The sequence below is a fragment of the Cydia strobilella genome, chromosome 23 (assembly GCF_947568885.1).
Source record: "Cydia strobilella chromosome 23, ilCydStro3.1, whole genome shotgun sequence".
NCBI classification, from domain to species: domain Eukaryota; kingdom Metazoa; phylum Arthropoda; class Insecta; order Lepidoptera; family Tortricidae; genus Cydia; species Cydia strobilella.
In genome coordinates, this window is record NC_086063.1 from 48,421 (window position 1) to 1,201,700 (window position 1,153,280).

The following is a 1,153,280-nucleotide window of genomic DNA, read 5'->3' on the forward strand; positions in this document are numbered from 1 at the left end:
GAAATACATGGAAACCACCTAAAATTGATGATGATTGGGTAAAAGTGCAAAGAAAGCGACTAAGAAACCGTTTTTTGGGTTGTAAAGGCAAGGCGGAACCCGGCGCAAGTTCAAAGTTCAAAGCGGCGGAGGAGCGGATTCCTTTGTTTATATCCAATGTACATAAGGACGTCTCGGAGAATGACATAATGGAATACGTATATCAAAAAACGAGCGAAAATGTAACTATTTATAAAATGAAATCGCGAAAACAAAAGAACTATCATTCATATAAAATGTTTGTATTGCAAAGTAATTTAAATACTTATTTGGACGGCGCGCTATGGCCAGCGGGCGTCTCGTTTAGACGTTTTATTGACTTTAGAGATAGGCAAGAAACGCCGTGTACGGATAAAAGTGACAGTGACAGATGTGGTGATGGTGACTTACAAATAAACATTAAATGAGTGACATTACAACAACATTAATTAGTTACAACTGTAAATCGTTGAAAAGGTCTATAGATGGTGTGAGATCGCTGTGTGTTTCCGCAGATATTGTGGCATTGCAGGAACACTGGTTGTTAAATGACGAAATACCGTTACTAGGCACAGTGAGCGATGATTTTGCGTACACGGGCTGCTCGGCGGTTGACGAGGGTGCCGGATTACTTGTGGGTCGCCCCTACGGAGGAGTTGCGATTCTCTGGCGTAAGAACGTTTTCCAGTCGGCATCGGTAATTAAGACTGTAAGTACTAGAATAGCAGCGCTAAAGTTAGGTCTACGAGATCGCTCTATTTTAGTGTTTAGTGTTTATATGCCGGTCAACGCTACGGAAAATTTACCAATATTTACAGAGTGCCTTGGCGAGATAAATGCGATTATGGAGGAAAATAGTGATGTAGAAGTAGTGTATATACTAGGTGATTTCAATGCTCACCCCAAGGAATTATTTTATAGAGAATTGGACCAGTTCTGTGTGGACCAAGAGTGGCGTTGCGCCGATGTGGAAATCTTGGGAAGCACGTCCAATACATACACTTATACGAGTGAGGCGCATGGTTGTCACAGGTGGTTAGACCATTGCATTGTCACAAAGTCAGCTTTAGAAACGGTCAGAAATATCTCAGTAAGACAAGACGTGTACTGGTCTGACCACTTTCCACTTATTGTCGAATGTGACTTAAATAAGGTACAAATAAAATATAATACTGTAAAGTCACCTTTGGAAGAAGTGTACTGGGGAGAGAGGGAGGCTGCTCAGGTGGGGCTATATCATTGTTTATGTGACAGTAGGCTCAAGCAGTTAGATTTTCCCGTAGAGTGTAACAAATGTGCCGATAGAACTTGTAATGATGTTAACCATTTTAGGGTGCTTGACAAAATGTATGACACTATTACAAATGTGTTAATTGAAGCATCTAGAAAGTCAGGGAGAGCACGGCGCAAGAAAAAACATGTAGTAGGCTGGAATAAGTATGTCTCCGAGGCTCATAGGGATGCAAGAGTGAAGTTTATGACCTGGATCTATGCTGGAAGGCCACCAAATGGTAGTGTTCACCACGAAATGGTTGAGAGTCGGAAGCTCTTCAAGTCTAAACTGAAATGGTGCCAACAAAGGCAGGAACAAATCAAATGCGACATCCTGGCCTCGGCTCATTCAGTTAGAGATTTCAAGGGTTTCTGGAAAAATACAAACAAGTTAAGTGTAAAGCCGGGGGTCCCTGTGAGCGTCGGAGGCATGAATGACGGAAAGAGGATCGCCAATAAATTTAGGGACCTGTTTACTGTAACGTCCTTGTATCAATCTAGCCAGGATAGGGTGTGTAATGCTGAGGCCGTTGTGGGAGATGATAAGATACATTTTACTGCAAAACAAGTTGAAAAAGTCATCAAAAGTATGCAGAGGGGAAAGTCTCCGGGACACGACGGTCTCAGTATCGAGCATCTTAAATATGCGGGAGTACACCTACCTCGTGCATTGGCGATGTTCTTTACGTTGTGCGTACGGCATGCGTACCTACCTGGGCAGTTAATGAAAACGGTAGTTGTACCGTTAGTTAAAAATAGGACAGGAGACGTGGCTGATTTTGGGAACTACAGGCCTATCTCGCTTGCGACTGTAATCGCTAAAGTGCTTGACAGCTTGCTTAATGACCATCTCAATAAGCATGTACACTTACATGACGCGCAGTTTGGGTTTAGGGCAGGCCTGTCTACGGAGAGTGCGATCCTATGCCTTAAGCAAGCTGTCAGGTACTACAAGGATAGGAACACGCCAATATTTGCATGTTACCTGGACTTGTCTAAAGCATTTGACCTGGTGGTATACAACTTGCTGTGGGACAAGCTGACCAAAACAACGGTGTCACCGGAGTGCGTGTCCCTCCTGAAGTTCTGGTACGCCAATCAGGTCAACCAAGTGAGATGGGCAGGTGAATGGTCTGACCAGTACAAATTAGAATGTGGCGTGAGGCAGGGTGGACTAACTTCTCCGATCCTGTTCAATCTGTATATTAATGAGTTGATTGGGGAGTTGAGCAGCATGCATGTCGGATGCCATATAGACGGTGTTTGTGTAAACAACATAAGTTATGCTGATGACATGGTGCTGCTCGGCCCCTCGATCAATTCCATTAGAAAACTGGTTTGTAGATGTGAGACCTATGCTGCTCGGCATGGTCTTAGGTATAACGCAAATAAAAGTGAGATGATGGTTTTTAAAGCTCGCAAATTCAACCCTCAAAGTATACCTACGATCATGCTGAGTAGTGTGCCTCTCAAAATAGTTAGCAAGTTTAAATATCTGGGTCACATAGTAACAGAGGAGTTGGATGATGACCTAGATATAGAAAGAGAAAGAAGAGCCTTAGCAATCAGAGGCAACATGCTCATCCGTAGATTTGCAAAATGTTCAAGGGAAGTTAAGCTCACACTCTTTAAAGCATATTGTACATCTTTTTATACATGCAGTCTATGGGTGAAGCATACGAAGCGTGTTTATAACGCGCTTCGTGTTCAGTTTAATAATATCTTCAGGATGTTGCTAAAGCTGCCTCGCCGCTGTAGTGCGTCAGGCATGTTTGCAGAGGCGCACACGGATGGCTTCCATGCCATCAGACGCAAGAGGGTAGCCTCTTTGCTGAGACGAGTGAGAGGCAGCAGTAACAGCATCCTGAGGATGGTAGCTGGACGCCTCGACTGCCCTATATTAAAGCACTGGGCTAATATCGTAATAGGCAGTACAAATTAATAAAGTAAGTAAGTAAGTAGGTATTTGTTTGTTTTTGTTTTTATGGCTAGCTCTTAATTATGTAAATGTTGTAAATGTTATAATTAGACTAACACTTAGTTTATAGGTTCCCTAGTTTAAGTATCACTAACAAAATATGGATTTTTTGAAAGTCTGAATTAAATAAATTTTTTTTTTTTTTTTTTTTATTTATTATAAATTCAATATACGCGATATAATCCGTTTTGATAGTTTTATTTCACCACGTGATTATTTACATATGTATTATTTACGGAAATCGTGCGGAAACTGCATCTAAGGGCCGGTACAGACGGACTGCAACTTGTATGAGAACTGCACGCCGACGTTGCAGTTTCCATATGTTGCAGGAGGGTTGCAGTCCGTCTGTATCGGTCCTAAACGTGTGTTGAAATGCTTGACGAACCAAGGTGAGCCCATGCGAGCCACATAGGTACACCGTACATCTAAACTAAACTGAGAACGCTATTATAAAGCACGAACAATTTCGTACATTCACCTGCCATTTCCTATCTCTATAATTATATTGCAGGCTCGCTCGCACAGTGGCATTGACCGCCGGCATCACAGGTGAAGGGCAATGCGCGTGCAAGAGAGATAGGAAATGGTGGGTCAATGTACTTGATGGTATTGTTGGTACATAGCTTCCTTGCCTTCCTTACTTTATCTCATTTTTGTGCACAAACATGTGCGTCCTGCTGTAGTGCAGGTTCGCAGATGCCGAGCATGAGAAAAGCGCCTTCAATTCCTACGTAATCTACGCATTATTAGTTGGCGATTAAGTTTAGAAAGGCTATGGTCGTCTACATCTATTGAAATTTCAGATCACCCGATAATCTTATTTAGTGCAGCACGCAGTTGTTAATATCCGTCCATATTATATTCGTTGCCTTCTCTGTACTTCACGGGTGTTACGGGGGTCAGACATAACAAAACCACCCAGAACATGCAGTGTGACCTTAAATAATTATGAATCTTTGCAAACAGCCAAAAGTGATCACTCTACGTATATTAGAATTTTGCTTTTATGTTATGCACACCATATATCACAGCAGCAGCGAGTGACTATATAATAACCTCTATGTCTAATCTAAAACAATTATCTTACCTATGATATGAGCCACCCCACACTCCACACATGCACAGTCAGACAGTCACACACTACACTAGCGTCTCTCCGCTCTCGTCTCGACTCGAGCGAGTGGAGCGCAGGCGTGTAGTTGTAGTCAGTCAGTAGTCACAGTCAGCGCTACTCGTATGGTAAATGGCGCAGGCATAGATTCGAGTTTTTGACGCTAGGGAGCGGGAGCGGGAGCGGGAGGCGCTAGTGTGGGGTGGCTCTATTTCTACTTATGCAATAAAATATAGGATACCTTTCTTTCTTATCTCTCTTATTCGGTAGTAATTGTTTATTCACTACTATTATATAAGTACATATAAAATAAAAAAAATAAAAATTCCCTTTCTACTCCGCTGTCCGTCTGTCACCAGGCTGTATCTCATGAACCGTGATAGCTATAGACAGTTGAAATTTTCACAGATGATGTATTTCTGTTGCCACTTTATAGTGTAGTGTGTTTAGTATTTGTTGTTATCAACAAATACTAAAATGTACGGAACCCTCGGTGCGCGAGTCCGACTCGCACTTGGCCGGTTTTTATCTGATTATTTGAATAATTACCAATGTCAATCAGCTTGCCAACAGATTGTTAACAGATAAGTGGGTATGTAAGCATTCCTTCCAATTTCAGATATTAGCAAGGGCGTCGTCAGAGGTTGCATGGCAAGGGGAGGATTCTAATAACATTTGTAAATCAATGTAGATATATCATATCCACTGGTACAAAATAAATTAAAATTAGTTAACGTTAGTAGGCCTTAAGCAAAATATAATAGTAACCATTATGGTGGCGGGCACAATATATTAAAAACGTCTGATTAAAAGCTTTCAGCTTCTCAAACTTCTAGAGAATTTACATTTACAATTCCTTATTTATTACTTATTTTATATATGTATAATAGCAGCGAGTACTTTGAGAACCCGTTGTGATCTTACGACTAGACATGAACTGAACCTAGTGTTGGTAAACACTCAAGTTTTTAAAAGTCCTCATTTTTAGACCCCGTCTCGGTCGAGTCGAGTCGGTTGTCTACACTTTATTATTCTTTATTTGGAAACTGACTACTTTTCAACTTGTAAGACTTGCGTCTTTTGTAGAAACTCGAACTTTTTCGAGTTTAGTGCGTCGCCTAGAAGCAGACGCACTGCAGTCGTTATTGCGCTTTCTTCTCTTCCTGCGGGGAGTGCGGGGACTCCTCGCTCGCCGGACGATCCTGTCGATATATACAATAGTTACTAGGTAGGTATATCTTACAAATTGTACCTATAATTACACATATCTTTATCCTGTAAAATCCTGTTACATAGATAGATATTAAACACGCGTGCTTTTTCAGTATATTATACATGATCAAACGAACTTCAAAGTGAAGTTCGATCAGTATTATATGAGTAAGCTTCATTCGAAGATATAAAAACCAGGTAGTCCTTTAACCTACTAGGCAACTCATCGCATGTTTAAAGTAGGTAGCAAAAACTTAAACTCAAACAGGTCTATCCCTACTTTTTCAACTAGTCTTGATGGGGCGCGCGGCTTGCCGCCATTGCTCATTATTTTTAGAGACTTTACTTTCTAAAGCAAAACTTTCTTTCCGGGTATAGGGGAGGGAGGGTAGTTATATCTTCGAATGAAGCTTACTCATATAATACTGATCGAACTTCACTTTGAAGTTCGTTTGATCATGTATTATATTTCTCAAGCTTCATTCTTCAGATATAAAAACCAGGTAGATGTTAAGAGTTGAAAGTTTTGCTGCATTCTTTCCCATTATCAATATTATCATAGCATATTTATTTCTGAATACATATTTGTAGGAATAATTTTCTACCATGTACATATGTGTATGTTATACACAAGTTTACTGTTCCAATTGAGTTATAAGGCATTGTTAAGAAGCACGGGAAAGTTTAGCAATGCAGGTTCAAAAAGGTATACATATATTAGGTATAGCCAGGTTGTATATAAATATATACTTTTACGTATTAGGATATTTAAACAAAATCTAATTTGTTCTTCATAAAACCTAATTGACTAAGATTCCATACAATTTGTGGTCAACTTTGCATTAAGTATAATTCGATTTGAAAAAGTTTAATACGAGTAAACTCATAAGACATATGTCCTTTTGTGAAATGTATTAAAATTCACTAGCAGTGCTTGTCCGCGATACGGAATTTTTGAAGGCTCAGAACAGTACACTATTGATGACAAGATTCAGGCTCGTCTAAGTGTAATTATCTACGAAGATAAGACGTAATTTAGGCTAACGATACAACCCAGCCGTTACCTCCAGACAGGGTGGGGTACGCTGTGGCTGTGATGTCTTTCCCCGCGTCTTGACGCTTATGATGCGTAGGCCGTGTGATGTCTGTCTCACGACGACTCATCCTGTTTACGATGATCTCTGAGCAGACGACGACAATGAGAAAATTCAGTTATTAGGCGCGTGCACGCGCAAATCGGCTTACAGCAGCTCCTGATCAACGAATAGTGACACGACGTGCAATGGACAAAGACTCACGCGGCCTAGCGCGTTTTCGAGAGCTTCAAATTAACAAAAAAACTCGAATTTGCTCGAAACATGTCTAACGTCGTTTTAAAGTCCTTTGATTTACCCAAGAAGAATTATATTTTGATTTTTATCAAATTAAAAAATCCACCACGTTCCTGAAATCTAAAAAATATATGAACGTGCATAAATTATGCTTTCTGTTAGTTATTAAGCATAAAGCATGTCATATGTGTGGCATCACCAAAGGTATTCTAAACAAAAATAATTTATAAGACTATCAGTCTACTCAGCTTTCGAAGTAATCTTTCAAATAAGATTGTAATTTACTCAAACTCAAATGTTTATTATTGCGCTCATATTACATATAATGAATGGGCCAAGGTCCATTAATGGTAACAGAATATTTATTTATCATTTAATTATATATACGTACCTAATGTACATATATTCGAGCTATTAAAATGCATAATAATATCCAGTTAAACCTGAGTAGGTAAAATCAGCGTTTAACAAACATCATTAGGAATTAATTTAGTATACATTTATAAATGGCTGCATGTGACGAGACCCTTTAAATAGAATATATAAATGATACGAACCTTTTTATTTTATTTAAATTACTCTTATTGACCGCAAGGCGCGATTGACCATATATTTTCACAAATATTGGTGTAGCGGCTTCTATTCTCGCAGCGCGAACGGGACAGCACAGCAATCAACCACGTAATCAATGAAATGAAATGAATATCAATCCACAGAAATTCAGATATTAAGCATCAAATCTAAAAACTTATGCCCTCCATTCAAGTATTCGCTCTGAAAGGAACGAAAGACTGTGCGACGTAATGTTGTATATTTTTAAAATGTAAACATTAAAGCCGGAATAATAAAAAAAATTGCCTTTGCTGTATTGCTACTATGGTTGTATTGAGAGTTCAGAAAACAAATATTATATTAAGTGGATTCATCTTAATATTTTAATCCATGACTTATGTCATGAATGTGCTATATTAATGACATAGCGGTATTGCAAGTGGTGGGTCCCCACCAACTACAGTTACTAAACTTATAATATCAAGGTACATATATTTTAAACTTGGCAAAAACGTATTGCATGGTACCATCGTATTGATGATGGCTGAAAGTGTATCGCGACCGACACATGAGAGTTGAACCATAGGTGCATTCGTCATTTATTGATTTTTTACGGTTTCTGTTAACTTCTTAATTATGTATTTATATTTTTATGTGCATAATCTGAGGGTAATCCTTTAAAAGATAATCGGAAGGTAATCGTTTTGTTACAGGTTAATAGGTATTTACCTAGTTACTCATTATTTACGACCATAAAAATAAATATTAAATATCTGTGAGAGATGCGAACAAATATATTCGTGTGTATTTAGCCAAATTGTACCGAAACCGATTTATCATTAACTCAGTTAGATGGTACTCTAATGGTCACTTTGTCAGGCTTCGGCATGAACTTGTATTCATGAAGAAATAAGCGTAAAACGTGTTTGCGTTTGTTTTTTAGCTTTAGTTGTAAGTTTAGTTTTTTGCATGCCAGATGCTGGTGAAATATGTGTTACTTATGTATAATATTGTCTGACCTCCTTTTGTACCATATTTCGTGCAAAATAAAGTTATTTTCTTTCTTTCTTTCTTTCATATTCAGTACTTACAAATTGTTTCATTGGGTTTATTAGATAGATAACGATGAAGAAACCCATTTTCCTGTAATTCAATTCAGTTAGGTGTCTTTGTTACAATTGGATGATTCAAATTATTTAATTATTCAATATCACTTAAAAAAGTAAAATCATATTTTTAAACAGACACAAGGTACTTAGATACTGACATCGCCTATGCCTTTAAGCGATCACGGTATTATAAATATATTTATATTTTTATGTATCCCATAACAATATTGGCGTACGTATCCCGATAATTTGTATATGCATATAATATATAAACATTCAAAAATCGTCACCAAAATATATGCATTGTGCAGGGTATTACCACTTAGTTTATTCCATTTCATTTGTGGTAAAAGAGATTTTATCCAGCTTAAGTTTAGGAATTTCGATCAGATTCACATCACGTGACGTGATGTAGGTACACCTATTTAGCAATTCCCACTTTTAGAGACAAGTTATACTTATGTGGGTAATATAAAAACAATATAGGTACTATTGTATTGTTTCAATTATAAATTTACGAGGTAGTCTCGTGTTTATTCAAATTCAACCTCTGGGCGGATAAAAGTACCGTACTATGGGTTAGGTGTGAGTAAAATTTATTCTGTCACCTATAATTGGATATTAAAAATCCAAATATATTTTATATGTAAGGATTTATTTTAAAAGGCAATGTAGTCTTGTGCCGAACATTTCGGCAGCTAGACCGACGTGTCTCTGACACGCACAAATCAAAAATGAACCGCGGAGCGCTGGTGAAAAAATTTAAAAGAAATATTTTTAATTCGAGGGTAGACTTCGAATGTTTTTCAAAATAAAACCCGTAAGGTTTTAGATTACATAAATAGGCCTACATGAATAAAGTATATTTGAACTTGAACTTAAAAGATAATTCTTTATTGCACATAGAAAAACTTGAACTTGGTGTTTTAAAATGTGCGTGGTTTTGATCGAGAACCGCTATAGATTTATTAAATTGTGTTATGCATTGCTATCGTGTTGACTCACGGCCAACCCCAAGCAAGTTCTATCTTCGTGACGACTCTAGGCCGCCCCCCAAGTTTATAGTTACCAGTCGTGGACTCACGGCCCGCGCGGTACTAAGTAAATGCAAGGTATTTGATCACAAAGTGTAAGTTTTTTACAAAAATAGTTAAAATAGTTACACTTAAGTATCTGATTTTTCTTCAGGATTTGAAGAATCTATTATCACTCGGCAATTTTGCTTGAGTTTTTTCTGTTGGGCCATCTAAAACCAAATGAAAAGAAAGCCTCCCTCGTCTCTTTAACACAACACAATATGATTATTTAGGGCCCTTTGTTTCGTTGCGCGCTGTCCGATCTTAATTAAACCTTTGGTTGGTTCACGACCAACCCCCGGGCGCAATCGGTGTTCGAAGTACAAACAGACTTTCCATCGTGTTGGTTCACGACCAACCCCCAAGATAATTTTTTCCTTCGTGTTGGTTCACGACCAACCCCCAGGATGATTTATTCCTTCGTGTTGATTCACGACCAACCCCCAGGATGATTTATTCCTTCGTGTTAGTTCTCGACTAACCTCCAGGATGATGAACAATTTCAATAACAAATATATTTTATATTGCACAACGAATACGAAACGAATAATCCCACAGCTTACATCTCGTATTCTCGTATAAATCGTATAATGTCTGCACTAAGTGCACTACGTATAGGCATTTTAAACGACTTTGAAACAAAATTATGATTTTACGTGCGTTCGTTGCCTCGCAAGAATAAAGAATGAGCAATGGCGGCAAGCCGCGCGCCCCATCAAGACTAGTTGAAAAAGTAGGGATAGACCTGTTTGAGTTAAAGTTTTTGCTACCTACTTTAAACATGCGATGAGTTGCCTAGTAGGTTAAAGGACTACCTGGTTTTTATATCTGAAGAATGAAGCTTGAGAAATATAATATATTATAAATATATAATATAACTATATATTATTATATTATATATATATTATATATATACTATTATATTATAATAATTATATTATATATTATTACGCACTCGCCTCGCCTCGCTATATAGGCAGTCGCGCCCACCAGCAGCCCCCCCCTTCCTCCCACCAGTGTACCTGTATAGCGAGCTGCTCCTGCCTCTTGTGGCCCAGCAGCCTGGCGCCCACGTAGCCCAGCGCCGAGCCGGCCAGCAGCGCGGCGGCGCCCGCCTTGGCGCCCACCAGCAGCCCCCCCCCCCACCAGTGTACCTGTATAGCGAGCTGCTCCTGCCTCTTGTGGCCCAGCAGCCTGGCGCCCACGTAGCCCAGCGCCGAGCCGGCCAGCAGCGCGGCGGCGCCCGCCTTGGCGCCCACCAGCAGCCCCCCCCCCTCCCACCAGTGTACCTGTATAGCGAGCTGCTCCTGCCTCTTGTGGCCCAGCAGCCTGGCGCCCACGTAGCCCAGCGCCGAGCCGGCCAGCAGCGCGGCGGCGCCCGCCTTGGCGCCCACCAGCAGCCCCCCCCCCTCCCACCAGTGTACCTGTATAGCGAGCTGCTCCTGCCTCTTGTGGCCCAGCAGCCTGGCGCCCACGTAGCCCAGCGCCGAGCCGGCCAGCAGCGCGGCGGCGCCCGCCTTGGCGCCCACCAGCAGCCCCCCCCCCCCCCCCACCAGTGTACCTGTATAGCGAGCTGCTCCTGCCTCTTGTGGCCCAGCAGCCTGGCGCCCACGTAGCCCAGCGCCGAGCCGGCCAGCAGCGCGGCGGCGCCCGCCTTGGCGCCCACCAGCAGCCCCCCCCCCCTCCCACCAGTGTACCTGTATAGCGAGCTGCTCCTGCCTCTTGTGGCCCAGCAGCCTGGCGCCCACGTAGCCCAGCGCCGAGCCGGCCAGCAGCGCGGCGGCGCCCGCCTTGGCGCCCACCAGCAGCCCCCCCCCCTCCCACCAGTGTACCTGTATAGCGAGCTGCTCCTGCCTCTTGTGGCCCAGCAGCCTGGCGCCCACGTAGCCCAGCGCCGAGCCGGCCAGCAGCGCGGCGGCGCCCGCCTTGGCGCCCACCAGCAGCCCCCCCCCCCCCCCTCCCATCAGTGTACCTGTATAGCGAGCTGCTCCTGCCTCTTGTGGCCCAGCAGCCTGGCGCCCACGTAGCCCAGCGCCGAGCCGGCCAACAGCGCGGCGGCGCCCGCCTTGGCGCCCACCAGCAGCCCCCCCCCCCCCTCCCACCAGTGTACCTGTATAGCGAGCTGCTCCTGCCTCTTGTGGCCCAGCAGCCTGGCGCCCACGTAGCCCAGCGCCGAGCCGGCCAGCAGCGCGGCGGCGCCCGCCTTGGCGCCCACCAGCAGCCCCCCCCCCCTCCCACCAGTGTACCTGTATAGCGAGCTGCTCCTGCCTCTTGTGGCCCAGCAGCCTGGCGCCCACGTAGCCCAGCGCCGAGCCGGCCAGCAGCGCGGCGGCGCCCGCCTTGGCGCCCACCAGCAGCCCCCCCCCTCCCACCAGTGTACCTGTATAGCGAGCTGCTCCTGCCTCTTGTGGCCCAGCAGCCTGGCGCCCACGTAGCCCAGCGCCGAGCCGGCCAGCAGCGCGGCGGCGCCCGCCTTGGCGCCCACCAGCAGCCCCCCCCCCTCCCACCAGTGTACCTGTATAGCGAGCTGCTCCTGCCTCTTGTGGCCCAGCAGCCTGGCGCCCACGTAGCCCAGCGCCGAGCCGGCCAGCAGCGCGGCGGCGTCCGCCTTGGCGCCCACCAGCAGCCCCCCCCCCCACCAGTGTACCTGTATAGCGAGCTGCTCCTGCCTCTTGTGGCCCAGCAGCCTGGCGCCCACGTAGCCCAGCGCCGAGCCGGCCAGCAGCGCGGCGGCGCCCGCCTTGGCGCCCACCAGCAGCCCCCCCCCCACCAGTGTACCTGTATAGCGAGCTGCTCCTGCCTCTTGTGGCCCAGCAGCCTGGCGCCCACGTAGCCCAGCGCCGAGCCGGCCAGCAGCGCGGCGGCGCCCGCCTTGGCGCCCACCAGCAGCCCCCCCCCCCACCAGTGTACCTGTATAGCGAGCTGCTCCTGCCTCTTGTGGCCCAGCAGCCCCCCCCCCCCACCAGTGTACCTGTATAGCGAGCTGCTCCTGCCTCTTGTGGCCCAGCAGCCTGGCGCCCACGTAGCCCAGCGCCGAGCCGGCCAGCAGCGCGGCGGCGCCCGCCTTGGCGCCCACCAGCAGCCCCCCCCCCTCCCACCAGTGTACCTGTATAGCGAGCTGCTCCTGCCTCTTGTGGCCCAGCAGCCTGGCGCCCACGTAGCCCAGCGCCGAGCCGGCCAGCAGCGCGGCGGCGCCCGCCTTGGCGCCCACCAGCAGCCCCCCCCCTCCCACCAGTGTACCTGTATAGCGAGCTGCTCCTGCCTCTTGTGGCCCAGCAGCCTGGCGCCCACGTAGCCCAGCGCCGAGCCGGCCAGCAGCGCGGCGGCGCCCGCCTTGGCGCCCACCAGCAGCCCCCCCCCCTCCCACCAGTGTACCTGTATAGCGAGCTGCTCCTGCCTCTTGTGGCCCAGCAGCCTGGCGCCCACGTAGCCCAGCGCCGAGCCGGCCAGCAGCGCGGCGGCGCCCGCCTTGGCGCCCACCAGCAGCCCCCCCCCCCCCACCAGTGTACCTGTATAGCGAGCTGCTCCTGCCTCTTGTGGCCCAGCAGCCTGGCGCCCACGTAGCCCAGCGCCGAGCCGGCCAGCAGCGCGGCGGCGCCCGCCTTGGCGCCCACCAGCAGCCCCCCCCCCCACCAGTGTACCTGTATAGCGAGCTGCTCCTGCCTCTTGTGGCCCAGCAGCCTGGCGCCCACGTAGCCCAGCGCCGAGCCGGCCAGCAGCGCGGCGGCGCCCGCCTTGGCGCCCACCAGCAGCCCCCCCCCCCACCAGTGTACCTGTATAGCGAGCTGCTCCTGCCTCTTGTGGCCCAGCAGCCCCCCCCCCCCCACCAGTGTACCTGTATAGCGAGCTGCTCCTGCCTCTTGTGGCCCAGCAGCCTGGCGCCCACGTAGCCCAGCGCCGAGCCGGCCAGCAGCGCGGCGGCGCCCGCCTTGGCGCCCACCAGGAGCCCCACGGGGCCTCCCACGAGGGCCCCCACGCAGGCTCCACCGGCGCCCCACGCGCCGGCGCGTAGTCTGTACACGACACAATTTATTAAACCATTAAACCCAGGTTGAGAACAAAAAAGGTAAAAAATGTGAGTCGTCATATTGGCAGGGTCGCCATGTAACCAATAGCGACACATTTAGGTAGGTAAAAATTATGAGTTGAACAGGGAAATAAGTAAATATTTAAACATAATAGCTTTTTGTTATGTTAATTTAAACAGGTATTATAATTATTTTTAGTTAAAAATACGTACATTATACATAGTTATGAAACATGAATAATGTTCTCATACTTCTCATGATGTGATGGCATAAGTTGCCGTTGTGACTTGTGTCATTTGAGTGTCTTGTTTATCAGAGCACTTTATCATTTCAACAAAATCATACTTTTCTGCAGTAGACAGGTGCGCTTTAGCCGCTTCCACATTATCAGCCGCCACCTCCACATGGGTCGCCGCCTCTAGCACTTGTTCCCGCTGCGCGCGCGCGGCCGCGTGCGTCACCGCCCACACTCCGTGTAGAGCTCTTAGCTCCGCTTGTAGTTCCGTCCACCCTCGGAGGGCTGCCTCGCGCTCTGCGAGGGCCAATTCCTGCAATGTGGATACAACTAATATTTATAATTCGTAAAAGACGATTTTCGACACTTACACACGTGGAATCTTTTAGTGTGTCTCATGGCAAACGGTCAGAGATAGTTCAAATCCAGTAAACGTTTACACCAACATGATGCAGGGAGATAGCGACGCAGGTGAAAGTCTCCCGAGTAATGACGTCATCAAAATGGCACCTAAACTTTGCGTTGTACATCCATAGTTGTACATTACATATACACAAGTGACTGACAAGTGACAAGTGTCACTTTTTAAGAACTATCCAAAAGTAAATCAAAATGAAATGACACAAAAATATGGAAAATATGGATTTTACAACAAACCCAAAAGTTTCAGATCCCGGAAGGTTCTTTAACTCGTTAGATTGGACTTACTTTAGGCTACGCATGTACGCATGCACCATGCACTACGCACCCGGTCATCGACCTGAAGCTGCAGCACCGGCACATCGCAGTCGTCTTCTATCTCACTCTGGCCTGTGTCCGCTCTCTCTCTTGCGTGCGCGACCACGCCCACTGAGTCAGTGGACACCGCACTACCCGCCACCGCTGTCATGCTGCGGTCTGACCGACTTATGCTCATTGGTGATGATTCTGCAAATAGTTACAAAACAGTCTCTTATACAAAGCCTGTAGGCTGTAGCAGTGTACAAACAGCAACACACTTAACTATCCATCGGTGGACCTTATGCCTTTTGTAATAAGGTTTACAAACTGTCAGTTAACAGTGCACAGTGCACAGTGTGCTGGGCCATGGTACAACCAACGTACCAGGCATTGTCGTGGGTCTCGGCGCGGCTCTTCCGTGAAAATAGCAACAGTGATAGACAAAACGATAACATCACAAACATTAGTCGCATAACAACACTCAATCACACATGTTGACAATAATATGAAGTTCTAATCTAAGGCATCACGTACCTGTCTCAAATAATATAGGTATACATTTTCGAGTAATGGCTACTTTTCTCTAAACATCAATTTCAAAATTACGTAGACATTACCCGTTTTAAGAGCTTTTTCTATTAAACGGGTTTAGAGCAATGTTAAGAAAAATTGACTGTGCCTTACACACGTGAAAATTAAACACAGTGCATTAGCATCTAAGTTATTAATAAATAGCAAAAAGCCAGTCAACAAAGCTATTTCTTACTGCATCTTTATAAATATATCATCGTCAGTTAAGTTTAAATGTTAGTATCAATTTATAAACAAAGATTATTCTGATCAGGAACAAAACAACACAAGTTAATATTTTAGTAATGATAGGAGAACACAGCTCACCGCAAGGGCGAGAATGGGGCTTCGCCAGGCCTGTGCAACTTCGCTCTATCAACCCTACATCGGCATCAGAAAAGACAATCCTATTATATGTGTTATTAGAATAAAACGAGTCAATAATACACAAAATGGTATATATTTGGATTTTCATCAGGGTCAGGGGTAACAAGTGTAACAATGCTCACTGCGGGACCGGGTCGAAATGTCTGATACAATGTATGTTTAATTATGAGTTACACTAATTACCGCAGTGAACACGTTAGGGCCTCTTACCACTTACGTGTTGGAACACGTAACCCCTGGAGAGTTATCCAACTAACTCAGTTAGTTGGCAAATGTGCAAGTGGCCCTAAATGGTTAATGGTATGGAGTAATTTGGAATCTTATGTGAGGTACTCCAAACATATGCTGGCTATTCTACCATTATATTCTATTGCAACTATAAAATAAGAAAGTTTAGTTTTACAATAAGTTTGTTTAGCTATACAAAGATTTTGAAAGTACCAACCTAGGTAGTCCATAATAGCTTGCAGCGTCAGGTCCCTCGACCGCTGTGTCCTGGCATCGAAGATTTGGCGGTCAGGCTCCCGCACGCGCGCCCGCAGCGCAGCAAGTTCAGCAAGAAGGGACCGTAGGCGTGCTGCAGCGCGACCGGCGCCAGCCTGCTCGCGACGGACTTGTGCATACTGGCCTGCTTCTTCATGCTGCACAGGTTGGATTAAAGGTGAACTCTAGCCACATTAACTTTGCACAAACATGGCAGTAACAATACTGTATGTCTGTGTCTCACAGAAGTTTTGTTGTAGGTAGTTTAGTAAAAGCTTCGAGATCGTTTACTAGACACATTGTATAATGTACTTTCTAAATTGTATGTAAGCAGATTATTATTTAAATCCAATAAGTATTCTCAAACTAATATTTTTTTTAGGCTGCACCATAAATATATTAAAAACTGTAATTTTAATGGCCAGATGGGTGTAAGGTGTAAGCTTTCTTTTGATTTAAACAAGAATCCCAGTAAATGTCCTTGACTAAAGTATGTTCAACTCAAGTGTACAAAACATAAACACTTTTAATATTTACAGTATGGAATGGACTGTTTAAACACAAACAAAGCCAAAAGATTGTGTAATACACGAGTCTATTGAAAGCTCGGGGAACTCTCTAGGCGAATAGTTTTGTAAATCAGTTTATTTTTACACAAGCGACGTCACTGTACAAAAAATATTACGCACTTGACGCTAACGAAAATGACTTGATGAAAGCTGACTTTGTTTCCTAACTGATACTAGACCGTCGATATTGCGTTGTAGACGCTGCGTCTGACCTAAAATGTCTAAATAAGGTCTAACGATACGATACCTTGATAATGTTCGCCTTGTGTTGTCTAAGCAGCTCCAAGTGGTGTGGAATTGCAACGTCGTTAAACTTGGACAACGACAGCTCCACCCGCTTCAGTGGCAACTGGTTCTCATCCTCCATTATTTTTCAATTCTTTTCAAGTTTCTTTTCAATTCTGTTACATTTCAGAGATACTGAGCTAAAAACAACAATAACAAAGATTTTCTGATTGTGAGACAGACTTTTTTTTTTATATTCGTCCTTCTGGACAGGCTAAGACCATAGGCCATACTGCCTCTTCTTCAGTAAGATTAAATTTCTTAAGTCAGTTTCAGATATAAAGTCTTCCTTTTTTTAAATCCATTAGTCAAATCCAATAAAAATGTTATGGATGGTATAGAAAGGATGCCAATTTCTTATGGCAGAATTGTTGCAAAAGTGACCGCTTTCCTCTCAGAATAATGACTAAAGCAAAGAAGCCGGGCAAAAATAAAAGCTTGGTAAAAGATATCGTATTCACAACACATTATTACTTTTTGTCTATGAGTGAGTGAGACAACAATCCGCAAGTTCTTTCGTTTTTTCAAGTAAAACATAAGATAAACTGAGGGAAATGTCAAATGGTCCTATGTGGTTCTATAATATAATCCAGCCAAATAAAATATATGTTCGTTATTTCACAGGTAGGTGTCAACTGTAACAACTTGACATAGTCGTATTATTTTAGTTGAAATATTTCGGGATGTTTCAGCGGTCATCTTGGTTTATTTTAATTATATTTTTGCTATTCCTGAAAGATTGTTGGAAAACGTGCTGAGTTTTTATTTGTAATGGTTTGAAGTTCCCTTTGTGATAATGTCTTGTGTGATCGAGGGCTGTAAATCGCATACAGGAAGAAAAGAAAATACGCACGAACCGATAACCTTTAATCGGTGAGTTTTGTTCAATTTTGAAGAAATTTATTTATAGGACCTGACCCTAAACATAGAAATCGATATGTTGTTTATGTAATTATTACTTGCATTCAAGTCTATATAGATTTTTGCATATATTTTCGAACTTTTCTGCTAAGTATGAAAGGTTATATTTTTGGCATAGTGATGTATCGACCTCAGATCAATAACCTATCGACATTTACAGCTTTCTTATAGTTTGGCCCAGGACTGTCTCATTTTAATTGATGAGTACAGTCAAGGGCATAAATATATATACATTCCCAAAGTCTCAAAAATATGTGTACGCTCAGACAATAAAATCGTGTTCACATATTTTTAAGCCATTTGTCTGGTTCGATATTTTTGCCTTCGACTGTACCTATAGTTTTCTTTGTTCTTACTTACTGACAGATTGTGTTTGCCAGACTATAGTTTAATACTAAAAACCGGTCAAGTGCGGGTCGGACGCGCGCACCAAGGGGATCGTACTTTTTAGTATTTGTTGTTATAGCGGCAACAGAAATACATCATCTGTGAAAATTTCAACTGTCTAGCTATCACGGTTCATGAGATACAGCCTGGTGACAGACAGACGGACAGCGAAGTATTAGTAATAGGGTCCCGTTTTTACCCTTTGGGTACGGAACCCTAATAAAAAAGACATTAATGATCATTGATGAATGTTCCTTTTATTAATATTGTTGGTCACAAAACTCAACTTTTTATTTCAGATTTCGAAAGGACGAGGAATAGGGGATATTACTGCAATGTTCTGCCACCAGTGCAGCACTAGCTTTTTTAGTGCACCGTAGAGTAACTTATTCATACTGTACCTTTAACAGGTTTTTGACAAGTTTTCAGGGGACCTACCGGAAAACTCGAATCCGAAATTTCGTTATCTAGCTGCCTCTTTATCGCTCGAATACGCAAGAGTGACAGAGATGTTAGATAACGAAAGTTCGATTTTCTTGTTTCGCGATAGACCCTCAGATTGTGATAGTGGCGCCACCTACGCCGAGTTTCGCGTAATATTCCCTATTATTAAATAATAATAAAATATTACACGAACGTTTTTTTTTTTATTATTTCCTATTTGGTAGAGTCAGCTGCCGAGAAAAGGTACCCCACGTCCATACTAATTTACAGAACTTTGTATGCAGGGGGTGCCTTTTCTCTGCAGCTGACTGTACATGACTAGAAATTATACTTAGTCTTTTAGCATTAGAAAAAACGGTAAACCATTTCCACGTGTCTTTTTATTGACAAGTTTTTTTATAAATATAACAATATTTTACTTATGAAAGCAAAAGTATGTAAATGATCGTATATTATATTTGTTGTGACTTATTTTCAAAGTGTTTTTCGATAAAACGACACGTTAAGATCGCTCGCCTTCTTTCTAATGATAAAAAAACGAGAGGTATAGTTAGACGGTTCTGAGTGGTAGACTGCAAAGGAGATAAAAGCTATATTAGGTACATGCATTAATCCTCATATCAGGCGGCTCTTTGATTCCAAGGATTGCATAATTTTTATACTTTTTAATGATTTTTAGAATATGAAAATTATAAAAAGTGTAAATGTTATGCAATCCTTGTATTCCACGCATTTCATTTCATTTCAACGAGCCGCCTGCTACAGATTTCTTAAAATTGCCGCGTTTTTTCAGGTTCAACTTTCATTAGCCAGACTATTTTATCAATTTGCCAATTCCGTGATTATTATTTTACACGGCACATAAACTTATGCATAATTTATCGATATAAAAAGTCGACACAGTTACATCCCTAGCAAATTATCAAACTTATGACACCGTACGTAAATGAGAAATAACAAGCATATATGCATCTCTTTTCGGCACATTATCTAATTCGTAAGGAAGTAAAGTACGGGTATACATATTTGCGAAGCATTTTTGCCCGACTTCTATGCTTTAGTCATTATTCTGAGGCTTTCCTCACATGACACTGACACGCCATTTGTGATTTGTCAGCCAAGCTATTCAAGGATGTAGGAAAACTATTAGGGAATCGATACGCATACTTTCAATAAACGTCATTAACGGCGTCTTTTTCTGTGACTCGATTGGCATGTAAATTGGCAATCTGCGTTTATTCGGCTCGGCGTTATATTTTTACATGTCAAATTCGTTAACGTAAAAGCGAAAAAATGCTTCGTTTTTATTATTCAAACGTCGTGTGAAATTACTATTTAATGGTATAACTTCCGTAATCTAACCAGTTATTGACGAGTGACAATAGTTTAATCGACAATGGACGTGGACACGGGTATGTTTATTGTTTTATTTGCGGTAGGGACATAACCTCTCCTGTCTCCTGTATTACTAAAATGTTAAACAATGCATTAAATTTACTAAATTAGGAGGCGATGTATTGTCCACAAATAATGGCGTTAATGTTGGAAACCTTTTCCTAAAGGACCGCCAAGTATTTCATGGGCTTTTCTCAAGACAAGTGCTCGTTTTGTGCACTCCAACCTTTTGTTTGAATGATGCCGTTTGAAAACAAAGATATTCACAAACAGGGCGCTCTTTATAAAGCGTGTCTAAAATGGTCTCTAAATTATTACAAACTATGATGAAATTATTTACATGTTTGGAGCAATGCTGTTTAAAACAGGGTCTCACAGTGCTGCAGCTTAGAATTGATGACTTATGTAAACAGCTGCAATAGCTAATTATAAAAGCATGCGTGCTTGCTCATTAAGATACATTGAGGACTGGTGAGGCCAGTAAATGATAGTTGTGGTGATGTTAGTAAAGTTTTGTTGGTTGGTATGTGTTTGTTTGTAGCTACTGCTAGTGTTGACGGTCAAGTTCATTAGCAGCAGCATATAGTGTAGCAGTGAACTGTGTTGTTGCAGGCGGCCGCAGCTCGCGCTCCCGCAGCAAGTCCGTGAGTATCTACAATATCTACATCCACATACATATGCTTCTCCATATCACAAATGCATTTTTCAATGGAACACCTTATTCATGATCAGTTCCATTTATCATTCTTCAGTTGTGTTCATGATTTTATAAATGCCAGTTTCCTAAAGGTACCTCTGTCCAATTTTAAAGGTGTTGCTAAACATGTTCAGTAGACCCTGTTTTTATGTCAGTCATCCGGCCATCCCACCCAGTCACCTATTTATTGCCCAATCCATCTGGTTATTGACATTATTGTATTTAAATAACTGGACAAATTAGGGTTATAGTAGTAGTAGTAGTAGTAGTAATCACTTTATCGTAGCAACACAGGTTTACATCAAATTTACAGAAATAGAGGTACAAAGGCGAACTTATCCCTATAAGGGATCTCTTCCAGCTTATTGAGCTTCCATTTTAGTATCTGGGATATAAAAACAAGGTTTGGTTTAGCATCATCTTAATTGGAAAGCTATAGAGGAGGCCTTTATCGGAAACCCCAACCGAGAGACTCGTCACAAATAAAATAAGAATATTATCTAAAAACTTTTAACAAAAAAATTTAGCAAAAAATAGTAAATCTTTTTTATTTAACCTTATTGAGTTATTAAAGTAATGTAAATATACCTAAGTAATTTTGAGTCAGTGCCAAGCAATCAAGTTCTTCATTTTCCGACGAAGGGACGTGTGGCGCCGCGCTGCTGCGCATCACGCTTTGCGTAATTAATTAACTTGCTTGTTCGGTGCCGACTCAAAATTACTATGGTATACTTCTTCTGCTTCTTCTTCTTGCGCAAGAGGTTGATGCGCACGCACGGCCCCTTGGACGCGAGCCACCACCATATTCAACAAAGTTGCCAATCGAAGTGACGTATTTTATTGTTCCGGGAGTGAATTTGTAAAAGTTACATTGTTCGTGTTGTGTTATTCTTAGTTATAGTTTGTATATACCTAGTTATAGTAGTAGTATAGTTATAGTTTATAGTAATTATTTTTTAATGTTAATAGCCTGTGCGTGTGCCAAATGGGTATAAAACTGTACATCGATTTGCAGTTTTTCTTTTAAATTGGGCTTGTACTGCTTCCACTAATTGTTTGTTTCACTAGTTATAACTAGTCATTAAGTTAAGTAATTTTGTAGTTTAAATTGTTTTATCAAGTACATTAACGTTGAAATCTCCCCCAAGATCTCTCTTATTATACTTTTTTTGTATGGTAGTACCTTGACTGTACCAAATAAAAAAAATATTCATATTCAAATTCATATCTCTTTTATGCACAAATAAAGATGGCACTGACAGAAATGCACAATAGTTTATTTTAGTTCCATGAGGTTTTAATCATGGATGGCATTAAGATACAATATAAGATAGTTTTAACTTGAAATAACATATGGACTCTCAACATGCTTTCGTGTAATGTAAACGTAACCTCGCCAGGTGGAGTCCGCGTCGAAGTCCCGCTCGCGCTCGCGCTCCGCATCAACATCCTCTAGCCGCAGCGGCTCCGCCGCGAGCCGCAAATCCAAGTCCCGAAGTCGCAGCGGCTCTGCTGCCAGCCGGAAATCCAAGTCCCGAAGCCGTAGCGGATCTGCTGCGGACCGCAAGTCCAAGTCTCGTAGTCGCAGCGGGTCCGCCGCTAGCCGCAAATCCAAGTCTCGTAGCCGTAGTGGGTCCGCTGCTAGCCGCAAATCTAAATCCCGAAGCCGTAGCGGGTCCGCTACTAGCCGCAAATCCAAGTCCCGAAGCCGTAGCGGGTCCGCTGCTAGCCGCAAATCCAAGTCCCGAAGCCGTAGCGGGTCCGCTGCTAGCCGCAAATCCAAGTCCCGAAGCCGTAGCGGGTCCGCTGCTAGCCGCAAGTCGAAGTCCAGGAGCCGTTCACGTTCCTCGCGCTCGTCGCGTTCCCGCAGTGGTTCAGTAGTGCGTTCTGATGCCGGAGATCGCAAGTCCCGCTCAAAGAGCGGGTCGCCAGATAAATCTAGGTCTAGAAGTGGTTCCCCGATGGATCAGAGTGGCTCGCCGCGTAAATCGCGCTCCAGAAGTGGTTCACCTGCCAAGTTGCGTTCGAGAAGCGGATCTCCAGCTAAGAGTCGTTCGCGCAGTGGTTCGCCAATGGATAAATCTCGCTCTCGCAGCGGCTCTAAAGCTAAATCCCGTTCTAGAAGCGGATCTCGGGCAAAATCTAGAAGCGCTTCGTCGGGTAAATCTCGCTCTCGTAGTGGTTCCCGGAAGTCACGGTCGCGAAGTGGGTCCAGGGCGAAGTCTGGTAGCGGTTCGCCAAAGAAGTCCCGGTCCCGTAGCGGTTCGCCGCGGAAGTCGCGATCTCGCAGTGGATCGAGGCCTAAGTCCGGGTCGAGAAGTCGCTCTGGGTCGCCAGAGCGCATGGAGATTGATGAGGCCGGCGACAGGCCGGAGTCGCCTACCTTTACACGTAAGCTTAACCCATGTTTATATATTTTTTTTACTTGTATTTAAATATGTGAAAAACAAAAGTCAACAACGAATTTATTTTGTTATCCAGAGGTCGAAAGAAAAAGCCGATCACGATCCAAATCAGCGGGCCGCAAGTCAGCATCCCGCTCTAAGTCCCGTTCCAAATCTCGATCTAAATCCCGATCCAAATCCCGTTCCAAATCTCAATCCAAACCCCGTTCTAAATCTCGTTCCCGCTCTAAGTCCGGTTCGCGCTCGAAGTCCCGATCCCGTTCCAAGACCCGGTCTCGTTCCCGCTCACGATCTGGCAGCCGCTCACGCTCCCGCTCTGGATCGAGATCCAAGTCGAGGTCGAGGTCCAAGTCCAGGTCGAGATCTAAGTCGAGATCGAGGTCGAAGTCGGGATCTCGCTCGGGCTCTGCCAAATCCAAATCTAGGTGAGTGATTTTTAGGTATTTTAAATAGTTCTCTTGTTCTAATATGAAGTCCATATAAAATACAAAACTATAAGTGTATGTTATTTTCAATTATAGGGCCCATTTCTCGAACGGTATTAGACTAATGTAATTAGTCCGCGAACTGTCAAGTCGTATGGGTTTCCATGGCAACACACTAAAAATATTAGACTATTCGAGAAAGTTTGAAGGTTCCATTTTCCGGTTTTTCGATTATATCTCGGAAACTATGCGTCTTAGCGACATGGCCACTTATACAAAATGAAAGTTGTCTTCGGTTACCGCGATAGTTACTCATGAAATAAAACTATGAAAACGGATTATATCGCGTATATTGCATTTATAATACATCCCGACGTTTCGAACCCTTTACAGCGTTCGTGGTCAACGGGTGACTGAGGAAAAATTACAAAGTGCAAAAATACCCACGTACAAAAAATAATGAACAATCATAGACTATAAACTGTAAGGCTGGTTGTACATGCAAAATCGGTTCATAAGGCTAGTTTTTTTTTTTTTTACTAGCCTAATTTAGTGTCCCACTGCTGGGCAAAGGCCTCCCCTCGTTCCACTCGAAGGCTAGTTATACACTACAATTATTTTCAAGTAAAGATATATCGCTTTTAAGCGATAAGACCGCCTGTTGCTGCTTAGTTTTTTATGTTAATTTGCTGTATTTAATCATGTTTCATTGTGCACAATAAAGAATATTATTATTATTATTATTATTATTATTATATATATACGCGATAAAAACTACGCCGGCTCCAACCCTACACCACGGACCCGAGAAGATTTAATTCCCTCCTAAATTGTAGGAGGGTATCCCAATATGGGACCGGCAACAAACTCGGCGGGACACATCTTTTCAAAACATATTATACTCGGAATGTCCAACATCATCCAACACTAAGGTCTCACAGTCTATGTCTCGCTTGCTCCTTTATCAGATGGACTACAGGATCCCAAGCTGGTGGTAGAGAAAGGCCATCTTCCCTATTAAAGATTGGATATTTCTTACTCTCAATGGCCTCGCGCAGCATTCTGGGTATGTAACGCTTCTCCTTGGCAAGAACCAGAGGCTTATCAAACTTGATTGAGTGATTGGCTTTTTCCATGACATGCTCACAGACTGCAGACCTAGGTCGACGGTGCTTGACATCAGCTATGTGTTCCTTCACCTGAGTGGAAATGCTCCGTTTCGTCTGCCCGACATATGATAGACCACACTCACAGTCCAGCCTGTACACTCCTGCAATCTGTAGAGGGGTATTGCATTTTACCGGCCTCAGGAATTGTGACATCTTCTTCATTGGCTTGAAATATGTTTTTTAGAAGCACGCTTCAAGATGTGGCTGATCCTGTCCGTGACCCCCCTGACAAAAGGCAGAATGGCAGGCCTGCGCTCGACTGTGGGGATCTTAATGTGGGACCTCTGGTTGACCCGCGGTATCCTGAGCTCGTTCGCCTGGAGCGCGCGCCTGGCATGCTGGAGCTCCGCGGCCAGATGCTGGTCATCACATATCCTCTGGGCTCTCTGAAACAAAGATTTGCCTACTGTAGCAAGTTGACTGGGATGGTGATGCGATTTGCCATTTAAGTACCTATCAGTATGAGTAGGCTTGTTCCTATACACAGTGCGACCTAGGGTGTTATCAGGATTTCTTTTTTACCAATACATCTAAGAAGGGGAGAGAACAGTCTTTTTCCAACTCCATAGTAAAATTTATTTTGCTATGGATGGAATTTAGGTGATCCAAGAAAGTTGAAACACTACTTTTTGGAAGTAAAGTAAAAGACGGCGATGGGGTCACCGGTGTCTCCAGTAGTCGCTGACATCTTTATGAAGGACTTCGAGGAGAGGGCACTCTCATTGCTCCTGTGCAGCCGAAGATATTTAAAAGATACGTAGATGACACTTTTACTTTACTTCCAAAAAGTAGTGTTTCAACTTTCTTGGATCACCTAAATTCCATCCATAGCAAAATAAAATTTACTATGGACCTTATGAACCGATTTTGCATGTACAACCAGCCTTAAAGTTTATACTCTATGATTGTTCATTATTTTTAGTATGTGGGTATTTTTGCACTTTGTAATTTTTCCTCAGTCACCCGTTGACCACGAACGTTGTAAAGGGTTCGAAACGTCGGGATGTATTATAAATTCAATATACGCGATATAATCCGTTTTCATAGTTTTATTTAAAATGAAAGTTGATTAAATTTGTTACCAGTTTTGTTTATATTTAATACCAAGTTAAGTTAGTGTAAGCTTTGTTTAGTCAAGTTTTTCGATATCTTGTATAGTTTTTGAGATATCCGCTCTTAAAAGTTTATTTAGGGCTCTCAATTTTATCTTGATATCGCTTTTTTAAATTGCTGAACCGCTTTCGTTGAAATTTGGTTAGGAGATAGTTTGAGTCCCGGGACAGGACATAGGATAGTTTTTATTACCAAAATCATCTTTTGTGGGTGTGAAAAGCGGGGTGGAAGTATGTATGGGGAATTAATAACCGCTGAACCGATTTAGATGAAATTTGGGATGGTCTACATATTTTATTTAGTTGAAAATGATACCAAACATGACTTCAAACCTAAACATAAACAGTATTAACCCCAGGAATTCATCTTCGGCGAAGAAGCTCAATTCCCCCCACACCCCATTTCACACCTTTAAAGGATGATTTTTGAGATAAAAACTATCTTGTCCTGTCCAAGCATTTCCCTCTATACCTTCTTATTGCTTGTCCTTGGTAGCTAGGTACAAAGTGGCACAGAAATAAAACTGCTCGACTGTACAGTGGTACCTATGTGTGCGCAGGTCCCGCTCGCGCTCGCGCTCGCGCTCGCGCTCGCGCTCTGGCTCCGGGTCCCCGCGCGCAGGTAACAACTCACTTTACCAATAGGGAAGTTTCATCTAGCAAAATGATATTATGAAAGTGTGTTATTTATAGTTTTACCATAAGAAATACGAATTTACTATTTTGTTTTAAAAATATAAGATTGTTTAAATTTCAAAATTAAAATAGTAGATTTATTATCTGTATGTCACGTGACCGAAAACGCCGACCATCATCTTTATTTCGTGAGTGACGTCACTGTGGCAGAAATTTGTAATTTGTAAGATAAGATAAGATAATCATTTATTGCATAATTATTTGCATATATCATATATCATATATAATATTTTTAATGGATAATAACAACCGTAAATGTAATATTGTTAGTTATAATTGTAAATCAGTTACGCGCTCTGTGGACTATATTAGATCGTTATGTAAACACGCTCACATAATAACTTTGCAGGAACATTGGCTTTTTAATCACAACTTGGCATTTTTGGGCAGCATTGATGACAGCTTTGGTTTTACGGGCAAGTCTAGTATCGATGACACTGTAGGTATAATACGCGGTAGGCCTTATGGTGGTGTAGCGTTATTATGGAAAAAAAGTGCGTTCGACTCAGTGTCCGTGATCGACTGTGCTAGTGATCGGCTCGCAGCAATAAAAGTACAAGTCTGCGATCGTTCGTTTTTGGTGTTTTCGGTTTACATGCCCGTTAACCATGCTGATAACTTGAGCGATTTTACAGAGTGCCTAAGTGAGGTATGTGCTATCGTGGAAAGCGTCGAATTGTCCTCGGTCTATATACTAGGGGATTTCAATGCGCATCCCGATAGTTTGTTTGGACGTGAACTATTAAAGTTTTGTGAGGACCAGTTCTGGATATGCGCGGATATTGTTAAGTTAGGCGTAACATCCGATACCTTTACGTTCGTGAGTGACGCACATGGTTGCACGCGCTGGCTCGACCATTGTTTGGTTACCGAGGCAGCGATGCAATCAGTTGCAAATGTAAAGGTACATTACGGGTCAAACTGGTCCGATCATTTAGCCTTGGAAATAAGCTGTGATATTAATGTATTGAAACCTGTGTATACTCAGTCTAACTATGTGTATAATGGGGTATTGTGGGGACATAGAGATGCTACTCAAATTGAACAGTACCATTATTTGTGTAATGAGAGACTTAGACACATAGACTTGCCGAAGGATCTGACTGAATGTTGTGATGGTTTGTGTAGCAACAGTAATCATAGGGTGATTATAGATAATTTGTATAATGATATTATTACTGCGCTGAAGTATGCGGCGGAGGAGAGTGTGTCTGGGTCTGGTAGTAATAACAACAAAATAAAAAGAAAGTGTGTAGTAGGCTGGAACAAATATGTTTATCCGTATCACAAAGAGGCCAGGCTCTATTTTCAGCTTTGGGTCTCGCATGGTAAGCCGTCGAATGGGCACTTTTATGAGCGGATGGTGGAAACCAAGCGCATTTTTAAGTCCAGGCTGAAGTGGTGCCAGGACAACGCTGATCGGATAAAGATGGATGTTTTAGCCTCGCACCATGCTAAAAAAGACTTTCGAAATTTTTGGAAAGAGACCAACAAACTTAACCCTAGACCATGTGTCCCTCTCAATGTCGATGGTCTTAGCGAGCCCACTGACGTGGCTAATATGTTTAGGGACAGTTTTTCAGCTAAGCCGCTAAATTGTGTATCTAATGTTCCTCGGGCGAGGGCAAGTGTCGCGGGCGGGGCAGGGATAAAGTTTGACGCGTCAGAGGTCGCTTCGGTCATACGAAATATGACTAGAGGTAAATCTCCTGGCCATGACGGGATTAGTGTGGAACATTTTAAGCATGCCGGAGGGCACCTGCCGCGCGTGCTAGCGATATTTTACACCCTGGCTGTCCGTCACTCGTATTTGCCTGAGGATTGTATGAAAACGGTGGTTGTACCAATAATCAAGAACAAAACAGGGGATCCGTCTGACAAGGCCAATTATAGACCCATATCATTAGCGACCACGGTGGCCAAGGTGTTGGACAGTTTGCTTGATCGACAATTGTGTAAATACCTTAAGCTGCACGATGCCCAGTTTGGTTTCCGAGCAGGGTTATCGACTGAAACAGCAATTTTATGTCTCAAGCACACTGTCCGATACTACACCGATAGGAAAACGCCAGTTTACGCTTGTTTTCTTGACCCTATCAAAAGCTTTTGATATGGTGTCTTACGACCTTCTTTGGTATAAGCTTCGTACAGAGACAGATGTACCGGAGGATGTAATAGGTGTTTTTGATTATTGGTATAATAACCAAACGAATGTCGTCAAGTGGGGCAACGCCTTTTCTGATGAGTACAGGTTGGAGTGCGGGGTGAGGCAGGGGGGGTTAACCTCGCCGCGTCTCTTCAACTTGTATATCAATGCTCTCATAGGGGATCTCAGCAGTACCAGAGTTGGATGTGCAATTGCCGGGGAAATGGTAAACAATATCAGCTACGCGGATGACATGGTGCTGCTGGGGCCCTCTGTCTGTGCAATCAGAAAACTTTTGAGTAAGTGCGAGGAGTATGCCGTGACTCATGGACTTAGGTACAATGTGGCTAAAAGTGAGGTTCTTGTTTTCCAGCCGCGTGAGCATAAGGTGGATAGGGTACCGGAGATCTCGCTCTATGGAATACCTCTGAAAAGGACTAAGAAGTTCAAGTACCTGGGTCACTGGGTCACGGAGTGCCTCTTGGATGATCCAGACATTGAGAGGGAGCGCAGGGCGTTGGCTGTCCGGGGTAACATGGTGGCTCGCAGGTTTGCACGTTGTACAAGGGAAGTTAAGATAACTCTGTTTAAGGCATATTGCCAATCCTTTTACTCGTGCAGCCTGTGGGTCAACTATACTCAGAGGACAGTCAGCGCCTTGCGCGTTCAGTACAATAACATATTTAGGATGCTGTTGGGTCTTCCTAAGTTCTGTAGCGCTTCGGGTATGTTTGCGGATACGCGAGTAGATGGTTTTCATGCCATAGTGCGAAAACGGGCCGCCTCCCTTATGCGCCGCGTACGTGAGAGCTCCAACGGCATCCTAAGTCTGGTAGCTAATAGGCTAGATTGCCCAATAGCAAGGCACTGGGATAGTCTCCATGTTCCCACATTATCCTAACTTAAGAATAGTTTTTAAGTCCTGACATTCTAACTAAACTTGACTGCGCATACCTTTAGAGCGTTTAACTTTATTTTTATTTTTATTTTGATTTTAATATGTGGATTTTATAATTATTAATTTTATTTTTTATCATTTATCAAATGCCCAGTTATTTTAGTTCTAATGTCTAGTCATGGATCCTTATATTATATACCTATCTTATTGTTTTGTTTTTAGTTTTAAGTTTTGACATTTTAACTAAATTTGACTGTGCATAATATATCTTAATTACAATTTTATAGTTTTAAATTTTTTATCTTTTTAATAATCAATTAAATTTATTTTAGAGCGTTTAACTTTATTTTTATTTTTATTTTGATTTTAATATGTGGATTTTATAATTATTAATTTTATTTTTTATCATTTATCAAATGCCCAGTTATTTTAGTTCTAATGTCTAGTCATGGATCCTTATATTATATACCTATCTTATTGTTTTGTTTTTAGTTTTAAGTTTTGACATTTTAACTAAATTTGACTGTGCATAATATATCTTAATTACAATTTTATAGTTTTAAATTTTTTATCTTTTTAATAATCAATTAAATTTATTATTACCCATCAATTAATTGTCAAGATCTTTTATATTTTATCATTCAATTATCAAATGCTTAGTCAATTTAATTTTAATGGATCTATCTTTTATACTTAATCTTATTTATTTTTATTTTTATTGCAAATGTTTTGTATGTTTTAATTATGGATCAATGTTATCTGGATTAAATGATTAAATTAAATAATTATAGGTTGTTACAGAAAGGTGGATTACATGACATGGTGACATGTGATGGTGGTTGTGTTGTGTGTGATAAATTAACGGCAAAAAGTGTGCACTGCACATTTGACGTTTCTTTGTTACTGCTATACTTTTATGACGCCACGGCTGCCTGCGGGGCGAACATTTATCGTTAAAATTTTATAATTTTTTTTCTTTGCATATACCGATATTATTTTCATGAAATAAAAATACCAGTTGGCTATCTAAGCTATACGAACATTTATAAACATAAAAAAAAAATTAATGGTCTATTTCAAATGATGATTGTTGTACAGACGCCAAGAAACGTCGCATAGTCCGGCTGGCGAGCGACGATGAGGGTGACGACGATGGACCACGACCCGAGGGGGAAGGTGAAAAAGGACAGATGCCGCCGCCCGCGCAGGACGACTCCTCCGATGACGAGATCGCACCCGACTCCAAGACGTGAGTACTGACTGTGGACCTTACGGCCTTGCAACAAGGTTTAATGTCCGCTGACGGCGGGGAGGGCAGGTGCCGCCCGCGCAGGACGACTCCTCCGATGACGAGATCGCACCCGACTCCAAGACGTGAGTACTGACTGTGGACCTTACGGCCTTGCAACTAGGTTTAATGTCCGCTGACGGCGGGGAGGGCAGGCCCTGCTCGCGCAGGTCGACTCCTCCGATGACGAGATTGCACCCGATTCTTAAACGTAACTAATTAACTATCTCTGACGTACCTACAGTCAGTTGTATGTACACTACACTTTTTTTTGATTTGGCAATTGTTATGTTACTTCTACTCAGAATCACGAGGTCTTTTTATTCTAATAGGAGAATAAAAGTGTCCCAAGATTTTTTTCCATTCCGTTACCATTTTCCATAGACTGTAAGACGGTAACGAGATGAAAGATTAAAAATGTATTGGAATTTTGGGACACTTTTTTCCTCATATTAGGGTTGAAAGAGCTCGTGATTCTGAGTAGAAATGACAAATCTAAAAACATGTGTAGTGTACAACTTGAAATAAAATGTCTCAGAATTCAGAATCACGCTCGGGTTGTAGATGATACGATACTATTATGTTTTCTTGATAACTCACAAAATTGTATTGCTTGCCATAAAAGGTTAGGTAAAGAATAACCAACAATGTAAATGAACTTTAACTTAATGTTAGTCTTCTTCTTCTTCTTTTTCTTTCCCTTGTCCCATCTACTTGGGGCAGGGACCGGCCCGCTATCCCTTATCGGGGTTTTGTAAGGGTATTGCATAAGGCTTAACTCACCATACCCTGACGAAACCTTTTGTTTTGCTTTTAAAAACCCTTATATAAAGCTACCACATTTGAGTAATCGGTAGCACAAATACCCTTACAAAACCCTTATCATCCGCTCACCAACACCTTGCATATTGCTTATAAGGGTTAGCCTTATAAAGGGCTTCCCTTTTAGCATATAAGCGTGCTAATTTAAGTCGTCTACCTTGTTCATAAAGCACACATTACTTCGAATCCGAGCGATCGTCGGCGGTGACGGCGGCGTTCTTTGACTAGGCACGTATTTTCTTTCCTTTTCATACACTACCGTAGATATATACCAATCCTGTCTCTTTCACGCAAAGGGAAACCTTTATAAAAAGCGCTTAAAGATAAGGGTAACCCTTATTAAGAGCTAGCCTTATTTTTGGTTAGCTTTTCGGTAAGGGTTAGTCAAAGGTAAGGGTATGAATGGGCTTGCAGTTCAAAAGGGAAAGTCTTTCAATGTGTTAGCCGTGTTTAAGTGTCGCCCATTGAAAGGGTTTTATCGCGGAAAGGGTTGTCCGGTCCCTGACTTGGGGTCGGGTCTCCTTGATCGGGTGCGCCAGACATTTCTATTCTGGGTTGTCGTTTCTTGAAGTGCTGCGGTTTCCAAATCCTTCGTGACATTTGACCACCACGTTGCTTTTGGTCGTCCCCTACCTCGGGGGTTCTCACACAAGTTGAGCGCTACTTTGACTGCGAAGTTGTCATCTGTTCTCATGACATGGCCGTACCAGCGTAGTCTACGTGCTAGTAATTTATCGGTGATTGGAGCCACTTTAAAACTTCCGCGGATGTATTCGTTACGTATCCTATCCAATCGGGTAACGCCGCCAGCCCATCGAAACATCTTCATTTCATTTACATGAAGACGTTGCTCATGAGTTTTCTTCGTGGTCCAGCACTCAGTGCCATACAGCAAAGCAGGTCTAACAGCTGTTTTGTATACTTTGCCTTTTACCTTTATAGGCATATGGGCATCACAAAGACCTCCTGAGAGGCTTCTCCACTTTAGCCATGCAGCGTTCACTCTGTGAACCTTAACTTAATGTTAGTGTGCTCAATATTTGATTAACATTATGATTTTCAATTTTACTCTTTGTGTATTTAAGTATTGCTTCGGCGAAAATTGATTTTAATTCTGCCAGAAAACTGATAATGCCTGTTGCATTATTCAATTCACATTACAATCGTCTTTCCGGGCATAGTAACACAAAACAATGCAATAGACTGCATTTTGAAGCATTAAGATAAAATACATTTATTCGTGATAGTCACAAACATGTACGAACGCTGCAGACATCAGCAGATCTGCTGCTGATCTGCTGCTGATCTGCTAAACTAAAGGATATAACATTCTTGAAAACGAGTCTGGCAGAAATACAGGCTAAGTTAGATATACCACCAGTCAACTACGTTCTGAAATGGCGTTATTATGTAGCGCTAGTTCGGAATGTAGGTCAGACTACAACATCGTCGAGGCTGCTGTATGTGTCCCGTCTACATTACTTTAATACGAACTTTACGAAGGTTGATGAATGATGACATCATAAAGTATGTAAGAGTAGTCAGGATTCGTCCTGAGGGTCGTGAAGTTGGAATCTCCACACAATGCGAATTTCAATTCTTTTGTGGTGAGCGTTCATACTGAACGTCTAGCCACCTTCACCCAGGAGGAGTTTTGGCCGAAGGGTGTCAAGTTCCGGCGGTTCCGCGGCCGGCTCCCTGCCTGACATTGCTTGGTTACCAATGTTAATGCATGGCAACCATACCTAATGTAATGTGTTTTCTAGTGTTTAGTTTTAAAATATTTTTATTTTATTTCATGTATGCTAAAGCAGAGACGCCTTTCATATAGATTTTTGTACATTGATCCGCCTGTTGTTATCTCTATTGCACGCGCATAATTATATTCATGTCCCGCCCATGATGCCGGTTGTCAATGTCACATGCGACCTTGACAGCAATATTATAATAATGCGAGTGCAATAGAGATGTCAACAGGCGGGTCAATGTCCGAAAATCAATGTGCAAAGCGTCTCTTCTTTAGTTTTAAGGTATTTATCTATGGGCAACTAGTTGCCTGCAATAAAGTTTTTCATTTCATAACGCGCGCATTACCTTTATGAATCGAGTCACTTAACTTCAAACTTGGGTAATTGCACTCTACCCTCTTAGGAAATATCTACCCTATTACCTTATCTTAATCCCAAAATCTGACAGTTGGATTTATCCGGGTTTGAAGCGACTCAATTTATGATGTATGTTTTCAGGGAGGAGATGACGGGCGGCATGTCGGACTTCGAGATAATGTTGGCGCGCAAGCGCGACGAGCGCAAGGGGCGGCGCCGGCGCAGGGACATCGACATCATCAACGACAACGACGACCTCATCGCGGCGCTACTGCAGCAGATGAGGCAGGCCGCCGAGCAGGACAGAGAGCTCAATAGGAAAAACCAACCAGCGGTCAGGAAGGTAAATATGAGGCAAACGAGAGGAGTGCAATCCCGCCGGCGCCGGCGCCGGGACATCGACATCATTAACGACAATGACGACCTTTGATGAGACAGGCTGCCGAGCAGGACAGGGAGCTTGACAGAAAAAATCGACCCTCTGTCACGAGTCACGACGATAAATTACCTCAAACTTACATACCTCATGGACAAGTTAAAGTAACCACATGGTTACTTAAATAAATAAATATTATAGGACATTTTTCAAAAAGATTGACTAAGTCCCACGGTAAGCCCAAGGAGGCTTGTGTTACTTTTTCTTTAAAAAGAGGTGCTCAATTGTCTCTAATTCGGTAGGAATCTAAAGCGCTCCGTCACCGTTATCTTATATTCTTTTTTCTATTGATTCCCTCGTGAGTAAAGATTCCTATGTCTCCGATTTCCATCGTGAACCGGACAAGTGCCAGTCGGACTCGCCCATGAAACTTACCGGATTAATTGACAAATATATAGACTTTAAGAGGCCGGTGTCGATTTTAGTCGCAAAAATGTAAAATTGATAGATTTAGTCCGTGAAATTTTACATCTTTTGTTACCTAATTGAAATAACAAGTACTGGTTTCTATTAGCACGTCTTCTTATCTTACCTTTTATCAGATATTTTTTTTGAAAACAGACTCACTAAATTAGTAATGTTTGCTTTTCTGATGGACGTTTAGGTAAACGCGCGTAAAGCACTGGTTTTGTCGCTCTTATTTGTAAATTTCGTAAAGTTTGGACGGCTAAACATGGTAATTTTCTATTACACATATCCTGTACTTGACGTTTATCAGACTACATTTTTATTATTATGACTTTGAAGTAGTGTAAATGAAAGTTAGACGAAATCAATTTTCTCCAGAAATTACTTCAAAACAAGTGACAATTTCTCTGAAAATCGACTTAATTTCAACGTAATTTTGATACTTAAACAATCTACAACATTTGCTGAAACTATTCTTATACATCAATTTGTATAATTTACCACCATGATTTTTGATGAATTTTTAAAAACTGCCCCTTTTCTTCATGCATTACCGGTGACGCACGCTCGCGACCTCATTATTAAAAGGCAAGATGAGAAGACGTGCTAATAGAAATCAATACTTGTTATTTAGATATTACGTAACAAAATGTGTATAATTTCAACGACTAAATCTATCAATTTTACATTTTTGCTCCAAAATCGACTACGGCCTCTTAAATTGGCAGTTGGATATAATTTCAGTTTAATTTTTTGTTTACTTTTTTCATATTCAAAACTTTGTCCAGATTTCACTCCGCATACGTTACATCATCTATGAAAATGTCAACTGTCTAGCTATCGCGGTTCATGAGATACAGCCTGGTGACAGACAGGCGGACAGTGGAGTCTTCGTAATAGGGTAGCCTACCGTAGAATCAGGTAACTTTAGTCCACAACTTACAACTATGGTACAAATTCAAGTTCCAGTAAAATATGTATAAGTATTTTTCAAATTATGTTGAGCAAAGAGCATTACTGTACCTAAGCTCCAAAATAAATGTAACGAGTAAAAATCAAAGGCTCGTTAAGAATCAACGTTAAAAACTGGACCGTAGTAGTACAGTCGCCATCAGATATATCGGCGCGGCCGAGGTGCTCACAAATATCTGAACACGCGCTCTAGCGCCTTGACAATAGAGGCGTGTTATTTTCACTTCTCATGCTCTTAAACTTCGACTTTAAGTTGTGCGTAGACGACATAAAGTTTCTTATTATGTTCTAGAGCAGTGCAGTAAAATCATATATTACGATCCTTATTGACTTAGCAATAAAGTCCTGCATCTGCCACACAACCTGCCGGCGCGCCCCCGACCGGCGCGCCCCCTGCACCCTGCGCCCCCGACCGGCGCGCCCCGCGCCCCCGACACAACTGAGTACAATAAAGTCCTGCATCTGCCACACAACCTGCCGGCGCGCCCCCGACCGGCGCGCCCCCTGCACCCTGCGCCCCCGACCGGCGCGCCCCGCGCCCCCGACACAACTGAGTACAATAAAGTCCTGCATCTGCCACACAACCTGCCGGCGCGCCCCCGACTGGCGCGCCCCCGACCGGCGCGCCCCGCGCCCCCGACACAACTGAGTACAATAAAGTCCTGCATCTGCCACACAACCTGCCGGCGCGCCCCCGACCGGCGCGCCCCCTGCACCCTGCGCCCCCGACCGGCGCGCCCCGCGCCCCCGACACAACTGAGTACAATAAAGTCCTGCATCTGCCACACAACCTGCCGGCGCGCCCCCGACCGGCGCGCCCCCTGCACCCTGCGCCCCCGACCGGCGCGCCCCGCGCCCCCGACACAACTGAGTACAATAAAGTCCTGCATCTGCCACACAACCTGCCGGCGCGCCCCCGACCTGCGCGCCCCCTGCACCCTGCGCCCCCGACCGGCGCGCCCCGCGCCCCCGACACAACTGAGTACAATAAAGTCCTGCATCTGCCACACAACCTGCCGGCGCGCCCCCGACCGGCGCGCCCCCTGCACCCTGCGCCCCCGACCGGCGCGCCCCGCGCCCCCGACACAACTGAGTACAATAAAGTCCTGCATCTGCCACACAACCTGCCGGCGCGCCCCCGACCGGCGCGCCCCCTGCACCCTGCGCCTCCGACCGGCGCGCCCCGCGCCCCCGACACAACTGAGTACAATAAAGTCCTGCATCTGCCACACAACCTGCCGGCGCGCCCCCGACCGGCGCGCCCCCTGCACCCTGCGCCCCCGACCGGCGCGCCCCGCGCCCCCGACACAACTGAGTACAATAAAGTCCTGCATCTGCCACACAACCTGCCGGCGCGCCCCCGACCGGCGCGCCCCCTGCACCCTGCGCCCCCGACCGGCGCGCCCCGCGCCCCCGACACAACTGAGTACAATAAAGTCCTGCATCTGCCACACAACCTGCCGGCGCGCCCCCGACTGGCGCGCCCCCGACCGGCGCGCCCCGCGCCCCCGACACAACTGAGTACAATTTTCTTTAGTCTTGAATAAATACAGTAAAATAGTAGATTGTACAACAAGGCCATTAAGCGATCCATTTTTATCCGAGGCAATTTATTGGTTCCAGCTCAGCGAGGACCAATATAGTCGAGGATAAATATTGACATTTATGCCTGAGTTATACACTGCTTTTCACTTCGAGTATACAAAAATATCCAATATTTTAGGTTATTTTACCGTATTTATTGAAGAGTAAAGTAAATTGTACTCGGTTGTGTCGGGGGCGCCCCGGCCGGGCTGGCAGTTTGTATGGCAGATGCAGGACTTTATTGCTAAGTCAAATGGGGGCGGAATAGATGATTTTACTTTATGCTCTAGAACATAATAAGCAACTTTATTATGTTGTCTACGCACAACTTAGTCGAACTTTACGAGCATGAGAAGAGAAAAAACTTAAAATTAATATTGGATCTTTTTGTATGTATATTTTACTAAGAATCGAAGTGAAAAGCAGATAGGAATGGATCGCTTTATGCCCTTGTTGCACAATCTACTATTGTGAGCGCTCTGGCCGCTACGATATATCTGATGGCGACTGTACTTAAGGACTATAGTTACCTGATTTTACGGTACTTTATAAAATGTTGAAGTTTCAATTAATATTTTTCGTGATTATATTTGTAAGTACATACTTAACTTGACTAAATCGCAACTTCCGTGCAGGTGTCGATGCTAAAAGCGGCTATGTCCCAGCTGATCAAGAAGGACCTGCAATTGGCCTTCCTAGAGCACAACGCGCTTAACGTGCTCTGCGATTGGCTGGCCCCCATGCCCAATAGGGCTTTACCTTGTCTGCTGATAAGAGATTCTATACTAAAACTGCTACAGGACGTAAGTTTACAATTTGGCACATATGCATGGCACACAGAACAGACAAAAACAAATTATATTTTCCCCAAATTATAACGCCGTACACGAAAATGCCTCGCGTATACCCATAATACATGAAGGGTCCTAGAATTTTGTTTAGGTTCCTAGATTTTTTTTTAGACCAACATGCCATAAATGGAGTAGCTAATGTTTTTATAATATCCTATATTGGGTGAGACCCATTTTATTATCCGGGGCGTTGTAAAAATATTGAATTGAATAGAATTAAATTGAAATGAAAAACAACGTTTTCTGTTTCTCGAGAACAATATAATGCGCGTACATGAAAGAATTCTCGCATTTCACGTTAATAAAATTGTATCGTGTACATTTTTAAAAACCTTTACCTCATTTTATTTCTAATTAGATTTTTCTTTTCTCATTACAACGCCGTCGTATGTGTTTCAGTTCCCGTCGATAGACAAATCCCTTCTAAAGCAGTCGGGCATCGGCAAAGCGGTGATGTACCTCTACAAGCACCCGAAGGAGACCAAGGCGAACAGAGAACGCGCCGGGAGACTCATATCCGAGTGGGCGAGACCTATCTTCAACCTGTCGACAGACTTTAAAGGTAGGTCGAGTATACACTCGCACGTCAGGCGGGTCCGGGCAGGTCGGCCATCTACGTGCAGCATTTAACCTCAGACTAATTATTTGACTAACTTTAATCCCGCCTCCCTAACGTACAGTGTACTATTATATGTTTTTTAATACAGTTGCTCAAAAAGTGGTACTTTTTGTGGCTGCGTAGCGTGCGAGAAGCTCAATTTCTCGAACTAGTGCTTTTTACTTTTTAGTTCCAAACTATAGTTTCGAAACGCAGTTTTTATGTAATTTAGCTTGAGCAGGTACTGGGGCCTCACTCGTTACTCCTCGGTGTCGTTGAGCAACCCGCGCCGGGCCCGCGGCGGCCGCGGCCGGGGCGCGCACGAGTATGAAGGTATCGCGGGCTGTATAGCTTGAGCAGGTACCAGGGCCTCATGAGTTATGAGGAGGTGTCGTTGACCAACCCGCGCCGGGCCCGCGGCGGCCGCGGCCGGGGCGCGCACGAGTATGAAGGTATCGCGGGCTGCGGCAGCTCAACTATCAAGGGCTGTATACGTACTTTTGGTTTTGGTTTGGTTTGGTGGTATGATTCTACTAATGATATATTCATTTATTATTTTTTCGCAATTGTATTAAAAAACGTCGTTTACAACACGTGTCAAATGTCTTTTCACACTAGTTGTAAAATGTACTATTATAAAATAGTCGGGGCGGTCAAAAGGTGAATGAAATGCGTGTGTTTCAGCGATGACGCGCGAGGAGCGGCAAGCGCGCGACGAGGCCATGGCGGGCGCGCGCGGGGCCGGGGGCCGCCGCGAGGCCGAGCCCGGCCCCTCCGCCAAGAGGCCCCGCCACGACGAGAGACCCGACAAGTGAGTACACCTGCCACTCGTGTGGACCTTGGCCTCCATTTATTATGTGCGTTTAGTAGCAAATGTATACATATACTGACACTTGACACTATTCAATATGGAAATCGGGATTTATAGGATTTTGAATGGTCAGTCATTTGGGTGTGTCGACGAGAGTACTGGCTATATCATGGTGTCAGTTTAGATCGAGAGATCGGATACTACAGATGTGCAAACTCCAGACATTCGACATAAAATTGAATTTTATTGCATATATTTTAGTATCCCCCATAAAATGTTTTCATGGCGAAAGTTGTACATGCATGTTGGTCGGTTGGTTGCAGGCCGCTGCGGCCCGGCGACCCGGGCTGGGTAGCGCGAGCACGAGTCCCGACGCCGTCCAGCAAGGACTACGTGGTGCGGCCCAAGTCCACCAGCGAGGTCGACATGTCCACCGTCAGTACTGCACTTAACTACTACAATACAACCGAACACTACCACACTAACTAACACCTATTACTTGAGTGAGCTGAAAACTAGGAGTAATGGGATCGTCGTTTGCCCCGAGAGAGGTCGGTCCCGTTGCGAACCAGTTTTTTCTAAATTTTTCAGCTTTAAAAATAATATCTATTAATTCTTTTCGTGAAATAATGAAACCGTTCCTATATCTATTTCCTCGTTCCGTCTCGAGGAAATAAATTTAGCATTATTTGTTCACGTGTGCAGGTAGCAAAGAAGAAGATGACGCGATACGAGAAGCAGATGAAGCGGTTCATCGACCAGAAGCGCCTGCGTAGCGGGGCGCGTCGCGCCGTCGAGATCTCCATCGAGGGCCGCAAGATGGCGCTGTGAGTGTCCACGCGCTGCACGGGGGACGGGGACGGGGGACGGGGGCAACAGCGGGGCGCGCCGCGCCGTCGAGATCTCCATCGAGGGCCGCAAGATGGCGCTGTGAGTGTCCACGCGCTGCACGGGTTCGGGGCCGGGGGACGGGGGACGGGGGCAACAGCGGGGCGCGCCGCGCCGTCGAGATCTCCATCGAGGGCCGCAAGATGGCGCTGTGAGTGTCCACGCGCTGCACGGGGGACGGGGACGGGGGCGGGGGACGGGGGCAACAGCGGGGCGCGCCGCGCCGTCGAGATCTCCATCGAGGGCCGCAAGATGGCGCTGTGAGTGTCCACGCGCTGCACGGGTTCGGGGCCGGGGGACGGGGGACGGGGGCAACAGCGGGGCGCGCCGCGCCGTCGAGATCTCCATCGAGGGCCGCAAGATGGCGCTGTGAGTGTCCACGCGCTGCACGGGGGACGGGGACGGGGGCGGGGGACGGGGGCAACAGCGGGGCGCGCCGCGCCGTCGAGATCTCCATCGAGGGCCGCAAGATGGCGCTGTGAGTGTCCACGCGCTGCACGGGGGACGGGGACGGGGGCGGGGGACGGGGGCAACAGCGGGGCGCGTCGCGCCGTCGAGATCTCCATCGAGGGCCGCAAGATGGCGCTGTGAGTGTCCACGCGCTGCACGGGTTCGGGGCCGGGGGTCGGGGGACGGGGGCAACAGCGGGGCGCGCCGCGCCGTCGAGATCTCCATCGAGGGCCGCAAGATGGCGCTGTGAGTGTCCACGCGCTGCACGGGGGACGGGGACGGGGGCGGGGGACGGGGGCAACAGCGGGGCGCGCCGCGCCGTCGAGATCTCCATCGAGGGCCGCAAGATGGCGCTGTGAGTGTCCACGCGCTGCACGGGGGACGGGGACGGGGGCGGGGGACGGGGGCAACAGCGGGGCGCGTCGCGCCGTCGAGATCTCCATCGAGGGCCGCAAGATGGCGCTGTGAGTGTCCACGCGCTGCACGGGTTCGGGGCCGGGGGTCGGGGGACGGGGGCAACAGCGGGGCGCGCCGCGCCGTCGAGATCTCCATCGAGGGCCGCAAGATGGCGCTGTGAGTGTCCACGCGCTGCACGGGGGACGGGGACGGGGGCGGGGGACGGGGGCAACAGCGGGGCGCGTCGCGCCGTCGAGATCTCCATCGAGGGCCGCAAGATGGCGCTGTGAGTGTCCACGCGCTGCACGGGGGTCGGGGGCGGGGGACGGGGGACGGGGGCAACAGCGGGGCGCGCCGCGCCGTCGAGATCTCCATCGAGGGCCGCAAGATGGCGCTGTGAGTGTCCACGCGCTGCACGGGGGACGGGGACGGGGGCGGGGGACGGGGGCAACAGCGGGGCGCGTCGCGCCGTCGAGATCTCCATCGAGGGCCGCAAGATGGCGCTGTGAGTGTCCACGCGCTGCACGGGGGTCGGGGGCGGGGGACGGGGGACGGGGGCAACAGCGGGGCGCGCCGCGCCGTCGAGATCTCCATCGAGGGCCGCAAGATGGCGCTGTGAGTGTCCACGCGCTGCACGGGGGACGGGGGCGGGGGACGGGGGACGGGGGTCGGGGGCGGGGGACGGGGGCAACAGCTCCTCTTTACTTGTACGAGGTGGTTTTTTCCATTATTTGTCATACTAACATTATGCTAATTTTAAGCTTTAACTCTGGTTTTCAGGTTTCAGGCATAAATTTATAGTACGCGGTGCTTGAATGTCGTGACCGCTCCTCGTGCACTGTTAGTTTGTGGAAATGGAGACCAAAGGCCTCTGAAAAAATACTAAGTTAAATCGTAAAATTACCTTCTGTTCGAATGACTCCCGACAGTTTATATTCGATTATTTGTCATATTCCGAAAGGTTAACATAATTTTCATCTCCTGTTCGGAGAGTTCACCTCTCGTAGGCTGATACCCCGGGGGAGGGTGGAAAGTATTTTCTATTTATTTGTACTTCGAGCGACGGCTGGCGGCCGTTTAAGCCATATTCGGTTAAAAGCGAGTATTATCGAAATTAAATGTCAATTGCATTGATTTATTTTTAAAATAATAAATATTAATGACGATGTAAGTTTAAAATATATTTTTTTTATTTTTATTATTTATTAAGAAACAAACAGTCTTATAAAACACATGAGTGAATGAAGAATATGACAGGTGAGATGAGAGAATATTATCATTACATTAAATTCATTCAGTCGGTTTCACTTTTTTTAAGGCGCGTGTACATTAAGGCCGGAGGCCTAAGGTTTTAGAATATTTTTCCGATCAAAATGTAAATGACGCCAATTTCAGTCCCTAATTCTCTTAACCGTAAAAATATTTTCTTGTTTGACTTTCCTCATAATCGAAATGAAAAGTAGTGTTTAATTCGGGTAAAAGTAACCATCTCACCCTCGAACTATTGGCGCTCTAACTTCGTTCGAACGCCAAAATATCTCGGGTGATACGGTTCACTTTTCACCCTCGGTTAACAATGTACTATTGTAATAAAACTATGAAAACGGATTATATCGCGTATATTGAATTTATAATCCGTTTTCATAGTTTTATTTCATGAGTAACTATCGCGGTAGCCGAAGACAATATTAATCTACTGTTGTGTTGCATTGAACATTTTATATTTTGCTAAGTAGGTAGATTGTACCGTACCGTAGTAGGACCAAATGTTTCCATATTTCGAAATACCTTGTAAGTAGGTACACATCTGTTTGGTGGCGCTGGTACATAAGCATAAGTCACATAAATGTTGACATGTAATTGTTCCGATGGCGCTGTGGCCTGTGAGCTTCTGATTCTAGTTTGATATTATTTAGGCATATTTTTATTGAAAAAAGATACTTAAGTCGACATGTCTCTAAAACAACGTGAATTTACGTGAAACTTTTGTTACCTTATTATTCAGTTATTTTTGTCATGAAAGAATTAATGCAATACTGTGATTATGAGAAATATGTAATTACTAAACAATTTTTAGCAATATTAGGTATATAATATAGTTATGAAATGCCACGCACACAAAAGTACGCCTTCGCAACGTATTGCTATAGAGTTAAAAATAGCGATTTTTTTAATAAATCCCTGGCATCCAAATGAGAGGTGTATAAAATTTCTTGAGAAATGCTCTTATATTTGTTTCTGCATAAAAATCCACTTTCTTAAATTAAGGGGTATTGGGGTTATCTCCAAATACAAAAAAAAAACTATACTAATACACTGGCATCATTACTCAAGACGCCATATTTTTTCTGACCTTCCGATGTCATTAGTAAAATCGAAAACTCACTGCACCAGAATACGTAGTGTTCTCTCTGTCATACTTCCCTACGGCGAGTAGGTGTGACAGAGAACACACTACATATTCGCGTGCAGCGAGGTTTGAATTTACTATAGTACGTGTAGTGTATGTGAGCAGTGATCAAATTTTTAATCGTGCTTGGTAATTACCCCTTTCTGTAAGTTTTGTCAAATGGATACTTCTAGTATATTCGTAATAAAAATGGATCTTCCATGGACATGTTACAAAACGATTTTTTTGTTGTAAAATGGAACTTTTGTTTATAGAGTGACGTGTGCAATGTTTGACTGTTCCATTTATATGGAACTGATAGTTCCATGGTATATGACTATTTGTAGACCTCATAATATCTTTGCAACAAGATAGGGGAGAGGAGAGTTAGTTAGAACTAATTGCGAGTTGCTCGCGCGGCTATTATTTTTTAACCTCAAAATAACGTTATTTGTCTTTGATGATTGATTTGTGGACTAGAAAAATATTGTTCGTCAAAATAGAAATAAATGAATTAATAAGGAGGTTACACGCGAAAGTTTAAATTTCTTTATTAATTTATTTATCTCTAGCCAAAATATTTATTTTGAGGTTAGAAACGTACCAATTAATGAAAGACGTAAGAAAGGGTGTGTTAGAGTAAGTTGTGACCGCGGCGCGCGGTACGGACGGAGACGCGTGTAAACTATAATATAATATAAGGCTTATATAAATAAATGACTCGTCAGTTGTAAGCGTCGTTTTATTTCCAGCTATCCGCATGGTTGAAATTATTTGACTTTATTCATTCATTCATTCATTTCTTGCAAGCCATGGTACATTACATAGTAGTTCTTATACATATCATATGGTACCACATTGGACCCTGAATAGGGTGTAGTGTAGCAAAACTTGTACATGTACCTATTTTATCCACAAGTGTGGCAAAGTATTTTGATGCAAATTTTGAGTTGTTTCCTCATGTTGGCTGGTGGAATTGACTTTTAACAAAACAATTTACTACCGTGGCTTATCGCCTTCACGAGTATTACTCAACTCTGAATGTTAAACATAAACAATGCCAGACGGAAGGCAAACATTGCTAAAATCATTGAAAAAAAAGTGCCTGGTTGTAGGTGATATATTATATTTGAGTTCTAGGTGGCTCCAAAGTTGTTTAGCACTTGAATTGGCATCTACGGAAAAAAAGCTGCTAAGTGGCAAACTTTGGTGCTAGGTGGCGTTAAACTTGCCAAATTTAGCACATAAATTAGCATATTGATAATATTAATAGTACAGTGAAGTGTATGAGATGCAAGGCGAGTGGGTTCTTCTGGTGTTGTGTGCGTTCCCCGTTAAAGCGGACATTGGGACCACCGTGCTGACCGCGCCTGGTAAGGAAACAAAACAGTACTCATTATTTAAGTAGGTATTTACTTAATCTTAGTTTTTCAGTATTCATCAGTAAACACACAAAACAGTTTAACTGTAAACTCTCATAGAAATCGTAGGTAATATTTATTATGTTTTACCAACATGTAACTATATAATATCATCTTAGTTAACCGGACTCAAACTAGACAAAGGTTAATTGTAGCAACTAATTTAGATAACGTAACATATAGACACAGAGAACCTATAGGTATATCAAAAAAAAATCTCAAGAGCGTTTTCACATTGTCCGATCCGATATCGGATGTCGGATGAAAGTAGAATGTGAGACAATGTGTAAGTACGAGTATTTCCGTATTTTATTTATTCATTTAATAAATAGTTATTACTAAAATTTACGCAAAAAGAGGCGGACTTGATGCCATATGGATATGGCACACACCTGCAGCTGTTTTTCTTATATAAGGCGCCTTCCAACATCCGATATCGGAAAGGCGCTTCCGATAAATTAAGCCATGTCGGAGCCCCCCGTCAGCTGTCGAACCGATCATATAAATTTGTTTGTATGCGTATGTGTAGGTATAATGTTTATTGTAGTGACCGCTAAAGACGGCGCCTGCCTGACTAGACGGAGATGTATTTATTATTTTATTTTATTTATTTAATAAAATACAGAGTATTCTTACAATAATTATAGCCCCGCAAAACTCAATAAAGAGTTTGACTGTGGGGTCATCAGTCTCTAGTTACATATGTACTTAACTTAATTTTATAACTTAATTTTATAGGATCCTACATCCGATTACGGATCGGACAATGTGAAAACGCTCTAATACTAAAACAAAATTCTTAAATGTTGAAAAGTGTTCCTTGTAACACGCAGAGGTCGTTTTGTTTAAATAGTGAAGTCAGCGCGTGCCAGATAGCGTCACCGTCAGGTCCGTCGCGGCGCACAATATCGCACTGCTTCCTCTACGCCTAAGCTCCATCTTTGTTACGTCCATTCCATATATTTATAGACGTCAACGCAAAGTGGCTCGAAGGCTTCCGTCGAGCTCTACTCCGCGATAGTTACGACTACGGGCCCGCACCCGCCGTCCCGAGCAGTACAGCCAGTTTAGCTAAAAGCAGGCAGAATGCTTCAGAGGACGTGGTCGCGTCGCGTGAGCTTGGCATCTCTCGGCGGGATCTGCGAGGACCGAAGCCTGGAGACATTATTACTGATTCTGAGGTAACTTGTTAAAACAAATTTCTATACAGCATTTAGTTAAGAGTTAAACGCGAGCGGCGTACATCATTACCTTTTCCGACCCAATATGTATAACTACGTACAAGGAAAGGATTCCTGAAAAAGTTGATCGCCTGGTTATACATTTTTTTACTTTGAGCGATTTTAAATGTAGCTAAGCGGTGCCGTCGATCTCTGTACCATTTTGTATTTACAAGGTACGAAATGATGCAAATTCCTTATTTGTACTCGAGCGACAGGGATCGAGATATAAGAAATCCTTTTAAGAGTCGAGAGTGTATCCCCCAAATGGTCCTGTGGTCCTTTTTGGATGATTTTCAGCGTAGGTATCATCTTAGGGTATCCCAATCAATTGGTGGACCATCTTTACTGATCACGTTGTTAGGGGCATTTCTTATCTCTTGAAGTGGCAGGAACCGCCTCGCGGACAATTAACGTCATACACTACTATAAAATTAAGTTAAGTACATATATAACTAGAGACTGATGACCCCACAGTCAAACTCTTTATTGAGTTTTGCGGGGCTATGATTATTGTAAGAATACTCTGTATTTTATTAAATAAATAAAATAAATTTAAATTTGGAATTTGATTAATTAAAATAAAATCGAAATTCCTTCAACTCAAACGCTGTCGATCGCAAATTAACAAGTGCCTATCCGAAATTATCTAATAAAATAAAATGAATATTTTGTCGTTCCAGCTAGATGGCCCAGATTCGCCACGGAGAGCTTTTTTAGATAGTCTGTACGAGTTGGAAGATCAACTCAAACCCGTGTACTTCCAGTCCAACAAGCCTAGTAGCATTGATCCGTTAAAGGAAAGCAGAAAAAGGTGGAACCAACAGAACACTGAGGAAGAAATACCACGTTATATTGAAAAAAATGGAATAAAACGGTACAGAGTGCATACGGACCCTAAAGAGAGGTATGTTAATGCCTTTCCTAGGCTAGCTGAAGAATGGGGTATTATAAATCCTCAAGAAGAAACGCATGTAGGCGCTTCAGAGGGTGATTATAGACAGAATAATAAGGAACGAATTGAAGACAGGTATCGATATGTAGATAGAATACCATACCAGGGTAAGTATGAAAACAAGAGAAACGACAGACTTTCAAGAAATGAGGATGGAAATAGGTTCATTAAGTACGGTGACGTTTTTGACAGGACGCAGTTCAAATCTAAAAGTGTACAAGGTATAAACATTGAACAACAGCAGGACAGTACTAGCAGTTCTGATGAAAGTGCTAGTTCGGAAACTCAAGAACGAGATATCTCAAATAATAAGCAGGAGATACGCTCGCGATACGTGGTGGATTGGAGGCGGAACGCAGGAGGAGGGTACGGCGCGCGTTATGCGGCGAGGCGGGATAAGGAGCTGCTTGCGGATGGCATGTCCTCGTCGAGCAAACCTTGCAGTTGCCAGTCGGAACACTCCCTCGTGCCTGAGATCTGATTAATTAAGAAGTTGATTTTGTATATTGTTTTGCTGACTTATTTTACTGCCCTTTAGGACAAATCTTAGAACTTCCTAACATTCGATAGGGCTCACTCAATACTATGATGACATCGTGTTAATCTGACGATGGAGATCAAAGATGACCATATAGGATTAGGTGATAGAACAACATGATCTCGTTAAATTTGGGTTCTCTAAGGGTCGGTTGAACCAAACCGTCTGTCACCGTTTTACCGTTCGCTAAATTTTATTGTATGAAAAGTTTCATAGTTCTCTGCTGCTTGACGTTAATCAGTCTGCTAATTGTGGTTGGTGCAACTGACCCTAATAAGTCATTTCAATGAGTGAGATGACTGTTGAAAAAAAACTACAGTCAACGATAAAATCTTGTATAAAAAATGTTTTGTTATTTTCGACAAAAGTTCATAACTTTTTCTATGATTACCTTTTCACGTGTTTTGTAAAATAAAGTGTTTATAATTATAAATACAAAGTTTCCTACACATTAGTAGTTACAAAGTTCACAAAGAACAATAAATGATCTCGGATTCTCGGCCGTATCGAGTACAATAAGGCTAAGCGCGCACTAAGACGTATACGACTACGGGCGCGGCGCACACCCTCCCACTTCCTCGACCTCCGAATGCACGGAATTGGCGCGCGGACAGTACATATTACAGCGCGATTCTAAAGGGGCCCACTGACTATCAGTCCGCCGGACGATATTGGCCTGTCAGTTGTTCGAAACTGTCAAATTTTTGTTCTAACTGACAGGCCGATATCGTCCGGCGGACTGATAGTCAGTGGGCCCCTTTAAAGCGTGTCGCAAAAATTAAAATCGTAGTGCGCGCTTGGCCTAAAGCGTGGTACAGTCAGCGCGCGGGAAGTGGAGCGCGGGACAATTAATCGGCATTGTGCCGACTGTACCCGCCGGCTGTGCTTTGTACTTGTTGCGCCGGTTGGCACTGGGATATTTTATATTAGTTCTCCTATAAATGTAAAACATGTTTATGAATAAGTCTCACTAAGTTCTAAAGTTTTCGCATATTAATACCAATTTCACGTGCATGAGGGAGCAAGCAATGTTCTTCAGCTGGTGGGACGTAAATATACTGATATAGGCTGAATTATTATTAATATTTCAAACCAATTGATTCACTATAAACTCTCATGGTTCCTTGAATGGGATCGAAACATGCCGAGCGTATAATAAGTACATACGTAACTAACCCGTTTAAAGTAATTTTTATTTATTTAAAATCAATTTTTTAACATGCAGATACGTCTGCGAGCGATATTTCAAATTTTTATATTAAAGGAAAACCCACCCCAAAGGCGTGTATACATAAGGGAAGGAATGGAAATATTTGCAAGGTTCTGGTAGGCTTCCGTAGCTCAATTGGTTAAGAGCAACGCACGGATTGCGGAGGTTGCGGGTTCAAATCTTGCCGGAAGTGTAACTTTTTCCATTTTTTCCTTTAATATAAAATTTTATTTATTTACTTTTAAATTTTGTGCTGTATTTGCCGGACGGTGTGGTGATCAATGACATGCTATCTTCTTAAAGTGGTTGTGTTGTAACCAATATTATCAAAGCCTCCTGGCGCATCTGCACGAAGTTTCAGTAGTTGTTTCCGTAACATTTTTCACTGACCAGCGACATATTTCCTTCTCGGGATCCAACTTCTCCTGAATCCGTTGTCGTTCTTTAATTAAATGTTAATTTAAAAGTTATAATAATAATATACCGTCAAAGATGTTTGGTACGTCTGATGAAAGCTTTTGTAGTTGTTTCCGCTCCTCACTGAAAATCGACTTGTCTTCCGACTCAGGGACAAACTCTTCCATCAATCCGTCTTCGTCCTTTAACAACGGAGGCGGAGATTGTGTCGTCGTTTCCTGTTTATTTATGAAACAATTAACAAACGTACATCTGCATATATTTTTGTTTTGAAATGAAGAAATGAAAGGGATGATGAGTTAAGGTTGGATAGTATAATTATGTTCAAGAACCGATGGCCGTTAGGGCAAACGCGTTCGCTGCGAACAGTACGTTCAATGGCGGGATATTTGTGGTCAGTTACATACATCTGCAGTCAGCAGAAGTGTTGAGGAGAGCGTGCGATCGCATATTATTAATATCGACACATGCCTACGCTATAGTTGTGGAGTGACGATATATATGTACGTAAGACAGTTAGCAAAGACAGTTAACTTACGGTTAAATGCCGTAACAGGCCATGTGTCACGAATGTCCCTCGTGTGACTGGCCTCACGTAGCCCTTCTCTCCTGAAACCTGCGGAGCTCCCTCGGAGTAGTCAGACGTCAGCTGCGGGTATCGGATAACGTACGGTTAAATGCCGTAATAGGCCATGCGTCACGAATGTCCCTCGTGTGACTGGCCTCACGTAGCCCTTCTCTCCTGAAACCTGCGGAGCTCCCTCGGAGTAGTCAGACGTCAGCTGCGGGTATCGGATAACGTACGGTTAAATGCCGAAACAGGCCATGCGTCACGAATGTCCCTCATGTGACTGGCCTCACGTAGCCCTTCTCTCCTGAAACCTGCGGAGCTCCCTCGGAGTAGTCAGACGTCAGCTGCGGGTATCGGATAACGTACGGTTAAATGCCGTAATAGGCCATGCGTCACGAATGTCCCTCGTGTGACTGGCCTCACGTAGCCCTTCTCTCCGGAAACTTGCGGAACTCCCTCCTCGGAGTAGTCAGACGTCACCTACGTGTAAGCAAAGATAGATATAACTCCGTAATAGATGGATACAGTCGAAGGAAAAAACGTGCCTCGAAAATCAAGAAAATTTTATTCTCGTTCAGAGGGCGCTACTAGCTTTGGCCTACTGTCGTATAGATGGCGTTGACGGTTTCGTTTGTTATTTAACAATTTTAACGCATATCAGTGAAAGAACATGGGTCAAAATCATAAAAATAATTAATGCAAATAAAAAAAATCGTTTATCCATATTTAAATACATTTTATCGTATTTTTATAAATCTTCATTTTTAGTTTTAAAGTGTGTCGACAGATGGCAGTGAATTTACTAGGGTTACAAAATGTACTATGACAGTACCGCTCTAGTATAAGTTACTCTATGGTGTAGGTATCAGAAACATTTTAACAGCCATTTTCAAATCCTTGTCATGAAGAAAATATGTTATTATTGATCTCATTTATCCTCGACTATATTGGTCCTCGCTGCGCTCGAACCAATAAATTGCCTCGGATAAAGATGGACATTTATGACACTTTGCTTTTCACTTCGAGTGTAAAATATACGAAAATATCCAATATTTTAGGTTATTTTACCGTATTTACTCAAGACTAAAGTAAGTACTCGGTTGTGTCGGGGGCGCGGGGCACGCCGGTCGGGGGCGCGCCGGTCGGGCGCGCCCCGGCAGGGCTGGCAGTTTGTGTGGCAGATTTTGGACTTTATTGCCATATATATAAGTCAATAAGGGTCGTAATAGATGATTTTACTTTATGCTCTAGAACATAATAAGCAACTTTATGTCGTCTACGCACGACTTATTTAGTCGAACTTTACGAGCATGAGAAGTGAAAATCATTTTTTCATCATATATAAATATTTTTGATATTTTTGTTTAGTTTTAATCGCGTGTTGATAGATGGCAGTAAATTTATTGTGACTACAAAATTTACTATGACCAAAGATAGATATAATTCCGTCCGTAGATGGATACAGTCTAAGGAAAAAACGTGCCTCGAAAATCAAGAAAATTTGATTCTCGTTCAGAGGGCGCTACTAGCTTTGGCCTACTGTCGTATAGATGGCGTTGACGGTTTCGTTTGTTATTTAACAATTTTAACGCATATCAGTGAAAGACATGGGTCAAAATCATAAAAATAATTAATGCAAATAAAAAAAATCATTTATCCATATTTAAATACATTTTATCGTATTTTTATAAATATTTATTTTTAAATTAATTTTTAACAAAGCAGAAACGTCTGCGATCGATGCTATTAAGCTTAGAATAAATTTAAAAGTGGAAAAATTACTGCCTTGGGTGAGACTTGAATCCAGAGGCCGTGAGTTCAAGTCTCACCCAAGGCAGTAATTTTTCCACTTTTAAATTTATTCTAAGCTTATTTATTTTTAGTTTTAAAGTGTGTCGACAGATGGCAGTGAATTTACTGGGGTTACAAAATTTACTATGACAGTACCGCTCTAGTATAAGTTACTCTATGCTATGACAGTACTCCTCTATCCTATATATTCTCTTAGACTATACCAAGTGCGGGTCATGTGAGGTGTGATAATATATTATTATAGTTTAATAGGTGTACCCGGGCCTGATTAGGGTTCTTCCTGCTGCGTAATTGCGGCGGCGCGAGCGGCCCGAACTGCTCTAGAGACATCGGTTGGCTGCGGCCTCGTCCTTGAGCGCTCAGCCACCTGTCGAATGGCTGAAAACAATCAAGTCCCAAGTTATGAACTGTCTTTTCTTTAGGAGGTTTATGTAGATCTGACGAATGTGTGCACGCAGGGTGCGACCGTTTAGCGACTGTTTAACAAATGGTCCAACAATACTGCGCTAGTGACGCATTCAGGTTTCTACCTGACCGACGTACTTATATATAAAAAATGACAAGAAGAGAAATTAGGAAATATTTTCAGAATATTTTGTCATGTCCAAGAATAATTTTCAGAATAGAAGGACTGTAAATTGTAGGGTAACTTAACGGGCCTTATTTCAACCATCCCTCCCTAAAAACCACCAAGTGTCCACTCATTTATTTTTTATAATAATATTAGGAAGTCAGTTGTGTTAGGTTAGGTTCTCTACCTTGTTGCTCTTTGTTGAGGACTCGATATCTCGCAGTGGTGCGAGCTGCGTTTGAACGTGCGTTGGAAAGAATTGCATCGGCTTCAGCCTTCGTTGAGGGTACGGGCCCAAAGCGGTTGGCACTGGCTTTCCATACCCCACGTTCAATGGTCTTAGCGCTTGCTGAAGCCCCGGCAGATAGCTGGGTTGTGTTGGCACTGGTAGTCCATACCATGGGTTCAATGGTCTGTACCCACCGTTTTGTTGAAGCCCTGGATAGAGATCGGAGTTCTGCATCCCTAGTCTATTTGATTCTAACGAGTGGGATCTTAAAGCTAAACCATCTAGAATGCCTTGTCCACGCGGTGTCAGATATTCCAAACTTTCTTCTCTGGGAAATTCTTGACCTTGGTATCTTGGTATTCGAGGTGGTGGCAAATTGTACCCTTTTAGGTCCGATAGCGGTGGATAGGGACCTAGAGAAGGGTCCTGTCCGAATAAATCTTCATTTTCTTTTGTCTTTTGAGAGTCTTCGGGCGGTGGAAGTTCAAAGTGTGCTCTGCGGGCCTGGAATGCCGGGTTCCTACTTGCTGGGTATGAGGCAGTAGGTAGTTGGATCCCGTGCGGTAGATACCGGGCTGGTGGCTCTGGGGCCTCCGGGCGAGGTCGAGAAGCATTTTCTAAAAGCGTAAACGTTTGAAAGCAGAAAATGTTAATAATATACCTATCATTAACGTTTTCTGCTTTCAAAACTTCATTTTAACGTTATGAATAAATTATAAGAGCGGCTGACCATCGCGCCAGTCGCGATACTCGAGGTTATCAACGTGGTAGCGTGATAACGACAGTATCTGTCTCTTTTAATCGCGTGACACACAAAGTGATATAACGACGAAAATTGTGACAAGCTTTTTCTAATAAACAAAAATTCTGGACGCGTTGTAATTGACCTGAGTACTATTTAAAGAAGTCTTTACCGCAGCAGGCGTTAGCACCGGCCACAACAATCAGCATTGACCAGAACATTCACCAAACCAACATTACAACTTTTTCAAGTCAGGAAAGGCCAGAGGGACTAGAAATAACAAAAGAAACAAAACAAATTGCGCTATTGCCAAACGTCAGTTTTCCCAACGCGCACGCGCCGCGAGTCGTAAACGCGCTATCAAGGCGATAAGCAATAAACACCCGTATTGAAATCCCTACCAATATTATAAATGCGAAAGTAACTCTGTCTGTCTTTCTCTTCATGCTTACATCGTTGAACCGATTTAGGTGAATTGTGGTATGGAAATAGTTTGAGTTCCAGGAAAGGACATAGAATAGTCTTTATCCCGGTAATCATCTCTCGAAGGGAATTTTTTAGTGTATTTTCCCCATTCCTTTTTGTGTAATATATTATATGTTTATCCTATTAATTTTGTATGTATTTATATCCTTTATCTTTCTGGTACCTTGTTGTACATTTTGCTACATTTGTCACCCTCTTTTCACTTTCTCCTCTCATCTACTCAAAGGTTAACTGGAAGAGATCCCTCAAAGGGATAAGTTCGCCTTTGTACATCTTATTATTTGTACCATGTAATTTTTAATGTGTATATTTGTACAATAAAGAGTTTACTACTACTACTACTACTACTACTAATTTTACTATAGAATGGGATACGGAATTACTTGTTTCTACGCCGTGTGGACGCCCTAGGTACCGCTGGAGACGAAGTGCAGAAAGACCTCAGCGAACTCGGCGCCGTCGACTGGACAGAAACGGCTTTGGACAGAGTAGCATGGCGGTCTTTGGTGTCGGAGGCCAAGATCCACTTCGGGTCGTTGCGCCACAGCAGCAAGTAAGTACGCAGATGAAGAAGTACGCGAAAACACTAGTATTAGCATTACGGCACAGTAGGACAGTAGCTACCTTGACCCATTAAAAAATCCACCCTGTATATTCGAGCTAGTGAAGCAACGAATTACTTTTTACTCATCGCAAGTTCAGACGCCTGCAAACTAATTGAAAGTAATAAAGTTAGATTAGTTAGTCTTACTCACAGCTACCTAAGACATGCTAGGATGATCTTATTATGTTTTAAGTAGGTTTAAAATCTATTTAATAATGTTATATACCATACTACTTCACGTAGATACAAGTTATTATAAAAAATAGTAAGGGCATCCTTGTGTATGTATGTGTGTGTGTGTATGTTTTGGTTGTACAGAGTGAGTATAGGTACTTTAAGCGCCACTAGGCACCATTCACTAACCCTGGGTTTACAGGTTAAACCGCTAACCCAGTGTCAAACTGTACTGGTAACCATAGTAACTCCAGGTTTAACTGGTTAACCCTGGGTTAGCGAATGGTGCAAGTGCTCAAATCTGAGGTTTACCGGTTAAATCTGGAATTATTATGGTTACCAGTACAATTTGACACTGGGTTAACGGTTTAACCATTTGTATTTTAAAATTATGTAATGGGTCTAAATGTTATGTAATTGCCTGAATAAAGAAACATTCATTCATTCATTCATAAACCTCTGACAAAACTATAACACAGAAAATGTGTATCGTTCAAAAAAAAATGTTAACTCAAAAAGGGGGATTTAATGCTATATACAGGGTACACTCCAGCAGCTGCCCTTCTTCAAGGGTTATCCGACATCCAGTCGGACAATGTGAAAACGCACTTGTGTACCACACCGCAAACAACACAACAACAACATGAACCTTAAAATACGAACTCGAACCAGACAGATTTAAAGCACAATAAAAAAGCATAGATTTAGGAACTGACGCATTTATTACAAAACCTGCTTCGAGGGGAGGGGGCCGAGGGGGTGGCCGTTTGTTCCGCCGGCGGCCGGACAAAACCTCCATTAGCGGCTGTAAGATTGCAGTCTTATTGCCGGTTCGAAAAATAAAGAATATTAATGTTAACCCCTGATTCGTAGAGATTACTGGAAGCGACAGCATAGTCAGAAGTCTAAGCGGGCGATATGTTCAAAATGATATTGACACGACTACATTTTTGGAAGAATAAGCGCGAGCGAAGATAATTTTCCACTTCTCATTTTCGTAAAGTGGGTGTTTGAGTAAAGTAGCTTTTTTGCTCTAGTGCATAAAGTAAAATCATCTATTACGACCCTTATTAACATAGTAGTCCAACACCTGCCATACAGACTGCCACTGCTGCTGCTGCTGCTGCTGCTGGCGACGGCGCCGGCGCACTGCCGCGTGAGTAGTCCAACACCTGCCATACAGACTGCCACTGCTGCTGCTGCTGCTGCTGCTGCTGGCGACGGCGCCGGCGCACTGCCGCGTGAGTAGTCCAACACCTGCCATACAGACTGCCACTGCTGCTGCTGCTGCTGCTGCTGGCGACGGCGCCGGCGCACTGCCGCGTGAGTAGTCCAACACCTGCCATACAGACTGCCACTGCTGCTGCTGCTGGCGACGGCGCCGGCGCACTGCCGCGTGAGTAGTCCAACACCTGCCATACAGACTGCCACTGCTGCTGCTGCTGCTGCTGGCGACGGCGCCGGCGCACTGCCGCGTGAGTAGTCCAACACCTGCCATACAGACTGCCACTGCTGCTGCTGCTGCTGCTGGCGACGGCGCCGGCGCACTGCCGCGTGAGTAGTCCAACACCTACCATACAGACTGCCACTGCTGCTGCTGCTGCTGCTGGCGACGGCGCCGGCGCACTGCCGCGTGAGTAGTCCAACACCTGCCATACAGACTGCCACTGCTGCTGCTGCTGCTGCTGGCGACGGCGCCGGCGCACTGCCGCGTGAGTAGTCCAACACCTGCCATACAGACTGCCACTGCTGCTGCTGCTGCTGCTGGCGACGGCGCCGGCGCACTGCCGCGTGAGTAGTCCAACACCTGCCATACAGACTGCCACTGCTGCTGCTGCTGCTGCTGGCGACGGCGCCGGCGCACTGCCGCGTGAGTAGTCCAACACCTGCCATACAGACTGCCACTGCTGCTGCTGCTGCTGCTGGCGACGGCGCCGGCGCACTGCCGCGTGAGTAGTCCAACACCTGCCATACAGACTGCCACTGCTGCTGCTGCTGCTGCTGGCGACGGCGCCGGCGCACTGCCGCGTGAGTAGTCCAACACCTGCCATACAGACTGCCACTGCTGCTGCTGCTGCTGCTGGCGACGACGCCGGCGCACTGCCGCGTGAGTAGTCCAACACCTGCCATACAGACTGCCACTGCTGCTGCTGCTGCTGCTGGCGACGGCGCCGGCGCACTGCCGCGTGAGTAGTCCAACACCTGCCATACAGACTGCCACTGCTGCTGCTGCTGCTGGCGACGGCGGCGCGTGCTCCGCTCCACGCGGCAGTGCGCCGGCGCCGGCCCAAGTAGGTACTCATTTCTTTAGTCTTGTATGAATACAGTAAAATAACCTTAAATATTTGATATTTCTGTGTATTGAGTGGATTTCACCTCGTTGGAGGCCTGGAGCGACGACCTGGTGAAGGTCGCGGGAATTCGGTGGATGCGAGCGGCACAGGATCGGTCAGAGTGGCGAGCCTTGGGGGAGGCCTATGTCCAGCAGTGGACGTCTATCGGCTGACATGATGATGATGATTATGATGAGTGGATTTCAATAAAATAGACATCAGTAGATCCATAATTGGTACACGAGTGCTATGCAATACAAATTCACTAAAATAAATGGAGGAAAAATGTGTAAAACTTAAAAATGTGACTACAAAAACAGATTTTAGGTCTTAAATGGGTTTTAAACAATAGTGACAGTAATGTTCCTCGAAATCGAAGTGAAAACCAATGTATTTAGCTCGAGCATAAATGCCCATTTTATAAAATAAAATGCATTTGTTTTGAACAGTCCAATCAAATCCATAGGTATCACACAAAAGCTTATAACTAAATAACATTAAAATTAAATCATGACACTCAAATAAATTTAAAATACCATTTAAATTACAATTATAATTATGGTAAATAAATTAAAATTTACAACCATTTAAATGAAAATAAAGTAGTATTAAATTAGATTCAATTATAAAGAAACTGAAATAAATAGATATCATACACTAATGAAAAAGTTTCCAAGTGCACCGGTGGCCGAGGCGGGAATCGAACCCAAATCTTCAGTTTACGCGGCTAACGTCCTGACCACAAACTAGACCACCCGGCCACGGCGGTACCCGTCCCAAATTCTCCGGTGTATGCTATCTTTGAAAGGCTAGGCGCCTTTGACCAACTCTGAGGGCGAGCAGTACGTGCTTGCACAACTCCTATACGAATCCTTTACTGGATTACGGTATAACGTCAGAGATAGTGCTGCCATCTATCCAACTAGGGAACAAATCAAATTATTTTATGAAATATTTTTTGATTTGTTTTTTCTTTAGTGTATGATATCTATTTCAGTTTATAATTTATATATAAGTAGTATGTAAGTAGTAGTATTGCATGGGGCACTTCTAGCTCCTAGTAGCGCTAGGTCGCCCAGAGTACCTCCTCTATACCACGGCCATTTGTAGATTGGTCGCAGTCGCAGTCGTATTTATTCCACAATCAGTCGCCAAACGACTACTGAGCGGCGAGGGTCGACGACTGACAAAGTACTTACATGCATAGCGGTTACAATATAGGAAACAAAACAGCCACGCATGGCAGGCATTTTCTATCTACACACTTATTTACAGTAATGACACTAATGACTTTCGATCGAAATCTATTTTAAAGGCTGTCAGGCTAATTCGAACACTGATATCATGACATCTAAATGATGTCATTCTGTTATCATGCATTTCGTACTTGTCTGTACATGTATTGGCGCGGGCGAGACGCACGATAACTAAATAACATCATTCAGTTCAGATATCATTCTGATGTCAGTGTACGTGTACGTTCGAATTGGACTGTGTATCACTTTATCTAGGGGCACGGTGGTGCCCCCGCCAAGACGAGCAAATCGAAGCGCAAGGGCACTACCTACCTTTTCTCAAAGCGCTTCGTATTTTTTTGTGAACCCTCATAACTTGGTTTTGGATTTAATTGTTTCAGTTAGGTGCAAATATAATATACGGGCCAGTGTTTCACTATTTGCGAAATATACTGCGAGTCATGTCAAGGTCGTTGCATAACAAAATTAAAACTAACAATATGTAAAATATAGATGCCGGTCCCAGGATCCCGGTTCACATTTTACAATTTGTTTTGGTTTTGAACTGGTTTTGTTACGACATTGACGATTGTCTATGGCGCGCATCTCACGCATCACGCATGACTTCCACTTCATTTCACATGCACCAATCATCGTGCGCGATCTTTAAGATCATATCAAAATAAGATCAAATCTGCTACAAGTTAAATTTGAACTTGGTTCCATGTCGCAAGTACAGTCACTGGCAATAAATGAATATTTTTCTTTCGCAGAAAAAGCGTGTATAAATACTTGACATCACATTAGGTATTTGTAGGCATAAACTTAAATAACAGCGAGTTATTTGACGCGTTTTTGCAAGATGTTACAGCAGGTACTTTTCTGAACGCCTGCTGGAACCCGTTCACAGGGCATTGGGACTATTGTAGAAAAAGTGAACAGTATATCTACCGGTCTATGGATTTGAAGTTTGGGTGGACAATGAGACTGGGTTATTATTTAGCAACGTTATTATTACGCTTCTAATTCAAAGCATAACCTTTGAAGTCTGTAAAACTCTTTTAATCACAAACATCAAAGACGAGTTGAAATGTAAATTATAACAAGATCCTATTATTTCATGACAATACTCGTACCGGCTCCGTCATTAAAATCGGGAACGTAGCGAACCGGAGCAATTTTTGAATTAGATATTTAATGGTTTATATTGTATCTAATAAAATGGAGACTAGTCGCTAATGTCGCTTAAGATCCTTGGATTCTTCTCTTTAACGAAACATTTAGTTAAGGTCATAGTTTTAAGAAAAGTCTTAATAGCTCGATTGAAAAATGTCGAACGCGTGATATTATTTTGTCGAAATCTACTAAATATAGAGTCAGTAAACTAATATTTCACTTGCCTAGGTAAAACTACTAAAACTTTTTGTATTTTAGGAGGTAGGAAAAAGGTACCACTTTGTCGGTTATTAAGGTTCAGCACCTAAATTATACACTACACTACAGTCCCACAAGTGAATAAATTTGATTTCTAGGCTTCATGTTTTACACATGTATTTGTCACGTGACAATGATATGGGATTTTTTGCAAATGGATTCTGTACTAATTGTTACTGTTATTGTTAATCTATACTCTAACAAAGTGGATCAAATTGGTTCACTGTAGTTTTTACCTGAGAATCAGTAAGTGAGTGAGTAGTTTTATTTCTTGAATCACACGTTGTTTAGATGTTTGATAACATATTCACTGCCAGCGCAAGCTCGCTACGAACGTAGCCGATAACACGGTAAAATCCGTACCTATGTAGCGAACAGCACCTACAAACAGAGTACCAACCACCCTATCCAAGCAGGACCCCTATTTAGATTTAACAACGTAAAGGTTTTGATATTAATTTCATACGACCTTGAAAATCGCTCACGCTGTTGCACCAACATGCGAAATGAAGTGGAAATCGTGTGTGTCGTCAATCACTCAGACGACTGTCAAGCTCATATCATAACCAGTTCAAAAACATAACAAGTTGTATAAATATTTAATAAGAACAGATAAGCGTAACGACAAAATTATTAACTTATAAGACTTAAAAAACTAAAACTAAAAAAAACATCTTAAAATAAATAACAAAAAAATAAAACGAGTTGTTACATTTTGCGTGCATGCAATATCTTAAGTATTTAGTAAGCATATTATGCTTATATAACCCTTAATACCTACATGTTATTCTTGTCTAACACTAAAGCTATCTTCTACACAAATAGTTGAGTAAAAGGAAGCCACAAACCTAAAGTCTAATTAGCTAATAATAATTTTAAATTTAAATAATTACAATAATTTTAAAACAAGTTGTTACATTAGAATCGACTCCCAGATCGTTGGAATTGAATATGAAATAGCGCAAGCGCCATATCGACGGGGACAGCAGTGGAATCCTCATTACCGCGTGCGATGCACCGATGCAGTTCGATCGGTTGAATGCAGCTCAATGCGGTGCATTTACCGCTCGCTGCGCTGTGGACGCAGGACTAGAGTGTCCTGCAATTATAAGAGATGTGAGAAAGAATTCACTACGCATCAAAAGTATCTGTACCATTCTCTAATAGCTTAACTTGTGAGAGATACTCTGGATCGCAAACTGTAGACATATCTATTTGGAAAAATATTCAAGGGTGGCAGATACTTTTGGTGCGTTGTTTCATTCGCTAGGTAACCAACTCTAATGATTGCGGACTGCACTACCTACATTGAAAATTAAAAATGTCTCGGGTTTCAGGTAGCATGTATTCTATGGATCTAATCTACACAACTACACAACCAAACCAAAATAATCACTTACTTTGTATTTGATGTTTAAAAATTATCGAGGACAAAAAAAAAAACGAAATTTTTTGTTATGTTCAATTTATTTAAATAAAGGTAGCTTTCATTAAATTAGATCTCTGAGTAAGCCATAGCAAAGTAGGAACATAAAAATAAATATTATAGGACATTGTATTACACAAATGATACATGATAGTGATTTCTGTTGTCTGTATTCTAAACTACAACATTTTTTTCTGAGTTTGTTTATCTTCGTTAAGGTTGTACCACACCAGCTCACTTCCTAACTCGATCCTTGCACTGACGTGGGTGGAAATTGGGTCAAACAAAACTTCGCCTTAAGGTGGAACTTTTTAAAAGTAAATAGTTTGGAGTTCGGTTAATGGTGGTGGGGTAAAGGCAGTTTACGATGCCAAGCTCAAGACGGTAGACCAGTTTAATTTATTTTGAATTCTTAGTCTTCTTTAAATATAACATATAAGGGACAAAAAATTGAGGAAACAGATGTGACTAAATTTTTAGGAATAAGTGTAGATCATAAGTTGACATGGAGAAATCAAATTGACACTATATGTAAGAAACTCCATCAATTTTCATTCGTTTTATATAATTTGAGAAAGATTGTTAACGAACCGGTTGTTTTAACAGCATATCAAGCCTATGTAACATCGACGCTAAGGTATGGCATTATATTCTGGGCCAATTCAGTTGACAGAGAGGTGGCATTTAAAGCGCAAAAAAGATGTATTAGATCATTATGTGGAATCCAGCAAATTGATTCATGTTTACCATACTTTAAAAACTTACGAATATTAACTTTACCCTGTTTATATATTTTTGAAATTGTAGTTTTTGTAAAATGCAATCCGCAGCTATTTCAGCAGTTTAAAAGTATACGTCTTAGAAACAAAATCAATTCGTTGCCTTCCAAAACGGCGTTATTTATTTAGAAAAAGTATATTTGGAATGGCTCCAAATTTTTTTAATAAAATTCCAAATGAGCTAAGAAATACAGATGACATGATTAGTTTTAAAAGTAAGTTATTTAAATTTTTAATTGATAAAGCATATTATAATGTAAGTGAATTTTTGTTAGATGATTTTGGTAAGTAATGGTAACTGTGCTCAGCATGCAGCCACAGTCCATAAATGGAAAATTGTACGACTTACGGCACAACATAGTGATACAATGATTATGCGAGACCTGTACTTATGTACCTTACCTATGTTGAACAAATAAATGCTTTTGACTTTTGACCTTTAGTCTACAAATATTTGAATGCGAAACTATAATACATGGCGTACCTGACAAAAATAGTGGGGATCCGTTTAAGGGTATATTCGGTATCGTGTTCTGATTAGGAAAAAGTAAGAAACATTTTTTCACGCGAGTTGACTATAGACGACCGCCGGACCCATAAAAGAAAAAAAATTCGCATCATAAAAAGTTTCTTCTACTTTTTCCTAATCAGATACCGAATATACCATTAAACGGTTCCTTACTGTTTTTATTACACTATGTATGTATGAATGTTTAGGGGGTCAAATAGAGGTTGAATAATACGGAAATAATAAAGATAGAGAGTAAATGGTAGTTTTATGACGTCTACCCATATAGAGTCACGGGCAGACTTGAAGCTAAATCACTCACAATTCTTGAAAATCTAGAATGATTCGTCAATTATGCACCTATAAGTTCATGTTATTTTTGAATAGGTAGCTAATTAGACTGTAGGAGGTTTGTGGCTTCCTTTTACTCAACTATTTGTTTAGAAGTTAGCTTTAGTGTTAGACAAGAATAACATGTAGGTATTAAGGGTTACAATACGAGTATATTAGCATAATATGCTTACTACTTAAGATATTGCATGCACGCAATTAATATTTAGGGGGGGCATATGAAAATGATTTTCCATGATATGTCATGGAAATAGTACATTTCGATGCTAGTGCGGAAAGTATGTCATTACTTCACGTAGGCTCGTGGCAAGACTCGGGACGAGTGAAGAATGACATTTCCGCACGTGTATCGAACGACGTTTTTAATACAGTTGCGAAAAAATAAGAAAAGCAACAAGTAAGGAATGGAATTCAAAACTTTTATATTATTAATTCTGTGACATCATTGACATTGACATTATGAAGAAGTGTCTTCGGTTACCGCGATAGTTACTCATGAAATAAAACTATGAAAACGGATTATATCGCGTATATTGAATTTATAATACATCCCGACGTTTCGAACTCTTTACAGCGTTCGTGGTCAACGGGTGACACCCGTTACCCACCCGTTAGTCACCCGTTGACCACGAACGCTGTAAAGAGTTCGAAACGTCGGGATGTATTATAAATTCAATATACGCGATATAATCCGTTTTCATAGTTTTATTATGAAGAAGTGTTTTTCTAGCTATTATTCGACTAGAATAGATTTTGTTATTATTATTGAACCCACTTAAATGAAAGTTTTTTTTAAATGCATGTTCTATAAGACAGAAACAATTGTAAATATTAAATAATTGTACTATTATTACCTAAATATCGTTATTTATGATTATTGGTGTATCGTATATTTATAAAAACAATATCGAATGTTGCCTTAGGAAACTTAAAACATTCTTGCAGTAAGAAAATACGCCTCTTCTTTGACAGGCGTTCCGTTCCATTCAGACAACTTATGAAGAACGGTTTTTCAACATTAAAAAATAAACGTGTTATAATACTTATAATGATGAAGAGGTAAGTAACAAAATAAGAAATATGCATATTTTTCGTATTCTTACATTAACAGTAGGTTTTTATGTTGATTACGACGTTTAATGGAAACTAATATTAACACTCATAAATAAGTAGTCATGAATTGGAACAAGTTAAAATTGAAAAAAATTGGAAAAGTAAAAAGCACTAGGTCGCGAAAACCAACTTTCCGCACGCTAAACAGCCACGAAAAGTAGCACTTATAAAAAAATCAGTTTCACTTGCCTTATGGCAGAACATATTAAGGGTCAACAATGTAAATTTTATAACTCTTATGTTCTTGTGAACAAACTTTCATTCATTCATCATTAAAATAACGGCTAATTTGCTAACAAATACAATTTAAAATTACAGTGTAACAAATACAATAAAATTCTGGATTACGAAACACGTAGTGCCGTAGTAGGTCTACGGCGTAGCAGCGCTACGCAACTGGTGGAGATAACAGAACATACATTACCTATAAAAAGCTCGCCGTGAGCTGGTTTTGATTTACAATAAGTGATTTTTGTGGCTGTAGGTGCACGAATAAAAAGCTTCTGTTTAAAAACGGAGGAGGTTCTCAAGTCGACGAAGTTTAAATAAAAAAACCGGCCAAGTGCGAGTCGGACTCGCGTTCCAAGGGTTCCGTACATTACATAATTTAAAGAAGCGACCCTAAAGGGCGGCGACCCTCGCTCTGGTTCTTTCCTCGTCCAAAAGATATCCCTGGCCATTCAGCGAGGTAATGCCGCCAGTATTTTTGGCACATTTGGTCCGGGGGATAATCAGAGTGGGGGGTAATATTGTATTTGTTATAATTTAGTTTTACTTTTTTGCATTAATTACCTTTAGCTTTAAGTTTATTTGTTTTGTTTTAATTTGTTACTAACAACTATGAAGTCTGTTCTTCGAAATAAAGATGTTTTCTATTTAAAGAATGTATTTCTTATGTGAAACGTGAGTGAAATGTTTTTAAAAAACCCGTAGGGGTCGGATCAAAAACTAAGTAATTAAGTCCGCCTGACTGCAATCTCTAATAGGTTTTCCTGTAATCTATAGGTAAAGATCTATTTTGTGTATTTTTTTCAAAATTTTAGACCCAGTAGTTTTGGAGATAAAGGGGGGGGGGGAATGGTAATTTTTTGCCTATTTTCTTGAATAACTTCTAAATTGTTTATCCTAAAATTATAAAAAAATATATTTGAGATTCTCACAACGAGCTCTTTCATTTAATATGTAACAAGATATACTTTGAAAATTTTTATTTTTTTATTTTCTCATTTACCCCCCAAAAGTGGCCCCCATGTCTAAAATTATTTGTTTACGTTACAAGTCCGTCGTTGAGTCACAAAGTTACATATGTGTACCAAATTTCAACTTAATTGGTCCAGTAGTTCCGGAGAAAATATGCTGTGACAGACGGACAGACAGGCAGACGCACGAGTGATCCTATAAGGGTTTCGTTTTTTCCTTTTGAAGTACGGAACCCTAAAAATAACAAAATATTGCATTTAATGTTGATGTCACCGAGGTTTGGCCTCCCTTCCTTCTTATACAATTTGCATGCACTCTGTCGGCTTGACAGATGGGCCGTATAGTAGGTAAACAGCAATACGAGTATGTAGGTCGCCGGCACCTTGACACACAGAGGTAACTCTTCTATCGCTCTTTCATATCACAGGTAAATTAAAATGCACATACCCTTTTTGAGCTTGGGTGGGAGCTAGGTTGTGTAAGATCATTCTATAATATTTAACATTTTTAGGGTTCCGTACCTAAAGGGTAAAAACGGGACCCTATTACTAAGACTCCGCTGTCCGTCTGTCTGTCACCAGGCTGTATCTCATGAACCGTGATAGCTAGACAGTTGAAATTTTCACAGATGATGTATTTCTGTTGCCGCTATAACAACAAATACTAAAAAGTACGGAACCCTCGGTGGGCGAGTCCGACTCGCACTTGGCCGGTTTTTTTTATGATATAGGAGACAAATGAGCAGTTTTCTTGAAGGTTTGATTGAAGGTCGAATCTTACCGCGACAGTCCATTCCACATTTTACTTAACATGTCGCGCGCCTGTAAAATTAATTTAATGTTCACATTTTAGTTGTGCAAGGCATGAAGTTTCTGGAGTAACGCACAGTTGAAAACTTCCAACTATGTAAGCGGTGAAGATGGAAATGTAGTCGCATAGAGCGATGGCGGAAAGAAGCGGCAGAAGGTAACTACTGTGAATACCGTACCGAACCTACCGTATATTCTAATTCTATTGTCTCCGAAACCCAAAGGTTGTCTGAAAGAGATCGCTCTTAAGCGATAAGACCGCCTGTTGTTACCTCTATCCAATTGCCTTTCTTTATGTTACTGTACATTTATTGTAAACTATGTAAGGTGTGCAGTAAAGAGTGTTGTATTGTATGAATGATGTGAAATTGACAATTTGTAAGTTCGGTCTCTCTGCCAAGTGTACATGCATACGTATTACGGATACATTACCGCGAAAAACTAAAATATAAATTTCTTTATCTGGCTCTCTATTGCTCGAATATGCAAGAGTACTCAGAGTTGCACAGTGGGAAGCGGAAACAGGGCGGCCAACTTTTGCGCTACAAAGATGTGCTGAAGCGCCACATGCGGAGATGTGACATTGAACCATCGCACTGGGAGACTTCGGCACAAGATCGGCCGAAGTGGAGGCATACAGTGAGTACAAAAGTGCAAGCCTTCGAAGAGCAGAGGAGAGTCGAACTCGACGCGAAGCGTGACCAGTTAAAGGCCCGACCGCCTGCGGTCATCAACTACAATTTTGTCGAAAAGGGTGCTGACCTGCGGTGAGTGTGGTCGTACATTTACTGCAAAATTAGGCTACGTCAGCCACCTGAGAGCTCACGATCGTCGCTCTCACTCGCCAGAAAAAACCCAGTCGCCGTGACCGAAACCGGCCAGGACAGGATGATGATGATGCAAGAGTAATAAAGAGCCAGATAACGAAATTTCGATTATCTTTTTTTCGCAGTAGGCCCTCAGAGTAGGTATTGAGTAGTCCACCAAGCAGCAGTATGTAGGGCAGCGCTGAGCTCAGCCGAGCCTCCGGCGCCGCTCTACACGTGTATGTTATTAACACGTCTCACAAGACACGTGGAACGTCAAAGGTTTATAATTTGAAACTCGATGTATTTATAGCCTCAGCCGATAGAAATTTAAATTCTAAAAATAAACCGTTATTTTGAGCTATTCTAAAATTGTAGACACTAAAAACATCTTTCACCAAATTACCTCACCTTCACCTTCAATTACTTTCACCTTTTTGTACAAATATACCTATAGATAATAATTTGTCTTTTTCTTACTTAACTTTGCCTTTCTATTACAATCAATAACTAAACAGAAGGGTAATGATGGAACGTTTGTTGTCGCACGTTAAAGTTCGTACACATATTTGTAGGCAAGTCAACAGTGTTAATAGCTCGTGTTCCGCGAAACGCCGATCATCAGCGATCGTGAACGCACGCACGCCATTAACTGCAACTAACAGTCGTTTTAATTTTAAGTGGCGCGGGTCAAACGTATTTCTGTGAATGCATATTTGAAATGTGATTTTATCTCTGTGGATAAGACATGTGTCTAGTAGTTGTTACATACTTGTCTGTCTCGATAAGCTAAGAGAAGGTTGGAATTGCTTCGACGATTGCCAAACTGCGTTAGTAGACGGTAAATTTTACAAACAAATAACGGAACCATCTTCCCATACCAAAGTGTTCACACGAATAAAAGAGAAATCGGACGACTAATATCGGTGTAGCAAGTCAGTAATGGGGTAATGGTTTTGCTTTCATTGTCATCGTAGCAGTACCTTTCCAACATGTTTGTAAGTGCGAGTGATGTGAAACGATAGCCCACTAAGTAAAGTACAATCATTATAGGGCCGCAGCTATGATGACAATCCTTTATACAAAAAACCAATCGCAACTAGCTTGGAAATAATCACGTCACTCTTTTGTCACTGTCATACCGAACAGGTTTATACTTTCATTTATTATGTTGTCGATATACGATCCAGTCCCAGTCCCAGTACGTGACAGTTTTATCGCCGCATCCTTCAAATACGGAGTGTTTTTCTGTTAGAGATCTCTTGGGACGGTAATTAGGCATATAGTGACGTGACGCGAGCGCGATGATTTCTGCGATTTCGCGCAGCTGTCGCGGCGCGGCGGCGCGAGACGGGAACGCTCTCATAGTGCAGCCAGGGCTATGCGACGTCAAATACTAGATAAGTAAATGCAGAATCTCATTTATTTATTAACCTGTAATCTACCACTGCTCCATGCTGGGCTAACGCCACCCTCTCTTTCTTTCACACACATAGGAAAAGGTAACGTTTGGATGTCAACTGCACCTGCATTACTGTTGCGATATTAAGTAATGAAGCAACAGTAATAAAGCTGCAGTTGACAATTGACATTCGAATGTCACCTTACGTTTAAGTAATTATTGAAGTCTTTTTCAAACAGCTTGAGTATGGTAACAGATATCATCGCAATACAATTTTGCGGGATTTTGCGTTTTAAGGTTATAAATTTATGGAGATGATATCTGTCACCGTACCCAAGCTGTTTGAATAATACTAGACTAATTCTTTCGGAAGACGTTCATAAAAATAATTTTGTGTCTGTAACCTCTTCAAAGATTCAAAGATTTATTTGTTCAACATAGGTAAGTTACAAGATGTTAAATACATATTTCAGTATCACTATGTCATGCCTATTGGCAATATTGGCATACAAATTCAATAAAAATACACACTAATCATAATATCACAGAAAAACAATAATAGTCAATAAATAGTAAATCTTAATTAGGTAATTCAGTCAAAAATTCTATAATAGAGTAATATGCTTTCTCGGTAAGAAAAGCTTTTAGGTTCACAATCACAATTAATCTTAACAATTCACAAACCATGCAACTTTTACTGGGGTCATGTTCGGCTGGGCGGAATGCCTAACTGCATTACTCCACGTAAAAAAAAACCCTGGGGCCTATTGCATAATTAGACTAATATATAATATAAGAAAACAATACAAGTTAACAAAAAAATAATTAAGCTGTTGACTGAACTAATTTAAAAATCGAGGTCCTTTACCTCGGTTAGTTCTTATCGTGGTTCCTCAAAGGACCGAAAAGGGGTGTGGAAGCAGTAATTATACGCAATCGAACTCGCGGGCAGAAGCTTGTGGTCATAAAAACACAAAATATACCTTTGCTCTGCCAACCCTGCAGTGCAGTCCCTCAGGTCTGCATTTGTTTTGACGCCGTCTGCCAGCTTGACGCTCCAATATAAACACATTCCCATCTTCTCTAAACCCACCCTTATCGCACCCACAGACGGTCGACAGTCCCGTGGCAGTTGATTGCCAGAATTCCCAGGTGACGTCAAGACGCGAAGTGCGGTTTGAAATGTCGCTGCGATGGTTCACGTTATAGTGCTAGCGGTTCGCAAATACCGCTGCAAATGGTGTTAAAGATTGATCTTTAGTCCATATAAATCAATTTGGCCCGAAGCACCAAAAAAAGAGAGTCACGACGAGAGAGTATGACGTCATCTTTTTTTTTGTATAAAAAAAATGTTCAGAAACCTATCGTGTGTGGTATAAAATGAAAGAGCATTCTAAGCCGGGTCTAAAAATATACAACATCGTTACATTTCAGTCAAGTGCTTTAAATTTAAATAAAAATAAAAATAATTTTCTAAATACTAAATCTAAATATTTTCTAAATTGCTTTCTCGGGGTTAGACATGAGGATATTAGATATTATTTGAGGTATATTTTACAAAAAAAAATTTGAACGGTGTTGTATCTGGAGGAGCCTAAACTTGGTATGTTTTGAAAATTATTTTTATTCTAATAAAAAAAAAGTAACTGAAATGTAATAATGTGATAGAATCGGCTTAAAAAGCCCTTTCATTTGATACCACACACAATAGGTTTCAGAACGAAAAATTCTTTTCCCATACAAAAAAGATGACGTCATAACTCCTCTCCTTTTTTTGGTGCTACGGGTCAAATTGATTCAAATGGTCTAAAGATCAATCGTACCGATTTTCATACCTTTAACACCATTTGCAGCATTTTAGTGAATTTCGGGGTGTACCGCCAGCACTATTATTGATTTGTTTTATACTTAACTCTTTTATGGTATTTCAAATAGGTATTTTGGCTGTATACCTATACACACAGGACAAACGAATTCATTGGGATTTTCGGAGAAACTTCTTTAGTCAACCAATCAATTTTATTTTCGCACTTAAACTATCGTGAGACTTAAACTATATTTCAAAATATTTATCAAAATTTAATTAATTAAATTAAATTTATTTTATTTTGTAATAAAAAGGGTTGGTTTCCAGGTGGTTTCCAGGTATTATCAACAATATTTTTGTGTAGGTTAGGTGAGGTTAGCGGTAAGAGTGTCCGACTTTCAATCCAGAGGTCGCTGGTTCAAACTCCGGCTCATACCAATGAGTTTTTCTGTCTGTCTGTCTGTCAATCTTCTTTATTTACTAAAATAGAATGTGCCTATGCTGCCAGAGTTACTGAAAAATTGCTACCGACTGCATTGTTGCAGCAGACTTGAAAAATCAACGCACCAACATTGATTTTGATAATGCAACAGCAATGCAGTCATTGGTTTTACTTCGTCAAAGTGAAATCAACAGTCAAGTGTGAGTGGCAAAGCACCAGCGTAAAAAGAATGACAATAAATGAAAATCACGTCTATCAACAATATGCTTATGCGGCTAGAGCGCTCGCTGTGCTGCGGCCGCGGGCCACCTAATGCAATATGCGATCAACCGCACCTGCGGTTGTTTGCGTGTTAGCGTGTTTGTATCGTCTGTTCACATCAGCTGCCAGAGCTTCTCGAGAACCAGCGTAACATATCTCCATTTTAAGTCAAAATATTGCCATAAATCGTTCACCTCCGTAACTTTCTCCTTTTCCCATCTAAAGAGTCACACGAACCTACCATACAACCGAACTTACGCTCTCATTTTAAAACAATAACATTCTGAAATAGGTAATATGAAATTTGACATTAATGCTTTAGCTACCTATAGCATTGCTGCCCCGTACATTCCCGCATACTTCATACTATGTACTAATGAGAATAATATAGGTACTGTTATAACGCGCGAGTGATCAGCTCGCGAGCGAGCGGGTCGAATGGAATGACGTCCATGTTTGTGTAACCTCAAGCATCAAGCATGTCGGTAAATACGCATCTGTCAACGGAATGTAGGCCCGAATCATATTACCTAAAGCCACCTTACACCTGAAGCTTGTTACAACAATTATTTCGTTCGTTTTCTGTTTAGTTCGCAACCGCGCAGTGAAGACATATTTATTTAAAAGAACTTTAAGAAAGGCATTAATTTTTTTTTTAATAATACAATACTTCTGTTTAAAATTTTGCTCGTCGTAGCTGTTTATACTAAAATAACACTGCTGTGGCATGCAGGGTAACATTTTCTTCCTTCACCCTCAAAACCTGTTTTCCCGATCCTAACGAATAGCCCATGTGCGTTCCTACTGATGCCGCCGTGCGTGGATAGATGGCGCGCTCTTATCTCAGCCGCAATGGCCTATCGGGACACAACACGTACAAATTGTGGTCGTTGTGATTTGGTCTTTATCTTTAGATTTATTCTGTCTAGCTTTTGCGTATGACTTTGTCTGGGTGTATTGTACATACAAATTTCTAAATTGAACCCTCTTAATAAATGATTTTCGGGTCAAATTGTTTCCTATCAAAAGAAAGGGGAAAATAATTTAACTTTCATTTTATATAATGTAATATAAATTTCATTGTTGTAGGCGGCAGGTATATAAATACTTAGGTAAATACCTAATATGAAACATTTTTGGTGCTGACTTAAGTGGGTGATTGGATGTTCAAACGCGTTACAAGACTAGTTTTTATAAGCTGCACACTTCCACGTTAGTCCATTACGTAATAATCTTCAACAACACTTTAATCAACATTACCTACTGGGCAAAAAAAAAAACAAAAAAAAAACTCAAGATGACGTCGCAATTTTGAAGTTTCAACAGGAAAATACAGATAGCAAAATATTCGTAAGAAATAAAGACAAACCCTACTCGTTGTGTGCAGTAATATGTTTACTACTAGCTACCTTCAAAACATCATTTCAACCCAAATTGGGATAAATGGGCGCTCCCTTATCGAAGGCCCTCTGTATCGTATCGGGACAACATTTACAAATTTATTCAAATCGAGGCCGATTCCTTAACCTTTTTATCTGAAGATTTATGTAAAATGAGGGGAGAGGAGAGTGGTGATCACAACTGTTCCTGAGGACTAGCGAGAGTGGGTTCAACTATAAGGCTCTGCCTAAAAAACAGCATAGCATGTTACAATATGTTGAGAAAAGGCCCTTTTTATACGTTTTTTAGCAAGTGTTAATGTCTGAGCGGCTAGAACATAGTGGAATTCAAAATAATTTAAATGCCACATCATTTCATAAGGTTGAATATTTGCACGGATGTAATGTCTCATATATCCTTGAGATAAACTATAAAACGCCCGCAATGTAAATCTAGCCGCGCTAACCTAATCCGCAACGAGACGCCACTATTGCTCAGCTATGATTAGATTGCATCTCGCTCCTACATATGGGATTACGCATGGGTAGGAGCGGAATGACGTTAGATGTAATCTAAGCTGCTTATGACGTGCCGAAATGGTTAGATTTCAGACGAAACTGCATTTTTACTAATGTTTATTTTAATCTGGGGGCACGGTCCTCATAGTAGTGCGAGTAAAGCGAAGCGCAAGGAAGGGCACTACCTACCTTTTCTCGTTGCGCTTCGTCGTTTTTTGAACCCTAATAACTTGAGTTTGAAGAAAATATTACCAGAAAAAAAATCCCCAGGATATGTAGTGGAAGTCAATATGTAGTGGAAGTTTCAATTGCATAGCTCTTATACTTTAGATTTTATTGATGTTTAAAACAGTCTGTTTACGGACAGACCATCAGTTAGGATTTTCTTTTAAACTTGCTTAAGGTGATCAGGGGGCCTAGCCAACATGACAATCGTTCGCAGAGAAACGAAACGAAACGCTATCTGTCTCTATCGCACTAATATATAAGAGTGATAGAGAGACAATAGCGTTAAAAAAAATAGCGACATGCAATAAATAACCGACCGATGACCGGTCTGGCCTAGTGGGTAGTGACCCTGCCTGCGAAGCCGATGGTCCTGGGTTCGAAACCCGGTAAAGGCATTTATTTGTGTGATGAGGAGCACAGATATTTGTTCCTGAGTCTTGGACGTTTCTATGTATGTATAAGTATTTGTATATATATATCGTTGTCTGAGTACCCACAACACAAGCCTTCTTGAGCTTACCGTGGGACTTAGTCAATTTGTGTAAGAATGTTCTATAATATTTATTATTTTATTTAACCTCAACACACCTTAACTTACCTTTTAATCATAATACAAATAATTACCTAAATAGGTAGAGTCAGACAAAGAAAAGTCTGCAACGATTTTGATAGCACACGCAGTGCAAGTGAAAATAACGTCAAACTTCTATGACATTATGACGTACAAATAACACTTGCACTGCGTGTACTATCAAAACCGTTGCAGACTTTACTTGGTCTAACTCTAATAATTTGTAATTTTGTCAACCGAAGCGGCCTAAAAGCAAACCTGTCGAATCAACTCCATCACATCCATCTAAATTGATCTCGAACATTCTCCACAATTCTGTCAAAATATCTGACGCTAATGCATAATGTCCAGACATAAAAACCAAACGACGGCTCTTCAGGCGTCCATCTTGCTTTATTACGAGCGACTTTACTTACCACGACAGATTATTCTAACGGACCCAAAAAATATCCCATCTCTCTTTCTGCCCCGCAGCAAAATACAGTGTTAGAGAGAGATAAAAGGGCTTTAGTTGAAGATAATTTGCGCCCACTTCTGCGCTCATTATGGGAGTCTATCTAAATGAGAGGCGAAGGAATATCGGGCTCACAGCGGAGATTCGAGTAATATATATTAGGAATGTGAAAAAGTTTCTTGTTTCGTAATTGAAGGAGGTATTATGTGGTCTTAGTGGAAATGAGGATTTAGAATTATAATGAAGGATATCCAAGAAGCTTCTTAGTAACGACCGATTTTTTATATTTTTTGTATTAAACTCACCTTCGTAACTTTTCAGACTCATTTTAATTTTAATTTATTATATTTAAGAAATTATATTTATTTAATTATTGAAACCAAACCAAAATCAAAATGCGCTAGTCTTCCATTATTGTGGTAATGACAGGTTGTGATTCTATTACCGCGAATTGCTCATAAAATGCGTATTCTAAAATACCACGGTGATAGGCGTCTAATTTGACACCCACGGTATTAGGCACCTTTACCTTAGTTAGATAAAGTGTTAAGTAACGCAAAAATATTATAGGTATTTACACATGTTCTTTTAAAACTAGTGCTAATTATCTTCCTAAAAATATTTCTGTCCGCATTTGAAAGTTTATTGATGAGAGAATAATTTTATCGTGTGTAGATTCTGTAGTAGACTTAATTCAGTAGTTAAAATGCTAAACCATCCTCAAACTGTAACACCTAATGTATTATGAACATGACTGCAATACAATAAAGAATAAAATATTTTAAAGGGCTTTCACATATCATAAACTATTCAGAAAGAAAAAGTTGCTCCATTTGTTGTACAATAATATAACCGCAGGCTGTGACTTTAGGAACTCACAAAGAGAAATCGCCCCGCCCCGAACTCATGCAACATGACCATTGTACTGTGTGTCTAAGAAGCTAATTCGAACTTACGTTGTGACATCAAAATGATATTTAAATGATGCCAGTTGCACGTGCACTTCGCTTGTAGGTACTTGTATTGACGTGAGTGATACGTACGGGCGACTGGCATCATTTAGATATCGTTTTGATGTCACAGTGTAGGTTTGAATTGGTATCCTAGTGACAGAATGCCCAGGTAAGCTACGGCATTTACACTCTTATACCCTTATACTTATGACATGTCTGAAATCCACTAATTAGTGAGTCAAAGTATGACGCAGGTTTGAACCCGCCTTTGTTCGATTTGAAGCTTTGTAAGTGTTACACAAAGTGTACCTTTGAAGGTGTTTGACGGGAGTGATCGCTTGTAAACGCTGCCTTTTGCGCAGTGCCTACACATAGACAAAGGGGTTTAAGGACTTTAGGCGAGGTAAATATCCCTTAACGTCAGTAATGCACGGTATGACAGCGCAAGCTCGCTTGAATGCCTACATAAAAAAAATGCTCAAATGTTTAGCTGTAGGAAACCAAATCTCATAGATACCTTCACTTTTAAAAGCAACCGCAATTTTAGGATCTTATTATCTACCAAAACGTTGGTACAACAAGAAATATTTCACCAGCCACAAACAGTAGGTACTTCAAAGATAAAACATGAAAGAACAGGAAAATTGCGGATTTGTAATTACTTTACGTTAAATTAATACAAATGGTAGAAGAGCCGACTGCAAAATTTAGTACCGACGATACCGCAATTAAGTGCACAATGGTTTTCCATAAAAGTGATGCTAAGTCCGGATTTGATAGTCTGTCACGGCGGCAGAACTTGCCGTAAGTACAAAAAAGAAGGCCAGTGCCAGTGCGAAAAAGGGAGTTGATTTTACCCATCGAATAAATAATAGTAATGGCAGCAGTTAGAAATTTACTGGTAGACACAGAAAAGCCAAATCTGTCAGTATTTTTTTTTGCTGCAAGCGCTTGGCAGACGCGCTCAAAGGTTATATAATCGTCTGTCACGGTGTTTTGGCAGGAAAAGCTTTGGCAGACATATATTCCTGAAATGAGGGTTCATACCTACCGACTGGAATTGGAAGGTAGCTCTTTAGGCCTTTTGTTGTTGTACTAAAAGCGACACCGTGTATTTCGAAATAAACTCTCTATTCTCGGTCCGTAACTGAGAGATATGAATAAATATGACATGCATCAGTTGGAAGTGCGTTCGTCTGTCGCCAACTATCTGACTGACTGATGGAACAGCTCGATGAATATCTTTACATGGCTTTGATCTATGGTTACGGCCTGTTTTACATATGCATGGGTCAAAAACGTTCGGGAAAACGGACGTCTGTCTTTTGGACAGTATAACTATTATGCAAGGCAAGGGCATACATTATACATTCCTAAAGTCTCAATAATATGTGTACGCTCTTGCACCTTAGACAATAAAGTCGTGTTCACATATTTTTGAGCCATTTGTCTGGATTGATATATTTTTTTTACATACACACAACCATCAATTACAGGAAATCCTAATTCGACAGTATGGAAATTGACACAAAAATAGGTACAATACATTAACTTACAGATTACAGTAGCACAATACGTAAAGCGTAGCCCTTGTGAATTCGTTCAGAGAACAAGAGAACAAATCTAACTCGATCGCTGCCTCGATTTTGCCTTCGACTGTACATTTCACTGAGATTAACAAAAACAATAAAAGGTTTAAACAGCCTACGTTTAAATCCCATTTATTAATTTATTATGTTTACAGGAGATACGTATTTTTAACTCGAGGCCAATTCGAACGTACATTTTATATCTAAAATGAGGTCTTTTAATTTAAATTTAGGCGTGCACTTAGCTCGTAATTGTCCGTACACGTATTTTGAAATGGTTTTGATGCGACCTTGACAATTGTCTTTGTGATTGATGACTTTAATTTCATTTAGCATTCACCAACACCAAACAGCGTGAGCGGTCTTCAAGGTCGTATCAAAATAAGATCATAACCGTAACAAGTTGTTAAATCTAAATCGGGCTCCTGATTTATATAAATAACGTTATTTTATAGGTACAGTCGCCATCAGATATATCGGAGGGGCCAGGGTGCTCACAAATATCTGAACACAGACATAATGTAGACATATTTTTGAGCACCTCGGCCGCTCCGATATATTTGATGGCGACTGTACTCGTATATCCAAACATGTGACTGTAACTAACGCCATATATTTAGGCTCTATTGCTGACGCGCACAATACGACATGCGCATAATGCACGTTGCATCGTGACATCCTTGTCACGTTGTCCGCCCTCCGAACTGAATGCATTAAACATTCTGATTAATTTCTTGTTTTAGTATTCGAATCTTTTGCTGTTCAACCTTTAAGACAACGAAAATGGGTTACCTATACAAAATAACCCATTATCCGTCTGAAGTGTAGTAGGCTGATTATTGAATAGACATCACATGAGCCGCGCCTCGGCCTCGGACCGGACCGCAAGCTATGATATATGCCGACAATAGTAGATGCCAGGTAGGGCCAACTATTTTAACAGCAGCTAAAACAGCTGCTTTTTGAAGTGGGTATCTAATACATTGTTAAGTAAGTTGTACATATACGGATTAAAAATTGAGTATCAACTAATAAAACATATCATCATTTTAGCCTCCAGTCGCCCACTGCTGAGGATAGGCCTCTCTTCATGTACGCCAATTATCCCGGTTCTGGGCTAGTCTCATCCAGAAGTGTCCCGTGATTTTTCGAATGTCATCCACCCAACGAGCCAACGGACGCCAGGCGAAACCCTTTTTTTCACTCGACCCTTTTCTTTTAAATTAATTATACACGACATCCATTTTGTAATTTGACTTTTTATATACAATTTTAAGTCGATGTTAGTTTTATTTAAATCGATGTTAGTTTTATTTATTATGGACATTTTATTATTTAATATTGAAATTGTTGTCAGTGGATGACATTTTTTTTAACAGAAAGATTTGTGGGTACTGTTTTCATTTTCTGTCATATTTTTTCTATATTATACTTTTATTTTATTTATTTGCATGTCGTGTCTTCGACTGAATACTGATACATGTAAAAAAAAAAAAAACTGTTTTTTTTTAAACCTTTTCTGTTGTTATCTTGTACCATACGTATTCTGGTAAATAAAGAAATTCTGTTCTATTCTATTCTAAAGCCCTAAAGAGTGGGTGTAATTATCGCACAGTTATTGCCTGGTGTGTAGTTTGTTCTACCTGTCCTAGTCCCACGGCCGAGCGACCACATTGTGACGTCACTCAATGCCATTGCACTAGTGTTAGCGGTACGCCAAAAAACGCTGCAAATTGTGTTACAAGAATTAACACAATTTGCAGTTATGCAATTTGCAAACTACAAAAATATTTAATTGCAATTAAAATGAAAAAAAAAAATACTAAATGTAAATATTTTCATAATTGCTTTCTTGGAATTGATATGATTGATATGATAATATTAGGTATTATTTGAGGTATATCTTACACAAACAAATTGAACGGTATTGTCTGGAGGAGTCCAAACTTTGTTTGTTTTATAAATTATTTTAATTCTTATTTAAAAAAGTGACTGAAATGTAATGATGTGACATATTTTTAGAATTGGCTTAAATAGCCCTTTCATTTGACACCACACACGATAGGTTTCTGAACAATTTTTTTCCCATACAAAAAAAAAAGATGACGTCATAATGACGTGACGTCCTTTTTTCGTGCTACGGGTCAAATTGATTCAAATAGCCTAAAGATCAATCGTACTGATGTTCATACTTTTAACACCATTTGCAGCATTTTACTGAATTTCGGGGTGTACCGCTAGGACTACACTGCCTACAGCAATTTATGGCAATTTGCTTACGGAGTCAAATGGCGGGTGTGAATTGTTACCGAATCTGGGCTTAGCTTTGAATGTACGTTAGAATATGACGTCTTGGTTAAACTTCAGTCAGACTAGGAGGTTCAGTCAGATGCTGGCCTTTGTATTTAATGCCTGTATGACAGATACCAGTAGCCATATATAGATATGGCACCATACTTGTTACTGAGTGCTTAATTATATATAAGTTTATCATTTGTGTTTAATATGTACCTATATTGTTGGGTGGAAGACATTCGGAAGGTCGCAGGGCAGTTCTGAATAAGATCAGCGGAGGATCGGCCTACCTACCTATGGGCTATTTACTATTAGTTGCCTGAAATAAAGATATTTCATTCATTCATTTCGAAATCCAAATACCTCTCCCGAGGTATGCTATAATCGAATGTGGGGAAAGACAAAATGGAATGCCGAAGTAATAACATTAGTCGGAATTAGTCGGTCCGAGCGAACAAGTGTATCGGATGAGATGGCGCGGATAGCGAGCATAAAATAACTCCACAGCTCTTCGTTAGCGGAGATAGCATCAGACTCAAACCATAAGCGGAGGCGGGGAGCGAAAGCGAACTTCTTGGAGTGAGTTTCTGTAAAACCAGCACAATTTAATGACAACCATACGAATAGGTGAGTACTTGTTATCCCATTTGAAGTGACGGGTATATTAGATGTGGTATCTGGTATTATCTTTTATGCACAAGTGTTTGCTAATACCTAATAATAAAGGACCTTTATCCGTACCACGAGTCACTGACATTGTTAACACTGACATATACGACAACGTCTACGTAATTTACTTTCTATACATCTCGCTCGCACTAATATCTCAGTACGAGCGAGATGCATAGAAAGTAAGTTACGTTCACGCTAGCATTTATGCCAGTGCCCAACTGGTGGTAGCCACAATTGATCCCGTAGAAATATTTTTGTTTATGACTTTTCAAGAAAGCAAATATCTAGTTAATTATCTTCATCTCATCTGTCCAAAAATAAAACAAGATATTATAAATGTTGTTACTGTCTTCAAAAAGAAAACGAGAGGTGCAACCAGCTTGATTTTCACAATCCACTGCACCCAATAAAATGGTCAAAGCATTCGCCATGACAATAGAATGTCTGACGAAAAATGAGCCTGTGCTAAATTTTTGACAAAATTTTAGCGCAATGTCCACACTCAACTTTGATCATTGTCCCGTTGGGATTAAATATCATATCATATCATATCATTTATTCAATGCAACCATGGTAATACTTAGTAAGTACTTTATTGTAAACTTACAATTGGATAATTCCTTAGTTCGTTATAGGCCATAACTTGAGCCATTTTAGCATTTTCAACTAACGCCTGCATTCGCCGAATCACAATAGGAGGTGTAGCGACCGCACTGAATTAATGAAACAGCCGACCGATGGAAACTAGTCATCTTCAAATATAGTAGTCATTAGCATAGGATTACCTACTGCAACACTGCGCTCAAGAAAATTGTCAAAGCATCAGTTATAAATGCAAATGGTCTATTTCTATAAGCCTTTGGTAATTCTTCAACGAGACTTTTATCCGTGTTCACACTAAACTCTGATCATTATTTTGCATTCAACGCACTGAAGTAATGAAGTAATCATCGTTGTTCACCGTCAAGATCTGGGATGACTGGGATGAGATCTATTTGAACCGAGGAAATGTTCAAATTAATTTACAATACATTCCGGATCCAACGTGAGACGGAGGTATTTCGGCTCGTCTGTCTGATTTAGACACCATCTTCAAAAGGCTTCGCATCATGGTCAAGAGTGAAATACAGAATAAGTACTTACTTGTAATCGTCGATAAAATGGGATATTTCTGACGTCCGCAATAGGTTTTGGTTTAGGCTAGTTTGTTCGGGTTTAAAAACAACTTTAGTTATTTAACTTTAATTTTGATTTATACTGATTCATTCTGTAATTTATAACGTCCCAAGTAACACAGGAAGCATTTTAACAGACAAATAGTAAGCTTATATAGGACTTAAGGTGCGCATAAACACTTATATAAGTTCACGAAGCATCGTAACACTTTATATCAGCATTTTGAAGCCATTATGGTGCCTGAAACTGTATACTGGTTCGATAATGGCATTTTAAAATGCTACTGTAAGGCCATTAGTTTTAGTGCAGCAAACCACGATTTTGCTGTACAGCTTCTAGTTGTTTTTAGCGCCTTAGGTTCTACAATAACATTATAAAGCAGTAAAAAAATGCCAACAGCAGTATTATAGCATTAACGTTAATCCATATAGAGCTGGCATGTTTAATGATCACCTGAGTTCTATTTTACATCTAACAGCCATTTTAAAGCATTAACGTGAACCATAATAATGGTTTATTAATCAGCCAATATCGCTTGAAGCTGTTTTTAGCGCCTTAGGTTCTACAATAACATTATAAAGCAGTAAAAAAATGCCAACAGCAGTATTATAGCATTAACGTTAATCCATATAGAGCTGGCATGTTTAATGATCACCTGAGTTCTATTAAATCTAACAGCCATTTTAAAGCATTAACGTGAACCATAATAATGGTTTATTAATCAGCCAATATCGCTTGAAGCTGTTTTTAGTGCCTAAGGTTATACAGCGACATTATAAAGCAGTAAAAAAATGCCTAATGCTGTTAATTAGCACAAACGTGCGTCCATATAATGCTGGCATGTTTAAGGATCAACTGACTTCTGTTGTACAGCTTACAGTTATTTAATAATGTAAACGTGACTTATTATAATACTTTAAGCTGTACTTGCAATTACTTTCCTGTATTTGTAAAACCGGGGGCATTAATTAGCATTTTTAAAGGTTCACCCGGCTGCTATGGACCGACGCCATTGTGTACATATTTTATAACCTAAAATCATGATTCTACGGGCCTATTTATAAAGTAATATATACGTATATAACCGTGATATCACTTAAGTTAATACCCCATACCAATGCTTAATATGTTAGTTATGTGAGATTCGTCCTCTTGTAGGAATTTACAATTGTTTTGGATATTCCACACATATCATTATCTTACACTTTTTATTAAATCCTCAACGTATCGAGGGCGCGTAAAAAAATTCAATTAAACATATATAGACATTTACAGTAAACTTTATTGCGCACTAATATTTGATGCATAACATAAATTACACGAGTCAGTAACTTACCTTGTTTTTATAAATGTTCCTTGCTGTTGACAAAAATATGGCGTCACTCACTTAGTTTCTTTTCTTATAATTTCGTCCATCCATTAGTAAGATAGAGTATGGAAATTACAAATATAACTTTTTGTACTGGTATTAAAGATGTTTTTGCAATGATGTAGGGTTTATTTAAGATCTGTTTGCTGACATTTAAGTAGCTTTAATAGTGCTTTTACTACATTCTAATGCTTATTTAATGCCTTTGTAATGCCATTAACATTCACATTATCAACAAAACGGCTAGTATAAAGCTTCTATAATGGAATTGGTAACTTCCTTAACCATAATAATGCTTTTTAAGTGCGGCTGGCAATTTCATTAACCATAATAATGCTTCTTTAATGCGACTGGCAATTTCCTTGACCATAGTAATGCTTCTTTATTGCGACTGGCAATTTCCTTGACCATAGTAATGCTAATATAATGTGCCTGTAATGCTAATTGGCAACTGTGTGAACCTTTTTAGGATTCATAGCCGTAAAGCTTGTGCCCAAACAAGAGTTATATCGGCCCTATGGACGTCCATAGGGCTGATATAGGGCTAGCCTTATAATGCAAAAAGCATTCAGAAATGCTGTAAGACGGTCGTTATAATGCTTTGCTGTGTTACTTGGGGTGAGATAGATAAATCTAAATATTTGCGCAAACTAGGAAAAAGTTACAAGTTACAATGATCAATATTAAGAAGGCACCAGTTACAATTTCAATGTTTTAATTATAAAATGCCCATTTTACACGTGGCCCGTGGTAATCATGGAAACATTTATAAAGCCATGGCTATAAGTTATAGCCTATAACACAGTATGTCAAACCGAACCACTGGATGAGCCTCTTCAAAGTGACATCAACAAAACTCATAAAAGGCTTCGCACGGCGATCGAACCCCGATCCTAAACAAGCAGACTCTCGAATCCCCGTAGCTGTTCGCAAAGATTCCAAATCGATCATTTCAAGTTCGACCACGGGGTAAAAACGCCATGGTATGGAAATCTTTTTAGTATTTATCGAGATAATGTCAACAAATAAATATGGGTTTAAAACATATTTAGAGTCAATCCAAGCTGACTTTGCACCGATTTGTACTGAACAAAGTAAGGAGGTGTCATTATCTACGTCATGTTTCCATAGAGATTTGACATTAATGATGATATTGCCACACTTTGTCATTGCAAATGCCATGCAGTTAGCTTAGTCCGACTTTGTTTACAGAAATTAATAATCGTTACCACAGAATAAATAATACGAGTAGTATATACTACCGTACAGAAATGACACTTAATGTTCACAAAATGGCGGCCCAAATGTTAATAGGTATATCTATGGATGGTAAAGAAAGGATGCCAATCTCTTATGGCAGAATTGTTGCAAAAGTGACCGCTTTCAGCTTTAAATAATAGTTCCTAATCTCTCCGGTGGCGCTAGTTAGGCTCTGGGATATGAGTATAACATGAACCATATAAGGCGACAAATAACTCGACCAAATTACGTAGGTTGTTTTTGGTAGTATTTCGGTGTATGGTGGCGCCGCCTAATTACTGTTTTTTGATGGACACTTTTCATAAATAGAGATTTGGCTCCTTTATACAGTCTCCATGGGTATATCCTTCCTTTCCTTGTCTGAAATCACGTAACAGCCTTTGATGACATGCGTACGAGGACAGAGACACAACAACGACAGAGGTAATTGCTCGTTATCATAATGAAAGCAACTCAGTAACAGCGACATTGATAAAGGTTTGGTTGTTCCGCGTGTAAGGGTTTGGTTGTTCCGCGTGTAAGGGTTTGGTTGTTCCGCGTGTAAGGGTCATGTTATGGTGGTAGGTATGAAATCGCGTACAGATTTTTTTATAAATAGACAGACTGTATAGGTTTGTTTTAGTTCTTTTAGAGTGCTGTTTCTTTTTATATGAGTTTATATCGCGGTTTGGTTGACTTAGGGTCGGGCTTAACAGCAGCAATAGACAGAAGTATTTAGCTACTTAAATTAAGTTCTTTTTTCGCGATGGTGGCAAATAAACACAGAACCCGTCTGATGGCATAGGTACAGCCAGTATCATAAGTCTCTCCTTGCTCTCGTCTTCTTCCTCTTTGCATCAAGTCTTCTATATTATGAGTAATTTTCAAGTGAGCAACAATATAGGGATGTTGCCGGTATTTAAAATAAATAATTTTAGACCATACATGAAATAAAAGGACCAGAAAATTATACAACCGTAACTTTTTAACACAATTTCTATTTAATAAATCAGATAGAACCATAAAGAGTTGGTAATTTGACCATGACATAATTTGTTTTGTTTTTCATCACTACATAGTATATAAAACAAAGTCGATTTCCGCTGCCTGTCTGCCCCTATGTATGCTTATAGATCTTTAAAACTACGCAACAGATTTTGATGCGGTTTTCACCTATAAATAGAGTAATTCTTGAGGAAGGTTTTAGTGTATAACTTGTAAAGGTTTTTTGTAACCCGTGCGAAGCCGGGGCGGGTCGCTAGTATCATATAAATTCCATAGTAGTTAATCGTTTTGACAGTTCAAAAAAAAAAGAACTGATTTGACTAGCCAGGCAAATACCCTATCGTGAGAATGTATATACTACCCATTTTTATAACTTTCAGGATCAGAAAATTCAAATGGGAATAATACCTATAAATCCGTATGCCCACAGATGCAACACACACGCATAGCATAGTAACCCCATTATAACAACGCTATATCCCACTGACCCCCCTATCTAACCCCCTGGCAATAAAAACCGTAACAATCCCCTTTAAATACTCAATTTGTTAACGTGTTAAGTATCACTGCGTCTTCGTGCCGTCGCTATTAGGCGCATGCCACACCGCGCAACGGCGCCGGCAGCGGAGAATAGTAAGATTAATTAAGACAGTTTTTCGGTAGGTAAGTTCTTATAATCCTGAACTTCAAGTGAGCTTTTGCTGTATAACAAGTTGGGTTCCCATAGCCAACGTAAATATCCTGTTGCTGGACACTGGTCTATTAGTTGCGACCCTTAATCCCACGCAATAGCGGTGACAAACGGGCTGTTAAATATTGGAATTAGGCTGATAAACACTGATGCTAAAAATTTGGCAGTGGTAACTTTCAAAAGATTTTCAGCTAAGTACTTAACTGCTTTAGAATCGCGGATTATTAGAATCACTAAAATGTAATTTAGGCGGTTATCACACTGTTAAATTGTTTGAACGAGAGAACGCTATGCGCGTATTGTACCGATATCCCGCTTGCACATTGGAGCTACGTGCGAATCATATCCAGTGTGATAACCGCCTTAGAAGGGAAATCGTAAGTCGTATTTTGGTTTTTTGATAAGAATTTACGGTTATTCGTAGGTTAAGGGTTACGACGCGGTTAACTTTAATAAAAATGCTGCTTTATAGGGGCGTTTTGTGGTAATTTAGTCCTGGAATATTTAAAGTGTGTGGAAAAGAAAATAGTCCATGGGCCAGCTAGCCAAATTTTGGAAAATAGTATAATTTGGGGGTACCAAATTATACCGATATCTTGGTAGGCCCATGGACTAAAAGGTGTAAACAGAAAATATTAATTGGAGTAGGTAAGTATTACAAATCCATACCAAGCAAATGTACAGAAGCTATGTTAATTATTAACTAATTTTAACATGGCATCCATAATAAATGGAGACACTTTTACTAAAGGTGGATTTTTTAATTTTAGTAATTACCTAAGTAAAAATTCGTTTTTACGTGTGAATATGGTATATTAAACGATAATCTCGAAATTATACTGCTGGACTGAATTCAAATGTCGCTTTTTGATGTAAACTATACATGAACTATGTATAAACGTTTAACATCACCGACCCATTCCCACCCAACTTTATTAGACTTGCCGTCAGAGTTTGTTAAATCCTCATGCAACCCTTCCAGATGAAAGTATACAGCTCATCAGATACACGCCCCGCCCGCCAGAGTCGGTGCCTTTTTTACAGTCCTATATGGACTTTTAAAATATAATTTGATTTAATATTGATTATTAGTCATTTAGTCCCAGCGCATCTGACACGTCACTATTGGCTTAGCTTGTGAGACAGAGAGTAATAAAATAGTCAAGACTATCATCATTGGAGAAACGAAAGCCGCCAGACTCCGATGGCTCGGGCACGTAGTCCGGATGGGGGAAGATCGCGCAGTCTGGAGGGCGTACTCTGGAGTACCAAGTGGCCGAAGACCGTCTGGACGCTCTAGGTACCACTGGAGAGACGAAGTGCAGAAAGACCTCAGCGAACTCGGCGCCGTCGACTGGACAAAAACGGCTTTGGACAGAGTAGCATGGCGGTCTTTGGTGTCGGAGGCCAAGACGGGTCGTTGCGCCACAGCAGTAAGTAAGTAAGTATCATCTATGATAATCATCTTTTTTGAACCCTTTTTCAAAGAGCTAGATGACGCTATAAATTAATCTAGGCTCAAAATTAATTATTAAGGCATGGAGCGTATGAAGACCATGTGAAATGCAATGAGAAAAGTGAGAAAGCAATATCAAGCTTCTATTTTAAAAGTTGGAATCTGTCTGCAGATCAGATACGCGGTGGAATCGCTGCCTTCCTTGGACCCTCGGAATAAAGAGATGGACGATAACCGATAATTAATTAGTTGGGATTAAATTTGTGCCGAGTTCACTTTCCTGTATGTTTCCGGTAAGAAATGTTGTGATGTTTCCAATATAGTAAAATCATTACATAAATTCAATGTTTTTGTGTGTTTTTGTGAGTCATCATCATATCAGCCCTTTATCGCACACTGCTGAGCATAGGCCTCTCTTCTAGTACGCCACTATGTTTCAGTCCTCAGCTAATGTCATCCAGAAGTGACGCGCAATCTTCTGAATGTCGTCCACCCTACGAGCAAACGGACGCTAACCGCTTCTTTTATCCGAAAGAAGGCTAGCATGCTGTTGAGACTGAAGTTTAAAATGTCATTTTATTTTATTATTGATACTCCTAGAGATACTTCCTCCTTCCTCCTATCTTGACAATAAAACAATTCACAGTTGGTAGTACGTTTAACAAGTTTATCTAAGGTCTTAAATAGTTATAAAGAAATAAACAAACGGTTCAGTTTTGTTCAGTATAATGTATTATTTAGTTCAAGTTCCTCAGCGGTAACATTTACTAGACTTAGTTAATTAATTAATTCCAACCGCAATTTAAATATATGCAGCATTTTAACCTAAGCTCTATAGAGTGACGATGCATTTAGCACAACAGCGCCTCTCTCACGCGGGAATTCTCTACCTTAGCGCTTGTTCTCAATGTCTTTCTCAGTGTTTCAGAGGGTTGACAACTTGACATTTAACAAGTTAAGTTTTAATATGTATTATACCATAGCAAAGGCCTAGCTCGAGGATCAGTGCGATCGAGTTTACAAACAACTTTCCAAATATATATTTACACGACCTCATTGTCAGTGTGTTAGAGGCGTGTAAATATATTTTTAGAACGTTAGCTTGAACTCAACTGTACAACGACCGACTCCAGTGCTGTGCCAGTTATTTGACTGCGATGCAAGGCTAACAGTAGGTACCGCGTGACTGTGACTTGATAAGCAGGATGATATCCTCCCTCAAGGTTCTGCACAACGACGCTCATCCATTAAGTTACCGTAAAACCACCCAACTTTAGTCCATAATCTCCCGTCTATAGTCGAAAACGAATTCGAAAATCTTGGCTCAAGTGTGACTATTATTTATAGTTTCATAACTGGCGAAAAACAGCCAAAAAGACCAAAAATAACATTGATATTTAGTAACCAAGCGTTGAAGTTGTGAACTATAGCCAGGGGCGTAGCTAGAGGATATGGCGCCCGGGGCAGTCACCAAATTTGCGCCCCCTGACGACTGACAAGTTTTCCTGCTGCTGCCTTTTGCCCATTTTGCCCCCCCCCCTTGGATGGCGCCCGGGGCACTTGCCCCCTCTGCCCCCCCCTAGTTACGCCACTGACTATAGCACAGAATATATAATATTACTTACTAGGTATAGAAGTAAGTAAGTAAGTAAGTAAATACACTTTATTGCACCACAAAAGAAAAGTCAATAACATATTTACAAAGTAAATAAAGGTAGCAACAGGCGGTCTTATCAACTGAAGATTCAGTACTCCCTAATAATACGCGACTACTACGCGCAAGGCGGCGCAAGCGCGTGCAGGCGTCCGTTAAATAGCGGTGTGCCGGGTGTGCGGCAATTATTATGGTCCGAGAGCTGGTGGAAATTTGGAGTAGGTCCTTGAGGCAAGCTGAAAATTTACTTGATGCTTCTCCTATCTTACCCTACCTCAGCACTACAAGTCTGGCTGCAGGGTAGCGGGTCTAAACCAACCTATAAATTTTTAAAGATTTTTTTTTTTGGTGCCCAAAAAAGGTTCTTGAGGCAATCTGTAATTTCTACAAGTGAAAATTGAATATCTAAATAGTCATAAAAAAATTATGCCAGACGATTTGGCCGGGTCTTTAACCTTGCCAAACGCGTGCAAAATATTTTTTTTTAAATTCAAAAAAGGTTCTTGAGGCAATCTGTAATTTTTACAGGTTAAAGTTAAGTATCTAAATAGTCATAAAAAAAATAAGCCAGACGATTTGGTCGGGGCCTTCTACCTGCCAGACGATCTAGAAAGTTACGTATGGCACTTACTCGCACGCAAAATTAAGTTTGTTATCCTGTATAAATGTATGCTAATACAAAGTTATTTTTGTAGTGCAGTAAATTAAAGGTAAAAGGTACAAATTAGGATGTACGATGTGATTGTGATTATGAATATTTGTATATTTATGATAATTATGTACACTGAGTATTAGTAGGGATATAGTAAATGTAATATGACCGAATTTATAAGAATGTATTGTAATTTTAATAAATACATGTACAATTTAAATACAAAATAGTAATGTGTTGTAATTATTATAATGTGTGAATTTGTTATTTTATTATTAATGCTTGAATAATACAAATAATAATACAAATATGATGATGATGGTGATTGTTTCATGTACTCATAGGTTATTCAGTGTGTGGGGTAAAAGGGGGCGAGAATTTTATTATTTTTGCGCTACTACGCACGGTTTAGAAGCTAGAGCCATATATATATATTTATTTTTCGTTGTTTTTAAATTTCATAATTTTTGCGCTACGACGCACGGTTTAGCAGTTACAGCCCTATAACGTTTTTTTTTTTTTTTTATCATTGTGTTTTTTATATCACTTATGGGTTCCTTGAAAGGGAACGAAAATTTGATTGTTTTTGTGCTACGACGCACGGTTTTGGAGATACAGCCCTATAAAGTTGTTTTTTTTTTCTTTTTGGTAATTTTTTATATTAACTCCTAAAGCTTTCCTAAAGGGGAGGAAAATTTTGATTATTTTTGCGCTACGACGCACGGTTTAGCAGATACAGCCCTATAACGTTTTTTTGTTGTTTTTTATTATTATTGTGTTTTCTTATTTATCACATGGGTTTTTTAAAGGGGAACGAAAATTTTATTTATTTTACGCTACGACGCACGGCTTAGGAGATACAGCCCTATAAAGATATTTCTTTTGTTTTTTTTTTTTTTCAAATATAAATTAAGGATCATGTATGTATGTATGTATGTATGTATACACTCTTTATTGTACAAAGACATAGAACACAAATATGGCACAGAAATAGGCAGTACAAAGGCGAACTTATCCCTTTAAGATCATATCTAGAGGGGAACGAAAATTTTATTATTTTTGGCGACGCATGGTTTAGGAGATACAGCCCTATGAAGATTTTTTTTTGTTTTTTTTTTTAATATAAATTAAGGGTTACCTAGAGGGAAACGAAAATTTTATTATTTTTCGCTACGACGCATGGTTTAGGAGATACAGCCCTATAAATTTATTTGTCTTTTTTTTTCTTTTTTGATTTTCATTGTGTTCTTTATTATATTTCTTTGGGGTTTTTTAAAGGGGAACGAAAATTTGATGTATTTTACGCTACGATGCACGGCTTAGGAGATACAGCCCTATAAAGATATTTCTTTTGTTTTTTTTTTTCAAATATAAATTAAGGATCATATCTAGAGGGGAACGAAAATTTTATTATTTTTGGCGACGCATGGTTTAGAAGATACAGCCCTATGAAGATTTTTTTTTTGTTTTTTTTTTAAATATAAATTAAGGGTTACCTAGAGGGAAACGAAAATTTTATTATTTTTCGCTACGACGCATGGTTTAGGAGATACAGCCCTATATTTTTTTTTCTTTTTTTTTTCTTTTTTGATTTTCATTGTGTTCTTTATTATATTACTTTGGGGTTTTATAAAGGGGAACGAAAATTTTATTATTTTTGCGCTACGACGCATGGTTTAGTAGATACAGCCCTATAAAGATTTTTTTGTCTTTTTGGTTTTTTTTTTCAAATATAAATTAAGGGTTACCTAGAGGGGAACGAAAATTTTATTATTTTTGCGCTACGACGCATGCTTTAGCAGATACAGCCCTATAAAGATTTTGTTTTTTTTTTTGCGTTTATTTTAAATATAAATTAAGGGTTGCTTACGCGGGAAAGAAAATTTGATTATTTTTGCGCTCCGACTAAAACAAATTTCAGCTGTTTAGCCCGTTCGCATGAACACAGATGCCATGTTTACATTAAAATAAAAAAAAATACTCAATTTCGTATGAAATTCCTTTAAGCGAGGTTTAGACTAGCAATAACTTGCATGCAATTTTCATTACATTGCGGTATCTGATAAACATTTTGAATGCAGTTTACCTTAGTAGTCGGTAATGTAACGTAAATTGCATGCAAGTTCTTGCTAGTCTAAACCTCGCTTTACAGTTCTCTCGAGTTGCTCCGCCCGAAACGTGATACTTTGAAGGCTGTTTTGACGCACATGAGGACGATATTTCATTGCATGTCAAGAAAATTAAACGATTAAAAACGATTATCGTTCCAAAAACTTGTTATTTAACTGTACAGCGAATAAAATGAATTAACACCATGAATAAGCGGGCATCCCGCTCGTTTCTTCCTAGAACGTGCAGAATGTGGAATGAGTTGCCTCCTGAGGTATTTCCTTTGTGCTACGACATGGGATTCTTCAAGAAGCGGGTATTTAGGGTTCTCAAGGGTCGGCAATGCTTAAGTGGCTCCTGTGATGTTGCTTACGTCCATGGGCGACGATGACTGCTTCCCATCAGGCGGCTCGTCTGCTCGTTTGCTGAACATCACATAAAAAAAAAAAAAAAAAAAAAAATAATTTAAATAACTTATAGTGACGTCACAAAGTTTGTGACTCCCTCACAACATGTCACATTTTCTTGACCCCCTCCCCCCTAAACGTGTGATGTAATTAATTTTATTTCATTTATTCATTTATTTCAATCAACTTAGGATCATAATACATTACATTATAACATTACATAAAATTATTATATTACAGTTAAGATTAAAATTAAAATTAAATTAGACTAAAATTATATTAAACCCCTAAAATAATTAATTAATTATTTAATAAATTATTTATTATTTAATTATATTATATGATATATGAAAGATGAAAAAAAAATCATGAACACAGCCATGCACGCCATGTTTACATTAAAATAAAATAAAAATATTTCCCGGCCTAGGCCTTCGTCATAACTAATGAACTACCCATGTATCTACAATAGAGATACAGCTGGACATATTGTCGCTAATTTCATATGTACTATGCCCACACCCTATTCATACCCATAATTATCATAAATATATACTCACAATCACATCGTACATCCAAATTTGTACTTTTCTATCTTTAATTTTCTGCACTACAAAATTAACTTTGTATTAGCATACATTTATACAGGATAACAAACTTAATTTTGCGTGCGAGTAAGTGCCATACGTAACTTTCTAGATCGTCTGGCAGGTAGAAGGCCCAGACCAAATCGTCTGGCTTATTTTTTTTATGACTATTTAGATACTTAACTTTAACCTGTAAAAATTACAGATTGCCTCAAGAACCTTTTTTGAATTTTTTGAAAAAATATTTTGCACGCGTCTGGCAAGGTTAAAGACCCGGCCAAATCGTCTGGCATAATTTTTTATGACTATTTAGATATTCAATTTTCACTTGTAGAAATTACAGATTGCCTCAAGAACCTTTTTTGGGCACCAAAAAAAAAATTCTTTAAAAATTTATAGGTTGGTTTAGACCCGCTACCCTGCAGCCAGACTTGTAGTGCTGAGGTAGGGTAAGATAGGAGAAGCATCAGGCAAATTTTCAGCTTGCCTCAAGGACCTACTCCAAATTTCCACCAGCTCTCCGTCTATTATGGCAAAACCTCAAAATCGAGGCGGCCGCAGGTACTTGTAGAGACGCGACGAAATCGCGGAGTGAGACACGCCTGACTATAGTTGTGTTATTGGAATATAGTTGGGTGATTTTGGGATACTGTACTGGTTATTTAGACTGCGAGCTGGTTAACAGTTCCTTGATATTTTTCATTGAACTCTATTGCCTAGGCCATAAGGTCTAACACTATAAAAAGCAAGTGAGTCGAGATCTTGATAAGCGATGCTATCAGTACGAGCTTGCATGTGATTAGCAGTTATTTATTGTTTCTGTTATACAGGTGGATAACCTAAAGCATGCCTAGTGTTTTGTGCCTAATAACGTAAGAACAGTAGCAACAGAATAAATATTAAGTAGGTAAGTAAATAATTAATACAATTTATTGTACCACAAAAGAAAAATTCAATAACAGATTTACAATGTAAATAAAGGTAGCAACAGGCGGTCTTATCGCTGTAAGCGATCTCTTTCAGACAACCTGCTACTACTACTAGGTACTTAGGTAGGTACTTAGTTTATCAGGGTATTTGATTTCTGTAGCTACCATTTCGTGCTTTGACACCATGACAATTCCCCCGACAATTTTATTTATTTTTACCAACGAAACAAAACTATAACAGCGACAATAGTAACAATGGTGATTGATTAAGTAAATTTTCGTTCCTAAATATTCCCACAGTTCCTACCGTTAATCAATTCGTCAATTACCCTATATGTGGTGCTCTAAGTAACTTATCACGATCGTAAATGCATGGCATTGGGCTAGTTAACGTATGTGTGGGCGGCCGTTACGGTGATCGTATCGCTCGCTATCTCTCGAACAATCACTGACCGACTCGCATACAGGGTGGGAAGAAGACCTAATTAAGCTCAGTTTCTAATATGTAGGAAGGTAATATTATATTTAGATCAGAAACCTAAAACTACATTGTTCTTATCTATCGTAACTTTACAGTTACCCTAAACTTCACGATGTTATGCCAATTTACATACAGCGTGTTTTAAAATCGATTTTGACTAGTAGCGAAGAGTCCATGATGGGGTTACAAAAGTAATTGTTGTGTACTTAAGCTTAGAATTAATTTAATACTTGAAAAAACCGGCCAAGTGCGAGTCGGACTCGCGCACTAAGAGTTCCATACCATTACGCAAAAAACAGCATAAAAATCACGTTTGTTGTATGGGAGCCCCACTTAAATTATTTTGTTTTGTTTTTAGTATTGTTGTTAGAGCGGCAACAGAAAAACATCATCTGTGAAAGGTTTAACTGTCTAGCTATCACGGCTCATGAGATACAGCCTTGTGACAGACGGACAGACAGACAGAGAGGAGTTTTAGTAATTGGGTCCCGTTTTTACCCTTTGGGTACGGAACTCTAAAAATGTCTGTCTTGGGTGAGAACTTGAACTCACGGCCTCTGGATCAATACTCCAGCGCTCTGCCAACTGAGCCATTAAGACCTCATCTAAAGCCAGCTAATCTTTCCACCATATGGGTCTAGGGGACCCTAGCGACATCTACCGCAAGTGTTACACTTCTTAAACGGCTACTGGAGCTCCAAGTCATATTGGAAGTACACCAGTTACGATGTGCTACCAATACTAAATTAACATTGTTATAGTGTATTGATTATTGTTGTGTATTTGTACCTACTCACTCATCATACATTTATAAACTTGTCTTGTTTCATAGAACTCGTACATGTTGCCTAAAGCAAGGACTCTGAGCACGCAGAATATCGTACACCGATCCGCCTGTTCCTGTCTCTATTGCACGCGCATAATTATTATTGTATGTATGTATTGCACATAAACAGGTTTACATAAAACGGACAAAACAAAAATAGAAAATGTTATGTGCAAAGGCGAACTTATCCCTAAAAGAGATCTCTTCGCGCTAACCTTTGAGAAAATGCGAAAGAATATATTGCTCCCGCCGATAATGCCGACGGTCAATGCCACTGAGCGAGAAGCATTGACTACATTCTTCATGAATTCTTCAGTTAGAACTATTTCTATTAAATTTTATTCCTAATCATATTTCAAAGTCACCCTGTACACACCAAAACCACACCTTACTGCAAAAGATAAGGTCTAGTGATGGCTAGGTACGTGTTCGTTCGTACGGTTACGGTGCTTACGATATATTACGGTGCACTTACGGCTCATTTGAGGCTCCTACTTAACTGGGGAGAACTTGCAACGATTGGACTTCTATTTTCAGGGTTTAGAAATTAGGTCAAGACAATGGGTCATTTTGTATGATAACTTCCATACAATGGCAGGCACTCGTTTTAGTTACTCTTGGTTGTAATAGGTAATAGTAAAGTAAAAGTTATGTAGGTATATATTATTTTGTTTTATAAAATTAGTAACATAACAAAAAAAAAACTGCTAATTACATTGACATACTCGTATATCTTAAGACGGGCCCTACGGGTGTCTGTCTTCAGATATATGTCAATAGCTAATTACGTTTATGTAATCTCAACATTATATTACGGCTTTATGTTTTGGGGAAAGTGATGTAACTATTATTCAAATTATAATTGGGGATACTGTTAGAAATACAATAACAATGTAGAATTGAGTAAATTGTAACATTGTCAAGTGTATTCACACATATACATTATGTAAAACAATACAAATGTTGATCTAAAAACTTGAATGAAATTAAATCTCAATCAACGTCAAATGTGTACAAGCAGTCGATTAAACAGCAAACAAAGACAGCAGCACAAGTAACCACTGTAACCGACTAAAAATTACTTTATTGCAAATACATTCAGGACTATTTTACTCTGAGCGTGCGTGATACTTTGGTTGTTGACTGTACGCCCCGGTCTCGACCGAAAAACAAATACACAGATAACTAAATGGCAATCCAAAATCCCATTACTATTAAGTTACTGACTCACTAGAACCCGATAAATGGCGAATGGAAAATACTTATGTATTACCCTGTGTAGGGTAATCACAACCTCGAACAATGTTTGCCCGATTTATTAATATTTAAATTAATTAAATGAATTTTTATTTTATTTTTATTTATTAATTGCCAAAATTTGATTTACACATCCAACCTATCAGGCTAACATTAATTTGCTACAGGTTGCTTTTTTAAAACTCTAGCTAGAGTCTAGGCAATGGATGGGTTTAGAAAATAACGTAGTATCCGATCCAATAAAAATTTGACAAAGGAAACATCGTACAAATTTTTTTAAACTGCGATAGGTCCCCATTGCGTGTAATGACGTGTTGTTACTGTTGAGAGTTGAGAGAGAGCCCGTGTAGTATTCTACTGTTTGTTTGTGTTTGTTGTTGGTGTGTGTGTGTGTGTGTGTGTGTGTGTGTGTGTGTGTGTGTGTGTGTGTGTGTGTGTGTGTGTGTGTGTGTGTGTGTGTGTGTGTGTTTGTGAGAGAGAGATTGTTTATTGTTGCTAATTGATAATAAAAAAAGTTGTTAGTCTGCTTTTAAGATTGTGATTTGTGTGGTAAGTCTGATGTGTTATGTAACTTAGATATAAATAGTTGTAAATATGAAATACTGTGATTGTCATGTAAAACTATGTTTTAAGTATAAAGGAATAAATGAATGAATGAACTTTTACTGAGGTGTGTAATAAAGAGTATTGTGTTGTATAGTTAATATTAAATGGCACAGTCGGTAAGATCCGAATTGTTTGCAACAATTGTTCAAGACAACGATAATTTAACAAGAATATTACGTCCTGATTGTATGGAATTATGGAAACACCATAAACAATCGGAATTGAAAAACAAAGATTAGGTACTACACGTTGGAATTGCTTATCTCATAGATTTAAGCCGCATTTATTTTATTTTATTTGTAATATCATCTACCTGGTTTTACCTCACAATAACCAAACTGAAGCATCCTTCGAACAAATCCAATCAGCAAGCAAATTCCGCACCTGCAAGAAACAATTACAAATAATCTCGTTCTATCCCTGTCTAGCTCGTAAGAGGCTCTCGGTCGTCCTTGTCTAGCTGGGAGGTAGGGGGCGACCGCGTCGGCGATTGTTTGATTTCCGAGGAATAGCTGTCGTAAAGTTGTTACTAGTGTGGGACACAGTCGATACATCAGCAATAACGATGGTTGTGCTTTTGTCGACTTTTATATGATATAGGAGGCAAAAGAGCAGACGAATTTGCCTTATGGTAAGCAACCACAAAGACCAGAGGGGTTGCAAATGCGTACCCGGCATTTAAGGTGGGAGTACGCTCTTTTCTTGAAGGTTAGAAGGTCGTATCGCTCCGAAAATACCGCGGCGGATAATTAATTCTACAGTTTAGTTCTGTTCTGCGTGCACTGACATAGTGACAGACGATAAAGAAGCGGATATCTAATTTTGAGGTGATTTGACCAGTGTTGCCAGCTCAAACTTTTGTAAGTAAAATTGGGATGTGATGTAATTTGTAATACAAATGTTTTTATGGATAGATTCAGGTTAAAATACCACCAACATTGTACACTATCAAGAGTGTTCCATTTGGACAATTTTGGCGTGTCGAGAACGTAGTCTATACATTTGCAATGTTCGCATAGCCTTCATGATGGCTGACCTAGAAAAGATGGTCCTAGAAGACGATTACCATGAAAGTATGCTATGCTACGATATTTTCATTGGACCTAAAAAAAAAACTAATTTATATCCGTGTCTATCGATATCGACATGTACATCGAAAGTAGCAGCACTAGCCCCGGACTATTGTTCCATTTCCGTCGCGGATTTGTATTCGGCACGCGTTACCGTAATCGTTGCTCCCATACATTCATATCCTACATTCAATTTTTTATTGCCATTTACATTTTTTAAAGTAGCACGGTGGCACGGCATAAATTATTTATCCTCTAGCGTCCCACGGTCCTGAAACTAGTACAAATAATTATCAAGCTTTTGTTTTGCTTCGTTCGATTTTAAATCGAAACTTTAATTCTATGTTCTAATACTATTGATTCAATGACAATTTTTCTTGCACGGTTGACCGTTAGATCTTAAAATCACGATAAATCGATATCCTCCCTTTCTAAATTTAAGTTGAAAACAAGAACGGGAAAACACTTGTTAGAGAGTTAAAGTTATACTTTGAAGTTAGCAGTAAATCTATATTTTAAACGGCTACAAAGTAAATATACTCCAACTTAGTTTGTCAAAGAGCTAACTGGCCGTATTCTATGTCCCCTCTCCCCCACTACTCATGAACTCTATATCTAGCACATAAGGTTTATTCTCGAATGACATAACCGCAAAGTTAAAGTTGCAGTTCTTGTACAGTTTTAGTTTGGGATGCCTGAGAAAACTTTAAGGGAGTTTAAAGTGATTAGGAGTTGCTTTTTACACAGGTTCTTATTAGTTACAGATTATTTAATTTAAGATAGAGAGAACAAGGGAAGCGCTGGTGGCCTAGCGGTAAGAGCGTGCGACTTTCAATCCGGAGGTCGCGAGTTCAAACCCCGGCTCGTACCAATGAGTTTTTCGGAACTTATGTACGAAATATCATTTGATATTTACCAGTCGCTTTTCGGTGAAGGAAAACATCATGAGGAAACCGGACTGATCCTAACAAGGCCTAGTTTCTCCCCCTCTGGGTTGAAAGGTCAGATGGCAGTCGCTTTCGTAAAAACTAGTGCCTACGTCGATTCATAGGATTAGTTGTCAAGCGGACCCCAGGCTCCCAGGAGCCGTGGTAAAATGCCGGGATAACGCGAGGAAGAAGGAAGAGAGAAGAAGGCAGGTTTTACAACTGATCAACGTCAAATATGGTGAACACTGCTGTTTTTAACCACCGATGCAAAAAGAGGGGTGTCATATGTTTGACGCTAATGTCTGTCTGTTTGTCTGTCGTCGTATCGTAGCTCTTCAACGGATGGGCCTGTTTTAATGCATTTCTTTGTACGCGAAAGCGAGTTTTTTTGCGGTGGTTCTGGTGGTGGTGGTGGTTTCAGAGAAATAGATCCAGCAGTTTGAAGAGTATCAGCCCTTTTCCAAAAGGCCTAGGTATTTGGCATAAAATGGATTGTGATGGCCTAGCGTAGGGGTTTTATAAAATTTAAAACTAGCATAAGAGCTCGTTTCCACTATGTCGGATGTCGGAACGATTTTTAATCGGGAGTCGTAGCGGCACGAACGACAACGATTTTGTGTTGGATCCGACATAAAATATCGTGTGTTTTGTCAGCCCTCCGTCCGGAAAAAAATCGTGTCGGCGGCGCTGTTCACATGATGTCGGATGTCGGACCGACCCCGCCCGCGCCGCACCCCCTGTGCCTCCCGCGCGTCAAATGAGAACCTCAAATGGCACCAGCTGCGGTCGTGGCCGACAGCCGACTAGTGTGAACAGAGGCACTGACACCCGATTAAAAATCGTCCCGACAGCCGACTAGTGTGAACAGAGGCACCGACACCCGATTAAAAATCGTCCCGACAGCCGACTAGTGTGAGCAAAGGCTCCGACACCCGATTAAAAGTCGTCCCGACATCCGACATAGTGGGAACGAGCTCTAAAGGGCTGTGAAATAAGTGTAACTTAACGAACTACGATGACGTTGACATACAGTTTGGTAAAATAGGCCCTGAACCCACTAGGTATTTAGATTGATGTGGAAAGTTGATAATGTCATTAGGTACAACGCTGTATTTACACTGTACAGTATCCCAGACACCTTTACAGTAATAATAAAATATAAGAAAATTAACATCGACAATTAACGCATTTACGTGGAGTATGCCCTAGTCAACCTAGTGTTGTAGTGTTATAAATGCCTGCAATACGGGCATATTTTTATTTTTTTATGAATACCGTTTTCTACATGTGTAAAAAATTGCCTCGTTTTTATTAATAAACATGCAGAAACTTTTCTCAGAGACTATAGTTAGGTACATGAAGCCGTTCATACGGACAAACGCGAATAGAACCCTTATCTCCCCCCTCCCCCCACCGTACAACTAGTACAAGCAGAACTTGTTGCCGACGCCACTATTTTTACTTATTAGCTTGTGCAACTTTGTAGAGCTTTGTGCAGTTAAAGTATGTGTGACAGTAGTTTGTGTTAAGAATAAACGCTGGCCTAATACCTAACATGGTTGAAAATAAACTGAAAATAATATTATTATTTTCAGTTTATAGTTTAAATAGTAGTGTGTCTACTTGAAAAAACACAAATTAAAATATTTTCATATAAAATAATTTAATTTGTTCTTAGAGTAGCTAACAAAGTATTAGGTTAAATACATTTTATTATCTTTCTTTTCAGAAAAAAACAAGTGATTAAAAACATGGAGGAAGGCCGGCGAAGGAGGCAGACAACTAGGGCTTTTACCGCTAAAAAGTGATCTAGGTAAGTCGATATCATATTATCCTAATTTTAAGAGTCCCCGGCAAGCAGGGCCGAATTTCACCTTCCCATACAAACGGAGTTTCGTTCTTATTTAAAAACTACGTGTTGGATTGTAATGAAACTTTGCTCATACAATGACATTAAATTCGCTGTCTTTTTTAAACTATGGTATCTGAAGCTACATAAACTAATTACAGGACTAGACGACATACCTTATCCTATTGTAAGTATAAAGTTTCAGAGCAATTTAGCTAGTCGTTTTAAAATGAGAGCGTAACTACTTTTGTATGGAGAACCGAGCGTGCTGGGGACTCTTAAGCCAATATCGTTAGCATCGTTAGCCTACATAGATTCGAACGATTCAGCCGTAGTGCGCGAATAGAATCCTTTTCTCAGAAAATACAATTGATTAAAGATAGGAGGCAGACGACAGGCGATAGCTAGAAAGATATCTCTTCCAGACAACCATGAAATGTAATTTATTTTCATTGCTAGAGTTAAAATACTGTCAGTAACTGAACTGTAACAGCCCTCTAGTGCCCGAGATAGCATTCTGCATTCTGCATTCAGCTAAATATACAAGCGGGAACATTGAATCAATTATTATACACGAGTTTTCCTCTTCAATTACGTCGGTTTCAGTTTATTTGCGGATTTATATGCTTTGGCATTCCATTCGATAGTAAAAGTGAAATCTGTATTAGGCCTACTTGCACTATCCCACTAACTCGGGGTTAAGCGGTTAAACCGTTAACCCAGTGTCAATTTGTACTGGTAACCATGGTAACTCCAGGTTTAACTGATTAACCCCGGGTTAGTGGGATATTGCAAGGGGCGCTTAAAAATATTGTAATAGATTTTGTCTAAAGGTGACGTTCGGATGTCAACTGTTGCAGTGTCGTACCTAGTACCTTAACGAACTTGTTTTTTTAAGAGTTATTTACCTAAGTAGATTTACATAGATGAATTGAAACACTAGAATATCATCAACCAATAGGTAATTATCGAATTATCTCATTAAACCCACAAAATGCTCCAAATCAATTAATTACCAAGAATATCAGTCAGATAAAGATACATATACTTTATGTGAACATTATCCCGGAAGCCAAATACCCTTAAAACAATAGGGCTGATAATTATGTCCTACCGGAAGCCGGCGACGCATCCGGCCTTGGATTGTCGTTCCGATCGTTGATCGAGACATTTTTTGGAAGTTTTTTTTATATTACGTCGGTGGCAAACAAGCATACGGACCGCCTGATGATAGGCAGTCTCCGTAGCCTATAGACGCCTGCAATTCCAGAGGTGTTACATGCGCGTTGTCGACCTTAACACTACCGTATGCTCGCTTGCCACCGACGTAGTATAAAAAAAGAATGAAGTGGCAGCGGGCGCATTGCAAGTATAAATAAAGGCCACTGAAGCAGAGAGAGTGTGTGATCTAATTTTACATATGTATGTAGAATAGAATAGAATTGTTTATTGCGAACCATGGTACATTAATACAGTTGTTACATGTAAAGATAACCATGAATGTTTACCACACTTAATGCAAATAAATATATTAATTTTAATTTAATTTAATTTATAGGTTCTTAAGTGAAGATAAGACGTAGTAATAGAAACCGGAAATGTAAGAACTTATGATTTAGTTAACATTTTGCTAAAATCGCAGGGAACCGAAGGTGAACGCAGTTCACAAGTGAAGACCCTTGGAAAACTTCTTTTGGCAGGTAGGAAGTCGATTGGTGAAAATTTGAAGCTTGTTAGTCTTAGTGTTGGACAAATAAAGCAAAAGCAAGATTCCGACACTGGTTTTGTTGCAATTGCAAATTTAATGTGTATAAACAATATTAAACTTTACGAATTTGACGACATGCCATTGGGTTTAACAAACGCACCAGGATACACGACATGGTTACCACGTACCCCGCTCGTGTAAATTTGCCAGGTTAAAGCTTCAGTGGATGGGTTGACACACTAATGTGCCAGGTAGGCAGCCAACAGAGAAGAATGGCGGCGTATTATGAAGTTCGTCACCATCCGATGATGGCCACGACCACTCTGTCAAGAGTTAAACGACTAATAATAAGAAGAAGAGAGGTTAAATTCGACTTGTAGAGAAGTTAACTCGCCCGAATTCGTCAACTGTTGAGAATACTCGCGCTCCGGCCGGTTCCGGCCGTCCGACCTTTTCACCGACCAATTCGTCTATTGGTTTTTAATACACCGCTTCCAACTGCCTAATTTTGTTATGCTCGTTACTTGAATGTGATAAGAGATAGAAAAAAATGTTGTAAAAATTGATTTACTATTTAGTTCGTGTGCATTTATTGCATTTATATTTTTGCCTACGCTTACGACTTCGTCTGCGTAAGTGCGTAGAAGCCGTTAAAACACTTTTAACCTCAATTTTAACACCATTCACTAACCCGGGGCTATCCGGTTAAACCTGGAGTCACCATCGCTACCAGTACAATTCGACACTGGGTTAACGGTTTAACGGGTTAACCCCGGGCTAGTGGGATGGTGCAAGTGGCACTTAGGGTTTGAGCTTAAAATAAATGTTTATGTAGCTTTACAACATCTTGATTGTTTTGAGAATTTCATATTTCATATATCTTGATTGCGTCCATGTTCATTTTACATAGGATGGTATTGAAACATTAGAATAAAACAACAATTTTGTTTTTGATGAACCAAAGAAGACTGTAGCTTTTACAGATAGTAACACTGTTATTAATACTGTGTATTTCTACCGTTAGATATGTGACTGTCGTATTCTATGGATAATTGTTAGTAAGTGACATCTATATCAGTTTACTATTTTAGTTATTTATTTTAAGATTAGTTTTATTTATTTTTAGTTTTGGTTTTTTAAGTTTTATAAGTTAGTAGTTTTATTTATTAAATTATTATTAGGCATTTGACATGTATTAAATTATATTAAAACTATTAAAAAAATGTGTGGTTTACTATTGTGACAAGTAATAAATCGGAAGCTCAACGCCACGTACATGAGTATTGGATCTACTGGATAAGACATGGGGGGTGGGGTGAGGGAAGTGAGTAGCGAGAGGGAAGGGAAGTGAGTAGGAGTAGCGAGAAAGCGTTATTATTGTATGTCCTTGTCAGTCTCATTTTCATTTCTGCTGACTTGTAACGACGTCAAAACGATAAGTGTATTGTTGTTGCCCACCGGTTGCCCTAGTGGATAACAATGATCCCAACCAAATTACGTAAGTAGGTTGTATTTGGTTAGAATGTTAAAACGTGTCTTTAATTTCGTCGCATTGCGTAGGTATATGCTCTGTCTGTAGAAAACCCTTTATCTATGGCCACGTATTAAAATCGTCAAACGCATGTGTACATTGTGTACACACGGCGGCCGCATCGCTCGGTTGTTTGTGTCGGAAGACAAAGACTAATTACTGCGTGTTTGTTTAGGGCTGTTTTGTTATTGTTGCTATATATACAAAAAAGTAACCAGGAGGAAAAAGTAGCCTTCTAAGAGGCAAAGCAATTTTTTAAAGGTATGGGGGAAATTTTGGGCACCAACGGCGAAGTGAGGGTTCCCTACGGTATCTATATAGTTTTGCTCCCTAATTTTCAATGAATTGGAACTTTGATAAGTTGTCTCTGTGTTTTACTTTGATTTTTCTGTAGCCATATGTTATAAGGCTCCCATAAAATATTAGACATGGGATAGAAGTTGAATTGTTCCCATACAAACGTGAACCACCCTAATGATAGGGTTCAAATATTAACCATATTTATAATGCTGACTTGCTACTTAACTGAACCACATTATACTCGCTACATAAAACTTACTTTACAATTTGTACAAGGGCTTTCATAATATTGATATTAATATCGATATCGATAGTCGCGACAACACTGGCCAGCGTTGCAAATATTTGCGCGCGTTTATGCCAAACAGTGATTGTATCGGAAGGAATTTATTATGACTGCAATGCACTCAACATACATTCATTTTATATTTAACCTATTGGTTACATTTTAAACATATTCTCTCACCCAGGAAAAAGAAAATATGAAATAAATGTGGTAATTTTACACTAATCGACATAAACGACTAATGTCTCTCAACGACATCCTGAGGAGAGCGCTCGTCAGCGCCAACGTCCCTGCGACTCTGGAGCCCCAGATCGCAAGGGATGACGGCAAGCGCCCCGACGGGATGTCGTTGATCCCCTGGCGGATGGGCCGCGCGCTGGTGTGGGACGCCACCTGCGCAGATACGTTGGCGGCGTCCTACATTTCAGCTACCAGCAAACAGGCCGGGGCGGCGGCTGACGTCCGAGAACGCTTCAAGGCGAATAAATATAGTTGTCTCGGCGCACACTACGAGTTTGTAGCTTTTGGCGTCGAGACACTAGGCCCTTGGGGTAAGGGGGCACGGGGGCTCCACAAAGCGCTTAGCAAACGCCTGAGGGAGGCCACAGGTTACCCTCGCGCGGGCGGCTTTCTCGCGCAAAGATTGGCCATAGCAATCCAGCGCGGGAATGCCGCCTGCGTGATGGGCACCTTGCCTAGGGGGCAAAATTTAGAAAATCATTTTATGTAAGTATTTTTGAGTTTATTTTTACTTTAGTATAATTTAGTATTATTATTTAGTTTGTAATTTGTTTATTGTTTAAGTATCTTTTAGTTTTTTATTCTTACTATATGTATATTCAGTGATGATATTTGGAAGTTTAGGATAATGAGGACATATTACGACGACTAATTGACTAATCGGCATATATAGTAATTATAATAAATAAATAAATAGCTTTATGAGTTTTTTTAAGCTGCTACACCTTTTCTGCGTTCATGTTTACATATTACAATGTGAGCTATGTGTCATTCAGCTACTTACACGATGAAATTATCAAATTCTATGATCTGGCCACGACATACATATACCTATAATAGAATAATAGATAGAATGCCGTTACCAGGATTCGAACCAGGAACCTCCAGCTTCGTGGGCAGGGTCACTACCGACGTACCGACTAAGGTAGGAGGCTGTTAATAAACATTACTTCTAAAAACTAAAAAAAAAATACTACTTCTGATACAAAAAATACATCGTCACAACTTATAAGACAGGAAACAAATAAGACAAAGAAAATAATTCAAAAGGTTTGTAGGAACGCAAATTTTATCGATAAGAATTTTTTATCGACAAGTAATTTTATCATTTATACCGTCCGTCCCTATAATTAGGAATGCAGCATATCGAGGCTAGTGCAGCGAATGAAGACAAACCGCAGTGTTTCGCCTGGTATACATTGTTCACAAAGGATTTCATTTAAACTCAATTTCTAGTATTACTTGATCCCCGAAAATCGTATGAACATTCGGATTTAGACTACACCAGCAGCAGTATCGCAGTGTGACATTACTGCCGACTGTATTGGTTATGGATGGTATAGAAAGGATGCCAATCTCGTATGGCAGAATTGTTGCAAAAGTGACCGCTTTCAGCTTTAAATAATAGTTCCTAATCTCTCCGGTGGCGCTAGTTAGACTCTGGGACATGAGTATAACATGAACCAACAAATAACCCGACCAAATTACGTAGGTTGTTTTTGGTAGTATTTCGGTGTATGGTGGCGCCGCCTAATTACTGTTTTTTGATGGACGCTTTTCATACATAGAGATTTGGCTCCTTTATATAGTCTCCATGGTATTGGTGCCATAAATGTCAAAAATGTTTTTTTTTTTTTATATGTATTTCTTTAGCTCCAAGTATACTGTTTTGCATGGTAGGTTTTAAATAATTGTACTGTATAACATTAGTGTACAGTTTTTGTTACTAACACTTCTATGGGTCATGCCTGATATAAATGATTATTTAATTTAATTTATACTATAATTTTTAAATAATATTTATTTATTTAACTAAAATAAATTACAGAAAGAATTAAGAAAAAACTAAAAGATACTTAAACAATAAACAAATTACAAACTAAATAATAATACTAAATAATACTAAAGTAAACATAAACTTAAAAATACTTACATAAAAGGCCCTTCTAAATTTTGCCCCCTAGGCAAGGTGCCCATCACGCAGGCGGCATTCCCGCGCTGGATTGCTATAGCCAATCTTTGCGCGAGAAAGCCGCCCGCGCGAGGATCACCTGTGGCCTCCCTCAGGCGTTTGCTAAGCGCTTTGTGGAGCCCCCGTGCCCCCTTACCCCAAGGGCCTAGTGTCTCGATACTATAATTGTACATACAAGCTATCTCTGTTAAAAAAAATCCTTTAACCCGCATACATATCAATGTGGCTCAGTGAGACTGAAACTTAGCGCTGCGCAGTCAATTTGTAATGAAATGGCTCACGCTGCATATGCTGAGCCTGTTCCTTTTGCCACGCATGCAATTTTTTTTATTTTAATGTTATATTTTGTAAACGAACAGATTTTAATTGTGTGTGGCAATAAATGGTTTCTTATTATTGTCTTCGGTTACCGCGATAGTTACTCATGAATTAAAACTATGAAAACGGATTATATCGCGTATATTGAATTTATAATACATCCCGACGTTTCGAACTCTTTACAGCGTTCGTGGTCAACGGGTGACTGAGGAAAAATTACAAAATGCAAAAATACCCACATACTAAAATAATGAACAATCATAGACTACAAACTTTAAGGCTGGTTGTACATGCAAAATCGGTTCATAAGGCTAGTTATACACTATAATTATTTTTCAAGTAAAGATATAAAGCTGTAAAGAGTTCGAAACGTCGGGATGTATTATAAATTCAATATACGCGATATAATCCGTTTTCATAGTTTTAATTCATGGTTTCTTATTCTTATTCTTATTCTAGAAATCCGAGCAGCAACATGCATATTGACATTTGCGGCAGCAATGCATTCGGCAGAATTGTCGCGCTGCAATACTGCTGCAAATTACCTTTTTGACGTTTCCTGCAGCAATGTAATCGGCTGCATTACTGTTGATTCGCCGCCGGGTTATTGTCACGATTATGACGTTTGTTCCGTCAATCATTCTATAAAGGAAATTGACAGATACAGCGGTTCCAACAAGTACGCCGCAGCAGTAACGCAGCTGACATACAAGGCGTTTACTTCTTCGTCTACTTTAGCCTAGAGATCACATGTAAATTGGTTTACCTCTAGTATATTTGGTAAGTGTTACACAATAGTTCTGCTTGTGGGCTACCGTCTCAATAAGCAGGAGTATGCGGCTGAATATGCTGGAAACAGTTTATGCAATAAAACAATGAATAATGCACGTAGAACTGAGATTAACGTACAAACGTGTTGTCGAAATGAATTGTTGTTAACACAAATAGACTTTCAGACCATATAATTTCTCTATTTTGAATGCAGATTGCCGATGCCGCCTCCTCCGCTCTCTTCATTATAAGGAATTAGGTATATTTAGACAGGTGTTTGTTAAAGTATAACAGTTTTTATGAAGCCTGCCAATGTAGCATGGTAGGTAATGTTGATAAAGTTTGAGTACGCGGGTAGATAAAGTACCGTAAGCCGGATTATTTGATAAAAGAGTTCCCCTTATCTGGCGCAGTCAGTTGGACGACCCCTGGCTAACTTAATTTGTTTTTAGCGTTCCGGACCTCGAAAGGAAAAGACGGAACCCTTATAGGATCACTTTGCTGTCCGTCCATCCGTCTGTCCGTCTGTCCTTCTGTCCGTTTGCCCGTCCGTCCGTCCGTCTGTCTGTCAAGACCCTTTATCTTGGGAACGCGTGGAGGTATCGCGTTGGAATTTAAACCATATACTCAGGTGTACGGTCCCTTGAAGCTGAAAAAATCAAACCAAAATTATAATGTAAAAAAAGATACGACCGTTTATGCTCGATTTTGCAGTGCGTCGGGGATGTTTGCCGAAGCTCGCGTGGACGGCTTCCAAGCCATAATGCGCAAGAGAATGGCCTCCCTGATGCGCCGTGTTAGGGACAGCCCCAGCAGCCTTCTGAATACTGTTTTGGACAGGTTAGATTGTCCAATAGTAAAAAAATGGAATGCCATGCACATGGACAACAGGAGTGCTGTTGGGCTAAGTTAGTTATTTAAGTAGTAGTTTTAGTTTAATTTAAGTTATTGTAATAATATGCATATATATGTTAGTCTGTAAGGTATTCGTAATATGGGCCTTGTTGCCTGATTAAAATTATTAAATAAAAAAATAAAATAAAAATATGCCGCAAAAAACGTATATTTCGACACTCTCAAGGGAATCAGAATTAACAGGGTATTTCCCGTTGACCTAGAACTATGAAATTTGGGAAGTAATATCGTCTTACACTACAAATTCAGGGGAAAATCCGACAACTGTCAAGTTAAAAATACAAATAAAATAAGAAATTAGTGAAATTTGTACGGTACCTCAGTGGGCGAGACCGACACGCACCTGGCCGTTTTATTTTTTATTTTTAACGCCTTCCTAACCTAGTCGGTAGTGGCCCTGCCTACGAAGGTCTCAGGTTCAAATCCCAGCAAGAAGAACAATTTTTTTTATACCACGTCGGTGGCAATCAAGCATACGGCCCGCCTGATGGTAAGCAGTTACCGTAGCCTATGGACGCTTGCAACACCGGAGATATTACACGCGCGTTGCCGACCCTTTAAAAACATGTACACTCCTTTTTTGAAGTACCCCATACAATTTCATCATCAATGTTTTCTGGCTGGATTTCGATAATCCTCAGTGTAAACCCATAATTGTACACGAACCGAACAAAGCCAGATACATAACAAACGACTCGGTAAGACGGTCCGTCCACTCTAATTGCAATCCCCTTAATTGCACCTCCCCCCCCCGCCTGCAGAGGGGGAGGGGACACGTGCTCTCAGGTAAGTACGTTCTGGAATTCAGTTTGTTATTCCGATTTAATATAAACCTGTACTGTATTGTATCATAGTGGAGGACGATACGAAAGGTGTATGTATGTATGTAAACACTTTATTGTACATAAGACAGATTACAAACACAATAAAAGAACATAAATATATACAATGTACAAAGGCGGACTTATCCCTATAAGGGATCTCTTCCAGTCAACCTTTGAGCAATTGAGAATGAAACAATAAACAGATCAAGATAGACAAACGAACACTATGAACAGAAAGTAAATTATGGTTCAATTATTACAAACGTAAATAATTAAAACCTGTAATCTAGAATATAAAATAAACATATATATACAATACATATCCATATAAACACAAATATATACCCATAAATATATATATATTATCACAACTAAATAAATAATCTTAGTACTCAACTAAGTACAACACAAGTCATCAGAAAGCCACAACTGTATTATGGATGGCTGTATACACGCGCGATTGAAAGACGGACACTGGCATTACTCGTATCACGTGATCATGTAGACAATTACGATTATCATTTACATTTTTGATATAGGGAGCGTGCCTAAACTGTAGGGGGAAGCAAAGTGAAAATATCAAGTTTATGCTTCCAACGTAGCCCACAAGATGGCACAATCTACAATGCACAAGAAAACGTACGTTAACTGTAGACACCGTCTCCGTCTTGTTTGGCGTGAAGTGTCAATGTATAGTTTATGTTTCCGATTCAGGCCACAAGATGGCAGACTCTAAAACGCGCACGGTCCCTATTGTACTAATTTAACAATTTTCGAAAGATGTCATTGGGTATCACACGCGCACTAATAAAAGCAAGTGAGATGTCTGATGACACGGCTCTGACTGCATTTCGCACACACCAATCAGGATGACCGATTGGCAAAGTTGTATCAAAACAACATCAAAACCTTATCAAATTGTTAAATCAGATCGGCCCAATAGAAAAGAGAACAGAAAATAGTAGCGCGGCGATTGTCAACAAAAAGGCAGCTTAATCGTATATATGGCGTTACTGCTATATCAATGCAATGTTATATCGCTCTTTTCAACGAATCAATCAATCAATTTATTTTGATTTCTTTTAGATAATTTTGTCTCTTTATCCTGCAAACGTTCGGATCTTTACGATATGATACGATCATAACTGATAAAAAATATTTTTACATGTCATTATGTCTTAATACTAGGTACAAAAATATTTATACAAATATATAGTTTATTTGTTTAGTACAAACATATTTATAGTCTTTATTATCTACTACTTTTTTTCTTCAGTATATTTACATTTGTTGTCGATATTCTGTTATTAATTACATTGGAGTGGAATTTTAATCATTACACCTTATGACTGACTATGCAAAATTGAACCAGGAAATATTTTAAGATTAATGAATAATCCGATAGGTGCTGAAATATTTCAGAGCACTTTAAAATAATTAAGCTTTAAAAATAACCCGAGAGCCATTTTTAATAACGAAAGACGATATTACACTTCAATTTAAATTTCTGAAAGCTCTTTAGTCTAAAATATAACCCCATTAAAATAACGTTATTAAAACGCTCAATTTGTATAAAATTCCTTTATCGATAAATGTCGCAACACTTTCGATTAGTGTTGCGCTTGATGGAATATATTAACGACAAATTGAATTAACCAAAGGTTGGTGAAGACAAAGACGAGTTAATTTTAGTCAGTGCTAGTCTTACGTTGTTGTCATTGTCATATTGTATCTCTTTTTATATTAGTTTGTGTAAACTGTGTAATTTATTTTTCGCCATATTTTATGTTTCTTTCCTTTATTTTGCTTTCTTTTTGTCTGTTACCTTCCGTGATTCTCACTTGATGGTCTCATCGGAAGATCAGCGCTGGAAGTCGCCAGCAGCATGCTGAGATGGGGCCATTTCGTGACACTTTATTTTCACTATGTTCTTTTAATATATGTCTATTGTCTGTGTGTTTACGAATAAAAACTATTTTATTCTATTATACTGTAGGCATGGAAATAATTTACTTTAGCAATGAAAGAGCTCACCATACTTTTTATATCCTATTAAAATAACGGTTTGATTGCCCAGTTTGATCTGATTTTGTAATAAAATGAGTTAAGTTGGGCAGATTGAGAAGTAGATTCAAATCGAAAGCACAAAACTTTAGCTCCGGTAGATCAGTTGGTTATGAGCAATTGAAACGGTGTTCCAAAAGGTCGTAAGTTTGAGTCTCGCCCGAAGCGGCGAATTTTTCCTTTAATATAATAATCTGTATAGGTACATTTTTATAAAGAACTTCATACCGTTATCTGTTGGAAATAGATAATAAATTTCACAGCGGGATAGATACAATCTCTGTTGCAATAATGAGATGGCAAGTCTTAAACGTTAATTTGTCACTGGCATTAGAATGGTGTATTAAAATAGTAACAAGTTTACCCTCCATCGATAGGGACGGACGATCGATTAGTGATGTGATTCGATTAATGAGATGACAGGATTGACTTTGATTGTCACAGCTTTTTGATTTTTGGGGCCATGAAATTCATGAGCGGCCAACTAATGTTGTGAATATTAGGAAGAAAGGTGAACTACTGTTTGACTAGTTACGTTTAATTAGTAAACGTAAAGTTTAATTAGTTACAGTAGTGGATATTGGACTACCTGTTTTGCATCGCGACTGTATCGTGACTTTTTTCTGCTGCCTCCCTAAAGGATGACTCACGCTAATCTGACGCTAATAAGTATGTTTTTTTTTATGTAATAGGAGGAAACGAGCAGACGAGCCGCCTGACGGGAAGCAGTCATCGCCGCCCATGGACATAAGCAACACCAGAGGAGCCACTTATGCGTTACCCACCTTTGAGAACCCTAAATACCTGCTTCTTGAAGAACCCCATGTCATAGCGCAAGGGAAACACCTCAAATTTAATTAATAATTAATTAATTAATTTTATTAATTTAATTTGGTTTTGTTATTGCCTAGTCATATACCTACATACAGAAAGACAGCTAGCTGTACGTTTTTACGTTAGTTACTTCCAATTCATAGACAGTTAAGTTCATTCGAGAACGGTCGCATAATCGCTGGTTTCGTGGCCACACAATCTCGTCTCTCAGCGAAGCAGATTTGCACGCGAAATTAAAGATTTTCTAACGAACCGCTTTTACATCCCGCGGGATAACACAGTTTGTATAGTTAGGTACCGTTCGGATTCAGACTACCCAGTACAGCAATATTGCAGCGCGACATTACTGCCGACTGCGTTATTGCCACAAAAGTCAAAACTCCAGGCAGCAACATCGATTTTGACATTTGTGACAGCAATGACTAGCAGTGATGTCGCGCTGCAATATTGCAGCAGTGATGTCACGCTACAATATTGCAGCAGTAATGCTGCCGACTGTGTTACTCTAGGAAACGTCAAATTTAATATTACTGTTTCGGCTCGTTTCATAAATGTTCGTATTTTAATGCCCTTATTTATTTAAAATTTAAATTAGGCAACAAGGCCCATATTACAAATACCTTACAGACTAACATACATATATGTATTATATAAACTTAAAACTAATGCAGCAGTCACACAAATTACTATAATATTCATACGAAAATTGTATAATTTAGTATGTACATGAAATACCTGAATCAATAAAGTAAGTATGTACATTACTTACACCCTACTTAGAGAAATTAGGAAGGAAATTTTCGTAGCAAAGAGAGAGAACGTATGTAGCTTTTATACAAATACATTTGCTGCACTATCTGCGGGTGAGGCGGAAGGCATTACGTGAGCAAATACGAGGACAGGGGTAAGGCTGTGGCTCGTCATGAGCGGAGTCGGGAGCGAATTGTTAACGCAGCAACATATTTGTTGTACACAGTATTTAGAGAGAGGCACCGAAGGGATAAATACCGTAAAAAAATCCCTAATCGGGTCGGGTGTAAAAAAATAATTCCTATATTGAAGATACTTAGAATTACAGCACTATGTGAGGAAATAAAAGGACTCGGCGATGAGGCTGTAGTAGCGGAAAGCGGAAGCGGATTGCAGAGCAGGTCGCTTATGTAGATTGAGAGGGAATAGCTTATTATTGAAGCCATTAACAGTGATCGTGGGGAAATGTGATTTACGAGGCGTTGGTGAGATTTTAAAGTTCATATACTCACAATGTCGGTCTGATACTGATAATTAACTTTCCCGCAAATTGTGAGAATTAACATAGTTATATATAGAGAGTTAGTATATATAGTGACCAACTTTCTAAAAAATCTTTTATCTAATACTGATTCTAAAATGGTATAATACATGCTATTTACATCTTTAAAAACAAAGATATGGCCTAGATGGTGATTAAAGGGAAGTATCTACCTAAGGTGCAAGCTATTAAAAAAGATAGAAAAGTTCGATTTATCGAAAATCACGAAACTTTTACAAGACCTATAAGTGCATTTTCTGGACCAGCTTAAGATGTCCTGTCGGTACCTAGTTAGAAGGTTATCCATTAATTACTGGGCGCACAGTATATATAGGGATATGTCAATACATAAATATCCCAATCAAGAATCGGTTAAAGAAGTTATATTATTAGAGTTTTGAATGATTCACGGTTAGTTTCACTAGACTTATATTGACCGGGATATAGACCGTGATTACCTTTTGTATTATTTGTGAGCTCCCGATATTTCATGCATAATGCATGTAACTGCGTCGAAATATCGGGAGCTCAGAAATAATACAAAAGGTAATCACGGTCTATATCCCGTTCAATATAAGTCAAGTTATATTATCTTCCGCTATCCACTATCTCTCGGCCACAGCCTTACTTTCACGCGATAAGCGGTCATCGCGATAATAGCGAGAGCGGAGTTCAGGAATGTCTCGAGAATCTCGCAACATTTCGCAACATCTTGTGCGCAGTCGGTGAAAATGTCTGAACTCGTTGGAAGTTGCAGTGTCGTGGCGTTGAATATTAAATGTGATTTAGTGTTTAGCAGTCATAGTAGAAATTACTCCAATTGAAGTCCTAATTTAACCTATTAAAAACAAATAAAATGAAAACCTGTACACGAGAGTAGTAGTTAGCGCTGGTGATAAATACTTCGTGACTTCGTTGGCAATCCCCCCAGGTTCGCTTTCCACAACCTAATGCAGCACTGCGCCCAGACAATGATCAAAGCATCCATCATAAAAACAAATGATTTGTTAACGAACAAGTCTTACTGCACAGGGGGCTTAGCCAAGTGACACTCCTCGTTAAATGCCTATTGAAAGTGAAATAATGTACCTATGGAAATGATCACGTGACTGTTCGTTGCTTCTGTTATCCCGATACATTTTGTCTTTTGGCTTGTCTTGGCGCCCGATGATATGCAATTGGCATCGCACATGGACATCATCAGGCAATTTGTCTGCTCGTTTACCTCCTATATAATGAAAAAATCAAAAGTTCAATTTTTAATGTTCGTGGTAGACTCTCTGTGCCGAGCAGTAAGACCTATATGGGGCATTTTCTATGAAAAGGGACCTTATTGTCGATGGCGCTTACGCCGCACAACGTCGCGCGGCATTGTATTTATATCGGAGCATCGTTTATACTGGCGTAAGCGCCATCGACAATAAAGTCCGTTTTTATAGAAAGTACCACATATTATCACCGCATAACTGCTGATGATGAATGCAATGTAGAAGTACGTAACAAAATAATATCGTCCGTTTTTAAGTTCTTACGTAAGTCCAGCCCTGTTCACAAAGCTTACATCAACTTTATTATTTTAGGACCAATATTTTGTCTGACCCTAATCACATGGGGGCCGTGCGCGTTAAAGGGTTCAGTTTTTATGGGTCAAGTTGAGTACAAAATGTTTTGTGAATGGGCTGGCGAGTGTTCCGAGTGATAAAAGATAAACCCTACGCATGTTATTAGGCCGCTTTAGGTCCCTTGTAGTCTGAGAGATGATGTCAGCTTTAACCTCTTGTCTGTGTATGATAAGGATCCTGACAGAAATTTAAGTCATATTTTTGAAATTTTTTCAGAACGATTTTTTCTGCTCTGTTCAGCACAACCGAGGCTGGAACCCACGATTTTTAATCACCACACACACATACTGAAAGGTTAATATCGAGTTTCAAATTACTTAAACAAAGATTGTATTTTAGTAGGCATTTATGTATTGATGCGCGCATGATGCCCTGAGAGTCGGGTCTAAATCCAAATCGTATCATGAAAACAAATCAAGTTGAGATATTAAACTTAGAAACGGCTTCCTGGTGAAAATCTTAATTGCACATACCTGTAAAAGAAACAGTTTCAGAAAAAACAGTTGATTAAACATAGAAGCAGATAATAGGCGATCCAATAGCTAATAGCGTTCGTCCAGATAACCATTGGGTAACAGAATCAGAGAAAAATCAAGATGATTAGGCATAGGCGTTGCAAAGTCATTTCGAAATAGTGAATTTTCCGCATTTATAAAATAAATAGCTACGTAGCACATTGCACAATGGTCCAGGGTTTATTATAACCATTCGTTTTATTTCGACTCGTAAACACGAGCGAAATTACTTCCACAGTACGAAACACGTCTTTGATATGGTGAGTCAGTTTTAAACTTTACACTATTAAAACTTGAATTGCCTGTATTGTTTTCAACCTAGGTATTCTGTATTCTAGGTATTTTAAGAAGATATTGGTAAACTAAAATTGTTATCTAGCCATCGTTATTAATTTAAAACTAGTCACTCGTGTTCATTTAGGCAAAATTGCTCGACATGTATCGCTCTTTATGGGGAGCTTTATCTAGGGACATTCGTTTTGGCAGGCCAACATATGTGACGTTTTCAATCAAAAGGTACCACATTGTCGCTTGCCGATAAGGTTGATTTCTAATTGAAGCTATATGGAAATAGCGCCTTACTGACAAGCGACAATAAGTACCCTTTTGGTTGAAAATGGCACAAATACATTAGATTAGAACCGCGTGGCTGACAATTGGACCGCGAGCCAGGCGCAAATTTCGTCAGTCATCGCCTCCCGGGCGAAAACTCGTATAGCGGTTAACGGCTATGTATGATGAACCCTCGTGAACGTCAGCTGCCGCTCCGTTGGTGGGTTGAGGAATGGCAGCCACCGAAGCGCGTAACACGGTCTTTCCACCGCGATACAACCGGCTGACGATTTGTTTTATTAACAATAGCATCTAAACTATCATCTAACAAAGTATCAAAAAAGAGGCGATGACGCCGATGACTGAAAAGAATTTTCTTTTTTACATGTTCATGTGACCAGCTGACGGTCTTTCCACAGCGATACAATCGGCTGACGATTTTGTTTATTTACAATAGCATCTGAACTATCATCTGACATAGTATCAAGCGGGAGGCGATGACAAAAAAAATTTTATAGACTTTATTTGCTGCCATTCCTCAACCCACCAACGGAGCAGCAGCTGACGTTCACGAGGGTTCATCATACATAGCCGTTAACCACTATACGAGTTTTCGCCCGGGAGGCGATTGGTCATGAAATCTGTTCCTGGCCCGCGGTCTAAATTACGCAAGTCGCATGTTTATTGCTTTAAAGGTACGTGCATCTTTCAATACATAGATTAGGTAATTGTCAAAATATGGGCATGATTCGGTCAAACTGTGTTTTTTGAAAAACAAATTATAGCCAGCTTGAAATGAATGTAGTGTGATACCTTTGTGTATGGTGCTTTACGTACATTAGTGTCAAACCCCCTCTCCTTGATGCAACCCCCCTTTTAGCATGAAATATTTGACATTTTTTTTATTTTTTGGGGAAAGTATATAAGAAAAAAGTGTCAATGAAAGAAATAATCCTTATTAAATTCTCGACAAAAAAGGCTATATTAATTTTTTTGATAACCTTTTTTGTTCAAAATTTATTAAGGATTATTTCTAACCTTGACATTTTTTTCCTAACTTCTCATAAATAAAAATAAAAACCGTCAACCGGGACATACTTCATGTTAAAAGGGGGGGTTGCATCAGGGGTAAGGGAGGGGACGCTAGTGTGCGTAAAGCACCATACCCATACCATACCATTCATTGTAGAAGCTAAGATACTCTTATTTAAATTTTTACATTCACTTTCTTATGCCGAGACAGAACATATTATAACTAAAATATTTTAGTTTAGTTTTCAATATTGTATAATATATATTTTTTTCTTTTTTCGTACTTTCAAGTACTTTATTTAAGTTTGTTTTTCTACTTTGTTGTGTTATACTCTATGTTTTAACTATTAATAATTTTAATTGTACCTGGTTCCCCGCGATACAGGCGTAGCCTAGTGCGGAGACCCCTGACATTCTCTGTTATATATTTCATTGATAATAAAAAAAAAAAGTATCATACTACGTTCATTTAATGCTGGCTATAATTTGTTTGTCTTCCCCATACATTAGAACATAACTTGACCGAATCAGCAATAACCTTTACAGTACATATGGTGCTACTTTCTCGCACTAGTGCGTCAAATAGCACTTTTCGTGCATATGTCGAAAGTTTAAAGGGCCATATCGTCGGCCTAAATCGCATACCTCGTAACTCCATTTTTTTTGAAAATCATGTTTTGACACTTTTAGATAGTACTATTCTGAACGCATCTAACGGCAAAACTCTTAAATACCAAAAATAAACCGTTTACGTTTAAAAAGCAAAATAGAAAACCTCGCAACTCCCGACCGCCATTTTTGTAAAAGAAATACCTCGTATCTCCCCCCGCCGCCACTCCGATCAGTACAGTTTGCCATGGCGTTGTGACTGCTCGTCAGTTGTGCGTAAATATTTAGGAAGAAAACGGGTGCTGAATAACAGGTATGTGTAATAAGGTTCTACGATTTTACTGATTGTTTATTCTTGATAGATATTTATCATATTTAAACACATTAGACTATTAAAAATGTCGTTTGGTTGCGTGCCATGGACATACGAGGTTTGCTTCGCGTGGATCTTTACTCCTGAAGATTAGTTACGTGGTTTTCTGCTGGTAACTAGTTTCAAGAGCTTGCCTCTGGAGGCACCTTGTGGACACAAAAAAATCGCTTTTCAAGCCACAAAATCCGCTCATCGTGATGAGAACCGCTCATCATAAACCAGAAGCTTTGCCGCATAAAATGTGTGTGGATCAATGTGGCTCTAGAATCCTCATTTTGGGATCTGACTAAGATGCGTGCGAAGCAAAGGCTATAGAAGGATTTGATTTCAGAGAGAATCCCCGACCGGGAGGATACAACAGCCCCATCAGTTGTGGTCAACTTCGTCGGGTGGCTTCTTCCAAGGGACTGGACAAAAATTTTTGACCCCCGATTGCTTGCTCAATGAAGCGTGTATTGTAGCACCGGAAGTCACGTCGTACTAATTTGCCGATCTTCTTGTTTAGAGCCCGTCGCTGTGAAGACTTCTTCCTCTCCCTTCCTTCTTCTTCTGCCACTTGGCAGGTGGGTCTTTCCCGTCGTTCCATCATGAGCCTGAGGGTTTCCTCTGAAAGCTTCGACCTCCCGGCTTTACGCTGTACTTCGCAAGATCTCATACCTTCTTTCCTGAGGATTCCAACCACATTTTTGAGGGTCTGATTTATGTCAACGGCATTTGTGCTTTCCACGGCAGCAAATCGGTTCTCCAGGTTCGACTGAAATGCTTCAGATCCTACAATGGTTTGGAGCAGCCTAGGTCGGAAGTCGGAGCCTGAACTTATCAAACGGACACGTTCGAGCTTATAGTTAGTGGTACTACCGGTGTTGAACCTGTTGATCACTGAGACGTCTCTGAATATATATGCTTTTTGTCGGTTACGATGAAATTGATCTCATTTTTTGTCACAGGATCGGTCGGAGTGGCGAGCCTTGGGGCAGGCCTATGTCCAGCAGTGGACGTCTATCGGCTGACATGATGATGATGATGATGATATGGGCTCCGTCATGTCCACTTCCTTTAGGGCTTTTTCTTGAATAAATAAATAAATATTATAGGACATTCTTACACTGATTGACTAAGTCCCACGGTAAGCCCAAGGAGGCTTGTGTTATGGGTACTCAGCCAACTATATATATAATATATAAATACTTAAATACATAGAAAGCACCCATGACTCAGGAAAAAATATCTATTCTGTGCTCATTACATAAATAAATGCCCTAGAAAGGTTGGAGAACGAATTCATCAAGAAAAGCCCCTCTCTCGAGGAAGTTGACAAGCATTTGCCCCCTATGAAATAATAAAATATATAAAATTCTATTCTATTCTATGATTCCGGCTACCAAAACCATGGGATCCTACTACCATCTCGCTGCAATTCAGAGGAGGCTTTTCTGTTTTTAAGTTTAATAAATATTGTTTTATTTGCAAGTTATTTATTTTTTTAATCCACAATTACCATGTTGAGATCGAAAGATTATCCTCTATTTTTATGGATTTTTATAGCAAAACTCTTAACTCCCGATTAGCTTTCTAGAAATTTTCAAGAAAAACTTTTAACTCCAAATTTTCCAGGTTCAGGTGATTTATAAAAAAATAGGTTTTAACAATCTGATGGCTAAATTTAACTTAACATTATCTAAAGAAAATAATAAGGAAGTCTTCATGCAAAATTTTTGGTAATGAAGTTTTTTGTGCCTCCTGTAAAATTTGGTCAGATTGAGTTACGAGGTTTGCGATTTAGGCCGACGATATGTACTGTAAAACGTTGTACGATACACGTGCGAATAGGTAATTCGCAACTCGTGTCGATTTAAAACACTCCCTGCGGTCGTGTTTTAATTTATCTACACTCGTTTCGAATTTCCTCTTTTCCGCACTTGTATCGTAAATAACTATTGCAAAAGTATCGTAGTCGTGTTGAAGTTTTTTAAACGATTCGCTTGTTATCTTTAATTACATATAATACTCGGAGGTTGGAAAAGAAAATTGAAAATGGAAAATGGAAACGCCACAACGATTACTGTGTCATTTTCAGTAAATTCTTCACTTGAAAAATGCAAATAAACTATTTAGATTAATTATAGTTTGTTTCCTTTAGTTGTTTTCTTTCATGACTTTGTGTCATATTTTAAAAGCAGCTATTTGCATTTAGTTCGTTTTTTAGGGTTCCGTACCCAAAGGGTAAAAACGGGACCCTATTACTAAGACTCCGCTGTCCTTCTGTCCGTCCGTCTTTCCGTCTGTCTGTCTGTCACCAGGCTGTATCTCGTGATCTGTGATTTCGGTTGCCGCTATAACAACAAATACTAAAAACAGAATAAAATGGAGATTTAAGTGGGGCTCCCATACAACAAACGTGATTTTTGACCGAAGTTAAGCAACGTCGGGCGGGGTCAGTACTTGGATGGGTGACCGTTTTTATAGTTAATGGTACGGAACCCTTCGTGTGTGAGTCCGACTCGCACTTGGCCGGTTTTTTTTATTAATGATAAATGGTAAAACTGTTATCTTTCTTTTTTTCTGTTATTTTTACTTAACTTGTATACTTTCGCACATTATTTACATCTTACAAATCAAATGTACTATTAACCATACAGACTATACATCTCTATTATATTGTAGTAATTACTTATTACAATGAAATGTTTCCCTATTGGCTGTTGTACTTATAAAATGTTGCTACATGACACTACATTTAGTTCTAGGAACTATTAAAGTTCTTTAAGTGAGATATTCTCTTAAATTTCTTACGAGCCTTCCAAATATTTCACTAAAGCCACAATAATGAATAAGTATTCTACTCCTTTAGAAGAAAATTGTCTTATAAATTTATCAATTCTATCGCTTATACAAGTTTTTAGTTCTCTGAACTAGCGCTTTATCAAGTTGTATGTTAAAGCTAATTTCGTTGTAAACTTTAATTTCTGTGTCATAAGGTTGCTTTTGAAACGATGGTAGTGTGAGATGAGACAATAGAAAAGTTAAAGGTATTCTTAGCATTTTCAGTGGAAAGTAAATATACTTCAGTACGGACTCTTTAGCGTTGAACAAATTTTCATATTTTCGCCACTTGAAATATGTTCTTAAACAGGTAGCCTTACGAATGATAATTTCATTTTTAGAAGTAAGAATGATTTAAAGGCTACCAGCTGGCTCCTTATGGAAAATTTATAGTTTGTAAGTGAGTGAGTTTGTGAGTGTAAGTGACTAGACACAGTGTATTTTAACGGGTACTAAATAAGTAACATAATAAGCACAACTTAAATAGATATTTTAAAAGTTATTGATGTGCAAAAGTCACCACGAAGAAACGTTAATAAGTCTGTATCGCATCTTACTAAATGATACTAACACGTGACACCACGTTTATGAGATCATTCTAATGTTTATAAAAAAAAATACGTTTTTGTGTATAAGTTAACTGCAATTTCTGGTTCATTCAAATGTTAAAATAATATTTAAGATTAATTTTGGAAATAATTTTTTTTTGAATAGTTTTAATAATAATTATAAAAAAATAGAATAGAATAGAATAGAAAATATTTATTTGCTTGAATACGTAACAATCATCTTATAAAATAGTTAGATACAGTATTCAGTATTGAGATATTTTTGGATTTTCACATTTCTCTAGATTTGCTAATAATCTAGTCAGTATACTATATTATGTAGGTTATAAATAATAATTGGGTACTATTTAAACGATCAGCAAAAAATACTAACTAACCGAACCAAAAAAAGACTTTGCACAGCAAAAAAAAGTCATGACATCAAAATAGCATGACTGCTGTGGAAATCTGAATTTTTCGAAAAAAGTTTATTTTGAAGAACGATTAAAAAATTTCATCTAATATTATTAATATTGTATGGGTGCCTACTACACGTCGTCCCACCCGTATGAGCCGCGTGGCTCGACAGACGCATTAATGAAACAATGCTTTGTAACGTGATATTTCTTTGATATTCATATATTTTATACTTAATTATGGCTTAAGCTTCTTTGCCTGCTCTATTGTTTGAATTATACATGTAGGAATGAGCGGGGCAAGATAGGGTATCTAGTCTGAAATGTCGGAAAGTTGGGGATGTCTAGTCGGAAATTTTGATTTATTCTTCAATTAATGACGCGCTGGTGGTGCAACGTTCGTTTTGTCCAAGAGAGAGAGAGAGAGAGAGAGATAGAGAAAGAGAGAGGAGGCAATTGATAAAAACTTGGAAAAATTAGGATCGGGTGGTAGCTTGTATGAGTTAATAAGTCGTGTTTTCATTTAAATAATAAATTATACAATCTTGTTTTGCAGCATCGTCTATTTTATTATACAATTGTACTGGGTGCCTTGTTGCCATCAAAAGCAGCGCATATCAACGTCACCAACATAAACGTCACAAATGTAAACGAAACACATATAGAAACAGTAGAAGAAATCGATCATGAAAATGAGACAGCAATACAAATCGAAATACTGCAGAAAGAAAAAGACGATCTATACATCAAAATAAACAAAGCTATCGACGAAGCTATACCAGAACTCGAAAAAAGTAATGACACTGACTCAATCAGCGGTCTTGAAGATTTGAAAACTTTGAAAAATCAGATAAATGAAATACACGAAGCTAGTGATAGTAATGATGATAGAAACTCCAGTGATTTTAAAACTGATTTCAGGCGAAAGATGTCATTAAGAATTGATAAAAAAGGAAAAGATGATTGGTTAAAAAGGCAGAAGAAAAACGAGTTTTACGATAAACTGGTAAAGAGTAGAGATAAGAAGTATACTAGTATGCCGAGGGTGTTGAACCGGCAGAAGATAGCGGAGCAGATACAGTTGTGGCTGCTCAAACAACAGGAGGAAAAGAGGAAGATTAAGGAAATGAAGTGAGTATAGACATAATTTACTGATTACTAGTAAATCACATCACAATGACATAATACCAGATAACCTAAGGGTTTTGTTAGTACGATGAAGATACAAATTTTATTAATTATATGACCGTAGATCCTGTATTCCTTTAGATATCAATGATAGTATATAGGTAGTATTCCCTGTCATCTACACACATGGATGAAAGAAAAACGCAAAAAATAGTTTAATTACTGGATTAAAGCACCTAAACTCATTTCAAAATTAGTAATTAATCTTTTTTTTTTGCGTTCCTCTAAATTTGTCCATAAGTGTATATAGTATGTATAGACAATAAATCTGCTCTACCACGTTGACAGAGCTGATTGGCATTTACACGAGAGTTCTATAAGCAATTGAATTATTTGTCCAATTACTGGTTTGGCTGTTACTATCAAAACGTATAGTGCTTTGCATGGCTGTTTTGTTCCGTCTATCTGACAGTGACAGTTTATCTGACCTGTCAGATACGGACATGTCTGCATGTCCAGCCTCACCTGTTAGTTCCCGTAACCAATAATTGTAATAAGCAGATAGGCCAATTTAATGATAATACATAATTGTTCTTTATCGTCTTTTTAAACTAAAGTTCAATACTTTCATAAGCCAATATTTTCAGAGTAAAGTTCAAAATCGACTTCGAGCGCTGCCCCGACTTTGGTCGCGGCCGGGAGAAGAAAACCAAAAACCCGGGTACCAATAAGGCCGTCAAGTCCAACTACTTCCCTTGCTGCAGAAAGTGTTGCAAGAAGTCGTACCTCGGCTGCTTATAAACCCAGGATACTTGTAGGAGTTATTATAATGGTGACGTTTGTATGTCAACTGCAGCTTCGTTGCTGTTGCGGCGTCTCTGTTGCCGCCGCTGTATACGATACGTGTGTGTTTGTGATACGTGCGTCGTTACTGTCCCGATTATGACGTTCATGTTGTCACTCATTTTATCAAGGAAACTGACAGATATAGCAGCGGTAATAACGACGCCGCAACTATAGACGACGCCACATCTAATATTTCATTGAATCGGTATATTTTGTAATCGTTAACAACTTGACATGTAATAGTGTATATTTGCTGAATAAATGTGTGTTTGAATAACGCAGGTGCAGTCGACATCGAACGCCACTTTAAGCCGAGCAACCTCTTTCAACATTCAATACACCAAACATTCGTTATGTATGTTGATCCAGGATCCCAATTTGCAAAATAAATCATTTCCGTGAAGAATTAAAAGGAATTCAAGTAAATGAAAGGATTTCTCTTTATTAGTACATATTAACTCTTTAATTCCTTGTTGCTTTGCCTCCTAGGCAAAAAAGCTAGTAAATGACCTAGTTAGGTACAGTCAAGTGTATAAATATGGGTGCATATAACTTACCCAATAATATGTCCCATAGTTCTTGATTCGTTATGCATATTTTTGAGTAAGTATGATGTGTGCATCCATATTTGTACACTTGACAAAATCTGACTAAAGTCTCAGACCAAATCACTTTATGAATACATAAAAATATGAATAAAATATACCCCCCAATTATTTCTTTTAGCACGCATGCAAAGTTATTAAAACTACACGGAAGTTATTTTGTCGGTGATCCGCAGCGCTGTAAAGTGTTATTAATCGTAAAATAAACGTATAAACCGTGGAATAAAGCGCTACGCGTTGTATTACTTGTCATAATAGAGATGGAGATTAGTACCGACCAAAATGTTAAGATTTGTCGGTGGTATGTACTTTTGGAGATCGCAGTACGTACAGGATATGCTTGACATTATATTCATGTGAGACCATCTTTGTCTGACGGGTTATATAAAAAGGTTTATTATTATTTTTAAATATATTTTATTTTTAAGAGACAGAGAAACCAATCTTCGCAGAAAAAACCGGGCAAGTGCGAGTCCGACTCGTGTTCCAAGGGTTCCGCACGTTACACAATTTAAAGAATGTATTTTTTTATGTGAAACTTGAGTGAAATGTCTTTAAAAAACCCGTAGGGGTCGGATCAAAAACTAAGTAATTAAGTCCGACTCACGCTTGACTGCAATTTCTAATATGTTTTCCTGTAATCTATAGGTAAAGATCTATTTTGTGTATTTTTTTCAAAATTTTAGACCCAGTAGTTTCGGAGATAAAGGGGGGGAATTGTCATTTTTTGCCTATTTTCTTAAATAACTTCTAAATTGTTTATCCTAAAATTATAAAAAAAATATTTTTGAGATTCTCACAATGAACCCTTTCATTTGATATGTAACACGATATAGTTTGAAAAACTTTATTTTCTAATTTTCTCATTTACCCCCCAAAAATGGCCCCCGTGTTTAAAATTTATTTGTTTACGTTACATGTCCGTCGTTGGGTCACAAACTTACATAAGTATACCAAATTTCAACTTAATTGGTCCAGTAGTTTCGGAGAAAATAGAGGCACGAGTGATCCTATAAGGGTTCGGTTTTTTCCTTTTGAGGTACGGAACCCTAAAAATCAATAATTTTAAATTTTTTACCAAGGCATTTTACCAAAACTAGTCGGTTATTTAACATTTCAATTATTAAAAATTTGTATTTAGGTATTTTTAAAACTTTTCCTAAGATTAGTCGGTAAAATATTCTCGTCGGTCATTTGTCAATGTGTCTCATCACAACACTTTTATTCCTTTTTCATTATTATCTCCGTGTGCAGGTACTTTAAAATCTGTTCTAAACATTAGTCGGTATAATAATTCTGTTCGTCATTTCTCGAAGTGTCTCCGCGCAATTCTTTTATTTCCTATTCCTTATCATCTCGGTGCGTGCGTCTGAGGGAATTCTTAAAAACATCAGAATAATCTGCCTTTAATATCTTAAAACGTCAATTTGCAATACACACTGCTGGGGAGATGGAAAACTGGCTTTTTGTTGTGTAATTCATGATGAATGTAAAATAAAAAAGTAATGAATGCAATAGGATGCTACCGAGGTGCAAAAATAAGTTATTTATATTCTTTTCCGCGGCACAAAATAGTACATTTCGATGCTAGTGCTGAAAAATGTCATTTCCGCACGTGTATCGAACGACGTTTTTTAATACAGTTGCGAAAAAATAATAAAAACAACAAGGAATAAAAACTTTGGAAACTTAAAACGCCTCTTTAGTAGGTAGTAAAAGTAAGAAAAAACGCCTCTTCTTTGACAGGCGTTTCGGCAGCTATTCCTACCTCTACCATTGACGTTTCTATTCGTTCGTCTACATTACTTTTTGTGTATTGCAGCAAATATCAAAATATATTGTTGCTGATCGGATTTTTGACATTTGCGGCAGGAATGTAGTCGGCAGTAAATTCGCGTTGCAATGCTGCTACAATAACGCTGGTGTAGTCTCAATCCAAATGGTACTTTAAATCGCAAGGCCTATACCGCAAGCGAGATTTAAATACATTACGAAATTAGTGTCATGCATGTTGAAATCAGTTTCAAGAAAGTAGTTTCGATATATGCGAAAGTAATTTGGTGAAATAATTACTTAGTGTCGTGAAGTTCACAGTATCGCAGTGACCATGGTCACATCAGCATCGTAGCTACACGTTCGCGCAGCGCAGGTACAGTCGAAGGCAAAAATATCGATCCAGACAAATGGCTCAAAAATATGTGAACACGACTTTATTGCCTAAGGTATACATATATTTTTGAAACTTTGGGAATATATATATTTATGCCCTTGACTGTACTATCGCCGACAGTAACGCTTTGACCAGGAGTCGTAGCACGGTACGCTCACCATGCCTGTCACGTTCTAACAAGTATGTGAGTGCGAAAGTGACGGACTTAGTGATAGGGGAAACCATGCTGCGCGGGCAGGCATGGTTCATTTTCGCATGCACCCGAGAAACGGTCACTTATTTCGCGACACTAGTTTTTCACGTCGCATTTACACTACGAAATTAGTTGCATGACACTAATTTCAACAAAAAATCGCGCAGGTCACGATACTGATTTGCTTTCATGCAATTAATGCATGCATTACGAAAATATTAAATTACACGTGAAACTGTTAGTAAAACTAATGTCACGAATTCATTCACGCCACCAATTTCGTAATGTAAATTCCGCTTAACGTTCTATGTGGCAGTATGTCTCGGCGAGGGTCATCAAATATTAACAATCTCGCTAATTGCCCGCGGCGGCCGCTTTTTACGTCCGCGGCCTCTACAGGCCTCTAGAGGCCGGAACTTACAGGTTTATACAAGGTAAATTTAATAACCCGGTTTATCCAAAGATTGAAGTAAAAAAGTTACATACTTTCATTCGTGGGAGAAGTACAGTCAGCATCCAAAGTAGCGGATCTGACTAGGCATTAATAGTATCTGCCATTATCTAATATCTTTACAAAGAGATATACATATGTGCCATTTTCAACCAAAAGGGTACTTATTGTCGCTTGTCAGTAAGGCGCTATTTCCATATAGCTTCAATTAGAAATCAATCTTATCAACAAGCGACAATGTGGTACCTTTTGGTTTAAAACGTCACATATGTCTATTTATGTACCATTATATATGTATACTTACCTCAACAACAAAAACAACGAATGACTTGGACAACAGAAAAAAGACTCTTTAACTCTAAAAATATAGAATGCTTTAAAAATGAACTTTGTCAACAGGATTGGTCCTTAATAATAAGACCCAATAGGAACGTAAATGATAATTATACTGCATTTACACAAACGTTAAAAACTATTTTAAACAAATGTATACCAAAACGGAAACTTAAACTAAAATGTAACTACAAAAAGTACTGGGTCACCAAAGGAATAAAATTATCTTGTACAAATAAGCGTTTATTAAAAATATTAGTAACAAAATCAAATAACCAAGTGCTTCGTAATTACTACAAAAACTATGAAAAAATTTTGAAACGATTGATAAACACAGCAAAGAAATTACATTACGCAAATAAAATTAAAAAATCAAATAATAAAATAAAAACGATGTGGAGTGTAATTAACGAGCGGACTAACAAAAAAACGAAAAAAACTAAAACTAATATCAAGTTACAAATTGGTGACAACGTAATATCAGAGCCTAAATTATTAGCTGACACATTTAATAGTTTCTTTTCATCCATAGGTAAAGGTCAAACTGGTATTACACCTGTCACAGGACGACTTGTTGAGCAGCAAATCCAAAACTCTATGTTTTTAACACCTGTAACCGTTCATGAAATAACTAAAATAATAAGAAATTTAAAAAACAAATTCAGTTATGGAATTGACGAACTTCCACCATCCTTATTTCGATACTGCGCTGAACAACTTGCATATCCGCTGTGCTCATTAGTGAACCAATCTTTTGATGAGGCATCATTTCCGGATCAGTTGAAAATGGCTGTTATAAAGCCTATTCACAAAAAGAACTCAGTGTTAGACCCAAATAATTATCGCCCTATTGCTTTGTTACCAACAGCATCCAAAGTGTTCGAAAAGGCCATGTGTAACCGGATCTATGCCTTCTGTGAAAAGTATAACATATTTAACGACCAGCAAAACGGATTCCGGAAGCATAGATCAACAGTCTTGGCGGTATTCAAGTATGTTCAAGAAATCTTAGAGATTTTAAACTCGAAACAATATGCCATTGGCATACTTTTGGATATGACCAAAGCTTATGATAAGGTACAGTACGACATATTATTAAATAAAATATATGGGATAGGAATTCGCGGAACTGCTTTCGGATGGCTAAAATCTTACCTAAAAGATAGAAAGCAACTAGTTGAGATAGAACACTTTAATTTTGCAACTGGACAAATAGAAAATGTCAAATCGAATTATGAAACTCTTAACGCCTCTATCCCGCAAGGAAGCGTTATTGGATGTTTGCTTTTCCTTATTTACATCAATGACCTCCCAAAAATCACAAATGATCCCTGTGTGCTATTTGCCGATGAAGTGTCACTAATTACAGCTTGCCAAAACCCTGAAGACGTCAATGAGAAACTTACAGCTAACCTAAATGTAATCAGTTCCTGGATGAGAGACCATAACCTCGATATAAATTATAAGAAAACCAAAATAATTGCATTCTACCCATACCAGAAACGCCACTAGATATAGATTACACCTACGAAGATACTCAGCTAGAAGTCGTGCAAAGCGCTACATTACTCGGTTTAGATATAGACAGTCACATGAATTGGAAATCTCATGTAGAGAAAATTAGGAAAAAAATATCTCAATTCGTCTATGCGCTTCGGGAGGTTAAAGTAACGACAAATTTAGAGACAGCACTAACAACATATTACGCGTATGCATATGCCTGGCTAAATTACGGTATTATTCTGAGGGGTAATAGTACCAACGCTCCATTACTTTTTACTCTTCAGAAAAAGCTTGTTCGTATCTTAATAAATAAAACACTTGACGAAATCGAAACCCACAAACCTTATTTTTCTGAATTTGGACTGCTGACCCTTACATCTATGTATATATTAGAAATGTGTAAGTTCGTTCGAAAGCACAAGGAATTCTATATAAAACGAGAGGACCTACCTTCTACACGACCCATACGTAACAAGAATAGACTAATCCCACCACCTTGTAAACTTAAACTACTGTCATCAGGCCCTTTAGTAATGTCTATTAAAATATATAATAAACTCCCGGACTCTATAAAAGAAGAAGAAAATGATAATATATATATAAATAAAATTAAACAGTTATTATTAGATAAGTCATATTACACTCTAAGCGAATTTTTTTATGACATATTATAATTCAATAATATTTATAGATTATTTGTTCTCGTTAATATAATACATTAATGTTTTGAATAATAAATGACAAATGACATTGCAATTAAAACTTTCGACACGAAGAGTGTATTTTTGACATTTAAATTCTTATTTTTACATTTTTATTGTGATGATTGTATGTTAAAATAATTAATCAAAAATTCTCCTCTCCTAATTTAATTGTAAATTATAGTTATAGTATATTGCAGTGCCCAACAGGGTTCACAAAGACCTAGCTTATAAGTTTACCACCTGTACAATTACTTTGTGAATTTGCAATAAAATATTGAGTATTGAGTATTGAGTATTTATGTAGAACAATTAGACAGTACATGCAAAATGCAAAATGCACGTCAAGTTGTGTCAGCGATAAAACTAAATTAAATTAAATTAAATTCTTTATTTAACGACCAACTAGGATCAATCAGTGTTAGTAATGCTTATGGGTAATCTTATACTACGGTTAGTAACAGCAAAATTAATTACATTATTATTATTATCAACTAACTATACGCTTTTTATTAAGGAACTTTGACGTGCAAAGTTCTTAAACTACAAGTTCAAATTGAATGTTCTTGGTAATATATCTAAGCCATATGATGTCCTATATGTCACTGAAAATTTAGGGTTCTAGCTTTAGCCAGCACAAAATTACAGGACGTCGAAATTGGCCTGAATGGCTTCGAGAAACGCATGGTACGGCCGTGCCTCTTTGTTTGGCTTGACTTGGCGGGGGCGCGCAGGAAGGACACCATGCCCAACACTAGGAAGCAATTATAATAATTAGCTTCCTGATGTTCCCTGATTCTCCTTGATTACTTGATTAGATTACTCGAGTCCTTCTAACTGCTTAATTTAATTACATTTTCCAAATTAGCGCCAAAATCAATCCCTACAAATTCACATGTTTTTGTTTAAGACCCTGATTTAAACCAAAGATAGATATAACTCCGTAATAGATGGATACAGTCTATGGAAAAAACGTGCCTCGAAAATCACGAAAATTTGATTCTCGATCAGATGGCGCCACTAGTTTTGGCCTACTCTCGTATAGAGGGCATTGACGGTTTCGTTTGTTATTACTAGAGCGGTACTGTCATAGTAAATTTTGTAACCCCAGTAAATTCACTGCCATCTGTCGCCACACTTTAAAACTAAAAATAAATATTTATAAAAATACGATAAAATGTATTTAAATATGGATAAATGATTTATTTTATTTGCATTAATTATTTTTATGATTTTGACCCATGTTCTTTCACTGATATGCGTTAAAATTGTTAAATAACAAACGAAACCGTCAACGCCATCTATACGACAGTAGGCCAAAGCTAGTAGCGCCCTCTGAACGAGAATCAAATTTTCTTGATTTTCGAGGCACGTTTTTTCCTTAGACTGTATCCATCTATTACGGAGTTATATCTATCTTTGCTATGTATAAGCAAGTGTATAATTTTTATAATTAATTTCAATTTGGTTTTACCGACGCGAGAATAAAGTTTCATAAAAAGAGGGTTGTATATAAAACAATTTTCACGGCATTTAGTCCACATGAATGAATATGAAAGAGCCCCAAATGAGAAATTATGGAAAAATACTTCAATACGTAGTGTAGGGATGAAATAATTGGTTCGTGTTGTTCCGCGTGTATTGTTCCTTTTTAACGAGACCGCCACCCTTGGAGGGTTTCGTAGGCTTGACGGTTCGATTATTGGAACCCCTACTTAAACACATACTACGCAAGAAAATAGGTTTTTTTTTTTATAAATGGCAAACAAATCAGCGAAATATTTCTGAAAAATAATAGTTGTTAGTTATATATCATGGTAGCTAGTAAAGGGTACCTTTATTCGTCAAAAACTGATAAGAATATTAAAGAAAGAAGGTAGTTGTTGTTTAATTCTTCGTGCCCCCCCCCTCCCTGTAAAACAAATTAATAACTATGGAATCATATTAGTTCTTTATTGCGTATTCTAATTGAACATCTAAATTTTATTTTGCAAGTTTGCAGTTTTCGTACGTCTCATTCATGTAGTCTATTAACATACAAGCTGTTAACTATTGTCCACAGGAGGGACAACTTTTGTTAAAATCTGTGTAAGGTTCAGAAGTTCTCTACACTTTCTAAGTGTTATAACTTTTGAGAACAAATCAATTTATTGTAATAAAATAGTATGTATCAATATTTATTACTAGATACTATTTCAGTTAATAATTTGCAAAAAAAAGATAAACCTCACAATGATTGTTTACCCTATTAAATATATTAAAAGGATTATTATTTTAGAATTAATTATTCTTGCAAATAAAATATCTTTAATAACGGGTAACTCACGTATTTTAAGTCGAAAAACGCTCGACATGTTTCACTCCGTACCAAGCTCCTGATGACACTCCTCGGTAAGGAGTGAAACATGTCGAGCGTTTTTCGACTTAAAATACGTGAGTGACCCGTTATTAATATATTTAAATATTTAATATGTCTGTTTCTCACGGAAGTTTTGTAATTAAAATTGTTTACCCTATTTAAACTATCCCATCGCACAACACAAACTAGCAATCAAACCCTTATAAACACTATCTACGCTTACAATAATAATTTCCTTTCTTACCCAAGAATATCTAAGTATGCAAATAGACCTTCGAGATCAAAGGCGAGAGGTTCAAAGGACAATCGAAAAGCGCTCAGTTCAAGCAGAGCTTAACCGCCATTACTTTAAAATAAATCACAGGAAACCTTGTCACAACGAAACTATACATTTTATTTATTGTCTACTAGCTTTTGCCCGCGACTTCGTCTGCGTGGAATCAGTAACAGCAGCTAGAGTAAGTATAGCGCCTGGATAAACCGTAATAGCAATTATTCAATTTGAGCATAAGCTTAATTGCTTACATCAATTATCAGGCAATTGGAATAGAATAGAATAGAATAGAATAATATTTATTCAGGCAACAAATCATTATTAACAATCATTTATTTATTATCATTATTATCATCATTATTAGGCAATTTATTAACTCTCTCAATTCCACTTTTCACTCTTTAGAGATAATTTCCGACATAAAATCTATACTTTGTCCTTCCCCGGGACTCAAACTATCCCTATGCCAAATTTCAACTAAATCGGTTCAGCGGTTTAAGCGAGAAGAGTTTTGTGTCTATCTAAAGAATATGTCCTTCAACCTACCAGAATCCTACAAAAATACCGAATACTACACATATGACGTTTTATAAATCAGAGTTGACATCAGACCTTCGATATGACCGGTCAATTTGCATGGCTGAGGCAATACTCGATGGTTTATTTAGGGTATTGTATATTGATCTTATGTCCGATTTGTTGTGAGATTTTGTAAATTGTATGTTGTTGTTATTTCTCAATTTGTGTAATAAATAAATAAATAAAAAAGCCTTTTATTTCCAAATTACAATTATTTTACATTAGAAGTTTTAGCGTATTGGTTAGTAAGTTTCTTATAGTTAGTAGTTAGTGTTAGGTTTATGTATTCTATTTACTATCTATTTATTTAATTTGGACCCCTCTTTGGGTGTAGGCCTCCTCCAAATTTCTCCATTTCTGCCTGTTTTCTGCTTTGTTTAGCCAGTCTTTCCCTGCAGTTTCTTTTATGTCGTCCAGCCATCGTTTATATGGCTTTCCTACTTTCCTTTTGCCAATAGGGCCTTTCCATTTCGTTGCCAATATTGTCCATCTATGGTCTTTGTACCGTGCGATGTGTCCTGCCCACCGCCATTTTAATTTGAGGGCTTGAGTTAGCGCGTCTTGTAACTTTGTTTTTTCTCTTATAGATGTACTCTTTATTTTTTGTATCTTTTTTATGTTGAGCATACTCCTCTCCATGGCTCTTTGGGTGGTTCTTATCTTTCTCTTTATTTTATCTGTAAAAGTCCATGTTTGGCACCCATAGAGCAGGCTCGGTAGAAGGCATGTATCTGCCACTATCTTTTTTAGGTTTAAGCTGTATTTGCCTTTTAGGATTTCTTGCAGTGACCAGAATTTCCTCCAGGTTATGTTGGCTCTCCTTTCTACCTCTTCTTCGTTGTTTGTTGTTGTGAAGGACAGTTGCTTTCCTAGATATATATATTGGTCTACATAGTCTATATTGTTGCCGTTGATATTTATTTGTATTTGTTTGCTGTTTGTCATTATTTTGGTTTTATTTGTGTTTATTTGTAAGCCTGCTTTGGTGCTTTCTTCGTCTAGTTGTTTTATAAGCTCTCTTAGTTCTGTTGCAGTTTCAGCTACTATGACTATGTCGTCTGCAAATCTCAAATGGTTTATTAACTGGCCCTCCAGATTGATGCCTTTTGATTCCCAAGTGTATTATAATTTGTGTAACAAGAGCCTAAATAATTGTATAGGTAGTTTTTGCGATAAATTCGTGCATAAAATTAAATAATCATCATTGGCCTACAGAAGTCTAGCTAGATATCAAAAACCGGCCAAGTGCGAGTCGGACTCGCGCACGAAGGGTTCCATACATAATTTGCCGCTATTAAAAAAAGTTTTGATTGGTGAATAAACGTTTTGATTGGTTAAAATAAAATTCTAAATATTTGTGAAACCTCTAGCGCAGCGTTAGAGCGTTTTCACATTGTCCGATCCGTAAGCGGATGTAGGATCCGACATCCGCGTAGTCAGGCCGCGGGGGCGCGTCCGGGCGCCGTCTTTAACGGTCACGCACACTACAACAAACATTATGCCTACACATACGCACACAAACAAATATTATCGGTCCGACAGCTGACGGGAGTCCGACTCGCACTTGGCCGGGTTTTTTAATGTTATTTCAGAATATCGTTTCGCTAACCTGATTCGGATCGATACAACACGATCAAGAACGTAAAATTTTATTATAATTCTTAATAATAACGCATTTTTTAAGTAAGTATTATCACATATCTGAAAAAAAAAATAGGTATCCTCTCGTGTTAAAAGATTATTTTTATTCAACAGTAAATCTGCATTTAATTGCACTTAACCTATTTTCGCAGGAAATGTAGTAAAATGCAAATGTATGCAAGTGATGGTATCAAGTGATTCTATTATGCAAGTAGCTCGTACGAGCACTTACCCGAGCCGAGAGTTGCCTGTTATGTGTTCCTAGAGTGGTAATCACATTTTACAATTCGTTTAAGTTTCGATATTGTTATAATTAAATAGAGCAAAAACAAATTTAGTATAAAAAAATTCGCTGTTTTTTTAACTATGGCATCTGAAGCTACATCAACTAATTACAAGACTAGATTTACCTTACTTACTGCTTACTGCTAGCCTTTCTCCGCAGACGTCTTGTCTGGTTGCCCTTGGCATAGGCCTCTCCCATATTCCTCCACGAGTCCCTGTCCAGAGCCTGTCTTCTCCAGAAGGCTCCAGCCACCTGCCTGAACTCGTCTTCCCATCTCATTTTTTGTCTTCCATCATCCCTTTTTCCGTCTCTTGGGTACCATGTTGTGATGTCTTTTGACCATTTTTCTCTTTTGTCTCGGAGCATGTGGCCGGTCCACTTCCATTTTAGTTTTTTCATAGTGTGGTTTACGTCGATTATTTTTGTTCTCTTTGTCCTCCAGTTTTACTCTATCTCTAAGTTTTATATTCAACATGCTTCTTTCCATACTATTTTGGCAGACTTGGAGAGCTTTCCTCTCCTTGACAGTTAGGGCCCAAGTTTGACATCCATATGTAAGGCAGGGAAGGATACAAGTGTTAAATACTTTGGACTTAATGTTTGTTGGTATATGGTTGTTCTTCACTATTTCCTTTAATGACCAATATCTTTTCCATGAGTTCCCGATTCTAGTGTCTACTTCTTGTTGTGTCAAGTTTTGAGGTGATATCACTTGTCCAAGATATGTGTATTGTTCTACATAGGCAATGAGGTTGTGGTCTATGTATATGTCTTCCTTTACACTGTTGGTCATTATCTTGGTCTTTTCAGTGTTCATAGATAGCCCCACTTCTTTGCTGCGGTCTGCAAGCTGTTGTAGCATTAGGTTTAGGTCCTTCGGGTTGTCACTCAGTAGAATAATGTCGTCAGCAAACCTTAGATTTGTTAGTTTTGCTCCATTAATGCTAAGACCAAAAGATTCCCAGTTAAGTTTTCTAAATACATATTCTAGAACTGCAGAAAACAGCTTTGGTGATAAGGGGTCTCCCTGCTTAACTCATTTCTGCATGTTAAATAATTGACCATCTCTTTCTGTTCGTATTTTAGGTGTTGAATTTTTATAAATTTCTTGGATTATCCTTATGTATTTTGTTGGTATGTTTTGTGTCCTCAACGCTTCCCATATGTACTTATGTTTCAGTGAGTCGAACGCTTTATTGTAATCTATGAAAGCAAAGTAGTAGATTTTGTTGTATTCTTCATGTTTTTCTATCAGCTGTTTGATTGTATGGATATGGTCGATTTACCTTATTTTATTGTAAGATTAGATTAGATTAGATTAATTTATTTCTTATTGGGAATTACTTGATATTTAACAATGTCACAATGTATCTAAATAACATGAACTCACAAAAAGATCGTCAAATTGTATAAAATAATAATTCAGTAAAATAATTAAAAAATACAAGTACAAAGTTTCAGAGCAATCTAGCTACTCGTTTTAAAATAAGAGCGTAACTACGTTTTTTATGGAGAACCGAGCATGATGGGGACTTAGTGTTAAAGAAAATTTAAGACATTATGCCTTTCCAATCAACAATTATACTGCCCTCAACTAACCAAAAACCTTTCCGAATAAATATATAATGGATCCCTATCTTCACACTTGACCAAAGTCCCCGAAAATATTATTGTGCGGCAATCTTTAGCTGAACGGGTTTAAACCCCTACCCTTTGCTATCAGGGCCTTATCTCAACTCGTTTGTATGCTCGTTTCTTGTATAAAAAGAACTTGATTTTTGGAGTGGAGGTGTATGTACTTTGAGTTTATCTTAAGAGTCCGCAGCAAGCTCGGTTCTCCATATAAATATTCATATTCATTTTTTTATTAATATTTACATTATTAATATTATTATTTACAATAGATATGTCAGAAATATGTGCAATTAAAATTGGGTTTCATTAAACATTAGAATAACAATAATAACAAATAATAATAATAATAATTCAATTGTCAATAAAATAATCATACCCCGTTCCAATACGTTAGGAGTGATCCCAATTAGCCTTCCAGAAATTCCTTAACCGAGTAATACGCCTTTTGGATCAGGAAACACTTGAGTTTTCTTATAAAAATGGGATCTGATGCAACATCCTTTATATCAGACGGTAACCTGTTATAGATGCGTGGGCGTATAATTTGGAAGAAGTTACCTGTTTTTGCAAGCCTGTGCCTAGGTATTACTAGTACCTGCGTTCGTCGTTGTCATACAAACGTAGTTCCGCTCTCATTTAAAAACGACGCTAGATTGCTCTGAAACTTTGTACTTACAATAGGATAAGGTATATCTATGTCTGTAATTAGTTTATGCAGCTTCAAATACCATAGTTAAAAAAATACAGCCGATTTAAATTTTTCATACAAAACTTGTTTAATATGCTCTATTTCGTTTGTTTTATAAGCTGGAACTATATAAACGCATTACAGGCATAGACACATGTACCCATGTTTTACCTTTTACTTCCATCCGACATCCGATATCGGATCGGGCAATGTGAAAACACTCTTATGTCTTTGAAATAAATGTTTGCATGTGTTTATTGACAAAGCATGTGAAACTCAATACCTCTGTTGTAATACCTTTAAACTGACCATGTTTTAAGCAAATAAAATTTCTGATATCTGAAGGTTACGAATGATCGGTGAACAGTAAAGGTTACCCGGTCCCGGTCCGGTTAATCAACTCAGTACATGGGGATTCTAAATCCATGCTTTAAATGAAAGAGGCTAACGATCGTAATGAGTATGAAGTTAGGACTTTTTGGAATTCAATTAGATTAATCGGTATTGAGTTACGGAATTACAATCATGTGTAATCGGATGTAAGGTGAGTAAGTTTATGTATACTTATACCTGTTACTATTTAAATGAAGTTATTGGCTGTAAATAAAATAAATTATTTTACACCAGCTTGTGTGGTGAAAATTAATATTTTCTACTTACTACATTTCTACTACATACAAAAGGCTCTTTCCATTTTTACAGAAACCTACACAATTTGATTTGAACAAGGCAGCCCCTCAAAACAATTGACGCCCGAAAATCACTCAATTTCCTCAATAGAGTTTTAAATTTCGGTTTCATCCAATTTGCAGACAACGCGACAGACAGACGGACAAAGACGTCAGTTTGGGTGTGGATCGGAAATTGAGTAATGGGACTTGTTGTGTTAGAAATCTGTATACTGTGGAGCTCGGAAACTTTAGATAAATAAAAAAGAATATTTTCATCACACTCGCTCAGTAAATATGTGGAATTGCACGCAGGCTTAGCGGGAACTATAGAAAAAGCGTTTTCCCTAGTATAGTGAGTTATGAAGTTTCTAGTATTATAATTAACAGTTTTTTGTCTTTATACTTCATTTTTGTATCGCAAGTGTGATGAAAAACATAGTAATATACGCGCTTCGTTTTCTATGGAAATCACCATGTGATCACCTGTCATGTCATAGAAAAGTAAGCGCCGGAAGCTCCGGCCCGGACACGGCCCGGTCTAACGTGAGTCATCCATGATGTTATAACCCGCAAGAGTTGCGTATAAATTGACGACCTGTCTGGCCTAGTGGGTAATGAGTGTAATGACTCTGCCTATGAAGCCGATGGTCCCGGGCTCAAATCTTGTAAAGGACATTTATTTGCGTGATGTGATGAGCACGGATATTTTGTTCCTGAGCCATGGGTGTTTTCTATGTATTTAAGTATTATATATTATTATATCGTTGTCTAAGTTCCCACGACACAAGCCTTATTGAGCTTACTGTGGAACTTAGTCAATTTGTGTCCTTTATTATAAAAAAAAATCATTTGCAAAAAAGGAATCAAACTGTATAACTAAAACAGCTCTCAGTACTTTTAATCCTCATTTTAGTAACTTGGAGGATACATCAAAGGGTAAAATTATCGTATGTATTGTTTTGGGTTATAAACTATGTTCAAGTCAAATTTCATCAAAATCGGATAAGCCTTTTTTGCGTTATTGAGCAACAATCAACATCTAACATAAGTACACAGTTGCTCATAGTATTTGTTGACCCTTTAAAAGCCTGTACACCTCTTTTTGATTAACGTCATACCGTAGATTATTTAAAAACTTTCCTTCTTATTCATATTTACTATTAGCAATGTAGCAATGTGCAATGTTACATACATGCAACAATGTGTGTGTGCATGTGTATTCAAAACTTGATTGTACACTGTTGTTTTTGTTTGTTATTCGTCGTTACTTTTGGTCCAACTCATTTCCTCAAAGGTTAACTGGAAGAGATCCCATACAGGGATAAATTCGCCTTGTTGTGTTTAATTTTTTCTGTGACTGTGTTTTTTGTTTTGTTATTTTTTATGTACAATAAAGTATATACATACATACATACATAAATACATACATACTTAGTTACTTCCCTCTTATTCTTATTTTTAGACATAGACATAGACATAATTTATTGGTTATAAGATATTTTTTAACTACTACTACTTACTTTTACTTTTTTATTTTTATTTTTTTTAACTTTTTTTTTAAATATTTTATTTATTTATTTAGAAAAAGGGGGTTTGTGTGTATAAAGGACCAATTTTATTAGGTACCTATGTGGATGAAAATCACATTCATTTCCTGTTTTAAAAGAGGTTTTCATATATTTTGTCCCAAGTCCTCAGTGTTCGTGGCGTCTCAGTATAGGAAATGAAAAATTCCAAGACAGGCGTGAGATGTTTATATTAAGGCCCACTTGTAGACTTCAGCTGGTTATGTTCGTAAAAAGAGAGTGGAGACAAGTATGTACATGTTTATAATACAGTGTTCGAGTTAGTGTTGGTTAAGAATCAAGCCCTTTGAGTCTTCTGTTTTAAAACTACTCAGTTTTTCAGAATCTTATAATTACGTCGAAACTAGAATTCTTTTCAACTTGTTCTCTTCAGAGAACTCTAAGGGCCACTTGCAGCATCCCACAGGTTAAGCGGTTAAACCTTTAACCCAGTGTCACATTGTACTGGTAATCATGATAACAGCAGGTTTATATGGTAAGTACTGAAATTAAATTCTTTCCTGTACTACATGCAGTAACCCACAGCGGCAGTGGGGTATTCTGTACATTTTAGCGGCAGTCGCAAAAACCGGCCAGGTAAATGTCATATCGTATAGAACTCTTTTTATTAACGTCAGCGAATCAAGCCAGGATTCAGGCACTCAAAAATGCTACAACATAGTGCTTAACAAGTTAACAAGAACAAACAACCCCGCTTTGTTCACAAACACTTAAAATCGCTTGCGAACCTTGGTTTGGTATATTTTGGACTTTATGGGGCATGGCACACTCCGTCCGATTCCGATCCGATATTATAGCGACATCCGCGAATCGGACGCAGTGTGCCATGCTAGGGGCTAAGCTATGGGTTGTTCAGAAAAAATGGTACCATTTACTCAATAACGCAAAAGGCGCCTGCGGCGCCTTTTTCCCTTACCTACAACCTTTTCACTGTAGGGTAAGGCAAAGCTCAACATTCAAGTCTTACATACAGGGCGCCTGCTTTACGCTATGCGCTTACGCTTAGGTCTATGCGGTGTTCGCAATAACTTCCACGCCACGTTTCAATCGAAAAACCATCAACTTTTGGGTTACTTAGACTCAGAATCACGAGTACTATTGAATCGGACAAAGAAAAAAAGTGTCCCCAGTTTTTTATACAAATTTTGGGTGTCAGTTTTACAAATCCTCTTTATTGCACAACCTCAGAATAAATATACATGAAAACACAAATAATACATGAAGACAGAGGTGACAACACAAGTAGCAAAGTGACGTCAGCGACGTCATAATGACGTAATAATGATGTCATTATGACGCCATAAAGACGTTGCTGACGTCATAATGTCGTATAAATGCTACCTGGGAACAGGCGGCAGTTTTGTAACGGTTCATACAAAATGTATGTGAAAGTGCGTTACAAAACTGACATTTTTTTTGGGGACATATTTTTTTTCTGTTGAAAACGATAGTCCTCGTCATTCTGAGTAGAAATAAACAAAAAGTTGATGGATTTTCGAAAAAAGTGGGTACACTTTTAAGTGAAAATGCCCGTCAACGACCAATTCAAATTAAATAACTTATTATGGCTTTGATCTTATTTTGATAAGACCTTAAAGGTCATCATCATCATCAAGATCATTATCAGGTGCATGGAAAATGAAGTGAGAGTCGTGCGTGCGATGCGCGCCAGTCTTCAACACAATCATCGTGTCGAAACCAATTCAAAACCGTCACAAAATAGTTCAATCAGAATCGGGCTCATTAGTTTGGGATATTGTGGACTCTATAAGTTATGTGAACGACCTTAGAATGACTTTGATAGTGAAAGCTAATTTTAATTAAGAATTTTAACTAAGAATTTTAAGCTAATTTTAATATCTAGGGTAGACTGGGGTCAATTGAACCATTTTTGAGATAGCTAACACAACTCCGGTTAATGTTCTACTTAACATATTCTGACTATGATTTGTTTGTATCACAACTTCAAAGTTTTAATGCAAATCAAAACCAACTTCACTTAACTTGTTAAGCTTTCTGAATAGCCACAGCACTTTACAAATGCACCTCACTTCAATTTCGAGTGTCATCGCGACTATCTCCCTCTAACCTGCGAGGCGGCACGAGTTAGAACGGGACGGAAACAACGGTGACAGCACTGTACGTCAATTTGTTCTCGATTGGCTTTTGTTTCGATGTTATTCGCTTCCGTGTGGTGTAAACTGGTACACAAATTGTGGCTCAAAAAAAAATTTTTTTTAATGTAACCCGCGAGTAGGTTCCAAAGACTCTCTCTCTTCAAAGACTCGGAAGACTCGAGAGTAGGCTTCAAGGTATATGATTAAAATTTGTCAGTATTAAATAAAATAAAATAAATAAAATATCTTTATTTCAGAACATTCAAGATTCCATACAATATTGTTAGTACCATCGTTATAGCTATGTGTTAGTAAATACATTAAAAATAAAAACAAAACTTTCGACAATAAAATCAAAATCCAATAAATTTAAATAATGAATACAATAATAATAATAATTAATTAAAGGTTACATTTATTTAACAAGAAACGACACATTTGACACTTTTACCAAATCTATATCAAGTTTATAACGGAATACGCCTCAATCGGAATACGCCTTCAGATGAAAATATTACCGTTAATAATGATTATTCTGGAACTGTTTTATGATTGTGTCGACATAAACACTAATATCGTTTTGTCAAGTACCTACTAAACTATCCATTGAAATTGTACACCTTTTGTTACGTTATATCTAACTAACAAGTATTGGTTTCTATAAGCACGACTTCCCATTTTGCTGTTTATAAAAGGTGTACAATTTCACCGACTAAATCTATCAATTTTACATTTTTGCGACTAAAATCGATAACGGGCTCTGTATCAGTACCAATCTTCATTTAGTGTAACACCAAAGATAGATATAACTCCGTAATAGATGGATACAGTCTAAGGAAAAAACGTGCCTCGAAAATCAAGAAAATTTGATTCTCGTTTAGATGGCGCCACTAGTTTTGGCCTACTCTCGTATAGAGGGCGTTGACTGTTTCGTTTGTTATTTATAATTTTAACGCATACCAGTGAAAGAACATGCGTCAAAATCATATAAAAATAATGTTTGCAAATAAAAAAAACATTTATCCATACTTAAATACATTTTAACGTATTTTTATACATCTTCATTTTTAGTTTTAAAGTACTTCGATAGTATTACCCGAGAGTATTTTTCCACTTAAATTTATCAATAAATTGCTCTGATAATTAGTTTAAGATAATAAGTATATGTATAATATGTACATAGATGGCAGTGAATTTAAAGTGGTTACAAAATTTACTATGACAGTACCGCTCTATCTTATTATATCCTCATTGGTAACACCAAACAACAGTTGTCTAATGTTTTTTATTTATTTATGAAAATATTTTTCCCTCACTAGCTCGGAAAGTAGTCTTTTATCCTTTAAAACAAGCGGGGAAAAACGCATTTTATCCACTAGTGGGGAAAGTAATTTGACCTTGGATGGAGCGGGTTTAAGTAGCTTGACAGATAACAAAACGTAAAACGCTCATAATAATGATTCGCTTGATATTAATTATCATTAAACAAATGGTTTGAGAATCTAATAAAAAATACCAAATTTAGCTTTATTTAATGAATTTATGTCATAAACCTTAAAGTTCCATAAGAAACGTTTGTTTATTAATAATGATGTTAAATATAATTCTGATGCACAAGTTGAGTCGATGCAATTTCAAAACGCATCATTGACATTTCATACGTCAGAAATGTCAACATTGTCAACAAAATTTTTACTTAAAAACTTCTCAAGTAACCGAACATTCTCCTCACGTGTGAAAGTCAAAAACCGACATTGGCAAATTCACCCCGTGCAAAATTGCGGGGAGTAAAAGCCAGATAGGATAAAAAAAAAAAAAAAAAACTTCTCAAGTAAAAATACAGAATTTCCAGTGTTTTGTTATAATATCGTAAAAAAATGAGTGATTTCAGTGATGAAGATGATCTAACGCCTGTGGATGTTGCACTTTCCTCGCTATAGTGAGGTGAAGAGTTTTGTGTTACACACGGGTGCAAATGTATTTTACTTCTCGTGTGTTGAAACACTTGCTACGCTCAGGATTCTATTTTAGAGCTGCGAAATTATAATAATAGTTACTCACGAAGATGTTCGAGTTAATTTTGGACCATAGTAGTGGAGCTTTTCAGTCAGGCAACAAAGGCCCATAGACCAATAATTATAACATTAGAAACTGAAAAAAACTTTGGCGACACAACAGTTTTGTCTACCACACACATATTCAAAAGAATAAAGTTGCACATCTCCTAGAAACCTTTGCATGCGTTTCACAAGTTTGCAGACCTAATTTTAACAGCAATTAGCCGGCTTCCCTTATTACATACGTGTATAATGTATTTATAAAGGAAACTTCGACTTTTGCTGTTAGTTATTAAGGCGAAGTTTGAGAGTTTGGATCATGAACCGCGTTAAGTTTCTACGTCAATCATACGCCTCAAAACTTCTAAAGTATAAGAAGCCTTAAATATAGGCTACACTGCAGAAAAATGAAATTAGGTCATAAAGAATATAATTTTTAATTTAAAAGGCAAATTTTCATTTCTCATGACTCATGAGTAAGGGGATTATGAATGAAATACAATCATAAAGCGGCAATGCACTTTTGTGGCTTAGTGTACGTACCACCAAACTAACTGTACTGTAGGTTATAGGTTTACCTGTCTTTTAGGAAACTAAATATTTTATTTTATGCCGTTTAGTACAGCTTTGATGTCTACTGTTCTCCAACTCTCCTTCAATTGCTCAAAGGTTAACTGGAAGAGATCCCTGAAAGGGATAAGTTCGCCTTTGTACAAATGATGCGTTTTTCTCTTATTTTATGTTTATTTTTGTACAATAAAGAGTTTTACTACTACTACTACTAACCAAAAAAACTCAAATTTACATGACCTTAGTCACAAAATTAGTTTTTGACAAAAATTAAGATATTATTAACCGTTGAATGTCTTCGTCTAATTAGTTTATATGTGCCATTCTCAATCGAAAGGGTACTTATTGTCGGTTGTCAATAAGGCGCTATTTCCATGAAATCAACCTTATTGACAAGCGACTGTGGTACCTTTTGGTCGAAGATGTCACATATTTGGTATCTTAAAATTTGGTATTGAAATTATTTCCCATGTGGTTCAATTGACCCCGGTCTACCGTACGAAGTTCAATTTTAAATTTTCGAATTTGCTACCAATCAACGTCGGTATTTAACACTATGGAGCTTCGAGCGACGAATACTGTACAATACAACCGCGAACATCAAATATTAGATTTCCTGTAAACGGTTTCATCGAAATCAAATCACAATTAAACCTGTACCGCGGGGTTGGATCAAAAACGTAGTGAAAAGAGTAGCTTCACTTTATGTTAAAAGGACTTGTTTTTTGAGCGTTTAAGCGTAAGCGTTGGAAAGTTTTTCGCCTTCAAAATTCAATTATTTTTATGGTGAGTATGAAAGATCTCAAAAGGGAAAATCGACAACATAAAAACATGCTCATATACATGTCTGTAAAAAGATGTATGGTAGGTGTATGTGTATAAAGGTTGTCTGGAAGAGATCGCTCTTAAGCGACAAAACCGCCTGTTGTTACCTCTTTCCAATTGTCTTTGCTTATGTTACTGGACATTTATTGTAAACTATGTGAGGTGTGCAATAAAGAGTACCTATTCTATTGTATTGTATGTTGAATCTATTTGTTAAAATGACACCAAAATTTATTTATCTATAGGTATACTATTAATATTATAGCTAGTATGATTTTGATATTCCTGTTAGAAAGATTTAAAAAAAGTCATGAATGACGTCGAAGAGACCCTGAGACCATTTTTAGATTTAGGTACTTAGCTATAATTTAATATTTATTTTTAATTGAGAATAACACTATTTTAAACAAAAGCCTAACATATCCCCGCGGCAGATGAACTACTGATTTAACTCTGCGCTAGGTCAAAACAGCGTATTAAGTATTAAAGCTCAAATACGATGCATGCTAGAGCGACTCGTTATTGACGCCGACATTATTGATGCTGTTCAATGATTAGATCTGCTGAATATACATACGTATACCACATTTATACTATTGTGATTAGATTCAGAACCAAGATCGGATCAGATTTTTCCCCTCACTAGCTCGGAAAGCCGTCTATTATCCTTTAAAACAAGCGGGGAAAAACGCATTTTATCCACTAGTGGGGAAAGTAATTTGACCTTGGATGGAGCGTGTTTAAGTAGCTTGACAGATAACAAAACGTAAAACGCTCATAATAATGGTTCGTTCGATATTAATTATCATTAAATAAATGGTTTGAGAATGTAATAAAAAATACCAAATTTAGCTTTATTTAATAATTTTAAGTCATAAACCTTAAAATTCCATAAGAAACGTTAGATTTTTTATAATGATGTTAAATATAATTCTGAACGCACAAGTTGAGTCGATGCAATTTCGAAACGCATCATTGACATTTCGTACGTCAGAAATGTCAACATTGTCAACAAAAATTTTACTTAAAAACTTCTCACGAAAAGTACAGAATTTTTTGTTATAATATCGTAAAAAAATGAGTGATTCCAGTTGATGAAGATGATCTAACGCCTGTGGATGTTGCACTTTCCTCGCTATAGTGAGGGGAAAAGTTTTGTGTTACACACGGGTGCAAATGTATTTTACTTCTCGTGTGTTGAAACACTCGCTACGCTCAGGACTATATTTTAGAACCAATCGCTTCGCTCGTGGTTCAACTATAGAATCCTTTCGCTTGCTCATGTTTCAATTCCACACTCGCGGGTAAAATACAACTTTGCACCCTTGTATAACAAATAACTATTAAAACACTGTAGGTAATAGGTTTTGCTTGTGTCCATAACGGGCTTATTACACGTTGCTAAATTTAGTGACTAACAAGAGGGACGCCGCTATACGTGCGACGCGATAAAGGGTACATCCTATCGTTTCTTACGTATACGACACTTAGCACTTTATTTGTAACTAAAGACGTAAAACGACGCTATATTAGCGGTTTTATAGGTCATAGTTGTAAAAAAGGGTTTACAAAAGTTAGTTATCTCATAGAGAGGTATTGTAGCTTTTTTGACGTTATAATATAGTTTGTGTTATAGCCTTACGCAAATTTACAACCTTAAGATCTTAATAAGCAGAAATACCTGATACCTAGGTACCTGAACCTACCTACTACTACCAAAGATAGATATAACTTCGTAATAGATGGATACAGTCTAAGGAAAAAACGTGCCTCGAAAATCACGAAAATTTGATTCTCGATCAGATGTCGCTACTACCTTTTGCCTACTCTCGTATAGAGGGCGTTGACGGTTTCGTTTATTATTTAACAATTTTAACGCATATCAGTGAAAGAACATGGGTTAAAATAATAAAAATAATTAATGCAAATAAAAAAAATCATTTATCCATATTTAAATACATTCTATCGTATTTTTATAAATCTTCATTTTTAGTTTTAAAGTGTGTCGATAGATGGCAGTGAATTTACTGTGGTAACAAAATTTACTATGACAGTACCGCTCTATAATATTATATCCTCTTTGCTACTACCTACTAGGACCTACTTACCTGAAATAAGTAAAGGTAGATGCGCAAGTACTGGCATGCGAGTCGCACAGTGTTTGTTGGCTTTATTTGTAATGCTGTCTATTTGCAAATGAGACACATTTTGAGCTGCTTTAATAGGGATGTCAATTTGGTAACATATCGACAAAATGTTTCTCACGTAGTCACTGTACGGCAAGGGAAATCCATGTAAGGGGCGATACAGACGAACTGCAACCCGACTACAACTTGTATGTGAACTGCATACCGACTGCACGTCAACTGCAACGTCGTCGTGCAGTTCCCATGCAGTCGGGTTGCAGTCCGTCTGTACCGGCTCTAAGAACTTATAGAAACTGGAAAGGAAATCTTGTCAGGGATATTCATAAAACTCAACTCAAGATTCTGGTGTCGTCTGAATAGGTTGAGAACGGCTGTCATGGCCGCTGTAATAATTTTCAACATAAGTGGGGTTGGAAGGAGTCTCCCCTCTGCGAGTGCGGCGAAGAAGATCAAACCACTGAGCACATATTCCGGCGCTGCTCGCTTCACTCCTATCCTGGCCCAGCTGAGGACCTGGATGCCCTGACACCCGACGTGGTTACCTGGCTTAACAACCTCAAAGCTGTACTATGATTGCCTAATCATGCATGCCATACGATTAAATAAATAAATAAAACTCAACATCAATAAGGCAGAGGCTGTTAAATTAAATTATATCCATTTCTGAGTACCACAAATGTAGAAAAAGATGATAAGGACAAACGATTTATTGATAAAGGCTTTTAGGAAGCTATAAATATCGCCAGTACAGGAAAACAGGCTTAAAAATTACTAGCTTTTTACCGCGACTTCGTCTGCGTAAAATTAGTATTTTGGGCAACTTTGTAATTGGGTAAATAACGAAGGTACATAACAGAATTGCTGTCGATGTCTCAAAACAAATAAAATAATAGTAAACTTAAAATATCATCGAGTGTTTTTGCATGGTGACATCACTAAAACATTTCAATAATTGAACGCGAAGCAACTCCCTTCAGCGTTTACACGCATTTCTGACGAATAGACCTGTACCGCTGGCTATATTTTGACCCCTAGGTTATAAAAATATTAAAGTCAATTCTGTTTTCGCTTATGAATACTTTGTTAAGATGTAAATCTTACATTTTGTTTTGTGTCATATATATAATTTGCTTTTCTAGTAATTTGTTATTTTGTGGTAATTATTTTTTATTTTGAATTATCTTGGAGAAAAAAATATTCGAGAGAAAACATGTAACTGTGTTGCATTTAGGATAGTGTTTTTAGTGTGAAAACATAGTTTGTGTCAATTACGTCCACTGCAATCTGATACTATGTCATAATATTCTAAATGACACAAAAAAAAATTAGAGTTAAAAAAAATACTTAGGTCGAATTTAATCGTTTAAATAGGTCCATTAAATGATTTTGTGTCTTATTAAGGCATAGCTTCATAAGATATTTGATGATTTTGTTGTAACAGGCTGTCACCGTTACAAAAGAATATTAAAGATATTAGAGTTTACATCTTATTAATTTGAAATGCGGGATAAATAAGATGTATGAATTTGTGTCACTTGCATCCACTGCATAAACAAATATTACAAAAATATTATTTGCGTTCAAACGAAGCTAGCGGGCGGTCTGAATGGGCAACGGAGGCCGTGCAGGGTGGGGCCGCGGCGTGACCTTGCCGTACGCAACGCATGTTTACTTCGCCTGTGCGCCAAATTAACGCAACTTATTCAAAGAAGTTACGCAAACAACACAACAACAAGCAACAAGCAAGCAAAGAATGCGTCGAATTATCTTTTACCTATTTAAAACTCATAGATATTGTACAATGTCACCATTATGCAAAAGAACTGTAAGTACATGTTTGATTTGCGAGCGAGCTGGCAACATTGCGCAGGGAAATCTTAAAAATATCGCGTTTACGTGATCGCCACATACATTTGTGACAGTGATAGGGAAAAGGTACCACTAAAGTAAAATTTGGTTATTAATACCGTGACTTTCTTTCATTCTTTGATAAAAAAAATTGCTATTTATGCAACAAGTGCGGAAATCATCTTTACGCACGTGTATCATACAATGTTTTACTATGCATTGTGCGAGTAAATAAAAAAACATGTCATGGCAAATAAGTTTAATTATTAAAAGGAGTGTTTTAAATCGACACGAGTTGCGAATTACCTATTCGCACGTGTATCGTACGTTTTACAGTACATATGGCCCTTTAAACTTTCGACATATGCACGGTAAGTGCTCTTTTCCGCACTAGTGCGAGAAAGTAGCACCATATGTACTGTAAAAAAAAATTGAAAACAAAAAGCACTAGTGCGGAAAAGCAGTACTTTCCGCACGATATGGCTCCGTAGGAAACGCACTTTTCGAGCACATGCATTGTAAAAAAATATATAGGACTGTATCTCCTAAACCATGCGTCGTAGCGCAAAAATAATAAAATTTTCGTTCCCCTTTATGTAACCCAAAAGTAATACATGAAAAATACAATGAAAAAATGAAGAAACAAAATCTTTATAGGGCTGTATTAGCTGTATCTCCTATATCGTGCATCGTAGCGCAAAAATAATCAAATTTTCGCTCCCCTTTAAGAAGCCCCTAATTAAAATTTAAAAACGCAAAAAAGAAAAAAAAGAGGAAAAAATCTTTATAGGGCATCTCCTAAACCGTGCATCGTAGCACAAAAATAATCAAATTTTCGTTCCCCTTAAGAAACCCTTAATTAAAACTTTAAAAAAAACCAGGAAAAAAACTTTATAGAGCTATTATAGCTATATATATAGATATAATATCTCCTAAACCGTGCGTGGTGGCGCAAAAATAATAAAAATTTCGTTCCCCTTTACGGAACCCCAAAATAATATTAGGTACAAAAAACACAATGAAAAAAAAAAACAACAAAAAAATCTTTATAGGGCTGCATCTCCTAAACCGTACATCGTAGCACAAAAATAATCAAATTTTCGTTCCCCTTTAAGAAACCCTTAATTAAAACTTAAAAAAAAACCAGGAAAAAATCTTTATAGAGCTATTATAGCTATATATATATATAGATATAATATCTCCTAAACCGTGCATGGTGGCGCAAAAATAATAAAATTTTCGTTCCCCTTTATGCAACCCATAATTTATATTAAAAAAAAAAAAACGCAAAATTTAAAAAAAAAAACATTATAGGGCTGTATCTCCTAAACCATGCGTCGTAGCGCAAAAATAATTAAAAAAAACCCCTTTAAGAAACCCGTAATTAATACTTTAAAAAAAACAAAAAAAAACCAGGAAAAAAAACTTTATAGAGCTGTATCTCCTAAACCATGCGTCGTAGCGCAAAAATAATAAAATTTTCGTTCCCCTTTATGCAACCCATAATTTATATTTAAAAAAAAACGGAAAATTAAAAAAAAAAACATTATAGGGCTGTATCTCTTAAACCATGCGTCGTAGCTCAAAAATAATTTAAAAAACCCCTTTAAGAAACCCGTAATTAATACTTTAAAAAAAAACAAAAAAACCAGGAAAAAAAACTTTATAGAGCTGTATCTCCTAAACCGTGCGTGGTACCGCAAAAACAATAAAATTTTCGTTCCCCTTTATGCAACCCATAATCTATATTTTAAAAAACGCAAAATTAAAAAAAAAATCTTTATAGGGCTGTATCTCCTAAACCATGTGTCGTAGCGCAAAAATAATAAAATTTTCGTTCCCCTTTATGAAACCCCAAAGTAATATACAAAAAACACAATGTAAAAAAAAAAAAAGAAAAAAAAAAACAATAAAAAAATCTTTATAGGGCTGTATCTCCTAAACCATGCGTCGTAGCGCAAAAATAATAAAATTTTCGTTCCCCTTTATGCAACCCATAATTTATATTTAAAAAAAAACGCAAAATTTAAAAAAAAAATCATTATAGGGCTGTATCTCTTAAACCATGCGTCGTAGCGCAAAAATAATTTAAAAACCCCTTTAAGAAACCCGTAATTAATACTTAAAAAAAAAAACAAAAAAAAAACCAGGAAAAAAAACTTTATAGAGCTGTATCTCCTAAACCGTGCGTGGTACCGCAAAAACAATAAAATTTTCGTTCCCCTTTATGCAACCCATAATTTATATTTAAAAAAACGCAAAATTAAAAAAAAAAATCTATAGTGCTGTATCTCCTAAACCATGCGTCGTAGCGCAAAAATAATAAAATTTTCGTTCCTCTTTATGAAGCCCCAAAATAATATACAAAAACACAAGAAAAAGAAAGAAAAAAATAATAACAAAAAAACTTTATAGGGCTGTATCTCCTAAACCGTGCATCGTAGCGCAAAAATAATCAATATCCGTTCCCCTTTAAGAAGCCCCTAATTAAGATTTAAAAACGAAAAAAAGAAAAAGAGAAAAAAATCATTTTAGGGCTGTATCTCCTAAACCGTGCGTCGTAGCGCAAAAATAATAAAATTTTCGTTCCCTTTTATGAAACCCCAAAGTAATAACAAAAAACGCAATGACAAAAAAAGAAAAAAAAAACAACAAAAAAAACTTTAGGGATGTATCTCCTAAACCGTGCATGGTAGCGAAAAATAATCAAATTTTCGTTCCCCTTAAGAAGCCCTTAATTAAGATTTAAAAACGTAAAAAAGAAAAAGAAAAAAATCTATATAGGGCTGTATCTCCTAAACCGTGCGTCGTAGCGCAAAAATAATCAACTTTTCGGTCCCCTTTATGTAACCATTAATTTATACAAAAAAAAACGCAAAATAAAAGTTTTTTTTTATAGGGCTTGATCTCCTAAACCATGCGTCGTAGCGCAAAAATAATTAAATTTTCGTTCCCCTTTATGAAACCCCAAAGTAATATACAAAAAACACAATGTAAAAAAGTAAAAAAGAAAAAACAATAAAAAAAACTTTATAGGGCTGTATCTCCTAAACCGTGCGTCGTAGCGCAAAAATAATCAAATTTTCTTTCCTCTTTATTCAACCCTTAATTTATATTTAAAAAAAAAACGCTTTCACTAAACTGCTGTAACTCGGAAACTTAGAATCCACAAAGGGGACTTTACTAAATTATGACACATATTAAAGCCTGACCAGTAATATATGATCATTGTCAAGAGGGCGCTGTTCATTCTCATGTATAGGGTGACAGTTCAGTATAGTATGAAAAAATATTGTATTTAATGAACATCATCATCAATGTAATTAATGTTGCTTGCCACGCTTAAACATAACAAAAATCACAATAAATTGCGTCTTAAAATAAACTTAAAAAGTCTACTAAAAATCGAAACAAAAGTAATTTTTAAGTCGCTGATGTGACATTCTCAATCAAAAGGTAGGTACCACTTTGTCGTTTACCATAAAGACGAAATTTGATTATATCTTTATACAAATAACCTGTCAGAGAAAGTGGTACCTTTTGATTAGGAACGTCACAAATGTTGGTCAAAATGAGGAGTGTAGCCTACAGTTTATTTTTAATTATATTTATATACCTACTACGGTAAGATTGATAAGACAATGTAATTATGCCTCCGAATGAAATAAATCCACTGTATCGCAAAACTAAGTGGCGAGACAGCTCATAATGCCATCTCTTGGTTGGTCTTAACAAGGGTAAAGGAGATAGTATTAAGATCTCAGTCGCCAGCTGATATTGCGGCAAGTATAATAAGCACCCCACCCGCGTAGGTACCCTTCCCCGCGCACGCCCTTCTTGCTCAATTGAGTTTTATTTTGCCAGATAGTAAAAAAACCGTGGATCAAAATGACCCAAATTATGAATGATGTCTCAATGTGGTATTATAATATTGTAGACGTAAACTTAATAATATGAAATTTTTTTTGTGGCAGATACAGGGTGTTAATTAGAAAAAAATTTTTTTTAAATAAAAGCGGTGGATGAATTTGACACAGATTTGTTTGAATAACATATAACAATGTTCTGTAAAGTACAACACTTCACTTACCGACTCTAATATTTTTTTAGGCGTTTTAGGATCAATATTAGGTATTTATTAAATGCCATTATACCCGTGGATGAAAATGACACAAAATGCGTGTGTACGTCGGAAGCCACTTTGCCTTTACAGGGAAACAAAGAATTTCGTCTCGAATATTTTTTTTACAGAATGCTGATTGAAAAAAGAAATACCTAAATTTCTACCTAAGCAAATACCTAGGATGACACAAAATATTATTTTTAGGTTTAGTATATGGTCTGGAAACTATATATAAAAAATAAGCAACATTAATATTCTTATAACCTCAGAAGTTATTGGTACAGGTCTAGAAACCATGCAGCGTAGCATAGGTACGAGTAAGTACCTGGAGAACAATCCGAACTAGAAAAGCCCATTTTGATTTGTTATTAAAATATGACTACTCTAATCGACCCGTCGCAGTGACTTAGAGCGTTTTTAGGGTTCCGTACCCAAAGGGTAAAAACGGGACCCTATTACTAAGACTCCGCTGTCCGTCTGTCCGTCTGTCTGTCTGTCACCAGGCAGACTATTCAGGTATATCATGAACCGTGATAGTAGTAGTAGACCTGTTGCCGCTATAACAACAAATACTAAAAAGTACGGAACCCTCGGTGCGCGAGTCCGACTCGCACTTGTCCGGTTTTTTGTAGAATCCTACATCCGCGTAGTCAGGCCGCACGCTCTTGCCGCTAGGCCACCAGCGCTTCCCTCGTTTTCCTCTCTGTATAATTGTATATACAACAGTCAGTCTTATCTTATCTTATCTTATCTTAACATATACAACAGTACACTAGACCCTACTCATAGTGTTGTGTTCCTGCCGGTAAGTAAGGTTGCCAGAGCTCAACGAGGGAGAGTAGTGTTAGGGTCGGCAACGCGCGTGTAATATCTCCGGTGTTGCAGGCGTCCATAGGCTACGGTAACTGCTTACCATCAGGCGGGCCGTATGCTTGATTGCTACCGACGTGGTAAAAAAAATTGGCATTAAAAAAATATTTACGTAAGATTTTTGAAGTTCAAATAGGCCTGAAACCGAAATAAGCCTTGCATACCTGATACAGAAACCAAATTAACAATGCATCGTTTATACATTGACTGCGTGGAATAAATCATCATAAAAGTATTTGGTCCAGTTGGAAAAGTTCACTGTTAAAATAATGAGCCTGTTGAAACTATAAATGAATAAAATGTGGTTCAGTTTCGCATTAAGGGGGCCACTGACTATCAGTCCGCCGGACGATATCGGCCTGTCAGTTAGAACAAAAATTTGACAGTTCCGAACAACTGACAGGCCGATATCGTCCGGCGAACTGATAGTCAGTGGGCCCCTTTACATTCCCCTCGAGAAGTAATACCAATGTATATCAATAAAATGTATAAAATGTGTGTGAAACTACTAGAGTTGTGCCATTCCCGGTAACATTCCCCATTTTGTATGGGGAAATTTCTCGCTCGGTAACATTTTCCATACAAAATGGGTAATGTTACCGGGAACGGCACAACTCTAGAAACTACACAACGCGTAGGAAAATTGGAATCAAATCAAGCGCAGATTTTTCGTGGGCTCGTCACACTTGTTCGTAAAAAGTGTTAAGTATTACAAACGTAGGTACGCGATAATATGTGGTCCGTAAATCCTAAATTTCGACCTAGAGCTGTAATGTAGTTAATCATAATCATTTTATTCATAAAACCAATTTACATGTCAACGGGGCAACGCTGCCAGTGTCATGGGGACGTTTGGGCCGGCTACGGTCCGGGGTGGCACCATAGCCTAAATAGTTTAATTTAGTAGTTAAGATTGACAAAGCCTGTTGCGGATTACATCATTTGTAAGTCGATGACGAAGCCTGTTGCTGATTTGCTTTTGTGTCCATTTGACGAAGCCTGTAAATTTACATGTCAAAAACTTAAAATTAGAATACAGTTAAATTATAAATTTAGACAAAACTTAAAATACGAAACGAAAACGAACGACGAAATTTCTTTCGATTCGTTCCGTACGAAATTAGACAGAAGTTTTAATTATTTCCGTTTTTTCTTACAAGTATGATGAAAACATTGTGTGTGCCACGGGCGGTACAGGAATTACGAAGTCGTGTTAATTAAGTCCTCGCCTTCGGCTTCGGGCTTCAATTCACACTCGTTCGTAAGTTCTTGTTTACCGCCCTTGATACACAATGGACTCGTTAAAATTATACCATTCGAAAAATCTGAGTATAAATTCGTTGCCTATGGTAGTCGAACCTAAACCTGATTAGTGCTAAGTACGTACTAGCTAATTAAATTAAAATGCACTTGTGTACACACAATACTATAATTAATCTCGATTGGTGCCGGTATGCATAAAGGCAATTAATATATATGGGATATAATTATTAACTGCAGGGTATAAGGAGATATGTATAAGTTGAGGTCATGCACACGTGACATGTACGTAATGGCAGAAAGATTTTTCCTCTTATTCATGAAAACTTATAAGCTTCATCAGTTAGTATTATATATATTTTATACATTCCTTACTATTTAATACAGCCATTTTATTTAAAGGTCTACAGTACACTAACCTTTTTTTGATAATGGGGATTATTAATGTTTTTTCTATTCAGAAACAAGAGCTTTTTCTATCCTGAGAGAAAGTGTGCTAGAAAAATACAAGTATCATTCGGCAGTCATGCCTCAGACATGCGGCTCATGCCTCGCACAAGTAAACTGTGGAATTAACTATCGCCGGCGGTATTTCCGGAGAGTACGACCTTCAAACTCAAACCTTTAAAAAAAGAACGTACTTATTCCCATCTTGAAGGCCGGCAACGCACTTGCAAACCCTCAGGTATTGCAAATGTCCATGAGCGACGGTAATAGCTTACCATTCGTCTGCTCAATTGCCTCCTATATAATAAAAAAATAACCGAACAAGTGCGAATCGGACTCGCCCACCGAGGGTTCCGCTTTTTAGTATTTGTTGTTATAGCGGCATCAGAAATACATCATCTGTGAAAATTTCAACTGTCTAGGCTATCATGGTTGATGAAGTACAGTCTGGTAACAGACAGACGGACAGACGAACAGACGGACAGAGGAGTCTTAGTAATAGGGTCCCGTTTTTACCTTTTGGGTACGGAACCCTAAAAAGGAAAATAAGCTTCAAACATCAGTTTTTTGTACTGAAATTGAACATTGCGCATTGTTTGCCTCAAGTTGTCACCCTGTGAGCATAGCGTGAACATATCAAAAGGACGTTCGGTCAAGCAGTTATTAAGAGAAGGGGTGTGACTATGCGCATAGGCGGTAGCGAGAGCGATTTACGTACAAATTTTCAGCGAGCAAAGGATACTATTTTTGCTTCGTAAAAACACTTTCTTAAGCCTGTCTGTTTTACTCTTCAGGAGACGTAGGTAGTCTGGTGTAATAAAAAGTTTTGAATTTGGACAGTGACATTTCTTCAACTAGAGAACGGTACTTTTGAGACTGACAGATCATATTCGGGTCTCTATTGTTTGACATAATTATTGAAATTCATAATGTAATGATTGTCATATTATTAGTCGTTTTTCTCAGAAACGCGTAACTTTTCAGAATTGCCATAAAACAAACCTAACCTATCTATAGGATAACCCGAGGAAAATCCTGAAAAGTGAACGGTTTCGGAATTATGACTAATGATAATATGACAATCATTACATTATGACTTTCAATAATTATGTCAAATAAAGGGACCCCATCATATTCATTACAGATCCAGATCAAATTGATCAGATTCAGATGTTATTACAGAGAATACGCCTCTAGGTCGCATTTCTCAACAGATTCTCGTGAAAATCTGCGAGCAGGTTCCAATCGCTTCTGCTCCCCGCTCCCGCTGCCGCTTGTGTACTAACCTTAGCTACAAACTGGCCGACGCGGAGCGATTTATGTCGCGTCACTCCATAACTCTTGGCTTTTGTTCTTACGTCCGACAACCGTACAGTGAAATTCTACCGCTATACCGAGCGAAGGCGTTTTTTTACTTTCGGAAAATAGATAGGACTGATTTACCAAACATAAAGCATGACTTACGGTAGAACGGTCCGTGTCCGGGCCTAGGCGTCGGACATTTCAGTTTTCTATAGAAAGTATTTAAGTGATCACCTGATCACCGATGTCCCGCGATAAACAGAACGAAAACCCTTACCAGGATTCGAATCAGGGACCTCCTGCTTCACAGGCAGGGTCACTACCGACTAGGCTGATAGAAGGCCCTCGAAAGTATAGTTATCATGGACACAAATTACACTGGAAATTTAAAACACTCGCTCGTGCTTGCGCAGCAATCTGAATACTCGAATACATGTGTAGGTACACTTTGTTCACTCGTGTACGGAAGGTTTTGTTTTTTTAGTGTGTGTGATCGATCATTGCGCGGTCAGCTTAGTCTTTGTGAAACTACCCCATTTTGCAGCCTTTACATGTGATGTTGAAACAGGTGTTGCTCACTTGGCATTTAAAAATATGGCAATAATAAATATTGCTCGATTATTTAGAAGTTTCATGATAGCAGCAGAATTTGACACGAAATTTGTCACTAGTGTTTTTTTACGGGTCCCTTTGTTTGACATAATTATTGAAAGTCATAATGTAATGATTGTCATATTATCATTAGTCATAATTATGAAACCATTAATTTTTTAGGATTTTCCTCAGGTTATCCTATAAATAGGTTAGGTTAGGTTTGTTTTATGGCAATCCTGAAAAGTTACGCGTTTCTGAGAAAAATCAAATTATGACTAACGAAAATGTGGGCAAACAATGCATTATGACTTAAAACTACATGGGAAACAATAGAGACCCGTTTTTTTACCGTTGAGGTCTTGGTCTGCCCGAAATCACTCTCATACATGGATATAATATTCTACGTACACTCTGATTCGTATACAGAAGGTTTTATTTGTATAGTGTGTGTGATCGATCACTGCGCGGTGAGCTCAGTCTGTGTTAAAAATATTCAGTTAATTAATAAAATCCCGCTTTTGTGAGACGTCAGTGTACTACTTTACTTAATATTGTGTTGGGTGATGGAATGAAAAAGGTTTACACATGGCAAGTATGATGGATCCAAATCCCTTGATTAAGTGCCTAGAAATACAGCGTTCTTACTGGACAAAATGTACTTTCAAGATTAAAGAAGCGAGGCCTTTGATACAAAAATGTATTAAATTGTTACCTATACCCATGGGAAAAAGTTGCTAGTTGGCAGCTTTGGACACAAGCTGCAAATAATGTGTAACACTACTGTCCGCGCGCCAATTTCATGCATTCGGAGGTCGAGGAAATGGGGGGGTGTGCGCCGCGCCCGTACGTACAAAATGACACCACTCTGTCATGACGCCCAACATTCTTAACAGTCCTCAGCCGTGCACGGAATTCGCGCGCGGACAGTAGATGTAGGAATATCTCTACTGAAATCAAGCTCATTAATGAAATTAATTGTTTAATGTGTACGGCTTTTAAAACTCGATGAATAATTTTGCCAATTTTGAATGCGAAATAACTCCAAAAATTGCTAATTTTGTATTGTATTTGGGTTATTTATAATAGCTTAAAGAGAGAGAGAATTTAACATTTACATAATTTGCCAAACTAATAATTAGATGCATGTCGATACTGGCGATCTGTTTGGTTCGTGTCTAGTATCTGCTGAAACGCATTGTTATCGTAATGATTATGGACAAGCGGATCTACCACCGACATTATATCCGGAGATATCAATAACACACACGAAATGCAAGATAGGCCTGCAACATTGTGTAATATGGGTAGTATTGCAGCACTTCCGTGAGACACAGACATATTAAATATATTAAAACCAGTAATTTGTGTATTTTCAAGTCGAAGATTGCTTTTAGCGAATGAGTTGTGTGCAACCCATCATTTGACAATAATGTCACAGAAGAAGGGTAGTTTCTCGCCTGCCCCACCGCCCCGCCGCGCGAGCAATCGGTCGCAGAGAGCAGCTCGCAGTCTGCGTCCGTCCGCCAATGCGTGCTTCCGTTGAAGCTGCTCGTTATGGAGCGATACGAGGGAAGCTACATTGTAACTAGTATACCAAATTTAAGCCCAACTAAATGTTAGGATTTGAAATGAGTTAAATTTCAGAAAGTGGTTTTAATTTTGCTTCAATTTTATTACTAACATGAAAAATTTTCAATTAACAAGCTAGTATAACAAACGATATTATTTAGCCATTTTGTTCATTTTTCAGATAGGTAAACATAAAATAGATTTAGATTTAGATTCATTTATTTCATAATACAGATTACATTATAAATTGCAGGCATGTCAATTTACAAGAATTCATATTATGATCGTCAAAACAAGATATATAATCAATAAAATAATAATTTAAAAATTAAATAATTACAGAATAATAAGATTTCAAAATAATGTCAAGATAGTATCTCCTGTGGTGGATCGTCAGAATACATCATACATCATTCATAAATTCACTAACATAATACAACGGTTTATCCAACAAAAAATCTCTTAATCGGCGTTTGAATGTTTGGTCACACAGTTCACTTCTTATAACAGCCGGAAGTCGTTCATAATAGGTTGGTCCTATGACTCGAGGGTTTTTCTGGGCTAGGGCCATACGGCGAGGAACCGTTCTTAGCCGTCCCGTGGAACGGACGTTTATACCCTCAACATAAACCCGTTTAAATTGAGATATATTGTTTCTCACGTACATTATGATTTCAAAAAGATATAAGGAAAAGTGCGTCATAATGCGATATTCTACGAACAAATCTCTACTAATACAAAACCTATTCGATAATTGGGCTTTTTATATACCTGGGGGATAGCTTCCCCATCTCCAAAGTCACCCTGTATACCATAATACAATATTTCAAGAAGCCCGGGATCGATCCCATTGTGCCCCAAAGCCGAGATAATTGCTTGCAATGAATGTCCGGCTGGTAATTGGATACGTATAGCATACGTATACTTGAGGAACTAATATCCTTTCATATAGTTGGTGGATAGAAATATATGGAGACATGGACAATCTTTATCCATATAAATATTATAAATACGTATACAGTGTGGCCCTGGAAGGAAAGTACCTCAAAACCTCAAATCAGCTCATTTTGCTTAAAGAAAACATTCTTGAATACTAAATATTCGATTTTATAGATATTTTGTATGACAGACGAGTGTAAGGCCTAATGTTTCTGGGAGAAATGTTATCATTAACATTAACTGTATCGACTAGTATAATAAAATAGCGATTCCAGACATAGATATACCTTATCCTATTGTAAATACAAAATTTAAGAGCAATCTAGCTAGTCGTTTTAAAATGAGAGCGTAACTACGTTTGTATGGAGAACCGAGCTTACCGGGGACCCTTAATGACGCTTACCCTTAATAATAAGTGAAGTGTGCAAAAGGAAAGCGATCACGTGACCATTTCATGAGTGCGAAAGAGGCAGACTACAAATGAAAAAAACGTGGCCACTTTTGAGCTTCATACCGGCAATTCAATCGGCAGCTTTACTGCAGCAGTGTCAATTGCAGACCGACAATACTGCCGCAAATGTCTAAATCGATGTTGCTCCCCGGATTTTTCACATTTGCGGCAGTAATGTCGCGCTGCAATACTGCTGCTGTAATGCTGGTGTAGTCTGAATCCGAACGATACCTTGACCCGCTTTCAAAAAAATGCCAGATGAAGAAAACAATTTAACCTTCCTTCGATGTTTTGGAACTTGAATGTTTTGAGAAGTTATGACAGATCTAAGTAGAATGAAACAATTTAAAATTCATGAAAGGGGACAATAAATATTTTAAAAGTAAAACTTCCGTTCCGGGCAGAATGCGTCATTTTCGACCTGTTTCTGCGATACACGATTCTGAGAATAAGATATATTATGAAAAAGTAAAATAAAATTGAGATTATTGAGATGCGTTGAAACCTCGATATAAAATGCACTGTGAAGTTCTTTTTGATGGTAAGCAGTCACCGTAGCCTATGGATGCCTGCAACTACAAAGGTCTTTTGAAGACCCCCGGGAAAACCTGAAGGGAGCTCATTCCACATCAGCCGGAGCGTCCGCGGGAGTAAATTCCTCTTAAAGCGCACAGTACGCGACCATTTAAGGTTCTAGGGTGTGAGGATGAACACCCTGCCGATGGCGAGCGGTGCGGTGATAGAAAGCGGCCGTTGGCATCATCATCATTCGCTTGCCCTTGTCCCATTCAATGGCGCAGCATGTCTTTTTCTTCCATACCTCTCTGTCAACCGTCATCTCATCATTCACTTGCGTTAGTTTCATATCATCTTTCACACAGTCCATCCACCTTTTCCTCGGTTTTCCTCTCCTCGTACCTCCCTCCACATTCATTCTTAATACCTTTCTCGTCACATGACTTTCATCCCTCCGCATCACATGCCCGTACCATGCTAGGCGATTTGAACTTACTTTTTCTGTTATGGGTGCAACTTTCAGGCTTTTCATGTTATGGGTGCAACTTTTCATGTAGAACAATTCTTCAGAGCACAGCCTATAACGGTAGAACAAGGAGGCAAACTCTTTAAACTTAAAGGTTCAATACCGTTGGGGAGTTAGACTATAGACTTTTTTTTTATTTTATTATAAACTGATCGGCGATTGGCCCTAGTCACACCTGATGGAAAGTGAAGACAGGGCCTAAGATGGAGCTCACCGGTTCAGTAACAGCCTATTCACTCTTGTTTTAAAGAGACCGAGGTCATATTGATCAGGGAATACAGATGGCGGGAGCGCATTCCATTCCTTAGCCGTCCGTACCAAAAAGGAGGAGGCAACTCATGTAACATTAAGATCAATAATGTGTATATGTATATGACGAGACAAAGTGCTTTGTGAATCAGTTGAAGCACAAGAGCATGCAGGGTGCTCCACGATATTGTACAAATTGATTGCATCTTGCTGCAGTTATGTGCAACAAGCTCACAATAATAACGTTGTGAATTTATAGTTCCCAACGCACGATACGCAAACGGACGATATTGGGTTATAGTTGGGTTCTGATTTTGGATTGCTTTTAATAGTTAGTAACATAGTTAGTAACATGACATGTTTAAATATAATGCCTAATATAGCTACTGTTCAATTATAGTCGAAACCCCTAGTGTTTTCATTCGAGTTAGTAACATAGTAAGTAACATAGTTAGTAACATAGTAACATGACATGTTTAAATATAATGCCTAATATAGCTACTGTTCAATTATAGTCGAAACCCCCAGTGTTTTCATTCGAGTTAGTAACATAGTAAGTAACATAGTTAGTAACATAGTAACATGACATGTTTAAATATAATGCCTAATATAGCTACTGTTCAATTATAATCGAAACCCCCAGTGTTTTCATTCGAGTTAGTAACATAGTAAGTAACATAGTAAGTAACATAGTAAGTAACATAGTTAGTAACATAGTAACATGACATGTTTAAATATAATGCGTAATATAGCTACTGTTCAATTATAATCGAAACCCCCAGTGTTTTCATTCGAGTTAGTAACATAGTAAGTAACATAGTTAGTAACATAGTAACATGACATGTTTAAATATAATGCGTAATATAGCTACTGTTCAATTATAATCGAAACCCCCAGTGTTTTCATTCGAGTTAGTAACATAGTAAGTAACATAGTTAGTAACATAGTAACATGACATGTTTAAATATAATGCGTAATATAGCTACTGTTCAATTATAATCGAAACCCCCAGTGTTTTCATTCGAGTTAGTAACATAGTAAGTAACATAGTTAGTAACATAGTAACATGACATGTTTAAATATAATGCGTAATATAGCTACTGTTCAATTATAATCGAAACCCCCAGTGTTTTCATTCGAGTTAGTAACATAGTAAGTAACATAGTTAGTAACATAGTAACATGACATGTTTAGATATAATGCGTAATATAGCTACTGTTCAATTATAATCGAAACCCCCAGTGTTTTCATTCGAGTTAGTAACATAGTAAGTAACATAGTTAGTAACATAGTAACATGACATGTTTAAATATAATGCGTAATATAGCTACTGTTCAATTATAATCGGAACCCCCAGTGTTTTCATTCGAGTTAGTAACATAGTAAGTAACATAGTTAGTAACATAGTAACATTACATGTTTAAATATAATGCCTAATATAGCTACTGTTCAATTATAATCGGAACCCCCAGTGTTTTCATTCGAGTTAGTAACATAGTAAGTAACATAGTTAGTAACATAGTAACATTACATGTTTAAATATAATGCCTAATATAGCTACTGTTCAATTATAATCGGAACCCCCAGTGTTTTCATCCGATAGCGTAACGAATGTACGCGTTTGCGTTAAGTCTCATTTTGTAAGGGATTTAGAATTTAGAACAGCGCGCCAAGCGGGACGTTTTGGACACTCAAAATCCCATACAATCGAATGCGATTTACACTGGTCTAAACCTTTTTCGTATGTGTTAAGGTAAAGCGACTTTACTGTAAACATCGTCAAATAAACGGACTTGAAAGCCTAATTTTCAAACATTTCCGTATAAACCTTCTACTTCTTAAAATTTGTATGATAAAAGTGAAGAAAAAATGTATCTAAATAATATTGTAATGTCAACAAAGAAGACGCCGATTTCTCTGAACGTTTTTGACCAAATCAGTCCTTCTATGTATAATTTAATGGCTTTAAAGGATGACTCACGCTAGACCGGGCCGGGGCCGGGCCGGAGCTTCCGGAGCTTATTTTTCTATGGAAAGACCCACGTGATCACCGATCAGCCGTTATAGAAAATGACATGTCGGACGCCTCGCGGCCCGGGCCCGGCCCGGTCTAGCGTGAGTCATCCTTAATGAAGATAAGTTCTACTTCAACGAATTTACTAGTCCTTTTTTAAGAACATGTTTTACATAATATAAAATTTATTATTTGAAAATCTAATTAGTCACATCAATCGATATCATTTCCCTCAACATTGCGAAAGTTTGTTCATTGCTTATTTTACTTATTTATAACGTATTGTTCGTAACAGTTACGTCAAACTTGAACTCGGCCACCCTCGACCTCGACCGGCAAGTGAGGGAGTAACGAGACAAGTTCGACCGCGTAGTTAGTGACTCGCCACTTCATGTCTGAGGCGCTTGTCGAAATCTTGCGGCTCCACTCTCAAGGCGCGCCTTACCACGAAACCCGAGCGTGCACACACTCTGTTTCTTGAGCTGTGCATTAATCATATTGTATTGTATTTAGTAAAGATTCAAAAATGTATTTTTCAGGCATACGTGCACGTGAACCTCGGATATCTTCTTTGTCAGCAACACAATAGTGTTGCTCCGCTCAACCATACCTACGTGCCTACTCTAGAATTAACAGTCGTAACTTGCCTTTATGCTCACATTGCGTCCGTCGCATCTACATTGTTGCTTTACACGCCATAAATAAATATACATTGTTAAAGCCATAAAAAATTACATTGTCCAGCTTTCCGTCTACAAAATGTCGTGAAAACCATAATATTTCAATGGAAATAAAACGTTTTAGTCAATGTCAATCACAATCACAATAGGAGCGTAGTAAAATGTCTACGTTATGTAGATGAATATAATATGCAACCAAATGAGAGGTCAAGGGAAAATGAGTGGTAAAATATTTTCACGACGTTCAGAGGAATTAGGAACGTGCCTGAAATTTATGTTTGTGCACAAACCCGTGCGACAACACCAAATTAATGCAAAAATATAACATATTAGTACATTCGTACTTTCGTACCTAATTTAATCTAACCTAACCTTCGCATCACCTCTTATGTCATTACATTTTGTATCCCAGCGCCAGAGTTGGGCGTTATCGAGATAATTTCTTGTCTAGATAATTATTTAAAATAAAATCATTTCAAATAAATATATTCGAAGATAAATTCAATCACAAATAGTGCGTTGACAACTTTTTTATTTAGATAAATTATCTAGATGAAGATAACTGGCCTCGTTTGTTATTGAAGTATGCTTATAATAATAAATTAATAGAATGTCACGTCGGGTCAAACCTCTGACACTGTACTACTGACATTCATCTTTTATTTAAAATCCCAACTAATTTATCTAGATAAAAATGAAACTGATCTAGATAAATTCAAAATAACAAATGACGGATTATTTAGTTATTTCAAATAAAAGACGATTTAGTTATCTTCTCGGTTATTCGTAAATAGATAATTTTCGCCCAACTCTGCCCAACGCAACTAAAATAGTACATTTTACAACTAGTGTGAAAAGACATTTGACACGTGTTGTAAACGACGTTTTTTATTACAATTGCGAAAAAATAATAAATTAATATATCATTAGTAGAATCATACCACCAAACCAAACCAAAACCAAAAGTACCTATACAGCCCGCGATACTTGAGCTGCCGCAGCCCGCGATACCTTCATACTCGTGCGCGCCCCGGCCGCGGCCGCCGCGGGCCCGGCGCGGGTTGGTCAACGACACCGAGGAGTAACGAGTAGAGTGAGGCCCGCGTACCTGCTCAAGCTAAATTACATTTTAACTGCGTTTTGAAAGTATAGGTATAGTTTGGAACTAAAAAGTAAAAAGCACTAGTTCGAGAAATTGAGCTTCTCGCACGCTACGCAGCCACAAAAAGTACCACTTTTTGAGCAACTGTATTAAAAAGAGCTTTATAACAGATATTCACGAGATATCACGTAAAATATCCCATAAAGTTCGACGACATGACATTGTGAGATAAAAACCAACATTAAAGCAAAGTGAATTTCGCTTGATGAGTATCTATGGCCGTTTCTTAGGGTTCCGTACCTCAAAAGGAAAAAACGGAACCTTTATAGGATCACTGAACTCGTTCCCCGATCCATTCCCCCCCTTTATCTCCGAAACTACTGAGCCAAAAGTTTTGAAAAAAATACACAAAATAGATCTTTACCTATAGATCACCGGAAAACCTATTACAAATGTGCAGTCAAGCGTGAGTCGGACTTAATTACTTAGTTTTTGATCCGACCCCTACGGGTTTTTTAAAGACATTTCGCATAAAAAATACATTGTTTAAATTGTGTAATGTACGGAACCCTTGGAACGCGAGTCCGACTCGCACTTGGCCGGTTTTTAATCATAATCTTAGTTTGATTACAAACTTGTTTGCTCGATTTTAACTTACTTTAAAAAACGGATCACAACTTTTTTCCCGATCCAGACGGGTGCAACGTGTAATGTAGTTTAGAAACGTGTAATATATAGTGTCAACGTGTGGACGCTCGCTAAGAACCGACAGGCGATGGATCCGGCACGAGCGTTACATGTAATGCTCGTAGTGCCGTCCACAATATTACACGATGGATCACATTACACGTTACAGCCGTCTGGACCCGGCTTTATGTTGTTACCTCGTAACGTAACGTAATCAATTGAACCACTTGGGAAATAAACTCTTCCATATCAGATTTTGCCGTTACTAAGAAAAAGCTATAGGCTAAGCTTATATGTGGCTTTCCATTATAGAAGGGTCCTTATGCTTCAAGTGCAATAAGGTTCTTTCCATTTAAAATTCCAACAGAAATTCTGATAAAAAGGTCCTTATTGCACATGAAGCATAATAAGGACCCTTTTCTAATGGAAAGCCACATATACTATCTGGTAAATGCACTTTGCAATCATTTTTATGACCTGTATTGTATCAGATCATCATATTAGATTTCTGCCACTTAGAAAAGAATAGTATTTCATAACATGTATTAATAAAAATTGAGACCTGAAATGTCTCGTCTAAATTAATATCCTTCGTCTCCCACGTACGTATCATAAAACATAATATGTTAACCAAATATGTAGTGGCACATTTGGGAGCATAAAATATGATACCAGTTTAATATTACAGATAATTCTGCCTTTCTACTCATAAGTACCGTATCATCAGCTATAATTGGAAAACTAATTTAAAATTGTAATTTAAAGAATATGAGTTTTTAAATGGATGTTAAGGAACCGTTCGGATTCAGACTGCACCAGTGTTACTGCTGCAGTAAGGTGGGACAAGACTATCACCGGGATAAGACCATACAGAACGGCCACGCACCGCCCCGCCCCGATTCGAATTACCTCGCCCCGCGACAGAAATCTGGCGGACTTCTGTCGTGCTCTCAGTACTATTTTTAAGCAACTTACACTATGACGCATGACGCGTGTACGGACGTGCCGTTCACACATAGAAACGTGAGTGATTTTTGATGTATAGTGTGTCCGCCCTGTGGTAAGACTATCACTTGTATGGAATCCTCATACTGTTTGTCGTGCCCCGAACAAAATAAACTATGTAAGTCTTACCCCCCCCTTGCCCAAGGCAATAATAAGACCTTACCTTATTGCGGCGCGATATTATTGCCGAGTGCAAGCTCATAGTGTTTTCTCTGAGATTGGTGACCTTTGACATATCCAAATTAAATTATTAATAACCCTAGAGATAGAGACTATTAATCTCTGTTATATTGTAGTAATTATTTATTTATATGATGTCACTCTAAATGTTGTAATGACTTGTGAAAGAGCCCTTGAAAAGGGCTAGAAACCGTTTTTTTTTATGTTTTAACTTAATATTGTCTTCGGTTACCGCGATAGTTACTCATGAAATAAAACTATGAAAACGGATTATATCGCGTATATTGAATTTATAATAAATCCCGACGTTTCGAACTCTTTACAGCGTTCGAGGTCAACGGGTGACTGAGGAAAAATTACAAAGTGCAAAAATACCCACATACTAAAATAATGAACAATCATAGACTACAAACTTTAAGGCTGGTTGTACATGCAAAATCGGTTCATAAGGCTAGTTATACACTACAATTATTTATGTTTTAACTTATTGACTCTTAAGAATCTGAATCTGTCTAAATCCGCCCTCTGATTAATATTCGGGGGATAATTCATACGATATGGCGAACGGTGTTTTTATAGGCCGTGCGTGTCTAGGTTTAACAAGCCCTAGATTAGATTTAGATGTCTAATAGGCAAACCTGGGATAACTCGGGGCACTTATACTAAAGTGACGTAGCAAAATATTTTATCGACAATTAAATATATCGATGTTACTGTCAACATCTAAATGTTCTACAAAATAAATATATTTACCCAAAATCGCTTTGTATACCGCTTCTTAAATTCTAAAAAGGTGTTTTTTTCGATGAATTTATTTTATTTTTAAACAAGGTCATTTTATATCGTTATTTATTATTTCTTAAACAATACTCCATCTTCATTTATTGCTAAAAATACATAAAAAGTGTAATTTACCTTAAGTCATAAAATACCATTAGGTATATATATAAATAAACCATTTCGGGACAAACCTTATTTATTTTGGATTTGGATTTCCAGTTGGATTGAGAACATCCTCCTTTAGAAGACACTTATGGACATAATGATCATTAATAATATAGGTTACAATCGGATGGCGACTGCAGCGAATTTGTCGCAGACGATATCACTTTTAATCTTGATGATAAAGCTGCCTTTCCAATGTGGCGGAAATGAGAAAATCAAATAATAGGATTGGTTTTCTTCTCCGCTCCGCTGTAATACAACCAATGGCTATTGGTTGCTTCCCGCACGTCACGTCTCGTCTAAACTGCCTAGTCAAGGCAGTAATGTAATAATGCGACTACAATGCGACGACGACAAACAATATTTCAAGAAAATTGTTAGTGACATCATCCGCGTTAACGCCTGGAGCAGTAACACTGCAGTAGGGGCGACATATTCGTTCACTCGAAAAAGCCCTTTAATAAAGATTAAAAAAAAAAAACACTGCAGTAGCAATAATGCTACAGTGCCAATACGAGTGTTATAATATTATATTATCTTTACTGCTTCGAAAATTTGCCGTATTGCTGTCGCAATTAGAATTTTCAATCCGTCACTGATTTTACCAAGAAAATTAACAGTGACATCGCCCGCATCAAAGCTGCAGCAGTAACACTTTGATAGCAACGCTGCTGCAGTCACGATCCGAATGTAACCTTTAACCTATAGAAGTAACTACTAACTTGCGCCTATTTCATGCAAATAGAGCGAAGGAGGCCATTATAAAAGTAAAACGGGGCGGAAAAATAACGAACGCCTGCTTTGAGGGTCGCAAACGGTCATGTGTGAATAAATATTACCTACTTGTTTTATATAATTTAAATAGAAACTACGTTTTATTTAGAACTAGTTTTGCCCGTGACTTCGTCTGCGTGGACTTAGTAACAGCAGCTAAAGTAAGTATAGCGCCTGGAAAAATTCTCATAGCAATCATTCAATTTGAGCATATTATGCACACAAATTAGCAGGCACTATCTCATTATCTCATTCCCACCCCGCTTTTTACTTTCTTAAGGGATGATTTTTGGGATAAAACTATCCTATGTCCTTCTCAGGGACTCAACCTATCTCTATGCCAAATTTCATCTAAATCGATTCAGCGGTTTAAGCGTGAACAGGGAACACACAGACAGAAAGACAGACAGACACTTTGGCATTTATAATATTAGTATGGATTTTTAGAAAGTAGAAATAAGTTTTCTTTGAATTAAGTTTTGTTTAAGGAAGACACGGAATTTTGCATTTTGTGTGAAAAATTTCTTTATTAGTTAATAATGCATCAAAGCGGGAAAATTCCGAGGCATGCTTAAAGTGGCATAAAAAATCCGTACTTACCTAACTTCCATTTGTGTCTGGTATTAGAGTTTTGAATGATTCACGGTTAGTTTCACTAGACTTATATTGACCGGGATATAGACCGTGATTACCTTTTGTATTATTTGTGAGCTCCCGATATTTCGACGCAGTTACATGCATCATGTTCACTGCGTCGAAATATCGGGAGCTCACAAATAATACAAAAGGTAATCACGGTCTATATCCCGGTCAATATAAGTCTGTCTGGTATTACCTATACTACTTTTTGTTGCTAAAAATATTAACTACACAAATAAATTTGTCACACAAAATGCAAAATAAAAGACAAATGGAGCAAACTAGTCACGTAATGGTACCCAAGGGATGGAAAAAGGAAGAGAACTAGTCCATAACGAAGGTGGGACGACGACATAGACAGGTCGCGAGAATAACTTGGGGTAGTAGAGGGGTAGAAAGGCCAGAATGGAGAAGATTGTAGGAGGCCTTTGCCACCTGGCAAACGGCCACACAAAAATGGAAAAAAAGAGAATAAAAGAAAAAAAAGGGAGAACGAATGTAACCATATGTTTAATAATAATTCAAAATGTTAAATATTCTTTACAACGACGGGACTTAATCGCGTAAAATAGTTTTAAATTTACCTCCGACGTTTCGAGGACGGCGTTGTCCCCGTGGTCTCGGAGAAGACTGGCTAAAGTTGACATCAACATCTTCTAGGCGCGCGAGTGTTTCGAACTACCCGCACTTGGTCTTGTTTATTAACTTGAACGTTTTGGGCACTAGGGATGCTACCGGGTCGACACACAACACTCACAATATTCGATTTTTCAACTTTCGATATTTGGTTTCGCTTACACTTACTAATGACCCGATGCGATGCGATTAAGTCCCGTCGTTGTAAATAATAATGAGTAAAAATCGTGAAAGTTTAAATCAGTGTTAAATATTCTGTCCGATTACCTAAGGGCAAAAAAATAAAAAAGCATGCATCATTTAAAATGAGAGCGTAAGTTCGATGGAATGACGGCAGCTAGGTTCGTGTGACACCGTCCTAAGAAGAAGAAATGAATAAATTATTCACAAAAAATAGTTTTCTTATATATTAGGTACCTATATTTACTTACTGCAGTGCTGTGGCGCGACGACACGAAGTGGATCGTAGTATTTTTTTTTTTTTAAGCCTACTAAGTGTCCCACTGCTGGGCAAAGGCCTCTCCCCTTGATTTCCACGACTCCCGGTTTGGTGTTTCCTCCGGCCAGTTGTTCAGGAAGCTGTCCAGGTCATCCCGCCATCTCCGTTTGGGCTCTTAGTATACATAATCATAATCATAATCATTTTATTGGTAAAGCTTATTTACATGTCAGTCTGGGTACAACTTAAAAAAATTACTAGAAATAAATAATCCTTACATAGTAAGCGCAATCACATTACATATCAGTTTAAAACCAAAAAGATACAAGGTAATAATTTAATTATATAAATCTCACTTAATTATAAAAGTCAACACTTAATAGAAAGTAATCAAGTAATTTTTACAATTATAATTCCTTGGTCATTATGAACTCGTCATAATTGTGGAACGGGCGCTCAATAAGCCATCTTTTTAGGCGGTGCTTAAAGCTGCTTGCATTAGGAGCCGCAGTTATATTTTTTGGTAGGTGGTTATATACCTTGGGGCCCGTCACAAGAGTCAGTTTCGAGGACTTGGCTAGCCTGCGGTTGATAGAAACGATATATATAGGTACCTATATGTATATTAAAATTAATTTCGGGTCGGGAATAATTAAAAACAACTATAGGCACACCTCATAGGAAATATTGTCACTAACACAATACAATCAGTGGTCCAGAATAAAATACAATTTATACAAATCAAGTCAAGATACTACCTACCTACTCCCTGGACCTCTAAGCCGCTGATTGGCTATCGTCTCAAGCAATTGTCGTCGAGCGACCAATGACAACCCGCCATCACCGACGAGCGCTGTGATTGGTTGGGAGACCGGCGCGCGCGCTGCCTTCAAGACTATATTCTTTATTTGATTTATGTAGGTAAATGCTTTTTAATACTGTTTTTTTGGATTTGTACATTGCAATAATTTGTTACTCAATGAAAAGTAAGAAAAAGAAGAACTAAATAAATTGTCATAACAATTGTGTTTATTTATTTATTTAATCGTATGGAAATGAATTTTTCACCACACCAGCAGCTGGTAAAGGCTCTCTTGATCGTTCATAAACTGATAAGAAATTTGCATTTTATTCACATATGAGGCGAAGTAATCAAATGCAAATTTTGAGTTGTTTTCTTTTGTTTGCTGGTAGAATTGTCATTTACATGATGATTTTGAATGATAAATATTTAATAACATTAATTTTGAACTAATTTTGTTTGATAATTTAAATTTCCCTTGTGTTTGTGTGGTGACAAATTTTGTGTTTCACTCGGTGGCAAAATTTGTTTAAACCCCGTAGGTACCTTATTGAAACCCTCGCAACGCTCAATATTACAATTTTGTAATCTTTCGCTTGCTCGGGTATCAATATTAGCACGAGAGGTTAAACAATACAACTTTGCCTGCTTGTAAAACAAATAGCTTGTGTATATACCTACGCCTTTCCATTTTCCTTCATTCTAAGCAAAAATCGTATGGACTTAATACAGTAAGTACCTAACAAACAGAGAAATTAACAAAAAGACTTAAGACCAGGTATTTGTATTCGTATAAAAGTAAAGAGAACTTCAATAAATTTATACATTTAAGCGGTGAACTTAATACTGTAATTATGACTTAAACTAAAAGTACACAAATTTAATTAAATACTTTTTTTTTGTCGGGTAAATCGATAAAATTTGTAATGGAATGCGAGCGTAATAGTTGTTATTGATGATACGGCCCGGACCGAATCAAATAATTAAACAATAAAACTTCGAAATAAATAAAACTAATTTTAAAATAAATTACCTACCAAAAACTATCCCCCTGTGGCACGGTAGGTACCTACCTTAGATGCTGGCAGCATTTCCTCCCTGTACCTACCTATCGCAATACCTACTAAAAGTAAAATAATATATTTAAGACCATTAAAAATTCAAATCAAAAGGTCGATCCAACTGACATCAAAATTGTAAATCATAGATAGACATAGACATAGACATAATTTATTGGTAATAAGGTATTACAGGTCACAATTTTTTGTTACTTATTTCTACACAGAATAGAGAATAGAGATAGATAGATAGATAGATTGATTTATTTATTGGTATTGATTATACACTGTCAACATTTGATCTAAATGAATTACAATAAAGTCAATAGGTATATAAATTTACAATTATCAAGTCAGGAATTATTAATCAATGCAATTAGAAATTACAATAAATTACAGTTAAAAACAATAATAATAAATAAAAGACTATGTATACAATTATACATACATACATACATACATACATATAATCACGCCTATTTCCCGGAGGGGTAGGCAGAGACCACGGATTTCCACTTGCTACGATCCTGACATACCTCTTGCGCTTCCTTCACTTTCATAACATTCCTCATACACGCTCGCCGGTTTAGGGTGCTCTTGACCTGGCCTTTCTTCAGGATTTCCCCGATCTGATCAGAGAAAGTCCGCCGAGGCCGTATACAATTATGTCAATGCCAAAGTATTTTTTTAGGTATTTTCATTCATCAAAGAACTCGTTTACCGTGTAATAAGCCTTCATCAAGCAATACATTTTAAGCTTGTTTAAACATTTAATACAGTAGGTAGGTAGTCATCTTAATATTCTCGGTCTTTTATGTTCCCGTGTTCAATCTATTTTCTGCACCTCGTAAACTAACTACTCTTAGTTTCAGCGAGGCAATCAGCTAAAATGGCAAAGCCGTAAACTTTCTAGAAGGTAGTTCCATTGAACGGGCTTTCCAGAATTTGAACTCTGTTTAGGGCTTGTACCTACTGTTTTAAAACAAATAGGAGCCCTAAACAACTAATATTACAAGCAGAAGGAGTTGAAAATAGAGTTCCGGTTAATCCGGTTATAATATTAGATGAAAATTATTGAGCATTAGACTTTTCGTTCGTCACGACATCTATTGTCAACTAGCAGTACCTACTGATAAATTCCGCTACTTGACGCTAAATGTACTTAGACTACGAAATACCTCGCGTTTTGGTAAGAAATCTGATGTCACTTACTTATATTTGTCTATTACAAAACTGATGTATGTAGTGAGCACTCTATGCTCACTTATTTCTTTATGGTACTCTTTAGATGCGTTGCGATTAATTAATCAAATAAACCTGCGAATTATCTAAGTCGAGATCGCATTTGCGAGGCCCTTTTCTATCACTGTGCCCGAAGGGGCCTTGCGCGAGGCGCCCCTTGGGGCGCGAGGCCGTGGGCGACGGCCCACTTCGCCCACGCCTAGCTACGCCACTGTCCTCTTGTTGAAATATTAGTGTTATGATATATACTTACCTTATTTATTATTGGAAAAATAACCATTTGTAAATTGTTCTCTTTGAAATATTTCATTTAATATAGATAGCACGCTTATTGCCATCTATAGCTTTCGCCCAGAGTTACTCTGTTCGTAGTATTACACTCTTTAACTAGATGGCGATGGTGTCAAACAAACTGGTTATAATGAGGGCTACTGCGTTTAATTTCGCCGCTACGGGCGCTAGTGTAGATGTCTTTCAAAATGTCAAATGCATAGAAGTTTTGGGGGTTTCAAGCTTTTTTATCGGGAATTTTCACTCCTTATTCATAATTGTGGTAAATCTTTGTCCACCTTTGATTAATCATAGTAAACAATAGATATAGCTCAATAAATGTTAGTGATTTAAAAAAGTGCCAACTAAAATATATGCAAAATTAAACAGGTTGAAAATGGCACATTTAGGCGTTAAAATACTTTTGTGTATGAACGTATTGATTTTATAAAAATAAGCATAGAAGAATTTTGAGATCTGTTTTTCTGGACCTACATCTACAGTGGCGCCAACTGGTGAGCACAAAAACGGTAGCCCTCATTTTGTTCACCCTAAAATATAGCTTGCATCACAAAGCTTCCCAAATCTGAGTTGGAAGTTGGAACTTGGAACTATTTTGCATACATTGGTTTTAGTGAAGGACTTGTTTATTGTTTATAATTATGTACGTAATTAATAATGTGTAGGTAAAATCACTCTTCTTGTGGTCTACAAAAAACCGGCCGTTACCATTGCGTGCGGGTTATACCATACCTATTTGTTTTGTTTCGTAGGTATTAATTTACAAAAAACCAAAGAAATTCACCTTTGTTTTCTTAAATTGCCAATTATGATGAAATGGGTATTTATGTTGAATGGTTCTATATTTTCCCATAGCATAAAATATAATAATAAATTAATCATAATCTCCATACTATTCATCGCAAAAAGTGACAATAGCGTAATGCGATTTTAAAACGGGAATAATTCTTAGACTCCCTCGCCTCCATGTTGGAACACGAAATGGCGGACGCTTAAACAAGATGGCTGTCGCTTACGTCATTTTGGAAGATGGCGTCGCCAGCGGGCATCGTCATGAATATGCAGCGGTGGAACTGAGGTGTTGTTATTATAGCTTACAGAGCTCGTAGCTTCCTGATAACCAATTTAAAAATGACCCCGAGTTTCTTAAAAGTATTTTGTGCTATCGTAAAGGTTTACACATTCCAGGTGATCTAGCCAGTTGGATGCCAGACGCAACGAAAAGTCACGTCGTCATTTTCATACATTAACTATTTAAGTTTGGCGTTTTCCCCCAGATCTAAATTAAGATTTAACGAAAAACGACAAAAATCCTTCATGGAAATGAATGATGATGATGATGTTTTTTTTAAATTGTAGCTTTATAAATGTTCAAGAAAAAATAAATCTTAAAGCTTTTGGGTTAGAAATTTATGCGTAATAGCTAGTTACGCTCAGCTATAACTTTTATTCTAATGCGAAGACTCGACATAAGTACATATTTAACAAAGCACGTAAGTTTTTATTTTTTAATTTAAAAAAGTTACTTATGCCAAACCTACTGTTTTTTTGCCTAAACTCCGAAGATAGAGATTTTGATTTTATTTGGGAATGTACCTACCGGAAACAAGAAATCTGTGAAGCTCAGTCACAGATCGAAGTTCATTGGGAGATTAAATTGGATCGCCAGCCGGAATACCAAAGTGATGGGAATGTCCGTGCATAATACCTTTGTAATACGGGTAGCCAGAGGCACAAGGAATTATGAATGCACGCTTTTAACTGCTCCTATAGGGGTTTCGGACATAAGTTTCTAAGTTAGTTAATGTTTTTGGAATGCCATTTTATACCTAGCTTTTTTCTCACCCAGAGAATGAGAGCGTAACTACGTTTGTATGGAGAACCGAGCTTGCCGGGGACCCACACATGACACAGAGAAAGACTTCTGCGTCTAACTGTTACAATTACTTTACGTACTCCTTCCTTTTGTTTTGTTTTGTTTTTTTGTTGTGTTTGTTTTGTTTTGTTTTGTTTCTTTCCTTTTGTTTGTGTAAATGTGATCTTTGAAATTCTTGATAGGTAGAAATATTCTTAACGGAAAGTAGCTAAGCGGGAGAGGTGTTCAAAATGATCTCTACAAACGCCCTTAACTGACCGAGCGTTAGCGAATGTCTCCGTTTCAGTTTGGGCAAAAATGCTTTCGTATGTCCGGATGTACTCCTCTGCAGTTCGCATTTCTCAATCGATTCTAGGAAAATCTGTAAGCAGGTTCGATGGTTAGAAAAAAAAATTCTGTTAGTTTTTTGGAAAATGAGTAAAATGGCGTAAATTGGCATAAAATACTTAAGCGCCATAAACCCTTGTGATTGTGATTGTGAGGACGCTGTGATAATGACAACGAAGTAAATATTTATTATTATTAAATGTTATAAGCTTATCGCGAGGTCCACAGCTAACCAGAGCCACTAGTAATGTACAGAGTGGTCCAAAATACGTTGTACATATACGCATTACTACATTTTATATTAAACAGTTATCTAAACCTAGGCAAACACATGTCTATAATAAAAACCCTAGGTCGGGTGTCGACCCCACAGGTGCAAACGAAAGAGACAGCACTACACCACCTGACATGATGGCATGACAGGTGCTTGCGACCGTTAATATATTATCCCTTTTATCACCCAGCCAAGCCAATATGGACCTTTTTCGGTAAGATAAGCGGTCGAGGTAAACCGCAATTAAGATTGTGGTGATATAATGCAAATGAATGGCACAGAGTAAATTTAGATACACAGAAAGTTTTAGATACTGCAAGTTTTAAGGGTTGGTTGTATGAAGTTTTTTTAGGGTTTTTATAGGACGGATGGTTGGAAGGTAGGAAATGCCACAGAGTAATTTTTAACACACTAAAGATTGCACATACTGCCAGTTTTGAGGGTTGGTTGTATGAAGTTTTAAAGGGTTTTTTATAAAACAGATGGCTGGCGCGTGCGCTCAACTGTAAAAAAGGTTGGAAGGTGTCTAAGGCCCTATAACTTTGCCTTTTATTGTGTTTGTCTTGTCTTGCGAGAATATGTTAGAAGTTAAAAACGGTACCATGGACTACAGAATGGAACGGCCTTTTAGCGTAGTTGGTAGTATCCCTCTTTTTTTCAACGTCATTTTCGTAATTTCTTTTGGGCCATCCTATAGAACACAAATATCTATCTATGATAGGTACCATAGACTCGTACATAGTGGGCTCGAATGACCCAGCGTATTTCGTAGTTTCAGTTAATTTACATTCGTGCTAAGATCTACCTACCCATCCACCCATCCAGTCCTTTTGATAAATGACTAATTACCTACTTTAGGCACCTAAATCCCTTCAACCCTAATTTATATAATGGATAGTAATACTAGATATAATGGAGACCGCTTTAGGGACGGTTTTAGAGAATTTAGAGAAATAAATAGGTATTAGTTAGACCTAGACACTAACTAAAGCTAGGTTTATAGTACTTCAAGTAATACAATACATGACAATTTAGATGTACTAAGTACCTAATAAAAAAATTAAATACAGAGAAATCCGAGTCGACGCGATATTGAAATTTTAGGACAGCCCTTATTTGAACCCGGGACCGCTATTTTTTACTAACCCTTTATAGTTTATAGGCACTAACTAACTAGACAAGTACCTAACCCTTTCACTGCCTAGATCTGCTCTAGATCAACCCCAACCCCAAAAAGAGCGTCATAATCGCAAAATAGAAAAATATCTCATTTATTTACATACAAGATATATACAGTGGTACTACGTAAACGAAATTAATAACTAGCTTAAATCAGGCCTCCTTCACTCGCTCAAAACCACGCGCTATATGCCTACCGCTCGGCGTATCGTCGACGATATAATCGACAGAGGGCCGCCGAACGCCCGCCTGAGCGCTCGCACCGCACGTTTCCCGCGCTTACGCTTCGAAATGCCGAAACCACGTAATTATTGTGCAGTAGATGGGTGTAAAAGTCAAAAAACAAAAGAAAATTTGTCGTTTTTTTAGGGTTCCTTACCCAAAGGGTAAAAACGGCACCCTATTACCAAAGATAGATATAACTCCGTAATAGATGGATACAGTCTAAGGAAAAAACGTGCCTCGAAAATCAAGAAAATTTGATTCTCGTTCAGAGGGCGCTACTAGTTTTGGCCTACAGTCGTATAGATGGCGTTGACGGTTTCGTTTGTTATTTAACAATTTTAACGCATATCAGTGAAAGAACATGGGTCAAAATCATAAAAATAATTAATGCAAATAAAAAAATCATTTATCTATATTTAAATACATTCTATCGTATTTTTATAAATCTTCATTTTTAGTTTTAAAGTGTGTCGACAGATGGCAGTGAATTTACTGGGGTTACAAAATTTACTATGACAGTACCGCTCTAGTATAAGTTACTCTATGCTAATACTAAGACTCCGCTGCCGCTGTTCTTCTGTCACCAGGCTGTATCTCATGAACCGTGATAGCTAGACAGTTGAAATTTTCACAGATGATGTATTTCTGTTGCCGCTATAACAAAAAATACTAAAAAGTACGGAACCCTCGGTGGGCGAGTCCGACTCGCACTTGGCCGGTTTTTTCATTTCCGAGAGACGAAGAAAGGTGAGTAGTATTTTAAATCTATCTTTATGAATTTTGTCACTATTTATTTCTTTGAACATAAGTAGAGATAAATCGTAAATTAAGGAGTTTTTGAGTCAGGTATTATAAGTGTTGTTTTTAAATATTTGATTGACTAATATAAAATATGGTTGATTCGCAACATTCGTTTTATTACAATAATAACATAAGTAACAGTACAACCCTAGCGCATTCTTACGATGACGCGTTGGCACGTGGCTCGCACGGCGAGCAAGGCAGTCTCGACTCTTTGTGCGCATACTTATGGTACATTTCTTCTCGTCCTGAGCAGCAGGTATTATTATTAAGATTTTGTAGGCTATTATAGAGTAGGTATTTTCGCTTTTGTATGGGAATGATGTATCTGTTACGTAGTAACTATTTATTAATCTGTGCTTAAATCTAAAATAGGCCCTTGAGGCATTGTACCAAGGATGCTGGCGGCATTTCCCCGCTGTATCGCAATGCTGATACGTTGTGCGAGAAAGCCGCCAGCTCTTCGGTCACCAGTTACGTCAACCAGACGCTTCGCGATTTCTGCAAACAACTTATGCGCGCTGGGACCCCATGGACCTAGAGTTTCAACTCCAAATGGAACGAAATGATACTCTCTACCGAGTAAAAAAAATAGAAAAATAAATAGAAAATAGCCAACAACCAAATAAAACAATCCAAAACCTCATAAAAATCAAGTCGAATTATGCCACTGGAATTTTCCTTCGAGAAAAATCTATGCCAACGCGAAACCGCAAACTTTAAACTGCGGTCCTTTTAAACAAAAAAGACTTTAAACAGTTGTGATAGGGTTGGTTTTGTCGGTTTGTTAAAGATGGTAATGATTACAAATGGCGCATTGTTTGGCGCGGAAAATGGAAGTGTCAATACCAAGGGACAGATTTGGAGATCTGGCGATAAGAGCGCGCCAGAGCGGGATTTAAATAATGGGATGAGAATGGAGGAAATAGCCGAGAAAAAAATACACTACAAAAAAACACAACGGGTACTTCATGACGTGACATTATTGTTTAGGTATATTAACCCCCTTATATTAAACATATTAAAAACGGGTCACTCACGTATTTTAAGTCGAAAACGCTCGACATGGTTCACTCGATTCCGTACCGAGGAGCCGTGAGTGACCCGTTTTTAATATGTTTAATATGTCTGTGTCTCACAGAAGTTTTGTTATTAAAACCCCCTTATTCATAAAATGTAGTAAAATTCTTACAAACCTGTTAAATTTTGTCCCTTTCTAACTAATAAAAATGTGGAAAAACGTATGAGAAAAAACCATTTTCAACCGTTTGTTAGATGTGACAGACGTTTATGAAAAACGCCACAATTCTTTTAAACTACTTATTATTATTTTTAAAGTTCTGTATTGTATATTTCATTGAAGTCGTCGGAGTATCGGAGAAAAATAAAATGTAAAAAATGTACCTATGTATGTAAAAGGGGATTTAATCGTAGAAAGTGCCTAAATTACAAGACTATACTTTGCTTTCATATTCCCAACTTCCATTCAGAGTCAGGATAAATATGTCATGCCGCAGGGGAATAGTTTTTAGTTATTTATTTTAAGATTAGTTTTATTTATTTTTAGTTTTAGAATTTAAGTTTTATAAGTTAGTTATTAATTTAGAGGTGAAAATGTATATGCATTTGTATTATATTTTAATTAATAAATAAAGAGATAGAGACATAGTCAATTTGCAAGTTAATGTGTCACATATTTAATTGTAAAACTAAAAGTATTATTAACTAGTTATTTAAACCTACCATACTTAATTGCGTAGGTATAACTATAAGCGAATAAATCGCGTTTTATTTAAAATGCAAAAAAAACTTAAAAATTTCAATCAGTGTGCGAAGAAAATCTAATCAACTACCTAGCGACATTTTAGGGGCGTCGGCTCCGCTTCGCCGCGCGCGCGTCACATTGCAAAAATGTACGTTCAATCTGCTAAAATACACATTAAACAAATTATACCAGCTACGAGGCTAGGTCACGAATCGTAGCTAGTGAGGTATACAGGGTATTTCATGCAATTGGGTCAACGAGGAAGAGCCACGAGCTGTAAATGCCGCCTGGGGTATATCCGGACCAATATTACGATCCTCAAACCTTCAAGAAAATAGCTTACTTCCCTTTTAAAGGCCGGCAACGCACTTTGGTGTTGTGGGTGTCCATTGGCGATGGTAATCACTTATCATCAGGCAAAGCTGCTCGTTTGCCTCTTTTATAATAAAAAAGCCTCTTTGTACCGTAAATTTCCTCAACCTTTCATGCCAAGCATTACCCGGCTTGAAAATGTCTATTATGGATAATGAATAGAATCAGGATAGTACAAAAATTAAAACAAAAATGTTGCTTTACTAATCAGCAAAATAATTTAATCCCACCAAAAACCTTTTTTATGTAAAATGTTGCCAAGACGAGACTGTCAAAAAGGTATCATCAAACCTGCCATAAAACCTGCCTGCATTGTCAAGGGTCTCATGTAGAGTCAAGCCTCTAACTCTACACGGTTTAGCTCTACAAGCCCTAACTTTACAAACTCTTCATTTCATTCATAATTTAAGAGCATGGCTCTTGTCGGTGGAGTATGCGCCAGTTTTCTCGGTCCTCGGCCAGGTTCTTTAGGTCCCTGTAAGACACGACATTTGCTTTCGCTTTCAGTTGTTGTGTGTAGCTTGCTCGTGGTTTTCCGCGGCCTCTTCTCGCTTCTATCTTGCCTTCTAATATAGTGTTAAAGAAAGTGTCGTGTCTTATCAAGTGACCTATCATTCTGCCTCGTCTATTTTCTATAGTTCTCAGCAGGTTTCTCTTCTCTCCCACAATTCGAAGCACTTCCTCGTTCGTTTTTTTCTCCGTCCAACTTATTCTCTCCATTCTTCTCCACAACCACATCTCAAAAGCCTCTAATCGCTTCCTATCTTTCTGCCGCATTGTCCACGTCTCACACCCATACAAAGCGATGCTCCAGATGTATATCTTAATTAGGCGTTTTTTTGTACTCTTAGAGATCCTAGCCTTAAGCAAATGTTTTTTGGCGTTGAAAGCTGTTTTCGCCATTGCTATCCTTGATACTATTTCCCCTGTACATCTGGAGTCTTGTGTAATTAAGCTGCCTAAATATCTAAATTTGTTTACTTGTTCTATGTGTGTCCCTCTGATGTCAATTTGTTCCTTAACCGGGTGAGATTCTGAAGCAATAAGTGTATATAAGATAGAAGCAATAACGAACTCTACACAATCAAAATATGTGGCTTTGGCCGTTTCGTTACATACTAAATACAAGAACAATGTCTTCTTCTTCTCCTTTGTCCGTCCCTGCACCCGCTATCTATTATGGGGTCGGGTCTCCTCACTCTCCTCACACTTCTGCGTCAAGCCTGTCGGTCCCAGATTGTCGGTTTTGGGAATTAGCCTTCTTAATTATTGTATAACAGAAAAGTAATGAACAGTGGCGTTCTCAGAGTTGGTATCTAGATAATTTCTTATCTAGATAATTATTTCAAATAAAATCGTTTCAAATAAATTTATTCGAAGATAAATGCAATCACAAATAGTGCGTTGACAACTTTTCTATTTAGATAAGTTATCTAGATGAAGATAACTGGCCTCGTTTGTTATTGAAGTAAGCTTATAATAATAAACTTATAGAATGTCACGTCGGGTCAAACCGTCACACTGACACACTATTGACATTCATCTTTTATTTAAAATCCCAGCTAATTTATCTAGATAAAAATGAAACTGATCTACATGGAGACTGTATAAAGGAGTCAAATCTCTATGTATGAAAAGTGTCCATCAAAAAACAGTAATTAGGCGGCGCCACCATATACCGAAATACTACCAGAGAGAGAAAGGACTCCAAGAAATCTCTTCGTGGCTAAATTTAAACCTTCTCACACTTAATGTGGCCAAGACAAACTATATTTGCTTCACAAAATACAAAAGTACACAACCACCTCCTACTTTAAGTTTAAGAATACATGATTGTCGTCAAATAGATTTATCAAACTGCAATTGTAAGAAAATTGCTAAGGTTGCTTTCACAAAATACCTTGGGATAATTGTCGACCAGCGACTATCATGGCACAATCATATTGAGTACATTAATAATAGAATCAGAAAGTTAATATGGATTTTTAAAATATTAAAGCACATTACCACTAAAAATCTATTAAAACAACTATATATTACGTTAGCTCAATCCGTCATGACATACTGTATTCCAGTTTGGGGTGGAGCAAATAAATCTAAGTTTATTGATACCGAAAGGGGACAAAGATGTTTACTTAAAGTTATGTTCTCTAAATCATATAGATACCCAACAGATGAACTATACAACGAGTGTAAACTGCTTAGCGTAAGAAAATTATATATTTTGAACACGACCTTAAAGTTACATAGGACTCTAACCTATAAACCACCTACGTCAACACAAAGAAGAAAAGATAAAGTAGTTGTCCTCTCTAACACAAAGTCTCTTTTCGCCAAAAGGCAATTTGTTTACCATTCTGCCTACTTGTATAATAATATAAATAATATTATCTCGATTTATTCACTGCAATCGTATAATTTTAAGAAAACACTTTTAGAATGGTTAATTAACCTAAGTTACAAGGAAACTGAAAACCTAATATATCACGTATCTTAAATATTGCAACAATAATAAAATAAAAATAAAAAAACAACTTTTTCAAACATATTCATATCAATCAAAATTTAACTATCGTTAGACATATTTCAAAATATTTAAATCACTACGGTTATTATATAAACACATTCACACATATGCACACACATTCACACACACACACACACACACACACACACACACACACACACACACACACACACACACACACACACACACACACACACACACACACACACACACACACACACACACAGGTTTTATCTCAATTTTGTAAATTCAATTGTTTTGAGTGCACTAATTTCTCAACATTATATCATAATTTTGTTTTTAAATTTAATTTTAAATAATAATTTTAATTTTACTTAATTGTAATAAATTATATGTTAAACTTTACTTTAGCTAAAGTTCATACTAATTATATAATATCTTCACCTAAATATTACTTCAAATGATATGTTCGGTTACTATTTATAAACCCTTAATAGTAGTAGCGGGGTCTTCTGCCACAAGTATTTACAATACTTACAAGGAGATTCCAAGCATAACTAAATTGTAAATTGTGAAATGTTTTAACCAAAATAAACAATTTTTCATTTTCATTTTTTCATTTTCATTTCATTTTCATTTTCATTTTCATCTTTTATTTAAAATCCCAGCTAATTTATCTAGATAAAAATGAAACTGATCTACATGGAGACTGTATAAAGGAGTCAAATCTCTATGTATGAAAAGTGTCCATCAAAAAACAGTAATTAGGCGGCGCCACCATATACCGAAATACTACCAAAAACAACCTACGTAATTTGGTCGGGTTATTTGTTGCCTTATATGGTTCATGTTATACTCATGTCCCAGAGCCTAACTAGCGCCACCGGAGAGATTAGGAACTATTATTTAAAGCTGAAAGCGGTCACTTTTGCAACAATTCTGCCATAAGAAATTGGCATCCTTTCTATACCATCCATACTTATAATAATAAATTTATAGAATGTCACGTCGGGTCAAACCGTCACACTGACACACTATTGACATTCATCTTTTATTTAAAATCCCAGCTAATTTATCTAGATAAAAATGAAACTGATCTAGATAAATTCAAAATAACAAATGACGGATTATTTAGGTATTTCAAATAAAAGATGATTTAGTTATCTTCCCGGTTATTCGTAAATAGATAATTGTTGCGGACTCTCCTTAAAGACCTACACTACTTACCTTTTTACGCCTTACTTATGTCATGAATATATTTGACGTTGTCATGGTAGCGATTGTAAATAAACATGTCAGTATGGAAAAAACAGTATCTTATTTCTGAGAATGATAAAATATATTATAAATAAATAAAATACGCTGAAAATAAGTATTGTGTTACCGCGCGTCGGTAACAATAATTTTTCCCCAACTCTGGGCGTTCTCCGCCGTATTACTGCCGTGATTGTGATGTTCATTCCGTCACTCATTTTATCAAAGAAATTAATAGATTTGAGCGGAAAAGGTGGAAATAACGATGCCACAAGCTGCGGTAGGCATCAGAACGTTACCTTTATTACTGTTGCAGTAGTAATCCTGTCACCTTTATTATTTACCTACAGCTACACTTAACTTTCAATACATTCAATAAATCAATGGAACATGTTTAAACAGTGACGACTTTGAAACTTCGAAACAAATTAAACAAGTTACTGTACTATTGAGTACCTAACCCAAGTCTGAGCAAGCGGGGACTTCTAAACAACTTGTAATGACATTGGCAGCATTAGACTTGTAGCTCAGAATCTAGGCTAGATTTAATGTAGAATCTAGCCTTTGTTATGGTGGTTTTTCACTTTGCAGTACACTTTTGAAGTGGATACTTTTCTATGTTTGCTTTTTTGTATAAATTATTTTGTAGATATATAGATAGATAGGGTGACTGCTAGTGACAGACAGACGGATAGACAGACGGACAGACGGACAGCGGAGTCTTAGTAATAGGGTCCCATTTTACCCTTTGGGCATGGAACTCTAAAAATGTATCGGGATCGGGATGATGGAAATGGTCACCCATACTTCATTTACGGTTCTATTGGCGTTTTCTATCAACGATGGTAATCTTGGCTAGACCCCCTGGTAGGTTAGTTAGGCATCACTACGAGGTGGACCGGTAGGTAGTTTCTTACCTTACGTTTTTTCAGAGACACCCTTCAATTCATAGAGCTGTGTGGAAGACCATAAAACAGTGATCTTTTATAGTCAAGGCTCGTATGCTACAGTTGTAATTACTTGTGGTCCTGCGAGCCGGACCTCTGTCCGAATGTCCTCGTTCTTGTCCCAATCGACGGCGAGCGTCGCGTCGCGGTCGGACGAGTGACACTTCCATTTGCTACGCGTTATTCCTGACGCTAGCGGAGCGAGTTGAGGGCTCGCTCAGGGGACGGTATAAAGCTAGAAATATACTAATTAAAATGCAACGCTGATGTATTTCAACATTCAAAAGATAAGGAACATGAAATAGTTCATCGAGTTTCAAATGTTGTTTATATAGCTGATACTTCCCCTTTAATAATGTATATAAGTATAAATACAAACTGCTGAATCCGACATAAGTGCAGATGTTGCGAACGCAACCTTTTATTTGTATAATGCAGTAGCAAAACGCAGCCGTCGGGCTCGCTTACTATGCGGAGGCTTATTTAAATGCACCAATAGGAGCGCTCCACATAACTTGTATCGCGGCCAATTAGAGGCACCTAAATTTAACTACCTTTTTACCATTCAAAATTAGCTTAATCACTTTCGCAACAGCCTCCATACTAGAACCACCACTTCTACACCATTTAACCGTTGTTGTCAACTGTACCTCGTAACCAGCACCTATATATTACACGTTTACTTCAAATCGAAGTCTTTTTATTTGTCGTCGAGACCTGCACGGCGGCTACAGCAGATGATTCAACGGAGCCACGCCGTTCTGTCGCCTTAATAATATTTTAGTCTTTATCTTATAAAATGTTTGTCAAAATGGATGAAGTGTTAGTTTAAAGGCCACTAGCAACGTTTATCTTTTTTCATTTTTCATCCGTTAGTTGGGTATTGGGCAATGCTTCAATTGATTTTTAACAAGCAGAAACGTCTGTGATCGATGCTATTAAGCTTAGAATAAATTTAAAAGTGGAAAAATTACTGCCTTGGATGAGACTTGGGCCAGAGGCCGTGAGTTCAAGTCTCACCCAAGGCAGTAATTTTTCCACTTTTAAATTTATTCTAAGCTTAATGCTTCAATTGCTTCAAATAAAGAGATATTCAACTACTTTTATACCGATAAGCAGTACAAAATTAACATAGTCATCGACGACCGTCCAACCATAACTGTTGGGGACCAAACTCGGTCCCACGGGGAGTAGGGCTTAGGGCCGTGATGTAAAACTGTCCATTTTAATACCACTGTATTACTTCACCGCGAGCTCCCCCTATGATGTCGTAAATGTCACGACTCGTAATGTTGACGACACAGAAAAAAAACGTGCAAAATAAGCACCTGTGTCTATAAGAGAACGAACTGTACTCATATCAATCTGTAATATTTTTAGGGTTCCGTACTCAAAGGGTAAAAACGGGACCCTATTACTAAGACTCCTCTGTCCATCTGTCCGTCTGTCTGTCTGTCTATCCGTCTGTCCGTCTGTCTCTCTGTCCGTCTGTCCGTCTGTCTATCACCAGGCTGTATCTCATCAACCGTGATAGCTAGACAGTTGAAATTATCACAGATGATGTATTTCTGTTGCCGCTATAACAACAAATACTAAAAAGTACCTAGTCCGACTTGCACTTATCCGGTTTTTATTATTCTGTCATCACAAGCAGGTGGTGATTTAGAACATATTTAGAACTTACTGTAATGAACTCTTAAGCATACATTATTAACCGCCGCCCACTACTTCGTCTGTGTAGAAATCGTTAAAAAAACTTTTCTTATTGGAGCTCTACCGCCTACCACATTTGAAAAAAATATGTAGTAAGATTCAACTATCAAGTTTTTCCTTTAACGTATTAAACTGTACCACAGAATAAATAATAGTGTACTTTGTCTATCTGTACCCCTAGTGTACATTTTATTCTACAGCGTGACGTGACGTACACTTTTGCGTCAAAGTGTCATTTTGTATGGGATTTTGAGCATTTTTGAGTTTCCAAACCGTCCCGCTTGGCGCGCAAACTTCAAACTTAAATCTTGGAAAATACACAGGTTTGTGTAACACAAGTGTTTTTGTGTTTTAGACGATTATTATCAATAAAATATGTTATTATAATAGTAGGCAGTTTGAAGCCGACATATCCGACATAATATAACAATTTATAACGTTATATTCGAATACCATAATTCTAAATTAACAATCAGACTGAACTTAATACAATTCAAGTAAAATACCGATGTTTCAACATTTCTAAAAAGTAATTAATTTGATTTGCAAGTTCGATTCAATTAAAATAATGAATAATGATACGGAATGTATTATTTTTATACGTATCTTAGTTTTAATGTTTTTGCATATACTACAAAATTAACTTACTTACAGACAAAAAAAAAAAAAAATTTTTTTAACCACTGACCGGTCCAAAGCGATATCACGCCAGCTTTCGCCGACGCCGAGCTCACAGATCCGCCTCCACAAACCCAAACCCAAAACAAAATTAAACCCAATAATTTTTAACATTTTTAACACTGCCAATTTCATCTGCCATTATGATTACTCATTTTGTAAGGGTCGAAAGTGACGTAAAGTAAAACTGTCAATTTTAATGTAACTGTCACCCCTTGCCCCGGGCTCCCTCTAGTGATGTCATAAATGTCACACACCCGTCATATCACACGACTCGAAGTATGGATGGTATAGAAAGGATCGCAATCTCTTATGGCAGAATTGTTGTAAAAGTGACCGCGTTAAGCTTTAAATAATAGTTCCTAATCTCTCCGGTGGCGCTAGTTAGGCTCTGGGGCATGAGTATAACATGAACCATATAAGGCAACAAATAACCCGACCAAATTACGTAGGTTGTTTTTGGTAGTATTTCGGTGTATGGTGGCGCCGCCTAATTACTGTTTTTTGATGGACACTTTTCATACATAGAGTTTTGGCTCCTTTATACAGTCTCCATGACTCGAAGATAATTTTGATGACAAGCACAAACGCCATAGTAATTCTATATTACAAATTCCAAAGTAATTTATTACAGTACAGCAGTTACAGTACACCTTCAAGGTTAAACCGCTGCACCGATTTAGATGAAATTTGGTGTGGAGATTGTTTTTTAAATTTGTTTGGTGACAGTTTTGAGTCCCAGCACAGTCCCAGGAAAGGTTATAGTAGGTAGAATTTTCACACGGTTTATAAGAAGATGAAGTTTGGACAGAAACTAGTCAGTCACAAAAGTATATGACCCTAATTACTAGTTTCACGGTGTTAGTGCACTAACACCGTAAAACGAAATGAGAAATTAAATCTGATCATACAGGTCAGATGCATTAAATGAACTGCTGTATGCATATATGCTGCCATGTATTGCATCAAATATGCATGTAACAGCTCATTTAATGCAATAAATATTGTTTTTACAGTGCGTAAAAGAGCACTTTTCGTGCATATGTCGAAAGTTTAAAGAGCCATATGTACTGTAAAACGTTGTACGATACACGTGCGAATAGGTCAAGTTAAGTCAAGTCAATATAATCTTTATTCAAATAGGCCTAGCAACAAGCACTTTTGAATTTATAATTAGGTAATTCGCAACTCGTGTCGATTTAAAACACTCCCTGCGGTCGTGTTTCAATTTATCGTCACTCGTTTCGAATTTCCTCTTTTCCGCACTTGTATCGTAATTATCGTAAATTACTATTTCAGTGTATCCGTTGACCACGAGGCTCGAAATGTCGATATGTATTATTATTATTAACCTCTTGTCTGTGTACGAGTAAGATAAGGATCCTGACCATTAGTGATTTTTTGCATTTTTTTAGAACATTTTTTTTTACCTACTCTGTAGCGCACAACGAGGTTTGAAACTACGATTTTTGACTACCACACACATATGAAAGGGTTATTCATTATAAGCCATATTCCGTCCGTTCCGGTCAGTTCAAATTATTTTATTCTATGAATAACTATCGCGGTAACCGAAGCCAATATAGTTCGTAGAGAAAGTTCGCACAAATTTAACACAATTTGCAATCATATTATATGGCTCCCTGAGGGTGAAATAGGGCTTTTAGCTAGATTATGTAGAATACTAGGTCATATCAGTGTTGCTATATGTATATTTAGGATTTGATTAACTTTAGGGATAGGGGTCATATTTAGCGAAGATGACAGTCACATACCTAGAGTCCGTCCAAGCTAACTGTGCAGGTGCTCCCTTGAACAGAATAAAGTGTAATTGTGACATTACCAACGGCATGTTTTCATAGTTTAACATTAATGATGCCATAGCCTCACTTTGTCATTACAAATATCATGAAGAATTAGCTTGGTCCGATTAGCTCTATTTAACTATAAGTAGTTTTTTTACGCCAATTAAAATTAAAATGTATCATTGACAAATGCTAGGAAAAGTGACGTGATCATATTTATATATTTCATTTTCGACGATTTAGATTTAGATTTATTTATTTCATAATATTAAATTACATTATAAATGATTTTAACTTAATCTATACGAATTTATATTATGATCGTCACTTATTATATACAAATGTCAATACAGACAGAAACTAGACGTTTACTACAAATGATTTTAAATAAATATTCGGCAAAGTTCGTCACTTAAAATTAAATATTCCCAATTCATATAGCAAAACATTTCCACATTTTCCCGTGATCATCCGTCATGAATTATGTCATCGCAAATAATTAATTTTCAATATTCCCAGAAATTAAAATGTAACCAGAAATAACCCTGCAAGCGCTTTATTCCCCGGGATTCCACGAGAAAATTCCGTGAAATTTTCCCGTAACGCGTCACTAAAGAGAATAGTCCACTCGACCCAAGCACTAATACGTTACACTTAAAATTCTCAATACAAAAAGCCTAACCGAAATGTGCCAGTTCTTACTTGTGACCTGGCACACATACGCAAAACCACCCTTACACTTACACCAACATTTAACTGACTCACCGTAACCCTTATTGTCTTCAAAATAAGGTTTAAAAATAGTCAATCTTGTGTATAATACACCCACACAGCGACAGATCCCGGGGTTCACCATCAGTGTCGGTTGAGACTCCGTCGCGCCCGGACGTGTCGAACGAATCTTCGCGAACGAATTCGTAGTGAATGCAATGTGGTGTGCTGTGTTGTGAATTTTAAAGATTTAGTGCTCGTTCTGTGTGGATTTTTGGATACTGAGCGAATTGTAAGTTTAATTTTAGATTTACAAATTTTTATATAGAGCGGAATATTAATCTATTTGTATGGATGACAGTCATCTGTTACGTTTTATTTAGATGTGCTATTTTCTCGGGAAAATTTTAACCACGTTTTCAGGCGATGGGAAATTTAGCGGTGGGATTATGTAATAAATTTAACTGTCACAACTCACAATTGGTCAAGATAGTGTTTAGTTTTTAAGTTTATGAAATTTTAATATGTTAGTCTATAAGGTACTTATATGTAATATGGGCCTTGTTGCCTGAATTAAATTTTAAAATAACTAAAAATAAATAATTAAAATTAATCTAAAAAAAAAACATAACACACAAAATAGTATATTGAATAGCTTTGGAATGGTGTAAAAATGATTGTAACCACCTGTTTCTGGTTATTGCTATATTAACAAGTCGATATGGTTTCTCGGGAAATTTTCAATAGGGAAAATTCCAGGGAATGGCTAGATATATCCATATATCTTATAAGCAGTTAGGGATATGAATACATAATGTACTAAATTAATTTTCAGCTCAAAATAACCAAACTAATAAAAAAACAAAAATGAAAACTTCTTATTCTATGGGTTTTAATGAATTTGGAATATACTTAAATAGAAAATATAACATTAATTTTGTACTTTAATACAATTTAATTTACGGTCGATCAGTTACATTTAATTATATTTCGAGAGTAAAATGTCATAGAAAAGGCATAACTTAATTCCAAGAATAGACTGAACTCATATAAATTTGTTAGTAGCTAGGTAAGTAGCAAATTAGATAGTACAAGTTAAATTAGATTTTCGTATTGATTCTCTACATGTCAGACAAACATAAAATTAATAGTTAAACATTTATCACCGGTAAATGTAAATAAATTATGTGAATTTTCATAAATAACTACCCTTTAACTAACCTTATGTTCCACGAAAAATCTATTCCAGTTAACCTTCAGTCGGTTATGGCTCGTAACATATTAGAACACAAACAATAAAGTTTGGCAATAGGCGGTCAACAGAATTAGATAATCGTAAAGTTTGAAACTTGGCAGATTTGCGAGCTTATATGCCAAAAGCTTCTAATGTTTAAAGGAAGAAGATTTTAGATATTGTGGTAGATATAGGTACTTAATGTGATTGTGTATAGTAAAGCGGTCGGTCAACAAAATCAGATAATCGTGCAGATAAGCTTGGTAGATTTGAGAGCTTATATGCCAAAAGCTTAAGGGATTAGGAAAGCTCGCTAAACCTACTTACCTAAATAATATTTCTTTTATGCACGGTTGACCAAATTATATATTTATAACTTCTTTTTTAAAGGTACCTGTTTTTTTGCTATGTTATAAAAACTAAGTAAAAAAAACCGGCCAAGTGCGAGTCGGACTCGCACACGAAGGGTTCCGTACCATTACGGAAAAAAACAGCAAAAAAATCACGTTTGTTGTATGGGAGCCCCATTTAAATATTTATATTATTCTGTTTTTAGTATTTGTTGTTATAGCGGCAACAGAAATACATCATCTGTGAAAATTTCAACTGTCTAGCTATCACGGTTCATGAGATACAGCCTGGTGACAGACAGACAGACGGACAGACGGACGGACAGACGGACAGCGGAGTCTTAGTTAGTAATAGGGTCCCGTTTTTACCCTTTGGGTACGGAACCCTAAAAAACAACATAGAATATAAACATTTGTTATGTGGATATAATCGTGAAGTTCTGAAGCTTAGCAGATTTGTGAGCTTATATGCGAAAAGCTTCTAGGGGTTTAAGGAAGCACTTTATTCTTATTGATGACACAAAAATAAATAATAGTTAGTATAGGCTGATTTGCAGGCTTATATGTCATTTAAACATTATAATTTTATTAAAGATAATACTATAAAAAAGAGATAAGGAAAGAAAAACGGTAGATCCCTATGGTGTGTGGGTATACCGTAATTAAAAATATTGGGATTAAAAGTAATTCATAAAAAGGCTTCCTTACTATTTTCATTGTTTTTCATCTTGACAGCCCTAACTATTTTAAATATCTCAATAAACGAATAATTTTAAAGTTAAAATAAACTAATTTCCTTGAGTGGGCTTTTAAGGTATTTTTATCAAAAATAACTTATAAAATACACACACAATAAACACACTGATTACTGAAAATGTATATTTTGTTGTAAAAACTGTCCACAATTATAAATATAACTAAAAAAATACTTCCACATTACCTACGCGAGTTTTCCGATTACTATAATTATAATGGACGAATGTAATAATTAGTAATTAAAACAATTATTTTTAATAGAAGGTATACATTTAATTATAGTCGTGGGAAAGTTTTTGATTACTTATTTTCTTATAACAATGAAATTAGGTTATTTTACAGGACGGTATAAATTATTTTTAAAAGACTTTAGAAAGAAGGCGATTCTCATAATATATCTAGTAGTTTTCAATTCATCGAGATATTTGTTATATTTGTTTCTTATGTGTGTTTCATTTTAGGATTCGAAAAACGCTTAACAGATTAAAAAATAACACCTTGATTGAAAGATTTTCATTTTCATTAAGCCAGGATCTAATGCTAAGGGAACTCTTCAGGGGTCATTCTCAAAAACTATGTCTCCGGTCTAATTGCCGCGACCCATACAAAATGTATGAAAAGAATCGTGGTAATTAGACGCAACCGCAGACATGATTATTCTCAGATAATGACTCTCAAATGTTATAGTGATTGTTTATTATTTATAATAACTTGTGCATTTCCTCTTGGCAAGAGATATTTAGTGAAATGAAACTGCTGATGAAAACCATTAAATGACGGCATACCGTCAACCGAACCGGGGTGAATAGGAATGGCTGGGGTGAATAGGGACAAAAAATGTGATTCACCGGCCTTGTTTCTATAACTAACCACACAAATTATATCATACAAAATCTATTATTGTTTTTTATCGAAGAGTACAATTCGTGTGGGTATTTTTTAATAGATTATCAGGCAAATCACTTTTTAAGTTTTGTCCCTATTCACTCCAGCCATCCCTATTCACCCCGGTTGACGGTACTGTTTTTTTGTAGTTGTTTTAAATAGTAACCTATACGGTCCTTTATTCACAAGCAAATACAATGAATAGATTGTCCTAATTTAAAATGCAAACAAAATATTTTAATCCCGCAACGAGTTGCTTTGTTGCCCCTGGGAAGACTGTGTTACAAACAAAGTAATTACTTAAGGGGCCCACTGACTATCAGTCCAGGACGATATCGGCCTGTCAGTTAGAACAAAAATTTGACAGTTCCGAACAACTGACAGAGGTATATCGTCCGGCGGACTGGTAATGCTCTTAACACATGAATACATTATTTTTACACTTACACTACACACACTACACACACACACACACACACACACACACTACACTAGTAGGTATTTACGCACATTTTACTTTTTTACTAGACGAGAATGATTGTAATTCTTGATTGCTCATATTACCTACTTATAATATTTATTTATAAATTCTACATTTATAAACGCTACTCATTACACCCATTTTTGATTGTATTATGGGTTGGTATTTATTTTTCATTTTATAGGTACAAAACCTGAAAAAACAAAGATTTTTTTTTCCTTTTTTTTCTGATAAAACGAGTTGTCAAATCAAAATAATATGTAAATATGTATTTGCCGAGCAAAGCTCGATGCCTACAATAAAGTCCTAATATAAAACGAACTTCAATTTCATCACGTACCCCTTTTTTCATTCTTTTCACAAAGTAGAGCAGCCTTTTTCCTGCGCCGCCCACGGCCAATATTCGTGGAAGTACTAAAATAGACTGAAACCCACGTACAGTCGAGTTCATAAATATGTATACATTTTTTCACCTTATTGCAATGGGCTTAGTTGAAGAAATGTACACATATTTATGAACTCGACTGTACGTGCAAAATATCACTTCTTTGCCTCTATTTAGCACGCAGCAAAGGCATATAGCTGGATATAATTGGTATTATTGTTAAATAGTAAATGAATATCTTTAAATTGTAAATTAACTGTAAATAGGCATGATTTATTAGATTAGATATAAAATAAAACTATGAAAACGGATTATATCGCGTATATTGAAATTATAATACATCCCGACGTTTCGAATCATTTACAGCGTTCGTGGTCAACGGGTGACTACGGGTGAACGGGTAAAGGGGATAGTTTTATTTCATGAGCAACTATCGCGGTAACCGAAGACAATATTAGATTAGGTATATTTATTTCTTAACACATTCACTGCCCCCAACGCACATGTGCGTTCACCGTTATACAAGTTTGTTCCTAGGCCACGCCCCCTGACAGTGAATGCGTTAAAGAAAAGGCACAGTATTTTACAAAAAGGGATAAAACAAAGGCTTCCACTAAAAAATCGTCAACAACATTAGAACAGAAATAAAATAAAAGAATATAAAATTAATAAATAAAACAAATGTCACAAAAAAAGAGATGTCAATGTATACATAGCTGCCCAACCTAGGTATTGTCGAATGTCAGGAACAAGAAAAAAACAACAAAAAACAATAATATAAAATAAATACTAAGTTATAAAAATAACCTTAATAATCTTATCTTTATCTCTAACTATCAGATAGTTTAAATCAAAAATAAAATTAAAAATTTAGGTAATAATGTAACATTCAGACACAATTGTATTATTGTTTGTGAATAAATAAATGAAATGAAATATTGTTATAGTAAAAATATATACCTACGTATCAAAATTTTTCTTAATTATTTCAATCAACAATTATGCTTCAATATTTTTCTGTCACACCTGTCTATTGACAGATATTAACTTATAAATATTTGTGCAGGTATCTACATACCGGCAAATTGCTACCTTTTACCGAACCCTTATGTAAATATTCAATTAGCCGCGGAAGGTCGAGAGCGTAATTATTTGTCATGAATCACCCCCTACCTCCCCACCGTTTGAAAGACAACCAGAGGCCTGTTCGAAGGTATTTTGACTTGACATTGACTTGATTTGTGTTTATTGGCGATCGGAAGATGCACGAGTAATATCAAGCCATCGTGAAAATCCATCTGAGATTTACTTACTTACTTACTTCCGTTGGCGCTACAACCCTTTGTGGGTCTTGGCCTCCTCCACAATCTTCCTCTAGTTGTCGCGGTGCCTGGCGACCTTCTTCCAGTTGGTAAAATTTCCCATCTTCCTTAGATCTTCCTTTACACAATCCATCCAACACTTCTTAGGCCTGCCATGCGGTCTTTTTTGTAGCGGCGTTGACCTTGTCATTACTTTTGCTGCCCTCTTGTCCGGCATCCTTTCAAGGTGACCCGCCCATCTCAGCCGCTGCGACTTACAGAACCTCACGATGTTGTTGTTGTTGTTGATCTGAGATTTATTAAGTTTCAATTTACTTCATCATCATCTTCGAGCCGATTGCGGCCACAGCGATTGCGTTTTACCACTGAGAGCGTCGCTGGTGCGCTCTCAGGTGACTGACATAGCCAATTTTTGCAGCGAATGTGTGACCACACTCGGTGCAGCCGGGCTAGCACACGATTGGCGCGAGAATATCTCGCCGCGACATAGACTACCCGTCTCCCTTTAATTCATACAGTTAGTAAACGACGGGTAGTCTATCTCGCGGCGAGATACTGTCGCGACAATCATGTGCTCGGCCTACTGGTCAGCACCCCTCCGACATAATTGTAACGTATGGCCACAGGTGGTCTGCTTTAGCTCGTCGCGCTCAGCGTCGAGTTCTGTGCGCCGCCTAGCTTCAATTTACTTACCAATATGGTGACTACCATTAGTGAAACATAAAACATATTTTTTATTAGACCAGAAATTTAGCCGTTAGTACCTTCAAAATTAGATCGTCTGCTCGTTTGCCTCCATAAAAAATGCCTACAATAAAAACCTAAATCTGTATACAGGTTGCTTTTGTTATCACTGACCATACGGGGGGATGAAGATGTAGGTCATACTGAACAACTTTTACTATGGGGCCAACCCCGAAATCGCGAAAAAAAAATCTGCTGTTTCATCCATATCAGTCAATGTTTTTTATAGAACAGCTGATTTTTTTTATTGCGATTCCGGGGTTGGCTCCATAGTAAAAGTTGTTCAGTATGACCTACATGAATACACATGTATACAACCGCTCAGTGTTTGGTCAGTGATAACAAAAGCAAACTGTATATTTTATATTCTTTCACTTATCCCTGGCCTACATTAATGAACTCTTTACCGCCAACGTATAACTTGTTCGGGGAGGCTGGCAACATTGCCAGTCCCCGAAATGGGTCACTCCGGCTATTCTGCTATTAATTGCTCTTAGTGTATGGATATGGAGTAATAACAGAGATGAATGAACTAGCTATTTGGAACAGTGGGTTAAACACATAAAGAAAAACACGTCATCTCAACTTCTACTTAGATGGTAATATAATTCGTGGCCACCGCACATAATGTAGAGTCGCCATCAGATATCGGAGCGGCCAAGGTGCTCACAAATATCTGAACACGCCTCTATTATCAAGGCGCTAGGTGCGTGTTCAGATTTTGAGCACCTTGGCCGCTCCGATGTATCTGATGGCGACAGTACAGTCAGCCAAAGTGGAGGATAAGACTACGCTTTAAATTATCTAGATATAATTTACTAATAGCTTAACAAAAAGAGATTTGTCTCTAAATACAGAAAAAATAGAAGTACTGTAAATAGCACATTAGATAGTTTTGAACGAGGACTGCAGAGATTTATCTATATTTGGAAAAGTATAAGAGGATGGCAAATACTTTTAGCGCGCTGTTTTATTGATTCTGACTGTACTTGTGACAGAATTTAGTCTAAAACTTTCTAAAATGAAGTCTTGCACAAAAACTTATTAAGTAGTATGTAATTTCAGAAAATGTCTCATTTATGTTAATTATTTTATAACTTACCTATGCAACTTTGCTAACTATAGTAAAGTGTTTCGATAAACGAACTTTGCACACATATATATGTTTATCCCAATACGCTACATTACCGTTCTTCATTAGTATCTAGCTTAATTATACCGATATATATTCATATTAAAATTATTTTAAAACGTCGGGTCACTCACGTATTATTAAGTCACATCACACACATAAATAAATCAAATATTAAAAATATATTATTATTCAAATATTTAGTGAAGAGGATCCTCGAAAATTGGGCCGAAACATGTCGAGCTATTCGACTTAATAATACGTGAGTGACCCGTATTAAATAGTTTTAATATTAATGAGTCTCATGGGAATTTTATAGTTATTGAAATTCCTATGCAACTTTGCCCGTAAAATCTTCATAATCGAAATTTCACACAAAAACTTATCAACCCAATACCCTACATTAAACGTTCTTCCCCCCTCACAATTTCACACTCCCCCTTAAACCCTTAAATCCTTAAGCCCCCCCTCAAGTGATATAATTAACCAGTCCTCGTTTATCAAACGCTGCAAACTCATTTATCTTGATACAAACTCTTTCCCATTCAAATATTCAAGAGTTTCCTCGAGCGGCATTCGAACTTGGATCTGATATTGATTCATTTTTTCAAAACGGGACCCTACTAAGACTCCGCTGTCCGTCTGTCCGTCCGTCTGTCTGTCTGTCACCAGGCGTATCTCATGATTATGGATGGTATAGAAAGGATCGCAATCTCTTATGGCAGAATTGTTGTAAAAGTGACCGCGTTAAGCTTTAAATAATAGTTCCTAATCTCTCCGGTGGCGCTAGTTAGGCTCTGGGACATGAGTATAACATGAACCATATAAGGCAACAAATAACCCGACCAAATTACGTAGGTTGTTTTTGATAGTATTTCGGTGTATAGTGGCACCGCCTAATTACTATTTTTTGATGGACACTTTTCATACATAGAGATTTGGCTCCTTTATACAGTCTCCATGCTCATGATCCGTGACGGCCAGACAGTTGAAATTTTCACAGATAATGTATTTCTGTTGCCGCTATAACAACAAATACTAAAAAGTACGGAACCCTCGGTGCGCAAGTCCGACTCGCACTTGGACGGTGTTTGATATATTACACTCAAACTGAATCTCGTTCGCATTTGATGAATATACACGTACCTTGAAAACACCTAAAATAAGTCTGTTTAATTCAAAAAGTCATGTCAGTTGTAAGTTACAATCTCTATATTTAGAGATTATCTTAACTAAGTGTAGCCTTAATTATATATATTGTTTTATTTCAGGTAGTATCTAAAATTATTTATATTGTTTTATAGGTGCATTTTGGTGATTTTGGGGTTTTTTATTTCTGGGGTGGCTTTGGCCCGATTGTTAAAGTTTTTCAGTATTAAGTACTTGCATATTCACTCCTCCGATTACAAAACGTAAAAAACAAAATTACTCTAGAAGTTCGTGCGAGATAAACGGCAAATAATGACGAAATGAAATCAAATTCATGTCAATTTGTTAGTTCGAATTTCGCTCCTGGGGGCCATCTTGAGTATAAATACGAGTATTGTTGATGCTCTGACCTAGATAATGTAGATGTCCTAATAAAAAGCATATCTACCATATTACCTATAAAAAACCGGCCAAGTGCGAGTCGGACTCGCGCACGAAGGGTTCCGTACCATTACGGAAAAAAACAGCAAAAAAATCACGTTTGTTGTATGGGAGCCCCTTTGGGTACGGAACACTAAAAACAATACAGAAATTTAATAAAGTTTTTGTGGTGGTTTTCAGCGGAATAATATATTTTTGTTCGGTCTTTACAGTTTGCACATTTTTGTCATAGGTACACTTATTGTATAAATTAACGTGATAAATTATTTCTTCTGCACCAGAACGTGTCATAGAACATGTCACCATTAAACATGTCATCGTCAATAGAGGTGACAGCAAAGTGTCATCTATTGGACATGAGCATGTCAAGCATTTGTACCTTTACCTTATGTGCATGTACTCAATTTCACCCATTGGATTATACTTTCGTATATGTTGGTAACGTTTACCTCAGTCAATATTTTTTTAAATGTGAGAAACATTAGAAATATTAAATTTATTCTGTAAAGCTCCTAAGTAAATAATTTGTATTATGCCTGTTTCAGCCCGCAAAGATTCCACATAGCTTTTCGAGTACTTAATAAAGATTCCGAATTTAAATGCAGACTGCATACCAACTACCAGGCTCAGAGACGTTCGACCACAATTTCCACTGTGCCTTGTGGCAGCTGGTGACATTGCTGGTGCATGGAAAATTATGATGTGCAGTTAAATAATCTCTTCTTCTTCATTGGGCGATTAGACTCTTTTAGGCTTTAAACCTCCTCTCCTCCTATACGAAAGAAAAAGTGACCAAGACCTCCAGTGCCCAATTTGGCTATTTTGAGAAAAACTATTTTTTGGCATAAGTATGTCACGTTTAGGTCTCTGCTATACACACAGAAAGTTAAGGGCTTCATACTTGTAGCCTGTATAATTTTCTGATTGCATTCTAACTCGCACAAAACACTAGTTATGCTGTAGGTTCATTTAGACATAGTATATCTATCAATCATCAATCAATCAATTCATCAATTCTCATCTACTCAAAGGTTAACTGGAAGAAATCCCTTAAAGGGATAAGTTCGCCTTTGTACTGCCTATTTCTGTGCCATATTTGTGTTCTATGTTTTTATACAATAAAGAGTTTATATAGGTACATACATACATACATACATATAATAATAATATAGTTTTAACCGATCTAGTGACCTAATAAAAGAATTCTACTTTGATTGGGACATAGGTGATTCATGGGTGATTGAAATATTTATTTCAATCACGCTTCTAAAATTTCTACATATTAGCAGTTTTAGAATTCATCTCAGTTCCGATATTACGCCACACAATATAACGTCCCCCGTTTCACAAAGTTGTAGCTTCTGTAAAAGTTGTCGTGCTTGCAAATGGCGAGCACAATGGGCTTCGTAATAACGAAGTGTATGGAACGGAGTTCAGAGAATTATTATAGTCGCTCTCCGAGAGTTTGGCACAGAAATCACAGAACGCACAACCACCGCATTATGAAGAATAGTCACACAACGTCATCTACTTTATGAGTTAAGAGGTACGTCTTTAAATATCAGTGAAGTACCTAATTTTACAAGCTTTTATTTAACTTGCAATGTTTGTTTGTGTGTACGTAATTTATTATGTTTGTTCAGGCCAAAACATGTTCAGTTTGTTCAGATAAAATAGACTCACTTCCCATTATTCTATTGAGCTTATTAGTAAAATTCTATTAGTAAAATTTTAATTAAGATATTTAAACGATTCTGGGAATTCAACTATCTGTTCCTAAATGATTTACCATGGAATGATAATCAACAAATAATAAAAATAATCATGTTGCATTGATTCTCGTTTAATGCAATCCCTAAATATTCGTTATTGCCAATGACCGATCCGGATTCTGATTTCAATTTGTCGTTCAGCCGGGTTAGCACATGATTGGCGCGACAGTAAATATCTCGCCGCGAGATAGACTACCCGTCCCTCTTTAATTAATACAGTTAGAAAAAGACGGGTAGTCTATCTCGTAGCGAGATACTGTCACGCCAATCATGTGCTAGGCCTACTGAAACTGTTATAGATAATGGATATGATCTGTGAGCTGTCAACAGTTGGCGCTAACAGATCAAATCCATATCAATTTCAGAACAAGAAATTAAAATCAGGACCTGGCTCTTGCACTCATGAAAATAAAAATATCTACAAAATATTATTTCTAGAAATAGCACAAATCCTACATTTCCACATTACTTGTACAAACGTCGGACATTTGCCGGACGCTACCGCGTTCCGGTAACCGGAAAAATCCGGGAACCGGTTATCGTCCCGGAGATAGGATGCGGTTTTCATGCAAGGAATAGCTACGAGGTTTAGCCTAAATAACTTAATATATACTACCTTATAGGTATGGTAGGAGTTACGGAACAAAGCCAAAGTCTGTGCCAAAGTATAATTTGATGAAACCTCTTTTAAGACGTTCTTTTTTACTATGACGTGTAAAATTGTAATTTTATTAATAAATGATTGTATTGTATTGATAAGATAAGATAAGATAAGATAAGATAAGACAATCTTTATTGGTACAATACAGGTACACGTCAAATACAATTTTGTACAATAAACATAGAGATGACACAATTACAGAGTATTTCGACAGAAAATATACACAACATTGTAATGTCATCAATTCATAATTAATAGAAAAAAATAATTAATTATTAATTTATGTAAGTATATCATATAAAGTATATGTTTAAGTTTATGAATTCATAGTATATTAATTAGTATTTACTTTGTATATACTTATTTTGTAAATAGTAGGTAGCGATTATCGTTTTAATTTTTCGAGTATTAATCCTGCACCTAACAACCATCTCTTTTTAGCCCAGTGGTTGACTGGTAGAGAATGCCTTATGACATTAAGTCCGCCATTTGCACTTATAATTTTATGTGCAATAAAGTTTAAAATAAATAAATAATAAATAGAATATAATAAATTACAAAAAAAAAATTATATAATTAATTCTTATATTATAAAGTCATTGGCAGTTCCATTATTTCATTAACAGTATAAAAGTTTTTTGTGAGCAGCCACACTTATAAATTCCTTTTAAAGGATGGGTGAGACGGTGCATCTCTTATGGTATCTGGGAGGCGGTTGTATATCGCAGGGCCTATGACGTATACCGACTGCTCTGATCTTGAGAGTTTGTGAAGCGGTGCAACTAGACGGTCTCGGTGTGAATTACTTCGTAGATTATGTGAGGTCACTATGCCTTTACGTTTTGGCCGGTTTTATTTAATCCCACGGTGTAAAAAAGTGACGTTTATTGTATTTAATATTTATTGCGTGGATAAAGCTGTTTTTATTTGTTCACCAAGAAGCTATGATTTCTTCATCATCTGTTATAGATGTATGAGCAAGCTACGTATATATTTCCTGTCCTTCGTTATCTATTAGGAAATAGTGTAGTAAAAACTATTTTCAAATATGACCGAGTGGCTTCAGCAGATGATTTCACTACACTATTTATATCTGTATGTCATTGGTCTGTATAATTAACATTAAATATGAACCATACGATATGCTTGCTAATTGATATTAATTGCGAAGGAAATGGTGTATTTAATTTTTGTTAATTGTTTTCGTTTACTAGTAGTACATTTTCTGAGACTGTTGTTTTTAAAAACAACCTTGCTTCGGTAACACAAATGCCTGTAAATTGTTAACAAAATATTATTTGCACTAATCGGTGTACCATTACTGTACATACCTACATACATAAAGTTAAACCAAGAAAAGTGCCAGTGAAGAGCCGACCATCTTAGCCCTACTGCACATTTTCACAGAGGTACAACAACAGGCTAAGAAAAAAATACCTACTCGTTTTTCTGTGCTTGCTTAAGCTTTAGAAAATTAAGCCTACCTAAACCTACATCAATACGTAGAATTCAGTAGATGATTAGACATAACATAATTAAGTCGATTGATTTCGAGTACGAGTATCAGATTCCTAATTATGCTTATAATTACGTCCCTATACAATATACGTCACCGCAGACGTTAATATATATCATTATATAACCAATCAAAGCTTTATAATGAGTAGACTGTATTAAGATACCTATTGCTTATGTTCAATTAAGTATCTGTGTTCATACCATGTGTAGGAAAAGCTTAATCTTAATCCCTGCCGCTTCTTTACGCCATCGCTCTACGCAACAACATTTCAATCTTCATCTCTAGATGGTTGTCAGTCCTCAACTGTGCGTTTCTCCAGAAACTTCCTGCCTCGCACAGCTAAGCTATGGAATGAACTGTCGCCCGTAGAATTTCCGGACCTATACAACCTTCGAACTTTTAGGAAAAAAGCGTACTCCTATCTTAAATTCCGGCAACGCACTGTCAATCCCTCTGGTGTTGGGCGACGGTAATCTCTTACCATCAAGCTCGTTGCTCGTTTGCCTCCTAATATACAAATACAAATGAGTTTATCTCATTACTTTTTACAGCTTTTCTTAGTTATAAAAAGTTATATCAAAAAAAAGTGCTCCTTATCTATAACCTGATTAGGTAGGTAACTTACCTATATTACCAACTTGACAATTATCAACTGACAATGATAATTTCCTGTGCATTTTTGGGTCGGTGACTGACAATTGTCATATATTAGCATGTGGAGGGTTGTTGGAGAAAAATAATAAACCAGTCTTAAAGCAGCGCTCGTCTTTGACTCACGTTCCCCGTGCCCTAATATACTAAACATGGCGCAGTCGGTTTTTAAAAGAGATTAATAGTGCTATTTGAAGTCGAAGTGATAAGATAAATGTAATAAAAAACTGAGTGTTGTGAAATATAAAAGCAAAACTAATTACCAAGTACAATGGAAACCATTTTGCAACCACCGCCGCCATTTATATTTGAAAATAATCTTGTAAATGTGACATCTGGTAATTTAAGTAAAGAGTGGGACAAATGGAAAAAGAGTTTCAAAATTTACTATGCAGCGTGTGAAATCGGGAAGAAAGACGCCATAGTGCAGATAAATATTTTGCTTCATGTCATTGGTGATCGGTGCAGAGACGTGTACGATCAGTTTACGGATCAAACAAAATGTGATACGGTTGACAAAGTGTTGGCGAAATTTGATGATTTTTTTTACCCAAAAAAGAATTTAACGATTGAACGTCACAGATTCTTTACACGCGATCAGAGTGAATTCGAGTCCGTCGAACAGTACGTGTTCGAATTAAACAAAATGGCGGTGAAATGTGAATTCAAAGACCTGTGCTAAGACTTAGTGCGAGATAGATTGATATGTGGAATAAGAGATGGAACATTACGAGAACGCTTGTTGAGGGAACCAGATTTGACTTTAACAAAGGCTGTAGAGATTGGTAATTTGGCAGAATTATCTCGCGCACAAGCTGTGACCTTGAAATCGGAGAGCACTGAGCATCACCATGTACATGAAATTTCTAATGAAAATCAAGGTACAAACTCACAAGTGAAGGAGATTGATGCTATACATAAGGACCGTCGGTTTTCTCGAGCGCAGCGGTCAAGGTCATCGCGCACGCGACCGGGCGGGCAGTGGTCGCGTCCAGGTCCGTCGCGGCAGCAAGAGCAGCATCAGGACTCAAGGGGTGCTAGAGGAGGCCTACCTTCTTCACGCTACCGGGAGGAGAGAAAGTGGCACAACACACCGATGTATCGCGGTTGTCTACAATGTGGTGGAGTTCATGCAAAGTTTAAGTGCCCGGCATATGGACAACAATGTTTAAGTTGTAAGAAATTTAACCACTACTCGAGAATGTGTGGAATTTATGAGGTGCGTGAGGACTCTTCCGATCAGGTAAATAAACATATGAATATAAAGACAGATGATTTTCTAGAGAGTTTACAAATTTGTGGTAAAAACATAGCTTTCAAGTTAGATACCGGTGCTGACGTGAATGTCCTTCCTTTACGTAGGTTAAAACAATTAAATATTCGTGAGTCTGATTTGACTAAAACGTCCCTTAAGTTGGAAGCGTATTCAAGGGATCAGTTAAAAGTGGTAGGTAAATGTTATTTAAAAGTCACACATAGAACGAATGTGTATGTTTTACGATTTGTTGTCGTCGACACAGATTCGATGCCGATACTAGGCAAGTACTCATGTCGAGAGCTTAATTTGGTTAAGAGAGTATATACGTTACAAAAGAAAAGTGAAATTTTGGATGAATATTCAGACATTTTTGTAGGTGTAGGTTGTTTGCCAGGAAATTACAAAATAAGGCTAAAAGATGACGTCAGACCGGTAGTCCATTCCCCTAGGAAATTACCGGTAGCATTAAAAGATAAAATTAAAAATAAGTTGCAAGAAATGCAGGAACAAGGCATTATTGCCAAGGTTGAGCGCCCCACGGATTGGGTGAATAGCATGACGGTGGTAAAAAAGCCAAATGGCGACCTGCGGATATGTTTAGATCCCCAGGACCTTAACAAGGCTATTCGGCGTGAGCACTTTGTTGCCAACCTTGGAAGAAATAACTTCTTGTTTATCGGGAGCTAAGTACTTTAGTACTTTAGACGCAAAACATGGATTCTGGCAAGTGGCACTACATGAGTCAAGTACGGATTTATGTACATTTAATACGGCTTTCGGTAGGTACAAATTTCTCAGAATGCCATACGGCATCTCGTCTGCATCAGAGGTATTTCATAGGAAACTATATGAGCATTTTGAGGATATCGAGGGGGTAATTCTTTTTGTCGACGATTTATTAGTATACGCAAACTCAAAAGAAGTTCACGATCAGAGACTTAAGGCGGTACTCGAGAGGTGCAGGGAAATAAATATTAAATTAAATCGTGAGAAGTGTAAAATTGGATTAAAAGAATTAAAATATCTAGGTCATAAAATCACCCACTCAGGGATAAAGCCAGATGATAGTCATATATTAGCGATAAAAAATCTCCCGAGGCCACAAAATACAAAAGACGTCGAACGGTTTTTAGGATTGGTTACATATGTAGGTAGATTTGTCCCAAACTTATCAGAGAAAACATTCCTTTTGCGGGATCTATTAAAGAAATCTGTAGAATGGCACTGGGATCATCAACACCAAGAATGTTTTGATAAAATAAAGGAATGTTTGACTAATCCACCGGTCTTACAATATTACAGTCTCGATAAACCAGTAGTGATCTCGGTAGATGCGAGTAAACACGGATTAGGTTGCTGTTTACTTCAGGATGACCTACCAGTCTCGTATGCTTCAAAGTCCCTGTCAAAAGCCGAACAATCGTATGCTCAGATCGAGAAGGAGCTATATGCCTGTGTTTATGCGTGTGAAAGATTTTATAGCTATATATACGGGCGAAGTGACGTAACTATAGAAACAGATCACAAACCGTTAATTAGCATAGTAAATAAACCGTTAGCAAATGCACCTGCGCGATTACAAAGAATGTTATTGAGACTTCAGCCATATACCTTTAAACTTGTTTACAAGCCGGGTAAGTACTTGTTTATAGCGGACGCACTATCCCGTGCAGTTGCACCGGGCGCGAGCGAGAGCTCCGTCCCACGCGACTATCTCGAGGCGCAGGCGCAGGTGTGTGCGCTGACCACTTCAAATCCACTCACAGATTCACATTTTTTAGAAATACAAAAGTGTACTAAGCAGGATGATGAATTACAGCAGCTAATTAAAGTAATTAAGTCCGGGTGGCCGACACACAAAAATAAAATAAATACATTGTTAAATCCCTATTGGGATGTGAGGGATGAACTCACGCTTGCCTTTGGAATAGTTTGGAAAGGAAACCGCGTTGTAATTCCTAAGTGTATGCGTACAGAAATGCTACAAAAAGTTCATATAGGGCATTTAGGTATAGAAAAATGTCGATTAAGAGCTCGTGAGATTATGTACTGGCCGAATTTAAATTCACAACTATTAGACTATTTGTCGCGTTGCCAGGCATGCCTCACTTATAGAAAGAAAAATAGTAAGGAGCCCCTCATACCACATGAAGTTCCCGAGCGAGCATGGAGCAAAGTAGGTGTAGATGTCTTTCACTATGGCGGGAAATCGTTCCTATTACTAATAGATTACTATAGCAAATTTGCAGAGGTAGTAAAATTAAAATGCCTAAGAACCGAATATGTCATCACTAAAATAAAAACTATTTTTAAGAGGCACGGTATTCCCGAAATACTTATGAGTGATAATGGCCCAGAGTTTAGCTCGAACAGTTTTAAACAGTTTTCCAAAGAGTGGTCCTTCCAGCATGTGACGTCATCCCCTGGGTTTTCTCAATCGAACGGTCAAGTCGAGCGATTCGTACAGGTAATTAAAAACATGATGCGTAAAACTACGTTTGATAACACAGATTTAAACCTAGCTTTACTGGAATACGCAAACACACCCATATCATCTAGTCTACCATCCCCGGCGGAATTATTTTACAATAGGAAATTAAGAAGTATAGTTCCATGTTCACCTAATTTGTTAATGCCGAGAATACAGAAAGATGTTGTCAAAAACTTGAAGGCCCGCCAGTACATCCAGAAATTTTATTATGATAGGGGAGCTCGACAATTACCGGAGTTATACATTGGTCAAAAAGTAAAAGCTAGACATAACAATTCTTGGATAGCTGGCACGATACTGAAAAAGCTGAGTTTTAGATCTTACGTTATTCAATTACAGTCAGGCACAGTATTAAGACGAAACAGAAAACACATAATTGTCGATTCACAGTTTAGGGTTGATAATGAATTGCCGCGTGCAAATTATGATGACATAAATATACGAGTAGGTACAAATAACGCACAGCTGATCAGTGCGCCCACGTGTTCCTACGCCCGCGCCCCCGCGCAATCCCCTCCACACTCGCCCAGCACCGGTTCTAACGTTCCCATAAACAATACTTACCGAACTACTCGTTCCGGCAGGGAAGTACGACCTCCTGATCGGTGGGGATTCCCAGCCACATCATGAAGGGTGAACTACATCCAGTGAATCCAATCCCGGCGAAAAAAGTTTAGACTAAGTAGGTAACTGTACTGTTATAGGAAATCAATTGCATGTAATGGTAATGTTTAACTTACCTCAAAGTTGTTTATTTTTTAATTAACAAAATTTTTGCTTATATTATTTATTTATACCAATTTTAAAGTTTTACCTATAGATGAATTGAAATGCATTTTATTGTAATAAATACTTATTTTTACCAAAGTTAAGAATCTACCTATTAATGAATTGTAATGCGTTTTTGTTATTTACACTGATGATTATTATTTAATGAAGCAAGGAGATAACAGATAAAACTTATTGCATGTTCAGAAAGGAATGTATTATAGTCAATGAGTACCTAAATAATTTACAATGTCAACTTATATTTTGATGTTACGTGTAAAATGGATACTCGATCATAATTTATTTTTAAGTTGGTTTATATATAACGTAATAGTTTTTTTTTTCCTTTTATTTTATTAAAAAGGGAATTGTCATATATTAGCATGTGGAGGGTTGTTGGAGAAAAATAATAAACCAGTCTTAAAGCAGCGCTCGTCTTTGACTCACGTTCCCCGTGCCCTAATATACTAAACATAACAATGACACTTAGCGTCAATCACAGACATAGCATATACAAGTAGTTATAGACGCGCCATCGAGCGACCTAAGAGAAAGAATATTCATATAAAATTTGGGCAGCATAGGATTTTTACTCTTATAAATTTCGGTATTCCGCCATCGCCTCCTACCTATGATGCCACCCGGTCGGTGATAAGGACAAAGTATGGCAGTATTTTCTCTTTCCTCTTATAGGAATCGCAATAAGACTATCTTTCTCTATCAAAGAGTGTCAGGCCCTTGGCGTCAATGCATTTTTGTTGGAGCAATGGACGGTGAATTGGGACGGGGGATTTTTATGAACTTATGACAATGATTTTGGGTGGTGAATCCACTGTTTCACACTCATGGCAGTAACATCGACTTTGGCATTTGCGGCAGTAATGTCGCGCTGCAATACTGCTGCAATAATTCTTGTGTACCTTCAGTGAGACAGCCGCGTTAGAAGCAAAACATGACGAATGCTATAAAAGCATATTCTAATTTTAATTATGGGATATAATTTCGATCTGGATTAGATATGGATCGGAACTATCAGTGTCAAAAGTGACTTTTGTAGTTAAAGAAATGTCAGTTTTGAAACTGACACATCCGATCCACATCTAATGCGGATCGAATTCATATCCTATAATTAAAATTAGAATACGCCTGAAAGCTTCGTGGATCAACCTTGACTGTGTGGTTCGGGGAAGCGCCGTATTTATATCTGACCCAGTTGCGGGTTCGAATCCCGGCTCCCGACCTAACGTCATCTTTTATTATACCTACGCGCGTGTGGCGTAGATTATGGCCGTGTGTAACTCTAGTAAATATTTTTACAGTACATGTGGTGCTACTTTCTCGCACTAGTGCGTAAAAGAGCACTTTTCGTGCATATGTCGAAAGTTTAAAGGGCCATATGTACTGTAAAACGTTGTACGATGCACTTGCGAATAGGTAATTCGCAACTCGTGTCGATTTAAAACACTCCCTGCGGTCGTGTTTTAATTTATCGCCACTCGTTTCGAATTTCCTCTTTTCCGCACTTGTATCGTAAATAACTATTATCTACAACAATATCATAACCTCCCGATAATATATTCAGAAACAATAAGCTAATGGATAGATAGATAGATAGATAAAGCGTTTATTTGTTTGTTTGCTGCAAATACACACAATTTAGAAATATCGACAAACAGAATAATACACAATTAACAAAATACACAATCAATTAAAACAAAATACAAAATCTTATAAATATTAGAGATATAACCAACCGGAATAGCGGAAAGACTTGCACTGTGTGCATTGCAGCAACAGCAAAAGGGTGCCGACTCAGCTATACGCTTCACTCTTTCGAGCAAGGCACTGATATTCTGCCGGAACCCAGATCACGTGATGAGTGTAATGGCCTATATTACCAAACCTGTATCTGTGGGTGCATCGTAATCTTAAATTTACGTTATCGATAACCGATTCCTTAATTACATTCAAATTTAGAACATCTCTGAGAAACAAAGAAATGTGATTTGGCCTCTATTCTAATATCAGTCGCGATGACGTTTTATTCGAAATGAAGTGTCAGTTGCAAACAATTTTGTCAAATTTCGCATGTTATATGATGTCGAACGATATGACAGTCAGCCTCCGACTCTAGTTTATCTCTGAATTAAAAACAAACAACGGCTGCGTAACATGCGCGAAAAAGTTTGCAGAACCTGATAGTCAATTAGTCACTTACCTCTAAAACCATGGAGACTATATAAAGGAGCCAAATCTCTATGTATGAAAAGTGTCCATCAAAAAACAGTAATTAGGCGGCGCCACCATACACCGAAATACTACCAAAATAACCTACGTAATTTGGTCGGGTTATTTGATGATTCATGTTACACTCATGTCCCAGAGCCTAACTAGCGCCACCGGAGAGATTAGGAACTATTATTTAAAGCTGAAAGCGGTCACTTTTGCAACAATTCTGCCATAAGAGATTGGCATCCTTTCTATACCATCCATACCCCTAAAACTTCGCGAACCTTTGTTAAATCTCTTTCTTCTTCTTCTTTTAAAATTATGGCTTCAGCCCAGTGGGACTATTTCGCCAGTATCATTGTAAAGTCTAGCTATCGATTTACAAGAGCTAACAAATCACCGTACACTGTCTTGTACAACCGTACAATTTTTGTCGTTTTTAAACCTCTAAATCTCTTTCTAACAAGACAAAAGTCAAAATGACGTTATAGTTACGTTTATGAATACCGCCAATAATTAATAACGGATTTCCAAATCGGAACCTCATTCCTCATTGACATACAATTGCCGCCGGACTCACAGACGTAACTAACCTCCGACCGAAATACCTATGCGTAATCAATGAAAATTCAGTGAATCGTGGAAATATCGTTGGCGGTACGCCAGTCCGGGATGTTCATATTCAAAAAGCTTTGACAAGTATACCTTCCTAATCATGTCGTCCAATAATACGTTTATCTCTTTAGTTCGTTTGAATCAGAGTGTAGTTACAATAGTCTTACTACTCGCAAAAATTTCATTGACATCTTTCACGACCATCTACCCACATTTAAATCTAAGATATTGCCAAAACGAAAATAGTAGTAGTAAACCAGTAGTATTAGTTTTTATTAATTTGTTTAAGGATTGCCGTAAAATTGTAAATAATGTATATATTAGTTAATTGTTTTACAAATTTAATGTTTCTTTTTATGTATAGTTTAAGATCTCGTTCCCAGTCCTATTATACACAATCAACGCTATGTACTCCTTAATTGTCGTACTGTATCAGGTGAAGTACCTTGACACAATTTTAATGCAACATATGTAATACATACGACGTGGATGTACTTATTAAAATAAAATAAAAAATAAAAATAAAGTATGGTAATATTGGTAAATATTAAAAAACAGCACCTTATCTGTGTTTCTTTGTTTTCTTAGACTTGCACCATTCACTAACCCGTGGTTAACCGGTTAAATCCAGTTAAATCTGGAGTTACCATTGTTACTAATACAATTAGACACTGGGTTAACGTCATGAAATAAAACTATGAAAACGGATTATATCGCGTACCATAGAGGTATAATAATATAGAGATAAAATGGGGGAGGGGCAGCAAATAACCCGACCAAATTACGTAGGTTGTTTCTGGAATGTTGTCAAGAATGTTTATGAATGAATGTATAACGTGTTTTTAATTTTGTCGCATTGCGTATGTTCTGTCCCTCACGGTCGCACGGGTGCACATCTAGACAAAATACTAGGTGTATGGTTTTTAAGGTCATTTTTTGATACATGAAGATTCATTTTCTTATCTTATCTTACCTTCCATAACCAAGACTATCGTCAAGGTCGTATCGGACCCAGTCCAAATTATAACAATTACTTGAATTGAATTAGACTTGACTTGAACAGGTGTTTATTTTGAAAGGTCAACTTATACTGGCCTTCGTCACATGCGCGTAGAAGCTATTGAGAATCAACTCTTTCACACAGTGCGTTTTGGGGTGTGGCGTCATCGTCATAATGATACATATAGGCGGTAAAAAAATGATTCCCGGGCGTCTTTCTGACATACTTTTTTTATGAAGCAGTATCGTCTGCGAGCGTTACTCCAAATACTGCGTTACTGTCTTTCTGACATATAAAATCGAGGTCATAAATATATTATACGATTATCTACCTACGTCCGAGAGACGATATTCAAAGTTTAAAAAACACAATAAAATACATTGACGTACAAAATTCTACCTTTGCACTGAGGCGGAGATGAGCGGAAATGAGAGGAGACATGCGAGAATCAACCAATAGCACTGGTTCTCTTCTCCGCTCCGCTAGATTAAAATCAATAGCATTGGTTGATTTGATTCCTACACGTCTCCTCTCACCTCCGCGTCAGTGGAAAGGCCTTAGGAAAGGTAGACCGGGTTAAATCCACTTTTGAAGGGAGACCGAGTGAGTTGTGACGAGGAGAGTTGTGACATTATCGTTTTTTGGAACCTATTAACTGTTAGCGAGCTCGCAACAGTGCGCGTTTGTAACTAGTAACTTTAACAAACGCGCGCTATTGCGAGCTCTTTATTCAATCAATCAATCAATCGTTTATTGATAACAAGCGTTACACGTCATTTAACATTTTCTGTTTAGCACACTTTACATACAATTATATACGAATAATTATTTTATTATTTTCGAATATTGTGTGTTGTGTGTCGACCCGGTGACATCCCTAGTGCGCAAAACGTTCAAGTCAATAAACAAGACCAAGTGCGGGTAGTTCGAAAAACTCGCGCGCCTAGATGTTGATGTCAACTTTAGCCAGTCTTCTCCGAGACCACGGGGACAACGCCGTCCTCGAAACGTCGGAGGTAAATTTAAAACTTAATTTACGCGATTAAGTCCCGTCGTTGTTGAAAAATAACATAGAGTAACTTATACTAGAGCGGTACTGTCATAGTAAATTTTGTAACCCCAGTAAATTCACTGCCATCTGTCGACACACTTTAAAACTAAAAATGAAGATTTATAAAAATACGATAGAATGTATTTAAATATAGATAAATGATTTTTTTTATTTGCATTAATTATTTTTATGATTTTGACCCATGTTCTTTCACTGATATGCGTTAAAATTGTTAAATAACAAACGAAACCGTCAACGCCATCTATACGACTGTAGGCCAAAACTAGTAGCGCCCTCTGAACGAGAATCAAATTTTCTTGATTTTCGAGGCACGTTTTTTCCTTAGACTGTATCCATCTATTACGGAGTTATATCTATCTTTGATAATAATTATAAATATGTCATTATTTATGTAGAAATAGGATTACATTATTAGTTAATAGATTACAAAAAATTGACGATGTCACAACTCTCCTCTGTCACAACTCACCCTAACCACTTATCTTCTATTCTATATTGATGCAATTAACCAGTTTGTCGGCACGCATTATGTGTTCCGTTTTCGGAACATGCATTAGCTGTGCTGTGCTTGGCATTACGCCAAGAGATTATACATTACTTTATACTTCGTTAGGAAATTAAACTGTTGACTTAGCACCACTTGCACCATCCCACTAACCCGGGGTTAACCGGTTAAACCATTAACCCAGTGTCAAATTGTACTGGTAACCATGGTAACTTCAGGATTAACCGGTTAACCCCGGGTTAGTGGGATGGTGCCAGTGGTTCTTAGGATCAGAGACGTAGGTACCTACACGTAAAAGATAACTACCCAGTTATTGCGGCATCCGCGATCCCTCCCAAATTCATAGGGTTTGTTTGACAACTAATCCCAAGAATTGGCGTAAGTATTCGTTTTTACGAAAACGATTGCCACCTGACGTTCTAACCTAGAGGGGAAATTAACTTTATTGGGATCAGTCCGGTTACACAATGTATTCTTTCATCTAAAGCCAACTGGTAATTATCAAATTATACATAACTTAATCGTACATAAGTTCCCAAAATACTCATTTGTACTAGCCGGAGTTGAATCCGCAACCTCCGGATTGAAAGACACACGCTCGCTAGTCTACTAACGTTAGGCCGCCTTTACACCTGTAAGTTACTTGCATAATATTTACATAATTTACTTACGGTTGCATTTACACTTGCAATAAATGCTTACGTAAGTTGTGTAAGTTTAAACTTGCAAAAGTTATTACACGCCCATTTACATTTGCTTCCAAAATCAGTAATAAAATGCCTTCTCACAGTCGCCACGTTTCTCAAAAGCAGTAATCAAAGTTTCTACCTCGTCCGGTGACCAGCTTTTATTTTGCTTTTGTTTTGGACCGGACATTCTCAACTTATTATTATCAATTTAGTTCGATAAGCTGTGAGTCGCTTCCGTAAACAAACTCGAACGTGTTTAGACCTGTAATTTTCCAATTTACGTAAGCTGTGAGAAATTACAATAAGTCACTTACAATACCTGTTTACACTTGAAAAATTATCGTAAGTCGCTTACGTAAGTGACTTCCGTAAGTAAAACTTACAGGTGTAAAGGCGGCCTTACGCAGCGTCTTACGTAAGAGAATAACTCGCGAACGCGAAGCGAATGGCGCGGCGCGGCGCGGCGGGCCCACGGCGTTCGCGTTCGCAACGAGATCGCCCACGTAAGACACTTCTATAGGTATCAAAGCCGCATCGCTTCGCTTCACGTTCGCGTGTTGTTCGCCTACGCTACGCTACGCTGCGTTTTAACATTAACACATACAGTAGAGAAGTCTTACTTACCTTACTGTAAGCATAATCATAAGCCCCCGAAAACTTGAGTAATCGCTTTAACGAACACGTAAATGGCTTCCAATTGGTTCAGTAATGTGATCGCTTGTGTAGTTCCGACATTAAAGCATTGGGCAGCACCTAATCCGCTTGTTGGTTAAATTTGATACGCATGTGTGTAATAGCACAGAATAAAATAATAGTACTAGGTACAGAAGGTTCACTCTCTAGCAGAACGCGTCTATTAGGAGATATATGACCGCAAGGTGGCGCCAGCGCGAGCATGCGTCCGTTCCGTAGCGGTGCGCGGCAACTACTATGGCTAGACACCAAAATTGGTGTGGGCCGCATGTACTTGTAGCGACGCCACGTAATCGCAGAGTGAGCCACGCCTGGTAGTACCTAGGTCATACTTACCTACAAAAATTTAAAAACCAAAGTTAATAGGGTAAGTCTGCGAGTTATACAAAAAATGTATTTAAGGAAAAATTGAAAAATTCACCGCTTCAGGTGAGACTCGAACTTCCGACTGCGGAACACTGGTCCGATTGCTCTTAATAAACTGAGCTACCAAACACCCGTGAACATGATGCATGTAACTGCGTCGAAATATCGGGAGCTCACAAATAATACAAAAGGTAATCACGGTCTATATCCCGGTCAATATAAGTCTAGTGAGCTACCAAAGTTTACCAGATGCGTAATCTTTCCATTTCTTCCATTTTGTTTACAACTTAGGGGCGGTACAGACGAACTGCAATCCGACTGCAATATAATGCAATTTAATATAACACAGTGACCATACTCTGGTTGAACGTATATTACTGAATCTGAATAAATGTAAATGATACGAAATGAAATGATAATTTATTTGTAACACATGTGAATGGAGTTTCCATTATTCATTCGGAATGTCGACGTGCTCCGATGTAGGTTAACATGGACCTTAAAATATTTTTACATGTCCAATATCGGTTTCACATTATACTCATACGCCGCGAAAATCTAACTTCGCAAATTGCGGACGTTTTTCTCCGTCATTCTAATTACGCCTTCATTGAAGTAACAAGATCCCCGCAATTTGAGAACTTCTGTTTTCACGGTAATGTAATTAAAATCTGATAATTTATTATCAATCAAGCAAACAACGAAATTATTCTAAGAACAAATTAAATTATTTTCTATGAAAATATTTTAATTTGTGGTTTTTCAAGTAGACACACTACTATCATAGAGTAACTTATACTAGAGCGGTACTGACATAGTAAATTTTGTAACCCCCAGTAAATTCACTGCCATCTGTCGACACACTTTAAAACTAAAAATGAAGATTTATAAAAATACGATAAAATGTATTTAAATATAGATAAATGTTTTTTTTTTTTTGCATTAATTATTTTTATGATTTTGACCCATGTTCTTTCACTGATATGCGTTAAAATTGTTAAATAACAAACGAAACCGTCAACGCCATCTATACGACTGTAGGCTAAAACTAGTAGCGCCCTCTGAACGAGAATCAAATTTTCTTGATTTTCGAGGCACGTTTTTTCCTTAGACTGTATCCATCTATTACGGAGTTATATCTATCTTTGCTACTATTTAAACTACAAACTGAAATAAATGTCATATAGGAAGGAAAAAATGACCAAAGCCTCCAGAACCTGGCACCTGTCCGGTAAACGCGGTACGCTGGTTCGATTCCAGCTCTGGACACTGGAGGCTTTGGTCATTTTTTCCTTCCTATATGACATTTATTTCAACGAAATTATTATTTAAAAAATATCGATTATCGGTACATATTTGACTCAAAACACATCTGTGTATGCATAACTTGCATAAACAAAGAAAATTAATCATAATTGACAGTCAAAAATAAGTCACCTACTCACCTAGTAAACAATTTTTCTCCAAATACCTATTAAACAAACCCATATCCGCAAAATGCGATATTAAAAGAGACGAATGTTTGTCGCAAAAGACATAAACCAAATATGCCACCAAAATGAACCCTGGAAAGAAATGAAAATTCCCCATCCACACGCAAAATCTAACTTTATGACCTACGTGTTAAGGTTGAAATTGGATGTGGTATGTTGCGAATGCAAGGCGATTTACTTTTCAATAAAGTGGAAATGATACTTTTAATTTCGGAGTTTGTGGGAAACAGTCGGGATTAAAAAGTAGGTTAGGAAGTGTTTTTGGTGAAAATCAATTATTTTCAAATACATATATATACATATTATTATAATTTTAGAATAAAAAGTTTAGAAGTTACTCAAGAAAATAGGCAAAAAATTACTATTGCCCAGGGGGCGGGGCCCCTTTATCTCCGAAACTACTGGGTCAAAAAAAATTGTTCTTTACCTATAGATGACAGGTATAAACCTATTAGAAATGTGCAGTCAAGCGTGAGTTGGACTATTACTTAGTTTTTGATCCGACCCCTACGGGTTTTGAAAGACATTTCACTCTCGTTTCACATAAAAAAATGCATTGTTAAATATTGTGTAATGAACCCTTGGAACGCGAGTCCGACTCGTCTTGGCCGGTTTTTTATTTATATAAATACACCTCATATTGTCCTACTTCGGCCACATAATGAGGAGGGGAGATGAAAGCCTTGAAAAGCTGATCATCGTTGGAAACACGGAGGGCAAACGAGGCCGGGGACGGTCTCCAACTAGATGGAGCGATCAAGTAAAAGGGGCCCCATCCTCAACCAGCTTTTGCTCGGTCGTCAGAGACGCGATGGACAGGCACCGATGGAGGCAGATTAAAAGAACCAGGTGTGGAGCATCCACATCCACTGATGACCACGATCCTCAGTCATGAGGGAGCGACCACAGAGAGAGAGAAATACACCTCAATAAAAAAGCAATGCATAAAGAAAACAGCAACAGCAGTAGTAGAGGTAAACAACAGGCGGTCTTATCGCTACAAAGCGATCTCTTCAAGACAACCTTTACCTTTACCTTTACCTGTTTTTTGGATGCTATTGATGTATTTTAGTTATTCAAAGTTAAAGTCAATATAATCTTTATTCAAATAGGCCTAGCAACAAGCACTTTTAAATTGTCAAGTTTTAAATATTACCTTAATCTAAAGCAATTTATTGATGCAGTTATTATTATTCTTAAAAACATTAAATTATTATAGATATGTCAAACTTAATAATAACGTTAATATTGTAGTTTTCCTTTTTAAATATTATTGTACGTTCTGTAAGTTTGTCTATCTATCTAATGCAAATTTTCCACTCATTTACTCTAAGGTTAGCTGGAAGAGATCCCTTATAGGGATAAGCTCGCCTTGGTACCTAAATTTATATGAATTTCATGTTAACAATTTTTGTTTTGTACAATAAAGTGATTTACTACTACTACTACTACTACTACTACTACTTTTCATCATCATCATCATCATGTCAGCCGATAGACGTCCACTGCTGGACATAGGGGGGGACGCCCAAGGCTCGCCACTCCGACCGATCCTGTGCCACTCGCAACCACCGAATTCCCGCGACCTTCACCAGGTCGTCGCTCCATCTCGTTGGAGGCCTACCGGCAGTTCGTCTTCCGGTACGCGGACGCCACTCCAGAACCTTCCGGCCCCACCGGCCATCAGTTCTGCGAGCAATGTGCCCCGCCCACTGCCACTTAAGGTTTGCAATTCTGCGAGCTATGTCGGTGACCCTAGTTCTACTGCGGATATCATCATTTCTGACTCTATCACGCAGAGAAACCCCGAGCATAGCTCTCTCCATTGCCCTTTGCGTGACCTTGAGCCTTCTTATGAGGCCCATTGTTATCGCCCACGTCTCAGATCCGTATGTCATCACTGGCAACACACACTGGTCAAAGACTTTTGACTTAAGACACTGCGGCAATTTGGACGAAAAGATATTGTGGAGCTTCCCGAACGCTGCGTAATTTTTATTTATTTTGGTACATGGAAAACCAACAGCGCTATACATATCCAAAAACTATAATAGAATTAGAAAGCCAATTATAGGTTTTTACTTATAGAATCGTAATAAAATATTACAAGGTTATCAATAAAAAGTTTTTCGTTGGAAATCGTTGTTTTCGTGTACTTTGTTTTTTTTTTTATCGTGTTTAAAGCATTTATAATAATATAATTTTTAAATAAGCTAAAAGAGAAAAATATGTTTTTTAAATACTTAAACCCAATATCAATTTCGATTTTATTCGCGGAAAGTAACCCAAAAGATGTCATCTTAATTCCAATGTACTTAGATTATTTTAGTAAGATTTAAGTTAGGTGTTTAAAAATGTGTCACAATTCGAACACATTTTTCAAACATCGGTCAAAAAGTTTGATCCATTCCAATGTAACGGTATTCATTCGAAAAAAACTCAATCCACACTCCATCATGCTCCGGCCGAATATATCGACTACAAAAAAGTCTATTTTTTCTTTGCATCGAAACCGAAACCGCTTCGTCCGTTTTGGCCAGACTTCAAATCGTCACCAAAATAACTCTGCACCTTCATTCAATCTTACTCCCTTTAAATAAAAGCTAGTTTCACTTGACTGTTACGTTAATTTAAATTTGTTAACTGGGGGGGCTACCGCGAATACCGAAGTTCGCAAAATGAGGGCATCTTTCTCTGTCACTCTAATTACGCCTTAATTTGAGTAAACGAGAAAGATGCCCGCAATTTGCGAACTCCGGTGTTGGCGGTAGACCCTGTACTGTCCATTACTACGTTGTGAATGCATTTCATATGACTTTTATGTATTTGGCTTAAGGTTGAATGTAGCTTATATTTTTGGTATTTTCCGTTGACAGTTTGACCGTGTAAGCGATGGAATCACTCGTGCGAATAGGAACTGTCATAATCGCATCAGAATCCATTAATACACATGTAAGAGCTTTTTTTAAATAACATTTCAATGAATTCGGATATTGGGTTATTCATGTCAATAATAGATACAAGAGGTTAAGAGTACTTTTAACAAAGATAGATATAACTCCGTGATAGATGGATACAGTCTAAGGAAAAAACGTGCCTCGAAAATCAAGAAAATTTGATTCTCGTTCAGAGGGCGCTACTAGCTTTGGCTTACTGTCGTATAGATGGCGTTGACGGTTTCGTTTGTTATTTAACAATTTTAACGCATATCAGTGAAAGAACATGGGTCAAAATCATAAAAATTAAATTATGCAAATAAAAAAAAAACATTTGTCCATATTTAAATACATTTTATCGTATTTTCACAAATCTTCATTTTTAGTTTTAAAGTGTGTCGACAGATGGCAGTGAATTTACTAGGGTTACAAAATTTACTATGACACTACCGCTCTAGTATAAGTTACTCTATGATATAAATAAATAAATATAAATTTAGTGGGATTGTTAGACGTGCTAATTTTATTTGTAATATATCTTGCGGATAAAATAATATTATATCACATTTCTGATTTTTTATCTGAAATGTACATACCTACAATTATTTTACCGTACGTTTCTGTCTACGTAATTTTTAAGACTACTTGTCTTGTAGACGTAGACACTTTCGGAGAATTCCCAAACTTCTTAATTTTTCTGTTTTCAGTTAGATAGCTTCTCTGTTAAGTATCTTTCGGCAAATAACGGTTAAAGTGTTTTATTTAATTTAGAAGTAAGAGATAAATTGGAATTCCAATTGATACTGGTAGGTAGTTTTATTCAATTTAACAATTAGGTAAAAATAAATTATAAATAAATTATGTTAAAATGTTACTCTCATAATAGGCGATCTATTGATAAAATCTTATATTCATAACAATGAAAGAGACTAAAATAGATGACATGAACAGTTAGCCGCAAAATTGCTTAACCACATTTATGAATGGACTTCATTCATAAAGTGGGTTAGCACTTTTGCAGCTGGGTGTACAGAAAAAATAATGCAAGCCCCTCCCCCCCCCACCCTGGGCACAACTTATGGGCCTTGGGCGGAAAATGTCTTAAAACATTAGGTGTTTATTTTACGCAAAAGAAACATTCTTTTATTTTAAAAAAGAAACAAAACTGCATTCGATGATTTTTTAAATTCGGTTCAATTCCCGGGCGAGACAAGTGGAATTGGAGAAAATCTTTGAATGCAGTTTTATTTATTTTTAAAAATAAAATAATGTACCTATACTTTAAGTAAAATGAGCTAACATAAGGTTTTAACGCACATTTCCTCCAAGGCCTATAATTTTTTTCCACACTGTATACCACTTTTTTTATATTTGAGTCTTAAATACAAAAAAAAAATCCGCCTAAGAATGCAGCGTAAATATTAGTTTTTCATTCTATTAACATTGCAATGTCTACAGAAAAGTCGCAAACGAGTTAAACATGCAATACAATGTGTATGCCCCAAAGTAACTGGATCGATGTTCAGTCAAGGGCATAAATATATATACATTCACAAAAATTAAAAAATATGTGTACGCTCTTACACCTTACACAATAAAGTCGTGTTCACATATTTTTGAGCCATTTGTTTGGATCGATAGTTTTGCCTTCGACTGTTCATTCTCGCAAGCATTCGGCAAGCGTTGAGAACACGAGGGTAGCTGTAACGAGCGAACTTGCCCAGGTGCCTTAATTACCAACCTTAGGGGAGCAACTCGATGTTTTATACCCCATTCTTATACAGTAGGTAAAGGTAGTAAATATTACAATGTTTTCGGTAAATATATTCATTAGTTTTTTGAATGATTCACGGTTAGTTTCACTAGACTTATATTGACCGGGATATAGACCGTGATTACCTTTTGTATTGTTTATGAGCTCCCGAAAAAATAAATAATACAAAAGGTAATCACGGTTTATATCCCGGTCAATATAAGTCTAGTGAAATATATTCATTATTATTCACAACGGCGGGACTTAATAGCGTAAGTAAGTTTTAAATTTACCTTCGATATTTCGAGGACGACGTTGTCCCCGTGGTCTCGGAGAAGACTGGCTAAATTTGACTTGTATAATATCGATTGACATTGTAAAGAGTAAAAATCGTGAAAGTTTAAATCAATATATTCATTAATTACTCCTTGAAACAGGACGAACCGAACCTAATAACCGGTAATATAGACCGGGAGAGATTTGAACCCACATCCACTACGATTGCTATAACATTAGTTTTAATATTAAAAAAACCGGCCAAGTGCGAGTCGGACTCGCGCACCGAGGGTTCCGTTCTTTTTAGTATTTGTTGTTATAGCGGCAACAGAAATACATCATCCGTGAAAATTTCCACTGTCTAGCTATCACGGTTCATGAGATACAGCCTGGTCACAGACAGATAGACGGACAGACGGACAGCGGAGTCATAGTAATAGGGTCCCGTTTTTAGCCTTTGGGTAAGGAACCCTAAAAATTTAAAAATAGCCCGGTTCTGATGACAGATTTGTTACGGTTTTGATAGGACCTTGAAAATAGCTCACGCTAATTGGTGCATAAGATAAAACCTTTTAAACTTTATACGGGTAAGAAAACAATAGATGTTTAGAGTTAGACCAAGAGAAGTCTGCAGCGGTTTTGATAACACACGCAGTGCAAGTGTTAGTTATACGTCATAATTTCATAGAAGATTGACATTTAAAATAACACTAGAAAGGACCAGGTATTTTCAAATGCCAAATAAGTCACTTTTGACATATGAAAATAATATATTAAATCACATTTAAAATCGACTCTATCGCGAATTTATTTTGTTACCTTTATTTACCGACGTTTCGAAACAGGTTTCACTGGTCGTGGTCGCGGCTAACCAGTGAAACCTGTGTCGAAACGTCGGTAAATAAAGGTAACAAAATAAATTCGCGATAGACCCGATTTTAAATGTGATTTACTATGTGTTCAAAACGCGAAAGTTTTAAATGTTATATATCAAAATATGCAAAATACTAAGACAATAGGCACAAGAAATTACAGGACATTGTCGTGGAACAAAGGCGACGGTAATTCAGGAGTCCTGCGAATGAAGGATTAAGGTGGGCTTAGGGGTGACACTGACAAACGACAGGGTTAGCTATTTTTTATTGCTATTGGTATTACGTGAATCTTAAATTAAAAATAAACAGCCTGTATGTAGAAAGAAAAAATCTAAGTATAATATTAAACAGATATTGACAAAAAAAATATCTACACACAATATCATAACACCTCATCTCAGTTGGTCTCTAAATAAAAATTAAATTGAAATTGAAAAAATTGAAAAAAATTGCACTTTTAAAACATGGACTGCATAAAAACGTTGATAAGTCCAAATATATGATAAAAAACCAGCCAAGTGCGAGTCGGACTCGCGCACCGAGGGTACCGGTACCGGTCCGTACTTTTTAGTATTTGTTGTTATAGCGGCAAAAGAAATACATCATCTGTGAAAGTTCCAACTGTCTAGGTATCACAGTTTATGAGATACAGCCTGGTGACAGACCAGACGGACAGACGGACAGCGGAGTCTTAGTAATAGGGTCCCGTTTTTACCCTTTGGGTACGGAACCCTAAAAAGCACTGCCAGAATTCTTCAAACATACTCGTATATCGGCAAAAAGGCCAAAACTGATAACGATATGGCCTTGAAAAAATGTCGAGAAACTTACTTTTAGCAATAATTTTGCTCTATCCGCAGCGCTGTAATAACTGCTCACCTGAGGCCTAAAGCATGTATGATGAAGTTGGTTAAAATGGAAAATGAAGCATTGCTTACTTGGGAGTCATACTTCTAGCGTCTAAAGCTTGCGAGATATGGACGCTGTATCAACAGCTTATCTTTGTGAAAACCTACCTCGGTCTCCCCTCTGATTAGTCCAAAAACCATAATTATAGATAAACTGTTTAGGTACAACAATTTCTATGAAATTGTTATTATTTAATAACAACTTCGACATCGATTTAGTAATGACATTCTTCGAACGTCCCTGAAAAACAAACAACTGACCTTTTATATTATTCACAACGACGGGACTTAATCGCGTAAAATAAAAATTCACCTCCGACGTTTCGAGGACGGCGTTGTCCCCGTGGTCTCGGAGAAGACTGACCAGTCTTCTTCAGGCTTTTAAAACTTATTTTACGCGATTAAGTCCCGTCGTTGTGAATAATAATAAGTAAAAATCGTGAAAGTTTAAAACTGGCGTTTTATTGAGAGCTTATAATATATATTCGCGCTCATAGCCCATAACTACTTATAATAATTGGTAGTTAAAGGTTAAAATGTTTGACCTATATTAACTCGGTTTTGACTAACATGTCATAGTCATCCCTCATTCTGACAGGTTGAGTGTTGTGGGCCGAGTTCCATTAAAATTAATAATAGATCAATTTATCGAGGCAGGTAAGCCTTTAACTAAACAGTTAATAAAAGCAGTGTAATTACGAGTATAAGGAATTTCGCTCCAAAAATATTCCTAATAATTCTTTCTCGGCGTATTTTTGGACCATCCTGTATTGAAGTGGTTTATGAATAAACAATTATTAAGTAGCACAAAAATACGAAAATTAAAAATGGATTTTAACTATTAGCAATTACGTATTAAAAAAAACCGGCCAAGTGCGAGTCGGACTCGCGTTCCAAGGGTTCCGTACATTACACAATTTAAAAAACGTATTTTTCATGTGAGACGTGAGTGAAATGTCTTTAAAAACCCTTAGGGGTCGGATCAAAAACTAAGTCCGACTCACGCTTGACTGCACATTTCTAATAGGTTTTCCTGTGATCTATAGGTAAAGATCTATTTTGTGTATTTTTTTCAAAATTTTAGACCCAGTAGTTTCGTAGATAAAGGGCGGGGAATGGTCATTTTTTGCCTATTTTCTTGAATAACTTCTAAACGGTTTATCCTAAAATTATAAAAAATATATATTTAAGATTCTTACAATGAGCTCTTTCATTTGATATGTAACACGATATAGTTTGAAAAACTTTATTTTTTAATTTTCTCATTTACCCCCCAAAAGTGGCCCCCGTGTTTAAAATTCATTTGTTTACGTTACATGTCCGTCTTTGGGTCACAAACTTACATATGTATACCAAATTTCAACTTAATTGGGTCAGTAGTTTCGGAGAAAATAGGCTGTGACAGACGGACAGACAGACAGACAGACGCACGAGTGATCCTATAAGGGTTCCGTTTTTTCCTTTTGAGGTACGGAACCCTAAAAACAACAACTATGCACAAAATCACAAATAAACTAAAAGTAAATATTACCTACAGGTAAAAATACTGGTGAGAATGATTTGATACTTAGCGAATGACATAGTGAGGGTTTGTGTGTGTAACACATCAAATTTACAATGATGCCAACACCGAGGGAAGTTTCTAGTTCCTACTTAGTCCTAATAAGTGTCTTCTTATAAAGACAGAAAAATATTAAACATTCTATTTAATAATAACGCTCTGGGCGTAAGTTACAGGTTAATATACTGTATACAATATTTATCTTAGTAACATTAATTACGTACATACTTAACAGAGACACAGGCAGGGACTTTCAATTCGAGTCGAGTATCTCTCAGCACCCTTAAAGTACCAACTGTCAGAAACAACCCCAACCAATTATAGACCTAACCCTCTTCACAATAAGCTATATTTAGGTATGGAATTTTATGTTAACAGTTATGTAATATTCGGTGACAGAAAGCAGACTCGACAGTCTTGTATATTTTCGAGATCGTTGTATTTGGCAACATTAAGCTCCGTTTACACGAGATCATTGTTCGTCAAGCATAATATTTTCTGTTTTGCCTTACAATTATATAATAATATTATTTAGAATATTTTAAGTGATTTAGCTATTGAACAGTCGACGTCAAACCTATGTTACGGGAATCTAATGTTATTTATTAATTTTGTTATTTTTTGTGTGTTCGTACTAGTGGTACTTTGTTATTATTATTTTGTTGTTGTGTAGGTATAGTTTTAATGAATTTCACAGTGCATTAGTTCTAATTGGAACGCTGTGTAATTTTTGGAATACATAAAATAATGAAAAAAAAAAAATGTTTACACCTTTGCATTGAGGCGACTTTAAGGCGGTTTACGTACTTTTGAATTTTAGGCACTGAATCTATCCTAGATTTAGATTTATTACGATTTAGTTTCTAAAATAAAAAAAATATATAGAATTTACAATGTAAGTAAATTCGTAGAAAAAAATGGAGATAAAAGATTGAAGAACCGATAGCCGTTTTTCTTATAATTCTATATGTAGTGCAAAAGTCTTGTCAAAAATCGATGGAAACCTCGGGTAGCCCTTTAACAGCATGCCAAATAAAAGCCAATATTGTTATTTGCTGATGATAATAATGACGCAGTTTATAAGTATTAAGGTGAAACGCCAGTACTAAGCATCTTCACAAAACTATTGTGAACCCGGCATTACTGACATATGACATTTTGGTTTTAGCGCAAGTATTTCTGGTGAGTGTTATTTTCCATTATCATTATCTGAATTGGATAATGTTCGCGAATTTGCGAAAACGGCAGCAAAATAGGCCGAGTTCAGAATTTATCGTTTTGAAACAATACAGGCCTGTTTTATTTTGGCGTCTATTTATTGTAAGATTGTAAATATAAGTTATCATTTGTAAGTTGTTTACTAAAATAAACATTTATTTTTTATCGCAAATACACAAATATTGTATTTGAAAAAGTATCGACAGTTTAATGAGCAAATTTCGCACTTAAGTAAGTTCTAAGAAACTTATTAGGTGGCGTCTAAATTAAAATATTTCTCAGCTGAAATATGGTTTTCCATCTGATGCAACCTTCCAAATAATACTCAACAAAACTAACAATGCCAATTGTGTTTTTTTTTGTAAGTAAATCCTACGCCTTTTTTATAAGTAAATACTTGTGATATTAGGGGGAAAGGAAGGCGAGGGTCCAGGCGAGACTCGCGACTTCTCACCAGAGTATGGGTCAAAACATCCTCAAAAACACCTGATGCAATAAATGAACTCCTACTTAGTACGAGTCGGGGTCTGAAATCGCGACCTTGTACAGTCGCACGAATTATATCAGAGCCTCAATTTGCGGTTTATTTATCGTTTGCTGATGTGCAGAGTAAATAAAATTATGTGTAGGTATGTAGTTACTAGTTGAAATGAAAATATCGTGAGTAATACTAACATTAAGCTAATTTTATAGTTCAACTCACGTATTTCTAGTCACTCACGCGACACAGTGAGTGAAACCGTAACATTAGCTTAGGTACTAGTTGTTATTACCCAAGTTGTTAAAGTTAACACTAAGCAATGAAAGTATAAAACACCCGCAGCGCACGCAATTATACTTTAGTTTACGAGCGCGACACCAGGTGGCGCTGTTAATTGTCCGTTAACGCGCCAGCAATATGTTATTGCCGGTCGTAAAGTGATAAATAAGCAAAATACAGTCAACGTCTTAAGTGTTTTTTGAAAGGTAAGCACTTGGGGAAACGAAAATTGTTAAAGAAAATATTATAGCGAATAGAAGTTTTGTATGTAAAATTTCTACTCGTTCTAATTTTTTTTGTGTTACGATTCATATCATCGAAAACTAGTACCAGTCAGATTTATGTTACTTGAATGTTCATGTCAATGTTCTTTCAGAATGTCGTTTCAAAATAAGAGCGTGACTTCGATTGTATGGTGGCGGCTAGATTCGTCTCTTAAACATGCTTAAATAAAATAAATAAATAAATCATGTTTTATTGCCAATACCAGAAAAAATAAAAAAAACATTGCATTGCTTCAGGTCCAGCAGTGGATGTCTTTCGGTTGAAATGCTATATTATAGAAATGTTTATCAATCATAAACGGATTAGATGATTTCCGATAGTCCCAAAGGTCGCCCTGTATTAATTGAAATTGAAGGCGCCTTACGCTACTTCCGAACTAAGTAAGATATATGCTTCCTTGAAATCCATAGGGACTGCGCCAGTAACATCAAGACATGCAATCTTAAATTTGACTAATTGTCAATGTTACTGCCTTAAGCTAAAGTCTATTGTTGGCTAGTTATGTGTGCTGTTAGCAGAAAAGTGGCACGTCAGTTTAAATTTAGTTTCAACGAAATTAAGTTTAAAGTTGGCTCGATAAAAAAAATCAAGAAAACATGTCTGACCCTTCATATCTTAGCAGTATATAGATTTTAGTATAAAATCTAACGAGAATAATAAGCAGAAATACATTTTCAGATTAATTGGGATAAAAGGTAAAAGGCGCGCCATATCTTTTGTTTCCTTCTAATTTCCAGGCTTAACAGTGTCCAGGGCCCCCTCTTTACAGTGTGAATGATGCAAAATTCTATTTTTAGGATTCGCTTCAGTCGCGACATTTCGACTTGTGATGGCTTATTTTTACAACGTTTGCATAAATTCGCGTAATCAGACTGTTGAAAGAAAGACACTTTGAAAGGTGAAAGGGTATCAATATTAGCGCAGAACATTTTCGAAATAAATACTTATATTTAGCACTTGACTCTACCTTTGCTGATACAGTTAGCTTACATATCAAAGCTTTTATATTCTTTATAACTTTAGACTTCGATTCTCATTAAACAATTTGTTATGATTTTGCACGGTTTTGATACGACCGTGCAAGTCGCTCATGCTGGCTGATTGGTGTTTTGTGCATGCGAAATGAAGTGAAAGTGCGTGAGATGCGCGTCAGTCACCAAGACGATCGTCAAGTCTCATCAAAACCATAACAAAATGTTATTAGAATCGAGCCTTTATGAATCTCATAATTCGTTATACTTCGTGCCGTTTTACTTTTTTTTTTTTTAAACTGATCGGCGATTGGCCCTAGTCACACCTGATGGAAAGTGAAGACAGGGCCTAAGATGGAGCTCACCGGTTCAGTAACAGCCTATTCACTCTTGTTTTAAAGAGACCGAGGTCATATTGATCAGGGAATACAGATGGCGGGAGCGCATTCCATTCCTTAGCCGTCCGTACCAAAAAGGAGGAGGCAAAACGTTTCGTCCGAACAAATGGAATGTGGACCACGAACGGGTGCTCCCCGCGCCTGGATGTCCGATGATGGACAATAGACAAAGGATTAGCCGTTCGGGGTCAGCTACAAATCGAACGACTATAAAAATCTTCAACAATTAACTATGTTCTTGACTTCAAAATCGAAGAATAAAGTCTTTAAATCGTAATTGATCTTTTGCGAACTCTGATACAAATATTAATTGAATCAAATCATTGAGAAGCTCAAAAATGTCACTTATTGAGATCAAAGAATTGCTTCTGACGAGAAATCTTTGGAAAGGATCTTGATTAGGGTGAAGGGGTTACGAGGAATGATCCTTTTATATTTGTTTCTTTGAAGATTTAGGTAGAAAATATATTTTTTGGAAGAGAACGGTTGTGTTGGTATTTCTTTGTCTTTTACCTGGCTAATATTTACCGAGGGTTGCCAATTTTCGTGGGTTTACTAATATAATAAAACGAGCTGAAAGTGAGTTTCAGAAAACCATTACAGGCAATTGCATTCCACGAAATTGTCTACCGTTGTCCCGTACGAACGCGAATTTTCTCAGGATTTGCAGGTATAAGAGTTTCCTTTTCTGTGACAAATGGTCAAAAATATGCACAGATTAATAATCATCTGCTTTAAACGCCGAAAAAAAGTCGCAATACTGGAAATTAAATGCGTATGTACGGGACAGCCCGTGGAATGCTCCTACGCGAGTTTTTAATGCCTATTTATGTACTGTTGTATATACAATTATACAGAGAGGAAAACGTGGACTATGTTTGTATGAAAAGGCGATTTCGCGTGGGTCCTCCACTTTCATATTAATATGCGATATTAACATTTTTACAGTTTGAAAAAAATGTTATAACCTGTATGCTGGCCGTAATTTTGAACGCATCAGAATGGTTTAAATAAAACCTTTTATCTAGCCTGTATTACTGCAGTATTTCCTCTTTAATGTTACACATTTCCAATTCAACTAATGTACCTTTAATTGTACCTAACTGTCCACCTAATCGAAGCTGATTACCGCCATAACCACACAATGACAAGTTCCGGTGATGGAGATCATGATACAAGATATAGATTTAGGTCAAGTGTCTATGTCTATAGGGGTTTGCTGCTACAGGTATTAGCGTAGAATATACAAGCGGGCTGTATCGTATACCTGTTTCTTGTCGGTGAAATATAAGAGCGAACCAATCGCAATAAGGACTTTTAGAAGACCACACGGCAGTTACTTTCATTTAAACTAGTGCCTATGCTATTTGTTGTACATAACGTGATATTCAATTTTCAACTTTAGCAGCATTACTGTTGCGACATTGTCGCCGCTGTATCAGACAATTTCCTTGTTAGTTAAAATGTGTGACATTCAATCCGTCACTCATTGAATCAAAGAAATTGACAGATACAGCGCTTTAAGGTGATGCAGTTGTAGTTGCCATCCGAACGTCACTGTTAGGTGAATGAATGAATGAATGTGTGAAGTGAATGATAATAATTTATTTAATCCAGAAAACATTTCCATAGAAAATACTAACTATTTATATAAGACGGATACATTCAGTAAATGATTGAATATGCAACCGGGAAAACGCTACAGGATGAGAAAGAATAAACTTTAACTTATAATAAGCTCTTACCGGCAACCGTCGCCCACGGACACCTGCGACACTAGTGGACGTCCTCTACTATTATATTTCTTTTATTTTTCGTCACATTGGTCACATATTAAATCACATTTTTTTTTATACCACGTCGGTGGCAATCAAGCATACGGCTCGCCTGATGGTAAGCAGTTACCGTAGCCTATAGACGCTTGCAACACCGGAGATATTACACGCGCGTTGCCGACCCTTTAAAAACCTGTACACTCCTTTTTTGAAGAACCCCATACTGTAGCCCCTCGGGAAAACCTCGGCTGGGAGCTCTTTCCACAGCCGAAGCGTACGCGGGAGGAAATTCCTCTTAAACCGCACAGGCTCTTTTAAAATCGGGTCGGGTCTATTCGTGATAGACCCGATTTAATATGTGTTCAAAACGCGAATTTTAAATGTTACATTGATCACATCCCAAATATCATTCTATACAGAATGAAATTTTATGACCATACCATACCATGGACCCGTAGTTTCAAGACTCCGATATGGGATCATAAACTGTGGTAACTCAGTCGATAGAGAAAATGTACTCGTAGCCCAAAAGCAATGCGTAAGAGCAATGATTGGAAAAATACCGGAGAAAACTTTAATTGTTCTCTTATTCAATTTATTCAATTTATTGACAAATTTTACATTAGTAGCCGATTTTTTCCTTTTATTTTTGCCTTGCAATGCCTTGGCATTGATCACATCCACATCCCAAATATCACTCTGTTTATGACATCGGACGGACATTTCCTTTAAATCCTTCTTAACCCCCTTAAGTTGTGAATTAAAGCATTAATCAATTTGTATTTGCCTGATACAGTCTTATTTATATTCTTATATTCTTTAATTAGTTCCGCTGAGGGCACACTGGAAAGTGCAGGGGACTTCAATTAACTGACAAGATTACGTAAGCATTACTTTCGGGCATTTCGATATAGTTTTGGGAAGGTTGACTTTAGAAAACCATTGGTAATTTGGGAATTGGTAAAAGTAATTAAATCTCTGTATAATAGGTAATACCTATGATAAAATACGTAAGAGTGGCAGACATACGAGTGAGCTAGGCGCACTGAGTTTGTAATAAAATTGGAAATATTAAAATTAAGGGGTTCTAAAGAGTCTTGCAGGAAGGGAAACTGGGCTTGGATATCCTCCTAAGGCCCAAGGTCCTACCTATAGTACCTCTTCAGTTCGATTAAATTTAATTCCTATAGAATTGAAACAGAGTCGCTTTTGCTTCGTTTCGTTCAATTTTACAACAATGCAAAATTAACTCTATTTCCTACATTCAAAAGTTATGTTGGAAGTCAAAAGTTATGCATTCAAAGGTTATAGTGGAAGTCAAAAGTTATGCATTCAAAAATTATAAGAATAAAGAAACTCACATACAAACATGAACCCTGAAAACAATACACTCCTTGTTTTGGGCAATCGTGTAAAAACAAATGATAACCACAAAACGTCCCGTAATCTACCAAATAAATAGCCATGAATTATAAATTTCCAGATAAAATTACAATCAAGCGATAGAAAACAATTTAACGGCAATACTCAGATAAAGGAGGATTAAGTTAAAACGCAAAAAAAAAACAAAATGGCGGACGCCCATAAGAAATTTTGAAGGATTTAAGCCGTTTTTGAGTTGAAGTGTGTCCTTTAATGAATCCGCTAAAACTCGAATTAAAACAAGATTAATGATCTCAAATATGATAATTGGAGAACAGAAACTTCCCGATTAAGTAATTAAGAAGTTGACAAAACCGTTGGTTACTACTTACAGTACAACTTGGCGATTGCTTTACTCTAATTAACTTTTAAGATTTATTTTGTCTGTTACAAAGGACATGAATAATGTTTTTGTTGGCAACCCTGTTGTAATTTTTTTCCTGGGATATATTATGTAATGGTGAAAAATTTAAACATTTTTCTAAAATGTTGCCGGAAGGAGCAGGTTTAGGTTCCCACTTTAAGATAACTGTAAACTTTCTAGTTACAACCAAGTATTATGCAATCTATTGATGAAAAAATATTACTTTGATACCTAATTAATTTTAGTTTAGAAAAAAGCCGTTGCCTATCGCTTTTTAGCGGTAAGACCGCCCGTTGTTTACCTTTTCTTGAGTAGCTGTATTCATAGTAGTAGTAGTAGTAAATCACTTTATTGTACAAAACAAAAATTGTTAACATGAAATTCATATAAATTTAGGTACAAAGGCGAGCTTATCCCTATAAGGGATTTCTTCCAGGGATTTATTCATTTATATTATATTGTTTTCTGTATTGAGGTTTGCAACAAAGAGTATTTGTATTTTACCTAGATGGAACACAGTATCAAAACTTATATCCAAGGATATAAGTTATAGAATATAGGTAACATATTTACTAAGCACACCACAATATTTTGCATCACTTTACCATTCTGAATATTATTATTAATTGTATATATGCAAAAAGAAAAATGAAACATTACTGCAACTCAAATCTGATAAACTCAACAAGAAAATTAATTAAAAACATGCCACTTACACAAATGACATTCAACCACGCAATATCATTTTCGCAAAGGACGGGTCAATTAATCTCATACTTATTGACATACACTCGAAAACAATTGAAATGGGTTGCTTCGATTACATTTTCAATACGAGATGTCCCCTTTTTAATTGTTTTTGAGTGTATTACAGATCTTGCAACAAATTGCAATTCAAACTGCAGACGACCGAGGATTTCCAATTTGCAGGTCGTCAAAAAATATAGATTTTCTCGAGTAGATTCCGCATTACAAGCGCATACACGAAAACGTGCGGTGTCGACATAATCGGTGTTAATTTTTGCAGTTTATGAAATTTATATGTATGTTAGTCTATAAGGTATACGTAATATGGGCCTTGCTGCCTGAATTAAATTATTTATTTATTCATTTTATTTTAATAAATCCACGGATTATGATAATATTAATAATTGTGTTTTTTTTTATATGTATAATGTTTAAGTTGTCTTTTTTATAAACTTTTTTTAATATAAGTAAGCAATTTTTTGTAGTCCATAATTTTTTTTATTAATTTTTTGTTAATTCGACTCACAACCACGGGCTAATTTGATCCCAATTGGAGTAAAAAAAGTGAAGTAGACAATCTACTAATAATTCAGGTGGACATGGTGCGTATTTTGTAAAAAATCTAAAATTTTTAGCAGCTAGAATTATAATTTTAGGGTAATATAGTAGTCATTTGTATAAAAATTGAGGGATGCCCCAAAAATCTGATAAAACAAGTAGTTTTTAGAACCACCCTAGCATGCCATTGCGTAGTCTCGTGTTTCATCTACGGTAAGACATCTATGAAAAAAAGCCAAAGTCAAACAGGGAATGAAAACATGGTGGCAGTGACAGTGTGACAAAAGGATATCGAGATATTAACCGCCTTTGTGGCGCAAGGCAGAAGCTGATAGCTTTTACACTTGATTACAATGAAAACGGTGACTGCAGTATACATTTTTATATTTTTTCAAGGAACAGCAAGATGTCCACTTTATAAATTAGTTTCATTCATAAAGTGGTTATGCATTTTTGCAGCTGGGTGTGCAGCAAAGAGTTGATTATAAAAAGTGTAAAAGAAAGAATCTTGATCCCGATTTTGAAAGGTGATGTAGGTGACAAAAATTCCGGGCTGAATCATCGTTTTTGATTAGTTCCCGGTTAGCCGGATTCTTGTTTTGCCGGATTCCTATTTCGCTAGATTTACTTTAGTCACAATCTGACTAAACGAAAATTCGACGAAACCTCAATCCGGCGAATCGGGAACTAATCTAATTTTTGACATTAATATAAAGTAACCATAGAAATACCTCATAGATTTATCAACTTTACGTTACTTTATATGGTAGCTCTAATAACTTTCCGGACCTCCCTATTTTTTTTTGTGACAAAACCAAATAACTGAATTTTTTTAGACCACAGTATAAAAGAACAAACAACACCGAGTGATGACAGGTGCGTGCGTATTGTCTTTTCCGGTCAAGCGTGAGTCGGTAAACTGAAAAAGTTGGTATACCTAAAAAATAGAAAAAAAACACTAGCGATGTTTGTAGGCAGAATAACGTACCTATAGTTGGTCAAGCAAATCTTGTCAGTAGAAAAAGGCGCGAAATTAAATTTTTTTATGGGACGATAACCCTTCGCGCCTACATTTTTTAAATTTACAATTTTGTATCAAGTTCCACAAAAAGTATATTCAAAAACTCGTACAAGAGTTTTTAAATATACTTTTTTGATAAAAACAATTACTAACACAAATATGTACATTCGACAGTACTTATTATTACGGTGTGTGTGTATTGTGTGATTAACGATATTTGTAGTTCTTTTCCTAATTGTTTTTTTTTTTTTATATTATAGGACATTCTTTTTTATATTATAGGACATTCTTAAATAGATAATTGAATTGGATTGTTTAGTTAGTAGGTATTTTACTGTGTATTGAAACGTGATTTTCATTTCTTTTAAATACAATAGGTAATAATTAAACGACTTGTTATACGTACTCCAAACATCAAAAGATTTAGTTTAAAAGATATTCGAGAAATAGGTGTAAATTATATTTTAACTTTCCCTACTTCCAACAGAAATATTTTGTCTTACTGAAATATGGGTATATTGGGTGCAATGCTGATTTATTATACATATTAAACCTTCCTCGTCCTTCCTCTTGAATCACTCTATCTATTAAAAAAACCGCATCAAAATCCGTTGCGTAGTTTTAAAGATCTAAGCATACATAGGGACAGACAGCAGGAAGCGACTTTATTCTATTATAATGTAGTGATAAAGGTAAAATAAATAAATAATAAATTCTACGAAAGGGCATTCAAGAAAAGGACTAACAAAAATTACAACCTCGAGTGCTCTTCAATGCATATTGGGTTGGGCCTTTTTATTTGGCTAAACGCGTCGCCGTCCGTCCGTGCCCTAAATATAAAAAAAAGTTGGAAAGGGTTCCGTAGCTATTGTCTAAATAGTATAGAGAGATCTAATTCAAAATTGTACTTTACTTAAAAATTGACTTTTTACATGTTTCAATAAAAAAGCGAAGCGCTGGTGGCCTAGCGGTAAGGGCGTGCGACTTTCAATCCGGTGGTCGCGGGTTCAAACCCCGGCTCGTACCAATGAGTTTTTCGAAACTTATGTAAGAAATATCATTTGATATTTACCAGTCGCTCTTCCGTGAAGAAAAACATCTATAAGGCCTAGTTTATTTTCTGCGTTTGACAAGGACAGTTGGCAGTCGCTTTCGTGAAAACTAGTACCTACGCCAATTCTTGGGAGTAGTTGCCAAACGGACCCCAGGCTCCCATGAGCCGTGACAAAATGCCGGGACAACGCGAGGAAAATGATGATGACGACATGCTTCAATAAAAATAAAAGCCATGAAAAATCACACAAAATCTAGGCCATATTTGCTAGGGCAATTGGACAAATTCACGCAAACGTGTCTAATTTTAATTAATTTTCAGTTTTATATGGTTACCCTTGATACCATAGCAGTATCATTTTAGTATAAAGTAGCTGACGAGCAAAATCTAAAACAGAAGTATATTTTCCGTGATTGAGATAAAAGTTAAAAACCTGCAATATCAAAACCATAACAAGTTGTTAAATCAATCAAAAGGTACCACATTGTCGGTTTTCAAGTTTGATTTTCAATTGTAGTCATATGGAAATAGCGCCTTATTGACAACCGACAATAATAACCTTTTGATTGAGAATGGCACAAATTAGAATCGATAAGATTTCTTTCCGTTTTCGTGAGGGACCCCAAAAAGCCCTAATCGATTCCAGGAAAGGACGAGAACCAACCTTTTGGAAAAGAGTCAGAAAATTCAATTATCTAGATTTGAGGTGATCTATTTGTGTACTACAACGTTTAGCAAGACCTTTTTATTTTCTTTCTTAATAAAACTATTTTTCTCAAAAATGGACGGCAAAGTCGACGTTGCCGGTTAAAAAGTAGGTCGCGAAGTGCGTAGTTTATGGTCAGTCAAAAAATTAAAAAGTTAAAAACATTGCAGTCTCGATTTTGGGACTGCAATGTTGCATACAAATTCCATTATTTGTCGAGTTCCAAACTTTTTAAAAGTTGAAGTGGCCATATCAAATGAAGGCATAGGTCCATTAAACAGCCAAACAGATGATCAGTACTTATTATTATAATGTTGGTACCGCGACTATTTAGGTGTCTCAAATAGGTTGGCGTATTTTCAGCAGAAAAATACACTTCCATTTTTAATTAAAAAAATAAAACGGCGGCAAAGCAAATCTTTTTACTTTTTTCTGTGAAAATATATACATAACAATGTTGCTTCTGTAAAATATTTCTATTATATTTGCATTTATTGCGCCATTTTTGAGAAAAGCACTATATATGACTCGGCTGGAAGGCTACTTGCTGGCTTCGGATTCAATTAAACGGACTCCCAAGGTCGTCCGTTTAAAACAAATCCTCAGCCAGCAAGTTGCTACTTCCGAGCCTCGACAATAATGTACTATAAATGGATTATATCGCGTATTGAATCATAAATAAAATTACATATATCATTACAAATTCAATTCCATGAAGTCACTTATAGAGTACAGAGGGTTATCCAACAACAGGTTTCCCAAGTTGCGCTTAAATGCTTCGTCACACGGCTCATTTTTTTAGGTCAATTTCAATTTCAATTTCAATTTCAATTTCAATTTCAATTTCAGTTTCAATTTCAATTTCAATTTCAATTTCAATTTCAATTTCAATTTCAATTTCAATTTCAATTTCAATTTCAATTTCAATTTAAAATTTCGCATTTATAATACATCCCGACGCTTCAAACCCTTTACAGCGTTCGTGGTCAACGGGTGTCACTATACGCGATATAATCCGTTTGCATTGTTTTATTTCATGAGTATTTAACTATCGCGGTAACCGAAGACAATATTTCTTTCTTAAATAAACCTGTTTAAACCTGTTAGATAAGGTAAGATAAACATTGGGGCAAGAGAAACACTTGTAGATAATCTGTTTCTCTTGCCCCGAGAAAAATAAACTATGCTTCTCTTACCCCACATGACCTTACCAGAAGGCCAATTCGAACGTACACTGGTTTCAGAATGACATCTGATATCATTCAGTTATCATGCATTTCGCTTCTACTTGGCCGTACATGCATTGGCGAGACGGGTGAGACGCACCATAACTAAATAATATCATTCAAATATCATTTTGATGTCAGCGTACGTTCGAATTGGCCTGTAGATTATTGTATTAACAATGTGTAGATATGTTATTACAGTTTTATTACATGCTTCACCATAACACTCGTAACAAAATAAACATTTCTCTCACCACAAACCCTTCTATTTGTCCTCCGATCTCCTGGGGGATGAAATAACACCCCTTCCCTGAGTAATGAAGTTACCAGGATATAACAATATAGTGAATAAAACGGAAATGTGATAATAAAACACAAGTGCAGGAAAATGAGCATTTCTCGCTCTGAGTCTTAAAACGAATTTATCTTCTTGAGATCCTGCAAAATGCATCGTTTAATTTAATATAAGTGGGGACATTTATTTTTATTTAAGAATTGCAGTAACCATCAGAAACATCAGAGCGAAAAAAACTAATATTCACACGATCCATTTTATTTAAAGTTATACACTTTTTTAATACATTTATTGTCCGGGTCCGGGCCGGAGCTTCCGGCGCTTACTTTTCTATGACAGATGACCGATTATCACTTGATGCTTTCCTTAGAAAATGAAGCGCTGGAAGCTCCGACCCGGACCCGGCCCGGTCTAACGTGAGTCATCCTTAAGGTTTTTAAATTTTCTTTTATTTCTAACTTTCTAGGTATATGTGTCGTTTTCAAGCAAAAAGTACCACATTGTCGCTTGCCATAAGGATGCTCTGACAGGTGTTTCGTATAAAGATATAAGCTATTTTCGTCCTTATGGTAAGCGACAATGTGGTACCTTTTGATTGAAAACGTCACATATAGTTCTCATACCAAAAACAATGCCTTACATTTATAATATTGAATTTTAAATTTCTATTATTTTTGACACGATATCGTTTTATATCGGGCTCCGGGTAAGTTAAGGTCAGAAGAAAAGTGTGATGTATGTAGGTAGATATATTTTATTTATTTATTTTATTTATTTGGAGATCCAACAGCTGTGACATTAACATAAAAATTATAGTAGATACAGGAAGCCAATTATAGGAACTCACAGGTAGTGACATGATACTAAACTAATAGGTACTATACTAAGGTTGCGCACTATCGCAGCCACATATGTGAACACAGATATAGACATAACAATTATCCTCATGCATGAAGTTTATATTTGAACGAAATATGTTTTATTCGGATGTATGTTACCGTTATATCATGTTACAAATGCATTTCCGTTTTTAAATTGCCATTTAATTACTTAAAATTATAAATGAATAGTACAAAAATTTGCCCGCGAAAAGTTAGTGAGCGAAACGCTCGAAACGCCACGTGACGTCACGCGTTCGACAGATTAGTGTCATTAGTAGCAAACGTCAGTTGGGCCGCCCAACGTGTGACGTCATCACGCTCTGTCGAATTCGCGCCAAAAATTATGAGCGTTTCAACCGCTCAAAAATTTTCAACCTTTTTAATATTTTTTCATAAAATAATGTTAAGGTTTACAAAAGTATTTTTATCATTTCCGGTGTTCCAACGATATAAATTATGAATCCAAAAATAAAAATAAATTCATGCATGGAGCTTATTACTCGTACCCAGTCCGGAGTACTCTCAAATAGTAAGGTGCCTATTATTGAGAAATACCTATCCGCCCACCTAGTCCCGGAATATTATAAAAAGGTCATAGTTTACGAGCCCCAGATGATAGCCCGTTAACACGAGATGAGATAAAACTAATCACAATTAAGATTTGATTCAAATTGCCATTATTTTATATGAATCACATTTATGGGTTATATTTAGATGTTTGAAACAGCGATGATGAAGATGTTACAGCGATACAAAATACGAAATTTATAAAATGTAAGATTTAGGTAATTGACGGCCCCGGGTTCGAAGATTAATTTGTGTGTTCCATCACAAATATTTGTTCTTGAGTTACTGATGTTTTACGTGTATGTTATTTACATATAGGTAACTATATATTATTATAATATAGGTACAAATAAAACGAAAAAAATATGGTTCATTCCATTGCATCTCTCTAAGCAATAATACCCAGATAGTTGTTAAGCTATATTAGTGTTAGTTACATCATCAATATGTCACAAACTATCACAAAGCCAAGTCGAATCGTTCCCCAGTTCACAAAGCAGACCTCGCTAGTTAAAACCTTTTTGCAACTGACATTGTTTAATAATTGTTATAAGTAAATTGTAATCAACTCTTTTGTGTATTTGACAGTCATACAAATTAATACAAATTATCAAATAGGTTGGAACTAGGGTTAATCTCTTGATTAATTAAATGGCTTTGGTAGATTTAATTAATATTGTCCTAGATTTAATTAATTTACATGTACCTATCGTAAGTCAGGACAGGATTTGAAAGGATAATTATCGATAGCTACCATCGCGATAATTATAGTTTAATAACTAGGTTCGATTTGATAATATCTAGGCATTGAGTGGAATAATATCTTGGTGAAAATTCTGTAAACTTTCCCTTTTAACACCTAATGTAACTTCAAAAGCACTGTACCAATATTTACAAACTCCCAAAACAACATTAAGTAACGTTAATCTATGGTAGAAATTTCCCGTTACATAAATATTTTAGGTAACTATATTTAGTAGAATAAATTACGAATATGTAGCAATTACCAAAGAAAATAAAAGTATTTGATCGATAAACTTGGTTGAGATGTTACCTAACCCTTCAAGGACTCATATTCTGCTTCTCATGATTTCATTAGACATATTATTCTGTATTGAGCAGATTAGGTAGAAGAAACGTCCAAATAGACGTTTACTTTGAATAAGCTAATCAAGGAAAATATCCCATTTTGGGGCTTGTTTCTGAGCAAATATCTTTATTATATTTACCTTGGCAGATATCTAATAAAAATGTAGTGAACCATATCACCGCCTTGAGTCAATGCCGATGCCAAAATGTTTTATTATACAATACGCTACTTGACTTACATACCTATTTGTCTTCCTATTAGGATCGGTCGATCAAAATCATAAAAGTATGTCATTCTATGTCACAAAATAAAGTAAATGCGCAGTTCTTTTCAATAAATAGAAACGTAGGATTCTTTTAACAAATCGTGTAAAAAGTAAAATTGCTGGTAAAAAAGGCAATTGTTTTAAAAATACTCGAAATGGCTAAAAACAATATAATACAATTAATTTTACTGGAAAAATTAACAGTTAAATGAACAGTTTTAATACAAATTAAAAGCTTAATAGGAACAAGATTCAACGCTTTTTGTTTTTTTTTACGATTAACACATTTTCACATTTTTCACATTTTTAGGTAATATCAAAAAATACATCAATTACAATTAAATTGAATTTCCAATAGCTTATTTGTTTAGTTAAAGAGATTCGTTTATTTCAAATAAATTGAACAGCAAACTTAGCTACTTTATTGTTAATTTAATTATTTCTTATATTAAAACTGACAAGGAAGTCTTTGAAATAGGAAATCTTTTCTCACTTACGTTTCTGAATATATGAAGGACATCTGACCGTGCGGCCTTCGGCGACATGACTCCGATCCGATTTGTGCTCATTAGAGAGCATCATGAGCTCAGGTTAATTCGTAATAGGACGAGAACATTTGGTGCTTTTATTTAGATCTGATTTGAAGATAAAATATCTTGCTGATAATATTAAATAGTAGAAAGTGTATTGTATATAAAATCGTTTTGTTTTTGTTATGATACGACCTTGACGTGATTTGCGTGAAGTCATAACACATTATTAAATCTGTCATGGTTTACTTAACACATTGAGTGCCGGGAACCCGCTCGGCGGATTCTGTTCGTAGTCGCTTTCCTCTACAAAGCGGGAAAACATTGGGATCGGCTACGAGCGTAGCGCTACGAAAACGTTGGCAGTGAAGGTGTTAAAACAATTCATCAACATCTGCCACCGAATTTCGATCAAATGTCAAATTATGTTCCACTTAATTTAGGGAAGACGTTTGTTTTCCCTAAATTATTATTAATTAGGTTAAACCGTTTTAAAACTAATGTAGTATGATACATTTGAGTATGGTGCTTTACGCACACTACCGTCCCTTACCCTCCCTCCTTTGACATGAATATGTCCCGGCTAATAACTACTGCACACAAGGTGTATTTGCATGGAACATGTATTTATGCAACACACAGAGACGCATGCATGCGTGCAATCTGCACCGCTGCATCTTACGCTATATTTCAGCAAACATGGCCTAATTTGAATGACTGTCCCATTGGATAAACAAGCTTTGCTTCTTATATCCAATGGATAAGGGTGGGAATAGAGTGGATATTTATAAAAGTGACCAGGGGAAATTTAGGCTTTGACAATTTTACTTTGACTTTGGCTTTCAAGAGCTTGGTTTCTGTCGTGTCACGTGTCGTATGAGGCTGGCCCAGCAAAGAGAAGAGTGGCGATAACTCCACCTAAAAGAGCATGGCTTTTAAATGTTGATGATGATGATTAAAGTTACTAAGTACACTTAAACATACCTAAGGATTCATGCTTCCAATTGCATCTGATATTTTCGTAGAAAGTCTCATGTTCTCAGTTTAATTTTGCTACCGGCAAATAACCTAACATTCAGATATGTTGTAATATTTGTCTGCAAACCGCGGCCGAAATACGCGCAGCAACAGACGAGAATAGCTGCGCGCATTCTTTATACGCTCCTAGACAATAAAACAAGTAGATATATCATCAACAGCACACGAGGTTGTGACTGGGTCATCTAAAGAATGAACATTGTTAGTAGTTTCCTACTCAATTGTGAATATGAAAATATCATTCATAAGGCAAACGAATCAACAACAGACGAATTGCTGAATTTTGACAGCAAAGTATTGGGATATGAGTGGAATTCTACTAGGATTGAATAGAGTAAAACATGTTCTAACACAAAGGCTGACGCAACCACGTAAAAACGTCTAGGCAGGTACGACCTCAATCTTTTAAATATCAGCATGTATAAAAAATACCCGCTACATTAATTAACTCCCTAATATGTTCCTAATAAAGTAAAATTAAACATCTATCGGATTCATATTAAACATATTGATAACGGGTCACTCACGTACTTTAAATCGAAAACGCTCGACATGTTGAAAATACGAAAATACGTGAGTGACCCGTTACTAACATGTTTAATATCTGTGTCTCAAGGAAGTCTTGTTATTAAAATTTATCGGATTCGGTAAATTTAGGTTTTTCAATACCGACATATTACTTCAATCTTTTAGTTATTATGTTGTATATGCTCCTACTATGAAATACCTTAAATACCTATTCATCCGTTTCTCAATTTTTTACCCTGCATACTTCTAATCAATTTCCGAGATGAGTGAACCAGACGAAGAAAAAAGCACCATTCGTTGGTTATTTCAAGTTAAGGTGTCATTTTCTGGCCTGCATCAATCTATATTTTACAATCTATCTCCTTTTTATATTTTATACAGTATGTAATGCATCATTTTTATGTAATTAATTTAAAATTAAATAAACTAACTAATCTCTAAAACTAAACTAAACTAAACTAATTCTGTATTTAAAAAAATGTGGTTATATGTAGGTACTTGTCGCTCATCACAAACCCCTTTATTATCCCTAGCGAAATGCTCATCACACTGAGGATTTCTGCTCAAGATAAATAAAATAAAACTAGCCATAGTATTAAATAAATGACCCCATTTCATTCACCATGAGTATACTTTCGCAAAATCCAGTCTGGATGCGCCAGCGTTCGTCAGAATGTAATTATATCCACAAAACGCGCAAACAGATCGATTTGGTAAATTTAGCGCGCGCGTCATCGTCATACAAGCTTTTTATAACTATAATGCTTCCGGATTTACTTGAATTCTGTCAGGTCTTTAGAGAACTAATACAAAGAGTTAAACTACAGACACTACTCTACAACTGTAGTTGACGTTAATCAGTATATTGATTGTGCGTGCTGCAACCCACTATAAGTCCCATTTTGTTTAAACAACATAGAAATTATAAAACGTGTTATCTGATAATGCTGTTAAAAAAAATATTTCAAAATTCTTGTAGCCCCTTAATCCCAATTCACAAAAAAACTTAGGTTCCTATTTAACAAAGAAAAGACGAATTTTTTAAAAAAATTTGCTCAATATGAGCTAAATTGTACGTTAGCTTTATTTCAAGTTTTAAAATTACAGTTTATGGGAAAGTGCAATTTTACTTACTATTTAGGAGGATATTTTATGAAATTCCCTCTTCAAATTCTACATTCCTCTTTAAAGCGTTTTATTTCTAGCTTTCACCCGACTAATACCTCATGTCCATGTCACTATACAACTCTAATGGGGATATGGCCTTTTATTCTCAGCTGTGTAATGTCATCCGAGCGTAAGGCATTTTCCACGTACCTCTGAACTTGTGAATTCGTCCCTTGATGGGGCTGAGGCTTTTGCTCAATTAAGGTGGTTCGATTTTCATACAAAATTCAATCTGCTTTAATTAAGGCACTACACACTATTACTACACAAATATTTGCTCATTTATATACTTTCGAATATTCGTTTGCGCTAAATTAATAGAAAAACTTTGTTTCATACAGAAGTCATACATAAATCAACGTAATTTTTTCATCAATTTTACGTATGTGTGTGTCACAAATGTCGTGTACAAATACGTTGCGTGCGGCGTTGCCACTCTATGACGTTGGCGACGTTGCCTGGCCAACCTGGCAGGATTTGCAGTGCCGTCATGTTTAGTGCATTTTTATTTGACAGTGTTGACACTGACACATAGGGTCATGTTTATTGTGTCAATTTGTTTGTATAAATTGAAAATGATAGCAACGTCTAAATCAAGTTACAAAAATCATCGGTGTTCTGGTCCGCGAAAATCCAGAAAAATTCAGACTCAATTGAAGCGGAATTCATGATGGTGAAGTTTCGTAAGGTAGGTACAGTTTCATTCCTTCATTGTACATTGTAATTTTCTCGTGCCGATCTTTTTAGAAAATAATTCTCACTTCTTCCGTAATGGTAGATATAAGCAGTGAACAATACCTATATAATGTAATTATTACTGTTTTGGTTGCCGAATAGTCAATGTGTCACTAACTCTAGGTTTTTTTTAGGTATTGTGCAAAATGAAGAGGCATTCTTGGAAATAAAATGTTTTCCTTCATTAGCCAGAAAAAGGACATCCTCATTGCAATAAAGTAAAATAAAACATTTCCTGGGGATGACAATTATGGAATTTTGTCTATGAATGAAAAACACAATTATTACTAGGTAAGTAAACGATAACTTTATTAGAATCCGTATTGTTGCATCATCTTTCTTCCTATAACATTAGAGATTTTGTGCTATCATGATATTATTTTTCTTTCAGGTACAGGGACAACTACGGATAACAAATATGAAAAAATGTTATTTCATTTGTTGTGTGAATCCATCTACACCAACAAGACATCCACTGCTGGACATAGGCCTCCCCAGGGATCTCCACAACGACTGGTCTTGCAAGACCGGCCAAAATATCGAGAAATAAATAATATAAATAAACATGATAAATATCCCGTTTTCTATAATAGTTATAATTAGAAGGCCATGCAATGTTGTTACTCACTGTACCTACTTGAATCCAAAAAATATATATAAAAAAAGTTTTAATTTTATTTTACAATTACTACTTTATTATTAGTACATTACGATACAAGTGCGAAAAGTAGGAAATTGGCAACGAGTGGCGATAAATTGAAACACGACCGAAGGAAGTGTTTTAATCGACACGAGTTGCGAATTACCTTTTCGCACGTGTATTGTACAACGTTTTACAGTACATAATTATGGCCCTTTACATTTTCGACGTATCCACGTATTGTACTAATTACCGCACTAGGGCGGTAACGTATATGTAGCACCATATGTACTAAAAAGTATTTTACAGTACATATGGTGCAACTTTCTCGCCCTAGTGCGTAAAGAGCACTTTTCATGCATATGTCGAAAGTTTAAAGGGCCATATGTACTGTAAAACGTTGTACGATACACGTGCGAATAGGTAATTCGCAACTCGTGTCGATTTAAAACACTCTGCGGTCGTGTTTTAATCTGTCGCCACTCGTTTCGAATTTTATCTTTTCCGCACTTGTATCGTAAATAACTATTTCAAACTGCAAGGGTACGATGATAGATCTCAATTCAATATAATTTTGCAACATTTGGCATTATTAGGTTATAAATTGTATGGAGATGAAATCTATCATCGTACCCTTCCAGTTTGAAAAATACTATAGAGGCTGGGCAGTAAGGGATTGCTTTACTTGTAGAACTATATTTAGCGCTTTAAAAAAAAACTGATACCTGACACTTACAAACCTGGACTTCCTTGGGCTAGTGCTACTAAGAATCGTCAGTATTCTCCATCCTTTCTGAGTTGGAAGAACCCAAAAAGGTGAGATTTGTGAAAGTCAGGTTTTCAATATATGTGGCGTTTTCAACCAAACGGGTACCTACTTATTGTTATCATATTTCCATAAAGCTTCAAAATGAAATCAACCTAATCGACAACCGACAATGTGGTACCTTTTAGTTCAAAACGTCACATATTTTTATAAAACGTTATAAACTAATTTATTAATAATACTGAATATCTGGGAGAAAAAGAAAACATAAATAAAAACTCAAAAATGCTCGTTTTCCCAGAGATAAGACCTAGCTAGATCGAACCCCTTACAGCAAATTTCATCGAAATCGTTAGAGCCGTTTCCGATATCACTGAAATATATTTCGGTTATATCGGAATTGGACAAGAATTCGAAGAATAAAAGGTATAAGAAACATAAGATAACACAAAAAGGACAAAAAAAGTACCTCTGACGTACCAGTCTCGAACCCGAATCCTCTTGCACGTATTTCCACGAACATACCGCAACGCCATTGCAGCATACTTACACTGCATGAAATTGTCTACTACAAGCATCACGGAAACACTGTTTACATGTGTGAGTAATAGTAGGAAATAGCATGACAGAAACACTCTGTCGACTTTAAAAGTGTTTTTTGCACTAATGAAGTATTCAATGTTTATTATAATAGTTCAATATTTATGTAAAGAGTGCGCTAAACATACTTTTAAGTATACAGATACCAACACTATTCCACAAAAAAATAAAACCTGAAAATTTGCGAAAGTGACGCCATCTAGCGGGGTTTAAGCTTTGGGTAACCTAGTCGAACCACCTTAAATTCATAAAATAATTTAGTTTAACATTAAGTTTGACCTTTAGAACTTGGTCTTTGCCGCTTTACTTTAACTAAAAGATATCACCATTATATTATAACGTATATTCTCTAATTGCCTGCCTATATATACATGTTAGGTTGCGCTGACACAAGCAATATGCGTTTATGTCGCAGTAAACCAAAACGTTACTGCTAAACACGGAAAGTGGACATTTGCCACATTACACCTTCCGTATGTGCGCCTGATAACGATAATTATCGAACGATTCATGCGTCATCTATTCTATAATGAAACTATTTAACTTACTTTACCATAATTATCCTTAAACTAGTATTTCTTTTTCAGGTGACGATGTGCTAGTGCAGTGCTATGTGCGCGTGAAGTTAAACAAAATGGCCGCCGTGTTGCTCGTGTTCTTGCTGGGCTGCGTCGGCGCTCTGGCTGAAAAAGGTATGCTTTAGCTGTTTATCAAATATCTAGGCTAAATCACAGATTTTTGTAAAATGAAAGAATAATTGTATCGATGTGCTAATGCAGTGCTATATGCGCGTGACATCATTTTTTTTGCAGCACAATGTTCTATACTTACACCAACAACTTGTCCATCTATAACCTATAACCAAAATGTTGAGGTTCAATAAATATTAAGTTTTTTGCTTTGTGTAAATAATTCGACTATTCAAATAAATAAATAAAACACACCATCTTCTTCTTCTTCTTCTTCTTTTAAAATTATGGCTTCAGCCCAGTGGGACTATTTCGCCAGTATCAAGGTATTAAGAGGTTTAAAAACGACAAAAATTGTACGGTTGTACAAGACAGTGTACGGTGATTTGTTAGCTCTTGTAAATCGATAGCTAGACAAGAGGCACGTGGACTACCGGCCGTTGACTCCAAGATGGTGGTTAAAAGCGCTTCAAAATTAATTCTCCATTCACTGCACACTACCACATTAGTTTACTGTATAATAAGCTATCGATATTACACTTTAAACAATATTAATGAGCAAAAAACAAAGTAATTAATCACGATGCTAACTATCAAGATGGCGCTCGAACCGGAAGTCCAAAACACACCATAACTATAATAATTTTGAAATTGGCTGCCATTTTGACATTTATGTGTGCGGTGGGATTATATTTTCACAATCTGTAATATTGTCATTGCGAAAACTGAAACAATCCTTCTTACATTAAATCCATATTGAAATCGTAAATTAAATTGAAATTGTCACGAATTCACAATACGGAACATATTTGAAAGGGGTAACTTAGTTATAGAGGCCACATTAATCTATTCAATCTGAATGTAGCAATCATCTTTCCATTCCTATACACTACCCCCTTATTATGCGAGCTACGTTTAGAAATCACACATTAATTTACATCATTATATAACATGTGAAAAGCTGTACAAATTTCAATCTTACCCCATTTACAAAAACTTTACCGAGAAAAGCTTCTTATAATATATATAGCTTATTATATAAGCGTTGGATTGAGCACAAATTCAATTTTACGCAGATCCGGCTTTCTCAATTTTCTAAACACTTGGATCACAGTACAGTATGCTACAGTAGGTCAGGCTGTCATTTCATGTAAGCCTGTTCGTCTAAGTCTTAACAATTAATGGTAAAATATTAGGTAGCAATATGTTTTACCGCAGGCCTGGCAAGACAAGAGAAGTTTGTGATAGAAACAACTTAGAAATAGTACCATTCCTCCATTCCAGACCTGTCACCATTTTTATTATCTTATTCATAACATTAATTTCAAACTATAATTTAGTCATCGTCAATTTCTCTGCAGCCTTCACTCACTGAGGTTTCTATGTTAAACGTATTACTGTTAAAATGTATATTCCGGACGAAATGGATTTATATGAAAACACCTATTTCCACTTAATGAGAATACACAAAACTGATAAAAATATATAGAAGTATGGAATAGGACAAAATGTAAAACAAAGGCATCGTGATTAAAGATTAAGAATATTCTTCAACAAAAATAAGCCTATTAAAAATATCCCCCCGGCACAATAACAATTAATTTAAAGACACAAACAATTTTGTTTTATCCCGAAGTACCCACAGAATGACCCTCAAGTTCGAATGAACAATTATTTCAAAACTGTCGTAATATTTATAATGGCACTAATTTTGCTCCAACAATTTTTAATTGTTGCTCATTGATAAAATAACGATGTCTAGACAAATAAAAACAAAAAGTGAGCTCCAAAATTAGAAAAACCCTATTACTGCAACATTTAAAACAACGATTTGTTGTAAACAACACTCGTAAAGGTAATTTCAACGAAAACATTTACCGAACTTTTAACAGTATTAAACCTTAGTTTTACGGTCAATTTAAAACTAAAACTAATAAACTAAGCTTACATGTTAAAGTTATCCAATCAAGTTATTCAGGGCTCGAAATTAATTTGGAACGCTTGTTGATTCTCCAACTACAATCGATGTTGGAGGACTTGCAAGTTGACTTGCAGGTGCAATTTAGGATAGTGCTGGCGCGAGAACTTGGAATTACTAACTGGACGGAATCAGCCAAGTTTTGAAAGTTTGAGGTTTAATAATGGGTTTACGTGGAAAGACATTTGATGGAGACACTTGAAACAAATGAACAAATTGCTTATCAAATTCAAATACGTAATGTCTTCATCAGTTACATACACATTTTTTATATACACGCTATTGTTGAATACAATGAACATCTAAGATGAAAAGGTTAATTTTAAGTTCTTTATGAAAAGCAATTACATATATATTAGATTATTTTAAAGCGGGTCACTCACGTATTATTAAGTCGAGTGGCTCAACTTAATAATACGTGAGTGACCCGTTTTAAAATAATCTAATATGTTTAAGTCTCACGGGAGTTAAAGATTTCAAGGTTTAATTACTACGAAAACAGGTATTTTTTTAGGCGGAAAAATATCTACTTTGCTGAACATTTTATTTTTTAGGCGGAATAATAGCTTCTTTGATGTACATTTTTCTCATAAAGTATGCCTAAACAAGCCTCAGTTAGTTAATTATGCTTTATCCCTTTCTTACTAATAATAACTTTCTGTAATAATAATTGTATTGTTCTTCTAATTGTAAATAATTTTGGAATATGACGATGTACAATTACTACAAATAAAATATATTCTATTCTATTCTACCAATGCATATGTCGAAACGACAGAATAAGACAAATGATTAATACCGTATTGAGGCTTGTAACCGTTTATGCATACCGCATACCAATACCACTGAAATAAGAAATACCTGGTGTTGATCTTGTATAAATAAAATTTAAACACAAGATGGATATTATGAATTTATCAGAAATGAAATGAAATGAAATCGATTTACCGGCTCAGATTACCGATAGGTTAAAAAACTGTCCCTGCCATGTTTAACCTAGTAAGGCTCAATTGTACTTTACAATGTACATACATATTTGCTGCAATCTAATCAGAAGCTTTCATGAAACAAATAAAGTAGCATTAATTTTGTTTAATTGCTTTATTTATTTATAACAAACCAAATTCATTATAGTTAACTTATGGAAGAATAGGAACACTTTGTATGGTAGGAGTTATGAGGTTGAGCACTTTAATCAAGCAGTTCTAGTAACTTTAAGATACAATGGGACTAACTTAATCTTAATATAATAAGATTAATAAGTCTCTAAATACCTAAGTAGGTAAGTGATAAGAACACAGACCTACTGTTATTCTGTCCGTTGTTAGACAGCCCCCGCGAACTACCCACAACTCGCGGCATTTGCCTAAAGTTTTAATAACGCTATGATATAGTGCGCTTATTATACTAGCTCTGCATGTTTACCAGAGCGAAACGAGTAGTTTCCATAGCAGTACCCTAGCGTATAAGCCATAGTATAACTGAATCAAGACACGACAAAATGAGACCTTGAGAGTCTTAGCTATGCTATTTAACCATTGGTTAGTCTATTCTATTTGATAAAATATATGGGACGATGGAAAATGACTAGACGAGGTGTAACCCATTTCTAGGATATTTTAAACGTATCAAAAAACTTCTATGAGACTGTTTAGAAAATATTTTAGAGTACATATGGTGCTAATTTACCGCCCTAGTCTGGTAACTAACACTATACGTGCATATGTCGAAAATTTAAAGGGCCATATGTACTGTAAAACGTTGTACAATATACGTGCGAACAGAAAATTTGCAATCAGGGCTATCGTTTTTTTGCTCACCAGTTGGCGCCTCTGTTGATGGTGGTTCAAAAGACTAAAGAACAGCTGTCAGTCATTGAACAATGTGACATTTGACATTTCGAACTATGGAAAAGACCACCATCTACACTAGCGCTCCTAACGGCGAATTCATACGCGTTAGCCCTCATTCGTGTCGATTTAAGACACTCCCTTCGGTCGTGTTTTAATTTATCGCCATTCATTGAGAATATCCTACTTTTCGCACTTGTATCGTAATGTACTAATATTACATTCAAAGAAGGTCACTCACGAGATCAAATCGACCGAAATTACGTGAGTGACTTTACATACAGTATTACAATCGTGATATAATAGAGAGCTTTTCAGTCGAGTACCGTGTTTAGGCTACGAACCTTGTTGAGTGGCCTAAGTAAGGTAAGATAAATATGAAGCTTGATAATCACTGTTGTATACAATACTATTTATATGAGTAAACTTAAATAATAATATTTTAATATTCTACGTTCTCTATTAACTGTGAGCACAGGTGTCAGTTTGGCAAAAGTTTGATACATTATAATAATTGGTGGTTGTAAATTAGTTGTTTATGGGGTCCCGGGCTCTCACGTTCATTTCTAAAATATTACTTTAAGCATTTCTTACCAGCCTAAAATTGAATATTCGAGGGACCTGCAATATCGAATCACAGTCTGACAGTGTGGTAATGCCATCATTATAATGTCAAATTTATATGAAAACATGACCTTTATAACGACACTCTCTCACTCTGTTACGTAAAAATCGGTGCAAAGTCAGCGTGGACTCAAGGCGCTTACACAGCAATTTTGTTATAAAAGATTTATTTTCTGTCCAATATTGGTTTAGGTCGGAATAGCCAATATTATACAATTAGTTGATCTGTTTGCGTTTTATAAAAATAATGGCGGCTTTGTTTGCAGCATCAACAACTTTATTGACGAACTAAATAAAGTGGTGTCTAGACCATTTTATTTATATTTTAATCTACATTATTGTATCAATATTGACTAACAATTAAATACATGTGGAGTTAAATTAATTTTTTATCACACTTGCTCGTAAAAGGTGTTATTAAACGTAGGCGATGCGGCCCGGAAATCCTAAATTTCGACCTAGGGCTATAATGTACGTCTGAAATTAGGCAGCAGTTTTATTTCTCCCCTTTATTATGACAAGTGTGGTGAAAACATTTATTTATTTATAATTCACACTCGTTTGTAAAATCTTGTTTACCGCCCTTAATACACAATTTACTACTAATATGATGATATGACATATCATCATATTATTAGTAGACTGCGTTATTAAATGTATTAATAACGGGTCACTCACGTATTTTCAGGCGAAAACCGATAGACATGTTGCACTCCGTACCGAGGAGTGTCATCAGGAGCTTCAGGAGTTTTTCGACTTAAAATACGTGACTGACCCGTTATTAATATATTTAATATGTCTGTGTCACACGGAAGTTTTGTTACCATAAACAAAAGAATACTTTAGGTAACGTCGTCTAATTTGGCTCGCGAAGTTGTAGCTAAAATATTTGACACTGCTTCGAAAGACTATAAATTACCTCGTAAACCTCATGCCTTAAGGAACATTCACGCCGGAGTTAACTTTTGTCCGCAACACTGCAACACGGTAACACTAGGTAACTTACCTAGTTGCACAGTGTTGCTCCGCAACACTGCAACAAGGTAACACTAGGTAACTTACCTAGTTGCACAGTGTTGCTCCACAACACTGCAACACGGTAACACTAGGTAACTTACCTAGTTGCATAGTGTTGCTCCACAACACTGCAACACGGTAACACTAGGTAACTTACCTAGTTGCACAGTGTTGCTCCACAACACTGCAACAAGGTAACACTAGGTAACTTACCTAGTTGCACAGTGTTGCTCCACAACACTGCAACACGGTAACACTAGGTAACTTACCTAGTTGCATAGTGTTGCTCCACAACACTGCAACACGGTAACACTAGGTAACTTACCTAGTTGCACAGTGTTGCTCCACAACACTGCAACAAGGTAACACTAGGTAACTTACCTAGTTGCATAGTGTTGCTCCACAACACTGCAACACGGTAACACTAGGTAACTTACCTAGTTGCATAGTGTTGCTCCACAACACTGCAACACGGTAACACTAGGTAACTTACCTAGTTGCATAGTGTTGCTCCACAACACTGCAACACGGTAACACTAGGTAACTTACCTAGTTGCATAGTGTTGCTCCACAACACTGCAACACGGTAACACTAGGTAACTTACCTAGTTGCACAGTGTTGCTCCACAACACTGCAACAAGGTAACACTAGGTAACTTACCTAGTTGCACAGTGTTGCTCCACAACACTGCAACACGGTAACACTAGGTAACTTACCTAGAACGTTGCTCGGTGTTGCTCAACAAAAGTTAAGTGCAGGTGAGGTGTAAAGGTATCTCTTAATCATAATCTTGTTTTTTTTTTTTACATTTCTCACATGTACCAAAAGTCTATACCAGTTAACTACTGCCTTAAGACCAATGTAGAGGGAAAAAAAAACCGGCCAAGTGCGAGTCGGACTCGCGCACCGAGGGTTCCGTACTTTTTTCCGTGCGTTGATTGAATAAAAGGTAAATTGCGGTTTACGATTTATGACGTATTAAAAAACAACGGTCACCCATCCAAGTACTGACCCCGCCCGACGTTGCTTAACTTCGGTCAAAAATCACGTTTGTTGTATGGGAGCCCCACTTAAATCTCTATTTTATTCCGTTTTTAGTATTTGTTGTTATAGCGGCAACAGAAATACATCATCTGTGAAAATTTCAACTGTCTAGCTATCACGGTTCATAAGATACAGCCTGATGACAGACAGACAGACGGACAGACGGACGGACAGACGGACAGCGGAGTCTTAGTAATAGGGTCCCGTTTTTACCCTTTGGGTACGGAACCCTAAAAATGGAAGTAATCATTTAAAGTGTTTGTATTACTATGCTAGGCTACATTTGCTTGCTATGATTTAATGCGTGCGCACACACACACATCATTCACTTACACACACATACATGCACACACACACACTAACCTTTGTATTTACATTTAGATTAAACTTTAAAATACCTACCTGCTATTAACTTGTGCACCTTTTTGCTCACGTAATTTAAATAAATAGATACATAGTGTAATTGGCAATATATGTAAAAAAAAAAAAGTTTTATGTCAAAATTGATATATTTAAGTACATATCTTTAAACTGGTAACCACGATACAGGCTTTGCCTAGTGTGGAGACCACCGTTAATCTTAGGCTTTAACATCTAGATTTTAAACCTTTGCTGTAAAAGATTATCCTATTGTTGTAACATTAACTGGAAATAAATATTTTTATTATTATTATTCTCTTTATTTATTCTTTTTCTTGTTAGGTTTTTTATAATATGCATATAAAAGTAAAATATAAAAACACTTACAAAACAATACAAAATACATATAAACAAATTATAAAAAACCTAACCTAGAGTGCCGCCAGCAGCGGGGCAGGGCCCAAGCTGCCGGTGGTCAGGGCCGCAGAGAGAGGAACCGGCGGACTATCCGCGCCGTGTCCAAGATCACCGCCTTCTGCATCTGACCCTTGATCCAACCACCTAGCGAGAGTCTCTCAAGGTGTTGGTCGAGACTCTTCGCTATGAGACCGTTCGCTGAAACGACTATCGGGACATTATTATTATTATTTTTATATCTATCTAAGCATCAGTCTGTAAACACCCGTGACACAATAATCCGGGCTGTAATACATTAGGGCAATTATTGATAAAATCAAAGGGTCTTTCGTCGTTCGACAACGACTGATTGTACACAGGATTGAAAACGACCTTTACAAGCCGCTCTTAGACTGATTGTTTAAATGTGACATTTTCAACCATAAGGATACTTATTGTTGCTTGTCAGTAAGGCGCTATTCCCATGTAGCTTCAATTAGAAATCAACCTTATCGACAAGCGACAGCGACAATTAGTTGAAAACGTCACAAATGTATCAAGTATTTCATACATAGTAGCGTCCTCATACCCTAGTTCGTAGTGTTGTCTACGAAACAGCAGGTCGGTTCGAATCCTGGTAAGGCAATTTGTTTGTGTGTTTATCATGGATATTTGTTCCTGAGTTTATGTATGTATTTAAGTATATATTTATCTATAAAGGTTTAGGTTGGAGCTTGGTGTGATGTGTGTAAAATTATCCACAAATATTTATTTTATATATTTATTTATTTATATTATTTTATTCAAGACAACAAATGGTCCAATGAGTGTTAGTTGATCCTAGCCCACGTGAGTACTTAATAATAAACATAAATTTTATCCTTTGATTTATTTATTTAAATCCTGTATTGCATTTACTCAGAGATCATTTTATTATAAAACATATTTAAGGGGCCCACTGATTATCAGTCCGCCGGACGATATTGGCCTGTCAGTTAGAACAAAAATTTGACAGTTCCGAACAACTCCATCAGGTTCTTCGCTTTCCATCAGGTGATCCGTCTGCTCGTTTGCCTCCTATTTCATAAAAAAAAAAACAACTGACAGGCCGGATATCGTCCGGCGGACTGATAGTCAGTGGGCCCTTTAATACTCATTTGATTCATTGCGATAATTTATAGGCAAAAATTATGGCATGAATTCTTTATTAAACTGAAACATGCTTTTATTAATTTTGCATTATTAATTTATAATAACAGATTAAAAATGATTTCCACACATTTCACTTTGTATGAAAATCCAAATAAAACTCAGCATTCAAACGGGTAACCTACAAATTAGAAAAAGTTCGTGTTCAGCCTCACATAATGCGGCAAGAGGGCAAAAGCGCACAACTCAGAGAATAGAGAATTTAATTACAGAACCGTCACATTGTTACTTACCTACTCTTTTTGTTCCGGATTGAGCACGCGTTCTGATTTAAAGTGTCATTTTGCCACGTCGACGTATTCATTTAAAACGGATGGTAGTCACATTGTCTTTTTTTAAAGCTTTAATTTAACTGCCAGTCCAATTCCAGTTTCAGTTATTCGATTGTCCGTGTCAATAGTGACGTTTTTGGTTGAAGAAATGTCACTTTGGACACAGATCAGTATTATATCGGAAACAGATCGAATATACTGATTTAAACTAACACGATTTTCACTTATAATTTTAAAACTTACACGGGACTTAATCGCGTACAAACTTACGTTTATTTATGGCCTGACGTTTCGGACGTGACGTTACGTTCGTGGTCACAGACCGAATAACTAAATCCAGTAATGTTTGTTACTTTGTTTGGGTCTCAGGGCATGGAGCATAGTTATAAGCTGACATCGGATTTTAGGTGGCAAAATAAAATGGCAAGACCCGAGGGTCGTGCTCGCTCTAATAAATGTACGGACAAGTCCGACCGACATGAACGCGCGATTGATAGCTATAGCTTAGTGGTCTCATTTCAAACATAGACACAGAGAATTATATTTATTTTGTTCTTATTTACTGACAATTTGGTTTGACCTACTATTAACTCACATCATTCAAATATCGTTTTGACGTCAAGCGTACGTTCGAATTTGCCTGTAGGTCACATAACCAAAGCTTCACCTTTACCGTTCAAAACACACGCATAGTGACGTCATCACTTTCTGCCCGCTATTTTAATTACCTTAGTGACGTAAGCAGTTTTCCGTTACGTAATAAATACAACAGAATGTCTGCGTGTTAGCTATAAGAGGAATTTGTACCTTATGTCGTTACCATAGAGATCAATATACGATTATCTGATTATGAAATATCGACACTGAAGTTTCAAATTAACTGCAACTTTATCTGATTAAGAATAGAAAGATCTTAAATGGACTAAATTTTTATTTGGATTCGAAGCATCAAAAGTTATAAAGTTTTCACGTTTGTAAAATGACGACTTCGCGCGCCGTTTGTAAAATGCCGGGGGCAAATTGTAAAAAGTCCAGGCAATTTGTAATACCTTCTGACATAACCAGCGCCGTTTATAATTTGCCTTCTTTAATTTACCACGCGTGGCGCTGCACATCAAAACTGAAAAATGCTGGGGTGTCCATCAAATCTGGAGTTTGTCGGTTTTATCGGTTCGTCGGAATTAAAATAAGTTTTTTATTGCTCGAATATGATTTCACAGTTTGAGGCGTCTTTAAGTCTTCTTAATAAGATTAATAAAAGCTTATTATATACATAACAGTACAGTAATTCTCAAACTAATACACAGTAGTATAATTTCAGCAATCTTCTGTAGCGTACTATTTTCTATGGATTAAAGTTCGTCGTAAAAAGGACATCATTATTTTCTCTTCAACTTTTTGCACGTACCATCTTTGAAACAAGTATCATTAAACTTATGATGTTATTTAATAACTTAGAAAAGAGAAATATGTACACTAGGTTTGAAACTTTTATAATATAAAAGTATTTACTATAGTATAGTATGGGTATTATTGGTATAAGGTACCTAGGTACATTTTCGTCTAGGTGACCACTTCAAAACCAAGATGTAAGTACCTATTTGTTTTATTGGTAGTTAGTGATAGTTTCCACTAGATTTGACAAACTATTCAGCACAACTATCAACTTAATTATTGAAATTAATAAGTACCTCTTAACATTAGATCAGTCTATCAACCACCATGAAAAGCTTAATTTTATGTCCAAAAATTCAGAATAAATTTTAATAAGAGTACAGTTTTATATAACCCTAGTACTTTTAATAAAAAACTTCCGTGAGACGCTCCTCGGTACGGAGTGAAACATGTCGAGCGTTTTCGACTTAAAACACGTGAGTGACCCGTTATTAATATATTTAATATAACCCTAGTACTAACAATTTTCTGTTAAAAAAAACTATGATAATTGGTATATATTACTACAAAAATCTAAGTCTACCTTCCATTCATTCATTCATTGTAAAAATACATCAACTCACTCACTTAATCTATCATTCGTTTAATGTCAATATTCTTGCTTCGCTTGAATACACAGCGTTGACCAGTCAACATTGTTTTACTTTATAAATTATATATCTCTTCTGTTAATATCTTCGGACGAAACCTTCGCATAATTAGGATAGAACTTCACTTACAGGTAAGTTCGTTTAATCTCTAATTATACCGTATTGTGTCCTATGAAAGGTTAAATAACTATAATTACTTACTTACTCCGTTGGCTCAGCGACCCAAAATGAGACTTGGCCTCCGACACAAGACAGCGCCACTTTTCTCGATCCTGTGCGACCTCTCGCCAATTGAAGACTCGAAGATCGCGCAGATCCGCCTCCACCCTGTCGCACCAGCGATACCTGGGGTTAAATAACTATCACCTTCAAATATAGGTACAGTCGCCATCAGATATATCGGAGCGGCCAAGGAGCTCACAAATATCTGAACACGTCTCTATTGCCAAGGCGCTAGAGTGCATGTTCAGATATTTTTAAACCCTTTGGTAGCTCCGATATATCTGATGGCGACTGTACAAGCATACGAGAAAATGCAAGTCAGGAAAGCAATTTTGCGTAGATCATAAATATACGCAAATTGAGGCCAAATCATTTCACATAATTGAATCCCCAGAACCAATCCCTTGGATTACAGAATTACATCACTTCAATAAACTGAAATTGCCTTTTAATTCCACCCAAATATAATCGACCAGAAGATCGTATAATATAAATATACGGGAATATAAATTTAATATATATTCGCGCAGGTCAAATGCAATTTATGAAATGACTACCCAATTTTGCTCCCGAATTTACCTACGAGGGAGTGGTAGCAGAAACGGCAAATTAAATTACGTTCATCTAATATTTTGATGCCGTGAGTGGTTTTAAGTTTTTAGGGTATTTGTGTTTTGGCACGATATGTGTACGTTCGTATATAAATTAATATTATGTAAATGAGTGTTGATGATTTGGTGAGATGATTACATTTTTGCGGTCTTCCGAGACGTCACGGTCCCAAACGGTAGCTGCAAAAAGTTGAATTTAACGACATGACCTACAGTTAATTTAGTAGAAAATATAATCAAAAAGAATACAGCGCATGTTATAAGTGAGATTAATAAAATGAAATGAAAATGTAAAACTTTGTAAAAGCAGAACCATGAAAACCAGTAGAACAGTAAGTCTCCCTTCCGAGGTTTTCCTCAGGTTCTACAGTATGGGGTGCTTCATAAAAGGAGTGTACAGAGGTTTTTAAAAGGTCGGCAACGCGCTTGTAACACCTCTGCAGTTGCAGGCGTCCATAGGCTACGGTGACTGCTTACCATCAGGCGGGCCGTATGCCTGTTTGTCACCGATGTGGTATAAAAAAATATCAAAACAGCGGAAGTGCCAATAAAAACCTCAGTATATTAAAAAAGTTTTAAAAGTTGGATTACAAACATTCTTAGCTTGTTCTACTAATATTATATTCTATCCATAAAAACAGACATAACCTGAAACACGTAGCCACCAATCCTGCAATCTCACGTAGAAGAAACGGGCTTACTATACAGGCCAATTCGAACGTACACTGTTATCAGAATGACATCTAAATGATGTCATTCAGTTATCGTGTATTTCACTCGTACTCCGTACACGCATTGGCGCGGGACGTTAATAACATCTATAAATTGTATACCTATATACAGATGTCAATCACAATGAAAAAATCAAACGATGATCAACTCTGGTCAACGTGATGCGTGATGGTCAGAGTTGATCATCGTTTGATTTTTTCATTGTGATTGACATCTGTATATACAATTTATAGATTGTAATAATGTGGTACGTCCCACAATACAAAAGAAAAAATATATTAACATTTAAGTTAATAACATCATTCATATATCATTCTTATGTCAGTGTACAGTGAGGTTCGAAACATAAAACAGCGTTTTAATGGTTTCTGCCGACGCTATTTGTAACGTTATTGCTCATAATCCCGCGGGGCTATATGTTATACAGTGTGTAAATTTAATACGGGCGAACATTTATACGGTGGTTAGCATAGGAGATAGATTTTGCTTAGAAATACAATGAAAATTTTAATCGTACAAAATAATTCGGCCCGCAATGTAATACACCGCACAAGTTACGGGATACGAACTTTTTCTTAATGTTTTCAGTACATTTCTGCTCAGTAAATTAAAAAAATAATAATTACGGTGTCATAATTAAGTGTAACTTAAAAAAACTTCCTAATTAATGATTAGACGGATAAATTCTATATCTGGTTTAATTTATTGCCCTTATAGATTTACACACTGCATACGCATTAAATGTACGGTTCGCAATATTACGTAATTTTTACTAGCCCCGCCAAGTGTGGGGTCGAATTTTGATTTGGGTTAATGTTTATTTTTTTTGTTTCTAGCACTACTTAAAACTGGTTTTCGGAACAATATTTTAATGTATTACTTTCAAAATATTTTGCCATCATACATGTAACAACAAAATTTGTTTGGGAAATCAGTGCTAATTATACGTATTTCGTCAATTATAATCACAAATAGGTAAAATATATATATGCATTCAGAAAAGGACCCTTAAAACTAAAAAAAGTTTTTGTCGATTTTTTCATAGGTATGTTTATAAATATGACTGTTGAAAAGTATTCAAGAGTGACGAGACGACGAATAATTACCTACATTTTTCTGGTTAATTTCAAAGCAAAGATAGATACATATAACTCTGTAATAGATGGATACAGTCTAAGGAAAAAACGTGCCTCGAAAATAACGAAAATTTGATTCTCGATCAGATGGCGCCACTAGTTTTGGCCTACTCTCGTATTTTAACGCATATCAGTGAAAGAACATGGGTTAAAATCATATAAAAATAATTAATGCAAATAAAAAAATCATTTATCCATATTTAAATACATTTTAACGTGTTTTTATAAATCTTCATTTTTAGTTTTAAAGTATGTCGATAAATGGCAGTGAATTTACAGTGGTTACAAAATTTACTATGACAGTACCGCTCTATCTTATTATAATTATCATCATTGTTTCAAAGTGACAAAATTTAGGAGGGATTTAAATCTTCTCGGGTCATTGCGCAGTTAGAGCCGGCGTAGCTTTATTTGATGTTCGTATAAGCGCATTGCAATATGGCTGCATGGAAAATAAACTATCTTTACCTTTGTCATTTCAGAGTTAGAGGTAAAATGTAGAAATAAATTAAATTTCCAAATGAGTTTATGCGAGGAATATAGTCCAATTGTAAATATTTGTTCTACCAGGATCCACAAGTGTAAATATAGGAATAAAACCACCAAAGCACCATCTAGCACAAAGCAAACAGCAAAGAAACATTTATCCAACTACGTGTTATTTTACTCGCAAATCAGGAGTTTATTTAATTCTACATAATATGTATTATGATTGTAGATATCATCATCATCATCATCATATCAGCCTTCTATCGCCCACTGCTGAGCATAGGCCTCTCCTCGCGTACGCCACTTATCCCGGTCCTGAGCCAATCTCATCCAGAAGTGACCCGCAGTCTTCCGAATGTCGTCCACCTAACGAGCCAACGGACGCCAGGCACTCCTTTCGTCTGAAAGCGGCCACCATTCCGTTAACATTTTGGCCCACCTGCCATCACTCTGTCTGGCAACATGTCCCGCCCAGCTCCATTTAAGTTTGGTAATGACGTATCCGTATCCGTATTTGGTAATGTAAATATATTATGGAAAAGTAAGCATTGCAAGAAAATGTGTAGGTACAATCAAATGTCAGTTTAAACTTTTGCTATGAGTAAAACATTTCCCATTGTGTGAACCTTGATGAAGCCCGAACATGAAAAAAAGGCTCTGGGGGCGTCATAATATTAGTAATGATTATAGTGACACTAAGTATGATGTACCTACCAGTATGTTGACAACAAGGTCGGTGATGCTATTTAGAGGCATAGAGTAATTCTTGAAACTTTCTCTCTATTAAACACTTCGTGATAATATTGTATTAGGTAAATCACTTTTCTTAAGTCACTTTTAATAGATTTTGGTATTTTAACGCAAAAATAACACACAATATCCAAAATATACACCACGCACAATCGACACCTCCCTTTGACAACAATTGACAGATGGTATTAACGACGACTTCAAAGTTAATGATGCTAGTTGAAGAAATTATATAGTCCCAATAGTTTTCCGCAAGATGGCTGTCGTGGCTTCCAACCTCCGTGGCGATCTGACATAGACAGACTGACTGACTGGCTGACTGACATACATATTTGGAATATTGGAACGACCGACATTTAAATTCAAAATTAGACATGACAATCACAAGACCAGTTGACTACCAGTTCACAGACAGCGGACGAAGACAGAAAGTTCAATGGCGAAGTTTTTTATTTTCTCGGTCGGGCTTTATTCATTTGTAAATTCGTAATCTTCTTCTTATCGTGTGAAGGGATCATAACTTAATAATATTTTGCCAATATCTTGCCACCTCTAACCCCCGGGGGGTAGCTCTAATGCTCTCATCGGAAGATCAGCGCTGGAAGTCATCAGCAGCATGCTGAGATGGGGCCATTTCGTGACTCTTTATTTTCATGTTCTTTTAACGTATGTCTATTGTCTGTGTGTGTTTACGAATAAAGTATATTCTATTCTATTCTATTCTATTCTATTCTATTCTATTCTAATGAGGTCTTCTGTAGTGCACGTAGTTGGACACAGGGAACACTGCATCATATGTTGCGTTGTTTGTAGGTCGCCACATTTGCACAGTATATCACTTTGTCCCGGGTTGATTCCCCATTTCAGAAGGTTGTCTTTGGATCGTTTAATCTAATTCGTAATGCGAGCATCGTTTGTAATAATGCCATATGACAAAATAAAAGACTTTTGCAAATTTCACTAAAAATCTAAATCTAATCGTGTTCTATAAGGAAAAAGAATTAAATCACGATAAAGTAATGTTAGCATCAAAGTGAACAAAATCTTTCAAATACCCTTGCAATGTATTTTGCAATTCGTAAGCCTCAGAATCTACGAGTACCTATCAAAACTAATATTATAAATGCGAAAGTGTGTCTGTCTGTTACTGATTTAGTTTAAATTTGGCAGAGAGATAGTTTGAGCCCCGGGGACATAGGATAGTTTTTATGTCGGAAGTCATCCCAAAAGTAGGTGAAAAGGGGGATGGAAATGGGAAAATTAATTAATTGCCTGTTAATTGGTGTAAGCAATTAAGCATAATTCAAAATTATTGCCATTCGATTTTATCCAGGCGCTTACTCTCACTGGTAGAACTAATTCCACGCAGACGAAGTCGCGGGCAAAAGCTAGTAAATATATATTGTCTCAATTCATCAAATACTTAAGACGAAGCCGATCGGCATTTATTATTGAAGTAATATTGAGTGGCGTTTGTATGAGTTGGAAGAACAATTCTTGTGATATATACTTTGAGCTAATAAGAATGGAAAGTAAATGAAACGAAATGAACAAAAGGAAAGATCTGATACGTAGGGTCATAGGACTCACATAAGGCCGTAGATCTGTACCTAGGACTATTTATTAATCTGTGACCTAGGCTTGCCCTACGAAATATAATATATGTGTCGGTTAGGTACAGTCGAAGGTAAAAATATCGATCCAGGCCAATGGCTCAAAAATATGTGAACACGACTTTATTGTCTAAGGTGTAAGAGCGTACACATATTTTTGAAACTTTGGGAATGTATATATATTTATGCCCTTGACTGTACTTTAACTTAGTAATTAACCAATTAATCAAGTCGAGCAAAACAAAGGGGCACGGTACGGCCGTGAAATGAAACGAAATGAACAAAAGGAAAGATCTGATAAGTAGGGTCGTAGGCCTCACATGAGGTCGTAGATTTGTACTTTAACTTTTATAGTAATTAACAAATTAATCAAGTCGAGCAAACGGCCGTACTATCCTTTTCTCGAAGCCATTCAGGCCATTTTCGACGTCCTGTAATTTTGTGCTGGCTAAAGATAGAACCCTGAATTTTCCCAAGAAGAATATTCCCAAGAACATTCAATTTGAACTTGTAGTTTAAGAATTATTGCACTTCAAAGTTCTACAGATTGACGACCTTTTGCCGACCGCTCAGTACTGTTAACCAACTTACTCACACAATGACGCATGCCGCGTGTACATACGTGCCGTTCACACTTAGAAACGCATGTCATTTTTGATGTATAGCGTGTCCGCCCTGTGTCTTTACTTTATGATACATATAAAGGACACAAATCGTATCAGCCCAAATAAAACTCAATAATAGCAAACAGGGGAAATAGGGTAGTAAAGGATTTTCGTGAACGAATCAATATACTAGTAAATACATTAGTTTAGAGGCATGCACGCCTTAGAGACGTGACCTAATTTACAAAAAACAAAACCATTTCACTTTACAATCTTATTCCGGAACTTTTACAAACGAAAACGAGTCCTAAATCTTATACACTACAGTTCAAGATGACAGCAAAGATGTTCGTAGAAATAAGATCGAGAAGAACAAAGCCAATACAGCTGAGCCAGCCAAACATAAACCTTTTAGCGTTGACATAAAAAGCATTTCAACGGGGCAGCATAAATTTGCGCGCGTTTTGTACTGAAAATTTTACCGTCACTTTACAAGCAACTTTATTTCCTTTGTAATAAAGTGTTTTTTAGAATGTGCTAAGGCTCGATAGAGGCCTTTGGTTTCAATCATTGGAAATGTGACACTGCTATTTCTGGACACTTCCCAATCTTCGTCACTTTTTGTCTGACAATTTTTATGTTAATCCTTTACGCTCACTTTCAAAACGTCGCAAGTCTCTAACAATACTTAACTTCATACGATGTTATTGAATTGTGATTTGAGGTGATTTTTATTCGTAACGAAAAACGGTTTGGATAACGTTGGGGGTGTTATGATATAGGATTCGTAGATTTGTGGTAAATGTTTTGTCGATACTCTTACGTAATGGGGCGAGTTGTCTTCGGTCATTACTCGTTTATTTTTGGCCAGCATTTTCTTCAGATTTCATAATTCAATAGAAAAAGACGGTTAAATGTGCCTTATAAATATTTGTTACATTTATTCAATTTAATTTTAATACCATAATGCCCTGCATCGAAAGTGCCATTAGAAAATTGGTACATTCTAATTAAAAAAAATGTCATGGTTTTGAACTGATCTTACGAATCGATTGTCTTGGTGATTTCGCATGCACCATTCAGCATGAGCGATCTTCTAGATCGTATCAAAATAAGATCAAAACCGTAACAAGTTGGAAATAAAATCAAAACCGTCTTAATCGGGGTCCTAAAATCTTATAATTTTTATGTCAAATCTCCCTCTTGCATGAGTTGCACTCTTGTAAATGCTATAAATATAAAAAGACGTGCTAACAGGCATTGCTAACAACAAATCCCAACCACGTGCGTGTCAAATAGGGCTCGTAATAATGACGTCAGCTATAAAAACCAGCCAAGTGCGAGTCGGACTCGCGCACGAAGGGTTCCGTACCATTACGCATAAAATGGCAAAAAAATCACGTTTGTTGTATGGGAGCCCCCCTTAAATATTTATTTTATTCTGTTTTTTGTATTTGTTGTTATAGCGGCAACAGAAATATATCATCTGTGAAAATTTCAACTGTCTAGCTATCACGGTTCATGAGATACAGCTTGGTGACAGACAGACATACGGACAGCGGAGTCTTAGTAATAGGGTCCCGTTTTTACCCTATGGGTACGGAACCCTAAAAACAAAACTATCGAATAAGGTGCACATCCAATAATTCACGGGCGGGATTAGTCCCGGGGTGACCCCACGATAAAGAGATTAGGACACAGTCCAATACACACAGATGTTGCAGGAAAGTTAGGATCGTTGACTTGTGGAAATCTTTAAAAGCTTTAAGTGCTGCATTTATATTTTATTGTATTGTGCTAGACAATTTTAAGACATATATGAAATTTTTTTTACAGTTTGATTGTTAGTAATTAAATGATTTACTACAAACTAAACTTACTTTAACTAGTTCATAATAGATACTTATGTTATTAATTATAGGCTATTTAAATAAGAGTTTAATATTAGCTATTCATTGTGAAACGTTAAAAATATTTTTACTACGGTGACTACTATAATTATTGGCCACTACATAGTAATTGTGGCCACTCTCAACAGATCAGACAGCAACAAACCAAATGAAGCCTTATTGTGACCGGACCGTGGCCAGTGGCCAAGTGGTCAATTACTATGTAGTGGCCAATAAATGTGGCAGTCTTATAGCATTGTAACAGAGACGTATCCCGTAACGTCACAATATTGTGACATCTTCTTCATAATGTTTATGACTTTTACTCGTTCAAATTTCCAATAATAGACTATATTTCCAATAATAGAATATTTCCAATAATAGACTATATTTCCAATAATAGACTATATTTCCAATAATAGACTATATTTCCAATAATAGACTATATTTCCAATAATAGACTATATTTCCAATAATAGACTATATTTTCCGTGTACATATTTTCGACTGATGTAAAACAACTTTTTTGCAAGTGGCCCTTTCTGATCAATTTAAATCAGTTTAACAAGGCAAACTTAAATACAAATGTCACCTTCGTGACACACTATGGTTTCACGCATCACAGACTTAACAATGTCAACGCAGCAACAATTATTCTCCCCTACGTGTGTATCCTCTTCTCCCCTACGTGTATATCGAGGGCGATGTGAGTTGGATAAAGAGATTAGCATAGCTCAGTGACTACAGATGTTGTAAATTGCAATGAAAAGTATATAATTATAATAGTACTGTAGGGCGTTCTAACAGTGCAATGAGATGGAAAATATTTAAAAAGTGTGTCTGTCTGTAAGTCTGTCTGTTACCTCTTCTCGCTTAAACCGCTAAACCGATATAATTGAAATTTGTTATAGAGATAGTTTGAGTCCCAGGAAAGGACATAGGATAGTCCCTACGTCCCTAGATATCCCGGAAATAATCCCTTAAGAGGTTGAAAAGCGGGATGGAATAAAACGTCACATTTGGCACTGATAGGTCAATATCATTTTGGGAACAGATCTAATAACTAAAAGTGGAATTGGCCTCTAAAGTAGGTGGCGACATATCGCAATAAATCATCCCCACTCTCCTCAGATAACACGATAGGGGAAGCTAAGGCTCGGACATTGGGACCGAGAGAATAGAAATAATGGGATTTTGTTAAATCGATGCAATTATAAAATACATACTCGTAGAAAACAGTTTGGTGGTAAAACTAGGTGTTCTTTAAAACAATTTATAATGAAATAATTTTGACTGTCTTGACTGTGCAATTATTTGTGGACTGTAGGTAGCGACGTGTCGAAATGAATCATTCGCACTATCTTCAGAACACGATCGGGGAAGCTGCTTGGACAACGGTACCTTTTGTTGTGTGGGAGCCCCCCTTAAATATTTATTTTATTCTGTTTTTAGTATTTGTTGTTATAGCGGCAACAGAAATACATCATCTATGAAAATTTCAACTGTCTAGCTATCACGGTTCATGAGATACAGCCTGGTGACAGATGGACAGACAAACAGACAGCGGAGTCTTAGTAATAGGGTCCCGTTTTTACTCTTTGGGTACGGAACCCTAAAAATAGATAAGAGATTGGTGGTAAAAACAATTGTTCTTTAATTTTTTTTTTGTAATAAATTACTATTTGATTGTCTTAACTTGCAATCATTTGTGGAATAAAACCAGCAATGAATCATTCCCACTATCCTCAGATATCATGATAGGTCGAAGATACTCGGACATCGAGATCTAGAGAATAGAAATAATGGGATTTTTTAAACTCGAAACTCGTTCTATATATGTACATAAAAACTTCCACCTCCCCTTTCACCCCCTTAAACGATGACTTCTGGAAGAAAAACTAACCCTATATTCTTCCCCGGGACTCAATCTATCTCTATACCAAATATCAACTAAATAGGTTCAGCGGTATATATATATAATATTAGTATGGATATGACTTCTATTTAGAATTTTTGTGACAAAAACTACCTAAAAAGTCCTATAAATAAAAAATTGGCCCCAGGTCTGTGCCGTCCGGTAGGGTGCCCAGAAGGCTGGCGGCGTTGCCGCGCTGAACGGCAACGCCGATGCGTTGGGCGAGGTATGCTCCAGCCTTCCGGTCACCCGTTGCGTCTATTAGGCGCTTGGCCAACTCCTTATATATGCTGTGCGCGCCTTGACCCCACGGCCCAAGCGTCTCCACACCAAACGGCTCAAACATGCAGCCGGTGTCAATGGCTGCATGTATACTAAGACTATACTAATTGAATTTTATATGAATGTTTTGATTAATTATTATTTGTACTTTAATATATAAATTTAATGTTAGTGTGTATGATATTTGCTACGCCCTACCAGGGTATCAGTGCCTCTTATTTTTCAAATACCATCTATGTAATGTAATGTACATGATGATGCAAATAAATAAATACAAATACAAAACAAATAGAAAAGAGAATGATAGTAATAACAATAGGTGTTCTTTAAAACAATTTGTAATAAAAGATATTTTGACTGTCTTGACTGTGCAATTATTTATGGACTGTAGGCGGCGACGTGTCGAAATGAATCATTGTGATAACGACACGATAGGGGAGGCTCGGACTTGGATACTGAGAGAATAGGAATAATGGGATTTATACAACAAGTCAATGCAATTATAAAACATATCACACATCACACACACATCATTGGCCTTTGCGTCTATTGCAGACGATTTATGGTGTAACACCGGAGAGACACCGTTTTTGGTGGCTGAATAGACCGATGCGAGACCGACATGGTCTACCACAGGCCTGACAAGAGAGATTTGCTGAAAACGGTACTGAGACGCCTTGTCGTCGTTTTTCCCTCTTGTCAGCAAGTGCGGCGAACCAGGTCTCATCGCAAAACTTGCGACCTTCCACAACATGTTTGCGCCATTCCGTCCGCTGTTCTGCGAGCCTCTCCCAGTCTCGGTGGTCGATATGGAAGGCAATCATGTCCCTCTTTGCGCAATCTTTAAAGCGAAGCAATGGCCTCCCAACGTTACGTTTTGCATTCGCAACCGCACCATGAAGAACACGATACGATAAAACATATATAAGTAAAAGAAATAGCATAAAAGCAAAACAATTTCTTTCACTTTTACTTAACTTAAGTACTATATATCTCTCTAGGGATCGACATCGCGTCGTGTTATTCTTTATCGTATAACAAGTAGACTTTTTATCATATCAACAATATCAACTCACAGGCCAATTCAAACAAGCACTGACATTAAACCGATATTAGAATGATATTAGAATCGTATCAGTTAGCCGTCATTCGCGCGGTCTTCTAATAAGTACCTACTTGTGCTGAGCGAAATGAACGCGCGAAATAACTAATACGATTCCAATATCATTCTAATATCGGTTTGATGTCAGGGAACGTTCGAATTGGCCTGATAGCAGCCTGATAGTATAAGTAAGATCTCCATGTGTTAAAAATGTGGGTACAACTGAAGATTAAATTGTATCCGTTCACGCTAGCGACAGAAATGGACAAATTTTTGCGTTCCTCTAAATTTGTCTATGAGTGTATATATATTATTATAGACGAAGCTCTCAGTACATACACTTCGAAAAACGGATGATGATGCTAGTTAATAAGTAGAAAAAGTATGTGTTTACATATCAAAGGTTGATAAGTAATTATTAATGGAATTGTAGCCAAAACAATACCAATCCAAGTTTAACTGGTTTCCTCGAGACTACAACACTTTAGGGGATCGCATAGCACCCCCAGCCATTAGTGGCTAAACAAGGGTTCATTTAATAAAGATAAAGAAAAGATGGCGGCGATAGAGTGGCTTTTATCGCTCCTTGCTTGCGAGAATTGAAGCTGAGAGCTAAGAAAAGTGCTGAGTGTGGTGTAGAGATTTATCTTTCGATATTATATAAACGTACTAGCGACCCGCCCCGGCTTCGCACGGGTAGTTCGTTCGTTTTGAATCACCCAATCTATTTAAAAAAACGGTATCAAAATCCGTTGCGTAGTTTTAAAGATCTAAGCATACTTAGGAACAGACATACACATACAGAGCGGAAAGCGACTGTTTTATACAATGTAGTGATAAGAGAGTTTTCACATTGTCCTCCTATATCGGATATCGGACTGAAGTATAAAGTATGCGTTTTCTGTATTTATTTATTTATATAAGAATTGTTTATTGATAAAAAATCTTAATGAAAAAAGGCACCCCCCCCTCGCTACGCTCAAGATTCTAACTTAGAATCCAATATATAATCTTTCGCTTTCTCGGGACTCAAAATAAACACTCGCAAGAAAAACCAACTTTCCTATCTTGATGCACAAATAACTATTGTACCAATAAATTTTATCGAGTTTTTAACGAAAATCTGGCATATAACATTTTTAACATTATAAATGCAATAAGTAATATTTATATTAAGCGATGTCATTTCAATATAAAACTAAATACACTTCAAACGCCAATATTACCGGCAATTCAATTTATTTTCCATTTAATTACATTAACAGTCAATCCCATGTAAAAGGAAAAACGTTTTAAGGGAAAAAAACCCGAATTTTCGTGGAAATAAATACGAGAAACTAATTGTCGGTCGGAAGCGAATATTAGTCCATTATGTATTTGTTGATTTGAGGATTGATGTTAATTTTATTTACTCTAGAGGAATTTTAAAAAGATATTATTTGCCAAAAGTGCCCTATTTTTTGTAAGCACTCGGAAAATAATAATAATAAAAAAATTGACGGATATTAATAATTTTTTTTATGTAGATTTTTAAATTGTATATTTCAAGTATGTTTAGTTCATGTTACACAATGGAATTGTAATCTAAAATTTTTCAATGTTATCTACAATTTATTAAACATAACTAGTGGCATTTTTCAATTTAAAATGCTATTAACTGTTCCTCTTAAGATCGGAAGGAAAACTCCTTATCAAAGCTTGCACGTGTCCTTTTGTGAGCAAAATATATTTTTGTCCCCTGCTTCAGAATTAACTTTTTAATATAGGTACTCGCGTACAAATATTGAGATTTTTGTCAAACGAATACAAGAGATAATTTTATATAAAATAAAGTGGTAAATTGAACAACCTTTCAAATATACATATTTATATACATATTTTAGTAATGGTTTTGATATGAGCTTTATTGATTGGTGCATGCTCAATGCAACCAAAGTCGGCCGTAATGCGCACCAATCACCAAGACTATCATCAAGGTACCAAAACAATTAATATCATAAATAAATATCAAAAATCAGAATTGGCTTCCATTTTTAGTAATTGAATTTTTTATTCGCGGTATTTTTATGACCACATTTAAATTAGTTATTACACTTAGGGGATCATTTGTGACACCAAAATATTTAATGACGATATAGTCACCCTTGTATAATTTGGACTTAACTCTCACCCTTTTAAGTAGAGATTAGTTCGAATTAAAATGTCGAGGGGTGCTGCATTTGAATAAAATATCTTGATTTTAATTAAATTAAATGTATTTTAATGTACGCAAAGTTATTAATGGACATTATTTCCTTTTTGCTGGTGCCTTATGTAGGCTTATTTTAATGTTGGTAATGTATTTGTGATTTAATTGCAATGAATCGTTATTTGCAACTTTGGAATATTGAATTATGAGTGGCAAAATTAAGTAAGTAAGTAAGTATTCTTTATTGCACTAAAATTATACATTTTACATACATGTAAAACTACAAAGAAATTAATGCTTTGATTTTGTATTATGTGTGAATTTTTGTATGAAATTTATAATAATTAATGGTTTAGCGCTTATTAGCCGTCTATCAATGGTTCTAGATTTTGTTAACGTAAAGTTTTCGCAAAAACATATCCGGGCTTTTCTTAAACGACTTTAATTTATTCTCACTCGTAGAGGAGACCGAGGTGAGTTGTGACAGAGGAGAGTTGTGACATTGTCGATTTTTTGGAACCTCTTGACTGTTAGCGAGCTCGCAACAGTGCGCGTTTGTTAGCTAGTAACTTGAACTAACAAACGCGCGCTATTGCTAGCTTGTTATTAGTTAATAGATACCACAAGATGATCGACGATGTCACTATACTGATTTTGATGACCGGTTTGGCCTAGTGAGTAGTGACCCTGCCTGTGAAGCCGATGGTCCTGGGTTCGAATCCCGGTAAGGGCATTTATTTTGTGTGATGAGCACAGATATTTGTTCCTGAGTCATGGGTGTTTTCTATGTATTTAAGTATTTATATATTATATCGTCGTCTGAGTATCCATAACACAAGCCTCCTTGGGCTTACCGTGGGACTTAGTCAAAGTGTGTAAGAATGTCCTATAAAATTTATTTTAAAAAAATAATTAGAATTAGAATTATAATTGTTAAATTATACTCTCCTCTGTCTCAACTCACCTCGGTCTTCCCTACTTTCTCTCATTTTTTTATATTACGTCAGTGGCAAACCGCCCGCCGGATGATAAGCGACTACCGTAGCCTATGGAAACTTGCAATTCCCAGAGTGACATGCGTGTTGCCGCCCTCAACTCAATTTGTTTATAATTAAATAAATAAAATAAATAAATAAAATAAAATAACTTTTGACTTATTATTTGTTTATTTTAATTTTTGAATTAAAGGCAATAATATATTTAAAATACCTTTTTCTCAAACGGTACGTATTCATCAATAAATTTAAATATTTATTCTGAATTCTGGTATTCAGCGGAAATATAAAAGTTTTATTTTTACCTACCATAACTTGAGGGTAGGTACGGCAAATCATGTCATAACTGTGCCGATATTTCAACCACAACACGTGACATTAAATACACTATTAAACCCAATAAAAGAGGAGATAGGGGACGCACGTATCTGTCAGTAATAAAGATAGAGCCTTTATTGTCCCACCCTCCCCTTTTCTTTATCGGTATTTTTAGTAGTCGAGAATTATTGCGGGTATAAATATTAGAAATATGATTTTGAAAGGTGCATGGATCATTTAGTTACATGATAATGTCTCCTTTAAAGATTATTTATTTACCCTAATAAATTTATTACAAAGTGACAAATTTGACATAACAACTAACTAACTGCGTGCGTACCCTCTGCGTAATTGTGAACCCTCACCCTCAGTATTCAGTACGCAATACACGGTCGTCGTGAACGCTGCTCGCACTATTAGTGCTTGAGAAAGGAGACCTAGGCTCTCCGAAACATGTCGCGCGAGTGACTAAAACAAGTGAGTCTAAACCTTGAAATTATTTAACAAATTATTCTTCCAATACGTAAGTAGCCATTTTGTAAACCTTTCGCTGTATAAAACACGTACAAAACACTCTCAAAATTATCGTTACTATTGACAAATCGCTATCTTCCCTAACGTCATAGATTATGGTACTTGCCTTTCAATAAATAAACGTTATTATTATACCCCTCTCTGTCTCCCCATCTATCTGTTTCAAGATATTTTACGGGCGCCATTATTTTGGACAATGGAACTTTTTATCGGTTTGGTAGGGATGGCGGGCATTGGTGTTTAGCCGACTTTTACAATAGGGATGTTATAGTTTGTCAAAGGACTGTCTCATTTCAAACATAGACAGAGAGAATCATACTATCTTTGTCTTACACTAGTACGTCAGCTGCAGAGAAAAGGTGCCACCCCTGTATAGAAATTTGTATGCAGCGTGGCACCTTTTCTCTGCATCTGACCGTACTAGCACCCAAAAGAAAAGGATGAGTAGTTTTTTCTGTTCTTATTTACAGATAATTTGGTTTGACCAACTATATATATTGAATTTTATCATAAAATCCAGTTGAATAGATAGAAAATGATCAATTCATCACAATATATTGGACACAAAAAAATATCGAATAGATAAAAAAATACAAGACCCAAACAAAAAAATATATAAGTTCCACAATGACTAAAAATGTACCATTCAATTCCTTACAGTTTCTTCAAAAATAGATTGTATGGAAACTATAAACATAAGCGCAATATTTTACCATCAAAATAGGGTTTCTCTTGTTTCCCATACTTCGTCGTGTCGTCGACGTGATGGTGACGTCACAGTCAAATACTGTTTAGTAGGGGCGTTTCTTGTCAGATTTTTGACTGTCGTTTCTGACTTCTGTATTGCTTTAATGCTATGGGTCCTATACAGACATTTGATCCCCAAAATAAACCTGATCGACTGATAGAACCTACCAATAATTAAAACTTGCCATCGAGGCTATTTCAATACCTTACCTAGAATGTATATTTTAATAACAAAACTTCCGTGAGACACAGACATATTAAATATATTAATAACGGGTCACTCACGTGTTTTAAGTCGAAAACGCTCGACATGTTAGAATGTATATTGTTAAATTGCCATCATATTCCTGCATCATGTTTCAATGTTGAACAACTGGCACATTTTAACGTGGCAAAAACTTCTTTTTTTCACATTTAGACCAGTCGCAACCCTAGCTGCTATGCAACCGGATCCAGCTGACAGCCCTGGCCATTTTTCATCCATTGTCCGGATGTTTCACGCGTCGATCCGGACAAAGCCGTAAAGGCTGTAGTTTTTCAGGAATTCCTGATTTCGGTGTGTTTGCTTTGGAGAGTAACTAACTTTCAGTTAAAATTTATATCGTTTCTATTTCAAAAACAATGATCTTGCAAAGCTAAAATCAATAAATTACTTTTTCCAAAAAAAATTGCATAATCATGTATAAATTGTATAATTAATGAAATTTTGCTTACTAATTAATTAAGTAAATACTAATTATAGAAATAGAAAAAAAAGAAGAAGAAATATATAGAAACCATTTATGTACATATTATCAACTAGGAATACATATGTAGCGAATCGATAGTTTTAATAAAATAAAACTACACATTTAAAGGCATCTATCCATAAAGGATTTGCCACACTGGATGCGTTCTGCGGGCAGCGGTCAGGTCAAACTTCAACTTCAAAGGTTGCTGTCAATGTTGTTCATACATAATGCGGTTTGACCTGACCGCTGCCCGCAGAACGCATCCAGGGTGGAAAATCCTTAATAGGATCATACTTGTACATAAGTAATTGAAAATTTTACACTTGAAGCAGGTATAGTGTACCTACCTACATAATTATTGTACTTTCATCAAAACCGGTAAAAACTTTAGGTTAATTTTTTTAAAGCCATTTTACGTTCTAAAAGACCCCATAACGGATGCCCCTGATCACTGAAGTAATCATGTAAATATCCGGTGACATCGCCGAGATGAACCTGTCGAGATGAACTCGTTAGGGGCGGATTCGGACCCCAAATAATGACATGAAACAATAACACTTGCCTTTTAGCGCCAGAGGGAGCAGACTGCTCACTTAATAAACAGGTTACACAAGATAAATAGATAAGATAGAATAACTAACTAAACTAATGTAACTTGTTTTTCATAAAATTCTTCTTAACATAGTAGGTACATAGTGAACTTTCTGTACTTCTCAATCTGACATTTCTTTAGCATTTGTCTAATGTATAAAAGTTTCTGTTGTAAAATATTTGCTGTTTTGTACGCGAATTAAATCGTTTGTTTATGACAACAATAATTACCCATACAATTTTTACAGGTAAGCCAGAATAAGCGTACTAATTGTACTAATACCCAAGCTTGCCGATAGATAGTAAGTAAAATCTAGTAAGTAGTATCTTCTCTGGTAAAATAAATACCGAACTTTTTCAACCAAATAAATAGTCTGCAATATCTGAACACGAGGGTGCAAATTCGACTACGGATGAAGCAGACTGAGACAATTTGATTTGATCGTTGCAGGGGAAGATACCTAACGCCCTCACCTCCAAAACAGCCCATCTTCATATACATCCTATAGCCAGTTACATCCTTTTAACATAAGATATTTATGGACCCCTAATGCTAAAAAAGCTTATCTCAATACCAATTTGATAGTGACTTATATTTGTTGGGGGTGGAAAAGACCCCTAAAGTCTTATAAAGACACGAGGACCACTTTAATGTGTAATGTTAAAGAGACTTTAGTTTCAAGTGTGTTTTTAAAGTTGAGTTTCGCTTGGCAAAGCGCTTTGAAGTTCAGTTTTGCGTGAGTAATCATGTACTTAAAGAAACTTGTGATATTTAAGTGTATGTAAAATATATGATGTCTTGAAAACCTTGTCATTAAGGATGTCCTTAAAAACTGAATGAATAGATAATAATATTTTATTATTTATTCTTTATTGTATTGCAGTCATGTTCATAATACATTTGGTGTTACAGTTTGAGGATGGTAGGTACATGACACCCTGTCAGGGCACTCAATTTTCTTAAGTCTAGGTAAAATTACATGCATCTCATACAAATAGCAATAAAATCTATATTTATAACTATATTTTATCGACGTTTATGCAAAGTTAAATGTCAAGTTCGTTTAGAAAATTAGTTAAATAATAAAATAATGATGCTAAATATTAAATGTCCAGGTTAATTTATAAATAGATTTATTAAACCTTCTGAATTGCAAATTATACGAGTATAGATAAGTACATAGCGGCACGAAGACATTCGATGGTTTGCCCCGAATCTCGTTTTGCCACGGTATCCAGTATCCACTAGCTATAACTGTCAAAGAAAACCTGTAACATATTTAGCCAAAATTAAAAGAAAACAAGAATCGACTACAAATATAAGTTCCAATAAAATTGTGTAATGTACGGAACCCTTGGAACGCGAGACCGACTCGCACTTGGCCGGTTTAATTTTTTCAATAATCCTCACCAGCATACAGTAGTATTAACCGCACTGACTATAAAACAGCCCGCCCGTGTCGAATAGTGCCAAATCGTGCCAATTCAGCGCTGCCCCGGTTTGATGTACATTGCGACTTCAGATTTACCGGCTTGCCATTAACCCATTAAAAAAAATAGATTAAGTAAAATTACTCTAAGAACAAATTAAATTATTTTCTATGAAAATATTTTAATTTGTGGTTTTTCAAGTAGACACACTACTATTTAAACTATAAACTGAAATAAATATTATATACGAAGGAAAAAATGACCAAATCCTCCAGTGTCCAGAGCTGGAATCGAACCAGCGTACCCCGTGTACCGGACAGGTGCCTGAACCGCTGGCTCGGCTATCCGGCCACGGTGGTTTCCAAGTATATGACAAATCCCGAAGGCTTGTGGCGCCCCCTGGCCATCTCTAAGGTAGAACAGTATGGTTCGACCTTCTAACTGAATCAACTCAGGTGATTACGGGCTGGTTCGATTCCAGCTCTGGACACTGGAGGATTTGGTCATTTTTTCCTTCGTATATGATATTTATTTCAGTTTAAGTAAAATTAAAACACAGGACCTAATACAGCTCCTTGTGGCACTCTCCATACTAAACGAGATATATTAGCATATTGTTGTTATCAAAGGCTTTGGACCTATCAAAAAAAAAAACATGAAGTTGGTTGTCATATTACAATTTTATTGTGGTTAGGTATTTGTTTTCTATATGATTACTATGCGAGAAGGACATATTGAAGGCTTTCGAGTCGAACCAGCAATGTATTCGGTAGGAAAGAGAGTGTGACAAGGTCGGCTACATTAGAGGGCGTCGCGGATAGCGTTGTGTACGATAATGCCCCTTAGGCATGTTTCCTCTTAGCTGCAATCACACCGACGAAGAACATTTGCACTAGGTAAGTACCTATATTTACCTATTTCAGTAGGTACTAACGAACAGTAACACTCTTAACTAAGAATATATAGAATTTATAGATAGTAATAGTGTGGTACGGTCCCACAATAAAAAAAGAAAAATTAGATTAACATTTAAGAGTAGTTAGTCCTTATATCTTTATAATAAAGTTTATGAATTTTAAATTCATGCCTATTGTTGTTAGCGAAGGAAGAAAAATCTTGTATCTAAAAATATAATTCTTATAAAGATAAGAATTCAATATTTTTATAAAATATTTTTCTTTCTGAATTTGTCTTTCAAATAACGATTCTGTAAGAGAAAGTAACAAACTTGTCATGGGATATAAGATATAAGCCAGCAATATATTCTGTATAAAGGATTAATTCTGTAACCACAATAAACGACTATTTCTTGAACCTCTGCTAATATTTGCTATGGGATAGTATTTTTTTTTGCATTTTCGGGGTTAGTTGCAGAAGTAAGTACGTAGTATTAAGTCAACATGAAAAAAACTTGCCGTAGTAGCAATTATATTTTTTTTCGGTGTAAGCGATGCCGTATAGTGTAAATCTCCGGGCGATACATTTCGCGACGGAACAGTCAGCGAAATCAGAATTTACTTACGAATTGAAAATGTCGTGGAGTGTACTTCGGCAAATGGTTGCGGTATAGGGCTGTTTCTGCAAACACATTCGGTTTGGAAATACATTTTGTTTTTCTGTTGGGAACAGTGCAAAAGAGGGCTTCAAGGGTAAAGCGTCGACAAACGTTTTTAGTCGAATATCATTTAACGACATTATTTCAAATATTTTCATTAAGTCATAATTTATATTTTCAATTTTTTTTCACACATATTACACGTAATTCGCACAAAATAAATTTCAAGGTCATGCGTGGGATTGCGATTCTAAACTAACTTTAAGTAATACAAACAAGCAAGACAGTTATATGTCAGTTACCTATTATGTGTACACTGCGAGCATTAAAAACGGTGACTGGACAAAATAATTTGTATTTTAGAAATAATCGTGGCTCCGTCCATACGTCTGTGTTATTAGTTATTATCCTTCTATCCAGATTTGCAGTATAATTTGTCTAGGAGTTTTTACATGCAAAAATGAATACATCAAATATTTCAATGTCTCTTAGAATGTAGGTCTGTAGTAATATTAGAAAATAGGCATAATAAATTAAAGCACCTCAAAGTAGTAGGTATATAAAATGAAATCGAAACTACACCCTCCAAGACAAAGTGCTGAGTAAACAAGGGTGTTAAATATGGCCTTGCGTGATCGGAAAGGGTTGAAAGCCGATTTGCAACTAATAACGCTATAACAGGCTCTGTAAGCGGTAATAGTAGTAAGTTTGAGGAAGATTTAGTACTTATTACTTTACGAAAGTTTCTATAGTAGATGGCTTGAAATAGAGTGATTATCATGTTATAAATTATATATTGTTAAACACGCCAGCCGCTAAAAGCATTTTATTTTGTAGAATGAAGTTTGATATTTAATTGATACCTAAAAAACTTTACTGATGAATAAATATTTATCAGTACGGTTTTTACTCACCATTATTTTTAGTCGCTTTTGGCGACATGTTTCGGATTCTTTGGGAATCCATCCTCAGGCACGAGTGTCCGCGGCGGTTGTACGTCGTGCACTGCCCGCGCCGCCCGCCTCGTCGCTGAATCGTCGCTTCGTCGCGTCGTCGTCGTCGCTTTTACTGATGAATGTTGGTCCGAGGTTTGATCCTTGTGGGATTCTAGTTCTACTAAATATCTAAGTAGACTTAGAGAGCTTCAGATTTTTACAATAATTTACGAATTACCTACTCAAAACACTTAAGCGGTCCTTGATTTCTAAAGATTGCGAGAAGACACTTCTGGATGAGATGGACCGGGACAAGTGGCATACTAGAAGAGAGGCCTATCTATGCTCAGCAGTGAGCGATAAAGGGCTGATATGATGATGATGATGCTGATGATTACTGAATGGAAAAATAGAAAATAAACCTTAAATTTTCATTTTCATTTCTTCATTAAGTACTTATATTATATTAGGCTTAATACAAATCCTGGCATTTTGTCTATTAATCTAAGGGTACTCTTTTATTCAATTTTAGAATATTTTTTTGCAATTAAGTGTATTTACAATTTTATATTATTTGCTACTAGCTACTAAGTCATGGGTGTTTAATAGCAGTACTTAATTCAAATTTTAAATTTCATTGCATTTGGCCTATTAAAAGTCGCTAATGCAATTTGCACTATTAAATAGTTATATGTATAACTAATCGTTTTTATAATATTTAGTATTAGTAGTTATTAAAGCTCTGCTGTAAGTATTTGTTACAAAGTTGCTTATTTTTTAAAGTACTAGCTTATATATTTATTTAGATTACTTAGCTTATTAATGTGTTTGTGGACAAACGTACAGAAAGCTATATTTTATTCCAAAACATTATAGTAATTTTTTTTTATTTCATTTCTACGATCATTTCCGTAGGTCACCTTGTTAGGGGTTATTTTCTGTTACAACATTTCATTTATCTGCCTCTCATCTTATTCAAAATCTCTGATATTCCCAAAAAAGCCCCCCCCTCGTTCAATTTTCACTTAAGCCTAAACGAAATCTTCCCCACACTTAGATTGACATAATGCGACTGATTAATCATCTCCCAACTATTTGTCATAAACCTCCCCTATTTCCCCTTAACGCTTACTTTCACGCCAAGGGGCGAAAACACGGGTTTTTCAAATGCATTTAGGGACTGAGAGTGGAGGAAGGAAAAATTTCGCAAGACATCTATAGCGAGTAAACATCTGTTTAAGCCCCTGCCTTTGGGCATGTTCTGCCGTGTCAGACGTATCTCTGCTATCTCAAAAAACACAGTTTTGAGTAAATCGACTTTAAAGTTTTTGGTGAGCGTGAAAACTAATAAACTCATATATTTCGTGAGTTTATTGAGTTAAGTTATTTTTAATATGTGTTTTGTGTTTCAATAGACGTGAAGAATAATATTTCTTTACTTTTTTTTTGTAAAAGTATATAGTTTTTGAAATAAACGCATAAACATAGTTTGGCGTAACCACTGTTTCATACATTTGGTGGTTGCGCGTAACTATGTTAACTTAAAGTTAGACGAGTTCGTTGTATGAGCGCTCATACTATTTCGCGTGGCCACGGCTCGCGGGCTTATTGAGGTTTTCGTTTATCTAAAGTTAGAAGACTACATTGTATCAACTTCTAGTAAAACGTGTAACCAGGGCATGGGGAATATTGAGGTGGTCACGCGTAGTTCTTTTATCTTAAGTTGTAAGAGTTCGTTGTATTAGTGCTCCTAGTAAAACGCGTAACCAGACTACACAAGATAATCCATTTTATAATGTGCTAACTCACATTACATACAAGGAGCCCGATTTCCATCAGTCCTTACATCATTGGTTATAAAGTAGATTAATCGATTGGTGGAAAGAGCCTTATGTATAAAATAGCGTATGTTTTGCATGTATGTATGTATGTATGTGTGTATGTATATATGTATGTAGGTATGTATGTATGTATGTATGTATGTGTGTGTTTGTTTGTATGTACTTTATTTAATATTGAATCCCAGTAAGTGTAAAAGGCGGAATTAACGGCAGAAGGTCAGTTACTCCAAAAATTTTAACCGCCTTAAAAAAAGGTTCTCAGTTTGACCCGTATGTTGGTCCGCGATTATCTCGCGTTTGGCTGAACCGATTTTGATGCGGTTTTCAGAAAAGTGTTTGTTACATTCTGGAGAAGGTTTTAGTATACATAGAGCTGAGCTGATGCTGAACCCTGGCTGTACCTAGTGGAACTCAGGTTTGGTGCAACATAGGCACACGCTGTTTTGGTCATCCAACACGTCTTAATGAGCACTTGGGGGAGCAGTACCCAAGATAAAGCTGATGCTGAACCCTGGCTGTACCTAGTGGAACTCAGGTTTGGTAAAACGTAGGTAAATGCTGTTCTGGTCATCCGACACGCCTTGATGAGCACTTAGAAGAGCAGTACCCAAGATAGAGCTGATGCTGAACCCCGGCTGTACCTAGTGGAACTCAGGTTTGGTGTAACATAGGCACACGCTGTTTTGGTCATCCTCTCTCTCTCTCTCTCCTTAGCAATTATTATTCCCATCTGATTGTGGGGTCTGCTTTTCTTGTCTTTTCTCTCCACTTCGCACGATCGGACGTGTCGTCCACTGAATCGTCGCAGGCCCTCATGTCTTTTGCTATGGTATCTGCCCATCTCATCTTCGGTCTTCCTCTTCCTCTGGACCCAGCAATGTTCAGATCCATAGCAACATTCCCGATGTAATCAGGAGGTCTTCTTTTCACGTGTCCAAACCATCTCAGTCGACTCTCTTGTAGCTTATCGGCGATATCACGTACTCCGAGGCTACCGCGAACGTGCTCGTTGCGTATCTTATCAAGCCTCGTTACTCCGCACATCCACCGAAGCATCTTCATTTCGGCGACTTGGATGGACCGGGCATGGCTCTATGGTCATCCAACACGTCTTAATGAGTACTTAGGAGAGCAGTACCCAAGATAGAGCTGATGCTGAACCCTGGCTGTACCCAGTGGAACTCAGGTTTGGTGCAACGTAGGCAAACGCTGATTTGGTCATCCGACACGCCTTGATGAGCACTTGGAAGAGCAGTACCCAAGATAGGGCTGATGCTGAACCCCGGCTGTACCTAGTGGAACTCAGGTTTTGGTTCAGGTTTGGTGTAAATTTATTGTGGGCATTAGAAGATACCTAGTAAAAATATTAAGTTCAGTTACTCCAAAAATTTTATTCAGAATCAGAATCATTAACTATACGTTTCTATGTATTTGAAAATAACACACTCCAGCGATCCAAATATATGTTTAAACTAATATTTTGCCTCTACTGACACTGTTTGAAACTTTTTCTTGCTTTTAGTAATAAAAATAAAAAGAAGAGTAAAAAAAAATATGTTTTATAAATTATGTTCATAATTTTACTTTTTATGCATTTATTAGTTATCTTCTACAAAAGAAAGAAATTACTACAGAAGTATGTAACAAGATGGTACTCGTGCATTACTTATATTATATTGTCAGGTATAACTATCATTCAATTATTTTTGTGTTTCTCACTTTTTATTTTTAATAAATAAAATAAATAAATTCATTTATTAAGGACCAACTTGGATCAATTTGTGTTAGTGACAGTTTTATCTTAAGGCTAATGTTAGTATATACATAATTATTGTTTATTGTTTATTGTCATTTATTGCTTACATGTACATTGATGCATAGAAATACATGGTGTTATACTTATTGTTAGGAAGCGTACATGTTACCCTGTGAGGGTGTTACAATATGATTGCAGCTGTCTTACTGTTTACCTTATTACTAATTTATATAACAATACAACTTATACAACATTTAGCTAGGTCTCTAGTATTATAATTAAATTTACAATAGTTTATTCAATGGAGTATATTTATGTCCGTATATCTATAGTAGTTAGTCAAATTAATACATGATCAAACGAACTTCAAAGTGAAGTTCGATCAGTATTATATGAGTAAGCTTCATTCGAAGATATAAAAACCAGGTAGTCCTTTAACCTACTAGGCAACTCATCGCATGTTTAAAGTAGGTAGCAAAAACTTTAACTCAAACAGGTCTATCCCTACTTTTCACCTAGCCTTGATGGAGCGCGCGGCTTGCCGCCATTGCTCATTATTTTTAGAGACTTTACTTTCTAAAGCAAAACTTTATTTCCGGGTATAGGGGAGGGAGGGTAGTTATATCTTCGAATGAAGCTTACTCATATAATACTGATCGAACTTCACTTTGAAGTTCGTTTGATCATGTATTATATTTCTCAAGCTTCATTCTTCAGATATAAAAACCAGGTAGATGTTAAGAGTTGAAAGTTTTGCTGCATTCTTTCCCATTATCAATATTATCATAGCATATTTATTTCTGAAAACATATTTGTAGGAATAATTATCTACCATGTACATATGTGTATGTTATACACAAGTTTACTGTTCCAATTGAGTTATATAAGGCATTGTTAAGAGGCACGGGAAAGTTTAGCAATGCAGGTTCAAAAAGGTATACATATATTAGGTATAGCCAGGTTGTATATATATATATATACTTTTACGTATTAGGATATTTAAACAAAATCTAATTTGTTCTTCATAAAACCTAATTGACTAAGATTCCATACAATTTGTGGTCAACTTTGCATTAAGTTTAATTCGATTTGAAAAAGTTTAATACGAGTAAACTCATAAGACATATGTCCTTTTGTGAAATGTATTAAAATTCACTAGCAGTGCTTGTCCGCGATACGGAATTTTTGAAGGCTCAGAACAGTACACTATTGATGACAAGATTCAAGCTCGTCTAAGTGTAATTATCTACGAAGATAAGACGTAATTTAGTCTAACGATACAACCCAGCGTTACCTCCATACCGGGTGGGATACGCTGTGGCTGTGATGTCTTTCCCCGCGTCTCGACGCTTATGACGCGTAGGCCGTGTGATGTCTGTCTAACGACGACTCATCCTGTTTACGATGATCTCTGAGCAGACGACGACAATGAGAAAATTCAGTTATTAGGCGTGTGCACGCGCAAATCGGCTTACAGCAGCTCCTGATCAACGAATAGTGACACGACGTGCAATGGACAAAGACTCACGCGGCCTAGCGCGTTTCCGAGAGCTTCAACTTAACAAAAAACATGTATTTGCTCGAAACATGTCTAACGTCGTTTTTAAGTCCTTTGATTTACCCAAGAAGAATTATATTTTGATTTTTATCAAATTAAAAAATCCACCACATTCCTGAAATCTAAAAAATATATGAACGTGCATAAATTATGCTTTCTGTTCAGTTATTAAGCATAAAGCATGTCATATGTGTGGCATCACCAAAGGTATTCTAAACAAAAATAATTTATAAGACTAGCAGTCTACTCAGCTTTCGAAGTAATCTTTCAAATAAGATTGTAATTTACTCAAACTCAAATGTTTATTATTGCGCTCATATTACATATAATGAATGGGCCAAGGTCCATTAATGGTAACAGAATATTTATTTATCATTTAATTATATAAACGTACCTAATGTACATATATTCGAGCTATTAAAATGCATAATAATATCCAGTTAAACCTGAGTAGGTAAAATCAGCGTTTAACAAACATCATTAGGAATTAATTTAGTATACATTTATAAATGGCTGCATGTGACGAGTACCTTTAAATAGAATATATAAATGATATGAACCTTTTTTATTTTATATAAATTACTATTATTGACCGCAAGGCGCGATTGACCATATTTTCACAAATGTTGGTGTAGCGGCTTCTATTCTCGCAGCGCGAACGGGACAGCACAGCAATCAACCACGCAATCAATGAAATGAAATGAATATCAATCAACAGAAATTCAGATATTAAGCATCAAATCTAAAAACTTATGCCCTCCATTCAAGTATTCGCTCTGCAAGGAAAGAAAGACTGTGCGACGTAATGTTGTATATTTATAAAATGTAAACATTAAAGCCGAAATAATAAAAATAAAAAAAATTGCCTTTGCTGTATTGCTACTATGGTTGTATTGAGAGTTCAGAAAACAAATATTATATTAAGTGGATTCATCTTAATATTTTAATCCATGACTTGTGTCATGAATGTGCCTGTATTGCAAGTGGTGGGTCCCCACCAACTACAGTTACTAAACTTATAATATCAAGGTACATATATTTTAAACTTGGCAAAACGTATTGCATGGTACCATCGTATTGATGATGGCTGAAAGAGTATCGCGACCGACACATGAGAGTTGAACCATAGGTGCATTCGTCATTTATTGATTTTTACGGTTTCTATTAGCTTCTTAATTATGTATTTATATTTTCATGTGCATAATCTGAGGGTGATCCTTTAAAAGATAATCGGAAGGTAATCGTTTTGCAGTTTTGATACAGGTTAATAGGTATTTACCTAGTTACCCATTATTTACGACCATAAAAAAAAATATTAAATATCTGTGAGAGATGCGAACAAATATATTCGTGCGTGTATTTAGCCAAATTGTACCGAAACCGCTTTATCATTAACTCAGTTAGATGGTACTCTAATGGTCACTTTGTCAGGCTTCGGCATGAACTTGTATTTATGAAGAAATAAGCGTAAAACGTGTTTGCGTTTGTTTCTTAGCTTCAGTTGTAAGTTTAGTTTTTTGCATGCCAGATGCTGGTGAAATATGTGTTACTTATGTATAATATTGTCTGACCACCTTTTGTACCATATTTCATGCAAAATAAAGTTATTTTCTTTCATATTCAGTACTCACAAATTGTTTCATTGGGTTTATTAGATAGATAATGATGAATAAACCCATTTTCCTGTAATTCAATTCAGTTAGGTGTCTTTGTTACAATTGGATGATTCAAATTATTTAATTATTCAATATCACTTAAAAAAGTAAAATCATATTTTTAAACAGACACAAGGTACTTAGGTACTGACATCGCCTATGACTTTAAGCAATCACGGTATTATAAATATATTTATATTTTTATGTATCCCATAACAATATTGGCGTACGTATCCCGATAATTTGTATGGTTATATGCATATATAAACATTCAAAAATCGTCACCAAAATATATGCATTGTGCAGGGTATTACCACTTAGTTTATTCCATTTCATTTGTGGTAAAAGAGATTTTATCCAGCGTAAGTTTAGGAATTTCGATCAGATTCACATCACGTGACGTGATGAAGGTACACCTATTTAGCAATTCCCACTTTTAGAGACAAGTTATACTTATGTGGGTAATATAAAACCAATATAGGTACTATTGTATTGTTTCAATTATAAATTTACGAGGTAGTCTCGTGTTTATTCAAATTCAACCTCTGGGCGGATAAAAGTACCGTACTATGGGTTAGGTGTGAGTAAGATTTATTCTGTCACATATAATTGGATATTAAAAATCCAAATATATTTTATATGTAAGGATTTATTTTAAAAGGCAATGTAGTCTTGTGCCGAACATTTCGGCAGCTAGACCGACGTGTCTCTGACACGCACAAATCAAAACTAAACCGCGGAGCGCTGGTGAAAAAATTTAAAAGAAATATTTTTAATTCGAGGGTAGACTTTGAATGTTTTTCAAAATAAAACCCGTAAGGTTTTAGATTACATAAATAGGCCTACATGAATAAAGTATATTTGAACTCAAAAGATAATTTTTTATTGCACATAGAAAAACTTGAACTTGGTGTTTTAAAATGTGCGTGGTTTTGATCGAGAACCGCTATAGATTTATTAAATTGTGTTATGCATTGCTATCGTGTTGACTCACGGCCAACCCCAAGCAAGTTCTATCTTCGTGACGACTCTAGGCCGCCCCCCAGGTTTATAGTTAACAGTCGTGGACTCACGGCCCGCGCGGTACTAAGTAAATGCAAGGTATTAGATCACAAAGTGTAAGTTTTTTACAAAAATAGTTAAAATAGTTACACTTAAGTAAGTATCTGATTTTTCTTCAGGATCTGAAGAATCTATTATCACTCGGCAATTTTACTCGAGTTTCTTCTGTTGGGCCATCTAAAACCAAATAAAAAGAAAGCCTCCCTCGTCTCTTTAACACAACACAATATGATTATTTAGGGCCCTTTGTTTCGTTGCGCGCTGTCCCACAGCTTACATCTCGTATTCTCGTATAAATCGTATAATGACTGCACTAAGTGCACTACGTATAGGCATTTTAAACGACTTTGAAACAAAATTATGATTTTACGTGCGTTCGTTGCCTCGCAAGAATAAAGAATGAGCAATGGCGGCAAGCCGCGCGCTCCATCAAGGCTAGGTGAAAAGTAGGGATAGACCTGTTTGAGTTAAAGTTTTTGCTACCTACTTTAAACATGCGATGAGTTGCCTAGTAGGTTAAAGGACTACCTGGTTTTTATATCTGAAGAATGAAGCTTGAGAAATATAATTAGGATTTACGTCTACTTATTAGTAAATCATAGCACATTTTTGTTGAGTCTCTAGTATCATAATTAGTTAAATTTGTCATAGTTGATTCGAAATAGAATACATACAATAGAATACATGCGTATAGTTACATTTATCATAGTTTATTCGAATGAAATACAGTTATGTCCTTATAATTATCTAAAAAAGTATGTGCGTCAGATCAATTAATTAATTAAGGTTATCGTCATTTAGGAAATCATCGATTCTATAGTAGCATTTCTCGGTAAGTAAATTAATGAGTTTTCTTTTAAAAAATTTGTCTTTCGTCTCAGTAGATATGTTATGAGGAAGCTTGTTGAATATTTGGATTGATCTTACGTGGGGGCTATTCTTATATATTGCTAAGTTCCATGTCGGGGTAGCTAACAAGTTGTTGCATCTAGTGGTACGTGCTACTAAATCTTTACGCATTTGGTATAGGTGTAAGTGTTTTCGTACAAAGTTTGCTGTTTCCAAAATGTATATACCAGGTAGGGTCAGCAATTTATATTTCAAGAAGAAAGGGCGGCAGCTTTCCGGCACTCGTATGTTTGCAAGAATACGGACACATTGTTTTTGCATTATAAAGAGATCCTGTGCATCTGTGCTGGATCCCCACAGGATCACTCCATAACGCAGCCACGAATAAGCGTAGGCATAGTATACAGAAAGGGCACAATGTAGGTCTGTATTTCGTTTAATTGCGCAAAGGGCATATATGAATCTTGAGAGTTTTGCTTTGATTTTTTTTATTTTTTTTTATTATTTACTGACTAGCTAACTATATAAAATTCTAGTTTCTAATTTTTAATTTACGTTAAGATTTTTGTAAGTAGGTAGTACCTGTCGGGGCTTCTAACCCCCGTGGCAACCTGACAGACCGACTGACTGACTAGCTGACTGACATACATATTTGGAATATTGGAACATTTGAAACGACCGACATTTAAATTCAAAATTAGACATGACAATCACAAGACCAGTTGACGACTAGTTCATGACAGACAGCGGACGACGATAAACAGTTCAGCTTCTTAAGATTTCAAAAAAAAAATCGAAATAGTTTAGTTTTTCACAGGGTTTTCAGCAATGATTAGTGAGATTAGCTAAGATAATTAGTCGCACAACCATTGTTTTCTACGACATTTCTATCACTACACATTCGTAACAAGGCTTTACTTCGTAAAAAACTCATTTCAAAGACTAATTTATCATATTTTGAACAAACAACATAAAAAAACACCGGAACGCTAACTTAACCGGGTCAATATTACGTACGTATTACGTAATGAAATGTAAATGTGACGTTTTCAATCAAAAGGTACCACATTGTCGCTTACCATAAGGACGAAAATTGCTTGTATCTTTATACGAAAAACCTGTCAGAATGTCCTTATGATAAGCGACAATGTGGTACCTTTTGTTTGAAAACGACACAAATAAACAAATACACGTGGCAAGGAGCGACGAGCCGCTCCCTCCGCGCCCCACCCCCCGCCTCACCGCGAGCCGCCTATCGCCGTACTACGAGTGTGGTTACGCGAAACTATGATAACTCGAGATAGTAGATATCCAGTTTGCCGTAAAAAAACTGCGAAGAGTTACGCATAATTATTCTAACTTGAGTTAGAAGAGATACGCATAACTCAATGTCCAAAAATTCGAAAACGTCTATCTTAAAACATGAAATATCTCAGTAACTAAAGACATTTTTTGAAATTTTGTTTAAGTATTATATAAAGGATAGTGTCTAGTTTCATTTTGCACTGGTTAGGCGTATCTCTGCTATCTAAAGATAGCAGAGATACGTCTGACACGGCAGTGTTGTCAAGCATGTATTTCTAATCTAATTTTACCTGACTCCAAGATTTCATTCAAGGTTCTGTATTCGTCAGGATCTTGTTCTTGGTTTTATGTACCGTGATATTTAGAGAATGACTTTATTATAGCCGATTAAGAAAATTATTTATTGTTTGAAATACTGCGAAGATTAGCCATTGTCATTAGGTTAGCATTTGATGATGAAATCCTAACGACGGCGATATTCAAATATTATAGGAAAATATAATTATAATTACCGTTTGGCTTTGATTATTATTGTAACTCATTCATTTGAGTTTTGCTTTTCATTTCATGGACAGGCATAATTAAGCAATTTTTTAAATCGCCATGCTTATAATTGCCAAATACTTCCCTAACATAAATAAATAAACTACAATAATATTTGAACAATATACTGCTAAAATTATAACCCTTTCTTGTGGCCTAGCAGCAATAAGAAGCATATACCATAGATATCATATACCGTAGATTAGCTGACATAGATGTAATTTATCAAACTAGAGATATCTACCGAACTACCTACAATGGTAGAAAATGACGGGTACTTTGTGAAATGAGGAAAAACGGCCGAACTTGGCGATTTTTTTACCGAGCCTAATCCCTGCAGGAGATTGATGTGCTCGAGGTTGAGTGGCGGTCACAGTAAAAAGAGGACAGTAAGGTATCGTAAACTGGTCATAAGCTAACCTCTCTTTTTAGGCGAGGCCTATTGATTTGGCGCACATTGGGGTATCTTTTGCTTAATATATAATTATAAAACAATATTTCATAATGTGATATTTCCGATAAAAATATGTAAGATACGATGTTCTTTTTATATTTACGAAAGTATAAAAAATATTTATTTCCTTAGTGGAGCAAATAAAAAAAAAATTAAAAATATTGAATTTTAACTACGGAATTAGTTAAAATTATAATTTTTATTTCATTTAAAAAAGACAACACGCATGACTTCACGCATGTTGTACTCACTACATCCGCGCACACATCCGAAGCTCGTAGATTCTTTGGCTTCAACTTCTGTATCACTGGTCGCCAAGTTAGCGATAAGTTAAAACCAGTCCCTATTTTTTCTAGATGTGATCAATCGAGCGGCGTGATGAGATTAGGGGGTATTATCAGCCTTATTTAGTTTATGTCAATATATAATATTGTCTTCGGTTACCGCGATAGTTACTTATGAAATAAAACTATGAAAACGACCCGTACGAACGCTGTAAAGGGTTCGAAACGTCGGGATGTATTATAAATTCAATATAATCCGTTTTCATAGTTTTATTTTATGTCAATATAGTTTCTTAAACCTATCTTACTGTTTTATTGTCAACTATGTAAGTACATCCTTATCTCTCCACCTCAATCGCGAGCGAGACGTAACGCATACCCAATTAAAAACTTAGTTCTTTCTTAAACCGATCTTACTGTTCTATCGTCAACTGTAACTGCACTACATTCTTATCTCTCCACCTCAAGCGCGAGCGGGACGTAACGCTGAGTCAGGCGGTGTCACAGTATTATTACCCCCCATTAAAAAGCTGAATGTGCTCGATCGAGCGCCGTGGATTAGGGAGAATTATCAGTTTTTTTTAAGTTTATGTCAATACAGTTTAGTTCAAAGAATGTAAACAACCAGGTTCATATGGGACCAACTTGGAAGAAGCTCCTTTCGAACAAAAAAATAATTATTCAAATCGGGCCACGGGTCTCGGAGTAATCGGTGATCATACATAAAAAAATAGCCACAACCGAACGAAGTCGGTTAAAAAATCATGTGAATAAGTCAGTCACTTCCATGCATAAAGTTTTTGTTTATTTAACCTTTCATATGTATGTGCCGTATGTGGTGGTAAAAAGAGCAAACAAAGGTCTGGAAAAAATAAAGATGGCAAAAAATTTGGTCAGGATCCCTACCTATCATGCACAGACGAGGGTTCTCTATTGTGTTGCAGAAAGTTTTTTGACATATGTATTTTTGTATTGCATAATGTTACTTGGTAGAAATACTTTTGGCATACTGCTTTTCGCATAATATTAGTTTACAAATTTTCTTTTCGCATAATATTATTTAATTGACAGAAAACCCAAACCAAACCCACTTACAAAATTCTGCCAAATGACAATTATGGCAAGTATATATTTATGCGAAAGTATCATTAGACAAGTTTTCTGCGATACGTGTTATGCGAGGTGTATTTCTGATAAATAATATTCTGCCAGATGACGGTAACCCATAGACAAGATAAAATTGTAAAGAAAGAAAATCAAAACATGTAGTAGAGGAAATTTAAATTCAGCTTTGAAATTATGTATTTTATTTTATTTTATTTGTCTATTTACACTAACTTCTGCTGTCCCGAATTATTCTTTCGATACAATAAAATTATCTTAGAAAGAACCACTGTCGACTGATTGAGGGAAGTGATATCTTATGGTACGAGCATAGTGAACTATAATTTTTAAATGTTTTTATTAATTAATTTAGCCTGTATCCAACTCACAGGCTTATTCTGATTTTAATAATAGGTTATAAATTAGATCTTGATTAGTTATGGATATGATTTGACGACCGGTCTGGCCTAGTGGGTAGTTAGGCAAGCTGATGGTCCCGGGTTCGAATCCCGGTAAGGGTATTTATTTGTGTGATGACACAGATATTTGTTCCTTAATCATGGTTGTTTTTTTATGTATTTATGTATTTGTATATTATATATATCGTTGTCTGAGTACCCACAACACAAGCTTTCTTGAGCTTACCGTGGGGCTTAGTCAATTTGTGTAAAAATGTTCTATAATATTTATTTATTTATTATTTATTTATTTATCTGTCGGTGTCAAAAATGACGTTTCTGGTTGAAGATATGTCACTTCAAATTTTATGACCTGTAATTAACATCAGAATACGCCTGTAAACCATTTATATTTGCTCCTTTTGTCCAACCAACTATTGTTTCAGCCGTAGGGCCGAATGTTTCTATTATCCACTAATTCCGTATCTCCCGGTCCCTAAATCCTGAGGGACATTTGAGGGTGTTGAGGAATTTGGGATCAGTAGGGACCTTGTCTTGTTGAACTAGAAACCTAGAATTTAGCATTATTTTCTACGACTTATCATATCAAATCAAAAATAATTTAGGTATGGTCAGGCAGCACAATAATTATAATCTTGAAAACTAAAAATCATTTTGGTTTGTTTTTTGCTCGAAAATACGCGTCAAAACATCAACATACTACGCGTGATAAATTAAAAATATTAAAATAAACAAATATATTATGCATTATTATTCCCAACTACGGGACTTAATTGCGTAAAATAAGATTTAAATTTACTTCCGACGTTTCAAGGACGGCGTTGTCCCCGTGGTCTCGGAGAAGACTGGCTAAAGTTGACATCAACATCTTCTAGGTGCACGGTAGCGTGAAGGGCCTTCGGGCATTCGCGAAGGAGCCGCGCTCGTGGGCGGCTGCCGCCGGTGGGGTCGCAGATGACAAGCGCAAGCGTTCCCGTAACCCCACCAATAGGGCGGCGAGGCGGCATATGGGGGGTTTTTTTAGTGGGTACACCGTGGGCCTCATTAGCCTAGTGTAAGCATCACAATAGTTAATATCCTATATGTGGCCTAATACTACTGATAATTACATGTAGTATGTACCTGGCTTTATACTTTTGATTGTTGTATCTATGGTCATTTTAGTTTTAGAGAGAGCTGTCAGATTTGGCGGCAGGCCTGTGCGCGAGGTTATGTTCGATTTGATCTCTTTGTAATCTTATAATTAATCCTGTATATCAATGTAATAAAAGAAATGTCAAAGCAAGCAGTGGTTTGTGTGCTAAACCCCTTTTACTGAGCATTAAATCTATGGATGATTTCACTAGACGGGAGTCCCACATAACCACTCGGGTCACCCCCCGCGCCCGGGTGGTATGCGTAATGCATTTTTCCCTCCTAAAAAAAAAAGAGGTGCGCGAGTTTTTCGAACTATCCGCACTTGGTCTTGTTTATTAACTTGAACGTTTTGCGTACGTTTTAAATCAAATATATTATGCTTAGCAACACGCTGAACCTATCAGAATATTAAATAACACAGTATGAGATAATGGTGTAATAAGCCTATTATTCCAGTCCTTCCCAGCCGGGCCGACAATGGGATCGATCCTTTTGTTTAGGCTATTTATAACAGAACTGTTTTTTGGGTCGCGAACGTAGACATATTCTATATAGACCACGCACGCGCACTTGAAAGTTTTGAATTTTTTTCTGACAATGACTGTTTATGTACCTACCTACGTTTTTGATCGTTGGAAAATTATCAGATGGACATGTTTAAAGATACAGATATATTATATATATTTGCAAAAATGTAGTGATGAACATAGGTGGACAGTAATTTTAAATGCGAAGAGAATTTAATCAAAGTTTGAGAATCCACATGATAATCCTAATTTGTAGTGTCTTATTTGTTAAACTTGATCTGTTTTTAAATAGATATTGAGACCCAGTTAAGATTTATCGTTTGTTGATGACACTTATTTTAATGAGAAAAAAAAACTTGTCAAAGTCGAGGCACAAATTTATCTCAGACTTTCCACTTACTTCTTCAATTATCTCTGACTCTTTACTTTTTATTGAGAACCAAAAAAAAACAGAGAAGATTTAAAAATCTATATATATAAACGTAAAAGTCCTGACTGACTGACTCACTTAAATCAACGCCCAGCCCAAACCGTTGGACCTAGAGAGCTGAATTTTTCACAATAGGTAGCTTTTATGACCTTAGTATCCACTAAGAAAGGGTATTCCAAAATTCGTCCCCTAAGGTGGTGAAAAAGGGGTTGAAAGTTTGTATTGGAGATCATAATTTTTTTTGAGTGCGGGACTAGAAACTTCGGATATTATTAAAATACAAGAAAAGTGATTTCAGCGTTTTTAAATATTCTTCCCCTTAAAGGGTTAATCCACGCGTACGAAGTCGCGGGCAACAACTAGTACATAATATACACCCTAATGATATAGCAGATACATTGTCAAGTTTGATTTTAGAATACAAAACCTTTTTGATGAATTTATCTACTCTTAACTAGTCCGTTGAAAAAAAAATCGACAGGACGGACATTCAACAAGCGGAATATTGATGGAAGTTAATCACGACTCATATTTAAATGTTTCCAAAACTTGCTACGTAATCTTTAATGCCAAAAACAAACCCATTCCTACACACGCGCCTCTGACAATAAACGACATCTCCCTAAAACAAAAAAGTCATGAAAAATATAACACTGCATAATGAACTTGTAGTTAAGTATGTACTACTTATATAATTCAGTTAAACCTAATAAAATATGCATATTATTTTGGTTATGTTGCGACGACGATAATAGATGTAAATTTGTATTTTCTAAATATGTTCTCATGTCAGAGATGTATTATCTTTATGAGAATAAATGTCTTTAAACCTAAAACCTATACCATATTTAAGGTTTCTGTTTAAAACTATGTCCACGTCCGCAAATTATACAGGGTGTTAATGAATGTTTTCACTTGACTAGGTTATGAACAAAGGGCTAACCCGTTTGGTTTTCAGACCAGTGAGTGACCTTTTCAAAGAATTCCTTATTTTTGAGGGTTGCTAAATGAACTGAACTGAACTGAACTGAGTGTTTTATTCTGACTTTTCTTGATTGCATTTGTTGAAATAAATATATGATTTATGACATTGGAAATCAAAAAGGAAATGTTATGAATTATGATAATAATTTTATTATTATAATTTATTTACTGAATACTAGCTTTTACCGTGACTTTATTTTGTGGCTTGGCATCAATCCTTCCTTATTTTACACTTAAGAGCAATTAAAACAGGTTTTATTTAAAAAAAACAAGTAAACTGGCCCATTTTCACCGCTTTCTTTTTGTTGTGACGAGGACTTTAAACTTTATATAAAATTGAAAAGTAAAAACACCACAACGTATTGCCTTATAATAAAATAGGTATTTTTAACACACAACAGCCATATAACAAGTAAAAAACCGGACTAGTGCGAGTCGGGCTCGCCCACCGAGGGTTCCGTACTTTTTAGTATTTGTTGTTATAGCGGCAACAGAAATACATCATCTGTGAAAATTTCAACTGTCTAGCTATCACGGTTGATGAGATACATCCTGGTGACAGACAGACGGACAGACGGACAGACGGACAGACGGACAGACGGACAGACGGACAGACGGACAGACGGACAGACGGACAGACGGACAGACGGACAGACGGACAGACGAACAGACTGACAGACGGACAGAGGAGTCTTAGTAATAGGGTCCCGTTTTTACCCTTTGGGTACGGAACCCTAAAAAATCATTAACAAGTTGAATTGTACCTCAGAAATAAAAGAAATCGTAAAACATAAGCGAAAATGAGGTACAGAACAAAATACCTTACAAATTACCTAAGACATCCAAACTCCCTAACTCATCTCATAAAAAGAACCTAAAACTCTTAGGTATTACAAAAAGCATTTTTCTTCTAAATAAACATGAAACATTTCCCGCTGTCTGGAAAATATTTCACACAATTAAGGCAATTCGCGTATTTCCCTGGAGTGCGGGTTTTACATTATTTAAGAGAGAATATTGACGATCCGAACCATGCCAGGTAAGGGCCTATGTACAGTCAAGGGCATACATATATACAGGGTGGTCAATCCAAATGGGTCAGTATGAAGAAGTCGGAAACTAACAGATATAGCGAAATCTGTTCTTAGAAACTATACTTACTTACTGCTGTGGCGCGATGACCCGAAGTGGATCTTGGCCTCCGACACCAAAGACCGCCATGCTACTCTGTCTCTCTCTGTCCGTCTCTGTCTCTGTCTGTCTGTGTCTGTGTCTGTCTGTGTCTCTGTGTGTCTGTCTGTCTGTCTGTCCTTGTGTCTTAGGAACTATGGCGTCGATTTTAGATTTAATAATAATCCGTCAGATTGCAAGTCGCACACCCTTACTGCTAGGCCACCAGCGCTAAAATCGAAGCCATGGTTCCTAACAACAGATGTCGTTATCTCTCATAGTTTCCTTTGGATTGATCATCCTGTATACTTCCCCAAAGTTTCAAAAATATGTGTATGCTCTTACAACTTAGACAATAAAGTCGTGTTCACATATTTTTGAGCCATTTGTCTGGATCGATATTTTTGTCTTCGATTGTACACCGCGTTTTTTTAACGCGCCATCGACGCGCGTTTGTATATCAATACACCGTAAAAAGACGCCAAGAACACGCGCGCGTGTATCGATGCAAACGCGCGTTTGTATAGCGACAAACGCAAACAAACTGCTTCGCGGAATGTAAAACGCGTCGTCGACGCGCGTTCATAAAACGCGCCTCGGCGCGATTCGGAAAATGAATTAGAGATTCACTAGATATGAAATAGTAAAGATATGTGACGTTCCACGACAAAAGGTACCTTATGCACCCAATATTAATTGGAGGGGCGTTAATAAACCTGCTACTGTATGAGCAAGGCCTCCGCTGCAACTATTTAATTAGTGTTAGATTAGGTAATAATTAGTTTAGTTTAGAATAGTAAAATTTAATATAGATAATAATATAAAAAAAAATGTATAAATTAGATTAATAATAATTATTATCTTAATGTAATGGGTTGATACCTAAATAAATAACATTTTTATTATTATTATTAAATAATAGCGTAAACGCCAACCGCCATAAGGTACCTTTGTCCGAGGGACGTCACATATCTTTTACTATTTCATATCTATTGAATGTCCGACTCGCATTTGGCCGGGTTTGTTTTAAACGTTTTGCCAGAGTGAACAAAATATGTTAAATGTGTTCAAGCTATTAAAACGAAACTGTTTAAAATACTCTTCTAAATTATCTTTTTGACCCCGACCTCAATAACCCTAAGGTATGCTTTGACCTGCAAAGGGTCCAAATTGTTTCCCTACCCACAAGTACGGGGACGCATATTTCCGCAACTATTTCCTCCATTAGTGGAAGAATTAGTTCTTAAATATGCTTTAAAATGTTATTTTAAAATAAAATAGTGACCTAATTTGTTCTTAAGTAGGTATAAAACATGTAGAATACTTTAGAGCAAGTGAAAAAATCAAAACAATTGCTTCTATAATTAATGTATACAGGTTAGCCCGAAAATAAATTGAAAAAAATTGTTAAGAATATTTTTTTTTATGATGAATAGGCAGGCGTTTGACCACGATCCCACCTGATGGTAAGTGATGATGCGGTCTACGGTGGAGCACGCTTACCTGAGATACCTATTAACTCTTGCCTTGAAGAGCCCCAGGTTGTACTCATGCGGAAACACAGACTCGGGCAGGGCGTTCCACTCCTTGGCATATTTCTCTTTTACCTACATCTTTTACATCATAAGAAATTAAAACTTTAATCATTTAAATAAAACAAAATGTTTTATCTTCAAAATATTCTCCCTTAGCTTTCATAATTATACAAACGCCAACACTTGTTGGAATTACCAACAATATGCGGAAGAAAAAGTGGGCCAACCTGTTTATTTTCAAGTTCCGTACTTTTTAGTATTTGTTATTATAGCGGCAACAAAAATACATCATCTGTGAAAATTTCAACTGTCAACTATCACGGTTCATGAGATACAGCCTGGTGACAGACAGACAGATTGATGGACAGACAGACGGACGGCGAACTCTTAGTAATAGGGTCCCGTTTTTACCCTTTGGGTACGGAACCCTAAAAAACCATACTTATCAAATTTGAATGTAAAGTTTTCTTGGTGTTCATAATTAATTTGTTTACAAAATGAATGTTTATCAAATGGCAGGTCTTTGTCTGTTTACTTTATAATATGATAATAATATGTGCCATTTTCAACCAAAAGGGTACTTAACTAACTTAGCGGTTACACTCACGTGTTTTTAGTCACTCGCGCGACATGTTTCGGAGAGCCTAGGTCTCCATTTTCAAGCACTAACAGCGTCACGTACTCCCATCCGTCGTGACCGCTACTCACTCAGGCACTGTTAGTGCTTGAAAATGGAGACCTAGGCTCTCCGAAACATGTCGCGCGAGTGACTAAAAACACGTGAGTGTAACCGCTAAGTTAGTTAAGTTAATATGTCTCACGATAGTTTAAATTCGAAAAGGATTACTTATTGTCGCTTGTCAGTAAGGCGCTATTTCCATATAGCTTCAATTAGAAATCAACCTTATTAACAAGCGACAATGTGGTACTTTTTGGTTGAAAACGTCGCATATGATATGATTTATTTATTAGTATTAGTATTATTTAAGATATTTAAAATCTTTTTATTGTTTGTTTCAGGTATATTAACTACTCATCAAACCTTGGATTGTATTTATACTAATAATCAGTAAGTGGAAAATAATAGTAATCATATTTCAGATATTGGAGATAGGATGACATACCTACCTATTATTTATTTTGCCATAAAAATACTTTATACGTATAATTTTATCGTAAACGGTTGAAAAAAATAATGTATGTGTCATTTTCAAGCAAAAGGTACCACATTGTCGCTTGCCATAAGGATGCTCTGTCAGGTGTTTCGTATAAAGATATAAGCTATATTCGTCCTTATGGTAAGCGACAACGTGGTACATTTTGATTGAAAACGTCACATATATGTACTAGTAGTAAACTCTTTAGTGTACAAGAAAAAACATTAAAAATAACATACAATTTAGTAAGAAGTAAAAAGGCGAACATGTAGGTAGGAACTATATGTAGATAAGTTATCATTTCTAAGGCTGATCAATTCCTAATTTGGGGAAAAGTCAGTCGAAGCGCTGGTAGCCTAGCGGTAAGAGCGTGCGACTTTCAATCCGGAGGTCGCAGGTTCAGACCCCGGCTCGTATCAATGAGTTTTTCGGAACTTATGTACGAAATACTTACACTTTGCACTGGCACTGGCTTTGTGTGGCACTTTTTCTTTTTTATGTTTCTCTGTTTTGTATAATTTTTCATTTGTGTGTGCTAACTAATAAATTATTTCTATTCTATTCTAAATATCATTTGATAATTACCAGTCGCTTTTCGGCGAAGGAAAACATCGCGAGGAAACCGGACTGATCCTAACAAGGCCTAGTTTCCCCTCTGGGTTGGAAGGTCAGATGGCAGTCGCTTTCTTAAAAACTAGTGCCTACGTCAATTCTTAGGATTAGTTGTCAAACGGACCCCTGGCTCCCATGAGCCGTGGCAAAATGCCGGGATAACGCGAGAAAGAAGGGGAAAAGTCAGTCCTTCCCTTCCACCCTTCTGTATATTATAATCATAACAAAAATGTTTGATAAAACACATTATACTAGTCCTACTTATGACATGAATGTTATTTACGTAACCATCGGTCAATCAAAACTTCCCTCGGGTCAAATTTCGGGCGAGCTCATTTGCATTTGGGAAAAATAGACTCTCCCATTCCGCGCACGTTTACCCCATTATTCTATATTGTATAGAAATATTGAGAAGTAGGGCACTAGAATTCAGAGTCAGACCAGGAGGCTTAACCTGACCGTAATAACAGGTTATGGATTTGATCTGGATTTTTTATGGATATCAATCAGAAATGTCACTGACAGAAATAAGATGGAGATAGGTTATCTAGAGTTTATATAGTTATTATGTGTGATTCGGGGATTTGACAAATTATTTTATATTGCACCGTCCCACCTCCAACGGACTAATGTAAAAGCGGGCGGAGCGGCGGAAAGCGCCGAAATTTTAAAACGTAATAAATATAAGAGCCTCGGTAGAGAGTATCATTTCGTTCCATTTGGAGTTGAAACTCTAGGTCCATGGGGTCCCAGCGCGCATAAGTTGACGTAACTGGTGACCGAAGAGCTGGCGGCTTTCTCGCACAACGTATCAGCATTGCGATACAGCGGGGAAATGCCGCCAGCATCCTTGGTACAATGCCTTAAGGGCCTATTTTAGATTTAAGCTAGTTATTAATTTCGTTTACGTAGTACCACTGTATATATCTTGTATGTAAATAAATGAGATGTTTATTTTATATTATTATATTGATTTTATAAATCCGTTTTCTAAAAGCGCAAAATGGTATTTTGGGCACTATTTGGTCCTGCGCATTTTAAACAAAGATAAATATTTACATTGGGATCTTCGTAAATAAATTAATTCAGTTTTACTTAAATAAACAGATGTTCCTCTGTAATTTACTTAGCTGTTCTGTTTTAATAGTAAAACCTAAACTGAACTATCAGCTGAAAGTTTCGTACAAACTTTACTGTCAACAAATTCTAAACACACAAAAGGTATAACTTCTCATTTCAAGACAGTTTCAATTTGAAACTTATAGCACTTTAGATAAAGTTCATTTTCATCAACACGTTTGAGATAGTTAAGACGTATCGATAAGTAACTAAACGCTTAGTAAATTATAATCACCAATTTACCGCGAATCTGGTAAAATCCTTTGTAGTTCTTAACGCTATTAATTTAGGGTTAATATTATAATGAGTCTATGTTTCGCAGATGTAATGTTTAACATTGCGAAAACTTTTAATGTGTTGACAAAATTATCAATGAACCTTATTATAATGTATTAGAGTTGTTTATAGAATAACTTTTCAATTATTGGCCGTATTGGTGGTTTGTGCAATCACAAAGTTATTGATGAGTTGGTATATTATCATTTGGTTCTTATTACATAAATCATAGAGTTTAAAATCCAATACGTTTGTTGCGGTAAAAGGCAAATGTAATTGTGGTAAGGAAGACAAATCTGAAATTTCACAATATTACGGAGTCTGTTTATGTGACATGGCAGAGTTAGTGATTAAAATAAGGTGCTAGCATAGTTTATTTTCTTTGAAATACTGAGTACTTTAAAGTTGCAGTTAAAAGTTAGTAGTTAAAGTTTGGTTGTTAAATTCATAATGATATGACTTGGCGACTCTATTGTGGTTCTACTTACACCCGGAGAAAGATAATTTATCTTTGCTTTAACCCTATATAAATATAAAAAATTGCATGACTTATCAACTACGATAACTGCATAATATCTTGTTGTTAGCACGGCAGAAATAGTTTAGATCGATAAGAAAAACATTTTAATACTATCCATAGCACAATCGGATTAGGACTAACCTCGAAATCTTTAGAAGAGTCCTTAAATTTGGTATCTCTCTTTTACTATTAAAGGGTTCTTCAATAGTAAAAACGTGCTTTTAACTGCCAGTTACTATTATCCTTAGCGTACGTACCCGCCATTTTACTTTTTTAGGGTTCCGTACCCAAAGGGTAAAAACGGGACCCTATTACTAAGACTCTACTATCCGTCTGTCCGTCTGTCTGTCTGTCCGTCTGTGTGTCACCAGGCTGTATCTCATGAACCGTGATAGCTAGACAGTTGAAATTTTCACAGATGATGTATTTGGCCGGTATTTCGGCCATACTTTTGGACCGTTAAAGAACGGAATTGAATTTGAATAGGTGTATGGTGGGTTTAGTATAATTTATAGGTCTGTTTTTCATTATTTAACCGCCGGTTAACTGGTCGCTAAGTAAGGAAGGAAGAGGCTTTTGTATTATAAAAACTGATATCTTCTGATGACGGCCTCCTAGTCTAGTCAGTAGTGATAGTGACTGCTTACAAAGCAGGAGGCCCGGGTTCGAATCCTGGGGCATTTGTTTGTGTATTTATAACAAATGTTTGTTCCCTAGTTATGGTTGTTTTATATGTACATAAGTATATACTGGGTGTTTCCTGTAACAGGAGCAATAAATTTAACTGGAGGCTGTACGCCTCAAACTGAACATTTGTTCAGCAACTTTTTAAAATTAATTTCTTTTAAGATTATACCTTTTTCATACTAATTAAATATTATTTTCAATGTACGCGGCCATCTGGTTGTTTGACGTTGCTTGTCACCCTTTAAACATAACAAATTTAGCAATACATTGCGTCTTAGAATAAACTTAAAAGTGTAATAAAAATCAAAACAAAAGTTATTTTTAAAAGTTGCTGAACTAATGTTGGTCAGTTTGAGGAGTACAGCCTACAGCTTAATTTATTGCTCCTGTTACAGGAAACACACGGTATATAACTTTTGTGAGACTAGATTAATTTGTGTAAAATTTTCCTATAATATTTATTTTATAATATATCTCAAAATGTTTTGTTGTATACTGTACTTATACCTACCTACGTGTACACTAGGGACAGTGGACAGATAATAGTAATAGGATATTGTAAATAATTAAAATGTAATATATAAAATAGTTTTTAATACAGTTGCTCAAAAAGTGCTACTTTACGTAGCTGTTTAGCGTCCGGAAAGTTGGTTTTCGCGAACTAGTGCTTTTTACTTTTCCAATTGTTTTAAATTTATACTTGTTCCAATTCATGACTACTTATTAATGAGTGTTAATATTAGTTTCCTTTAAACGTCGTAACCAACATAAAAACCTACTGTTAATGTATAGGTATGAATACGAAAAATATACATATTTCATATTTTATTACTTACCTCTTCATCATTACAACGCGTTTATTTTTTAATATTGAAGTTGAAAAACCGTTCTTCATATGTTGTCTCAATGGAACGGAATAGCTATGGAAGGTAGAGGTAGGAATAGCTGCCGAAACGCCTGTCAAAGAAGAAAGGTTTTTCCATACTGCGAGCATGTTTTAAGTTTCCAAAGGCAACATTCGATATGGTTTTTATTCCTTACTTGTAGTTTTTCCTTTTTTTTGCAACTATATTAAAAAACGTCGTTCGATACACGTGCGGAAATATCATTACTCCACGAGTACCGAGATATCTTGCCACGAGCCGTAGGCGAGTAGTACTTTCCGCACTATATGTAATGTACTTATAGCATCGAAATGTACTATTTCCAAGCGAAGCGAAGGCCTCCGTTTCATTTTGGGTAAAAAACTTTCGTTACATCCGAGGTAGAAAAGTGACGTCAGCGACGTCATAATGACGTCATAATTAAGTCGATGACGTCATAATGACGTATAAATGCTGCCTGGGATGTTTGTCCGGCTGTCCGCTAAAGGTAATTTGTGAACAGGTTCAATGTTAACTCCAAATTTTGTTATAGGGATTTTTTGTTGATTCAGTTTATGTTTTTTTTTATAGCGGTTTCACAGGGGTTCAGCTGACAAAGTCACTGGTTTACTAACTAATATATTTACAATTTTGAAGGAAGGCTAACACTAAAATCCAAGAGTTTTTTATAAACACTTTCGGGACTTATAGAAACACTTTCGAGTGCTTAGCCATAAAGAAGAGGCACGAAATATCTAAAGGTTATCCTTGGTCTTAATCTCTTTAAAATTTAACTCCAGGAATTTTAATAATTAATCAATTACTGACTTGGATTAACCAAAAACACCCACATATACCCACACACACACACACACATATATATATATTTATATATACATTACCCAGTATATTTAAGCAAAAAAACATGTTCTAAAAGAGCGGACTCCGTACTCGCCGCCGGCTTTCCCATTTCCTCTTTTTGTTATTTTTCAAAGGCCCGCATTGAAAACTGATTCGCACAACTGCCTTTTGTTTACCCATATTTTTACCAACCCCACCAACACCCCAAATTCACAATACCGACCTTGTTTCTAAAGCCTTAAGACTTAAACTGATGGCAAAAAAATCTTGGTAAAAGCAGTACATTTTCATAATATTTTTACTAAACAAAAAATAACAGGCCATTTCTCTTGATAATGGAATCAATTCTATAAGCTTAGGTTATGTTGATTTTTAATAAATTTCTGAATTTAATTAAAGGTTTTGCAGGGTTTTTTGGGAGTTTTATCCAATATTGAAACATGAAAGTTGTGATAGAATTTTTAGAGAATTCCTGTAAAATAGCAAAAAAAGGGAACACTGTTGAATGAAAACATTATAACATTTTTTATTTCTTTAGTAATCAATAATCATCAGAATATAAAATCCTTCTGATTCATCTGCTTTTTGCGTCCTATAAAATTGCCTGTACAATATAACTTTCTACGTCTTCTCTGTTACTTCGACAATAATAAATCATATTAAGAAATGGGTCCATAGTTAGTTAAGGGTGCAAAGTTGTATTTTACCCGCGAGTGTTTCAACACACGAGATTCACGAGAAGTAAAATACATTTGCACCCGTGTGTAACACAAAACTTTTCCCCTCACTATAGCGAGGAAAGTGTAACATCCACAGGCGTTAGATCATCTTCATCACTGGTATCACTTATTTTTTTACGATATTATAACAGAAAACACTGGAAATTCTGATTTTTACGTGAGTCGGTGAGAAGTGTTTTTAAGTAAAAAATTTGTTGACAATGTTGACATTTCTGTTCTGACGTATGAAATGTCAACGATGCGTTTTGAAATTGCATAGACTCAACTTGTGCGTTCAGAATTATATTTATATAAATAAAAATCTAACGTTTCCTATGGAAATTTAAGGTTTATGACTTAAAATTATTAAATAAAGCTAAATTTGGTCTTTTTTATTAGATTCTCAAACCAACTAATTTAATGATAATTAATATCGAACGAAGTAACGAACCATTATTATGAGCGTTTTACGTTTTGTTATCTGTCAAGCTACTTAAACACGCTTCATCCAAGGTCAAATTAGTTTCCCCACTAGTGGATAAAATGCGTTTTTCCCCGCTAAGTTCCGAGCTAGTGAGGGGAAAAAACTATTTTCGTTCCTGAACTATTTAATCCTTTTTACCAGTTTTAAGGAAAACTGTCTTCGAGTGACAGGTCTACAAATCGAATTACTTACTTATGGTAAATAATATGAAAAGATTTCGTATAAATCCAACGTTTTAAGTAAATTTAACAATACATTAATATTTAATACATTAACGTTAAAAACTGATACAAAAAAACCGGACAAGTGTGAGTCGGACTCGCCCACCGAGGGTTCCGTACTTTTTAGTATTTGTTGTTATAACGGCAAGAGAAATACATCATCTGTGAAAATTTCAACTGTCTATCTATCACGGTTCATGAGATACAGCCTGGTGACAGACAGACATGCAGACGGACAGGCGGGCAGCGGAGTCTTAGTAATAGGGTCCCGTTTTTATCCTCTAGGTACGGAACCCTAAAAACAGTTATTTTTCCTTTACCGTAACTTGTTTTAATATGACACCTGCAATAACAGAAAACACTCTAAGCTGCCATCTTTATTGACCACTTTTTCCGCAACATGGCCGCACAGGGGCTTTTACCACACGTTTACATAGGAGGAGCTTTGTGTCAACACCCTATATTTGGAGGAGCGAACATGCTTGGTATATCCATAGAGTAACTTATACTAGAGCGGTACTGTCATAGTAAATTTTGTAACCCCAGTAAATTCACTGCCATCTGTCGACACACTTTAAAACTAAAAATAAATATTTATAAAAATACGATAAAATGTATTGAAATATGGATAAATGATTTTTTTTATTTGCATTAATAATTTTTATGATTTTGACCCATGTTCTTTCACTGATATGCGTTAAAATTATAAATAACAAACGAAACCGTCAACGCCCTCTATACGAGTGTAGGCCAAAACTAGTGGCGCCCTCTGATCGAGAATCAAATTTTCGTGATTTTCGAGGCACGTTTTTTCCTCAGACTGTATCCATCTATTACATCTTTGGTATATCTATATGTGACGTTGTCAACCAAAAGGTACCATATTGTCGCTTGTCGATAAGGTTGATTTCAAATTAAAGATATATGGAAATGGCGCCTTATTGACAACCGACAATAAGTACCCTTTTGGTTGAGAATGACACATATAAGCATATAGTTGGCGATTACTGGAGACCTCACTCTAAGCAAAGATAGATATAACTCCGTAATAGATGGATACCTACAGTCTTGGGAAAAAACGTGCCGCGAAAATCAAGAAGATTTGATTCTCGATCAGATGGCGCCACCTTTAGCCTACTGTCGAATAGATAGCGTTGACGGTTTCGTTTGTTTTTTAACAATTTTAACGCATATCAGTGAAAGAACATGGGTCAAAATCATAAAAAATAATTAATGCAAATAAAAAAAATCATTTATCCATATATAAATACATTTTATGGTATAACATCTTCATTTTTAGTTTTAATCGTGTCGATAGATGGCAGTAAAATTACGTGGCTACAAAATTTTATATGACAGAACCGCTCTATCTTTGCTCGTAGCAAAGTGCAAGTTGTGGAACATTCTAAGAACAAATTAAATTATTTTCTATGAAAATATTTTAATTTTATTTAAATTATTTTCTATTAAAATATTTTAATTTGTGGTTTTTCAAGTAGACACACTACTATTTAAACTATAAACTGAAATAAATATCATATACGAAGGAAAAAATGACCAAAGCCTCCAGTGTCCAGCTCTGGACACTGGAGGCTTTGGTCATTTTTTCCTCAAAATTTGCATTCTCAAAATTTCCGCATTTTATGGAAACTTTCATGTGAAAATTGTCACTGCAAGTTTCCGCTTAGAAAGTTTCCGTTTAGATTAGGGATTATTATACTAATAATGTTCTTACACTAGATGTCGCTAGGCGCCTCCCAAAGGCGCATATGAATCATATGGTGGAAATATTCGCTGTTAACGCGTGAAGTCTCGGTAGCTCAGTTGGCAGAGCGATGGGCTAGTGATGCAGATTCGTGAGTTCGTCTTTTGTTCACTTTTAATATATTTCTAAAATTAATTCAGCCCATACTGTAAAAGAAGACGTACCGATCATAATAACATACTGTATGTTACTTACTTAAGAGCCATTCTAAAGTTTAGGGTAATCTCTGCATGTTTACTGCAAGTTCGGTGCCAAGTTCGTAACACTCTGTATAATAGGATTTACTGGTTCCACCCCTTACGGCCTTAGTTATATTGGGTGCTTATAGACATTGATTAGACTCGTCTTTAGGGTTCCGTAACCAAAGGGTTAAAACGGGACCCTATTACTAAGACTCCGCTGTCCGTCTGTCTGTCACCAGGCTGTATCTCATGAACCGTGATAGCTAGACAGTTGAAATTTTCACAGATAATGTATTTCTGTTGCCGCTATAACAACAAATAAGTACTAAGAACAGAATAAAATAAATATTTAAGTGGGACTCCCATACAACAAACGTGATTTTTTTGCCGTTTTTTGCGTAATGATACGGAACCATTCGGAGTCCGACTCGCACTTGGCCGGTTTTTATTCACCTTTGACTTTATTTATCTACTTATAAGTAGGGATAGACTACCTCAGTGTTGTAATGTACTGTTAACTTGATAAAAAGACAAATCTTGTATCATTCCGCGAAATATCGACAAAATGCAAAACGTAGGTACTTACTGACGCGGATCTTATGGGAACCTACTTAACCTCGCTTTATTGTAACAAAAATCCTATCAAAATCCAACCTTATCACATTTCAATAAAGTATATATCACGTTACAAGAATTTTACTGTCATTTGCCATTGGAATTTAAACTTTAGTTCTAATAAATAAGGTGCGAAATTGATTGAAAGTTGGTGAAATGAAGTTGCCCTGAAGCAATGATCGTGGGAAATGCCAGTTCCATTGTTTTTCCACTCTCTATGACCTTCGTAAGTTCAATGAACTGAACCGACTGTGTATAGGGTAAATGAGCAGTTATGTTTTTAATTGCTATAGATTCCTGGGTACCTAGCCAACATGCCAATTGTTCATAGAAAACGCCAATGAACTTAAATATGGAAATAGTCTCGTAATTTTTCGTAGTTTCTATCATCTGATCCCGATAATTGGTTCAATTGATTGTGTAGTTAAATTATAAATACTAAATACAAATGCTTTATTTCATTACTTTTCACAGGAAGTTTCATTTATAAATATTAATGTCATACATTAATATACATACATGGTAAAAAAAACTAGAGAATATTTGAGTAACGGAATCGTACCAAGAAATAATTCAAACCTTTTGAAATTGTCCCAAATCGAGAATCCTCGGAACGGATAGGAAATTGTCAAGGGATATTCAACTGAAAAAAATTTTTTTTTTAATGAAACTTGATACTTATATACCTACCGCTAAAATCATTCGTTTTGGTTTTGCCGTAGTCGGTAAATATGTGTAGGTACCAAACTTATTACCGTTAGAAAATCCTTACCGACTTGCCTCAAAGAGGCAACTGAAAGTATTGCAGTCCACTGCATTACTGCAGCAGTTTGCAGGACGACATTACTGTCGAAAATGGCCGTCAAAATTGATGTTGCTGCCAGGATTTTTGACATTTTCGGCAGCAGTGCACTCGGCAGTAAAGTCGCATTGCATATACTGTTGCAGTAATGCAGTGCTGGTGTAGTCTGATTCTGAACGATACCTTAAGAGCGTTTTCACATTGTCCGATTCGATATCGGATGTCGGTAAGTTGTAAAATGTAAGATATATGTGTTTCTCTGTATTTATTTATGTATTTAATAAATCGCTATTACTAAAAAACGATAAATAACGCAAAAAAGGCGGACTTAATGCCAATGGCACTCTCCTGCAGCTGGTTCCAACCGACGTCCCTAAGTCGTTAGAATAAGGTCTACAATTGGTCAGTCAACTGCATTGTCCAGTAAAGATAACAACAAAATAATATAGGTACTTTAACATTTTATGAATAAAGTAAGCTACATCTGTTCCCCGTACTAGTATTAAACTGTATCACGGTGGAAACAGGATTCGCCATCCTCTATTTTCAATAAAGATAAAGATTTGCTTAGACTTTACACCCAAAGCTACAATTCTTTAATTACAGCAATTGTTAGAAATCAGTAATTCAAGATCCTTATAATTGCTAGCACTGTATAAGACATAGTCAACGAAGCGCATCAAGTAAGTTATCTAAAGGTTGAGGGTACGCAGTAGGCGTGACGAGCGTGTGAAAAGTTTTTGTTTGTGTGACTTCACCGTGTTGGGGAATGCTTCGGTTTTTACTATGGGTTTATGTAACTTGATGCAATAATTCATAATACTCATTAACGTGATATGTGTATGCTCTTAAGGTAAGGTGCTATTTCCATATAGCTTCAGTTAGAAATCAACCTTATCGACAACCGACAATGTGGTACCGTTTAGTTGAAAACGTCACATATATTAATGATTTCTTATGTTACTCAAGTAATGATAATATTGGGAATAAAAAGAATTGTAACTGCGCATTTAATTAGTACCTATGTCAAATATTATTAATTTATCTATCAAATGAAACTAACATAATATATGTTACTACTACACAATGAAAATATGTTACAAAGTGTAAAAGTAACTAATGAAATGAATGCACAAATTGATTTTTTGACACAATATATAAATATTGAATATTTAAACAGTGTCACCCAACCCTACTTTTCTAAATAATTGACCTTTTAATATAAATTCGATTCAAATATAATTATTAATTTCGTTTACGTAGTACCACTGTATATATCTTGTATGTAAATAAAACAAAATAAATATTTGGGGACAATCTTAACACAAACTAAGCAAAGCTCGTACCATCGCCTCGCCCATACTCTTAACTGTCCACCAGTGGACCTTATGTCTTTTGTAGTAAGGTCCACAAGTGTTGCTGTTTGTACTATGGGTATGAATGTAAAAAAGCCCTAATAAAGTGGATATAAAAAATATAACGTATGATGATACAGAAATTCTATTAGGATGATGAGTAGGATAGGAACTGAAACACGCGCACACACACACACACACACACACACACACACACACACACACACACACACACACACACACACACACACACACACACACACACACACACACACACACACACACACACACACACACACACACACACACACACACACACACACACACACAATCTAATCTTTTGTTACTTTGTTAATATAATATAAGGTAAAATTCTAAAATGTTAATATACAAATTTTGAAATAGTAATAATAATATTAGGTAAATTGTTATTTTGTTAAAATAATAGCAGTTTGCACAATGTTACATTTTATGGTTAACTGTGTACAAATGTACTAGATAAATGTGGAAGAGCGGGCCTTCCTGTCACAGGTATTATACATACTTACTAGGAAGTCCCAACCATGAGAATGTTATGATGTACTATTTAACGAAATAAATGCTTTTTGATTTTTTTTGATTGATTTGGTATTACTGGTATTAGGCAACGATATACATACATATAAACATGGTTGAGTACACAGATAACATCCATAACTCAAGTTTTTTTGAGTGATAAATACAAAAACAAAAACTGTCTACCGGGATTTGAACCCGGGACTTCCTGTTTCGTAGACCAACTAACAACCAACTATGTTTATGTAATAATGCAAACATACTTATCAAATCCATCATTTAGATGAAATATGAATCCTTCGAGATTTTGATATCAAACTTGATTAGGGTATGACCTAGACCCGACATAGGCGGAGATCGGCAGAACGACGAGTCATTTTTCATTTTGACAGGATAGATGATAATGTGACAGGGTAGATGATAAGGCTGTTTGTTTTGTATTAGATTTTCAGGCAGGCTGTTTTGTATTAGTTTTTCATTTTTGCATTTGTACCTACTGTTTGTCCTCTACTTAAGACCGTATAATGTACCTAGTCCCTATGATACTGTCTGTTTTAAATTTCACAGTGTATGTTCGCTGTAATGCTGTGTAATTTTTTGCATCAATAAAAAAAAGTTTATTGTGGTATACTTGGTTAGGAATTGAGATAGTGTTTGTTATTTTTATGAAAGAAAAATACTTTAAAATTATGATGATGTATTCGGAACCTCTGTAAGTTACATACTTAATCTTGGAAGTACCTACATAATTTTTCAGAACTCGAATACAAGAACAGTATATTTTATACAAAAAATGCTTGTTTTATGTAGGATTTGATACTAATTAGTAAGTATACTTTTTCCGTCAATCTTCTTACAAATCAACCGAAATTGATGCATCAAATAATCCCCCTGTATACTTTCGTCTTTTCACAATCGTTCTGTACACATTCGTTTAGCTTTTTACGCTGTTTGCCTTACCAATGTGATTTTGCGAGTTTGTTTGTGAAATACATACGAAAATGGGAAAACATCGACGAGGAAAATGGAGTTTTTTTTTTCAGGAATACATTACGCTTCGGGTAAATTCAATTAACCGTAGAACGATCGCGTTATTTCCGTATCTAAGTAAGTTAAAAGGAATGACTTTCAAACCTCGGTAAGCTAAATATTAGAAAATAAATTTAAGGATTGCATATAGGTAGTGAAGTGTATAGACGTCTCGAGCGCTTACGTCATGGTGACGTCACTGATAGCTGGGTTCAGTCGATGACAGACCGCGGGCAGAGCAGGTTGTGTCACGTGGTGTTTGCGTAGGCGAGCCGTTGGAAATACATTACATCGTATGATTTACTGTGGTAAATACAGTACTTTACAGGTAGCATACATATTCTAGAAATTTTTAACGGTACCGCCGCGGCTCTGGTGGCGTAGTGGGTAAAGCTGCGTTTCCACAAAAGCAATGCGAGGATGCGTAGCGAGAAGTGTTAGCCATGAACCAATAGAAACACTTAATTTACCTGTCCTTGCTCACCGCAGCTCTAGTGGAAACAGCTCAGCGGAGCGAGGTGTTTGTACATACAAAACAGTTTTGTTAATCAATCAATCATCTTTATTTTGCATAAAAAGTGGTACAACATCTGGCATGCAAAATATGGTGGAATCAAATATTATTCTGAAAATTAAAAACTACTATGCAAATTATTATACCTATGTCAATACATTTAAAATTTAACTAATTAAATTAATTAATTTTATTTAAAGTGTTATTTGTATTTAATTAACAGTAACCAACGTTTTTCAAATATACCTTTGACCACGAACGCTGTAAAGGGTTCGGAACGTCGGGATGTATTCTAAATATAATCTATATAATACGCTATATATTGTTTTTTTTATGAAATAGGAGGCAAACGAGCAGACGGATCACCTGATGGTAAGCGATTACCGCCGCCCATGGACACCCGCAACACCAGAGGGGTTGTAAGTGCGTTGCCGGCCTTTAAGATGGGAATACGCTCTTATATAATCCGTTTTCATAGTTTTATTTCATACCCAAGGAATGCAAAAAAACACTCCATACACTTTTATATGTCAGCAAACGAGCAAACGAGCCGCCTAATGGGAAGCGGTCACCGTCGCCCATGGACGTATGCAACACGAGGAGTCACTTATGCGCTGCGGACCCTTGAGAACCCTGAATATCCGCTTTTTGAAGAACCCCAATTCAATTCAATTTTTTATACTTTTTACACGTCAAATTTGTAATAAATAACATACTAAATTCAATATACGCGATATAATCCGTTTTCATAGTTTTATTTCATGAGTAACTATCGCGGTAACCGAAGACAATATTAAACAACATACTAGTTAAAATTATTACCTCACATATACAGTTTTATATTATCAAGTTAGTAAGGTACATTTTCCTTTCAATTAATTAGGTATTCATATTACAAAATTTGATATTTTTAGGGTTACGTACCCAAAGGGTAGAAACGGGACCCTTTTACTAAGACTCCACTGTCCATCAGTCCGTCTGTCGGTCTGTACGTTTGTCTGTCACCAGGCTGTATCTCATGAACTGTGATAGACAGAATTTTCACAGATGATGTATTTCTGTTGCCGCTATAACAACAAATACTAAAAAGTACGGAACCCTCGGTGGGCGAGCCCGACTCGCACTTGGCCGGTTTTTTATATTATATTTCTTATTAACCTAACATGTCCATTATTATTTAATCATTGAATACTACCAAAAAATTCATCAATCGAGTACAAAGCGTCTATTTCAAATTATCCCTTTATTTGTATAGTACAAAGGAATTATAGCTAAAAGCCTATTTAATTGCAATTACATACAAGATATATACAGTGGTACTACGTAAACGAAATTAATAACTAGCTTAAATCTAAAATAGGCCCTTGAGGCATTGTACCAAGGATGCTGGCGGCATTTCCCCGCTGTATCGCAATGCTGATACGTTGTGCGAGAAAGCCGCCAGCTCTTCGGTCACCAGTTACGTCAACCAGACGCTTCGCGATTTCTGCAAACAACTTATGCGCGCTGGGAACCCATGGACCTAGAGTTTCAACTCCAAATGGAACGAAATGATACTCTCTACCGAGGCTCTTATAATTATTACGTTTTAAAATTTCGGCGCTTTCCGCCGCTCCGCCCGCTTTTACATTAGTCCGTTGGAGGTGGGACGGTGCCAGTGTGTCTACGCATTTAAATAAATAAAGTTAATGTATAATTGCAATTAAATATGTAAGTGATATAATGTTCTATGTTGTATTCATTAGGGTAAACGTGTCTTTATGTGACTTACGTCATATTTCCATGTGAAATCCTCGCCAATTACTCGAGTTAATATTGACGCAACAAATAAGGTAAATCGATTTCCTTAAGACTGAAAGCGCTCTGAATGTCTCTCATTTGGTGACAGGAAACGCTAAGATTTTTAGGGTTGAGGTATAAGCTGAAGCGGTTTTGAATGATTCACGGTTAGTTTCACTAGACTTATATTGACCGGGATATAGACCGTGATTACCTTTTGTATTATTTGTGAGCTCCCGATATTTCGACGCAGTTACATGCATCATGTTCACGGGTGACTGAAGATAGCGGGTGGGTGTCAAAGTTGTGTAGACAGCGCTCTGTCTACCCTCATTCTTGCGCGTCGGCTGCGTTCACTTTCAACGTTACCAACGGTCGCATTCACACTTGTTGGTTCACGGTCTATATCCCGGTCAATATAAGTCTAGTGAAGCGGTTCTGACAATATTCATTATAATTTTTGACGTCAGTGCCGTTTAGGTAGTAGTTTAACACTGTGTCTCCACCAACTCATAGTTTTAAGTCAGGTCCCCACTGAAAACCAGCGCCGCGGATTACCGCTGCATTATGCTGAGTGGGGTGCTATTTTAGCGTCCAATGTTTTTTGTCTGTATGTGTCCTTTTTCATATATGTAATCTGTTGTGGCGTTAAATAAATGTATTTTCTTTCTTTCTTTGTTTAGGAGTTAGAGCGTTATTCATAAACGCACTACAAGCCTCAATTAGCTATCTATATCGTTTGTCTTTATGTGTAATTTTGACTTATGTATTTTTAAGAAGGGGATAACAACAAAATGAACCAATGGAGGAGGTTAAAGTTTTATGAATAAGTTGGTTACAGTGTGGATGTCGCTACGAGGTGACAAATGGAACAACATGTCCAATAAGGTACCAGGAAGACAAAGCATATACATAGGTACCATAATTTATAGGTTAAGTATACCAGGTGGGAGCAATAAATTAAACTGTAGGTTTTACTCCTCAAACTGAACAACATTGGTTCAGCAACTTTTAAAAATAACTTGTGTTTAGATTTTTTGTGCACTTTTAAAGTTATTCCAATAATTATAATATGTACTGCGTATTTTGTTATGTTTTTAGCGCGATAAGCAACGTCAGTTACAACTATGATAGCGTAATTGAAGATAATAATTATTTTGTATGAAAAGTAGGTGGTATAAAGACTTCGTTTGAGTAGTACAACATAAGTTTTAATTATATGCTCGTGTTACAGTGCCCACCGGGTATATTATACTAAAAAGATAGGCATTTCAGTGGACCCTTAATTAAAATATTACAAAGCTTTCATCTTTTGACTTACACTAAGCGCCAACCGGGAGCTAGGGAGCTCTGATTCCGTAAAAAGTCCATTGATTTTGTATTGAGAGACATTTGGGGCAAAACGGACTCGCTAAGTATAGAGACGGAATTTTATATTCAGAGAGCGAAACTTTGGTGTCAAGCTAAATACAGAGTGTTATCTAGATTATAGATAGTTAATCAAATAACAACTTATTAGCCTCTTTAGTTTAATGATATTGAAACTTGAGTTGAGAGTTTTTTACGTACTGGCCACGTAAAAACATAACTAACTGTCTTTGTCATGTTAAAAACAACAAAGATAGATATAACTCCGTAATAGATGGATACAGTGTAAGGAAAAAACGTGCCTCGAAAATCACGAAAATTTGATTCTCGATTAGATGGCGCCACTAGTTTTGGCCTACTCTCGTATAGAGGGCGTTGACGGTTTCGTTTGTTATTTATAATTTTACCGCATATCAGTGAAAGAACATGGGTCAAAATCATATAAAAATAATTAATGCAAATAAAAAAGCCATTTATCCATATTTAAATACATTTGAACGTATTTTTATAAATCATCATTTTTAGTTTTGAAGTATGTCGATAGATGGCAGTGAATTTACTGTGGTTACAAAATTTACTATGACAGTTACCGCTCTATAATATTATATCCTCTTTGAAAACAAGATTGTTGGAAATGACAACCAATTTCTGTTTACTTATTTTTGTGTAAATTACCAAGCATTTTTATAAATAAACAAATATAAATATACACCGTGTTTTTTTTTGATTTCCGTTAATTTTAAGGGGAGATTCTTCAGGTTAAATAAAGTTAATTTCTCTAAGAAACTAGTGTTTTAACTCTTACGGTTTTTGAGATATTCAATAAATAAATTTAATTGCTGAACCTGTGTAAAAGATTCTTCATTGCCTCCAAATTTTATTTATTTTTTAAGTTTCGTCAGTAAAGAGTTTTCCATTGATAGCTATTCACTACAAGAAGGTTACTGAGGTAAGTTAGTTTGACAATTCCGACATTACCTACTTTTCTTTCATTATGTGTCACACTAACTTTTACGTAACTCTAAAGGACCTTTTACAATGCAATATTCATTTATTTTGTATAAAACAGGAAAAACACATTTTTTTTTTTAATTTTACAAAAAGAGATATACCTGGTAGCTTATATTAATGTACCAAACAACGTGTCGAATTTAACGGAAATCAAAAATAACATGGTTATATATATATGTCGTGGAATAATTGGGGGCGCGCGTGGTGGTGGTGGCCTATAGCGGTGGCGGTAGTGGGCGCAGTACATCGATGTATGCCTACACAGCTAAATAGTATGCTACCACTGCTACCAGTGTATGAAATAATACTACGGACTCGTCAACCTAGTGCCTACTATACTTTCGTACTAAATAATAAAATAACTAGTCACTCTAGCAGTGGAAGACAATTTAATTTGAAATAACAAAATCACTTGTAACGTTCAAATCTTTATTCAAGTAGGTAGGCATATTACAATGCGATTATGAACGCCAAACAAAGCTATTCCGGTTCCAACCCAAGATTTAACCCTATATGGGACCGGCAACAAACTCGGCGGGACATATCTTTTCAAAACAACACTTATTTTCTAATTTTTACAATAGTAAACCTCTAATGACTCATAAGAAATCAAATTAACACTCGGGATAAAACACTTAGCTAAATGATTAAAATAATGTTGGAATCTATAAGCTTTCACAATAATCCTTCAGGTATAAGCCTTCAGGAACGCAGTGAGTTTAGGCACGAGGTTGGCTAACGTCCGATATCTAGCACGGTCCGATCGAGAATCTCGAATGAATGCCGCGGAGCGGCGGAGCCTAATCGCTCCCACCAAAATGAATGTAGGCCAACTTACTTGACCAGTTACCAACCAAACTGCCAACTCGTACCTAACTTCACGCAAGCTAAACCACTTGACGTTCCGAAGCCTGTACCTAATCTTATTTCAACAAGAATGCCAATAGATGGCGTTACTCTCTACATAACTCGATAAATTACATTATCAATTAAGTAATACATAGCAACACTTTGCTAATCGATTGTATACAGGCGTCTAAAACTGAAATGTAACGCTGCAATGTGTCCTTCTGGAGTCACGCTCCGACATATATATATATATCAATTATTAAGAATCATTGAGGTGTTACAATGTTGTTTTAAAAAAACATCCTATATGCGACCTCACGTCATACGTCTGTCATACGGCACCAAAGTTTCGCTCTCTGACTATCATCAAAGATAATATATATACAAAGGTGATACATCACGCAATATAGCTTGGGAAGTTAGGATGGTAACTATTATTATTGTTGGGGTGTTGTGGGCCTGTGAGTGTCACGTCGACCAAGCAGTGATCTATTGTGACGGCCCTTTAAAGTTCGTTACTAATGCCCGTTGAGTCCAGAAAATTCCAGATTCTTTGGGCCGTAATGTTCTGTACCTCATAGGGTTGCAGTATGTGCCGCCCTAAGTGGATACTTCTTTTTGACATTAGTGGTCTACAGGAACAGAGAATGTGCATTGCAGTCTCCTCTGACTCCTGGCAGAACCTATGTAGGATAGTAACTTAAAAGATATAATAAGGGATGTCATAACAAAAGAAGATTCGCACGCCTCCGTTAAGCTTCGATAGCTTAGTTGGTTAAGAGTTTAAGAGCGATCGGACCTGTTTTCCGAAAGCTCGCAAGTTTTTGCCCGAAGCCATGATTTTTTCTAATTTTCCTTTATGATAAAGATGTGTTTTAAAAAGGTTAGTGTTTTAGGTGCATGTACAGAATGCGGAAAATTTTAAGCCAATTAGCATTTAATTATTTTCAAGGGTTAGGTACACATTACTAATAAAGAAAAGTCAATTTCACCTACGTAGTTGTTTACAAATGATTTTTTTTTATACTAGCCCATTATGGTGTCCCACTGCTGGGCAAAGGCCTCTCCCCTTGTCTTCCACGACTCCCGATATAGTGTCTCCTCCTCCGGCCAGTTGTTGAGAAAGGTGTCTAGGTCGTCCCGCCATCTCCGTCTGGGCCTGCCGGGTCCGCGCCCCTCTTCTGGCATCCATTTGGTGGCTACAAATGATAAAAGAGTTTTTTCCAATTTCACATAAACCTACAAAATTAAACATCAACATCCATAATTGTGGCTTTCCATGAAAAAAGGGTCCTTATGCTACATGTGCAATAAGGATTTTTCTATCAGAATTTCTGTTGGAATTTCAGATAAAAAGGACCTTATTGCACTTGAAGCATAAATATCTGTATGGAAAGCCACAATTATAAATTTAAAATATTTAAGTCCAAGTTAAAACTCATTACTTAACCTCTTACCATCAAAGGTTGTCCAAATCCGTGATAAATCTCATAATCCCGTCAAAGCGAGTAAATAGGTCGCCATGTCCCCTGGGTAACTGGTAAAAGCGTCGCCATATCTCATTATCTAATGGCAAACATTCCCGGCTTATGGCTTCATTGACTGGACTAAGTAATAGACCAGTCAAGTTGGCTTTCATACACAAACGCAAATGTTTGTTAAAATTATCAACACTATTATTTATAATCATCTTCCTCGCGTTGTCCCGGCATTTTTGCCACGGCTCCATGGGAGCCTGGGGTCCGCTTGGCAACTAATCCCAAGAATTGGCGTAGGCACTAGTTTTTACGAAAGCGACTGCCATCTGACCGTCCAACCCAGAGGGGAAACTAGGCCTTGTCGGGATTAGTCCGGTTTCCTCACGATGTTTTCCTTCACCGAAAAGCGACTGGTAAATATCAAATGATATTTCGTACATAAGTTCCGAAAAACTCATTGGTACGAGCCGGGGTTTGAACCCGCGACCTCCGGATTGCAAGTCGCACGCTCTTACCGCTAGGCCATCAGCGCTCTCAACACCATTATTTATGCACCATTATTTATCAACACTATTATTTATGCACAGTAAAAAATCTCTGTAAACGTATTTTTTGGCCGCTCTGTATTTGGTGTTAAATCTTCACATGTAACTTTAAGGATTAGTTCTTCAACATCTTCAAAACATCCCAACTTTAGCTGGAAAGGTGTTTTATAACTACTTTGTATTCCAAATACGTACAGCTAGAAAGTTCCTTAATGAACGCCATATAAAAGCAAGGTGGTAAAAGTCTTTTAAAAACTTGAGGTTCTCAACAGTTTTACGTTTGCGTGGCATGCTTTTTCATCGTAAATTGTAGTTACCTATTAAAAAAGATATATGGCTTTATTAGTTGCAAACATAATACTTACAAAATAGTCTATGTAAAATAACTAGGAAACAAAATATGATATAATTTTATTATACAGGGTGACCTTAGCCATTGGACAAACCCTGAAATCCCACGTCGGGTTACTTCTCAGGAATGCTCTAACCTTGATATTTTTTTAATTAGAACAAAAAGAAACATACTGTATTAATCATTGGCAGTGTTTTTGACAACTTGTTTAAAAATGTGCAGCTCTGTGCAGCAATGATGACATTTGTCAAAAGTCAGAATCTTATTAATGTCACAAATAAAAAAGATAAAAAGATAATCAATAAGGTCGAAGAAGGTTTCATACTATTTATGACCTCAGGAGCTATTAACACATACAGGTTGCTCCAAAGTAAAAAATCGTAATTTGTTAATTTCTTCTTAACCGCTACACCGGTTGTTATGATACTTTGTATACTAATTCTAAATACCCTAATGCATATGTACATTTCGGCTTTATCCAATGGCTAAGGACACCCTGTATACACATTTATTGTAAACTCCTCCTCATCTTGGCTGAAATAAATATGAAAATCCAAAAATCTGACGAAAAAAAAACAGGAATAGAACCGAAAATAATGCTTGCTACCTACTGTTTAATCCCCGTCGCAAAAAAGGGGATAAATTTGACCCCTATATGTGTGTTTCGATGCGGATTTTTTTGTATGCTGGTATTGCTAGTTTTCCAGCGCTGGTTCCTACACATGCTCTACCAAAATCGGTCCATCTGTATGTCCGTCTCCACACTAACCTACCTTCTGCTCGTTAAGGGCATTGTGGTACCATTACAGCTTGCGCAGTCGGTTAAATAGACTGTTGTTTTATGCGTTTCATTCGCTCTGATGCGAACCATTTAGAATTTTGTACGTTCCAAATGTTATATTTCAATTGCTATTCGTTGTGGCAGATAGCTTTAGATATAATGTAATTTAATGTGTAAGGATTAAAGTAGGCTTAAGTGATACACAATTGACTCATACCAGAAAATGAAATATAAAAGAATGTAATAGGTATGTAAATTAAATATTTAACCACTGAAATGAACAATTGTGATATCGGATTTTCGTATCATTCAATTATTACAAGTAAGAAAGTTTGTCCGCTTTTTGTGACGGTATTTATTTAAGGAATTAACGGTAATCTGAAGGTATAATAATCTTTTGTAGCATATTTTAAGCAAAATAAAGATATTTGATATTTGATTTGAAGGATATCATCCGGTCAATTCCATACAAGTTAAATATAAATAAATGAATATTACAGAACATTAACAGTTTTGAATGATTCACGGTTAGTTTCACTAGACTTATATTGACCGGGATATAGACCGTGATTACCTTTTGTATTGTATTTTAGCTCCCGATATTTCGACGCAGTTGCATGCATCTTGTTCACGGGTAAACTGAAGATAGCGGGTGGGTGTCAAAGTAAAACAATACAAAAGGTAATCATGGTCTATATGTCTAATTGTCACACAAATTGAGTTAGTCCCACAGTAAGCTCAATAAGGCTTGTGTTGGGGGTCCCTTTGTTTGACATAATTATTGAAAGTCATAATGTAATGATTGTCATATTATAATAAGTCATAATTCTTAAAACCGTTAACTTTTCAGGATTTTCCTCGGGTTATCCTATAGATAGGTTAGGTTAAGGTTTGTTTTATGGCAATCCTGAAAAGTTACCCGTTTCTGAGAAAAACCAAATTATGACTAATGATAATATGACAATCATTACATTATGACTTTCAATAATTATGTCAAACAATAGAGACCACGTGTTGTACTTAGACAACGATATAATGTAATATATAAATATTTATACATACTTAAATACATAGAAAACACCCATCATTATGTGAAGTTAAATCCCGATCTTAAATCATAGGTAGTCAAAACCAAGGTCCCACATCCCACTAGAGTAAATTGTAAAAGCTAATTCAAACACTTTATAAATAGATAAGCTTTACACAGACAATGCCCGTTTTGAAGTTAGTATTTCGGATCCGGTCATTCCACAGCAAAATCAAAACTTTACCAAATTAGACTTATATTGACCGGGATAAAGACCGTGATTACCTTTTGTATAGGTCAATATAAGTCTAGTGAAACTAACCGTGAATCATTCAAAACTCTTTACCAAATTGTCGAATTGGCGTAGCTTTTACCAAGTGGCCATGTTCCATTAGCATCAAAGCTTTGCTTGTAAAAGCTATTTGAACACCACTTAATATCGATAAGCTTTAGCAGCGTTAGCTTCAGTCGAATATCGCGGTCATTAAGGTGCTGTGGCTAAAGCTGTTAAGGCGGAGCTTAAGGGGAAGCTCTCCAAAGTGGTTTTTGAGCTTGCAAAATATAAATACAATATAAGAAATAAAATTCAAATTTACGTCATATTATTTGTACAAGGCATTGTAGAGAAATAATTTTGTTTTCTTTTAGTACAGGGTATTTAATTTTAAAACTAAATTTTGGTCGACAACATTTAACAAGGCTGGCAAACTAGTTTTCAAATTAGATTAAGCCCATTTTTTTATAAACGTGTTTAGGAAATCTTCTAATATGATGTAAAAATAAATGAAATATTATTAAAAATAATATATCTTACACACTTTAGTTTGGCACTAACATAAACGCTAGCGTGAACGTAACTAACTTTCTATGCATCTCGCTCTTACTGGCATATTAGTGCGAGCGAGATGTATAGAAAGTAAATTGTATACTTTACATAGACGTTAGAGGATATGTCAGATTTGACACGTCAGTGACTCATGATACGGGTATAGAAGGCGTCAACAAAATAAATGAAAATCATATGTTTTCGACTGACATAACTTCGCATAAACGTGCTGTATTGGCAATGATAAGATAAGATAAGATAATATAAGATAAGATAAGATAAGATAAGATAAGATAAGATAAGATAAGATAAGATAAGATAAGATAAGATAAAATTTAATTCATTGAAAAATATTCAAAAATACAAACAATCCTAATACGCTTAAACAGTTACTTAAATACTATAGATGTACAATCATGGTTTAGAAAGGTAAACATAAAATTTAAGATCTTATAAGCAAAAATTGTAACTGGCTCTAACATATTTTACATCAATACCTATACTAAGTAACTTAATACCTTTAATAATATCTTTAAAAGTTATACAGAATACATTGACGCGTTAAACTCCGTACAATAAATCTTCAGAATATCTCTCATCTATAACGCTGTATTCTCCTTAAGATAATTCCCGCTTCTTAACACAGAAATGTCGACAATCTTGCACCTCGTGTATTACAACCGCTATTATGGACTAAATAGTTTGTGAGAAATACAGGTAAAGCTGTTTATTACAGACTTTGTCCAAGATGACACGGACATCATCGCTTTCGGTCAGTAAGGAGAAGGTATAAGAATCTTCCTATAAAAGTCTTCTGTTTAACTGAGGCGATTAGTGAGAAGTTATTTTTCGCCACACCAGCTGCTAAAGGCTCTATTTATTGTTCAAAAACTGATGAGAATGTTACATTTTATCCACACGTGGGGCAAAATAATCAAATGCAAATTTTGAGTTGTTTCCTTATGGCTGATAGAATTGACATTTAATTGATGATTTTTAATGATAAGTATTTCGTACCCGGTTGGAAGGTCAGATCGCAGTGACTTTCGTGAAAACTAGTGCCTACGTCGATTCTTGAGATTAGTTGTCAAGTGGACCCCAGGCTCCCATGAGCCGTGGCTAAATGATGGGATAATGCAAGGAAAAATAAGAAGAAGCAGTGGCGTAGTGTGAACTATTCTAGCCGTGGGCGAAAACCACATCTGCGAGGCCCCTTTTCAATGTGTTTTCCCAAGGTAATAAAAAGGTTGGCTTTGCAAGGCCCCTCTAAGTGCGAGGCCGCGGGCGAAGGCCCCATTCGCCCACGCCTAGCTACGCCAGTGGGAAGAAGCTTATGACCGGTCGGCTTTATACCCTTTTCCGGTATTTGAACCGGGCACGCATTTAAGATTAACCCCGTAACATAGTTTACAAATACAATGGACCCTTTTTAACCCTAAACTTGACCTATATCAAACCGATATTTGTACCTACCTACCCACAATAGAAACGATTGATAATTATTGAATTGAAATTATTATTCTGAATGATTATAGGTAATTAACGTTGTAATTTAAAAAAAAAAATCTAAGCGTCAATAGCAATGGGAAAGTTGCGGAATATTCTCGAAATAGCCGGAAATTCCTAGACAAACGCGAATCAATTCAATTCGAATCAATTTGGACCCGGGTATGTCCTTTTGGACCCGGGTATGTCCTTAAACTACGTCCAAAAGAGAGGTATGGGCACTGTGAATGACATCTCGCTTTGTGTGGTAGGGCACAGGACAGCGGATGTCATTCCAGATCTAGAGCAGAGCCCAACGGGGAGGTACCTCCACCTTACAGAAAACCACAGCCAAATAACACTAGATCCTACTAATAGTGTTGTGTTCCTGCCGGTGAGTAAGGTTGCCAGAGCTCGAAGGAGAGGAGTGTTAGGGTCGGCAACGCGCATGTAACTCCTCTGGAGTTGCAGGCGTACATAGGCTACGGAGACTGCTTAACATCAGGCGGGCCGTATGCTTGTTTGCCACCGACGTAGTATTAAAAAAAAAATTTTTGGTCAAACGCCTAAAAAAAGAGGTTTTCATGAAAGTTCGTATTATGCAAGTTACTCATTGTAGCTACTAAATAGTTAAAAACTGTTTCATCTGACATTTAGTTAATAGTTTGGCGTCTGTTTCAATCCGTCGGAACGATTGGCAATAACAATAAACGTGCAGAAACTACCGAAAACTTTCCATAACAAAAAATTGAAAACACTCTTTGGTGCATTACTGAGCGACAACATGTTTAAAAGTATTTGAAATGGATTACTAAGTCTTATTACAATCAAAATACACGCACTAAACAAAATTACAATAAAATTACAATAGACATTGAACCTATTTAAACTTAGCGACGGCAGTAAATTGTAATAATCAATTCATTTTTATTATTTTCTTTTTTTCTCATTATTTGTTTGTTGTTTTTGTTGTTTAGTTTTTTCTCTCATTGTTTGTTTGTTGTTACTTTTATGTTAATCTTAAGTTAGTTATTAGTTAGGTCCCTACCGAAAATCAGCGCTGCGGCCAGCCGTGGCATTACGCTGCGGCTAGCCGTGGCATTAAGCTGCGGCCAGCCGTGGCATTACGCTGCGGCTAGCCGTGGCATTAAGCTGCGGCCAGCCGTGGCATTACGCTGAGTGGGGGTCCTTTTTTCGTCCGCTCCTTTTTTTTACACTCTCTTATGTAACCTACCATCATGTGACGTTAATAAATGTATTCTTCTCTATTCTATTCTATTATATTAAGTCGAATAAAATGCTTGACATGTTTCGATTCGTTTTTGAGAATCTTCAACCTGAGCACCGATTGGCGTCTTTACTGATCGGGCGAATTTACTACCGACACAACACTAACCAACAGTTAGACAATGATCAAAGTCATGTTAACCCGTTCGATGAAGACGGCATAATTGATGGCCGGTGGGACGGCTAACTGGGCTTTAATTGACAGTCAAAAGCGAGAAGTTATTGGCTGCTGTGGTATTGGAGCGACTTAGATAGGTGATTGAATGAAATGGTGAACCTGGGTACACTTGTACAACAGGAGTAGTTAGGTACAGGTGCAATATTGAGGGTGTACTTACATAAAACCCAAACTAAGTATAAAAAGCACTATACATTAGTTCCAATAAAGTAATTAATCACGTATACTAGTTTCAAGATAATACTCAAGTAATGTGATTGGAAAACTTCGGAAAACCTCGTATTTGGGTTGGACTAAAGCAAAGGGGGTGCCGACACTTAGATTTTTTTTTTCATTGGAGTGATGTTATTATGACACCTATTTTTTATTGTGTTATCGTAGAGAATACGCTAAAATAAGCATGTTTTGCAGGAAAAACTTTTCTCTAAAATCAAAAATGGCCGAGATATTTGACCCGCAAGTTGAAACCACAAATTAAAATCAATCATTTGGAACAGTAAATTTAAGTAACAGAGACAAGATAGGTGCGACGACGAGCGAAGCGAGGAGGAGTGTGTTAGGTTGACCGCGATGATCGCGATCGAACAGAGCGCGAAGCCGAGCGAGCGTAGCGAGCGTGCCGCGGTAGCGGCCGGCGAGAGCCAGAACAGACATGTTATTGTACCTACTAAAAAAGTTCTGTCTTTTTTTGCACCCCCTTTGCTTTAGGCCAACCCGTATTTGTCCTCTCTCGACATATTTACCAGATAACCTAAACTGGAATGGTACAGTATAAGAATAATTGTAATACTGTGGTACAATTTCTGTAAATTTGTATGGACGTGGGGTACCTTTTCTCTGCAGAGCTATCCTAGACTGCATTAACTTAACACTTATCATCAGGTGAGATTGTGATCAAATGCTTATTCTAATTAAAAAGTAACACCATAAAAAGACACATAGCGAAAGCTACATGGGAAAGCAACGCCGGAAGCACACTTACAACTTCTGGTGTTGCGGGTGTCCATAGGCGACGGACATCCCTTGCCATCAGGAGATTCGTCTACTCGTTTGCCTCCTGTATCATATTAAAGGCCTGTTTTATTTGCTCTTCTGGGTATCAACTCAGTTGTAGTGTTTTCTGGCTCAGCCTTATGAAAAAAACAGAGTACATTTAACAAAAAAACGGCCAAATGCGAGTCGGACTCGGGCACGAAGGGTTCCGTACCATTACGTACAAAAACAGCAAAAAAATCACGTTTGTTGTATGGGAGCCCCACTTAAATATATATTTTATTCTGTTTTTAGTATTTGTTTTTATAGCGGCAACAGAAATACCTCATTTGTGAAAATATCAACTATACACAATAACGACGATACAGCCTAGTGACAGACAGAAGGACAGACATTTTTTATCACTATTACGTAATTTTGGATCCAAATGCGAAAGAAATATTTATGGAAAAACTTTCTAGTCAAGTCAATATGCACACAACAAAATTGTATTCCACTTTAGTATTTTCAATTACAAAGTAAATAAATAACAAAACTCGTTTCAAGATAATGTTCTAGTAATATAATACTAATATATTTAGTTACGTATAACTTGAGAAAATTTGTACGTTCTGTCGCCTCCAATGTTTCAAGTAGAAAAAAGTTATATAATATTTTCGGGTCTTGGCAATTTTTATTTTATTCAGCTAAACTGTCAATAAGAAGTTTTAAACGCTTCTGAGATAAAGCTGTGTTTAATATGTTGTGCTTCTAACTTATAATTTGTTTACAGGTAATACTTAGAAGGAGATTGTACCAACGAACAGTGAACGTAGAAAAGTAAGTTGTAAGGCGAAGTAAGAGTAAGCTGAGGCGGTTCCCTGAGCCAGAAGGCGAAAAATCTCCTTATATGATCATGTTTTTCTAAGAGGCGTTGATATTCGTAGACGTGGAAAAAATATATGTAGTTCTTGACTATATTATCTTTAACAACATAGCTTCCGATACACGAATTATGACACTTCGCTCGATACAATTAATTCCCAAAGTAACCTCTAACTCGGACTTTTAATCCTACTTTACTCGGTTATTTATTATGTGATACTATAAACAAAAAAAGAAGAAAAAACAATCTTAACCTAAATAATAATTTCATAGCTTTAGAATTTCGATATTGTAAGGTAACGTTTTTAAAATAAATAAAAACCGACAAAATTCGATCAAAATTGACACTTGGCGCGTATGTTCTTTCCCGTTCTTTCTTGCGCAATGTGACAAAGACAGCGGCAAACCGATGGAACGGCCTTCAGGTTCTACTTTATATAAATTCAGTCTGTAACCTGATTATCATCTAATCCATCATTATCACCTGGAGAGCTATTCTGATTGCACTTTAAATGTTTTAATGTCAGGCTTTTTTTAATGTTTTGATATTATAATCTGATACTTTGACGACCGGTCTGGCCTAGTGGGTAGTGACCCTGTCTGTGAAGCCGATAGTCCTGGATTCGAATCCCGGTAAGGGCATTTATTTGTGTGATGAGTACAGATATTTGTTTCTGAGTCATGGATGTTTTCTATGTATTTAAGTATTTATATATATCGTTGTCTGAGTACCCATAACACAAGCCTCCTTGCGCTTACCGTGGGATTTTGTCAATCTGTGTAAGAATGTCCTATAATATTTAATTATTTATTTAATAATTATTTACTTAACACGACTCTTGGTGCATTTTGCTCGCACCTATCAGCGCTAGTAATCGCATCATGAAAAGGTATCAAATCAATATCAAAACCTTGACAGATTTAAAAAAAAGTATCGAGATAGCGAGACGACCTGGACTCATTTTGCGGGGACTGGCGGGAGCATGCCCAAAGCCGTGACGAAATGCGGAAAAGAGGAGAAGCCTTTAGGTACTCAGCAGTGAGACACAACACAAACGATTTTTACTCATTATTATTCACAACGACGGGACTTAATCGCGTAAAATAAGTTTTAAATTTACCTCCGACGTTTCTAGGACGGCGTTGTCCCCGTGGTCTCGGAGAAGACTGGCTAAAGTTGACATCAACATCTTCTAGGCGCGCGAGTTTTTCGAACTACCCGCACTTGGTCTTGTTTATTAACTTTAACGTTACCACAACACAATATAGGCTTTAAAAAAAAGCATATTTTAAAATAACTATTAAATTAAATTAAAATTTCAATACCACTCCTGTTGTTTTATTGCGTGTACATAATAAGACGTTTCAATTGAAACGATTTTGATTGATTTCCCAAAGGGGCTCTAGGAAATTTCGTTAATATCGATTCGAGTTGATTGCCGTACATTTTTTATTTAATTGCTTCAATTTTTTCATTAGATTCAATTAGATAAAGAGAAAATGGAATATTTTTTTATTACTTAGGTATTTAGAGTTTTGAATGATTCACGGTTAAATTCACTAGATTTATATTGACCGAGATATAGACCGTGATTACCTTTTGTATTATTTGTGAGCTCCCGATATTTCGACGCAGTTACATGCGTCATGTTCACGGGTGACTGAAGATAGCGGGTGGGTGTCAAAGTTGTGTAGACAGCGCTCTGTCTACCCTCATTCTTGCGCGTCGGCTGCGTTCACGGTCTATATCCCGGTCAATATAAATCTACTTAGGTATTTATTCTTCTAATTAAGGTAAATACGGCTAAGTGTGGCTGCGGATAAGTATAACTAGCCTTTATACCGGTACCTAGCTGCTTACACATTGATTAGTGTTTAGTGCGAGTTCTTACTTTTTTCACTAAAAACACGTAGCAAAGATAGATATAAATCTGTAATAGATGGATACATCATCATCATCATAATTTAAGAGCATGGCTCTTGTCGGTGGAGTATGCGCCAGTTTTCTCGGTCCTCGGCCAGGTTCTTTAGGTCCCTGTAAGACACGACATTTGCTTTCGCTTTCAGTTGTTGTGTGTAGCTTGCTCGTGGTTTTCCGCGGCCTCTTCTCGCTTCTATCTTACCTTCTAATATAGTGTTAAAGAAAGTGTCGTGTCTTATCAAGTGACCTATCATTCTGCCTCGTCTATTTTCTATGGTTCTCAGCAGGTTTCTCTTCTCTCCCACAATTCGCAGCACTTCCTCGTTCGTTTTTTTCTCCGTCCAACTTATTCTCTCCATTCTTCTCCACAACCACATCTCAAAAGCGATTAAGATAAGCCCAACACATTAAAATGTGAGGAACACAGGACACTAAGCTTAATCTCACAGGCATCGAAAATATTGCTGAAAATTATTCAAAATAGAATTAGACCAGTTATGGAAGAGTACCTTGGACCGGACCAATATGGATTCCGACAGAAAAAAGGCACGAGAGAGGCCATACTGGCGCTGAGAATGGTTGTTGACAGGAGAATAGACTTGGGCCAAAACACACATATAGCCTTTATCGACTTGGAAAATGCCTTTGATAGGGTCAATTGGAAGAACATGATGGAAATTTTAAGGGAGGCAGGCTTAGACTTCAGAGACCGAAGAATAATTTTTAACTTATATAAGGAACAGGAGACAATTTTTTTTTTAAAGTGGAAAAATTACTGCATTGGGTGAGACTTGAACTCACGGCCTCTGAATCTATGGATCGATACTCCAGCGCTCTGCCAACTGAGCCAACAAGACCTCATCCATAGTCAGAAAATCTTCCCACTATATGGGTCTAGGGGACCCTAGCGACATCTACCGTAAGAGTGTTACACTTCTTAAACGGCCACCGGAGTTCCAAGTCATATTGGAAATTCACCAGTTACGATGTGCTACCCATTCTATATTAATTTTAACAAGCAGAAACGTCTGCGATCGATGCTATTAAGCTTAGAATAAATTTAAAAGTGGAAAAATTACTGCCTTGGGTGAGACTTGAACTCACGGCCTCTGAATCTCTGGATCGATACTCCAGCGCTCTGCTAACTGAGCCACCAAGACCTCATCCATAGTCAGAAAATCCTCCCACTATATGGGTCGAGGGGACCCTAGCGACATCTACCGTAAGAGTGTTACACTTCTTAAGAAGTTTTCTTGTGGCCGTTTAAGAAGTGTAACACTCTTACGGTAGATGTCGCTAGGGTCCCCTAGACCCATATAGTGGGAAGATTTTCTGACTATGGATGAGGTTTTGGTAGCTCAGTTGGCAGAGCGCTGGAGTATCGATCCAGAGATTCAGAGGCCGTGAGTTCAAGTCTCACCCAAGGCAGTACTTTTTCCACTTTTAAATTTATTCTAAGCTTAATAGCATCGATCGCAGACGTTTCTGCTTGTTAAAAATTAATACAGGAGACAATTATTAGTGTGGGAGAGGAAAGTTGCAGAGCAAGGATAAAACAAGGTGTGCGGCAGGGTTGTCCACTCTCACCCCTTATTTTTAATATATTTATAGAGTGTGCCATTAGAAAAAATTTAGAAGAAACTGAAGGAGGAGTCAAATTTAATGGGGAAAGAATAGTATTTATTAGATTTGCGGACGACATAGCAGCACTGGCCCCTAGTTCAACTGAATTAAAAAGAGTAATGGAACAGATGGATTTAATCTTTACACAATTTGGACTCAAAATTAACACTAATAAAACTAAAACACTTATTGCTTCAAAATCTCACCCGGTTAAGGAACAAATTGACATCAGAGGGACACACATAGAACAAGTAAACAAATTTAGATATTTAGGCAGCTTAATTGCACAAGACTCCAGATGTACAGAGGAAATAGTATCAAGGATAGCAATGGCGAAAACAGCTTTCAACGCCAAAAAACATTTGCTTAAGGCTAGGATCTCTAAGAGTACAAAAAAACGCCTAATTAAGATATACATCTGGAGCATCGCTTTGTATGGGTGTGAGACGTGGACAATGCGGCAGAAAGATAGGAAGCGATTAGATGGATACAGTCTAAGGAAAAAACGTGCCTCGAAAATCACGAAAATTTGATTCTCGATCATGTGGCCTACTCTCGTATAGAGGGCGCTGACGGTTTCGTTTGTTATTTAACAATTTTAACGCATATCAGTGAAAGAACATGGGTCAAAATAAAAAAAATATTTATCTATGTTTAAATACATTTTATCGTATTTTTCTAAATCTTCATTTTTAGTTCTAAAGTGTGTCGATAGATGGCAGTGAATTTACTGTGGTTACAAAATTTACTATGAGAGTACCGCTCTATCTTGGTAATCCTCTTTGCACGGAGCCAATGAATGAACTCGCAATAAACACTAAACAATGTGTAAATAAGCCCCAATGAAGACTAGTCAAACTTATCCCGCAGCCAGACTTATCCGTATTGACCTTACCAACTTATACGGGTCAGGCTTTTTAGGGTTTCGTAGTCACCTAGAAAACCTTTTATTTTTGCCATGTCTGTCTATCCGAGGCTTTGCTACGTGATCGTTAAGGGGACCACTGACTATCAGTCCGCCGGACGATAACGGCCTGTCAGTTCTTCGGAACTGTCAAATTTTTGTTCTAACTGACAGGCCGATATCGTCCGGCGAACTGATAGTCAGTGGGACCCTTTAGTGCTAGAAAGCTGCAATTTGGCATGGATGCATTGTGTCAAAATGGTAAAATTTACTATTAAAAAAAATTAGGGTACCCATACAAAATGTTTTTTTTTTTCAATTTTGTTTTTGCTTTGTCCCAATATTGTGGGGTATCGTTGAATAGGTCTTCCAAAACGAATATGGGTCTCCAAAAACATTTTTTTGATATAGTTAATATTTTCGGAAATAATCGCTCCGAAAAAAAGATGTGTCCCCCTCTAACTTTTGAAGCATGGGTCCAAAAATATGAAAAAAAAAATCGTGAAACAAAAGCTTAATAAATACTTTCAAAGAAAACTATAGCGAACATGATCGGTCCAGTCGTTTTTGAGTTATTGCAAAAAATCTTCACATCCTACTAAAAAGACGTACAAAGGGTTGCAAAGGGAAAGGAAAGGGAAGGGGAAGGGGAAGGGGTAGGGGAAGGGGAAGGGGAAGGGGAAGTGGAAGGGGAAGGGAAGGGGAAGGGAAGGGGAAGGGAAGGGGAAGGGAAGGGAGTACCCTCATGCTTGTAATGTACATGATTAAAATGATACTTACTAATAGCACCCGTTTAGCCTATTTTGATAGAATGGTAACTACGAAACCCTACATTGAGCATGGCCCGACATGCTCTTGGCCGATTATTAAATGTATTATTTTATTAAAATTTCATGAGAACAAGGTAAAAGGAACAGTGAAGTGGAAACATTATCATACGGCCGAGAAAGTCACACGTGCGAAAAGGTGAGAGAAATTACCTTGAATAATGGACCTTTTGGGCATCGGACCATGGACATTTAGTAGAAAAATATTCGAGTTTTGATTCCCTGAAAATTCAGCTATCAATATATTTGATAACGAAATTGATAGGGAGGTCAAATATAAATCACTGGCTGATTTTCGATGAAACATTGAAAGGTGTTTTTTCATTATCAATCATCAATAATTGTGAGTACATGCTTTTCATTCACTTGTGTAGCAATAACTTAAGGATACGGAAAAATGTTTTTAGGCTAAAAAAGTTAATATATTGAAGTTGTTATCTTTAAGGAATTGAAATTAACATTTAAACCCACCAGTTACTTGCTACTTGCCTTTCGTAGTAAATGTATGATCGCACTAATCAATCTGTAAACAGGCCCTTATTGCAACCCACTATCCTGGGGTTTAAGGTTAAATATCTTTAAATACCATAAGGATAAGAGGATAAGAGCAATAAAGTTTATAAAATTATTTCAGCTAAAACAGCACCATTACACATTGTTTTCGAATTATCCTTCTAACATACATGTACATACATATAATCACGCCTATTTCCCGGAGAGGTAGGCAGAGACCACGAATTATCCTTAGACTCCAAATATAGAAATATTCCAGTCATTTGAATAAACAACACAAATGAAATAAATCTGGTAAAAAAGCTGTAACTGTCAACGGTCAGGCCGTATTTTCCAATTAAAATTTAATCAACAATTTTTTTGGGAGATTGAATATGTTTGATTTGTTGTTGTTTCTGTTTTTGTTTCATTTTTAAAACAAAACTCGGTACAGTTGAGTTTAAGTTAACGTATAAAATGATAGTTTGCTACTTGAGTTTAATGGCAAATGTATGAACATGCACTAAGCACTAATGAAACTAGTAACACTAACAGTGAATCATTCAAAACTCTTATATTGACATTAAATAATGTCAACAAAACATTCAATGGAAGTTTGTATTTATAGGTATATCAAGAAGCGTGGCAATATGAACAAGCGATTATCATAATTTAAACGTTAGACTAAATAAACTAAATAAAATAAAAAAACTAGGACAATTATATAGGTAGTCGTAATTTTCAACGTTTAATTTCAAAAATCAAAATCTAGAAATACCTACAATACTTACTTCTCCTAAACATTGATTTTGTAATAAAATGTCAGTTGGATTAGGAAGATTGAGTAAATCCATACTATACATCCATACTAATCCATACTAATCCATACTAATATTATAAATGCGAAAGTCTGTCTGTCTGTCTGTCTGTGTGTTCCCTCTTCACGCTTAAACCGCTGAATCGATTTAGCTGAAATTTGGCATAGAGATAGGTTGAGTCCCTGAGAAGGACATAGGATAGTTTTTATCCCGAAAATCATCCCTGAAGAAAGTAAAAAGCGGGGTGGATTTGAGATAATTAACGAAGTGCCTGCTGATTTGTGTTCATCAGATGCTCAAACTTAGATTGCTATGAGATATTTTCCAGGCGCTATTCTTACTCTAGCTGCGGTTACTAAGTCCACGCAGACGAAGTCGCGGGCAAAAGATAGTAGATTAATATTTCAAAACCAGCTTAAATATATTTTGGTTTCTTTCACACTCACCAAGTAACATATTAACTCGGGTGACAGTTATGTTCGTACCCTTCTCGCATTTTTATGGTTAGGGTTCCGCAGTCAAAAGGTTGATATGTCAGCAATATATATTCTCGTTTAGGTCAGCAAATAATAGTTGTGTATGTGACGGCAACATAATGAATGGCATTAAAACATGTGTCATTTTGAAGTTTCATATCAATGCTTTTACTTGTCAGATTAAAAGTTACTTCTATGAATTTATTCAGTTTGTTAAATGTTTAATCAGACTGATCTAGGTAACTATCTATAATAGGGGATATTACTGCAATGTTCTGCCACCAGAGTGCAGGACTAGCCTTTTTAGTAAACCATAGAGTAACTTATACATACTGTACCTTAACAGGTTTTTGACAAGTTTTCAGATAATAAAATATGACATTGATGCATCAAGGCGGTTTGCTTACAGAGGACCTACCGGGAAACGCGCATCCGAAAATTCGCTATCTGCCTCTTTATCGCTCGAGTATGCAAGTGACAGAGCTGTTAGGTAAATAAATTTTCTTGTTTCACGATAAACCCTCAGATTGTGGTAGTGGCGCCCTCTACGCAGTTTCGCGTAATCCATACTAATATTATAAACGCGAAAGTCTGCCTGTCTGTCTGTCTTTCTGTCTGTGTGTTCCCTCTTCACGCTTAAACCGCTGAATCAATTTAGATGAAATTTGGCATACAGATAGATTGAGTCCCTGAGAAGGACATAGGATAGTTTTTATCCCGAAAATCATCCCTTAAGAAAGTAAAAAGCGGTGTGGAATTAAGATAATTAATGAAGTGCCTGCTAATTTGTGTGCATAATATGCTCAAATTGAATGATTGCTATGAGAATTTCGCAGATGAAGTCGCGGGCAAAAGCTAGTATTCCCTATATGAATAATGGAATTAAATAGTGAGTTTAAAAAGATCCTGAATTGGGAGCCTCCTCCCCTCCTCCGAAGAGAGAGAATTGAAAGTAGGTTTTCATATTCAACTGAGAAATTCAAAATAAAAAGGCTCATATAATTTAAAAAATTGTTGACAAAGCGTTATCTAAATCGTACAGAACCCTACCCATTTATTCACCCACTTACCCACCTGCCAGCTTAAACCCGGAATTTATTAGTGAGATCTCTCGTCGGATGAAAACGTGAAAAACTGCCCTCATTTACCGTAACTATGAATTGCATTATAAACTTGTTTATGGCTCTTGTTTACGAAGCTAGCTAATAGCTTGAGTTTGGCACTTGAGAAACAATAATTAACAACGAAAACGTGTTTTAGTAGGTAAGCTACAGAAGATTTTTTGTTGTTGTTAGATTTTTAGCATTCCGTACCCAAAGGGTATAAACGGGACCCTATTACTAAGACTCCGCTGTCCGTCTGTCCGTCTGTCTGTTTGTCACCAGGCTGTATCTCATTAACCGTGATAGCTAGACAGTTGAAATTTTCACAGATGATGTGTTTCTGTTGCCGCTATAACAACAAATACTAAAAAGTACGGAACCCTCGGTGCGCGAGTCCGACTCGCACTTGGCCGGTTTTTTATATGATAAAGGAGGCAAACGAGCAGACGAATAGATGGTAAGCGATTACCGTCGCACATGGACACCCGCAACAGATTTTACGGTTTAGACTCACTTGTTTTAGTCACTCGCGCGACATGTTTCGGAGAGCGTAGGTCTCCTTTCTCAAGCACTAATAGTGCGAGCAGCGTTCACGACGACCGTGTATTGCGTACTGCCGCTGCCGCGCGCCGCGTCGCTCGCTGCGCGCGCGCCGAGAAAACCGGTTGGGGGAGGTCTTGCGCTATCGTTGTAGGCGGGCACAGTAGTGTTTGGGTTTGGGTCACCTAACACTTGTAGCGCCACACAGCACGAACTCACACGAGTTTAAATTCGATGCGATGTCGGCCTTTAAAATGTACGCTCTTTGACGGGTGATATCAAATATCTCTAGCTATAAACAATTTTAGCCACCGATAGTGTGATTTTCCACTTACCTTAAAGGATATTACCAATTAATTTTAAGAAAGATGGAGTCTCTGGCAAGCTCCGCCGAATTTCACCTTCCCATACAAACGGAGTTTCGTTCTCATTTTAAAACTACGTGTTGGATTGTAATGAAACTTTGCACATATACAATGACAAGGTGTATCTAGGTCTGTAATTAGGTTATATAGCTCTAGAGTCTAGTTTATAAAACAAATGAAGTAGAGCAAAAACAAATTCTGTGTAGAAAACCAATTCGCTGTATTTTTTTAACTATTTTAGCTTCAGAAAGCTACATAAACTAATTACAGACATAGATATACCGTATCATATTTTAAGTACAAAGTTTCAGAGCAAACTAGCTATTCGTTTTAAAATGAGAGCGTAACTACGTTTGTATAGAGAACCGAGCTTGCCTTGGAACCTTAACATTTCTATGCTGTTAATTTATTCTTATTTACTTAACACTGGAAACCATTTTAGTAAACTTATTACCAGTCTTTATATCTTTACACAAACAACTTGCAATGACCTTAAATCAGCAATCCTAGTAAACAGCTAAACCGTCGAGAATACTAAAGATACCTAACACTTTTTAAAGAATAACATAAACATTCGTGTGAAAGTCGTATTTTTGGAGACAATAGCCGAATAGTCCCACGACATTGAGTCAGACGAAATAATACAAATGAGTCATTTTTTCAAGGGCACAATTTTACATTGTTTTTCTGCTGCTCGTGACATTGCGAATCCATTATTGATGAGTGAAAATAAGGTCTCCGTGTCAGCTTGGGCAAACATTCTTTCGTATGTTTGTCCGGCTGTTTTGTACAGGAGATTGATTCTACTTTAACAATTGAACTCTACAGAGGCGTATTTAAAAATTTGGCGCCCCGGGCCATTGGGTCCCTGCCGCCCCCCATGACCTATGAAGCACCCATGAAATAAACACAAAAGCATAATTTTCTCTTAGTGCCTTTCTGCAGAACTTAGAATCGAACCTATAGCCAATTGTGAGCGAGGCCGACGGCCGAACTCTGCATAAGGGTGGAGGCCTGGAGCGTCCGATTGCGGTGTGCTGCCCTGTGAGGCTGAAGGCCGAACTGCAGAAAAACAGAGCTTAAAGCACTGGTCATGTCTAAGGGAGGCTGAAGGCTACGAATATGATTAAAGTTTTCTGCGGGTCCAAGAGACTTAAAGGGCGAGCTTCAGTGGAGCTGAGCTAGGAAAAAACCTATGTCCAAGTAGACGAGCTCTGCATATTGCTAAAGTCCCGGATCGTCTAATTGTGGCGCTCTTCCGTGCAAGGCCAAAGGTCTATGTGGGAAAAAATCAATGTTGGGATTGGAACAATGACCAAGTTAAAGTGACACGTGACACCAAAGGCCGAGCTACGCAAGGCCGAAGACCGAGCTGGAGGAGGGGAGAGTTTGGAATTGGCTTGGAGCTTGGAACCAATGTGATCTCGGCTCTCCTGCTACTCGACCTTTGGCGTTCGCTCAAATTAAAGCGGAGGCGCGACTTGTTGGGAATGCTGGAATGCTTCGATTCTTCTGGAAGGCGCGACTTTTAAGCTTTTCAGGGCTCGCAACCTGACCTGTTAGTCCGCCATTCTTATTATGACGAAGCGTCAGCGAAGGTCTCCGTTTTAACTCTGACATTTTGCTTTCGTATGTCCAGGTGTTTTCCTCTACAGGGCGCAAATCTTTACCGATTCCCGTGAAATTTTGTGACCAGATTCTATGATAATTTTTTTTTGTTGATCCAGTTTTAGGAAAATTTTCAAAATGCGTAAATTGGCATAAAGGACTTAGGGTCTCCCCAGATATATATTTATGTCCGCGCAATAGGAGCGAAAAAGCAGGCGCCGGCCGATGCGAGCCGAGCCGAATGACGACTTTTTCGCTCTTATTGCGCAGACATAAAGCTTTTTCCTATCGGATTTTGCCGATTCCACGTCGACATACGCGGGGAACCCTTAAGTGCCAAAAGCCTCTATATGGGGCTTACGACCATTGTGAGTTCACTGTGATAACGACTCAACGAACTAAGTATTTTTAAATTTTACATTTTCTAAGCTTATTAATATACACGGTGTTTCACGACCCACTGAAAACCTAAAAACAGTTTGTTCAGAATCGATAGGAGAATCGATTGTGCTATATTTTAATGGAGGTAATTTTTTTTATTTTTTTTTTACATGCTCAGTCTACAAGTTTGTAATGCAACAATATCAATAACTATATAGCATTTGACACGTTATTTGTTAATGAGCAATACCCTTAACTGGCCATTGGTAAACCTTATCTCGTTGCAGTAAGGTATGCAAATGGTCAGTTAACAGTGTTTACGATGGTAACTAGCAATTGTTTGATGTCACTAAAACGATGAAGTATCTTGTGTAGAATTACCAGTCGAAGAGAATTGTTAAGAAAACTAAACAACGAATTTTTTTTTTAAATATTTATCGGATTAAAGAATAAATACTCAAGATGAGTTTAAAATTAAAAAAAATCTGTTGGGGTGTCTCAGGTTTTCAGTGGCTCAAGTAACACCGTGTATATAGTGTACGGTTTCCGGTTGACGTCGGCAACAGCGTTTGGACGCCGTGCGCCACAGAGGTACGAACGTCGTACACGATATAGCGGCTGCTGACGCAATGGCCGGCGCCTATACGTCGCTCACGGCGTTTATGCCGTCAAGCATGCAGCGCTAAAAAGCATCTGGAGCCTTAAGGCGATGTGAACAGCGACGTCACAGGGCGACATCATGAGAATTAACTCGACGACAATCCGACGTGGGTAAAGAAGATAGAAGGCAAAGGGGCGCAAACGCACCCAAAACTGAAAGGCAGCGGCGGCCTGCGCCGCCCCCCGCGGCCTGCCGCCCCGGGCCATGGCCCCCTTGGCCCTAGGGTAAATACGCCCCTGGAACTCTAGCTCCATGGGGTCCCAGCGCGTACAAGTTGTTTGCAGAAATCGCGAAGCGTCTGGTTGACGTAACTGGTGACCGAAGAGCTGGCGGCTTCCTCGCACAACGTATCAGCATTGCGATACAGCGAGGAAATGCCGCCAGCATCCTTGATATAATGCCTCAAGGGCCTATTTTAGATTTAATTTAATTTTATTTTAATTTATAATTTATTTATTTAGATAACTAGGATCCATTGGGGTTAGGTACATGGTGACTTAAGATCTATTGTTAATATTTTAAATACTAATTAAATTAAATTAAATTAATTTAAAAATTTACAATAAATTAAATGAATGGATTTTATTTTTACAATAAATTAAATTAATACAATCAAAATTTGCAATAAATTATTAAAATCAATTAAAATAGAATTCACAAATAAATAAATAAAATCAATCAAATTAAAATTTACACAATTGACTACCCATGATCGTTAAGTTATTAATGTGTTTGTGCATGGGCGAATCAGGCTTTTCTATAAAAACTTTTAGGATGCTGTTAGAGCTGCCCCGCATCCTACTGACTAGCGAGGCAGTTCTTTTGCGCACGATGGCGTGAAACCCGTCTGTACGTGCCTCCGCAAACATTTTAGATGCACTACAGAAGCGGGGCAGCTTCAACAACGCCCGAAAGCCGTTATTATATTGAACCCTCAGGGCACTGAGCGCCTTCTGAGTGCAGTTGTACCACAGGCTGCTCGTGTAGAAGCTCTGACAAAACGCTTTAAATAGAGTGATCTTGACTTGATCCGAGCAACGAGCAAACCTGCGGGCCAACATGTTACTCCTCACCGCCAGTGCCCTGCGTTCTCGTTCAATATCTAAATGATCTTTAAGGTCGTCGGTTAGATAATGCCCCAGATATTTGAAACTATAGACTCTCTGCAATGGTGCACCGTTGAGACAAATGTCCGGCACATTAAGAGGTGGCATTTCCGGTCTTTTACCGGCGGCCTTAAAGATCATGTATTCACTTTTTTTTACATTATATTGTAATCCGTGTCTGCTCGCATAGGACTCGCAAATATTCAGGAGCCTTCTCAGTGCCTTCACCGATGGGCTCAACAACACCATGTCGTCGTTTAAGCTAGTTATTAATTTCGTTTACGTAGTACCACCACTGTATATTTATTTATTTATTTAAACTTTATTGCACGATATAAAATTGTATCTTGTATGTAAATAAAGAGTTTTATTCATTTAACAATTCGTTATAGTTTTTAACTGATTGTGATACTTGATCGTTTTGGTGATTGGCGCACATTCATTTTGCATGCGCCAAATTCGCGTGAGCGATCTTTAAAGTGGTATCAAAATAAGACCAAAACCGTAAGAAATCGTTAAGTCTAAATCAGTTTCTCATTTCTCAGGCGATTCTCCTAAAATTTTGTGAGCAGTTTCGATGTTTATACATAGGTACAGTTTTTTTTGGAAAAACCAGTTTTAAGGAGGTTTTTAAAAATAATTATTGAATTACAATTATCTTTAGAAACAAAGAATTGATTATCGATAACTCATTGTAGATTATGACAATTTAGAAAAAGTTGCTTTACGAAATGATGTGGCTGTCTTGGAAACATGTCGAATTGGCCCTTTTGAGCCATTTGTCTAGTCGTAATTTGGACATTGTAATTGGTACCTTTACTACGCGGATATAAGGTTAATGCAATAGTAACGAAATCGCAGTAACAGAATGAAATGTTGGTAATAAGCTGCCTCATACCTCTAAAGAACTAAGGCTGAAATAATAAACACATAAATATCTTCTAACGAATAAATGTATTCTTATTCTTATTCTGATTCTGATTCTGGGGTCCTTACCCTAAACTATAAAAAACTTGTGGTATTTAATATTGTCTTCGGTTACCGCGATAGTTACTCATGAAATAAAACTATTAAAACGGATTATATCGCGTATATTGAATTTATGACTCACCCATCACCCGTCACCCGTTGACCACGAACACTGTAAAGGGTTCGAAACGTCGGGATGTATTATAAATTCAATATACGCGATATAATCTGTTTTAATAGTTTTATTTCTTGTGGTATTTTTTAAACCTTAATTCGAGAATGTCAAAAATACTAGACAATCTTTGACGTTCCTTCTGCATTACTAACTATCAAGCGCCAACGAGGTTGAGCTCACCACCTTTTATGTTGTGAGTCTAATTAAGTGTTAAAACTATATCGTGTGTAATTATTTCATTTTTTAGCGTAGGTGTGTGTTTGTTTTTGAATTATTACAAGCTTCTGACCGCGACTTCGTCTGTGTAGAAACTTCCACCTCTTTTTCACTTTACCTTTTAGAGCAATAAACAATATTGTAATTTATTGTACTATTCCTTGGTTCTCGTTGGAGGCCTACCGGCGACGACCTGGTGAAGATCGCGGGAATTCGGTGGATGCGAGCGGCACAGGATCGGTCGGAGTGGCGAGCCTTGGGGGAGGCCTATGTCCAGCAGTAGACGTCTATCGGCTGACATGATGATGATGATGATTCCTTGGTTTGCAAGCTTCATTCATCTGATAGCAAAATGTACTTAGATTTTAGTGTAGTTTTCATTGAAATATGTTGCAGTTCCCTGCCGGGGGGAAATCTGTCGTATTTACTGTATGGCTGGTCCAGATAAAGCAGGCACAAATATAAACAGTACCTACAGTAGTTGGATTTACATCTAAGAAAAATCACGATAAATTATTAAATAATTTTTGGCTGACACATACCTAGGTACTTTTTCGTGAAAGTATTTCATTAAAGTTATTGTGAATATCGTATCCTAGGGGTGATGATTTTGGAAATTACTGTCATTTTAGAATCCAAGATGGCAGACATGTACTTTTTTGAGTGGGTATGTGTATCGTTAATTCGCCGGGATATGTAAGTAAATATTCTTTATTGTTCACCATACAGGCATACAGCTAAAAATACACGGAAAATGAAATACAGTTAATAACTAGGTAACAACAGGCGGCCTCATCGCTAAAAAGCTAACTAACTAGGTACCTGCTATTACTACTACTATCACTACTATTACTACGAGTCAGATACTACTAGACAGATAACTAGTCATAAAAAACTTTCTTTTGTCATTGATAACAGCGCAGCAGTAAATTTTTCACACAATATACTAAAATATAGTTGACACTATTTTTAGTCCAGACAGTAAACTATGAAACTCAAAACGACCTTTCGATGTAACCAATATAAACACGAAAGTTATCTTTCTTTTGTCGTTGATAACATCGCAGCAGTACATTTTTCACACAATATACTAAAACATAGTTGACATTATTTTTAGTCCAAACAGTAAACTATGAAACTCAAAACGACCTTTCGATGTAACCAATATAAACACGAACGTTTTTTTTTTGTCATTGATAACAGCGCAGCAGTAAATTTTTCACACAATATACTAAAATATAGTTGACACTATTTTTAGTCCAGACAGTAAACTATGAAACTCAAAACGACCTTTCGATGTAACCAATATAAACACGAAAGTTATCTTTCTTTTGTCGTTGATAACATCGCAGCAGTACATTTTTCACACAATATACTAAAACATAGTTGACACTATTTTTAGTCCAAACATTAAACTATGAAACTCAAAACGACCTTTCGATGTAACCAATATGAACACGAGTTATCATATTTCTGCTTCACAATTTCTGTGGCCACCTCAATATATTACGAGCACTAAAATATAACGCAGTTAGCGAACGTTACAGTAAACATCAGACAAATGTAGTTAATGTTTATGTCTAGAAAGGTGGGATGTAATAAATGTCTTAATATTATAACTTGTCACCATGAAATAAAACTATGTAAACGGATTATATCGCGTATATTGAATTTATAATCCATCCCGACGTTTCGAACCCTTTACAGCGTTCGTGGTCAACGGGTGACTGAGGAAAAACTACAAAGTGCAAATTATCCACATACAAAAAATAATGAACCATCATAAACTATAAACTTTAAGGCTGGTTGTACAGTCGCCATCAGATATATCGGAGCGGCCGAGGTGCTTACAAATATCTGAACACGCCTCTATTGTCAAGGCGTTAGAGTGCGTGTTCAGATATTTTGAGCACCTCGGGCGCTCTGATATATCTGATGGCGACTGTACATGCAAAATCGGTTCATAAGGCTATACACTACAGTTATTTTCAAGTAAAGGTATATATATATATATATATATATATATATATATATATATACGCGATACAGCTACGCCGGCTCCAATCTTACACCTCGGACCCGAGAAGATTTGATTCCCTTTAAAATTGTAGGAGGGTATCCCAATAAGGGACCGGCAACAAACTCGGCGGCTTAATCCGTTTACATAGTTTTATTTCATGAGTAACTATCGCGGTAACCGAAGACAATATTAACTTGTTACCAGTTAGACCAAATTAAACTGATATTTGTATATTTTCTTATTTCGTCTAGTTGTTGGCTAACAAACAGCAAAATCCGTCAAAATTACAAAAGAAAATAAAAGACAAATTCAGAAATGTAAACTTTTCTGCAGCAAGTTGTTCATATCGCCGGACAAATCTTGCCCCGACATTCCCACAAGGCCAAGATAAAACAGGCATCAAAAATCCAAACGAAATAAAAATGCATTTTCCTGAGCACAGTCTAAAGGGAACAATTCCATTCCTCTAACTCAATGTATGGGCACTGCCCAATTTGTTAAGACCCCTCTCCCCTTGCTAGAAAACACAAAATGTAGGCGAAAATAGGGGAAGACTGACCTATTGTGAAGCTCACTTATATAATGGTTACCTTCAAAATGACCAGCATAAGTTGAGCTTTTAAAATATTTTATCCAGTCGTATTCAAAGGTCATCTTAAACTGGGCAAGTTTAAAAGCGGTCGCAAGCCTCAGGCATAATTTTACAAAAGATTTCGGCTTTATAGTTGTTATTGCTGTTATATTTCTTTGAAAATGTGCCATTTGGTACCCCTGCTTGTAGCTCGTTTGTTAGGCATTGTGGAAATCGCCATAACCGGGTTATGGATGTTCTTTTAAATTGGTTATGGTTGTGTCAATGCCGGAATTAACTGGCACTTTAATAATTTTAGCTGTTTGCTTTTGACGGGTAATTAAAACATGCGGTTTAAAATAAAAGGCTTTGTGTACTGACTCATATTAGGAAATTTCTCGATAATTTATCATTAGCGTTATGATGAGGAAGTCTTTTTCCCATAAAAACCCTATCACCTTTGGATGAAATCGGAAAGTTGCAGGGTGGCGTTCATCATCGTAATTATTATAAAGTTTGCTTTAAACTATCTAAATATTTGAAGTAGGTATTTTCATTGCTTGTTTTAAGATAGCTAGCTTTTGCCCGCGAATTTGTCTACGTTCAGCATTCCCAAACAAAGTTTCTATCATTTTAATCTATATTAACTTAGATGGTTGCTAGTTCTCAACTGTGTGTTTTCCAGAAACTTCCTGCCTCGCGCAGCTAAACTGTGGACTGAACTGTCGCCTGCGGTATTTCCGGACCGATACGACCATCAAACCTTCAAGAAAAAAGCGCACCATCGTAAAGGCCGGCAACGCACTTGCAACTCCTCTGGTGTAGCAGGTGTCCATAGATGACAGTTACTTCTTGCCATCATGTGATTCGTCTGCTCGTTCCCCTCCTAAATATTTCATAAAAAATTAGCTTGTTTCAGATTGAGTATAAAACACCCATGAATTTTATTCATCCCTCACAATTTTTTTGATAATATTATTTGGCACGTGTAAAATTAGTAAGATTATAAGGAAAAACCGCCAACTTAAAGGAAGAAGTAAACACTTTTGGGATTCATTAGAAAGCTTTCGGAAAATTAACAAAGTCGGACATGTCGTTAATCATTCTGGAAAAATATTCGATGGACGAGGGCTGATTTATTTTTGCGGTTTTTGTGGAAGAAAATATTGCTACGTAGATGGCAATAAAAATGTTTGGGAAGTAAGTTTAGTTTTCCTACTTTGAAAGTATTTAGGCTTATTATTATTTTCAGCTCGAAAAGTTTCGTGCGTGTGATAAAGGTACCGTTTTTTTTTCAATGGCATGACACTCTTTGATAGAGGAAGATAGTCTTATTGCGATTCGTATAAGAGGAAAGAGAAAATAGTGCCATGCTTTGTCCTTATCACCGACCGGGTGGCATCATAGGTAGGAGGCGATGGTGAAATACCTCTTATGCTGCATTCTTTCTCTCACCCCCGGTCGCTCGGTGGCGCGTCTATAACTACTTGTATATACAACTACTAACTACTTGTCTATGATTGTTTTTACATTTCCTGTAATAATACAGTCCGTTACATTACTGCAGCATAATTGCAGCACGATTTTACTGCCGACTGCGTTACTGCTACATGTCAAACGCGATGTTGCTGTCCAAATTTTGGAAGGAAATGGAAATAACTTCTAGCAAATTTAAAAATAGCCAATAGGTATATGATTTTAAGCGTAAGGAATTTATAAAAACTAAGCTTGTTAAAAGGATAGCAGACGTCACCGGTGATCGCAGAGCTGGCAGCTTGGCAGCTCCTGAATCAGTCTTGCGATACAGCGAGGAAATGCTGCCAGCATCTACAGCACCATGCCGCAGGGGAATAGTTATTAGTAAATTGGACCCGGGTATGTCCTTAAACTGCGCCTGGACCTGGATATGTCCTTAAACTACGTCCAAAAGAGAGGTATGGGCACTGTAAATGACATCTCGCTTTGTGTGGTAGGGCACAGGACAGCGGATGTCATTCCAGATAACCGCAACCGCAGCTTTGGCTGCACACTAGACCCTACTCATAGTGTTGTGTTCCTGCCGGTAAGTAAGGTTGCCAGAGCTCAACGAGGGAGAGGAGTGTTAGGGTCGGCAACGCGCGTGTAATATCTCTGGTGTTGCAGGCGTCCATAGGCTACGGTAACTGCTTACCATCAGGCGGGCCGTATGCTTGATTGCCACCGACGTGGTATAAAAAAAAGTAATTTATTTTCAAGATTGCTTTTAAGTTTGATACTTTAATTATTTAAGTATATAGAATATGAATACAAAATATAAAGTTGCCCGTAATCCATTTAATGATCATGATTGATGAAAGTCCCATATTAGCAAACATTTACAAAACTTAATTACCTATCTCACTTTAAAGGAAAAGTCCCCTAATATGTTCCGTAACATTGACTATGTAATTAATTACTTCAAACTCAGTTAGTAGAAAATTACCTAAAAGAACTTTTACAAAGCTTTTAAAGTTAAAACTCAAACAAAAAGGAACCTTAAATGTAATGTATTTAGGGTGAGTTAGAAGCAATGAAAAGTTTGTAAGAAAAAAAGCGAAAAAGAAATTGTTCGCAATCATTGGCAGTTAAAATCGTGGCTCTTTAAATCTAATGAGCATTTAAACGCAATTGTATAAGAACGATTTTTGAATGTATTTTAGTTAAAGAGCTGCAAATTATTCTTCCGAAGGAAATTAGAAGGAAATATTGAAATACTTTAGTTTTTTTCGCCTAAGGAAGTTTGTTCTCGTGTTTCTGACTTTAACCGAGTTTGAAGAGGGGTGTTTTTAATTAGCAACATTGACTTTTGACTTTTAACGGTAATCCGGAAGTGTTTAAGAGTTTTGATTGAAAAAGAACATGCAAGGTTTGTAGTTTGTAGAATTGCCAAGAATTTATATGATCGTTGCAGATTACATATTATATCTGAACACGACTCTAATTAGCAGATATCGGATTCTAGAGGGCAAAATGTAATGACAGGTAAGGAGTTCGTACGCCTATAGATAAATTAAATTATCGATACCTTTCCCTGATATTAGTAATCGCCCCAGCTTCATTTGTAAATGTATATTATTTGTAACTTTTATTTCGCAGTCGATACTTTATAAAGTTTGCACAAAACAAAGCATCATATATATATGATCGATTATGAAAGGTAGTTTTATTTTTATTTTTTATTTTATTTGTTTATGAAAGGTAGAGTTAGAAAGAAATATGATGAGTGAAATTTAAAAGATGACTTTAAAATAAAGAAGTAGGGAATTGAAGGAAATATAATTAGGAGACAAAAATATAATTATATTTTTACAAACAAAACTTGAAACAATCACTAGACATTAAGGTAAAATGTACGCCAATCACCAAGACAATCATCAAACACGTGTCAAAACAAGATGTCTAACCTGAATCGGGCTCCAAGACAAAATTATGAACCAAAGAACAGAAGCGCCACATACACCTACGTGCATGTCAAATAGAGTGCTTGTATTAAAATTTACATTACGGCAATAATTTACACAGGCACATTATTTTAAGCACATCCTCGACAGTAATGCGCCGTTTTCCGCTCTCGGGCGCAATTGTACGCGTTTTTGTATTTCTTTCTAATGGAAATCGGTTGAATACGCGCGTGTGTCACATCGACGCGTAGCGTAACACGTTCTTGCGGTTACTTATAGGGAGCGTGCATGAACTATAGGGGGCAGCACGGGAGCCGTCAGATTTTTGGCGCGAGGCGTAAATGTGAAGTTTATGCTTTCGATGTAGCCCACAAGATGGACAAGAAAACGTACGAGAACTACAAGATGCTTGCTTTGGCATTGTACATGTTTAAGTTTCCGATTCAGGCCACAAGATGGCAAACGCTCCAACGCGGACGGTCCCTATACATATTCTAATACTTAAGCTTTTATCGAAATAACTTCAAAAATTGTTAACCATTTTTTTACCACGAATTTAACAAAGGTAGATTTTCGACATTATCAATTTAAATAACATTACAAGTAGTAAATGGCATCCATGTATAAAAAGTCCTCATGCAATAATCATCATCATTCACTTGCCCTTGTCCCATTTGATTCACTTGGGATCGGGGCAGCATGTCTTTTTCTTCTATACATCTCTATCACCCGTCATCTCATCATTCACTTGCGTTCGTTTCATATCATCTCTCACACAGTCCATACCTTTTACTTACTATTATTTTTAGTCGTTTTTGGCGACATGATTCGGATTCGTCGGGAATCCTTCCTCAGGCACGAGTGTCCGCGGCGGCTGTACTTTGTGCACTGCCCGCGCCGCCCGCCTCGTCGCTCGTTGCGCGCGCGCTGATGGGGCGGGGGCGGGGGGCGCAGGCAGTCTTATATATTTACATAGAAAACACCCATGACTCAGGAAGAAATATTAGTGTTCATCACACAAATAAATGCCCTTACTGGGATTCGAACCCAGGACCATTGGCTTCGCAGGCGGGCTACCCACTAGGCCAGACCGGTCGTAAAACCTTTTGCAAAAGTGGCACTTGACGGTGTGATAGTAAGCCAGATCCACTCAACCTTCTCACTTAGAATAATTCGTCGCTCGCTGCGAGTTATAGACTTCAGTCTCCACTCGAGAGCACGACGTAGGCGTAACCGTAGGTCTCTTAGTAGATACAGAGCTGAAATTTTATGACATATGGGTGTACTTAAGAACAGGGACCGACTATTTTTATTTCATTTTTTGTTTAGTTTCGTTGTTGAAGGGAAATATAGGTGCTTTGGGGTAAGATTGAACGGGTTTTCATGCCGAAGCATTACGGGCGACTTTTCATCTTACCCCGCATGAAAAACCCGTTCGCTTACCCCAACGCACCCTAATAATGTTTTCATCTGATGAGACAATCTTGATTTGTTACTGTCTTCAGAAACGCAGGAAGCATAACAATCAACTTATTATATTTTGTAGTTTTCATGAAGATAATGTTGATTTAAATTTGAATTAGATATTTTCATGGTGTGTGTGTCTGTCCGTAGCACCGTAGGTCTTACACGAATGAACCGAAATGAATGCTATTTTTTAAACTTAATTTTGGCAGTGGTTAACATGTTAACTAATTTGTTTTTTTTTTTAAGTTTTTAATCTTATGTTATTCACTTTACGCCTTTTCCGGCCAGTCTAGCTAAAATCAGGCTGTTTTTTCTGTCTTGCGTTATAAAGATAGTTAAATCTAGCTTGGTTACGTAAATACAAAAATATACGTCGCGAAACTCGCAACTGAAATAAACACTCAGCGAAAGCGACGGCATCTGTTAAAAGAGACATTATATTCGTGGACAAAAACAGGTGTTTCTCGTGTGAATGTGAACACTTAATAATACGAGTACAGGTATGTCAGTGGAGACAAAAGTCCTGACACAGCGTAGAACAGCTAGATGTTTTTATTGGTTTAACGATTCTTTAAATTTCATGTTTAATTTTGCTGTTTCCTGCTTCAAAATCCTTGCCGATACTTTCACCTCATCTTATCAGTCTATCCCTTCTATTTAGTTTGAATCCGAACTCAAGCGTGAGTAGCTTTCAAACATTTTCCAAAACCCAATTGAAAAGCATTGGGGACAAGGCCTTGCTTCAGTTCGGTCACTGTGAAATCGGTGGGGGGATATAGTTGAGGGAGATCTCGGTGAGCTCGGCGTCGGAAGCTGGCGTGGATCCGCGCAGGACCGAGTAAAGCGGCGTGCTATTGTGTGGGAGGCCAAGACTCATTTTGAAGTATACGTTTATCCTCCCTTTTTAGGGAGTGAGATTATGTCCGTAAAAAAAGCCAAGTATTTTAATTGCAATTTGTAAAAACTACCAAAGATAGATATAACTCCGTAATAGATGGATACAGTCTAAGGAAAAAACGTGCCTCGAAAATCACGAAAATTTGATTCTCGATCAGATGGCGCCACTACCTTTGACCTACTCTCGTATAGAGGGCGTTGACGGTTTCGTTTGTTATTTATAATTTTAACGCATATCAGTAAAATAACATGGGTCAAAATCATATAAAAATAATTAATGCAAATAAAAAAATCATTTATTCATGTTTAAATACATTTTATCGTATTTTTATAAATCTTCATTTTTAGTTTTAAAGTATGTCGATAGATGGCAGTGAATTTACTGTGGTTACAAAATTTACTATGACAGTACCGCTCTATCTTATTATATCCTCTTTGAAACTACTAAACTACAGTTTCAAAAAATTGTATAAAAAAATACAAAAATACGAAATTCTTTATTTTATAAAACAGAGTACATATAATTTGAGGGATGGTGTCTCCCGGTAAGCAATATTTTTGCCTGCGTTGGGAGGCACCGTTCTTTCGTGATTATTGATAACTAATACCTACTAAGCTAAGCTAAACTATTTACAAACATTAATACCCATTTTCTATACTACTATTTACAGACAAACTATACTAATTACAAGTAATACAATCATTATAAGCAACACAAACAACATGGAAGTTCCAGTAGGTACTCAAGCCTGCGCGCATGTGTGTGTGTGTGTGTAGCTCCTAACATATCAAGTAACATATCAAGCCTACATTTAATTTCATTTATTTTGCACAATAATTTCAACCAGCACGTTTATCGCACAAGTGGCTCCACGGTCCTGTAATAAATAAATTAGGTATCAGATGAAAAGGAGATATAACACGCTCGCCTGTAAGGAGATGGGGCGACAACGCGACGGGCTCGTCGTCTAAGGCTTGATTTCCTCCTACGCTGACATCGGTCGCTGACGTCGGTCAAGCGCATAAATTAGTATATGTTATTGTCAAGCGTACGATTAACATAATGTTCTATGGGCCCCCGCACAGCGACGCTGACGTCCGTGGCAGATTTTTCTTCCGACGGTACGCTTGACCGACGTCAGCGACCGACTTCAGCGTAGGAGGAAATCAGGCCTAAAGGGGCCCACTGACTATCAGTCCGCCGGACGATATCGGCCTGTCAGTTGTTCGGAACTGTCAAATTTTTGGTTTTAACTGACAGGCCGATATCGTCTGGCGAACTGATAGTCAGTAGTAGGCTCCTTAACGGATCCGGCGTTTAAATGAAAAAGTGGAAAGACTTTTTACTGAACTTCAGAACACTGATAGTCAGTGGGTCCCTTTAGCAACACTAATGCCACTGCAACGCTTACCAATCACTGACAGTGTCTAAACTGACATATACCAAGGGCCTGACACTCTTTGATAGAGAAAGATAGCCTTATTGCGATTCCTATAAGAGGAAAGAGAAAATAGTGGCATGCTCTGTCCCTATCACCGACCGGGTGGCATCATAGGTAGGAGGCGATGGCGCAATACCGAAATTTATAAGTGTATCGCACTAATATGCGAGTACGAGCGAGATGCATAGAAAGTAAGTTACGTTCTCGATAGCGTTTGTCACTGCCAAACTGCTGGTAGCCGTGCACCTTGCTGTGTGCAGTAGAAACCATTTTCAAAATTACCCCGCGTTTGAAATTACCCCAATGCACCTTAGGTAAATATTTAGTCATTGAATTCTAGATTTTAGTCAAAGATGCAAAAACGGCTGAAGGCATTTGATCTTTGAAACGGATTTGGCAGTATTTTCCTATTAGGATCGAAAGAGCTCGTGATTCTGATCAGAAAATAACAAAAAAACTCAAATATTGAAAAAAGTATAGTGTAGTAAGTTTACAAACACAATGACGAAGTCTGGCTCGATGATTCGAAGCAGAAAAGACTCCGGGCTTCACAGGAACCACCAACAGACTCGCGTTTCACCTGCGATTTTTGTGGCAGAAAGTGTCGTGCTGCGATTGGACTTTACAGTCACAGGAAGAGATGTGCCGCACCTCCGATCTCCGACGGCGCACAGACCTCTTCTTCATAATAAACTGTCGCTGCAACAATCATCTGTCAAGACAGCAGTGGCCAATGATGATGATGATGAGTAAGTTTAAATATTACCTAATAACTTATAGAAATTACTGTGTTTCATTTGATTGACTCCTGTTGAATGAACGAATAAACTGCTCATTCACTCGATCATTCGAATATCTAATACGAACCCGCTTCGTTTCGTTCGCGAATGAATGGAAATCAATTATGCAGAAGTATTTCATCGGATTTCGTCCATTTTAGACATTTCAGTTCAGTTTTTAAAGTCTTATTTAGTACGAGATTTGTTTAACTAATTTCATAAAGGCTAAATAGTTCTAAGAAGTGTCATAAAAATGTGAAATGGGGTTTGAAAATATCTATTTGATTTCACGAAAACTATTTCAAAATAGACTTGTCATTCAGTTAAGTTAAAAATAATTTAGAATCCAAATTGATTGTTAATTAAAACTAAGAAAGTTAATTGTAATAAATAAATATTATAGGATTTAGAATTATATCGGACTCAAATAACTCAATAGAATTTTATAAAAATATCTTAATCTAAAGAAAATATAGGGCCCGCCTGATGGTAAGCAGTCACCGTAGCCTATGGACGCCTGCAACTCCAGAGATGTTACATGCGCGTTGCCGACCATAACACTCCACACCCCCTACCTTAATTATACAGATGATTGTATAATGGAAACATAGGGCAAATTAGATATAGTACAAATTCATTATTAGGGTTCCGTACCCAAAGGGTAAACGGGACCCTATTACTAAGACTCCTCTGTCCGTCTGTCTGTCTGTCTGTCCGTCTGCCTGTCACCAAGTTGTATCTCGAGAACCGTGATAGCTAGACCGTTGAAATTTTCACAGATGATGTATTTAGCTTGCCGTTATAACAACAAATACTAAAAAGTACGGAACCCTCGGTGGGCGAGTCCGACTCGCAGTTTTCCGGTTTACTTACTAGGTTATAGTATTCCCAGCTCTGAACCACAGGGCGGACACGCTATACATCAAAAATCACTTGCGTTTCTATGTGTGGACGGCACGTCTGTACACGCGGCATGCGTCATAGTGTGAGTAAGTTGCTTAAAAATAGTACTGAGCGGCCGGCAAACGGCCGTCAATCTGCTGTCGCGGGGCGAGGTAATTCGAGTCGGGGCGGGGCGGTGCGTGGCCGTTGTGTATGATAACTATTACGCCTACTGTCCACGGAAGCGTAGCTGCATAGACGCGTACTCGTCATTGTACGCTTGCTGTACGCTTGCTTGCAGCCTACATACAAAACCGCACAACTCTGTCGACGGAGCGGCAACGTCGCGTCAGCGACGCTGCATGCAAGCTTCACGCCGCTGGGCGTACTGCATGTCATACGCCGGGCTACATCGCAAGGAATAGCACGTTGAGTTTTTGTAAATAACGTCTTCATCGATAGACGACATTCTCACCAATGAAAGGAAATGTAGGCTACGATACGCTTACGCTACGCTTCGTGGACAACGTCTGTACGCCGGGCTACATGGCAGCTGCACTGCGTATTCATGCAGCGCCTATGCAGCTACGCGTCGTGGACAGTAGGCCTTACTTATTCTGTGTCTGAACGGAGTCATAGAACGAAGTAATGTCAACAGTAATGACGTCGTAAAGAGTGCCGCACAAAAAGCAAATCAGGCCACAATGGAGGCCTCAAGTAAATTCGTAATAGATGCACAGTAAAAGTAAAACAGTGAGGCTAATTGAATATAATATGGCAATGAATAAACATGTGTAGATTAGCAAATAAGTGTAACATCGTTAGATGTGGTCCGTGTATCTTATTCTATGAAAAAAAAAACAGAATTAGGAATACTGACAGGGGGTCCCTTTGTTTGACATAATTATTGAGTCATAAAATGTAATGATTGTCATATTATCATACGTCATAATTCTGAAACCATTAACTTTTCAGGATTTTCCTCAGGTTATCCTATAGTTAGGTTAGGTTAGGTTTGTTTTATGGCAATCCTGAAAAGTTACGCGTTCCTGTGAAAAAACAAATTATGACTAACGAAAATGTGGACAAACAATACATTATGACTTAAAACTATGTGGGAAACAATAGAGACTACAGACAGAAATATAACCAATCTATTAAATTTAAATGTCAAGATTTATTTATTATTAATTTTAACATAATTTTATTTTAATTCTATTCTTATTATAAGTGCAACTGTTGTCTTATTGTGTTATGCTTATTATGTATATGGACCAATGTTGTCTGCAATAAATGATAAATAAATAAATATAAGAAAAAACCACCACCACGGCCACCACGCTTTGAGTTGTGGTCGATGTGCAGGAAGATTCCCCCGCCATCACGCTCTTAACGATCTGGTCCGGCGGGCGTTGATTTCCGCAAATGTCCCATGCATGCTCGAGCCCCCAGGCCTTAGCCGGTCGGATGGTAAGAGGCCTGACGGTTTGACGCTGGTGCCTTGGCAGAAAGGAAGGTGCCTGCTTTGGGACGCTACATGCGTCAGCACTTTTGCTGTATCGCACATTGGGCACACCGTGAGGGCAGCAGGGGCGGCTGCTGAGGTAGCGGCGCTGAGGAAACGGGAGAAGTATGCGGGGTTGGACGGCTATTTGTTTGTGCCTCTGGCGGTCGAAACGACTGGCTGTTGGTGCTCAGAGGCTCGAGAGTTTTTCAAGGAGGTTGGGAACCGTTTGCGGAATAAGGGCCTGGATCCCCGCTCCGGGTCATTCTTGGTGCAGAGGTTATCCATTGCGGTTCAGCGTGATTGCGGCGAGCGTTTTGGGCACCTTTGCGCCGGGGATGACGCGGGGTGGGATTTTTGACTGACTGTTGCTTACTGCTTTGTGTTTTGTTTTGTATTTGTGTGTGTGTGTGTGTTTTTGTTTTTTTTTATGGATTGGTACTTTGTAAGTAATATATTGTAAAGCATTTGACATTTGAAGGTAGAAAAAACTCAAATCAAGTTTTAAACTATATAAAATAAACAAATGTTTCCATATAAAAAAAGAAAAAGAAAAATCACTTGATGTTTTAAGAGGACAAATTTAATTAAATGTTACGATGGATTTTTATCCATAACTGCAATTATTTTATGATTAGAAAGTATATCTTAAATTTTTTCTTACTAAGTACGTACGTACGTACGTACTTAACTAAGGGCCAACTCACAATTACACGTTACATCGTCGTATCGTGTAATTGTGTGTTGGCCCTAATATATTTCTATTGATGACATCAAAATTCGAAAGTTTCTATTCAATTATTATGAGATCTTTGTGTAACCAAGTAGAAATCCTTGAAACCAAACATGAAAACAACTTTGAAGTATACAATTAGTGTTTCGAAGAAATATTCTTTATCTACGACAGTCGAATAAAATACTTGTTGACTTAATATAAAGGTTATTATTTTTAATGATTTACAAACTTCAGGTTTCGATGGTCTCGTGAACATGCTTTATTCTTGCTTAAAGGGGCCCACTGACTATCAGTCCGCCGGACGATATTGGCCTGTCAGTTGTTCGGAACTTAATTTTTTTGTTCTAACTGACAGGCCGATATCGTCCGGCGGACTGATAGTCTGTGGGCCCCTTTAGTACTTACGTGGTTTTCTTACTTAAATGTGCCATTTTCAACCTAAAGGGTACTTATTGTCGGTTGTCAATAAGGCGCTATTTCCATATAGCTACAATTCGAAATCAACCTTATCGACAAGCGACAATGTGGTACCTTTTGGTTGAAAACGTCACAAATTATTTTTGTTTACGTACCAAAGTTAAAGACAGCCCAAGATAGAGACAAATGGAAAAAGTGTGAGGAGGCTTTTACCCAAAAGGGATCTACATCAGACTAAAATGAAAATATGTAGTCATTTTTTGCAATGTGATGTGAAAATAAAAAGCTTTTTTTATTTATTTATTTATTATTATTTTATTATTACGAGCCTATTGTGTCCCACTGCTGGGCAAAGGCCTCCCCCCTCTTCTTCCACTCCTCCCGGTTTTGAGCTACATCTGGCCAGTCGCTCAAAAAGGAGTCCAAGTTATCCCGTATTTATTTATTACGTACCAAAATTTCATCTAATATAATAGTTTAGGTTATTTAACTTAGCGCTAATTGCACCATGCCACTAACCCGGGGTTAACCGGTTAAACCGTTAACCCCGTGTCAAATTGTACTGGTAACATGGTAACTCCAGGTATAACCGGTTAACCCCGGCTAAGTGGGATATGGTATGGACAGGCGTATTCTGATTTTAGTAGTTAAGTAGTAGTAGTAGTAAATCACTTTATTGTACAAAAAAAAAATTGTTAACATGAAAGTTATATAAATTTACAAAGGCGAGCTTATCGAAGATATAAGGGATCTCTTCCAGCTAACCTTTTTTCCAGATTTTAATAACAGGTTGTGAATTAAATCTGGATTAGATATGGATCGGACCTGTTAGTGTCTAAAGAAACGTTTTTGGTTGCAGAAATGTCACTTTTGACACAGATCCGATTCATATCTAATCAAGATCGAATCCATGTTCTGTAGTATCTAATTAAAATTAGAATACCTACGCTTGAAAGTGAGTCTCTTTATAAACGTCCCGTTTTCATAGAAATTGTACATTAATGATGACTTGCCACACTTCGTGACTGAAATTGTTATTGTTACGAGTAGCTTGGTCCAACTCCATACCTATAATATGTGATCAAACATTTGGTCCTTGTATTTCTTTCCATACTGTATTTCCTCGACTGTGCCATCTGTCAAACCAATCATCTGTTATTGAGCCCCATTTTAAACGCACCCCCCACCGGCCCAAAATAATTGAAATTGACAGTCCGCCCGAAATCGCTGTCAAAATTAATTCTCAATGATCTGGGTATTGTTTTGGTGTGTGATCACAATGACATATCGTTTAATTGCGTTGGGAAAATGTCGGTGAATTTAGGGTATCCTAGCGCTCGCGGTTGACGCCTTTGGGATGTGGTGCTGGAGAAAGATGCTCCGTATCCCCTAGACAGCATTCCGGACTAACGTCTCCATTAGAAGAAGAATAAGAATGATTTATTGCAGTACTGTAGTATTGCAAGAACTCAGAATCTCGTCGAGGCTGTCATCCGAATGTCTACGCAGAGTCCTTGAATACTTCGGTCATATTGCAAGAAAAGACGGTGGCAACCTCGAAAAGCTTTTTGTGACCGGCAAAGTGAAAAGGAAAAGGCCTGGACGTGGACGCAGTCCACTACGTTGGTCTGACCAGATCCGCACCGCTCTTGACTCTACAGTTCACATGGCTCTCCACACCGCCAAAGACAGAAGCAGATGGAGAAAGATCGTAAGAGAGAAAGTGATACAAAAGAGAGGTCACGACCCTCAATACTGAGGAATACGACGCAAGGAGGAGGAGCGCTCGCGGTTGCACGGAGTGGGTGAGCGGGTTGCTAGCTGGCGCTGGACGCGTGCGACGGATTTTACCTACAAATGGCACCCGCGTGCGCGTGCGCCCGCTCCGTGCACTCGCGGCTAGCGGACGCCCTTTCGTTTAGTTCTTGGTTTCGGTTCAATTTGATTATAGAAGAATTGAACGACGGAGGTTTGGGCAAATCAAAGAATATCTAGTTAGGAAATTAAAAGAAAACTTGTTTTCGTTTTAGGTACATTTGTTCTCACAATTGAGGTGAACACAGTTATCAAATTCCGTGTATTTTTGTCACAAGTGTAGGTACCTACTTATATAACATGAGAATAGTTTTACTATCATGATTGTAGAGAAAAACTACACATAAACTACAACATAAAGTTAATCAATACAATAATATATCCAATCAAATTATAATAGCGTCGGTATTATTGGTGTATAAAATAAAACATTGTAATATTAAATAAAGACTCATATTTCACCTTCATTCCGAAACTTGCCCAACGAATATTAACGAACCATACATCAGAATTCAGATTTTCTCGTCCGAATTTTCTTTTATTATAATTGCCCTATATAAATTTATCAATCAAAATACAACCTTAATCGTATAACAATACGACTCAATTTTGAATGTGAAAAATTCGGGTCATGGAAATAAGTTGCTAATTTTCTTCCAATAACTTGTTATTCTGAAATGCACTTAATGTTAATGTATTTATGGTTCATTTCACGTTGATTTGTGTTGAAAGTAGTGATAGTCAAATCATTCAGCCAATCAATCGCTAGTAATGAATCTCAGCACGCAAAATTTCAATTAAACCTATTCTGTGATTTACAGCTTATAATTGCTGTTATGTAACGCGGTGAGTTGATCTTATTTATATCTATTTAAAGTTCTATTTTGATTGACAATGACTTTCAAAATGGCAAATGTATTTTAGTCACAAAGTTATTTATGCAGCGCTTTAAATTTAATTTGGCTTTTATAGAAATACAGTTGAGGTTTATTTTTGGTTTCGTCGTGTTTTTGTAATTTGGTTTTTTGTTAAGCGATGTTTTGGGAATATTAATGATGAAGAAATCACTTAAGGCTATTAATGCTATTATAGTTATAATAATTGTAAGATAAGAATAATTACTAGAATTCGATATTTACAATTTGTTATCTAGTGAAATGAAAAAAATAATACAAATAATAATGTTACATGTATAAAACAAAACAAATAAACAAATAACACAGACAATTAAGGCTAAGCTTAGTTAAAATAATCTCAAAATATAGAGATTGTAACATTTGTAACTGAGTTAATACGAATGTTTGTACCTAACCTCTTTTGAAATAAACAGTTTAATTTTTTTTTTTTTTTAGCGAGGCACTCATATTTTTAAGTCGAAATTTGCTGCTCATATTTCGCTCCATAACAAGGAGATTTATCTAGAACCATTCGCTTTGTCTGAACGGCATCAGCGCAGCATGTTGTTCAACAACAACAACATTTCGAGAATCTACTTTAAAAACGTCAGTACGGCTTATTTATATTAAAAATAATGTCACAGCTGTCTCTTTCGTTCCGCTATAATATTTCACATATTTTTGTAACTTTCACACCAGTGGCTCTGTGAGCTGAAGATAGCTTTAAACTGAATAAATGTACTTATAGCTCCGCCATTTTGAAAATCAAATTTAAACTATCGTGAGACACTAACTTTTAAGCTAATTTTACGGTTTTACTTACGTATTTTTACGTAAAAATACATGAGTGAAACCGTAAAATTATTATTTAATTATTTAATCATCGAACTTGCTCACAAAATTTCATGAGAATCGGTTGAGAAATCTGGGTAATCTAAGTTATTAAGCAACGCTTTGCAAAAAATCCATCTCATTTTAAAAGCCAACTCAATGTTCTCCGTCCGTTTTCAATTATCTGTGTCAGCTCTTAAACTTCTTAAAAACGCTGAGAAAGGCACCAAATCTTATACCTAACGAACGAAAAAACCCGATGTCCCTAATATAAATTATCTGGGTGTCAACTACGCACTCTGTTACCCTAATACAGAATCGAAAACTTCCAAGTAAAATTCAACCTTAATTATTAATAAATACAGTTCAAATTTGCTTGTCTCTTACGCTTGCGTTTAAAAAGCTGCGTCATTTAAAAAGATAATGTCCAACGGTTGTTTCAAAGTTGAATTTCGAACGACAGATTGAGACGCATTTCTCACAATTGAATTTGAACAGTATATGTATGACAATAAGGTTGTATTTTAGTTGTAGAGTGAAGAGGATGGTGAGGATCATTTATCAAGTAGGATAGGGCCTGTCAGTCCTCTGATATCCTTCTACCGATATCTGGAGGAAAGGTGATATTTTTCCTTAAACGTGTGTAGGTTCTTTTCATATGATAAAAGACAGAACGAGGTTTTTCGAGATTGGCAATAAGTGTAGGAAATGCAAAATGTAGTTTGTACTCGTGTAAGATTAGTTATTTGTGCAACAAGAGAGGAAAGTTGGTTTTTCTTGCGAGTTTTTATTTACTCCCTTCGCTCGTGATTCAAATATATAGGTAGAATCTTTCGCTTTCTCGGGACTCAAAAACACGAGATGTAAAATAACTTTGCTCTCGTGTTGCATATATAATTTTTCACCTCAGTAGTGAGAACATATTAAAGGTTAAAATGAATTTCGAATTATACAGAGGGAAAAAATTGTAATAGAAGTATGAAGTGGCAGTGCATGGCCTTCACTAAATTAAAAAGCTACTTTGTTTCACTCCCTGGAGTGAGGAAAGTCGCACTTTCCTCACTCCAGGGAGTGACGAAAGTAGGCTTGTTCGAGCTGCTGAGGTGAAAAATATTTATCTTGCATTTGTAGGAGAATCTGGGGCAATATGGAGCACCGTAGGGATAATGAAGTAGTAATTTAAACTTTATTATGGTTATTTTGTATGTGAAAATAAAGCAGCTCAGACTGTCCAATACGAAATAAAAATATTATTTTGGCAATCCGCAAAACAAAAACGAGTTAGTCAATCTGTGCAAACCCGTTACACTTATTTGAGCATTTTTTGCAGGTACAATTCTCAAACAGCACCAAAAGTAGAAAACGGCACGTGTCTCGCCCCTCTCTTCTTCTTCTTCTCAGCATGTTTACGTCCACTGCTGGACATATGCCTCTTTCATGCCTTTCCAAAGTGTTTTGTACGCTGCGCTTCTATGCCAGGAATGCTCGCCCCTCTACGAGGTATCAACTGGGTGCCTACTGCCTAACCAAGATGCATCTAAACCACTTTTGTTTTATACCACTTCGGTGGCAAACAAGCATACGGCCCGCCTGATGGTAAGCAGTTCCTATAGCCTATGGACGCCAGAGATATTACATGCGCGTTGCCGACCCTTGAAGACTATCTGTCTTTCTATCGCACTAATATGTAAGAGTGATAGAGACAGAAAGCTTTTAGTTTTCGTAGCGCCAACGACTGGCATCTTGGGTAGGCACCCAGGAGATGCTGGAGATGTTGATGGCCTGGCGTTCGGCAACGGAAATATATTTTTGTTTTTATTAATATGGATTTCCGCAAATTAACGCCTGATACTATTAATTATACTGACGAAAACACCCCCTTTTCACCCCCTTAAAGGATGACTTGTGGGATAAAAACTACCCTATGTCCTTCCCCGGGACTCAAACTATCTCTATACCAAATTTCAACTAAATAACAGACATACAGACACACAGGCAGACAGACACACTTCCGCATATTTTATTAGTATGGATTTTAACTAAATTGGTTCAGCGGTTTAAGCGTGAAGAGGTAACAGACAGACACACTTTGGCATTTATAATATTAAGTATGGATTATTTGTGCTATATCTGACATTTTATGTATTAAATGTCGAAGCGGTTACATCCGTTGGCGTTGATTTTGAGGTTTTATTTTGTCGTTGATTGTATTTCAATTAGCATTTCAGTGCGATTGGTTTGTGGTAAGTTCATTGATTTTGCAACAATTTAGTAAATTATTGTCTTTTTGCTTAATAACATTATACACTATAGTGTTAGTTGAAACGTAGTGTGTCATTAGTACTTGAGTATAGAGGGTGGTAAACAAGAATTTACGAAAGATTTCATTTGATATATAACACGATATAGTTTGAATAACTTTATTTTTAAATTTTCTCATTTTTCCAAAAGTGGCCTCCATGTTTAAAACTCATTTGTTTACGTAACATTTCCGTCTTTGGGTCTCAAACTTACATATGTGTACCAAATTTCAAATTGATTGCTTCAGTAGTTTCAGAGAAAATAGGCTGTGGCAGACGGACATACACACAGACAGACAGACGGACGAATGATCCTATAAGTATTAGTATATAGTATAAGTTTTTTCCTTTTGAGGTCCGGTACCCTAAAAACTTATTTGAACTGATCTTTATGTTTATAAAATATCGCGTGATTCGTGACTTTTCATTTACAGACATGGATTTTATTAGGCAGTGAAAATTAGGTACGTAAGGCTGCTTTTCCACTGAGGTAAAGATGAAAGGAGTCGTGCATTGTAATCCATCGAGATGTGAATTACATCCATTGTTGATTCCAGCACGTCTCCTCTCATCTCCGCTGATCTCGGCCTCAGTGGAAAGGCAGCCTAATACTGTTATCCGATATACCTATTACAAAATCCATGTAGAGCCATCGTAACACAAACGCAATAAGCCAGATATCTAAATGTGAACAGCGGATCAATCGCCGCTGCAATTATATCAGTAATCACGAAACTACATGTTTTATTTGGATTTATGCATCCTGATTTATTAATTTGATGCCCATTTAGATCACTAAACTACTTGCACGGGCAAGTAGTTACGTGTTCAAATTCATAACTTGTTATTATAATCAGAAGACGGATTCTGATTATAATAACAAGTTATGAATTTGATCTGGATATGTTACAGATATGATCTGTCGATGTGAAACGTTTCTCTTTAATCAGAAATGTCATTTACGACACTGACAGATCATATCCATAATAAATCCAGATCGAATTTCTAACCTGTTGCCACACTCAGAATACTCATCTTGTTCGAAAAACTAGTCTCAGACTGGACTGGGCTAGTTTTGACCTGCAAATTGTAGAGAGAAAAGAGAAAGAATAAAGAATAAGATTTTTCACTAGTGGTGTATACGAATTAAATACTTTAAAAATATTCTTACACATATTACCACCAAAAGACTAACCACCAAGAAAACCAACTAAGAAATGGAAGACCAGCGCTGGCTGGCTAGCTAGTGGTTCCTCTACACGATGGCCCAGCGTAGGCAACTCCAAGGGACGCATTTATGCGTTAGAGGGAGCAAGTGATATTGCTATATCATTCCACCGCATAACTGCGTCCCTTGGACTGGCCTACGCGGGGCCATTGTATAGAGAAGCCATAGCATTATGCTGAGTTTGGTCCATTTCGTGATGCACAATAATAATTTCTTCTTTTCTTGCTGTTGTTGTCTGTACATGTTCGTACATGTGTTGTGGTCGTCATGAATAAATATATTTTCTTATCTTATTATAAGTAACGAGCAAAGTACTACCATCATATAAAATTGTATATTTTCCGTGTTATAAACCCTGTGTTAAAAAAGGATTTTACGTACTAAAATACTGGGCTATCTCGCTGCTCGCTTTCCGCTTATCGTCTTAGGCTGGTACCTGTCACATTTCTTGGTCTAACGTGCATTGCCTCTCACTCTCTCACTAAGCAAGCAGGTGTCATAGCATCCTTAGGTTGGACAGTACCCTTCCAAGCAACTTGCCCAAGTACTAACCTCGTGTAAACGCTGCATACATTGCATCTAAAATAGCCATATTCGTATTGTAACGCCCTATTTTCGTATTTAAATTTCCACCACAATGCGGGTCACAGCGTATAATGACTATAATGAGTTGTTTATTGAGTGCAAATATTTTGCACTATTGACTGATACTAAATTGGTGTACCTACTTAAATGTGCTTTGCATATATTATATTATGCGGTGTGGAAAATTACGGCGTTTTGGAAAAGCTACATTGTATATGTAACACAGTGGCATAGACCGTCGTCGGCGGGACAACATTACACAGTGGCTAAAAAAACCGGCCAAGTGCGAGTCGGACTCGCGTACCGAGGATTCCGTACTTTATAGTATTTGCTGTTATAGCGGCAACAGAAATATATCATCTGTGAAAATTTCAACTGTCTAGCTATCACGGTTCATGAGATACAGCCTGATGACAGACAGACGGACAGACGGACAGACGGACAGACGGACAGACGGACAGACGGACAGACGGACAGACGGACAGACGGACAGACGGTCAGACGGACAGACGGACAGACGGACAGACGGAAAGACGGACAGACGGACAGACGGACAGACGGACAGCGGAGTCTTAGTAATAGGGTCCCGTTTTTACCTTCTGGGTACGGAACCCTAAAAGTACGGAACCCTCGAGGGGCGAGTCCGACTCGCAGTTGGCCGGTTTTTTTTTTCTATTTGTAAATGTAATAATTTCACATCAAAACACACAATATTTTAAAAATAAACCCTTTCGTCACCAGTCACAGCACTTCCAGTGCCGCTGAGGTTGACATTTCGTCACAATTTATGAAGGAGTGTCACTAAATACGTCAAAACGCTTGCGGGCGAAATGTATGCGCGGCCACGCCTCGGTGTTTGACATTAAAAGCATTAACCGATGTCACACAGGGGCTACCGCGAAAACCGAAATTCGCAAATTGCGGGGATCTTTCTCTTTTACTAAACTGTAGGCGTAATTAGTGACAGAGAAAAATGCCCGCGATCGATTTTCGCGGTTATAGCCTAGGGCGGACACGCTATACATCAAAAATCACTTGCGTTTCTATGTGTAAACGGCACGGCACGACATGTGTGAGTAAGTTGCTTAAAAACAGCACTGTGCGGTCGGCAAAAGGTCGTCAATCTGCTGTCGCGGGGCGAGGTAATCCGAGTCGGGGCGGGGCGGTGCGTGGCCCTACTACTAAATACTATTACTTATTCTGTGCCGATATTCTTCATGAGTTGGGTATCATAATTATTGTATAGTAGGTATAAAATTGAGTTTACAACTATTTATATGGCAATTTTTTGACATGCGCATACGAAAGGTTAATTCCTAACGCGATGTCAGACCGGACATCAAAGAATTTTGCCGACATCCACAGTTTATAAAAGATAAAAGCCAAAAATATCAGTTTCAATGCCCACCTAAAAACCTTCCTCAGTCCAAAATGAACTCAAAACTTAAGGGGATAAGGTTAAGTTTACAATGTATGTAAAATCTGGCTTAAACCAATAACAGAGAGCATTTAAAAAGGTTAATTGTCAAAAATGGCTGCCAAATGTGGGAAGTTTTGAAATGGGAAGACATGAGACTTGGATAAAGAGAATTTTTCACGTTATGGAGCCGTTGCGGCTTTTGGACAGCATTTATAATGCAGGAAGGACAATTTCGCGTCACCTACAAGTTTAAATAAGGAACAGGAACAACTGAGATTAGGAACAATAAAGCCACAGCTAACTAGCCAACATGTTAATCTCTCTATCACTCTTCCATATTAGTGCGACAGAATGACAGCTTTTCGTTCGGTACGGTGCTAACGATTGGCATCTTGGCTAGGCACTTTGGTGTGGTGAAATAGTACATTTCGATGCTAGTGCGGAAAGTATGTCATTACTCCACAAGTACCGAGATATCTTGCCACGAGCCGTAGGCGAGTGGCAAGACTCGGGACGAGTGAAGAATGACATATCCGCACGTGTATCGAACGACGTTTTTTAATACAGTTGCGAAAAAATAAGAAAAGCAACAAGTAAGGAACGGAATTAGAAACTTTTATATTCATGAAATAAAACTATGAAAACGGATTATATCGCGTATATTGAATTTATAATACATCCCGACGTTTCGAACTCTTTACAGCGTTCGTGGTCAACGGGTGACTGAGGAAAAATTACAAAGTGCAAAAATACCCACATACTAAAATAATGAACAATCATAGACTACAAACTTTAAGGCTGCTTGTACATGCAAAATCGGTTCATAAGGCTAGTTATACACTATAATTATTTTTCAAGTAAAGATATATATGTATGTATGTGTTGGATGATGCTGGACATTCTGATGTTTTGAAAAGATGTGTCCCGCCGAGTTTGTTGCCGGTCCCATATTGGGATACCCTCCTACAATTTAGGAGGGAATTAAATCTTCTCGGGTCCGTGGTGTAGGGTTGGCGCCGGCATAGTTTTTTATCGCGTATATATATATATATATCTTTACTTGAAAAATAATTATAGTGTATAACTAGTCTTATGAACCGATTTTGCATGTACAACCAGCCTTAAAGTTTGTAGTCTATGATTGTTCATTATTTTAGTATGTGGGTATTTTTGCACTTTGTAATTTTTCCTCAGTCACCCGTTGACCACGAACGCTGTAAAGAGTTCGAAACGTCGGGATGTATTATAAATTCAATATACGCGATATAATCCGTTTTCATAGTTTTATTTCATGGGTAACTATCGCGGTAACCGAAGACAATATTAACTTTTATATTTTTAATTCTGTGACACTGACATCGTGACATCATTGACATTGACATTATGAAGAGGTGTTTTTCTAGCTTTTATTCGACTAGAATAGATTTTGTTATTATAGTTGGTCAAACCAATTTGTCAGTCAGTAACAACCAGGAAAATTATACTCATCCCTGTCTTTTAGGCGCTAGTACTAGTGTAAGACAAAGATAGTATGATTCTCTCTGTCTATGTTTGAAATGAGACAGTCCATTGACAAACTATATTATTGAACCCACTTCAATGAGTTTTTTTTTCAAATGCATGTTCTATAAGACAGAAACAATTGTAAATATTAAAACATTGTACTATTATTACCTAAATATCGTTATTTACGATTATTTGTGTATCGTATATTTATAAAAACAATATCGAATGTTGCCTTTGGAAACTTAAAGCATTCTTGCAGTAAGAAAATACGCCTCTTCTTTGACAGGCGTTTTTGACAGGTTTTTATGTTGATTACGACGTTTAAAGAAAACTAATATAAACACTCATCAATAAGTAGTCATGAATTGGAACAAGTTAAAATTTAAAAAAATTGGAAAAGTAAAAAGCACTAGTTCGCGAAAACCAACTTTCCTCACGCTAAACAGCCACGAAAAGTAGCACTTTTTGAGCAACTGTATTAAAATAGTTATTTGTTATACAAGGGTGCAAAGTTGTATTTTACCCGCGAGTGTGGAATTGAAACACGAGCAAGCGAAAGGATTCTATAGTTGAACCACGAGCGAAGCGAGTGGTTCTAAAATAGAATCCTGAGCGTAGCTAGTGTTTCAACACACGAGAAGTAAAATACATTTGCACCCGTGTGTAACACAAAACTTTTCCCCTCACTATAGCGAGGAAAGTGCAACATCCACAGGTGTTAGATCATCTTCATCAGTGGAATCACTTATTTTTGTACTATATTATAACAGAAAACACAGGAAATTCTGATGAGAAGTGTTTTTAAGTAAAAAATTTGTTGACAATGTTGACATTTCTGTTCTGACGTATGAAATGTCAACGATGCGTTTTGAAATTGTGTTACGGGTTGTTGAGGTATAAAAGACAACCAATTGATGCGTTTTAATGAATTTAATAAGATAACCACTAATGTACTAGAATGCAAAGGGTGAATGAAGAACTTAAATCTAATAATCTTAAACTAAGTGTTGTTAGGCGCCAGGAGGGATTTTCTCAACAGCTGGAACCCTGCCTATCCAATTGCCACCGGCTAGCGACGTAATTTATTATCTCGTAGGTTCTCCCTGCGATCGCTAAATGCCATCAAACAATAACCCGGAACTTGAAGGGCATGTCCAGAAGCTAAAACAATTACACTAATTTAATCTACTGTATGGCGTAGTGCTTAATTACAAGTTCTGATTTTAGCTTAAAACTAACACTTACCCCTTCGCCGTACAAAACACTCACAAATAGCAAAAATGTCTATAAACTACTGCACTGCGTTTTACATTTCATTATGCTCGAAATTGCATGTCATTTATACAATTGCAATTCAATCTCCATTTTGGAGGGTAAACTTAACACATTGCCACCACCGTCTTTACATCGGTGTGAACACATCTAAGAGATGAGCGGGAATGAACTCTCGAACTGACGCGGTTGTTATTTAAACGAAACTGCAATATGAAATGCTAACTTAAAAATAAATAAATGGAAAAAGATACCGGGAGGCGGGGATCGAACGCCCGACCTCTTGCACTCATGTCGGGTCCTCATACCGCTGGTCCAGCTAGCCATTAAGCGAGCTGCCGAATGATGCCGTGACTATCTACTAGCCATATAGCTATATGAGAGTCATTGAAGAATCGACCTTAGATTTGTTAGAGTGCAAACTCCAGAACGAATAATTTAATCATTATATATGCCCTCTCCCTCTTTAAAAAAAAAACTTTCTTTTTTTTTTTTTTTTACGTTTTGAAGTCTTTCGCATGCCACACTCCTATATCTTTACCATATGCATTATTTAGACGATACACGTTCTCTGATAACTTTGCAGTAATAACGGCCCTTTCAAATTTAGGAGCTAGCTTTGCCTTGAACTTTTTCTGAGCGCTCGACAGAAACTTTGTCCTACGTAATACAACATCTCCCACCTTAAACTCACTCCGCCTTCTAGTTTTGTTGTAATGACCTGTACTGCTTTCATGTGCCTTTTTTAACCGTTCCCGCACTTCTACGAATACTCTGTGCCTGTGTTCCAGTTCATTTATGTAATTCGTTACATCTGGGTGTGGTGGCATATTGTCTGTGTCTGATTCATTTCCTAAGTCAACTGTGTAGGGGTTGGGAACTGCCGTTTCGCGGCCGTAGAATAGGTAAGAGGGAGTGTATGTCGTAGTTTCATGCCTAGCCGTCCTAATGGCATTGCCGAATTCCTGTAAATGTACATCCCACTCGTTGTGCTTTTTTGCTGTAGTAAATGATGCAATCATAGTCCCTATGACTCTATTCACGCGTTCTGTGGGATTTGCTTGGGGATGATAGTTTGGGGTATACCATATCCTTGAATTATATTTAACTGCCAGATCTTTAAATAAATGAGAAACAAATTGCTTGCCATTATCACAGATTAGAGCTTGAGGTGCTCCAAATAACAGAAACTGATCCTCCAGGATCTCACATATTTTTTCAACCTTTCCGGTTCTCAAAGGAAAGAGAAGTGTAAATTTGCTGAACCAGCACGTGAGAACAAGTAGCATTGTGTTACATCTCTTACTTTTTGGAAATGGACCCATCAGATCTAAAGAGACTATTTGCCAAGGCTCTGTAGCGTCTCTGTGCTGGCCCATTAAACCATAGGGTACTTGTTGGGATACTTTATATTTTGCGCAAGTCTCACAGTTACCTACATAGGTTTTGACATCTTGTAACATATTCGGCCAGAAGTATTTTTGTTTGATTTTAAAGTATGTTTTACGAACTCCAAGATGACCCGCTGTAGGCTTGTCATGACATTCGTGAAATACTTCTTTCCGTAAGGCTTCTGGCACCACAAGTTTCCACGCACTTGACTTTGGGTACAACTTTAAACTCATTTTCTTAAATAATCGCCCCTCAGCTACTTTCCAATCTGATGCTTCCGTCTTGTCAGTAACCTCTTTCACTTTATCTCTATACCATTGATCTTTATGATTATCAAGTATCTGTATATTATTTATTTCCGATATTACCTTGGATCGTGATAACGCATCTGGAACAGTGTGACTCTTACCTGGCCTGTGAATGATGTCAAAACTAAACTGTTGTAGCTTCATGGCCCATCTCGCTAGCCTACCGTGAGGGTCTTTCATTTTGTGCAACCACTGCAATGCACTATGATCAGTTACGACCGTAAAATGTGTGCCGTCGATATATGGCCTGAACTTGTCGACTGCATACACCACACTCAATAACTCTCTCTCAGACGTAGAGTACCGACATTCTTGGTCCGAAAGCTTTCTGCTCAAATACGCTACAGGTTGTTCTACTTCTCCGTCTTTTTGACACAATATCGCTCCAACGCCCGTGTTTGAGGCGTCACACTGTATAATAAATGGCTTAGAATAGTCCGGGCATGTCATTACTGGCGTTGTCGTAAGTAATGTTTTCAACTTGACGAATGCTGAGTCGGCCTCATCATTCCAATCTAGGAGCTTTCTCTTATTGCCTTTTGTTAAGTCGTGAAGCGGCGCTGCTATCGTCGAAAAGTCCTGTACAAACCGTCTGTACCAACTCGCTAGGCCAATAAATCGCTTTAGTTCTCTAAAAGTTTTTGGCCTTTGGAAGTTCAATATTGCCGAGACCTTATCAGGATCTGTCCTCAATCCATCCTTGTCTATCACATAGCCTAGGAATCGTAAACTAGACCGAGCAAACTTACATTTTTCAACGTTAATTGTTAACTTGGCCCTTTGTAAGGTGGTCATTACCTTCCTCAACAGAGTTAAATGTTCCTCAAAGTCTGCTGAGCACACCACTATGTCGTCCAAGTAAGACCACACTTTATCTTCATTAGAGCAAAAAAGAATATCCATAAGTCGTTGTTGAGTTTGAGAAGCATTCACCAGGCCAAATGGCATTACTTTGAATTGGAATAGGCCCCTCCCGGCTATGGCGAATGCAGTTTTCTCCTTACTTTCTTCTGACAGAGGTATTTGCCAGAAGGCTGACTTCAAATCGATAGTACTTAGATACTTCGCATTCCGAAGGCTATCTAGGATATTAGTTACTCGTGGCAGCGGATATGTATCCCTCTTTGTCACCTTGTTTAATTGCCTGCTATCTAAGCATAACCTGTTCTCCCCGTTAGGTTTTTTAACAATTAGCACAGGCGAACACCATGCACTGACCGACGGCTCGACTACGTCCTTAGAGAGCATATCATCCAACTCCCTTTCAATTTCTTTTTTTATTACCGGAGAAAAATTGTACTGCTTTTGGTGGATTGGCTTTGCTTCGCCAGTGTCTATTGTGTGGCTTAACATATCCGTCCTTCCCAGATTACCCGTCCCGATTGTACGTTTCATCTCATCTATGATATCCGCCAATTGTGCTTGCTGATGTTCTTCCAAGCATTCTCTGGAAATCACCGCACTATCCCTTAGAGTCAAAGTGTCTATAGCAGTCTGATCTGTCCTCAGTTCACTTCTAAATTTTATTGCGATACCAAATTGAATGAAAAAATCTCTACCTAGTATCAGATTTTGTTTCAAAGTAGGCATAACTAAAATCGGAATGACTTTGTACTGATTATCAAACTTGCATGGAACATGAAATATCTGAGTGATTTCATGATTCTCTCCACCTGCTGCGGAAGCCTGCATACTTGTTACCTTAATGGGTCTTAGTCCTAGAGAACTTAAAATTTCTGCATAAGTCTCGTTAACTACTGTACGAGTTGCACCACCATCTAACAAGCCAATCAATTGCACTTGCAAGACATCCACATATACGTACGTCCTGTTATCATTTTCCTTATTGACTAACACTGGACACAGTTCATTATCTCCCCGCGAGAAAAAATTTCTGACCACTACCAACCATTCCTGCCACTCTGTATCTTTATCATGGGGTAAGCTTACTGGGCAGGTTTTGAAACTTCCCCCGGAGCGTTTCCCTTAGTGCACTTACAATCCTTTGATGTGGTTCCAAAACGCCCACAACGGTAACAAAATAAGCGCTGTCTTGGTATAGTGCAATCTCTAAACAAATGCCCCGCCTCACGGCAGTTCCAACACCTCCTTTGAGACACCGGTTCCTTCTTTGTTTCTGTCATATGAACCAGTTCACTGATCTCCGTAGCCCCCGAAGCAACCTGTGGTAGCTTATAAGCTAAGTCTGGCTCAAGCAAGTTTTTAACTGTCTGCGGTTCCTTAAAATTGTCGCAATTTATTTTTGTCCGCTCTACCACCCGCAACACATTAAACAAATCCATAAGCGACGAAAATTCATCCCTACATACAGCTCTTTGATAGTATGGTTGAATGTTACGTAGTATTATCATAATTTTTTCTTTTTCTGTTATCTTTGTTGGTAGCCTGTTAAACATATTTTGCATTATTGAAATGTAAATAACAACCGATTCATCCCTACCCTGAGTTCTCGCTTTAATTTCCGTCAACAACTCCTCCTGATAGAACGGTGGCTGGAATGTACGCTTAAGGAGGATCACTAATTCTTCCCAACAAGTGGCATACTCCTTGTTGGCCCTATACCATATCAACGCGTCGCCTTCGAAAAAGTCTATCGCACACCTCCATAGATCCTCATCAGACGCATTTCTTGCTTCCTTAAGTTCAGTGACCCGCTCAATAAAGGCATTAACGCTCGAAGTATTGCCCCCTGAAAATTTTATTCCCCATTTAACGATTGGTACAAGCTTACGCGTGGAGAAGTCATCATCCACTGTAGACGTTCGTGTGAGTCTATCTTTATTACCCCCTACTTTTCCCGACTGACCTACCCTAATGTCGTTACTCCTAGTACCACAAGGTTCATCTTTCTTTTGTTTAGATGTTCCTACATCCCTGGGCCTTGACGTGTCATCTCTATCGCTGTCTAACTTCCCTATAATCTGCTGACCTAAATTTCCTAATGTCTCCTGTAGTACTTTCTTGTCCTCCTCAGTTAAGTCTTCATTTTCTGACAAGTCGTCCTGCTCCTCCAACTTACCTATGAGGTCGTATGCTTTTTGCGTTAATTCTGCCTGAAGAGCATTTTCAGCTTCTGTACCAGTCGATACGAGACTTAACCTATTAATAACGTGGTATAATCTTGATACCAACCTTTTAAATAAATTTCGGTCAGGCTTACCCACGACTTCTGCTATATAATTGCTCAAAACAGTTAATTTCGAAGCACATGTATGTAACTCTGTGCTTAATGTATCACTGACCCCTAACACTGGCTTGCTAGCCGACCCCGACACTACCGATGTATCACTTAACATAAGTTCTTTTAGAAGCTTCTTCAATACTGGTACTGTGCTTTTAATGGTAACACCACGGCTCGCAAGTTCGAATTCCAGCTCATCTTTTAATAAAAAGTTGGGATCCATGTTCACTAATTATTATTATTATTATTTACAAAATATTTATTTCTACAAACTACAACTCTTCGTTATCGCCTAAATAATAACACTAGCAAAAAAAACTATAACCCGATATACCAAAAACGTTACCGTACTAAGCGTCACAGTTCTCCAATTTTACTATGCTTATAATACCATAAATCCTATACTAAAACGTAATTTTAATTGAACACCTCTTCACATATGTTATTTGCAACCAAAAACACATTAAACAATATATATATATATATATGTTAGAAAGCTTTTAAGAACTATTATAAATACAAATACAGGTGTAAAATTTAACACTAACTTTTAACACTAACGCCACCTCAACCCGTGTCTTGTTTTTTTCGTTAGGCGCCAATTTGTTACGGGTTGTTGAGGTATAAAAGACAACCAATTGATGCGTTTTAATGAATTTAATAAGATAACCACTAATGTACTAGAATGCAAAGGGTGAATGAAGAACTTAAATCTAATAATCTTAAACTAAGTGTTGTTAGGCGCCAGGAGGGATTTTCTCAACAGCTGGAACCCTGCCTATCCAATTGCCACCGGCTAGCGACGTAATTTATTATCTCGTAGGTTCTCCCTGCGATCGCTAAATGCCATCAAACAATAACCCGGAACTTGAAGGGCATGTCCAGAAGCTAAAACAATTACACTAATTTAATCTACTGTATGGCGTAGTGCTTAATTACAAGTTCTGATTTTAGCTTAAAACTAACACTTACCCCTTCGCCGTACAAAACACTCACAAATAGCAAAAATGTCTATAAACTACTGCACTGCGTTTTACATTTCATTATGCTCGAAATTGCATGTCATTTATACAATTGCAATTCAATCTCCATTTTGGAGGGTAAACTTAACACATTGCCACCACCGTCTTTACATCGGTGTGAACACATCTAAGAGATGAGCGGGAATGAACTCTCGAACTGACGCGGTTGTTATTTAAACGAAACTGCAATATGAAATGCTAACTTAAAAATAAATAAATGGAAAAAGATACCGGGAGGCGGGGATCGAACGCCCGACCTCTTGCACTCATGTCGGGTCCTCATACCGCTGGTCCAGCTAGCCATTAAGCGAGCTGCCGAATGATGCCGTGACTATCTACTAGCCATATAGCTATATGAGAGTCATTGAAGAATCGACCTTAGATTTGTTAGAGTGCAAACTCCAGAACGAATAATTTAATCATTATAATTGCATCGACTCAACTTGTGCGTTCAGAATTATATTTAACATGACTATAAAAAATCTAGCGTTTCTTATGGAATTTTAAGGTTTATGACTTAAAATTATTAAATAAAGCTAAATTTGGTATTTTTTATTAGATTCTCAAACCATTTATTTAATGATAATTAATATCGAACGAACCATTATTATGAGCGTTTAACGTTTTGTTATCTGTCAAGCTACTTAAACACGCTCCATTCAAGGTCAAATTACTTTCCCCACTAGTGGATAAAATGCGTTTTTCCCCGCTTATTTTAAAGGATAAAAGACAACTTTCCGAGCTAGTGAGAGGAAAAAGATATTTTCACTTCACTGTTGGTGAAGAGCATCATTTTGTCAATAGCTTAAAGTTTCATCATTGATGTGACAATTTTCTGTTTCAGGTACTCATCGATGACCATTACCAGTACTGAAGTATAATTAGGGTTTTTTTTTACATATATTAAGCGTATGATCAGGGCCTTCAATTTTATTTTATACAATGACATGTTTAGGTGCTATAGCTACCTTATTGTACACCTTTTGACGACCGGTCTAGCCCTAGAGGGTAGTGACCCTGCCTGTGAAGCCGATGGTCCTGGATTCGAAAAGGGTTTGAAAAAACCTGATCGAATATTGAGAAGCTAATATTTATCTCATAACTTACAACTTAACTACTTGTGTTTAAATATGTTTAGTGTACAATAGCTTCCAAAATACAAAGTACCATAATTCTGTTACATAATACATAATACATTCTAACATAACATAATTTATGACTCCCCCAGCTTTTAAGCATCTTTCCGAACTTGATTTATGTCCAAACTATTAAGGCATTAGCATAAAAATAAATGTTTTGCACAACTTTGCCCGTTGGGGCAATGTTGGGCACGGGGGGAACTTTGTCGAACTCTTTTGAAATACAAAACAAAGTGGGAAAATAAATCATAAGCTTCATACGGATCTGTCGGCCGTAGCATCCTTTGTGGAAACATTAAAGGTTATATTTCAGTTGCGAAAACATTATTGTGCAGCATTTGAGGAGGCTATCGCTGTGTGCAATATAATATCAGTCAATGAGATGAAAATTAACAGAAAACTATAACTTTAAATCAATAATATTCGTAAATCCAGACGTGAAAGTCATAGACAGGCGTGGCTTACTCCGCGATTTCGTTGCATCGCTACAAGTACATGCGGCCCACACCAATGTTGGTGTCTAGCCATAGTAGTTGCCGCGCACCGCTACGGAACGGACGCCTGCTCGCGCTTGCGCCACCTAGCGGTCATATCTGTCTGCGTTTTGTTAGAGTGAATCTTCTGTGAGCGGCAATCACCAAGATGATCGTCAAGTTCGTATCGAAACCAGTTCAAAATCGTTAGAAATTGTGGTCTGAATCAGGCTCCATAGCGAGCTGTCAAACTAGAAACTAGACAATAGTTGCACCCGATAGCTGAAAGCTGAAAGTTAGTGTTCCATTCAGGGGCAGGTCGAGACAGAAAACTATATCTGAGCTTACTGCCCGTATTGAATTGTGTTACGTAACTTTTTCATGGACAAAGGTGGCTGACGTCTTAATTCAGATACCAGCAAAGGAATATAATATAGACGAAGCTCTCGGTGTTATTTTGACTTCGAAATACGGTCCATATAAGTTACCTTCACTGATACCTTCCATATAATAATATAATAATAAATAAATGGAGAACGAGTACAGGAAAAAAAAATCAGCACAACTAAATATATAACAATATCAATACATGCATAAATGTAATATATACAATAAATAAATAAATATATATATATATATATATATACATACATAAACATGTCACACAATACAGATAGACAGACAGATTCTAATAATTAACGAGTCTGAGGAAGGGACAGATAGTGGATTTTACCCCGCCCGTAGCATTGAATATTACCCAATACATAATTTCCTGCTTTGAAAAAGTTGTGATTTATCATTAAATCATTTTACGGTTTAGACACTTGTTTTAGTCACTCGCGCTACATGTTTGTGATTTATCCTTAAAAGTTTTACTTTTTTTTTTTTTTTATAAACTGATCGGCGATTGGCCCTAGTCACACCTGATGGAAAGTGAAGACAGGGCCTAAGACTTACTTACTTGGCTAAAATAAAATGTTACATTATGTTAAACCTCTTGCGCGGATTACAATACTTGACAGTTGACGTTTGTGCGCGCAGTACAGTAAGTGCGTGGGGCAAGGGCCTGACACTGTTTGATAGAGAAAGATAGTCTTATTGCGATTCCTATAAGAGGAAAGAGAAAATAGTGCCATGCTTTGTCCTTATCACCGACCGGGTGGCATCATAGGTAGGAGGCGATGGCGAAATACCGAAATTTATAAGAGTAAAAGAGAAAATCCTATGCTGCCCTTTTATATGAATATTCTTTCTCTTACCCCCGGTCGCTCTGTGGCGCATCTATAAATACTTGTATATACTATGTCTATGGCGTGGGGTAAATTTTGAGCTCTAGTCACTTCTATAGTTATTCTAGTTCGTTAATATTATTTTCAAATAAATATTTGACTCCGAACAAACTATCTCTATAAACGTAGTTTCTATAAAAATATGGTGAGAATTATAACAGTATGTATATATTGTCTTTGTTATAACTAGTTTAAATAAGTAATAATTACAAAAATAACATTATATTAACGTCTGTTATTTAACCTCTTCTTTTCTGTATTCTTTATATTGTTTTTTGTAATGAGGTGTGCAATAAAGTGTATTTGTATTGTATTGATATTTATCATTTAATCTCTTTTCAGCCATTCGAATGATAATCAATTAATAAAATGTTAATTTACCAGCTCTATAATAAAGTCCTTGTAAATCAATGATTGCACTGAAAACCTATGCACTGACCTAAATAACATACTCACAAAACTCACACAGTGGCTAAAACAACACAATCTAGAAATAAACTTCACAAAAACAAAGATAATGCAATTTAGGCCCCGACAAAAAGACCCCTTGAAAATAGAATATTCATTTATGGGAACCCAAATCGAGTGTGTCGATACTTTCACGCTCCTCGGACTAGACATCGACTCGCATCTGAATTGGAAGGCACATGTGACAAAAATTAAAAACAAACTGTCAAAATTCATATACGCCTTAAGAGAATTAAAGAAATGCACCGACCTAAGAACAGCTCTCAATGCTTATTACGCATATGCCTTCTCGTGGTTAAAATACGGTATTATACATTGGGGTGATGCTACAAATATTGAAGATTTATTCATCCTTCAAAAAAAATGCGTACGTATTCTAGGCAACATCAAAAGCCCAGAGAGTTGTAAGCCGCTCTTTGTGAACCACAAACTACTGACCTTAACATCAATCTATATTCTCGAAATATGCAAATTCGTTCGGAAATATCCCCACTTATTCACAAAAGTCTATGAACAACCACGACGATACCCCGCTAGATACAAAAATAATTTGGCAATTACAACAAAAATTAATTTAAAATTGTACCAAGCAAGCCCAAACATGATGGCTATTAAGATCTATAACAAGCTCTCAGATAAAATAAAGAACGAAACATCTGAAAAAAAATTCATAGATAAACTCAAACAATTTCTAATAAATAAAAACTACTATAGCCTTCAAGAATTTATTGATGATATCGAAGAAACATAACAAATAAAAATCGTCGGTCTGCCTCTATTCACACTATTCACAGCAATGTAATGCGCATAATAAATTCCAGTAATACATTATATTATTATTTTAGCTAAGTATGTAGTAATGTTATGAATAAGACACTGATGAAATTAGGATTTTACATTGCAATTTGACATTTTTTTTCTACCATTAGCCTACTTATTATTATACGACATCAATAAATTGAAATAATAACTATTAATAATAAACTGACAAATCAATTCAATTAATCATTTACCAATATAATTATTTTTGACGATATATTCTTAGATTTAGTTTTAAGATTTGCGGTCATTTATTTTATTTTAACTTAAATTGATTACTAATAAGTAAATGTAATTAGCCTAGAATAATATTACTATTGTGTGCCCTTACAGGGTGTCATGATCTGATTTTATATTATGTAACACCTATTATGTACATGACAATACAATAAATAAATGATAAAATGATAAATGTAAATCCTACAAGATACAAATGCGGCCACTGAAAGCTGTCGAAGCGAAATTAATTATGCAACTGTCAATTAAAAGTTGAAACGCGGGGAACTGACGGTAAATTTTACTTACAGTGTTTTACTTTAATTATGAGGTTGTGGACAAGCTTTATTATTAGTTTCTATTTAAATTTGCGTTAATTTACATAAGGAACATAGGTATTATTAGATACCTATCACTTACCTATTAAACATTATACCCATATTATACTAATGTGATTAGAATATCTTCGATTTGAAGTTTCTAAGAAATTCTCTTTTTAGGAAATTCAGAATACTTGGAGGTATTTTATCCAGGAGTTAAATTCGATTTTTGAAATACGTTAAGCCATAACGAATTTTTAGCAATGTCGTCACTTTTTTATCGTATAAAAACTTAGCTACATTGCTGCTTTAGTTGCAAAAGTAAATTTGTTTTGTTTCGTTTTAGCAAGTTTTAGAGAGTAATATTATGGGGAAATCTTACATAAATCGTCCTAGCCCCACAGTAACCTCAGCAGGGCTTGTGATATTATGGTAACGATAAACTTAATAAATAGATATTTTTTTTTATTTTTTATTTTTTTTTATTTTTTTATCAAACAAGTTAAACATAGATAAATATATAGAAAACATCCATAAATATATAGATAACATCCATAACTCAGGAACAAAGTAGCATAATTGAACCTACTTACAAACAATTTTACTTCAAATTACACTAAACAGGGAACTTTATAAATCAAAATACTAAAAAAACTAAAGACAATGTAATTACAAATAGGTTGTTAACGTATGCCTTTCACAGTCTCTTTAATCATCCGTAATCCAAAAAAGAATTGTTAATTCGACACAATCTCGTCGAATCCAACGCCATTACAATACAAAACTTTAATTGATGTTTCATTATAAAAAAAGTCGTATCTCCATAGAATTATTTTTACCACGACATTGACGATTTGAACCGTATTTCTATTTTATAAGGTCCATTATCGGTTGGTTAATAATGTTGCTGTTATGTTTTTTAGTATCGAAAAAGAGTAAGTCAAAATTAATTGGCGCACCTTTATTTTGTCCACGACTGTAAAGTGAGGATTCGTTAATTATTTAATTGTTTGCAGCTTGATTAATTGGTACTTGAAACTGTTGTTTTTCACGTGAATTTATTATACGTTTGAGCTTTTCTCGTATAGCAAAGAGCATACAAACCTGCAGGCGTGTTATTGGATAGCTTTATCCATACCACACAATAAAATACGGCCTATAGGTACGCAATTGAAAGAGGCAGACAATTTAATTATTGCACTGTCACCTAGACTGATATGAGAGACTTCCTCAGGTTATACATAGGTTAGGTTAGGTTTGTTTTATGGCAATCCTGAAAAGTTACGCGTTTCTGAGAAAAACCAAATTATGACTAATGATAATATGACAATCATTACATTATGACTTTCAATAATTATGTCAAACAATAGAGACCCGTACAACACAGTATCTATGTGACATTGATAGTAGGTATTACCAATACCTGTTATTAAACAATGTGGACATTCTACATGTTGACATTTGAAGTGAAATATTTAACTAAAGGGGCCCACTGACTATCAGTCCGCCGGACGATATCGGCCTGTCAGTTAGAACAAAAATTTGACAGTTACGAACAACTTACAGGCCGATATCGTCCGACGGACTGATAGTCAGTGGGCCCCTTAAGAAATAACAGTAGGCGGTCTTAAATAAATAAATAAAAAGGCATTTATTGACGCAGTAAATAAAATAAAACAGTAGTAGGTACAAGCTTAAAATACATCAGTATTATACAAGTACATATACAAGTAGGACCTAACTATATATACATATATGACATTTAGAATTATAGTTAACAATATGGGGCATTTTTAATAACAAAACTTCCGTGAGACATAGACATATTAAATATATTCATAACGGGTCACTCACGTGTTTTAAGTCGAAAACGCTCGACATGTTTCACTCGGTACGGAGTAAAACATGTCGAGCGTTTCGACTTAAAACACGTGAGTGACCCGTTACTAATATATTTAATATGGGGCATTTTCTATGAAAAGGGACCTTATTGTCGATGGCGCTTACGCCGCACAGCGCCGCGCGGCATTGTATTTATATCGGAGCATCGTTAATAATGGCGTAAGTGCCATCGACAATAAGGTCCCTTTTTATAGAAAATACCACATATTTAATGGCTCGGGACTCAGCTTGTGCCGCGAGTCAGACTGCACAGCGCTGTTCTTCAGCCCGCACCTCTTTGCTTTTTATGAAAAATAAAACTTAAATTAAACATATTAATAACGGGCTGCATCCCGCAGTCTGCGCCGGTCCGTCACCGTCGACGCAAGCTCCTGATGATGCTCCTCGGTACGGCGTGGAACATGTCGAGCGTTTTCGACTTAAAATACGTGAGTGACCCGTTATTAATATGTTTAATGTCTGTGTCTCACGGAAGTTTTGTTATTAATAGCTAGCTATAGCTATAGCTTAAGTGGGCTCGGCAACGCGCTTGTGGCACCCTAGGCGCTTACCATCAATCGAGATGTTTACAATGAATACTTAAACAAGTTCCCGATCTGCATATTTTGTGAGTAAAAATGTATACAAAAACTGTATTTATTATGTATGGGCACATATGTCAGTCTGTCTTGAGTGTTTGATGTGGGTACAATGTACAGCTTCCTGAATAAGTAAAATATTCTATATTATTATATGAGGATGAAAACTATAGTAAGTAAACTGTAATAGATGTCAATTGTCATATATCAAAGAAAAAGTGACGAAGCCCTCCAGTGGTGAAGGCCGGATTTGAACATAAAGGGGCCCAATCAGTCCGCCGGACGATATGGGCCTGTCAGTTGTTCGGAACTGTCAAAATTTTGTTCTAACTGACAGGCCGATATCGTCCGGCGGACTGATAGTCAGTGGGCCCCTTAACTCCATGAAACCCTAGGCCACTTCGCCACGGCGATACCCGTCCCAATTTCTCGACTCTTGATTTGTTTCCAAAACTTGTTAATATAGTAAGTACTTAAATATGTAGGTGTATCATAACTAGCTTTTGTTCGCGACTAAGTCTAAGGAATAAAGATGATAAAACTATCTTATGGCCTTCTCCAAGCGTCAAATTATCTCCATACCAAACTTCATCTAAATCGGTTTAGCGGTTTAAGCCTGAAGATGTAACATACAGACAGAGAGATAGACAGACATACAGAGTTACTTTTGCGTTTATTTATTAATTTAAACTTTATTGCACAAAATATATACAACAATGTACAAATGGCAGAGTTAATGCCAAATGGCATTCTCTACCAGTCAACTATAGGGCCAAACAAAGACACTTACAATTGGTGCAAGGAGAGAAAAAAAAACCAATGAATTAGAAGAAAAGCAAACTATTAAATATACTTATAAACTACATATATTACATAACTACAAACATACATACATAATAGACACATACATACATACATACATACTATAAATATATTATTGATGAATATTATTCGATCACTTGTCTTGTTCTATCAAATGCTTACGTACCATCAGCTTGAAAGGAGCTTGTCTGCTGTTTAGAGGGAGTGAATTCCAAAGACGACTAGCATGGACGGCGAAAGAATTTGTCATAAATCCAGTACGGTGAGAAGGTACGGTCAGTTTATATTAATTTAGTAGGGATTAAAAATTTAAAAACCATTCTTCACTCACGACAAATTTAAAAATCATGTTGTATAAAGTATATAATATTAATATTTCTCAGTCATGCTCGTAAAGTTCGACTTTGTCGTGCGTAGAAGTAACTAGTTCATAAAGTAAAATCATATATTGACTTAGCGACCCTTATTGACTTAGCAATAAAGTCCAAAATCTGCCATATAAACTGCGAGCCCTGCCGGCGCGCCCCCCGCCCCCGACCGGCCCAAGTACAATTTTCTTTAGTCTTGATTAAATACGGTAAAATAACCTAAAATATTAGATATTTTTGTATATTTTACTTACAATCGAAGTGAAAAACAGTGTATAACTCAGGCATAAATGTCCATTTTTATATTGTCATATTCCTTTTTCTTTTTGTTTTGGGACTACCTGTCATAGTAAATTTTTACAACTTAGAGTAACCTATCCGGTGACATAACGCTTGCCCTTATTGATCAAATGGACCCTCCTTTCTAAGAAAATATAGTGTTTATAACTTCCTCACTTAAGGTATAAAGTCTAAGCGGACTCTTTGGTATATTTGCTTGAGTTGGCTACACTACAGTATGATTTTTATCAGGACCCCAATGCATATTTTGTGAGTAAACATACAGGCCGAGTAATACTAGTCCGTCATAGATGACGAGGGTGCAACGGACTTTCGATATATTTGGATCTGCTTAATATGTATTACGAGTGATGGAGAAATATCGGGACGTTGCCTTTGGGATATTGTGTTTTATTATGTTAATATTTTGACGGCGGAGGGCGGCCAAAGTTCTGCGAATAATGTGAAGAAAATACATCTGTGCCGATTTCAGTGTTTTCAATGATCACTTTCCATTCTCGGATTCGGAAAGGATTGACGTATATAAAAAACCGGTCAAGTGCGAGTCGGACTCGCGCACGAAGGGTTCCGTACCATTACGGAAAAAACAGCAAAAAAATCACGTTTGTTGTATGGGAGCCCCATTTAAATATTTATATTATTCTGTTTTTAGTATTTGTTGTTATAGCGGCAACAGAAATACATCATCTGTGAAAATTTTAACTGTCTAGCTATCACGGTTCATGAGATACAGCCTGGTGACAGACAGACGGACAGACGGACTGACGGCCAGACGGACAGCGGAGTCTTAGTAATAGGGTCCCGTTTTTACCCTTTGGGTACGGAACCCTAAAAATAAAATACTAGACAATTAATAGACTCCACAGACTGTCCACATGCACCGCAAATCCATACTATATTGCATACTATAATATGTGTCGTTTTCAAGCAAAAGGTACCACATTGTCGCGTCCCATTAGGACGCTCTGACAGGTTATTCATATAAAGATACAAGCAAATTTCGTCCTTATGGTAAGCGACACAGTGGTACTTTTTACTTGAAAACGTCACATATTATAAATGCAAAAGTGTGTCTGTCTGTTACCTCTTCACGATTAAACCGCTGAACCGATTTAGTTGAAATTTGGTATATAGATAGTTTGAGTCCCGGGGAAGGACATAGGGTAGTTTTTATTCCAGAAGTCATCCTTTAAGGGGGTGAAAAGGGGGCTTGAAGTTTGTATGGGAAATCGATAAAAGGCAGATTGGATAAAAAATCATCATCTTCCTCGCGTTATCCCGGCACTTTGCCACGGCTCATGGGAGCCTGGGGTCCGCTTGACAACGAATCCTAAGAATTGACGTAGGCACTAGTTTTTACGAAAGCGATTGCCATCTGACCTTCCAACCCAGAGGGGGAAACTAGGCCTTGTTAGGATTAGTCCGGTTTCCTCACGATGTTTTCCTTCACCGAAAAGCGACAAAAACTTTGCGACTGCGACTTTGGATAAAAAATAAGCACCCAAATTACTTACTCCACGCAGGCGAAGTCGCGGGCAAAAACTAGTTTAGATATAGTTAAGAGTTGAAAAAATACCCCATACAAGCAGTGATTTTGTTATGTGACCATACTCTGAGACATCACAATCAGAAGGGCTAAGATGGCCTGCTCTTTATCATTTGTCACCATGCCTGTCACGTTCTAACAAGTATGTAAGTGCGAAAGTGACGCATGACATGACAAGTGATAAAAACGCGACCATGATACCGCTGCTGGCTGTATAGTGAATTCGTGGACATACTTAAAGCCGTTATGAGCAGGTAGGGAATGGATCGAAAATTCCGCACATTGTGATCGGTGCAAGACCTAGGGTTGGCACTATAATGTTATTTATTATTATTCTTCACAACGACGGGACTTAATCGCACAAAATAAGTTTTAAATTTACCTCCGACGTTTCGAGGACGGCGTTGTCCCCGTGGTCTCGGAGAAGACTGGCTAAAGTTGACATCAACATCTTCTAGGCGCGCGAGTTTTTCGAACTACCCGCACTTGATCTTGTTTATTAATTTGAACGTTTTGCGCACTAGGGATGTCACCGGGTCGACACACAACACTCACGATATTCGATTTTTTTAACTTTCGATATTTGTTTTCGCTTACACTTACTAATAACTGTGGATGAGATCTTAAAACCTTCGTCTCGATTGAAATTTCTGTTTTTTTGATTACAATGGCTTTACTAAAATGGCTTTTCTAAACTTATTTTACGCGATTAAGTCCCGTCATTGTGAATAATAATGAGTAAAAATCGTCAAAATCAATGTTATTTCTGTATTTTATGAGTAGACAATATGTAAAATAAGTAAGTTTGTCTATCTGACCTGGCTAGTTTTCCACTCATCTACTCGAAGGTTAGCTGGAAGAGATCCCTTATAGGGATAAGTTCGCAATTGTACTTCAATTACTGTTACTGTTATTTATTTTTATAAACCTGTGTTGTGTACAATAAAGTCATTACTACTACTACGACTAAACAGTAACAAAAATACAATCAAGTTAAAATAAATCATCATCATCATCATGTCAGCCGATAGACGTCCACTGCTGGACATAGGCCTCCCCCAAGGCTCGCCACTCCGACCGATCCTGTGCCGCTCGCAACCACCGAATTCCCGCGACCTTCACCAGGTCGTCGCTCCACCTCGTTGGAAATAAATAAATAAATAAAAACTTTACAGTAAGGGGAACATAAACCCATACAAATATGTTACATTCTCGATATAATTTTCTATAAAGCGATTTTCATATACCATCTAAAATTTATATATCCAAATTAACAATTGTATGTACCCAAAGGTTGTCTGGAAGAGATAGGTTCTTAGCGATAAGACCGCTTGTCATTACCTGGTATTTACCTTTATAATTTCTTCGTAGTTTTACGTGTAAAATGTATGATTATTGGTGCAGTAAAGAATGTTTACTTACTTAAAATAATAACGTTACAACAATAGCTAGTTTAAAAACTATTAGTTTCATATTTTATACGATTGCAACAGTTGGTTCACTAGAACTGTACGGTCACGGCACTAGCACATTATGTGCACTAAGAGTAATGTTAAATAAATATAAAATCAGGTTCAGAATTTATTTAAAGAGTCATTGGAGTTTCAGAATAATGTTTTGACCATTCTTTTTTTATTGAATTGATCTGATGTGGCAACCCTAGTAACGAGGGCGAAACTATTTACAATAATAACGGGGTTGCGGCGCATCCCACGTAATGCAACGTATTTTGCAGTCCTATGAGGCACTTCAGGTTTCATGCACTAGTGCATTTTTACTCCCAAAACTTATTTAAAAAGGTCAGGGACTTTAATTGCTATGGGTGCGTTGGGGTAAGATTGAACGGGTTTTTCATGAGGGGTAAGACAAAAAACGGCCAAGTGCGAGTCGGACTCGCGCACCGAGGGTTCCGTACATTTTAGTATTTGTTGTTATAGCGGCAACAGAAATACATCATCACTGTGAAAATTTCAACTGTCTAGCTATCACGGTTCATGAGATACAGCCTGGTGACAGATAGACAGACGGACAGACGGACAGCGTAGTATTAGTAATAGGGTCCCGTTTTTACCCTTTGGCTACGAAACCCTAAAAATCGTCCGTATGCCTAAGCATTACGGGCGACTTTTCATCTTATCTCGCATGAAAAACCCGTTCAATCTTATTCCAACGCACCTTACGGTTACATACAGTTGATAAACTATAAATGTTCGATCATTGCATTTCACTAGCGTTTATACATGTGCACTCAGAGTAATCATCATTCGCTTGCCCTTGTCCCATTCACTTGGGGTCGGCTCAGCATGTCTTTTTCTTCCATACCTCTCTGTCACCCGTCATCTCATCATTCACTTGCGTTAGTTTCATATCATCTTTCACACAGTCCATCCACCTTTTCCTCGGTTTTCCTCTCCTCGTACCTCCCTCCACATTCATTCTCAATACCTTTCTCGTCACATGACTTTCATCCCTCCGCATCACATGCCCGTACCATGCTAGGCGATTTGCCCTTACTTTTTCTGTCATGTGCACTCAGAGTAATGTGAAATAAATATACTATATGGTTCAAAATTTTTAACTCGAAATGCCGCTATTAGTATTGCAACACACAACTTCAAACCGACCTTGGGCCCATTTTTAGGGTTCCTTACCCAAAGGGTAAAAACGGGACCCTATTACTAAGACTCTTCTCTCCGTCTGTCCGTCTGTCTGTTACTAGGCTGTGCCTCATGAACCGTGATAGCTAGACAGTTGAAATTTTCACAGATGATGTATTTCTGTTCCCGTTATAACTACAAATACTAAAAAGTACGGAACCCTCGGTGGGCGAGTCCAACTAGCACTTGTCCGGTTTTTTCAAACTGTATTATAGTAATATTACAAGTGTGTTACCAAGGTTACCCATACAATTTGATAGATCGTGAACTTGTATTGGTAATAATTATTTAATTAATTAATAAATACAGAACATTACTTGTCTTATATTTTACTTCCATCCGATATCGGATCGGGTAATGTGAACACGCTCTTATTAAAAACCGGCCAAGTGCGAGTCGGACTCGCGCACCGAGGGTTCCGTATTTTTTGCAATTTGTTGTTATAGCGGCAACAAAATACATCATCTGTGAAAATTCTGGTGACAGACGGACAGACGGACAGCGGAGTCTTAGTAATAGGGTTCCGTTTTTATCCTTTGGGTACGGAACCCTAAAAAGAGTAGTAACGTTCAAAATTGCAAACATATCCTGACTTCGTACAATAACGGCCGAGTAGAGCCCTACGATCAGTCAAATGTGGTGACAGCCCTAATAGGCGGCAAAAACTAATGAGTAATGTAACTAATGTACGCAGCTCGGGAGATATATAAGCTGTCTGTGGAATAACCGTTAACCCTAACCAGCCCAATAGTCTTTATTACTCATAACATAAGAAAACTTTACCCCATACGGCCACGATCCGAAACTATAAACGCCGTTAGCATGCACCTTCTGTTCGTAAACAACAAACATTAGAGGGATTTGCTGACCGTACTTATACAGGGTGACCTTAGCCATTGGACAAACCCCGAAATCCCACGTAGGGTAACTTCTCAGGAATGCTCTAACTTAAATTTTTAAATAAAACTATGAAAACGGATTATATCGCGTATATTGAATTTATAATACATCCCGACGTTTCGAACCCTTTACAGCGTTCGTGGTCAACGGGTGACTGAGGAAAAATTACAAAGTGCAAAAATACCCACATACCCGTTGACCACGAACGCTGTAAAGGGTTCGAAACGTCGGGATGTATTATAAATTCAATATACGCGATATAATCCGTTTTCATAGTTTTATTTCATGAGTAACTATCGCGGTAACCGGAGACAATATTAAATTTTTAAGTTAGAACAAAAGATTAAAAAAAAATTCTAACAAAAATTAATTCCAATGATCGACAACAAAAAGAAACATTCTGTATTAATCATTGGCAGTGTTTTTGACAACTTGTTCGAAAATGTGCGGCAATTATGACATTTGTCAAAAGTCAGAATCTTATTAATGTCACAAATTAAAAAGATAATCAATAAGGTCGAAGAAGGTTTCATATAATTTATCTCCTCAAAAGCTATGAACACAATCATACAGGTTGCTTCAAAGAAAAAAATCGTAACCGCTACACCGGTTATTATTTTTATTTTTATTTTATTAATTCAAAAAATTAGTACCGGAAGACGGACTGCCGGTAGGCCTCCAACGAGATGGAGCGACGACCTGGTGAAGGTCGCGAGAATTCGGTGGATGCGAGCGGCACACGATCGGTCGGAGTGGCGAGCCTTGGGGGAGGCCTATGTCCAGCAGTGGACGTCAATCGGCTGACATGATGATGATGATGATGAATTCAAAAAATTTACACAGCATTACAGCGAACTAATACACTGAGAACGCTATTGCTTAGAAGCCGTGGAAAACGAGGAAATTGCGATTTCGTCGGTGAAATATTGCTTTTATGTATATTATTGCTATACAATACATTTTTTAATAGAATGTAAGTTATCGAATGGTACCATTATTTCGAAACTGAAGTCTTGTATCTATTTATTTGGCGGCTTTCTCGCGCAACGTATCAGCATTGCGATACAGCGGGGAAATGCCGCCAGCATCCTTGGTACTATGCCTCAAGGGCCTATTTTAGATTTAAGCTAGTTATTAATTTCGTTTACGTAGTACCACTGTATATATCTTGTATGTAAATAAATGTTTTTACATTTATTTATAAATTTCATATATTTTTTAAGTTTCTATTTATTGTGATAAATTGTTTATTTTCTATCTATTTAACTAGATTTATTTATAAAATTACACATGTGGAAACAACCCTATTGTGTTATAGTCAAACATCGAAGCTCCGGTGCATCAAGGTTTGACTAGTCAATCTTCCGGTCTGACTTAGTCTTAGTCAAAGCCCAAATAAATGAAGTTTTTCGGCCTTTGACTAAAGGATTTTTGTCAAACCTAGGAGATCAGGAAAAAATATATTCTATTCTATTCTAAACTTCGAAACTCAATTTCATAAAATCGGGGTTTGATCAGTCAAACTTCAATTAGGTATTACAAATTACAACATTTTTTGCTCTAGACTGATTTCTAGCTTTTACTAATATAAGTAACTAGCTTCTGCCCGCGCTTCGCCGGATATAATTGATAAAAAGTATGAAAACTACTCTTGTGTGTTTTTCTTGTCTCAAACTTGGAGATATGCATACCAAATTTTATACAAATCAGTTCAGCGGTTTAAGCGTGAAGAGTTACAGACAGATTCCTTATTGTAAATAAGTGTAATATTAGTAGGGATAATTAATATTAAACAAAAAGTTCAAATAGTTTTAATCAACTACATACCTACATGACAGGCGTTTCTTAAGTTGATTTTTGCTTAGACATTTAACTATGTAGGAAACGAAATTTCCAAGAGGTAAATAACCGTAAACATTACCGCTAATTTTAACCCTTACACTACCTTCCTTGTACCATCTTACCCCCTAAAGGGGGTGCCGTAATATATTAGTGTTCGGAACTAACTCCAAGTTGTTTAATTTGAGGCAGGTGCTCGCATGATGTACAGCGGGGGTGAAAAATGGCCCAAATGTTTAGTTTATAGGCCAGTAGGAAGGTTAAGTGCATTTGTTATTAAGATAAGAAAGAAATTATGCAGTTGTAAAGGGTGCAGACTGTTAAACGGATTGGTCTTAAAAATCGTGTTTAGGTTACGCATTACACTACATAGGTGACGGTTTCCGTACCCAAAGGGTAAAAACGGGACTCTATTACTAAGACTTCGCTGTCCGTCTCTGTCCGTCTGTCTGTCACCAGGCTGTATCTTATGAACCGTGATAGCTAGACAGTTGAAATTTTCACAGATGATGTATTTCTGTTGCCGCTATAACAACAAATACTAAAAAGTACGGAACCCTAGGTGGGCGAGTCCAACTCGCACTTGGTTTGTTTAAAGACGAAGAACTTGCTTTTTACAAGCATTTTTTTTTATTTTTAACTTGCAATGTACCTATATAAGTATGTATGTAACATGTTTGTAAGGGTCAAATCTTGCAAGTTAAATTTGACCCACTTCCCGGTTTCCGATGAAACTGAAAATTTGCATACATATGTAAATCGGGTGACAATGCAATATTATGGTACCATCGAGCTGATCTGATGCTGGAGACAGGTGTTGGCCATAGGTACTCTATGATAAAACAACGCAATCTAATTGTGTTTGGGGTTTTTAGAATTGTCAAGATGAGGATTAGTTGCCTGTGGAAAGAAAAGTACAGTCAGAGATAAAAGCTTGTACCAAAAATGAAATTTTTGCCAAAAACTTATTCACTACATAATCAACATAACTTTGAGTGCATTATTACAAATAATAATACTGTATAGCTACAAGTTTTAGCGTAAACCATTTTAATTCGAAACCCAACAATATCCATTTAAATTAAACCTTGTAACCAATAACGTTTGAAATTTACGGCGAACGTAAAGCGAAGTGATTTGCGGTCAACGGGAGCTCTAAATCAACCGTATGTTACTCCCATTGCGAAAGGAGAACTGGGCTCTCTTACTTATATAACGTGGTCTCGGGGTCACCGAAAGTTTTTAGAATAACGAAAACTTGTTAATATGGTTAACAATTATTTTCATTTTACAGACAGACACAGACACAGAGTATTTTAAGTCGAAAACGCTCGACATGTTTCACTCCGTACCGAGGAGCGTCATCAGGAGCTTGCGTCGAAGGTGACGCGGCGCAGACTGCGGGCCGCAGCCCTCCGCGCCCGATGACTCGAATTATTTTCATTGCTAACACAACACAAATTTAATATTTGCTTAAAGCCTGACCAGAAATATACGATCATTGTCAAGAGGGCGCTGTTATTCTCATGTATAGGGTAACAGGTCCGTATAATATAAAAAATTAGTTCCAGTGAAATTCCGCAACATGGCGCGTGATCAGATATTTCCGGTCAGGCTTTATATTAAATTGACATTTGATATTTATAATTATACTTAGTCCATCTCTTGAAATTGATTTGCGGTCAATCAAGCATAATTATGTTACTCCCAATGCAATAATAAGTCTAAGAATATACATTTTTAAAATCACAATCGATTATGTACAGTATCAAATAAAGAAAATTGGATAGAGGTAACAACAGATGGTCTTATCGCTTAAGAGCGATCTCATCCAGAAAACCTATGGGTAGCGGAGGGTTTACTAATGTATTGCCAAAAATCGTTTCCCAAAGTATTACTTCCCAAACTATTTTACGCAAATTATCATTTGGCAAAATTTCATTTAGCAAATTTTCATAATCCAACCTAACCTAACCCAACCTAGTACGTCATTTTCATTTCGCAAGTATGGGGTTGGGAAATGAAATGGTTGCGAAGTAAAAAACTTGCTAAAATTTCATTTGGGAAATGAAACTGATGCCATAAATTTGTTGGGAAGTGAAATTTGGCGAAAAATATTTTGGCTAAACGGCGGTATCCCGTAGCGGTGACAATCAAATTAGAATATGCCTATTGCCTGGTGCCATGAAAAAATAAATGCATAGTATAGTACCGATTATTATACAATCCCATTCCAAATATTTTCAGTGCGGCCCATGTACACGTGTCCGGAGAGACTTATATTGGATGTCTGAGACCTCAATTCATCCTCGGTCGTCGTACGTTCTAAATTAAGCTGCACCCGTGGGGTTCTTTGATGGAATACACCGAATACCGAATATATATATACATATTTATTTATATTTATATATTTATTGTTTTCATATAGACAAGGTTATTTATTTCAATCAACATGGCTCAGAAAAGCTGTGAAACATAAAAATTAAAATTAAAAATTAAGAATAAAATATATTACAGATTCTCAAAATATAATCTATTAATGAATAAATATAGCTATATATCTACTTAAAAATTAAATTAATGTTAAATATTTATTGTTGTATATATTTATTTTATCTACATATTACATTTATATTTGTGTCTATTAGATAATTTAGTTTTAGTGTTCTTTACATACCCCGCACCAACTATGCTTCTCTGTTTGGCCTAAAGGTTAACTGGTAGAGAATGCCGTGTAGCATTAAGTCCGCCTTTTGTCACTGTATATTCTTACTGTGCAATAAAGTTTAAAATAAATAAATACACCAGTAGGTACCATCGCCCACACTGTTAACTGACAGTTTGTAAACTTTATTACAGGACAGTTAACAGTGTTGCTGTTCATGCAGTATTTAGATATAAGTATATTACCACAGAATAAATAATAGCACTACCGTACAGAAAGGTAGGTTGGACTAAAGCAAAGGGGGTGCCGACACTTAGAAAATTTTTCATCCGAGTGATGTTATTATGACACCTATTTTTTATTGTGTTATCGTAGAGAATACGCTAAAATAAGCATGTTTTGTAGGATTTTTTTTTCTCTAAAATCAAAAATGGCCGAGATATTTGACCCGCAAGTTGAATCCACTACTTGACAAATTAAAATCAATCATTTGGAACAGGTAAATTTAAGTAACAGAGACAAGATAGGTGCGACGACGAGCAAAGCGAGGAGGAGTGTGTTAGGTTGACCGCGACGATCGCGATCAAACCAGAACAGACGTTATTGTATCTACTAAAAAAAAACCAAGTCTTTTTTTTTGCACCCCCTTTGCTTTAGGCCAACCGAAAACAGTACAAAACCGAAGTTTGACAGCGATTCAGGGTCGAATCATGCTGTCCTTTTCTAATATATGCCACTATCCCTTTCGGCTATTTAGGGTTGTCAAAATTCAAGTCATTATCTTATCTGTGGTCGTGTGGTCCAGTTCGCGTTTTATTTCTACCTACCATTCAGACATACAGATTCGTTGCAAAGTTCCATTAGAGAAAAGTAAAAAGCTAAATTCATGTTAATAAAATCACGGCAGAAGTATAAAAGTTTAAGGCCGTTCCATCGGTTTGCCGCTGTCACTGTCACATTTCGCAAGAAAGAACGGGATAGATCATTTTTTTTTTATTTTTTTTTTTTTTTTTTTTTTTTTATTTATTTATTTGGGAAACATACAGCACATAATAATACAATAAGGTAAAAGATATAGTAAGAACATAGGCCAAAAGAGTTTCCACTTATAGTTAATACAAAATTCCTTTGCTCCGAAAAAAAAGTACAATTATTAGGTATTTTGAATTTAAAGTTGAATTTAACAATAACATTGAGTAATAATAACAAGCATAATTTAGAATTTGGAAAATAACAAGCACAATTTTCAATTTAGAATTTGAAATCAAATAGGTACAATTACAATAACAATCATAACAATACAACACAAGATTACAATTTTATTACTAGCCACGAGTTAACGAAATTTGCCATCTATTATATTTTTTTATTTTGTTTGATGACAGAAACAAATCTATTACACCTATGCTGGAACAAATCAATGTGTGAATATTTCTTATTGAATATATTGCATGCTCTTGCTAAAAATTTGTTGTTTACATATTTTTTGCGAGTGAATGGAACTGATAGTAAAGCGGTGGACCGTGTACGATACGTAGGACATCTAAATGACACCTTGCTGAGAAGTTCTTCCGAATCAATTAAACCATTTAATATTTTGTACAAGAAAATTACATCCCGCTTTTCTCTTCTCACTTGCAAGGACTCAAAATTCTCGGGCTTAAAAGATTTGAATTTATACTTCATACGATTAAGAAACTTTTTTTGAACACTTTCTAATGAATTAATGTGCACTAAATAGTTGGGACTCCAAACTGTAGATGCGTATTCCAAATATGACCTTACATATGCATTATATAAAAGAAGTAACGTTGTGGGGTTTTTAAAATCTTTACTTTGCCTAAAAATGAAACCAAGCATTTTGTAGGCTTTAGATGTTATCTTATCTATGTGTGAAACCAATTGAATTTTACTGTCTAAATATACTCCCAAATCTCTAACCTCCGTAACTCTAGTAAGCTGTTGGTTTCCGATGGTATAATTAAAGTTTATAGGGTCAAGCTTCCGCGTAAATGTAATAATTGAACATTTATTTATGTTTAAGTACAGGTTATTACATAAACAATAGTTGTCCAATCTATTAAGGTCATCCTGCAAATTGACACAATCAGCCTCGGACTTCATAATGGTAAATATCTTAGTATCGTCAGCATACAATAATACTTTAGAATTCAAAAAACAGTTAATGACATCATTGATATATATGTTAAATAGTAGTGGTCCTAAATGCGAGCCCTGTGGGACCCCTGACGTAATAGGCACAAAACTAGAGGTGTATCCTTTGATAGTAACTGCCTGAGTTCTATCCCGCAAGTACGATGTGAGCCAACGCAACAAGTCTCCATGGATACCGAACATTTCAAGTTTATTTAATAAGACAGAGTGTGAAATTTTATCAAATGCCTTTGAGTAATCGGTATAGATAGCATCGACTTGGTAATTCTTGTCCATTGCGCTTAGAACATAATCAAGGAGCTCGCACAAATTAGACTCAGTTGACCGTTTATTAATGAAGCCATGCTGCTGCGTCATTAACATCGGTCTTATTGTTGGGTAGAGCGTGTCATAAACTATTTTTTCAAATAGTTTAGGAAGTATAGACAATTTGGAAATGCCGCGGTAGTTTCTAATATTATGTTTATCACCACTTTTAAAAATAGGCACAATGATAGATTTTTTCCAAATTTTTGGTAAGGACCCAGACCTAAGTGAAATGTTGTAGAGTAAACATACCGGTAATGCAAGAGACTTACTGCAACGTTTTAAAAACACAGGATGAATGCCATCCGGGCCACTGCCTTTGGATTCTTTTAATTTCTTCAAGTATTTTTCCACCAGAGGTGCGTCAATATGAACGCTATTAATAACACAATTTTGTGGGCTATTGACACTAGGCATGGAAGTTGAGATAGGTTCAAATACTGAATGAAAAAAGTCACTAAATAGATTAGCCGTGCTGACTCCATCGTTTGCCGTAATATTGTCTAAATAGAGCGAATCCGGAATACCAGTGCTATCCTTCCTGGATTTTATAAATGACCAAAACGACTTAGAGTTAACTTTTATATTATTTTCAGCCCTAGAGATAAATAAATTGTAGCAAGAAATTTCTTCGTTTTTTATTTTAGAGCGTAAATTAGAAAAAGCGTTATAGTCAGCTACTCGTCCATATATTTTCCATTTTTTGTGTATCTTGTTTTTTTTCTTAATTAACGTGATAAGATTACGGGAATACCAAGAAGGAAAATTACTTGGTTTTGTAACTGTTTTGGAGGGAACTAATTCTTGAATTATATTATTTATAGTGGTGTAAAAGTCATTGACTGCACTCTCGATATTATTAGTATCTAGTTGCCTCTCCCAATTGATTTCCCTCAATTTCAAATTAATTTTATTATAATCGGCGGCAAAAAATCGACGTACTACACGCGGGGCCGGTTTTAGAAGACGCTCAGTCGAACCAATTTCAATCGTTATACAAAGGACTGGGTGATGAGCGTCTATGGGTACAAGAGGGTCCGCGCTAGCTACCTCACACAAGTGATTAGAAAGGACTAGGTCCAGATGCCTACCGTTCTTATTAGAAATGTGATTATATTGTTCAAAGTTTGTAAATTGTAAAAATGCTGATAGCTGGGCTGTGAGGCTGTTAAAGTTAGGATTACCTAACCTAAGGCTACGAGGGCCCTGATCAAGTTGGCTCCAAACCGCATCTCCGATGTTAAAGTCACCTAGAACCAGAAATATATCATCGGGATAATCCGCATGTAAGTCAGACAAATACTCAAAAAATAGTGATTCGGAATCCATTAGTTCCTTACTTGGGGGGAAGTAACAAGTAAACAACCTTAATTTTTTAGATACTGGCCCTTGAGTTATATGAATATCAAGACATGTAACGTCGGCGTCCGGGAGCGCCACGAGAGGGCGCGCGCCGGCGCCGCGCGCGTCAGCCCGCAGGTCGCGGCGCACCGCTATCAACGTGCCGCCACCCCGCGTCACCCCTAGTCTCTCACAGTCTCGGTCCGTCCTGTACACGTTGTACCTCGAATCAAACAATTCTGAGTCATAAATGCCAGGAACCAGCCACGTTTCAGTAATACATATGAAGTCATAATTATATTTCAATAGATTTCGAAAAAATACAGTAGTTTTAGTCCTGAGTCCACGAGCATTTTGATAGTATAGCTTAAATCCCATTAAATAAAATTGATAAGATGATATTATAGTACGCATGTAAAGTTCGCTTATTTAATATTTGGTCCGTTAATAAAATATGTATGTACAAATTTTCTGTTAAGATTTTAAAATACTCTCGCAAAATAAATGCAAACATAACTCGTAAACAAAGCACCACTATGATAAATACAAAACAACAGTAAGTAATAGTTTTGTTTCTGAAATACAAATATAGTTCAACCAATATGGATAAAAATATTAATATTAATCCGAGAACATATCCTATAAACAAAAACGACAACATGGGCAGGGTCACGCTTATGTTATTTTGTTTAACGCTTCCTCAGTCGTAATGTACAGAATCGGTGAATTATCCGTCTTCCGCACCATCACCGTACAATTCCGGACCCAACAATACTTGTACTGCTTTTGAGTTTTTCTGAGTTGAGCCTGTTTAAGCAAGAACTTGTTGAATCCGGACAGGTGGTCATTAACGTATATGCGAGAGTCGTTGTCGGTAAATCCCACATCTTTAGCTTTTAAATTCTTTAGCTTCCGCAAAGAAGAGATAAAATCATCTTTTTTGTAGCGTGCCTGTAGTTTGACAATGATCGGCTTTGGTTTCCTACTGTCCGTGTCGTTTTTCACAGCAACGCGGGTCACAAAGTCGACGTCCGTCGCAACGTTAAGAGGGTAACCACTTAACCCTGCCAGCGAGTTCAAAATTGAGTATAGATTTTCGCCTCTGGCTTCAGGCACTCCGTTAATCTGGATGTTGGACCTCCTTACCCACTGTTCATTACTACGCATTTCTGCCACTATATTTTTTACGCTGGTTTTTAACTCATCTACTTCCGCTTTACAATTCTCCAGTCCAGTGACTCTAGACTCAATACTCTCAATCCGACTTGACATTTCCTGCAGTCTTGATTCAAGGCCGTTTTTCATATCCGCCACATCAGATTTAACCTGGTTCATGTCTGCTTGGATTGCTTGGATGGCCGAAAACTGTGTTTGCAGCGCCGATACTTTAAGCAGAATACTATTTAATAACTCGGCGTGCTGATCAGACTGAGAGGGAGTATTATGCAATGACTGGAGCCTGTTAGGAGGAGTGGTCAGCGACTCACTCTGCAACACACTCGTGCCGTGTGCGTTGTTAGTTAACTTTGAATCGTCTAATGTGGCGTCCCAAGACATAACGGAGTCATCTAGTGTGACCTCGGCCCCGGCCCCGGCCCCGGTCACGGGGCCCCGGCCCGTCAACAGCACGGTGTTTACACCCATAACCGCGCGCCAAGTGTCAATTTTGATCGAATTTTGTCGATTTTTATTTATTTTAAAAACGTTACCTTACAATATCGAAATTCGAAAGCTATGAAATTACTATTCAAGTTAAGATTGTTTTTTCTTCTTTTTTTGTTTATAGTATGACATAATAAATAACCGAGTAAAGTTGGATTAAAAGTCCGAGTTAGAGGTTACTTTGGGAATTAATTGTATCGAGCGAAGTGTCATAATTCGTGTATCGAAAGCTATGGTATTAAAGATAATATAGTCAAGAACTACATATATTTTTTCCATGTCTACGACTATCAACGCCTCTTAGAAAAACATGATCATATAAGGAGATTGTGTAAGTCAGCCGTGATTTTTCACAAATTCTGACCCACATACAAAATACCCATTTCCACACGGCCGCCACAAAGGACAAAACCAACAAATACTTCACACAATACATTTAACATAAACAAAAAAAATCTTTTTCAGCGAATCCCGGTCCGAAATGTACAATGAAATATATGTACAATAGAATGTACCCTTTCACGTACAGCGATGCGCGAGAGTGTTATCGGTACAACGGCGCTCATCCGGCGGTTATCGCGAATACATTTTTATGCGCGACGATATCACAGTGCTTTTGAGGCAGTATTTTAACTTGGACGACTCGAGTGATGTTTTGATTATTGACATGTTTTTATGATTGTGATGCTAGTCAAATTTTAAATTTTAATGTAATAGTAAATGTTTTATGTAAGTAAAAGTGTACGGCTCACCGGGTATTGTATTGTCCTAGTCCTAGCTCTAAGTATATTGATTTGCATGGTAGGTTTTAATTAATTGTACTGTTTAACATTAGTATTTAAGAAATAAAACTATGAAAACGGATTATATCGCGTATATTGAATTTATAATTTGTGGTCATCCGTTGACCACGAACGCTGTAAAGAGTTCGAAACGTCGGGATGTATTATAAATTCAATATACGCGATATAATCCGTTTTCATAGTTTTATTTCATGAGTAACTATCGCGGTAACCGAAGACAATATTAGTATTTAAGTTTTTTGTCACTAACACTTCTATGGGACATGCCTGATAATAAATGATTATTTAATTTAATTTGAAGTTATCATTGCGTACTATTTTTGTTTTCGTCTGAACTTTAAAAAACGAGGTAGTTATCCAACTCACTAAATACTTACAATCGTTTTAAAAATTGATAAAAAATGGATTTGTAATTTTAGGTTCATTTTATTGCTTGTAAAAATTGACATGTAAAAGTACCCCTGTGGCCTATTTGCTAAATAAATGTTTGATGTTTGATATCCATCTACTTAAACGATAAACCTTTTTTTTTGCTATTAGGTAAGCACAGTTGCATGCATCCAAATACAGATTAATTCATTTATAATAAATCACAACAATATATATACAAAGTGTGCATAACTAGAGACAGGTAGTGCTAGTTTATTATTGTTTCTTAAGTTATAATTTTATTCTGCCTGACCAACCGTACAATAAGATTCTTCATTACGATGGATATACAAACATATACGACACAGCGATACTACGGTCAAAATTTTATTGTCTATGAACATAATTCTATGTGTGATGGGCAGGGCTCGGAACCGGTATTTTTTTAAAACCCCGAAATAGCCCAATATTTTGAATTTTTTTATGCTCATTACGTAGGACTGAATCATGTATTTAGCAAACAATTTTTCATTTCTCATGCTCTGAAAGAGGGTCATTGTTGTTCTAAAAGGTGTGCAGAAAATGATACGTGTCTGCACTAGAGCATTTTACGTTCGAAGTACGATTTTTTTAATTTTTTTACGATACGCAATTGAAATTTGAGTTTAAATGGATTTGTTATACAATTTCCATTCTAATATTTGACTCTCCATTCCATAAATAACGATACTTTTGCCTGAATTGTTAATTGAAAGTACCCTCAAGAAATACTATAAAAATGTATACTTGACATGTTTTAAAAAAAACACATGCATTTTACTTTCCTTGTATTCGAAATGAAAAGTAGAGTGTTTAACTCGGGTGAAAGGCATCATTTCTGCCTCGGACTATTGGCGCTCTCACTGCGTTCGAGCACCAAAATACCTCGGCAGAAATGAGTGCCTTTCATCCCTTGGTTAACAATCTACTATTGCATTATTAAAACGTCCCATTAAAAATAAAATTATAAACAAAAGAACGAAAAAGAACGTAATAATACCGGTATTTTTGTATGGAGCAAATACCGGTTTCCGACCCCTGGTGATGGGTACTCAAGAGCAGCCTTCTATGATTCTTAGGGCTTTTTTGTTTTAACAGGATAGAGTTCATATTGACACCGTTTCAGCAATGCAGTAGCTGCTGATTATACTTTCAAAATAAGGGCACTGAAAGTGCAATTTGCAGCACTCCTTTCTTTTTTAAAGTACTTTGCTGCTATCGGCATAAACAGTCATCTTACATCAATTGAAAGATTGGAAGGTTAGAAAGCAGTCGCTTTCGTACCTACCTGTGTCAAATCTTGGTATAAGTAGCCGAGCGGAACCCTTGATTTTCTATCGGTTCTTCACATCTTGATGTTTTTAACTTGTTAAACTACTGTATTAATCTTAACTGTGACCTCAGTAGCCCGAACCATCAATTCACTTGTAACTGCCGCAATCAAATTTCACAGCGACTCGCAAACGATGTATTCCATACCACGCCATTATACTCCTAATTACCACTCTCATATGTCCTATAATAGTTTGTATTTTAGCGCTGACTTACGTCTTTTTAATTTTAGGGTGTCGATATGACTGGTGTTCTATATGTCGGCGGCCGATAGTAATGAATGAATGAATAAATTAAATAATATTTATTTCAGAACAAGTCCCATATTATGACATACAATTACAATTATAAATAATACAATTACATATCAACAAATTAAATTACATATCAACAAAAAGGAAGTGGAAACTCTTTTGGCCTATGTTCTAACAATATCTTTTACCCTATTGTATTATTATGTGCTGTATGTTTCCCAAATAAAAAAAAAATAAAAAAATAAAAAAACAAAATATAAAGTTACATATAAACAAGTCAAAACTTAAAAATAAAAACTTACTACCGCAGCCGCCGCTGAACGTAATATCCGCCAGATCATGAAATACCTAGGCATATTGTGAAAGGTGGAAATCATCATCTCGTTCCCTGAGTCGAAGGTTTTCTGACCATTGATTATTTCTGAAAGGTTTGCCCTTCGGGTATCAGTACCCCGTCTTCTTCTTCGTCGTTCTCTCATGACTGAGGGTCGTGACCAAGAACTATATCCCTCCATTTAACGCGATCAAGGGCTATGTGGGCTGCCCTCTGCATGGAACCACATGCTTGTCTAATGGAATCCGACCATCTTGCCGGGGCTCTACCTCTAGCGCGCTTGCCTTCAACTTGCCCCGATATGATGTCACGTTCGAGGCTGTGGTGCGGCGATCGCATTATGTGCCCAAAGAATCTGAGAGCCCTCTCCTGGCAGATTGTTGAGAGTCGTTTGGTGATTTATTAGTACCCCGTAGTGAAAATTTTATTCTCGGTTCTCCATACAAACGTAGTTACGCTCTCATTTTAAAACGACTAGCTAGATTGCTCTGAAATTTTGTATTTACAATAGCATAAGGTATATCTATGTCTGTAATTAGTTTATGTAGCTTCAGATACCATAGTTAAAAAAATACAGCGAATTTAAGTTACTCACACAAAACTTGTTTTTGCTCTATTTCGTTTGTTTTATAAACTGGAGCTATATAAACCAATTTCAGACCTAGATATACCTAATGTCATTGTATGTGCAGTTTCATTACAATCCAACACGTAGTTTTAAAATGAGAGCGGAACTACGTTTGTATGGGAAGGTGCAATTCGGCCGAGCTTGCCGGGGGCTTAAGTGTCATTTTGTACGGAAATTTGAGTTTCCAAAACGTCCCGCCTGGCGGCGCCATACATAAATAGACATAACGCAAACGCAAACGCTCGTCACGCTATCAAATGAAATTCGTGGTATTTTCTATAAAAAGGGACCTTATTGTCGATCGCGCTTACACCATTATAAACGGTGCTCCGATATAAATACAATGCCGCGCGACGCTGTGCGGCGTAAGCGCCATCGACAATAAGGTCCCTTTTCATAGAAAATGCCTCATTTACACGGGGTTCAGAAGCAACCTATCTATTGGCACAGAATAAATAATAGTACTAGGTACAGAAGGTTCACTCTAATAAAACGCGTCTATTACGACAGATATGACCGCTAGGTGGCGCAAGCGCGAACAGGCATCCGTTCACAGCAAAGATAGATATAACTCCGTAATAGATAGATACAGTCTAAGGAAAAAACGTGCCTCGAAAATAAAATAAAAATGATTCTCGATCAGAGGGCGCTACTAGCTTTGGCCTACTGTCGTATAGATGACGGTTGACGGTTTCGTTTGTTATTTAACAATTTTAACGCATATCAGTGAAAGAACATGGGTCAAAATCATAAAAATAATTAATGCAAATAAAAATATCATTTATCCATATTTAAATACATTTTATCGTATTTTTACAAATCTTCATTTTTAGTTTTAAAGTGTGTCGATAGATGGCAGTGAATTTACTGTGGTTACAAAATTTACTATGACAGTACCGCTCTAGTATAAGTTACTCTATGGTTCATAGTCAAAGTCAATGTCAAAGTCAAAGCCAAAATATTCTTTATTCAAATAGGCCTAGCAACAAGCACTTTTAAATTGTTAAGATTTACAAATATTACCTTAATCTAAATATCAGAGCAATGAGGGCTATCGTTTTTTGCTCACCAGATGGCGCCTCTGTTGATGGTGGTCCAAAAGACTAAAGAACAGCTGTCAGTCATTGAAGTGACATTTGACATTTCGAACTATGGAAAAGACCACCATCTACACTAGCGCCTATAGCGGCAAATTCATACGCGTCAGCCCTCATTTATTGATGCAGTTATTATTATTCTTAAAAACATTGAATTATTATAGAGATATGTCAAACTTAATAATAAGAATTTCACAAAAGGATCGTCAAACACCAAAATTGTATAAAAAATTGTTCTGCAGCGGTGCGCGGCAATTACTATGGCTAGACCCCAGATTTGGGGGCGACCGCATGTACTTGAAGCGGCGCGGCGAAATCGCGGAGTCGCGCGCTTTAATGTGACTACCGTCAAAACTTTACACAGGAACTTTACGATTATCCACTGACATCGGTATGACTTACTAGGTATTCTAAACCAAGCCATTATACGTCTAATTGCAACTAACATATGTCCTTTAATTGCATGAATGTTATTGACTTATGCTCGTTTACTTTCAAGATGTCGATATGACAATGTAGCCAACATGAAGCTACAAAATATTTTATTGTCGCTGCTATCTAGGTCTAAAGCTGTATAAAATACAATGTTGTTTTTACTAAGAAAATGCTGTTTAAATATGTGGCTTGTGCGAAAAGTAGAATTAATACCGGGCGTGCTTTTTCAACCGACGGTTATGATGGTTTATTAAAACTGAGTTACCTTTTTAGGGTTCCGTACCTCAAAAGGAAAACGGAACCCTTATAGCATCATTTAAGTCCGTCTGTCCGTCCGTCCGTCTGTCTGTCAAGACCCTTTATCTCAGGAACGCGTGGAGGTATCGAGTTGAAATTTAAAGTATATACTCAGGTCTACAGTCCCTTGAAGAAGAAAAAAATCAAACTTCTAAGTACTTAAACGTAAAAAAAAGACACTGCTGTTTATGCTATAAAAAACATATATTTCGACACACTCAAGAGAATCATAATTTATAGCCTACTTCCCGTTGACCTAGAATTATGAAATTTGGCAAGTAATATCGTCTTACACTACAAGTACAGGGAAAAATATAAAAACTATAAATTTGGAAAAAATTAAATAATTAAAAAAATAGTTAAAGTACGGAACCCTCGTTGGGCGAGTCCGACTCGCACTTGTCTGGTTTTTAATCAAAATCTTCCTGGCGTTTAGAACTTCGCCAATTCTTAAGTTAGTTATTAGTAATGACTGCCATATGACCTTCCAAATTAAAGAGGAAAATAGGTCTTTGAGACTCAAATTACTCTCATACATGGAATATATTTTGTTTTTATTGTGTTTGTAATCTGTTTTATGTATAATAAAGTGTTTACATACATACATACATAGGTATCTTGCTAGTTTAGGCAGTCTCGGTACAAAAAATACTGACATTGACTGAAGTAACATGACAAATTTCATACGAACGTTTCCGAGAAAATACGAAGAAAACAATAATACAATACATCTGTCTGTATTTTAGCATTTATTCCTAATGTTAGTAAAGATAATTCTAACCTCCTTCTAACATCCGAAAAGATTACATACGAGACTTTCTCAGTCCGAGTATGACCCAGATACAATAATATCCTGTTACATCATAGATCACTTACCTTGTAGACCTAGTTCCTAACCTTTTTAGTACTGTGATGACCCCTTTGACTAACTAGAGAACTCCATTTTACCCCTCCTCCAAAATCATTAATATTTTTTCTTATAGATAGGTATCCCCGTAAAATGCCAGTTCTACCCCCACGGGGGGGGGGGGGGGTATTATTAGGAACTGCTGTTGTAGACTAAGCAAACAAATTCGTAGTCACATATTGGCGCTTGCATAGGGACTACGCGTAATTAACCCCCTTATCAGTCGCGGCGCGCGGGCGATAGAATCAACACCAAATACGCTACTTATAATTATAACGCGGGTGTCACAAATCGACTGTGAAATGCTAAAATCATTAATTGCAAGTGCACTTAAACCCTTAGAATAAAAAAAATGTGACTTACATAAAAAATAGACGGTTTAAAGTGAAATAGTGTATTCTTTATCGCTACCAATAATTTGACTCTGACGTATTCGCTCGCGTGTTTGTAACTTACTTTCTATGCATCTCGCTCGTACTCGCATATTAGTGCGAGCGAGATGTATACAAAGTGAGTTACGCAGTTGTTAGCGAATATGTCAGTTTGACACTGCTAAGGCAGTCGTGGTAAGGCTCATAAAACTTTACAAGACTCTCGGCCCGATTCGAACAATGCAAGAAGTCACAGCGGTACGATACCGATCTGTCAGTGTCAAAAGTGACGTTTTTTCGTTGATACCGATATCGTACCGCTGTGACTCCTTATAAGCATTGTTCGAATCAGGCTGTCAATTAGTAAATTTACGTTTTTTTTAAAGCAAATATATGGTTATGTCTTAATTTTGTTGACTGTGCTTCATTTCCTATAATATAACAAACTCTGTGTGGCTGCGATTTTTTGCCAATAAGTTTTTTTATAACATTTAAAACTTTCGCGTTTTGAACACACATTAAATCATATTTACAACCGGGTCAAACAAATTGGCGTAGACCCTGTTGTAAATATTAGTTTCTGTGACTACAAAATTACAGAAAATACCAAATTTAGTTGTATTGCAGCCGAGTGCAGCAGTTTGATGCATACCTAAGTTTAAAGTACAAAATCGAGCGAGAAAGTAAAATTAATTTATGCATGTGTATTACACATCCTTATAATTTCCAAATCGTATTATCAATACAAAATGATTTTGCACCACCAACAACTTATCTGCTGTGTCCAAAGGTTGACTGGTAGAGAACGTATTATGACTTTAAAATCGACTTTACGATGTTTTTTTTGTGCAATAAAAATTAAATAAATAAAATTGGAAGTTGGTGACCTTATGGTCAGTAGAGATACTAGGGATGAAAATTCCGGAAAAAATCAAATGTTTTTTTCGGGACTGATGAGTGATGACAGTGTCAAATACACTTTAGACATGCAACCTTAACCTACCTGTTTAAATTCCTAATTAATTATATTGAAAAATACATTGTTTTTTTCGAAAGAAACTTGAAAAAAAAACGAGGATTTTTCAACGCTAGTAGATACTCCGTACTGCGTAGTCTATGTATTGCAGTCATTGGTACCAACACAAAAACCGTCCATTTTCCTGCTGACCCGTCTTCCCATGAATATAGCTAATTAGCCGTGCCGACAGTGATCCATAGGGGAAGGATTTGTAAGTCATAGCTATATCGACCTATAACTATATTTGACGACCGGTCTGGCCTAGTGCCCTAACAGCATTTCACGTCAGCGACGTCATTATGACGTCGTGAAGTTCCGGCCCGGTCGCGGCCCGGTCTAACGTGAGTCATCCTTAACTCTCAATCGTCATTTTTAGTAATTCAGTAAACTCACGCTCCCAAACTAGTATACACGACAAAATATAAGTATAATACAAAAGGACTTAACGGTAATGACGTCATCAACCTTAATTAAATAGGTAGGTACGAAGTTAACCGCAGTTGAAACGTTCATTCCACAATTTGACGCGAGCTCGGCGGATTTATACCGCGAAACCAAAATGCTTTGGTTCCATTGCACCTTAATTTTATATTACCCATTTACCACAATTTCTAGAATTGATGTAGTTATACTTTAGCTATTTATGCAACAAGTGCGGAAATCATATTTACGCACGTGTATCATACAATGTTTTACTATGCATTGTGCGAATAAAAAAACATATCATGGCAAATAAGTTTAATTGTTAAAAGGAGTGTTTTAAATCGACACGAGTTGCAAATTACCTATTCGCACGTGTATCGTACAACGTTTTACAGTACATATGGCCCTTTAAACTTTCGACATAAAATGCTCTTTTCCGCACTAGTGCGAGAAAGTAGCACCATATGTACTGTAAAAAAAAATTGAAATCAAAGCACTAGTGCGGAAAAGTAGTACTTTCCGCATGATATGGCTCCGTAGGAAACGCACTTTGCGAGCACATGCATTGTAAAATATTTGCATTATAAATCATGTCCTATGTCGGGAATTCGGCATTTGATGAAACATAATTTTTAGGGTTCCGTACCCAAAGGGTAAAAACGGGACCCTATTACTAAGACTTTTCTGTCCGTCTGTCCGTCTGTTTGTCCGTCTATCTGTCTGTCTGTCTGTCACCATGCGGTATCTCATGAACACATGATGTATTTCTGTGGCTGCTATAGCAACAAATACTAAAACTACTACTACTACTCGGTGGGTGAGTCCGACTCGCACTTGTCCGGTTTTATTAATATTTATGTAAGGTGAGTTCGGCAAAGTTACGGACATCGGGTAAGATCGTATGATTCAAATTTCCGCCTATTGTGGGGTATTTTTTTAATGCTGGCAAGGTGATGCGATGCGCCATTTTGTTCCGCACCCCTCTTCAGTCCGCACTTGTTGCTCTGACAGACTAGACGCGTGTTTTGTGCCGTTAACTAGAAAAGTTCAAAAAATGTGTTTTTATTTTCCATCCGGATATACCCTCCGCCAGTTTTTTTGGAATAACTGGTACGTTTAAGCGGTATTTGTTTCTTTTACAGATTGCATGTAATTTTTATTAAATTTGTGACAAATCTGTATATTTGGAATTCTGATACGATGCCTGTAGGCCAAGATCCGGTCTTACCCGAAGTGGTAAAAGATCGGATGCAAATCATCCGATCGTAAATTCTCAGGAATGCTCAAACTTTATACGTGTCACCACGATGCTTGATTAAATTTCTCTAACAGACGTATATAGTGGTGTTTTTTTTACATAACCGCAAATTACAATCTAAGCGTCTAATATTGCACACTTAAGTAGGTAACTGATCTCTTTATGAATAAATAATTATAAATATTTTTATTTATCTATCTGCTGTAATTATGAAGAGGTAGGTTTATTTTTTTGTTGATTATTGTTATTATTTTAATAATGTTAAAGAAATATAATGGTTTCTTGAAATATTATTGTTGTGTTGATTAATCAATTCTTACTTGGTTTAAAATGTGTGCTTATCAAAGCGAATTGGCCTGTTTGTAAGATCGAGAGATGTTTTCTCACACGAAATCATACTCGTAGTTATGTGAGATGGCGTTGGAAAGTTTATTAAGTACCTATAGACTGATATTACTGCAATTGATTAAGTTTTGGTCGTATTAATTCCTCCACTTTCATATTATTTTACCCTTATGTCCTATTTTATCACCCTCTTTCAACCTACCGCGCTTAAGGTGTCAATGAACCTACGTGGTTCATTGACCCACATGGGTTTATTGACCCCACACCTAAAAGTTTGACAACCATAATTTCTTGAAAATTGAGCGCATGGTGTAAGATCGGACGGAAAAAATGCAAAAAAAAAAATGGGTCGGATATGATAGCCCGAATTACTGCTAGGCCAATTCTTCTATATATGAATCGGTGAGGAAAACCGGTTATTTTGCAATGGTAAACTTTATGGTACCGGCAATAGGGCCGAACTTATAGGCCCGTCCGTTCTTACACCACCAGGTAAAAAAAGAATGCTGTCAATTTATTTTGTTTCCTATATTTAAACACTCATTACACGCTCACTATGACGTTTAGAAAGATAATAAAATTCAATTATATAGAGCATTTCATTATTATCAATTCTGTACTTAAATCATGTCCGTACCCTATCCTAAAGCTGAGAAAAAAAAAAAACCAACATCATCTCAACCCACCTAAAATCGTCCGAAACTTAGCCGAACACCTTATTTTGAGACTTGACGATATAAATCATATGAATAAGTCATTTTAATATTCGACCATTTTAAGAAGGAAACAATTTGATATTTTGGCATTTTGGGACTGTTGTTTTGAAATTTAGGACATATAAATAGAATGTCATTATGATATTTAGGTGAAAAAAAACGAAGCGAAAGAACTGTTATAATAATATATACCTCTAACAACATTTATACGTCATTATGACGTCAGCGACGTCATTATGAACGTCATTATGACGTCGCTGATGTCGCTTTGTTACCTGAGGGACCATCATTCGATGCGAGAAGTACAAGTGATTCGGATAGGAGGTGCAAGCAGGTATACATATAGCTTGTTTGACGAAAAATTGTGGTTGGTGGTGTTGGTAGTGGTTGACTGGTAGAGAATGCCTTATGGCATTAAGTCCGCCATTTGTAGTTATAATTTTATGTGCAATAAAGTTTAAATAAATAAATAATAAAGCGGGTGGCATTTTTATAACTTTTGTTATCTGCGTAAGCTGAAGATGTCGTTCGGTTTTCGTTCCATTTTAATAAACTAGTACCATAAATATTCGCAAGTTAAAAACTTTCTACACAACGAAAGTTTCAAGAATCATTCCATTCTAGGAACCAATTTCCGATCTCCAAAGTTAAATTGTAGATTTTTATCTCATTTACATTTCAAGAACCGCAAAACTTACCAAAACAAAAGCATCACTATCAATAGCGAAGAAACTTGAAATTCACTCCCAACTTACAAATAACATACAAATTTCGCACCCGACTCCCGCTCCGGCGTAAAATCCGTGAAAATATACAATAACAATATTACACCAACTGTACTAGTAATATCATTCTATACCCAACTAAAGAAAATTCAACCTTAACTCTAGCCAGGAAAACTCAAATTCTATTACACTTCCTTTGAGAATTATATCCCATTCAAAATTGAACTGTAACTCTATGATTTCAAAGTGCAATTTCAAATGCAGATATCCTCGTAATGTTGCACTTAAATGTCGCATTGAATTTTAAATTCTATCACCAGTAGTTAAAGTGCAATTTGGCTTGAATTCGCCGGTTATTAAGGCGGGAATGGACGAAAATTTGTGTAAATTCGCGAACGAATTTGTTCGCTTGTGTTTAAATGTTCGTATTAAGAGAGATTCTTTGGACGTAGAATTTTCTATAGAAATGTCTGGTTTTCAATGTCAACGTTAGCTTTGCTGTGAAATTGTCGCATGTGAATTTTAACACTGTTATTGAAACTGGGTGTATTTAAGAGATAAAACTATAAATGGGGTTCTTTAAGCTACTTTTTTTTAGAGTTCCGTACCCAAAGGGTAAAAACGGGACCCTATTACTAAGACTCCGCTGTCCGTCTATCTGTCTGTCACCAGGCTGTATGTCATGAACCGTGATAGCTACACTGTTGATCACAGATGATGTATTTCTGTTGCCGCTATAACAACAAATACTAAAAACAGAATAAAATCAATATTTAAGTGGGGCTCCCATACAACAAACATGATTTCTATGCCGTTTTTTGCGTAATAGTGCGCGAGTCCGACTCGCACTTGGCCGGTTCTTTTTTCACATTTTTGCTACTTTTGATATGTTCACCTCCTAACTACTCCAAACAAAGCTACGGAGTCAAAATTTGTGTTCCTAGCATTTCCCTCTCAACACACGAAGTTTTCATTAGCTTGAACATTTTAACATGTCGCGTCTAGTATTAAAAATGTAATTTTAGAAATTACTTTACTTACCTGTTTTTTTTTTCGCCATCTGCTTCCGCCATGTTGCATTTTGCCGACCAGCCACAAAGACCTCTGGTAGCGAGCGCCGCATCCGTCCTAACGTAGTGTTTGGTACAGTAGTTGGGTGCTGAGAGGTCAGGGTGTAGTGGTGGTAATGTAATATGTGAAGCCTTATAAAGGTATCAGGTATACGTGGCAGTTGAGATTTTTAACAAAAAAGCCTTCTGTTGCGTATTTAATAGTTAAAGTTAATAAAATAACTCGCGTCCATAGGCTACGGTAACTGCTTACCATCAGGCGGGCCGTATGCTTGATTGCCACCGATGTGGTATAAAAAAAAACTATCTTAGATAAATTTTTATATTTTACAAATTCTTACTTATTCTTAACTCCGCGCTACTCGCCCGCGCCTCTCTGCGCTGCGCGTACCCCCGCACGCGCTCCTCTAAATTATTCGCTGTCCCTTTCCATCGAACCACTTACGCAAAGAACAGATTTATCGTAAGAGCGTGTAAAAATTACAATGACAAATGTTCTCTTGTTTTTCATTCCGTCAGTACAAAAATTTGTTTCTGCAATTAAGAGCAAATGAACAAATAATATAATATAACTGCTACTATTAGGGCAAATAATATAATTGATTTTGATAGTTTACTATTGTAAAATTAAGTTAAATTAATGCATGTCACGTTTGTGGTTTCAAATTCGCATTGTTTAGTTCTTTAGCACTAGATCTAGAGATAGTTTAATTGAATTGTACAAACAAGTCTTGTCTGAGCAACCATAATTATCTAATTTCAGTAGTGGAAACTGTTTTGGCTTATGTATGTATTTAAGTGTAATTATCTATATGTGTCATCTTTCGCTGTTTGTTTCCCATTATCAATAAATAAATAAATAAAAAAAATTCTTTTTATACTTTAATATTGACTATTTTATTCGTGTTAAACACAAACCCAAACTAACTTTGTAAAACGTGTAGTTACATCGCAAAATGGTTCCGAGACGTATTTTAGATCCATTCAGTATATACTTAAGCAAGTATATTTTTTCTTCAATTCAGGCATATTTCAAAGTACGAATGTAAAAAGTATGAATGTTAAAAACTACAATTATAAAGCGAGGTTTAGACTACTAAGAACTTGCATGCAATTTACGTTACACTGCCGACTACTGAGGTAAACTGTATTCAAAAGTTTGATCAGATACCGCAATGTAACGTAAATTGCAAGCAAGTTCTTGCTAGTCTAAACCTCGCTATAAAGGGGCCCACTGACTATCAGTCCGCCATATTGGCCTGTCAGTTAGAACAAAAAATTGACAGTTCCGAAGAACTGACAGGCCGATATCGTCCGGCGGACTGATAGTTAGTGGGCCCCTTTAACCTCTGTCCCAAGAAGCCCCAGCACAAAAAAACTCGGATGTGAACAATTAACACTGAAACACTGTGGCTGTGTGCATTTGCCAACAAACATACTTACCTATATGTTACATACATACATACACTCACAAGAATCAGTATCTTGATTTTTACCAGCAATCGAGTAAAAATAACCAACTTTAAAAGCGATAAAACTCGAACAGCGAGTAATTTGCCAGGGGATCCCATGCGGAACGAAACTTGATCATAACATGCCCGTGGGAACGTCTGTTATCCTTGGTTAGGAAAGGTCCTACACATCTGAATCCCGAGTGTACAGTCGAAGGCAAAAATATCGATCCAGACAAATGGCTCAAAAATATGTGAACACGACTTTATTGTCTAAGGTGTAAGAGCGTCCACATATTTTTGAAACTTTGGGAATGTATATATATTTATGCCCTTGACTGTACATTTCATTCGATAGCGTGACGAGCGTTCGCGTTTGCGTTGTCCATTTTTGTATGGGATTTGGAACAGCGCGCCAAACGGGACATTTTGGTAACTCAAAATCCCGTACAAAATGACACAACGCAAGTGGTCGACTAATACTAAGATACGATATCGTGTCGTGAATCAATCGATGCACTACGTAGATTTCCACGTTGACGTTCACGCGCCGCAACGTGACACGACGTCGTATAATGCCGAGACACGACGTCGTAACGTTACACGACATCGCAACGTGAGACGACGTCACGTCGTCCCACTATACAACGTCGTATGGTGGGTATGTGTGTTGGCCCTGCAGCTCACAGAGCCAACATGACGGTTGATGACGCAATATATTTATATACCTAATCCCATAGACATAGCATATACAAGTAGTTATAGACGCGCCACCGAGCGACCGGGGGTAAGAGAAAGAATATTCATTTAAAATTTGGGCAGCATAGGATTTTTTCTCATTCACTTATAAATTTCGGTATTTCGCCATCGTCTACCTATGATGCCACCCGGTCGGTGATAAGAACAAAGCATGGCACTATTTTCTCTTTCCTTTTATAGGAATCGCAATAAGACTATCTTTCTCTACCAAAGAGTGTCGCCTAATCCTAATTTTATTCTGAATACGAACTTGTTTATAAAGTTTGAGAAATTGATTAGATTTAGCTCCAGACATTAATATCTTCTGATCAATCTTATGTTTATTCAAATCACATGGAATCTCTATGATAAGTTAGTTGTAAGTACATACATTTACTACTTATTGACATATGTATGAAACTGGTCTATTTATTTACTCATATATCATGTTCATATCTCAACCGATCCCCAAAGGACTTGTATTGTAAGCGTGGGTGGAAATAGATGGGATACGGAGATAACTATAATATTCATTGGTTTCCTATTTTAAAATTATTGCTATACTTGTTAGCTACCTAATTGAATTGATTTGGTATGTTTGGGCATTCATAAAACTTGAATGTTGGAAGGAAGGAAAGAAGGAAGGTTTATATGTATAACTTGTAAAGGTTTTGTGTACATTAATTGAACTACCCGTGCGAGCCGGGGCGGGTCGCTTTAACTATATATAGGTAGGACCTTGAAATTTAAAACATGTTTCAACTGTACTCAGAAATATTTTTTTGAAATTCATCTCCTTACTTACCTAAGAATACCCAAACATACAGTTACAGATAGCCCCCTTTGCAGGGCATACATGGAGGCAGAAGAGTCAGCCGCCCACGTCATCCTCGAATGTCCAGCCCGCGCAGCATGGTTTCCCCTATCACTAAGTCCGTCACTTTCGCACTCACATACTTGTTAGAACGTGACAGGCATGGTGATAAGCGTACCGTGCTACGACTCCTGGGGTGACAGAATACCGGGCACAATACCTCGGTTCGCCGGGGTCTCTCCCAGAAGTCGTCGGCAACATCAAGGGTCTGCTAGGATTCTTGGAAGAGTTTGGTTGGCAAGAGTAGTGCCGGCAACCCATCACGCAAAATAGGCGCAATATATGACGTCGAGTTGCGGAAACTAAGCCCGCGAAAACCTTATAACCTATACCCAAAAATACCCAAAGAATCTAGAATTTCCTGGATTCAACGGATATTAGTAATGAACTAAGGGGCGTAATAATAGATCACTGCTGGTCGACGTGACACTCCAAGGCCCACAACACCCCAATAATAATGATAGTGTATACCTACCTATTATTCAGATAGTAAATTAGTGTTATCAAACGATTTTGGATATGACCCGTCAGCTGTTAATAGTAGTATTTTTTAGTTCCGTACGGAACCTATCTAGAGCTTTGGTTACCCAAAGGGTAAAAACGGAATCCTATTACTAAGACTCCATGCACTGTCCGTCTGTCCGTCTGTCTGTCACCAGGCTGTATTTCATGAACCGTGATAGCTAGGCAATTGAAATTTTCACACATGATGTATTTCTGTTGCCGCTATAAAAACAAATACTAAAAAGTACGAAACCCTTGGTGGGCGAGTCCGACTCACACTTGTCCGGTTTTTAGAAGAAATCGTTACGTTACACAGTAAATGTTTCATGACAAGAAATGACGAAATAATAGACCTCTAAGTTTTGTTTCATATCACGTTTTAGTTCCTCACAATTTGACCTCGACACGCTAAAAATACACGGTCAGTTATCCAGCATTCCAGCAAAAAAAAAGGATATCCGCCACGAGACCGGGTGATATCCTCTAACAGCGCTGCAGTATACTTGACAGTGAGCCTACATTAGTGGCACAGATTAAGTAACACTATATATACTATAGATATGCTACTATCACCCATAAAAGTTGTTACAGAGCGGACCACAGACTCCAATGAGCCGCGATAGCGCTAGGGACGATGATGATAATCTGACAAAACTTTTGTCAGATAGTTATAGAAATTTTGTCGTCAAACTGTTTATTTTGTATATAAAATTTAAAACTATTGCGGTTTGAACATATATTATAACATATATAGAGCCAGGTCCATGGCAAATTTATTTTGTTACCTATTTTCGACGTTTCGACGCAGGTTTCATTGGTCGTGGTGGCGGATAACTGATGTCCCAGCGATAGACACGATTTTAAATTTGTTTTATTATGAACAAGTTTGGAAACAAATCAAATTATTCTATTAAATATTTTGATTTGTGTTTTTTTTTTAAGTAGTCACACTACTATATATAAATTAAAAACTGTAATAGATGAATTTTTTGTTTTATTATGCTTATTTTTTATCTTTTTAACCAACAAAAAAGGCACAAAAGAAATATTACTATTTCGTCCTTCAGCTATATTGCACTAAAAGCCATTGTCGCAATAATTAATGACGCCTTCAATCATTATATAAACAAGCTTTGCGTCGCAGCTTTTGATGCAGACCTTTCGGTAGTAAATTCATTTAATAAAAACAACTTGAGCTTGTACGTCACGTCACGTACGTCGTACGTACGTCGTGATTCGTATGAAATAAAATGACATATCTGCTATTGTAAAATGTGATCTGCGTAGGACTTTTTACCAGTCACTTAAAAAAGAAACCGAAGAAAGCCCCAACAAACCGAATCATCCGTGAAACGAAATTCATTATGACGCTTCGCCTTCGCCACAAAAAGGGAACATTAAGGCTCTATAAAAAGCGGTACCAGCCAATTTTGATTTAACTTTGCTCAATCATTTTTTATACGATGGCAAATGTGGTATTTTCTATAAAAAGGGACCTTATTGTCGATGGCGCTTGCGCCATTAAAAGCGATGCTCCGAAATAAATACAATGCCGCGCGGCGTAAGCGCCATCGACAACAAGGTCCCTTTTCATAGAAAATGCCCCAAATAAACATACCTATAGCATGAGGCCTGCATGAGACATTTTTTTAACGTAACAATGAAAAAAATCTTAAGAGGGACACGAATCCGCCATTAAAAAGCGGCTCTCATACAATCGAACTTACGCTCGCATATACGGCATGCTTAAATTATATAAAACTTAGCATGAACGTCTATGTCGCATATATTTATGTCAGGTAGTAGTTTTCATTGCTAGAAATTATAGTAATTTTAAAAAACGATGTAATTTTTAGGGTTCCGTACCCAAAGAGTAAAAACGGGACCCTATTACTAAGGCTCCGCTGTCCGTCTGTCCGTCTGTCAGTCACCAGGCTGTATATCATGAACCGTGATACCTAGAGAGTTGAAATTTTTACAGATGATGTATTTCTGTTGCCGCTATAACAACAAATACTAAAAACAGAATAAAATTAATATTTAAGTGGGAATCCCATACAACAAACGTGATTTTTTTTGCGTTTTTTTTGTGTAATGGTACGGAAGCCTTCGTGCGCGAGTCCGACTCGCACTTGGCCGGTTTTTTACAATTTGGTGTCAATTAGGTATAAGGGTACGTTTTTGCTCAATTTACTGCAATATGTTTACGTCCTGGCCCCGTAGACAACATGCCAATCGCTTTCGCTCCGTAACGAACGAAACGCAACCTGTCACTGTCACACTTATATGGAAGAGTGATAGAGAGACACAAAGCGATTCGATAGCGAAGCGCAAGCGATTGTCACCTTGGCTAGGCCGCCTGATCAGATTAGAACGATACGTCAATAATTTGCTGAAAACGTATCTAAGATAGACGTATGTCAGTGTCAAAAGTGACATTTTTTGAACGTCACTTTTGACACTGACATCCGGTCCATGTACTACAAATACTACAATAACTACCGAACATCGTCGTGCTCTAAGAGCATTTGGTATTTCTACCTCTAACCGTGTCTGTCTAGAGCCCTAGAGGCCCATTATTTTATTATTTACCGTACACTGGCTGAAATATTAATTCGATCCCACGTGGATCCCACTTTGACGTTGGCGAAATCATCGACAGTATCGATGGAGCCATACTACCTAAAAATTTATTGATCTTTAGCAAATTTTTGAAGCATCTTAAAGTTCGAATCAGGCCTTTAGAAGGTATGTTGTGTCAAAATTTGGTGTCGGTTAGAGAAGGGGATGGGGTAATTAGGTAAAAAACGTTAAAAACACAAAGAAGCGGGCAGCGAAGCGAGCATCCTTAACGTGGTTACCCGCTATCGTTTGAGAACCTTTATACAATACGACATTTTATTTATTCACATGCTCAAAATCGAACAAAGTTTGATAATTTATTTAGGTCAGCTTCGTACAGGCAAATTCAAACGGATGTACAGTCGAAGGCAAAAATATCGATCCAGACAAATGGCTCAAAAATATGTGAACACGACTTTATTGTCTAAGGTGTAAGAGCGTACACATATTTTTGAAACTGGGAATGTATATATATATATGTATGCCCTTGACTGTACCTACGTATCGATAGATTGCATAAAATATTGTTTTTTTAGAAATAAAACCGTCTGTCATTTACCTTGATTTAAATGGTTGTGTGTTTTGTATTATTTTCTTTTAGATTCACTATCAGGGTTTTCCTTAATTTAATTGTTAATTAAAATATATTTTACTCGCTGGTATATTTCAGCTTGAGCAATTCGGAATTACACGAAATTTCAATTAGGTACTTCAGAGCTTTTACATTATATAAAACAGTACAATGCCATCCGCATTATCATCACTTAAACCCTAGGGCAATGTTTAAATGAATTGTATTTCGGTCCTACTAAATCTGATTCGTTTACAAAGTTTTGTTTGGAAGTGAAATTAATATTGTCTTCGGTTACCGCGATTCCGCGTTAGTTACTCATAAAATAAACACACACAGCCAGCGTTCGTGGTCAACGGGTGACTCACGGGCGTCTCGGGTGACCGGTCAGTCACCAGTCACCCGTTGACCACGAACGCTGTATTGGGTTCGAAACGTCGGGATGTATTATAAATTCAATATACGCGATATATTCCGTTTTCATAGTTTCATGGAAGTGAAATTGTCATAAGTCTTACGGTCTAATTCAAAGATACGTCGTTTTAAGATACGTCAAAAATTTGCTAAAGATACGACATGGATCGGATATGTCACTGTCAATAGTGACGTTTCTTCCTAATATCGGCATTATGGATGGTATATAAAGGATCGCAATCTCTTATGGCAGAATTGTTGTAAAAGTGACCGCGTTAAGCTTTAAATAATAGTTCCTAATCTCTCCGGTGGCGCTAGTTAGGCTCTGGGACATGAGTATAACATGAACCATATAAGGCAACAAATAACCCGACCAAATTACGTAGGTTGTTTTTGGTAGTATTTCGGTGTATGGTGGCGCCGCCTAATTACTGTTTTTTGATGGACACTTTTCATACATAGAGATTTGGCTCCTTTATACAGTCTCCATGATCGGCATTTTTATCCCATCAAGGAGTAGGTATTATTAAAAAAAACTGAATGCCAAAATAGTCTTCTCTACTTGTTAATAATTGGGCCGAACATAAAAAGTAGGTATTTTTACCTAAATCATCGTTTAAAGGACGACTCACGCCAGAACGGTCCGGGTCTGGGACGAGGGGTCCGACACTTCAGTTTTTTATAGAAAGCATCACGTATATAATCACCGATCACGCATCATTGAAAATGAAGTGTCGGAAGCCTTGGCCCGGATCTGAACCGTTCTGGCGTGAGTCATCCTTAAAACTGTCTCCTTTTTAGGGTTCCGTACCCAAAGGGTAAAACGGAACCGTTACTAAGACTCCGCTGTCCATCCGTCCTTCGTCACCAGGCTGTTCTTATGAATCGTGATAGCTAGACAGTTGAAATTTTCCCAGATGATGTATTTCTGTTGCTAAACAACAAATACTAAAAACATAATAAAATAAATATTTAAGTGGGGCTCCCATATAACAAACGTGATTTCTTTGCCGTGGTACGGAACCCTTTGTGCGCGAGTCCGACTTGCACTTGGCCGGTTTTTAAAGACTTGAAACTAAGTACAGTCGAATAATTAAATTTCTTACCCATTTTGTACTTTATCACAGTGACAATAGAGGTCTCTAGCGTCTTTCATAGTGATTGTCACTGCTGACAAGGTACATAATGGATCGGAAATTAATTTCTTTGACTGTACCAAAAGATACATCGTGTCGTAGCTACGTCGTACTCGTATCGCACCCTACAAATGATCTGAAGGAGTGCTCAGCCGAGCGTGAATCCTGCTATCGGTCCAAGACTCCAAGGTCGTATCGAGCGAAGGGTTCCCTACGGGCCCGGGGCGTGTTCCCATTGAGGACGAGTTAAGATGTTGAGCTAACCAGTGTACCTGTAGCTCCGTAACAATTGAATGAATGAAGGCATGAACGAATGAAAATAAATGCATGAAGGTTGTTGAATGAATGTTTTGTTGAAATAAGTGTTTTATTGTGGATGTCAATTTTTGTTTTTAAAGTAGGTACTTCTAGCAGCCAAACGTAAGTCTTGCCATCGGTCCAAGGTCGTATCGAGCGGAGTCCGTGACGTGTTTCCATTTGGTTCCCGGGCGAGATGTTTCATTTTTAACGAGTATATTTTGACCTCTAGGTCCGTAATAGGTATATAAATGAATGAATGAGTGAATGAAAAGTTAATTCAAATTCAAATATAATTTATTTCGGAAACAATGTCCATAGTTGTTAGTAACAAAAGTTTACTTAGAGCTAGTATTAGTAGGTACCTTAAATTAATATATACATAATAACACACTCAAGAAACAATCATACATAACCTAGCGAGCAATGTAAAAGGTTCCAGTGCTTCTGGAAGCGCCCCTCACATCGCTCTGCAATGGTGTTCAGTATGCTGTTTGGGCTGCCCCGCAACCTCTTCACTAAGAATGTCACTCTTTTGCGCAAAATAACTGCAAAGCTGTCCGTGTGTGCATCGGTAAACATCTGCGATGCACTATAAAAACGCGGCAGCCCCAACAGCACCCTGAAACCATTGTTATACTGGACTCTAAGGGCCCTGAGAGCCTTTTGCGTGTAGTTAACCCACAGGCTGCAGGTGTAAAATAAATGTATGTATATTTTTAGGTAGATATTGTAGATATTTAAGCATGTTAGTAAGAAACTACATGGACGAAGTCGGAAGCAGAGGCTAGTTACAAAATGTATCATAACTATTAATCAGGTTATTCAATAACTAGCTCGTTTTATTAAACGGACTCGCCCGCCTCGGCAAGCAAACGGAACGCCGCTAAGCTCACAGGGTCCATAAAAACAGTGTTTCTTAAGTGATAACCACTTTCGGTCGTGTGTAATCATGTGCTGGATATACACATATTTATTATATTAATTGTGTCTCGGAATGCAATAACTTGTTTAGGTAGATTTTGTCGGTGAAATGTTGCGTTTATGTATATTATTGCTGTATGTACAATATTTTTTAAAATAAAATGTAAGGAATCGAATGGTACCGTTATTATTTTATTATTCCCATATATTTTTTTAAGTTTATTGTGATAAATTGTTCATTTTCTATCTATTTAACTAGATATAGAGAGGTAACGCCGCCAGCGAAATGGGGTCCATGCCGCAGGCCGACCTGTTGGACGGGGCATTTTTTTAATGATTGGGTTATTTATAGGTTAATTTAGTTTTTATACTCTATGTTTAGGTAGTTATTTATTTAATTTTAAATTGTATTTTAATTTTAAACATAAATATGCAAAAAAATGATTTTCTCAAAGATATAGTTATAAAATTCAACATGTGTCAACAACCCAATACAAAGGGACCAAGGGGCAATAGCCCATCATGGCCCATTGGCAGACGAGCTATTTTACATCTTTTTTACAAAATAAATACATTGTGGAATGTCATTCCAGAGCATAAGTATTTGCTTGTCGAGGCAAAGATCCGGTGGCACCCTTTTTATGGCAGTGACACGCTCCGTTACAGAAGACGTTACTTTGTAATATCACCACCTTTATATGACCGCTTTCCAGACCTCTAAACTTCGTTTGCTTTTTCACAAAATAGAATGATTTCATAAATTATGAATAGCGGATTTAATTCCAAATATCACTTTAGGGTAAGACCTTCGGGTGACTTTCGGGTCAGCATTATGCTGAGGCGAGACCATTTCGTGGTAAACTTCAACTCCTTTTTTTTTTTTATTCCTATAGTTTTAGTATACTTTTGTATGTAATTTAGTTTTAAGTTTATAACGAATAAAAAATTTGATTCTGATTCTGATTCTGACTTTAGGCGAACGAAATACGGCGAAACAGACATTGCTCCTTGAAAACCAGTGGCGTTATACAATAGTTCTTTGTTTTAATGCCTAAAATAAATGATTATTTAATTTACAAGTGGGCAAAGTTGTTGTTTAACCTCTCGTGCTAATATTGATACCCGAGCAAGCGAAAGCTTCAAGAGACTTAAAACCGGCCAAGTGCGAGTCGGACTCGCTCACAGAGGGTTCCGTACTTTTTAGTATTTCTTGTTATAGCGGCAACAGAAATACATCATCTGTGAAAACTGTTAACTGTCTAGCTATCACGGTTCATGAGCTACAACCTGCTGACAGACAGACGGACAGCGGAGTCTTAGTAATAGGGTCCCGTTTTTACCCTTTGGGTACGGAACCTTAAAATTGAACCTTAATTAAAAAAATTAAGTCGGTTAAAAATATTTTTAAGTTAGTTAAAAAAAGTTCCAAATATTTTAGATTAATCCATTTTCTTATTCTATTTTCATTAACATCACTCCCAGAATTCAATCAAAACACATCACCTCAGCTCAGCAATCCGACATTTCGGGAATTTTACAACCAACCACCTAACCAATTTACTTGAAAGCTTTGGTTTCGTAATGCTGCCAGATGCTACTTTTACACACAAATTGACTGAAATGGGTAGGTCTAAATGTTGAGGACGGAATTAACTTACAAATGTATGTCAATTCTCAGCAGCAAAGCATACCATTACTATGAAGTTTTTAATAATGTGTAGGTAGCTTAATTTAGGGATGTAGCGATACATGATTTTGTCAATGCGATACCGATTTTTGAAGTACACAATCGGTGATACCGATACAGATACCGATATCAGTGGCATTTATTTATAGGTTGGGAACAAATCAAATTATTTTATAAAATATTTTGATTTGTGTTTTTTAAGTAGTCACACTACTATATATAAATTATAAACTGTTTTCTATTTGTCACTTATTCTTTAATATATGACATTACAGTTTAGGGCATTTATTTAGTTCACAGTTCAGATGAAACTATTATTTTTATGTCGTAGTTCTATAGCAAAATAAATAAATAAATGCAAGAAAAAAATATATATATATGAAAGAAAAAACAAACAAAACCAAGAAGAACTCGTATTTAGACTTAATTACGTGTTGAATTTCTGGCCCATAGTTATAATCCTAGTTATAATCTGAGCAGGACAGCGCCAGATAGCCTGGAAAGGCTCATAATTACTGGCCGCATGGCAAGGAAGCGTAGGGATGGACGTATGGCGACGCGTTGGGCGGACAGAATAACAGCAGTGACAAACGCCACACTGCAGGCTAGCATGCACTGGGCCCAAGACAGAGCGGCCTGGAGAGCACTGGTGAAGAGTGTCCACACTCGTCACGTCCCTCAGCCATGAGGTTACGACAAAGAAGAAGAAGTTATAATCCAGGACTATAGTTTGTGTTGTTTCGTGTTACGTAATGTGACAAAACAGACACATTTTAGTTTTACCAGAATACTTGTAACACTATAATGGTACTGGTGGAAGCAATAGCTTGCAACCACTCGGCCGAGACAAAACAAAGTAAGTATTGTTTTGGCAACGAGCAGTCTCGATATAAAGCGCAATTATGCGGATATGCGGTTGCGGCGAGCAGTTTCTGCCACAGACATATTTTAAGTCTGCATAGACAGTTCGTACGTACGGTAGAGTCCACAGACATTTTTGACAATGCAACACATTTTTGCCAGTGTCTTAGATGCATGTAAATATATTTTTGGAACATTGACTTGTAAAAGATGTTTTGTGAATTCGGCTGCACAACTTGTCCTACACATACAACCAAGCGATTGTACTGCAAATGGATACGCCTATCAGAGAGGGAATTAAAGATGATTTATCAGTGTTAGATACGTAGACGAGGACACAAGTGAAACAACCGGTAGCTAGTTATGCACTGCTTTATTGTCGTATAGGTATCGTGGTGGGCGCAGCCACGCACACATGCAAGCATACGCTAGACGCATATATATCATCCCTCCACCTATTAAACTATTATTTTAACCTAATTTCAAATTAACATTAGAAATATTTTTTTAAATCTATTTTGGGACGGGGACGCATCACTCTCCGTGTCTCGCCTGTTGGCGGCCTATTGTCGGATTCTGCCTCATGAAACTCTTCCTCGTCTTCCTCTACGGGGTGAGTATGGCTTGACTCATTCTGGTGAGGCCACTATTAGATACGTAGACGAGGACACAAGTGAAACAACCGGTAGCTAGTTATGCACTGCTTTATTGTCGTATAGGTATCGTGGTGGGCGCAGCCACGCACACATGCAAGCATACGCTAGACGCATACATATCAATCAGCAAAGCTGTATTTCTTTTCTTTCAGGTTCGATACGTGACAATTAAATATGACTATCCTAGATGGATGCCTCTTTCAGAATTGGCGATCCTCACACCCGTTCCATTTGACAGTTAGCTCGGATTCTAAATTTAAATGTGTCTGCTGCCAGACTCTGATCAAAAAGGCTGTAAATGTTGCAAACCTTTACAGTACTGCCATTTGTGGGAGTAATGCAGTCGACAGTAATGTCGCGCTGCTATATTGCTGCAGTAATGCTGTCGTAGTCTGAATCGGAACGATACCTACATGGTAATGTAAACTAATCGTTATACAACAACAGCAAAAATACAATTTGATCAAACTATTGTCAGCGTGCCCACCCCATAAAATATCGGAGAATGAGGAATCAAGTGCCTTTGCGTGGACTACCTAATTGAATGTCTGTGAGCACCGCTAACCATGCATGAGATAGTTACACTGTTTGTACGATATTTTACTTGGCGGGTTTTACATCTTGCACCTAATTATGGCGTGTAACAGAAAGCACTCATTTACTAAAAACAGGCATTTTGAGGGTAATGAGAGAGCTTTTAAATACTGTGGACTGTTTTAATTACCTTGAAGAAAGGAATATGGAAAATTCTGTGAAATCTTGATTGAATCGGGATCAGTGAAATGAAGACTTAGGATAATTAAATTCTGGTACACCTAGTATCTTACAAAGCTATTTTTACCCAAAGGGTAAAAACGGGACCCTATTACTAATACTCCGCTGTCCGTCTGTCCGTCTGCCTGTCTGTCACCAGGCTGTATCTCATGAACCGCGATAGCTTAGACAGTTGAAATTTTCTGTTGCCGCTATAACAACAAATACTAAAAAGTACGGAACCCGCGGTGCGCGAGTCGGACTCGCACTTGGCCGGTTTTTTTATGATATAGGAAACAAACGAGTAGACGGATCGCCTGATGGTAAGCGATTACCGTCGCCCATGGACACACGCAACACCAGAAGTTTTAAGTGCGTTGCCGGCCTTTAAGATGGGAGTTCACTCGTTAAATAATTGTCATTATAATAAAGAAAAACTTACCAAGCCCTCGAATTGAATTCAATCTGATTGGTCAGCTTAATGATATAATTCGTATTCAAGTTGATTATGATTGAGAATAACGTTTCCGTTTTTAAATCTTAGTTTCAATAATTTATTGCTCAACTCTGCTGTACTATCTTTAGTAAATTACAACTGATTTGACTAGCCAACCGATATGGAAGGGAAAGCCCTGTCCAAACTTGTCCAAAAACATTTATAAGGGTGGGGGTTAAATCGTAAACAATGGTAACACGGGTATTGTCTATTAAAAGCGGGGTTGGCCAAGATTACTGTAGCCATAGAGTAACTTATACTAGAGCGGTACTGTCATAGTAAATTTTGTAACCCCAGTAAATTCACTGCCATCTGTCGACACACTTTAAAACTAAAAATAAATATTTATAAAAATACGATAAAATGTATTTAAATATGGATAAATGATTTTTTTTATTTGCATTAATTATTTTTATAATTTTGACCCATGTTCTTTCACTGATATGCGTTAAAATTGTTAAATAACAAACGAAACCGTCAACGCCATCTATACGACAGTAGGCCAAAGCTAGTAGCGCCCTCTGAACGAGAATAAAATTTTCTTGATTTTCGAGGCACGTTTTTTCCTTAGACTGTATCCATCTATTACGGAGTTATATCTATCTTTGCTGTAGCTAAGTTAAATAGTTACAATGGGTATCTTATGGGAAGGCTGAAATGAATTTGGAGCCTTTGTTTGCTAAATCAATGTTATTATTTGTTCGAAATTAAACTATCGTGAGACATATTTCAAAATATTTAGATCACTACGGTTGCACTCACTATTACACGTGCACGGAGTAGAGGCGCCGCGGACACTCGTGCCTGAGGAAGGACTCCCGAAGAGTCCGAAACATGTCGCTAAAAGCGACTAAAAATAATATTGAGTGAAACCGTAGTCATCTAAATATTTTTATTATTTGTTATTACAAATGGGGATTACAGTTAGGGCAATTATTAGTGTTATTACGTTGGAGTCTGCTTTGAGGTTACTTACCTACTTAGCTGCATACTCCTCACCGTTTAATTGTAAACAAACATGCTACATATATTCCACTTAGATTATTTAGTTCGTTTTTTGTGACTTATGGCGTTATACGAATTAATGTAAATCTAAAATGCCGATGAATTAATTGTTTATCCGTATTCCGTATTTGTTTTTTTTTTTTTTTTGTTACAAAGAAACAAATGAATGAATGAAATTAATTTATTCCAGAAAACATTTCTATATCAAACAATTTACATAATAATATTTTATTAAAACTCTAATATATTCGCACTTAAACTATCGTGAGACATATTTCAAAATACTTAGATCAGTACGGTTCGGTACGGAATCGGTACGGTCAGTGCACGACGTACAACCGCCGCGGACACTCGTACCTGAAGAAGGATTCCCAAAGAATCCGAAACATCTCGCCAAAAGCGACTAATTCTTAATTTAATTGTATTTTATTTATTTAAGTTTTTTAATGGGCCGGAGCCATATTATGATGATTGATGAAATTAATTCAATAACTTAAATTTTTCAATAATTTAATTCTTAACTCATGGCTGTTTTATAAAATTTGGCTGTTTTTCTCGAATCCCGGTAAGGGCATTTATTTGTGTGACAAATAATGTATTTAAGTATTACCCTTTTAATTTATTATTTGGAGCTTGGGACGGATGTTGGTGTGGGATGCTACCTGCGTAGACACACTGGCACCGTCCCACCTCCAACGGACTAATGTAAAAGCGGGCGGAACGGCGGAAAGCGCCGAAATTTTAAAACGTAATGAGAAGAGCCTCGGTAGAGAGTATCATTTCATTCCATTTGGAGTTGAAACTCTAGGTCCATGGGGTCCCAGCGCGCACAAGTTGTTTGCAGAAATCGCAAGGCATCTGGTTGACGTAACTGGTGACCGAAGAGCTGGCGGCTTTCTCGCACAACGTATCAGCATTGCGATACAGCGGGGAAATGCCGCCAGCATCCTTGGTACAATGCCTCAAGGGCCTATTTTAGATTTAAGCTAGTTATTAATTTCGTTTACGTAGTACCACTGTATATATCTTGTATGTAAATAAATGTTTAATTTATACATGTCTAGTACCTTAATTGTATAGTACCCACAACACAAGCCTTACTGAACTTACAGTGGGACGGTCGATTTGTATAAGATTGAAAACGAAATAAAGAATGAAAGTTCATTTAAATAAGTTAAGCAACATTACAAAACAAATTAAAACACTAAACAAAGAAACAGTCTAATTACTAATTAGGCATTCCATAAAACTAAAGGAAAAACATGTAGTTAATTAGGAAACATCCTGAATGTTAATTAAATAAATAAACGTTCGCTGAATATCCTGAAATAGGTACTGAAATAAAAAAGGAAACACTATTTTTTTGTTACGTTTCCGTGGATCTTATTAATCGCAGTTCTGTGGCCCGATTCAAATTTAACAACGTGATATGGTTTGGATCTGGTTTTGATACCTTAACGATCGTCTTGGAGGTTGGCGCATCACACACAACTTTCACTATATTTCGCATGCACCAATAGGATAGCGATTTTCAAGGTCGTATCAACGTAAGAACGAAACCTGTAAGCCTCAGACTTTGGTCATATCATGCGAAACGAGAAATATGAACTCCTTCAACTCATTATCCAAGGAAAGATCCAGGATCATCCGGGCGAAGACGTAACTCATGGCTCAAAGATCTCCGAACATGGTTCAAACAGAGCACACGTTCATTATTCCGCGCGGCTGCGTCTAAAATTCGTATAGCCCTCATGATAGCCGACCTCCGGTAGGAGATGGCACTGGAAGAAGAAGAAGCCTCAAATATCCAAGTCTGTCCAGCAATTCCTATCTACAGGTCGCAATTTTCAACCGAATCTTGATGAGGTAAACTAAACAATTCTTTTCAAACGAAATAACTAAATTAAATCATGAAAATTCAAATTCGATTCAAAATGACAACTTACAAACAACTAAATCAAACTGGCATATTTTACATTTCGAAACACGCCGTAATAAATTTGGAAATAACGTTTAAATTTCTTTTCCTTTTTGCTTGTCGTACCTATTTCCTCTCTTAAAACCTAATAAAACGTCGCATCAAATTAAGCATATCCAAAACAATATTGTCAATTAAGGAGACAGTTTTTTTTTTAAATGGCGCCCACTCAGTAGATATCCCCATTTAAAGAGCACTTTTTATTCAACGGTCTGAATGGTCCTTCAGCGAGAGCCCTTGGTCCCCCTTTCTATTATTTTAAAAGAGGTTTTACAATTTCAAGATGGAGAAAAATGGAAATTCCCCGGTTTCAGCGGTGGGTAATTTGTTCAACAATGTATTATGTTGTACATGGAAATGTTTCTTTCTTTTCACGGAATGGTTTTGTACAATCAGCCTAATAGTACGGAAAAACAGTAGTAATAGTAATAGTAAAACAGTAGTAATAAGTAGTAATAGTATGGAACAATGAAATAAACCTACATAAACTAAGTCTACATATTATTCACATCAACATAAGGTCATTAAGAAAAAACTTTAACGAACTACAATTATTACTAAGCGGGTGTATGGAGAAAATAGATGTTATTGCTCTTACAGAGGTGAATATAAAAGAACAAGAATTGCCGATGTATAAACTGAAGGATTATGATACATATGTAACGACAAGAGAGACATCCAGGGGAGGGGGAATACTGGTATATGTAAGGAAGAGTATTAGCTTCACGGCATCTATAATTAAATCTAACTACAGTGAGATAATATACGGAGAACTCTCCCAGGGTAAAAAACAGCTGACCCACTTATTCGTCGTATATAGACCGCCGAAAACAAACAAACATGGATTTGTGACAGATATACATCAAGTGCTCTCGAGAATACCTACAGGACAGGAGTTAATAATGATCGGCGATACAAATATAGATCTCATGAATGAGGTCAGTTCAGGCAACGTCATTAGCCAGTACAGGGACAATATGTGTGAGTTAGGATTAGAATGCGCCATCAGCGACGTGACCCGCGAGGAGGTATACGGCGGCCACGTGACGCGCACCTGCATCGACCATGCGTGGGTGCGCACCCGGCGCGGGCGGCCGGTGTCCGCGTACGTCCTCACCACCAAGGTATCTGACCATTATCCTATTGGAGTGAGCATCGAGGTTGTTGACCCCGCACAGACTGGTAAGCGAGCACCTGTGACTATTTTATGTGAAAAAACAGTTAAAACCCAACTTGATAGTGTTAATTGGAACGAAATGACTTACTGCGATTGTCCATTACAATTGTATGATAAGTTATGCTCAGCTTTTTCTTGTGTTTACAATGACTCTAAAGTACAAAAAACGCTGCTTGGTAGGCGCAAAGATAAAACGTGGATTAATAAAAGTATTAAAAAAATGTTAATAATAAGAGATAAGCTATTTAAAAAGTGTAAAAGTAGTCCTAACGATATGAACTTAAGATTACTATACAATAGATATAGAAACAGGGTCAACAAATGTATAAACAAAGCTAAAAATAAGTTTAGACAGGAAGAGTTAAAACACTGTAATAACAATCCTAGAAAAATATGGGAAAAAATTAATTTATGGACAGGGACGGAAAAATTGAGCATAGATAGAATAATACAAAAACATTTAGCAAAGCATGATAGCATCTTGAATATTTGTAATAAATTCTCGGAAACTTTCACGAAGGAAATATTAGATATAAGGCATAATTGTAATGTAAAATTCTTAGATAGGTCACAGTACGTAAGCAATAGTCAAGTATCACTAAGGTTTGTTAAGGCGCAAACTAACGATATAAAGAAAATTATCAATAATTTAAGTGAAAAAAAGTCGCCTGGATTAGACCAGATCAGGGTTCGAGATGTAAAATATTTAAGTGAAAAAATTAGTCCGGTGTTGGCGAAATTTATTAACTTGTGTGTAACGAAAACTATGTACCCAGAGCTATTAAAAACAGCAATAATAAGGCCTATATATAAGCAAGGATCATATACTGATTATACAAATTATCGCCCTATTGCCATCTTATCAGTCATTAATAAAATAGTAGAAAAGTACGTGACAGCACAAATTAGTAGTTTTTTAGAAAATAATAATATAATAACTCAGTCGCAACATGGGTTCCGTCGAGGGCGCAGCACGGCGACCGCGCTGGCTCGGTTTACTGACGAGGTCAACGAGGCTCTGGACCAGCGGAAGCAGGTGGTTGTGGTCTTTATTGATTTCATAAAAGCTTTTGATACTCTGGGCCACAATCAGCTGCTTCAGGCAATGGAAGAGTGTGGAATCGCGGGTCCACTCCACGGGTGGCTCCGCGCATACCTCGAGGGTCGAACCTTGCGCACGGCCGTAGGAGGCGAGTGCGGCGCGCCCGCTCACGTCTCCTGCGGCGTGCCGACCGGCTCGGTAACCGGGCCTGTTGGGTACATAGTTCATGTTAACAGTATGTGTAATGTTGTCAAAAATTGTAGTGTCTACATGTATGCAGATGACACCTGCCTTATATACGCGGATAAAGACCTAGGCCTAATAGAAAACAGAGTACAGGAAGATCTAACTAACATTATTAAATGGTCACATGATAATGGGATTATTATTAACATTGCAAAAACAAAATGTATGTGTATACGTACAGACCGCCGTGCATTGTGGGGCACAGTTTCGACTGCCTCCACAGTGCACGGCCGGCGCCGGCTGGGGTCGCGTGCGGATGTGCCGAGCTCCAGGTGGTGGAACAATACAAGTACTTGGGCTTGCTTATAGATTATAAGTTCTCGTGGCAGCCACATGTAAATGGCTTATGCAATAAACTAAGAGCAGTACTTGCAAAATTCCACCATCTGAAGTTCGTTTTAAATAGGGCTACTATGTATGCAGTGTACTATGCTCTAGTGGACTCACTTTTGTCGTATGGGCTGTCAAGCTACGGCCGTACATTTAAAACGTATCTAGATAAGATAAAGGCATTGCAGATTAGATTCATGAAATTAATGGTTGACGAAAAAACTAAATTTAAATGTAAAAGTACTACCTATGAACAACTCTTCTTAGAATGTAAAATTTTAACAGTCCATGAACAAGTCACATTATTATTAGCTTTGGAACAAATGTGTAATGATGAGTTTAAAATACCTATTGTCAACCAAAGGTTAACGAGAAACAGAGATAGTAATAAATTGCTGGTACCTAGGTTTACGAATTACTTTGGCCAAAGATGTAGAAAATATTTAATCCCTATGATCTGTAACGAGTTGCCGTCGGATTTAAAGACCACAAGGATGACAAAACAAACATTTAAAAAGAAACTAAGTTACTTTTTATTAAATAAAATAAAGGGTCAAATACATTACAATACATAACCCTTATAATACATTACATTTGTAAACTGTACGCTCAGATTGGAAAGTTAACCCCTTACTTCATGTCAAAAATAAAATAAGTATTTGGTTAAAAGTAAACTTTAATAGCTAAAAACATAACAACCATATAAGGCTGCGCGTGCAGTAAAGGGTTAAGTAGGTAAGTTTAGGTTTAAGATAAAGTTAAGTTGCATATCAACAGCACAAACGCAAAGGAGCCTCGTCTGCCAACAAACCACTGTGTGGTTTGGCAGAAGAAAATAGGTATTTAGTTGTAAGTAAGATCTTTGAATAAACGTTTATTTATTATTATTTTTTTATTTTTATTAAAACACGTCAAAAGTATGTGCGACCTAAAGTTTTACAAACAGAGTCATATCTTTAGTTCGTGTTTAAGAATATTTCCTATATTCTATTTGTTTTATGTATTAGAGATTATAGGAAACCACAGAAATAAATATATCATAGAAGACGCAAATGTATCTACTTCACGTATCCGAACCCCGACCAAGCGTCGAGGTTGACCGTCGCTCTTTACAGTCCACGCCGCCTGTTGTTGCAGCCGGACGTCCGTGAAAACTTAAAAAAATTGCATGATAATTAACTGCAACAGCCCGAAAATTGCGAGCACCCAAATGCAAGAACATATTTCCTATGACAGATAAGTAATTTTAAAATTATATTATGCGTAAATTTTGTATGAAAAAGTCGGCACGCTTGGTTTTAATACAAATCGTGGTATTTGCGTCATCTAGCGTATATATTAAATATGTGTAAGAAACTATTACATACCTACTTTTACAACTACTACGATGTTGACTCTAGGATATGGTCATATATTTTCATTTTCGGGCTATTTAGGGTTCAGGTTATTTTTTTTATACTAACACTTATGCTATATAAATATCCAATGAAAAATAAATGGCAAAAGATTTTCCGTCTGTCGTTCGTCTTAATACTCAAAGTCCCTTTTGATTATAATGCATATCATTGCTGTAATATATTGGATCATAAAAAAACAAGATGATATACTAATAACGAGGGCGTGCTTTGAATCCAGAGAGTCGCAATGGATTCTAAAATCTATTTTGAAGTAAACAAGTGAATTACACCTAATAATAATCACATCTATCACATAACATAACAATCGTCTTTAATCTAGCTGCTAAATTTATAAATACAGTTTGTTGCAATTGAACATAACTTATTATTATTCAACAACGACACGGGGACAACGCCGTCCTCGAAACGTCGGAGGTAAATTTAAAACTTATTTTACGCGATTAAGTCCCGTCGTTGTTGAATAATAATGAGTAAAAATCGTGAAAGTTTAAATCAGTGTGTTGAACATAACTTATTTATTTCTCTCGCTTTATTCGAATACTATATTTATTCCCTTAATTCCTAAAATCTTTCATACCAAACTAACTTAGTTTAACCATCCCATCTAAGCACTCTAAACTAACTCCCAATAAACTCAATTGGAAAATTGCAATATTTCAAACAGCTGTATGACTCAACTGCACTGTGAAATTCTCAATATTTTACCACTTTATTTAGTTGTTAAACTCGAGTATTTGCAAAATGTACTGTAGAACCTCGATAACACGAATACAATACAATACAAATACTAAACATATTAAAAACGCGAAACAACGGGGAACGGATTGAAACATGTCGAGAGTTTTCGACTTAAAATACGTGAGTGACCCGCTTTTAATATGTTTAATATGTCTGTGTCTCACGGAAGTTTTGTCAATACAAATACTCTTTATTGATCACCTCACAACAATACACAAAGAAAACAGCAGCACAAATCTGATAGGAAACGCCAAAATTAACGAGTTTTTGTCTCATACTCCTAGAGGGTACTTAGAGACTTTAGAGCACGGATCGGATACCGGTACCTTTTGTATGGGAACGAAACCGGTATTATTTCCTTTTTTAATTATTTTATTTCTAGTTGGGCAATCTAATAATACGATGTCGTTACGTAAAAACACAACCGAGTCCTACATATGAAGTATAAAATAATCACTACATTGTCATAGTATAAAACAAAGTCGCTTCCTGGTGTCTGTCTGTCCCTATATATGCTTAGATCTTTAAAACTACGCAACGGATTTTGATGTGGTTAAAAAGATAGAGTGATTCAAGAGGAAAGTTTATATGCATCAAATTGCATCATACATCAGCATTGCACCCGTGCGAAGCCGGGGCGGGTCGCTAGTTCGAAATATACGGTTATTTATTTCAAAGTTTTTGCAAAAAACCGCTTCCGATCCCTGCTTCAGAGAGGTCTTTGTAGATTATTGTACGTCTTAAAGAGGTTTCGAGCTACAGAGGTAGGTATAACGAATGGAAATGTCGTATTAGACGTAATTTTACAAACGCGTAAAGTACCTACAGTCTTCAAAATATTTATCAGTACGGTTTTTACTCACTATTATTTTTAGTCGATTTTGGCGACATGTTTCGGATTCTCAAGTGTGTTGTGACGATCGCGGGGACATAGTGAGTGCAGTGTGCTTGACTTCGTTCGATACAGCCGCCCTACCAGACCTTCACTTGACGACTCCATCTGCGGACTGCCCCGCGCCCCCCGCCCCCGCCCCATCAGCGCGTGCGCAACGAGCGACGAGGCGGGCGGCGCGGGCAGTGCACGACGTACAACCGCCGCGGACACTCGTGCCTGAGGATGGATTCCCAAAGAATCCGAAACATGTCGCCAAAAGCGACTAAAAATAATAGTGAGTAAAAACCGTACTGATAAATATTTTGAAATATGTCTCACGATAGTTTAAGTGCAATTACCTACAGTCTTATTATTTTCTTCGACTTACAAAGGTTTATTAGCAAACGTTTCTACGTCTATGTTTTCGAGTTATAGAGGTGAAATGTGTATTATCTTATCTTTAATGAGGTTAAAAACTATGGAGATTTTGGGCTTTGAAGGGAAGGGAATATCAATTTATTTCGTGTTAACGAGTACTTATTTTGTCTTATCTAGTTTGGAGTTACCGAGGTTCCACTGTACTATTCATCTGCTGCAGCTATGCTAGATGTAAATTGGATTTCAAGAGGGATTAGGGATGGGGGTGTGCATGCGAGGATGAGGATATTTTTTTTTAGTTTTGTGAAAATGTGCAATATTTTTAACAAATTTCGGGTAATCTGCAATGAAATGAATGAATGTAGAACTGGCCAAATGAAATCCTTTATAATTTCAGGATTTTCTACACAGGACAGACAGAACTTGGCACCCATGTAGATCTCAATTCTTTTGTCGGCGAGTCAACAACAACACATATTCTTAATATTGAACTTGGCTCTCATTTTGCATTTATGTTTTTGTTGGGATAATATAGCTAATAAAGAAAATAAATAATTTATCACTGCGCCTGAGCTACACACGGTAACATAACAAAAATTATAGTGTTGATTATTGAATCTTATATTATCTTACCGGACACTTAATATTTTAAATGATGAGTATGGAAAACTTTAGTCTCCTCCCTATGTATAGGCAAGTCCAGAAGTTTTCAATTCCGTAAGAGGAAAGTTAGGCGAGAATTCTTTAGTTTATATCGAGATCTACAAGTTTTCTGGAATTTTCTGTTTCTTTGTTGGCTTCATCTGATTCGCTATTGACATTAGGTAATCTGTTTAGTGAATTGGTATTGTTAGAATGTTTTAGGTTGAAAATATTGTTAAGTATTTCTAGATATCAGATGATCCGTCTGCTCGTTTGCCTCCTATTTCATAAAAAAATATATATAAATGGGCGATGTTGAAAATAATGTTAAGATTTAGGCTTGTTTGTTTGCTTTTTTCGATAAGTCAGAATTATGTGTTCCGGAATTTAAAAAAATGGTCTTTTTGCTTTGCTTTTTCTTTTTTGGAAATGGTGATTTTCATCTGTTGTAATTACGACCATCGGAATATTGATGGTTCGAGCATTTAAAAATCGGAATGATAAAATTCGACATACTAAAATTCGGCATAAAATATTTTGGAACTATGTAGTGTACCCCTATCTAACACATTATTTCGTCTAATGGTATATCATTTCCTTTGCAATCAGTGTCCATATGTCGTTTAATCAATCGCACCCTCGTTTGCAAAACTAACTTATTCATAACGTACTGGCCGCTGGCTATTTCTGTACATTTCCAACCCAAAACGACCTAAATCCATACAAACTGCACGCGATTGCACTCCTAACTGCTATGAAAATAAGCCCTTAATCAGCGTGAAAAGAAAACAACTTAATTCACTTTGGTTTTCGCGGATAGATTTCCACGAAATACCCTTGTGACTGACACTATTGGAAATAAAACCTTAGCGCGTTGATTTACAGTCGTTTTTAAAAACATTCAAGACATGTTCACGGAAATGTTCTCTTTTTAATTTAAATTCAAAAGTCACAGACTAGTCTAAGGGCCAGTTGCACCAACCACAATTAACAGACTGATACCGACAATAAGTATACCCTTTTGGTTGAAAATGGCACAATTATTATTACGAGCCTATTGTGTCCCACTGCTGGGCAAAGGCCTCCCCCCTCTTCCACTCCTCCCGGTTTTGAGCTACATCTGGCCAGTCGCTCAAAAAGGAGTCCAAGTTATCCCGCCATCGCACAATTACAAAATGAAAATGAAAATGAGTAGTCAGACCAATTCGAATGTGCACCTGACATCAAACTGATATTTGAATCATATTGGAATCATATCAGCTGTCATTCGCGCGTTCATTTTGCTCTGACTTGTCCGTACATGTATTAGTGCGAGCGAGACGCCCGCGCGAATGATGAGAAAAATCGAGCTTTTAGAAAACCGCTGTAGAAAATGGTTATAATACTTGTTATAAATAGGTGCAATTACTCATTTCTACAAAAATACCTTTAAATCTAATGATTTTTTATTGACAAATGGTTCTTTGCCTAAAATATATCAAGATTTGCTGACCATCAATCTTTGTAGAAAAAAAACAGTTTTATTTCTAGATGTTACGTCATCTAGTAAATTGATGGATGAGATGCCCTTGAGGATAAAGATTTGCTGAAGGCAGAATAAAGTTTATCAATTTATTTAGACAAATTTTGCGAGGTGAGTATATGGCTCAGACTGATCAACTTTCCATCAATAAATTGCTCTGATATTTAGATTAAGGTAATATTATTATTTGTAAAACTTGACAATTTAAAAGTGCTTGTTGCTGGGCATATTTGAATAAAGAATATTTTGACTTTGACTTTTACTATTTGGGTCCAGCCCTGAAACCGTAGAAAAAAATGTCTCTCCCATAAAAAACATCGACAAACCAACCAAACCAAATGATTAACTAAAATGTATATTTTTGGAAATTAATGGAAAATTTCGGCGTTGGTCCCTAAACGTTGTTCATTAATCTATGCTTTAAAAAAACTATGTGGGGTATGATAGGTAGGCAAGCAATTTTTTAATCATTTTAAACGAAAAAACCGGACAAGTGCGAGTCGGACTCGCTCACCGAGGGTTCCGTACTTTTTAGTATTTGTTGTTATAGCGGCAACAGAAATACATAATCTGAAATTTTCAACTGTCTAGGTATCACGGTTCATGAGACAGCCTGGTGACAGACAGACGGACAGACGGACAGGCTCTTAGTAATAGGGTCCCGTTTATGCTCTTGGGTACGGAACCCTAAAAACAACTATATAGAGACGAAGAGAGTATCAGAACTGTCAAACTCATTTAAACTGTAACTGAATTTATTTACTATTTTAATACAAGTCGTTATTACTTTAAACTTCCACCTAACTATTACACTTTAAAATGAGGTAAAGAAACGTTCCATAAATCACGTAAGGACTTAGACTTTTCAGATTTAAAAAAATCCTATTTAGAAAAGTAACTCGAAAAACAGCACTCAACTATGTAGAAAAATATGCACATTTTTTTCGAATGCCAAGTTACATGCTTTCCGTGGGTTTCGCAAGCACTTTCTGTACAAAAGTGGCACTTGAGGTAATATTTTACAGAATATCTCATCTGCATTCCTGTTTACACTAAATAAGACTTTGTTTCGTAGATTTAGAGTCTAATTTTGTACAGGTTTTGTAAGAAGTTTTTGAGTAGAATGAGCCAAGTCTTGAATGTTGAATTTAAAATTTTAATTTTTGCCCTTTCAACCGTTTATTTTAGATTAATTAAAATTAAAGATGCGTTTGAGTGGGCTTGAACGTTTTACGCAATATTAAGGGCTCTTCTATTTTAACCTCGTAAAGCCCAATGTGCATTACAATGTACATTCTGTTTCAATCTAATTTGAACTTTACACTAACTGAATTAAGTAGCATTTCTTTTCTAAAACAAACGAAAGTCACCCTAATCTACTATACAACAAGGTTCAAATTAAAAATAGGAAAACTTTGTATGGTTGGACTTACGAGGTTATAAATGTTATTTTTACGAAATTTTAATTTTAAGCAAATATTAAAAGCCTGAAGAAATTTTTGAAATTTTTGAATTTGGAATAAATAATTCAAAATAATACTGTCGAATAGATTTTTGCATTATATTTTGGGCACCGAGGGTTCCGTTTTGGGAAATTCAATAGGTATGAATATATTCGTCATGGCATATTTTGGCTATTCGTTTTTATTATGTAAGAACGAACCTTTCATTTCAAAAATATTTAATTTTGTGTAGAATGGTAAAATGATGGCTTTTATTTTGCTACAAATCATTGTTCATATGTAATAACGTAGGTATTCAAAGATCACTATTACTAGATAGATTATAACAAAACGACTTGTCGTCACTACCCATTTTTGCTTTCATACTAATTTAATGAGACTATCCATTTTAGTTACATCAACTGGGGGCCTAGCAAAACTGACAATATTTCGCAGAGAAACGAAACGAAACGCTATCTGTCTCTATCGTATTAATAAGGAAGAGTGATAGAGAGACAGATCCTGAAAAGTTACGCGTTTCTGAGAAAAACCAAATTATGACTAACGAAAATGCGGACAAACAATACATTATGACTATGGGAAACAATACGAGAAAACCAAAGGGGTTTCATCTACCTCGTAAGATCTGGTGTCGTCTGAATAGGTTGAGAACAGGTCATCGCCGCTGTAATTAAGTATTTTCAACATAAGTGGGATTGGAAGGAGTCTCCCCTTTGCGAGTGCGGCGAAGAAGATCAAACCACTGAGCACATTTCGGCGCTGCCCGCTTCACTCCTATCCTGGCCCAGCTGAGGACCTGGATGCCCTCACACCCAACGTAGTGGCCTGGCTTAACAACCTCAAAGCTGTACTCTGATTGCCTAATAATGCATGCCATACATCATCTTCCTCGCGTTGTCCCGGCATTTTTGCCACGGCTAATGGGAGCCTGGGGTCCGCTTGGCAACTAATCCCAAGAATTGGCGTAGGCACTAGTTTTTACGAAAGCGACTGCCATCTGACCTTCCAACCCAGAGGGGAAACTAGGCCTTATTGGGATTAATCCGGTTTCCTCACGATGTTTTCCTTCACCGAAAAGCGACTGGTAAATATCAAATGATATTTCGTACATAAGTTGCGAAAAACTCATTGGTACGAGCCGGGGTTTGAACCCGCGACCTCCGGATTGCAAGTCGCACGCTCTTACCGCTAGGCCACCAGCGCTAATAATGCATGCCATACGATTAAATAAATATGGGAAACAATAGACACCCAATCACACTACTAAGGTATTTACCATTATATTAGAGAGCGTATTAGCTTAATTTGACGTTCATAAGCGCATTGTAATATGCCTACTTGAAAAATAAACTATATCTTATCATTATCTTTATTAATTGTAAATTGGGACAGGTGCCACAATGACCGGTGGCATAAAGTTTATGGCGTTAGCCAAGAAAGCTGAGGCGCCATTCGAATCTGGTTTCAGGCACTACTACACGTCTTCGTCATCTCTTATTTAGTATTTTACGTAATATAATTAAATCAAATTATTTTATTAAATAATTTTTTATTTGTTTCTTATATAGTTACATCACTATAATTTATATAAGTTATAAACTGAAATAGCCGGCGTGGCCGGGTGGTCTACTGGTCCGCGTAAGCTGAAGACGCCCGGAAGACCGGTGGACTTGGTAACTTTTTCTTTAGTGTATGACATCTATTTCAGTTCATTATGTTTTATGTCAGTTAATAATCTTTAACGTTTACAAGTTTTCCGACTCTTTTTATTTTAATTGTTCACCGACCGTCCTCTAAAAATCTCAACACGCTCAAAAATTAAACCATTTGAGTGAATGGAAAACAACCCACCGTAACCTTCCAGTAAATCTTGTTCACAGAACGAACGAATGAAAAGCGCCGGTGTTAATTCAAATGTAAATCGCGACATTTAAATTCAGATGAGGCGGTCATTATGGCTTTTTACAAATTGAGGAATTGTACTTATTTGTTGTTTTTTTTTTTGTTTCAGGTACTAGTCTGTTCTTCTGGGTTTCGGGTTTTGTATAATATATACATAAGTACATAAAGAATAACGCCTAATTAGAGAAGTTACCAGAGGTCGCGGATTCAAGCTTCAACCACTACCTAATGTTATAATGATATGGTTGAACTCGTTCGCTTTAGTCGCTTTCACAATTATGCACTTGCCCTTAGTTTAAGGTACCTTAGTCCAAATCTAATAATACTTTAGATTTTTTTTTAATCCTATCGTTTTTTTATTGACACGATTTTTGTAAAGAAGAAGTCGTGATGGTGTTTTTTTACAAATTTACAGTTTTTAAATTTTTCCCTGTATTTGTATTACTTGCCAAATTTCATAATTCTAGGTCAACGGGATGTACCCTGGCAATTCCTTAAGTGTATATGTTTTTTTGCGGCATAAACGGCCGTATCTTTTTTTAGGGTTCCGTACCCAAAGGGTAAAAACGGGACCCTATTATAAGACTCCGCTGTCCGTCTGTCCGTCCGTCTGTCCGTCTGTCCGTCTGTCTGTCTGTATGTCTGTCACCAGGCTGTATCTCATGAACCGTGATCTAGCTAGCTATACAGTTGAAATTTTCACAGATGATGGATTTCTGTTGCCGCTATAACAACAAATACTAAAAACAGAATAATATAAATATTTAAATGGGGCTCCCATACAACAAACGTGATTTTTTTGCTGTTTTTTTCCGTAATGGTACGGAACCCTTCGTGCGCGAGTCCGACTCGCACTTGGCCGGTTTTTTAAAGTTAACTTTGAAGTTTGAAGTTTGATTTTTTTCACAGCTTCAAGGGACCGTAGACGTGAGTAGGTATATGGTTTAAATTTCAATTCGATACCTCCACGCGTTCCCGAGATAAAGGGTCTTGACATACAGACGGACGGACAGACATACAGATGGGAAACGGACGGACGGACAACAAAGTGATCCTAAAAGGGTTCCGTTTTTCCTTTTGAGATACGGAACTCTAAAAACTCCGCGTACCTAACGATTTTTATCGGAAACTTGGACGTAGTTTTGCGTAAAGTCTTAATCCCCAAAAAAACCGGCCAAGTGCGAGTCGGACTCGCGCACCGAGGGTTCCGTACTTTTTAGTATTTGTTGTTATAGCGGCAACAGAAATACATCATCTGTGAAAATTTTAACTGTCTAGCTATCACGGTTCATGAGATACAGCCTGGTAACAGACAGACAGACGGACAGACGGACAGCGGAGTCTTAGTAATAGGGTCCCGTTTTTACCCTTTGGGCACGGAACCCTAAAATCAGTGATTATAATAAATAGTGATTACAATTGAATGGACCCTTTTCCCTAAAATTACGTCCATTTTATCTAGAATAATCATGAAATAGGGATATAGTGCTAATGTTACTTAATATTGACTCCAGAATCCTCACCCTTATTTTAAAATTAAAATTAACAGCTTTATTTTTCAATAACATTACAAGTACTTTTTCGTAAACACTTCGATGGCACTAAAAACTATACTCTCTACAGGCGGAATAACTAGTTGCAATTTCAATTGCAAACTTTCCACACAATAATTGAATTTGTATGGAACGGGAACAATTCAGGAAATGTTAACTTTCGCAACACATTCATAACTATAACTGCCACGGAATAACTATAACTTTAAGTAGGGTATGAGCGTGTTTGCACAGTCAGATGCAGTTTTTTTATGATATAGGTAGGAGGCAAACGAGCAGAAAAACTACCTGATGGTAATGGTTCAAAAAACGTTTTTTTTTTATTTGCTGACGGGTTACCGCCTTATTTTGTTACACCTTATAATATTATGCTGATAAAATACATCAAGTTTTGTAACTTAATAACCGCTTTGAATTTTTTTGTTGTATGTATCCATAAAAAAGGATATTTTTTTATTTTTTTTTATTTTAGTATCGGTTTTCACACTATTTGAACATGTGATTTATACGTTTTGAAGTAGAAATCATTTTTAATTCCATTTTTATAATTTTTCACCTTGATTTCTTTATTACAAGAAATAAACATGTTTTTTTATTTAATAACTTCATCTTCTTTCATCTTTCTCTCGTTACCCGTAATTTTGCCACGGCTCATGGGAGCCTGGGGTCCGCTTGACAACTAATCCTAAGAATTGACTTAGGCACACGTAGTTTTACGAAAGCGACTGCCATCTGACCTTCCAACCCAGAGGGGAACTAGGCCTTGTTAGGATTAGTCCAGTTACCTCACGATGTTTTTCCTTCACCAAAAAGCGACTGGTAAATATTAAATGATATTTCGTAAGTTCCGAAAAACTCATTGGTAACAGCGGGGGTTGAACCCGCGACCTTCGGATTAAAAGTCACACGCTCTTACCGCTAGGCCACCAGCGCTTCAGTGTCAAAAATGATGTTCCTGGTTGAAAAAAAATTACATTATTGACATTGTTATTACTTACATAGAGTAACTTATACTAGAGCGGTACAGTCATAGTAAATTTTGTAACCCTAGTAAATTCACTGCCATCTGTCGACACACTTTAAAACTAAAAATAAAGATTTATAAAAATACGATAGAATGTATTTAAATATAGATAAATGATTTTTTTTATTTGCATTAATTATTTTTATGATTTTGACCCATGTTCTTTCACTGATATGCGTTAAAATTGTTAAATAACAAACGAAACCGTCAACGCCATCTATACGACTGTAGGCCAAAACTAGTAGCGCCCTCTGAACGAGAATCAAATTTTCTTGATTTTCGAGGCACGTTTTTTCCTTAGACTGTATCCATCTATTACGGAGTTATATCTATCTTTGTTACTTATTACATACAATCGTCATACTTACCATCAGGTGATATTGTGGTCAAATGTTTTCCTTTATCTTATAAAAAATGAAACAATCAGAACACGCCTCTGTTATCCACGCGTCCGTGTATTCAGAAAACAAAATGCGTTTTGAGTTGGTATCTCGTTTGTCCACATTTGTAAGGTGAGCAAATAGCGGTACACAGACATTTTCTGTGGGTCTCGCGTTGAGTTAAAAATATACACACAGGTTGATAGAATTTCTTACAAATAACTTTAAATATCTGGGCCAGTATCACACAAATCAATCTAGTCTAAACTAAGCAAAGCCTATTTTATAAGTGCAAGATTAGACGATGATAAAAATAATTCATGATACATTTCTTGTTCTGAATTATAAAATTATAAAAAAATGCCCAAGTCAACTAGCCGGGGCCGTATTAGAACCGGCATCTTCATCTTTCGCTCTCTCTCTAAGGGCGAGTTGAACTTTACCTCTTCACTATAGTCTGGCAAGCCAATTCCGTCAATAGAAAAAGACGGCAAGTTTTAAAAATGTAGGCGTGAAGGGTTGTCCTCTCATAGAAACGTTTAATTTCGCGCCGTTTCCTACTGACAAAGTGGGTATACCAGATAAAGTTATCGCCTGGAAAGAAAGAAATAAACATAGTTATTTATTTTAAAAGGAGGATTTATTGTTGCTTAACCCCTCGTGATAATACATGAGCAAGCAAAAGATTCCAACACTGAAACATGAGCATAGTGAGTGGTTGGAAAGTGGAAACTTGAACATTGCGAGGGTTAAACAAACTGCTGCCAAGTGAAACACAAAAAAAAATCATCACACCAGCGAAAGGAAAATTGAAGCTTTACAACATTACAATACAAGTCAAATCCAAATGAACGTTATAAAATATTTTCCTTTTATTCAAAATCCTCACTTAAAATTGTGGAATCTATATAATAGTACAGTCGCCATCAGATATATCGGAGCGGCCAAGGTGTTCACAAATATCTGAACGCGCCTGTATTGTCAAGGCGTTAGAGTGCGTGGTCAGATATTTTGAGCACCTCGGGCGCTCTGATATATCTAATTTTTTTTACACAAAGGGTACGTGCTTACAAACAAAATTTATGCATCGCCAAACTGTAACCAGTTCTGATGTTCTGATCTGATGGCGACTGTACTAGCAAAAACGATCAAAGATACTCCCCTAGGTCACGATTTCATTGATAATTTTCAGTGAGTACCCTTCACTAAATAATTATTAATCTCGATAATAGCGTTCTCGTGTGTATTAAAATCATTCACTTTCCGTATTCGCTTGTGAGTGTTTTCCCAGTAAGATTGTTTTTGAAGGATAAAGAGAGCATTTCCGAGTTGGTGTAGTGAAATACCTATTTGTGCAACAAGAGAGGAAAGTTGGTTTTTCTTGCGAGTGTTTATTTTGAGTCCCGAGAAAGCGAAAGATTCTATAATTGAATCACGAGCGAAGCGAGTGATTCTAAGGTAGAATCTTGAGCGTAGCGAGGGACTCAAAAACACGAGATGTAAAATAACTTTGCTCTCGTGTTGCACACATAATTTTTCACCTCAGTAGTGAGAACATATTAAAGGTTAAAATGTATTTCGAATTACACAGAATAAACAGAAAAAAAAAGTATTATAATATGTACCATACGATAAGACGAGAGAGACGAGACCGGACCGGACCGGACCGGACCGGACCGGACCGGACCGAACCGGACCGTACCGTACCGTACCGTACCATACCATAAAAAAAAATGTAATTAAAGTATGAAGTTCATGGCCTTCACTAAATTAAAAAGCTACATTGTTTCAAAGTAGGCTTGTTCGAGCTGCTGAGGTGAAAAATAAAATTTGTGCGTCATTTTCTTCGTCAGTATGTCACAAACACATCAGAAAACGCCGCGAGCGTTACTTTCTCTTGAAACAACATTTTTGATAGTGTCATTCCTTACTCCCCCCTAAAGGTCGGGTCCTTAGGGGTCACTTTTATTTTTTTACCGGCTCTGGCGTCCTCTGGTATCTTTATTTACGGTGGCAAACATGAATATAGTCAGCCTAATGGAAACCGGGTAACATAGTACTGTAGATAAGTAAATTAATACCGTTTTTAGGGTTCCGTACCCAAAGGGTTAAAAACGGGACCCTATTACTAAGACTCCGCTGTCCGTCTGTCCGTCCGTCTGTCCGTCTGTGTGTCTGTCACCAGGCTGTATCTCATGAGCCGTGATAGCTATACAGTTGAAATTTTCACAGATGATGTATTTCTGTTGCCGCTATAACAACAAATACTAAAAACAGAATAATATAAATATTTAAATGGGGCTCCCATACAACAAACGTGATTTTTTTGCTGTTTTTTTCCGTAATAGTACGGAACCCTTCGTGCGCGAGTCCGACTCGCACTTGGTTTTCTAACTCAGATTTGACTCCAGTTAAATCTGAGTTTATTTAATTTTTATAAACCATGGCAGTTACAAACACGCAAGACCTGGCAAGCGAACACCGCAGCCGCAGGTTGTAAATACTATGCATCGTAAATTATACAAGTGTACTAGGATTACTTATAGAAAGAAAGAAAGAAAGACATTTATTCCATAAACCACACATACACAGGACAATACAATGAAAGAAAAAAGATGTTTAAAAAAGGGAATATAAAAATAATAGCAAAAACAAAAACAGAAAAGAAACAAAACAAAAAATTAAATTATCCTCAAGAATCAAAAAAATATTTACATTACTACCTTTTTCCCGCGACTTCGTCTGCGTGGGATGATAATGATGATGACTGATAAAAACCGTCCTTTGTCCTTTCTCGGGCCTCATAATTATTATCTCCGTACCAAATTTCATCTAAATCGGTTAAGCGGTTTAAGCATGAAGAGGTAACAGACCGACCGACATATAGTTAAAATATTTTTTTAAAATATTAGTAGAGATTTAGTCACAAAATATTAAGCAGTCATATACTTACTGAAAGCGACGGAACCTTTTTCTTCTAATATCCATTCGCTTTTATATCACCTTCGGGTACATTATTACGACTTCCGTATATACGAGTATATCTAACTCCCTATCATGCCCGTATCCAACGCGCTATCAGCAAATATAAATAATGGTCGCTCTTTTATATTTCTCTGTGTCGCAGACTGGTTTGATTTCTTCAGAGTGGAGTTGTGAAATATACCTAGTTCTCGTTCTTCGCTAAATAGCTCTTTTATTTCATTTGTCTTGTTGAAAACAACGATGGGATCATTATTTTTGGAGAAATAGTCAATACATTGTTGTCGTTGCGGATAACCTGACTTTTAATCCTTGTATCCTTTTGTACACTTCGCTGCATATAACAAACGCAAAACAAAGAACAATTTACAAGAAAAACTGTTGAAGTTACAGTATATTTAACCAGCAGAGTCAGGAATAAGACTAACTGTACGTTTTTTAATAAAATTCAATTTGCCAGCGTTTAAAAGACAACTGCAGTTTGTTGTCGTAATTCAATTTCTTACAACGCAATTTCAAGCTCACTTTGTTGTGAATGACGTTAGGTGCAATTGTTATTTTACTTGTGTATTGAAATCAAAATGGCTGAGTCGCTTTTTGAATGTCGTCGATAAAGAGACCAAGTTATATTACATGTGACGTTTTCAACCAAAAGGTACCACATGGTCGCTTGTCGATAAGGTTGATTTCAAATTGAAGCTACTTATATGGAAATAGCGTCCTATTGACAACCGACAATAAGTACCCTTTTGGTTGAGAATGGCACATATTAGCTAGAAAATATACAGCGTTTCGTAAACGTGCCGTTCGGATTCTGAGTATACTAGCATTACTGCTGCAGTATTGCAGCTCGACATAACTGCCTACATTGCTGCCGCAAATGTCAAAAAACCAGAGACAAATATTGATTTAACTAACTTAGCGGTTTCACTCACGTATTTTTAGTCACTCACGCGACATGTTTCGGAGAGCCTAGGTCTCCATTTTCAAGCACTAATCGTGCTAGTACCACTGCCGGTAGGCCTCCAACGAGATGGAGCGACGACCTGGTGAAGGTCGCGGGAATTCGGTGGTTGCGAGCGGCACAGGATCGGTCGGAGTGGCGAGCCTTGGGGGAGGCCTATGTCCAGCAGTGGACGTCTATCGGCTGACATGATGATGATGATGATGAATCGTGCTAGTGCTAGTGTGATAGTGTTAGTGCTTGAAAATGGAGACCTAGGCTCTCCGAAACATGTCGCACGAGTGACTAAAAATACGTGAGTGAAACCGCTAAGTTAGTGGTAGTAATATTAATATGTCTCACGATCGTTTAAATTCGACAAATATTTTGACATTGATGCAGTATGCAGCTGGCAATAATGTCACCAGCTGCATTACTGCAAGAAACGTCAAATTTGATATCAACGTTTCATACAGCAATGTATGGGGCTGCAATGACAGCACTGCATCATTGCAGCGCGACCATACTGGCGCAAATATTAAAATCCATGTTTTCGCCCGGGTTTTTGACATTTGCGGCATCAATGCAGTCGGCAGTAATGAAGTCTGAATCTGAACGGTACCTTAAGTTGTACATACAGCTGTACTTGTTTACCGAAACATCCAAGACCGGGCTTAGGAGTAGAGATCAGAATCATAAATCTCCCTTTACACCAGAGACTGCAGCTTACACGGACAGATAGATCACCAACACTGTAATTGGGACACAGCAACTAATGGTGTTTACTGGCTTAGGTTATCTGTGACAAAATGGCGGCAGACCAGAATAGAAAATATTTTTGAGCGAAAAGAAGGCTTTATTTTTGGATAAAAAAATTATTTGTGCGGCTGTGTTATTCTAAAGCTCGCATTTCTCAATCGATTCTCGTGATTGTGAGCAGTTTTGATAATAATAAATATTTTTTGTTGATTTAAGTTTAGGAAATATTACAAAATGGCAGAGCCACTAGTTTAGGTAAATGAATAAACGTCCTAAAAGTTGGTCCACCCATTATCAGTCAGTAGTCAATTACAGGATTACTTTAGGAGGGATTTAAATCTTCTCAGGTCAGAGGTGTAGGGTTAGGTTAGGTTAGGTTAGGTTATTAGACGTTCATAAGCGCATTTACTTGATAAAAAAAAATAGAAAACAGTAGCGTCAGTGGTCAATAATATGTAGTAGAAAACTAAACCATTTTAGATAACTTAGCGGTTTCACTCACGTATTTTTAGTCACTCGCGCGACATGCGTGAGTGAAACCGCTAAGTTATCTAAGTTAGTATGTCTCACAATAGTTTAAATTCGATTAAACCTGTTTTGTCTGATATTACTAACTTCAGAATAACTATTGTTATTTCTGTTTTAGGGCCCCTTTGTAAAACTATAGATTATATGAACCGAACCCTCTGCCTCTGTAAGCTTTGCTGGACAATTTGCTTAGTATTCAGAGGGCGGTAGTCATTTTATTTATCGGTGACTGAACAACTACGCTACAAGGCCCTGCACAGCCACGGACTGAATAAGATATACCTATAGGTTATATAGGTATACACCAGGTGTATATGGTTACCCTTAGTTAGGCCGGTGGGCATTATAATATATAGAACTACGTGGCAAAAACGACTATATAATAAAATAATAAGTAATTAATATAATAAAATAAGTATAAAATAATAGGTATTAGCTTTTAATCTTATATGCCTTGATGAAAATGCGTTAATTTTAATTTATGTACCTAGTTATAGTTTAGTTTTAAGAAATACTTGCTGTGCCCTAACAGGGTTCATGTGTGAACGTACCCTAATGTAACATCTGTTTGTACCACATGATAATAAGCAATAAATTATGAATTATTATGAATTATGACTACTACCTGGGCACTAGATGTTCAAAAACAACACCCCTCTGAGAGGACATCAAAGCTAGAAAGGCATAGGTCTCACAAGTAACTCACAAACACTTTCTGAGCACGGTTGCTCAATCGGTAGTAGTGAGGGCTTGGAACAAACTCCCTGAAGACGTGGTTTCAGCTGAAAACGTAAACCAATTTAAAAATAAATTAATAGACAAGCATATTATATTTATTACTCGTGAAAACAAGAAAACGAGTGTTTGAGATAATGAAACATCAATAAATTAATTGATGTCAGGTATAGATTAATAAATAAAAGATGTAATTTATAGTTGCTGTACATTACCGAGAAGTTTCACGAATGCAAATGAATTACAAATCAGTAGGTACATAACTTCCTTTTTACATTTATATAGTACCTAAATATAAAAACGAAAACTGTAGCATTCTACAGTACCGTAACAAGATGAACCTTAACAAATTGTAAAATCTGAATAGTGCTCCAAAATAAAGGGGCCCACTGACTATCAGCCCGCCGGACGATATCGGCCTGTCAGTTGTTCGGAACTGTCAAATTTTTGTTCTAACTGACAGACCGATATCGTCCGGCGGACTGATAGTCAGTGGACCCCTAGTTCCGTTTTCCTAGGATAGCGGTGACGTCATATTGCAGCAGTCTCCATACAAAATATATGTGCCAATTTCAACCAAAAGGGTACTTATTGTCGCTTGTCAGTAAGGCGCTATTTCCATAAAGCTTCAATTAGAAATCAACCTTATCAACAAGCGACAATGTGGTACCTTTCGGTTGAAAACGTCACATATGGTTGGTACGGCACCGCATTCTTAGGAAACCAGAGCTTTTGTTAATGAAAAGTGGATAATAATATAATTAACGGTCTTTTTAATATCTCACTAAAGCTATAGTCGCAAGTTTCCTCAACGAATAGCCATCAGGTTCGCGGACCTAATACGAGTCGGTAATCTACTCCAGTAACCTTAGGTAGGTCGTAAATCGTTAACTGGGGAGTCACTCTTACTGACGATTTGGGACAGGAGATAGCGGGAGCGGTTAACGGACGAATGTTCGATCAAAATTGACACTTGGCGCGCATGGTCTTTCCCGTTCTTTCTTGCGAAATGTGACAGTGAGCCTTTTTCTTCTAGTGATGACTTCTTGATCACTAATTTATGATTAAACCAAACAGCTATCCGTATGGGTAAAATCAAAACTTGCGAAAGTGTTTTCTTACTCCATAGTCAAAAAAATACTTTGCGCAAGCCAAAGGATTCTATCACTCGTAATATGATATTGATTCGAGCGAGATCTACTGAGAATCTCCAGAGCTCCGTTAATACACCGTGTTGGCAATAAGAAAGCTGCATTTCTCCCTCAACCTTAAAACCAAGTGACTAATTGTAATAGATTAAATATAAAACTGTATAAATGTAGTAGTATCAAATATTTGTTATAAAAACTTTTTACAAATTGATACCCTTGTGACATCTCAAGAGATTGCTAGCGCCATTTGTCTTCTATTCCCACTTCTCATCACGCAAATTGCACGCTTGTTTGCCACACTGAAAGGAATGATTGCATAACAGTAACAAAATATTTTGTTACTACATCCAAAAATTGGGACTTGTCAACTATTTATGTGTTACACCAGCCAACAAGTCGGTTTTTTACAACCAAATCATTTGTAAGATATTGATCGAAATTCATTCCTTTATTACGTTCAGTAATTATCTGAATATACCTCAACGAGTTCGGTTGATTATTTTTTTCAGTGCACCCCAAAAACGCTATCAGCAAAACGCTGTAAGCTCTTCCCTTGGCCCACAACGCTTACCGTCGCTCGGGTAATTGAAGAATTATAGTGAGCTTTCCGACAAATTTGATTACTAGGAGGAAAAAAGCAATATGGCCTAGTTGTTAGGAGCACTGGCTTTTGGGATTGCTTTTCTTCTGTTCATATTTATGTGATGAGCTGTTGGGATATTTTGATCCCTACCCTACTGTAGTCCAAAATATCCCAACTATGGTTCAAAACTACCCAGGTAACAAAGTGACGTCAGCGACGTCATAATGACGTAATTATGACGTCGTTATGCCATCATTACGACGACGCTGACGTCATAATGACTTATAAATGCTACCTGGTTAACTCGAATGACTTGGTTTAGATGTGACTATTATTTGAATTGGTACTGAGGCAACATAGTTTCACAAATGGCGGATAAAACCCAGAAAATACTAAACATACTTACCGATCAATTCGAACAACGTGATAATTACTAGATACGAGAACAATACGACTAATACGAGATACGAGATGTAATAGATACGTTATAGTTTAGTTCTCAACTAGTTATCTTTGGCAGTTCGATTCAAGAAACCAATTGTCATTTCACGCTGCAATTATTGTGTCGTTTTGGGATATGCATTAGATATCCATTGGATGTCTAAGTAATATCTTAAGCAAGTCTTAAAGAGATCGTTTAAGAGGACATTCGGAATCGCGGAAATGTCAAATTTGACATGACTTTCTTAAATATCTCGTTATCGTTTCTGTTTCATATCTAGTTGATATCTAGATCATTGTTCGAATTGGCCCGTTAGTGTTGAACTTGTGAACAATTAACGACACCACCTGCTACACCTGAGTGGTTATACGTGCGTTGCCGGTGTTTAAGATGGGAGTACGCTCTTTTCTTAAAAGTTTGAATGTCGTATTGGTCCGGAAATACGTTTAAGCGTAAGTTTAAATGTTCGAGGCAGGAAGTTTCTGGAGAAACGCACAGTTTAGCGTGGAGTGATGGCGGAAAGAAGCGGCAGGGATTAGTCTGAACAATTTCTCACAGTACTTCTCGTTATACATGCGATAGAAAATGTAGAAATAGGCTACATCTCTACATTAGCTGCAATGGATTGAATGTGCCGATGTTATCGTAACAACAAGGCGTAAAGTGTTCGTGCCAACACACAATAAATACGAAACTGTAGCAATACAAACAGCAATTACTTTATAAATGATACTTTTACCTAGCTGACTGTATTTATTTTATTGGTTTACTGATGTTCCGGCTAAAATTACTTGACAAACTCAGTTCCCAACTATTTATCCCATATTTTTAGTTGGGCGAAATTTAATTTCGCAAATTTACATAATCCAACCTAACCTAACGCAACCTAGTACGTAATTTTCATTTCGCAAGTATGGGGTTGGGAAATGAAATGGTTGCGAAGTAAGGTTATGCCAACGATTGGTTTGCCAAATGAAATTTTGGCGAAAAGTTGGTTGCCAAGTGAAATTTGGCGAAATAAATTTCGCCAAAAAGGAAGTACACCGTTTTATTACAAAGTATAGGCATGTAGGTATTTTGGTACAAATTGCTAACGAAAAAAAGTTCCGTAATCATTTTTCAACCACTATATTCCTTATTATATGTAAATACGAGATTCATCTGCTCGTTGGCCCCCTTTATTAGAAAAGAAAATTAAGCATCAATAATAAAACAACGCTCCAAAAATATCTGCCACACCTTGGAATACTTTTCCATAAATAAATATAGTAATGGTGAGAGATAAAAAAACCGGCCAAGTGCGAGTTGGACTCGCGCACCGAGGGTTCCGTACTTTTTAGTATTTGTTGTTATAGCGGCAACAGAAATACATCACCTGTGAAAATTTCAACTGTCTAGCTATCACGGTTCATGAGATACAGCCTGGTGACAGACAGACGGACAGTCGGACAGCGGAGTCTTAGTAATAGGGTTCCGTTTTTACCCTTTGGGTACGGAAGCCTAAAAAAGATAGTTTATTATTCAAGTAGGCATATAACAAATACGCTTATGAACGTCAAATAAAGCTACGCCGGCGCTAACCCTACACCTAATGCCTCGAGAAGATCCTCCCTCAATTGGAGGACGGTATGTATCCCAATATGGTACCGGCAACAAACTCAGCGGGGTTTCATATCAGAACAGTGTAAATTTACCTCGATAGCGTGACGTGCGTTCGCGTTTGCATTATGTATATTTTTGTATGGGATTGAACAGCGCGCCGAGCGGGACGTTTTGAAAACTCAAAATCACATACAAAATGAGATTTTACGCAAACGCGTACATCACGCTATTGAATGAAATTTACACTAGGGGTTCTGTTTCTTCCATGTTTCCATATAGGCTAGTAAATGAATGCTCAAAAAAGTTATACAGGGAAACGCTTGGAACAATTTTTATAACTTCGTAACTTTGCTTAGACGCCTAGTCTTACTAAGATGGCATATAGTCGAGAAATTGGGACGGGTACCGCCGTGGCAAGGTGGCCTAGGGGTTCATGGTGTTAGCCGCGACAGCTAAAGACGCCGGTTCAAATCCGGCCTTCACCACTGGAGGGTTTCGTCACTTTTTCTTTAATATATGACATCTATTACAGTTTTTGCTTGGACTAGTTTTTGAAATATCCGCTCTTGATTTAGGGCTCTTAATCTTGCATCTGTGAAGCTGCTAGGCCGTGTTTGGTATCGTTTTCGAATAAATCGGGAGTGCTGAATTCATTTATAGTATCACATTGACACCATTCTGAAGTACCATTTGAAATATTCAAGATATCAAAAACTAGATTAATTAAACCTGTAGCAAATTTAATCAGCTTTCGGTTTTCCTAAGTGTTCATGTCGCTAAGACGCAAAGTTTCCAAGATATAAGTGAAAAATAGAAAAATGGGACCTTACCCCCTCTACCAAAGCTCAAAGGCTACGGCTGCCGGCCGGGGACTTTTGATATGTTCACCTAACTAGTCCAAACAAGTTACGGAGTGAAAAATTGTGTTCCTAGCATTTCCCTCTATACCTTCTTTTTGCTTGTCCTAATAGCTGTATTTTTCAACTTAATGATTCACACTATGTATGTAAGTTTATTTGTATTAAGTATACTGTGCGGTTTAAGAGGAATTTCCTCCCGCGTACGCTTCGGCTGTGGAATGAGCTCCCTGCCGAGGTTTTCCCGAGGGGCTACAGTATGGGGTTCTTCAAAAAAGGAGTGTACAGGTTTTTAAAGGGTCGGCAACGCGCGTGTAATATCTCTGGTGTTGCAGGCGTTCATAGGCTACGGTAACTGCTTACCATCAGGCGGGCCGTATGCTTGATTGCCACCGACGTGGTATAAAAAAAAAAATATGTGTAAGTTTATCAATATAGTTTATATTCATTTAGTCTTGGTTACAAATTCATTTACTTTAAAAGTCACTGCGCCTACTTAATCTTTCTGGTTTAACCCATTGGTTGACTGGTAGAGAATGCCTTAAGGCATTAAGTCCGCCTTTTGTACCTTCATGTATTGTGCAATAAAGTTTAAATAAATAAATAAATAAAATTATTTCCATGTTAAAACTGTCGTGAAGCAATAAATACTGATAGGCGTCAAGTATTCGTGCCAACTAACAATAACTCCAACCCCGTGTTAAAACAACCACCACTTATTCTAATTTGATGCCCGCGATTGCCAATATACCTAACATAAAAGCCGTAACTGCCACTGGAAAACACATTCAATTTTAAACCGCATTCCCGGGCAATAAAGTATAAATTCTTCAAACTGGTATTTCGATGGTTGTTATGCGTGATGGGATAAAGTAACTGCATTTTGTGTACTTTTTACAATTGAGTGGCGAATAATAGAAATTGGTTTTTGGATATTGGTATCAATAATTGGGGCATTTTCTATGAAAAGGGACCTTCTTGTCGATGGCGCTTACGTCGCACAGCGTCGCGCGGCATTGTATTTATATCGGAGCATCGTTTATAATGGCGTAAGCGCCATCGACAATAAGGTCCCTTTTTATAGAAAATACCACAATTATGCATGCTAAATCTAAATGTTTACAAATGCTTAGTCCATACTGTTCAACAATTGTTTTAATGTTTATGATAACTAAACATAAACACTCCCTTAAACATAATTTCAAACTTCAACATCTATTCAGCAAATAGGCCACAAGGGCACTTTTACACGTCAACATTGAATTTACATACAAGCAAAAAAATAAAAAATACATCAACAATTTTATAATTATACAGGCTGGCTAAAAAATAAGTGCATTCCCATTGGTTGCCAGGGAGGTTTTGGGATTATACTGAGCAACTTTTAATATGGGACCAACTAGGAAATCGCGTAAAAAAAAAGTTACCCTCCCAAAATGGACCAGCCAAAATGTACGAAACAGTCAAATTTTTTTTCGCGATTTCGGGGTTGGTCTCATAGTAAAAGTTGCTCAGTATAATCCCAAAGCCTCCCTGGCAACGGGAATGCATTTATTTTTTAGCCACGGTGTATATCATTTAGACCCCGCTGCAAAAGCGCATAACCACTTTTTTCTTTTTTTTACGATGTAGAAAGCAAACAAGCAGACGAATTGCCTGCTCTATTCATAATATCATGTCCATGTATTTTTGCTGCACGCTGTACCCATCGACTATTAACATCATCATCATCGACTTATAGGGATAAGTCCGCCTTTGTACATTGTATATATTTTTGTTCTTTTATTGTGTTTGTAATCTGTCTTATGTACAATAAAGTGTTTACATACATACATACATACTATTTCAAATTAAAAAATAACGACGATTTTATAATTTGCGTACCTACTCCTTTTATTGCACAAACAAACCGTTACTTTAAATACTAATGTTGCCAGTAAAATCAAACGATCTAAAAACATAACTCCCTCAAAACAGCCTCTCAACTTTTTAATTTTTACCCCAAATGCAATGGAGGCTGGAATTAACGGCATTTGTTATATTAAGTTTGGCAACACTGTGCCATTAAATTTGAATTTTCATGGCAACACAGCATATTGTAGTCCAGTCAACAAGCTGTCTCATTTATTGTACGTTAATTCATACTTCGAATACGCACAGGCGTTTATTATCACTGGTTTTTAGGCCCGGGTCAGCAACAAACGCCGTAGGTCACGTCCGGCGTGACGCTGTACGCGACGTAGGAATTACTATGGAAATGCATTATAGTGGTCCCTCTTACACGCCAGACGCCGTGCGGCGTCTGGCGTGTGAGAGAGACCACTATAGTGCCTTAGTGCGTGAAACTTCTTTTTTAAGTTTAAAATAATATGTAGGTGTGCAATAAATAAACAAAATTATTTAATTCAGATTTCAAAATCCATATTGTGTTACGCAATACGCAATGGACACTAACATTTTGAAAAGTGAGATTTAAAAATTATAAAATGGCAATCTCAATGTTTACGTTTTTCGAGTTAAGAGAGACCATTTGAATGCATAAGCGCCACCTGCACCATCACACTACCCCGGAGTTAACCAGTTAAACCGTTAACCCAGTGTCAAATTGTAACTGGTAACTATGGTAACTCCAGGTTTAACCGGTTAACCCCGGGTTAGTGGGATGGTGCAAGGGGCGCTCAGACATTTATTTTTGTATTAGAATTAACAAACATTATAAAACATATTAAGATATTTACTTATATATAATACTTTTAAGTATTTGTAGGATTTCAATTATCATCTGTTTTATTTATAAAATTAAAATAAACGAACTGAATACTCAATCAAAATATAAAACTCAAAAACTGTAGGTAAATATTAAGTTGAAATTAGAATTTCAGTTGCAAATATTTTTAATCTATTTCATATATTTACATTTCCAGTGTAGTAACGTGTTTACTTGCCAAATTTTCGACTAAATTTACAAGTTAAAAACCGTTCACTTAATCTACCTTCACACATTAGGTATTACTTAAATCTATACCTACATAATATATGTTGGCGTCTTTGACTGGACTACAAACAGTGGCTTGGTTATGGTTATTTATTGAACGTTTCTGGAAAATACAATATTATTTTATGTTTTACATTCAGTTTGATGCGTTTTAGGAGAATTAAACGGTATTTGTATTTGTATTTTTTTTTCGAGAACAATACCCGAACAAATTTTAAGGAAAATAGTAGGCAAACAGCTGTACCTACGTATAAAGTGCCTAACTGTGTAGACATTTTTGAGTTCTAAATTCAAGCTAAGTGATCTTAGCAGTAATAATTTGTCTTAATAGGGTAGCTGACTGCTTAGTCAAATCAGTTTCTTTTTTTTAACTGTCAAAACGAGTAGTCCTATGGAATCTCTATGAAATACAGAACAATGACGTCACGGCCAAGTTACCTACTCTTTATAGTTCTTTCGGATTTATTAATTTATTTAATTTATAATTAAGTGGAAATAGTGTATGAAAATAACTGCGGTCTAGGTTTTTCTAATATTTGGTGGTGCTTTATTTCGTGCATCATCATCATCATCATCATGTCAGCCGATAGACGTCCACTGCTGGACATAGGCCTCCCCCAAGGCTCGCCACTCCGACCGATCCTGTGCCGCTCGCAACCACCGAATTCCCGCGACCTTCACCAGGTCGTCGCTCCATCTTGTTGGAGGCCTACCGGCAGGTCGTCTTCCGGTACGCGGACGCCTCTCCAGAACCTTCCGGCCCCACCGGCCATCAGTTCTGCGAGCAATGATTTCGTGCATGGTGTGAAATAATTTATTTTAAATACAGAAAACATTCTTATTTCTGCCATGGTAAAAATTACATATATTACTACTATGATATTACTTAGAATCTATGTGTTAGATGGTTGACAGTCCTCAACTGTGCGTTTCCCCAGAATCTTCCTGAGTCGCACAACTAAACTGTGGAATGAACATTCACCTGCGGTCTTGAAAGATATACACGGTGGCTAAGAAATAAGTGCATTCCCGTTGCCAGGGAGTTTTTGGGATTATACTGAGCAACTTTTACTATGGGACCAACCCCGAAATCGCGAAAAAAATTGGTCTGTTTCATACATTTTGGCTGGTCCATTTTCTATGTGAGGGAAAATTTTTTTTCGCGATTTTGTAGTTGGTTGTCATTTTCTGGTGTGGATGTAATTTTCTGTCCAAAACAGTCTGCCAATTGCGGGGGAGGGGCACGTCAAATGTATACGTACCGTAAAAATAGCCATGTCAGATAAACGTCAGTCCATACCATAGAGTAACTTATACTAGAGCGGTACTGTCATAGTAAATTTTGTAACCCCAGTAAATTCACTGCCATCCGTCGACACACTTTAAAACTAAAAATGAAGATTTATAAAAATACGATAGAATGTATTTAAATATAGATAAATGTTTTTTTTTTTATTTGCATTAATTATTTTTATGATTTTGACCCATGTTCTTTCACTGATATGCGTTAAAATTGTTAAATAACAAACGAAACCGTCAACGCCATCTATACGACTGTAGGCCAAAACTAGTAGCGCCCTCTGAACGAGAATCAAATTTTCTTGATTTTCGAGGCACGTTTTTTCCTTAGACTGTATCCATCTATTACGGAGTTATATCTATCTTTGGTCCATACAATGTGTATTACCATTGATCATAGTTTCGACAGAGGGAAACGCCTGTTAATGGCTACCCTTTCCGTTTCCGGACATACACCTTTCAAACCTTCAAGAAAAGCGCGTAACTACTCCAGTATTAGACGCACTGGCAAACCCTCTGGTGTTGCGGGTGTCCATGGTCGGCGGTAATGGCTTACCATTATGCGATTCGTCTTCTCCTTTGCCTCCTACCTATATCTTAAATAAAAAAACCGGCCAAGTTCGAGTCGGACTCGCGCACCGAGGGTTCCGTACTTTTTTAGTATTTGTTGTTATAGCGGCAACAGAAATACATCATCTGTGAAAATTTCAACTGTCTATCTATCACGGTTCATGAGATACAGCCTGGTGACAGACAGACGGACAGCGGAGTCTTAGTAATAGGGTCCCGTCTTTACCCTTTGGGTACGGAACCCTAAAAATATGCATTTTAGAATTTACTAGCTGTAAAAATAAAATAAAATAATTTGACAAACTTTTTTACTATTCTTTTTTCAATAAATCGAATTGTAGCGCAGTTTTTCCGAATCAAACATTAAAACATTTTAAACTGTCAACGAAACGCCAATCGGAATTTTAAAAGCTTTGAATTCGATTTTTGAACAGTCACCGTTGTCAACGTATTTTCGGATTCTAAATTTGAATAAACGAAACTTTGTCATGGCAACTGTTGAAATTCGTTTTTCGACACTCGATATAATTGTTTTGGAATCCAAGTCTGTTAGTACTTTTATATTTCTAAATTCAGTCTATGACAGTTTTTACGAATATTTGTTAGTCCTTGTATTTTCAGTTTGTGATAATTGAGAATGTTTTTACTAATTTGAAGTTTAGTTATTTTTTATTTCTTAATTAGTAAAATTTACGTTGATACGAGTAAATCATTAAATTTTCTAATAATACTCTTTTAGAATTTTTTTTTTACCCAGGCGAGTTTAATTATTTTAGGTTATTTTTATTTGATATAATGTTAATGCGTACGTTTTTTTTTTTCAATATTCTAAAATTTGTTTCATGTTCCATGGTTATGTTTGTTACATGTTCATGTAATACAAAAAGATACTAATTAGTACCAACCTAATTACTTTTAGTGAAACAGTTCATTATTTACTAAGTACTTACTTACCAAAGAGTTATTGAATAAAAAAATGGTGTAAAATCTAAGAATAAATGTCACGTTAGTTTTTAAACTTTCACTTCTATTTTTAATAATTTTGTTAATATTAAAACGGGTCACTCACCTTTAAGGTTTTTTTTATAAGTTAAAGTTTGCTCAACATGTTTCGCTCCACAACGATGAGCTTAAAAAGACCACGCGTTGGCGGACCGACGCAAATCAGGACAGGTGTCTGCGTCGGTCCGCCAACGCGTGCTCACGTTGAAGCTACTCGTTATGGAGCAAATGTCGAGCAATCTTCAACTAAAAAATACATGAACGGGTCGTTAATAAATTCGTTAAGTCTGTGCCTCACGAAAGTTTTGTTATTAAAACTCTTTATTGCTCATTATTATTCACAACGACGGGACTTAATCGCGTAAAATAAGTTTAGAAATTTACCTCCGACGTTTCGAGGACGGCGTTGTCCCTGTGGTCTCGGAGAAGCCTGGCTGTTGACATCAACATCTTCTAGGCGCGCGAGTTTTTCGAACTAGTGCACTTGGTTTTGTTTATTAACTTGAACTTTTCGCGCACTAGGGATGTCACCGGATCGACACACAACACTCACGATATTCATTTTTCAACTTGCTTGCTTGCGTCGGAGGTAAATTTAAAACTTATTTTACGCGATTAAGTCCCGCTGTTGTTGTGAATAATAATGAGTAAAAATCGTGAAAGTTTAAATCAGTGTCTCTTTATTGCTTATTAAAACCTAAAACTATTTCGTACATCCAAACACCTTACTTCTCATATTAAATATATTAATAAGGGTCACTCACGTATTTTAAGTCGTTATTAATATATTTAATATGTCTGTGTCTCATGGAAGTTTTGTTATTAAAATTGCTAACCTTCTTCTACCAGCTCTCATTTTAGTCCCCAGCGTTTCAACAACATTATTTATAAGAAACAAAACTTCGTATTGAACCTCGTTATAACAAACTTAACATATTCTCGACGTAAACAGCGAGTTTAAAACTTCACCTTAAACACCTCGACGTTGCGATCTGCATCTACTTACAGGGCACGTGAGAGCGCAGAGTAAAACAGCGGAGGCATTTGTTGCAAAAACGTTTAAGCATAATTTGTGGTCAAATATAAAAAATAAAAAAACTAATATCTTTATTTTGCATAAAATATGGTACAAAAGATGGACTTAGCAACTAAGAAGCACATGCATACTTCACCAGCAACTGGCATGCAAAATACACAAACGCGAGCTATGAATAGAATAGAATAGAATAGAAATAATTTACTCGTTAGCACACACAATTAGAAAGTTATACAGAACAGAGAAACATAAATAAAAGAAAAAATGCCACGAAATGGTCTCACCTCAGCATGTTGCTGGCGACTTTCAGCGCTGATCTTCCGGTGAGACCATCCGGTGAAACAATCACGACAGGTAACAAGAAAAACAACAAAATTAATATATAATATAACATACAAAAGACAGAGACAAGTTAAAAATACTTATTACAATAGACACTATTATTACGTACAGCTGTTATGCTACAGTCATTGTCTACTAAGATAAATTGCGCAATGGAATGCCTCGGAAAAGTGGTCTTGATTGCAAGGAATACTTATATGAGGCAAGCGGCACCTATCGTTGTGGAGTTATTTGGTTCCTGGGATAATAATTGATATTTTTTATACCCTTTCCCAACATTTTATTTATTTATTTAAACATTATTACACAAAAGAAAAACTCTACGTACAAAAGGCGAACTTAATGCCATGAGGCATTTACAACAGTAAACGAGAGCGCAATATAAAGTAGTTACATTTCGGTAATTGGTCAATCGATTGAATTCATTGTACTCTGTAGGTTGCAATGTATCGAATATTGTATGCAAGTTAGAAGTCTAAATTGGGCTTAAGAACAAACGAGCGTAATACAAAGTGACTTCGCCGTTCCACTCTGTGCGGTTAAACTTCAACATCATTTAGCATGTTACAGCAACAAAGGCTTCGAATCTTCGCTATTGGCTCAGTTAGTTAAAAACATGTTTGAGAGTCCCCGGCAAGCTCGGTTCTCCATACAAACGTAGTTACGCTCTCATTTTAAAACGACTAGCTAGATTGCTCTGAAAGTTAGTACTTACAATAGGATAAGGTATATCTAGATATACCTAAGTTTTAAGTACAGTCGCCATTAGATATATCGAAGCGGCCGAGGAACTCACAAATATCTGAACACGCCTCTATTGTCAAGGCGTGCGTGCGTGTACAGATATATTTGAGCACCTCGACCCCTCCGATATATCTGATGGCGACTGTACCTGCAGGGCCAAATGTGGTGCGAACTAATCTCTTATGGATTTTTGTAGTCCGAAATAAATGATTTTTATTTTTATTTATTTTTTATTTATTTTATAATATTAAGTAATTGCAACACTTTCTGCTAACTATTTAAAACAAGGTGAAGCAGCTCCCGAGTCCTGACTTATGGGGCCATTAAAGTTAATGAATATTTAAAGAACAGCAATTACCACTCGTCATACTGCTTTAAAAAGTCTAGGTAAACAAAATATTTAACTCGGGTTTTAAGCTAAGAAATAATTTTTGCCTGTATACAGGGTGGGTAAAAAATAAGTGCATTCCCATTGCCAGAGAGGTTTTGGCCGTTTTGGGATTATACTGAGCAACTTTTACTATGAGACCAACCACGAAATCGCGAAAAAAAGTTTATCCTCCCATAGAAAATTGACCAGCCAAAATGCAATATCTTCTTCTTTTTGGTGCCATGCCCATCTAATGGGCGTCGGCGGTCAAAAAAACAGCCTATCTGGGTCACATATACAGAAATAAGAAATACGACTTATTGCAAACAATTATCGAGGGAAAATGTAATATGAAACAGGCAAATTTCTTTCGCGATTTCGTGGTTGGTCCTATATTAAAAGTTGCTCAGTATAGTCTCAAAACCTCCCTGGCAAAGGGAATGCACTTATTTTTTAGCCACCGTGTATAAACTAAAGCCTTATTTATATATTTCCAGCATCTGCCCTTATGCAAGCATTTAGGTATATATAAATCTAATTTTATCTCTTTTTATTTATATTTTTATAGTTTATAGTTATGGTTTTATTTTGTTTACATAAGTAGGCAACATGTAGCCTTGTTACTTTGTAAAAAGTCACACAAACCAGCCATGCAAAAATACAATACCGTAAAATGGGGTGAGTAGGAGTAAAACTGACATTCAGACCTCGATAACATTTTATTTTTCACCTCAGCAGCTCGAACAAGCCTACTTTCGTCACTCTCTGGAGTGAGGAAAGTGCGACTTTCCTCACTCCAGGGAGTGAAACAATGTAGCTTTTTAATTTAGTGAAGGCCATGAACTTCATACTTTTATTACATTTTTTTTATGGTATGGTACGGTACGGTACGGTACGGTACGGTACGGTACGGTACGGTACGGTACGGTACGATACGATACGAGACGAGACGAGACCGGACCGGTCCGGTCTCTTCTCGTCTCGTATCGTATCGTATCGTACATATTATAATACTTTTTTTTCTGTTTAATTCAATTATTTATTTAATTCGAATCATTTTGATCCATGCATACAATTTGATATTTTGTTTATTCTGTGTAATTCTAAATACATTTTAACCTTTAATATGTTCTTACTACTAAGGTGAAAAATTATGTGTGCAACACGAGAGCAAAGTTATTTTACATCTCGTGTTTTTGAGTCCCTCGCTACGCTCAAGATTCTACCTTAGAATCTCTCGCTTCGCTCGTGATTCAATTATAGAATCTTTCGCTTTCTCGGGACTCAAAATAAACACTCGCAAGAAAAACCAACATTCCTCTCTTGTTGCACAAATAACTATTTACATATGCAAAGTGAATGGTGTATATAATAAGTGTTCAGGACGTTTGTATTTTATTTTGGGTAGTTCCATTTCATAACTTTGACGATAAACAGGAAAAACCAGCTCACCCCAATTACGAGGGACTACGGGGGTTTTCATACAAAGGTGATTTTGGAAAATTGTTGGATCGATTTTTTTTATGATGAGTATTACTATAGCTCCATTTTAGATTAGAATACATTATTTTTGTAGCAGAAGCCCTAAAAACCCATCTCACGCCCCTTTCAAACCTTCTCTCCCCATTCATAACCCAACTCTCCCCGCGAAACCTACTCACCCCATTTTAGGGTACCTACATACCAGGCATACCATTGAAGTACGCTCTCATCTTAAAACTACGTGCATAAATTACATGAACATTTTCATCGCTCAAAATTGTTATACAAAGAAAATAGAGCAAATATAAGTTTTGTACAAATTTCATGTTTTTAGGGTTCCGTACCCAAAGGGTAAAAACGGGGTATTACTAAGAATCCGCTGTCCGTCCGTCTGTCTGTCCGTCTGTCACCAGGCTGTATCTTATGAACAGTGATAGCTAGACAGTTGAAATTTTCAAAGATGCATTTCTGTTGCCGCTATAACAACAAATACTAAAAACAGAATAAAATATATTTTTAAGTAGGGCTCCCATACAACAAACGTAATTTTTTTGCCGTTTTTTCGTCATCATCATCATCATAACTTAAGAGCTTTGCTCTTGTCGCTGGAGTAATTGCCAATCCTTTCTTTCCTGAGCCAGTCTTTAGATTTGCTCGTACGAATTTGGAATTTGGTTTTTTTCGTAATGGTACGGAACCCTTCGTGCGCGAGTCCGACTCGCACTTGGCCGGTTTTTTAGAATGTCGTTTTAAAATGAGAGCGTAACTGATTGTGGGTCCGTGAGACTCAGTGATCAATTTGTTAAAATATATGTGGTATTTTCTATAAAAAAGGACCTTATTGTGGATGGCGCTTACGCCATTATTAACGATGCCACGATATAAATACAATGCCGCGCGACGCTGTGCGGTGTAAGCGCCATCAACAATAGTGTCCCTTTTCATAGAAAATGCCCCATATTTTGCCTTTTGTACTACTAAGGTTGTTAGGCTGTTCTAGTTTTGTAAAGGTTCTGAAAACTTTTTCAAAGCGCTGCTGAAGCAAGTATTATTAGCCTGTAATGAAACTTTTAATAGATAAACTAACAGCTTGGATTCCAAAGTTATATTAAAAACAGTATTTTGACTTCAAAAATGTTTGAAACAGTATAGAAGAAGAAATAAGTAGAAATAATTTATTTGCAGAAAGGGGTACAATAGCTAAGTGTCTTAGGTTAAATGTGCAATTTGTTTCATTTCTTTATTTATTTCGAAACAGCATGCAATACACTGTTAAAAAATGAACTTTATAATATAAAATTTAGTGCAAAAAAGACTATAGATAGAAACAAAATTGTAATATAGGTGACAAGACAAATGAAAATTCTTACATTTAACTCAGTGAGCTGTAGAACTCCCATGGCTCCGCCATTTTACAAAAATTTCCACAAAACTGGTTCGAAAAAAAAAACAACATAACTATCCAACTTACTCACCAAATTTCTCGAGAATCGTTAAAAAATTGCGACCTCTAGACGAGAACATCCGGACATAGGAAATAATTTTTGCCCCAGCTGAAACGGCGACCTTCGCTTTCGCTCGGTCAATTATATTACTTTTGCGGTACTTATTGCCACGTCTACCTGAGTTAATCAAATAAAAAGCGTTTAGTTGTTAAAGTACTGGTTACATAACTATATTGCGACTAGTGGTTCGTACTTCGTTACGTAATACTCGTGCTAAAAGTTTCAACTACGCTGAAATTTTCACCTGAAAACTTCCATCATTATTTACTTACTTTGTTGCCGAAACGAGAATATTATTTACATTGTTCACATTTTTACTACTTTAGTAAAAAACATGGAATATTTTTCAAACTAATGTGAGGTACAGTCACCATCAGATATATCGGAGCGCCCGAGGTGTTCACAATATCTGAACACGCACTCTAACACCTTGACAATAGAGGCGTGTTCAGATATTTGTGAGAGCCTTGACTACTCAGATATATCTGATGGCGACTGTACCTACTAGTATATTATATTATATTTATTATATTATTTAGAAATGGCATGTACTAATTATAATAATTATTATTTTAATGTAATGGGTTGATACCTGAATAAATAACATTTTTATTTATTTATATTATAGTCATGGGGCCTTGTTCTCATCGCCTCTATATTGGAGCTATCAAAGCCCCCCTATCGAACGACCAGGATTAAAGATTATTTATAAGTTCTAAATTTAAGTTTTTTTTATATTTTGTATTTCGTCGTATAAATGTTTACCTTATTAGGAAGCTGTTATTTAAAACACAGTGTGATTTTTTTAAATTAACGTCCAAAATATTTCCACCGCACCTTTTTCCACAACCGAACGAAATTAAAGGATAACACACGGGTATTTGAACGCAATAAAGCACGCATTATACGTAAACGGCATGACAACCAACATTATAAATTGTTGCTTTTACCGAAATTAAATTCAGAGCACCGTTAATGTAAGAGATGAACGTATATTTATATCTACACGTTAGAGAGATCACCGTGTATTTGTGAGTTTTGTTACGAGTCGCACTTAGTGTTGGGACATCCAGGGATTTCCCAGAAAAAAACTCCACTTAACCTCCTAATCCATAACAAAACGTTCAAAAAGTTTTAAGTCAAATTTAAACCGCGGTGCAGTAAACAGAGTTAGTTTGCTTCGTTTGACAAATAAACGAAACAAAAGTTTTTGGCAAAAATTTCATTTCTGGTACAAGCTTTTATCGCTGACTGTACTCTTCTTTCCACAGAAAAATAATATTCATCGAGACATTTCTAAAAACCCCAAATACGATTAGGTTCCGTTGTTTTGTCACAGAGTTCCAATGGTCACCACCTGTCTCCAACATCAGATCAGCTCGATGATACCATAATATTGCATTGTCACCCGACTTACACATGTATGCAAATTTTCAGCTTCATTGGAAGTCGGAAAGTGATTCAAACTTAACTTGCAAAATTTGACCCTTTCAAACATACATACATACATACATTGCAAGTTAATAAAAAGCTTGTAAAGACAAAAGGAACTCTTGATAATAAATAAATATTTATTTATTTATTATTTATTTATGTCATCCCTAGCAATGACACAATATTTTCGGGATAATCTCCAATATTTCATATCGCACAACATCGATTAATATTTTTATTTTTTATTTTATTTTAATTATGATTATGACATAATAGTTTTTTTAGAAAATAGAGTCTGACCATGGCAAATTTCTATGAAAATATGACGTTAATTGTCATTGCTTAGCTTTGCTCTATTCGAATCGGTTCAAAATTAGCTCAGACGAACTGTATTCCTGATAAAATTCTAATATTATCAGTGAAACATACAAAAAGGTTCACTTTAATAAATATCAGTCTTTACTATAGTTTTCTATTTAATTCAGGGAAATATTCCTGAAAACAATAAAATATTCCCAACAGCAGGGAAATTTCCCCACAACAGGGAAACTTTCCTAATCACATCACTAGTTAGATTATTTTAAACCGGGTCACTCACGTATTATTAAGTCGAATATTAGTTAGATTATTTTAAACCGGGTCACTCACGTATTATTAAGTCGAATATTAGTTAATATTCGACTTAATAATACGTGAGTGACCCGGTTTAAAATAATCTAATATGTTTGAGTCTCACGGGAGTTTTATAGTTAAAATCACATCACTAGTCGCGCGGAGTAATGGGTTGTTTATTATAGCCCGTTTAGAATGATGTCTTTTAATAACGCCCTAGCTGTGTTATAATAAAAGGTACATCCTACCCAAAAAATCTTGCACCTTATCCCAACGTAATAAAGGCTAAAATCTTATATATTTGATACGGAATGTTTTGTAAACGGGTGATGATGGATTTTTTGTACAGTTCGCGTGAGAAATGTTTTATGAGCGACGATTGTGGACGATCAAGTAAATAGGCGTTTTGAAACGGTTGCGTAATGGATCTGTTATTAGGCGATTTCATAAATGAAGACCGATGGTGTGCTTTAGCGGCTGATATCTTTCTACCCGTTCATTCGCATAACAGTGCCAGGCAAATTCGAGTTTTAGTTATTCGATCTGTTTCCAATGATACTGATCTAATAACTAAAACTCGAATTGGCCTGTACATGGGTAACATTTGTAAGTTTCGTTTTGAGTAATGTGCTGCATACATACATAATGCTACGTAAATATGTAATTTTTAGTGAAAAATATAATATGAACATTAATTCATTTAGGCCTATACTAACTACTCTAACTACCCTTAGAGTAGTGGTCCTATCATAAACAGATCAAAACACATTTACGATTTATAACAAACGATTCGTCCATTTTTCCTCAAAATGATCCAGTAACCCGAGGGCCCATCTGCAAAAGCGTTGAATCCACTTGCGACAAAATAAATCGTTGCTTTTAGTCAAATCGCACTCGCGGTTACACCTCATTTGTTGCCGAATTCCCCTCAGAGCGAGACGACAATATATCTTTTTAGAGGAGGAAAAAAGACGAGTATGTTTTTGTCGTGGTGTTTCAGCAAGGATTGAGTGTTTTTGTCAGAGTGAGCGCGTTAGTATTTTTTTTTATCAGAAAATTGGATATCTGTATTTTTGACTGCAGAAGTGGGGAAATAAAAAAATTGTAGTCGTTATTTCGCGGAATGTAATGCGTTTCTTACTGTGTAATATTTTTTTTCATTATAACTTCAATATGTTTGGAAACACAAACCGAAGCACAAGTAAAAGTTGAGCTGCTAATTTATCTAAAGATAACTGTTACTGTTGAGGGGCTATCCTGGGTTTTGGATGCTAAATATGAACTCCATAATAATTATACTATGAGTTTAATGATATAAAAATATGTACAAATGCAACGGAGCCGAGTTATGGCCGCGGTGGCTAGTTGGCAAGTCATCGGTCACTTGGCTGCGTTACATTTAAATTACTTCTGCTTCTGACGGGCACGTCCTGAGTTCGAATCCTGGTAAGGACATTTATTAGTATGTTAATCATACATTTTTGTTTTTGAGTTTGATATATGGATGTTTTCTATATACATATATAAATATGTTTATGTTATATATTATATTTATATATCGTCGTCTACTGCCCACAACACCACAACTACAAACCTTATTCAGCTTACTGTGGGACTATGTTGATCTGTGTATAATTATCCTTCGTACCTTGTTTTTATATAATCACACAATAAAATCGGATTAGCGTTACTTTTTCGTTTTCTTGCCTCATTTAAAAAAAAAGATATTATCAAACTTAACAAAACTTCCGTGAGACACAGACATATTAAATATATTAATAACGGGTCACTCACGTATTTTAAGTCAAAAAACGCTCGACATGTTTCACTCCGTACCAAGGAGCGTCATCAGGAGGGGTCGGTACGAAGTGAAACATGTCGAGCGTTTTTTGACTTAAAATACGTGAGTGACCCGTTATTAATATGTTTAATATTATCAAACTTCTTTATATTTGTATGTAATCTCATGATTTAGTAACTCTATAGAAGATAGAATAAACATAAGTGCACGAATATAATATGAAAACCTTGAGGTCTTCGTTTAGGGTAAACAACTATTTTAAACAATACTCCTATTTAGAAGTCTAGGCCGTATCATTCTCATAAAGCACTTTGTATAAAGTTATTAAGCTCACACGACCTTGAAAGACAAAGATTTTAACAATTTCAAACCTGACCTCATTGTAATAAAGCCCAAAATATACACAGAATCGTATGTTGACGCCATGTATCGGACCCGATTCAGATTTAAAAACTTGTTACAGTTTTGATTTTGTTTTGATACGATCTTGAAGATCGCATTATAGCGCATGCATGCGTCATTGTGTAAGTTGCTTAAAAATAGTACTGTGCTCGGCAATAGGTCGTCAATCTGCTGTCGCGGGGCGAGGTAATCCGAGTCGGGGCGGGGCGGTGCGTGCGCTTGTAGGTTTATGGGGTCCCGCATCGTCGTTGATGGCTATAAAGTCCTATTGCAGCTAGGCATTGCTTGCCACAAAACGCGAGTCTGCAGGAAGAAGAGCACGACAAAGACGTTTCTGCCTAAGGTTCTCCAGCCAGTCATCATCGTGCTTTGATGTTCCGACTTTAATGTCGTGACGAAATTCCGGCCTTATTTCGGCAAGTTTCTCCCAACCGTCGGCGTCGGTCCATCTAGGCCGTATCAAAGCCAGTTTAAAGGGGCCTACTGACTATCAGTCCGCCGGACGATATCGGCCTGTCAGTTGTTCGGAACTGTCAAATTTTTGTTCTAACTCACAGGCCGATATCGTCCGGCGGACTGATAGTGGGCCCCTTAAAACGTAACAATTTGTTAAATCTGAACCGGGCTCTTGATATAAATATCTTCATAAAAGGAAACTATACTCGTAATGTTCAGTGTGGAAATGTTGTATCCTAAAACTTGGGCCGTTAAATTGCGGGCCACATTAAAAAGGATAAGGTAGCAGTCATAAAACTGGTCGACATAGTTTTGTTGTGACGTTGCTATAAAGTATTTACAAGAAATGGGCCTTTTAGTTTTAATGAAATAATAAAAAGTTGAAGGTACTACATTAACGGTAAATACTCTTTATTGCACACCTCAATAAAAAAACAATACAGTAAGAAAATAGCAAGAGAAGTTGAGGTAAACAACAGGCGGTCATATTGCTACAAAGCGATCTCTTCCAGACAACCTTTAGGTAGCGGAAATTACATTTACACAATGTTAGTAGGTGTTGTAAATCCAATGAAGTAAATCTATCACTAAACACACACAAAACGAACAATCTACCATGCAATCTAACATTCAAGTAACATAATTTATTATTATTACGAGCCTATTGCCCCTCTTCTTCCACTCCTCCCGGTTTTGAGCTACATCTGGCCAGTCGCTCAAAAAGGAGTCCAAGTTATCCCGCCATCGCCGACGAGGTCTGCCGGATCCCCGGTTTGACTCATGGGGCACCCACTCTGTGGTTATTTTGGCCCACAAGTCATTCGGCATGCGGCAGACATGACCAGCCCAGTCCCACTTTAACTTGTCCGCTTTCCGAGCATACATAATTATAATTATCTGTGTCTGGTATTAGTTTTCGTTGCTATTAGTCATTGCAATACAAAGTAATATGAGCGAGTATTTACATACAAAACTTATATTTTGAGTAACAATGTTTATAGATCACTTCCAGTATCACCAAGTAAACTATTCAGTAAGGCTCCGGTATTCGGTGCAAGTTTACGATTTCCGCCATAAATAAAGATGGCGGTGAAACTTTAGTGTCTGTCAAAGTTTTCAGTCACGCGCTTTAACCAGTCCATCCAATCCTAGGTTTACATCTACGTTATTTATTACTAGCTTTTGCCCGCGACTTCGTCTGCGTAGAGTTAGTAATTTGGGTAGCTTATTTTTATCCAATCTGTTTTTTATCGATATCCCATACAAACTTCCTCCCCCTTTTTCATCCCCTTAAAGGACGATTTCTGGGATATAAACTACCCTATGTTCTTCCCCGGGACTCAAACTATCTTTATACCAAATTTCAACTAAATCTGTTCAGAGCAGCGGTTTAAGCGTGAAAAGGTAACAGGCAGACAGACATTTTCGCATGTATAATACTAGCGACCCGCCCCGGCTTCGCACGGGTTACACAAAACCGTTACAAATTATACACTAAAACCTTCTTCAAGAATTACTCTATTGATAGATGAAAAGCGCATCAAAATCCGTTGCGTAGTTTTAAAGATCTAAGCATACATAGGGACAGACAGACAGCGGAAAGCGACTTTGTTTTATACTATGTAGTGATTAGTATGGATTATGGATACTGTAGGTATTTGTGTGTATTGGTAAAGGTGGGTAGCATCAAACACGCATACAATAAATCAACAAAACGCGAGTTTAGTGACCGCGCACATAATCTCATGTTAGAGATTTAGCACACAAAATGTATAATAGATTTAAGCACTTTTTCTTCCTGAAATAAATAGATTTAAATTTAAGTTTGTTTTTAATCAGTCTCAGATCGATACCCGTGTTTGATTCACGACACCCAAACATGGCGCAGTGGGATACAGCACTCGTGACAATACTCGTGTAATGTTTTTATGAAACTCACTTTTTTTTTTTTTTTTTTCAATTTATTTGGGACAAAAAACAGTAACACACAGGGTTTAGGCACAGAAATAGACACAGGGTTTAGGCACTTCCGGCTCGTTTCATAAACTCACACTTGTATTTTAATGACTTACATTATGTATCAGTCATATAAACTACTATTTTGATACAGCTTTTAAAATATTGACTCGCGCGCGAGAATATAACTATGCTAGCTGGGCTGAAAGAATGTCCCCAAAATATTAAAAAATATTAAGAAACGGTCTGATTCGAACTTTAAGAGACGTCAAATATTAGGTCTAGATACGATACCTATGGATTGGATATGAATATATCAGTGCCAAAAGTGACGTTTAAGTGATGTTTTTGTTTAAAGAAACATCATTTCTGACACTGACATACCCGATCGATATCGAATCTTAGACAATATTTGACGTATTCAAATCAGGCCGAAAGTGTAGTTTTCTAAAAGTCGGGTGTATTATACCTAGAAATATTGCAATAAATGAATTATTATTTTTCTCTGGACAAAACAAATAGCAAAACATTGCAATTTCAGTTTCAGCATACAAAGCCCATATATTCCAGTAACTCCATCATTCTGTCGACGCCCAATAAAAAACATAATAAATCATACTAATGGTGGTGGCATGGAATTATCATCATAATGGGGTGACGCGGCGTATATGATTACAACAGGTCTAACTTGTACAGAAAAGGAGGCCGAAATTGCGGAAAAAATTCTTACTCATAGATATATTTCCATTTTTTTTCCTGTGCACCGTTTGTAGTTTTGTAAGCATACCTGTTATACCACCTGTTTCTGTGTTATTTATTTATGCCTGAGATTCTGTGAGGTGATGGATGCGAGGCCTACATCCGTGAAAGTTTAATTACTAATAGTTATTTGTAATTGTATTATTTGTAAATATTTGTTTGTACCTGATTGTTATTTTTAATAACCTGTTTATTTAATGTTAATTTTAAGTTTCATGGCGCATTGGATTTCTGTAAAGTCATGTAACATATTTTCAAATAAAATAAATAAATAAATTACCATTAATTACCGTTTTTTAGGGTTCCGTACCCAAAGGGTAAAAACGGGACCCTATTACTAAGACTCCGCTGTCCGTCTGTCACCAGGCTGTATCTCATGAACCGTGATAGCTAGACAGTTGAAATTTTCACAGATGGTGTATTTCTGTTACACACCGTTCACCGTTCTGTTATAACAACAAATACTAAAAACAGAATAATATAAATATTTAAATGAGGCTCCCATACAACAAACTTAATTTTTTTGCAGTTTTTTTCCGTAATGGTACGGAACCCTTCGTGCGCGAGTTCGACTCGCACTTCGCGTTTTTTTAGTTATGTACTTCTGAATATTGTTTATTTTACTTTTTATGCCCGTATGAATCGATGTTTCAGCCCATTTTTAAGATATTTACGGCAGTAATGCAGTCGGCAGTAATGTGGCACTGCAGTACTGCTGCAGTAATGTTGGTGTAGTCAGAACCAGAATGGTACTTTTATTCTTAAATTACCTTTTTAGGATTCCGTACCTCAAAAGGGAAACGGAACCCTATAATCACTTTGTTGTCCGTCCGTCCGTCTGTCAAGACCCTTTATCTCGGGAACGGGTGGGTGTATCGAGTTGAAATAAAAACCATATACTGAGTATGACCTAAGTCTACAGTCCCTTGAAGCTGTAAAAAATAAAAACTTCTAAGTTAATGTAAAAAAAAGATACGGCCGTTTATGCCGTAAAAAACGTATGTGTGCCATTTTCAACCAAAAGGGTACTTATTGTCGGTTGTCAATAAGGCGCTATTCCCATATAGCTTCAATTCGAAATCAACCTTATTGACAAGCGACAATGTGGTACCTTTTGGTTGAAAACGTCACATATTTCGACACTCAACGGAATCAAAATTTATAGGGTCCGTATCCGTTGACCTAGAACTATGAAATTTGGCAAGTAATATCGTCTTACATTACAAATACGGTGAAAAATTTGAAAACTATAAATTTATAACCAAAAAAAATATTAAGTTGAATTTTATGGTACCCTAGGTAAAACCGACTCAAACTTTCCGATTTTTTAATTTTGCCGTATAAAAATCTGAGGCTTGTCTTGTGTCACAAAAGCGAACTTTTTCTGAGCCAAGTACAGTCTAAAGCACAAATTTAACTAAAGGGGCTAACAGAAAATTTCAAGACAAGTGACACTCGAAACTTATAAGTTTTAAACTTGCAAGTTTCACCCGCGTTCAAGTCTTGTTATTCGAGTTCCGTATAGTTGAACCACTTTACTTGCAAGCTGAGTTATATTGGAGCATTTGGAGCTGATTAAGTTATTTCCATAATAAGCTTTTTACTCCCAAAAGAATGGAGACGGTACGTCGGTAGAGTAAGACCAAGAAAAGTCTGCAGATATTTTGACAGCACATGCAGTGCCAGTGTTATATATACGTCATAATTTCATAGAAGTTTGACGTTTAAAATAACACCTTTACCCGTACCACGAGTCACTGACAGTGTCAAAACTGACATATGCTCTAACGTCTACGTATTTTACTTTCTATACATCTCGCTCGCACTAATATGTCAGTACGAGCGAGATGCATAGAAAGTAAGTTACGTTTACGCTTATGTCAGTGCCGAACTGATGGTAGCCGTACTGGACTGCGTGTGCTGTCAAGATAAATATCTGCACTTTTCTTGGTTTAACTCTATGAATATTTATGGCAAAAACGCAACCTTGTGCATTTGACATGTCTGTCTGTCCGTCCGTCTCTGTATCTTTATGTCACAGTCATTTGACTCGAAAACTCTAACCTATTATAGATTATAATATAATACTTTATTGAAATTTGGAATATAAGTGGAATTTGGAATACCACATTACATTACATTTACATATTACATTACATTTGGGTTTGGTTAAACTCTAAAAAATGTATTTTAGGGAGGGAGGAGGAGACAAGAGTGAACAAAGCGTTCTTCAATCTGAAACTATCTAAGTAGCTATTGCCGTGTCCTGGTTTTACCCCGTGTCCCGGTTTTGGATTAATCTCCCCTATATTTTAATAGGAAACGATATGCGGCATTAAGACGACATTCGGATGTGACCTGCAAATAAATAAATATTATAGAACATTCTTACACAGATTGACTAAGTCCCACGGTAAGCCTAAGGAGGCTTGTGTTATGGGTAATCAGACAACGATATATATAATATATAAATACTTAAATACATAGAAAACACCCATGACTCAGGAACAAATATCTGTGCTCATCACACAAATAAATGACCTTACCGGGATTCGAACCCAGGACCATCGGCTTCACAGGCAGGGTCACTACCCACTAGGCCGGACCGGTCGTCAAATGCTTCTGTTGTGTCATGTCGCAACTGTCATTTGCAGTCCCCAGCAGTAATGCAGCTTGAGTTGCCATCCGAACTTTACCTCTACCTATATATGAAACCCAACAACAACACATAGCATATAGGATAGAAATAATTTATTCGTTAGCACACACAAATAGAAAATTATACAAAACAGAGAAACATAAAAAAGAAAAAGTGCCACAAAATGGATATGATTTATCCAATATTCCATAGCAGCAGAAAAACGCCACATAGTTCTGCACTCGTTCAATAAAACTGTGAATGATTAATAACAAAATATTAAACTTGATGAATAACAAATAAAAATTCATCCATTCGTTTCAAATTTTAGCAAATGCCTCAGTGGACGATTCGAAATAACATTTTACTTTAAATTTGATTTCAGTATGACATCAAGTGAATCTGAAAAAGCTTTGGCTTTCCCACGAAGTGTGATTTGGTTGAGTACTAATATATATATTTTATTTATATTATATATATATATATATATATATATATTTATTTAACGTTTATTTAGTACTATATATTTATGTATGCTAGTACATATTTATTTTATTGCATAATGCTATTAATGTATTTTAGTTATTCGTAGACGTTAATATTGTAGTTTTCCTTTTTAAGAATTATTGTGCGTTCTGTAAGTTTGTCTATCTATCTAATTCGAATTTTCCACTCATTTACTCTAAGGTTAGCTGGAAGAGATCCCTTATAGGGATAAGCTCGCCTTTGTACCTAAATTTATATGAATTTCATGTTAACAATTTTTTGTTTTGTACAATAAAGTGATTTACTACTACTACTACATCATTTTTTTTTTATGAAATAGGAGGCAAACGAGCAGACGGATCACCTGATGGTAAGCGATTATCGCCGCCCATGGACACCCGCAACACCAGAGGGGTTGTAAGTGCGTTGCCGGCCTTAAAAGAGCGTACTCCCATCTTAATGGGAGTACGCTCTTTTCTTGAAGGTTTGAAGGTCATATCGGTTCGGAAATACCGCATTCGTGCATCGCGCTTGTACTTATAGGTTATATAGGTATAGGTTATAGGTTTTCCCGGGCTTGGTTTCCGCAACTCGACGTCATATATTGCGCCTATTTTGCGTGATGGGTTGCCGGCACTACTCTTATTATTATTTTCCACTGTTTTTTGTTGACGTGATCAGGTCCTGGCAGAAAATCAGTGCTTTTCCTAATGGGTGAAGCGTAATACTGAGCCAGAACCTTTTTGTTTTGCTGCGACGCACAGGATTTTTGTTTGTATAAAACAGTATTTTTATGTATTTTTTTCCTTTTTCTCTACATATTATGTAAAAATCGGTGTGACTTATTTGTTGTTGTAATTTTTGTTTATTTTCTGGATTGTTCTGTGTACCTATGTCATTTCTGTATTTGAATATTTTGTGTGTATTGTGGCAAACAAATAAACAGTATCTATCTATCTATCTATCTTGCCAACCCAACTCTTCCAAGAAGCCTAGCAGACCCTTGATATTGCCGACGACTACCACTGATACGCTAATATGTAAATTTTATTATGTTACCTTAATTACAATATGTAAATTAGAATTAATAGAATAGAAAAACTGTACTATTGTGTGCCCTTACAGGGTGTCATGAACTGGCTATATAAAATGTCCTTATTATGTACATGATAATGCAATGTCTGTCACCGTGGGACTAGACGCGGACTTGCGTTTCACCCTTACGTCGTTACTCTGCCACTGATTCGTACTAAGCGCTATGCATCCAGCTTTATCATGCGAACGGCTAAGGAGTGGAATTCACTTCCTGCAAATATATTCCCAGTCCACTATAACTTGGATCTTTTTAAATCAAGAGTGAATAGACATCTTTTAGGTAAGCATGATGAGCTTACCATCAGGTGAGATTGCAGTCGTGCTTGCCTTTTTGTAATAAAAAAAAAATTATATTGAATAAATTACTAAATGACTTCTGGGAGAGACTCCGGCGAACCGAGGTATTGTGCCCGGTAGCGCTTGTACTTATAGACCAAATGAATTAGTCGTCAATAGAAAACGCCAATCGCAACTTAAATAATGTACGGAAATATTCACGTGAATTTTCGTAGCATACACTAGTTATAAGAAACATGTACCGTTTGTGCCCAAATAAACATTAAAACATTAAAACATATTAATTTAACACACGCAACGTAAAACACGACAATGGTACCAAGGATGCTGGCAGCATTTCCTCGTATCGCAATCGTTGTGCAAACTTTGAAATATGAGAATAAAAACCGGCCAAGTGCGAGTCGGACTCGCCCACCGAGGGTTCCAAACTTTTTAGTATTTGTTGTTATAGTGGGAACATAAATACATCACCTGTGAAAATTTCAACTAGCTATCACGGTTCATGGGATACAGCCTGCTGACAGACAGACGGACAGCGGAGTCTTAGTAATAGGGTCCCGTTTTTACCCTTTAGGTACGGAACCCTAAAAAGTAATAGTATCAATTTCGATTTTACAAATTCGAATATTGCTAACATATTTGTAAGGTTTTACGCAAAAAATGTCGAATCCTAAAATCTATAACTGCCGTAAAACTAGAAAATGTAATGGAAAATAACGGATTTTGTTTCCATTTGATGCTTTCTGTCTATTTGCTTTGGTAAAAGTTGGTAACAAATATTGAATCAAAATATGGACACTGTTGATTTTAGGACGATTTTTATATTAAATGAAACGCGTATTTGATACAAAAATTACTTATTTTATAGTTTGTCTTTATTTAACATTGGAAAAAAAAATCTGAAAGCATTCAAATAATTATAATCAAAAATAAAAAAAAAATAAAAAAATTTATAAGGTAGCTTAAAAAAACACAAATTACAATATCTGCGCTGGTGCCTCTTTTTAAGTGAGAAAACACTTGTGCTAAGAGAGCATCGCTCTTCCACGCGGTTTGTTAACAGTTATCTTAGAAGTATATAAAGTATATTAAACTACAATTTTGTTTTTCAACATTAACAAAACAACTAAAAATAATTTCAATGGAAATATTACTACTATAAGGTGGGTACTTAATATAAAAAAGATGTGTGTGTGTGTGTGTTTGTTTGTTTGGGTCTGTACTAATGTTCGCTATACTTATTTTGAATTACGATTTCTATGTCGTTAAAATAAATAAAGAACATTTCAATATTTTATCTCACTAACACACATACGGCCCAATTCGGACAATGCTTATAAGAAGTCTCAGCAGTACGATACCGATCTGTCGTTGTCAAAAGTGACGTGTTTTTGGTTGAAGAAATGTTATTGTACCGCTGTGACCTCTTATAAGCATTGTTGGAATCGGGCCGTTAATTAATATGGCTGTAGGTACCTGTATCTGTACCTGTACCCTTTTCAAGCAAATAAATGATTTATGATTTTTATGATTTATGATTTTACATCTACGAGCGACATGTCCTTAAACTGGACCCGGGTATGTCCTTAAACTACCTATACGTCCAAAAGAGAGGTATGGGCACTATGAATGACATCTCGCTTTGTGTGGTAGGGCACAGGACAGCGGATGTCATTCCAGATCTAGAGCAAAGCCCAACTGGGGAAGTACCTCCACCTTACAGAAAACCGCAGCCAAATAACATTAGACCCTACTCATAGTGTTGTGTTCCTGCTGGTGAGTAAGGTTGCCAGAGCTCGAGGGAGAGGAGTGTTAAGGTCGGCAACGCGCATGTAACTCCTCTGAAGATGCAGGCGTACATAGGCTACGGAGACTGCTTAACATCAGGCGGGCCGTATGCTTGTTTGCCACCGACGTAGTATAAAAAAAAGACATGAAAATCCGCTTCTACTACATTAATATGGGATATTTTTTTCAATATTTAGCAATATTGCGTGTTGAACATATATTAAGTCATATTTACAACTAAGAATTTATTTTGTTACCTTTATTTACCGACGTTTCGACGCAGGTTTCGTGGTCACAGCAAAATGACTAAACATAGATTTATGTAAAAAAAAATCGCGGTAGACCCGACTGTAAATATGATTTATTTATTTGTAATTGTATGTCACAATATGGGACCTGTCCTGAGATAAATACTATTCATTCATTCATTAATTGTAGGTACATTTCATAATATACTGATCCACTTTTACTATTTAATATTTTTTTAGGATTGAATCGGGCAACAAGACCAAAATATTACACATACCTTTTTGTCAATACATTTAAATTTCACGAACTTAAAACTTAACACTATTTTGGCATGGTGTGGTGATATCGTGCTCTTTGTGAACCCTTTATGTACTTAATGCGGTGTCTGGTGTTTTTAGGTAATAACAAACACCCTTTTCCATATATTCACAGTGTCCTAAATGTTGAATAAAGAACCAAACAAAAACTCACAAAAATAAAATTCCTTACAAAAACTTCTCAACTTAAGAATTCCTTATCTTGCTACGTCTTTTGTTCGTAGCACGGTTACGGCGTAGCGCTACGACTTTCACACTTCATCTCCAAAAGGTCTTAAATACATAGAAAATTCATACAAAATTGTCGTTTTATATTTATTGCGCCGCGCTATGACTTTTAAATCTCACTTCTAAAAGGTTTTAAATATCAAGAAAAATAAAGGTAAAATCGTCGTTTTAACTTGAAATTAAAATTTGAGTTTTAGATGAGAAAGATAAATAAAAAATTGCTTTTATTTTTATTAATTGTGCTTTTAAAGATAGATTTTAATCAGTTTTTAGTACTGGTCCTTTTAATCGTTATTTGATTTCGTTGCGATTGCGTTTTTGTATTTCTTACAAAAGTTTTTGTTAATGAAGATTGGATCTTTATTTCAAAAAGACTGAAGGATTATGGCGACTATTTTGTGACGCATAAATAATGTATTACGTATAGATTTGATAGTTTTTAGTAATTGCTGTGTTCTTACAGGGCGTCACATATACTAAATACTAACCACATAATATGTATCACCTTTATAACTGTTTTGTGACATGCAATAAATTATTCTAAACATGATTAAAAATGTATGTACGTAAATATTTGGACCCGGGTATGTCCTTAAACTGCGTCCGGACCCGGATATGTCCTTAAACTACGTCCAAAAGAGAGGTATGGGAACTGTGAATGACATCTCGCTTTGTGTGGTAGGGCACAGGACAGCGGATGTCATTCCAGATCTAGAGCAGAGCCCAACTGGGGAAACCTTACAGAAAACCGCAGCCAAATAACACTAGACCCTACTCATAGTGTTGTGTTCCTGCCGGTAAGTAAGGTTGCCAGAGCTCAACGAGGGAGAGGAGTGTTAGGGTCGGCAACGCGCGTGTAATATCTCCGGTGTCGCAGGCATCCATTGGCTACGGTAACTGCTTACCATCAGGCGGGCCGTATGCTTGAATGCCACCGACGTGGTATAAAAAAAATATTTAACATTGATTTTACTGAGATAAAATATTGCTATCGACAGACGAATTTATTTTCGTTAATTTACTATAAATTTTATTTAATTCAATGTTTTTGTTACAGGTACCGAACCGATCCTGTTTTCCACATGCATCTCCTGGTAACAACATAAAAAAATAATTATCATTATTTCAATAAAGCGATTAGAAGTTTTGTATTTAAATATTCTACTCGTACTAATTTACATGCACGAGTATTACTGAGACGAGATGACTTTTTCGCCATCAGGCGGAAAAGAATCGCCTCCATGCTGAGACGGGTGCGCGGCAGCAGCAACAGTCTTCTCAGGGTGTTGGCCGAGCGCCTCGACTGCCCTGTTACGAAGTTTTGGGTGGAGGTGGCCATTGGGAGAGCGAAATAAAGCATGGCAACCTGCGCTCCTGGTCTCCGAGTGGCCACGTCTAACCAAATACCAAGCTTTTAGTTTTTACTTAGAGATAAATATTTTTTAGTTGTACTATTATTAATTAATTTAGTACTTAACATAATTTTTAGGTTTTTTTTTTATACTAACACCGTTATGGATCAATGCAGATCTGAAAAAAAAAATACAATTTATAGCAGCGAAAATTAATACCAGACATAAATACCTAATATAAGTATGTAAGATACTTTAAAATCATTTATTTACATACAAGATATTTATATATATATATATAAATTTAAAATGAAGTAATTCACCAAATTATAACATAAGAGGCCGTAGTCGATTTTGGAGCAAAAATTTAAAATTGATAGATTTAGTCGTTGAAATTATACACGTTTTGTTCGTAATATCTAAATAACAAGTATTGGTTTCTATTAGCACGTTTTCTCATCTTGTCTTATAATAATGAGGTCGCAAGCGTGCGTCACAGGTAATATATGAAGAGAATGGGCAGTTTTTAAAAATTCAACAAAAAAATTATGGTGGTAAATTATACAATTTGATGTATAAGAATAGTTTCAGCAAATATTGTTCAAGTATCCAAATTACGTTGAAATTAAGTCGATTTTCAGAGAAACTGTTACTTGTTTTGAAGTAATTTCTGGAGAAAATTGAATTCGTTTAACTTTCATTTCCTCGAACTCTAAGTCATATAACAAAAATGTAATCTGATAAAGGTCAAGTACAGAATATGTGTAATACAAATTTACCATTTTTAGCAGTCCAAACTTTACGAAATTTACAAATAAGAGCGACAAAATCAGTGCTTTACGCGCGTTTACCTAAACGTCCTTCAGAAAAAAAATCATTACTAATTTAGTGAGTCTGTTTTCAAAAATTGATCTGATAAAAGGCAAGATAAGAAGACGTGCTATTAGAAACCAGTACTTGTTATTTCAATTAGGTAACAAAACGTGTACAATTTAATCGACTAAATCTATTTTACATTTTTGCGACTAAAATCGACACCAGCCTCTTAAACATTTTTTGTTTTTACATATATTCTCAAACTTACAATTCTTTTAAAAACCGGCCAAGTGCGAGTCGGACGGAGCATTATGCAAAAAAACGGCAAACAAATCACGTTTGTTGTATGGGAGCCCCACTTAAATATTTATTTTATTCAATTTTTTTAGTATTTGTTGTTATAGCGGCAACAGAAATATATCATCTGTGAAAATTTCAACTGTCTAGCTATCACGGTTCATGAGATACAGCCTGGTGACAGACGGACAGACAGACAGACAGACAGACAGACAGACGGACAGACAGACAGACAGACAGACAGCGGAGTCTTAGTAATAGGGTCCCGTTTTTACCCTTTGGGTACGGAACCCTAGAAGCGCTGGTGGCCTAGCGGCAAGAGCGTGCGACTTTCAATCCGGAGGTCGCGGGTTCAAACCCCGGCTCGTACCAATGAGTTTTTCGGAACTTATGTACGAAATATCATTTGATATTTACCAGTCGCTTTTCGGTGAAGGAAAACATCGTGAGGAAACCGGACTGATCCTAACAAGGCCTAGTTCCCCCTCTGGGTTGGAAGGTCAGATGACAGTCGCTTTCGTAAAAACTAGTGCCTACGTCAATTCTTAGGATTAGTTGTCAAGCGGACCCCAGGCTCCCAGGAGCCGTGGCTAAATGCCGGGATAACGCGAGGAAGAAGAAGGTACGGAACCCTAAAAACTATCTGATAAAAAAAATATTGCTCAATACTGTTATCAATTTCACTAGAGTAGGTAAAGTACCTTATGAAAACGCCTGGAAAAGATTCTAAAGAACCAAGAACAAATTTCACTTTAGTAAAATGTTGCCATCATTTCATTTTTAAAGCGCACTTCATTGACTTCCTTCACTAGACTCCGCATAACTAAAACATACATTTAAACAAAAATTGAGTACTTGTATTACGGTAGTTCGCGGTCCACAAGGACGTATACAATAGTAAGTTGCTGGTGAATAATCCTGGCTACGAGATTATGTCTTTCCAAGTACTCGCCGTTAGCATGACGAGAACAACCGGAGATGATATGCCTGAGTGACTCTCCGGCATACCCGACAAAATGTCGACCTTACCGTCTTTCAGGATAAAAATTATTATATTATTAAGTATATTAAGAACAGGACTATTACTAAGACTCCTCTGTCCGTCTGTCTGTCACCAGGCTGTATTTCATGAACCGTGATAGCCAGATAGAAAATTTTCACAGAAGATGTATTTCTGTTACCGCTATAACAATAAATACTAAAAAGTACGCAACCCTCGGTGGGCACGTCCGACTCGCACTTGTCCGGTTTTTAATTTTAGTAGAACCTTCTTTAATTGTTGATTTTTAAGATTAGACCTTAATAAAATACCTACTCGCACTTAAACTATCGTGAGACATATTTCAAAATATTTAGATCAGTACGGTTTTTACTCACTATTATTTTTAGTCGCTTTTGGCGACATGTTTCGGATTCTTTGGGAATCCTTCCTCAGGCACGAGTGTCCGCGGCGGTTGTGTGTGTAATAGTGAGTAAAAACCGTACTGATCTAAATATTTTAAAATACCTACTCGTGCCTGAGGTAGGATTCCCAAAGAATCCGAAACATGACGCCAAAAGCGATTAAAAATAATAGTGAGGGAAACCGTACTGATCTAAATATTTTGAAATATGTCTCACGACAGTTTAATTTCGCTTAATAATATAATGTATTATTGAAAAATCTTTTTTGGAATGTGGCCGTATTTCAGGCACCATACGTTATACGCTCCTTCTAGTGGGTGTAATCTGTAGCTTGCTCTCGTATCTGTTTACTTTTAAAAATGGCCGCCGTATTATGCAGAGGACACTACATTTCAGCCAGAATTTGCATTTCTGAGACTTTGAAAGTATTTTGTCATTTGACTTACAAAAGGGGAATAATGGGCTTAGTTGGTAGTTTCCAGTAGTTGTTTCATGCTGTGATTTATATTTGTTTTTATAGAACTTGTTATAGCCTCTTATTACTTACCTACCTATTTATTTGATCAAGGGTGATTCCTAAAACTGGCGACGTCTGACCGAGCGGAGCGAAGGTCTCCGTTTCAGCTCGGTCAATAATGCTTTCGTATGTTATCGCCTACAGGTCGCATTTCTTAACCGTTTCTCGTAAAATTTTATGATAAGTTTCGATAATACACGGTGGCTCAAAAAAGTGCATTCCCGTTGCCAGGGAGGTTTTGGGATTATACTGAGCAACTTTTACTATGGGACCAACCACGAAATCGCGAAAAAAAATTTGGCTGTTTCATACATTTTGACTGGTCCATTTTCTATGGGACGGTAAAAATTTTTTCGCGATTTCATGGTTGGTCCCATAGTAATAGTTACTCACTCTAATCCCAAAACCTCCCTAGCAACGGGAGCGCACTTATTTTTTAGCTAGCCTGTATAAATTTTCTTATCGATTTACTTTTTTGGAAATCTTTCAAAATGGCGGAGCTTGGAAGGTCTACAGCTCACAAAGCCACAAGTTAAATAACTTATAAAATGGCACTTAGGGTTGTTTTCGTTGGGGGGCAGAACGACTTTACTAATTTCACGTAATTACGGTTCGGTACCCAAAGGGTAAAAACGGAACCCAATTACTAAGACTCCGCTGTCCGTCCGTCTGTCTATCTGTCTGTCTCTCACCAGGCTTTATCTCATGAACCGTAATTATGTATTTTTGTTGCCGCTATAACAACAAATACTAAAACAGAATAAAATAAGCATTTAAGTGGGGCTCCCATACAACAAACTTGATTTTTGCCGTTTTTTGCGTAATGGTACGGAACCCTTCGTGCGCGAGTCCGACTCGCACTTGGCCGGTTTTTTTTAATATGAATAACTTGAACTAACATTAAAACTAGTATTTACTCTATATATGACAGTAGTAACTTTCAAACGTTTTTCAAAAATCGTATTTATTATACATTCACACTTTTCCCAACTACATTAACGTTTCAAAATAACAAAAAAAGCAAAACTTCATTAATTTAAATAAATGAGGTACTTCGATGAAAGGCGAGCGTGTTCGCTCTAGCGACGAGTGTGCCCTTACCTTTAACATGTTTAGGTTAAGTGCACTAGTGCGATGTAGGAAGGCGTTAGATGGGGTAAGGGAAATCGAGGTTTTATTTTAATACTACGTCGGTGGCAAACAAGCATATGGCCCGCCTGATGGTAAGCGGTCACCGTAGCCTATGGACGTCTGCAACTCTAGAGATGTTACATACGCGTTGCCGACCCTAACACTCCGCACCCTCATTCAGCTCTGGCAACCTTACTCACCGGCAGGAACACAACATTATGAGTAGGGTTTAGTGTTATTTGGCTGCGGTTTTGGGCTCTGCTCTAGATCTGGAATGTCATCCGCTGTGCTGTGCCCTACCACACAACGCGATATGACATTCCCAGTGCCCCCACCTCTCTTATTAGTTGATTTGAAACAACGCAAAGTTTTGAGACCTCTATAATAACTGTTATCGAGCTGGGAAAAAAATATTTAGCCGCGCCTGCCGTCCGCAGCAGAGTCATCTATATGCGATCTTACCTCAAGACGATTGTAGATGCGAAGTTGACGTTGCTATATTTCAACTCACCTCGGTCTGCCCCAATGGGAGGCCGGTTCCGATTAACCAATTTTTTTTTATCTTCTTCTGATAACACATTTTAATTCGATGAAAATTAGCAGCGAGTGTGCCCTTACGTTTAAAACGAAGCTTCGGAAGCTCCGGCCCGACCCCGGCCCGGACTAGCGTGTCATCCTATAGTCTTCGTGGGTCCGAAAAAAACTCAGATTCTTCAAAACGTTGAACGTAGTGACATTTTAGTTAACAATAACACCCACTATACAGAGTGGCTAATAAATAAGTGCATTCCCGTTGCCAGGGAGATTTTGGGATATTATACTGAGCAACTTTTACTATGGGACCAACCACGAAATCGCGAAAATAATTTTTATCCTCTCATAGAAAGTGGACCAGCCAAAATGTATGAAACTGCCAAATTTTTTTCGCGACTTCGGTGTTGGTCCCATAGTAAAAGTTTCTCAGTATCCCAAAACCTCCTTGGCAACGGAAATGCACTTATTTTTTAGCCACCGTGTATAATTTCCTTACTAGTATTTCTAATAATTTAATTAAAAATCCAATATCCCGCTCCATTTTAAAGCTACTCCAAACTATGCCAATATCGCTTGAAACCTAATTAATATTTCTAAGGACTCGCCAGTCGCCGGCTGAGGCCTTTGTTGTGTAAGGAGGACTTTATGTTAGGAGTGTCACATATGCGAGTATATTACGTAACGGTATGGAACTGCAGAATAAGTATACATTAGTGTGGTTCAAAAAACTTTTTTTTTTTTTTTCAACGGGGCACCCCCCTTATTTTGTTACCCTTATTATGATGATAAAATACATCAAATTTTGTAATTTTATTTCAACTACAAGGGGGTGCTCAAACACTGTTTTTTTATGTTTCTTCTTTTTGCCATTGCCCTACGCGACAACATTACCATCCTCACCACTTAGATGGTTGGCAGTCCTCAACTGTGCGTTTCTCTAGAAACTTTTTGCCTCGCACAGCTAAACTGTGGAATGAACTGTCGCCTGCGGTATTTCCGGACCGATATGATCTTCAAACCTTCAAGAAAAGAGCGTACTCCCATCTTAAAGGCCGGCAACGCACTTACAACCCCTTTGGTGTTACGGGTGTCCATGGGCGGCGATAATCGCTTACCATCAGGTGATCCGTCTGCTCGTTTGCCTCCTATTTGATAAAAAAAAATGTATTGAAATCCAAAAAAAATTCAATCTTTTAAATTTTTGTGCCAGTTGCCTTCCATATGTTAAATACTTTTATAATAAAAAATACAAAATACTACTACAAATAAATACTACTGGGGCGAGATTCAACTTATCCTAAAGTTTAAAAAAAAAACAAAATTCCATTTTAACTTCATACTTACAGCACTAATTTTATTTTTAAATTGAAGAACTAGCCAATATCAAACATTGAACAATCAAAAACAATAAATCTATCAAGACCTATAAAACTATACATAGTCTGAAGCCTGGCTTTATCAAAAATTCAACGAACCGAACTAGAAGTTGGAAACTTAATAAAATTTCCAATGAAACCTTTTATTTTCTTCTCTTTCAACTATTTCCAGACAAATCTATCGCTCTATTGAATATATGATATGATATGACGTTTTCTGGAGCATGGAGGAATGTTGTGTTTATTTTTGTGGAATACCTGTTACCGCAGAAATAGGTTGACGCACTTAAGGATGACTTACGTTAGACCGGGCCGTGACCGGGCTGAAGCTTCCGGCGCTTCGTTTTCTATGGAAAGCATCACGTGATCACCTGTCATGTCATAGAAAAGTAAGCGCCGGAAGCTCCGGCCCGGTCACGGCCCGGTCTAACGTGAGTCATCCTTTAAGGTGCAGTAACTTCGTGCTTCTCTCACATTCACTGAGCGTAAGCGTGAGCGAGATGAAAATGCGTGTTTTTTTGTGTTTTTTAAAGATAAAAAAGTAATCGCTGAATTCCCTTAAGCATAATATTGCTCATTTTTAGAAATAACTTTCATGTGTTTAGCTTTTGTGCAAAATTTATTATATTTTTTTTTAAATACATTTCAGACCTATTTTCGTGTATTCTTTCTATCGAGCGAAAGTCAAATTTTGAATCGCTGACGTCCCTAGAAAAAGTCCTCAAGTTTGCTTATTAAATTTATGGCAGCCGTATTGTCATCCAAAAAAGCGTTATGATTTTTTTTAAATCCGTTTTCTGAACCTAGTGCACCACCCTACTGTTAAGATATATTACTGCCGGACAGAGTGATGGCAGGTGGGTCAAAATGTTAACGGAATCGTGGCCGCTTTCAGACGAAAGGAGTGCCTGGCGTCCATAATTTGGCTCGTTGAGTGGACGACATTCGGAAGACTGCGGGTCACTTCTGGATGAGATTGGCTCAGGACCGGAATAAGTGGCGTACTCGAAGAGAGGCCTATGCTCAGCAGTGGGCGATAGAAGGCTGATATGATGATGATGATGATGATGATTGGTCTTAGCCATTGTAGTATAATATTGTGTATGTAAATAAGTTCATGTTAACCTAACCCAATAACCCAGCTAAAGGTTAAAAACACCCCATATACTAAAAAATACATATTGAGAACAGAAACGTTAACAACACTGAACAGTATTGCGTCCATTCGTCACACGTATTTATTCAGCGACCAGTAACTAGGAGTAATGGGCTACGTGCTCGGACGTTCCGAGAATAGGCGAGAATAGCCTTTAAGGCTTTAAGTCTTTAGATATTTATACGTTCGGATTTATAGTGGAAAGATTTGGCTTTTAGGCTAAGTGAAGCTGTAAGATTTTGGGAAGTTATTTAATTTTTAAATCTCAACGACTTATTATTTGTTAAGATGATCTCAACACTCGCCGTATCTACATCTTGCGCGAACCCTATCATAACCCTATCTAAGCTCGAATCGTATCATATAAATAAAATAAAATAAAATAAAAATAACTAATCCATACCTAGAAAAGTCGTCGTGACGTCCTTTCGATTAGAAGGGACACGCTGAGCTGGATCGAGGGAGATGTCTCTTCGGAGTTGATGATTAAAACGGCGTAGTTTAGTTTCAAAGATTATATTGACTGTATTACAAGTCTCAAGATTAGTACTGTACTGTGAGAGGAGCTGACCCGGAATGATGTTGGAGCGTCGCAGCACTCCTTTTGTATGATTTTTACAATGTGTCGTAAGGAAATGCCACGCGTATTAGTAACACTCTCAAGTTCACTTGAAGTCGTAAAATATTGATTTCATTACCTGAACGTGACAAAATGAATAGAATTGTTCTTGACCGAGGATTAGTCAAGTTATGTAGAACGCATTTAAATAATATTTGTTAATACAATGTTGGCATTGCAGATTTTAGAGTTCGTTACTATATGCGTGGTGGTTCCTTAACTCCTCCCTCCTTAAGATAAAAAATACTTTTTTATATAATGAAAAATATTTTTTATAAAAATTAGTTTTTATAGAATATAACTATGTTAGTACAATGGTTACACACATTCGTTTTATAATTATACAATGAATAATTATAATTAAATCTTAAATTATCCTTTAAAAGTCTTTTATTGCCCTATTCCCGGCGTGACACTTTGAAATTTCACTTTGCTTATGGTTTTTTCACTTCACTACACTTTCACTACCAAACGTCTTCCTGAAGTGCGTTGCTTAGACTCTTACACTACGTAACTCGTGCACATACCAATGTGACTGTCTTTAGACATTAGTTAGTACAACCAGTTACCACCAACCAGTTTTTTATTCATATCTTATTTCTTTTTGTCTCACTCTTGTGGGATAAGGGGAAGGGAAAGGATAACATAAGTATGCTATTCTAAGTTTATACGCGAAAATTATTATTTCTAATTGATTAAACATGATTAAATTTATTAAACTTATCATATTACTAAATTATGTTACGTAAATGCCTCCTCTAGGTGTGCCAACTGTCCAAGAAACGAATAGAACCAGGTCGCATATGCCAACATTAGGGGAAATGATGAAAATCATTCCAACCTATAATGGGGATCCGCGACAACTTAGCCGATTCTTACGCAAATGCGATTTTGTATTGCAACAATATAGAGATGGGTCTGAAGATCGTTATTCGTATATATTAGAAGTGATAACTTCGCGTTTAGTGGATAAAGCAGCAGAATTAGTATCAAAAAATGATTATTTGGCACAAAATTGGCCGTTGTTAAAATCTCTTCTTATCCAACATTTTGGAGACCAACGTACAGAAAAACATTTGAAAACGGAGTTAGAATCATTAACTATAAAACATGGGGAAAAGTTAAATGAATTTTGTGCTAGAATCCAGTCAGTTAAAAATCAATTATTTTCAAAACTAGCAGAACGATGTGACGAATCGACTATGCAAATAAAAATGAATATCTATAACCATACGGCGTTAGATGTATTTCTATATAACATTCCTGAAAGAATATTGCGGGCGATACAGATTAAGGAGCCAAAATCCTTAGAAGAAGCAGCTAAGTACGCAATAGAACAAGCCCACTTCGATGAGCATTATTATAAAAATAGGAAAGTCCAAAAGCCAAATAATAATACTACTAATAATAATCAAAATAAAAACCAGAACAATTCGCGTAAAACCAATTTCGGCGCAAGTACGTCAAATAATAGTAACTCTGCCCCAAGAAATATTTTTCTGTCTTTTCGACCACAAGGTCAGCAAAATTCTAACTGGAACAGGTTTCCGAAACCGCAATACCATGGGCAGAATCAATCATCAAATCAAACGCAAACTGTCAAGCCAAATCAGGGTATACATAAACCTGCATTTACCCCAAAACCCAAACCGTCTTCATCGAAAACGAATTTACCATCAACATCACATTTAAATCTGCACCAAATATACCCATTCAACAAATATAAGCAGTATAATATGTGTAAATGCACCAATGATGAAAATTGTAATGGATTACCAGAAATTAATCCGCCCCCCATGGAAGCAACACCGTCAATATCCGGAAATTTTCAGGTGAGGGCCTCCAGCGAGAAACAAAACCCATAAAAAGTTTCTTACCCTATATAATAATACCCGATCTAAAATACAAATTATTAATAGACACAGGCAGTTCGCGATGTTTTCTAAGTAATTCCGTTATGAATAACTTTTACTCAGAACATAAGCATGTTGAGTCATTCGATGTAATAACTACGCATGCGATTAGCACACATAATACGGTCGTAAAAATACCGCTCTTTAACATATTCAATGAAGACCTTGACCATAAATTCTACATATATGATATCAACAAAGAATACGATGGATTATTGGGTATGGATTTATTAAAGCAATTAAATACTAAAATTGATTTAGAGAATGAATTATTAATCACATCACAGGCGCGAATTCCAATTCAATTGTCATACGGAAAACTCTTGAAGGCGTCACAAATTGGCTTACCGACCATAATTTACAGATAAATTTCAAAAAAAAAAAAACTAAAATCATTCAATTTAGACCAACTCAGAAACAACCCTTGGAAATTAAACTAGAAATAAACGGTCAGTCTATTGAAGAAGTTAGTGAATTTAACCCTTAACCACCTACGCAAGGTCTCTCAGACCTTTGCAAATATAAAATAGTGAATAACTCAACACGTGTTTATTGCACGGACCTCTGTCACCCTGTACCTTTCCCTGCAGCCGTCTCAGTGCCGGCTATGTGATCGATGCCTTCGGACGTGTGTCTTTGTGAATTTGGTGTGCAAAAGACTGTCGTCGGTGGTCTCAGCGACCTTGCCTAGGTGGTTATATACTATATCTCGCTGGTCTCTGAGACCTTGCCTAGGAGGTTACGTTTATTTTTATGGGCTTGTAGTTTTTAATATTTTAACGCATTTTATGTTTTTTCTTTGTAAAATTGTTATGCCTGCACTCCACTAATAGGGGATGGAGGGTAAAAGTTACAAATTTCTTAATTTTTATGATCTTTGTATAGAAATCATATAGGCTTCATACCAAATATTTTATCTCTGTAGGACATCGGGAAGTGCCCTGGGCACACTAGTTCTGTATAAGTATTTAGAACTGCACCCCCTTCATAACGGGGTGCAGTTTTAGGATAGCAAGCGGGGGAGAGGGGTGGGGGGGGGGCTTACGGTACAGCGTTTTATGTAAACCGTAGGCTCATCAGGACATCGAGAAGTGTCCTAGTTTTACTTGTAATATATTCAGAACTCTACCCCCTTTTTTAGAGGTGGGAGGGTGAAAGTTACAGATTTATTAGTTTTACTGTTCTATGTAGATATCTAAAACATAGACTACATGGGAAAGTTCAGCTTCCTAGGACAGATATAATAAAGTATTGAATAAAATGTGTAAGTATTGTATTTATTGGCTGTGCATTGGCTGCCGCGAAAAATGGCTATTTGAATAGCTTGCAATTTTATAATAATAATACGTTTTTATATAAAAAATAGCTGATTAGCTAGACTGATTATTGTTCTTTAAGATTTATTAATAAAAAAATATATCATGCAAATAATATTTTGTGATCCCTTGTCCCAAAGGATTTACAATGTTTTTTTTTGTTAAAAGTAAGAAAAATGTTATATGTTAAGTTCAAGCTATATGTTATTGATTAATGTTGTATCGGTATTTGTTAATAAATGCCTTCAACCAATAGATAGGTAAATATTATTTAATTGTCCCTCTAACATAATTCTTATAAATATTTTAGACCCATTTCAAATAGTGGTCTACCAGACCTTTCGTAGGTGGTTATGCTATAGAAATCGGACGTAGGTAGTTAAGGGTTAAACTATTAGGGATAACGATCGATACTAGCGTTAACTGGAAAAGTCATATTCAAAATGTAAAAACGAAACTATCACGGTTTGTCTATGCGTTAAATATTCTAAAGAGAAACACAAATTTCGAAACAGCGCTAACCGCATATTTTGCATATGCGTACGCGTGGCTCCGGTATGGTGTGGTCTTGTGGTACCCAAGCACTGACGCCAATGATTTGTTCATAATGCAGAAAAAATTCGTCCGTATTCTGACAAACACACGAATACCAAACAGCAGTCGCCCTCATTTCGTAAAACATAGACTACTTACCTTACCGTGTATATATATACTGGAGTGTGCACTTTTTGTTAGAAGCCACTCAGAATTGTTTAAAACCAAAGGAGAAATCTGTAAAACTAATAGTAGGTCTAAGAATCAGTTAGCCATACCAAATACCAAGTTAGCTATGTGCAGAAAGGGACCTCATTATCAATGTATTAGAATCACAAATAAACTACCCGACAGTATAAAACAGGAACCGAATGATAAACTGTTTAAAAATACGCTTAAAAAGCTTCTTCTAGAGAAAGCATATTACACAATAGACGAATTTCTAAATGACCAAACACTGAAATAATAACTTACCCAAATTGAATTAATTAAATTTTATTGAAATATTATTGTAAACATTTATTGACATTTATGCATTTTCTAAAATGACATATAGTTAATTAACATTAACTATATTGTTTCACATTATTTAAATCTATTTATAAATTAACCTGGACATTTACTATTTAGCATCATTATTTTATTATTTTACTAATTTTCTAAACGAACTTGACATTTAACGTTGCATAAACGTCGATAAAATATAAAGTTATAAATATAGATTTTATTGCTATTTGTATGAGATGCATGTAATTTTACCTAGACTTAAGAAAATTGAGTGCCCTGACAAGGTGTCATGTACCTACCATCCTCAAACTGTAACACCTAATGTATTATGAACATGACTGCAATACAATAAAGAATAAAGAATAAAAATACTAAGGAAGTAAAAGTACCAATATTAATTTTTGCTCCACCTTTTGGATCCTCCCGATTCCAAAGTCTTTTTTCTCCTCTCAGTGAGTTTATATACATCAGAATTCGTTATTTCTTTGAAAAATCTCGATTCACAGCGGCGTGCTCGAACAGTGAGTGGATTGATGTAGGGATGTCTTCCGATAAGTTCTTAATAGAAGCGAACTCGCAGGGCAGAAATTTAAAGGGTGGCCACTTACTTCAAATCTTCTATCACCTGGAGGTCTTCGGAAGATCCTACCGGCTGCGCCAGAAAAGTCGTCGTGACGTCCTTTCGATTAGAAGGGACACGCTGAGCTGGATCGAGGGATATGTCTCTTCGGAGTTGATGATTAAAACGGCGTAGTTTAGTTTCAAAGATTATATTGACTGTATTACAAGTCTCAAGATTAGTACTGTACTGTGAGAGGAGCTGACCCGGAATGATGTTGGAGCGTCGCAGCACTCCTTTTATATGATTTTTACAATGTGTCGTAAGGAAATGCCACGCGTATTAGTAACACTCTCAAGTTCACTTGAAGTCGTAAAATATTGATTTTATTACCTGAACGTGACAAAATGAATAGAATTGTTCTTGACCGAGGATTAGTCAAGTTATGTAGAACGCATTTAAATAATATTTGTTAAAACAATGTTGGCATTGCAGATTTTAGGGTTCGTTACTATATGCGTGGTGGTTCCTTAACTACCTATCCATACTAATCCATACTAATATTATAAATGCGAAAGTCTGTCTGTCTGTCTGTATGTTCCCTCTTCACGCTTAAATCGCTGAACCGATTTAGATGAAATTTGGCATAGAGATAGGTTGAGTCCCTGATATGTCCTCAGTCCCTGAGGACATAGGATAGTTTTTATCCCGAAAATCATCCCTTAAAAAGGGGGGTGAAATTGAGAGGTTTAATGAATTGCCTGATAATTGATGTCTAGCATTTAAGCTTATGCTCAAATTGAATGATTGCTATTATACTTTATCCAGGCGCTGTTGCGTCTAGTGCCTAATTCGTATGTTGAACCTTGGAGATCTAGACTGCTGAGTGAAATGATACGAGTGGACTGTAAACACTAATTTTAATTGCCAATTACAAAGATTAATTTAAACGCGACGCGACATGTGTCGTTCCGCGAGCCGTTGATTCGAAGGATTCGGTGCTGGTTACGAGGTACACCTTTAACCGTTTACGTCAACTGTACCTCGTAACCAGCACCTATATGATTACACGTTTACTTCAAATCGAAGTCTTTTATTTATCGCCGAGACCTGCACGGCGGCTACAGGCGCTAAACTTACTCTAGCCGCTGTTACTGATTCCACGCAGACGAAGTCGCGGGCAAAAGCTAATAATAAATAAAGTTAAGATTTAAAATTCTGTCTTGTTGTGAAATTTCGATAGTCATAAACAAGTATATAATACGAGTGGGTTGTCTTAAAATAAACAGTCTACGTGCAAGTTAATTTACAAAAGCTAGAGCGCGGATTTTATATGAGAATTAAAAGAATTTGGTACAAATATCGCGGCATTATGAATTTACCTACAGGCTACAGCAGAGCTTATGTTCATTTTACGTATAGAGGTGTAACATTTGCGGCGTACCATGGTTTATGTCCTTTGTTTTGACCTAAAATCGTGCTTTTTAAATATTTTACGTCGTTTACCATATAAATACCTAGCAATATCGTAAGTGGTTGCATGCATAAGTGATGACCTAACCTCGACAATGTGCGGTCATTTGAATATCTTTTATAGTTCCGAAGTCTACACGAATATAGTTTGAACATGTTTGTATAATATATCGGTCAGTCTGTCCATTAGATTTGTAGAAAAAAGAAGTAAAAAAAAAGTAAAAATCATTTATTGTACACAAATATTTAGGCAGAAACAAAAATTAACTGGTCTTAAAACTAAGGGACAATTAAGTACATTTATGCATTTATAATTAAGGTTGTACCGGTTCCTACACTAGGCGTAACCTGTCACGTATAATAGGTAACCAATCCAGACACGAAATATCGTAAGAAGCCATTTCACCTACTCATTATTTCTAAACTATAAAATATATTTATTATTTATGACTGCTAGGCTCAAATGGGACTGGGCCGGTCACGTCTGCCGCATGCATCCAGACAGATGGGCTAGCATTGCCACCAAATGGATGCCAGAAGAGGGGCGCGGACCCGGCAGGCCCAGACGGAGATGGCGGGACGACCTAGATACCTTTCTCAACAACTGGCCGGAGGAGGCACTATATCGGGAGTCGTGGAAGACAAGGGGAGATGCCTTTGCCCAGCAGTGGGACACCATAATGAGCTAGTAAAAAAATAAAAATATATATATATATTTATTTATTTAAATTACTTCGCACAATAAAAGTGTCGTAGGTATCATAAAAAATATCAAAACTAACAAATTGTAAAATCAAAATACCACGGTGTAACTAGTCCTGTCTCTGGAGTATCTTGAGCAGTAATTCCATCCAAACTCAGTAACTCGTTCACATAAGATGTACACAAAGGATAAGTGCTTAGATTTAATAACGGTATGAGACTTAGCGCTCACAAAGAGCTAAAGTTGTGCAAGTGGAAATCGTGTAACATTTAACTAACAAGCGCTTGTTGGCTGATCGGCCGATCACCTCTGACAGTAACTAATAAAATGCTAGTGTAGAACCCACATGGACATACGGGATTGAACTCTGGGGAACGGCCAGTAACAGCCAGAGTTGGTCAAAAATTATCTATTTACGAATAACCGGGAAGATAACTAAATCATATTTTATTTGAAATAACTATATAATCCGACATTTGTTATTTAAAAATAAAACCATTATATTTGGCACTAAGATGAACTAGAGTTAATAAAATAATGTAGAATATATATTTTTTTCTTTATTTTTTGTTATTTTGAATTTATCTAGATCAGTTTCATTTTTATCTAGATAAGTTAGTTGGGATTTTAAATAAAAGATGAATGTCAGTAGTACAGTGTCAGTGTGACGGTTTGACCCGACGTGACATTCTATAAATTAATTATTATAAGCTTACTTCAATAACAAACGAGGCCAGTTATCTTGATCTAGATAATTTATCTAAATAAAAAAGTTGTCACCGCATTATTTGTGAATGAATTTATCTTCGAATAAATTTATTTGAAATGATTTTATTTGAAATAATTATCTAAATAAGAAATTATCTAGATAATGCCCGACTCTGAATAACACAAACCTCGAGATTCTGCAAAGCTTTCAGAATAATGTCCTAAGGACTGTAACATGTGCACCATGGTTTGCAAAGAATACAGAGATACTAATACCTAAAGATTCCAACAATCAAAGAGGTGGTAAACAGATATTGTGTTAAGTACAAAGAACGACAAAAAAACATACAAACGAACTTGCAAGGGACTTGGTAAACACCAATGACGAGTAGGCTGAAAAGGTGGCAAATACTGCGGCTATTAGACCAGAAGCACTAGAAGATAAATTCTATAAAAGTCAAGAGAGAGTATTTAATGGAAGACCTCTCAAAAATACAGTGAGCGATAAAAGCTTGTACTATTTTTTTTGCCAAAAACTTATTTAATATTCCGTCACATCCAGTACATTTAACCTCCACGTAAGCCATATTCAGTTATAATCCAGTAACCGAGAGGATCATTCCGTTTTAATCCCCACGGTTTTATTAACCGAACCGGCTGTTTGTGCGTCTTGCGATTCGGCTAAGCTGCTAAACGTATTTTTTTATGTAGGTATATACGTGTATAGATTAGTATATGTTATTTGTATTATATGTAATCGGCAGGCATCGTAAACTGCGAGCGAAATCCATTGAAATGACGTACTTGACTAAGTAACAACCCTAGTACTTTAATGGATTTCGCTCGCAGTTTACGATGCCTGGTAATCAGAGATACAGGGAAACTAGAGCGATATTTAATTTTACAATAAGTTAAAATTTTGGTATCGTTTTGATTAGACAACATTTCATTTTTAGACACGAAATGACCTTGAAAGTCGTCAAATCCCTTGATAGTAGCTGTAACGTTGTATTCACTTATTAACCTAATTTTAAATTGTAGATTGTGTCACAAGGAAGCAAAATGACATATTTACGGCGAGGGCGTACATTGAATCCTGAAAGAAGCGAAGTATTCTATAATAGACTCTAGAGCGTAATGAAGGACTCTAGAGTTAACGCCCAAGGTGGAAACAATTTTGCTACAATGTGACACATAATGCTGTTGTTTGCAGAAATCGCGAAGCGTCTGGTTGACGTAACTGGTGACCGAAGAGCTGGCGGCTTTCTCGCACAACGTATCAGCATTGCGATACAGCGGGGAAATGCCGCCAGCATCCTTGGTACAATGCCTCAAGGGCCTATTTTAGATTTAAGCTAGTTATTAATTTCGTTTACGTAGTACCACTGTATATATCTTGTATCCTTACATTAAATTTGTTTTAGAACAAAATAATATTTCAGATAAACAATAGGATGCAAAAAGAAAAACAAAAAAAACCGACCAAGTGCGAGTCGGACTCGCGCACGAAGGGTTCCGTACCCTTACGCAAAACGGCAAAAAAAAATAGGTTTTTTGTGTGGGAGCCCCACTTCAATATTTATTTTATTCTGTTTTTAGTAATTTTTGGTTTGGCGGCAACAGAAATACATCATCTGTGAAAATTTCAACTGTCTAGCTATCACGGTTCATGAGATACAGCCTGGTGACAGACGGACAGACGTACAGGCGGACAGACGGACAGACGGACAGACGGACAGACGGACAGACGGACAGACGGACAGACGGACAGACGGACAGACGGACAGACGGACAGACGGACAGTGGAGTCTTAGTAATAGGGTCCCATTTTTACGCTTTGGGTACGGAACCCTAAAAATGATATGAATTATATGGTCCGACCGGACCGGTACATGTTCGATCGGTTGATCCGTGCAATTCTACTTAATGTTATGTACTTATGTCGTCATATTGTATCTCTTTTTTGTATTAGTTTGTGTAAACTGTGTGTAATTAATTTTTCGCCATATTTCATGCTTCTTTCCTTTGTGTTGCTTTCTTTTTGTCTGTTACCTTCCGTGATTCTCACCTGATGGTCTCATCGGAAGATCAGCGCTGGAAGTAGCCAGCAGCATGCTGAGATGGGGCCATTTCGTGACACTTTATTTTCACTATGTTCTTTTACTCGTAATGTATGTCTATTGTCTGTGTGTTTACGAATAAAAACTATTCTATTCTATTCTAAAATGGTGTCCTAGAATAGGAAAGTGCCACTTTGATCCCAATTAGGTGATGTGAATAGAATTTTGTCATCCTACTCGGAGCAAGGGCTCCGAGACATACCTAATAGTGACGTCTACCGTCATTTAGTTTTCCTTTCACGTCAAAATCATTACCGACTTGTCATAACTGCGGTTAAGCCTTTTGTGACGTTTATGTCACGTACGTCACGTCACGTCGCCTGTTACAACGTGACTGTCGTGCAAACATGTTTTTATAAGTAAAAAAAAATATTTAGGCCATTTGGGACTGTATTACGACCTGAGAGTGTCTATATTTGATGAATTTATTGAATTTGTTGGATATAGGTACCTATAGCTTTATTGAAACTTGGGGAAAGTTAAATAAGAATAACGTTCAAATTTGGAAAAAAGGTGTAGGTAAACTCATTTGGAAAACTTGTTCTCTATTAAATTAGAAGATAACCACTAAGCTAACACTAAAAAATATTTAAATTCTGTTAGAATGGGGAACTAACTAAAAGAATTATTTTTATTTATTTATTTTCATACTTGCAACCCGCCCTGGCACAAAACCTTTACAAATTATACATACCTATAAACCTTCCCTATAAAGAGATCTATTTAAAAAAACCGCATCAAAATCCGTTGCGTAGTTTAAAAATCTAAGCATACATAGGTACAGACGGACGGACAGACAGCGGAAAGCGACTTTGTTTTATACTATGTAGTAATATTTCATTCATTTTTTATTTTATTTTTTTCATTTATTTATTTGGATTATAATTATATTATTACCATATATTTTAATTTATATGCTTAATACAATTAATACAACATGCAATGTCATGTTTCTTTTGATATTATAAGCAATACAGAATATTTGTGTTGTATTGTATTGTTGTTCGTTTATAAAACCTGCCCCAGTATCAGTCCATTTTAAACCGATATAAAATCTGTGTCACCCAAATGAACTTAAAACTGCGCTACACTCGTCAACTGTCACGTGAGTTGAAAAAAGCTTAATAAAAGTCCAACCGGAAAGCCCAAAGCATCATTCGCGAACGTCCACGCGACACTCGTCATGTCACTCTTGACCAGTAAAAAAAACCAAATGTAATTTTTTTTCAATTTCAACCTAAAACGCTTTTGTATAAAGTCGAAATTCCTTTATGCGGAACTTCAAACTTCGATTTTTTTGTTTTGTACAGTTTTTCATGCACTTGCGATTCACTGTGCAATTACTATTGGATTGGATAAATGAAATTGAATCTTATTGCATCGGGATAAGGTTGGTTTTGGTAGGGATTACTCGATCGTGATATGATTTTTACTGATCTATAAATAGAATGACGAAAACTGTTTCGTATATAAATCTTGGGATATAAGAAGAGGTAAAGGGAATGAGTGAATGAAATTACACAACACACAGGTAAAAATAAACGTAAAATATACAATTTCGCAAAACATACAGGGTAGTTTTGTTGTTTGACTAAACTCGGTGAATAAGTGCGGACAACTTCGAAAACGCAAAAAATGCTTGTAAATTGGGCAGTCATGAGTCGATGTTTTCTACGGAGTAGGTGTTTTTTTATATAACAAAAATTTATACAGGTATAAACAAAAAAAAATTTTTGTAAAAAAAGGTTAAAAATATTTTCCAGCCGGTAAAGGCACTCTTGATTGTTCAAAAAATGATAAGAAAGTTGCATTTTACATGTGCATGTGAGGAAAAGTAATCAAATACAGTTTGAGTGGTTTTCTTATGTTTGCTGGTAGAATTGACTTTTAAATGATGATTTTTGAATGATAATCATATTGGATTGTTATGATCTGCAATAAATGATTATTTAATTTAATTTAATTAATATTGATTTTTAATTCGAATTGCTTTAATTTTGTTAGATATATTACAGTTAGTATTTTCCTTGTGTTGGTGTGGTAAAAAAAAATGTGTTTCACTCGGTGGCAAAATTTGTTTAACCCTCGTTCCATTCCTAATTTCATTTTTCCAACCACAACGCTCGTGGTTCAATTTTGGAATCTCTCGCTTGCTCGGGTATCAATATTAGCACGAGAGGTTAAACACTTTTCCCCCTTGTAAAACAAATAACTATTTTTTAGGGTTCCGTACCCAAAGGGTAAAAACGGGACCCTATTACTAAGACTCCGCTGTCCGTCTGTCTGTCTGTCTGTCACCAGGCTGTAACTCATGATCCGTGATAGCTAGACAGTTGAAATTTTCACAGATGATGTATTTCTGTTGCCGCTATAACAACAAATACTAAAAAGTACGGAACCCTCGGTGCGCGAGTCCGACTCGCACTTGGCCGGTTTTTTAATAATTCTTTATTGCTTTAAACCTTGGATATTACATTTCACATTATATAGTTTTGACAATATGAAACAGGTATAACAGGTTTGTAACACATTTAGGTAGTGGGGTTGAGTCTAGGCCTCCCGAACTAGGTCCAAGGCTTCCAAGTCTGTTCTAGCCAATTATAGCAAAGAAAATTATATCACATGAGCCAGTAGGCCTAGCACATGATTGGCGCGACAGTATGTCGCCGCGAGATAGACTACCCGTCTTTTTCAAACTGTATTAATTAAAGAGGGACGGGTAGTCTATCTCGCGGCGACATACTGTCGCGCCAATCATGTGCTAGCCCGGCTGAAGTAACAGGTTTCATTAAACTAGGCTGAGTATTAATCTGAATTATTATTCGATAATTAAATTTGAAAATCTATTAAGATTAATAATTAATGCCTAACTGAATATTACTACGACAAATAACGATATATGTCGGTCATTTTCAATTTAGTTCGATATTAGATCTGAAATTAGTTTTCATGCTCCGACGAAACCGAGAGGATTATACCCATTTTCTAATTAAATTAGTATCGCACATATACTAATAACTAAACATACTTGAAATATGTGACGTTTTCAATCAAAAGGTACCACATTGTCGGTTACCATAAGGACGAAATTGGATTGTATATTAATACGAATAACCTGTCAGAGCGTCCTTATGGCAAGCGACAATGTGGTACCTTTTGATTGAAAACAACACATATACTCGCACATGCTTAAACTCCTTATGTACAGTCAAGGGCACAATACACATTCCCAAAGTTTCAAAAATATGTGTACGCTCTTACACCTTAGACAATAAGTTCACATATTTTTGAGCCGTTTGTCCGGATCGATATTTTTGCCTTCGACTGTACCTACTTAAGCTGTAGCGAAATCGACTTTGAAGAGTCACTCCAAGAACTTGCTTCTGCACTTTTCATCTGCTAGGTAGGTAGGTAAGTAGCTAGATTAATCTGTTTAATGACATTAGATAATTAGATCTTTTTAGGGTTCCGTACCCAAAGGGTAAAAACGGGACCCTATTGCTAAGACTCCGCTGTCCGTCTGTCCGTCCGTCTGTCTGTCTGTCACCCGGCTGTATCTCATGAACCGTGATAGCTAGACAGTTGAAATTTTCACAGATGATGTATTTCTGTTGCCGCTATAACAACAAATACTAAAAACAGAATAATATAAATATTTAAATGGGGCTCCCATACAACAAACGTGATTTTTTTGCTGTTTTTTTCCGCAATGGTACGGAACCCCTCGTGCGCGAGTCCGACTCGCACTTGGCCGGTTTTTTTTTAAATGACAACAGTAATATCAACGTCCAATATATGAAACGTCACAATATAGTTTTATTTTAGCATATAACCGAATATACGCTACGCCAAATAAAATTCTAAATACATTGTCGCTTGTTGATAAGGTTGATTTCTAATTGAAGCTATATGGAAATAGCGCCTTACTGACAAGCGACAATAAGTACCCTTTTGGTTGAAAATGGCACATTTAGTTACATAAAGACATATGGCCGGCTTAGGCAACTGGATCGGGCAGCCAATCAGGATGATACGTTCCGCGGACGAATCATGTGATTGATTTACGAACTAGCCAGGGTTGTCACAATCACAAATTTAATACAGTATTATGTTTACTTTTATAATGTGCTACACTTGCTACAGGCGTTATATTAATACGTCACCTCATTTATTCAACATCAAAATAAAAAAGTAGAAGCTAAGCTTAAACAAATCTTGACTCAAATTTTATAGAATTACCTCCTTTCTTCAGGTCCTATCTTATTACTAAAATCATAATTATTTACAAATACAAAAATACAAATACCTACAAATGAATATAATAATATTTCATGTGTTATAACATTTAAAACTTTCGCGGTTTGAACACATATTAAATCACATTTAGAAACGGGTCTATCGCGAATTTATTTTGTTGTTTTAAATAAAGGTAACAAAATAAATTCGCGATAGACCCGTTTCTAAATGTGATTTAATATGTATTTCATGTGTTACCTCGCAAAATTTAATAAATAGTTACACATCGTCCTGATCGTACGTACTGCTAACATAATTGTATTTCTTAAGTAACCTAAAATCATATTTAATTATCAGCATTCTTTTTTTTTGGTTACAGGTACAAAAAGAAAATAAACTACAGAATGCTGAATCAACTGGCAATACAAGTCAATATTCTTCAAGATAAGAAGTATTATATAAAATAAAACATTAGATATACCGGGTGTGGCCTGTAAGTTATACCAGAAAAAAAAATCTGTAGGCTTTACTCCTCAAACTGACCAACATTTGTTCAGGGACTTTTAAAAATAACTTGTTTTTAGTACACTTTTTTAGTACAAAGTTTATTCTAAGACGAAATGTATTGCGAATTTTGTTATGTTTAAGGCGTGATAAGGAACGTCAATTACAATGATAATGGCGTACATTGAAGATAATATTTAATTTGTATAAAAAATAGGAAGTCTAAGACTTCATAATTAAAAGTTACAGAACAAAAGTGTCACCGTTTGAGGAGTATAATCTCATCATCATCATTCGCTTGCCCTTATCCTATTCATTTGGGGTCGGCGCAGCATGTCTTTTTCTTCTATCTCTCTCTCGCCCGTCATCTCGTCATTCACTCGCGTTCGTTTCATATCATCTCTCACACAGTCCATCCACCTTTTCCTCGGTTTTTCTCTCCCGTTACTTCCCTCCATATTCATTGAGGAGTACAATCTATGTTTCGATTATTTCCTCGTGTAACAGGTCACACCTGGTATAGCACAGGAAACAACGATGCCCTTCTATATATTATGATGTTGTGAACTACCTGTATACCAAATTTCAACGTTCTACGTGATTAAACTACAAATATCTAAACATCAGATCTTAAAATCAAAGCATACAAAAAAGTGTGTGCGTAATAATAAATAATCTTTACGCGCGATTGAAGTAAAACTTTTTTGACGATGATTTATCGCTATGTTGGCACTTTGACGTGTCCTATTGTGCGTATGTCACTACTGAGCGTTACTTTCGTCAGATAGAAACTGAGTTACCCTCTCGTCCAAAAAAATAAATAGTTCTTAGAAGTGGCAACCCTATTGCGCTGTCCATCAAATCAGCCCGGAATGTCGTCCCGCGTCGCATTTCGCGCACATGACACCAGTTAGCTTTAGCTTTGTATTCGAAACATGCGAATTCACTAACACTATTGTTGTGCTGTCAAAGGTAAATTTCAATATTTTAGTGCAGTTAATACCTGCTGTGAAATGAACTATCGCTCGCGGTATTTCCGGACAGATACGACCTTCAAACCTTCAAAAAATGTCCGTACCTACTTTTATCTTAATGTCCGACCATGGGCGAAGGTAATTGCTTACCATTAGAGCGTTTTCACATTGTCCGATTCGATATCGGATGTCGGAAGGAAGCAAAATGTAAGATATGTATTTATCTGTATTTATTTATGCATTTAATAAAATCATTATTTAATAACGCAAAAAAGGTGGACTTAATGCCAATGACACTCTCCTGCAGATGTTTTTGTCGTAGGCGCCTTCCGACATCCGATATCGGAAAGGCGCTTCCGATAAATTCAGCCATGTCGGAGCCCCCCGTCAGCTGTCGGGCCGATAATATTTTTTTGTTTATTTAACCAACTTACATTTACAGCAGGTTGCCAAACATGAAAGTTATAGGTCACAGTACAAAAATATAAAATTATTAATAACATATTTAAAAATAACATTTTGTTAAATTATTTGATAAACACATTACAAATTTATAGGTAGGTGTCAATTTAAATTTTAATATACATTAATTTTAGTACACATTTCGACGTAGGTAATATACACAACAAGTTATCTAATACTGTATTGTGGTAGGAGTGTTAATTGACTCCAAATAGCGAGTGGCTGTGACCAGAAATCTCGACTCCGACTGCGAGAACTGAACAAGTCCAGGGTTGGGTCAAAGAGCAGTATATTGTTGATGTGGTTCAGGGCCACGTACAGAGGAGAGTTGCTTAGATTTATTTTGGCGTAAGGGACCAGGAACAGCGGCCGTCGGCGCAATAAGTAAGTAAATATTCTATTGTGTGCGTATGTGTAGGCATAATGCTTGTTGTAGTATGCGTGACCGTTAAAGACGGCGCCCGGGCGCGCCCCCGTGGCCTGACTACGCGGATGTCGGATCCTACATCCGATATCGGATTGGACAATGTGAAAACGGTCTTAGGCGATTCATCTACTCGTTTTCCTCCTATCATAAAAAAAAGGTTCTATATTCTTTATTCTTTATTGTATTGCAGTCATGTTCATAATACATTAGGTGTTACAGTTTGAGGATAGTAGGTACATGACACCCTGTCAGGGCACTCAATTTTCTTAAGTCGGTAATAACATGCATCTCATACAAATAGCAATAAAATCTATATTTATAACTTTATATTTTATCGACGTTTATGCAACGTTAAATGTCAAGTTCGTTTAGAAAATTAGTAAAATAATAAAATAATGATGCTAAAAATAATGATGCTAGATGCTATCTATATGACATTAAGAGTTTATCGACAATAATTGTGCACTAGTTACAACGAATTTGTGAACATTATTCATTGAGCCACATTCGAAGCCGTTTAAAAGCAGAATGTGAGCACTATATACATTCCTTTGTATGTGTGTGGGAGTTAGAACTAAGCCGTATTTGGATCTTTGGTAAGCCGGGACAATAGAGAGGGGAAGTCAACACGTGTATCTACAATTTTATCGATATTAAAAATTAAAAATTAGTTAATTAATAAGCAAGTAGTAACCGTTAATATCTGTTTATTTGCAATAAACAATTAATGTCATACCTACTTAATCACTGTGTAAGTATAAGTAGTATATGTATAAGGTTGCCTACTTCCTTATAAAAAAAACCGGTCAAGTGCGAGTCGGACACGCGCACGAAAGGTTCCGTACCATAAAGCAAAAAAAAACGGCAAAAAATCACGTTTGTTGTATGGGAGCCCCACTTAAATATTAATTTTATTTGGACAGAGTCGCACCATAAGAGTTCCTTTTTACCTTTTTGGTACGGAACCCTAAAAGCGACGCTCTAGATTTTTAAAAGTTACCGTCATAAAGACATTACAACAATTTTTAGGGTTCCGTACCTAAAGGGTAAAAATGGGACCCTATTACTAAGACTTCACTGTCCGTCTGTCTGTCTATCACCAGGCTGTATCTCATGAACCATGATAGCTAGACAGTTAAAATTTTCACAGATGATGTATTTCTGTTGCCGCTATAACAATAAATACTAAAAACAACATAAAATAAATATTTAAGTGAGGCTTCCATACAACAAACGTGATTTTAAGAGTTTTGAATGATTCACGGTTGATACGACCGATGGTAACGTTGAAAGCGAACGCAGCCGACGCGCACGAATGAGGGTAGACCCAGCGCGGTCGATACAACTTTGACACCCACCCGCTATCAGTTACCCGTGAACAAGATGCATGTAACTGCGTCGAAATATCGGGAGCTCAAAAACAATACAAAAGTTAATCACGGTCCATATCCCGGTCAATATAAGTCTAGTGAAACGTGATTTTTTTACCGTTTTTCGCGTAATGGTACGGAACCCTTCGTGCGCGAGTCCGACTGGCACTTTGCCGGTTTTTTTAAATTATTTATCAACGATTATCATCTTGGATAGGACAGTTTTTTTTTTTTCAAATTAATCGTCATTTCCTATCCCTATTAGGATTAGCGTCTAAGACATCGTGTAATGTTTGTCGACAATTAGGACAACAAATAAACAAACAGGGACAAGGGACGAGGATTTTTATGTTTGCACGGACTTTGTGATTAATGTCGCTTTTTAAAAGCTTTTATTCAACTTGCAACTTCGTGCGTCGGTGCCTAACTGTGTCTTGTCCACATTTTTTCTTAGAAAAGAAGAAAAAGATGCCCCAAAATATAGGTTAATAATAGTTTTAGAGAAGAAAAACTGATTCTGACTTCACTGAAAGAAATGATTGCATAACAGTACGTAACAAATATTTTGTTACTATTTATACAAAAATAACAAGTAAGGAATAAAAACAATATCGAATGTTGCCTTTGGAAACTTAAAGTCAAAGTCAAAGTCAATATAATCTTTATTCAAATAGGCCTAGCAACAAGCACTTTTAAATTGTCAAGTTTTAAATATTACCTTAATCTAAATATCAGAGCAATTTATTGATGCAGTTATTATTATTCATAAAAACATTGAATTATTATAGATATGTGTTCCGTACGAGACTCACAGCGACATCTCTTGTCGCCTTGTCGGAGAGACGCAGTTGCGTATGTCGCGTGATACCTATCGCGGCCAATACGGAGCCCGAGATACGCTTTCGTCACCCTACGTCACGACATATTGTTCCCCTCTACCCCAATATCCTCGAATCATGTACAAGTAGATTAAGCATTTTAGAATTATAAGAGTAAGCACGTTAAATTTCGGATTTTATTTCACCATCCAAGAAAAAAGTCGAATTTTCAAAATACGCAGCGCCTAGTCACGAACATATTGGTCCTTCTTCGCCAAATATATCAAAGGTTTCTTCGCCAATCGTCGAGTACGAAATGAGAGGCCATTGAGAACCAGCACCTTTGGAAGAGAAAGCGCACATCGACATTTCTTCTTGGACGGAAGGCGCGTATGCAGCACGAAGACACCCAAGGACGCGCTAATTTGGGAAACTGCGGATACCTATAGGACGAGAACTGGACATCCAACGATTTTAAACGCGCATATTTCGGTACGGACATCCAGCCACCCTATACCTAACCCTTTGTCTTCAGTTGCTTAATGCCGTGCTTAATCAATTCCAGTGAGCCTGTGACGAGTAATCATTGCGTGACCGGTACCCTCGGACTCCTTTTTGCCGACACACAACGCGGAGTTGCATCAGGGTCCAAAGTCCACACGTGAGTACTCCAGCTTTCTATACTAAACCTAATCAAAATGGGAAAAGATGATATTGTGGTACCAACTGATGGTAAATCACGCGATAAATCGCCATCTAGGGCCATCTGTGACGCCGCGATTGAACCTCACGTTCGCGAATTGGTGAAAAAACGTGGCATTATAAAGGCTAGACTCACAAAGTTCGCAACCCACATTCAAAGCTGTAGCGATAATTTAAACGATTTAACTGAGCCTTGTAGAATCAATTTAAAATTACGCATACAAGGAGCAGAGAGCCTGTACACTGAATTTAACGATATTCAAACTCAAATAGAAGCGAATGTGTACGAATCAAATCTCGATGATCAGTTAACGCAACGAGATCAGTTTGAGGATAGTTATTTCAGTGCGCAGTCCCTCGCCGAGTCTATACTAAGTAAATTTAATAGTACAGAAAGCCAAAGTCCCACTATTTCGCAAAACACAACAATGAAGGCAATTAAACTGCCAGTTTTATCACTTCCCTCTTTCGACGGCACGTATGAAAACTGGCTCGCTTTTAGAGATATTTATTTATCACTAGTTCACAATACGAAGGATCTCTGTGACATCCAAAGGTTCCACTACCTAAAGTCATCGCTGACAGGTAGTGCTTTGTTAGTAATAGAAGCGCTCGAACTAACATCAAGTAACTACGTGGTGGCATGGGAGCTCCTTCTTAATCGCTACAATAACAATAGGTTATTAATCCACAATCACGTCAAGGCACTATTTACGCTTCAGTCTCTGCCTAAAGAATCACACATACTTCTTCGAAAGTTAATTGACACAACACTAAAGAATTTACGCGCTTTGAAGGTCCTAGGCGAACCTGTATCGTCATGGGATACCCTAATTATTTACATCTTAGTGTCAAAGCTCGATAAAACCACTGAACGCGAGTGGGAACAACATAAAAGTAGCCTTACGAGCGGCGACACTCAGATGAAGATTAAATTGGATGATTTATTGCAATTTTTACGAAACCGTGCTGATATGTTAGAAACATTGCAGGCATCACATTCACAAAGTACGAGTGTACGCGATAAGCACGAAGTGAACAAAAAATATATCACTCCTAGCTCCACTCACAACTACAACAATAACAAAGTAAATTGCAATGTTTCTACCAACAGCAAACCACAAAAATCACAGCACAAATCAAAATTCGCGTGTCCTATGTGTAACTTAAATCATCCACTTTATTCTTGTGTCAAATTTCTCGATACTAACTACGAATCTAAACTTAAGTTTGTAGCCGACAACAAGTTATGCACTAACTGCCTCCGAGCGGGACATTCCGTGGAGTCATGCGTATTCGGCCCGTGTCGCAAGTGTAATAATAAACATAATTCAATTATCCATCCTCCTAGTGATGAGTGCGCTCGCGTCCCTGCCCCCGCTGACGTCACAACCCCCGCTGCATCCACTTCGGCCGCAGCTGCATCTAGTTCGGCCGCCGCCGTGTCGGTCAATGTGCATTGTCAGCGAATTCCTTCGCAGTACCCGATCTTGGAGCCGGTCTTGTTGTCAACTGCGCTTATCGACGTGATTGATAAAAATAATAAACCGCATACGGTCGTTGCTCTGCTTGATGATGGCTCGCAACGATGTTTTATAAAAGAATCCTTACGTGATTTATTAGGCGCACGATTAGTACAGTCCACTCACGAAATAAGCGGTGTAGGTCGTACTGTGACGCAGTGTACGCAAACCTGCAATGTCCAAGTAAAATCGCGCATTAATGCCTACACAACAAATTTGCATTGTTTTGTTTTATCGGAAATAAACACAGCAATGCCAGTTGTATATAAACATTGCGCAAAATTCGATATTCCAGATAATATACAACTGGCAGATCCGCAATTTTTAGATTACAAAGATTTCGATATCTTAATAGGTGGTGATAAGTTCTGGGATTTGTTTACGATGGAAAAAATAAAATTACGTAACGGTCCCTACTTATTAAATACCGAATTTGGATGGGTAGTAGCAGGTCCTATCAATTTAAACGCACGCATTGAAGGCCACATCCAATGTAATTTTACGCAAACAACAGATTCGTTATTACGGCGGTTCTGGGAGATTGAGGAGGTACCTACCACTCAGGACGCATTGTCTGACGAGGAGAAGGCTTGCGAGGAGCATTTCGTTCGCACCACTACGCGCGACAGCGAAGGAAGGTTCTGTGTTAGCATGCCACTCAAGCAGCCACCCGAAATGCTAGGAGAAACGTATCCTCAAGCTGAACGTCGTTTACTGGCGCTGGAAAAACGATTACAGCGTTCAGAAACGTTTAAAAAATTATATACAGACTTTATGCATGAGTACCTCGATTTAGGGCACATGAGTAAAGTGACGTCATATAACTCACCGCATTTCTTTTTGCCACATCATGGAATTTTTCGTGAATCTACAACCACACGTTTAAGGGCAGTTTTCGATGCTAGTGCGGCAACTAGCACGGGTACGTCTTTGAACGACATTCAAATGGTAGGTCCTGCGATCCAGGGCGACCTTCTGTCGATTCTTTTACGCTTTAGGCAGCATCGTTACGTGGCATGCGCGGACGTAGCTAAAATGTATCGTCAGGTACTAATGGCAGAAAATCAACGTGACCTTCAACTGATCCTTTGGCGCGACAGCCCCGACGAACCTATACAAATTTATCGCTTAAATCGTGTCACTTACGGTATGGCGTCGGCGGCTTTCTTAAGTGTCCGTTGTTTAAAACAGTTAGCCACTGAATGCACCGATCCCGACATTAAAAGAATAATTAACGAAGATTTTTACGTAGACGACATGATAACTGGGTCACAGGATAAACTTAAATTGTTACGATTATGCAATGAAACCGCGCGAACATTGCAATCGGGTTGTTTTCCGTTACGAAAGTGGGTATTCAACTTTAGTGAGCCGTCGTTAGAGTCTAATTTCGCACTACTGTCTGACGCGCAAACTAAACTAACGTTCGATAAAGACTGCAATTCAAAGACGTTGGGCATAGGTTGGAATAATTACTATGATCAATTTTATTTTAACTCGCAACTTGATTTAATGAAACCCAATGATAAAGTAACCAAGCGTATTATTTTATCACATATCTCGCAAATTTATGATCCCTTAGGTTTATTAAGTCCAACAATTATGCTCGCCAAGGTCTTACTCAAGCGTTTATGGCTTCTTAAACTCGATTGGGACGATGAAGTACCTTCTGACGTCATGCGCACCTGGAATGATTTTACTAAATCGTTATCAGTTGCTCTAAGTACTATCCGAGTGCCGCGTTATGTAATAGGTAGCAGTAATTATACGCGCATAGAAATGCATATCTTTACAGACGCGTCACAGGTTGCTTACGGCACTTGCATTTATATTCGCACAATAAATGATGATGATGAAGTATGCTCACGATTGTTATGTTCGAAAGGGAAATTAAGTCCAATTAAATCCCTTAGTACGCCCCGTCTGGAACTTTGCAGCGCACTTCTAGGCGCTAAATTATATGACAAGGTCATAAATAGTCTTCATTGCAAATTTGATAACGTCGTTTTTTATTCCGATTCGACTTGCGTTTTAGGGTGGTTGCGCATGGCACCTAACTTATTAAAAACTTTTGTGCAGAATCGAGTCACTGAGATCCATGAACTAACCAAAGGGCTTCCATGGCGCCACGTCAGCGGTAAAATCAACCCAGCTGACTTAGTTTCGAGAGGCGTTCGATTGGAAGACCTAGCTGGATCCAGTTTATGGTGGGAAGGACCTGAATTTCTGCAGGATGTTAATTTTGACCCTAAAAACATGCCAAAATTACCAAGTTCGAATGATGCGCACGACATACTGCCGGAGGTTAAATCTAACGTAGATTTAGCGCTTACCGCTACCACACAAGCGGCATTATTTCCTTTCGAGCGGTTTTCTCAGTTCTCGCGCATGATACACGCCGCTGCTTATGTTTTACGTTTTATTCATAACGCGCGCAATAAGAATAATAAGCGTACGGGTAGTATTAGCGTCGAGGAACTGCGGGAATCAACAAATTTATTAGTCAGGCTGTCTCAACTGGAATCGTTTCCAGATGAGTACAAGCTATTGACTAATAAACAAACAATTAAAACTAAGCATAATTTAAGTAAATTAAATTTGTTTATCGATGAAGATCGCGTTATGCGAGTCGGCGGTCGCATTGGTTATTCGCAATACTTTGCTTACGAAAAAAAGTACCCGATTTTAATAACAAGCAAACATCACTTTGCGCTTTTATTATTTCGCCACGAACATAAAAAACTTCTACACGCTGCGCCTCAAGCCCTTCTTTTTGAACTGCATGATGCTTGGTGGCCACTAGGTGGTGGGAATCTAGCGCGAAAGATTTTTTATGACTGTGTTGTTTGTAAGCGATTAAGAGGGAAAACCCTTACTCCTTTTATGGGAAACCTACCCGAGGAGAGAATTACGCCTACATATCCTTTTTTAACTTGCGGCGTGGACTATGCAGGGCCAGTTTTCATATTGAACCGCAAAGGCAGAGGTGCTCAAACTGTGAAGGCATATATTTGCTTGTTTGTATGTTTCGTCACGCGAGCCATCCACTTAGAGCTTGTCAGCGATCTGACTGCCGATGCTTACCTTCTAGCTCTCAAACGCTTTATAGCGAGACGCGGAAAGCCTAACGAAATATACTCAGATAATGGCAGGAACTTTGTGGGTTTGATGCACGACTTTGCCAAGTTTTTATCGCAATGTAGTCCCGACATCACAGATTACGCTACTAGTTGTAATATAAAATTTCATTTTATTCCACCTTACGCACCCCATTTTGGTTCCCTATGGGAAGCTGGAGTAAAATCATGTAAGTTTCATTTACGCCGTGTTATTGGTAACGCTCACCTCACGTTCGAGGAATTTAGCACGGCATTAAATCAAATTGAGGCGGCCCTAAATTCCCGTCCTTTATACGCCATGTCATCGGATCCGCACGACCTTCTTCCTCTGAGCCCTGCGCACTTTCTCGTCGGTCGCACTTTGACGTCGCCCGCCTCAGAGGACCTCCAGCACGCGCCTGCTCATCGACTCAACCGGTACCAGATGGTGGAGAAGATTAGGCAGCATTTCTGGGCCCGCTGGTCCAAGGAGTACGTCTCCGAATTACAGACGCGATCCAAGTGGAGGAGCCACTGCGAAGACCTGAAGCCGAACACACTGGTTCTCATAAAGGACGACAATCTGCCTCCGCTAAAATGGCATTTAGGACGTGTCGTCAAGACTATCCCTGGGCGAGACGGAGTGTCAAGAGTGGCAGACATCCATACTGCATCAGGCACCATAAGACGCGCTTACACCAAAATCTGCCCCTTGGTGTCTCAGCCAGATGAAGAGAGGAGAGACGCTCAAGAATCCTCTTGAAAGCCAGATCTTTCAAGGCCGGGGGCATGTTCCGTACGAGACTCACAGCGACATCTCTTGTCGCCTTGTCGGAGAGACGCAGTTGCGTATGTCGCGTGATACCTATCGCGGCCAATACGGAGCCCGAGATACGCTTTCGTCACCCTACGTCACGACATATTGTTCCCCTCTACCCCAATATCCTCGAATCATGTACAAGTAGATTAAGCATTTTAGAATTATAAGAGTAAGCACGTTAAATTTCGGATTTTATTTCACCATCCAAGAAAAAAGTCGAATTTTCAAAATACGCAGCGCCTAGTCACGAACAATATGTCAAACTTAATAATAAAAATTCACAAAAGGATCGTCAAACACCAAAATTGTATAAAAAATACTAGTCTAGAAACTTTCTAGAATAAAAATCTAAATGTCAAAAAATACGGATTACCTAATATAGGTATTCATTGAATTATCAATTTCATCATTATTAACACAATAATAAATAATTAATTATTTTCAATCACAATCCCACGGTGTTTCATCATTCATGTAGTCTTGTGTGCTATAATAGGCTTAGCTTGCAGTAAGAAAAAAACGCCGCTTCTTTGACAGGCGTTTCGGCAGCTATTCCTACCACTGCCTTCCATAGCGATTCCGTTCCATTCAGACAACAAAAAATAAACGTGTTATAATGATGAAGAGCTAAGTAATAAAATAGTATTTTTTTTTACAAAATAAATAACATATTATATATAAAAGACATCCGGATGATTCAAGATAATATATTGTATCTTGGACGTTACGATAAATAATATTGGAACTACTTGATTTTACGACAGAAAACATCTTCCATACCGCCTAATGCCAAAACATCACAAGTCACTATAACAACTTTTAAAAGATACGATCTTAGTCTTAGTTTATATAGCAGCGTTAAGTAGGGTAAAGTCACCAAATAGCGGACCTTGTGCGTTCCGCCGTGTTAGCAAATATCGTTTACAGGACATATGGTGCTACTTTCTCGCACTAGTGCGTAAAAGAACACTTTTCGTGCATATGTCGAAAGTTTAAAGGGCCATATGTACTGTAAAACGTTGTACGATACACGTGCGAATAGGTAATTCGCAACTCGTGTCGATTAAAAACACTCCCTGCGGTCGTGTTTTAATTTATCGCCACTCGTTTCGAATTTCCTCTTTTCCGCACTTGTATCGTAAATAACTATTTCACCCTATGAAGTATCCATAAAAAACATTCTTGGCAGGAAATGCAGCTTAGGGCAAATTCGTAAGCTTGGGGTAGATTTTGTAAAGTTTGTTTCGTATGTATGCATAATAAAATGTAATAGACTTAATTCAAACTATTATTATAATTTTAGAAATAGCCAACAGTAACAATTAAAAATATAACCAAAACTAAACACGTTTTGGATAGTTGAAAATACTTATACATTTCAACATTTTTCTACACCACCATTTTTCCCGCACCTACAATTTAACCGGTAAAGGTTGGGCGACACTGGTCTACTTAATCCAGCGGTTCTCAATCTTTTGTGGTGACGGAACCCTTTTGGAAAGCGAAATATTTGACGGAGACCCAAATTAAAAAATTTCGTTCGTCACTGTGGACCAGATATACCTATATAAGTGCTGTTTTTTTTCTTATTATTACAAGTATCATTGCGGAGCCCCAACAGAGGCTTTGCGGAGCCCTAGGGGTCCGCGGAGCACACTTTGAGAATGGCTGTCTTAATCTATGCAACATTAATGGCGCACTTGCGTACACGGAATAACACTTAGCGCGGGTCTTTGAAAAAAACCCGTTTTATATAGGAAGGGTTTTGATCAAGTATTATTGGGGTTGAAAAAGCCTTTTCAACTATGTATTTTTATGTTAGACGTCGAAAATATATCCATTTTTGCGGTATAACCATACGTATTTATATTTGTCACCTATATCTACAGAAACTAGTACGGTCGGAGGCAAACAAGCATACGGCCCGCCTAATGTTAAGCAGTCTCCGTAGCCTATGTACGCCTGCAACTCCAGAGGAGCTAACACTCCGCACCCTCGTTGAGCTCTGGCAACCTTACTCACCGACAGGAACATTTCTTTCATTTCTCACAGGTTTTCTGCAAGGTGGAGCCCAACTGGGGAAGTATCCCCAGTTGGGATCTGCTCTAGATCTGGAATGACATCCGCAATGCCACAGGTCAGACACGCTATACATCAAAAATCACTTGCGTTTCTATGTGTGAACGGCACGTCTGTACACGCGTCATACGTCATAGTACTGAGCGGCCGGCAAACGGACGTCAATCTGCTGTCGTGGGGCGAGGTAATTCGAGTCGGGGCGGGGCGGTGCGCGGCCGTTCTGTATGATACTACTATTACTTATTCTGCGGCTATGCTGTGCCCTACCACACAAAGCGAGATGACATTCACAGTGCCCCTACCTCTCTTGCCTAACAATACATGTTGTTTACATATTAATTTTCGATAATAATAAGGCAGAAAATAGTTACGGCCTTTTTTTTTCCACTCCGACAAAAAAAAAAAATAGTTACGGCCTGATTCGAACTTATACCTCAAAAATTTGCTATAGATACGACATGGATCGGAGATGTCAGTGTCAAACGTCACGTTTCTTCAAACAAAAACGTCACTTTTGACACTAACATATCCGATCCATATCTTAAAGTTCGAATCAGGCCGTTAGTTACTTTTTATTAAAAAATATTTAAAATGTTGAAATGAGCGGTTGAAACGTTCATAATTTTTCGCGCGATTTCGACAGAGCGTGATGACGTCACACGTTGGACAGTCCAACTGACGTTCGCTACTAATGACACTTATGTGGACTAATCTGTCAAACGCGTGACGTCACGTGACGTTTCGTGCGTTTCGCTCACTAACTTGTCGCGGGTAAATTTTTGTAATTTTTATTTATTATTTTAAGCAATTAATTGATAATTTAATAACGGAAATGCATTTGTAACATGATAAAACGGTACAGACATCCAAATAAAAAATATTTCGTTCAAATATAAACTTCATGCATGAGTCGAATTTAAACTGTTGTGAGACATACTAACATTAAATAATTTCACGGTTTAGACTCACTTGTTCATGAGGCTAATTGTTATTCATTTGAATTTTCGTGTTATGTAAGATGCAACACATTTTGTTATTTCATCTGGCTATCCCTTCTAAAATTATTTTTATTCAACATTTTCCATCAAAAACCATTTTTCCTTCGCTCTTTTACTTCAAAGACGCCCAATTTTAAGTAATTTATTCTGCAAAGATTAGCTTTACCCCCATTGTATTAAAGTACAAATTTATATGCAGTCAATTTTATGAATGTCTTAAAAGTTTGACAGTAACACCAGTAGTGGGTGCCAGGTCTGCATTCACTACACTTACCCTATAAGAATAAACCAGTTAAAACCTGACCTTCGTTTACAAACAGTTTTGAAAGATCTAGAGATAAAGATACCGTGGTTCATGTGTAACTTCTAAAACGTTTGTGAATAAGTGAGTAACTTCTCAAATTAGCTGAATTTATGTGGCGGTAAAAATGTTAATGTTGCGTGTAATATTCGAGACGATTCGAGGGCCGGAAACTCCCCGTTATGGGGAGATTACCCTTTTTATGGGGGAATATGAAGTTTCTTTTGACCTAGGGAAGTAGTTGTCAATAAGCAACTACTTATAAATTATGATAAACTACTGTTACAAAACAGAGGCTCCGTTTTTTATGAGAGTCCCTTATTTTTTTGGAACAATATCAATTTGTGACATAAAATGTTATAAATCTATTAATTAAGTAGTAAACCGGCCAAGTGCGAGTCAGACTCGCGCACGAAGGGTTCCGTACCACTACGCAAAAAATCACGTTTGTTGTAAGGGAGCCCCACTTATATTTATTTTATTCTGTTTTTAGTATTTGTTGTTATAGCGGCAACAGAAATACATCATTTGTGAAAATTTCAACTGTCTAGCTATCACAGTTCATGAGATACAGCCCGGTGACAGACGGATAGACAGATAGACAGACAGACGGACGGGTAACCAGCGGTGCCCATTCGGCAGACGTGTGGAGGTGTCCCGCCCAATCCTAAAGTTTATGAAATTTATTTCTGTGTTATTATGTAAGGTATATCTATGGCTAAGGACATAAATGAGTTTTGATTTCGATTTTGTTAACTTAAAATAAAATAACAATATTTACAAATAAGAATAACTTCTCACATAACTTTGCTTACAAAAAGTGATACCAAATAGAGATTATTTATTTTTACAATTCAGGTACAAATATGCTGTAAATTTTATCCCAGGATACCAATATCAGCTTGATCTCTAATAACGTACAGTTAATATGTATCTCTAGTTCAATTTATACTAGTATATGTAAGCTTAGAACAAGAGTCCTTGTAACAAACAAACATTGCCCGCTTGTTTAGGAGTTGAGGTACAAACAGACTGACAAACTTTTCTAATAAAAAAGCTCGTGGACATTATGAATTTTAAATGAAATTGTTTAAAATTTTAAATCACATGCAGGATGTTGGATTACATTTGTTGCAGGTACAGTTAGTTACACAAGTTGGTATATTTTTAGGGTTCCGTACCCAAAGCGTAAAAACGGGACCCTATTACTAAGACTCCGCTGTCCGTCTGTCCGTATGTCCGTCTGTCCGTCTGTCCGTCTGTCCGTCTGTCCGTCTGTCCGTCTGTCCGTCTGTCCGTCTGTCCGTCTGTCCGTCTGTCCGTCTGTCCGTCTGTCCGTCTGTCCGTCTGTCCGTCTGTCCGTCTGTCCTTCTGTCCGTCTGTCCGTCTGTCTGTCTGTCACCAGGCTGTATCTCATGAACCGTGATAGCTAGACAGTTGAAATTTTCACAGATGATGTATTTCTGTTGCCGCTATGACAACAAATACTAAAAACAGAATAATATAAATATTTAAATGGGGCTCCCATACAACAAACGTGATTTTTTGCTGTTTTTTCCGTAATGCTACGGAACCCTTCGTGCGCGAGTCCGACTCTCACTTGGCCGGTTTTTTTATAAAAGAATAAAACAGCAATTGTGATTTTTAAGGGCCGTTTTTTATTTTGTAGTTTTTTAATTTTTATTTGATCAGGTTCGATAAAATTTGGTGGATATATAGAGTACAAAATAAGTGCAATTTAATTGCAACTCCTACAACGTATGGTATTTTCGTAACTATTTTAATGTACAATGTACCTAATTTTAATAAAAAAATCCTTTCATCTATTTAAAAAAACAGCAATGGTGATTTTTTTTACGGTTGAGCGGTAAACATTTTTTTAAGGCGTGAGAAGCTCCGACGGATATTTACAAAATAGGATTTTAGCTCAAGATTTATATGAAAAATGCTTATTATTAGTAAAACCTCACCACCAAACCTATTACCATCACCGCTCCTACTTTTGAATCTTTTTTGTAAGGTTCCGTACCCAAAGGGTAAAAACGGGACCCTATTACTAAGACTCCGCTGTCCGTCTGTCCGTCTGTCCGTCTGTCCGTATGTCCGTCTGTCCGTCTGTCCGTCTGTCTGTCTGTCACCAGGCTGTATCTCATGAACCGTGATAGCTAAACAGTTGAAATTTTCACAGATGACGTATTTTTGTTGCCGCTATAACAACAAATACTAAAAAAGTACGGAACCCTCGGTGCGCGAACCGACTCGCACTTGGCCGGTTTATTTTTTATTTTTTATTTATTTTATATTAAAATCTTACATTAGATCAGACAGAAAAGTGTCGTGAAACCCTATCGGGTTTGTATCGACACTGCATTTCAAAAAATGTTTCTACTGTAACCGACTGTACTTATACTAATTAATTATCGTCGCTAACATGTCAATGTGGTGAATTAAATAATCATTTTAATAATGAATTGGCCTGAATTGACAATAACGATTCCCAGAATAGTTAATTATAGTCACAATTCATGGACATGTTTCGCTCCATAACGAGTAGCTTCATCTGGAGCACATCTTGGCGGACCGACAGACTCTAGTATTTATCTGCGACTTCTATACACCGTCGTATAGTACAGTCGGTCCCCTAACATAAGTATCCACTTGTCTATATAATTAGTATGGCAACTTGGGCACAGTATTTTTAAGCAACTTACTCACACTATGACGCATGACGCGTGTACAGACGTGCCGTTCACACATAGAAACGCAAGTGATTTTTAAAATATAGCGTGTCCGCCCTGTGCTGTGGGACTAGGTGGATCGGTATAAAATCGTCTTATAATATTTTTTTATTTATTTACTCAAGGGTACTTAACAAAAACTTGCATATGCCAAATTACTATGCCAAAGCTGTGGAAGCAGTCATTTGTTACTCCTGTTTTCAAATCAGGAAATAAACATGATGTACAGAACTATAGGCCCATTTCTAAACTCAACACAGTGCCTAAATTGTTTGAGAAAATTATTTATGATCAGATTTTTCCTGTTCTTAGACCCCTGTTAGTACAAGAACAGCATGGATTTGTTGATAAGAAGTCCACCGAAACTAATCTTTGTGAATACGTCGATAGAATCTTGTCTGGCATGAATGACGGTTACCAGGTAGATGTTGTGTACACCGATTACTCTAAAGCCTTTGACAAAATTTCTCATCCTATACTTTTACAAAAACTAGAGTCAGTCGGAGTGCATGGCGATCTCCTGCGCTGGGTTACCTCGTATCTGCGGGACCGAACTCAGGCTGTAGCTGTTAAGGGTTTCTGTTCTAGTTTTGTCCCTGTCAGCTCCGGCGTCCCTCAAGGATCTCATTTGGGGCCCCTGTTCTTTAATGTTTTTATTAACGACGTTACTTCCCATCTAAAATCTTCAACCTGCCTTTTATACGCCGACGATAAAAAGATACTGAAACTTGTTAAGAGCATAAGTGATTGTCAAGCTTTACAGGAAGACTTAACCCGATTGCATATATATTGTCAATTAAATCATTTGCACTTAAATATAAATAAGTGTAACATAATAACGTTCAGTAGAAAAAAACAATTTATTAACTACGACTACCTTATAAACAACGTGTCATTATGTAGAGTTTCTACCATTAAAGATTTAGGTATTTATTTGGATAGCAAATTATTATTCAGCGACCACACCGACAACTTAATAAATAGAGCCTTTAGGTTACTTGGGTTCATCTTGAGAACTTGTAAAGAATTCATAGAAGCTATCACCTTGCTGACACTCTTCAACTCGCTAGTTAGACCAATTCTGGAATATGGATCAACAGTATGGAACCCTAGCTATAAATGTTATATTCATAGTATTGAAAGAATTCAAAAGAAGCTCATCAAACATTTAAAATATAAAAACCTTGTGTCAACTCAACCGCTTAACCTGAATAAACTGGTGTCTCTTGAAAGCCGGCGCACATTAAAAGATCAAATATTTTTGTATAAAGTATTAAGAAATTTAATTGACTCCCCTTATTTGTTAAGTAGACTTAGCTTTAAAACTCCCCGCTTGAACACACGACGTAGCGATAAATTATTTTGTATTCCCTTTACTAAAAAGAAATACAAATCAAACTCCTTTCTGATAAGAGCTTGCAGATTTAATAATGATATTTTCTCAAAAATTGATATATTTAATGACTCCTTGTCTAAATTTAAACGTCAAGTACTTTTGGTTTTAAATAAACAAACGAATTAAAGACACTGTAACTTTACACTTAATTGCAAATGTAATGTATAAAAATAGTTTTATCTTCATTAATTTAGCCCCTGTCCTAATTCGACCCTCGTTGTTAATCTTTAAGTTTAGTTATCCTGTATTTTGTTTTTCTTTAATGAGCTATTAAGTGGTGGCAACTGTCCTGGTTTATGAATTATGTATAAGACACTAGTTATAAGAAACATGTACCGTTTGTGCCCAAATAAACATTAAAACATGTATTAAAACATATTGTAACAGAATACGTATTAACCTATCTGCGGTGTTCGTCAGTCCGTCCCATCCTTCGTACCTACCCCAAAAACCGTAAAGCCGGAGGGTAACGAGGAGTCGAACCCTGAACTTTTGACTAAGACATAAAAACGGGAACTTTTTGAGCTTGCCTTAGGACTAAACGTGTTTGAACGGGAGAGCTACTGTCGCCAGTTTTCTTGCCAGTGACTGAATTATTCTCCTAACCAATGGGTATCATAATTTGCTAGTTTAAACTTTACTTCGTCAAGTCAATACTTGATTGGGGCCTCTGTAACTGTATATAAGTCGATATAATTGGTGAAATAAAATTTTACAATTTAGATAAAGATAATAAAGATAAAGATAAAAGACATTTATTCGTGACGATCACAACACAAGTACGAACATGTCCAGACAACAACATTACAGCAAGAAAAGAAGAGATCATCAAGTGTGCATCACGAAATGGACCCAACTCAGCATAATGTTAGCTATAAAGCCAGCGCTGGTATTCCGTAGGGCCCATTTAAAATTTAATGTCTATAATATTGCAGAAAGTTTATTAACTTGTGTTTCATCAGTGATATAATTTTTTTTTTGGTAGACTAGCTCTAATACAATTTAAATTTGTAGGTATCTAGTAGTGTTTATTTATTTTTAGAGAAAGAGCTTTCTGTAAAAGGCTGTTTCAAATGACAGGAGTAGTGATGTCCGATGCCTTCTAAATAATCATCCAATTAAGGCATGTAGTCTTATCGTTATGGTTCAGTCTTTAGAACGCAGAGGACTGTCCAGTGACTTGTGTTGTCAGAAATAACACTCTAAAACTTGAACGAAGGTTAAAGCCTTAAAACGAACAAACACAACTATTTCAAAATAATTTAAAAGATAAAAAAATACAAAAAAAAATCTTTGTGACAAATTAATTCATATAATGTTAGTAATACATATTAAAAAACCTATAACTATATTAATTAGTACCTAGGTGAGGTTAAAGGCTTGGCCAAACACACGTGAAGCAGCGCCGCGTCCGCGCCGGGTCCGCGCCGCGTGGACGCAAGGGGCTGGCGGGACGCAGTCTGTTTGACGCCGCAAACCTGCTAGCATGGGCGGCGGTCGCGCCGCGCGACCGCGGCGCTGCGTCGCGCCTTGTGTTTGGCCAAGCCATAAGTGTTGAGAGGTTCAGTGCCTGATTAGGGCTTAGTTCTGTGGCGTTATCCCATCTCTATGCGACGCGACGTTCAGGAGACTGTGGCAATTTACACAATTTCTCGGTGACTTGCCACGCCAGTACTAACCCAAGTTACTGGCCTAATGTAAACACACTTGCACCTCCGCCACATAAATTGTAGGCCAATTACAGAACTGCACATTTATCGCGTAAGTTCCCGGAATATTTCTTTTTTATTGCCATAGTTTTAAAAGGTTGAAAACTAGTTATTTACGATCACATCCGGCTGTCGAAACTAATTTTAGTTTGTGATTGTTAGTGTGTAGGGATTTATTTCAAGTGTCGAATGTTACGTCTTGATATCGATTTCATTATCCTCAACATTATTATATTGTGTGTATATGATACCTGACCTAATTTCTAGTCATTTTGCATTTTTTTGGAGAACGTTTTTTTTTGTATTGTAGGTATTGTGCGTATTGTAGGTATTTCTGTATTGTGCGTTGGGGTAAGATTGTACAGGTTTTTCATGCGGGGTAAGATGAAAATTCGCCCGTAATGCTACGGTATACGGACGATTTTGAACCCGCGATTTATGACCACCACTATTTCCTGAAAACTAACAGCGGTAATCAAGAATTACGATTGAAAATGGATAAATCTACCGTGTATAATGCGAAATCCTCACTCTTTTAATTAATACCTACAGCTTATTATTTTAATTTGCTCAATGGCTAAGTTTTCTACACTAGGTTAAGAATATAAGCTAATCAATATTATAGACATAGTTCTGACATAAAACATTCACTCATTGTCTATAAAATATTATCATGTGACAATTTTGTTTCGTTTAAATCCCAGCAGTAGCATTAATTAATTAATTGATTAATTAATTAATTAATTGAATAATTAATTAATTAATTAATTTAGGATTGTAAGCTACCTTTAGTTTAAAAGTCTCATATCTAAACCTCTCGGTTTGGTCATACAAACATAATACCCTCAGTAAATGTGTAAAATATCAAGGGATTTCCAAAGGACTTTTTAATAACATTCCCTGGCCCTAAATAATCATAATGACTGTCCTAATGCGTAATTAATTCAAACGAATGCTCCCTTTAATATATCCCTTTTAATTAGGAGCTAATTTTTTAATTAACTGTGATTAACGAAGGTTTATAAGAGTTACGGATGTTTATATGCGTGGGTATTTAAAATTAAAATTAAATTAAATTTATTTAAGACCAACAAAGGATCAAGTTTGTTAGTAACACATTTTAATCTTACAACTAATGTTAAGGCTTTATTTATTCCCTTTACACTTATATTGTATACCGTCTTAGTGACGAAAATACTTTTTTTTTCTATCTGGCTTTTACTACCCGCAATTTTGCACATGGTGAATTTGCCAATGTCGGTTTTTTGACTTTCACGCGTGAGGAGAATATTCGGTATTCTTGGGAGCATATATGTGGTTGGGAAAACCTAAAAACAAATAATTCTTATGAACATCACAGACAAACACATGACGAATACAAAAATTAGCTGAAAAGCGGGAAGTGGGTGACAGAAAGGAGAAAATACAGAGTTGCGTGGGTTTTAAAGCTGACAGCTGACATATGATACGCTAACGTGACACATTAGTGAAAGCGAGATGTCAATGTTTACTCTATCAGTGACTCGTGGTACGGGTACTCATAATATATGAGTTACGCGAAACGGTCGAAGAGATAGTTTAGAGCCGGTAACCGCCACTGTTAGGGCTTCTATTAACCTCAGTGGTGAACTGACATAGATAGACTTACTGACTGGCTGACTGACATATTTGGAACAACCGACATTTTAAATCTCAAATTCGACATAAGAGCTAATAAAATCACCGCGCACTGTAAGTAAGTAAATATTCTTTATTGTGCACCATAAAGCTAAAAAATACACAGAAAGCGAAATACAAGCTGAAGACTAGGTAGAACAGGCGGTCTTATCGCTAAAAAGCGATCTCTTCCAGACAACCTTTGGGTAGCAGGAAAGTTGTAAGTACTTACTTACAACTTTAAACGGGTAGTGCCGATGTACATATAAATTAACAATTTATAAACTTGAAAATCATATATACATACAAATACAATAAATATATACACGTACATGTATACTGTATTGTACTAACAGTACAATTTTAGTCGTATTTAAAGCTACTAAGACCTTGATACTGGCGAAATGGTCCCACTGGACTGAAGCCATAATTTTAAAAGAATTAACCAAAGAAAGACGCCGACGATCAAAACCGTTTTTACGCCACCAATTTTTATTATGTTATTGGGGGTAGTATTGGGACTCCCAAATTGCCGGTAGATGTAATATACTTCACCGTAATGATGTCATATTAAATACACCACCAAAACCTCTAAATAATAGATTTAATATAATTTTTTTGTGACATGTGAATTGACTTTTGTTTTTGATATTAATTTCTAATGTCGATCTTGATTTACTTTTTTTTATTTTTTATTTTTGTTACACCTAATTGTATATTTATTGTTGAGATAGATATCAATTTTAAGTTTTTATCTCAATTTATATTTAAACTGTATTGTAATTTTAAGTTTTTGACATGTAAATTGGTTTTATGAATAAAATGATTATGATTACATAAAAAACACTTTGACTCAGGAGCAAATATCTATGCTCATCACACAAATTTCGAAACCAGGACCATCGGCTTCAGAATAATATATGCAGTATCACTACTAGGTTAGGCTAGGCTAAAAATGATTAGGGTGACTGCTAGTTATTGGCCACTACATAGAAATTGATCACTTAACAATAAGACTTCTTTTCGCTTGTTTCTTTCTGATTTGTTAGGAGTGGAGTGGCCAATTCTTTTCTCCTAAGCCAAATAGCGCTATCGCCAAAACATATGATTTTGAAAATGGAATTATCAGCTATAGAAATGAAAGTATAAGTTAGCAATGAGTTTTCTTTTGAGATAGCGCTATTTGGCTTAGTAGGGCAGAATAATTATGTAGTGGCCAGAGTTGGGCGTTATTTGGAGAATTTCTTATCTAGATAATTATTTCAAATAAAATCATTTCAAATAAATTTATTCGAAGATAAATTCAATCACAAATAGTGCGTTGACAACTTTTTTATTTAGATAAATTATCTAAATGAAGATAACTGACCTCGTTTGTTATTGAAGTAAGCTTATAATAATAAATTTATATAGAAACCGTCACACTGACATTGTGGGTTATTTTCATTTCATCATGCCCCACCACTTCTAGTTCTACATGACTGTACTACTGACATTCATCTTTTATTTAAAATCCCAACTAATTTATCTAGATAAAAATGAAACTGATCTAGATAAATTCAAAATAACAAATGGTGGATTATTTAGTTATTTCAAATAAAAGATGATTTAGTTATCTTCCCGGTTATTCGTAAATAAATATTTTTTGCCCAACTCTGGTAGTGCCCAATAACTATACAATTTTTCAATTTCAATTTATTTTCAATTTTTTCAATTTATTTTCAAAAAAGTATAACACATTTTAAACTTATACAAGTTTCGCCAAACTTGCGTTTAACGGCGAAATGGTGCACTCATTTTCAATGTTAGTACCTTAATCTAAATTTAATGATTAACTTATATTACTAAGGTTAATACTTTTATATTACATTAACAAAGTATAAGTTGTAGGTATATATGTAGTTTTACATGTATGTAAAATGTATGATTTTGGTGCAATAAAGGATATTTATTTATATACAATATTTACCTATCTTATATATTTAGTCACCCTATGTATATTTTTGTCGAAACCTGAAATGATTGCAAATATAACCCATCAAAATGACCTATTTAAGCTTGAAGAGCTATAACGGAAGAAATAATATACTTATTGACTTTTGACAGTCGATAAGCTGACAATCGAAACACTTGCCAAAACCAAAATGACAGGCGTAAAGATACATTTTATGGATCGGAGAAATCATAAGATAGGGACGTTATTTGACTTGGTATATAATTGTATATAATCATAACATCGATACATGGTTGGTAAACATTAAATACAAATATTGGTTATTATTTAAAGAGATGAAATAGCTGCACTGAAATTTAAGTGCAGCTATTTTAGCTCTTAGTTAAATTTATCACATCATACTAACAAAAGTATTAATTTAGATTTTCAAAAAGTTTTAAATATATGAACCTATTTACTTGTTTTCTACAATTATTCATTCACTTTCATATATACAAAATACAAAAAAATACAAAAATCTTTAAACACAAATTGCCATGATTTAGGTGATGGAGCCGCCCGGTAAGCAAAACATTGCCTGTGTCGGGAGGCACCATATAAAATGTACCTACCTGTACCTAAATTAAAACCAAAACTGAAAAACAATTTAGGCATATCGTAATTATATTGGAAACTGTATAGAAGAGATTATAACAATATTATTTGCATTACTGTTTGTTTCGTAAAAAAAAAAAACACATTAAAAGTTATTTTCTTCTGTCGGACCAAGCCATGGGATTTGCCATGACAGTGTGGCAGCATCACCATTAATGTCTAATTTCTATGACAACATGACAATGATAACGAAACTCCCACACTTTGTCCTATTTATGTCGGTGCAAAGCTTGCACGTACTCTAGAGAACGTTGTAGGCAAAAATGCAAAAATCGTTAAAAATTTACCCCTTATCCTAAACCTAACCTGATTTCAAAGGCCGAGTTACCTTCTCTAACGATTTTAATAAAATATCGGCCCCTAAACCCTTGATCCGTTGAAAAAAAGTTATAAACCCGGTCCTAATTGCAAATGGACGTTAAACTAAATTACAATCCGTAACTTCGGGAAGCCGATTCGAAATTTCAAAACTTAATTAAATTTGATATTTGGTATTGCTTGTGATTTGACATTTGGCGCAAAATACACTGCGATTTACCTCGCTAACCTGCATGGCTGGCTGTCATTTTTTAAATCTCCAAAAATTTAATCAATAAAAAAATTTATATAATTATCGAACCTGCTAACCAAGTTTCACGAGGATCAGTATAAAAAAAAAAAAAAACGTTTATTCAAAGATCTTACTTACAACTAAATACATATTTTCTTCTGTCAAACCACACAGTGGTTTGTTGGCAGTTGATTTGTACGGTAATTTATTCGATATTAGCACGTAAAAGCCAAAGTTCTTTTCCGAACTAAGCCTAATCTGATAAGTTTACTTTATTACCCTAGGACTAAACCTTTTGTAGACGACCTTTCTGTGTCGGTAATAAACTTATTTATAAAAGTGCCGAATTTTATTTCGATATGTTTTTGTACTTATTTAGTTTTAGTATACGGGTAGTTAAGATGTTTATCAAGTTGAAAGTTAATTTTATTTGGTTAATTGGTATTTTAATAGCTAGGTACTATATAAATGAGAAAAAAGGTATTTTTCGTAGGTAGTTAGAAAGAGATGTAGTGCATAATTGTTTCCCATCGTATTTTCTCGGAAACGTTCGTATTTCTCACGCTACTTTAGTCAACCTCAGTACTTTTTGTACTTAGAATGAAATAGCAAGACACCTTCGTACGTTTCCGTGAAAATACGATAGAAAATAATTACGCCCTACATCAGATCCGTAAGCCACTATACCTACCTACATTGTTTCTTGAAAGTTTATTTTAAAACTGTTGTATAAAATAATTAAGACTTTATAAAGCATGTCTTAGAAATTATGCAAAATTGAACCCTATCACTTTGAAGCAAAGTTCAAAATCATGTGGGAAATATATTCCCTCTGCCTTAAAGTCTCCCACCTAGGTAAGTCTTCCGGACTGACGCTTTTTCGTTTCCAAAACGAGCTAAGTCTTTGAAACATCGTAAGTACATTCAAGGGCATAAATATATGGGTGAATCAACTATTTCTTGTTGTTATTGTGTCCCGTCAGCCAAGGGACAATAATAGCACAGTTTGTTAGACGGAATGTTGTAGCACAGGGCGGACACGCTATATTTTAAAAATCACTTGCGTTTCTATGTGTGAACGGCACGTCTGTACACGCGTCATGCGTCATAGTGTGAGTAAGTTGCTTAAAAATAGTACTGAGCGGCCGGCAAACGGCCGTCAATCTGCTGTCGCGGGGCGAGGTAACTCGAGTCGGGGCGGGGCGGTGCGTGGCCGTTCTGTATGATAATACTATTACTTATTCTGTGGTTGTAGTGTGCTTATTAGTGGTAGCTCAGTGGAAAGGCCTTATATCTAGGTACCACAAAAATGCATGTTTGGTTATTTTAATTACTTACCATAAAATCGGGATTTTAAGAGTGACCCAGGAGAACGTAACCATGGCAACGAGTGACAAGAAAAATGTTGATTCATCCATATAAACATTCCCAAAGTTTCAAAAATATGTGTACGCTCTTACACGTTAGACAATAAAGTCGTGTTCACATATTTTTGAGCCATTTGTCTGGACCGATATTTTTGCCCCTCACTGTACAGTCGCCATCAGATATATCGGAGCGGCCGAGGTGCTCAAAAATATCTGAACACGCACTTAACGCCTTGACAATAGTGGCGTGTTCAGATATTTGTGAGCACCTTGGCCGCTCCGATATATCTGATGGCGACTGTACAAGGCTCGTTACACCGCACAATATACGGGCAATATCGTTTTATGATATGCAAGCTGATGAGAATCGAATTGGCGGGTGGAGAGGAAGTAATAAGGTTTTAAGGGTGAGAATAAAATGAGTTTTGGGACCTTACTGGTACTTTATGTAATCGTTTTGGCGACCCCTGCTAAGTATATCCGGATCGAAGGAACATGTGCTGTATTCAGATTTTGAAATATGATTTTGATATGACACGATCGTAAGCTCATTCACTGCAGCCGTGTACATGAGCTACCTTCTGAGGTATGACATGGGGTTCTTCAAGAAGCAGGTATTTAGGGTTCTCAAAGGTCCCGCCCGCATAAGTGGCTCCTCTGATGTTGCTTATGTCCATGGGCGGCGATGACTGCTTCCCATCAGGCGGTGTCGTCTGCTCGTTTGCTTCCTATTACATAAAAGCCGTACCTAAGTTAAGCCTTAAGTTAGCTCATTTTACTTAAGCCCCCGGCTAGCTCGGCCGAATTTCACCTTCCCATACAAACGGAGTTCCGTTCTCATTTTAAAACTGCGTGTTGAATTGTAATGAAACTTTGCACATACAATGACATGAGGTATATCTAGTCCTGTAATTAGTTTATATAGCTCCAGTTTATAAAACAAAAGGGCAAAAACAAGTTTTATATGAAAAACTTAAATTCGCTGCATTTTTTTTACACACGTAGATATATCTTATCCTATTGTAAGTACAAAGTTTCAGCGAAAACTAGCTAGTCATTTTAAAATGAGAGCGGAACTACTTTTGTATGGAGAACCGAGCTTGCCGGAGACCCTTAAAGACATTTATTCATCACAAGTTGTAATACAATTTTTAGCAACGAAAAACTAGTAATTTAGAAGTCATAGTACGGAGCTGCAAAAACAGAGGTAAAGGCGGCCGCTGTTCTAGAAGTTTCTCCCCTAATAAGAGAAGTTGTTGCCTTTCAGTTGAGGCTGTAAAGAGTACACAAACCATATAGAAACAGAAGTATGTTTTTTTTGTCAAAAATTTACTTTTCGTAACAAGCTTTTATCACTGAATGTATACTTTTCTTTCAATGAGCAACTAGTACTCATCGAGACAATTCTAACAAAATATGGATTGTATTATCGTCCGAAATAAATATATATTTTTTTATTCTAACAAACCCAAACACAATTGGGTTGCGTTGTTTTATCACAGAGTTCTTATGGCCTCCTGTCTTCATCATCAGATCAGCTCCATGTCATCATAATTATTTCATTGTCATCCGATTTAAATATCTATGCAAATTTTCAGCTTCATTGGAAAGCGGGAAGTGGGTCATATTTTGCTTCCCAGATTTGACCCACACTAAATAACAAAGACATACATATACATGCCTACCTATACATATACTAACAAGGCAAGTTAAATAAAAGCGTATGTAGTCGTGTATGTATAGCCATCAAAACTGCATACAAATATGTTTTTTTTAATGATAAAGTCGTGCTTCAGATGCGCCAATCACCAAGACGATCGATAAGGTCGTATCAAAATCACTTTAAAACGATAACAAATTGTTAAATTAGAATCGATTTTGAGTGAGAATTCTTTACAATTTGTATCTTTGTCTTTGGCAAGTGCACTGTTAGTTTTTATCTACATTCGTTAGGTACAAGTTGTAGAACTAGTTTTTCGCTTCAGAAGCAAACGGAAGTGCTGTGCGCATTTCTCCACTACACGCTGCGTTTCTGCGCTTAGTTTTAGTGAGACCAAATATGAAGACGAAGTATAAATTATAAATTTCCTCAATATTTTTTTTTTTATTGTCTATACCACTTAATTTTGATTGAATTAAGTAAGTAAGTAAATATTCTTTATTGTGCACCATAAAGTAAAAAAAATATTCACGGTGTGTGAATTTTTTTTTACTTTCAAAAGAACATTCAAAAGAACTTCCATCTAGTTCACTAATAATGACTGTCGTTTTAGGGTTCCGTAGTCAACTAGGAACCCTTATAGTTTCGCCATGTCTGTCCATCCGAGGCTTCCTCCGTGATCGTTAGTGCTAGAAAGCTGAAATTAGAATGCCTCTTTCGAACTCATAATTATATTTATTTATTTATTTATTTTAAACTTAGGAAATAAACAGGCATAATAGTATAATAAAATAATTAATTTAGACAATATACCTAATGTTTATATTCGTGGTGGTACTGATGGCTTTAGTTTTGCATAGCTACTTTAAAATTAGTCACAAACTAACAGCTGGATTTTGAAATTATCTAGTAGTCAACTGCAAATTACCAAAAAGTTTCTTCATACATATTTTATTAATGCCTGTTCAGAGGCTGGACAAAATCTCATCTCATTTGGCCTTTAATTCTTTTCTGTCTGTTTGTCTCGTTCCATTCTAATTGGATAGCCTGTCAACGTCAGAAAGAAAACGGTCCTGATTATTCTAGTTTTTTTCAAATTGACGGATTTCACTTAGGAAGTTTAATTACAAAACTGTCCAGGAAAGTTGTATAGTATTATGTTCTTGGCCTGTCTGTTTTCAAAACGGCAGTCTAATATATTTTAGTACTCTAGGATACATTTAATAAGGCTAAGTTAATAAGTCTATATATTATTTGGCTTCCGACTTTTAAAATAGGTACTTTATTAAACATTTTTACTTTGATCAAGGTTCACCTTTTTAAATGTTTAATTACACAGTGAAATTAAACAGATTCTTAGACAGACAGACAGAATAAGACATTAGATATTTTTGGAATTTTAATAATTTTTCATCAGCAAAATCGGTTACTTTTTCGTCGATAATATCAGTGATATAACACTCAGTTATGTATATTATAGCAACAAAGTCGTGTGTTAGCTAGTTTAAATAAAAAATAATAATTAAAAGGGGCCTAATCTATATTTGTGCCAGTTTCAATCAAAAGGGTACTTATTGTCAGTTGTCAATAAGGCACTATTTCCATACAGCTTCAATTTGAAATCAACCTTATTGACAAGCGACAATGTGGTACCTTTTGGTTGAAAATGTCACATTTAGCAATCTCAGCTTAATTTGTTATTGATATAAATAACACAAACCTACTTGAGCTTACTGTGGGACTAAGTCGATTTGCGTAAGATTGTGTTATAATATTTATTTAATTATCAAGTTTACTTGTTAATATAACGTAAATGAAAACTGTCTTCAATCAAGCACTTTCTTTGTTATCGTCAAATGGCTCGCACCGACCGAGAATTGATTAATTACAGCCTTGATTATTCAGAGGTTGATGGAGAAAATTCTTAATTAACGTGGGTTTATCAAATTATGATAAAGAGAAATCATTAATTAGGAATGACAGTGACTATGTGTAGCTAAATTCGGTGTTGCTTCTCTTATGAAGAATAAATACAATATTATATATTGTATAGAAGTGGACATTCATGAAGTTAGTTTAGTTTTATACCTTTCGACGATTAGTGATGTGGTATGACCTCTACAGGCCGACCTGGGCGAGGGACGTCTTCAATGGACTCTTTGCCAAGTTTAAAAAGATCATGCTATTTGTAAACCATAGTTTTTTTAGGGCAATGATCACCGCCAACTGCCAACATCTCACTCATTGAGGAGATTTTCCTTGCTTGGTCAGGAACTTGATGACGGCTCGATATAGCTTCTAGCTCACTGACAATTAGTATGTATAATTATACTCCTAATAACTTCCCCAATAGTACTTTACTAGCGTCTATCCCCACCATTTCGCTAACTTTTGAACCTCCTCTAGTAAGTCTAGCAAAATAAAGCTATCAACAATTAATATTGTCTTCGGTTACCGCGATAGTTACTCATGAAATAAAACTATGAAAACGGATTATATCGCGTATATTGAATTTATAATACATTCCGACGTTTCGCTATAAAGGGTTCGAAACGTCGGGATGTATTATAAATTCAATATACGCGATATAATCCGTTTTCATAGTTTTATTTCTATCAACAATTAATATAGCTACTAAATCGTTGGTTCAAGTTCCGTTTACGTACACAAACTTGTTCATTATTTGATTGTGAAAGGGTTAAGTTTATATTTATAAACTAGACTTAAGTATTAGTTAATATGTTACTAACAAATTATGGACTTTTGTTCGAAATAAATTATTATTGATTGATTGATTGATATCAATTTTTTTTTAACATGCAGATACGTCTGCGAGCGATACTCCAAATTTTATATTAAGAGCAACGAACGGATTGCGGAGGTTGCGGGTTCAAATCCTGCCGGAAGTGTAACTTTTTCCATTTTTTCCTTTAATATAAAATTTGATTGATTGATAATTATAACAGCCCAAAAAAGATGATCACATTTTCTAAATACTAGATGACTTAACTGATAATACAAATAGTAGTCATTTTTAAAAAGTCACTTATTCTTCTGTAAACTTAAACTCCTCATTTGGATCATTATTTTGTTAATAAAGCTTACATATTTTTAAGTTTAAGTCAGTCGTAGCAAAAACCAGAAAACCAGAGTTTTGAATGATTCACGGTTAGTTTCACTAGACTTATATTGACAAATATAGGTAATACAAAAGGTAATCACGGTCTATATCCCGGTCAGTATAAGTCTACAGAAAACCATTTGCAAAAAGTTTTGAATCTTATTGCAATGGAGTAAGGTCGTATATTTGTGTTCATTCAAACTTATTTCTTTTGTGTGCCAAGCAGGAAAGAAGGTAAATGCTACTGTAATCCTTGGAAGCGCTTATTATCTCACTTGTAAATAAACGCTTAGCGTAATTCCGGTAAAAATTTGCAGATTTTGTAACATTTGTGCATTCAAGGTGAAATTGTGACTTGAATATATTGTAAATAAATTTTTTGTTAATATGTAAGCATCAATCCTTACTCTGCGGCTACCTAAGTAGTATCAGATTAATTGATAAAGACTAAGAAAAGTCGTACCCCCTAGTTTGATAAGTGAATTAAATTACAATATACCCTTATTGAAAATATGATAATAACTACTTACACGAGAGAGAGACACGCACACACTTTCACCTGAAATATAATTATATTATTTATAATATTATCTTTAATTGTAATCACACAATTGAAACTGATCATAAATTGTAAATTGTATAATAATTTGTATAAATTATATTAATTAAGTTAAGTACAGTTTGTTAAGTACCCTATTTCCTAATGGAAGAGCGGGCTCTCCCGTCACAAGTATTGTTTTACTTAATGGGAGACTCCAGCCTTTTATGTAAAGTGTATCATAATGTTAAACCAAAATAAACTATTTGTATTTGTATTAATTTCATAAATTAAAATTATGACTAGTTATAAAATAAAAAGACATAAGCCTACCTAGAAAACATAAAAATCCCTGTAACAAACCCTGGCCTCTTGGTAAGGTGCCCATCATGCAGGAAGCATTCCCGCGCTGTATCGTGATAGCAAGCCTTTGCGCGAGAAAGCTGCCCGCGCTAGGTTCCCCCGTTGCCTCCCTTTCCGCACGAATTAGATGGTACGGAACTGCAACATAATATTTAGTGGTTCATGAATTGTCAAACGTTACTATTGACTACCAGAATTACAGCATAATATGAGCCCGTCTTATATTTTTATCTAGTTAAATATATTAAATACATTAAATGGTAAATTTTTAATATCTAAAGATTTTAGCCTTGCTTTAGTTTAAATGAACAGTCTTAAATGCATGAGCAGGTTTTTTACTGCAGTAATTTCGTTTTTATATTATCCAGTTCATACTGCTCGTGACACAGAATCGTATCACTTATTGCAGTAGAAGGCTCTGTAATAAAATACTTTAACGAACATTCCCAAGAAAACTTTTTAATACGATTGCTCAGTAAGAATTACATTACACCATTTCAAATTCATTTTAAAATGTATCTTAAAATGTAAAACAAAAGGTTTATTTTTGTGAAGCAAGTTTACAATTTGGTGCCGTGACCAGGATTAAAATTAAAAACTATTACTAAAATGGAACTGAATAGTTTTTTTTTTTTTCACACGACCTATGAAATTGTAGGTGTAGTGTTGTACGTGAGCAGTTTTATAAAACTGCTTTCGTTTTTATTTTTAGGATTCCGTAACGAAAGGGTAAAAACGGGACCCTATTACTAAGACTCCGCTGTCCGTCTGTCCGTCTGTCTGTCCGTCTGTCTGTCACCAGGCTGTATCTCATGAACCGTGATAGCTAGACAGTTGAAACTTTCACAGATGATGTATTTCTATTGCCACTATAACATCAAATACTAAAAAGTACGGAACCCTCGGTAGGCGAGTCCGACTCGCACTTGTCCGGTTTTTCCAATTCACCGTTATAATACAATACATTACATACAATGATGAAATATTAATATATTTTTTTATTGTCCACAGAAACAACAGCAGCGCTAGTAGGCGAGACCGCACGTATAAAATGCCGTATCGACAGCGCTTCGTGCGGAGAGATGCATAGTGTGAAATGGTACAAGGACGACGTCAGGATATACGTGTTTTCGGCGTCTAAGGGCGCTGCCATCAACAGACCGGAGGGCGATATGATGACAAGGTTAGTTAACGAATGTACATAATACCTTCCTTAGGGGATTTTTTAACGACCATGTAGATACCATGATGATCTCATGACTTACGGCCCGATTTGAACAATGCTTATAAGATAAGAGTTTTGAATGATTCACGGTTACTTATACTTACTGTAATAGCAATAGAGTTAGACCAAGAAAAGTCTGTAACGATTCTGATAGCACACGCAGTGCAAGTGTTCTTTATACGTCATAATTTCATAGAAGTTTGACGTTTAAAATAACACTTGCGCTGCGTGTGCTATCAGAATCGTTGCAGACTTTTGTTGGTCTAACTCTACCTACATAATTATATTAATTATCCATACTAGTATTATAAATGCGAAAATATCTGTCTGACTTCTTCACGCTTAAACAGCTGAATCGATTTGAACACGGTATGGATATAGTTTGGGTCCCTAGAAACGACATAGGGTAGTTTTTGTAAATAATCATCATCATCATCATTCATAAATTGTATGTTAAACTTTACTTTAGCTAAAGTTCATACTAATTAGTATCTTCACCTAAATATTACTTCAAACGATATGTTCGGTTACCATTTATAAACCCTTAATAGTTAGTAGCGGGGTCTTCTGTCACAAGTATTTACAATACTTACAAGGAGATTCCAAGCATAACTAAATTGTAAATTGTGAAATGTTGTAACCAAAAATAAACAATTTTTCATTTTCATTTTATGATTCCACGTAGACGAAGTCGCGGGCAGAAGTAGTATATTATAGTGACAAATATTAGCCAAATCGCAATGAAACAGTAAACTGCTGTTAATGATGATCATAAATCCTGTATCGCTGTGAGATGATCGCGTAAATATCGCACTGATCGAAATACAATATCCGACATTAATGCGTTACAAGTCATAAGCTTAGAGCGAATTAAACAAACATTTAAAGATAGTTTAACAACTTTAACATCAGAAATTACTGGCAGCTAAGCATAAACACCGAATGTCGTAGGTCCTACCACCGGCTCGTATCAATGTCGTAAAAATCTAATTACTTATGAATTTATAAAATATTTTTTGATTACTTGACCAATTATGGTAATAAAACTATGAAAACGGATTATAGTTTTATTTCATGAGTAACTATCGCGGTAACCGAAGACAATACAATTATGGTAAGTCTGTGAGACTGTGACCCAAAGATGGACAACATAAATAAATGAATTTAAAACTTAAAGGCCACTTTTGGGGTAAAAGGATAAAATAAAATAAAAAAGTTTTGCAAATTATATCGTGTTATACTATTTTAAGCGAAAGGCCTCCCTGTGAGAATCCTAAATATAAGTTCTTGCCTTACACTGTTTCACCCGTCGGGTATGACTGTCAGAAATTCTGACATATACCCACCTACCTAGGGTGAAACTATGCGCGTATTGCTAGTGCTAGCGGTCGATCGCTCCCGCTTCCGCTTTCTCCTATCCCTTATTTCAATCGCCTCCGTGCTCGTAAAACAAGCACGTAGTTAGCAACATTATCAGTGAGTTTAGTTAATCTAATTAATGTAGTTGATATGTAGTGCTAGATGTTGATCGCTTTCGCTTCCGCTTCCGCTCTCGCTTCCACTCCTGCCCTCTTCTATCCCTTGTTCCAATCGCCTACGTGCTCGCACACTAGCGCGTAGCAACATTATCAGTGTTTAGTTAATCAACTTATTGTAGTTGGATCACCGAGCGCGGGCGACGGCGGGTCTTGTTAGTGAATACACTATAGCTGTTGATCGCTTCCGCTCCCGCTCCCGTTTCCGCTCTCTCCTATCACTTGAGACACTCGTCTACGTGCTCGCAAAACTAGCACGTAGCAACATTATCAGTGAGTTTAGTTAATCAACTTATTGTAGTTGGATCACCGAGCGCGGGCGACGGCGGGTCTTGTTAGTGAATACACTAAAGCTGTTGATCGCTTTCGCTCCCGCTCCCGCTCCCGCTCTCTCCTATCACTTGAGACACTCATCTACGTGCTCGCAAAACTAGCACGTAGCAACATTATCAGTGAGTTTAGTTAATCAACTTATTGTAGTTGGGACACCGAGGAACGGGCGACGGCGGGTAATCTCGTTAGTGAATAAGTGAAAATTAGGTTGTATTGTTTACTTCATGGAAACTTCCTGCCTGTGGAATGAACTGTCGCTACCAGTGTTTCCGAGACGATACGACCTTCAAGAAAGGAGCGTACTCCCATCCTAAAGGCCGGCAACGTACTTGCAATTCCTCTGGTCTCTGCTCTGGGGTCTGCTTTCACCATCACGCGATACGTCTGCTAATTTGCCGCCTATATCATAATAAATAAATAAATTGAGGAGCTTTGAGGAGCCCCGACGCGTCTGGTGCATGCTGAATCGGATAAGGACCGGAGTTGGGAACTGTACTTACTTATGGCACAAATGGAACTGGTGCGAGTCACCAGTATGCCGGTGTGGAGCACCCGAGCAGACCGTACACCACACAGTATTTGATTGTCCTCAAACCAGATACCATGGGCAGGTGGAGGATTTCACCACCTTTACCAAGGAATCGGTACAATATCTAAAAACTGTAAATCTCTGAAGTAGAGTAACACAAAAAGCCATACGAAAATAATAATAATACTAATATACACACTATAATACACACAATATAATAACTACCACGCACAATATAATATATTAACGGGACTATCACGAATACAAACACGTATTAGCTAGCACTAACCAGTCAAACTCCCAAATCCACATATGCCCGTATTACACGAAATTCTAATGTAATTTTAAAGCCTCCGTCACTGTGCAAATTCGATCAAAGCTCACTCAATTGGTATCCGATACACTGACAATGATATTGGATGATTATTTTGTGCGCGATTTATTAGTTTAACGTGTTACTGAAAACCACCCAACTTAGTCCAAGAGCTCCCAACGTAAAAATAAATAGTTTTATAGATACAAATTACATACCTATACATTTTAAAAGCTCGTCTTATAATAACGAAAAAATCTAAAAATAACAAACGAAGGCGCAAAGCTGTGGTTAATACCATTGCGTGTAAATCTTTTCTATAATAAAACATTCGCGGACACGAATGCTATCATATCATATAAATCTGTTAATTATTTATTTTTAAATGTTAGTATTTTAATTTGTGATTATTTGTATGTTGTCTCTTTTTCTTTTTGTATTTTCTGTGTAAGTTAGCAGTGGTTTGGTAATTTACTGTCATGCTGTTTAACTTGTTTGATAAATAAATAAATAAATATATAAATAAATATGACCGCGGGCCAGGAACAGATTTCCATGACCAATCGCCTCCCGAGCGATAACACGTATAGTGGTTAACGGCTATGTATGATGAACCCTCGTGGACGTCAGCTGCCGCTCCGTTGGTGGGTTGAGGAATGGCACACCAAATAAAGTCCATAAAAAAAGTTTCGTCATCGCCTCCCGCTTGATACTTTGTCAGATGATAGTTTAGATGCTATTGTGAATAAACAAAATCGCCAGCCGATTGTATCGCTGTGGAAAGACCGTCAGCTGGATACATGAACATGTAAAAAAGAAAATCATTTTCAGTCATCGGCGTCATCGACCCCTTTTGATACTTTGTCAGATGATAGTTTAGATTTATTTATTTATTTATTATTTAATTCTTAACAATATACATTGTGTCAAATATTAATTCATGCATATAAAATGATTACATACATTAAACACTTGAAATAATCACATTAGAAATAGTAAATTCACAGTACAAAACAACAAAAAGATACTACTATACTTAGATGCTTGTATCGCGGTGGAAAGACCGTGTTACTCGTTTCGGTGGATGCCATTCCTCAACCCACCAACGGAGCGACAGCTGACGTTCACGAGGGTTCATCATACATAGCCGTTAACCGCTATACGAGTTTTCGCCCGGGAGGCGATGACTGACAAAATTTGCGCCTGGCTCGCCGTCTATATAGCATTCGCGTAGTTCTTTGTTTCCTTTGGCCTACGACACGACACTTGACGTCACTTACCATCCGCGAACGTGTTAATATGCCGAGGACAAGAAATAAAACTATGAAAACGGATTATATCGCGTATATTGAATTTATAACACATCCCGACGTTTCGAACCCTTTACAGCGTTCGTGGTCAACGGGTGACTGAGGAAAAATTACAAAGTGCAAAAATACCCACATACTAAAATAATGAACAATCATAGACTATAAACTTTAAGGCTGGTTGTACATGCAAAATCGGTTCATAAGGCTAGTTATACACTACAATTATTTTCAAGTAAAGATATATATATACGCGATAAAAACTACGCCGGCTCCAACCCTACACCACGGACCCGAGAAGATTTAATTCCCTCCTAAATTGTAGGAGGGTATCCCAATATGGGACCGGCAACAGATATAATCCGTTTTCATAGTTTTATTTCATGAGTAACTATCGCGGTAACCGAAGACAATATTATGCAGAGGACAAATTTAATGGGAACTACGTTAGTTTGGAGAAGCTTTCACGTGACTGTCCCATATCCTTTTAATAGTAGTTATAATGTAAATGTTAACTTCAAATCATAAATACGCGAGTTTCTTAACGTATTTGGATAAGGGTAATATAGGTTTTCCCGGTACAATACTGAAAAGCCTTGTTAAGACTACCTTAACTTGCCACAATTAAGACTAAGGAATAAAATAACCTCGGTAACCGTCGTTTAGGCGAGTTTTAAACGGCAGTTTAAGCTAATTAGCCCGTTAAGGAAACAGTCTGCAGGATATAGTTATTGTGGAAGTTTAGCTTCATTTTGGGCTTAAACAGCTTGTGGAGGTAAAATATGACGTCACTTCTACTTCTTGTTAGGTTTGTGCAAAATGTAATCAGACCATAAATGTTTAGTGTGTGTGTGCTTAGAACCTAACTAAATATTAAGAACATGACGCATTGTCGCGAGTCTCGAAAACGCAATCAAGGGCATAAATATATATACATTCTCAAAGTTTCAAAAATATGTGTACGCTCTACACCTTAGACAATAAAGTCTTGTTCACATATTTTTGAGCCATTTGTCCGGATCGATATTTTTGCCTTCGACTGTGCACTGACATCAAAATGATATCTGAATGATGTAATTGAATTATAGTGCGTTCCACTCGCGCCAATACGTGTACGGACAAATACGAGCAAAATTCACGATATCTGAATGATATCATTTAAATCATTCTGATATCATCAGTGTAGTGTGTGTGTGTGTGGTGTGTGTGTGTGTGTACGCTCGAACTGGCCTGTTAACAAGAGACGCGTTTACATTACCAACTAAAACTATAATTGCAGGGCGATGTAACAGGGTTAACTTGCCTTTACACCGCCTTAATTACCGCTACACTGTAACACGTCCAGAGCAATTACTCCCACAATTACCTCTATACAGCTCCGAACCTCATTCAGCTGTTCCCAACGCTATCAAACAAAGGCGATTCATCGACTACATGTCCAATTGTCTATCTCTATACGACATTTTCATCTTCATTAAGACATAAATTTGACATACACATTATTTAACACCAGAATCTAAAAATTATTCACATTTCAAAAGTAGTCTGGAATACATAGGAATTAAAATTTATATTTTTTTAAATGAGGACATTAGGCAATGTGATAATATTATTGACTTTACCAAGAAATTAAAATCATTTCTACTAATAAGACCATTTTATAATCAGAATGAATATTTTGATAACTTGACATTTTAATTGTAATATTTAAGGATATTTTATTGAAATACAATTTAAAATTAAATAAATAACTACCTAAACATAGAGTATATAAAATTAAACTAACCTAAAACATTGTAATTAGATTATTTAGATTATTATTTTAAGTTAGTCTTAGATTTTGCATGCCATATTGTGGTAGACCATACATGCATGTAACACTTAATAGCTACACTATGTACCTATAACATCCCAATGACATGTAACCATAACAACTGTGTATGTTCAAGCGCAATAAATAAATTGAATTGAATTGAATTGAATTGAATTAATTAATAGAGCCTCCACGGAGAGCGACTAGTATTCTAGTCTACCCTATTGGGATGATGACACATGTTGAATTTTATAACAATATCTAGTAAAAGAGAGCAAATAAGCAATTTATCACAATAATGTGGATATGAAAATAATATATGGAAATGATAAAAAAATACAAAATTTCAAGTTTTTTTTCTTCAAAAAAAGAAACTTTGCGTCGTATACATGCCGCTTTCTGCCATCGCTCTTCACGACAACATTTCCATCTTCACCACTTAGATTCAATCAATCAATCAATCAATCTTTAATGTCAAAAACACATGTCAAAAATTGCAATACAAATAAAATTAAAAATACACAACACACAATATAGTTATATATACAAATGTCAAAAATAAACGGCCAAATAAATGGCTGTCCTCAACTGTGCGTTTCTTTAGAAACAGCTAAACTGTAGAATGAACTGTCGCCTACGGTATTTCCGTACTAATACGACCTTCAAACCTTTAAGAAAAGAGCCTCCCATCTTCAAGCCATCCTCTATCCATCCAGCCATCTTGTAACCCCCCTAATGTTTCAGGTATCCATGGGCGACAGTATTGCGATTCATCTGCTCGTTTTCTTACATTAGTGAATCAGCACAACATTAGTAATTTGGCACAGCCCTAACGCATTCGTATCCTCAAGGGACCAACAAAGCTGATCGCTTTAAAAACAAAACACTACCTACGCTAACACGAGAGACTCATCTATACCCATACATACGAGTATTACAACATTTAAGTCAAAACTGAACTGTATTTGCTATGCTTTTAGGTTGAGTTTTGAATGACGGCGTTCGAGGTTGAACCATTTAGGGTTGTGCATAGCATTTGTTAGTTCGGTGATCGAAAACAATGGGCGCTAGGCACAATAAACAGGGAATGGACGGTATTAGAGCCTTTGAGTGCTTTAATGTGTTAATTAACTGAAATTGTCGCTATTTGGGGCCACGTTTAAAATGTATTGACGGCGTAGTTCGTTTGTAGTAGTAATAAAACACTTTATTGTACAAAAATCCAAATAAAACACGAAAAAACATTTGTCATTAGTACAAAGGCGAACTTTTAGTTAACCAGTTGTCAGTTTGTCTATCTTGTTCTGATGCAGTAGGTAGCTTATGTAAATAGTTTTTGCAGCGCTTATACCTTCTATATTAAAGTAACCCATTTTATCCGAGGCAATTTATCAGTCTGAGCGTAAGCGAGTGCCGATATAAATTAAGGATAAAATGGGCATTTATTCTCGAGTTCTATACTCTGCATTCCATATTGTCTGTGTCAAAAGTGACGTTTCATCAGAAATCAACTTTCAACTACTACTAATCATCTAACTTTTGATACTGACAGTTCATGTTCATAACAAATCCAGATCAAATTGTTACTTCAGACCTGTTATTTCAATCAGAACACGCCTTTATGAAAAATTTGAAGATTTGACACAACTCAAACAACATGGATTAAGAGTTTTGAATGATTCACGGTTAGTTTCACTAGACTTATATTGACCGGGAGAATATCGGGAGCCCATGAACAATACAAAAGGTAATCACGGTCTATATCCCGGTCAATATAAGTCTAGTGGAACATGGATTAAATTCATCACTTTAAAGACACCTATATAAAATCACCGAACTTCATACAAAAAGAAGAAAACTTGAAATAAGTAAACGAAAAACTATTTCACTAGAAACCTCCTACATATTGCCAAGCAAAGTGAACCTTAATACTACATTATATACGGTGTAACATGAGGAAACCGAATAATTTTAACAGCATATTCCTGATCATATTTAAACACTAAAATGTCCTATAAACTTTTCTGTAAGTCTCCTAGTTTCAGAATTAATACCAATTTAAAATAAAAACAAGTTTTTATTGTTACATCGTGCAAAACGCATTTTTGATGGCGATGTTGCCACTATGGGACGTAGTCTAAGTATCCTAATTGATAGATGTCAAAAAGTGACAAGTAACACTTTGTAAAAACTAGGTTTTACGAAAAAAAAAGTAAAAGTCCATTTTAAGTGACAAGTTTATCAATAACATTTACTTTTTATGTACAAATACATTTAAAAAATCGAAAAAAAAAACCGAAAAAAAATTTTTTTTTTGCGAATTTGACCTAAACTCTTATTACATTTTTTCCTCCTTTTGGCCTCAGAAAGGCGTGGTTAAAATCTTTCGGTTTCCTCGTAAACACCTGGTATAGTATTTTTTTTGTAACGACGTAAGCGCCTGAAGCTTTTGAGTATATTTTCTATTGGCATGACGCAAATATAGGCTCCCATTCCAACAGAAACAAAGATCCTTTCAAAATCCCGAATGTGTCCTTGATATTCGTACAGCACGCAGTAGTTTGAGTGGCCGACTACCATACAAATTTAAGACTTGATTTTACTTTAATTTTTTACCTGACTGCTGAAAAATTACGTTTTTCGAGCGTTGCCACCATATTTTAAAAGAGAGAAAGCGAAATTGTTGTTTAACATCGATTGTTTCGATCAATAAGCGTACCTTTTAATTTGTTGCAAATTGCCATTAGCAAAATTATGAATAAATTTTAGATATTAACTACTTATGGACGAACGAATGAAATCGATTTATTCCAGAAAGTTCGTTACATAGTATTTTATATCGTTTAAATATGCGTAAATTCATGAAATAAAACTATGAAAACGGATTATATCGCGTATATTGAATTTATAATACATCCCGACGTTTCGAACTCTTTACAGCGTTCGTGGTCAACGGGTGACTGAGGAAAAATTACAAAGTGCAAAAATACCCACATACTAAAATAATGAACAATCATAGACTACAAACTTTAAGGCTGGTTGTACATGCAAAATCGGTTCATAAGACTAGTTATACACTATAATTATTTTTCAAGTAAAGATATATATATATACGCGATAAAAACTACGCCGGCTCCAACCCTACACCACGGACCCGAGAAGATTTAATTCCCTCCTAAATTGTAGGAGGGTATCCCAATATGGGACGGGCAACAAACTCGGCGGGACACATCTTTTCAAAACATCAGAATGTCCAGCATAATCCGTTAAGCGATATAATCCGTTTTCATAGTTTTATTTCATGAGTAACTATCGCGGTAACCGAAGACAATATTATATGCGTAAATTTTTAAGAAAATTCAAGAAAAGTATATATGTTATTCAATAAAGCAATTTTAAATGTTATCGATGAGGCCAGATCATCAGTTCATGAAATGATTGCCTTTTTAGAATTGACCATTTTATGATTATGGTTAGGTTATGTTTGACTTTTTCATGATGTGACCAACCTATCATTTCATGAAATGATTGCCACAACATGAAATGATCAAAGATCTGGCCACGACATCACCATTGTTCCTTCTAATGTGTTTTCAAACTACTTACTCATTGCAATTATGTATCCCTAGTGTAAATTTCATTCAATATCGTGACGGGGCGTACGCAAAAGTGTCATTTTGTATGGGATTTTGAGTTTCCAAAACGTCCCGCTTGGCGCGCTGTTCAAAATCTCATACAAAAATAGACATATCCCAAACGCGAACGCTCGTCACACTATCGAATGAAATTAACACTAAGGGCGAGGGGTGAGAGCGTTTTAGGAGGTAGGTGCATATGTTTTGAACTGTATCTTATTATCATTTGCTATTATTGTAAGTACTTCTGTTGTTTCTCCAATAAAGAAAATAAAAATAAAATAAGGGTTCTGAAAGTCCTTTGTACTCAGTCTTCAAATGTAAATTCAATCCCCTGAGGGTACCAGTACAATTTTATACATTATTCTTTTAAAGTTATTTTATAAAGCACTTAGGAAAATTACCTGAGTCGATTCCATATTATAAACCCGTGACCCACATTTGTGGAACTGCCGGCGTTCATAAATCAGGTCGAATCCTGCAAATCCAGGGACTGTAAGATCTACCTGACTTTGATTTGTGGTGAAATTAGGGAAAACGACGCTTATTACATACGAATCAGCGTCCAAATTGCACTGGGGGCTGAGGTGTCTTTGATCTCGTTTGTGGGCGGCTTTAGAAGTCATTAGGTGTAGTGAAATGATTTAGTTTAATTGCTTGTTTCGCGGTAAGTAATTAATAATTACGTATTACTAATATTTTGGATTGGAAATACTGTTTTATATTTGTTATTTTGGCAGTCACTACTTTAATGACAATTTGTATAAGAGATACCTACCATTAAACAAAAGGAAATAAATCAGACTCATTTTTGTCACCCAAGCTAACAAAGAGGTTATAAATTAAATTGCCCATCCTGTATATTATTATACTTTATATTTAATTACAATTTATCCAACACAATATTCTTTGGCCGGTGTCTGGCATACCAGTTCGAAAAATAGGTAATTTTTGTCGAAGATCCACGAAAATTGAATCGAAATTATGTTCCCGTTTAAAATTACTTTAATTTTAGTTCAGTGTTTTTTTTACAAAAATGTATTAAAATACAAAATGAAAGGTATATTGAGCCTTTCCCACTCCGTCAAAAAAAAGGGTATATTGAGCTTTATACATATTTAATCTTTCATATTTACTCCTTCTGTTTAAAAATGGGATTCTGAATGTGTAAAATTTACATATTCGTATAGTAGTATTCACATGAAAACGTGTAATATTCAGAATTAAAAACTACAAGCTTTAATAAAAAAACCCGCGCTACAAAGTACAATTAAATATCTTATGCGATACAAAATAACTCAGTCACTCGGCTCAAATTCAATATGGCTGCACTAAGCCCTAAGAACAGTAAAACTAAATTTTTAAGTCCAGAAATGTAGATCACTCGTTCAGAAAACTAGAGCATGCACAGCTAAGCAAACATACGACTTATTTGTCCGAGTGAACTGCATAATTTATGTTTTGGGATCTCACGAGAACGGCTTTTACCAAAAGGTCTTATGGTCCAATTCGAACAATGCTTATAAGATTTCATAGTTATATGATACCGATCTGTCAGTATCAAAAGTGATGTTTTGGTTTAAATGTCACTTTTGTCAATGATAGGTCGGTATCGTATAGCTGTGATATCTTATAAGCATTATTCGAATTTGACCGTTATGGTCACTACGATTTCACTGTGTTGCCTTTCGGGTTAAAAATTGCATCACCTGTGACAGGAAATCTTTTTTTTAGTTTTATGGTTTTTGGGAATCGTAAAGGACCGTATTTAAGATAATAAAACCTTTAGGGTACTTCCTGAAGTCCTAGGAAGCTGCAATTTGGTATGTAAGATAGTCCTAGCCTCGTGTACGTGAGTGAGTGAGTGAGTGACGAAATCGGGGTTTTTTAGATATGAATAAAATCTAAAGTATAAGAGCTATGCAATTGAAATTTTTTATGCTTATTAAGTCCAATATTGGCATCATATCTCGAGGATTTTGTTTATCTGGTGTAATCCAAACCCAAGTTATGAGGGTTCAAAAAAACGACGAAGCGCTTCGAGAAAAGGTAGGTAGTGCCCTTGCGCTTCGCTTCGCTCGTCTTGGCGGGGGCACTGCTGTGCCCCAGATCATAATATGACAGAGTTTGTACCAAATATCCAAGTACTGTAGTAGGTTAGTAATAAACCCAGTTTCAATCGGCAGTTAGCGGAACGTTAATTCCATCAGGATCCCCTCTGACCGACATTACTCGCCGAAAACTGTGTTTCCAGTTGAATCAGCTGTTTTAAACCCGGAAGGAACAAACCTCTCGTTTTAAAAGTATCAAGGTTTTTTAATGAATGAATGAATGAATGAATGTTTCTTTATTTACCTAATAGACCACGTCGGTGGCAAACAAGCATACGGCCCTATGGTAAGCGAGTTACGGAGCCTATAGATGCCTGCAACTCCAGAGGTGTTACATTAGCGTTGCCGACCCTTTAAAAACCACACTCCTTTTTTGGAGAAACCCATACTGTGGACCCTCGGGAAAACCTCGGCAGGGAGCTCATTGATGATTAAAATACATCAAATTGTTTAAAAATATGTTCCATAATGTTAATCCAGGGAGGAAAATGATGACTAAGTTTGTAAGGAGAATCCCCTATCCTCTTAAAGGAAGAATCAACTCGGGCAAACAAGAAAATGTGTTGGTCGGTATTGATACTTAACTTAACTATTGGCTAAGTGAGCTGTAGATCTCGCGATAAACTTAGAAATGCAGATAAACATATGCAATGCAGAAATTAGTAATGCGCTATAAGTGTCTGACTAGTATGTTAATTGTACACAAGAAAATGTCAAATGAAATTGACAAATATTCTTATTTTGTTGCAGGTAATCTTCGAATGTCATTCAACCCGTAAGGAAATTCGTGTATCTTACAAAAAACCGGCTAAGTGCGAGTCGGACTCGCGCACCGAGGGTTCCGTACTTTTTAGTATTTGTTGTTATAGCGGCAACAGAATTACATCATCTGTGAAAATTTCAACTGTATAGCTATTACGGTTCATGAGATACAGCCTGGTGACAGACAGACGGACAGACGGACAGCGGAGTATTAATAGGGTCCCGTTTTACCCTTTGCGTACGAAACCCTAAAAACGCGCGTTTAATACTTGACCAAACAATCTGCCACATCTGTCAATGTAGCGCTCCCGTCCCCCGGGATATGAGTTCATAAATAATGCGCCACCGGCCATGCCGCACTGTAATTGGGCTTTTGATACTACTAGCATAGTTGCTAGTATTAATACAGACATAATCAATACATTTTATTAAAATTACTGTACATTTACACAACGCAACAATAAACACAAACGTTACACAAATTACTCTTACTCTAAACTATACTACAGCAACCATAGAAACTAATAATACTTAAATGTCACATCTCAGCCGTACAAATCGTCCCGCGACCCCCCCGATGCAAATGTGCCCATCACGCTCGCCGCGTTGCCACGTTGAACTGCGATGGATAACCTTTGCATCAGGAAGGACCCAGAGCGAGTATCCAAACGTTTCTCCTGCATGCGTCTCCCCACTTCCCCGAAAAAGGCCTTGTCCTCAGCACACCAGCACCCCGTAGTTTCTACTACAAGAGGGACAAATAAATAGTTCGCCAGGACCTCATATACCCCGTTCGTATAATTAAATATGAGTAAAATGTACGTTAGAATTGGTTTCCTAGTAATCGAAAAGGCCAATTCGAAAGTAAATGATGGAAAAAATATGTCATTTTGCTGCATATCGTACCAAGACGTATACGAACAACAACAATACAAAAACACGTATACAAGCGGAATGCATTGATATCATTTTGATATAAAAATGTGCATTTGAATGGTTTCGGAGAGCCTAAGTCCATCTTCTGAGTGCTAAAACGATTCAGAGTTTACAAGGTGTTAAAATATTCATAGGTATTGTACAGTGTGGAAAAAATCTATGGGCCCTGGAGGAAAAGTACCTCAAAACCTTAAGTTAGCTCATTTTACTTAAAGGGTGAAAGACATTCTTTTATTTTTAAAACTGGTGAATTAGTTATTTGTTTTACAGGGGGGCGAAGTTGTTGCGTAACCTCTCGTGCTAATATTGATACCCGAGCAAACGAAAGATTACAAAATTGTTCGTTCGGAAAATGGAGTCTTAAGTGTTGCGAGGGTTTCAAGGCACGAGGTTTAAAGTAGTTTTGCCACCGAGTGAAACACAACATTTTTCACCACACTAACACAAGAAAAATACTAACTGTAAAATATCATACAAGATCAAAGCAAATCGATTCAAAATGAATGTTATTAAATATCATAATTTAAAAGACAATTCTACCAGCAAACATAAGAAAACAACTCAAAATTTGCATTGGTTACTTTGCCTCACATGTGGATAAAATGGAACTTTCTTATCAGTTTTTCAACAATCAAGAGCCTTTACCCGTTGGTGCGGTGGAAAAATAATTTCAGCACGCGCAATTGAACTAGTCTGGTTTAAACTGGATTTATCCGGTTCACTAGCGGCGCTTGCTTATTTACTGTTCAGGATAAATGTGATTTGTTTAGCTCGGAACTTTTCGAGTAAAAATAGTAAATCCCAAGTGTTTTTTTGTTTATAAGGTAGCTTTTTAAAAGACACGAATTTCGCCACCGCTATACAATTGTTAAGCTCTCATCTTAAAGCAACATCCAGAAATAACATGAAATTTTACATTAACATTCAAGTAACAAAATATGTCTGGAATACAAGGAAAATGGAGCAAGTACAAGTCAACATACAAAACTTCTAATGGCCCAAAATCAATTAATCTTTAGGTAGTATGGCTCCATCGATACTGTCGATGATTTCGCCAACGTCAAAGTGGGATCCACGTGGGATCGAATTAATATTTCAGCCAGTGTACGGTAAGTAATAAAATAATGGGCCTCTAGGGCTCTAGCCAGACACGGTTAGAGGTAGAAATACCAAAATATATATTAATGCTCTTAGAGCACGACGATGTTCGGTAGTTATTATTTGTAGTTGACTCGTAAAACCGATAGCTGGATTTTACGACAAGCGCGTGGACTACCGGCCGTTGACTCCAAAATGGTGGTTAAACACGCTTTGAGATTAATTATCCATTCACTGCACACTACTACATTAGATTACTGTATAATAAAGCTATCGATATTACACTTTAAACAATATTAATGAGAAAACTTCTATGAAATTATGACGTATAAATAACACTTGCACTGCTTGTGCTATCAAAATCGCTGCAGACTATTCTTGGTCTAACTAGCTGCAGCTGCAACTAAAAATAAATGAAAATTGGACATATATTATTTTCGTGATTTTTAGGGTTCCGTACCAAAAGGGTAAAAACGAGATCCTATTACTAAGACTCCGCTGTCCGTCTGTTCGTCTATCCGTCTGTCTGTCTGTACGTCTGTCCGTCTATCCATCTGTCTGTCACCAACTCCGCTGTCCGTCTGTCTGTCTGTCCGTCTGTCCGTCTATCCATCTGTCTGTCATCAGGCTGTATCTCATGAACCGTGATAGCTAGACAGTTGAAATTTTCACATGATGTATTTTTGTTGCCGCTATAACAAAAAATACTAAAAAGTACGGAACCCGCGGTAGGCGAGTCCGACTCGCACTAGGCCGGTTTTTTATATCAAGCCAAGATTTTCTTCATGGCATTTGCCCCTGATTAAAATGTTGTGTAGAAATTCAATTATTGCAAATCTGCCCTCTTAACAGTCGAATCTTCTTGAAGCCGGTTCCCAATGATGATATCATGTGAAGATTAGCAATTTCAATAACAAAACCTCCGTGATACGTAACTTCCGTGAAACTCCGTAATACGTGAGTGACCCGTTATTTAATATGATATCATGTGTATTGTTAACTGACATCAGTTAGGTAAGTACATAATATTCCAAGTGCAATAGTGCATTCATATCACAAAGATCCAATATCGCATATTTCTTTGCTGGCAGTTTCATATCATATTGTTGCACGCGAAGGAATATATTGGAGATGACATATTAATAAAAATATATAAAATATAAATAATAATCTTGAAGTTCGGTTCCACACATTACTTACATGCGAGTAAACATATTTCATGATAAAGCGGATAGATGATTATGATTATTATCTTCATATTTGTTAGGTATGAAATAAATCCCGAGGATTTTCCTTAAAAGGTAGCCCAGAAATATGTTGAGATTTTTTTTTACTGTGCATAATTGTAGATAATTTTAACAAATAACAAAATATAATATTTCGAAGATATGCATTTTGTTATAAATAAATAAATAAATCCGTTTACTTAAAAGACAACATAGGTCCACACATCACAATGTAAAAAATCAAAATTAAAATTAAATAAATTAAATTAAAACATAACAGCAATTTATAAATAATATTTGGACGTTGATGACATTTATAAAATCATTAAAATAAAAACTTAATGTTGTTAAAAAATAAAATTCATTGTAAAATCATTGATTAATAAAAATTAAAATATAAATAAGTTAAAAATAATAATTAGAAAAAAAATTAGTTAGTTATAGTTAAATTATTGTAGTTTTAATATTAATGACATTTTGTTAAAGATGTGTAACTGTGTAGCTAAGAAAAATATAATAAAAAACTTTGTCAATGTATTTTCGGGCCAACCTGTATGAATAATGGCCACCTCTGACCACCTTAATAACTTACAACACTTACACTGTTTCTATTTCACAATTATTACCATATGGTAAGTGTCTTAAGTCAAAAGTCTTTGACCATTGTGTGTTGCCAGTGATGACATACGGATCTGAGACGTGGGCGCTAACGATGGGCCTCATAAGAAGGCTCAAGGTCCCGCAAAGGGCAATGGAGAGAGCTATGCTCGGGGTTTCTCTGCGTGATAGAGTTAGAAATATGCCATACGATTAAATAAATAAATAAAATGGCCAACTCTCAAAAATAAATAATAAATAAATATTATACGACATTCCTACATAGATTGACCAAGTCCCACGGTAAGCTCAAGAAGGCTTGTGTTGTGGGTACTCAGACAACGATATATATAATATACAAAATACTTAAATACATAGAAAACACCCATGACTCAGGAACAAATATTTGTGTTCGTCACACAAATAAATGCCCTTACCAGGATTCGAACCCAGGACCATCGGCTTCATAGACAGGGTTACTACCCACTAGGCCAAACCGGTCGTCAAAAGCCTCACGGCTTTTATACCTCTGTTAAAATGTTCATGCTTTAAACTCTTACATTATGTACACATAATTAATGTCATAACCGGGTCTAACGCGACTAAATTTCATTATTTTACCTTTATAACCCGAACATTTATGTTTTAATGTTTATTTGGGCACAAACGGTACATGTTTCTTATAACTAGTGTCTTATACATAATTCATAAACCAGGACAGTTGCCACCACTTAATAGCTCATCAAAGAAAAACAAAATACGGGATAACTAAACTTAAAGATTAACAACGAGGGTCGAATTAGGACAGGGGCCAAATTAATGAAGATAAAACTATTTTTATAAATTAAATTTGCAATTAAGTGTAAAGTTAGTGTATTTAATTCGTTTGTTTATTTAAAACCAAAAGTACTTGACGTTTAAATTTAGACAAGGAGTCATTAAATATATCAATTTTTGAGAAAATATCATTATTCAATCTGCAAGCTCTTATCAGAAAGGAGTTTGATTTGTATTTCTTTTTACTAAAGGGAATACAAAATAATTTATCGCTACGCCGTGTGTGTGTATATAAACTAATGTCAGGTTTAGTGTTGGTTACCAAGATCTCAATTGAAATTTGTTGGCACGTCAGTCTTCCGTGACCACAGCTAGTGCAACCTAGTTGAAACGTCGGAAAAAAGGTAAAATAATGAAATTTAATCGCGTTAGACCCGGTAATGACATTAATAACGTTCATGATATAGAACTTTATAAAAAAATTATATATAAAAGTATATTCTAATACAGTATTTAGGAAGCAGGTTGTTAGGGTTCTCGGCCATCATCATACTTCCCAATAATAGTAAGCAATTTGACATGTAATAATTAAGTATTTGTGAGATGTTGTAATTTGTAATTTAGAGTAATTTTGAGTAGTTTAAGGATATTTTTTTATAATTTTAGGATAGTTTTTGATCGTTATATTTTTTTCTTGCTGTGCATGCATACTTTGGATGGCATTCTTATGTAATACCTACCACTCATGTACTCTTTGTAACAATATTGAATGTTGTCTGTTTAGTGTGCCTTTTAAATAAAATAAAATACCTTAAGTCACCTCCCAAGGCTTCCATACCTCTGTCGTATCACGTTTGTTGTCTGGCCCGGAGCTCAAAACAACTCCTTTGACCCGCATTCTTGTACCGAGATTATTAAATGTTGAATTGAAACTATAACGTTTATGACGTTCTATGTACAGTCAGAAACATTAAATCTTAAATTGTATTGTATAATTGTATCTTCGTATTTTTATTTGTTTTGTAGTTCGCAGTGCCTTGGTAGTAATACTGTAATGCTGTGTAACTAATTTGAAGTCTACCATTTAAGAGAGGGCGTGAAGCAATAAAATTAGAATTAAACAATTTCTGCTATAGTATGTAACGATCTACAGCTATAGGCTTACCACGAGTTTGACACTAAAGCTATTTCCGTAGCTAGCTCTCCGTCTAGTAGCAGATTCAATAAACTGCGCGTACCTCTCGTAATATCTAATTCCTGTGAAATATCTAATATCTGAAGGTATTCCTATTCGAACTTAAAAAATATCATATGGAGCGTTAAGCCAGAAAATTAGAAGCAAACGACAGATATGGCGCGCCGCGTGGAACTTGCGATATGGCCGTCGTGCGGGTTTTTACCTTTTATCTCAATTAACTTTGAAAGTTAGGGATGTACCGATACCGATATATCGGCATCGCCGATTTAAATACACCTGATATCACAGTAAATAAAGTTTTAAAAGCGCAAGAATGCAAAACGATTGGCGCGACAGAGCTAATAATTTAAAAAATCTTTGTTTCCTTAACAAAAATGTACCTAAAGGTTCTAAAGTTGACTTTAATTGCTGATTTTGATTTACTTGGATAATACTGTCGATTCTGAGTAGAATGAGCTGAAGAATGTCCAGATTGTAAAGAATCAGAAATTTTAGAAAACGCCCAAATAAGACATCTTGTTTTGTTTCTTGCACTAGGTATGTTTCTATTTTATCAAATTCTATTCGAACTGTATTGATTTTAGCAAAGCTATGGATTAGGCTAACCCGTGTACGGCACGGGCGTTCGGACGCGGCTTTAGGCCGGTATTAGGCAATGGGGGGGTTAAGGTTTTAGCAACACGGAGATAGTAAATACATTTGAAAGGTGTTTGGGTTTCAGGTTTCTAAGCGATGTTCTGTTAAAGCTGACATTTTAAAAATAATTTTTCACCACACCAGCTCTTTGTTAGTTCTTCAAAAACTGATGAGAAAGTCTTATTTTATCCACAAGAGTGGCAAAATAATTTGATGCAAATTTTGTGTTGTTTTCTTATGTTAGCTGGTGGGATTCACTTTTAAGTGATGATTTTAAATAATAATAAAACAGTAACGGAGAAGATAAGAAGTAGTAGGTTAGCGTGGTATGGGCATGTGATGAGGCGGGATGAATGCCATATAGGCAAAAGAATGTTAGGGATGAATGTTGATGGACGGAGAGCGTATGGTAGACCCAAAAAGCGATGGATGGATTGTGTAAAAGAGGATATGAGAAAGAAAGGAGTGAGTGCTGAGGTGACGAAAGATAGAGGAGAATGGAAGAGAAAAACATGTTGTGCCGACCCCACATGACGTGGGATAAGGGTAGGAAGAAGAAGAAATATTTAAAAGCATTCATTTGGTTTTGATTTGTAATGTTTTCCAGATACTCGTAGTATTTACTTCAGGTTGGTGTGGTGAAATAATTTATGTTTCCCTCGGTAGCAAAGTTCCTTTAACCCTCTTGCCTTGAAACCCCCGCAACGCTCAAGATTTTAGGATTTTTTGCTTGCTAGGGTATTAATATTTAACAATAGATGTTAAAAAAACAACTTAAAAGTCACACGAAAAGCCGCTCCCAAACAATTAAGTTACGTTCTCATTCAAAATCAACATGAAACTTGACATTAACATTACGTAACTTAAATACCCTATATACCTATGTCTGGTACTGTATTCGTTGCTAAAATTTTCTTACAAAGAATATGGTGCGAGTAAAAGTTTTGTATTACATACATACTTACTACCGAATTCTAAAAATAGCATTGAAGCAAAACCTATTTTGGAAAAATATTTACAAAAAATATCGGTAATATCTTTACTATCAAGGCTTTCCACGACACAATAAGCTAGGTCTTAAACTCAGGCGTCTATTCTTAAGTGGTCTCAAATAAATAGCTTTTCAAGTTTGCCCGTACTCAAAAGCTCAGTGTTTAATAAAAAATATTTATTAAATAGCTTTAGAATAGGCGCCTAATTATTCTGTCAAAAGGCTTACAGGAATAATTTAGTTACATTTAGGTAAATGAGGGCACGGTCTTATTTAGCGTTGCTTTAAAAAAAAATGGGATACCGCCGTTTAGCCAAAATATTTTTCGCCAAATTTCACTTCCCAACAAACTTATGGCATCAGTTTCATTTCCCAAATTAAATTTTAGTAAGTTTTTTACTTCGCAACCATTTCATTTCCCAACCCTATACTTGCGAAATGAAAATGACGTACTAGGTTGGGTTAGGTTAGGTTGGATTATGAAAATTTGCGAAATGAAATTTTGCCAAATGATAATTTGCGTAAAATAGTTTGGGAAGTTAATACTTTGGGAACCGATTTTTGGCAATACATTAGTAAACCAAAATATATAGGTATAATATTAATAGCCTGGAGTAGAGACAGGTCCCATCGCTATACAGCGGGGTAACGCTGCTAGTGTGATGGGGACCTTTGGACCCGTCATGGCTCAGAATGGGTTTTGGTTTCTTAAAGGCGCCCACTGAGAAAAAATAAATTTTTCCACACCATACAAAAGCTCCACTCCGTCACATTTGTTGGGTACAAAAAATAAGACGAAAACAATTTTGACCCAAATGTCAAATCGATGTTGCTGCCCGGATTTATGAAGAAAACCTTTTAGCCGGCGGCCATTCTATTGATAATGTTCCCAGTAAACTCATCAATATTACGATAAGTATTATATTGGAAAAGATACCTAATTATCTAAACAGGGTGCCCACACATCGTTGGATAACGTATTAAAAGTCGTTGGCTATGCAGGAAGCGTTCGCCAAACAGTTTGGTTAGGGGCGGACGCGTCCTGTTTATTGTCACCCTAGGGGCAGACCTAAATATAAAACGGGGGTGGGACAAGTGAGGATCGGGAGAGAGAATGTCCCACAGTTTAAGTTGATCACATGATCATAGCCCTTACTGCCTCTTTATTTTGTATTCCTTTTGTTTGTTATGTTCCGTTTAGAATTTTTATGATAAGTATAATGAGTAAAATAAGAGGCAAATGAGATGACGAATCGCCTAATAATAATAAATAATAGTACTATGTACAGAAGATTCACTCTCTAACAAAACCTGTCTATTACGATAGATATGACCGCTAGGTGGCGCATGCGCGAACAGGCGTCCGTTCGGTAGTGGTGCGCGGCAATTACTATGGCTAGGCCTCAGAACTGGGGACGGCCGCATGTACCTGTAGCGGCACGACGAACTCGCGAAGTGAGTCAAGCCTGCTGATAGTAAGTAATTTCCGCCCGTGCCCAGTGCGTTGCCGGCCTTTAAGGACGTTCTTTTCTTTAAGGTTTGAAGGTCGTATCGGTCCGGAAAAACCGCAGATGACACTTCATACCACAATTTAGAATAGAATAGAATAGAATAGAAATAATTTATTCGTTAGCACACACAAATAGAAAGTTATACAGAACAGAGAAACGTAAATAAAAGAAAAAGTGCCACGAAATGGTCTCACCTCAGCATGTTGCTGGCGACTTCCAGCGCTGATCTTCCGGTGAGACCATCCGGTGAAACAGTCACGACAGGTAACAAGAAAAACAACAAAATTAATATATAATATAACATACAAAAGACAGAGACAAGTTAAAAATACTTATTACAATAGACACTATTATTACGTACAGCTGTTATATCCGGCCGAACTCAGCTTGGCCGTACATTATGCCTAAGATTATAACTAGCGCCATGCGGCAATTTAGCTGTGCTAGGTAGGAAGTTTCTCTTGAAACACACAGTTGAGGACTGCCAACCATCTCCTGACTGACAGCTATAAGCTGTCAGTCAGTCGTACTTTTAAAAATTATATTTCAAATTCAGAAAACGTCGTTTCCCTCTTTGAGCCAAACAACGAACCTAAATAAATAGCCGGCCGTGAGGTGCGTCCTGAAATACGGCCGTTTGCCGTGGCTTATAAATATTGTCGATATCGGATATGTTTGCCATATATTTAAATATATTTGGTGTTTGTATATTCGTAGCCGCTGGCATGGTTTTATTTCGCTGTTGGAATTAGGCCTTTTGTAAAAGTGATGGAGAGGTAAGGATGGGTATTGCAAAGGATTTTGTTTAAAAAAAAACAACAATATATAAGAATCAAATTTAAACTGTTGTGAGACATACTAACATTAAATCATTTTACGGTTTAGACTCACTTGTTTTAGTCACTCGCGCGACATGTTTCGGAGAGCCTAGGTCTCCTTTCTAAAGCACTAACAGTGCGAGCAGCGTTCACGACGACCGTGTATTGCGTACTGCCGCTGCCGCGCGCCGCGTCGCTCGCTGTCGCGCGAGTGACTAAAACAAGTGAGTCTAAACCGTAAAATGATTTAATATATAAGAATATCTGAATATTATAAGTCTATGTATTGGTAGCCCAATCAAATCAAATTGCGAATCAAATCTTCGTCTTTTTAGGGTTACGTAGTCAACTAGGAACCCTTATAGCTTCTCTATGTCCGTATGTACGTAAAATTTTTAGGGTACATACATCCCATGCAAAATTATTATTTTTTTTTTTTTTAAATTCGCTTTTACCCAAGATGTGGGCTATGGAGACTGCTTAACATCAGGCGGGCCGTATGCTTGTTTGCCACCAACAACACCTGCAACACCAGAGATATTACACGCGCGTTGCTGACCCTTTTTAGCAGGTATTCTCCTATAAATAAGTAAGCAAACTCAAAGTGGCTCTATGTGTAATTGAAAAACTCCAACTTCCCATACAGTCAGATTTCACAGACGTAACTCACGATTACAGACTGTTTAAAGAAACTCCGTCCTGCATATCCTTACTCGGATTCAATAAAAGGCTTTGACCGTTTGTTGATAGTGATGCGAAATAATGGAAACATTTCCCAGATTATTATGTCTTACACATTAAGGAACAATGGTGTTCCAGACCTTTTGGAGGCGTGCGCGGAGCCGAAGCCAACACGTAGAGCCCTTTTGACACTAATGAAATGTATGGGGTACACCGAGCAGATGCTACTGTCCTTGCCCATGTCATGAGACACACCGCAGAGACAGCACCCGCCAGCGCGTAAGGACTATTGAGCGCTGATGGAATCTAAAATCAATAGGCTATTGGATGAAATCATCCCCAAATATACATACAGAAATTTTTCCTTAAGAGAATACACTGGTCATTTTTCCATACAAAAGTTCTCGACATTTTCCTCTCTGGATTTTGGCCCTAGATGAGTATTTTATTCATATGAATTAATTATATTACCAGTATCTGTATCTGTACGTTTTACTCTTTTGATATTCTTGTTTCTTAAGAACTAGGTTACTTTAAATAGCGCTAAAACGGCAAAATAAATGCGCCGTAAACAGACGCCTAGCATACAAAACTTTCTCATTCCGTTCCCAATATTTTGTTACGATTGGTTAAGTTTTGGAGGAGGAAAATGTCGATAACGAAACCTTGATTTCTGAGATTTTTACGCAGGATTTTTCGCCTAAGCTGCAGTTCTCCTTATCGCACTAATTTAAGGAGCCGTCCCTGTCATCGCGACGGAGATATTTACCTAAAATTTTCAAATCTGAGAATGGGCTCAGCTAATTATATTCTCTTCATTTGTTCCAAGTTCCAACCATTAAGGAAGTACGAGTAGGCTTTGATTTTATTTTTTACTCAGTCCTAAAACGATTTTTTTCAGATATTGATTTTATTTCGTTGTATTCAAAAAAAAACAAAACGCTGTGTTTATTCGTTCATCTCAAAAATTTTATTTCCATTCAATCGTGAATAATCCTTACATTTTCGGAAATATTTAATTATTTTGCTACCTGTAAGAAGGAATGTAAATTTTAAATGCAGTATTATTTTGTTAAGGAAATATTTCAGTAAAAGCTATTATATTCCCATGTCACAACCCTATTCAACGCAAATAAAATGTCCGAAACTTTACCATTGCACTATTGACCAAAAGTCCTTTAAGCGCAGAATCGTATGCAATTTCACCCGTAATGCATACAGAATATACCAAAGAAATCGATACCCTCAAGCGAAACTAGTCCTTTTGGATATCTATTAAACTTGTAAGTTATGTATGAGTTTCTTTAGCGAAGTTTTTCAATTTAGCACATTATAACTTTTTATTAACTTTCTATAAAGGTGGATGTTTCAGGAGTTTCGCAGATATTGATATATTATTTATGATTAAGGTGGCTTTGATCTTGGTTCGTATAAAAAAATAAGTAAGTACGATTAAACCAATAAGAAGAAGAAGTGTCAAACTAATTAATGTACCTTTTGATCGATTAATTTAATAATTAAATTGAATTCTAAATTGGTAATTGTAATTGTTGTTAAATACTTGATTTTATTAATAAAATTAATGAAAAAAATATATATATATATATATGACGGGGATAATTGGGGGGCGCGTGGTGGTGGCCTACAGCGGTGGCGGTAGTGGGCGCAGTACATCGATGTATGCCTACACAGCTAAATAGTATGCTACTACTGCTCTAATGACTCATAAGAAATCAAATTAACACTCGGGATAAAACACTTAGCTAAATGATTAAATAATGTTGGAATCTATAAGCTTTCAAAATAATCCTTCAGGTATAAGCCTTCAGGAACGTAGTGAGTTTAGGCACGAGGTTGGCTGACGTCCGATATCTAGCACGGTCCGATCGAGAATCCTTTAAAGAATGCCGCGGAGCGGCGGAGCCTAATCGCTCCCACCAAAATTAATGTAGGCCAACTAGCTTGACCAGTTACCAACAAAACTGCCAACTCGTACCTAACTTCACGCAAGCTAAACCACTTGTCGTTCCGAAGCCTGTACCTAATCTTATTTCAACAAGAATGCCAATAGATGGCGTTACTCTCTACATAACTCGATAAATTACATTATCAACCGAGTAATACATAGCAAAACTTTGCTAATCGATTGTATACAGGCGTCTAAAACTGAAATGTAACGCTGCAATGTGTCCTTCTGGAGTCTCGCTCCGACACGGCCATCCTGCGGTACACACGTCCTCGTGTGTGGGTGTATGCATTTGATTCTGAAACAAAACACACAGCAGAGTATCTCAATCGCTCGGTCATTCCTGACCCATAATTTCGGTCTCATTTGTCATTAAAATCAAGCTATGACTCTACGTATGACTCTACGTATGACTCTACATATGACTCTACATATGACTCTACATATGACTCTACATATGACTCTACATATGACTCTACATATGACTCTACATATGACTCTACATATGACTCTACATATGACTCTACATATGACTCTACATATGACTCTACATATGACTCTACATATGACTCCACATATGACTCTACATATGACTGTCATACGGATATGCGCCAGTCCATCGGCTTGCTAGAATCTAACAACTCATCAGAAGTTAACCATCTCAGCCGCGTAAGTGCTACTCCTCGCAAAGAGTATACTGCACATAAAAAGCAGACCACTTGCACCTCTTACATGCTCCGGAACTTCTGATGCATTATTAGACAATGCCCAGTCCATCGAGCATGCCTTCAGTTCATCGAAAGCAAAACAGTAAGTGAGTGCCCAGTCCATCGGGCTGCCTTCAGTCCATCGAAAGCAAAACAGTAAGTGAGTACCCAGTCCATCGGGCTGCCTTCAGTCCATCGAAAGCAAAATAACAGTAATGCCCAGTCCATCGGGCTGCCTTCAGTCCATCGAAAGCAAAATAGTAGAGCCCAGTCCATCGGGCTGCTTTCAGTCCATCGAAAGCAAAACAACAGTAGTGCCCAGTCCATCGGGCTGCCTTCAGTCCATCGAAAGCAAAACAGTAGTGCCCAGTCCATCGGGCGTACTCTCAGTCCTTCGAAAGTACAAGCTTTCAGTCCGTAGAAAGCAAAATAACATGTTAACAGTTAATCCCAAAAAAAAAAGGAAATAAAAACAAGCGTTACAATCATGTTACTCAGAATAATGGCACCATCAGCATCATTAATATCCAACTTATGGCAACCTGTACCTGTTGCTCAGGCATTTTTCTATTTCGATAATGCGGGTATTTTAAATTCAAATCGGTGTCAGTATATTTTTGATCTACTAACCGACTAAAATTGAACATTATTGATTACAATCAAATGATCGCTTTTTACTTTAGTTTTAACATCAGGTGAACATGAGTTCTGAACAGAAGTAAAACTTCTCAAACATAATAAACCCAACGAAATGGGAACTGCTCACCCAGCCAATAAAGTAGGTATGATGCACAATTGCACACGTCCTCAAAGGTCCAAGCACGAAGGCCGATGCTCTCCGCCTTGCAGTTGCCGTTGCTGTGGCAGGTGGCGAGATACACGATGTGGTTTTTCATAGCTGGCTGTTACTGAAATCATCATTAGCACAGTATCAGGTTTATCGTGTATGCAGGTTAAACTCCAAGGTTTGTGAAATGCTCTAGTAGCGGAAACAATAGACAGATACTGGACTTTAAATGACAGATTAAAATTTAAACTTCAATTAATGCGTTTTATTTTATTCAATAAACAAACACGCATTCTAAAATGAGTAAAACGGTTTTAAAAAGAATACTAATTCGAACAGAGACAGCTAATTAGTCAAGGTCGACTGTTATCCTTAGCCATTAAACTCAAAATAAAATCCACCAATAAAGAATAGGAACGAAACCTGTCCTTTAATTTCCAATGCTCCAGCACAGAAGATACTGCACAGCAGCTTCAGTCATGTGTTACAGGCGTGATGGCGTCTGTAAGTTGTCTCTGCTCAGGCTGCACTACACTGTAACATTAATTTTCAAACGCGTAGTTCATGTTTTCATAATCTACACGATTTGTGTCTATCACGGCACTACGGGCAATAATTAGTTCCAATTTATTAACTACAAAACGTTACAGAACTAGAATGTCATAATTTTATGCATTGGCGAATCGGCAGGATTATTTTCTATCGACAATTTTATTTTCATGAAAATTCAAATTAGAGGGTAGATTTACAATAATCACAATTGAGCGAAGAAATAATATCATGTCGTGATAGTTGATGCTTGATTGTAATTAAACGTAATGATATTACAACAAAACAACACGTGATCGCTCTAATTTTAACGGATTACAAATCAACAACAAAGAAACGTGGTGATATCAGAGATAGGGTCACGTTGCGACGGCTCTGGTCGACTGCCTTAATATAATTCACACCAAATAACAATGAACTTCACTCACCTTTCAATGTAGGTCAGACACGTGAGCTTACCATTACCACGTGTCCAGATTAGGCATGTATGTCCCCGAATACAATCCGGAAATACGAGTACACCACGATCCCACGTGGCTGTGCAAGCAATACACGATGCTCTTTTATCCCACGCTCTGATGACGGGGATAATTGGGGGGCGCGTGGTGGTGGCCTACAGCGGTGGCGGTAGTGGGCGCAGTACATCGATGTATGCCTACACAGCTAAATAGTATGCTACTACTGCTCTAATGACTCATAAGAAATCAAATTAACACTCGGGATAAAACACTTAGCTAAATGATTAAATAATGTTGGAATCTATAAGCTTTCAAAATAATCCTTCAGGTATAAGCCTTCAGGAACGTAGTGAGTTTAGGCACGAGGTTGGCTGACGTCCGATATCTAGCACGGTCCGATCGAGAATCCTTTAAAGAATGCCGCGGAGCGGCGGAGCCTAATCGCTCCCACCAAAATTAATGTAGGCCAACTAGCTTGACCAGTTACCAACAAAACTGCCAACTCGTACCTAACTTCACGCAAGCTAAACCACTTGTCGTTCCGAAGCCTGTACCTAATCTTATTTCAACAAGAATGCCAATAGATGGCGTTACTCTCTACATAACTCGATAAATTACATTATCAACCGAGTAATACATAGCAAAACTTTGCTAATCGATTGTATACAGGCGTCTAAAACTGAAATGTAACGCTGCAATGTGTCCTTCTGGAGTCTCGCTCCGACATATATATAATGTTTTTGGCAGACAGTTTTTGTCATTTTTTTCGCTGTAACAATTTTTAGGGGCATTTTTTTGGTATTTGAGAATGTCGTTTTATCACAGGGCTGACACGCTATACATCAAAAATCACTTGCGTTTCTATGTGTGAACGGCACGTCTGTACACGCGTCATTCGTTATAGTATCTGAGCGGCCGGCAAACGGCCGTCAATCTGCTGTCGCGGGGCGAGGTACTTCGAGTCGGTGCGGGGCGGTGCGTGGCCGTTCTGTATGATAATACTATTACTTATTCTGTGGTTTTATTATGAAAGCATAACTTCAATTGTATGGCGGTGACTAGGCTCGTGTGACTTACTTATCAGGCATATTCTGGCTTTAATAACAGGTTATAAATTAGATCTGAAATATTCCGACCACTACGGTTACGCTCACTAGTACTTTTAGTCGCTTTTGGCCCCGTAAGTCCCGTTTTAGTTTTAAAATTATGAGTGAAAATCGTGTTAGTTTAAATCAGTATATGAAGTTCGTAAGTGTAACCGTAGTGATTTAAATATTTTGAAATATGTCTCACGATAGTTTAATTTCGGAAATTTGATCTGGATTAGTTATAACCTGTGTTATGAATTAGATCAGATCCATAACTAATCCAGATCTAATTTCCGAAATTAATCAGACATCAAAACATACAGGCGTATTCTGATTTTAATAACAGTATTAAAATCAGAATACGCCTGTATGATTATGCTACCTATGACATGTCCCCTTACAAAAACCCTAGCTTTCAAAATAGCTGAAGTGACCGGAACAATAATGAGCCCTAAATCCCGAAATCACCTGCTTCCGGAGGTCACGTAGTGTTTTTATGTAGTTCCGGTCGCGGGAAACATGGCGCTGGGCCCAATGTTGGGGCCAATATACAGGCTGGCCAACTTGGAGGTATACAACTTTTTTTTGCCGCCATTTTGTTTTGACGGTAAATATGACAGTAGTTGCATGATTATTACTTTGTGTAGATACGGCAAAACGTGTTCTACTTATTAAAAAGTTTTACACAACCCAATCATGTATTGCGGGAATTTAAGAAAATTGCGGCCAATTTTTGATAGAAATTTTTGATTGGCCCCCAGGATCGCCTGATTTAACAGCTCCTGACTGTTTTCTGTGGGGCTATCTAACGGGACGTGTCTATGCTTACAGGCCAATGAACCTTCAGCAATTAAAACAAAATATTCGAGACACAGTCACTGACATAAAATGTGGTGAAAAACGAGATGATGTGAACCTCTGCCATGTGGACATTTGTCTGACATTATTTTTCATGTTTAACTGCCGGCCCTAAATACTATTTAACAAATATATTTATGCCTAATATTTTTTATATTTCATCATAGAATAAAATTCCAAAACTAAAGTGTATAGATGTTATTTGGCCACCCTGTACTAGGCTCTGTGACCTGTGGACCTCGCAAGCATTGCTTTGCATTTTGCTGTTAATAAAGAATAAAAAACCGGCCAAGTGCGAGTCGGACTCGCGCACCGAGGGTTCCGTACGTTACACAATTTAAACAATGTATTTTTATGTGAAACGTGAGTGAAAGGTAAATTGCGGTTTATAACGTAATTTATGACGTATAACAAAAACTACTTACTAGATCTCGTTCAAACCAATTTTCGGTGGAAGTTTGCATGGTAATACATCATATATTTTTTTTACATACATACATACATATAATCACGCCTATCTCCCGGAGGGGTAGGCAGAGACCACGGATTTCCACTTGCTACGATCCTGACATACCTCTTTCGCTTCCTTCACTTTCATAACATTCCTCATACACGCTCGCCGGTTTAGGGTGCTCTTGACCTGGCCTTTCTTCAGGATTTCCCCGATCTGATCAGAGAAAGTCCGCCGAGGAGGAGGGAGGAGGGGGGGGGGTATTTTTTTTTTACACACACACATTTTACCACTTTGAAGTGTCTCTCGCGCAAACTATTCAGTTTAGAAAAAAATGATATTAGAAACCTCAATATTATTTTCGAAGACTTATCCATAGATAACCCAGACGTATGGGTTTGATTCAGTTCTAAGTATGGGGAACTTTTTTTTTTCTATTTTTGAGTGAAAATCTTAATGTGGTTTACAGAATACATCTATATACTTACCAAGTTTCAACAGTATAGTTCTTATAGTTTCCGAAAAAAGTAGCTGTGGCATACGGACGGACAGACAGACAGACAGACAGACATGACGAACCGATAAGGGTTCCGTTTTCTGCCATTTGGCTACGGAACCCTAAAAAGTATATGTTAAAGAGTAAGAAAGACATTTACTTTCATTCTCATCTATCGAATATTATAAGCATTACGGAAATAACATTTGAAGTTTATAATATTCGCAGAACAATTTAGTTCCGGCCTTCATAAAATAACCTAAAAATTTCCACCAACTCCAAACATTTGGGCCAACCTACCAACCCCCAAAATATGACCCATTATTACAATAGTATCGTAATGCTATAAGGCATCGAATACGTGGGCCTAAATCTAACTCATTTCGTACAAATAAAACGAATTAACTTCTATATAATACCAATGCACTTAAGCCTTTCTTAAGTTAAACAATTTCTTGATAGGTAATCAACGAAAGGGCGTATGTTTATTTAATGTAAAGAGCATTTACGACTTTTTGTGCTTAAGTGTTGTAAATTTGACCGCCACTTGACTATTCTTGTCGCATAAAGTGTTAGAGTTTATTACGTTATAGGTGAAAGGAAAATAAATAATAAAATAGTAAATAGCTTTTGCTTGTAAAAAGAAAATGTGGAGATATTTTCTTTGTTGCGTCGTGAGGAAAAAAAGGTTGTGTTAAGGAATACTTTATTCATTTTATACAATGCGTAGGTGGCTAAAGAAATTAAACTATCAATCAATGGGTCACATACCTAGTGCGAAATAATACAACAATATTAATATTTATATATAAATATTGTATATTAATTTCAAGCGAAAGAGTAGAATTATAATAACTTTGAAAAGAAACTAGATTTTTTATAATACACCTAGGTACTAAGTAGTCGAATCGCCTGATGGTGGGAGACCGAGGTGAGTTGTGACAGAGGATAGTTTAATAACGAGCTCGCAATAGCGCGCGTTTGTTAGTTCAAGTTACTAGTTAACAAACGCACACTGTTGCGAGCTCGCTAACAGTTAATAGGTTCCAAAAAATCGACGATGTCACAACTCTCCTATGTCACAACTCTCCTATGTCACAACTCTCCTATGTCACAACTCACCTCGGTCTCCCCTAAGCCTTTACCGTTGCTCATGGGCACCGGCAACATCAGACGGGGTTACAAGTGCGTTGGCGGCCTTTAAGATGAGATTACGCTGAAGGTTTAAATGTCGGGCAACAGTCTACAGTTTCTTAGCTGTGTGTTGTTTAGTTTCTAAGCAATAAAGCCTAAATTAATTTATATTAGTTTAGTTTATTTATCTCATGTATAAAATTTTCACACAGTCAAAATATACATACGCATTTATCTCTAAATACATAACTAGGAATTGTTACTGAAGTAATTAATAAGTATTAAATAGTTAAAAAAAAAAAAAATGTAACCATCATGCTAGTACTACTTTTTAGTATAAAAGAAGTATTTAGTTTTAGTTTTAGATTTAAGTGTTAAATACTAGATTTAAAGACACAAACATAATGATTTATACCCTAGCGATTTCGGAAGAGCGGGGTTTTCTGTCACAAGCATATCTAATGCTTAAAAGAAGATCCCATCCCATGCTGTAAACTACTTGTAAGGAACCAATAAACATTTTTTCATTTTCATTTTTTTCACATACATTTCTGTTTGTACTACTTATCGTATAACGATCGTTTTTTTGTAATAATAATAAGAAATAGAATAGAACATCAGAATATAAAATAAAATTATAATTAAAATTAATAGTTAACAAACTAAAACTAAGTCAATATACAGATTTTGTGTCAATCTAGATACACGTTGTATTAACCCTCTCGGGAGTTTTGAAAACGTTAAATCATAATATATTGGCTAAATAAGAAACCGAACAAAATGGCATTATTTCTTCCATAACATTACTCATATTAGGGATTTGTTCAATCGTATATCTTTAAAGAGAGATAAGAGACATAAATCTTTAAGATATATTAGATATCGCTATGGGATCAAATATATTCTAGCAATAAAATAGGTTACTTTGTATAGAGATTTTCATAGGAAGTGGTAAAGCGATAATTTCACTCTTTTTTTATGATATAGGAGGCAATCGAGCAGACAAATCACCTGATGGTAAGCCATTACTGCCGCCCATGGACACCCGCAACACCAGACGGGTTGCAAGTGCGTTGCCGGCCTTTAAGATGGGAGTACGCTCTTTTCTTTTCTTTATGGGAATACCCTTATTAAATATTCTCTAGGCTACCCGGCTAGTTCTAAAGCATTAGCCGCGTAAAGGGCCCCACTGATTACCAATCCGCCGGACGATATCGGCCTGTCAGTTGTTCGGAACTGTAATATTTTTGTTCTAACTGACAGGCTGATATCGTCCGGCGGACATATAATCAGTGGGCCCCTTAAGCTGAAGACTCCGGTTCAAATCGGATTTGATAAACCGGCCAAGTGCGAGTCGGACCCGCGCACCGAGGGTTCCGTACTTTTTAGTATTTGTTGTTATAGCGGCAACAGAAATACATCATCTGTGAAAATTTCAACTGTCTAGCTATCACGGTTCATGAGATACAGCCTGGTGACAGACAGACAGACGGACAGCGGAGTCTTAGCAATAGGGTCCCGTTTTTACCCTTTGGGTACGGAACCCTAAAAATTGGCTGTTTCACACATTTTTGCCGATCAAATGTCGATGTTTTCTATGAGAGCCAATTTTTTTTTGCGATTTCGTGATTAGAATCGAACCCTGCAAAGCCCCATAGTGTAATATCTATGCCATTTTGTAACAATTTATCATTTACCTCTAGGTATTTTAACAGACAGACAACATTAATAGATTCGACTGTAGGTACACATTTCCCTAGTGATACTTATCTGTTTCAAATCTAGATGGCTCTGTGCTCGCTCAGACAGAAAGCTGATACTGCGAATATAATATTCAAAATATACAGTAGGAGACAACGCTTCCGTAAGGCACGTTGTGTGTGGGTCGGAAGGTCAGATGGCAGTCGAAACTATTAGTGCTTACGCCAATTCTTGGGATTAGTTTCCAAGCAGACCCGAGGTTCCCATGAGCTGTGGCAAAGTGACGGGATAACGCGAGGACGATGATGATGATTGTGGAAGAGACTAGAATTGTGTTTCATTCGGTGGCAAAGTTTGTGCCTTGAAACCCTTGCAACGCTCAAGATCCCACTTTTCGAACCCCTCGCTACGCTCTTGGTTCAAATTTGGAATCCTTCCCTTGCTCGGATATAAATAACGTATATATGTTTTTTAACGCACGAGCGGTTAAAAAACAACTTTGCCCCCTTGTAAGACAAATAACTATTATTTCCTGTTAGTTTGCTAGATATCGGTAGGCGACGGTATGAGGCAAACTATATGTTTAATACAGACCACTTCAGTCTTCTTCCTTGCCGCATTCGGCAATGGGGACCCCATTAACAATTCTTATCCGGATTATGAAATGCCCTAATGTGGCTCGCACAATCAAACTTTGTCTTGAAGATGCGGTCACAGGATGCGCAACAGAGTTGTCCAGTCGAAGCTACGCTAAAGCAAGAAGCGGTAGTAAGAGGGTGTGTGTCAGCGGTGGAGTGGCCATATCGTGCGTATGGAGAATAAGAGATTGCCCAAAGCAATAATAATAATAATATTCTTTATTGTGCACAATGAAACATGATTAAATACAGCAAATTAACATAAAAAACTAAGCAGCAACAGGCGGTCTTATCGCTTAAAAGCGATCTCTTCCAGACAACCTTCAGGTAGTAGAAATTAGCGCAAGGAAGAAATATGTATAAGGGTAGCAAAAATAAATGGAGAACGAGTACAGGAAAAAAAAAAATATATCAGCACAATTAAATATATAACAATATCAATACATGCATAAATGTAATATATACAATAAATAAATATATGCAATATTCTACTCGGAGCTCTCTTGTGGAATACGGACCTACTGTAGGTACCTGTCTCTCATACGTCAGATCCTCATTAAGATGTAGTCCGGCTTCATGATTTAATCCTTCCACCATCTCTTAAATTAATTAAACGTATGGAAATTGCAAGCAAGAAATAGGATTACTATGATAGTCTGAAGGAATATATGATTAGTAGAATAAATTAGAAGTGGTCTTAACGACGTCGGTCTGGGTTTGGTATTATATAGATAAGTATAATCTCCTTGGATTTCACGGGCCTATAAATCCCGGTCTTTTGATAGACTTGCGTGGGGATATAGATCCAACACGTAGAGGCCCCTTGGAGAGCTTTAATGCCATGTAGAAGGCCTGCTGGAACCATAATATGGATTGAAGTTTGGTTGGACAATGAGACTGGGTTATTGCAAAGACGTAATAAGTATAATTATTATTACTCACGAAAACAGGACTAAATCGTTTATAATTAAGTTTAAATAGGTATTGCCTCCGACCTCTTAATGTGCAAAATGTTCAAGATCGAAAAATCGCGCGGCTTAGAAAATGTCAACTTTATCTTTTTTGATAGGTATTTTGTGTAATTTAGGTATTCGTTTTATGTGGATTTCTTTGTAAATTTTATCTTGAGGTTGTACAATAAAGAGCTTTACTTTAGCCAGCCTTTCTTCTAGATTACGGAGACAATGTCATACTCGAAACGTCGGAGGCAATTTTTACTTTTTTGCTTACCATCAGACGAATGTTTGCTTATTTCCCTGCTATATCATAAAAAAAATTAGTCTGTGCCTATATTCTGATGGCTTTTCATAAATGGAACCCTCAGTCTAACCTTTCATAGGCTCCCCTTACAACTCGATTTTTGCCTCTACATTGGATATAATGGAACAACGGTAGCAGCTATTGTTCTGACCGTACCTGTCTCTATTCTGTACCGTCAGTAGAAAAATAACAGCTTAAAAGTATTCATCATCATCATATCAGCCAGAGGACGTCCACTGCTGGACATAGGCCTCCCCCAAAGAGTGCCACAATGACCGGCCTTGCGCCACCCGCATCCAGCTGACTCCCGCGACCTTTACCAGGTCATCAGTCCACCTTGTGGAGGGTCTATCCACGCTGCGCCTTCCGGTACGTGGTCGCCACTCGAGGACCTCTTTAAAAATATTATCCATACTATATTCTATCCCTACTATTAAACTCTGTTTGTCTGTCTGTCTGGTACTTCTTCACCTTTAAAGGTCGTATCCGAAAATACCGCAGGCGACAGTTCATTCCACAGTTTAGCTGTGCGAGGCAGAGTTTCTGGAGAAACGCACAGTTGAAGACAGCCAATCTAAGTGGTGAAGATGGAAATGTCGCGTAGAGCGATGGCGGAAAGAAGCGGCAGGGATAAGTTCGAACAATCCCTTGGAGCTCTCCCTGTTGACACCGTTATACATAGGTACATAGATATAAATACTCTAAGTTGGTTCATAAGAGCTCTTACTAGATTTTCACTGATCTGTGAAAAACTTGTAAGGTAGGAAAGGTATATAAGACCCGGCGGGTAACAAGGTCCAGCATTCAAAAATAGCAGTTGCACTAGTATTATTTGTTCAACTAATCACACACACATAGAAGTAGCAGATTAATTAACTTAACTTTCATGAACACACATAACATTGAACATTATTATGTGCAACGTTCAGCACTTATCAACTATCAAACAAACACTGGAAATAGCGGCCCATTAGCAAATACTCCTTTTCGGGGTTTTAGTTTCGTTGGTTCTAGAATATTCTATCTGCGTTCATTAGCAGACATTCGTTACTGCAATTAGTAATATGTCGGCAGTATCGTCAGCAAAATAGTTGGAATATTTAATAGTGTCTCATATTTTTAACTCATTATCTGCTGATATACACTTAGGGTATCCGCTAGCTGCCGCGGGTGCACGGAGCGAGCGCACGCACGCGGGTGCCATTGTAAATTGTAAGTAAAAATAAACGAAAGTAAACAGCGTACAAAATGCAAGCCGCATCCATCTTACCAGCCAACTTTCGTAATTATATTGGTCGTAAAAAGTTTTGGTACATAATTCATATTCAATCTAATAGAGGTTTTTTTATACACGCCCTAGTAATTTGTCATTTTGACATATATATTTGTACGAAAATAAAACACAAATTGGCTTTCACACTTTATCACTTTTACATGAAACCTTTTTAAAGTTTTATATTTCTCTCCATTTTTTCTAACCCTACACCTACATCAGGCAGCAATTGATCCCCTCGCCTAATTGGGGCTGTGCCCAAAAAAACCATTGTCTGCCTAATTCAGTTCAATTTACTCCAATTTCAACCCTATCGTTATGTATTTAAGAACTATCTAAAACGTGAAATGTTTAGGAAAAGTTTTAAATGATATTGTAAATCCAACTTTATACCAAGATAATTAAGGTCTAAATTTTAAATACCACAGTATTTAAAATGTAACAGCGTATATCCACAGAAAGCGCTTGGTAGTTCCTTCATTCTCCCAACCGATGCTGTTAGTAATTTAGTAGGAGCTGTATTAATGCAGGTATCCTAATATATCAGTCTTGTCAAACTGTCTATTTGGTAAGGCGGTTGATTAAGGACCTGCATGATAGGTGAAATTGGTGTAGTGCTATTGAAATTAGATTTCAATTAGTTTAGCCTTTGATATCTATAATACCGTAATGTCACCGTAAAATCTACTCGACTTCTTTCTGCAATAATGATATTGCCTTTTGTCTTTAACCAACTTAAATAAGTATTTAACCAAAACTATAATAGGTTAAGTGTTAATGATTTAAGATATTAGAATAAATTTGAAGCCGCGTGAAGGGCAAAGTGTACAAAATCGCTGTAAGACCAGCAATGTTATATGGTGCAGAATGTTGGCCTCTCAAGAAGCAACAATCCGACCAACTTCACGTCGCTGAAATGCGAATGATAAGGTGGTCTGCTGGAGTGACACTCATGGACAAAGTGCCAAACCATTACATCAGAGGCTCGTTCAAAATAAGTCCCATACAGGACAAGCCAACGGAAACACGACTCCGATGGTATGGTCATGTCATGAGAAGGCCGGAGGACCACATGACTAGGAAGGTGCTAGAGTATGTAAAAAAGCCGAAAAAGAGTGGATGACCCCGACTTACATGGATGTCCGTAGTTAAGAAAGACCTAGAGAATAAGAATATAGACCCAACGACGACCTGGAACAGATACAACTGGAGAAAATTGATAAGGAGAGCCGACCCCAAATAAAAATGGGATAAGGCCTGAAGAAGAAGAAGAAGATATTAGAATAAATATAAAAGTACAAAAAATACTGCCTTGCGTGAGACTTGAACTCAAGGCCTCTGGATTCCTGTACCTGGATCTTTCTTTTTCTGGATTTTTCCAATTTTAAATTTATTCTAAGCTAAATAGCATCATTTGCAGATCTATCTGCTTGCTAATTAAAATAAAAAAACCGGCCAAGTGCGAGTTGCACTCGCGCATCGCGGGTTCCGTACTTTTAGTATTTCTTGTTATAGCGGCAACAGAAATATAGGTACATCATCTGTGAAAATTTCAACTGTCTATCACGGTTCAAGAGATACAGCCTGATGACAGACAGACAGACGGACAGACAGTCAGACGGACAGCGGAGTCTTAGTAATAGGGTCCCGTTTTTACCCATTGGGTACGGAACCATAAAAAATGATTTAAGAACTTAAGAGATGTTTGCGTTAAGTGTCATTTTGTACGGGATTTTGAGTTTCCAACACTTCCCGCTTGGCGCGCTGTTCAAAATCGCACACAAAAATAGACAAAGCGCAAACGCGAATGCTAGTCACGCTATCGAATGAAATTTACACTAGGGGTTCAGTAGCCGTACCATGAGTTACTGACAGTGTCAAAACTGACATAGTATAAGTTTACGTAATTTACTTTCTATATACCTCACTCGTACTAATATGTCAGTACGAGCGAGATGTATAGAAAGTAAGTTACGTTCACGCTAGCGCAGGGCGGACATAGCTATACATAAAAAATCACTTGCGTTTCTATGTGTGAACGGCACGTTTGTATACGCGGCATGCGTCATAGTGTGAGTTAGTTGCTTAAAAATAGTACTGAGCGGCCGGCAAACGGCCGTCAATCTGCTGTCGCGGGGCGAGGTAATTCGAGTCGGGGCGGGGCGGTGCGTGGCCGTTCTGTATGATAATACTATTACTTATTCTGTGCCTACAGGCTTATGCTCATTTTACGTATAGAGGTGTAAAATTTGCGGCGTACCATGGTTTATGTCCTTTGTTTTGACCTAAAATCGTGCTTTTTTAATATTTTACGTCGTTTACCATATAAATACCTAGCAATATCGTAAGTGGTTGCATGCAAGGATGACCTAACCTCGACAATGTGGGGTCATTTGAGCATTATTTGCATTATGGCAGTACTGATGGTAGCCGTACAGGTGAAACTTAACCGATTCAAAACGAATAGACTTTGTCTTCCAGTAATTTTGCAAAAGTTCCACCCCTCACTAAGACGTTTTCGTTTCAAAACGTCCTGTTGTCATATATTTCTGTAGTGACATACTTCGTTTTGTGTTTGAAAAGCAATACACTCGTGTCCCAGTGATTACAAGTTACGTGTCGTCGACCAACACAGACTACTTTCCCAGTAGAAGAAGCAACAAAAACCGGCCAAGTGCGAGTCGGACTCGCGCACGAAGGGTTCCGTTTATCTATAAAAACGGCAAAAAAATCACGTCTGTTGTATGAGAGCCCCCCTAAATATTTATTTTATTCTGTTTTTTTGTATTTTTTGTTATAGCGGCAACAGATACATCATCTGTAAAAATTTCAACTGTCTGACTATCACAGTTCATGAGATACAGCCTGCGGAGTGTTAGTAATAGGGTCCCGTTTTACCCTTTGGGTACGGAACCCCATAAACTACTTTCTGTGCTAATTTAGTCAAAAGTGACATTTCTTCAACCAAAAACGTCACTTTTAGCCGGCCTTTTAGAACTTAGACGTAGCCGCTATGTTTATTGGCTGAGCTTTAGCGAAGGTCTCCGTTTCAGTTTGGGCAAAAATGCTTTTGTATGTCCGGATGTTCTCATCTGCAAGTCGCATTTTTTGAGCAGGTTTGGCAGTTCAATACATTTTTTCTGTCGTTTAGTTTATTGGAAAAAAACCGCAAATGGGCCTAAAGGACTTAAGTGCTAGTAGGGTCTATGGCACTTATGACCATTGTGAGTTCACTATAATCGTGACTCAACGAAGTAAGTGTCCTCAAACACATGGGTGTGTTTGAGTGTAAACACACCCATGTGTTTGAGGACACTTACTTCGTTGACTTGTCAGTAGAAAAAGGCGCAAAATTCAAATTTTCTATGGGAGATCATGTGCCAGAGTATATTTTTTATTTTTACATTGCTTATCGCGAGTTCTACTTACTGTAATTTTAACTATAAAACTCCCGTGAGACTTAAACATATTAGATTATTTTAAAACGGGTACGTGTACGTGTACACGCCGCGCCCTCGACCAGTGAAGACGTGTCGTTGCTCCGTGAAGACGGTCCTCGTAAATTGGACCGAAACATGTCGAGCTATTAGACTTAATAATACGTGAGTGACCCGTTTTAAAATAATCTAATAGGTCTACTGTAGCTCATATAGCCACTAGTATAAAAGTTAAACACTGATTTTAAACTCACGATTTTTACTCATTATTATTCACAACGGCGTTCATTATTACTCATTATTATAAACAAGACCAAGTGCGGGTAGTTCGAAAAACTCGCACTTCTAGAAGATGCTTATGTCAACTTTAGCCAGTCTTCTCCGAGACCACGGGGACAACGCTGTCCTCGAAACGTCGGAGGTAAATTTAAAACATATTTTACGCTATTAAGTCGAATCGGACCGCGCGATCTCGCTAACTATTATTATATTACATAAACCCTAGAGGTTTACAATAGTGGCATGCTGGCAAAAGTATTAATATTTAAAGTGAATAAATAAATTTAAAAAAAAAATAAGCCCCGCCGTTGTGAGATCATCATCATCATCATCATGTCAGCCGATAGACGTCCACTGCTGGACATCCCAAGGCTCGCCACTCTGACCGATCCTGTGCCGCTCGCAACCACCGAATTCCCGCGACCTTCACCAGGTCGTCGCTCCATCTTGTTGGAGGCCTACCGGCAGTTCGTCTTCCGGTACGCGGACGCCACTCCAGAACCTTCCGGCCCCACCGGCCATCAGTTCTGCGAGCAATGTGCCCCGCCCACTGCCACTTAAGACTGCCACTTGCGTTGTGAGATATAACTAGTAAAAGTAGTCTATAGGAGACAGTCAATTGTCGAGACTCGTTTAAAGTCGCAGCACGTCGTGCGGCCGAGATTCCTTTTTGTTTCCCATTTATTAAACCTTGACACATTTGCGGAGTTTCGGTTCTGTGCCAGGAAACTAGATTTTAACGATTTAACCATGTAACTAAGTTTATAGTAACTATTCTTGGTTAAACCTGGGTGAGGGCACATTTTTTTTTATTATACCACGTCGGTGGCAATCAAGCATACGGCCCGCCTGATGGTAAGCAGTTACCGTAGCCTATGGACGTCTGCAACACCGGTGATATTACACGCGCGTTGCCGACCGTAACACTCCTCTCCCTCGTTGAGCTCTGGCAACCTTACTTACCGGCAGGAACACAACACTATGAGTAGGGTCTAGTGTTATTTGGCTGCGGTTTTCTGTAAGGTGGAGGTACTTCTCCAGGGCTCTGCTCTAGATCTGGAATGACATTCCCTGTCCTGTGCCCTACCACACAAAGCGAGATGTCATTCACAGTGCCCATACCTCTCTTTTGGACGTAGTTTAAGGACATATCCGGGTCCGGACGCAGTTTAAGGACATACCCGGGTCCAAGGACATACATGAGTCATGCATCATGTGACATGACAGCGGTAACACTGATGCAGTCGTAATTTGTCACAATTATGAGCTCAGATTGTTTGCTACCAAGTTTATCGTTTGTATATCTTGCCATCTTGGTGTTATAGTCCAGAAGACAAGCCATACAAAAATGAAGGCCGGACAAGATTTATTTTGTGTATTATTGTCCCTTTATATTTTATGAGTATTTATTTAATTTGATTGCTCCTAGGAAAAAATGGCTCACAGGGGAGATTATTGACTTAATGATAGAAAGAAGAAAGTATAGAAATAAAACCGATGATATTAGTATTAAGGAATACAAGAGACTGACTAATCGTATAACATTAAAATGCAGAGCCGAGAGAGAGAAAGATGTAATTGAAACTTATGACACAATAGAAAACCTTTTTAAAAAAGGAAAGTTAGACCAAGCATATAATATTATAAGAAGTTCAAATAGAAAGTATAAAGTTAGAAGCACATCAGTAGTGGATGAACAAGGGAAAATACTATTAAATAACATAGACATAGTTAATAGATGGGTGAGGTATCTTGAGGGTTTATATGAAGGCGAAGAGTTGACAGAACTTGATCTAGAGACGGAAGAACTAGTACCAGAAGATGAGCTGGGTCCAGAAATACTTAGAGAAGAATTTGATAAGGCAATTGCGAGACTTCGAAACGGTAAAGCTGCAGGCGTTGACAATATCTACATAGAATTGATCAAACTTTCAGCTTGTGATCCAGTTATTGATGAAATTTTCTTACTTACGAAACAAATACATACCACAGGCCAGATCCCAAGAGATTTTAAACAAAGTAAAATAGTAGCTTTGCCCAAGAAACCTAATACCCTACTTTGTGAAGAACACAGAACCCTCAGTTTAATCTCACACGCAAGTAAAATACTTTTAAAAATAATTCAGAACCGAATCAGACCCATATCAGAGAATTACTTAGGCCCCGACCAATATGGTTTCCGTGAAAACAAAGGTACCAGAGAGGCTATACTAGCTCTTAGATTAGCAGTAGACAGACGGCTGGATGTAGGACTCGACACTCATATCGCTTTCATAGACTTAGAGAAAGCCTTTGATAAAGTTAACTGGAGAAAAATGATGAGCATCTTGAAAGAAGTAGGAGTAGACTATAGAGATAGAAGAATAATCTACCAACTTTACAAGGAGCAGGAGGCGTTGATGGAAGTGGGAGAGGAAATTGGGAATGCAAGGATTAGACAAGGAGTACGACAGGGGTGTCCACTTTCACCTTTAATATTTAATATATACATAGAATACGCTATACGAAAAATTGTTGAAGCAGACAAGGGAGGGGTAAAATTCAATGGGGAGAAAATACATTTTATACGATTTGCAGACGACATCGCGGCGTTTGCAGAAACTTCAGCTCAACTAGAAGATCTAATGTTAACAATGGACACAGTATTTAACGAATTAGGCTTAAAGATAAACATAAAGAAAACTAAGACCCTTATAACTTCAAAACGCAAAACTAATCATCCTCCAATAGTTCTCAACAACATCCCAATTCAGCAGGTTGATAGTTTCAAATATTTAGGTAGCTTAATTACCAGGGACTCCAGGTGCACACCAGATATCGTTTCAAGGATTGCTATGGCAAAAAAAGCTTTCAACCAGAGGAAACAATTATTGAAATCCCGTTTATCATGCAGAAGCAAGAAGCTACTGATTAAGGTGTACATCTGGAGTATAGCCCTTTATGGAAGTGAAACGTGGACAATGACCCTAAGAGATAGAAAGAGAATGGAAGCATTTGAAATGTGGTGCTGGAGGCGAATGGAAGGCATTAGTTGGAGAGACAGGATAACGAATGAGGAGGTGCTAAGAAGAGTGAGTGAAAGAAGAGCTATTCTGAACACTATTGCAAATAGACGCGGGAAAATGATTGGACACTTAATACGACACGACTACTTCTTTAAAACTATCCTGGAGGGGCGGATAGGAAGGAAGCGGGGTAGAGGAAAACCCAGACGCAGCTTTTTAGATCAAGTGAAAGAAAAAGTAGGGGTCGTGTCGTATCAAAAAGTCAAAGAGCTGGCGCGGGATAGGGAAAGCTGGAAGATACTCCACCGACAAGAGAATAACTCTTAAGTTAATGATGATGATTTAATTTATTTTTGAATACAATAAATGACGGATGCCACTTTAAGGGATATGTTTTAAAAATATATTTATCTTGTCTTAAAGAGAACACTAATGTACTCCACATTTGCTACGATTTCCAGTCACTTCTATCACTCCATTTTCTGTGAATAGCTTATTATTTCAGGCATGACTATATTAGGTTACTGTTAACCATTTTCTTCTTAAACATAATCGAAAAACTTTTAGGTTATTTACTTACTTTCTCGTAAACCTTTTGTTTTCCTACACGTCCAATCTTAATTCCCAACGAGTTGCGAATCAAACTCTAATGCTCGCTATAGCAAACTGTATCGAAGTCGGCTTAGCCGGCTAAGCGGCTTGCCAACTTTCGCGTGAGTGGCAATTCTTGGTGTCATTAATACTTTGAGATTGTACAAGCGAAAATAAACCTTAATGATTTGGTTTTACTGCCTTGTTTCCTAAATTCAAGTGATGGTATACTCCAGGGTTGAGAAAGGCAAAAGACGATGAGATTTTTGCTTGAATACACACACACAAATGAATTGCTTGATTTATAAGGTGGAAAAAAGTGCCCTTGGTATTTCTGAATCGATACGACCTTAAATCTTCAAGAAAAGAGCGTACGTCTTAAATGTCGGCAAAGCACTTGTTGTTACGGGTGTCTATGGGAGCCGGTCCTTGTTTTCCATCATGTGATTTGTCTGCTCGTTTTTTATACTACGTCGGTGGCAAACAAGCATACGGTCCGCCCGATCTCCGTAGCCCGTAACTCTAGAAGTGTCACATGCGCGTTGCCGACCCTAACACTCCGCACCCTCGTTGAACTCTGGCCGCCTTACTCACCGGCAGGAACACAACACTGTGAGTAGGGTCGTTTGCCTCCTATATATCTCTATGGGGGTTTTCATAAAAAAGTGGTACCAAATGGTACTATTCAAAAAATACTTAAAAGGTAAAAAGTAAATACTTTTTTCGAAAAACCATCGACTTTTGAGTTATTTAGACTCAGTCACAAGTGCTATTGAATGAGACAAAGAAAAAAAGTGTCCCCAGTTTATCATACAAATCTTGGTTGTCAGTTTTGTAACGGTTCATACAAAATGTATGTGTGTGTGACTGTGTGTTAATGTTGTAATGCGATTCAAATCATTTTTTGGGGACATTATTTTTTCTTTTTAAATCGAGTCCTTGTGATTCTGAGTAGAAATAACCCAAAAGTTGATGGTTTTTCGAAAAACAGTGAATGGTATATTTTTAATTGAAAATGCCATATCATAAAAAACGCTTTTGTATCACTATAAGCAAAACTGTAATGTTTTATTACGCTTCTGCAAGAATCTGTCAAAACTAGAGGATCTGTAATGATGTAAATTTTCTTTGTTTCAGGTAAACGCTGAAGTTAATTTCAAGAAGTTAATTATTCCCGGAGCTAGAAGTAGAGAAAACAAGGTGTTGTATAACAAAAGTTTACCGACGCGTGAATTATAAAATCAGGAGCGGTTTTATAATACATCTTTATTGATATTATACATATAAGATAGTTTGTTAATGAAGAATAGGTAATGAGATAGCTACGATCAAAGAATTTCACTCATAATTTGTCACAGTGACAATATTTCATAACATGACGACTCTAAAGTTAGGTAAGTACTTAGACCAAGAAAAGACTGCAACGATTTTGATAGCAGTGTTTCTGTCAATAACAGAAATAACACATTTAGAAGAACATTTCTTTGGTACTGACATGGTACTGACCCATGAATTATTACGGTTAAGTATATATATCAAGATATCAAAAAATCTCGCTTTTCAGGGTTCCGTACCCAAAGGATAAAAATGGGACCCTATTACTAAGACTGCTGCACTGTCCGTCTGTCTGTCTGGCACCAGGCTGTATCTCATGAACCGTTATAGCTAGACAGTTGAAATTTTCACATATGATGTATTTCTATTGCCACTATAACAACAAATACTAAAAAAATATTTTACACGTAACCCTCGGTGGGGGGTGCCTATCACGTTGTATAATAATTGATTGTCTTAATTTAATGTTACGCAGAAATATTATTAATAGTTTTAATATTTTATATTATTAATATTTTTGCAGAAATCGCGAAGCGTCTGGTTGACGTAACTGGTGACCGAAGAGCTGGCGGCTTTCTCGCACAACGTATCGGCATTGCGATACAGCGGGGAAATGCCGCCAGCATCCTTGGTACAATGCCTCAAGGGCCTATTTTAGATTTAAGCTAGTTATTAATTTCGTTTACGTAGTACCACTGTACTATATATCTTGTATGTAAATAAATGTTGTATGTTACGCATAAAACTCTTTTCGCATAATTTTTCTCCAGCTGAAACCGAAAGTATTTTCGAAAATGTTTTGCATAGGTTGTGTAGAATAGGTAGCGTTGAAAAAACCGGGAAAATTTCAAAACGCCTCGTTATTTTCAAGTTTCTTTCGAAAAAAACAAGGTATTTTTCAATATACTTAATTAGGTTTTTTTTTTAACAGGTAGGTTAAGGTTGCATGTCTAATGTGTTTGTTTATGGCATTGACACTGTCATCACTCATCAGTGGCATTATTGTGTGTGACGTATTTAATTTTTCTGGATAGAACTGGAAAAAACCGAAAAAATCGAAATTTTGTAAATTTCCCGAAAAAAACATTTGATTTTTTCCGGAATTTTCATCCCTATGAATAGGGTTAGGTTAGGTTAAATTTGTTTTCTAATTTTTCAGAAATGTGAATAGTTTCAGCACAATAACAATTATGCGAAATTCGTTTTATGCGTAACATTACATTAGGACAATCAATTATTATGCGACCCAATATAGACCCCTCGGTGGGCGAGTCCGACTCGCACTTGTCCGGTTTGTCTCTTATATTTCCCTCATCACTCGATAGCATAGAGTAACTTATACTAGAGCGGTACTGTCATAGTAAATTTTGTAACCCCAGTAAATTCACTGCCATCACACTTTAAAACTAAAAATGAAGATTTATAAAAATACGATAGAATGTATTTAAATATAGATAAATGATTTTTTTTATTTGCATTAATTATTTTTATGATTTTGACCCATGTTCTTTCACTGATATGCGTTAAAATTGTTAAATAACAAACGAAACCGTCAACGCCATCTATACGACTGTAGGCCAAAACTAGTAGCGCCCTCTGAACGAGAATCAAATTTTCTTGATTTTCGAGGCACGTTTTTTCCTTAGACTGTATCCATCTATTACGGAGTTATATCTATCTTTGCTCGATAGTAACATTTTCTGTACAACCTCTCATACTCTCCCAATATGCTCTACTTCTGATAATTAGTACAAGCTCATAATTAACAACGTAACGGTATGTAGAGCCACGGGCCACGCTAACTTTATAATTAGAACATGCTTGCGAATGTAGAGAGTGTGATAGTTTCAGTGTAACTTTGATAATAAGTGTAATAAAGTAAAGTAATTAAAAGTAGTACAGGAATCATCTTCCTAGCATTTGTCTCGGCTTTTACCTTTTTCTTGTGTGTCATTGAGAAAGTAGCGAATGACACGACAGGATAAAAACGCAACCATGCTATCCGTGCTGGGGTCAAAAGAACTGTTATCTATTCCAATCCAGGGGTAAAAGCTACTAGCCCTAAACACTCTGTACGAGGTTTCGAATCCACGATTTTTGATCGTTGCCATAGGTCGAAATAAGATTCAATAAATAAATAAATAAATATTATAGCACATTCTTACACAGATTGACTAAGTCCCACGGTAAGCCTAAGGAGGCTTGTGTTATGGATACTCAGACAACGATATATATAATATATAAATACTTAAATACATAGAAGACACCCATGACTCAGGAACAAATATCTGTGCTCATCACACAAATAAATGCCCTTACCGGGATTCGAACCCAGGACCATCGGCTTCACAGGCAGGGTCACTACCCACTAGGCCAAACCGGTCGTCATTCATCAATAGATCCTAGACACTAATGGAGATCTAAGATCTTAGCAAAGATTTTTTATTTATTGAAAACTTGAAATACGTTCCAGCTATATAATCATCAAGATTCTTGATAGAAATGGCGAGCTTTCCTTGAGGGACTATAGTATAAGATTAGGTACACAAAAATAAGTCTACATTTCTCTAAAGGCTTGGCAATGCGCATGTTTGAACTGAGCTTATACAGGGTGGCTAAAAAATAAGTGCATTCCCGTTGCCAGGGAGGTTTTGGGATTATACTGAGCAACTTTTACTATGGGACCAACCCCGAAATCGCGAAAAAAAAATTGGCTGTTTCATACATTTTGGCTGGTCCTTTTTCTATTTTGTCTTTTGTTTTTCGCGATTTCGTGACTGGAAAAGTTGCACAGTAAAATCCCAAAACCTCCCTGGTAACGGGAATGCACTTATTTTTTAGCTTCCCTGTATATAGGCTGCCACCAGGGACCGGCCCGCTATCCCTTATCGGGCTTTTATAAGGGTATTGCATAAGGCTTAACTCACCATACCCTTTGCCAGACGAAACCCTTTGTTTTGGTTTTAAAAACCCTTATATAAAGCTACCACATTTGAGTAATCGGTAGCCCAAATACCCTTACAAAACCCTTATCATCCTCTCACCAACACCTTGCATATTACTTATAAGGGTTAGCCTTATAAAGGGCTTCCCTTTTAGCATATAAGCGTGCTAATTTAAGTCGTCTACCTTGTTCATAAAGCACACATTACTTCGAATCCGAGCGATCGTCGGCGGCGACGGCGGCGTTCTTTGACTAGGCACGTATTTTCTTTCCTTTTCATACACTACCTTAGATATATACTAATCCTGTCTCTTTCACTCAAAGGGAAACCTTTATAAAAAGCGCTTAAAGATAAGGGTAACCCTTATTAAGAGCTAGCCTTATTTTTGGTTAGCTTTTCGGTAAGGGTTAGTCAAAGGTAAGGGTATGAATAGGCTTGCAGTTCAAAAGGGAAAGTCTTTCAATGTGTTAGCCGTGTTTAAGTGTCACCCATTGAAAGGGTTTTATCGCGGAAAGGGTTGTCCGGTCCCTGGCTGCCACTACGGTTACCACTTAGCATCTTAGGTAGTCAGCTGCAGCGGAAAGGTACCCCACGTCCATACTAATTTACAGAACTTTGTTTGCAGGGGGGTGCCTTTTCTCTGCAGCTGACCACAATAATACAATACAATAACAATTAAAAGTACATATATGAGACATATCTGTAAGTAAATCTGTTAGAGAATGGTAGATGTTTTTTGACGCGTAGTCTGTTCAGATACTTTAGACACTAACTGTACCAACGGGTTATAAAAAAATACAAATCCTTCTTCTAAAGTTCGGTATCTTAATTTTCTGTAAAACGGTTTCCATGTCCAAGTTCTAAATAGTTGTAAAAAAGTAGTAGTCAGGAGCATATTTTTTGCGAAACCCTTCAGAACCGTCTCGGGGACACAAAAAATCCATTAAAGAAAGTTTAATACTTAAGTTTCATGTTTCCGTGTCTTTTCTTAAGGGGTGGTTACACAGAGGTAAGAATACTCTTAAAAATTAAGAATTAAAAGATGTTTTAGGACAGTTCTAAACTGATGTTTGAAATTAGTAGCTTGGGATATACTCGTATATAGTTGGTCAAGCAAATGTAATCTTGTCAGTAGAAAAAGGCGCGAAATTCAATTTTCTATGGGACGATATACCTTCGCGCCTACATTTTTTTAAATTTTCCACCTATTACTACTGACAAGATCTGCTTTTTTTTTTTGTTTTTTTTTTTTATGTGATATTCAGCAAACGAGCAGACGAGCCGCCTGATGGGAAGCAGTCATCGCCGCCCATGGACGTAAGCAACATCACAGGAGCCACTTAAGCGTTGCCGACCCTTGAGAAGCCTAAATACCCGCTTCTTGAAGAATTGCTTGACCAACTATATATATTAACATGATTTAAATATCATTCTGATGTCAGTGTACTTTTGAATTGACCTGATTATCAATGATTATTTGTTATACCGGGTGTTTCCTGTAACAGGAGCATTAAATTAAGAGCCAACAGGAGTGGTCATTTCTCCATACAAACGTACTCGACTGTTTCCTCCGTGGTTTTTGAAGCTAGAGGAATGATTTTTTCAACACAGATTAATATTGTCAATATCTGTGTCGGTGTGTTTTGCTTTTTTTGATATTTTTGTTTTTTAAGGCGCTAGAGCCCTTCAAACATGGCCAAAAATGGCCTCACTGACTATGCCGCAATGAGAGGCGTGGTATTCAAAACTGATATCAATTAGCCAAAAAATCAAAACAGTCCGACACAGACAATTTCATAATCATTTAGATTTCCAAATTTGGTTACGATTGGTTAAGTTTTGGAGGAGGAAACCGTCGAGTACAAAACCTCGATTTTTGAGATTTTTACGCAGGATTTTTCGCCTAAGCTGCAGTTGTCCTTATCGTACTAATTTTAGGGGCGGGGTCAAGTTTCTAAATACGTACACAGACAGAAAAGTGACGGGCAATAGTCGATATTGAATGTCGATAATCTAGTGATGTGATAAGATCGATAAACCATAACAGTCGCGATTTGCCTCTTAGTAGGCGAAGTAAGTAAAGTGAGTATGCACTTTGGCCTCAGGGGATATCGTTTAATACTATTTATTATTCCTTGGTTCATACAAAGCTGAGCTGACGCACTAGCTACGAGATTAAGTCCTGGCTAACCCCCAAAAAGGAAGGGGAAAAGTCGGCTTCTGCGGTCCAGTTTGCCTCTATTTCTACCTATCTGTTGATCATGATCTATGAGATCAAATTTGGTATAAATTTTGTGTAAATTAGGGACGAATAATTTATTTTAGAAATAATAGTTTCACATTTTCATATACAAATCTGAATATATGAACGAAACATTAAAATAAAATAAATATTTAAATGTCGCTCCCAAATAACAAACGTGATTTTTTTGCCGTTTTTTGCGTAATGGTACGAAACCCTTCGTGCGCGAGTCCGACTCGCACTTGGCCGTTTTTTGTTAATAGCTTTTGAACTTTTTTTAAGTGGGAATAAATTAACGCTTCGAATACATTTTTCTAGACATCATTCCGAATCCAATGAGGTATCATACGTATTTTTAGGAATTAGTATCTCTATTAGTGGCAGCCGTACAAGCCCAATTTCAATGAAAAACCGCAAATAGATGTACAGGTTAGCCGTTTGGCACACGCATACTAAGAGGTCAAAACAAAATTTTTGACCCGCAGTTCCTAAAAAAATCCCTTTTTTTTGTAAATTAAAACAAATAGAATTTTCAAAACATACCAAGTTTGGGGTCAAGTTAAAGGGTTAAAGAGGTATTTCCCGTTGGATATATGGATATTACGTATCATTGTATGATTAATATGTACCGTATCTGCAGTACAGTTCCATAAGTCTCGTAAAATAGGTATTGAAGTAGATTGTGTCACTTTGTATTGAAAAAAAAAACTAAATAAAATTATTTTTAAAATTGCTTTTTTGGGGTTCGATATGAGAATATCACGTATCATTTGTGGTATATTGTACAAAAAAAAATCAGCCATATCGTAACTGGAGGAGTCCAAACTTGGTATGTTTTGAAAATTCTTTTTGTTTCAATTTAAGAAAAACCGGCCAAGTGCGAGTCGGACTCGCGTTCCAAGGGTTCTGTACATTACAAAATTTAAACAATGTATTTTTTATATGAAACGTGAGTGAAATGTCTTTAAAAAACCCGTAGGGGTCGGATCAAAAACTAAGTAATTAAGTCCGACTCACGCTTGACTGCAATTTCCAATAGGTTTTCCTGTAATCTTTTGGTAAAGATCTATTTTGTGTATTTTTGTTATAAATTTTAGATCCAGTAGTTTCGGAGATAAAGGGGGGAATGATCATTTTTTTGCCTATTTTCTTGAATAACTTCTAAATTATTTATCCTAAATTATAAAAAAATGTATTAGAGATTCTCACAATGAGCTCTTTCATTTGATATATAACACGATATAGTTATTATAGTTTAAAATACTTTTTTAATTTTCTCATTTACCCCCTAAAAGTGGTCCCCATGTTTAAAATTTATTTGTTTACGTTACATGTCCGTCTTTGGGTCACAAACTTACATATGTATACCAAATTTCAACTTAATTGGTCCAGTAGTTTCGGAGAAAATAGGCTGTGACAGACGGACACACAGACAGACAGACGCACGATCCTATAAAGTATAAGGGTTCCGTTTTTCCTTTTGAGGTACGGAACCCTAAAACTGGCTAAAATGTAATGATGTGGTATTTTCAGAATCGCTTCAAAAAGCCCTTTCGTATGATAGACAAGAGAAGATTACGATAGGTTTGAAAAAAAAATATATATAAAAAAAAGGTTTTAGCACTCCCTCCTAAGGGATTTTTTTTAGGAACTGCGGGTCAAAAAAATTGTTTTGACCTCTAGTATACGTGTACCAAACGGGTAACCTGTACATCGATTTGCGGTTTTTTTATGCGAACAGCTTACACTATATTTTTCACCACCTTGAACGTTTTGTAGACTAGACTATTGTCCCAAATTGGGGTTTCATATTTATTCCGACCAGAATTAGCTCTTCAAACATTTTTATCAAAATCTGACTCATAAATAAAAAACGGACAATTAATAAAACTGTATAATTACATCAAAGTAAGAAATATCACATGTCACATGTTTCTTTGTTATGATATTTTATCTAACCTGAGGCTAATTTTTTCTATTCCACGTAGCCGGAGAGCGGCAAATTTGTTTTTAATCACACTTGCTCGAAAAGATCTTATTCTATGCAGGTGTACTGAAGGGAAAAGGCGTTAATGTTCCCGCGGGAGTTATAGCTTTCTTTTTTAATTCGGTATGTCACTAATTCATACGAACCAAGTAAGTTATAAGTAAAATACTTTGTTTAAAGTCAAGGTATAAGGGAGTTTTACTTTTAAAATACTTACGACTATAATTTAATATTTTTGTTTATATTTAAAAATATTTAATCGGATTAATTTAACAGCCGTTATCTTGTATGTTTTTATACAACAATGTTTTCTTGTATGTCCATGTTATGTTATGTTTTTTTACCCTTCTGTACCTCGAAATGTTAATTAGATTGCAGGTTGTAGAAGGATATTGAATTCAGTTACTTAAAATCAAGGAGTTAACCACAATAACAGGGAATAAGCAAACGCTTAGTGGTGGTAGCGAGCGAACGAGTTCAAATCGAAGAATAAAGTAAGAAAAGAACTGGGTGGTGTGTGGCGTGGTATTTGGTATTATATGCATAGCTATAGCGTAGAGCGGGCCGGCCAGCGGAGGCCGGCGAGGAGCGCAAAATGCGTTCGCGTCTGTGTGCGTGCACCACACACACTGGAATAGTCCCTCGCTACGCGGTACCGCCCCCGTCAGAGCGACGGCGATATTCAACTTGAAATCTCAAAATTGAACCCGGGCTCACCTCCTGTTGGCTCTTAAACTGGAGGCTGTACTCTTCAAACTGAGCAACATTTGTTCAGCAACTTTTAAAAATAACTTGTGTTTTGATTTTCATTACACTTTAAAGTTTATTCTAAGACGCAATGTATTGCAAAATTTGTTATGTTTAAAGGGTGACAAGCAACGTCAAACACAGATGGCAGCGTACATTGAAAATAATATTTAATTAGTATGAAAAAGGTATAATCTAAAAATTTCATAATTTTAAAAAGTTGCTAAACAAATGTTGGTCAGTTTGAGGCGTACAGACTCAAGTTTAATTTATTGCTCCTGTTACAGGAAACACCCGGTATTATAAAATAATATTACTGTTTTTACAGAAAAAAAAATCCAAAAATGAATCATATGAAATACAACTTCACAGTGCAACAAGACGTCCCTTTCATAGATTTAAATTTTCAATAACGCATATCTCAGAGGGTGGAAAGTTTCAGATTTCCCCCTTCAATTTAGAATTTTATTCATTTCTTTGGATTCTCCCCTGTTTCTCCGCGATAATTGGAGAAGATTAAGGCTTAATCTACTTAAGGATTATTTACAAAGTTAAAGCTGCAAGATGAATCGTTACCATTTTAGAAAAAAAAAAAATTTTTAAGCACTCCATAGTGCCTAAAAATAACCAAAAGGTAAAAATAAACATTCATTAGAGGTAACATGTTTTTCAGATATCTACTTTTTGCTTATGCTTAGTTTACGTGTTAGTTTGTAAAATAATAATAATTAAGTGATTAATATTTACCATTATAAAAAAATACTATAACTTAAAATATTCCATTGCGCGCAAGTTTCAGCATCAATTTAACAAGTTTAATCCGCTATCCGGTGAGATAAAGTTAATTAACTCGCGCTGTTTCGGTAAATTCATTCCAGTATGAAATATTGTACACCCAAGTGCAGAAAAAATCGGCTATATTGTATGCCATTATTTATTATAACACACCTTAAAAACAAGTTAAAATTAGACCTAAAAACAAATTCGAATTTAATCGAAACAGAAAAACCAAAAATCACTTACAAAAAAATATTAACTACGAACTAAACAAACTAAACTAAAACTACCCTACAAATAGGAAATTGGCCCCAGGTCTGTGCCGTCCGGGTAGGATGCCTAGAAGGCTGGCGGCGTTGCCGCGCTAAACGGCAACGCGCGATCGGTTGAGCGAAACTCCAAACTTCCGGTCACCCGTTGCGTCTATTAGGCGCTTGGCCAACTCTTTGTACACGCTGTGCGCGCCTTGACCCCACGGCCCAAGCGTCTCCACTCCAAACGCCTCAAACATGCAGTCGGTGTCAATGGCTGCATATTTGCGCCCCTTGAGATGCTCGGCCACATCTGCAGCATCGCCAGCCCTAGCAGAGGTCCCTGGAAGGTAGGACGGCGCGAAGGTATCCACGCACGTGGCGTCCCAGACGAGGGATCGACCCAGCCTCCAGGGAACCAGTGTCATGCCATCTGGCCTCTTCCCATCGTCACGCGCTAGATCCCGACGACCCGATTCCCGGTGACGAGGGCCCGGCGCAGTATGTCATTAAGGGCCGGTTGCACCAAACTTTTGTCATCGTGTTATATATTGACATGTGGGTACATAGGAAGATCTGCGGGTACCCCCAGTTCGGTTCTAGCTAGCAAGCCAGCACACGTACGTAACAGTTGTCAACAACAACAAGATGAAATTGGGCAATCGGTAAAATTGCACTCTATAGCCAATTTACGCAAACTAGCCACGTACTCTTTTATATTTTCACTGCTCGATTGACACCTCATATGAAACTTATACGATTGCACAATTTCATTTTGTTTTGGATTAAAATGATCGTCTAACGTGGCCTTTACAGTTGTATAGGTTATGTCCGTGACCTTTTTCGGTGAAATTAACGATTCAACGAGATCATATAAATCACGACCACAAACTGCAAAGAAATTCGCTTTTTTTAACTCATCAGTTTGAATACTATTCGCGAGCAAACAATAGCCGAACCTATTCACGTAATTTTTCCAATTGTCTTTGTCCATCTGAAATTCACTAAATTTTAGAGGCATTTTATTGATTTCACTAAATAACACTTTTAAACATTCAAACACTATGTTTAAAGCACTTTTAGCCGCGATTCCCGAATTAAATCCCGTCGCCAGAATGTTACGTACGTGTGCTGGCTTGCTAGCTAGAACCGAACTGGGGGTACCCGCAGATCTTCCTATGTACCCACATGTCAATATATAACACATCGTTAAAGAGTTCGCTAAATTTTATTGTATGGAAAGTTTCATAGTAAAATGCCGCGGCGCGCCGGGTGACGTTGATCGATCTGTCAAGTGTGGATGGTGCAACTGGCACTAAGACTGGCGTGGCGTGCCGTGCGGCCGGCGCTCTTGGTGCAAGAGAGGCCGTGGGTGCCAAACTTCTACACGTCCCGTGCCGCACTGGCAACGGTGTGAGGCCACGCATGCCGTCCCCAAGCGCAGTGATACCGCGAGCCTGAAAGTACTGCTGGCTAGCAGTGTGCCGTGTGCCAAGGTTACTGGAAGGGAATGCCTGCAGTCATGCGCCGGATTCCCATTTCGTTCCAGCAAGAAGACGAGCTCGCCGCGCTCTGCAGGGCTGCCCTAGTAACATTAAGCGCTTTAAGGGATAGAAAAGATTTATATTAAGCGCCTATTTACTCTTTAGGTGTTCTTAAATTAAAAATAGGAGTTATAGCCGGCAATAACCCCGCTTTAACCATGGTGGCCGTTTCATAAATATTGGCCGCTATATTGTATGGAAATGTCTGTACAAAGTGGCCCGGTTTGATTGTGCTTGGGTGTACTTATCTCTGACAGCTTAACAGGCTTCTGTTGGCATAAATACTATCGTTGTTTTTATTTTTAAATGTAGAAAACTAATTGAAAACTTAAACAAAAGGTGATCCTATAAGTTTTAATTTTTTTTAAACTTGGGATAGGGTAAAATAATAAACAGCATAAAATGATAAAAATAATAATTGTACGACTTCATAAATGTAGGGTGACTGGTAGTTCTTTATTGGCCACTAAGATAAGATGTCTTTATTTCATTATAAAATACATTATAAAGCCTTAAATCAAACCTAAAACGTTTTACTATAATGAACGTCACAGATTACGTTCATGCAAAGGAATACAATTAATTATGTATAATTATTATTCTTATAGTACAGTATATAACAATTATAATTAAGATCAATTCTATACAGTGAAATAAATGTGACAAAATTTTACAGTCGGCCAGGCGCCAAGTTTTTTTTTTATGTGATAGCAAACGAGCAGACGAGCCGCCTCATGGGAAGCAGTCATCGTCGCCCATGGACGTAAGCAACATCATAGGAGCCACTTAAGCATTGCCGACCCTTGAGAATCCTAAATACCCGCTTCTTGAAGAATCCCATGTCGTAGCACAAAGGAAATACCTCAGTTGTTCGATACATATATTATTATAGTAGATTGTTAACCAAGGGATGAAAGGCACTCATTCCTGCCGAGGTATTTTGGCCTTTTCATCCAAGTTAAACACTACTTTTCATTTCGAATACGAGGAAAGTAAAATGCATGTGGTTTTTTAAAAACATGACAAAGTATACATTATTATAGTATTTTTTGAGGGTAGTTTCAATTAACAATTCAGGCAAAAGTATCGCTATTTATGGAATGGAGAGTCAAATATCAGAATGGAAATTGTATAACAAATCCATTTAAACTCAAACATCAATTGCTTATCGTAAAAAAAATAGACAAATCGTACTTCGAACGTAAAATGCTCTAGTGCAGACACGTATCATGTTCTGCACACCTTTTAGAACAACAATGACCATCTTTCAGAGCATGAGAAATGAAAAATAACTACTAATCCAATATCATCCTTTAGCTTTGACTTTCCCATGAAAAAGCATTCACTAGTAACCCAAACACATATCAGACTAATGGAACCCGAACAGGAATCGAATCCTGACCTTTAATAGTGCAATAAGTCATTGATATTGGGCCGATCTACATACACCCACGGAGATTTATGGAAGGCCTTGGAGGCGAACCAAAGGGAGCTGGGATTATATTTGCATACTCATCTTCCTCGCGTTGTCTCGGCATTTTTGCCACGGTTCACGGCTGAGGTCCGCTTGGCAACTTATCCCAAGGATTGGCGTAGGCACTAGGTTTTAAGCGACTGTCATCTGACCATCCAACCCCGAGGGTAAACTAGGCCTTATTCAGATTAGTCCGGTTTTCTCACGTTTTCCTTCACCGAAAAGCGACTGGTAGTAAATATCAAATGATATTTCGTACTCGTACATACGTTCCGAATAACTCATTGGTACGAACCGGGGTTTGAACCCGGAACCTCTAGATTGCAAGTCGCACTATCTTACCGCTAGGCCACCAGCGCTCTTATATTTGCATACGAGATGAAAAAATGGTTTCTTGTATTGCAATTAGCAATGTGCAAGCTGCAGATCATTCTCAAAAATGCAGGAACATTCTCGGAAGTTTCTGGAAACTTACACGAGAATTTAGGTCTAGGTAGTTCGTGTAATATTGTCCTATATTTTATATATATCCTGTGTTCTAAGTATAAGAAATGATTAATATATAGGTAATTTAATTTGACGACCGGTCTGGCCTAGTGGGTAGTGACCCTGCCTAATGAAGCCGATGGCCCGGGTTCGAATCCCGGTAAGGGAATTTATTTGTGTGATGACACAGATATTTGTTCCTGAGTCATGGATGTTTTCTATATATTTAAGTATTTGTATATTATATATATCGTTGTCTGAGTACCCACAACACAAACCTTCTTGAGCTTATCGTGGGGCTTAGTCAATTTGTGTAAAAACGTCCTCAAAATATTTATTTATTTATGTATTTATAGTTATATTTTACTTATGTATATTAAAATTACTACACTATCAATCTGTTACCTTAGATTGACAAGAGTCTTGTAACGTTTTCTTTGTTTTTTTTTTCAAACCATCCTAATAGTTAGGCAAATCTATAGTGATTATAATAACCATTTATTTTAATTTTTTCTCTACCTCGGTACCATACATTTAATACCATTTTTTTTTTCTCCACTCGACCCTGTCATCGGCATTTTCCCACCATTTGGGGTAGAATGCGTCCAAGTCGTCCCGCCATCTCCTTTTTGGTCTGCCTGAACCCCGGCCTGCACCGTCTATGGTGCTCCGTGGGTCCCACTCAGTAACCATTTTGGCCCACCTTTCCGGGTGCATGCGACAGACATGTCCCGCCCAGTCCCACTTAAGCTTAGCGATCTTGAAGCCTACATCTGCAACTCTAGTTCTGGAGCGTAGTTCTGTGTTTCTGATTCGATCAGTTCTACGAACACCTAATATACTACGCTCCATAGCTCGCTGGCAAACCTTGAGTTTCGATTTTAGGGCCTTAGTTAATGACCAAGTTTGTGCACCGTAAGTTAGGATACCATACTTATTCTTATCAACTTCCATTTTGTCACTAATACTAAATAGCTCATCCATCCTACAAATGGGGTTTCCGATTCTACTTTACTATTACTTACCACTTATGTAAATTAAAACAGCTACTTCGTTCTGTCAGTATCACCCCCAGACAAATGGAGCAACTGAGCGGTTGAACCGAACGTAGTAAAAAAAGGTCCCCCCTCCTCCCTTGGGTTATTTGCGGGCGGATTGCGTATAAATTTTATTTTTTCCGACCACGTGTGACACTTTCCCAATGGGTTCCGTCCGATTGATTTATTCCGCTTTTTGGGCCAAATGTAACTGATAAATGGGATACTTGAAGAATGTATGGTGATAACGTGGAAGGGTGATAATGTAGGCCTATTGCGTTTTTAAATTGGAATGGTATATAATATAATATACATATATACCTAGAAAAATAATATTTGACGCATAATATATTAATTGAGTATTTGTTATTGTCCATCATTTACGATTTTTGTGTGATGTATTTTTTCTTCATATTAAGGAATATGACACGCTTCGCTCTAATAATTTCAACGTGTAACATGGTGTAAAAGATCTGATGGTATGATGGTGGTTAAGTTGATAGCAAAAACCAGCTTCTTAAAAATTAATAAAATACTTTTAACTACTTAATTTTTAGGGTTCCGTACCCAAAGGGTAAAAACGGGAACCTATTGCTAAGACTCCGCTGTCCGTCTGTCCGTCTTACCGTCTGTCCGTCTGTCCGTCTGACAGTCTGTCCGTCTGTCTGTCACCAGGCTGTATCTCACGAACCGTGATAGCTAGACAGTTGAAATTTTCACAGATGATGTATTTCTGTTGCCGCTATAACAACAAATACTAAAAAGTAAGGAACCCTCGGTGCGCGAGTCCGACTCGCACTTGGCCGTTTTTTTTTAAACTAACGTTGAAGGTTAATTGACGTAGATAATATTAATCTCGTCGTTTTTTCATAAGAAATTAAGAATCATAACACACAATTCACATACATATTTGACTAACACAAAAGAAAACATAATTTACAATTTATTTCCCGTATTCTTTATTACCTTCAGTTATCTTTTAGCAATTCCGAGAAAATTCCCGAATGCCCTTCTGTCACATAACAGCCGCATTTACACAACAATAAACGTCACTTTGATTATGATTTACATACTAAAAGTACGCGCGTTCGTCTGTGCATATCAACCTTTATAACCTGGTCCGTCACTCTTCATACATACGTTGGTATCTCTACTAAAATCCTAAGCGTGTTGAAATGACAAAGCTCAAATTATACTGGTACATCAAGTCATGTCCCAGTTCTGCAAATATAAGTGTGCAGTTCAAGCAACTCTTAACTCCTTGTAATAAAGTTGTTTTTAGGTGGTTATAGTGTAATTTTTTACTGGTGGTGGAAAGTCAGGTATCCCATTGGGTATTCATGATTACGCCTCTGTAAAGTAGAAGGTAGCCGTGACATGCGGCTTTGCTTTGTACGTCAGGTGAAATTTGCTCTGAATTATGATATGAACACATTTTTTGTACAATTGCGGAAAAGAAAGTTTTCTATTATTCGTGAAATTTTACATAGTACTTATGTTATTGCTTTCGTATGAATAGAAGGTATCGTTCATAAAGTGTAGGTAGATTGAAAAATGTCTGTAAATAGGTAACATAGAGACTGGAGGTCAATTCGAACTTAAATTTTTAAATCTAAATGAAGTTATATAGTAATTATTCGCCTGGGCGTCCTCTCTCGCGCCAATACATGTACAAACAAGTACGAGCGAAAAATTATATTTATGACAATATGACATCATTTAGATACCTACTTATCAAAATGAGCGTTCAAATTGGGCTTCTAGCATTGAAAAGCCATCTTAGAAAACATCTATTGAATATGGTTTATTTTATTTTTATTGAAATTTATTTTTAATACATAATTTTGACGACCGGTCTGGCCTAGTGGGTAGTGACCCTGCCTGTGAAGCCGATGGTCCTGTGTGTGATGGTTTATTTGTGTAATGAGCACAGATATTTGTTCCTGAGTCATGGTTGTTTTCTATGTATTTAACTATGTATTTAAGTATTTATATATTATATATATCGCTGTCTGAGTACCCATAACACAAGCCTCCTTGGGCTTACCGTGGGACTTAGTCAATCTGTGTCAGAATGTCCTATAATATAATATTTATTTATTTAATTATAAAGGTAAATAGGGCTAGCGCCACCTTAACGCATGCGTGTGTAGGCGTCACAATAAATATCTTAATTGCGACGATATTTTTATGGTTAGATATAGCAACTTAATAACAATTTATGCACGCATTGTTGCCAATTCTGCTATAACACGACTTATATTGGCCAGAATATGGACCGTGATTACCTTTTGTATTGTTTTCGAGCAACCGACGCGCACGAATGAGGGTAGCGCGGTCTACACAACTTTGACACCCACCCGCCATCAGTTACCCGTGAACAAGATGCTTGTAACTGCGTCGAAATATCGATAACTCCAAAACAATACAAAAGGTAATCACGGTCTATATCCCGGTCAATATAAGTCTAGTGCAACTAAGCTTGAATCATTAAAAACCTGCCAAGTGCGAGTCTGGCTCGCGCACGAAGGGTTCCGTACCATTACGCAAAAAAAAAAACGGCAAAAAAAATCACGTTTGTTGTATGGGAGCCCCACTTAAATATTTGTTTTATTCTGTTTTTAGTATTTGTTGTTATACCTACATCATCTGTGAAAATTTCAACTGTCTAGCTATCACGGTTCGTGAGATACAGCCTGGTGACAGACGGACAGACAGACAGATAGAGCGGAGTTAGTAATAGGGTCCCGTTTTTCCCCTTTGGGTATGGAACCCTAAAAACTGTATTTGCTATAACAGTTAACATAACTCGAGTGATGTCATAATGAAATGCACGAAAAACAGGTTTTCTTCTGGTTAAAATTCCGGCAGCTTGTACAAGCAGGCACGGGGGCGCCATTTTTAAGGATTCACCCTCGGCGCCACTTATCGCGCGGTTGGAGATTAACCTCTCGCGATTGTGGCCACAGAACAAGCGGGGGGAAATCTTGACTACAAGTTACCCGCTTGTATGAAAGTTTCAATACAGTTACAGAGACATATGACAAAGGAAATAAATTTAATTAAGGTAAAGGTTTATACTTCAAAATCATAATAAATTTTCAAAGTTGACTACTTGTTGATCTATGGTAGCTTCTATGGTAGATCTATGGTAGGATCACTCGCTACTTTACACTAGATACCTACTATAAAGTAGCAAGTGGACAGTGACATTATCTTGTGTTATGCTTGATGTGTCAGACCTTGAATTAGACTAAGCTAAGTTGGCAGCGATTTTGATACCTACCCCAGAATGTGTAAGTGTTAATTTAAAAGTCAAACTTCTATGACATTTTTTGGAACATGATAGATTAATATACAAAATATGATACACACACACATTCACACCTATACGGTTACCACCAGTTTGGTATTAATATAAACGCTACTTACTTTCAATTCATCTCCCTCGTACTCGCATATTAGTGCGAGCGAGATGTATAGAAAGTAAATTACGTAGACGTTACCGTATATGTCAGTCTTGACACTGTCAGTGACTCATGGTACGGGTACTGTTTTTAGGGTTCCGTACCCAAAGGGTAAAAACGGGACCTTATTACTAAGACTCCGCTGCCCGTCTGTCTGTCACCAGGCTGTATCTCATGAACCGTGATAGCTAGACAGTTGAAATTTTCACAGATGATGTATTTATATTGCCGCTATAACAACAAATACTATAAAGTACGGAACCCTCGGTGCTCGAGTCCGACTCGCACTTGGCCGGTTTTTTATACATGTCAGCGAGCATTATTTTCTATGTAGTCATTTGATCAAAACTTAAACGAAACGCTGTTTTAATGGCCTCACGAAAATATAAGCGGCTTTATTCAAGGATTATCTCCGTAAGAGTAACGCCGCCAAATATCCCGCGCTTGTCATATGTTAAATCCTTTTTTATTAAAAAAAAGAATTCGCGACTTAAGCTTCGCAGATTCGCGAACTTTTATACTTTTTGCGAATACACTTAAGAAAAGAGGATTATGGTTTACATAATTTTCGTACAATATTTACATGCCGTATCCACCGATGAACGAAAGATCGTAAAAATATGGACCTGACCACTTAAGTCCCCGGCAAGCTCGGTTCTCCATGATGATGATGATCCTTCCGGCCGATTTCGACCATGGCGACCACTTCGACTCCTAGTAACTAGGAGCTAACTGTTACAGTTAGTACGGCGCTCGTGCGCCCGAATATGGCTGACGTAGCCGATCTTGGAGGCGAACTCCTGCACATTGAGAGCACGTGAGAACACCAGCCACATAATGGTAATGAATGGAAGCAGGCTGGCGTGCTTTACAAACGTAGTTACACTCTCATTTTAAAACGACTAACTAGACTACTACTCTATTGTCTTCGGTTACTACTACTACTACTTACTTCGTTGGCTCAGCGACCCAAAATGAGACTTGGACTCCGACACAAGACAGCGCCACTTTTCTTGATCCTGTGCGACCTCTCGCCAATTAGTTTGGTTGATGGATTGGTTGATTGGTTGATTGGGCCATCTTGAGAGAATGGTTGAGGATCGGAACGTGAAAAAGAGCATACCTGGGCCGCCCAGCAAAAAGACGTCCTACTGGACGCCCCAGGTATCGCTGGTGCGACAGGGTGGAGGCGGATCTGCGCGAACTTGGAGTCACTAGTATCATCTAGCTAGATTGGTCTTAAATTTTTGGTTGAAAATGGCATTTAGGTATTCTTTTAAGCAAGTTTATTCTTGTACATATTACACTTTGGAGGATAGAAACAAATGCTAGACCGATTCGGCGGAGCCGTGTGGCACAGCTTGTAATGGTGGTGTTACTAAAAGGGTCACACAAACCCACCGCCGAAAAGCCACTCCCATTCAATCGGATCTAGGCTCTCAATATGAAACGACAAGACTAATATTGACCGGGATATAGACCGTGATTAAATAATACAAAAGGCAATCACGGTCTATATCCCGGTCAATATAAGTCTAGTGAAACTAACCGTGAATCATTCAAAACTCTATGCTTAAGTTACATTAAATTTAGCATAAACATTTAAGTAATATACAAATATGTATGCAGGAATGCTGAGCTAAAAGTTTTGATGACTGTACCATTATTGAATGTTTAATCATCCGAGCTCTTGAGAAATTTCCCTATCGAGTGTCTTTGTCCGCCATTACCCTAATGAGAGTGGGTTCCGGAGCATGATGGATGACGTCACTTCCGGTCTACTTCCGTAATTTGCCCGCTTATCCGGTTAAGGCTTATTTAATTATGTGTTATGGAGTTTAAATACGGAAAGAAAACCTAAGCTTAAATTATACACGTGCTGTTACACGTGAAGAAGGCTAACAAAGAGAGTGTATAAGGGAGAGGTGGAAACGGGAGTTGGAAGGGGCAGACCTCGGCGGACTTTCTCTCATCAGATCGGGGAAATCCTGAAGAAAGGCCAGGTCAAGAGCACCCTAAACCGGCGAGCGTGTATGAGGAATGTTATGAAAGTGAAGGAAGCGAAAGAGGTATGTCAGGATCGTAGCAAGTGGAAATCCGTGGTCTCTGCATACCCCTCCGGGAAATAGGCGTGATTATATGTATGTTACACGTGTAGTGGAGCAAAAACAAATTAAATGGCCCGGAAGCGAAGAACAGATTTCTGTGACCAATAGCATCCCGGACGATAACTCGTAGTGGTTAAGGGCGATGTGTAATGAACCCTCGTGGACGTCATCTGTCGCTCCGTTGGTGGGTTGAGGAATGGCAGCCACCCAAATAGGTGATAGCATTTCATAGTCACTATTTTTATTTTTATTTTTTTTTATTTATTTGGGAAACATACAGCACATAATAATACAATAAGGTAAAAGATATAGTAAGAACATAGGCCAAAAGAGTTTCCACTTATAGTTAATACAAAATTCCTTTGCTCCGAAAAAAAAGTACAATTATTAGGTATTTTGAATTTAAAGTTGAATTTAACAATAACATTGAGTAATAATAACAAGCATAATTTAGAATTTGGAAAATAACAAGCACAATTTTCAATTTAGAATTTGAAATCAAATAGGTACAATTACAATAACAATCATAACAATACAACACAAGATTACAATTTTATTACTAGCCACGAGTTAACGAAATTTGCCATCTATTATATTTTTTTACTTTGTTTGATGACAGAAACAAATCTATTACACCTATGCTGGAACAAATCAATGTGTGAATATTTCTTATTGAATATATTGCATGCTCTTGCTAAAAATTTGTTGTTTACATATTTTTTGCGAGTGAATGGAACTGATAGTAAAGCGGTGGACCGTGTACGATACGTAGGACATCTAAATGACACCTTGCTGAGAAGTTCTTCCGAATCAATTAAATTATTTAATATTTTGTACAAGAAAATTACATCCCGCTTTTCTCTTCTCACTTGCAAGGACTCAAAATTCTCGGGCTTAAAAGATTTGAATTTATACTTCATACGATTAAGAAACTTTTTTTGAACACTTTCTAATGAATTAATGTGCACTAAATAGTTGGGACTCCAAACTGTAGATGCGTATTCCAAATATGACCTTACATATGCATTATATAAAAGAAGTAACGTTGTGGGGTTTTAAAAATCTTTACTTTGCCTAAAAATGAAACCAAGCATTTTGTAGGCTTTAGATGTTATCTTATCTATGTGTGAAACCAATTGAATTTTACTGTCTAAATATACTCCCAAATCTCTAACCTCCGTAACTCTAGTAAGCTGTTGGTTTCCGATGGTATAATTAAAGTTTATAGGGTCAAGCTTCCGCGTAAATGTAATAATTATCTATTAATTATTAAAATATGTATTTTAAATTTATATTCATTGTATAAATAACGGAAGTGAGTATTTGACATTTGGTTCCCGATTGGTCGCACCATTTTAAGTCGTAACGCTTCCGGTGAGGCAAGATGGCGGCAACTGGCACTACGATTGGGAGGCAGAACTAGGGAGGCTACGAACGAGTCAGATCGAGTTGTCATATTGTAATAGCCAAACGTTATGATTTGACGTTAAGTTACTTGATTGTGTCAGAGTGTACGTGAATACAAAGCTTGCTGGATCATCGGATTTTCATTGAACTGACCTTAACATAGGAAAACAATGAAATTTTAGTCATCGTATTTTGATTGAAACCTTGTCAGATGATAGTTTAGATGCTAATAGTTAATTTTAAGGTCGTTATCGTCGAAAGCGGCGTGGAAGACGGTAAATATTATACAATAGACAATAGGTAAAGGTACAGCTGCAGTAAATATCAAAAATCTGGCCTTCAACTTTAATTTGGACATTTGTGGTTGCGACTACACTGCTGCCACAATACAATGCAATACAATACAATACAAATCCTCTTTATTGCACAACCTCAGAATACATGTACATAGAAACAGAAATAATACATGAAGACAGGCGGCCTTATCGCTAAAGAGCGATCTCTTCCAGACAACCTTTACGTAGTGGAGAAATCACACACATAAATTAACCAAAGGTGGTGCAATGTGTGGTGGAGGTGCAAAAAACAAAATAAAACTAAACAGCCTAAAATAAGTTTTAAATTTACCTCCGACGTTTCGAGGAAGGCGTTGTCCCCGTGGTCTCGGAGGAGACTCCGTCCGTCGTTGTGAATAATAATGAGTAAAAATCGTGAAAGTTTAAATCAGTGTAAAACTAAATAGCATTAGAAAAAATCCTTAAAAAAATTAAGTCTAAAACAACAAGACAAGACATACTGCAGGCAGTAACGCTGGTGCCGTCAGAATCCGAACGGTACTTTAACACTTTGTTAAAATGTTGCTGGTTCAACTGAGTATGAGTAAAAATGTCGTCGTTAAAGTTAACCGCCGTAAACAAGATTAAAGGTAAAAAGCTTTAAATCGACATATTCGAAAACTGGAAACATGGCAAAACTACAAAGTTAAACGTTATAAGAAAATCCAGCTATAAACTACGAGGGGCATATTCAGATTTTTTAAATATAATACTTTTATCAGCAACAACGACAACGTATCAGCATTACGATACAGCGAGGAAATGCCGCCAGCATCCTTGGTGCAATGCGTCAAGGGCCTATTTTAGATTTAAGCTAGTTATTAATTTCGTTTACGTAGTACCACTGTATATAATATATCTTGTATGTAAATAAAGAGTTTAATAAATTATATTTAATAAATTTTTCCATATTATAATAAGAGAGCTTATCTGGGGCGACTAACTGGGAGACGTCCGGTCGGAAGGCCTAGGTACCGGTGGATCGATGAGGTCCAGAAGGAAATATGTGACATCCAGGCGGCTGAATGGCGTCGGATCGCGCAGGATAGGAACGAATGGCGAAACCTAGTATCGGAGGCCAAGATCCACTTCGGGTCGCTGAGCCAGCGAAGTAAGTAAGTAAGTAAATTTTTCCATTGATAACTTTTAATATGTAATAAAATTCTATTTTTAAATGACATAAATAATTAGGTACCTATCGTTAAATTCTAAATTTATATCTTATAGCCTTAACATTGATTAATAATTTTTTTATTTATATAACCTTCATTCTCGATTTTTATACTTCGACATCACTTTGCAAACTTTTATATCGCCTATTTATATTATATTTTATGCTTTTATAAATATTTCCTGTTTCTGCACGTGCACGAATATTTTTTATTTTGTAAAAAACACATTCTCATAACTGTGTTCAATGCAAATAAATTCTTTGAATCTTATATCAGTACGGTCGACTACAAGGAGATGTATCCACTTTTTCATCTTACTGCATTGTAATAAAGTGAAAAGGTGGATACAACCTGTACATCCATTTTGCAGAAATGCAGGCGAGATATACTGAAATTAAAATTAAATTAAATTTAAAAGGCGCATTGCTTTATTTGACCTAATCCAGCGGGGAAAGCTTAGGGACCCACTGACTATCAGTCCGCCGGACGATATCGGCCTGTCAATTGTTCGGAACTGTCAAATTTTTATTTTAACTGACAGGCCGATATCGTCTGGCGGACTGATAGTCAGTGGGCCCCTTTAATTGGGATTGGGTTCAACCTCGTTGATATCATGCTTTTACAATCTGAATCTGCCCCCGGTTTAAAACTAAAGTTAAGCTTTTTCGCTCGTATTGACGCCATCGCATCAAAGTGTGAGCTACACGAGCTAAACACAGTAAAATGCAGTATCTTGACTTAAATGTTATAGCCCCATGTTTAGAGAGGAACTGAGAATCATGACAATCGCAACTGTTAAATGAATGAAATGAAGAATAAAACTGTAGTTAGTTGTAAATCCGTACTTTTTAGTATTTGTTGTTATAGCGGCAACATAAATACATTATCTGTGAAAATTTCAACTGTCTACCTATCACGGTTCATGAGATACAGCCTCGTGACAGACAGACGGACAGACAGACAGAGGAACAGCGGAGTCTTAGTAATAGGGTCTCGTTTTTACCCTCTGAACCCTACCCTACCCTAAAAAGAACAAAAATGTCCCCAAAAAAATACAGTTTTGTAATGCATTCTCACATACATTTTGTATGGACCGTTACAAAACTGACACCCAAAATTTGTATGCAAAACTGGGGATACTTTTTTCTTTGTCTCATTCAATACTACTCGTGATTCCAAGTCTAAATAACCCAAAAGCTGATGGTTTTTTAAAGTACATGGTACATTTTTTTCTGAAAACTTAAATATGCCCCTAAATAAGTATTTACGATGTTATGATACTGTTTCTTATTACTGTGTAAAGCTTTGAAAATTGACTAGACCCGTAAAGCTTGTAACAACTCGTAAACGGTTAACCGTTCTAGATTGAGGACAGCTTTAACGCTAGCTTTAATACTTTAAAAGCTTTCTCAGAACTTTATTTGTAGTTGTTAATTTTTATGGCGTTTTATGTGAAAGGAAGTGTCATAAGAAGTATATATTTTTTTTAAGTTTTTAATAGACTAACCGGTTCCTCTCATTATACTTGTTTTGTGTTGTTGTGTTTTGTTGTGTTGTGTTGAAAAAATGTACCTAGCTATACTTCTTGTACCTACACAGTTTGAACAATAAATGTTTCTAATTTCTGATTTCTGATTTCTAATTGGTTATGTGTTGTTGTGTACGCTAACCCTATGCAGTTTAAGGATTTCACATACCCTTAAAAGTATTTTTCGCAAATTATATAATATCGCTGATTATCATTTTTGTCGATCTCGTTTTCGCCTCGGCCGGCAATTACATGTGACCTGAAACATTTCTTACTTTACTGCCCTATTGAGTATGTAACTAATTTAACCCCTTCTTTGACGTACTGTACCAGTGTACGTACGCGTTAACGTTATGTCATTTTGTATGGTATTTAGAGTTTCCAAAGCGTCCCGCTTGGCGCGCTCAAAATACATACAAAAATAGACATAATTCAAACGCGAACGCTTGTTAGACTATTGAATGAAATTTACATGAGGGGTTCTGACCTATATTCAAACTTCTCACAGTCAACTTCCCCTTAACTATCCAGGCGCCATATAACCTAATACCATAACCGTAGTAACCCAAACCATTTTCATACAGATTGTCTACTTTATGGCATCTTGCAGTTTAACAAGCTACCCGAATAGCTTAAGATGAAAGGGTACGTCACGTGACCGCTTACGCTTATGCGCTATTATTCAAACGTAGTCACCATTTACCTCTCTGGATATTAATATCATATAAACTTTGACTTTCTTCGTGTTTTAACTAACTTAGCGGTTTCACTCACGTGTTTTTAGTCACTCGCGCGACATGTTTCGGAGAGCCGAGGTCTCCATTTTCAAGCACTAACAGTGCCTGAGTGAGTAGCGGTCACGACGGATGGGCGTCACGTACTGCGGCCGTACTGTGGATGGGTAGGCTGTATGGAGACCTAGGCTCTCCGAAACATGTCGCGCGAGTGACTAAAAGCACGCGAGTGAAACCGCTAAGTTAGTTAAGTTAAATATGTCTCACGATAGTTTAAATTCGATTCTTTGTGTTTTGTTGTTCTTCTATGTAGTTTGTAATTGTATGGTGTTATTTGTGTCATAATTTTGTATTTGTTAATTAATTATGCATAATGTTTACCGTGTATGCGATTTGGTATATTTCTGTAAGCTTATATGAGAGAATAAATAAATGAAATGAAATAAAATATTTTTAAGGAATTTGATGTATATTATTTTTTTGCTTTTTAGGATTCCGTACCCAAAGGGTAAACACGGGACCCTATTACTAAGACTCCGCTGTCCGTCTGTCCGTCTGTCCATCTGTCCGTCTGTCCGTCTGTCCGTCTGTCCGTCTGTCCGTCTGTCCGTCTGTCCGTCTGTCCGTCTGTCCGTCTGTCCGTCTGTCCTTCTGTCCGTTTGTCCGTTTGTCCGTCTGTCCGTCTGTCTGTCACCAGGCTGTATCTCATAAACCATGATAGCTAGACAGTTAAAATTTTCACAGATGATGTTTTTCTGTTGCCGCTTTAACAACAAATACTAAAAAGTACGTAACCCTCGGTGCGCGAGTCCGACTCGCACTTGGTCGGTTTTTTATTATTATTCTAAGATACAGAAGCTTTTGAAATTTATGTGGGCATTATTTTTCGCTCCTAACTCTTATAACAATAAAAAAATCGATGTCATACAAAGGGGCATAGCTATGGTTAATACTCGTTTACAACTAATTGTGTAAAAGTGAGTTTCATAAAGGTTTGGTATAATATAGTTATTAATATACTAGCTTCTGCTCGCTAATTCGTCTGGGATGAGTCCTGCGTGGGATGTTAATTGTGATTGTTATGTGGCCCTAGCTATGTATTCATTGACATCTCTTTTTTTGTGACATTTGTTTTATTTAATAATTTTATATTCTATTATTTGATTTCTGTTCTAATCTTAAGTTGACGATTTGACTTTAGTGAAAGCCTTTGTTTTATCCCTTTTTGTAAAATACTGTGCCTTTTTCTTTAAGAAATAAATATATCTAATCTAATCTATTAATGAAAACTATATTTAAAATATCTACATACTAAATATCTAAATCGGTTCACACGGGTTCGGTAAAGAGGTAACACACTGATAGACAGACAGAGTTATTTTTACATGTATAATATTAATATATATTAGTAGGGATTTTACATTATATCGTTGTCTGAGTACCCACAACACAAGCCTTCCTGCGCTTATTGTGGGACTTAAAAATGTTCTTTAAGGGTCACCGGCAAGCTCGTTCCTCCATACAATCGTAGTTCTGCTCTCATTTTAAAACGACTAGCTAGATTGCTCTGAAACTTTATACTTAAAATAGGATGAGGTATATCTATGTCTGTAATTATGTAGCTTCAGATACCAAATTTAAAAAATACAGCGAATTTAAGTTTTTCATACAAAACTTGTTTTTACTGTATTTCGTTTGTTTTATAAACTGGAGCTGTATAAACTGATTTCAGACCTAGATACACTTCATGTCATTGTATGTGCATTCATTACAATCCAATACGTAGTTTTAAAATGAGAGCGGAACAGTTGTGGGGGAAGGTGCAATTCGGCCGAGCTTGCGGGGATTTAATGAAAAATATACTACGGTAAGCAATTTTACTCCATTCTACGGCAGTTTCACAAACCTCACCTAACTCCAAGTCAAAGCATTACAAGCTTCAACAAACTTTTTCAATCGTCCTCATGCAAATATTCCTCTTCCACGAACGTCAACAACACTGAACACACAGGGACAACTTACGGCCGCAGTGGGCACTAAACTACACTAGTTTACAGGCTGGTGATGCAGCAAATCTTAAATAGCCGCAAATATTTTGAAACTAGAATCTGCCCACAATTATTTGCGTGTTTATATAATCTGTTTTAATCCCTTAGTAAAACGGGGGTAGTTTTACTCCCTTAGGGGATTAAATTCGGTATTAAAAACGCACATATTTATTTAATGTTGATGATATCATAGTAGGTACATCATTGTGTAGGTATTTCCACTCCGAAAGAACTTTTGATATTAAAAAGTATACCGGGTAAATAAAGTAGTTGAAAGAGGTCATCAAAAGCCGGCCAAGTGCGAGTCGGACTCGCGCACGAGAGGTTCAGTAGCGTTATGCAAAAAACAGCAAAAAAATCACGTTTGTTGTATGGGAGCCCCACTTAAATATTTATTTTATTCTATTTTTAGTATTCGTTATAACGGCAACAGAAATACGTCATGTGTGAAAATTTCAAATGTCTAGCTATCACGGTTTATGAGATACAGCCTGGTGACAGACGGACAGACAGACAGCGGAGCCTTAGTAATAGGGTCCCGTTTTTACCCTTTGGGTACGGAACTCTAAAAACTGACTTTATTATACTACGAAATGTTACTACGAGTTTAATGTCACGCTCTTGGGATTATCATATTATTATTCTCCATCTACGCAAAGAAAGAGAGAAAAAGAGAAAAAACTTGTCAAAAATTGTTTACCTAGTATCTATGGTTTAGTATGTGCACTGGTGCTGCACTCTGGCGGCAGAACATTGCAGTAATACTCCCTATTCATTCCGCAATTTAGCCGTGCGGGAAGTACTGGTAGGCAAACTAACTTAACTAAACTTTTTTAAGTTTATTTTTACTATAAAATAGCAACTACAACACTAAAACAATATGTCTGACTCAACAGCAAACCGACACCAAATAAATCTCAAGACGAAGACGATTAATGACTTAACCAGTTAAGTTACAAACGTCGTGGTGCCGGAGTTATGTGCGGCTTTGTCTACAGTCTAGCATATGCTTAGTCAGCTGCTTCCTGCACAATTGGGGCATTTTCGATGAAAAGGGACCTTATTGTCGATGGCGCTTACGCCGCACAGCGTCGCGCGGCATTGGATTTATATCGGAGCATCGTTTATACTGGCGTAAGCGCCATCGACAATAAGGTCCCTTTTTATAGAAAATACCACAATTACTGACTAAGTGCTCTTGCCCACTGACGTCCAGTTTTTTGCGGGATATGGTTTTCTGCAGGATTCCGTTTTAGTAGTATACGTGCTAATAGTAACGTTCACACGAGCATTCTGTTTGCGGGATGAACGCATACTAGAAAACTGGATCCTGCAGAAAACCGTACCCGCAAAAAACGGACGTCAGTGGGAAAGCGGTCTGAAAAAACAAAAGGTCTCCGATAAAAAAAAAAGTGAAAAAATTACCGCCTCGGGCAAATATCTTCGAGGTGAATTTGTCAATTTTTCCATAAATTTTAATATTTGTAGTATCGCTTGCGTTTTCGTTTCATCTTGAATTATAACGTGTTCGTATGTCTGACGGGCTGTTCTACTTTACAGTCGCCATCAGATATATCGGAGCGGCCGAGGCTCTCACAAATATCTGAACACGCCTCTATTGTCAATGCGTTAGAGTGCGTGTTCAGATATTTTTGAGCACCTTGGCCGCTCCGATATATCTGATGGCGACTGTACAACAGTATTTCGAGTTCGATACTGATTCTCATCAGTGCCCTTGCGCTTCGCTTTTCTCGTCTTGCCGGGGGCACTACCGTGCCCCCAGATGAGTAATTAGCTGTTGGAACACTGAAGTTAGTAGGTAATAGTAAACATTCGTCACTCGCATGACTCCCCATGACCGCCATATTGAAAATTCACGTTGCAGACAATAAAGGACCGCAAAAAGGCTTTCCCGTAAAAAAAATACACCAATAAAAACTATTTAATAATCCGGGAGCACGTAAAATGGATTAACGGCCAGACGCTGTAAACCGGCGGTCAAGCGTGAGTCGGTAACAAGGAGGATTCTGTATACAAAATATTATAATGTAGTAAGGGTTGATGATACCCTGGACCGCCATGCGCACCAATGTATCCTTTCACAGCTTCGTGTCCAAACTCGCCTATCCACAGTCTGCCAGCAGCGCATATTGTCCTACTTCGGCCACATAATGAGGAGGGGAGATGAAAGCCTTGAAAAGCTGATCATTGTTGGAAACACGGAGGGCAAACGAGGCCGGGGACGGTCTCCAACTAGATGGAGCGATCAAGTAAAAGGGGCCCCATCCTCAACCAGCTTTTGCTCGGTCGTCAGACGCGATGGACAGGCACCGATGGAGGCAGATCACAAGAACCAGATGTGGAGCATCCACGTCCACTGATCACCACGATCCTCAATCATGAGGGAGCGACCACAGAGAGAGAGAGAGAGAGAGAGAGAGAGAGAGAGTAAGGGTTACTGTTCGGTGATGAAAACAACGTACAAGCGTATTCAATTCAATAAAATTTCTTACTGCATTGAATTAAGACGGATAGTTACTGTCGAGCCATACTCCTGTGCTAGCCTGGCTCCTTTAGAAGCGAGAAAGACAAAATAAGGATGAAATGGATTAAACTCAATGTACTCCATTACCATGACAATAAAGACAAGCAGTTAATTCTACTTTAGACCTCCCTTAAGGCCCATATTCAAAGATATACGTAACCTAGGGTTACCAAAACATTATGTCCCATTTTAAGGGACAGTTTCATTCAACATTTGGGACTCAAGTTTTAATTTGGGAATACGTTACAATTAAATAGTATTTGACATATTAATCATATTAATAACGGGTCACTCACGTATCCGTTATTAATATGTTTAATACGTCTGTGTCTCACGGAAGTTTTGTTATTAAATAGTATCTGCTTGAAACCTTCTATTTACTTTACAACTTGACCGTTCATTTGTATTTTTCCATGGATGGATAGATGTGTATTCAAAAAAATTTATGACAATAGTTTTTCTGTATTTTTCCATTTTATAGGTGGATACATGTGTATTAAAAAAAATAATGACAATAGTTTTTCTGTAGTTCCGTATAGCCCAATTGAGTAGATGAAAATTGGGGCGTCCCGAAAAGTTCATTACGTCTGGTCACCCCAACGTAACCCTAAAAATTTACGGTCTCGAGACACTTACTGACCGTGCCTACGACCGTTAAACCGTAAACGTAAAGAAATAATATACGACGTTATACGCGCCGTTAACGCGGGTTTCATTAATGCAATCTTTATTGCTTTATTTTATCTCTGAAAACTCGCCAAAAATCTGTTAAAGGCACATTATGTATAAGTTACTCTATGGTTTACTAAAAAGGCTAGTGCTGCATTCTGGTGGCAGAACGTTGCAGTTTTGTTTTTATATGTTCTTTATTTCAAAATAAATATACAATATACAAAGTAAAATGCAGTAATATCCCCTTTATATAGCTATATTTAGTAGCTGAAAATGGGGGCGTCCCGAAAAGTACATTACTTCTGGTCACCCCTACGTAACCCTAAAAATTTACGGTCTCGAGACACTTACTGACCGTGCCTACGACCGTTAAACCGTAAACGTAAAGAAATAATATACGACGTTATACGCGCCGTTAACGAGGGTTTCATTAATGCAATCTTTATTGCTTTATTTTATCTCTGAAAACTCGCCAAAAATCTGTTAAAGGCACATTATGTATAAGTTACTCTATGGTTTACTAAAAAGGCTAGTGCTGCATTCTGGTGGCAGAACATTGCAGTTTTGTTTTTATATGTTCTTTATTTCAAAATAAATATACAATATACAAAGTAAAATGCAGTAATATCCCCTTTATATAGCTATATTGAGTAGCTGAAAATGGGGGCGTCCCGAAAAGTTCATTACGTCTGGTCACCCCTACGTAACCCTAAAAATTTACGGTCTCGAGACACTTACTGACCGTGCCTACGACCGTTAAACCGTAAACGTAAAGAAATAATATACGGCGTTATACGCGCCGTTAACGCGGGTTTCATTAATGCAATCTTTATTGCAAAAAAAAACAAGTAAAACCTTTTCTAATTTTACGATTTTAATGTAACAAATATATGAAGTACCTATAATACCTTGGAGGATATAACCAAACGGAGTAGCCATTAACAGGCGTTCCCCTCTGTCGAAACTCTATGACCAATGGTCATACACATTGTATGGACTGACGTTTATCTGACATGGCTATTTTTACGTTACGTATACATTTGACGTTCCCCTCCCCTGCAAAAATTACAGACATGGCGTCTCTATTGGTTATATCCTCCAAGAGTAACACAATACAACTATGGATAGTATAGAAAGGATGCCAATCTCTTATGGCAGAATTGTTGCAAAAGTGACCGCTTTCAGCTTTAAATAATAGTTCCTAATCTCTCCGGTGGCGCTAGTTAGGCTCTGGGACATGAGTATAACATGAACCATATAAGGCAACAAATAACCCGACCAAATTACGTAGGTTGTTTTTGGGAGTATTTCGGTGTATGGTGGCGCCGCCTAATTACTGTTTTTTGATGGACACTTTTTATACATAGAGATTTGGCTCCTTTATATAGTCTCCATGAATACAACCTTCATTTTCTTGCAAATATCTTAAAAGCATTTGAAACATTGTTTGTCCAAATCGGCTCAATAGTTTCCACACAAACATAATGTATGCTTAATTCCTCTAAAGTCGACTATCTATTTGTAAAAGATAAGTTTTTTGTTGGTAAAATAAAAAGTAACAGAGAGAGATGTTTATAGTGTTTTTTTTTATATTTAACGAAAAACTAAAAAAAAATTGAATTAATTATTATTCGGAATTACATGTGTGTGTGTTATGGTGTAGTTAAAAAAAATCTCTATTTTTAGCTCTTTACACGACCTGTTAACACATAATTATATGAGTTAACATGGTTGTCTGGAAGAGATTCCTTCTTAACGATAAGATCACGTCGTGTTGTTATCTAATTATATTTTTCTTATTAATTTTTTTGTGATTTACATTTAACTTATAGGTATAATAAAGAATACCTACCTGCGTGCCTACAATAGACATTTCCTAAAATGCGTCTAGAATAAATCTAAGAAATAACTTAAATGATGGCGGCCTTTATAAGCAAGCTCAGCACGACTTTATTCTATTGCGCAATAAATTCTATTGCTAAATAAATTCTATTGCCAAATAAATCTGTAGCGTAGCACCGTAGCATTCGTAGCACGCCTACGAAAACCGTAGCGCGATTTACGGCCGTATTCGAACAATGCTTATAAGATGTCGCAGCGATACGATACCGATCTGGCATTGTCAAAAGTGACATTTCTTCAACGAAAAATGTCATTTTTGTCTAACAGATCGGTATCGTATCGCTGCGACATCTTATAAGCACGCCATATGACTTTGAACCATGTTCCTTCACTGTTAAAATTGTTAAATATCGTGCCGTCATCTACACGAGTATAGGCCGAAGGTATGGCGCCATCTTTTTGAGCATACATTTTTCTTGATTTTCCGCACATTTTTTTTTTTTATGAAATAGGAGGCAAACGAGCAGACGGATCACCTGATGGTAAGCGATTACCGCCGCCCATGGACACCCGCAACACCAGAGGGGTTGTAAGTGCGTTGCCGGCCTTTAAGATGGGGATACGCTCTTTTCTTGAAGGTTTGAAGGTCATATCACACACAAGGAAAGGTTGATTACTAAGACTCCACCGTCCATCTGCCCGTCTGTCTGTCCGTCTGTCTGTCCGTCTGTCTGTCTGTCCGTCTGTCTGTCCGTCTGTCTGTCCGTCTGTCTGTCTGTCTGTCACCATCAGGCTGTATCTCATGAACCGTGATACAAAAGATGATGTATTTCTGTTGCCGCTATAACAACAAATACTAAAAAGTCGGAACCCTCGGTGGGCGAGTCCGACTCGCATTTGTCCGGTTTTTACATGTATCAGGAAGCCATTTTAAATTATAAATATCTAACATTATAAAATTAGATACTTACTTTTGTAGCTACATACTTAACATGAGCGCACCTTCACGAGTCGTAACGTTCTATTATCGGCAGAGCGTGATATAGTATAGACACTTTACATGTAAAGTGGGAAGCTTAGAACTAAATCTCAGTTTAAAGACAGCCATACTCGTTAATGTCCGTCCGTCGTATCACACACATGTTTTTCTTCGTATATTTATACTTCTTCATAAATCTTTGCTTAGACATATGACATACTTACCATAACAAGTAAATCTAAAAATAAAATTAAACTTATACTAATTAGGGTGTATACTGTATTATGAGTAATTTCGTATGGCGAATAATTCCTAAAACCAGATAAAAAACCCATCGTAATGAGACTCTTTTCGGTACTATCCGACGGTTAAATCACATTTACAAACGGGTCTATCGCGAATTTATTGTTACCTTTATTTACCGACGTTCGACACAGGTTTCACTGGTCGTGGTCGCGGCTAACTGACGTCCCAGCAAAATGTCAAAACAGAGATTTGTGTGACTACCCGACGAAAAGACCCGATTGTAAATGTGATTTAATATGTGTTCAAAACGCGAAAGTTTTAAATGTTATGTCGACATTCGGAATTACCCGAATACGATCTTTCTTGCCGAGTCATATGTGCTTTCTATGTATTTAAGTATTTGTATATTATATATAACATTGTCTGAGTACCGACAACACAAGCCTTCTTGAGCTTACTGTGGGACTTAGTCAATTTGTGTAAAAATTGCCTATTAATTTATTTATTTTTAAATTTTAACAAATTTTCAAAGCTGAATCAGCCTCCAGATAAGTAAATTTTTATATCGGATGTTTAGTTGAATGGTTTATGGCTAAAGATAAGGCTGGAGGTCGCTTTAATTTCCGGGAAAAAAGGATGAAGCCATTTTCAGTTTTGTTGTAAAATTAATTTTAGGAAATGTGAAATACAAATTAGTAAAGATTTTGTGACTAAAAAAGAAACCTTTAGGGAGTGACGTAATTTAAATATCTTCAATAAAAAAGCGTACTCGCATCATAAAGGCCGGCAACGTACTTGCAACCCCTCTGGTGTCGCAGGTGTCGCAGGTGTCTATCGGCGACCGTATTTTTTCACGATCAGACCATATGTCTGCTCGTTTGCCTCCTATATAAAAAAAGACAGATTTTTTGGCATGACTGACATGAGCCATTATTATGACTATGGATGGTATAGAAAGGATGACAATCTCTTATGGCAGAATTTTTGCAAAAGTGACCAGCTTTCATCTGTAAATAATAATTACTAATCTCTCCAGTGGCCCTAGGTAGGCTCTGAGACCAAAGAGTAGTGTAATATATAGGAGACTCTATGACATGAACCATAGAGGTATAATAATGTAGAGATGAAATGGGGGAGGGGCAGTAAATAACCCGACCAAATTACGTTGGTTGTTTCTGGTATGGTGTCAGGAATGTTGAAACGTGTTTTTAATTTTGTCGCATTGCATATGTTCTGTCCCTCACGGTCGCACATCTATATAAAATACTAGGTGTATGGTCTAAGTACTTCAGTGGATACATCAGTGGACTTTTTAATACATGAAGATTCATTCCCACCTCTACCTTCCATAATTATGACTAGAAAAAGTATTTAAATTCTTAATAAAAAAAAATATTTCACTTCCAATAATAGTTAGGCTGGGAAAATTTTGTTCATTCTCATACCGCCATCTATCGAAAAACGTCTCTATTCAGAACAACAAGTTGAACCCACTCGGGGCAAGCACTGCATGCATTATAGAGAGTAATGCCTTTTACAAGAACCCTTATTGTCTGCCCGAGTTTTATACTGGCCTACTGTTACACCGAACTCACCGAAGCGGAATATAAAAAAAAAATACACGATGAAGATGGCGAGACGACCTGTAGTGCTATAAATATGGTCGGTGTTTAACATCTGTCATCATGCCTGTCACGTTCTAACAAGTAAGTGCGAAAGTGACGCATGATATGACAAGTGATAAAAATGCAACCATGATAGCGCCTCAGCACCGGTATCATGGTCGCGTTTTTGTCACTTGTCATATTATGCGTCACTTTCGCACTTACGTACTTGTTAGAGCGTGACAGGTATGGTGACAAATGATGACAGAACGGTCCGTCTTAGCCCCGCTGGACACATTAACTTTATCCCATAATTCATGACTTTCATGGTGGTTATAAAAAATCCCACAGACCTTACGGATTCAGCCGCCCGTAAACTTCGCGGGGACTAGAGCCAAAATCTTAATGAAAAATTAAAAGACCTGCAGCGGTATCATGGTCGCCTTTTTATCACCTGTCATGCCATGCATCACTTCCGCACTTACATATTTGTTAGAACGTGACAGGCATGGTGACAAATGACAAAGAGCCGACCATCTTAGCCCTACTGGACTCATTATGTAGCAACTGCCAACTTCTGTGGCAGTTTATGATTAGAAGACCTACATTATAACTGTTCTTTCGTTTATAAATAGTTTTGGTTGTTTTGACTTAAATTTTAACATTTCGTTGCTTTTATTTGCTTCACGAAAGGATATCAATTTGAAATCTAATTCGCCATAGTCGAAATCGTTGTAATTGCCATCTATCATGATTGAATTTATTTTATCACTGTTCACTATTATGTCAATGTGGGAATAATAGGCGGTCTTTTTTATATATAAAATTTATTGCAGGGAAAGCCGTCATAGGAAAAAAAACGTATCGTATTTGTGTTCTTAGCGATAAGACCGCCTGTTGTTAACCTAGCTTTTGACTGTATTTAATTCTGTGTATTTTTAACTGTATGGTGCACAATAAAGAATATTTACTTACTTACCTAGTAGTAGGTACGCACGTCACTCAGACATAGTCAGAAACAAAGAGCTTCATTCCTTCTGGTCTACCGACCTTCTCGAAGTGGAGTATGCGTACAAATGCAAGAGTTAAAAGCTTGTAGACAGTCTTCCCTTATAGACGATCTTATCGACATTGATTTTAGCTGTATTTCGGTGTAAATATAGCCTTCGAAAGTTTTTACGTTCACCTTTATTGTGCAGTGTAATGGAGGTCCCACGATTAAATATGGCGGCTCAACTGAGCCACTTGCTAATTTATACCCTCCGTAATGGAACGCTGTTAATGCTCGTTTTATTAGCACTAAACTAGCTACTTAGTAAAATGTTAATCCGTGAAGTATTCTCGCTTAAAACCCTTTTGTACACAATAATACAAGGTATTCAAGAGGAAACCGAAAGATATTAACCACGCTTTTCTAAGGCCAAAAGAAGGAAAAAATGTAATAAGTTTAGGTCAAATTCGCAAAAAAAAATCGTTTTTTTTTTCTATTTTTTAAATGTATTTGTACATAAAAAATAAATATTAATTAGTAAACTTATCACTTAAAAGTCTTAAAACGGACTTTTACTTTTTTTTTTCGTAAAATTTAGTTTTACAAAGTGTTACTTGTCACTTTTTGACATCTATCAATAGGGATACTTAGACTACGTCCCATAGTGACAACATCGCTATCAAAAATGTGTTTTGCACTATGTAACAATAAAAACTTGTTTTTTTTATTGTTATTAATGACCTAGTGATGATATAATTATGAACCTAAGCGAATTACAGAAAAGTTTATAGGACATTTTAGTCTTTAAATATGATCAGGAATACGCCGTTAAAATTATTCGGTTTCCTCATGTTACACATATTTGAAAAATGTGACCCCGCTGAACGCTTATTTGAAACCGACGTTGTAGAAAAAATTATCTATGTAATAAATGTAATACAATTGCTACCACATATTTCTAAACTTAAAAAAAATTGCATTTCCATATCCACAAACAAAAATCGTCAAATCATACAACTACACCAATCAAAAGCTCCAACTAACATAGTTACCGCAATTTTTACCACCAAATAACCAAAAACCTCCTCATTACAATCTCAACCTTATCCTGTAAATAATAAAAGTCAAGCCGACCGCACATAATTCGATTAAACGTTACGTCAAATACATAGAGCTATCAATCTACTGGAGTCCACTTGATTAGAGCAAAGCGCGTACTCACGGCCGAACTATTAGCCTTTGTCTAAAAACCTTTGTTTTTTCGTTAATTAATTTTGCGTGACTTGTTTTTCTTGATAGTCTTTCCAGGATTTCGTTATTTTCAGAAATCCCTATGAAATGACAAAGGCCTAAAAATAGAATGAGATAAAATAATTAATTACGAAAGAAAGGTAAAAGGTATGCCTGATAATATTCTTCTAAATTATTTAAAATATTGCTCTCTGAATTTTCAGACATAAATGTTATTATGCTGGTTTTACAAACAACTACATATTTGCGGCGTTCGCGGTAGAGACCCTGGGGCCGTGGAGTCGTGACGCTCATAATCTTTTTTAGAGCCTAAAAAAGACTGATTGAAACTACGGGTAGCCCTGAGGCCAGCCATAGCCATAGCCAGCATAATAAAAGCCATAGAGTAACTTATACTAGAGCGGTACTGTCATAGTAAATTTTGTAACCCCAGTAAATCCACTGCCATCTGTCGACACAGTTTAAAACTAAAAATGAAGATTTATAAAAATACGATAAAATGTATTTAAATATAGATACGTTTTTTTTTATTTGCATTAATTATTTTTATGATTTTGACCCATGTTCTTTCACTGATATGCGTTAAAATTGTTAAATAACAAACGAAACCGTCAACGCCATCTATACGACAGTAGGCCAAAGCTAGTAGCGCCCTCTGAACGAGAATCAAATTTTCTTGATTTTCGAGGCACGTTTTTTCCTTAGACTGTATCCATCTATTACGGAGTTATATCTATCTTTGTAAAAGCATAGCCAGCCTTATGGGGACCCTTCCGCAGGGGACAGATCTAGGGGACTTAAGATAGGTGGGTAAGTTTTATGTATTTATTTTATTAGTTTTAATTTATTTAGTGTACACTTAATTTTAATAATAGTTTATAAGTTTTGTTATTGTGCTTTGGAGAATAGTTTTTTTATTTCCATATTTAATTTTAATTCAATATACGCTATATAATCCGTTTTCATAGTTTTATTTCATATTTAATTTTGTTCAAAGTTATCGAGCATTATTAACAATTATATTTTTTTATAAATTCAAAAGTTTTAAGCAATTGTAAATGTTTTAAGTCAAATTTTACAGTAAAATCCTCAATCAAATCCTCAACAAAAAAACCTCAATAAAAGAAAATGTTACTAAAGAAAACAGAATCACAAGCAGAGGTAAACAACAGGCGGTGTGTACTGTTTTCTTTCGTGATAGTTTGATATTTTATTGCTTAGTTACCGCTATAAAATAATTTTCATTCCTCGAAAACCAGTTATTTGCTAGGTTTGTAAAAAGAAATTCATTCAATGAGCATCCAAATGGACGTATTTATGCAAACGGGAGCCAATCCACACCTTTATCAACAGACCTTTATCAAATACTAATTCAAATGTTTACTACATTGATTTAACATTAAGGTTCGATTATCAATAAGTATTTGGTGTGGGTTGGTTCCCGTTTGCATAAATACGTCCAAATAGGAATGAAATGAATACAGTTTCCAATAAAGACTAAGAAATTGTTTGCAAAAAATATTATCAAAATTCATGATGCATGTGTTGACTTAAGAAAATTATCCTTTTAATGCGGCGGTTAAAAGGAGATGCAAGTAAGTTGTAGACCTCACAAACCCACATGACTCCGCCATTTTGAAAAAAATCCGAAAAACTAAATCAACATAAAAATTCTGTAGAAGTACAGAATCAGCTCACAACAAAATTATCGAAATTTTGTGCAAAATTTCACGCAAATCTGTTAAGAATCATAGAGAGAGCCTACTGTTCTCATCTTTGGGATGGCTCTGCAAAGTACCAGCTTGAGGCGCTCGAGTCAGTTGAGAGGAGGGCCAAGAGAATCATAAATGACAGCAATCTGACGAATGCTCGACTCCAAAGTCTGGAGCATCGTCGCAAGGTTGCCAGCCTGTCGATCTTTTATAGGATACATTTCGGAGAGTGTGCCGAGGAACTGCACAACCTTATTCCTCCGTCCCATTTTTACCATCGGACCACACGACAAACGGCACTCCGGCATCGCTTCATGGTAGGAATTCCAAAAATACGCACGAAGCGTTTTGCTTCCACATTTCTTATGCGAACTGCCAAGGAGTGGAACGCCCTGCCCGAGTCTGTGTTTCCGCATGAGTACAATTTGGAGCTCTTCAAGGCAAGAGTTAATAGGTATCTCATAGGTAAGCGTGCTCCACCGTAGACCACATCATCACTTACCATCAGGTGGGATCGTGGTCAAATGCCTGCCTATTCATCATAAAAAAAAAACAGATTCGAAAATATTTCTGCCCGAGCCGAAACAGACCTTTGCTTACGCTCGGACAATTAATTAACAACACAAGTTGTGGCTTCAAAAACTTCAATTTAAACCTTTTGTCTAAAACAAACACATAAAATAAAGAACAACGCGTATATTTAAATGAACATATTAAAAACTCAATTTATTTCTTTATACATCATGTAATGTCCGCGCTTCCCAAATGGCTCGTTTAATGCATGCATTGTATTTTTGGCAGGAATTGTTTTTGCATGTAAATCACTGTATAATGCAACATGGAATGGGATTAGGTTTTTCCGCAACTCATTTCTGAGTTTTCAACGTACATGTTTTTTTAAAAAACGTTAGAGCTTTGCTTCGGGTATTTAAAACAATTGAAGAAACGGTATTTTTACACGACTGCCCCAAAAAAGGTGTTTTATTCTTTATTCTTTATTGTATTGCAGTCATGTTCATAATACATTAGGTGTTACAGTTTGAGGCAGGGCTCGGAACCGGTATTTTTTAAAAACTCCGAAATAGCTCAATATTTTTAAATTTTTTATGCTCATTACTTAGGACTGAATCATGTATTTAGGAAACAATTTTGCATTATTAAAACGTCCCATTAAAAATGAAATTTTAAACAAAAGAACGAAAAAGAACGTAATAATACCGGTATTTTTGTATGGAGCAAATACCGGTTTCCGACCCCTGGTTTGAAGATGGTAGGTACATGACACCCTGTCAGGGCACTCAATTTTCTTAAGTCTAGGTAAAATTACATGCATCTCATACAAATATATATATTGTTTTCAGCGTTCACGTTTGTATGTACATATTATGTATGTATGTAAGTTTCTTTATTTAACTCAAAGTACTTTATTGAGTAAGCGAACACGAAGGACTCTATTTGAGCTTAGGCTAAAATGATATCGTAAGTCTGTCCGGATGTTCTATTCTACAAAATTTGTGACCAGGTTCTTTAATTACTATTTTTGTCGATTAAGTTTTTGGTTTTTTTTTAGCAAAATAGTGGAGACATGAAAGTCTGTGACTAGCAATGTGCAAGTTGCAGAGGATTTTGAAAAATGTAAGAACATTCTTCAAGTTCCGGGAAACGTTGTGGGATAAAAAAAAAAGTATTTTTGATAATATTTTATATTACATATTAATTAGACAGTCCCAAAGAATATGTAATAAAGCCTGTAACTATTAAGGTAATGACATGTTTTCATTGTTTGATAGATTTAAATTTCTGAGAACTTTTCCTTTACAAATTTGGAAACTTCGGAAATTTCTCCTTGGTACAATATTCATCGTAAGTTCTACAGCTCACGGGGCCACTTAGTATATAATCAGGTTCTTTTTGTAGCGATAGAATATAAATCCTCTGGTAACTGACGTGGAACACCGAAGTGGAATTAGTCCTCGCGGCAAGGTGGACATTTTAATTATCGGCTGTGCTGTGTCTGAAGTTAACGAGTTCTGAGTTTCTTTTTGAAAAATGTTGGACTTTTCCTAGCTACAGAGGAAAGATGATACTACCGTCTACTTCTAAGAAATCAAATTGACAACCCATCTGTTCTGGAGCGTATGCGTATTTTTACCCCAGACAACTACATAGCTGCAGTAGGGCGTAGCGCACGTAGAGCCAGAAACCTTTTCGCATATCCAAATGTCCGCACCTATCACGGTTCAAACGCACCCACGTACCGAGCAATAGAATTACTAAATAACTTCTTAGCTTCAATCCAAAACGCAGACATATTCGCAGACAAGTGGCCGTCCTTACAAAGTAGTGTCAGGATTTTTTTAAACTCTACCTATGTAACTTTGTAGTATGTATGTTTAATTTAAGTTCCTAGAGATACTCGTAGTTCGAAAAATGTATACATGTTTATGATACTGACTATGTATTAACAGTATAAGTGTCTTGGCGTAGGTCGCTGTAAACTTATACTTGTGTTTGTTTGAATAAAGAATAAAGAATAAATAAAGAATAATATAGTGCTAACTTTTGTTATCTGTAGGACTGAAATAAATTTTTAGACCCATAATTCCGATCGACAGCATCAAAAACTCTATACGCTCCAAAACACAAATAACGGACGTGACTGAAACAGCCGCAAAGCTGAAGTGGGACTAAGCGGAACACGTGTCCCGTATGCCAGATGACTTGTGGACTAAATCAACCACCAATTGGGCCCCACAAATCGAACCTCGGGGTCGCGGCAAACCCCTACGGAGTTGCCGAGATGATCTTGACGCCTTTGATAGGAACTGGTGGGAGACGGGTCAAGACTGGGATACGTGGAAAGGGAGGAGGGAGACCGCCTTTGCCTAGCGTCGCATGCTCTAGGCCCATATAAATAAATAAATAAGCAAAATATTATTCCGATTAATTATGTATCAGAAAGTAATGCTTTGGCAATGGATAGACTCAAAATTGACTTCTAAACGGCGGGCCACTTGCAGAACTGTTGTATTTCTTTTTCTAACTTCTTAAAAGGTAATTCAATTAACCATTACCTACTTGATGAAAATGAAGATTACTTAAGTGTATCTAATTGAAGTTGCTTCGCGCAAAAGTACCTATATATAGAAGAAAAGACAGATTTATTTAAAAGATGTCCCTGAAAAGTGTTTCAGACAACAAAATATTTCCGAATTTGAACTTAGCTAACTTAGCGGTTAGCGCGAGTGACTAAAAATACGTTAGTGAAACCGCTAAGTTAGCTAAGTAAACGAAATAATTTGTTATCCGTGCTTTTCCTATTTCAGCAGTCACATTTCGACTTCATAAATATAGCAATTTGTCCGTTTGTCCACAGAATGTCAATCAGCCACGTCCCCAACTCCACCTTCGCTGAGCTGGTCATCAACAGTGTCCAGGCCTCAGACGAGGGGCTGTACCGCTGCGAGATCACGTATTTGCAAGTGGGAGACGACTGCAACACCGTGCAGCTGTCTCACTTCAACACATACAGTAAGTGATAGAATAAAAACTTAGTCAAGATGGGGCACTCTGACAACCCCAATTTTCGAATGTGGCGAAGAGGAATAGACAGTAATGAATGAATTAATAGTATTTATTTCAGGACGGGTGGCATACAATTACAATTACTATTATAAATATATCAACAAATAAAGTTCGAACTGAAATAAATGTCATATACTAAGAAAAAATGACTAAGGAATTTATATAGTAGTGTTTCTACTTAAAATAAAAACAAATTAAAGTATTTTCTGTAAATAATTTAATTTGTTCTAATACTTCTAATAGTAAATAAAGTTCGGTACATAATATAAACAAGTCAACCTTAAAAAAATAAAATATAAACTTACGAAACTAATAACCTACCTACGTGGAACGCGAGACATGGAGCTGCGTCCAACGACGCATCAGCGCGGAATCCCAGCGGTCCGCGAACGCGCCCAGGATCCCGTTGGTGCTGCAGCGAACTCTGGCTAGCAGGGAGGCGCACCGCTTGCGCATTATAGTAATGCAGCTAATGTGTGATTGTCACTCATTCGTTAGAGAATAAAGGACGTTGGAGCAAGCTATTTGGAACTGAATGAATTCAAAACGCTGCCCTTAAGCTCCATCATCCCATACATGGAGATGGTCGCAAAAGCTCTAGAGTAGGCAATTGATCTTGAGGGGTCGATTGCAAGGGCCCCCGAAGTATTAAGTTAAGCAGTAATAGAATAGATTAAGGGGGGCTAATGAAAGTTATCTATTTAGGAATTTTAGGCTGTGTGAGAAAATGATTGGAATTTCATTAGTGATGGGCAATGTGTCTGAATATATGTAGGTATTTTTGTTGGATTTATATTGGTGTAGTAGCCAAAATAGAATAGTAATTTATCCTAGACTTCAACTATATCTATATAACGAATTTATGAAGATTATTTATGATTTAATGAATTAAATGCACTTAAAATATTTACAAAAATAATTAAGTTCTACAAGTTCGTAAAAATTTCATGACCGGGAATAAGCCTTTGAAGTTAAACAATTATTTTTTTATACACCGGTTATTGAAAATAGATGCCCTTATACATATATATATTTATATATATATATATATAATAAATAAATTAGATACTTTATGGGTGACAATGATTCTGGCGCAGGTCAGGGCTAATGTACTGTGGCTAAATGTACTACCTAACAGATTTTACCTTCTTTTCTACTTATTTTTTGTAATAATCGATCATATTCATATCGATCCTCTGTTCTTGTGCTGTATGAACTTGTACATGTGTAATTAAGTTGGGCAATAAGCTTGTTATATTTTATTCCGTTTCTATAAGTGAAAACCTATAATTGGCTTTCTTATTCTATTATAGTTTTTGGATATGTATAGCGCTGTTGGTTTTCCATGTAGTACCAAAATAAAATATAATAAAATAAAAATATTGTCTTCGGTTACCGCGATAGTTACAGCGTTCGTGGTCAACGGGTGACTGACGAAAAACTACAAAATGCAAAAATACCCACATACTAAAAATAATGAACCACCATAGACTATAAGCTTTAAGGATTCGAAAAGGGTCGAAAGGGGTCGTAAAGGGTTCGAAACGTCGGGATGTATTATAAATTCAATATACGCGATATAATCCGTTTTCATAGTTTTATTTCATAAAATAAAAAATAAAAACATAACTCAAATCAAATCAAAAATAAACAACAGTTTGCCACAAGGCTCTATACTGGGTCCCATTTTATAAAGTTATTTACCAATTCGGTTTAACGCCCAAGAATATCATCTTAAAGTTTCCGCTTGCCAATGCAAATTTGAAGTTCGCCAAGTTTCAGTAAGTAAAATAAAATATAGGAAGCGCTTTCAATTCCTTTGTTTAAGACAGAAATTACATAACCTTACTTTTGCTTTAAGAGGAAAGGGAACGACCACTCCTCCATACAAACGTCCGAGTCCCTATTTTCCTCCCTGGATTTTTACATTATGTTAAATATTTGTACACAATTTGCTGTATATTAACCATAGATATGATAATTTTTGAACATTTGAGTTAGGAGCTTTTAAAATATTATCATCATCATATATTTAAGAGTTATACTCTTGTCGGTGGAGCGATTTCCATAAGTGTCGGTCCTCTGCCTTCTCCTTGACAGCCTGATACGACATGATGTTGAGTTTTTCCTTTACTTGATCTATGTATGTTCTCCTTGGTCTCCCCCTCCGCTTCCTTGCCTCAACTAAAACATGGTAGGAGAGAAGAGGAGTTTGTTGAGAACCATAGAAAATTTATCAAAATATTGTACATATGGAATTTATTTCTCGCTCCTATATCTTATAATAATCAAAAATCGAAAAAACTCTAACGAAGGAGCATAGCTATGGTAATGTACATTAAAGTGTGCAGAAATATTTTCCATAATGTCAATATCTAGGGAGGAAAATCGGATCTACGTTTGTATGTAGAAACGGTCGTCTACTATACTCTTAACTTTATCACTTACAAAAAACGTATATATCTGTATCACTGCCTTGAAATCAAACCAAATATATCTAAACACGTGTGTACCTTATTCCGTTGTAATAAGGCGGAAATTGTATTATGTACATATATTTGACGCTGCTCGAGTCTAATCCGTTTTGGGTGTCTTATCCGGATTAACCGATATATCGCAAGTTGTGTCAATAACCAATCACGACGAAACAAATCCTGGTAGGGATGTGGTATGCGTTGCATGTCGATAGTTTAGGTTTAATCTTTAAAAAAATACGTTAAATATGTTATGGTTTTAACATTCTGGGGGAAGCGACAGCCAGGGCTAACACCGCTGCCTACTGGTCATCCATCTTATAAAAAACCGGCCAAGTGCGAGTCGGACTCGCGCTCCGAGAGTTCCGTACTTTTTAGTATTTGTTGTTATAGCGGCAACAGAAATACATCATCTGTGAAAATTTCAACTGTCTAACTATCACGGATCATGAGATACAGCCTGGTGAGAGACGGACAGACGGACAGCGGAGTCTTAGTAATAGGATCCCGTTTTTATCCTTTGGGTACGGAGCCCTAAAAAGGAACCTTGACACGAAAAGAAGAAGAAAAACGTTATATATGAACAAATAATACAAATGACATAATTTACTAGGCAAAACTATGACCAATAAGAAATTATAATATCAAAATGTTTCATGACAATATATTTTAATGATCTTAAACATGGTAATAAGACTGCTAATTTATTTTTAAAGAGTAATTGCTGAGACATTGTTATTAATTAAAACAATAGGCCTGAATCGAACTTTAAGATACGTGAAAAAATTGCTCAAGATACGACATGGTTCAAATATGTCAGTGTCAAAAGTGACGTTTCTTCAAACAAAAACGACACGAATCAGGCCGATTATTGCTCCTGAGATCCAGACTTAGTTTTGTTTTTGTATTTGGAACCTATAGATAATCAATAAAAGTTCAGAATATATTGTAGAATATGTTCAAAAATTTGTACTAGGGGTCACAGGTTATTTCAAATAAGTGTAAAATATAAAATTTGTCTCCATTCAGGATTTCAGCAATTGTCGATAACATCGACACGTCCCATCACTGTCACCATCTTCTCTACGATATTGTGTTTGCCCTGCCTCGAGCTATGCTATTCAGAGGTGCCACGTTCCATCCCCCTCTAACGCACCACTAAATCTATCTTTTGTCTCTTTTAGCCTTGGGAAAAAGCTTTAGTGTGGAATAAAATGAATGCGGGGTATTTTATTCGAAACGTTATTTTATTTTGGCCATAAAGGGAGAATAGCATTATTATATTTACAAGGCAAGTGCCATGGCTTTGTGTGTGTTTTACATATAAATATCGGCATTAGAGATTAGTTCACGCACACAACAACAACTTATCAATGACAACGAGATTTTGACATTAGTGTTCTTTTTAGGGTTCCGTACCCAAAGGGTAAAAACGGGACCCTAATACTAAGACTCCGCTGTCCGTCCGTCTGTCTGTCTGTCTGTCTGTCACCAGGCTGTATCTCATGAACCGTGATAGCTAGACAGGTTAAATTTTCACAGATGATGTATTTCTGTTGCCGCTATAACAATAAATACTAAAAATACTAAAAACAAAATAATATAAATATTTAAGTCCCATACAACAAACGTGATGCCGTTTTTTGCGTAATGGTACGGAACAGAACCCTTCGTGCGCGATTCCGACTCGCACTTGGCCGGTTTTCTTTTCGTTCAACAGCCAAATTGGCCATTTTATTTAATATACAGGCATATTCTTATTTGAATAAGAATAATGTTAATTTGATCAGATCCATATCTAATCCAAATCTTAATAAAATTGGAATACGCCTGATATTCACTGCCAGCGCCCAATCCACTAGGCGGGTTCTCTGTTCGTAGTCGCTTTTCTCTACATTGCGGAAAATACATGTTATCGGCGACGAGTAACGCGTAGATCTTACTTTAATGTTCATGCTAAGTTATTTAAGCGTAGTGTAAAATACACAATAACACCACTACACCACTCTTGGCACGACCGCTCGGCGCCACGGTTAACAGCCAACTACCCCCACTCCTGCAGGTGCAGTATACTACATCCCTTCCTTATTTTAACGAAAAGAAAAGAGTATTGATTCGCTCAGTCTTGTAATCATTCAATTATTTGGAAATCGATACATTTTTATATTTCAGTTAATTATAGATTCAATACAACAATCATCATACACTATACTACACGTAGGTAGGTACCTATTGTTTTAAAATGTGAGCGTAACATGGATTGTAAGTAAAAAATAGCGGCCATGTTAATGTAACTTTAAGCATTACTTAGTACCTTTTTTTTTTTTTTATTATAAACTGATCGGCGATTGGCCCTAGTCACACCTGATGGAAAGTGAAGACAGGGCCTACGATGGAGCTCACCGGTTCAGTAACAGCCTATTCACTCTTGTTTTAAAGAGACCGAGGTCATATTGATCAGGGAATACAGATGGCGGCCTAGCCTAGACATTATGAGTTTATTCATTTTCAAACTTTTTTACCTTCTACCTCAGAATTTTAGTGCTTCGTTGATTTAATCTGAAAAACACTCAAGATTGCGCTTGGCTACCTTATTCTAAGAATTGGCATAGGCAGTGAATCAAAGCGAAAATTGTGAGCAAAAATTTCATTTTCTTTTAAAAATAACAGCCAATCAGATACCTAAACAATACGCAACTCTTAAAAGCAAATTAATTTAAAACTTCCAACTCCCCTTCTCGTTCATCTATTAAAACGTCAATACGTCACCGATTGCTTCGGGCCGTCAATCTATCGATCTATTAAATTTACTTTAGCTATACAGCAATTATTCAAATGAGGCTGTCATTTAACAACGCCCACGGACTGCCACGGAGCTGCTTTAAAAGACTTGAAAGGACGACCGCTTTTTCATACAAACGTAGACCCCATTTTCCTCTCCGGATACTAACATTATTAGAAATATTTCGACACAATTTGATGGATATCAACCCTTTCATTTGATATTTTTTTGACTTTTTATTGACTAAGAGTTATGAGCTTTTTAACATATGTATGGATATCGTTTTTCGCTTTTAGCTCTTTTAATAATCTGAAAATCTAGATCAAATTGAAATATGTCTCTCAATACTTAACTAATTTAGCGGTTTCACTCACGTATTTTTAGTCACTCGCGCGACATGTTTAGTGTTTAGTGCGATGTGTTAGTGCTCGAAAATGGAGACCTAGGCTCTCCGAAACATGTTGCGCGAGTGACTAAAAATACGTGAGTGAAACCGCTAAGTTAGTTAAGTTAATATGTCTCACGATAGTTTAATTTCGATTATTGCAAATCTGAAAATCGATAAAATTCAATAGAAGGAGCATAGTAATAGTCAATATACATCAAACTGTGTAAACATACTTTCTATAATGTTAATATCCAGAGAGGAAAATGAGGATTACGTTTGTATTGAAGCTGCCGTCTCCTTACCTCCTAACAACCCTTAGATTTTAGTCCTTAGTACGAAGCTTTCAGATTATGCCAAGCGTGATATAAGTTGACATGGTTTAATGTGAAAAACCTTTGGGAGTCGCTAGGTGGAAAATCGTAGCATTTACAGTCTTGTAAGTTTTTCAAGTTGTTGTAAGTACATAGAAGAAATAAGACTAATGGCTCTGTGAGCTGTAACACAGGGCGGACACGCTATTACATCAAAAATCACTTGCGTTTCTATGTGTGAACGGCACGTCTGTACACGCGTCATGCGACATAGTGTAAGTTAGACTTATATTGACCGGGATATAGACCGTGATTACCTTTTGTATTATTTGTGAGCTCCCGATATTTCGACGCAGTTACATGCATCATGTTCACGGGTGACTGAAGATAGCGGGTGGGTGTCAAAGTTGTGTAGACAGCGCTCTGTCTACCCTCATTCTTGCGCGTCGGCTGCGTAATGTAACTGCGTCGAAATATCGGGAGCTCACAAATAATACAAAAGGTAATCACGGTCTATATCCCGGTCAATATAAGTCTAGTGAAACTAACCGTGAATCATTCAAAACTCTAATAGTGTAAGTTGTTAAAAATAGTACAGAGAGTACGCCAGAAGTCCGTAAGGTTTCTATCGCTGGGCGAGGTAATTCGAGTCGGGGCGATGATAATACTATTACTTATTTTGAGGCTGTAATGTAGACCTCGCGAAAAGCTTACAAAATGTAAAAAAAACTTCCTTGAGTCATTATCACGCCGTACTCACTTGCACTTATCCTTGGCAATTTCCACCATTTTAACCGGTTGTACCTTGTTTTGCAGAAAATTGCTTCATAGAATGTAGTGTTTCGCAGAATTTTCATTTCATAGAAAACATATTTTTTCACAAAGGGTCACATTTCCAACCTTTTTTTTCGTCAGAAAATGCTTTTACGCATACACGGGCTTGTAGAGGGAGCCCGGGTTATGCAGGACTCGATGGGTGTATGTTGCCCGTAATACCTGCTAAAAACTGACCTTGGCCGCTTCGCTGGCTTTAGGTGGGAACACGGGTCCACTTGCGTATTCCCCGCGGACCCACCAGCGCATTTCCAACCTAACCTAACCTACTTTTCTGTTAGACCTAATGGGTTCTACACAATGACCTTTAAGCTGTACCTAAAAAGTTAACGGTTTTTGAAAAAATAAGTTTCTATGAAACGAAAATTCTGTGAAACATTACATTCTACAAAACAATTTTCTGTGAAAGAAGCGGACACCATTTTGAAAATAACGAAAAGAGAAAAATTATATCTAACTACGTTCGGTAGTTCTGCTCACAAAATTTTACGAGAATTGGTTGAGAAATGCGACCTGCAGAGAACATCCGGAAATACGAAAGCATTTTTGTCCAAGATGAAATGGAGACCTTCGCTAACACTCGGTCAATTAGGAGGCATAGCAGAATATGTATCTATAAAAATAATGTCTTTACCTTTACTTCGTCCCCTTCTATCAAGGAAAATTGCCAAATATATCTAAATGTAAATGCCGCAAGCCGCAACCATCATTTTAAGATGTCAGTCACGGGTTTAAATGGTTAAGCTATTTAGCAATGTTGGTGGAATCTTAATTAGTACTAGTGACTTTACGGTATTTACTCCTTATATACCTGTTGTCAAGGTAGATAAGTCTTACGTTTAATAACTGTGTTGCCCTTAATAGAATGTTATTATTACAGTACATAATATATTTTGTCAGACATGTAGAAATCTCTTCATTACGAGACTGTTAAGTATTTAAATAGTTCTGCAGTGACTTCTGGTTGAAGAAATGTCTTGATAGATCGTATCTATAACCGTTTGATAACAAGAAATTATGAAATAAAACTATAAAAAGGGATTAATTATAATCATTTATTGTATAGTATTCATATTACATGTCAGTTATTTACAAAAAAATAGAATCAGGTGTTACTTTGCGGAAATCCAAACAAAACAAAAAAAAATTTTGCTAATCCGCGAAATAGTAACGTGGTAGTCAATCAGTGCTAACCCGTTTTATATTTACTTACGTACATTTTGCATGCAATTAATGTCTTAACCGGCGACGTACATACCATGTACCGTGTTGTAACCCAAACACTTTGTTTCCTACACGTCTTCGTTAAAATGTAATATGCAAAATTGATAGAGCACCCTGTTTTGAAAGCAATATCTTCACAATATTGCTGCATGCATTGGCGCAAAATATGTTTAACTTTATTCAATTTCTCTTCAGTAAATACTGACTTCATATTTCCTGTGAAGGAATTCAGTTATGATGCACGACACGTATGCGATACGATTCGTCTTTGTCTTACTTTGGTAATAGTTATTTACGATACAAGTGCGGAAAAGAGGAAATTCGAAACGAGTGGCGATAAATTAAAACAAGACTGCAGGGAGTGTTTTAAATCGACACGAGTTGCGAATTACCTATTCGCACGTGTATCGTACAACGTTTTACAGTACATATGGCCCTTTAAACTTTCGACATATGCACGAAAAGTGCTCTTTTACGCACTAGTGCGAGAAAGTAGCACCATATGTACTGTAAAAACATTTTAAACCCGTATATTTTCCTCTTACTGCCATCATACTCGTATATACCTAGGTATTTTGTTCAATTGCCTATCTACATTTTAGGTACCTAAATATAAGTTTATATTAAAGAAATAGATAACAATTCTATTTCTACATTTTGTTCATACCTTTTTTTGGTAACTTTACTAACCTACTTATTTACAAATATATTTTTTCTCAAAGATAAAAATTAAATTTTGAATCCGATTATAATATTTAAACTAAATTTTATAGAGTCGGACCACGCTAAGTTTTCATGCCAAATGCTACGTCAAGGTATTTAGCTTATAGGGATATGCATGCGTTCTTACTGCTAAGTTTGTGCAAAGTAAGTGTGGTCAGAGTTTATCTACAAAAGCAAAACCCATCTTCATTAGTTCTTCCGTCATAGGTATTAATCACTAGGCTTTTTTTACATTTGTGCATATCCAATTCTATCGACGCGCGGTGGGGCGCAGGCTGGCGCGGGTGCACGGAGCGGGCGCACGCGCCGCACGCACGCGGATGCCATTGTAGGTATAATCCGTCGCCAGACTCCAGATAGCGTTGCTCTTACTATTCTTCGTTAACCCACCCGCTTCGTGCAACTGCACCAGTTAGCGCACGGCCTATTATTATTATTGCGAGCCTATTGTGTCCCACTGCTCGGCAAAGGTTTCCCCCCTTCTCTTCCTCTCCTCCCGTTTTTAAGCTACATCTGACCAGTCTCTCAAAAACCGACTTGGGACGCCGGATCCCCGGTTTGACTCACGGGGCACCCACTCGGTGGTCATCATCATCATAACTTAAGACCTTGCCAGTCCTTTCTTTCCTGAGCCAGTCTTTTAATTTTCTTGTACGATGCATTCTCTTTTACTTGGCTCAGATATGTGATTCTAGGCTTTCCACTGCCTCTCGTCTTTTCAATTTTGCCTTCCAGGATGTTGAGGAAAAAGTTGACACTCGGTGGTGGACGGTATAAATATCCGAAAATTCTCGTGCAATTTCCAAATTCACCTTTATCGAAACTCAGTGAAAATCGTCGCATATAAATCCCACTGATCCAAGCGAAGATACCGGAAAGTTTCCAAAGACCAAGATTAAAAATCTCTTTTCAGTCTAAAATATGTCTTTGCGGATTACTCACTGGAAGCTCAAAGGGGTTTTTTAAGATTTGATTAAGATCTGGGCTTTAAATATCGTCTAGATTTTACGGCGTATTTTAAGTTATTTTTACAGAGATCTTATAACATTTTTTAAGATTATGTCAATTAACGATGAAATAACGATTAGGTATTTAGAAATGAGCTGATTTTGTTAGGACTCACAAAACCTAACCTTAGATAAGAATTTCTAAAATGCTTCCTTTTTCAATTTTACAGTTTTTTTAAACGATATTTCTATAGTACAGTCAAGGGCATAAATATATATATATACATTCCCAAAGTTTTAAAAATATGTGTACGCTCTTACACCTTAGACAATAAAGTCGTGTTTACATATTTTTGAGCCATTTGTCTGGATCGATATTTTTGCCTTCGACTGTACCTACTACCCCATCAAACTTGTAAAATCGGCTCTCATGCAATTGTAATTGAAAATCTCAAAAATATTTTTTTTTTAATTTTTTAATTAAAAAACCGTTAAAATGGTTTAAAGGTTTAATGGTTGCCACACCTTTAAACCTTTCTCTTTTATGCATTTTTGAGTTGTCATAACAACTTAGTACCAAATTAATTCCCTCTAAAAATTATCCTTTGAATACCTATTTAAACATAATCAAGAGAAGTCCCAAAAAAGTTTCAAACAATAATACCCAATCTCTCTCGCTACATTTACAACAAAGAATATTTTCTTTTCGCGCTCATATTTCACGTAAACAACACTATCTTCACACAATTACAATATCAAAAGAAAAACGACTTAACAACCATTCTTTCACTATACATATATGACCTTTCGCTTCAGCATTTTGGTACAACCCATTCGTCATAGTTAACTTTATCGGGCTTGAAACAAAATGCATCGCATACACTGAGCGTTGTGTTCCGGTGTTACTTCCCCTGCGTACATGAGAACTGTAATCATTTTCAACCTTATAGATTCAACGTAAGGTTGAATATTGTGTAGATATTTTTGGAGGTGTAGCAGTAGTGTACAGAGAAATAAATCGTTTGGATAAAAGGCTTGAGAAGTGTGGCTTTTCCTTCCTATGTTGGACTGACGGTAAATAAATAATATTCGGTTTTAAGAAATGTGTTCAAAATTGGGAGTTACTTTAGATGGCAATTGAATGAAAATAAATTGTATAACCATCTTCTTGGAGGCCTACCGGCAGTTCGTCTTCCGGTACGCGGACCTGGTGAAGGTCGCGGGAATTCGGTGGTTGCGAGCGGCACAGGATCGGTCGGAGTGGCGAGCCTTGGGGGAGGCCTATGTCCAGCAGTGGACGTCTATCGGCTGACATGATGATGATGATGATGATGAAATTGTATAACTTATACGATTATTTTAAACATACTCTTTGAATGAATGAATGAATGAATGATTTATATTTGCATATGAATATTGGGTTACTTAAGTAGGTGTTGGGTACAATATTTTGAATTTGTTTCACCAAGATTCTACCTATATACAGGTGTGCATGCACTGTATATTGGCTTGATTCGCTACTAACAGTAGTAGAATTTGGCCACATCACAGAAAATTAATAATACGACTTAATTATAATATCTTACAACATAGTTCAATTTATACCTATAAATTTATACAATGTCAAGTTACGTCAATTTGATTATAAAAGTTCAAATAAATACAAAATTAGAAAGAATGTCATACACGTAAGCTTAAGAATTACAATTAAAAGGATTAAAATTTATAACTAAGAAAGTCAACAATACTATAAAAACAACACTTTCGCGATTATGATTATTATTTTACTTGAAAACGGTGGTTCCATTTTCAGAAAAACGTAAATTAAACCTTATATTAAGCCTTTAACCTTCCTAATTTTCAATTAAGTTAAGCCTTACAAAATTTGATTATTTCGACCGACAAAAGAATTTTTAGATTTTTTAAGTTAGGTACAAGTCCAACTCTTAAATTAAGACACTTAATCATTATTAGTTTGGTCTAAATCATTTTTGAAAAGTATACGTTTTTCGGAACAGGGATTCCTGATAAAACATAATGGATTAAAACAGAAAATGAACTACTAACTGATTATGTAGTTGCCTACTAAGCAAGTATATTTATGCTTATATTTACATGTCACATTAAATGAACCTATTATTTATTATTATTACGAGCCTATTGTGTCCCACTGCTGGGCAAAGGCCTCCCCCCTCTTCTTCCACTCCTCCCGGTTTTGAGCTACATCTGGCCAGTTGCTCAAAAAGGAGTCCAAGTTATCCCGCCATCGCCGACGAGGTCTGCCGGATCCCCGGTTTGACTCATGGGGCACCCACTCTGTGGTTATTTTGGCCCACAAGTCATTCGGCATGCGGCAGACATGACCAGCCCAGTCCCACTTTAACTTGTCCGCTTTCCGAGCTACATCTATTATTTGGGTTTTAGAGCGCAGACCTAAATAATTTTAAAATAATTTGACCTACGCAAATCAATGGTACTCCATTCTTTTACAGTGTAGGTATCATTTAATTTTTTACATGCAATTTCTTTAAACAAGAAATGTCTTCATACGTTTTATTCCTGGCCCCTCCATCAATTTCCCTATCATTTGTCAATTCCAGTGTAAAATGTCCATTCTCGCATACGTAATGAGGAAGCGGAACGAGTAGTGTTGGTAAAAACGAGTCTTATGAGACTGAATTTGAAGAATACTATCATGAGTCACTGACAGTGTCAAAACTGACATATACTCTAATGTCTACGTAATTTACTTTCTATATATCTCGCTCGCACTAATATGTCAGTACGAGCAAGATGCATAGAAAGTAAGTACGTTCACGGTAGCATTTATGTCAGTGCCCAACTGATGGTAGCCGTACCGTCTATCTTTGAGTTAAAGAATTCCTAGTCGTAAATGGAGTAAATTTTGTCGTCTTTTTAAAGATGACACGAAAGTAATAAACAAAGAAAACTGAAGAATTAATTTACTATTCGGAGCGCGTCTATTTAGGACTTCATCACTAAAGAAATGCTGTAAACTAACGGTAAATTTGTATGTGGTATTTTCTATAAAAGGGACCTTATTGTCGACGGCGCTTACGCCATTATTAACCATGCTCTGATATAAATACAATGCGTGCGGCGTAAGGGCCATCGACAATAAGGTCCCTTTTCATAGAAAATGCCACATATTACTGGACGCCCTAGCATATAAAAGCTTACAAATTCATTGTAACAATACGAGTCGAACTATTTGTTTACTAGCATACCTAAACTCTGAAACACATCAGGCCCCAATTTCACCACGGTGACAGGTGCGACAATTGTAAAACATCAATGTTGCTGACGTCACAGGCATCCATGGGCTACGGTTACCGCTTACCATCGGGCGGGCTGTATTCCTGTTTGCCACCATCATTGTAATATTTAAAAAAACTTTATTATATCGGCAAGAAACAGGTACGTTTATGACGATGATGATGACAATTGTCACAAGATTTATAAGAATTTCCGGTAATTCTTGACAGGAAATAAGTTTTAATAACAAAACTTCCGTGAGACATAGACATATCAAATGACAATAATGCCGTAAACGAGGGTAGTTTCTCGCCCCCCCTGCCGCCACCGGCGCCCGCGCCGAGTCATCGGGCGCGGAGGGCTGCGGCCCGCAGTCTGCGCCGGTCCGTCACCGTCGACGCAAGCTCCTGATGACGCTCCTCGGTACGGAGTGAAACATGTCGAGCGTTTTCGACTTAAAACACATGAGTGACCCGTTATTAATATATTTAATAGGAAATAAGTTCTATGTAAGAATTTTGCGACAATTGTCGTGTTTCTTGTGACAATTGTCATTAGCATCGCAAAATAAGTACTTATTTATTGGCGATATAATGGAATTTTTTTTAATTAAAATGTTAGTGGCAAACAAGCACACAGCCCGTTCGATGGTAAGCGGTTACTGTAGCCTATGGAGGCATGTGACGTCAGTAATTCCATTCGTTCGGACGAAACGTTTTGCCTCCTCCTTTTTGGTACGGACGGCTAAGGAATGGAATGCGCTCCCGCCATCTGTATTCCCTGATCAATATGACCTCGGTCTCTTTAAAACAAGAGTGAATAGGCTGTTACTGAACCGGTGAGCTCCATCTTAGGCCCTGTCTTCACTTTCCATCAGGTGTGACTAGGGCCAATCGCCGATCAGTTTATAATAAAAAAAAAAAAAAATAGTGATTTTGACAATTGTCGCACCTGTCACCGTGGTGAAATTGGGGCCAGGCGAGTCCTAAAAGTATATTTTAAAGAAATTGATTATTATTGTCCAAGATTACGAGGTACATAATAACAGTGTTATTAATAAATATTAAATAAATATTATAGGACATTCTTACACAGATTGACTAAGTCCCACAGTAAGCCCAAGGAGGCTTGTGTTATGGGTACTCAGACAACGATATATATAATATATAAATACTTAAATACATAGAAAACACCCATGACTCAGGAGCTGTGCTCATCACACAAATAAATGCCCTTACCGGGATTCGAACCCAGAACCATCGGCTTTACAGGCAGGGTCACTACCCACTAGGCCAGACCGGTCGTTTTTAGACGTAGATGGGTGCCTTTTGTTACTCCTCAGACAATACGATAGGTCACTATTTTATTTAGTGCAAATAAACTTCGTCTACATTACTTAACCGGTCAATTCTAACAAAGTGATAATTACTAGATACCAGAACAATCCGAGATGTAACAGATACGTTATTAGTTTAGTACTCAACTAGTTACCTTTTGCAGTTCGATTCAATAAACCAATTGTCATTTCACGCTACAATTATTGTGACGTTCTGGGATATCCATTCGATGTCTAAGTAATATCTTAAGCCAAGAGTAACTACTAGAGCGGTACTGTCATAGTAAATTTTGTAACCCCAGTAAATTCACTGCCATCTGTCGACACACTTTAAAACTAGAAATAAATAAAACTATGAAAACGGATTATATCGCGTATATTGAATTTATAATACATCCCGACGTTTCGAACTCTTTACAGCGTTCGTGGTCAACGGGTGACTCACCCGTTGACCACGAACGCTGTAAAGAGTTCGAAACGTCGGGATGTATTATAAATTCAATATACGCGATATAATCCGTTTTCATAGTTTTATTTCATGAGTAACTATCGCGGTAACCGAAGACAATATTAGAAATAAATATTTATAAAAATACGATAAAATGTATTTAAATATAGATAAATGTTTTTTTTTATTTGCATTAATTATTTTTATGATTTTGACCCATGTTCTTTCACTGATATGCGTTAAAATTGTTAAATAACAAAAAAAAACCGTCAACGCCATCTATACGACAGTAGGCCAAAGCTAGTAGCGCCCTCTGAACGAGAATCAAATTTTCTTGATTTTTCACGTTTTTTCCTTAGACTGTATCCATCTATTACGGAGTTATATCTATCTTTGCTTAAGCTAATTAAAGAGATTGTTCAAGAGGACATTCGTAATCGCGGAAATGTCAAAATTGACATGACTTTCTTAAATATCTCGTTATCGTTTCTGTTTCATATCTAGTTGATATCTAATTGATATCTAGATTATTGTTCGAATTGGTCCGTAAGTCAACTAAAACTTAGTTCAGTCTCAAAAGTGTCTTAAAAACTAACCCCCCAACCCTAGCAAGGGGTTCTATTCAAGATTACAAGGTATATAATAACAGTGTAGACGTGGACGGGTGCCGTGTTACTATTCCTGCCTTGGACAATATGACGGGCCCCTTTGTTATTTAGTGCAAATTGCTTTGACATATTATTACTAGGTTATTATTAGAGCTTCACGCGTGTCTGTGGAGAATAAACAAAAGCAAAGAAATAGTACAGTTCGTTTTGTTCCCGCTACCCAGAAGTTCTCTGGAAGAAATCGCTCTCTAGTGAACGCCTGTTGTCTGCCTCTATCTATTTTCTTTAAGCTGCATCTTTTACTGAGGTGTGCTTATAAAGAGCATTATATCTATCTATGTAATAACTAAACACATAAAAAAAGTTGGTATGTGTTTTGAAAGTATCAATTTAAAATATGAATTTATTAAGTATTATACTCCTCATACTAATTTATTTGTAAAGTCATTTTACACGTCAAGCAAGAAAAATATAATAGTAACACTTGGATCAAAGATAGATATAACTCCGTAATAGATGGATACAGTCTAAGGAAAAAACGTGCCTCGAAAATCAAGAAAATTTGATTCTCGATCAGATGGCGCCACTAGTTTTGGCCTACTCTCGTATAGAGGGCTTTGACTGTTTCGTTTGTTATTTATAATTTTAACGCATACCAGTGAAAGAACATGGGTCAAAATCATATAAAAATAATTAATGCAAAAAAAAAAATTATCCATATTTAAATACATTTTAACGTATTTTTATAAATCTTCATTTTTAGTTTTAAAGTATGTCGATAGATGGCAGTGAATTTAAAGTGGTTACAAAATTTACTATGACAGTACCGCTCTATTTTATTATATCCTCATTGCTAGGACTAATAACAAAATAATATTAGTAGGTACACATTATTTATATATGTTTAAAATAAATTAGGTTATTATTATTTATTGTGCAATAATCCAGCCTAGTTTTAGTTTTTATTTTGTATTAGTTTATGCCCGTGATTTCCTCCGCATAGAAGTCTTTAAATGGCATCCGTTTTTACTCCTGTAGGTATATAAAAGGAATAAAAATTAATCTTTGTCTTATTCTAAGTTATAGACTATTCATATGTTAGGTTACCACCGGGTTGATGATGAAAACTAATACTTGTACCAATATTTTAACTTTATTCGTTCGCTACCAACATAATAACAACCAATTTACAATAAATATTCTAAGACGTCTACACTGTAACTCGTCTGTACACGAACTACCCCTTGTCACAGTGTACCCGCCTTTTAATAACAATTCAAGATGGCGGGAACCAGTGACAAGTGAGGGTCAACTGATACTCTTTTTTAAGCTAATCGTAAAAGTAAAAATCATCAAAATATAAGCTATTAATAAATAATGATCCTTACAAACAGTGTTGCTAACACATATGTGCCAAGTTTCACAATAATTCGTTCAACTGTGGCGTGATTAACAAAAATATAACTAACAGTTAAGTAGGTAGTATTTTAAGCATACTTTGCCGCCCCAAAAGTGTGTCAGATTTATCTAAAACTGATAATAACGGATAATTTTCAAAGGTGCCAAAAGATAAGTATTTTTTCTAAAAATAAACGCCTTCATTGAGCCATAAAACTGTTCTTAAAAAACTCATTACGTGTTGGGTTCCGTCTCAAGTCGTAAACGATGCCTTATCGACCGTCCTCAGCTTTTAACTCTTGGTCTAGTGCGTTAAGGGTGTTGCATCAACAGAAATTAACGGGGGAATTAAAGCAAAATGCCACCGACTGTCATTTCATGCATAATTTTAATTCCATTTGCAAGTCGCTAAACAATAATGTTATTCCATAACTTGTTCTTTTGTCGCGACCTTTTCCCATCTACTTGGGGTCGGCCCTCCTTATTCTTCTCTTCCACTGTGCTCGGTCTTTAACTGTGCAGGCGTCCAATCCTAATTGTTTTAGGTCTTTCTCGACCGTCGTAAGCCAAGTGGCGGGTGGCCTTCCAGGTCCCCGTTTCTTCGTTGGCAAATCTAGGGCTAGCTTTACTGTATGGTCCTCAGGCCGTCTTTGGATATGCCCGTACCAGCGGAGACGGTTTTAACTTAACTTATTCTGTGATAGGCAGAACCTTAAAGCTTCCCCTGACAAACTCACTCCGGATTTTGTCTAACCTGGTGACACCCGCAGACCAGCGAAGAATCCGCATTTCAGTTGTGTGTCGTTTGTTGAGGTGCTAATAATGTTATTCCATAACATTGAAATTTAATAGTGATGGATGTAATAAAGACCGTGATGTGATGTGCTGGTTTATCCTCAGGAGTCATTTTCGCGGTTTTGATTTCGGAACCTTCTTTTATTCCGTTACTAGCGACCCGCCCCGGCTTCGCACGTGTGCAATACTGATGTATTATACATATAGACCTTCCTCTTGAATCACTCTATTAAAAACCGCATCAAAATCCGTTGCGTAGTTTTAAAGATATAAGCAAACATAGGGACAGACAGACAGCAGGAAGCGACTTTGTTTTATACTATGTAGTGATAATAAAAAATTTAAAAATACCCTTTTGGGTCTAATTTAGATTGCAAGATTTAACAACATACATACGTTGCAAGTTAAAATAAAGCTGGTAGTTGTAAAAAAAAACCGGCCAAGTGCGAGACGGACTCCCCCACCGAGGGTTCCGTACTTTTTAGTATTTGTTGTTATAGCGGCAACAGAAATACATCATCTGTGAAAATTTAAACTGTCTAGCTATCACGGTTCATGAGATACATCCTGGTGACAGACAGACGGACAGACGGACAGCGGAGTCTTAGTAATAGGGTCCCGTTTTTACCCTTTGGGTACGGAACCAAAAACCACGTCAAATGATATTCAATTTGTCACTAAAGATAATCAACAATATGCCTTGGCCAGCTAACTTACCCAGCTTCATCTAACTTAGAATATTCTAGTTATACCCCGAAGTTTGAGAGCTCCGGGCGAACTAACAGACTGGCAGGTCGCATAAACATGTAAACAAAAACAGTAGGCAACTTTGACAGTGGATTTAGATAGTTTGTTAATCATTATTACATACATACATTTACGCTTGGACAAACCTCGATAGCTTAGTTGGTAGAGCTGTCTGACTTGGTTAGTAATAAAGGCGTGAGTTCGAATCTCGCCCCAGGTTTTTTTTAAGATTGTTAGGGTTCCGTACCCAAAGGGTAAAAACAGGACCCTATTACTAAAACTCCTCTGTCCATCTGTCCCTCTGTCTGTCACCAGGCTGTATCTCATGAACCGTGATAGCTAGACGGCGATTCCGACTCGACCTTCCGCTTTTTATATTGTTAGCAACCGACGTTGATGAACACAAAACAAATTAAGTAATTTTAGTGCAAGATTTTTGTACAGTCTCCATCAGATATATCGGAGCAGCCAAGTCTCTCACAAATATCTGAACACGCCTGTATTCTCAAGGCGTTAGCTTACCTGATAAGCTACGGTTTTAAAACTGAAAGCTGCCAGTTAAAATCTCGGAATTTCATTCGAAGTTACATCATACGAGATTAGTTTCATTTTAACAACACTTGCAAGGTAATAACCCTATGTCAAGCGAAATGGACTGTAATGAGGTATAGGTACCAGTCTAATCCGAAAATTGATTGCAAATAGAATCTTATGTCACACTGATAAAATCGGGTCTGTTTTAATTAAAACTTTTAACTACCCGCTTCAAATTCAAACCTAAACCATAAACTAACTGATTCCACTAAAACCCCATTTTTCCAAAGATTTCTATCCAAAGTAGAAAAATGGATTTATCGGAATGAGGGCATTCAGCTTATCTAAGTCCAATGAAATCTGTTCTTTACCCGACGGTAACCATTATAAGCAGGTCTGTGACTACGTATAGTTTGTAAAGATGTAGAGGCCTAGGTTATGTTGGTTTGGTTTATCGGAAGTCGAAATGAAATCAGAGCTCAACGAAATCCAAGCTTTTGTGAGATAAGGAGCCTGATTTAGACTTAACAATTCGAACTGGTTTTGATATAGCCTTGAGTCTTGTCATGAACCTCATAACCAATAAGTGCGAGCGAGATGCTAAGACGACTCCCGATTGCATTCCGCGAGGACAAATATCGACCCATGCCGCCTTGACCCGGATTGTCGAGGGGTTTGAGGTTACCGCGAATGCAGACGCTGGTTCGATTCCAGCCCTGGGCACTGGAGGCCTTGGTCACTTTCTTTCGTATTATTTCAATTTATAATTTGTATAGTAGGTATGTTTCTACCTGAAGTAATACTAATTAAAATATTAAAATAAATTTATTTGTATTCTAACAGCGTTACACTCTCATCCTCTCATGGAATGCTCTCACGTATTTTAGAATTTTGAAAGGTCTACATTTGGTACGAGTTTGGTACCTTCACGGAGATGATGCGAAAAATGGTGTGCGTAAAAAAAATGTCAATTTAACCGTCTTTGTTTACATTTTCACAGCACCAGACTTGTTATAATAACGCTTAACGCAAAGAAAATGAAGAATATATCTTACGAGACAAGTGTGTAGGTACAATACAGATATACAGATCTTTATTGGTAAAATAAAATACATTTTACAAGTCACAAATTCTTAAGACAATGAAAGTATCTAGCTAAAAATGAAATACCTAAGTGAAAACAACTACTAATAAAGTAATTAAAACAACTACGTCGCGGGTAACCATACGAGGCTTACGTTGATTGGTGCAGCAGCGCACGTGGTCTCAAAGTCGTATCAAAATCAGATGAAAACCAAATTCTTTAAACAGAATTTGCCTCCAGATATGTGGTATCCACTTAGTGCCATTATATACATAGCTACGTTGTGCAGGTAGGTTTTTATTCTGTTTGGGTTATTTATATTCCATCTGACCTGTGTAACTATTATGTGCAAGAGATGATTGAGTATTGAGTATTAATAAGAAAGAAAATAATTCCACTTAACAGAAATTCTTGGAGGTAGGGAGCAGAGCCCGGCAAAAATTATTTACGAATAACCGGGAAGATAACTAAATCATCTTTTATTTGAAATAACTAAATAATCCGTCATTTGTTATTTTGAATTTATCTAGATCAGTTATTTTTTATCAGGATAAATTAATTGGGATTTTAAACATCAAACATCAAACATTTATTCAGCAAATAGGCCACAGGGGCACTTTTACATGTCAATTTTTACAAACAATAAAATTAACCCAAAATTACAAAAAAATAATTATATAAATATAAATGTTAAATAAAAGAAAAAAAAGCTAATAAAAACTATACAAATAACAGAAGTACTAAAATTGTTCAGAGATGTAAAAGTCTCTAGGTGTCAGAGATTAAATGTATATAATAATAAAAAAGATCATCAAATCATATTATATTATGATCATAAAATAAAAGATAAATGTCAGTAGTACAGTCAGTGTGACGGTTTGACCCGACGTGACATTCTATAAATTTATTATTATAAGCTTACTTCAATAACAAACGAGGCCAGTTCATCTAGATAATTTATCTAAATAAAAAAGTTATCATCGCAATATTTGTGATTGAATTTATCTTCGAATAAATTTATTTGAAATGATTTTATTTGAAATAATTATCTAGATAAGAAATTATCTAGATAACGCCCAACTCTAGGAAGGTACGTCATTTTTTTTAGAGTGTAACGGTAATGTGATTTGACTTATTTGACTGTCTAATGGTTATTTACGATACAAGTGCGAAAAACCGGAAATTCGCAACTAGTGGCGAATTTTAAAACACGAACGAAGGGTGTTTTAAATCGACACGAGTTGCGAGTTACATATTCGCACGAGAATCGTACAACGCTTTACATCAGTGCATATGGCCCTTGAAATTTTCGACGTCGTTACGTAATCTGCTTATTATAGCACAGGGTGTCGTAATGGAGCACCAGATGTACTGTACATAAGTACTTATTTTCTTTTTAATATTATAGGACAATTTTACACAGATCAACCTAGTCTTACAATAAGCTCAATAAGATATTATATATATTAATAACGGGTCACTCACGTGTTTTAAGTCGAAAACGCTCGACATGTTTCACTCCGTATCGAGGAGCGTCATCAGGAGCTTGCGTCGACGGTGACGGACCGGCGCAGACTGCGGGCCGCAGCCCTCCGCGCCCGATGACTCGGCGCGGGCGCCGGTGGCAGCAGGGGGGGCGAGAAACTACCCTCGTTTACGGCATTATTGTCAAATCAATAAGGCTTGTATTGTGGGTTCTAGACGATGATATATCATAACAGATATACCTATCCTTATACTTAAATACACAGTAAAAACCGGCCAAGTTCGAGTCGGACTCGCGCACGAAGGGTTCCGTACCATTACGCAAAAAAACGGCAAAAAAATCACGTTTGTTGTATGGGAGCCCCCCTTAAATATTTTTTATATTCCGTTTTTATTATTTGTTGTTATAGCGGTAACAGAAATACATCATCTGTGAAAATTTCAACTGTCTAGTTATCACAGTTCATGAGATACAGCCTGGTGACAGACGGACAGACAGACAAACAGACAGACAGACGGACGGACAGTGGAGTCTTAGTAATAGGGTCCCGTTTTACCCTTTGGGTAAAAAACTACTTGACGTAGGACTTTGCATGATATCTTAGCGTAGTTGAGTTTAGCAGTATATAGGTACCTGCATAATGATGATGATGATGATGATGATGATGATCCTTCCGGCCGATTTCGACCATGGCGACCACTTCGACTCCTAGTAACTAGGTGCTAACTGTTACAGTTAGCACGGCGCTCGTGCGCCCGAATATGGCTGATGTAGCCGATCTTCGAGGCGAACCCCCGTGCACATTGAGAGCACGTGAGAACACCAGCCACATAATGGTAATGAATGGAAGCAGGCTGGCGTGCTTTCAGCTCGTCGCGTTTAGCATCGAGGTCAACTATGCGTTGCTCCTCGAAATCGCGGACTTTGTCCAGCACCAGCCTGCGCCACTCAGGACGCTGTGCTGCCAAACCTTCCCACTGAGAGGGCTCGATGTTGCATCTTTTCATGCTTCGTTTCTGAACATCTTTGTATCGGAGGAGTTGTCCGCCAGGTTTCCGCTTACCCTCCTCTAGTTCAGAAAAAAAGATGCGCTTCGCCACTCTCTCCCTCTCTCTCTGACCTGCATAATATTGCATGCATAAGTAACATTAAAACAATTAAACAATTCCATCTACATGAATACACAATACACATATATACCGCATATAGCTACGTGGTTGAAAATAAATGTTTTTACTAGAATATTTGGAAAACACGGAACGAGATTAAAATTACAATGAATCTTCAAAAAAAAATAAAAAAAAAAATCAAAATTTATTTATTTGTAAACATAGGTTAAATATAGTTCTTATACAATAATTTATGTTTCACTATGTTTTGCCATTTGGCATACAAATATAACCAAGAAGAGATGGAGCATGCACTAATTATAACAGATGTCAAACGAAAGTAATATGTTAAATGTCAAACAAAATAAGAGTGTACTAAATTGAAAATTAAATTAATTGAATTATAAACTAAGAGTGTACTTAAAACTAAAACAACTTAAATTCAAAATATGTCGAGTAAATATTCCATTCCTTCTTCTTTCTCTTTGCCCTATTCCCATTATTTGGGGTCGGCTCTCCTCGTTCTCATGCGCCAGGACCGTCTTTCCTGAGTTGTTCTTGGGGTAAGTTGGGCTCGTTCCAAGTCGCGGGTCACAGTAGACCACTATGTGGCTTTAGGTCTTCCTTGTCTGTTTGCTTCCCTGTTCGGCAATGCCAAGGCTTGCCGAACTACGTGGTCTTCGGGGCGTCTCATCACGTGGCCATACCAGCGAAGCCTACTTTCCGTGACTTTATCTGTGATGGGCGCAACTTTGTAACTACCTCTGATGTATTCATTTTTCACTTTAACGAGTCTTGTTACTCCAGCCGCCGACCTCAGCATCTTCATCTCTGCCACATGTAATTTTTGTTCGTGCGCCTTTTTGATTGCCCAGCATTCAATTCATAAAATTACAATGAATAAAATCCTTTTAAAAAAAATCGCTTTTCGCACTTAACAGCCAAGATATAATTAAAACCATACAATCAATTTTCACGAACATCCAATTTCCTTTTCCTCAAATCTTCGTCGGTCTTAAAACGTAAAATAGCAGCAAATTGTAATTATTTCTCGCACCTGTTTTTGAATATTGAACGAATGATTTCCATTACAAATCGGGCTGTATAATTCCGCTTAAGGCTAAAGTCCAGGAAAGATTTTATTCGCATCGCTTCGTAACTAATAAAAACAATAAAATATCATAATGGATAAGTTTCGCCTGAATTCAATGTTATCTACATTTTAGATTATAAAACTTTATTCAAAAAATACGTAAATAGTTCGATAATCGTTTTTAAAAACATTACCTATTTCCATGTCATTTTTTTTAATCCAGTGATATAAGTGAGAACTTAATGTTATAAGTGGACACTTAATCTTTTATCTATGGCGTGCCAATTTAATACCTATATTATAGGTATTAAGGGTCTCCGGCAAGCTCGGTTCTACATACAAACGTAGTTCCGCTCTCATTTTAAAACGACTAGCTAGATTGATTTTAAACTTTGTACTTACAATAGGATAAGGTATATCTTTGTCTGTAATTAGTTGATTTAGCTTCGCGTTGAGGTACCATAGTTAAAAAAATACAGCAAATTTAAGTATTTCATACAATATTTGTTGTTGCTCTATTTCGTTTGTTTTATAAACTGGAGCTATATAAACTAATTTCAGACCTAGATATACTTCTGTCATTGTATGTGCAAAGTTTCATTACAATCCAACACGTAGTTTTCAAGAAGGTGCAATTCGGCCGAGCTTGACGGGGACGCCATAGATAAAAACTTTAGTTTTTTTTGAAAGCCTGCAAGGAAGTAGGTTTCTAGTCAAAAACACGCGACTTACTACTCCACAACTAGTGTAAAGTTAAGAAATGTTTAAAACAAAGTCTTTAGAGTTTAGACTTAGACTTTAGCCAGGGACTGTCCGAGTTGAAACACAAGAATCCCACGATAGTTACTGGAGTCTTATTGTCATTGCCTACCGAGCAATTGGCTAAAGCAATCTAGGACAATAGACTAGATGACTTTTTATTAATGATATCAATCGATCAGCCACTTCACTCGCGAAACGCTCCTAACAAAACGATAAGTGAACGTGACGTCATGGTCACTGAGAGCCCATCTTGAATGTATGGAAAATAAGTAAAATTGCGATTTTGTCGGTGAAATATTGCGTTTATACATATAGTTGCCATACAATCTTTTATTTGATAAAATGTTAGGAATCGAATGGTACCCTTACTTTATTCCTTTTCCCATTCTGAACCTAGTAATCCTAGTAGGAACTAGGACAAAGAGCAATGTGAATAGGATTTAAAAGTATGCGACCCATTCTTTGTGGTTACTAGTAAAAGACAGATGGTCGCAGCTCTATCATCTTATTTTAAAACAGCATATACCCCTTAGGTTTTAATGGATGTAGGACCTTTTTAGAGTAAATCGGTTTTGAGTGCAACATTAGTAATGTATGGTTCGATTTGTTCAAAGTTATTGCCTTTTTAATGGTTTCGATATGTCGCCTCTTTACGGTCTTATGTTTGTGGCTTTTGTAAAGAAGCGGTTTATTTATAGTTTCAAACATTATTTGCGATTTTACTACACAAAAAATGTTGTAGTGTACTGTACACAATTGTTTTTATATAGGTACTTAAAGGTTAAATGGGCCCACTGACTATCAGTCCGCCGGATGATATCGGCCTGTCAGTTAGAACAAAAATTTGACAGTTCCGAACAACTGACAGGCCGATATCGTCCGGCGGACTGATAGTCAGTGGGCCCCTTTATTAGAACAAAAATTTGACAGTTCCGAACAACTGACAGGCCGATATCGTCCGGCGAACTGATAGTCAGTGGGCCCCTGATTAAGAAAAGAAAGATACCGTTAAACGAGGTTACTTTGAAATGCCGGGGCGACATTCACAATTATTACGAGCCTATTGTGTCCCACTGCTGGGCAAAGGCCTCCCCCCCCCCATTCACAACACAAGTTTTATTTTATATACGATTATAATATATTTATACAAGAGTCATATAAAACGGTGCTTGGTATTCGAAATCTATCTTTCCCGTACTTATCATTTAATGGACAACGACCTTAACGTCGAGAATGCAGACCTAACGAGAATTTCATCTTTTTCTGTCTGTCTAAATAAATAATACATTTCTTCCTCAAGATTCATTCGCCATTTTTCACATTAATATGAAGAGGGAGTTAGTGCAATCTGGACGGTGGGGAGAGTTGACTCATTCTTAGAATTGAAGTCAAATTCACACTATAAAAACGATACCTAACTGTCATTGGTGGCATTTATAGAAATTCCTTACATTTTATCAAATACAAATTTCATTGAAATCGGTTAAGTAGAAGTGCTCGAAAAATCGATTGCAAGATTTGAAGCACTATATACATTTACATACAAAGGTAGGTAAGTATATACGGGGTCAAGGTAAATAAAACCGTTTAAAAAATGTACAGCGCGACTATATACTTACATAAACGCAATATTTCACCGACAAAAACGCAATTTACTTGTTTTTTCCATACTTCAAAATGGGCCTCAGTGACCTTGACGTCACGTTCACTTATCGTTTTGTTGGAGCGTTTCGCGGGTGAAGTACGACTGTCGGACTTTTACCATCATTTCTGACTTGTTGTGCTTTTGTATTGCTTTAATGCAATGGGTCCCATATAGACATTTGATCCTAAAACAAATAAACTCTTCAAGGCAAGAGTTAATAGGTATCTCATAGGTAAGCGTGCTCCACCATAGACCACATCATCACTTACCATCAGGTGGGATCGTGGTCAAACGCCTGCCTGCATCATTAAAAAAAAAAGAAAAAAAAAAAAGTGATCGATTGATACCATTAATGAAAATTTGGCATCAAGCCTATTTATTTCAAAAAATACGTAATAAAATCCGAATGTTTCCTATATACGGATTGTTACGCTCCACTAGGAAGCGGTTTAAGAGAAGTTCAATATCAGTTACAATAATAGGCGGTGATATTTCTCCAACGGTCATTGAGGAATCGGTCGCATTAGGCGCCGGCGTAAGTCATGAGTTAAAGGCGTTTTCTGTTATCCCCCAGTCCCCAAACGAATATAACAGCGCTATATGGAGTGTTCAAACCTACTTAAAAGTAGCTGGTTTTTTGGTTTTGTCAGTATCTAAAATCATCATCATAATCTCCTAGCCGATTTCGGCCACAGCGACTGCGTTTTATCGCTGAGAGCGTCGCTGGTGCGCTCTCAGGTGACTGACATAGCCAATTCTTGCAGCGAATGTGCACCCCTCCGTCGTAATTGTAAAGTATGGAGACAGGTGGTCTGCCTTTAGCTCGTCGCGCTTAGCGTCGAGTTCTGTGCGCTGCCTAGCTTCAAACTGACGCATCTTATCTAAAATATAAACACTATAAACAATCTCACGCCCTAGACGCCTGTATAATTTAGGTAGGTAAATTCTTTTTTTTTGTCACGCATAATAAGGGACATTGTAATATTCCAGATTCCAGTAGACCTGACGAGTATCTAATTAATCATGTTATTTCAGAACGAAATTCACTCTGAATATTTAAGTTTAATTACCATCTTTTATAAATGAATTTTAACTTTTACATTGTAAGATTACGATCTCGTATGCATGTGTGTGGCTCATATGAATTGTACCCACCTCATTTTATCTATTACGACTAACGAGTAATAAAATTGTGAAACGACTTCGTGCTCATTTACTTGAAGCGTACAAAATCGCGTTCCGCTCTCGCTGCCGCTTATACCAGACACCGCAGAAGGGGCGCCAGTATAGGACGCGGGTCGTCTCATCTAATGTCACGTGAATGACTCTTTGAGGACCTTTTTGATTTGCTAGTGGTGTCATCATTATCGACAAATTGAAGTCGATGATGCGGAAATGTTTCGTAGGTTATCTTATGGCGATTTCTCCGTGTTTTTCTTATAGAATGAGAAATAATAAAAGAAAATCATACTTGTCGCAAACCAATAATTACAAATAATACTTACCTACACACCCAATAATACTTACTTACTGCTGTGGCGCAACGACCCGAAGTGGATCATAGCTTCCGACGCCAAAGACCGCCATGCTACTCTGTCCAAAGCCGTTTCTGTCTAGTCGACGGCGCCGAGTTCGCTGAGGTATTTCTGCACTTCGTCTCTCCAGCGGTACCTAGGGCATCTAGAGTCCAGAGTGATATTTACTTACTTATACTTTTTATTCAATTTAGTTTTTACGTACTGCACTATTTCTTTTTTTGTTAAAACTCAGTAAAGAATATATATTATCTGCAAACAGAACTAATTTGTCTAGAGAAGTTTTATATCCAATGTCAAAAATTTCAGACACCGTAAAGACTCCCTTTAAGTACTTACATTTATAAACCACTAAACCACTTATATAAGTCATAGTTAAACAAAACTGTCAAAAACAGTTATTTAGCAAAATAGATAGCTAAAATATCCTAAGCAGATCAGCTAACATCGTTATTGACAAAAAATATCGATACCATTTATCGACATTCCGCCCCCACTACCAGGTAATGCGTTGTGAAATGTCCGGCCACATCTGCTCCCCCTTCCGCTTAACGGGCGGGAAATGACCCCCCCCCCCCCATGTTTTGCTTGTACAGGTCCATTCAGTTTTAAACTCGACTTGGGAGAAAAGGCTTAATTGCAATGCTCGTTATGACTTTTCCGAGAAGAAAGGGTACTGTTAGTGTTATAAATGTTGATAGCAGATAAAAGATGTATTATTGTAGTGAGGTCTTAACATTCTAGAATTTACGATTGAAAAGATCCATCGGGTAGGTACAGTCGCCATCATATATACCGGAGCGGCCGAGGTGTTCACAATATCTGAACACGCACTCTAACGCCTTGACAATAGAGGCGTGTTCAGATATTTGTGAGCGCCTCGGCCGCTCCGATATATCTGATGGCGACTGTATGAACAATCGTCTGTGATTGAGTTGTGGGAGTCCCCGGCAAGCTCGGCCGAATTGCACCTTCCCATACAAACGTAGTTTCACTCTCATTTTAAAATTACGTGTTGGATTGTAATGAAACTTTGCACATACAATGACATGAGGTATATTTAGGTCAGAAATTAGTTTATATAGTTCCAGTTTATAAAACAAATGAAATAGAGCAAAAACAAGTTTTGTATAAAAAAATGTGGTATTTTCTATAAAAAGGGACCTTATTGTCGATGGCGCTTACGCCATTATCAACGATGCTCCGATATAAATACAATGCCGCGCGACGCTGTGCGGCGTAAGCGCCATCGACAATAAGGTCCCTTTTCATAGAAAATGCCTCAATTTAAATTCGCTGTATTTTTTTAACTATGGTATCTGAAGCTACATGAACTAATTACAGACATAGATATACCTTATCCTATTGTAAGTACAAAGTTTCAGCAATCTAGCTAGACGTTTTAAAATGAGACTCGTCGTTACGTCAGTGACTCGTGGTACGGGTACAGTTGTCTTAATCTATTAAATTTCTAATAGATAATGAGTAAATGAGAGAAAAGCATTACCTTTACATTTACTATTTAGAAACCTTATCATTTACTATTAAGGAAACAATCAAGATAAATCTCAACTCAAAATTTAACTGAAAACGTAACAATTACATTTCATTTTAAAGCGTATCCCAAAGCGAAGTTAAACCACCGTTCCATGTAATTGCTCACACACTTACACTTAACGCTAAACTCCATGTTTTACTAAAGTAATAACATTTTAAACTTGCACGATTTCCACTCGTATTCCAACAGGCATTAGGACGGTTGTTGTGTGCGCAAATCTTTTAATAAAAGTACAATTAGAACAATTCGCGCGCTGTAAATAAGTTATGGTGCAAATTTTAGTTTGGAGTTAGTAAATAATATTGTTTCGTTTATGCTGAAGGTGAAATTGTTTTATTAACAATGTGGCAAAGCTTACCAATAATAATTATTAAAAATGTATTTTGAGATAGTCATGCAGATAAACTTAGTATTATTCGATAACAGTGCATAAATGGAAATAATTTTATTAATAATTTCTAATGTAATCTTTATTAAAATCTGCTTACTCTCCTAATGCATCATCAAAACAGCCTTATGTTAGCGTAGGTATATTTTTTTTTTATCAGTATTGCAATTTTTTATTGATGATGATGATGATGTATTCCTGTTATCCCTCATTAGGGACATAGGGCTCGCAGAAGAATCCTCCATTTGTCACGATCTTGAGCGGCTACTTCCAGCTCTTTCCAGTTGAGTCCAGTTGAGCCAGCCTCTTTCTCAACTGATCGCCTCCATGTAGTACACGGCCTCCCCGACCGTCTACTGCCAGCCGAATTCCAGCGGAGACCCTGCTTGGCCAGATGGCTGTCCGGCCTACGGAGTACGTGTCCGATCCAACGCCACTTCCTTTCAAGGATTTCACGTCCTATGGGTTTCTGCTCAGTCATCTGCCATAGTCTGACGTTTGAGATGGTTCGTGGCCAGTAAATCCCTAGAATGCGTCGCAGGCATTTGTTTATGAACACCTGCAGACGATTGGTGACATCTTTCCTCACAAGCCATGTCTCGCAACCGTACAGCAGGACCGACATGACGTTGGAGTTAAACATCCTGATTTTCGTACGACGAGTTATCACGGTGGACGTCCATACAGGCTTCAGCTGCGCATATGCTGCTCGCGCCTTGTTGATGATTTTTTTATTAATAATAAAAAAAAAGAAATTCATAGAAACACGATGCTAAGTAAACTGTATTTATATCCCAGAACTGTGTCGCTTAACTTCTTCGGGTAAATCCATTCGACCTTCTTAGGAAATATCTACCCTATTACCTTTTCTTATTACCAAAATCGCAAAATCTGACAGTTGTATTTGCCAGAGTTTGAAGTTAAGCGACTCAAGAAGAAGCAACTCAATAGGTTAGAAAGTACATAGACTGGGCAATCGGAGAGGCCCACTGACTATCAGTCCGCCGGACGATATCGGCCTGTCAGTTGTTCGGAATTGTCAAATTTTTGTTCTAACTGACAGGCCGATGTCGTCCGGCGGACTGATAGTCAGTGGGCCCCTTTAGTGTTACTCATGTAATATGTAGGTATATAGCATTATTAGTTTATAAGACTGTTAGCTTAACAGTTCTTCCTGACGCGTAACACTAATAAGTATATCATAAAATATCATTTTATCGACTGGAGAGCTTAGAACTAGTATATAAGCAATAAAACCCCTTTGTAATTATATCACAAGTATTTATTCACTCATGCAATATCTCCATTGCAATATGCAGGCCGAGCCTAGTGTATACACTTGCATTATTTACACTACGGAGTAACGTAAAGGTTGCATGTTTAGGTAGTCCGCATTAAGGCTGTATACACACGAGAGTTGCATCAACCGTAATCGTAAGTACCTATACTTGTAAAAGAAACGACTAGGTACTTATAATTTCACCAGTCTATATTTAAGATTTTTAAGCTCAGATTTTTTGTGATGTCATGTCATTGATGTTGTTAACATCACAGAATAGATGTTATGTTTTGTAAACTGGAGCTATATAAACTAATTACAGACCTAGATATACCTCATGTCATTGTATGTGCAAAGTTTCATTACAATCCAACCCGTAGTTTTAAAATGAGAACGAAACTCCGTTTGCATGGGAAGGTGAAATTTGGCCGAGCTTGCCGGGGACTTAATATATTCTTTTAAACAAAGGCATGGAAAAATGAGACTTTCGATCAGTCCCTCTAACACACTCGCTACCTCTGACTTGAACAAGAAATAGTGCAGATTATTTTTAAGGGTTTTGACCTCATTACTATACAAATCGCGCAATGGTAAGCGATGATGTGATGGTTAATCAAGCGTTTTTGTAAACTGTGCGCAACTACATTCGAAGCTTTATCTATATATTTTTTCTATTCCCTTTCGTTGTATGACATTCAATAGAAACATTTTTTCTTCTACTTGTCGACCGTAATGGTTGAATTATGATTTCGTATATCAAACTGCAATTGGGTACTTTTCATGTATGGGCTACCAACTCAACTATAATATTCATTTCGATACAGTTTAGTCAACTATAATGAAATTGACCAATCACAGGCATCACATCTCGTCAAAATCGAGAAAAAGACTGTCTAAAATTTTAATTTAGCGCGGAGCAAGTACCAGGGCCCCGTGAGTTACGAGAAGGTGTCGTTGACGCAGTTGCTCGCGTATCTTAGCTGAATACTTTTGGTTTGTTTACCTATATGATTCTACTAGTTTAAAGTATTATTTTTGTTGACTCGTAGAAAAAGTATTGTATACAATAGTGATACAATCAAACTTTTCAATCACGTACCTGACTTAGGTAACTCAGCAATCGTCGTTGCCTAAACACGGTACTCGACTGAAAAGCTCTCCATTGTATCACGATTGTATAAAATACTATTTCGTGTGCACTGTCCTTAACTGACGGCATTTCATACTATGAAAACTTAACACGCTCATGTCTTTCAAAACCGCAGGTGTAAGACATGCACTTTTGAAATGCAGCGTTACGGCCTACGAAACATCATAACTCACTAACAAATTACAACTTTGGACTTTATGTCATACGTGGAAGGTTCACTTTGCAATGGACTGAGTGTTACAGAATTATTCAAAATGAGATCTTAGTTTAATTCGGAATTCAAATTTTTAGATGGATGTTACTCCGTTTGTGTTTGTGGCAGTGTGTTAAGTGTTAAGAAAAAAACCGGCCAAGTGCGAGTCGGACTCGCGCACCGAGGGTTCCGTACTTTTTAGTATTTGTTGTTATAGCGGCAACAGAAATACATATTCTGTGAAAAATTCAACTGTGACACTGGTGACAGACAGACGGACAGCGGAGTCTTAGTAATAGGGTCCCGTTTTTACCCTTTGGGTACGGAACCCTAAAAAGATAATGTTAAAGGCTTTTAAGGAAACAGGTCACGTTTCAGTAAGTGATATTTTTCAACAGGCAAATAAAGTAGAACCTTTATCTAAAATTCTAAAATGTATTATGTAAGTTAACCTCATGGGCTATATCGTAAGTCAATACAAACATTTAAAGCAGGGCTCGGAACCGGTATTTTTAAAAAACCCCGAAATAGCCCAATATTTTGAATAATTTTATGCTCATTACGTAGGACTGAATCATGTATTTAGGAAACAATTTTTCATTATTAAAACGTCCCATTAAAAATGAAATTATAAACAAAAGAACGAAAAAGAACGTAATAATACCGGTATTTTTGTATGGAGCAAATACCGGTTTCCGACCCCTGATTTAAATTGACATCATGAGAAATAAATAATACAGAAAATTTAGAGATGTAAAATGTCCCCAGTGTTAGAGAAAATACTAATACTAATGATGTCTTCGGTTACCGCCATAGTTACTCATGAAATAAAACTATAAAAACGGATTATATCGCGTATATTGAATTTATAATACATCCCGACATTTCGAACCCCTTTACACCATTCGTGGTCAACGGGTGACTGAGGAAAAACTACAATGTGCAGAACTACTCACATACAAAAATAATGAACCATAATAAACTATAAGGCTGGTTATACATGCAAAATCGGCTCATAAGGCTAGTTATATACATTACATATATTTTAAAGTAAAGATATACGCGATAAAGCTACGCCCGTCGGCTCTAACCCTACACCTTTGACCCGAGAATATTTAATTCCCTCCTTAATTGTAGGAGGGTATCCTAATATGGAACCGGCAAGAAACTCCAAGAAATTTTAGGTTGTACTAGTTTTAACTTAGAACTCAGAATCATAAGCACTATTAATTCTACTAGGAGAAAACAGTATTAGCCTATCATCATCATGTCAGCCGATAGACGTCCACTGCTGGACATAGGCCTCCCCCAAGGCTCGCCAGTCCGACCGATCCTGTGCCGCTCGCAACCACCGAATTCCCGCGACCTTCACCAGGTCGTCGCTCCATCTCGTTGGAGGCCTACCAGCGGTTCGTCTTCCGGTACGCGGACGCCACTCCAGAACCTTCCGGCCCCACCGGCCATCAGTTCTGCGAGCAATGTGCCCCGCCCACTGCCACTTAAGGTTTGCAATTCTGCGAGCGATGTCGGTGACCCTAGTTCTACTGCGGATATCATCATTTCTGACTCTATCACGAAGAGAAACCCCGAGCATAGCTCTCTCCATTGCCCTTTGCGTGACCTTGAGCCTTCTTATGAGGCCCATCGTTAGCGCCCACGTCTCAGATCCGTATGTCATCACTGGCAACACACACTGGTCAAAGACTTTTAGACTTTTGACTTAAGACACTGCGGCAATTTGGACGAAAAGATACTGTGGAGCTTCTCGAACGCTGCCCAACCGAGTCGGATTCGACGAGCCTATATTAGCCTATATAAGTACTTAATTTAATCTTATAATTATACATTTTCTGACATTACCTACCATACACGTGCCAATAAAAAAGTAGGTGGATTCCGAAAAGTTGATAACTCGTGTCTTAGTGAAATAATATCTGAAAAATAAAAATATCTTTTTTTTTATACCACGTCGGTGGCAATCAAGCATACGGCCCGCCTGATGGTAAGCAGTTACCGTAGCCTATGGACGCCTGCACCACCAGATATATTACACGCGCGTTGCCGACCCTTTTGTTATTTAGATATTGTCAAATTTCGTGCACTAGGAAGCCATATTTTCAAAATGTTTTCAAGAATTTTGGCGTAAATAACTATTTAATATTCGAATGTTACTGCTATACATCATTATAATGGCATTGTATTTATTGTAAGACTGTAAAGATTGAAATATAACATTAAGAAATCCATAAATTCAATATTTCTCCTCTAAATCTATATCTCATTGCCGCCTCGATTCATCTTCACTTGAAAGCCTGTGATAAATTGAAATTTAATGTCAATAGAATATATCTCAAGATATCCAAACCTCTTGATTTATATCTACAATCAACTTTCAACCTTAATCACAAAGTATAGAGTTCATTTTTATATTGCACGGGAAATCGAAATACGATAATGCTTTATTTACGGATCATTCAAATGTAATTTCAAAGGAATATGATTTTTAGTTCCAGTTTATAGGATTCAAAATTGATTGTGTAGTTTTGAGGAACAGGTCAATTTAGAAATAATAAGAGAGGTTATTTGTATCTACACGATGGCCCAGCGATGGACCATGCGATGGTTGAGAGCACGCACTATATGGAATGGGCCACGTATCGATGCGTACGCGCCATCGCTGGCCCACTACCTTTGATGTGCGGACAAAAAACCGAGACCGTGGCCATCCCATCGCCATCCCGCCGCGCCATAAGCCATCCGACACCACTACCCTCTCTACACGTTGGCCCAGTATGATGGCCCGTCGTGTGGAGGAGCCATAATATGCTGCGCTCCATAGCTCTGGCAAACCCCGAGTTTTGACTTCTGAGCTTCCGTCAAAAGCCAAGTCTACTACTAACACTTATGTGTCTAAGTGTGTGTCTGTGTCTGTGTGTGTCTGTGTGTAAGTCTAATACTTATGTGCTTTTCCTATTTTTAAGTCCGCTAACGGTCAACGTTCACGTTTTTTCATCTGTAGTCTGCCTCTTTCGCACTCATGAAATGTTCATATACGAGATAGCTTCCCTTTTGCACACTTCATTTGATTTATCTTTAACCGTAAGCGTCATTGTAGAAAAAGTTTTTTTTTTTTAATTAAATACTACTCATTTAATTCGATTGTCAGATTGAAGTGCTGGAGTAGATAAAATCATAATTAATTCAGTTCTAGATTTCAATTTAATAATGCGTTGTAAATAAATACTGCATTAATATTAGATTTAACAGTAAACATTAAATATTATCGTAAAATCCAATAGTCCATTTAAAATTCCAACTGCTAACATTTTGTATGTAATTTAATCCCAATTATTACGATATGTTTGTAATGAATGTAAATATTGGCACAAACAGGGTAATAAATCCGATATTAAGTACACAGAGCATATTTATTCGGGGTGTTTAAACTGAAAAGTGGCATTTAGATTTTAATAATTGAATGTTGATTTGATATTGGTACGATATTGCTGTCTTAAGGGGCCCACTGACTCCGCCGGATTAATCACACGTTTCGGGGGAGGGATGGGGTCAAGTGACATGTTGTGACAAGGGGGAAGGGGGAGTCACAAAACTTTGTGATGTCACTAACTTATTTAAATTATTTTATTCGCTGTACCGTTAAATAACAAGCTTTTGGAACGATCAGATCTGTTTCGGGTTATAAAATTACTAATATTTCTTTTGTTGAAAATATTTTGATAAAATATTAATAATACTTAATTCCATTTGCCGATTTCGATGAAACAATGTGACGTCACACCACAGATTAATAAATAGTTACTACGTAACAGATACATCATTCCCATACAAAAGCGAAAATACCTACTCTATAATAGCCTACAAAAACTTAATAATAATACCTGCTGCTCAGGACGAGAAGAAATGTACCATAAGTATGGCGCACAAAGAGTCGAGACTGCCTTGCTCGCCGTGCGAGCCACGTGCCAACGCGTCATCGTAAGAATGCGCTAGGGTTGTACTGTTACTTATGTTATTATTGTAATAAAACGAATGTTGCGAATCAACCATATTTTATATTAGTCAATCAAATATTTAAAAACAACACTTATAATACCTGACTCAAAAAACTCCTTAATTTACGATTTATCTACTTATGTTCAAAGAAATAAATAGTGACAAAATTCATAAATATAGATTTAAAATACTACTCACCTTTCTTTGTCTCTCGGAAATGAAAAAACCGGCCAAGTGCGAGTCGGACTCGCCCACCGAGGGTTCCGTACTTTTTAGTATTTGTTATTATAGCGGCAACAGAAATACATCAGCTGTGAAAATTTCAACTGTCTAGCTATCACGGTTCATGAGATACAGCCTGGTGACAGACGGACAGCGGCAGCGGAGTCTTAGTAATAGCATAGAGTAACTTATACTAGAGCAGTACTGTCATAGTAAATTTTGTAACCCATGTAAATTCACTGCCATCTGTCGACACACTTTAAAACTAAAAATGAAGATTTTTAAAAATACGATAGAATGTATTTAAATGTAGATAAATGATTTTTTTATTTGCATTCATTATTTTTATGATTTTGACCCATGTTCTTTCACTGATATGCGTTAAAATTGTTAAATAACAAACGAAACCGTAAACGCCATCTATACGACTGTAGGCCAAAACTAGTAGCGCCCTCTGAACGAGAATCAAATTTTCTTGATTTTCGAGGCACGTTTTTTCCTTAGACTGTATCCATTTATTACGGAGTTATATCTATCTTTGGTAATAGGGTGCCGTTTTTACCCTTTGGGTAAGGAACCCTAAAAAACGAAAAAAATTTCTTTTGTTTTTTGACTTTTACACCCATCTACTGCACAATAATTACGTGGTTTCGGCATTTCGAAGCGTAAGCGCGGGAAACGTGCGGTGCGAGCGCTCAGGCGGGCGTTCGGCGGCCCTCTGTCGATTATATCGTCGACGATACGCCGAGCAGTAGGCATATAGCGCGTGGCTTTGAGCGAGTGAAGGAGGCCTGGTCACACCAGATGTGTCATTCGCAATGATAAGTATACCGTATACCTACCTCTTATCATTGTGAATGTCACATCCATCATTACTTTTTTGTATAATCTGAGTGCGGCTCATGGATGAATAACGAAAAGGATGGTAAAATTAATGACGGATTAAAAATTTATGAATGCAAATCTAGACTTTAATATATTTTTCTCAAAAATGAACGGCAAAGTCGACATTGCCGGTTAAAAAGTAGGTCGCGAAGTGCGTAGTTTATGGTCAGTCAAAAAATTAAAAAGTTAAAAACATTGCAGTCTCGATTTCGGGACTGCAATGTTGCATACAAATTCCATTATTTGTCGAGTTCCAAACTTTTTAAAAGTTGAAGTGGCCATATCAAATGAAGGCATAGGTCCATTAAACAGCCAACCAGATGATCAGTACTTATTATTATAATGTTGGTACCGCGACTATTTAGGTGTCTCAAATAGGTTGGCGTATTTTCAGCAGAAAAATACACTTCCATTTTTAATTAAAAAAATAAAACGGCGGCAAAGCAAATCTTTTTACTTTTTTCTGTGAAAATATATACATAAGAACGTTGCTTCTGTAAAATATTTCTATTATATTTGCATTTATAGCGCCATTTTTGAGAAAAGCACTATATATGACTCGGCTGGAAGGCTACTTGCAGGCTTCGGATTCAATTAAACGGACTCCCAAGGTCGTCCGTTTAAAACGAATCCTTAACCAGCAAGTAGCTACTTCCGAGCCTCGACAATAATGTACTATTAATGACAAGTCTTGAAATAACAATAAGGCCTATTAGGTGAAAAGTGACCGTAAACTTATAATTGTTGTGTGTGAAACTCCTACTCGCTCTAATTTCTTTCTACATATTACACTTCTAGCAACGAAAATTTGTTACTTGAATGTTCATGTGTAATTTCGTGTTATTTCAGAATGTGGTTTTAAAATGAGAACGTTACATCGATTGTATGGCGGCGGCACAGGGCGGACTCGCTATACATCAAAAAACACTTGCGTTTCTATGTGTGAACGGTACGTCTGTACACGCGTCATGCGTCATAGTGTAAGTTGCTTAAAAATAGTACTGAGCGGTCGGCAAACGGCTGTCAATCTGCTGTCGCGGCGGGGCGAGGTAATTCGAGTCGGGGCGGGGCGGTGCGTGGCCATTCTGTATGATAATACTATTACTTATTCTGTGGCGGCGGCTAGTTCCGTGTTACTCTTAAAATCTACTGGTGCAGTTTTCCTAAGGGAAAACTTAATATTTATTCTACCCGCTTTATTCTCTCTTTCCAAGAATCCCTGTGTCACTCGAATTTAAAAACGCCAGCCATAGTGTACAATGTTGACAATAAGAAATGGGCAACAGCAGTTTTGCTCGTAAAAATGGTTGGCACCAGTAATCTTTAAAGTTTCAATACAGTGTGGTGCCAATTCGTCGGTTCCGAATAGTGATGGGACACTAATGTATTTTCATTCCCGGGAATATTACCTATCATATACGTTACCGTGTATTTTTTACAAGCTTTTATTTAACTTGCAATGTTAAGTACGTATGTAAAACTCAAATAGTGCTAGCTAAATTATACTTCACATAATATATAATTAATTTCTGATACAAGCTTTTATCGCTGACTGTACTTTTCTTTCAACAAAAAAATATTTATTGCCACTACCAGAAAAAAGATTGCACAAGAGAAAAAAACAAAATACACAATACACTTCATTGCACAAAAAACATTATACAAAACATGCACAAACAAATAAAATCGAACAGTAAACTACATCTAGGTTTTAGGTATGTGATCTTGTGGTAAAGGCAATGGGTACCAATCTCAGCTTTTTGCTAGATATAGGTATGTGGATATATACCCAGCGCTGATTTTCAGACGGGCCCCTTTTTTAACAAGCAACTAATACCCATCGAAAACATTCTAATAAACCCAAATACAATTAAGTTGCGTTGTTTTATCACAGATTTCCCATGGCCATCTCCTCTGTCCACCATCAGCAGCTCGATGGTACCATAATATTGCATTGACACCCAATTTGTATGTTTGCAAGTTTCAGCTCAATCGAATAATGGGTAGAGGGTTTAGTTTAGCTTGTAATATTTGACTTGAACATAGATACTATTACCTATATAGTAACTGTCAAAACATTTTTTTTGACACACACTTTTATTGCTGACTGTACTTCTTCTCACTTGCATGTCTATCGAGTACTTATTGAGACCTTTCTAATGAGCCTAAACTTGATGTGTTTGTGTTTTTCCACCGAGGAGTTCCTTTGGCTACCTACCGGCTGCATCATCAGAACACCTCCATGTTAGCATATTTATGCATTGTCACCGAAATTACGACAGTACTCCAAATTTCAACTGAATCAGATACCGGGAAGTGTTTCAAGTTTTAGTTACAAGATTTGAAGCACTATATATACAAAGGTATATGCGTAGTGAAGCTAAATAAAAGTGTGTAAAAATAAAAATATTGCAAGTTATTTAAGTAAAAACTTGCAATATTCAATATTACCTTAAGCGGGAAATTTTACCGGGAATGTTCCTGAAAATACCTACCTAGGTATGTCCCCATCTCTAGTTCCGGACACCGGGCGGACAGACAGACAAACATCCTGCTGGAGCGGCGCCAGGCATCGATAGCGATTTGAATATACAACAACACTGTGTATTTTGTTTGTGTCAGACGACACATCTATTCGGGTACTGTGAAAACGTCCATATTTGCATTAGACGGTAAAGTTTTGACCGAAGCGAGGCGAAGGTCTCCGTTTCGGCTTGTCTCTGCAGATCGCATTTTTCAACAGATTCTTATGAAATTTTGTGAGCTGGTTCTGTAGTTACAGTGTCTCTCTCTGTTTGTGTGTCTGTCTGTCACATATTCACGCTTAAATAATAATTTAATTTTAATAATATGTACTCATTTTAATTGTGTAACTATTTAATTTATTATTTCATTTTGTATGTTCGGTAGTATTAAGTCTTCTTGGATATATAATCCGAAATAAAAGCTTTTTAATTTTAATTTTTTTATCGCTAAACCGATTTAGATGAAAAAAAACGGAATACTGTAAGCTGTAATTAAAGTAGGTTAAGAAAAGTTTTTTAAAACAAAAATAATCCTACTTTTAATAATATTTTCTTCGCACTTAAACTATCGTGAGACATATTTCAAAATATTTATCAGTACGGTTTTTATAATAGTGATTAAAAACCGTAACTGATAAATATTTTGAATATTTTCTTCGTCGAAAATATGATAAAGCTAATTTTTTTTTTTTTTACTAGCCGGTTATGGTGTCCCACTGCTGGGCAAAGGCCTCTCCCCTTGTTTTCCACGACTCCCAATATAGTTAGATAAAGCTAATAAAATAAATAAAATAGAATAATGAAAATCATAATTTATTAGTCACATTTTATTTTACGGTCGTTAAATAGTCCTTACATTAATAAACACGAGTGCATAGTTATTGTAAGTCACCACTGCATATAGTATTCATAATGTCAAATCCATTCATCCCAGCATAGTTGTAAGCATATCGCCCTGAAAAACAAAATATTTGATTAGAGGCCAGGAAATGAATGCTCAAAAAAAGGTGTAGAGGGAAATGCTTAGAACACAATTTTTGGCTCGATAACTTTGTTTGGACTGAAATTTCCATTAAATCGGTTCAGCGGTTTATGCGTGAAGAGATATGTTATTTACTTCGGAATGGTGTCAATGTGATACCATAAATTTTGGCACTCCCGATTTATACGAATACGATACCAAACATGGCCTAGTAGTTGATGTAGAAGTCAAGATAAAATTGAGAGCCCTAAATAAATTTTCAAGAGAGGATATCCCGAAAACTATTCAAGATATCGAAAAACTTGACTAAGTTAAACTTGTAGCAAATTTAATCAGCTTTCGGTTTATCTAAGTATTCATGTCGCTAAGACGCGAAGTTTCCAAGATATCTGAAAAACCGAAAAATTGGACCTTCTTACCCTTCTCTCCCCCCAGCTCAAAGGCTACGGAAGGGGACTTTTGATATGATCACCTCCTAACTAACCCAAACAAAGTTACGAAGTCAAAAATTGTATTCCTAGCATTTCCCTCTATACCTTCTTATTGCTTGGCCTATTAGGTAATTTAAAGTAATTCGAACAAAAAACTTCGTACATTGACCCGATATTTCCTATCTCTATCGCACGCGAATAATTATATAGAGGTACCGCTCGCATAGTGGCATTGACCGTCGGCATCATGGCTGGGACAGCAATATAATTCTACTACTCGCGTGCGATAGAGATAGGGAATGACTGGTAAATGTACGAAATTTATTGTGCGTCCTTACTTTAGAAAAGAGTGCGACTTGAGCGGTATTCGGAATTTACATTTTGTTAAAATTTGGTTAATTATTATATGTTTTGTAAATAATTACTAGATAATAGATAACACGTAAATAAATGCCTCTACCGAGACTCGAACCCGGGACCACCTACTTCATGTTTTCTTTAATTTTATTGTTGACCTATAAAACACCTAAGTATTATTAATTTGTAAAAAAAATCTGTATTATCCTTACTCCAGTCTTTACGGAATCTTTAGCAGATTTATGTATATCTTCGGCGCTACGAGCTAAGCTGTAAAAGAACAAGAAAAAAAAATACAATTAAATAACGCTAAAAATTATGGCTCTGTGAACTGCAGCCATTTCGAAAAAACACTAAATTGACAAAAAAATCTAAAAATAAAAAATCGTTTGGACCCGTTTTTCCCCAGCTTAAACGGAGGCCTACGTTTTCGCTAATTCGACACGCCATTGACACACTGTTGGGTATGATTTATTTGGTATCTAAAGCAAAATAAACCAAATTTTTTATTGTTTATCGTAAAAAAAAGAAGAAAAAAACGGACTTAGAAAGAACTGTGCTCTAGAGCAGAAATGTATCATTTTCTGCACACTTTTTAGATTAACAACGACCCACTTTGAGAGTATGAGAAATAAAAAATATAAAAACCCACGGTTTGAGAGTTAACGCTGTAATATCAATATCAGGTGTCTGGGCATTCCTGGACTCGTCATCGGCAGGCATTGCGAAGGCTCCGATCACGCATATGAATAAGAAAAATAGTTGAAAACGCTGAAAACAGAGAAATAATATTAAATATATTAATAACGGGTCACTCACGTGTTTTAAGTCGAAAACGCTCGACATGTTTCACTCCGTACCGAGGAGCATCATCAGGAGCTTGCGTCGACGGTGATGGACCGGCGCAGACTGCGGGCCGCAGCCCTCCGCGCCCGATGACGGCGCGGGCGCCGGTGGCGGCAGGGGGGGCGAGAAACTACCCTCGTTTACGGCATTATTGTCAAATGATGGGTTGCACACAACACTCACTACGTCATTCGCTAATGGTTCGTCCACACTGTCCACCGACGTAGTACCCAAAACAGTTTTCCAGCTCGGAGGCACTGACCAACCACAATCACGGTTAAAACCACGGTTAGCGTTTTCGACTTAAAACACGTGAGTGACCCGTTATTAATACATTTAATATGTCTGTGTCTCACGGAAGTTTTGTTAGAGAAATAATACTTAAATATTAGGGAATTCCGGTATCGTTCGCTACGGAGCGAATGAATGGCATCTTGGCTAAGCCCAGGGTGCCTAGCCAAGATGCAGAGTATAACTTTATTTTACTAGACTGATCTCGCTAAATTTGCACAAACTTGACCATAAGTATGCATACATATCTCTATAAGCTCCATTACTTAACTTGGCATGAAAACTTAGCGTGGTCCGACTCTTTTTAAAGCAAAATTGGTGCTCAATGTTAAACATAACGTAACATATTTAACAATACATTATATTCCACAATTCAATAAAAAAGATGTAAATCAAAAACATAAAAGTAGAAAGTAACAAAATCGGCGGTTTTAAATAAATAAAATTGAATAAATACATGCAAATTTTATCACCTAAATAAATTACTAAATTTTATAGAAATGTTAAATATATCTCAATTTGCCTTAATCAATCATAAAACTAAATAAAACGCTACCGTTTATCAAAATTTTGGTGAAAATAATATATCGCGTTTAAAAAGTAAAACTTTGAATTCGTTAATACTTACCATTTTCTTCTTGTCACTTAAAATGCATTTATTAGTTTAGTTTCTGATTTATATATAACCTTGCACGTGTTTAGCAGGGTAAATGCATCTATAGTAAAATTTCTTCATATAGTTACTCCAAATGAAAATGAATTATAATTACCTATACCTAATACTTATTATTACTTAATTTTCACTACAATAATCATATTATTTTTTTATTATTTAAAGATTTGTGGTTTACTGTTAAAAATTTAATAACAATATTTAGTACACCTGCGATAGATAGATCTAAACAAAATCCAAAAAATTATCAATTAGTTTACTTTGTAAAATGAATTGATTCGTATTACGACAAATCGCCCTTATTCTTAGATAAAAAATGACTTAAACTCAACAGAAAAAAAATAAAACTATTTTAAAACTCATTTCCTAATAATGTCATGTGCCTACCCAATTTTTCATTACTGTTCATAATATTCTTATCACTTAAACTTTTTTTTAACGTAATTAACATATTTAATTAAACAAAATTGATTTGCTACCGGAATTTAATGGTAAAATCTAAATTATTATTATTATTAGGGGCATTTTTTTTTCAGTTTGTAATTTTCTCAAATAATTTTATTATTTATGATCTCAATACAATAATATTAAATATTTTAAGGAAAAAACTGAAAAATCAGTTTTAATTATGTAAGTAAGATATTTATGAATAGTTGTTAAGTACTTAATTGTTATTTAGATAGTTATCTATCTTCTATAAAATATGGAGATCAAATCATATTTTAATTCTACGCTGTTTATTACAGAATACATATACCTACCTACCCATTTATTTTATGTGTTTGTTGATTTATTGACTGACATATTATATTTATAGCCATGACTAATTTCAATTTTAATTTCAATATATATGTTTCAGAATAAATTTTTTTGACCGTTCTTTATGAATGATTATGTGATTTGGTTGAGTGCTAATATATATATATATTATTTATATATTATATATATATATATATATATTTATTTAATATTTATTTAGTACTATATATTTATGTATGCTAGTACATATTTATTTTATTGCATAATGCAATTGATGTATTTTAGTTATTCGTAGACGTTAATATTGTAGTTTTCCTTCTTAAATATTATTGTACGTTCTGTAAGTTTGTCTATCTATCTAATTCGAATTTTCCACTCATTTACTCTAAGGTTAGCTGGAAGAAATCCCTTATAGGGATAAGCTCGCCTTTGTACCTAAATTTATATGAATTTCATGTTATCAATTTTTGTTTTGTACAATAAAGTGATTTACTACTACTACTACTACTATGAATTTATCATTTTACCTATGAATGAAATAGTGTTATTTTTATCGGCATCCAAAGCAGAATACGTATGTTAAATGTGTTATGTTACCTGAACCCCTTATATAATTTTCATTCTATAGCGTGACGAGCGTTCGAGTTTGCGGTATATCTATTTTTGTATGGGGTTTTGAACAGCGCGCCAAGCGGGACGTTTTGGAAACTTAAAATCCCACGTCACGGTCGGATGAAATTTACACTAGGGGTACCGTTCCGTTTACTGTTACAATGTAATAACACAATTGTGAAGATTCTACTTCTATGGGTTACTCTAATTATTACTTATACAACAATGGAGGTACTTGCAGGTACTTTGACCGGACTGATCCTTCACGATGTGTCCTCTTTGACTGCCTCGATCCAAGTGAACGAGTCTCACGACCCAGTCCAACTGGCTTTCGTGCCCCACTACCTAGCTACCTACCGTGTTGCCAGGTATTTTACCAACTACCCCGTACTAATCGGGGTAACGCAATGATGTTGCCACATTATAATTATTATTCAACTGCTATCTGTCATGTAAACATAAATAAATCATGACACAATATTTATTTATCTTATATACCTATTAAATCCTCCAAATAACCCTTGAAGTGGCAGGAACCGCCTCGCGGACAATAGGGTATGACTGTATTTAAAATAAATTATTTTACACCATGCATAAAATAAAGCACCAGAAGATTATTAGAGAAACGTAGACAGCAGTTATTTTTATACACAATTTCTATTTTAAAACCAGTATAAAACTAAAAGAGTAGGTAATTTGATTGTGACGTCACATGCTAGTGTTTCAAAATCGTTTTGACAGTTCGAAAAAAGAAACTGATTTGACTGGTAGTCAAATACCATATTAACGTCATTTAAATTTGTAATTTGATTACTTAAAATAAAATCGAAATTCCTTCAGCTCAAAAATGACGTATGCCACTTGAAAGGATAAATATTTTCAAAAGAAAACCTTAAAGTAAGATGTAAAAGTGAACAAAAGAACATATTTTATTTCGAAAAGAATACGTTACTTACATTTTCTTTTGTGACGAAAATTTATTTGCTGTATACACGCAATGCTTGTTAGATTTTTACTTTATCTTATATTGGAAAGAAAATCAGTATTTAGCCATTAATTTTCTACTTAATATCTTGTGAAATCTTTAGGTACTTATAAATATTGAGCTTCGATATTTACTTAATCTTTTCAACACAAAAAACTTTTTGATAAAAATATTTTATTCATAAAATATTTGAATTCTTTCAAACGCAAATCGAAATAGCCAACATTGCAGAGTTAAAAGATAACAGACAAAACGCAATCTTCAAAAGTGGTGCAAATAAATTAGTTTATTACGTTTTAGTACATTTTTATCCAAGTACAAGAAGGTTTGTTCGTTGGTATTCTGTTTTTTTTTTGCTTTTATTTAGATAAATATTAGGTACGGGACAGAAAATCGACCTAGCCCCACATAACTCATTAAGGTATGTGTCGTGAGTAGGGAGACCGAGGTGAGTTGTGACAGGGGAGAGTTGTGACGTCGTCGATTTTTTGGAATCTATTAACTAATAACGAGCTGGCAATAGCGCGCGTTTGTTACGAGTTCCACGACAATGTCACAACTCTCCACTGTCACAACTTACCTCGGTCTCCCTACTAGACGACGATATATTTAACAGGTAGATAAAGATAAAAACGTCAATACATAGATATCTCCATAACTTACGAACAATCTGTGATATTTTGAATGATTCACGGTTAGTTCTGTTTCACTAGACTTATATTGACCGGGATATAGACCGTGATTACCTTGTATTATTTATGAGCTCCTGATATTACAAAAGGTAATCACGGTCTATATCCCGGTCAATATAAGTCTAGTGAATCTGTGATGTACCCACAAATAAATGCCCTTACCAGGATTTCAACCCGGAACCCGGGTTGTCTCCGATATCAATCTCGAAGGCCACTGTATAAATAAACGACGACTTAGAAATACGGCAAAGCCATCCAGACAGCAAAAAGAGGGTTAGAACGCAATGCCAGCGCGGAACGGGTTAACGAAGCGATCGCTGTTAGGTTGTCGTTAACTGAAGTGTCTCGTTACTTATCGTAATGATTCGATCCGTTGTGAAGGATACATTGAATATATCATTTATACCGTACGACTATCTTTGAAATAAATTTACACTTGAGTATAAGCGCCTATCCAAATAAACCAGCAAATGTTTTATGAAAGTACAACCTTATCCAGATATCAAGCGCTTGTCAAAATGATTAATATTAACAAAGTGGTAGACTTATTTACTCAATGAACATATATTATAGCATAGAGTAACTTATACTAGAGCGGTACTGTCATAGTAAATTTTGTAACCCCAGTAAATTCACTGCCATCTGTCGACACACTTTAAAACTAAAAATGAAGATTTATAAAAATACGATAGAATGTATTTAAATATAGATAAATGATTTTTTTTATTTGCATTAATTATTTTTATGATTTTGACCCATGTTCTTTCACTGATATGCGTTAAAATTGTTAAATAACTAACGAAACCGTCAACGCCATCTATACGACTGTAGGCCAAAACTAGTAGCGCCCTCTGAACGAGAATCAAATTTTCTTGATTTTCGAGGCACGTTTTTTCCTTAGACTGTATCCATCTATTACGGAGTTATATCTATCTTTGATTATAGGAAGAATTTCACACAAGTAAATTTATACCTTGTCTGCCTTGTTTGCCTGTTCAAAGAAAATAGCAACAGTATTATCAAAGAAAATAAATCTGAATAATCCATCAGGCGCTTATTAAATTTTAAGGGAGTCTACCAGAGTAGTCAACTTTTATTACATTGTGTTTGACCTACCTTCACTCTCCCTATATGGCATATTTTCTGGTTCCACCAAAAACCAATTAAAATTATAAAGTAGCGTCTCGAATCTCTCCATAAAATAATATAAATCGTATCGGCTTCGTGCCTTATGCTAAAAAAGAAAGTTTTCCATAATGAGATGCCCCCAGACGCGGTAAGTGCACTAGGAAATAATTATGTCGCCAAGACTCGATCTGAAGATCATTTGCATACAGACTACGCTATTATTAATTCAAATCGATGCAGACATGTTGACAGTAACAATGACAGCTTTGGTTATCACTTATCAGACTACGATAAACATAAGGTTATGGTTTGCAATAAACATAATGTTATGGTATGATGATATGTTTGTTTCGAAACCGTTTTTAGGGTTCCGTACCCAAAGGGTAAAAACGGGACCCTATTACTAAGACTCCGCTGTCCGTCCGTCTGTCTGTCTGTCACCAGGCTGTATCTCATGAACCGTGATAGCTAGACAGTTGAAATTTTCACAGATTATGTATTTCTGTTGCCGCTATAACAACAAATACTAAAAAGTACGAAACCATCGGTGGGGGAGTCCGACTCGCACTTGGCCGGTTTTTTTTTTCATAAAATCGTTGCATTGATTCACACAAAGAAGCACATGGTAACCACATAGTGTCGTTGGCGGCCCGCCATATCTCCACTCTGCTAATGCGCCTTTGGGCCATGTTTATCGATACCCTGAGTTATGACTCGGCGAAGCTAGAGATGGGATAATACTCAAGACATTGGGAACTAAGAAATGCCAGCAGAACAAATCAACTTTTATACGAAAGCGTCTATATATATTCATTAGTTAAAATTGTATTTATTTCAGTTAACATAATGTATAATTTTTGAACCTCCGGGTCTTTTTTGTTGTATTTTTCTTTTGTATCACATTTTTGATATGCTTACATGACTGTTTGGTTTCTGAATTAACGGAAAAAAGCGCCTAATAACTAAGAGCAATCGGACGTTATTAAAGTTGCGTTGCTATAACAAAAAACTAGGCATTAAAGTCACAGTGAGCGTTTATGGGACATATAAAAGAACCAAAACGAGGTGTCAGAAATCATTAAAAAACGTGTAGTAAACTACGAGTAAGTTTATTAAGATAAAATGCTAATTCAAGACCGTTCCATCGGTTTGCCGCTGTCTTTGTCACATTTCGCAAGAAAGAACGGGAAAGAACATACGCGCCAAGTGTCAATTTTGATCGAATTTTGTCGGTTTTTATTTATTTTAAAAACGTTACCTTACAATATCGAAATTCTAAAGCTATGAAATTACTTTTTACGTTAAGATTGTTTTTTCTTCTTTTTTTGTTAATAGTATCACATAATAAATAACCGAGTAAAGTAGGATTAAAAGTCCGAGTTAGAGGTTACTTTGGGAATTAATTGTATCGAGCGAAGTGTCATAATTCGTGTATCGGAAGCTATGTTGTTAAAGATAATATAGTCAAGAACTACATATATTTTTTCCACGTCTACGAATATCAACGCCTCTTAGAAAAACATGATCATATAAGGAGATTTTTAGCCATCTGGCTCAGGGAACCGCCTTAAAACTACTGTTTTCAAAGATGTATTGTATAGGCTACAGTGGCTGGTTACCACCAGATGGGATGTATGCTTGTTTTTTTTTGTTTTGTTTTTTTTTTATTTTTTATTTCATACATGAAAAACCAACTGCTATAAACATTTCTAAAGCTCACTTGTTTTAGTCACTCGCGCGACATGTTTCATATTTCTAAAGCTACGAATTACAGAGCCAATTACAGGTTCTTACTTATAAAAATTAAATATACAAATATCAAATATAACTACAATTTAGTTACACACACAAGTACCTACAGCACAAGCCAAGGTTAGGTTGTACTGCCAGCTGCAAAACTGCATAGACACATCAGGAATGGAATTCATTCATAATGTTGTTGATCACATAGTGTCAGATGGCCCGCCGTATCTCCACACTGCTTAACAATCAATAAAAACTAAGAACTCGGAAGAATAAGAAGGGTTTCTTTTCTTAGTGATTTTTAATTAGATACCAAGCTTTTTATTACAAGTCAGGTGGAATTTATTTCTTCTCTTTTATTGACTAAATATAAATCTTCAATAAACCAAATACAGGTACTCCAAGTTACTCCTTAGAATTAGCACCGAAGCAAAGCTTACATTGATACATCGCCCTCTTCGCAACGAACGGTAGAAATATTTTCCGCAAATAATAATTTATGTTAGTGCTTTTGATAGCAAGCCATGGTTTAGTTTTATCGGGTTAAAAGACTGGAACAATATATATTTGTGTGTACAGTGGCTTTTATCTAAAGATTACACATATATCTGGCAAAAAGCTGAGATTGGTACTAATTGCCTATACCACAAACAGACCTAGATGTAGCTTACTGTTCAATTTTTTTTCTTTTTGTGCATGTTTTCTATAATGTTTTTGTGAAACTAAGTGTATGTGTATTTTGTTTTGTCTCTTGTGCAATTTTTTTTCTGGTATTGGCAATAAAAAAATTTTTTGTTATTTTTTTTTAATTTCGTAGAAGAACTTATTGATTTTCAATAATAATAAAATGCACTGATATCCTTTTCATAATTCATATTCAGCAAAAGATTTAAAATTTAAAACAAGACGAAAGAAAAGTTAAAATACTATTATATTCAAGCGCCGTATCAAAGCCAATAGCAAACGTTTCTTCTGCTGAATTATCAAAAAAAAGATGTTTGCCAATTATTTCATCAGGCGCTTAAATATTCATTCAAAAATTCTTCAAGACACTAAAAATATAATATTTTTACGCTCAGGCCCCTCTCTAGTTGGCAACGACACAAAACGTCAGCTACAGGCGTGGCGGTATCTTACTGCATTGTGTGCTATCTGCAGATTGCGAGCTTCTCTACGGAATTTGGCTAATCTGTGGCATTGTTCCTACACTATATACCTATAGTTTAAATATAAAATTCAAGTTGCACAGCATTTCTGCCGCTAATTTCAAAGAGCAGCAACCTCGATTATGATATGTACGGCAGAAATTAAATGGGCAGTAATGTCGCGCTGCAATACTGCTGCAGATTGCATTACTGAAGAAATGTCAAAAACTTTATTTTAATGAGCCATTTGTATAAAATTGTATGAAATAAAACTATGAAAACGGATTATATCGCGTATATTGAATTTATAATACATCCCGACGTTTCGAACCCTTTACAGCGTTCGTGGTCAACGGGTGACTGAGGAAAAATTACAAAGTGCAAAAATACCCACATACTAAAATAATGAACAATCATAGACTATAAACTTTAAGGCTGGTTGTACATGCAAAATCGGTTCATAAGGCTAGTTATACACTGTATCATTAATTATTTTTTGTAATTTGTTCTCTAATTTATTTTTCTTTCTTTACAGGTAAGTTTCTGAGGCAGTGCAAATTTGACAAACAACATTTTAAGAAAGGATAAGTATAAGGAGTTAGGTACGATTGTTAACAAAATACAAATAGTAATTTAGAAAGCTTGTATTTTTATTTAAAAAAATACTAGTTTTTAGTTCCGTACTTTTTAATATTAACCCCCGTATTTAGGTAACTTAGCAACTCCTTACAAATCTAGTAAGATTAGTGAAACTCGTAAGTAACCATACTTCGTATGGGGTCTCTCAACCCCCTCCCGCTGTGAACGTGTTGAATTTTGTCTCTAACAAATAAATGTCAAAATGACGGATAAACAAACGAATATCAACGGTTTGTTAGATTTAACAGACGAATATGAACAACGCCATAAATTCCAAAATTCTCAAATTATAGAATAATAGAAATAATTTATTCGTAAGCACACACAAATAGAAAATTATACAAAAAAGAGAAACATAAAAAGGAAAAAGTGCCACGAAATGGTGGAATGGTGGGGAAATGGAACGTGGAATGGAATGGTGGAAATGGTGGTATCGATTTTTAATTTAACAATTTAAACCGATACCCCGAACAAATTAGAAAAGAAAATTTATCTCAAAGACGATTCGCCAATTCCCAAAGAAAATTAGTTTTTGAAATATCTTCTCGTTATTTTTAATGGCGTCCTATTAGACCATTAATTTGGGGTAAAGGAGTCAGTTTCTGACCACTTTATTATTATTGCGAATGCCGGTTTCCCGCTTCGGAGGTTGAAGTTATTATGGCGTTTTTAGGGTTCCGTACCCAAAGGGTAAAAACGGGACCCTATTACTAAGACTCCGTTGTCCGTCTGTCCGTCTGTCTGTCTGTCACCAGGCTGTATCTAATGAACCGTAATAGTTAGACAGTTGAAATTTTCACAGATGACCTTTTTCTGTTGCCGCTAGAGTTCGACTCGCACTTGGCCGGTTTTTTTGGTAACTTCTCATTTGTTGTCCGATTTAATGAAATTTAATAATTCTGTTTATAGAAATTATGAAACACTTGAGGCGTACAGAATATAATTAGAAAATTATTTAGAACTGGCTTCTGCCCGCTATTTCGTCTGCGTGGAATGATGATGACGAATGACGAATAAATAAAGCTACCTTATGTCCTTTCCCGGGCATTAAATATTTCCATGTTAAATTTCCATTTAATCGGTTTAGCGCTTTAAGCATGACAATCTCTAGAGATAGACCTAGCCCCAAACTAAGCAAAACTCTTACAGTCACCTGCAATAATATGTTACACGGCGAAGGCCGCAAAAATATCTGACACGATCTTATTAGGCATAGGCGCGTCACATATTTTAGCGGCCTTTGAAGAGTAACATTATTATTCCAGGTGACTGTACAGTCGCCATCAGATATATCGGAGCGGCCGAGGTGTTCACAATATCTGAACACGCACTCTAAAGCCTTGACAATAGAGGCGTGTTCAGATATTTGTGAGCACCTTGGCCGCTCCGATATATATGATGGCGACTGTACCATGGGCAAGGTGACGATAATATACTTACTTATACAAATGCATATGCATTTTCACCTCTAAATTAAATAACTAACTTATAAAATTTAAAAACTAAAACTAAAAATAAATAAAACTAATCTTAAAATAAATAACTAAAAACTATTCCCCTGCGGCATGGTGCCGTAGATGCTGGCAGCATTTCCTCGCTGTATCGCAATGCTTACTCTTTGTGCGAGGAAGCTGCCAGCTCTACGATCACCGGTGACGTATATTATTCTTTTAGCCAATTCCTTACTTATATAGATAACATCAATAACAACGTATTTACAATATCATTTTGAAAGTTTATGTAAGTTATATTTGGATTAGTTGTGTTTTTTTTTAATGTATAATTTAATGTTTTATAGGTGTTAGTTATAAGTATATATTTTTTAATGATTAGGTATGTATTGATTTAATCTTGTAATGATTAATTGTATAACCCTAGGTTTTTTTTTGAAAAACTTAGTTATTTATTAACCAGTCTCATCTAGGCATAGTAATGTATTCATTAAAGCCTAGACCTAGACGTAAGTGCCCTAAACAATTTTAAACTAAAATTAGATATTTTGTACGTTGCGGCTTAGGACATGGCTAGAAGCCAAATGAGAAATTACTAGATTAGAAGTTCGGTTACTAGGTTAGGGTACTAACTTAGAAGTGGATTTGAAATGTGCTGCAAGTCGAAGCAAATACCTACTTTTGGGCGATTTCCAAATTTTTGTTTAAGAATAAATTTGGTTATAATAAAAGCTAAATGTTTTTTTTTCTTTTTAATAGCCTGTAGTGTCCCATTGCTGGGCAAAGGCCTCTCCCTTTGATTTCCATGACTCCCGTTGTTGAGCTGTTTCCGGCCAGTTATTAGTGAAGGTGTCTAAGTCGTCCCGCCATCTCCGCCTGGGCACAGATTAATAAATAGTTACTACGTAACAGATACATCATTCCCATACAAAAACGAAAATACCTACGCTATAATAGCCTACAAAATCTTAATAATAATACCTGCTGCTCAGGACGAGAAGAAATGTACCATAAGTACGCGCACAAAGAGTCGAGACTGCCTTGTTCGCCGTGCGAGTCACGTGCCAACGCGTCATCGTAAGAATGCGCTAGGGTTGGACTGTTACTTATGTTATAATTGTAATAAAACGAATGTTGCGAATCAACCATATTTTTTATTAGTCAATCAAATATTTGAAAACAACACTTATAATACCTGAGTCAAAAAAACTCCTTAATTTACGATTTACCTACTTATGTTCAAAGAAATAAATGGTGACAAAATTCACAAAGATAGATTTAAAATACTACTCGGTAAATACGACAAATTTTCCTTTGTTTTTTGACTTTTACACCCATCTACTGCACAATAATTACGTGGTTTCGGAATTTCGAAGCGTAGGCGTGGGAAACGTGCGGTGCGAGCGCTCAGGCGGGCATTCGGCGGCCCTCTGTCGGTTGTATCGTCCACGATACGCCGAGCGGTAGGCATATAGCACGTGGCCTTGAGCGAGTGAAGGAGGCCTGGCCTGGGCCTGCCCCGTCCGCGCTTCTTTTGCGGCATCCACTTGGTGGCTATACTAGCCCACCTATCCGGATGCAGACGTGACCTGCCCAGTCAGTGTAATGTATGTTAAGTAAAATAAATTTAATATAGCTCAATGCGGTCTGGAGACTTTACATACACCTTTAAATTACTTTGCGGATGTATGCAGGTTTAATTACGATGATTTCCTTCATCGAAAAGCATCGTACAGTATAGTCTGCATCGTCTCAAATGACTTTTTCGTCTAAGACGGTAATCTGTTAAACAAAAGCCATTGTCTCTTTTGTGCGAGCAGTCGGCCTTTCTGTGCTGAAGCCATAATACTGTTGGCGCGTGCCACGGCGCGTGCGGCGCTCACACACAACGGCACACAATGGTCGACCGCTCGGACAAAAGAGACAATGGCTTTTGTTTAAGAGGCCGGTGTCGATTTTAGTCGCAAAAATGTAAAATTGATAGATTTAGTCCGTGAAATTTTACACCTTTTGTTACCTAATTGAAATAACAAGTACTGGTTTCTATTAGCACGTCTTCTTATCTTACCTTTTATCAGAGAATTTTTTTGAAAACAGACACTAAATTAGTAATGTTTGCTTTTCTGACGGACGTTTAGGTAAACGCGCGTAAAGCCCTGATTTTGTCGCTCTTCTTTGTAAATTTCGTAAAGTTTGGACTGCTAAACATGGTAATTTTGTATTACACATATCCTGTACTTGACGTATATCAGACTACATTTTTATTATTATGACTTTGAAGTAGTGTAAATGAAAGTTAGACGAAATCAATTTTCTCCAGAAATTACTTCAAAACAAGTGACAATTTCTCTAAAAATCGACTCAATTTCAACGTAATTTTGATACTTAAACAATCTACAACATTTGCTGAAACTATTCTTATAAATCAATTTGTATAATTTACCACCATGATTTTTTGATGAATTTTTAAAAAGTGCCCCTTCTCTTCATACATTACCGGTGACGCACGCTCGCGACCTCATTGTTAAAAGGCAAGATGAGAAGACGTGCTAATAGAAATCAATACTTGTTATTTAGATATTACGTAACAAAACGTGTATAATTTCAACGACTAAATCTATCAATTTTACATTTTTGCTCCAAAATCGACTACGGCTTCTTAACAGATTACCGTCTAAGACGAAAAAGCCATTCGAGTAGATGAAGAATATACATAAAGTTCCGAGAATTTATTTGTACGAGCCAAGATTTAAACCCACGCGCTCAAGATTGAAAGTCGGGCATCAGATTCGCTCGGCCACTGCCGGTCTAACTATTACTGCATTACTGCTGCAGTCTGAATCAGAACGTCACCCGTAACCATAAAAAAAATAACTCTAACAGTAATTACATAAATTGTCAACATAAACAGCACATTAAACATAGAGGCAGTTGTACGGGCTGCTGCAAATGTGTTTTATTGCAGCGCAGCTGAGCGCGCGCGATAGCATCGTATTTGAATACAGGGTGCTCTTATACAGCGCTGGATGTGGCTCGCTTCGAAACAAAGGTAGAGCCATACAAAAAAAACCGGACAAGTGCGAGTCGGACTCGCCCACCGAGGGCTCCGTACTTTTTAGTATTTGTTGTTATAGCGACAAAAGACATACATCATCTGTGAAAATTTCAATTGTCTAGCTATCACGGTTCATGAGATACAGCCTGGTGACAGACAGACGGACAGACGGACAGACAGACATATAGACAGACGGACAGACGGACGATGGAGTCTTAGTAATAGGGTCTCGTTTATACCCTTTGGGTACGGAACCCTAAAAAGTAAGTGATTATATAATCCTTCTAGTAGTAAAACAAGTGTATTTGAGCAAAGCCGCAGATAGACAGACAGATAGACGAATAGTTTACGAAGTAATATAAAAATTTAATTAATTTTTAACAAGCAGAAACGTCTGCGAACGATGCTATTAAGCTTAGAATAAATTTAAAAGTGGAAAAACCGGCCAAGTGCGAGTCGGACTTGCGCACCGAGGGTTCCGTACTTTTTAGTATTTGTTAGCGGCAACAGAAATACATCATCTGTGAAAATTTCAACTGTCTAGCTATCACGGTTCATGAGATACAGCCTGGTGACAGACAGACAGACGGACAGATGGACAGACGGACAGCGGAGTCTTAGTAATAGGGTCCCGTTTTTACCCTTTGGGTACGGAACCCTAAAAATTACAGACTCGAGTCCAGAGGCCGTGAGTTCAAGTCTCACCCAAGGCAGTAATTTTTCCACTTTTAAATTTATTCTCAGCTTACTAAACACATGTGTGTGTGTGTGTGTTTCATGTTAGCAATTTTTGTTTTGTACAATAAAGTAATTTACTACTACTAAATATTAAAATCAAGTCATTTCCGGTTTTTAAACATCTTTCTAGGGTAGCTGCACCAGTTGTTGTCCGGTGATAGTGCCGCGATTATTTTGCTTAAATTAGCACAATTTGTGTATTTTATGTCGGCCGGCAGCCATTTTAGTTTATTTAGCGTTTTTAGTAATAATGAACTGGCACTAATTGTGTTGGTTTTGCTTAATTGAGTGAGCTCTGATTTCATATAGGTCTCTGTTTTTGTTAGTGAAAATGTTTTTTGTGATATTTTTAGCAAAGTTAATGTTTGAAATATTTTTTTTAAGCGTATGTAGTTAAAACTCCAGAATTTACAATCAGTACACTTTATTCAATGCACCTGGCATTAAATACATTTACACAATAGTCACACTTATTCTAGACTTCTAGTACTTATCCACAGATTATAAATTTCAGCGCCTTTGCCTTCGACTAATGCTCGACGACTGACGCTCGTCCATCCGGACACCTGCTTTTTACCCCGTCTCCCCACTATTTATTGAGTGGAAGGCCGGTAGTTTGTGTTGTTATGTTTGGGCCCATAACCTGATGAAATAACACAAGCAGACTTTTTATAAGTAAGTATTTTAAAAGAAAATAGAAAATAAATTACAAGTGATAGTGACGCGGCAACATGCGTAGGCACAAGAGGGAGAGCCTATATCAGATGAGTGTAGACGCGGCGAGCATGAAACTTTGCTCGGCAAATATTCGTAGGGGCTTGCGTTCATATTATTCTAACAACAGTGTTATTATCTTACCCTGCGTAAAAATAATTTAAACAAATTACTCTAAAACTAGCTTTTATTTATTAAAATTATCACACGTAAAATCTACATATCATGAATGACAAAGGAAATAGGTTATACCCAGGGCTCGGAACCGGTATTTTTTAAAAACCCCGAAATAGCCCAATAGTTTTAAATTTTTTATGCTCATTACGTAGGACTGAATCATGTATTTAGGAAACAATTTTGCATTATTAAAACGTCCCATTAAAAATGAAATTATAAACAAAAGAACGAAAAAGAACGTTATAATACCGGTATTTTTGTATGGAGCAAATATCGGTTTCCGACCCCTGGTTATACCAACATACATGCAGTGAAACTAGAATACTAACATGAATAGGCAATTATGTGACAAAAATATTCAGATGCGAATACTTAGTTTTTTGAATCATTCACGGTTAGTTTCACACACACATATCTTATCTTATCTTATTTTTGTCTTATTGTGTGAATGCGACCGGTGGTAACGTTGAAAGCGAACAACGCAGCCGACGTGCACGAATGAGGGTAGACCGAGTTCGGTCTACACAACTTTGACACCCACCCGCCTGAAGATATTCAGTCACCCGTGACGCATTTGTAACTGTTTCGAAATATCGGAAGCTCAAAAACAAAACAAAAGGTAATCACAGTCCATATCCCGGTTGAGTTAATCTTACGTACCTAAGTGGATTTTCTTTAGGAAATACGGTGATATTGCTTATATTGTACAGAATATGGTACTCTAATATATATCCACCAGAATGTCTCGAAAGGCGAAAAACAATTCGATAATAAAAGAAAATCGGTCCAATATCCGTCATAATATACGACTGAGATGCACTCTGAATATCACATCAATACCAAATCTAGTTTATATTTTTAAACTCCGAACACCGCAAAGATTTCTCAAAAGGAAGCAATCGGAATGGTAGCAATACATACCGGAAATAGTTCAATATCTCGCTTGACACGCGTGCAGATGACACTTCCGGTCTGACAGTGCAATTGATTTGGTGGCATGTGTCAGTGTTGAATGGATATTAGTTAACTTTTTGTATGAAGTAAGTTTTTTCTGTTAAGGTTTGAAAAGGGAAGTGGATTTGGAACTTTTTATTTTCTTTGGGTTTTCTTTTTTTTTAGAAACTACCGAATGAACGCAAATAACGTATAAGGCAAAATGGTTTTACTTTATGTTATACTTATATACAAAAACCGGCCAAGTGCGAGTCGGACTCGCGTTCCATGGGTTCCGTATATAACACAATTTAAACAATGTATTTTGTATGTGAAACGTGAGTGAAATGTCTTTAAAAAACCCGTAGGGGTCGGATCAAAAACTAAGTAATTAAGTCCGACTCACGCTTGACTGCGACTTCTAATAGGTTTTCCTGTAATCTATAGGTTGTTATCTATTTGTTCTTATTTGTTTCAAAATTTTAGACCCAGTAGTTTCTGATATAAAGGGGGGAATAGTCATTTTTTGCCTATTTTCTTGAATAACTTCTAAATTATTTATCGTAAAATTATAAAAAATATATATTTGAGATTCACACAATGAGCTCTTTCATTTGATATGTAACACGATATAGTCTGAAAAACTTTATTTTTTATTTTTTCATTTACCCCCAAAAAGTGGCCCCCATGTTTAAAATTCATTTGTTTGCGTTACATGTCCGTCTTTGGGTCACAAACGTACATATGTATACCAAATTTCAACTTACTTGGTACAGTAGTTTCGGAGAAAATAGGGTGTGACAGACGGACAGACAGACAGACAGACGCACGAATGATCCTATAAGGGTTCCGTTTTTCCTTTTGAGGTACGGAACCCTAAAAAGAAGTCCTGCTATTTAGACATTATTGATAACCGCACAGCCTGAACCGTGAGGAGAATCTTGAAATATACGCCATAATATACCTCCTCGGTAGTGATCTTGCTAACGAATCTGGAGGTCCTGGGTTCGAATCCCGGTAAAGGCATTTATTTGTGTGTTATCTATATAAGTAAGGAATTGGCTAAAAGAATAATAGACGTCACCGGTGATTGTAGAGCTGGCAGCTTCCTCGCACAAAGAGTAAGCATTGCGATACAGCGAGGAATTCCTGCCAGCATCTACGGCACCATGCCGCAGGGGAATAGTTTTTAGTTATTTATTTTAAGATTAGTTTTATTTATTTTTAGTTTTAGTTTTTAAGTTTTATAAGTTAGTACCTTTACTAACGTCATGTGTTAGATCTCGTTGCACAAAATTGCGAGTGTCGAAGGAGACTCCACACTTTGTTATTATTAATTATGAAATAAAACTATGAAAACGCTTATATCGCGTATATTGAATTTATAATACATCCCGACATTTCGAACCCTTTACAGCGTTCTTGGTCAACGGGTGACTGAGGAAAAACTACAAAAACGGATTACATCGCGTATATTGAATTTATAATACAAACAAACACACACACACACACACACACACACACACACACACACACACACACACACACACACACACACACACACACACACACACACACACACACACACACACACACACACACACACACACACACACACACACACACACACACGTACAGATTTTTTAAGAATATATATAATAAAAAAAGAAAAAATACTCCTATCTTAGACCGCGAAGCCGCACGTCGTCATACTTTGATTAATAATATAAATAGTTTGTGAAAACTTTTGCCTTGGAATTGAATTGGCATGACATTAACGTTGATTATATGGGGCATTTTCTATGAAAAGGGACCTTATTGTCGATGGCGCTTACGCCGCACAGCGTCGCGCGGCATTGTATTTATATCGGAGCATCGTTAATAATGGCGTACGCCCCATCGACAATAAGGTCCCTTTTTATAGAAAATGCCACATATGTTTTCGAATATGTCAAGGGTGACATCAAATATTAAGCACTAATTCACCCCATACCCTATTGTCTTGGATGTAATGAAAGGCTATGGTAGCAATTTGCGTAATTATTGGGAGGTAATGTTTCCTATATTGGTGCCATGTTGCGTGTTTAAGTATCTATTTAAATCAAGTTTTCATAATCTATATATATAAACGTAAAAGTCCTGACTGACTGACTGACTGACTGACTGACTGACTCACTTAAATCAACGCCCAGCCCAAACCGTTGGACCTAGAGAGCTGATTTTTTTACAATAGGTAGCTTTTATGACGTTAGTATCCACTAAGAAGGGGTTTTTCAAAATTCATCCCCTAAGGTGGTGAAAAAGGGGTTGAAAGTTTGTATGGAGTTTGTAAGGTGGTGGTGGTGTATCTACTTGGTTGCAAATAAAGATTGAATTGAATTGAATTGAAAGGGGTTGAAAGTTTGTATGGAGATCAAATATTTTTGTGAGTGTGGGACTTGAATCTTTGTATAAAGGCATATTATTAGAATACAAGAAAAGTAATTTCAGCGTTTTCAAAAATTCATTCCTTAAAAGGGTTAAAAGGGGTTGAAAGTTTGTATAGGGTCCAAATTATATTTTAAGCTAAGAGTTTGAAACTTCGTAAAAAGGTATTTCATTAAAAGAGAAGAAAGCTAATTTCAGTGTTTTTGAAAATGCATCATTTAAGGTGGTGAAAAAGGGGTAGAAAGTTTGTATGGAGGTCAAACATTTTTTTAAGTGCGCGACTTGAATCTTTGCATAAAGGCATGTTATTAGAATACAAGAAAAGTGATTTACGCGTTTTTTAAAAATTCATCCCCTAAAGTGATCAATCCACGCGTACGAAGTCGCGGGCAACAGCTAGTGTCATTATATAACCATCAGGGAACAATGGTGTTTCGGACATTTGGGAGGCGTGCGTTGAGCCAAAGCCAATACTAAGAGGCCCTTTTGACAATTTAATGAAATATAACCTACTCCGGATACTGCCCTTGTCCTTGTCATGGGACGCACGCAGAGGCAGCACCCGCCAGGACTATTGAAAAGTTGATGGAATCTAAAATAAAGAAGGTTATTGGGATATAAAACCGGATGCCTGTCTAATAAGACGGCATGCAGTTTATTCTCTTGCGAATGCAAATGTAAATTCAAAAAGCGCTGGTGGCCTAGCGGTAAGAGCGTGTGACTTTCAATCCAGAGGTCGCGGGTTCAAACCCCGGTTCGTACCAATAAGTTTTTCGGGACTTATGTACGAAATATCATTTTTCATGCTTTTCGGTGAAGGAAAACATCATGAGGAAACCGGACTAATCCCAACATGGCGTAGTTTCCCCTCTGGGTTGGAAGTCGCTTTCGTAAAAACTAGTGCCTACGCCAATTCTAGGGATTAGTTTCCAAGCGGACCCCAGGCTTCCATGAGCCGTGGCAAAAATCCGGGATAACGCGAAGAAGATGATGACAAGATGGCACCTTAAGATGGATCCCAACACAAAACTTGATGCTAATCGACCGCATGCAGGATTGAAATACATCTAGGTAGTCGGGTGATGATGATGATGAACTAAAACAGCTAACAAACTGACCAACTTGAGCATACTCCAAGTGTTCAAATTTCTGGCGCCCGTTCTTACGACTCGAGGAACTTCACAACTTTGCACACACAAATTTAATAACGTGGAACCTCGGTAAACGAGACTAGGATTTTTTAAATGATCACATTGTTTTATAGGTAAATTTAGTCACCTGCAATAATAATTTACGGGTGAATATATAGGTCATACTGAGCAACTTTTAAGGTGCCCACTGAGTATCAGTCCGCCGGACGATATCGGCCTGTCAGTTGTTCGGAACTGTAAAATTTTTGTTCTAATAGTCCCTTTACTATGGGACCAGGCCCAAAATCGCGAGAAAAAACATTTGACTCTCCCATACATTGTGGCTGGCTAATGTTGTTATTTTGTATGGGAGAGTCAACTTTTTTTGCGATTTCGAGGTTGGTCCCATAGTAAAAGTTGCCTATTATATATATATTCACCGCGTAAATTTTTGACCCATAATGACCGTTTTAGTTTCCATTTACCCAGGTCTCACTCTGCTTTCTCGGAAGTCGTTATAAGTGCGAGCGGGACGGAAGACTTAATTAAATACTGCAATATCGGAGCAGTAAGCAAAACAGCGAGTTGGTGAGCGAGCAATAACATCGGGCGATTAAGTTACATCACAGTGAGATACAAAGCAGTAGGTGAAGTAGAATTAAATCATTTTTACGGTTGTATTGTATTGTATGGTATTTATTTATTGCATTTCACATGTACAATACAGGTTTTACAAGTACTTAAGAGTATAGGTAGGTACACAAATGATGAAACCCTGATGGGCGCAGCAATGTAGGTAGATAGATAAACAATATTAATCGTTTCGAGCATAATTTCATCAGTTGCAGTTCCGTACCTAAATGGTAAAAACGGGACCTATTACTAAGACTCCACTGTCCGTCGGTCTGTCTGTCACCAGGCAGTATCTCATGAACCGTGATAGCTAGACAATTGAAATTTTCACAGATGATACAACAAATACTAAAAACAGAATAAAATATCTATGTATATTCAAGTGGGGCTACCATACTCCCACACTCTAGAGCTCTAACCATATGCCTAAATCAAATTTTTTGTTTTTGAAATAGCAAAAGTCTTCAACAATTTTTAGTCTGATGACAGGTTAACAGTCCTCATTATCAAATTGTCTCTAAACACTTAACACAACCTATTTCGGAAGTCTCAACCCCCTCCCAGTAATTAGACAAACTGACTATAGCCTTTCATTAACTTGAATAATATTCGACGCTCTTAACAACATGCGGAACTATAGTGTTGATATAATATCAATTAATTTACAACCCCTCATAATAATTCTACAAACTGCTTAGCCTTTCATTTACTTGAGGGAATAGGGGAAGCCCCTTTCTTGTACTAGATGTTATTACTTATTGTTGGTATTTCAAGTTAAATGTAATTATAAACATAAGAATATGAATGACATTTAACCAAAGTTTTGTTTATTATCATAATTTATTTAGCAATTTCCTAGTTCAATAATGTATTATTTGTAAATAGTTCAGTACCTAGTATTAAGATTGTTGCAGTGCCCTAACGGGGTATCATGTACCTACTTCAAAATGTTTTGTACCATCCTCTGTAATGAACATGATCGCAATAAAGATATATGAAATATGAAATATACGTCACCGGTGATCGTAGAGCTGGCAGCTTCCTCGCACAAAGAGTAAGCATTGCGATACAGCGAGGAAATGCTGCCAGCATCTACGGCACCATGCCGCAGGGGAATAGTTTTTAGTTATTTAGTTTAAGATTAGTTTTATTTATTTTTAGTTTTAGTTTTTAAGTTTAATAAGTTAGTTATTTCAGATCTAGATATACTTCATGTCATTTAAGTATTTTTATTAAGTTTGATATGCTTGTATTTCATTATAAACTGAAATAAACTGAAATAACGTGTAACGTGTAATTAAATAGTAGTGTGTCTACTTGAAAAAAACCCAAATAAAATATTTTCATAGAAAATAATTTAATTTGTTCTTAGAGTATATTAAATAACTTTTCACATTTGATAGACAATAATGTCATTAATGTTCTCGGTGAGATATGCTCAAGCAAACAACATAATCTATAATAGTTATGTATACTCTGTCTATATTGTTCTTCACTTGTATGCTTCTGTTTTATCTCCTTGTAATAAAAATATATATAATTATTCTACATGACGATATAGTAAATTTTCGTGGTAACTCGATACTGTGTTTAACTCACTTCAAAAAGAGGATTTTTCATTCTAGGAGTTTTATATGTATGTTATTTACTTCTGAATATATCGGTTATGGGACTTATGAGGACTTTTCAACACACACTCTTCAAGGCACCTACAGTAGGTATTTAGGTATTTTTAGAAAGTTTATTTATCATGACATTAACTTTATCTCTAAAATATGGGTGTGTATTAAAAATACATGCTGTACCGCCTAACCTAAAAACCTGACCTAATTAAGAACCCATGCATGTAAACATACAATGTATGTTTCAGACCACACTTCATTACAAGGCGCTTTTAATTATGGCCGAGCCTAATTTTGTATTAGTTACCAAAGGGGATACTTTAATATTTTATACTGTTTGGATAAATATGATAAAGTTAAGCTGAAAGTTAAAACAATTATTTATAGTGTTTGACCAATGTTAGGTATAGTTTCGGCAAGCTGGTGCGGATGCATGAAGCAGGCGCACGCACGCGGCGCAGGCACAGAATAAGTAAAAGTATTATCATACAGAACGGCCACGCACCGCCCCGCCCCGACTCGAATGCCCTCGCCCCGCGACAGCAGATTGACGGCCGTTTGCCGGCCGCTCAATACTATTGTTAAGCAACTTACTCACACTATGACGCATGACGCGTGTACAGACGTGCCGTTCATACATAGAAACGCAAGTGATTTTTGATGAATAGCGTGTCCGCCCTGTGGCGCAGGTGCCATTGCAGGCGTCCGCGCCAGTTAGCAACGCTCATACTGTTTTTCGTTGACCCGCACACCCGCTACGTGCAACCGCGCAAGCTTGCGGATGCTCTAAAAATCAAGTTTCAGTCCTACAGATTGGATTTCGGCAAAAAAATCTGCAGAATATACGAGGTTGTATCGCAACATCTACTTCTACTGTCAAATTTTAACTCTATTAACAAGTTTGGAAACAATACAATGTTCATAGATGGCAGCACCAGTCTCTCTCGATATTACATAATTCCGTAAAGAATTCGTTTAGGAGGTGCAAGCGCGCACTGCTTGCCCTTAGAGCTGGTCAAAGACGCCTAGTCTTACTAAGATGGCATATAGTCGAGAAATTGGGACGGGTTCCGCCGTGGCGAGGTGGCCTAGGGGTTTGGCGTTAGCTGTTTATTAAATATTTTGATTTGTGTTTCCAGCCTTTGCCACTGGAATGAATGAATGAATGAATGAATGAATGAATTTTTATTTAAAGGGCTTAGTTACTAGGTATTTTTTCAGTATATGACATCTATTTCTGTCTTAGGGCCTTTTTAGACGCTGATTATTGTACAGTCGCCATCAGATATATCGGAGCGGCCGAGGTGCTCACAAATATCTGAACACGGCTCTATTGTCAAGGCGCTAGGCGCGTGTTTAGATATATTTGAGCACCTCGGCCGCTCCGATATATCTGATGGCGACTGTATGAAGTCGCACTAAACACGTCATGTGTAATTTTCGTTTGATTACTTAACTAATAACATTAAATTGTTACTGGTAACACAAATGTCACCTTAATAAAACACATAGGTAACTAAACAGCAACGTTGTACGAAACGCTCCATCCAAAGTTACGTACAAACGTAACTTTCGTAACTCACAATAAAACAAATAGGAACTTAAGTGCATTATAACTTGTTCCTAAACTCCGCAGTAACTGTTTAAGCCGAATTGCTTGCTTAAGATAAAATGAGCTTTACATAAGTGAATACAAAGTGGAGAATACGTTGAGAGGTAATTTACTAATTGTGATAAGTTTCGTAATATATATAAGTGAGAAGTATTTATGTTTTGTCACGCTTTTCTGAGTTGGGAAAGAAATACGCATTTCTTAGGGAAAAAGTTTAGTAAGTGATCCATTAATTGTCAATAAACCGTGGATAAAGGGTGCGAGTAAAGTAGTACAAAATAATGTAGCTTTGCATTTTGTAGTAATGTCAGTACGGATGAGTGCGGCTTCGGGACACAGAATAAGTAATACTTAGTATTATCAATATCCTACAGAAAGGCCACGCACCGCCTCGCTCCGACTCGAATTACCTCGCCCCGCGACAGCAGATTGACGGCCGTTTGCCGGCCGCTCAGTACTATTTTTAAGCAACTTACTCACACTATGACGCATAACGCGTGTACAGACGTGCCGTTCATACATAGAAACGCAAGTGATTTTTATGTATAGCGTGTCCGCCCTGTGTTCGGGATAAGTGTGAAGGCCAGTCACACTACTTGTCCGTATTGACCTTACCACTTTCTTATTCCCGTTCGCCGCTTTTTAACTAATCGTCATTAAAATATCCTTATATTTCCCCCCCATGACCCAAAAGGGGAGGTATTCTATAAACTCTAGCCGAGTGTCCCGAATTAGGGGACTAGAGCGGTACTCAGATGTAATAATTTGTTATAGTTTTCATCTTGTTACGATACGAAGTTAACATTACTTGCATTGCATTTCGCGCGCACCAATAAGAGCAGATTTCAAAATCTAAATACCGCCGTTTGGGTTTTTGTGTTCGGATTCATATATTTATTGATAAAAATTAGTATTTTACATGTCATTTGTAGGTACAAGATTGTCTATTTTTTTATGAAAGTATTGTTAATGGGATTTTATTTGTAAAACCATAAAATCTAAAACGAACGTTACTTTAAGTTGGTCATGTCTAGGGATGAAATTATACTTATTTAGACAGAAATAAACACATCAATTTACATATTTAATTTATTATATATTATCTTTTATACTATTGACTATAATTATTATTAATTTGGTACTATTTTTTAGGGTTCCGTACCCAAAGGGTAAAAACGGGACCCTATTACTAAGACTACGATGTCCGTCTGTCCGTCTGGCCGTCTGTCCGTCTGTCCGTCTGTCTGTCACCAGGCTGTATCTCATGAACCGTGATGGCTAAACAGTTGAAATTTTCAGATGATGTATTTCTGTTGCCGCTATAACAACAAATACTAAAAAGTACAGAACCCTCGGTGCGCGAGTCCGACTCGCACTTGGCCGGTTTTTAATTATTTTGTGTGGTTGTTAGTCGCCCCTATTCAATTTCGAATGGCTAAAAAAGTTTTGCACATTAATATGTCGCTTTTCAAAATCCTATATCTGTATCTAATTTGCCTCATTTTGCTGTATTCCGAGGCCGGAAACGCCCATTTTATTTACACTCGTGAGTTATTTGCACCATCACTCCGCAAAAAGGTTGCATAATAAATGGTTTTGATTTATTTTCGTTCAGGAAGGAATATGCGGGTTCACATGAGTCATTTCGTTGCGTTTGTGGTACTTTTTAGAATGGCTATTATATTACTTAAATATAAATATGAAGTACTAGTTATTATGTGAGCTGTAAACCTCGTGAACATTATGGGTCCGCCATTCTAAATGATTTCTACTACAATAAAACATCACGACTGCATTGCTCCCCAGGCAGAAAAGTGACGTCAGCGACGTCATAATAACGTAATTATGGCGTCATAATGACGTCACTGACGTCATTATGACGTATACATGCTGTTAGGGTCGGTGTCACTTTTTAGGGTTCCGTACCCAAAGGGTAAAAACGGGTCCCTATTACTAAGACTCAGCTGTCCGTCTGTCCGTCTGTCTGTCTGTCACCAGGCTGTATCTCATGAACCGTGATAGCTAGACAGTTAAAATTTTCACAGATGATGTATTTCTGTTGCCGCTATAACAACAAATACTAAAAAGTACGGAACCCTCGGTGGGCGAGTCCGACTCGCACTTGTCCGTTTTTTTTTCTCGACAAAACGACCATTTTGACGGTGACTGCAACAATGTAGTTGGCTGCAATTCTGAAGCTGTATTGCAGCGCGACATTACTACCGACTGCATTACTGTCGCAAATGTCAAAATCGATGACTGCTGCAGTCGGCAGTAATGTCGCTATAACACTGCTGCAGCAGTAATACTGGTGTTGTCTAAACTTATGATTGGCATTGGAGAAGAGTTTTTAAAAAACCGGCCCAGTGCGAGTCGGGCTCGCGCACAAAGGGTTCCGTACCATTGCGCAAAAAAACGGCAAAAAATCACATTTGTTGTATGGGAGCCTTACTTAAATATTTATTTTATTCTGTTTTTAGTATTTGTTGTTATAGCTGCAACAGAAATACATCATCTGTAAAACTTTCAACCGTCTAGCTGTCACGGCTCGTGAGATACAGCCTGGTGACAGACGGACAGACAGACAGCGGAGTCTTATTAGTAATAGGGTCCCGTTTTTACCCTTTGGGTACGGAACCCTAAAAAGGTTTTGTTTACAAGTAATATTTTTCATCATACCTTCCTATGGTAAGTAAGTAAGTAAAAATTCTTTATTGCACCAATAATTGTACATTTTAATAAAGACTCATTTTTTTGTCTTACACTAGTACTGGCACCCAAAAGAAAAGGAAGGGAGAGAGGGGAATTTCTCATTTACTGACAGTTTGGTTTGACCAACTATACCTTTGTACGTATTACCGTAAAACGTATAAATATGTATAACGCCAATATAAACTTAATTTAGCAATAATTAATGTACTTTTCTTTTTAATAATAAATAAAAAAAAAAAAAAGTAAATGTAAGGTTAGTAACCTACAAGTAAATTTTCTTTTACTTCGACTTTGAATTTGACCGTACCCAATAGTCGCGCCTCTAACTTTATCAAATAAAGTGTTTTATCAAAATAAAGTGCCCTAACACATGTTGCAGGCTTTTATTGTGTGTATGTGACTTTCATGTTACTTTGTAACGATTTTTAAGTATCTTACGTTCTTTCATGTCAAAAAGAATGATGCTTAGCTGTTTTTTTTTAATGAGTTAAAAAGGCCTGAGATTTTAATAATATAAGTGGAAGCAGCTGGAAACGGTGAGATAATTTTAAGCACTAGCATTATTCTAGTCGATGACTAAGATTTTTAATTTATAACAATTATAACCAACACCCATTAAGGATTGATTAGTCACACCGCTGTTCAAAAACAGTGACGTTACGGAATCGCAGTGACGTGCCGCAAGCGTCACGATTTTTTCGCATGTCCTCCACAGTCTACACCGCTGCCACAGAACAAGTAATAGTATTATCATACAGAACGGCCACGCACCGCCCCGCCCCGACTCGAATTACCTCGCCCCGCGACAGCAGATTGACGGCCGTTTGCCGGTCGCTTAGTACTATTTTTAAGCAACTTACTCACACTATGACGCATGACGCGTGTACAGACGCGTGTCGTTCACACATAGAAACGCAATCGAAAGTGATTTTTGATGTATAGCGTGTCCGCCCTGTGCCGCCGCTCAAAACACGCTGACACCTTGACGGTGTTGAATTGCAGGGCATGCGATAAAATCGTGACGTCTACGGCACGTCACTGCGATTCCGTAACGTCACCATAGCAGCGGCGTGGCCGATCCTTTAAAATCGAGTTTCATAATATTATGTTAGAACACCAAGGAGACATGAAAATAACAAATTATTTATTCCAAATGTCACATCTCGACGCCCTCTTACCGAACTCAAGGTATCGGTAATTCAAGCCATATTTCCCCAAAACTTGCGGCATAAATCTTATAACTCCACATTTCGATATTCGACAACTTCGAAACATTCGAAATTCGACAAAATTTAACTTTTGTCGAGTTCTCTTTTCGGAATGAAATATAGTGTACATACATTCAAAACAGACGTATTTAACCCAATGGAAAATAAACTTTATACCTTGTATATTAAAGTTAGAATTCTTTTGGACTGTTTTGGAGTTTTTATTTTAAACCGTATTTGCATTTGGAAAATTGCCCAGGGGAAAATAAATGTTGTGAAATTGTCTGAAAACTATATCTCAAGATTTTTCTTTGTGTTTTATTTTTTAGAAAAAGTTGGATAAATCGTTTGTTCGGGATCCTTTGTTGGGCGCTGTGTTGAATGGTTTTTAAAGGAAGCTTGGAAATGGGTTAATTGTGTTTTAAGAGATGATTAATTTCTTGCATTTAAGAATACAGGCTGTTAGGAAAATAATGGGTGGAATTTAGGTTCGAATTCGTGTGTAAAACGAGGTATGTTTTTTTTATTTGCCGCTATTTTTTACTGTCAAAGTTGTTTTTCTTTTTCGACACAACACATGGGTCTCTAAATTCAAAATACCATCTAGCGGGGCAATGCCTAACTAATACCTTTCTGGGAACCCTACCGAGCGACTACTTATATTCCTGTGTATTAATCCTATTTTCGAAATAAAGAAACAGATTACCAATCATTACTCCATAAAATAGCAGGTATTATTCACAAATAAATTCAATATTCCTCAGACATCGCACCGTGGAATATCAGTTTTAATTAATTCTCTCTCGAAGTTAATTGAAATGCGATGTGGTTCTTTTTGCGGTTATTTCTCGCCTTTGTGATGCCGCAAACATCATGTGTGTTAAAGGAAATATTGTATTTTATATTAAGGGTCCCCGGCAAGCTCGATTCTCCATACAAACGTAGCTAGTTTGCTCTGAAACTTTGTACTTACAATAAGATAAGGTATATCTATGTCTGTAATTAGTTTATAGCTTCAGATACAATAGTAATATAAAGCGTATTTAAGTATTTCATACAAACTTGTTTTTGCTATATATCGTTTGTTTTATAAACTGGAGCTATATAAAATAATTACAGACCTAGATATACCTCATGTCATTGTTTGTGCAAAGTTTCATTACAATCCAACCCGTAGTTTTAAAATGAGAACGAAACTCCGTTTGTATGGGAAGGTGAAATTCGGCCGAGCTTGCCGGGAGGCTTGCTTGAGAGGAACCGTCAGATTTGAATTGGAAAGTGTCGCAGTCAACCTCACTAGATTCCTATAATTTATATTTTTATTATGAATTGTATCGTTTTAGCTATGGCATTCATCGAGTATCATTAATCTACGTGACTGTTCATCTTCGAATATATGTTACTTGAACGTTCAATATAATTTCAAATACATAGCCCAAAAAAAATAGCCCAAACCGAATACAGAACCTCCTCCTTCTATGAAATTGAAGTCGGTTAAAAATAGCTTGCCTCTCTTTATACCCCAATCCTCATCTGTGTCAAATGGTAAAGCGGGCTGTCACAGCGACGTAATATCTGTCATAACCGACTCCATTTTGACGAGGGATTGACATGGGTTGGTTAATTAAAAATATTTACAGTTTAATTACTGAAATATGGGATTTTATGGGATCATAATGATTCTCTTTGTTTTCATAGGATTTTTATTGCGCCAATAAATAAAATTACAGAAATTCGAGCTAGATACACAACACAGCGTATCTGGGCTACATAAGATCAAAATTGTAAGCTCTTTATGATGTGTTCAGGAACTGCGTGTTATGACCGACGTTGCGGAATTTGATAACATTGTTAAAAATTGACATTTCATTTAGAAAAAGGAACATCTCTACTGATACTAGCAATGAGGTCAAATCAAATTCCTTTGTTTTTCAGAGAGAGAGAGAATTTTATTGTCATTTTGGAATGAATATCTACGTTTTATTACGCAATAAGGACATTTTCGCAGATAAGAATTTTTTGTCTAACAAAATAGTTAAGTAACTTAATGCTGGCCGTAATTTGCGGTTATTGAAAGCATCACAGAGGGTATGATATGTTTAAAGACAAACACATATTTCATTTTAATTTCATTTATAGAAACTTACAGTGTAACAACACGTTTACGGTTGTAACACCAGACTATTACATATAATATGTTACCTGTATCTAAAATATTAATATATTGAGACTATTGAGAAACAGAAAATAAAAAGCAAAATAAAAAGAAAAAAACAATGTCAGCAAAAGATAAATAAATGAATAAACATTATACATAAATGAATAAAACATTTGATTGATTGATCATTATTCTTACATTAAAATAAAATAATTACAACACAATAAAAAAATGTCAGGTCATTATAATTAAATAATCAAAATTGACACACTTAAATTAAATTAGAGCAATCAAATTACGATAAAACAATTAAATAATAACAATAAAATAAATTAATTTAAAAGTGGAAAAATTACTGCCTTGGGTGAGACTTGAACTCATCGGCCTGGATCGATACTCCAGCGCTCTAGACCTCATCCATAGTCAATTAATTTAAATTAATTACAAATAATAATATTTAAACTTTGGATAGTAATATATTGTCTGCAAAATTCACCATGATCTGCGAAAACATCAAACTCATAGCCCTAATATAAACCTATTACACCTCTACGTTTAATATGGAATAGAAGACGTGTTCCATTTCATTTGTCACCACTAACAGACGCCAGTATTACCGTTACGTTAAAATTATCTGTCACCGTCAACCGCTCGGCTGTCATAACAGACGCAGACTCAAGAGAACAGCTGAATCAGTACTATTATACACTGATCTTGCTGATATACTGTCCGCGCGTTACGTGCTCGGCTGAGGAATGTTAGGAATCGAATTTAAACTATCGTGAGACATATTAACTTAACTAACTTAGCGGTTACACTCACGTGTTTTTAGTCACTCGCGCGACATGTTTCGGAGAGCCTAGGTCTCCATTTTCTAGCACTAACAGTGCCTGAGTGAGTAGCGGTCACGACGGATGGGCGTCACGTACTAATCTAGGCTCTCCGAATGTAGCGCGAGTGACTAAAAACACGTGAGTGTAACCGCTAAGTTAGTTAATGTTAGGAATGTTGGGCGTCATGACAGAGTGGTGTCATTTTGTACGTACGGGCGCGGCGCACACCCCCCCACTTCCTCGACCTCCGAATGCACGGAATTGGCGCGCGGACAATATGTGCGCACTACTAATGTCACTCAGGAATTACTCAATAAACTAGACCGTCTACTCAATAACTGCATTAGATTTGTTGTCCACGTATGTAGTGGACGAGAAGATCTTGGGAGTGGATGAGTGAGCTAAATGACACTCGTAGTCTAAAACATGCACATATATTAAGTACTTTATACCTTGGATATATTGTCTGTTTCGAGTACCTATAATATTTTCTCCTCTCCGAAATTTAAAATTTTTAATCATTCAAAAAAAAATTCAAAAAATTAAAAATTCTTTATTGCGTAAGACACACTTATTTCATAATATGAAGCCACCCGAACAAAAAAAATTAATCATAAATTACACTCAAATATATACTTACAGTGAGCTATCTGTTTTCTCTTTTACCATGACACCTTCAGATTGGCGTACGACTGACAAGGCTGTCAGGAGGCTCTTTATTGTTTTGGGATTCATTTTGTAAGTAACAGAGAGAGAGAGAGAGAGAGAGAGAGAGAGAGAGAGAGAGAGAGAGCGAGCGAGCGAGACAAGAGAGAAAAAGAGATAGAGAGCGCGCAATTATATATAAAATAACATCTGTTACTTCACAATTTATTACAGATAAACAGTGAAATTTTAATAATATACAGTGAAGTATCTGTTCTCCCCGTTGTCATGGCACCTCGGATTGGCGTACGACTGACAAGGCTGTCAGGAGGATCTTTATTGTTTTGGGGTTCATTTTGTACTTAACAGAGAGAGAGTGTGTGTGTGTGAGAGCGAGCGAGACAGAGAGAAAGAGAGATAGAGAGCGCGCAATTATATATAAAGTAACATTTGTTACTTCACAATTTATTACAGATAAACAGTAAAATTTTAATAATAAAGAGTGAAGTATCTGTTCGTCCCGTTGTCATGGCACCTCGGATTGGCGTACGACTGACAAGGCTGTCAGGAGGATCTTTATTGTTTTGGGGTTCATTTCGGGTTCAAGCAGATATATTTTGACGCCGCAGGCAAAATGGTGTAACAATTTTAAAGGAGTATATAATTAAACATTGAAAGCATGACTGGTTAAAATATTTTGGAGTGAATAAGTTTTTGACAAAAATTTCATTTTTGGTACAAGCTTTTAATACTTCAAGCTTAGTACCATAATTTCCGAAAGTTAACTTAAGTATGAAATATAATTAAGAAGTAATTATGTAGTATGCGTAATCGGCCTGTCACTGTTGTTCGAAACTGTCAAATTTTTGTTCTGACAGGCTGATATCGTCCGGCGGACTGATAATGCCCCTTAACGATGCGATATGACTTGGAACTCCGGCAGCCTTTTAACAATTGTAAAACTCTTACGGTAGATGTCGCTAGGTGCCTCCCTAAGGCGCATAAGAGTGGTATTGTGGAAATATTCGCTGTCATCAAGTGAAGTCTCGATAGCTCAGTTGGCAGAGCGATAGGCTAATGATCCAAAGTCGCGAGTTCGAGTCTCGCCCAAAACTGAAACAGTGATTTTTCCACCTCTCGTTTATTTGTAAGCTTTATAGTATCGTTTGCAGATGATTATAATATTAATACAAAAATAAAATCAAATAATAATCAAACAATAATTTTAGCCGAAATAGTTATTTGTTATACAAGGGTGCAAAGTTGTATTTTACCCGCGAGTGTGGAATTGAAACACGAGAAAGCGAAAGGATTCTATAGGTGAACCACGAGCGAAGCGAGTGGTTCTAAAATAGAATCCTGAGCGTAGCGAGTGTTTCAACACACGAGAAGTAAAATACATTTGCACCCGTGTGTAACACAAAGCTTTTCCCCTCACTATAGCGAGGAAAGTGCAACATCCACAGGCGTTAGATCATCTTCATCACTGGAATCACTAATTTTTTTACGATATTATAACAGAAACTCTGGAAGTTGTGAATTTTTACGTATCGGAGTCGGTGAGAAAATTTTTATTGACAAATGTTGACATTTCTGACGATGCGTTTTGAAATTGCATCGACTCAACTTGTGCGTTCAGAATTACATTCAACATCATTTAAAAAAACAAATGTTTCTTATGGAATTTAAGGTTTAAGTATTACTTAAAATCATTAAATAAAGCTAAATTTGGTATTTTTCATTAAATTTTCAAACCATTTATTTATGATAATTAATATCGAGCGAACCATTATTATGAGCGTTTTACGTTTTGTTATCTGTCAAAACTGTCAAAAGCTACTTTAACACGCTCCATCCAAGTTAAATTACTTTCCCCACTAGTGGATAAAATGCGTTTTTCCCCGCTAGTTTTAAAGGATAAAAGACGGCTTTCCGAGCTAGTGAGGGGAAAAGATTTTTTTCGTGATTTAAACTCAGGAATTAGGTAATGTTTTTCTTTCTTCTTTTTAAAATGTTAATTCGTAGCAAGAAATTAAAACAAATGCTAAACCTATTTACATTCGTAGCCAGCTACACCGTAGCACCGTAGACGTGCTACGCCACGTAGCCAATAGAATTAAATATTATGCAGTGTTATATTACGTAAGTTTGAGATCACGTTTTGGCCGCGTATGAAGTTGGAAATTTAGTAAAGTAGTTTGTAACTGAAATTTTCTTTTTTAGACAGTCTTTATAAAGTTTTTAGAACAATAGGTAAGTAAATGGGTTATGTCCTACCCTGCATAATAATTGTTAGTAACATTTACTGTAAACTTATCATTATTAATCAAATGACATGTAGGTTAATAAGAAGGGGCTCAATAGGGGATATTACTGCATTGTTCTGCCACCAGAGTGCAGCACTAGCCTTTTTAGTAAACCATAGAGTAACTTATACATACTGTACCTTTAACAGGTTTTTGACAAGTTTTAAGGGATAATAAAATATGACATTGATACATCAAGGCGGTTTGTTTAATGAGGACCCACCGGGAAACGCGAATCCGAAATTTCGCTATCTGCCTCTTTATCGCTCGAATATGCAAGTGAGAGATGTTAGATAACGAAATTTCGGTTTTCTTGTTTTGCGATAGACCCTCAAATTGTGATAGTGGCGCCCCCTTCGCAGTTTCGCGTAATATTCCCTATTAATACAGTAAAAGTGTTACCAATAAATATTGTTAACCTACTTATTGTACATCGCACCGTTCTCTCTCATTACGGCAGGACAGACAGACAAACAAATATTTATTGCTAACGAGCTTCACTGTACACCTCCATTTCTCTTGACATTGGTACAGTCGTCGAGAAAAACGCTTCATTAGAGAATATTTAGTATGTATGTATGTGTCTATTATTTATAGTATGTAATGTGTATGTATGTTTGTATTTATATAATATGTAGTTTATAAGTATTATAGTTTGCTTTTCTTCTAATTCATTGTTTTTTTCTCTCCTTGCACCAATTGTAAGTGTCTCTTTTTGGCCCTATGGTTGACTGGTGGAGAATGCCATTTGGCATTAAGTCCGCCATTTGAACATTGTTGTATATATTTTGTGCAATAAAGTTTAAATAAGTAAATAAATAAATATTTCTGACACATGATTTATTTAAAAAATTACCATCGTTTATTTCAGACATGCGTCCTCCGGGGCTTATAACATAGGTAATACATTAAATTAGAATTAATAGTACATATTTAAAAAAAAACCTTAAAAAATTACTTTACGTACGGCATGAAGGTTCTGGAGTGGCGTCCGCGTACCGGAAGACGAACTGCCGGTAGGCCTCCAACGAGATGGAGCGACGACCTGGTGAAGGTCGCGGGAATTCGGTGGTTGCGAGCGGCACAGGATCGGTCGGAGTGGCGAGCCTTGGGGGAGGCCTATGTCCAGCAGTGGACGTCTATCGGCTGACATGATGATGATGATGATGATGGCATGTTGTATATGGAACTGGCGCATGCAGAAAAAGCCAGTGTTTTTTCAGGGGTCTGTCCCACGTCTTCTTTTTAAACTGAATGTCCTTGTGCTCAGCAGCAGTAATGATGGAAAGAGTTGTCATGTTGTTAGCATGGGCGGCGGTAATCGCTTACCATCAGGTGATCCGTCTGCTCGTTTGCCTACTATTTCAAAAAAAAATATATATATACATATATATATATATATATATATATATATATATATATATATATATATATGTAATACATATCAATGTGACACCGATAGCAAACATATAAATACACTTCGTACTTAATCTGTTTTACAAAATGTATGTCACGAAACTTTGTACGATGACGTCGGATATACGTCAGTTATAGTAGTCATTTACAATTATATAAGTCCACTCTGAAATATCGTTAAAATCTCATCCCGTCCATATGTGTTTTAGTTTTCAATTTCATTGAGTGGAAATAGAACAATTTTCACTACATAGTATAAAACAAAGTTGCTTTCCGCTGTCTATATGTCTGTCCCTAAGTATGCTTAGATCTTTAAAACTACGCAACGGATTTTGATGCGTTGTTTTTAGTAGATAGAGTAATTCGAGAGGAAGGTTTATATGCATAATTTGTAAAGATTTTGTGTAAATTGGTTGAACTATATCCGTGCGAAGCCGGGGCGTGTCGCTAGTTGATAATAAAACACAAACGAATGAGATCTTTGAATTATTATTTAACCTAAAAATATATCATGTTTTCTATTGTATATGATTTTAATAAAAACATACTAAAAATATTTTCTGTAAGCCTTTTTAGGGTTCCGTACCCAAAGGGTAAAAACGGGACCCTATTACTAAGACTCCGCTGTCCGTCTGTCACCAGGCTGTACGTCATGAACCGTGATAGCTAGTCAGTTGAAATTTTCACAGATGATGTATTTCCGTTGCCGCTACAACAACAAATATGCTGCTGTACTGCTGTAATTTAAGCTTGTACCTACTACTGTTTTTTACTGTTTTTTTTGTATACTTACTGCGACAATAACTGACTTTTATTTTATACTAAAAAGTACAAAACCCTTGGAGGGCGAGTCCGACTTGTCCGGTATCTTATTAATACAAAAAATTTTGGTGAAAGCTTTTCGTGTCACATTTGTTTGCGACTGTACCAATTGTCCGAGCCAATTGCCAATGCGCTGCGCTTAACATTATTACTTGATTGCTACCGAATTAAGTGCAGAGTAAAATGAGCTTCATAAGATTAACTTTCAAACTTAGAATACAGAATTATTGGGCTTGTAATTTCAAGGATATTACATCAATAACCAATGCGTAAATAGGCTCCAAGCTGAAGGCCAGCCACACTGTATTTAAAAATACTTTATGAAAATGTACCAAACGTAATTAATACCTAATTCGAATTATTGAAGCCTAATTCGTATTTAAATTAGGCTCATTATTACATTTGCTGTAATTATAGGTACTTTTGGCTATTAATTTTGTTAAATACGAGTAAGCACTCCAATTACGCACTAATAATTAAGGACGTAATTTCCTTTTTATGGTAAAGTGGGTGAGGCATATAAGGCCCACCTTAATTTAAACTGAAATATTTTTAGAAATGATGAGGATATTATGTACAACTCACTCAATATAGGTACCTCATTCATTGAAATTTCTTAATATACCAAAATAGTCACAATAAGGGCCAATTTTAGATTTAAGCTAGTTATTAATTTCGTTCACGTAGTACCACTGTATATATCTTGTATGTAAATAAAAGTAACTTGTACTGGTTGGCTTAACTGGTGACCGAAGAGCTGGCGGCTTTCTCGCACAACGTATCAGCATTGCGATACAGCGGGGAAATGCCGCCAGCATCCTTGGTACAATGCCTCAAGGGCCTATTTTAGATTTAAGCTAGTTATTAATTTCGTTTACGTAATAAAAGTTCATATATATTTATAGTATTACAATTATATTACAGCACTTGAAAAATCCAAGTTTTATAAAAGTACTATTTTGGGCCTTATTGAACACTGGCAGGTCCGCAACAAAAATATGTTTTTTGGCAGTAACAAAAGATTTTAATTGTTAATTAAACATATACAAAAAACAATATTTGGTATCTTCACAACAGGAGAATATTTTTAATTAGTGGAAATAATTCACTTTGGGCCATACTATACTAAAGATATAAAAATTGACCATTTTACTTTAAAATAGTGGGCTAACTGAAATTAAAACTTCATTAGTTATTGGGCCTTATTGAACACTGGCAGGTTAAGGTCCGCAACAAAAATATGTTCTTTGGCAGTAACAACAGATTTTAATTGTTTGTAACTTTAAACATATACAAAAAACAATATTTGGTATCTTCACAACAGGAGAATATTTTTAATTAGTGAAAATAATTCACTTTGGGCCATACTATACTAAAGATATAAAAAATTGACCATTTTACTTTAAAATAGTGGGCTAACTGAAATTAAAAATTCATTAGTTCAAAATTCATTTCTTTTAAAATAAATTTTTAACGGAAAATACAAAAAAGCTACTTATTTTTCACATGACGTAATTTTTAGGGTTCCGTACCCAAAGGATAAAAACGGGACCCTATTACTAAGACTCCGCTGTCCGTCTATCCGTCTGTCTGTCCGTCTGTCTGTCAGCAGGCTGTATCTCATGAACCGTGATAGCTAGACAGTTGAAATTTTCACAGATGATGTATTTTCTGTTGCCGCTATAACAACAAATACTAAAAAGTACGGAACCCTCGGTGGGCGAGTCCGACTCAAAAATCAAAATATTTTCATAAAATATTAAATTTGATTTGCGTCTTAAAAATAATGTCTAGTTTGGCAATCAGGTGTCTGTGTGTATGTAAACGCATATGCTCACCATAATTCCAGTAAATTAGTGTTGCTAATAAATCTAGATCCGTTGTTTTTGCCTGGATTTATGCTTTGAGCCTAACCGCGGCTAACACTAATATATCGCTCGGCTGTCAATTTGACTGTGAAATGTATATGCTGTCAAATTGTTTGTGTCAACCTTGTATTAGGTTGTGCAAAGATAGATATAACTCCGTAATAGATGGATACAGTCTAAGGAAAAAACGTGCCTCGAAAATCAAGAAAATTTGATTCTCGTTCAGAGGGCGCTACTAGCTTTGGCCTACTGTCGTATAGATGGCGTTGACGGTTTCCTTTGTTATTTAACAATTTTAACGCATATCAGTGAAAGAACATGGGTCAAAATCATAAAAATAATTAATGCAAATAAAAATAAAAATATCCATATTTAAATACATTTTATCGTATTTTAATAAATATTTATTTTTAGTTTTAAAGTGTGTCGACAGATGGCAGTGAATTTACTGGGGTTACAAAATTTACTATGACAGTTTTCATAGTTTTATTTCAGTTCTTAATATAAAAAAAAAAAAAAATGTCAAACAATTTTCCAATAAACCTTTCATTAGGTAATAAGACGCATTTACCTCGGTTGACCTTAATTAAAATAAAATATTTTTTCAAAATTGATAAAAACTGGAGGTCTCAAATTTATGTAAAAAAATCTGTCTTCAAGTAGTTTAATCAAGTCCATAAAATTTAGGTAGAAATTTTTGAATGATTCTCTTTATTTACACTAAGCATTTTTCTGATTCTAAATATCTAACTCCAATTTCCTTTGTCCACAGTAAAACCAAAAACAGTAGAGCTACTGGCCATCGACGGTACCAACTCCACCACCATACAAGACGGGACCACCTTGGGACCACTCGTGATCTACAAGCAGATCACTATAACCTGTCTCGTGAAGGAAGGAAAACCGCAGCCTAAAGTGATGTGGTACTTTAATGGGAAGGAGAGGACGGATGGTAAGTGATTTTAGACTTTATTGATGGGTGAAAGGGTACAGATTTGTGTGGGGTATTTTTGGGACTAAGTTGGTAAGTCATTGTGCTTGTAATCGGGAAGGAACTGGCTCTTGAGACACAGGGAAACCTACTTTGAGAGCCAGGAACCAATGTTAAGTAATAATTTAAAGTTGCAATAAAGATTATTATTTTTGTTTTTTTATTATTATGAAAAAGCCTTTTTTGAAACTTCATTTGTAGATTCAGATTTAACTCGTCAATCATCAATTGCGATTTTTTCTACCATTGACTTAGGGGTAGCAATTAGGACGACAGCAATGAATGTCAGCATCTCGAATCATAGCTTAATTGAAGGAAGATTTCATACATTGTACCACCTTGGTACCACTCATGATCTACAAACAAATCACCTTAGCCTAGTAGGTGAAGGACGGGAAACCGCAGCCTAAAGTGACGTGATACTTTAATGGGAAGGAGAGGACGGATGGTAAGTGATTTAAAATTTTATATTTAGGTGAAAGGGCACTGATTTGAATGGGGTCTTTTTGGGACTATGTTGAGATGGTTAGTCATTATGAAAAGCCATTTTGAGACTTCATTTGTATATTATTAGATTCAATTTTGACCCGTCAATCTTATATTTAGGTGAAAAGTTACAGATTTTAATGGGATATTTTTGGGACTAAATTGAGATGGTAAGTCATTGTGAATGAGCCATTTTGAAACTTCGTTTGTATAAAAACAGATTCAGATTTAACCCGTTAATCATCAATTGTCATTCACGATTACAATTTTTAACCACACTAATCTAAAAACGTGGTAACTAAAAGCGTTACACTTTACGAAATGGTAATCTATTAAGTATTAGGTATGACTAGCATATTTTTTTTTTTATTTTTTTTTCCACACATATATTTGCCAATAGTACATACATTATGCCCACAACTATACAATATGTTGTACTGTAAAATCTGTCATATAAATGCGTGTTCACCAAAGCATGTGGCAGATAAATAATAATAAAACCTCTATCCAATTTCTCTAAAATCCTCAGGTAAATATAAACACGCTGATATTTACACAGTATTTGCAACATTGCAACATATTCCATAATATTAAATACCAAAACAAATTCCATACCGTATCGTTCCGATTCAGTCGGTACAGATGACATAATAACATCACTATATATTTTATAAATCGTTGTAATTTGAATCTTTTGTCGTTGGGAATAGAGTTTAAAATTGTGTACGTTTAAAATGGTGGTTATGTTTTTGTGTTTTTGATGCGATTAGGTTAAATTAAGGCTCTGTGTCTACATTGTTTAGTCTGAATCCTGTGGGATTACATTTTAATGGATCGTTGTTATTTATGTACGTGTATCGTTTGAAAGGTAGCATAGCAGTGATGTATATCGTTTTTTAGGGTTCCGTACATCAAAAGGAAAAAAACCGGAGCCCCTACTTATAGGATCACTTTGTTGTCCGTCCATCCGTCTGTCTGTCTGTCCCGACCCTTTATCTCAGGAACGCGTGGAGGTATCGAGTTGAAATTAAAAGCATATACGTCTACAGTTCTTTCTAGCTGTAAAAACATCAAACTTAGATACGGCGGTTTATGCCGCAAAAAAATTGTATATTTCGACACACTCAAGGAAATTAAAATTTATAGGGTACTTCCCGTTGACCTAGAACTTTGGCAAGTAATATCGTGTTACAGAAAAAGTATAGGAAAAAATCTGAAAAGTATAAATTTGTAAAAAAAAAAAAATTGTACGGAATCCTCTTCGGGCGAGTCCGACTCGCACTTGTGCATCACGAAATGGACCCAACTCAGCATAATGCTAGCTATAAAGCCATACGCTGGTCTTCCATAGGGCCTATTCAGTGATGTTAGAGGTGCAAGTTAAAAATATGTATACTGATACGAGTAGACAGTATGATTTAACTATTTACATACATTCCGGATTGTACGGATAGTAGGTACAGACCTAAATCTATCTTAGTTACGATTTTTTTGTAAAAATCTAGATCAGTTAAAAAAAATGGTGGCAATCTTCACTTTAGTATCTCTTAGGATATAAAATTAAGGTTTATCGAAGCGTTTCAGATTGGGCAAAACTGCCAACCAACTTTTCTCTTCTAAGCCCGCATTACTCAAAAAAATATCGTAAAAAATTGTGAGCAAACTCAATAATTATAGGATTTTTTTGTCGATTACCTACGTTTTTAGATTTTTTCTAAGCGGAAGTGGGGTTTATAGCTCACAGAGCCACTGCTTTAAGATTAATAACCTTAGAGATATACCTTAGATTTTTTTGTTGCCGGTCCCATATTGGGATACCCTCCTACAATTTAGGAGGGAGTTAAATCTTCTCGGGTCCATGGTGTAGGGTTGGAGCCGGCGTAGTTTTTTATTTTTTATTTTTTTATCGCGTATATATATATATATATATCTTTACTTGAAAATAATTGTAGTGTATAACTAGCCTTATGAACCGATTTTGCATGTACAACCAGCCTTAAAGTTTGTAGTCTATGATTGTTCATTATTTTAGTATGTGGGTATTTTTGCACTTTGTAATTTTTCCTCAGTCACCAGTTGACCACGAACGCTGTAAAGAGTTCGAAACGTCGGGATGTATTATAAATTCAATATACGCGATATAATCCGTTTTCATAGTTTTATTTCATGAGTAACTATCGCGGTAACCGAAGACAATATTAACCTTAGAGATAGCCAAAACTAGAGTATCCAAAAACATAACATTTAAAACTCGCGTTTTGAATACATTTTAACACATATTTGTACTATACCGGGCCTTATTTACCGACGTATTGACACAGGTTTCACTGGTCGTGGTCACGGCTAACTGATCACACCATGACCTATAGATCGTGTCATTCACGAACACACGTGCCTTGACTCGTATTGCCATGTCGGTTAATATAAAGGTTAGATTTGATAAATCTACTCGTCATCGTGAACGACATAACTAGCATATAAAATAAATTTGCGATATACCACCAGGACCACCGGGTATACCAATAAATATGTTTCAATATGAAGCCATGTTAAACACTTAACAATCCTAAAATGGAACAAGATTACAAGTGATTCAGTCATCTTAATGCTTAACTGCACAGATGCGATATATAAACGGCATATTCATAGGCATTCGGTATTCTGAGATATACCTTGTACGTGGCCCGCATACAGCGTGGTCATTGGAGGCCACAGATATCGTAATATCCAGGTTTTAGTTACCCAATTTCATGGAAGATATCGCCGTTCAATCGGCTGCCTCCAAGGGCCTGACACTCTTTGATAGAGAAAGATAGTCTTATTGCGATTCCTATAAGAGGAAAGAGAAAATAGTGCCATGCTTTGTCCTTATCACCGACCGGGTGGCATCATAGGTAGGAGGCGATGCCGAAATTTATAAGTGAAAGAGAAAAACTCCTATGCTGCCCAAATTTTATATGAATATTCTTTCTCTTACCCCCGGTCGCTCGGTGGCGCGTCTATAACTACTTGTATCTATGTCTATGGCTGCCTCGCGCTATTAAGAAATTCGACAGTTCAATATAAAGTCATATAGTAGCTGAGTGACGCCCCACTGTTAGCATGTTCTCATTATACAAGAGAATTTAGGGTTATTTCTACTTAATATGCGTATTGCACTTCACTCATGATAGGGTATCTGACTACTAAGTCAAATCAGTTTCTTTTTTCGAACTGTCAAAACGATTTTGCTACTATGGAATTTATATGAAACACTAGCATGTGACGTCACAATTAAATTACCTACTCTTTATTTTATAGTTTTATACGGGTTTTAAAATAGAAATTGTGTCTAAAAATAACTGCTGTCTACGTTTCTCTATTAATTTTTTGGTACTTTATTTCATGCATGGTGTAAAATAATTTATTTTAAATACGGTCAAATACCCTATTTTGCAACTCATGCAAGTTTTCTCATGATGTTTTTTTTTGCTGAAAATTGAATAGTATTCATACATACGTCCCGAAAACTTCTAGGGTTTAAACCAACAGACATCGGTTTAAGTGCCATAAGTCTTATACTGTTCGGTAACCAGCGTATCAATATTGAAAATACTTAGCATATGTAAGTCCGCTATATTTCCATACTTACATAGAGATCTAATAAGCGCTGGTGGCCTAGCGGTAAGAGCGTGCGACTTTCAATCCGGAGGTCGCGGGTTCAAACCCCCGGCTCGTACCAATGAGTTTTTCGGAACTTATGTACGGAATATCATTTGATATTTATACCAGTCGCTTTTCGGTGAAGGAAAACATCGTGAGGAAACCGGACTAATCCTAACAAGGCCTAGTTTTCCCCTTTGGGTTTGAAGGTCAAATGGCAATCGCTTTCGTAACGCCAATTCTTAGGATTAGTTGTCAAGCGGACCCGAGGCTCTCATGAGCCGTGGCAAAATGCCGGGATAACGCGAGGAAGATGATGACATAGAGATCTAATATTTATATGATATACCTGTATATTTTGCGGATATTTCGCTGTGCCTCAGGATGCAAAGCCATCATTCTTAGCTCAAAGACATCACGATCTGTGTACAGTCGCCTGCATTCATACTACTTATATAAATACTGTACACGATGAAATCCAACCACACATGATGTGGTAAAACTTTTAAATGAATGTACATTTTCAAGCAGCACTTTTCCTTTGACAATTTGTGGTAATCAAACTACGTGATAAAATTAGAAACATAATATAAAGTTAAATTGTCTGTGACTTTGAGCGTTATATGTATATTCCAGAGTAACTATATTTTTTTGCCCACGGAGAAGACCATCTCTGACAGTCCAAAAGAAACCATAACTTACTGTGGGGCTAGGTCGATTTAATATGGTTTTTTTTATTGATTAGGGAAACAAACAGCATAATATAATTCTTATAGCCTAAGAAAGATATTTTTAACACATTAGCCAAAACAGTTTCCACTGAAAGTTTATACATATAGCTTTGCTATGAGAGTACAACCTGCGATTAAGTATGAAATGTAAAGTAAATGTAGGTGTAATATAACTAAAAGAAAACAATAGAATAGAAAATATTGTGCCATAATATTTATTTGTTTATAACTTATTTTTAACAGCGGTTTTCTATATAACACTAAGTTTTCTATCCGAGTGTACGTATTATGTAATATTCATGGGTTTTCGTCAGCCGCATTTCGTATGCTGGCGGCGTGCACGTGATAAATTACGGTATCGGCGGTTATACGGGGAAATGATAACCGATTGTAAAATATCAGGTATCTATTTAAAGACCTAAGGGTGTCCGCTTGCTATTTAGACATGCAAAAGTGCAAATGTGTAATTCTTCCTTTGTTCCCACATTCCTTCGGTCCATAATTTATTCAATTTAACAGGCCAGTAGACAAAAAAAGAATACCTAACTTAACTACACTTTCTCGATACATAATCACGTAAGTGCCTGAATAATGCCACTTACTTACACCTTTTCTAAACTAAAATATCTTCATAATAAATTATTCTACCGTGACCTTTCCTATGCACCGAATGCATCACACACTCCATTAAATTTTCGACCTTAATCACTTATTATAAGCTCCAATTTCCGATAACCAATCAAACTAGCACCTTAAAATTTCATTGGTAAAAAGGAAGATTCAATTTTCAATCGAATTTCCACTCATTGCTGCTCTAATACGATTCATTGTTGACTGTATGTTATTTAAGATTTCCTCCTCAACTTGTATAATTGAGAATTGGACTTTACTTGAGGGGGTTAGAGTTGAGTGTCGTTTGAGGTATGTTAAGATTTGGTTAATATATTCGACAGGCGTTTGCGAGTTATCTAGAATTGCACCTATGAATAGCTGAGGAGGTCCGGTTGGATTTAGCTGGATATTATTATAATAATGCTTGTTAACGAAACGCTTAGGCAGACCAGAATTAATGTAACTTTCAGATCCGCCTAAAAAACCAGCCAAGTGCGAGTCGGACTCGCGCACGAAGGGTTCCGTACCAATCCCCAAAAACGGCCAAAAAATCACGTTTGTTGTATGGGAGCCCCACTTAAATATTTATTTTATTCTGTTTTTAGTATTTGTTGTCACAGCGGCAACAGAAATACATCATCTGTGAAAATGTCAACTGTTTATTAAATGAGTTACAATCAAATTAGATCAATATGTAAGTAAATAAATTAATATGATAAAAATATTTGTAGTCTCACGCCTCAGTAAAAACTTCACGCGGACAAAATTTTATACATGCGTTTTAAAAGCAATATCAGTTTCGAACACAATTATCAAACTAAACCAATAACTACAAAATTAACAACATCGAATTAAAAATAAATTCCAAACTGTGCACCTGGCAATAACAATATTCAAACTTTGGGACAACCCTAGCCGCAAAATTTGAAATCAAACTTTATCACTAGCAAATAACGTTCAAAATTGCTGATTACTTGTAACTCGATGAAACTTAAATCACAACACTAAAACAGTCTAAAACCGACCTTATTTACAAGACAACACGTTTTAAAACAATTTAAACCTTACTTAAAACCATCAAACGCTTCGCTAGCCCTCAGTTAAATCTCAACTTTGTGTTGTTATATATAGAGTCGATATTGGATTGGTAGTTAAGCTAGGGTTGTCACTACGCATCGTCGGTTTCATGCATTCAAAGCGCAGTGCCCTGGAATGGCGGGGAACAGTCGAAACTAATTTATTATGTGAACGGTAGTATTTGGTGGGGGCGTTTCCATTATGACACGGTTGAGTTACTTGAGTGATACGGTTTGACGTAGGTACGGTTTTTTAAATAAATCTTTATTAAGCGGTATGCATTTTAAATGAGTTGAAAGCGATAGAATTAAGCTACAAATACAAACTGTTTTTAGGCTATATTATTTTAATCTAATCGGAAATAAAGCTTAAGTATTGAAGGCAAAATTATGTACACATATATACTCGTATCTTTCTAAACCGCCGGCTCGATTCTGACCTTAGCCACCGGTGGACTTGGTCACTTTTTTACATGTATTATTTTTCAGTTTATAATCTTTTCTTTCTTTGTTAGTAAATAAAAGAGGTATGGGTTCTCCAGGGTCAACAACGCAAAAGTGGCTTCTCCGATGTTGCTTATGTCCATAGGCGACGATAACCGCTTCCCTTCAGGCGGCTCTTCTGCTAGTTTGCTAACTATCACATAAAAATGCCACACAACACAGGGCATTCCTGGGAGCTCTTTCATATGTGAAATCTTGGCATGTAACTAGTAATCCGTTAAATCAGCAGCAATGGAAACAGGAAAATTCTACAAAAATACCGTGCGCGGGTGAAATATGTCCACACGGAACCACTTTCGGTACCGGACTTTATTAATTACGTTACCTGCCAACCCTAGCACGACAGAGACACATTCGAACTATAAAAATCTGAACATACTTTGATATTAACTTGTCGTAGCTCGCAGTTCATTTTCAAGTATCATTTGGTTGGTGTCTCATGAGAACCTGGAGCGGACGCTTGGCTACTAATCCCAAGAATTGTTGGAAGCACTCATGGGCGTAGGCAGGCCCCTCTGCGGCCTCTGCCCCCAAAGGCCGCCGGTATATCGTACATCACTTCCAAAAAACTAATTGAGTCAATCCGGGGTTTGAACTCACGACCTCGCACGGCCTTATCGCTAGGCTACCAACGCTTCAAGATTTTAACCACATCATCATCATCATCATCATATCAGCTTTCTATCGCCCACTGCTGAGCATAGGCCTCCCTTCGAGTATGCCACTTATCCCGGTCCTGAACCAATCTCATCCAGAAGTGACCCGCAGTCTTCCGAATGTCGTCCATCCAACGAGCCAGGACGCCAGGCCCTCCTTTCGTCTGAAAGCGGCCACCATTCCGTTAACATTTTGGCCCGCCTGCCATCACTCTGTCTGGCAACATGTCCCGCCCAGCTCCATTTAAGTTTGGTAATGACGTATTTTAACCACGCTCGTGCTTAAGTGCCAGATTCACTGCGAGGAACCTAATGATGAAATAAATAGTAGGTAATGTTAATAGCGTCTGGTTGACGTAACTGGTGACCGAAGAGCTGGCGGCTTTCTCGCACAACGTATCAGCATTGCGATACAGCGGGGAAATGCCGCCAGCATCCTTGGTACAATGCCTCAAGGGCCTATTTTAGATTTAAGCTAGTTATTAATTTCGTTTACGTAGTACCACTGTATATATCTTGTATGTAAATAAATGTATTAAAAAACCAGTAGGTAATTCATAATAATATCGTAGTGTTTCGATTTTCAAAGTCCTAATAGGCTTTTCTAGAAGTTTTACATTTTTTCCGTCCTTACTTGTTTTGAAAGGGATTTGAGAATTAATTCGCCTGACGTTGCTTTGGTGCATATTGAAGCTCTATATACCTATACGAGTATACCTATACGAGTATTATCAAACTGAAGGAAGTAAATGTTTTTTTATTAAGTAGTTTATTTAGTAAACCCACATTTGAAATTTACTCTATCATGACAGGTTGATGGATGTATAAGGTCACAGTCATAGTTATAGGTCATAGATATAATGTTACTTGAATATTCATGTCAAATTTCATGTTATTTCGGAATGTCGTGTAACTTCGATTGTATGTGAGCGGATTAGTTAGCGGAGCGGGTAGCTTCGTGTGATTCTTAACAAATGTCGCATAAGCTTTCACGTTCATGTTATCAATCGATTAACATTAAATTTTAACTATCTTTGTTCTATTGGCTTCATTATGATCTAAAAGGTATATTAAACCTAATGATTTTATTGACTATTATATTTCAATAATAGTTTATTCTTTCCGGTCTAGACTTCTACCCTCAATCCATAATATTATAAACCGAAGCTCCAAATAAATCGGATTGATTAAAAAGTCGAGCAAATGAAACCCTTCACATCGTTTTGACATATTCATAATTAAATCACCTTTAAAAACCTGTCAACGCTCCGACGATTCAAATTGAAAATAAGCTGTAAAAAGTTTGGGGATGTCTGCCGCGGCTGGCGCGACCGCGTGATTGGTCGGCTTCCGAAACAATGAATGATTGGACGGGCGGCGCTCAAAGTTTTTTTTACGCTATCATTTTAAACGATTTTGATTTATTCATATCTAGTGCGGAGTGTAAAAATAGAATATGAAATGAATAAATAAATGAACGCGCGGCTAAAAGTTTGGATACGTTACATGTTTTTATTTTTCTTTTACTTTTAAATTGATTTCGTATTCAATTTATTTATATCTTTAAAAACAAACAGTTACGGATTTTTTAAGCCCCTACGCAAAAAGAGGGGAGTTATATATTTGACGCTAATGTCTGTCTGTCTGTCTGTGGCATCGTAACTCTCCAATGGATAGACCGATTTCGGTGCGATTTTTTTACGTTAAAGCGAGTTTTCATAGGTACGGGAATTCTCAGCTATATTTGATAAAAATCAATGCAGCAGTTGTAAAAGTAAGTACCTATCAGCTCTTTTCGAACTGATGGAAGGCATTTTTGGCATAAAATGTTTTTTTCGGCACATGGCGTAGGGGTTTTTTCAATTTTTAATTAAATAGTTAGTTATTCCTGATTATATATATAGGTGCATGTAAAAAGTTAGGATTTCAACTGCTACACTATAATGAAAATTCAATAAAGAGAGTTAATTTTCTCCCTATTTACTAAGAAATTTACTAATAATATCACGCAATAAGGTTATTTCATTAAAATAATTGTCAATTTCTCAAATACACAAACGCATTTATTTATCTACTTTATTTGAAAACATACTCGAGCACAATCTTTTTTATCAATTCATAGTTTTGCTCTCTGTAAAAATACACGTATAGTTGCAACTTGTTATGCCAGTCACTGCCTAGATTTACTGACAATGCTGACGTGGACCTGCCCATAGTTTGAAAACCCTTAGCTCGGCAACGTGCCCACAGTTTGAAAACCCTTAGCTCGGCAAACAAGATGCGTGTTTATCACTGTCATCAATTCCATGCTGGGGTTTGTTTCAATCATTTGGGCCGATTTTTTTTGTGGTATTATTTTTCGTCAGATTTCGTTAAAATTTGGTGAATAGACGAAATTCTCCATTCTGTACAGTATAAGCGCAATTTCATGTACTAAAAAATCTTCCTCTTATTTACGGAAACGTATGGCATTAAAAAAGTACATAGTTAATAGAAACAATGGGTACGTATGGGATTTTTTATTTTATTTTATGTCTATAAAATCTGCAAGCCTTCTCCAAACCAATTATAGTTCCACGAACTAGTTCTATTCTTTTTTTAAATCCTACATACCTGAAAAGTAAACTGGAAAAATATTCGACTGCCGATTTGATAGGCGATTTTTTTTTGTTTTAATGGAACCCTGCCGTGCCGTGACAAAACATTGTATCTCGGAAATCGCTATTTTGCAAAAATATGTAAAGCTTTTTTCGACGCTTAGCCATAGTTTGTTACAATTTGATTTACCATTGTATATGCCAAAAAATAACTTGTCAAAAATAAAAAAAGGAGTATTAGTGCATCACTAATTTAAGAACTATTTCTTTCTAATCTAATTTTGTATTTGTTTTTGTTTATGTTTTCTGTACATGTATCAATAAACAGTATTGTATTGTATTGTATTGTATTGTATCAAATATTTAAAGTTAATAGCCAAGAAAAAAAATACTATACATTCGTTTAACTACGAGTATTATTAATCTGATATTTTTTTTTTATTTAAGTCACTATTTAATGCACCGTAAGTATTTATAAATAATAAATATAAATAAATAAATAAATATTATAGGACATTCTTACACAGATTGACTAAGTCCCACGATAAACCCAAGGAAGCTTGTGTTATGGGTACTCAGACAACGATATATATAATATATAAATACTTAAATACATAGAAAACATCCATGACTCAGGAACAAATATCTGTGCTCATCACACAAATAAATGCCCTTACCGGGATTCGAACCCAGGACCATCGGCTTCGCAGGCAGGGTCACTACTCACTAGGCCAGACCGGTCGTCTTTAAGTGCTGTTCATACGTGTCCCCTTAAAATCGAGAAGTTTTAGTTGACAAATTAGATTTTTGAGCAAAAAGAACGTAAAAATTATGAAAGTGAAGTGAAATAAGATGCATTTTATACCATGATTGCAAAAAGCGCATTTCCATTTCTCATGCTCGTACAAATCGTTTTTAGTGTAGCCTGCAGAAAATGGATTTTTATTTTCTTATTATTATTCAGAGCCCACTGTGTCCCACTGCTGGGCAAAGGCCTCCCCCCTCTTTTTCCACTCGTATCTGTTTAATGCTATATCCGGCCAGCCTGTCAAGAAGGAATCCAAGTTATCCCGCCATCGCCGACGAGGTCTGCCGGATCCCCGGTTAGACTCGTGGGGCTCCCACTCCGTGGTTAACTTGGCCCACAAGTCATCCGGCATTCGGCAGACATGACCAGCCCAGTCCCATTTATTTTCTAGTGCATGAAAATAAAAACTTCTTTTCATGTGCAATTGCCTTAATAAAAGGCTCTCGTCTTGCGGATCGGTCCGATAAATTCCCTCGAATAAAATTGCTTGTTTTATTGACTCAAATAAGTATTTTATAGATTGACACGAATATTTGTGCCATTTTCAACCAAAAGGGTACTTATTGTCGCTTGTCAGTAAGGCGCTATTTCTATATAGCTTCAATTAGAAATCAACCTTATCAACAAGCGACAATGTGGTACCTTTTGGTTGAAAACGTCACATATTGTAAAATAAAATAAAAAATAAATACAATTTTTTCCAGGCAACACGTACAGTTGTACACCCATATCAACATACAATTTAAAAGTTACAACACCAAAAGGGATACTTAACTAAAAACAAAACATTGTTTGTTGCCGGTCCCATATTGGGATACCCTCCTACAATTTAGGAGGGAATTAAATCTTCTCGGGTCCGTGGTGTAGGGTTGGAGCCGGCGTAGTTTTTATCGCGTATATACATATATCTTTACTTGAAAATAATTGTAGTGTATAACTAGCCTTATGAACCGATTTTGCATGTACAACCAGCCTTAAAGTTTATAGTCTATGATTGTTCATTATTTTAGTATGTGGGTATTTTTGCACTTTGTAGTTTTTCTCAGTCACCCGTTGACCACGAACGCTGTAAAGGGTTCGAAACGTCGGGATGTATTATAAATTCAATATACGCGATATAATCCGTTTTCATAGTTTTATTTCATGAGTAACTATCGCGGTAACCTAAGACAATATTAAAAACAAAACACTTAAAAATAAAAGTTAGACAATTAAAATAGTATTACACTATTTTTTATTTATTATGTACCCGTAGGTCTGTAGCATCATTGCTCCCTGACGTATGAAGCGATTATACTGATGTGACCGCTGTTTTTTTTATCAAAATTTTTATTTGTCACTCTTTGCTATACAGCTCTGCTATGTTTGCTGAAAATATGTTGTTTTTTAGGGTTCCGTACCCAAAGGGTAAAAACGGGACCCCTATTACTAAGACTCCGCTGTCCGTCTGTCCGTCTGTCTGTCTGTCAGCCAGGCTGCATCTCATGAACCGTGATAGCTAGACAGTTGAAATTTTCACAGATGATGTATTTCTGTTGCCGCTATAACAACAAATACTAAAAAGTACGGAACCCTCGGTGCGCGAGTCCGACTCGCACTTGGCCGGTTTTTTTTTTTCTTATACCCCCCCCCCCTTTTTTATTAATATTTAGCAAAATTATTTTAATTTTCTTTTCTAATGAGCACAAACATCAAAATGACGGATAGAGAAAATAATTTTCAATGCCTTCCTAGGTTTGACACACGTCTGTGAATAACGTCAACAGTCGTTGGACGTGTGTCGTTGGACGATCTTTTTAGGGTTCCGTACCCAAAGGGTAAAAACGGAACCCTATTACTAAGACTCCGCTGTCCGTCTGTCTGTCCGTTTGTCACCAGGCTGTATCTCGTGATCTGTGATAGCTAGACAGCTGAAATTTTCACAGATGATTTATTTCGTTTGCCGCTATAACAACAAATACTAAAAACAGAATAAAATAGAGATTTAAGTGGGGCTCCCATACAACAAACGTGATTTTTGACCGAAGTTAAGCAACGTGCGGGGTCAGTACTTGGATGGGTGACCGTTTTTATAGTTAATGGTACGGAACCCTTCGTGTGTGAGTCCGACTCGCACTTGGCCGGTTTTTTCCTGAGAGCTCAAAAACACCGAATCGGAAGATACATGGTTTTGTCAAAGCCTGGCAAATGCAACTGTGATAGCTCAGAGATTCTCTCGTGTAAACATTGTCGAAATATTCCTGTCGTAATTGAAAAATGTTAGGTAAACTTTTGATTTTAGATTTCTGCGGTTGGGAACGTTTTAATAAAACATGAATGAAATACGAGCTCTATAGTTCAGAAACCCTAGTTTAAATTACATTGGATATCGTGACGGACGTACGCTTTTGCGTCATTTTGTATAGGATTTTGAACAGCGCGCCAAGCGGGACGTTTTGGAAACTCAAAATCACATACAAAATGAGACTTAACGCAAACGCGTACGTTACGTCAAGGTATCGAATAAAATTTAAACTAGGGGTACAGATAATTGTATAAAAAGTGTAATAGAAATCTGGCCTGAGAAGCATTGCTGAATTAAAATAGTTATTTTAGATTTAAGCTAGTTAGATTTAGACGAATAGTTAAACTTCTATGAAATTATGACGTATAATTAACACTTGCACTGCGTTAAAATCGTTGCAGACTTTTTTTGGTCTAACTATTAATTTAGTTTAGTAGTACATCACTATACTTTATATATCTTTTATGTAAATAAATGCTATTATAATAGTCATTTGTTTTAAAAGGCGACAAAATTGTTTTTAGGGTTCCGTACCCAAAGGGTAAAAACGGGACCCTATTACTAAGACTCAGCTGTCCGTCTGTCCGTCCGTCTGTCCGTCTGTCCGTCTGTCTGTCACCAGGCTGTATCTCATGAACCGTGATAGCTAGACAGTTGAAATTTTCACAGATGATTGTACACAACACAGGTGTACAAAAATAATTACAGTAATGGAAGTACAAAGGCGAACTTACCCCTATAAGGGATCTCTTCCAGCTAACCTTCGAGTAGATGAGTGGAAAACTATAGCCAGGTCAGATAGGCAAACTTACAGGATGTACAAATGATGATGTGATGTATGTCTGTTGCCGCTATAACAACAAATACTAAAAACAGAATAATATAAATATTTAAATGGGGCTCCCATACAACAAACGTGATTTTTTGCTGTTTTTTTTTTCGTAATGGTACGGAACCCTTCGTGCTCGACGCCGACTCGCACTTGGCCGGTTTTTTATCTTCCCGTGCTAATATAATTATTATTACCAAGCGAGCGAAATATTCCAAATTGAGCCACGAGCGTAGCGAACCTTTTTTGTTTAAGATTGTTTACAGAAGCAGCGGCCTTTTTTTTTTGACGGAGTGGGAATGCACTTACGCACGGTGTGTGGGACTCGCCGCTCCTTTTACTCCCCCCCCCCCTCCTACTATTGCATAATGCAATTGATGTATTTTAGTTATTCGTAGACGTTAATATTGTAGTTTTCCTTCTTAAATATTATTGTACGTTCTGTAAGTTTGTCTATCTATCTAATTCGAATTTTCCACTCATTTACTCCAAGGTTAGCTGGAAGAAATCCCTTATAGGGATAAGCTCGCCTTTGTACCTACATTTATATGAATTTCATGTTATCAATTTTTGTTTTGTACAATAAAGTGATTTACTACTACTACTACTACTACTACTCCTCCTATTATTCCTCCTCTTCTTATTATTATTGTGCTCCTTTTATTGGGGGAGAATTACAGAGGCAGAGGTCTGCGTTGCTGTTTTCTTTCTGAATTAGTTTTCTATTGAGTTGTGCAATAAAGATTACTTGTAATGTATTGTAAAACGAAGGGAAAACCCAAAATTTTAATACGTTTCATCCATTACTGACCATTCCAATTTTCAGACCAACAATATTTATTCGATCAATCAGATTACGTATTTGGTTGCGTACAGCGAATAGCACTTTCGTGTGCCCTTATTTAATTTATCTGATGGTTACTGGTTAACCCTTCACAAAATAAGGGTGGTGAGTGTATTGACAATGTTAAAAGTAATACAAATATTTATCAGTTGAAGTTACGCTTGGTCCCTTTTAGCAAATAAAAGAAATATTAACAAGTTTGGGAACAAATCAAATTATTTTATTAAATATTTTGATTTGTGTTTTTTAAGTAGTCACACTACTATATATAAATTAAAAACTGTAATAGATGTCATATGTTAAAGTGGCGGGGTGGCCTTGGGGTTCATGGCGTTGCCGCGATAGCTAAAGACGCCGGTTCGAATCCGGTCTTCACCACTGGAGGGCTTCGTCACTTTTTCTTTAATATATGACATCTATTACAGTTTTTAAAAGAAATATTAGTTTTTTGTCAAATTTATCAAAATAATATTTATCGCTGACTGTATTTTTCTTTCAACAAGCGATTTAATCTCAATTTAAAAGTGCTTGTTGCTAGGCCTATTTGAATAAAGAATATTTTGACTTTGACATCGAAACAATTCTAACAAACACAAACACAATTCGGTTGCGTTGTTTTATCACCGAGTTTCATTGATATATATATTAAATACGTCAATGAAAGAAAGAAAGAAAGAAAGAAAAGACATTTATTGTAAAGACCTTCTACAAACAGCGCCACCTCAGTTACAAAAAAGACCTTACTCACTAAACACTTATAGCTAGGTACAATGGTAGTTATAGAAAAAGGAGTAAGGTAAGGGTTAATGAATAACAAGAAATTTTGGCGCCGCTATAGTGGCTACAAAAGGACGCCACTCAGCATATGCTCTGGTATAAATAAATACCACAGCGCTGGTTTTCTGTGGCACCCCGGGCCGGAGGGTAGCTTAGAACTATTTGGGATAAATATAAAAATACAAATAATATAAATACTTACTATAAAGATACAGAGTTACTTGGGCCACCTCCTGTGTCCATCATTAGATTAGTTCAATGGTATCATAATATGGCATTGTCGCCCATTTTACGAGTAGCTTGCAAGATTTAAATAACAAACGCAAACAGGGTAAGCTAAATAAAAGCTTGTAGGTAAAAGCAAAGTTGTGTTTAGATCATTTTCAATAACATGCCCGATTAGGTATTACTACTGCTAATTTTCCATTATCATTTGAACAAAACATGTATAAATATGTCAGGAAATAACCCGTTTTAATAAATGTCTACTAAAATAATAAGCGCAAAACCAAACCGAGTTTTGAGTTCAACTCGTGCGATTAAATTCACTAACTTTTCACGAAACATGTTCTCATCAAAGCAAAGTTGGGACCAAATCGTACGCGACGAAATCTCTGAAATTAAATCAAGCAAGCGGATTATCTTTCAGCGCAGATCACCTTGAATACTAGATGGAGCAATAACAGTGTTGGCCGAACGTTAATTGCAATTAATCATTAACCAGTACAAAATGAACCGTATACCGTAACGGACCGTTAACACTAAGCAATAAACGGCTTACAGTGGCAGCGGTAGCGAAGAGGGGCGGTGAAATATTAACTAATCCATACTAATATTATAAATGCGAAAGTCTGTCTGTCTGTCTGTCTGTCTGTCTGTCTGTCTTTCTGTCTGTGTGTTCCCTCTTCACACTTAAACCGCTGAATCGATTTAGATGAAATTTGGCATAGAGATAGGTTGAGTTCCTGAGAAGGACATAGGATAGTTTTTATCCCGAAAATCATCCCTTAAAAAAGTAAAAAGCGGGGTGGAATTGAGAAAATTAATGAAGTGCCTGCTAATTTGTGTGCATAATATGCTCAATTTGAATTATTGCTATAATACTTTCTCCAGGCGCTATTCTTACTCTAGCTGGGGTTACTAAGTTCACGCAGACGAAGTCGCGGGCAAAAGCTAGAACACAATAATTCGGCCCGCAATGTAAAGCAACACACAAGTTACGAGATACGAGCTTTTTAAAGTAACTGTCAACGCTTGGCAGTTATTATAAAAAGCTCGTTTCTCCTAATGTTATTCATGTTATGTCTTCGTAATGTCTGCAGTACATTGCTGCTCGGTAAAAAAAAAACTCCTTAATTAATGATAACACGCATAAATTCTATATGTGGTTTAATTTATTGCCCGTATTGTATTTACACACTGTATATTTGAATTAAGATCTGGCTATTGTGACATAAAATGGTGTCGTCATTATGATGTTGACGCCATTTTCATTTCGCAATAAACACAATAAACATTTACATAAACATTTTAAAAGCTAATAAAAACTGATACAGATTGCTGGTTGCAACAGATGTAATTGACAAGTAAATAAATTAATTGGCGATTACGAATCATTACAATGCAGAGTCTATTATAGGTAGTCTATGGTTATCTTTTAACTTCCCAAGCCTGGAACGGGTTAATATTTTAGATTAAAGTTTATGTATGTATATGAACTTGCGAACATTTGTCATAGTTTAGTTTCGAAAGTATGTTACCGTGAGTTTGGGCTTTGTGGTTGTTCTGAGGGACCTTAAATTTATAATATGTATTAGTATACCTACTGTATCCTTACAACACTTCTGCTACTACTTCATTTCCTGCACGACAATAGTAGATTGTTAACCAAGGGATGAAATGGTGCCTTTCACCCGAGTTAAACACGTAGTTTATCTTTTATACACTTACTGCTACTAAATACTTCATTTCCTGCACGACAATAGAAGATTGTTAACCAAGGGATGATGCCTTTCACCTGAGTTAAACACTTACTTTTCATTTCGAATACGAGGAAAGTAAAATAAATGTTTTTTTTAAACATGACTAAATAAATACTGACATAATAATAAAAATCGGCCAAGTGCGAGTCAGACTCGCGCACCGAGGGTTCCGTACTTTTTAGTATTTGTTGTTATAGCGGCAACAGAAATACATCATCTGTGAAAATTTCAACTGTCTATCTATAACGGTTCATGAGATACAGCCTGGTGACAGACAGACAGACAGACGGACAGACGGACAGCGGAGTCTTAGTAATAGGGTCCCGTTTTTACCCTTTGGGTACGGAACCCTAAAAACTACTACACACAACTTAAGATGAAAATATTTGTGTCGTTTTCAAACAAAAGGCACCACATTATCGCTTGCCATATGGACTCTGACAGGTTTTTCGTATAAAAATACAAGCAATTTTCGTCCTTATGTTAAGCGACAATGTGGTACCTTTTGATTGAAAACGTCACATTTAAGATTGTAACTAAAGACAAGGCAATCCACTTTCAAAGGCATTTTCAACACATTATAGACCAGACTACTCCTACAAAGAAGACCTCCTAGACTTCTTTGACGCAAATAGATTTATCCGTAATTTTTAAAGCTCGAAAGCTGGCCTTAAGTCGCCATATTAGGTCAAAGCTCAGGTTATATCCACTAGAGGGCGTGCATTGCTTAAAGTTAAGGATTTGGTTGTACACAAGTCTAAGCTGTTGTTTGGTACATACGTAAACCAACTTGAATTTGGATTTTGTAGTGAATTTGTGATTGTATTTACAATATAAATTAAAATGAAGAATTACACACGCTTATCTAGGTAGTCGTGTAAAAACGGAAAATGTATCGCTTTAGGTGTTAAATTGTAACATTCTGAAGCACTGATTGTTGTTTTAATCAACTAAGCTATCGAGTCTTGCTTGACTGGGTGAACTAATGATATTATAGGACTATAGAGAAATTGTAAATATACAAGGAACAAAAATACTTTCATACAAATACAAAACGACGAAGTGACATGTCAAAGTAGTCACAATAGGTACAATAGTAAACCAATATATCAAACTAAACGCAAGTTTGGCGAAATTTGTATAAGTTTAAAATGTTATACTTTAAAAAAAAAATATTAAAATATTCATACAGATTATTATTCATGCTCATTATTCATTACACATGAGGTATCTCTTGGTCTTTAATTAGTTTATACCTATATAGCTCTAGTATATAGGACTGACTATACTAAGAAAACATTTAATGCTCTGCGTGTCCAGTATAACAACGGATTCAGGTTACCTACTGTTGGGGCTACCACGCTTTTGTAGCGCATCAGGTATGTTCGCCGAGGCACGCGTGGACAGCTTTATATCAATAATACGCAAGAGAACCGCTTCCCTGATGCGCCGCGTGCAGGAGAGTACCAACAGTCTCCTGAATCTGGTGTCACAGTGCCCGACTAGTGCAGTCTGGCGGCACTGGAATTCCATTCATATGGAGTCAAGAGGTACTGTATATAACATATTTTAAGTAGTCTGTAAGTTGCTAACGTATAAAATAAGTTTTTTTTTTGTTACTAACATTTCTATGGACTAATTACTTATGTCTGATACAAAATAAATTGAATTGAATTGAATTGAATATAGAACAAACAAATTAGAGCAAAAACAAGTTTTGTATGAAAAACTTAAATACGCTGTATTTTTTTAACTATGGTATCTGAAGCTACATAAACTAATCACAGACATAGATATACCTTATCCTATTGTAAGTACAAAGTTTCAGAGCAAACTAGCTACTCGTTTTAAAATGAGAGCGGAACTACGTTTGTTTGGAGAACCGAGCTTGCCGGAAACCCTTGCGCTTCAATTTTAGAACGCCTATCTTTCTAAAGTTATCATAATATAGTTGGTCAAACCAATTTGTCAGTCAGTAACAATCAGGAAAATTATACTTATCCTTTTCTTTTGGGTGCTAGTACTTATGTAAGACAAAGATAGTATGATTATCTCTGTCTATGTTTGAAATGAGACAGTCCTTTGACAAACTATAATAAATATCATTGGGGTGGCCGCCAGCTTCCTCTTTGTTAACTAAAGAAGATCTTAAACAAGGCACAAACTTAAACAAGGTAGATGTGTCGTTTTCAAGAAAACAGAAATACTAGCAGAGTAAACAACAGGCGGTCTTATCGCATCACACGCTCCATCTAATAGAAGTGATCCTGTGAGTAAACGTGTTGAGGTTTTCCATCTTTTAGTAGAGATATATCACAATATTTTTGTTGCAGCGCATTTTTACAGTGAATAGTGAATATATGTGAAATTTTCAATGAAAAGGTACCACATTGTCGCTTGCCATAAGGACGCTCTGACAGTTTATTCGTATAAAGATACAAGCAAATTTCTTTCTTATAGTAAGCGACAAAGTAGTACCTTTTCATTGAAAATGTCACATATATTCACTATTCACTGTAAAAATGCGCTGCAACAAAAATGTTGTGATATATCTCTACTAAAATATGGAAACCTCAACACGTTTACTCACAGGATCACTTCTATTAGATGGAGCATGTAACACTCGCGTTCTTACTCAAAAAAAAAGGCGTCTGTAGCAAGTAAATGGTAACAGAGCGGGTAAAAAAGCAACATAAGCACCTAATGATTAGAGCAAGATATATGTAGTATTCAATAGATTTGCATGAATTTAAGTTAAAATCTTTAATATAAGATGAACCAAGCTAAGCTAAGCTAATTTTAAGGCTTTAGGGAAAGTGTAATGTTTAGTATTGGGTGTCGTATATGATATAATATTGTGCTATGTATTTTCTCACAGAATTAAATATTTTAATGTTAAATAGCTAGCTGATATCACCAGTGTAGTTGTAGCAGAGGCAGCCCGAGAAAGAGATAGCGGGACGACTTGGATGCGTTTCAGCGGGATTGGCGGGATCTTGCTCAGCACAGGGAGGTTTGGAAAAGGAGAGGGGAAGCCTGTGCCCAGCAGTGGGACACACAAACAGGCCAACAAAAAAAATTGCTAGCAACTGTAGTAGGTTGTAGGTAGGCGTTTTAGCGATAAGACCGCCTGTTGTTTACCTCTGCTTGGGTTTCTGTTTTCTTTTGTATTGTTTTCTTTTATTGAGGTGTGCAATAAAGAGTATTCATATTGTATTGTTTTTTTTTTTTTTTATTTAACCTGGGAGTTTTAGCAGTGCGCTAAGCCACCCCCGTAATACAAAAATTACATTGGTCTATAACTACATATATAAATTAGACTATCTAGTTATGTAGGTAACATTCTACAATGAGGAAAAATAAATATTAAGCAGTTCCTTGGCTTCATTAGATGATGGTGAGGCCAAGGCACTGTTACACCATCCTACATTGCTACTATTACTACTGACACAGCCGCGCCCCTGGGCAGCGCTCCGGACACATTCCGTCAGTACGTGTACCACATCTTCCACCATATTACAGTCTGGGCAATTAGGTGAATCTGATAACTTCATGAGACATTTAAATTTGTTGGTAGGTATGTGTCCAGTACGCAGTCGAAGCAGTGATACAATGTACTTACGTTTTATTTCCATGTTTACAAACCACGGGTAACGAGGGAGATCGTGCTGAATGGTTTTATACCAAATCCCTTTAGTTAATGACCGCTCATCATAATATTCCTTCCACTGCAGACGGCACTTTTCTTTTGCTACTCTCAGGATCTCATTGTGCACTGGTAAACATTCGTATTCATTTCCTTCACTAATGGCTAGTTTAGCGGCTTAGTTTAGCGGATTGTTATTAGGTACTTAAAACTATAGAACATTGTCAATTTTAAAGGTCAAGGTCAAGGTAACAGTGTCAATTAGTTCTTAAGTAGTATTTAATTTTGTACGCAATATGGGTAAATGCCTGAAATAAAAGCTTTTTATTTATTTATTTATTGCGTTCATATGGCTTACTACACTCACAAACGCGATATCGGTCGGAGGAAATCTACACATTTTCTGCAACGTCGATCCTTTAAAATTTCTTAGAAATATTTTAACCCACTCCCGTATCCCGTACGTACGCTTCGGAAATATTCCCGGAATATTGGAATATTCTTAAATACAGGCTTAGGTGTTGCTGGCTTGAATACTGTTTTCCTAAGGCCATTTGGAATTGACGTAGCGAAATTATATTGGAAACGTATTGATATTGTGCGCTAGAGGGCAGGTATGTGCAGGCTTTCGAAGTTGCAAATTGCATTTTGAGGTTATTAGGTTGTGTATTGTTCGTAAGTGTACAATTTATATATTTGATTGAATAGAGATCCTTAGATACATATTAATAACAGATCTTTTTAATTATAGGAGCAACTCGGCTTTGCCTAAAATAAATGGTTTAATATTAATAATAAAAATAATAATTAGTCCATAGAAATGTTAGTAACAAACAAAACTTCCTCACCACTTAGATGGTTGGCAGTCCTCAACTGTGCGTTTCTCTAGAAACTTCCTGCCTCGCACAGCTAAACTGTGGAATGAACTGTCGCCTGCGGTATTTCCGGACCGATATGACCTTCAAACCTTCAAGAAAAGAGCGTACTCCCATATTAAAGGCCGGCAACGCACTTACAATCCCTCTGGTGTTGTGGGTGTCCATGGGCGGCGGTAATCGCTTACCATCAGGTGATCCGTCTGCTCGTTTCCCTCCTATTTCATAAAAAAAAACTTATTACTATTATGACGACCGGTCTGGCCTAGTGGGTATAGTGACCCTTCCTGTGAAGCGGATGGTCCTGGGTTCGAATCCCGGTAAGGGCATTAACACAAGCCTCCTTGGGCTTGCCGTGGGACTTAGTTAATCCTTGTAAGAATGTCCTATAAAAAAAATAAAAATAAAGTAAAAGGCGCCAAAGGGGTTTTTTTTTTTCGCAGGGGTAAATGCCTTTACGCATCTCACCCCCGGGCCAGGGAAGCCCATAAGGGAGGGTGGTATCTGGGACTCGCTCCTCCTGCTCCCTCTGTTAGTCAGAGGGAGGGGAGAATACCCACTAACATCCCCTGCTGCGGTTCTCCGCACTGCCGTTTATGGGGGCGCCATGGGGTCGCAAACGTTCTACCACGACGTCCCCCGGCTGCCTTGGTTCACCCAGAGGCTTCCGCGCCGAAGGAGGGAGGGATTGGAATGCGCTACAATCCCTCCTCCAGACGTGTGAAGTCTTCCATTGTGGGCCCCTTACCCACGGACTCCACTAGGGGTATTGACGGGCAGAAAAATGCGCCCGTCTCCTACCTCTACGTCTGCGCCGGATCGGGAGCGCATAAGCTCTTTCTTTGCGCTCCAGCTCCAAGGCCTTCTTTTGAGAAATGACGGTTTCGCAGAAGGAGGCCACCGCCTCCCACAGTCTCTCGCTCCTCAGAGCCAGAGGGCCTACCGCGAATACCGAAATTCGCAAATTGCGGTGATTTTTCTCTTTTACTCCAATGAAGACGTAATTAGAGTGACGGAGAAAGATCGTGGTTATAGCCCTGGTATCCGTAACTGTGGCCTAAGAATAAGGTTGGTTTCTATAAATAGAACTGCCATTTGACTGTCCCCAAAAGAGAATCTTATGACAACATATTTACATGGAATTGATGTGATATTGATATTAAATTTTCGCTTCTGAATGTTGTCTTTGAATACCGAATGTTGAGCCTTCAAAGTAGGTGTTCCGGGTCGATTGCTTGTGAAGTTGTCATGTTTGCATCTATAAGCTTTACGAGTGCATATTTCTTACATTTGGAACATTAGTACCTTGTTTTTTTGTTCACGGAGTGGGCGAATGCTTTTACGCTTTGTCCCCCCGGCCGCGAGAAGGCTATTGATGGGGGGGTGTGTGGGACTCGCCGCTCCTGTCCCCTCTCAACTGGCGAGAGAGGGAGAACCTGGCCCTACCCACTAAACCCACTCCGGCGTTTCGTCCTCTTTGCCGTTTGTAAGGGCGCCATGGGATCGAGTACACTCTACCATGGAGAACATTAGTACCTACCTATTTAATGTTCGTCCCGAAGAACTCCCCAAGGTTTTCTGGAAGAGATCGCTTTTTGGCAATAAGACCGCCTGTTTTCTGCCTCTACATTTAATCAATTGTTTCATTTGTATCTTTTTACTGAGATTTGCCAATAAAGAGTATTCTATCTATTATCTAACTCCCATCTCATGTATAACGGCGGTCATGTGAGGCGGGGACAAATGGGAATAGGTGTATTCATATGAATTATTCCTATCTGTCTTATCACATGTATAGACGCGGTTACGTGGGGCTGGGACAAATGGGAATACACCATGCTTGATCGTGTATCCCGGTAAGGGCATTTTTTGTGTCTATCATGAATACATATTTAATGAATACGCATTCAGATTGTCGTTTAATACCCATAGTGTGACATTGTCCCATAACATTTATTGATATTTTATTTTGCATGCGTGCTTCGGAATGGTGGTCAAAATATGAACGATAATTCAATCGATCTTAATCTACTCTAATAATTTAATAAGTCTCTAATTTTTAATAAGGCCTAATACTATCTATGTTGTCTGAATGAATTTGTGAAATATCTTCAAGTACCTAAATTCCTCCAATATTTACAAGTATAATTTCAAAGGTCAGCAAACTCAATTCGCTGTCAAAATCTCAAACCAGTTTAAACAAGTTAAGTCCAGCCAAAACTCGTCGTAACCAGACATAACTTGTTCTAACTGGAATATTGAAAATTCAGCCTTTTAACTTTTTCGTTTAAAGTTGATTGATCTTTAATGTTGACAGTAGCGGCATTCGAACTTGGGAAATTGATCTCAATTTGCTGTGTTTTGATGTTATTTACTTAATGATAATTGCAAGACTAGTGATGTCACCAACAGGGAAATGAATACTGCTCATTAATTATTTCACCGTTTAATGATTAAATAGTCAAAACGCTGACAACATTACAAACGCAAACTAATCAAAACCTGGAATTAGTTAACTAATGTTTTGACACTGTCACTGTCATGGACTGAAATGAGTTGACTAATGGCGCGTTAATTTTAAATTTTGGGAATGATTCAGTTCTGCTGGATGCGGCAGGACATTACACGGACAAGCTAATAAAACATAAACTTAAACTTAACTACAGTTAGTGCAAGGACGTACTGCGCAACCTTAGAGTATGCTCAAAGGCGAAAGAAAGACTAAAGAAATTGGTTCAGCCAACGACGGAACTGGGTGGCAGAAACATCGTTTTGTTTAAAGTTTATTTAGAACACAAATAGTCACATATACAAATCAAATGTGTTTTTTGTTTGTGTCGTTGGCGTATGTGTCGCCACCAACTCATAGTTTTAAGTCAGGTCCCCACTGAAAACCAGCGCCGCGGATTACCGCGGCATTATGCTGAGTGGGGTCCTATTTTAGCGTCCAATGTTTTTTGTCTGTATGTTTCCTTTTTTTCATATATGTAATCTGTAATATAAATGTATTTTCTTTCTTTCTTTCATTCAAATCAATTTTTTTTACTGTTAAATCGCTGCTTCCGCCGAGTTATTTCACATTTGCTGCAGCAATGCAGTTGACAGTAATGTCATGCTGAAATATACTGCATACTACTGAATTACGAGTACTGCCTCAAATGTTAAATAAATATTAAGACCAAACCTCCTCAAGTCAAATTTCATATTTGACGCAGCAGTGCAGTCGGCAGTAATGTCGCGCTGCAGTACTGTTGCAGTAATGATGGTACTCTGAATCCGAACGGTACCGTCAGTATGTATTGTGTGCACTCTGCTGCTGTCTCAATCCTACAATCCTCCTAGTAAGCTGCAGAGGTAAGTGACCCCCCCCCCCTCCCGCAAACAAACCTAACTCTCCAGCTCACTGTACATAATAATATAAACGTACATCAAACCAAAGAAATATAAACCTTTCATCATTCAGCACAAAATTTTCCAAGCCATTTCCAGTATCCCTACAACATGAAATCGCCCGAGGGTCCAGGGGCTGGTTTAAATTAGGATTTTAATTAAACCGGTCCGAGACAGGTTCTACTCGTATTTTACAGGAGTTTTACACTTGACGAGTTTCAGCTGACGTATACAGTTGTCTTTTGAACTTGGAAGTTTGAATGTTCTTGGAAGTTTATTGCTAAGTAATTAATTGAATCAAGAAACTTTCATGATTGTTACGAACTAGACCATGCTAATTTGACATTGATTTTGATAGCCCAACGTTAACGCATTGTCTACGCAATGTTTATATATATCGTTGTCTGAGTACCCATAACACAAGCCTCCTTGGGCTTACCGTGGGACTTAGTTAATCTGTGTTAGAATGTCCTATAATATTTATTTTATTTATTTCTATTTTTATTTTATTTTTAACAATAAGGCAATGTACGAGGGCCACGGAACACACTCGCAGTGTTTCGTGGCTAAATTTTTGTTCTAACTGACAGGCTGATATCGTCCGCCAGACTGGTAATGGGTGGGCCCCTTAAGGCATTGCGTCAAGTTGCAGTGTGGTTCATCCTTTACATTTCGCAGCGCTACATACCTACAAAGAACTCTAGACAAAATTTATTTCTTACAATAATGTCTCCTAGACCCGTAGTTAACTGCACTCATTTAAAACGGACCTTTTTATTAGAAAATATTCTAGGCTGTAGTATCGCTTAGTGTCAGACCAGTCGAGAGCTGCAGATTAAATAGAACTATATCGCCGATATACCACAATAGCTAGCCATACACACACGGATTTGCCCGTCGGATCTGCCTGAAAGATGTGTCTGGCGGACACATTCGTCCGCCGGATGCCCGTCCGCTGCCCATCTGTGTCTATTTCTCGCCACACATTGACGGATGTGTCCGCCAGACTCATCTTTCAGGCAGATCCGACGGGCAAATCCGTGCGTGTATGGCTAGCTAGTCAAACAATGAACATTTTAAACTGAAATAATTTCATATACTGAGAAAAAGTGACCTAATAGTATTGATTGGCAGCGCCATCTCTCTCGCTAGCTCGGTATCACCTGAGATGATCCAGTTAGAAGGTACTGTTCTACCTTAGGGATGGCCAGGGGGCGCCATAAGCCTTCAGTAAGAAGTGCATATACCCAGGTAGAGTCTAATACTATTAAATATGTATAAGTTGTCAGATTATTTAGCTTTTTCATTATAAAAAAATCACAACAAACCTTTCGGCCTGAAAAACTCCGCATTTGATCCACCAAAAATATATTATTCTCTTTATTTAAGAGTGGCATATCTGACTGTAGTTTTATGTAATCTGTGCTCAGGCAAGTGGTTCAGTGAAGCCAGCAGTTTATAGCATCATAACTTGAGTGAAGTTCAGTTAACTTGCTCCAGATTGTTACGCCGCGGTTTGACTTTTGAAAAATAGTTAATATGAATTTCGCAGCATACCATTGGGTTTAAAAACTGTACCATTATGCCTTATATTATATAAAAATACAAAGTGGCAGTAACTATCTGGTATTACTTAATGCCATTCAGTTTATAAACTCCTCTTTTATTTTTACCAGTTCAAACAACATACTTTCGTTCAGTTAATGGTCATGGAAACTTCATTTCAATGTCGGCAAATTTTTGCATTTGGAGATCATTAAGTTATAATGTTTGCAATATTTTGCAGATACACTTTACAATTAAAACCAAAAATTATAAGGCGATTGATTTCGATATTTGGTTGGTAGTTTGGTTCAAGGCAGCAGGCAGACGATTATAAATGATACAAAAAACGATACCAAAAATATAATACTAGATGGAGAACCAGTGACATCTAGCAGTAGTATGGCAAGAAACAAAGCTTCAAATGTTCAAGATCCAAGTAAACTAATGTCATTATCAAATTATATTGATAGACATATTATTTAGAACAAAACACCCCACCTAAGTTTAAATAAGTTTTATTTTTAATGTATTTCTAGCCTTCTAAACACTACATAATATATTGAGATATAGACTCAGAAAACATTTCCATTGTACACTTGGCCGTTTAATTTCTTCAGCTTTCTTTAATTAGCTTCGTTCCGGTCAGTAACTTTTCCGCCATTTGCAGTTATTTCATGCTCCTTTTATGTACCATTTATTAGAACTTACTGCTAGAGATAGTTTAAAGCAGTAGGTTTTAAAGGACGTGAAGTTATTACGTTTTGCGGCTGTAAAACTTGTCTTGCTTACTTTTGCTAAATTAAAATCAAAACTAGGTACTTACTATTTTTACAAGCTTTTATTTAACTTGCAATGTTAATTTGTGATATATTTGGTTCAGGTCAAATCTCGCAAGTTAAGTTAGACCCGCTTGTCATTATTCAATTGAGCTGAAACTTCTCATCCATACTAATATTATAAATGGGAAAGTATGTCTGTCTGTCTGTGTGTTACCTCTTCACGCTTAAACCGCTGAACCGATTTAGTTGAAATTTGGCGTAGAGATAGTTTGAGTCCCGGGGAAGGACATAGTATATTTTTTATCCCGAAAATCATCCCTTAAGAGGGTGAAAAGCGAGGTGGAATCATGGTGGAATTGAGATAATTAATGAGTTGCCTAATATTTGTGTGCATATTATGCTCAAATTGAATGATTGCTATAAGACTTTCTCCAGGCGCTATTCTTACTCTAGCTGGGGTTACTAAGTCCACGCAGACGAAGTCGCGGGCAAATGCTAGTACATATTAAGGTAAGTTGGGTCGATGGAACTCATCAACACAATTCTAATAACCCCAAACACAATTTAACTTACGTCATTATAATATTGCCTTGTCATCCGATTTACATATGTATGCAAAATTTCAGCTAGCTTCCAAGATTTGACCCACTAACATATAGGGCAAGTTAAATAAAGCTTGTAATTTAAAATTTAAATTAAATTTTGTAGAAAGGGCTCCCAGGCTCCCATAACTATAAAGAGTACGCAACACAATTTAAATTTATCATCACACCATGACCATAGACAGACCATATGTCCTTGAAATAAGATATAAGTTTGCTCAGCTGACGACGATATAGTATGAACTGGTCGAGGGAAATCGGACCGTAACCTAATTAAAATCCTCGATTTAATGAATTCTTCATCAGTTTAATTCGAAACGGAAAGAATATTGAAAGTAATCGCACTTAAACTATCGTGAGACATATTTCAAAATATTTATCAGTACGGTGCACGACGTACAACCGCCGCGGACACTCGTGCCTGAGGATGGATTCCCAAAGAATCCGAAACATGTCGCCAAAAGCGACTAAAAATAATAGTGAATAAAAACCGTACTGATAAATTTCGAAATATTGAAAGTTTTCATTAATTTATAAAACTATAATTTGTATAACATTTTTGATGAATCACAAGACTATTTTACAAATTACAACTTGGATTCTTGGAACACTTGGGAAACAATGTGAGTAGAAGCCTTCTTACGGAAATAATTATTTGTAATTTTAAAACTAACACAGGACTTAATCGCGTCAGGCCATAAATAATTATTTGTTTCACTCGTGCGAGGGTTTTAAGGCACGAGGGTTGAACAAACTCTGCCACCTAGAGAAAAACAAAAATTTTCACCACACCAACGCGAGGAAAATACTAATTGCAAAACATCACTAATCAAATCCATATAAACGGTATTAAATATTTATCATTAAAAATCATCACTTGAAAGTCAATTCCACCAGCTAAAATGGGGAAAAAACTCAAAATTTCTTTCTCTCACTCAAAACTTTGCCACTTGTGAATAAAATGAAACTTTCTCATCAGTTTTTGAAGTATCAAGAGAGCCTTTAGAAGCTGGTGTGTTAAAAGATTTAAGTGAGAGTACAATCATTTTAACTGTCAAAACACACTAAGTATATACAGTGGAATACCTCAGGGTTCTGGTATAGGCCCTGTGCTTTACATTTTATACACAATTAACTTGTTACGTTAACAAGAGCCATAAAAAACGGCTCTTTGTATTAAAGATTTACTCATAAGTGTGTCAAGTTCAATACACCTTTTACCTAGGTTAGTTGAGATTCCTACCAATGCAATCATATTAAAATAGACGTCCCATTTCTCTCTATTCAACGAAGCTAAGTCTTAGTGTTGAAGTCACAAATTCGATCAACGTATGACAACGCTTTATAAATTCAAATCGCTGAGTGCTCTCTATCGTACAAAATTATGCACCTAATAACTAGATGCCAATTCTGATTTATCAATTTGTAAGGGTTCCATCTTGTTTCGATACGACCGTGAATTGTGCAGGAGGCCTAGCCAAGTGACAATCGTTGATAGAAAAAGCCAATCGAAACTGAGATACTTACTTGGCTAGCGCGATTACCCAAAATGAGTCGTGGCCTCCAACACAAGAGCTCTCGCCGACGCCGAGCTCACAGAGATCCGCCTCCACTCCATCCGCCCAACGATATCTAGAACAACCGGACACGGCCAGTTGGTCGACCTAAGGTAGGCCCTTTTGGCTGCCCGACCTTCACCCATCCTTTCGAGGTGACCGAGATAATGTATGAAAATAGTCACGTGACTTTTCGTAGCATTTGTCATCCTGATACATTTATTATTTTCGTTTGGCGTTGTCGATGTGTCATCTTGGCTCCCAGGTATCTCACGCGCAACAATAAGTACGAGCAAAATAGCTTGACACGACTCCTGATTGCATTTCGTCAGCATCAATCAGCATATGGCAACGCTGATAGGTGCTCACGGTCCAAGTCGTGTCAAAATAAGATGGAAACTATATCAAATTTTAAAAACAGAATCGGCCCCGAGAATATTATGCTCTATTTTTAGCCTCAAGAATATGTTAGATAGTCCGAATTATCGGACGTGAAGTTAGGTTTGACAGGGTGAGAACAGCGTTGGAATTTGCATAATATATCATTGCAGCGTATTTTTAAATCGACTTCAAAATTTCGAAAAGAGAGCTTCTAAATAGGGGATATTACTGCATTGTTCTGTCACCAGAGTGCAGCACCAGCCTTTTTAGTAAACCATAGAGTAACTTATACATACTGTACCTTTAACAGGTTTTTGACAAGTTTTTAGAAATAATAAAATATGACATTGATGCATCAAGGCGGTTTGTTTACGGAGGACCTACCGGGAAACGCGAATCCGAAATTTCGCTATCTGCATCTTTATCGCTCGAATATGCAAGTGACAGAGATGTGAGATAACGAAATTTCGATTTTCTAGTTTCGCGATAGACCCTCAGATTGTGGTAGTGGCGCCCCCTAAGCAGTTTCGCGTAATATTCCCTATTTGTACTTGTGTTTTTATAACAAGCTTATGCCTTATATGGCTTGACTGGAAAATATTAAATTTGGGGGGTTGTAAATTAGTCGGGACCCTTAAATTGGGCTTTCTGATATTTCGAGTTCTGTTTTGTTTAAAAGGCTAAATATCAGGATCTGATGATGATCTAAAGATATCGTGGGATTAATTGTGATTCGAAATGATTAATTATTTATTATTAGGTATATTTGATTAATCATGAGGAAATGGATATTCCCATTATGTACTTCTTTTGCTGTTTTTTTGACATTTAGATTTTATTCTAGAAACTAGTATTTTTTTTTTTAATATATGTTTCACGATCTTTTTGTGAAATTCTTAGTATTAAATTTGATCTGTATAATAATTCAATTATATTTACATCAAATTCAAATGTTTTATTCGTGATAAACTTAAAACTAAAAAATAAATAAATTGCTCAATAAATTGCTCTGATAATTAACTTAAGATAATATAATTATATGTAATACCTACTTACGATTCATAAGTGCTTGTTGCGAGGCCTACATGAATAAAGTATATTTGAACTTTGAACTTTAGTTGTGAACTCGGTTTGTGTGGTGCCTTTGTCACTGGTTCCCTGCTTTACAAGTTATACTAGGGCACTAATTCGAGGGCTGGTCTAAGTGGGGACGAATTAGGCATTTTAGGTAGGTATATTTTAAAATAAGTAGAGCGCTGGTAGCCTAGTGGCAAGAGCGTGTCACTTTCAATCCAGAGGTTGTGGGTTCAAATCTAGGCTCGTATGATAAATTATGATGATGATGACGATATACATTTTATCCGCTATCGCTTATGACCTGATCCTCAAACTTATAACTTAAAGAACCTGGCCGAGAACCGCGAAAACTGACGTATGTTCCACCGACAAGAGCCATGCTCTTAAAATTATGATGATCATGAAGACATACAATTTATCCGCTATCGCTTATGACCTGCTTCTCAAACTTTACGTAAAGAACCTGGCCGAGAACCGCCAAAACTGGCGTATATTCCACCGACAAGAGCCGTGCTCTTAAATTATGATGATGATGACAACATACATTTTATCCGCTATCTCTTATGACCTGATCCCCAAACTTAACTATCTAGACTGAAGTTTGGGCGTCTCGGTTATTATTGGGCTTCCGTTGTGGACAAATTCTGTGGTCACCGCGCACTAACGAAGCCGGTTTACTTACTGTTTGCTGCAAACTAGAAACAAATTACCTACTACAAACTGAAATATGTGTCATCTTACTATATGTGCCATTTTCAATCAAAAGGGTATTTATTGTCGGTTATTAAATCACATTTACAAACGGGTCTATCGCGAATTAATTTTGTTACCTTTATTTACCGACGTTTCGACACAGGTTTCACTGGTCGTGGTCGCGGCTAACTGACGTCCCAGCAAAATGTCAAAACAGAGATTTGTGTGACTACCCCACGAAAAGTGCATTTAAAGTTTGAGGTATCACATTTTCAAACCACCCACTACACATAAATGTTAATTATTGTCAATAGTCCGAAACGCAACACTCACAACATCCGCGCACACATCCGAAGATAGATCCCTTGGCTTTAACTTCTGGATCACTGGTCCCCAAGTTGCCGATAAGTTAAAACCATCTTCATCATCACACAAATCTCTGTTTTGACATTTTGCTGAGCTATTTATTGTATATAAATTATACGGAAGAATGCAGGGTAACGAAGTATTTAATAATAATAAAATATTCATTTTCCTTATTATTTTTATTTGTTACTTGGGCGTTTTAATGTAAATAAAAAAGTATTTAAAGGATTAGATAGGTACAGTTAAAGAAATTAATTTTCGTACCATTTCGTACCTTGTCACAGTGACAATAGTAAGTCGATAGGGACCTCATACTATTGTCACTGTGACAAGGTACGAAATGGTACGGGTCTACTGAAAATTCCTTGATCGTACCTATACGCAACGAAACCCGCATTGTTTGAATTTAATCTTCATAAAATATTCGACAGCACCTAAGCGTAGAAAATTTGGCAATAAAAAGAATTTTGAACCATTACATTGATGAATGTTACTTAACTTTTTGTCGAACCTTACATAGAAAGATGACAACGGGAGAGTGAATTCGTAAAACTTGTTACTTATGGAAAGGACCGGGACTTTTTGTTGGATCTGGATGATGTTATGCAACATGGAAGCTGTTTGAAAAGAAAACAATCTTATATTATTTTTTATATCTCTAGTGGCGATGTATCCAAAACATTTATTTGCAACATCAGGCAAGCCAATGATGATGATGTTAAATATGTCATGTAAACATTAAATAATTTTATGGTTTAGACTCACTTGTTTCAATCACTCGCGCGACATGTTTCGGAGAGCCAAAAGAAACTGAATTAATTGGTTGTTTGGTTGGTGGTTGGAAGCAATTGGTTTTGAGAAAGGAGAAAAATCTGGAGGTCATCTTGCTTATGGATCTTACTGCTCTTAAAAATCTTGAAAGATTGAAGGGTGGTGGTCGTTGTGGGGTGCGGATTTGGTGGTTTCGTGGGAATCTGCCGAATCCTATACCGGAACAGGTGATGCAACAGAAAACTGTCCCGCCAAAATGATTTTTATTTAGGTTTTAAGTTTTCTATTATTGTATGTATAAAAAAAATAAAAAAAAATATTAGGGGACATCTCAGACAGACCAACCTAGCCGAAAACTAAGCAAAGCTTGTACTATGGGCGCTAGGCGACGATATACATACTTACACAAATAAATGCCCTTACCGGGATTCGAACCCAGGACCATCGGCTTCACAGACAGGGTCACTACCCACTAGGCCAGACCGGTCGTCAAGTATGTATGTATTCTTTATTGTACATAGAAAAACAAATACGAGAAACACATTATTATTATATGTTTGTTAGTTTGTAAGATAGGTATCTATGGGCCCTAGTTGCCTAAAAATAAATGATATTAAATTTTAAGTTAAACGAAATATAGACCAATCAAATTTGATCCAAAAAAAGTGTTTTGAGGAATTAATTCCCAGCAAGCTGGAAATCATTTTAATACCTTCATTTGGTCCTAAATGCGTGTAATCTGAGTTTGCTTAATTTCAGAAGGTGTGCATAAATTTTGGGAGCCTTGGGAGACACATTTTTCCTTGAATTGCCAAACCACTCGATGTAGAAGGAACCCACCATCAATTACAATGTCACTACCAGCAAGGTGTTGTGGATCAGACTATCGAAAAAGACTTCTCAGAGTTTAACATGATTATACCAAAAAAAATTCAAAGCGGCCATTATTTACAAACTGACTACAAATTCATAATCAAACCTCACACACCTGGGATTGAGCAAACTCGGATTACACGCATGCAGGACCAACTGAAGAATTTCCAGCTTCCTGGGAATTAATTCGCCGAAAAAATCTAATTCGATTGGCCTAATATGTAGCAACGTTAACATTTTTTGTATGATCATTTTTTTTTAAAGTGAAGTACTTGTATATTAAAATTACTTGAACAGACTGTTGCATAACATCATCCAAACCCAATCCTTCCCAAGTGTCGACCTGCCATGGCCCTTACCCTAAAAAGGGTACCCTGCTCAATTGGTTCTGCAAAATTCAACTTTGAAATCTTAAAAAATTGTAATATACAGCGCCACCTAATCTCATTTAGATTCCATCTCAACTATATTATAATTATACTTACTTATTATTACTGTAATATATTTAAGAACCTAGTATTAAGACATAATGACATGTAAAAATATTTTTTATCAATAAATTTATTATTTATTTATTTAAACTTTATTGCACATAAAATTATAAGTACAAATGGCGGACTTAATGCCATAAGGCATTCTCTACCAGTCAACCACTGGGCTAAAAAGAGATGGTTGTTAGGTGCAGGATTAATACTCGAAAAATTAAAACGATAATCGCTACCTACTATTTACAAAATAAGTATTTACAAAGTAAATACTAATTAATATACTATGAATAATAAATGATCGTATCGTATCGTATTATATCTGTAGTATTATTCGTTATTATTCGACCCCACCCTAATCTAGCTTTTGTAGTACTTTATAATAATTTCCGTGATAAAACCAACCTAGACCTTTCCCTGGAACCCAAACCACAGAATAAGTAATAGTATTATCATACAGAACGGCCACGCACCGCCCCGCCCCGATTCGAATTACCTCGCCCCGCGACAGCAGATTGACGACCTTTTGTCGACCGCTCAGTACACTGTTTTTAAGCAACTTACACAGTGACGCATGCCGCGTGTACATTCGTGCCGTTCACACATAGAAACGCAAGTGATTTTTGATGTATAGCTTGTCCGCCCTTTGCTATTACATACCTACATCTGACCTAATAGAATTCCATGCCTTGTAATATACCTTTCCCTTGATGGAATAAACTAGGGATAGGGAGTCTATTACTCGAGGTTAATTTATAGGTCAATTAATAGCGGCCTTATAGTGTGAAGGCCTTTCACTAAAGGGTCGACGTGATTTAGTTTTTAGGGTTCCGTACCCAAAGGGTAAAAACGGGACCCTATTACTAAGATTTCGCTGTCCGTCTGTCTGTCACCTAGATTGAAATTTTCACAGGCGATGTATTTCTGTTGCCGCTATAACAACAAATACTAAAAAGTACGGAACCCTCGGTGCGCGAGTCCGACTCGCACTTGCCGGTTTTTATATCGTATCCTACTATTAATTTAGCCATATTTAGCTAAGTGTTTTCGATCTTAAAATATATTACATTACATTACATTCCATCCCTTCTAATACTATAATTATTATAAATTCGAAAGTTACTCTGTCTTCACGCTTTAACCGCTGAACCGATTTAAATGAAATTTGGTTAGGAGATTTAAATTAATTTTCATTCGTATCAAAATATATTATTTTCAGTAACTTATTTTTAGGGCGCCATTCATTTATTACGTATGACGAGTTTTGACCACCTGTGTAAGAAAAAAAAAATTACTAATGGAATTTTTATTCTAAAATAAATTATTTGAATTGAAAAATTGAATTGAAAAATAAGAAAACGCTAACCCCCTCCCCCCCCATATTGGCTATATTACGTAAGAATACAGGAAAAATGAATACGTTTTGTTGGTTTGAGTGTTTATTTTTCAAAAAAATCATTTTTGGAACGTTTATTTGTACCTTCAAAGGTACTGGAGCCCGTTTAAGCTAACTCTTTGATAGTATAGCGTGGGGAAGTGTTATTTAAACGTCATAATTTTACAGAAATAAAAAAAAATCGTTTTGTGATCTTACGTAAGAACTATGAAAACCCCCTCCCACCCCCTTGTAAGAAAAAATAAGATATATTATCCCCCCCCCCCCCCCCTAAATCGTCTCGTAATAAATGAATGGCACCTAGAAGGGTTTTATATTTGTGCCATTTTCATCCAAAAGGGTACATATTGTCGGTTGTCAATAAGGCGCTATTTCCATGTAGCTTCAATTTGAAATCAACCTTATCGACAAGCGACTATGTGGTACCTTTTGGTTGAAAACGTCACATTTTACAAGCTTTTATTTAACTTGCAATGTTTGCTTGTAATGTTTGTTCAAATCTTGCAAGCAAAATTAGATTTACTTCCAATTTATGGATCTCAGCTATCTGAAAATAATTAATTTTTATTTTTATTTATTTATTTTATTATTCAAATGAGCTGAAACTTCACACACATATATGTAATTAAGATGACAACCTAATTGTGTTTGGGTTTGTCAAAATTGTAGTACTAGTTGCCAGTTGAAAGAAAAGTACAGTCAGCGATAAAAGCTTGTATCAAAATGACAGTACCTAAACTCCATCGTAGCCTGCGCACACATTGACGCAAATAAAACCAAAACTCCAAGTTTTCACCTGCCCGTTTTAAAATAACAAAGAAAATATCCCATTGTGCGCATCCATATTTCATGAGGCGATCCGGGAACAGATGGTGGGAGTATTCGCTTCATTGAGCCGGGTTACTGCTTAACGTTCTCTGTGAGGGCTGTAACACCTGTGGAAAAGGTAACATGTAGGAATGGGGAATTTGGAAAGTTGGACCAAAAATATTAAGTAGGGCATGAATACCGGAATCCCGAAATCCTGAAATTCTGATCTAGAGAAAGATGGGACCGATTTTTAAGATATTATTAAAAATAAATAAATAAATATTGGACATTCTTACACAAATTAAGCCCTACAGTAGGTAAGCTTCATCAGAAGGGTTACGTTATGGGTAGGTAGGTACTGACACAGACGACGATATATATAATATATAAATAATTTAATCTATATGGAAAACACCCAAATGGCAGTCGCGTTCGTAAAAACGATTCTTGGGATTAGTACACTTCTTTATGAATGGAATAGGAATGAAATAGAAAAAGTTTTTGAGTGTTAAAAATGTAGTCTTATTTTTACCCGTGTTTTATATTTACCCCACCTGACCCTAGTTAACGTTACGCGTAGATATGCCGGCCGGCATAAAACAATTTAAGAAGTCATGTCACTTGTGGACATAGTCAGTGATAATTTTAAAACTAAAACGGGACTTAATCGCGTACAAACTTACGTTTATTTATGGCCTGACGTTTCGAACGTGACGTTACGTTCGTGGTCACAAACGTAAGTTTGTACGCGATTAAGTCCCGCGTTAGTTTTAAAGTTATGAGTGAAAATCGTGTTAGTTTAATCAGTATATAGTCAGTGATACCTAGAGCTAGACATTTTTTTTATTTTCTAAAATTTCTGGGCAGCATAATATTTGAAAGGGTACACTCAGCTTTAGGCAGTGTGCTATTAGCTTAGCGTCCCTACACAAAATGTAATATATTATACAACAAACTTGCCAAATCTGTATACAAAAACACAACAAAGTATTTACTCATTTATACCAACCCTACACACGTCCAATTTTATAACATCAGATTAGAACCGTATTTCTTACAAAACGACAAAATTCTTATACATAATACCATCCCTTACGACCTTTTTTTACTCCAGTAGAGAAGGGTCGAGCGATTCAGTTTATTTATTCCCGTTAATTTGATGGAAATCACAGCTCAGAAGCCCCCCTTTAAATCTTATTGCTTTGAACGGATTGCGCAGGTAAATTTTGGGATTGACTGGAATTTCGTAGTTTTGGAGTTGGATTAATTTGTTTAAATTTCGATGAACATCTTTTGACTTCGAAAAACCGTTCATATGACTGACACGTATTACTGACATTTATCCAGTCCACAAAATATACCTCGCGTGCAATTTTGAATATTATGTAGTACACAATTGGATTGATAAAATGGTCATTGAATGTTTCGATGGGATTGATAAAATGGTCATTGAATGTTTTGAATGGATTGATAAAATGGTCATTGAATGTTTCGATGGGATTGATAAAATGGTCATTGAATGTTTTGATTGGATTGATAAAATGTGAATTGCAGGGGTCGGAAACCGGTATTTGCTCGATACAAAAATACCGGTATTATTACGTTCTTTTTCGTTCTTTTGTTTATAATTTCATTTTTAATGGGACGTTTTAATAATGCAAAATTGTTTTCTAAATATATGATTCAGTCCTACGTAATGAGCATAAAAAAATTCAAAATATTGGGCTATTTCGGGGTTTTAAAAAAATACCGGTTCCGAGCCCTGGTGAATTGAATGTTTTGATTGGATTGATAAAATGGTCATTGAATGTTTTGATTGGAATGTCAGACATTGCGCGGCATTACAATATTTCACGATGTCAACATGCGTAAAGTACAGTTCTGCTGGGCTGCTCGCGGCACAACACGTGGGGTCATTTTAGACCTCTAGACAGACTTCTCGTTCGATGGTTTACGTACAGTCATGGCCACGGTGCTTACAAAATATCTGAACACCCCTTTATTGTCAAGGCGTTAAAGTGCGTGTTTAGATATTGTGAGCACCTCGGCCGCTCTGATATATCTGATGGCGACTGTACAAATGGTACTACTACTATTTTAATTAGTCATGCGGGTAATCGATTGTACCCACTTAAAATTTAGTGATCTCACTAAACGGTAGATTAACCACACAACTTTACGGTCATATATTACCAATTTTCAACTTTATTAAGCTAGTATTAAAGTTCATCTTTTTATAACCATCTAACCAAATAACGTTTTACCATTTATCACTCATATTACACTGAAATTAAGGTTCATAATACTTAATTATCTTACATGTATCATTGGAAATATATTAGGAATTACTTTGTCGTAATTAAATTTGTTTGAGCCTTTTAGTTGGAAAAACTTTGAGGTTCGTCCCATGGCGATTGAGGTTGGTTTGTTTATCCGGCTTAAATAAATATATGTGAGCAGACAGAGCTGTCAGAAATATGTAGACTTTAGGTAGGGTCTCTATTGTTTTATTGAAAGTCATAATGTAATGATTGTCATATTATCATTAGGCATAATTTGGTTTTTCTCAGAAACGCGTAACTTTTCAGGATTGCCATAAAACAAACCTAACCTAACCTAAACTATCTATAGGATAACCCGAGGAGAATCCTGAAAAGTTAACGGTTTCAGAATTATGACTAATGATAATATGACAACCATTACATTATGACTTTCAATAATTATGTCAAACAAAGGGGGCCTTGAGGGTTCTTTAATTTAATTAAAATTAGTTTTTTTACCTGTTTACTCATAAGGTTGTTGCTTTAAATGTCAGGCTGGCTGGCCCAAAAAATACGTTGACAAATTATTTTAGGAAGAATTTCTAGCCTTCAGTAGCAGACTTTGAATCATTTCTGCTTTTTGGTTTATTAAAATAGCCTGGTGTAGGATTGGGCAGATTCCCACGGAACTGCCTAAAAACCACACCCCTCGGCCAGAAGTCTGCGCTCACGATAAAAAGATCCTGGGGTCCGCTTGGCGACCTAACCCCAAGAATTGGCACAAAAAAGTCAAATGGCGCTTCGCAGTTTTAGTATATAAACTAGAGTTTTTACGATACCTAGCGTAGTATTCAAAGGAGAATTTAGACTTCATAGCGATTATCACTCTAACATATACTGTATTTAATTCTCGATGTTTTGTCCATGCATCCCGGATCAAACCGGAATGCTCCAGTTTCAACCGGACAATCCGGACATTTAGGTATTAAGCTGTTTAGAGTTTGCGTCATTGAAGGAATTGTATTCCAATTTCGACTGTTGTCTATGTGCAGTGGCGAGAGAATTACAAGCTACGAGCTAGAAGTAGATAGTAATTATTGTAATTAAATTACTAAACTCCCTTCTTTGCCTTCTGGCATTAAGTCCGCCATTTGTACATAATTGTATATCATTGTTTGATCTTACTTTTCTTGGGGTTTGGCAGCAGACACGGGATACTAAGGCTGGGTCAAAATTATTTTCGTTGTCTTGTTTCTGACCACTCTGTCATTCTTCTATTTTTGTATTTTATCAAATAAATAAAAAAAAGTTGTAAAAAAAATCGTTTATTTCAGGATTATAGTCCATAATACAAATAAGAATAAAAGCAAAAATAATAATAATAAAAGCAAAATTAAAAAGGCTTTCTGACAAAAATTTTAAATTAAATTTCACCCCATACAAAAAGCTGCACTCCGTCACATTTTTTGGGACAAAAACCAAGACAACGAAAAGAATTTTTCGTGCAGCTTAAATGAAAAGTTCAATCTCAGGTCAATAAATTCGTTTACATCATTATGAGTACTTCGTCCGCATTTTTGGGTTGCGCTTTCGTTTCACCGGTTAACCAAAATAGCCTTATTTCACTTCACTTTACAGTTGAACACACACAAACCGGGTCAATCGTACGAATAGTCCATCAATCTATGTCCAATCGCCTTTAAAAAGTAACAAATTCCATACGAAAACACACCAACATACAACCTTTTCACGCTGAGAATAGGAAAAAGCATTTAATTTTGAACTTTACGGTCGAAAGAATAAAGATTAAAGGTAAAACATGTTCAAGTTGATTGAAATGTTTCAGTGATGCATGAATTTGCTTTGTACTTTGCAATTAAAGAGAATGTGTAAAACGCCTTTGTTCCGAGAAACGCTTTTAGAAAAGGACTCGGTAATGTGATACTGATAAAGCTTCTTAGAGGTCATTTGGAAAATAAAAATGTTTTTTTAATACTATCTAAAGTACCTACCTACGTAGACAGTTTATCGCGTCTATTGTAGCAATGAGGCAGCAGAGACAAACATCAACAAATAATAATATTTTGACTAGGTAACTGATTGGCGTATGTAAAAACGAAAACTTTGTTACAAAATAAAATTTAGTTACCTACTCGTAACAGTGACTACAAATTGAGTTTTTACTGTCAACAGTTTTTGGCGTTATTGTTATTCACTTTCATGTAGGTGAAGTCTTCAAAATTTGGTACATTTATTTAATATTCATTATATATTCTGTCATAAATTGAATTTTATTGGGTACCTTTTCCCATTTTTCTTTTTAATCCGATAAGAGCAGACGACTATACGGAGCCACGCCGTTCTGTCGCCAAAACAGTGTTTAGTTTTAAGTTTGTTAAATCTATATGTACCTATGTTACTCTGTTACATATTGTGTACATAGCCCTTGTTGCCCTTTTTGGCATTGTTGGCCTTAGGCCTTTGTTTCCTGACAATTTTTTGTTTTGCCTTCACTTGAACAAATTTCATATTCACCTACAGTACATATGTCGTTGATAGTATTTTCTAAGTTGTCTATTTCTTTGTTACAGCCCAACGCTCTACTCCTGACAACACGACCGTCCAGCAGAGCCTGGCTCTGACGATATCTCGAGAGGAGCTTGGTGGTGAACTGAAATGCTCCGTCTCATCTGACGCTTTGGACGAACCGATCGTGAAACGAGTCAAGCTCGATGTTAGAGGTAAGTCAATAGTAGTTTACTATTAACACATTCACTGCCAGGGCGAGCTACGCGCTACAAGCGTAGCCGATAACACGGCTTTTCCCATTCGTAGCGAAAACGCCTACGAATAGAGAACCAGCCTGTCGCTGCGCTGGCGACATCATGATGACCATGACCATGGTACAGAACATTCGATTAGAATGAGTTTTCAAACGGAGGTTTTAGAAACGCGTGGTCGGAAAGAGCAACAATAGTATGATTTCTGAAAATTTGATTTTATACCTAAATAACTAAAATGGACATTGAACTTACTTACTATTAGGCAGAAAAATGATATTGTATGCTGATGACACATCAATTGTAGTAAGTGCTGAAACTGAAACATACGAAGAACTGCAAGTAAAAATAGTTAAAACTATTCACACATGTGATCCAGAAAAAAAAATATGTTATTCCAAACGGGTAAACCTACAGCAACACTACATGTCACCTCAAGGGACAATAGAATATTACAAAAAGTAGCCAACGTTAATCGTCTTGGATTTCAGTTAGATGCTACATTAAAGTGGAATCTCCACATAGGTTTGGTTTGTAGTAAAATCGCGAAGGGTATTTATGCAATGAGACAACTCAAAACCTTAGAATCGAACGATAGCTTAAAGCAGATTTATTACGCCTATGTACATTCAATAATTCGTACGGCGTACTACTGTGGGGAAAATCTATTGAAAATGAGCGAGCGAAGATGATTGCCAGAGGTATTATTATAGCCCACAAGTATATCATTATAATAATCTAATTGTAATAGTATTACCCATAGATTTGAATTTGATTATGTGCTACTGAATCCAGCCTCTTTGCTCACACATCACAAATCTCACTCCCAACTTCGTTCCTAAATCACCCGCTAGTTCCTAATAGGTATTAGCTGAATTAAATGAGTTTTTCCTTATCCGTATAATTGCGACCATTAATAACCCCGTATCTCTCTTAATGAAAATTTATTCCGTTGCTAAATTAAACTGGAAAAAGTCGAGGTTAAGGAGGAGTTGGGTCATATCTACGTCATAACGTCTTAGAATAGAAAATGCATATTATAAAATACATATTTTTTTATCCTCCCGCCATTTCGTCCTAAAGATATAAAAAGATTAATTTAATCCCATTTTTATTTCCTTAGGAGTTTATTAGTTATCCATGTTTAAAAAAATCCATTTTAGTGGACGGTTACTACTTTCATTTGTTATCTGAGTAACGAAACTCTTTTATGTAACAATTTTCAATAGTGTAAAAGCCAGAGAATACAAATAAATAATTTGCATTCAATCTTACGTTTTTCGGTAACGGATTTAAACCATTCTCTGGTTTAAATTGTATGATGGCAATTATTTTTTTAAAATAAAATAACAAAAAAATATTAGGTAGCCAATTTGACCAAAATATTGTTGAGAAATATTTGAAAGGGTATTATAATGTAATGTTCTTTACTCATTAACTTAAGTTGAACCAAAATGTATGAACACAAAAATGACAACACGTAAATTACAAGAAAACTGTAGAACGATCTCGTTTTCCCTCTCCCTTAACCGTTCAATCTAAGACGTACAGACGTACTAACAGATAATAAAGCCAATGAAGTGCAAATAATTACATTATATTTCACGAACACTGCAACAAATGGCCTCCATCTACCAAAATTATTATTCCAACAGATCATTTCCAAAAACTCCTATTGGAGTTTCCCCTATTTTTATAAATCTCGGCCTTAACAGTGTTAAAATTTCTCTTCGTAGAATTTACTTTATGATTGCTGATAATATTTATTTTCTTTTGTGCTCCATTTCTGTTCTGTTTTTATGCTAACTATTTTGTAACGATTAAATCTGTTTTATCTTGCGAAAGGAAGATTTTTGAATTTTCGTGATATTACGAAGCTTTGGTAATTGGAAGTGTTTTTTTAGAAATATTTTGATGCAGTTGCGTTTACACAGGTAAATAATAGCATAGAGTAACTTATACTAGAGCGGTACTGTCATAGTAAATTTTGTAACCCCAGTAAATTCACTGCCATCTGTCGACACACTTTAAAACTAAAAATAAATAATTATAAAAATACGATAAAATGTATTTAAATATGGATAAATGATTTTTTTATTTGCATTAATTATTTTTATATGATTTTGACCCATGTTCTTTCACTGGTATGCGTTAAAATTATAAATAACAAACGAAACAGTCAACGCCCTCTATACGAGAGTAGGCCAAAACTAGTGGCGCCATCTGATCGAGAATTAAATTTTCGTGATTTTCGAGGCACGTTTTTTCCTTAGATTGTATCCATCTATTACGGAGTTATATCTATCTTTGATAATAGGTACCACGGATTCCATTCGGTAGGTAAGATCATATATGAATTCAATATTTATTAACAATTTTACTACGGACAGACAGTATGTAGTTTTCTATAAAAAATGTACCTAATATTGACGCCCAGAGTTTAGCACGTTTACGCCAAACCATAGTAGACGCTGGTAACTTTGCTTAGACTAGTGTGCTACGTTAATTATGTCGAAAATTGTCCCCAAATATTAAATGACAATTTTAACCTGGGGCCAGAAGGTTCTGGAGTGGCGTCCGCGTACCGGAAGACGAACTGCCGGTAGGCCTCCAACGAGGTTGAGCGACGACCTGGTGGAGGTCGCGGGAATTCGGTGGATGCGAGCGGCACAGGATCGGTCGGAGCGGCGAGCCTTGGGGGAGGCCTATGTCCAGCAGTGGACGTCTATCGGCTGACATGATGATGATGAATTTTAAACTAACATATTAACTAACATTAAGAATATTTCCATTTTGGCGAGCACTATGTAAACCTTTCGAATTAATTACCTATCTGAATTTTCAGCTACAAAAAAGAGAAATAACAGATGAGTACTTAGTATAGGATTTCCAACAAAGTCGAGACTTTAGGAGGCTAAGCACCAAATTAATAAGTTAAGCACATAATTTAAGACTTAGTTACATTGAACCCCAGACTTGCAAAGTAATTCTCAATTTAATAGACATGTTATAACTTACAAAGTAGATTCTCAAATCCCTCTCCCTACAATGTATCGACCCTCGATATTGCAAGGTGGTAAAACTCTCGACCTCCATTAGGTTTCGTGCTGGGACAATGGTTATCGATGGTTTGTGATTGAATAAAATTGGACTTGATTTTGCATGGCTCGTAGATTTACGTAGGAAATAAGATAATTTTTTTTTTTTTATTTATTTACACAAAGGGTACATGCTTACAAACAAAATTTATGCATCGCCAAACTGTAACCAGTTTGTTGGCGATTGATATGGCTTTGTTGTTTGGATTTGTGATCGGATTTTTACGGTTCTACCGCTTATTCTCTTTGGTATTAGGACTAGGTACTTATAATTATACATTGTGATTCTGGATAGATGATCCAAAGCTATACATGTCAATATTATCCAATTAGCAGTTATTTCATTAAGGATATTTTACTTCTATCTTAACATGAAACCATCAGACTTATTTCTTGTTTTATTTTAAATATCCTTGCATAAACTTGAGATTTTTTTTCCTAAATGCTTTCATTTTCAAAACTAATTATTTATGGAATTCTTTAATAGAAAAAAACCGTCAGCAGAACATATCGCCAAGCAAAACAATTTGGACAAAGGAATTTAGGAAATATTGTCTTCGGTTACCGCGATAGTTACTTGTTGTTGACCACGAACGCTGTAAAGAGTTCGAAACGTCGGGATGTATTATAAATTCAGTATACGCGATATAATCCGTTTTCATAGTTTTATATCAAAGGAATTTAGGATTTTTACTCACTTATGCTGTGCCCATAATTTTCACCACATTGCTCACCGTGTTCATTATAGGTTTAAAACACGTTACTACAATGAATTATTACTTCATTAATAAATATACTAACAAGCACTCGGATTAAGAATAGACTAGAATATAAATAATGTATTCGTGAGCACAAACACAAAAATAAAAAATTATACAAAACAGAGAAACATAAAAAACCGTCCAAGTGCGAGTCGGACTCGCGCAAGAAGAGTTCCGTACGCAAAAAAATCACGTTTGTTGTATGGGAGCCCTGAATTTGTTGTTATAGCGGCAACAGAAATACATCATCTGTGAAAATTTCAACTGTAGCTAAGTAGCCATTACGATTGATGAGATACAGCCTGGTGACAGACGGTCAGACAGACGGGCGGATGGACAGCGGAGTCTTAGGGTCCCGTTTTTACACTTTGGGTACGGAACCCATAAAAAGAGAAATTGCCACGAAATAGTCTCACGTCAGCATGTTGCAGTGCTACTACTGATTTACTAAATAGATCGGGTTTCTAGCACATATCTTTATATCTTTGTGTTTGATAGATTGATTATATACTTAATAGTTTACAACCAAGCAAGATACACTTAAACTTATCAATAATTATCATTTTCATCAAAACCTACTAACAAAATGCATATAGTGGCTTGTAAATTAACATCGAAACTACTATTTTTATAAATCGCCCTATTATCGATACGTGGCCCACCCTGGCCCACTATCTCGCCACTTATTAGCTATACATTCTGGCAATTTATCGGGTGGCTGAAAATTGGCCCGAGCGCCTAAGTGATGGTGTAATGCCATGCTAGCAGGGCCGGCGTTGACAGCTTCAAGTAGACTTTTCTTGAGACGTTATCGAGCTAATAAATTGGTCTAGTTTTTAGACCTAAAGTAATGCGCTGTAATTCCTACAGTCGTTTTAGAGTGACAAAAGCAATTTTTTGCGAATGCCATATTAGCGCCAGATTTGTCTTATTCTTTTCTAGAGTATATTTTGGCACTTTATAAGGTGTCTTAAACTAGTCAGAACGCCTACGTGATAATAGGTATATTTTCATAATACCGAAAGGCATGCGGTTTAATTGATTTAGTCATTTAAGTACGACAGTCAGTTTTTATGTCTTTTTTAATTGTTATTGGTAAATTGCTTGAGCTATTACAGCTTAGCCTCTTAATTGTTGTTTTATATAATATATCAACATATATTTTATTATCAGAATACATTTTTACATAAATTGAAATTCTATTCATCATTCATGATAATTTCATAAATAAGTACAAAATTTTGTTTTACCTAAGTAAATTTATACTACTAAATGAATCTTGTCTTTAGAGAAAATTGTATTTAAACAATCTAATTAATACAGTTTAACAGCCTCCTAGCCTAGTCGGTAGTGACCCTGCCTACGAAGCAGGAGATCCCGGGTTCGAATCCTGGTAAGGGCATTTATTTATGTGTTCATATTTATTCCTGAGTTATGGATGTTTCTAGGTATTTAAGTATTGATCTATATCTATCTATAATAAGGCCTGTATTGTGGGTATTATCTATTACCAACAACACAAGCCTTATTGACCTTACCATCATATGGGTCTAGGTAGTTTTGATCTTCCCATAATATTTATTTATTATTAATTTACAGTTCGCCCCTGGCCAAATCCCCGGCAATATACTACAGCGCCTAATAAAGTGATAGTTACTGTCGGAACTTGCCCGATTTTAGATTTCAATGTTAGTTCCTGAACTAATCTGTAGTTAAGGGTGTTGGATAGGGGGTTGCACTGTCTGGCGGGAAATGATAGATTAAATATTAATTTCGAAACTCTAAACTAAAATGAGCAACAGTGAAAAACCGACCAAGTGCGAGTAGGACTCGCGCACGAAGGGATCCGTACCATACAACGACGAAAAAAAACTGCGTAATGGTCCGTACCCTTCGTGCGCGAGTCCGACTCGCACTTGGTAGGTTTTTATAACCTCAATCATAACTTTACCTAAAACAGATTATTTATTTATCGTATGGCTTCGTTACATCTCTTCTATCTCTTCTTTTCTTGCTGTTGTTGTCTGTACATGTTCGTACTTGTGTTGTGATCGTCACGAATAAATGTCTTTTATCTTTTATCTTTATCTTTATCTTTACATGTCACTGGATACAAAACCAGATATATGATTTTAAGTAAGTTTTGCTACGGACTCCACGGCCCAAAATGGTCTCGGCGGAAGATCAGCGCTAACTTTCGGGTTAATATTATGCTGAGGCGAGACCATTTCGTTAGTAAACTAACTCTTACCTATTTTATGAATGCTTGTAGTTTTAGTTATACTTTTGTATGTAATTTTAGTTTTAAGTTTATCACGAATAATACATTTGATTCTGATTCTGGACTAAAGTTACAAATAGAGTTTTGAATGATTCACGGTTAGTTTCACTAGACTTATATTGACCGGGATATAGACCGTGATTACCTTTTGTATTATTTGCCGCTATCTTCAATCACCCGTGAACATGATGCATGTAACTGCGTCGAAATATCGGGAGCTCACAAATAATACAAAAGGTAATCACGGTCTATATCCCGGTCAATATAAGTCTAGTAAAGTTACAAACTTCCCTAAGGGCAAACGATCTACATTAATAGGTTCGTTTATTACTGTATCGGGTGTCAGTTTACAAACGTCGAGGGTCAAGACGCCGTAACTTTACAATATTGTTTACAATTTTAGTGACGCCATCTTGCTATTATGGCTTGCCCAAATCAACGTTTAAAGCCAATAACTTCGCATAATTGTTTGTAGGTTATGTCTTATTGGTGACTTGAATAGACGTTTACCAATTCAGGACAAGTTAGAGCACTAACTATTAAGGTGCATTGGGGGCATTCAGGCGTTGTCTAAAATAAATATTGAAATCCTGATTCTCACAGATCCTGGTGTTTATGGGTTCTTTCGACTAAGAATCACTAGCATATTTAATCTTGATGATAAAAAAAATGACCCATTTGTATAAAAATTGTACATTTCACTACGTCACGCACACAAGTGAAATAAATTTTTTACACTAAAACGTGACGTATTGGAACGGACGTTTTGGGACATCTTTTTTTATTGGCAGGATGGAGAATGCTGTAGATTCTGAGTAGAATGAGCCCAAGAATGTTGAGATTTGAAAGAATCAGGTTTTCAATACTTATTTTAGAAAACGCCCATTGAGGTTTTTTGGGGCAGCGGCAGTATGAATAAAGTTTCCTTTGAATGGTAAAGTTAGACTCATTTATTCCGTATATAATATTAGGTTTATTCCGTATAATTAACTAGAGTGCTTACAGTGGTGCTACCGTAATACAGCATTCTTAATCTATATCTACCCTCTGTGAGATGAAAACTCATTACCACTAATTTCTTTGCTTTTCCCACTTGAGATTCGTGCTATCGAGGTTCCAAAGTATTTGATGCCTTATAAAATAATATCGTTATTACTGGATAAAAAAGAATACCTACTCGTGCTATTAAATGGTCGCGTTTTTTAAAGTCAGTAAAAACGGTTTTTAGTTTTTACGTCATTTTAGTAATACACATACGACATACGATTATTTTAACAAGTTAACTGTGGCAATGTGATAAGGCAAAATTATAATAATATGAAGATGTAGATGTAGTGTAGGGACGCCCGGCCGGAAGCAGGCGGGCTGTCGATCACATGTCGTGTTCATTCAGCCCAATTCCCTGTAGTTGGAGCTGCAGGTTACTGTCCCGGCGGCATTCCCACACCATTCTCCTCAAATCTTCTTGTTTTCCTGCAGAACAGAAGGACATCTTTAAGTTCGATATCCTTTAGTTCGTTTTCTTCTAGTATGTCTCTACCGAATGTATTATAACGCGGTTCCGCGTACATAGTACATTCTACTAGTAAGTGCAAGCTAGTTTCCTCCCTACCACAGTGTGGACAGGAGGCGTCTGCACTGATTCTCATTATCTTAAGGTGTCTATTGAGAGTATTATGACATAGAATGATAATATGAAAATATGACCTACTTAAAAAATTTGAGTGATTTAAAAAAATTGGAACAACCTCGATCACGAGATAACCCCAAAGCACCGTTCTTCCGTAATGAATGTGCTCTTAGGTGAGGGATTGGAGCAAGATTGAGCCAATCTCGGTAACATCCTCACGTTATCCGGCACATCTCTCAAGATATTACACTCAGAGCTATGGTGTACACTATCAGAGAGAAATACCCTTTAAGGTGACGTTCGGATCCAGACTGCACCAGCATTACTGCCGCAAATGTCAAAATCGATGTTACTGCCCAGAATTTTGACATTTTGGGCAGCAATTGTAGTTGTGTAGTAAATTTTCAACAGCCCCAATACCTTTTTAACAAGTTATCGTACTCCACCCGCCCTATGAGAGATGCTATTCGACTAATCTGTCCGAGACACGGCAGTTCAGCAGCGTTTCGTGGCAGTTTTCGCTACTCTGCTACGAAATGCTGGAACAACATACCCCCTCCAATACGTAACTCTAAAACTTTATTCACTTTTAAACTTAAATTTAAACGATATCTTTTCAGCTTGCAACTGCCGTGTTCCTCGCGTTCCATGCATCTTAGCTAGATTATTCCATAGGTGTCTTACTTATTTGCGTGAGTGATATTGAATATAACGGATATTTTTCTGTTAGTTTAAATCGTCGATCGATGCCTTCTCTAAAAACCTATTTACAACTAACTACCAAGTACTAACTCACAAATATTTATTAGTTATTGTATTTTATAAATTTAATCATTATTTATTTATTCGATTATATATATATGTTTATTTAATATTTTTTGCTCAATACATGATGGTACAATGGCAGATCTAATGCCTTAAGGCATATATGCTCCACTATATATTAAACTAAATACATGCTTGACTTACACCTCTTTATATATATTTTTACATCTTCCCAAACCACTCACTTCCACATCCACTTTCAATTTTTTCCTTGTATATTGTTTCTAATTTGTCCTTATTATTAGTTACTGCCTTTACTGTTCTGAGCTATCTTCTTGCCCTGGGCTCCACGGAAGACCAGCGCTGTAGCATATACCTATATGTTAGAGCATATGCTGAGTGGTGTCCATTTGTAGCCTCTATAGCAGCATCAATATTGTAATTATTGCATGTTAGTATAAGCTACTTGTAATTTTACGTGTTAGTGTATAAGATCTTCTTCTTTTTAAATTTGTATGGTGCTGTATGTAGATTTTTACAATAAACGTTTTCTATTCTATTCTATTCTATTCTATTCAATACAGTCGGCAGTAATGTTGCGCTGCAATAATGCTGGTGCAGTCTGAATCCGAACGTCACCTTAATACTTAGTTACTATAGAATAAAATTATCGTCAAGTATGATCCTTAGATTGAGGAAAGGCAAAGGCAAGGCACTTTTGCTTTCACTTTTTGATGTTTTGAAAATGATCTATCCTAGATGTATAGATATTTTGTTAATCAGTTCATATCTAAGTTTTTCAAATTTACCCCCCAAAAGTGGCCCACATGTTTCAAATTAAATCATTGACTTTACACGTCTCTGGGTCAGCGATTTACATAATTTATTTATTTATAAAAGGAATTCCAACAGCTATAAAATATTAATTTAACTTTTTAAATAACAATACAGAGCCAATTATAGGAACTCGCAAATAGAAACTGAATATAATAATATGTTACACAGCGTATATGTATAATGCGTACCTTTCAACTCAATCCGTCCAGTTTCAGAGCAAATTGTCTGAGACGGACGGACAGACACACGAGTGATCATACAAGGGTTATAACCCTAAAAAATTGTATCAAAGGAACACATTTTACCAAAAAGGCAAAACTAACGTCAAATTTCCTTTTTTTATTTCACCCTAAAATATACCGCGGACCACAAAAAGTTTTCAAATTAAGGCTTAGAAAATCACATCATAACCCTTTTGCGGCCCAATATCGGACCCTAACCCTTCATCGTACGAATAGGGAGGAATAAGGAATAAACACAGGAATATATCGACGGTTTAGTAACGGCGCAATCATCACGTTTGAGATGAGGATATGGGACAAAGTGTAAGTGTGCGCGGGAAAGCTATGGGCACAATGTATTAGCACAGAATAAGTAATAGTATTATCATACAGAACGGCCACGCACCGCCCCGCCCCGACTCGAGTTACCTCACCCCGCGACAGCAGATTGACGGCCGTTTGCCGGCCGCACAGTACTATTTTTAAGCAACTTACACTATGACGCATGACGCGTGTACAGACGTGCCGTTCACACATAGAAACGCAAGTGATTTTTGATGTATGGCGTGTCCGCCCTGTGGTAGTAGTCAAAATTAAAACTTTAAATTTAGGTACCTTTTGATTTGATATGAAAGTCACAAATCACCCTTTGATTTGAAAGTCACAAAGAATAATTTATAGTTTAGGCCGCGTTTCCACCAGCGATCTGCGAGGATGCGTTGCGAGGGATAACGCGCGTTATTACGTCGCTGTCTCGCTTGCACAGTTTCAATTTCTTCATTATTCAATTTAGGCATCACCTATGAATGTCAAAAAAGTACAGTTGTACAAAATTAAAATTAAACATCCCAAATAATCACAACATACATTAAATATATTGACTGCATTAAAAACCCACAACGTAATTGGTATACAACATGTGATTTATAAATTAAAAAAAATATAAATTTTCAAGTTAGATTTTTAAAAAAATTAATTAACGTCTGCGATCGATGCTATTAAGCTTAGTTAAATTTAAAAGTGGAAAAATTACTGCCTTATTAATTTAAAAAAAATATTTTTTAAATTCTTAAAAAATTGAAATAAAAATGTTTATTTACTTAATAACATAAATCACATTTTTAAATAATGTGAAAATATATAGGTAAATAAAAATCTCAAAACATAATAATTTTTTTTTTTTGGATTTCATACAACGTTGAAAAATTTCAAAGTGGTTGACCACCCCCTTGTAGTTGGGAATAGATATAGTTAAAATATTTGGCATATTTTATCAACATAATCAGTGTAATAAAATAAGGGGGTACCGCTTCTTCTAGCTGGAGTTTGAATTTTTCCCATACAAAGTTTGTATTACAAACGTGATCCACCCTAACCTATATAGGTACATTATTATTTTAACTACAATACTTTCTATTCCGATTAAATAGAAAAAATAAAGAAATGCTGGTCTTAAAGGAACTAAAACACCAAAACTAACAAGCTAGCCATGCCTAGCTTTTTTTTTATTTTAATTTTAAGTTGACGATGTTTTGGTGAAAGCATTTTGTTTTATCCTTTTGTGTAAATAAATAAAAATAAATAAATAAATATTAGGGGACATCTCACACAGATCAACCTAGCCCCAGACTAAGCAAAGCTTGTACTATGGGTGCTAGGCGACGATATACATACTTAAATAGATAAATACTTATATACATAGGAAACACCCATGATTCAGGAACAAATATTGGTTCATCACACAAATAAATGCCCTTACCGAGATTCGGACCCAGAACCATCAGCTTCACGGGCAGGGTCACTGCCCACTAGCCCAGTGGTCGTCAAAGTAAGTAAAGTACCATGCCTTTTTCTTTAAGAAATAAATGAATCAAATCCAATGTAATCATGCTGCAAAACTGCTGACTCCTTCCCGGAAAAATCCCAAAACTATCCGCTCTCCATTTGTAAACATTACCCGTAAATAATGGCGTGGGCGTGGCAATTACAGCGCGCTGATTGGCTAGACGGGTCGGCCTGCTACCGTTTTACTGACCCCACTAATTGAAATTATTTTCCTGTTATGATTTATACGGGGACGGGGTTTTGATTATTCGCCTATTGGTAATTTTAGGTTGGGATTGAGTCGTTATTATTAAATTAGGATATCATGATTGTGTATTAGAGAATCTGTTAAGGGATTTTTTTACCGTTACCGCGATAGTACTCATGAAATAAAACTATGAAAACGGATTATATCGCGTATATTGAATTTAGTTCCTGCTGAGTTTTCCGGTTCGCGGTCGCCACTCAAGAACCTTTCTGCCCCATCGGCCATAGGTTCTGCGAGCAATGTGCCACTGCCACTTAGTTCTGGCAATTCTCTGAGTTATGTCGACAACTTTGGTTCTCCTGCGGACCTCCTCATTTCTGATTCGATCACGCAGGGAAACTCCGAGCATAGCTCGCTCCATTGCTCTTTGAGTGATCTTGAGTCTTCTTATGAGGCCCATTGTGAGCGACCACGTCTCTGTTCCGTAAGTCATCACTGGCAACGCGCACTGCGGTATTTGCGGTACTGCGGCAGCAGGAACAGACCCACAACAATATGGTCCGACGTTCTGGTTAAGGTCGCGGGAAGCCGATGGATGAGAGCGGCGCAAGGTTGTGGAGATCCCTGGGGGAGGCCTATATCCAGCAGTGGACGTCTTTCGGTTGATATGATGATGATGATGAATTTAGTTTTTTTTCTTGTCATAATAAATGTAACGCTCAGACAGCTCCGCCATTATTGCAGCAGTTGTAGCGCCGACTTTATTGCTGCCGCAAATGTTAAAAATCTGGGCAGCAGCTTCGATCTTGACATTCGTGGCATCAATGCAGTCAGCAGTAATGTCGGGTGCAATACTGCTGCAGTAATGCAGGTGTAGTCAGAATCCGAACCTTGAAGCTAACAGTCTACATTTACACGCTATTTTAAAAACAAAACAATAAAATATATCAAAATATTTATCAGTACGGTTTTTACTCACTATTATTTTTAGTCGCTTTTGGCGACATGTTTCGGATTCTTTGGGAATCCATCCTCAGGCACGAGTGTCCGCGGCGGTTGTTCGTCGTGCACTCGCCGCGGACACTCGTGCCTGAGGATGGATTCCCAAAGAATCCGAAACATGTCGCCAAAAGCGACTAAAAATAATAGTGAGTAAAAACCGTACTGATAAATATTTTGAAATATGTCTCACGATAGTTTAAGTGCGAATAAAATATATATATTGAAAAGGGCATAAAATTATTATATATAATAGAAACCGGTAAAGTAAGTGCGAAATATTTTCTCAGTACATATGATGCTAATTTACCGCCCTAGTGCGGTAACTAGCACTATACGTGCGTATGTCGAAAATTTAAAGAGCCAAATGTACTGTAAAACGTACAATAAACATGCGAAAAGGTAATTCGCATCTCGTGTCGATTTTAAACACTCCCTTCGGTGGTGTTATAATTTATCGCCACTCGTTGCGAATATCCTACTTATCGCACTTGTATCGTAATGTACTATAGCTACTCATGATCGCTCGATTAAATATCATGTAACATGTATTTTACAGCCGACTTTTTTAAATATTTTTCTCCCTTTCGTCTTTTTCTGATAAAAAAACAATTACCTACAATTTTCGAATAAATTTAATCTACAACTTTATCGCTTAGGGTATTGTATCTATATTCTATCTAATGTATAGGGTAGCTACAAAAACCAAATCTAAAACAGCGTATACGTATTCTGACTTCCAATGTCACCGTCATAAAGCTAGTTTGAAGACAATCCTTTACGTCGTTTATTTGGCGACGGCAAAAGGCTTTCTATTTCGAGCCCATACATATTTATTGGCGCTGTCAACGCCCACGCGATTGGTTTCTTTGAAAACTTTGTAAAGGGCATTTCACCAGTGTCACTTACAAGACTCTTTTTAACCTACTCAAACTCATTTGTTTAGCAAATAGGCCATAAGGGCAATTTTACACGTCAAGTACCATTTTTTTTGTAACTAGCGACCCGCCCCGGCTTAGCACGGGTAGTTCATTTAATTTACACAAAACCTTTACAAATTTATATATATAAACCTTCCTCTTGAATCACTCTATCTATTAAAAAAACCGCATCAAAATCCGTTGCGTAGTTTTAAAGATCTAAGCATACATAAGGACAGACCGACTTTCTTTTATACTACCTATGTAGTGATTCCCCGTGGTGTTTCTTATTATTCTAGGAAATATTAAAAGTGGCTTTAATAAGCGCCAAATTGGGTGAATACTTTTTAATCGTATATTTATAAAACTTTAATATGTCTAATTTCTCTGTACATTTGGCATAAACACAGACATGAACGTAAATGATAGCATCAACTGGTGAAATATTATAATAAGTTAACACATTGAAATTGACTAAAAATTCAACCTAAAGAAATATATTCGTCCTTCAGTCCTTTTTAGGGTTCCGTACCCAAAGGGTAAAAACTGGACCCTATTACTAAGACTCCGATGTCCGTCTGTCCGTCCGGCTGTCCGTCTGTCTGTCACCAGGCTGTATCTCATGAACCGTGATAGCTAGACAGTTGAAATTTTCACAGATGATGTATTTCTGTTGCCGCTATAACAACAAATACTAAAAACAGAATAATATAAATATTTAAATGGGGCTGCATACAACAAACGTGATTTTTTTCCTTTTTCCTTCGTGCGCGAGTCCGATTCGCACTTGGCCATTTTAAATACGTTACTACGTTTTAACATTCAGCAGACACCCTGTTTTAGTGACCATCGGTCTCACATATTGAACAAACAAACGAGCAAAGTCTCCGAAAAAGTAATAGTCCACCATTGAGTTGAACTTTATGACAAACTACACAAAGAAAGTGTCTAGGGTTCTATTTGAGATAATATCTTTAGTTTTATTATGCCTTAAAGATACTCTTTAAATAAATGTGAGAAAATTGGGAAATTTGATCATGACGCGATTTCTCTTCTTGCTTTAGAGAAATAAAATTGTCTTTTATTTTGTTTCTTTGGTCTTCAGGTCTTGTTATCTTCTTTATATCGTGTACCTAATAATATTTTTTGTACGTAATAAAATGTCTAATCTTTCTTCTTCTTCTTGCTGTGCCATATCCTCAGCGGATGTCGGCGACCATCTTACGGAACTTGGTTCTATCCTGTGCCAGTCTAGACAAACTGGCAGTGTCATTAATATTGGACCAGCTTTTAATGTTGTCTATCCAGGTTAGCTTTCTCCTTCCTCTGCTCCTTTTGCCGTCGATTTTCCCTTCCAAGATGTTACGAATTATGTTATACTGGTCGTGTCTATAGATATGTCTAATAGCGAAATAAAAAATACATAAAGTTTTTGAACATCAAAACTCTTTGGTGGTGATGTATGGATTACGCTCAGGTTTGATAACTTGTCTGTGGGACTTTCTACCCCGTGACGTAACGCATTCCGATTGGCGTTTGTAGTCACATGGTACTGGTCATTAATTTAAATATATTTAATTAATTTGTTACGTATTACACTTACAAAATATGATTTTCAGCATCCTAATATTCCCTGCTATGGTAAAAACATATCATCGATAGAAACGATGTTATATATTCGCGATTCACGTCAACATCCGTATTCGTTCGTTTAAATGAAATAAAATATGTAATATGGTTTTATATAGACCAAAGATAGATATAACTCCGTAATAAATGGATACAGTCTAAGGAAAAAACGTGCCTCGAAAATGACGAAAATTTGATTCTCGATTACATGTCGCTACTTTGGCCTACTGTCGTATAGAGGGCGTTGACGGTTTCGTTTGTTATTTAACCATATTTAAATACATTTTATCGTATTTTTATAAATCTTCATTTCTAGTTTTAAAGTGTGTCGATAGATGGCAGTGAATTTACTGTAGTTACAAAATTTACTATGACAGTACCGCTCTATAATATTATATCCTCTTTGATATAGACAAATCAGTATTGTATCTCTGTGTTATCTTATAAGCATTGTTTGAATTGGGCCTTTGGGCCTTATACCTATAGTAAAAGCTTACCCGAAAATACTTCCACACGCACTTATTATATTTATTTCCCGACTAGATTATTGTCCTACACCCGGACGGGATATCGCGTCTATTGCCCGGAATCCCGGGGGACAGAAAAAATGCTAGATCAGTAACTATTTTATGTCTTTGGGCTCCGAGATGTGTGGTGCTGCGTTTGAACACGTTCCAGTAATGGATAAAAGTTACATGTTCAATCTACTTATCAATCAACGAGTATATTGACAACCCTGAGTGACCCTGCCTGTGAAGCCGATGGTCCTGGGTTCGAATCCCGGTAAGGGGGTTTACTATCATTAGGTACAAATGGAAAATTGTCCACTCGAAATTATACGTTAAAGTAGAAAAATGACACTTTAAAATACATCAACTAGGAAAACTGTCTATCCAGCATAATGTCGAAATAGTTATTTACGATACAAGTGCGGAAAAGAGGAAATTCGAAACGAGTGGCGATAAACTAAAACACGACCGCAGGGAGTGTTTTAAATCGACACGAGTTGCGAATTACCTATTCGCACGTGTATCGTACAACGTTTTACAGTACTTATGGCCCTTTAAACTTTCGACATATGCACGAAAAGTGCTATTTGACGCACTAGTGCGAGAAAGTAGCACCATATGTACTGTAAAATAATTATATCCAATAATATTGTCTTCGGTTACCGCGATAGTTACTCATGAAATAAAACTATTAAAACGGATTATATCGCCTACATTGAATTTATATATATAATATAACTCTTACTCTTATATGGATTATAAGGCGTATATTGAATTTATAATACATCCCGACGTTTCGAACCCTTTACAGCGTTCGTGGTCAACGGGTCACTGAGGAAAAACTACAATGTGCAAAAATACCCACATACAAAAAATAATGAACCATAAACTATAAACTTTAAGGCTTAACATGCAAAATCGCCTTATTTACCGATTTTGACTATACTTCATCTATTGACTATAGGGTATTTGACTGTATTTTAAATAAATTATTTTACACCATGCATGAAATAAAGCACCAAAAGATTAATAGAGAAACGTAGACAGTAGTTGTTTTTAGTCACAATTTCTATTTTACAATCCGTATAACACTACAAAGAGTAGGTAATTTCATCGTGACGTCACATGTTAGTGTTTCATATAAATTCCATAGTAGCAAAATCGTTTTGACAGTTCGAAAAAAGAAACTGATTTGACTAGCTGTCAAATAAAGGTAAAGAAAAACTTTTATAAACAGGCCGTACTTTAAGTCTGAGAAGCCAGACGCCAGATTTACACCACTTAAGGAATTCTCAAAACAAAATCCGCCTTTAAGAAAGTTCAGCCAACACAACAAGCCTTCTCGACTGTAGTTTTGTACCTCATTGTTGTAAATTCTAGTCTGCTGCTACTCAAAGGTTGGAAAAGATCGCTTTAAGCGATAAGACTGCCTGTGTTACCGGGTTTTAACTTGTAGATGTTTCATTTTATGTGCATTTTTAACCGGTTTCAAAAAAACTGGCCAAGTGCAAGTCGGACTCGCGCACCGAGGGTTCCGTACTTTTTAGTATTTGTTGTTATAGCGGCAAAAGAAATACATTATCTGTGAAAATTTCAACTGTCTAGCTATCACAGTTCATGAGATGCAGCCTGGTGATAGACAGACAGACGGACAGACGGACAGCGGAGTCTTAGTAATAGGGTCCCGTTTTTACCCTTTGAGTACGGAACCCTAAAAAGCGGAAGAGGTTATCGATTCGTCTGATATTTTGTGTATGTTTGTTATGCGATTACCCCGCCAATCGTGAATTTATTTTCATGGTGAATTTTTTGTTTGGTAGGTGATAGGTACTTGAGAGTGTAGGTGCTTAAGTATGGTATAATACTATGGGGAAATAGTACGGATGTGAAAGACCTATTTATACTTCAAAAAAAATGCATAAGAATTTTAGCTAATATTTACTGCCCAGAAAGCTGTTTACAATATTTTAGGGAATATAAACTTCTTACGCTGACCTCTTTATACATCTTGGAAATGGGTAAATTAGTTAGGGAAAACCCAAACCTGTTTACCTATATCCGAGATCAGCCGCGACGATATGAATCCCGATTTAAAAATAACCTGGCAACAATAACAGGCTCTAATTTAAAATTATACAGCTCAAGTCCGTACGCCATGGCAATAAAAGTATACAACAGAATAGATAACACTATAAAAGCAGAACAATGTAACAAAACGTTCTTGACTACACTTAAAACTTACTTGATTGACAAATGCTACTACACTCTAGAAGATTTTTTTACAGATCCGTCTGATTAGTAACACCACTATTTTTGTGCACTAATTTTAAATTTTAAATTTGGATAATATTGTAGATAAGGTTAAATTGAATCAAATTATTGACATATTGCACTCTAATATTAATCCTATTTCTAAAACATTTACATTCTTATTATTTTAATTCTTATATAATTTGACATCACTTAATAATAATTATTTGCCCGTTTATTTCTGTATTTAATACACTGACAATTATCTGATTCAATTCGGCTTATATGTATAGAAACTACTAAATTGACCTACTTTTATATTATACACATAGATTTAAGCTTAGATCCTAAGTATGCATGTAATATTGCTATGCCCCCACGGGGTCCATGTGGAACTACCAAGAATTTGTAATACCTATAAAACCATGGTTGCAATAAATAAATATGAAATATGAGAGGGTTGGATTTCCACCAAGGCCCACAAGGCCCGGGCCTCAGGCAACCTAGCAATGGTTTTGAGATGGATAAAGGCCCCCCTCATACATTCTAAGTGCCATACAAATGCCTAGGGGCCCACATCTCTAAATCCGGGCCTGGAGGTGGTCCCATTTTATAGCTCTTTTGTAACTCCGACACAGCAACTTCAACCAAAAACCAAGCAAGTAACTTGACTAAACTGTTCTGTTCAATCGCTCAACTAAACCGTTTGAACAGGGCTAGATACATTATGACCCTTCTGGAACTCCGAGTAAGTTCGGATGGGATTGTACTTCGGGGAACGCACTAGAGCGAGGTGAACTTTTTATTTCGTATTAGATACGAAGTGGCCGTCGTCAGATTTGCTACATTATTATAGACTTCTAGTCGTTTCCAATAAAGTTTGGGTCTATGAAATCTGAAGCGTGAATGTGGGCATTCAAAAGATAGGCTATAGTTGAAGGTATCTATACCTGCACTGCAGCCTACATTTCATTTACAAAGTTAGAAAATGTAGCCATTCTTGTTGGCTTTTTGCATTAATTTCCATTTATTTGAATAAACTTAACACGTTCGCGGACGGTAAGTGACATCATGTGTCATAGGCCAAAGGAAACAAAAGGCTACGCGAATGCTATAGCATTCGTGTCCGCGAGTGTGTTAAGTATTTATATGAATACATTCTTCCATTGATTTATAGAAAACGTACATACATCACAAGATAATATATTCGTGCGCGTTGCACAATTTTTGGGCGGTAGACATAAAAAACGCAACACATCACACTTAAAGAATTTATTCAAATAATTGTAAAATACTTACATTTTGTAATTGTAATCACTGTGAAGTAAAGATCAGTGCTCAATTCCATTCAATAAATACTTGCAGCACTGTAGATGCAGTAAGTCTTAGTATTTTGCACTGTTTAATCCTGCTGATTCTCACAACTGTCAAAAACATAACCTCTAAGTACAACACATCAGAAATGGCAAGCTACAGTGAAATAGCAGAGACACAGAAGTCCTTGGAGAAGTCAGTGAACAAGATGTTTTCAAAGTTCGAGGCCAGAATGAAGTCACCAGCATCCAGAGCGACAGTGAGTAGCCTTAGCGAAGAATTCTCTAGCTTTAAGGATTACACATTGGGCATACTGAAACTTCTTCGTAGCCAAATAAATGCTCTCAGTAAATCTCAGGATATCTTGGAAATGAGACATAGAAGGAAATATCTTCTCTTCAAAGGTGTGCCAGAAGATCCTGGTGAAAACACTGCTTCTTCTATCACCAACATTATCACAGAGCGACTTAAGATCCCCGATGTCTCTCCTGCTTCATTTAAGGCCTGTCACAGGCTGGGAAAGGTGACTGAGGGCCGAGCGAGACCAATTCTTGTGCGCTTCGGAGACCCGCGTCTGAAGTCCCTGGTTTGGCAGAAGAAGACAGCATGTAAGGGAACGCCTTTTGCCATATCAGAGTTCCTTACACCGCACCGGCAAGAGTTGTTTGTTCAAGCACGGAAGGCATTCGGCATGAAATGCTGCTGGTCACTCGACGGGAATATTTTTGTTAGGCTGTCTTCGGGCGTGCGTGAACGTATCGAGTCAGATGAAGATATTGAGCGTCTTAAAGGTCTCTGCAATGACCGCCAGGCCACCCGCCAGGCACAGTCGACGTCGACGCCCGACCCCGATGCGACCGAAGAGCAGAGCAGTGCCACCGCCGACTCCGGAAACAATGCAGGCCGGTCTCGACGTTAAAATCCGGTAGCCTAGTCCATTGTTGATATTTTGCGACATAACAAAATCTTGTAATGACTACCTTGTCTGAATCCGCTAGAGCACATTTAGTTTACTCAGTACTTTTCCAGGCTCAGTTGTTTACAACTTGTAATCCACTTTCGCAGTTTTTGCACGGTAATCTTAAAATTCAGTTCTTACCCTTTTTAATCGTATTGTTTTAAAATATAATTGCATGTTTTGCACTTGACGTTCAACAGATACTTGAGATGACATCTGTCAATTCAGTCAGTTTGACTCGGCGTGTTTTAGTTACTGTTATTGTCGCTTAATTTGTGTTGTAAATTATGTTCTTTCTTTTTTATTTTATTTTACTTGTATTTTCATTTTATTATCTTTTTCAATTTTTTATTTTTTTTTCTCACTAAGCAACCGGCAGGATAAGCAGTTGGGCGTGTATAATACCTATTTGTAATTTTATAAGATTAAAAATCTTCGGTTATTTATATATATATATTATATTATATATTCACGTATTTATTTTATACTTATGCCTGATGATGAAAGTTTTTATTCTGCCAGCAATGATAGTTCGTCTTTTATCTCACTAAACTCACTTGACAGTTCTCACAACTTGGGCACCTTGGTATCACGCGAATTTCTCAACTCCAAAAACTTTAACGTGTGTCATATTAACGCCCAAAGCATCCCTTCTCACTTTACAGACCTGTTTGACACATTTCAGACTGACTTTGTCCACGCGGTACTTGTTTCGGAGAGTTGGCTGAAGCCTAGCCTTGACTCAACTTCTTATCCCCTGCCCGGCTTTGTTCTAATTAGAAACGATCGCACGGGTAAGGGTGGTGGTGGTGTTGCCATTTACCTCAGAAGTAACATTCCGTACAAAATCATAAATGTTTCGCCTTCTCTTTACTCTGGTTCTGCGGAATGGTTGTTTCTTGAGGTGAATGTCAAAGGAGTCAAGGCGGTACTGGGTGTAGTCTATTGTCCCCCTATGATCGATTACTTTTCCGACCTAGAGAGAGTTCTAGAGTCTATAGGCTCGGACTACGCACATCACATCATTATGGGTGACCTTAACACTGATCTCTGTAAGGACACTCCAAAAAGCCGTAAATTAAATTTCTTAATTAATTCTGTTAATTTCTCTTTTTTGCCCTTAAATCCTACTCACCATACGGCTTCCTCTGACACTTGGCTGGATGTTATTTTCACTTCTTCCCCTAGTAATGTCATAAAACATGGTCAGTTTCTTGCACCCGGTTTCTCCCACCACGACTTAATTTTCGCTTCTTACAATATCAAGCCGGGCAAGTGTAAACCTGCCATAATATACATGCGTAGCTTCGCTAAAGTTGACACTGACGCTTTGCTCCGCGACGCAGCCGCAATTGACTGGTCCCCTGTGATGACAGCTGCTAATACAGAAACCAAATTGTCTCTTTTTAATGAAGCAATATTAAAAACCTTTGACAAGCATGCACCGTTACACAGGGTTCGGGTCAGGCGGGCTCCTGCGCCGTGGATTACAGAGGGTGTGCGCATAGCCATGCGTAAAAGAGACCGTGCCTTCAGACGTTTTAAGCGTGACCGCTCTGATGAAAACTGGACGCTCTTTAAAACCGCCCGCAACAGGTGCAACCAGATGGTGCGTTCAGCGAAGCGGCGGTTTATTCATCAAAATGTAACCTCATCTTCCATGGCTAATGTTTGGAAGTTTCTGAAGTCTCTAGGTTTGGGCAAACCTGTAAGTCAATTTGATAGTACCTCTTTCTCCCTTTCTGACCTTAACAAGCATTTCTCGTCTGCCCTCTCCGTTGATGACAATGTCAAAATTAACACCCTTTTTGAAGTTTTGTCCCTACCTTCGATTGGCGCGGTCTCTTTCTCTTTCTCACTCACTACCCAATCAGAGGTTAAGGCTATCATTAAGTCAATTCAATCCAAGGCAGTTGGTTGTGATGATATCGGCCGGTATATGATAGTATCTGTCCTTGACTGCGTGCTTCCTATACTGACTGATATCATCAACTTCTCGCTTTCTAACGGCGAATTTCCATCTCTCTGGCGCAGGGCGTTCGTCATACCTCTACCAAAAATCAATAACCCCTCTTTAGTAAGTCATTTCCGGCCCATTTCCATACTCCCGTTTCTGTCGAAGATCGCTGAAGCGGTGGCTCACAAGCAGCTGTCTAGGTTTATTTTCTCAAACAAACTTCTGAGCCCCTTTCAGTCAGGTTTTCGGCCGGGACATAGCACCTGTACTGCGCTGCTTAAGGTGACTGAGGACATCAGACGTGGCATGGAGAATCAAATGGTCACTGTACTTATCCTTGTAGATTTTTCAAACGCATTCAACACTGTTGACCATCAGATTCTCCTTGGCCTTCTTGAGCACCTCAATGTGTCGCCTGGTGCGCGAAATTGGTTCTCGGCTTATCTTTGCGGACGTCAGCAAGCGGTACGAGTTGATCGCGCTTTGTCGGAATGGTGTGACCTAGCCACTGGCGTGCCTCAAGGAGGTATCCTTTCACCACTACTGTTCTCCATATTTATTAATTTTATTACTCCTGACCTTCGCTGCTCGTACCATCTTTACGCCGACGACCTGCAACTCTATGACCATTGTAGCGTTACTGACCTAGCTGCTACTGTTGACAAATTAAATCTAGACCTCTTACATATCCAGCGATGGTCTGAGAAGTTCGGTCTGTTTGTCAATCCGTCTAAGTGTCAGGCCATTGTCATAGGTAGCGAACGCCAGCTCGCGAAAATAGATTCTACACCCCCCGTATATTTTAATGGCACTCCGATTCCTTACAGCCAGAGTGTAAAAGACCTAGGCGTCTATTTAGACAGCACCCTGAGTTGGAAGATACAGGTAGCTGAAATTTGCCGAAAAGTCACTGGATCTCTACATGCCCTTAACAGACTTAAACACTTTTTACCCGTTAAAACAAAAATATTATTAGCACAGACATTAATCCTACCTATAATTGACTACGGTGATGTGTGTTATCCAGACTTAAATGAAGAGCTCTTGAACAAGTTAGATCGTTTACTAAATAACTGCATTCGTTTCATTTTCTGTCTTCGTAAATACGACCATGTCTCCTCTTTCCGCTCTAAACTCGGCTGGTTTCCTATACGTGTTCGTCGAAATATTCGCATGCTTTGCACCCTCTTTTCTGTTATTAATGATCCCCAATCTCCCGAATATCTCAAATCTTTCTTCAACTACTATGGTGTTTCTCGTGTCCGTCAACTTCGCTCTACTGGCAACCTTTCTTTGTCCATACCATCTCACCGAACAGGTTTCATGTCCTATTCTTTCTCTATTCAGGCAGCTCGCCTTTGGAATAGTCTCCCTGTTAAAATTAGACAGTGTCCGAATAGATTTGCATTTAAAAAATCCTTACGTGAGTACTTTGCTGGCAGAACGATGAATTCTTAGTGTTTCTGTTTTGAAAGTTTCATCTGATATCTTATGTATTTGTATGTATGTATATTGTATGTATTTATATGAATATTATATATGCAGATATATGTATGTATGTCTATGCCTGTCCATTATTTAACTATACTTGTATATATATATGTAATCACTATGTTGCACCGCCTACAAATTATCTGCTTTGCCCGAAGGTTGACTGGTAGAGAATGCCTCATAGCATTAAGTCCGCCTTTTGTACGATTGTGTTTTCTTTTGTGCAATAAAGATTAAATAAATAAATAAACAATTCGCACCCAGAATCCCCCCTTTCTTATGCGTCACCATACAAATGTTTCCTATTTTTAATTTGAACTTTGTTGTATAGAAAATTAGGATGCATTTAGTTTGTTTGAGAAAGCAATGAAACAATATAATTGCTTTTTTATTTGGTTTATGCAAGGTTCTAATTAGATTGAAACGGAGAGTACATTGTAATGAACATTGGGCGTTACGAGGTTAGCTTCGCAGACAGAATAGCTACCCAGGCAAAAGTTTATTATTCCCTTATCTAACTCTGAACTTTCTTTCCAGTCCCCCCATCAAAAGTGGAGATCCTCGGTGTCGGAGACCACGTGACCCAGGGCACCACCCTGACCATGACGTGTGTTGTCAAAGGGGCTAACCCACCGGCCCTGGTGCAGTGGTACAACGGCACCACGCTGCTGGATTCGAGGCAGCAGGAAGTTAAGGTAAGATGAACATGTTTTTTATACGACGGTGAATAAGGCAGCACACAATCTGACCATGATGTGCGTTGTCAAACGTGTCAAGATATTCCTGTTCACATTTTGCTGGGATGTCAATCTTCCGTGACCAGAGCTGGTGCAACCGGGCTGAAACGATGGATAATGTAAAAATAAAGAAATAATATCGCGTTATAACCGGTTAATCACTTAACGTGAAGAAAACGCGACAGTTTTATTATCTAAATTGACAACGATCAGAACCCGTGGTGTAAATTTCATTTGATAGCGTGACGGACGTACGCGTTTGCGTTAAGTGTCATTTTATATGGGATTTTAAACAGCGCGCCAAGCGGAACGTTTTGGAAACCCATCATTATTATCATCGTGTCAGCCGATAGACGTCCACTGCTGGACATAAGCCTCCCCCAAAGCTCGCCACTCCGACCGATCCTGTGCCGCTCGGATCCACCGAATTCCCGCGACCTTCACCAGGTCGTCGCTCGATCTTGTTGGAGGCCTACCGGCAGTTCGTCGTCCGGTACGCGGACGCCACTCCAGAACCTTCCGGCCCCATCAACCATCAGTTCTGCGAGCAATGTGCCCCGCCCACTGCCACTAGATTCGCAATTCTGCGAGATATGTCGGTGACCCTAGTTCTACTGCGGATATCATCATTTCTGATTCTATCACGCAGAGCATTGCTCTTTGCGTGACCTTAAGCCTTCTTATGAGGCCCATCGTTAGCGCCCACGTCTCAGATCCGTATGTCATCACTGGCAACACACACTGGTCAGACTTTTGACTTAAGACACTGCGGCAATTTGGACGAAAAGATACTGCGGAGCTTCCCGAACGCTGCCCAACCGAGTCGGATTCGACGAGTGACCTCTTTCTCGAAGTTGGACCTACCTAATCGTCAACAACTTCGAGCGCAGAGCCTCCGATTATTACGGGAGTTGGCACAACATGGAAGTTAGACATGATTTTCGTCTTGTCCATGTTCATTTTCAGACCAACTTGTTCAGATACTCTGCTGAGATCAGCGAGCATCGCACTGAGTCATGGTCATGGTCATGGTTGGAAACCCAACTTATACAAAATGACGCAAACACTTACGTCACGTCATGCTATCGAATGAAATTTACAATAGGGGTAATGAACAAAAAGTGATGGATACTTCGTTGTCATTCTAATTAGGGAAGTTCCAAACTCCACACACAGCGAATCCAAAGCGAATTCGAACAAAAAACAATCCCACCAAACCCCATTCGAAGTTAAATGATGCGATGAGTAACAACTGTAATCTCGCTTAGCAACCGAAAACGGCATTCGGACTCTAAAAACCTATTTTTGATTTGCTATTGATATGTTATTACTGCATATGTTTTCATTGTGGATTTATATAATACATGAAAGAGGACCTTAAAAGCAACCTCAATGCAGAGATCGTTGAAATTTTGCTCCACTCATTGATAACCATTTATTTATTTATCGTATGACGTTGTGAAACAGACAAAACACAAAACAATATCTAGCAATAAGACTAAATATGGATCCATATAAGACGCGAGTTGGCACAGTGGCTGTTAGCAGCCACTGGGTTAGAAGGGGCGCACACCTCTCGACACCCCTGAGCCGCTCACACCGGTGTTGCCCTTGAGCCATTCTAGATGTCGCTTTTTATGGGGCCCATCTGGTAAGGGCGAGTCACCGTCTGCCGGAAATAAAATTGCATACCGCTTTATTAGGCAGGCGTCCGGTTTTTTATCCCATAGCCCAGTACTTAGTCCATCGCTTTCACGCCCCGCGCACGCCTCCCAAACTAGATACAAGTCAAGTCTCAGACTAAATACAAGTTTTGCCATCATCAGAATAGAATGTGTAGGAGATTCTGGTCTCTTGACATTATTTTGTAGATAAGGACATAGGTAATTATCTATTCGACTTACAGTTACGCATTTTGAAATAATCAAGCAGCACGGAATACAAAACTCTGAAACCATTATTTTTCGCTGAACATACATGGGGGTTCCATCGGATTTAGTTCTTAAGGTCATTTGCTTCCATTAAAATATATTGAAAGCCAGACCGTGTGACATGAGCGAAATGCAAAGACGTGTAATGTCAAAATGAGATCAAAATGACATCCATATGTGATTCTGAATCGGCTCCAAGGGTTATCTGCCCTAATGTGCGACTTCACTTAATTTAACTTAAAGACGGTTGCGAATTCGTCTTCATTAAGAAGGAAACTGTTTTAGGCGGCTGACACACAAATGTTTTGTTTGATGATAATTTTAGCGTCAATAACGATAATTGATTCTAGTTTAAAAGGATTGGTTTCAATTTACTACGCTATCAACGAGTAAAAACTAAATATCTAAATGCCGCCTAAACCAGCGATACAAATTTTCTGCATTTTTTGCTATTTGCTCTGTAAACATGTCTCCAAAAGAAAAAAACTGCTATGTAATAATATCGATACGACTATTTTTTTACTTACTACGCTATCGAGTAAAAACTAAATATCTAAATGCCGCCTAAACCAGCGATACAAATTTTCTGCATTTTTTGCTATTTGCTCTGTAAACATGTCTCCAAAAGAAAAAAACTGCTAGGTAATGATATCGATACGACTATTTTTTTACTTATTTTTGACTCAGCCATTTTGAAAAATAGGATCGACAAAAAAAAAACAATCTGGTCACAAAATTTCACGAGAATCGGTTGAGAACGACCTGTAGATGAGAACATGCGGACAATACGAAAGCAAAATACCCGAGTCTCGAATACTTCATTAGCAGTAGGGACTCATAAAATTAAATAACACCGATTGCAGATAATGTATTAACATTATCATAGATAACGAAATGCCAATATTGACCCTTAATATATTATTATTCTACTTCAGACACGGATGACGCTCAAACCACATTTTGCGTTTTTTGCGTACCAAAGGTTGATTGCTGTAAATCCACACAAACATGGCATGATGACATATTCTGATAGACCCTCGCTTTAAACTGTTTCTTTCAAAAAAAAATCTTTGCTGAAGTTCTAGCACGTTTTTTGCATTGCATAAAAATTATACGCTAGGTTGAAATCGTTGTATGGCCGCCGGTATGGCCTGAACATCTTTACCGAATGCCTCGAGCACGTAGAATAACGAATTTTCTGGCAACTTCCTCGCGATAATCAAAACGCAGGTGCCTGACGCTTACGTGCGACCAATATTAATATACCGGACTATTAGTGAAACCACGGAATATTAATTTAATACTTTGTAGGGTTAAAAGGTGTATTATTAGGAGGGCACCTTTAGCGGTAAAGAGTAAGCGCTAGCAACCGAGCGACATTAGTACTTGAGTGGCGCGATAGATGGCGCTGCTAGTTGGGCTGAGTTACAAGGGTTCTCATATGTGGTTCAAGCGGAGGCACGGACGCCTAAATAACGAATTTTCTGGTAAGTTCTTCGTCATAATCAAGGCGAAAGTGTTTGGCGCTTACGTGCGACTAATGTTATTAGGACTATCAGAGTAATCACGGAATATTAATTTTTTTGTATAAGTAGGATTAGAAGATTTATATTGCAGGCGGTAGAGTGGGAACGCCTAACGGCCCGATTCGAACAATGCTTATAAGATGTCACAGCGATACGATACCGATATGTCAGTGTCAAGAGTGATCAGATTAGTATCGTATCGCTGTGACATCTTATAAGCATTGTTCGAATCGGGCCGTAAAGGTACCGTTCGTATTCAGATGCATAAGAAACTGCGTCATTAATACAGCGCGACACGCGTATAATTTAATATAGATAAACTCATCACACACACTCCAAAATATTTTCCTCGGACAAAAAACCTAAAAATTCTCCCTAACCCAAAACCCCCATAATAACCTTTAATTACTGGAAAAGCTGACATCTCACTAAACTATTATTTCTCGAAAACATTATCTCGGGCTCGCAGCCGTATTATTCCGTCGAAAACATTCTTGGACAAAAAATAATTAATCCGACCATTCTTCACTGTCATCTCGGTTTAAGTTGGAATAATACCGGGGCATAGACTTTCTCGTGTAGACTCCGTATTTTGAAGTAAAATTTGTACACGAGCATTTTTAATGGCAGTCTCATTTTCAATTCAATCCGTTTTTGACTGTAATAGGGAATTATGCCGAGATAAAAGGAATTATTTGTCTTATTTATAAGTACATTACAATACAAATACTCTTTATTGCACACCTCAGTAAAAGAAAATAATACAGAAAGAAAACTGCAGCACAATTAGAGATAAACAACAGGCGGTCGCTAAAAAGATTAACTATTTTATATCCACTTTCGTCCAAATCGGTTAATCTATCTTTGTGAAACTTGTATATGTTTCAAATACTATCACTACATAGTATAAAACTAATTCGCTTTCCGCTCTGTATTTATGTCTGTCCCTATTGTTTATTGTTTATTTAATACAGTGCAAGCTTACAGCAAGCTTACAGTACTACACCCTAGAACAATAGATATATAAATGTCAGGAAAATTACAAGAAAAAAACATGCAAACAGATAAAATGTCAAGAAAGATATTTACAAATTCAGTCAATCCCTATGTATGCTTACTGCTTAGATCTTTAAAACTAGGCAACGGATTTTGATGCGGTTTTTTTTAATAGATAGAGTGATTCAAGAGAAAGGTTAAGGTTTTGTGTCAATTAGTTGAACTACCCGTGCGAAGCCGGGGCGGGTCGCTAGTTGATAATAACCGGCGCTGTTACACAACACACATTCCTACACAATTAACAACAAACATGTGTGTTTTTTTTTTATGAAATAGGAGGCAAACGAGCAGACGGATCACCTGATGGTAAGCGATTACCGCCGCCCATGGACACCCGCAACACCAGAGGGGTTGTAAGTGCGTTGCCGGCCTTTAAGATGGGAATACGCTCTTTTCTTGAAGGTTTGAAGGTCATATCGGTCCGGAAATACCGCAGGCGACAGTTATAGATATGACCTGTCAGTGTCAAAACTGAAACTTCAATCAGAAACGTCAACTACTCTTGATGTATCAAGTTACAGGCCTTTAAAAAACCGGCCAAGTGCGAGTCGGACTCGCGCACCGAGGGTTCCGTACTTTTTAGTATTTGTTGTTATAGCGGCAACAGAAATACATCATCTGTGAAAATTTCAGCTGTCTAGCTATCACGGATCATGAGTTAACCTGGTGATAGACAGACAGACAGACGGACAGACGGACAGCGGAGTCTTAGTAATAGGGTCCCGTTTTTACCCTTTGGGTACGGAACCCTAAAAACACCCCATGACCGCCTCAACAACTGATATCAGCAGTAAGCGTGAGTCATTGCATTATTATTCACAACGATGGGACTTAATCGCGTAATTAAGTTTTAAATTTACCTCCGACGTTTCGGGGGCGGCGTTGTCCCCGTGGTCTTGGAGCAGACTGGCTAAAGTTGACATCAACATCTTCCAGGTGCGCGAGTTTTTCGAACTACTCGCACCTGGTCTTGTTTACACGCCTTCGGCGGCTATGCCGTGAGGCCCATTTAAAAGGCCCTAATTCACTAGCTTTCCTGGGTGTCATGCTTCAAAACTTGTATCACCGAATTAGGCGTGTCACCAAATAATGCGAGGTTGCCCTACATTTACTAATGACTGGGTTCTTGTATTATCTAGTGTGTAGATCATCGGTGACCGAAATTCAGTGATCAGGCAATGTTTAAAGTAGGTCGGAAAGGTGACGCGGCCTTTCGTTATTCCCAAATGTCTTGGGAGGCCGTTCCATCGGTTTGCCGCTGTCACTGTCACATTTCGCAAGAAAGAACGGGAAAGATCATGCGCGCTAAGTGTCAATTTTGATCGAATACTGTCGATTTTTATTTATTTTAAAGACGTTACCTTACAATATCGAAATTCGAATGCTATGAAATTACTATTTTAAGTTAAGATTGTTTTTTTCTTCTTTTTTTGTTTATAGTATTACATAATGAATAACCGAGTAAAGTTTGATTAAAAGTCCGAGTTAGAGGTTACTTTGGGAATTAATTGTATCGAGCGAAGTGTCATAATTCGTGTATCGGAAGCTACGTTACTAAAGATAATATAGTCAAGAACTACATATATTTTTTCCACGTCTACGAATATCAACGCCTCTTAGAAAAACATGATCATATAGGAGACTTTTCGCCTTCTGGCTCAGGGAACCGCCTTAGAAAGCCTTGTAGGCTTAATTATTTAACGACCTCCTAGCCTAGGCGGTAGTGACTCTGCCTGCGAAGGAGGAGGTCCCGGGTTTGAATCCTGGTAAGGGCATTTATTTCTTTGTTCCTGAGCTATGGATGCTTTCTGCGTACCTATTTAAGTAGCTATTTGTCTATATAAATATCGATATCGTCGCTGTATACCAAATCCTATACCCGATTTTGTCCGTTATTAAAAATAGCACTGGAACTCGTCAACCTACATCCTTCATGGGCAAATTTTCTATACTTGCTGAAACATTGTACCTAAGCCTCGTTTTTCCGTGGATTGTACAAAAAAATACACTTGTACAAAACCGCGACGACCCGGTTTTATCCCGTGCGGTTTTGACCCGAACGTACCTACGAGAAACTAAAAAATCTGCTGTCTTAAAATCGTAATGCAATAATAATCAAAGTTATGTTTGTTGATCCTTACATACATAATCGCATATGGAAGTTTTATATCAGGCACCGTTAAAACGATTTTCTTATTTAATTTTTGTACGCTAGTACGTGCGCCATTCAACTTTTGTCCACAACTTACCAAGATGGTAGACAGCAGTGACCAAAGCATTCATCAATCTGAAACTATCTAAGTAGCCATACTGCCGTGTCCTTGTTTTACCCCGTGTCACGGTTTTGGACTAATCTCCCCTACTTTCAATTATGAAAGTTGAGATGAGTTGAGGTCTTATAAATAAATGAATGTATTTTTTTATAAGACCTCAACTCATAAGTATATTGTGATTTCAATCGAATCATGCTCTCTCACGCCGCTCAATTAGTTAACCGAACAACCCTAATTCAGTCTGTATCCAACAATCTTCGAAATTCTCTAAATTTCGCCCTCCAAAATCCGTCTCCCAATATTAGTCTTAACAAAAGCCTTAACTTTTAAAAGCCTTTAAAAGTACCTTAAATCGACTTCATTAGCGGAGAATAAAAAGAAATCAGCACATTTTGGAACTTTTTAAAATATTACAAACTCAAATTGATTCAGGGGATTATTCTGTTCGCTAATATTGACAGGCGGCTATTCTGAGTTAATAAATAATATTCAATATATTTAGTATTCTAACTTCTAACTTCCTTTGGCTTAAAACTGAAGACGCATGATTTAAGCTACTTATTTTGTGGATATTCGCTCCTGAAGTTTTTGTCTGCTTACGCCTGGTGAGCCCGCGTAACCCGCAGTAGCACCCGCTGCCGGAATTCATCGTTGCCCCACGCTCCCCCACGCAAGCCCCACGTTGGGTGCCAATTGGCGCCCAACGTGGGCTTCTATGTAGCCGACTAACTAGAGTGGTAGAAAATGAAAACTAGGTTCTTATAGTAAAACAATATAATTAGAGTTTTGAATGATTCACGGTTAGTTTCACTAGACTTATACTCAAACGCACTATTGCCTGCAGAATTAAAGAACACATTGCTGCGGTCAAGAACAATGACGTTCGCAAGTCAGCTATTGCTCAGCATCTCCTTGAGTCGGGTACAAATCACTGGATCGAGTTGCATAGTCCCAAGGTCATTTCGACAGAACGCCACTATATACCAAGATTGGTAAGAGAAGCCGTTGAAATTCACAAATACAAAAATTTCAATCGTGAAGATGGGTTTAAACTGTCAAATGTGTGGAATCCTGTGATTTGTTTGTGTAAAAAACCAGTGATATCCGTATCAAACACGCGTAGTGACACCGTGAGTGTAGTGTGTTTGGACAGACCAACGAGTGTGAACGCGACCGGACCAACAAGTGTGAATGCGACCGTTGGTAACGTTGAAAGTGAACGCAGCCGACGCGCAAGAATGAGGGTAGACAGAGCGCTGTCTACACAACTTTGACACCCACCCGCTATCTTCAGTCACCCGTGAACATGATGCATGTAACTGCGTCGAAATATCGGGAGCTCACAAATAATACAAAAGGTAATCACGGTCTATATCCCGGTCAATATAAGTCTAGTGAAACAATATAATAGTAAAAATATGTAAAATAAATTAAACTAATTTTGTCAGTACACGAGTCACTGGCCTACGTTTCCAAATTTCAATCTTCGTTGAGCCAAACGATGGATTCCGGCAGCGGGTGCTACTGCGGGCTACGCGGGCTCACCAGGCGTAAGCAAACAAAAACTTCAGGAGCGAATATCCAGAAAATAAGTAGCTTCAATCATGCGTCTTCAGTTTTAACCCAAAAGAAAGGGCTGCAAAAGTCGTGCGTTCTTAGATTTCTGGTCGGAACCGAATCCAAGCCTCATTCTGTTACAAGAACCAGTGACGTACAAATAAGACTTGGATTAGGTTTAATTTAAACATAAACAGAAACGTAATACTATATATACAATTATACAAATTTTACCTGCATTAGACGAAGCCCTCGTTAATACTGTTATCACAAATTATAAGCATTGAGTCACAATAAATAAATAAAATCAGAGTTGTACTATTTGCGAAGCGCTGGTGGCCTAGCGGTAAGAGCGCGACTTGCAATCCGGAGGTCGCGGGTTCAAACGCCGACTCGTACTACTGAGTTTTTCGGAACTTATGTACGAAATATAATTTGATATATTTACCAGTCGCTTTTCGGTGAAGGAAAACATCGTGAGGAAACCGGACTAATCCCAACAAGGCTTAGTTTCCCCTCTGGGTTGGAAGGCCAGATGGCAGTCGCTTTCGTAAAAGCCTACGCCAATTCTTGGGATTAGTTGCCAAGAGTACCCCAGGCTCCCATGAGCCGTGGCAAAAATTCCGGGACAACGCGAGGAAGATGAGAGTTGTACTATTTGCCGGAAGATCAGCGCTTATTATTATATTTTATCTACTGACTTTCGGGTTAGTATTATGCTGAGGCGAGACCATTTCGTGATAAACTTTAACTCTTACCTATAATGAATGTTTGTAGTTTTAGTTATACTTTTGTATATCATTTTAGTTTTAAGTTTATCACAAATAAAACATTTGATAAAACATTTGATTTGGTTTGCCACAAAATTCCAATGAGAAAATTGATGAGAAAAAACAATAGACGGGCGAATGGCTTAAGTTTTTTTGTACAACCGGCCAGTGCGCGCGGTGGCTGAACTATATGCAGGTTTGCCATGTTACAATGGGACAGCCACAAGGGCCTGACACTCTTTGATAGAGAAAGATAGTGTTATTGCGATTCCTATAAGAGGAAAGAGAAAATAGTGCCATGCTTTGTCCTTATCACCGACCGGGTTTTTTTTCTTGGTCGGGTTATGGCAGCATAGGTAGGAGGCGATGGCGAAATACCGAAATTTATAAGAGTGAAAGAGAAAAAGGATTATGCTGCCATACATTGACCTGTCAATACATGAATATGTCTTTCTCTTACCCCTGGTCGCTCGGTTTCATGTCTATAACTACTATACTATGTCTATGGACAGCCAAAATATAACTAAACTATACAATCTATAAATACAGTCAGTTAGCTCTTACATTTTCAAGTTGATTTTAAAAGAATAATTTATTAGATTTCACATTGTTAGAGAAATCCCTCAAACAAACAGCAAGCTCCTTTTCATTTCTAGATATCTACTCAGGTACGTCTTAATCTAGTTTATATTTTCCAATACCGTAACGAACACAATATCGGGTACCTATTGTACTTCCACAATCAGTCCACTCTTCCACTTTTAGGCCAATTCGAACGTACACTGACATAAGAATGATACATGATGTTGAATGATCAGGATCAGGATCAGGATGATGATGATGATCAGTTTTCTCCGAGACCACGGGGATAACGCTGTCCTCGAAACGTCGGATTTAAAACTTATTTTACGCGATTAAGTCCCGTCTTTGTGAATAATAATGTGTAAAAATCGTGAAAGTTTAAATCAGTGATCAGAATGATATTCTGAATCACGTTATTCAGTTATCGTGCGTCTGACCCGCGCCACTACATGTTACGGACAAGTACTCGTACGAGCCTGACAATATCGGGAATTGGACTTCCACAACTATGTCGAAACATCAATCAGATAGCGACAAATTATCGACGAGGTTAAACCCCAAAGGGAGCGACAAATTAGCTACGAGATCGATACCGACCCGAAGTGTACGACAAATTATCGAAGGGGCCTGAATAGACCCCCAAAGGATGTGACAAATTATTGACGGTCTTACTGTTGAAGGTATCGTTCGAATTCTGACTACACCCGCTGCAGTATTGCGGCGCAACATTGCTGCCGACTGCTTTGCTGCCGCTAATGTCAAAAATTCGGGCAGCAACATCGATTATGACATTTGAGGCAGAAATGCAGTCGGTAGTAATATCGCGCTGCAATAATTTGTATTTTATTTTATAAAAAAAAATGCTGATAATGGTATGGTATAATGCTGATTTAGTCTGAATCCGGACGGAGATACCTCAAAGCGAGCGACTTTCAGACCAAAGGTAGCGGGTTCACACCCTGGTTCGTACCAATGAGTTTCTTGTTTTTTTTTTTTTTTATATACGAATTATTATAATATACGAGTATATGTGCTATTTTTAACCAAAAGGGTACTTATTGTCGGTTGTCAATAAGACGCTATTTCCATAAAGCTTCAATTTGGAATCAACCTTATCGACAAGCGACAATGTGGTACCTTTTAGTTGAAAACGTCACATACACATGATATGATACCGCTCTCTTTTCGATGAAAACATTGTGAGGAATCGGACTAATCACAATAAGTCCAAGACTTCCCTCTCGGTTGGAAGGTCAGATAGCAATCGCTTTCAAATGAAAAAATCTTGGGATTAAATTGCCAAGTGAGACACGACATAAACAGGAAAACACTATACCTACTAGTTCGTTGTAAATTCATCATTTTCCGGCCTAGCGATGCGCGTAACCAACTGTAACCAACTGAAACTGATTTAATTTTTTCTTGTATTGACATTGTTTTATTTTTTATTTTTTACTATTGTGACATTTTGGCGGTTTTTTTTTAATTTATTTATATTTACATTATTATGTTAATGATTAATATTAATTGTAACTTCATTTATATTCTGTTGTTCAATTCTAATTTTTATTATTATTATAACAAAAAAACGATCCTTATACGACAAGTAGTACAAGCTGAAATGTACGTATATTTTACGGGGTCCCTTTGTTTGACATAATTATTGAAAGTCATAATGTAATGATTGTCACATTATCATTAGTCATAATTCTGGAACCGTTAACTTTTCAGGATTTTCCTTGGGTTATCCTATAGATAGGTTAGGTTAGGTTTGTTTTATGGCAATCCTGAAAAGTTACGCGTTTCTGAGAAAAACCAAATTATGACTAATTATAATATGACAATCATTACATTATGACTTTCAATAATTATGTCAAACAATAGAGACCCGTATTTTACCTGTGTGAAAATTGTATACATGTGATAAATAAACTAAACTAAACAAGAAAATCGTTCATAATTAGACAGTATGCCTTCAACTGGTCACTGTGAACTTGATTTTCTGATCAGAAACCATTTGGTTGGTTACGGGCGTGGCTAAACCGGCGGACAATGATGATATTACCGCATTCTTAACACGAACGAACTATAGAAAGTGGCCGTAGAAAATAAATAATCACCGTGCTATATTTGTCTACTGGCAACAGTGCTATATTTGTCTACAGTTCTTCATCAATTCTCATCTACTCAAAGGTTAACTGGAAGAAATCCCTTAAAAGGATAAGTTCGCCTTTGTACTGCCGATTCTGTCCCATATTTGTGTTCTGTGTTTTTTTGTACAATAAAGTAAAGTAAAAATCATTTATTGTACACAAATATTTAGGCAGAAACAAAAATTAACTGGTCCTAAAACTAAGGGACAATTATGTACATTTATGCATTTACAATTAAGGTTGTACCGGTTCCTACACTACGCGTAGCCTGTCACGTAGGTAACCAATCCAGACACGAAATATCAGTGACATGATTTGTGCGAAATGCCAATAAGACACTATACTTAAAACACACACACTATACTATAAAACACACACACTATACTAACACACACCACAAACACACACACTATACTAAAGAGATTATACATACGTTTATATATACTATATATATTACTGGAATGAAATGAAGACATGCAGGCAAACCAAAGAAATTCTACCGGAACTGAACCACAAACTTACCAAAATATTACTGAAAACACCAAGAAGCCAACTACGTAAAATAGTAGGATTAATAACAGGACATAACACACTAAACAAACACCTACATATTATGGGTAAAACGGACAGCCCCATGTGCAGAGCGTGCATGGCAGAAGAAGAAACAACAAAACATATTCTCCTATACTGTAAACAGGTAGAAGTATATAGGAGCAAATACCTAGGGAATCCATGCACACTAAAGGAAGCAACTAGCAACCTGAAGACTTTGCTAGGCTTCGTGGAGGAGCTGGGGTGGTTAGAGTAGCGCTACCTCGTTTCACGCAAAATAGGCACATTGGATGTCGAGTTGCGGAAAATGCCCAGCAAAACTAACTAACTAACTAACATACGTTTATACATACATCACCGATGTTAGAATCGAGCCCCGAAGTGCACGACAAATTATTGAAGGGACCAGAATCGACCGTCGAAAGGGGTGTGTAAATTAATTACATTACGAAAAGCGATTGTTGTACTTGGACGAAGTATAATCGGCACGAAATGTCTTTAATGGTCTTTGGTTTGCTAAAACAGTCTTTTGTAGGTATTTTGGGAGGAGGGACTGGTTTTTTTGGGGATATTTTAGTGTTTTTACTGTCAATACCAAGCAAGAGCGAATCGCCTAGCGTGGTACGGACATGTAATGCGGAGGAATGAAAGGCATGTGACGAGAAAGGTATTACGAATGAATGTGGAGGGAAGTATCGGGAGAGGAAAACCGAGGAAAAGGTGGATGGACTGTGTGAGAGATGATATGAAACGAATGCGAGTGAGTGATGAGATGACGGGCGAGAGAGAGGTATGGAAGAAAAAGACATGCTGCGCCTACTGCAAATGAATGGGATAAGGGCAAGCGAATGATGATGACTGTCAATACCAAGTAGGTAGCGATCGTGTTTACCTCTAAACAAACTAGTTCTGTATGCTTTTATAATCCTATAGGCACAGATATTTGTTCCTGAGTCATGAATGTTTTCTACGTATTTAAGGTGGTTCCCTGAGCCAGAAGGCGAAAAATCTCCTTATATGATCATGTTTAAGAGACGTTGATATTCGTAGACGTGGAAAAAATATATGTAGTTCTTGACTATATTATCTTTAATATCATAGCTTCCGATACACGAATTATGACACTTCGCTCGATACAATTAATTCCCAAAGTAACCTCTAAATCGGACTTTTAATCCAACTTTACTCGGTTATTTATTATGTGATACTATAAAAAAAAAAGAAGAAAAAACAATCTTAACTTAAATAGTAATTTCATAGCTTTCGAATTTCGATATTGTAGGGTAACGTTTTTAAAATAAATAAAATCGACAAAATTCGATCAAAATTGACACTTTGCGCGCATGGTCTTTCCCGTTCTTTCTTGCAAAATGTGACAGAGACAGCGGCAAACCGATGGAACGGCCTTAAGGCCTTTATATATTATATATTATAACACAAGCTTCCTTGGGCTTACCGTGGGACTTAGTCAATCTAAGTAAGAATGTCCTATAATATTATATATTATTAATATTTTATTAAGTAGAGTTAATATTTAAAAGAAATTTATTTAGTTTTATGAATAAGAGGTTCGTCTATATACGCGACCCATTTATTAAGTATTTGCCGCTCTCAGCTCTATCTTGCTGACTGCATAGCTGTTACGAACGCAAAGTAAATAAAAAGATGGGATACGCGGCGCCCAAGATGTCCTCTATTAAAATAATTGAGCTATAGTTCCCGTAAACAACGATAGGGACAGGACAGATATCGATAATAGCGTAAATTCTTTATTAATAGGGGATTTTAATGCAATGTTCTGCCACCAGAGTGCAGGACTAGCCTTTTTAGTAAACCATAGAGTAACTAATACATACTGTACCTTAAACAGGTTTTTGACAAGTTTTCAGAGATAATAAAATATGACATTGATGCATCAAGGCGGTTACAGAGGACCTACCGGGATACGCGAATCCGAAAATTCGCTATCTGCCTCTTTATCGCTCGAATATGCAAGAGTGACAGAGATGTTAGATAAAGAAATTTTCTTGTTTCACGATAGACCCTCATAATGTGGTAGTGGCGCCCTGGCGCCCCCCAAGCAGAATTTCGGGTAATATTCCCTATTTACAAAATTTTAAATTTTTATTTAGCTGCATAGCTCTGTATTTTACTGCCCAGAAATGAAACATCATAAAACACCCAAAGAGTTAGACCGAGAAAAGTTTGCAACGATTTTGATAGCTCACGGTGCAAGTGTTATTTAAAACGTCAAATTCTATGAAATGATGACGTATAAATAACACTTACTGCGTCAAAATCGTTGCAGACTTATCTTGGTCTAACTCTAGCAGATTCACGAAAATATTGAAGTTTTACCATTACAAATTATTTTTTAACAAGCAGAAACGTCTACGATAGATGCTATTAAGCCATACCAACCAACCAACTATTATACCGATATCGATAATTCATCTATATGCCCATCCCTATCCTTAATGTGATCACATTGCAGCGTGCAACAAAAGGCTACCGTTTTATCGCTTACTTAGTTTTTCTTCAAGTTTGCAGGGTTCCGTCTGTTCGCTACAATGTTGCTTATCGCTGTCACAGGGCGGACACGCTATACATCAAAAATAACCTGCGTTTCTATGTGTGAACGGCACGTCTGTACACGCGTCATGCGTCATATTGTGAGTAGGTAAATTGCTTAAAAACAGTACTGAGCGGCCGGCAAACGGCCGTCAATCTGCTGTCGCGGGGCGAGGTAATTCGAGTCGGGGCGGGGCGGTGCGTGATGATAATACTATTACTTATTCTGTCGCTGTGTAACATGAGTGTAGCGTGTAGGTATACAAGACTAAAGTATGCCTACCACCAGTTTGGCATTGGCATAAACGCTATATGTATTGGTCTCGTAAGTATCTAGTAATTATCACGTTGTTCGAATCCGGACTGTCAGTGACTCATGGTACGGGTACTGCAAAAACATAAAGGTTTTAACAATGTGGTACTTATATTTTTTGTGGTGTAACAGCATTTAGTTCCAAAGGGAAAGCAGACAGAGGTATGTAGGTACATCAAATTTTAAATCGTTGCTAAAAAGCAGTTTAGGAGCAAAATTTACCGTGACATTAAGCTAGCCATACACGCACGGATTTGCCCGTCGGATCTGCCTGAAAGATGTGTCTGGCGGACACATCCGTCAATGTGTGGCGAGAAATAGACACAGATGGGCAGCGGACGGGCATCCGGCGGACAAATCTGTGTCTATTTCTCGCCACACATTGACGGATGTGTCCGCCAGACACGTCTTTCAGGCAGATCCGACGGGTAAATCCGTGCGTGTATGGCTAGCTATAGACTCGAGTCATTCAATCCTATAAAGATTCCGCTTTTTCCTTTCCTAAAAAGGGGATAAGTCTTGACGTTGCGAAAGATGATATGTGTCGTTTTCAAGCAAATGGTACCACATTGTCGCTTGCCATAAGGACGCTCTGACAGGTTATTCCTATAAAGATACAAGCAAATTTATTTCTTATGGTAAGCGACAAAGTGGTACCTTTTCATTGAAAACGTCCCATATGCTAATAGTCTAAAGAGAATGCCTAATATCGTGCGAAGTTGAAAAAAAAGTCGGAAAGCGGACTCTTTAATACCACGTCGTTTTTTTTGTAACAAACAGCACACCTGTTTTTTTGTACCACGTCGGTGGCAAACAAGCATTCGGCCCGCCTGATGGTAAGCAGTCACCGTAGCCTATGAACGCCTGCAACACCAGATATATTATATGCGCACTGCCGACCCTTTAAAAACCTGTACACTCCTTTTTTGAAGAACCCCAGACAGCTCTGTTAATTACTATAGCTAATGGACGCCTTCAACCCAATGGTTTCGATACTGCCGTAATTAAGCTATGATGAAAGATAAGGAACCCTCGAATAATCTGTTGTGAGACATACTAACATTAAATAATTTAGTATTTTAATTTAATTTACTATTAGTGCTCGAGAAAGGAGACCTAGGCTCTCCGAAACATGTCGCGGTAGTGACTAAAACAACCCAGGTAGCATTTATACGTCATTATGACGTAATGACGTCGCTGACGTCACTTTGCTACTTGGGAAATGAGTAAACCGTGAAATTATTTAATACTAGCTTTTGCCCGCGACTTCGTCTGCGTGGACTTAGTAACCGCAGCTAGAGTAAAAATAGCGCCTGGAAAAAATCTCATAGCAATCTAAATTTGAGCATATTATGCACACAAATTAGCAGGCACTCCGTTAATTATCTCAATTCCACCCCGCTTTTTACTTTCTTAAGGAATGATTTTCGGGTGAAAACTATCCTATGTCCTTCTCAGGGACTCAACCTATCTCTATGCCAAATTTCATCTAAATCGGTTCAGCAGTTTAAGCGTGAAGAGGGAACACACAGACAGACAGACAGACTTTCGCATTTATAACATTAGTTATTTAATATAAGGAACCCTATATTTTGATCCCACTCACACTTGCCGCTCTCAAGTAAATGATTCACGACTCCCGACTAATTTCTAAAGCTCAAAGCTTTTGTTGCTAACTATGCAGCTATGGGAGCTTGAAAACAAGCTTTAAGCTCTCAGCCGATTTGTACGGCAAAGACTTATTGATTGGAGTTCTTTTGTTTATTTTGTACTTTTTGTGAGAGCTTAAAGCTATTTTAATATTAAAGTTTGAGGTAAAATTCTTTAATAAAATTGATTGTTGAGCAAACTAGTTTATTAAATTATATGACTACTGTATGAATAATAAATTTTAAGAACTGTTATTATAAACGAATTTTGTGATTTCTTTCAATGGTGCAATTAAAAGTTTTATGGATGACATAAAAGTTTTAATGAGGTTAGTTTTTATTGAAAATTTCAATCCTATTAAAACTGTTATCAAATGGAAATCCAATGAGAAATTGAAATAAAATAATGGATACCATGATTTTATACAGAGTACCTACCTAATCTAAATGGAAAAGTTAGAGATTACATTACTAACAATTATTTAGATACTAGAAATAAATTACAGAAGCCACTTTAACGTTTCTCACTACATAGTATAAAACAAAGTCGCTTCCTGTCCCTATGTATGCTTAGATCTTTAAAACTACGCAACGAATTTTGATGCGGTTTTTTAATTCAAGAGGAAGGTTTATATGTATCATCAGCATTGCACCCGTGCGAAGCCGGGGCGAGTCGCTAGTTTTAAATGAGATAAGGAAATTATATATTGTACCTACATCGTGTACACTGAAGGAGGCAGTTAACAACCTAAAGACTTTGCTAGGTTTCGCGGAGGAGCTGGTGGTTAGGGTAGGGTTACCTCGTCACGCAAAATAGGCAAAATGGATGTGGATTTGCGATTACGTATTTTAAAAGCCCATGGCATTTATTAAAACGAGCTTTATTTAGCTTACTTAACTATGTCCATTTGTTTAAGATTATCTCATAATATTGTTTATTTATTTATTTAATTTTTATTGCACAAAAGACAAACTTATTGTACAAAAGGTGTACTTAACGCCAAAAGCACTCTCTACCAGTCAACCTTAAGGCAAACAGAGAGATTGTGGGCTGCTACTACTACTAACAAAATATAAAACGCAAAGCTAAATTAAAATTTAACATACATATGCAAGACCATCGAAATATATACATTATACCTAATACCTATATAGAATATAATATATAAATTATAAAACTAAAACTAGGAATCCTTCTTTGTATCAGCACAGAAAGCACGTACAGATTCTTAAAAGCGAACTTATCTAGGACTTTTAAGGAGATAAAACAGAAACAGTAACAGTGTACAATCGCCCTCGAGTAGGACAATTGTATTTGGAGAGAAATTTAACAATCTACTGCCAGTGAAAGCAAATCAATCAAAAGCCAACTCACGGCACGGCACGGTCGAACGGCTGGTCGGTACCGACACTCTCCAACGGCGAGCTGATGCTGGTAGTGGCTGCGGCGCGGGTTTTGAGCACACAAATCGACAGTTTTAACACATTTTGGGTTTATCACGACGAACGAGCTTGCACATACGAGAATGAGCGGCCATCAAATCAATCTACCTTCAACTGGCATAAACGTCAAAAATATTCGAAAAACTAACTGTCGCTAATCAATGTGTTCCATTTTACGATATATAGAATGACATTTCTCAAAAAAATAACAAATAAAACTAAACTAGATATGGTGTCCGGAACCATCACACAGAAATACAGCGTTTTGGTATATTGGTATTCATACATAAATATAAAGAAACTATAAATGATTCTATACCCTAAATCTAAAGAAACTATTTTGTATAAAGCCTTAGGTATTCATTAATCTCTATATATTCTAATATCTCTTTCAATACATATTTTAACTTTTTAATTTTTAAAAACTTTAACTTTAACTTTAACTTTTAAATTGTATCTTGATATGGGTGTACGAATGTACTTTTTGCCTGAAATAAAACTTTATTTATTTATTTATTTATTTTATTTATTTATTTACCAACAAATACATTTTCCCTTGCCGACTTTTACGGTAATCTTTATTCAAAAGTTTGATCAGATGCCGCAATGTACTGAAAATTGTATGCAAGTTCTTGCTAGTCTAAACCTGGCTTAAGATCGAGGCGATATTTGTGTTCAATTACCGAAAAATCATGTCACATGATAAATAATGTACCACTTTAGGTCCTAGGGATGGAATGCGAGAAACATAATGGAAAGCATATGCTTCGCCGAATTGGGATAGTCCATATTTTACATTAAATATATTATTAGGTACATTCGTTTATACGGTGCTGCTTAATAATTAAATTTAGTTCGATATTTTTATAAATTGTATAGCCTATACATATTGTAGTAAATCACCGGCCAAGTGGCCGACTTTTGGAAATTTTCAGTTGGTTCGGTTCCGGGGCGAGACAAGCGAATTTAAAAAATCTTTGAATGCAGTATTGTTTCTTTAAAAAAAAATCCTTAAAGTAAAATGAGCTAACTTAAGGTTTTAAACCACTTTTCCTCCAGGGCCAATATTTTTTTTCCACACTGTATACGAACATATGAGTAGGTATACATCGCAAGCTGTGAAGTTACGAACACAAACAAAAGCCACGTAAACGCTTTGCCTCGATGTTTATATAAGATTATGTGTTTAGTAAGTAATTCACGTCAAAACGTAAACTCTCTCATTAAATTTTATAGGCGTATAACGCGTTACACCCATCTAGTGATGCGCTTATTCAATGGATATTACCGGTAATGAAGTTTTTAAGGAAATATATATTTTTGCTATGCGTTAATTCTTTCCGAACGAAACGAAAATAAAGCTTATGTTCTATTGTTCTTTACCGTGACAATATTTAATAAAATAGGGTTGGGATTTTTTTAAGGAAAAAAGTTAACTTAATTTTTTTTTAAATACAAATATATTAGTCATTTATTGTTCATGAATTCTTTTCTCTTTCTCGGAAAATATTTTTCGAGAACTGGGAACTGGGAATATTACTAACACTACGTACCCCATCGTATGCAATCAATTTCCTTTGTTTTCATAATTCTGAATATAGATAGATAGATAGAATACTCTTTATTGGCACACCTCAGTAAAAGATACAGCTTACAGAAACAATTGATTAAGGATAGAGGTAGACAACAGGCGGTCTTATCGCTGAAGAGCTATCTCTTCCAGACAACCTATACCTATTTGAATATACCTTTTTCTCTCTCGAGAAATATTTCCTAAGATCTAAGACTTCCCATCCCTCAACTACTATCACTACCTACTTACATATGTACTACTACTGCGCATGGAATATACTAAGTAATACACAGGGCGGACAGGACACGCTATACATCAAAAATCACTTGCGTTTTTATGTGTGAACGTCACGTCTGTACACGCGGCATGCGACATTGTGTAAGTAAAAAACAGTACTAAGCGGTCGGCAAAAGATCTGCTGTCGCGGGGCGAGGTAATTCGAATCGGGGCGGGGCGGTGCGTGGCCGTTCTGTATGATGATACTATTACTTATTCTGTGTTAATACTAAGAACTAGGAGGCATCTTGTTAAGTTTATTTCCGTAATAATTATAATGCATTTTTTTCTGTTTCTCGGGAAATATTTCCCGGGACCTGGGAATATTCCCATCACTACCATCTCATGCAATATCCTAAGTAATACAAGAACTAGAGCCGTCTTATTAAAGCGAGCAGTGACAGAATGAAAAATTGCCATCCGCGACCTAATTCCGTCACCCATTAGCGCACAAGGATATAAAGGCATGAAGAGGGCTAAGTGATTACAGTATTGGAGTCCGTTGAGAGAGGGTGGGCCACGGTTGGGCCATACACAGATTATTAAGCCACTCCATACGGGTTTAAATAAATATGTTTATCCTAATTATTTTGTATGTATTTATATCCTTTGTCTTTCTGGTACCTTGTTGTACATTTTGCTACATTTGTCACCCTCTTTTCACTCTCTCCTCTCATCCACTCGAAGGTTAACTGGAAGAGATCCCTCAAAGAACGGGCGAGATGCATAGAAAGTTACGCAGACGTTAGCGAATATGTCAGTGTCAAACTTGGTGTTCAGGGCTCGGAACCGGTTTTTTTTAATACCTGAAATAGCCCAATAATTTTCATTATTGTATGCTCTTTACGTAGGACTGAATCATGGTATTTAGGTAACAACTTCGTATTGATAGATTGTCCCATTAAAAATTAAATAATAAAATTATTTTAATTTATTTCATATATGTTAGTATGTAATGTTTGACGATCATGATAAGAAGATAAGCATAATTTTGACATTGATGCAAATTTATAGTGTAATTTTTATCCTGAAATAAATAAATCTAAATCTTAATCTAACCAAAGAACGAATAACAACGTAATAATACCGGTATTTTTTGTATGAAGTAAAAACCGGTTCCGAGCCTTACATGTCTCATCCAGTACTCAATATTATATCCGCGTAGGCCGTGCTCCTGCACAAAATTCAATTTCCTTCTGAAGAGGCATGTTTTAATTAGAGTACATACGATTGATGTCCTTCGCTATTGCGAGCGACATTTTATGGGATGTACAAACCGACACATTAACCGGAATACGTAATGTATCTTTATTAAACAGTTCCGTTACAGCGCACAACTAAAGTGGGTATATACATGTTTAAGAAAGGGGCAAGTAGGTAATTTTGGAAAATATTTGTCAGATCGTCAAGACAGCACCACTAACCTTTCCGGGAGATGGGATCCGCAGACAGGACTCGGGCAGGGCACAATTCTTCAGGTAGGTATCCGAATTCACGAGGTTCACAAGGAGCACCACACCGGCGGCCAGGTGCATGTCTATTTTACGTCTGTCATAGGTCGTGTCAACTAATTAGATGGCCGCGCGGGCGGGGTGTGTGGCGAGGGGGGGGAGGGGACAAATCTGCATACATAGATAGTATTTTGAACAATACATATTACTCAAAAATATGTCTTCTTCTACTTCTCCTGAGCCTATTTCCCATGTCTCTTGGGGTCGGCCCTCCTAGCCCGTAGACGCCACTCTAGGCGTTTTTGTGTCATCTCTGGTTTTAACTCAAAAATATGTCCCATAGTTCTTAATTCGCTGACATTATTTTTGAGTATGATGTGTGCACCCATATGTTTAAACTTGACTGTACTATAAATGATAATAACTAATAAGTTTTTGGCAAAATTTTCATTTTTGGTACAAGCTTTTATCGCTAACTGTACTTTTTTCCACAGGCAACTAATACTCATCGAGACAATTATAAAAACCCCAAACACAATAAGGTTGCGTTGTTTTATCACAGAGTTCCTATGACCACCTCCTGTCTTCATCATCAGATCAGCTCGATGGTACCATAATATTGCATTGTGACCCGAGTTACATGCGTATGCAAATTTTCAGCTTCATCGGAAACCGGGAAGATGGTTAAATTAGTTACCTTAGATTCCATTACATAGTTTTAGTTACATACAGGTCGACCTAATTAAAGCGTGTTAAAAATAATTATTTTCAACTTCATTATATTAACCAAAATACACTATTGGACACAGGCCAAATATACCTACTAAATTAAAGCTTGGAATTACATAGTCTAAAAAATCATAAAACCAACATTAATCTTTTTAAAAGTCAACCCCAACTCACAAACGGATATAATAAATCAAAATTATATTAAAAGAAAGCCAAAACCTTTCGGCAACTTAAATCTAAAACTTCAAACCCCCGGTAAAATTCACCTTAAAGTCGCTGATTCGAGAAAATTCTTTGAAACAATATTAAGGGAGTCGGGGAAATATAAAATCGGACGATATGACGTTTCATTTGGGGACATTATTGAATTTGACTTATTGGAACGGCGGACAGGGGCGGGGTGGAGTTTATTTAGTTCGTTTAAGTTCGCGGTTGGAAAGCGAGGTATTTTAAAAATAGGAGGTAAATCCGCAACGAAGCGCGCAAAATTGTAAAACCCAATCTCTTGTAGGAGCAATAAGAGCGTGTTATATTTACTTTTGCGCGTTTTAGGGAGACTATATACGCGGCAAAAGTATCTTGATAAGAGATGGGACAGTTACGTTTTTAAGTCGAAGATTGGTCGACATATTTTGCTACATAACGAGAAGCTACAACAGTGGCATTGGCGGACCGAGGCAGTTGCGGCCGCCGTGAGTGACCCTTTTTAGGTATATTTAAATTAAATTTAATTAAATTTAATTTAATTTATTTAATACCAACAAAGGACCAATTTTGTTAGTAACACATTTTAATCTTACAACTAAGGTTATGTTATGTTAATGTTATGTTATATAATGTTGTGTTATGTTATGTTATGTTGTGTTATTTAATGGGCCGATATTAATTTTGCTGCCGAATTTTTTTTCGTTACATTCGTTCTGCGAAATACGAAATCTCATCTTTTCCCTATAGAATGAATGTAAATTTCTGTTGACTTCCGAAAACACCATACATTTTCCGTAATTCATTGGATGTATTAAATATATTAATAACGGGTCACTCACGTATTTTAAGTCGAAAAACGCTCGACATGTTTCACTCCGTACTGAGGAGTGTCACCAGGAGCTTGTTATTAATATAAGAAAAAGATAAAGATAAAAATAAGTTTATTGCACATAAAACAGGACAGTTATATAATACAGCAATTGGTGTGACATCGGGTGGGTGCATAACATGGGTTACATAGTACAGAATTTCCATGGGTCCCCGCACTAGGCTAGGCCTGTACTGCGGGAGACCAGGTATGCATATATTAAATATGTCTGTGTCTCACGGAAGTTTTGTTATTAAAACTCAATGGATGATTTTTTGTGGAGCGGAATCTCTTTATCGACCGACTTTTATCGAAATCTGAAGACAAAGAAAAGTCGATAACAAAATAAAAATCAGCCCTTAACCTTTGGAACGCCAAGAACACTTAAAGGCGCCGTAACTAGTCGTGCCCACAGCGTCATAGACAACTATAGGTGTTATGGCGGACGCTTTCAAAGTAACCTTCACACTTTCAAGTAAGGTTTACTCGCACGCCTGGGATCTTGGCGTATCAGTGGCGTTTTTGTTTATGACGTAGAGCGTTCAATAGGTTCTACAGTTTTAAATTGAAGTTCGACTCCCACCATCCGCTGTTCTCCAGCAGGTGCTGGAATCACGCCAGTCTGGACTCTGGCGGGAATATTAAAAATAAACACGAACGAGCCGGGTCCGAACACTGGCTTAAGGTATTACGGGATATTTGAACTTTTGCTTCATAAAGGAAGAGGTTATGCAGTTTTGAATGCAGCACTGAAGTTCAATAAACTGTATCTCGATAACGGTTATTGTAGTTTATGTAACTGCTGCAATAATGAATGGCATTAAAATACGAGTGTGGGTTTATGAAACGAACGAAGTGTGTTTCATAAAAGGATCACACGAGTGTTTTAATCAATAATACCTTATTATGTATTTATATTCGCAGTTTTACCAACACACATATTTTAAGTAAGCTCTCTATGATGTGTTCAGGAACCGCATATTACGACTGCCATTGTAGCATCGTTTCTCTATCGCGGAAACTTAAATATGAGGTGATGTCTCCGAAATATCTGGATCGTTAATTTTACACGAAAGTTATGATATAGTTAGTTCAGAAAAACCAAAACAAACTAATTAAAAGATAAACTGAACGTCAAATGGCGATAAATTAATGGCGGTCCAATATTTCTAACCAACTAAGCTACCGAAGCGTGTCCACTGTCCAATACCGATGAATATTATTGACTCGAAGAAAATCGATAGCAAACTGCTCAGTACTAAATTAATTTTGTTACACTCAATTATTTAAAGATTACCTAAAATAAAAGTACGCCTAATAAGTCATTAATAGATATTTACGTGGGCCGCCCGCCTAATTTCTAATTAAGGAGTAAATTAAATTACCGTCGGTCCGTTTATAATGGACTTCATTAAAGGTGCCTTGCGAGGGACGAGTATTATATAACTAGTGTACATTTCATTCGATAACGTAACGTGAAGTACTTACGCGTTTGCGTTAAGTTTATTTTGTGCGATTTATTTAACATTAAATAACTAACCTATAAAACTTAAAAACTAAAACTAAAAATAAATAAAACTAATCTTAAAATAAATAACTAAAAACTATTCCCCTGCGGCATGGTGCCGTAGATGCTGGCAGCATTTCCTCGCTGTATCGCAATGCTTACTCTTTGTGCGAGGAAGCTGCCAGCTCTACGATCACCGGTGACGCCTACTATTCTTTTAGATAATTCCTTAACCCTTCGAATGCCTTGTCCCATATACGTCACAGACAATTTCAATTCAATTCAATATATTCTTTATTCAAATAGGCCTAGCAACAAGCACTTTTAAATTGTTAAGTTTTAAATATTACCTTTTGAAATGTACAAATTTAAGGTTATTAATTCGGTAGCAAATTTTTGACACGGGCGTTCGAGGGTTAAATAGTGTAGACGCGTTCGGACCCCACGGGCCAAGGGTCTCTGAGATTTTGAGTTTCCAGAACGTCCCGCTTGGCGCGCTGTTCAAAATCCTATACAAAATGAGTCGTTAGGATATCGAATGAAATATACACTACGGGTTCTTTAGGTGTCAAGTATAAGTATGTATTTAGTATATTTACTCGTACCCAGAATTGGTAAGATGCGAGATTATTGCGTTATTGTTACATCTTATAGTTTATATGACATACCGGTCAATTCGAACAACGTGATAATTAAGTACTAGATACGAGAACAATAAGAAATCTAATAGATACGTTATAGTTTAGTTCTCAACTAGTTAACTTTTGCAGTTCGATTCGAGAAACCAATTGTCATTTCACGCTACGTTTTGGGATATCCATTAGATATCTATATTAAATATATTAATAACGGGTCACTCACGTGTTTTAAGTCGAAAACGCTCGACATGTTTCACTCCGTACCGAGGAGCGTCATCAGGAGCTTGCGTCGGCTAGGTACATAATCGACGAGTGGTATAGGAAGTAGTGAGGGAAGTATGCAGGGCAGTATGGCGGCCGATGACGAGTAGCGCGACCACACTACGTCTCTGCCTACTTCCCATGCCACCCGTCGAGTATGTGGCCAATGTATTACCACAATGGCACCCGCGTCCCGCGTGCGTGCGCCCGCGCCAGCTAGCGCTAAGAGAGGGGGCGTAAAGCTAGGAAATTAAAAGGAAACAAAAGATATAGCGCGCCGCGCGTAACCTGCGATGGAAGATTTGGTCATCACACGGGTTTTTAGCTTTTTCTGAATTACTCTGAAAGTATACAAGTCTGGCCGTAAACGAGGGTAGTTTCGCGCCCCCCCTGCCGCCACTGGCGCCCGCGCCGAGTCATCGGGCGCGGAGGGCTGCGGCCCGCAGTCTGCGCCGGTCCGTCACCGTCGACGCAAGCTCCTGATGACGCTCCTCGTTACGGAGCGAAACATGTCGAGCGTTTTCGACTTAAAACACGTGAGTGACCCGTTATTAATATATTTAATATGTCCATTAGATATCTATTGTATGTCTAAGTAATATCTTGAGCAATGTAGATTTTAATGTTAGTATGTCTCACAACATGTTAAATTCGATTAATGCGAGTAACTGTTTGAAAACAATTACATTTTAAATAAGTAGGTAGGTACTTTTAAATTTTAAATAAGTTTCATTTCACGCGTTGTCTCACGGAAGTTTTGTTATTAAAAGTTTCATTTCATTTCATTTATTCATATACAAAAATACATTGTGTTTGAATGTTTACATTATTAAATAAAACATGCAATATTTACAAATAATTTACAATTAAATAATTTCATTTACAATTATACAAAATGTCAAAATAATACAATATGTCAAAAATAAATAGGTAGGCAATAGTCGAATTAAAAGTCAAATAATAAAAGTTAAAAAGTAGGTAGGTACTTGTAAAATTTTAAAAAGTTTGATACCTATAAGATAAAAGTTGTTAATTTTTCAATTGAAATACAATTTAAATTTTCATTTGCAAGTCTCGGTGAACGGCCTAAACCGCTTGTCTGTGAGTTTCGTTCAATATTGGAACTGTTAAAAGAAAACTTAGCACTGAAGTGTTCCGTTAATATTGAAACAAGTTCGTATTTCATTTGCAATTCAAGCTTTTTATACCGACTGTACTTTCTGGTCATATACATTTTATAGTATGCTAAACTCGTTCGCATCTTTCCTATAGACATCGCAAAGTTAATTGAATCTAAAGCTTAGTTTTACACTGCATACTTACAGAGGCGGGATACATTTTTTCAGTAGTTTAGACTCAAATAAGGCAAACATGATATTATAAACTGAAATAAATGTCATATACGAAGGAAAAAAATACCAAATAATATTAGTGTCTATTTGAAAAAAAAAAATTGTTCTTAGAAACATGATATTTTTGTACCCGAGGCGTTAACTTTTATTGTATTGTCCACAGAAGTGACGTACCCTTTTCTCAAATGTGTTTGACCCTTTTGTTGTTGAAAGTTGCTAAGGAGCTTCTAGGGCTCAAAAGACACAAAACCTGCGCGGTGACTAGAATACTGACTGGACACTGCAAGTTGAACAAACACATGTTTCAAATAGGAAAGATACAAGATCCGACATGCAGGTTCTGCCAGGAGTCAGAGGAGACTGCAATGCACATTCTCTGTTCCTGTGGACCACTAATGTCAAAAAGAAGTACCTACTTCCGGCGGCACGTACTGCAACGAGGTACAGAACATTACGGCCCAAAGAATCTGGAATTTTCTGGATTCAACGGGCATTAGTAATGAGCTTTAAAGGGCGGTCACAATAGATCACTGTTTGGTCGACGTGACACTCAAAGGCCCACAACGCCCCAATAATAATAAAAATACTTAGTGGCAGTATTGTATAATTTGTAATAACGATATGAATTTGATCTGGATTTCAAAACACTCACGATTTTTACTCATTATAAAAAATATTTCATAATTTGAGAGACAACAACTTTAACGCTCTGTTTAAAGCTGTTGAAATTGTCGTACATTTTAATGAACCCTGAAAATACCTGCAAAACTAAAGTTTCAGGACACCGGCTGAAAAAACAATCGCGAAGGGAAATATCTTTAATGCCCGCTCTGCTGTAATCGCATTAAGTTTAGTGATGTGAAGCACTGGTTTTAAATTGATCGATAAAAATTATAATTATATTGCGTTGAGATGATATGAAACGAACGCAAGTGAATGATGAGATGACGGGTGCGCCGTTGTTATATAATTTCAAACAAAATCTTGTATTTAGCTAACTTAGCGTAAAGGTTGTCTGGAAGAGATCGCTTTTTAGCGATAAGACCGCCTGTTGTTACCTGGTCTTAAGCTTGTATTTCGCTTTCTGTGTAAAAAATTTTTTAACTTTATGGTGCACAATAAAGAATATTTACTTACTTAGCGGTTTCACTCACGTATTTTTAGTCTCTCGCGCGACATGTTAAATTATGTTATGCTAAGTTAGCTAAGTTAGTAATATGTCTCACGATAGTTTAAATTCAAAAATCTTGTATTGTTAATGGAATAAATAAATATGAAATGAAATATGAAATATGATCAGCGTTAATAATACGCCAAGGGCAACAGTTCAAGGCTACAACTAGAGCACGGTCAAGGGCTTAAGGGGCATAAGGTCAGAAGCTCAGGGACTGCGGGCCATTAGTTAGTTATTCTTAAGATTAAGTTACTTACTTTAGTTGATAGATTGATTGATGAGGAACAAGGCTTCCTATAACTATTCTAGGTAATAATACTCTTAAACAAATAATAATCAAATCTTTAATAATTACTTTTTGTTTCACTATGAGTGATGGTGACAAACAAGCGTATATCCCTTGGAACATTTGCAACTCATGATAATAATGTAAAAATACCAATGTAGTAGGTATTCCTCTTACAGGCGTATTCTGATCTTAATAATAGGTTATGAATTAGATCTGGATAGATAATTATGGATCTGATCTGTCAGTGTCAAAGATGACATTTTTTCAAATAAATACGGCACTTATTGACTCTGGCAGATCAGATCCATAACTAATCCAGATTTAATTCTTAACCTATTGTTAAAATTAGAATAGTCCTGATCGTTTGCAAATCAGAACTTTTTAAGTTGCGCTAAAATAAAAAACCGGCCAAGTGCGAGTCGTACTCGCGCACCGAGGGTTCCGTACATAACATAATTTTAACAATTTATTTTTTATGTGGAACTTGAGTGAAAGGTAATTTGCGGTTTACGATTTATGACGTATTAAAAAAAACTACTTACTAGATCTCGTCCAAACCAATTTTCGGTGGAAGTTGGCATGGTAATGTACATCATTTTTTTTTTCAGTTTTATCATTCTCTTATTTTAGAAGTTACAGGGGGGGGACACATTTTACCACTTTGGAAGTATCTCTTGCGCAAACTATTCAGTTTAGAAAAAAATTATATTAGAAACCTCAATATTATTTTTGAAGACCTATCCCAGAAACACGTACATGGGTTTGATGAAAAATTTTTTTTTGAGTTTTAGTTCCAAGTATGGGGAACCCCCAAAATTTTTTTTTTTTTTTTTGTGTGAAAATCTTAATGCGGTTTACAGAATACATCTACTTACCAAGTTTCAACAGTATAGTTCTTATAGTTTCAGAGAAAAGTGGCTGTGACGGACAGACAGACAGACAGACATGACGAATCTACAAGGGTTCCGTTTTTGCCATTTGGCTACGGAACCCTAAAAACCGGCTAAGTGCGAGTACGAAGGGTTCTGTACCATTAAGTGAAAAACAGCAAAAAAATCACGTTTGCTGTAAGCCCCACTTAAATATTTATTTTATACTGTTTTTAGTAATTGCTGTTATAGCGGCAACAGAAATACATCATCTGTGAAAATTTCAACTGTCTAGCTATTACGGTTCATGAGATACAGACTGGTGATAGACGGACAGACAGACAGACAGACGGACGGACAGCGGAGGTTTTTATCCTTTGGGTACGGAACCCTAAAACTGATGGACGTTTATTTATTTGAGTACTTGGCAAACATGTTTTAGTCTAACCAGCTTCAGTATACCTCCGGTTTAATCATGTAATGGAGGGATCTTCTCACTCTTATTTTAGACTTTAAGTATACATAATATCATTTTATATAACAAAATTGACAAATTGTACATCTACCAAATAAACACTACATAAATTCACTAAAGCAAAACTGTTGCCCAAAAGTTGCATTTCTAGCAGCACAAAACGTCCACCTGCCAATAAATTTAACATCCCAAACAAAATACAAACAAACTGATAACCATTTGGCTTCCTTCCAGCAAGTGAAGCGCCAAAATTTATCGATAAGCATCGCAACACTAGTGCGAAAATTCACGAAACTTTGCAAAGTGAAATTTCGAGCAATTAATTCATGGAAAAGTTGGAAAAATTCCCGTACCTTATAAGCTTCTAACTCTTGGTGTCCGTTTGTTTAAAAGGTCTTAAGTAACAAGAAATTTCAATGTAGATAATACCATTTTGAAAAGAAGTATTGTTACATCTGTCCTGGAATTAAAAAGTAAAATAAATATGGCGGATAACCGCTGTTTTCGGGATGGGGATTATTGTAACAATGTTGAAAGGTGAGCTTTTGTAAGTATCATTTTGTTAAAAGCTTTTGAGATTTTAACGTATTTATATGATTTGTACAATATATTTTTGAAAGGTACACTTTGCTGTGCTTTTGTTATTTTCGTCCGTCTCTTTCTACTACTTACATCGATTATAAATTTATTGCGTCTATCTCTGTCTATGGTGCCTGTATCGCTTAATAATCATGTTAATTAATTAATATTATTATATGTAAAAACTGTAATAGATGTCATATATTAAAGAAAAAGTGACGAAGCCCTCCAGTGGTGAAGTGGTGGTTGATTTGTTCTCAAACTTGTTCATTATTATATGTATGTAAAATTAATATGCATCGGTGTTCACGTATTTATGAACCCTTCGATAACTCAGCTGGTCCTAGGTTCCCTAGCGTATTAAACTTTGGACAGACATTGCAATCAACCAATATAGGATAGCCACTAACCTTGAGCACACGCGGATGATTTTCGGGGATCCTGGTCCTTCTTCAGCTAGCTAGCACTTCCAGGGCCTTGAGAGGTCGTCACACACGCCTTGTAAACTGATTGTTCGCAAACACCACCGAAATACCGAATTTTGGAAATATTAACACACAGAGGAACATGCGTTGCATGCCGCGCCCGAGCCGCAGTGCTTGACAGTCCGAGGTGTTGAATCTACCTCCGAATTTGCTCCGAAACGGCATACCCTCATATTAAAAAGATTACAATGCCCAACAGTCGGAAAGTGATGAATGCTGTATCATATCATGCGACGCGTTAGCGTACATAATTATAAATTAATCCCTCCCTGTCAATATAAAAATAAGAAAAATTTAACAATTTTTTTGGTAGTCTAAAAGTGACGGTACATGAAACTACTAAATATAAGCTTTGAAAATGTAAGGGCAAACTCCATATTTCATATTAAAGATCGAAACGTAATACCTTTAATTTTATTGATACTTAATTACCTAATATTAATTATGTTTAATGCATTATCTTCAACGAATAACTTCATCGATAAATACCACATCTCTTGACCAGCCGTTCTTTATTCTCCCGTACATATTAATTAGCTTATTTTTAAAATGGCCACCCGGTGGCTTATTTCGTTTCATCTTATTTAAATATCGTAAATTACGCATTAATGAATACTAAGGCGAAGAGACGGCTTGCGTACTAATTGGTGTCAAAACGCATTTAACCGACTTCAAAAAGAGATTTTACGGTTGAAGAGATCTTAAATTTAGAAACATTTTTTTCACTCCGTCAGTGCAAAATGACTGTCAGAATATTATTAACTATTTTATCTACATCAATATCATAACCTCCCTATAATATATTCAGAAACGATATGCTAACGGCCTGTATTAACAAACATGTATTGTATCTGTGGGTGCATCGTAATTTACTATACGTTATCGATAACCGATACCTTAATTCCATTCAAATTTAGAACATCTCTTGAAAAACAAAGAAATTTGATTTGGCCTCTATTCTAATATCAATCAGTTGCAAACAATTTTGTCAAATTGTCAAAAGTCAAAAACGATATGGCAGACGGCCCCCGGCTCTAGTTTGTCTTTGAATTAAAGAAAAAACCGCCATTTGACGTTTAATTAGTTTGTAAATATAAAATTAGTTTGTTTTGATGAAGCTTGTGATATTGATGTAGATAAAGCAGTGTATGTAACTGTACATAATTAGGCATTAAAATACTCGTGTGATCCTTTTATGAAACTCTTTTCGCTCGTTTCATAAACCCACACTCGTATTTTAATGCCTTTCATTAGGTAGCAGTCACATAAACTATTAAACAGGTTCTGTAATTAGGTATAAGGATTTTTTATCGATTCACTTTTTGAAAATCTTTCAAAATCTTCAATAATTAGTAACCTCAATTTCTTTTGTTCCACGCCCGCTACAGAATGAGACGGTGCGAGTGGTAAGTTTATATGTTTTTTTTTTACATTATATACCTACAGAGGCTAAGGGCATCCCTGGCACTCGGATCAAATGGCACCCGCGTGCCATTTTGAATGGAACAGCAGCAAAGACATCGTCCGCGTCAACAACGCAGCCAAAACGCTGTTGTTGTGGTCGCAATACCCACAATACGAATGTCCGAGAAGCAGTGTTTATTCTGTGTGTCTGTCTATGGCATCGTAGCTCTTAAAAGTATGGACTGATTTCGATGAGGTTTTTTTTACGTGAAAAAATGAAAAAATGAAAATGAAAAGGAAAACTTGACAGTGCCTAAAGCCTAAAGCGTATGTTTGATAAAAATCGATCCAGCAGTTTTAAGAGTATCAGCTCTTTTCCACAATGATGTAAGGCATATTTAGCATAAAATGCATGGTTTAAAATCTTATGATTAGCGGAGGGGTTTTTTTATTTATTTAATAGTTACTGAATTTGGCCAACTAAAACATTTTATAGTTATTAACTTTGTGACCCAGTTTTAAAATGAAATAAAGTTTATTTTAAACTCTGGTGTTGGCGTCAACGATGAAATATTGCAATCCATAAATTACAGTTTGAACAAAGTTTAAAATAGTGGAATAGTTATTTGTTATACAAGGGTGCAAAGTTGTATTTTACCCGCGAGTGTGGAATTGAAACACGAGCAAGCGAAAGGATTCTATAGTTGAACCACGAGCGAAGCGAGTGGTTCTAAAATAGAATCCTGAGCGTAGCGAGCGTTTCAACACACAAGAAGTAAAATAGATTTGCACCCGTGTGTTACACAAAACTTTTCCCCTCACTATAGCGAGGAAAGTGCAACATCCACAGGCGTTAGATCATCTTCATCACTGGAATCACTTATTTTTGTACGATATTATAACAGAAAACACTGGAAATTCTGATTTTTACGTGAGTCGGTGAGAAGTGCTTTTAAGTAAAAATTTTGTTGACAATGTTGACATTTCTGTTCTGACGTATGAAATGTCAACGATGCGTTTTGAAATTGCATCGACTCAACTTGTGCATTCAGAATTATATTTAACATCATTATAAAAAATCTAACGTTTCTTATGGAATTTTAAGGTTTATGACTTAAAATTATAAAATAAAGCTAAATTTGGTATTTTTTATTACATTCTCAAACCATTTATTTAATGATAATTAATATCGAACGAACCATTATTATGAGCGTTTTACGTTTTGTTATCTGTCAAGCTACTTAAACATGCTCCATTCAAGGTCAAATTACTTTCCCCACTAGTGGATAAAATGCGTTTTTCCCCGCTTGTTTTAAAGGATAAAAGACGGCTTTCCGAGCTAGTGAGGGGAAAAGATTATTTTCTTTCAAATCTGTGATGGATGTGAAATGAGGACTGATATTTATTAAACTGTGGTGCTAGTGGTGTCGAATGGTGTTTAAAACTTATTTAAATCGTTTTACAACCTGTAGAAATCAAGTAATTTCAATCATTACTATAACTGAATTTGTATTTAATGGTGACAATACTCTCTTATCTCGCTCGAGATATACGATATTCTGCCTAAAAGCTTTTGTTTTTTGCAGTTTTTTGAAGTTTCCTACTTCATCTTGACGTCTACATACAATCATGCACTAAGAATAAGTTTTGGTTTGACTCAATGGTTGACTGGGAGAGAATGTTGATTATGATGATGATGATGATGATTATATCAAGCAAATAAAAAATAAATTGGCTATAAATTGCTATGTTCTAAATACGTATATCTTCAAAACGGTATCCTTTTTTAGGGTTCCGTAGCCAATTGGCAAAAAACGGAACCCTTATAGATTCGTCATGTCTCTGTCTATCTGTCCGTCCGTCCGTATGTCACAGCTACTTTTCTCTGAAATTATAAGAACTATACTGTTAAAACTTGGTAAGTAGATGTATTCTGTCAACCGCATTAAGATTTTCACGCAAAAAAAAAAAAAAAACAATAAATTTTGGGGTTCCCCTTACTTGGAACTGAAACTCAAAAAATTTTTTTTCATCAAACCCATACGTGTGGGGTATCTATGGATAGGTCTTCAAAAATAATATTGAGGTTTCTAATATCATTTTTTTCTAAACTGAATACTGAACTTCCAAAGTGGTAAAATGTGTCCCCCCCCCCCCTGTAACTTCTAAAATAAGAGAATGATAAAACTGAAAAAAATATATGATGTACATTACCATGCAAACTTACACCGAAAATTAGTTTGAACGAGATCTGGTAAGTAGTTTTTTTAATACGTCATAAATCGTAAACCGCAATTTACCTTTCACTCACGTTTCACATAAAAAATACATTGTTAAAATTATGTAATGTACGGAACCCTCGGTGCGCGAGGCCGACTCGCACTTAGCCGGTTTTTTATATACTTCATCTTGACGTCTACATACAATCATGCACTAAGAATAAGTTTTGGTTTGACTCAATGTTGTTGATGATTTTATATCAAGCAAATAAAAATAAATTGGCCATAAATTGCTATGTTCTAAATACGTATATCTTCAAAACGGTATCCTTTTTTAGAGCTTGGTTGAAAATACAACACCTTTAAATAATCCTGGTTCCCGGCACGAAAATGTAAATATTCATGACTGTCAATTCAACTCAATCCCCTCTTACAATTTCACCTTAAAACTCAAGCCTTAAGCCCTATAATTTCATTACATTGTTAACGCACATAATGTGTATGTATTAAATAAATTGCTTCATATTAAGCAATACACATGTCCCGAACTGGGCCTGTTATTTTCCATGCATATCTAATTAATGGTGATTTACATTGCAAATACTTTGGGAGAAGTTTGGAAGTTACTTCGGCTGGAAGAGAAACGTGAAATGTATTTAACAAGCACCTATGCCATGGGGTGTTGGCACAGAACTATATCAAGGGTGTTGGTATCCAGTTTGGAACAGGCCCAGAATATATTTGACAAGCTGCCATTTCAATAATAATGTCCAGCATCCGTGCAGGAACTATTAAGACATTTTGAATTGTATAAAGTAATATTTTATTTCGTTAAAAATATTTTCGGCCTCTTATAGGTGACACTTTTTTTCCTTTTGTTTTGTGTTTTAGTAGTTTTTAAGTTGTTTGTGTATTCTTTTCTAAGCAGTTAAGGATGTGTTTGTATTTTGTACTGATGTATTGATGTTTGAGCTGATGGCCGTGTTGCCAATGCTCCAAATAAAAAAAATAAAAAAAAATCTATATGGTATCTTATTACAGGTAGCATGTAAACAAAAATGTAGGGACTAGGCCAATTTGTATAAGATTGATTGAGATGATTACCTACATGATCTCAAATTTATATATCTGTCCATCTATATTTGAAGCGTCAGTAAGCAATTTCTTTTAGATTCACAAAACTTAATAAAAAAATTACTTCTGTCAACAAATGACTATTTAACATGGTATTTGATAATATTTCTATCAAACGAATAAGAATTCTAATGTTAGATAATAAAGAAACAAACATATTAGTTGATATTTGCGATAAAAACTCATATAAGTTGACACATAATTTAATACTGATAACAAGATTGCGATTGTTTATTTTCTGTGAGCGGTGGGCTACCGTGTCTGAGCGCGTGCCAAAACAACAATGGCGTTTAAATAGCGGCTGTATTGTGGTGATTTTAAGGTTCAAATATATGTAATAATATGAGCACTCGCCTACATTGAGGTGGTCCATGGTCCTACACTACCAATTGAACCTTAAAACTACCACGATACAGCCGCTTTTTGACATTGTTGCTTTGGCACGCGCTCAGACACGGTAGCCCGCTCGTATAAAAGAAACAATGGCTTTTGTTTAACAGATTAGGGTCTCAGGCTTTAAAAAAACATTTGAGAAGATTCATACTATATTTTATTATTTATTTATTTAATTTAAATACCGTCATCTATGTTGTAAAATAGAGGAACCTCAATCTGAATCTGATAAAGCACAAAGTTTCACGTCAGATTATAACTAACCTAACGCTTTTAAATTCCCAAATCCCATTAGATACCCTCAAAATATTATCAAACTTCCAACTTGCCCCATCCATATACTTTAGCTCCTCGCTTTAACTCTCAAAGACACTGTCAGTTCTCCCCCAAGGGGAGAAATTAAAATTTCACTGCGCCCTTGGACCTATCACTGCCTATTACACCCTCTTACGTAAAGTAATAAATTTACGGAAAAATCTGCCCAAGTTTTATTGGGAAGGTCGAAGTTGTGAAAGCGATTTAGGTTGATGAAAAATTAAAGTGATATAGGGGAGAGGTTTTCTGAAGCAAAATGGTGCGTTAATCGTATGAATTTTTATAAGATTGTTTTTATATAAAAATAAAGCAGAGTCGGTATGATGATAGCTTTGTATACCATAATTTTAGTGGACAACTTTAAATCGTGCGACCGCATCTTCAAGACAGTTTGATTTTGCGAGCCACATCAGGGCATTTCATAATCCGGACCAGAATTGTTAATGGGGTCGCCATTGCCGGATGCGGCAAGGAAGAAGATGATGATGAATATAAAAATATTAAAAATGATGATGACGATGTAACTATTACGTCAGACCGCCAAAAATTAATTTAATAAAAAAAATAGGTTTCAAAATTACTCACCTCAAATAAGAATGATTTTAGTATTTTATCAAGATTTTTTTAATGCTAAAAAGTACATATAATTTTTTTGGTATTTCAGTATTTGGTATTATATCCAGTCTACATGACAACACAATGTATTCAACGTAAACTGTTTATGAATAAACTGATGAATAATTAATATCATTATCTGAAAATCGCTCAAGAGAACACTTTAATAAACTATGACTATGAATAATTAATATCATTGCCTGAAAATCAGCTCAAGAGAACCTCATATATATCCTCATTTTACTCACTAATTCTAATGATAGCCATAAGTGGGCGGATCAATAGAGCTTGTTTCCCACAAGTTGGCCGTATTTGAAAAAAAAAAGTATCTCAATAAAAAAGATCCGACCAAATTTGCTTAAGCTTGAGCTTAGCTTAAGCAATGTTTGGCACCCTACTTATGGTAGCTAATGAGAATCGTCACGGGGACAACGCCGTCCTCGAAACGTCGGAGGCAAATTTAAAACTTATTTAACGCGATTAAGTCCCGTCGTTGTGAATAATAATGAGAATCGTGTTAAACACTTACTATGTTCACACTAATTAAATTAACCATTTCTAATTCCAGAGCGACTCAACATACGAAACGATGGCGAATCTCACGTTCACGGTGACGCGGTTCGAAAACGGACGAAAATTCACGTGCAAAAGCGAGAACGAAGTTAACAAGATAATCAGCGAAGAGCCGCTCATCAGGACTAAGGAGATGGAGGTTTGGTGTAAGTAGCCTTTCACTTGCCTTAGCGCCACTAACCCGGGGTTAACCGGTTAAACCTGGAGTTACCATGGTTACCATTACAATTTAACACTGGGTTAACTAGGTCAATGGGATGGTGCAAGTGGCGCTTAGTCAGTCATGTAAAAGTTACTATATGTTGATATGATTATGTTGCTAGAAAATGCTTGAAGAAGATAACTAAAGGTACCGTTCGGATTCAGACTACACCCGCATTACTGCCGCAGTATTGCAGTGCGACATTAGTACTGACTGCATTACTGCCGCAATTAGCCAAAAACTGGGCAGCAACATCGATTTTCATCGACATTCTTCACATTGGATGCGAATCCACAAGCAAGAGAAATGGAACACAAAATGTCCGACTTAAGAAATTCTCTTGATCTGCCGAAAAATGGTCTTGATGCCAAAATTAATGTCTGATATGTATGTAGGTATAGATATGAATGAATGGCGGCACGTCCTCAAAGCTTCACTGTTTTAAGAACAAAGTTAGACTTCTTTATTCTCCGTCAATATCTTTTATTTTCATAAACATTAGACAAGATTAATAAAAATAAAAAAGCCGGTGCCGGTGAGAATAAGATCAACAAAATTATCAATTACCAATTACGATCGCCTCGTCATCATTTCTATACTAATATAAATCGTTAATATTCGTAGTGATAGTTAATATTAAATGTAATTTTCTATTTCAGATCGTCCAATAGTCCACGTGAATCCACCCAACTTCACCGTTCTGCAGGATACCAAGATCCTCCTCAAATGCGAGTATGAGAGCAACCCGTCACTCCTTATAGATGTTGCATGGTAAGTTCCTATTTCATCATCAGCAAATTCTTCATCATTAAGGTGATATTCTGGTGGTGACTGCAGCAGCATTACTGTTAAAACTTACTGGTGGTGTCACATTATTTTATGATCTTCATCAGCGTTCCACTTCATCAAATTTCGTTTACAGAAATAAAATACACTAGTCCTGTAATATTTGACAAGTTCCCTAGATTTCTCCAGATTTTAAAATTCAGATTTGTACTAACCAATAGGAGTAGAGTTAGACCAAGATAAGTCTGCAACAATTTTGATAGCACGCGCAGTGCAAGTGTTATTTTAAACGTCAAACTTCTATGAAATTATTACTTTCTAGGTGTAACTAAAATTTCCAAATCCGCTCTCGATCGAAAAGATCTCGATGAACCTTCCTTCGAAATTTTGAAGTTGGCCAATATTATTATTAAGGATTATTGTGACAGTAATACCACTTATTTAAACATATGGATAAGCAAGCTGTAATTTTTTGTTACTTTTTATATAATCCTATTGCAAAACACTGATTTAAACTTTCACGATTTTTACTCATTATTATTTACAACGACGGGACTTAATCGCGTAAAATAAGTTTTAAATTTACCTCCGATGCTTCGAGGACGGCGTTGTCCCCGTGGTCTCGGAGAAGACTGGCTAAAGTTTTGGCTTATTTTACGCGATTAAGTCCCGTCGTTGTAAATAATAATAATAATCCTATTGCACTTTCTTTATATATTTTAAACTATTTCCAGGTACAAAGACGACGAAAAGATCGACGTGAACTCCTCCCACTACCAGGGAGGCAACGTCAACCAACCAGCGCTCATCATCCACAACGTCACTGGGAGTGACAGTGGCAACTATACCTGTCAGCTCAAAAATGACGTTGGAAACAGCACTAGTGACAACGCTATTGACGTTAATGTTTTGTGTAAGTGATGCACCATCATCCTTTATTTTTAATAATAGGCTAACGTTACCTATTTATGTTAAGTCTTCTATGAACATCTCCAAGTTTAACATCAATGCCAACCATAGTGGCAACTACTCTTAGTTTACCAAAGACGCCGATAATGGCATTAGTTGCAAAGCTTAAGATATTATTGTGCTTTGTAAGTGGCGTATTATCATTATTAATTATAACAATATTATAATTATTATTAACTAATGTTGCAGCGTTAAAAAAAACGTATTATTTTAAATTTGTAAGTTTTGAAATACCTAATTTATCTGAGGTTAGACTTTCACCGTCACTTTTGTTTACATTTCTCGCTCTTTTCATTTCATTTCATGAAAGACTAATCAAAATTATGCCAATTCCAGACAAACCCACAGTTCGTCTAGTTATGTCGGACCCCAGCCCCATTAACGAGCTGGACCATAAGAACGTGACGCTGATCTGCGAGGCCATCGACGGGAACCCGAGGACCCTGGATGAGGTCACCTGGTATCTGGATAATGAGGTGCTGAAGAAGCTTCCGGAATGCAATGGCACTGATCGTAAGCTCTAATCCAGAATTTTTTTAACATTTTATGGTATTTTATATTTTTAATATCAGGGTTCAATAAGGTATCTAACGACGATCCGTCTGGCCTAGTAGGTAGTGGCCCTGCCTGTGAAGCCGATGGGCCCGGGTTCGAATCCCGGTAAGGGCATTTATTTGTGTGATGAGCACAGATATTTGTTCCTGAGTCTTGGGTGTTTTCTATGTATTTATGTATTTGTATATCTTATCGTTGTCTGAGTACCCTCAACACAAGCCTTCTTGAGCTTACTGTGGGACTTAGTCATCTGTGTGAGAATGTCCTATAATATTTATTTATTACTATTAACTAAATCTAACACTAAAGGGGCCCACTGTACCACTCCACCGGACGATATCGGCCTGTCAGTTGTTCGGAACTGTAAAATTTTTGTTCTCACTGACTGATATCGTCGTCTGATATCGTCCGGCGGACAGGTAATCAGTGGGGGCCCACTTAATGATTTTAATTTTCGTAAATATACATATGATTTTGATATAATCAAGCTTTTCAATCTCGTACCCAACATGATACTCAACTGAAAAGATCTCCATTATATCACGATTGTATAAAATACTATTTCATCTCAAAGATCTGTGCTAACTCAATTACTTTCCTTTCCAGCGGCCCTGTGCGATGAAGTGGATCCGTCAATGCTGCTACTCCAGGATACAACGAGAAGTTTCCATGGGAACTACTCCTGTCAGGGCAGGAACGCCGCGGGAGAAGGAGAAAGTAGTCCGCAGACCGAGTTGGTTGTCAACTGTGAGTATACAATCAATCCATCAATCATTTTTTTGATTTGCTAATTTTGATCAAATATAAAGTAATCTTTCACGCTTTTGGTTAGCTTTTGATATGACATACAGTAAAGGGATAAAGATAAAGTATATACAAAAAATTAAAAAATACTTATCATATTAAAGCCTATCAGTATTAAATTAATTGGCACTTAAACGTCGTCAATACTAGATAACAAAACTAAGTAAAAATACTTACTTATATTATTAGTAGTAGTAAAAAAGACATAACAAAGCGCCTTGATATAGCCAAAACTGAACCAAAGTAATTCTGCGTAACGGATGACTCATGCTACAATGCGTGCCTGGGCCAGCGTGTCCGACACTTCATTTTCTATAGAAAGCGTCACGAGATCTGTCATAGAATTGGTTAAGCTTTTATCGGTGACTATACTTTTTTCCACAGGCAACTAATACTCATGGAGACAATTCTACAAACCCCAAACACAATTAGGTTGCGTTGTTTTAATCACAGAGTTCCTATGGCCACCTCCTGTTATCATCAGATCAGCTCGATGGTATCATAATATTGCATTGTCATACTACTTACATACTCGTATGTATGCAAATTTTCATCAGAAACCGGGAAGTGGGTCAAATTTAACTTGCAAGATTTGACCCGTACAAACATAGTTACATACATAGGTAAATTGCAAGTTAAATAAAAGCTTGTAAAAAGAAATGTCGGGCGCCGGGCCCGTTCTAGTGTGTCATCCTTAAATTGTATTTTTAAACAGTTGAAAAGCTAATTTTTTTGATTATAAGAATAATAAGAAGAGGAGTACTAAATCAAAGGCAAAGATTATTCTTCTGCGCTAGAGGTGTAACAAACTACGATTTTGATGTATTAAATACTATCAGGATATAGATAAGCAAAACGTAATTTTTTGTTTTATAATGATGATAGATTCTAAAAATGTTTGGAAACTGTTACAGATCCTCCTGGACCGGCGAAGCTGGTGTACTCCCCGTGGCGAGTGGTTAAACAGAAATCCCTCATTCTAACGTGCAGTATTGAAGAGAAAGGCAGACCAGAAGCTCAGAGGTATCGATTATTTTCACTGTAATCCTTCTATTAGTCAAATTTATGTAGCAATTGGCCGCTGCAGGATATTGATGGCATAAAAGCAATTATATAACAGGTATTCGGTAGACATTTTGTATACTTTTCTACCGATATTTCAAATAAAAATACATAAATACAAAAGCGTTTATTTCATTACTTTTATAGTTATGTTGTTCTCAGGTATAAATAAGGGTAAGGGTAATAAGGGTAAGGGTTCTTAGGTATAAATATTTGAATTTCTGACGGAATCAATTTCCTTTCTCGGTTTTCTTCTATCGATTTTTTTAAGTTCCTTTTCCATCGATCAACTTCTGGTTTACTTACTTCTATTTTATTTATTGACTGTTTTTCTGATTCGCTGTTAGGTAGTTGGATTGTCAAAATCACACGTATGAAACCAAAATATTAAATGGGGTTCATTTAATAATTTACCTGTTAATTATTTCCTTTTATTACTTAGACAGGCAAGCAAGTATTTAATTATTTTATCCCTGTCATTGAATGAAAATTATAAAAGTTCTCTTTTACGATTCTTAGATTCCGTTGGCACCGCGGTGGCCGCCTCGTCCCGGACATAGTGTCCGCCAACTGGACCATCGACCCCATCAGCCTCGACCACAGGACCAACTTCTCATGTCGCGGCTTCAACGCGGGGGGCGAGGGGCCGCCTGCAACTACCTTCATTAATGTGCTGGGTATGTAATTATCAAAGATTTACTTTTACAGCAAAGATATTGTTATCCCAATTAATAATATTGTATAATTTATAACAATAATATTATAATTCTTACTTTCAGCTCCTCCAAGCTTCAAGTACGCAATGAACTACTACAGCGGAGCTTTGTACAAATCTCAGGTAAGTTTTAACTTCCTCTATGTCAAACATTATTTGTTATGACGAACATTATTTTAAGTAGCAGTTTACTGGTTTACTTTTAGTTTGTTGTTTTTATGTATACATAATGTTTTTATGCCAAATAATTATTTTTCTGTTCATTTCTTTTCAATTATATTATATTCTTAGAGATGCCAGTAATTATTATTAGAATGTTGTGTCAGTAATCTCAGACAAAAAGTTAATCTGCAATGATATCTACCATATTTATTATTAAACTGCATGTTTTTTCTTCTTCAAGACTGACTTCGTTTCTTGATTTTTTAAATTTACCTGGTGTGTACAGACTCATTCCTTTAATTATAAATGTATAAGCCTCTGGATACACTATTTTCTGGCTCTCCTTCCTTTATTTTTTTATCACACATTTATTGATGTAGGTCCTTTAACTTAAGGATTATGTAAGTTGTTACATAGGGAATAAATATTATAATTTTAATCAAACCTATTTTCAGAACATATCCCTAAAATGCACCGTCGAATGCGCCCCCCGCTGCAGCGTGCAGTGGCTCATGATGAAAGACAACGAGGAGATGCAGGTCATTGACCCGAACAAGACGGATCGGTACTATATCGTGGAAAGAGAGATCGGGCCCGAGGTTAATAGGAACGATTTTGAAGCCACGGAGAGTACTTTGGTAAGTTTTTGCGTCTGTAATCAACTAATCATCCTCATTCATTAATTGTATTTATAATTTTTTATTTGTATCACATTCATAATGAAGTATGTTTTACACAGGTTTTATACTAGCTTTATGGTACAAATTTCTGGTGCTCGAACTAAAATAATACCTGTATCACCATAACACCAGGGCTTTATCCTCAAGTATCGCTAAATTATGTGTACAGTCGAAGGCAAAAATATCGATCCAGACCAATGGCTCAAAAATATGTGAACACGACTTTATTGTCTAAGGTGTAAGAGCGTACGCATATTTTTGAAACTTTGGGAATGTATATATATTTATGCCCTTGACTGTACAGATGTAGTGCATAATTGTTTTCCTTCGTATTTTCTTGGAGATGATGTTTTACTTTTTGTACCGAGACTGACTGAAATAGCAAGACGCGTTCGTACGTTTCCGTGAAAACACGATGGAAAATAATTATGCACTACATCTGTAACTACTTACATTGCTCATTAAACGACCTGCGGTTTTTTCACGAGATCCATTCTAATCTTTTCTTACTTATTTATCTTTTGTCTTTAGTATTGGAACATGTCGGCTTGGGCTGGAGGCGTTCTGGATCGCACGGACCCTCGCATCACCAAATACATGTGCCGCTCTTCGAGAAACGACGCCGGGCCTGCTGTTAATAGTACCACACATTTTGCCGTGGAATGTAAGTCAATAATTTTCAATTGAATACTCGTACGCGATCTTCAGAAAAGGACCTGTTGACAGGTAGACGGACAAAGAATTGTCCCTTTAAGGCAGAGGTCTCAAAATTACAAACAGCGAGCCGAATTAGGCCTCTAGAAATGAAACAGGAGAGCCAAAGGTCACCCTACAGTCCGACCCACGGAAAGAAAGCGGAATAGCCCAAGTCCTGGTCTTGTTGTTTAAGTCAAAAAAAATTGTAGACTATTGCTAGTATCATTTTATTCCCATTTGAGGAACAGAAGTTAAAAATATACTAGAAAAGAAGGTAAGCCGATGAATTAAGGATCTGTCTCGTTTCTAAGTGACCTTAAAATTGGATACTTCTATATAAAGGTTTCAAAAGGACAGATACCCAAGTTAATGGATCATGGAAGTTTTTAAGTAGTTTTGTCTGTTTTTCAGATGAACCAGAAAACATCACAGTGACTCCGGGAATAGTTCCAGTGACCGAAGGTGAAATACCCGGAAAAGTTGTCTGTTCAGCTAGGTAAGATTCAGGAAACACAAACTACCACTAAAATGAAACAAATGTCACATACTAAAGGAAGAAAAAACAAGACTCTTGTGACCGAAATTGGATTCGACCGGCTTCTTCAGCTTTCATGGCTGGTGTCAACCAGTCATCCCGTCCTAAATTCTCTAGATTGATGTCTAAAACACCAGGTGCCTTTAACCATAATCTAAGGGTCGTCCAGTATGTGATTGCACCTGATATCAGAATTAGATAAATCAAAATAATTCCACCACCTCCACCACCAGACCTCCAGACCTCCAGGTCTGTTTGTATCGCTTCTCAATTTTTGTACATTGTGTACAACATATGTAACATGCATATTTATGACTGTTTGTGTTCTAAATAAATTTAAAAAAATCCTAAAAATGTTTTTACCACACCAACTCAGATAGGCTCTTTTTATTCTTTAAGAACAGTGGGCATCATACATACATTGCTTAATAAAACAATTATTACAAGACCAATGCCGGTGATGATCAACAAACTTAAACAGATATAAACAAAAAAACAAAAACTCATTATATCGTTCGCAAAGTTATCACTTTAAATACCTTTTGATTTTTCTTCTACGCTGAATTTAATAGACTTACTAACAGCAAGATTCTCACTGATGAGCCTTAAAAATTGTGATTTAACAATGACGGTTTTTTTACAGAGGTTTCCCCGTCCCCTCCTACTCCTGGCGTCGTGGAAACGCCAGCAAATCTTTAGCCAAGGACCATACCAACAACTCTCTCGTCCTCTCTTCTTCTAACACTCTTCTGCTGGGCCAGATGCAGAGAAAAGACGCAGGGCACTATCTTTGTGAGGCTCATAACAGACATGGCGCTGTGTCTACTACAGTGTACTTGGATGTCATGTGTAAGTAATATTTTGTTGAATGAAGACTTTAGCCAAATGTCATACTAACAACTCTCCTCCAACAACCACCCTTTTGTTTAGGCCCAGTAAAGAGCCAGAACGCCAGGTCATCTCAATATTATGACATGTACGACGAAGTAAAATTGTTCAAATTTTCAGTTGTTCCCGAGTGTGGCATCAAGCAAGCAGAAGTGGATGGAGAACAAGTCCTGATCTGCACAGCTTATGCCAACCCTAGCGAGGTAAATTCATCAGACGTTTAGATACACTTGAAGTTAGTCTGTGCGGAAAGAGAAGAATCCCTTCTAACGAATTTTTCCTTTATTGCAAAATATCTTAGGGAGGTCAGCGTATTGTAACACTTTTGCTGACACAGATCCCAAGTAAATCTCTTTGACAGAAGATCTCTTTGTTAATAATTTGATGAGTAAATAGTTCGCAAAGCAGAGCGTTTAAAACATTTCTTATTTCTTTTATAATGATCTACTTACCGGGTAAGGAGTTCATTTTTGGGCCATGCTTATGTACAATATGAACGTTGATAAAATACATGAATATAAAAAAAGATAAATGAAATCTTTAATTTGAGTATGACTCACCTCTTCAATCTTCGTAGGTACCCTAGTGAAATATGTTTGCACAAAATGTGGCTGGTGACATGTTTTTGTTCTGACCTATGACAAACAACTACCTTTATGTCCTTGAAGTTCCAACAATAAACCTAAACTAAATATTTATGCACTTTGGAAGATACCTGCGTTGTAGATTTAGTAGTATTAGTAAACACACCGATACTTTCCAGGTAACCTTCTCCTGGAAACTCAAAAACGACAACGACTCGCTCTCCGACGAGAAGATCTGGCAAGTCGGCCAGCAGAGCTACCTCCGCCTGCGGCCCGGCGTCGAGGTTCACAGGACGTATCTCTGTTTCGCTAACAACTCTGTGGGCAAGAGTAGGGAGTGCGAGCGTGATGTTCAAGGTAAGTAATATTTTGAACCTTATGTATTTGCAATACGGTTTATGAATTTTCAGTTAACAGTGTGGAAGGTAAAGTTAACGTCAAAAATATCTTTACACTTTTGCAGCAATAAATAAAATAGTCATTTATTTCGACCTTAGATTCCAATGATACCATTTTTCTCAGGTTATGTTTTTTTTTTTTTAATAGTTAGTTTATTACATTAAAAATTTATATCAGTGAAGTTCATTTGTCATGTCATTATTATTTTGATATTAGAGTTGACATCGGTCGACTTGCCTACCGGCATAAGTCTTCCATTCCTTCCATTCCTCTCTGTTCCTCTCTGTTGGTTAGTATTCTTGACTTGTTGGTCCAGCGATAGCTCTTATGTCATCTTCCCATCTGCGGTAAGACCTCTTTTTCTTTTTCCGTCTTTTGGGTACCAGGTTGTAATAATTTTTGACCATTTCTGTCCTGGTTCTCTTAGCATGATTGTGTCCAGTCCATTTCCATTTAAGGTTATCTGTAACATAGGATACATCCATTAGTTTTGTGTTTTTTTTTCTTATGGTACTTAGTCTTATTTTGTCTTTCTATTTGATGTTAAGAATACTTCTCTCTATGTTGTGTTGACATACTTCTAGGGATTTCCTATTATTTTGTGTTAAAGCCCATGTTTGGCAGCCGTAGTTCATGCTAGGGTGGATGCAAGAGTTAAATAGTTTATTTTTGCGTTCTTGGTGCACCTTATTCCTTTGTAATAAGGCGACAAATGTAAACATATTTTTGACGTCGATTGTACAAATTAAGATACCTACCTGCACCTAAAAAGGCATGGTTCTTAAACTAGCCTACTATCATAATTCCATACTTTTTTTAAAGTGAATGAGTTCATCTGTTGTGCCCATGTTTGCCCATAGAAAAAATTGCAAGTCCATATTAAAAATAAAAAAATTATAACAAAACGATGGGCCTTCTTAGGCGCAAGTACTTCTAGTTGTACAAAAATTCATCGGTAGTCCAAATTAGATGTCATTCCACATCGTTTGATGAGTGAAAATATAAGTGTGTCGCTTAACTTAAAACTTGGATAAATCCAGTCGACCCTCTCAGCAAATATCTACCCTATTACGATAATATTGGATTTTTCTTATGATAATTTTATAAATTACAAAATTAATAACATTATTTGGTTCTAATTGGTTTAACGTGTGACGTAACATTAAATTATGTTTTCTAGCCAACCTGGAAAGCCTCAGTGAGTAATGTGTTTATTGTGTATACTGTACATGTCCTTAATTAAATTATAGTTTGAATCATGAGTCTTAAAATAGTAACCAAAAAATGTTTAATACTAGAAAGTCTTACTTATTAAAACATAGCTAGTATTGTAAGCAAACCCGGAAATAGACCGTTATGGATAACATTTGGCGCTAAAATGATGAGAGGAATCGGAAATACAATAGAACTGATAGTACTGTTATAAGACTCGTGATTCACTCTGATTCTATCTAGAGCTTCGCAATATGTATGTCCAAATTAAGCATTAGCATAGTACTTACCAAAACAAAAAAATAAAAGGTTTTTCAGCACGGGTATTAGATTGTTATCGTTATCACTGTTTTAAAAAAAAATATTTATTGGCTTATTAACTTTAACCCAGAAAACTGGTAGTAGTAGTGTAGTAAACGTTGAAACCTTTCGGACCGTCCTGAAGCAGTTTTTAGTCCAAATGGCATGTCTTAGAATTGAAAATTTACACGTTTGAGTAATGAATTCCGTTTGTTATTAGCTTCGGCAGTTTGGTGGCGGGATCGTCAGCAACTCATCCTGATTGGTTGCATTGCCCTCGCTATCTTAGTCATCACCGTTATCCTCTGCATCATCATCATCTGCATATGCAGGCGAATGAGAGCGAAATCCAAATGTAAGTGGTCGTTTTTAAGCACCAAGTGTTTGATTTTTACAGTAATTTGCTTATTTCATTTTGATGTTGTATAAACACATTGTCAAAGATGTGGCTTATTGTTCATTGTCTAAAAATCCATAACATGTTACTGCTATTACTAAACTTAATGTTTTACATCATATTACAAAAGTTTTGACTTGTAGCATGTTTTGAATCAAAATTAAGTCTGATCTATAGATCAACGACAATCACGATCTAATTGGTTTTAATTTAGTGCTGAATTTAGAACTAATTATTATTTCTTTTTTTGGGACGCTGCCTACTAAACCACACTTAACACGACTAAAATTATTCAATACTATAGACAATAATCCAGTGGAATTAGAGGAGAGAGAAAAGTAAGTTTCATTTGTTTTTATTTTTTATTTATTTCATAGATCTTTTAGAGAATGATTAATCGTTTAGATTATTTGATTGAATCTTGATTATTATTTGTTGTAAATGATCTCAAGTTTCAATTTTAACTATTCTTATATAATTTGCGAATTGCTTAGTAGGTATTGGGAATGCCTTGCCTACATAGCATTTGACTGCTAATTTTTGTTTTACATCAACGTTACTTTTTAGTCACTTGCAAATTAATTTGCAGGATATTTTTCCATTTTTATAGTTTTATACCTTTTATACTTATTTATCACAAATAGGTGATGGACTCCTATGAATTATCTTATTCACTTAGTTATTATTTTATTTTGACTAACTTCAAGAATATACTTAATTATTAGTTTTTACCTAATTTACTACTTTACAAATAAAAACTTACTTACTTTACTTTAAATGTTATAAAATGATAATTTTCAGCGACGCCCTTGGTCCGAGCAGATTCTTGGCACACTTTGTCAATGCCGCCCTCAAGGTCACCTCTTGTGGTACCCACGCAGAGGTACTAGGCCTCCAAAAGGTCAAGGGCAATCTCCAAGGTCACTGAGTTTGCGTTTTTGCCTGTACATGCTTGGACCAATGGCCAGTTTTGGTTTGATCTAACGTTTTATAGACCAACAGATTTTATTTTATAGTGGTAGATGAGCACTTTTATCCCTCCTTAACACGGGTTTTGAAGTTTTTTATAATATTTGTATATATATTTTGCTAAATATCTTATTGTTGCCTAGGTTCCTAACAGCACTAACTCCAGATGTTCTAAGACTGACTACAATTAATACCTCAGGTATAAATTTACTAACAATCATAACATTTTCTATATAGATGGAGAATGCTTTCTTGTTTTCACGCTGTTTTGTATTTGGATTTAGTAAAACACACATTCGTAGAGTCAGCGTATTTGATTGTTGCAGAAGGCTTTTATTTCACGACAGGCTTATTTATGATATTTTTTATAAGTCAATATAAGAGGCTTATAAACGACCATAAAACTTCATAAACATAAATCTTTCCAGCTATTTAAAGCCTAATTTTGCTTAAGAGTGGTTTTGTATGGTAAACGTGTGGTAATTTTGCCGGTAGCCGCAAATTTAAATTAAGTAGATATTTTTGATTATTTAAAATCTGAAATTTATATGCATGTAAAAAGCAAAGTGGAAAGCATTCTTCCAGCTTGTTATTTTACGGGTCATTATATATGTAATTTTAATGTAATATAACTATGTATTTTGTATTTTATTTGTCCATTATGTACTTGTATAACGAAAATAGGGCCACATTTCTGATTTAGGTTAATTCATTTTATTTTGCATGTCCCTAACCTAGTTTCATTTATTTTCATGTTTTGTTCACTCAGTCCGGATGGTAGCTGCCTTAATGAAATGTCGATCGCTCAGTCAATCATATCGCAAGCTTTGCCTGCTTTGTCGCCGCGCCTTAACTTGACCTTCAGTCCTAAAACATCTGACAGGACTAGACTGGTTGATTCCCAAAGCTACCCTGATAACAAAACCAAAGAAACACGCAGCAGCTTACAAGCTAATCTATCACAATTAGAAGCTACTATTAATGCAAATAAATCACCATTAAGAGACAATGAAGCTAACGAAACGCAAACACCGAAAAATGAGCCTAGAGTTCACAGTGATAAGGTTCAAACTGTAGTAACTCCAAGCAAATGGCCGCTCAAACCCGGTGTTTTAGTTCATGTGAACTCAAATCACACACTGAGCCCTAAAAATCAAGCAAGAATGGCTGCGAATGTGTCCCAAAACAATGATAAAGAAGAAGATGCTACTTTGGGATTACTTGAAAGAAATAGAGTAAAAAGTGATGAAGAAAGATCGCCAACAAAATCTGAGTATTCAAAAAAGAATGGTAAACCAAGAAGAAATACCCAAAATGTAGTGACAGGAATATTCAAAAATTTGAGAAGGAAGAGTGATAATGATTCTGATGATGACAGTGGTAAATATAAGAAGATAAATAAGACTAATAAAAGAGCTGTGTCTTTAGTTAATTTGAATAAGCCGGTTTACAGTTTACCAAAGAGCAGAATACGATCATTTTTCCAAAGCGAAGCGCCAAATGTCATTGTTACTGAAGGAGGTAGTTGTCAGATTATTCTGAATTCGTTTATTTTATTAAGTTTGATCACAAAATGATCATTTAACTCTTTATACCCTACTATTGGTTGTACATGCAACAAATTCTACATTTGAAAACAATGTGGTTTCATTTTGTGATCAAATCTCTTTTTATTATTATTTTTTTACTTAACCCAAGATTTAACAAGAGAAGATTATCTACGAGAAACAATTCACTCTATAATTTGATATTTCATATAAAATCCTTTATCTTCATCCTCATGATTAACTTTTGCTCATTTTTCTCCAAATTCATATTTTATTATAAATCATAGTCACAAACATACACTTACCTAATCATACACAATGTAACGTTTATTTTTGTCAATTCAGCTTGCATGTATTTGTTTGCATGTTTTAGTTGTGTCGTTTAAGAGGCCTGATAGAATTGCCGCTAGTGTGAAACCTTTAAACGATAATAATGCCAAAGGCACAAGAAAGAGAAAAGCTCCAGGAGACAGTGAGTACTGCATGATTTGCTATTTTATATTTTTAAAATTTCGACGCTTTCCGCCGCTCCGCCCGCTTTTACGTCCGTTAGAGGTGGGACGATGCTAGTGTGTCTACGCAGGTAGCATCCCACACTAACAACCAAGCTCCAAGGGACTAAGGACACCCATCAGGCCTCTTGCCATCATCCCTGACAATGCCAGTCGGCTCAAGAAGAGCAAGCACATTGATAGTCGCAAGAGACCGACGGATTTTGACAAGATAATCCATGGTGTATCAGTCTGTTCACGTCCTTATTGAGTTAAATTCTAAAACGAAGCAGATACAAATTTGTATCACAAACTTATGAATTCTAATGATTTTAATATTTTATTAGGGCTCCTTTCTATTTACTGTAAAAAAAATCTTGGAGGAGGAGTGTTACAATTAGACATTCATTCAAAAGAGCAATCAATCAATCACATTAATCAAAACGATAGTATTGTACCTATATCGTTTTATATTTATTTATTTTTATTTCAGAACAAACATACTCTAATCAGATTAACTTAGTAATTATAGTAACTTGTAGATAAGTTATAAATTTTTTGTATCACCATAATCTTCGTTTTCCGCCATATTATTTCCTTCTACAAGTAACTGTGTTCTGAAGAGGTATTTAGTAAGAACTTGACTATATTTTCCAGGCCCACCTATGAATGGAGTAGATAATGCACCAAACGGCAACCTTGGAGCGGACAGTCCCGGCCTCTACGAGAACCTGCCGTTCCATGGGCTCCAACAAGCACCTAATAAGGTAAATAAAGGCGTTAGATATAATGAGAATGTGGAGCCGTTTACCAATAATAATATCGATCAAAATAATTTTGGAGCAGATGTCTTATAACTCATAACAAACATGCACAAAAGTCAATTTTTGTATGCGTTTGCTGCTAGCGTTTTTTTAAAGCATTTAATAATAAAATTACAAATTCATTATATTGAGTTGAGCCAGATCGAATACCGAATTTGGGTATTCCGAAAGATTGTAAGTTCGAATACTGCTCGACGCGGTGAATTTCTCCATTTTTCTTTCAACTAAGTTCGATTCCGATGTTCAATTTAGAATTTTCAAGTCTTAATCCAAACAAGTACCTAGATAGGTATTGATATTACTTAAAATAATTAGACCATAGTTAGTAAAGCTATTCATCATGTAGAAATATATCATTATTATAGACACTAAGAAATGTCGAAGCAAACAAAGTTGTTTTGATCGAAAATCGCAATGTCTAATAATTGTGTTAAATTATATTCGGTTATTGTAGAACTATAATTTTGTAATCATTTTAATAGTATAATATTAGTCCAAACTACATTTTATATTGTACTGATTCCTCTTTAAATACTGACAATAACCGTAATTATTATTTCACATATCATGTTGAGTGTCATCATTTAATGTTTTGTTTGCTTCACCTACTAATTTGCTATTTTTTGTTTCATTCATTTCATGATTATTTGCATGATAGCCCGTACAAGCTATACAACCACGAATCGATACGAGTAAAACGGCCAAGGGAATAGAAGCACTTCAAAAACAATTAACAACAAACCCGTCATTCACACCGAGAATTGTGTGCCCGCCGTTTGTGCAAAATATATCTTATCCAATGACAACAGGATCTAATTCCCAATACCAATATGGAATCTCATTACTATCACCTATTCAGCAAATGTATCCATTACACCAAACGGTATTACTAAATCCGTATCTTCCTCCAATGCAAACTTCTTTTCTTAAACAATTTCCAACAATTGACGAAGAAGTATTGGAAACGGACACTAGAAAATTTTCCTCATTAAATACAAGAAACCCAAGAAGATTGCCACAGTTCCAATCAATGAGAGCACTGAGAAAGAGAAACATCGAAAGATTCTACCCTAACACGGAATATGGAGAAATTTTTGCTGAAATTAATAATAACAAAGAGAGCCTTAACAATTCGGATAAAAATGAACATGAAAATATTATATATGCAAACTATCCTTCGTTGCTCAAAATCAAATCTGATATAAGCGGTGTAGAAGAGTTTGAGAATCTTACCGATTCAATACAAGTGTATGAAGAAAGCAATGAAAATATCAATGCTTCAACTGGATCATTGAAACCAGTGCCGGCACCTAGAACAAAATTGACACCAATGTCGTCGCCACAGAAGACTGATCATGTGTATGTTAATCTGTCAATGCCGTTGATAAACACAAAGTTTATGTCATATGATGTGGTGGACGCACCGATTAGACCTAGTAGATCTGCTGAAGATGTGTCGAAAAAACTTCAAAGTGCACGGAAAAATGTTGACAAGCCAGCATTACTCCCTAAACCACGAGTAAATATTGACAAAGGTGATAGTGATGATGATGGGAATATGGAAAATCTTGACGAAAATAAAGATACTTCGAAACCAAATATCATTGGAGCAACTCCTAAAAAAAACACTTCTATAATACTACCATCAACGTCTTTAGTAAAATCAGCAGTAAGTAAGCTAAATGACCAAGGAATGAACAAAGTTGGACTGCCAAAAAAGCAAGTGATATCGCCAAATAAAACATTACAAATACCAAAGCTTACCGAAAAACCTATACCAAAGAGGAACCTAATTAAACGTAGTAACTCAGTCCAAAGTAGTATTACTTTGAATGATGCTCAGGTATAACGCTTCTTTATGTTTTTCTTTTCTATCATCCATTATTTAACATCCCCACTCTTCCACTACATTTAAGCTCTTTTACTAAATTAAGTACTAACATTTTCCATTTCAGAATACTAACATACTTCAACAACAATACCTTCAAAAACGTAATTTTGTAAATTTAAATAGTAAAGGGAAGAATAAGAAAAACTTCCAAATTCCTTTACAAAAACATCACAGTTTCTGTTACTTCCAGCCTATAAGAGTAGACAAACGCATACCAGTAGATCAAGAGAGATCATATAACAACACTATAGGACCTATGATCTACCAACCAGCAGAAGCACAATATTATACAAAAACCCTTAACCGAAGCAGAGAAAAAAACAGCCATAAACTGAACCGACTGAAGAAATCAGAAAGCCTACGAGAAAAGCTTTCATGTGTAGGCGTATACGATAATTACGAGAAACCAAACTATCCTGAACCAGAATACAATGACTCAGAAAGAAGATCATACCTACAACTCTTAAAAGGCAATTACATATCACACTCAACGAGAAATTTAGGCCCCGAGCACAACTATAATACGAATTTTAATACAATGGGCCCCAAAGATGAAAAACCCAAGCATAAAAAACTAGTATATGCAGATTTAGCTTTAGGTAATCATAACTTGAAATTTAAGAACACTGTCAATTCAAATAGACATTTGTACGATACGTACTCTATAGGTAACCATGATAGTACTAACAAGGAGACTAATAGTAGTCATAGTAATGTAGCCAGTAGTCGGAAAGGAAGTCACAGCCAGCAACGTAGTGACTACGCTACGCTTAAATTTAATGAAATCGACGTCTGAAAGGTAAGAGACATTATAACCATCATTATTATCATATTTGATTGTGTCAATGAACAAATAGTAGAATTAATAAATTTCTGAATTAATTGATGCTATTTGTTCTGCAGGTTAATCATTATTAATTATTAAAAGAAATATTTAATTTGCACTTTATAAGAAGACTAATTTAAGAGTATTAAGTGAATATAAAAATATAAAATTAAAGATCCATTTTTTCCAAATTGGTAATATGTGCTAAAGTGAATGCTTCATAGCATGACTCGAAAATACAGTCAAGAGCAATGAAATAGGTACATATATAGTACATTACGATACAAGTGCGAAAAATAGGAAATTCGCAATGAATGGCGATAAATTAAAACACAACCGAAAGGAGGGTTTTAAATCGACACGAGTTGCGAATTACCTTTACGCACGTGTATTGTACAACGTTTTACAGTACATATGGCCCTTTAAATTTTCGACATACGCACGTACAGTGCTAGTTACCGCACTAGGGCGTAGTACATAATTATGACTGTAAAATATTATAATTTACCAATATTTCAATGCTTTTGAGTCTATGCTTAAAGCGTGTGTGCCGTTGTGACGTTTTGTCTTGTTCTAGGGCCGCAATAAGCTATTTACCAAGAGTGACACGTACATTTATTAAAACGAGGTAATTTTCAAAATTTTACACACTTGCTTTTAATTAGAACGCTTTTTATTTTAAAATTAACATTGGCACTAAAATGACTAAATGCTATTCAATTTTCAGTTTTATAACTTACCTATGTTAGAAAAAAAATAACTTCCTTAATTCAAAATTATACTTTAATTTAACATTTTTAGTATTATCTTATTATATACGAGCTTCTGACTTCAATTGATTGTATGTAGTTAAATTGACATAATACCTATTTATAATCCAATCCTCATCATAACTTTTAATGCATCATTTAACACATATTACCAAACAAAATTACTGTCGATTTTATACACTCAACTGATTTATTTTGCACATTAGTCCCTAATAATAATCTTAAGTGATAGTAATTTATTTTTACCTATTATATTCCATGGCTAACATTTAACATTTAAAAGTGTCAAACCAAAATTTAGTAAAATTTGCTAACATTGTCAGAAAAATATGTTGTAAAAAAACTTTTAGTAAAAAAGGTACCTACCACAAATTAAAAATTTGTCGCTAAAAAGCGATCAGGCGACGTTTTTGTGGAATACTCTTAAAAAAGCTTTGCATTTTGCATTTTTGTTAAAAATAAGGTTATTTAGACGGATAAGAGAAACACTTATAGGCGATCCTTATACTTTTTCTCTTGTCCCAAGCCAAATAAACTATGTTTGTCTTACCCCACATATCAAATACAACATGCGACTGATGATGGAGTACAAGAGAGTTTTATATTTACGCGTATTTATGTACAAATATAACTAAGACTCTTAAACTACGGACATAAAAATCAACATAGGAAACTACCTATAAAAGAAAAAAACAGATTTTTAGAAAGAGAAATGCCTAAAAGTAACAATTTTTTTGCCACTTTGGCAGCTGTAAGCAAATTGTAATTTGAAATAATAAAATAAAACAATATATTTCCAGCCCTTCAAACCCGACGACATGTTCATTTACGCCGACGCCGACCTGAAAGACTACGGGCCGATAAACTACAAGCAAGCGTCCATCTATTCGCAGATGAAGAAGGTCAAGGAGCAACAGCGGTTGCAGGAGATACACGAGAAGCAACAGGACGATTTGTTGTGATTTTGTTATTTTTATGCAAATTTTTACATTAAAGGAATAACGGAAAAAATAACCGCTTCTGGCAAAATTCTAACTCAGGAGATACACGAAAAGCAACAGGACGATTTGTTGTGATTTTGTTATTTTTATGCAAATTTTTACATTAAAGGAATAACGGAAAAAATAACCGCTTCTGGCAAAATTCTAACTCAGGAGATACACGAAAAGCAACAGGACGATTTGTTGTGATTTTGTTATTTTTATGCAAATTTTTACATTAAAGGAATAACGGAAAAAATAACCGCTTCTGGCAAAATTCTAACTCAGGAGATATACGAAAAGCAACAGGACGATTTGTTGTGATTTTGTTATTTTTATGCAAATTTTTACATTAAAGGAATAACGGAAAAAATAACCGCTTCTGGCAAAATTCTAACTCAGGAGATATACGAAAAGCAACAGGACGATTTGTTGTGATTTTGTTATTTTTATGCGAATTTTTACATTAAAGGAATAACGGAAAAAATAACCGCTTCTGGCAAAATTCTAACTCAGGATATACGAAAAGCAACAGGACGATTTGTTGTGATTTTGTTATTTTTATGCAAATTTTTACATTAAAGGAATAACGAAAATCACCGCTTCTGGCAAAATTCTAACTATAGTTCGTTTGCGTTAAGAATGCAGTTAAATCGCTGTTCGCTGGCCTAGCGATGCTCGTAACCAATTAAATAGTTCCTAATTAAAAATATGCCTTTAACTGGTTATTGTGAACTTGATTTTCTAATTAGGAACTATTTGATTGTTTACGGTTTTGGCTAGGCCGGAAGACAAAAATAATTTTTCATTTCTCATGCTCTGAAAGAGAGTCATTGTTGTTCTAAAAGGTGTGCAGAAAATGATACGTGTATGCACTAGAGCATTTTACGTTCGGAGTACGATTTTTAGGGTTCCGTACCCAAAGGGTAAAAACGGGACCCTATTAATAAGACTCCGCTGTCCGTCTGTCCGTCTGTCACCAGGCTGTATCTCATGAACCGTGATAGCTAGACAGTTGAAATTTTCACAGACGATGTATTTCTGTTGCCGCTATAACAACAAATACTAAAAAGTACGGAACCCTCGGTGCGTGAGTCCGACTCGCATTTGGCCGGTTTTTTTTTTTAAGTTAAGCAATTTGAGTCTAAATGGATTTATTATACATTTTCCATTTTGATATTTGACTTTCCATTCCATAAATAACGATACTTTTGCCTAAATTGTTAATTGAAAGTCAAGAATTACTATAAAAATTTATACTTAGTCATGTTTTTAAAAAACACATACATTTTACTTTCCTCGTATTCGAAATGAAAAGTAGAGTGTTTAACTTGGGTGAAAGGTACCATTTCCGTCTCGGACTATTGGCGCTCTCACTGCGTTCGAGCGCCAAATTAACTCAACAGAAATGGGTGCCTTTCAACCCTCGGTTAATAATCTACTGTTATTGCATTCTAAACGCAACTTTATAGTGACTTTTTGGAACTACCGAAACTTGCCAGAAGTGTACGAATTTTTCCATTCCTTCCTTCTTTTTGTGGCGCAAATTTGTAGTATCGTTTACAGACGTATTTGCTAGATACAACATAGTTAATTTTAATGCTGGAGAGAGGGAATCCTCATAATGAGAGATAATTTAAGTTGGAAACTCCTTCATCTAGGATGACTCACGTTAGAACGGTCTGGGTCCGGGCCGAGGCATTCGACTATTCAGTTTTCTATAGAAGGCATCACGTGATCACCCATCACCCATTATGATGGGTAATGGGTGTACACGGAATGCCTAATGATGGAAACGAAGTATAGGACGCCTCGGCCCGGACCCGCACGGTTCCAGCGCGAGTTATCCTTAAGCTGGATACTCATGTACATCTTCATTTTAGCGTTTGTACCTAATGAGGGCTACCGCGTTTAATTTCGCCGCTAGGGGCGCTAGTGTAGATCGAGGTCTTTCAAAATGTCAAATGCAAGTTTGGGGGGTTTCAAGCTTTTTTATCGGGAATTTTATTCGTAAATTTTGTCCATCTTTGATTAATCATGGTAAATAATAGATATAGCTCAATAAATGTTAGTGGTTTAAAAAAAGTGCCAACTGAAATATATGCAAAATTAAAGAGGTTAAAAAAAATAACACATTTAGACGTTAAAAGTACATTTGTGTATATTAGAACGTATTGATTTTATAAAAATAAGCATAGAAGAACTTACAGATGTTTTTCTGGACCTACATCTACAGTGGCGCCAACTGGTGAGCACAAAAACGGTAGCCCTCATTGTCCGAAAATTTACAAAATAACTACTGTCTGTAGAACTTGGGCAGAGGACAACTTTAAGAACGCCAAAATTAAGGTGTATATAGATTTTAAGCTTATTATCAGTACAACCATTTATTTGACTAAGTAGAAGGCGTCGTATTTTGAATGTAATTACAGGTATCAATTTGTTCTGGATTTGTTATTGACTTGATTACTTTTAAAGTATTGATGTCCGAGATACTCAGTGCTTTTTCAACTGGCTCGCTTTTTATACAAGAATCACTTTTATATTTTTTTAATAACAAATATGCTTATTTATACAACCTGCTGCTGCTGTGTCGTGACTATTAAAAATAGTAATGTAAAATGGTCGATACTTTCTACAATATCGATACTTTTAGACTTGATTAACGTAAATGACATACTTAATTATGTCACTTACGATAATCGATTCTTAAGGTATTTGATGTTGTACGTTAAGTATAGAACTTTCTATACATGATATAACAATTTGTAAAATATTCTGGACTGACAAATGAAACCCAATTGTGACGATTAGCCTAAATTGTACAGATTAGAAAAATATTGAGTATGTAAATAAATTATTTCCACTTTCTTATCCGACTGTGAAATAAAGACTATGACATAAGATTTTCACTCGAACTGAATTCTTCTCTGGATAAATGATACGTTAAAAAGGCGTCCGCGGCAAAATCTTTGTATTCAATTTAATAGGCATTTACTTTTTTTTCGCTGGCGGTTTCAACCTATGGCGTATACAACCAAGTGCCAAAACGCCTAAATGACATTGTCAATTTCCTGACTGTACCATCGTGTATTAAAACTGAATGTCCTGTTTCCTTGTACATACATTTCTTGATCCTAATAAAAATAAGGCAGTAATGTAAAACTTATATTGTTTTACACTTAGATTTTTACTTTTGTTACAATCTTTCATAACCGGGTATTTGGCTGAATATGAAAGAAAACACGTATTTAAAGGTTTGTAAATAAAATAGTGAATAAATTAGCTCTGAGCCTAAAGGAGCCCACTGACTATCAGTTAGCCGGACGATATCGGCCTGTCCGTTAGAACAAAAATTTGACAGTTCCGAACAACTGACAGGCCGATATCGTCCGGCGGACTGATAGTCAGTGGGCCCCTTTAGTTTAATATTATTTCATATGTTATAAATTAATTACTGATGTTTTAGAGCAAATTTATTCCTCTTGACCCTATAGCATTGGCTTAATATGTATGAAATTTTTAATTTCATTTAATTGATACAAGCGTTTTATTGATGGAAAAAAATAAAACAGGTCTAAGAATTATTTTAAGGTCCATTATGAAATGTTTATCTTATTTACACGCCTAAAAAGTAAAATTTACAAGCTTTTTTATTTTATTATTATTAATTGTATTCATTAAATTACAAGCCAAAATAAAAAATAAAATTGAAGCTAACATATTATTTTATGACTAAAACCAATATGGGCTTTTAAAGGTTCCTGTGAAATATTTTATTTTAATTTTATTCTGTCAATGCTTTTGTAGGGTAACAACACGTTAGATTTTATTATCCGTCCAAACGGGTGAGTCTACAAAATTAGTTGAATTTAGCTAAAACCCATTTATAGGTAAAAATTGTAATTAGTGTAAAATACGCTAAGCTGTATGAAATTTAAAGTAAAACCATAGAATCGGACCAAGCTAACTCTGCATGGCATTTACAATGACAAAGTGTGGCAATGTCATCATTTGTGTTAAATTTCTATGAAAATATCAAGTTAATAATGACACTTTCACTTTGTCCTGTTCAAGTGATGCAAAGTTAACTTAGACGGACTTTAGTCGAATGATCAAAGATAGATTGTAAATTAGTATTCGGGAATTACGAACGCTTTTAAGATCTGAAGTGGACTACATAAAATGTATCAAAAGATAACTGTAAAAATAATTGAATTGTTTATTATTTAATGTAGGTAATTATTTAAATATCGACTGTAGAACTGTCAATGGATTAAATATATATTTAAAATTATATTTCGTGTGGTACACGATGTAGTGTTCATACATTTGCAGGAACCCGTAGTACAACGGCATATATTTTATACATTTAATTTATATATTTTGTACCGATTTTTATTTAATCAGGCAACGAAATACGAATTTTAATGTACTTAATTTATATTTTAACATCGCTTTAAGGTATGACACCGTTGTTACTTGTGATAATAGTACTTCCCTAACAGCATTTATACGTCATTATGACGTCAGTGACGTCATTATGACGCCATAGGTACGTCATTATGACGTCGCTGACGTCACTTTGCTACCTGGGTTGTAACGAACTATTATTGTTAATAACTAGAAATGTACCAACCAATAACAAATCAGAGGTTATTTTAAATAATCTCTTGTATAAGTTTTTTTAACACATTTCAATTGTTTAAAATGAAAATAATTAATTGTTTTCTGGTGTTTAGGTTAATCATTATTAACGATAATTAATTTAAACGCCATTAGAAATATTTTAATTATTTCATGTTTTTGAGACTAAACCCGTTAATTTATCATACTAATGTAAATAAAACTCTTTAAGCTATGCCAAAAAGTTTTTATTTTTAGCAATTTTGGCACGCATTTGGTGCTTAATATTGATGTTTTTTTTTAAACAACATTACTGAATAATATTGTACTTAGCTGGTTTAATTTATTTACTCATAATGAAAATACTAATTCTTGAGCAAAGTAAAATGTATGCGCCAATGTTTTTTTTCTTATGTGTATGAAAGTAAATTTAAAAAAAGAAATGTATATATATGTCACAAGTTTGTCTGTAAAGCCCAAAGTCTTTTTTTATTTCAACATTTTTTAATAAACTGATATCTTAAAATTTATAATGTCACTTGAGTAACACAGGATATAAATAACTAATGTATTTATACACTTCATTCCGTGGTTATACGTTGAAACTTAAATACGACCGTTCGTACGTACGTACGATCGTTAATGTAACTAGAGATTTTGTACATAAAGTGACTTGTTATAATATTGTCAAATAGTGTTAATAAATTAATTTATGGATTTTTATTGACTTTTTTATTACCCCATTTAGTTCAACACGAAATAACTATAAAATTTAAAAATTTAAAATAAATGGCCAAAAAAAATAAATTTTATACCAAAAATACCTTAGGTACATCATTTTGGAAAAGAGCTAATACACTTGAAAAAAAAAAATTTAAAATTTAAACTGTTTATTTCAAGAAAGATTACAAAGACTATTTACAGACTTAGCCTAATCTACATTCTAATAGATTGTATGCTAAGTATGGTCTATGGTATAATATGCTATATATAACAATTATGAGGTTAACTTAAATATTCAGGCAGTGCTTTTTTATCATGATTTTAATTTTATGGGGCTTACCCTCTTCTAAATTATCTATTATATCTCTAGGAAGACTATTTAAGATGTGTGGCAAATAACTCGACCAGACTCTGCCCATAATAGTTGTTGCTACTTGGTATATTGAAATATTTTTTATTTAACAGAACTCTAAGGTTAGTTGGCCTGTCATACCTATTCAGACTTTCCAATTTATGTCTATATTCTAATACTATCGCTAGTTTCACTTTATCATACACATTCATTATTCTACAATGTTGGAATAAGTTATCATAATTATGTTTATGTTTATATTTGATTTTTAGTGGTACAATGGATTTTAAGATTCTTAACTGTAAACTATATATTCGCTGTAGGTGACTTTTGTGGGTTCTGCCATAGCTAGATATTCCATAGTTTATCACCGAGTCAGCCATGGCCATGTATATTAGACGGAGTGTATTATATGGCATTTTGTTTTTAAGTATTGTCAGGTTACTGAGTACAGCTCTTAGTCTCTTACATACATGGTCAATGTGCGGACTCCAATTAAATTTATTATCTATTATAAGTCCAAGGTATTTATGCTGTTCTACTAAGTCCAGGGGCTCACAGTCGCAGCTCGAACCTGACCCATGCAAACAAGGGTGTTTGTGTGCTGTAATCTTGGGTATTATGTTGGTTTTGATGTAAGGTGACCTTATATGCAATATTTTAGTTTTTTGGTAATTGATAGTTAATCCTGCATCGTGGGACCATTTGCATAACATATCAAATTCGCGCTGCAACCTGCGTTGTGCCTCTGAGATATCAGTATCAGCTGTTATTAGACAAGTATCATCTGCAAATTGGTATACGGAGGCATCTCTGAATATGTTGCACATATCGTTGACATAAACTAAGTATTCGGTTGGCCCGAGCACAGAGCCTTGTGCTGTGCCTTGGTAAGACTGCAGCAGCTCACTTTGCTCTCCTGCAATGCTGACCGTATTGTATCTATTTGTGTGATAGTTCTTTATCAAGTTCAGAGCCGGCCCCTGTATACCGCTTTGTTGTAACTTATTATATAATTTATTAAGATTTAAGGTATCAAATGCTTTGCTGAAGTCAATCATTACCGCTAGGACATGTTTTTTCTCATTAAGGTGCATATTAATCTCATCAGTAAATTGTGCTAGTAATTGGGTAGTGTTTTTCCCCTTTTGGAAACCGAATTGTTTTTCATGTAATATTCCATTGCCCGACAGGAAATCATTTAATGTTTTACCTAGGTGTTTTTCTAGAATTTTGTCAATTACTGGCAATATAGTAATAGGCCTATAATTGTCTGTGTCAGTATAGCTCCCTTTTTTATGTATTGGCCTAATTAATCCTATCTTTAATTTGTCCGGATATACTAAATTACTAATACATTGGTTAGCAAGATGGGTAAGGACAGGTGATATTTCCTTGCTTATGTACTTTACATCTCTAGCCCTAATTCTGTCATAGCCTGCACTCTTTTTTTCATTTAAGTTATTAACAATTTTATACATACCTTTTTCACTTAGTTTTCTAATTTTCAGTGTCAGGTTTGGGGTGTTTTGATAGGTATTTTGGTCGAGCAATGGAATATCACACAAGTTTAGTATATTTTTAACATTATTTTCAAAGTCTTTAGAGAACTTGTTACACAGGGCAGCGGCTTTCATTTTGAATGACTTCAGCAGTACATCATCAACGGCTTTCAGAATTCTTCCTGTTAGACTATTTATAATTTGCCATAGCTTTTTAGGGTTTCTAAAATTAACACAGATTTCCCTTTTAGTATAGTTATTTTTAGCTTTATTCATGAGCTTATTTGTTTTATTCCTATATTTTTTATACAACAACTCATTTTGTTTATTACTGGGGTCTTTTAGATGAATTTGTAGTAACTTATTTTTTACACGTGACATTTCTAAGAGTTTGTCATTTATCCAGAGACAGTTTTCCCTGGGTTTGCTATTGGTGGTTTTTTGGATAGTGCACTTGTCATATATATTTTCAAAATTGTTACTTATGCAGTTGTATATACAATTTGGGTCCTTCATTTTCAGAGCTGGCTCCCAATTTATTTTGATTAACTCTTGCTGTACCATTTTATTGTCTAATTTACTACATACTGTGTTTGTTTTTACTATTTGACTAGTCAGGGAGAAGCCAGTAATGAAGTGGTCCGCTATTGCATCACGCACTACCGCAGCACTGACATGGTGGGGTTGGGACCGCCTATTATTATTTGAGATGTCTCTAAAGTAAATGTGGTCTATGCACGACTTGGAAGTACCTCTTAGAGTGGATTCAATCCTTGTGTACTGCGAGATGCAACATTGGAGGCCTCTATCTGCTAAAGTATCTTGGTAGTAGTTTGACATATGATTAGATACGCTAATGTCTATGTTTATGTCCCCGCATAATAATAAATTACAGTTCATTGGATCTGCAGTTAATAGTCTGGCTAACTCACCAACAAAGTCACTCACGTTAGAACTAGGCGGACGATAAATGGCACATATATACGTTATATAGCCGCACGGCAAAATCACTTCACCACTTAAACATTCGAACGACGCTGTGTTCGTGTCACTCTGTATAAATGTTACACTTTTATGGGAATACACTATAATGCCGCCACCTTTTCTATCTTTTCGTAACGCCGTGTTCATCGTGTAGTTTTCTAGATGAAATAGGTTTTTAGTCTGGTCGCTCACGTTGGCCTCTGTCACTACAATTAAGTGAATCGTTACTGGGCTTGTCTTCACACTGTATTCTAAAATGGCAAAGTTTTTTATAAGAGATCTAATGTTGACATGTAGCAATAATAGTTTGTTATGATTTGAGGTTATGTCGCAAGTGAAGTCGCTCCACTTATTAAAGCTCTTTTCACATACTCCACTTTCCATTTATATCTGTATTTTGTATTAAAAAACACTATATATGACTAAACACAGGTATATTTGTATTATTGTTGCAATCAGCCTTCGGGAGCGCGGTCCATCGACGATTTAATATTTTGTATGTCTTTCAGTGAGTGCACGTAATATATTTTCTTTGCATTGTCTTCCTTCCGCACCATAATACGACCGTCCTTGCACCACACATGTTTGCACAGAGGCTTCAACTCGCTCTTCGCTTTCCATAACAGATACGCCACACTGGGTGTCAGTGCGGCTCTTGCGTAGATTTTTTTATCAACGCTCCTGTCATCCGTGCCCGCTGGCTGCTCCTCTGTGTTTACATGGCCGGTGCCGCCGGCAGTTATTCTCATATTGGCTTTTTTGAATACACTAGACGTGATGGTTGTATTTTTTGATGCACTAATCCACATATCTTGACAGCCCTCTCTCAGAGTTACGCTAATAGGGGCGTCAATGGCGGCACGGGCTGCCTGGGCCTGTCCCGTCCGTATTGGTGCTTTTTTCCTATGTGCTCTCACAATGTCCTCTTCGTTTTGCTGTAGTGTAGCAGATGACACATAGTAGACACTATTTGCTGTATGTTCTCGTCCTTCTGTTCATTTACCCCGCATATTTCAATGACGTTGCTTATTTGACCTTGTTCTAACTTGCTAACTTTTTGGTCTAGGGCGTCGTATTTTAGTTCCAGATTTTTGTACGAGTCCGTTATGTGTTTGACTTTGTTTTCCATCAGCTTTATTTTGGTTTCCTGATCTTTCACTCTTCCTTCGTAGTCGTCGATTTTATCCGAATAGTATTTCATCGATTCTTGCATCTCCTGTTTTATAATGTTCTTGACGGTCTGCCTTGACTCGCGTATCTCCTTGTGAATGTCGAGTAGTATGTTTTTATCTCGCCCGCCTGGTTCGGTGGCCTCTGTTTCTGAGTCTTCGTCCTCTATGGGCTCCGCGGGCTCCGGGTCCGGGAGTATTACAGATAGGCGTTTCGGCTTGCCGCCGGCCGTGCAGTTGCGGCATTTCCAATCTATGGAGTCCGTCGTGGATAATGCGCCGAGTTGTTCCGGTGTTAGCGAACTGCATGTACCATTACAGTGTAGCCATCTAAAGCATTTGCTGCACTGCGCTCCTGGGAATTTTTTTCCTATTGTTTTGGTACATTTGTGGCACTTGACTGTTTTGACCATTTTTTTTTTGTCGGTTAGCCGTTCAATCTATAGATGTAAACAAGTTGTAGTTTTATTTTGACTGCGCTTCCTGGATTTCGCGGCCTGTGCTACGTTCCCCGTAGCAGCGACGTAGCATTCGTAGCCGATATTCCTGTCTCGCTCACAAAACCCGCTAGGGGGGCACCTAATGGCCCTGCCCTGCAGGTGCGACAAGGAGGGTCCGATTTTTTTGCGTAGGCGCGATCGGTGTCACTTTGCTGCACTATTTACACGGGTTATTTCGCAAGGGGCGCGACTGCTCCTCTCGGCTACGCGCGAGCAACTCACTGCTCCTCTCGGCTACGCGCGAGCAACTTCAAAATGCTGGATCGATTGTTATTAAATACAGCTAAGAAACACGACAAGGAAACTCGTTTTCAAGTAAAAAAACCGCATCGAAATCGATCCATCCGTTTGAGAGCTACGTTGTCACAGGCAGACATTTGCGTCAGACATATAAACCACCCCTCTTTTCTGAGTCGGGGGTTAATAAAACAAAGGTTATAAACACTTATTTATTATAAATTTTTATCAAATAATTTTTCATAATTTTAAAGTTATATAAAATTATCACAGCCATTTTTGAGGCAAACTTAAGACACATTTTTTGCACCATAGGTACTTACTTTTTCTCGACTGCTTGTATGTTGTAGGGTGATTGCATGAGTTTTTTATAGAAATGTACGAGATTTTTTTATTATATTGTATCAGTTTCGTTATAATTGTTATAAATCTATAAGTTTTGTATTAAAATAAATTTGTTACAAATAAATAAATCTGATACATTTATTTATTCTCTAAGGAAACATTAGTGACTATGCTGTAGGTATATTTATCTACATATATGCATGCCTTTTAGCGACTAAACGAATAAATCAATAAACAAAAAAAATAATTATGTGAATTATTAAATTACGTACTAGAAAAATATCATAACAAGCAGTCGAATTATTCGAATTCTTAAATAATACACATGACAATAAAAAGATAACTTACAGATAGCCTGAGAAAGGTAATGCTTTATCCTTTAAGGAATCGGAAATTACAACAAACAGTCATGTCAAAAATACATTGAACTATTATTACTAACGTATAGAACCGGCACAGAGAACCATGCCATTTCATTGTCATGAACCATTTTGCGCCATGAGTTGCTGCTGTTTTTGGCATCAAACCATAGAAGCGGAGCGTGAATCTCGCGACCTAAACGCGTAAGCGCCATGAATTTTACGGCGCTTACGGGTTCTAGTCGCGTTGGTTGTGATTGCGACAATTTCATTGGCATGTCGGTTAGTAATAATAACTTAATGCAAAATATTAACACTGACAAAAAGTATGTTGAGAAAACTTTTTTTATCAATGATAGTACTTTTACTGTCTATTAATGACATAATATCAGCTCGAATCAGATTTAACAACATGTTACGGTTTTGATATTATTTTAATACAACCCTGAAGATCGCTCACGCTCATTGGTGCATGCGAGATGAAGTGAAAGTCGTGCGTGAGATGCGCGCCAATCACCAAGACGAGTTAAGGTCGTATCAAAACCAGTTTTCAATATCATAACAAATTGTTAAATTTTACTGATGTCAATAATAATGTAGTTTTTAAAACCACAGTGGAATAAACTAGCTACTGTAAGTAATCTTTATATATTGCCACAACAACGAAGATAGTTATAATAATCTCACAATTGATTCTCACTTTGACGTTTCATTATAATTCTAAACGGTGTCTTCTGTTCAAATAATATCAATGCAAATAATATCACAAATACAGCTTAATACTAAATACATACTTAATTATCACATTTTATACTATAGCACATTTTTCCCTAATTATATTCATCGATGTTAATATAATAAATTAACTAACGCTTCGCACGCGGTCCAGCGGTGTCAGCATGGTTGCATTTTTATTACCTGTCACTATGCCTGTCACTTTTGCACTTACATACTTGTTAGAACGTGACAGGCATGGTGACAGGCGATAAAAATGCTACCGTGCTAAGCCCGCTGGTTCGGGCCGAGGCGTCCGACACTTCGTTTTCTATAGAAATGATCACGTGATCACGGATCACCCGTCATAGAAAACGAAGTATGCCTCGAGTGCCTCGACTAGGACCTGGACTGTTCTGGCGTGAGTCATCCTTAATGTTTTGAATACACTTTACTTTTTACGTACTGTCTGCGCGCGAATTCCGTGCACGGCTGAGGAATGTTAGGAATGTTGGGCGTCATGACAGAGTCATTTTGTACGTACGGGCGCGGCACACACCCCCCACTTCCTCGACCTCCGAATGCACGGAATTGGCTCGCGGACAGTAAATACATCAATATTATAATAAGCACCGATGATTACCATAAAAGGAGACTGTGATGATACAATTCTCACTATATTGTCATGTTTATGTCTTATAGTACAAAGTAGAGTAAAACACATATTGCCTGTCAATGTCAACCAAAGTTTTTAACATGAAAAAGGCCAGGTTTAATCTCCATATAGCTCTTTCTCTTATCCCTCTTGATGATTATGCTAAAGGACCAATTTTTTATCGATTGTTGATTTTTTTCCGTCAGATTATGATAAAATTTTGTACCTAAGTTCCTCAGTCTGAGCCGAATCGAAATCCCAACAAAAAAAATCATACGTTTTCGTAACTCAGGGAAAGATTTTTTTACAACATACGGTAAAATTGTCCTGATATTGTTCAAAATAGGGAACTAAATTTTATCGAAATCTGACGAAGAAAAACCGACAACCGAATAAAAATCGGCCCAAATATTTTGAGGAAGGCCAGCTGAGCAATAGGTAGGTTTTACTTTAACATCGAACACAGAAGTAACTTTATCGCAGATAAAGCGTACAAAAAAAAACGAATTCTACAAGTTGAATACAAAAATACCTATTTGTATTCTCTTGTATTTTTGTATTGTTTTGTTATTTCTGAGTTCGACATAGCAAGTTTTAAAAGCTACAACTTTTTACCCGAATATGCGAGTTATTTACATAAACCCGACGTTTGAGCATAACAAAAATGGGTCATTCTAAAAAAATATTTCTACGGTCTATGGTATATTTTTCAATATAGCTGGGATTTTATCGCCCGTTCCAATCATAGCACATTTATAATTGATATACATTATCTGTGCACACCGGATGCGTGTACGTGCACGTGTGCGTTGTAATATACAGATCCTTATGAGAGGCGGCACACCGCATGCGTGACGTGTGCGTGCACGGTTTCAACATTTTCGCACACAAGCAGCCGGTGTGCTCTGGCCTTAATGGTCTCTGCACCCGCGACGCTTTACAATAAGCTGATTCATTCATAGCTATTAAAGGCTCGATACTGCTTGCCGCAATAAAAAACGGGCATCAGACGTAGCGTCCATATTAAACAAATGAAAACATATGCGAGTGACCACATTACACGCTGCTCAAATATCTTGGTCTCTCGACGCAACGTTGCACGTGCCGCTAGTTCGCCGCTGAAGCCGTACACTAACCCGCTTATTCAAAATCTTCGTTCAATTTTGTCCCTTTCTAACAAACGTAAATGTCAAAATGACAGTTAAGGACAAATGTTTAAGAATGACCCCATAAGTCTTGACGCTTGACGCTTGCTCACTCTTCATTGAGGCCGTACACTTATTTTATGTTGTGGTTGGCTGTTACTGATTCGTTTGCGTCTTCCGTAGTAATTTTCCAGCCACAGTTAGTGATGGTTCTTCCTTCGGCATTTCTTCATTCCCTGAAAATACAAAGACAAGTTAGATTATATTGTATTCAGTAGTTCGACATAGTTTTATTTAAAGTTAATTCAACACGATATAAAATTTCCAGCAAACTAATTGCCGCAGCGAACGTGTTGTCATCTCAAGTAAAGAACGCAAAGATATTCGTGTGTTAATCATTGAGTTATTATCACTAGAGAGAATAGAGTGTATAGAGGGTTATTGTCTTTGTAGTCGCAGTAAATCTACTGCCATCTTTCGACACAGGATTAAAACTAAAAATGAACATACATACATACATATAATCACGCCTATTTCGCGGAGGGGTAGGCAAAGACCACGGATTTCCACTTGCTACGACCCTGACATACCTCTTTCGCTTCCTTCACTTTCATAACATTCCTCATACACGCTCGCCGGTTTAGGGTGCTCTTGACCTAGCCTTTCTTTAGAATTTCTCCGATCTGATCAGAGAAAGTCCGCCAAGGTGGTCGACCTTCCAACTCCCGTTTCTACTTCTACCTCTCCCTTATAATTCTTTTTGTTAGCCTTCTTTCTCTCATTCTTTCCACGTGTCCAAACCATCTCAACATACCTTTCTTAATTTTTGTCACTACATCTTCGTTCAGTCCATACTTTTCCCTTATCACACTGTTCCTAATTCTATCTTGTAATCTCACACCACACACACTTCCCAACGCTCTTATTTCCACTGCATTCACTTGCTCGCAACTTTCGCTACCATACATGAGTTGAGTTGAGTACACCAACACCCCTCTATGAACAGCCAACCGTGCTTTTTGCGACACCTTTTGGCTGCTTAAAAAACACGCCATTTCCAGCATTCACTCTCCTTTCAATGTCTTTATCATGCTTACCGTCCCTTGTGAACAAGGTTCCCAGATACTCAAACTTTTTCACTTGTTGTTGTGTTGTTGTTGTGTTGTTGTTTTGTTGTTGTTGTTGTGTTATTTCACTAAAAATGAAAATGATTAAAAATATAACATTTAAAACTTTCGCGTTCTGAACACATATTAAATCACATTTACAATCGGGTCTATCTCGAATTTATTTTGTTACCTTTATTTACGTCACGTTTAACGTCGGTAAATAAAGGTAACAAAATAAATTCGCAAGACCCGATTGTAAATGTGATTTAATAAATGATTAAAAATATCTACGAATTTATATACATATATCGAAAATTGTTTTTTTTTATGATTTTTGAACGCCCACCCACCCATGACCCGCTTTGACCCATGTTCTTTCATTGATATGTTTTTAAATTATTAAATATCAAACGGTGTCGCCATCTACCCAATTGTAGGTCAAAGGTGTGACGCCATCTATTCGAGCATAAATTTTTCTTGATTTTCGAGGCACGTTTTTTCCTTAGACTTTACTTATCTTATACGGAGTTACATACTTTGTTATTACTATAAAGAAGCCATACCAAACAATGAAATTGTTGCAAACGCAACCTGTAGCACGCGACCAATACGTCGTAAACACCGTATAGTTCATGGCGCTTACGCGTTTAAGTCGCGAGATTCACGCTCCGCTTCTATAGTTTGATGCCGAAACGGCAGCAACTCATGGCGCCAAATACTAGTTCTCCGTGCCGGTTCTACACGGTGCCCATGAGGATAGGGAAAAAATTGAACCACGCATTCCTGGGGTCATATTATAGACCAAGGTCGAATTATGCTTTTTTAATCTTTTTTAATTTTCATATATAATATCTACATAACGTTTGCTTCTCTAGTATAAAAGTGCCTTAGGGCGAGTTGACAGAAAATATTCAAATATTCTGACGGTTAATACGTCAACAAGGTGATTTATACTCATGGAGACTATATAAAGGAGCCAAATCTCTATGTATGAAAAGTGTCCATCAAAAAACAGTAATTAGGCGGCGCCACCATACACCGAAATACTACCAAAAACAACCTGCGTAAGTTGGTCGGGTTATTTGTTGCCTTATATGGTTCATGTTATACTCATGTCCCAGAGCCTAACTAGCGCCACCGGAAAGATTAGGAACTATTATTTAAAGCTGAAAGCGGTCACTTTTGCAACAATTCTGCCATAAGAGATTGGCATCCTTTCTATACCATCCATATTTATACTGGTGATACACAAAAATGGATATTTTGCAAAAATAAAGCCGAATCCAGCAAACATTATATGACATTTTTGACTTTAAATATAGTCAGGAATACGCTGTTTAAATTTTTCCCTTTCCTCACCGTGTATAGTAATAATAGTTCAATGGTATAACTTTTACCAACTTCGACACGGGACTTGTTTTTCTTTGTTCTTACATACTCGTTACCTACTTGGAACTTTGTAAGAATCATCATTTCATATTTACTTATCGCTTTTTTTTAAATGAAAACATCGTGAGAAAACCGAACTAATCCCAATAAGGCCTTGTTTCCTGGGTTATAAAATCAGATGTGGCAATTGTTCTCATGAAAATTAACGCGAATGCGCGTACCTGCAATTTGGTTTGTATTTTTATAATATTTATGCGTAATTTTTAAGATTAGTTTATCAAAGCGGACCCCAGGCTTAGAGTGTTTTCACATTGCCCGATCCGATATCGGATGTCGGAAGAAAGTAAAATGTAAGATATATATGTTTTTCTGTATTTATTTATGCATTTAATAAATCATTACTAAAAAACCGGCCAAGTGCGAGTCGGACTCGCACACGAAGGGTTCCGTACCATTACGGAAAAAAACAGCAAAAAAAATCACGTTTGTTGTTTGGGAGCCCCATTTAAATAATTATATTATTCTGTTTTTAGTATTTTTTGTTATAGCGGCAACAGAAATACATCATCTGTGAAAATTTCAACTATCTAGCTATCACGGTTCATGAGATACAGCCTGGTGACAGACAGACAGACAGACAGATAGACAGATAGACAGACAGACGGACAAACGGACAGACGGACAGCGGAGTCTTAGTAATAGGGTCCCGTTTTTACCCTTTGGGTACGGAACCCTAAAAACGATAAATAACGCCAAAAAGGCGGACTTAATGCCAATGGCACTCTCCTGCAGCTGTTTTTGTAATAGGTGCCTTTCGACATCCAATATTGGAAAGGCGCTTCCGATAAATTCAGCTATGTCGGAGCCCCCCGTCGGATCGATATATTTTTTTTTTTATTATTAATTCAAAAAATTTACACAGCATTACAGCAAATAATACACTGAGAAATTTATAATATAGAAAGTATTTGTATAATATTTGTTTGTGTGCGTATGTGTATTAGGCATAATGCTTGTTGTAGTAAGCGTGGCCGCTAAAGACAGCGCCCGGACGCGCCCCCGCGGCCTGACTACGCGGATGTCGGATCCAACATCCGATATCGGATCGGAAAATGTGAAAACGCTCTTACGCAACCGGGTAAAGTAAGAGGTGTACCCCACCTTCCAAAGTAGACATAGTCGTAACACCACTTTCTGGCGTTCAGGTCCGCCGAGCAGCAGGTCTTGTAGGCGTCCTTCACTTTGGTTAGCTTGGCGCAGCGCTGGCATAAATCCACTAGCTCGTCCTGAGGACAAACAAATTTTTAAACTCACGATTTTTACTCATTATTATTCACAACGACGGGACTTAATCGCTTAAAATAAGTTTTAAATTCACCTCCGACGTTTCGAGGACGGCGTTGTCCCCGTGGTCTCGGAGAAGACTGGCTCAAGTTCAAACGTTCAAGTTAATAAACAAGACCAAGTGCGGGTAGTTCGAAAAACTCGCGCGCCTAGAAGATGTTGATGTCAACTTGAGCCAGTCTTCTCCGAGACCACGGGGACAACGGCGTCCTCGAAACGTCGGAGGTGAATTTAAAACTTATTTTACGCGATTAAGTCCCGTCGTTGTGAATAATAATAAACAAATTTTTGTTATAGATACTTTTGACGCGTAGTCTGATCCGTTACTTTTAATGCCTACCGTACAAAAAAAATTAAAAATACTTAATAAAATAATTTGATTTGTTCCCAAATTTGTGTAGCTATGCTAGCACCAAGCTATCTCGCTATATCGTAATTCCGTAAGGAATCCGTATAGGTGGTGCAAGCGCGTACTGCTCGCCCTTAGAGTTGATTGGATTGATAAAGACGCCGGTTTGAATCCGGCCTTCACCACTGGAGGGCTTCGTCACTTTTTTAGGGTTCCGTACCCAAAGGGTAAAAACGGGACCCTATTACTAAGACTCCGCTGTCCGTCTGTCCGTCTGTCACCAGGCATCTCATGAACCGTGATAGCTAGACAGTTGAAATTTTCACAGATGGTGTATTTCTGTTGCCGCTATAACAACAAATACTAAAAACAGAATAAAATGAATATTTAAGGGGGGCTCCCATACAACAAACGTGATTTTTTTGCCGTTTTTTGCGTAATGGTACGGAACCCTTCGTGCGCGATTCCGCCTCGCACTTAGCCGGTTTTCTTTAACATATGACATCTATTTCAATTTATATGTTAATATAATTTTCACTCAATTAACATTAAAAAATGCGAATACCAAAATGATTTTTTGTCATTTTCTTCGAAAAATAAACAAATCCCATACATCACAAAGGCTGTGACTTCAGGCAAACTATGCGTTCCTAGAATTAATAACTACTACGGGGATAGAACCCTTAGGAAAAGATTTCCATACTTACTTAATAGTTTGCCCGAAGCCATAAGATGTGAGAATAAGAAGTTTAAATTTAAATCTTGGTTAAAAATACACTACCTCAATATTTTGTAGTAATTGCACTACTATAATTAAGTTAAGTACATATGTAACTAGAGACTGATGACCCCACAGTCAAACTCTTTATTGAGTTTTGCGGGGCTATGATTATTATTATAGAATACTGTATTTTTTATTTAATAAATAATAATAATAATAAAATATGAATTAATTGAGGTAAAAGTAACAACTGCTGGTGTTATTGTAAAGAGCGGTCTACATAATAGCTTAGTACATAACAGATTATAATAACAATATCTATTCGTATAGTATGAATTATCTCAAATGATTTTTTCACCCAAACCCTACGACGTTAAACAAAATGCATTATTTCTTTTGTGCACCGCGGTGGCTACCTCATTTCTCATTAGTGAAAAGGATCACGCCCGTTTTAAAGGCAATTTTAGCGTGCTACACATAGGGCTCAAAATGTAACAGCTTTTTGCTATCTCCGAGTATTCTAATCTGTCGTCCTACATTACCCGAACGTGTTAACTCCGAATGCTGTTATCTGATTTTGAACCATAAAAGTAGAATGCTAAATTATCCTTTTAAACGGGCGTGATCCTTTTCACTGATGAGAAATGAGGTAGTCACCGCGGTGCACAAAAGAAATAATGCATTTTGTTTAACATCGTAGGGTTTGGGTGAAAAAATCATTTGAGATAATTCGTACTCATATCACTAAAGATAGATACATTTATTGATATCAAAACATTAAAATAGATTAAAACATAACACACTCAAATCCAAATAAAATAAACAAGGGTACTACGTAAACGAAATTAATAACTAGCTTAAATCTAAAATAGGCCCTTGGGGCATTGTACCAAGGATGCTGGCGGCATTTCCCCGCTGTATCGCAATATATTAAATAGATTAAATATCTCGAACTGAATATTATCGCAGTGAAAATTATGAGTCGATAACATTTTTAGGTCACAACTGTCACTAATTAGGTATATTTTGCGCGCTTCGTATTTACCTTCCCAGATAAATACATAAAGGCCTAGAGAACAGAACATTATTACATTAATAAATTACAAATAAATAACAAACAGTGCCAAATGAAAAATGCCTAAAGTTCAAAAAAAAAGTATAATACGAAATTTTATAACTAGCAATATAATATATAACCTCTTTTCTGTGTATGATAAGAATCCTAACCGAATTAATTGTCATTGTTTTTGCATTTTTTCGATAACGTGTTTTTCGTGAATGTGTGTGGCGGTCAAAAATCGTGGGTGCAACGTCGGTTGTACTGTAGGGTCTGTAGGTATAGATAGTTCTGGGTGGAGGTGGCCATTGGGAGAGCGAAATAAAGCATGGCAACCTGCGCTCCTGGTCTCCGAGTGGCCACGTCTAACCAAATACCTAGCTTTTAGTTTTTACCTAGATATATTTTTTAGTTGTACTATTATTAATTAATTTATTACTTAACATAGTCTTAGGTTTTTTTTTATACTAACACCGTTATGGATCAATGCAGATCTGAAATAAACGATTTTTATTTTATTTTATTTTATTTTAATTTATAGAGCAGAAAAAATCGTTCTGATAAAAATGCAAATGGCAACAATCATTATCGGTGTAACAAATCTAAATACAAATAAACCAATTGAAGTAGGTACCGAAAGGTGGACCAAGGAGTAATTATCTTTTCAACACACTTGCTCAAAACGACGTTTTTATTCCACCGATTTTTGGCTCATAATCCTAGATATTAAACACGCGTGCTCTTTCAGTGTATTATTCCACTCGTGCTTTTTGATTATATTATTCGACTGAGTTAAGAAGCTAACTGATTGCTAATAATATGCATGCAAAGGGAGCCTTCTTTAATTGGTCGGACTGGCGGGCACGGGCGCCGCCCGCCGCGCCGCCCGCGGCCGGGGCGAGCGAGGGCCGGCCGGCAGTACGAGTATGACAGATGAAAGACACAATACTAACTGTTTTAACTATTAAAATTTGATTAATATGAGTTTCTTTTTTTCTCGCAAGTGTGTTGAAAAACGTCGTATGAAACGCGTGTGCATTGGTCATTACACACATCGGTTTTCTTATTGCGCGCTCGCTTACAGCTCGCGTGTAGTGTGTGTAATGGCCAACTTAGCACACTTGTATCATAATGTACTAATTGGCCACTTTTAGGCGTACAAGAATTAAATAATTGTACCAAATTTAAATATCCTGAAATGCAATAACCTAAAATCTTAGCAGCTAGCAATATAATCGTCGCCAATGGCAATAATAATCTGAGTAATAAATCTAAATATAAACAATTGAAGCCGAAAGGTAGACGACCAGAGTTACCAGGCTGGATATCAACTGGTATTTATTTAGTAAGGTCTTAAGGATATCAAGCGAAGATAAATGACAAATTTATGGCTCCAGAGGACAAAATATACAGTAACTTGTATTATTAATTACTTAGTTGCCCCTGTTATGTACACAATTACACACAATTACACCATATCGTTTAAAATCGGTATTAACCTGTTGTCTGTGCTGACCGCATTTTTAGTAATCTTTAAGGACTTTTGCTTAAAGTCCTTAAAGATTAGATTTATCAAAAATCGTGGGGTTACGAAAACCGAGGTTGAGTACAACCTCATTTTTAGTAATCTTTAAGGACTTTTGCTTGAACGATTTTTTCTTCCTATCTACTGATAGGAAGAAAAAATCGTTCAAGCAAAAGTCCTTAAAGATTACTAAAAATGCGGTCAGCACAGACAACAGGTTAATACCGATTTTAAACGATATGGTGTAATTGTGTGTAATTGTGTACATAACAGGGGCAACTAAGTAATTAATAATACAAGTTACTGTATATTTTGTCCTCTGGAGCCATAAATTTGTCATTTATCTTCGCTTGATATCCTTAAGACCTTACTAAATAAATACCAGTTGATATCCAGCCTGGTAACTCTGGTCGTCTACCTTTCGGCTTCAATTGTTTATATTTAGATTTATTACTCAGATTATTATTGCCATTGGCGACGATTATATTGCTAGCTGCTAAGATTTTAGGTTATTGCATTTCAGGATATTTAAATTTGGTACAATTATTTAATTCTTGTACGCCTAAAAGTGGCCAATTAGTACATTATGATACAAGTGTGCTAAGTTGGCCATTACACACACTACACGCGAGCTGTAAGCGAGCGCGCAATAAGAAAACCGATGTGTGTAATGACCAATGCACACGCGTTTCATACGACGTTTTTCAACACACTTGCGAGAAAAAAAGAAACTTTCATATTAATCAAATTTTAATAGTTAAAACAGTTAGTATTGTGTGTTTCATCTGTCCTACTCGTACTGCCGGCCGGCCCTCGCTCGCCCCGGCCGCGGGCCGCGCGCAGCTCAGGCCGCCAGTCCGCCCAATTAAAGAAGGCTCCCTTTGCATGCATATTATTAGCAATCAGTTAGCTTCTTAACTCAGTCGAATAATATAATCAAAAAGCACGAGTGGAATAATACACTGAAAGAGCACGCGTGTTTAATATCTAGGATTATGAGCCAAAAATCGGTGGAATAAAAACGTCGTTTTGAGCAAGTGTGTTGAAAAGATAATTACTCCTTGGTCCACCTTTCGGTACCTACTTCAATTGGTTTATTTGTATTTAGATTTGTTACACCGATAATAATTGTTGCCATTTGCATTTTTATCAGAACGATTTTTTCTGCTCTATAAATAAAAATAAAATAAAATAAAATGGTGTTAGTATAAAAAAAACCTAAAGACTATGTTAAGTACTAAATTAATTAATAATAGTACAACTAAAAAAAATATCTAGGTAAAAACTAAAAGCTAGGTATTTGGTTAGACGTGGCCACTCGGAGACCAGGAGCGCAGGTTGCCATGCTTTATTTCGCTCTCCCAATGGCCACCTCCACTCAAAACTATCTATACCTACAGACCCTACAGTACAACCGACGTTGCACCCAAGATTTTTGACCGCCACACACATTCACGAAAAACACGTTATCGAAAAAATGCAAAAACAATGACAATTAATTCGGTTAGGATTCTTATCATACACAGAAAAGAGGTTATATATTATATTGCTAGTTATAAAATTTCGTATTATACTTTTTTTTGAACTTTAGGCATTTTTCATTTGGCACTGTTTGTTATTTATTTGTAATTTATTAATGTTTATCTACAAATTTGGTATATTATTTCTATAATTTATAATTTTAATTGTATATTTGAAAATTGGGGTAAAATACAATACAAAAGGTATTAATAATAAATAACAATAATTAAAACTAATAATAAACTAAAATAACAATAATTAAAACTAATAATAAACTAAACTAATATGCGCCTTATTATTTATTAATGTAATAATGTTCTATTCTCAAGGCTTTTATGTATTTATCTGGGAAGGTAAATACGAAGCGCGCAAAATATACCTAATTAGTGACAGTTGTGACCTAAAAATGTTATCGACTCTATAATTTTCACTGCGATAATATTCAGTCGAGATATTTAATCTATTTTAATGTTTTGATATTAACAAATATATCTATCTTTAGTGATATGAGTACGAATTATCTCAAATGATTTTTTCACCCAAACCCTACGATGTTAAACAAAATGCATTATTTCTTTTGTTTTCTTATTGCGCGCTCGCTTACAGCTCGCGTGTAGTGTGTGTAATGGCCAACTTAGCACACTTGTATCATAATGTACTATTTGGCCACTTTTATGCATACAAGAATTAAAGAATTGTACCAAATTTAAATATCCTGAAATGCAATAACCTAAAATCTTAGCAGCTAGCAATATAGTCGTCGCCAATGGCAATAATAATCTGAGTAATAAATCTAAATATAAACAATTGAAGCCGAAAGGTAGACGACCAGAGTTACCAGGCTGGATATCAACTGGTATTTATTTAGTAAGGTCTTAAGGATATCAAGCGAAGATAAATGACAAATTTATGGCTCCAGAGGACAAAATATACAGTAACTTGTATTTTTTTTTTTTTTTTTTTATGTGATGTTCAGCAAACGAGCAGACGAGCCGCCTGATGGGAAGCAGTCATCGTCGCCCATGGACGTAAGCAACATCACAGGAGCCACTTAAGCATTGCCGACCCTTGAGAACCCTAAATACCCGCTTCTTGAAGAATCCCATGTCGTAGCACAAAGGAAATACCTCAGGAGGCAACTCATTCCACATTCTGCACGTTCTGGGAAGAAACGAGCGGGATGCCCGCTTATTCATGGTGTGCCATGTGTCTAAGAAGTGAGGATGAGCTTTGCTCCTTTGGCGGGAGGTGCGGTGATAGAAACGAGACGATGGCACCAGATCAAAAAGTTCTTCGGAACATTCCCCATTGTACATTGTATTATTAATTACTTAGTTGCCCCTGTTATGTACACAATTACACACAATTACACCACATCGTTTAAAATCGGTATTAACCTGTTGTCTGTGCTGACCGCATTTTTAGTAATCTTTAAGGACTTTTGCTTGAACGATTTTTTCTTCCTATCAGTAGATAGGAAGAAAAAATCGTTCAAGCAAAAGTCCTTAAAGATTAGATTTATCAAAAATCGTGGGGTTACGAAAACCGAGGTTGTACTCAACCTCGGTTTTCGTAACCCCACGATTTTCGTAAAGTAGTACCAATTTTTTTTATGCATAAGTTTACATCTAAAATCAATAAATAAAATAGATTATTTACAGTGAGATGAATTAACAGTTCTTAACTATATTATTATACTTATACAGTAGGTAGCTACACATTTTTTTACAGTGCACTCGGTTTGAGTAGCTGGTCTAAAATGTGATAAAATAAAAAACCGGCCAAGTGCGAGTCGGACTCGCGCACGAAGGGTTCCGTACCATTACGGAAAAAAACAGCAAAAAAAAATCACGTTTGTTGTATGGGAGCCCCATTTAAATATTTATATTATTCTGTTTTTAGTATTTGTTGTCATAGCGGCACCAGAAATCCATCATCTGTGAAAATTTCAACTGTCTAGCTATCACGGTTCATGAGAACAGCCTGGTGACAGACAGACAGACGGACAGCGGAGTCTTAGTAATAGGGTCCCGTTTTTACCCTTTGGGTACGGAACCCTAAAAACGATAGTTTATCACATCTATACCTAACCTACCGCGTGATTGTGACGTAATGTTTCTAATATAAATAATCTTTATCACGGCATAGATAAGTACCGTTTGTTATTTGACATAATTATTATATATTTGTTGAATGCTTCCGGAATCAACTGTTAAATAATCGTGAAAAAACAGCATGGTATATCCGAATTTAAACTGTCGTGAGACATACTAACATTAAATAATTTCACGGTTTAGACTCACATGTTACGCGTGTGTGTGTGTGTGTGTGTGTGTGTGTGTGTGTTGTTTGTTGTTGTTGATGTGTGTTGTTGTTCGTACGCAATACACGGTCGTCGTGAACGCTGCTCGCATTATTAGTGCTCGAGAAAGGAGACCTAAGCTCTCCGAAACATGTTGCGCTAGTGACTAAAACAAGTGAGTCTAAACCTTTTGCCGATTTGTTTTGAGTTTTTTGCCGGTCCCATATTGGGATACCCACCTACAATTTAGGAGGGATTTAAATTTTCTCGAGTCACTGCCGTCACAGGTGTAGGGTTAGAGCCGGCGTAACTTTAATTGACGTTTGACTACTTGTAAAAAAAATTTTTTTGGGTGCGAATTTAATTTTAAAGATGATATTCTGATGGTAATTGCAGCTGCATTCCTGTTGCAACGTTACGCTCTCACTGTCAACTTCGTTGATGAAATGGGTGACAGATCGAACTTTCTAATCGCGGCAGTAATGCGGCAACGCATGTCATTCGTTTTTACAGCACCCGCATCATCGCTACGCGATTATTTCGCAATGCAGCTGCCATGGACTCCCAACTCAACTATAATATTCATTTAGATACGCTGAGGTCAACCATAAAAACATTGACCAATCACGTGCCGCCGCGCTCCCATGGAAAAGACTATACGGGCAACAATAGTCGCGCGTTGATGTCTTTTGTATTACATTTTAGTAGTGCCAATTTTCATTAGTTATTTAGGTTTCATAGGATAAAAGTATTATTTTAGATGACTCGTAGAAAAAGTATTGTATACAATAGTCATATAATCAAGCTTTTCAATCTCGTACCTCACTTAGGCAACTCAGCAAGCTTCATTGCCTAAACACGGTACTCGACTTAAAAGCTCTCTATTACGATTGTATAAAATGTTATTACGGTGACGTTCGGATGGCAACTGGCGCTGCGTTACTGTTCTGACATTCCTGCGGCGGCGTTCATGCCGCCGCTGTATCTGTCAAAGATATAAGTGCACTTACGTCTGTTTTACACTGAGCGGACTCGGAGAAGATGCCAGTGGCCTGGTTTCCAGGGGGTCGCGCATTCGAATCCCGGACCAGCGTCGCAAGACACATGCATAGGAGCAGCAACGCTATTGAGTGTTTCTGAAAAAGAAAAGATTATTTAATAATAAATAAATAATAATTTATTATTAATCAATTATTAAAGGACGTTATTAGTATTACACAAATTGACTAAGTCCCACGGTAAGCTCAATAAGGCTTGTGTTGTGGGTAATTAGACAACGATATATATAATATATAAATATGTACTTAAATTCATAGAAAACACCCAAAAAATATTCGTGCTCATCACACAAATAAATGCTCTTACCAGGATTTGAACCTGGGACCATCGGCTTCATAGGCAGGGTCACATTAGGCCAAACAGGTCTTAAATAGTAGATTGTGTTACAAGGGAGCAAAATGACATATTTACGGCGAGGGCGTACATTGAATCCTAAAGGGATTCTAAAGTAGAATCCTGAGCGTAGTGAGTGATTCAAGTGTCTTACGCCCAAGATGGAAATAATTTTGCTACCATGTGACACATACTGCTTTTCACATCACCTATGAGGTAATTATGATGTTTAAAAATATTATATAAGCTAAATAAATAATGTGCAAAAAAATGCAAAAATAGTGTCCTAGAACAGAAAAGTGTTACTTTGATCCCTCCTAGCAGGTAAGAAAAGTGCCACTTTGATCCCTCCTAGCAGGGACAAAAAACTCCTTTTTCGAATTGGTGATGTGAAAAGATAATTAATTAATTAGCAGATTATTTCGATATGATTAATTTCGTTCGGTTTGAAGGCTACACGCACGCCTTTCCCGGCTATCGCTATCGCTTTCGCATTGATTTGATAACTAACATGCCGTTGTATAATTTTGCAATATGATTTTGTTATTGTACGGCCTTGAAACGACTCACAGAGATGCCTGGGATTAGTTGTCAAGCGGACCCCAGGCAAGGAAGAAGTCTTAGATTATAACTTGCGGTGTACTTTGTATTATTCTCACGCACGACACGACTTTTACTTCATTTCGCATGCACCAATGAGCGTGTGCGATAATCAAGGCTGTATCAAAACCAGTACAAAACAATAACAAATTGTTAAATCTTAATCGGGCTCCGTCTTGGTACGACCTTGAGACGTGTCATTAGGTATAAGGGCTAATATTATTTATCAGTTTAAATATTTGCCCTTTTTAAGGGGTCCTTAAATTATGAAAAAGAGTCGAAATATATACAGACCAAGCTTCCAATACATTTTTGACTTTGAAAAACGGGCCACGTGACTGACACTTTTTTATTGTTGTATTTATTACGGTAAACAAAGAGCCACTACAAATAATACTTACTGTACTACTATAGTGTCAATCGAATTTAATAATACTATAGTGTCATCTGTCTTCTGTGATGTGATGTGTGTGTGTGTGTGTGAGATGTGATGTGTGTGTGTGTGTGTGTGTGTGTGTGTGTGTGTGTGTGTGTGTGTGTGTGTGTGTCTTATCTGGGGGTTCGACATAATTATTGAAAGTCGTAATGTAATGATTGTCTGATTATCATTAGTCATAATTCAGATTTTTTCTGAATTGTGATTTTTGGATTTTATCCTGTAGATAGGTTAGGTTTGGTTTGTTTTATAGCAATCCTGAAAAGTTACGCGTTTCTGAGAAAAACCAAATTATGACTAACGAAAATTCGGACATTATGACTTAAAACTTTATGAGAAACAATAGAGACCCGTCTTATCTGTCATATACGTACAAAAATAAAAATTCAGCCCTTCGGGTACGGAACAACAAAAAAACAAGCTTATAATAGGCTGACTATATTTTATTTTTAATTTTTTTTCTAATCTGTCCAGCTCTACTGAGGTTTGGATCCATGATTTTTGATCACTACAGATATATGAAAGGTTAATAGGTAGTTGCGAGGCTCCAATATAATTTTCTCTGTTATACATTTAATTTTCAGATATCCCCTCTAACCACTGCGACCAAGACCATTCGTGATCTCGAATCACATGACAACATGAAACCGGGTCAATCCGTCTGTCTAATTATAAGTAATTATTTATTCAATAAGCGTAGTTCTTGATATGATATATTTTATTGATATAGATGATAATCTCAGGAATTAGGACACAATGTTATTGATGTTAAAGGTCGCATGCCAATCAATCAATATTGATGTAAACGCATAGATTTAACCAGGTTAATCTATTGAAAGAGCAAATAGAACTATCGTTGAATAAAAGGGAGCGGTTTAGATTATAAAAGTTTGATAATAACAAACCCGCCGCGCCACCAAAATGCTCATTTTAAAACGATCATCATTCGCTTGCCCTTGTCCCATTCACTTGGGGTCGGCGCAGCATGTCTTTTTCTTCCATACATCTCTGTCACGCGTCATCTCATCATTCACTTGCGTTAGTTTCATATCATCTTTCACACAGTCCATCCACCTTTTCCTCGGTTTTCCTCTCCTCGTACTTCCCTCCACATTCATACTTAATACCTTTCTCGTCACATGACTTTCATTTTAAAAGTAACTCGTAAATGATTTTTTATTAAAAGTTCAAATATACTTTATGCATGTAGGCACAACAACAACAAGCACTTACGAGTATGAATAGTAAGTAGGCATTACATATAATTATATTATCTGAAGCTAATTATCAGAGCAATTTCTCGATGTAAATATAATTCGTAATAGTATTGAATTATTATACAGATCAAATTTAATACTAAGAAGTTTACGAAAAGATCGTCAAACAAAAAAAAAATTGTTTAAAAAATACTAGTCTAGAATGTTTAGAATGTGTAGAATATTTATAAGATACGTGATTTTTTATCTGTTTTATTATGTTTTTACCCACGTTTCGTTTTTTTTTTTGTCTTTCTGTCTGGTATTAGGGTCTCCCCAGATATATCGACGCGGAATCGGCATAACCCGATAGGAAAAACCTTTACGTCTGCGCAATAAGAGCAAAAAACGCGTCGGCAGGCGTCGGCCGATGCGTGCCGAGCCGAACGACGACTTTTTCGCTCTAATTGCGCAGAGAAAAAGCTTTTCCTATAGGCTTTTGCCGATTCCGCGTCGATATATCTGGGGAGACCCTTAGTTTTCATTGCTAAACATTGATAAATAAAATAGGTCAAGTAGAAATTTTGTATGTTAAACTACTCGCTCTTATTTCTTTGTATTACAATTTCTAGCAACGAAACTGTTATACTCTGTTACTTGAACTTCATATTATTACAGAATCTCGTTTTAAAATGAAAGCTAATTCAATTTTATGGTGGCGGATAGGTTCGTGTAACTTCAACGGCACACTACACCGCTGCTCGAAATAAGCTGACATAGTAAACGAAGTGACATGACTATCGCCAGCAAAAACCGTCTCGTGTGATGCGGAAGGGTCCTGGTTTTTCCCCAGGCTACCATCCCCCCTACACAGTCCTACCGCTCTAATTGCCACCCCTGCAATAGAGCCCAAGTCAGGTTCAAAAAAAAAAAAAAAAAAAAAAAAAAAAAAAAAAAAAAAAAAAAAAAAAAAAAAAAAAAAAAAAAAAAAAAAAAAAAAAAAAAAGACTATCGCCGATTCTGTTATATCAATTTGATATGCTTTTTAACTTGTTTTGATACGTAGCACGTGAGCACCGCAGATTATTTGTGCTAACGAAATACCATCAGAACCCAATTTCATTCGATAGCGTGACAGACGTAAGCGTTTGCGTTAAGTCTAATTTTGTATGGGAATTTTAAAGAGCGACTGACCTTCCAACCCGAAGCGGTTGGTCACTTTCTTTTGTGTATGATACCTATTTCAGTTTATAGCTAGTGATATAGCTGAGGGATCTGATGAGCAGTTTTAAACAGAAGTACTATAATGAGGGCTAACGCGTATGAATTCGCCGCTAGGGGCGCTAGTGTAGACTGTAGATGGTGGTCTTTTCCAGTTCGAGATGTCAAATGTCACTTGTCACTTCAATGACTGACAGCTGTTCTTTAGTCTTTTGGACCACCATCAACAGAGGCGCCAACTGGTGAGCAAAAAAACGATAGCCCTCATTATTATCTTTCTCTTAATTCTAAAAGGGGGCGTAATAACCATGGTTAAGACTACAAACCTTTCTGATCATAAATTATTCAGGTAAATTTATAGGTATTGGATAGTAAGTTCATATTTAAGATAAACTTCCTATTTATACACCGATACATTGCGTAAGTTGTTTACAAGAACGCAATAAACAAGTTTACTCCAACACCTTTCTAATTGGCTTTCTCCGTCTATTTATAATAGCAATTAGTGAGATTTAATTAATGTCATTATCGGGTCTAGCGCGATTAAATTTCACTGCTTTTTTCCAACGTTTAATTATGTGTCCGAATCGTCGACGATCCCAAACTCACAAGCGGTATCGAACCTTTAAGTCTAAGGAGAGACTTCGCCTCCTTGTGTGTGTTCTACCGCTTGTACAATGGGCTGTGCTCTGAAAAATTGTTTGACATGATGCCAACGGCCGCTTTCTATCACCGCACCGCTCGCCATCGGCAGGGTGTTCATCCTCACACCCTAGCACCTAAATGGTCGCGTACTGTGCGGTTTAAGAGGAATTTCCTCCCGCGTACGCTTCGGCTGTGGAATGAGCTCCCTGCCGAGGTTTTCCCGAGGGGCTACAGTATGGGGTTCTTCAAAAAAGGAGTGTACAGGTTTTTAAAGGGTCGGCAACGCGCGTGTAATATCTCTGGTGTTGCAGGCGTTCATAGGCTACGGTAACTGCTTACCATCAGGCGGGCCGTATGCTTGATTGCCACCGACGTGGTATAAAAAAAAAAAATGTGTAAAAAACGCGAGCTTAGCCGCTTGGATTGACTACAAGAAGGCATATGATTCGGTGCCTCATTCATGGATGGGGAGGGTCTTCTTCTTCGTCGTCGTTCCCATCGTGACCAACAACTATATCCCACCATTTAACGCGATCAAGGGCTGCCCTCTGCATGGAACCACATGCTTGTTTAATGGAATCCGACCATCTTGTAGGGGCTGTTCCTCTAGCGCGCTTGCCTTCAACTTGCCCCAGTATGATGTCACGTTCGAGGCTGTGGTGTGGCGATCGCATTATGTGCTCAAAGAATTTGAGAGCCCTCTCCTGGCAGATTGTTGAGAGTCGTTTGGTGATTTTTAGTTCTCTCAGAATGGACTCATTTGTTCTCATTGCGGTCCATGGGATTCTTAGCATCTTTCTCCAACAAGGGTCTTAAAGCTGTATAAAGTTGATACAGCTTTGAGAGCCTTCCTAAGCGCGGACCAAGTCCGCAAGTGGACCACAGTCCTTCGTCAACCAGGAGGCGGGGATGACCGCCCTGGCCCGCAGAATTTTATAAGGATTGAGCTAGGAATCTTTGAGGGCGACAGTCTGAGTCTCCTGTAGTTCTGCCTAGCTCTGAATCTCCTCAGTACCCAGGACACCACCACACCAGGACACCAGGACACCACCACACCAGGACACCACCACACCACTAGTACCAGGACAGGAGGTACTACTCAGGATTTGGGACTAGGTTGCCGACATCGGAGAGAGGGTGAAATCATTTCTCACCTTCTGTACATGGATGACCTGAAATTATTTGCACCAAAAGACTTGTTGGAGCTACTAAAAGCGCTCCTTCAACGACCGTGTCTAATACCCTCGTCCTTAATATCCAACTGTGACATACCAAGGTATTTATAGGTTTCTGATTCAGAGATAGATCTGAAAGACATTGTCTCAGAAAGTTGTAAATTTGTTGAATTTATAAAAAACCCCGCTTTCCCCGCTGGACATGTATAACCGCATATTTATCGACACAAACTCCATGTTGATGGCACTATTGAAGACTTTGGTGGTGTTCAGTAGCTCCAACAAGTCTTGGCTATTTGGTCAATTTGGTGCAAATAATTTGAGGTCATCCATGTACACAATACAAAATACATAAACGCGTACAAAAACAATACAAACACATTATAAAAAACCTATTAAACCTATCGTATGTGAGTAGGGGCATTATCCAGGCGTTGAAGGCGCGCACTTTATTGCCTCTAATAAAGTGCGCGCCTTCAACGCCTGGGTAATGCCCTAACCTAATAACCTTTTAAAGTTTTGGTTAGAATTTGCCATTGCAAATATAGTCAAGTTTTCGTGTGAATTTTTTCGTGGCATACCCTTCATAAAAACGTGTAAAAATCCAATATACGAGTAGCATCTATAATTTGCGTTAGCTCCCTCTCAAGCCCGCACTTTATTTTACGTACCGTGCACGGATGCGTATGTTGCGCCAAATTTAATGTAGGTTTTGTCCTCATTTTCAAATATTTATTTTATGACGCCGTTATCATTTATCGTTAGATTTTGTTTAATTATGCCCATGTTTGAGTTTAGTTGGAATATGCGTGGAATTGACTTATTATATATATTATATATAAAATTAAGATTATTATATTATATAATGATACCCACCCAGGCCCAGACCCAGACCCAGACAGACCCAGGTAATGGATGTTGTAGTTACAAAGGTTGCTTTGCATTTTCCATGTCACTATAATTATGAGGTCACTGTAAATGTTGTAACAAATTTTTGAATTTTAAACATGTGCCAATTAAATATCACATTTTACTAAAGTGCTTAGTAGATGGCCCATTATGGAAATAGCTTATACTGAAGTTATTTCTTAAATTATTATTGGTACAACACACAATGTTATTAATCTTAAATGAAAATACAATTGCTATTATTTTTGTTGCAATTAACAGCTGCAATTATCTTTGCTTTTCTGAACGTTTTCATTTTCACGAGACGAAAGTCAAAATTCAAATAATTAAAGACTATATACATCAGTAAAGACATTCTACTAAAATTTATATTTATAATAATTGAGGTAAAACTTAGTAAAACAATGTATATTGCGTACAAACTTTTTTGTGAATGCTCAAAACCTACACTGAAAAAATAATTAACTGAATTGAACATTGAGTAATTCAAGAAAAAACTGAGCTAAGAAAAGAAGTATTAAAGAAATAAATTTTGCTCAATATCCTAAAACCGATTCTCTAACAGGGGTAACACACAGTTCGCAAGTGCCATTTTTGTAAAAGTAGTAACATTCTGGATATTTTGTTACTGTAATGTAAACATTTCTTTCATTATATCTTTAACGGGTCTCTATTGATTCCCATTAAGTTTTAAGTTTGTCCGCATTTTCGTTAGTCATTATTTGGTTTTTCTCAGAAACGTAACTTTTCAGGATTGCCATAAAACAAACCTAACCTAACCTATCTCTATAGATAGGTTATCCTATGATAACCTGCCGAAAATCCAAAAAAATAACCGTTTCAGAATTATGACTAATGATAAATCTGACAATCAATCATTATGACTTGCAATAATTATGTCAAACAAAGGCATCCGATCTTTAACACAATAATTATGCATCTTAAATTATCTCTGTTAAGAGATGTTAATCCGCACTTTATTTTAAACAGGAATCCAAACAATAAAGTTCAACAGCCGATCAGAAAACAAAATAAACTCACCAATACACAAAACACTAACGCCACCATTCTCACTAATTCTCACTATTTTTTTTCTTTTAAATGTCAATGGAACTTTTGCTAACCAATCTCCGGTTCGTCCAATCCCGCGTTTTAATACCGTTTGGCGGCTGTAATGTAAAGCTGGGGTATATACCGTGGAAGTGTTCCAACTGCCAACAATACGGTCCAATACAGATAAAAGCTGTGATTACGTGTGTGTGTTTCTTGTATAGAGGTCTTGTTACACTGGTTGGTCAGCTGGTTGTTATCGTACACCTATTCGGCGCATGCTTTTGTAGTGATAAAGATAAACTAGTAAGGTGCCGGGCGATTGTTTCGTGATGTAAGAATTGGGGTTTATTGAGATTTAGATCTTTGTATACCGGGATGTCTTTTTACATAATGAGCAAAGGGTGCATACCTTCACTGTCCAGGCCATCTGGCTGTGAAATTCGCATGTTGCGCAAGTATTTGTTTAACAACGACAGCCGCCACAGTCTCCTGGCCGTCGTGGGCCGTGGCTGCCAGATGGAACAGTAGCCCGATAAGGCACTGGTCCTCTCTGGGTAAGAGCGTGCGACTTTTAATCCGGAGGTCGCGGGTTCAAACCCCGGCTCGTACCAATGAGTTTTTCGCAACTTATATACGAAATATCATTTGATATTTACCAGTCGCTTTTCGGTAAAGGAAAACATCGTGAGGAAACCGGACTAATCCCAATAAGGTCTAGTTTTCTGGGTTGGAAGGTCAGATGGCCGTCGCTTTCGTAAAACTAGTGCCTACGCCAATTCTTGGGATTAGTTGCCAAGCGGACAAGGCTCCCATGAGCCGTGGCAAAATACCGGGATAACGCGAGGAAGATGATGACCTAAGATAGTTATTTAAGTTTATTTTTAAGATAACCGTAGTTTAAGTTTTTAATTGATGAGATGTACTAATAAAATATGGACCATGTCAGAAATAAATACATTTTATTTTATTTATTTATTTATTTAATTTTGCCCTAGACAATCTTTGATCAATCAAGTGCCTAGATTCAAAGTAAAAGGCGAATTTCTTCAGGAGGAAGCACATTTTCCAAGACGGCGGCGGTTCCTCGAGGTCCCCAAACGTCAAAATGGGCTAGACATGAAAACAGGGCCATTTCATTAACATATCAAATTTTAGAATTATTCTAGAGATTGAAATAAAATTAATAAATAAATAAATACAAATAAAAAGATAATTTATTCACCAACAGGCAGACGACAAGAGCCAAGCTCATAAAATTATTCAATATTCAATTATGTAAAATAGTATATTATAAAATTATGATATCAAATATTTGTGTAATAAAATGAATGAGAATAAGCGCCGATATTCAGTCTCCAACCAAAAAACTTAAAGCAAATCAAACGCTTATCAATCTTATCATACCGGAAACACGTGGAAAATGACAGGCCAATCCGAACGTACTGTGACATCAGAATGATATCTCAATAATGTCATTCGGTTATCGTGCATTTCGCTCGTACTTCTCCGTGCATCTAAATAACATCATTTAGATATCATTCTAATGTCAGTGTACGTTCGAATTGGCCTATAAGGTAAGATTTTGATTTTTGCCCTATTGCGAATGTATTACGCGAAAATGTTCCTAATCCTCGTATTAAGCCCCCTCCAGACTACGCGCGACTGTGCGTGAATCACGGCGCTAATTTGCGGAGAGAACATAATTATCACGACGTTGACACTCGCTGGGCTTCAGGGCGATTTCGGAGTTTAGTTCGCGCCAAGATGGCCGGAAACCATCAGCTGATCGAATTTAACAGTGAGGCTACGTTTATTGCTATGTTTTGTAGCGATTTTTCCATTTTGCTTTGTCGTGAAACAGTAAAATATAGCCGCATAATATAAAGCCCGCTCCAGACTACGCGGCGCGAAGCCGCGAATGCGAGTGTGGAGTCGATTTCGCTGATTAGCGAACTAGACTCCACACTCACATTATTCGCGGCTTCGCGCCGCAATTCGCGCACGAGTGTGGAGGGACCTTAATATAATGAATATTTAATTTGCCACAGATGAGCCAAAATAGTGTGTAATGTGGAGAGTTGCAAGTTCGCGCTTCGTACCTCCTTTGACGCGGGCTAGTAAACCGACAAGAAACGGGGAACAATCTGCGAAATCGACGCCACACTAAGTTCGCGGCTTCGTTCCATAATTCGCGCATGAGTGTGGTGGGACCTTTACAAATTCAAACGCTTATCATATGGGAAACACGAGGAAAATGAGCATTGAATACATATAATTAAGAGTCTAGACATTGGTAAGATAACATACGGTAGACATTACGATATCAGTCACGTATCGGATAGGGACAGTGACGTAATATATATGTCGCAGGCAAATTGTAAGATTACACCTTTTACAAACCGCGTCGTCATTTTACAAACGTGAATCGCCGTTTATATTTAAAAGAAAATATAAAAGTTTTTTTGTCCTTTAAATGCATTAGACTTCACGACTGACTCGCATTGCTGCGCACAACGCGATTAAGCCACCACCAATATTAAGTAGTATACTTCGTTTCGCTTGTAGGGCCCGTCTTTACGAAGTAATATATAAGTCATGAATCTGTAGTCTTCACATAGACAATTAAATGATTTCCGTACGCCCTGTGACTCCATGATAACAATGATCACGAACCAATTAGATTGACACACTTCAAGTTCATTGATCATAAGAATAGAATCATTAGATCACACACGGTAACGATGGAGAGGTCAAAGATTAATGAGTCCTGAAATGATATAGTTAACACGCATAGAATTCTGCAGCCAAACGGTTTGATTAATAGTTATCGCAAAGGTCATGATTGACCGTTACTCATGACCGGATGATATTTGATGGATATTAAACAGTATACAAATTTGCATAGTTACACAGTATTAGGTGGCTTTAAGAAAGATAAAACATTTAATTTTGATACCTCGTTTAATTAGGAACCGCACATCGATAATGTTTGGAACAGGCTAAGGGCTATCAGCAGCTGTATAAAGAAATTAAGAAAATTATAACTAGGTAATGAATAAAAGTTAACAGTTACACTAAAAGGTAACATATAGCTTATCGTTAAAAAGGGAAAAAGCGAGTGTTAGCGGCTATTTGCGTTGTATATATAAAACAAGTAATCAACTTTAATTACCATTTTAATGGTCTTTTGAAAGCTTTACAAGTTTAGGTAAGTTCTTTACAGGTTTAGGTTTGGGATAAGCACAGGGATTTATCTAGGACACGTGCGTTCAGTGTGAAGATTAGATTGCAAGAGGCTGCTGAGAGCGCAGCGCTGCCCGACGATGCGTCGTATATGCGAAAATTCTGGCGCTAGCATCGCGCTTTCTGCTTAGACGCCACTCCCGCCGTCTAAGTTGGCATCTTGGAGCTGCAGGGCTGCGTTTCCACTCATCATTGGTTGTGAGGAAGATAGAGGTGTTGCTACAGCGCTAACAGCGAGTATTATATTATATATTTACTTATAGTTTGTCAAAGGACTGTCTCATTTCAAACATAGACAGAGAGATGACTATCTTTGTCTTACACTAGTACTAGCACCGAAAAGAAAAGGATGAGTACAGGTTTTAGGGTTCCGTACCCAAAGGGTAAAAACGGGACCCTATTACTAAGACTCCGCTCTGTCCGTCTGTCTGTCACCAGGTTGTATCTCACGAACCGTGATAGCTAGACAGTTGAAATTTTCACAGATGATGTATTTCTGTTGCCGCTACAACAACAAATACTAAAACGTACGGAACCCTCGGTGGGCGAGTCCGACTCGCACTTGTCCGGTTTTTTTTTTCTTATTTACTGCCAATTTGGTTTGACCAACTATAATACGTATCGTCCATTTTGATTTGATTTGTAATGTTTTATGCTTGATAATTTTCTCGCGAAAAATGTTGTGTTTCACTCGGTAGCAAAGTTTGTTTCGGTAGCAAAAGAAATATCCCAAAATTTAACTACGACAATAGCGAGTGTTTCGAAAAGTGGAATCTTGTACGATGCGAGGGTTTCAAGGCACAAACAAACAATAAGCGTTAAACAAACTTTGCTACCCAGTGAAACAACATTTTTCACCACACAAACATTGTAATAGTTATTTGTTATACAAGGGTGCAAAGTTGTATTTTACCCGCGAGTGTGGAATTGAAACATGAGCAAGAGAAAGGATTCTATAGTTGAACCACGAGCGAAGCGAGTGGTTCTAAAATAGAATCCTGAGCGTAGCGAGTGTTTCAACACACGAGAAGTAAAATACATTTGCACCCGTGTGTAACACAAAACTTTTCCCTTCACTATAGCGAGGAAAGTGCAACATCCACAGGCGTTAGATCATCTTCATCACTATTCCAGTGAACTAAAAAAACACAAGTTATCAAAACTCTTTAGGTTTTTTGATATACTTTTGTCTATGGTAGAAACATCTGAATAAAATAAGAAAATGGAAGATATGTATCAGTTTTTTATTATTATAAAATAAATTTATTTATGTGGAGACACGGTCGGGACCAGGGCCTTTCATTTTAATATTGTCTCCAACATAAAATGGTCCTTCGAGATAAGATATAAAGAAGATTATGGAGATACAGTGAGTTGCGGAAGTTGAAGAAGTGAGTTGCGGAAGTTGAAGAAGTGAGTTGTAAAGAAAGCAAGAAGCTAAAGTTGTGAGAAGATTGCAATTTGCAAATATCTGAAGTCAGAAGCTTGAAAAATTTTCAAGATTTTCGTCATTTCGCCAAAATTACAATCGTCCAGAAAAGAAATATAATTTGAAATTGGCGCCAGTGCTACAATAAGAGTGCATTCGAATACGGTGTCACACGGAATTTTACGCGATTCCTGTATGCTTGTTTAGTCCCCGTCGCGGTAGGGCGACCTACGACGGTGCAGAATTTGCTTGCTGCGTGAATGGGCCTCGACGTGCTACGAGTACGTGTATCCGAACGTGAGCGGGCAACAACCGCTGCCGGTGCCGTCTTCAACTGTCAGAGCTGCCAGCGGCATTTGTTGATATTGTGTTGTGTTCAAATTTCATTCGCGGCGAAAATTAGGCGGGCGTTTTATATGTTTAACATGTGAATTATGTACCTAAATCTCGTCTAGTTAATATTTGTATAAGTTTTATAAGCTGGAAGATTGTAACACGAGTATTTTATACAAGGTTGTCAACTTTTTTGGGTGTGAAATGGCTCAGCTGAAAGAATTAAAAGCCAGTCGGGGCTATGTTAAAGGGGCGATTAGTCGAATCGAGACATTCTGCACCTCAGAAGAGTTTTCAACAGCAACACTTGAAGTGCTCAGTCAAAAAAAGGACAGGTTGCTTAAGGCCTTTAACGACTACGAATCATATAATCGAGCTATCCTTGCCGTTGAGTCGGAGGATACTGAATCTTACGAATTATATGAAACTAAGTGCGATTTATGCCTCGCGATGATAAATACGCGAGTGCAGCCTGCAACACTACCTGCGGCACAGCCTGCTACATCTACATCTTCCGAGCTAGGATCAGGTAAGTTTAAAAAACTTCCTTTCATTAATATTAAAACTTTTGATGGCCAGAGTGTGATGGACTATCATCCATTCATTAATATGTTTAAGGCAGTCATTGATATGGATGCAAACCTGAGTTTCTGCGAAAAACTGTACTATTTGCGGTCGTTTTTGGCAGGAGGAGCTTTAGATTTGATAAAGCATTTAATGCTTACTGGTGAAAACTATGAGGTAGCTTTAAAACTCCTTAATGATAGGTACAATAATATACCTAAAATTGTAAGTTTTCATGTAAATAGCATTCTTGACATGCCAGTTTTGACAAAATGTACAGCTTCTGGGCTGCGTTCAATAGTGTCAACTGTAAATATGCATCTTGCAGCATTGAAAAACTTGAATGAAAAGGTTGAGTTCTGGGATACTATATTGGTCAATATTTTGTCTAGGAAGATTGATTCCTACACTTACCGTGGATTTTATCTTGAGCGTGGTTTGCAGGAGGTTCCTAAATTGTGTGAATTGCTTACTTTCCTAGAAAAAAGGGCTATTGCATTGGAAGCCACAATGAGGGAGGAGCCTAAGAAGAGGGAGAATTCGGTTGTGAGTGCTGCAGCTGCTACTGGAGTTTCATGTAAGTATTGCCAAGATACTCATAAAATATATGAATGTGTTAAGTTTAAGTTGCTCCCTTATGAGCAGAGATGTGAGTTTGTTGATGAAAACAACTTGTGTAAATTGTGTCTCAATGGTCATCGAGGTAGGTGTTTAATGAGATTAAAATGTGCAACATGTCATGAATTACACAACACTCTGTTGCATTCGCCAAATAAAGGTAAGGTAACGAATGTTTCCTTAGCTGATGAACCCTCTCTGAATGTAAAGGATAATTCCAAATCTGATGATTGTTGCTTGCCTACCGACTTATCCAGAAATGTGAGTTTGTCGGCTAGACCTCGGAATGCAAGTGTATTGCTTCCGTCTGTAATTGTGAAGTTGAAGAAAAAAGATGGTACTTTTACTCATGCTAGAGCACTTCTAGACTCTTGCTCACAGATACATTTTGTAAGTGAGAAACTGATTAAGGAAGTAGGTATTTGCACATATGATACTGATGAGGTAGTGACTGGTGTATGTGAAAGAGACAATAATATTGCACAAAAGGCTGATTTAGTTGTTTACTCTACTGTGGGTAATTTTAAGGTTGATGTGTCATGCTGTGTGACAAGGAAGATTACTTGTGCCCTTCCACAGCAAACATTTGACATTTCTCAGTTTAATATACCATCCTATGCCCAGTTGGCTGATGAGAAGTTCAATGAATCAAATGAGAGTTCACTATTATTAGGAGCCGACGTCTTTTTCCAGGTGTTCGAGTATGTGTGCCGGCAGCTGACACCTGTGGGTCCATATTTGGTGAAGACGAGGTTCGGTCATATTGTAGGCGGGGGGCTGCCCTTCCCTGCCGGCAAGAAGTCGATAAGTAACTATTGTGTTACAACTAAAGGTAATCCTTTCCATTTTAATGTAGCTGAGGATGATTTACAACCACCCTTCCCATGTGCTAAACAAAGTGAGGTTTGTTTACTGTCAAATGATTGTCAACCTTCGGAAGATATTGTTGATATAATGTCCAAGTTTTGGGATTGTGAAAAGGTACCTGATATCATTAAGGAAACAGGTACAGAGGCTGAGCAGGCTGAACAGATTTTTCTGGAGTCGGTTAAATTAGAAAATGACAAGTTCACTGTGGCCATGCCTGTGAAGGTTGAGTTGGATAAGTTAGACTTAGGTGATTCTTTTAGTTGCGCCTTGCAACGATTTTTTAATTTAGAAAAACGGTTTTCACGGGATCTAGAATTGAGTAAAAAATATAAAAAATTCATACATGATTACATAGACCAAGGTCATGCTAAATATTTTGACATGTCTACTTATGACTTAAGTGCAGGTAATGTCATGTTTCTGCCCCACCACCCTGTAATTAGCTCCAGTAAAACGACACCTGTTAGGGCTGTTTTTGATGCTGGCGCTGTCACAAAAAAGGGTATATGCTTAAATGACATTTTATTAAATGGTCCGGTGGTTCAAAAGGATCTCTTTGAAATTCTGATTTTGTTCAGAACTTTCAAGTATGTATTATTGTGCGACATAAAGGCTATGTATCGCCAAATTCTAATTGAGGATAAGTATCGTTGCTTGCAAAATATTTTGTGGCGCGATTCTCCGGACGACTCAGTCAAATGTGTACAGTTGCAGACAGTGACGTATGGTTTGAAGAACTCTGCGTTCTTGGCATGTAGGTGTTTGTTGGAATTAGCTCAGAGATACGAGAGTCAATATCCTTTGGCTTCGTTTGTGTTAAAGCACACGTGTTATGTTGATGATATTCAGTGCGGTTCTAATGATTTGAATGAGCTTATCCAGATGAAAAAGGAGTTGGTTGATTTAATGAAGTTGGCTAGTTTGTCTCTTCACAAATGGTGCTCTAATAACCAAGAAATTTTAAGCGACATACCGGTTGAATTTCATCAACTCGATAGTAGGAGCTTTGATAAAAATAATGAATATGTTAAAACTCTTGGATTGACATATGACGTCATTACCGATACTCTTAACATGCAGTGTCCTGTTAAAGAGGTTCAAGAAAAGTACACGAAGCGTCAGATGCTTAGCTTCATAAGTAAATTTTTTGATCCTTTAGGATTATGTGGCCCTGTGTTAGTGCAGGCAAAGATACTGATGCAACAGGTTTGGTTTGAATCGTTGAAATGGGATGAGTTTTTACCTCAAGGTCTTAACCAAAAGTGGGTTGACTTTGCCAATAGCTTAGTTCAAATGTCTTGCATATCGATAGCTAGAAATATCAATGTTCAAGGAGCACAATCGTTAGAATTAGTGGGATTTTCTGATGCTTCTAATGCTGCTCATGGTTGTTGTTTGTACTTACGTGTCATTGATGCTGACAACAAGGTTTCGGTGAATCTTTTGTGCTCAAAATCGCGCATCAATCCCAAGGCTAAATCCTTGACTATCCCAAAATTGGAACTGAATGGTGCCCTGCTACTTGCTATTCTAGCTCGGAAGGTGTATACTGCTCTGTCCTTAAAATACTCAGTGAGCGCTCATCTTTACAGTGACTCCATGATTTTGCTAGCTTGGTTAAAAACATTACCGGTAAAGCTTAACATGTACGTAGGTAACAGAGTTGATAAGATTAATAAGTTATCCTCCGGCTTTGAATGGCATTATGTAAATACTCATGATAATGCCGCAGATATATTGTCTCGTGGTGTAGAGCCCCAATTATTGGAAAAATGTGACATTTGGTGGCATGGACCAAAGTTTTTGTCAGACCCTACTTACCATCATAAACCTGTAGAACTTGATATTTTAAAATCTGATGTACCAGAGTTAAGGCCTACAACTGAAACCTGTTATACTTGTGTAGATGTAAGTTCTAGCTCGATTGATGCCTTGATACAGAAATGTTCAAATATAAACAAATTGACAAGGATTGTAGGTTATCTCCTTAGATTTGTATTTAACTGTAAACATTTAAATATTAACAAACGTCAGGGACATTTATCTCCCCAAGAGTTGGAATCTGCGTTGCGCATAATAATTAAATGTGAGCAAAGAAAGTTCTTTTGTAATGATATTGAAGACTTAAATAACAAGTTCTCATTAAAGTCGAGTATAAACAGTTTGCATCCTTTTCTTGATTCTGAAGGATTGCTACGTGTTGGTGGTAGATTGCAAAACGAGTATTTTATACAAGGTTGTCAACTTTTTTGGGTGTGAAATGGCTCAGCTGAAAGAATTAAAAGCCAGTCGGGGCTATGTTAAAGGGGCGATTAGGGCGATTTTGAATGCAAACAGAGAACTCAAGTCCGTTTTGTATAAATGTATAAAATGTTTCAGACTTAAGGCAAAAAATGCTTCTCAACTAATGGGTTCTCTGCCATTCGATCGTGTAAATATGACTAGGCCATTTCAAATTGTGGGCACTGACTACGCCGGTCCTTTCTATGTAAAGCAGTCTAGAATTAGGAGACCTGTGATAACAAAGGCTTATGTTGTGATTTTTGTATGCTTTGTTACAAAGGCCATCCACATTGAATTGGCATCTGACATGACAACTGATACTTTTTTAGGGTGTCTTAAAAGATTTATAGCTCGTAGAAATAAACCTACTAAAATATATTGTGATAATGCGGCCTATTATAAAGGCGCAGAAAATGTTCTTAAGGAATTGTATGACCTTCAAAATTCTACTAATCATCAAGCATCTGTGGTTGACTTTTCTAGTTCTGAAAGAATAGCCTTTCATTTCATTCCTTCTTATTCCCCAGTTTTTGGTGGTCTGTGGGAAGCAGGTATTAAAAGTGTTAAATATCACATGAAACGTGTAATTGCTAATACAGTGTTTACCTATGAGCAAATGTACTCGACTTTGGTTCAGTTTGAAGCCATTTTGAATTCTAGGCCGTTGACCCCAATGTCTAGGGATCCTAGCGATATGACCTATTTAACTCCTGGACATTTTCTCACCGGTAGTCCACTGACATCTTATCCAGAAACGGATATTACAGATGTAAATGTAGGTAGGTTAAGTTTTTGGAAACAATGTGTTCAATTGCAACAACATTTTTGGAAGCAATGGCATAAGCAATACTTGGTTATGCTGCAGAGTAGACCAAAGTGGAGAAATGAGTCTCCTAACTTAGAAATAGGCAATTTAGTTTTGTTGAGGGAAGATAATACCTCTCCATTGTGTTGGCCAGTAGGTCGAATTGTTGATGTTCAACCTGGTAAAGATGGTAAGGTTCGAGCCTTGCATGTAAAAAACGCAAAGGGTTTCATTGTTAAAACGAGTGTTACCAAGGTGTGTCCCTTACCAATTGATTATAGTTAGGTAAACTGCTTTGTTTATTTGTTAAATTTAATGATAATGCAGGAGTTAGTTAGCATTAAATTTTTGTTGTTTTTTAACATTGTAATTGTTGTTTTTTGGCTTGGCCCCCAACATGTTCATAACCGAACACAAGTTATCAAAACTCTTTAGGTTTTTTGATATACTTTTGTCTATGGTAGAAACATCTGAATAAAATAAGAAAATGGAAGATATGTATCAGTTTTTTATTATTATAAAATAAATTTATTTATGTGGAGACACGGTCGGGACCAGGGCCTTTCATTTTAATATTGTCTCCAACAGGAATCACTAATTTTTTTACGATATTATAACAGAAAACACTAGAAATTCTGATTTTTACGTGAGTCGGTGAGAAGAACAGTAAAAACTGTGTTGACAATGTTGACATTTCTGTTCTGACGTATGAAATGTTAACGATGCGTTTTAAAATTGCATCGACTCAACTTGTGCGTTCAGAATTATATTTAACATCATTACAAAAAATCTAACGTTTCTTATGGAATTTGAAGGTTTATGACTTAAAATTATTAAATAAAGCTAAATTTGGTATTTTTTATTAGATTCTCAAACCATTTATTTAATGATAATTAATATCGAACGAACCATTATCATGAGCGTTTTACGTTTTGTTATCTGTCAAGCTACTTAAACACGCTCCATCCAAGGTCAAATTCCTTTCCCCACTAGTGGATAAAATGCGTTTTTCCCCGCTTGTTTTAAAGGATAATAGACGGCTTTCCGAGCTAGTGAGGAGAAAAACATTTTATTAGTGTTTTTTTTTAATTGTTTGTTGCCGATCCCATAATGGGATTGGGATACCCACCTGCAATTTAGTAAGGAATGATATAAACATTTATTTACATACAAGATATATACAGTGGTACTACGTAAACGAAATTAATAACAAGCTTAAATCTAAAATAGGCCCTTGAGGCATTGTACCAAGGATGCTGGCGGCATTTAATGAAATTTTATTCAAATATTGTCTTCGGTTACCGCGATAGTTACTCATGAAATAAAACTATGAAAACGGATTATATCGCGTATATTGAATTTATAATACATCCCGACGTTTCGAACCCTTTACAGCGTTCGTGGTCAACGGGTGACTGAGGAAAAATTACAAAGTGCAAAAATACCCACATACTAAAATAATGAACAATCATAGACTACAAACTTTAAGGCTGGTTGTACATGCAAAAACGGTTCATAAGGCTAGTTATTGGGATACCCTCCTACAATTTAGGAGGGAATTAAATCTTATATATATATATATATCTTTACTTGAAAAATGTACAATCAGCCTTAAAGTTAGTCTATGATGGTTCATTAGTTTTAGTATGTGGGTATTTCTGCACTTTGTAGTTTTTCCTCAGTCACCCGTTGACCACGAACGCTGTAAAGGTTCGAAACGTCGGGATGTATTATAAATTCAATATACGCGATATAATCCGTTTTCATAGTTTTATTACACTGTAAAATATAAGAAACCAAATACGAACATGGGTCTTATCTTTCAGACAAACGTGAACACCGAATATAAAACATCAAGCACTTTGTTCTTTATCATAATTATGTGAATCATTCAGGATTCCCTCGTCTAGAACTACAGACTACTAAAGACTAATCAAAGTCTAAAGTTCAATAATTAACAATAATAATAAACATTTGTGCCTGCCCTAAGGAACTTACACATTGATGCTTAAATAGACATGACATGATGAGTCGCTATACTTACTCAACCTCATATCTGCAACAATCATTTGATGGAAATGTCGCTTTTCTTTCATTCGGAATACGGGTGTTTTTGTCATCAAATCAGTGTTGCAGATACGAGGTTGAGTAAATATAGCGGCAATAGGTACTCAATAGGGGGTATTACTGCAATGTTCTGCCACCAAAGTCCAGCACTAGCCCCTTTAGTAAACCATAGTATACGGTATACTTACGGGAAAAATTAACACCGTGTGAACCTAGTCTGGGGTCTCTATTGTTTAACATATGTCTTTCAATAATTATGTCAAACAAAGGGACCCCCCCCTAGTCTTAGTTATTTTGGTCTTATTTTTATCCAATATGCTTTTTATCGATTCCTCATATAAACTTCCACCCTCCCTTTCACCACCTTAAAGGATGACTTCTGGGATAAACACTACCCTATGTCCTTCCCCGGGACTCAAACTATCTCTATACCAAATTTCAACTAAATCGTTTCAGCAGTTTAAGCTTGAAGAGGAAAAACAGACACACACAGACTTATAATATTATAGTATGCATTATAAATCTCTCGCGTCTCGCTCTTCTGGTATCCATTGTTTGGGCTTAATTTAAGCAAATATTAAAACAATATACTATATAATATATGATGACCAGTCTGGCCTAGTGGGTATTAGTGTCCCTGCCTATGAAGCCGATGGTCCTGGGTTCGAATCCCGGTAAGGGCATTTATTTGTGTGATGAGCACAGATATTTGTTCCCGAATCATGTTTTCTATGTATTTAAGTTTTTATATCCATACTAATATTATAAATGCGAAAGTCTGTCTGTCTGTCTGTCTGTCTGTGTGTTACCTCTTCACGCTTAAACCGCTAAACCGATTTAGTTGAAATTTGGTATGCAGATAGTTTGAGTCCCGGGGAAGGACATAGGATACTTTTTATCCCAGAACTCACCCCTCAAGGGGGTGAAAAGGGGGGTGGAAATTTGTATGGGGAATCAATAACCGCTGAACCGATTTAGATGAAACTTGGTATGGGGATAGTTTGAGCTGTGGGAAAGGATATAGAATAACTTTTATCCCCGAAATCATCCCTTAAGGGTGTAAAAAATGGGGTTAAAATGTATAGTGTGGACCAATTTGGGGGTGAAAAGAGGATGGATTGAAAAGCAGATTTGTTTAAGAATTAAGGTACCTACCCAAATTACTAATTCCACGCAGACGAAGTCGCGGGCAAAAGCTAGTATTATATATATCGTTGTCTAAGTACCTAAAACAAGCCTTCTTGAGCTTACTGTGGGGCTTAGTCAATTTGTGTAAAAATGTCCAATGTTTATTTGTTAATTTATATATTGCTAGAAAGCTACGCCATCATTAACCTATGGACTTATTGATAAATATTGATTATCGCTAAATCTTCCTGAAATGCATCATATTTGAGCTAATTACTGAAGTATCCGGATCCGGGTTTAGTTGATAAGTGACGTCAGAAGTTGCCTATTGCCAAACCTTTAATTAAGTACCTATCCATACAAGATATATACAGTGGTACTACGTAAACGAAATTAATAACTAGCTTAAATCTAAAATAGGCCCTTGAGGCATTGTACCAAGGATGCTGGCGGCATTTCCCCGCTGTTTCGCAATGCTGATACGTTGTGCGAGAAAGCCGCCAGCTCTTCGGTCACCAGTTACGTCAACCAGACGCTTCGCGATTTCTGCAAACAACTTATGCGCGCTGGGACCCCATGGACCTAGAGTTTCAACTCCAAATGGAATGAAATGATACTCTCTACCGAGGCTCTTATATTTATTACGTTTTAAAATTTCGGCGCTTTCCGCCGCTCCGCCCGCTTTTACATTAGTCCGTTGGAGGTGGGACGGTGCCAGTGTGTCTACGCAGGTAGCATCCCACACCAACATCCGTCCCAAGCTCCAAGGAACCAAGGACATCCCATCGGGCCTCTTGCCATCATCTCTGATAATGCCAGTCGGCTCAAGAAGAGCGGGTACATTGATGGTGGCAAGAGACCGACGGATTATGTCATTAAGCCTAGTACCTATCCTATCTTTAAAAAAATATTGTATGTAATGTATGTACAATAAATATGTATATACATACATACGTAAATTATCATAACCTCGTAAGGCTAAATGTGCATTACAATGTACACTTTGTTTCAATCTAATTTGAACCTTCCAAAAACTACATAAAGACTACTTCTTTTGTTTCATTGTTTTGTAAAACAAACGAAAGCCACCCTAATCTATTATACGACAAGGTTCAAATTATAAATAGGGAACTGTGTATGGTGGGCCTTACGAGGATAAATAAAGGCAAGTTAAGGCAACAATATGATTTAATTTTTTTTTTATTGGAAGGGATTTATCACATCTCACAAGATGTCAATCTATTGTGCCGTAGTGAACGAAACGGTAATGTCTCTCTATCACTCTACCATATAAGTGCGACATAGAGACTAGCGTTTCGTTGTAAACAATTGGCGTCTTGGCTAGCCCCCTTGATGATGTCAAACAGTAAAGCATTCCACAACCTACAGCACAAAATGTAAAATAGTTGTACTTTCGTGTGTCCGGCATTTCTCAACCGATTCTAGTGAAATTTTGTCAGCTGCGTCAATAAATTATATGGATGTTTATTGATTTACTTAAAAAAAATGGCGCTCTGGAGCAACTCACAGCCAGTTAGAAATAGTTTTATTTAATAATCAAAATTTAAGATTTAAGCTAGTTATTAATTTCATTTACCTACAGTACCACTGTATATATCTTGTATGTAAATAAAGGAGTATTTCAATAAAATATATATATAATGTAGATTCTATACTTTCGATAAAGTACCTAATAAATAAATATCCGGTAATCAAATCAACAGTTAAATCAGATTAAGTAAACTTACCAAAACGCTTTGTTCAAAACTTAATCATTATCAAACACACATAGATATCTGTCACCCGTTCATCACGTGTAACCTAGGTAACTAGGATATCGAGATCTGTGTAGTGCGTATCAATTAATCACATCATAGAGTAACTTATACTAGAGCGGTACTGTCATAGTAAATTTTGTAACCCCAGTAAATTCACTGCCATCTGTCGACACTTTAAAACTAAAAATGAAGATTTATAAAAATACGATAGAATGTATTTAAATATAGATAAATGATTTTTCTTATTTGCATTAATTATTTTTATGATTTTGACCCATGTTCTTTCACTGATATGCGTTAAAATTGTTAAATAACAAACGAAACCGTCAACGCCATCTATACGACTGTAGGTCAAAACTAGTAGCGCCCTCTGAACGAGAATTTTCTTGATTTTCGAGGCACGTTTTTTCCTTAGACTGTATCCATCTATTACGGAGTTATATCTATCTTTGATCACATTAACCTTCACCACGTGTAACCTAGGTAACTAGGATATCAAGATCTGCGTATCAATTGATCACAATAAATATGTCGACCGTTTGTTATTACTGATCAACTGCGCATTTCATAATTTAAAGATAGTTTAACCGAGTTATGAGTTTATCCATCTTTGCTTTGCGATGTTTAATCGAGATAAAGGGGGCATGGCAGTGAGGAAAATTCAAAAACTATAGACATAGACATAATAGACATAATTTATTGTTAATAAGGTATGGTCACAATTAGCCTCATGCATGAAGTTTATATTTGAACGAAATATGTTTTATTCGGATGTTTGTTACCGTTATATCATGTTACAAATGCATTTCCGTTTTTAAATTACCATTTAATTACTTAAAATTAAAAATAAAAAGTCCAAAGTTTGCCCGCGAAAAGCTAGTGAGCGAAACGCTCGAAACGCCACGTGACGTCACGCGTTCGACAGATTAGTGTCATTAGTAGCAAACGTCAGTTGGGCCGCCCAACGTGTGACGTCATCACGCTCTGTCGAATTCGCGCCAAAAATTATGAGCGTTTCAACCGCTAAAAAATTTTCAACATTTTAAATATTTTATAATAAAATAATGTTAAGGTTTACAAAAGTATTTTTATCATTTCCGGTGTTCCAACGATATAAATTATGAATCCAAAAATAAAAATAAATTCATGCATGGAGCTAATTTACAAACTTATCTACATACTATTATTTAAACTACTTCGATATAAATTCAATATTACGATTCGATAAATTCCAATATTAAACAATTCGATATTACACTATTCTTACATTATAAGTGGGCCTCTTTTTAATTTGCTAGTTTTTTCTCCGATTTTGATAAAATTTTCTAAGTTTGAAGAGCTATTCATTCAGGGCGGAATAAACACGAAACCCAATTTGGATAGTGTATGTAAACCGTTGTGTTACGATAATTCCGTACGTTTTCGTATAACAAAGGAATATTTTTAAGATTCTGATAGATATAGTTCCCTATTCTGTACGATATATGTATGTGCAATCAGACTAAAAAATTAAACATCAATATAAAAATTGGCCTGAGTAGGTACAGTACAGAGTAACGCTTTTTAGGGTTCCGTAGCCAAATGGCAGAAAATGGAACCCTTATCGATTCGTCATGTCTGTCTGTCTGTCCGTCCGTATGTCACAGCCACTTTTCTCTGAAACTATAAGAACTATACTGTTGAAACTTGGTAAGTAGATGTTGTCTGTGAACCGCATTAAGATTTTCACACAAAAATGTAAAAAAACAATAAATTTTGGGGGCTCCCCATACTTTGAACTGAAACTCAAATTTTTTTTTCCATTAAACCCATACGTATCTATGGATAGGTCTTCACAAATTATATTGAGATTTTTAATATCATTTTTTTCTAAACTGAATAGTTTGCGCGAGAGACACTTCCAAAGTGGTAAAATGTGTGTCCCCCCCCCCCTGTAACTTCTAAAATAAGAGAATGATAAAACTGAAAAAAATATATGATGTATACATTACCATACAAATTTCCACCGAAAATTGGTTTGAACGAGATCTGGTAAATATCATTTGATATTTACTGGTCGCATTTTGGTGAAGGAAAAAATCGTGAGGAAACGGGACTAATCCTAACAAGGCCTAGTTCCCCCTCTGGGTTGAAGTTCAGATGGCAGTCGCTTTCGTAAAAACCCCACGTCAATTCTTAGGATTAGCTGTCAAGCGGACCCCAGGCTCCCATGTGAGCTGTGGCAAAGTACTAGGATAACGCGAGGAAGATAATTTAATTTTTCACTTAGATCATCATCATCATCATGTCAGCCGATAGACGTCCACTGCTGGACATAGGCCTCCCCCAAAGCTCGCCACTTCACTTAGATAGTCACCCCCTTATTCATTAAACTTTATTTATTTTATTTATTTATACTTTATTGCACATAAAATAAGTACAAATGGTGGACTTAATGCCTTAAGGCATTCTCTACCAGTCAACCACTGGGCCAAAAAGAGACGTTTGTTGGTGCAGGCTTTGTACTGTATTTGAAAATAATTAAACGATATCACTACTTACTATTTACAAATTAATTACTTCTTCTTCTTCTCTCGTGTCGAGGTTCCCCTAAACAGTGGATGCCCAGAAAGCAGCGGTGCTGACAGCCCGGACCGTGGCGTCTCTCAGGTCGGATTCAAAGCAGGAGTGCGGGCACGCGGGGCAGTCCAGCAGGTGCACCAGTTTGCGGTGCCATTAAATACAAATTATAATATACCTATAATATTTAAATCATAAACCCTATTATAAAGCAAATTTTCTTGTGGTAATTCTTAGAGTTAGACTAAGATAAGTCTGCAACGATTTTGATAGCTGCACACGCAGTGCAAGTGCTATTTTAAACGTCAATCTTCTATGAAATTATGACGTATAAATAACACTTGCACTGCGTATGCTATCAAAATCGTTGCACTTTTCTTATTCTAACTCTGGGTATATTTTATAAAAATCGATCCAGTAGTTTGAAGAGTATCAGCTCTTTTTCAAAACGATGTAAGGCATTTTTGTCATAAAATGGTTTAAAATCTTATGATTCCTTGACTAAATGCTTCACATATGTAAATTAAAAAAATCTCCTACTCAAAAAAGGCTAATATAAAAACAACCATTAGAAAGTTAAATAAAAATAATATCGAACAAACTATCGTGAGACATATTTCAAAATATTTAATAATAGTGAGTAAAAACCGTACTGATCTAAATATTTTAAAAATATTATCTTTTATCAGTCATTAGAAACCTAAGAAACATGATTTTTTTATTGAGATTGAAAGTAGCGGCAGTATCGCTAAGTAACAAACTTTAAATATCCATTCTGAACTTAGCTATCGCTAACAGCGGTATCGTTAGCAGGGGCGCGTTTCTCAAAAGCTTGTAACTTGTAATACAAGCGGATGTCTTTTTTGGACAGCTTTTGTTAGAAAGGGACTTCCACTTGTATCAAATTTCTCTCTCTTATCTTTGAAAACTTGTCAAATACCTTTTAAAGGTACAGTATGTATACGTTACTCTAATATGAAATTGAAATTCGCATTGTGTCGAGATTCCAACTTCGCGTCCTGAGGGTCGCCCTGGGGCGAATCCAGACTTGACTCGTACATCTTATCTTATCTTATAGTTTCGAGGGCCCTTACGGATACACTTCGACCCATAGGGATCTTTTGTGCAGTTACCCCCTAGGAAAGATCCGTCCGCTACTCAAGAGCCTTCCCCACCATCTCCATATGCCGGATGATGGACCTTATGGGTAGCTTTTTGAATTCCTTTGGTACCAGGTAGCCTGTTCCAAAGTCCTTCATTCTTTGTCTGGCGAGGGCGTGACATTCACACATAAGGTGTTCTATTGTCTCTTCCTCTTCGCCACACATACGACAATCGGTGTTGTCAGCGTGCCCCATCTTGGCCAGGATTCCCTTGACCCCGTAATGGTCAGTAAACACCCCCGTTTTTATTTGGAGTTGCCGTTTGCTAAGTTTCCAAAGCTTTTTGCTCCAACCAGAGTCTACCCCTTGTATAAAGAGCTTTGAGTGCTTTAGACCCGTCAGACTGTCTCATTCTTCCTGGTGTTTGGTCTTAGTAAGGTCTTTGATAGCCGTTGTGATGGTTCCCTGTGAGAGCCCCACGAATGGTTCCGGACCTATAAGGTTGTTTGCAGATCCGGCTCTGGCAAGTTCATCTGCATTTTCATTGCCCATGAATCCCTCGTGCCCTGGGATCCACACCAGTTGCACTTTGTTTTGCCTTCCAAGCTTGTTCAGAGCTTGGATGCCATTGTATACCAGTCTAGAGTCCACTCTTGGCGCCTTAAGCGCTTTGAGTGCAGCTTGACTGTCGCTGAGAATACCTATATAGATATTCTTCCCTTGGGTTTGCCTAACTATATTCTAATGTGCACAGGCACATTTATTTATTATTTATTTATTATCTCCGTCGCATCGCGACTCCCTTAAGGTCGGTTGCTCCAAACCGTCTGTCTCCGTTAAAGCGTTCGCAAAATTTTATTGTATGGGAATTTTCTTAGTTCTCTGCTGAGTTATGTTGATCTGTCTGTCAAGTGTAGTGCAACTGGCCCTTAGTCCTTTTTTTTAATACTACGTCGGTGGCAAACAAGCATACGCCCCGCCTGATGTTAAGCAGTCTCCAGAGGAGTTACATGCGCGTTGCCGACCCTAACACTCATCTCCCTCGAGCTCTGGCAACCTTACTCACCGGCAGGAACACAACACTATTAGTAGGGTCTAGTGTTATTTGGCTGCGGTTTTCTGTAAGGTGGAGGTACCTCCCCAGTTGGGCTCTGCTCTAGATCTGGAATGACATCCGCTGTCCTGTGCCCTACCACACAAAGCGAGATGTCATTCACAGTGCCCATACCTCTCTTTTGGACGTAGTTTAAGGACATACCCGGGTCCTTTTGGACGTAGTTTAAGGACATACCCGGGCCCAGTCTGCTGTGGTTGATCATTGTGGAAGGTTTACGAAAGCTTCTGTGTCGGCCGCTTTTTCGCAGGTGCACATAGGGTACGGTGATCGCTTACCATCCGGCGGGCCCTAGGTACTTATGTTTATTTGTCACCAAACTATTTTAGTTGTTTTTACATTTTTTAGATTTTAAAGGTTATGAACGGAAAGTTGGTCTAAATTGATATATTTTCAAGTACTTAAAGTATTTACATTTTCAGTCTCAAACTAGTAACTGTGGAAAAAATTTAATTAAAGTAGGTAACAAGGCGTAATCAAACGTAGGTATTAAAGATCAATTAGTCATTGAATTCTGTACCTTATATCTTACGTGAAATGTCTTAATTTCATTTGCATTTTATATTAGTCTCTTCGATTGGTAAATGATACAATGGGCGTGACTTGTTATAAAGCTATATCTGTACCATTTGCTAGTCTAAATTATGTCTTATTTACAAAGTGATTAGGGTTTATTTAGAACTAATATATGACAAATTAATTAAAAATAAACTTCTAAAAATAAAATATTCGTAGCATCAACAACAGCATGGAATGAATTAGCGATTCTCTAGGAGGATGTCATTATATCGAGTCATGATTTCATCGGTGTTTTAAGTTTATCGGGACACGTGGTAACTAAATAGAGATAAAAAGCGGAATGTCGTTGATCCCCTGGCGGATGGGCCGCGCGCTGATGTTGGATGCCACCTGCGCAGATAAATATTGTTTTTCCATAGTTGATTGAGTTACATAAGTACATGATTTTGTTTCGCAGTCATTCGCGCACCAATAAGAGCTACCGTGATGTCCGTGATACCTAGTAACATGACTCTTTGCTAACTGTCTTATCTTATCTTATCCTATTTGTGTACATTTTGCTCGCAACAATCAGCGCGAGCGATCGTGTCACAAATAGCAAAATCGAGTCCGTATTGGGTTGCATACAAGTTTAAGTCATATCTTTACGCATAACAACTTTTGTCATAATCATCATTGCGCATACAACTGAAAAGTCATATTATATTGTGTCATACATTTTTAGCCATAATAATTGATGATGATGAGGTTTTAATTATAATGAATAGCATATGTATCGATACTTATAATGTTTTTACGTATAACTTTTGAAGCATAATAATTTTCAACCATAAAAACCATATCCCTAATCTCCGTCCAAACACTTAATTCGACGGAGCCCCGCTCACGCGGGGCTCCTATTTCTGCGTAGTTTGTCGTTCTCCTTCGGTCATCTTAAGAAACCTAACCTACCTATTATTTAAATAAATCAATATCTATGATTAGTTTCTTTTATAAAACGGTTCTTCTCCTTCGATCTCCTCTTTTATACGGTCTTTGTGTGGTTATGATTATGACTAAAGTAATATTTGCTTCATAGGTTTCTGACAACCATACATATTTATTATTCATGCTTTTTTTAACATTACTGAAAAAAACATATTATGACGACTAAATATATGACTTAATTTTTTATGTCAATACTAATACCACTGCAATACTTCGAACGAAAAACAATTATGGATATCAAGCAGATGACTTAAAATTTTATGCGAATTAAATTAATGACTATAAAAGTTATGACATAACTCATTTATGACAAAAACCTAAGTTCCCCAGTGGAATAATTCTGACTAAAGATTTTTATGACTTACAATTTTATGCATAAAGTGTTATGACAATTAAAAATATGACAAAAGTTGTTATGCGACCAGAGGGAGTCCCTAGCAAAACCTTAACGAACTTCAAAATCAAAATAGGTACATCTGAAGTAATTACAATGATCCGTTAGATGAAGGCCGTCGACCTGTCGTTGTATAGATCCTCTAGGAAAACCTACGTTCTTTAAGATAAAGATAGTTTATTGTACAAATAGGTAGGCATATTACAATGCGCTTATGAACGTCAGATAAAGCTACGCCGGCTCTAACCCTACACCTTTGCCCCGAGAAGATTTAAATCCCTCCCAAATTGTAGGTGGGTATTCCAATATGGGACCGGCAAAAACGGCGGGACACTGCCTCTTTTTTTTTCTTTTTTTTTACTTTATTGCACAAAACAAGTACATAACACAGAGAGAATACAGTAAATGTGTATAAAGGCGAACTTATCCTTAAGGGATCTCTTCCAGCTAATCTTTAAGTAACTGCCTCTTTTAGCTGATATAAAGATAAGGTTCACGCTGTTTGTCATAAACAAACCAACCTTTTAACTTTTAACCGGAATCATGCTTGTTTACAGCGAGACTAGTCAAAACATCAAATGCCATAGTTATCATTATCAGTGTTTTAACGGGCTGTAAACATTCAATGTCCTTGAAATTTATGTTACTTAAGAAAAACTATTCGTTTTTTTAAATAATTGTAAAGATTGGTCTTAAAATCACCATTAAACGGTTATATGTCTTTATTGTTTTTGACTTATGGGTCTACAATTAAAATCACAATTTCAAAACATTTATACCTAAACCTAACTAGTAATATTACACAAATAAAGCACAATTTATTTTATTTCAATAGTTTTGTTATTATTCCCTTACCCAGGCCCAGTTATATGCGACGGTGATATTGATATGTATATCATTTACTCCGATATAAATAGACAGTGTGCGAGTTTTGGGTATTGACAGCCTCTTCAGAGTAAATCAGGTGATGTAAACAGAATAGGTTCAACAAAAATTGAGGTATTAAGAGATTCATAAACAATCTGCGAATAATAATTACGAGTCGAAGATACTCAGAGATGCCACACCAGATTGCACTAGCAATCCAGCGAGGAAATGCTGCCAGCGTCTTAAGTACTGTGCCGCAGACATTTATACAAGCTTTTGTTTAACTTGCTTACTTAGGTACTAAACCTATGTTACCGGTTAGTGTGGATCAAGCTTGATCCACTTCCCGATTTCCGATTGAGCTAAAAATTTTGCATACATAGGTATGTCTGGTATTTTTATAGGTACTTAAAAAGGCAATAACCTGATTTTTGTTGAATAATATAATACAATACAAATACTCTTTATTGCACACCTCATTATAGAAAACAATACAAAGAATACAAAAAAGAAGAGGTTAAACAACAGTCGGTCTTATCGCTAAAAAGCGATCTCTTCCAGACAACCAGATAATCTGTGCTACTAAATCAATATTATGATGACATGGAGCTGATCTGATGATGGCGACGGATATTCTATATCTAGATTCCTAAAGTTTTTTCTCCTATTTTTATGTATAATGATCATTTGTCCTAAAGCTCATATGCCCTAATTGTGGTTGCCCTAACATAAAAAGGATGAAAATGTTTTGCCGGAATAGATTATTTCCTAATTTGAATTGACATATTGATTAGTTGTATTGTAGTAATGTCGTGTTTCATAATATGTAGACAGTTGTCATATTACTTATTTGTCCTAATGCCCTATATGTCCTAATCGTTATATTCGTTATTGCACCTAAACTGGTTTGGGTTGGTTTGAGTTCTTTGGCCTGATATTTTATTGCCTAGTATAATTTAGCATAAGGTTTTTTCCTAATTTTGATTATCCTTATCAGTTTTAATCTAACATACTTTCAATTCAATTCAATTATTTATTTCAAATCATTAGATGCATATACCTATAGTGTTAGTAAGTACAACAAATCTTAAAATTAATTAGGGCTAGTGACATACAATACTACTGGTAACAATTCGTTTTCCTAATTGTAATTATCCTAATCAGTTTTAACCTAAGCTACTCATCCGGTAATAAATCGTTATTGTTGGGGTTCGCAGTTCTAACCTAACCTAACGTACTTCATAACAATCAGTCAGATTTATATAATTTATGTTCTCATTACTTCTATTAATTTTATTTTCTTATCCTTTTTTAAAAATTTGATGTTTTCTAAAAGAGCAACGTATTTGTATCATTTGATGTACATATATATTTTTAAATCAAATTTCTATAAAGAAAAGTACCTCCTGATTCGTGATACATGTTTTTTTACTACCCATAACCTAAATCATTATAAATAGCTACTTACGCCCTAAATACTCGTAAGGTTTGTACCTAAGACTGTTGTCAAAATCTGTCTTATTAGTCATATCTCTATTTATTAGGTATAATGATTATTTACTCTAATGTACATTAACTTTGCATTAGGGGAGGCAACAATTTGGCTCACAAAATTTGACTAGGTGGTTGTTATCGCAAAAATGCTTAGGTTTTATATGTTAAAGGACAATTAATATTATGGCAAATAATCATTATGGCTATTGAACATTAGGGCTATACATATTAGGACAAAAAAGTTATGGTAAAATATTTTAGACAAAGTTTTTTTTTAAACAATGGTAACTATGCTTAAGACAAATAAATAGTAGGGCTTTTCATGTTAGGGCAACCACAATTAGGGCGTATTAGCTTTAGCACAAATGATCACTATACCAAAAAGTATTAGGGAAAGCAAAAATAGGAGAGAAAGCTTTAGGAATCTAGATATAGAACAAACATATATTATGTATATTGACCCCCCGCAACTATCACTGATATTTACGAGAGAACAATAACAAGAGCAACGGCCAGACAGTTATGTCTATCGATTACTTAACTGGGGAGCCGGCGATGCTAAATGTGTAGTTACTCGAGCGTCGTATCGGAGCGTCCTACGCAGACGGCTAAAATTGATAAAGGTAGACTCCACTCGAGTGACTCCAAAAATCCCCTCTGGGGCTCCCCGACTACTAGGCTCTCCGAAACATGTCGCGCGAGTGACTAAAACAAGTTAGTCTAAACCGTAAAATTATTTAGTTTTGAATTCGACGTCTTATTTATTTATTTATTTAATCTTTATTGCACAAAAGAAAATACAATCGACTATCAGATGAAACTTTCAAAACAGAAACACTAAGAATTCATCGTTCTGCCAGCAAAGTACTCACGTAAGGATTTTTTAAATGCAAATCTATTCGGACACTGTCTAATTTTAACAGGGAGACTATTCCAAAGGCGAGCTGCCTGAATAGAGAAAGAATAGGACATGAAACCTGTTCGGTGAGATGGTATGGACAAAGAAAGGTTGCCAGTAGAGCGAAGTTGACGGACACGAGAAACACCATAGTAGTTGAAGAAAGATTTGAGATATTCAGGAGATTGGGGATCATTAATAACAGAAAAGAGGGTGCAAAGCACGTCTTGTAATTGGTCATTGCAATATTCACTACTCGTACAACTAAATAATAAAGAAACATCATCCGCAAACATTATACATGTCTAATATAAAAAGGTGTCCCAAAAAGGACGCATGATTTCAATTTGCCGCCATTTTTGTATTTTAGTGCTGGCAACCCTAAAAAAAACTATTTCATTTCATTTTCATTTATTTATTGCAATCATGTTCATTTCATACAGGTGGTAAATAAAATATAGTCGGTACATGATACCCTGTTAGGGCACAGCAAAATTGTCTTAAACACTAAATTAACAAAACAATTTTTTTTTTATAAGTTACATATTACATTCTGACAGAAAATTTGACAGCTGAATGTTTAGGGTTTGTAAAAATGGTGTAAAAATATCGATGTGGAAGCAATGTGGTTTCAACAAGACGGGGCCACTTGCCACACAGCCCGAGAAACGATGCAATTACCGCATGAAACATTTCCTAGTCGTGTGATCTCTCGATTCGGTGATCAGAATTGCCCCCCTAGATCTTGCGATTTAACGCCTTTAGACTTCTTTTTATGCGGTTATTTAAAGTCTAAAGTCTATGCCAATAAGCCCACAACCACTCATGCTTTAAAAGAGGAAATTCGACGCTGCATCGGAGAAATTCTGCCGCATCTATGCAAAATGGTCATTGAAAATTTTGACAAAAGAGTGCGTATGTGCCAGCAAAGCCTAGTACGGCTACCATGAGTTCCGTAAATGACAGTCGAAAGTGAGAAAGTTAAGGAAAATGTATGGAGTAATTGTACAGTGCCTCTACCGGTCACGTAAAAAACTAAAAAAATCAACTGGCACCATGAGTCACAAACGTTTTAACGTGAGTTTTCGATACATGCCTAACTTCACACCTAAAACGTTCTCTTTCTAACTATATAACGAAAACTGAGCCAGAATTATTCTAGGTAAATACTTTACGCCGTTTACGCGAATAAACGTGACAGATGTCATCGAAAAATACGTGCTATGGATGTAGGAGGACATTTGCCTGACGTATTATTCCACAAATATATAATCCTATTTTATGTATTTCAAGATTTTATATACAAATATATTATTATAACGAAAAAAAAATGTGTTTTTCATCAATTTCAAATCTTGCGTCCTTTTTGGGACACTTTTATTAGGCGAGTTGTTCACATATTATGCTAAAAGCAATATTTATTATTTATTTATTTAATAAAATACAGAGTATTCATACAATAATCATAGCCCCGCAAAACTCATTATAATGAGTTTGACTGTGGGGTCATCAGTCTCTAGTTACATTGTACTTAACTTAATTTTATAGTAGTGCAATTACTACAAAATATTGAGGTAGTGTATTTTTAACATAGATTTAAATTTAGACTTCTTATTTTCACGTCTTATAGCTTCGGGCAAACTATTAAGCAAATATGGTATTCTTTATACCTACATCAGGCCACGCTTAAAACTGTATCCAGGCTAAAACTGTAACTTGATCAATTAATTAAATTTTCTACGCCTCAATCACATTAATTACTTTTTCATAATTAAACTACGTCCGGGTTACCCACGATAGCCTCTGATCGCTAATTATTTTAATAAGTTACTACTGGATAATTAACATAACGATGACATGAGTCATTAGAAACATAGTAATTGTAGAATGGAGATTTTAACTACAATATTGTATTGTTTGTCTGTGTAAGCTTGAAATTACATATACGTATAGTAAATATTATTTCCTACATATTGTAGCGTAAAGCATGAATTAGATTTGCTGTTTACGTTGTGATGCATGCCATCTTAAGTATCTTATAGTATAGTAACTAATATAATGAGGGCTATCGTTTTTTTGCTCACCAGTTGGCGCCTCTGTTCTTCTTCTTCTTTTAAAATTATGGCTTCAGCCCAGTGGGACTATTTCGCCAGTATCAAGGTATTAAGAGGTTTAAAAACGACAAAAATTGTACGGTTTTACAAGACAGTGTACGGTGATTTGTTAGCTCTTGTAAATCGATAGCTAGACTTTACAAGAAGCACGTGGACTACCGGCCGTTGACTCCAAGATGGTGGTTAAACGCGCTTCAAAATTAATTCTCCATTCACTGCACACTACCACATTAGTTTACTGTATAATAAGCTATCGATATTACACTTTAAACAATATTAATGAGCAAAAAACAAAGTAATTAATCACGATGCTAACTATCAAGATGGCGCTCGAACCGGAAGTCCGGCGCCTCTGTTGATGGTGGTCCAAAAGACTAAAGAACAGCTGTCAGTCATTGAAGTGACAAGTGACATCTGACATTTCGAACTATGGAAAAGACCACCATCTACACTAGCGCCCCTAGCGGCGAATTCATAAGCGTTAGCCCTCATTAGCAATATGCCAAAGGGAATTTTCAAAAATGATCTGTGATTTTTTCCTGGACGTTTATTTGGGAAACCTTCTTACAGAACCCTTAGTGTGATTTCATTTGTACAGCGCGCCAAGCGGGACGATTTGGAAACTCAAGCTCAAATTCCGATACAAAATGAGGCTAAACGCAAACGCGTACATCAATCACGTCACGCTATAGAATGAAATGTACACTAGCATATTAAACATATTAATAACGGGTCACTCACGTATTTTAAGTCGAAAAAGTCAGCTTTAAAGACAATAATAGTAATTCCGTAAAGAACAATCACACAAGTGATTTATTTCGTAATCAATAATATATTTGTTCTACACCAAAATATCAATGGGCTTGTAAATAAGGCTGATGTATTAAGTGTGCATATAGAGGAGCTTACTAAGTCTGATAGTCCAATAGATATTATATGTATAACGGAGCACAATATGAAATTGGGTGACGAAAGCCAACTATCAATTCCTAACTTTAAACTTGCCGCTTTATTCTCTAGGGAAAATAGAAATGGCGGCTCTTGTATATTAGTAAAAATACGCATGCATTTAAGACCTTGGATAGCATCTGCAGTAAATCTATCGCAAATGTTTTTGAATGTTCGGCAATAGAGCTCATAGAACATAAGATAGTAATTTTATGTATTTATAGGGTACCGAACACAGATCTAAGAATCTTTTTTGACGCGTTAAATACCATTTTAATAGACATTTGTTACAGTCAGAAGAAAATTATCATTTGTGACGATTAATATAGACACCTTAAAACGAACCAAACATTCAATCGAGTTTAAAAATTTACTTAGTAGCTATAATCTCAAACTAGGAATAACGGAACCAACGCGATTGCAGAGCAATACCTGCATTGATAACATCGTCCATAATGTAAGAAATGGTAAAGCAACGGTAATAGAAATGGCTCTATCGGATCATACAGGTCAGATATTTAAGAGTCCTATTAGGAAAACCTCACTTCTATCGCATTGGTACATTACTAAAAGAGACTTGAGTGCCCAGAATATAAATAAATTTGTCGAATGTTTAAGTAGTATAAATTATAATAGCGTATACATGGCGAACACTGCTGAAGAAGCTTTTAATAACTTTTCAGAGCTTTTTGAACTCTTTTATAACCTCTGTTTCCCTTACAAGCGTATAAAATGTTTATCTAATAAGTAAACCTAAATGGATAACTAAAGGTATACGAAACTGCTGTAAGAGAAAGCGTGAATTATTATGGAAATGCCAATTAAATCCAAACCAATCGGATCGTAATTATTTCAAAGAGTACTCCAAAAGGCTTAAGAAAATAATAAATTTAACCAAAAAATCTCAAAATACCTATTTCATTGAAAACTCCACAAATAAATCTAAAGCAACTTGGCATATTGTAAACAAGAACAAAACACGTTACCCTAATTGCTGTATAACACAAATAAAAAATGGGGATAATATGATCAGCGATGCAAGCCAAATTGCGCAAGTATTTAATAATTATTTCATTAATCAAATAAATTCCAAATCTTTCAATTTGAACAATAATAATTCCACATTGACATATAATTTGAGAAATTCATTATTTATGCGTCCAACCAATCCTTATGACATTCATTTAATTATTACCTCTCTAAAAAATTCTAATAGTACAGGTTACGACGGAATAGCCACAAAAGTCGTGAAAAAAGCTGTATTTGCCATTGCCTCACCTTTAAGCTATATCATAAACTTATGCATTGCACAAGGTACATTTCCCGAAAGATTAAAAATAGCAGTTGTTCGTCCATTATTCAAAAAGGGTGCAAGAGAAAAAAAAAAAAAAAAAAAAAAAGAGAAAATGTAGGTCATTATAGACCAGTATTTTACTACCAATATTTTCTAAAATAATAGAAAAAGTAATTTTCAATAGCTTATATCAATACTTTGAAAAAAATGATTTATTTGCGCCAGAACAAAAAGGGTTCAGGAAAAATAAATCCATAAATATGGCTATTTGTAATCTACTAGAAACAGTTATGGCTCAAGTTGATAAAAGGATACCTGTTTGCGCTCTGTTCATGGACATGTGTCCAAAGCTTTTGACTTTGTTGACCACCAAATACTTTTGTCAAAGCTATACAAATACGGAGTACGGGGCAATGTCTATGAACTTATTAAATCATATTTTAGTGGACGTAAACAATGCACCCAAATCGATAGGATATGTCCAAAGACCAAAAAGGAAGTCGTGTATGTATCTAACTTTAAAGAAATAAGCTACGGCGTACCACAAGGCAGTGTTTTAGGTCCACTCCTATTTCTTGCATACATTAATGACCTGACTAAAGCCCAATGGTATTGTTTGCCGATGATAGCACAATTATATTTACGGAGACAGACATGCAGGTCCATCAGGACAATATCAATCAAGCCCTACATAGTACAGTATAGTGTAGTATTGGCTTAATAAGAATAACCTACATGTAAATCTTGAAAAAACTAATTTTATGAACTTTAATTTGCGGACCAAAAATACACCTAATCTAGTTGTTACTTACCAAGACCAAATAATTAATAAAACTGACTCTACAAAAATTTTAGGTTTAAGCTTAGATAGTAGTCTGACATGGAAAAATCAAATTGACATTATTTGTACAAAACTTAATCAATTTAGATATGCATTGTATAATTTAAGGAAAGTAGTTAATCAATCAGCTGTACTGACAGTCTATCATGCACATGTAACGGCTACTTTAAGTTATGGGATGTTTTAGGGAAATGCCACTGATCGTGAAGCAGTTTTTATGAGTCAAAATGTCTACGATCAGTATGCGGTATTACAACCATGGATTCATGTAAACCTCATTTTATAGAATTAAAATACTGACAGTCCCTTGTTTATATGTGTATGAAATAGCAACCTATGTCAAATGCCTCAAGGCATTAAGTCCGCCTTTTGTACTTGTTCTTGTGCAATAAAGTTTAAAATAAATAATAATAAATAAATAAATGTAATATGAATGCGCGGTGATTCAGACTGCCCAGAACTGGTGAGTCGACTCGTGCGACTACATGTACCGGACATCCCCAGGATAGCCCTCAGACCGCGGCGACGCGATCTGTTGGCTTTGCCGGAGAGACGCACCGTGTCGCGCCTCAACTCTCCGCTGCTCCGTGCCATGTGCCCTCACACAGTTGAATGCTCTCTTGGCATCAGCACCCGAGTGCGACCTGTTTGCGTGGCGATGGGCGTCTGTGAGAAATGAATGCCTGAGATTCTGTGAGGTGATGGATGCGAGGCCTACATCCGTGAAAGTTTAATTAGTAATAGTTATTTGTAATTGTGTTATTTGTAAATATTTGTTTGTACCTGATTGTTATTTTTAATAACCTGTTTGTTTAATGTTAATTTTAAGTTTCATGGCGCATTGGATTTCTGTAAAGTCATGTAACATATTTTCAAATAAAAATAAAAATTAAAAATAAAATAAAAATAAATGAATAAATTTACAAAATACAATAATAGCCTGCGTTATCAGGAAAAAAATTAATTATAAGTCATCCAGAACCGCCTTTGTGTCTTAAAGCATAATTGGTATGACGCCCCGAATATTTAATAACTTACCATTAAGCATCCTAAAACTAGAAAACATTAAAGAATTTAAAACTGCATTGTATACCTTTTTAGCCTCTAAGGCATATTATACTATTCAAGAATATCTCAATGATATACATTTGTAATAGAGTAGGTATAAGTAATTTGAGCATGCAATACACATGACATTTTAAATATTTGCATTTCTTTGTGACAAAACATGTATATAGGTAGTATAGTAGTTTTGATATCGCAAGTTGAAAATATTTGTAACCGTTTGAAAGATGTATATAATATAATATAATATGATGCATGTTCATTATAAGCAATGTATTAGGGATAGCTTTAAGCCATAGTAATTAAGTTAGATTTAAGTTATATTGCATTGCCCTACAGGGTTTCATAGCTGAACCAATAAATGTACCAACTTGTATACCTATGACAGCAATAAACACACTGATTACTGATTACTAATTACTGAAAACGCTCGACATGTTTCACTCCGTACCGAGGAGCGTCATCAGGAGCAGGAGTGAAACATGTCGAGCGTTTTCGACTTAAAATACGTGAGTGACCCGTTATATGTTTAATATGTCTGTGTCTCACGGAAGTTTTGTTATCAAAATGTACACTAGGGTATTAGGAATGTTGATTATAATTTGCACAAACGGTTGCGTTTGTGTATCAATACTAATGAAGAATATTTTGAAGATAATTTTGTTTTCATTAAATTATTGTATTTTAAATTCTTAATGCCGTTTTGTAAAAGATGTGTATGCAAGAAAAATATTCAAAATAATCTGCATTTATATCAACATCTGTACCTACGAGTAGATGATTCCTAATTACATTCAATTGATCTTTTAACATTGACATCGTGTAAATAAATGAACAGATAGCCCAGAATCATAGGTTATCCATTATCCAGGTGAATCCTCATTAAAATGAGGACTTTTGACATCAAGTCCAAGTCTATCACGACCTCTCCTTGTGTCGCGAAATAATCATCATCTATACAGGGTGGCTAAAAAATAAGCGCATTCCCGTTGCCAGGGAGGTTTTGGGATTATATTGAGCAACTTTTACTATGGAACTAACCACGAAATCGCGAAAAAAAATTACCCTCCCATAGAAATTTTTTTTTTGCGATTTCGGGGTTGGTCCCATAGTAAAAGTTACTCAGTATAACCCCAAAACCTCCCTGGCGACGGGAATGAACTTCTTTTTTAGCCACCGCGTATATATATCCTGACTGACTGACTGACTGACTCATCAACGCAGAGCCGAAACTACAAAAGCTAGAAAGTTGAAATTTGCACACCGGGTTACATTTATAATGTGTACAAGAGCTAAGAAGCGATTTTGAGAAATTCAACCCTTAATGGTGTTAAAAAGGGGATGAAAGTTTGTATGGGGTTCAAGTTTTATTTTAAGCTAGCAATTTTAACTTCGTAAAAAGATGTATTATTAAAATACAAGAACATCGCTTTCTCGGGACTCAAACTAAACACTCGCAAGAGAAAACAACTTTCCTCTCTTGTTGCACAAATAACTATTGGTGATATGACATTGCGCAGAGGCGCAATACCTACAGACGACGTTACCTGCAACCACGAGGTTCACGACACAGGAGGACACTTTTCCACTCATTCCAATTTCTTTCCACAGAAAGTCTCAACTGAGCAAAAGGTTGCTTATGACACCTGCACGTGGCCACAGGCAAAATAGTAATTTAATTCTAAAGTGCGTCACATTACATTTATTATTAAAAGTTAATTTTGCGTTCCCTTAATGAAATAATTAAATCAGATATAAAATTTACCCCTTTTTGTGCAAAAGTAAGTAAGACATGCAAGTAAAATATCGAACCCCTTTAATTACTTATAGCCATTTTGCTATCAATAAAAATTAATTTGCATTGTAGTTGCATAGGTACCTAGGTACTTATTGCACTTGCCGACTATTCCAGGTTTTGCGTCGAGCGGCTGGGCTGTTGCCACGAGGAGAACAGAGGGTCTACCGCAAACCACGTTGGACGTGTTGCCTCCCTGTCACACTTACATACGAATTTACAAGTGCGACAGAGAGGCAACACGTCCAACGTGGTTCGCGGTAGGCCCTCAGATCACGCGCATCGGCCACTCCATCGGCGTCCAGTAGCATTTATACGTCATTATGACATCAGCGACGTCATTATGACGTAATCATGCCGTCATTATGACGTCGCTGGCGTCATTTTGCTACCTGGGCAACGCTGCACGGGTTTAAATCTGAAAACTGCAAGGTTTGCCGGATTAAACGGTATTTATACCATTTTTAGGGTTTCGTACCCAAAGGGTAAAAACGGGACCATTACTAAGACTCCGCTGTCCGGCTGTCCGTCTGTCCGTCTGTCTGTCACCAGGCTGTATCTCATGAACCCTGATAGCTAGACAGTTGAAATTTTCACAGATGATGTATTTCTGTTGCCGCTATAACAACAAATACTAAAAAGTACGGAACCCTCGGTGCGCGAGTCCAACTCGCACTTGGCCAGTTTTTTATTACTAATTGTTCATTACTATGTCTCAAGCAGTTAAAAAACTTAGTTAAAAATATGTGTCTTATTTGCTTTTGTAATTTATTTTATTTTTTCTGGATTTTTTTGTTTACCTATGTCATTGTTGTATTTGAATATTTTGTGTGTATTGTAGCAAATAAATAAACAGATTATCTATCTATCTATCTAATAAATTATCTTTTACAACGTTACGACGATGCACAACAGAAGTGCAATCCAGGGATAAGTCAATGAAAATACCTATAATTTGCTCCGTAGTCGACGATGTAGGCAACGAAGTCCCAGAAAACGAGGTTGATATTTCATCATTAGAGATACCTAAAAACCCTCTGAAGTAGAATTGTTACATACCTCTTTGAAAAACATGATCATATAAAGAGATTTTGCGCCTTCTGGCTCAGGGAACCGGCTTAACGAACAAACGAATGTCGACTTTAATGACGAGTGTTCTACGCTCGGAATTCGTTGGAACCCAGCGGCGGATAAGTTGTTAATCAGCTGCTCGAAGGGCGTTAAGGTGGTTCCCTGAGCCAGAAGGCGAAAAATCTCCTTATATGATCATGTTTTTCTAAGAGGCGTTGATATTCGTAGACGTGGAAAAAATATATGTAGTTCTTGACTATATTATCTTTAATAACATAGCTTCCGATACACGAATTATGACACTTCGCTCGATACAATTAATTCCTAAAGTAACCTCTAACTCGGACTTTTAATCAAACTTTACTCGGTTATTTATTATGTGATGCTATAAACAAACAAAGAAGAAAAAACAATCTTAACTTAAATAGTAATTTCATAGCTTTCGAATTTCGATGTTGTAAGGTAACGTTTTTAAAATAAATAAAAATCGACAAAATTCGATCAAAATTGACACTTGGCGCGCATGATCTTTCCCGTTCTTTTTTGCGAAATGTGACAGTGACAGTGGCAAACCGATGGAAACCGATGAAATTATAAAAAATGCCGATACTATGTGTACAAAACGTATTATCTTATTCACGATGGCAAGCATATTTGACCCTTTGGGTCTGTAAAGTGTTTGCACAATCACATTTAAAATACTTTTAAAGAATATCTGGACATTACACCTGGAATGGGACGATGTCTTCATCACAATTGCTTGCTTGCTTGCTTGGCTTCAAGGCACTTGGCTTCAGATATAAGGCATATCGTATCCGCGGTAGATCCGCGTATCGGAAGACGAACTGCCGGTAGGCCTCCAACGAGATGGAGCGACGACCTGGTGAAGGCCGCGGGAATTCGGTGGATGCGAGCGGCACAGGATCGGTCGGAGTGGCGAGCCTTGGGGGAGGCCTATATCCAACAGTGGACGTCTATCGGCTGACATGATGATAAGGTAAACGTGGAATAAGATCATGCGCGGATTAGATATTTTGACTTCGTTCCAAATTGGTCGTTATGTATTGCGACCTAAGGCGGAAAATATTGAGTTGCATTTTTTCTCGGATGCTTCCTTATTGGCCTACGCCGCGTGCGCAGCGCTCGATAAGCGATAAGGGAGTAGTCGTTCGGTTGATCTGTGCCAAGGCCAAGGTCAAGCCTGCTCGGCCAGCTGTTACTATTTTGACGATGCAATAATTATTATGTACACAACAATTTACAAACAGAATTAAAAATAAATAATAAATAATTAATCACAAAGTTTATGTTGTATGTGCACTGATTTCAGACATTTAAAAACCCACAAATATCAAACGGTTTTTGAGATAAGAAGGTAGGTTTCTAGAGAAACGTAAAATGCATATATCGATGCGCGTGTCGGCGTCGGTAAAAAAAAATCACTGTCCGGTCAACATCTCGCCACAACAACAACAACAACAACAAGATGCTCTGATTGCGAATGCCATTGAAAAGGGCCCCAGAGACAGCCCACCACGGCCACGGCCAGAACAAAATTCCTGGTGTGGGATAGAATAGAATAGAATAGAATTTTTAAGAAAAAAAAAACGACTTCAATGGGGGATGCCGCTGAAAGTTTACTTATTATTTGATGGTGCACTCTTAGATTTCCAGACAATGAAATGAAAAAGACAGCATATTTTGCCTAATTATCCTAATCCATCTTTTGCCTAATTTTGCCTAATTGCCTAATTATTATAATATTGCCTAATAATGTAGAAAAGGAGGTAAAACCACCCACTTTTTTAGTAGCATTTCGTTTTTGTAAGGGTCGCAGTTCTAACCTAACCTAACCTAATATTGTCTTCGGTTACCGCGATAGTTACTCATGAAATAATACTATGAAAACGGATTATATCGCGTATATTGAATTTATACCTAACCTACTTTTCTGATAGCATTTCGTTTCTGTAAGGCATTTCCGGGTCCGGGTCTGGGTCCAGATCCGAGTCCGGGTCCGTGTCCGGCTGTCCGGGTCCAAGTTTGGATCAGAGTTCGGTCCGGGTCCGGATCCGAGTTGGGGTCCATGTCCAGACCCGGGTCCGGGTCCGAGTCCAGGTCCAAGTTTGGGTCTGGGTCCATAAGGAAGAGAACAAGTCACCAAACGTGAACTATGTGTCATTGAAGAGTTCCATTCTGATCATCATCAGCAGTTCCACTTCATCAAATGTTACTTTTTTAAATGTAAATGCTGGATTTGTTGATGAAAATACAAAAATCACTATATGTATGCCTTTCACATTTGAGGAGTTCCCTCGATTCCTCATGGATCCCATCATCAGAACTCGAGCTTGACAAAAATGTTTCTTGAAAACCTAACTTGCTTAACAAACATAACGAAGAGGACAAATCGCCAAACGTGAACTATGCGTCATTAAAGAGTTCCGTTCTGATCATCATCAGCAGTTCCACTTCATCAAATGTCACTTTTTTAAATGTAAGTGCTTGATTTGTTGATGAAAATACTAAAATCACTATATGTAAGCCTTTAACATTTGAGGAGTTCCCTCGATTCCTCATTGATCCCATCATCAGAACTGGGTTTTGACAAAAACGGGACCATGCTGTATGTATATACTTACAATCAAAAAAAGAATTTTCAAAATCGGTCCAGAAATGACGGAGTTATGGAGAATATGGAGTAATAAACATTTAAAAAAAACAACCAAATTGATAACCTCCTCCTTTTGAAATCTTGAAGTAGGTTCAAAATTGAATAGAATTGAATGGAACAGAACAGAACAGGACAGAACAGAACAGAACGGAACAGAACAGAACAGAACAGAATAGAATAGAATAGTTTTTATTCGTAAACACACAGACAATAGACATACATTAAAAGAACATAAGATAAGAGAAGATAAGGTAGGAGTAAGTAATAAAAACAAAAAAGACGTAACGTTGACGACGTTGTTAATAAAAATAAAAGAGATAATTCGTTTAATCAGGTGGGTGATAGATATCCATTCTAATATTATAAATGCGAAAGTGTGTCTGTCTGTCTATTACCTCTTCACGCTTAAACCGCTGAATTCGCTGAACCGATTAAGTTGAAATTTGGTATAGAGATAGTTTGAGTCCCGGAGAAGGACGTAGGATAGTTTTTATCCCGAAAGTCATCCTTAAGAGGGTCAAAAGCGGGGTGGAAGTGAAACAATTAATGAAGTGCCTGATAATTTGTGTCCATAAGCAATTAAGCATATGCTCAAATTGCATGACTTTATCCAGGCGCTATTAAGTCCAGGGGCTCTAGTTGCGGTTACTAAGTCCACGCAGACGAAGTTGCGGGCAAAAGCTAGTAATAACATAAAATGGCTATTGCACTGGTATTCTGGAGGTCAGGGGTGGTACGAGGGGATCGGAGGTACCACAGGGCCCAAAAGCCTTAATCTTCTACTTGCTTCGTTGGAACACTATTAGCCGTATCATCATCATCATCATCATGTCAGCCGATAGACGTCCACTGCTGGACATAGGCCTCCCCCAAGGCTCGCCACTCCGACCGATCCTGTGCCGCTCGCATCCACCGAATTAGATTAGCCGTATAGTGAGAGCGAATCCATACTGTGGCGCTCCGGTTAGTGTTAGCCTGCTATAGCTTGAAGGGGACTGGATGATAAGGTTAATGTAGTCTTCAATTGCATGTTGCCAGAAAGTTTGATGGCAGGTGGCAGGGCCTGATTTACCCACAGGATAATAAGGCTTAAGCCTAACGGAATGGTGGCCGTTTTCAGACGAAAGGAGTGCCTGGCGTCCGTGGGCTCGTTGGGTGGACGACATTCGGAAGACTGCGGGTCACTTCTGGATGAGATTGGCTCAGGACCGGGATATTTAAGTGGCGTACTCGAAGCGAGGCATATGCTCAGCAATGGGCGATAGATGATGATGATGATGAGTCTGCAATTGATTTAAATTCTCTATCTCTCCATAATATCATGTACTATATGACGACGACGACGACGACGATTGATATGTGCTGAACCCAGGGTGAATTAATTTCACATAATTTTTAATCACGCCAAGGTTTACCACACATGGTGCGTCCACACCAGAGAGGTGTGCTGCAAAAAACGAAAATCTAAATTTCGTTATCTAGGTACCTCTCTATCGCACAATATTTCACGAGTATCGGTTGAGAAATGCGAAATTACCAAAAAAAATTAGCTTTTTTTTATAACCCCTGTCTATTTACTGTCATTGTATAATCTGTGCTTAGTTCTTGTATCTCTCCAAAACCCATAGACTGGCTCTGGCCTGGCCTGGCATAGTATAGTAGTTATAGACATGAAACCGAGCGACCAGGGTAAGAGAAAGATTCATGTATTGACAGGTTAATGTATGGCAGCATAATCCTTTTTCTCTTTCACTTTAAATTTCGGTATTTCGCCATCGCCTCCTATCTATGCTGCCATAACCCGACCATGAAAAAAAACTCGGTCGGTGATAAGGACAAAGCATGGCACTATTTTCTCTTTCCTCTTATAGGAATCGCAATAAGACTATCTTTCTCTATCAAAGAGTGTCAGGCCCTTGCCAAAACCTCTCCCGATCAATCTGAAGAAATTACAATAGATTTAATACACACATGCGTGCAGTATCCTTACCACAAGTTTGACACTGACATTCGCTAGCGACTGCGTAAACTCACCATGCATCTTTCTCATTGAAAGTGACATTGGTGCAAGCGAGATGCACTACGATTTAATGCAGTCGCTAGCGTTTAAAGCTGTGTAAATCTCATGGTGAGGGTACAGTGCGCGAGTAACGCGCGAATTTCGCGCTTGTAATTGCATTCGCCAGGTTTGGACGGATCTTGAAGTTTTACACGTGTTTCTTAGTCAATTATAGTTTATTATTGAGACAATCTACTGCGTGGTTTATAAATAAATACGATGCACGATTACCAATATCTTTAAAATGTTTTTGTTTTTCAATATGCAAGTAGGTATATTAAAAAAAACCGGCCAAGTGCGAGTCGGACTCGCCCACCGAGGGTTCCGTACTTTTTATTATTTGTTGTTATAGCGGTAACAGAAATACTTCATCTGTGAAAATTTCAACTGTCTTGAGACGGTTCATGAGATACAGCCTGGTGACAGCGGAGTCTTAGTAATAGGGTCCTGTTTTTACCCTTTGGGTACGGAACCCTAATTATATGTATTGTATTGTGGGCAACGTATATATTCGACGACCGATCTGGCCTAGTGGGTAGCAAAGATAGATATAACTCCGTAATAGATGGATACAGTCTAAGGAAAAAACGTGCCTCGAAAATCAAGAAAATTTGATTCTCGTTCAGAGGGCGCTACTAGTTTTGGCCTACAGTCGTATAGATGGCGTTGACGGTTTCGTTTGTTATTTAACAATTTTAACGCATATCAGTGAAAGAACATGGGTCAAAATCATCAAAATAATTAATGCAAATAAAAAAAAATCATTTATCTATATTTAAATACATTTTATCGTATTTTTACAAATCTTCAATTTTAGTTTTAAAGTGTGTCGACAGATGGCAGTGAATTTACTGGGGTTACAAAATTTACTATGACAGTACCGCTCTAGTATAAGTTACTCTATGTGGGTAGTGACTAGTGACTCTGCCGGTGAAGCCGATGACGCTGGGTTCGAAATTCCTACGTTTCGAACCCGAGCTGCGCCCTTGATCAACGGGATACTCACCCCCATCATGAAATGTGACGTTTTCAACCAAAAGGTACCACATTGTCGCTTGTCGATAAGGTTGATTTCTAATTGAAGCTATATGGAAATAGCGCCTTACTGACAAGCGACAATAAGTACCCTTTTTGTTGAAAATGGCACAAATTAATATTTATCATTCAAAATTATCACTTGAAAGTAAATTCCAACAGCTAACACGAGGAAATTAATCAAAATTTGCATCAAATTACTTTGACTTTCAGGTGTAATATTTCATTAAGTAGTTTTTAGGGTTCCGTACCCAAAGGGTAAAAACGGGACCCTATTACTAAGACTCCGCTGTCCGTCTGTCCGTCCGTCTGTCTGTCTGTCACCAGGCTGTATCTCATGAACCGTGATAGCTAGACAGTTGAAATTTTCACAGATGATGTATTTCGGTTGCCGCTATAACAACAAATACTAAAAACAGAATAATATAAATATTTAAATGGGGCTCCCATACAACAAACGTGATTTTTTAGCTGTTTTTTTTTTCGTAATGGTACGGAACCCTTCGTGCGCGAGTCCGACTCGCACTTGGCCGGTTTTTGAAAAGCCTTTACGAGCTGGTGTGGTGAACATATGTGTCGTTTTCAATCAAAAGGTCGCTCACGGTGTCGCTTGCCATAAGGTCGCTCTGACAGGTTATTCGTATAAAGATACATTCTAATTTCGTCCTTATGGTAAGCATCAAACATCAAACATTTATTCAGCAAATAGGCCACAGGGGCACTTTTACAAACAATAAAATTAATCCAAAATTACAAAAAACAATTACATTAATATAAATGTTACACAAGAAAAAAAACTAATAAAAACTATACAAATAACAGAAGTACTACAATTGTTTAGAGATGTAAAAGTCTCTAGGTGTCAGAGATAAAATGTATATAATAATAAAAAAGATCGTCAAATTATCCAGAGATGTAAAGGGTCTCCAAGACTTGAATTGTTATATATTTAATAAAAAGACAAGATATTAAATCAGACAAACAGACAAGAACCGAATGAAGTGCCTCACGTTAATGCCACTCAAAAGTAAAGTTACATAGGTAAAATGAAGCCCGTGTAAACTTAAACAGACCGGTCTCCACAAACAGCACCCGTTCACGAGTATGACGCGTACCTCAGCCATCGTCTCCCTCAACCTTCATTCGGTACCTGCAATGTGGTACCTTACGATTGAAAACGTCACATATATTTGACTAGTGACCCGCCCCGGCTTCGCACGAGTAAACCTTAACAAATTTTACACCTAAACCTTGCTCAAGAATCATTCTATTGATAGGTGAAAACCGCATGAAAATCCGTTCAGTAGTTTTTGAGATTATCGCGTACATATACATACAAACATACAGACGCGGCGGCTAACTTTGTTTTATAAGATGTTGTAGTGATTGATTTATTGATTGATTAGAGAAAACCAATATAATATCAGTTTGACAACATACCTTATACAGGGTGCCCCTAGCCATTGGACACAGCCGAAATGTACATTAGGGTATTTAGAACCAGTTTACAAAGTATCACAACAACCGGTGTAGCGGTTACGAAGAAATTAACAAATTACGATTTTTTTCTTTGGAGCAACCTGTATGTGTTAGTAGCTCCTGAGGTCATAAATAGTAAGAAACCTTCTTCGACCTTTTTGATTTTCTTTTTTATTTATGACACTAATAAGTATGGATAGTATAGAAAGGATGCCAATCTCTTATGGCAGAATTGTTGCAAAAGTGACCGCTTTCAGCTTTAAATAATAGTTCCTAATCTCTCCGGTGGCGCTAGTTAGGCTCTGGGACATGAGTATAACATGAACCATATAAGGCAACAAATAACCCGACCAAATTACGTAGGTTGTTTTTGGTAGTATTTCGGTGTATGGTGGCGCCGCCTAATTACTGTTTTTTGATGGACACTTTTCATACATAGAGATTTGGCTCCTTTATATAGTCTCCGAAGTACTGCGTAGAGCAAATGTGGGTGGTATCGAGGTATACCTCATGCGCCGTCAGCTTCGGTGGTGTGGTAACGTTTCACGGATGAACGACCAGCGTGTGGCTAAGCGCATCTTTTATTCCGAGCTTGAGGAGGGCAAGCGGAAACAGGGCGGCCAATTCCTCAGATACAAAGATGTGCTTAAGCGGCACATGAAAAAGTGTCGTATAGAGCCCTCGCGATGGGGGCAGCAGGCAGCCATACGAACGGAATGGCGGGATACAATAAATGCCCGGGTGGCTGAATTCGAATCGAGACGGCGCTTAGAGCTGGATTCCAAGCGCGACGAAATAAAGGCCAGACCACCTGCGGCAATACATTATAATTACTCAAATGGTGTGCTCACATTGCCCGCAATGCTCGCGAACTTTTGGAAACAAAATTGGCTACGTTAGCCACTTGCGAGCACACCAGAGACAGCAACAACGGAGTTGACAGCAGTCGCCGTGGCCAAATCGGCCGTGGGAGTTATTATTATTATTATTTGTTATTACAGTCTCCATGCTACTAAGATTCTGACTTTTGACAAATCTCATCATTGCCGCACATTTTCGAACCAATTGTCAAATTAAAACTATGAAAACGGATTATATCGCGTATATTGAATTTATAATACATCCCGACGTTTCGAACTCTTTACAGCGTGGTCGTGGTGGTGGTGGTGGTGGTGATTCAGCGGTGGTGGGTGGTGTCACCCGTTGACCACGAACGCTGTAAAGAGTTCGAAACGTCGGGATGTATTATAAATTCAATATACGCGATATAATCCGTTTTCACAGTTTTATTTCATGAGTAACTATCGCGGTAACCGAAGACAATATTAAATTGTCAAATTGTCAATAATTAATACAGTATGTTTCTTTTTGTTGTCGATTATTGGAAATAACTTTTGTTTGTAAATTTATTTTTTTATGTTTTGTTCTAAATTAAAAAATATTAACGTTAGAGCATTAAGAATAAGAATGATTTATTGCAGTACTGTGTACATTTGTAGATGATGAAGGTGTCCTGAGAAGTTAAGTGGGATTTAGGGGTTTGTCCAATGGCTAAGTTCACCTGTATATCTACTTAATTGTGGTTTTCATGCAAATTTTAACTTATGGTAGTTAGACAATAAGGCGTTACCGCCTAATGTCAAATACAACCAAATATTTGTGGTATTTTCTATAAAAAGGGACCTTATTGTCGATGGCGCTTACGCCATTATTAACGATGCTCCGATATAAATACAATGCCGCGCGACGCTGTGTGGCGTAAGCGCCATCGACAATAAGGTCCCTTTTCATAGAAAATGACCCATTTATGCGCTCTTTTTCTGAAAATTCCACAATTCTGATTCATTGATGAATTGTATGATTATAAACACATCAAATTGGACCCGGGTATGTCCATAAACTACGTCCGGACCCGGGTATGTCCTTAAACTAGGTCCAAAAGAGAGGTATGGGCACTGCGAATGACATCTCGCTTTGTGTGGTAGGGAACATGACAGCGGATGTCATTCCAGATCTAGAGCAGAGCCCAACTGGGGAAGTACCTCCACCTTACAGAAAACCGCAGCCAAATAACACTAGACCCTACTCATAGTGTTGTGTTCCTGCCGGTAAGTAAGGTTGCCAGAGCTCAACGAGGGAGAAGAGTGTTAGGGTCGGCAACGCGCATGTAACTCCTCTGGAGTTGCAGGCGTACATAGGCTACGGAGACTGCTTAACATCAGGCGGGCCGTATGCTTGTTTGCCACCGACGTAGTATAAAAAAAATTTGTTTGAATGTATGAAAAGATTGGAAAATTTGGAAAGCATATGTCGTGTACCGCTAATTTCCATTTACCTAATTGGTTAATTATATGTAGTAATTGTAGTATGTGTTTGTGTTTAATAGTCTCCATATTTAGCTCCTTGCACTAGTTGCACTACCTGTTGATTTTTGTATGAGTTCTACATTTCCTGCTACCCAAAGGTTGTCTGGAAGAGATCGCTTTTTAGCGATAAGACCGCCTGCTGTTACCTGGTTCTATTTTTTCTTTACAATTTTCTTTGTACAGTCGCCATCAGATATATCGGAGCGGCCGAGGCGCTCACAAATATCTAAACACGCCTCTATTGTCAAGGCATTAGAGTGCGTATTCAGATATTGTGAACACTTTGGCCGCTCCGATATATCTGATGGCGACTGTAGATTTACATGTACGTATAATGTATAATTTTGGTGCAATAAAGAATATTTACTTACTTAATTCAACGCAAGCCATACCAAATCAATTTCTGAACATTAGCGATTAATATTGACTTAATAAAAAAAACACTTGCTTAAGGCTAGGATCTCTAAGAGTACAAAAAACGCCTAATTAAGATATACATCTGGAGCATCGCTTTGTATGGGTGTGAGACGTGGACAATGCGGCAGAAAGATAGGAAGCGATTAGAGCCTTTTGAGATGTGGTTGTGGAGAAGAATGGAGAGAATAAGTTGGACGGAGAAAAAAACGAACGAGGAAGTGCTTCGAATTGTGGGAGAAAAGAGAAACCTGCTGAGAACTATAGAAAATAGACGAGGCAGAATGATAGGTCACTTGATAAGACACGACACTTTCTTTAACACTATATTAGAAGGCAAGATAAAAGCGAGAAGAGGCCGCGGAAAACCACGAGCAAGCTACACACAACAACTGACAGCGAAAGCAAATGTCGTGTCTTACAGGGACCTAAAGAACCTGGCCGAGGACCGAGAAAACTGGCGCATACTCCACCGACAAGAGCCATGCTCTTAAATTATGAATGAATGAAATATGAAATTACTACTGAACGGCACATTTAATTACCAATTTAAAAATTCTTTTAATTTTCGAAAAAATAGACATTTTATTGTCGTATTTCGGATTAAGGAGTTGTGTAAAATCTTCAAACCACCCAAATTTAACGAAAAATGTTATCCCACCAAAAACATTTTCATGTAAAATGTTGCCAAGACGAAACCATAAGGCTCGCACTGTCAAAAAGTTATCAGATCTCTCGTAGAGCCAAGCTTCTTACTCTACAAGCCCTAACTTCACAAACTCTACGCCTTAGTCAAATTATGTTAAATTATTTTTATGTATTAAATTAATTTGACATGTCTTCTTCTTCTTCCTAGCCTTATATCCCATTTACTTGGGGTCGGCTCTCCTTATACGGCGTCGCCAGGAGCGTCTGTCCTGGGTCGTCTCTGGTGGTAATCTTTTTTCTTTAAGGTTCTTTTTTACAAGACCTATCCATGTTATCTTGGGCCTTCCGCGACCCCTAGGCTTTTCACTCATCTCTAGCACCTTTCTCGTCAAATTAATTTGACATGTCTTCATCCATATTTAAATTGTATATCTACTGTAATTTGTGTTCTGTTTGTTTTTATCTGTGTTATTTTGTAATTTAAGTGAATTGAACTGTATTTGCGTGCATGCAACTGTGCTTATAGCAAATAATGTGTGTAATGTGTGCAAGACACGACCTAAGCCCTCCTACACGTACACCCGCAACTCGACTGGACAACTCCATTGCGCATCCTGTGACCGCATCTTCAAGACAAAGTTTGGTTTTGCGAGCCACATTAGGGCATTTCATAATCCGGACCAGAATTGTTAATGGGGTCGCCATTGCCGGATGCGGCAAGGAAGATGATGATGATAGTATATAAATATTTGATTGATTATGTGACTTGGCCGTTTCGCTACCGTCTCATGGACGTAAGGTGAAAAATTGATTCACTATTCATTATTTTTAGGGTTCCGTACCCAAAGGGTAAAAACGGGACCCTATTACTAAGACTCCGCTGTCCGTCTGTCACCAGGCTGTATCTCATGAACCGTGATAGATAGACAGTTGAAATTTTCACAGATGATGTATTTCTGTTGCCGCTATAACAACAAATACTAAAAAGTAAGGAACCCTCGGTGCGCGAGTCCGACTCGCACTTGGCCGGTTTTTATTTATTATACAATACTTAGTTCTTGTAGTACGGGGGTGGTTACGGGGTGATTTTGGGGTTGAAAATTATTATATATCCTTCCCCATAACAAAAAGTATCTACATACCAAATTTCAACTAAATCGGTTCAGCGGTTATTAATTCCCCATACAAAATTCCACCCCCCTAGGGACCATAAATATCAAGTTTTTTTAATTTTTCTGTTGTTTGTGTACTAAGACTATCTTACATACCAAATTTTAGCTTCCTAGGATTTCAGGAAATACCCAGGTTTTGATGATCATCAGTGAGTGAATGAGTGACGAAATCGGGGTTTTTCACATATGAATAAAATCTAAAGTATAAGAGCTATGTAATTAAAAATTTTTATGGTTTAAGTCCACTAATGACATTATATCCCAAGAAATTTGTTTCTGGTATAATTCAAACGCACGTTATGAGGGTTCAAAAACACGACGAAGCGCTTCGAGAAAAGGTAGGTAGGTAGCGCCCTTGCGCTTCGCTTTGCTCGTCTTGGCGGGGGCACTGCCGTGCCCCCAAATTAAAACTCGTCTCTCCATTAAACCAAAGATAGATATAACTCCGTAATAGATGGATACAGTCTAAGGAAAAAACGTGCCTTGAAAATCAAGAAAATTTGATTCTCGTTCAGAGGGCGCTACTAGTTTTGGCCTACAGTCGTATAGATGGCGTTGACGGTTTCGTTTGTTATTTAACAATTTTAACGCATATCAGTGAAAGAACATGGGTCAAAATCATAAAAATAATTAATGCAAATGCAAATAAAAAAAATCATTTATCTATATTTAAATGCATTCTAGTCATTCTATCGTATTTTTATAAATCTTCATTTTTAGTTTTAAAGTGTGTCGACAGATGGCAGTGAATTTACTGGGGTTACTAAATTTACTATGACAGTACCGCTCTAGTATAAGTTACACTATGATTAAACTCTTAGTTAGAACTTTGAAGTTTGAACGACGTCGAAGTCGAAAATGTCGTTTTCAAAAATTAATAACAAAACGCAAGAAAAACTTTGTTTTTATTATACACAAAATAGTTATCATAATCTAGTGTACATTTTATGATATTAAGTCGTTCGCTAGTTTGCTGTCGGTACAGCGACATCTAGCGACGAATTTGGATAACAACGCGCTTAACCTTCGTATGCGACAATGAGGATATAATAAGATAGAACGGTACTGTCATAGTAAATTTTGTAACCACTGTAAATTCACTGCCATCTATCGACACACTTTAAAACTAAAAATGAAGATTTATAAAAATACGATAAAATGTATTTAAACATGGATAAATGTTTTTTTTTATTTGCATTAATTATTTTTATATGATTTTGACCCATGTTCATTCACTGATATGCGTTAAAATTATAATTAACAAACGAAGCTGTCAACGCCCTCTATACGAGAGTAGGCCAAAGGTAGTGGCGCCATCTGATCGAAAATCAAATTTTCGCGATTTTCGAGGCATGTTTTTTCCTTAGACTGTATCCATCTATTACGGAGTTATATCTATCTTCGGTATGCGGTCAGTCAAATTTGATCATTGAAAAAGTGACCTTGACATTTTTTAGGGTTCCGTAACTCAAAAGGAAAAAACGGAACCCTTATAGGATCACTCGTGCGTCCGTCTGTCTGTCTGTCCGTCTATCACAGCCTATTTTCTCCGAAACTACTGGACCAATTAAGTTGATATTTGGTACACATATGTAAGTTTGTGAGTTTGTGACCCAAAGATGGACACGAACGTAAACAAATTAATTTTACCCACGGGGGCCACTTTTAGGGGGTAAATGAGAAAATTAAAAAATAAAGTTTGTTAAACTATATCGTGTTACATATCAAATGAAAGAGCTCATTGTGAGAATCTCAAGTATATTTTTTTTTATAATTGTAAGATAAATAGTTTGGAAGTTATTCAAGAAAATAGGCAAAAAATGACCTTTCCCCTCCCTTTATCTCCGAAACTACTAGGTCAAAAATTGGAAAAAAATACACAAAATAAATCTTTACCTATAGATCACCGAAAAACCTTTTAAAAATGTGCAGTGAAGCGTGAGTCGGACTTAATTACTTACTTAGTTTTTGATCCGACCCCTACGGGTTTTTTTAAAGACATTTCACATAAAAAATACATTGTTTAAATTGTGTTATGTACGGAACCCTTGGAACGCGAGTCCGACTCGCACTTGGCCGGTTTTTTTCTTCTTGATGGACTTGAGGGCGGTGTTGCCCGTAGCCAATGTCATGTAAAAGGGTAGGAACAAATGCTTTTAGAGCACGACGTTCTTTACAAATCAGTAGGAAAGTACAAATTTATAAGCAATACGAATATCATCGCTTAAATCGAAGTTCACACAAATTTTAGATTTCAAATATTTCAATAGCGCGATTTTAAAATGTTTGTTTAGTTTCAAAATTTACACTATACCATATTATCTTTTTTATTTTTTATGATACCTAAGCGATATAATTATTTTATTTGACACGTCACTAAATAAGCTAGGATTTTTTATTTTAATTTGCCGCTTTTGACCGCTACTGACAGAAATGGCTTGACAGGCTTATAATATATAGTATAGATTTAGCTATCTATGGTTAATTTAATTATTACTCTATGGCAATATTGTAACTGTAGCAACGCTCACAAATGTGACAATAAAGCCCGAAAAACATTATTAAAACGTGACACGACGCCACCCGACGCGACGAGCTTTAATAATGTGTTTCGGCTATAACTCGACCCGACCCGACTGACTCGAATTCGCGTTTACGAATCGCCTCAAACAGGTCAAACCTAATAGGTAGTACACTATACGCTTTCAATCTGGACCGTCATAGCAACTCGGTTTGATCAACCCGGGTTGAAACCGGTTTACACAGAAAGTCGAACCGTTCAGGCCGGTTTGCAATATTTACGGGTTGGCACATCTCTAACTCACACTTGGCCGGTTTTTATATTACGACGTCAAAAAAGCATCGTAAACCAAAAACTTTTCACGTTTAATGTGATTCTTTTATTTCACGTAAATGTATGTCTCCGCACAACTAGTATATTCTGTGGAGTAACATCGTTCGCTAGTTTCCCGGTGGTACAGTGACATCTAGCGGGCCATTGGTACAAGAGATTTATTAGATGACTGGCGACCCGCCCCGGCTTCACACGGGTTATTCAACCAATTTACACAAACCCTTAACAAATTATACGCTTAAAACCTTCCTCAAGAATCACTAAGTGAAAACCGTATGAAAATCCGTTCAGTAAACTATTCATCTTATACGGAGTTACATATATTCTAAGAACAAATTAAATTATTTTCTATGAAAATATTTTAATTTGTGTTTTTTCAAGTAGAAATACTATTTAAACTATAAGCTGAATTATTTTCAGTTCGGAGTTACATATGTCTTTGGTTTAGCTGTGCGAGGCAAGGAGACATGTTAAATTAAAACTATATATATAAATTGATAATATAGTATATTACGTTTGTTTATAATAATGCGGTGCTGTTTCTATCAGCCAGTCTTTGTTTATCGTCATCATATCGCGCATGTATGTCTTGTCACCCGTGCTCTGGACGCTCGCAAACACCACCCTGGAGACAATTAAGTTTTTTTGTGAGAAAAATCACCCTTTCACCTCAGCAGCTCGAGGTTTTAGATTTAGATTTATTTATTTCAGGATAAAAATTACACTATAAATTTGCATCAATGTCAAAATTATGCTTATTTTCTTATCATGATCGTCAAACATTACATACTAAAAAATACAAAATAAATTAAAATAATTTTCTCTCCCAATAAGGATCGGCATATAAGTATGTATAAACAAAAACATGTCAAAAATTGATGTCAATCATAGCAATTTAGAATCATCATTAAATGTCAAACAAAAATAAAATATCACAAAAAAAGTAAATGTCATTTTTAAAATACAGTAAATCATTTGAATCATAAATAAAATTACATATATCATTACAAATACTAGTACTTTAATATAAACTTTTACTACTACTTTTTTCTTTCTTTTTTTTACTTTTTTTTATAAACTTTTTTATAATATTAGTGCTTTGATGTTTAAAAACAGTGAGCAAAATGCGTTTTTGCTTACTGGGTGAGACAAAATGACATTCAAGTGACCTTATTTGAATATCATTTCAACATGCCGGGGCCTATGCATCGCTTTTTATAAGTGAAAGAATAACTATGAAAACCAGTTGCAAACCCAATGTAGGGATAGAAAAAAAAACTAGCTTTAATCTAAAATAGGCCCTTGTGGCATTGTACCAAGGATGCTGGCGGCATTACCTCGGTGTATCGCAATGGTGATACGTTGTGCGAGGAAGCCGCCAGCTCTTCGGTCACCAGTTACGTCAACCAGACGCTTCGCGATTTCTGCAAACAACTTGTGCGCGCTGGGACCCCGTGGACCTAGAGTTTCAACTATAAATAGAACCATAGAGTTATATCTATCTTTGATAGAACGAAAGCATCCTTGGTACAATGCCTCAAGGGCCTATTTTAGATTTAAGCTAGTTATTTATTTATTTTACGTAGTAGCACTGTATATATCTTGTACATAAGTAGATATTTCCATGTATAGAAGATAATCCCCAACCCAATCGCAATAAAAATTTCGTTAGCGCGTTGTAGAAATCGCCGCGCCCGGTACAGCGCCATCTAACGTTATATTTGGTAAACATATTTGTATAAAAGTACAGGAAGTATGGTCACAGCACTCACCACGACGGCTGCTGCACTCTGAACAGACAGCTGTCTGGGCTGATGTGTAATATAGCGCCTCTGACGCCTCTGTATGTAGAGTCTGTGCTTAGATGGGCCGCTTGAGGGAAGAATCCGGATAGCACGCATTTCATTATTCTTTGACATTTCGCTGGGAAGAAAAAACAATTAGTATTAATGCAGTAAAAAAAAACATTTATCCATACATAAATAGTTTTTTTGATATTTTTACTTTCAGTTTTAATCGTGTGTCGATAGATGGCAGTGAATTTACTGTGGCTACAAAATTTACTATGACAGTACCGCTCTATCCTATTATAATATATCATATAGTAACTTATACTAGAGCGGTACTGTCATAGTAAATTTTGTAACCCCAGTAAATTCACTGCCATCTGTCGACACACTTTAAAACTAAAAATGAAGATTTATAAAAATACGATAGAATGTATTTAAATATAGATAAATGATTTTTTTTATTTGCATTAATTATTTTTATGATTTTGACCCATGTTCTTTCACTGATATGCGTTAAAATTGTTAAATAACAAACGAAACCGTCAACGCCATCTATACGACTGTAGGCCAAAACTAGTAGCGCCCTCTGAACGAGAATCAAATTTTCTTGATTTTCGAGGCACGTTTTTTCCATAGACTGTATCCATCTATTACGGAGTTATATATATCTTTGTAATATATCCTCTTTGATAAATCTAACATTTTTAAAGTACGTATTTTACAGTATTTTATTACATTACTGTAATCGACAATAATAAGTATTCAATTAAAATAACGAAACAACTACGCCGCAGTACGTAACGCCCACCCGTCGTGACCGCTACACACTCAGGCACTGTTAGTGCTTGAAAATGGAGACCTAGGCTCTCCGAAACATGTCGCGCGAGTGACTAAAAACACGTGAGTGAAACCGCTAAGTTAGTTAAGTTAATATGTCTCACGATAGTTTAAATTCGATTAAATTCGATTGAACGAAACAACTACATACCTGTTCCTAAGTCTGGTCCTTCGAACGTTTTATTTTCAATTCCAAACTTTTTCTTTATTATATTTTCCAAGCTGTCTCTAATATCGCACGCCTGAAAATATATAAACAATAAAATATTAATCAGTTTTTTGTCAAAAAATGCATTTTTGATACAAGCTTTTATCGCTGACTGTATTTTTCTTTTAGCAGGCAGACAATTAGCGGTGGCAGCATGGTTGCATTTTTATCGTGTGTCACTATACTTGTTACTTTCGCTTTACATATTTGTTAGAACGTGACAGGCATGGTGACAGGCGATAAAAATGCGACCGTGCTTAGCCCGTAGATTTCGTTGTTTTATCACAGAGTTTCTATGGCCACCTCCTCTGTCCATCATCAGATCAGCTCGATGGTACCGTTATATTGCATTGTCATTTGTCACCCATTACATATGGTAGGCCGAAGATTTTTACATTACTGCCTTAGGTGTGTAGGTAATCTATACTAATACTAGCTTTTGCCCGCGACTTCGTCTGCGTGGAATTAGTAATTTGGGTACCTTAATTCTTAAACAAATCTGCTTTTTAATCCATCCTTTTTTCACCCCCAAATTGACATTTTTACCCCATTTTTAAGGGATGATTTCGGGGATAAAAGTTATTCTATATCCTTTCCCAAAGCTCAAACTATCCCCATACCAAGTTTCATCTAAATCGGTTCAGCGGTTATTGATTCCCCATACAAATTTCCACCCCCCTTTTCACCCCCTTGAGGGGTGAGTTCTGGGATAAAAAGTATCCTATGTCCTTCCCCGGGACTGAAACTATCTGTATACCAAATTTCAACTAAATCGGTTCAGCGGTTTAAGTGTGAATCCCAGAAATCATCCTTTAAGGGGGTGAAAAGGGGGGTTGAAGTTTGTATGGGAAATCGACAAAAAGCAGATTGGATAAAAAATAAGTTACCCAAATTACTAACTCCACGCAGACGAAGTCGCGGGCAAAAGCTAGCATACTATAATCTGTAAGCGAGTTTTTAAACCGACTAAGAAAGGAGAACGATGTTTTTCTTACCTTCTCCATAACGCGATGGTTGACATACATCTTTTGACACCATTCTCTGCACGCCTTTTTCGATCGTTTCTCGTCTTTTACCGAATTCTTCACTTTCATGTACGAATCGAAAACGTTTAAGTACATTATTATATCGCCTTCGGCTACCTGAAATAGCGGACAATAAAATCGATTATTGAATAAGCAAATTAAATTGATTAATTATTTATTTATTTAAGTATTTTTAGTTACTCGCGCGACATGTTTCGGAGAGCCTAGGTCACCATTTTTAAGCACTAACAGTGCCTGAGTGACGTCCGTGACGCCCGCCCATCCTCACCGCTACTCACTCAGGCACTGTTAGTGCTTGAAAATGGAGACCTAGGCTCTCCGAAACATGTCGCGCGAGTGACTAAAAACACGTGAGTGAAACCGCTAAGTTAGCTAAGTTAGTATGTCTCACGATAGTTTAAATTCGATTATTATTTAAGTACGTATTTTCTCTGATCGAGTCGATTTTAACAATCGATTTAATCGAATAGGTAGCTGTGTTGCGTATATACAAATCTCTGTAAGGTAGATGTAAGTATAATCTGAGAAGTGCACGCTTAAAAAAATAATTCATCTCTATGGTAATTGCTCAAAGGTTGACTGGAAGAGATGCCTTACAGGGATTTGTCCACCTTTGTAAGTATAGATTAGATTAGATATTTATTCTCATAATATGAAATTACATTATAAATTATGCTAGACTAATCTACATGAATTTATATTATGATCGTCATGACTAGGTATTTACATAATATTATTTAATAAAACTCGTATAGCGGTTTAACGGCTATGTATGATGAAACCTCGTGAACGTCAGCTGCCGCTCCGTTGGTGGATTGAGGAATGGCAGCCACCGAAACGCGTAACACGGTCTTTCCACCGCGATACAACCGGCTGACGATTTGTTTTATTAACAATAGCATCTAAACTATCATCTAACAAAGTATCAAGCGGCAGTCGATGACTAAATTTTTTTATAGACTTTATTTGCTGCCATTCCTCAACCCACCAACGGAGCGGCAGCTGACGTTCACGGGGGTTCATCATACATAGCTGTTAACCACTATACGAGTTTTCGCCCGGGAGGCGATTGGTCATGGAAATCTGTTCCTGGCCCGCGGTCTAAAATTACCTATTCGCACGTGTATCGTCCAACGTTTTACAGTACATAATATGGCCCTTTAAATTTTAGACATATGCACGAAAAGTGCTCTTTACGCACAAGTTCGAAAAAGTTGCACCATATGTACTGTAAAAGTGTTTACATAGGCACATACATAAATGTGTAGATAAATACGCACCTCAAAGTTATTTCTTCTAGACATTCTAGCTGCAATATTGTCTTTGCCCGTCGCACTCTTCGTGAACACACCTTCTACTTGAAGCATGCTAGCGACCGACAATGCCTCCTCTACGCAGCCGTATTCACCTGAAAAAGGTTGACAAGTAAATTGATTAAAACCCGGCCGAGTACCCGGACCCGACCCGGACCCGGACCCGGACCCGGACCCGGTTAAGTGCGAGTCGGACTCGCGCTCCAAGGGTTCCATACCGTCCGTGGTCTTCATCATCAGTAGCCTTACCACGAGTTTGACATTGATATATTCGCTATCGCGTGCTTACTGTTTATGCATCTCGCTCGTACTGGCATATTAGTGTACAAAGTAAGTTATTAAGACGCTAGCGAATATTTAGTGTCAAACTCGTGGTTAGGCTACAGTTGCGCTACATCAAATTGGTGGTTTTTGGGAGGAAATGCTTGAGTTACTTTAGAAAACACCGAAATCACCATACACATGCCTTTAAAAATTGAGGAGTTCCCTCAATTCCTCACGGATTTCATCATCAGATCAAAACCAGAAATGTTACGAAAACACCTTGGAGGTAACTTCTTTCAAACAGAAAAAGAATTGTTCAAGTCGGACCACGGGTCTCGGAGTAATCGCTGAACATTCTTCATTAAAAAAATCATCATCACTATCATCAAAACAATCATCATCATCAGGTCCACTTCATCAAATTGGTCATTTTCGAGAGAAAATGCTCAAGTTGCTTATGAAATCACTCAAATCACTTCATTTCATTTTCAATTCATTTCATTTTCATTTTCATTTCATTTTCAATGGTAACTCCGCCATATTCTCTCCTAGCGAGGGTGTCAGGTTTCAATCTTTGTCTATTGATTTTGTAACTTAACGCTGTTACAGTGGCTAACTTATCGTTGTTACAGTGGGTAACTTACCGTTGTTACAGTGGGTAACTTACCGCTATTACACAGCACCTTAGCGCACATGGGTCGTAATGGTAACTCCGCCATATTCTCTCCTAGCGAGGGTGTCAGGTTTCAATCTTTGTCTATTGATTTTGTAACTTACCGCTGTTACAGTGGCTAACTTATCGTTGTTACAGTGGGTAACTTACCGCTATTACACAGCACCTTAGCGCACATGGGTCGTAATGGTAACTCCGCCATATTTTCTCCTAGCGAGGGTGTCAGGTTTCAATCTTTGTCTATTGATTTTGTAACTTACCGCTGTTACAGTGGCTAACTTATCGTTGTTACAGTGGGTAACTTACCGCTATTACACAGCATCTTAGCGCACATGGGTCGTAATGGTAACTCCGCCATATTCTCTCCTAGCGAGGGTGTCAGGTTTCCATCTTTGTCTATTGATTTTGTAACTTACCGCTGTTACAGTTGGTAACTTACCGCTGTTACACAGCAATTTATCGCACATGCGTCTTAATTGTAACACTGCCAGTGAAGGAGTCAGGTTTCCATCTTTGTCTATTGATTTTGTAACTTACCGCTGTTACAGTGGCTAACTTATCGTTGTTACAGTGGCTAACTTATCGTTGTTACAGTGGGTAACTTACCGCTATTACACAGCATCTTAGCGCACATGGGTCGTAAAGGTAACTCCGCCATATTCTCTCCTAGCGAGGGTGTCAGGTTTCCATCTTTGTCTATCGCTTTCAAAGCGTATAGTGTCTCTAGGCCGGAGAGGAGACTTTTAGCTGGCGGCGGCGTTGGGAATGTGAACCTTAAGCCAAAGTTATACGGTTAGAAACATAGACATAGTATATACAAGTAGTTATAGACGCGAAACCAAGCGACCGGGGGTAAGAGAAAGAATACTCATAGAAAATTTGGGCAGAATAGGATTTTTTCTCTTTCACTCTTATAAATTTCGGTATTTCGCCATCGCCTCCTACCATAGATTAACTTATACTAGAGCGGTACTGTCATAGTAAATTTTGTAACCCCAGTAAATTCACTGCCATCTGTCGACACACTTTAAAACTAAAAATGAAGATTTATAAAAATACGTTAAAATTAATTTAAATATGGGTAAATGATTTTTTTTATTTGCATTAATTATTTTTATGATTTTAACCCATGTTCTTTCATTTATATGCGTTAAAATTGTTAAATAACAAACGAAACCGTCAACGCCATCCATACGACAGTAGGCCAAAGCTAGTAGCGCCCTCTGATCGAGAATCAAATTTTCTTGATTTTCGAGGCACGTTTTTTCCTCAGACTGTATCCATCTATTACGGAGTTATATCTATCTTTGCTCCTACCTATGATGCCACCCGGTCGGTGATAAGGACAAAGCATGGCACTATTTTCTCTTTCCTCTTATAGGAATTGCAATAAGACTATCTTTCTCTATCAAAAAGTGTCAGGCCCTTGGTTAGAAATCATATAATCTAACACAAATATGCCATTCTCAATCAAAAGGGTACTTATTGTCGGTTATCAATAAGGCGCTATTTCAATATAGCTTCAATTTTAAATCAACCTTATTGACAAGCGACAATGTGGTACCTTTTGGTTGAAAATGTCACAAATAAATTCAATCCTGATAGCGGTGCCAGAGGGCCTACTCCGAACACCGAAGTTTGCAAATTGCGGGCATCTTTCTCTTGTACTCCACTTAAAGCGTAACTAGAGTGACAGAGAAAGATGTCCGCAATTTGCGAACTTCGGTGATCGCGGTAGGCCCTATGAAACACTGACATGTCAATGTATGTACAGTATACCGGCCACTAATATATCACCCCAGAGAAATGGTACCCCACGTCCATACAAATTCACAGAAATTTGTATGCGGTGGGGTGGGGGGGGGGGGTATACCTGAGTAAATTATGTATGCCTAGTGCTTTAAGCTGCAACAGTACGGATGACAAGTCACTTCTCGATATCTCCGGCGGAACGCTGACAGATAGTCTGTCAAATTCCGCCTCTGTGTATAACCTGAAAGGAAAATAAAACAAAATTAATAGTGTATCGGAGTTATTGGGCGAGTTTTGAGTTTTTTGCGATCGATTCGAAGACCATAAGTTATGAATTCATTTTTAAAATAAAGAAAATGTTATAGACTAAATGAAATAAATAAGACTTTATGAAAGTACTAATTGTGTTTGGGGTTTTTAGAATCGTCTCGATGAGTATTAGTTGTCTGTGGAAAGAAACTAGTAGGTACTTGTTTTCACGAAAGCGATTGCCATCTGACCTTCCAACCCAGAGGGCGAACTAGGCCTCGTTAGGATCAGTCCGGTTTCCTCACGACGTGTTCCTTCACCGAAAAGCGACTGGTAAATATCAAATGATATTTCGTACAAGTTTCGAATAACTCATTGGTATAAGCCGGGGTTTGAACCCGCGACCACTTACTTACCACTATACTACCGAAGAGACCGCTACCGCTGGAGAGACGAAGTGCAGAAAGACTTCAGTGAACTCGGCGCCGTCGACTGGACAGAAACGGCTTTGGACCGAGTAGCGGCGGTCTTGGTGTCGGAGGCCAAGATCCACTTCGGGTCGTCGCGCCACAGCAGCAAGTAAGTACCTCCGGATTGAAAGTAGCACGCTGTTACCGCCAGGCCACCGCGCTTAACACAACCTACCTGTAACATTGTCCCCGCTGCGTGCGTCCCGCGCGGCCGGCGCGCTGCCGCGCGTTGTCGCGCGACGACGGACACACGCACAGACTCTCTACGCCGACCGACGGATCGAAGTAGGGCAGCTTGTGAAAACCGCAGTCGATCACTGAAATTATAGAGTAACTTATACTAGAGCGGTACTGTCATAGTAAATTTTGTAACCCCAGTAAATTCACTGCCATCTGTCGACACACTTTAAAACTAAAAATGAAGATTTATAAAAATACGATAGAATGTATTTAAATATAGATAAATGATTCTTTTTTTATTTGCATTAATTATTTTTATGATTTTGACCCATGTTCTTTCACTGATATGCGTTAAAATTGTTAGATAACAGACGAAACCGTCAACGCCATCTATACGACTGTAGGCCAAAACTAGTAGCGTCCTCTGAACGAGAATCAAATTATCTTGATTTTTGGGGCACGTTTTTTCCTTAGACTGTATCCATCTATTACGGAGTTATATCTATCTTTGCTGAAATTAAAAATCAAAATATATTTATTTTGCGAAAACAACACACGGCCCAATTTGAACGATGCTTCAAAGATGTCACAGCGGTACGATACGGATCTTTCAGTGTCAAAAGTGATGTTTTTGGTTGAAGAAAAGTGGCCGATAAAGCCCAAAGTCGTAAGGACAGGCATCCATACTAATATTATAAATGCGAAAGTCTGTCTGTCTGTCTTTCTGTCTGTGTGTTCCCTCTTCACGCTTAAACCGCTAAACCGATTTAGATGAAAATTAGCATAGAGATAGGTTGAGTCCCTGAGAAAGACATAGGATAGTTTTTATCCCGAAAATCATCCCTTAAGAAAGTAAAAAGCGAGGTGGAATTGAGATAATTAACGAAGTGCCTGCTAATTTGTGTGCATAATATGCTCAAAAGATTGCTATGAGATTTTTTCCAGGCGCTATTCTTACTCTAGCTGCGGTTACTAAGTCCACGCAGACGAAGTCGCGGGCAAAAGCTAGTTATACAATATTTGATTGGGAAAAGGATTATATAGCAAGAACTGTCATATTTGTAAACGTATTTAAAATTTGTCTAGCATAGTTTTTGTTGCTAAACATTTTGAAACAAAGAAAATACAACGAGTATAAGTTTGACATGAAAAACGTTTAGGTACCATTTTTATACGTGTAGACCAATTGTAGGGAAAAGTAACGCGCGTGTAAGCGCGTAAAAACGTAGGGAAATGTAACGTGCGCGTAAGCGCGTAACGCCGAAATGACCGTACACGCGCAGAAAAAAAACCGGCCAAGTGCGAATCGGACTCGCGCACGAAGGGTCCCGTACCATTACGGAAAAAAACAGCAAAAAAAATCACGTTTGTTGTATGGGAGCCCCATTTAAATATTTATATTATTCTGTTTTTAGCAATTGTTGTTATAGCGGCAACAGAAATACATCATCTGATGTGAAAATTTCAACTGTCTAGCTATCACGGTTCATGAGATACAGCCTGGAGACAGACGGACAGCGGAGTCTTAGTAATAGGGTCCCGTTTTTACCCTTTGGGTACGGAACCCTAAAAAACGAGTCTGTAAGTCTATATCCGCCCTGAGCTCTCTACAGTGTCTGCGCTCAAAGGGCGTTGTTTTCTAAATTCCACGCTAGATGTCGCTGTAACGGCAGGAAACTAGCCAACGATGAGTTGACACAGATTGTACATATTGAGCCTCTAATTTTTCAATGACGGTTTACTCATTAACAGCTAGATGGCGTCCTATGACGCAAAATAATTTTTGAAAGCGACGTCCTTTCTGATGCTCGCTGTTGTTTTTATATTAAAATAAACAATTAATAATAAAAGACATTTTTATACAAATTGACAAAGTCGCACTGTAGACTAGACTCATTAAGGATTACATGTTGTGAGTAATTAGACGATAAACACTCATGGACAAATTTATAGGAGCGCAAAAAAAAGTTTGGACATTCGTGTATCGCTCGGAGGCGTATAGGGAACTGCCTCATGACTCATGACTGGTCGACAGCCGAGGCTCGTTGCACACATATGCATGCTCTCGCGCACATTTTATTCACACATAGAAAACAACAGTGGTAAATAAGGTAAGTACCTACATTATTTTTATAATATAAAACTGAAATTGGAAGAGGCAGACCTCGGCGGACTTTCTCTGATCAGATCGGGGAAATCCTGAAGAAAGGCCAGGTCAAGAGCACCCTAAACCGGCGAGCGTGTATGAGGAATGTTATGAAAGTGAAGGAAGCGAAAGAGGTATGTCAGGATCGTAGCAAGTGGAAATCCGTGGTCTCTGCCTACCCCTCCGGGAACTAGAATATAAAACTGGAATTGGAAGAGGCAAACCTCGGCGGACTTTCTCTGATCAGATCGGGGAAATCCTGAAGAAAGGCCAGGGTCAAGAGCACCCTAAACCGGCGAGCGTGTATGAGGAATGTTATGAAAGTGAAGGAAGCGAAAGAGGTATGTCAGGATCGTAGCAAGTGGAAATCCGTGGTCTCTGCCTACCCCTCCGGGAAATAGAATATAAAACTGGAATTGGAAGAGGCAAACCTCGGCGGACTTTCTCTGATCAGATCGGGGAAATCCTGAAGAAAGGCCAGGGTCAAGAGCACCCTAAACCGGCGAGCGTGTATGAGGAATGTTATGAAAGTGAAGGAAGCGAAAGAGGTATGTCAGGATCGTAGCAAGTGGAAATCCGTGGTCTCTGCCTACCCCTCCGGGAAATAGAATATAAAACTGGAATTGGAAGAGGCAAACCTCGGCGGACTTTCTCTGATCAGATCGGGGAAATCCTGAAGAAAGGCCAGGGTCAAGAGTACCCTAAACCGGCGAGCGTGTATGAGGAATGTTATGAAAGTGAAGGAAGCGAAAGAGGTATGCCAGGATCGTAGCAGTGGAAATCCGTGGTCTCTGCCTACCCCTCCGGGAAATAGGCGTGATTATATGTATGTATGTAAACTGAAATGTTTTATGTTTCAGATTATTCATTTCAGGTCCAGTTTATTGCGTCGTCTACACACCTGTCTTTCTGAAACGCGCCCGTACCTGCATTCGGCAAAAGGGAGGCCATATTGAACATTTAATTTAATGTGAAATTGTTTTAGTTTTACCTATAACTTCTGCTGTTCCAATTTTTTTCTTCCGATACAATAAAATGATCCTCTCACGATACTGTGTACAGATATGCGTCAAAAAAACATCAATATTATTATTTTTTAGGGATAACTCACACGACCAAAATTTTCACTATACCAATTTTTTTTTTCCAAAAAAATACCTAATGTTATACCTAAGGCAGTTTCCCTGTATACCCTATACCAAAGAGGATATAATAGGATAGAGCGGTACTGTCATAGTAAATTTTGTAACCACAGTAAATTTATTGCCATCTATCGACACACTTTAAAACTAAAAACTTATAAAAATACGATAATATGTACTTAAATATGGATAAATGTTTTTTTTTATTTGCATTAATTGGTTTTATGATTTTCACCCATGATCACCATTTCAAACCGTCAACGCCATCTATACGAGAGTAGGCCAAATGTAGTGGCGCCATCTGATCGAGAATCAAATATTCGTCATTTTCGACGCACGCTTTTTCCTTATACTGTATCCATCTATTACGGAGTTATATTTATCTTTGCCTATACTTAAGGACTTCCCCATACTGTCCCACTTAAACAAAACACACTGTACACTGTATATTAAAATCGTCGAAAAGAACAAAAAAATTTTTTTATGGTTTATCAATCAGATATTAGCGAAATGGCGACTTTAGCGAGCATCAAAAAGGACGTCGCTTTCCAAAAAATTCTTCATTATATCAGAAGTGGCACGAAACACCACAAAAACAAATCTCACCTCCTACAGAACTAGTACAAACTCTGTACAACTATCGTTAGCTAGTTTCCCGTTGGTACAGCGCCATCTAACGGATTATTCTGAATTTATTGACCAAAAGACGATTGTTGCGACGAAGCTTTTAGCTTGAGCATAATCGCTTTCGTGCAGTCAAATTTCATTTTTGCTACAAGCTTGTATCGCTGACTGTACTTTTTTTCCACGGGCAACTAATACTCATCGAGACAATTTTAATAGCTCCAAACATAATTATAACATAATTAGTTTGCGTTGCGTATGGAGCGCAGCATATTAGGTGTGAAACTCGGGGATCGCATCCGGAACACCACGCTGCGCTCTAAAACCCAAATAATAGATGTAGCTCGGAAAGCGGACAAGTTAAAGTGGGACTGGGCTGGTCATGTCTGCCGCGTGCCGAATGACATGTGGGCCAAAATAACCACAGAGTGGGTGCCCCATGAGTCAAACCGGGGATCCGGCAGACCTCGTCGGCGATGGCGGGATAACTTGGACTCCTTTTTGAGCGACTGGCCAGATGTAGGAGGGGAGGCCTTTGCCCAGCAGTGGGACACAATAGGCTCGTAATAATAATAAAGTTACTTTATCACGGAGTTCCCACGGCCATCTCCTGTTAAAAATAGTACTGAAAGCACGCCAGAAGTCCGCCAGATTTCTGTCGCGGGGCGAGGTAATTTGAATCGGGCCGGGGCGGTGCGTGGCCGTTCCATATGATAATACTATTACTTATTCTGTGTGGTAAGTCTTACCATAGAGTAACTTATACTAGAGCGGTACTGTCATAGTAAATTTTGTAACCCCAGTAAATTCACTGCCATCTGTCGACACACTTTAAAACTAAAAATGAAGATTTATAAAAATACGATAAAATGTATTTAAATATGGATAAATGTTTTTTTTTTATTTGCATTAATTATTTTTATGATTTTGACCCATGTTCTTTCACTGATATGCGTTAAAATTGTTAAATAACAAACGAAACCGTCAACGCCATCTATACGACAGTAGGCCAAAGCTAGTAGCGCCCTCTGAACGAGAATCAAATTTTCTTGATTTTCGAGGCACGTTTTTTCCTCTTCTTGACGGACTCCTCTTCTGCACGATCTTTGCCCATACATAAGAACTTGACCGACGAATCATATTTAATGTTAATGTAATTAAGTAGTGTCACCCGTTGACCACGAACGCTGTAAAGAGTTCGAAACGTCGGGATGTATTATAAATTCAATATACGCGATATAATCCGTTTTCATAGTTTTATTTTATTTTATTTCATGAGTAACTATCGCGGTAACCGAAGACAATATTAAGTATAGTTATTTACGATACAAGTGCGGAAAAGAGGAAATTCGAAACGAGTGGCGATAAATTAAAACACGACCGCAGGGAGTGTTTTAAATCGACACGAGTTGCGAATTACCTATTCGCACGTGTACCGTACAACGTTTTACAGTACATATGGCCCTTTAAACTTTCGACATATGCACGAAATATGCTCCTTTACGCACTAGTGCGAGAAAGTAGCACCATAAGTACTGTAAATATAGTTTTAATGTATATAAGATTCCAAATTGTCCGAAATAATAGTTATTTGTTATGCAAGGCTGCAAAGTGGTTATTTGGCGTGAGTGTTGAAATTGAAAGCTGAGCGAGCGAAGGAATCTAAGATTTAAAAATTTAAAGTAATATTTAATTCATCGTGTTCGAAATTCAAATGACTTTTGCACGCTAGCGGATAAAATAGACTTTTGCACGCAGATTTCGCGCTATAAACTGAGGGTTTCCGAGCGAGTGAGGTGAAAATGAATTTTATTTTTTTATTTTATAGCAAGCATCAAAAAGGACGTCGCTTCAAAAAAAAAAATTAATAACGGAAGTAAGAAAACTGACCTCCTACAGAACTAGTACAATCTCTGTACAACCATCGTTAGCCAGTTTCCCGCTGGTACAGCGCCATCTCACGGATTATTTTATTTTTATTTTATTTAAAAGGCACACTAAGCAGACAACATTCAACATTGTTACAAAGAGTACATGAGTGGTAGGTATTACATAAGAATGCCATCCAAAGCAAGCATGCACAGCAAGAAAGAAATATAAGGAGCAAAAACTAAACTAAAATTATAAAAAAGTATCCTAAAACTACTCAAAATTACACTAAATTACAAATTACAACATTTCGCAAATACTTAATAATTACATGTCAAATTGCGTACTATTATGAGAAGTGTGATGATGGCCGAGAACCCTTAGAACCTGCCTCATAAATACTGCCTGCCGTGAGTCGAAAATGTCAATATCTTTGTGTTTAAATATATATTATTCTGAACTTATATATATTCTGAACTTATTAACCGAGCGATGAATCGATGGTGATGGCGGAGCGAGCATTAGAATCGTATTCCATCTGTCCAATATCTTGGTTCAATGTGTATTTGCGTCTCACGTTTTGCTTAATAAGAGAGTGAGACGCAAAGCATATTGGACAAAGAAATTGGACGGGTTGGAATACCACCCTTATATTACCGTCGGATATTAAAAGGCAATCCTATGTGAACAAAATGTTCTAAGACTGCATTTCAGTATCAAACGGCAGTATACACATAATTTGATTACGAGATACCTAGGTATAAGTAGGCATATTGACATATTTTCCGTAATTATGCTATTATTGGAATATTCGGTATCCGGCCGCCGAATATTCGGCCGGCGGAACTAGACTAGGGTTGCCACCCATACCATAATATATAGTATCGTACTGTATTTTAGTCACTTGTACTATATATTATACAAAAACAATATAGTACGAAAAATACTATATTTTCATCACTCAAGAATGGGGTATACAAATGTCACCGATATCGCATCGTCTGCGACTTGGATTTTCAATTCGCCTCGAATAGGCGTCCTATTTTTTTCAAATTTCCCAGTAAATACTATATTTTTTCAATATTTTGACGAAAATACTATATGTGTATAGAAAAAAGGTGGCAACCCTAAACTAGACCTACATTTCGGCAAAGGGGATATAATAAGATAGAGCGGTACTGTCATAGTAAATTTTGTAACCCCAGTAAATTCACTGCCATCTATCGACACACCTTAAAACTAAAAATGAAGATTTATAAAAATACGATAAAATGTATTTAAATATGGATAAATGATTGTTTTTATTTGCATTAATTATTTTTATGATTTTGACCCATGTTCTTTCACTGATATGCGTTAAAATTGATAAATAACAAACGAAACCGTCAACGCCATCTATACGGCAGTAGGCCAAAGCTAGTAGCGACCTCTGATCGAGAATCAAATTTTCTTGATTTTCGAGGCACGTTTTTTCCTTAGACTGTATCCATCTATTACGGAGTTATCTCTCTTTGATTTCGGTTTTTCAGTGCGCATTGTGCAGGTTTTGACCTGTTTCATAGTGAACGTTCGCGCAATGAGTGCGCGCGCAAGTGAGTGGAATGTTTTAATGAGGGCTATCGTTTTTTTTCTCACCAGTTGGCGCCTCTGTTGATGGTGGTCCAAAACACTAAAGAACAGCTGTCAGTCATTGAAGTGACAAGTGACATTTGACATTTCGAACCATGGAAAAGACCACCATCTACACTAGCGCCCCTAGCGGCGAATTCATACGCGTTAGCCCTCATTGTTTTAAAATAATAAACGAGTACGATTATGACCATGACTGTTTCTTAAATGCAATTTGTTTACTCCGAAATCAAACAGTTACTATCCGGTATCCGGCCCTTATTTTAATAGCCGGCCGAGTAAACGAATAGCCGGTGCATCTCTAGTAAATTTACTGTGGCTACAATACTTTACTTCGACAATCCGCCTCTATTTCAAATACTCTTTGTCCATATACACACTAGGACATGGAGACTGTATAAAGGAGCCAAAACTCTATGCATGAAAAGTGTCCATCAAAAAATAGTAATTAGGCGGCGCCACCATACACCGAAATACTACCAAAAACAACCTACGTAATTTGGTCGGGTTATTTATTGCCTTATATGGTTCATGTTATACTCATGTCCCAGAGCCTAACTAGCGCCACCGGAGAGATTAGGAACTATAATTTAAAGCCTAATGCGGTCACTTTTACAACAATTCTGCCATAAGAGATTGCGATCCTTTCTATACCATCCATACACTAGGATCTCTAAAATATAATCTTTATGCTAATTTTAGCGAACATCAGAAAGGACATCGCTTGCAAAAATTTCTAATAAAATCAGAAGCGGGATAAGTAATCCCCCGAAAGCAACTACGTTCCTACAGAACTAGTACAACCTAAGTAGACTCATCGTTCGCTAGTTTGCCGCTTGTATAGCGACATCTAGCGGAGGTTCCTGCAATCAATTTAATATGGCCGCCATAGAGTAACTTATACTAGAGCGGTACTGTCATAGTAAATTTTGTAACCCCAGTAAATTCACTGCCATCTGTCGACACACTTTAAAACTAAAAATGAAGATTTATAAAAATACGATAGAATGTATTTCAATATAGATAAATGTTTTTTTTTATTTGCATTAATTATTTTTATGATTTTGACCCATGTTCTTTCACTGATATGCGTTAAAATTGTTAGATAACAGACGAAACCGTCAACGCCATCTATACGACTGTAGGCCAAAACTAGTAGCGCCCTCTGAACGAGAATCAAATTATCTTGATTTTTGGGGCACGTTTTTTCCTTAGACTGTATCCATCTATTACGGAGTTATATCTATCTTTGAAGGGGCCCACTGACTATCAGTCCACCGGACGATATCGGTCTGTCAATTGTTCGGAACTGTCAAATTCTTGTTCTAACTGACAGGCCGATACGAGTATCGTCCGGCGGACTAATAGTCAGTGGGCCCCTTAAAGATATGGCAAAAACTACACATCACTTGTTTATGCATAATATAAGTAACTCGCGATATGCTTGATAAATTATAATTAATAAATATAAGGGAACATTTTACACAGAACATTCTTCAACCTAGCCCCAAACCAAAGATAGATATAACTCCGTAATAGATGGATACAGTCTAAGGAAAAAACGTGCCTCGAAAATCAAGAAAATTTGACTCTCGATCAGAGGGCGCTACTAGCTTTGGCCTACTGTCGTATAGATGGCGTTAACGGTTTCGTTTGTTATTTAACAATTTTTACGCATATCAGTGAAAGAACATGGGTCAAAATCATAAAAATAATTAATACAAATAAAAAAATCATTTATCCATATTTAAATACATTTTATCGTATTTTTATAAATCTTCATTTTTAGTTTTAAAGTATGTCGATAGATGGCAGTGAATTTACAGTGGTGACAAAATTTACTATGACAGTACCGCTCTATCTTATTATATCCTATTTGCTACGCACTAGGCCAGACCGGTATTGGTACATTTTTGTACATTATTTGAAATGAAATGAAATGAAATGAAAATGAAATGAAATGAAATGAAATGAAATGAAATGAAATGAAATGAAATTTATTATTCATAACACACAGTTATAGGTCAATACATAATTAGATTATTAGATTATTTCACATTTGGTATATTTGAGTACTTATTTTTAAGTATTAATTAATTAATTTATTACAATACATTATATATATTTAATTACAAAAAATTATATTATTTATACTGCAAGAGGCAGATTGAAAAAATCTTGATAATTATAAAAATTATTCTCCTCGAGCCACGTCTTCAGTCTACTTTTAAAGCTTTGGGCGGATGCTGCATTTCGTACTGTGCTTGGCAACCGATTATACACGGAAGGTACTATATAGGAAGGAAGGAAGGTATACGGTAGTATACTGATCTTTCCGTTTTGGCGAGTTTGTGCGAGATTGTACTTAGCCTATATTCATATTTATTGCTACGCAAGCTGTATCTCGGATTCGTACCCCTGCGCTTGAACTCATCGATGTGTCCATAAGTGAACATGGCTACTTGGTACAGATATAAGCAAGGCAGGGGTAGTATATGGAATTCTTTAAACAGCTCGCGTGCTGAGGTGTCGTCGGGCACGCCGGCCATTGCTCGGACTGCTCTCTTTTGCATCGAAAACACTCGCTGCCAATCCGAGGATCGACCCCATAGCTCGGTGCCGTACGTTAGCAGCGAGTGGACCGTTGCGAAGTAACAGTCGCGCACCGCAGCCCGCCCAGCCGTGCGCGCCAGCCGCCGAAGCGCGAAGCATGCGCGCCCCAGCCGGCCGCACACCTCATCTATGTGAGTGTCCCACACCAGGGCGCCGTCAAGGTGAAAGCCGAGGAGACGCGTGCAGGTCACATGCTGTATCTGGGCATCGCCCGCACTTACCTTCAGGTTCTGTGTTGGATGCCCATTGAGTTTGAACGTGATAAAGCACGTTTTTTCTTTATTGAGTGCTAAACCGTTCGACTTAAACCAGTCCTGTAGCTGCCCCACGACGCTGTTAAGAGCTCCCTCTAGCTCTCGTGCAGATGGCGTGCTCACCACGGCTGTGACATCGTCGGCGTACATGTAAATACTTGCGCCATTTATTGCCCGTGGTAAGTCATTTAGGAGCAAGCTAAACAAAGTGTTTGATAAGCACGATCCCTGCGGAACGCCCATTAAGTTTTGCATCTCTGCAGACGAGATTTGCCCGTTTTCGCCACAGACGACTTGGGTTCGCTCGGTCATAAACGACAGCAGCAGGCTCAGGGCCGGTCCCCGGATCCCACAGTGGGCGAGCTTCTCGGCGACGAGCGTGTGGTCAGCCGTGTCGAACGCGCGCGACAGGTCGCAGCAGATGGCTGCGACATGGCGGCCCGCCTCGCGCGCGCGCAACACGTCGCGCACTACTTCCCGCACTAGATCAGTGGTGGAGCGGCCCCGGCGGTAGGCGTACTGACAGTTGGACAACACGTTCCTAGGGAACCAATATTCCAATAACCTTCTGTTCAGTCCGACCTCGAAACATTTGCTGGGGCCTGGCACTAGCGAAATTGGGCGATATGACTTCACGGCGGATTTTTGGCCTTTGCCTTTGTACAAGGGACATATTTTTACTTTTTTTAAGCCGTCCGGGTATACTCCTGATTTCATGCAGTCATTAAATAAATGCGAGAGTACGAAGCTAATAGCAAAACCGGCCTGTCTGAGAAGGCTAGCGGATAGCCCGTAGATGTCCGTGCTGTTTTTAGAGGCGATGGCGGTTTTCAGAATGACGTTGATTTCTGCGGGTGTAAAAGGTATTAATCTGATCGAGGTATCGCTAGCATCTCGCCACTCGGCCATGTGGGCGCGACAGCGCGCACGGGCCGGGACAGGCGCGCCGCACGCGGCCGCCGCCGTCACTAATTCACGGTTCACGGCGTCCACCAGCTGCTGTTTCGACGCGAACGGTTTACCGTCAGTGTCACGAAGCAGGTCCGTGTAGTCGACGCGCTCGCGTTTGTACTTTGTACTACACATTTTGTCTGATGTAACCAATATTCCTGTCTTTTCCTACAATAAAGTGGTAAGTAAACAAAACAAAACTTTACTTACTTACATTTCTCGGCCAATAGGGGATATTACTGCAATATTCTGCCACCAGAGTGCAGCACTAGCCTTTTTAGTAAACCATAGTAACTTATACATACTGTACTTTAAGCAGGTTTTTGACAAGTTTTCAGAGATAATAAAATATGACATTGATGCATCAAGGCGGTTTGTTTACAGAGGACCTACCGGGAAACGCGAATCCGAAATTTCGTTATCTGCCTCTTTGTCGCTCGAATATGCAAGAGTGACATAGATTTTAGGTAACGAAACTTCGATTTTCTTGTTTCACGATGGACCCTCAGATTGTGGTAGTGGCGCCCCCTGCGCAAAGTTTCGCGTAATATTCCCTATTATATCTGAGTAAGCAGGTTTGATATTTTACAATTTTTTATCACTGGCCGCCCCGAAATCATGATTTGCCTACACAAATGCAATTATGATTTGACATAGTAATGATTGAAAAAGTTTTGGCAAAAATTTCATTTTTGGTACAAGCTTTTGTCGTTTACTGTACTTTTCTTAACATGGGCAACTAATACTCATCGAGACAATTCCAAAAAACCCCAAAGACAATTACTGTCCGCGCGCCAATTCCGTGCATTCGGAGGTCGAGGAAGTGGGGGGTGTGTGCGCCGCGCCCGTACGTACAAAATGAAACTACTCTGTCATGACGCCCAACATTCCTAATGAAAATGAAAATGAAAATGCTGAGATGGGCCGGTGGAGTTACGCGCATGGACAGAATACGTAACGAATATGTCAGAGGAATGAACTGTCGCCTGCGGTATTTCCGGACCGATATGACCTTCAAACCTTCAAGAAAAGAGCGTATTCCCATCTTAAAGGCCGGCAATGCACTTACAACCCCTCTGGTGTTGCGGGTGTCCATGGGCGGCGGTAATTGCTTACCGTCAGGTGATCCGTCTGCTCGTTTGCCTCCTATTTCATAAAAAAAAGGATCTTTCAAAGTAGCGCCAGTAGCAGATAAACTTAGAGAAAGTAGACTTTGCTGGTATGGTCACATTATGCGCAGAGATGATAGCTACTCCGTGAAAACTGTACTCAATATCAGTACACAATCTAGAGGAAGAGGCAGACGACCAGCCACCTGGTGGTCAACTGTGGAGAAGGATTTAAAAGCCCAGAAACTTACACCAACGACAACCCGGGATAGAATATCCTGGCGCTGATGCACAAGGAGGCCCGACCCCAGATAAGCTGGGATAAGGGCAGGAAGAAGAAGATTCCTAACATTCCTCAGCCGTGCACGGAATTCGCGCGCGGACAGTACGTTGCGTTGTTTTATCACTTTTATCACAGAGTTCCTATGGCCACCTCCTGTCTCCATCATCAGATCAAATATTTGCATTAATTATTTTTATATGATTTTGAGTTTTGACCCGTGTTCTTTCACTGATATGCGTTAAAATTGTTAAATAGCAAACTAAACCGTCAATGCCATCTATACGAGAGTAGGACAAAGCTAGTGGCGCCATCTGATCAAGAATCAAATTTTCTTGATTTTCGAGGCACGTTTTTTCCTAGACTGTATCCATCTATTACGGAGTTATATCTATCTTTATTGCAAGTTAAATAAAAGCTTGTAAAAATCTAACGACATACGCGAACGTCAGAAAGGACGTCGCTTTCAAAAATTTGAATTACGAATTTCGTAATTTACATCAGAAGTGGGATTACAACAACACCACAAACTCCCGTGGAACTAGTTTAATTTGTGTTGATTCATCGTTCGTTAGTTTCCCGCTGATACAGCGACATCTATCGGACGTTTCTGAATTTATTGACCGAGCGAACGCGAAGGGTCATTGTAAGGGATGGATGAGGGAAGGGATGGGTGGTATAGAAAGGATGTCAATCTCTCATGGCAGAATTGTTGCAAAAGTAACCAGCTTTCAGCTGTAAATAATAGTTCCTAATCTCTCCGGTGGCGCTAGGTAGGCTCTGAGAACAAAGAGTATTGTAATATATGGGAGACTATGACATGAACCATAGAGGTATAATAATGTAGAGATGAAATGGGGGAGGGGCAGCAAATAACCCAACCAAATTACGTAGGTTGTTTCTGGTATGTTGTCACGAATGTTAAAATGTGTTTTTAATTTTGTCGCATTGCGTATGTTCTGTCCCTCACGGTCGCACGGGTGCACATCTATATAAAATACTAGGTGTATGGTCTAGGTACTTCAGTGTATGGTGGCGACGCCTATTTACTGTTTTTTACGGTCACTTTTTGATACATGAGGATTCATTTCCTTACCTCTACCTTCCATAGGTCATTGTTTCGGCTGCCTGTCAACTACATGGCTACCATGAGTTGGCATTTGACATTTACGCTAGCAACTGCGTTATCTCGATCGCATTCCATCTCCATTGCACCAATACATCAGTGCGAGCGATTTACGCAGATTAACAAAACTAAATCTATCTCACTCAAACTTAATACATTTGAATACTTTCTCTTTCACTCGTATAGGCGTAACTGAACGAAATGCAACAGCCTTTAGTTTGTTATCTTAAGGACCAGTTCACAAGCTACGGTGACTGCTTCCCATCAGGCGGGCCGTATGCTTGTTCGCCACCGACGAGGTATAAAAAAAAGCTTTGTTAGTCAGTCTCTCGGTAGCTCGGTATTATTGAGGTGTGTTTCACACCTCAATAATATTTAGCGGCAATAAATACAATTATATAAATCGCTGTGTTTTTTAATTCTTAGCCAATTTCCAATATAAACATCAAGTGTCCACTCATGGTAGCAGTACTGGAGGGGTGTGTGTGTGTGTGTGTCGCTGTGTTTTTTAATTCTTAGCCAATTTCCAATATAAACATCTAGTGTCAACTCATGGTAGCAGTACTGGAGGGGAGCGAGGCAGCGTAGCAGTGAGCGAGGTATATATCCACCAAAGAGGATATATTATCAGGATAGAGCGGTACTGTCATAGTAAATTTTGTAACCACAGAAAATTCACTGCCATCTATCGACACACTTTAAAACTAAAAATGAAGATTTATAAAAATACGATAAAATGTATTTATATTTGGATAAATGATTATTTTAATTGCCATAATTATTTTTATATGATTTTGACCAATGTTCTTTCACTGATATGCGTTAAATTGCTAAATAACAAACGAAAATCACCAATCAATCTGCAACCCCAAACACAATTAGGTTGCGTTGTTTTGTCACAGATTTCCTATGGCCACCTCCTGTCTCCATCATCAGATCAGCTCGATAATACCATAATATTGCATTGTCAACCGACTAACATATGTATGCAACTTTTCAGCTTAATCGGAAACCGGGAAGTGGGTCAAATTTAACTTGCAAGATTTGACCCTTTTAAACATAATTACATAGGTACATTGCAAGTTAAATAAAAGCAAAGATAAATATAACTCCGTAATAGATGGATACAGTCTAAGGAAAAAACATGCCTCGAAAATCGCGAAAATTTGATTTCCGATCAGATGGCGCCACTACCTTTGGCCTACTCTCGTATAGAGGGCGTTGACAGCTTCGTTTGTTAATTATAATTTTAACGCATATCAGTGAATGAACATGGGTCAAAATCATATAAAAATAATTAATGCAAATAAAAAAAACATTTATCCATGTTTAAATACATTTTATCGTATTTTTTGTAAATCTTCATTTTTAGTTTTAAAGTGTGTCGATAGATGGCAGTGAATTTACAGTGGTTACAAAAATTACTATGACAGTACCGCCAAAGATAGATATAACTCCGTAATAGATGGATACAGTCTAAGGAAAAAACGTGCCTCGAAAATCAAGAAAATTTGATTCTCGTTCAGAGGGCGCTACTAGTTTTGGCCTACAGTCATATAGATGGCGTTGACGGTTTCGTTTGTTATTTAACAATTTTAACGCATATCAGTGAAAGAACATGGGTCAAAATCATAAAAATAATTAATGCAAATAAAAAAAATCATTTATCTATATTTAAATACATTCTATCGTATTTTTATAAATCTTCATTTTTAGTTTTAAAGTGTGTCGATAGATGGCAGTGAATTTACAGTGGTTACAAAATTTACTATGACAGTACCGCTCTATCTTATTATATCCTCATTGATCAAACTATTCACGCGAACGTCAGAAAGGACGTCGCTTTCAAAAATTCGTAATTAACAGTTCAGAAGTGAGATTACAACAACACCACAATCTCTTGTGGAACTAGTTTAATTTGTGTTGTTTCATCGTTTGTTAGTTTCCCGCTGATACAACGACATCTATCGGACGTTTCTGAATTTATTGACCGAGCGAACGCGAAGCGTCTGTTTCGGCTACTTGTCCACCGGAGCGGAGCAAGGCAGCGGAGCGGAGAGCGAGGTAAATATCCACCAATAGACATATTAAATATATTAATAACGGGTCACTCACGTATTTTAAGTCGAAAACGTTCGACATGTTTCACTCCGTACCGAGGAGCGTCATCAGGAGCTTGCCTCGACGGACGGACGGTTGGGGGTGCGGAATATGTCTGTGTCTCACGGAAGTTTTGTTATAGAAATCCACCAATAGAATTAGATAAAATCTCCGCTCCGCTTGCGATGTCCATTTTGCGTCCAACGGATCAACCCTAATTTTGTTACACCTTGTATTTTATGCGCGTGCAATAGAGATGGCAACAGGCGGGTGAATGTATGAGAATCCTTGTAGAAAACGTCTTTTCTTTAAATATCCGATTCATTCTCTTTCTAGTACCTACAGGAAAACTTATCCTTCTATTTCGCTCAATTCAACACACACAACCAACATAGACACAACACACACACGCACGCACGCACGCACCCACCCACCCACACGCACGCACGCACCCACCCACCCACACGCACGCACGCACGCACGCAGCTTTTATTTTTTTATAATACTGTAAGCTATATGTATTACCTAATATTAGTACAATGTCAAAACTGGAACATGTTTCATCGTTTGCTAGTTTTCCGCCGATATAGCAACATCTATCGGTTTTAAAAATAATATAAATAAATGAACAAAATACAAGGTGTAACAAAATTAGTGGTGATCCGTTTAAGCGCATATTCGGTATCGTGAAAGAGAAGAAAACATTGTTGGATGCAAAATTCACCAACAGCGCAAGCAGAGCGGAGATTTTGCAAGTGTAAACAGGTTGTGAAGGGTAAGAGGAATCTACCACCGACACATTTTAAAAAATCCGTCCAGTATCCTGAGCTTTAGGATGCACTGATTTCAGTATTTAAACCCATAACCCTACTTTCTGTTTAAGTCGCAGTCGAGTAAAATGTTGATATTGGGGTATAACGTGTACAAATGTATAGACAAAAGTGGAATTCATATTCCTCCAAGTTTCATATTAAGAGAATATGCCCTGAAAGGGTATAAGCGCTAAATCTGGAATCAGCAATTATTTTCTATAAGAAGATCTAATTTTTCCGAAAAGATATCTAGGACTTTTTTGTGTAGAATTTAATAAGCTTTAATGTTGCCTTACACCATTTTTTCATGGAGAACGTAGATTTAGAGTAAAATGCGAATTTCACCAGGATGGTACACATTTTCCAAGATGGCTGCGAATTCCTCGCCCTTCGTACCCAAATGTCAAATAGTGTGGACTGTGGACATGAAAAAGGGAACTTTAATTAACATAGTAATACAGTCCTAATCCGATTGTGCTATTTTTCAATTCAATTCAATATCAGTGCAAGAACATGGGTCAAAATATTATAAAAATAATTAATGCAAATATTTCAAATAAAAAAAAACATTTATCCATACCATTTTTTTTTTTTTAATAGTTTTAACCGTGTGTCGATAGATGGCAGTGAATTTACTGGGGCTACAAAATTTACTATGAGAGTACCGGTGACCTCTCCTATTTGTGGTATTAATAAAAATAAAAACAAACAATTTAAATTTCAGTGAAATATTGACCAATTTAAATAAACTCCGAACAACACATATCTTTAGTGACATATCGTTAGTTAGTTTCTTTTAGGTACAGCGCCATCTAACGGGAAATCGGTGAAATAGTGACTATCCTCGTAAACCTAAAGCAAAGATAGATATAACTCCGTAATAGATGGATACAGTCTAAGGAAAAAACGTGCCTCGAAAATCACGAAAATTTGATTCTCGATCAGAGGGCGCCACTAGTTTTGGCCTACTCTCGTATAGATGGCGTAGACAGTTTCGTTTGTTATTTAACAATTTTAACGCATATTGGACGCATACTGGATTGCCCGTTCCAGCACCACTGGATGAAATTACATGTCCGGTGACAGCGGGCAATCTAGACTGCGCAGTTGATAGGTTAGGATTTTTAGTTTTAGTTTTTTGTTTTAGCCTTAATTAATACTAACATTATCCTTGTTTTGTTATTTGTTAAGTACTAACCAATGTTTATGGATAACTAATGTGTCTAAAATAAAGGTTTTTCAATTCAATTCAATATCAGTGCAAGAACATGGGTCAAAATAATATAAAAATAATTAATGCAAATATTTCAAATGAAAAAAAAAACATTTATTCATACCATTTTTTTTAAAAATTTTAGTTTTAACCATGTGTCGATAGATGGCAGTGAATTTACTGGGGCTACAAGATTTACTATGACTATGACAGTACTGCAACCTCTCCTATTTTACTTTAAAACACGCTTGATCGACTCGACTAACAACATGAATTATCAAATCGACGTTGTTCCAAAAATAGAATCAAACAATTTTTATTCGAATGAATATTGACCGTTTTAAAATAAACTCCGAACAACACATATCTTTAGTGACATATCGTTAGTTAGTTTCTGTTAGGTACAGAGACATCTAACGGGAAATCGGTGAAATAGTGACTATCACGTAAACCAAAAGATATAACTCCGTAATAGATAGATACAGTCTAAGGAAAAAACGTGCCTCGAAAATCAAGAAAATTTGATTCTCGTTCAGAGGCCGCTACTAGTTTTGGCCTACAGTCGTATAGATGGCGTTGACGATTTCGTTTGTTATTTAACAATTTTAACGCATATCAGTGAAAGAACATGGGTCAAAATCATAAAAATAATTAATGCAAATAAAAAAAATCATTTATCTATATTTAAATACATTCTATCGTATTTTTATAAATCTTCATTTTTAGTTTTAAAGTGTGTCGACAGATGGCAGTGAATTTACTGGGGTTACAAAATTTACTATGACAGTACCGCTCTAGTATAAGTTACTCTATGCGTAAACCTAGTATGGACGCTAAACGAATGAGGGCTACCGCGTTTAATTTCGCCGCTAGGGGCGCCATTCTTGTCCGCCATTTGAAACACTGATCTGCCTGTAGTGCGGCAGACTGCCATACATTGGTAAAATTAATAAATTTTACAGAATTAATGTAAAACTCACCATAAACAATCCCGGGTATAGTGACGCTGGTCTCCGCTATATTCGTGGCTAACACCACTTTTCTAACATTCTTGTCCGCCATTTGAAACACTTTGATCTGCCTGTAGCGCGGCAGACTACCATACATTGGTAAAATTAATAAATTTTACAGAATTAATGTAAAACTCACCATAAACAATCCCGGGTATAGTGACGCTGGTCTCCGCTATATTCGTGGCTAACACCACTTTTCTAACATTCTTGTCCGCCATTTGAAACACTTTGATCTGCCTGTAGCGCGGCAGACTACCATACATTGGTAAAATTAATAAATTTTACAGAATTAATGTAAAACTCACCATAAACAATCCCGGGTATAGTGACGCTGGTCTCCGCTATATTCGTGGCTAACACCACTTTTCTAACATTCTTGTCCGCCATTTGAAACACTTTGATCTGCCTGTAGTGCGGCAGACTACCATACATTGGTAAAATTAATAAATTTTACAGAATTAATGTAAAACTCACCATAAACAATCCCGGGTATAGTGACGCTGGTCTCCGCTATATTCGTGGCTAACACCACTTTTCTAACATTCTTGTCCGCCATTTGAAACACTTTGATCTGCCTGTAGTGCGGCAAACTCCCATACATTGGTAGAATGGATAAAGTCGCCGCTAGTACGCCGCTCGGGAACTGTTTCCTGTATTTGTTCTTTTCGTTGTTTTGTTCTGCGTATAGTTGTAATGTTTCTAGGGCTGTTAGTATTTCTTCCTGGAATTTTTAAAAGAATGGTTAAAAAAACCGGCCAAGTGCGAGTCGGACTCGAGGATTAAGGGTTCCGTACCACGCAAAAAAATCACGTTTGTTGTTTGGGAGTCCAATTTAAATATTAATTTTATTCTGTTTTTAGTATTTGTTGTTATAGCGGCAACAGAAATACATCATCTGTGAAAATTTCAACTGTCTAGCTATCACGGTTCATGAGATACAGCCTGGTGACGGACGGACGGGCGGACAGCGAAGTCTTAGTAATAGGGTCCCGGTTCTACCCTTTGGTTACGGAACCCTAAAAAAGGCACGAATTATATTTTGGGTTAATCTACTTTTAGTCAGGGACCGGACAACCCTTTCCGCGATAAAACCCTTTCAATGGGCGACACTTAAACACGGCTAACACATTGAAAGACTTTCCCTTTTGAGCTGCAAGCCCATTCATACCCTTACCTTTGACTAACCCTTACTGAAAAGCTAACCAAAAATAAGGCTAGCTCTTAATAAGGGTTACCCTTATCTTTAAGCGCTTTTTATAAAGGTTTCCCTTTGCGTGAAAGAGACAGGATTGGTATATATCTACGGTAGTGTATGAAAAGGAAAGAAAATACGTGCCTAGTCAAAGAACGCCGCCGTCACCGCCGACGATCGCTCGGATTCGAAGTAATGTGTGCTTTATGAACAAGGTAGACGACTTAAATAAGCACGCTTATATGCTAAAAGGGAAGCCCTTTATAAGGCTAACCCTTATAAGCAATATGCAAGGTGTTGGTGAGCGGATGATAAGGGTTTTGTAGGGGTATTTGGGCTACCGATTACTCAAATGTGGTAGCTTTATATAAGGGTTTTTAAAACCTAAACAAAGGGTTTCGTCTGGCAAAGGGTATGGTGAGTTAAGCCTTATGCAATACCCTTATAAAACCCCGATAAGGGATAGCGGGCCGGTCCCTGCTTTTAGTGTCACTCGTTGGTTACGGTTAACCTGTAAGTAATAGGGACCGTGCGCGTCGGAGGGTCTGCCATCTTGTGGTCGGAATCGGAAACATAAACTATATATTGACACTTCACGCCAAAGCAAGTGCTGCCCTCTATAGTTCACGTGCGTTTTCTTGTGTATTGTAGGTTCTGTCATCTTGTGGGCTACATTGGAAGCTTAAACTTGACATTTACATTTCCCGCCAATAAACACGGGGCTTCTATGTTGCCCCCTACAGTTGATGCACGTTCCCCATAATAAATAAAATAATAACTAAATATTATAGGACATTCTTACACAGTTTGACTAAGTCCCACGTTAAACCCAAGGAGGCTTGTGTTATGGGTACTCAGACGACGATATATATAATATACAAATACTATAACAGAAAACACCCATGACTCAGGAACAAATATCTGTGCTCATCACACAAGTAAATGCCCTTACCGGGATTCGAACCCAGGACCATCGGCTTCACAGGCAGGGTCACTACCCACTAGGCCAGACCGGTCGTCAAATAGGGGGCGTGCATCAACTATAGGAGCCGTCATATTTGTGTCGCGAGGCGTAAATGTGAAATCGAGGGGGAGCCTTTGCCCAGCAGTGGGACTCCGTATATGCTTATAATAATAACAAAATAATATTTAGGGCATTTTCTATGAAAAGGGACCTTATTATCGTCGCGCGGCATTGTACATATTTATATCGGAGCATCGTTTATAATGGCGTAAGCGCCATCGACAATAAGGTCCCTTTTTATAGAAAATACCACATTTAGGTACCTGTGAAGTGAGAAAAGCGAGTATATCTCCAAATGGTTCGTTTTCGTGTATCTTGATGACAGTATCTACTGTGGCTTTCACGTAGTCCGGTACTGGCTCTGAAAATTTACAGCTTTGGATTTTAAAAAAAAACCGGCCAAGTGCGAGTCGGACTCACGCACGAAGGGTTCCGTACCTTTACGCAAAAAAACCGCAAAAAAATCACGTTTGTTGTATGGGAGCCCCACTTAAATAGTTATTTTATTCTGTTTTTAGTATTTGTTGTTATAGCGGCAACAGAAATACATCATCTGTGAAAATTTCAACTGCCTAGCTCTCACGGTTCATTAGATACAGCCTGGTGACAGACGGACAGACAGCGGAGTCTTAGTAATAAGGTCCCGTTTTTACCCTTGGCTTTTTACCGTTTTAACCCTAAAATTACAAAACTCAAAGGCAATGAAACAGATGAACTGATATTCATAAAAAAACTAAAAAAAAAAAACATAACAACCACCCCTAGAAAACGTGATTTAAAATATAACAATGCATCCAAATCCGTTCACTCGTTTAAGAGCTACCGTGCCATAGATAGACAGACACGTAACGGTCAATGTGTCTACCTTACCTATGCTAAATTGGATGACAATGCAATATTATGGTACCATCGAGCTGATCTGATGATGAAGACAGGAGGCGGCCATAGGAACTTTGTGATAAAACATCGCAACCTTATTGTGTTTGGGTTTGTTAGAATTGTCTCGATGAGTATTAGTTGTCTACTGAAAGAAAAGTACAGCCAGCGATAAAAACTTGTATCAAAGATAGATATAACCACATATAACTCCGTAATAGATGGATACAGTCTAAGACAAAAACCAGCCTCGAAAATGACGAAAATTTGATTCTCGATCAGAAGGCGCCACTACCTTTGGCCTACTCTCGTATAGATGGCGTTGACGGATTCTTTTGTTATTTAACAATTTCAACGCATATCAGTGAAATAACATGGGTGAAAATCATAAAAATAATTAATGCAAATAAAAAAAATCATTTATCCATATTTAAATACATTTTATCGTATTTTTACAAATCTTAATTTTTAGTTATAAAGTGTGTCGATAGACGGCAATAAATTTACTGTGGTTACAAAATTTACTATGACAGTACCGCTCTATCCTATCATATCCTCTTTGCTTGTATATAAAAGAAACCAAATTCCTTAACTGTACCTATACAATCAGCAACATAACCATTTTTAGGGTTCCGTACCTCAAAAGGAAAAAACCGGCCAAGTGCGAATCAGACTCGCTCACCGAGGTTTCCGTACTTTTTAGTATTTGTTGTTATAGCGGCAACAGAAATACATCATCTGTGAAAATTTCAACTGTCTAGCTATCACGGTTTATGATATACAGCCTGGTGACAGACAGACGGACAGTGGAGTCGTAGTAATAGGGTCCCGTTTTTACCCTTTGGGTACGGAACCCTAAAAAAGGAACCCTTATAGGATCAGTTTGTTGTCTGTCGGTCCGTCTGTCTGTCAAGACCCTTTATCTCGGGAACGCGTAGAGGTATCGAGTTGAAATTAAAACCATATACTCAGGTATACAGCCCCTTAAAGCTGTGAAAAATCAAACTTATAAGTTAACTTAAAAAAAGATACGGCTGTTTATGCGGCAAAAAACTTATATTTCGACACTCTCAATGGAATCAAAATGTATAGGGTACTTCCACTTGACTCAAGAACAAATATTTGTGTTAATTACATTATTAATTTGTTTACGTTACATGTCCATCTTTGGGTCACAAACTTACATATGTGTACCAAATTTCAACTTAATTGGTCCAGTAGTTTCGGAGAAAATAGGCTGTGACAGACGGACAGACAGACGCACGAGTGATCCTATAAGGTTTCCGTTTTTTCCTTTTGAGGTACGGAACCCTAAAAAGTACGGAACCCTCGGTGCGCGAGTCCGACTCGCACTTGGCCTGTTTTTTGTTTGTTTTAGTCGAAATATCGGGAGCTCATAAACAATACAAAAGGTAATCACGGTCTATATCCCGGTCATTATAAGTCTAGTGAAACTAACCGTGAATCATTCAAAACTCTTATTATTACCATAGAGTAACTTATACTAGAGCGGTACTGTCATAGTAAATTTTGTAACCCCAGTAAATTCACTGCCATCTGTCGACACACTTTAAAACTAAAAATGAAGATTTATAAAAATACGATAAAATGTATTTAAATATAGAAAAATGATTTTTTTATTTGCACTAATTATTTTTATGATTTTGACCCATGTTCTGTCACTGATATGCGTTAAAATTGTTAAATAACAAACGAAACCGTCAACGCCATCTATACGACAGTTGGCCAAAACTAGTAGCGCCCTCTGAACGAGAATCAAATTTTCTTGATTTTCGAGGCACGTTTTTTCCTTAGACTGTATCTATCTATTACCAAAGATAGATATAACTCCGTAATAGATGGATACAGTCTAAGGAAAAAACGTGCCTCGAAAATCAAGAAAATTTGATTCTTACCTTGAGTATAAAAAACGTCAATAGGATGAGTCCGGCCCTGCATAGACATGATGACAGAGGTGGAAGGTTTCTCCCTCTCTCTCTTATCTGTCAAATTGAAGAAATTCTTCAGGAATTCAGCATCCATGGTGGCGGATGACACGACGATCTTAAGGTTTTTCCGTTTCTGAAAATATTAAGGTGCATGGGGATTATTTCGTTTTTTTTATATACGTCGGTGGCAAAAAAGCTTACGGCCCGCCTGATGGTAAGCAGTCACCATAGCGTATGGACGCCTCCAACTCTAGAGATGTTACATGTGGTTGCCGACCCTTTAAAACCTGTACACTCCTTTTTAGGGTTTCGTACCCAAAGGGTAAACACGGGATCCTATTACTAAGACTCCGCTGGCCGTCTGTCTGTCACCAGGCTGTATCTCATGAACCGTGATAGCTAGACAGTTGAAAATTTCACAGATGATGTATTTTTGTTACCGCTATAACAATAACAAATACTAAAAACAGAATAAAAGAAATATTTAAGTGGGGCTCCCATACAACAAACGTGATTTTTTTGCCGTGTTTTGCGTAGTGGTACGGAACCCTTCGTGCGCGAGTCCGACTCGTACTTGGCCTTTTTTTTATGAAATAGGAGGCAAACGAGCAGACGGATCACCTGATGGTAAGCGATTACCGCCGCCCATGGACACCCGCAACACCAGAGGGGTTTTTTGAAGAACCCCATACTGTAACCAACACCTGTAGGGAACACCTCGGCAAGCTCATTCCACAGCCGGAACGTCCGCGGGAGGAAATTCCTCTTAAACCGCACAGTACGCGACCATTTAGGTTTTTCGACAAATAAAGAATATATTTGATTTGATTATTATTCTATACATTTTATTTAATTTTATGCAAGGATTACATTTTATGGGTAAAAATTAATCGAGCAGCAGAAGTTATTTTTTTTTAAATTGCCAAAAACTTACTTTGGCTATTTTCTTGAGCAGACCCATCAGCACGTCAGTCATTTGCGATCTTTCGTGGACCTGAAAATCATAGAATAGGATGTTAGTGCTTGAAAATGGAGACCTAGACTACCCGAAACACGTCGCGCGAGTGACTGAAAATACCTGAGTGGAACCGTAAAATTAGCTATAAAGGATAGAGCGGTACTGTCATAGTAAATTTTGTAACCGCTGTAAATTCACTGCCATCTATCGACATACTTTAAAACTAAAAATGAACATTTATAAAAATACGTTAAAATGTATTTAAATATGGATAAATGATTTTTTTATTTGCATTAATTATTTTAATATGATTTTGACCCATGTTCTTTCAATGATATGCGTTAAAATTATAAATAACAAACGAAACCGTCAACGCCATCTATACGAGAGTAGGACAAAGCTAGTGGCGCCATCTGATCAAGAATCAAATTTTCTTGATTTTCGAGGCACGTTTTTTCCTTAGACTGTATCCATCTATTACGGAGTTATATCTATCTTTATTGCAAGTCAAATAAAAGCTTGTAAAAATCTAACGATACAAGCGAACGTCAGAAAGGACGTCGCTTTCAAAAATTCGTAATTTACAAATCAGAAGTGGGATTACAACAACACCACAAACTCCCGTGGAACTAGTTTAATTTGTGTTGATTCATCGTTCGTTAGTTTCCCGCTGATACAGCGACATCTATCGGACGTTTCTGAATTTATTGACCGAGCGAACGCAAAGGGTCATTGTAAGGGATGGATGAGGGAAGGGATGGGTGGTATAGAAAGGATGTCAATCTCTCATGGCAGAATTGTTGCAAAAGTAACCAGCTTTCAGCTGTAAATAATAGTTCCTAATCTCTCCGGTGGCGCTAGGTAGGCTCTGAGAACAAAGAGTATTGTAATATATAGGAGACTATGACATGAACCATAGAGGTATCGTCTTCATTTTTAGTTTTAAAGTGTGTCGACTGTCGACAGATGGCAGTGAATTTACTGGGGTTACAAAATTTACTATGACAGTACCGCTCTAGTATAAGTTACTTATGGTCATAGTAAATTTTGTAGCCCCAGTAAATTCACTGCCATCTATCGACACACGGTTAAAACTAAAAATTAAAAAAAAATGGTATGAATAAATGATTTTTTTTTTATTTGAAATATTTGCATTAATTATTTTTATATTATTTTGACCCATGTTCTTGCACTGATATTGAATTGAATTGAAAAACTTTATTTCAGACACATTAGGTATCCATAAACATTGGTTAGTACTTAAGAAATAACAAAACAAGGATAATGTTAGTATTAATTTAGACAAAAAACTAAAACTAAAAATCCTAACCTATCAACTGCGCAGTCTAGATTGCCCGCTGTCACCGGACATGTAATTTCATCCAGTGGTGCTGGAACGGGCAATCCAGTATGCGTCCAATATGCGTTAAAATTGTTAAATAACAAACGAAATTGTCTACGCCATCTATACGAGAGTAGGCCAAAGGTAGTGGCGCCCTCTGATCGAGAATAAAATTTTCGTGATTTTCGAGGCACGTTTTTTCCTTAGACTGTATCCATCTATTATGGAGTTATATCTATCTTTGGTCATAGTAAATTTTGTAGCCACAGTAAATTTACTGCCATCTATCGACACTCGATTAAAACAAAAAAAAATATATCATAAAATGTAGGTATATGATGTAGTTTCTGTGCCATTTTTAGGGTTCCGTACCCAAAGGGTAAAAACGGGACCCTATTACTAAGACTCCACTGTCCGTCTGTCTGTCACCAGGCTGTATATCATGAACCGTGATAGCTAGACAGTTGAAATTTTCACAGATGATGTATTTCTGTTGCCGCTGTAACAACAAATACTAAAAAGTACGAAACCGTCGGTGGGCGAGTCCGACTCGCAATTTGCCAGTTTTTTTCATGCCATTTAGCACTTGATCATAACGAGTACCAATTCAATATCCAAACCATAATTTTGCATTAGCCCCCTCTTAAATTCGCTACTTCACTTCTTTAATTAGGAATATTAGGATACAAAGAGAGAGATAAGTTCAGGATTTGAAGAGATAGCGGGTATGCATAAGTATGTACAAAGATAGATATAACTCCGTAATAGATAGATACAGTCTAAGGAAAAAACGTGCCTCGAAGATCACGAAAATTTGATTCTCAGATGGCGCCACTACCTTTGGCCAACTCTCGTTTAGAGGGCGCTGACGGTTTCGTTTATATCACATCATATCAGTGAAAGAACATGGGTCAAAATCATAAAAATAATTAATGCAAATAAAAAAAAAACATTTATCCATATTTAAATACATTTTATCGTATTTTTATAAACTTTTATTTTTAGTTTCAAAGTGTGTCGATAGATGGCAGTGAATTTACTGTGGTTACAAAATTTACTATGACAGTTACCGCTCTATCTTATTATATCCTCTTTGGTATGTATGTATCTATGTATTACTTCGTCCAAAACAACGACCGAATACTGCATCAGAAGTGGAGACGCGAACATTTCTCGCAGCAACACGCCTTCCGTCATGAACTGAAAATGAAAAAAATATAACGTTAAACATGGAAAATCAATGTTTCCTTTATATATTTGATCGGCCATATAAAACTTCGAACCGAGTAAGCGATTAAAATCGAGTTTTACTTACGTCTCGTCGTCCAACAATAAGCAACCTTCGGAATTTTGGTAAAAGCTCTGTTGACCTCGTGTTTTAGCTTGTCAGTTCTAATTAACGATCCAATTTGAATGTTTAATTGCTCGATAGCTCTTAATAGCCACCTCTAAGGCAAATCATCTTTACAGTACAGTCTAGACAGTCCTGGATAGCTTGACTGACCTTAGGACCTTTTTTTTTCAAAATCTCATTACTTGTGTCCGACTTTACGATATTCTTTGAACTTTCGCGATAAATCGTAATCAGACAGTCCTGAATTTAGCTTGACTGACCTTAGGACCTTTTTTTCCAAAATCTCATTACTTGTGTCCGACCTCCGATTAGTATGTATCTTCCTGTCGGCGGGTAGAGTCTCCTTGCAACGTTTTATGACCCAATCAAGCGGGAGGCGAACACTATTTTTTTTTATAGAATTGATTTGCTGCCATTCCTCAATCCACCAACGGAGCGGCAGCTGACGTTCACGAGGGTTCATCATACATAGCCGTTAACCGCTATACGAATTTCGCCCGGGAGGCGATGACTGACGAAATTTGCGCCTGGCTCGCGGTCTAGACAACGATATATATATTTAAATACCTAAATACATAGAAAACACCCACTCAGGAACCCTTACCGGGATTCGAACCCAGGACCATCAGCATCACAGGCAGGGTCACAACCCACTAGGCCAGACCGGTCGTCTTAGTGGGTCAGTATGATGGCCCATCGTATAGAGAAGCCATAAGAAGCCGAACTCACCACAATGCTAGTACTTGGAGTGCGTAGACTAGTCATGCCGGCCGCGTAGCCGACGCACTCGCCTAGCTGCTCGCCAACTTCTTCGGCCACCCTGGCCGCAAGTGATGCCGCGGCCGCTACACGTGGTTGTGTTACGACTACTTTATGTCCGATCTCGTGGAGGTACTGTAAAATAAAAATAACTTGGAAAATTGGTACATGATAGGAAAATTGGTAATAGTGGCGGCGGATCTGCGCGAACTCCGAGCACAGAATAAGTAATAGTATTATCATACAGAATTACCTCGCCCCGCGACAGCACATTGACGACCTATTGCCGACCGCTCAGTACTGCGACAGCAACTTACTCACACAATGACGCATGCCGCGTGTACAGACGTGCCGTTCACACATAGAAACGCGTGATTTTTGATGTATAGCGTGTCCGCCCTGTGCTCCGAGTCAACAATTGGCGAGTGGCGTAGGACCGAGAATAGTGGCGCTGTCTTGTGTCGGACGTGTGACGGCGAATCTGCTCCAGCTTCGCGTCAGTAACTGGCGGGAAGTTGCGCGAGATCTGAACAGGTGGCACACTTTTTTTTCCAGTAAAAAGCAAAACGTCTTAACCCTTTATAAGAATTATAACTAAAGTGTCAGGAACTATGAAAAATTTAACCCTATTAGTTTTGAAATAAAGTTCAAAATCAGGTGGCAAATATATTCCCTCTGTCTTCTTATAAAGGACCCGCGCGAAATCGCCTTTCATACAAACGTAGTCCTTTTTCCTCTCTGGATATAAACATGAATGAAAATATTTTGACACAATTTGTTGTATACCAACCACAGTTATGCCCCTACGTCGTTTTTTTTTCGAATTCTTTATTATTATAAAAGTTAGGAGAATAGGAAATCTGTTTTTCGCTCTTAATTTTTACAGTGATCAGGATAGAGTTTTGAATGATTCACGGTTAGTTTCACTAGACTTATATTGACCGGGATATAGACCGTGATTACCTTTTGTATTATTTAATATATCGAAAATATCGGGAGCTCATAAATAATACAAAAGGTAATCACGGTCTATATCCCGGTCAATATAAGTCTATTGATCAGATAATCTAAAATAGTCAAACGTAGGGGCATAGCTATGGTTAATACACATCGTTATGCAAAAATATTTTCCATAATGTCAATATCCAGAGAGGAAAATGGGGACTACGTTTGTATGGAGAACCGGCCGTCCCCTTTCCTCTTGTGTGGGCGTTGTGTTTATTTCCCATGATGATTATGGTTGCGTAATAAGAGCGTCGTGGCCAAGGGCCTCACTCTTTGATAGAGAAAGATAGTCTTATTGCGATTCCTATATGAGAGGAAAGAGAAAATAGTGCCATGCTTTGTCCTTATCACCGACCGGGTTTTTTTTCATGGTCGGGTTAAGGTGACTGTCCAATTGTAACTGCCGCTGCACTGCAGTTGCGACGTTACGCGGTGCCGCACTACTGTAGCAGCACGACTGCGGCTGTTGCGGCGTGCAGTCGCGACAGCGTTCGTTGATGGCTTGTCAATGTCAAGTCATATAATGTCATACGTACAAATAAAATACTAATTTACTTTTGTATTTTTTACGTGAAGAAGCGAGTGACGATAATGCTACATGCTACATAAAAAAGAAGACCAGTTTGCCTTTCTACAATAGTCAGAGTCCGACGAAGGCAGCTACGCAATATTAATAAAAAATCTGATATTTAATGGTGATCCTTTATTCAGATAATATTGCCGATTAAATGAAAAGCAATTCAACATTGAATGAGACTTAATAATTGACGAAATACAATCAAATTACTCAAATAAAATTAATGCAGAGGAAAAATTATTCTTAACATTAAGGTAAGTTCACAATGTGAAATTTTCTTCCCCATCCTCTTGCCTAAATGCGTGACCACCGCACACAGCAATCCGACGGAAACAGGACTCATGGAGTTCGTGATATATACGGGGGGAGTGCGCACTTGATCCACCTGCATCACGTATAGGTACTCGGCCGTCAGAAACGTGCGGCTGGATTTAGAAGTCTGTAATAAACGTCCCCTCAAAACCATGCCAGGTAGGCTCTTTTAGCAGGCCTTGTATTGATTTCTGCAAAGTGATTCGTGGGTTCTGGAGATGACGATGCGACACGTAAGAATAAAATTATCCAATGGTGGGCAGGCAGTCGTTCGGTGTTAGCAAAATATTACAGATTTATCTTTCTAAGTATCAATATTAAGCCAATTTTACTTTCCTTAGGTACCAAACAGTGAAGTATGATGAATAAAATAATTTGTAATTTACACTTCATATTGTCCAGTTGCAGGCGTGGTTGCAGGTGTGAATGGGCGACGGCACTCTATGATATGACCGCACCATCCATATAAAACTTGACGGGCGAGACAAGAAATCCTTTATGAAGAAAGATATTTCCCTCGCCTTGGCCGATAGAAAGAACTTTTAATAAATTAATTTGAATAATAAATGGTTTCCTCGTGTTGGTGTGAAGAATTACGTGTTGCACTGTAACACAGTTTGTTTAACCCTCATGCCTTGAGACCTCCGCAACTGTCAATATTCTAAATTTTAAACCATTCGCTTCTCTCGTGGTTCAATTTTGTATCGTTTCGTATGTTTGGATATCAATATGTTACCATGAGGTATTAAATAACATCTTTGCCCTTTGTAATAAAAATAAATGATTGCTTCTTTTATTTAGCTCAGGAATGGCTTTGCAATGACAAAATGAGAAATTGTCACCATAAACGACATTATATAATATGATACATTACAATACAATTACAGTTGCCAGGAATATTCGGCAACTATTCGGTATTTGGCCACTTTGCCGGATATTCGGTATTCTATTTGCCTCTCTATCGCTCGTGCCCTGTCGAGCTTATAGCTATCCTCGCAAAACTACGAAAAAATAAAAGAACAGTTTATTTAATGAATCTATAAATAATATCGTCGTATTATTTGAATCCCTAAATCAATAATCTCAAAATACGCTAAATTTGTGAAAGCTGATTCCACAAATCTGCCTTAAGTTATATACCTTAGTTTTATTGGATGTATATAATGTACAAATTTCTAGAGAAGGCGGAGAATGTAAAGTTATAGCAAGAATAGTGCCTGGGCGTGGGCATAGATTTAATAATAAACTATACAATTATTTTCTGGATCAACAAGAGTAGAACCTAAATCAACTTCAACTGAATGCTACTAAACAAAGCCCTCAATGTCAACCTTACGTGCAGAACATGTTGAACATATAATGTATACACTTTTTTGGGAAACAGGTTTTTCGTAAATTAATAAAAAAGTAAAAAATAAGACATGTTTTATTTTTCACAACTCTTTATTCACTTTAGTTTTGTCCGCCATGATCGTGATATCAGCAGCTTGAGCCTTGAACTGCAACTTGTAGGTACCTGGAAATTAGAAATTATCTTTTCAGTTTCATGTTGTATTTTGAATATAACTATGTATTTTTGTATGTATATGATTTATTGCTTGCAAGTTACATATATGTATGTCTGTTTGTTGAATTTAACTTCAAATCAGTAAAACGGAGCTAGTAGCGGACAAGCTGTGTTAAACGGTTTGTCTTTAGATATTCTGGCCACATCATCACAGAAAATAAATAGGTAATAGTGACCCGACCACCAAAATGGACTTTTAAATATTCGTAGTAAAATAATATTAATTTTATACTTACATCGACGTGATCCTCACAGCAATATTGTGTGTAACACTTGAAGTATTCCATTCCACATTTACTTCACGACAACACCGTCTTTCACGTAGGTCTTCGCGGACTATAATTTTTGTAAATCATTCCCACAAGTGGAAACAAGGTTTTTGATATATTAAGCAATCAAAATCTACTGTTTAGGTATTAAAAATTATAAATCAAATCGTAAGAAACTAGCGGTTTAACTGAATTTTTTTATTATGACAATTGATGACAATGACATCTTTGACAATTACGTGAGTGACGGATTTATTTACTATGGTTCGATAACTTTTACTATACGATGACATTATTATATTCAGCCTCGCGAGAAGGTCAAAGGTTTGTTGAAATATCTTGAATCCTCGATTATTATATCGCAGCAAATGTCGGAAACTGTTTAAAAACCTAATATCTCGAAATGGTTTTCGAAATAGAACATTAAAAAAAAATTAACAATCCTAATTAGAGATTGGATTTTGCAAGTAGTGAGTGAGAAGTGCGACTGTGTGCACGTTTTCCCCCGCAAAAAATGGCAGAACGATTTGTACGGTAAGATATCGCTTGGGCTCCTCCCTTCCGACGTGTCGGAAGCCGGTGTTGCTCGAAGGGTTTGCCAGACTATAGTTAACTTCCGAATTTGACACTCTCTTTTTCGGACCTATCATTCTAGTTTCCTAACTGGCTCTGTGATACTCGTATGGCTCAATATAGATTAGCAAAAAAGTTTACAGTAGTACTACAGTCGCCATCAGATATGTCGGAGCGACCGAGGTGCTAAATATATCTGAACATGCACTCTAGCGCCTTGACAATAAAGGCGTGTTCAGATATCTGTGAGCTCCTTGGCCGCCCCGATATATCTGCGATATATGGCGACGGTACCATCGGGGTTGTTTATCCGTGGGTGTAATAACTCCTTAGAACGTAGTGGTTATATCCTCTTTGCTTAAAACTACTAATATCTGTGATCAAAGACAATTCAGTGCAGGTGACAGATTTGACGTGCGGTCTGCAGCCGCAGTTGCAATAATACACCAAATACGCAAAAATGGCCATGCTACGTGCAGTCGGTCTCGTCATTCATTTTACTATGGAAATTGACAATAACACCGACGTGTCGGAGCAGTAGTGCAGCTGCGGTCGGGAAAACGTTAAAATCACCATATTACGTGCAGTCGATATCGTCATTCATTTTACTATGGAAATTGACAATAACACCGACGCGTTTGGGCCGCCGCAGTAGTGTCGGAGCAGCAGTGCAGCTGCGGTTGGAAACGGACAGTCACCTTTATGGCAGCATAGGTAGGAGGCGATGGCGAAATACCGAAATTTATAAGAGTGAAAGAGAAAAACGATTATGCTGCCATACATTAACCTGTCAATACATGAATATGTCTTTCTCTTACCCCTGGTCGCTCGGTTTCATATGTCTATGGTCGGGCAGAGTGATTTAGGCGTTCGATTTTTCTGAGGTCGCGGGTTTGAATGCTGACGCGCAACAATAGGGACTTAATGGATTTATTAACGGAACGTGAAAAGAGCATACCTGGGCCGCCCAGCAAGAATACGTCCTAGTGGACGCCCCAGGTATCGCTGGTGCGACAGCGTGGAGGCGGCTCTGCGCGAACTTCGAGTCACCAATTGGCGAGAGGTCGCACATTCCCGAAAAAGTGGCAGAGGCCAAGTCTCATTTTGGGTCGCTGAGCCAACGGAGTAAGTAAGTTGTCTGTGTTTGATAAATAGCTTGAATTTTTTATAGTCACCTTTTTACGTTTTTAGAAAGAGTTTCATTTTCTATACGGAGCGAACGAGGTTCGAACCCACGGCTTTAGTTTTATATTATCACATAGTTAAATAGCGTCGCTATACTTACTCAACCTCATATCTGCAACAATCATTTGATGGAAATGTCGTTTTTCTTTCATTCGGAATACGGGTGTTTTTGTCATCAAATTAGTGTTGCAGATACGAGGTTGAGTAAGTATAGCGACGCTATTTAACTATGTGATAATATAAAACTAAAGCCGTGGGTTCGAACCTCGTTCGCTCCGTATAGGATACGCGATAGGTACTCTTGGGTTACGAATGATGAATATTTCTATCTTGTTTATAATTAAATGTACGTGTGTGTGTAATGTGTTTGTAAAGCGGGTCAATGGAGTTTTGTAAGTCGAAAATTGCTCGACACATTCCACTCCATAACTAGGATCTTCAACAGGAGCACGCGTTGGCTGACCGAGAAGGTTGACCCTTAGAGAAGTTAGGCGCAAAATAAAGGAAACATGCAATTTTTCAGAATACTCGTGATATCGTTTCATCGTAAAATGATATGTTTATCAACTTATGTGAGTATTATAACTACGAAAACCACTTGAATTATCAAACATGCCGACACTAATAGGCACTTCACATAATACTTAACATCATAGATAGATAGGTACCGTATAGGTACGGTCACTACGGCACTTTTCTTGAAATTATAAGACCATCCCTGTAATAATTTTAAGTCACGTCACGAAACGTCAGGCCATAAATAAACGTTGTTTTAGTCTGTCAAGCTGGATATGTCAGTAGCAATGTAAAGCAAACTAAAGTATGGTATCCCTAGGAAACGCACAAAAATCAGCAATGTACATCGAACAACGATGAAATGTGAACAAAACAGCTCCACAGATAAGATATAAATGACACGCGATTTACCATAGACCTAGCATTATATAGACCAGCTATACGCGTGCGCCCGTAAGGGATAGACATAGATGACGTCATAAACGTGGGGATACCATATTGGTAAAAATTACCCCAATATTTGATATCACGTTGGGGCGATTACCCTGGAGGCAAAGTTAGCTTGTTTGACGGTATTAAAAAATTGTTAAATAAAATGTCAATGGGCCGTTCTTTTTAGGCATATAAACAATGAAATACCTCCTATAATTCGCGCAGGTGGTACAAAACTAAACATGTTTAGTAAATAAAACGTAAAATAAAATGTATTATGGGTTTTAATTTAAAGAAATCACAAATCGCAATCACACCAATTAATGTACACCACATTTAATCTTCACAACATTTGTTTATTTATTTTTTGGTATTAGAAGTACGAAAAAACTTCGAGGTCAAAATTACCCATAAAATTATGATATTTTCATCTGGTATCCCTAACATGATTGTTATGCAGCTAAATTAAGAAGAAGTTTAAAAATGGCTGACCTCAGACTCCTACCTACCTACGTAATTTGGGCGGATAATTTTACAAATAATGTTTTGTTCATTTGCGTAAATAATTGTGATATTTTAATTGAAATCGTTTGATTCTACATTGCTTTGAGTGTAACGTAATTTTACGATGTTATTCTCACATATTGCGTTAAGGGGAAGGTGTAAAATACCGTACTTACGTGTGAAAGGTTATGATCTCATATTTTTGCTCAGAGCGGCTATTACAGCCGATTACAGAACAATTCACCATTATTTTATCAAAGTTCAAGCATTCAAAACGCAAACCATCACTATATTTCATAAGAGAAAGCACAATTTCATACAAAACAACGATAATTAAACAAGCAACGAACAAACATGACATGTCACGTACTTATTTGTTTGCCACAACCTCGGTTGTGGCAGCGGTGGAAAAGTGAAACTATGACAAGGACAAACAATAACAGCGCTTTCTCTGCTACTCCTACTGAAAGATACATAAGACTATCCCGTTCGGTCATTTTCCCCCACTCCTCATGACCGATCCAGTTATACTAGATTCATGCGATTTACGAACAATTCAAACGTAGTGTTGCTAACCCGCGATTTTTCAAATTTGCCGCCTTTTTCTACTGACAAGATTTGCTTGACCAAGTTTTAAAATTATGAGTGAAAATCGTGTTAGTTTAAATCAGTACATCCCTGTAATGGTACACCCATGTCTAGGTTCATGGGATAAACAGCAAATCCATACTAATATTATAAATGCGAAAGTGTGTCTGTTTGTCTGTCTGTTACCTCTTCCCGCTTAAACCGCTGAACCGATTTAGTTAAAATTCTGTATAGAGATAGTTTGAGTCCCGGGGAAGGACATAGGGTAGTTTTCATCCCAGAAATTATCCTTAAAGGGGGTGAAAAGGGGGAAGGTTTATATGGGGACTCGATAAAAAGCTGATTGGGTAAAAAATAAGCTACGCAAGTTACTGTCTTCGAAGACAAACTTGCGGCTAAAAGCTAGTAATAAATAAATAGATCCAAATACAAAATAAATAAAATAAAACAACAAGTTTGGAGCATCAGACACATTTACTTTTATAAACCAACACAGTTTATAAATTTAAATCGCTTGAAAACATCAATTGAATCACAGGGTAACATACAAATAATTTTGTCATAATAACTAAATTAAGAGTAATAAGTCTCAATATTTTATAACGACGATGAGATAATTTGATATATAATTATAAATTGACAAATGATATGAAATATTTTTTGTAATTAATTTAATAATGATAACAGTCAATAAACATTTATATTTACAAACATTTTGATGGGCAACATTCATAAGTGTATGATTTATTTAAAAAAAAACTATTAGTTACAGCCACTTATAGATTTGCAGAAATGACTTTTAGTCAACATTACATAAATCAGTGTCCCAAATTTCCAAGAAACAAATATTTATTACTTACATAATTAATCGCCAATTTGAACACTTTTTTTATAACCTCTGACAAATTATGCCAAAATTTCAATTTTGGAACTTGCCATACACAACCATTAGCTATAGTCTAGCTACATATTTTAACATCTTAAATAGTATGATTTTTATAGTATTCTATTAAGTAAATATATGATCATTGTCAAGAGGGCGCTGTTCATTCACGCTGACAGTTCAGTATAGTATGAAAAAACTAGTTCCAGTGAAATTCCGCAACATGGCGCGTGATCATATATTCCTGGTCAGGCTTTACCTATATATATCTAATAGAATCGTTTTTGGACATAAATCATTTTATTTTAACTTAACGTTATGTTCTATACCGTTGAGAAAGGTTTAAAACGTTAAAATACAGTATTTTGAATACTTCTTGTCTAATTGTAAGATCTATCTGGCAGATGCATTCACAGCTGACCTGACCAAGGAGATACATACAGATCCACAGACGTATCCGTCATATCTACGGCACTGTATACCTATATTCCTGGCCATTCTTCTACATTATTTAGCTATTTTTTTTGCAAATTCTTATTACCTTCCAACATAACTCTCATTATTATCTCCTACGCCAAAATCAGTCAAATATCAGTTTTCTCTCTCACTCACTACTCACTTCTATAACAGCAACATTTATTTATTTGGCTCACAAAACAAGTTATGAAGTTACAGATAAATGCAGAAATGACAGTATTAGCATACAGTTCAGGTCTAGACTATAACCACAGGGCGGACACGCTATACATCAAAAATCACTTGCGTTTCTATGTGTGAACGGCACGTCTGTACACGCATCATGCTTCATAGTGTGAATAAGTTGCTTAAAAACAGTACTGAGCGGCCGGCAAACGGCCGTCAATCTGCTGTCGCGGGGCGAGGTAATTCGAGCCGGGGCGGGGCGGTGCGTGGCCGTTCTGTATGACAATACTATTACTTGTTCTGTGCTCATGGTAGCCTTGCTAGGCTATCAGAAATATGTCGCGTGAGTGACTAATACGTGAGTTATGGATTAAAATGAGTGTAACATGACTCACGATCTGTGCTCACGATAGTCACGACATACCTATATTGATTGTATTAGATGTTTAAATCAAGACACAATTCATGCTCCGATTTGACCGCTGATGTAGATGGCGCTGTACAGCTTCGTACAGTCACGCTCCATGATTGTTAATATTGTTATGCTCGAAGGATTGATTCACCCCGCGCCGCATCGCTTCGCTTCGGGTTCGCGTTGTTCGCCTACGACTACGTAGTATGCTGCGTAAGGCGGTTATCACACTGGCGTCGCGTCCGGTTGTGATAATTTCATTGTTATAATAATGAAATGCCGAGCCGTCCCTTAGTTCACTCTTCTATAAAATTTAAAAACTTCACTAATAACATATCAAACTTTACTGTCCGCCCTGTGCCATGGCCATGAGTTGGCATTGGACATTTAGCTGCGTGAACTCGATCGCAGTCGCTAGCGTAAACGTCGAGTGTCAACTCATGGTACTGCTATGGTCTTGAGGTTTTAATGTTCAAGCACTGAGTGTTTAGACTGGTACTTGACAGCAAGGCAATATGTTCTAAGAATGGTAAAAAGTTGAAAACCTATGTTCTTTTAGAAATATGGAAAACGCATAAAACGTGTTTAATAAAATAACTATGTAGTTCATATGCTGGTTAATGGCATTTCAATTTTTTTTCTGAGGATAATATGGGGCATTTTCTATGAAAAGGGACCTTGTTGTCGATGGCGCTTACGCCGCACAGCGTCGCGCAGCATTGTATTTATATTGGAGCATCGTTAATGATGGCGTAAGCGCCATCGACAATAAGGTCCCTTTTTATAGAAAATACCACATATTTCCATACTTTATTGAAAATCAGTCAGACCCTTTAGATGATTAAATAACAGATCTAGGAGGATATAACCAAACGGAGCCGCCACGTCTGTAATTTGCTATACAAAAAAGTCTGCCAATTTTTGCGGGGGAGGGGAACGTCAAATGTATACGTAACGTCAAAATAGCGATGTCAGATAAACGTCAGTCCATACATTCTGTATGACCATTGGCCGACTATTTTCGACAGAGGGGGAACGCCTGTTAATGGCTACTCCGTTTGGTTTTATCCTCCTAGTAACAGATTCTATTATAATTATTAGTAGGTAGTAGGTATTTATATTAATAAATGAACAAGATCACTTGATAGTTGTAAAGGGGCCCACTGACTATCTAACGATATCGGCCTGTCAGTTAGAACAAACATTTGACAGTTCCGAACAACTGACAGGCCGATATCGTCCGGCGGACTGAGTCAGTGGGCCCCTTAAGAGTTACGACTCATAACTTATGAGTAATTCTTTCATCTTACTTAAAATGTAGATATTTTACTTAAAAAAAAAATACATTGTTCAATAAATAATTGTTTAATCCATTGTCGATAACTAGAATTATACAAAGTGTAAACTTAGAATTATACAAAGTGTATAATATATAACTGGCGGAAGAATGTTTCTTTCGGGAAAATGGTACAGTCGCCATCTTATACTGTTTAACGGAGCGGCCGAGGTTCTCAAAAATATCTGAACACGCACTCTTAAGGGGCCCACTGACTATCCGTCCGCCGGACGATATCGGCCTGTCAGTTAGAACAAAAATTTGACAGTTTCGAACAACTGTCAGGCCGATATCGTCCGGCGGACTGATAGTCAGTAACGCCCTGACAATAGAGGCGTGTTCAGATATTTGTGAGCACCTTGGCCGCTCTGATATATCTTATGGCGATTGGCGACTGTACCATATTGTCAAAATAAGGTGTTTCGTCATAGTGTTCCGATAGATTTCCTTTACCAATAGTGGTACCTACACCAGTCGTGTGCAGGCGTCCGTTACATAGCGGTGTGCGGCAATTAATATGACAAAACCTCAAAATTGAGGCGGCCGCAGGTCTGCCAGCACACGCCTGACCAGAGGAAGCGATAAAATAAATAACAATGGAACGTAAAAGTGGGTGTCGGGTGTTACAGATAACACTTGATTGCAACAACTAATGCCTACACACGTTAGTGGTGCGTCCACTGTTAACTCACAATTGAACCTTATGGTTAAGACGTCAAGGTTCATCGATGGTCAGATTTATGGTGTCATGGCCTATTCTATATTAAAGTTAGGCCGGAATTTAGGAACAAAGTGTAGACAAGACTGACCAGATAGTCTTATATAGACCGTGATTACCTTCTGTCTACACAACTTTGACACACACCCGCTATCTTCAGTTACACGTGAACAAGATACATGTAACTGCGTCGAAATATCTGGAGATCTAAAATACAAAAGGTAATCACGGTCCATATATCCCGGTTCATATAAGTCTAGTGAAACTAACCGTGAATCATTATTTTCAATATCATTATGGACTTCTATCGGTCCCCTAATTATTATTGTAAGTAAAACATGCCAGATCCTAACTTAATAATCATAATATTCACAAAGTCGGAATCTTGTATGAAAGAGCGAATTCCTCCTAATACAATTAACTTAAACGGGGGATTCGACACACCTGTAACCCACTGCATGTTATATAAGTAAATAATTTTGAGTTTTTTTTAACTGTTATTGATCAGATAGTGTAAATTGATCTAATGTGACAATAAAATGTCAATCGGTCAAGGGCGGATAAAACCAAACGCCCCAACGATCTTAAAGGCCACATCGGTCACGGTGCCTGATCAATTATCATTGTTTGTGGTAAAGTTGGTCAAATGGAACTATCATGGAGCACTAAGGAAGTTGAAATGTGTCGTTTTCAAGCAAAAGGTACCACATTGTCGCTTGCCATAAGCATAAGTATAAAGATACAAGCAATTTTCGTCCTTATGGTAAGCGACAATGTGGTACCTTTTGATTGAAAACGTCAGAAATATTTATTTATTAGCGACCAAGGTGCTCACAAATATCTGAACACGACTCTATTGTCAAGGCGCTATATGTCAGGAAGTTTCTGTAGAAACGCACAGTTGAGGACTGCCAACAGTACCATCCATCCAGTGGTGAAGATGCTTTTTTTTTATACTACGTCGGTGGCAAACAAGCATACGGTTATGTCGCGTAGAGCGACGGTGGAAAGAAGCGGCAGGGATTTATATGATAACATTGATAACACACTCATAAACTCGCATATAACAAAATACTCCGTTATTGCTACAACTTTTATACGCTACACCATAATTTAAAATTGGTTTTGTAGTCACACGTACTTTTATCAATAAAAATAATACACCAATATCATTGGTTCGAAAATAAATAAAGGCCGACCAGAAATATACTATAATATAGGTGACAGTTTAGTTTATTATGAAAATTTTTGTTACAATTAAATTCCGCAATATGGCGCGTGATCATATATTACTGGTCAGGCTTTAGTTAACTGATTATAATGCAATATCGTACTAAGGAGTCTGGTGATAAAAATTCTCAGTTGGTTGTAAGTAGTGGGAACAACCCAATGAAATCAGAGGTAGCGATAAATGACAATGGAACGTAAAAGTGGGTGTCGGGTGTTGTAGATAACACTTAATTGCAACAACTAATGCCTACACACGTTAGTGGTGCGTCCACTGTTAATTCACAATTCAACCTTATGGTTAAGACATCAAGGTTCATCACTGATCAGATTTATGGTTAGTCAGGGCCTAATCTATACTTTTTTTTTATACCACGTCGGTGGCAATCAAGCATACGGCCCGCCTGATGGTAAGCAGTTACCGTAGCCTATGGACGCCTGCAACACCGGAGATATTAGACGTGCGTTGCCGACCCTTTAAAAACCTGTACACTCCGTTTTTGAAGAACCCCATTCTGTAGCCCCTCGGGAAAACCTCGGCAGGGAGCTCATTCCACAGCCGAAGCGTACGCGGGAGGAAATTCCTCTTAAACCGCACAGTACGCGACCATTTAGGTGCTAGGGTGTGAGGATGAACACCCTGCCGATGGCGAGCGGTGCGGTGATAGAAAGCGGCCGTTGGCATCATGTCAAACAATTCTTCAGAGCACAGCCCATTGTACAAGCGGTAGAACACACACAAGGAGGCGAAGCCTCTCCTTAGACTTAAAGGTTCAATACCGCTTGTGAGTTTGGGATCGTCGACGATTCGTACAGCGCACCTTTGGACTGAGTCGAAGGGTCCAAACTGGCATCCAGGTGCTCCTGCCCAAAGGTGACACCAGTACTCCATATGGGGTCTGACTTGCGATTTATATAGCAGCAGTCTTTGCCCCGGAGTAAAGTATCGCCGTGCTTTATTGAGCACACCGAGTTTTTTGGATGCCTGATCAGCCTTCCCTTCCAGGTGGCTACGGAATTGGACGTCACTGGAAATGTCGCCACCGAGGATCCCAATACTCCCTGACATAGTAAGGGCTGTGCCTTCGAACTGTGGGAACAGTAAATGGGTTTTTTTTAGCGGTAAACGCGCAAACTTGTGTCTTGGTGGGGTTGAATTGCACTAAATTGTCCCGGCCCCACACCGAAACTCTGGATAGAGTGCCCTCAATATCCGACACAAGCTTTTCACGACTCTCCAGCACCACGGAACGAGGGATGTTGGCACGGCCTGCGTAATAGGCATCCCCAGTACTGTCGTCTGCATAGCAACGAATGTCGTCGATAGACAACATGTCATTGATGTGCAGCAAAAACAGCGTTGGGGATAGCACAGAGCCTTGCGGAACGCCAGCGTTAATGTCCATGCTATTGGAGCAGCTTCCGTCTACTACGGCTCGTATGCGTCTGCCAGACAAAAAGCTAGCGATCCATTTGCATAGTCCCTCCGGCAATCCATAAGATGGTAACTTCGACAGGAGACCCCGATGCCAGACCCGATCGAACGCCTTCGCTATATCTAGGCATGCCTCACCTTGACTCTCAATGGCCGAAGCCCAGCGGTGAGTGAGATACACTAGAAGATCACCAGTCGAGCGACCGTGGCGAAAACCATACTGACGGTCGCTGATCAGGTCGTGTTCTTCTAGGTATCTCAGGAGCTTTGCGTTGATTATACGCTCCATGACCTTAGAGAGAAGGGAGGTAATAGCGATAGGCCAGTAGTTCGATGGGTCCGATCTATCGCCCTTTTTAGGCACAGGGTGCACAAGGGCCGTCTTCCACGAAGATGGAACATGCCGTTTGTTGCTAGAGAGTGTGAAAAGACGCGCCAACACGGAACATAGCTCAGGAGCACACTGCTTAAGCACAAGTGCTGGAATGCCGTCTGGCCCGCTCGACTTATGAACGTTTAGGGATAGCAACTCCCGCCGAATATCCCTCTGCGTGAATGAGATTTCGGGCATGGAGTATGCACACCGCGGGATGGTGGGCGGCACGGCGCTACCGTCGTCGTTCAGGGTCGAGTTCGAGGGAAAAAGAGTACCAAGAAGATCGGCTTTCTCTTTTGCACTGTGGGTGGTAAAGACGACTGACAAAAATTTCCCTCGGCAGCTTTGGCGAGCGACCAGAACGCGCGACTCCCAGAGGGATAGCCCGTTAGATTGTCACCAATTCTGCCGACGAAATCGTATTTAGCCCTGGCAATGGCTTTTTTTATTTTTATACTAAAGTTAGGCCGGAATTTAGGAACAAAGTGTAAACAAGACTGAACAGATAGTCTTATATCGACTGATTCGACCGAGATATGGACCGTGATTACCTTTTGTCTACACAACTGCAAGCAAAAGTCACTAAGTACCACCACAAGTTCAAAGCCATAGTGAACCGTATTATTATCCGAATAAGGTTTATTTTTGTTTATTTTTCAGTAATTAGTGACTGCTTTGCTTGTCACCTGACGATATTTTTCCTGATTATTATTCATTCTGATGACTGATTGACACTTGTGACTAATATATTATGTCACGTAAGTGTTTAATAAGTACATGAGGAAATCAATATAATTTTAAAGAGAAACCTTTGTGAAGAAACGTATTTCCGCCAGTTTCAAAGAAACGTGATGTTCTCAAATAAAAGGGTAAGTACCACTATGTCAGTTGTCAAAAATGACGATATCAATTTTTGGATGAACTCCTATTTGCGTCTGCTATGGTATATTTATTTCTGTGGGGACACTGTTTCTTCAAATCTCTTACATCAACAATTTATTACTATAGTACATGTGTTCATTTCAGAATGATTGCCGATCGACTTTAGAGCCATAATGTACAATTCAATTAAATAACAAGATTAGTTCATTAAATCGTGTCAATTAAAATCGTCTCAGCCCGTAGCGATCTATGGCGTATTATTGACAACCAACCAAATAAGTGGTACTATTTGCTTAAACAAAACTTTCAAATATGATATTTAATAGATCTTATAGATCAGAGGACAGAAATCTTAACTAACCTTAATTATTTGGCAATCACGTTAACATTAAATACTAATGAATCATAACGAATCTGCTCCATTGAGCACAAAAGACTGTATGGTATCGACCAAGTATTCTGACGTACCCACAGCTATCACCAGACAAACGTAGCCACTGTAGTGTACCACTTTTAGAAAAGGCCAAGTTTTATCACAGAAAACAGCTAAAGACAAAAGATGTAGATAGCTATGGGGGTTCACAATCCGCCATAGACTTGTTGCAAAGAAGAACAAACCAGATCTGAACATAGTTTCTCGTCTTATCAAGTCATATTCAGCGTTGTTCTCTAATAGTTCTTGATAAATGTCTATATAACGGTTCCAAGCGAGCGATGATAGCAGCATTTGACCGGAGAATAGTCCTAGAACTTGAATTATCCTTTGAAAAGTCACTTTTGTTTTATATGAAATTCCGATCTCCGCCGTATGATCCTTTTCTAAATCTTCGCTTGTGTTTATTTCTTTTAACTGGTGGTAAGGCAATGTGCTTACAGGAGTGTCTCTATAACCTCTTCTAGGTGGATTATTTTTGAGGAACACGAATATACCGATCATCATAGCGATAACTCCTAATAAATCACAGATTCCGTCGATCCAAAAACCAGCAGTCCCAACCTCAGTTCGCTCTCCTTTTATATGCTTTCTTTCTCTAGCTACATGACCGTCAAGGTCGTCTAAAAACATTCGAATTTGGAATAAAACAACTGCGAATCGTCGTGCAGTTAAACTCTGGCAGGTTAAAAGTTTAGCTCCAATCAAAGCCACGAAAACGTGGAAAAAAGAAATCATGTTCGGAGTCAGGAATAGCCAGCGTTCTGAGATCCCAAGCGCTATGTCGACTATAGAACAAAAAGGTCCGTAGATATAATGGTTTATGTGATCTATCATCAACGCTTTGACCGTTGGGTGACATAACGGATTAATACTGCATGGAACCCATAGAACATCCTCATAATCCGTGTCCTTCAATATAGACTTAAACGTGGAGCTCTCACTGCCGTTTTCCGGTACATTTCCAAAAATATCTAGCCTATAATTCTGTATGCGTAGAAACAGGAATGTGTCCATATAAATACAGTATATAAAAGTCACTAGTAGGAGCAAAGTGAGCACTTTGCTCGCTGTTGAAGACGGCCACATCATTTTCAGTGTCAGTTTTATAATAGGGCTTCGCTATAACATCACGCGTTGGCGTTAATCGGGTCAGCTATTTCGGAATCCGAATTCAAAACATCTGCACGAGAACTGTTAAAATTCCGCCTTAAAACTTATCAAAAATATCGATTTCCACACATGTTTACATCACTACACATTTTTTAAGTCTCTCACTAAAGAACACGATCTTTGTTTATCAAGAACGCATTGTTTTAAAGCAACACAAACGTTCCATCACCGCGTTTCACATTACTTTGTTTTTAAAATCGACATCACGATATTTCGCGTTCCCCTTTTTATGGGTTCCGTGCAATCGTGCATCGTGCGCGCGCAGCGGTACCGCTAGGCGGAATGACGTGAAAACAAACATGGCAGCCATCGAGAGTTCCCGCCAAAATTTATTACCAACATTCTAAAATGAACCTTTTTAAAACGGGATAGAGCGCAGTTTGACTTGACGCGCTTTTATGCCTGTTTTTGTTATGCGTGACATTGAGAAACGAACTTATTTGGAACGGGATAGAGTGTAATTTGCGTTGGCAAGTTTTTATAGAGCATAGACCCTGAATTCCTCTCTCTGAGCGCAATACCAGTATACGGGAGACCTCTATTTTAATAAAAAAAAAAAAAATTACTTATTGTATATTTGTGTTACCGATGTTTTGGTTATGAGTTGTTGATAGTGTAATGTGTAATTAATTTGAGTAGTCTATCTATAATGATTGTTAATGGCTTTATGAATTAACAGAAAGGTTAATTTAATTTGTTTTTTTTTAGATAAGTTGTTGTGATGGAAGATTAATTTAAGTTATGAAGCACAACATTTTATAGACTTGCTTACTTTTATTAATTAACCTAAAAAAAAACTACTACTGTGGGTAGTATTATTTACACGAGCATCATTTGATATCTAATACATGAAAATGAAAATATTATTACTTACACTTGGAAAAATTCGACCTATGCCGCTGTGGCCCGGAAGCTGAATGGCACAGGCACCTGCCGCGATAGCAGACGATGCTGGCACAGGGCGGACACGCTGTACATCAAAAATCACTTGCGTTTCTATGTGTGAACGGCACGTCTGTACACGCGTCATGCGTCATAGTGTGAGTTTGCTTAAAAACAGTACTGAGCGGCCGGCAAACGGCCGTCAATCTGCTGTCGCGGGGCGAGGTAATTCGAGTCGGGGTGGGGCGGTGCGTGGCCGTTCTGTATGATAATACTATTACTTATTCTGTGACGCTGGTTCGATTCCACTGTTCCAGCCTGAGGCACTGGAGGCCTTGGTCACTTTTTCTTAGTATATATGAATGTCAGACTACTTTCAATTTATAATTTATATAGTAGTGTTTCTACTTGGGGTTCATCCATTAATTACGTCACACGAATTTCGAGGTTTTTTGACCCCTCCCCCTGCCTTGTCATTGTCACACTTGTTCACATTTGGCGTGACGGCACATTTTTTCAATCAAATCGGCAAATCGAATGAAGTATTATTAATATTCTATCAAAATGTTTTTGACAATAGAAATTTTAGTAATTTTATAACCCAAAACAGATTAGGAAAGAAAATGAAACGATTAAAAACGATGCGACTAAAATATTTTAAATAAGTTAGTCACGTCACAAAATTTGTGACTTTCCCTCCCCCTTGTCACAACATATCACATTTTCTTGACCCCCTCCCCCCCCTAAACGTGTGATGTAATTAATGGATGACGACCTGAAATAAAAACAAATTAAAATATTTTCTGAAAATTATTTAATTTGTTCTAATACTTCTAATAGTATAAGAATATTAGTTATAATATAAAATATTTATACTGAGAAAGGCAATCTTCAGCAAAATTCAAAAATACTTAATTAAAGGATAAATTCATCATCAACAAAGAGAGAAAACTGCCAAGTTTAACAGCTGAGCTACCAAAGCTTACCTGACTGTGGTGCAAATTTTTATCATATAGATCATGGTCCCAGACGTAAAAATATTCAAAAAACTTACCTGCGGCACTTGTGTTGACTTCCCGCAACCAGTTTCTCCTATAAGTATCAAAGTCTGATACTTCTCCAACAAATACAATATGTGGTTCCTATACTGGAACACCGGCAGCTTCTGTCTCTGACTAGTCAACGGTAGATGATGATACCGGTTATACACAAAATTAGTCTTTGCATCACTATCTGTGGTCAGAGCAGAATCTGTGTTCTGATTTATCAGTATTTCTACTCCGCCATCTTTGTTTCTGGCTGGATAGAGTGGGTCATTGCCTGGAAGTCGAAAATTAAAAAGTAAACATAACCTCAAAGTGACAGATTTTGTAAAAAAATTTCAGTTTCTCATTATACTACAGTGTTTTAGTGTCTCTAGAGGTCAAAGTCTGGTTTTAATTTACAGAAAAACCTACGTAATGTGTTCTATCAGTGATTTTGAGTTGGAAAGACTAAAATTATATGTTTTGAATCATGGCTAAAAACCAAAAAAATTGGCATGCTTTGCAAAAATCATATTAAACGTGATCGCTTTCGTGTACACTGGCAAATTAAATGATTATTATGATTAAAATAACACTAAAATACACTTCACTTACCCGGTTTTATGAATCGAGGTCTGCCAGACAACATTTTTAAGATGAAATGAAAATTTATAGCTTGTGATCATAAACACTTTATTTAGTTACTTAATTATTAAGTTTCTATTTGTATTTTAACACATAAATAACACTGTTCATGTGTTCATTGAGATTGAAAACAATTCATAATGATCACAATGGGATGATGGGATCATCGGACGCTATGATATGACGCTGTCACGAAGCAAAGCGACTGTCTGTCACTGTCATTGCCTTTTTTTTTATATTCGTCCTTCTGGACAGGCTAAGACCATAGGCCATACTGCCTCTTCTTCAATAAGATTAAATTTCATAAGTCAGTTTCAGATATAAAGTCTTCCTTTTTTAAAATCCATAAGTCAAATCCAATAAAAATGTCTTCAGTATATTTGTCTTCAATCATTTGTTTTTTATATAGTCCAGTCCTTTTTATATAGTCAGTATCAGGGTTACCATATCTTGGTTTTTCACATGTTTTTCTCCGTAGAAATTAGAATGTCTATAATGTCAGTACGTAAGTTTCAATTTACGCAATGCACTAAAACAAAACTTGAAGCCTGAGTATTCATGTTATGCTTTGTGATCAAAATCGTGATCTTGAGCATAAATTGATAAACCCTGAGCAGGAATATATGATCACGCGCCATGTTGAGGAATTTCACTGGAACTAATTTTTTCATACTATACTGAACTGTTACCCTATACATGAGAATAACTGCGCCCTCTTGACAATGATCATATATTACTGGTCAGGCTTTAAATAATTTCAGAAAAAACCGGCCAAGTGCGAGTCGGACTCGCGCACCGAGGGTTCCGTACTTTTTAGTATTTGTTGTTATAGCGGCAACAGAAATACATCATCTGTGAAAATTTCAAATGTCTGTCTATCTATCACGGTTCATGAGATACAGCCTGGTGACAGACAGACAGACGGACAGCGGAGTCTTAGTAATAGAGTCCCGTTTTTACCCTATTGGTACGGAACCCTAAAAACGACATAAATCGGACCGCTTTACTTTTTTTTTCAATTGTACAAATATAGTTTGTATTGTCAAAGGACTGTCTCATTTCAAACATAGAAAGAGAGAATCATCCTGTCTTTGTCTTACACTAGTATTAGCACCCAAAAGAAAAGGATGAGTATAGTTTTTCTGTTCTTATTTACTGCCAATTTGGTTTGACCAACTATAGATCAATGACATTTGATTGATAGGCGGACGGATATTTTTAATCACTTTTTAATAGTATAGTAGCATCAAAAAAAATGTGAATTTTAAATTAAATCGAAGAGCTTTCAAAACCGTTACAGAGTAGAGCGAGAGCGAGCGAGAAAGCGATATTTCTTTCTCGCTCTTACTTATGGTTGCGTCGCACAATGACCTTGGTGCGGTGCGACGGTGTGTTACGGCCATAACTCTACACGCTTGGCGAGATTTGGCAAACGTCTACCTGTTTCAAGCCAAAGAATATAAACCGTAACAGACTACCGCACCGCACCTCACCTTGGTGCGGTCAAATATATCTTTCTCGCTCTAACTTACAGCTGCGTCCTTAACTCACGTACGGCAACCACCTTACACACTATCGATACGTGCGTCGCACCGAACAAAGGCTGCGGTACGGTGCGGTAGTCTGTTACGGTTTTAATACTCACCTCCAATCCTGTACAAACGCTTGAATGCAACGAAGTAGAATAACTACTTGAATGGCTTGAATGCCATTTATATGCTTGCAAAATGAAAATGCGTTATTGTATTCCGGACAATTTGATCTGTTTCAAAAACTGACATTGGCCCGGAGGATCGGCGACAAGCTCACGCAAGCCAAGTCAAACACCTCCGTTCACACGCTTGTGGTTGAGGATGCTTGTTCAGACTTGCCAAGCGTGTATATAAATGTAGCATAAGTGGTTTAGGGGATAAAATTGGAAGTGAAAATAAGCAAGTAAAAAATAAATACATCGTTAATTCAAGTATTTTAATAATAAAACAAAATAAATAGTATAAATACGTAATATTGAGAAGAATAACATCATCTTCAAAACATTATAATCAGAACAGGTGTCCGTAAACAAGATGTCTATAAATAATACTACTTTACGTTACTTGGCATGGTGTATTTTATAAAGCCCGTTCAATTCGTTGACAATTTCTTCAATAAAGGAATCGAGACAATCGCACTAGTTGTTTTCTGCATAACTGGCATTACACACCTTGCAATGGCATATGGTCATTACTTTCTACATTGTTAACTGGATTCTCAACATTTGCATTGTTCGGTTCTGCATCCCTAACCAAATTAATAATATCTACAGAGTTTGAATTGTCATTGCCTGATTCATCCGGTTGGATGTATCTCGCCCTAACTAAAAACTTATCCTCTGGACTTTTTATATCTTCGGGAATTCCGGCTATATCTGTTGGTATTACTGTAGCATTGTATTGTGACGCCAAATCATTGTACAAGTCTGTGTTTGTTGAAGCTGATCTTGAATTCTCCTGCATCTTCAATAAATCAGCTAAGTGTTTAGCAAATTGATCGTATGGCATTCGGAATTTAACGTAGAAAACCGATGGGTGGTATAAAGGTGGATTTTTCACTCTATACGTCAATTCTATTTCAGTGTCGATATTTGAATTTAATTTCACTGAATTCGTTCCACTAATCCAATTTGCTAGCTTATCGATAACCATTTGCTCGTTGTAGTAATTTGAAGTTTGTTGTGTGAAGGGTCCGTTATTATTAAAATACCTCGTGATATACGTGTAGGGTGGTGAAGGTCTATTAATTGCGTTTATATTGCCAGTTTGAGGGTATGGGATGCCATGTATGATTGTTTGACCTAATGCAGTGTTGGGATAGTTGTGTTTTATGTAGTTTTGCATTGTATAGATACTATTCTGTGTATTCATACTTGATTGTTGAAAGACTTTATTCTCGTTTGCATTATTTGGCCTTAGTGAAAGTACTGGATTATATTTATTATTATAGTAATAATAAACGTAGGGTTGATTCTGACTTTGTTTATATGCATTACTTTGAAGATAATTCCAGTTTTTCCAAGAGTAAGGGTTTTGTAAAGAGTAGACATTGTAATTTAAACGGTTATTCGGTACATATGGTTGTTGATTTACATTCGTTTTTATTGGAATTACGTCTGAAAATTGAGCCATGTTTTGAGGTGTGTGTTGCAGGATTTGACCGACTTTTTTATTTTGGTAATAAGGATGATTATGCATGTTATATTTTAGCTTAGTGGCAGTAAGCGCTTGGGCATATGCGTTACTAGTTATAGGAGGATTACTTGGTAATACTTCTTTCGTTGCTTCACCATAATCAGCAGGATTGGGGTGGTATTTAGCATTGACAAATGTGTTAAATTGATTTGTATATTCTTTGTTTTTAAATCCATTTGCATTCGATTGAACTGCATTTGTGATTAATGTATAGGATTGGTTAGCACCGTTATTGTGCATGCCTTGTGTTGGTATATTATACAAAGTAATTGGCTGGCTTATGTCGCGATCTTGATTGATTTTATTTGTATGTGAGTGACTTTGTGCCACATAACTTGCTTGCACGATAGCTGGCTTAGAATAAAAAGATGACACCCATGGAGTATCCACTACTCCTACGCTAGCAGCTACATAATTCTCATTTAGATTACGAAGTGGTTGCTGGGAGTTTAAACTATATTTATACTCATTGCTTGATTCATATAATTTGTTCATTTTATAAGCAACCCCCCTTGCATGATCTAAATCACCTGTATAATCGTTCCCAAGAAGATGATTTGTCTCCTTCGAGAGTTGAACTGCGTGAAGTAATTTATTTGAATCAATCGTATCCTCCTGACCTTTCGTATTGGGAAAGTTTTCATCGCGATTTCTGCTAGTATCTTTCACAATAGGATTAAACCCAATTAATTGATTAGTATATGCAGGATTGTTGAGCTCATACTGCGACCTTTGGACTCCAACATTTTGATTCTCATTCGTAATCAATTTTTGATCAAGCAAAGATTGTAAAGGCCGATTATCGAATAAGTAAACTCCTTTATATTTCGCTAGTTCTGCTTCACGAAGAAACAATTTTTCTTTAAGATCTCCATTTTCACCGTCTTCTTTATCTAATATAGATTTCTTGATCAATGTTAAGGCGTATATAATATGATCTTGACTTGGGACTACAACAGCACCTCCATCTTTATATAACTGGTTAGCAAATATCGTCCAGAGTTTAAGTAACACCTCATCACATTTGGTATTATTTGGCAATTTGTTTTCTTTAATAGAAAGAACCTGTGGAATAAAATGTACTGTCATAATCACTTTGGCTGCTCACTGCTGCAGAGATAATAAGTAAATACTGATCATGGGACAATCTTACACAAATTCACCTAGTCCCACAGTGGTTCAATACAGCTTTGGCTTGTGGGAATGGGAACTAGTCGACTATACCAGGGGGAACATTTCTAGACTGAGCTGAAAGGATAGTGTTATCTAAGTGATCTACAATCGAGTTATTATAATCGTAAAGCTGGATAAAAAGTAAAACAATATCATTAAAGTGAAATATTTTTGTATCAGTGACAACCCTACCACTAAAAGTTATTTACATTTTAAATTGATACATGTCATTAACTTGACTTTGCTCGAATCTACTTGCTAGGTTGAAACATGCAGATTTTTGCACTTATGTTTAACAAACTGTATCTCACAAACGGTTATTATCTCACATATTAACGTGATTAATAAGTGAAAAATAAAGTACGTAGCCTATACAATTCCCCGTTTGCACAAAAGCCCTTCGTTCTGTTCCACCGGTTTATAATAGATAGATATATATAAAGTCTGATGCATTGTCCCCCTACCTATGATACCTATAACCTTTTGCAGGAATATTAGATGTGTTTAACTGGTAAATAAATTATGCATTTATAACATGTACAGACACTTCAACTTAATATACGTTGACGCAATACAACTTATTACTCTTCTTAAAATTTCTTCTCTTTGAAAAGTTGATTTAATCCTTGAATTTGTCCCGGTTTTTCACCACAGCTCATGGAAGCCTGGGGTCCGCTTGGCAACTAATCCCAAGAATTGCCGTATATGCTAATATGCTTGATAAAAAATTGTTTATTACTTACGGTATTCTGAGCTGTCACCACAGCCGATGTCAAATAAAAACCAACCCAAAGCCACATATTGCAGATACTGCATCGCCACATACCAGCCGTATAAATACGAGGCGAGAATTAATAGAAACACAATTTCACATTATACGCCGTGAAATCGGATTTTACGGTCAATATTATAGCACTTAAGAGTTAAAGTGGTAATGAAAAACGGAGCGATTATTGCGTTTCATTGCGTTTAAATATAATTATAATTTATTGTATTAAATGTTGACAGAATTCTATATAATCGATTTACATACAACTTTATTGCTACATGAATACATGAACATTTTATAAAGTAATAGGCTACAATTTAAATCCAGTGCGGTAAATGAAAGGTATAACGCTACATGCTAACATAATAGTATTTTATACAATCGTGATATAAATTTGTTTTTAGTCGGTTTGTCCATCATGCAATTAAACTTTAAGTTATTTTTTATAATTATTTTAGAGTAAATAACAAGTAGTATAATCCTTTATTAAAATTTTACTTCAAAAAAATAATTATATGTATGTCCTTTTCTGCTCCAGTAATCATGAATATGTTTTTTCACACTGCTCTGCTTTTAAAGCATCGACTATATATTTTATGCCTTTCAACAATTTTGCAACATTTTCACTGTGACATTTAGAGGAGGGGAATTTTACTAAAGTTGCTATATCTACTATTAATTCACTAACATACTTTTGTGAAGCCTCTGGTGTGTTGTCTCTATCCCACATCATATTTTCTGAATTAAGTAGCAAAGATTCAATGTGATTTGTTGTATCAAAATCATGTTTAGCAACATTATTGTTTTTGAACAAATGGAATTCGGGGAGTGTAAAGTCAATCTCATTAGCATTATTGGCATCATATGAATGAGCTTCATTTGGTCTCGAAATTGCTGATTCAATAATTTCAATAATAAGCTCGCGTGGATCAACATAAGGTTTTTGTCTGTATCTATTAAATCGCCCCGGAAAATTAATAACTTTTAGTGGTCTTTGATATAAAAAAGGAAACCTTCTGTAAAGGTTTGGTTGAAAAGCACCGTCGGCATAATCAAAATCAAAGGAACGTCTTTCATCCAGGTCATACTTCATATCCAAGTCCCGAGGTGGTGTATTCTTGTAGATATTTCGAGGAAAGTTGCGTGTACCAAACATTTGAAGCATTTCCAGAAAAGTGTTAAGTCTAGTTTTCTCTGGCGTGAATCTTTCATATCCTGGTTTAACATTTATATTCGGATTTAAGTAAATACGTGAAACGAGATTATTAACTTGTTCTGGAGAAATATTTTCTCGGGAAGGTATGATCCATTCAACATTCCTTGGTCGCTAAAAAAAACAGGTAATTCATGTATTAATATAACAGACATTTATAGCCAAGCAAGATAGATCAAAAGTAGATAACCAGGGCCTGTCAAATTATAATAATAAAACACTGAACAATTAGTCAAAAAAATATACTCGCCGAAATAAACAAATAACCTTAACACAGATTGAAATTAATAAAATAAAGTGTGTCTGTAAATGGAATTTAAACTACTAAAATCTTTTTTGGAATACTTACTTGATTAATTCGATAAATATCATTCCATGGCATACTACATCTAATCATTTGTTGTTGGTTTAGTGACAAGGCGTAAGAATAGGCGCGAGGTTTCGGCCGGTTCATAAGGAAAGGATGTTTGGTTTCCCAGTTAAGATTATTTCGATTTACAGGATATAAGTTGCTATAAGGAAGAGGACTCAAATTATTTAATAGAGCGGTGTTGCCTATGTTTCTACCCATTTCTTTCAATTGTTTTTCAAAACGAGCATCGGCCTCGTACAGTCCACTTTTATCATCAGAACTCTTGTCGTCTGTTGACATTAAAGTTTCAGTAATGATACTCTCTGTGCTAGTATTGTCTTTGATGTCAGCTTCAACATCTTTGATAGTATTTCCATTATCAGAAGTCAAATCGTTTTCCGGTACCACGGTTACTGGGTCAACGCTTTCGTCATTATCTTCATGTATCTCTTTGACTTTGTCACTGTCCAAGCTACTCACTGTTACTGTGTTATCACTGTGTGTTGCATCGGCCCAGTTTTGCTTTTCTGGTAAAGGTACAATCTTTATAATCTTTTTTGGTAAGTATGGATGAATAATAGGGTTTGGTCGCTGAAAATATTTTACATTAATATAACAGATATTTATAGCCAAGCATGATATAATTGATAGATCAAAGGTAGATAATCAGGGCCTGTCAATATAAAATAATAGTAAAATACTGAACCATTAGTAAAAAAAAATTGTGGTCACCGCAATAAACAAATAACCTTGACAAAGATTTAAACTTGAAACATGATATTCGTAATTTATTATTAATAGACCTTATATCTTTGAACCTCAAAATACTAAAATCTTTCTTTGGAATACTTACTTGATAATTTCCGTAAAACGCCATATTATAACTAATCATTTGTTGTTGATTTGGTGGCAAGCCGAAGGGATACACACGAGGTTTTACATTCACAAGGAAAGGATATTTGGTTTTCCAGTTAAGATAATTTCGATTAACAGGATATAAGTTCCTATGAGGAAGAGGATTCCAATAATTTAATAGAGTGGTGATGTCTATGTTTCTACTCATTTCTTTCAATTGATTTTGAAGACGAGCATCGGCCTCGTACAGTCCACTTTTATCATCAGAACTCGTGTCGTCTGTTGATATAATAGTTTCTGTAATGATACTCTCTGTGCTAGTATTGTCTTTGATGTCAGCTTCATCTTTGATAGTATCTACATTATCAGAAGTCAAATCGTTTTCCGGTACCACGGTTACTGGGTCAACGCTTTCTTCATTATCTTCATGTATCTCTTTGACTTTGTCACTGTTCAAGCCACTCACTGTCACTGTGTTATCACTGTGTGTTGCGTCGGCCCAGTTTTGTTTTTCTGGTGAAGGTACAATCTTTATAATATTTTTTGGTAAGTATGGATGAATAATAGGGTTTGGTCGCTGAAAATATTTTACATTAATATAACAGATACTTATAGCCAAGCATGATATAATTGATAGATCAAAGGTAGATAATCAGGGCCTGTCAATATAAAATAATAGTGAAACACTGAACCATTAGTCAAAAAAACGTATGGTCGCCGCAATAAACAAATAACCTTGACAAAGATTTTAACTTGAAACATGATATTCGTAATTTATTATTAATAGACCTTATATCTTTGAACCTTAAAATACTAAAATCTTCATTTGGAATACTTACTTGATAATTTCCGTAAAAGGGCATATTATAACTAATCATTTGTTGTTGATTTGGTGGCAAGCCGAAGGGATACACACGAGGTTTTACATTCACAAGGAAAGGATATTTGGTTTTCCAGTTAAGATAATTTCGATTAACAGGATATAAGTTTCTATGAGGAAGAGGATTCCAATAATTTAATAGAGTGGTGATGTCTATGTTTCTACTCATTTCTTTCAATTGATTTTGAAGACGAGCATCGGCCTCGTACAGTCCACTTTTATCATCAGAACTCGTGTCGTCTGTTGATATAATAGTTTCTGTAATGATACTCTCTGTGCTAGTATTGTCTTTGATGTCAGCTTCATCTTTGATAGTATCTACATTATCAGAAGTCAAATCGTTTTCCGGTACCACGGTTACTGGGTCAACGCTTTCTTCATTATCTTCATGTATCTCTTTGACTTTGTCACTGTTTAAGCCACTCACTGTCACTGTGTTATCACTGTGTGTTGCGTCGGCCCAGTTTTGTTTTTCTGGTGAAGGTACAATCTTTATAATATTTTTTGGTAAGTATGGATGAATAATGGGGTTTGGTCGCTGAAAATATTTTACATTAATATAACAGATATTTATAGCCAAGCATGATATAATTGATAGATCAAAGGTAGATAATCAGGGCCTGTCAATATAAAATAATAGTGAAACACTGAACCATTAGTCAAAAAAATGTATGGTCGCCGCAATAAACAAATAACCTTGACAAAGATTTTAACTTGAAACATGATATTCGTAATTTATTATTAATAGACCTTATATCTTTGAACCTTAAAATACTAAAATCTTCATTTGGAATACTTACTTGATAATTTCCGTAAAAGGGCATATTATAACTAATCATTTGTTGTTGATTTGGTGGCAAGCCGAAGGGATACACACGAGGTTTTACATTCACAAGGAAAGGATATTTGGTTTTCCAGTTAACATAATTTCGATTAACAGGATATAAGTTTCTATGAGGAAGAGGATTCCAATAATTTAATAGAGTGGTGATGTCTATGTTTCTACTCATTTCTTTCAATTGATTTTGAAGACGAGCATCGGCCTCGTACAGTCCACTTTTATCATCAGAACTCGTGTCGTCTGTTGATATAATAGTTTCTGTAATGATACTCTCTGTGCTAGTATTGTCTTTGATGTCAGCTTCATCTTTGATAGTATTTTCATTATCAGAAGTCAAATCGTTTTCCGGTACCACGGTTACTGGGTCAACGCTTTCTTCATTATCTTCATGTATCTGATGTATCTCTTTGACTGTGTCACTGTTCAAGCCACTCACTGTCACTGTGTTATCACTGTGTGTTGCGTCGGCCCAGTTTTGTTTTTCTGGTGAAGGTACAATCTTTATAATATTTTTTGGTAAGTATGGATGAATAATGGGGTTTGGTCGCTGAAAATATTTTACATTAATATAACAGATATTTATAGCCAAGCATGATATAATTGATAGATCAAAGGTAGATAATCAAGGCCTGTCAATATAAAATAATAGTAAAACATTGAACCATTAGTCAAAAAAAATTGTGGTCGCCGCAATAAACAAATAACCTTGAGAAAGATTTAAACTTGTAACATGATATTCGTAATTTATTATTAATAGACCTTATATCTTTGAACCTTAAAATACTAAAATCTTGTTTCTGAATACTTACTTGATAATTTCCGTAAAACGGCATATTATAACTAATCATTTGTTGTTGATTTGGTGGCAAGCCGAAGGGATACACACGAGGTTTTACATTCACAAGGAAAGGATATTTGGTTTTCCAGTTAAGATAATTTGGATTAACAGGATATAAGTTCTCATGAGGAAAAGGATTCCAATAATTTAATAGAGTGATGTCTATGTTTCTACTCATTTCTTTCAATTGATTTTGAAGACGAGCATCGGCCTCGTACAGTCCACTTTTGTCATTAGAACTCGTGTCGTCTGTTGATATAATAGTTTCAGTAATGATACTCTCTGTGCTAGTATTGTCTTTGATGTCAGCTTCATCTTTGATAGTATCTCCATTATCAGAAGTCAAGTCGTTTTCCGGTACCACAGTTACTGGGTTAACACTTCCTTCATTATCTTCACGTATCTCTTTGACTTTGTCACTGTTCAAGCCACTCACTATCACTGGGTTATCACTGTGTGTTGCGTCGGCCCAGTTTTGTTTTTCTGGTGAAGGTACCATCTTTATTATATTTTTTGGTAAGTATGGATGAATAATATGGTCAGCCCAGTTTTGGGTTCGATCTTCACTTAAAAGACTGTTACTTGTATTTTCTACGTTATCAGTACTAACTTCACTCATAACATTTTGTAGTGAAGCTTCGTTGGCAACGTCTAACTTATTTTGATCTAATTCATAAACACCAATATTTGTTAAAGTCATCAGATCATGATCAGTAACTGAAAACATTGAGCCACTTTCTTCCTTATTGATATTAAATTGAGCCTTTTGTTTCCCCTCTGCATCACTTTTGACTAAAAAAGTATTTCCATTTTCAACATTTTGGATATTGTGTTTTACTGAATAATTAACTTGTTCCGAGTTTGGTGCCCTATTGACGCGAATGTCAATATCGTAATCATCTTGCCCGCTACCTTCAGGGTTATCATTTCGATTAATAGGTAGATTAATATCGTGTCCTCCATTGACTAAGTTTTTATAAAAAGTACGTGTTCCGACCAAGTTTTTATAAACAGGAGGTCTTCTAAAATAATTTAGCCAGTTTTGATATCCAGATTGTCCAATTAGTCCTCTATTTACCCACCAAGCTGACTGGCCAGAGCCAGGCCCAACTTGATACATATGTTGTTCTCTATTAGCTAATAATTTGTTTAGATGACGTCCATACATATTAAATCGCGCACCAAGCGGGTCAACATAGCTGTATATGAGTTTACTGTTCTTGTAAATTGGGAATTTTTGGTTCGTATACTGCCAGTTGTAGTATTGGTTTTGGACAGGAAATATATTTCGGTTGGGTGGTTGATACTGGATCCATTGCCTGCGGGTTGCCCGAATCTTGGCGCTCTGAAAAATCATCATCAAGGAATTAAATTACAACCGAATACTTTAGACGATTATAAATATTTTCATCTTATTCAAAGCGTAAATGCACTTTTAATGACTTTTTTACAAAAGTCCTCTTACTATATGAGTCTACCCTATTGTACTCTTTGGAGCAGATACGTCCAAAACGTCCTGCTATATAATTTGTAAGTGGTCAACTCGGTTAAATGGATCACTTGAGGTAAATGTTTCTTTTAAAGATATCTTCTAAACGGAACATTTTATAACTATTATTTAATAGCCATCTACATTAAATGTTCGGTGACCATACTTCGAACATAGAGAGATGGACCGAATATTCGGTAATTATTCAGTATTGGGCATATTTTTCAATGTTCGTATGCGGCCGAATAGTTCGGTTCGAACTGTCGAATATTTACCGAATGAACATTTTTAAGGGCGTCCGCTAGTTAGTGCGGAATTGCGGGTGCACTTCGCGATTAGGGGGCCTAACGGGAACCAAGTTCGACGTGTCGCCTCCCTGTCACACTTGCGTACGAATTTACAAGTGCGACAGAGAGGCAACACGTCAAACGTGGTTCGCGGTAGGCCCTCAGGTATGAGACGTTTCCGTTTGTTTTCATAAACATTCCCGGTTGGGAAGAGAAGGGTCAAAAGCACGTTATGAGTGCAGACCGCGGGCTTGAAATTTGAATGAACTTGTTTTCAGCGTTATAGGCAGTTTTAGCCCAACCGAATATTCGGCCGAATATTCGTATTCGACAAAGTCCATATTCGGCCCATCTCTAGTTGCAGCAATAGTTCTTAAATATTATATTTAGAAGATACATAATATTTTTAAAAGACGCAATGCATTTATCCCGGTTGACTTACATTTTCCAATTTATTATAAAATCATGATCAAAATTACCTCCACCTTATCCCACAGAACAGCGACGAAGATAAAGAAAATCGCCTTCATTAACTTCGTTTAATATATTTATGTGAAACAAATATATATAATCTGGTTATAAAAACTTAGAACTGAATTATACACAATGTATTTATAGTTTTCTAGATCTGTGCGATTCGTTCTAGTACAGTAACCATGGAATCTACATTTTCCAATTTTATAAAAACATGCCCTTATAGCGTTAAGTCGTGTCAGTGATAATATTATTAATATTATATTATTGTGTTCAATAATATTTATATAATAACATTCATTTAATGTGAAGTACTGAAAACAATGTTTTTTTAAAGACCATAATAACCTAATACTGTTATATTATTTATTTATTAATAATATTAATATTGTTAATGAATAAATAATATAATAGTAGTAACGTAGCGTAGGTTATAGTGAGTTGATTTTTTTTTAACTATTTATTTTAGTCTAAAAAAATCTTGTTTTGTGTTAATTGTAATATTAAACTCCATCATTTCCAAAATATACCAATTATATCTAGGCCGGGAATATTAAACTTATTGCCGCAATTATTGTGTAAACATTAAAATTCCGAATTTAAATATATTTAGCTACTACATGTTCTATCTGTATGACACTGTCATGCTGACACCACACTTCGCCTTATTTGGCAATTGGCAAATATTCGTGTTGCATCTCTTTCCTTTGACATACAAAACAAAAGGGATGCAACACGAATATTTGCCAAATACAGCGCAGTGTGGTGCTGGCATTAGAAATTAATAAATAAATAAGTTAATTTCAAAGTTTTTTTTAACTGACAGGCTGATATCGTCCGTCGGACTGGTAATGGGTGGGCCCCTTAAAAGATGCGGCACTACACTATTGCTGTAACAGACGGGCGTAAAGGACCGCGACCTCAGCCAGCATATCTCTTTCTCGCTCTAAGTTATAGCTGCGTCCTTAACGGACGTACCTGCAGCGAACCACCTTACACACGGATACGATCGAACAGACCTCGAACCGGACCGGTAACAGACTACCGCACCAAGGTCGCGGTGCGGCGCACGGTGGGCGCACGTATCGATCGTGTGTAATGGCTCCTCTACACGATGGCCCAGCGTAGGCCAGTCCAAGGGACGCATTTATGGGTTAGAGGGAGCAAGTGATACTGCTATTTCATTCCACCGCATAGCTTCGTCCCAAGGGACTCCAAGGACTGGCCTACGCTGGGCCATCGTGTAGAGGACCCATAACATAAGGTGGTCGCCGTACGTGCGTTAAGGACGCAGCTATATCTTAGATAGGAAGAGATATTTTGACGGCATCGGCACCAATCGGCACCAAGTTCGCGGTGCGGTGCGGAGTAGTCTGTTATGGCTGTTAAGGTACGAATCCATAAAATCCGTATTTTAAATCGATTTACAGCGATTAAATTGAATAACTGCGTAAACGGTAACGTCTATGACCCGTATTGAAATACGGTAAATAATAATAAAATAAGATGTAGTTACCTACTAAAGAAAATACTATTCGTTTAAGAGCCCATCAACGTGCACAGTAGCGCCACTGCTAAATAATTGTGATTATTTAAATTTAACGATAGATATTTACAAAAGGGGGCCGCTACTCTTACACTGGTACTAGCACCCAAAAGAAAAGGATGAGTATAGTTTTTTTTGTTCTTATTTACTGACAATTTGGTTTGACCAACTATAATATAGTTGGTCAAGCAAATCTTGTCAGTAGAAAAAGGCGCGAAATTCAAATTTTCTATGGGACGATAACCCTTCGCGCCTACATTTTTTAAATTTGCCGCCTTTTTCTACTGATAAGATTTGCTTGATCAACTATAGTATTAGCATTTATCGTGTGCGGCGCGTCATAGTGAATCTTGTCGCAATGTACGAAGGTTGATACAATCTGGCAAAAAATGGTATAAATTAAAAAGAGGCAACACAGTAGTGTCGTCCCTTTCAAATCAATCTAAGAAAAACGGGCCGACACTACAGTGTTGCCACTTTTTAATTTCTACTCTTTTTTGACAGACTGTAGTAACTTTGAACATAAATAGTAAGAGCGATAAGAAAAACCTATACTTCGTTTTATAATGGCTTTTTGTACACTTTGTTTTTTTTTTTGCATTAGAAAAAAAAGCTGAATACACTCTTTTGTTTACCATGTAGTGTTAAGTGTTTTTTATTACAGGCAGATACGGAATTCTTTCCAATCTCTCACACTCACACTGGACCGATATTATAGAATTTGTCTAGGGACTGTCTCATTTCGGGCGTAGACGGAGTCATACTGTCTTTGTCTTGCACTGATGCTGGAGCCCAGAAGAAAGGGATGAGTGTAATTTTTCTTGTTCTTATTTACTGACAAGATTTGCTTGGTTGGTTTATATTTTTATCCTTGCCTTTAGGGTGGTATTCCAATTTCTTGGACCATGTGTATTTACGTCTCACATTTTGCTTAATGAGAGAGTGAGACGCAAAGCATATTGGACAGGTGGGGTGGACTCTGTCCTGCACGGAGTTGTCAAAATCGTGTGCTAGATGTCGGTGTAACACTGGTAAACTAGCACTAGTTAATGTTGGACTGACAGGGTTGTTCAAATACTGCGCTAGATGTCGCTGTACCTCCGGGAAACTGGCTAACGGTGTTTTAATACAGAACACTAGTTTGTAAATTGAAGCTTAGTTTTTATCAGTACATCAAACATCAAATTTTTACTTCCCGAGATATGTATTATGATTTTATTACTTACTTTTTTGAACTTTTTTGTTTACACGGGAATTATTAGATACATAAGTATTTAATTAACAACTTGATCAGATAAAAGTTACATTTTGTACGGTAACGCAGCAGAAAAATACAAAAATGGTGTGTTGATTTTAGTATTGGAGAAAACTTTTCTGCTGTGTTACCGTACAAAATGTAACTTTTATCTGATCAAGTTGTTAATTTTAATGTGTTAAATTAATACTTATGGATCTAATAATGCCTGTGTAAACAAAAAATTAAAAAAACCACCATGGTTTTTTAATAAATAATCATGGTTTTTTAAAAATCACGAAATTAAGTGTTCTAAAAGTTGATTCTCACAGTAAATTTACTGCGATCTATAGACACATGATATTCATAATTTTTTGTATGTGGGTATTTTTGCACTTTGTAGTTTTTCCTCAGACACCCGTTGACCACGAACGCTGTAAAGGATTCGAAACGTTGGGATGTCTTCTTCTTCTTTTAAAATTATGGCTTCAGCCCAGTGGGACTATTTCGCCAGTATCAAGGTATTGAGAGGTTTACAAACGACAAAAATTGTACGGTTGTACAAGACAGTGTACGGTGATTTGTTAGCTCTTGTAAATCGATAGCTAGTCTTTACAAGAAGCACGTGGACTACCGGCCGTTGACTCCAAGATGGTGGTTAAACGCGCTTCAAAATTAATTCTCCATTCACTGCACACTACCACATTAGTTTACTGTATAATAAGCTATCGATATTACACTTTAAACAATATTAATAAGCAAAAAACAAAGTAATTAATCACGATGCTAACTATCAAGATGGCGCTCGAACCGGAAGAAAAAACGTTGGGATGTATTATAAATACAATATACGCGATATAATCCGTTTTCATAGTCTTATTTCATGAGTAACTATTGCGGTAACTGAATATTATTACTTTATCTGGATTTTAAAATATTAAAACGTGTATTATATTTTTATTTTAAAATGGATTTCATAGTGTGATTATATTGATGGAAATAACATCGGTATGGTTTTATTATCTTAAGAGGCTCTATATTGGACATGATATTGAACCTCTTTTTAGTAATCGAGGATTTTTCAGTGAGCACATATGTTTAAATGGAGATTGGCTGGCCACGTTGCCAGACTCCAGGACGAGGGACCTTACAAGCGACAGCCTGGAGAGGTCCAGATGGTAAAAGAAAACAAAGACAGCCATTGGCACGCTGGGCTGACAACCTTAACTATACAGTTAAGGTGGCGGGGGCCAACTGGGTATGGGAGGCCCAAGATTGAGAGAGGTGGAAGATTCTGGAAGAGGCCTATACCTCATAAGAGGATTCTGGTGTAATTTTATATATATATATCCTAGACTAAGTTTTGCAAATAAGTTTATATTCATATTTTACCCAGAAATAAAACGCTTTCTTATTTTATTTTTATTATTTTTATATGTATAAATATATATCGACAATTCAACATCTTATTTATCAACATCAAATCCCTTCAACGTGCCCCGAGTTATCCCAGGTTTAATCATTAACATCAGCTTCAGCATCTTGACAGATGATTGTTGCAGCAACAGTTTGATTTTCAGTGAATTGCAATATTTTAATGACAAAACTTCAGTGAGACACAGACATATTAAACATATTAATAACGGGTCACTCACGTATTTTGAGTCGAAAACGCTCGACATGTTTCACTCCGTACCGAGAAGCGTCATCAGGAGCTTGCATCGACGGTGACGCAAAGCAGTCTGCGCCGGTCCGTGAGTGACCCGTTATTAATATGTTTAATTGATAATGGGGTATGTTCAACCAGTAGCTGTACCAGTAAGGAGTCAGTTAATATATGTAAATGAAATACATGTTCATACATATACTTTTATTCAATTTTCCACAAATAAAACTTCTCATACAAATACCTAAGTTCTTCTAACCACACTAGATCCCGCTCCATGGAAGTTAACCTACATTCATACGCTGAAATCATTCTAGTGTTCTTCAAATCTTCAACAAAAATATCACCAACAACACTTATGTAGTCTCCTGTTGAAAAAAATAATGGACTAGTTTTTTTCTGCTCTATGCTATTTAATAATCTACCCATAACCATAGTGTTGTCATCTCCCCTTCTCGAAGCATCTGCGAAGTCTTGTATCAACTTTTTATATGACGGCAAAGGTATATTCAAATTATTCTTCGTACTATCGTAATAAACTGAAACGCAGCCTGTCGGATCAGTTAAATCGAAGTTCGTGGCCGTTTTTGAAGCGTTAGTGTTATAAACAGCAGTCACAACTCCATGTAGCATCACATTCTTGAATTTTAAGCCGAAAATTTCGTATATATACTTGTTTTGCTCAGTTCTTGAGGCCCGAAAGATGTCTTGTATATACAACTTTAAGGGGTTTCGTTGAAGCTCGTTTACACCATTTACAGTAGCTGCAGTCATGATAATGTTCAACTAGTAAGTTATTTATAACTAGAATAACATTTTTAATCCCTCATAACACCTAAAAACCGGCATATTTACATATAAAACGTATTTTAATATTGAAAGCTTTGCGTGCCTTAAACGTCAAAATTGACTTTACCACAGATAACATAACGGTAATAAGTATGGATCTCAACGATACAAAAATCAATAATGTTGGCACTCTTGACACGACTTAAGGGATTTACAGATGACTGCAATTTATCATGGCGATCTGTCAAACGATATGGAAGACATCATTGGTCAGTCGGCAATACAGTATTCGTATTATTGTTGTATGTTTTGTGTGTCATTGTCAGTTGTATAAATAATTACATTTGTGATTTCTTTTATAAGGTTTCGTTTTATTTTCCAACTTGGGCAATAAGTGCCATGCCAAGTACCAACGGTCTGTGGACCTATTATTCCTATTCTAATTAAAATGATCACTTGTTCCATTTTACTCCAATTATAACGAAAAATTTTATTCCTGGCAGAATACGTCCTTTTTACAACATTGAAATTTCAACTGTATCTTCTTGGAACAAGGCGCAACATAAAGAAACATGATTGAATAGGATACGCGTCTAAGGAAGTTATTCATAGATCTTGTTAAGAGAAACAAGCGATCGCGATCACAATGAGATGAGATAACGAGTCTTAGAACAGCGGCCGTTCCGATGCGGCCCCATCGAAATGTAGAGATGGGACTCTATCGATATCTGAACCCATTTTATTAAGTTACAATTTAACGGGTGACAATAAAAACCGGCCAAGTGCGAGTAGGACTAGCGCACGAAGGCTTCTGTACCATTACGCAAAAAACGCCAAAAAAATCACGTTTGCTGTATGGGAGCCCCACTTAAATTATTCCGTTTTTAATATTAAATTCCTTCATAGTATCTCCTGTATAGCATCAAATCTGCTCGTAGAGAATGAATGAAGTTAATTCATAAATCCATTTAACTTAAATTACACCTTGAATCAGTAACCATAATTTTACATCTGCAACTCAGGCTTCGTCACCGTCAGGCACCTTGAATTGAAAATATCGATAACATCTAATTAAAGCGATATCGACTCAGCCACCCCTAGGCACTCAAGAAAACACTCGACAAATAAGCGAAGGCAGACAGTTTGCATAATTGCCGCGTTCGATACCCACCGCACACGTCCCTTCTACAGAATGGATAATAACATGTATAGATTCTCACTGTCTGAGCTCTGTATATGGCAACCAACTTTGTCTGTAGAAGGTAGAAGTCTTTCCTTTTTTGAGGCGTGTAAAACAATAAAAGAAGGAATGGAAAGATCGTGTTCTTCTGGTAAGCTTCGGTAGCATAGTTGGTTAAGAGCGGTCGGACCGAAGTTCCGAAAGGTCGCAAGTTCGAGTCTTGCCACCCGAAGTGGTAAATTTTTCTTTTAATATAAATATGTAGTAGTATTTATTATCTCTCGCTGCTTGATAAAAAAATATTATTTCTTGTTATCAATTTGTTATGGATATAGGTATATGGACTGTCATAATAATATGACGTTTATAATAATACTCGCACACTTTGTTCTATTCAACGGTGCAGAGTTAGCCTAGACTGTCTCTATGCCTTTAAAAACTATTTTAAACGCAGCGTCTTACCTTACGTAAGAGAACAACTCGTGAACGCCAAGCGGCGCGGCGCGGCGCGGCGGGCCCACGGCGTTCGCGTTCGCAACGAGATCGCCCACGTAGGACACTAATCAAAGGATTGATTCACCCCGCGCTGCATCGCTTGGCTTCGCGTTCGCGTGTTGTTGCGTATGTGAAGTATGAATAGTGTGATGGGGGAACTTAAAGCGGCGATTGCGCTTGAGCTTGACGTACCTTTACATATTGACTTTTGTAACCTATCTCCTCTCCAGATCTCCCATCTAGCCAGCAGCGCACTCGCAAGCCCTTTGGTGTTAGGTACTGGTGTCCATGAACGACAGCAATTGCGTACTATCAGGCTGTAGAATAATAATAATATTCATAGCCGCTAAGCGAGCACTACTGTCGCGCACACACCCAATCAGTAATAAATGTTCTCTATTACTTGACAAATTTGCAATTTCGCGGGACAAAGGCATGGTAATTTCATAGAAATACAATTCGATGTTAGCATCTGTTTGTTTCCGGCTATCATTGACGTATAGGCCAATTCGATCTGTTTCCGATATGATACTGAACTGTCAGTGTCATAAGTGACGTTTTGTTGATGTCATTTTTGACACTGATAAATCAGTATCATATCGGAAACAGATTGAATAACTAAAATTCGAATTGGCCTAGGTAAATAGAGCCACACGTCTGTTTGAGTTAAAATTTGGCTGTTAGATAATCTTCACCGATAATTGCATTCGATTTTGATACGTTTCCAACTACTGAGAGGATATAACATGCAAAGATAAAATACATGGCGCTGCAATCGTCTAAAAAATACAAGGGCCTGACACTCTTTGATAGACAAAGATAGTCTTATTGCGATTCCTATAAAAGGAAAGAGAAAATAGTGCCATGCTTTACACCGCACTTATCACCGACCGGGTGACATCATACGTAGGAGGCGATGGCGAAATACTGAAATGTATAAGAGTGAAAGAGAAAAAATCCTATGCTGCCCAAATTTTATATGAATATTCTTTCTCTTACCCCCGGTCGCTCGGTGGCGCATCTATAACTACTTGTATATACTATGTCTATGAAAAAATACAATATCGGTATGGTACACTTGTACACTCCTTAACACTTCTACAGACGGTGCAACAGATGGCATGCGATATTATGGCTCCTGTACACCATGGCCCAGTGCAGGTGGGTATGGCCAATCGATCAAATGCCCCATGCCCCAATGTCAACACATCAAGGGCCCTCCACACTCATGCGCGAATCGCGGCGCGTTCGCGGCTTCGCGCCGTGATTCGCGCATGAGTGTGGAGGGCCCTTAAGATGCGATTATTAGTGACGTTTGGAATTGTACCTACAAGTCCATTAATGTACACCTGCGAAATTTCATGAAGAAATTACGAATGAATTCATTGATCTTGTTACCTAATAAAAATGGTTGTGATTTTTTTTTCTACGTTCAAGGGATAACGTCTGCCTAAATCTATTAAAATCTAGAACCAATCCAATTTAAAATTTCTTATCCAAGAATGGGGTCCAAAACGAATTAGAAGATAAGACGCTAGGCCGTAATTACAAAAACTTTGTCCTAAAAATAGCCCGATAGGACTTAAAAGTACGGGCAATGTTTTTTTGTTACACTCTCGCAATTAGCATACTAAATTGGCTTGATTTTATTTAAAATACTTAGACAGGCCAATCCCATTAAAATGATATCAGTGACTGCACTGTTTTATTCGAAAGAAAGAAAGAAAATACATTTATATAGTTGGCCAAACCAAATTGTCAGTAAATAAGAACAAAAAAAAACTATACTCATTCTTTTCTTTTGGGTGCTAGTACTAGTGTAAGACAAAGATTGTATGATCCTCTCTGTCTATGTATGAAATGAGACAATCCTTTGACAAACTATATAACGCTACAACATAGTACCTACATAAAAAAATATATTAGACGCTAAAATAGGACCCCCCCATTCAGCATAATGCCTCGATAATTGTAATACTGTGGCCCCCTGACAAGAGGAATGCTACAATAGTACGTGCACGGAGTACGTGAGACACGATAAGAAATATAGTTGGTAAAACCAAATTGGCAGTAAATAAGAACAAAAAAAACCTATATCCTAATATTGTCTTCGGTTACCGCGATAGTTACTCTTGAAATAAAACTATGAAAACGGATTATATCGCGTATATTGAATTTATAATACATCCCGACGTTTTGAACCATTTACAGCGTTCGTGGTGAACGGGTCACTGATATAATCCGTTTTCATAGTTTTATTTCATATATAGTCATCCTTTTCTTTTGGGTGCCAGTACTAGTGTAAGTCAAAGATAGTATGATTAGAGAATCATGATCAATAGACAGAGGTCTATGTTTGAAATGCGACAGTCCTTTGACAAACTATATAATATCCTTTCGTTTCTCACGTATTGCGAACAAGCTGTTTTAGCTAGTTCTTAACTAAAATCACATACCATTTGTTTTTTCATTTGGCCCAAAAAATGATTTGCCTGTGAAGCCGATGGTCCTGGGTTAGAATCCCGGTAAGGGCATATATTTGTGTGATGAGCACAGATATTTGTTCCTTAGTCATGGATGTTTTCTATGTATGTTTTTAAGTATTTGTATATTATATATATCGTTGTCTACAAAGCCTTCTTGAGCTTACCGTGGGACTTAGTCAATTTGTGTAAGAATGTACCGTCTCGTGTGATGCGGAAGGGTCCTGGATTTTCCTCAGGCTACCGCCCCCCACACTGTCCTACAGCTCTACTTGCCCTAGTGCAATAGAGCCCAAGTCTGGGTAAAAAAATAAAAATGTCCCTATAATATATTTATTTATTGCAATGTCTGTAGAAGCCTTTATTGTGTTCTAAATTGTACACTGCCAATGATGCCAACTTGACAAAAATAATTGAAAAGTAAAAATTATAGGAAGTTCACTCCGTTGAGTTGCAAACAGACCAGCTGTCATAATAAACATTAAGTTTAGTACATGGAGACTATATAAAGGAGCCAAATCTCTATGTATGAAAAGTGTCCATCAAAAAACAGTAATTAGGCGGCGCCACCATACACCGAAATACTACCAAAAACAACCTACGTAATTTGGTCGGGTTATTTGTTGCCTTATATGGGTCATGTTATACTCATGTCCCAGAGCCTAACTAACGCCACCGGAGAGATTAGGAACTATTATTTAAAGCTGAAAGCGGTCACTTTTGCAACATTTCTGCCATAAGAGATTGGCATCCTTTGTTTAGTATGTAAAAACTTCTATCTATTTTCTTTAGTAAATAAGTAATGTTTAATGTTTAAGCGATTTGGTATATTACTCTAAGCTTATATGAGATAATAAATAAATGAAATGAAATGAAATAGGGAATATTCTCAGGGAAACTTTGCACATGCAATGACATGAGGTAAATCTAGGTCTGAAATTAGTTTATATAGCTCCAGTTTATAAAACAAACGAAACAGAGCAAAAACAAGTTTTGTATGAAAAACGTAAATTCTGTATTTTTTTAACGATGGTATCTGAAGCTACATAAACTAATTTCAGATATAGATATACCGTATCGTATTGTAAGTACAAAGTTTCAGAGCAAACTAGCTACTTATTTTAAAATGAGAGCGGAACTACGTATTTAACTTTTTATGGAGAACCGAGCTTGCCGGAGACCCTTAAAACAAAGATAGATAATATTATATCCTCTTTGCTTAAAATAAGAGCGTAACTACTATTGTAATTGTATGGGAGCGGCATTTTTGCGGCAGGTTCGTGTGACTTCAGTTTGGAAGATGCTATCGGTATTATTCTAACTGAAGTTACATTACAGTTAAACAGGAATCAGGCGCATGGGTAAATAAAGGCCCCTCAAAGTAACAATTTAATTTAAACCTCTCCAAATTCGCGTTACTCGTTAATTACTTGATGAATCGTGATTATCGATCTGCCGTTTACCGATGTAAACATAAACGGATCAAAGTTCAAGCTTGTTCCGGATCGGTTCATTTGTTTTAGTTAATTATGATTTTGACGCGGCCAAATTCTCAGAACGACGGCGTTGCTATAAGAATTTTGGCAGGCGCTGATTTTCTGTTTTGATTTTATTGTGTCCAGTGGCGTAACTAGGGGGGGGGGGGCAGAGGGGGCAAATGCCTCAGGCGCCATCCAAGGGGGGGTGCCAAAATGGGCAAAAGGCAGCAGCAGGGAAAGTTTTGTCAGTCGTCAGGGGGCGCAAATTCGGTGACTGCCCCGGGCGCCATATTCTCTAGCTACGCCCCTGATTGTGTACATATTCCAAAAAGCTTATTCCAAGCGGAAAGGATTCTGGTGGAAAAAAGGTATGTACACTATTGTATTCCCTTATCTTTCCCTTATTTTTTTCTTTTTTTTTTCTTATCTTTCTGTTTTTTATCAGGTAGCTGCATCTTCCTCTCTCAACTCTCCATGCTTGCCTTATGTTTAAATTTTGGAGAGTGAAGTTAATACATATTTTTTCTCTTCAAACATCTAAACCATTTTTTTGTAAATTAAACTAAAAATACCCTTTTTATACACAGAAGTACATGCAGGATATTCATTAAATTGAATACTTATATAAATAATATCTATGTTAGGAAGTCGATTAAATCACTGGGATTCGAACCTAGAACCGCTCACTCTCGGGTAATTTTGTCTTATATAGGATGCTCACCTAAAAAAAAATTAAGGTGCTTTGGGGTAAATTCGAAAATGGGGATAAGTCGAAAATCACACATTTCTACTAAACTGGGAACTATTTCTACGCTGGCAAGACTTGTCAAGACACCATGTTTATCTGCCCCCCCCGCTTCAGTTCACTTCGCGTCGCTAGTCGTGAGGGCACGTTTGCTGCGGTCTATTAAATAAAAAAAGTGCGATTTAGTGCCTTATGAGGACTTTCGAAATTACCCCATAGCACATAACTCGGAAACCTGATAAGTTAAATCATTGTTCGTGTGTTTTAACGTTATTAAACGTTATAAATTGTCATTTTTGTCGTATTAATGAGTACAGCATAACGGTCTATCTGTAGTTTTAAAAAAACATTCGAATTTATCCCACGGGGGAACTTCGAATCAATGTACTAAATGAACCCCAAACTAGGTTTTCATAGTCCATTATCAGAGGTTGTCTACCCAGGAATTAACATAACGTTACGGTTATCGTGGTCCGAAGTACTCCGAACGCGGTTAAAAAATGTTGACAATCACTGATCTTTACTGCTCACAGCGCGGGGGAAATTTGAAAATAAATTGTAATAAAAAATAAAATAAAAACATGTTCTTTACCGTGAATCAGCAGGATTTTTAAGGGGGTAAATTAGAACGAAAAAGGAATATGATGCTTAACGCATATTGCATAAAAACTATTTCTACAGACCTTCGAAATTACCCCACTTGCTTTCCAAATTACCCGCTCCTCAAAAAATGGTACTCAAAATATTTTTTATTTATTTACATTTATTACCAAAATCAAGCAACGTATTAAAACGCTATTTTCACAAACCGTTTACGAATATATCCAATTTCGCAAAGATGTCATTACTTGGAAGGAATAATTCTTAGGTTCTGACTTACGAGCCCAAACCCTAACATACTCTACACTCGCCTAAAAATATGTCGAATATATCCCATACACCCTATGTAGGCACAGTCAGTTGCATAGAAAATTGTTTGCAGGGGGGTTAACTATCTCTGCAGCTAATTGTTTTTTTTTTTGTTAGTGCAACTAGTACAAGGAGCTAAATATGGAGACTATTAAACACACATATTACAATTACTTCTTTAATTAACCAATTAGGAAAAAGGAAATTAGCGGTACACGACATATGCTTTCCAAATTTTCCAATCTTTTCATACATTCAAACAATTTTTTTTTATAAGTTAGTTATAAGTTTTATAAGTAGAGGAGTTACATGCGCGTTGCCGACCCTAACACTCCTCTCCCTCGAGCTCTGGCAACTACCGGCAGGAACACAACACTATTAGTAGGGTCTAGTGTTATTTGGCTGCGGTTTTCTGTAAGGTGGAGGTACTTCCCCAGTTGGGCTCTGCTCTAGATCTGGAATGACATCCGCTGTCCTGTGCCCTACCACACAAAGCGAGATGACATTCGCAGTGCCCATACCTCTCTTTTGGACATAGTTTAAGGAGATACCCGGGTCCGGACGTAGTTTATGGACATACCCTTGTACCTTAACATAGTATAAAAACTTTAATACCATTAAGTTTAATCATACCATTATAAGAAAGAGTTAATTCCCATAACGATGCCTTGTCTTATAATATATAACGGTTATATCCACGTGCAGCCATTTTGAAAAGTAAAATAGCCACTTGCTTTTAGCGAAAACGTGAACTTTTGAAATTAAAAATGGCTCGTTATACTTAATATTAATAATTGTAAATTAGTAGTAATAGTACCTAGTGCATTGTTGTAATTTAGATAATTACTGTTAACTTAACTAACTTAGCGGTTACACTCACGTGTTTTTAGTCACTCGCGCGACATGTTTCGGAGAGCCTAAGCTAAGCTAGTTAAGTTAAGCTAGTTTAGTTAGTTAAGTTAATATGTCTCACGATAGTTTAAATTCAATTACTTGTTATTTTAATAGTTGAATTAAGTGGCTAAGTGCTTATTTTTTAATAAATTTATTAATACTAATGTATTAAAACACAGATATATTTATTAGAGCACATATTTAAAGATATTAGTTAACATTATAAACAAAAATGACACTCTTGGTAGCTTCCGCTGCAAAGGTACCCATATGCTTATTAGGGTTCCGTTCCCAAAGGGTAAAAACGGGACCCTATTACTAAGACTCCACTGTCTGTCCATCTGTCTGTCTGTCTGTCTGTCACCAGGCTGTATCTCATAGCCGTCGTAGCTAGCTAGACAGTTCACAAATGATGTATTTATGTTGCCGCTATAACAACTAATACTAAAAATATTTAAGTGGGGCTCCCATACAACAAACGTGATTTTTTTGTCGTTTTTTGCGTAATGGTTCGGAACCCTTCGTGCGCGAGTCCGACTCGCCCTTAGCCGGTATTTTACTATACCTAGCCATGATCATCATCATAAATTGCCAGCGCCGTCCGGGCTTTATGAAAGCCTGGTAACCAATTTCCGTCGCTCATACCTGCAACACAGAATAAGTAATAGTATAAAACAGAACGGCCACGCACCGCCCCGCCCCGACTAGGATTACCTCGCCCCGCGACAGCAGATTGACGGCTGTTGGCCGGCCGCTCAGTACTATTTTTAAGCAACTTACTCAGACATGACGAGTGTACAGACGTGCCGTTCACACATAGAACGCAAGGGATTTTTGATGTATAGCGTGTCCGCCCTGTGCATGCAACCCAGCAGTGCGTTGCCGGTAAGATGCCCTTTAAGATTTGTAAGTTCTTGAAGGTTTGAAGATCGTATCGGTCCGAAATACCGCAGGAGACAGTTCATTTCACAGTTTAGCTGTGTGAGGCATTAAGTTTCCGAAGAAACGCATAGTGAAGAACTGCTAACCATCTAAGTGGTGAAGATGGAAATGTTGTCGCGTATAGCGACAGCGGAAAGAAGCGGCAGGGATTAATCCGAACAATTCCTCGGAGCACTCCCCGTTATACATGAGATACAAAATGCAGAGCGAGGCTAGGTAAGTACATTACATTTGTCATCTAGAAGGAAAGACATACCAAACAAGATAGTGCCAAGACTAAATATTATGAAATGAAACACGCGGCTTGTTATCAGTGTCTTCTTGTTCAATAGTCTGCCATTACAATATAAAATTATTACCAACCATCGCGTTTTCAACGCTTAAAGGAGTTTCTTATAGAAAAATGTTATTATTCCGTAATAGATTTCATAAATGATAATAATAATTAGCTAATTATGTACATTAGTATTATAATTTTTTTTCTTGTATAATAACAATAACTGCCTGTATGACTTAAACGATCTCATTAATCTAAACATTATTTTATTATTTATTTACATACACACAACCATCAATTACAGGAAATCCTAATTCGACAGTATGGAAATTGACACAAAAAATAGGTACAATACATTAGCTTACAGATTACAGTAGCACAATACGTAAAGCGTAGCCCTTGTGAATTCGTTCAGAGAACAAGAGAACAAATCTAACTCGATCGCTACTCTATTAAGGGTCCGAATTGCGCGCGTAAAGGGGGCCTGGCGAAGGAGTTGCGTTCGAGCGAGCGGCTCGGCCAGCAGGCTCGGCCGCCGCCGCCGCCACACATACCGATCTGGTACGAACATGTAAGAATTGTATTTTTTTTTATTGTAAATAGCTTTTTTTATATTTAATGTTAATTAGGATTGTAAAATAGAATGCCATCCAAATACAATGTACATTGTTAGTGAATAAATAAATGAAATGAATGAAACATGTGTATATAGCGCCAACGAGTCAAAATTAAAAACTTTTTCTTGTTAGTAAAAACAAGGACTGTCTTCAACTTTTAAACTCCAAGTGGCTGTAAATAGTTAAAGTTGTCTAAAACTGCATATTCCTAACGTTTTTGTAGAGCAAGTTAGCCTTCAGGAGCCGGTGACGGACACACGGATAGACGGACGGACAGCACTTTCAACTAAGATGTATCCTACAGTTCTACTAGCCTATGGGCGCCTGCAACACCGGAGATATTACACGCGCGTTGCCGACCCTTTAAAAACCTGTACACTCCTTTTTTGAAGAACCCCATACTGTAGCCCCTCGGGAAAACTTCGGCAGGGAGCTCATTCCACAGCCGAAGTTTATGCGGGAGGAAATTCCTCTTAAACCGCACAGTACGCGACCATTTAGGTGCTAGGGTGTGAGGATGAACACCCTGCCGATGGCGAGCGGTGCGGTGATAGAAAGCGGCCGTTGGCATCATGTCAAACAGTTCTTCAGAGCACAGCCCATTGTACAAGCGGTAGAACACGCATAAGGAGGCGAAGTCTCTCCTTAGACTAAGGTTCAATACCGCTTGTGAGTTTGGGATCGTCGACGATTCGTACAGCGCGCCTTTGGACTGAGTCGAAGGGTCCAAGCTGGCATCCAGGTGCTCCTGCCCAAAGGTGACAGCAGTACTCCATATGGGGTCTGACTTGCGATTTATATAGCAGCAGTCACTACATCCGCGTAGTCAGGCCGCGGGGGCGCGCCCGGGCGCAGTCTTTAGCGGCCACGCACATCACAACAAGCATTATGCCTACATATACGCACCCAAACAAATGTTATCGGTCCGACAGCTGACGGGGGCTACGACGTGACTGAATTTATCGGAAGCGCCTTTCCGATATCGGACGTCGGAAGGCGCCTATGACAAAAACAGCTGCAGGAGAGTGCCATTGGCATTAAGTCCGCCTTTTTTGCGTTATTTATCGTTTTTAGTAATAATGATATATTAAATGCATAAATAAATACAGAGAAACAAATATATCTTACATTTTACTTCCTTCCGACATCCGATATCGGATCGGATATCGTGAAAACGCTCTAAGAGGAAATAAAGATCCTGTCCTGACTTAGCATGCTTGATATTATGAACGCAAGTCATGCTAGGGGGCATGCCCACTGTATAGACGCGCACTTTTTTGGATTTCACTATTGACATTTTATAGTTTAGGGATTGAACAACAGAACTAGTCAGTTTTGGGCATATTTGTATCCTACAATTTAAAAAAAAGTTATTACTTAAATGGCCCGCCAGAATAGACCTATTTAAGTTAGTTTTTGTACGAAAACTAGTTACTTAAGGCGGAGTAGTTATTTATCGCATTTTTACATACTTACAGCGTTTTTACATTATCCGATCCGATATATATCGGATCTCAGAAGGAAGTAAAATGTAAGATATATGTGTTTATCTGTATTCATTTATGCATTTAATAAATCATTATTACTAAAAAACGATAAATAACGCAAAAAGGCGGACTTAATGCCGGTGGCACTTTCCTGCAGCTGTTTTTGTCATAGGCGCCTTCCGATAAATTCGGCCATGTTGGAGCCCCCCGTCAGCTGTCGGATCGATAATATTTGTTTATGTGCGTATGTGTAGGCACAAGTAGGCATAATGCTTGTTGTAGTGTTCGTGACTGCTAAAGACGGCGCCCGGGCGTGCTCCCCGCGGCCTGACTATGCGGTTGTAGGTTGTAGGATCCCACATCCGATATCGGGCAATGTGAAAACGCTCTTACATGCAAATCGGTTTGATACAGTTAAGCTTTAACATATAGTAACTTATACTAGAGCGGTACTGTCATAGTAAATGTTGTAACCCCAGTAAATTCACTGCCATCTGTCGACACACTTTAAAACTAAAAATGAAGATTTAATAAAAATACAATAAAATATATTTAAATATGGATAAATGATTTTTTTTATTTGCATTAATTATTTTTATGATTTTGACCCATGTTCTTTCACTGATATGCGTTAAAATTGTTAAATAACAAACGAAACCGTCAACGCCATCTATACGACTGTAGGCCAAAACTAGTAGCGCCCTCTGAACGAGAATAAAATTTTCTTGATTTTCGAGGCATGTTTTTTCCTTAGACTGTATCTATCTATTACGGAGTTATATCTATCTTTGGCTTTAACAAGCCCGTTATTGATCATTATAACTTCTTACCAAACGTCTCAGTTAAACGATAGACCAATATGTTGGGTGTTTTAACAGGCAATGTGTTCCACATTAGTTTAGGATATTTAGCTCGGCTCGCGAGTCCGGCCAACTTAGATCAAAGTCGGTGCAACTGCAGTTTGCTGCATGTATACCTAGAGCACCACTGTACAGCATGCGTCGAAAACGATCCTAAAATATTTTTGAAGTAAAACTTCTTTAGGCGCGACTAGATGGTAACTCAGATTTTTTCTGACGGAAGTAACGCTCAGTAGTGACACACGCACAATAGGACACACGTCAAAGTGCCAACATAGCGAAAAACGTCATCGTCAAAGAAGTTTTTCTTCAATCGCGCGTAAAGATTACACGCACACACTTTTTTATACTACGTCGGTGGCAAACAAGGATACGGCCCGCCTGATGTTAAGCAGTCTCCGTAGCACGCGTATGTACGCCTGCAACTCCAGAGGAGTTACATGCGCGTTGCCCACCCTAACATTCCGCACCCTCGTTGAGCTCTGGCAACCTTACTCACCGGCAGGTCACTAAAATTAATGAATGAATGAATGTTTATTTGTATCAAACAAGCGTATATATACATAGCTAATATAATAATTCAATGTTTTTAAGAACAATAATAACTGCATCAATAAATTGCTCTGATATTTAGATTAAGGTAATATTTGTAAAACTTGACAATTTAAAAAAAGTGCTTGTTGCTAGGCCGATTTGAATAAAGAATATTTTGTCTCTTGACTCTACGACTTCTCTTTCCGCAAGAACTCTACTTATTGCGTTTTTTTGTTCGTTGCTGTAAGTTTTGTTTTTTTGCGACAATAATGACCTTTTATTTTTAATTTTAATAAGCAGGTACATGAAAACTTGGATATGGTGAACAATGGATAATTTCTTTTATAAAATCTATCTATAGACATTTTTTTAGGATGACACCTCATGGACTCATGGTATCATGAAACAGTAGTTTCAAAACTTTATTAATTTGTTTTTCAGAATAAATAAAATTACTAAATCAACTTACTATTAGGTGCCTACTTAAATACTTAAAGTTGAATGCGATACAGTTGGCATGAGAAAAAGAGCTTAGTAGTAAGAGATCTAATTAAATTAAACACAGCTTTGGACATCCTGTACATAACTTGGACAGCTTAGTTTATATGCGAACTACGTAATTCGGAATATGCACAAGACAGGCTGTGTATACGATTTGGGGTTATATTTGTTCTGTTCCAATTTAAACTGCCTTCAATATCTTGCATAAGGAAGTGCTCAATAACATCTATACAATATATCAAAAGAAGAAGATTTATTCCATAAAGCACACATACACAAGACAATACGATGAAAGAAATAGGAAAGGGAAAATATTAAGAACAGCAAAACAAAGATAAAATCGAAATCGCGAAGCGTCTGGGTGACGTAACTGGTGACCGAAGAGCTGGCGGCTTTCTCGCACAACGTATCAGCATTGCGATACAGCGAGGAAATGCCGCCAGCATCCTTGGTACAATGCCTCAAGGGCCTATTTTAGATTTAAGCTAGTTATTAATTTCGTTTACGTAGTACCACTGTATACAGGGTGATTTATGAGACGTGAGCAAGACTAATCCTGCACACTCAGTAACTGTTGATTGATCGATTGCCGTCGTATTTAGTTGAAACATACCACACTTTTTCTGATTTTTTTACTTTTTGGTGAGGACAAATAAAATTATCTATAATCATGGTTACCCCACACCTAATTAATAAACATAAAACCTCTTTAACCGCAATGATTTTGATTATGAAGAAAATTAACTTGAGTGAGATACAAATTTTCCAAAGTAACCAGGCTCTGATGACAGACTGACTGAATTTGACACAGAATATCGGTAGTTTAGTACTTATTCTAATTTTAGGGCGACCATGCATGTCGTAAATAAATTAATAACTTTTTTTTTTCAACACGACTAAAACATTAACGTTAATCTCATTAATACTGATACGAAACAGTTGCTTGTAATTTACGAAATGCGCAGTGTTGATCCTGCTCACGTCTTTTGAATCACCCTGTATATCTTGTATTTTGTTTACTTGAAATATATGTGAATAAATAAAATAATAAAATTCATTTATTTAGATTATCTGTGACTCATAAGTACATAATACATAATACAAACATTAATACGATAACATTAAACAAAAAATAAATTAATTTTCTTTTAGACACAAATTAAGAGACCGCAAGCAATGATCATGAGATTCATGAGCATCCCGGCAATAAATAATCTCAACTGAATAAAAATACATTTCTTAAAAACGAACTTATCTATAAAATAAAACTAAATTAAAACTAAAACTAAATAAAACTAAAATACATCTAGAAAATATGGCCCCTTTGGCATGGTAGATAGATAGATAGATCATTTATTGATAAAAATATAAAAAGATTTACATGTCAATTTTGCTTATTCCTATTCTATATTATACATTATTATTATCACAGATTCAATAATTTTGTGGGTGGGTCAGTGACTTGTAGCAGGGAACGAATTCGTCGACACTATAGCACGCCATGTCCAACAATATTTGTTTAAGTTTTTTCTCGAACATCGAGTCTGAAGTAGCTTTTAACTGCTCGTCTAGAGCATTGTAAAGTTTAATGCCTACTATGTGTAAGGATTTCCGAGACTTAGATAGACGTCGCGGGGGCACGTATAGGAGGTTGCGTCTACGCGTTACGGTCTGTAGTTTTTGGAAATTAGAGGGGATCCGTTCGAGATTGCGTCGTATGTACTTGCATGCTTCAAGTACATAGACAGAAGGTAACGTCAAAATTTTTAGCTGCTTAAACAACTCCTTAGCATGATAGTCAGAGGGTTTTTTAGCCATGATACGGATTGCACGCTTTTGTAGTTTAAACACTTTTTCGAGTGTGATGTGATGGTGCCGAGGATGCTGGCAGCATTTTCCCGGTGTATTGCGATACTAATACGTTGCGCGAGATAGCTGCCAGCTCTTCGGTCGCCAGTGAAGTCGACTAATCTTTTTTGATAGTTCTTTAAAAAACTGTAGAGCATTAGGACCAAAAAAAAATGAAATCTCAAAAGAAGATTAAATTATGTACAGTCGCCATCAGATATATCGGAGGGCCGAGCTGCTCAAAATATCTGAACACGCACTCTAGCGCCTTGACAATAGAAGCGTGTTCAGATATTTATGAGCGCCTTGACCGCTCGGATATATCTGATGGCAACTGTACACATTATAAACAGAAAAATTACACATTTGGGTCCAGAAATGTGTGCAGTAGGTAGGGAAAAGGCCCTGTCTCAGCATATTGTTGCTATTTGCAAACGAGGCAAAATCCAACGCAAAATTCAGTTCATTTCAGTTCTTGGTTCTTATGGTATCTGTCCATTGGGACAATTTTGCCAGCATCAAGGTTGTGGGAGCACAATTTCAGTATCAGAACCTGATCCAGTCCGTTGTAGATGCTTGATCGGTTGAAGAATCTAAACTTCTATAGGAATAAAAATAGAAAAAAGGGGGCGTTCAGTAAAACCAATAGGAACTATAGAAAGTAATGAGTCAACTGCCAGGATCAGGATGCAGGATCAGGTGTTTTTTTTTTTCAAGGGAACCTTAGAGGAAAGTTTGAATAAACAAACAGGTAAAAACTTTTGAAAGATTAACAACATATTTTATTAAGTGAGATAACTATTTTAATTTTTTTATTAGCAGCGAAAAAACAGTCTAGTCCAAAACCGAGTACCAAATCCTATACCCGATTTTGCCCTTTTAGTATGTACGTAGGTAATAGATCATTATTGAAAATTCTGGAAATTAGCTTTGTATAATCATATTTAGTTATTACAAAAAAGTAAGTAAAGTTAGCTCCCCGTTATGTCGTGAAGCACGAAGCTCTATCTCAGATAAGACGGCGGCTGTCGATTATTGCCTACGAGTCTTTAGAGCTGCCCCTGTACCTATAACTTAAAAACATATCGATATACACGGTGTTTCCTGCAACAGGAGCAATAAATTAAACTGGAAACTGACCTCGCCTCAAACTGAACAACATTTCTCTAAGAACAAATTAAATTATTTTCTATGAAAATATATTAATTTGTGGTTTTTCAAGTAGACACACTACTATTTAAACTATAAACTGAAATAAATATCATATACGAAGGAAAAAATTACCAAAGCCTCCAGTGTCCAGAGCTGGAATCGAACCAGCGTACCCCGTTAACCGGACAGGTGCCTGAACCGCTCGGCTATCCGGCCACGGTGGCATGGGTCGAAATTTCCAAGTATATGACAATTCCCGAAGGCTTGTGGCGCCCCCTGGCCATCTCTAAGGTAGAACAGTATGGTTCGACCTTCTAACTGAATCAACTCAGGTGATTACGGGCTAGCGAACAACATTGCTAGTTGCTGAACAACATTTGTTCAGCAACTTTTTAAAATTATGAATTTTTTAGATTATACCTTTTTCATAAAAAATATACCATAGAAGACGCAAATGCATCTAGGTACTTACGAATGTAAACGTCGAGGTTGACCGTCGGCGTCGCTCTTTACAGTCCACGCCGCCGGTTGTTGCAGCCGTAAAAACTTAAAAAATGCTTCCTTGCAGGATAATTAACTGCAACAGCCCAAAAATTGTGAGCACCCAAAGGCAAGAACATATTTCCCATCACAGATAAGTAATTTTAAAATTATATTATGCGTAAATTTTGTATGAAAAACTCGGCACGCTTGGTTTCCAAACAAATCGTGGTATTTGCGTCATCTAGCGTATATATTAAATCTGTGGTTTGGCCATAACTCGTCGCTCTTTGAGTCGAGTTAGCTAACCAGCCCTGCCTGCAAATTTACGCACTTGTGCGTCTGCACATTCTGCTACTGTGGGCACATTCTGTCACTTAGTCTCTCAACACACCGAGCAAAACTATCAATAATTTGAAGCATGCCCTCTCCTCCCTACTGCTATTTCGTGTACTGCTGATCGTCTTACGTAGGCGAACACTCGCGTACGCGCAGCGAAGACGCGCAGCGCGGTGCGGTGGGCCCACGAAGTTCGCATTCGCAACGAGATCGCCCACGTAGGACACTTCTTTAGGTATTAAAGGATTGATACCCCGCGCCACTTCGCGTTCGCGTATTGTGAGTGTGCTGGCCGGGAGTCAACGACGGTAGCAGTGGGAAAGTATGTTTTTTACAGAGTAATGCAGAGTACCATATCGATATCGATAGTTTGCATGTTCCCCTCCCTACTGCTGCATCTCGTGTACTGCTGAGTCTGCTGGCCGCGAGCCAACGCCGGTAGTAGTGGGACAGTGTGTTTTTTCAACAAAGGGGTTTTATAATCAACTAGCTGTGATAATGGTAGAAAATAACGATGTTGGATCTATTTACTTTTGGGTGCTAGTACTAGTGTAAGAAAAAAATAGTATGATTATCTCTGTCCATGTTTGAAATGAAACAGTCCTTTGACAAACTATACCTATTTGTATGTGTCATCGTCAACTTGCACAAAAAAAAAGGAAAACAAAATTAAAATAAACGTTATCATAGGGTATTTTGATTTGCACGTTAAAACCATATTTGGGGCATTTTCTATAAAAAGGGATCTTAGTGTCGATGGCGCTTACGCCGCACAGCGTCGCGCGACATTGTATTTATATAGGAGCATCGTTAATAATGGCACAAGCGACATCGACAATAAGGCCCCTTTTTATAGAAAATACCACATTTTATCTTTTGACACAGGTGGGTAAATGACACAGTTTTCTTTTCATACATTTTATTTTATCTCTTAACATAGTTATAACTTATAATTTATTTACAGTATAAAATATAGACTTAGAAAATGGTAACTGTTCTTGTTTTAAATAATTAAAAAAATATTAATTTATTTGGCAATACCAGCTTCAGTGGTAATAACCATCAAGTATTTTTGTTAAAAATACTAAGTATAAATACTTTTTAGTTTTACTTTAACATACTTATTTCAAATGCGTAGTTGAATATTATTTCAAGACTAAGTTTAAAGGTATAAACCTAACTTGATACATTTGAAACAGTAGAATAATTAGCTCAAGTATAACTTAAATACTTATTAATCTTATCAATAAAAGTATTAGTCAGAACTGGTTTCGCACCCGAAAAGTCAATATTCTTTTTCAAATTTACAAAAGAAGCAATCGTGGACGCCAAAAAGCCTTTAGGAGTTGTCACTACTGGACTCGCGTATTTTGGAACAGGCGTAACAGGTATAAAACTTGGACCTATACTACTTCTAATATTGGTATAAAAATTTGGTTTCATTGTACCTATTATTACTACTCTTTCTGTAGTTGCGTCAAAGTACGGACTAGGTGTTGTAGAAGGTACGCTAATTTCAATTGGTACTTGCGAGTATAAATACTCATTATTTGACGGCGATTTAAACGGCTTCTTTTGAATGAAAAGTGGTTTCAATTCTTCATAGGAAGGTACGACTGTAGAGGCCGTACTGTAAGTCTTTTTAGGTACAAATTTGGGATTTTTAGGTCCAGAAAAGGCAGTGAATTTGCTTTTATGAGGATTGTAGTTATTATACTTATCTTCATATTCTAATGAATAATCATTACCATAATACTCTTTAGATTGTTGATCATTATATTGATAATCCTCTTTAGATGCATGATTTTCTGTCACTGGTTTGGTATCTACATGATAATTATTAACTACATCATTAACTCTTTTCACATTATTAACATCATAATGAGTGTTATAATCTACATTGTTAATATAATTATCAATGTAATTCCTGTCGAAATCATTTTTATTATCATAATGTCTGTGATTGCTTGCATAATTTTGTTTTTGCTCATGATTGTTATAATTTATATAATCACTATTAATAATAGGTTTCTGATTGCTGACATAATCATGATTGGATTTATGATTGCTGTTATATTTTCTATAATCTATGTTATTTCCATTTTTTTCATCGTCGTATCTAACATCAGCATTGTATCCGTTTTCGTCGGCCGTGTATGAGACTATTTGCATGCGCCCGTCGGGGAGTCGAACCCGGTACTCCCCGTTGGTGGCCGAGCCGCTGCTGTGTTGTGAATGGGAGAAGTCATCACCGGTTTTCTGGTCTCGTACTATGTAGGAGAACGCATAGTTCTGAGCCTGGAAGCAATCAAATAACTATTGTAGAATTAAAACATCATATTAAAGATAAGTTGTTAGTATAATATGACATATTTCGTGTGTCATACATAGATATATTAGATATCTAGAAAAATATATCTACATCATCTTTATCGGCGATCGCCCCGTTTACTTGGGGTCGACCTTTCTTTTTCATTTTAATCCACACCGCAGTTAGCTTTTGTGGAGCAACACCATGTAACACGGTAACTTTAGCAATTTCAGGATCAACATTTGCACCTTACAAGTCTTTTTAGGGTTCCGTACCCAAAGGGTAAGAACGGGACCCTATTACTATCTCCACTGTCCGTCTGCGTGCCTGTCTGTATGTCTGTCTGTCCGTCTGTCTGTCACCAGGCTGTATCTCATCAACCGTGATAGCCAGACAGTTGAAATTTTCACAGATGATGTATTTCTGTTGCCGCTATAACAACAAATACAGATTTTTTGCCGTTTCTTGGGTAATGGTACGGAACCCTTCGTGCGCGAGTTCGACTCGCACTTGGCTGGTTTTTTATTTGATATATCGTCAGCCAAGTGTAATTTAAATATAGAAAGATATACTCGTATATTTGCAAAAATCTAGAAAAAACGGTTTGAAACTTAGTAGTAGTAGTAAACTCTTTATTGTACAAAAATACATATTAAAAATAACATACAATTATCCCTCTGAGGAATCTCTTCCAGTTAACCTTTGAGTAGATGAGAGGAGAGAGTGAAAAGATGGTGAAAAATGCAGCAAAATGTACAACAACGATATATATACAAACATATACGATACACAAAAAATTGGAAAGAAGTAGAAAATAATAAAGCAACTATACAATAGAAATATAGGCAAATAAATCAGTGAGATAACGAAGCTTCTATAACCTTACTTACTTGATTATAATCATTGTTGTCATCATCGTTCACGTTATTGCTTTCGTACTGTCTTGAGTAGTCCGGCTCCTTGATCTGAAAATTATCATTTCAAATAATATATCATCACCATTTCTTCTTCAAAAAACCGGCCAAGTGCGAGTCGGACTCGCGTTCCAAGGGTTCCGTACATTACACAATTTAAACAATGTATTTTTATGTGAAATGTCTTTAAAAAATTAAGTAATTAAGTCCGACTCACGCTTGACTGCATATTTCTAATAGGTTTTGCGGTGCTCTATAGGTAAAGATCTATTTTGTGTATTTTTTTCAAAATTTCTGTACATACATAGTAGTTTCGGAGATAAAGGGGGGGGGGGGAGAATGGTCATTTTTTGCCTATTTTCTTGAATAACTTCTAAACTATTTATCTTAAAATCATAAAAGAAATATATTTGAGATTCTAACAATGAGCTCTTTCATTGGATATGATTGATTTGATAACACGATATAGTTTGACAAACTTTATTTTTTAATTTTCCCATTTACCCCCAAAAGTGGCCCCCGTGTTTAAAATTCATTTGTTTACGTTACATGTCCGTCTTTGGGTCACAAACTTACATATGTGTACCAAATTTCAGCTTAATTGGTCCAGTAGCTTTGGAGAAAATAGGCTGTGACAGACGGACAGACAGAGACAGACGCATGAGTGATCCTATAAGGGGTCCGTTGTTTCCTTTTGAGGTCCGGAATCCTAAAAGGAGTAGATTTTCGATGAATCGGAATCTATCTTTTTGCTTTTTTATGTATCCTTAAGAACATCATAGAAGGAAAAATAGAGGGAAAGAGGAGAAGAAGGAAGACCGAGAAAAAAAAAATTCAACCAAATAAAAGAAATGTTTCAGGTCGTGTCATACCAGAAGGTTAAGGAGTTGGCAGAGGACCAGACGAGTTGGAGATTGCTCCACCGATAAGAGCACAGCTCTTAAATATGAAGAAGAAGAAGAAGCATGTATGTATGACCGATTTGAAAAGTCCTCTCTTTAAAAGGATCAAGAGTCTTGACAATAGTACGTCCTATTATCATCGCGTCAGCTTCTAAATGGAATCCCGGAGATATCGAGGATGGGAAAGCCTACATTCAGCAGTGTGACTGACATATGGCATTATTCATAAACGCTTGTCATGTCTAAAACGGTGTCCTAGTCTCGTCAGTAGTGACCCTGCCTACAAAGCATTAGGTCCCAGATTCAAATTCTGTTAAGGGGATTTACTTGTCTGATTGACGGACATTTTTTTTGTTTCTGAGTTATGGATGTTTCCTATGTGTATAAGTAAGTATTTATATATATCGTAGTCTATAACACAAGCCATATTGAGCTTCTATTGAGGAGCTAGGTCGGTTTGTGTAAGATTGTCCTATAATATTTATTTAACTAGCATTTATCTTTTGTCCTAATCCGTCATTTTGACTTTTGTATTTGTTAAAAAGGGACAAAGGTTTGCAAGTTTAATGATTAATAAGGGGGATACCGGATAACTTCGTCTAAGCTAACTAGATCATCTTGGCGACGACAATGAACGTTATATTTTACACGTATATATTGAAAATTATATAATCCACACTATCGCTGGCCAAGGCAGTGAAGAATTAGTTTGGACGGATTCTAGGAAATAAATAGGTACTTTGTGATAGATAAATACCTTATAATTACTGTGAGAAGGTATTTTCTGCAGCTGCCGTAGATTCTTGTTGGCGTGGTCTGATATCGCCCTGTAGATTGGCGGCAGAGCAGGTTGCTCTTGCTGTAAAAGAATAAAATTTGTTATCTTGTTGTTGTTGTTTGTTGTATTGTTGTTTTGTTAGTTTTGGTGCAATAAAGAATATTTACTTCAAAAATTTCAAAAAAAACTTATTTTTTTTTTATTGTAGGTACACAAAAATATTTACAGGGTTGTTAAGATTAACTTAATTAAACACAGTTGACAAAATGTACCTGGCATAGAAAAATACAGTCAGGTTACTCTGGTTTCTACACTAGGCTTAGCCTGTCTCGTAGATAACACTTACTTACTTTAGTTTAATTCTCAATGTTGTGGAATAAGGGTAAGTGTGGCTTGCCTTCACATTTGGGACCACGAATGGGCAGACGAATCGCCAGGTTTTTATCTATTTAAAATTTTTACACGATCCGTTTCTATGTCGTGTTATAGTTATTTTTGCAACAAGATAGGAAAGTTGGTTTTCTTGCGAGTGTTGATTCGCTACGCTCAAGATTCTAACTTAGAATCTTTCGCTTACTCGGGACTCAAAAACACGAGATGTAAAATAACTTTGCTCTCGTGTGACACATAATTTTTCACCTCAGTAGTGAGAACATATTAAATGTTAAAATGTATTTTGAATTTGTAATAGACCCCGAAGTATGAAGTGGCAGTTCATGGCCTTCACTAAATTAAAAAGCTACTTTGTTTCACTCCGTTGAGTGACGAAAGTAGGCTTGTTCGAGTTGCTGAGGTGATTTTTTTTTTAATAATTATATCTATGTCCATGTTCGGGTTCTGGTCACTAACCATTACATATATCCAAATAAATAAACATAAACATATATTACATAAGCACAATATCTCACGTATCTTAGCCCGGTTCCCAGGCGCACAAAAACGTGTGTTTTACGGAACAATGCTTGTGATGTGGGCCGTTCATGGTGACTGGCTGCTTAGCAAGAGGCTGTGTCGGGCCATGAGACCAGCGGGAAGATTTGGGAATGAGTTGGGAAGATATCTTGGCTCATATTCCAAGAGTAGGTTAGGCTGTTGATTTAAGATTTAATTGAGGCGGTTGGTACGAAGTTATTATGGTTAAAACGTGTGTTTTACGGAACAATGCTTGTGATGTGGGCCGTTCATGGTGACTGGCTGCTTAGCAAGAGGCCGTGTGGGGCCATGAGACCAGCGGAAAGATTTGGGAATGATTTGGGAAGATTTCTTTGCTCATATTCCAAGAGTAAGTTAGGTTGTAGACTTAAAACTTAACTGAGGCGGTTGGTAACGAAGTTATTATACTTATTATGGTTAAAACGTATGTTTTACGGAACAATGCTTGTGATGTGGGGCCCGTTCATGGTGACTGGCTGCTTAGCAAGAGGCCGTGTCGGGCCATGAGACCAGCGGGAACATTTGGGAATGAGCTGGGAAGATATCTTGGCTCATATTCCAAGAGTAAGTTAGGTTGTAGATTTAAGATTTAACTGAGGCGGTTGGTAACGAAGTTATTATACTTATTATGGTTAAAACGTCTGTTTTACGGAACAATGCTTGTGATGTGGGCCGTTCGCGGTGACTGGCTGCTAAGCAAGAGGCTGTGTGGGGCCATGAGACCAGCGGGAAGATTTGTGAATGATTTGGGAAGATTTCTTGGCCCATATTCCAAGAGTAGGTTAGGTTGTTGATTTAAGATTTAACTGACGAGGTTGATACGAAGTTATTATGGTTATAACGTCAACTTTTGACAACCTGTGTTAGAGTCTGTGCGTAAAGAGAAGTCATAGAATGTATTGGTTCAATGTATGTTGTAAATGAATGAATAAATGAATGAATGAATTAATTAATTCTACGACTCTTCTTTTCGCACAGACTCTGCATAATGTATGAAGGCGTACATCGCCCTCCTCACCAGTTGTCAAATGTCAAAAAAGTGTCCACTCAAAAACCGAAATAAATGTCATATACGAAGGAAAAACTGACCGAGGCCTCCAGTGTCCAGAGCTGGAATCGAACCAGCGTCCTCTGTTTACCGTACAGATGCCTTAACCGCTCGGCCATCCGGTCACGGTGCCGCGGTGGCATGGCTCGAAATTTCCAAGTATATGAAGTGTCCGCTACTCTCCGCTTTGGTGGCCCCACACAAGGAGCGTTTCGTGTGTTTTTTCCATCTGCTTGATGATTGATCGCCACGCATTGTATGTACGCACCTGCTTGTATTAATACCACTGTTTGTAATTACAAATGCTATCGATCAAGCGCTGAAGGTTACATTTGTAGCGATTTCTTTGCGTATTTGTAAGAAATGGTTGGCTGACATCCTCTTCTCTCACTGACTGATTTGTGAACTTTAACCTTAATAATCCGCACTGAAAGCGGGCGATCCGGAGAATTTATGTTTAAGTGTGGGTGGCGAGATACACCGAAGTGCGACTGTGGAGCACCTATACAGTCCATTTACCACATAGTCCGCGAGTGCCCAAAAAGGAAGTACAGAGGAGATCCTCTGGACTTACTTAAGCTAAGCGACAACGCAGCCCATTGGGTGAAGAACCTAACTATTAATTTGTAAATCTGTAAAGCGACCATGAATTGTAATATGCCATACGACTAAATAAATAAATAAATAAACCTTAATAATGTAAATTTTATTATTACTCCCTTATATTGTAATATTTAGAAAGTTGTTTCTTCTTTATTTTTTTTCACTGTAGCTATGATAGTTAAATTAATTTGTAACATTTCCGCTGAATTGTAAAACATGTTGTGTACACTTGTTTTGGATTTCGTGCTAGTTCTTAAGCCATAATGTGCAATTGTATGTATCTCATGATTTTGTACGATAAATAAAATAAAATAAAGAAAGAAAAGATGAAAGAAGCCCATGGCGTCCATTGGCTCGTTGGGTGGACGACATCCGGATAGCGGGTCACTTCTGGATGAGATTGGCTCAGGACCGGGACAAGTGGTGTACTAGAAGATAGGCCTATACTCAGCAGTGGGCGATAAAAAACTGATATGTGCCATTTTAAACCAAAAGGGTACTTATTGTCGCTTGTCAGTAAGGCGCTATTTCCATATAGCTTCAATTAGAAATCAACCTTATCGACAAGCGACAATGTGGTACCTTTTGGTTGAAAACGTCACATATGATGATTATGATGATGATTAGTTAGTATTAGTTGGTTCAATCTTATTATTCACGGGAAAGCAAGGGGTCGACTTAACTCGTCAATTTAACAGCTGTGACATGGCTATCACGTCTTCATTGGTCTTAAGTTAAGAGACACGAACCAGCCACCAAAAAGGTCGAAGTTACGCTCTTATTTTAAAAAACATGCTTAAACATGAAGTTTAGCATAAATATTTACGTAAACAAATATCTAGGTCTGGTACCTCCTGTGCAGGGTGGAAATAATTAATGGGCCCCGGAGGGAAAGTGCTTTCAAATCTTAAGTTAGCTCATTCTACTTAAAGGAAACATTCCTTTACAGTACATATGGTGCTCCTTTCTCGCACTAGTGCGTCAAATAGCACTTTTCGTGCATATGTCGAAAGTTTAAAGGGCCATATGTACTGTAAAACGTTGTACGATACACGTGCGAATAGGAAATTCGCAACTCGTGTCGATTTAAAACACTCCCTGCGGTCGTTTCAATTTATCGCCATTCGTTTCGAATTTCCTCTTTTCCGCACTTGTATCGTAAATAACTATTATTTTTAAAAAGAAACAAAACTGCATTTAAAGATTTTTCTTTTTTTCTTCAATTTCGTTTGTCTAAAAATAATATTCTTGAGTACTAAATATTCGATTTTATGGATATTTTGCACGACCGAAGAGTGTAAAGACCTAATGTTTCTTGGAGAGCGAGTGTTTATTTTTTGGAATTTTTAGTCGGTTCGATTCCCGGACAAGACAAGCGAATTAAAAAAATCTTTGAATGCAGTTTTGTTTCTTTTTAAAAATATTTTTTTTTCCTTTAAGTAATATGAGCTAACTTAAGGTTTTAAGGCACTATCTCTCCAGGGCTAATTTTTTTCCACACTATAGGTATATGGTCAAATTACATAATAATATATATATATAATAATATATACATATATATATATATAATAATAATATATATAATAATATAATATAATAATATTGTGATAATATATATATATATATATGTATGTATATATATGTATTTATGGGTATATATTTGTGTTTATATGGATATGTATTGTATATATATGTTTATTTTATATTCTAGATTACAGGTTTTGATTATTTACGTTTGTAATAATTGAACCATAATTTACTTTCTGTTCATAGTGTTCGTTTGTCTATCTTGATCTGTTTATTGTTTCATTCTCAATTGCTCAAAGGTTGACTGGAAGAGATCCCTTATAGGGATAAGTCCGCCTTTGTACATTGTATATATTTATGTTCTTTTATTGTGTTTGTAATCTGTCTTATGTACAATAAAGTGTTTACATACATACATACATACATACATACATGCCAGAATTCAAAAAGTCGTTTTAAAATAAGAACGTAACTGACTGTATTTCGGCGTCTAGGTTCGTATGACTATTAAATAGTTTTTTGTTTAACAAGGGGGCAAAGTTGTTGTTAAACTCTCGTGCTAATATTGATACTCGAGCAAGCGAAAAATTCCAAAACTCGCTGCGCTCGTGGTTCGAAAAATGGAATCTTGAGCGTTGCGAGGGTTTCAAGACACGAGTGTTAAACAAATTTTACCACTGAGTGAAACACAATTTTTTTCCGCCTACCAACACAAGGAAAATACTACCTGTAAAATATCAAACAAAATAAAAGCAAATCGATTCAAAATGAATGTTATTATAGTTATTTGTTATACAAGGGTGCAAAGTTGTATTTTACCCGCGAGTGTTTCAACACACGAGAAGTAAAATACATTTGCGCCCGTGTATAACACAAAACTTTTCACCTCACTATAGCGAGGAAAATGCAACATCCACAGGCGTTAGATTATCTTCATCACTGGAATCACTCATTTCTTTACGATATTATAACAGAAAACTCTGGAAGTTATGTATTTTTACGCGAACCGGTGACAAAAGTTTCTTAGTAAAAAAATTGTTGACAATGCGTTTTGAAATTGCATCGACTCAACTTGTGCGTTCAGAATTATATTTAACATCATTATAAAAAAACAAACGTTTCTTATGGAATTTTAAGGTTTATGACTAAAAATCATTAAATAAAACTAAATTTGGTATTTTTCATTAGATTCTCAAACCATTTATTTAATGATAATTAATATCGAACGAATCATTATCATAAACGATTTACGTTTTGTTATCTGTCAAGCTACTTAAACACGCTCCATCCAAGGTCAAATTACTTTCCCCACTAGTGGATAAAACGCGTTTTTCCCCGCTTGTATTGAAGGATAAAAGACAACTTTCCGAGCTAGTGAGGGGAAAAAATATTTATCATTCCAAATAATCATTTAAAACTCAATTCTTTCAGCCAACATAAGGAAACAATTCAAAATTCGCATTCGATTACTTTGCCCCACATGTGGACAAAATGCAACTTTCTTTTGAGCAATCAAGAGAGCCTTTACCAGCTGGTGTGGTGAAAATGACTTTCAAGGTCTTACCTCGTAATCATATTGGTAGTGCACCCGGCTTTGCTCGGCCACGGAGTTGTTCAGCTCGCTTCTGGCTATGGACTCAGTGAGTGGCCGTGACGTCACGATCAAGGGGGGCCGCGGCGGTGGGGGGGCGTCGTTAGGGAAGACGACTGGGCCTTGTCTGTGGAAGAAATGTATAGTTACAAAGATTGATATAACTCCGTAATAGATAAATACAGTCTAAGGAAAAAACGTGCCTAGAAAATCACGAAAATTTGATTCTCGATCAGATGGCGCCACTACCTTTGGCCTACTCTCGTTTAGAAGGCGTTGACAGTTTCGTTTGTTATTTAACAATTTTAACGCATATCAGTGAAAGAACATGGGTCAAAATCATAAAAATAATTAATGCAAATAAAAAAAATCATTTATCCATATATTAATACATTTTATCATATTTTTATAAATCTTCATTTTTAGTTTTAAAGTGTGTCGACAGATGGCAGTGAATTTACTGTGGTTACAAAATTTACTACGACAGTACCGCTCTATCCTATTATATCCTGGTTGGTAAAATGAAGTAACTTAAGGTTTTAAGGCACTTTTCCTCCAAGGCCCATTAATTTTTTCCACACTGTATACCTACAGTAGGTATGCTATGTACCTAGTAAACGGTAGGTTCCTGGTTTAACTTAAACTATGTAGCCTTTGTCTAAGTTCGCCTGAGGCAAACTCAAGTTTACCACTATTGTATTCTGTTACGTGTAACTGTGGCAATTTGGTATTTATTGACATCTCAAAGGAGGCTATGCATTTATTGTGTGTGTAATAACATGAGATGAGGCGAATACCTTAAGAATTATTTATAATTGTAGGAAATGAAATAATAAGTTTTATACCACAAAATTTCATTTTTGGTACTAGCTTTTATCGCTGACTGTAGTTTTCTTTGCACAGGCAACGACAAGTAATTACTCATCGAGACAATTAAAACCGCAAACACAATTAGGTTTCGTTATTTTATCACAAAGTCCCTATGGCCTCCTGTCTCCATCATCAGATCAGCTCGATGGTACCATAAATTAATATTGCATTGTCACCTTACTTACATGCAAATTTTCAGCTTCATTGGAAGTCGGGAAGTGGGTTTTTACCTTTTAGATTTGACCCGTACAATAGATTGTTAACCAAGGGATGAAAGGCAGCTATTTCTGCCGAGGTAGTTTGGCGCTCGAACGCAGTGAGAGCGCCAATAGTCCGAGGCTTAAATGATGCCTTTCACCCGAGTTAAACACTATACTTTTCATTTCGAATACGAGGAAAGTAAAATTGAACGTGTTTTTTTAAAACATGACCAAGGCTTATTCTTCAGTTAACAATTAAGGTAAAAGTATCGTTGTTTTGTATAACATTGTTCATTATTTTAGTATGTGGGTATTTTTGCACTTTGTAATTTTTCCTCAGTCACCCGTTGACCACGAACGCTGTAAAGGGTTCGAAACGTCGGGATGTATTATAAATTCAATATACGCGATATAATCCGTTTTCATAGTTTTATTTCATGAGTAACTATCGCGGTAACCGAAGACAATATTAAATCCATTTAAACTCAAATTTCAATTGCTTATCGTAAAAAAATTAAAAAGTCGTACTTCGAACGTAAAATGCTCTAGTGCAGACACGTATCATTTTCGGCACACATTTTAGAACAACAATGACCCCCTTTCAGAGCATGAGAAATGAAATCATAGTTTACATACTTACATAGGTACCTACATTGCAAGTTAATAAAAACCTTCTAAAATCATTATATCCGCATTCTTCAGACATACAAATTATTATTATATATCCGTGACGCACAGACGTAACAATAACACTTGCTCTACATAAGATCGCCATTTTGAATTAAGGGGCTACCTGAGGTTTTCATCGATTTTTGACAAGTTTTGAATGGTATCAGAGCTCGAGGGAGAGGAGTGTTAGGGTCGGCAACGCGCATGTAACTCCTCTGGAGTTGCAGGCGTACATAGGCTACGGAGACTGCTTAACATCAGGCGGGCCGTATGCTTGTTTGCCACCGACGTAGTATAAAAAAAAAAATCTACTTTTGCACTACATATAGAATTATAAAACAAGCGGCTATCGGTTCTTCAATCTTTTATCTCCATTTTTGTCTACCGGATTGTGAAAAAAATGAATACTTATTTATTTATGATTGTTTTAAACATTGTCTAAAAAACACTTTTTCCCCTCACTAGCTCAGAAAGCCGTCTTTTATCCTTTAAAACAAGCGGGGAAAAGCGCATTTTATCCACTAGTGGGGAAAGTAATTTGACCTTGGATGGAGCGTGTTTAAGTAGCTTTTGACAGATAACAAAACGTAAAACGCTCATAATAATGGTTCGGTCGATATTAATTATCATTAAATAAATGGTTTGAGAATTTAATAAAAAATACCAATTTATAAACCTTAAATTCCATAAGAAACGTTTGTTTTTTTAAATGATGTTGAATGTAATTCTGAACGCACAAGTTGAGTCGATGCAATTTCAAAACGCATCGTCAGAAATGTCAACATTGTCAACAAAAATTTTCTCACCGACTCCGATACGTAAAAATACACAACTTCCAGAGTTTTCTGTTATAATATCGTATTATCGTAAAAAAATGAGTGATTCCAGTGATGAAGATGATCTAATGCCTGTGGATGTTGCACTTTCCTCGTTATAGTGAGGGGAAAAGTTTTGTGTTACACACGGGTGCAAATGTATTTTACTTCTCGTGTGTTTAAACACTCGCTACGCTCAGGATTCTATTTTAGAACCACTCGCTTCGCTCGTGGTTCAACTATAGAATCCTTTCGCTTGCTCGTGTTTCAATTCCACACTCGCGGGTAAAATACAACTTTGCACCCTTGTATAACAAATAACTATTTTCGTATCTCGATTGCTGTGAAAGATCTTACTTATACGAAATCTACATATTTGGGTTCGTCTTAGACGTCTCTAAAAATTTGTCTAAGGTTTTAATTTTAAACTAATTAACACAAAAGTTATGGCCAGAAAACCAGTTTTTTGGCCTAAAATTGTTCAACTTTGATGCCAAATAGATTAGATTAGATTAGATTAATTTATTTCTTATTGGGAATTACATGATATTTAACAATGACACAATGTATCTAAATAACATGAACTCACAAAAAGATCGACAAATTGTAAAAAATAATAATTCAGTAAAATAATTAAAAAATAAATAAAAACAAACAAATCATAACAAAATAAAAAAATTAAAAGTCAAATACAGTGAGATAAAATGTCAGAAAGTAATGATAGTTATACTAAACACAATGTCAAAAATTATCTTTTCAGAGTATAAATAAGCGGTCAAAAATATATATATTGCTAGGGCACCCTAGTTAATATAATGTCAGAATTAATAATAGTATTGCAAAGTCAAATTAAAATAAAATTCTAATTAACAAAGTAACTAAAACAATAAGAAATAAAAAACAACAATAGAACATAAAAATAACAATGTCAGATTAAATTATTATAGAAATAATATTATACATTTCAATCGCGTTTCAAGTTTGTGTATTCTTTAACAGAATACAGCGATTTTGTTAATAACATTTCTTTGAGACGGCGTCCAAAAATATCATCAGAGGTTTCGTTTCTGAGACTAGAGACTAGAATATTTCGAAGACAATGAACTTTGAAGTAAATATGGGATACTATATTGCTAAAATCCGTTGCTGTTAATATGATAAGCTACAAAAAACATTAGAAAACTAAGGGATTCAAATCGAAGGTCATTGGGGCATGGGATCCCCTTAAGTTAGATTTTACGCTGTCACTGACATTAACCTCTTTTACGCACTGGGTAATAGTTTGCATCTTAAATATTTGCAGTAAAGTTATCGTTAGGGTAATAGTTGTGATGGCCATTTAGAATAAAAGTATTTTGTACGGGTAAAGGACGAATTTAAGAGGCAAATGTAGTCCCCATTTTCCTCTATGGATATTGACATTATGGAAAATAATATTGTCTTCGGTTACCGCGATAGTTACTCATGAAATAAAACTATGAAAACGGATTATATCGCGTATATTGAATTTATAATACATCCCGACGTTTCGAACTCTTTACAGCGTTCGTGGTCAACGGGTGTCAAACGTCGGGATGTATTATAAATTCAATATACGCGATATAATCCGTTTTCATAGTTTTATTATGGAAAATATTTTTTACATAATTTGATGTGTATATGAAATCTGTTTTTCGCTCCTTATTTTTTTAATTTTTTTATACCACGTTGGTGACAATCAAGCATACGGCCCGCCTGATGGTAAGTAGTTACCGTAGCCTATGGACGCCTGCAACACCAGAGATATTACACGCGCGTTGCCGACCCTTTAAAAACCTGTACACTCCTTTTTTGAAGAACCCCATACTGTACAATAATAAAATAAAAACCGGCCAAGTGCGAGTCGGACTCGCGCACGAAGGGTTCCGTACCATTACGGATAAAAACAGCAAAAAAATCACGTTTGTTGTATGGTAGCCCTACTTTAATATTTATATTATTCTGTTTTTAGTATATGTTGTTATAGCGGCAAGAGAAATACATCATCTGTGAAAATTTCAACTGTCTACCTATCACGGATCATGAGATACAGCCTGGTGACAGAGACAGACGGACAGACGGACAGCGGAGTCTTAGTAATAGGGGCCCGTTTTTACCCTTTGGGTACGGAAGCCTAAAAACTTAAAAAGTCAAGCGCAGGAGCATAGCTATGGTTAATATAGTATTACCATGGCCACAGAATAAGTAATAGTATTATCCATGGCATAGCTATAACCGGTAAACGGTGGGACGGTGTAAGTGGCCCTTATAAAGATAACTTACCTGGTAGGCTTGACCTCTTTCAGGTACTGTTCAAAAGATTGATAATTGAAATGCCTGGGTCCAAGCAGGCTGGATGGCGTGGAGACCTCGGCAGCTACTCTGGACAGCAGGGCGAGGAGGAGAAGACGGGACATGTTCTGAAAAAAAAAGTTGAATTTGTAAGTATTTTAATGCAGTTCAAAATATTGAAGAATTGTGGTTAAATAGACTGGCTTCGCTTCGCCCGGAACTGTTAGTTTTGATTTCAATTTAAAGGGATGGTTTATTTATCAATCGATGAATGGTTCGATTAATGGGATGGTTTATTTGTCAATCGATGAATGGTTCGATTAAAGGGATGGTTTATTTATCAATCGATGAATGGTTCGATTAATGGGATGGTTTATTTATCAATCGATGAATGGTTCGATTAATGGGATGGTTTATTTTGACGACCGGTCTGGCCTCGTGGGTAGTGACCCTGCCTGTGAAGCCGATGGTCCTGGGTTCGAATCCCGGTAAGGGCATTTATTTGTGTGATGAGCACAGATATTTGTTCCTGAGTCATGGGTGTTTTCTATGTATTTAAGTATTTGTATATTATATATATCGTTGTCTGAGTACCCATAACACAAGCCTCCTTGGGCTTACCGTGGGACTTAGTCAATCTGTGTAAGAATGTCCTATAATATTTATTTATTTATCAATAGCTAGTGTTTTCAGATTAAATAACTGTCTATGTATGCTACTTGTTTGCTGTTTAGTAGCTTCATGGTTATTCAAGTAACACCAATATTTATGAGCTTAATATTGAGTATGGATGGTATAGAAAGGATCGCAATCTCTTATGGCCGAATTGTTGCAAAAGTGACCGCTTTCAGCTTTAAATAATAGTTCCTAATCTCTCCGGTGGCACTAGGTAGGCTCTGAGACCAGAGTATTGTAATATATAGGAGACTATTAATGTAGAGATGAAATGGGGGAGGGGCAGCAAATAACCCGACCAAATTACGTAGGTTGTTTCTGGTATGTTGTCAGGAATATTAAAACGTGTTTTAAATTGTATCGCATCGCGTATGTTCTGTCTCTCACGGTCGCACGGGTGCACATCTATATAAATACTAGGTGTATGGTCTAGGTACTTCAGTGTATGGTGGCGCCGCCTATTTACTGTTTTTTACGGTCACTTTTTGATACATGAAGATTCATTTCCTTCCATAATCCATAATATTGAGGTTATAATTATAATTAGCTGTTCCCAGCGCGCATAAGTTGTTTGCAGAAATCGCGAAGCGTCTGGTTGACGTAACTGGTGACCGAAGAGCTGGCGGCTTTCTCGCACAACGTATCAGCATTGCGATACAGCGGGGAAATGCCGCCAGCATCCTTGGTACAATGCCTCAAGGGCCTATTTTAGATTTAAGCTAGTTATTAATTTCGTTTACGTAGTTAAGTACCACTGTATATATCTTGTATGTAAATAAATGTTTATAAACTATTAGCTGTTGCATTTATTTTATATAATTATTTTATTTTTATTGCATTAACCCAAAGAGTAAGTATAATAGGTACACTAACCATAGAACTATTTGCAAATAACGGTGTTTGCAAGAAAGCTGAACTACACCTCCGCGGATACTGTCAGCTCATATATACATAAAGAAGTTGATGTATCTTTTTTTAGTTTTTTTTGCTTGTCAAACACTTGAATTTTCCATAAGAAAGATGAAACACATATATTTTTAGATTTGGAGTTATTTTTAATATAAACCCGTTAGACCCGTAAACAGACGGGTTAAAAACCCAATGAGGGCTAACGCGTATATGAATTCGCCGCTAGGGGCGCTAGTGTAGATGGTGGTCTTTTCCATAGTTCGAAATGTCAAATGTCACTTGTCACTTCAGTGACTGACAGCGGTTCTTTAGTCTTTTGGACCACCATCAATATAGGCGCAAACTGGTGAGCATAAAAACGATAGCCCTCATTGCTGAAGAAAAGGTTTATAGAGTTATTCATTAGCTATGAATCGTTTGTCTTTATCTGTCATTTTGACTTATATATTTGTAAGAAAGGAAACACTTAATTTAACTCAGTCACGCCCGTAAAATTTTATAAATAAGGGGGTTAACGCATTCACTGCCAGGGGGCGTGGCCTAGGAACAAACTTGTATGACGGTGAACGCACGTGTGCGTTGGGGGCAGTGAATGTGTTAATCAACTCTCAAGGATAAATTTTAATAACTGTCAAATCTTTGTATTATTTACTATAACTAGTAGTTTGGGTAGCTTATTTTTTATCCAATCTGCTTTTTATCGATTCCCCATACAAACTTCCACCCCCTTTTCACCCCCTTAAAGGATGATTTCTGGGATAAAAACTACCCTACCCCGGGACTCAATAATATTAGTATGGATAGTATGGATTATAGTATACTAGCTTTTGCCCGCGACTTCGTCTGCGCGGACTTAGTAACAGCAGCTAAAGTAAGTATAGCGCCTGGAAAAATCTCATAGCAATCTAAATTTGAGCATATTATGCACACAAATTAGCAGGCACTTCGTTAATTATCTCAATTCCACCCCGCTTTTTACTTTCTTAAGGGATGATTGTCGGGATAAAAACTATCCTATGTCCTGCTCAGGGACTCAACCTATCTCTATGCCAAATTTCATCTAAATCGGTTCAGCGGTTTAAGCGTGAAGAGGGAACACACAGACAGACAGACTTTCGCATTTATAATATTATAATAGTATAATAGTATATAATAGTATAAGTAATAGTATATATATATAGTATATAGTATAGTATAGTATGGATAGTATGGATTATAGTATAGATGTTATCTTATCATGTCGGTTATTTTCAATATTTTTATAGCGCCATCTGTTAAGGGTGAAAATTTGGTTGAAAGTTTTTAACCATTCCTGACAAGTCTGACAGGAGTAATACACAGTTTTCGTTTTCCGCGTAAAAATATCATGGCAGTTTCTCCTCTTTACAGAGTAAAAAACAACAATACAGGCAGATTTTCAATACCCAATCAAAAACCCCAGTGCCATGGCTCCCAATAAAAATTAAAATTCTTTATATCTTGATTGCATCCATTGTCTACCGGGCCGACATTGCCGACAGTTCACTTGTTCGCTAGATGGCGCATGTAAATTGGTTCGATGATAGAATATACCTAGTGTAGGAGTTCCCATACAAATATAATATAATACACCATATGGACTAAATGACACGACAAGAAACCTTTTATTATAATTTGCTTCTAGAGTCGGTACCAAGCTTACTCTGCATTGCAGATCTTTTTGTACACACAAAGCAATGATTAAATGAGTATGAGTATGTCACCATGAAAGTCAAATTTGTATGAAAATATAACGTTTATACACTCTCTCACTTCGATCTATTCAAATTAAAAAAATTAAAATATCTTTATTTATCAATTAAAACAACACAACAACAGGCACATTGCAGTGAACCCCGCACTAGGCATGGCCTGTATCGCAGGGTTCAAGGTCATTACAGTTATATTACATAATTATATTAAACATAAAGATAAAAGAAAAAGAGGAGTGTGAAGTGTGAACTTGTATGTGTGTAAGCTTGTTGTGAGGAAGGAGTGAGATGTGTGTGTTTGTGTGAAATCTAAAAGTGTAATGTATTAATTGTGTTCGCGCGTTATGAAAAAGTGAATAGAAGAACTCGAAAAAGAAATCTTATGAATATGTAGTGTTAGGAGTCTTGTGGGAAGGTTTCAGAATTGCTTCTGATTCCTCATAGTTCCAGGACTTTAGCAGGTTTAGTATATGAATTTTTGCCTCATTTACGTTACAATGCCTAATGTCACAAATTTTAACTACTTTATTATAAACGTGCGGGAAGAGAAATACCGAGAAGCGCTGAGCAAATCAGGGCACAGTTAACTTAGACAGACTTTATATCAAAAATAGACAAAACTTATCGTTTAAATAATATGCCACTTAGAATGTAAAGACAATGAGATTAGATAACAACCCATAGATTATAGGTCCCATATGTCTTCTATAGTAGTAGCTATAGTATGTCTATAGTTTATATTTTTGCGGATTCAGTATAACTAAAGAAATGCTAATTTAAACGATTACAGCTATGCCCTTTGCGCTTTTATCCTTATTCCGTATTTTTTATTTCACAGGCAGGGTCACTACCCACTAGGCCAGTGGTCTGGCCTAGTGGGTAGTGACCCTGCCTGTGAAGCCGATGGTCCTGGGTTCGATTCCCGGTAAGGGCATTTATTTGTGTGATGAACACAAATATTTGTTCCTGAGTCATGGCTGTTTTCTATGTATATAAGTATGTATTTATCTATATAAGTATGTATATCGTCGCCTAGCACCCATAGTGCAAGCTTTGCTTAGTTTGGGGCTAGGTGGATTTGTGTGACATCCCTTGTGGGACATTCCTAATATTTATTTATTTATATATTTTTTACAATAAATCACAAGGTTCAGTATGATCTGCATATGTATACTTACGCATAGAGGCGATGAATCTAAATATGCGATAGGTAATACTTGTTTCATACATTATTTGTTTAGTAGCGGAAAGTGCAAGTAGCGGAGTTACAAAAAAACTTGGAAAAGTTCACGGAAATTCAAGAAAAAAATCATTAAGGCAACTCATTTTTAACAGAGAATTACGATCCCAGTAGGTAATGCTTGATAGTGCGGAGTGTATCGGAGGTAGTCTATGTACATCTTGCTCGTGCTATTGTCTCTTGGGAAATGGTGGATTTGCGTGACCCATTTTTTGTAGTCTATGGATATGGGGTCAAACATTATGGCTGTTGCTATTGTGTAGGTACCAGAGGTACCTTTACTGTAGAGATGGGCCGGATATTCGGTAATTATTCGGTATTCGGCATATTTTCGAATGTTCGTATTCGGCCGAATAGTTTGGTGCGAACTGCCGAATATTTTCCGAATAAACAAATTATTTTTAATGGTGCGGGTGCCCTTCCATTTCTTTTCATAAACATTCCCGGCTGGTCCATAGGGGAAGGGTCAAAAAAGGGGTCCCTTTGTTTGACATAATTATTGAAAGTCATAATGTAATGATTGAGCTTGTACCTACTGCTGTTTTTTTATATACTGCGACAATAAATGACTTTATATTTTTTATTTTATTGACAGATTATATTTAGTCATAATTCTGAAACCGTTAACTTTTCAGGATTTTCTTTGGGTTATCCTATAGATAGGTTAGGTTAATTAGGTTTGTTTTATGGCAATCCTGAAAAGTTACGCGTTTCTGAGAAAAACCAAATTATGACTAACGAAAATGTGGACAAACAATACATTATGACTTAAAACTTTATGGGAAACAATAACGACACGTGCGGAGTGCAGATCGCGGGCCCGTATAAATTTGTTTTTAGCGTTTTAGGCTGTTTTAGCCCGGCCGAATATTCGGCTCGGTATGATCTGTACCGAATATCGTATTCGGCGAAGTCCATATTCGGCCCATCTCTACTTTACTGTAAGGAGGTCACGCACACATTGAGTAGGCATTGATGAGAATAATAGAGTTCTTATACCCAATATCTTAGGGTTCATACATTAATTACCTCACACGAATTTCTAGGTTTTTTGACCCCTCCCCCCCTCCTTGTCACACTTGGTCACATTTAGTAAATCCTTCCCCGTCACACGTGTGACGTCACATTTTTTCAACGAAATCAGCAAATCTAAATAAGTATTATTAATATTTTATCAAAATTATTTTTGACAAAAAATATTAGTAATTTTATCACCCAAAACTTATTAGGAAAGAAAATTAAACGAATAAAAAGGATTATCGTTTCAAAAACATGTTATTTTAACTGTACAGCGAATAAAATAATTTAAATAAGTTAATGTGACGTCACAAAGTTTGTGACTCCCCCCTCCCCCTTGTCACAAAATGCCACATTTTCTTGACCCCTCCCCCCTAAACGTGTGATGTAATTAATGAATGACCCCTTATCTCCAATACCCAATATTTTATCGGCAATAGCCTACGGCCGGAGCAGGAGGTTCCGGGTTCAAATCCAGGCCAGGGCATTTATTTGTGTTTATCGCAAATAAATTACTGACAATTAATTATGGATGCTATCTATGTGAAAGTGACGTTTCTTGTTGAGGAATTGTCACTTTTGACACTGACATATCATATCCAGATCAAATTCATATTCTGTTATTACAGTCAGAATACGCCTCCTGTTTTTTAGGGTTCCGTACCCAAAGGGTAAAAACGGGACCCTATTACTAAGACTCCGCTGTCCGTCTGTCTGTCTGTCACCAGGCTGTATCTCATGAATCGTGATAGCTAGATAGCTGAAATTTTCACAGATGATGTATTTCTGTTGCCGCTATAATAACAGAATAATATAAATATTTACCGTACCATACAACAAACGTGATTTTATTGCTGTTTCTTTCCGTAATGGTACGGAACCCTTCGTGCGCGAGTCCGACTCGCACTTGGCCGGTTTTTTTATTCACGTTTCCCTGTAAGTCAAGTAAATACTAGCTAATTTATATAAAAGTTTAAATAGTTAGACAAGGCTTACCTGCGAGTTGCTTCGAATAACTCCGGCGAAGTTAAAAGTTGCCTAACATTGTTTCGAACAAGCTGCTATAGCTTTTGTTTAGCAGTTGATTTCTGGATAAACATTTTTAACACTGTCTGTATGGAAGGTAGAGGTAAGGAAATGAATCTTCATGTATCAAAAAGTGACCGTAAAAATCAGTAAATAGGCGGCGCCACCATACACTACTTAGACCATACACCTAGTATTTTATATAGATGTGCACCCGTGCGACCGTGACGGACAGAACATACGCAATGCGACAAAATTAAAAACACGTTTTAACACTCCTGACAACATACCAGAAACAAACTACATAATTTGGTCGGGTTATTTGCTGCCCCATTTCATCTCTACACTATTATACCTCTATGTTTCATATCATAGAGTCTCCTATATATTACAATACTCTTTGGTCTCAGAGCCTACCTAGCGCCACCGGAGAGATTTGGAACTATTATTTACAGCTGAAAGCTGGTCACTTTTGCAACAATTCTGCCATAAGAGATTGCGATCCTTTCTATACCATCCATAACTGTCTGTTTAAGAGCCCATCAACGTCCTCACTAGCGCCAATTTTGCAGCATCGGTTCCTGCCCACCTCATCTGAGCTCTAAGAGCTCGTTCCCACTATGTCGGATGTCGTGACGACTTTTAATCGGGTGTCCGCGCCTCTGTTCACACTAGTCGGCTGTCGGGACGATTTTTAATCGGGTGTCGGCGCCTCTGTTCACGCTAGTCGGCTGTCGGGACGATTTTTAATCGGGTGTCGGCGCCTCTGTTCACACTAGTCGGCTGTCGGCCACGATCGCAGCTGGTGCCATTTGAGGTTCTCATTTGACGCGCGGGAGGCACAGGGGGTGCGGCGTGAGCGGGGTCGGTCCGACATCCGACATCATGTGAACAGCGCCGCCGACACGATTTTTTTCCGGACGGAGGGCTGACAAAACGCACGATAATTTATGTTGGATCCGACACAAAATCGTTGTCGTTAGTGTGTGAACAGCTTCATATAAAATGTTCTTCAAATGTTTCACCCGATTAAAAATCGGACCGATATCCGACATAGTGGGAACGAGCTCTTAGGACATCCGATATAGTAGGAACGAACTCTTAATTAAACAATTTGCTATATTCAGCCCCAAACTACGTGTAGTTATAAAACAAATGAAAACCGCATCGAAATCGGTCCAGTGGTTTCGAGTTGGTTGTCAAACATGCGGCCGGCACGGCACTTCGGTTTATTATGCAAGTTAATGTACTATTGCGGTTTGGGTACTATCGGTTTTTATGGATTTAAATAATCTGTATTTAGTTTTAAATGGTAAAAAGCTTTATTTTCTTTATTTATATCATATTTTATTCGCATTATTTAGAATTTCTATTTTTTTCGCATTGTTTTTGTTTTGTTTTGTTTGTTTAATTCGCAAATTTCGATGCGATTATTTTGAAATGTGTTCAATTAAGCAAACCCTTTTTTTACTTTTTCCTATAGGTTATATTATATGAAGGGTACACGGAAAGAACATGTCTAGTCACTTTAGTAACATTTTGAGTAATCGCGGTTTTTAAATTTGGATCCATGTCAAAATGTATGGTAATTCCGTGACCAGGTCTTTTTTAACTAAAAAAAAAGATGTGTTACATACAGTGGTAGCAAAATATATAACTAATAGTTCATTAACAGCTCTACATTTTGAAATGAACATCTTATTTTCCGAAAAAAGTGACTAGAAATGTTCTTTCCGTGTACCCTTCATATGTTAAAGTAGTTCTTGGGTAAACCTTACCGACCGTGAATTTTTGATCATGATTTTATAAATTGATTTCAAATATTGGCGAAAAATCCAAGCTTAGTCCGATACCCCAAAAATTTGTCAAATTAATTAGCATAGCTTAGCGCTAAAACAACAAATTTAATGGTCAACAAAACGCAATTAATTATCTTGTAGCAATAAATTAAATTAAAATGAATAGTTGAATACATGCCTACGGTATTGTTCGTACTCATAATTAATCTGTGGGAACCGGCTAAATACTACTTTGTCACATTAACATAATAATACTTAGTTACATCACACTTAAACGTGAGAAGAAACTATGATTGTAGATAAGTACCATGAAGACATTTTACCCTTTTATTCATGAAACTTTACAACTACTCAATTAGTTAATCAACGTTTTATCCTTTTCTTACAAGTACAGTACTTAAGTCAAAATGTAAATGTAATGTTTTTTTATGTATTATTAAGTTTAATTTGTAATTTTTATGTATGGGTTTTTGCCTGAAATAAACATATTGATTGATTGATTGATTGAAAATGACAGATTTAGACTAACGATTAATAACTCATACCTTTGGCATAATACTATTAACTTATTCTGTGCCCTTGGTACAACAAAGCCACATCTGCAAAATCTCTGCTTTCCAGGAGAGAGGTTTAAAAATTGCGTGAGTGAATTTTGAGGATAACTTTTTGTCATTTAAATGAAATTACTTAAAATTTTGTTTGTGTACTTGTGTAAATACAACTTATTGAATAGTTATACCTATTCCTTTTTATTTAATGGATTATTTTAAAACAATTCTAAGTGATGTAATTTTACAAACGAGTTTTTTTTATACCCCTTTAAAATAGTGTCAGCATATCGTTAGAATGTTAGAATGTTATTGCTGTCTGTTTCTGTTTTGTCGCTTTCTGTTTTAGTTCCACTAACACTTAGTTTTTAATCTTAATTTTTACTAACCATTATGGGCCAGTGTTGTCTTAAATAAATAAATTGAATTGATACCCTAATTCACAATCGTACTAATTTACGGTGAAAATTTTGTTGTAATTAATATCATAATGCACAAACATAAAGTTGTTACAAAAAGCCTTAAGTGCCTCCACTGCGGGACTTCCCCCTATTACAAAAAAATTTTCCGCGTAATTAAGCGTAAAATTTGGGACTAATATATCGATACCCTAGTTCACAGTCGTACTAATTAGTACGACTGTGAACTATGGTACCGATATATGAGTCTCATGGGAGTTTTATCCTTCCGAGACCCAAAATCAAGTATGCACAGTCAAGGCCAAGGGCATAAACATATATACATTCCCAAAGTCTCAAAAATATATCAGACAATAAAGTCGTGTTCACATATTTTTGAGCCATTTGTCTGGATCGATATTTTTGCCTTCGACTGTAAAGTATTTGCCACACTGGATGCGTTCTGCGGGCAGCGGTCAGGTCAAACTTCAACTTCAAAGGTTGCTGTCAATGTTGTTTATACATAATGCGGGTTTGACCTGACCGCTGCCCGCAGATCGCATCCAGTGTGGCAAATCCTTTATTCGTCTTTTTTTAATGTTTTTAATGATATAGTCCACATTTTCACTTTTTAACCGACTATACGATACTACCAGATTAAGGCACAAACACGACTACTAAGGATTAAATCGCAGCTTACATAAGATAAGTGTGAAATAATGTGGATAAGGTTATTAAATTAGACATAGTTCTCATAGCTTGCCAAACAGTATGCCATGAAACCCGTGAGAAAATCTAGCTACGTTTAATAAAGTACTCAATAAAATTCTATCCAGGTCGTTCTAGGTTAATAATAGTATTAAAACTAATTATAAATTGATAGTTTGCTTTCTGAAAACTGGCCTCCTAGTGTAATAGGTAGTGACCTTGCCTTTGAAGCAGGTGGTCCCGGGTTTGAATCCTGGTAAGGGCATTTATTTGTATGTTTTGTTTATCACAGATAGTTGTTCTTGAGTTATGGATGTTTTATATGTATATAGGTATTTATAAATCATTTTCTAGTACTCAAAACATCAGTCTTATTGAGCTTACTGTGGGACTAGTTCAATCTGTATAAAATTCTAACATAGTTTTTTTTTATTTAATTTTATTTATTAGAGGGTTGAGGGATGAAGCACTTTGTTTATTAGGTATCATAGGGTGTTACCACACCATTGGTGTAGTTTAGTACCACAAAACAATAATTATTAAGTAGGTGGGTATAAGTCCATTTTTTTATAATTAAAATTTTTATAATATCAATAAAGAAAATATTTCCCATGTTCAGTTGTTGACTGGTAGAGAATACCCGTATGAATTCCACTTGTAAATTTTTCTTTGTTTGTACAATAATGCTTAAATAAATAAGTTCATTTACAACAGAAGATATATTTTAGATTATAGGGGTACCTTGTATAACTTTTATTTTGACGCTGTCTCGAATTCTTCCTAAATCGCTCATAGGTTTACTGGAAGAGATCCCTGAAAGGGATAAGTTCACCGTTGTGCAGTCAGCTGCAGAGAAAAGGCACCCCCCCTGCATACAAAGTTCTGTAAATTAGTATGGACATGGGGTACCTTTTCTCTGCAGCTGACTGTACTAATGATGTGTATTTTTTCTAGTTTTTAGTTCAATACTTTACTACTAGGTACTAATTACTAGAAGTAATGATAGGTACGTAATTTACCTACGCCCTATCATCGGGGTGAGAATTTTCTTTTAATCAAATTTTCAGTCTTGAGATCTCTAGTGTCTGAAAACAGGTTAGGAAACGAAGGTAAATCTTTTTAAATAATGATGCTCGAAGATTTACCTACAAAATTTTGTCACACTAAGTTTTTATTTAAATTAAGAAATTTGCCTCAAAACACTTACCAAAAAAAGTTCAATCACCAACTCAAAAAACCGATAACAGTTCAAATCACATAACTTCACAACACTATGCAACCGAAAAACTGTCAAATTCAATAATAGAACTAAGTTTTTATCTATAGTCAAATTCAAAAATAGAACTATTTTTTTAAGAACACAAGTCCTAAGCCGAACGGTTACTAAGGAAGTGACTTCCAACGCTCCCCACAACTTATTTTATCATGCTGTTTTCATAGAAAGTGAGACCTATTATAACTTTTAGAACGGTGTCGTATTATACTCACGCTTATTGTCGTCGCAATAGTTCGACCGCGAATGCGGGATAACTTCGACAAAGTGCTATAAGTTACTTTGTTAGGTTCTTTGTTCGATTTCTTTTCGTAATGGTAGTTATTAAATTATGTCTGCACTAATTTAAGTAGGTGTGAATTTTTATTATTATATTTGAGTATAAGCTTTAACAATGATTACAAAACTGCACTAAGAACTATAATCGAATCCGATGGGATTATTATTAATAAAAAATAACGATGTACTATTTCTATTTATTTTCCGATGTGAACTAAATTGTTGTAAGATTGTTACCCGTGCGAAACAAAGAGGGTAATGTTTTACGAGTGTATGCCTATTGGCTATGTACAGTACGCTGCAGAGATAACTGATCCTCCTGAAACTGGTTAGCAGGAGGAGTCCTGGAATGACCCGGGGTGGGTTATTTGATTAGTTGTTATTGTGCTTTTTTTTTTCTTTTTTTATGTTGACTGTTTTTTTTGTTTTGTAATTTAATAATTTAATTCAATAATTGACATTGTAATTGTATTTAGAATTATGAATTTTATTATTCATGTTTTGATTTATGTATTGCCTATTTTCCGTGTAATGTATATACATGATTTTAATTACTTCTATTATCTTCTTCTTCAAGTGCCTTCTCCGTCCCAGAGGTTGGCGACCTTATGCCTATATGCCGTTCTATCCGTAGTCATGCGAATTAGTTTTTCTGTACTGGCCACGTCTAACCAGTCTCTTATGTTCCTTGTCCATGATATTCTCCTTCTGCCACGTCCTCGTTTCCCTTCAATCTTCCCTTCAATTATTAATTTTAACAAGTCGTATTTTGCGTTTCTATATATATGTCCGAAATATGAAGCTTTCCTTTCTTTAATAGTTGTTACGATTTCCACCTATTTCTTCATTAATAACATGACTCTTTCGTTACTAACTTTGTCGGTCCATTTTATCTTAAGCATTCTACGATAGATCCACATTTCAAAAGCCTGTAATTTACTGATCAAATTTATTTCTATTATGTACCACTTTTTATGCAAAATAAAGACAATGATTTGTAAAATATTTGGTAAATAAACGATTTGTATTGTTTGTATTGTTGTTGTATCATCACTATCATCAGCCTACTCCCGTCCACTGCTGGACACAGGCCTCACCTATTGCGCGCCATTGAGAACCATTTGCGGTCACTCTGATCCAGCAGGGTTAGTCAAATTGTGTAATTTATGTCTTATATTTATTTATATAAAATATAAACTATGTTTAGGTATTAGTTATGTTATAGGGTTCATTGTAAATTAGGAATCCTTTCTTTCAATGTCCGCCCGTCTGCGTTTGTCTGTCATTTGTTCGATTTAAAATTCTGCTTGCAAAATATTAAAATTTCAAATGCTTTGTTAGTTAAAATTTTCCCCCTAACAAGTTAATTGGTTTACATACCCGTCGCGAGCTGAAAAAAACAGGTTATTCATATCATATTCTCATAATTATGCAGAGTTCATTGACCCTAGATCAGTATGCCTGCGACGTCTGAATGACATAATTAAAAAACCCAAAAACACTGCAAATCCGTCAAAATCGTGAATACACTCATAATAACCAATTTCCGCAATGAACTAACTAGTTCACTTTCAAAACATCCTATAATCTTGTTTAAACCGCCACACTTACGCACTTTCAAAACTAAAACAACAAAGCATCACTAATTTTCAAAACGTCGTAAGTGAATACTAAGTTTGTATAGAGTTGAGATGTTTTCGAAAGTTGTAACAAAAGATGGCGTCCGGAAATGGAAATGGAGTAGAGTAGTCACGAGTCACGAGTTCATGACTTGACAGTTGGGTAATAGATTTTTATTATGAACTACTTTTGGGGTTCCGTACCTTAGGATAGGATCACATTGTTGTCCGTTCGTCCGTCCGTCTGTCTGTCAAGACCAAGACCCTTATCTCTGTAACGCGTGGAGGCATAGATTTGAAATTAGAACCATATACTTACCTACTAAGGTCTAGTCCCTTGAAGCTGTGAAAAAAACAAACTTATAGGACCACTGCTGTCCGTTCGTCCGTCCGTCTGTCTGTTAAGACCCTTTATCTCGGTACGCGTGGAGGTATGGAGTTGAAATTAAAACCAGCTACTACAAAAATCAAACTTCTAAGTTAACGACGTTAACGTAAAAAAAGGACGGCCGTTTATGCCGCAAAAAACCTATATTTCGACATTCTCAAGGGATAAAACTATGAAAACGGATTATATCGCGTATACTGAATTTATAATACATCACGACGATTTGAACCCTTTACAACGTTCGTGGTCAAATTGTGGTTCGTTGGTGGTTCGTGGTGTGATGTATTACAAATTCAATATACGCGATATCCGTTTTCATAGTTTTATTTCATGAGTAACTATCGCGGTAACCGAAGACAATATTATTCTCAAGGGAATTAAAATTTATAAGATTCCTCCGGTTGACCTAGAACTGAAATTCGGCAAGTAATTCGTCTTACACTACAAGTACAAGGAAAAATCTGAAAACAAAATTAGTGAAAAAAAAATAGTTAAAGTACGGAACCCTCGGTGGGTGAGTCCGACTCTCCCTTGTCCGTGTTTTTAAAGAAGAACTATCTAATTTCTTTAGAATACTTTGTCATCTTTAAAAGATGCTGTGATCATCGCTTGTTGTTATCTAAGTTTTTTCTGCAAAAAAATTGTTTTGCAAAAAAAATGTTCTCAGGCTATCTTTTTGGGTAAATTTTGAGGAGTTCTATATATATAGGCAAATAGAATATATAGGATAGAGGGGTACTGTCATAGTAAATTTTGTTGTCACGCTAAATTTACTGCCATCTATCGACACACGATTAAAACTAAAAAAATCATAAAAACTATATATTAATTATGGATAAATTATTATTTTATTTGTATTTATTATTTTTATATGATGTTGACCCATGTTCTTTCACTGATATGTGTTAAAATTGTTAAATAACAAACGAAACCGTCAACGCCATCTAAACGAGAATAGGCCAAAGGTTGGTATTGGTGGTAGCACCATCTGCGCGAGAATCAAATTTTCTTGATTTCCGAGGCACGTTTTTTCCTAAGACTTTATTCATCTTATGCGGAGTTACATAGGTCTTTGGTATGGGTAATCTGATTTTGTATTTAATGTTCATTTAGCTTAAGGTATTCAATGTAAATTTAGATATACCTAGATATATCTTATTGTAAGTAGAAAAGATTCAGAGCAATCTAGCTAGTCGTTTTAAAATGAGATCGTAACTACGTTTGTATGGAGAACCAAGCTTGCCGGGGAGTTAATTGACGTCTTCCTTATTATTTAACAATAGCTACGTGTAAGAAACTTCAGCTGCGTATTATAATTTATTATATTATGGTATGATGATGATTCATTAAAAACATTATTGACAAATAGATAATTCCCAAACAGAAATTAATAACGCTTACAGTATTTTACTATTTTCCCTATCGGCGCCAAAGGTCATCTTGTACAGTCGCCATCAGATATATCTGAGTGGCCGAGGTGCTCAAAAATATCTAAACACGCACTATCGCCTTGACAATAGACGCGTGTTCAGATATTTGTGAGCACCTTGGCCGCTCCGATATATCTGATGGCGATGGCAGGATTGAAAAAATCTTGGGAAACCCCTTTATCTTGAGGCTATTTTTTTGTTCTATCAAAATGAAATATAATTTATTTTCAGGCAATTACGTTAAACGGGGCACATTTCTCGCAGAACTGATGGCCGGTGGGGCCGGAAGGTTCTGGAGTGGCGTCCGCGTACCGGAAGACGAACTGCCGGTAGGCCTCCAACGAGATGGAGCGACGATCTAGTGAAGGTCGCGGGAATTCGGTGGTTGCGAGCGGCACAGGATCGGTCGGAGTGGCGAGCCTTGGGGGAGGCCTATGTCCAGCAGTGGACGTCTATCGGCTGACATGATGATGATGATGATGAACTACGTTAAAAACACTGAGGAGCACTGAGGAGAACGAAGCAAGGATGTTGGTACAGTAAAGATTCTTTTGTTATTAGGTACACGCCGTCTCGCGTGTATCGCATAAAGAGCTGCAAAAATACGCGCGAGATACTGTTTAGGAGGGGCGCGTGGCCCCGCATAATGTCAAGCTGAAGAAAGAGAGGTGCTTAACTGGATGTGTCTTGATGTTTTTTTACCACAAGTTAGCGTTTTTTTGCCATTTTTTATGCGAACTTTTTTACCAGTAAAAAAAAGATATTTATTTACCATTACAAAAAAACAATGAATTGCGAGTACAATAAAAAAAATCAGAGAATTACAAATATTTGTGCAGTAAAATGGATGAGACTCAGCGTGTGTTATTTCTAGTCAGGATCGCGGGCCCTTTTTAACCTTATAGGAGAAAAGAAGTGTCCCAAAATACATTACATTGTTAAAACTTTCCTACGGGAAATGGTAACACAGTAGAAAATAAAAAACTCTGGGACATTTTTTTTTATCCCATTAGGATAGAAAGAGCTCGCGATTCTGGCGAGAAATAACACAAAAATTATGAAAAAATACATAATTACCTACTGAAAGTGGCTTTTTTTAGAAAACGCTCAAGTAGGAAAATCTTACCTCAACCCAAAAAGAGAAGGTCTTGAGTAAAAAAAGTATTGAAAAAATGCAAAAAGTAGAACAAAGTTTATGTCGCGAAGTTTTTGGACGTCATTTTAAGGGAAAATTCTAATTTCAAGAATATTTGCCGCCCCGCAACGCAACATTGCCGGCAATATTGTCACGCGACAATGTCGATAAACTGTATATTTTTCATCGTAAATAAGATGATTTTCCTTCATCAGCATGTTTATTCGTTAAATTTTTTTATAAACTGTGTCGCAACAAGACAGGTGTTGTGGTTCGCGGTCGCGGCAAAGTGGTCGCACTGAAACCGTCTCCATAATTAGAACGTGTTGTATATAAACCACTACGTATGAACGCGACCGCATAGATCATTGCTACCACTATTCGATTTTTTTTTTAACTTTTCGTCATACAATGGAATCTCGGATTTGGTTATACTTATAGGTTATATAGATTATAGGTTTTCGCGGGCTTGGTTTTTCGCAACTCGACGTCATATAATGCGCTTATTTTGCGTGATGGGTTGCCGGCACTACTCTTGCAGAGGTAGGATTGGCTCCGGTCCTGCCACCTTCAGTTCCGAGCCTCCTCTTGCTAATATGTCGGCTGCATCGTTACCTCGCGAGTTGCTGTGTCTTTTAATCCACTGCAGAGTTACGCTATTGGTGGTACATACCTCTGACAGAGCTCTGTGGCATTCGTAGATTAGCCCTGAGGTCAAAGTATAACTTTGTAGGGCTTGTAATATCGACCGACTATCGGAGAGTATGCGGATGGGGTAGTCCAGTACTTTCCTCGAGACGATTGCGTGTGCTGCCATTATGATGCCCATACATTCTGCCTGGAAGACTGTGTTATGTGCACCAAGTGGTGTCTGAGTACCCATAACACAAGCCTCCTTGGTCTTACCGTGGGACTTAGTCAATCTGTGTAAGAATGTCCTATAATATTTATTTATTTATTTTATTATACACATTCGATGAACCAGAATGTGTAAAAGAACCTGCTAATTTCTGGACTCCAAAAACATTTTTGGAGTTAGTAAAAATTGTACCTTTAGTACTAAAATGGCTACACGTTAAAACTATACAGAAAGCAGGTATTTCACTGAAGTCACTTCCAGCGTATATAAGAAATGCTGCATTGTATCGAATAAACAATAATTTAAATAATTTCCCCGTGTTTACACTCGCCGCGGGCGCCAGTTAAATGTCAATGCAACTGGGTTTTACTGGTTTAAACCAGCTTGTGATCTACTGTGGAAACTATAATATATGTGTATTTTGAATCTGACATATTAATTATTATTATTGTATTTCCTTCTGGATTTCACGGGCCTATAAATCCCGGTCTTTTGATAGGCTTGCGTGGGGATATAGATCCAACACGTAGAGGCCCCTTGGAGAGCTTTAATGTCATGTAGAATGCCTGCTGGAACCCGTTCACAGGTGCAACAATAGACACCCATGAACCGGTCGCAGCAGGCATTGGGACTATTGTAGAAAAAGTGAACAGTATACCGGTTTATGGATTGAAGTTTGGCTGGTCAAAAGATTGGGCTATTGCTGAGAGGTCCGGACACCTGCCATAACAATGTCTGTACACGTTATCGAGGCAGGCGGTGACTCGCCGCTGACTAGATGGGCCCCTGAAACTGCCGTCGTAAAGACGACCAGGAGCAACACCGGTGTGAGCGGCTCAGGGGTGTCGAGAGGTGTGCGCCGCTTTCTACCCAGTGGCTGTTACCAGCCACTGTGCCAACTCGCGTCTTATGCATCTTTCACTTCCACCCCTGGAGCATATAGCTCTTACGACTCCCCTCTGGACGGCCAATGAAGGCAAGCCAGAGCTGAGAGTCCTGCGGGTCCCCTTGGGGTCCACTCCGACCGACGAAGACTCGCCGGAGACGGAAACCCTGACCGACTCTCTGGAGCACTCGGGTGTATTTATTGTATTCATTATTTAAATTTATTGGATTTTGATTTTATTGTTAAAAGTTTTGTTTTTGTTTTTAATGTATTTAATAACACGTAGCTATAACGATGGTACTAACAATATTGTATGGAATTTTGAATGTTCTGAAATAAAGATATTTTATTTTATTTTATTTATTTATACAGGGGAAAAGGAAAGATGCTTTCTTTTTCCTCTACCTATAAAAAAAACTTAAGATAACCTACATGTGAAATAAATAATTTGGTTCGCCTACATTAGGGCCGAATTTTCATTTTATTGACGTTTTTTTGTGTCAGATTTTAATAAAATTGGTGGATAGATAGGGTTCCCTATTCTGTACATAATAAGCGCAATGTACTGTATGTCCTAAAATATCTTCCACATTTTGTGTGACGCGAAACCCCTCGGGGCGGGATCCGTCACGCACTTGGCCGGTTTATATTGTCATAAAGGCCTTAAGGCCGTTACGTCGGCCATTCCATTGTCACATTTCGCAAGAAAGAACGGGAAAGAACATACGCGCCAAGTGTCAATTTTGACCGAATTTTGTCGGTTTTTATTTATTTTTAAAATGTTACCTTACAATATCGAAATTCTAAAGCTATGAAATTACTATTTATGTTAAGATTGTTTTTTCTTCTTTTTTTGTTTGTAGTATTACATAATAAATAACCGAGTAAAGTAGGATTAAAAGTCCGAGTTAGAGATTACTTTGGGAATTAATTGTATCGAGCGAAGTGTCATAATTCGTGCATCGGAAGCTATGTTGTTAAAGATAATATAGCCAAGAACTAAATATATTTTTTCCACGTCTACGAATATCAACGCCTCTTAGAAAAACATGATCATATAAGGAGATTTTTCGCCTTCTGGCTCAGGGAACTGCCTTAAGGAAACAAATGACGGGAAACTAAACACATTACATGCATATATGACGTTACATGCATACACATATTATGTGTATGCATGTAACGTCATATTTATTTTGTAAAATAAAACTCATTACGCCATTAACAGCGACGTCACTAATTAAAAAGGATAAACCTGTCTAGGAGTCCAAGAAAGTCGTCATTATATTGCTGTACATAATGCCATATAGTTTCAGGCAATACATTATTATATTCAGTATTGCTGTAAAAGAAGAATCTTAATGGTGGGTTTAATTTTCTTTATATTTCTTCATTTGAATTTTTATTTATTAGGTAATTTATACGTGTTGTGGTCAAAAATCGTGGGTTTAAACATCCATTGTTCTGTATTGAGCCGAAAATTTAAAAAAAAGCATGGCTTTCGGTCAAATCATACACAAACAAGATGTTAAAATGATCGCATAAAATAATCAATTGCCTAAAATACCCTTTTTTTTATGTAATAGGAAGCAAACGAGCAGACGAGCCGCCTGATGGGAAGCAGTCATCGCCGCCCATGGACATAAGCAACACCAGAGGAGCCACTTGTGCGTGTGCCTTGATTAAAAATTGAAATTAAAAATCGTCACGTCCCTAATAAATTATGTTAAAGACTCCAATTATTTCAACCGTAATACTACTTCTATGGAAAAGTGTCACAGTAGAAGTACATCTTATCCTAGGTAATCGATAGTAGAGGAGAACCAGCCCTACCTGGTCTTAATAGTCCACTTTTCACTTCAATAACCTAAATGCAGAATATAGCATTTAGGTTATTGAAGGTAGCATTTGAGGATTTCTCTTTGAACACCATACAAAAATTAGCCCTTTTGAAAAGACATTCCTCATTTTATCTTTAAATACTTCATCCTTTTCACAGTTACAATGATCTCCAAGATCCTCCTCATCCTCCTCCCGGCAGTGCTGGCCGAAATCAACGTCAACATCTTCGACGACGAGGTCCAGTTCTTCGGAGACTCCGTGGACATCATCAGCGACGCCGAACGCGACAACTTCCGCATCCAGGATAATCAACTCAAGGACGCCATCAACAAACACACCCAAGGAAGACCTGATGATATGTAAGAAGTCCTACACCTTGGAATGATCTATATAAAAGCTTCGGATGGTCTGAAGTCAGAAGGACTTTGAAAGTTAGAAGCGCTAGAGTTTTAAACAGGCGTACTGAACCTCAGATCTTGTCAACTAAGAAATTCCACAATGGAAGTCCACGCCCAGCGACTTACGGCTGGAGATGTGTCTCAGTTTGAAGATAATACTGTCACTCATAAATGGACTAAATCCGGATCGCTATCAATCGGTCAGAAGATAAATTACAGTGTGAACCTTGGAGTCAGTAGCGTTGGTGGCTCGACCAGCTTCGCCTTCAAAAGTACTTTCGGAGAAGAATCCGTTAATACTGTTACTACTAAGCTTGGATCTAAATCCTCTATATCCATCACTTTACAGCCTGGGCAATCTGCTGTAGCGGTCTTAACTGCTAATAAAGGGTCTATGGAAGTGGAGTATGAGGGTAGTTTAGAAGGATCTGTGGCGACGAATTATGGTAAAGGTAAATGGAGTGCTGGATGCTGGAGGGTTCATTCATTTCATTCATTCATTTATTTATTTCTATAACAATATGATATTTTGTTAGAAAAATCTTACAAACTATGTATTAGCACATAAATAATAGCGGGACATGTCAAGAAATAAGGTTGCCGAGGACCGTGGTGTGGAGAGAGGTGATGAGTATTGGGTTTTATGCGAATGAGTGTTACGGCTTATGATGCTAATGGGAAGCCTCTTAATCAGTAAATTTTGTTATTTAATTTTAGAACTACTTATGATGAAGTAGCTATGCACAAGCAAAAATATGTTCGTGTGGAAGACAAAGTATCTACTGTATTGATGACTATATTTTATGGTGTATAATACAAGGGCAATGAAAATGTGTAGAAACCACAATATAAAAGCACCCGATTTCATTGCTATTATGGGGTACGTCTTTTTAATATTTATTATGTTACATATTTTGTTTCTTTTAATAAAAGGTTTGTAATACTTGTTTAGATTAAGTATTTGATTATTTTGGTTTACACATAATCCAAATAAAACTACTCAATACTGCAAGAGTAGGTCATAAAGCTTATATTACATTTTTTCAAGTATTAAAAACAGCGAAATTGAAAGAGGGTATTCCGCCGTCCCTCTCTCTCTCTCTTATCATTTTCATTTAAAAGATTTTGTAGGTCTGTGTATTTAATGATTTTATATTGTTAATGAAGTAATCTCGATCAGATTGCAACTTTATACGACGGTAAATATTTTAACTGCTTATGATTCCGTCCCGCCGTAAATTCCAAACTTTGACCATTGTCCTTTTTATTGACTGAGTTTTACTTCATAATATACGGATTGTTTACATGTTTTAATTTAAGGGGATCCCATGCCCCAATGACCTTCGATCTGAATCCCTTAGTTTTCTTATGTTTTTTGTAGCTTATCATATTAACAGCAACAGTTTTAAGCAGTATAGTATCCCATATTTACTTCGAAGTTCATTGTTTTCGAGATATTTGGCATCAAAGTTGAATAATTTTTGGTCATAAAACTGCCTTTCTGGCCATAACTTTTGTGTTAATCAGTTTAAAATTAAAACCTTAGACAGATTTTTAGAGACGTCAAAGACGAACCCAAATATGTAGATTTCGTATATGTAAGATCTTTCACAGCAATCGAGATACGAAAAAAGTGTTTTTTTAGACAGTGTTTAAAAAAATCTTAAATAAATAAGTATTCATTTCTTTCAAAATCCGGTAGACAAAAATGGAGATAAAAGATTGAAGAACCGACAGCCGTTTGTCTTATTATTCTATATGTAGAGCAAAAGTAGGAGATACGATTCAAAACTTGTCAAAAATCGATGAAAACCTCGGGTAGTCCCTTAAGGAGGCCTTCACATTAGCACAACGATATGCAGGTATTGTAACGGTACCAATCTTGGGACATTTAGGGCCACATGTACCATTCACTAACCCGGGGTTAACCGGTTAAACCTGGTGTTACCATGGTTACCAGTACAATTTGACACTGGGTTACTGGTTTAACCGGTTAACCCCGGGTTAGTAGGATGGTGCAAGTTGGGAGATAATTTAGATTACTTAAGGAGAATTTAGTATTTTGTATAATATTGTCATTAGTTGAACATACCCGTAAAATCTCTACCGTTTTTTACGTTGAAAGTTGAATGTGTTATTTGTATTTTATGTTGAATGAAAGATAATGAAATTGGGTTCAACATAATTAACAAATTTAACTATTTTTTTCTTTCTTCAGTCATGAACAGTATGGCACATTTTAAAACCGACATAAATTAATTAACCGTCAAACTTAAGCAGCTTTAGGACTTTTGTTTTTGGTAAAAAAAGTGTTTAAAAATGTACGTAAAACAAATATTTAATGTTTAACAGTATTTGTGGTTTATGTTTCCCTAACCCTAATGTTTCCTTAATACGATCGGTCGATATCGCATATTATTTAAGAAAACCAAAAGGGGATCCCCAAGTGCCGCCGCATGTTGTTCCCAAGTGCCGCCGCGTGTTGTTCCCAAGTGCCGCCGCGTGTTGTTCCCAAGTGCCGCCGCGTGTTGTTCCCAAGTGCCGCCGTGTGTTGACCAGTGGGCGCTCCACAAGGAATCATTAGAACCAGTAAATATTACATGGTAAGTTTTTCCGCATCCCCATATTTTGGTTAAACCTAGGGAGTTAAGGTGACGTCCGGATTCAGACTGCACCTGCATTACTGCAGCAGTGTTGCAACGACACTACTGCCGACTGCATTTCTGCCACAAATGTCAAAATTCCGGGCAGCAACGTCGATTTAGATATTTGCGGAAGAGAGCGTACTCCCATCCTAAAGGCCGGCAACGCACTTATAACCCCTCTGGTGCTGATCGTTTGCCTCTTATATCATAAAAAAAGTGACGCATTCGGCAGTAATGACGCGCTGCGGTACTGCAGCAGTAATAATGGTGCAGTCTGAATCCGAAGTTCACCGTTATCCAACATTCCAGTGTAAAGACCGCCTAAAGGTTTTGTGTAAAGTTGAGGTAAATGAGGAAAATATACGATCTGTGTTTACGATCGTACGGAATTAAAACAATGATGGACATACTAGACAGATCGCACTTAAACTATCGTGAGACATATTTCAAAATATTTATCAGTACGGTTTTTACTCACTATTATTTTTAGTCGCTTTTGGCGACATGTTTCGGATTCTTTGGGAATCCATCCTCAGGCACGAGTGTCCGCGGCAGTTGTACGTCGTGCACACCTACTATACACTACCATACCATATACTAGACAGATGTTTATCACGAATGAAACAAATAAAAATGATTTATTTATCAGATACAATTAGACTTATGGTTATGGTTTAAGAATTTATTTCTCTAAAAGAATACTACAATTCACTTACATAGAGAAATACAAACAAACATTATATACATTATTTACAAAGTGCACGAATAGCATAAAATATATTCTAAAACAGAACGAAGTAACTTACTTATTTGACTTAAAAAAACCTGCCAAGTGCGAGTCGGACTCGCGCACGAAGGGTTCCGTACCATTACGGAGTAGTAGCTACGGCGGCCGGCGTAGTTTCTAGACTAGTATTTTTTATACAATTTTGGTGTTTGACGATCCTTTTGTGAATTCTTATTATTAAGTTTGACATATCTATAATAATTCAATGTTTTTAAGAATAATAATAACTGCATCAATAAATTGCTCTGATATTTAGATTAAGGTAATATTTCAAACTTGACAATTTAAAAGTGCTTGTTGCTAGGCCTATTTGAATAAAGATTATATTGACTTTGACTTTAAAAAAAAAAACAGCAAAAAAATTACGTTTGTTGTATAGGAGCCCCATTTAAATATTTATATTATTCTGTTTTTAGTATTTGTTGTTATAGCGGCAACAGAAATACATCATCTGTGAAAATTTCAACTGTCTAGCTATCACGGCTCATGAGATACAGCCTGGTAACAGACAGACAGACGTACAGACGGACGGACGGATGGACAGCGGAGTCTTAGTAATAGGGTCCCGTTTTTAGCCTTTGGGTACGGAACCCTAAAAAAGATATATAGTTTGTCAAAGGACTGTCTCATATCAAACATAGACAGAGAGAATCATACTATCTTAGTCTTACACTAGTACTAGCACGTTCTTATTTACTGACAATTTGGTTTGACTAACTATATTACAATATTAACCCGTTTAGGGCCACTTGCACCATTCCATTAACCCGGGTTAACCGGTTCAACCTGGAACCACCATGGTTACCAGTAAGATTTGATAACGGGTTAATGGTTTAACCGGTTAACCCCGGGTTAGTGGATTTAGATGTGATAGCAACATGTTTGATGTCCAATGACATTTGATATTATGGCGGTCAGCAAAATATTATCGGCGCGTGTCGATAACTTAGTGTAGGTAAGAGCACGCGCTGATTCGATTAAGATAATGTCTGTACCGCCGTAGATTAGAGATGTATAAAACACTTGATTATGGTTTAATAAATCAGTCTAAGTCTACCCGTCAACGGTACTTTTTCTCACCCAACTACGTTCCTCTAAAGATATCATTCCGATTTTGGTCGTACTTTTGATATTTGATAGGCAATCTTTTATACAGAGGATCTGTGATGTGTCCGGCCGTCTGATTGTCAATAGCTCGGATTAAAAAAAAATCTAAATGTTCTCAATTTGAAAACACTTTTCACAGTAAAAAACATGATGGTTTCATAAATCACTTCACAAACATTGAAGGGTAATCAGGGAAAGGCTATAAAGTAAATATAAAATTACTAGCAGACAAATTAAACTAGTTTCTAATACCGACAAACGGTACATTATTGTTAAAATCAACCGCTCCGTTGACTAAACTAACAACGTTAAGCTATTTACCTAGTACATTTGCACTCTAGTAAAACCTATTTTCAGCTCTAAGCACTAGGTAGCTTCGCTAAGCGCTGAACTTGCCAACTTTATATAATTATTAAATATTTGCCGGGGCCGATTCAGATTCAACATCTTGTTATAATTTTAAACTGGATTTGATACTGGATTGGTGATTGACGTGTAGCTCACGCACGACTTTCACTTCATTGTACAGTCGCCATCAGATATATCGGAGCGGCCAAGGTGCTCACAAATATCTGAACACGCCTCTATTGTCAAGGCGTTAGAGTGCGTGTTCAGATATTTTGAGCACCTCGGGCGCTCTGATATATCTGATGGCGACTGTACCAATCAGCTTGTTCGATCTTCCGTCGTAGTTTATATAGCTCCAGTTTATAAAACAAACGAAATAGAGCAAAAACAAGTTTTGTATTAAAAACAAATGATATATATTCTGTTTTATTTATTCCGTAGACTAAAATGACATCTTGTCTTAAGAAATGTCGTCTTACACATGAAACGTCATTTTAGTCTACGGAATAAAAAAACAGACCTTAGGTATCTTATCTTATATTATATCATCTTATCTTATCTTATCTTATCTTATCTTATCTTATCTTATCTTATCTTATCTTATTAAGTATTAGTACAAATCTATTGTAAGTATTGTAATAGACGTAGTACGTTACTTTAGTTCTCAACTAGTTATCTTTTGCAGTTCGATTCGAGAAACCAATTGTCATTTCACGCTACAATTATTGTGACGTTTTGGGATATCCATTAGATATCCATTGGATGTCTAAGTAATATCTTAAACAAAACTAAAAGAGATCGTTCAAGAGGACATTAGAAATCGCGGAAATGTCAAATTTGACATGACTCTTAAATATCTCGTTATCGTTTCTGTTTCATATCTAGTGGATATCTAATTGATATCTAGATCATTGTTCGAATTGGCCCGAAAGTTTCAGAGCAATCTAGCTAGTCGTTTTAAAATGAAAGCGGAACTACGTTTGTATGGAGAACCGAGCTTGCCGGGGACCCTTAAGTGTTTCTAAATTAATTTAGCAGAAACTTACGTTACGTTTAGCTAATGTAATGAATTTTATCGACTTAGGTATCTTGTGAAGTTTAATTCGTCCGTGATTTTTCACGTGTTCCCCAATTAGTGCAAGGAGAACTCGTGTGATAACAGGGATTAAGTTATTAGCGATTTAGACATGAGACTAATGTTATTAGTCCATTGTCCAACCGTTATAGGCTTCCAAGACAACAGTAATACACTAATAATGTTTGTCTAATACCGTCAGTGGAACGGGCTATTTCACATTGCGATGGTCTAAAGCCGAGTTTTCATTACTAAGTGAAAACGCGGCAACTAAGTGCAAAACTGTTTAGAACACTAGTTCTGAACAGTTCTGCACTTACTTCACCAATCGTTCGTTCGTTCGGTTAAAGCAAGCACTTGCTCCAATAGCGATTTTATGCGACTATGCGCAAACGATGCACATCCCTGGTGCACCGGGTGCGGGCCAGCCCCAACCCTATCCTGTGTGTGATAGCGGACAGACTTGACTGCCCGTATTTATATGAGAAACTGCTGCGAAATGCATGTTTCCACTTCCAGCAGTGTATATATATTATAACGTCTTATAAATAGGTGTAGAATAGTTAATTAGGTTTAGGTAACATTAGGAAAGTAAGTCTACTAATAAATCTGTATGAATCCATAGTTACTCGAAATATTCTATTAATATTATTATTCTATTATTATTCTGTTAATTTCTATTTTTGTGTTTGTGCTAACGAATAAATTATTTCTATTCTATTCTATTCTATTCTATTCTATTCTATTCTATTCTATTCTATTCTATTCTATTCTATTCTATTCTATTCTATTCTATTCTATTCTATTCTATTCTATTCTATTCTATTCTATTCTATTCTATTCTATTCTATTCTATTCTATTCTATTCTATTCTATTCTATTCTATTCTATTCTATTCTATTCTATTCTATTCTATTCTATTCTATTCTATTCTATTCTATTCTATTCTATTCTATTCTATTCTATTCTATTCTATTCTATTCTATTCTATTCTATTCTATTCTATTCTATTCTATTCTATTCTATTCTATTCTATTCTATTCTATTCTATTCTATTCTATTCTATTCTATTCTATTCTATTCTATTCTATTCTATTCTATTCTATTCTATTCTATTCTATTCTATTCTATTCTATTCTATTCTATTCTATTCTATTCTATTCTATTCTATTCTATTCTATTCTATTCTATTCTATTCTATTCTATTCTATTCTATTCTATTCTATTCTATTCTATTCTATTCTATTCTATTCTATTCTATTCTATTCTATTCTATTCTATTCTATTCTATTCTATTCTATTCTATTCTATTCTATTCTATTCTATTCTATTCTATTCTATTCTATTCTATTCTATTCTATTCTATTCTATTCTATTCTATTCTATTCTATTCTATTCTATTCTATTCTATTCTATTCTATTCTATTCTATTCTATTCTATTCTATTCTATTCTATTCTATTCTATTCTATTCTATTCTATTCTATTCTATTCTATTCTATTCTATTCTATTCTATTCTATTCTATTCTATTCTATTCTATTCTATTCTATTCTATTCTATTCTATTCTATTCTATTCTATTCTATTCTATTCTATTCTATTCTATTCTATTCTATTCTAAATAAATATTTTTAATTCATTCATTCAATAGTAAATGGGAAGAGCAAACATTTGCTCAAGACAAAATGTTTCCTCAGAACACTAAAACGCGGCTTATACAGATAATAAGTAATAGCGTACTAAATGGCCACACACCACCCCACCACGAATTGAATTACCTCACCCCGCAGTAGATTTAGACACCGCCATTTTGAACTCGCTAATATTATGATAATGCAATACAAAATGCAACGTTAGATAGTTTGCAAACCAAGGTGTGTCAGGGCTTAGAGGCTTGGCATTTGCTGAGATCTGATAACTTTTTTACAGTAAAAGCTGTCTTGGTGGCCAATTTTACATGAAATCTTTTCGGTGGATTCAGACAGATTTTTTTTCAATATGTAGTCGATCTGCCGCCGCGGGGTGAGGTAATTTCAAACGTAGAAGAGTAGTGCCATTTTGTACGAGATACTACTCTTAATCGTTAATAAATAATAATAGTTCAGCCTATATACGTCCCACTGTTGGGCACAGACCACCTGTAATTCGCGAGAGGGCTTGGGCTATCGTACCTATACACGCTGACCCAATGCGGGATTAAGACTGAACATACATTTTTGAATTTCTTCGCAGATGAATGCAGGTTTCTTCACAATGTATTCCTTCTACAAAAAGATATCCAATGATGTTTCATGTTTCTTACATTCGTTCCGAAAAACTTATTGCTATGAGCTAGGATTTAAACCCGCGACCTCCAGCTTGAAAGTCGGACGTCTGATCCATCCGACCACCTTACGTAATCCTAAGATATTTTTTTTAATAATATGGAGTACTAATAGTAGTACCACTGTAAGCCTGAATGTATGTAGAAACAACTTTTCTTCCTCCTATAAAAATGCAGGTATATATTTTGGTAAAAGCATGCATATTTTTGCACTAAAGGATGACTACAGACAAGGAAGGAATCTACTCCGTTCCGAGGAAGATGTTTCTCAATCTGTGTCCGGATTGCTAGTGGCAAAATAATTAATTTTATAAATAAATATCACCGGACAAGCTTACACAAATTATTTAAGTCTTACAATAAACTCAAATCGCATGCGTAAGATACGAATATATATCGTATTTGTTTATGAAATTAGGAATTGATTCCCTTTTTGTAACGTAAGTTAGTATAATTGAATCGAATGAAATGAGAATTGAGGGAATTGAGTGGTGATGATTGTGTAAAATATTTATTTTGATATCTATTTCATTGTTCTAAGTAGAAGCTTAAAGTAACATTTCCCTCCTCAGGCAGAAAATAGCTTGAAAAATTTTTTGATTAATTATGGCAACAATCGTCGACTTCCATAATACACTAGAAAGCAATTCGTATGGACCTTTCCATATAGTTGGCTCTTGAGATGTGTTTTTAGTAGGATGGCATATGATTTACTCGATATTAAACACAGACACGTAACAGTCAAAAACAATAAAAAGAGTTACTTAGTATTTTAATATGGACATTTCCACATTGCACTTGAGACATTATTTTCAGTAGGTTGGCATATGATTCACCCGGCACCTAAAACTAGGAGCTATCCCCCCGAACTCCGGTGGGGGGCAACAAGCTCTGCATGTGAACCGAGCGAGTTAATATATGCACTTGACGCCCGAACTGTGGTGCAGTGTAATACATATAAACAGTAGGAAAGTGTACTTCAAAAGACGACTTTTAGTTTTTAGGGTTCCGTACCCACAGGGTAAAAACGGGACCCTATTACTAAAACTCCGCTGTCCGTCTGTCTGTCACCGGGCTGTATCTCATAAACCGTGATAGCTAGACAGTTGAAATTTTCACAGATGATGTATTTCTATTGCCGCTATAACAACAAATACTGAAAACAGAATAAAATAAATATTTAAGTGGGGCTCCCAAACAACAAACGAGATTTTTTTGCCGTTTTTTTGCGTAATGGTACGGAACCCTTCGTGCGCGAGTCTGACTCGCACTTGGCCGGTTCTTTTTTGTTATTTACACCACATCCCATACACATTATAGTATCAGTCGGAAATGAATCTTTTCGTTCTCACTAACTAACTTTTCTGGGTAGCAGGAAAGATCTATCATGTTCCTATTTTCTTGCAGCCTTCGAAAATTCATGAAATTAGACTGTATATCATGTAAACAATGATTGTATCATCATTATCATGGTCATATATATGTCGGGAATCTTGGGCGTATCATACTATCGGCAACGCATCAGAACCTTCAATCGTGGATGACGAGGGCTTTCGATGAAATACGATATTCAACTCAGTTTTTTTTATACGACGTCGGTGGCAATCAAGTATACGGCCCGCCTGATGGTAAGCAGTTACCGTAGCCTATGGACGCCTGCAACACCGGAGATATTACACGCGCGTTGCCGACCCCTTAAAAACCTGTACCCTCCTTTTTTGAAGAACCCCATACTGTAGCCCCTCGGGAAAACCTCGGCAGGGAGCTCATTCCACAGCCGAAGCGTACGCGGGAGGAAATTCCTCTTAAACCGCACACGGTACGTCAAGTACAGTCTTTACCGTACAGTATTTACTGCACAAGACTGTTTACAAATCACAGCACACGTTACATTTATTATCCATAGCAAACCAGTAGATTAGACCCAGGAACCGCCAGCGACGTCAACTTCTCCCGTTCGTTATCATCTGAAGATTGATTGACAGCGTAACTTCAATTGTCCTAGATTCTATTGTTTAGACAGCGCACTCTATATGACCCCTTGGCGGAACTGCGTCGAACGTCACAGGTGTACTGTAACACCCTAGTATGGATGGTATAGAAAGGATCGCAATCTCTTATGGCAGAATTGTTGTAAAAGTGACCGCGTTAAGCTTTAAATAATAGTTCCTAATCTCTCCGGTGGTGCTAGTTAGGTTCTGGGATATGAGTATAACATGAACCATATAAGGCAACAAATAACCCGACCAAATTATGTAGGTTGTTTTTGGTAGTATTTCGGTGTATGGTGGCGCCGCCTAATTACTGTTTTTTAATGGACACTTTTCATACATAGAGATTTGGCTCCTTTATACAGTCTCCATGCACCCTAGTTTGCTCTATTTGTCAAAGATTGCGTGTTAAACGCCTCTTAAAGGCGATTGATGGCACAATTCAGCTATTCCGACATATACATACTTACGTCCCACTGCATGTAGCAACATAGGCAGGCACGTTAGCACACGGATTTAAACATACCAATTAACGTATGTTATACATATATAATACAACATTTCTTACAGATTTAAACTAACACGATTTTCACTCATAATTTTAACCGTCGTCGTCGTTTATTTTAAACGTCTGGCCATAAATAAACGTAAGTTTGTACGCGATTAAGTCCTGTGTTAGTTTTAAAATTACATTTCTTATTTGAAAACACTTTTTTTATGATGAATAGGCAGGCGTTTGATCACGATCCCACCTGATGGTAAGTGATGATGCGGTCTACGGTGGAGCACGCTTACCTATGACATACCTATTAACTCTTGCCTTGAAGAGCCCCAGATTGTACTCATGCGGAAACACAGACTCGGGCATGGCGTTCCACTCCTTCCACTCAAAAATCGCATGAAATTTACACTAGGGGTACTGTTCCTGTAACATTTACTGGCGTATCCTGCAAGATGTACTATATTTATGTATATTTATGCACACCATGTTAGCTGGTATATTTCAAAGGCTAGATTTTATCCAGGCATTCCTTCCTTTTGACTTAAGCACTATGGTTATGGAGCCGCAATCTTCTGAAATAAGCTGCCATCTTGAATTTCGCTCACCTGTTTCAAAATGGCGGAACGTTGCACTTTCCATACTTAAGTAGCTACAGCATTTTCAGTTGCGGGCGAGACATTAATACCTTTATTACGTCTATGTACTGATATTACTGTTAACTCGATAGTGATAAGAATGAAATTAAATAAGGGCGTTCCATCGGTTTGCCGCTGTCACTGTCACATTTCGCAGTAACAATTTTTTTGCAGAAATCGCGAAGCGTCTGGCTGACATAACTGGTGACCGAAGATCTGGCGGCTTCGTCGCACAGCGTAATCAGCATTGCGATACAGCGACGAAATGCCGCTAGCATCCTTGGTACAATGCCTCAAGGGCCTATTTTAGATTTAAGCTAGTTATTAATTTCGTTTACGTAGTACCCCTAGTTTGTATAAATAAAGATTTATTTTTTATAAAAAAATCATGTTATATCAAAATGTCGTTTTAAAATGAGAGGGTACGTCGATTGTATGGCGGCGGCTACGTTCGTGTGGCACTTAACTTTTAATATTCTTTGAGGCCTTATTTTGCTCCTATAAAGATAAAATAAGATAAGATAATTTTTATTGTACAACTGTGTTACAGAGGTATGTGATGTGATACATGTGAGTTTCATCGGTAACCCAATTCGGGTATACAATGGACACTTAAAATTAAATTAAAACTAAGAAACACTTAACTTTAAACATTCCTGTAAACACGTTTTACGTCAAACTATAACCTCGTTTAAACCTTTCCTTTTCCCAGTTTATCTCATAAGCAACACAACTTCGAACAGAGCGTTCCAACAGCATTAGAAAAGTATTACACTGAATGAGTTTAACCGGCCGGGAAGGAAGTTATTTCCAGAGTCTTTGCTCTAGATTGTTTCCTGTGTTTTTTACTAAACAAACGGAAGGTTATGTTAGCCTACATAATTACACTATTACACTGCACAATGTACTTATGGCCCGTCAGAGGAATAAATGGAAACAAATCGTGCGGGAATTTTTCTCTGTCACTCTCATTACGCCTTCATTGGAGTAAAAGAGAAAGATCCCCGCAATTTGCGAATTTTGGTTTCGCGGTAGCCCCTACCGCGAACCACGTTCGACGTAGGCAAGACGTTTCACACTTACGTACGAATTTACAAGTGTGACAGAGAGGCAACACGTCGAACGTGGTTCGCGGTAACGGCTCAGTAGCTCAATTGGTTAAAAGCGATTTCAATTAATTGTCACAAGTCACAACGTACATGAACTGTTGAGATTTAAAATTGCCGCACAAGTAAGTTAGTTACTGAAATGATCACTAGATGTCGCTTTTTAAAATGCAAACTAGCTAACGGTGTGTTTTCCTGAAACAATGAGAGATGGAAACAAGTAACTGTCAAAAAAATTTTTTTGTGACAAGTTTATTGCCGAATGTACTTCTTCTCATTTGCATATCTATCGAGTACTTCTTGAGACCTTTCTAATGAGCCTATACGTGATGTGTTTGTGTTTTTCCATCGAGGAGTTCCTTTGGCTACCTACCAGCTGTATCATCAGAACACCTCCATGTTAGCATATTATTGCATTGTCACCGGAATTACGACAGTACTTCAAATTTCAACTGATTCGGATACCGAGAAGTGGTTCAAATTATAGTTACAAGATTTAAAGCACTATATATACAAAGGTATATACGCAGTGAAGATAAATCTTCTTCTTCTTCTTTTAAAATTATGGCTTCAGCCCAGTGGGACTATTTCGCCAGTATCAAGGTATTAAGAGGTTTAAAAACGACAAAAATTGTACGGTTGTACAAGACAGTGTACGGTGATTTGTTAGCTCTTGTAAATCGATAGCTAGACTTTACAAGAAGCACGTGGACTACCGGCCGTTGACTCCAAGATGGTGGTTAAACGCGCTTCAAAATTAATTCTCCATTCACTGCATGTCCAGGACCGGTCCTACCGCGTAAGGCGACAGAGGGGAAAGAAGGGCGCGGGGGACGGCCCCGCGCCATAGCCGATACAACCACCAACACGATCGCGCGCGCGCATCCCTCAAAATTAATAAGAAATATAAGTCGAGCATGTAAATTTCCGAATAAACTGTTATAATCAAGAATCTGCAGTTTTCATCACAAACAAAAGTGGCGACCGTGACTACGACACATAAGAAATAAAGAAGGAAACTACATGTTAAACAAAAACCCGTTAATATTTAACGGACGTAATTTGAACTCCGCCATACAACGCATCGACGAGCTGGGCTGGATATTAAGCGACATCAGTGAATAGTGGTACCTACATCGCAGCGAGTCAGCGTTATTGCAGATGAGTAGCCCAATCCTTTCTTTTTTTCCTAAAAATATTCCCTCTTCAAGCTTGTATGATCGGCGAGTTTGATTGCGAGTGTGTAACACTAATATTCTTTGTGCACTAAGTGTCGTGTTAATCTAGAACTTAATTTCTTTTTTGCATGTACACCACGGTGCTTATATAATTTTTACGTGGTTTAGCTCTCAATATTCGTAAGCAGTTGCATTATTTCCGCTCCGCTAGCCTTTATTTAAAAGTGCTTACTTAAAATCAAGCACTGCTTAATGCTACGAGGGTAAATAAATGCTTAAATACCTTAATTTCTAGCTAAACGCTCAATTTGCACGTAAAAATTAATACATTATAATTACAAGCGCAGCGTTTTCGTGACATTAAAAATAGATATAATGTATTTATAATTCTTTGTTTGAAAAAAGGCTACTCAAATTCGTAATTTACATTTTACTTTAAAATAACTTATTTCTAAAAGCAAACTTTCTTTGTGCCCCTATAAGTTGCTCGATACCTTATCTCTTCGCTTAAAGGTAAAACCAATCGTAAACATAATTGTAATAAACCCATTTTTGCTAATTATTTTCGCCGAACATTCCAGGCGGATCGCTTACATAACGGCAAGTGGCAGTTGCTACCTGCATTGTCATCGCGCACTGTGAATCGCACGGCGCGGCACCGTGTCACAGCGTGTCGAGTCGCTCGCGTTATCAGAGCGCACCTCACACGGCACAGTGTCTCACCGTGTCTACACGGCGCGCGGCTGCTACTTGATTTTTAACTGGTTTGATGCACATTTTACTTTGCTTAACTCATTAATTACGTTACGTTGTTAGCCTTAAAAATGACTGATACTTCTGGCGCTGATTCTGATGGAAAGAAAATGAAAGAGTTAACTAAATTACGGGGCACGATTAAGGGTCGTTTAACACGATTCAAAGATTATGTTTCTGTCTTAAATGCATGTAAACAAGAGGAAATAAGTGACTTAAAACTTAAAGAATTGAAATTTCGTTTAGAACGAATTGAAAACTTGTTGTTTGAGTTTAATGAAGTTCAGTCTCAAATTGAAATGTCTTCGTCTGAGGAAGATGACAGTGAGGTGGATCATTTTGAAAGCGTTTTTTATAGCACGTTATCTTTAGCTCAGCATATACTGGACATGCGTCTTAAAGTTCATGACGAAAAGGAAGGGAGCCTTCACTCTGCTCGCTCGGCATGTTCAAGTACGTGTAGTCATCATCATCATAACTCAAATATCAAACTACCCACTATAAAACTACCTACTTATGACGGAAATTATTTGAAATGGCTTGAATTTAGAGACACTTTTGAGTCGTTAATTCACTCCAATGATTCCATATCGGACATAAATAAATTCCATTACTTGAGGTCATCATTGGAGGGAGGTGCGGCTTTAATAATCAAATCATTAGAGTTTAGCTCAAAAAATTATACTGTTGCGTGGGATTTAGTACGTGAACGATATGATAACAAAAAGGTTCTTATCAATAACCACTTAAAAGCGTTATTCGAAATAGAATGCATCTCAAATGAGTCCCACAAAGCAATACGGTTCATGATAGACTATGTGTCAAAAAACTTAAGAGCGCTTGATACTCTAGAGCAGCCCACTGACAAATGGGATGTTCTCATCATATACTTAGTGTCTACTAAATTAGATGCAACTACCTTCACTAAATGGGAGGAGCATAAAAATACGTTCAAGGACTTACCGGCCTTATCCGATTTTATGCAGTTTTTGCGCAACCGTGCTGATATTCTTGAGACAATGGCGATCAGCAGAAGCGACAAACGCGAAAGTAAATCTAATTTCTTTAAAAATAATCAGAAATCTGAACCTAAAAATAAAGAATACCCTCATAATAAACCATTAAAAAGTTTTGCTGCCTCTGCTAGCGCCAAACCGACATTTTCGTGTCCTTACTGTAATCAGCAGCATCGGATTATAGATTGCCCTTCCTTCAAGCAGCTGTCACCTGAAATAAGATGTGATGAAGTTTCTAAATTAAAACTTTGCTCCAATTGTCTGCGCAGGGGTCACGCAACAAATGAATGTCGGATTTTGGGTACATGTAAGACCTGCAAAAGCAAACATAATACATTATTGCATGTAGATAGTCACAAACCTGAAACAAGTACTACCTTAACTCATTGTAGCTACGCACCTGTGTCCCTGCCGGCTTGTTCTTCGGGTGAAGTTGTCCTTGGCACCGCCATCATCAAAGTCATAAATCCTAAAAATAATCGTACTTACCTTGCACGTGCGTTCCTCGACGGGGGTAGTCAACCATGCTTCATCACGACAAACCTGAAAGAAAAACTCGGATACGTTAGTAATGGTACGGATACATCATGTATATTCGGCTTAATGAAACAGCAAACTCCCATATACGATAGCTGCGAAGTGACGATACAATCATGTGTAAATGATTTCGGCACACGTCTTAAATGTCTAGTGGTTCCTGATATTACAGGGACACTCCCTAATTCCCCAATAAATGTAGCAGAACTTAACTTACCTAAAAACATTCAACTGGCGGATCCTAACTTCTTCCGCCCTTCAGAAATTGATATACTAATAGGTGCAGAGTTGTTCTATGATCTCTTGTGTTACAATAAAATAGAGCTAGGCCCAACAAAGCCGCTGCTTGTCGAAACCACGTTAGGTTGGATGGTGGCAGGTCGTCGTTACATTACCGATCTGCGACCAAAGCGTCAAGTATATTGTAACTTCACAAAAGAAATCAGTGATCAACTGGCAAAGTTTTGGAGCCTTGAAGAAGTTCCAACCTCAAAACCAACTTTGTCAGCTGATGACGAATTCTGTGAACAATACTTTACTGCAACCACGAAGCGCCTTGATGATGGTAGATTCTCAGTTCTCATGCCCTTTAAAGAGACTCCAGAGGTAGCTCTTGGTGACTCTTACAGCATGGCTGAAAAGCGCTTCTACAGCCTTGAGAAAAAACTTAATAAAGATCCTCACTTTAAAAATGAGTATTGCAAATTTATTCGTGAATATGAGGAGCTAGGTCACTTAACTGAGATCAGCAGGCCTCAATTCGGGTACTTTATGCCCCACCACGCTGTGATTCGTGAGCGCAGCGAAACTACGCGCTTGCGCGTCGTTTTCGACTCGTCAGCGAAATCATCCTCAAACAAGTCACTTAATAGCATTCAGCACGTTGGCCCCGTAGTCCAGGATGAGTTGTTCAACATACTCATTCGGTTCCGCCAGCATAAGTACGTGTTGTCTGGTGACATTCAAAAAATGTATAGACAAATCATGGTAGATGAGTCACAAAGACATCTCCAGCTTATTTTATGGAGAGAGCAGGATAACATGCCTCTTAAAACTCTGCAGCTGAACACAGTAACATACGGTACTGCATGTGCACCTTACTTAAGCACCCGTTGCTTGGTTCAGTTAGCAATGGAATGTTCTGATCCTGTCGTCTCTACAGTAATAAAAAACGACTTTTACGTCGACGACCTCTTGACAGGTGCCGCGACGGAGGGCGAACTAGCTCACATCCTAAAGACGGTTACCGAGGTCCTTAACTCTGCTGGTTTTCCTATACACAAATTTAAGACAAATTATCCAGAAATATTTCAGGAAGCCACAGAATCTGACTCTCACAATTTGTCAAAAGAGTCAAGTGTACTGGGAGTATTGTGGGCACCCAGTACTGACACTCTCAGATTCGAAATCAACATAAACGAAACTGATCATAAAGTCACCAAACGCATGATTCTATCGAATACATGTAAGATCTTCGATCCTTTAGGTTTGCTAAGCCCGTGCACAATAACACTTAAGATTCTGTTACAGAAGCTTTGGGAACTTAAATTAGAATGGGATGCAGACGTTCCAAAAAGCATAAAAAGGACGTGGGACAGGATCATAAAAAACTTAGACGTGTTGCTTGCACTTTCAATCCCCAGGTCTGTTCTGTGCTCTTCTCCTGTCTCCACAGATCTTCATTGTTTCGTGGATGCCTCACAAGACGCGTATGCTGCTTGTGTGTATTTACGCTCAACTGACGATGAAGGCAACGTAAGCATCCACCTATTATGCGCCAAAACGCGCGTTGTTCCCTTGAAACCGGTTACTATTCCTAGGCTGGAATTATGTGCTGCTCTTTTAGGAGCGCGGCTTGCAACAAAGGCTTGTGAAGCTTTGCGGTGCAAAGTTGACACTAGAACGTTTTGGTCTGATTCATCAATAACCATAGGATGGATTAAAACTCAGCCAAAACTCTTAAAAACTTTCGTTTGCAACAGAGTTAATGAAATCCATGAATTGACAGAACGCGAATCATGGAGACATGTACCGACTGACCTTAATCCAGCGGACATGGCTTCTCGAGGCATTGAACCCAGCACGCTTGTTGATTCTGCGCTGTGGTGGAACGGTCCTAAGTTTCTGTCAAAACCTGAATCTGAATGGCCTCAGCAGGTAACTGGGCATTCAGAAACTCAATTGCCTGAAATCAAGGTCCATCATGTCCGAACCGATAATCCAAAATTTATAAAATTTGAAAATTTCTCTAATCCTTTACGCCTTCAACGAGCATTCGCATATGTATTTAGGTTCATAAATAACTGCAGAAATCATAAAAACAAAACGGTGGGTTCTCTTAATGAAACTGAACTCCATCAATCTCTTACCTTCCTTCTTAAAACCGCTCAGCAAGAGTCCTTTGGATTTGAGATAAATGCACTTCAAGAACACAAGTCGCTTAAAAGGTCCAATGTTCTACAATTATCTCCCTTTATTGATGAAAAGGGACTGCTGCGAGTAGGTGGTCGGTTAAAACACGCGAACCTTAATTACGATGCCAAGCACCCCATTTTAATGCGATCAAACCATCGTCTTACCAAAATCCTGATGTCAAGTGAGCACTTAAGGTTATTTCATGCTGGTCCTCAACTGCTTCTCAGCTCTTTCAGAGAAACATACTGGCCTATTGGCGGTAGAACACTAGCTAGAAGCATTGTGCATAAATGCGTCACTTGTGTCAGGATGAAAGGTAAGACGATGGAACCATTCATGGGTAGCCTACCTACGACTAGGGTAACTCAATCCTATCCTTTCCAGGTTACTGGAACCGATTTTGCTGGCCCTTTCATGATTGCCAGCAAAACAGGTCGCGGCAGTAGAACCACAAAATGCTATCTGTGCATCTTTATTTGTTTCTCTACTAAAGCTGTGCACCTTGAGACGGTCAGTGATCTCACAACCCAAGCTTTCATTTCTTGCCTTAAGAGATTTATCGCTAGAAGAGGTAAACCTGATTACATTTGCTGTGACAATGGCAAAAATTACGTCGGAGCAAACAATGAGTTAGGCAGAGTGTTGCAGTCAAACCGAAGTAGCATAACTGACTTTGCGACCAATAGGGGCATAAAGTTTGTTTTCAATCCCCCATACTCTCCAACTTTTGGCGGCCTTTGGGAGGCTGGCGTAAAGAGTGCCAAATTCCATCTTAAACGGATAGCAGGGAATGTTAGTCTTACATACGAGTTGTTAGGCACGCTTTTCACTCAAATTGAAGCGATCCTTAACTCCCGACCCCTAACTCCTTTATCACCTGACCCAAACGACCTTTCTCCTTTGACCCCAGGGCACTTCCTCATCGGGCGGCCACTGACGTCACTACCAAGCCCGCAGAAACCTGAAAACATGAAGATTCGCACAAGGTACCAGTTGGTCGAACAGCTCCGATGCAACTTCTGGGAGAGATGGAGAAAAGAATATCTGGCCGAACTGCAACAAAGAACAAAATGGCGTTCCCGGCAGATAAACCTTAAGAAAGGGGATCTAGTGGTCTTCAAAGAACCCAATTTACCACCACTTAAATGGAGACTCGGCCGAGTTCAGCAGCTTTACCCCGGCGACGACGGAGTGGCCAGAGTCGCTGATTTTCTGACTTACCGAGGCGTTGAACGGCGAGGCGTCAACAAAGTCTGCCCTTTGCCAACCACAACGGAGGAGTCTGATGTCTTGGAAGAAGCTGCAAGTCCTTCCAAGGGCGGGGAGGATGTCCAGGACCGGTCCTACCGCGTAAGGCGACAGAGGGGAAAGAAGGGCGCGGGGGACGGCCCCGCGCCATAGCCGATACAACCACCAACACGATCGCGCGCGCGCATCCCTCAAAATTAATAAGAAATATAAGTCGAGCATGTAAATTTCCGAATAAACTGTTATAATCAAGAATCTGCAGTTTTCATCACAAACACTGCACACTACCACATTAGTTTACTGTATAATAAGCTATCGATATTACACTTTAAACAATATTAATGAGCAAAAAACAAAGTAATTAATCACGATGCTAACTATCAAGATGGCGCTCGAACCGGAAGTCCAGTTAAGATAAATAAAAGTGTGTAAAAATGAAGTGACAGTGACACAGTGAAGTAAAGTGTAGTAATAGTAAATGTAACGTTGCCTAGTGACAGGAAAGTGAACCTTAAAGTGCATTGTTAAGTGCGGATTTACAACAGCCACGTGGAAACATGAACGAAGATACTCGAATTAAATTTGGACCACAGTTGGGAGCTTTTTTACTGTATGTGGTTTTACGGTAAATAGTCAGTAATAAGGACTGCGCCAAGCGGGACATGCACGCCATCAACATACCGGTTCATAATTGGGAGGAGCTTGCCGAGAACAGAGACAAGTGGCGCAAACTGGTGTTCGACGGCCGTAAAATCCACGATGGCGGTTGGTTTAAGAAACTCGCTAGTAAGCGAGCCAAGCGTCATCAGAGCGACGTCTGTTCGCCACGGGCACAGTACACCTGCCAGGCTTGTGGGCGTGTTTCCCGCTCCCGTATTGGCTTGCACAGCCATGGAAAATGTTGTCGCCCTACCTGACACTGTTTCTATAGACTGCAATAGACTTTAAGGCCATTGATGAGTCAGTAATAATCGTGCTGTTTGGCGATCATACTCCGCTTGGAAGCTTCAGTGTCCGCTTACCATCAAACAGACTCGAGCAAATAGATTGAAAAGCTAGATAAAAAAGCAAATTCATAAAATGATGGAAAACGTTGGCGTTAAAAAAGGAGAACAAAACCGGACAAGTGCAAGTCGGACGCCCACCAAGGGTTCCGTTTTTAGTATTTGTTGTTATAGCGGCAACAGAAATACATCATCTGTGTAAATTTCAACTGTCTAGCTATCACGGTTCATGAGATACAGCCTGGTGACAGACAGACGGACAGCGGAGTCTTAGGGTCCCGTTTTTCCCCTTTGGGTACGGAACCCTAACTACTGACCAGGAAAAACTATTTGTGCATCAAAGTCTGTGATTGGGCGCCAGCAAAGCGTATTTTTTAACGGAAATTTAACGGTTATTCAAACAAATAGCGTTCGATTTTTTAAATTATTTTTCCAACTATTCAAATAATTGCTTTAACCCCCGGGAACAGATGTTGTAAGTTTAAAGCACCGAGGTATGGATAGTATAGAAAGGATGCCAATCTCTTATGGCAGAATTGTTGCAAAAGTGACCGCTTTCAGCTTTAAATAGTTAGTTCCTAATCTCTCCGGTGGCGCTAGTTAGGCTCTGGGACATGAGTATTACATGAACCATATAAGGCAACAAATAACCCGACCAAATTACGTAGGTTGTTTTTGGTAGTATTTCGGTGTATGGTGGCGCCGCCTAATTACTGTTTTTTATGGACACTTTTCATACATAGAGATTTGGCTCCTTTATATAGTCTCCATGCACCGAGGCGTCCGACATGACATTTTCTATGACGGCCGGTCGGTTATCACGTGGTGCTTTTCATAGAAAACGAGGCTACGGCCCGGCCCCGGCCCGGTCTAGTGTAAGTCATCCTTAACCTGTGTTTCAGCTCACCAATGGATAAACCGATTTCAGTGATATCTTTAGGGTTCCGTAGTCAAAATGGCAAAAAATCCCTTATTTGAATTTAAACTATCGTGAGACATACTAACTTAGCTAACTTAGCGGTTTCACTCACGTATTTTTAGTCACTCGCGCGACATGTTTCGGAGAGCCTAGGTCTCCATTTTCAAGCACTAACAGTGCCTGAGTAGCGGTCACGATGGACGGGCGTAAATATTGTCAATAAGTCCCTTATTAAATTTAAAAGTGGAAAAATTACTGCCTTGGGTGAGACTTGAACTCACGGCCTCTGGATCGATACTCCAGCGCCCTAGACCCATATAGTGGGAAGATTTGCTGACTATGGATGAGGTCTTGGTGGCTCAGTTGGCAGAGCGCTGGAGTATCGATCCAGAGGCCGTGAGTTCAAGTCTCACCCAAGGCAGTAATTTTTTCCACTTTTAAATTTATTCTAAGCTTAATAGCATCGATCGCAGACGTTTCTGCTTGTTAAAAATTAAGTCCCTTATTGTTTCGTCATATCAGTCTCTCCGTCCGTCCGTCTTTCTGTCCGTATTTCAGAGCCATTTTACAGAAAACGGTTTTAATCAGAATTACAGCTCACAAAGCAAATCTAATTTCGGAAGCGCCGCGACTTCCACAAAATGCGGTTTGCCGAGCAAGCGGTCGGGACGCGAGCTGGGTGATGAGCGGAGCGGGAGCGGTTTTATAAGCGGATCGGAAGAGATGTAAAAAAGCTTTTTGTAGATTTGGCACTCTTACATACTTATATGTTATCCACAACACAAAAACCCAACTGTAATACGCTTCCAAGACATTACTATACGAGGCTGGTTACTAAGGCTGGTTTTAGTGTCAAGTGTCAACTTGTCAAGATGTTCTTTTACGCTTGACAGGCCAATATATATGACAAGTGCGAGTCGGACTCGCCCACCGAGGGTTCCGTACTTTTTAGTATTTGTTGTTGTAGCGGCAACAGAAATACATCATCTGTGAAAATTTCAACTGTCTAGCTATCACGGTTCATGTCATACAGCCTGGTGACAGACAGACAGACAGACGGACAGCGGAGTCTTAGTAATAGGGTAGTTTTTACCCTTTGGGTACAGAACCCTAAAAAAAATACGAAAACCTTTAGAGACGTTTCAGTTAATAATTCGTAGTCGTAATTCGCTTCGCTCGTTAATACAGTCGCATCCATAATGTTGTCCTTACATTTCTTATTCAATGTCGATGAAGTTGAATATTACATTTATTTAAATCGTTTTGTAATTTGCATAGGGAAACACTCGCTTTAACAGCGTGTCTTTAAAGCGAACCGTGAACTAGTTACATTTAGTTTTTAGGGTTCCGTACCTAAAGGATAAAAACGGGACCCTATTACTAAGACACCGCTGTTGGAACTAATATAATTAGAACAATGAGGTTGGCATGTGCCTAATATATCTACATGGAGTTCGTATATATGTCCCAGTATAAACTGGTTATATAGAATAATAAGTCTTCTAGACAGATGTCACTTCTCTTGTATTCGTTTGCCTGTGCGGATGCACACTATATTTTGCTTTCTTTAATATGGTATTTCATTGAGTAGTCCACGGAATATCCAACAACCGCTATCCGTGTGTCCATCTGTCCGTCTGTCTGTCACCAGGCTGTATCTCATGAACCGTGACAGCTACAGTTGAAATTTTCACAGATGATGTATTTCTGTTGCCGCTATAACAACAAATACTAAAAAGTACGGAACCCTCGGTGCGCGAGTCCGACTCGCGCTTGGCCGGTTTTTTTACTGCAGCACTCTTATTTGTAGATTAAATGACTGCCAGCGAGATCGAATCGAAATGAACATCATTAGAAGTGCGGCGCGCAGTGTTGTTAGGATCCTAACAGCAGTATTCTTAGGAGTATTCATACAATATTATGCAACTGTTTTTTTTCTGACTTCTAGGCAAAGATTTACAAACAATTATTTACTTTGATTTTATTACAAATTTTATATGTTCGCTGCTGTACATAATTAGGTCTTAAAATTCTCGGTCCAGTGTTTACAAAACTCAGCTTCGTTTCGTTTTGTAACTTCGGTCCTTGAGTTTTAAGAACCCTTATTATGTACCTGTTGCACAAAATATAGCTTTTCTTGTAAATATTAATAATTTATTTTAAAAACGTACAGTTAATGGTATAGGATTGGGGAGAGGACCTCTGATGCTCGCGCGGGTTCGTACCTTCGTAGTACCTGGTGCAAAGGTTGGCCATCGCTATCCAACGTGGTAACGCGGCAAGTGTGATGGGCACCTTTGCACCCGGTACAGCTCGCGGAGGTCTTTTTGAATAAAATATTTTAGTTAGTTTTGTAGTTTATTGTTTAATTTAGATAAGTTTAAGTTATTTTTTATGATTGTATATATACCATTAACTGTACGTTTCTTTTAAATTGTAATAAGGTATTAATGAGAAATAAGGTTGGACTTCCATAATATTTAAGTTAAATGGGACTTGATGAGATGTCAACTTTGCATTAACAATGAAAATGTTTGACACGTTTTGTACAATCTTAGAGTCGATTAAATTGTACCTATTTTAGTATTTAAGGTTTATATTTGTACTTAGTTCTTAAGGTTTTTTTGTGGCAATAAATATTTTTCTGATTCTGAAATCATTTTTAAATATTATTTAAAATAGCAAGTGATATAGTAGAGCGACGTCATCACGATTTTAAACATCACAAGTAATTAATTTTTAACAAGCAGAAACGTCTGCGATCGATGCTATTAAGCTCAGAATAAATTTAAAAGTGGAAAAATTACTGCCTTGGGTGAGACTTGAACTCACGGCCTCTGGATCGATACTCCAGCGCTCTGCCAACTGAGCCACCAAGACCTCATCCATAGTCAGCAAATCTTCCCACTATATGGGTCTAAGAAACCCTAGCGACATCTACCGTAAGAGTGTTACACTTCTTAAACGGCCACCGGAGTTCCAAGTCATATTGGAAATTCACCAGTTACGATGTGCTACCCATTCTAAATTAATTCCAGAGGCCGTGAGTTCAAGTCTCACCCAAGGCAGTAATTTTTCCACTTTTAAATTTATCACAAGTAATATTTTAAAGTAATTGAGGTAAACCGTTTGTACCCCTTTTGCCGCGCACCATAATCTTATTTTTCTTTCTTGTTGCATTCTTTGCAGCATCAGGTTTATTTTTCTTATATTTTGTCTATTATAAATTCAAATTTAGAATTGTCATTCCATTACTTCAGTTTACATGTTTCGATTTGATTGTGTCATTAATGTGGTTTTCTGATTGATTGTAAATATTGATAATTAAATTACTATCGAAGGTATAATTCTCCCTCTTATTAATTCCGTACTATCTTTTTTATTAGGGTTCCGTACCCAAAGCTAGGGTAAAAACGGGACACTATTACTAAGACTCCGCTGTCTGTATGTCTGTCCGTCTGTCACCAGGCTGTATCTCATGAACCGTGATAGCTAGACAGTTGAAATTTTCACAGATGATGTGTTTCTGTTGACGCTATAACAACAAATATTCAAAACAGAATAATATAAATAATTAGGCGGGGCTCCCATACAACAAACGTAATTTTTTTGCCGTTTTTTGCTTAATGGTACGGAACCCTTCGTGCGCGAGTCCGACTCGCACTACTTCTACACCCTCTCACTTCATGGTTTGGTCATTTATTAATGATCCTGTAAAATGAACAAACTGTTTATCAATATTATCAAAGAAGTAGTACAAAGTACAGAAGTCTCGCAGTGTAACTAAACCGACGATTGACAGCGGAAAATAATGATTCATGCCCCTCCCTAAATCATCTCTTTCTCGCTCTTTATACTGTGTCTCAATTACTGCTCAAAACCATTGACAAAACTATTTTTATCTTATCGATAACATCGATATGTCGCATCCCTAACCAAAGCAAAGACGAGTTAGATCTCAAGTGCGGAATTTTGACTCGCTGCAAACCTAATATTACTCGCAGTTGGGACATGAAGGACCTTTTAAGACAGGGATATATTTACATGTGTCCGTCATATGACTGGCAGATATGTCTGGTGTCATTTTCTATGTATTTGTGTCGTCATTACAGATTGGATTTAGTATGTAGTGAGCGAGAAGTGCGACTGTGTGCACGTTTCCCCCCGCTAAAAATGGCAGAATATTATTTATTTGTACGGTAAGATATCGCTTGGGTTCCTCCCTTCCGACATGTCGGAAGCTGGCGATGCTCGAAGGTAGAACATTTTCTAAAGGGTCGGCAATGTGCATATTGCACAGGTGACACCTCTGGGTGCGTAGCCAACTTGCAATCGTCAACGCACCGTAGCGAACAATACGCAACTGTCACTATCGCACTACTGAGGAAAAATGATAGAGAGAGAGATGACTACGATACGCTACGGAGCGTTAACGATTGGCACGTTGGCTACGCGCCCTGTTGTTGCAAGCGTCCATAGGCTGCGGTGGCCGCTTTCCAGGCGGACTGTATGTTTGCTTGACTCCAACGCACATAAAATCTTATTGCGTATTTTTCCGTAGACTTCACGAGTTGACCTAACCTACCAAAACGCAGGAAATAAATTTTATCTCCGTCGACAAGAAAAAAGGGTGACATCAATCTCGTAAAAAGACATTACTTAGTGAACTGTCCCATTAGGCGGACTTAAGGATGTCCGGCGATTTGTTACGGCACACTTTAATTCTATTGCCCGAATGAATGGGGCTAAATTAACTAGACGGTGATGATTGTACTTAGCTTTCACTTAAAGCTAAGAATGGGCTGCTTAATATTACATTTTGCCATTTGTATTTTTTTTGTATTTTATGTAATAACGTTTAAATAAATAAATATACGAAAGTAACTCTGTTAAGGGGCCCACTGACTATCAGTCCGCCAAACGATATCGGCCTGTCAGTTAGAACAAGAATTTGACAGTTCCGAACAACTGACAGGCCGCTATCGTCCGGCGAACTGATAGTCTGTGGGCCCCTTTAGCCTGTTACCTCTTCACGCTGAAACCGCTGGACCGATTTAGATGAAATTTGGTAAGTATAGTTTGTCGTCGAGGAAATCATGATTCTACGCAGACGGAAGCTTTCAAGAAAAGAGCGTACTCCCATCTTAAATTCCGGCAACGCACGTACAACCCCTCCGGTGTTACGTCTCCCTGTCCCTTCCTGTGCCCCCTCTTAAGGCGGTTCCCTGAGCCAGAAGGCGAAAAATCTCCTTATATGATCATGTTTTTCTAAGAGGCGTTGAAATTCGTAGACGTGGAAAAAATATTTGTAGTTCTTGACTATATTATCTTTAACAACATAGCTTCCGATACACGAATTATGACACTTCGCTCGATACAATTAATTCCCAAAGTAACCTCTAACTCGGACTTTTAATCCTACTTTACTCGGTTATTTATTATGTGATACTATAAACAAAAAAAGAAGAAAAAACAATCTTAACATAAATAGTAATTTCATAGCTTTAGAATTTCGATATTATAAGGTAACGTTTTTAAAATAAATAAAAACCGACAAAATTCGCTCAAAATTGACACTTGGCGCGTATGTTCTTTCCCGTTCTTTCTTGCGAAATGTGACAAGCGGCAAACCGATGCGAGAGGTCAAGGTCGCCTGGAGTCGTAGCACGGTACGCTTATCACCATGCCTGTCACGTTCTAACAAGTATGTGAGTGCGAAAGTGACGGACTTAGTGATAGGGGAAACCATGCTGCGCGGGCAGGTCATATCACAAGAGTATCGATATATCCTTGAAACATAAACACATCGTGTCTGTAACCCTGTCAATAGTAGTCACGGCACGTCTTGCGAGATCCTTCATCCGTGTACAAACAATACGGAACAAGCATAGGATAGCTAGGCGACAAGTTGGATGACTCACGCACCACTTAAATATTCTTATTCTGTTTTTAGTATTTGTTGTTATAGTGGCAACAGAAATACATCTGTGAAAATTTCAACTAGCTATCACGGTTAATGAGATACAGCCAGACAGACAGACGGACAGACGGATAGCGGAGTCATAGTAAAAGACCCCCTTTTTTACCCTTTGGGTACGGAGCCCTAAAAAAGGTCATTTATAACATTTATATTTTTGACTTTTTCTGCAGTAATGCAATCGGCAGCAGTACCCACTGTGCATTAATGTACATACATAAAAAGCATGTTTGTACGGTTAATAATATTAGGGTTAATTTTTTTTTTATATGTGGATTTTATAATTATTAATTTTATTTTTTATCATTTATTTTAGTTTTAATGTCTAGTCATGGATCCTTATATTATATACCTATCTTATTGATTTTTTTTAGTTTTAAGTTTTGACATTTTAACTAAATTTGACTGTGCATAACATATCTTAATTTCAATTTTATAGTTTTAAATTTTTTATCTTTTTAATAATCAATCAATTTTATTATTACCCATCAATTAATTGTCAAGATCTTTTATATTTTATCATTCAATTATCAAATGCTTAGTCAATTTAATTTTAATGGATCTATCTTTTATACTTAATCTTATTTTATTTTTTATTTTTATTGCAAATGTTTTGTATGTTTTAATTATGGATCAATGTTATCTAGATTAAATGATTACAACTACTACTTAATGTTGTATAATTATAATTTTTAATTTATATCGATGTTTAATTTTTTTTTTATAATTTTTGTAATGTGGTAAAATATGGGTTTTTAAGACCTGAAATAAATTTTTTTTTTATTACTGTCGCAAATGTCAAAGGCAGCAACATCACCCTAATTTTTACATTTGCGGCTGCAATAGTCGGCAGTAATGTCGCGCTGCCATACTGCTGCGAGCTGCAGTAATGCCGGCGTGCTCAGAATAAATGGTACGTAAATAAAGGCGATGGCATTCGTTTATTCACTCATGGGCAACGAAAAAAGGTTATTTTGTAAGAAAAGTTATAGTGTATATATATTATGTATCAAGATCAAACATTTAGTTAGTTAGAACACTACCACACAACACAGTGACACACACACACACACACAGAACACAGGTTGGAACACAGTGTCAGGGAGCCGGCCGGGGAACCGTTGGAACTTGACACCCTTCGGCCAAAACTCTTCTTTGGCCAATTATTATTAGTCGATCCTTTTTTAGGGATCCGTACCTCAAAAAGAAAAACGGAACCCTTATAGGATCACTCGTGCGTCTGTCTGTCTGTCCGTCTGTCACAGCATATTTTCTCCAAAACTACTGGACCAATTAAGTTGAAATTTGGTACACATATGTAAGTTTGTGACCCAAAGATGGACATGTAACGTAAACAAATTAATTTTAAGCACGGGGGCCATTTTTGGGGGGGTAAATGAGAAAATTAAAAAATAAAGTTTGTCAAACTATATCGGGTTACATATCATAAGAAAGAGCTCATTGTGAGAGTGGCTCTTTTACATGTCAATTTTTACAAGCAATAAAATTAACCAAAAATTATAAAAATCAATTACAAATATGGAATCAATAAAATATTAGATACTCATACTCATACTCATACTCATACTCATACTCATTTATTTATAATAATATTTCATACTTTGTTAGAGATGTATCCAGTCTAAATGTAAAATTACACAAAAAAAAAACTAATAAAAATATACAAACAACAGTATGTATGTATTAGTGCCATGCTGTTTCAATAAAACAGAAAAGCGTTCTCAAATAGAATCTCGAACGAAGCGAGGGACTATCCGCACTTGTACTTAGTAATAATAAGCTTAAGGAATTGAAACAGTGCAGTGGAAAGCTCCTTAAGAGCTTCAGTTAAATAAGAGTATTGCTGTTTTATAACATTTGTGTAATCGCCTTTAGATATATAGAAACATATGGGGCATTTTCTATGAAAAGGGACCTTATTGCCGATGGCGCTTACGCCGCACAACGTCGCGCGGCATTGTAATTATATCAGAGCATCGTTAATAATGGCGTAAGCGCCATCGACAATAAGGTCCCTTTTTATAGAAAATACCACATATAAGGTAAACAACCTGAATTCGACTTTATTATTATGGAGTTAGAGTGCATAATCAAACTAAAAATAGGTTTATTTTATAAGGTACAGGTAAGTTTAGCTTTCCACATACTTTTATAAGTGTAAATGGATTCAAATTTTGCGTCCATGTTCGTTAGTACCATAAAAGAAGCGCTGGTGGCCTAGCGGTATGAGCGTGCGACTTTCAATCCGGTCGCGGGTTCAAACCCCGGCTCGTACCAATGAGTTTTTCGGAACTTATGTACGAAATATCATTTGATATTTACCAGTCGCTTTTCGGTGAAGGAAAACATCGTGAGGAAACCGAATCGTAATAACAAGACCTAGTTCCCCCTCTGGGTTGGAGGGTCAGATGGCAGTCGCTTTCGTAAAAACTAGTGCCTACGTCAATTCTTAGGATTAGTTGCGAAGCGGACCCCAGGCTCCCATGAGCCGTGGCAAAATGCCGGGATAACGCGAGGAAGATGATGTTCGCTAGAACCATAGATAAAACTGCTGGGTCTGTAATTTTAATTATGAATCATGAGCGTAGCGAAACTCAAATACGCTTTTTGAAAAAACTTGTCTAGTATGGAACATGAGTACGATTTTACATCTCACCAGCAATAAAAAAACCGGCCAAGTGCGAGTCGGACTCGCGCACAAAGGGTTCCGTACCATTACGGAAAAAACAGCAAAAAAACCACATTTGTTGTATGGGAGCCCCATTTAAATATTTATATTATTCTGTTTTTAGTATTTGTTGTTATAGCGGCAACAGAAATACATCATATTTGAAAATTTCAACTGTCTAGCTATCACGGTTCATGAGATACAGCCTGGTGACAGACGGACAGCGGAGTCTTAGTAATAGGGTCCCGTTTTTACCCTTTGGGTACGGAACCCTAAAAAACATCAGACAAATCCGAAAGTGTGTATTAAAGATGAGTGGTAAATAATACCTTACGGCATTTAAGTCGATCATGTTCGATCGATCGTGTCGATCGTGTTTAGAATGTTCTTTATATCAAATCACTCGGACTAGAATTCTTCGCTACGCTCGTTATTCCCTTTACTACATCGTAGTACACTCAAAAGCATGTGCTAACAGAATAGGACATTAACACTTGGCATCGTCGCCAAGTATAAGTCGCGTCTTCGCTTGGTGACTTGGCAAACAAATAAAAAGTGCTAGCGTAGATTAATTAGCCTAGGGCAGATATGTAACTCTTGAAAACAAGTCTTTTCAAATTACGCAGCGTCTTACGTAAGCGAACAACTCGCGAACGCGAAGCGAACCGGTGCGGCGGGCCCACGCGTTCGCGTTCGCAACGAAATCGCGTAGGACACTTCTATAGGTATCAAAGTATTAATTCACCCCGCGCTGCATCGCTTCGCTTCGCGTTCGCGTGTTGTTCGCCTACGTAGTTCGCTGCGTTAGGGATTTAATTGCAAAAAAAGCTTCCACCACCATCCGACTAACCCGAGGATAACCGGTTAAATCGTCACCCGTGTCAAATAGTACTGGTAACCATGGTAACTCCAGGTTTAACCAGTTAACCCGGGTTAGTGGAATGGTGCAAGTGGCGCTTAGTGGAGCTGCAAATTTCCAGATTGTTTTTTAAAGGCTTCATTTTTTATCATTTTATCATTTATTTATTGTATTGTCATGTACATTATAGGTGTTACATAATATAAAGTCAGATCATGACACCCTGTAAGGGCACACAATAGTAATATTATTCTAGGCTAATTACATTTACTTATTAGTAATCAATTTAAATTAAAATAAAATAAATGACCGCAAATATTAAAACTAAATCTAAGAATATATCGTCAAAAATAATTATATTGGTAAATGATTAATTGAATTGATTTGTCAGTTTATTACTAATAGTTATTATTTTAATTTATTGATGTCGTATAATAATAAGTAGGCTAATGGTAGCAAAAAATAACAAATCTTTGACACGTAATCACCAGGGTGGTTAACCCTTATAATTTGACCCATAACATCTATCAGGATACTATACATTTTTATATTAAAGGAAAAATGGAAAAATTCACCGCTTCTGGCAGGATTTGAACCTTGCGAAATTGAGCTCTAATTCTATCTAGCAGTTATTTCTTTATCTCTAACGGGTCACGATTTAGACAAGCGTAACACACGCTATTTCGGTAAAGTAACTTCATTTTTGAGAAAGAAAAAACATAAGTATATATTCATAGACAGAAAAGTAGTAAAGTGACGTATTGTGATGGGTGACGGGATTTCGACCCATGTTCTTTCACTGATATGTGTTAAAATTGTTAAATATCAAACGAAACCGTCAACGCCATCTAGCCGAGAATAGGCCAATGGGGTAGCGACATCTATTCGAAAATCAATTTTTCTTGATTTCTGAGGCACGTTTTTTCCTTAGACTTTTTTTCCTTAGATTCATCTTATACGGAGCTATATAGGTCTTTGGTTCTATCTTCATTCTTACCAAACTGGTGAATCTAAATGTACGAAAGTAATCTGTCCTCCCCCTAAATAATATTATTATGACATGTGGAAACGAGAAAGCACATATTTCCTTCTCGCTTATAGCCGTCAACCACTTAATGCGAGACATTCATGGAAAGTGCAGTCGGTGACACAAGCGTCTAAAAAGTTTTGCTTTACAATTAGGAAATACGAGTATCTACTTAAGTATTTTTCTCAGACACTAGAGGACTTGGTCAATATTTCTTTAGTAAAGTAAAGACTGATGAAAGATTGAAGTTACCGGGATAATAAGTACGCGTCTTAAGAGGCAAAGCGTAGGTATTAATCGTGAAAAAATGGATAAAAACAAGTTGTAGGGACCAGGGATCTACTATATGTATTGTGACATAGTTTTAAGTTCAGCTAAGGAAAAACACAATCAACCCTAGGTGATGAAATTTTTTAACGTCTTCTACGCCGATGAATTCGCGGGCGATGGCTAGTTTGACTAGTTTCATTACATTTTAAGCTAAAAATGTCACTTTCTGCCAACAATATGTAAGGTGTGGCGTCAATTATATACAAACAGTGTGAAGGTGTGTGTAACGTACCTAAATAAATAAATATATTATACCTTTAAACGAACAATTCTTGTATATATCTATATATATTTATATATTTATAAAAGCGCTGATGGCCTAGCGGTAAGAGCGTGCGACTTGCAATCCGGAGGTCGCGGGTTCAAACCCCGGCTCGTACCAATGAGTTTTTCGGAACTTATGTACGAAATATCATTTGATATTTTACCAGTCGCTTTTCGGTGAAGGAAAACATCGTGAGGAAACCGGACTAATCCCGACAAGGCCTAGTTTCCCCTCTGGGTTGGACGGTCAGATGGCAGTCGCTTTCGTAAAAACTAGTGCCTACGCCAATTTTTGGGATTAGTTGCCAAGCAGACCCCAGGCTCCCATGGAGCCGTGGCAAAAATGCCGGGACAACGCGAGGAAGATGATGATATTTATATATTTCGGGGATCTCGGAAACGGCTCTAACGATTTCGATGAAATTTGCTATATGGAGGTTTTCGGGGGTGAAAAATCGATCTAGCCAGGTCTCATCTCTGGGAAAATGCGCACTTTTGAGTTTTTATGTGTTTTCCGAGCAAAGCTCGGTCTCTCAGATATTAAATATAATAGGACAATATTTTTTACTCAGATCGACCTAGTCCCACAGTAAGTCAGAGGAGACTGCAATGCACATACTCTGTTCCTGTGGACCACTAATGTCAAAAAGAAGTATCCACTTAGGGCGGCACATACTGCAACCCTATGAGGTACAGAACATTACGGCCCAAAGAATCTGGAATTTTCTGGACTCAACGGGCATTAGTAACGAACTTTAAAGGGCCGTCACAATATATCACTGCTTGGTCGACGTGACACTCACAGGCCTACAACATCCAACAATAATAATAGTCCCACAGTAAAGTAAGCTCAATAAGGCTTGTGTTGTGGACACTAGACGACGGTATAATATAATAGGTATATATAAACCATCCATATTAATGTGTGTTACCTCTTCACGCTTAAACCGCTGGAACGATTTACTTGAAATTTGGTATAGAGATATTTTGAGTCCCGGGGACAGGCAGGACATAGGGTAGTTTTTATCCCAGAAATTATCCTATAAGGGGGTGCAAATTTATGTTAAAAACTTAACACTTATGTTCTGGACTGTATTTCTGCTCAACGAGTTAACATGATACTACATTATAGTGCTTTGTGAACTAAACAAATGTATTTCTACCCCCATTTATAGTATTTTCAACCGTAATGTATATAACATAAGGTTCTTTATGTCCGCATCAAATAGATAATAAGGCTTTGCTTGGAAATCTTTCATTATATATTGAAAAGGAAAATGAAAACAGTGGGTACATTCAATGTCATATTCGGGTCTACCGTGATTTAATTTCATTGTTCGTTTTAGCTGAGTTGCACCAGCTGTGGTCACGGAAAGACTGACGTCACTGACGCCCCAGCAAAATGTCAATGGAGATCTAAGTAAACAACGCTGAACTACCCGACATTAGTTAATAAAAATGTTCGGGGTAGACAGAAATTGCAACTACTTAAAGTTTAATCTTTAATTGTTCACGGCACAACACGCAACACTCACAATTTCCGAACACTGCTCCGAAGATATATCCGCTCCGCTGGTTTCAACATTTGAATCACTGGTCCCCAAGTAGACGATAATTTGTACCCGTCCTCTCTGTTAAAATTTTTAGGGTGTTTATTAATCTCAATCGCCTCTTTCACGATCCGTGGATATCTGCGGATCCGCGGTAGACCCGTTCGTATAATTAAATATGTGTTCAAAACGCAATAGTTTAGTGTTATGATCAATATCATATTACTGCGATATGTTTGCGTGGCGATGGACGGCTGTGTGCAGTGAATGTCTGAGGTTTTGTGAGAGGATGGATGATAGGTGCTCAACTGTAATAATTTAGTGCTGTAAATATATAATTGTACTAGTTGTAATTTAAATGGCTCGGTCTTGGCTTGTCCAACAAGTCTCCATTGCCATACAGCGCGGCAACGCTGCGAGTGTGATGGGGACTTTTGGACCAGGCATGCCACGGAACGGGTCTTAGGTTAGTTGATAGTTTTAAATTTGGGTTTATAATAATTATTTATTTAACTTATATGACGAATATAACAATATCATTGGTTTTATTAAATAAATGTAGCAAATTTATTTTAACTTAATTTATTATAAATATGTGTTATTAATAACGTAATAATATTTAGAAGTTATTTAAGAAAATAGGCAAAAAATGACCCCCCCCCCCCCTTTATCTCCGAAACTACTGGGTCTAAAATTTTGAAAAAATACACAAAATAGATCTTTAACTATAAGATATTTCTTTATTGTACAACCGTGTTATTTAAATGTAATTAACTTTCATGGCACATTAGTTTTACACTGTAATGTCATGTAAATGTGTTTTCAATAAATAAATAAATAAAATAAATTATTATACGAATTATCATCGCACTGAGTATAATTAAATTAGGATGTAAGCTTATAATAGCATCCTTTCTAAAGAAAATTTCAAAGGCATAACTACTATCCGAAATAGGCCATTTTACGGCCAACTGCCCTATTATTTCAGTACTATTTCCTGCAATTTCAATGAAATATGGTCACGAATGAAATGGAATAGCCTTACGTGAATACTCGTCAGGTATAATTCTTCCGTTTTTATTCGTGTAATCAGCTTTATTTATCCTTGTGCAGGAATGAGCTATTACTTGCCAACTGCCTTTTAATAAATGGGTTATTGGTCTACCGTTTAAGACTTAACGCAGCGTACTACCACAGATTAATAAATAGTTACTACGTAACAGATACATCATTCCCATACAAAAGCGAAAATACCTACGCTATAATAGCCTACAAAATCTTAATAATAATACCTGCTGCTCAGGACGAGAAGAAATGTACCATAAGTACGCGAACAAAGAGTCGAGACTGCCTTGTTCGCCGTGCGAGTCACGTGCCAACGCGTCATCGTAAGAATGCGCTAGGGTTGTACTGTTACTTATGTTATTATTGTAATAAAACAAATTTTGCGAATCAACCATATTTTTTATTAGTCAATCAAATATTTAAAAACAACAATTATATCACCTGACTCAAAAAACTCCTTCATTTACGATTTACCTACTTATGTTCAAAGAAATAAATGGTGACAAAATTCATAAAGATAGATTTAAAATACTACTCGGTAAATACGACAAATTTTCCTTTGTTTTTTGACTTTTACACCCATCTACTGCACAATAATTTCGTGGTTTCGGCATTTCGAAGCGTAGGCGCGGGAAACGCGCGGTGCGAGCGCTCAGGCGGGCGTTCGGCGGCCCTCTGTCGGTTGAATCGTCGACGATACGCCGAGCGGTAGGCATATAGCGCGTGGCCTTGAGCGAGTGAAGGAGGCCTGGTACTACGTAGGCAAACACGCGAACGGGAAGCGGCGCGGTGCGGAGCAGGGTGAATTAATCCTTTGATACGTATAGAAGTGTCCTACGTGGACGATCTTGTTGCGAACGCGAATGCCTTGGGCCCGCCGCGCCGCGCCGCTTTGCGTTTGCGAGTGTTCGCCTATTACGTAGTACGCTGCGTAAGAGTCACGCGAACGGTGTAGGTATTTCTATTTGTCCCCGCCGGGTGATGGGAATAGGTGTAATGTGACATTCCTATTTGTCCCTGCGTATTGTATGGCGGCGTACACGTGGGGCGTGGACAAACGGGAATACACCACACAAACTTAGCCGTCGACATACAATCTAAGTTACGCTCTCATTTTAAAACGTTTTGAAACCCTAGTATAAATTTCATTCGTTAGTGTGACGAGCGGTTTGCGTTGTCTATTTAAAAAAAAATATTTAGATCAGCACGGTTTCACTATTATTTTTAATCGCTATGTTTCGGATTCTTCGGGAATCCCTTTTCAAGCACGAGTGTCCGCGGCGGCTGTACGTCGTCCCCACCAGCGCGCGCGCAACGAGCGACGAGGTGGGCGGCGCGGGAAGTGCACGACGTACAGCCGCCGCGGACACTCGTGCCTGAGGAAGGATTCTCGAAGAATCCCAAACATGTCGTCAAAAGCGACTAAAAATTATAGTTAGTGAAACCGTACTGATCTAAATATTTTGAAATATGTCTCACGATAGTTTAATTTCGATTATGTCTATTTTTGTATGGGATTATGACGGGACGGTTCCGAAAATCAAAATCCCATACAAAATGATGCTTAACGCAAACGCGTACGTGACGTCACGGTATCGAATGAAATTAACACTAGGGGTACTGAAACAACATAAAAGTCATGGACATTCAAATACCTAACATACTTTTTTCTAGTTTTAAAATAATATATCATCTCCCATCTACTCAAAGGTTAACTGGAAGAGATCCCTCGAAGGGATAAGTTCGCCTTTGTACATCTTAATATTTGTACCATGTAATTTTTAATATGTATATTTGTACAATAAAGAGTTTACTAATACTACTACTATATTTCATTTAAGAGGCCGTAGTCGATTTTAGAGCAAAAATTTTAAATTGATAGATGTAGTCGTTGAAATTATACACGTTTTGTTACGTAATATCCAAATAAAAAGTATTGGTTTCTATTAGCACGTCTTCTCATCTTGCCTTTTAATAATGAGGTCGCAAGCGTGCGTCACCGGTAATATATGAAAAGAAGGGGCAGTTTTTAAAAATTCATCAAAAATTTATGGTGGTAAATTATACAAATTGATGTATAAGAATAGTTTCAACAAATGTTGTAGATTGTTTAAGTATCAAAATTACGTTGAAATTAAGTCGATTTTCAGAGAAATTGTCACTTGTTTTTAAGTAATTTCTGGAGAAAATTGATTTCGTCTAACTTTCATTTACACTACTTCAAAGTCATAATTATAAAAATGTAGTCTGATAAACGTCAAGTACAGGATATGTGTAATACAAAATTACCATATTTAGCTGTCCAAACTTTACGAAATTTACAAATATGAGCGACAAAATCAGTGCTTTACGCGCGTTTACCTAAACGTCCATCAGAAAAGCAAACATTACTAATTTAGTGAGTCTGTTTTCAACAAATTTATCTGATAAAGGGTAAGATAACAAGATGCGCTAATAGAAACCAGTACTTGTTATTTCAATTAGGTAACAAAAGGTGTACAATTTCACAGACAAAATCTATCAATTTTACATTTTTGCGACTAAAATCGACACCGGCCTCTTAACTTCTAAACGATAATTCTTGAGCTTACTCAGTCAATCTGTGTAAGAATGTCTAACATTTATTTGTTTATTTATTTATTTTTTAATTACTAACATGCATTTACTCTATATTTACATACGTATTTATGTATTTAGTATGTGTATCTGGCAGTCCCAGTTTAATCCCATTTGTCCATTTGTGATTGTCAAATAGAGGCCCCAGGGAAATAGCAGAAATGCAGACAAGGCCCTGATTACACAGTGTGATGATAATTCTGAATAGGATATTGAATGTACCTAAGTACAGTAAATAAAATATAAACAAAAACCGGCTAAGTGCGAGTCGGGCTCGCGCACGAAGGGTTCCGTACCATTACGCAAAATAACGGCAAAAAAATCAAGTTTGTTGTATGGAAGCCCCACTTGAATATATATTTTATTCTGTTTTTAATATTTGTTGTTATAGCGGCAACAGAAATACATCATCTGTGAAAATTTTAACCGTCTAGCTATCACGGTTCGTGAGATACAGCCTGGTGACAGACGGACAGACAGACAGACAGACAGACGGACAGACAAACAGACAGACAGCGGAGTCTTAGTAATAGAGTCCCGTTTTTACCCTTTATAAGTTTTAAATTTACCTCCGACGTTTCGAGGACGGCGTTGTCCCCGTGGCTAGTCTTCTCCGAAACCACTACCGTGTACAGTCGGTTCTCTAATACCAAATTAGGGCACCGACCGTACATACCTATGAAAGTGACGAAACCCCTACAATAATATGACATTTGGCAGTCAACCCATATCTGAACCTGTCAAATTCACTTCCTTTTTTGCAATTTAGGACGAGTGCACGATCAAAAACATGTACACACCCATATGCTTTATGTCAGTGGAGTAATGTGGAGATGTGCGTACATATTTATGACTGTGGACAATGGTCGGTCATAAGTGCATGTGGACACTTATTGGAAATTCATGATTTCTTTACTAGTGGTAGATCGGGTTAAGGGATAGATGCGGCTAGGACCTATTGCAGTGATCAATCTCTGAAATAGGTCCTAGCCGCATAGAGCTGCATATAGCCAATCGTTCCGTTTCGAATCGGTCGTAGTCGTTCGTTTGAGTCGTTGGTTGGTTGGTTGGTGGTGGTGGATGGTTGGTTGGTGGTTGGTTGGTTGGTTGGTTGGTGGTTGGTTGGTTGGTTGGTTGGTAAGGTTGGTGGTTGGTGGTTAGTCGTTGGTTGGTTGGCTCTAGTGACTAGACAAGTCTAGTCTCACTTGACAGAAAATTATGACAGTCAAGAGAACCAATTAACCGGTTTATTTTAAAAGGAGGCGAAAATCCAGGAAATTAGAAATAAACATAAGCTACTAGGTATGGCGCGCCGCTCAAAACTTGCGGCGATCGCGGGGGTTAACGTTTGACCTCAATTAGTCTGAAACTATATAATTATCTGTTTGAAATTTTACTAGCCAGATCCCTCAGCAAAATTACTAGCTATTTTATACCAAATTATATATTCTGTTTTTTTTATTCCGTAGACTAAAATGACATTTCATGTGGTACTAAGAAATGTCATGTCTTACGCATGTTTTAGGTATTGCTATGGTATTTAGGGTAACTATATACAACTGTCAATACATGAAAATAAGACGGCAAACGGCACTCCGGCATCGCTTCATGGTAGGAACTCCAAAAATATGCACGAAGCGTTTTGCTTCCACATTTCTTATGCGAACTGCCAAGGAGTGGAACGCCCTGCCCGAGTCTGTGTTTCCGCATGAGTACAATCTGGGGCTCTTCAAGGCAAGAGTTAATAGGTATCTCATAGGTAAGCGTGCTCCACCGTAGACCGCATCATCACTTACCATCAGGTGGGATAGTGGTCAAACGCCTGCCTATTCATCATGAAAAAAAAAAATATTTTCGAGTTTTTTTTATACTATATCTTTAGCTTTTTATTTAAGGTCTTGGTTGGAGTGCCATTGCAAATACAGTCCTATTTATTTTTCGTTCCGTGTGAATTTCTTATGGCGGGCGTTTACTTTGATTCAAACGTGCAATTGCATGGCATGGATCACATGGATGTGTGTTTTTAAGTCTCATGAAGTGAAATGTAAATTTCTTTTGAGAATAATAAATATCTTTACAAATACAAATAGTTTATTAACATAAAGGTTGTTTACATGTGCATCGATATATCCATCAGACTCCAAACTAGGCTGAGCCTGTATCTTGGAAGTCTGCGAGAGCGATTGACAATTATGTCCACATTATACATTGCTTAATACTAAAAGTAATTACTACAATACAATCTAAAGAATACAGAATAACTAAACTAAAAGATCTAAACAAACAAGCCTTATTTAACCCGAAAACGTATTAAAATTCAAAATAAGCTAGCCTCCTTTAAAACTAAGTTAGGACTAAATACATACTGTGCCGTATGTATAATAATACCCATCTAAACTCAAACCCTTTTCAATCGCGAGCTAAGTGCGATCTCGTGTAAGACTCAGCTCAAAACCATATTGTTCGCAATCACAATAATCGCTGAAATATTGTCTTTTCAGACCTAGAATGTTGGCTGTAGTTTCCTTATACCACAGAATAAGTAATCCATACTATCCATACTAATATTATAAATGCGAAAGTCTGTCTGTCTGTCTGTCTGTGTGTTACCTCTTCACGCTTAAACCGCTGGAACGATTTACTTGAAATTTGGTATAGAGATATTTTGAGTCCCGGGGACAGGCAGGACATAGGGTACTGTCTGTGTGTTCCCTCTTCACGCTTAAACCTTTAGATGAAATTTGGCATAGAGATAGGTTGAGTCCCTGAGAAGGACATAGGATAGTTTTTATCCCGAAAATCATCCCTTAAGAAAGTAAAAAGCGGGGTGGAATTGAGATAATTAACGAAGTGCCTGCTGATTTGTGTGCATAATATGCTCAAATTTAGATTGCTATGAAAAATTTTCCAGGAGCTATTCTTACTCTAGCTGCGGTTACTACGTCCACGCAGACGAAGTCGCGGGCAAAAGCTAGTAGTATTATCATACAGAACGGCCACGCACCGCCCCGCCCCGACTCGAATTACCTCGCCCCGCGACACCAGATTGATGGCTGTTTGCCGACCGCTCAGTACTATTTTTAAGCAACTTACACTATGACGCATGAGTGTACAGACGTGCCGTTCACACATAGAAACGCAAGTGAATTTTGATGTATAGCGTGTCCGCCCTGTGTTTATACTATCCTTACAGATATGCTGACGTCAGAGACAGTAACTAAGTTGAGGTCAAAAGAGGTATTTGAAGCGGCTTAGTTAGACTCACGCACGAAGGGTTCCGTACCATTACGCAAACGGCAAAAAAATCACGTTTGTTGTATGGTTATCATGATTATGGACTCGCGCGCGAGAACGCTACTCATACTAGGTAGTTAGACGGTCAGAGTTGATAAATGAACGTAAAAAACTGCTATAAAATCACGTTTGTTTCTGTTTTTATTATTTGTTTTTATAGCGACAACAAAAATACATCATCTGTGAATTTCAACTGTCTAGCTATCACGGTTCATGAGATACAGCCTGGTGACAGACAGACAGCGGAGTCTTAGTAATAGGGTTCCATTTTTACCCTTTGGATACGGGACCCTAAAAATTTAAGAAAAAGTTGCATTTTATCCACAAGAGTGGCAAAGTACTTTGATGAAAATGTTTGAGTGGTGAAATATTTAATACCGTTAATTTGGATTTGATTTGCTATGTTTTACACGATACGATAACTGTATCGTTTTCCTCGCGTTGGTGTGGTCAAACATTTTGTGGCTTTCCATTAGAGAAGGGTCCTGTTGCTCCATCTGCAATAAGGGCCTTTTTATTAGAATATCTATTGGAATTTCAGATGGAAACGTCCTTTTTGAAGCATAAGGACCCTTCTGTGATGGAAAGCTACATTTTTATTCACTCGATAGCACTTTGTTTAACCTTCGTGCCTTTAAACCCTAGTAACGCTCATTCGAAATATTCCACTTTTCGAAACACTCGCTATGCACTTAGTTCAATTTTGGATTCTTTCGCTTGCTCAGGTATCAATATTAGCACGAGGGGTTAAACAACATACTTTACCTCCTTGTTAGCTTTATATAAATTATAACATATTATTTACATACATATTTTGTACTTTTATTAATAATAATCTGATAATTTAGTAAAAGAAGTTAGTGTAATGATTAAACCAAGACTGACAGTTGGCACGTCGACCTATCAGGGCGCTGCTAAAATGGTGGCGCGGCGTTCTGATTGGCCCACTGTGATGACGCCTGAAGTAGCGGGAATGTAGTGACAACGGCCAACGGCCGTGAGGCAGTCTTGTTTTAACCACCAACAGAAAAGTAGATTTAGGAAGAAAGTACTAATCTGTGAATTATATGGTTAAATTATTTTATTAACGCTTATGCCTTAATTATAGTAAAGCAAGCGTTCTATGCCTGCATTGGTAAGTTAAGTGTGAGGACTGAGGACACATTTGATATTGTTATTATAAAACAGTAAGTACTTGAATCAGTATCATCTTTTATTTGTTTACCTAAATTACATACCTTTGGTTAGCTTGTCAGCTTTAAAACCTTAAAGACAGCCTTCTGCATCTACACAAATAACTATTTTTAGGGTTCTGTACCCAAAGGGTAAAAACGGGACCCTATTGCTAAGACTCCGCTGTCCGTCTGTCCGTCTGTACGTCTGTCCGTCTGTCTGTGTGTCTGCGTGAAAGCTAGACAGTTGAAATTTTCACAGATGATGTATTTCTGTTGCCGCTATAACAACAAATACTAAAAAGTACGTAACCCTCGGTGCGCGAGTCCGACTCGCACTTGGCCGTTTTAATACACTTTTCTCGACAAAAAAAGCAAGCGATAAAAACCCCTGTCGTCATATGAGGTATATTGACGACGTGTATAGACGTCGTGTCCAAGACTGGATGCACTAACGAACCTAACGAACTAATATTTGTCTGACACGAGACAATATCGACAATATTTGTTGTAGCGTCAGCAGAATTGGGTTTTAACACTAAAATAAAGTAAAGATTTTTGTCGGGGCTTCTAACCTTGGTGACCTGCCGGGCTAGCACATGATTGGCTCGAGAGTATCTCGCCGCGGCATAGACTACCCGTCCCCCTTTAATTCATACAGTTAGTAAAAGACGGGTAGTCTATGTCGCGGCGATATACTCTCGCGCCAATCATGTGCTAGCCCGGCTGGTTTTATACGGCTCAATTCGAACAATGCGATACCGATCTGTGTCAAAAGTGACGTTTTAGGTTGAAGAAATTGGCCGATACTTGAGGATCGTTCTTACCTGTTCATTCTCATATACTCATGTATTTATTGCATCCAAGGCAGGTACACAGGTGTTACATAATAGTTGGTCACACATGGGCCCTGGTAGGGCACGGCGTATTCTTAAATCTAGAGATTGTATGTATGTACAATGATTATTGTTATATATGTAATATGGGGTAGATATAAGTTTACTACTATCAATAAATTATTTTAATAAAACTTAATCATCATCATCATCATCATCATCATAATTTAAGAGCATGGCTCTTGTCGGTGGAGTGTGCGCCAGTTTTCTCGGTCCTCGGCCAGGTTCTTTAGGTCCCTGTAAGACACGACATTTGCTTTCGCTTTCAGTTGTTGTGTGTAGCTTGCTCGTGGTTTTCCGCGGCCTCTTCTCGCTTCTATCTTGCCTTCTAATATAGTGTTAAAGAAAGTGTCGTGTCTTATCAAGTGACCTATCATTCTGCCTCGTCTATTTTCTATGGTTCTCAGCAGGTTTCTCTTCTCTCCCACAATTCGCAGCACTTCCTCGTTCGTTTTTTTCTCCGTCCAACTTATTCTCTCCATTCTTCTCCACAACCACATCTCAAAAGCCTCTAATCGCTTCCTATCTTTCTGCCGCATTGTCCACGTCTCACACATCTCACATAAAACTTAAATTAAAAACAAAATTAAAAATTGAAATTAAACATATCATTAAAAATTAAAACATCAAATATTAAAAATTTAAAAAATTAAAGATTAAAAATTGAAAATTGAGTCATTATTATATGTCCATATTATCATCAAAGAAATTGTTTAGCTTATAAAAGCACTTGTTAATTAAAAAAATCTGTTAAGGGGACATTCATAGAAAAGCAGTCAAAAACCAAATCGGTTGTCACTTGTCACATTGACAATGATATGAGATCCCTAATAGCAGCTTATTTTTCACATCACCAATTCGAAAAACGGCTTTTTCTTCCCTTCTAGGAGGGATCAAAGTGGCACTTTTCTTTCCTGCTAGGAGGGATCAAAGCAACACTTTTCTGTTCTAGGACACAATTTTTTCAGTTTATTGCGCATTCTTTTTTAGCTTAAATAATATTTTTAAACATTATAATTACCTCATAGGTGATGTGAAAAGTAATGTGTCACATGGTAGCAAAATTATTTCCATCTTGGGCGTAACACACTTGAATCCCTCACTACGCTCAGGATTCTATTCAGGAATCCTTCGCTTCGTTTAGAATTCAATTGTACGCCCTCGCCGTAAATATGTAATTTTGCTCCCTTGTGACACAATCTACTATTATATTGATTGAAACTGTAACAAGATAGGTGCCATAAATGAAACAAATTCATTGATTGGCTTAAACATTTTATTTTGTCTAAGGATGTTTACCTCGTTTACCTAGGATGGCTCTGCTGACCCTGCGTTGCTGGTAGGTCCCCCGTAGCACGAGTATCGAGCGGGTTTTTTTGCCGACGCTCACTCGGTCATCTTTGACCTTTGAGCGTGCATCCGAGAAAATTTCGCACTGTTGTTGGAAACAAATTTTGCTATTTCGTTTTTTGTAGGCGCTTATTTTTTGTCTAGTATCAACGTGTTATTATTTTTATTTATTCAGAGCCCACTGTGTCCCACTGCTGGGCAAAGGCCTCCCCCCTCTTTTTCCACTTGTCTTTGTTTAATGCTATATCCGGCCAGCCTGTCAAGAAGGAGTCCAAGTTATCCCGCCATCGCCGACGAGGTCTGCCGGATCCCCGGTTAGACTCGTGGGGCTCCCACTCCGTGGTTAACTTGGCCCACAAGTCATCCGGCATTCGGCAGACATGACCAGCCCAGTCCCATTTCAACTTGGCCGCTTTCCGAGCTACGTCTATTATTTGAGTCTTAGAGCGCAGCGTGTTTTTATTATTATTATTTTTTGTTACAATTCTTGTTCTTCTTCAATGTAAGAGGTTATACTCTGTTGGTGGAGTATTTTCCATTTCTACCTCTCATATGCCATAGCCTTGACCTCTTGATATAACACGACACCAGCTTTTTTAGGGTTCCGTACCCAAAGGGTAAAAACTGGACCCTATTACTAAGACTCCGCTATCCGTCTGTCTGTCACCAGGCTGTATCTCATGAACCGTGATAGCTAGACAGTTGAAATTTTCACAGATGATGTATTTCTGTTGCCGCTATAACAACAAATACTAAAAACAGAATAATATAAAAAATAAAAATTAAATTCGAGAATAATATAAATATTTAAATGGGGCTCCCATACAACAATTGCCGTTTTTTTTTCCGTAATGGTACGGAACCCTTCGTGCGCGAGTCCGACTCGCACTTGGCCGGTTTTCTTTTATTTGGTCTACGTAGCTACGTCTTGGTCCATATAATCACGCCTATTTCCCAGAGGGGTAAAAAGAGACCACGGATTTCCACTTGCTACGATCCTGACATACCTCTTTCGCTTCCTTCACTTTCATAATATTCTTCATATATACACGCTGATGCTCTTGACCTGGCTTTTCTTCAGGATATCCCCGATTTGATCAGAGATAGTCCGCCGAGGTCTACCCCTTCCAGCTCCCGCTTCTACTTCTCCCTTATACACTCTTTATTAGCCTTCTTTCTTTCCTTATATCTATTCTATTACAATTAAATGTTAAAATTACAATTTAACAAAGCTCCACTAATCTGTATTTAGTTTGACTGTGGAATCAAGTGTCAATCTCTTTTTATTTATACTGATAGATTGATTGCAGTAGATAAGTAACGCCTAAAATAACGATTAAATAAAACAATTTTACATTATTTTAGAAAAGAGCTGATGTTCCTCTTCTTTTGTATATTATTTTCTGTAATGAGGTGTGCAATAAAGAGTATTTGTATTGTATTGTATTGTATTGTATTGTATTGTATTGTATTGTATTGTATTGTATTGTATTGTATTGTATTGTATTATATTGTATTGTATTGTATTGTATTGTATTGTATTATATTGTATTCTTCAAATTGCTTGATTTATTGTTATCAAACATACCTACCGCAAGGAAACTCCCTTTCACGTAAAAAAAACCGCATCGAAATCCGGTCATTCGAGAGCTACGATGCCACAGACAGCCACACAGGCAGAATTTAGCGTCAAACGTGACGGTGTGATCTGGCAGATTTTACGATCGGTCGCCAACATATACATGTGTATGTGTGGGTGTAATAAATATGGTAGTAATCAGCAGCGTCAGCTACCTGCGCTGCATAGAGTAGAGCAGTGGTCCAAAGATATCGATAGAAAAATAAACAGAACAAAAAATACGAGTACACAACACCGTAACAGCTTGTCGACGAACGAGCGGGCTTAGCACGGTAGCATTTTTATCACCTGTCACTATGCCTGTCGATTTCGCACTTACATACTTGTTAGAACGTGACAGGCATGGTGACAGGCGATAAAAATGCTACCGTGCTAAGCCCGCAGCTGGAGTTCTTGGGTAAAGGCGTATATTGGTGTTGTTTATCAAATGTACCTAGTGAATAATCCTTGACGTATTTTCTCGGAAACTCGTATTTGTAATGCTTCTTCAGTCAACCTCAGTACTTTTTGTACTGAGACTGACTGAAATAGCTGACGTTCGTGAGTTTCCGTGAAAATATGATGGTAAAGGAGGACATCCCTGAGTATTTGTTCCGGAGTTATGGATAAACCTAATACAACCTACACTGTAGGTCCTACAGTTTCGTAGGGTGTGTCACTATAGGGTATTTGACTGTATTTAAAATAAATTATTTTACACCTTGCATGAAAGGTACGGTCACGTATTCAGGCGGTCTTCAGATCACATGGTACGAGTGGCATTGGATCTACCAACGACGAAACGGGGCCGTGGAAGACGCCCTGCTACTTGGCTGACAACGGTCCAAAATGACCTGAAAAACACAAATATTGACGCCGGAACAGCACAAAATCGTCCTGTGTGGAGAAAGAGGACAAGGAGAGCCGACCCCAGATAATGGGAAAAGGCTTAGGTAGAAGAAGAAGAACACCTTGCATGAAAGATTGCACCAGAAGATTAATAGAAAAACGTAGACAGCAGTTATTTTTAGACACAATTTCTATTTTAAAACCCGTATAAAACTATAAAGAGTAGGTAATTTTATTGTGACGTCACATGCTAGTGTTTCATATAAATTACATTGTAGCAAAATCGTTTTGACAGTTCGAAAAAAGAAACTGATTTGACTAGTAGTCAAATACCCTATTACCGCCTAGGCTAGGCCTAAGGGCGGTTTCAGACTAGCGTATTTTTAGTTTTTACGCGCGTATACGGTCGTTTCGGCAAACGCTGGCCTATCCAAGGTAACGATCGCTTGCGCGTCGCCATCGAATCGCTGTCTGTCTGTCTCTTGCGTATTAGTGCGACAGTGACAGTTGCGTTTCGTTCGCTACATATCGTTAGCGATTGGTATGTTGTCTACGGAGCCTGCTCCTACGCGCGCTTCTAAAAACGAGCTTTTAAAGCGTATAAAACACTAATCTGAAACTGCTCTAAAAGGCTTAAATATACTCGTAAATGTACGCACAGTCAAGGACTTCGATTAATGTACCATATACTACTTTATCCAAGTGAAAATCAATATGAAAGCCGCTAGAGATCTTATATTATTGGCACTGTGACAAGAAGCGAAATGGTACAGAAATCAAATTCCTTTACTGTCCTGTGTATGAGTACTCATTTGTGTTTTTGCTAAATATTGATGGTTGATCTAAGTACCTAACCTCTAAATTCAAAACAGGTTTTCTGAGATACAACCATACAACTGGCAACTGGTTTTTATTTTATTTTTATCGTTAACATAGATTTATAAGTTTTGCTGTGTCTTGTACTAACAATAATATGGATTTTTTATTCGAAATAAAAATATTGAATTTAATTGAATTGAAAACGTTAAGCAAAAGGTACTTTACATACTTATTATGTAAACAATATCGATATAGATAAGCTTTTGAACTATCGACACCTCTACATCCCTAAATTGGACAAAGCGCCAGTGATTTGTATCTAAAATGTTTTTTCTCGGGGATTATTGCTCCCTTATTGGCCTTACGATTTATTCTCTTCCACCCCTATCGGTTTTATTTGGGTAGCGATCAAAGAGTTAACAATAGAGTATATCTATTTCCTTATCCTATCTGTAAATAAAACCATGCTTTAGATTTTAATTAAACACTGAGAATATTCATGGTGGCCCCAGAAATACTAAACCAGCATCAATACAATTTATGAAACATACATAGAGTAACAACTAACACAACAACTAGTACAACTAACTGGCCCCAATTTCACCACGGTGACAGGTGCGACAATTGTCGAAATCACTATTACTGACGTCACATGCCTCCATAGGCTACGGTAACCGCTTACCATCGAACGGGCCGTGTGCTTGTTTGCCACCAACATTTTAATTAAAAAAAACTCCATTATATCGCCAGTAAATAAGTACTTGTTTTGCGATGCTAATGACAATTGTCACAAGAAACACGACAATTGTCGCAAAATTCCGACAAAGAACTTATTTCCTGTCAAGAATTACCGAAAAATTGCTGGCGTAGGCGAGAAAACCGCTAGGCTCAAATGGGACTGGGCCGGTCACGTCTACCGCATGCATGCAGTGGGCTGGCTTAGCCACTAAGGTGACTAAGTGGATGCCGGTAGAGAGACGTGGACTTCCGTAGAGAGATTATGCAACCCTGGTGGCCCCTGCACTAGGGTGAAAACTGTCAGAAACTACTTCGTCAGTTCTAACTGATGCCGATCCTTCATTATAAAGCCGTCGCAGAATGTACCTATATGAGGTGATTAGGTGCTCCCATATCCAAAAGAGTATTCCAAAGTTATGGCCATTTCACCGAGTCGAATGCCTTCGAAAAGTCAACAAAACAAATATATGTAAGTTCATTGAACTCTCTCGCTTTTTCAACTATTTGCTCGCGGGTGCCTTTTCCATTGACGAAGCCAGCTGGTTCCGGAGCGATTTGCTTTGAAGGAAGGTTTTCAATCTCTCATTTAGGATACGCAGTAGGATCTTGATTGCGTGTGAAATCAGAGCTATTAGTCGGTAATTGCTGCATTTCTTGGTTGAGCCTTTTTTATGTAGAGGTACAAAGATTGTATGTGCACATTATTTAGGCCATTCTCCTGTTAGCCAGACCCTATTACATATACATTTTCCCAAACAGCAATATTGTTATCTGCGCATCAGTGCGCTGTCAGCGAAAAAAGGCAATTTTAATCTGCCTAATGTTGGCGCGCCTTTAGAGGCGACGACACGATGTTTTTTTATTATTATTAAAACTGACCGGCGATTGGCCCTAGTCACACCTGATGGAAAGTGAAGACAGGGCCTAAGATGAAGCTCACGGTTCAGTAACAACAGCCTATTCATGATTATTTTATATGAAAACAATGGTCCGTCTAAGTGTATCTACACTTGTAAGTTTTCTTACGTAAGTAGGGACACAGCTATACTACAGACTGAGAGATGAATATCGTTATCTCATTCTAACAAATAGCTTTGTCCCTACTTACGTAAGTAAAACTTACAAGTGTATCTCAGGCCTAAGGTAACTTGGTACCGACTTGAACAGAACAAAGTGAGGGAGTGTCACATTATTGTAGAATATTGAATTTTTGTACGCTTGGCCACACTCATCCTGTGTTATTTTATGCTAGCATGCGTATTCGGATTTTAATAACAGGTTTTGAATTAGATCAATAAATGATCCAGAACTAATTCATAACCTGTAATTTCATTAAAATTCGAATACGCATGAAGGGCTAAATCGTGTCGGGCCATAGACAGTATATACAATTAGTTATAGACGCGTCACCGAGCGACCGGGGTTAAGAGAAAGAATATTCATATAAGGGCAGCATAGGATTTTTTCGTTTTTAATCTTATAAATTTCGGTATTTCGCTATCGCCTCCTACCTATAATGCCACCCGGTCGGTGATAAGGGCAAAGCATGGCACTATTTTCTCTTTCCTCTTATAGGAATCGCAATAAGACTATCTTTCTCTATCAAAGAGTGTCAGGCCCTTGTGTCGGACAGTATAAACGCATCGCCATTTCTCATTCACGTCTGTCTTACCACGGGCCACGGCGCGATGAAACGTCGGCACAGAATAAGTAATAGTATTATCATACAGAACGGCCACGCACCACCCCGCCCCGACTCGGATTACCTCGCCCCGCGACAGCAGTTTTAAGCAACTTACTCACACTGACACGTGACGCGTGTACAGATGTGCCGTTCACACATAGAAAAGGAAGTGATTTTTGAAGATAGCTTTGAATACATTACCTAGATCTATATCGAAATAGAAGATATATTGAATTAGATTAGAAATTTTATAACCTCAAATATATTGGTAACTTATTCCACCAAAATTAAATCTGAGTAACTATGCACTGAATTGTAGTGTCGGTCGTTTACATATCATGGTATCGCAATATAATTTCTTTATTCAATATAATCGATTTTATTTCAATTTAATATATCGCAATATTTTTTTAATATATCCACTAGGGTCACAGACATAGCTCGCAGAATTGCAAACCTTAAGTGGCAGTGGGCGGGGCACATTGCTCGCAGAACTGATGGCCTGTGGGGCCGGAAGGTTCTGGAGTGGCGTCCGCGTACCGGAAGACGAACTGCCGGTAGGCCTCCAACGAGATGGAGCGACGACCTGGTGAAGGTCGCGGGAATTCGGTGGTTGCGAGCGGCACAGGATCGGTCGGAGTGGCGAGCCTTGGGGGAGGCCTATGTCCAGCAGTGGACATCTATCGGCTGACATGATGATGATGATGATATCGCAATATTAGATGAAAATTGATTAAATATAAGGAATATTATAATTATAGAACCCTAGACCATTTCGGACGAAAAAGATAATTAAATAATTACACTACTTTTGAGGTTAGAAAAACATTATATTAAGTGGCGCTCCCACACTTCGTCGGTCAAGGTAGCCTTAAGTGAATGAAAAGCACGCATAAGGCTACACTTAGAGGGTCGAAGCACGTAGACGCAATAAAACTAACATTAATATAATTATTCTGGATGGTCACAGAAAAAGTACGTCTACAGAAGTGTGACTGTGTGTGTGCAAGTGCAAAACTTTTTTATAATTTTACCTTTTTTAGGGTTCCGTACCCAAAGGGTAAAAACGGGACCCTATTTTTAAGACTCCGCTGTCCGTCTGTCTGTCACCAGGCTGTATCTTATGAACCGTGATAGCTAGACAGGTGAAATTTTCACAGATGATGTATTTCTGTTGCCGCTATATCATCATCTTCCTCGCGTTGTCCCGGCATTTTGCCACGGCTCATGGGAGCCTGGGGTCCGCTTGGCAACTAATCCCAAGAATTGGCGTAGGCACTAGTTTTTACGAAAGCGACTGCCATCTGACCTTCCAACCCAGAGGGGAAACTAGGCCTTGTCGGGATTAGTCTGGTTTCCTCACGATGTTTTCCTTCACCGAAATGCGACTGGTAAATATCAAATGATATTTCGTACATAAGTTCCGAAAAACTCATTGGTACGAGCCAGGGTTTGAACCTGCGACCTTCGGATTGCAAGTCGCGCGCTCGTACCGCTAGGCCACCAGCGCTGTTGCCGCTATATATAACAACAAATACTGAAAAGTACGGAACCCTCGGTGCGCGAGTCCGACTCGCACTTGGACGGTTTTTTTACGTATTTTTGTTTGTGGTTTTTTGATACAGTTTTGTCAATTTTTACTATTTGTGAGATTACATTTTGTTTCTCAAAAGACCAGTGTCTTATTATTATATTACAGTGCTATAAAAGTTTGCATATTTTTTTTATGATTTAGGAGGCAAACGAACAGAATAATTGCCCGATAATGTGTTATTTTTGAAGTAAAACTTCTTTAGGCGCGACTAGAAGGTAACTCAGATTCTTTCTGACGGAAGTGGGCCCGCCGTTCTAGTGTGTCATTCTCAAAGGATATTTTAATGGCCAGTAATATGGCGTGCAAATTGTCCAAAGTAGCTGAGAATCATTTGGTAACAAATAAAACACTATAAAAAAGACTTTTATGCGACTTTCGGTTAAAAGAGTTATCATAACTTCGTAAGGCCTAAGGTCCTACCTATAGTACTTCTTCAGGTCGATGAAATTTAAATCATATTCAATTAGAACACTCGCTTTTGCATTGTATCGTTCAAATTTCAAACAACGCAAAATCAAACTCTATTTCCTGGACTATAAAGTTCAAATTTCAGCGGCATATTTTGAATTTTTCTTTTGTATGGCTAGGCTTTATTTTTTATTTTATTTTTTGTTAAGGTTCACCAACAGTGGCAACAACAACTTATAGACTAACACACTTGCATACTATTATATTATGATTGCGCCACCAATTACAGGCGAACTTTAGAAGGATAAAATACCATATTTGTAGTCCCGCTTCTGTAATGTAACATTGTCTGTGCAACAATCGCCTGTGTTTCTAGATAAAGGTAACTTATTGGAAAAGTATTGAAAGTTGGATATAAGTTAGTTATTTGTTCTAATTCTTACTGAACAATTGTCACGGGAGTTAGGAAAGGATTAAGTGTGTTTTGTTCTGCAAAGGGGACGGCAGTAGATATATCTACACGTAAAGGTAGTATTATTATGTTGATTGCATCATTATTTCAGACTGTATTGCATTTTTTAAAATATAGGGACATTAATACTAATACTAACACTAGTTACCAAGACCCGGCTACTACGCGCTCTAGTATTCCTCATATTTCTGTATGGCGTGGAAACATGGACGATACAAGCCCGAGAAAGGCAAAGGATCGATGCATTCGAGATGTGGTGCTGGAGGCGTATGTTAAGGATACCCTGGACCGCCATGCGCACCAATGTATCGATCCTTTCACAGCTTCGTGTCCAAACTCGCCTATCCACAGTCTGTCAACAGCGCATATTGTCCTACTTCGGCCACATAATGAGGAGGGGAGATGAAAGCCTTGAAAAGCTGATCATCGTTGGAAACACGGAGGGCAAACGAGGCCGGGGACGGTCTCCAACTAGATGGAGCGATCAAATAAAAGGGGCCCCATCCTCAACCAGCTTTTGCTCGGTCGTTAGAGACGCGATGGACAGGCACCGATGGAGGCAGATTAAAAGAACCAGGTGTGGAGAATCCACATCCACTGATGACCACGATCCTCAGTCATGATAGAGCGATCACAGAGAGAGAACACTAGTTATTAGGTACTTAGCTTAAGACAAACTAACAAAATCTATTATGATTGTTATGATCTGCAATAAATGATTATTTAATTTAATTAATCGAATTTAAACTATCGCGAGACATATTAACTTAACTAACTTAGCGGTTTCACTCACGTGTTTTTAGTCACTCGCGCGACATGTTTCGGAGAGCCTAGGTCTCCATTTTCAAGCACTAACAGTGCCTGAGTGAGTAGCGGTCACGACGGATGAGCACTCCGAAACATGTCGTGCGAGTGACTAAAAACACGTGAGTGAAACCGCTAAGTTAGTTAAGTATAGGGATATTCTTACACAAATTGACTAAGTCCCACGGTAAGCTCAAGAAGGCTTATGTTGTGGGCACTCAGACAACGATATATGTAATATACAAATACTTAAATACATAGAAAACATCCACGACTCAAGAACTCATCTACTCATCACACAAATAAATGCCCTTACCGGGATTTGAACCCAGGACCATCATCTTCACAGGCAGGGTCAATATCCACTAGGCCAGACCGGTCGTCGAGTTATTATTTGCATGCTGTTGGCAGCAGTGCTGCACATTGTTGCCCTTACTAGGATTTGAACCCAGGACCTCCATCTTCGTATGCAAGGTACCGATTAAGCCGTTAACATATCGATCGTATAATTCAACTGTGTGTCATCATCATCTTCCTCGCGTTGTCCCGGCATTTTGCCACGGCTCATGGGAGCCTGGGGTCCGCTTGGCAACTAATCCCGAGAATTGGCATAGGCACTAGTTTTTACGAAAGCGACTGCCATCTGACCTTCCAACCCAGAGGGGAAACTAGGCCTTGTTGGGATTAGTCCGGTTTCCTCACGATGTTTTCCTTCACCGCATAATCCAACTGTGTGTATAGGTAATAATTAGGTTCCGGTCTCTCCTGTAGACATACCCAAGCTTTATTTTCCGATTTATCCACATGTGTACCTACTCTGTTGAGATTTAAAATTGAAGCATAAGTGTACAAACTCAAAATTAGTTATTGAATTGATCGCTAGATGTCTCTTTTTGAAATGCAAACTAGCTAACGGTGTGTTTTCCTGAAACAAGGGAGTCAAACAGTTTCTAATTTTAAAATCGTTAACCAAAAATAAGTGACAGTGGTACAGTGAAGTGAAGTATAGGAAGTGAACCTTAAAGTGCAGTGTTTAAGTGCGGATTTACAACAGCCAGGTGCGAACAGTTAATAACAACGAACTTTTCTAATAGTCATGCGCAAAATGTGTCACTAAAAAGAAAAGATTGATATTATTATGCATCTTTCATATGCTGTGAAGTACTTCACTCTTTTTAGTTCACTAGTTCAGTTTAGTTCAGTAGCTCAAAAGATTCATCTATATCAACAGTACTGGTTTTCTATCTCTCATTCGCGGATATATTGAGTCGAATGAAGGATTCGATTGATAATTTCAATCAATATGAATCACTCAAATATAGGTAAATGAATTTATGAATCGAAGGTTTAAACGTGGCGTCCTAAGTCACTCTAAGCGAATCAGCAAGTAAATGAAAAGATAATTAAACTGAACTGCTGAAGTAAAGAACTAAATAAATCCGAACTGAACTAGTGAATGAAAGAGTGACATCAAGTGAAGTACTTAATTTGAATGTATTATTCATTTAATTTTTTTTCTAATTTTTCTATTTGAACTAAAAGTTGGGACTTCAATCGGACTTTTGTCAGAATCTCGAAACTTTTATCTCTTTAAGCTGTAGTGTAAAGTGTTTGAGAAAGGAAGGGTGAAGTAAGTTACTAAGGTGTTTCTAAATTCGATCTCTAAGAGATTCTTGCGTATGGGTAATAGGCACTTATCTTAGGCTTCACCAATCGGTAAAGAAAATGCGCGTTAATTTTGTAGTAGAAGGTGGCTGAATTTTGGTACTAAAACTAGTTTAGCGGCAAAAAATCTATCATGCTGCTATTTATTACTGGCATTTTTCTAATTATACTACAAATCTACCTATACCTGTGTGATAATAGTACACTACGTAGTACACTGCGTTACACTTATCCCGCAGCCCCACTAAACTTATCCGTGCCCTACTTATGACACAATCTGTTGACTATAAATATTGTCCACAGCACTGACAACTTTTGTTTGAATATCTGTATACTCCCGGTATAACTTTAAATGCAAATACTTGCATCAACAAAATGCCAATGCATTGACATTCCCCGTGCATTCAGTATGCATTTTCACAGACGCGTTCGCGGGTTTATGTCACCTCCGCTTTACGTGCATGCCAGGCTTTATGCGTCATTTACTTTATGCCGAGTTTACACGAAACAACTACCTATTAATTTATTTAAGAAAAATTTCATAAAACACAGAACCACAGGGCATAGGATGGATATTAAATACATTAAAAAAAAAAAGTAGTCATGATTTTGTTTTCGATATAGGCCTTTTTCTAACGATTTTTTATTTCAGATTTCGGTAAAATTTGGTGGTTAGATAGTTCCTAAATTTGTACAATTGTAAGCGTAAACGTCTTAAAATAACGAAACGAAACCGTATATTTTCGTATGTCTTTCCCTTGTAAAAGCCTGAACCCCTAGTGTACCTATACAGTCTCCATCAGATATATCGGAGCGGCCGAGGTGCTCAAAAATATCTGAACACGCACCTAGCGCCTTGACAATAGAGGCGTGTTCAGATATTTGTGAGCACCTTGGCCGCTCCGATATATCTGATGGCGACTGTACATTTCATTCGATAGCGTGACGTGACGTACGCGCTTGCGTTAAATATCATTTTGTATGGGATTTTGAACAGCGCGCCAAGCGGGCCGTTTTGGAAACTCAAAATCCCCAAAATGACAACGCAAACGTACGTCACGCTATCGAATGAAATATACACCAGGGGTTCTGTACACTCCATGTATCATTTTTAACTTAAATGTATCAACTCAGACCGTCTAGTATGACTTGCGTTCGTACAAGTCCATATTTGAAGTCGCGCAAGATGTATGGAGTCGCGCGCGAGAACGCTACTCATGCTAGCAGGTCAGCAATCGACAGTCACAATAACTGTAAACCAGCTTTATCTTATCTGAGTGAGGCAGCTTTATCTGCAACAACATTCTTCTGTTTATGACACCGCCAACTTATGTTGGTGGCCAAATTTTGAATTGAACTAAAATTCCTACGTAGAAACGTAGGTTTTATTCTGTCATATCTATAGCGACATTGTAGTTGAAAAATTAGTATACCGTAGCTAAATCTAAAATATATCAATGATTAGGTTGGTATAGGAACTATAGGACCATTTTTTCGCTATAGGTAATTAAGTAGGTATAAGTATCGTCCTATTATTTATTTAAAATAGAGAAAAAAAGTCACCACTTCATGCACGTTTTTTTTTAACCTAAACCAAGGAAGAGACGGGAAAATTCACATGACTAGTACATTTGGTTAAAGCATTCGTATCGAGCGGTGAAGAATAGTGAAATTTTCCATTTTAACATAGCTTCCAGACGTCTGTGCTGAGTAAAAACAATACACTATGTCGAAAATACCTATCCACTCTGTGGAAAATACCTAGACGTCGGGAAATCCATTTTAAAAGCGCACGTAGGCTACTGTTTAAATTCTACCGCTTACCGCCGTATCATTGTTTGCATTGATATATATTATAGGTATGGAACCGACAGCAAACACTAGTGTACCTAACCATGTAACCAAGATTCTTAATTAGGTACTTCTCAGGTGTAATTGTATGTCTTGTCTTGAATTAGTTATTATGCCAGCGCAGTTTAATTTAACACTTCGTTGTGGGTTCTGTTGATACAGGATTTGCCAAATTTTAACAACTGTCACAAAAACAGTGTACTTATTTTTGTGTCGACGAAAAAGAGATGTTATACATATAATCGTAATTAAGGCCGTTCCATCGGTTTGCCGCTGTCTCTGTCACATTTCGCAAGAAAGAACGGGAAAGATCATGCGCGCCAAGTGTCATTGATCTTATTTTGTTGATTTTTATTTATTTTAAAAACGTTACCCTACAATATCGAAATTCAAAAGCTATGAAGTTATTATTTAAGTTAAGATTGTTTTCACATAATAAATAACCGAGTAAAGTTGGATTAAAAGTCCGAGTTAGAGGTTACTTTGGGAATTAATTGTATCGAGCGAAGTGTCATAATTCGTGTATCGGAAGCTATGATATTAAAGATAATATGGTCAAGAACTACATATATTCTTTTCACGTCTAAGAATATCAACGCCACTTAGAAAAACAGGATCATATAAGGAGATTTTTCGCCTTCTGGCTCAGGGAACCGCCTTAACTTAGGAGATTTAACCAAACAGGCATTCCCCTCTGTCGAAAATAGTCGGCCAATGGTGATACACAATGTATGGACTGACGTTCATCTGACACGACTATTTTGACGGTACGTATACATTTGACGTTCCCCTTCCCGCAAAAATTGACAGACTTTTTTGTACAGCAAATTACAGACGTGGCGGCTCCGTTTGGTTATATCCTCCTAGTATTTAACCCTTAAGGTGATTTGAGCTGGGTGAACAGAGTCAACTACAGGTTATTATACTTACTCATATTCATTTGACCCTCGTTTTGAATTTTTTTCTTACCATAATAATCCCAACTAATGAGCACCGAGGTTCTTGTGTCGATTTTAGGGTTATTGTCATGGATCATCAATCATATTCCCCGCGTTGTCCCGGCATTTTGCAACGGCTCATGACAGCCTGGGGTCCGCTTGGCAACCAATCCCAAGAATTAGCGTAGACACTAGTTTTTACGAAAGCGACTGCCATCTGACCTTTCAACCCAGAGGGTACTAGGCATTATCGGGATCATTCCGGTTTCCTCACGATGTTTTCCTCCACCGAAAAACGACTGGTAAATATCAAATGATATTTCGTAGGTACGTAAGTTGCGAAAAACTGGTACGAGACGGGGTTTGAACCCGCGACCTTGCAAGTCGCTCGCTCTTAACGCTAGGCCACCATCGCTCTTGGATGGCTCTATAATGTGTATGTGTGTGTGTTTAGTGTTGTAATTGAGTACAACACTAAAGTCCTAGCCACAGTCGCAGACAGGATAGATGGCGCTTTCTGGGAATACTGGAGTAGCCTACATGTTTATAATAGTTAAAGTATACATAGATTACATACATAGATATTGTCACTAACATAGGTTAAGAGTTAATAGAATAAGTTACTAATATATTATTGAATTGAATTTCTGAAATAAATAATTATTTAATTTAATTTAATTTTAAAGTACCCGACATTAGTTTATATAAATGTTCGGGGTAGACAAATAAATTTATGTGTTATTTACTAATACCTCAATTGACATTTTGCTGGGACGTCAGTCTTTCGTGACCACAGATAGTGCAACCTAGCTGAAACGTCGGAAAAAAGGTAAAATAATTAAATATAATCGCGTTAGACCCGGTAATGACATTAATTATGTAAAAATTTATAAGTTCAAAATATTTCATTTCATTTATTTCATTAAATAAGCACTAACAGCTAAACCTTACGTGCTAATTGGCATTATAATTAATACTTAATGGCTAACATGCATTAATTGCTAAAAACAAAAATATAGACATACAAATTGCAACTTAACTTAAGTAAAAGTGTGATGGGCACCTTTGCACCAGGGACAACTCGGGGGGGACTCTTTGACTTGGCTTAAGTTTAGCCTTAAGTTGTTATGGAATTGTTTTTTTTTGTATATTGACATTTATTGAATAAATTCCTGTAATTTTATAAAAAAAACTTAAGTAAATAAGATTTCATTAATTTAAACCGGAATAAATGCCATATACAAAACATACATTACATTTGTTTCATAATTATTTTTAAGAAAAAACAATTAAAACGAATTAATAAATTAAATTAAATGTCAACTGTAGAATTTTAAATAATAGCCAATGTCAAATCACTCAATATTAAATTTAAATTAATCTGTTATTGAGAATGTAAAAATGTCAAATCGAAAAAAGCAATGTATGTGTCGACCGTTTGACGACCGGTCTGGCCTAGTGGGTAGTTACCCTGCCTGTGAAGCCGATGGTCCTGGGTTCGAATCCCGGTAAGGGCATTTATTTGTGTGATGAGCACAGATATTTGTTCCCGAGTCATGGGTGTTTTCTATGTATTTAAGTATTTATATATTATATATATCGTTGTCTGAGTACCCATAACACAAGCCTCCTTGGGCTTACCGTGGAACTTGGTCAATCTGTGTAAAAATGTCCTATAATATTTATTTATTTATTATTATGTGTGTGTCTTTCTCTGGCATAATAGCTTCTACATGATGAACTGATTTGAGTGTAGTGTTGTTTGCCGAGAAGGGTTCTTAGATTTTAATTCGCTAGAAGGAACCCTAGACAACAATCCTAGTAAACTAGTGCACAAGTAGCTCTATAAATCTGGGTTCATTTTAAATTCGCTTTGTTACAACGTTAATGTTTAACTCTACATCCTGTTGGAGTTCCTTATTAAAGAACTAACGTTAGTGCCTACGTAGGCACGAGGACAGTGGAAATGAACTACTGAAAGCTTACATAAGCTTATATACTTTCTTTAATACATATGTAACTATTAAATTCTGCTTACACACTATACCAGCAATTATTCTGTCCAAATTCTAAAACATAGTTTACACTCATACATACATGTTAACATAATTCTAAGCCATTTAGTTTTCGACTAACAGCGAGTAAGGGATAATGTATCAAGGGTCTGCCTGAAAACCAGCGTTGTAGTAAATACACTGCAACATTATGTTGAGGCAAGCTCCTATTTAACACGCATGAATATTTCTCTCTGATGTGCAACTCAATTTCTTAGTTTTGTAAGTCTAAATTTAAGGTTTACCTGTAAAAAATGTACTACGCTATCTGTTAACTCTGCCATTTCATGTGATGTTGAATTAAAATGTTCTATTCTATTCTATTCTATTCTATGATGTCGCAAGATAAAAAACCGGCGAAGTGCGAGTCGGACTCACGCGTAAGTGTTCCGTATCATTACAGCAAACAGCAAATAAATCACGTTTGTTGTATGGGAGCCCCACTAAAATTTTTATTTTATTCTGTTTTTGTATTTGTTATAGAGGCAATAAAAATACATCATCTGTGAAAATTTCAACTAGCTATCACGGTTCATGAGATACAGCCTGGTGACAGACAGACGGACAGCGGAGTCGTAGTAATAGGGTCCCGATTCTACCCTTTGGGTACGTAACCCTAACAACTTAAGTGATGTATTTGTAATATTTGAAGACCCTCTAATTCTCCAAGATTCAATCATCGGACTAAATGACATTGGAATCAACTGATTCACAAAAAAATATAATGAATTGGTGAAATCGGGGAACTCATCACATCATCGGGGATCTCGGGGGGGGATCATATAAACTCCTAAAAAAAAACCGGACAAGTGCGAGTCGGACTCGCCCACCGAGGGTTCCGTACTTTTTAGTATTTGTTGTTATAGCAGCAACAGAAATACATCATCTGTAAAAAATTCAGCTGTCTAGCTATCACGGTTCATGAGATACAGCCTGGTGAGAGACAGACAGACGGACAGACGGACAGAGGAGTCTTAGTAATAGGGTCCCGTTTTTACCCTTTGGGTACGGAACCCTAAAAATGTAGTCATGCTCTTTCGTAAGTTTGAAGTGAGTTTAAAATAGACAGTAGACATCTAACACCATGTCAATTTAACTGGGTCAACTAATCCCTGTAAACCTACCCTCATCAAAGGCAATAAGTCGGTAAAAGGCCCGCGGGTATTAGCATGCCAGTGTATTGTCATGCAAAACATGCTGGGGTGGCCTTTATTCGGCATGCGCCAGTCATATGGCTTAGGCTCACATTAGAAGCCAATAGAGGGCATGTTCAGATATTTTTGAGCATCCTGTCTGTGTACTGTAAAGTTTTGCAACCCTTACAGCCTCTTTGATGAGTGTCTGGCAACAGACACGCATTTAATTTTAGCATAGACATAGTTTAGTAGTTATAGACATGAAACCGTGCGACCAGGGGTAAGAGAAAGACATTATTCATGTATTGACAGGTTAGTGTATGGCAGCATAATCCTTTTTCTCTTTCACTTATAAATTTCGGTATTTCGCCATCGCCTCCTACCTATGCTGCCATAACCCGATCATGAAAAAAAAACCCGGTCGGTGATAAGGACAAAGCATGGCACTATTTTCTCTTTCCTCTTATAGGAATCGCAATAAGACTATCTTTCTCTATCAAAGAGTGTCAGGCCCTTGAAATTTAGAATCCGAGCTCCCTGTCAAATGGAGCGGTGCGCGGATGGCCATTCTAAAAGAGGCATCCATGTAGGATAGTCATATCAGCATTATCAGCAGTGCTGATAATCCATCTTTAATTCCCTCCCTGATAGGCGTATCCCTTTACAGTACCTACCTATCGAACTTCTCAAATTTTTTTGACCCGTTTCATTTTCGTATGATCAAACGTGTTTTGAAAGTCAGTTGAAGTGTAAGTTTAGATATTATTGAGCATCCTGTCTTAGCCTGGCCTTAGCATTTTATTGTACCTAATCAGTAAAAATCTTTGTGACAGAACTTAAGACCGAAGTATGTTTTAATTTACCTAAAAATTAATTTTAGACCTTTGTATAGGTATCGTTTTTACTCAATACCAAAGTTTGAAATCTCAGCGAAAAACTACATAATTTTATTATCACATACAAGTAACATATCTATTCTATTGTTATTATTTATCTCCACGGGACTTAATCGCGTAACATAGTTTTAAATTTACCTCCGACGTTTCGAGGACGGCGTTGACCCCGTGGTCTCGGAGAAGACTGGCTAAAGTTGACATCAACATCTTCTAGGCGCGCGAGTTTTTCGAACTACCCGCACTTGGTCTTATTTATTGACTTGAACGTTTTGCGCACTAGGGATGCTACCGGGTCGACACACAACACTCACAATATTCGATTTTTCAACTTTCGATATTTGGTTTCGCTTACACTTACTAATGACTGGGTTCCATGTGGATGAGATCTTAAAACCTTCGTCTCGATTGAAATTTCTATGTTTCTTGATTTCAATGGCTTCACGGATTTTTCTACTATAAAACCCACGATCTGTAGAATATATATCGAGACGAAGGTTTTAAGATCTCATCCACATGGAACCCAGTCATTAGTAAGTGTAAGCGAAACCAAATATCGAAAGTTGAAAAATCTAATATTGTGAGTGTTGTGTGTCGACCCGGTAGCATCCCTAGTGCGCAAAACGTTCAAGTCAATAAACAAGACCAAGTGCGGGTAGTTCGAAAAACTCGCGCGCCTAGAAGATGTTGATGTCAACTTTAGCCAGTCTTCTCCGAGACCACGGGGACAACGCCGTCCTCGAAACGTCGGAGGTAAATTTAAAACTATGTTACGCGATTAAGTCCCGTGGAGATAAATAATAATGAGTAAAAATCGTGAAAGTTTAAATCAGTGTTATTCTATTGTTGTTTGTCATTACTAGGTTACCACAAGGAGCTATCCTCGGACCCAGATATTAAAACCCAAAAACCCACCACAGCCTATTATCATGCAGAACACGACTGTATGTAAATACACTTTCATTAGCCCGTGACAAGGGATAACGAGTACCCAAACTACGTTTTTGCCGGTATTATGTTGCTATTGAAATGTAGGATTAGCACTAGTTTTTGTTAGTTGTGATGAGATTAGGTTGGGAAACAAATATGTGGAATTAATAAATGTCAGGTTTATATAATATTGTTCTTGTTTAAAAAGTTTTGCAAGGTTTCTGTGTAAAATGCACTTTGTTTAATAATTAAATAAATGAGTAGTCATCATCATCATATATTTAAGAGTAAAGGGGCCCATTGATTATCAGTCCGCCGGACGATATCAGCCTGTCAGTTAGAACAAAAATTTGACAGTTCCGAACAACTGACAGGCCTATATCGTCCGGCGGACTGGTAATCAGGGTGGAGCAGTTTCCATGTTTGGCGGTTCTCTGCCTTCTCTTTGAAAGCCAGATACGATACGACGTTGAGTTTTTCTTTTATTTGATGCATGTACACTCTCAGTCTGTGGTCTTCCCTTCTTCCTCTTCCTTCCCTTCTATGATGTTTTTGACAAATTCGTCGTGGCGTATTGGCGGTTGAGGTAAAAAACCGGCCAAGTGCGAGTCGGACTCGCGCACCGAGGGTTCCGTACTTTTTAGTGTTGTTATAGCGGCAACAGAAATACGTCATCTGTGAAAATTTCAACTGTCTAGCTATCACGGTTCATGAGATACAGCCTGATGACAGACAGACAGACGGACAGACGGACAGACGGACAGACGGACAGACGGACAGACGGACAGACGGACAGCGGAGTCTTAGTAATAGGGTCCCGTTTTTACCCTTTGGGTACGGCACCCTAAAAACTGGTAAAACAATATATTCGTACCTATCTACCTGTATATCTTTTTCCAACCTCAATTTTGAGGTAGACAAGCTTCAAAGGCAAGTATGTAAAGACATACGCGGACTATGTAGTTGTTATTTAGTGTCGGTTTTATAATTCTCAAAGCGCGAGCTCTGAATATGGAATTAGGGCTACAAAGTTAGACTGCGGCCATGACCTAACTTGAGACTGTGATCTAAATACATATAGAAGTAGCACAGACATAAATATTACTTTGTAAAGAGCGGCCTTACGACCACTACGAATGGGGCTGATACATTGGAGTCAAAATCGTATTTAGTTACACCAGCGCGCTCAGTCGTATGGCGAATTGCGCAGTGGAAAAAATAGATCGAAAGAATTATAGTATCTTTGTCTGACATTAGTACTAGCACCCAAAAGAAAAGGATGATTTTAGTTTTTAGGGTTCCGTACCCAAAGGGTAAACACGGGACCCTGTACTAAGACTCCGCTGTCCGTCTGTCCGTCTGTCACCAGGCTGTATCTCATTATCCGTGATAGCTAGACAGTTGAAATTTTCACAGATGATGTATTTCTGTTGCCGCTATAACAACAAATACTAAAAAGTACGGAACCCTCGGCGCGCGAGTCCGACTCGCACTTGGCCGGTTTTTTTTTTGTTCTTCATCATGACAGCCGATAGACGTCCACTGCTGGACATAGGCCTCCCCCAGGGCTCGCCACTCCGACCGATCCTGTGCCGCTCGCATCCACCGAATTCCCGCGACCTTCACCAGGTCGTCGCTCCATCTTGTTGGAGGCCTACCAGCAGTTCGTCTTCCGGTACGCGGGCGCCACTCCAGAACCTTCCTGCCCGACCGGCCATCGGTTCTGCGAGCAATGTGCCCCGCCCACTGCCACTTAAGGTTTGCAATTCTGCAAACCTTAACCTACCTTTTTGTTCTTATTTACTGACAATTTGGTTTGACCAACTATATTTATTGAGGGCATTACTGAGCGTAAGTTAATAAATACATACATAGATCTACCTAATCCCAAACTAAGCAAATCTTGTAACATACTAGCGCACTGGGCGACGATAAACATAACATAAATATATACTTAAATATCTAGAAAACATCATTAATATACTACCGGGAATTTAATATTTAAAATAATTTTGTATATATTTATTATTTATTTTTATTCCCTTGGAATCTATATTAACAGATTGGCCCAAACATACATTGGCGAAGAATTTTTATGAATATTTTTCTTTTTACAAATATCATTAAAAATAACATTTTTTTTTATACCACGTCGGTGGCAATCAAGCATACGGCCCGCCTGATGGTAAGCAGTTACCGTAGCCTATGAACGCCTGCAACACCAGAGATATTACACGCGCGTTGCCGACCCTTTAAAAACCTGTACACATCGAATAACTATCAAATAACTATAAAAATATCATCAAATAACACAAAACTTATTATCTTCAAACAAACGCAGTTTCTTTCAAGGAGCAGAAATCGCTTGAGAAATATATTTTAAAGCAGAAAAAGAAAATCCACCATCTTGGCCAGATAGAGCCACTAAGAATGTACGACTGTTTAATTTTTTACCGACTATATGAGGTTGTAATGTAAGCTAGCAAAGTATGGAAGCGATCTTTTAAAATGAAAATGGTGTAAGATGGTGAATAATAGCAAAGATAGATATAACTCCGTAATAGATGGATACAGTCTAAGGAAAAAACGTGCCTCGAAAATCAAGAAAATTTGATTCTCGTTCAGAGGGCGCTACTAGTTTTGGCCTACAGTCGTATAGATGGCGTTGACGGTTTCGTTTGTTATTTAACAATTTTAACGCATATCAGTGAAAGAACATGGGTCAAAATCATAAAAATAATTAATGCAAATAAAAAAAATCATTTATCTATATTTAAATACATTCTATCGTATTTTTATAAATCTTAATTTTTAGTTTTAAAGTGTGTCGACAGATGGCAGTGAATTTACTGGGGTTACAAAATTTACTATGACAGTACCGCTCTAGTATAAGTTACTCTATGATAATAGGTACGAGTATGAAAATTCTTTTGTGAGATACGCTTAGGTGAATTTTGTTACTTTACTTAAAAGAAAGATATGTAAATAAACCTCAAAATACTTATGACACAATTATTAAGAAATTTTATAACTATTACGTTTACAAAAAAATTGCGTAGGTTTTTGCCGAAATGTTTGCTGTTACCCGGTTCTTTCACCTGATGATCTCATCGAAAGATCAGCGCTAAGTCGCATCATGTTGAGATTAACCATTTCGTGGCATTTTTCCATCCTATGTTTTATGTTTTGTATAATTTCGTGTTTGTGCTTTCTAATACATTAGGTACCTACTTCTATTTATATTTCAACGTACTCGGGATCTTACTACAGTAGCTACGAATAAGCGTAGTGAAGTGATATTTCAACTGCAGGACTAGCATCAAGTTCCAGTTAGAGTTTTTTGTACGTCGAACCAAGTGGGTCCAGAGATGACGGAGTGGACCGTGGCTATTCTGTATGAAATACTATTACTTATTAATAACAGTTGTTATTATAATTCTTTACTTGAATGCAATGTCAGGACTCAGGTGTCACAGTTATACATTGAATACTTATCTGTTATTGTGTACCTAATAATGTTAGGATGGTTTATTAGAATAATAATCCTGTTAATCAAAGGGAAAAGTGTGGACTGAGCGAAGATGTAGTGACAAAAATTGAGAAAGGTATGTTGAGATGGTTTGGACACGTGGAAAGAATGAGTAAAAGAAGGCTAACAAAGAGAGTGTATAAGGGAGAGGTAGAAACGGGAGTTGGAAGGGGCAGACCTCGGCGGACTTTCTCTGATCAGATCGGGGAAATCCTGAAGAAAGGCCAGGTCAAGAGCACCCTAAACCGGCGAGCGTGTATGAGGAATGTTATGAAAGTGAAGGAAGCGAAAGAGGTATGTCAGGATCGTAGCAAGTGGAAATCCGAGGTCTCTGCCTACCCCTCCGGGAAATAGGCGTGATTATATGTATGTATGTAATCCTGTTTTTCGTAACGTCGGACTATCGTTCCAATAACGCTGCGTCTTACGTAAGCGAACACTCGCGAACGCGAAGCGAAGTGGCGGGACGCGGCGCGACGGGCCCAATATGTTCGCGTTCGCAACGAGATCGCCCACGTAGGACACTTCTATAGGTATCAAAGGATTGATTCCCCCGCGCCGCGCCGCGCCGCTACGCGATCGCGGTAGTACGCTGCGTAACAGTGTCACTAGGTAATCTAGGTATTTTAAGTGGTAACCCTGACCATATATTGTAGAGCATGCTAGCCACTTGGTCGTACATTACGGGGCCGCAGCCAGAGTTGAATCAAATGCACATTACAGCTCTAATGATGTCTGATACCGCTGAAGATTTCAAAATGGCGCACAAAGTGTGGAGGTGGACTACATACTGTTTTAAATTACGGTTACATTCCGTCTGCGATGGAGTGTCATTAAAACATCATATTTTTATAGAATGATGACATGGCCAGACTTTGTCATTGCAAGTGCTATGCAGGGTTAACTTGCTCCGACCAAAGAGGATATAATAAGGTAGAGCGGTACTGTCATAGTAAATTTTGTACCCACAGTAAATTCACTACCATCTATCGACACACGATTGAAATTAAAAATAAAAATACAAAAAATAATATTTATATATGGATAAATGATTTTATTTATTTGCAATATTTGCATTCATTATTTTTATATTATTTTGACCCATGTTCTTTCACTGATATGCGTTAAAATTGTTAAATAACAAACGAAACCGTCAACGCCATCTATACGAGAGTAGGCCAAAGGTAGTGACGCCATCTGATCGAGAATCAAATTTTCTTGATTTTCTAGGCACGTTTTATCCTTAGACTGTATCCATCTATTACGGAGTTATATCTATCTTTGACCAAAAAGGAGATGGCGGGACGACTTGGACGCATTCTACCCCAAATGGTGGGAAAATGGCGATGACAGGGTCGAGTGGAGAAAACGAGGGGAGGCCTTTGCCCAGCAGTGGGACACCAAAATAGGCTAATATAAAAAAAAAAATCTATCTTTGGTCCGACTAATACTCGGCAATTTTTGTTTTAAAATCTTTGTATGACACATTTGATTTTTTATCGTATCGCATTACAGTTACTGGATTTAAATTGGATATTAATCTAAAGATTGAGGTTTGCCCTCTACGATACTCGATGGCCCTTTCACAGAAGTTAGCGAGGTCTTCAATCCGTCCATCAAAATGACGCATTACGTCGAGGAAATGCCGTAAAGTTTTTGGCCTTTTATTTATTTTTTGTTGTTTTATTGTGCATTATTGAACAATTAAAAATCATGCTGGAGTGTAATTTAATTACATATAGCCATATTAAACATATTAATAACGGGTTACTCACGTATTTTAGGTCGAAAAACGCTCGTCGAAGTCGTTTTTCGACTTAAAATACGTGAGTGACCCGTTATTAATATGTCTATGTCTTATACTGACCTTATACTGACTACGGGAAAAGTTAGTATTTTTAGTAATCTACCAGGTCAATTCGAACAACGTGATAAGTATTAGATACGAGAACAATACGAGATCTAATAGATACGTTATAGTTTAGTTCTCAACTAGTTATCTTTGGCAGTTCGATTCGAGAAACCAATTGTCATTTCACGCTACAATTATTGTGACGTTTTGGGATATCCATTAGATATCCATTGGATGTCTAACTTTAATCTTAAGCAAATCTTAAAGAGATCGTTTAAGAGGACATTCGGAATCGCGGAAATGTCAAATTTGACATGACTTTCTTAAATATCTCGTTATCGTTTCTGTTTAATATCTAGTGGATATCTATTGCCTAGTTGATATCTAGATCATTGTTCGAATTGGCCCGTTAGTAAGTATTGTATGTTATGTTATGTTTGTTGTTTTTTTCCACCATCGTAATTTATTAAACCGATTTTGGTGAATGAGGTGTAATTTATTACCCAACTTTAAAAGAAGAGCTTTGAAGTTTTTCTTGGTTTGAAGTCTGATTTAAATGCATCACGTGCCAAACGTGACGTTTGGAACGTGAACGCTTTGCTTGACTGTAATCAAATGGGGAATTAGTTGCCTTCACGTGATGAGACGGGTATAGGATGTTCGAGATATAAGTGTGCGAGTTTCAAAAAAACCGGTCAATGCTATTTGGACTCGTACACCGAGGGTTCCGTACTTTTTAGTATTTGTTGTTCTAGCGGCAACAGAAATACATAATCTGTGAAAACTGGTGACAGACAGGGACAGATGGACAGCGGAGTCTTAGTAATAGGGTCCCGTTTTTACCCTTTGGGTAATTGGAGGTTGCCCTCATCTGGCAGAATATTATTTGTCAGAAATACACTTTACATAACACGTATCGCAGAAAGCTTACTCTACGCGCGTGCATTTCGCTCGTGTACTTGTCCTTACATGTATTGGCGCGAGCGAGATGCTCGGGCAAATGAAAACAAAATGACATTATTTAAATATCGTTTTAATATTGTCTTCGGTTACCGCGATAGTTACTCATAAAATAAAACTATGAAAACGGATTATATCGCGTATATTGAATTTATAATACATCCCGACGTTTCGAACTCTTTACAGCGTTCGTGGTCAACGGGTGACCCGTTACCCGGGATGTATTATAAATTCAATATACGCGATATAATCCGTTTTCATAGTTTTATTTAAATATCGTTTTGTCATGTCGATATCGCAATGCCATTGTCTGGTATAAAAATTACACAATTTACCTCTATTACTCTAGTAATAACACTGGCCATTTTCCCCGCACCATATTCACGTGAACGATTCATCCACTGCCTCCTGCACGTATCCGCATGTGTCTTTTCTTTTCGACTGTAGAATTTATCGCCCATTTGCGGTGCGCGCGATATTGCGCGCGACTGTACTTTTTGCGAGATTAACGACATTTTTAACCAGGTTATAAATGAGTTTCGTTTGTGTGGTATAAAATATTAGTTTGGTTTACTAGAATATTGCTTTGTCTAGAATAATATTACAGTTTTCTAGATACGTCCTTTGAAAGTGTCCTACGTGGACGATCTCGTTGCGAACGCGAACGCCGTGGGCCCGTCGCGCCGCGCCGCGCCGCGTTCGCGAGTTATTCGCTTACGTAAGACGCAGCGTAAAGATTACCTTCGGTTAGCGAATGCAGCAGCGTTGCTGTTGCGGCGTTACTGCCGCAGCGTTGACGCGGGCGATGTCAGTGTCACTGCTGTCACTCTCCTTCAAAATGAGTGACAAGAGACACCACTCTCGCGAGTCCATACTTGAAGTCGCGCTAGATGTACGCAGTCGCGCGCGAGAACGCAACTCATGCTAGCGGGTCTGTTACAATAAAGTTTCCCTTTTAATATTAATATTATTCCCCCAAAAATCGCTACCTACCGTCTAGGTCTAAAATTAGCATTTTCTAGTAGTTTATACCTACATTAATATCTTATAATAAATATTTGAGAGCAGTCTAGAGTCTAGACGATTCTGTCCTTAGATATCTTGGATAGACAGAATAGATAATTGCTTGGAGATTGAAGGGACTAGCATGTGCAATTTTATATTTATTTATTACATTGATATAATTATTATTTCATAAGGATAATTATATGTATGTATGGATATAACCAGAAATTTCAAAAAAAACCGGCCAAGTGCGAGTGGGACCGCGCACGAAGGGTTACGTACCATTACGCAAAAAACGGAAAAAAATCACGTTTGTTGTATGGGAGCCCCACTTAAATATTTATTTTATTCTGATTTTAGTATTTGTTGTTATAGCGGCAACAGAATTACATCAACTGTAAAAATTTGAACTGTCTAGCTGTCACGGTTCATGAGATACAGCCTGGTGACAGACAGACGGACAGACGGACAGCGGAGTCTTAGTACCTAATAGGGTCCCGTTTTTACCCTTCGGGTACCCTAAAAAGTATCTTAGATTAACAATACTCTTTACTCATATACTGATCATATTACTCTCAAGAGCCATTCGACATCTGTTTTATATTTATTATTTTATTGTAAAATGTTTATTAATTGTACCAAATATTTTATAGTATTTAAGTTTTATTTTATTATTTAAAGGTAAGCCTGCTTAATGCTAAAAGTTCTTTGTCGGTGTATAAAAAAAATGTGGTAGGTCTCGATAGCTCAGTTGGTTAGCTCGGCGGTGTCCCGGTACGACTCCGGGTTTGAATCTCGCCCGAAACGGAGATCTTAGCCATTTTCCCATTTCGAAATGAAAAAAAAAATTAGAAGTCTATAGAATTCTTTACATAATCATTAAAACATTTGCTTCTCAGGTACATTTCCCCTTTATTTCAAACATGAAGAAACGAAATGAAGAATAAAGAGTAAAATAACAAATAAAACGATTTTACATAAGTATACATACATTCATCATGCTAGTGGTCTAGTCTTACCTGAGTCAGACGTCGTCAACGCGAGCATATTTATAATACCTACCATCGATCCTACTTTGTTTCAGATAATTAATTCTGACTGCGTCTGAAATGTTGACGACCCCCGCTGTGTCTGTTTTTCACGTGCATTTCGTTTCTATTTACGAATAAAACGAGAAAGCGTTTTAGGACAGAGTTTCTATGAAATTTATCCAAACAAATAGCAATAACAGCCAATTTGGTTTAAGGACATACCTAGATGTGATGTCACATCATCATCATCATCATATCAGCATTTGATCGCCCACTGCTGAACATAGGCCTCTCTTCCAGTACGCCACTTATCCCGGTCCTGAGCTAATCTCATCCAGAAGTGACCCGCAATCTTCCGAATGTCGTCCACCCAACGAGCCAATGGACTCCAGGCACTCCTTTCGAAAGCGGCCACCATTCCGTTAACACTTTGGCCCACCAGCCATCACCCTGCCTAGCAAAATGTCCCGCCCAGCTCCATTTAAGTTCGGTAATGACGTATCCGACGTCTTACACCTTGGTGCGGCGTCGGATCTCGACATTTCTCGGTCTTGAAGCTTGATGCCGAACATGGCGCGCTCCATGGCTCTCTGTGCCACTCGGATTTTATGCACAGCCTCCTTTAGTGAGCGTTCATGGTTCGGCACCGTAGGTCACGGTGGGCAGGACACATTGGTTAATGTGGCGAGTATGCAGGTATTGTGGAATGTTAACGGGTATATCGTCAGATGTCAACCAAAGCTCACTAATTACTAAAACATAATTAAACAAAAATCAACCTTATCGCCTCGGGCGGCAAGCTACCTCGAATTGGACGCTCTCTGACAAAGTTTGAGGCCCGAGGAAGGACAAAGGATAGTTTTTAGAGTTCCGTACCCAAAGGGTAAAAACGGGACACTATTACTAAGACTCCGCTGTCCGTCTGTCTGTCTATCCGTCTGTCACTAAAAAGTACGGAACCCTCGGTGCGCGAGTCCGTGTCGCACTTGGCCGGTTTTTTGTTATCAATCATCATCATCCCACGCAGACAGTCGCGGGCAGCGGGTAGTATAATTTAAGTAGATTAAGTAGTACCGTTCTCGAGAACGTTCTCCATTTACTTCTCGAGAACTGCCCAACTATAAGTAGTACTTATGTCAAATCCTTGTAAAACTTAACTGCAGTAGCGTTAAACAAGTGCCTGAGTTAAATAATTAAAACTATTTGGTATCTCCAAAGTTATCACATTAACTTTTATGCGCTGTACTTGCAAAATGGCTTTTATTGTAGGTGCATTTATAGTGGAGAAAACTGGCAATATCTGGCCGAGTGTAGTTCAGACGGACGAGTGAAGCAAGAGTAGCGAGACCGTTTAATAACACAAGGCCGGTAATTCCTTTTGTTTCTGTCGAGATATGCAAAGTATAAAAAAACCGGACAAGTGCGAGTCGGACTCTCCTACCGAGGCGTACTTTTTAGTATTTGTTGTTATAGCGGCAACAGAAATACATTATCTGTGAAAATTTCAACTGTCTAGCTATCGTGGTTCATGAGATACAGCCTGGTGACAGACAGAGACAGACGGGCAGACGGACAGCGGAGTCTTACTAATAGGGTCCCGTTTTTAACCTTTGGGAACGGGACCCTAAAAAAGTAGTTAAAACCAATAAGTAATAAAATAACCTTAGAGTAGTTCAATCAATGTTCGAGGCATTTTTGTAATATTTTCTAGATATATATTTTCGACGTAAAATGTCATGCTTCAAAATCTATTTTGTTTTAAGTAAGCGTAATAGATGTTAGAAATAATTTTTTAAAGGCTTAGGATGCTGGTTCGATTCCAGCCTGGGGCACTGGAGGCCTTGGTCACTTTTTCTTATTTTATATAGGGTGCGTTGGGGTAAGATTGAACCGGTTTTTCATGCGGGATAAGATGAAAAGTCGCCCGTAATGCTACGGCATACAGACGATTTTTTGTCTTACCCCTCATGAAAAACCCGTTCAATCTTATCCCAACGCACCCTTGTAGCGTGTTTCTACTTGGAATATAAATAAATTAAAATATTTTCTAAAATTAATTTAATTTGTTCTACTACTTCTAATATTATTTGCCTATTTTCAGCTGGTAAAAAACAACTTTAACGGTGTAACTAAAATCATTAAAACTATGCATTTGGGAGCTCCTAAGTAATCACATTACCTTTTATGCTGCGCTGTGCTAACATCAACACGTTAACTATCCACTGGTAAACCTTAAGTCATTGTAATAAGTTCTATAATCGATTAACTGCATCGATTGTACTCATGGGACTCGTTTGTTTTCAGTGTACTAACGACAGTCTATCTGGTTATAAAGGGATGCAGAGACGGTAACAATCTTCGCAGGCGTATGGTTTTTTTTCTCCTCTGCGGCCCTGGCCACCGGCAGCTTAGGTTAGTTTTTTTATAATGTGCTTATGTGTATTTGGTATTGTTTTGTGTTTTTGTATTTTACTTTTATATTCATATTATAAATGACCTAGCCTTAGATGGAAAATAAATAAAGATGATTGAATGACTTTGAGTCCTCATGACTCCGACATTTTGGAAAAAATCTAAAAATCTGGATAACAAAAATCTTATAATTATCAAACCTTCTAAATAATAATAGTTCAATTCAATTCGTAATTAAGTAGGTATCAATACAAATGTTGATTTTTATTAATTTTGCCTTAGAACTGCGTTATTCATAATAAAGGTACCGTTCGGATTCTGACTACAGCATTAGTGCAGCAGTAATGCAGCACGAAACTACTGCCGTCGTATTGCTTTAGGAAATCAAAAATTCGGACAGCAACATCGATTTATAATCATTGACAAGACGGGTGGTGGTGTGGGACGCCACATGTGTACTTGTGTAGACACCCTAGCCTGGCTCATCTCCACGGAACTACTGCAAAAGCTGGCACACCTGCAGAGGCGGATGAAAGATTAAAAAAGGCCAAATATAAGGGTCTCGGCCCCGAATACGATTTCGTACCTTTTGGTGTCGAGACCCTTGGCCCGTGGGGTCCGAACGCGTCTACGCTTTTTAAGGAATTATCTAAAAGAATGATAGATGTCACAGGTGATCGTAGAGCTGGCAGCTTCTTCGCACAAAGAGTAAGCATTGCGAAACAGCGAGGAAATGCTGCCAGCATATACGGCACCATGCCGCAGGGGAATAGTTTTTTTTAAATTTTATTTTAAGCTTAGTTTTATTTATTTTTAGTTTTAGTTTTTAAGTTTTATATGTTAGCTATTTACACTGTAAAATTATGATACTATAAATACATTTAATCATTGACATCGACGTACGCATCTGCACGAGGCCCATTCTATAGTGTGTGATCTCAACCATCGCATGGCCATCTTGTTGGTCCAGCGCTGGGCCATCGTGTAGAGGAGCTAAAACAATCGCATGGCCATCTCGCTGGTCCAGTGCTGGGCCATCGTGTAGAGGAGCTATAACAATCGCATGGCCATCTCGTTGGTCCAGCGCTGGGCCATTGTGTAGAATAGCCCTCACCATAGCATGGCTATCTCGCTGGTCCAGCGCTGGGCCATCGTGTAGAGGAGCTATAACAATCGCATGGCCATCTCGCTGGTCCAGTGCTGGGCCATCGTGTAGAGGAGCTATAACAATCGCATGGCCATCTCGCTGGTCCAGTGCTGGGCCATCGTGTAGAGGAGCTATAACAATCGCATGGCCATCTCGTTGGTCCAGCGCTGGGCCATTGTGTAGAATAGCCCTCACCATAGCATGGCTATCTCGCTGGTCGAGCGCTGGGCCATCGTGTAGAGGAGCTATAACAATCGCATGGCCATCTCGCTGGTCCAGTGCTGGGCCATCGTGTAGAGGAGCTATAACAATCGCATGGCCATCTCGCTGGTCCAGTGCTGGGCCATCGTGTAGAGGAGCTATAACAATCGCATGGCCATCTCGTTGGTCCAGCGCTGGGCCATTGTGTAGAATAGCCCTCACCATAGCATGGCTATCTCGCTGGTCCAGCGCTGGGCCATCGTGTAGAGGAGCTATAACAATCGCATGGCCATCTCGCTGGTCCAGTGCTGGGCCATCGTGTAGAGGAGCTATAACAATCGCATGGCCATCTCGTTGGTCCAGCGCTGGGCCATTGTGTAGAGAAGCCCTCACCATAGCATGGCTATCTCGCTGGTCCAGCGCTGGGCCATCGTGTAGAGGAGCTATAACAATCGCATGGCCATCTCGTTGGTCCAGCGCTGGGCCATTGTGTAGAATAGCCCTCACCATAGCATGGCTATCTCGCTGGTCGAGCGCTGGGCCATCGTGTAGAGGAGCTATAACAATCGCATGGCCATCTTGTTGGTCCAGCGCTGGGCCATCGTGTAGAGGAGCTATAACAATCGCATGGCCATCTTGTTGGTCCAGCGCTGGGCCATCGTGTAGAGGAGCTATAACAATCGCATGGCCATCTTGTTGGTCCAGCGCTGGGCCATCGTGTAGAGGAGCTATAACAATCGCATGGCCATCTTGTTGGTCCAGCGCTGGGCCATCGTGTAGAGGAGCTATAACAATCGCATGGCCATCTTGTTGGTCCAGCGCTGGGCCATCGTGTAGAGGAGCTATAACAATCGCATGGCCATCTTGTTGGTCCAGCGCTGGGCCATCGTGTAGAGGAGCTATAACAATCGCATGGCCATCTTGTTGGTCCAGCGCTGGGCCATCGTGTAGAGGAGCTATAACAATCGCATGGCCATCTCGCTGGTCCAGTGCTGGGCCATCGTGTAGAGGAGCTATAACAATCGCATGGCCATCTCGTTGGTCCAGCGCTGGGCCATTGTGTAGAGAAGCCCTCACCATAGCATGGCTATCTCGCTGGTCCAGCGCTGGGCCATCGTGTAGAGGAGCTATAACAATCGTATAGCCATCTCGCTGGTCCAGTGCTGGGCCATCGTGTAGAGGAGCTATAACAATCGCATGGCCATCTCGCTGGTCCAGTGCTGGGCCATCGTGTAGAGGAGCCATAGGATAGTACTGTTTTCTTAAGCAGCATCTTTGTTTCGCAATTAAGGTTCGTTGGTTAAATAAATCCAGGGGCGGGCGATTATGAGTGTTTTCCCGCGCGGGGCCATTCCGGGGATACAATAGGAATTCCCTTGATGAGGCAAGATGTGGGAAGATGTTGATGCGGTATTTTTTTCATGTGACAGTCAGAAAACGAGTCTCCGTCGCCCATGGGATCCAACCGGGTCTCTATTGTTTCCCATAAGTTTGTCCGCATTCTCGTTAGTCCTCATAGTCATAATTCGCTTTTTCTCAGAAACGCGTAACTTTTCAGGATTGCCATGAAACAAACCTAACCTAACCTTAAATTGTGTTTACTAGTCCATCTACTGGGCCTTACTGAAAATCAGCGTCGCGGAGTGTGCCATGTTGGCTCACACCGTGACACCAAGCTGAGTAAGGATCATTTAGCGCAACCTCATTCTGTTTAATTATTTCTAGTTTTAGTCTTGTTATGTTGTGCTAATAAATGCTTTTTCTTTCTTTCTTTCTTTAACCTATCTATAGGATAACCTCACGAAAATCCTGAAAAGTTAACGGTTTCACAATTATGACTAATGATAATTTGACAATCATTACATTATGACTTTTAACGAAACGGTTTAGTCAAGCTCGCTCGCGTATCTTAACTGGATTCTTTTGGTTTGTTTACCTATATGATTCTACTAGTTTAAAGTATTATTTTTGTTGACTCGTAGACAAAGTATTGTATATAATAGTGATATAATCAAGCTTTTTTAATTTCGTACGCAATAAGGCCACTCAGCAAGCTTCGTGGCCTTAACACGTTACTCGTCTGAAAAGCTCTCCATTATATCACGATTGTATAAAATACTATTATAACTATTGTCCACTGGAGGAAAAGGGGCAAGATTTGTTGTAACATCTGTGTGTGTCGCCTGTTTTTACCTTTGTCTTGTCTTTTTTTGTTTCTGTACATGTATTGTTAACTGTGAGAGGTGTGCAATAAAGAGTATTGTATTGTATGACCCGAACACAAATTGCCGTATCTGTGTCTATGGATTTGTTTTAAATCACATTTAGAAACGGGTCTATCGCGAATTTATTTTGTTACCTTTATTTACCGACGTTTCGACACAGGTTTCACTGGTCGTGGTCGCGGCTAACTTACGTCCCAGCAAAATGTCAAAACAGAGATTTGTGTGACTCGAAAAGTGCATTTAAAGTTTGAGGTAGACATCATCATCATCAAACCACCCACTACACATAAAAGTTATTTTTTGTCAATAGTCCGACACACAACACTCACAACATCCGCGCACACATCCGAAGATAGATCCCTTGGCTTTAACTTCTGGATCACTGGTCCCTAAGTTGCCGATAAGTTAAAACCATCTTCCCTATAAAAATTTCTGGGGTGCTTCTTGATTTCAATCGCTTCTTGCACAACTCGAGGATAATAATGGCGTTCAGTGGAGACAACTTTTGGTTTATGAAGCTCAATCCAGTGATTTGCGCCGCATGTAAGTAGATGTTCGGCGATCGCGGACTTGTTTACTTGGCGATTTTTTACTGCCGCTTCTAAATGTGATTTAATATGTGTTCAAACCGCGAAAGTTTTAAATGTTATATGGATTTGTTTGTTTCTTAATGTTTTTCTTTTCTTTCTTGTATACTTGTTTTTTATTTTTATTTTTGTGTTCTTAATGTATTTTTTGGTTTGGTTATGTAATATGTTGGTAATTATTCCTTGTGTGTATTTTTGTAGTTTCAATATGTATCTTTATGTGTTATCTGTCGTGGCATCACCGAATGGGCCCTACGGAAGACCAGCGCTGGCTTTATAGCTAGCATTATGCTGGGTCCATTTCGTGATGCACACTTGATGATCTCTTCTTTTCTTGCTGTTGTTGTCTGTACATGTTCGTACTTGTGTTGTGATCGTTGCGAATAAATAACTTTTATCTTTTTTTATCTATCTATCTAATTGCCGTATCCAATCTTCCCACCCCCCACTTTGAAAGCACTCATTAACTCAGAGCACTGGAGTCGTCAAGAGAAGTTAATGAGACGTGCCACAATCGCAGTTTTTAATTTTATGCGCTCAGTCGTTAGCGCTTATTGGATTTTACAAAACAAACTCGTTACAGCTTGATTGCTTTAATTCTTGATAGGGTAATACTCGTTATAAAACTTACTGTACTTGAAGACTTGAAGCTGCCTCGGTCGTTTGGAGCCCGCATGAAGACAAGTACGTCCTGCTTCTGGAAAAAATCCAAAAAGCCTTTCTGCGGTTCTTATATAAGAAGATTCACGGGTATTACCCATATTTGTACGCATCAAAGTTCCTGCTTGGCGTTTTGGGGTTTAATTCCTTAGAGGTAAGGCGTAACTACGGGCTCTTGACTACTGCATGTAATGTCTTACGGGGGAACTCGGACTGCCTTGAACTGGTTGCACAGCTCGTACGCCTGTTCGTTCCATCTATAGCTAAGGCCCAATTTAATTTCCGACCGCGAAGTCCTCACCTATTAGCTGTGCCTAAAACGCGCACTATGTCTCATAGCAAATCACCACTTGTCCGCGCTCTACAATATATCAACTCGCTCCTCGCATCAGCACCGGAATGTGATGTATTTGCAAGTAGTTGGATGGATCTGTGTAAAGAATGTATGAAGTACTGTGAGGCGATGGATAAGCGTGAATCATCTGTTTTGTATTAGTTTTTCTTTCTTACATTTGTTCTGTTGTCCTTTCTAGACTGTATCATGTACCTAGTTGTATAAATACTTTCTATTATAAATTTCTCAGTGTATTAGTTCGCTGTAATGCTGTGTAAATTTTTTGAATTAATAAAATAAAAAATAAATAAAATAACAGTTTTGAATGAATCACGGTAAGTTTTACCAGTTTTACTCACAGATTTAATATATACGCTAGATGACGCAAATATCACGATTTGTTTAGAAACCAAGCGTGCCGACACTTTCATACAAATTTTACGCATAATATAATTTTGAAATTGATCCTGTGATAGGAAATATGTCCTTGCCTTTGGATGCTCGCAATTTTTGGGCTGTTGCAGTTAATTATCATGCAACGAAACATTTTTTAAGTTTTCATGGACGTCCGGCTGCAACAACTGACGCGCGTGGACTGTCAAGAGCGACGGTCAACCTCGACGCTTGGTCGGGGTTCGGACACGCGAAGTAGATGCATTTGCGTCATCTATAGTATATTTATATCTGTGGTTTTACTAGACTTCCAGTGACCGGGATGTAGAGCAGTGATATCCGAATCAAACACGCATAGTGACACTGTAAGTGTAGTGTGCTTGGACAGACCACAGACTGTGAACGCGACCAGACTAACGACACAGAATAAGTTATAGTATTGTCATACAGAACGGCCACGCACCGCCCCGCCCCGACTCGAATTACCTCGCCCCGCGACACCAGATTGACGGCCGTTTGCCGGCCGCTCAGTACTGTTTTTAAGCAACTTACTCACACTATAACGCATGCCGCGTGTACAGTCGTGCCGTTCACACATAGAAACGCAAGTGATTTTTGATGTAAGACGTGTCCGCCCTGTGCCAACGAGTGTGAATACGACTGGTGGTAACGTTGAAAGCGAACGCAGCCGACGCGCATAGAATGAGGGTAGACCGAGCGCTGTCTACACAACTTTGACACCCACCCGCTATCTTCAGTCACCCGTGAACATGATGCATGTTGCGTCGAAATATCGGGAGCTCAAAAACAATACGAAAGGTAATCACGGTCTATATCCCGGTCAACGTAAGTCTAATACTCGTTATTATTTTAATCTGAAGGATGACACGCTAGAATAGTTCGGGTCCGGGCCGTGGTGTCAGATAATGTCAGTTTTCTGTAGAAATCATCATGTCATATAAAACGAAGAATAGGAAGAAACAAGATCGTGAAATAATGACTGTGAAATAACGCCTTTGATAAAATTCGGCGGCGTAAAATTCATATTTTTTTTATTGTGTAGAATCGCGAATAAGAAGAAACAAGATTGTACAGTCGCCATCATATATATCGGAGCGGCCGAGTTGTTCACAATATCTGAACACGCACTCTAACGCCCTGACAATAGAGGCGTGTTCAGATATTTGTGAGCGCCTTGGCCGCTCCGATATATCTGATGGCAACTGTACTAGTGTAAAACTAATATAGTATGATTCTTACTATGTTAGAAATGAGACAGTCCTTAGATAAACTATATTGCTACAACGCTACGAGAGAGCTACATACGTCGTAGCACCTCGTGGGCATATCTACTACACATTCGCTGCCAGCACGAGCTACACGCTACGAGCGTAGCCAATACCAAGGTTTTTTCGCTTTGTAGCGAAGCGCCTATGAACAGAGAATCCGCCTAGCAGGTCGATGGTTAAAACTGTTAAAAGATACTTTAAAAAGGGCAATTTTCTCTGTCCCGGAGAGAGGTTTTTGAGATATGGAGGAACATTCAAACATACTTTCACATGATTTTGTTGGTACATCACTTCTGTGACAAACAAACATGCGGCCCGCTGGTAAGCGGTCACAGTAGCGTATGGACGCCTCCAAGTACAGGGCTATTACATGCGCGTTGCCCTTTAAAACCCTCTACATTCCTTTTATGAAGGACTCGATACTGTAGTCCGGGTCCGGGCCGAGGCTTCCGACGTTTTCTATGACAGGTGATCGGTCCTCGTGTGATTCTTCTATACAAAACTGAAGTGTCGGACGCCTCGCCCCAGACCCGGACCGTTCTACCGTGTGTCATCCTTTGTACTGATAACGGCAATAACCAAAAACCCTATAAACATTAATTTAAAAACTTAATCCCTTCTAATCGCCACAAAAAGCAGTCTAAACTCCGTCGCAAAACGCAACTTTTTTCCATTACGTCAGCTGTCACTTAGATTGATGACGTCACTTCCGGCGATTATGTCCACTTCCGGAAATTAAAAAGTCGTGCACCCGATGGGCTTTCATAAGGATTTCTGTCTAATCGCGGTGTTGAGTGAGAATTGTATGGTAACTTTTGTTTTATAAGCTTTAATAAAAATTAAAGTAATAAATAATACAAAAGGTAATCACGGTCTATATCCCGGTCAATATAAGTCTAGTGAAACTAACAGTGAATCATTCAAAACTTTAATTTTATTAAAGCTGTTTTTTACTGTTTTTTTGTATACTTACTGCGACAATAAATGACTTTTTATTTTTCTTTTATTTTATTTTTATTTAGACTTATATTGACCGGGATAGTCATAGTCATAGTCATAATCATTTATTTTATAAAACCGGTTTACATGTCAAAAAATAACGATAATGATTGGCATCAGATTACAATATTGTAAAATGAATAAGTTAAAATTAAAATTAGATCAAAATATTATAAAAATCAAACATCAGTAAAATTTGCAATTATACAACCATAATTAGTCACTTCAAAAATTAATCCAAATAATTATAAGACATAATAATAGTAATATAGGAAATTGTTCACAATAATAAATAAAAAATTGCACCTACACGGATGTATGTATGTACCAAAGATAAATAGAACTCCGTAATAGATGGATACAGATGGATATAGTCTAAGGAAAAAACGTGCCTCGAAAATCAAGAAAATTTGATTCTCGTTCAGAGGGCGCTACTAGTTTTGGCCTACAGTCGTATAGATGGCGTTGACGGTTTCGTTTGTTATTTAACAATTTTAACGCATATCAGTGAAAGAACATTCGTCAAAATCATAAAAATAATTAATGCAAATAAAAAAAATCATTTATCTATATTTAAATACATTCTATCGTATTTTTATAAATCTTCATTTTTAGTTTTAAAGTGTGTCGACAGATGGCAGTGAATTTACTGGGGTTACAAAATTTACTATAACAGTACCGCTCTAGTATAAGTTACTCTATGGTATGTACTAAGTGATATAGGCCGTGATAACCTTTTGTTTTGTGTTGTTTTTAAAAAAAAAACAATGAGATAGATTCTACATTACAATACCACCCTTCTTCTGTTATTATACTTTGAAAACAAATGATTTATAGAACACCATAACTACCAATTGCAAAATGAGTCTTATTATAATGGTAATAAAGCTTATGTACAAAAAAATACAAAAATACAAAAATTCTTTATTTTATAAAACAGAGTACACATATAATTTGAGGAATGGTGTCTCCCGGTAAGCAATATTTTTGCCTGTATTGGGAGGCACCGCTCTTCCGTGATTATTGATAATCACGGAAGACTATCAATTAACTAATACCTAGGATTAACTAATACCTACTAAGCTAAGCTATACTATTTACAAACATTTACTACCTATAATAATAATAATAAAAGTTCTTTATTCAGATAACGAAGATCCACATTTTGTTAGTTACATATTTTATGTTTTACTTATAACTAAGGTTAGTAAAGTAAAATGAAATTAAAATTGAAATTAATTAAAATTAAAATTAAATTGAAAATTAAATAAAAACCTATTTCCTATAATTTTTACCTTTAATATGTGGTGATAATACATAAAAAATAAAAAATGTTTTATTGCCAATACCAGAAAAAAAAAACATTGCACAAGAGACAAAACAAAAAACACAATACACTTAAATTTCACAATTTACGTATACCTGTAACACAATGTATGTAGAAACATAAAACATAATCATGTAAGGGTAAATAATAACTAAAGGTTGTTCGAGCGTTAGTAATAAGGGAGCGATGGGAAAAACACGTAGGTTGATATTTTACTAAATCACGTCACTTGATATTTGATATTAATGTGGCAGTTGTTACCCTTTAATTATCTAGATATAATAACAAAAATGCTCCACTACAATTAAATACAAATCCTCTTTATTGCACAATCTCAGAATAGATGTACATGAACACAAACACAGGTTTAATATATACGCTAGATGACGCAAATACCACGATTTGTGTTGAAACCAAACGTGCCAACTTTTTCATACAAAATTTACACATAATATAATTTTAAAATTACTTATCTGTGATAGGAAATATGTTCTTGCCTTTTGCTCGCGATTTTTGGGCTGTTGCAGTTAATTGTCATGCAACGAAGCATTTTTTAAGTTTTCACGGACGTCCGGCTGCAACAACTGACGCGCGTGGACTGTAAAGAGCGACGGTCAACCTCGACACTTGGTCGACGTTCGGACACGCGAAATGCATTTGCATCTTCTATGGTATATTTATTTCTGTGGACACAAATAATACATGAAGACAGAGGTTAACAACACTCGTCTTATCGACACACGGTACAGCGACATTGCTTTCCATTTTGGTCATCATCATTCGCTTGCCCTTGTCCCATTCACTTGGGGTGGCGCAGCATGTCTTTTTCTTCCATACCTCTCTGTCACCCGTCATCTCATCCGTCTCATCGTCATTCACTTGCGTTAGTTTCATATCATCTTTCACACAGTCCATCCACCTTTTCCTCTGTTTTCCTCTCCTCGTATCTCCCTCCATATCTCGTATACTTTCCATTTTGGTATTGCGGAAAATAGTGATAGGTAATGTAGGTAATTTTAAATAAGATTAATATGGTAACTTTTGAATGAATGAATTCGTCAAGTGTAATCCTTGTAAATTTTTTGTTCCTGTGTTTAAATATAAGTGTATCAGTATTCCGTTATATTATTACACCTTATAAAACAGTCCCTCGTCGCGTCTGTATGTCTGTATATTCGCGATAAACTCAATAACAACTGAACGGTATGCGGTTTTAACCTGTCAAAAGAGTGATTTTTGAGGTAGCTTTACAGGTGTACAATTTGTAAAGGATTTGTGTAAATCCGTGCAAAGCCGGGGCGCTCCGCTAGTTATACAATATAATAATAATATAGTTTATAAAAACATTTTATCCAAAATACAATTCCATTACCTAAACTTTTTTTTTACGTGGAATAATGCAGTTAGGCATTTCGCCCAGCCGAACATGACCCCAGTAAAAGTTGCATGGTTTTCGAGTTATCGATGCTGGTAGGTACTAAAAATGTTAAAACAAAGGGGAAAATTTGTAATTTTTTTTATTTCGGTAATAACTCTAAAACCGTGCAACTTTTACTAAGGTCATGTTAGGCCGGTTAGGTTACTCTTGAGTTGACCTATCTCCGGTGTCACTGTGACGTGGTACTTCTGGGACACCCTGTATAATACAATATCAACAAAATTTAGTTTATTTTTGAAACATATGAGCATATGACAGTATTCCACTTGGCGATATCCGATGCGTGTCGCAATAATGCCGCTTGAGACTCACGCAAACAAAGACTGGAAGGTTCCGGGTTCAAATCCGGATTAATTATGTAAACGTGGACGCTATTCTGACTTCGATAAAATTGTATTGAATTCAATAATAAATTTGGATGAAGAATTATAGAAAATTATAAAATAAATAAATAAAAATCATTTAATTCAGAAAACATAGGTTCCAAGATATGGTTAGTAACTCTATAGTCGTATTGAAGTTTTTCAACGTTTTTAGGGTTCCGCACCCAAAGGGTAAAAACGGGACCCTATTACTAAGACTCCACTGTCCGTCTGTCCGTCTGTCTGTCACCAGGCTGTATCTCATGAACCGTGATAGTTAGACAGTTGAAATTTTCACAAATGGTGTATTTCTGTTGCCGCTATAACAACAAATACTAAAAAGTACGGAACCCTCGGTGGGCGCGTCCGACTCGCAATTGTCCGGTTCTTTGCATGTTAGGTACAGTCACTCGCAATAATATGTTAATTTTCGAAGTACTCAAAAATATGTAACACGTTATTATGGCTCTACAAATAAGATGTTGTCAGATATTTTTGCGGGCTTCATTGTGTAACATATTATTGCAGACGACTGTACATGTTACAAATCGAAATTCGTGAAAATCGGTTAAGAGTTTACGCGAATATGTAGTTTTAATATTTAATTTGTAGTTTTTATATATTAAGTTTCACAGTTTTAATCAAGGGCGAATGTTGGGCGAATGCCATAAAAAAATCACTTGGAAACTAGAATAGATTTGCAAGGGCATACTCCAACCAAAACCTTAAAAGAATCAGAATTAAGCAAAACTTTTAACAGACTTGTATACTTTCAGTAATTCAGAAAAAGCTAAAAACCCCTGTGATGACCAAATCTTCCATCGCAGGATACGCGTGGCGTGCTATATTTTTTGTTTCCTTTTAATTTACTAGCTTTACGCCCCCTCTTAGCGCTAGCTGGCGCGGGCGCACGCACAGGTAATACCTTTCTTTTTGTTTTGTTTTAATTAAAAAAAATGGCTGAAATGTTATGATATGGTATATTTTTAGAATCACCTCAAGAAGCCCTTTCGTATGATATCACACACGATAGGTTTAAAAAAAAAATTTTTTCCATACGAAAAAAAAAATTTCAGCTTAGGAGGGCCTAAGGGAATTTTTTTTAGGAACTGCGGGTCAAACATTTTGTTTTGACCTCTAGTATGCGTGTGCTAAACGGCTAACCTGTACATCGATTTGCGGTTTTTCTTTGAAATTGGGGTCGAGCGGCTTCCACTACATACTCGACGGGTAGCATGGGAAGTAGGCAAGGACGTAGTGTGGCCGCGCTACTCGTCATCTGCCGCCATACTGCCCTGCATACTTCCCTCACTATTTCCCATACTACTTGTCGAGTATAAAATCCTGCGCACGCGTCCGCGCCAGTTAGCGTTGCCCATACAATTTTTCGTCAACCCGCTCACCCGCTCCGAGCAACCGCAATACATGAATTGTATGATGCGTCAGAGAATCTATGCCTTAAAACGCGTACCGGACTTCCTTTTGAGTGGAAACATAATAATATATTGAGTTTGTTATCAATTCTAATGACAATTTCTGTTCGTGAGTGTTGTTTCCAAGCTTATAGGAATACGGTAAAATAATGGAGTATTATTTTGAATTTAAAATGAAAAGATGAATGAAGGTTTTTAATGTAGGTATTTACAATTTAAATCTAGGAGGATATAACCAAACGAAGTAGCCATTAACAGGCGTTCCCCTGCGTTCCCCTCTGTCGAGAATAGTCGTCCTATCAGTTCAGTTTTTGGTTCTTATGGCATCTGTCCATTGGGACAATTTTGCCAGCATCAAGGTTGTGGGAGTTTCAGAACTTGATCCAGTCCGTGTAGATGCTTGATCGGTTGAAGAATCTAAACTACTATAGGAATAAAAATAGAAAATATGGACGACCAGAAAAACCAATAGAAACTATAGAAAATAATGAGCCAACTGCCAGGATCAGGATTTTTTTAAAGGAACATTACAGGAAAGTTTGGGTAAACAAACAGGTAAAAACTTTTGAAAGGAGCTAAAGCTTGATATTAAAATCTTTCATAAACTTAGCAAGGACATAAACAAAGGTAGTGTTAACCAAAGTAAGAATATGGTTTATGTTAATAGGACGATGAATATAGTCAGGAAGAAAATCATAAAAACTGGCATGAGTATTTGGACAGTTGAAGAAGATGTGATCAATGGTGCCTTCCTCCAGGCCGCATTCACATAATGAATGATCTAGAATATGGATTTTAGCTAGCCAAGCAGGGGAAGTATTGTGGCTAGTCGTCCTATGGTCATACACAATGTATGGACTGACGTTTATCTGACATGGCTATTGTGACGTTACGTATTTGACGTTCCCCTCCCCCGCAAAAATTGGAAGACTTTTTTGTACAGAAAATAACAGACATGTCGTCACCCTTTGGTTATATCGTCCTAGATTTAAATAGTCCCCAAGATTTGATCTTATTTATTTATTTATCGATATAAATTATAAAAATAAGTCAAAATCATAAGTTTCCACCACGTTTGACATAAAATAGAATTAGGATATTGAGTAAAAATTTATTTATTTATTTATTTAAAATGCTTGATTACACAATATTCAACAATACACTAATTCTGAACTAGGTATGTATGTATTTCTCGGTAAGTACTTCTCGGTATGTATTTCGGTATGTATTTCTCGGTAAGTCGGATGTATTATAATTTTTGTTTACATTTGACGATCTTTTTGTGAATTTGTGATATTTTTAAGTGAAAATAACATTTAATTTCCAATTAGAAATAAATTTATTAATATTTGTATAATTTAGCTATAGCTAACAATATGGACACATTGTTAAAAGGTTTCATCTTATATGAACCACATAATGCAAGATAATAGATGTTGTCAGATAGTTTATAGCGCTTTAGTTTACCGGCTTCGCACTAGTAGTTCAACTAATTTACACAAAACCTTTACAAATTATACATTATATATTAGAAATAAATATATCTATCTATCTGAGAAAATATCAACCACAATACAAGAAAAACTAACGAACTTATATACAAACAAACAGAATTGCACATGGACAATTTGTTGAATAAAGTTTCTGCCTACTTCAAAAAAATCTTATTATAAAATCTACTACTTCGTAAAAACATTATCCACACCTCCAGAATATCGGCGGATAAAAAACGGAAAGTCCTCATAAGTAGTGAATCTCGAGAAGTAATGTGGCCACACTGTCGGAGATAGCAAAAAAAGTCCGCGGGTGTGAGGAGCTCTACTGACTTGGGCTTAGTTTGTGTAGGGTGACCATGATTCGCGGGTTAATGGGATATAGTTGGGATTTGGTATTTTCAATTTCCAACATCTGTATCTGTGTAATTTTAAATTTTTAACATCTGTATGTAATTACCATGTTTAAGCAAATAAACATTTCATTTCATTTCAACAGCACGCAAGCGATTAGTTTCGTTCAAATTTCATAAACGCGTCTTTAACAGCAGCTTCAAATACAAAGTGATGATTACTTGAAAAATGGTTATTTATATGTCTTATTAGACAAATAAATAAAAAAATTGTCCCAATGCTCGCCTTTTAATTCGCCTTAATTACCGTAATAGAGATTGAGGGGGCAGAAGGAACGCGGACGTTTTCAGGTACGTTTACGTTTTTACTTAGATTTTCTGGTAATATAAGAGGAGCGATAAGGATGAGCGGAGAGTGAGACGTTGAGCGGATCAAGGCAAGCTAATCCGAAATTTACAATCCAAAACTTTTATTCCATACATTTTACTATATAACCCCATTGCTAACCCCTATAACCCCACGTAAAAATATGTTTTTATCGAGGTTTGAATGTCGGTTTTGTCCCTACCCCTCCTCACCCCATTTTACGGTATCTAATAAGTAGTTTGTCTTAATTTTTAGGGTTTACCCAAAGGGTAAAAACGGGACCCTATTACTAATATTCCGCTGTCCGTCTGTCCGTCTATCTGTCTGTCACCAGGCTGTATCTCATGGACCGTGATAGCTAGACAGTTGAAATTTTCACAGATGATGTATTTCTGTTGCCGCTATAACAATAAATACTAAAAAGTACGGAACCCTCGGTGCGCGAGACCGGCTCGCACTTGGTCGGTTTTTCATTTTGACTTACTGCCTCTGTAAGAAAGGGATAAAGTATAAAAAATTAGAAAGAAGATATCCCAATCCAAGTCCTGGTCGGCTGGTCACCTTACTCCGTGGAACATCAATCAATTGGGTAATGACGTCAAAAAAACCAGTACCCGTTCATAGTGGTGTTTGGACAATATTTAATGGAGGAAAAAGTCGGACAGCTACGAAAGTTAGTTTCGGAGGTCAATTGGTTATTTTTGTGGGTGATGTTTTTGCCTGTACTTTCTTATGGCTAGGGTTGTGGTGTCGGATGGAGGGGTCCCTGTGTTTGACATAATTACTGAAAGTAATAATGTAATGATTGTCATATTATCATTAGTCATAATTCTGAAACGGTTAACTTTATGGTTTATAGGAATAGATAGGTTAGGTTAGGTTTGTTTTATGGACCATCATATGGTCATCGTCTCGGAGGTCTGCAAAGTTGTTCCCGTAACCCCGCCCAAAAGCGAGCGTCGGAACACCCCAGGGGTTTTAGTCCGTGTGAGTCGGACATACCCACTCGGCTTCTCCCGGGCCGGGTGGGATCCCTAACGGATTACCCCTGGGTAAAAAAAAGGTTTGTTTTATGGCAATCCTGAAAAGTTACGCGTTTCTGATAAATTATGACTAACGAAAATGTGGACAAAATACATTATGACTTAAAACTATAATTATGGGAAACAATAGAGACTCGTCGGATGGATTATAGCGCGGCGGGCGATGGGATGGCCAGGGTGTCGGTTTTTTCGTCCGCACATCAAAGGCAGTGGGCCAGCGATGGTGAATCTACACATGGCCCATTCCATCGCCTCCTATGACGACTGATCGGTGATCACTTGCTATGGAAAGCCATACAAAACAAAGAGCCAGAAGCTCCGGCCCGGCCCCGGCCCGGTCTAGCGTGAGTCATCCTTAAAAGTGGCTCTGCTAAAAGTATTCTGTGCGACGCCTATTATATCATCTGTGGCAACGCCTCGTCACCTGACACACCATAGACATAGTATAGTAGTTATAGACATGAAACCGAGCGATCGGGGGTAAGAGAAAGACATATTCATGTATTGACAAGTTAATGTATGGCAGCATAATCCAGCGTACCCACTGAAAATCAGCGTCATGGCTTACCGTGGCATTATGCTGAGTCGGGATCCTGTTTTAGCATCTAATTTGTGTTTTATGTGTTCTTCATAGTTTTGTCCAATGTTTATGATGTTAAAATAAATGTATTTTCTTTCTTTCTTTCATAATCCTTTTTCTCTTTCACTTTTATAAATTTCGGTATTTCGCCATCGCCTCCTACCTGTTGCCATAACCCGACCATGAAAAAAAACCCGGTCGGTGATAAGGACAAAGCATGGCACTATTTTCTCTTTCCTCTTATAGGAATCGCAACAACATCTCGCCGCTCCTGTCCCCTCTCAACTGGCGAAAGGAGACACTCAAGTATGCTAATAGTGAAATTATTAAGCTTTTCAATCTCGTACCTTACGTAGGTCACTCAGCAAGCTTCGTGATTATTTTAAACCAGGCTACGTCTATTAATGTGACATGTTTTCTGCAGTGTGGAAGGGGTTTTACGGCAAATAGGGCGAGAGTCGAGGCACTCAATTATGGAAAAATATACTTCGTAATAATGAACGGCATTTTAAGTAATGTATTACAATTACAATATAACATTTAAAAACCTATACCACAGTGAAACCTGTGTCGAAACGTCGGTAAATAAAGGTAACAAAATAAATTCGCGATAGACCCGATTGTAAATGTGAATTAATAAATGTATTACAATTTTAATAACAAAACTTCCGTGAGTCACAGACATATTAAATATATTTATAACGGGTCACTCACGTATTTTGTCGAAAAAACGCTCGACATGTTTCACTCCGTACCGAGGAGTGTCATGTGTTGATGGTGACGGTGACTCCTCGGTACGGAGTGAAACATGTCGAGCGTTTTTCGACTTAAAATACGTGAGTGACCCGTTATTAATATATTTAAAATGTATTACAAGTACTTTATTGGATGGTTGTGACAAATGATATTGCTACTTAACTGTAGTTCGCTTTAATTCCATTTTATTTCATATCAAATAAATAGTTTATTATTCAATAAATGTCAATATACAAAAAAAAAACATAACAACTTAAGGCTAAACTTAAGCCTTGTCAAAGAGTCCCCCCCGAGTTGTCCCTGGCGCAAAGGTGCCCATCACACTAGCCGGGTTACCGCGTACATATCAAATTATTACTGTCAGACTGCAAATATAATGAACTGGCAACCATATTGCTACACATTTAGCAGATAATTTGTAGGTTCAGCAATATTGCAAGAGTGATGTTGAGCGTGTAAAATATGGTGTATTAGCGCCTACCTTTATTATGAGGTGTGGACAGGGCTAGGGGTGGCGTGGAGTCGACTTAGTTTAGTAAAATCAAGGATAGATATAACTCCGTAATAGATTGAGACAGTCTAAGGAAAAAACGTGCCTCGAAAATCAAGAAAATTTGATTCTCGTTCAGAGGGCGCTACTAGCTTTGGCCTACTGTCGTATAGATGGCGTTGACGGTTTCGTTTGTTATTTAACAATTTTAACGCATATCAGTGAAAGAACATGGGTCAAAATCATAAAAATAATTAATGCAAATAAAAAAAATCATTTATCCATATTTAAATACATTTTATCGTATATTTATAAATCTTCATTTTTATTTTGAAAGTGTGTCGACAGATGGCAGTGAATTTACTGGGGTTACAAAATTTACTATGACAGTAACGCTCTAGTATAAGTTACTCTATGGTAAAATCCATCTCTTAAAATTTAAGACCAAGGCCCTATTTCATAGGGTCATTGGGTGAAGAGCGAACTAATTTCAAGAAAAAAAAATGGTATCTAACCCATTGATCTAGAAACTACGCTTTTTTGGGAGTAGTCCATATTTATCATTATATTTTCCTTGAGATCCAGATATTCCAATGAAACGTCAAAATACTCGAAATGATACAATATTTACGACATAAATATATATACTTACGAAAATTACAAACACAACTACGGAAATTACTTACAAGGTGAACTGAAATATAGTAGTATTTTTTATTCCAAGTAGGATCGCCATATGATTTAATTTTTTTTGCAAACATAGTTCTAGGTAGTTACCTAGAAAATTAAAGGCGGAATAGGCCAGAATTTAGAGGTGACACAGTTATTTTGACCCAATGACATTTTTAAGGAGAAGTGTCGTCCATTTGAATCTAGCTGATAATGTACTCCAGTATGCTTTATTACTCATTTTGTTTCTCTTCAGCACTATGATTGGTCACTTAAATATCTGAAAGCAGTTTATTATTTTTAAATGTATATTTTTTTATTAAAAATAATTATTGAAGTCGTCTCCATTCCCTATTCCAGTGATGTGCAGAACAATTTAAGTAGAAGTGATTGTTAGAAGTACAACGTATTTTACCCTAAGCCATACAGGGTGTGAAAACTAAATGGGTCAAAATGAGCCTATAAAAGTTTATCTGAAATAGGCAAGATAATTTTCTTAGAACCCATTGAATAAAAAATATATGAAAAAAGTTTATTGTGCAAATGTTAATTTATGTGTGTGAATGTGTTTGAATTTAATTTCAGCTTTGATAATGATAATGTTATAGATTTTCTTTTGCAACATTTTTGAAAATACTGCCTAAAAACAGCTGTTCGTATCAGTTTCTGCCAAACGATTTTCTAACAAATAACATTATGCAATACAAAATTCTAATAAACAGCTTTCTGTACAACATTAGTAAACCATTTTGAGGACGGTATCAGGATCAGGTGCCGGATTTTAATTGTTTTCCATTCTGAGTCATTTCATCATCTCACCCTGTAGCCTGTATACGCTACATTCACGAGATAATGTGATGTATAGCGAGCGTGCTGCGTGTTATAATTACTTCATTTGTTTCTCGTCTATATTTTTATTGATTTAAATCCTGTCATTGCATCATCTCACCCTGTAAACCTGACATTAGACAGATAATGTGTATAGTGAGCGTGTAGCGTGTTATAATTACTTCATTTGTTTCTCGTCTATATTTTTATTGATTTAAATCCTGTCATTGCATCATCTCACCCTGTAAACCTGACATTAGACAGGTAATGTGTATAGCGAGCGTGCAGCGTGTTATAATTACTTCGTTTGTTTCTCGTCTATATTTTTATTGATTCAAATCCTGTCATTGCATCATCTCACCCTGTAAACCTGACATTAGACAGATAATGTGTATAGCGAGCGTGCAGCGTGTTATAATTACTTCGTTTGTTTCTCGTCTATATTTTTATTGATTTAAATCCTGTCATTGCATCATATCACCCTGTAAACCTGACATTAGACAGATAATGTGTATAGCGAGCGTGCAGCGTGTTGTAATTACTTCATTTGTTTCTCGTCTATATTTTTATTGATTTAAATCCTGTCATTGCATCATCTCACCCTGTATACTTTACATTAGACAGGTAATGTGTATAGCGAGCGTGCAGCGTGTTGTAATTACTTCATTTGTTTCTCGTCTATATTTTTATTGATTTAAATCCTGTCATTACATCATCTCACCCTGTATACCTTACATTAGACAGATAATGTGTATAGCGAGCGTGCAGCGTGGTGTAATTACTTCATTTGTTTCTCGTCTATATTTTGGTACTCATTACCCAGGTCTAAATTACACATGAGATTAATACCTAGGTGTCCTAGGTCGGTAGGTATTTGCAAATTTGCAATAGTGCTGGTAGGAACCCGAGTCATTTGAGTTCAAATTTCAAGACTTGACTCGTTTTTACAAGACTGCACTAAAAACCGGCGAAGTGCGAGTCGGACTCGCGCACGAAGGTTTCCGTACCATTACGCAAAAAAACGGCAAGAATCACGTTCGTTGTATGGGAGTTCCACTTAAATATTTATATTTTTCTGTTTTTAGTATTTGGTGTTATAGCGGCAACAGAAATACGTCATCTGTGAAAAATTCAACTCTCTAGCTATCATCTAGAAAAACTACCGTCAACCGGGGTGAATAGGGATGGCTGAGGTGAATAGGGACAAAATTTAAAATGTGATTTACCTGACAAAGGCCGTAGTCGATTTTTGAGCAAAAATTTAAAATTGATAGATTTAGTTGTTGAAATTATACACGTTTTGTTACGTCATATCTAAATAACAAGTATTGGTTTCTATTAGCACGTCTTCTCATCTTGCCTTTTAATAATGGGGTCGCGAGCGTGCGTCACCGGTAATATATGAAAAGAAGGGGCAGTTTTTAAAAATTCATAAAAAATGTAGGGTGGTAAAGTATACAAATTGATGTATAAGAATAGTTTCAGCAAATGTTGTAGATTGTTTAAGTATAAAAATTACGCTGAAATTAAGTCGATTTTCAGAGAAATTGTCACTTGTTTTGAAGTAATTTCTGGAGAAAATTGATTTCGTCTAACTTTCATTTACACTACTTCAAAGTCATAATAATAAAAATGTAGTCTGATAAACGTCAAGTACAGGATATGTGTAATACAAAATTACCATGTTTAGCCGTCCAAACTTTACGAAATTTACAAATAAGAGCGACAAAATCAGTGCTTTACGCGCGTTTACCTAAACGTCCATCAGAAAAGCAAACATTACTAATTTAATGAGTCTGTTTTCAAAAGATTGATCTGATAAAAGGTAAGATAAGAAGACGTGCTAATAGAAACCAGTACTTGTTATTTCAATTAGGTAACAAAAGGTGTACAATTTCACTGACAAAATCTATCAATTTTACATTTTTGCGACTAAAATCGACACCGGCCTCTTAAAAAATACCCACACAAATTGCATCATTCGATTGAGAATAATAGTAGATTTTGTATGATACAATCTGTGAAGATATTTTTTAAAAGGTTGTCAGGTAAATCACATTTTATGTTTTGTCCCTATTCACCCCGGTTGACGGTACCTATTTTTTGTCCTATTTTGTAAAAAATAAGCTTAAATATTACAATAACCTCATATATTTACAAGCCTTATAATTAAGGCTGTCCTTAGACCTCCCGGGATTAGTTAATAACAAAAATTGTACAATTAATAAGGGACAATGGGCGGACTTTTAGCGGAACTAAGAGAAATTAATTTGCCGAGCGGTGGATGGTGTTATGCGGAATGGAAGAATTTTATCTTTTACATTGAAAAGGCGACGATGCATCTAGATCTCTTACTTTACTAGTCCTAATCCGTCTTTTTGAAATGTATTAATTTAATTGACAACATAACTTTATATTATAATTATCGAATTTTTGGTACATGAAGTTTTTAAAAAACGATCTTTAGAATCCTCTAAGAACAAATTAAATTATTTTCTATGAAAATATTTTAATTTGTGTTTTTTCAAGTAGACACACTACTATTTAAACTATAAACTGAAAATAAATGTCATATACGAAGGAAAACTGACCAAAGCTTCCAGTGTCTTTTGAATATTTTCGAGAACGGAGGTCCTTGCGTATTCTGTGCACACTATATTCTATTTTATTTGATCGGAAAGCGCCCGGCTATCTTAGTTCGAAATTTAATTTTATAACCGCCCGATCAGGTTGCACCCTTCGTGAGTCCCGTAGTCTCAAGCTTACTGTTCCTTCTCATCGCACCGGTTTTGTCTCAAACTCCTTCACCCTTCACGCGATCCGGCTTTGGAATGATCTCCCACTCAACATCAGACAGGCTCCAACCAAGCTCTCGTTTAAGCGCATGTTACGCGAGCATTTTTTCGACAAGCTCACTGGTTAGTTGTCCATCGTAGGCATAGTATTATTTGCACTGGGTACATGAAATAAAGTAATATATATGTAAGTTTATTTAATTATAGTATGTATAGTATGTATATGTAAGTTTATTTTCGGTAGTGTGTATTATTTATCGCTATATTTTTTGTTTTAAGTTACCTATTCTGCTTTTTTTTTGTTCAATGCCTGCACCTATCACTGTTTCTGTTTAGCCTGGTGGTTGACTGGTAGAGAATGCCTTTAGGCATTAAGTCCGCCATTTGTACTTTATTTGTTATATTGTGCAATAAAGTTTAAAATAAATAAAATAAAATAAATATTTTACTAAATATGGCTTGTTACACACTAATAGTTTGAGAAATCGAAACTATCGAAGTATCATTTAAATATTTGGGCTATAAAAATATCTGGGACATAAAAACAAAGTTTTAACTAATATTGTCTTCGGTTACCGCGATAGTTACTCATGAAATAAAACTATGAAAACGGATTATATCGCGTATATTGAATTTTATAATACATCCCGACGTTTCGAACTCTTTACAGCGTTCGTGGTCAACGGGTGACAGTCACCCGTTGACCACGAACGCTGTAAAGAGTTCGAAACGTCGGGATGTATTATAAATTCAATATACGCGATATAATCCGTTTTCATAGTTTTATTTCAAAGTTTTAACTAATTAAAAAGTGAATGCATACTCATCTTTCCGTTGTCTCATGTAACAATACGATATGACGCACAGGAAAAATCAAGTTGTGTCATTTTATCAATTCAAAGTGTAAGGTTTTATATAAAACGGGGACAATGAACAAGAAACATGTTGAATGGAAACCTTTAGCTTTTTATAAAAAAGTTGTAAATCTTCAGGTTTGTCATGAGATTCAGCGGGACAAGAAATAAATAAAAAAATGTGAAAAGGAAAATTGAGACGCAATGATTTGCGAGCAATTGACACGAATCTGAAGAATTTTAGTGTTTGACTTCATCTCAATAAAAGTTCACCTGATGTCACAATCTTGATAAAATAAGTAAACGAAAAAATATAAAATGTCTCGTACTTATAACGATTAAATTATTATCCCCAAAATATTAGTTCAGTATATTTCTTGCATCATATAACTATATCTTATAATATCTAATAGTCTATGGAATACAATTCTTGATTTTCATATAAAATAGCAAAAATGATGATTTATTAAAAATCATTTATATACATAATTTATTTTATGTATATATTATATCTCGCATAACGCCATCCCCAAAGCTCATCTTGCGAGAAAATATCATTAACGCCTGAACCGTGCCGGAACGGATCCGGTGCATCTCGAGCTTGTAATTATTCACTCACTCATTCATTCATTCATTCGTTCTTTATTCAAACGGCAATCTTTCCTGATCCTACTGTTTATTAAGAGAAAAAGTGATATTGCTTTGTGTTAATTCAGGTATCAATTGAGTCAATAACAAGGAGTTTTGTGATTTTACTTTATACGTATAAACTTCAATGCTTATTAAGAAGCTTTACAAACACGTTTTAAATAGTAGATTACGTTACAAGGGAGCAAAATGACATATTTACGGCGAGGGCGTACATTGAATCCTAAACGAAGCGAAGGATTCTATAATAGAATCCCGAGAGTAACGAGGGATTCTAAAGTAGAATCCTGAGCGTAGTGAGGGATTTAAGTGTGCTACGCCCAAGATGGAAATAATTTTGCTACCATGTGACACATACTGCTTTTCACATTACCTATAAGGTAATTATGATGTTTAAAAATATTATATAAGCTAAAAAAATAATGTGCAAAAAATGCAAAAATAGTGTCCTAGAACAGAAAAGTGCCACTTTGATCCCTCCTAGCAGGGAAAAAAAACCCCTTTTTCGAATTGGTGATGTAAAAAAAAAAACTTATCTCTCGACTTCATTATTAAAACATTATGACTACTCATAATTTTAACGAAATTCCTGGTTTATAGTCAGATTTAAAATTGCCAGTCTTCTCCGAGACCACGGGGACAACGCTGTCCTCGAAACGTCGGAGGTAAATTAAAAACTTATTTTATCCGATTAAGTCCCGTCGTGGTGAACAATAATAAAATTAGTCTTATACGTATGGATACAAAGTAAAACTACTGCCTTAAATAATTGAAATAGACTAATAAGGTAAGCCAATTCCCTGTTTTACAAAACCCTCCTTTCATCATGTTCAATACGGAACCCAATTTATTCCCGGGCTTAGATAAGGTATTACTTGTTAATTATGTTGTTCACATCCCAAGTGTAAGCGAGGTTTCGACTCAAACAATATAATACCCGCATTATAGAATAGAATATAAATCATTTATTCAAACAACACATCAATGATGATGAATGATGTTGAGCATAAAAAGGTTAAAGTCCAGAAACCCTCCTGCCCTACAGATGCCCAATCGACAAACCACTTGGAGTTTGGCGGAGGCGTGGCAAGCGGAATGGGAGCACCATGGGGACCAAATAAACCCTCTCATCCATCTCTCACCTCGAACACCTCCTACCGGCTTCAAAGAGCCCCGCCGCGTATGGTCCGCCCTTAACCGCTTTAGAACCGGAATTGGTAACTGTGCACACCACTGGCACAAATGGGGCTGGAGCGCCTCGCCTGCCTGCGACTGTGGATACTCAGACCAGACCATCGAACACATAGTGCTGGAATGTCCCCTCACAAAATACACGGGCCATGTGAGTGACTTCAATATCCTGGCTGAAGAAGCGGCTGCTTACCTGAGTAGGGCGAAATTTTAATTTTAAGTTTATTTTTGTATCCAGTGACATATAACGAAGCCATACGATAAATAAATAATATCAATAAAACACATATACATATAGCAAATACAAGACAAAGATAAACAAAACAGTAGAAATAGAGATGTGAAGCCGAAATGGTCTCCACTCAGCAATGCAGCTGGCACGACTAGCGTGGTCAACGGCGCTGGTTTTCTGTGGAGCCAGCGGAGTGTGCGGGACAGCATAGTGCAAGACGGGACACGTTGTGGACGACGTGACATAATAATATTGAGTAGTAATTATATAAATATATACATCGAATTTATATATATAGATTAGATTTGTTTCTTCACTAGACCAACCGTAAAAAAATCGTAATTACTAGATCTTACTAGATCTCTTCCCTTAACGGGATGGGTGGGTGGATATCTAGTTGATATCTAGATCATTGTTCGAATTGGCCCGTGAGATTCTGTAAATCGGTAGACAATCTGCTGCCGCCGCAGGGTGATATCCTTTCGGGGCGGGGTTTTGCGTGTCCGATATGCAAAAGGTACCATGTATTACATTTTTGTATTTTAAGTCTTACATATATTTTATTTTATTTATTTATACAAGGAATTCTAACAGTTATGAAATATTCGTTTAACTTTTTAAATAACAATACAGAGCCATAGGAACTCGTAAATAGAAAATTATACAAAAAAGATAAATTAAAATGTAAATATAGGTATGTACAAAGGCGAACTTATCCTGAAAATGATCACCTAACCTAACAGAAAACCTAACCTTTCAGAATATATTTGAGCAAACACTAAAAGGTGAAAGACAACTTTTATTAATATAACAATATTAAAATTTTGGACACACATTAGGACGAGAACAAAATAAAAAAAATTAACACATACATACATACATATAATCACGCCTATTTCCCGGAAGGGTAGGCAGAGACCACGGATTTCCACTTGCTACGATCCTGACATACCTCTTTCGCTTCCTTCACTTTCATAACATTCCTCATACACGCTCGCCGGTTTAGGGTGCTTAAAAAATTAACATAAACCATAAAGTGTAAAATTCATTCAATAGCGTTACGGACGTACACGTTTGCGTTAGTCTCATTTTGTATGGGATTTTCAGTTTCCAAAACGTCCCGCTTGGCGCGCTGTTCAAAATCACGAATGAAAATACTAGGAGTTCTGTACTATAAATACGCATATTCATATTCATATCATTTCATATCATTTATTCATAAAAACAAGCCTTAGAGATGGCCAGGGGGCGCCACAAGCCTTCGGGACTTGTCATATACTTGGAAATTTCGACCCATGCCATCGTGGCCGGATAGCCGAGCGGTTCAGGCACCTGTCCGGTAAACGGGGTACGCTGGTTCGATTCCAGCTCTGGACACTGGAGGCTTTGGTCATTTTTTCCTTCGTATATGATATTTATTTCAGTTCATAAAAACAATTTTAAATTGTGTTTAAATTTATAAATTACTTAAAACTACATGAACACAACAACAAACAAACATGCAACTAATATTAAAAGTAAAACTTATTTTTAGATAAGTAGTAAAAAATTAAGTTTATTTCGCGTTGTGTGCTTAAAGAGTAATAAAAAAGTGGCATTTTGGTTCTTAAATGTTACGGATGTTTATTTAAGTTCGTAGTTACCAAACATAAGTTTTAGTAAAAATATTTATCAGTACGGTTTTTACTCACTATTATTTTTAGTCGCTTTTGGCGACATGTTTCGGATTCTTTGGGAATCCATCCTCAGGCACGAGTCTCCGCGGCGGTTGTACGTCGTGCACTAAAGCAAAGCGACTAAAAATAACAGTGAGTAAAAACCGTACTGATAAATATTTTGAAATATGTCTCACGATAGTTTAAGTGCGATTATAAGTTTTAGTATTTATTTATTTTTAGTTTTAGTTAATTAAGAGCTTTGTAAGTGAGTACGCATTCACTCGCTATACTTACTGATTATTTATATTTAGTTCTGCTGTACTTAAGTTTCTCTGAAGTGAAATGTATAATTTCTTTGAGAAAATAAAGTTCTATACCTAAAACACAAATAAAAAAACGAAAATTAATAAAATGGGAATTACGATTGAAATATGAATGTAGGATGTCAAATTGTAAATTTATAAATTAACTAGCTTTTGCCCGCGACTTCGTCTGCGTGGACTTAGTAACAACAGCTAAAGTAAGTATAGCGCCTGGAAAAATTCTCATAGCAAATTCAATTTGAGCATATTATGCACACAAATTAGAAGGCACTTCATTAATTATCTCAATTCCACCCCGCTTTTTACTTTCTTAAGGGATGATTTTCGGGATAAAAACTATCCTATGTCCTTCTCAGGGACTCAACCTATCTCTATGACAAATTTCATCTAAATCGATTCAGCGGTTTAAGCGTGAAAAGGGAACACACAGACAGAAAGACAGACAGACAGACATACTTTCGCATTTATAATATTAGTATGGATAACACCCAATAGGTACTTTATTATGCTTATACTTAATGGTTACTGGTTAACCAAATGAGAACTCGCATACGCTCAGTAGCGATGTTAATAATGTTAACGGCGTCGGGCCAAAAATCCTAAAAGAAAAGAGCAATAAGAAAGCTTGAGATTGTAAAATCAGTGTCTCCTGGATTTTGCAGGGATGATCTTACTTTATCCGGAAATGTTTAAAAAAAGTTGACGACCTGTCTGACCTATTTAGTGGGTAGTCTTTTAAGAGATATTTTCTTGTCTTATAATTACTAATATAACAATTCAAGTCTTGGAGACCCTTTACACCTCTAAAAATAATTTGATGATCGTTTTTTTTATTATTTATTATACATATTTTATCTCCGACACCTAGTGACTAGCTAAATTAACATTTACATCTTTAAACAATTTTAGTAATTGTCTGTTGTTTGTATATTTTTTATTACTGTTTCTTTTTTTGTGTAATTCGACATTTAGACTGGAAACATCTCTGACATCTGACATCTGGTATTTTATTGATTCCATATTTGTAATTGTTTTTTTGTAAATTTTGGTTATTTTGGTTTTGTATTGCTTGTAAAATTGACATGTAAAAGTGCCCTGTTGCCTATTTGCTGAATAAATGTTTGATGTTTGTTTGAAGAGAAGATTGGAATGTGAAAGGAGCGTCTGGGCCACCCAGCAGGAAGACGTCCTATCGGACGCCCCACGTATCTCTGGTGCGATATGGCGGAGGCGGATCTGCGCGAACTTCTAGTCAACAATTAGCTCAATGTATATTATTTTAAGCAATTAAATGATAATTTAATAACGGAAATGCATTTGTAACATGATAACGGTAATAAACATAGGCTAATAGGGATGATGACACATGTTGAATTTTATAACAAAATCTAGTAAGATAGATAGCAAATGAGCAATTTATCATAATAATGTAGATATTAAAATAATATATGGAAATAATACAAAAATACAGGACTTGAAAGTTTCAAAATTTAAGTAATTTTTCAACTTCCAAAAAGGAAAAAAGTAAGGGTACCATTCGATTCCTTACATTTTATCCAAGAAAATTTTGTACGCCAACTATATACATAAACGCAATATTTCACCGGCAAAAACGCAATTTTCTTATTTTGTCCATACATTCAAAATGGGAACTCAGTGAACTTGACGTCACGTTCACTTATCGTTTTGTTAGAAGCATTTCGCGAGTGAAGTACGACTGTCTGGCTTTGACTATCATTTCTGACTTTTGTATTGCTTTAATGCAATGGGTCCCATATATACATTTGATCCTAAAAATAAACCTGATCGATTGATACCATTAATAAAAATTTGTCATCTAGCCTATTGGCGAGAAGTCGCAGTCCCGAAAAAGTGGCGCTGTCTTGTGTCGGAGGCCAAGTCTCATTATGGGTCGTTGAGCCAACGCAGTAAGTATCTAAGATGGAACTCTGAAAAGTCTCGGAAAAGAAAGATGTCAATAGTCAAACAAATAACAATTTAAAACACCGCGAAGACAGTTCTCTTTATATTGGCTAACAACTAGGGATGGTGGAATTAAGTAATAATGTCGATGTTGTCGATAAATAGGTATGTTTAAAGTTAATAAAATGGCAATAATATTGTCTTCGGTTACCGCGATAGTTACTCATGAAATAAAGCTATGAGAACGGATTATATCGCGTATATTGAATTCACGAGTATAATACATCTCCATAAATGTAATGTATGAATGGGATTACTTCTTTCCCAATACCTAAAGAAAAATTTAATTGCTATTTTATTAAATTTAAACAGATTTCAAACCAGTTATAGAGCACAAGAAGACATATAATAAGGAAAATAACCTTCCAACAACGTCATCTTTTTGTATTTTTTCCATAAACAGAATATTTAGGACTGAGACAAGGAGGCAATGAGGCTTGAATTGAGGATTATAGGATATGTTGTCCATTAAAGGATTAATACAGCTGCTGAGAAAACCTACTCACACTGAAAACTTAAGTCATTATCTGTGATTTCTGTGAATTCGGTTCATTGTCTGAATTACAGATTACCCTAAGTTAAAAGTTCTGCTTTAGTTTTGTTCTAGGTAATTTAAAAAGTTAAGATTTAGAAAAGAGAATTCTGTTATTTTAACACAAATTTGAATATAATTAAATTCTTGACAGTTTTGTGAACCAACTGATTTTTAATTAAAATTAAAATAGCTAAAAATATACCTAATCGTAATCTGATATTGTTATTCGTAGTCGTTTCTTCTTCGCTATACCGGTGTGAATTCCATTGTTATTAGAAATTTAATGTATGGTAGGTATGATTTATTTTTCCCTCCATCCATTTATCGACAACTTTATCGACACCCGCCTATCCCTAGGCATCGCCGCGGGCCACAACACTCGGGATTATGATAGAAAATCTTGCAACAATAAATTGCGGTGCTAGGGTGGGGACATGACAACATATTGGGGTGTTTTGAGAACAGGCTGGATCCATTGCAGCAAATGTGGAAATTATTTGATACATTTTCTTTTTACTTTAATATATAATGTTTTTAAAGTGTATGAGTATATTTTGTAGGTTTATAATGTTATTTAAGTATATGAGTATATTTTGTAGGTTTATTTCTTTAGCACGCCTTGACCATAGGTATATTTTTTAAACATTATAATGTATACTGATATCCGAAAATCGGCCGAGCTACATTGCAATACAATAGCAATAGGTAATTATACAAACCATATAATTATTCTTATTGTGCCTATTATTCGTGTAAGTAAATCACTTCGAGATATAGAGGTCATATAACAATAAGTACTTGCTGAAGGGAATCGTTGGTTACGTACATTTCATTTCATTTCACTTAATTTCACTTAGTCTTAATGAGGTTCAATATTTTAAGTTAAGGTTTTAGGATTTGAAGGGGAGGGAATAGTATTATTAATATTTCTTGTTTATGAGGTTTCGCCTTATCGAGGTTCTACAGTATAAGTAAAACAACAGGCCAAGTGCGAGTCGGACTCGCGCACCGAGGGTTCCGTACTTTTTAGTATTTGTTGTTATAGCGGCAACAGAAATACATCATCTGTGAAGATTTAAACTGTCTAGCTATCACGGATCGTGAGATACAGCCTGGTGACAGACAGACGGACAGACGGACAGCGGAGTTTTCTTAAGTTTAAATACTTAAACCTTCCTCAAGAATTACTCTATTCATAGGTGAAAACCGCATCAAAATCCGTTGCGTAGTTTTAAAGATCTAAGCATACATAGAGACAGACAGACAGCGGAAGGCGACTTTGTTTTATACTATGTAGTGATGCTTAGTTTCTAGTGTGTATGGTTCAAGTTGGTTGATTTCCAAACAATGTAAACAGTACGAGTTGAACCCGCACTGCCATTAACTTTGTGTCGCAGGTCAACTGGGGAATTGGGCAATTGTCGAAAAAATGTGTTGTTATATAAAGTTTAAAACTTTCGCGTTTTGAACACATATACATATAAAGTCGGGTCTATCGTGAATTTTTTTTGTTACCTTTATTTACCGACGTTTCGACACTGGTCGTGTTCGCGGCTTACTGACGATGACGTCCGAGCAAAATGTCAAAACAGACAAACGCCTGTGTGTGTGTGTGTTGTACGCCTGTGTCGAAACGTCGGTAAATAAAGTAACAAAAAAAATTCGCGATAGACCCGATTTTAAATGTGATTAAAATGTGTTGTTGTTGTAGAAAATCGTATCCACACGTTTAGTATGTATGTATGTATGTATGTATAAACTCTTTATTGTACAAAGACATAGAACACAAATATGGCACAGAAATAGGCAGTACAAAGGCGAACTTATCCCTTTAAGGGATTTCTTCCAGTAGTATATAAAAATTGTATTTGAAATGAACTCTGTATTTTTAATAATGATTTAACATTTACCACTCATTGGCGTATATTTCATATGTCATAGAAAAATAAAAGTGCAGAAAAAATACCGAGAACATTCCATGGGAAAAACAATTTTTGAAAATACTCTTTGGCACATTGATAGTTATTTCCAGACATAGAGTATTTTTAGCACGAACGTCATGTTGTTAGTGCTTGACAAAATAAAAACATCGACAATCCTATCGATAAGTACCCCTTCATCGTTAATCATTTTCCAAATTTCTGCCATGCACCCATTACATCAGCGGAATAGGGGGTATTACTGCAATGTTCTGCCAGCAGAGTGCAGCACTAGCCCATTTAGTAAACCATAGAGTAACTTATATTTACTGTGCTTTTAAAAGTTTTTTGACAAATTTTCAGAGATAATAAAATATGACATTGGTGCATCAAGGCGGTTTGTTTACAGATAACCTACCGGGAAATGCGAATCCGAAATTTCGCTATCTGCCTCTTTATCGCTCGAATATGCAAGAGCGACAGAGATGTTAGATAACGAAATTCTGATTTTCTTGTTTTGCGATAGACCCTCAGATTGTGGTAGTGGCGCCCTCTCGCAGTTTCGCGTAATATTCTCTATTTGAAAAATCTTTTATTCAATTTCTGCGGATTTTTTTCAAAAAGGCAAAGAAGTTTTACACCGAAAATATGAAAAAATTGGCAGTTTAAGTACTTCGAGAATAATGTAAGAACCTATGTATAGGTTTTATTGGCGATTGCGATTTGAAAAACAAATTTGGTGTATGTGAGTTATGGAGTTTCTTTTAAGTATAAAGTATGTGGGTAAAGTATAATAAAAACTAATAGTTTCGTTTTTCTTGTTAATTTATTTCCAAACAGGTAACATTTGTTTATAACATTATTATGACAGTTATAAGATGTCGATAAACTAAATCTCGGAAGCCAGTCAGTATAGCGTTGCCTCGTTCGTGCTAGAAAAATCTCTAAGTATGTCTAGTTATTTCACAATTTACCCAATTTCTAAGTATTCCTGCAGCGGCAATAAATCACAGTGCAGTCGCTCATTAGAGCCAACCAGCCGGATCTAATCAGGATCCGGCAAAAATTCCGGAATTCCGGACGGACGTCGAATTAGTGACTTTGAAACTAACTGCACAGAATAAGGAAAAATCGATACGGATAAGTGTGGCATACGGGTAAGTGTGATTGGCCTTCACATTAAATTATAAATCATTTATTCGTTGCAACCATGTTGTTACAGATCAGGATCCGGGATACCCCACATTGGGGCATGTTTACACATTGATTAGTATTTTATTTTTAATACAAACAATGCCAGCGGGCGACGCGGCACGCGGCAGTACGCAATACACGGTCGTCGTGAACGCTGCTCGCACTATTAGTGCTTGAGAAAGGAGACCTAGGCTCTCCGAAACATGTCGCGCGAGTGACTAAAACAAGTGAGTCTAAACCGTGAAATTATTTAATGCCACATTGGCAAGCGGTATATAACAAAATAGTATAAAACTTGTATTTATTATAGTAAAGACTATACAAATAACATACTTTCAAAATTTAATTTTGATAGATGGAACTCTCCTATTATTTTTCAGTACATACTCGTCTGATGCCATCATTGACGTTTATTTTGATGTAATTTTCTATGCACCAATGTTATGTACGATCAAGGGACACTCTTTGATAGAGAAAAATAGTCTTATTGCGATTCCTATAAGAGGAAAGAGAAAATAGTGCCAAGCTTTGTCTTTATCACTGACCTGGCATTTTTTCATGGTCGGGTTATGGCATCATAACAAGGAGGCGATGGCGAAATATCGAAATTTATAAGAGTGAAAGAGAAAAAGGTTTATGCTGCCATACATGAAACTGTCAATACATGAATATGTCTTTCTCTTACCTCTGGTCGCTCGGTTTCATGTCTATATCTACTTGTATATACTATGTCTATGTGTACGATCCACATAATAATCTGCTAATTTTGCTGACTGTACATTTTTGTGTATTGTCTGTACTGGCCATTGGTTTTAAAAGCAATATAACACCAAATTCCACACGCTGAGTTGACAACCCTATTGTAGCAGGGATGTCACACGTCAGAAAGATTTACGGCGTCGAACAATAGAAGTTTTAAACTAGCGTTCAAAACATTTAGCTGTATAGGACACAATTGTATGTGACAATAATTTAGTCCTGCCTATAGTCAAAATAAAGCATAATAATAATTAAAAAGAACCGGCCAAGTGCGAGCCGGACTCGCGTTTTAAGGGTTCCGTATATCATACAATTAACAACACCACGTTTCACGTAAATCATTTCGGCTGTGAGTCACAGCCTGTGACCCTAAAACAGCCTAACCGAATTTTTGTTCTTAAGTCCGACTCACGCTTGACTGTATAATTCCAATAGGTTTCCCTAATATTTTTAGGTAAAGAACTTATTTGTGTATTTTTTTCAAAATTTTAGACCCAGTAGTTTCTGAGATTAAGGGGTAATGGTAATTTTTTTGCCTATTTTGGTAAATGCATGCATGTACCTAGACTCCTCAAATTGTAACACTAATAATAATTGTAATTGACTGCAATACACTAAAGAATGAACCCAAAACAATGAACAAAATAATGCTTTACACACACCAAGCGGTAAAAGTCACATTTCGTTATAAAAATATTAAGAAAACGCGACGAAATGTGTAAAAGCTTTCAAGTGTATTGAGAGAGGGCATAAAAGTGTCTCAAACGTCTAGAAACCTATCTACATCTTATCGCTCTGCATCCCCTACTCGATTGTAAACTTTATTATGTTAAAAATAAGGTTTGTTGTAGCATAAAGTGTGTAGTTAAATGAGAGGTTGAGTAAATAAATGTGGAAATGTCATGATATGAATGTTTACTGTACTTTTCGTTATCGTAAGTCAGAACCCCCAGTGTAAATTTCATTCGATAGAGTAACTGATGTACTTACGCGTTTGCGTTAAGTCTCATTTTGTATGGTATTTAGAACGCGCCAAGCGGGACATTTTGGACTCTAAATCCCATACAAAATTACACAACGCAAAGCTTCAATTGCATCTTACGTAAAGGGGCCCACTAACTATCAGTCCGCCGGACGATATCGGCCTGTCAGTTGTTCGGAGTTGTCATATTTTTGTTCTAACTGACAGGCTGATATCGTCCGGCGGACTGATAGTCAGTGGGCCCCTTTACGGTCTAATTATAATTTTGATAAACGTCAAAAATTTGATCTCGATACGATATCTGTCTGACGTTAGGGTCGGCAACGCGCATGTAACTCCTCTGGAGTTGCAGGCGTACATAGGCTACGGAGACTGCTTAACATCAGGCGGGCCGTATGCTTGTTTGCCACCGACGTAGTATTAAAAAAAAAGGTTTACAGTTTTATGAATTGTCCTGTTGCATAGAAATATAATTGTCTCGCAACAGCTAACGCAAAAACTCGCGAATTAACGCCCGAAACCGAAACTCATACATTTTTAAAGCCATTTGTCACAGTTGGCGACTCGCAGTAACGAGTTTACCTCCGCAAGGTAACTTCGTTGCTTCGTTTCATACTCACTGCGCGCATGGATTTTGATATGATTCCGTGTTTTTAGGGTTTCGTACCCAAAGGGTACAAACCTATTACTAAGACTCCGCTGTCCGTCTGTCCGTCTGTCCGTCTGTACGTCTGTACGTCTGTCCGTCTGTCTGTCTGTCACCAGCCATGATCTAGCTATCAGTTAGACAGTTGAAATTTACACAGATGATGTATTTCTGTTGCCGCTATAACAAAAAATACTAAAAAGTACGGAACCCTTGGTGCGCGAGTCCGACTCGCACTTGGCCGGTTTTTATATTCCGTTATAGCAAGGTTGTATTGAAAACCGTAACCAAACGTTCCAAAAATCTTGGGGAAACTTTTTTTCTCAGTAAAAATGGAAAATCTCGTGATTCTGAGTATAAATATTATAAGTTCCCAATTCTAAAACAAAAAATTGTGGTAAAACTTTAAATAGAAATGCCCATTTGTAACAGTAAACTACGTTTTTAAATTTATGGCCCTTATTTATTATTTTCAGATAATTAGAAACATTTAAATTTGTAATTAAATGTGTAAAACTTAGTTACATATCTCTAGAAATCCCCCCTAGTTAATACTGTCCTATAGGATGAAGTTATAAGCCAAATTCCGTTTTTTACTAAAACTAAAAAGAAAGTTCTACTGATATTTTCGTTATTATGACCCGATTTTGCATGTACGGTTGTACAATTAATCGGTTACTAAACTACTGATACGCTAATATGTTAATTTTATTACGTTACCTTTATTATAATATGTAGACTAGAACATATTAGATTATTTTAAACCGGGTCACTCACGTATTATTAAGTCGAATAGCTCGACATGTTTCTGTCCAATTTACGAGGACCGTCTTCACGGAGACACGACACGTCTTCACTGGTCGAGGGCGCGGCGTGTAATACGTAAGTGACCTGGTTTAAAATAATCTAATATGTTTGAGTCTCACGGGAGTTTTATAGTTAAAAATGTAGACTAGAAATAGAATAGAACTATACTATTGTGTGCCCTTACAGGGAGTCATTAACTGGCTATATGAACACTATGACTTATGATATCAGAAAGAAAGGAATGAGTGCTGACACTGCTGACGTGACGAAAGATAGAGGAGAATGGAAGAGAAAAACATGTTGTGCCGACCCCACATAACGTGGGATAAGGGCAGGAAGAAGAAGACATTCGCTAGCGTTTGCGTAACTTACTTTCTATGCGCCCGCTCGTACTCGCATATTAGTGCGAGCGAGATGTATTAGATTAAATAGATTAGATTATTTATTTCATGAAATAAATTACAGTACAACTTTGCCTAAGCCTAAATTATAAGAATTCACATCACGATCGTCAAAAACTAAAAGTAACAAAGTATTGAAAGTAAAGTTACGCAAACGTTATGAATATGTCAGTGCTAAATTTATTCTGTGCTCGTGGTAACGCTACAGATCCGTCTTCGTACGCTTGCTGAGCACTGTGAAAAACGAATTGTTATTTTTAATTATCTTAACAAAATAATAGTCATCTATGACTCGGATCAAAAATAAAGTTACAGTTTACCTTATTATGTATGTAATGCAATATTGAATAAATGACTAAATGATTAATTACTCGAATGCTAATTTGTACTCTTAAACAGCTACCGGAGTTCCAAGTTATATTGGAAATACAATATTTCTTACTTATTACACTACATTTCGCCTTCATCCCTTTGTAAGCTCGTAACTAAACTACACTAATACGTACTAAATTGAAGAAACAACTCCAACATGGTACACCACTGTAGCAAATTCCGGAAAGTCCAAACTTTTGCTTAATTTGTAACTTAGGTAAAACATCCGCCCACAATCAAATACTGCACTAAATCTAGTTGCCTAGGTAAGAGCTAGTGCTGCGGAAATAGGGTATTTGACTATTGCCAGACTTATATTGACCGGGATATAGACCGTGATTACCTTTTGTATTGTTTTTGAGCTCCCGAAAACAAAAGGTAATCACGGTCTTTATCCCGGTCAATATAAGTCTAGTGAAACTAACCGTGAATCATTCAAAACTCTTATTTGACAATTGTACGGCTACCACAAGTTTGACACTGACATCAAAAACGATAGATAGGATTGTGTGAAAGAGGAGCTGCGATTGTGGCCCACAAATGGACTCGCCGGAAGATCAGCGCTGACACTTGTCGGCATTATGCTGAAGCGAGCCCATTTCATGGTAAACAGTATGTAATATATTTTAAATTTAAAATTACTTGTAAATCTTGTAATGTTACTTTTGTATGTGTGTAAGTTACTCACAAAATAAATGATTTATGACTTATGATATCAGAAAGAAAGAATTGAGTGCTGACACTGCTGACGTGACGAAAGATAGAGGAGAATGGAAGAGAAAAACATGTTGTGCCGACCCCACATAACGTGGGATAAGGGCAGGAAGAAGAAGATATTCGCTAGCGTTTGCGTAACTTACTTTCTATGCGTCTCGCTTGTACTCGCATATTAGTGCGAGCGAGATGTATTGAAAGTAAGTTACACAGACGTTAGTGAATATGTCAGTGTTAAATTTATTCTGTGCTCGTGGTAAGGCTACAGGTCCGTCTCCGTACGCAGCTTGCTGAGCAGTGAGCATTGTGAAAAACTGGCCAAGTGCGAGTCGGACTCGCGCACGAAGGGTTCCGTACCATTACTCAAAAAACGGCAAGAAAATGGCAAAAACGGCACTTAAATATTTATTTTATTCTCATATTAAATCACATTTAGAAACGGGTCTATCGCGAATTTATTTTGTTACCTTTATTTACCGACGTTTCGACACAGGTTTCACTGGTCGTGGTCGCGGCTAACTGACGTCCCAGCAAAATGTCAAAACAGAGATTTGTGTGACTACCCCACGAAAAGTGCATTTAAAGTTCGAGGTAGACATCACATTTTCAAACCACCCACTACACATAAAAGTTAATTATTGTTAATAGTCCGACACACAACACTCACAACATCCGCGCACACATCCGAAGATAGATCCCTTGGCTTTAACTTCTGGATCACTGGTTTCTGGAGACCCGTTTCTAAATGTGATTTAATATGTGTTTAAACCGCGAAAGTTTTAAATGTTATTTTATTCTGTTTTTAGTATCCCGTTTTTACCCTTTGGGTACGGAACCCTAAAAATGAATTGTTATTTTTAATTATCTTAACAAAATAATAGTAATCTATGAGTTCAAACAAAAATAACGTTACATAATTTTGGAAGCAATTTTCATGTACATAGCTTTTGTGCAAAAATAATTGAAAGTTTTTAATGGTGGGTTTTAAACCAATGATCTTGCTGGTAAAGTTGTTTAATCAGATTTCGAATTGATAAACTTAGGCTGTACTAGAAAAATGTCTCGAGATTGCTATTCATACTGTTCTGCAACCGCATTATGACCTAAAAATTGGTAGGATTTTTCAAAAACTATGCCAGCTGGACCCACTGCACCACAAAAATAAAATATATGCCATAGAAGACGCAAATGCATCTACTTCGTGTGTCCGAACCCCGACCAAGCGTCGAGGTTGACTGTCGCTCTTTACAGTCCACACGCGTCAGTTGTTGCAGCCGGACGTCCGTGAAAATTTAAAAAATGCTTCGTTGCATGATAATTAACTTCAACAGCCCAAAAATTGCGAGCACCCATCACAGATAAGTAACTTATATTATGCGTAAATTTCGTATGAAAAAAGTCAGCACGCTTGGTTTCAATACAAATCGTGGTATTTGCGTCATCTAGCGTATATATTAAATCTGTGCACTGCACCTTAATGTCAAATAATGAATTTAATTCTAATTTTCGTCGCGCTTTTGATCGTTGACAAGAAATCTTATAGGTTCCAAATACCATGCCATTGCTTAGTTACATCACTAGTACTAAAAGCTAGTAAACAAACACCTCAACTAGTCGGCCGACTGATCGGCAAATCCGATTTCACGGCATGCACTTTGCTTTGAGCCAGTGAAGGCAGTTTATAGACTAAGCTTGTTGCAAAACTTGCATTTATTCGACAGATTGACAAATTCTAGAGAGTTCCTTATTGGTGTGGCACATTTAATTTAAGCTTGATCTAAAGGTATCGTTCAGATACAGACATTGTAACATGGCAAACCGGCATGGTGCAGCCTCCGCGCGCGCTGGCTGGCGATAAAAAAAACTTTACCGCTTTTCTTTTGTTTTTTTGTGCCAATTTTTTTCAGTAATTGGAAAGCAAACCGCACAACTCAGATAACATTTTATTTAATGTTTCTCGAAGCTAATGCTTCATTATTCTTGATAATAACTTCGTATATATTCGATTTTATAATAAACTTCCAAATATCATCACTGAATTATCTGTTAATAAATTTAAAAAATATGTAAAACGTAAACTTATATCTAAAGCCGTAAAATTATAGCACACAAGACTACATGAATGATGAAACACCGTGGGATTGTGATTGAAAATAATTAATTATTTATTATTGTATTAATAATGATGAAATTGATAATTCAATGAATACCTATATTAGGTAATCCGTATTTTTTGACATTTAGATTTTCATTCTAGAAAGTTTCTAGACTAGTATTTTTTTTATACAATTTTGGTGTTTGACGATCCTTTTGTGAATTCTTATTATTAAGTTTGACATATCTATAATAATTCAATGTTTTTAAGAACAATAATAACTGCATCAATAAATTGCTCTGATATTTATATTAAGGTATTATTTAAAACTTGACAATTCAAAAGTGCTTGTTGCTAGGCCTATTTGAATAAAGAATATATTGACTTTGACTTTGACTATATGGGCTTACTAGGCGAATCAAGTTAGATTTTTTTGAATAATTAATTCCCAGCAAGCTGGAAATCATTATTTATTAAATGCGTGTAACCTGAGTTTGCTCCAGGATAGGTAAATTAAGTGATTCTACATCCCTCGCCACGCATCCTCGCCCATCTCTGGTGGAAACGCACCCTATAACAGTGTGGACGATGCCTGCACATGTCTAAGCTTTGCTCTTTGACGCTTCAATGTGGTTGAGTCTGGACTAACGAGCCATCTGTGATTAAGTAATCAAACTAGCTACTCGGAGCCTTGTTATCTAATTAATGGTGAATGCAGAATAGATTACGATACAAGATTCTGACACAGAATTTGATACAAAACTGAAAACAGGGACCCGTTACCCCCTTCTCAGACAAAACCCTTAAAATGACTTAGTCGTTTATCGAATAGCCCCAACGATTGGCTTTCCATTTGAATTGTTTACCCGTTCATTTGACTTAGCTCTGGTAAGGGGTTTCCCTTACAGAGATACCGCTAAAATAAAAGGGTATCCCCTTCCTAATACAAAAAAAAATACATCTGTGCTGTCAACGCGTTAGACACCCAGTCCTTCACTTTAAACATAAATAAGCAATATTTGATTCTATTTTTACGGAGAGAAAGTTGAAAATGGAATAAGCGTTATAATTTATAATCGATACCCCTTTAAGAGGTTAGCACTTAATGAACGGGTATCGAACGGGTTACCCATATTATGAAGCGCTTAAAAAGTCAAACGAAAGAGTTTTAGTTTGCTGCTGCTGCTCTGGTAAGCAAAGCCTTACGAAATACCCCTTCCAAAACCCTCGAAGGGGATACCGGGCGGGTCCCTGACAGTAACAAACCAGGCCAATTCGAATGTGCACTGAGATCAAACCGATATTAGAATGATATTGGAATCATATCATAGCTAGCAGCTGTCCTTACAAGTTTCGGAGAAATAAGTTAGCTAAAGGGGCCCACTGATTATCAGTCCGCCGGACGATATAAAATTTGACAGTTCTGAACAACTGACCGGCTGATATTGTCCGGCGGACTGGTAATCAGTGGGCCCCTTAAGAGTGGTCACTCCATAGGTACGTTAATAAATTTTAAGCGAGCTTTGCGAAAACTTATTTGTAATAAAATCTTAGTTTTACTTACGTAAGTAGGGACACAGCTTTTCTACAGAATGAGATATGAATATCGTTATCTCATTCTAGCAAATAGCTTTTAGGGACAAAAACTAAAACTTACAAGTGAGAAGTACTTGGGTGCGAAATGACCAACAACCGGTATGTAGCGAAGCTAGTTTATTACTGACTGGTAGGGGCGGCGCGGGCGCATACACCTCACTCCTTCCCCTTTAATTTTGAAACCTGATAACAATAAGAAAACACAAAGAATTAAAACTAACACTTACTTACTAGGTACATTTCTACAAGCATAATCTATTTCCTTAGTTCTAGGCCTTAAGGTCGGGCCAACCCGTAGCGGCGGCGCGGGGGCCCTATCCGCGACGGATGAGGATGCAGGTTCCACATTCGGACCGGAACTTTGCTCTGCCTCCTTTTCCACCGGTAACTCTGTGTTACACTCTTCATTTTCTATTTCACTGGAAACGGAGTCCGACCGCTGAGTGACAGTCGTTGGAGAAAGAGGCGGATTAAGTGGTAATGGGGGCGAGGGTGGCGGCGATGCTGAGGGCGGTGGCGGAGTGAACCACGTATACTTGTCATCGTCATCACCCTTTCTTACATTGCTGTCAAATTTTTCGCTCCCCGTATATCTCATAATCTGATCAATGTGCCGTTTGCACAAAACATTATAATCATTAACATATATTTCAAACATCCGGTTACCAATTATAGTTTGTATAAAACCTAAAGTCCAAAATTGTTTTCTTGCTGTAAACCATCTTAACCATACTTTATCCCCCTTTTTAAATTGTCTGCAATGTAGCTCTTCATTGTGGTCTTTTAAATCAAAATCATTTTTACGTTGAGGTAAAACCAGATCCAAACGTGACCTCAAGCTACGGCCAAACATGATTTTAGCGGGCGATAAACCAGTAGAACAATGCGATGTATTTCGATATTCAAATAAATATCCCAATAACTTATTATGTACATCTGTTTGTGAATTGGCGGTAGATAATATACATTTTAACATCTTTTTACATGTTCTTACAGAATTTTCAGCTTGGCCATTGCTTGATGGATGATAAATAGGCGATGTTATATATCTAATGCCATTCATCGTGCAAAATTGCTCAAATTCTGTTGACTTAATTTTAACATCGTTATCTGATACAATAACATGTGGCACGCCAAACCTTGAAAACAATTCTTTTAACTCGATTATTAGGGACCGTGTAGACGTACCGCCTTTCATAAACAAACATTCGAGCCATTTGCTATACGCATCTATAACTATTAAGTATACCCGCTGCTCAAATGACATGTAGTCGATATGTATCCTATGCCAAGCGGCCGAAGGGCGAGGCCAAGGCGCGGGCGCGGCGCGCGGGGGGGAGGGTCGCGCAGCCATACAAACTGCACATGATCCTATCCATTGTTCGATATCGCCATCGATTTTTGGCCACCACAATTTACTACGCGCGATACTCTTTGTTTTTACTATGCCTAAGTGACCAGAGTGTAAGTCCTGTAATATCTGATTACGATACGACGTCGGAATAACTACCCGATGACCACGAAACAAGCAACCGTCATCTACTTCCAGGTCAGCTTTGCAGTTAAAAAAAGGCGTAACTGAACTGCAAGTGATTTTTCGTGGCCATCCGTGGCTCATATACTTAATTACAGTTTGCAACACGGGGTCAGCTTCGGTAGCTTTCCTTAAATCATCAAATGTAACTGGTGCCACATTTGCGTCTAAAAATTTTAGAAAAGATATATCTCCCTCTGCCTCTTCATCATAACATTCCGGCAGCGGCGCGCGAGAAAAATAGTCCGCTACTATATTTTTCGCGCCACTTATGTATTGGACTTCATAATTGTAGGCCGACAGTATAATCGCGTAACGCTGAAGTCGAGACGCCGCCATTACGGATATCCCATCCTCGTCGCCAGTGAGAAGTACTTGGGTGCGAAATGACCAACAACCGGTATGTAGCGAAGCTAGTTTATTACTGACTGGTAGGGGCGGCGCGGGCGCATACACCTCAGTAATCCTGGCCTTAGGTAATAATTTTTTTTAAATATCGGACAGCAAAAATCCTAAGGTATCAGTTTCAGTTCTTTATTTGCTTTCTTAAGATACAAGTATCATGCAAAATTGTATACAATTGTATATCATACAAAAACTAGATTAAATTAAAATTAAATCATGTCACTTTAAATTAAATAAAAAAAAACATTTAAATTACAATTAAAACTTAAGGAAATAAATTAAAACTAAGTGTTAACATAAGCGAGTTTTACTTATTAATAATTCTTTTTACCATACTTCCCATACAGGTTATTACTTAAGTAAGGTAACTATTTGGAGGGTATCCCTAACAGTATGGATGGTATAGAAAGGATGCCAATCTCTTATGGCAGAATTGTTGCAAAAGTGACCGCTTTCAGCTTTAAATAATAGTTCCTAATCTCTCCGGTGGCGCTAGTTAGGCTCTGGGACGTGAGTATAACATGAACCATATATCATCATCATTGGCCTTCGCGTCTATTGCAGACGATTTATGGTGTAACACCGGAGAGACACCGTTTTTGGTAGCTGAATAGACCGATGCGAGACCGCATCATATAAGGCAACAAATAACCCGACCAAATTACGTAGGTTGTTTTTGGTAGTATTTCGGTGTATGGTGGCGCCGCCTAATTACCGTTTTTTGATGGACACTTTTCATACATAGAGATTTGGCTCCTTTATATAGTCTCCATGCCTAACAGCATTAATACGTCATTATGACGTCAGCGACGTCATTGTGACGCCATTATGACTCCAGAATTACGTCATTATGACGTCGCTGACGTGACTTTGCTACACATGGTGTGAGTACTCTAAACTTATTTATTTATATAGATAGGCATAGGCTTTGGCTAAGCATTCCTGTCTATCGCGGTACTATTGAGTAACGAGCCATCTTTGATTAGGCAATCAAGCCCGATCTACTGCAACCTTATCTAATCAATGGTGAATGGTGAGATCCTCAAGCGAATTCGTACGCACACAGACATCAGTATGATATTTTAATCATGAAAACTATTATTACTAACGAATAGAACCGACACAGAACCAGTATTTTACGCTATACTATACTATACTATACTATCAGTTGTTGTTGTTTTGAGAACAAACGGAGCGTGAGTCTCGCGACCTAAACGCGTAAGCGCCATGAATTTTACGACGACGTTTTGTTCGCGGGTTACAAGTTGCGATTGCGACAATTTCATTGTTTGGTATGGCTACTCTATTCTTCATCGACGTCTAGCGTTTTCCCGGCTTAGCGCATCGTCCGCCTTCCTACTCATTTGATAACAAACCATAGAAGCGGAGCGTGAGTCTCGCGACCTAAACGCGTAAGCGCCATGAATTTTACGACGACGTTTTGTTCGCGGGTTACAGGTTGCGATTGCGACAATTTCATTGTTTGGTATGGCTACTCTATCTTCTTTGACTTCTAGCGTTTTCCCGGCCTAGCGCATCTTCCGTCTTCCTACTCAATCTTCACTTTGCCCGGTCTTCGGCATCCTCAGGTGTGAGATTGTTCTCTTGCATGTCCGCTATCACGACGTCCAGCCAGCGCTTCTTAGGCCTACCTTCTTTATTCTATAGTAATAATATCTCAGTGTGGCAATGGCGGGCAAAAGCTATTTAGTTATCCATAAGACCTGCATACATATTTTTTATAATAATAGTTAGCGTTAGTTTGTAGATTATGGCAAACTCAATGAGTCCATATCGACAACAACGCGTATAATTACGCTAATAATGACACACATGTCGTTAAAAACGTTATCATTGTAACGTTTTGTTTATAAGTTTTATAACGTAACGGGTTTTATCTGCTGTATCTATATCGCCGTGCTTCCCTGCCTTCTCCGTTATCAATTTTTCGCATTCACTGTTTAGTTGGATAAAAACAAATAAAATGTATTAAGAAAATAATTTTATTTATCATAAATACGTAATACTACTTAAACTGCAAGACAAATGCAAAAGTGAACCATTCAAATTAAAGATCATCTAAACATTAGCGTTTTAAAGAAAGGACGCTTGGCACAAGGAATTTCGTGGGTACATTGACCCGCTTGTTCCTATCTCTATCGCACGCGAGTAATTATAGATGCTGGCGGTCAATGACACTATACATCAACACGAGTTCAATAGAGATAGGAACAGGTGAGTCAATGTACAAAATTCCTCGTGGTAAGCGTCCTTTCTTTATTTAATTTTACGCAATTAAAAAAAAACATTTAATTCAGAAAACATAAACAATATAAACAATTTAAGTACAAGAGAATGACACATTAAATCACATTTATAATCGGGTCTATCGCGAATTTATTTTGTTAGTTTTATTTACCGACGTTCCGACACAGGCCCGAAGACCCGAGGCGAGGCGAGGCGATAGACCCGATTATAAAATGTGATTTAATATGTGTTGAAAGCGCGAAGGTTTTAAATGTCATATACGACAATGACAATTATACAATAACTTTTTTATTTTATTTTACAGTTTTCATGCAGAAAGAAACGACAACGTTATCGACAGGCCATACCGTTGTCATTTCTCACTAAAAACTTAATACTTAATTATAACTTACGGCCTGATTCTAACTTTACGTCAAAAATTTGCTAAAGATACGATATGGATCGGATACGTCAGTCAAAAGTGAGGTTTTTGTTTGAAGAAACGTCACTTTTGACACTGACATCCGTTCCATGTCGTATCATTAGCAAATTTTTGACTTGTCTTAAAGTTCGAATCAGGCCGAATATCACACTTTGACGTAACGTTATGCAAAAAAATGATAACGTTATGTTAAAACAGACATTAATTTAATTATCGTTCCTAACTAAAAAAAATAGGTAATTCTTAAATTAAATAATTTAAATTATGCCACATTAATATCAATAAGTAATTAAGTACTTATTTAATACCTATTGAAGTAAGTACTTATAGTACTCGTATTTTCAAATACGAA

General features: G+C 37.2%; 15 protein-coding genes, 2 long non-coding RNA genes, 3 other non-coding genes and 1 pseudogene across 34 annotated transcripts; 8 read left to right on the forward strand and 13 right to left on the reverse strand.

The window, feature by feature from the left end:
- The first annotated feature begins 19,942 nt into the window (after positions 1-19,942).
- LOC134751778 (IWS1-like protein) lies at positions 19,943-40,354 on the forward strand. Of its 2 annotated transcripts, XM_063687262.1 has the most exons (12): positions 19,943-20,103; positions 20,699-20,730; positions 22,184-23,174; positions 23,265-23,613; positions 26,455-26,516; positions 30,733-30,883; positions 33,991-34,192; positions 37,885-38,052; positions 38,500-38,662; positions 39,383-39,509; positions 39,833-39,944; positions 40,215-40,354. In XM_063687262.1, the coding sequence occupies exons 1-12, from the start codon at positions 20,088-20,090 to the stop codon at positions 40,338-40,340; spliced, it is 2,499 nt and encodes an 832-aa protein (XP_063543332.1). In that variant the 5' UTR covers positions 19,943-20,087; the 3' UTR covers positions 40,341-40,354. The 2 variants fall into 2 exon arrangements, 1 of the variants encoding a protein (XP_063543332.1); XR_010128702.1 differs by lacking the exon at positions 39,383-39,509.
- A 6,581-nt stretch (positions 40,355-46,935) lies between these two features.
- Positions 46,936-47,730, forward strand: LOC134751671 (uncharacterized). Its single transcript, XM_063687115.1, has 2 exons — positions 46,936-47,390; positions 47,484-47,730. The coding sequence occupies exons 1-2, from the start codon at positions 46,936-46,938 to the stop codon at positions 47,707-47,709; spliced, it is 681 nt and encodes a 226-aa protein (XP_063543185.1). The 3' UTR covers positions 47,710-47,730.
- Positions 47,731-49,428: 1,698 nt separating this feature from the next.
- Positions 49,429-52,143, reverse strand: LOC134751807 (uncharacterized). Its single transcript, XM_063687294.1, has 3 exons — positions 52,035-52,143; positions 49,932-50,021; positions 49,429-49,611 (listed from the first exon to the last, which is right to left on the reverse strand). The coding sequence occupies exons 1-3, from the start codon at positions 52,104-52,106 to the stop codon at positions 49,444-49,446; spliced, it is 330 nt and encodes a 109-aa protein (XP_063543364.1). The 5' UTR covers positions 52,107-52,143; the 3' UTR covers positions 49,429-49,443.
- A 373-nt stretch (positions 52,144-52,516) lies between these two features.
- LOC134751672 (uncharacterized) lies at positions 52,517-53,568 on the reverse strand. Its single transcript, XM_063687116.1, has 2 exons — positions 53,491-53,568; positions 52,517-53,193 (listed from the first exon to the last, which is right to left on the reverse strand). Exons 1-2 carry the CDS (start codon positions 53,537-53,539, stop codon positions 52,517-52,519), a joined length of 726 nt encoding a protein of 241 aa, XP_063543186.1. The 5' UTR covers positions 53,540-53,568.
- A 2,084-nt stretch (positions 53,569-55,652) lies between these two features.
- Positions 55,653-56,885, reverse strand: LOC134751673 (uncharacterized). Its single transcript, XM_063687117.1, has one exon. It carries the CDS (start codon positions 56,883-56,885, stop codon positions 55,653-55,655), a length of 1,233 nt encoding a protein of 410 aa, XP_063543187.1.
- A 36,544-nt stretch (positions 56,886-93,429) lies between these two features.
- On the reverse strand, positions 93,430-93,503 carry Trnan-auu (transfer RNA asparagine (anticodon AUU)). The gene has a single exon. It is a non-coding gene; the product is annotated as a tRNA-Asn (tRNA).
- A 21,272-nt stretch (positions 93,504-114,775) lies between these two features.
- LOC134751674 (uncharacterized) lies at positions 114,776-122,913 on the forward strand. The gene is made up of 3 exons (XM_063687118.1): positions 114,776-114,891; positions 121,541-122,115; positions 122,760-122,913. Exons 1-3 carry the CDS (start codon positions 114,889-114,891, stop codon positions 122,911-122,913), a joined length of 732 nt encoding a protein of 243 aa, XP_063543188.1. The 5' UTR covers positions 114,776-114,888.
- Positions 122,914-181,210: 58,297 nt separating this feature from the next.
- LOC134751805 (uncharacterized) lies at positions 181,211-331,176 on the reverse strand. The gene is made up of 2 exons (XR_010128704.1): positions 330,990-331,176; positions 181,211-181,282 (listed from the first exon to the last, which is right to left on the reverse strand). It is a non-coding gene; the product is annotated as an uncharacterized LOC134751805 (long non-coding RNA).
- Positions 189,821-824,467, forward strand: LOC134751771 (hemicentin-2-like). Of its 14 annotated transcripts, XR_010128692.1 has the most exons (29): positions 189,821-190,244; positions 247,117-247,221; positions 533,625-533,796; positions 620,166-620,320; positions 700,643-700,822; positions 742,787-742,936; positions 767,165-767,322; positions 805,122-805,272; positions 805,988-806,099; positions 806,849-807,027; positions 807,420-807,596; positions 808,245-808,385; positions 809,357-809,465; positions 810,024-810,181; positions 810,284-810,342; positions 810,837-811,019; positions 811,593-811,725; positions 812,169-812,253; positions 812,936-813,141; positions 813,301-813,383; positions 813,944-814,121; positions 815,344-815,361; positions 815,896-816,030; positions 816,377-816,410; positions 817,185-817,240; positions 819,737-819,846; positions 821,859-822,593; positions 823,198-823,248; positions 824,191-824,276. XR_010128692.1 is itself a non-coding variant. In XM_063687232.1 (28 exons), the coding sequence occupies exons 2-27, from the start codon at positions 247,164-247,166 to the stop codon at positions 822,588-822,590; spliced, it is 3,912 nt and encodes a 1,303-aa protein (XP_063543302.1). In that variant the 5' UTR covers positions 189,821-190,244; positions 247,117-247,163; the 3' UTR covers positions 822,591-822,593; positions 824,191-824,327. The 14 variants fall into 14 exon arrangements, 8 of the variants coding, with proteins under 8 accessions (XP_063543302.1, XP_063543306.1, XP_063543303.1 ...); XR_010128693.1 differs by lacking the exon at positions 815,344-815,361; XM_063687232.1 differs by lacking the exon at positions 823,198-823,248 and having other exon boundaries at positions 824,191-824,327.
- LOC134751729 (uncharacterized) lies at positions 203,671-207,848 on the forward strand (annotated as a pseudogene).
- LOC134751806 (uncharacterized) lies at positions 537,079-597,940 on the forward strand. Its single transcript, XR_010128705.1, has 2 exons — positions 537,079-537,137; positions 597,854-597,940. It is a non-coding gene; the product is annotated as an uncharacterized LOC134751806 (long non-coding RNA).
- Positions 817,476-818,618, forward strand: LOC134751790 (uncharacterized). The gene has a single exon (XM_063687279.1). The coding sequence runs from the start codon at positions 817,794-817,796 to the stop codon at positions 818,616-818,618; it is 825 nt and encodes a 274-aa protein (XP_063543349.1). The 5' UTR covers positions 817,476-817,793.
- A 12,506-nt stretch (positions 824,468-836,973) lies between the features above and the next one.
- Positions 836,974-857,735, reverse strand: LOC134751795 (uncharacterized). The gene is made up of 4 exons (XM_063687285.1): positions 857,614-857,735; positions 850,009-850,134; positions 841,341-841,465; positions 836,974-837,917 (listed from the first exon to the last, which is right to left on the reverse strand). The coding sequence occupies exons 1-4, from the start codon at positions 857,638-857,640 to the stop codon at positions 837,911-837,913; spliced, it is 285 nt and encodes a 94-aa protein (XP_063543355.1). The 5' UTR covers positions 857,641-857,735; the 3' UTR covers positions 836,974-837,910.
- Positions 857,736-863,818: 6,083 nt separating this feature from the next.
- LOC134751662 (uncharacterized) lies at positions 863,819-868,184 on the forward strand. Its single transcript, XM_063687104.1, has 2 exons — positions 863,819-866,387; positions 867,273-868,184. Exons 1-2 carry the CDS (start codon positions 863,909-863,911, stop codon positions 867,281-867,283), a joined length of 2,490 nt encoding a protein of 829 aa, XP_063543174.1. The 5' UTR covers positions 863,819-863,908; the 3' UTR covers positions 867,284-868,184.
- A 38,817-nt stretch (positions 868,185-907,001) lies between these two features.
- On the reverse strand, positions 907,002-963,396 carry LOC134751798 (probable ATP-dependent RNA helicase DHX35). Its single transcript, XM_063687288.1, has 16 exons — positions 963,192-963,396; positions 962,606-962,871; positions 943,595-943,759; positions 942,631-942,711; positions 940,146-940,205; positions 939,179-939,344; positions 936,650-936,747; positions 934,645-934,891; positions 915,285-915,426; positions 914,512-914,631; positions 913,245-913,411; positions 911,669-911,796; positions 910,338-910,484; positions 909,286-909,376; positions 908,280-908,430; positions 907,002-907,132 (listed from the first exon to the last, which is right to left on the reverse strand). The coding sequence occupies exons 1-16, from the start codon at positions 963,223-963,225 to the stop codon at positions 907,018-907,020; spliced, it is 2,178 nt and encodes a 725-aa protein (XP_063543358.1). The 5' UTR covers positions 963,226-963,396; the 3' UTR covers positions 907,002-907,017.
- On the reverse strand, positions 959,371-961,216 carry LOC134751746 (ceramide phosphoethanolamine synthase). Its single transcript, XM_063687193.1, has one exon. The coding sequence runs from the start codon at positions 960,586-960,588 to the stop codon at positions 959,467-959,469; it is 1,122 nt and encodes a 373-aa protein (XP_063543263.1). The 5' UTR covers positions 960,589-961,216; the 3' UTR covers positions 959,371-959,466.
- A 2,020-nt stretch (positions 963,397-965,416) lies between the features above and the next one.
- Positions 965,417-968,481, reverse strand: LOC134751820 (uncharacterized). Its single transcript, XM_063687310.1, has 3 exons — positions 968,365-968,481; positions 966,517-967,513; positions 965,417-965,628 (listed from the first exon to the last, which is right to left on the reverse strand). The coding sequence occupies exons 1-3, from the start codon at positions 968,443-968,445 to the stop codon at positions 965,417-965,419; spliced, it is 1,290 nt and encodes a 429-aa protein (XP_063543380.1). The 5' UTR covers positions 968,446-968,481.
- Positions 968,482-980,254: 11,773 nt separating this feature from the next.
- On the reverse strand, positions 980,255-980,970 carry LOC134751921 (uncharacterized). Its single transcript, XM_063687469.1, has one exon. It carries the CDS (start codon positions 980,837-980,839, stop codon positions 980,270-980,272), a length of 570 nt encoding a protein of 189 aa, XP_063543539.1. The 5' UTR covers positions 980,840-980,970; the 3' UTR covers positions 980,255-980,269.
- An 18,317-nt stretch (positions 980,971-999,287) lies between these two features.
- On the reverse strand, positions 999,288-1,013,679 carry LOC134751675 (TBC1 domain family member 5 homolog A-like). Its single transcript, XM_063687119.1, has 5 exons — positions 1,013,538-1,013,679; positions 1,008,656-1,008,809; positions 1,002,960-1,003,061; positions 1,001,277-1,001,357; positions 999,288-1,000,373 (listed from the first exon to the last, which is right to left on the reverse strand). The coding sequence occupies exons 1-5, from the start codon at positions 1,013,669-1,013,671 to the stop codon at positions 999,288-999,290; spliced, it is 1,557 nt and encodes a 518-aa protein (XP_063543189.1). The 5' UTR covers positions 1,013,672-1,013,679.
- Trnat-ggu (transfer RNA threonine (anticodon GGU)) lies at positions 1,005,015-1,005,086 on the reverse strand. Its single transcript has one exon. It is a non-coding gene; the product is annotated as a tRNA-Thr (tRNA).
- A 44,419-nt stretch (positions 1,013,680-1,058,098) lies between the features above and the next one.
- Trnad-auc (transfer RNA aspartic acid (anticodon AUC)) lies at positions 1,058,099-1,058,171 on the reverse strand. Its single transcript has one exon. It is a non-coding gene; the product is annotated as a tRNA-Asp (tRNA).
- Positions 1,058,172-1,153,280: the final 95,109 nt, after the last annotated feature.

What these genes read in the sequence shown, in the direction of transcription:
- LOC134751778 (XM_063687262.1), top strand. An exon ending in GGAGTCGCCTACCTTTACAC is followed by an intron (nt 23,175 to 23,264) that starts GTAAGCTTAACC and finishes TTTGTTATCCAG; the next exon opens with AGGTCGAAAGAAAAAGCCGA. An exon ending in CTCCGGGTCCCCGCGCGCAG is followed by an intron (nt 26,517 to 30,732) that starts GTAACAACTCAC and finishes ATTGTTGTACAG; the next exon opens with ACGCCAAGAAACGTCGCATA.
- LOC134751671 (XM_063687115.1), top strand. Translation starts at nt 46,936, where the DNA reads ATGAATATTTTGTCGTTCCAGCTAGATGGCCCAGATTCGCCACGGAGA. An exon ending in AGAAATGAGGATGGAAATAG is followed by an intron (nt 47,391 to 47,483) that starts GTTCATTAAGTA and finishes GGACAGTACTAG; the next exon opens with CAGTTCTGATGAAAGTGCTA.
- LOC134751807 (XM_063687294.1), bottom strand. Translation starts at nt 52,106, where the DNA reads ATGTCTCTAGAGCAGTTCGGGCCGCTCGCGCCGCCGCAATTACGCAGC. An exon ending in AGAACCCTAATCAGGCCCGG is followed by an intron (nt 50,022 to 52,034) that starts GTACACCTATTA and finishes GACTACTCCGAG; the next exon opens with GGAGCTCCGCAGGTTTCAGG. An exon ending in GCCTGTTACGGCATTTAACC is followed by an intron (nt 49,612 to 49,931) that starts GTAAGTTAACTG and finishes ATAAATAAACAG; the next exon opens with GAAACGACGACACAATCTCC.
- LOC134751672 (XM_063687116.1), bottom strand. Translation starts at nt 53,539, where the DNA reads ATGTTCTGGTCAATGCTGATTGTTGTGGCCGGTGCTAACGCCTGCTGC. An exon ending in CGGTGCTAACGCCTGCTGCG is followed by an intron (nt 53,194 to 53,490) that starts GTAAAGACTTCT and finishes TTACGCTTTTAG; the next exon opens with AAAATGCTTCTCGACCTCGC.
- LOC134751673 (XM_063687117.1), bottom strand. Translation starts at nt 56,885, where the DNA reads ATGAGTACCTACTTGGGCCGGCGCCGGCGCACTGCCGCGTGGAGCGGA.
- LOC134751674 (XM_063687118.1), top strand. An exon ending in AGGAAGATTAAGGAAATGAA is followed by an intron (nt 122,116 to 122,759) that starts GTGAGTATAGAC and finishes CAATATTTTCAG; the next exon opens with AGTAAAGTTCAAAATCGACT.
- LOC134751771 (XM_063687232.1), top strand. Translation starts at nt 247,164, where the DNA reads ATGGCCGCCGTGTTGCTCGTGTTCTTGCTGGGCTGCGTCGGCGCTCTG. An exon ending in AGTCAAGCTCGATGTTAGAG is followed by an intron (nt 742,937 to 767,164) that starts GTAAGTCAATAG and finishes CTTTCTTTCCAG; the next exon opens with TCCCCCCATCAAAAGTGGAG. An exon ending in CACACATTTTGCCGTGGAAT is followed by an intron (nt 811,726 to 812,168) that starts GTAAGTCAATAA and finishes TCTGTTTTTCAG; the next exon opens with ATGAACCAGAAAACATCACA.
- LOC134751790 (XM_063687279.1), top strand. Translation starts at nt 817,794, where the DNA reads ATGTTTTGTTCACTCAGTCCGGATGGTAGCTGCCTTAATGAAATGTCG.
- LOC134751795 (XM_063687285.1), bottom strand. Translation starts at nt 857,640, where the DNA reads ATGGTGGCGTTAGTGTTTTGTGTATTG. An exon ending in CGTTAGTGTTTTGTGTATTG is followed by an intron (nt 850,135 to 857,613) that starts GTGAGTTTATTT and finishes TTTCTTTTTCAG; the next exon opens with AAACACTCAATAGCGTTGCT. An exon ending in CCGCTCAGTGTAAAACAGAC is followed by an intron (nt 841,466 to 850,008) that starts GTAAGTGCACTT and finishes GTTTGTCCTCAG; the next exon opens with GACGAGCTAGTGGATTTATG.
- LOC134751662 (XM_063687104.1), top strand. Translation starts at nt 863,909, where the DNA reads ATGAGATTAAAATGTGCAACATGTCATGAATTACACAACACTCTGTTG.
- LOC134751746 (XM_063687193.1), bottom strand. Translation starts at nt 960,588, where the DNA reads ATGATGTGGCCGTCTTCAACAGCGAGCAAAGTGCTCACTTTGCTCCTA.
- LOC134751798 (XM_063687288.1), bottom strand. Translation starts at nt 963,225, where the DNA reads ATGTTGTCTGGCAGACCTCGATTCATAAAACCGG. An exon ending in AGTCAACACAAGTGCCGCAG is followed by an intron (nt 943,760 to 962,605) that starts GTAAGTTTTTTG and finishes TTTATTTTACAG; the next exon opens with TACCTCCACGAGATCGGACA. An exon ending in TAAGATGCTGTGTAATAGCG is followed by an intron (nt 911,797 to 913,244) that starts GTAAGTTACCCA and finishes AACCTTTTTCAG; the next exon opens with GTGAATACGGCTGCGTAGAG.
- LOC134751820 (XM_063687310.1), bottom strand. Translation starts at nt 968,445, where the DNA reads ATGTGGCGATGCAGTATCTGCAATATGTGGCTTTGGGTTGGTTTTTAT. An exon ending in TGGTGACAGCTCAGAATACC is followed by an intron (nt 967,514 to 968,364) that starts GTAAGTAATAAA and finishes TTTATTCCACAG; the next exon opens with GTTCTTTCTATTAAAGAAAA. An exon ending in AACGAAAGAAGTATTACCAA is followed by an intron (nt 965,629 to 966,516) that starts GTAATCCTCCTA and finishes TAATACCAACAG; the next exon opens with ATATAGCCGGAATTCCCGAA.
- LOC134751921 (XM_063687469.1), bottom strand. Translation starts at nt 980,839, where the DNA reads ATGACTGCAGCTACTGTAAATGGTGTAAACGAGCTTCAACGAAACCCC.
- LOC134751675 (XM_063687119.1), bottom strand. Translation starts at nt 1,013,671, where the DNA reads ATGTCCCGTCTTCTCCTCCTCGCCCTGCTGTCCAGAGTAGCTGCCGAG. An exon ending in ACTACCAATATGATTACGAG is followed by an intron (nt 1,003,062 to 1,008,655) that starts GTAAGACCTTGA and finishes ATTCTTTTACAG; the next exon opens with CAAGAGCAACCTGCTCTGCC. An exon ending in ACAACAATGATTATAATCAA is followed by an intron (nt 1,000,374 to 1,001,276) that starts GTAAGTAAGGTT and finishes GATTGCTTCCAG; the next exon opens with GCTCAGAACTATGCGTTCTC.